Source organism: Oryctolagus cuniculus, chromosome 17, assembly GCF_051225735.1.
Source record: "Oryctolagus cuniculus isolate XC-2025 breed Fujian yellow rabbit chromosome 17, ASM5122573v1, whole genome shotgun sequence".
In the NCBI taxonomy this organism is placed as follows: Eukaryota; Metazoa; Chordata; class Mammalia; order Lagomorpha; family Leporidae; genus Oryctolagus; species Oryctolagus cuniculus.
Genome location: NC_142883.1, coordinates 27,289,343 through 28,442,775, shown reverse-complemented (window position 1 = coordinate 28,442,775; position 1,153,433 = coordinate 27,289,343). Strand labels below are relative to the sequence as shown.

Here is a 1,153,433-nt window from a genome sequence, read left to right as displayed (position 1 = left end):
TCAACAACAATACTTGAGAGTTGAGGCATACTATTAAACCTAACATGAACCTAAAAGACACTTAAATAATTTCACACAAAAGCTACAGAATACAAATTCTTCCCATCATCATATAGAACATTCTTTAAGATAGTCTATATAGGGGCCAGCACTGTGGCACAGTAGGCTAAGCCTCTGCCTGTGGCACCAGCATCCTATATGGGCATCGGTTCTAATCCCAGCTGCTCCTCTACTGATCCAGCTCTCTGCTATGGCCTGGAAAAGCAGAAGATGGTCCATGTGCTTGGGCCCCTGAACCTACATGGGAAATCTGGAAGACACTCCGAGCTCCCAGCTTCTGACTGGCCCAGCTCCAGCTGTTGCAGCCATTTGGGAGACAAACCAGCTGATGGAAGACCTTTCAATCTCTCCTTCCCTCTGACTGTAACTCTATTAAAAATCTTTAAAAAAAAAAAGACTATATATTTGACCAGAAGTCAAGTCTTACTAAATGTAAAAAGACTGAAATTGTTCCATATATATTCTCAGATCACAAAATAATAAAATTAGAAATCAGCAACAAGAACAACAGAATATTTACTAATACATGGAAATTAAAAAATATGCTACTGAACAACCAGTTGGTTATCAAAGAAATTAAAAAGGAGATCAAAAACCTTGAATAAAAATGAAAACACAACATACCAAAACCTGTGGGATACAGCAAAAACAGTAGTAACAGGTAAGTTTATAGCATTAAGTGCTTCCATTAATAAAAGAGCAATGTCTCATGTAAATGACATAATGATACATCCCCCAGCTGAACAGGAGGAGAGAAATAAGGATCAGAGCAGAAATCAATGAATTGAAACTGAAAAAAAAAAAAAAAAAAAAAAAAAAAAAAGGTCTTTTCTTTTGATTATTTGTATAGCCGTTGCCTATTTTCTCCCTGGACTAAGATCTTTATACTTTTTACTTAAACTCTTCATTTAGGGGAGCATTAAGTCCCTGACTGCAATGTGAATTGAAATATGTTATCTCTGGGGTTGGCATTGTGGCATAGCAGGTAAAGCAACCAACTGTTATGCTGGCATCCCATATGGGTGCCAATTCCTGTCCTAGCTGCTCTAGTTCCAATCCAGCTCTCTGCTAATGGCCTGGGGAAAGCAGCAGAATCTGGCCCAAGTATCTGGGCCCCTGCCACCCATGCAGGAGGCCTGGAAAAAGCTCCTGACTGCTGACTCTGACCTGGCCCAGCCCTGGATGCTGCAGTCATTTGGGGAATTAAACAGTGAATGGAAGATCCCCCTGTCTCTCCTTCTCTCTCTCTCTAACTCTGATTTTCAAATAAAATAAAATAAATCCTTTAAAAATATATTATCTAAAAATAAAAAAGAAGAGAGTGAGAATGAATATTGTTATATTCTTTGAATTATATCTAGAGAAATATTTTAGAAATTACAAAACACACAAAAGATCAACAAAACAAAAACCTGGTTTTTGATAAGATAAACAAAATATCCAAACAATTAGTCAAGCTAACAAAGAAACAAAGAGAAAAAAAATTAAATAAATAAAATTAAAGATAAAAAATAGACATTACAACCAATACTATTGAAATACAAAGGATCATAAGAAACTACCATGAACTATATGCAAACAAATTGGAAAACCTCAAAGAAATTGATAAATTCCTAAATACACAGATTGTACCAAGATTAAACAATGATGATAGGAAATCTCAACATACTCATAACAAGAAACAATCCTGAAGCAGAAATAAAGTCTCGCATCAAGGAAAAGCCCAGGACCTAATGGCTTTAGTACTGAATTCTACAAAACATTTAAAGAAATAATTCCAATAATTCTCATACTATTCTAAAATATTGCACAGGATGAAACTCTGCCAAACTCTTTCTATGAGGCCAGCACCACTCTGATAAGCAAACAAAGACACAACATGAAAAGGAAACTACAAACCTATTTCCTTGATGAAAGAAGATGCAAAAATTTCCAAGAAAATACTAGCCACCTGAATCCCAAACCACAGAAAAAAGATCATACATCATGAACAAGTAGTATTTATCACAGAGCTACAAAACTGATTCAACACTTACAATTAATAAACATCAAAAACTACTTAACAGAGTGAAGCGCAAGAAGCATATAGTCTTCTCAGCAGATGCAGAGAGAGCATATGATAAGATTCAACATCCATTCATGATAAAAACTCCCACAAATTAGGTGAAGAAAGAACATTACCCATCTTCGGGTCTCTTCCAGAATATAGAAATCCTTTAGGCTACTTATGGAGAAAAAAAAAGGAAAAGCCTTCCACATAGACAAGGTACTCCGCATGCACATGCACACTTTCTGTGGATTTTCTGGGTGACTTTTTATAGTTAAAATGGAATGCCTACTCCCCATGACAATTTGTTATATCTGTAGCTCAGGGAGATATAGAAGCTTTACTACTTAACAACGAGTGAGTATAACACTACTGTGAAATCACAAATGGGTCATGATTTATTGACCTTGTGTATTATGAAAACATAAATGCTTTTAGCAGAATTAGGAGGACTTAGAAGTTATGAGGGAGTTCTCTGTTTGAAATCTATCCAAAAGTATTGTGAAAGCTCCCTTGGATGTTCTCATAAAAACCTAAAGGTTCAATTTCTCTCCTACAAGTCCAAGGATTGCGGACTTCCTAAGCTTGAAGATGACAAGATTAGAACAGAGTCTGTTCTCACTTGACATACCACCTAACTCGAAACTAGAATTGTATATATTTAGAACGAGTGCTCAACCTTTGTTTTTTTTTTCCAATGACATTGTATTGACTTTTTCAATGTTACACGGCATTTTTTATATAGAATTGATGATATCAGACCCCATGGCAAGGTCATGTTGTCACTTGACTGTAGGGTTTTTGTCTTACTCACCTCTGAATTCCTAGAGCTCCTCAGCATATCACCATACCTACTGCAGACACCAGTTTTTTTTTGAATGAATACTAATCAACTCAAAATGCTTCCTGTTCACCAAAGCATCTTCTAGCTCTTTTTTAAAAAATATTTATTTAGGCCGGCGCAGCGGCTCAACAGGCTAATCCTCCACCTAGCAGCGCCGGCACACCAGGTTCTAGTCCTGGTCGGGGCTCCGGATTCTGTCCCGGTTGCCCCTCTTCCAGGCCAGCTCTCTGCTGTGGCCAGGGAGTGCAGTGGAGGATGGCCCAAGTGCTTGGGCCCTGCACCCCATGGGAGACCAGGAGAAGCACCTGGCTCCTGGCTTTGGATCAGCGTGGTGCGCCGGCCGCGGCAGCCATTGGAGGGTGAACCAATAGCAAAAAGGAAGATCTTTCTCTCTGTCTCTCTCTCTCCCCCTGTCCACTCTGCCTGTAAAAAAATAAAATAAAATAAAATATTTATTTATTTGAAAAGTAGAGTTACAAAGAGAGAGGGAGGAATAAAAGAGAGATCGTTCATTCGGTGGTTCACTCTCCATATGACTGCAATGGCTAGCTAGGACTGAACCAGGGAGAATCCAGGAATCTGGAACTCCATTTGTATCTCCCATGTAGTTGAAAGAGACTCAAGTACTTGGGACATCTTCCACTGTACTTCTCAGGCACATTAGCACGGACCTGGATTCGAAGACCTGCAGCTAGAACACAAAATGGCACTCGTGTGAGATGCCATTGTCACAGGCTGTGGTTTAACCCACTGCTCACAATGCTGGCTCCAGCAGGTTTTATTTCTAAGCAGTCATTTGAAAAACATTGTATTGGGGCCGGCAATATTAGCAACACCTTGTCATTTTTATCAAGACCAGATCACAACTCCCAAACCATATGTAATGAACATGAGTTCAGTGAATCTAATGTATACTAATGTTTGAGAACCAATGACAATGGAGTGGTGCTCAACTCTAGTTACTCATTAGAAACATCTAAGAATTCTTAAAGATATATCAGAACTCATAAAAATGATGAAGTATCTGTGAGTGGATCTTTTTATTTGTTTTTTAAAAAATCTAGAAGATAATATAATTATGTGTAGCAAAATAGCAAATAACCCTTCTCATCCCAAACTCTGGGGGGAGGGGGGAGAGAGAGAAAGAAGAGGGAGAGAGAGGGAAGGAGGAGGAGACAGAGGGAGAGGGAGGGAGAAGGAGGGAGAGGGAGGGAGAGGGAGTGCCAGGCTCAAAGGCTGTGAAAGAAAATTTAAATTAACTGCTCAGAAGTCAGCAATAATCATCATAATGTCAACAAAACTGCCCTGCTGATTTCACCTCCTTCAATTTCAGTAACTTTCTTCAAATCTCATTCCTCCTGAAAAATTTTTTTTTGCAATTTCCACTGAAACCCCTAAATTATAGCTGAACTTCTTCAGTAAGAATCATACAAAAAACTTACCAAGGCATATTCCTAAAATTCTTTGAGAAAATTTTGTTTTCTACTCTTTACTGTAATACCTAACTACATCCATAGGCTTTTATTTCTATTTGAAATTGATTATAACTAATTAGAAGCTGCTTTTCAAATTTTACCCCCAAATAACCTATTCCTGTAGGTTCAGTAGATCTTTGAAAACTATCTCATTATGAAATACTGTACTTTAAAGTATTTCATTAACTATAAAGGTTTATATTAATGCAAGTCATTTTAATTGGAAATTTCTTGGAAGACAAAGAAAATGTTTGTTTATTTTGTATTCTAAAACTTAAAAAAAAAAAAAAACCCTGGGAAGTCCAGAGCTCAGTTTATTTTTAATAACACTTCATTGATTAGTTAAATTTACTGTGAAATTAAAGTCAGCACAAACGAGGATTCTGAAAAGTTGACTTTAATAACTGAGTAATAAAAAATAAGCTTCACATCATGTTTAAAGTGTATTGAATGTAAGAATAATAGAATACTTGCAAAAGTTGATAACAGGGTATTATCAAAGCTAATGGCAATATCAGGAATAAAGGATAACTTAGGAAAACATGAATGAAACTGAAAATATAGCACTTGTCAATGTACATTGTCACTCAAATCAATACAGAGGAAGAGGAGGAGGCAGTTTATGATTGATGTACTCTGCAATCTAGACTAAACCTCGTCTGTCCAGGAGTTATTTTACTAACTGTGAACCCCACCCAATATAACATGAATAGCCCAAAAAGAAAATTTGGAATTAAATTCTGTCTCTACTTTTGATTTTCCATGTGACTTTGAATAGGTTAAATGATTTCTCTGAGACTGTTTTATTTTTACATAGTTCGCTGTGATGTTTAAATAAAGTTGGGCACATAAATTATGTTGTGAAATGCCTAAAATACAAAAGACACTCAAGTAATATGAGCTATTTTTGTCTCTTTCCTTGAATATATTCAAAGGTTCATTTAAATAAAATTGTAAATTATTTTATTTAGGTGTATTCTTGTTGATTTGTGAAAACAAGATTTAGAACATAGGATCAACATTTTTAATAACATTTCTAACTGCATTGCTTCCTAAGCTTTTCTCCTAAGGACTGATTCTATTTTCTGTGCTCTCTTACTGATTGCTATTTCATACTTGTCTGAGGAGCAGAGAGAGGTATATTTAGGAATTAAAATGATGCTGAACTTAATAGTGTTCATTTAATATTTCAGCAGTCAGAGCATCATGATTATCACCTGTTATTTACTGGTAAAGGACTGTGAAAAGCTTTGATTCTCTCTTGCACCATCCCAGATTATTGTATTTGAAGAAGCACAGTAATTCATAGTAGGGCATGTCCCCTCTTATGTTTTATCAACAATCCCTTTGACCTTCTCCAGAACATGAATACTCTGAAGTAAATAATTTTCCCTTACTTTGGTGTGTGGCACAAGTTGTCTTAAGTAATTTGTCATGGATGTATATTTGCAGAAACCAAACCAACACTAGGAAAGGCTATTTCCCATTATTGAGGTGGAATGCCTGGGACTGTAGATGAGAAAGTGATTTATATAAATGAAAGAACATACCTAGACCACATAGCAAAATATCCTCTAAGGTGATCATCATGGACTTGGTTATGTTCCTGCTTGCTATTCTAGCAGGAATCAAAAATGAAGCTGTTCTGCGCCTTCAGCAATATGCTGAGTAAAACTATACAGAGTTCCATAGAAAACTTTGAAATGAAAGAAGTGTTTCCAACTCTTTAAATATCTCATTCTGATCCCTATTACTGGATCTAGGAATGTGTTACAGTGGAAAGTTATGGGCCGGTGCTGTGGCACAGCAGGTTAACACCCAGGCCTGAAGCACCGGCATCCCATATGGGTGCTGGTTCTAGTCCCGGCTGCTCCTCTTCTGAACCAGCTCTCTGCTATGGCCTGGGAAAGTAGTAGAAGATGGCTTAAGTCCTTGGGCCCCTGTACCCACGTGGGAAACCTGAAAGAGGCTCCTGGCTCCTGGCTTCAGATCGGCGCAGCTCCAGCCCTTGTGGCCATCTGGGGAGTGAACCATCAGATGGAAGACCTCTATATCTCTCTCTGCCTCTCCTCTCTCTGTGTAACTCTGACTTTCAAATAAATAAATATATCTTAAAAAAAAAAAGAAAAAGAAAGTTAGAACACAGAGACTCAGTTTTATTATTGGCTCAACTCTTAACATTGGTATTTCTGGGTTCTGAGTGACTCATCTAGATAGTAAGAAGATGAGACAATATGATTTCAAACAGTGCTTCCAAACTTTAACATTGGGGAAAGCAATAAGGACCACCAAAATTTGCTTATTTCCTTGATAGTTGGTTTGCTTTGGAAATTCTTAATCATTGATCATCATTTTCATATTTGAAGATATTTCAAAGCCGACCTTCTGGGGTGTTCAAAACCCGTGTATATAATGTAGGAGTTCGGAAAACATCCCAATGATAGTAAGGCTAGTTAATTTTTTTACAATCATGTACTCAAATACTAGTCCATTAAAGTAAGTGAACGTAGTGGTCTAATGGTTTGAATACATTAAGTTCTATCTGAGATAGGATTTACATTTGCATCTCATGTGAAATGAAGAGAAATCAACACCTCCATTGCCCCCAAAATGTTAAACAAAATACCATTGTTCAATATTGAATGAATTTCTACAGGTAGGTAGCAAAGTCAAAATATGATTAAGAGGCCAGTGCTGTAGTTTAGTAGGTAAAGCTGCTGCCTGCAGGGCCAACATCCCATATGGGCACTGGTTCTAGTCCTAGCTATTCCACTTCTGACCCAGCTCTCTGATATGGCCTGAGAAAACAGTAGAAGGTGGCTTAAGTCCTTGGGCCCCTGGGACCCTGGAAGAAACTCCTGGCTCCTGGCTTCGGATTAGCCCAGCTCTAGCTGTTGTGGCCATCTAGGGAGTGAACCAACGGATAGAAGACCTATCTTCCTTTCCTGCCTCTGCATCTCTGTAACTCTGCCTTTCAAATAAATAAGTCTTTTAAAAACTATGATTAGCAAAGTCAACACAAAAAGCTCAGGAAGTCCAGTGGAATATGGAGTATTACTTAGGAGGGATAAAAAGACTCAGCTGAACAAACATGATGGGTGCTATAGAGATATTCCTTGACATATTAGTGGCTTTGGGGTTCCGTCTTGGAAGACTTCTTTTTCATTGCAAGATTTTTCAGGAGCAAAAATTAAAAGGAAGGAAATAATGATTATATATTACAAATAATCCATAAATACTACAACAGATTTTTGTTTTTACCAAGATAAAACAATTCATTTTTCCACAGCTTTGCAGGCAAGTGAACTGGAAGAACACTGGGGGAGGAAGTTAGATTGGTCACAGAATTTCAATGTCATCTTTAATAATCCACAATTATGCTTCTGAGTTAGTAGCACTGAGATTACAGGAAGAGTATCTTAGGCCTGAGAAAATGACGCATATTCCAAGCCATAGCTAAGATGGTGATGTAGAGAGGTTGTAGAAGACAAAGAGTGAAGGGGAAGAAAAGGAAAAACTTACGAGGAGGGGGTGAAATAACTCATGTATAGTGATACAGAAACTATTTATGCATGCTGGGGGTTAATGGGGCTAACCAAAGATAACTTTGAAAAGATGGAGAAAATTACTGAAAATTTAGCTAAACTATTTGAAATGCAATTAGCAGTCATCTCACCTTCCATGAACAGGTTCCTTTCATTATCTGAAACGTATTTTTCTTGGGATGAGGTTAATATTTGTGGAAACATTAGCATATTAAAACACAGCTTTTGGGACTTCCCATGCATTAATGCCTTCCGCCCCCTCCCAACTTCTTATTTCCCTTCATATCAATCTAATGTAAAGAATGACTTGGAAAGTTCACAACACACTAATCATTTCTGTATCTACCACAAAGAAACTAAAGTGGATGTTCACAGTAACTTAATGCATAAAGATTTACAATTAGTAAAATTCTCTCACCATATTCTGAATACTTCTTGGATTCTTTCTTCTTAAGAGAAACAAAGAGGTGTTAGAAAGAGTTTGATTGTGGTGGTAGTTACATATCTCTATCTGTTACACATTGAACTGTGTGCTCAAAAAGTAGACTTTATAAAGTAGGTGCATTGAACCTCAATAAATATGACTTTAAAAGTCTAAGTCATTTTTTTAAAAAACTATGTAATAAAACAAAAAGACCTAACTAATATTTTAAAAATCCATTTTAGGGGTGGGTACAATATAACAGAAGGTTAAGTACCACTTGGGATGCCTGCACCCCATATCACAGTATATGGGATAGAGTTCTGCCTCTACTTCTGATCCAGCTTTCTGCTAATGTGTGTCCCAAGAGGCAGCAGATGATGGGTCCCTGACTCCTGCAGGAGATTAAGTTTGGAGTCCCTGACTCCTTCCTTTTATGTTGCAGGCACTTCAGGAGTAACCCAGTGGATGGAAGATCTCCCTCTTACATGGCTTCTCCTTTATACCTCACTTCCTCTCAATCTCCCTCCCCCACCACAAACCAAATAAACTTTATTAAAAATACCAATCAATTTTATTTGATTATATATGAGCATGAACCAAAAAAAAATAACTTCATAATGGTGTATTTTTTAAATAAGACATACTTTAATGTTCATTTATTTTTATTTTATTTGAAAGACAGAGATAGACATATATATATATAGAGAGAGAGAGAGAGAGAAATCAATTTTCTATCTGCTAGTTCCCTCCATAATTGCCCGTAACAGCTGGCACTAGCTAAACCAGATAGAAGCCAGTAGTTTGGATCTTAATCAGGGTCTCTCATGTATATGGAAAGGAGCCAAGTATTTGAGGCATCATCTGCTGAATTCTCAGGGTATGCATTATCATCTAACAAAAACCACAGCAGGAACTCAAACCTAGGTACTCTGATATGTAATGCAGGAGTCCCAAACACACCTGTCCATATAATATACATCTTTTATTAACTCTATGAAGATCCCTCACATCTTCGTTGCATATACACACTGAGAGCATACTCTGTACTTTGATTTTTAATTAAATATTTTAGAGATTATTTCATATCATTTCATAGAGTTATCACTCTTTTTCATAGTTATGAAGTATTCTGTTTCAATAGTATACTCTAAAATCCCATTATCCAGTCACTTTCAGATTATCATTTAGGATTTGGTTCAATCTTTTGCTATTACAAAGCCAACATGAATATTCTTAGAGATTTGTGTACATATATAGAATAAAATCATGGAAGTGAAATGTGAGGGTCAATGGCTATAATATTTAATTCTAAAAAGTTCCACAAAATTGCCCATCCATGATTTACACTGCAGAAATTTGAAATTTTGATAAGCTGTTTATCCCTATTCTTTCCAGTAAGTGAATGTCATCAAATTTTTTTCCAATATAATGTCACAGCATTAGAGTTACAGCTTGTATGTCTGTCATCATGAATAAGAATGAACATAGCTTTAAAAAAGTCCTTTGAACTTCTGGGTGGTAATTCAAAGTTCACTATACAATAATTCAAATACATCTTAATACTTAAATCACTGTTTATAACTAGTAATTAAAAAAAAATCAGCATCCAATCTTTTCGAGTTTGTCAGCCACTCAAATTCACTTACCCATAATTCCTTGAAGACAGAAATTGGGAAGAGGTCATAGATATTTAATATCTGCTGCTTCTGCTTTTTTTTCTGCTGCTAAATGTGGTTGTGGGGGCTTTGCAATTTTCGATGTCTTACAAAAGATTCCAGTAACCAAGCATATGCTTCAAAGACAGGAAACAGCATTTACTTTTAGTCAATACCTCTTCTACATGAAGGAGGGCTCTGAAATGATCATTATTGCGTCACCAACCTCTGGATTGAATGGGTTTAATTTTCTGCTACCAAATAATGCATATAGGACCTGAGCTGATGTATATATCTTTCTACCTAGTTGGCTAGCTAGTTCGCTCTATTTTAGCAAGTTGAGCTATCTCTGGACAAGTTATCTCCAGGAGTCTTGTGTTGGGATAAGGAACAAGATATTATGTTCTGGGAGATTTTCTCTAGCTCTGACTAAAGCGTTTAGAGATACAAGCTTGTATATTTTGGCTTCCACTTCTCCCCAGGCAAGAACAGATTTTCCCTTTTACTTTGCTTTACTGACAGACTTCTTCCTATAAATATTGTATGTGTGCATGTTTCCCCATTTGTCACTTCTTCCTCTGCTCTTTCAGTGTTAGTCAATGGTACTCAGAAAACATTCTCACAGACAATTTAACAAGCTATATGCATTATTCCACAGGGTAAGTCACTTAGAGAACTGTAGAAGGTCAACTTAAAGTATCACCTTTAAACCTAGACATCTCTGCTGGGGTCTCCTAATCTCATTAACTACATTGTCCAAAATCACATTTTCCCTATCATCAAATTAATCCCAATTTCTTTAATTTTCCATAATGTAAAGTACTTAGCTCATTAGCACACCATGGGTAAAAATAAATCTGTATTATGAGAACTGAAGAGTGATTCCAAGTTGATTTATTTTTAACTTCAGAATTGATAAAAAATGACTATTTTTTATCCTTGAGAATCTTCAAGGATGGGTTCCTAGCAAAATATTTTAATAAATTTACTTACATGATTCCAGTACCCTACCAACTTTGGGAACAACAGATATAGACTATGGAATCTAATGCTACTACAAAGATGCAAAGTGTAATCTAAACATCTTTCAAAATAATCTTAAGCTATACAGAAAGCCCAACTAATTTATAACGCCAAGAAGGCATGGCACCTGAATGTATAGGACAATAGCAGTAGTTTGTTCCACATAGGTACAGTTAAAAATTAGCAAGGAAACACATACAGATGTCTTATAGCCATTTGTTGCTTTCTCTGTTATAACACAGTTGTCTGTTTTGTTATATGTGTTGCTTTCTCTTAGACTGTCCCTTCTTGTGTATTTTTATGGCATGCACAGTCTCTTTTTCTGATGCCTTCTTTCATAACTGAGCATTTGTACAGCACTTTATCCCCAGCACCCTATAAACACAACCTCCTTGGAATCATCTAGGAGCCTAAGTAGGCATCTGAGGATAGAGAACAGGCTGGTGTGCAGCATCATGAGAAAATAAATCAGTCCCATAATGTCGGCTCGCGTAACCAAAATCGAGAACATGGTGTTTAAAAGTCTTCTGAAAGATGTGAACATGTACACAATTTTATACTAAGGTTACACAGCTTAATCTAGATTTATGTACTCACACCATCTAATTACTGTAGAAGATAAACACCATAATAATAATAAAAAAGTCATTCTGGGGAGGATAGGATAAAATGAGATTATAAATGGACACACAGGTCCCAAGAGGAAAGGTCTTGCTTATTGGCAACATTCAGTGTCCTTGTTTCATTCTGCTATTGTTGTCAAGCCCTTGACTTATTTTTTTGACAAAAAAAAAAATCCAGACTCATTAACACTGAGGAGTGGGGGTAGGGGCAGGGGCAGGGGGTGAGGTAGGAAAGGGGAGGGTGTAAACCCTTAACTATATACAGATGTTCTTTAATGCTAGTCTCTATGTCTTAGCATGTCCCCAGTGTTTAGCAACTTCCAAGAGAACATATATTTGGGGTTGACATTTACTCTGCAAACAATGATAGATTCCCTAAAGATTGTCAACAGCTGGCTTCCATTCTCAGTGGTTGGCTGGTACAATGGAACTGCTGATTGTTAAATACTTTGACTATGCCCCTGAAAAGTTTGTAAGAATCCAAAATTTAACAAACTCTCTCAAAAGTTGTTAAATACCTTGACTATGACTCTTAAAAAAAAAAGAACTGCAAATTAACCAAACACATAAAAGAAGTCAGAAAGATATCAATAAATTTCTTCCATGATTTATAAAAAAATAAATAAAAATGAGATAGATATGAATTAATGTGCAAATGTTTAAATGAGTTAAAAAAAGGCTAAGTATTAGTTTAAATATTGTTCCTCTGGTAACTTAAACTCAGAGTCAAAAATTAAGTCAAACATCAGAAGCCATCTGTGTTTGCCTCTTATGTGCCAGTTGATGAATGGAAAGAGGCATTCTACACATTATCAAAGTAGCACTACACACTATGTACAATCTTACATCCAGGAAACATGACTGAGGGTTCTAAGCTCAAAGGTACTCACATGGATTTTGGCGATAAGTCATATCCTTCCACACTCTCTCTGCTCCCACCCTCAAGTGGCTCTGCATTTTAGGATTCTTTATGCTTGTTTTGTTCTAGTTAATTAATCAATTATTTTTATTTGAAAAGGAGAAGGGAAGGGAGAGAGGTATTTCCCATCTGCTGGTTCACTCCCCAAATGCCTGCAAGAGAAGGGTGCTGGGCCAGGCTGAAGCCAGGAACCTGGTACTCAATCCAGGTCTCCTTCATAGGTGGCATGGACCAAGTACATTAATCATCATCTGCTGCCTCCCAGGGTGAAGGTTAGCAGAAAGCTGTAAGGAGAGTGGGAAAAGATTTGAAATCATGTAGTCCAATAATGGATGCAGGCATCCCAAGCAGAGTAACTACTACACAGAATGCTTCCCTCCATACTCTAAAATTCTATCTTCATGCCAAATGCAATCAGCCTCAATACTGCTCTGAACTCTACATTATCATCACCCATTTCACTGCTAATCTTCATCATTTTTCTTGTTGCTGCTTCAAATTTTTTTTTTGCCTCTGATGCATTTTAAGAAACTAAATAGGGGGCCAACATCGTGGCATAGCAGGATAAACCATCACCTGCAGCACCAGTATCCCATATAGGTGCCAGATCGAGCCCTGGCTGCTCCACTTCCTATCCAGCTCTCTGCTAATGTCCTTGGAAGGCATTAGTGGATGGCCCAAGAGCTTGGGCCCCTCCCACTCATGTGGGAGACCTGGAAGAAACTCCTGGCTCCTGGCTTCACCATGGCCCAGCCCTGGCTGTTGTACTCATTTCCAGAGTAAAACAGCACAGATGGAAGACTTCTCTCTCTTTCTCGATCTCTCCCTCTGCCTTTCAAATAAATAAATTTGTTTAAAAAATTAAATAATAACAATATTATCCATCTCTTCCTTATAAGAATCCCCCAGTATTTTTTTTTAAGTTCCCAAGTCCATCATGGAGCTCAAGATCCATCCTCTTAGGCAACTTCATGTAAATGTACCTAAGAAGAGATGTCACAAAAGAGTTAATTGCATGGAGATTATGTGTAATTTTTTAAAGGGATCTGGGTTTCTCTATGTTTTAGCTTCCATTTATTGTATTCCTCAGTATAAGGTTGACAGTGAGAATGAAAAAGCTTTTTCAACAATCAGGTACTCCCTTATTAAAATTTGAGTATTTCTTTTTCAGTCTTTTGTAACTAGCTAATGAAATAGGGAGGCAGTTAAACCTACTACTGATGTCACAGAGAGATTATACATACCTGAATTTCAATCAACTAGGTAAAAGTTCCTCCACATCTGTGATACAAGCAAGTGGGAACATGAGTGACTTCCAGGGTTCTTCCTTTGCAATTTTATATGACCTCGCATTGCCAACAGGAACTCTAGATTGTCAATGCCATCAGTTCTGAATACTGACTCACTGAAGGCTGACTCACTAAAGGCTCACTCTAAGGTTGACTCACTGAATGACTTGTTTTTTCCCATGTTCTTTTTTTTTTCTATTTGATTATTTAAGGAAAATTTTTAGTAGACATAGAAAACATGTGCATTTTCTGTGGGGTACTAGGTGATGTTTATATGTATGCATTGTAATTTCTATTCAGGGTAAATAAGCTTTTCAAACATTTGCTATTTCTTTATAATAAAAATATCCAAAATCTCAACTTCTATTTTTTGTTTAATAGACAAATATGCATTAATATTATCTATAGCCACCCTACTGTGCAACAGAACCTCAGAACTTATGATCCTATGTCGCTAAAAGCTAGTAGCCATCAATCAATATATCCATATCTCCATTTCTCCTTCTTTGAAACCTATACAGGACCTGGGCCAGAGCTGTGGCATAGTAGGAAAGCCACCTCCTGCATGCCAGCATCCCATATGGGCACTGGTTCTAGTCCCAGCTTCTCCACTTCTGGCCCAGATCTCTGCTATGGTCTGGGAAACAGCAGAAGATGGCCCAGGGGCTAGCACCATGGCATGGTGGTTTAATCCTCTGCCTGTGGCACCAGCCTCTTGTATGGGCACCAGTTCTACTCCTGGCTGCTCCTCGTCCAGTCCAGCTCTCTCCTATGGCCTGGGAAAGAGGTACAAGATGGCCCAAGTGCTTGGGCCCCTGCACCCACATGGGAGACTGGAATGAAGCACCTGGCTCCTGGCTTTGGATTGGCGCAGTGCCAGCTGTGGCAGCCATTTGGGGAATGAACCAACGGAAGGAAGACCTCTCTGTCTCTCCCTCTCACTGTCTGTAATTCTATATCTCAAATAAATAAATAAAACCTTCAAAAAAAATTGATAGCCCAAGTCCTTAGGCCCCTGCAACCATGTGGGAGACCTGCAAGAAACTCCTGGTTCCAGGCTTCTGATCAGCCCAGCTCCGGGCACCTGGGGAGTGAACCAGCGGATGGAAGACTTTCTCTCTCTCTCCGCGTGTGACTCTCTCTAACTCTGCCTTTCAAATAAATTAATTACTTTAAAAAAAAAAAGCCTACAGGAACAAGGGTTTGTTATTTTCAGAAAAGTTCCGTCAGGATTTTAAATGTGAGGAAGTTACTAGGGACAAAAATCTGATAATCCAGTCTGAGTTTGAAGTACCTGCAATTTTTCTTGTTAATAGGTTTATCTAATGAAGCCAGTAAGACAAAGTTAAATGGGGGAGGGGGAGGTTTAGAGTAAGCTTTCTAAAACTTTGTGGTAAAAATGTAGCTTGGGACAGAAGCCTTTACTGAGTTGAAGACAAAGAAGCCCAGAGCAAATGACTATTGTAACTTACTTGTCAAATTGCTCACAGATAGAAAACAGCCACGGCAAACGCCACCTCTTCTCAATTCTGTCTTTGCCAAGAGACCTTGTTTAGGTGGGTCTGAAACATGGAGCTTCTCACTGATCTTTGAGAGAAAACACCACCACTGATCATCAAGAAGATGCCCTAACTGGGTTAGTTCCCTTAGGAAGTAAATGGGCTGTGAGTTAGTACTCATTAAAATATTATACCCTTAGAGAAAAGAACAGTATCAATTAAAACACATTCAGGGAGGCAAGCAGGAGCCTCATGCATGCTGGTCTAACCTCTCAGACAGGAAATGAAGGTACGTCCCCACAGAAATCCATGACACACGTCTTCTGTTACTCTATAGTATTCTCCCCTGAGAACTCATTGAAAACCAAGAGGATTTTTTTTTTGACAGGCAGAGTTAGAGAGAGAGAGAGAGAGAGAGACAGACAGACAGACAGACAGACAGAGAGAAAGGTCTTCCTTCCATTGTTTCACCCCCCAAGTGGCCTCTATGGCCAGTGCTGCTGCACTGATCCGAAGCCAGGAGCCAGGTGCCTCCTCCTGGCCTCCCATGTGGGTGCAGGGCCCAAGCACTTGGGCCATCCTCCACTGCCTTCCCTGGCTACAGCAGAGAGCTGGCCTGGAAGAGGGGCAACCGGGACAGAATCCGGCGCCCCGACTGGGACTAGAACCTGGGGTGCCGGAGCCGCAGGTGGAGGATTAGCCAAGTGAGCCGCGGCGCCGGCCTGAAAACCAAGAGGATTTTTAAAATGTGACAGTGAGATATCCTTCACATAAAGATTAGTTTTAGCTCACTTGAGTCAGTTTACATGGTACTTGCTATTACCTGGGAAATAAAACCTGTCTCTTCACTGTGATGCACCAAGTTCCACAGGTGTAAATAGTTCTAATTGAGGATGAAAGAAATTAATATGCTTGTTTCCTAGCTAGAATCCTGGGAATTAGAGTTTACTCTTGCTGTATGGCCACAAATCACTCAGAAATTTGACAAATGGATGGATAAATTATAAGAAAGATTAGGCTGAAAGAATCGGTAAACTCAAAAGCAAATGCATTAAGTCTAAGGTGTGAGCAGTGTGCCAAAACTTGGAAGTAAAATAAAAAGCTCCTCTGCCAAGTAGATGTAGTAACCAATAGTGAATCAAACACACAGGCTTAATATTCTACTCTGCCAATATTCCAAATGACAACTAAGAAGAATAAAAACCACAAAGATCACAGACATGGATAAACCACAGCTCATGAAAAACTGAAAATTTTAAAGTAATACAAGCTCTTACAATAAATAAACCTACATTTCTCATGTCATCACATTATAGAAGGGAGGTAGGGTGCAAAGTTTCACTATGTTCCTGAATCTGTATAACTAAAATACATGAAATTGGTATATCTTAAATAATTTTTTTAAAAAAAAATGTTACCTTTCCCTCACACACAGTCCTAAGTCCTCCAAGAAGTGATTCAGACACAGACCCTTTCCATCTTGTGGCACCTTGCATTAGTCAGCTCAGGCTGCTATGACAAAATGCCATAGTCTATGCATGTCATAAAAAACAGGAATTTGTTTTTGCACAGTTGTGGAAGCTGGGAGTTTAGGGTCAGGGTGACAGCACTTTTTTTAATCCCCTCTTCTACTTATTGAAAGACAAGTTTTCATTGTGCCTTACATAGTGAAGGGAGAAAGCTCTTTGGTTTCCTCTAAAATCAGTAATCCTGGCAGATTGGGGCACTGCTGTTATGGTCTCATTTAACTTTAATTAACTGCTAAAGACTCCACATGCAAAAACAGACACAATGGTTGTCTGAACTTCAACATATTTCATTCTGCAGAGGTACACACAATTTAGTACATAGTACTCCTCTATCTTTGTGATATGGTTTCCAATATTGTCATGGAAGGAAGAGTGAAAGAGGGTAAAATTATACGCGAAAGGTGACTGTGGACCAGACCTGGCACTCATCTCCCACTTCATATTTCACTATCAGAACTGTGCACATGACAGTGAGACAGGCTCAGAAAAATAATCCAGCTGTGTTTCCAAGGAAACAAAAAGGAAATAAGTTTGCTTAGATGCAGTCTTTCACAAAATGTTAAAAGTAGATGGGTAAGAAGTAACTGACCTAGAAGTCCTAAGAAAACAGAAACCCAAACCCAGCAGGAAGAAAGGGGAGTAAAGGAAACACAGTGTGAAAACTAAGCTGACTCCAGAATGAACTTCTGAAACATAAAGTGTGGTTGAAAAGAATAGCAGAAGTTCTATTAGAAATTAGCCCCCCAGACATTTTAGTGTATCCCATCTAGCTGAGCAATTACTTATCCTCAACACTGGAGAAATGATAGACTGTATTTTATAGAGACCTTTGTACAGCAGAGAATAGAAAAGTTACACCATACCGAGAATAAGCAAATGTTTGAAGTCAATGCAGATACAGTACAAACTATGAAAACTACTGTGGCCTCTTTCCCTTTATTTCATTCATAAAACACTAACATCTTGAGTTAAGCTGTACCTATCTCCAAAGCATCTTCATGAAGATAATCAGAACAGCCTTAAGTTAAATGCCTACAGATATTCAATTGTGGGAAATCCTAATAAAAAGGTCAACTCTTATCAAATCACTCTGTAGATGTATCCACTTGATTAGTGGCTCATCAGGGAGTCATTCTCACAAATTTTTAATCAGCTTTCATATCTCTTTCTCCGAACTATGCTCCATCATCCAAGGATCAACATACATTGAAAAAAATCCTGTAATGTGCAAGACACAGACCAAAATGAAAAGCAAAGAACAAACGACTTTGGAAGAGACAATACCAAGAACAGAATAAAACCTACTAAAGCACTCTGTAGTATCATCAGAGAGATAAAACATAGCATACTTCGAAAAAGAACAGGATATAACAGTAAACAATCAGAACTCTTAGAAAATTAAAAAACTGGTATCAGAAAAAATACAATGATTGGCAAGGAGAAAGGGCAGATACATAACAAAGTAGTGATACATGCTAAGCATCACTTCTTTACTGTCTTGGTCTGTTTTGTGCTACTGTAACAGAATACCAGAGATTTGGTAATTTATAAAGAGAACAAACGTACTACATAGTTCCAGAGGCTGCAAAGTCCAGTATCTAGGTACCAGTGTTTGGCAAGGACCTTAAATGCTGCAATATCCCACAGCAAGACACACAAGAGCAAGGGAGTACAACAGAGAAAGAGAGAGCTGAATTCACTGTTATAATGAAGCCACTCTTGAGGTAATGAAACTCCACCTCATGGTAACAGCATCAATCCATTCATAATTGCAGAATTCTCATTCACTAGTTACATCTTAAATATGCCACCTGTCTCCATTGTTTCACTGGGGATTAAGTTCCCAAAACATGAACTTTAGATGTATTCAAACCACAGCACATGCTCTTAATGTCAATACCACACACCCACTAACAGTTGTTAGTGTTGTAGAGACTGTTCCAGTTACTGGAACACTTAATTGAGAGTCGGATCACATATCAAAGTTAAACTATAACAAGACTTCCTTTTCTCCCTCACCCTATTTACATAATGATCCTGTATCCTTCTCTGTATGCATTTCATCTTTACTATGACTCTAAGTTGCAACAGAATGTAGTCCAAAGAGTGTAGACATCAGTCAGAAAGAAGAGGTTTTGAGGTCTGGGTGTTTGTGTTCTTCTTTATGGGTTCATATCACTTAATCAATGGGCAGCCTTAGAGAATAACAAACTCCCTGTGTTGTGAGCAAAGGGGCTTGTTCCCTCCCTGTGTGAAAGAACTCAAGGTAGAGGCATAACTACGTATAGAAAAGCAAGATTTGTTTAAAGGAAACGCACATACTCAAGAAATAAGTGTGAGCAAGTGCAAGAGCGAGAATGAACCCCCCACACACACCAAATTCAAGAGAGTGAATGAAAAGCAAAGAAAAAACAAGCAACAAGGTTCCTAGCAATTGTACCCTATGTGAGGCATGGTATTTGGTGTCTGCTGAGGGGCATGACTGAATATTCAGAGTGCCTGGAGTTTGGAGCAGGGCTTGCCTTACCTTATTTGGAAATCTCAGATTGCCATGGCATCAGACACATGGTGGAAGTTGGAGTACCTTCCATGGCAATTTTATAAAAAGATTACAGTGCTCTAAGGCCGTCATGGGAACCTGCAGCCATATTGGATATATCCAGCTAAGACCAGTTTCTCAGTTTGCAACATTGCAAGATTCTCAGTTTCTGTCTCACAGAATTGGAGGAAGCTTGATGGGGCACAGAAGGTGGATTTGGGGCACAAAGAGAAAGAGGGTTTTGATGGTGCAGACAAGGCTGCCAGATTAGCTGGGCTGGGCTGTCATGTGAAAAATGTCTATGGCTGCTGCACGGGCTGGCCAGAGCTTCTGCATGGATAGGATAGGACTGTCACTAGGGAAGTCATCTGCAGCTGCTATGATACCCCCACTCCATGACACTGCACAAGTTGTCTGGAGCTGTCGAACCTCAGCTCCTCTCTGCCAGCTGCCTACCTGCCCATATCACTGGAACCTCCATTCTTTCATCTAAGCAGCATGACTGTAAATGCCTATTTCATACAGTTACTATGAGAATTAGATGAGATGAAGTATGTTTCCCCATCTAACATGGTGACAAACATAAAGCAAAATGCTAAACAATATGGACATCATCTTTTCTTTTTCCTGATCCTGTGTGTAAATTCTGTCACAGTCATTGAAAAGGAAACTCAGGGTCACATACATGAGAACAGATTGATCTGTTAGAGCTGACATTTCTGTAATTTTACCACTTTCTTGTCTTCAGAAAAATAAACAATTTGATCTGATGGCTTTTTTTTTAAACAGTTGAATTGCTTACTATGTTGACATTGTCCATTTGTAACCTAAATTGATTAGTAGCTAAATGGGATTAATTACTCCATTTTCCTTTATGACTTCTATGCTCAAAATAGCCAGCAATGACAAAAAAAAAAAAAAAAAAAAAAAAAAAACTCTACAGTGATTCAGAGAAGGTATGTGAGTATTGGATTTTCAAGGTCAAGTTCCAGTTGTCTGAAAGCATGTTAACTTCCTGGACAGTATGTCTTCTTTTTTCAAACAATGAGGACAGAATGAATTACACTGCTTTCATTTGTGAATAACACTGCATTAGTGAGCATCATCTTTATGAATTCCGTGTCTCAAAAATGAAGCTTTTTCTTTACTAACAAACATTAAATGCAGTCACTGAATCAACTATATTCCTGCTTTCATGTTGAATAATCAGAGTTCTTTTATTTATAACACTTTGCCCTATACACTATGTGCTGTAGAAAAAAAAAATTGCAAGAATTTTGAAGATAACTAAAGTGCAGGTTTCTTTTCGCCTTCTGATGCTTTTTTGAGAAACTCATTTTTTTTATTTTGACAGATAGTTAGACAGTGAGAGAGAGAGACAGAGAGAAAAGTCTTCCTTCCATTGGTTCACCCCCCAAATGGCCACAACAGTCGGAGCTACGCCCATCCAAAGCCAGGAGCCAGGTGTTTCCTCCCATGCGGGTGTGGGAGCCCAAGCCCTTGGGCCATCCTCCACTGCCTTCCCGGGCCACAGCAGAGAGCTGGATTGGAAGAGGAGCAACTGGGACTAGAACCCGGCGCCCACATGGGGTGCTGGTGCACAGGTGGAGGATTAACCAAGTGAGCCATGGCGCCAGCCCCTGAGAAACTCATTAAAGAAGACAGCAAGGTCATTGGTATAACCCCACATATCACATGGGAAGCAGGGACTATTTTTTCCCAAACCACCATTCCTTACACATTCAGTAATTACATGGCATTCAAATGAGAAAGAAGAATTACTTCCTTACAGCAGTTGACAACATAGTCAGAAATAACATGTGTCAAGCAGAGGCCGGAGTTTCCAAGCCGAATGCAGAGTCCAGAATGAAGGGCTGAGCACATTCTCCTTCCAAATGCCATGTGCCATCCCGTCATTGACCTGAGAGCAGGAGGGACTCTTGAAACACAGTGTAAATACAATCAAAACACCAAATTGTAAAGAGACACAGGTGGCCAACTGAAACATCCAATTTTAACTAGCTTCTCTGCAGCTATGTGTCTTTGATGTGATCTATGTTCAATGAATCACAACAGCCCTGTTGCTGTTTTCTCATCTACTTGTGCATGGGTTAAGCTTATATAACATAATTGACCGGTAGAGCACAGAATAGGGATGGTGGAGGAAATCAATTAAAGATGTTCTTTGCTAGTTCTACCAATGAGTTTAGAAAGTTGATATATTAAATAGGAGGCTCAGTTTCCTTTCTATACTAAACTGTGTAAAATCAGACTTCACTGTATATACTGTTTAGTCAAAAGCTCAACATTTTTTTTCTTCTCAACTATAATTGACAAATAAGGCATTGATTGAAATGCAACATTAAAATATTTAGATTGAGAAGTATACCATGGGGCAGTTGGTTAAGCCCCCACTTGTGATGCCCACATTCATATAAGAGCACCTGATGTTTAGTCCTATCTCTGCCTCCAATTCAGCTTTCTGCTAACTTATGCACTGGGAAGAAGCAGCAGTTGATGGCTCAAAATCCTTGGGTCTGTGCCAGCCACTAGGGGACCTAAATGCAGTTCCAGGCTCCTGGCTTCACCCTGGCTCATACCCAGCTGTTAGAGGCATTTGAGAGAGTGAACCTGCAGATGGAAGATTGATTCTTTCCCTTTGGCCACCCCCCATCATTTTTTCTTTCAAATAAATAATCTGAAAAACATTTAGATTCTTCAACCTAAAATATCAATGACAAAATCTTTCAACATGAGCAGGTTCTCTTTTAAAACATACATTATTCACTCATTTAGTTTAGCTGATATGTGTTTGTTGATCACCTGTTTTATAGGATACTGGGCTATGGCCTAGGATTATTATTCAAATTGTGCTCTTCCTTCATGGAGTTATGATTCAATTAGAGATACAAAAAGTCAGTCAACAAACTATTCCTATTTCATTCTGCTATGATGTAAGGGTTCAGGATGCCATGGGAGCCCCTACTTGGAAGAGTGAGTTTCAACAATGCAATGAGACCAAGAGAGATGAGGATTTTTAAAAACTGAATTAATTTGGCCATAAGTACTTACTGATGATCTTTATGTGAGAACTTCAGTGAAGTAGACATGAGGAGAATAGTCTGAAAAATGATTTAAAAGTGAAGAAATGGAGGGGCGGAGCCAAGATGGCGGAATAGTGAGGGCGCGCACCGATAGTCCGGGAAAATTTAGTTTAATAAAAGGGGAGTTACGGTAGCCTCAGAAAAAAGAACCAGGAAAATATTGCAGAGGAAACTCTTCCGGATTGAGTGGCCGTGAATCGGAGGACCTACTGGGAGAACAAGGTCGCCCACCACGCGGAAGCCGAGCCGCGGGACCGAGCTGCGCAAGCCGCAGGCTCTGCGCGCCAGTGCTTGAAGGGGAGTGCGTGCCACACAGAAAACAGCGGGGAGACTTGGGACGTCCAGGGCTCCGAGTCCACACATCGGCGCTGGAAGGGGAGCGGACCTGCGTGGAGAGCGTGGGAGCCCACAGTTTGGGACACCAGTGGCAGACTCAACACAAGCGCTGGAACGCGAGGTGAGCCGAACCTCAATAGCCCGAGACACCGGCAGGCAAGTGGAGAGAGGAGACTAGAGGGAACGACCCCCGGGGCGGGGGGGAAACTTCACCAGGCTAACTGGAAGAGAGAGAGAGGAAAAAAAAAAAAAAAAGAGGTGACTGGTACGGACACGGGTTTCTCTCTCTCCACTCACCTCTCAAGGGCGAGCAAGACAAAGAGCAGGCGCCATCTTGGACATACGTCATAAGCAGAGCGACCTCAGGTCTGCACTGGCCCTGAGCCTAGCAGAAAAACCTGACTCTGGGCGGGGCAAATTAACAGGAGATTAGGACCTAGTAAATTTGTGGTGCTACTGAACTGAGACTGTGAAAAAAGAGACGGTGGGGGAGAGAACTCACGGAATTCATGTGAGCACTCTCCAGAGATGCTACAATTCTGTAACTTTGGCAACCCAGTGGGAGACTGAAGGAGAATTTGAGCCTACTCTGAGGGCCGAACAGATTCCCTGTGTGGTCCTTGGGAAAGAGCTTCTGATCTCTTTCTCCTGTGGGTATATCATTTGCCTGCTAACTACCTCCAACTTCGTTCAGCTGTGCAGAATAACTTCCCTTTTGAATCAAAAGAAAAGAAAGAGAGAGAGAGAGAGAGGTTTACCACGCCTAACCTGGGAGTGTCACCTTTGGCACACCAAACAGAGCTCTCAGGCCACACCCATCTCAAGCCCTAAGGCTCCATCAAAAACAGATAGTCCACTTAATCTAGAGCCATAGTATAACAAGAAAAAGCACCACAGTGAAGAAACCAAATATCTCCAATATGCCAAATAACAAACGCAAAAACCAAGGTAATAAAAACAAGGAAGTCACCATGAAGCCCTCAAATGAAAAAGACACCCCAATTCAAGATTATGAGGATGATGATACAGAAGAAATGCAAGAAGCAGATCTCAAAAAATTGATAAGAACATTAAGAAGTTCTCAAAAACAAATTCTTGAACTACACAAATCCTTAATGGACAAGATAGAAAATCTCTCTCGTGAAAATGAAATATTAAGGAGGAATCAAAATGAAAAGAAACAACTAGTACAACAGGAAACTGGGATAGTGACTGAAGTGAAGAATTCAATAGATCAAATGAAAAACACAATAGAGAGCCTTACAAACAGAATGGGTGAAGCAGAAGAGAGAATATCGGACTTAGAAGACAGAGAACAGGAAAGGATACAGTCAGACCAAAGAAAAGAAGAGGAAATTAGAAATCTAAAACATATTGTCGGGAATCTTCAGGATACTATTAAAAAACCCAACATTCGGGTTCTAGGAGTTCCTGAAGGCATGGAGAGGGAGAAAGGATTAGAAGGCCTTTTTAGTGAGATATTAGCAGAAAATTTCCCAGGTTTGGAGAAGGACAGAGAAATCCTAGTACAGGAAGCTCACAGAACCCCTAATAAACACGACCAAAAGAGATCCTCACCACGACACGTTGTAATTAAACTCTCCACAGTGAAACATAAAGAAAAGATCCTAAAATGTGCAAGAGAGAAACGTCAGATTACTCTCAGAGGATCTCCAATCAGACTCACAGCTGACTTCTCATCAGAAACTCTACAAGCTAGGAGGGAATGGCGAGATATAGCCCAGGTACTAAGAAAGAAAAACTGCCAGCCCAGAATATTATATCCTGCAAAGCTATCATTTGTGAATGAAGGTGAAATAAAGACTTTTCATAGCAAACAGAAATTGAAAGAATTTGTTGCCACTCGTCCAGCCCTGCAAAAGATGCTTAAAGATGTGTTACACACAGAAACAAAGAAACACGGTCATCAATATGAAAGAAGGTAAAGGAAGGAAACCAAGGAAGGAAAGCTCACAGCAAAAGATCACAGGGAATTCATGGCATATATTAGAACTTATCTTTGGCAAATGGCAGGGCAAAGTTACCACTTATCATTAGTCACATTGAACGTGAATGGCCTGAACTGTCCAGTTAAAAGACACCGATTGGCTGATTGGGTTAAGGAACAAAACCCATCTATTTGCTGCTTACAAGAAACACATCTTTCCAACAAAGATCCATACAGACTGAAAGTGAAAGGCTGGAAAAAGATATACCATGCCAACAGAAATGAAAAAAGAGCAGGCGTAGACATCTTAATTTCAGACACCATAAACTTTACCACAAAAGCCGTTAAGAAAGACAAAGAGGGACACTACATAATGAATAAGGGATCAGTTCAACAGGAAGATATAACAATTATCAATGTATATGCACCTAACTACAGGGCACCGGTTTATCTAAAAGATTTGTTAATGGACTTAAAGGGAGACTTAGACCCCAATACAATAGTACTGGGGGACTTCAATACTTCACTCTCAGAAATAGGCAGATCAACAGGACAGAAGATCAACAAGGATACAGTAGATTTAAACGACACTATATCCCAAATGGATCTAACAGATATATACAGAACTTTCAATCCTACAGCTAAAGATTTTACATTCTTCTCAGCAGTACATGGAACCTTCTCTAGCATTGACCACATACTAGGCCATAAAGCAAGTCTCAGAAAATTCAAAAGAATTAGAATCATACCATGCAGCTTCTCAGACCATAAAGGAATGAAGTTGGAAATTAGCAACTCAGGAATCCCTAGAGCATACGCAAACACATGGAGATTGAACAACATGCTCCTGAATGAACACTGGGTCATTCAAGAAATCAAAAGAGAAATCAAAAACTTTCTGGAAGTAAATGAGGATAACAGCACAACATACCAAAACTTCTGGGACGCAGCAAAAGCAGTGTTAAGAGGAAAGTTTATATCAATAGGTGCCTACATCAAGAAATTGGAAAGGCACCAAATGGATGAGCTTTCAATTCACCTCAAGGATCTAGAAAACCTACAGCAAACCAGACCCAAATCTAGTAGGAGAAGAGAAATAATTAAAATCAGAGAAGAAATCAACAGGATTGAATCAAGAAAAACATTACAAAAAATCAGCCAAACGAGGAGCTTGTTTTTTGAAAAAATAAACAAAATTGACACCCCATTGGCCCAACTAACTAAAAAAAGAAGAGAAAAGACCCAAATCAATAAAATCAGAGATGAAAAAGGAAACGTAACAACAGACACCACAGAAATAAAAAGAATCATCAGAAATTACTACAAGGACTTGTATGCCAGCAAACAGGGAAACCTATCAGAAATGGATAGATTCCTGGACACATGCAACCTACCTAAATTGAACCAGGAAGACATCGAAAACCTAAACAGACCCATAACTGAGACAGAAATTGAAACAGTAATAAAGGCCAACAAAGAAAAGCCCAGGACCAGATGGATTCACTGCTGAATTCTACCAGACATTTAAAGAAGAACTAACTCCAATTCTTCTCAAACTATTCAGAACAATCGAAGAAGAGGGAATCCTCCCAAATTCTTTCTATGAAACCAGCATCACCTTAATTCCTAAGCCGGAAAAAGATGCAGCACTGAAAGAGAATTACAGACCAATATCCCTGATGAACATAGATGCAAAAATCCTCAATAAAATTCTCGCCAATAGAATGCAACAACACATCAGAAAGATCATCCACCCAGACCAAGTGGGATTTATCCCTGGTATGCAGGGATGGTTTAATGTGCGCAAGACAATCAATGTGATACACCACATTAACAGACTGCAGAAGAAAAACCATATGATTATCTCAATAGATGCCGAGAAAGCATTTGATAAAATACAACACCCGTTCATGAGGAAAACTCTAAGCAAACTGGGTTTGGAAGGAACATTCCTCAATACAATCAAAGCAATCTATGAAAAACCCACAGCCAACATCCTATTGAATGGGGAAAAGTTGGAAGCATTTCCACTGAGATCTGGTACCAGACAGGGATGTCCACTCTCACCACTGCTATTCAATATAGTTCTGGAGGTTCTAGCCAGAGCTATTAGGCAAGAAAAAGAAATTAAAGGAATACAAATTGGGAAGGAAGAACTCAAACTATCCCTCTTTGCAGATGACATGATTCTTTATTTAGGGGACCCAAAGAACTCTACTAAGAGACTATTGGAACTCATAGAGGAGTTTGGCAAAGTAGCAGGGTATAAAATCAATGCTCAAAAATCAACAGCCTTTGTATACACAGACAATGCCATGGCTGAGGAAGAACTTCTAAGATCAATCCCATTCACAATAGCTACAAAAACAATCAAATACCTTGGAATAAACTTAACCAAGGATGTTAAAGATCTCTATGATGAAAATTACAAAATCTTAAAGAAAGAAATAGAAGAGGATACCAAGAAATGGAAAAATCTTCCATGCTCATGGATTGGAAGAATTAACATCATCAAAATGTCCATTCTCCCAAAAGCAATTTATAGATTCAATGCAATCCCAATCAAGATACCAAAGACCTTCTTCTCAGATCTGGAAAAAATGGTGCTGAAATTTATATGGAGGCACAAGAGACCTCGAATAGCTAAAGCAATCTTGTACAACAAAAACAAAGCCGGAGGCATCACAATACCAGATTTCAGGACATACTACAGGGCAGTTGTAATCAAAACAGCATGGTACTGGTACAGAAACAGATGGATAGACCAATGGAACAGAATTGAAATACCAGAAATCAACCCAAACATCTACAGCCAACTTATATTTGATCAAGGATCTAAAACTAATTCCTGGAGCAAGGACAGTCTATTCAATAAATGGTGCTGGGAAAATTGGATTTCCACGTGCAGAATCATGAAGCAAGACCCCTACCTTACGCCTTACACAAAAATCCACTCAACATGGATTAAAGACCTAAATCTACGACCTGACACCATCAAGTTACTAGAGAACATTGGAGAAACCCTTCAAGATATTGGCACAGGCAAAGAATTTCTGGAAAAGACCCAGGAGGCACAGGCAGTCAAAGCCAAAATCAACTATTGGGATTGCATCAAATTGAGAAGTTTCTGTACTGCAAAAGAAACAGTCAGGAGAGTGAAGAGACAACCGACAGAATGGGAAAAAATATTTGCAAACTATGCAACAGATAAAGGGTTGATCACCAGAATCTACAAAGAGATCAAGAAACTCCACAAAAACAAAACCAACAACCCACTTAAGAGATGGGCCAAGGACCTCAATAGACATTTTTCAAAAGAGGAAATCCAAATGGCCAACAGGCACATGAAAAAATGTTCAAGATCACTAGCAATCAGGGAAATGCAAATCAAAACCACAATGAGGTTTCACCTCACCCCGGTTAGAATGGCTCACATTCAGAAATCTACCAACAATAGATGCTGGCGAGGATGTGGGGAAAAAGGGACACTAACCCACTGTTGGTGGGAATGCAAACTGGTCAAGCCACTGTGGAAGTCAGTCTGGAGATTCCTCAGAAACCTGAAGATAACCCTACCGTTCGACCCAGCCATCCCACTCCTTGGAATTTACCCAAAGGAATTTAAATTGGCAAACAAAAAAGCGGTCTGCACCCTAATGTTTATTGCAGCTCAATTCACAATAGCTAAGACCTGGAACCGACCTAAATGCCCATCAACAGTAGACTGGATAAAGAAATTATGGGATATGTACTCTTTAGAATACTATACCGCAGTAAGAAACAACGAAACCCAGTCATTTGCAACAAAATGGAGGAATCTGGAACACATCATGCTGAGTGAAATAAGCCAGTCCCAAAGGGACAAATACCATATGTTCTCCCTGATCGGTGACAACTGACTGAACACCAAAAAGGAAACCTGTTGAAGTGAAATGGACACTATGGGAAACGGTGACTTGATCAGCATAGCCCTGACTGTTAATGAACAACTTAATACATTATCCCTCTTAGTAGTTTTTTTGTCTGTTCTACTTAATACTACTGGTTTAATTCTGTAATTAATACACAGTTATTCTTAAGTGTTAAAAATTAACTGAAATGTGATCCCTGTTAAACATAAGAGTGGGAATAAGAGAGGGAAGAGATGTATAATTTGGGACATGCTCAAGCTGACTTGCCCCAAATGGTAGAGTTAGAAACATACCAGGGATTCCAATTCAATCCCATCAAGGTGGCATGTACCAATGCCATCTCACTATTCCAAGTGATCAATTTCAGTCCACAATTGATCATAATGAAAGGACTAAGAGTCAAAGGGAGCACATAAACAAGTCTAGTACCTGCTAACACTAACTGATAGAACAAATAAAGGGGAGAGTGATCCAACATGGGAAGTGAGATACTCAGCAGACTCATAGAATGGCAGATGTCCTAAACAGCACTCTGGCCTCAGAATCAGCCCTAAAGGCATTCGGATCTGGCTGAAAAGCCCATGAGAGTATTTCAGGCATGGAAAGCCAAGACACTCTGGCAAAAGTTCTCTGTGAGTGAGATCCCAGTGGAAAGAACAGGTCTTCAAAGAAGGAGGTACCTTTCTCTGAAGGGAGGAGAGAACCTCCACTTTGACCATGGCCTTGTCTAAAAATTATCAGAGTCGGTGAACTCAGGGGGCTTCCATAGCCTTGGAAACTCATGACTGGAGCATAGGGAGACTACTGATGCCATAGACAAGAGTGTCAATTGGTAAAGTCAACAACAGGAGTCACTGTGCACTTACTCCTCATGTAGGACCTCTGTCCTTAATGTGCTGTACATTGAGATTTAATGCTATAACGAGTACTCAAACAATATATTTCACTTTGTGTTTCTATGGGGGTGCAAACTGTTGAAATCTTTACTTAATGCATACTAAACTTATCCTCTTTAAAAAAAAAAAAAAGAAAAAGAAAGAAAGAAAGAAAGATATTATCAACTCCCAACTTGACTCTCACTGGGATTAAACATGACAATAGGTCTGATCTGATTTCATCATCATTTAAAAAAATCATCTATTATTTTTCACTTTATGTTTCTGTGTGGGAGCAAACTGTTGAAATCCTTACTTAATGTATACTAAACTGATCTTCTGTATATTAAGATAATCGAAAATGAATCTTGATGTGAATGGAAGGGGAGAGGGAGTGGGAAAGGGGAGGGTAGTGGGTGGGAGGGACGGTATGTGGGGGAAGCCATTGTAATCCATAAATCGTACTTTGGAAATTTATATTCATTAAATAAAAGTTAAAAAAAAGTGAAGAAATGGAAACAAAAATAAGGGAAAATATTTATGAAATGTGCATCTAAACGGAGAAAGGGGAAATGGGAGCCAGCTACTGTGGGGTGCAGAGAACATTTTCAGTTTGTGATTTTTCATAAAATATTTCTCAGAAAGAAGAACAAGAACATCATTTTTTAAAGTTCCTAGGTATTACATTAGACAGTATTACATAGGTAGTGAATGAATTAGGTAACAAATATGAAGCTGCAGAAAGTTAGTTATAAAAATTACCTGCAGCTGTACCACTTGAATACAAGTTGCTGAATATTATATTTATACACATATAAATGCATATAGATACATTTAATTTATAATAATGTGAGTCCAGTCCATGTTTTATAATGTTTTATGTTTAAAAATTTATATATTTATTTTTATTTGTGTGTGTGTGAGAGAGAGAGAGAGAAAGAGAGAGAAGAAAGCTCCCATCCACTGGTTCACTCCCCAAATGTCCACAACAGCTGGGACTGGGCCAGGCAGGAGCTGGGAACCAGACACTCAATCAAGGTCTCTCACATGAGTAGCAGGGTGAGAATCATAGGAAGCTGAAGTTAGGAGCCAGAGCCCATATATGTAATCTAGGTTAATCTACTATAGGACGTGCCTTAAAGATTTATTTATTCATTTACTTGCTTATTTGAAAGTCAGAGTTATATAGAGATTGAAAAACATAAAGAGAGATCTTCCATCCACCAGTCCCCAGAAGATCATAATGGCCAGTGCCCACATGAGATGCTGGCATCACAGGTAGTGGCTTTATCCATTATGCCACTTTGCCAACCCCAGGATCTGAGTGCCTCAACTAGTGTCGTAGCCACTAGTCCAAATGTCTGTCCCCATTAAATCATTTTCAATGAAAAAAGTATGATAGAAATCTCCAATGTCAATTAAAGTGCATAACTAGTCTTAAAAACTATGTCATCTTGCATCATAAAGTTCACACTTGATCTATTTTGTCATCCTATTGTTAAACAATTAAGATATTTTCCACTGATAATAAAGATATAAACATTGCAACTATGGGTCATACACTTGTGATTATTTCATTAGGTTAATTACACACTTGCCCATTTGTTTAAGATACATTCCAAAAAATTACCTTCGAGTTTGTGCTCACATATTACACCTGAGTTTGAAAATTTACTCTAAGGTTGTCATGAGGGATGTGTAATTGGAAAACCAGTAACAAATGAGGTTGGGTCTTGACTTAGAGACAATCATACTTGGGGAGAATGATGGGAACCCAACAACCCCAGTGAACGGAAACTTTGGGCACCTGTGAGTTTACAGCATTCCCTAGCCAACAGAGTTATATGGCAGAGGAGAAATAAACAAATGAATAAACAAGGTACACTAGGGAAGAACATAGGAAAGGAGTAAGGCTAGCACAGACATTTCTGGACTGAGAACCTGTAGGATCTCCTGCTCAGGAAGAAATGATTCAACTCTATTTTTGTTGTAAAATTGTTTCTGAATTAGAAGACTAATACACCAGCAACTATTTGCTAGGATATAGTATAGGGCTGTTTGGCTTAGAAAAATTTAAGCATTTGAACACACTGGTTAAGCTGAACAAAACGGTGAAATAGCAACTTTAAAAAACCACAACACATATTTTGGAACTGCCAAAATCATTTTCTAAGGTTTCATGTTTGCCAGAGGTGATAAACTTGCCTACTTGTACATGGAAGCTCATGACTATCACAAGATATTTTCTAGAAATCATCACAGAATTCTTCAGATAATCACACACAGAGAAGGACATTTAATCAAAACAGCAACAACAACAAAGATATAGAATGAAATCCTTTCATATTTGACTATATCCATTATTTTTAAGTGTTATAACCAATTAAAATGTTAGAAATGAAGATGCAGTCATGTCTTCCAAATGCATTTCTGAAGTACATTAATTCAGAACAGATGCAGGCGTAGCAAAGTGCCAACATATTATACAACCAGTTTTCTGGAAGTCAGCATGTAGAAATATTAACACATAAAATGTTTAAATGGGCTGTAAACTATCACAGATTATAATTACTTGCTCATAAAGTATCACGCAATATGATACCACCTTGTCTTTGTTTATAATTATTACAAAATCTTTTATATGTGAAAACTGCACTGTCGTTACATAGATTTTTAAAAATTTATGGGGCAGGTTAACAAGTTTTAATGCTGACAGACTGCTCTATTCCACAAGAGGATCCTTGAAAATTTCGTGGAAAATACGTACTATGAAAAAATTATGCATAGGTTTGAAAATAAAATTTTAATTTCATTTTTCTTCAACATTCTGGTGAGGCAATCAGCTTGATGTTTTTTTAATTATTAGTATTATTTAAAAGGCAGAGAGACAGAGAACATACATGCCACAGAAAGATCTTCCATCCACTGGTTCACTACATGAATACCCACAACAGCCCAGGCTGGTTCAGGCAGAAGCAAAAATCCCAGAACTCAATATAGGTCTCCAACATGGGTGGCAGGGATCCAAGTGCATGAGTCATCATCCATTGCCTCACAGAGTGCACATTACCAAAAAGGTGCAAATAGGAGTGGAGCCAGTATTTGAACCCAGGCATCCCAACTGGCATCTTAACAGCTGTTCCAAACACCCACCCTTGTAAAATTTTGATTGATGCTCTTCAAATAAGTTAAGACTAGGGGATATCATAAACTCTGCAACCCATTTTGAAATTCACAATATACAATTGTTAATTAAAAGATGTGCAAAACCCTGCAATAGCTCTCATTTACCAAATGCCTACTAGATGGTGCCAGACACTGGATCAGCTACTTTAAAGGCCAATTAATCATAACTCACAAGTTTACATTATCTTTGCATCAGAAGGGAGGTAGCAAGTTAGTGCAGTAACTTTCTGATTTTGCCTGTGTGTGAATACTTTAGGGAGACTAGAAATAGTAAGTACTAAGCATCATGTGCACTCTTTTTCATAAATACATGAAATTTAACTAATTCGTAATTTGGTACACATTCTTGCAAAGTGAGTAATTTAATTAGGACTTCAATATTTATGTGTATAATAAAACTGGTTTTTAATTTTCCCAAGAATTCAGAATACCCCTAAAGTTGGATATGTGCCTGGGATATATATACCCAGAGTACAAAGTGTCAACAACACTACTGGTCTTTATCATTCTCCTTTGCATTTGATTTTCCTGTACACATATGGATCTCCACAATGAGGCACAGGTTGGGAACCCCTTGAAGTCTGGGATGGTGGCTCATCAATATACTCTCACTGCCAGTCAGTGCAGGGCTGAAGACAAGAATGAGTTAAATTAACCCCGAGGACTGATTCAGCTGCCCTCCTTTTTTCTTACCCATCTTAACATTGAAACAGAGTTCAGCACTTTTCATAATGTTACATATCTACTCCCTCCACCTGTATACCTACTGGTCCTACATTTATTGACAATTCCATTGCGATGTGGAAAAACAGAGTAGCATTAGAAGCAAACTGAATTCTGTTCTTGTCTTCTCCAAATTGCCTCTCTAATAATGATTTCAAAACTGGTTTTCTTTCTCTGACCCTTTGACTATCTATGGCTCCAGACAGCCCTGCACAATAAATTCTTAGCCAGAAAACACACGTACTCATCTATATCCTAACCTCCATCTGTCTAACTATCTGGACATATATACATAAAACAAGAACATACATGAACCTAATTCAAAAAGTTTGTGGGAAAATGGAACTGAAAGATAATTTAGTTTTGATGCCAAAGATATTTGAAATTCATGCATTTTTGTAATACATATTTCCATGAATTTTTGAAGACCCCTAAATTCTTCATATAAAATACCTATCTGTGCATGCACACACATACACACACGCATACACAGAAACATAAACTAAAACTGAGAAAGGGATTTTTTTTTACTGTAGATCCCCTGTAAGTCATTAGTCCTCAGATAATTAAATAATAGGAAACTTCATTTAAAATTTTTATTCAAGCTATTTTTTGAATTTCATCCTACATTTTCAATGCTTTTTTACAACATATGCATTTTAACATAAAAAGGTATACTATTACTTAAACTATTCTGTTGACATTTCTTATACCACAGAAATGTTTTCTTATAACATTTTATCTCAGTTTGTAGAGAAATAAATTTGTTGTTTCCTATAACAGTAAAAAATCAACTTAATATATACCTTGTTCTGTATCATATATAATGAATCAACATGTATTTCTTATTAAGGATTTGAGACACACACCATTTGGACAATATAACCCACAGCATTTATACAGCTATAAAGGGACTGCAGTGCATTTTTATATCCCACATTTGTACTTAGAGGAATAAAAAAATGTAAACAGTAAGAAGATATGCTTATTTAAAAAAGTATTTTCTGATCCTCTACTATTGCATAATGGTTTGTAAAATGTGCTACAATTTTGAAGGCAGAGGGTATGGGATATTGTAGGAAAAATTATATGTGTCATTCACATTTGCCTGTCTTTTCTTTTACAACCTTTATCCCTCAGTCATCATGGTCACTTCATCAGATTTTTTTTTAAAACAAACAAAAAACTTTTCAGGTAAATTATGCAACATTTCGGAGTATCTTTTGTTAACTTGCATCATTGCAGACAAAAGCCCTACGGCTTTTTCAATCACACACCCAAGTCATTTTAGGCTCAATGATTTTATTATCATTACCACCATTTTTCCAGTGGTTTATCTTCAACTATCAAAGCACAAATGGAACCCAAAGAGTGGAACATTTCTCCATTATGTTGCTTTCTATTGTTCAGGCAACCTTCTCTTTTAAAGCCATAGGAAATGTGACAAGAGAACTACTTTGGGGTATATATATTTACAGGTTCAGCTACTTTATCTAATGTTCATAAATGTGCCTTCATTTCAAATGCTTTTGGCTTCCAGTTTTATAATGATAACTAGAGTTGAATTTCCATAACTTGCATTTTACAGCTAAGCATTTAATTCAATAAACAGCTTAGTGATTCCTTTAGCCAAGTATTTTCTGGAATTCAAGGCACAGACAGGGAAAAACATAGTCCCTGCCTTCAAGAACCCTACAGTTTGGGGGCCAGTACTGTGGTTTGGTGGGCTAAGCCTCCACCTGCAGTGCTGGCATCCCATATGTGAACCAGTTCATATCTTAGCTGCTCCTCTTCCTATCCAACTCTCTACTATGGCCTGGGAAAGCAGTGGAAGATGGCCTGTCGCTCCTCCGTGGGCTTGCGGGAGAATGACACCAGACCGGACGCTGTTGTTTAAGCTAATGACTCTGCGTTATGTGCTCAACTTCGCTCCTGTGCTAACCGATTCTAACCACATTCCACCCGCATTCCACTTGGTGTTTGTCCGCATTCTTGTTATTCTTTCAGCGCATGGTGTGAGATGTCTGCGGAGGCGGCGCCTCGTGGCGCATAAGCGAATCCCCCATGCCGCTTCTATCTTGCCTTTATAGTCCTCTCCCACCAATCCGTGCTCTGCTGCCCACGTGCTGACCACGCTGTTCTCCTCCAATCAGAGGTTGGATCAGGAATCAGCTAACTAACGAAGCAGCTGTGTAAGATTTGTTTACTCCCTCTCAGCGCCATATGGTGGGAGATCAGGCGCATAGAGTTAATCTCAATAGTCTCAGTAGTCTAGTCTAGTCTCGATAGTCTCAGTACTTATTTCGCCATGTTGTGGGAGATGGGCCCTGCTCCCCACAATGGCCCAAGTCCTTAGGCCCTTGCACCCACCCAGGAGACCTAGAAGAAGCTTCTGACTCTGAATCGGGCCAGCTCCAACAGTTGTGGCCATTTGGAGAGTGAACCAGCAGATGGAAGATCTTTCTCTGTCCCTCTCTCTGTCCATAACTCTCTCTTGCAAATCAAAAATAATAATAATAAATTTTTAAAAGAACCCTACAGCTTAAAGATAGAAATTAGTATATGGAATGTGACAGGAGAGCTATGCACACAGGCCTAAGAGACCACAAAGAACACCCATCTCAGAACCAGAAACAGTAAAAGCCATGTTTGTGGTTTGATATTTATGCTAAGCCTTGAAGAGTGAACAGGATTTCCAAGCAAATTTATGGAGGATTGCCTAAGCACGGAACACCAAGGGCAAGCACAAGAATTTGTTAACATAAACACATGTGAGTGGTACATTCAGCTAAGAATGGAGGTTACGGCACAGAAGAGAAGAACAGCCAAAAGATCAGTGCCAAAGAGTAATAGTCTCACCTCTGGGAACTTTTCTTGAGAAGCTGAGTATCTCAGCATCATATCATGAGAAGATCCTGAGAATTAAAGTAACGCAAAGCCAAACCTTCCCTGGAAATGTCATAAATTATTCATACAATATGGTACATCTTGTTCATATCATTTGAGGCTTCTCAGTAATGTGTTAGTATCAACATAAATGATGAAGAAACAAAAGAGAGCATTGGAGATATTCTCATGATTTGCCTTTCTTTTCTACTGGCAACATTACAGATTTTCCAACTTTTATCTTTCCAAAAATACTTAAGTCAAAATATGTAAGTTCAATGTATATATGGGGGCTGGTGTTGAGCTGAGACATGCAACACCAGCATCCCATATGGGCGCAGGTTCAAATTCTGGCCTCTTCACTTCCAATCCCGCTCCCTGCTAATGCACCTGAGAAAGCAGAGGAAGATGGCCCAAGTGCTTGGGCCCCTGAACCCATGTTGGGGACCAGATGCAGTTCCTGTCTTCTGGCTTCTTCCTGGCCCAGTCCTGGTACTTGTGGCCATTTGGGGAGTAAACCAGCAGAAAGTTCTCTCTCTTACAAATAAATAAAACAAATCCTTAAAATGTGTATGTGCTGCAATTCCTGAAGTCTATCCAAAAGGTTAAGACATTACTTAAAAATATGCAGTAAGATATTACAAATCAAAATTCTTATTTTTTAAAAAAAAAAGGTTAATTTATTTGGCAGGTAGAGTTATAGACAGTGAGAGAGAGAGAGAGCAAAAGAGAGAGAGAGAGAGAAAGTCTCCCTTCTGTTGGTTCACTCCCCAAATGGTCGCCACAGCCAGCACTGCACCAATCCAAAGCCAGGAGCCAGGTGCTTCTTCCTGGTCTCCCATGAGGGTGCAAAGACCCAAGCACCCGGGCAATTGTCTACTGCCCTCCCGGGCCACAGCAGAGAGCTGGACTGGAAGAGGAGCAACCAGGACTAGAACCCGGTGCCCAAATGGGATGCCAGCATTGCAGGTGGAGGATTAACCAAGTGAGCCACAACGCCAGCCCCAACATTCTTCCTGCCTGTGGCGCTGGCACACCAGGTTCTAGTCCTGCTCGGGGTGCCGGATTCTGTCCCGGTTGCCCCTCTTCCAGGCCAGCTCTCTGCTGTGGCCCCGGAGTGCAGTGGAGGATGGCCCAAGTGCTTGGTCCCTGCACCCACGTGGGAAACCAGGAGAAGCACCTGGCTCCTGGCTTTGGATCAGCGCGATGCGCTGGCCACAGCGTGCCAGCCGCAGCGGTCATTGGTGGGTGAACCAACAGCAAAGGAAGACCTTTCTCTCTGTCTCTCTCTCTCTCACTGTCCACTCTGTCAAAACAATAAAAATAAAAAAAAATTAAAAATCATTATTACAGAATTTGAGAAGGCTAGTACTGGAGTTAGAACCTGGGTTAGAACATAATACAACTTGCCAGTCACAATGCAACAAAAAACAAGTGTAAACCTAGCTATAATGTACAGGAAGATACAAAGAGTCCCTGCATCCCAGCTATACTGAGAAGGTAAAGTAAGTATTTCTAAATTTCTGATTGGATTTGGGTATCGCTAACTCAAAAGCAAGAATCTATCATAGTTATCAGCCACAATTCTTAAGGGCACTTGGCACTGGGCTAACCACTCATATCTCTGTCTGGGTTTCTTATAACATAGATCACAGGAAGCACATACAGAAATAATATCGTATTGGTGAGGTAAGTACAGGAAGAATAGGATAAAGTCCCAGGAGTGAAAACAAAAGTGTGTGAGTTTCCTTGTTGGCTATAAATTCTTAGGCAAATGCAACCGTAGCTCAGTCTTTTAGTCACTGAGGTTTCCAGAACATATTATATGATATCATAGGGTAGGGGAGAGGTAAAAGAATTGATTAGTTGAAGAGGGAGAATAAGCATTTTATCTTCTGGATTATTTTTTTCTCCTTTCATAAAACAAATCAAAAATATATGGGATATAGCTAAACTAGTATCACAGGGAAACTTATAGCTGCAAAATTTTTTTTAAATGAAGATGGATCTCAAATACATAATCTAATTTTCCAAATGAACCAACTAGAAAAATAAACAAACTGAAAGTAAATAGAAGAAAAATAAAATTGATAAAGCAAAATACATGAAATAAGTAGTAAAAAATGGTGAAAATCAACCAAGCCAAAAGTTGGTTCTTTGAAAAGATGAACAAAATTAAGATCTTTCATGAATTCACACACACACGCACAGAGAGAGAGAGAGAGAGAAAGACAGGAAAAAGAAAAATCATGTGAGCATTTAAGTTACTAAAATCAAAAACAAGAGAGTAGATATAGCCAGTTACCTTACCAAATTTTTAAAGAAAAAAATTGTAATTATAAGTGAAGAGCATGAACTGCTTAATTCCAACAAGTTTGACAAATCTAATAAAATGGATAAATCCCTAAGAATACACAAACCAACACTGCTGACTCAAAAAAAGACAGAAAATCTGAATATACATGTAACAGTTAAGGAGATTAATTAGTCAATAAAATATTTTCTACAAAGAAAAACCTAGAGCTACAAGTTTTGCTGGTGAATTCGGCCAAATATTCAAAATGGATTACAAATATCATAGTGAATTTAATTTACCAACTTTTAAAAAATATGTACCATGAGCAAGTATGATTTAACCCAGGAATCCTAATTCCAAAAATCAACTAGTATAATGCAGCAAACATACTAACAGAATGGAGAAACCAAATCGTATAATCATTTAATTATATTTGATCAAATTAAGAAGGATCCAAAACTGTTTCACAATTTCAAAAAAAAAAAAAGAAACAAAACAAACACAGCAAACCAAGAGTTAACTTTCCTAACTTCATAGCTAACATCATATTGAATGAGAAAGAATAGAATATCTTCTAAGATTAGAAATAAGCCAACAATAAATGTTCCTGCCACATTTGACACTGTGTCAATGATCTCAGATAGTGCAAATATGCAAGAAAAGTAAATAAGATTTACATATAATAGAAAATAATGACTCCACTAAGATAAAAGTATGCCTCATCAATGTTATAAATATAAATCCAATATACAAAAATCAATTGCATTGTTATATGCTAACAATGGAATTCTGAAATGAAGTGAAATTCAGATTAAATTTTCAGTAACATCACCAAAATAAAGGATGTGGTGATACATTTAACATATGCAGTACATCATCTATATTAAGAAACTAGAGAACATTATTAAAATATAAGAAAGAAGTAAATAGAATGCCATCTGTATCGTCGAGTGGAACATTTAATATTAAGATGACGAAATGCACTCAATTCATCTACACATGCAACATGTGTCATCAAAATTTCTACAGCTTTGGCAAAAAGAAATTGAGGGGCTGGTGCTGTGGTATAGCAGGTAAAGCCACTGCCTGCCATGCAGCATCCCATTTGGGTGCCAGTTCAAGTCCCGGCTACTCCACTTCTGATCCAGCTCTCTGGCCTGGCTAAGCAGTAGAAAATGGCTCAAGTCCCTAGACCCCTGCACCAGTGTGGGAAACCCAGAAGAAGCTCCTGGCTCCTGGCTTCAGATCGGTGCAGCTCAGGCGGTTGCAGCCAACTGGGGAGTTAACCAGCAGATGGGAGACCTCTCTCTCTCTCTCTCCTTGTCTCTTTGTGTAACTCTTACTTTCAAGTAAATAAGCAAATAAATACTTAAAAACTGATAATCTAATTCTAAAATAAGAGACCAGCATAGCCATAGCCCAACAATCTTTAAAAAGATGAAGTTGAAGGACTCATATATCCTGATTTCAAGACTTACTATAAAGTTTCAGTAATCAACACAGTGTGATACTAACATAAAGATGTACATAGAAAAAATCAAGTAAATAAAAATAGAAGTCCAGAAATAAAACCTTGTATAGTTGACTGATTTTAGTAAAGATGCCAAAAACAGCAAACAAATAAACAAAAGTCAATAAAGAAAGAATAGGTGAAACTGAAACTCTTAGAAGAAAACACCGGAATAAATCTTTGTTATCTTTTACTTGTCAATTGCTACTTAGCCATATCACCAAATCATTAGCAACAAAACAATAATTACATAAATCAGATTTCATTAAAATCAATGATTGGTCTATAAACAACATCAAGAAGAAAACAAAACGACAAGCAATAAAACATTTGGAAATCATGATAGAGTGTATAAACCACTTTTACCACTCAATTATAAAAAAAAGAATGCAATTTTAAAATGAATAAAGAATCTGAAGGGACATCTCTCCAAAGAAAATTTATGAACAAAAAGTGAACAGGAAAAGGTTTTCAATATCATTCATCATTAGATGAATGCAAATCAAAATAAGATATCAATTCACAACTGCTAGGACAGCTGTAATAAAAAAAAAAGATAGAAAATAACAAGTGATGGTAAACAAACGGAGAAATTGGTATGGACATGTATCGCTGGTAGAGAAATAAAATGGTGTAGCCACCATAGACAAGAATTTGGCAGTTCCTCAAAAGAGTCTTATTTTTTTTTAGCAGAGCATTTTCATATTACCCATCAATGACTCACTCAGTTACATACCCAAAAGAAACAACATCTAGTCATGCAAAAATGTGTATGTGAATATCTATAGCAGCATTATTGCTTACAACCAAAAAAAATTGAGAACAATCTTAATATCCATCAACTGATGAGTGAAACTTTTAAATGTGGCATTTCCATACAATGGAATATTGTTTGAAAATGTAAAGGAATGAAATACTGACATGTGCTACTACACAAAGGAATCTTGAAAGCAAAATGTCAAATTAAAGAAAGCAAACACAAAGGGGCAAATATTATAATTTAATGGATATAAAATGCCCAGCATAGGAAAATCTATAAAGATAAATAAAATTGGCAATTGCCTAGCCACAGATGGGTCAGAGGAAAGCAGGGAACTACTAATGTGGGAAGGGTTTCTTTTGGTTGTGAGGAAATTGTTGTAAACTTAGATTAAGGTAATCCTAACACAACTATAAATCTACTAAAAAACACTGAACCGAATATTTTAAATGAGTGAACTTTTGCTACTTGAATGTTTTTTGGTAGATATCTAAAAATCAAGAGTTGGGGTGGACACTGTGGCACAGTGGGTTAAGCTGCCCATTGGATGCCAGTATCCCATATTGGAGTGCTGATTCCAATCCAGGCTTCTCCACGTCTGATGCAGTTTCCTGGTAAATCATCCTGAGAGGCAGCAGATGGTGGTTCAAGTCCTAGGGCTCCTGTCACCCCTGTGGGAGATCTGAAAGGAGTTCTGTGTTCCTGGCTTCAGTCTGACTCAACTCTGGCTGTGGCTGGCATTTGGGGTGTAGACCAGCAGAAGGAAGACCTCTCTCTGTCTCCCTTCTTTCTCCCTCCCTCCCTCTCCTTCTCTTTTGATTTTGTTCTGCCTTTCAAGCAGGTAAAAAGTTTTTTTTTTTAAGTTTAAAATTTTATCTTAATAGTTATATACATTTTACATTGATTCAAAATGCAATGGTCACATTAAACTCATAGATTTAGATACTGTTTTCTTAGTGTGGGAATAGAATTATAAGTGAGTTGGTTTTTTAATATTTTTTTACAGAATAATTTCTCATTGTGGTATTTTTCTTTTATTTTTTTTCAAACATTTATTTAATGAATATAAATTTCCAAAGTACAGCTTATGGATTACAATGGCTTCCCCCCCATAACGTCCCTCCCACCCACAACCCTCCCCTTTCCCACTCCCTCTCCCCTTCCATTCACATCAAGATTCATTTTCAATTCTCTTTATATACAGAAGATCAGTTTAGCATACATTAAGTAAAGATTTCAACAGTTTGCTCCCACACAGAAACAGAAAGTGAAAAATACTGTTTGAGTACTAGTTATAGCATTAAATCTCAATGTACAGCACACTAAGGACAAAGATCCTACATGAGGAGTAAGTGCACAGTGACTCCTGTTGTTGACTGAACAAATTGACACTCTTGTTTATGGCATCAGTAATCACCCTAGGCTCTTGTCATGAGTTTCCAAGGCTATGGAAGCCCCCTGAGTTCACTGACTCTGATCTGATTTAGACAAGGTCATAGTCAAAGTGGAAGTTCTCTCCTCCCTTCAGAGAAAGGTACCTCCTTCTTCGATGACCCATTCTTTCCACTGGGATCTAACTCGCAGAGATCTTTCATTTAGGTTTTTTTTTTTTTTTTTTTTTCCCAGAGTGTTTTGGCTTCCCATGCCTGAAATACTCTCCTGGGCTTTTCAGCCAGATCCGCATGCCTTAAGGGCTGATTATGAGGCCAGAGTGCTGTTTAGGACATCTGCCATTCTATGGGTCTGCTGTGTATCTCACTTCCCATGTTGGATCGTTCTCTCCCCTTTTTTATTCTATCAGCTAGTATTTGCAGACACTAGTCTTGTTTATGTGATCCCTTTGGATCTTAGTCCTATCATTATGATCAATTGTGAACAGAAATTGATCACTGGGACTAGTGAGATGGCATTGGTACATGCCACCTCGATGGGATTGAATTGGAATCCCCTGGTATGTTTCTAACTCTACCGTTTGAGGTAAGTCAGCTTGAGCATGTCCCGAATTGCACATCTCTTCCCTCTCTTATTCCCACTCTTACATTTAATGGCGATCACTTTTCAGTTAAGTTTCAGCACTTCAGAGAATTGTGTATTGATTACAGTATTCAACCAAAAGTATTAAGTAGAACATACAAAAAAAATACTAAGAGGGATAACATATCAAGTTGCTCATCAACAGTCAGGGTGAGGGCTGATCAAGTCACCGTTTCTCATAGTGTTCATTTCACTTTAACAGGTTTCCTTTTTGGTGCTCAGTTAGTTGTCACCTATCAAGGAGAACAAGTGGTATTCGTCCCTTTGGGATTGGCTTATTTCACTCAGCATAATGTTTTCCAAATTCCTAACAGGGATCACTTTTCAGTTAAAATTTAAACACCTAAGAATAATTGTGTGTTAATTACAGAGTTCAACCAATGGTACTAGAACAAAAAAAAATACTAAAATGGATAAAGTATTACATTGTACATCAACTGTCAGGACAAGAGCTGATCAAGTCACTGTTTCTCATAGTGTCCATTTCATTTCAACAAGTTTCCCCTTTGGTGCTCAGTTAGTAGTCGCCAATCAGGGAGAACATATGATATTTGTCCCTTTCAGACTGGCTCAATTCACTCAGCATGATGTGTTCCAGATTCCTCCATTTTGTTGCAAATGACTGGATTTCGTTGTTTCTTACTGCGGTATAGTATTCTAAAGAGTACATATCCCATAATTTCTTTATCCAGTCTACCGTTGATGGGCATTTAGGTTGGTTCCAGGTCTTAGCTATTGTGAATTGAGCTGCAATAAACATTAGGCTGCAGACCGCTTTTTTGTTTTCCAATTTAAATTCCTTTGGGTAAATTCCAAGGAGTGCGATGGCTGGGTCGAACGGTAGGGTTATCTTCAGGTTTCTGAGGAATCTCCAGACTGACTTCCATAGTGGCTTGACCAGTTTGCATTCCCACCAACAGTGGGTTAGTGTCCCTTTTCCCCCACATCCTCGCCAGCATCTATTGTTGGTAGATTTCTGCATGTGAGCCATTCTAACAGGGGTGAGGTGATACCTCATTGTGGTTTTGATTTGCATTTCCCTGACTGCCAGTGATCTTGAACATTTTTTCATGTGCCTGTTGTCCATTCGGATTTCCTCTTTTGAAAAATGTCTATTGAGGTCCTTGACCCATCTCTTAAGTGGGTTGTTTGCTTTGTTGTTGTGGAGTTTCTTGATTTCTTTGTAGATTCTGGTGATCAACCCTTTATCTGTTGCATAGTTTGCAAATATTTTTTCCCATTCTGTCGGTTGTCTCTTCACTCTCCTGACTGTTTCTTTTGCAGTACAGAAACTTCTCAATTTGATGCAATCCCAATAGTTGATTTTGGCTTTGACTGCCTGTGTTTCTGGGGTGTTTTCAAAGAAGTCATTGCCAGTACCTATATCTTGCAGGGTTTTTCCAATGCTCTCTAATAATTTGATGGTGTCAGGCCGTAGATTCAAGTCTTTAATCCATGTTGAGTGGATTTTTGTGTAAGGTGAAAGGTAGGGGTCTTGCTTCATGCTTCTGCACATGGAAATCCAATTTTCCCAGCACCATTTATTGAATAGACTGTCCTTACTCCAGGGATTGGTTTTGGATCCTTGATCAAATATAAGTTGGCTGTAGATGTTTGGGTTGATTTCTGGTGTTTCAATTCTGTTCCATTGGTCTATCTATCTGTTTCTGTACCAGTACCATGCTGTTTTAATTACAACTGCCCTGTAGTATGTCCTGAAATCTGGTATTGTTATGCCTCCAGCTTTGTTTTTCTTGTACAAGATTGCTTTAGCTATTCGAGGTCTCCTGTGTCTCCATATGAATTTCAGCACCATTTTTTCCAGATCTGAAAAGAAGGTCTTCAGTATCTTGATTGGGATTGCATTGAATCTATAAATTGCTTTTGGGAGAATGGACATTTTGATGATATTGATTCTTCCAATCCATGAGCATGGAAGATTTTTCCATTTCTTGGTATCCTCTTCTATTTCTTTCTTTAAGGTTTTGTAATTTTCGTTGTAGAGATCTTTAACGTCCTTGGTTAAGTTTATTCCAAGGTATTTGATTGTTTTTGTAGCTATTGTGAATGGGATTGATCTTAGAAGTTCTTCCTCAGCCATGGCATTGTCTGTGTATACAAAGGCTGCTGATTTTTGTGCATTGATTTTATACCCTGCTACTTTGCCAAAATCTTCTATGAGTTCCAATAGTCTCTTAGTAGAGTTCTTTGGGTCCCCTAAATAAAGAATCACATCGTCTGCAAAGAGGGATAGTTTGACTTCTTCCTTCCCAATTTGTATCCCTTTAATTTCTTTTTCTTGCCTAATAGCTCTGGCTAGAACCTCCAGAACTATATTGAATAGCAGTGGTGAGAATGGGCATCCCTGTCTGGTACCAGATCTCAGTGGAAATGCTTCCAACTTTTCCCCATTCAATAGGATGTTGGCTGTGGGTTTTTCATAGATTGCTTTGATTGTATTGAGGAATGTTCCTTCCAAACCCAGTTTGCTTAGAGTTTTCATCATGAACGGGTGTTGTATTTTATCAAATGCTTTCTCGGCATCTATTGAGATAATCATATGGTTTTTCTTCTGCAGTCTGTTAATGTGGTGTATCACATTGATTGTCTTGCGCACATTAAACCATCCCTGCATACCAGGGATAAATCCCACTTGGTCTGGGTGGATGATCTTTCTGATGTGTTGTTGCATTCTATTGGCGAGAATTTTATTGAGGATTTTTGCATCTATGTTCATCAGGGATATTGGTCTGTAATTCTCTTTCAGTGCTGCATCTTTTTCCGGCTTAGGAATTAAGGTGATGCTGGCTTCATAGAAAGAATTTGGGAGGATTCCCTCTTCTTTGATTGTTCTGAATAGTTTGAGAAGAATTGGAGTTAGTTCTTCTTTAAATGTCTGGTAGAATTCAGCAGTGAATCCATCTGGTCCTGGGCTTTTCTTTGTTGGGAGGGCCTTTATTACTGTTTCAATTTCTGTCTCAGTTATGGGTCTGTTTAGGTTTTCGATGTCTTCCTGGTTCAATTTAGGTAGGTTGCATGTGTCCAGGAATCTATCCATTTCTGATAGGTTTCCCTGTTTGCTGGCATACAAGTCCTTGTAGTAATTTCTGATGATTCTTTTTATTTCTGTGGTGTCTGTTGTTACATTTCCTTTTTCATCTCTGATTTTATTGATTTGGGTCTTTTCTGTTCTTTTTTTAGTTAGTTGGGCCAATGGGGTGTCAATTTGGTTTATTTTTTCAAAAAACCAGCTCCTCGTTTGGCTGATTTTTTGGAATGTTTTTCTTGATTCAATCCTGTTGATTTCTTCTCTGATTTTAATTATTTCTCTTCTCCTACTAGATTTGGGTCTGGTTTGCTGTAGGTTTTCTAGATCCTTGATGAGGTGAATTGAAAGCTCATCTATTTGATGCCTTTCCAATTTCTTGATGTAGGCACCTATTGATATAAACTTTCCTCTTAACACTGCTTTTGCTGCGTCCCATAAGTTTTGGTATGTTGTGCTGTTATCCTCATTTACTTCCAGAAAGTTTTTGATTTCTCTTTTGATTTCTTCTATGACCCATTGGTCATTCAGGAGCATGTTGTTCAATCTCCATGTGTTTGCATATGCTCTAGGGATTCCTGAGTTGCTAATTTCCAACTTCATTCCTTTATGGTCTGAGAAGCTGCATGGTATGATTCTAATTCTTTTGAATTTGCTGAGACTTGCTTTATGGCCTAGTATGTGGTCAATCCTAGAGAAGGTTCCATGTACTGCTGAGAAGAATGTAAAATCTTTAGCTGTAGGATTGAAAGTTCTGTATATATCTGTTAGATCCATTTGGGCTATAGTGTCGTTTAAATCTACTGTATCCTTGTTGATCTTCTGTCCTATTGATCTGTCTATTTCTGAGAGTGGAGTATTGAAGTCCCCCAGTACTATTGTATTGGGGTCTAAGTCTCCCTTTAAGTCCATTAACAAATCTTTTAGATAAACCGGTGCCCTGTAGTTAGGTGCATATACATTGATAATTGTTATGTCTTCCTGTTGAATTGATCCCTTAATCATTATGTAGTGTCCCTCTTTGTCTCTCTTAACAGTTTTTGTGGTAAAGTTTATGTTGTCTGATATTAAGATTGCTACGCCCGCTCTTTTTTCATTTCTGTTGGCATGGTATATCTTTTTCCAGCCTTTCACTTTCAGTCTGTATGGATCTTTGTTGGAAAGATGTGTTTCTTGTAAGCAGCAAATAGATGGGTTTTGTTCCTTAACCCAATCAGCCAATCGGTGTCTTTTAACTGGACAGTTGAGGCCATTCACGTTCAATGTGACTAATGATAAGTGGTAACTTTGCCCTGCCAGTTGCCAAAGATAAGTTCTAATATATGCTTTGAATTCCCTGTGATCTTTTGCTGTGAGGTTTCTCCTACTAGATTTGGGTCTGGTTTGCTGTAGGTTTTCTAGATCCTTGAGGTGAATTGAAAGCTCATCTATTTGGTGCCTTTCCAATTTCTTGATGTAGGCACCTATTGATATAAACTTTCCTCTAACACTGCTTTTGCTGCATCCCACAAGTTTTGGTATGTTGTGCTGTTATCTTCATTTTTTTTTAATCAAGAGCCCCTAAGATGCAGGGATATGTTAAGGTAATCTAAGTTATTTCTAAAACTGGAATCAAAATGTATGGTAGAGGGCCCTGGTGTTGTGGCACAGCAAATAAAGCTGCCTCCTGTGATGCCAGCATCTCACATGGGCACCAGTTCATGTCCCAGCTGTTCCAGCTAATGAACCTGGGAAAGCAGAGGAGGACGACTAAGTATCTGGGCCCCTGCACTCACACAGGAGATCAGATTTAAGTTCCTAGATCTTATCTTTGGTCTGTCCCTACCCCATGCATTTTGGCCATTTTGGGTAGTGAACCAGTAGATGGAAGATCTCTCTCTAACTCTGCCTTTCAAATATATGAAATCTTTGTGTGTGTGTGTGTGTGTGTGTGTGTGTGTGTGAGAGAGAGAGAGAGAGAGAGAGAGAGAGAGAGAAACAAGATAAGTTGGCAATTTTTTAAAAAAGATTTATATATGTATTTGAATGAGTTAGAGAGAAAGAGAGAGAGAAAGAGAGAGAGAGAGAAAGAAAGAGAAAGAGAAAGAGAAAGAGAAAGAGAAAGAGAAAGAGAAAGAGAAAGAGAAAGAGAAAGAGAAAGAGAAAGAGAAAGAGAAAGAGAAAGAGAGAGAGAGAGAGAGAGAGAGAAAGAAAGAAAGAAAGAAAGAAAGGAAGGAAGGAAGGAAGAAAGGAAGAAAGAAAGAAAGATCCTCCGTCTGTTGGTTCACTCCCCACATGGCCAAAGCTAGGCCAGGCCAAAGCCAGGAGCCACAAAGGTTACTGGTTAGAGGAAGTGTGAGTTTCATGTTAAGATTACTGCCAGAATCAGTGTTAGTTTTTGGATAGCATAATCACTATTTCAGGCTTCAGTGATTTCTTAGATCAAGTCAGAAGTTATAATTGGATGTATTTTGCTGTGATAGCCAGAATCTGATATCTTGAAACATGCTACAAAAGCTCCCAAAGTTCCTTTTGAGCATGTACATACTACTCAAAGTGATTGACAAATTCAATGCAGTACCTATCAAAATCTCAATGACATTTCACAAGACGATGTAAAGCACTATTCAAATTAATGGAATCACAGAAGACTGTAAATGATCAAGGTGATCTTGAGCAAAAAGAACAAAACAGGAGGCATTACGTTACCTGGATTTACACTGTATTACAAAGCTACAGTAATTTAAACAAAATCATACTGGCATGAAAACAGATTCACAGACCAGCAGAACAGATTAGAGAACTTACTAACTTCACATATCTACACTGTACTCATTTTTGACAAAGGTGCTAAAAACATGCATTAGGAAAAGAATAGCATTTTAATTAAGCACTGGAACAACTGCAAATGCAGAGTACTACTCAGCCATAAAAAAGATAAAATTTTGTTGTTGCAAAAGCATGAATAGAACTGGAGGCCATTATGTTAGTTGAAATAAGCCAAGCACAGAAATATAACTCCATAAGCAAAAGATTGAAACTTAACTCTGATCTATCACTATATGCAAAATTCAAATCAAAATGGATTAAAGACCTTAACGTAAGACCTAAAACTCTAACAATTAAAAGAAAATATAGGAAAAGTACTTCAGGACATTAGAATTGACAATCATAGGAAACAGCAAAAATGAACCAATGAAATTACATCAAACTAAAGAGCATTTGCACAGCAAAGGGAAATGCCCAGAGTAAAGAAATTTACAGAATGGGATAAAGTATTTGCAAGCTATGCACCTGACAAGGGGTTAACATTCAAAATATATAAGGAACTTGAATAACTGAAAAAAACACATACAATCCAATTTAAAAATGGGCATATGTAAATGTTTCTCAAGGAAACACATACAAACGGCCAACAAGTACATGAAAAAAATATTAGTAACACTATTTATCAGGTAAACACAAACTAAACCCACAATGAGATACCACATTACTCCAGTACAATTGGCTACCATCAAAAACACAGAAGATAACCACTGTTGGTAAGGAAGTGGAGAAAAGTGAACCTTCAAATATTGGAACATTGTGGGTATAAATTAGTACAACCATTGTGGCAAACAGTATGTTGCGTCCTGAAAAAACTAAGTACAGAACTATGCTGTGATTCAGTAATCCAAATACTCCTGGGTTTAAAAAGAGAGAGGCAGACACAGGGAGACAGAAATCTTCCATCTGCTGGTTCATGCCCCAAGCGGCCACCATGGCCAGGGCTAAGCCCATTCAAAGCCAGGAACTAGGATAATCCCCCCTGCTCTCCAACACGGGTGCAGGGGCCCAAGTACTTGGGCCATCCTCTGCTGCTTTCCCAAGCACATTAGCAGGAAAGTGGATCAGAAGTGGAGCAGCTGAGACTCGAACTGGTGCCCTTATGGAATACCAGCACCGCAGACCGTGGCTTTACCACCAAAATGGTGGCCCCTAAACGAATATTTTTTATTATTTTTTAAAGATTTATTTACTTGAGAGACAGAGTTACAGACAGAGAGGTCTTCTCTCTGCTGGTTCACTCCCCAAATTTTCTCAACGGCCTCAGCTGGGCTGATCTGAAGCCAGAAGGTTCTTGCTGGTCTTCCATGTGGGTTCAGGGGCCCAAGCACTTGAGCCATCTTCTACTGCTTTCCCAGGCCATCATCAGGGAGCTGGATCGGAAATGGGGCAGCTGAACTTAAACCGGTACCCATATGGGATGCCAGTGCCACAAGTGTATGCTTAACCCCACAATACTGGCCCCCTAAAACAACTTTTAGGTGTTACTAGTAAGTAAACTCATAAATTCAAAGTTTTATTTTGTAGATTATAGAACACAAATTTTATGAGTTAATTTTATTATTTGATTGATAACACTCGTGAGACCACTTCAGTCATTTGAAAATGTTTCAAAAAATTGCCATTAAAAACCAAGATAATCAAATGCTATTGGTAAAATTACAACATAAAGAAATAATCATCATGTACAGTAAAATAGAGTCAAACAGAATAGTCACAGCTGCACTAGAACACATGAGTTATTTATTCTCAACCACAATGTAAACTTTACATTCTAGGGACATATTTGAGGATCAGGCAGAAACACATCGCAAATGCATTGTTGCTCCTTTCCATCCACCTTATCCAATTTATCATTCTTGTTTCAAAATAGAAAGTAGGAAATGCTTTATGGGTATTAGAAACCATGGCAAATAGGATGAAATTTTAAATCCCTTTAAGAGATTTCTCAGTGTAAACTATAAAAAAGAAACTGACTCTGACTGATATACTGTCATTGAATCCATGTAGCCTTCTTGCCTGCTTGCTAACTAGCTCTCAACATATTTCCCCCAAAATATTTGAGACAAGGCAAAAGAAATTTAAGTAATGAAAAGAACAAAATAAATAGTTTAAACAGATAATGGAAAAGTAAGAAAAAAGCATGTAAGTCAAAATGAATAAGAGGGGACAAACGTTTTATATAGCAATTAAGTTGTCCCCAGTTTAGAAACCAGCATCTCACATGGGAGTACCCAAAACCCACATGGGTTCCATTCCTAGCTCTGGCTCCTGACGTGGGCTTACTCTACAATAGGTAATAGGCAGTGGGGGTAACCCAAGTTATAAGATTCCTATCCCTCTAATTTGATACCTGGACTGAGTTCCCAGGCCCAGCTTCAGCTCAGCCCAGCACTTGCCTTAATGAGCATTCAGAGTGTGAACCAGAGATAAAAATTGCCCCCTCCTTCTCCACCTCAAATAAATAAATTCTTTTAAGAGGAAAAAACAAATAGTAATACAGAAAGCATGCTATTAGTTTCCTTTTAAAATTTTTATTTATTTTATTTGAGATTTAGAGTTACAGACAATGAGAAGGAGAGACAGAGAGAAAGGTCTTTCTTCCATTGGTTCACTCTCCAAATGGCAGCAACAGCTGGAGCTGTGCCAATCGGAAGCCAGGAACTTCTTCCTGGTCTCCCATGTGGGTGCAGGGGCCCAAGGACTGGGCCACCTTCTAATGCTTTCCCAGGCCATAGCAGAGGATTGGATAGGAAGATGAGCAGCTGGGACTAGAACCAGCGCCCGTATGGGATGCCAGTTCCACAGGCGGAGGATTAACCTGCGCTATGAGGATTACTACGCTATGATGCCGCCCTGCCATTAGTTTTTTTTAACATATAAAATGTGCTACAAATTGTTATCAGACCTTCCTAGTTATAAACATAAAGAGGAAAGCAGGAAGATATATATTCTACTTATTAATTATTCAATGAACAAATGTCAATGATTTATCTTCCTAAATCATTCTTTGCCCATCTATGTTTGCTTGTATTTACAAACAGAAGAATAAAATGATATTTTTTACTTATTTTTCCCTTAAAAATACATCCAGTCCACTATGACATAGTGGGTTAAGCCACTGTCTGCACCCAATATGGGCGCCAGTTCAAGTCCCTACTTTTCCACATCTGATCCAACTTTCTACTAATGTTCCTGGGACCTAAGAGGACTCTTACACTCACGTGGGAGACCCGGAAGAAGCTCCTGGCTCCAGCCTGGCCCAGCTCCAGCCATTGTGGCCATTTGGTGAGTGAATGAGCGGATGGGAGATCTTTCTATCTCTAACTTTGTGTTTCAAATAAAATAAACAAACCTTTTTTTAAAAAAATCAAGGTCAAAAACACAAAAACTAAAGAAAAAAAGAAGAGCAAATGCACAGTACATTCATGTATATTTCTTCCAATAAAATAAGAAGCCATGGCAGAATAAATCTATTTATAGTCTTGCAGGCTTTCAAGAAAATATAAAATAGTATCATTTCATCAAGGGCAAAGCTTCATGTCAAATACTGTATAAAATGGTATGAAGCAGGAAATATTACCAGATCTATTATAACCATGACTGAAAATTTTTGAAGTCCTTTTATTTAGGTTTTGTAACCATATAATAGAGAACAAGAAAAGGAGTCACAAGCTTGGATGCTACTTGTAGCAAGTGCAATTTTCTCTACTTTTCCTTCTTACTTCCCTCTCATATTATCATATTATAGCTTTTTCTAACCATTTAACAGCCCCAGAAGATACAGATTTGGAAAAAAAAAATACCTTTCGGCAGGTACAGGATCTGAGCTCTAGCTTTGTTTTTTTTTCTCCAACTAGCAGTTTCCTTTCATCTCACTCCTCTCATCATTTTGTTTGGTTTTAATTTATTTATTTTGCTTGAAAGATAGAAACAGAGAAATGTCTGCAACAGCTCAAGTTGATTCAGGCAAATGCCAGAGCCAGAACTCAACCCAGGTCTCCTACATGATCATCTGCCACCTCTCATGAGCAAGGAGCTCAAACTGGAAGCAGAGTTGAGACTTGATACACCAAATACCCCACCCATCTCCACGTCTTTAAATGAGGAACCAGTGACTACTTAGTTCACACCCCAGATCCACCTTCCAGCAATTATGTAATTTAAGGCCAATTATGTCCACTTCTATAAACCTTAGCTCTTTTTTTATAAAGGCAATCAGCAGAAAAAAATCTTACAGAACATTCGAAGGACTGAAGGATCTAACATATTTAGAAAGCTTACCAGAATACTCAAAACACAGCATGCACCCCAGAACTGGTATTCCCTTTACCCTTTACCATTGTAGAGCCTCTTCTAGCCCTACAATGTTTGTCTATATTATGAAACACTAGTCTCTAGTTTGCAGCAACGTGGATGGAACTGGAGGGCATTATACTAAGTGAAATAAGTCAGACTCAGAAACACAAATGTCATATGTCCTCACCCCCATGTGGAAGCTCAAATGTTATCTTACAGGAGTGGAGAGTAGAGTACTGAGTGCCAGACCCGGAAGGAAGTTGAGAAGAGAGAATGGATAAAAACAGTCCATGAGCATATGGGTGCAGTTGGATGGGAGGGGAAACTTCTAAAGTTTTATAACACAGAAGGATAACTATGGCTGACAAAAAGTAATTGCACATTTCAAAAAAGTTAAAAGAGAGCATTGTTAATATTGCTAACTTAAAGAGATATGTCTGAGGGGCTGGCATTATAGAATAGCAGGTAAAGCCACTGCCTATGAGACCAACTTCTCATATGCGCACTGGTTCAAGTCCCTGCTGCTCCACTTTCTATTCAGTGCCCTGCTAATGGCCTGGAAAAAGTCACAGAAGATGGCTCAAGTGCTTGGGTCCCTGCCACCCGTGTGGGAGACCCAGATGAAGCTCCTGGCTTTGGCCTGGTCCATCCCCAGCCAATGCAGATATCTGGGGAGTGATCTCGAGGATGAAAGATCTCTCGATCTCTCTGTCTCTCCCTCTAACTCTGACTTTCAAATAAATAAATAATTCCCTAATATATAATAAATTATATATAAATATAAATATAGAATATAGAAATAAATATATAAACATATACTCTAAATATAGATTTATATATAATATATACTTATATGTAATTATATATCATATAAAATCATATATAATATAATATACATAAATATATTATATATATGAAAGGATAAATATGCCAACATGGATCTGATCACCAGATTTGGCATAAGCGCATTAAGATATTACATTGTTATAGCCATCTGGGGAGTGGACCAGCAGATGGAAGGTCTCTGTCTCTCCCTCTCTTTCTCTAACTGTGACTTTCAAAAGTAAATGAGTCTTGAAAAAAAAGTTATACCATACCCCATAAATATAATTATACATATATAATCACTGTAAAAATAAAAGTTTTTTTTTTATTCAGTAAATATAAATTTTCAAAGTACAGTTAATGGATTACAATGGCTCCCCCCTCCCCCATAATTTCCCTCCTACTCACACTTAGGCCGGCGCCGCGGCTCACTAGGCTAATCCTCTGCCTTGCGGCGCTGGCACACCGTGTTCTAGTCCCGGTCGGGGCGCCGGATTCTGTCTCGGTTGCCCCTCTTCCAGGCCAGCTCTCTGCTGTGGCCAGGCAGTGCAGTGGAGGATGGCCCAAGTACTTGGGCCCTGCACCCCATGGAAGACCAGGATAAGTACCAGGCTCCTGCCATCAGATCAGCACAGTACACCGGCTACAGCGCGCCAGCCGCGGCGGCCATTGGAGGGTGAACCAACAGCAAAAAATAAAAGTATTTTAAAAAGGAAACAGTAGATGTAAGCTAACATCTATCAGCACAGAATACAAAACGAAATCACAATCTTCTCAGTGCACAAGTTGAATTACACATTGTCTCATCAGTCCATTTATGGGGATGGTTTTTAATCCTCCTTTGGAAGTCACAGGTCTCAACAAAAATCCATGAACCTCAAAGACATAGGTTGTCTCTAGTTTCTCAAAGAAGAGAAGAAAGATAAGTAAAGGAAAAGAAAGCTTTATGCATCCACTCACCAAATTCTGTGTTATTTGCTGTGTCTATGTAATTGCTACATGGTGACTAATACAGTGCTCAAAGTGAGCACTACCTTGTGGGGTCCATGTCTCATTATGCACCTGTATAACAGTGCAAGAGGACAGCGAAGAGGAATTGGAAGTCCTCCCCGATGTTAGGTTTAGCCATGATCATTGTACATTATTCTATGGCTACACTCAGGTGTTACCATCAAAGCTGTCTTTAGTGAGACAGTATTTCAAATGTGCACTCATATACATTCATAGTCATTTTTCAAATATACAGCAAAGGGATCCAGAATGGCTAGGTCAGAGTTAATCCTAGAAGAAAAGATACTGGAACTTGTCTTTGCTAAAGACAAAGAGTCGCTCTGTGCATTTTTCTAATTGTTTTCTTGGTGAGTCTAAGTGATGGGCCCCAGAGGTTGGAGTCCCAAGTTCACTACCAATGCTTGCAGAAATATAGGGTGAGATGGGAATGAGGGAGAGACTAAAAACCACACTCTTGTCCATCTTTTCCTAGATTCATCCAATCCTTGAGGCCATGCCCTCCCATGCTTGATCATATCCTACCTTATCATGGCCAGCTATAGAAATACCTTGTCTCATTCTCATAGCTCCCACAACAAAGTCACAGCAAATTTGTGCCTGACTTTGGTGCCTATTCAAAGAGATGGACTATAGATGCCTAGGAGTTAGGACTCTTGTGTCTCACATTAGAGTACTTGGCTTTGATCCCCAGTTCTGCTTCCTCATTCCAGTTTTGCGGAGATGTAGACCCTGAGAGATAGCAGTGGTGGTTCATGTAATTGAGTTCTTGCCTCCTACATGGGATCTCTGTATTGTGCTCCCAGACAATGGTTCTTGTCCTAGAGAAGCTACAGCCTCTGTGGGACTTTAGGGAGTGAACCAGTAGATAGGAATATACCCGTTCTCTCTCCCTCTTTAACACATCTCAAATAAATATTAAAAAAAAAAAAACACAGATAAAGCTGTTAACGTGTCGCTCCCCGTCTTCGTGGAGGAACGACACAGGACCCTGCGCTGTTCTTTCGTCTGCTCGGCCCTCCCCGGGTTTGCTGCTGGTTCTTCCCGGGTTGGCTACTATCCCTTCCACCTCCGTGGAAGGGCAGTTCCCCCTGGCCGCATTCCCCACCTCCGCAGGGGAGCGGCACACCGCCGGCCGGCTCTCGCGGGGGCTGCACAGGTGTTCCCCTTAGATGTTCCTCATAGATGTTCCTGGTGCATGCCGTCTCTCTCCTCCCTTATAGTCCTCTTCTGCCAATCCCAACTCGGCTGCCCACACGCCGAGTACGCTGCTCTCCTCCAATCAGGAGTAGGTCCTACAGTTTATTGGTTGAACTGGAGGCAGCTGCGTAGAAGCTGTTTTCTCCTCTCCCAGCGCCATATTGTGGGAGAGCAGATGCACAGAATAAGTCTTAATTCCAGTAACTCAGTCTAGTCCGGTTTGCTCCCCACAGATCCCCCTTTCTTTTTATTTTTGGCGTTGATACGCGCCTGTCTTCGGTGTCCCGCGGCACACACTCTGCTCTGCTTGCTAGAGTTGCCACAGGTTCTTACAAGTCCTAATCAGGTAAACTGAATCCGGGTCCTCTCTTCGCCATGTTGTGAGGAGGTTTTTAGGCGCTGATGCGTGCCTGTGTTCGGTGACCTGCGGCTCATACTCTGGTCGAGCCGCCTGCTGGCGCTTACCGCCTTAATCAGGCAGACCGAATCCAAGCTTTCTCATTGCCGTATTGTGGGGGAGACTTATTAGTGTTGGTTTGTGCCTATCTTCGGTGACCTGCAGCTCATACTCTGGTCGAGCTACTTGCTGGTGCTTACCGCCTTAATCAGGCAGACCGAATCCAAGCTCTCACATAGCAGTATTGTGGGGAGGCCTTATTGATGTTAATTCGTGCCTGTCTTCGGTGACCTGTGGCGCATAAGCTGCTAGCCACCGCAGGTTCTCATCGCCTCACTAATTAGGCAGACCGAATCCAAGCTTTCTCATTGCCATGTTGAGGGGAGGCCTTTCTATTTCTCTATTTCTCTATCTCCGGGCATTCCTATTTCTCCCATTTTACTTCTATCTTCCAGCATTCCTATTTCTCTCATTTTACTTCTGTCTGCCAACATTCCCATTTCTCTCATCTTACTTCTAAACTTCTGTTTCTCTTATCCCTGCAGCTTCCCGCTGCGCCCGCCCCGAGGCTACTTCTCGGCGGCTTCCCGGCTGAGCTGCTTCAGCCCGCGCCTCTTTCATCTGCGCAGCTTCCCGGCTTTGCGCGGCTTGGTTTCGCGCGCTCCGCGGTCTCCACGCCCTTCGCGTCTGCACCACGGCCTCGCGCCAGCCCCGTTCCCTATCTATTCACGCCCCGTGCTCTCTCTGCACGCGGCGGCTTCCGCGAATGTTTCTGCCACCACCGGCATTCAGTCCAAGTTCCCCGGACTAACCTGGCGAATCCTGGCGGCCCACGTCTTTGCCTCTGGTTCCAGATCTTCGCCTCTTGCTCCCCGGGGTGACTTGAAGAATTCCAAGGTGGCTTATATCTCCGCCTCGGCCTGCACTCGCGGCTTCATCCTCCCTAACATTCCTCTCTACCCAGTATGTTTCCTTAAGTTTTCTTCCAACAATATTCCTCTCATTTCTCCTGGCCTCTCCCCACAGTCTGTATCCGAGTCCAAGCCTCCTCCAGGTTTCACTTTCGCTTTCAGTCTCCTAGCTTCCCCGCCATAGTCCGCATCCGAGTCTATGAAAGCTTTCACTTTCGCTTTCAATCCTAACTTCTTTCCCACAGTCCATATCCGAGTCTCTGCCTAGGCTTTCAATAGCTTCTTCCGGCACCTAGGCTCTTTGCTAGTCTCTCTCTCCGGTATTTTCCTGCTTCTTCCCTTTTCTTCCCTCCTAAGTTTCCTATCCGTCCTAGGTTTCCTATCCGAGTCAGGTTTCCTATCCGAGTCACGGCACCATTATGTCGCTCCCCCTCTTCGTGGAGGAACGACACTAAGCCCTGCCTAGGTTTCCTATCCGAGTCACGGCACCATTATGTCGCTCCCCCTCTTCATGGAGGAACGACACAGGACCCTGCGCTGTTCTTTCGTCTGCTCGGCCCTCCCCGGGTTTGCTGCTGGTTCTTCCCGGGTTGGCTACTATCCCTTCCACCTCCGTGGAAGGGCAGTTCCCCCTGGCCGCATTCCCCACCTCCGCAGGGGAGCGGCACACCGCCGGCCGGCTCTCGCGGGGGCTGCACAGGTGTTCCCCTTAGATGTTCCTCATAGATGTTCCTGGTGCATGCCGTCTCTCTCCTCCCTTATAGTCCTCTTCTGCCAATCCCAACTCGGCTGCCCACACGCCGAGTACGCTGCTCTCCTCCAATCAGGAGTAGGTCCTACAGTTTATTGGTTGAACTGGAGGCAGCTGCGTAGAAGCTGTTTTCTCCTCTCCCAGCGCCATATTGTGGGAGAGCAGATGCACAGAATAAGTCTTAATTCCAGTAACTCAGTCTAGTCCGGTTTGCTCCCCACATTAACGTTTTATCATTTTGTAGCAGACATAAGAAGAAATCTCAATAGGGCCAGTGGCTATATCTATCATAATAGTCATAAAAACCTAGATAAAAATGGTTTAAGTTTATACCCAATGGTTGAAGCCAAAAACCATTCTTCTCATGTTCTCATTCTCCTGAAGACCTCCGATTCTCTGCCTCGGTCAGATTCTACTTCAGTGTTCCTATTTCAGAAGTCCCTGTAGAGATGGGGAACATTTTTGGCTGTAATGAGCATAGTGAAATTGTTTTTCCAAGAAGGATTAGGGCATTCAGACTTTATATGGTAGAAGTAATTGCTCCCCAAACTGCCTTAGCAGGGAACAGAGATGGTGGGCACAGCACATTCTGCAGCGTTATGTAAGGACTCATTACTCTCTGTTGCTTCCCTGCCTACTGCTCCCAAGGCAGTAATGGGCTACAAGCTGCACCTAGGAGAGAATCTTGGTGCATTTAAGGATGTGCCATAAGAAAAGCTGCCGTAAAGAAATAAAATACAGTCTAAAAGTAGAGAGAAAGAGGTATAAGTAGGAGATACCATAGGGTAGAGATGAATCCATAATAGTTGCCTGAACTGCTGGAATTTACCTTCTCAGGCCAAGGTAAATGGTCAGCTGATTTATGTTCCTCAAATACTTAATTTTACTAGAAAATTCACCATACTACTCCATCACCTCAAATCCCGGATCAACCGTTTTTTCTTCCTTTGAAGACGGATGTGACTCCCAGTAGAGACAGACACTCTTTTCTATATCCCTAAGATTTTTTTCAGGATAATATATAATTAAGGGGAGCTACTTAAGAATAAAGTAAGGTTAATTTGGCTGATGGCTTTAGAAGTTTAAGATCTAAGATCAGCTGGAGCCAACTAGGTGAGTGTCTCGTGGTAGGTCTGGAGCACGGCAGTGACAGAGCACATATGGAGGAGCAGCCGCTTGGTGACACAGGAAGCAGAGTCAGAGGCCAGTCCCAACCCATCCTAAGAAGGGACTAGCCTTGTGGCAAAGAAGGTAAAGCTGTGACCTGCGATGCTGGCATCCCATATGGGCACCAGTTTGTGTCCAGCTGCACTACTTCTGATCCAGCTCCTTGCCAACAGCCTAGGAAAATCAGCAGAAGACAGCCCAAGAGTTTGGACACCCACATGAAGCTTCTGGCTCAGTCCTGGCTATTGTGGTCATCTGGAAGTGAACCAGCCGATGGAAGATCTTGGTCTCTCTCTCTCTCTCTCTCTCCCCCTCCCTCCCTCCCTCTCTCTGTAACTCTGACTTTCAAATACATAAGTAAATATATTTTAAAAAGAACCACTTTATGAGGCACATCTCGAATGATCTAAGGACCTCCAAGTGGGCCTACCTGCTAAATATCATGAGTGAATTAAATTTCAACATTCTTACTATCATAAAGTCAAGAATTAGGGGGGCTAAGCTCTTTTTTTTTAACTTTTATTTAATGAATATAAATTTCCAAAGTACAGAATATGGATTACAATGGCTCCCCCCGCCATAACTTCCCTCCCACCCGCAACCCTCCCCTTTCCCTCTCCCTCCCCCCTTCCATTCACATCAAGATTCATTTTCAATTCTCTTTATATACAGAAGATAAGTTTAGCATATATTAAGTAAAGATTTCAACAGTTTGCACCCACATAGAAACACAAAGTGAAAAATACTGTTTGAGTACTAGTTATAGCCTTAAATCACAATGTACAGCACATTAAGGACAGAGATCCCACATGGGGAGTAAGTGCACAGTGACTCCTGTTGTTGACTTAACAAATTGACACTCTTGTTTATGGCATCAGTAATCACCCTAGGCTCTTGTCATGAGTTGCCAAGGCTATGGAAGCCTTTTGAGTTCTCCGACTCATCTTATTTAGACAAGGTCATAGTCAAAGTGGATGTTCTCTCCTCCCTTCAGAGAAAGGTCCCTCCTTCTTTGATGACCTGTTCTTTTCACTGGGATCTCACTCGCGGAGATCTTTCATGTAGAGTCTGTTTTGTTTTTTTGTTGTTGGTGGTGTTTTTTTTTTTTGTTGTGTTTTGTTGTTGTTGTTGTGTTTTTTTTTTTTTGTTTGTTTGTTTGTTTGTTTTTTGCCAGAGTGTTTTGGCTTTCCATGCCTGTAATACTCTCATGGGCTTTACACATGGGCCACCAGAGGACAACTAAATTAATATCCCAATCACAGCACTTTTTCCTGAGACTTTGAAACAATGGAGTAGAGACATTTGCTCCAGCCATATGTACTCAAATGACAAAAACAAGGTGCTAGGATACACTGTCAGAAATCCATCAACAGCAGGGACGGATGGCTTACTTGCTGGAGTATCACAAAGTCAAAACATAGCATGTGCAAAAAGGAACTCCCACAGGACATGCTGCCTGGAAAAAACAAGGAACATGAGTCTTGAGTGAAAGACTGCTCTACCATGAGGACTGAAGGGACTTACAAACTGGCTAAAGAAATACTTTATATTCACCTTTATTACTTCCAAACACCAGTGACATGTTACAATCTGATGAAGTATCACTAGAAAAAAACATCTGTTGAGCATCTATTATTTTTTAGGCACTTCTGAATGAACTAATTGGTCCTATCTTTTGAGATATTTGAGACTTTCCCAATTAGAGATAGAAGGAACTTGAAGCTATAGGATTCAAGTAACCTGCCCAAGATCACACAAGCAAGAGCCAAAGCAAATCTGCAGTGATTCCAGAGGCCATGGGACCCCTGCCCTACAATGCCTCTGCTACCCTGACAGTCAGAACTGTGGGAAAAGTAGAACTTGCTTCCAGCGGTAGCCTGGGAGCTACAGCACCTCTTATTCATACCCCTCACTCAGCACGTTGAACTGGAGTTGCATCTTGACTTGTTCTTACAGGTGTCTGTTTCCCACGTGTTGCTAGCTCAAGAGTGATTGAGTTTATTTTTTTTTTTTTATTTTTATTTATTTATTTTTTTTTTTGACAGGCAGAGTGGACAGTGAGAGAGAGAGACAGAGAGAAAGGTCTTCCTTTGCCGTTGGTTCACCCTCCAATGGCCGCCGTGGCCGGCGCGCTGCGGCCGGCGCACCACGCTGATCCGATGGCAGGAGCCAGGAGCCAGGTGCTTTTCCTGATTGAGTTTAATTTCTAATTAGTTACTAAATAACTTCCTTACTTAACCTTCTTTGGCCTAGTTTACTTTCTTTAAAATAACATAACAGCACCTACCCTCAGTGGGCATTTGTGAGTTAACATCTCAGACATACAACAGTACTTTACACAGATTTAACTCTTCATAAACTTGGGTAATTTACACCTTTCTACACTATTCCCAATACATGCTCCCAGGAGCAGGCAGTCCATCAAAGCTGCATAACATAAATAATGTTAACAATACCACTTAAGGGAAGAATGCTTTCTCTGTTCTTACATGGTTGACTTGGAAAGGCACTAACTTTCCTACAGTTTACAAACCTGAATAAATGCTGACAATTATCTTTTTTACCTAGTGTATTTAATTATTAGAATTGCATGGGTTAAAAACATGTAAAGAAACCAAAACTTAGTAGGAAGCTTCTACATGAAAGCAGCTCAAAATGATTCTATTTGTTCTCTCTTTTGACCAGTTGAGAATATTTTACACTGCATAAGTCATTTTGCTTGCTCTCCTATGTTCTCCAAGTGCCTGGCAATGCATCTATCTTCACACCTACCACATCAGACAATTGTTTGTTTTTTGGCCTGTCTGCCTCATAAAACTCTTCATTCCCTGAAGGAAGGGGCTGTGGCTTATTTTTCTTAGTAGTGTTTAGCACAGTGATGGAATTTGGTAAACGTGAGGAAGAAACAAGTGGGAAAAAACTGCAACAGGTTTCAAATGTGAAGAAAGATTTTAAAAAGGTTTTTAAAAGGAGAAGGAGAGAAAACACATGGTGCAAAGGGAAAAACACAAAGAATAGTATCAATAACACAACACTGCTAAGCTATAGTTCTAACAGCTTCGAGGTGAAAATTATGTGTCATGTCATTAAAAAGTTCTGCAGAATAATCAATGTTTAATTAGAATTTCAAAGTATTTTTTGATGATATGGGTGGCAAAATCTGAAATCTTTAACTATCATTAAGCCCTGTTTGGGGTTTCCTATGTTCATTATTGTAAGATCTTTGCACTGCCTAATAGAAATCACATCCTCCAATCTTTATTTATGTTCCTCTTCTAAATGAGGAGTCCCTCATTAAGAGCAAGAGAACATGGCTGTCTTTGTTCGCCTCCATCCCAACACATATTTTATTTCAAGTAACTTGCCTTTGAAGTGAACAGAGATAACATCAGTAGTTTAAAAGGAAAATGCAGACCTTGGATTCTTTGCAATGGTCTCATTTGTGTTACATAAAGAGTGTGGTACTTAGGTAGCAAGAGGCACCAATCTATTGAATATCTATTGAATAATTTTTTATTGACAACCTAAGTTATGAAAGAGGAATGGAGTTCATTTTGCATTTACTGAGCAACCTGCTCTGCAGGTACAAACCCACTCATGATAACTACCTTAAAGGGACTCACAGCCTAAGAGAGTTGCAGAAGTAAATGGATTACAATATCAAGGGACAAACACTACTCTATAACTGATGAGGTTTAAAGTTACTGAAGGAGGCTGTGATACACAAACCATCATGGAAAGTTTCACTGAAGGGAGAGGGTCTGAAGTGTGATTTTTTTTTTTTTTTTTTTTTGCTAAAAATACAGTAGCAAGAGAAAGATTAAGGGTACTTGAATCAAAAAAAAAAAAAAAGCACAGGAATATAACTTACAAAAGCACAGTTGGGAATCTACCATTGGTTTATTATTATTGGAATGTAAAGTCAAAAGAGAAAACCATCAGGCAATGAAGGTAGAGAGTAAAAAGTTTGAATTCTGTCCTCTAAACTGTAGATAAGTTGTGGAATACAGATGCACAGTTGGATATAGGATCTTGCTCTGGAAAGTAAACACTGTGTTCTAACTGCTGTAACAGTTTTCAAATTTGCAGACAACATACCCTACACTGAGGTTTCTCAAACATGATCACTTTAAAATCACCAGCATTACTTTTTAAAAATATCCTTGCAAAAGATAACACCAAACCAAATCAGTAACTGGGCATGGAGCCAGCCTTCAATATTTTCTATTTCTCAAATGTAACTAGCATTCAGCATCACTGTGCTAAAGCATTAACAAGAGTTCCCCATTTCAGGAAAAAGATGTGATACACTGAGGCCCAGGGGATGATGGCTTGTTAGGATTAGAACTGGTACATTGATGTCTTTACTAAGAGGACAAAGCAAAGAACAGAAATTGAATTGCCAATGCTTTCTCACATAGGCAAACACAACCAGCTACTACTGGAGTTTAAATCATAAGGATTCCATTGGCTAACATTAGAAAAAAATTACAGGACTAGGAAATGAAGAATCCAAAGAATGGTGTTGCCTGGAAGATAGAAAATCATAGTTAAAATGCAGAAAACTTGGATACAACAGATGATGAACTTCCTTAGTTGGCAACGCAGAGGTAACACCTGTCCTGAGCTTGACGTTCTTTCTCCATCTGTAATTCCCTTTTCTGCTCACCTACCAGTGAGTTCTCTTCAGCTGATGTTGAAAGCTGATATCTTAAAACTGCTGCTCCTGAATCATTTCAGCTAACAGTACTATTCCCACACATGTGTGATATTTCCTATAAATCCAGTATCTGTCTTCTCTCACAAAAATATTACCCTCGAATATAATTTACTAAATTCCTACCTAAACTTCCCCAACATGGAACGTGGCAATCCAAATAAATAAATAAAAAAAAAAAAAACCTCAAATGAGTAACAATTTAGGACTTCCTTAAAACTAATCTAGTACTTGAATATCTGGCCCCAAACTCATTCAAAAATTTAATCCCTAAAATCTTATATTGATACTACTAATGGGGCAAAAGTATGTTTGCATTATGCTGATTAGAGGCATGATCTTCAGGAAGAAGTTGTTAGGGTGGACCCCCATGATTGAATCCTAGTGGCTTTACTTGGAAAGAGGTAAAAATCACAGAGAGAGATGTGTACAAGCACACATGCTCTCTGTCGCTCTCCATGTAATGCCCTGTGCCATCTCAGGACTCTACCAACAAGAATGCCAACAACAGAATTGGAACTCATGTGGCCCACCTGATCTTTGACTGTGAACCTCCAAAACTGGGATCCAAAATAAGCTTCTTGAACTTAAAAAGCTAATGTGCTTCAGGCATTTCATCATGGTAAAGAAAAGCTAATACAATATATGAAACTTACTGTTTTCTGAACCAACGCATTTGTATCACTACAACAAGGATTCTAGTTTTTAATTATAGAAATTATATTCTAAAAATTAAACTCAATAAAGCATACAAAATTATTAGAAAACTGAATTAACAGAGTTATCCCTCACTGATTATTAAATATTGTAACATGCTACAACTTCTTGCTTGTCCAACACAACTTAAAAGAATGTCCATTTCCACTTTGAATATGACCTTGTCTAAATAAGATTGAAGTCAGCAAACTCAAGAGGCTTCCATAGCCTTGGAAATTCATGACTAGAGCCTAGGGAGATTTCTGACGCCATAAACAAGAGTGTCAAATTGTTAAGTCAACAACAGGAGTCACTGTGTACTTGCTCCTCATGTGGGATCTCTGTCCTTAATGTGTTGTCCAATGTGAATTAATGCTATAATTAGTTCTCAAACAGTATTTTACACTTTGTGTTTCTATGTGGGTGCAAACTGATGAAATCTTTACTTAATATATACTAAATTGATATTCTGTATATAAAAACAATTGAAATGAATCTTTATGTGAATGGAATGGGAAAGGGAGCAGGAGATGGGAGGGTTGAGGGTGGGAGGGAAGTTATGGGGCGGGGAGGGGGAAGCCATTGTAATCCATAAACTGTACTTTGGAAAATTATATTTACTAAATAAAAGTTTAAAAAATTTAAAAAAATGTTCATTTGCTGACATAATTCTCAATAATGGTAGAAACATAAATAAATCTCAAGGAAGCATCAAAATTTTGGAACAGTAACTAAATGAGGAATCAAAGCAGGGACAAAACTGTAGAGGTTATACAAAGAGTGAGCAATTAGTTCTAAAATGAGGCCTGAACATATCATCTAGGAAAGTTAAAACAGGTCAAAGGCAAAAGTATGTTTGACAAGGATCTTAATTTCCATATAATATTCAATAGAAAATGGGGTAAGTAATACCTACCAAAGTATTATGTAGATTAAAGAATGGGAAAATAATGCAACAGGAGGTACACTGTGGGGTTTAGTATATTTCAGCTCCTTCCCTCTTTTTATTCTTACTTCATATAGCTGTTTTCAAAATTATTTTAAATATAAAAAGTAAAGAATATGTTTTCCATCACAACACAAACGTCTCACATATACACAGATGTATATTCACTATATATGAATATAGTTATGTAGTTCTTCACTGTCACAGAGCAAACCATCCCCAAGCTCAGTAGTTTAAAACACTAAGAATCATTCATTATTTCTCACAATTATTATGGATCAGACATCTGGAGCACCTGAGCTGGAGGTACTAGATTCATCTCTCTCAAATGCATGTGGTTAAGATGTAGGTGGGGGCTGTTGTCATTGGAAGGCTCATGTGCAATTGGAGGTTCTACTGCCAAGGTTACCAGTTACATGGCTGGCAAGGTAGTGTTACTTTTGGTGGAAAGTTCAATTTGATCTCCATTTTTTTCCATGTGGCTGCTTGAGTTTCTTCAAGATACAGCAGATGCTTCACATATTGAGTACAATCCAAAACCAAAGTATACCATGAAAATTCTTTATGACTTAGAGCAATACACTGTCACTTTTGCAATACTCTATTGATAACACAAATCAGCTACAATTTAGCATAGGAGGACATACATATGGATATTAGTATCAGGAGGCAGTTATTCTTGGGGATCAGTTTTGGAGATTGGCTCTCCCTCTCACTGTCTTGCACTCTGTCTCTGATGGAACAAAGACAGAATCCTCAGTCATTCTTGCTCATTACCCAGAGATAGATAAACACTGGAATGTATTCCTTGACCTTGAACCTCAATTGGGTCTCACACCCTATTTCCTTTACCACCCCCTCCCAGATTCTTTCCCAGGTTCCTAAGGCCCCATAGGGCCACCTCTGCCTGCTGTTCCCTATCTCCATCCCCATACCTAGACCTCCTAAAATATAAAAAGGTCCGGGCCTGGGATAGGGCCTCCTGCCATGTGTTCCAACAATGGGCACGCCAGCAGTTGGTCACCCACCTCTACAAACTTATTTCCTCTGAATGAATTTGGTCTGGCTATAGATGCATATACTGTCTCCTCTCTATTCTGTGCCTCTTTGCCTAACAGTCTCTGACTCTCCTCTCAGCTCTGTTTCTCTGTCCCTCTATATCCCTCATCCTTCTAATATATTATCTATCTGCATCTATCCACATATACATATACTACATATACAAACAATATGAAACAAAATTTTCTGTAGTAATGTGTATGCTTATATGTACAACACAGCCCAGTATCTTTACTTCATTTCTAACTAGCCTTCAAATGGTTCTTTGGAAACATTAAATAGACTTTACAACCCACTAATTACTACTCTTGTCTGAATTATAATTATGAGCATGCTATTGAGCACAGTTATTAAGTATAAATATTTGTGATACAATGCATGAAGAATTTTTACAGGTAACATTATATAATCATTTAATGTAGATTCTAAAGGGAAAAAAATGATTTCCTACAAAACCAGTGGTTGGAAAAACCCTTTTGGCAACATATACCTTCTTACTACTCCTAAGGAAATCTTGCTACTCTGAGGCTTTTTGCCAAAGACACAGGGTGCTGGAAGGACAGCGTTTGCAGAAAGCATGAGATGATGGCAAAGCTAGTCTCAGGTCCTTGAGAAAGAAGGATTCAGCATTATCCACAGCACAGTGAAAATAACTAGAGGGCCATATAATTTATTGTCCAAACAAGAATAATAGTAAATGGAAAGCCATAACTGAGACAACAGGCATAAACCCCAAACCATCCCAAGCAAACCTGGGAGTATAACTCTCCTACCCACAACTATTATACTTGAAAAGACCTTTTGAGAAACAGAAGATAAAGATGCTCAGTATTATCTGAAAGTGGTAATCAGAGTCTTTTTTAAAGAAAAAAAATCCCATACTACCTTTGTGTAAGAATTATATGAAATAGTATAAAATATTTAGAAAATGCCCAGTGAGTTACAAAAAGAGACCCAAGATGGCTAAATAGGGCAAAGCCATGCTAATTTCAGCTCCTCTAGGGCACAAAAAGAGCAAGGAAGGATCCTGTCTCCAGGGGTCTGGTGGAAATTTTTAGCAAAGAAGTAAAAAAAAAAAAAAAATGAATACTTCATGGGAAAAGAAGAAATGTCAGTCACACTGTGGGAGCCAGCCCCACGTCACAGCCAGGTAGTGGCTGTGAGCCGCCATCTTACTAAGTCAAGGAAGGAAGCAATTGCTGCACATGCCACCACTCACAGTTTTAGCCCAGAGGGAATTCCACAGTCACCCACCAATTTTATTTCAGCTCAGGGAGCTGACCACAGTCTCAGTAACTGCCAGACTTGGAGCAGGGGAGCTATATTGCTTCCCTCCCTCCTCCACCAGTGACAGAGCTCCAGACTCTGCAGTGGAACTCATGCAGTGTGCCTCTCCTCTGTTCCTACCACGATCAGAGAATCGCTTCTCACCCTTTTGGCTAAGATCAATTGCAGAATCAGAGTGAGTATCAGGGCAACGTGTGAGGCCAAAGAGGGATCCCTGCAGTTCTACAACTGTGAACGTTTTGGGCATTAGGAGCTATGCTCATGGACTCTACATGAGCCAGAGGGATTCACCTTAACTTCTGGGGTCTAACACAAGCAGCAGCACATATAAAAATCTGCTCCCACCATGGGGTATCTGAATAATGACACCACACTATACCCTGAAACACCAGAACTGTAACAGTCAGTTCTAAGTTTCCCAATGCCACTGGAATTCACCCAGCGAATCTAGGAAGAACCTATCTACATTCAATCTCTCTAGGCTCTTACCCGCCAGAGCAAAATCTATGTAGCTTTTGTTCACAATGAAGGACTGGAACAGGGTTCAGTTTACATCCCTAGTTCCAGAACCAGGGCTGTTGGTGTTTTGAGCCACAGCACCAATTAGATTCTCCTGGCAGGACCTGAGGAAGGGCCCATCTGTATCACATAGTCCTAGAGCCACATAAATTTGCGTGACAAGCACCGCCATCATTCAAGCTCGCCAGTGATACAAGGAAGCAGCCACCTTTGTCCTCCTCAGCATGAAGATAACACTCTATCAATATTATCAGGGAGATTGACATAAACCTCTCTGTGGACCAAAGATACACACCCTAGGAAACCCATATTCATTTCAAAGCTACACTTCTATCCCTATGAATTGCAGCAGACTAGACCACTGTGTCACTTAGATATACAACTGACATTAATTAAACATCACTCAGAGACTACACTCCTGGGCTCACAAATCAGCAAAGTCAAAGCAACAAGCCAAAGGATATCCTACATTCCAGTTAAACTATACTCTTCTACAACAAAAGATATGCTATATAGAAGGGATGGTTACACCTTACGTCAATGTAGGGACAAAGGAGACATGAAGCAGCAAGGTAACTTGATGTCTCCAAAAGAACTGGATAATCTTTTAGATTTAGATGTTGAACAGCAGGGAAACTGTGACGTGACAGAGAATTCAAAAATAATGATCGTAAGGAAACTCAATGAGATGCAAGAGAACACACACAGGGAAATTAAAGAATCAATGAATGGCATGAATGAAAATATTACTAGAGTTAGAACTCATTAAGAAGAACCAAAAAGGAATTTTGAAGGTGAGGTATTCCATCAGTGAAGTAAAACATGGGATTGAGAGGTGTAACAGCAGAACACACCTAGTGGAGGAAGCAATTTCTGAGCTTAGGACACGACTTTTGAAGTAACCCAATCAGACCAAAGAGAAAAGAATTAAAAAGAATGATGCACATCTACATGAGATATGAGGTACTGCTAAACAACCAAATATTCATGTTATAGGTATTATTGAAAGAGAAGAAAAGAAAAAAGGCATTGAGAACCTGATAAATAATAGATGAAAATCACCCAGGTCTTGAAAAAAACATGGACACCCAGATACAAGGAGCTCAAAAAACCCCAAGCAGACCTAAAAACAACAACAACAACAAAAATCTGCTCCAAGGCATGTTATAGTCTAACTGTCAAAAGTTCAAGGACATAAAAATTCTCAACAAGATACTAGCAAAAACGCATCCAAAACCACATGAAAAAGATCATGCAGCCAGATCAAGTGGGGTTTATCCCAGAAATGCGAGGGTGGCTCAACATTCACAAATAAATGTCATAAATCACAGCAACAGAATGAAAAACAAAAACTGTATGGTCATCTCAACATATGCAGAGAAAGCATTTGATAAGATTCAACACCTCTGTATGGTTAAAAAAAAAACAGATATTACGTATAGGAGGAATACATCTCAAAATCAAAAAGGCCATGTATAGCAAACTAACAGCCAGTATCATACTGAATCTGGAAAAACCGAAAACATTTCTCCTGAGATCTGCAATGAGATAAGGATGTTCACTTTCACCACTCTTATTCAATATAGTGCTAGAAATTTTAACAGGAACACTTAGGAAGGGAAAAGAAATAAACAGCATCAAAACTGAAAATGAGGAAATCAACTTATACATGTTTTCTGATGCCACAATATTATAACACAGAAAAACCAAAACACTTCACCTAAAAGCTATTCAAATTGATACACCAATTCAGTAAAGTTACAGGTTACAAAATAAATATACAAAACAGTAGCTTTCGTATATGGTAACGATGAGCTCACTGACAGAGAAATCAAGAAGAAATCCCATTTACAACAGCCAGGAAAAAAAATCAAACATTTAGGAATGAATCTAACCAAAGAAGTGAAAGATTTCTACTATGTAAAGTATCATACATTGATGAAAGAAATTAACGACACAAAAAAATGGAAAAATATTCCTTGCTCACAGATTGGCATAAAGATCATTAAAATATTTATACACCTATAACAATCTACGGACTCAATGCAATCCTCATCAAAGTACCAACAACATTCTTAACGAATTTGAAAAATCTCCTCAAATTCATATGGGATCACAAAAGACCCAATCCTGAGCAAGAAAAATCAAGCTGGAAGTATCAGAATATCTGACCTTAAAGTATATTAAAAAGCTGAAGTAATTAAAACAGCATGGTACTGGCATAAAAACTGACACGTAGATCAATGGAACAGAATCTAGAGCCCAGAAATTAATCAATATACATATAGCCAACTGATTTTTAACAAAAGTGTTCAGACCATATAGTGGAATAAGGATAATCTCTTCAACAAATGGTGCTGAGAAAACTAGATATATATGAAATTAAATCCATACCTCTCACCACATACAAACATCAAACTCAAGATAGATCAAGGACCTAAATTTAAGACTTTAGACTATGTAGGGGAAACACTACAAGACACTGGTATAGGGGATGACTTCTTGGACAAGACCCCCAAAGCACAGGAAACAAAAGAAAAAGTAGACAAATGAGACTACATCAAACCCAGAGTTTTCTGCACAACAAAGGAAATGATCAATAGAGTGAAGAGATGCCCAACGTATTGCCAAAGTCTGCAATCTGCCTATCCAAAGGATTAACATCCAAAATATATGAACAACTTAAACTCAATGGGCAAAGGTCATCAATAGATAGTTCTGTAAAGAAAAAATACAAATGGCCAACACATACATGAAAAAAACTCAATATCACAAAAGCTGTCAGGGAAATGCAAATCAGAACCACAGTGAGATATCACACCACTCCTGTCAGAATGGCTAAAATCCTAAAGAGAGAGTATACCAAATTCTGGCAAGGATGCAAAGAAAAGGGCTCACTTACATCCTGGTGGTGGAAATGTAAAATAGTACAGCCACTGTGGAAAACATTATGGAGACTTCTTAGAAAACTATAAAGAGTTGCCATATGATCCAGCAATCCCACTACTAGATACATACCCAAAAGACTTGAACATGGTATATCAAAGAGATACATGTACCAGCATGTTTATAGCAGCACCACTGACAATAGCGAAAATTTACAATCAGCCAAGGTGTCCATCATCACACATATTATTCAGCTATAAAAAATGAAATTCTACCACCTGTAGCAAAATGGATGAAACTAGAGGCCATCATGTTGAGTGAAGTAAGTTGTACACAGAAAGACAAATACCATATATTCTTCCTTATATGTGGGAGCTGAAATTAGAAAAAAAAAAAAAAACAGCAAAAACAGAAAAAGAAAGAAATGCCCATTTCTATTCATTATTGCAAATACACGTCTATAAAAGTTTTATACTGGGGCCAGCACTGTGGTGTAGCACATGAAGCTGCCATCTGCAGTGCCAGCATCCCATATGGGCACCAATTTGAGTCCTGGCTGCCCCACTTCTGATCCAGCTCTCTGCTATGGCCTGGGAAAGCAGTAGAAGACGGCCCAAGTCCTTGGGCCCCTGCACCCACATGGCAGACCAAGAAGAAGCTCCTGACTCCAGGCTTCAGATCAGTGCACCTCCAGCATTGAGGTCATCTGGGGCATAAAACAGAGGATGGAAGACTTCTCTTTCCCTCTGCCTCTGTCTCTCTGTAACTTTGCCTTTCAAATAAATAAATAAATCCTAAAAAACAGTTTTATGCCTTTGTCAAATCAATGGTTAATAATGTTATACTATTATAGTTTTACTGATCTGTGATTATTTTAAAATTGACTGTATATGGGTGAAAAAATAGTACTGTGGAAACAGTAGATGCCCAATAAATATTTACTAAATAAAAACAGAAAGAAAATATCTTGTATGAATATTATGTAAGTTCACAGAAACTGTGGTTGGATATTTCCTTCTTAGAAAGAAAGTCCTGGCCAGTGCCGCAGCTCACTAGGCTAATCTTCCGCCTGCGGCACCGGCACCCCTGGTTCTAGTCCCGGTCAGGGCGCCCGATTCTGTCCCGGTTGCTCCTCTTCCACTCCAGCTCTCTGCTGTGGCCCGGGAAGGCAGTGGAGGATGGCCAGGTCCTTGGGCTCTGCACCCTCGTGGGAGACCAGGAGGAAGCACCTGGCTCCTGGCTTCGGATCAGCTCAGTGTGCCAGCCATAGAGGCCACTTGGGAGGTGAACCAACGGAAAAAGGAAGACCTTTCTCTCTCTCTGTCTCTCTAACTCTGCCTGTCAGAAAAAAGAAGAAAAGAAAAAAGTGCTTGTTACTATTGGAGGATAATACATAGGGCTCAGGCCAAACAGCCTCTCTTTTGAGTCCTAGCAGAGAATAATTGTTCTATCTGGCTCCAAAGGAAGTTTTAGGCATTTCCATCAGATCCTAATGTATATATTACAGGCTCAACAGTTTTCTCCTTACAAAGTAAGAATTTACATATTCTCAACATTCCATGTTAGTATCATCAAACAAATGCACATGCTTATATACATTCCTTGGCCAAGAAGAATCCAGCTGCCAGGTATATGGCAATACTGAGGTCTTCTAAGGCAAATAAATACCAAATATTATGCTGCCTCTAATTTTCTTTTACACACTCTAAGTGTTTTCTACAAGGTGACCATCTCAGTCTATGCTTTTCCTTAGAACTTCAGGAAGCTCAAATGAAAAACTAGGTGTTCTTTTCACCAACCAGCATAACTACAAACTTAAAATTATTATGTGCTGACTCATATAAGCAGCAAGAGACAAACTCCCAAGAGGTAAGTGCCAGTGAATATTACTTACTGAGACTCTGTGCTAGGCTACTCACCTATCCGAAGTTAGGACATCTATTTACAGATCAAGCCGTCTCAACTGCTATCCACATAGAGGGATGGTAGGGTTTAAAAGAAGTGAAACAATTTACTTAACCTCTATAGTAAGTGGAAATAGTGTGACTGAAACACTGGCGTCCTGATTGTCATAGCTGGTACCTATTCACTACCAAAGTGACTCTGGGAAATGCTTTCTGGTTTATTTTCATAAATCATGGTCGTTGAGCTATCAGACATCTTTTTATCAAGTCTGAGTTTTGCACCTGTGCTCCAGATACTCCAGCTTGAGGAGCAGTAGAATGAAAGTACACAGTCTTCTACAGCAATGGAAGGGACGTGTGGGGCATTCTCCTCCTGTAATGTCAGGCTTCAGTTCTCTTGGATTAAATCAATCTGTAGGAAAGATTCTTGCAAACAGCCATAACCAAGCCTAAAGAGAGCCACTCAGTGCAAAATTGAAATAAAGCCTGCTGTTTGGTGAAACGTGCATAAAAAAAAAATGCCCCAAGGACATTTGTTAACTCTTCTTCCCCTCTTTCTGTCTCTGTGATGGAGAGGAAGGGAGCTTAAACTAACCTGAAAATAGAAATGGGCAAGGTGAGTATTCCCTGTGTTTTCCAGACACCTCTATTTTTTCTACAGTAGATGCAGGTGCCCTTTGCTCTCTTTCTCTCCCTTGGTACATTCTGAATCCTAGTAGGGATTTCCCAGTTATGACTGTCTTCAGTGTTCAGAACTTGCCTCTCTCCAGTAATGCTTATAATTTGTTGGCATATTGTTTTGAAGAAACATACTAACCTCCATAAATGTAAGTTGCTTTACTACAAAGTGGAAGGTATTAATATCCTGGGTACAATAATGCTGGAGGAGAGAAGAAAAAAAAAAACCTTGTAGCTTAAAATGTGGAGTCTTTGGTAGCTGTAGGTGTATTCTGGAAAAGACTGTTCAAATGAGACAATAACAGGAAACCAATTTACAACTTGAAATAAGCAGAGTTCATGTTTCCATATTGCTAAAAGGCAAGGTTAGATGAACACCGTGCAGTTATCATAAAATTTTTATCAAGAAGCTGCAGTACCTTTAATAATTCATTATTTTACCTCCTTGCTAGAACTCCTCCATGTGCTTTTAAAATGTTTTCATTATCCTAGAAGAATTGGTTTTGGAAAGGAATCTTAACTGTATGTCTCAAATCTGTTATCAAAGAATCATGACTAAATTAGTAGAGACTAATTTTATCCATCCTCTTGATAACATTTTTCAATCGATTGTTTTAGCAAAAACATCCCATTTTCTGCCTACATCTACTTAACCTAATTTTGAAGGAAACATAAAATTACATATTCAAATTATCCTGAGAGCCATAAAGAAATTATAATGCATGAGCTGATGTTTCTTATGAAGATCTAGCATTAACAGACATGTATTTTCTTTCATTAAAGAGGAAATTCCTTCCAATTCACTTCCTTAATGAGTGAAATTCTGTAGGTTTCTAAATATATCATGTGCCAAGAACTTCCCAGTCTACGTTAGAAGGCATTAGTTGAAGGTATAGCAAAGGTTGCAAGGTATCACACTGATCAAGCTGAGGCAGTCACTGCAACCTGAGCTTCCAGATGATCAAACGTGCACATGGCTGGCCAGTCACTGTGGACATAGTGGAACTTGGGTCCTTTGTTAGATATAGTTTAATCGCACAGCACATTCACATAGCTGTCATCCTGACTTCCGTGTATCTTGTCAGATTATTCTTTAAGGCATTATCTACTGACTGAGTTAGTTGGTATCAGAAAACGAAAATATGGCTCACAGTGGGCAGGAATAAAAATCCACCAATTTATTAAATTAAAAAAACACAAAGCTGGAAGCTTGAATCCATAATAAAATGTACTAGCCAGAGCTTAGCATTCTTAAATTAACCAAGTGAATTTTTAAAATGCGTGGAGGATTTCAGCAATCACGCTATGGTTTGATAATTTCCAAATTATGGATTTTAAAACTCAATTAACCTAGAGAATAACAAAAAAAATTACCAGTTACACAGCTTTCTAATTTGGTAATTCCTATAATTATAAAATAAACTTTAAGATGCTGTTTTTATTAAATGAATTCTGAAATTTATCTTTTATAATAGGGATAAAGTATTTTTAATTTCCATTGCAAAACCATACAACTCAAGTGTTTTCAATTTTCATTTGAAATCATGAATTCATCAATAGAAGGCTTGCAAGGTATGGGCCTGATTTCTGACCTCTTGACCCAAGCTGCACAGCTGGCTACATTTAATTTGATCATTTAATGAGATCAATCCACACAGAATGTCCATCAAATCAAAGAACATTTACTCAAAGGGTCTAAAGGAGAGTCCCTTGACAAAAGTCCAGAGAGCTTTCTTTAAAAAAAAATAAGGTTTAAAATAAATAGGATTTTGACCTCAAGAGAAAAATAAAAGCCCATTATTTTTTCTCCCTTTCCTGCTGTCCTGTCAGCCACTACCACATTCTCCCAGCTGATCAGGGGGCAGGTAGAAATAAGGGTGACTTTTCTATAAAGACTGAAGATTTCCTTCAATGTATTCCTTTGAAATCGTCATTTTAACCCTGAGCTTGACCTAGGCCATAGAATCAAGAGTACCATAAATCAAGGTATAAGTGGAAACACATTGTGTTTGTGGACAAATATATTTATATATATTTGTTGTGGCATATATATATAAATATATAATATATATTATAGGTGGCATATATATTATGTGTGGCATATAAATATATATATAAAGAGTGGTCACATACACACACTTAAATTACTTTTGTTCTTGTGTTTGTGTGCATAACTGTATGCATGCATAGCGATAAAATATCTTCAAATATATAGAAGTTATATATGCCTGTGTATGAGGAAACCAGAGGGACAAAGTGAGAGAGGGAAAAAATCTGGCTGCTCAGATATTGTAGATCACCTAGATTCAAATTTGGCTTTGTTTTTAGTTTTTTTTTTAGTTTTTCAGTTTATTGTTATCTTTTTTAAGATCTATTTATTTATTTGTTTGTTTTTAACTTTTATTTAATGAATATAAATTTCCAAAGTACAGCTTATGGATAACAATGGCTTCCCCTCCTTAACTTCCCTCCCACATGCAACCCACCCCCTTCCCTCTCCCTCCCCCCTTCCATTCACATCAAGATTCATTTTCAATTCTCTTTATATACAGAAGATCAGTTTAGAATATATTAAGTAAAGATTTCAACAGTTTGCACCCACATAGAAACACAAAGTGAAAAATACTGTTTGAGTACTAGTTATAGCATTAAATCACATTAAGGACAGAGATCCTCCATGAGGAGTAATTGCACAGTGACTCCTGTTGTTGACTTAACAAATTGACACTCTTGTTTAAGGCATCAGTAATCACCCTAGGCTCTTGTTATGAGTTGCCAAGGCTATGGAACCCTTTTGAGTTCAGGGGATTCCAATTCAATCCCATCAAGGTGGCATGTACCAATGCCATCTCACTAGTCCCGGTGATAAATTTCTGTTCACAATTGATCATAATGATAGGACTAAGAACCAAAGGGAGCACACAAACAAGACTAGTGTCTGCAAATACTAGCTGATAGAATAAAAAAAGGGAGAGAACGATCCAACATGGGAAGCGAGATACACAGCAGACCCATAGAATGGCTGATGTCCTGAACAGCACTCTGGCCTCAGAATCAGCCCTTAAGTCATGCAGATCTGGCTGAAAAGCCCATGAGAGTACTACAGGCATGGAAAGCCAAGACACTCTGGCAAAACAAACAAACAAAAAAACACCTAAATGAAAGATCTCCGCGAGTGAGATCCCAGTGAAAAGAACAGGTCATCAAAGAAGGAGGTACCTTTCTCTGAAGGGAGGAGAGAACTTCCACTTTGACTACGACCTTGTTTTTAGATTTTAATGTACTCATTTTAGCACAGAAATTCTTGTTAGTGTATAACATGTAGTAAATGCCCAACAAATGCTGTTTTTAGGGATTCTTTAGCAGTCCATTCATACATTCCTCCCTTTATTAATTGTACAGCACCTGCTGTAGACCAAGCAATGTGTATATACATTAAGGACCTAGTTTTGGATAAGAATATGGTCTTGGGGTTGGCGTTGTGGCATAGAGGGTAAAGACTCCACCTGCAGCACCTACATCCCATATGGGTTCTGATTCGTGCCCTGGCTACTCCACTTCAGAGCCAGCTCCCTGCTAATGGCCTGGGAAAGCAGCAGAGGATGGCCCAAGTGCTTGGGCTCCTGCACCCATATGGAAGACCCAGAAGAAACTCTTGGTTCCTGGCTTCAGTTCTGGTTGATGCGGCCATCTAAGGAGTGAACTAGTGGATGGAAGACTCCTCCTGCCCCAACTCTCTGACTTTCAAATAAATAAATAATTTTTTTTTAAAAAGTATCAAGAATATCATTTTAAGGCTCTTGAATCCTATCATGTAATAAGAAATTACAGCAGTAAGCATCTGTCGCACAGGCAGTACTCAACAAAGTTCACCCGAAAGAGAGGTTCTAGGAAAGGTTATAAAGAAGGGCTTGATCTGTTAGCACCAGGGAGAATTCTCTTTGGCAGTAAATTTTCAGCAAAAACCTGAAGTGTAAGTTAATGTTTTAGATGGAGAGAAAGAGAAGTAGGCTCAAAGCAGAGAGAGGTTTGCATGAAAATATGTCAGTAAACTATACCCAGGAGCAACATGGAGTCAAGATGGAATCTTGGCAGGCACGATTTGAACAAATGTATCAGAAATTTAAGATCTGGAGCTACGGTTTATGGGATGCTATGAAGTTTCAGTCATGAAAATGGCCAGATTTTCATATTCAATTCACATTCCTGGTCTATAGTCAACAGATTTGCTCTGGTTGCAGCATGAGAAATGGACTGGGGAAGCCAGGAGGTTAGGCCTGAAGACACACTGAAAGTCCAATGCAGTCACACTGGTTAAAGAAGATGATGGCTTAACGCAGCACCTGAGGGTAACAGAAATGAGCGAACTAGAAGGGATGCAATACATAAGATGATCCGTCTGTTCAGGACAAGATTCAAGTGAGTCACTGAGAGGCAACAGGAAGTCCCTTGCCTACAGAGGCACTGCTGAGAAATGGGCAGAGATTCCAAAGAGTTGTCCAGTGGCTGAGTTTCATGAACACAAGGCAAGACCATTAGTGCCCGTGATGAGCTAGAGACACAGTGAAACACTGATACAAAAGTTAGCTCCATCCATTGGCTTTTTTAAAAAAAATTTATTTAAGTATTACAGCTTTCATATATTTCATATATACAGATTTAGGAACATAGTGTCACTCTCCCCCACCCTCCCTCCTGCCCACCCTCCAACACTTCCACTTCCTCCCTCTTGGTTTCCCACTCTTAATTTTTACAATGATCTATTTTCAGTATGCTTAATGATTGTGTCATTAACTCAAAAGGGTTCAGCAAATCGTAAGAAGAGAAAACAAAAAGAAACTCATTGTTCCTCAATGGAAGAGATGAGGCTATAAACAATCTTCGGGTACCTGGAATGTAATGTATTGGAGTGAAATATACATTTTGAGAATTGAGGATTGTTTACATCCATTGACTTTTGAGGAAAAAATCAGAGGGTAGCCAAAGCAAGTCCCAGGTTTGCCAGGATACATATGCCTGTGACTAAGTGGAGAGGGAATAGAGGGTACAAGCTAACAGATCCCAGTGTGCACATAGATTGTCTGGGTTCAGATCATGACACTGTCACTTGCTTTCTGCTAATTATCCAACCTCCCTATGCCTCCATCTCCATCTGTAAAATCAGGATGATAACATGGGGTTTGTAGGGTTGCATAAAAGATCGATTGAGTGAATGGTTTAGAGTATTGCCAAGAGTATTGCCAGGAAATAAGTAAACGTTAGCCCTTATTAATATTTTAACTCCTTCCATTGATAGATGTGAATGGCTCTGCCTAAATTAGGACAAACTTAGGTTCTCAATGGGGCTGAGCCTCAAGATGGACAGCATCAAGGCCAAAGCTGAGGCTGTGGGGTGCAGGGAGGTCAGGCAAGAAAGGTACAAGGAAAACTACAAACAACCTAGATTCAACACAGAGAACCAGCGTGAAGAGCAAAACTAAAGGGCTTGAGTGCTTGGTTTTCTATGGCCAAATGCTGTTTCTTTGGGAGGACGGCAGGGTCAAGGAGCCAGTCTGTGAGGTAGCAGTGGTTTGGAGACCCTGGGAACACAAGAATTAACTGAGGAAAGAAGTGGAGAGAAGATTGCCTATGTTATTTTGTATTAAAAAAAAAAAAACTCAGAAAAACTGGTTTTATTCCTTCATGTTCCAAGGTTCAAATACTTCCAGTTACCTTGTATTCTTGCATACCATAAAGCTCAAGATCTCAAGCTCATCTTTATAAATACAATTTTCATTCATTCTAAGAATTTTTGGAACAATATTGCATGTCAGGGGGCAAACTAGCGAAAGAAGAAGGATTTCAGAATAATAACACAATTTTTATTTAAAAACAGAAAAAAAATCCTTGAATTAAAATTCCCAGTCTAAAAACTGCAAACCAAATTTACCCTCCATGTCCTGGAAGAGCATTTTTCTGATTTAAAACACTCAGAAATTTAGCACACTTTGCATGTGGCTAGCTTTGCAGCACTAAATAATGATTATTATTGTTTGAAAATGTTAATTAAAATGACAACATTTTCTACAAATCTTAACAAGAGACTTTCAGTGCTGCCTTGGAGCTGCAGTCTGTTGCGTAGGATTCAGAGATAATATCTCGGTGGTATTAAGCTGGATCCATCATCACTCTTGTCACAATAGATGGCTTTAGGTGTTGGTAATGGGCCTCTGAGCCATCCATCCCTGGGTCAGTAGTTCAGATACAGCTCAGGCTGAGTGGATGAGAATCATTATTCTCCTACTACTTGGAATAATATTTTCTAGGGTAAGCCTACAATATCTGGCAAATACCTAGGACAAAGGGGCTCTAATTATACTGCTATATGATATTAATTTTCTCTATTTTAAAATGATAATGATTCCCTGGAAGAAAGGCAAAGATAATGATATTTATTTAAGCTTTAGGATTAAATATGTTGGTGTTACTTTCAAGGTTGGCATAAAGCAGGGTATTTGAGAAAAAGCAGGCATTGGATCTTTATAAGCTTCTTTGGTTTTTCCACTGTAACTGTGTGTAAGGTTGGAAAGGGCACAGATTCAAGTAAGCCAAGACCCATTGTTTCATTATTCTCCACTTGACCAGAGAAACTGAGTTGGATTAGAATTGGGTTGTGGGGGTGGTGCTCTGGCACAGAGGTTAATTCTCAGCCTGAGGTGCCAACATCTCATAAGGGTGCCGGTTCTAGTCCTAGCTGCTCCTCTTCTGATTCAGCTCCCTGCTAATGTACCTGGGAAAGCAGTGGAAGATGGCCCAAATGTTTGGTCTGCTGCACCTGCAAGGGATGCCTGGAAGAAGCTCCTGGCTGCCAGCTTATGATCAGCCCAGGTCCGACTGTTGGGGCCATTTGAGGAATGAACCATCGGATGGAAGACCTTTCTTTCTGTATCTCCCTCTATCTGTAACTCACCCTCTCAAGTAAATAAAGAAAGTATTTTTAAAAAATTAGAATAGGAAAGAAGTAAGTTGTGTCCTTGAGAATGAGTTCAAGCCTTTGATATTTATCTCACTTTGCTCATCTATAAAATGAGAAGAATACTAGTGGCACCAGGTCGTAGGCTATACTGAATAAAATAGTTCCTGTAAAAATATTAATGCATTACCAAACTCAGTGCATGGATGACAATTAATAGTAATAACAATGAAAAAGATGGTGACAACTGACTGTTAGAAAAGTCTGTGCATCTGGGATAGAAAAATAGGTCAGACTTTAAAAGGACATAGAATAATAGCATCCTAAACAATCAGTGACAGATATCTTAAAGGAAATCATGTGACAATCCATTTCACATCTTGGTCTAGTCATCCTACAAAAAATGAACAAGCCCCCTTCCCATTTTGATGTTCATTATTTGTGCACACACAGGGTTCCAAGTGTGGCACAGGCTTTGCAGATCTGAGGACAAAGATACAAGGAACACTAGACTCTCAGTAAAAGAACCAACCATAAATTATAAAAGGAACAATAGATTCTCAATAAAAGAACCAGACATAAATTCCAACTCTACCATTTGTTTAAAATATGGCTGTGTCTGATATACCACCAAGAATGATACCATCATGAAATGAACATAAGAAAATCAGTAATAATCAAAGTAGATTATGGTTTTTACCACTTAAGGATAAAAACACAAGATCTGAAATTTCATCCAGTTCACATTGATGGAGTCTTAGGTGGGGCTTTCCCAAGGACTAGCCTGAATCCAGGGTTTGGATGCAATGGGTTTGTAAAGGTAATGTTCCACAAGAATGCAATCTGAGAATAGGGGAAGCAGGACAGGCAACAGAACAGACAAGTTTTCAATTGTAAAGAAAATTTCAAACTAAGGATGTTCCTTCAGGGAGCCCAAGAGGAGCCTGCATACAAAGTCTATTGATTTTTTTCTGTTAATTTTATATTCTGCAACTTTACCAAACTCTATTATGAGTTCCAATAGTCTCTTAGTGAAATCTTTTAATTCCCCAAATACAGAATAATGTTATCTACAAACGGGAATAATTTGACCTCCTTTCCAATTTGCTGATATAGAACATTTTTATCATCTTACTAAGTTCTATAAATCTATAGAGAGCTCAGGAAACAGCAACAAAACAAACAACCCAGTTAAGAAATGGGCAAAGGACCTGAACAGACATTGCAAAGAGAGGAAATTCAAATGATCAACAGACACAAGACAAAATGCTCGGGATCACTAGCCATGAAGGAAATGGAAATCAAAACCACATAAGAGGTTTCACCTCACTCCAGCTAGCATGGCTGTCACACGGAAATCAACAAACGATAAATGATGGTGAGGATGTAGGGGAAAAGGTGCCCTAATCCACTCTTGCTGGGAAGCAAACTAGTACAGCCATTGTGGAAGACAGTGCGGAGTTATCTCAGAAATATAGATCTACCATTTCAGCCAGCCGTCCCACTCCTTGAAATTTATCCAAAGGAAATGAAATAATCAAATCAAAGGGTTATCTGTACCCCCCATGTTCATTGTCGCTCAATTCACAACAGCTAAGAGACAGATTCAACCCAGATGCCCATTGACCAAAGACTAGATTAAGAAAGTATGGTGCTTGGGCCACTGCCGTGGCTCACTAGGCTAATCCTCCGCCTGGCGGCGCCGGCACACCGGGTTCTAGTCCCGGTCGGGGCGCCGGATTCTGTCCCGGTTGCCCCTCTTCCAGGCCAGCTCTCTGCTGTGGCCCGGGAGTGCAGTGGAGGATGGCCCAAGTGCTTGGGCCCTGCACCCCATGGGAGACCAGGAGAAGCACCTGGCTCCTGCCTTCGGATCAGCATGGTGCGCCGGCTGCAGCGGCCATTGGAGGGTGAACCAACGGCAAAGGAAGACCTTTCTCTCTGTCTCTCTCTCTCTCACTGTCCACTCTGCCTGTCAAAAAAAAAAAAAAAAAGAAAAGAAAGAAAAAAAGAAAGTATGGTACATATACACTGTGGAGTATTATTCAGTCATAAAAAAGAATGAAGTAGTGTCTTACACAATAAAATGGATAAACCTGGAAACCACTACACTTAGTAAAATAAGCCAGTCCCAAAAAGACAAATATCATATTTTCCTTGATCTGTGGTACTAGGAGAGTAATGTATATTTATTTGCATTGCAATCCACATAAAAGTATTCTTGTGCATAAACTATTGAAAGGAAAAGGCTTAAAGTCTAAATGAGCTTAACTACTATCTTAAAACCACATAGGAAATATTTAGATGTTACATTGTCATTGGTTGTATTTCATTGAAAGGAATTAGGAATGACTAATTGACCAAAAAAACCTGTATATGGTGAAATGGCCATTTATAAATTCAATTATTATTTATAGCTACTGTCTGTATTCCCACCAAACTAGGGTCTTTTTCTGTTTTACTTGGTTAAAGATATTATTAGTGAAGTATTAAACCTTTTTAATGTAATGCAAATATAAAATGTTACCTCAAAAACTAAAAAAAAAAAAAAGACAAAAAGGGTAGAAGGAAGAAAGGGGAAGAGAGGAGGGAATACCATTATGTTCTTACACTTGTATCTACAAATCACATTGAATCTGGTAAAAATTAATTAAAATAAAAAATGAAATAAACGTTCTGTATCTGCACTGTTAAGAATACTACCATCTACTACACCAGGCTAATGAGCACTTGAAATGTAGCTAATGCAACTGAAAAAGTAAATTTTTAATTTTATTTAATTTTACTTGATTTAAACGGCTCCAAGTTCTGGATGGATAAGCTTTGGAACAGATTTGAGGACACTTGGGAAATTTCACAGAAGAAAGAACTTTAAGATTCATTTATTTTAGTGCAAAATTTTAAAGTCTGTGCAGTTTTTTTCATAATTCACACTTTTCAAACTTTTTGAAGTAACATACTTCATCACAGAGTTATTATATCTCTTGTAGCAAACTGGATTTTTGTGCTCCTCTACTAACCAGTCATTGGCTGTTACCTTACCTAACATAGAACACCACAGTTCTTCCAGCTGTCCCTTTGGAAAGTAGTTTAATTACCTAAAGAAAACGTAGAAGAAACTGGAAGATGGACACACGAGACTGAGAAAGAATGCAAAGCTATCTACATGGGCCATCTGAAGAGTCTGCTCTACATGGTTCTCAATGCAAGTCTCCCACCCCAGGGATTTAGTTGCTGAGGCCATAATCCTAAGGTATGATTCAACTTTGGGCCAGGGTTTCTCTAGGTCTCTTGGCTCTGTCAACATAGATTAGACTGTTCTCAAACTTCCTGAAGCTGCTCTAGGGAAAAAAAAAGAAAAGAGCAGTAGATGTCTCTTTCAGGATTGCAAATTGTAGGCTCCTTAACTTATTAATTATGTTTCAATTTCTTAATAACTAGACTGTTCAAGTACTTGTATTTGTTTTTATAGTCTTTCATCAACACATACACCAACATTTACACACACACCCTGTCTCCGCCTAAGAACAGAAGGTTACTCTGAAATTGAGAATGTCATTCTAAGAATGAAAATATTAACTGTTTTACCAAGATAGTGTCCTTCTCTTGACGACTGACCAGTATCTCAATGAAGTGACAAAGAACCCATCAATGCTATTCTAAGTCAGTCTCCTGTCTAACCAGTGCGTCACTGAAGAAGGTATGGAGCCTTATACAACACTAATAAGATCATTTAAACTCCAGAAGTCTGGTACATAGGTATCAACTCAGAGGCATAAATTGACAGGAAGTCGTTACGCAGTTCCCCACTGAGGATCACCCTACATGAGATTGTTTCTTGGGGAAAAATGCGAATCACTACCCTGATCATCATTAGACTCAAAGCATATCTTTGGCTGTGTTTCTTTTATCTTTTTCGAGATTTTTAGACAGAGAAAAATTGAGCTTTTTTATTCACCACAAAAGTCATGATCATAACATTGTAACTGATGCAATCAAAAAAATTTTAAAGAAAAGCTAAGCATTTAGATATCTAGATGTTAAACTATTAAGCGCTATGAATGTGATACATTGGTTTTCCACAGTAACCACCATTTTGTTATTAAAGTAGGTATTTAAAACTTATGACCAATATATCTCCCACTCAGCCTACAAATAATGGGTAAACATATTGAGACATACGTATGTGTCTCTTAGTTCTTGAGTTTATGTTGTCCCACAGACTGTTAGGAATAACAGAATTACCAGAGAATAAATACAGGGAAAAAAATTTAATCCAAGTTGGGGAAAAAAACAAAAGCTGTTAAGAGTTTCATGTTATACCCATCCTCATAGCCTCACCAAACTGTCTTACAAAGGGTCATTTGAAAATGATCTTTTATTTTCTACTTTAGTTTTCCCTTCTGGAAAAGTAAACATGGGTATATCATCTCTTCCTTTTCCCATGTTTTCTTATCTTTCAGTAAAAATTACCATGGGCTGGGTGTCAGACCTTAATTACAATACTGACTCCATCCTTTTTTTTTTTTTTTTTTTTTTTTTTTTTTTTTTTTTTTACAGGCAGAGTTAGTGAGAGAGAGAGAGAGAGAGAGAGAGAGAGAAAGGTCTTCCTTCCATTGGTTCACCCTCCAAATGACTGCTACAGCCGGCACACCGTGCCGATCCAAAGCCAGGAACCAGGTGCTTCCTCCTGGTCTCCCATGCAGGTGCAGGGCCCAAGCACTTGGGCCATCCTCCACTGCACTCCCGGGCCACAGCAGAGAGCTGGCCTGGAAGAGGAGCAACTGGAATCCAGTGCCCCAACTGGGACTAGAACCCGGGGTGTTGGTGCCACAGGCAGAGGATTACCCGAGTAAGCTGTGGAGCCGGCCAAGTACTGCCTCCTTCTTGTACTAAGTGTACACCATAAGAACACAGGTACTGGAGTGGCCACACAGCCTTGTGGCTGCAGTGTCCATGTCCCTCATCAGAGCACCTGGGTTTGAGTCCTTGCTCCAGGTCTCTGCTAGTACAGACCCTGAGAGGCAGTGATGATGGCTCCCATAAGTGGGCTCTTGCTACCTGTGATGCACACCTGTACTGTGTTCCGGGATCCTAGCTTCAGCCCTGACTTGGCCCCAGCCATTGTGGGTGTTTGGGGAAGGAACCATTAGGAGGAAGTTCTCTGTCTCTGTAGCTTGCATTTGATCACTCTCTCAAATTTTAACACTGTAAACCAAACACAAAAAGAACCCAGGAATTTCTCTCCCACTTCAGTGTCCTTTGTTCTATATTACTCTGCATAAAACAAACAAACAAAAAAGGATAAGGATAGCAAGAACATAGGAAGCAAGCACAGACAGTGCTCCACCCAACCCTGACCTTGTCCTTGGGAAGATTTCTTGCCAAATGCAACCCTTCTTCACACACACCAAATCATCAGTGCCTCTCTGTTCAAAGAATGAAAATGCAAAAAAAAAAAAAAATATTTATTGGTTCATGAAATTTTAAAGCCTACAGATATTTCTGATTTCAGACATAGTTTGATTCAAGGATTCAAATAACATTACCAACATTTCATGTCTTAACCTGGGTGGGCTCTACTTTTTAAAATTTTGGGGGATTTACTTCTAGGCTATAGGTGGAGGTACCTTGTTGCTCCAGGACCACATTCCCACAAATGCTTACCCAGTGGACAAGACAGATTCACGCTCTGTTAGCTTTCACTTACATAGCAGGAATGCATTCCTCTGACTAGCTTAGCCTAACTACAGACTCCATTGATAAAGGAAGTGGAACTAAGTATTGGCCTGTGAGAAGCTAAAATACTTTAGGATGTTTCTAACATTGGGCAAGTTTTCCCACCTAAATAATGCAGATCATATCACTCCCTGGAACACTGTGAGAATCTACACAATTATATTTACAAATATCCTATACTCTGTTTGTACACATTTTTTATTTCTTGGTTTCCACAAGCCAAGAGTCTAAGCATGGTTTTGCCAGTCTCTCTGCCTGGAGACAACATGCTGCCATCACAGCTTTATCTGGTCTGTGATGTAATGTGAGTGCTCAGTTAGGAATGAACTTGGGAACAAGTTCAGGTTGTGGGCAGAATCCCTTCCTTGTGACCACATGCCTGAGGGAACTAGCTGCTCGCTGGCATCTGCTGGAGGCTGCCCTAGCATCCCGGAGTTTCCTCCTCAGAAGCAGTTCACAGCACAGCTCTTTGCTTACATAACAAGAGGAGATTCTCTTTTCTCTCTGCCTGCGGAGACTTGCATAACCAACCCTCATTGTGGGAGTGCTGTCTCATCACGCATTCATTTTTGATTGTCTAGAAGCAAATCACAGGTCTGGGCAAAATCAAGGTAAGGAAGATTATTCAAAAGCAGAACTCAAGAGATCTAACCACCATGCCTCCCAGTTGTAGCACTGGATTCCAATCTTAAAAAGAATATAAAAATACATTAACCCCTTGAATCCTTATAAAAATGTACGTATGGTACAAAGTTAATATCTAATTCACAAACAAAAGAAAGAAAAATGAGATTAAACATGGTGATTAAATCACTTGTCCAAATCCACAAGCAAGTCTTAGCAAAGTTGCGATTTTGTAACATCTGGTGTTCAATCCTTTCTTCTCTCTGCCTTATTATACTTCAGTGATTACTTGCTATACTTCAGTGGTTTCCAAATGCTATCACTTGAGGTCTACCTTTACAAAAGCTGCCTTTGTGCAGGCAGCCTGACTTTATAATATAAGCAACTGTTTAAAAAAACAAAGTATTCTTTATGTAAATATGTTTATTTCAATAACAGTGTTTGTACTGGTAGTAGAAATGGAACACCAATAGCAGCTGTCATACTTAGAAGGAATGCACAGCATAAATGTACATCTATTAACTATAATACTTATTTCTGTCCTACTTAAATTTATATTGCATGACACCTGTTAATATTATACTGGGGAACACTCAGTACAGATGTGCTGAGAAATACCTCAGTAGATATCTCACTCCCAATCCTATTGCAAAAGAACAGAACAAACTGGTGGTAGATGGTATGTATTTCTTCTTTACATGGAGAATATACTTTCCATATGTTGTAAAAGAGTCCAGTACAGATGCAGAGCCCTCTTCCTGGCTATGTCCGAAAGCAGCAGTAATCTCCTGTTAGACACAGCATTGACTTTGGAACATCCATAGACGAGAATGAGATCAACAAATGCAATTAACTCCAACACATTTGAGCATATCCCCTTCCCTTACTATCACCAAAGCTACACAAAGCTTTGTGTATGGTTTGCCTACGAAGCAATTCTTATCTGTCATTTTCTTTTCCTTCTCTGCTACCTTCAACATCCTTATGATTCCTACAAAGGGCTAACATTCAAAAATCTTGCAAAAATACCAGAAAGAAGTCTTATTCTTGTTCTATCTCTTCCAATCCCCTTTCTGCAAATGATTTGTCCCAACCTACCATCTCCCTGGGGATGGCTCTATTTCTGTTCAAATTCTCTTTTAAAAACTTCCATAACACTCTTTCATGTCATTTTTAATGCTGCTTTTTAATGCAGATTCCCACAACTGTATTTATTACAGAAATTTTATTCTATCAGGCTCACCATGGGCTCCTAGGAATATGCTTCCCTAAATCAGCACACAGATTTTAAGTTCATATTTTGTCACAACAAATGGGACAGATGTGCTAATTCTATTCTCTTATCTTCCCTGATGGGAAGTAAGTTCATAAAAAATAAATATATATGCATAAATAGGGACAGAACAAACATGCTGCTTATTATAATAAGCACGTTTGAATAATTAACCAACCTTGGCTAGTTTCTGCATAATTCTCTCATCCACTGAAGAAGCAAGGAAATAAATATTTGCCTGGGTTTAAAGAGAAAGCACAAATCTTACACTATCAGTACTTCCTGCAAAATCAAGATACCTAACTTTAATCAAGAATAGTAGTGACCACCAGCGTTTGCCTTGGAAATCTCTTTTGCCTCCATGCGCTGCTTGTTTTTGATCCTTGGAATAACCCTGATATGTATTTTATCAACCCACGATGCCTGAAATAAATCATATTATTCATAGAAACCAGCTGAGGTAACAGCCTCTGGATGATTATAGGCTACTGCCATGCATCTTACGGTTTGCCTATCTGATCTATTGCTCTTTGATTGCATCATCTTGGATTGCAGATTTCCCAATCCCCAGACACTGACGTCTGCACCTGGAGCACTTATGTATTTTGATAAGCCATGTGGCTTTTATTTGTTGTCTTTCTGCCCCACCCCAGTTGCAATTCCACACTCTACTCTAATGTGATACTTGCAGACTCTGACAAGAATCATATTCTGTATTAGCTTTAATGGACTAGAACTGGTGGACTAATTATGATAATCACCCTCCGCAATGATCAGAGGTTGTACCTAGGTGGGAGAGTGCTTGTAGTCATGATTTTAGAGGTGATGCACATATTCTAAGTGGTCAGATCAACAGAAGTCACTGTACGGTTGCACAGAGGGAAAAAAAAATAAAGTCAAGATGTTTAAGAATAGTTCCCTATGAGATTGACACATAACCCATTTGATCTTGAAGTCCAATGGGTAGAAAGGAATTAGGATCAGAAAAGGTTAATCACATGATAATTCATAAATAAAAATTATCAAACAAAAGCAAAAAAGGGGAGGCAACTCAATATTAAGTAATAGTGCTATGCCATCTGGGAAATTGCACACTTCAATGAGGTAGAAAACATGCAGCCTGGAAACAACAGTGAGAAGAACTGACAGGCCACAAAGTATGTAGAATATAAAACAAAAAGCTATTTCCACTCGTGGAAGCTGCAGGAGACGTCTGGATACCTGATAGCGTCATTCTGAGAGGTTGTTGAGAAAACAGGAAGTGCCGTGGAATTTAAGTCAAAATTTTAGGAGCTCTTTAGAAGCACCAGAAGACTGGGTAGGACTGTGCTTGTCATAGGGTTAAGATGTGAGAATTAGGTTCTTTGGTTTATGGGGATGAATGAAGCTACTTGTATGAGGCACGATGAAAATATTCCTGGTAATCACATAGAACCCACCATAGGGTCTATTCCATAAACAACCAGTGTCTGCACGTGGCAATGCAGAACCTCAGACTACTGAATCAGTGAGCCCACACCTCTCAGAATACAATTTCGGTTGAGAAGGAGAAGCAGCAGATTCAGGAAGTAACATGGGAATAAATCAGGAGAACACAGAGTCTAAGCTCTCTGCAAGCAGCATGTCCAGAGAGCAGGAGATAAAGCAGTAAATTTTTGATATGCATGTGTATATGTCCTCCTGACCCCTGCTAGTTGAATGGTCTGTCAAGTGGCAGGTGTCTCAAATGTTCTTCAAAAAAGTAAGGATAATATTGATATTTCCTAGTAGGTTCATTTTAAGGATCAAATAGCACAATGTCAGTCAAGTATTCAATAAGTAATAGAAGTTAACTTATTTGACATTTGCTTTTCCTCATAACTCCAAGGAAATTTTGATCACAAAGGCCAGGAGTCAACGCAATTCACATTAATATCCAGAAAGGAACTGGATTTAGATTCTGAGGAGAACATTAATAAACTAGTTACTCAGCCCTGCTCCCAAATGAATACAAAGCGAGAATGGTGCCAAGGTTGAACTTCAGAAAGATAAAGACCTGCACATCATCTAATTCAGAACAGCAGACTGAACATACTCATTTTCTTCCTACTTTTCCTAAAATCTCCCTGGAAAGAACAAAAGACATAAGAAAAGCAATAGTTCTTTAATGTACAGGGGATAATGGGACCAAAAAGTTTGAGAAGAGTAAGGAAGCAGGTACATTAGATTAATGGAAAAAGCAGAGGGAAAAAACCCACAAGACAAAATACATACATACGGAAGAAAGCAACAGGAGAAACAAACATTACAGCAAGGTCACACTTTGAGATAAATATAGGTTAATGGGAAGGTAATTGTTCCCACTCACCATTCCATATATACATTTGAATAAATTCGAATTAATTATCTTAATATGTTACCTCAAAGAAATTCATAACTTAAGAACATCTGGAAGCTGGTCTGTACAATTAACTGCTGTTGGTGTGTCAGAAATAGTCTGTACAGCCAGGTGCAAGACTTTGTGGCAGCTAAAATATATCTTCCAAAACAATTCTAAACAAAGAGAAGAAGACACTGCAGTACATAGGTTTTTGTTTTCAGAGAGAACCATGACTTCAATACTCCATGAGTCACAATAATAAGTAGGAAGAGAGGATTCTAAGAAGGTAACCTTCTCCAGAGAGCTCAAATCCTATAGTGCTCAACGTCTGTCCCCATCAGCAAATACCTTTGAGTTCGTTATGCTGTACTTCACAACTTCATACCTGAATGGCCATCCTTCTTGTCTGCATACCTTGACAAGTTGTCCACTATACATAACCTTTCAATAGAGGGACAAAGCCTGATAGAAACACCTTAAGGAATCTTTATCAGTCAATCTAGCTTGGGCTTTTTCCAGAAATATAAATAATCAAGCTCCCCCAAGCATTTGAATAAATTCAAGACATGAAAACAATAATCCAGGCATTAACCACAAAGGAAACGATGAAAAAATGAATAAAATTATGTACTAATATAATTACTAGAAAGAGAACATAAAGTTTTTTTTATGTTTACTTATTTCCATCTACTTGAAAGGCTGAGAGAGAGAAGGTGGGAGGGAGGGAGGGAGGGAGGGAGGGAGGGAGGGAGGGAGGGAGGGAGGAAGGGAGGGAGGGGAAGAGAAATAAAGAAAGAGAGAGAGAAAAAAATGATCTTCTGTCCTGTGGTTCAATCCCCAAATACCCTCCATAGCCAGGGATGGGCCAGGGCAAAGTCATGAACCCAGAATTCCTTCGGGGTCTACCACATGGGTGACTGGGTCCCAAGTACTTGGCCATTTTATACTACCTCTCAGGATGAGGACTAGCAAGAAGCTGAATTGGAAGGGAAGCAGCTGGAACTCACTGTGCAGTCTAGTATGGATTGTGGGCACTGCAAGCTGTGGTTTTACCCATTTTACCACAATGCCCGCCCCTCAAGTGCTTATTTTATTCACCACATCAAAATGAACTACAATAAAAGAAAATCAAAAGTGAACAAAAGAGAGCAGGTGTTTGTCTCAGTGGTTAAGATGCCAACATCTCATACCAGGGTGCCTGGCTTCAAGTCCCCACTTTGCTTCCAATCCAGCTTCCTGCTAGTTCACATTCTGGGGGTTAGATGAAGGCTCTAGGAGGCAAGTCCCTGACACTCACAAGAGTGGAGTCTTACCTCTGGCCTGGCTCCACCCAAGGTGTGGAAAATCAATCACTCTTCCTCCCCCACCCCCGCGCCTTTCAAGTAAATAAAAATAAATGAATTTTTAAAGAGAGTTATTGGGAATTTAACCTTTGTTATTTTCGATAGTGTATGCTTGATGGGAAAAGTTAATATCAACTCTCATCAATCTACATAAATTAGAAACAATCCCAGTTAAAATTTCAAATAAGGTAAGGTGTAGAGCGAGTTGGGCAGCTGCATCCCCCATGGGCCCTGCTTTATATCCTGGCTACTCTACTTCTGATCCAGCTGCCTGCTAATGGCCTGGAAAAAACAGTGAAAGATGGCCCAGGTACTTGGGGCCCCTGTCAGCCATGTGGGAGATCTGGAAAAAATTTATGGTTCCTGGCTTTGGCCTGATCAAGCCCTGGCCATTGCAGTTATCTGGGGAGTAAACCGCAAGTGGAAGATCAGTCTCTCTCACTCTTTCTCTCTCTGCAACACCACCTTTCAAATAAATAAATAAATCTTTAAGAAGTTCAAATGAGTCTCTTACACATATTGATACACTTATGCCAAAGATCATGTAAAAGAATATCGATAAAATATTTACCAAGAAATTAATTATTATTCTATTATTCCTATAATAGTTATTATAAGAAATACAGCATGTGGCAATTTTTAGAAAGAAAAAAATAAGAATTAAACATATTTAAAAGCATTCCAATAGGAACTAAAATAATTTAAGTTAGAAAAATAATAAATATATTTTCTCTCTCAGATGTAACAGAAACATGAGTCTAGAAAAACTCATTACATATGTGAGTAGCTAGTATATGGTTTAATTTTAAATTATTGAAGGAAGTTTTAAATACCTAAATATATCAAATAAGTCATTGTGAATTTGGTAAAAAAAAATTAAGGCTTAATATCTATAAATCACATTATACACAAAAGTAATTTCAGAAATATTAAAGATTGGAACAAAAATGTCTAAAACAAAGAAGGAATTATTACAGAACATGTTTAAAACCCTGAAGTAATACTGAGCAAATCCAGACATCCCACATCAGAGTACCAGGGATCAATTCCTGTCTCTGGCTCCTGTCTCCGGGTTGCTGTCAATAAAGACCCTGGGAGGCGGCAGGCAATGCCTCAGGTAAGTGTATTCCTGCCACCCACTGCTATTTTCATGACATATAGATGAGTAGGGATATCTGGATCCATGATTTTTTTTCCTGAGGTTCCTTCTCATAATTCATTCATCTGACAGGATTCAATTTCAAGTTTGAAAAACAGGCTTTTGTGAATAAAGCAGATTAATAAGTGTGAGCAACCCAAAGATAATTTTTGTCTAACCTAATAGCAGTAGTATATGCGTTGTGACAGTGAGGACATCTAACTCTCTAAGCTATTAGTATAGATCAGTGGTGTCCAATGGAATCTTCTGCAATGATGGAAATATTCTCTACCTACACTGTCTAAGATGTATACACTAGCAGTGTAGGAAATGTGGATTGTATAGCTAACAAGCTGATTTTTAAATTTTATTTGATTTTAATTTATTTTAAATAGCCACAATATGTCAATATGGTGCCAGTGGCTACCATGTTGGACTGATCAGTTATATGGAAAGCATAATATAAATAACAGTGCGTATCAAATTCATATGTGTTCATTGATTGAGAAAACAGTGTTGTTAATATCTTACTTGTGTTCAAGTCTTATTTTGGGGTTGTGTTTAAAAAGCAGAGCGGCACAACACCGTTTTGAGGAAAAGGCATTAGCTCCACAAACACAGGAGATATGATATTGTCTCCTATTTGAATCAAAAGGAATCTGTTGAATAGGAAACAATAGTGGTAACAGAGGTGCAAGAGCCATTTGGATATTTAAAACATTATTTGCAGGCCATACAGATTTATCAACCTAAAAACTGACCTGCTATGGATGTACTGAATATCAAGGCCTACCTGTTATTGCTTTCACAGGGCCACATTAAATTATTCAATGGATCTTACAGGGCCTACTAAATTCATCATCTTTTTTCTACTTTCAGGTACTGTCTTACTGTGCCCCCAAATGCCTCTGATTCTCCATCTAGATTTCTTCCTTCTGAATGAGATGGGAATAAATTTAAATCTCAGTTTCATTATTTAACATTGTGTTTAGCCAGGAGATTATTCCACCTTCATAAGCTTCCAAAATCACAGTGGTCATTCCCACCTGTTAACAATGTCAGTTGGTTGAATAAGACACTGTACCCAAAATGCCTGACATATTAGACCTCTGACAAATCTGACTTTCGTTGAAACCTGTTCTTGGGAAGATCTGACTTTCGCTAGGATAATTTCCTATCTCAGAGTTATCTTTCTGTGACCTTAGGTAAGCTGGTTAACCTCTGGAACATAGTTCCTTTAATACTAATATTACTACTCTTTAGGGATGGTAACTAGACTAGAAAAAAGCCAAGCAATGTGCCTTGGACTTAGGAAAATAAAAATTAGCTAGAAAGACATCAATGTCTATTCAGTGGTTGCCTTCATCTACAGTTTTGCCTTCCCATGATTTCGCTTCCATGATTTTTTGTTATCCACAGTCTGAAAATATTAAATAGGAAAATGAGCAAATAAATAATCCATAAGTTGTAAAGTACTTTTGTCACAAGATAGTGTTATGTTTTAGTTGTATTTTTTTTATTTTTAACTTTTATTTAAGGAATATAAATTTCCAAAGTACAGCTTATGGATTACAATGGCTTCCCCCCCTTAACTTCCCTCCCACCAGCAACCCTCCCCTTTCCCACTCCCTCTCCCCTTCCATTCATATCAAGATTCATTTTCAATTCTCTTTATATACAGAAGATCAGTTTAGCATACATTAAGTAAAGATTTCAACAGTTTGCTCCCACACAGAAACATAAAGTGAAAAATACTGTTTGAGTACTAGTTATAGCATTAAATCTCAATGTACAGCACACTAAGGACACAGATCCTACATGAGGAGTAAGTGCACAGTGACTCCTGTTGTTGACTTAACAAATTGACACTCTTGTTTATGGCATCAGTAATCACCCTAGGCTCTTGTCATGAGCTGCCAAGGCTATGGAAGCCTTTTGAGTTTACCGACTCTGATCATATTTAGACAAGACCATGGTCAAAGTGGAAATTCTCTCCTCCATTCAGAGAAAGGTACCTCCTTCTTTGATGACCCATTCTTTCCACTGGGATCTCACTCGTGGAGATCTTTCATTTAGGTTTTTTTTTTTTTTTTCCCAGAGTGTCTTGGCTTTCCATGCCTGAAATACTCTCATGGGCTTTTCAGCCAGATCTGAATGCCTTAAGGGCTAATTCTGAGGCCAGAGTACTGTTTAGGACATCTGCCATTCTATGGGTCTGCTGTGTATCTCACTTCCCATGTTGGATCATTCTCTCCCCTTTTTATTCTATCAGCTAGTATTTGCAGACACTATTCTTGTTTATGTGATCCCTTTGGTTCTTAGTCCTATCATTATGATCAATTGTGAACAGAAATTTATCACCGGGACTAGTGAGATGGCATTGGTACATGCCACCTTGATGAGATTGAATTGGAATCCCCTGGTATGTTTCTAACTCTACTGTTTGAGGTAAGTCAGCTTGAGCATGTCCCAAATTGCACATCTCTTCCCTCTCTTATTCCCACTCTTATATTTAACAGCAATCACTTTTCAGTGAAGTTTCAACACTTAAGAATAACTGTATATTGATTACAGTATTCAACCAAAAATATTAGTTGTATTAGTAGTATCTAATTTTTTTTTTTTTTTGACAGGCAGAGTTAGACAGTGAGAGAGAGACAGAGTGAAAGGTCTTCCTTTTTCCATTGGTTCACCCCCCAAATGGCTGCTATGGCCAGCGTGCTGCACCGATCCGAAGCCAGGAGCCAGGTGCTTCCTCCTGGTCTCCTATGCGGGTGCAGGGCACAAGCACTTGGGCCATCCTCCACTGCCTTTCTGGGCCACAGCAGAGAGCTGGCCTGGAAGAGGAGCAACTGGGACAGAATCCGGCGCCCCAACCAGGACTAGAACCCAGGGTGCCGGCACCGCAGGCGGAGGATTAGCCAAGTGAGCCGTGGTGCTGGCCAGTATCTATTGTTTTTAATCTCTCAGTGTTTCCAATGTATAAATTGAACTGGGCAAAAATACATAGAATGTCTTCAAAGAGTTCATCGAAGATATCTATTATTTAAAAAGGACTATAGATTTCAAAATTTTTCCCAAATAAATGTATGTTATAATTTCAATTTTTAAACAAACTTTTTGAAATATCGTCTTTTAAAAGTTCAATACCAGGTGATTTCAGGTTCCCTGGAACATCTTGCAATGACACTCTCAAGGACAATTTCCATTAATGAAGGCCAGCCTTGATTTAAAACCACCAATGCTTTCCTGCCCCTCCTAGAAAAATACAATGACTTTTCTTTTGGAAAGTGGCTAAAATGAGGAAGAGGGGTATTTATTGATGCCTATTCTCTTAGATTCCCCTCCTTCTTTTCCAGTGTGCTTTCTCTCCACCAAATAAACAAAGAAACCTGTTCTCTGACCTTCCACTCTCCTCAAAACTCTTCTGTAGTCTACAATTTTGATCAATAGCCTTTTCTATGTAGTGCTTTATTGTTGAGCTGAAAAGCAAAGGTGACCCACCCTGTAACATGTGTGGATGAAGACTGTGTGTTTTGTGTGTGAAACAAAGCAGTTGCTGAAGGAAAAGAGGTTATTAGGAGGCCTAGAAGTGAGGGTGGTGGTTGGAGGGGCAAAAGCTGATGGAAAGTTAGAGCAAAAATTAGGCAGCACTGAAGAGGATTCAGAGGAAGAAACACTAGAATTTTTCCTGCAAAGAGAAATCTCAGTTTAGCATCAGAAATGGTACTTTTTGTAGGTGATAGAAACACTCAGGAATACTCAATACAGCCAGAGAACAAACTGTGTCTGTAACACTAGATAATAGACCACACAAGTTACAAATCAGCATCATCTAGATACCATTCCACCAACATTTGGTGATGTATCCTTACGTTGATTAGGACAGGAGTCAAGAGAGTTACACAGTTTGCTTGACCCAAATCTTTGTCCTCCAGGGTTCAATATCAAGTGGGAAAGATAAACAAACAGATAACTCCTTAAGACCTACATCCTGTGCCCAATTGCTCAGCAAGAAGAAAAAGAAAACCTTCAAATCACTGAAGAAACAGTGCCTGGACCCACTTTTGAGGCTCATAGCGAAAACACTGGTGGCTATATAAACACATATAGAAAAGCAAATGAAAACCATGTAAATCCATTTCCCACAGGTAACGCATGAGTTTTCTGGGACTGTCATGACAAAGAACCATGCCCCCAGTGGGTGACTCAACAGAAAGTCGTGTTCCTTCAATTCTCAAGGCCTGAAGTCTGCAATTCATTAGCATGGTTGGTTTCTTCTGAGTCCATTCTTCTCAGTCATAGATGACCATCTTGTCCCTACATCTTTACATGGTCTTGCTTCCCTGGCGTGTCCTAATCTCTTCTTCCTATAGGGATACCATTCTTATTAAAGTGGACCACACCTTCATGATCCCACCTAAAATGAATAACTTGTTAAAGACTTTACTTCAAAATGCATTCACATTCTGGGGCCAGTGCAATGCCAGCATCCCATATTAGAGTGCGAATTCTAAGACGGCACCGCGGCTCAATAGGCTAATCCTCCACCTTGTGGCGCCGGCACACCGGGTTCTAGCCCCGGTCGGGGCGCTGGATTCTGTCCCGGTTGCTCCTCTTCCAGGCCAGCTCTCTGCTGTGGCCAGGGAGTGCAGTGGAGGATGGCCCAAGTCCCTGGACCCTGCACCCCATGGGAGACCAGGAGAAGCACCTGGCTCCTGGCTTTGGATCAGCGTGGTGCACCGGCTGCAGCGCGCTGGCCACAGTGGCCATTGGAGGGTGAACCAACGGCAAAAGGAAGACCTTTCTCTCTGTCTCTCTCTCTCTCTCTCTCTCTCACTGTCCACTCTGCCTGTTTAAAAAAAAAAAAAAAAAAAAAAAAAGGAGTGTGAATTCTAGTCTCCAGTGCAGCTTCCCATCAGTGGGCTTGGGAAGACATCGGAAGATGGACCAAGTACTTGGGTCCCAGGCATCCACAAGAGAGACCACCAAGGGGTTTCTAGCTCCTGGCTTTGGCCTGGCTCACACCTGAATGTTGCAGCCATTCAGGGAATGAATTAGTGAGTGGACGATCTCTGTCTCTCCCTTTCTATCACAATGCTTTTCAATAAATCAATACCTTACATAAAAAAAACTCAAATTCTGAGTTATTCGAGGTTAGGAACTCAATATGAATTGGGGAAGGATCATAATTCAGTCCATAGAAGGTACACACTTCTATATTTTGGCATATTTCTTAATATTTGTACAAATGTATGTTTGAAGTAAATATATATATAAGCTTGAATTAAGGAACTATTTTCCACTTACATTATATAGCCATTATTTACATGGAATTTGAAATATTCTGCGAAAACAAAATCATTTCTGACTGGACAACATTCTATTATGCTCTTGTACTATTTCTCTATTGAAAAGAATTGAAACTAACTTTTTTCCTTATGCAACAAAGTGTAGTGCATATATATGAAAATTACTAGCAGAGGACTCTCCTTTTGTTTTCACTAGGAAATTCCCTAACAACTAACCATCTGTGGGGATTCAGGGCAGGGAAACCCTGGCGGGCCTTGGCTGTCCCCTTGCCCACCTTCATTAAAAAGAAAGATCTCTGTTCTCAGCCTGTTTCTTTGCAAGACCTAGCATGTTGCTCTGCCGGAAGCTCCTGTGTGCTGCGTTCATCTGTCTTCAAAACAAACTCACCTACAGGCACTCATAGGTAGCACCAAATTCAGATCTGGCTACCACCGGCTCTGTGCTACCCTACAGGTCTACAGCACCAAAACCATTGCTTCTGCTGCTTCCTGAGCTAGCTTCTTATCCACAACATTCTGCTCAGCTTCAGGCTGTTCTACCTGGAGGCCCTGAACAACCTAATGGTTTCAAAGTCATGGGGAAGCAGCTATAAAGAAGGGACCAAGGAGAGTCTAGCATGTGCTGTTCTGTCTTACATTCATAGGACACATTTCTTCCAATGTTGTGGATTTCTAATTAAAATTTCAGTTGTAAGTAGCTATTCATGTCATAAATCATGCCATAATGAAAAATACTTATGTAATGATTATTGATTAAAGTTGTTAGGAAAATTCCCAAAATGGGATCATTGGGTCAGAGATATGCATGTTTGTGTTAACCAACTTTTCATTATTATAAGAAAATACCTGCAGCAGATTGTTTTATAAAGAAAGAAGTGTGTTTTGGTCCATACTTCTGATGGTATGAGGACTGGGAGCCTCATGTGCTTACAGAGAACCTGAAGCAACAAAAGCATCGCCCGGCAAGGGACAGGGAGTGTGTGCGTGTGTGTGTGTGTGCATGTGCACGCGCCCTCGTCTCTCTCCCTCTGCTTAAGCCACCTCAATGCCCTTGCCTCAATCTAATCACCCACCACAGCCCTCACCTCTAAGACAACATAGCTGGAGTAGGTTTCTGTCTTCCTAATCACCTCACAATGTGGATGAAATTTCAATGTGAATTTCAGAAGGATAAACCATATTCAAATCACAGAAATACTTCAAATCTTTTTCTAAAACCTATTGAAAAATTACTTCCCAGAACATATATACTGTTTTACACACCTATGCCTATGTGTACTAATTTTATACATTTCATTTAAATACACCATAAAAACACAGCCGTAACAAAAACAACACCTATGTTGTTTTACAAGAAGAATATAATACATACATACTTCAAGTACTGCAGCAAGTTTACTACCAGAGAACTTCTACCCAATGAATTCGCTGAGGTACAAACACTTGTCTTCAATGTGGCTTAACCACATATTAAATATAATATGGTTCATAAATAGTCAAGGTAAGATTAGAACCCAGGTCTCTACACTGTAACATATTTTATTGAAGTACTTAGCTTTTGGCTACGGAAAGCTAATCTGAATCTCCTACTCTAGCTCCTTTGAATTCAGTATCCAAACATGCTTTCCCCAGTTGTATGGGAAAGACATTTATGCTCCAGACACAATGCTCAAGAACCTGAGCTCCCCTCCCACCTTGCCCAGTGCTGGGCCTCCCCGTGGCTGGAGAGGACCTCTTGAGAAAGGGAAGCTCATATGACATCATAGACTATTGCTGAATGCAGTGTATACTCAAGAGAAAAAAATCTCAATGTATATAGACAAGGTCAATTTTTTAGAATTTAAAAGCATGAAGAAGTTTGCTATAGGTCTTTCTGATCTCAGTTGCTATAATATTTGCAAACCCGAATTGTTAAATAATCTTGCTTTCTATCAGACAGGTATCCAAGACTTCCTGTAGCAGCATAAAATCAAGAAACATGATAGGATAAGTAAAACCAAATCTACTTTAGAGTTAAGAAATCAAGTATTACTTAATTTTAAACTTGAAAAATATTATGTAGGCAAAGTTCAACCCATTCTCAGAACTTATCAGTAAACTGTTAAAGTAAGCCTAATTTTTTAAGAAAGATTTTTTTAAAGATGTATTTATTTGAGAGTGTTACAAATAGAGAAAGGGAGAGACAGAGAGGTCTCCTACTTGCTGGTTCACTCTCTCGATGGCTGCAGGGGCCACAACTGGGCCAATCTGAAGCCAGGAGCTTCTTCCAGACCTCATACCTGGGTGCAGTGGCCCAAGTGCTTCAGCCATCATCAGCTGCTTTCCCAGGCACATAAGTAGAGACCAGGATCGAAAGTGAAGCAGGTAGGACTTGAACCTTCACCCATATAGGATGATGGAGCCTCAGGTGGAGGCTTAACCTACTACACCACAGCTCCAGCCCCAGTAAGTCTAACATTTTTATAGGTTCCTTCAATAAAATTGATGATATAAATATATAGAAGTATTCTGAAGCTAATTTAGTTTAATTCATTTATTTTATTAAGCCTTGCTGAATGAATTAAGATCTGAATCCAGCTCTTTCATTACCAAGGTCATCAAGGTGATCAACGGACTGTCACTATCTACATGAACAATACCTATTGCTATAATGGGAGTGAAATGAATCAATGCAGGGCAAGTTGACAAGAGCAGTGATAGACATGGAGGAGTACAGAGTGATTCATCCTTTCTGGTGCTCTTGGGTGGAAACTTCATGAAAGCCAAGATAAATGCCCTAACATTTTTATAGCTATATCCCCAACACCTACCATAATGTTCTCTTACTAGGTTAAAATAAAGTGATTAAATGATTAAATAGCTATTGATTCCATAAACGCATCTTTAATTTTTTTCTCATTTTCTTAACTTTTATTTAATGAATATAAATTTCCAAAGTACAGCTTATGGATTACAATGGCTCCCCCCCCATAACTTCCCTCCCACCTGCAACCCACCCCTTTCCCTCTCCCTCCCCCCTTCCATTCACATCAAGATTCATTTTCAATTCTCTTTATATACAGAAGATTAGTTTAGAATATATTAAGTAAAGATTTCAACAGTTTGTACCCACATAGAAACACAAAGTGAAAAATACTGTTTGAGTACTAGTTATAGCATTAAATCACAATGAACAGCACATTAAGGACAGAGATCCCACATGGGGAGTAAGTGCACAGTGACTCCTGTTGTTGACTTTACAAATTGACACTCTTGTTTATGGCCTCAGTAATCTCCCTATGCTCCAGTCATGAGTTTCCAAGGCTATGGAAGCCTTTTGAGTTCACCGACTCTTATCTTATTTAGACAAGGTCATAGTCGAAGTGGAAGTTCTCTCCTCCCGTCAGAGAAAGGTACCTCCTTCTTTGAAGACCTGTTCTTTCCACTGGGATCTCACTCACAGAGTTCTTTCATTTAGGTCATTTTTTTTTTTTTTTTTTTGCCAGAGTGTCTTGGCTTTCCATGCCTGAAATACTCTCACGGGCTTTTCAGCCAGATCCGAATGCCGTTAGTGCTGATTCTGAGGCCAGAGTGCTGTTTAGGACATCCGCCATTCTGTGATAAATGTATCTTTAATTAATAAATATCAATTACATATTGTTACATCACCATAGCAACTATCCAAGGGTACTACATTTATAGAAAAACTTCTTGACACATTAGAAAGGTCTGTATCCACCTTCCAATTTTCATACTATTAAATTGATTATCTCTTCTTATACAAATGAAGATTCAAAGTGTACCTTATCATCTACTGTTTAGTGAGAGATTAAAGAACTCCAATTTAGATTATCTATAACCTTCCTAAAATAACACAGAACCCACCAATTCCATCCTTACAATCCTTCTCATTTTTATGGTATGGAGCAGCAGGTTAAAAAAATAAACAAACAAACAGACCTCATCCAACCACATTGATAATGATGGTGGTGGTAGTAGTGATGGTTGTATTTCTCAAAACAACTAACATTTCTGGAGCACTACTAGGTTATAGAATGCAGGCTGTCCAGGCATTACTAATCCTGATGTTGAACATCTGAAGTAGAGACATTGTTCCCATTGATACACAGAAAATCAAGGATTAAAGATAGCCAGAGACTTGCAGAAAATCAAAGGATGGATTTGAACTTAAGTTCAAATAATCTGATACAAGACATTCAGTTCTTATTTCATTCTAGGGTGTATATATTGAGAAAGTTGTGTTTGGGTTTTAACTGTTTAGCCATTGACTCGTGTTAGTTTACATATTTGAAATTTTTGTTGGTTTGATTTTTAATTTGCTATGAAGTTTACCAGAATCTGTCATCATATACAATAGTTTTATGCCTGGCCACTTCAAGAATTTGTTATTTTACACTTCCCTAAAACACAATTCAGTTTCTGAAGCATACCTGTGACTCATTTTTAAATTTTTTTTATTCTATTTTCATCACATTCACCCAATAAGGGAATGGTAAGTCTGGGAATGAAGGAAAGCTAGCTGGTGTTTGTATAATCCTTATATTGTCCAAGACCCTTTATAAAACATTTTATCCTTAATCATTTAACAACCTGCAAGGAAAGTTTTTGTCTCTCACTTTATAGGTGAGGAAATCAGAGATACAGAGTTTTAAAAAAGCTGTTCAAGGTCTCAATATTAATGTAAAAAAACAAATTCATATCAGCTCTACTGGATTCCACGATTCAGGATTTTTTTTCTGCTATTCCTTTTGCTAAAGATGAACTTCTCTTGTTACAGAAAATCATTAGTTTCATTCCCACATGTTCCCTTTCAATTGAATTAATTCTGTAACTCTTCTTGTATTAGGTTTAGTTGGGCTATTTGACAATTACAAATTAATCCAGAAATTCAGTTATTCAATTCAATCAAACATTTGTTATTCCTCGCATTACACAGGCAATATAGTTACATGGGGTGGGGGTGTAAGCTCATGGTATTTCCCACCACCACAAGTGTCACTGGTCACCTTGGCAGAGGAAGAGAGTACTTGAGAGTCTTGATCCTGACATATTCTTTGGCATGTTAGTCACATGCCCCCCCATTCATAGGGAAATAGTATTGGTGTGCAGAAAAGATGAAATTAAGACCATCGCTTTCAAACTGGTTGTTAAATTTCAACAATGGATGAATATAACACATTTGGAATATGTGTATTATCCTCTTGGCTACCCCTGATTTTTCTGATAATCAAAATTTCTCTACCTTTTTTTTTTTTTCTTCCTGCCCTAACCCTACACCTGAAACATACCTACTTACTCCCAACAGCTAGGACCCAAAAGTCCTACTCTGTTACTCTATCAAACATAGGGACTCCAGAAATACACAATAGCCACCACAAACAATTTAGTTCTAATTGTTCTTGGTCTGGTTCCCTATTAGTCATGAAATCTCTATACTTCCAGAACACTATATAATCCAGCAAGCAAACTAACCAAGGTGAAAAGATTAAAATTGGATTCATACAGTAGTCATAAATCCAATGCTGCAATGCCACGGGTCACACATGGTAAAAACAGCAGCCCTGGAAGAGAGGAAGCACTCTTCATTTGACCCTGATTCTGCTTTATCAGAGTACTCCATTCATGGTTCTCTGTGTCCCTTGGTTTAGTGGTCTGAAAAATTCACTACCCTACTTTCATTACTTAAAAGTGATTATTGGGACAAACTTCTTCTTGCCCATAGAAGGTTTTGATGATAGATCCTTTAGTTCAGGTTCTTGGTTTCTACATCAATACCTTAGTGGGCTTAGTATTTATTTACTTTCGTCCTTTCCAAATACAAGTAACCATTACTTTTACCCATCCTGTAACATACAGAGTTTTAGAAAGCTGGTACTCACATTCTGTATATTTCCTTCCCTTCTTGACCCTAAAACTTCCATCAACAATTAATGTGGGAGCATTGAGTTTCTCTGAAAGAAGCAATGGAATCATCTTTACCTTACCTGTGCTCTGAGGCACTTAACTGACAAGCTGCCCTGGACATCATCCTCTTCATCTGGTCTCTGCCATGTGTTATGTTCTTCCACTGATGAAGGTTAACAATTTTGAAAGCCACGGTTTTAATCTAATATATTCTGCACACCAATATTATCTTTCAAATTCATTTTGTCAACAATGTTAGATCATGTATTTCTGGAATTTTTGTATCCTCTTCCATTTTTACTTGCAATCAGCAATTCTTTCATTTCATGAGCATTAAATGAATATAGAAAATAACCACAAAATACATTACTATAGCGTTGTTTTTCATCCTTTTCCTCCAGAGCTGTAGTAATCAGGCATTCTGTTCCCAGCCCATGCTATTGCAGAAAATAATTTCACCAAATGCTTTATCATTTCATTAAAAAAGACTGCATTTATTCCAGCTCTTTTTCATAGTGTCTTTTCCTTCTACCACCGTTAGTTTTTTCTGTGACCACTTAACAGCACTGGTACAAAGTGATAATTAACCAGGTGAGCTTATAGTTTCTGCATCATAAATTAACCTGTAAATGCCACTTCCCTAATGTAACAAGGGCTTATTTCCTATAGGTGAGGCATGCTGCTGATCAATTCAAACTCAGAATCTCTGCAAGAGCTTTTCTGTCTTAGAAATTGCAATTCGGGAGACACAGGTTCAGATTACTCTGAGTGTGCTGAAGAAAGTAAAAAAAAAAAAACTGGGAGCATATATGGGGTATTGCATGTTGAGAAAAAAAAAAACAGGGTCTATGTGACACAATAGAATATCTGGAAAAGAATGTGTAAGAAAAACGTAAATGTCTACAATGCTAGAATGTGGTAATCTCTTGATGCGCACCTTGAACATCTGAGTACAATGTACAGGTATGTAAGTGCCTGGTGCCTCTGGTAGTTCCAGATGCCCGCAAACAAAGGACAGAGTTGCCTACAGTTCACGTTCCAGTCAGCTACTGACATGACGTGTATGTCTTGCTTCCTAATGGCCTCTTGACTCTATTTTTGAAACACATTTCAGTGTAGCTTTCAACATAATTTCCGTTTTATTTTTGCAACGCCCAACACACTTTGGCAGGGGGCACGTTTCTCTTGGTCTCTCTGGGATTCAAACTGGGTAAAGCTTCACCATCTGCAATCCAGCAAGTCACTGTTACAGGCAAAGAGAAGCTCGGAGACTCACGTTGCTTGTCTAAGCTTCAGCCTGGAAGTAATGCTTGTCACTTTGGCTCAGAACAAGGTATGTGGATCTACTCAACTGCATGAACACCAGAAAATATGGGACACATATGAAACACTTGGCCAACATTTTATTCCTATTATAAATTCCTTCTAAACACGCAGAATCGGACTATTGTTGAAACCTCTGTTTCAGAATTATTTTAGTGTTCACAAAGCAAACACTATCCATACAGACCATTTTCTATTACCACTCCACAGACTGAACATGATATCACACCATCCGAAAGTTTGCTTAAAATTTTGTGTTCAGTAGGAACTTCCTTCCTGTTGCATTGAAAAATACCTCAATAAAAATGAATGGTTTTCCTTATACTGTAAATGTACTTTAGGTCCATTTGACTAAGACTTGAGTACATCCTCAGACATTTTGAAGGATTTCTTCCTCTTAAAGCTGCTATATTTACTGACATTTCCACCCCCTGGGAATCTGGCTCTCTTGTTTATTAGAGCTGCTAAAATGAAAGTTTGCCACCTGATTAATTTTAATAGTTTAGCCAGAAACCTGTGGATAATGTATATTGGCTGCCAAGCTTGAGATAAATTCTGTTGGCTCTGTTGCAAAGATTTTGGCAGAAATAGCGTCTGCCCTTTGCAAAAGAAGCACAGAGGAGCCGAGGATGGAATTTCAAAAGCAAGTATGAGGCAAAAGACTGTTTTGTCTTTCTTTGTGACTTCCCACTGCTGTGGGGATCTGATAAACCCATTCAGCTACTCTTTCTAAGACCTCATATGTTTTATTTTAGCATTATAGTTAAGGAAGAAATATAAGCCTTTTGTGTATAGCTGCATCCAATTCAAAGTCAGAAATACTTCAGAGGCAGCTTGGTGAGGCCAGCTGTAGATTGTTGTGATTTTTAAAAAGATCTGAACAACTAAACAGCATCTTAAAGCACCAGGAGTTTACCACAGGAAATCCATACTAGAAGAGAGCTCTCTGTTGGGTCATTGATTCACATTCCACAGTTCTTTTCAGTGCTGGTTCTTCCTCAAGACCTGCTATACAACATGCAGGATTCAATGGAAAATAAAAATGCTGGACCCTCGCTCAAAAATTAAGGAAAAATATGCTATTAGAATTATTAAAATAGGAAGGCTTTCCCCTTCTTTCATGCTTTCCCCGTGTGTTTTGTTATGGCGTTTGATATTTGATATTTAATTCTAAGAAAAGAAAAATTAAAATGCAATTATTATTAGGATCCTACTTTCCATTTATATCCTGTACAATGCTCTTTCAAATGCAAGTATCAGAATATGGAGCTTGTAAGATGCAACATTTAAATTACACAATTCTTATTTCATGGTTTATCCCTAGTTCCTGGAGCTGGCAGAATAGGAAACACACACACAACCAACAGAAGGTTGGAAGAAGGAATGCAGGATACTTCCAAGCATAGAGCAGACCAGGGCAACAGCCCTTAGGCATAGGACACTTGTGGGGTGAGCTAGTCCCTCACAGATGTCCAGGGCTCTGCAAGTGACAGAGGCCATGTTCCCACTTGCTGTATCTAACAACTGCCTGAAGTGCTCACCAAGCACTGGTCAGGGTGGTTTCTGAGGAGGCTTGCCAGCTGTTTTCCCTTCCTGTAGGCCCACCACCCCAGTATGTGTGTATGGGCAGTCACCAAGGGTATTGCAACCTGAACACCAGATGCTTCCTGGATAGCAAGCAGGTGGGAGACTCGGCCTATTCATTGCTGAGCTGCAAGTCCAAAGCAGAGTCAGCACCATACACTCCTGCTTCTAGACCACCATGAGCCCTAACCCCCAGGTATGCACCTGGAGCATCACGTGGCTAGGAGACCAGGATAAGGAAAAGAAAGGCAAACAGGCAGGACCCAAGGAGGCAGCTGGGAATTGGCCCTGGAAAAGGAGTGGGAGGCAATATCATGTAAGATGAGGCATGCCTTGTGCCCACCACCCATTGACCTATTGAACTTTGCTTGCCAAGTAAAATGGAAAGACAAAATGAAGAATTTTGAGGCATTAACTGCAGAATATTGAACTCCAAACATCAAGCTTCTGAAATAAGGTCCCATGTGCAAACACACTAGTCACACACCCTCATAGCTGGCCCTGGCCTCTCCTCTTAGGAATGGATCTTCTTGCATTTAGCATTGAGTAATCCTGGAATGGTGGTCAGCTACATGTGTTATTGTCTGTCAGGGTGTGAAGATGGAGATTTGTTGAATAAGCTGTCTTTAGGAAAACCCACTACAGAAAAGTAGCACATTCTATACTTCTTCAGACAAAGGAGAGAACCCCTTTGGAATTTTGTTTTCTACTGTGCTTTCTATTTGTCAGGACAGAGCCATTCCTGTTGCAATCAATATTCTGAAATCTCAGTGGAATAACATCCATGGCTTATAATTAGCAGGGTGAGCTCAGATCTACATTGTGTTCAGAGGTCCTGCCATTCTGGAGTGGGGCCTGTGAAGTCACTGTGGCTTGGTAAGAGAGGGGTGGAGAGTAATGTGCTATTATGAAATGGTTTAGGCCAGGCAACTTCTGTTGACAGTGAATTAGCTAGACTAATTTGACATCCATAAGGTAGTTCACGATAACTAACAGTAGCCTGGGAAATGTGAGGAAACCCACAATATAAGGTGAAGAGAAATTGTCATTGAAGCTCATGGTTTGCAGAATATTAAATATTATCTAATTTCGTAAGTGGCATACTGATTGTGTTCAATGCTGGGATCTCTCCCCTCCTCCCTCCTTCCTCCTGTATACATACAAAGATAGATAATTTCTCTCTCCCAATTCATCTTTTCCTCATATGTGTGACTATTGATAAACCTCCTAAGTACTCTGAACCAAAGTTTGCTCAGTGTGAAAGTGAGATTAAAAACATGATTAGCATTAAAGGATAGAATGATCGTGAGAGCACTTTGCAAATTCACAAAACACTGGTCAACATATTGTACATCAGCTTGAGAAAACAAAGAAGATAAATTTACCTTTTTGTAAGTTTTGAAGTTCTCAGAAGTGTTTACTATAACATTCTTTAATCTCTGAAGAAAATCTCTTAGAAGTCTATATTAACACAAGCCCTGGCCTGGATCGCAAAGGAGTTACTGACCAAAGGTAGGGATAGAAGCGGAAGAAAGGTGTTTCAGCAAGCTAAGAAGCAAGACAACACCAGATACCTGGCAAAATGTCTTTTCATTTTCTTTATGTGTTAGAAAATACCAAGCTCCTTTGTTTTGCTAAATGCTGTGATAGAAAATATTAAACTTGGGAACTAATTTGAAGTTTACATCTCATTTTAGGCAAAGTCTTATTTCTACCACACCAGGGCCATCTTAGGTGTCCATTTTTAGCTATTCATTTATATCTTCATCATAATTCTCCAAGCACGTATGCTTCTCTGCAATTCCTCTGAGAATTAATTTGGGGCATAGATTTTCAGCAACTAGAGTAAATTCCAGCACTTTAATGGAGTTTTAAAACTGTTGCATGAATGTTCAACAAATGAGCTCATAAACAAACTTGACATTCGTACTGACTTTTGCTCTGACAACCAGGATCGTCATCCTTACCAAAATGAGAGTCTCATGAGATCCTTTTAGTATATATAAAAAAGAGTAGGAGCTGCAAATTCCTTTTGCTGAGGATCCAGAGATTAGCAAAACAAACCAACCAACAAACAAAAAACAGAAGCAAACTCACCAGAAGCCAACTCACAAGTCAACTGAATAAGCTTTCATGGCAACAAGACCAGCAACAAGAAGGGCATCCTGCACAGTGTAAGAAATGATTTTGAAGAGCTGGTTCCTTGCAGGTTTGTCCTCTAATTATCCCAAGGCTCAGATGTAGTAGTCTTTATTCAAGTATTTTCTGAGCTCTAAACCTGTGACCCCAGAGCAACAACAGAAGGTGACCATCATCTTTGCAGACACAGAAGCTTGCTACTTCTAGGGCTAGTAAGTAACCAGAGTATCGCAACCCAGCTTTCAGAGGTGCAGGAACTAACTTCACAGTTTCAAGCTGGACAGAAATCAGGGCAAATGTTGAAAAGGACACCTTCCTGGCATGGTCATTTCAGAGAGGAAATTTCTAGGAGTGTTAATGCAGTCAGCTTATTTTTCCATTTCCAGCTGTAGTCTATATTTTATTTAGAGTGGACTGGTTCATGGAATTTATATCTTGCCTAAAAACCTGTGAAGCTAAATATATTCAAATTCTACGCACTGCCCAAGAAGACAATTAGAACTTCATTAGATCCCAGTCATTCATGAGACACAAAAGCAGAAGATAACGTAATTTATCTCCCTGATGTCACCTTGCAACTCAACCATCACAATCAATAGAGCACGGTTCTACAAGTTGAAAGAAAAATACCCAGCGCAGGAAACAGCATGCCATTGTAGAGGAGTCAGAAGAAAGAAAAAAAATTCATATTTTGTTACAACATCAAAAGCTGGAATTTTAACATAAATCATTAGTATATTTGAAAGCTAACATTAGTCTATCTAACAATTATGTCTTGTTTTCATCCACTTAAGGCTATAATCACAATTTTATGATACTATATTAATTTTAACTTCCTTACTATCTCTGGAAAACCCGGTTTCTTGCACCTCAATCCAGATAGGTTGAGAATACAAATTCTTTGCCTTTAACTCCAACTCCCATCACTTAACACACACCTTCATAGACTAGCAAATATGCATATGTTAATGGAGTAAGACTAACATCTGAGCTAATCAAAAATCTAAGGATAAAGTTTAGAATTCTCTTTAGCATCATGTTCTAAAACATTGAAAGACAATTTTTGTTGTTTCCTATAATCACAGAAAATTCTTTTTAATTTATAACCAATAATTTTACGTATTTATGAGCCACCATACAACATGTCAATACATACAGTGTAGACTGGACAAATCAGAGTAACATTTCCCATTCCTTGACAGTACCGTATGACTGGAGCCCTGGACCTCCTCTCCCTCATTTACTTGCTAAAAACAGAATTGGTTATTGAGAACCAGAGTCACTCAACTATGCCAGGGACCTTCTCCTTCCATCCAAGTCTGATTTGGTACCCAGTATCTTAACTCCATCTCTTCACTGACCCCTTCCAGCCTCTAGGAGTCACTATTCTGTTCAGTTTTAGTTTATTTATTTAATTTGTTTCCACATATGAAGGAGAACACATAGTATTTGTCTTTGTGTCTGGTTTATTTCACTTAACACAATGTCCTCGAGTTACATACATTTTGCTGCATTCTTTTTCTCTATTACTACTCCATGGTGTGTTTGTGTGTGTGTGTGTGTGTAGACTGCATTTTATTTAACTGTGTATCTGAAGATGGACATACTGGTTTGATTCCTAATCTTGGCTATTGTGGTTAAGTGGGGTTGCTAGAATGAATGACAGTATTATTCCCAGTTTATTAACAATCTCCACACTGTTTTCCATATTACCTAACAGCCTTCCTTCAATTACTTTCATATCTACTGTCTTACCAACATTGTAACAATGAAGTTATTACTTGCATCATATTACTAAGCATATTATTACATTTGTATAATTTTGATATATACATATAATTTCACATTAATATTCTTCATAAAAGATTAACAGATAAAACATTGAAATCATTCCCAAATTGCTTTACATTGAGAATATATGGATATGCTAACATGTGTTACCTTGCCACCAACCTGCCTACCTGTCCGACACACTAAAATGGTGATGACACACACACTTGTGGAAGGATATTTAATTTTCAAGTTCAGCTATTCTTTATTTTCAGACATAATTTTAAAAATATTAACTAGAAAACAAACAATTTTATTATAAGAAATCAAAGAATTGGACATGTTCTTATAAGGAAACCTCAAATAGTTCATGAAAATACAGAAATAAATATTATTTTTGGTCAAAAGTGCTGAAATCTGTGTGCTTTTTCAAAGCATACAATTTCTTTGAGCTCTTTGAAGACTTTTCACACACATGATTTCAAAATTTATTTGCACCAAAAAGACATATTTAAATTCTATTTTTCATGGACATTCGAAGTAATCTGGTACAATAACAGTTACACATTAACAAGAAGTGAACAAAATCTTATTAGAAAAGCAATACTATCTCTTTGAAGTGCAATAATTACTGAAATATGGAACAATAACAGCTCATAAAACTGAAGTGGGATGATGGAATATACACTGTTTTAGGAGCAATATACAGCAACAATTTAAAAACAAAACTAAAACCCGAAGAGTTACTACTAGTAAGCCAATTGGTGAAATTTGAAATCAAGGAAAGAGCAAAAATACAAACATTAGCTAGGAGCAGCAGCAAGTACACAACATGGATTCAAATTTAACTGTAACAATAATTACTTTAAATTGTAAACAGTCTAAGGATTGAAAGACTGGGTTTTAAGAAAACAAAGATCCCCAATGCCATCTCATTGGGGATCTTGATGGTGATGACCTGAAGCCAGAACCTAGGGTTCCAACTGGCTGGGAGCTGGTACTGATCTGCATGTGGGAAGCCATGGAATACGATTCCCTCACATTTTGGAGTCCATAGAAAAGGGCCTTAAAAATAGGTTTAATTCAGCATTTGCTGTGTTCACCTATCACACATTAACGGTTTTGGTTGTATTTTATGGAAGTCATAATAATTCTGAGAGCTGGTTAATCCAAAGTGATAAGTTTCAGTTCACAATTGATCATAATGATATGTTTAAGAGTCAAAGACATCACACAAACAAGACTACTATCTGCTAATACTAACTGATAAAATAAAAAAGGGAGAGAACGATCCAACATGGGAAGCAGGATACACAGCAGACTCATAGAATGGCAGATGTCCTTAACAGCATTTTGGCCTCAGAATCAGCCCTTAAGGCATTCAGATCTGGCTGAAGATCCCATGAGAGTATTTTAGGAATGGAAAGCCAAGACACTCTGGAAACACACACACACACACACACACACACACACACACACCCCTATATGAAAGATCTCTGCGAGTGAGATCCCAGTGGAAAGAATGGGTCATCAAAGAAGGAGGTACCTTTATCTGAAGGGAGGAGAGAACTTCCACTTTAACTATGACCTTGTCTAAATAAGATCAGAGTCAACAAACTCAAAAGGCCTCCATAGCCTTGGCAACTCACGACAAGAGCCTAGGGTGATTACTGATGCCATAAACAAGAGTGTCAACAACAGGAGTCACTGTGCACTTACTCCCCATGTAGGATCTCTGTCATTAATGTGTTGTACAATGTGAGTTAGTGCTATAACTAGTACTCAGACAGTACTTTATACTTTGTGTTTCTGTGTGGGTGCAAACTGTTGAAATCTTTACTTAATATATACTAAATTGATCTGTATATAAAGATAATTGAAAATGAATTGATGTGAGTGGGATGGGAGAGGAAGCAGGGCATGGGAGGGTTGCAGGTGGGAGGGAAGTTCTGGGGGGGGGGAGCCACTGTAATCCAAAAGCTGTACTTTGGAAATTTATATTTATTAAATAAAAGTTAAAAAAAGAAAAGAAAACAAAGATCCCAAGGTATGGATATTCACTGGATACAGATATGAACATATATATATGCCGGCGCCGTAGCTCGCTAGGCTAATCCTCCGCTTTGCGGCGCCGGCACACCAGGTTCTAGTCCCGGTCAGGGCGCCGGATTCTGTTCCGGTTGCCCCTCTTCCATGCCAGCTCTCTGCTGTGGCCAGGGAGTGCAGTGGAGGATGGCCCAAGTCCTTGGGCCCTGCACCGCATGGGAGACCAGGAGAAGTACCTGGCTCCTGCCATCGGATCAGCGCGATGCGCTGGCCGCAACGCGCTGGCCGTGGCGGCCATTGGAGGATGAACCAACGGCAAAGGAAGACCTTTCTCTCTGTCTCTCTCTCTCACTGTCCACTCTGCCTGTCAAAAAATTTTAAAAAAAAACATATACATATGTGTATCTATATGCATGTATAAAAATGCATAGAAAAAGATTACCATGTAAGCAGTAATCAAAAGAAAGCATGAGTGAATACATTAGTAGTAAACAAATTAGACTTCAGAACAAGGAATATAAAAAAAGAAAAAACTTCATTTTTATAAAGTAATGAATTCATCAAAATGATAGAGAGACCCTAAATGTGCATGCACTTAACAGAAGTTCAAAGTATGCAAAATCAATGAAAATATTTTTAAAAAATGAAGAGAAATAGAAAAAACATCTGTTTTTTAGTTGAATATAACATTATTGCTCTTGGTAGCTTTGGGATTTGCCAGGAGGGAAGGCCTATACTTCCAGGAATGGAGAGTCCCTACCTGCACTTCCAGGGAAGAAAAATCCTTGCCAAAGTCCCCACGGGTGCCTAAAGGTCAACCAATGAGGATCAGACCTGCCTCAACCTTTAACCCCCACGCCCTGTATCTATAAAAGGAGCCCTCCCAACCTGAGGCGCGACTTCCCGCCCCCCCCCCCCCCCCCCCCCGCTCTGTTGAGACCCAGGAACCTCGCCCAGGAGCAGAATCCCAATAAAACTTGTGAATTAATTGATTCGTCTGCCTGGGAAGATTTGTTATGTGCCGGACATCTTGCAGCTTTCTCAGTAATTAACTGAGATTCGGAGGAAAAATAAGACCATCTTTAGAAAACATTTCAGAGAACATCAGTATTATAGAGTAACTTAGCAAGATTCTCAATGGATTTTACCTACCTGGCAGTTTAGGGTGCTCTAACTAATGATAAATTTAAGAATATTGCAATCATACAAAAAATTTTCTTTGACTACAAGAAAACTAAAAATCAGCACTAGAATACCGTAAGTCTCTAAAATACTTGGAAATAAAAATATTTATAAATAATCCACAGATAAAATATCAAAAAAAAACAAAAGAAACTAGAAAATATTTAAATAAGAGTAAAGCATATCTAAATTAATATAATGCAATAAAATACCTAAATTAATAAATACAGTACCAGAATTAAGAAAATATACAAACATCAACTTTGCTTACCAGAAAGGAAGTAAAGTTTCAGACAAAAGAAATTATATTCCATCTTAAAAAGCCAGGTAGATATGATTAATTTAGACTCCACACATGAAGAGGGAAAGACATAATAAATACAAAATTTAATGGAATTGGAAGCCAAACAACAATGGAGAAAAATCTATTAAATTAAAAGCTGTTTTTTCTGCAAAAAATTCAGAAAAACTTATTAAGTCAACATAGATTAACAATATCAGGAATAGAAAAGATATTGCAACAAATACTATAGACATTAAAAGAAAATATAAAATTTTTGCAAATAAAATTTGAAAATTTAAATAAAATGAGCCTGTTTCTTCAGAGTCACAAACCAATTCCAAAACAAATAATTAGTTGAATGATCTTATGTTTGTTAAATGGATTGAATTCAAAGCTAAGTATCTTCTCATAAGGGAAACTCCAGGCTGAGATATGTTCACCTGTGAATTCTACTAAACATTTAAGGGAGAAATAATGTCGGTTCTTAAGCATTTCCCAGAGAACAGAAAAACAGATACTTTCTGACTCATTATATGAAGCCAGGTCCACCGTGATAACAAAACCAACAAAAACGGCAGAGCAACTCATGTGTCATCTTCCCCATGAAACACAAGCCCTGCGTGTCACTTCACTGTGGTCCCATGTTAGCCTGAGTATGACTTTACCACTACAGTGACCAAATGCAATTTTATCTTCCATGCAGGTCCCACTTCCCAAACTAAAACCAAGTTTAAAGCGAGCACTGTTTTCACTTATATTTATATCCTCAACATCTAGCAAACATGCATGCCTCAATTAACAAATAATTAAAGAAAGGGTATACATGATCTTAGGGGTAGGACTTTCTACTTTCCCTGCATGTTACTGCTGTATATTTCACCTTTGATCTACTAGAATTTCTAAAAAAATCCACAGGGTTTCTCTATAGTTTCCTAATTAGTAGAGTGTTCTGATTAGTATTTATATTTTCCCATCAGAGCTCATTTTTTGTCTAATAGATGCTTTGAATTCTATTATTTTCAAAATTTAACAAAATGTATTGATTCCATGAGAAGGATATTATTCCTTACAATATTACAGTAATTTCATTATTTTGTTGCAAAGCTTCCTTCACCTTCATCATAATGCCTTTGGAGCAATTAAAAGTCAAATTCATTTTCTCCTTACTCTCACTTTATCCCTCTAGATATAGATTCCAATCTATTAAAATAAATCTTCTGTTTAGTTGCTCCTGTGCTGTGTTTCAACACACACCATCTATTAATTTCAAAAGCACTGGGGAAACCCTGAAGACTCCCTGACTCCTTTTTCGTCCCTGCAGGATTTTTTAAGTGAGCTTGCTTTGCACAGTACAGGCCAACTCATCTTACTTGGAGTTGAAAACTTCATTAAGGAAAGACTCAAGTTCCCCAGAATTACACTAGGGTAGAAAATAATTTAAATGGAAAATCCCCTTAGCTACTTTAATGTAAAAGAGTACCAAGTGTATGTCAACAAGAAGTGAGCTGCTAATAGACAACAAATATGTAAATAGGCAGAGATGAAAGGATTAGTTACTAAGACTTGAAATATCAGATTTAAGTAGTTTTCACTGATTCACTCACAAAGACAAAACATTTATTCCCTTTTATTCGCCTAGAAAGTGAAATAGCCTTTCCCATCTCTCCTTAAGTTTTACATGTGACACTTTTTCCAAATGCTTAAACATTAATCCAAGCATCATTTAGGCCCCTAGACAATGACAAGCACTCTGACACACACAGGCACACACACATAAGTCACACAATTTCTTCCAAGACTTTTGTATTGTCCTGGTTTTGACTTATTTATCAAGAGCACCACTACTTCAATACATACAAGGAAAGCATCAGAGTAATGCCACATACATCTTTGAAACAATGGACAAGAGCACAAAAAAAAAACCGTTCAAATAGTAAATAAGAAGTAAGATTCTAATAGATGTGTGGGAACAACATAACATGAGATCCTAGGAATGCCTTGTGTGGGAGTCATGTTATTGATACTTAAAGTGATGGTCATCACGAAGGTAGGAGTAATGGTAGCCATAGCAGAGAAAATAAGGACGTTTATGTCCTAACAAAGTACTATTGGACCTGTAAAATGGTTTTTATGTAAATAAAGACCCTTTCACAATTACATCAGCTGGAGATACCATTAATATCCATACTTTATATATAGGAAACTCAGGATAAGAACAATTCAAGAAGTTCCCCATGCTTCCATAGCTAGCACCTATTCAAAGAGGGATTGGGAATCTGAGTCTGATGTTTTCAAAGCTCATCTAAATGGAATTTGAAGGCCAGAAATACTGCATTAAACTTAGTCTTTATAATTTCCTACATAGTAAACTGTGACTTCAGGGCTTAACAACATTTTCCTGTAAGGAAATGTTCCAGTTAATAAATATTTTAAGTATTGTAGATCATATGGCCTGTGCTATAAGTACTCAATTCACTTGTACAATGAAAACAGTGAACTGTAAGTGTTATTCCATGTCCCCGACCGGGCTAACTCTGAATTACACAATCACCCCGAGCTTCAGGTTTATTTATCTGAAAAACAAAGATTATCCTACATTATATGTTGTAATTATCATAGAAAGATGCAAAGGATATACTGTGACAAAAATTGGGTGTTAACACATCATGGCTCATAATACATTTATTGCTTTTATTTATTTGAAAGGTAGAGTAACAAAGACAGATACAGATGGATAGATAGACAGAAAGGGTTCCTGTCTGTTGTTTCCTTCCTCAATGGTTTGCAATTACCAGAACAAAGTCAGAGTTTGGTCATCTGGTTTAAGCTGCCACTTTGGATGCTGTCATCTCATATCAGACTAGTAGTTCAAGTTCTAGCTGCTCATCTTACAATCCAGCTTTCTGCTAACATACCTAGGAAGGAAGCAGATGGTGGCCCCAGTACTTAGGACCCTATCGTCCACATGGGAGATCCAGTGGAGCCTTTGGCTCTTGGTTGGTCCAGCCTTTGCTGTTATATCCATTTAGAAAGTGAGCCAGCAAATGAAAGATCTCTCTCTCCCTCTTCCTCTATGTCACTCCATCATTTAAATAAATGAATCTTTTAATAATAATACAGCATTTGATAAGATTCAACATTGTTTTGTGATTTAAAAAAATCCCCTCTAAAAATAGGTGCTAGGAAGAATATATCTCAAAATTATAAGGTTATATATGACAAGCCAACAGCAAATATCATGAATGCATTCCCCTAAGATCTGGAACAAGACAAGCACATCCACTTTCACTATTTTTATTCAATATAGTACTGGAAGGGTCAGCAGGAACAATTACAAATGAGAAAGAAATAAAAGGCACCAAAATCTGAAAGGAAATCCAAATAACTACAGCTGCAGACAACATAAAACTTACATACTCCACCAAAAAGCTATTAGAATTGATAAGCCGATTCAGTAAAGTTTCAGGTTATTAAATAGACAAAAAAAATAGTACCTTTTTATGCAATAATGATGAACTCATAGAGAAATCAAGAAAGAAATCACATTTGCAATCATCACAAAACAAAACCAAATATTTAAGAATAAATTAAACAAAAAAATGAAAGACCTCTATAATGCAAATTATAAAATATTGATGAAATAAATCAAAGACACAACAAATAGAAAGATATTTCTTGCTCATGGATTGGGTCAATATCATTAAAATGCATATAACATAAAATAATCTACATATTCAATTTCCCTCTCAAATTATTGATATTCTTTATAAAAATCAATTACAATTAGATAATTAGAAAAAAATCCTAAAATTCATATGGAATCACAAAAGAACTATAATAGCCAAAGCAATCCTAACACCCTCCCCCAAAAATGTCAAAATGGAGGCATTATAATACATAATTTCAAAGTATACTACCAACTGGTAGTAATTAAAACAGCATGGTCCTGGCATAAAAATGTGACATTGATCAATGGGACAGAATAGAGAGCCCAGAAATTAATCCACAGATATACAATCAACAGATTTTTGACTAAAGTATGCAGTCCATAGACTAGAGTAAGGATAATCTCCTCAATAAATGGTGCCACAAATTTGGATGCATATATATGTAAAAGAAGGAAATTAGACCCATACCTCTCACCAGATACAAATATCAACTCAAGATAGATCAAAGACCTAAATTCAATGTGTGAGACTATGAATTTGATGGAAGAAAACATAGGGGAAACATTTTAAGACACTGGCGTAGGTGATGACTTCTTGCCTAAGAGCCCCAAAGCATGAGCGACAAGCAAAACTAGACAAATAGGACTATCTCAATCTCAGAAGCTTCCGCACAGCAAAGGAAGCTATCAATAAAGAGACTTCCAACAGAATAGAAAAAAATATTTTCAAGTTGAATATTTTCAAATATTTTTTCAATATTTTCATATTTGATAAAGGATATAAAACCAGAATATAAAAGCAATGCAAAAGAAAAATCCACAAAAGAGCAGCCAATCCAGTTAAGAAGCAGGAAAAGGATCCTGATAGACAGCTCTCAAAAGAAGAAATACAAATGGCAAAAGAAAAAAAACGATGCTCAACGTCACTAGCCATCAGGGAAATACAAATCCAAAGCCCAACGAGATATCAACTTAGCCCTGTCAGAATGACTATTATCTGAAAGACAAACAGTATCAAATGCCGGTGAGGATGTGGAGAAAGGGGAACACTTACACACTGTTTGTAGGAATGCAAATTATAATAGCCTTTGTGGAAAACAGTATGAAAGATTTCTTTTTAAAAACTAGAAGTAGACTTGTTATATGATCCAACAGTCCCACCACTGGATATACACCCAAAATACAAGAACACATTGTATCAAAGAGATACCTGCTCCACTGTGTTTATAATAGCCCTAGTCACAATAGCCAAAGTATGGCATCAACCAAGACATCCATTATCAAAACAATAAACAAACAAATGTGGGATAAGGGGATAAGGGGATGTTATTTGGCTATTAAAAAACAATGAAATTTCACAGTTTCTATCACATGGATGCAATTGGAGGACATTATGTTGAGTGAGAAAGCCAGATGCAGGAAGACAAACACTGTACGTTCTCCCTTACATGTGGGAACTAAAATTAAAAAAAGAAATGTCTGTGTATATCAGTACTGTTGCAAATACAGTTTTATCAAATTTATATCTGTGTCAAACCAATGGTTAAGAATAATATATTTCTATATTTTTAACAACCTGAGATTACCTTTAACTTACTGTGTATGAGTGAACTGCTCATTTTTTCACTTGATTATTTTCATAGCCCTTGCATACATGCTTGCTGAACTAGGGTCTTTCTACTTTGTGCTTGTTGAATTCTTTTAGTGGAGCCCTAACCCCTTGACTATTGTGGAAATTAGAAGTCTGTTTCTTTCAGAAAGAAAGGAAGAAAGGGAGGGGAGAGGAAAGCAGCAGGTAGGAAGGGAGAAGAAAAGAGGAAGAGAAGTAAGGAGGAGGGAGAGAAGTATTACTATGTTATTTTAATTTTATCTATGAACTACACTGATTCTGTTCTTTGTATTAATATCACATTAGTGTGAGAATTGATGAAGATTTTGTTGCGGTAATTACCATGCATTTGCTGAATCCTTGGGAATGTAATGTCTTAATAAATTCCTTAAAATGCCTTAAAAAGCAGCATGAAAGATGTATAATGCAAATATCCTTTTGAAGTATAATGCTGAATGTGTGTATTTTTGTCAGTGCATGAATGTGTATAAAATTTGCTTCTGTGGAGAGCTATATCAATTCTTTCACATTTTTAGAGAATTTACCATACCTAGAACCAGCCAGGAAACACAAATGTAAAGATCAGTTCAACACAGACTCTAACCATACCAAATTGTAAAAAATAACTTTCCAATGTTGTAAAGAAATAGCTACCCAGAACTGTAAGATGTGTTTTCTATTAATAGCAGTATAATATTTATAAATTATATTATACAATTGATTTCTGATTCTTCCAATATGATTTCCATGATGCCTGGAATGGCCTCTCTCAGTATTTATTATGCTTACTTACTCATAGCAGTAAGTATTGATGTGGGATTAAGAATGGCTGACAAATATTAAGTCATGTGCAGTCATAAAGAGATAGCTTCAAAGTGGAATGATTCAACACATTTTGTTAAACATCTACTGTATCCTAGATATTGGTGGTGAATTGTAATAGAAATCAAGAGCCAGGGAACCTGAGTGAGTTTGACTGGCTTAGTAACTTCTTAAACGTAACCAACTCTGTATATCTTACTTTCCTCTACCATAAATGGAGAAAATGATACTCACTTCACTTAATTTCTCTAAGGGCTGCCTAAGATAATTGTATCTCAAGAGTTTATATATTTGGACCAGCACTTTGGCCTAGTAGGCTGAACCTAAGTCTGTGGTGCCAGCATCCCATGTGGGCACCAATTTGTGTCCTGGTTTGCTCCATTTCCAGCCCTGCTCTCTGCTTATGGGCTAGAAAAGCAGTGGAAGATGGCCCAAGTCCTTTGGCTCCTGTACCCACATGGGAGACTTGGAGGAAGCTCCTGGTTCCTGGTTTCTGATGGGCCCAGCTCTGGTCATTGCAGCTATTTGAGGAGTGAATCAGGTGATGGAAGACCTGTTTGTCACTATGCTTCTCAAATAAATAAAACTTTAAAAAAAAAAAAAAAGAGTTCATAAAATGCCCAGCATGTAGTAACGGCTAGGATGATAGTGATGCTGAAGATTTTTGATAGTAATGATTGTAATATGTAACATTTAGGACAGGATTAGCTAAAGAGTAATGAGTGGGTTAAAAATTACAAGTTTATTTTTGTCATGTAACAAAAATTTGAGAATTATGCTATTGTTGGCATAAATTCCACTTTACTGCAATAGTTTCACTGATGGACTAAATGTGTGACCTCCAAATGTCATAAATTAATTCCCTAATCCCTAATGATGATATTTGGGATGGGGTCTTTGGGAAGTAATTAGATTTAGATGGTGTAATGGTAAAAACCCCCAACATAGGATTAGTGTCCTTACAGAAAGAAGAAATAGAAAATCTGTGTATGTCTGTGTGTCTCCACACACACGCACGAAAGAAAGGCTATGATGATATAGCCAGGGTGAAGGCCCCTCACATAGAGTCTGAACATGCTGGCATGTTGAGCTCAGATTTTTCAGCCTAAAAAAAAATAGAAAAATTGATTGTTTTTGATCTACCCAGTCTGTGGTAATTATAGCATCCCAAACAAGAAGATGAGGATGTTCTTATCACTCTCCCCTATCATATTTTAGACTTGTGCAACTTAGTATTGAGTCCATAGGACACCAGCATTAGCATCCTTAAGAGTTTGTTAGAAATGTAAATTTATAGGCACACACTAATCCACTGAGTCAGAACTCAGATCCTGTCCAGTTTTACTTATGCACACTGGAGTTCGAGAACCACAGCTTCAGCCCATGTTTTCATCCTCATACTCGTTCCTTTATAGAACCAAGATGATGTCTTTAATTTTAAGTGTCCTCCCTATATTAAAGGCAAGTAGAAAAGACAAAGAATCACTCTATTTAGTAGGTCTTGATTTATTTTCTTGAAAATATGTGTAGGCAGCTGTATCTGAAAAACCGTAAAGAATTTGATGAAATGGAAACTCCTTGAAACAGAGTTATTGGAATCTAGGCAGAAAACGTAGGTAGAAGATTGTGATGGGATTGTGATGTCAGATTAAAGAGTCTGGATATTAATGATTAGAGGATTGTATTTCTGGCAAGCAAGTTTAACCACATTTAAGGGAGCCCTACTGAGGGTAGGATGGAAAGTATTGCTATGCTCCTAAATCCAGATATATGAAATAGATTACATTTGTTCACCCGATATAGAAATTATTTCAAAACAGCTTCTTAGAGGTTGGCGATGGAGGAAGACTTTCCACGTCGGGTAGAGAAGCAGGTACTTGTAGCCTTTCCTGAGCCCCGTTTCCATTTCCTCTTTAATAATTTATTATTAATGACCATGACTACCAAGAATAGAAAAATGTTTCAAAGTTACTCAGCATAGTTCAGACAGACATTCAGAAAAGACTTTAGGGGCCGGCACTGTGGCATGGTAAGTTAAGCCTCTGCAGACATAGTCAGATAAGAAAAAAGGAAATAGAGCCAGCATTGCCGCATAGCCGGGTAGAGCCACCCTAAGCTGGCACCCCAAATAGGAACTGGGTTGAGTCCTGGCTGCTCCACTTCCCATACAGCTCCTTGACAATGCACCTGGAACAGCAGCAAAGGATGACCCAAGTGCTTGGCCCCTTGTACTCTCTGGAGAGACTTGAAGAAGCTCCTGGCTTTGGATCTGCCCAGCTCAGGCTGTTGTGGCCATTCTGGGAGTGAACCCATGGATGGGAGATATCTTTCTCTAGACAGACAGACAGACTCTGTATTGCAAATAAATAAATAAATCTTTTTAAAAAGAAGACTTTAAAAACTAAAGATCTGGAGTGACAAAAAAATAAGTAAGTACAAATAAAACCAGATAATACGGATCAAAAGATGCAGTTGACTGGCTTATTTATAGCCAGTTTAGGAAGAAGTCCTCTTTGGATTTCACCACCCTGGATTTCCCAGAAGACACTCAAGATCCTCTAAGACTGAAGAGCTCTTCCTCTCCATAATGAAGATCCACCTTCAGAATCTAAGTCTCCTTTCCTGAGGATCACTTCACTCCTCTGTTGTGGAGAACAACAGAGTCGTGAGCACATCAGCAATTTTACTCTCAACGCTAATGCCAGTGGCACAAATGAGACCCTACTGTGAATAGTGGTCATGTTTCTATTTTTATATGGCTATGAATATTACTCACCTTCATTATAAAGCAAATCCTCTTATATGTGTGCCTGTGTGACTAGGGATAAATTACCTTTTCTATTGTTATTTTTTTAAATGGTTCAGTATGAAATATTTCAAATACATGGTAAAGTTTACCACTTGAATGAATTTCATCATTTGAGCATTTCAGATATTAACAATGAAAGTAATATCACAGTCCCTTTTGTATATTTTACCTGTTTTGCCTCACCCTGCCAGACCATCTGTTATAAAGCTTTCATTCTCCTTTAAGTCCATTTAAATAACAATTCCTAGATTGGGCTTCCAGAGCAGCATTCTTGTGAATGGTGTTTCCAAGAGTTGTTTAAAATAAGTAAAGGTAGTTTTTGTCCAGTCTACTTTACACTTGTATGCAAATGCACATTAGTTACTTTAATAAGGAGCACTCTCTTTGTGTCTACTTCTGTCTGCATCTCAAAAATTTTCTTTAAAAATTTAATGGACCCTAACATGTTATTCATGTGAAAACTTCAAATAAATGGCATCATTCCATCTGTATCATCCAGTGCATGAGAGTAGAGTAACTTGGGAAAAAAAGCAGCCCAGTACTTCAGTGGTTTAATACTGTGTTCACTTCAGACCTGCAGAGAAGTTGTAGAAAAGAGTTCATCTCAGTATTAATGAAGTAGGCAGGAATACAGGTTAAAATTCATTAGGTTTGTGAGCTGGAAGACCACGCCTTCACCACGCCCCTGTGTGACCACATGCCCCTACCTGGCTGCACCTGAGTGCCCAACGGCCAATCAGGTTAACTAACCACTCCCCTTTGGAAGTGGGTTAAAAGCCTGCTGTAGCCAGCGCTGTGGCTCAATAGGCTAATCCTCCACCTTGCGGCGCTGGCACACCGGGTTCTAGTCCCGGTTCGGGGTGCCGGATTCTGTCCCGGTTGCCCCTCTTCCAGGCCAGCTCTCTGCTGTGGCCAGGGAGTGCAGTGGAGGATGGCCCAAGTGCTTGGGCTCTGCACCCCATGGGAGACCAGGATAAGCACCTGGCTCCTGCCTTCGGATCAGCTGTGGCAGCCATTGGAGGGTGAACCAACAGCAAAGGAAAACCTTTCTCTCTGTCTCTCTCTCTCTCACTGTCCACTCTGCCTGTCCAAAAAAAAAAAAAAAAAAAAAAAAAAGAAGGCTGCTGTAGCCCTGCACCTCCAGGGTGCATGGCCTTCAGGCCACACGCCCTAGGCTTCCTGGCCTAGATGCTCTTCCACGTGGCTGGTTCCTGGTGCTCAGTATGAACCCAGATTTACTTCTCTCTCTAGATAAAGCTCTCAATCTCCTATGCATCTTTTGCACTAAATAAAAGCTTAAAATGTACCATGCTGCCTCATTTATTTATGCCAGTATTTAGAATTCTTCTTCTTCTTCTTTTTTTTTTTTTTTTGACAGGCAGCGTGGACAGTGAGAGAGAGACAGAGAGAAAGGTCTTCCTTTGCCATTGGTTCACCCTCCAATGGCCGCTGCAGCCAGCGTGCTGCAGCTGGCGCACCGTGCTGATCCAAAGCCAGGAGCCAGGTGCTTATCCTGGTCTCCCATGGGGTGCAGGGCCCAAGCACTTGGGCCATCCTCCACTGCACTCCCTGGCCACAGCAGAGAGCTGGCCTGGAAGAGGGGCAACCGGGACAGAATCTGGCGCCCCGACCGAGACTAGAACCTGGTGTGCCGGTGCTGCTAGGCGGAGGATTAGCCTGTTGAGCCTCAGCGCCAGCCTAGAATTCTTCTCTAAATTTTAGACAAGAACCCTCTTGGGTTTATTAATATTGGGGATTTATTAATAAGCATATGGTGATATCATCTGGCATCCCAAATTCCGGTACATATGTGGCACCCCAGATTGTGCTTCTGGGAATTTTAAGGGCCACATTTTCATATATATTTTAGGGGTCATTTCCAATATCATTATGACTTCTTGGAGTTTTTTTTTTTGAAAGATTTATTTATTTGAAAGGCAGAGTTAGAGTAGGAAAGAGAATGAGAGACACAGAGAGATTTTCCATCTGCTGGTTCACTCCCCAAATGGTGGCAATGGCCAATCCGAAGCAGGAGCCAGGAGCTTCTTCCAGGTCTCCCATGTGGGTGCAGGGGCCCAAGTGCTTGGGTGTATTTCACTGCTTTCCCAAGCACATTAGCAGGGAGCTAGATTGGAAGTGGGGCAATGAGACTCAAACCAGTGCCTATATGGGATGCCAGCACTGCAGGCAGCTGTTTAACCCGCTATGCCACAGTGCTAGCCCTTCAGAGTTATTTAGATACCTAAAAATACAGCGGTGTTGCCATCTTGTATATTAATTTTCTATTTCAGGAAAAACAACCATAAACACAGTGGTTTAAAAATTAATTAATTTGGGCCGGCGCCGCAGCTCACTAGACTAATCCTCCGCCTTGCAGCGCCAGCACACCAGGTTCTAGTCCCGGTCAGGGCGCCGGATTCTGTCGGTTGCCCCTCTTCCAGGCCAGCTCTCTGCTGTGGCCAGGGAGTGCAGTGGAGGATGGCCCAAGTGCTTGGGCCCTGCACCCCATGGGAGACCAGGAGAAGCACCTGGCTCCTGCCTTCGGATCAGCGCGGTGTGCTGGCTGCAGCGCCCTGGCCGCAGCAGCCATTGGAGGGTGAACCAATGGCAAAGGAAGACCTTTCTCTCTGTCTCTCTCTCACTGTCCACGCTGCCTGTAAAAAAAAAAAAATTAATTAATTTGCAGTTTTGCAGATCCAAAGTACAGGCACAGCATGGGTGGGTTCTGTGCTCTGTGCCAATTAATGGGAAAATCAAGGTGTAGGCCAGCCCAAGCTCCTTTCTGTAGGCTCTGAGGCCTTCACTTTTTGGCTCATTGAAGTTGGTGGAGGAAATCAGTTTCATCGAGTAGCTGAGATCCAAGATTTCTGGCTGGCTCTGAGCCAGAGCTGCTATCAACTTAGAAAAGCCACCTTCAGTTCTTGGCCCCTCCATCTTTGAAGACAAGACCAGGTTACATCTCTCGGCCCAAGTTACCCTCCAGTTTCAAGTCTCCAGGAAGAAGCCAGTTCTTTTTAAAGTACCACCTGCTGCCTTCTGACCAACCAAAGGTAAGTTTCCTATCTCAAGGTCAACTGATTGGGAGCCTTCAGCACATTTGCAAAATCTCCCAGTAGGATCTTTCTAAGCGTTATTTCGATGAATAACTAAATATAAACCACAAGGCAGGGGATCTTGCGGAAGCTCCGACAAGTGTGCTTTCCAGATTCTTAATCTACGGCTTCCAAGGTTGTCCTGGGCATCAACATCCCAGTCTGCTGGGAGAGGAGAAAAGCATAAACGTCTCCCACAGGAATGGCAGGAGCCCAGTCAGAGGAGCCATCACTGCTGCCTCCTGAGGTCTGCGTCAGCAGGAACTTGGAGTTAGAAGCAGAGCCAAGTATCGAACCCAGGCAAATACCAATTCAAACATCCCCGCATTTGTTACAAACGTCTTCTGTTCTTCCTTCCGTACCCTACCCTACCCTACTCTTCTCTTATCTCTCACACTCACTCTCCCCTTCCCTTGCTTCCTCCACCTTCTCACATCCAGTGATTTTTGTGGTTATGGCCACAAACTCAGAAAATCCACTATCTTTACTATTCAGGCATAATTTTGTTTGTGATTCTGTTGGAGTGTAAGCTGAGAAGAAAGCCACTTGTCCCAGGATGTGCTCAGAGGTACCTTGTCCTCTACCTTATTGGCAGAGAACTTCACATAAACTCTAGCCATGGGTGGTAGCTGACAGCAAACTCTACTATGTCTCCTGCTGGAACAGGTTGGCCTGACAAAGAGACCTCCACTTTGTGACAGCCATTCTTTTGCTTTTGCTTTTTCTCTTTTTTCCCTTTTTGTAATTATAGTAAGAGTGAACTCCCAGTCTCAGCCTCCGGTCCCTGTTTCAAGTCTTCAGTGCCACCAGAAAAATGTATTTTCAGTGCTGATTACAGCTTTATTCACGAGTACTTTTTGTTCCACGGAGATAATTATCTTACTTTTAAATGCTTCTTCTTAAAGTTTAACTGTCGTTGGTTTTTGTTGGAAAAGAGTTAAAACAACAAAAAGCAGAGATGTCATACATGAAAAATGATTTTTAACTTTAATCCTGTTGGTCTATGTCCATTGACTTATTCATGTTGCTTGGGTCCTGCTTCTGTGTTTCTCTGGCAATCTCTGGCTTACAGACCCGTCTCTTCACGCTCTACCTCTATTACTACGTGGCATTCTCCACGCACCCGTGCCTCTGCTTTTCTTGTGAGGACACTGGTCCCATTGGATTAGAATCCACTCAGATTGAGTATGATCTCATCTCAACTTTAGTGCATGCGCAAAGATGTTATTTTCAAATAAGGTCCCACTCAGGTAGCAAGAGTAGGGATTTCAACATGTCTTTTACGGGGGCACAATTCTACTCACAAAACTTGTGCCATGCCTTATTATTTTAATAGAATGCTAGAAACTGCATTTGAAAAACCACAAATAATTTAAAACTTAGAAATACAGTATCTCCTCCCAGAGAAGGTTTAATTTTCTTCTGGAAAATGGCTAAGGACGTTAAACAATAGGATTGGTTGAATCCAGTCTCAGTGTCTGAGACCATTCAACACTGGCTTTCATTTCAACGCTTGGCTTTCTTGCAGCCTGTAAGAGTTTGTAGTTCAGATTATATGGTGAGGGATTCAGCAGGCCTCCAACTCAACCTTGATGGGTCCAGGGTTTCCATTTCTGTATGCATATCCTAGGATATAATAACAGTAAGAGGCCAGTAACAGTACCGTTCAGCTCCTGACGTCCTTCTCATCTCTTCCAGGAGCACTGACCTTACAAGGCAGATCTACCTCTTTGGGGTTCTCACTCGAACTCTATCCATTATCAAGTTTTCAATATTCTTATGTCTCCAACAAAATTCTAACATATTGTCTAACTTATTCAAATTTTTAAATGAAAGAGTAATTGATTCAGATTATTTGACCGTTTAACACCTTGTATAAATTTTAATTTTTAATTGTTCACTACCAAATATAAACATTTTGATACCTTGAAATAATGATCCTGTATGACTTACATGATTAAATTTTATCAGTTGGCCCACAAAAAATATATTTAACATTACGGAAGCAAAATGCTCCCATAATTAATAAAGATGATACATGCTACATTTATTGCAATGTTTAAATAATCCTAAAATTTAGAGATAATTTAACTATTTATAATCACATAAAAATAAAAGAATTTTCATATAATATTTGAAAAAACTATCATCTGAAGTCATATTCATAAATTATAAAAAGCAATAAAAATTTAAGTATACCCTAATTTAATATATAGAGTTTTTATGTGTTGCTCTTTATAAAATTAAATTACACATCCATGTTTTCTTTCTTTTTTTTTACTAGATAAAGATTTTAATAATTTGCACACACATACATACACATACAAACTGTTTGAGAACAAATTTACAGTTAACTCTCATGATACAATTCATTGAGGACAAAGGTCCAACATGGAAGTTAGTGCACAGTGACTCCTATTGTTAATTTAACAACTAACACTCATATGTATGACATCAGTGACCACTCAAGGCTCTTGACATGAGCTGCCTAGATTATGGAAACCTTTGAGTCCACAAACTCCATCAGTATTTAGACAAACCATAAGCAAAGTGGAAGTTCTCTCCTCTCTTTAGAGAAAAGTACATCCTTCTTTGATGGCCACTTCTTTCTGCCGGGGTCTCACTCACAGAGCTCCTTCATGTAGAACATTTTTTGCCACAGTGTCCTGGCTTTCCATGACTGAGACACTCAGTGGCTTTTCAGCAAGACCAGGATGCCTTAAGGGCTGTTCTGAGGTCAGAGTGTTTTCAATCATGCAATATAATTTAGAAATTCCCAATTTTGGAATTCTTATAATTAATGAGGATGAATTAGAAGCAGCATGTCAAGTTAGCTACCTGGAAGTCTGAAAAGGGGAAATGGTTCTAATATCATGTACACCTGTGTCTTTTAAAAATTATCATATATACTGATATATTAAATACATATATAATGTATAAAACAAAGAAGAGCATTAAAGCAAATTATCTATCCTAAAAGTTAGATGTTGGTTCAACATCAAACCTGAAAGTTAATGACTAAAATCACAAACGTGAGATATTCTAATTGCAGAAACAGTCTAGCAGCTGGCAGCAAAGAAATTATTGCTTCTTCACTATTACACCAAACTTAAAAATTTGAACCTAAAATTTTAATAAAAATTCAATACTTACATTTGTATTAATATTTAAGATTTGTTCTTACATCTTGAAACTTTATTTTATGACAAAAATATCAAGCTTCAGCTGACTACTGGTTTTAACATTTAGCCATCTGGCATTTGGCTGAAACTTATTCAGATGCATGTCAAAACACACATTTATATTTTTAAAGGCAAGTTCTCTCTTTTACCTTTGGCTGCACATGGTATGCATTAATGGTCTTAACTTTAGGTTCTAGTCTATAGCTTTTAAAAAGCTAATTCATGATTATAAAGCTCCAAAAGAATGGAAAGTGACCAATCTTGGCCTTGAGCTGGGTATTGTAAGTAATGAGGTTCAGGATCGCCTGTTTTTTAGTATGAGGAAGTGTATGCATATGTGTGTGGGGGGGTGTACCCACACATATCTGAGTCTATTTAGTGTAGATTGAAGTCCTAAGGACATATATTTCATCTTATCACCCACTGATAAGATGACTGTTAAGATGACCCATATCCCATGGGTCAGGTAATCAAATACTCAAGTCCAGAATTATGAACCCCCAGAAAATGATATAAATGTTCAGAAGCGTTTAAGAAAGTCCTGATGGCAGTTTCTGAAGGGATTCTGGATATGGTTGGTAGTGGGAGCCTAGCTTTGAATCTCTTTGAATATTAACAAAAAACAGAGTGCAATTCAACAGCAAAATTAAAAACCTATGGCCAGGGGCCGGGTTGTGGCTCAGTGGGTTAAAAACGTAGCCTGTAGCACCAGCATTCCATATGGGCACAGTAGAGTCCTAGTTGCTCCACTTCCGATCCAGCTCCCTGCAAATGTTCCTGGGAAAGCAGTGGAGGATGGCCCAAGTGCTTGGGCCCCTTCACCCACATGGAAGATCTGGAAAAAGCTTCTGCTCCTGGCTTTGACCTTTGCCACTGCTGGCTGTTGTGGCCATTTGGAGAGTGAAGCAGCAGATGAATGACACCTCCCTACTCCCCTCCCTCCCCCTCTTTCTCCTTCCCTCCCTATCTTTCTCTCTGTATTACTGCCTTTCAAATTTTTTTTTTAAATAATAACCTATAGATAGTCCACATGAAAAAATTATGTGCCAAGGCCTCCCTTGAACTCCAAAGCTAGTGGTGAAGACAAGCAGCAACAGCCATTCATCTGCACAACAATTGTTGCTGTGCCCTCAAAAACAATAAGATCAACAGGACATCAAACAGATCTCAGAAGAGGGGATTTCCAAATAGGCAACAGGTATTCACTGGAAAGCAGAGAGGATCAATTCAAGAACAGCAGCTGACACTGGAAGGGAGATGTGCTGCAGCAACATCATGGGTTAAGCCAGAGCCGGGTTCAAGTTCCCCTGTTCCATTTCTGACCAGCTGCCTGATAATACACCTGGGAAAGCACCAAAAGATGACCCATGTGTGTGGACCCCTGCCACCCACATGGGAGACCTGGATGAAATTCCTGACTCCTGGCTTCTGCCTGGCCTCATCCTGGCTGTTACGGCCATTTCAGTGAACCAGCAGATGGAGGCTCTATCTCGACTTCTACCTCTGTCTGTGTCACTGTACCCATCAAATAAATAAAATAAAAAATGTTTAAAGACCTGGAAGAGTTTCAATCAATCTACTAGTAGATGGCACAAAGGCTCTGCAGTAAATGCTTGCGGAGCTGGTATAACCTACATCCACTGAACTTTGAAAGCCACCCATCAGAACTTCCTTCCAAGTTAAAAGCTTTATTCTAGGGGGACACTGACGGGAGTAGCATCACAACTGAATGAAATGTAATAAAAAAAAGTCTAGATTAAATTTGGGGAGAGGAACACAACCAAAATATTTAGCAAGCCACCATATTTTTGAGTTCTTTAGGAGAACAGAAGAAGCAATCTTTACAATGTTGTAATAGTTCCTCTGAACTACATCTCCTCAAAGTTTAGGAAAGCTTAACTCATAACAACAAACAATAAACAGGACTAAAATCAAATCGTATGAAAAACACCATAACAGAAAAATGAATAATAAGGAAAAAGAAAAATAGTTTTCTAGGTAAGAAAAGCATACCTGGAAGACTTGCTCAAAGAACATACCAAAACAGTAACTTTTTCTTTAAAATTTTCTTTTTTAAAATTTTTATTAATATTAAGGCAGCATATTTCATGTGTTTCATAGGTATAATTTGTTTTATTTGACAGGAAGAATTAGACACACAGAGAGAGACAGAGAGAAAGGTCTTCCTTCCATTGGTTCACCCCCTATCCGAAGCCAGGAGCCAGGCGCTTCCTCCTGGTCTCCCATGTGGGTGCAGGGCCCAAGCACTTGGCCATCCTCCACTGCCTTCCCAGGCCACAGCAGAGAGCTGGACTGGAAGAGGAGCAACCAGGACAGAATCCGGCACCCCAACCGGGACTAGAACCCAGGGTGCCGGCACTGCAGGCGGAGGATTAGCCTAGTGAGCCGCGGTGCCGGCCTCATAGGTATAATTCTGAGAAGATAACCACACTTCCCTCTTTATTCCTCACCCTCAATCCCCCTTCTTCATTTTTGATTTTTGCAAAAACATAATTTCAACCCAATGTATATTCACATTAAAAAAAATCTAACAGACATTTTAAGAAACACATGAGCCATAAACAACAATACGTGAAAAAAAGGATCAAACTCAGATATATATAATTTTTATTCCCAGGCATTAAGATGCGATAACTGGCCTCCAAGAGGGACTCCAATGACACTTGTTTCATAATATTTGAACCTTTCTATATGATTCTTCCTCATTGTCACAGAACTCACCAGTAGGGTACTGTGGAGGAAACACCATGTAAGTCAACAGGCCAAGGCCAGAAGCACATGGCATCTACCATTTCCGGTCTTTGAAGACTGGTCTGGGAGAAAAGCCTTCCATACTTTGAGCTCATTCACTCTGCCCTGTGGAAAGGCCAGCATTCTGCCAATAGTGAGCCCTAAATCACCAGCCACATACACTAGCTACACCGCAAGTGAACTTTCAACCTTCACTCTCCTCTTCAGAGGGATGCAACTACGTAATAGCCGCTGACACAACTGCTCAATCAAGTTATGCCTGAATCCTTAACACAGAAAAATGGGGAGAGATGACATTTCACGTGGATTTGTCATTAAGGTTTTGGCAATTTATAATTCAGCAGCAGGAACTCACAGAAAGGCTAAGTTATAAAGAGTGTTGAACATGATGATTGCATCACAGAAAACATAGAAGGTCCCCGCGAGAAAAACTGACAAGTCAACAAGAAATAAAGATTAAAAGATTCCAAAAAATAACAAATATGAAAGATAGTGAAGATCAAGTGCTTAAAAACGTTGCAGTCTCTGAAGAAGAAAATCAAAGTAAGAAAACAGCAATGTTACAGTTCAAGAAAAAAAATTTACATTTAAAAACAACTCAAGAGTATCTATCAATAGTTAACACCAAAATATATCAAAGTCATTGACATTGAAAGAAAACAAAGAAGTATAAACCCTCAAGGAGTCTAAACAAAATACAGATTGGCAATACCAATATTATATTCCTATATAATAAGATTATATTGGTGGCCGGCGCCGTGGCTCACTAGGCTAATCCTCCGCCTAGTGCGCTGGCACACTGAGTTCTAGTCCCGGTCGGGGCGCCGGATTCTGTCCCGGTTGCTCCTCTTCCAGGCCAGCTCTCTGCTGTGGCCAGGGAGTGCAGTGGAGGATGGCCCAAGTGCTTGGGCCCTGCACCCCATGGGAGACCAGGAGAAGCACCTGGCTCCTGGCTTCAGATCAGCGTGGTGTGCCAGCTGCAGCACGCCAGCCGTGGAGGCCATTGGAGGGTGAACCAACGGCAAAGGAAGACCTTTCTCTCTGTCTCTCTCTCTCACTATCCACTCTGTCAAAAAAAAAAAAAAAAAAGATTATATTGGTATATAATAAGATTATATAACAATACTGTATGCCTGAAAAAAATGGGTTAACATATTTCAGACATTAACAGATATCAAGGAGAGAAAATATGAGCCAAATATGTTATATCCAGCTAACCTTTCAAGTATCAAGGCCTAAATTATTAGCAACATGCCAGTACTCAGAGAAACGTATTCTTATATGTCTTCCCTGATTAATTTATTAGAGAACATGCTTCACTTAAGCAAAAGGAATTGACACTCATCAAGATGACCAAAAGTTATACATTAAACATAGGTATCTGCAAACTTATACTATATGAAGGTTAAAAAGACGAGACTATTGTAATCATTGGCTATATACTCAGTAGATGGAGATGTTGTACAGAATTATTTTTAATACAGTGTTGGAGAATGGAGAGATCATATACCAAGGTATTCAACTATTATCAATATTTATAATAGTAGTAGCTATGTTACTGTCAGCCATTTGTTTATAATTTGGGTAAGTAAATAATTATTTGTTATTTTAATGTCATCATCACCTATGTCATTGAAGATTAGGATTTTGACTGTGGCCATGAAGAGATAAATACACATTATAGAATGACTGAACTAAACAATGACAGTGACAGCATGTTGTACCACACTGTTAAGTCTGTAATCAGCAAAATGCAGATTTTGGGCAGTCTATAGATTCTGTGGATCTACCTCCTCGACAAATAAACATTAAAGACCAGAAACAGATGAAGAAGAAAACTGTAAATGAAAAATTACAACAGACATACACATAACAGGCGTAGCATCCAGAGATGCAGATATGGATGAAAACAATTATTAAGAAATACAAGGAAATGATCAATATGAAATAGAGGTGATGGGACCAGTGTTGTGGTGTGGCAGGTACAGCCACCCTGTTTTGCTTCCTATTCAACCCCCTGCTAATGGCCTGAGAAAAACAGTAGACTGCCCTAGTGTTCGAGTCTCTGCTGCCTATGTAGAACACTTGGATGAAGCTCTTGGCTTAGGCCTACCTCAGCCCTGGCCATTGTAGCCATCTAGAGAGTGAACCAGAAGATGGAAAACCTCTCTCTCTCTCTCTCTCTCTCTTTTGTTCTTTCAAATAAGTAAGTAAATCTTTAATAAAAAAAAAAAAGTGAGACAGTGATCACACTCAAAAGGAGTAGATTGTGAACCAAACAGAGAAACATAGAAGGGGTTTCTGGAAGTAGTTGTGAGGTACTTAGAAAGGTATTTGCCTTATTACTCATTATACTACATATTTGTTGTGTGTGTTTTAAATTTAAATTAAGTGATTATAAAATATTTTTGAAAGAATCAAATAAGGGGATGGCATTGTAGTGCAGCACATTACACAACCATTTGCTACACCAGCACCCCATATTGGAGTGTTGATTAAAGTCCTGGCTCGTCCACTTCCAATCCTGCTTCCTGTCAGATTTATTCCTCTCTTTTATCAGTACAAGAGCAATTAATGGAAGTGCTTTCTGAGGGTTCATTAACCCACCAATTAACCATGAAACTTTGATTTGGGTATTTTCTACTCCATAATTACCCGAACATAACAAGAGCATAGTGGATCTGATAACAAAGAAATTCAGCTAATGAGTACTCTTTGCCAATTGGACTAATATCAGTGACAATAGAAAGAAAGGAGCAAAGGTTTTAGCCAGGTCTTTCTTCCTTCCCCACTCTCACCTCACTGTGCATGACTCTTGAATATTATATCCATATACTTTTCAGTATGATCATGTCCATTTTCTTTTAAATACCTTTAGTGTTGACATTGTTACCTTCAACAATTGTCTTCCAGAAGGCAGGTATTATATATGCATTAACTAATCATTACTGGTGAACTGCACTCACTTCTGGATGCTTTTTGAAAACCTATGTATTGCAAAGTGCAATTCAGCCTCTTCTATCACTTACATTATCAACTTGACAAATCACTGCTGAAAATCATATAATACCTTGCATTCTAACATAGGTAATGAGCAAAAAACATTATTCAAGAACTACTGATTTGCCCACCTATTATTTGTCATCACTCACATATCTGGGACATGACAGGGCCTATTTCAACATTTGGATTACTCTGAATTTCATCATAATTTTCTTTTCAATCATTGCTTTGCATTTTAAAATGTGTGATCACACTTCCTATTATCTTTGTACCTCCAAAGCATTAGCTGTACACCTCATTTTTCTCCAGGTCTCCTCAACCTTCCATGTAGCTATCAAATATAATATTCAAAAGATGGTTACCTAAGTGTATATCCTTCCTGAGATAGCACATTAATCTTCTCCCCATTAGAAACAGGGAAAAGTGCAAGTCTACAATCAATGGCTTCATTGTTGTTTGTGGAAAGATTAAGAAATGAAACTTGCCCTAGAACATAAGACTCCAACATAGATTTCAATGTCACTCACTTGACACCAGGCTGCAGGAATTCCCAAAGTACACATCTAATTTGTAGTATATCGTTTTGAGAAAAGAACTAGGCCAATATAGTTTAAGATTATATTGTCCTGTTATATAGGCTTCCCTTCTTTCCTTAAGATAAATGGACATCCTTGAAAACTAGGATCAGGCAGGGGTCAGAGTTATTGAACCAAAGAGAAGATGATGTTCACTTTCCTGTTTTTCACATTTTTGTGATGTTTTAATATTTAAAATAACAATCAATTATTCACTACTATAATTTACAGCTTCAGTCTAATTTCAGTGTAATTCCCCATGGGACATGATTTGGAAAAAAAGTCATAAATAGATTAGCAAAGGATAGAATACATATACCACATGAGGAGAAATTTAATGATTTTATAGATAAAAATTAAATTAGTTTTACAACTTACAGAAAAACAAATATACAATGGAATATTATTCACACATTTAAAATGTATGAAATACTATCATTTACATCAAAATGGTTGGAATCTGAGGACATTATGATATGTGAAATAAGGCAGACAGAGAAAGACAAAGCAACAAACTCTGTATGCTTCCCTGCTTTGTGCAAGCTTTATAAAGTCTATATGGATGTAGAACACTGATTACCAGAGCCAGGGAAGTGTAGGAATTTGTGGGAAGTGGAGATAGATGAAAGTTGGTTAACAGGAACTACAGCAGAAAGGTGACTATAGTTCACAACAACTTATTATATATTTTCATGAGCAACCAGTAGAGAGAAGATCAAAGGCTCCTAAGTAATGACAAGGAGAGGGAAATGCTAATTTCTACAATTTGATAAGTGCACATTGTATACATTTATTGAAATATCACAGTATTTTCCATAAACATATAATAATAAAGGCTTAATAAAATTTTTAAACACCTGTGAAGGAAAGGCTAACTTGATTTGACCTTCACATACTAAACTCATGTATTGAATCATCATATTGTTCCCATAAATATTTAAACATTACACTTAAATCATAGTGAGTTTTACTGTAAGATTACTCACAAATTTCAAATTTTTATAAAGATAAATGGCATAGAGAATATTTTCTGAGAATACATCAAAAACACATTTGATATACTGGACTTCATAAGAATTAGAATATCATTTCAGTTAAGAAAATACTTTATGAGAATATCAGACAGCTTTGATTTTTTCTTCATTTTTGCAGAATAGGAGTAAAAATCCTGATTTCCAAATTAAAATATAGACTACAGGAGAGCATAAACTTAACACATCTTCTATCACTTTCTATGCTCTGTATCAGCATTTCACCAAACTGGGTCTTGGTAACAATTGCTCACAGCATCTCTCATGGGTCTGTGTTAAATGTGATAAATCACATTAACAAATTAAAAAACAAAAACTGTATAATTGTTTCAATAGATGCAGAGAAAGCATTTGATAAAATACAATATGCTTTCATGATGAAAACTCTAAGCAAATTGGGTATAGAAGGAACATTCCTTAACACAATCAAGGCAATTTATGACAAACCAATGGCTAGCATCCTATTGAATAGAGAAAAGTTGGAAGCATTCCCACTGAAATCTGGAACCAAACAAGAATGCTCTATCTCACCATTGCTATTTAATATAGTCCTGGAAGTTTTAGCCAAAGCCATTAGGGAAAAAAAAAAAAGTCAAATGGATAAAAACTGGTAAAGAGGAAGTCAAACCATCCCTCTTTGCAGATGACATGATTCTATACATAGGGGATCAAAAAGACTCCACCATTACTCAGCAGACTCATAGAATGGCGGATGTCCTAAATAGCACTCTGGCCTCAGAATCAGCCCTAAAGGCACTCGGATCTGGCTGAAAAGCCCATGAGAGTATTTCAGGCATGGAAAGCCAAGACACTCTGGCAAAAAGATCTCTGTGAGTGAGATCCCAGTGGAAAGAACAGGTCTTCAAAGAGGGAGGTGCCTTTCTCTGAAGGGAGGAGAGAACCTCCACTTTGACTATGACCGTGTCTAAACAAGATAAGAGTCGGAGAACTCAAGGGGCTTCCATAGCCTTGGAAACTCATGACTGGTGCATAGGGAGATTACTGATGCCATAGACAGGAGTGTCAATTTGTAAAGTCAACAACAGGAGTCACTGTGCACTTACTCCCCATGTAGGATCTCTGTCCTTAATGTGCTGTACACTGAGGCTTAATGCTATAACGAGTACTCAAACAGTATATTTCACTTTGTGTTTCTATGGGGGTGCAAACGATTGAAATCTTTACTTAATGTACACTAAACTGATCTTCTGTAAAAAAAAAAAAAAAAAGAAATTATCAATTCCCAACTTGACTCTCACTGGGATTAAACATGACAATAGGTCTGATCTGATTTCATCATCATTTAAAAAAAATCATCTATTATTTTTCACTTTATGTTTCTGTGTGGGAGCAAACTGTTGAAATCCTTACTTAAGGTATACTAAGCTGATCTTCTGTATATTAAGATAATCGAAAATGAATCTTGATGTGAATGGAAGGGGAGAGGGAGTGGGAAAGGGGAGGGTTGTGGGTGGGAGGGACGGTATGGGGGGGGAAGCCATTGTAACCCATGAGTCGTACTTTGGAAATTTATATTCATTAAATAAAAGATAAAAAAAAGACTCCACCAAGAGACTATTGGAATTCATATAAGAGCTTGGTAAAGTAGCAGCATATAAAATCAATACAGAAAAATCAACCCTTGTATAAACAGACAATGCCATGGCTGAGAAAGAACTTCTAAGATCAAGTCCATTCACAATAGCTACACACAAAATCAAATACCTTGAAATAAATTTAACCAAGGATGTCAAAGATGTCTATGATGAGAATTAAAAACATTAAAGAAAGAAATAGAGGACACAAAAAAATGGAAAAATCTTCCATGTTCATTAATTGGAAGAATCAATATATCAAAATGTCCATTCTTATGAAAGCAGTTTACAGTTTCAATGCAATGCCAATCAAAATACAAATGACATTATTCTTAGATCTAGAAAAAATGATGTTCAAATTCATATGGAAATACAGGAGACCTCGAATAGCTAAAGCAGTCTAATACAACAAAAAGCCAGAGACATCACAATAATACCATATTTCAAGATACACTACAGGGAAGATTAATCAAGTCAGGTTTGTACTGGTACATAAACAGGTGGATAGACCAATGGAACAGAACAGAAATGTCAGAAATCAATCCAAGCAACTATAATCAACTTATATTTGACAAAGGAGCCAAAACCAATCCCTGGAGCAAGCACAATCACTTCAACAAATGACAAATAGTTCTGGGAAAACTGGATTTCCACATGCAAGGGTATGAAGCAAGATCCCTACCTTACACCTTACATAAAAACCCACTCAACATGGATTAAAGACCTAAATCTACTACATGATACCATCATATTATTAGAGAATATTGGAGAAGTCCTGAAAGACATTGACACAGGCAGAGTTCTTGGAAAAGACCCCAGAAACACAGGAAATCAAAGCCAAAATTAGCAAATGGGATTAAATCAAACTGAGAAGTTTCTGTACAGCAAAAGAAACAGGAAAGTGAAGAGGTAACCAGCAAAATGGGAGAAATTATTTGTAAACTATGCAGCTGATAAAAGATTAATAAGCAGAATACATAAAGAAAACAACAAATTCAACAACTACAAAACAAAGATCCCAGTTGAGAGATGGGCCAAGTCTTAAATAGACATTTTTCAAAAGAAAAATCCAAATGGCCAACAGACACATGAAAAAATGTTCAGGATCATTAGCAATCAGGGAAATGCCAATCAAAATCACCATGAGGTTTCACTTCACCCCAGTTAGAATGTCTTTCATACAGAAATCAACAAACAACAAATGTTGGTGAGGATGTGGGAAAAAAGCTATCCTAATCCACTGTTGCTGGGAATGCAAACTGGTAAAACCACTATGGAAGACAGTATAGAGTTACCTCAGAAATCTGAAAATAGAGCTAGAATTTTCCAACCATCCCACTCCTGGGAATTTACCCAAGAAATGAAATCAGCAAATAAAAGCATTATCTGCACCCCTATGTTTATTGCAGTTCAATTCCCAATAGCTAAGACATGGAATCAATATAAATGCCCATCAACTGAACACTGGATGAAGAAATTATGGGATATGTACACTATGTAATACTATGCAGCAGTAAAAAAAATGAAATTCGATCATTTGCAACAAAATGGATGAATCTGTAAATAATCATACTTAATGAAATAAGCTAATCCCCAAGGGACCAATACCATATGTTCTCCCTGATCTGTGATAATAGAACACCTAAAAAGGAAATCTGTAGAAGTGAAATTAACACTTTGAGAAGCAATGACTTGAACAGCCCTTGTCTTGACTGTAGAGGAACAGTTTTTTTTTTTTTCCATATTATTTGTTGAAGACTTTACTTAGCATAGAGTTCATCATATGTGTATAAAGTCAATTGGCAATAGATCAATAAAAAGTAAGGGTGGGAATAAAACAGGGAAGAGGAAGTTTCCAACTCTATAGCTGTATAGTTTCACATACATTCCTATGGACTTACTTCTAATGGTACAGTTTAAAAACTTGCCATGGGACCTCAAATCCCATTAAGCTGAGTGATAAAAATTCCACCTTAAGTTGTTTTTTAAAGATTTTATATATTTATTTGACAGGTAGAGTTACAGACAGTGAGAGAGAGAGAGAGACAGAGAAAGGTCTTCCTTCTGTTGGTTCACTGCCCAAATGGCCACAATGGCTAGAGCTGTGCCAATCCAAAGCCAGGAGCCAGGTGCCTCCTCCTGGTCTCCAATGCGGGTGCAGGGGCCCAAGGATTTGAGCCATTCTCCACTGCTATCCCAGGCCATAGCAGATTGCTGGACTGAAGAGGAGCAACCGAGACTAGAACTGGTGCCCATATGGGATGCCGGCGCTGCAGGCAGAGGATTAACCTAGTGCGCCATGGCAACAGCCCTGCTACCTTAATTTTTAAAGTGCTCATACTAAGTGTTAAAGTGTTCATTTAAATAGGATCAAGTGTCTGGTAATAATAGATAGAATTAAAAAGGAGAGAATGTTCTAACATGGGAAACAGTCCACACAACCGACTTACAAAATGACAATTGCTCTAAATAGCACTCTGACCTCAGAATCAGCCCTTAAGGCTTCTTGGTCTGGCCGAAAAGCCCATCAGAGCATTTCAGGCATGGAATGCCAAGACATTGTGGCAAAAAATGTCCTACATGAAGGATCTCTATGGGTGAGTGTTGCTCCCCATCTTCGTGGAGGAACGACACAGGACCCTGCGTTGTTCTTTCATCTGCTCGGCCCTCCCCGGGTTTGCTGCTGGTTCTTCCTGGGTTGGCTGCTGGTCCTTCCCGGGTTGGCTGCTGGTCCTTCCTGGGTTGGCTACCGTCCCTTCCACCTCCGTGGAAGGGTGGTTCCCCCTGCCACATTCCCCACTTCCGCGGGGGAGCGGCACACCGCCGGCCGGCTCTCTCGGGGGCTGCACAGGTGTTCCTCTTAGATGTTCCTGGTGCATGTTGTCTCTCTCCTCCTTTATAGTCCTCTCCCACCAATCCCAACTCGGCTGCCCACACGCCGAGTACGCTGCTCTCCTCCAATCAGGAGCAGGATCAGCTCCTGGAGGTCATCACTCAAGTTGGCAAGAAGCAGCTGCATAGAAGCTGTTTCCTCCTCTCCCAGCGCCATATTGTGGGAGAGCAGATGCATAGAATAAGTCTTAATTCCAGTAACTCAGTCTAGTCCGAGTTGCTCCCAGTTGCTCCCCACAGGTGAGACCCCAGTGGAAAGAAGGGGTCTTCAAAGAAGGATGTACTTTTCTCTGAGGGGAGGAGAGAACTTCCATTTTGCTTATGGCCTTGTCTAAATACTGACAGAGTTTGAGGATTCAAAAGGCTTCCAAGGCTGGTGCGGCGGCTCACTAGGCTAATCCTCCGCCTTGTGGCGCCAGCACACCGGGTTCTAGTCCTGGTCGGGGTGCCGGATTCTGTCCTGGTTGCCCCTCTTCCAGGCCAGCTCTCTGCTGTGGCCAGGAAGTGCAGTGGAGGGTGGCCCAAGTACTTGGGCCCTGCACCCCATGGGAGACCAGGATAAGTACCTGGCTCCTGCCATCGATCAGCGTGGTGTGCCGGCCACAGCGGCCATTGGAGGGTGAACCAACGGCAAAGGAAGACCTTTCTCTTTGTCTCTCTCTCTCACTGCCCACTCTGCCTGTCAAAAAAAAAAAAAAAAAAAAAAAAGGCTTCCATAGCCTAGGCAGCTCCTGTCAAGAGCCTCGGGTGATCACTGACATCATAAATTAAGAGTGTTAATTATTAAATTAAAAACAGGAATCACTATGCACTAGCTTCTCATGTAGGACCTCTGTCCTCAATGAGTTTTATTATGAGATTTAACTGTAAACTTGTTCACAGTTTTTTTTTTTGTCTGTGTGTGCAAATTTTTGAAATGTTTACTTAGTATAGAGTTGGTCTTCTGTGTATAAAGTAATTGAAAACAAATCAGTGGAGAATGAGACTGAGAATGGGAGGAGGAGGGAGTGGTGGGGTGGGAGTATGGGTGGTAGGGCAGGTATGGTAGGAAGAATCACTATATTCTTCAAGTTGTACTTAGGAAATGCAGGAAGTTTGTAATCCTTAAATAATAATTTCTTTGGGAAGAAATTTTTATAAATTAAAAAATTTTTAAAACTTCAGTTATCCAGAACCCATGCTGAGCCTACCAGATAATATCTAGACATAGGCCTTGGAATTTGCAATCACTTAGAATTGTCTAAGTGATTTTTATGAATATCAAACTATCTGTGACAGTAATGTGAACAGATTGGTTATTTAATAAATTATAATTGTGTTAATTAAATTAAAGCTATGAATCAAGTAAGGTAATCCTGCAACACTTCTAATGGCTCCCCTTGGAATAAGGAAAAATCCCAACACATTTCTTGCTTTGACATTCAAGATCCTATATCAACAGTATTCAACTCTTAAATCTTGTATCATTGATTTGTACTTCTGCACACAACTTCCTCTGGACTCCACTTTTTTTTTTTAAGATTTATTTATTTGAAAGGCAGAGTTACAGAGGCAGAGGCAGTGAAACAGAGAGAGAGGTCTTTCAACCACTGTCTCACTCCCCACATGGCTACAAGGCCAGAGATATGACATTCCAAAGCCAGGAGCTTCTTCTAGGTCTCTCACATGGGTGTAGGGGCCCAAGGACTTGGGTCATCTTCTACTGCTTCCTAGGCCATAGCAAAGAGCTGGATTGGAAGTGAAGCCACTGGGACTCAAACCAATGCCTGTATGGGACGCCAGAACTGCAGGTGACAGCTCTACCCACTGCAGCACAGCACCAGCCCCTAGACTCCACTTTCTATCAAACATTTTATCCATCATCCTGAGTACTCATTGCTACCAGCATCTTGGGAAAGTCCCTCCATTTTTGTGTCTGCCTTTCTTCAGCTTCCTACACAGTGTTAAACACCCTAACCACCAAAGTCTGTCCAAATCTCACTCAAAATGCAGAACTTGGTGTCTCAATCCATTCTTAGATCCTACTAAATATTCCACAAGCATATGCACCTCTTTGAAAGCACTTATCACAAGCTGGCTTGTAAGAATCATTTGTATGTCATGTGTCTGTATGAATACAGATTTATATGAGTCCCTAGGGAACTAGTCTCCATCCTTTAATTTTCAGCTTTCCTAGAATGCTGTTTTATGTATGGCAGATGTTTAATACTTGCTTATTAAGTTGACTAGAACAAAAATGTCTAGTATTTTTCACCTTTTATGTATCATTCTAAAAAGCTTTTTTTTCACTACAAACATTTAGAGGGCTTCTCAAGGGATATTTATTCTTTTATGATAAGTAAATGACTAATTTGTATCATAAAAATCAGTTGTGAAATAGCCATTACTTCTACTTTAGAATATGAAAATCTTGGCTTTAATGCAAAATTAATAAAGGTGCATTGAAGGCTTTGGTATAACAGAAGAGCTAAGAACAGGTTGAAGTAGAATAAGAACTAAAGTAAAAAGAATAGGTAGGCAGTGATTAGAAGATTAGAATAGCCCAGGCTTAAATGATGGTGACTTTGCCTTGGATGTCTTACTGGGGAATGTAGTAAATGTTTGGGTTCTGAATGTATTTTGAAGATAGAATAAACAGAATTTTATAACGGATAGGATGTGGCATACGTAATAGAGTCAAAGACTTCTGAACAGGACAATTGATAGATGAACTTGACAGACAACAAATGAGATGGGAAAATCTATGAGGGTGGAGCAGGAGAGGATTTCCAAGGATTTGGTCTTGACATACCAAGTTCAGCGTATTGTACAACTTATCTAAATTAGGTACGTTAAACTATATATCCAAGTTAGGCAGTTTATACAGCATATGTAAGCCAGAAGTTGAAGATATGTGGTTAGAATTCAATACAGTGGACTTGACTGGAGGTAAATTTGTAAGTCATTGGTACTAGAAGTGTGAAGAGGAAAAAGCAGAAAGGATACTTAGAAAAATAATCACATAGAAAGAATACAATCACATAGAAAGAAAAATAATCATGTATGATATGGGGAGAGGACCAGAGTGCATGGCCTGAACCGGAAGCCAAATGAATACAGTATTGTATAGGAGGAATAGTGGCTCATCATGAATATTTCTGTTGTTCAAACATGCAAGATGAAGACTAGAATTGATCACTGGATTTAGAACACAGTGACAGAAAAAGAGCTGTTCCTGGAAATAGAAGTTTGATAAAAATGTGTTTTAAATAAAACAGGAACAGAAGAAACAGAGTATCAACAAAATCTTTTAATATTTTTTCTGTGTAGAGAAGCAAAGAAATGAGGTTGTATTTAGCAAGCAACAGAACTAAAATTAAAAAAAAAAAAGGTTTGCTTTAGCATTGTTTGGAGATTTTTTTAAGGGAAAAGAATTAGTATCATGTTTATCTGCCAAAAGGAATGTCTCTTACAGCAGGGAGGTAATGTAAGAGACATAGTGAATTCCCAGGCTCCAGTCCTTGAGAAAGATGCAGGGCTGGGCTCTCATGCCCAGAGGGAGAGATTACATTCCCGTGGGAACAGGCATTGCTCATCTTGGATTACAGGCAGGGATATAAAGAGATGTAACCTGTGGAGAAAGTGAGATTACAGTTACAGAGAGGAAGGCAGTCACCGGGAAGGCCTGGCCACAGCAGAGCACTAGCTAAAGGCTCTGAGGCAGCATCCAGACAAGCTGCAGAACTGCTCCATGAATCAGGTGGAGGAGCTAAAGCTAAAAGATCTCTAAAGCCTTCAATCTAGGAAATTCTCAATTCTTGGCTCTCACAACTTCTGAAACGTTTCCACTGCCTTAAATGGGAACAATCAGGTTCCACATCCATTGAAGCATTTATAGGATACCTATCGAATGTATTCTGTATTTTTCTGCCATCCAGACACAGAATCCGCAAACCTGGGAAAATGAAATATTAGGCTTCTGGTTCATTTGCACAGGTGAAAGTGAGGGGCAGAAACTTCATCCTGGCAGCATGAAGCAAGTGATTTAAGTGACAAGATCAACAATGAGTTGAAGCAAACCTTCAAGAGGACACAGCCTGGCTGGCTATTCCCTGGGAAGCGGGTGCCAGAACTCAGTTACGCTATTTAAGATTATGAATGATCTCAGAGCTCATTTCTCTCTCTGATAAAGTATTGGACAAAGACTCAATTACAAATTGGATTTCATGTAACAAATGGATAAATGATAGCACAGATTCAGAAAGAGCAAAGTAGTAAGCAGTTTCTGTTGAGGCATGAGTTGGGACGTGGCCAGAAGGCTGGTTTCGACAAGTAAGAAAGATGTTTCAGGGCTTCTGGGGTATCATTTGAAGTTCTTGAAGTTTACCAAGCTCAGCAGCATTAATTAAACTTAATTAAAATTAGCACATTAAAAATTAAATGCCTGCAGTTTGAAGGGCAATTTTGTTTTTTATAAAATTAAATTTCCCTTTACATAATGATCTTCCACTATCACTTACTCTAGCTCATTTTCTGCAGTTATTGCCATGGTAAATGCTATTGTCAAATAATGCCCTTGAGAATACCTACATTTACACACATGGTTTTTTAAAGCATATTAAGAAATGCACAGCAAATTCAATTTTTTAAGAAAATGAAGGGGAAATAAATCATCAATTTGGTTCTAAAGATCAGAGCTGAAATCCAAGCCCTGAGACTCATTCAGGGTTCAATTTTTGATGAGTAATTTAATTTTTCTGATCTTTATTTTCTTTGTTTGCTTCTCAGGGAGGCTAATTCCTACCCCTGCCATGTTATTTTTTAACATACAAATAATATTTTTTATTAAGGTACAGTTACATACCTTAGGTTCAACCTTGCACTGTGTAGTTTCATCGGTTTTTGTTTTTACATATTTATCTGAAATTCAGAGTTACAGAGAGCAAAAGAGAATGAGAATGAGAATCTTTCATCCTCTTGTTCACTCAGCACATGGCAGCATGGCTGGGTCTGGGCCAGGCTGAAGCCAGGAGCTTCTTCTGGGTCTCCCACAGAGTGGCAAGTACTTGGGCCATCTTCTGCTGCTTTTCCCACGCTGTTAGAAGTGACCTGAATCAGAAGTGAAACACCCAGAACTTGAACCAATGCCCATATGGGATGCTGGTGTTGCAGGCAGCTGCTTTACCTGTCATGCCACAATGTCGGCCCCCTACCATGTTGTTTTTGAGGATTCAACAAAGTATACAATTTACCTAACATTGTCTGGGAGATAATAGATATTTAACAGATATGAGTTGAACCCAAGTCTAAGGATGATAACATAAAAACTACTACTGTGAAAAAGCTCGGAGGTGTACCATTATTTAAGAGGGGCTGGTGCTGTGGTGGTAGGTTAATCCCTCTGCTTGTGGCAACAGCATCCCATATGGGTGCTGGTTCTAGTCCTGGCTGCTCTTCTTCCAATCCAGCTCTCTCCTATGGCCTGGGAAAGCAGGAGAAGATGGCCCAGGTCCTTGCGCCCCTGCACGCACATGGGAAACTAGGAAGAAGCACCTGGCTCCTGGCTTCAGATCAGCACAGCTCCAGCCATTGAGGCCATTTGGGCAGTGAACCATCGGACGGAAGACCTTTCACTCTGTCTCTCCTTCTCACTGTCTGTAACTCTACCTCTCAAATAAAATCTTTAAAAAAATTTAAGAAACTGACAAAAAAAATTAAGGAATGTGGGGAAGCCATTGTAATCCATAAACTGTACTTTGGAAATTTATATTCATTAAATAAAAGTTTTAAAAAAAAAGAATACTCCAGAAAAAAAAATTAAGGAATGTTTCCCTGATTTTATGTCTTTAGAGATTTCAGCCTCTGAACAGTTGCATTCACTCCAAAGTCTAACATCTCAAGATTAAGTCAAGCCCAAACTTGCTAGTCTTCTCCCAAAACTCATCTCATTCAAAGCCTCGAGCTATTAAATAGTCACCATTGTTAAGAGTTACGGGCAGTTCATGGGGCCAGCGCCGTGGCTCACTTGGTTAATCCTCCACCTGCAGCACCGGCATCCCATATGGGTGCCAGGTTCTAGTCTCGGCTGCTCCTCTTCCAGTCCAGCTCTCAGCTGTGGCCCGGGAGGGCAGTGGAGGATGGCCCAAGTGCTTGGGCCCCTGCACCCACATGGGAGACCAGGAGGAAGCACCTGGCTCCTGGCTTCAGATTGGCATAGCTCCAGCCGTAGCGGCCATTTGGGGGGTGAACCAACGGAAGGAAGACTTTTCTGTCTGTCTCCCACTGTCTAACTCTGCCTGTCAAATAAAAATAAAAAGAGTTATAGGCAGTTTATGCAAACATGCTATTTGGAGGGTGATTTGTTTAGGAACGTGACTGACAAAAGTCACGTGGTTTTATGCGTGAACTTCTCAGCAAGGAAACACTTCAACTGGGTAAGTGCAATGCCTACTAGAATATTCTGTAACCACAGACATGATTTATCTTTCATGCTACCATACGCAAAGTCACATTTGTTGACTAACAGCTCTGACTTTGTTATATGGACTACACCTGATAATCCTGGAGACAGGAACATGTATTAATGGTGGTGTCACTCCGAAGTAATCACATATCCACTCAACCATTGAATTCAAGCCAGTAAATACCACTACTCTTTCTTGCATCCCCAAGAAGAAGGGCATTAGTCCTGTAGAAGCAGCATTCAGCAGCATGCTTTTATTACTAAGTCAAAAAGTATGGCAGAACTGACCCAGAAGCCATCCTTACTCGTCCAAATATGTGTTCAGATCCTCAGTGGTCAAATTCGTTAAGGTGTCTGAAAACTTTAAGGAGAAATGGTAAAATGAACTCATTTCACATCCCAGTTAACAACAGATTTCAAGAAAAGTGAAGGATCAGTTTCTTTTCATCAGGAGCAAGAAATACAAAGACTGGAGAGAGAGGGATTTGGAACTGAACACTGCATTTGTTTCCTAAGGCTTCTGTGTAATTTACAAATCCAGAGTGACTCAAAATAACACAACAATTTTATCTCACGAATATGGGTGCCCCAAGTCCAAAATAGTCAAGATGCTGATAGGATGCCTATGTATGAGCCAGGGAAGAATTCTCTTTCCTCTTCCATTTTCTGGTGACTATAGTTGTATTTGTTTAGAGACCATCCACTTAACCCATGATGATCTCACCTGGAGAGTTTTAAAATAACATCTGCAGAGACCCCATTTCCAAACATGGTCCTACACATAGTTCTTGGAGTTAGAATTTGGACATGTTTTAGAGCCACTACTATCCACGGTTATTAAAACTGTGACTACGGTGTCAACAGAAATGAATTAAGTCACTAAGATGTAGAACAAGGATTTTTGTAAAGGTGCCTTATAACTAATATAGTTCAAAACTAACCACTCCTGCCTCCACCCACATAGACAGCAGCTCAGCGAGAAACTTCCTCACTCCTGCAGAACTCAGCAAAAGCATCTAGCTGCTTATAAGCAGCCTTTGCCACATATATGTACCTTTTTATCCTTTTCCCCACCAACCAATAAAAAATATATCTTCAACTGATGCAGCTTCATTGGCTTCCTTGTTTTCAAAATTGTATCACTTCTATGTCCTTATTACTGTATTAGCAATTGTGTAGCACTTGCAGCCCTACTCAAGTGAAATCATTTATTCCAAATCACCACATAAATAGCAATCTATTTTGAAACAAAATGTTGTGTATAATATAATGCCTGGCTGATAAAAGTTATCACCTAAGTTGAAATCAGAAGCAACCTATAAAAACACTGCTATCTGGTTAAAATGAAGAGACAGCGAAGTATTTTGAAAAGACCATAGACTTGGCATTTCTGGGCCTAAATCCAATTTCTCTACTTATTCGTGGCATAATCCTAGATACAGTTCTGCACTGTACTGGTCCATCTGTTGTTTCATTATAAAATGAAGCCGTTAATGCCTACTTTATTTTGTTGCTGTGGCAGTTATAAAAAATACAGTGTCTGACATACAGCAAGTATACAGCTATAATAATCAGAGAATTCTTTGGAGGATGTACTCAATAACAAAGCCATAGGAATTAGCAATCTTCCTTAAAATCTGATGTTTCAATTGTTCTCAAAAAAATCAACAGAAGCACTTTATAAAAGGCAATTTCCTTTTTGTCATTTTTATGCTTTTGCTAATTTTGATACATATTATCAGAGCCAATGATCACCTACCATTTGTACTTGCTGGCTTTTAATTTTTAGGTCATCATCAAAGACATCACAAATATGAGGAAGTCTCATTACAATATGCTCAAGATTGGCCGGCGCCGCGGCTCACTAGGCTAATCCTCCGCCTAGCGGCGCCGGCACACCGGGTTCTAGTCCCGGTCGGGGCGCCGGATTCTGTCCCGGTTGCCCCTCTTCCAGGCCAGCCCTCTGCTGTGGCCAGGGAGTGCAGTGGAGGATGGCCCAGGTGCTTGGGCCCTGCACCCCATGGGAGACCAGGAAAAGCACCTGGCTCCTGGCTCCTGCCATCGGATCAGCGCGGTGCGCCGGCCGCAGCGCGCCGGCCGCGGCGGCCATTGGAGGGTGAACCAACGGCAAAGGAAGACCTTTCTCTCTGTCTCTCTCTCTCACTGTCCACTCTGCCTGTCAAAAAAAAAAAAAAAAAAAAAAAAAAAAAAAAAAAACAATATGCTCAAGATTTATCCCAATGATCTTATCTCTTCAATGTCTCACATATGTTATAGGTTAAACAATTTTTCTAGTAATAGCATCCTCTTTAATGTTGGTGAGAATAAATCTCCTAATTAATATCCATTGGCTTAACTAGCTTGAAGTCTTTGATTATTGGTATTGATGCTTTAAGACAAATAAGTAAAAAGACCTTTTGAGTGAGCAGGTACTTTATATCACTGAAGGAAAAATCTGACAATCCAATTCATTTTGAAAATGAGACATTGTCAATTAGCTCATGCCTATAACTATGGGTTTTCCATAATATCCTAAGAAGGCATGGGTTAGGTCGAGGTCTTCTTTCAAGTCATGTCAGCATTGGAGCTAAATTACATGGAAGGCATATATTTTATTGACAAAAGAAGAATAAATACGAACAAATAAGGTTGAAAGGCAATTGCATGCCTAGGCAATCTACACTGGAAACAACACGAGATTCTGAAGTAGAAATGTTTACAGGATAAGGCAGCTATTAAGTGTAAATTGGTAAAATATCCTATTGATTGATGGGGAGATTATATCCAGTCCAAAACAAAGACTCAGCAACCCCAGAAATGGGCAAAAAGATTTAGTTTAGCCAACAGATGACATGATTTGGTAATAGGGGATTTTGAAATTACAACAGGCAGAAACATAGATAGGGACACTTCACGAGATCAGGATAAACAGGAGAGGAAGGAGATGGAGGGCAAGCATATAGTGCAGATAAGAATACATTTTTCAGACAATAATTAAGAATTCAACCTAACTATTCAAGATCATCTTGCCATTTATTGATCACTACTCAGTAATGAAATCAGAAGCAGTCCAGAGACAGGCTGATAGCAGCTTCCATAGACAAAAGATAATCAAAATGTGAAGGTCTTTGTATCTGTCTGATTATTTTTGGGAGAAGGCAAGGGTGTCGGGCATTCATAAAAGTGCCTAGTAGAATATATGCCTTTAATAAACACGTGTAGAAAGATGGCATCCTCCAGTGTACTCAGAAATTTCCTTTACATTCTAGTCTATTGTTAGAAAATAGATACAGGGATACTGATGGGAAGATATCTAATCCTATGGGCTTGGAAATTGAATTTCTACCTTTACAAACCTGTATTTTGGTCACTTTTTTTAACATATAAATCATCAGTGACAGGTGAACACAAAGCTGTCTTCTTTGCTCTCCACTCTCACTGGAAATACCTTGTTGCCAACTCCTTTCATTGCAGCTAGTTCCATACCTCCTTGCCCCACATCTTAGAATCAAATGCCCCTACACCAGGTGAAAAATGGTTCAAGGGCAAGTGGAAAGTTCTAGCTAGTAGAAGGGCAGATGGTCAAATATACAAGATGACCTCATTTTGTGGATTACAAGTAGGAAAAGAAATAGCTTCTACAGTCTTTTATGAGGTATGTATAGGAAAAGTTCCATTTAGGCTTGTTTTATTACAGTTTTAGTTCAGAAATGAAAGAGGGAGAGGCAGGGGGAGTGATGAGAGAGATTGAGAGAGACTGAGATTACAGATGGGATAGACACATCCTACCAAAAAGAGGCTGACGATGTCATAATGCGCTTTCAGCTTATAGTGGCTGATCTCAATGTAGACCTGGAACACAGAATATTCCTATCCCTGTGATAACTGCTTTTGTTACAGGAGCAAATTATTTAAATACTCTGGGCTTTTTTGTCTATAAAATAAGGAGGCCAAATAGGTGATCTTTAAGTTCCTAGCAGCACTGGCATTCCAGCACTCAATGGGTGTTCTTTCAATGCACTCTTGTTAATTTACTCGAATCTAATCCAAATGTGCTGTACTCCCCTACTGTGGGAAGTCTCTCTCTGAAAGGATGATTATTCTACATGCATCAATGAAAAGCTGATTTCTGCAGTGAGCATCTGTTTCTACTCAGGTAAGAGACTGTGATGAATCTGTCTTTCCGACATGCGTGGGTCTACACTGTGCGTGCCAGACAGCGAAAGAGAAGAGGTAAATCAACTACAAAGACTAAAATGCTTGGGAAATCATTAAATAGTCCCTCCCCCCAGAACCCCGGCCCTCCTGCCCTCTCACAAAATAGAAAGAGAATACACATACTCAAGGACTTATCAACTGTGCAAAATGTGGAGAAGGAGAAAAAAGTCTTGATCTCCATGTTCTTTGTCTCCTCCAGAATCAGTTCATCAGCTAGAGGACAAAATCAAGGGGTAGTTTGTACATGATTCAATCTGAGCTATCAAGAGGAAATTAGATTCTGTAGTGGAAATACAAAGTGATTTTTCAAGAGTTGGTATCTGTCGCTCCCTGCCTTCGTGGAGGAACGACACAGGACCCTGCGCTGTTCTTTCGTCTGCTCGGCCCTCCCCGGGTTTGCTGCTGGTTCTTCCCGGGTTGGCTACCGTCCCTTCCACCTCCGTGGAAGGGCAGTTCCCCCTGCCACTTTCCCCACTTCCGCGGGGGAGCGGCACACCGCCGGCCGGCTCTCTCGGGGGCTGCACAGGTGTTCCCCTTAGATGTTCCTGGTGCATGCCGTCTCTCTCCTCCTTTATAGTCCTCTTCCGCCAATCCCAACTCTGCTACCCACACGCCGAGTACGCTGCTCTCCTCCAATCAGGAGCAGGTCCCACAGTTTATTGGTTGAACTGGAGGCAGCTGTGTAGAAGCTGTTTCCCTTCTCAGCGCCATATTGTGGGAAAGCAGATGCATAGAATAAGTCTTAATTCCAGTAACTTAGTCTAGTCCGAGTTGCTCCCAGTTGCTCCCCACAGGTATCAACATTTAGATTACTGATAACAGCTTCATATAACCTAGGATAAAATGTACTTGAGAAAATCAAGAGTTTGAGTTAAAATAAACATTGTTTTTTGGCCTCAAAAAACTAGTCAGGCTAGGATAATAATTTGATACCTATGAAATGGAGGGAAAAACTCAAACGGAAGGAAAAAAAAAACCTTTATATAGAAAGCCTGAGCTTTGTCTTATCAATCATCGGTGTAAATGACACACTCTCCATCACTAGACAAAATACCTACTGAGTTACTACTTGTACCAGCCATTGTGCCAGGTATGGGGAATATAAAGTGAGTATAAATAGGGTTTCTATACTCATGAAGATTGTAGCCCCAAGAAGAATACAGATATTGACAAAGGTTAATTTTATACTCAACTCTGATAAGTGCTAACAATGAGATTTTCAGGGTACTATGGAAATCCCATTACAAAGTAATTTGACCCAGCAATGAATGTTGATGATTGATTTGCTAAGAATATAATGATGGATTCAGAACTGAAGAGAAAATAGCAACTAAGAGAAGAGAAGCAATGAATATTCCATATTGAAAAACTGAGAGTTGAGGAGTACTGTAGTCACTGAAGACTAACATAGATGAAAAAAATCACAGTTGAAATGAAAGCAGACGATGATGAAGAAGAAAATGTAAATATTACAAAATTGACCTACGGAGTTAGTTGAGGGTCAGGCATGCCAGATTCATGGGCCATGTTAAGGAACGTGGTCATCATCCTAAGGCTTTTGACAGTGATTTGAGTGAAAGAGTGGGAAAGTGATTTTTGTGACCTGATCAGGCTTATTTTTAAACAATATGTTTTATTTTAAAACAAGTCTCCTGGCTGAAGAACAAACAAGATAGGTGAGAATTACAGTAGGCATAGAAAGCAATTAGGAGGATGGATATAGTAGAGGTAAAAAATGCTGGAGGGACCAGTGCTGTAGTGTAGTGGATAAAACCACCATCTGCAGCAACAGCATCCTATGTGGGCAATGGATCCAGTCCTGGCTACTCCACTTCTGATCCATGTCACTAATGCACCTGAGAAAGCAGTGGAAGATGCGCCAAGTACTTGGGCCCCTACACCCACCTGAAAGAAGCTCCTGGCTTCTGATCAGCCCAGCTCTGGCTGTTGCAGTAATTTAGGCAGTGAACCAGAGAATGGAGGATCTCTCTGCCTCTTTCTCTGTCTCTCTGTAATAAATAAATGAATCTTAAAAAGAAGTTCTAGAAGGATGATAGTGGGACTTCTGGAAGTGTGAGAGGTATAAGTAGACAGAAGAAGGCAGCACTCACTTAGAAAACAGGGGCCCCTGGGCAAAATCACTGGTTCAGTTTGGAATGTGTTAATTTTGTTGTACTTCTAAAACATGTAACTTCAGAAGCTTAGTCTATTGAGAGATTGGGGAGGGATGTCTACACTAAATATGGTGGTAAAGAAGTCTTCAGGTAGAGAATGACATCTAAAAAGAGATTACCCAGTGAGAGGGGAAGAGGGCCCAGGAAGAAAGCTGGAGTAATGGAGCCACAGAATGGCAGCACAGACGAAGTGATTCTGCAATGGGAAGAGCAGCAGAACAAAAACCAGGCAGTGTGGCCTCAGAGTTGAGGGAAAGGGTCTTTTAAAGAGACAGCCTCTAGCCGGCGCCGCGGCTAAGTAGGCTAATCCTCCGCCTTGCGGCGCCAGCATACCGGGTTCTAGTCCCGGTCAGGGCACCGGGTTCTGTCCCAGTTGCCCCTCTTCCAGGCCAGCTCTCTGCTGTGGCCAGGGAGTGCAGTGGAGGATGGCTCAAGTGCTTGGGCCCTGCACCCCATGGGAGACCAGGAGAGACACCTGGCTCCTGCTTTCGGATCAGCGGGCCACAGCAGCCGTTGGAGGGTGAAACAACGGCAAAAGGAAGACCTTTCTCTCTCTCTCTCTCTCTCTCTCTCACTGTCCACTCTGCCTGTCAAAAAAAGAAAAAAAAAAAAAAGACAGCCTCTAATGTTATCAGAGCTATTCAAAGACCAAGACACGCAAAGCCTAGAAACCAATAGTGCTAGAGGGCATTCATGGTATGCTGGTCAGAAGTGCCAGACTGAGAGCTGGTCTGGGTAGGATGAAGGGGTAGGTACAAGGCTATATTGAGCTGAGCAAGAAATCAGAGGTTGATGATTAAAGGAAAGGTGGGAAATGGATATGGTAGCACCTGAACAGGAATATTGAATGCAAAAGCCTTTTCAAAAAAAATTTACTTGTTTAGTATTTTAAATTATAAAGGCCCAAGAGTATTTTGAAGCTGATATAAAGGATCTAGACTGTGGAGAGATTAAACATGCAAAAAAGTAATTTCAGGGATTTAGTGGCATTTTAAAAATTATGAGCAAAAGATGAGCTATAACCTGTAAAAATTAAAACAATAACAAATAAGAAAAAATAGATCAGAGATTTTGAGGTTTTTGGAATATGAGAAATAACACCACCTGCTTCAGAACTGTCCAATGCATCTGTGGCAAGCCATAGTATAGGGATGTAGAGATTATTGGTTAGGAAATCACCTCTGGACCTAAACTGTTTAGTTTGGTTTTAGTCCCAGCTCTGTCACTTGCTACATTTGTAATTTGACTTAAGCACAGAACCTTTCACTGCCAAAATTACGGCACTGGTACAATGGAAGTTATAATGGTATGCACTGCATATGATCATGCCATATACACATACATACATGTATTCACACACACACACATTTGGCAAAGTGTCCATTAGTATCTGTTAATATGACAGTAAGCTTTATTGCTGTTAGAAATTACACTATGAGTGATTTTATCCTGGACTTTTCAGTTACACAGCTCTCTGAATACTCAAGAAGTCAGGTAGTTAACTGATGTTTATTTCAGCTTGTGTTCTTTTCAACTAGTTTCTTCTTGCCCACATTTGGGAAATGCACACCATCCAGATTCCATACATGAATGCCTCGCTGAAGAATTTTAAGGAGTTCTTCTGGGAACCCACCAGGCACACTGCAATGATTTCATTTATTCTGTGTATCTGTACAGATTACTAGTTTGTGTCAGGCACTGCTGTCCCTCCCTTGAGTAGTCACATGGGGGAGACATCCATGGATAAACAAACCACGTCAAAAAATAAAACTGAACAAACAATCTAAAAAACTAAAGATGCCATGGGAGTAGTAAAAAACCAAGTGAAGAGTCTGATTCTTCTCACTGGACCAGGCACGGCTGCTACTAGTACCCAGCTCCTGGGACCACTGGGATGGGTAATTGTTCTGCATGCCGGGCAGCAAGGACCAACAGAGACCTGCAGGTGGCATAAGATGGTGAAGCTGGGATAAAGCCACATAAACCAAGCCAGGCCTCTCAGTCCCCACAATGCATTAAAATTAGTTGGCGTACTTTGTTAAAATGTGCATTTCTGGGCCTTTTACCAGATTAACGGAATCAGAATTTCTGAGATGTGCATCAGAATTCAGAATGAAAGTGTGGATTGAGGAGAACACTGCTCTCAAGTGTCAAGTCAGAGAGAAAAGCCCAGCATTAGCCATGGAGCACAGACACATGTCACCACTCAGAAGTGTCCCATGAACTGAGAGAAGCAGAATTACCTGGGAGTTCATGGATAAATGAAATCTCAAGCCTCAATCTCATGACAATCTAAATTTTGGCAAATTTCTCTATGACCCCCTTGCACCTAAAAAATTGAGAAGTTGTGCCATAGATTTTTTTTCATTAATTTCAATTAACTTTTAATTGGTCTTTCTGCTTAAATTCCTCCTTCCCCACAGTTCATATTACTAGGCTTATGTTGTTGAGGACTAAGCATTTGAAATATATAAGTTTCTTTGATTGCCATAAGAATTGTCTGAACTGTTATTAAAAGACAAAACTCAGGGCCGGCGCCGCGGCTCACTAGGCTAATCCTCCGCCTAGCGGCACCGGCACACCGGGTTCTAGTCCCGGTCGGGGCGCCGGATTCTGTCCCGGTTGCCCTTCTTCCAGGCCAGCTCTCTGCTGTGGCCAGGGAGTGCAGTGGAGGATGGCCCAGGTGCTTGGGCCCTGCACCCCATGGGAGACCAGGAAAAGCACCTGGCTCCTGGCTCCTGCCACCGGATCAGCGCAGTGTGCCGGCCGCAGCGCGCCAGCCGCGGCGGCCATTGGAGGGTGAACCACGGCAAAAAGGAAGACCTTTCTCTCTGTCTCTCTCTCTCACTGTCCACTCTGCCTGTCACAAAAAAAAAAAAAAAAAAAAAAAAAAAAAAAGACAAAACTCAGAAATTCTAAGCCCACAGGAAGCAGACTATTGGTCCTGGAAATCCAGAGAGGAAAGAATGTCCCCCATCCTCCACCTAAGAAGATCACTATATTTCTGTCCCCTAGGCCAGACTTCTATCAGTTTCTAAAAACAAGGCAGCAATCTTAGCAACATACCAATTTGCAAAGTTCCAACCTTCTCTCTTGCCTCTTGAATTTTCTCATCAAGTTGACAAATTATAATCCACGCCAGGCAATCAGAAATATATCATTATTGGATCCTCTGACTCATTATTGGATTGGTGCTAAAATCCAATAATGTACTTGGATGTAGAGAAAGATCTGTTGCAGGAGCAGAGCCTTAATTATGAGACGACCTGATGCTGAAATGAACAGCTTCTTCCAGAATTGGGTTCCTGTCAACCAAAGTGCTTCAAAATAACTATTCCTGGGATTGGTGTTTAACACTGATCAAATTTCTCTAATTTTAAAGCCATAGCAGATCCATAATTTATCAAGTAATAAATCTGGAGCCAACTACAGCAGCAATATGTTTGTTCTAAACCATAGAATTAAAATTTGTGTTTCTTCTGTTAGAACTGGAGTGGAGAGTTCAGAAAAGTCTACAAAGTGTATGATAAGGCTGAATTCAAAGATATGCAGACACAATATTTTAAGGTACAATGTTTCCCTGATATTTAGTTCCTCATCATCTATAAAACCCTTCAGTATATTTGCCAACTTAATTCCTACAACCACCCTAGAGAACATGAATTATTTATTACCTTGCTTCTATTGCTGAGGTTTTGAAGCTGAGATTCATCCAGAGGCCTCCCAAAAATCACACAACTGTCTTGATTAGATCCATACCTTTGCAAATTGTTACCAAAGCCAAATCATTTGACTCCAGATTCTAAACATGCTTACTTAAACTACTTCTCCGAGGCCTTAGCTAATTATATTCTTGAGAATTTGGAACTTTTCTTTTTGTAAAGCCCAACAAATTTAAAGAAAAGCACCTAAAGTGCCAAACAACTAGTTTCCCTATTTTGCCTCTGGGATGGAGTTTCCAGCTTCATTCTCCCAATTCCCTTAAGAAGAAGAAAGGCAATCTTTTCAAAGAATAATCCCAATGCCATTCAAAGGAAATTGTATTTTGTTTGTTGTTATTGACAAGCCCTGGTGCCTTCTCAAATCGAATTGATTTCCAAACAAACCAGAGTAGATTGTTTACAGCCATGAGCACTGTGCAGAGTGAGAGTCTGTGTTGATCCTTCATGAGACTTCAAGCAGTTAGTCACCGTCATGACTTATGGTACTATTTTAGTCACCAGCTATAAATATAGAAGTGTTTTGGTTTTCTTGTTGTGATTGTTTGTTTGTTTGTCCTGATTTGAATTGAACACTGATTAGCATAGAAAAATCAGCTCATAAAATGAATGACAACATTTAAACAACAATTATGGAGACACAATTAAAACTTAATGTTGGGAGATTTTTGTACCCTACAGGAGAACATCTGTCCAACAGCCAGGTGGGCACACATGAATGGAGTAAGAGGAAGACCGCCTACTGACCTAATCACCATGAGAGAAAGCTATGCTGTGTGAAGGTGACACAACAGGGCCATTTTTTCCAGAAAGAGATAGAGGCAAGGGCTAAATAGTAAGGACATACTTTAATTCTGAATCCATAAAAAGAATGAAAAGCCATCTCTGACTATAAAAGGGACAGATTAGCATAATTATTCCATTTCTATCCAATTAGAGAGCATCTGCTCAATATTTGTATGTGAATTCTCTACCTACCTCTGGCCAAATCTTCACAACTTATGGGGATCTTCAATCTCTACCCTTGACCTGAAGTTATCTTACTTTCTTTTTCTCTAATTTCTGTCCTTAATTATGTTAGCTCACACCCTGAATCTATACAACTTTTTTCACACTCTTTCTGGAATAAGTACAAAATTCACTGATCATCTTTTTCATTGGAAAAAGTATCTGTCACTGGTTGATGTCTCCCTTCTTTCTGTCCTCCAAATCCATAGTTTTGTTACAGCCTTGAACAGGGAATAAATAATATGGAAATCTAGTTAAGTCACCAATTCAATTCTATTGACAGGATTGTCCTTGAGAAGGCATTATCCACCCAGGATGTATCTCTTGTTTTCAACATTTGGGAACGTAATTTTCATATTGTTCATATATATATATGTACATATATATATATATATACACATACCAACTTACACAGCACTAGGTTTAACACAGATCAACAGAATTTTTAATTGAATTGAAGAACTTTAGGAGAAAGGTAAAATGGCAAGAAGCCTACTGCATGCTACACTCAAAGAATATTTCCTGAGAATAATTTCTCTGAAATGATGGATGAAACTCTACAGTTGGTACTAATTAAAACTATGAGATGTCAAACTACCATTGAAGCATTGGTACTTTTAATAAAAATTCTGTGTAGCAGTAAGGAGTAAGAAATACCCTTGATTAGATGGACAGCAATCTTAGCTCCTTCACAGTAATGAACTGCACACATTGTCAGAATCAGGATAAAATTCAACATACTGGTATTTCAGACCCATAAGTTAAAGAAATAATGCATACATCATGGATGGAACTGTGCTTCTTACATGGAGGTAAAGTATAGTGGAATGAGATACATACTGTGACTCACCATTGCTTCTGCTTTTCTCTTTGATGAGATTGTTCACAAGCCTAACTCACCAGTTGTATCAACATGAACTCATCTGACAAGACCTTTCCTATCCACATACATCAGTAGTTCTGTTTCCTCATCTACTTTATCATTCTCACTACCACACAATCTGTGATAATTCTCATTTAAGAATATTACGGTTAGCACCCCATGACCTCCTCTGGCTTCTGCCCTGTTTCCCAGTTCATCTACATAGTAAAATCCTAAATAGGGTGTGATCTATCCCAACACTCACTCCTTTTTTCTATTAATTCATTTCCTTTTGTCTTTAATCTCTATCACACTGCAAAGAACACATGAGTCAAGGCTACTAATGTGACCTTCATCTTATAAAATCCATTGACCAATGCTCATTCTTCAGTGTATTTGAGCCCTTGGAAGCATTTGATACAGTTGGTTACTTCTGTTCTATTAAAATCCTTCAGTCACTCAGCTTATAGGAAATTACTTTTATCTGGTGTTTACTCTGCCTCTCTGGATGTTTTTCATTTTTTATTCCCAAGAACTTCCTTTTTTTCCTAAATGCAAACTGTTTAAGACTCTGATCTCTTGCCTTCTGTATCTACATATACTCATTTCCAAAATGATCTTATCTGACCCCATAGGATCAGATATCGTGTGATGCTGATGCCTTCTGTATGTTTGTCACTGTCCTTCCCCTGAGTTCAAGTGACTCAGTACCCCCCTTAACTTTCCAATCTATCTCAGCCTTATGTCATGATGTAATCTTGATTCTTCACTCAAGCTTCTTTTTTTGTAAATAGCATCCCTATCCACCCATTCACTTAGAGAGAAAAAAAAAAAAAAAAAGAAGTTAAACTAAAATGTAAACTCTTTCTCCTGTCTTCCTGTCCCAGGCAACATTTCATGCCTTCAGCACCACCCAAATGGGTCATCTTACTGAAAGTTAACTAGACCACATAGTTTATCTCAGGGCATTTATCTTTGATAATCCTTTATCTTTGATGGTCCATCTCCCTGATATGACCTTTTCCTATATCTTCACAAGTCTCTATCCTTCACATCATTCTAAATGTCACTTCATCAGAAAGGTCTTTCCTGAATGCCTTATTGAATGGAGACTCCTCTATTATATTTTTGCCCCTTAGCCTTCTTATAATTCACTGCATGGTTTTATTCTATCGTTTCTTATAATTATGATTTTTTTATTCATTGGTTTGTGGAATGCCTCATGCACTCACCAGAATTTAAATTAAATTAGAATAAGGTCTCTGTTTCTTCCTCTACAAGGTCTTCACTTCCCTGATTACAACAAACTCTCCCAAAAGTATTTGTAAAATGAGTTAACAGCACAGATTGGAACTGACTGAAGAAGGACCTGATTCATATTTGAGTTCTTGACAATCATTTACAAAAATACATATATTCCATTTTAAAACTTTCCATTCTCATTTGTACCCTGAAAGTTTATGGACATTGAAACACACTCAAAAACAGTGCAAAAGTAGCGACTCTGGTCCTGTAATTTACAATCTGAGTCTCCAAATGAAAGGCACTTGAACTAGCAACTCAATTCCCCAAGTTGTAAAATGGTGATAATAACATTTGCCACCACTAACTTAGAGAACTGTCGAATGAGAAAAGAAACTATCACTTATCACACACCTACCATACATCAGCCTTGTGCTATCATGTAAGTCACACATCTGTGTTCTGAATTATTGTAATGACTTTCTAATTCATTTCACTGGCTTAACCCACATATTCTATTAAAATGGCCATGGAATAATTCTAAAAATATAAATCTTATCCTATACATTCTAATAATGAAGACATGATTCTGTAGTTCTCCATGCCTAGAAAATAAAGCTCAAAATCTTTGGAGCTTCAAAAACAAACCTTTAATTTCCTCACTTACCTCTTTCTCCTAATTTTTTCCTTCTGAAATTCTCAAAATATTACCTATTGCTGGTACCTATATGTTGTTGTTCTCCATTTTACTCTGTATTTTCAGTGCCCTCAGCTTCAGTTTATTTCCAATCTTTATCTACTCGTCAAATTCCCATTTATCCTATAAAATTCCATAGGCAAGCAATCACCTCAATGAAGTCTTCACTGGTGTATCCCCTAACATTCAGAAGGAATAATCATTTTGCCTTATTTCTATATAATTTATATGCACTTATCACCTGAAAACATCATACTTATTAATTTGCATTATATACTACATGTTACTTGGCCTGTAACTCCTTATTAATTATCTTTTTTTCTATACATGGTAACCACACAGTAAGTACCCTATAAAATATTTGGAGAATGAATGAATTCAAATAATCTTAAAATGTTCACTCCTTAAGGTGTTATCTCCATTGCCCCAAAGAACATTACTCAACTATAAATTATTAATGTTGCCTAAATTAATAAATATTAATTTTAACTTTGCATCTATCAGGTTGTGAGCCTTTAAATATTTTTTTAAAGATTTATTTTAAAGTCAGAGCTACAGAGTTGCAGAACAGGGAAATGGATACAAAGTGGAACAGCCAGGACACAAACCAGCAGAAACTTCATTGTCTACATCATGACACTGGCCCCTTTATACTTTTTAAAGAGTATTTAAGGATTGCTTTTGGGTCTGTATAGTACTCAGTAGGTTTTCCAAACTACACATCTCGGCTTTAGGCAACTGCAAAAATACCAGATGTACTTTCCAAATATTTTAGGAAAAACATGAAAATATTAACATTTTGCCTGTCTGTTTCTTTTATAGTCTTCTTTAAGGAAGAAGTAGAGCTTTTAGAAACACTGTGACCCTGGCCGGCGCCGCGGCTCACTAGGCTAATCCTCCGCCTAGCGGCGCCGGCACACCGGGTTCTTGTCCCGGTCGGGGCACCGGATTCTGTCCCGGTTGCCCCTCTTCCAGGCCAGCTCTCTGCTGTGGCCAGGGAGTGCAGTGGAGGATGGCCCAGGTGCTTGGGCCCTGCATCCCATGGGAGACCAGGAGAAGCACCTGGCTCCTGGCTCCTGCCATCGGATCAGCGCAGTGCGCCGGCCGCAGCGCGCTGGCCGCGGCGGCCATTGGAGGGTGAACCAACGGCAAAGGAAGACCCTTCTCTCTGTCTCTCTCTCTCACTGTCCACTCTGCCTGTCAAAAAATAAAAAAAAATAAATAAAAAAAAAGAAACACTGTGACCCATGTTCTTATGCTGTGTTTATTCAAATAAAGGGTGGAGATAACTGGTTGGGGTAAGTGAGGGACTGCATTTACTTACAGAAGAAAGACTGTGCAAAAAATCAACAGTTTGGTGAGGGGTAAGGGAGATGGGGAGTGATAAAGGAGATAGAGAGCAGGTATAGGTACTGGCATACATGACGTCTAAAGAGACAAATGGAAGTAGAAATGCAACAAGACTATTGGGGGAAGTTTGATGTCTGTTATACCACAAAGCTTCCTATACTGCCTGTCAAGGAGATCTCAGTAAAGAATTGTATTTTGCTCTCAAAGCTTTCAGCCTACAAACTAACTTTTAAAATACTAGACCACAGAGAAATACAGCTAACACTAGAAATAGTGAATCCAAAATCACTATTATGTTGATTTTTCCACATCCAAATGTGTAAGTCATAAGAAGACAGGTCAGAATGACTACATTGAGCTCATAGGACCATATACCCACAAAATGACTGCAAAATGATACTATCCAAATATATTACAACTCATCATTCTTCGCTTATAGCTCTTATTCAACCAATGATCTACAAAACCTACGCAGGGTAGGAAGCAATCGCTTCCCACACTCCTCATCACAAAAACCCACATCTGCATGCCTGTCTATAAGGCCATTCAAAACATTTATGTAACTGGAATTAAAAATTTATTTTGTATCAACAATTTTTGAAATCCAGGCACAATTTTTCTTGTACATTTTTTTCTTATGCATTTCCATAAACTTTTAAAAAGCCCCTCACATGCATAAATTTATTTTTATTTTTAATACTATTTTCCATAATCTTTTTGAAATATGCTCTTATATTCAAACACACACATCACTTACATTCATATCTACAGAAACTGTAAGAAGATGAGCTATGAGCAATTCCTGAACTGAGTGGAAGTGGGGCTGGTGCTGTGGTGCAGTGGGTTAATGCCCTGACCTGAAGCGCCAGCATCCTATATGTGCACCAGTTTGAGAGCCGGCTGCTCCACTTCCAATCCAGCTCTCTGCTATGGCCTGGGAAAGCAGTGGAAGATGGCCCAAGTCCTTAGGGCCGTGCACCCACGTGGGAGACCCAAAAGAAGCTCCTGGTTCCTGGCTTTGGCTCTGTGTAACTTCGTCTGTTGTGGCCAGTTGGGAAGTGAACCATTGGATGGAAGACCTCTCTCTCTCTGCCTCTCCTTTGTGTAACTGTGACTTTCAAATAAATAAATAGATAGATAGATAGATAGATAGATAGATAAATCGATCCTAGGAAATAAACATTGAAATCTACACAAGAGCAACTGGGAAACTTATAAAGGCAAGGGCAATTGTGGATGCCAAACTGAGGTATCCACAATGAAGAACAAGATCTGAAATCTAGTCTGATGCAATGATTGACAAAGGAATGCTATAGAGGAAACAAAAAGAAAGCATACTGGAATATGCAGTTTGTGGAGCATCAAGAAATACTGATTTTTTTGTTTGAAATGTTTCAATGAAGCAGTAGAGGTACAGCTATTGGGTGAATGTGGCTCACTAAAATGGGCAGAGACCACAAACACATGGCTGTGCAACAAGTACAACATGGCTGAGTTCATAACGCCCTATAACAACACCTAGTGAGAACTACTGGGTCCATAGATTCCTTTTCAATGAAGCCAGCACTTTGTGCCCAAGTCAGAATTCCAGTACAAGCTTCATTTACATCCCTCCTGCCTTCCGTCTTCAAAGAGTGGGCCTTATGGCACAGTAAGTTAAGCCACCGTTTTGTGATGCTGCCATCCCATATCAGAATACCAGTTTATTTGAAGTCTGAGATGCTCCACTTCTGATCCAGATTGCAGATTAATGTGCCTTGAAAAGCGGCAGAGGACGGTTCAAATATTTGGGCCCTTGCCAGCCTAGTGGGAAACTTGCACGGAATTTCTGGGTTCTGGCTTCAGCCTGTCCAAGCCCTGGTTGTTGCAGCTATTTGTGAAGTGAACCAGCAGATGGAAGATCAACTTTGGTATGAAGGGACAGTGAAACAGGAAGTCAAGAGGAACTCCAAGTTTCAATACTGACTTCTGCAAAGTGTAATGATTCATTTGCCTAAATGAGAAAGCAGGAGAAAAACTGAGCTTTTCAGTTTAAAATGGAATGGTTTTAGGGCCATGGAAGCATGTTCAGAAAAATACCTACCAGATATTTGGCAATGTGGGAATAAAAACAGGAAGTGTCTGCATCTGGGCTTTGATTTGGAAATCATTTGCATCATGGTAATAGTTAAGGTTAAGAAAACAGGTCAGATGAGCAAGACGGAAAACAAAAACATTTTAGCAAGATATAAGAGCCAATTTAAGCAAAACAATGAGGAAACTGTACCAGAGATTTAGGGAGAAGGAAGGCCATTTTAACAGCAGACGAGTGGTGGATGTTGTACAGTCTTCGGAGGTGCTACTCTAAGGAGGATACACAGCATCACATGAAAGCAGCATGATTATCCAGCAACTAAGACAACTCAGTGCAGAACAATCTGTACAGAGGATCTGAGATAGCCTAGGTTGGTTACTTTGTGTAATTATAACTTTGTATTCCTCAGTGTAGGAATTGAGAAAGACAAAGAATGGGAGCTTACATCAGGAGTCATTTTACCCAACAGTCACAATATCTGAGGACTGCTGTAGTCTCCACAATATGTCAACAAAGGAATTCTAGTGTATACACTTGCACTGAGCCTATAGCTGTAGTCAACAAGTCCTGCCTTTTGTTCAAGTATTAAAAAAAAATAAATCACAAAGGTCAATGAAAATGTAACCGTAGAATCAGAGTGAGGAAATCATAGAATTATAGAGTACCAAAGCCAGTAAAAACTATTCTAATCCTGCCATAGATGTGCTGAGCAATTTATTAAATGACTGGGTGATTCAACAGAACTTGAGCACAATGCTTCAAGCTTATCATCAGCCCTGGAGATACAAACATTTTGGGTGAGGAGAATGATAAGGCACAGAGAGGTAAAGCAACACAATGTAAGTTTCACAAGAAATTTGTGACAAACCTCTCTGAGTCTTGATTGCCTGATGTCCAATTTCTTATATTTTTCTCTAACCAAGGACAGCTTATTTTTTTAAAATTTGGACTATTGGAAATAGTGGATATTTGGAATTTTTTGATTTGTACTTTCTTATAACAATCACTGTGATTCTGAATCCTTGAATAAACCATGACCGAAAGAGTTTTGGTACTCTGAGTGGCACTGGGACAACAGAATCCTTGGGCTGAGAATCCAGAATAGGTTTTGTGATCTGATTAGGCTTGCATCATAAATGACCCAGTTGTTAGTATTAAAGGGCACATTGATAGTCCAAAATATCCAGTGATGATGTAGTTAAGTAGATTAACATCTACTGACATCTATTTTCAAGCACCCACCAAGGAACTAGGTAATTTTTACCATAAACATATTTTAGAAAAAAAGAAGGAAATATGAGTTCACTAGGAAACTTAGGCAAACGATGATCGTGTGACTTTAAACTCCTACTAGAGGACAAGCATTTGACAGAGTGGTAAAGAAGCCACCTGTGGGACAATGGGAGCACCGCATTTTGGTACAGTGAGTTAAGCTGAAACCTGCAACACCAGCTTCATGTATCAGAGTGCTGTTATGAGTCCCAGCTGCTCCGCTTCCAATCCAGCTCCCTGATAATGCTTCTAGGAAAGCAGTGGAAAGTGGACCAAGTGTTTGTACCCCTACCACCCATACAGGAGACCAGGTTGCAGTTCCTGGTTCCTAGCTTCAGCCTGGCCAACCCCAGGCTTTTGTGGGCCATTTGGGAAGTGAACCAGTAGATGGAGAATCAATCTCTCTCTCTCCCCCTGCCACTCTGCATTTTAATTAATTAATTAAATCCTTAAGGAAAAAAAAAAAAGATGGTAGCTGGCAGACCCACATGCATATCAGAGTGCCTGGGTTTGATTCCTGGCACCACTTCAGCTTCCAGCTTTCTACCAATATGCACAATGAAGATAGCAGGTTATGACCCAAGTACTTGTGTCAGTGTCCCCATGTGGGAGTCCTGGATTCAGCTGTGGGCTCCTAGCTCCAACCTGGCCTTGGTTGTTACGGGCATTTGAGGAGGGAACCAGTGTATGGGAAATCCATCCCCTTCCTCTTTCTCTTCCCTGTCCCTCTCTTCTTCTCTCTGTATGTGTGTATGTGCCTACCTTTCAAAATGTTTTGAGATTTAAACAAGCATATGGTTCAGCGGGTTAAGCTATTGCTTGTAACTCCAGCATCCTACGAGTTCTGGTTGCTCTATTTCCAATCCATCTGCCTGTTAATGCACCTGAGAAAGTAGCAGAAGATGTTCCAAGTCCTTGGGCCCCTCATCTATGTGAGAGACCTAGATGGAGTTCCAGGCTTCTGGCTTTGGCCTGGCCCAGCACCGGCCATTGTAACTATTTGGAGAGTGAACCAGCCGATGGAAGATCTACTTTTATGACTGTTCTATAAGGAAATCTTATCCCCTATAACCACAGGGACACGGTTTTGAACGATCAGTAGAAGCAGGCCTTATCTGAGATGGTTAGCACCCTAATAGCTGAAGAATCTGGAGTGGATTCCCATGAGATAGTTACATATAGGAGGCTGCTGGATTTCCTCAGAACCTACTCTTACCACCCATACCTTTCAGTCTTCTAAGAGGAAGCAAGTCCTGGCAGGAGCCGTGGGGTCAGATGCAAAACATCATCCATGAAAAGATTCCATATACACCTAAAGAATTCCAAGAATATTCCCAATTTGTTCTGAATAAAAACTGACAAATATGGATGAGAATGGATCCTAAGAATGTTAGATCATGGCAGAAAGAAATAAAGCCCTGGATAAAACTGAATACATTGATATGATTACATACAACACATACTCTGGATCCAAGCTGTTAGCTAGAATGTTCTGGGTGGCACCAGAGCATGCCATGATGATGAATTAAAACTTAGATCTAGATAGAGTCATCAATGAATGCAGTTGAAACACTAGAACTTATTTTTATATAAAAGTAAAAGTATCCAAAATCATAAAACTATCAGAATGACTAAGATGAATTTATTATGTAAGACTCACTGATATATCCCCCAATTCTGCACTCCAGGAGGGCCTGAGGACTCTTACTTCAGCAAAGCACTCAGATACACCTAAGTGAGGGGAGGCTACACATCTCTGAACAGTTCCTTGAGGGCTCTTCTCTGCAGGGCAAGAGTGATACCTGGAGATGTCGAGACTGAAGTGGGCCCTCCGTATTCATGGAGAATGATGGCATCATAGGAGTTAAATGTAACCTTCTATTTATAATAGATGAGTATTGTTACTCAAAAGTTAACCAGAAAGACAGAAACACTACGAAAGACATACAAGCTGAGACCATAGCAACTTGACCTTAGTAGTTAGGGAAGCTATTTACACAATTTAGCTTTAGTTGTCACTCCTGCATCTGTTGTTGGGCCTGGTCTAACAGTCAAAAGATAAAGGAAAAGATTAAGTAGAACATGGAGGAAACTCAAGACCGGCTGCTACACTAGAAGATGTGCATGCCAGGTCACAACTCAGAGATGAAACAGGAGGAGGAGATTGGGCATTACCTAGAGGAATGGTCACAAAAATAAATCAAAAAATCAACATGCAAAAGCTGCAGCAGCCCCTGTCTGACTCATAGACATAATCCAATAGGTCTGCCCCTCAGTCCTGCATTCCAAATCCCATGAAAAGTGTCTATAGCACATGCTAACACTAAGCTGTCCAAGAAACCGATTCCTGAGGAACATAGTTCCACGATCATCACACTGACTAAAACTGCAGGGATCTTGGGTCTTAGCCAATTGATCATATCATCCATGAGGCTGAAACAGAAGGGCAGTGAGCTACAGCTTTGACCTATAGAAGTGAAAAGAGTTCTAGGTCAAAGCGAAGTCTATCTGTAATTACCAAACACAGTTGTGGCTAAAATCCAATTCTCAGATTTGAGCCAGGTACAGATCCAGGGTTGCTGGAAGACAATGCTCTTCCAGTGCTCAAAGGAGGAAGCCTGACGCTCTTGAGCAATTACCCCACTTCCCTGACAAAACCTATACCTCCAGTCTCTGAGTCTTCCTGAATGTGATCAGTGCTCTTCTCCCAGCGTGATTGGACACTAACTTTGAAATGACGCTAATTTCTGCATACTCATAATGTCAATGAGGTATACCACTCAGACTGTGAGCTTATGGAGTTATTATGAAGTTATTATTATATATATTATAAAAACTTTATTCCATAATTCTCATAATGGTTTTGCTTTCAACTGGACTCTGCCTGATTCAGTAGCACACAGATAAGGAACAGCTTTTCCTTCTTTTGGAAATTAACAATACTCTGAAAACAAACTGAATGCACAATATCTCTAGGATCAGGCTGATGTCAAGAACAAAGCAGACTATAAAGTACATGCCACTGTTCTATGACTGTCCACCTGGACTGCACAGAACATTCTCTGAAATGTTTCTATTTCTTCTAGTGAGTTCTTACTGGCAGACTGATGAGACCCTTTACTTGGGGAGAGCAGCTGTCTGTCAAGTAGCAGCCTCTCTGATCAACAGTTCTGATTGTATCTAGGAGGTGACAATGGGAGGGTATTAAAAATCTATTCCAGCTTATTTGAGGGCATGCCATCACATGTGTACTTCCCATTTATTAAACTGGACCAAAAGAGCAAAAGCTGAAGAACTTAAGCATGGATAATCTAGGGAAAAGTTCAAGAGGAGTCTGCATATTTGTTTTTTTTTTCAACTTTCATTTAATAAATATAAATTTCCAAAGTACAACTTTTCAATTATAGCGGCTTTTCCCCCCATAACCTCCCTCCCACCCACAACCATCCCATCTCCTACTCCCTCTCCCATCCCATTCTTCATCAAGATTCATTTTCAATTATCTTTATATACAGAAAATCAACTTAGTATATACTAAGTAAAGATTTCAACAGACTGTACCCACACAGACACACAAAGTATAGAATACTGTTTGAGTACTAGTTTTATTATTAATTTGCATAGTACAACACATTGAGGACAGAGGTCCTACACGGGGAGCAGGTGCACAGCGACTCCCATTGTTAACAATTGACACTCTTATTTATGATGTCAGTAATCACCTGAGGCTCTTGTCATGAGTTGTCAAGGCTATGGAAGCCTCTTGAGTTCACCAACTCCGATCTTATTTAGACAAGGCCATAGTCAAAGTGGAAGTGCTGTCCTCCCTTCAGAGAAATGTACCTCCTTCTTGATGGCCTGTTCACTCAGAGATCTTTCATTTAGGTCATTTTTTTTTTGCCACAGTGTTTTGGCTTTCCATGCCAGGAGTCTGCATATTTGTAAAATATTGCTGAATGGATTTAATACATAAATTATTAAGAGGTTACCCTAGCAAAAATCTGATAAGGTAACTGCTCACTGGGCTCTAAGTAAAACATAATCAGTACACAATAAACATAACTCATGGAATGAAATCAACAAGTCATTATGTTTTGGCTCTCATTGTTCTTATCCATCTGTTTAGTAAGACTTTTTCTCCCCACAGCCCTGTAGAAAAATGCAGGCATACCCCAAAGACATTTGTAATCACTCTTCAGTTACCAACTATTCCAACTTAACAATTGAAATACTCAGTTGTAAACTAGTATATGTTCAAAATACCAACACTCTTAAAATTAAGGCTTCTCCTATTTCTCCCCCTTTCCATGCCTCCCTCCTAACTGTGGACTACTGTTGGAGAAAGCATACACAAGGGGAAACAGTAAGATTGACTTCTTGTCTTCTACCCCATGGTTGTTTCACCTTCAGCTACATCTTGTTATCTAAAATTTCTGATCATTCAGGTCTGCAAGCAAGGAAGAGAGAGAAGGATTATTGAAACTTCTCAGGTGGGGGATGGTCCTGTTTGGAACTGTCAGGTGTTTACAGATGATACTGTCACTCTTGGTGCTTTCACACAGTCTCTGGAACGAGACTGCGGAGTGTCCACCTGCTGTCCTCTTGATCTGTATTCCAGCTGAACGTCTCACCTTCTGCATCCTCCACCTCGGAAACTCAAGTTCTACTTTTGGTTTATCTCTACTGATACTTGTATTTCTCTCCAGGAAGCCTTCTTTTTCCCAGTTTCATCTTATACCTGGCCCATCCCTGGTTCATAGGCATGCTTCCTTCACACTGAAAAAATCTTGGGAGCATAGACCACTCTGGGTAGTCATTTCTAAGTCTCTTTTGTCTGCAACCAATCTGGTTATGTAAGACATTAAACAGGAATGGTCCTGGGGAAGGGTTCTCATAGGCTTCAGAGAAGAGCAGGTACCATCCACCCTTTTCCTTGAGATGGATGAGAAAATTCAGTGTTTGTCAGCAGGCTTCCCCCATATTCTCTTTACAGCTTTCTTTTTTAAAGAAAACTTTTAGTTAATAAATATAAATTTTCAAAGTACAACTTTTCAATTATAGCGGCTTTCCCCCCCATAACCTCCCTCCCACCCGCAAACCATCCCACCTCCTACTTCCTCTCCCATCCCATTTTTCATTAAGATTCATTTTTAATTATCTTTATATACAGAATATCAACTTAGCATATACTAAGTGAAGATTTCAACAATTCAATCCTGTCCTTACCCCATCTCTGCCTGCCTGAGGCAGGAAAGGAGTTTAACTGCCTTCAATTGTCTAACCAGCTTTCTGCCAGCTTTTGTTCAATTCTCCACTAAAAATGTTCATACTCGCTTCATAGTTTGATATTTAGATGCTTATCTTCTACAAGAAAATCCATTCTCAGCATCATTTATGCAATTCATTTATTGAATAACTATATTTTAAAAATTGTTATTAATATAAAGAGAGCAGATTATACGTATTTCATAGGTATAGCTGTAAGAAGATAACCATACTTTCCTCCCTCTTCCTCTCCCTCCCTCTGTCCCCCTCCTTCCTTCCTTCCTTCCCTTTTTCTTTAATTTCTGCAAAGACATAATTTCAATCCACTGTATAATCACAGGTTTAATTTGCCATTAACCATAATATTCAAGTAAAAATTATGCCTCAATTCTAAATCTTTCCTAATAACTTCCCTAGTTATCTATTTTACAGTTTAATGTCTATTTATATTCTATCTTCAGCAACTTCAAATAAAAATGTGCTTTCTGTTGGTGTGAGCCCACTCTCACCTCCTCTCCTCCAAGGAGATAAATAGACAGGTTTTAGCCCCCAGTGCATGCAACATTCATTTTTTCCACCATATGAATCTCACAAATGATCTGTGCAGTCCTCACTCTGAGCACAGATCCCACTGCAATGACCTGCCCCAGGCAACCAGGGGGCTTTTAGTGAGTGTAGCCACACACAATGATTACACAGGGACACAGCTACACCATGCACCCTCTAATGCAGCCACAGAGTCCCCACAGTTTCAGCACACAAGTCTTCCACGTCACTTGGTGCAGAGGTTCCACTTTGCCCTGCCAGCCTGTCTGGTCCACAGAGAGGCTGATGTTCCCCAAGCCACTGTCCATAGGTATTCCAAAGGCAGCTTGAGACCCCCAAGCCTTTGGTATGTTGGAATGCTAGGAGCACCTCATGGTTCTACATGGGTTCCCAGCCACCTTTCTATCTTTTCAGCCAGGCTCAAAGTCAGTGGGGACCGCATATTTTTCCCTTCAGTACAATCTCTGGATCACACTTGTACACAAGAGCCACTGGCTGAATTGTCCTGGAAGTGTTAGAGATATTAGGCAAGATAAAGAAATCAAAGGGAAACAAATTTGAAAGGAGGAAGTCAAACTACCCTCATTTGCAGATGATATGACTCTATACATAGAGGAGCCAAAGGACTCCACTCAGAGACTACTAGAACTCAGAGAAAAGCTTAGTAAAGTGGCAGGATATAAAATTAACAAACAAAAATCAATAGCCTTTATATACACTGACAATGCCGTGCTTGAGAAAGATCTTTTAAGATCAATCCCATTCACAAAAGCTACAAGAATTAAAAAAATACCTTGGAATAAGTTTAACCAAGGACACCAAAGATCTCTACAATGAAAATTGTAAAATATTCAAGAAACAAATAGAAGAAGACATTTTTTAAAAAGGGAAAAATTGTACATTTTTATGGATTGGAAGAATCAATATCAAAAGCAATTTATAGATTCAGTGCAATCCCAATCAAAATACCAATGACATTCTTCTCAGATCTAGAAAAAGTGATGCTGAAATTCTTATGGAAACACCAGAGACCCCAGATAAAGCAATCTTATACAACAAAAACAATGCCAGAGACATTACAATACCAGATTTCAAGACATACTACAAGGCGGTTATAATCAAAACAGTCTGGTACCAGCACAAAAATAGATGTGTAAACCAATGGAACAGAATAGAAACTCCAGAAATCAATCCACATATCTAGAACCAACTTTTTACAAAGGATCTAACATCAATCCCTGGAGCAAGGACAGTCTCTTCAACAAATGGTGCTGGGTATGAAGTAAGATCCCTTACACCTTACACAAAAATGCACTCAATATAGATCAAAGACATAAACCTACGACTGACCCAATACCATCAAATTAGTAAAGAACACTGAGGAAACTCTGCAAGACATTGGCACAGGCAAAGACTTCTGGAAAAGATCCATAAAGCACAGGCAATCGAAGTCAAAATTGACAAATGAGATTATGACAAGCTAAGAAGCTTCTTCCCTGCAAAACTTGAAAAATGCTCAGGATCACTAGGCATCAGAGAAATGCAAATCAAAACCACAATGAGGTATCAGCTCACTCCAGTTAGAATGGCTCTCATACAGAAATCAACAAACAAATACTGGCAAGGATAGAAAAAGGTACCCTAATCCACTGTTGGTAGAAATGTAAATTAGTGCAGCCACTGTGTGGAAGACAGTATAGAAATATCTCAAATATGAATACAGAACTACCATATGACCTAGCCATCCCAATCCTGGCAATTTACCCAAGGGAAATGAAATCAGAAAATAAAAGTAATCTGCACCCCCATGTTTTCTTTGCAGCTCAAGTCACAATAGCTAATATATGGAATCAACCCAGATGTCCATCAACTGAAGACTAGATAAAGAAATTATGGTATTTATACACTATGGAGTATTACTCAGCTGCAAAAAAAAAAAAAAGAAATTTATCTTTTGCAACAAGAGATGCAACTGTAAACCATTTTACTTAGTGAAATAAGCCAGTCCCCAAAACACAGATATCATCTGTTTTCCCTGATAAAGGGTAACTAATTAGAGTACCTAAAATGTAATGTATCTGAGTGAAATGGACATTTTGAGATTTGATCATTGTTTATAGCTCTTGTCTCTTCTGTTGAAAATGTGGGTTTTTTTTCTAAATACTATTTGTTTAATTCTTTAATAAGTGTAGAGTTAACCTTACAATCATTAAGTAAACCTTAAATCATTAAGTAAAGTAGATCTCTGTAAAAATTTAGAGTGGAAATGGGAGAGGGGAGAGGAAGAAGGGCTGGAGTGGTGGGGGGAGTATCAGTATGTTCCTAAATTAATATCTATGAAATACATGAAACTTGTCTAACTTAAATAAAAATCTTAGAAAGTACACTTTTAGGTAGTTTATTAACATGCTTTAATTCCTGTGTCTTATCTTTATTCATTCATTCAAAATGTATTTTTCATTAAGTTATACAATTTTCCAGGCACTATGCTAAACATCAGAACATCAAGGACCATTGAACTATAACCCATGCCCACAAAGAGCTATCACAGTTGTTAGTTAAGACTTATTAGAGAGGATGGGCTTTGTGCCACAGTGGGTAAAGCTGACACTTGGGATACCCACATTCCTTATTATGGTGCCTGGATCTAAGTCCTGCCTTCACTTCTTGATCCAGTTTCCAGTGAACGCACACTCTGTGAAATAACAGATGACAGCTCAAGTACTTGAGTCCCTGCCACTTATGTAGAAGAACTGGCTGGATTCCCATCTCCTGTCTCAAGCCTGGTCCAGCCCCACCTCTTGCGGGCATTTTGGGGGGAGTGAACCAGTATATGAAGATATCTCTATCTCTTTGCCTCTATCCTCCTCCTACCCTCTACCTCAAAGAAACTTTTTAGAATGAATTATTAGAGATTATGTGTAATACATACTAGTTACACAGAGGAAAGAGGGGGATGATTCATAAGCTGTCTCAGAAAGAAAGGGAAGTTGAGGGGTAGGGAGCCATTTCAAAGAGAAAGAAGTATCAACATAGGAGCCATGAGAAGGCGTGGAATGTTGATTTTCCATAGATGGTTCATTATGCATGCAACACAGGGAATATAAGGCAGGTAAGGGTGATTGATGAACTAAACAAGTATACAGAAGACACATCCTAGAGGAGTTTGCATGCCTGTTAAAGTGCCGAAATTTATCTTGAAGGCAATTGGAAACCAGATTTTTAAGCAGGAATGTGCTGTATTAAATTTAAATTTCAGAGATATCATTGAACTATAACCCCTGCTCACCAAACAATCCCACTACAGGTCTTATAATCGTTGGGGAGGGGGCATCAGGAAAGCATACTATGACAGAATATTTACATTCACTCACACTATAAGTCTAGGACAAATAAATAAAAATGCAAATATTGTAATGGGCGAAACAGGGAAACTACTGAAAAATATTTATCTAAAAATCAAGGAAACACAACTTAAAAATGAGATACTATTTTCACCCATAAGATAGAAAGCCTCTAATGTCAAATATGAAGGTTTGGGGAAATGACCTCTTGCACTGCTTTGAACGAGAAAACTGGTCTAGTCCTTCTGAAAGGAAACTTGGTGTCTCTATTAAAACTGAGAATGTGCACACCCTGAGACTCAGCAGGTGCTCTTCCAGGGATCTCCCATCAGAAGCACTCATTTATGCAAGATCACTGGCATAAGGATCATTGTGTGGAGCAATAAAATCTTGGAAACTCTTCTAAAAACACGTGATGAGGTACAAAATGGGGTTTGCCCTTTCTTCGTAGAACTAAATAGATGAAAAAAATTTATTGCCTTATATTCTGTTAAGTACAGCGAACTGCCTGGAAGTTTATATAAAGGCAATATTTCAGTAGAACTGGCATGTGACCACCACAACCATCCCACACTAGTGTGAGGAGGACTAGCAGAGACAGCTTGGGAGTAGATTCTTCCAATTCTCATAGCCAGGAAAAGTGTAGCAAGGACAATCACCAGAGACTGTTAAGAGATGTTGACAGAAAGGGAGACTGATCTTTTTGCCTTGATTAAATTTCTGCTTAGTCACCAGACAGACCTTGCTCTATGCTAAGGGACAGTTGTTTTAGGGGGACAGCCAGAGAGATTGGGGGCAGTGACGAGCCCCTTACAGTTCCCAGTTGCTTGAAGTATAGAAAGTCAATCTTGCCCTGGGCCACAAGACCCAGAATCAATGGCCACAGTTGTTGCAGAGATTGGATTCTGCTCCCCTGTTGGGGGCTGCTGCAGTGGTGACTCTAAGCTGCTGCTTCTGGGGAAAGCTGTGAGTTTTCTTTCCCTAGGAAGCTGGCTACTGCTCTTCCACAAGGACATCAGTGAACTGTGAATGTGCTCACAGCCAACCTGATCCAGGTTGGGGCCCTCAAGAGATGTCTTGCTTCCTGGCTAACACACAGAGGGAGCTTCTCCTGGGTCTCCCACGTGCATGTAGAGGTCTAAGCACTTAGGCCATCCTCCACTGATTTCCCAGGAGCATTAGCAGGAAGCTGGATTTGAAGGGGAGCAGCTGGGACTCAAACCGGCGCCCATATAGGATGCCAGCACTGCAAGCAGGGGCTTTACCTGCTATATCATATCATCAACTCTGTAAACTTTTACAAATACTTCTGCATACTTTCAATTGTTGCATATTTATACACAACACATATATAAAAACAGGCATATATGTAACATATATACATGTTTTTATATATACCATATATAGTTAATGTACTATGGGCGCATGTGCATGTGTCTGTGTATGCAAAATTTATGTTAGTTCTATTTCAGGAAGAGAAATAAAAATAAGAGGGGAGGTGAAAGTGTTACCAGAGAAATTGCAGGGTTCTTGTCTTTGCGCAAGAAAGAATTCAGGCGTGAGAGAGAGTAGTGGGAGGTAAAATAGCAAGGTTTATTAGGGAAGGGACATTCGTCAGGATGGATGGGCACCTCTCCAGACAGAGCCTGAGAGACTGGGTTGGGGGGGGGGGGGTTGGAGGTTACATGGTTGAGTGGAGAGATTACACCTGGCCAGACCAGGTGGGCGGCTCAGCAGAGAGGCAGAGGGCTGAGAGCATGGTCCAGTTGAGGCTGGGGGTTTTTAAGGAGATGGGTCTTGCTTCCCCACCTCTGCTCCTCTTGGAACAAAGGGCTTTTTGGATGTAAATAGAAAAACTTCTATCTGAGTTTTCCCCTGAAGGTATCAGACAGGAGGAAGCCTAGCTGGTGCCATCCTGGGTTCAGAGGAAGGGTGATCAGGACCCCCTAGAGAATGGGGATCCGGAGCAGGGTGTTTGAAATGCAGATACTGGGCTGTATCTGGGAGATTGTGGAAGGTTTGTCAGGCAGAAGGGGCGGGGATCTCCACCTGGCAGGTTATCAGGTAGAAGGGGGCAGGACAGGATGCGAACACTGGGCTGCCCCTGAAGCATTATCGGGATAACTTTGAGATGTAGATGCATATGCTGGACATAGATGTCTTCTCTTTAGGCCTTTATGTCACACACACATAAGCTCATAACTGACTTCCTACCTAACAAAAGTACAAAGACTCTAGCTTGATTTGCAATTTACTCTAAGAAGGGATGATGTTTGATTAGTGTCGCTCTCCCATTCGCGGAGGAACGACACCGGACCCTGTGCTGTTCTTTTTGCCCGTCCCTTCCGGGGTTTGCTGCCGTTCCCTCACTTGCGGAGGAACGACGCCATCCTGGGTTAGCTGCTGCCCCCCCACACACACACGCCCACCTCCGCGGAGGGGCAGCACCCCCGCCGCTTTCCCCGCTTCTGCGGAGTAGCAACACACCGCCCACCAGCTCTCTCAGGGGCTGCTCAGATGTTCCCCAGATGTTGCTAGTGCGTGCTGTCTCTCTCCTCCTTTATAGTCCTCTTCCACCAATCCATGCTCTGCTGCCCACACTCCGAGCACGCTACTCTCCTCCAATCAGGAGCAGGATCAGCTCCTGCAGCTTATCAGTCAAACTGGTGAGGCAGCTGTGTAGAAGTTGTTTGCTGTCGCTCAGCACCATATTGTGGGAGATCAGATGCATAGATTTAGTCCTAGTTCCAGTAATTTAGTCTAGTCTCAGTTGCTCCCCACAGATTAGGTTATATAAGCAGCATGCAATTTACAGCACAGAGAGGCTAAGAACAGTTTTACCAAAGTAACAACTGTTTATGTCTGTGTAATGAGTATTTGAGCGACATTTCCTTTTTTAAAAGATTTATTTACTTATTTATTTGAAAGAGTTTCAAAGAGAGAGGAAGAGACAGAGAGAGATCTTCCAGTCACTGGCTCACTCCCCAGATGGCTGCCAACAGGGGCTGGGTGAGGCCCAAGACAGGAGCTTCTTCCAGGTCTCTCACATGGACAGTTGGGGCCCAAACACTTGGGCCATCTTCCACAACTTTTCCCAGGCCATTATCAGGAAGCTGGATTGGAAGTGGAGCAGCTGGGACACAAGCCGTTGCCGATATGGGACAGTGACATTGTAGGCTGTGTCTTTTACCTGCTATACAACAAAGCCAACCCCTGTCATTTCCTTTGATACACTTTTCTGTATTTTTCAATGACCCTACCCTCCAAAAGAAGGCAAAGGAAAAGAACACAAAAATTAATTTAAAAAATCAACTGCATAAAAACAAAATTTACTCAAATTACATAAATTGCTTTAAAAGAGTAATGGGATTTTTTTCTAAAACCTACTGATTTCTTAATTATAATAATCAAGGTGCTCATATGTAGTAGGCAGGAGTGTATAATAGCACATTCCTCTCGACAGCAATTTGGCAAGAAGTATAATGAGCCTTCTAAAGAGTTCAGGACAATGTAAGTGTAAAATATTTACAAAAGATTTACACAGTAAAAGGTTAACTGCATTAATTTCTGAGGTCTGAGATTTGAATGATAAATGCTTACCTACATTGGGATTTCCTATAATACATACATATGTCTAAACACATATATAAATTTTATACTACTCTACTTTAGTAATACTACATATAGGAATTTTCTGCAGGGAATAATAAGAGATTTGTTGAAGATTTGGTACAGAGATATCCATGGCAACATTATTCATAACAGCTAAAAATAGAAAACAACCTTCATGCTTAACAATAAGAGAATGTTTAAATACATTATTAAACAATCAGAATAGAAAGTATCCTTTTATAAAAACGATGTTTTCAAAACACACTGAATGGCATGGGGGGAATTCTTCTGATGAAATGTTTTGAGGAATATCAAAGGAAGACAAATAGGGGTGAATTAACAGGTAGTCTAGGGAACAACACTTGAATTCCACGCATTTGTGCAGGCACCAATCAGCCTGGCTGCTTGGCTTTCTCTGCTCTTATTCAGTACCCCAGGGTCAGAAGCAAGGATGATAGGAGTCCTGTGAGGCAGCAGTCCAGTCCCAAAGGTAATGAAACATGTTTTCTGCGGTTTGACATTTTAGTTTATAATCACCTTTGCCAAAAAGCATCCCGTTCTCAAAAGGCAAGTTACAAGAAGGGCTACAAATCCCATTGCCTGGGAAGATCCTCTACCCAGCAAGCTTGTAGTCCTGTTTCCACATGCAGAAATAGCAAGGTTTCAGGGGACACAACAAGCCACCACGAGTGAGATGGTTTCTGGAATAATGTTGAGATGTGACTCAACCCCCAAGAGTGACTGGAGAGACATTCACAGGGCCATCATTATTCCTGTTTTGTCACACAGATCCAAAGACAAATGGTTCATCTGCTCTGCCATGCCAATGTCCAAGCAAGGCCACTGAAGTCCCCTCAACTTCACTGTCTTATTTGCTCTTTCAGTGGCTGCTTCAGTAGACCTCTACCTGGAATTCCGCCACTATGCTAATCACTATGTGAGCCAAAGCTAAATGTAACATAAAGGTTTCTGGAACGTAGAAGAAAAAAACAACCCACAGACTTGTCTTCTTTTACCACTCTTAAGTCCTATGAGGGACACAATGGAATATAATACAGCCATAAAAAGGAATGAAATTCTATCATTTACATCAAAATAGTTACAACTGGAGGGCATAATGTGGAGTGAGATAAACCAGAGCAGAAGAACAAATACTCCATGCTCTCCCTTATATGTAGCAGCTAAAACAAAACACTTGAATACATCAGTTTTACTGCAAATATAGTGCTTTGTCCAACCTTGATTTAAATAATTGTTAAATCGATAGGAATTACATACTCAGTCCTAATGGCGGGATAGGCATTTTGAGCCTTATAAGTCTTGGTCTATGTCTCCTATGCTGGGGTTTAAACACAGATTTTACAGAATGCCTCAGGTGCTGCCACTTCCTCAGACATCATTTCATATTCCATAAGCTCCTCCACATCTCCCCCACTGAAGAATAGCTGTGAATTCATGATTTCTGCCCCTGCAAATTCCTCACGTGACCAAACATCACCATCAACAACATCTGTGATTCTCCGGTGTCGATGCCATTCCTGATTTGTAACTTTTGAGAGACCAAAATTCAAAAACATCATGGAGCTGCTGGTTCTGTGATGTAGGTGAAGCCACTGCCTGGAGTGCCTGCATCCCATGTTGGTGCTGGCTTGAGTCTCTGCTGTTCCTCTTCCAATCCAGCTATGGCCTGGGAAAGCAGTGGAGGATGACCCAAGTCCTCGGGCCCCTGCAACCACGTGAGAGGCCCGGAGGAGGCTTCTGGCTTCAGATCAGCTAAGCTCCAGCCATTGCAGCCATTTGGGGAGTAGGCCAGTGGATGGAAGACCTTTCTCGCTTTCTGCCTCTACCTCTCTGTAACTCTGCCTTTCAAATAAATAAATAAATAAATCTTCAAAAAAAAAAAAAAAACACTATGGAGAGCATTCACTGGATTCCACTTACAAAGGATATTCTAATGCTTAACAATGATTCACACATTTAGTTTCCTAAATATGCTCATTTCTCTATTATCTTGACTTCCCAAGTTACCATACACACTGAATTATGACATCCACATAAATCACTTTCGCCTAATGCATGCTCCAGCATCACTCAACTCACATCTTTAGGTGAGTTGTTGTTGCTTTTTTAAGATAATGAGCAACCTGAACATGTTGATAGGCTAGAATGAAGAGAGAATAGAGAATCAGAAATATTGATGTAGCCAGCTTCCTCTTTGTGGGATGATGTAAGACCTGGAGCAAAAGTAGAGCTCACTGCAGTGTTTGGAAGGAAATGTGCTGATGAAAAGGTTTTCATTTCAATTTATATTAATGTATACAGAAGAGATTTAATGTAGCTCATAGTTACAATTCTTATAATGATACTTCTCTTCCTCTTCCTTTCTCTCCCTCCCCCTTTCTTTCCTTAATTTTTACTATAAGATATTTTTAATTTACTTTATAGCCAAAGGCTTAAAGCTCTGTTAAATAAAGAGTTCAACAAGAGTAGAAAGACCACTCCTCAGGAATATAGACAAAGGCTATAAACAATAATCAAATCCAACGACGTCAATCTCACTCATATACACTAAGCGTTTTAATATTCTCTCTATACAGATATGTATTATAATATATCTAATTAACTACCACAAATAAATCATGTGATAATTTGTCTTTTGGGATCTGGCTTATTTCACTAAGTATGTGTGTTATATCTTAATGTTAGCCATCGCAAAGCACACCGGACACCGGAGTAAGGGAAAGGGTTTATTGGGGAACACCCTACAGACTGGAGTGAAGGGGTGGCAAAGGAAAAAGAGAGAAAGAGAATATAAGAGAGAAACAGAGAGAAGAGGAGCTAGCAAGGAGAGAAGAGAGAGCAGCGAAGAGGAGAGAGGAGAGCAGAGCCAAGAGACCAGAGGGGGAGGCTAGAGAGAGGAACCGAGAGAGAGCAGGAGAGAAGGGCCAAGAGAGCACGCGTGCAGGAACAGGCCCTTTTAAAACTTTGCCTGAGGGCGGGCAGGGAAGCAGGAGCAGCGAATCCCAATAGGATGGGGGTGGAGCCTGGCTCAGGTAGCTGGGCCATGTGGCCATCTGGCCACAACTGCGCCAGTTTCCTAACAATGTGATCACCAATGGCAATTGTTGTTCAAGCAGAGAACTGCAAATCTGCTAATTATATTCTTGCCTGCTCACTTAAACTAATCTTCTCCATTATCCTTCAAAGAAAATAAATGGACAAGGAAAGTGAATAAGTATTTCTTCTGTTTTTGATTTTGTATCTTCTTTCTCTACTTGTTCCTTTACTTTAGTTTAAAACCATGTCCAGCTTATTTGTTACCTTAAAATGGCAACAAAAATGACAGTAAGAGCAAAGACATAGCTTCCATAAAATGTATTCATTGTATTGCTATGAGGTTTTGATTCAAAACTTGGGACAGTAGCCCATTTGGCTGGACTGACGCCTGTGTAATATTTTTGTTTGGCTAAAGACAGGCTTCAAACCCTGAAGCCAAACAGACTGAACCCCTTGTTCGCTCTCTCCATAAACTCATGCCTAAATTCCAAGTCACACTGTCACAGCGCTTTGTTGAAAGCAAAGAGAGGGCCAAAGAGAATGTGGCTTGGAGGAAGAGACAGGAACTGGAATACAAAAGATTGTACAGATGCCTAAAGCAGAGATAAGTTAGGCTTCAAACCGCAAGGGTCTGTAATTTGAGAGGCAGCTCCCAGGCCTCAGGGTTCCAAGGTTTGCAGAAAAAATCCTGAAGGAACAAATGAAGATCCCCAAAAAAGAAATATGTATGAGGTCTTTTATCTAGGCATTTCTGGCAGGGAAAGATAGAGAGACACAAGAAAAACAAAGACGTGATCTTGAGTTTCCTTATGAAAGCTCTTGACTGAAAGAGATACAGACTTACTTACCTCCCTCCTGTTAAGATTCTGTTTTTGAAAAATACAGACCAGGGAGTTTCTTGGAGTTGAAAATTTGAAGAATCATCTTCCAGAGGAGTTGCTGTAAACGTCTACTAGTTATTTAACAAGTGGGTGTGAACTGTTTCCTCTGTCATAATAGGAAAATAGTCAAGTTCAGTTGCAACTCAGTCAAACTTGAAGCTATTGGTATTCTCCCTCGAGTGAGTCTCCAAGTTTGCCTTGCTCTACAGGTCACATAAAGTACACAAATTTTTAAATTATTTACTTTTTGATGCTTACAAGGTTTCTTTTTTAGTAGTATCCAGTTTTTGCAAAAATTAAAAGGAAAAAAAGAAAGGATTGAGGGAGTGAGGAGGGAAATGTGGTTATCTTCTTACAATTGTACCTACGAAATACATAAAATATCTGCTCTTTATATTAATAAAAATTTTAAAAATGTATCACAAATAATTGCACCTGATACAACCAAAGCTATCACACATAGAGACTGTGCTCCAACTCTGGCAAGGGTCGCTGCTCTTTAGAGAAAAGCCTACAGAGAAGACAGTGTAGTGGTAGGTACTAATGCAAAAGCCATAGTCTTCAGGTCCAACATCCAGGGCAAGTGGAAAGCTAGGAATCAAAACAGGCCTCAGCCAAAGCAGCCTGTGCAGCCACACTGATGGTGCTTCACAATCATCTCTATGCCCGGCTTGTCTTCTTGGGTCCAGCAAAAGACACAAGTTCCGAATTTGGAATCTAGAATCTGAGTTTAATCATAGGCAGTGTAGGGTTGCACAACCTTCTAACCTCTTCACAATCAGGTTTTTATCTGCATAGCCTTTTTTTTTTTTTAAGAGTTTTATTTAATTATTTTCATTTCTATGGAAGGCAGAGAGAGAGAGAGAGAGAGAGAGAGAGAGAATTTTCCAACCAATAGTTCACACCCAAAATTCTCACAACAGCTAGGGCTAAGCTAGGGTGAAGCCAGGAGCCCAGAACTACATTTGGCTCTCCCACAGGGGTGGCAAGGACCCAACTACCTGGGCCATTACCTGCTACCCCCAAGGGTGTGCAATAGCAGGGAGCTGGAATTAGAAGTAGAACCAGTAATAAAACCCAGGCACTCTGACGTGAGATATAGGCATCCAATGGCATCTTAATCCTTGCACCCAGTGCCTGCCACTGAAGATCCTTTGTTGGGGTGATTTCTGTACAGTTATTGACTTATGATTTTCTGCTGCTTAAAGAGGTTAAAGATGGTTCAAGTCTTCAAGATGCATTCTAGAAGTAAGCCAAAGAGATTTGCTTCCCTTTTCCCTTTTGTGAATTTTGAAAACTTTTTATTTCAGAATAATTTAAAATGTACCAAACAAAAATTGTGAAGTTATACAAAGATTTCCCATATACATCATACCCAGATTCTCCTACTGTTAACATCTTATATTGGCATATTTGTCACAGTCTATAAACCACTCTCTGCTTCCCCCATCTTTAACATATTAAAATATTTGTCCCAATTCAGGAGGTTCTATTTTAGCTTCTCACATCTTCTAATCCAATCCTTTTCAACCAGCCCCTAGCCATTTGGGGGAACTTCCCCGCTTCTCTGAATTCAGGCATTTTCTTTCACAAGATAATTAGCACAGAGCCTGTGTTTTCAGGAATTCACACTTCCCTCTGGGTCCTGGATCTGCTTATTGGATATCTGTCTCTTCATTCAACGATTTCATGCTCAAAAGTTATAATTTTGAAATTAAGTAGGGACAGATATTGTGCCAAAACAGGTTAAGCCTACATTTGCAATGCCCACATCTCAAATCAGAGTGCTGGTTTGAGTCCTGGCTACTCCGCTTCTGATCTAAATTCCTGCTAATGCATCCTGGAAGGTGGCAGATCATCATGTGCTGTGGACCTGCCATCCACATGGGAGACATAAATGAAGTTCCAGGTTCCTAGATGCAGGCTGCTCCAGCCTTGGCTGTTTTCAGGTATTTCGGGAATGAAACATTGGATGAAAGGAAGCACACATGCGCTTGCTCTGTGTTTGTGTTTGTGTGTCTGCCACTCTGCCTTTCAAGCAGATGAAAATAAATAAAAATGAACATTTAGAATTAATTAGAGCACCTAACTGTATCCCTCTCACTCATTGATATCCTGATAGTTTTCTGGAGCAGAAAAGTAGATTGTAAAGTTAGTGCATGTCGCTAGTCATAAAATAACTTTTCTTTGTATAAATCAGTGCTGGGGCTTTCTCAGATCTCAGGGTGAGACTAAAAGAGTGATTTATCGAGGACTATGGTCATTATTTGAACGTGGTTGGTTGTAAAGAACTGTTGATCTAACCTAACAGTCAGAAGTTTACAAATATGAAACCAAGCCAAGTACACATATCAAAGAGTAAATTAAAGACACAAAACTGTTTGATTCTCATGAACTCCGGTGCAAGCCATTTCCACTATACAAAGCTGTCCTCTACATAAGGACATAACCAAGACATGAAAATGATATAAAATAGCAAACTCAAGGGCAAGAGTTGGCCTGCCAAGGGTTTGCTGGACTGGAGAATTAGAACCTTGGATTTCTCTATGTCTTCTACCCGAACAACATAAATAAACTTTGCCTCTGTAACCAAAATTGTCTAAATACATTTTGACTCCAGAATTAGAGAACAATTAGTAAGCACCGTGAACAGTAAGAGCTTGTAAGTTTTTGCTTTGACCTGTCATTCATTTTATTTTGACAGAGCCACTTTTAACACACAATTCAGATACTGCTGCAATGTCAATATGTTTCCCTTTTCAAACAGCTCTTTAATGTGCAGTTCATTCATTTTGTTCTGTATATTACCATAAGAAAAGCCATTCAGTTTACCAAAGGGATGACAACTAGTGGAAGCTCAGGTCTTCTTGCAAGTAAGAAATCATTCATTAGCTTTTCTCACCAAGTAATTATTGCCAATATCTCTAGTGAGGAGTAAAATCCCTTTCATAAAACCTTTATTAGTATTCTCCTGAGGCCAGAGGCATGAAGATTGAGGGGTAAAAGTGACATATATTAAGGTAACCTTTAAAAGTCCATTTTGAAAGACTTTATGTGAAAGGAAAAATCTCTAAAGACTTGAACTTTGCAACTCAGTAAACAGTCAACAGTCATTCCACTGAAGTCTTCCCTTAGGGACACTTTAATGAGTGAGAAGAAGAGTATTTGTCACGAACACCTACTTGATCTTTTGATCTCCTCATAAGCAGGTTCATGGTACACTTGTCTCCAACACAGAGGGCGCAAGACAAGTTCTGCTACAGGTTAGTGCTTATACAACATTAAACTATATTTATACACAACATTAACTATACTTTGTGTTATATATTTACAAAAAAGATTTGACAACCTAGCCCATTTGTTATTGAAAACAAAGTAGGAACAATTACTACCATTTGGAGGTAATGCTTCTTTGGCAGAGAGACTGAAGCTAAAAACACATAAAATACTAATTATGCATCAAATTCTGGTTGCAACAGTCTCTGGTCTAATGGGCATCTGCCAGACCTGCAAAAATATTTCTGTATGATCATCACAGCCTACAATTGTGGGTTAGAAACTTTTGTTCATTTCTCTTTGTTTTAAAACAGAAGTATTATTAGTGCAAAATTAATAAAAACAAGAATATCATTAATGTTGGTAAGGAGTTTTTAACTTGAATGTTAAAACGTCTTTTAAAACTCACCTTAGTGAGTTCAAAGAGACCCCTAATACAGAATACTGACTTATCCAAAACAGCCCAAGTGTTAGCCACCATAATCTGTGAGCTTGTGGCTTTCCAGGGTAAAGGGCAGTTCCAGATTTGATTCAAGACCTTGAGATGAAGAGGTTATCCTGAGGGGTCTACGCTGTGGTGCAGCAGGTTAAAGCCCTGGCCTGAAGCACCAGCATCCCATATGGGCGCTGGTTGCTCCTCTTCTGATCCAGCTCTCTGCTATGGCCTGGGAAAGCAGTGGAAGATGGCCCAAGTCCTTGGGCCCCTGCACCCATGTGGGAGACCCAGAAGAAGCTCCTGGCTTCGGATTGGCACAGCTCTGGCCATTGCTGCCATCTGGGGAGTGAACTATCAGATGGAAGACCTCTTTCTCTGTCCCTACCTCTCACTTTAACTCTGTCTTAAAAAAAAAAAAAAAAAAAAAAAGAGGTTATCCTCCTGGATTATCTGGGTGGAACTAGTGTGAGCCCAAGGGCCTTATAGGCGGCAAAGAGATCAAGGTGGGGAGTGGTGGTAGAATGTGATGACAGAAACTGATGGTGGAAAATGAACTGTGATTAACAAAAGGGATTGAGGAAGGCAGAAAGCCTCTAAAGAAAGGAGAATACCAGGGCTGGGGTTGTAGCACAACAGATTAAGCTGCTGCCTGTGATACCAGCATCCCATACAAGGGCAAATTTGAGTCCTGGCTGTTCCACTTCCCAACCAGTTCCCTGTTAGCGGGCCTGAAAAAGCAGTGGAAGATGGCCCAAGGACTTGGGTCCCTGCCACCCACATGAGAGAACTTGGACCTGGCCCAGCCCCAGCCACTGTGGCCATTTGAGGAGTGAAACAGTAGATCGATGAGCTCTCTCTCTTCTCCTCCCTCTTTTAACTCTGCCTTTCAAATGAAATAAATCTTAAAAAAATGGAAATGGCAAAGGAATAGACTCTCTTCTGGAGTGCTCAGAAGAGCATATTCTTGAGGGTACCTTGATTTGAACCCTTTAAAACTTACTCAGACACCAGATCCACAGGATGTTAAGATGTTGAGTTTGTGCTATTTTAAGCAACAAAGCCCATGGTCATTCAATATAGCAGCGACCAGAAGCCAATATAGAGCTTTTACCTAACAATGTGTCCATTACCTATGAATGATTATGATTTAGGACTAAATAGGACTCAGCATTAAATATGTCACAAACTAAGTATGTACCCATGAAGAAGAATGTTGGTAAAGAGATGTTTTACTACAGCAATGGCAGTCATTTCTTTGAACCTCTTCTTAGATCAACAAAAATTACAATATAAGGTTCTGACAGATGTAGGGACTTACAGAGGTCACAACTAGAAGAAGATGAAAAAGAAGCCAATCTGTCCAAGTTATGCAAGTGGGCATTAGCCATGGCCCTGGGAATGAATGCCTTTAATTTAGCTATAAGGGCATTTCACATACTTCACTATGGTCCTGACCATGAGGTCCTACTTGAGCTTTATATTAACTAAGTAAGATGAAATAACATCTTAAAATAACAAAATAACAGCAATAAGCCTTTTATTAAATATTATTAAGGGAAAACAATGCCTCCATTTATAAGGTATATTTGAGATATATTTGAAAAAAAGATTTACCAAGATCAATAAACACCTATTAATTTTTCTGTTAACTTTTTATTTAAAGGTATTTTTCTTAATTTGAGAGTCTCCAAAGACTTGGAAAAATGAAATAATGTCTATTTGAATTTATGCTTTTTGGTTATTATATTTTGATAAAAAAATTTCTTACTTTTTGCTTGAACTACATTTTTGACAATGTTGGAGTTCAATATACAGCTCAACCAGCTGATGAAAATATCTGCATATCAATTAATTGGCCACAAAAATTAGCCAAATTGTTTAATTTTACATCAGAAATATGTAAGTATATTTTAAAACTTACTCTATTTTTAACAATTCAGATAAACATGTTAATACATATCCCCATGACAACCATTTTATTCTGAATCCTAAATTCAGAACAAGCAAGGCACTGGACAACAAAGCATTGAAAGACTAAGTTGTTAAGACATTTAATCAGTATGAGGGCAATGTACAATATAAGATTCTTGGGGTCAGTGCTGTGGTGTAGTGGGTTAAAGCCTTGGCTGCAGCACCAGTATCCCATATGGGTGCTGGTTTGAGTCCCGGCTGCTCCACTTCTGATCCAGATCTTTGCTATGACCTGGAAAACAGTAGAAGATGGCTGAAGACCTTGTAGCCCTGCACCCGTGTTGGAAACCCTGAAGAAGCTCCTGGCTTTAAATCAGCTCAGCTCTGACCATTGCAGTCATTTGTGGAGTGAACCAGCAGGTGGGAAACCTCTCTCTCTCTCTCTTTCTCTCTCTGGCTCTACCTCTCACTCTAACTTTGTCTTTCAAATCAATAAAGTTAAATTAAAAAAAAATTCCTGTAGTAGTATGTCTTTTATATTGCACTGGATAAATAGAGAAAACAAAACTAGAAACACTGATTCTTGCAGATAATTTCAACTTAAGACAAGCTCTCAAAGCTAAAGTCCCTGTATCAGCTTTAACAGGGTTTCCTACCTTCTGGCTGTACGAAGTAGCTGAATATGGCACTTATAGGACTGAAACGTGGTAGGTAGCTAATCAGAGTGCACATATATGCATTTATATAAATCTATGAAATGCAAAGTTGATAAACAGAAGGCTTAGGTTAGCTGCCACTACAAAAACATTTTGGGGTACCAAGTTTCCAAATCAAACTCAGTTCACAAAGCTAAAACCAACTCATCAAAGTAGAGGATAATTCTCTTCAGGGAAAGACTTCAGTAACATCATACATATAAGCAGTAAATATTCTATCCTCAAATTCTGTAAATGGGATTGATACAGAAAACATCTGACAGAACCTTATATTGGTTTCCTGACTGTTGGAGTAAGGGTCCATTATAAGAATTAAGAGGAAGGCCCTCAACATATCCTGTTTCTCCTTTTCCAAGTTACTAAATGAGAAGAAATCCAGGAATCCAGGAAGAGCTGAAGACTGCTGTTACTGCCAAAACTTAGCACTTGGAGATATCCCCTACCACGCCACTATTCATCTCTCCAGTCTCTGCCACAAAGTAGATGAACTGCTGTAGATGGTACTGAAATAGTTTAAACTTAATTCAGTATTATTTCCAATTCCACATGCTGTTCAGGATGCTGTCTTGACTTTCTTGTAACAGATCCACACAACTGCCAACACATATTTTATAACCACTGATTAAACGAATTTGTTTTCTATGATCTCCATTAGCAATAAGACTCAGAAGTTGCTCAGCATCACATGGTAAGAACAGTGAAAGGATTTTACTATCTCCTGTTCTGTTGACTCAGTACAATTTAACTTCCTAGTCTCTGCCCTAAAATAACCTTGACATCTTTAAAGTTCCACATAAGATACTATTCCTTCAGATCAGAGTATGAAAATTGGACCTGATGAGTAGGAAATATGAACTACTATACATACACCCTAGAAAGGAACATGAATATCAGAGTTAAGAATCAATCTTATGAGGACTCTGAAGTTCATTACCTTGATAAAGTTTTCAGGGGCAATAGCCTGCTGAGATAATCCACCTGAGGTAAACTTAAGTTTTGCACTTCATATCTCCAACAACGCTTGGTGAACTTTTGGGGAAGAGAGGAATTTGAGATTACATATATCACACTTTTTATAAAGTTCTCCAATCAGCATACTGATGACACAGAAGTCTTCCAGTTTCAAGTATGGTCAAGAATCAATGATGAGTTGCAACTCATCTAGTTTGTACTACTATCTGTACAAGATCTTAAACCATATGGTGTCTTAGCTACAACAGTGATAAACCAGATTGTTTCAACTAACGCATTATCCATTTTTGGGCTGGATGACTCATTATTATTGATAAAGGAATGCCCAGTATATTGTAGGATATTTAGCAACATACCCTGATCTCTACTCTACAGATGCAATAAATATCCAATATGTGAAAAACAAAAAATATATGAAGATATTAACAACTCACATCTGAAGGCAAAAGCACTGTCCTAGAGTGAGAAATAATCATTCTGACATAACACCAAACCCTAATAGAATAGATAGTACAAATTTCTTGTTTTCCAAAGTCATGATCAGTACTCTACAATTTTCTGTTTGAAAATTAGCATTGGCATGTAGTATACTGGACTTCAGTAGAGACTGAGTATCTGAATGTGGAATATCAAATGAATATATTTACTGAACAGTACATTCTGTGTCTAATGTTATCTGATCTATTCACAACAAAAATCCATTATACAATAGGAGTAGTAAATTCAGAAGCTTGTTTGAATAATGTGATTAAATTATACAAATGGTGGCCTACAGCACTGACCTCTGATGACCTGATAGTTCTTCCTAAACAAGGACCTATTACACTATAAAATAAGGATTCCCTACAACCAACCAATGGAGAATGTCAGGTATTATTCAAAAAATCATTGAATCAATGTTTATCAGTGGCTAGACATTAGCATTTTATGAATTACAGCCTTATTGAGTAAGGATGGTAATTCAGAGAAACCCCTCTGGTAGACAGAGGGATGAGCAACATGACTCATTATCTATTTCATATGGAGAGAGCTTTCGTTGGGGTCAAGATGTGCAGTGACTAATAATCTCCTACCAGTCTAGTAGTAAACGTATGGAAAGATCAGAGACAAGAAAGCCTTTTGGGGAATTATGTGAGTGGGCTTTCACTGTAGGAACAAGGCTTATGAGTACTTCTGTCTCACATTTGTCTCTGAGAGAACACAGGGATTTCTCAACAACTGAGTTGACAGGATGACATGCCGTGTGGATATTGGCCAGCCTCTCTCTTTAAGCAGCTCCATGCTGACCTAATGGCCTTATAAGTGGAGTGACCATGGTGACAGGAATGAAGGCTACACGTAGGTCCAGCACCATGGCATCTTTATCAGCAATGTCATGGCTACTGATCAAGGACTAACTCACTACCTCAAGTATATAACACTGAATACTCACAAGGCACCTTCCCTTGCAGAAAACACTCAGCTATTTGATTCTGCACCATGCAGAGGAAAAATACAAAAACATTGTTACTAAACTTGACACATACTCTGAATATTTTCCTTTTTCACAATGACTTTGACAACAATATAATACAATGAATTACAGAATGACAGATATCTAGTATCCCTGCTTTAGACCAAAAACCTCATTTTGTAAAGAAGGAAGTATAGAAATGGCCACATCATCACAGAATCCACTTGTCATACAACATGCCACATTAAATCATAGATATGCAGCCAACATAATCGGATAATAACTTATTCAAGTTTCAAGCAAGGCACTGGTTCAAAGAAGGCATCTGTAGCTTTGGGATGCTGGCCTCAAGATTAAAACATATGGGCTGGCACTGTGGTATAGCAGATTAAGCCTCAGGCTGCAGCACCGGCAACCCATATGGGTACCAGTTCATGTCCCAGCTGCGCCTCTTCCAATTCATTCTCTGCTTGTGACCTGGGAAAGTGGAAGAAGATGATCCAGGTGCTTGCACTTCTGCACCAGTGTGGAAGATCTGGAAGAAGACCCTGGCTCCCAGCTTCAGATCAGATCAGATCAGCTCCATCTATTACAGGCATTTGCGGAGTGAATCAGAGGATGGAAGACCTTTCTCTGTCTCTCCTCCCTCTTCCTCTTTCTGTAACTCTATCTTTCAAATAAATAAAATCTTTGAAAAAATAAAATATATGCACTGAACCTGTAACTGATATAAGCTCTCTTATACCATTACATGGATCTAGGAGAAAACTGAGGAAGTATTCTTAGCCTCATTCAGCATCACTCCAAATGACCACTCTGGGGAATGTGAACTTCCTGTTTACAATCACAGGCTCTTCTGGTTTAGAAGTTTATATTTCTGAGACTGTGGTAGGGAAGGATAGAAAACATCTTCCAGAAACATAATGAAGTTTCCATTTAACTTCAAGTAGTATCTGCCATCTGGCCGCTTAGGGCAAGGCATGCTGGTATACCAGCAAGCAAAACAAGGGTATTGTACAGACATTCAGTCATTAGGAGTTAGGGTTTGTATAAGAAGCAAGCAGCATGTCTTCAATTCACTGGGACATCTCTTAACACTCTCATCTCTATTACAAAACTCAAAGAATGAAATATTCAATTAATTTTTAAAATCTTGGACTTCAATGAGAAGATGGTCACTAAATGTACAGGTATAAAAAGAGCAAGTCAAATAAAGTAGAAATCAGTGTAAAATGTACAGATTTAATCGAAGTTCTCAGGCCCTGGAATTAACTTCTTTATACATGGAGTTATGAGCAAATTGACAGAAAATGTTTCAGTGTATCTATCAGGATCAATTATAAGAATCAAGACAGTATCCTGATGGAAATGTGTGGTGATGATCTGACCTCAAGCAATCTGAGAATTCAATCACTAGACATCATCTTTAGAATTAACTTTAGAATTGTGTAAGATGGAACATTCCTAATGGTTTAACACCTTTAAAATCTAGGGAATTCACAAATGGATTATAGACATGTTTAAGTAATCGAGCCCATAATAGTATTTGAAATAAGCACTGTGTATTTTGATACTGTATTTTATATTTTTAATGTTCTGCATAACTTGGTCAGTTAGAATGAGATTCCATTTTTTGAACTAATTTGAAACGTTTAATTGAGTGATTTAGACATTTAAGTTGCAATCCTATTAAATTTATGTATAGTACTAAACATGGCTTATGTTTCAGCATATTTCTAAGTTTCTACAAGTCAACCAAGCATCTGGAAAGCTTTTCTGTCAATAATTAAGATTAATTAAATTAAAAGCACTATATTAAGTTTATATACATTTTTAAATATTTGGAGATGTCTAATTAACTAAAGTTGTAAATGGAAGCAAACATTATACAAAATCCTCTATGTGACTGCTAATTTTCAGTAGGCTTATAGAATAGATAATACTGTACATAAGCTGAAGTTAAAGGAAAATGAATAAGGGTATTCAATTTTTTGCTTTAATAAATTAAACATTAATTCCTAAAGTCAATTTAAATCTTTGAATAGATGTTTTTAAGCACAAACAATAAAACTTCCTCAAAGGGTACAAAAGCTAATATTTAATGCCATTTAGTGGCATTATGGCTAGCCTAAGTTGATGAGCTTCGTAAGGAGTCTTTTACTATTCAGCAATGGAGTCATTACATCTTCCTGCTAATGCAAAACCTAAGAGACAGTGGTGATGGCTCAAGTAATTGGGTTCCTGCCATCCATATGGAAGACGTGTACCAACTTCCTAGCTTACCACTTCACCCCTAGCCTAGACGCAGCTAGTGCAGTTGTTAGAAAATATCTTTGGCAAATGGCAGGGCAAAGTTACTACTTATCAATAGTCACATTGAACGTTAATGGCCTCAACTGTCCAGTTAAAAGACACAGATTGTCTGATTGGATTAAGGAACAAAACCCATCTATTTGCTACTTACAAGAAACACATTTTTCCAACAAAGATGCATACAGACTGAAAGTGAAAGGCTGGAAAAAGATAAAAGATATTCCATGGCAACAGAAATGAAAAAAGAGCGGGCGTAGCCATCTTAATATCAGACAAAATAAACCTTAACATAAAAACTGTTAAGAGAGACAAAGAGGGACACTACATAATGATTAAGGGATCAATTCAACAGGAAGATATAACAATTATCAATGTATATGCACCTAACTACAGGGCACCGGTTTATCTAAAAGATTTGTTAACGGACTTAAAGGGAGACTTAGATTCCAATACAATAGTACTGGGGGACTTCAATACTTCACTCTCAGAAATAGACAGATCAACTGGACAGAAGATCAACAAGGATACAGTAGATTTAACCGACACTATAGCCCAAATGGATCTAACAGATATATACAGAACTTTTCATCCTAGACATAAAGCATTTACATTCTTCTCAGCAGTACATGGAACCTTCTCTAGGATTGACCACATACTAGGCCATAAAGCAAGTCTCAGCAAATTCAAAAGAATTAGAATCATACCATGCAGCTTCTCAGACCATAGGGGAATAAAGTTGGAAATTAGCAACTCAGGAATCCCTAGAGCATATGCAAACACAAGGAGATTGAACAACATGCTCTTGAATGAACAATGGGTCATAGAAGAAATCAAAAGAGAAATCAAAAACTTTCTGGAAGTAAATGAGGATAATAACACACCATACCAAAACTTAGGGGATACAGCAAAAGCAGTGTTAAGAGGAAAGTTTATATCAATAGCTGCCCACATCAAGAAATTGGAAAGGCACCAAATAAATGAGCTTTCAATTCATCTCAAGGATCTAGAAAAACTTAAGCAAACCAGACCCAAATCTAGTAGGAGAAGAGAAATAATTAAAATCAGAGAAGAAATCAACAGGATTGAATCCAAAAAAAAAACATTACAAAAGATCAGCCCAAATAAGGAGCTGGTTTTTTGAAAAAATAAACCAAATTGACACCCCATTGGCCCAACTAACTAAAAAAAAGACAAGACTCAAATCAATAAATTCAGAGATGAAAAAGGAAATGTAACAACAGACATCACAGAAATAAAAAGAATCATCAGAAATTACTACAAGGACTTGTATGCCAGCAAACAGGGAAATCTATCAGAAATGGATTCCTGGACACATGCAACCTACCTAAATTAAATCAGGAGGACATAGAAAACCTAAATAGACCCATAACTGAGACAGAAATTGAAATAGTAATAAAGGCCCTCCCAAAAAGAAAAGCCCAGGACCAGATGGATTCACTGTTGAATTCTACCAGACATTTAAAGAAGAACTAACTCCAGTTCTCCTCAAACTACTCAGAACAATCGAAAAAGAGGGAATCCTCCCAAATCCTTTCTATGAAGCCAGCATCACCTTAATCCCTAAGTCAGAGAAAGACGCAGCATTGAAAGAAAATTACAGGCCAATATCCCTGATGAACATAGATGTAAAATTCCTCAATAAAATACTGGACAATAGAATGCAACAACACATCAGAAAGATCATCCACCCAGACCAGGTGGGATTTATCTCTGGTATGCAGTGATTGTTCGGTGTTCACAAATCAATCAATGTGATACACCACATTAACAGACTGCAGAAGAAAAACCATATGATTATCTCAATAGATGCCGAGAAAGCATTCGATAAAATTCAACACCCTTTCATGATGAAAACTCTAAGCATATTGGGTATAGAAGGAACATTCCTCAATACAATCAAAGCAATTTATGAAAAACCCATGGCCAGCATCCTAATGAATGGGGAAAAGTTGGAAGCATTTCCACTGAGATCTGGTACCAGACAGGGATTCCCACTTTCACCACTGATATTACATATAGTTCTGGAAGTCTTAGGCAGAGCTATCAGGCAAGAAAAGGAAATTAAAGGGATACAAATTGGGAAGGAAGAACTCAATCTATCCCTCTTTGCAGACGATATGATTCTTTATTTAGGGGATCTGAAGAACTCTACTAAGAGACTATTGGAACTCATAGAAGATTTTGGCAAAGTAGCAGGATATAAAATCAATGCACAAAAATCAACAGCCTTTGCATACACAAGCAATGCCATGGCTGAGAAAGAACTGGTAAGATGAATCCCATTCACAATAGCTACAAATACAAACAAATACCTTGGAATAAACTTAACTAAGGACGTTAAAGATCTCTATGATGAGAATTAAAAAATCTTAAAGAAAGAAATAGAAGAGGAAACCAAAAAATGGAAAAATCTGCCATGCTCATGGATTGGAAGAATCAATATCATCAAAATGTCCATTCTCCCAGAATTTATTTATAGATTCAATTGATACCAATCAAGATACCAAAGACATTCTTCTCAGATCTGGAAAAAATGGTGCTGAAATTCATATGGAGATGCAAGAGACCTCGAATAGCTAAAGCAATCTTGTACAACAAAAACAAAGCTGGAGGCATCACAATACCAGATTTCAGGACATACTACAGGGCAGTTGTAATCAAAACAGCATGGCACTAGTATAGAAAGGGATGGATAGACCATTGGAACAGAATAGAAACACCAGAAATCAACCCAAACATCTACAGACAACTTATATTTGACCAAGGATCTAAAACCAATTCCTGGAGCAAGGACAGTCTATTCAATAAATGGTGCTGGGAAACCTGGATTTCCACATGCAGAAGCATGAAGCAAGACCCCTACCTTACACCTTACACAAAAATCCACTCAACATGGATTAAAGACTTAAATCTACGAACAGATACCATCAAATTACTAGAGAGCATTGGAAAAACCCTGCAAGATATAGGTACCGGCAAAGACTTCTTGGAAAAGACCCCGGAGGCACAGGCAGTCAAAGCCAAAATTAACATTTAGGATTGCATCAAATTGGGAAGTTTCTGTACTGCAAAAGAAACAGTCAGGAAAGTGAAGAGGCAACCGACAGAATGGGAAAAAATATTTGCAAACTATGCAACAGATAAAGGGTTAATAACCAGAATCTACAATGAGATCAAAAAAATTCCACAACAACAAAACAAACAACCCACTTGAGAGATGGGCCAAGGACTTCAGTAGACATTTTTCAAAAGAGGAAACCCAAATGGCCAACAGGCACATGAAAAAATGTTCAAGATCACTAGCAATTAGGGAAATGCAAATCAAAACCACAATGAGGCTTCACCTCACCCCGGTTAGAATGGCTCACATTCTGAAATCTACCAACAACAGATGCTGGTGAGGATGTGAGTAAAAAGGCATGCTAATCCACTGTTGGTGGGAATGCAAACTGGTCAAGCCACTATGGAAGTCAGTCTGGAGATTCCTCAGAAACCTGAATATAACCCTACCATTCAACCCAGCCATCCCACTCCTTGGAATTTACCCAAAGGAAATTAAATTGGCAAATAAAAAAACGGTCTAGACCCTAATGTTTATTGCAATTCAATTCACAATAGCTAGGACCTGGAACCAACCCAAATGCCCATCAACAGTAGACTGGATAAAGAAATTATGGGACATGTACTCTATAGAATACTATACAGCAGTCAAAAACAACGAAACCCAGTCATTTGCAACAAAATGGAGGAATCTGGAAAACATCATGCTGAGTGAATTAAGCCAGTCCCAAAGGGACAAATATCATATGTTCTCCCTGATTGGTGACAAATAACCAACCACAAAAAAGGAAACCTGTTGAAGTGAAATGGACACTATGAGAAACAGTGACTTGATCAGCCCTTATCCTGACTGTTGATGTACAATTTAATACTTTATCCCTTTTAGTATTTTTTTGTTCTAGTTAATACTATTGGTTGAACTCTATAATTAACACACATTTATTCTTAGGTATTGAAATTTAACTGAAAACTGATCCCTGTTAAATATAAGAGTGAGAATAAGAGAGGGAGGAGATGTACAATTTGGGACTTGCTCAATTTGACTTGCCCCAAAGGTGGAGTTAGAAATGTGCCAGGGGATTCCAATACAATCCCATCAAGAGTGCATGTACCTTACCAGGGGATTCCAATTCAATCCCATCAAGGTGGCATGTACCAATGCCATCTCACTAGTCCAAGTGATCAATTTCAGTTCACAATTGATCATAATGAAAGGACTAAGAGTCAAAGGGAGCACATAAACAAGAATAGTGTCTGCAAATACTAGCTGATAGAATAAAAAAGGGAGAGAATGATCCAACATGGGAAGCGAGATACACAGCAGACTCATAGAATGGCAGATGTCCTAAATAGCACTCTGACCTCAGAATCAGCCCTAAAGGCATTCAGATCTGGCTGAAAAGCCCATGAGAGTATTTCAGGCATGGAAAGCCAAGACACTCTGGCAAAAAAAAAAAAAAAAAAAAAAAATGACCTAAATGAAAGATCTCCGCGAGTGAGATCCCAGTGGAAAGATCAGGTCTTCAAAGAAGGAGGTACCTTTCTCTGAAGGGAGGAGAGAACTTCCACTTTGACTATGACCTTGTCTAAATATGATAAGAGTCGGAGAACTCAAAAGGCTTCTATAGCCTTGGAAACTCATGACTGGAGCATAGGGAGATTACTGATGCCATAAACAAGGTGTCAATTTGTAAAGTCAACAACAGGGGTCACTGTGCACTTACTCCTCATGTAGGATCTCTGTCCTTAATGTGCTGTACATTGAGACTTAATGCTATAACAAGTACTGAAACAGTATTTTACACTTTATGTTCTGTGTGGGTGCAAACTGATGAAATATTTACTTAATATATACTAAATTGATCTTCTGTATATAAAGATAATTGAAAATAAATCTTGATGTGAATGGAATGGGAGAGGGAGCAGGAGAGGGGAGGGTTGTGGGTGGGAGGGAAGTTTTGGGGGGAAAAGCCATTGTACTCCATAAACTGTATTTTGGAAAATTATATTTACTAAATAAAAGTTTAAAAAAAAAAGAAGAGAATTCCAGGCCGGTGTCGTGGCTCAATAGGCTGATCCTCCGCCTGCGGTGCTGGCACACCAGGTTCTAGTCCTGGTTGGGGCGCTGGATTCTGTCCCGGTTGCTCCTCTTCCAGTCCAGCTCTCTTCTGTGGCCCGGGAGTGCAGTGGAGGATGGCCCACGTACTTGGGCCCTGCATCCACATGGGAGACCAGGAGAAGCACCTGACTCCTGGCTTTGGATCAGCGTGGTGTGCCGGCCACAGCAGCCATTGGGGGGTGAACCAATGGAAAAGGAAGACCTTTCTCTCTGTCTCTCTCTTACTGTCCACTCTCCCTGTCAAAAAGAAAGAAAAAGAAAAAGAAAATTCCAAAGGTGAATTTAGCCAAAAATTTAGACTTAATCATCATCATTTTTTAAATTCTTCCAAGCGATAAAAGAAAAAGAGGAAGAAAAGAAGCTATTGTCGTTGCTGTTGTTACTATTCGATACCCATGTTTTGAGGTCAGCATAATGCTTATATTAAAGTAAGATAGACACTACAGGAAAAGAGGGTATCTCTGATGAACATTATCAAAAAATTCCTCAACAAAATTTTAATAAATTGAATGCAACAACATATGAAAAGGATCATGCACTACGTCCCAAACAAATTTATCCCTGGGATATAAAGACAGCTCTACATATAAAAACAGGTAAAAGTATACAGTATAGTAACAGATAGAAGGATTAAAGTCATATGATCATCCCAATAGATGTAGAAAAGTAATTCACAAAATTCGTTACCTTTTTATTATTAAAAGAAAAAAAATACTCTCAAATAACTAGGAATAAAAAGAATTTGCCTCAATATTAGAAAATTACATGTAATAAGTCCAGAGATCATCATACTCAATGGTGAAAATTTTTTAAATTCTCTAAGATTAAGAACAAGCCAATGATGCTCACTCAGGTCACTTGTCAACATAATACTGGAAGTCCCAGCTAGACAAATTAAGAAAAAGAAATACAAGATACCCAAACCAGAAAGGAAGTATGAAAATCATCTGTAATTAGCCTTATTTTATATATGGAAAGCCATGAAAACACACACACACACACTCACAGATGTACACTTACTGTTAAAACTAATAAATTCACAGGTACTAAGAGAGAAAAACTGCCAGCCCAGAATATTATATCCTGCAAAGCTATCATTTGTGAATGAAGGTGAAATAAAGACTTTTCATAGCAAACAGAAATTGAAAGAATTTGTTGCCACTCGTCCAGCCCTGCAAAAGATGCTTAAAGATGTGTTACACACAGAAACACAGAAACACGGTCATCAATATGAAAGAAGGTAAAGGAAGGAAACCAAGGAAGGAAACCTCACAGCAAAAGATCACAGGGAATTCAAAGCATATATTAGAACTTATCTTTGGCAAATGGCAGGGCAAAGTTACCACTTATCATTAGTCACATTGAACGTGAATGACCTGAACTGTCCAGTTAAAAGACACCGATTGGCTGATTGGGTTAAGGAACAAAACCCATCTATTTGCTGCTTACAAGAAACACATCTTTCCAACAAAGATCCATACAGACTGAAAGTGAAAGGCTGGAAAAAGATATACCATGCCAACAGAAATGAAAAAAGAGCGGGCGTAGCCATCTTAATATCAGACAACATAAACTTTACCACAAAAACTGTTAAGAGAGACAAAGAGGGACACTACATAATGATTAAGGGATCAATTCAACAGGAAGATATAACAATTATCAATGTATATGCACCTAACTACAGGGCACCGGTTTATCTAAAAGATTTGTTAACGGACTTAAAGGGAGACTTAGACCCCAATACAATAGTACTGGGGGACTTCAATACTCCACTCTCAGAAATAGACAGATCATCCGGACAGAAGATCAACAAGGATACAGTAGATTTAACCGACACTATAGCCCAAATGGATCTAACAGATATATACAGAACTTTCAATCCTACAGCTAAAGATTTTACATTCTTCTCAGCAGTACATGGAACCTTCTCTAGGATTGACCACATACTAGGCCATAAAGCAAGTCTCAGCAAATTCAAAAGAATTAGAATCATACCATGCAGCTTCTCAGACCATAGGGGAATAAAGTTGGAAATTAGCAACTCAGGAATCCCTAGAGCATATGCAAACACATGGAGATTGAACAACATGCTCTTGAATGAACAATGGGTCATAGAAGAAATCAAAAGAGAAATCAAAAACTTTCTGGAAGTAAATGAGGATAACAGCACAACATACCAAAACTTACGGGATACAGCAAAAGCAGTGTTAAGAGGAAAGTTTATATCAATAGGTGCCTACATCAAGAAATTGGAAAGGCACCAAATAGATGAGCTTTCAATTCACCTCATCAAGGATCTAGAAAACCTACAGCAAACCAGACCCAAATCTAGTAGGAGAAGAGAAATAATTAAAATCAGAGAAGAAATCAACAGGATTGAATCAAGAAAAACATTCCAAAAAATCAGCCAAACGAGGAGCTGGTTTTTTGAAAAAATAAACCAAATTGACACCCCATTGGCCCAACTAACTAAAAAAAGAACAGAAAAGACCCAAATCAATAAAATCAGAGATGAAAAAGGAAACGTAACAACAGACACCACAGAAATAAAAAGAATCATCAGAAATTACTACAAGGACTTGTATGCCAGCAAACAGGGAAACCTATCAGAAATGGATAGATTCCTGGACACATGCAACCTACCTAAATTGAACCAGGAAGACATAGAAAACCTAAACAGACCCATAACTGAGACAGAAATTGAAACAGCAATAAAGGCCCTCCCAACAAAGAAAAGCCCAGGACCAGATGGATTCACTGCTGAATTCTACCAGACATTTAAAGAAGAACTAACTCCAGTTCTTCTCAAACTATTCAGAACAATCGAAAAAGAGGGAATCCTCCCAAATTCTTTCTATGAAGCCAGCATCACCTTAATTCCTAAGCTGGAAAAAGATGCAGCACTGAAAGAGAATTACAGACCAATATCCCTGATGAACATAGATACAAAAATCCTCAATAAAATTCTCGCCAATAGAATGCAACAACACATCAGAAAGATCATCCACCCAGACCAAGTGGGATTTATCCCTGGTATGCAGGGATGGTTTAATGTGCACAAGACAATCAATGTGATACACCACATTAACAGACTGCAGAAGAAAAACCATATGATTCTCTCAATAGATGCCGAGAAAGCATTTGATAAAATACAACACCCGTTCATGATGAAAACTCTAAGCAAACTGGGTTTGGAAGGAACATTCCTCAATACAATCAAAGCAATCTATGAAAAACCCACAGCCAACATCCTATTGAATGGGGAAAAGTTGGAAGCATTTCCACTGAGATCTGGTACCAGACAGGGATGTCCACTCTCACCACTGCTATTCAATATAGTTCTGGAGGTTCTAGCCAGAGCTATTAGGCAAGAAAAAGAAATTAAAGGGATACAAATTGGGAAGGAAGAACTCAAACTATCCCTCTTTGCAAATGACATGATTCTTTATTTAGGGGACCCAAAGAACTCTACTAAGAGACTATTGGAACTCATAGAAGATTTTGGCAAAGTAGCAGGGTATAAAATCAATGCACAAAAATCAACAGCCTTTGTATACACAGACAATGCCATGGCGGAGGAAGAACTTCTAAGATCAACCCCATTCACAATAGCTACAAAAACAATCAAATACCTTGGAATAAACTTAACCAAGGACATTAAAGATCTCTACGATTAAAATTACAAAACCTTAAAGAAAGAAATAGAAGAGGATACCAAGAAATGGAAAAATCTCCCATGCTCATGGATTGGAAGAATCAATATCATCAAAATGTCCATTCTCCCAAAAGCAATTTATAGATTCAATGCAATCCCAATCAAGATACCGAAGACATTCTTCTCAGATCTGGAAAAAATGGTGCTGAAATTCATATGGAGATGCAAGAGACCTCGAATAGCTAAAGCAATCTTGTACAACAAAAACAAAGCCAGAGGCATCACAATACCAGATTTCAGGACATACTACAGGGCAGTTGTAATCAAAACAGCATGGTACTGGTACAGAAACAGATGGATAGACCAATGGAACAGAATTGAAACACCAGAAATCAACCCAAACATCTACAGCCAACTTATATTTGATCAAGGATCTAAAACTAATCCCTGGAGTAAGGACAGTCTATTCAATAAATGGTGCTGGGAAAATTGGATTTCCACGTGCAGAATCATGAAGCAAGACCCCTATCTAACACCTTACACAAAAATCCACTCAACATGGATTAAAGACCTAAATCTACGACCTGAAACCATCAAGTTACTAGAGAACATTGGAGAAACCCTTCAAGATATTGGCACAGGCAAAGAATTTCTGGAAAAGACCCGGGAGGCACAGGCAGTCAAAGCCAAAATCAACTATTGGGATTGCATCAGATTGAGAAGTTTCTGTACTGCAAAAGAAACAGTCAGGAGAGTGAAGAGACAACCGACAGAATGGGAAAAATATTTGCAAACTATGCAACAGATAAAGGGTTAATAACCAGAATCTACAAAGAGATCAAGAAACTCCACAAAAACAAAACCAACAACCCAATTAAGAGATGGGCCAAGGACCTCAATAGACATTTTTCAAAAGAGGAAACCCAAATGGCCAACAGGCACATGAAAAAATGTTCAAGGTCATTAGCAATCAGGGAAATGCAAATCAAAACCACAATGAGGTATCACCTCACCCCGGTTAGAATGGCTCACATGCAGAAATCTACCAACAACAGATGCTGGCGAGGATGTGGGGAAAAAGGGACACTAACCCACTGTTGGTGGGAATGCAAACTGGTCAAGCCACTATGGAAGTCAGTCAGGAGATTCCTCAGAAACCTGAAGATAACCCTACCGTTCGACCCAGCCATCCCACTCCTTGGAATTTACCCAAAGGAATTTAAATTGGCAAACAAAAAAGTGGTCTGCACCCTAATGTTTATTGCAGCTCAATTCACAATAGCTAAGACCTGGAACCAACCTAAATGCCCATCAACGGTAGACTGGATAAAGAAATTATGGGATATGTACTCTTTAGAATACTATACCGCAGTAAGAAACAACGAAATCCAGTCATTTGCAACAAAATGGAGGAATCTGGAACAATTCATGCTGAGTGAAATAAGCCAGTCCCAAAGGGACAAATACCATATGTTCTCCCTGATTGGTGACAACTGACTGAACACCAAAAAGGAAACCTCCTGAAGTGAAATGGACACTATGGGAAACGGTGACTTGATCAGCATAGCCCTGACTGTTAATGAACAACTTAATACATTATCCCTCTTAGTAGTTTTTTGTCTGTTCTACTTAATATGACTGGTTTAATTCTGTAATTAATACACAGTTAGTCTTAAGTGTTGAAATTTAACTGAAATGTGATCCCTGTTAAACATAAGAGTGAGAATAAGAGAGGGAAGAGATGTATAATTTGGGACATGCTCAAGCTGACTTGCCCCAAATGGTAAAGTTACAAACATACCAGGGGATTCCAATTCAATCCCATCAAGGTGGCATGTACCAATGCCATCTCACTATTCCAAGTGATCAATTTCAGTTCACAATTGATCATAATGAAAGGACTAAGAGTCAAAGGGAGCACATAAACAAGTCTAGTACCTGCTAACACTAACCGATAGAATAAATAAAGGGGAGAGTGATCCAACATGGGAAGTGAGATACACAGCAGACCCATAGAATGGCAGATGTCCTAAATAGCACTCTGGCCTCAGAATCAGCCCTAAAGGCATTCGGATCTGGCTGCAAAGCCCATGAGAGTATTTCAGGCATGGAAAGCCAAGACACTCTGGCAAAAGATCTCTGTGAGTGAGATCCCAGGGGAAAGAACAGGTCTTCAAAGAAGGAGGTACCTTTCTCTGAAGGGAGGAGAGAACCTCCACTTTGACTATGACCTTGTCTAAGCAAGAAAAGAGTCGGAGAACTCAGAGGGCTTCCATAGCCTTGGAAACTCATGACTGGAGCATAGGGAGATTACTGATGCCATAGACAGGAGTGTCAATTGGTAAAGTCAACAACAGGAGTCACTGTGCACTTACTCCTCATGTAGGATCTCTGTCCTTAATGTGCTGTGCATTGAGATTTAATGCTATAACGAGTACTCAAACAATATATTTCACTTTGTGTTTCTATGGGGGTGCAAACTGTTGAAATCTTTACTTAATGCATACTAAACTGATCCTCTGTAAAAAAAAAAAAAAAGAAAAAAAAAAGAAATTATCAACTCCCAACTTGACTCTCACTGGGATTAAACATGACAATAGGTCTGATCTGATTTCATCATCATTTAAAAAAAATCATCTATTATTTTTCACTTTATGTTTCTGTGTGGGAGCAAACTGTTGAAATCCTTACTTAATGTATACTAAGCTGATCTTCTGTATATTAAGATAATCGAAAATGAATCTTGATGTGAATGGAAGGGGAGAGGGAGTGGGAAAGGGGAGGGTTGTGGGTGGGAGGGACGGTATGGGGGGGAAGCCATTGTAATCCATAAATCGTACTTTGGAAATTTATATTCATTAAATAAAAGTTAAATAAAAGAACTAATAAATTCAGTAAAATCTCATGATACAAAAGAAAATACAAGTATCTATTGTGTTTGTATAGTAACAATTATATGAAAAGGTAATTTAGAGAACACTCATATTCATCATAGTATTAAAAAAGAATAAAATGCTCAGGAATAAATCTAAGCAAGGAGATAAAATATTTGGGTACTGAAAACTATAAAAGACTGATAGAAGAAATTAAAGCAGAGACAAGTAAGTGGAAAGACACACCATAGTCATATTAGGAGAATTAATGATACCAAATGTCCTTACTAATCAAAGAAATCTACAGATTCAGGTATCCTCTATTAGAAGTAAATTTCATTCTTTTACTGAAATAGAAAAGATGATCCTAAAAATCGTGTGGGACAAGAAACAAAGAGCCAAAAACAATATTAGGGAAAATAAACAAAGCTGAAGGCATCATACTTCTTGGTTTTAAACTACATTACAAAATGATTATAATCAAACAGTAAGGGGGTGACATTTTAACAGACATATAGACCAATGGTGCAGAATAAAGGGCACCAAATAAACTCATGCATATCATCAACTGATCTTCAACAAGGATGCCAAGAACACTTGATAGGAAAAGGATTTTCTGCTCAACAAATGGTATTCAGAAACAAGGATATGAACTTAGCCCTTATCTTACACCATACACTAGAACAAAACTGGATTGAACAGTTCAATTTAAGCATGGAGCCGTAAAACTCTTGGAAGAACATTTCAGGAATAAAGCCTCTTGATATTTGTCTTGGAAATTATGTCTTAGATATAACAACAAAAGCACAGATAATAAAAACAGAAAAAAAAACACAAGAAATACTCTATAAAGTAACAGCTTCTGCATTATAAAGTAATCAACAAAATAGCTACCACATAAAAAATATTTCAAACCATATATCTGATGAAGAGTTAATATTCCAAAAAATAAGAAACTCCTACAACCCAACTGCAAAAAGTAAATAATAATAAAAAGCCAAATATGACAATGGGCAAATGACTTGAACATGGAGACATATAATGCTCAACAAGAATCTGTGAAGGTGTTCAATAACTGGGAAAGCAGTGGAAGATGACCCAGGTCTTGGGGTTCCTGCTACCCATGTAGGAGACAGTCCTGGCTCCTCACTTCAGCCTGGCCCAATTCTGACCATCTGGGCCATTTGGGGAGTGATCTCTCTCTTGCCTCTCTCGCCTCTCCTTTCTCCCTCCCTCTATAACATTGCCTTTCAAATAAATAGATCTTTTTTTAAAAAGTGGGGTTTCTTTAAATAAATTAGGAAGAATGAAAATAGTGTTCAAGACCTACGGAATACCATCAAACAACCAAATATGTGAGTCTTGAGGGTTTCTAAAGGAATGGAAAAACAGAAGGCTTTCAAAGATCTGTCCAAAACAGTAATTGTCGCTCCCCCTCTTCGTGGAGGAACGACACAGGACCCTGCGCTGTTCTTTCGTCTGCTCGGCCCTCCCCGGGTTTGCTGCTGGTTCTTCCCGGGTTGGCTACTATCCCTTCCACCTCCATGGAAGGGCAGTTCCCCCTGGCCACATTCCCCACTTCCGCAGGGGAGCGGCACACCGCCGGCCGGCTTTCTCGGGGGCTGCACGGGTGTTCCTTCAGCTAGATGTTCCCCTTAGATGTTCCCGCTGCATGCCGTCTCTCTCCTCCTTTATAGTCCTCCTCCGCCAATCCCAACTCGGCTGCCCACACGCCGAGTACGCTGCTCTCCAATCAGGAGCAAGTCCTACAGTTTATTGGTTGAACTGGAGGCAGCTGTGCGGAAGCTGTTTACTTCTCTCCCAGCGCCATATTGTGGGAGAGCAGATGCATAGAATAAGTCTTAATTCCAGTAACTCAGTATAGTCCGGATTGCTCCCCACAAGTAATAGTGGAAAATTTCCCTCATTTGGCGAAAGATATGGACATCCAACACAGGAAGCACACAGAGCAAGATTGTTAAAAAAATAAGTAAATAAAAAGCACAATCAGACTTGACCCCTACCACAACACATTATAGTCAGACTTTCTAAGTAAGACATGAAGAGAATATCCTAAAATCTGCAAGGGAGAAATGCCTTGTCATTTAAAGGAACCCCCATCACATTGATAGCACCTTCCTTCCATCCTTCCTTATTTCCTTCCTTCCTTCCTTCCTTCCTTCCTTCCTTCCTTCCTTCCTTCCTTCCTTCCTTCTTTCCTTCTTTCTTTCTTTCTTTCTTTCTTTCTTTCTCTCTCTCTCTCTCTCTCTCTCTCTCTCTTTCTTTCTTTCTTTCGCAGAGTTAGACAGTGAGGCAGAGAAACAGAGAAAGGTCTTCTTTCCGTTGGTTCACCCCTCAAATGGCCGCTATGGCCAGAGCTACGCTGATCTAAAGCCAGGAGCCAGGTGCTTCTTCCTGGTCTGCCATGTGGATGCAGGCACCCAAGAACCTGGGCCATCCTCCACTGCCTTCCCTGGCCACAGCAGAGAGCTGGACTGGAAGAGGAGCAGCTGGGACTAGAACCCAGCACCCATAGGGAATGTGGGCACTGCAGGCAGAGGATTACCAAGTGAGCCACAGTGCTGGCCCCAATAGCATATTTCTCAACAGAAACTCTACCAGAGGGGATGCCATTGTGGCACAGTATATTAAGCCATTGTCTGTGATACCAGCATTCTATAAAAGCACTAGTTCGAGTACCAGCAATTCCACTTCTGACCCATCTTCCTGCTAATGCACATAGCAAAGCAGCAGAAATGACCCAAATACTAGAGCTCCTGCCAGTCATGTGGGAAATGAAAGTGAAGTTCCATCGGTGATCATTGATGTCATAAATAAGTGTTAATTATTAAATGAACAACAGAAGTCATCGTGCACTTACTCCCTGTGTTGGACCTCTATCCATAATGAGTTGTACTATGAGAATTAACTGCAAAACTTGTTTTCAAACAGTACTTTACATGTTGTGTGTATTTATGGGTGTAAACTGTTGAAATCTTTATTTAGTTTAGAATTGGTCTTCTGTATATAAAGTTAAACTAAAAAGGAACCTTAATGAAGAATGTGATGGGAAAGGAAGTAGGAAGTAGATGGGAGTGGGGGTGGGAGGGTGGCTATGGAAGAACTACTATATTCCTAAAGTTGTACCTATGAAATTTGCATTCAAAATAAAAGCTTTTAAAAAAAGAAAAAAAAGAAAGAAAATGAAGTTCCAGGCGCCTGGCTTAAACCTGGTCCAGCCCTGGCTACTGCAACAATGTGGAGATTGAGCCAGCAGATGGAAGATCTCAATCTCTCTTTCTCCCCCACCCCTCACTCTGTAACTCTGCCTTTCAAGTTAATAAAGAAATAGGTATTCTTCAGGCAAGGAGAGAATGAGCATATAGTTGGAGGTCTTAAGAAAACGCAAAGTCTGGAATACTTTACACAACAAAGCTCTCATTCACAATTCAAGGTGAAAAAAGATCTTCCAAGACCAGGAAAAACTCAATTTGTCATCACCCAATAAATGATAATTTAGGGGGCAAGTGTTGTGGCACAGTGGCTTAAGCTGTTGCCTGCTATGCTGGTATCTCATATGGGTATTGGTTTGTGTGTGGACTGCTCCACTTCCAATCCAGCTACCTGTTAATGCAACAAGAAAAGCAGAGGATGATGGCCCAGGTGCTTGGTCCCTTGCCACCTACGTGGGAGACTTTGATAAAGTTCATGGCATCAGTTTGGCCTGCCCTGGTCATCGCAGCTACCTGTGGAATGTACCAGCAAATGGAAGGTATCTGTCTCTCCTTTTTAGGATGTACTAACTACATAAACACAGAAAGAACAATCAGCACCATTAAAGAATGTGAAGGCAGAAAACTTTCTGGTAAAACCACAAAGGAGATTCAAAACAAGCAATGCAAAGCTTTATGGAAAAATGTCAGGACCAAGTTATTACTTACTAATGATAAGCTTAAACATAAATGTGGTGACTTATTTTTAAAAAAGATTTATTTATTTACTTGAGAGGCATAGTTAGAGATGGAGAGGGAGAGGGACAGAGAAAAAGGTCTTCCATTTGCTGGTTCACTCCCCAAATGGCTGCAATTGCTGGAGTTGGGCTGATTTGAAGGCAGGAGCTTCCTCCAGGTCTTCCACATGGGTGCAGGGGCCCAAGCACTTGGGCCGTCTTCCACTGCTTTCACAAGCCATAGCAGAGATCTGGATCAGAAGTGGAGCAGCTAGGACTTGAACTGGTGTCCATATGAGATGCTGGCACAACAGGCAGGTATTTAACCTACTATGCCACAACACTGGCCCCGAAGTAAATTTTTAATATATAGATTGAATGAATAGTTAAAAAAACACAAGACCCAACTATATCTTACATACAAGAAACACCTCATCAAAAAAGATGCACAAAGACTAAAAAGGAAAAGGAAAGATATTCCATACAAATGGAAATCAAAAGAAAGCAGAAGTAGCTGTACTCATATCAGAAAATAGACTTTAAGACAAAAACTGCTAAAAGAGAAAAGGGAGTTCATTATTTAATGGTTGAGGGATTAGTTCAACAAGAATATGTAACTATTGTAAATGTCTATGATTCTAATGCTAGGGCTCCCAGATTTATAAAACCAATGTTAATGTATCTAAAGGGATACATAAATTCCAATACAATGACACTGCATGGTTTCAACACCCAACTTTCATCAATGTAGAGGTAAACCATACCCAAAAAATAGGAAACAGAACTAATGTACACTATAAAACATACACACATAATTGACAACTCCATCCCACAGTGGTAGAATACACATTATTTTGTCAGTAGGTGGATAGACCATATAGTAGGCCATAAAGCAAGTCGTAAGAATTCCAAAAAAATTGTAATCTTTTCATGTATTTTTTCTGATCACAATGAACTAAAGCTATAAATAAATTAACTCTTTAACTCTTCAAACTATACAAACATGAGTCTCAGGAACAAGGTCAGGGATCAGTAACAGATTTTTGACTCATACCTACTCCGATTTCTTTTAAATGATTTCCTGGATATCTGAGTTGCTCAGGATTCTGAAGCCATTTTCTGGCTAAGGAGAAAATAGAGACATCATCAATTATTATCACTCTGGCATGGCAGCTAGAGTGATAGGGTCTGTCTGGACGCGGCTCACTAGGCTAATCCTCCGCCTTGCGGCACTGGCACACGGGGTTCTAGTCCCGGTCGGGGCGCCGGATTCTGTCCCGGTTGCCCCTCTTCCAGGCCAGCTCTCTGCTGTGGCCAGGGAGTGCAGTGGAGGGTGGCCCAAGTGCTTGGGCCCTGCACCCCATGGGAGACCAGGAGAAATATCTGGCTCCTGCCATCGGATCAGCGCAGTGCGCCGGCCGCAGCGCGCCGGCTACGGCGGTCATTGGAGGGTGAACCAACGGCAAAGGAAGACCTTTCTCTCTCTCTCTCTCTCTCTCACTGTCCACTCTGCCTGTCAAAAAAAAAAAAAAAAATAGAGGAAGCACAATGAATTCAGACAACTTGTAAAAGACAGTAAATTGCAGTAGATCAGAGTTGGTAAAAGGGAAATTGTTGGCCAACATTGCCAGATGTGGTACACTAAAACATATCAGATTTACATGAAGATCCTGTGTATTTGTTTCAAGGTAGCTTTTGAAACCCGAGAATTGCTTGACCTGTTCAAGTATCCCTGTTTATGAGACAAGTCAAAGTCTAGTATATGAGTCTGGCCTCATGGTCAGCTCTCATTAACTTCTATCCCCTTGCCAGCGCCGTGGCTAACTTGGCTAATCCTCTGCCTGCACACCGGCATCCCGGGTTCTAGTCCCGGTTGGGGCGCTAGATTCTGTCCTGGTTGCTCCTCTTCCAGTCCAGCTCTCTGCTGTGGCCCTGGGAGGCAGTGAAGGATGGCCCAGGTCCATGGGCCCTGCACCCGCATGGGAGACCAGAAGCACCGGGCTCCTGGCTTCGGATCAGCGTGGTGCGCCGGCCACAGCGGCCATTGGAGGGTGAACCAACAGCAAAGGAAAACCTTTCTCTCTGTCTCTCTCTCTCTCTCTCACTGTCCACTCTGCCTGTCAAAATAAATAAAAAAATAAATAAACAAGTTACTCAAAAAAACCAAATCTATCCCCTTGAAGACCAGAAGGTCTATTCAGAGGAATGAATAATAACACTCAGTTCTAACAGGCATCAAAAGAAAATAAGGGAGCTTGTAAAAACATCGATTTCAGATACAACTGGCTAAGGATGGAGCCGTGGAACAGTGGTTCTTAAAGTCTCTCCAGGCAACTCTGCTGACTGAGGACGATGAAGAAGCATTGCAGCTTGTTGATATTTTGGCTAAAGTAGGGGAAAGGCAACCAAGGCAAAAAGACCAGCATGTGTGCAGTTACATAAGTGTAAACTAGCTTAACACCTTCAAGGACATACCAATTTTATATTTATATATATATATATATATATAATGTAAGATATATATAAAATTGTTCACAATAGAGCAACCTTGGTTTTATATATATAAATATATGATATATAAATATATATCATAAATATATTATATAAATATATATGCAAATATATTTAAGTATATTTATATATATATATATATATATTTGGTGTAGCTACATAGTGTGTCTGGAAGAACAGGGGAGCTGAACCCAAGGACCAGAGAATGCAGTGTGATAAGCTAAGGTGTTTGAACTTTTGCTGTTTGCCTAAAGAAATGCTCTAAAATCTACAAAGCACTACACAAAAATGAAATATTCTTTTTACTATTGACAGCTATCAGTTTTCAAAGAGGTGTATGTTTTCTCCCTCTCAACATAAAAGAAAGATCTGCCATAATGAATTGAAGGATAAGCCCCTTTAAAAAGATCAAGGAAACTAAATTAGCGGAGGGGCATCTGAGAAACCACATTTCTTTTTTTTTGTTTGTTTGTTTTGTTTTGTTTTTTGACAGGCAGAGTGGACAGTGAGAGAAAGAGACAGAGAGAAAGGTCTTCCTTTGCCGTTGGTTCACCCTCCAATGGCCGCCACGGCCGGCGCGCTGCGGCCAGCGCACTGCACTGATCCGATGGCAGGAGCCAGGTACTTCTCCTGGTCTCCCATGGGGTGCAGGGCCCAAGCACTTGGGCCATCCTCCACTGCACTCCCTGGCCACAGCAGAGAGCTGGCCTGGAAGACGGGCAACCGGACCACATTTGTAACTTAATTTCAGCCATTCTCCACCTCCATCCAACACTAATGCTACCTTCACAAATATTATGTTTGACTATGCAACAGGTGACGTGGTGTGAAAAAGAACAGTTGTCACTAGATATCAAATGATTTTGACCTATCAGAAGCTGTGTGTGTAGATCTGAACCTCAGCTCCCTTATCCATAGACGGACTTAGTAACATCTACCCAGCTTCTTTTCCACCATGGCTTTGCGCGATTTAAATTAAACTAACTTGTACTGAGCTTCCTAGACCTTCTCATGTGAGATAATGAGATAATCTATGGCCAAGTGCACTATAAACTTTAAAGTGCTATACAAACATTAAGAGATAGTCATTGCTAATAAATACAGTAATTTACACAAACTACTCACCATTTAGGTCAAATTACAAGGTAGTCAAATAATGATGAAGCATGTCATTATCTATGTGTCAGACGATTTCTTGTAAGTTCTATTTAATTTCAGTTCTAAACTGCTTATATCTGTAGACATTCTTTGTTATCCAGATAGCATGTTTGCCTGCTCACAACAGAGCAACCTTGGTTTTTGCAAAACACAGATAGTAGTGCAGATAGGCTTTTGGAATCTTGAGACTACTAATTAGCACAGCATGCCCATGTGCCTGTAAGGTACTTAAAAGCTTACAAGGAGGGAGAGAAGAGATCAACTGTATACTTGATGTTTCACTAAGTTTGGGTAATGGGTAATTTGGGGACTTACATCTCAACCCTCTCCTCTTCATAGGCCTGTAGTTGCATTTTTTAATCATGAAATTGTTTCAGGCAATCATGGGACACTGAATTGCTCATTCTTTCAGAAAATGACTCAGTGTTGCCTCTGTGAACTGTTTCTGAAATTCTGGTTTTGAGGAGAGGGAACACTTTTTTTGGTTATTTTTTCATTTATCACTTAGGGAAAATATGCATGTCCATTAGATAGCTTAGGTCAAATGCTATATTGACACATTTTATAAAGATACCAATAAAGATGTAAGTGAATCCTGCTTCCTGCTCTATGAGAGCAACTTGTTACTAAGGGGCACACCGTCTATAGTTTCCTAGTTATAGTCTGAGTTTGTCATCAGGCAAGCCAGGTTTGAACCTTCAGTTTACTACTTCTTGGCCATGGCACCCTATTCTCCTCTGAACCTTTCTTCCCTCATCCAGAAAATGAAAATGAAAAGAGTATTTAGGATTGTTTAGAGGATTAAATGATATAATTCACTGAATGTGAGTAGCACAAAGTGAGTGCTCAAAGATGGAGATCTCTTGTTACCATTGCAGAAGTTGTTCTGCATGCTAAGCCCCAAAGGACAAGACTTGAAGCAGAGATAGGATTTCTGTTTCCAGTAGACGACATCAGCCCCATTTTGAAGTTCAAGTGTAACTGAGATCTAGAAGAGGATGCATGGCACTCAGAGATGTAGGAGCTTGGGCTTTAGTGCCAATTCCCTCATTAGCCAGCTGTGTTATTTTAATCAGACTGACTTGATTTCAGCGTTTCCATCCTTTCTTCAATGTTTTCTATTAAGGAAGCAATCTAGCCCTTGAATTAATAGCTGTAGTGAGTCTGTCAACCTTTTCTTTCAGGTAAAGCAACTAATGATACACACCGTGGCTGGAAACCTATCCAGGTTAGCCAAGTCCTTGGAGGGTTGTATCAGTAGCTCCTGCCCCACCAACATAGGGGTGGTTGTGTTTCATTAATTCTAATGACCTTCCACTGAGAATTTTTATTTACTGTTCAAAGAGTCAACTGCCTATAGCAGATCATGACAAGAGATCAATTTCGATAGAGATCTGAGAAGCAAGAGATCCAGCTAGAAGTGGATTTATCAGGGTCCTTAATCACAGTATGTTATTTATGCAGATGACTGTTGGTGGGGACTCTTGCCCTACCTCTTTGGCTGGTGTTATGGACTGAATGTTTGTGTTCACTCAAATCACACATGTTGAAGTCCTAACCCCTCCTGTGGCTGTATTTCGAGAGGGTGTTGCTAATGGAGTTTGGGCCATAATCCCAAAGCACACATCCCAAATACAATAATCCTGTCATTTGCAGCAAAATGGATGGGACTGGAGGAATTATCTTAAGTGAATAAGCCAGACACAGAAAGTCAAATACCACATGTTCTCCCTCATATATGGAAGCTAAACAAAACAAAAACTGAATATGAACACAATAGTAACTACTAGAAACTAGGAGTAGTGGGGATATAAGAAAACTAAATAACTGGTACCAAATCAGAATTAGATAAAAAGAATGAGTTTCTAATGATGCAAATCACCAGGGGTGATAAAAATCATGATAGCCTATGATGTATTTTATGATTCAACAGAACAGAGGAGTTTCAAAATTTCAGTCACAAAGATGAGGAAATGTTGTTTATTCTGGATCAGTACATAGCTGATACATGTACTGAAATGCTGCACTACATCCTATAATGATGTACAATCATTATTAACAACTGTTTTAGGTCTCACAATGTTCAAATCCTAGAAGTCTATTTCTGGAGAAAATAATAAAAATTCCTCAAAATATACTTGTTTACATTTTAATGGAGATTCATTGGTTAAATATAAAAACATGACAGTACATAAGTTTTATATATATGTATATATAGACTTATATATAGTTTTATATATATTTATAGAAGTATAAACATTAAAAATACTAATGACAGTTGCAGGGTACAATAGTGATTAGTAGATGTACCATATTCATAAAGATATCAGTGAAAAGCTCAAATGTATAAATGCATATCACTGAAGTTAATAGTTCTGATTTTTTATAACTGTATCATCTAAAATATTGTGACAAATAAGCTAAGTCATTTTGTGAGATCAATCAGAAACCAGTGTGTCTCCCCTGCATATGCCATAGCTCCAAGAGCTGAGCACTCAGAAAATATACTTTCACAAATGCAAATGCACATAAAGGCCACCTCTTAATTTACTGAGGATTTTCAGTGTTTACACATGCACACAGTGCTTCCCCACAATTACCAGTATTGTGGTAATTTCTTTGAGTTAAATTCGTAACAACTAAAATGCAGAAAAGGAATTCTATCTTTCTAAGCTTTATAAAACCAACACCTCTTATATTCAGAACGATGTAAAGATGAACTATTTAGCATAGCTAACTGTAAAAAGTAACAGTGATAATTTAAAAGACTGGAAAAATACTAGGAGAAAGACTGCAGTTTTTCTACTTTTTACTTGTTGACTATTATGGTTAGTGGTGCATTAAGCTTGTGATTATAGAGTGAATTGAAACTAAGTGTGAAAATAAAAGAAAAAAAAAGGAAAGAAAGGAGGGGAATTGAGGGAGGGGAGGGGGAGGAAATATGGTTATCAACTTAGAATTTTATGAAATTCTGAAATACATGAAATCTTTTTATATTAATAAAGGTTTATAAAAATAAGAATCCTAACAAAAGAAAATTGACATCTTAAAAGTTGTATTTCAAGGGTAGATTATGGGCAATAGCATAGATATAGTCTGGTCTATAAGATTTGCCAATTTTCATGAACAGTTACTACATTTTGAGATTTTGCATTACAATGAATGTCAGCTTTTTATATTTTACAAGCTGTATCTCCTCAGAATAAATCTCTGTCCATTTTCCATGGAGCATGACTCATTTTGAAATTCTTCTGTGATGTAATATTCACCAAATATGAACATCCCCTATCAAGTTATTCCGTCTTTTGTGGCAAGCTTCTGTGTTGTTTTGGCTACATGGAAATCCATTCCACGTGCATTTATGTACAGACCAGATTTGGTGGGAGCAACACTGATGAACAGCAACACTGTTGTGTGTCTGATCCGACACTGCACATAACCATTTTCAAATCAGCAACTTCCATGGCTTCCACAGACATATGCAGTTTTAAGTCATTAAATCTCCCAGAATTTCATCATCTATCAAGAATACTAAAGTAGACAAATTGTTCATCCTTTTATTTATTACTGATTTATGTTCAGAGGTAGAGAGAGACTGCATATGTTTGTATCTTCTACTTCGTACTCTAGTTGCCTGTGACTTCCTGGAATGGGCCAGGCCAAAGCCAGGGGCCAGTAACTCAATCCAGGTCTTCCATGAAGGTGGCAGGAATCCAATTATCTGAGCCTTCACCACTGTATCTCAGGCTCTGCATTAGCAGGAAACTGGAATCAGGAGCCAGAGCTGGGAACTTAACTCTGGGACCCTGTTTTGGGATGTGGCATCCTAACCAGCATTTTAAATGCTAGGCTAAATGCCAGCACTTACACCCACCAAGTTTTGCATTTTAAATTGAAGTATTCATTGTTTCCAGATCTCGTGTTTAATTCTTTCTTCAGAATTCTTTTTATCCTCTCATGGCCTTTTCTATAATTTTATTTTACTTATTTATTTGAAAGTCAGAGTGACAGAGAAAGAGGGAAACACAAATAAAGAGAGATTTTCCATCTGCTGATTTCACTCCCCAGACACTCTCAACAGTCAGGGCTGGACCAGGCCAGAACCAGGAACTCCAACTGGTTTTCCCAATATAGGTTGTAAAGACCCAAGTATTTGAGCCAACATCCACTGCCTTCCCAGGCACATTAGCAGGAAGCTGGATCAGAAGTGGAGTAGTCAGGACTTGAACCAGGACCCAGATATGAGATGTGGGTATTCCAATCCCCCATATTACAACATCCACCTCTCACAGTATTTAAATGAGAATTGCAGTTTTCTGGATTTCTGTTTTCAAGGTGTCAATATTCAGGATTTTCACCTTTTTCAATTATGATTTGGAGAATTTCACACTTTTGGGATTTTGATCTTTTAGGATTTCAACATTTGAGATTATGGCATTCTAAATTATATCTTTCAAGATTATGGCTAGGACCCCTATCCAAAAAGCAATTGACATTCATTGAGATTATACAAGGGTGATACCCTGATTCAATAGAAGTAGTGTCCCTGTAAGAAGAGTTTTCACAGAGCTAGAGTTCTCTCTCCCTTCCCCTCTCCCTCTCTGTGTTCAAGGAATAGCTCATGCGAGAGCATGCATTGAGAAGGCAGGCATCTGCAACCCAAAGAGACACCTTTGCAAAACATCAGCCTTACTGGCATTTTGGTCATGGATTTCAGTTTCCATAACCAAGAAGAAAGAGATGCAGGCTGTTTAAGCCACTTGGTTTATGGTATTCTATTATGGCAGTCTGTTCTAATCCACTGGGCTGTCATAACAAAGTATGTAACTTGTAGACAACAGAAAGTTCTTACAGTTCTGGACACTAGGAAGTCCTACATCAAGATCTAAGTAGATTCAGTGTCTGGTGAAGGATTAGTCTCTGATTCAGCATTGTTGCTGCATCCTTATTTGAACAAAGGACAGAAGCATCTCTCAAGCATCTTTCAAAAGAGCAGCCATTCCTTTAAAACCTACCAATCACTTTCTCAAGGCTCCATCTCTTAATATTGTCACATGAATTTTGGAGGAACACAAACATTCTGACCCTCGCTCAACCTGAGTGGCTTAGACTCTCTTGATACTGGTGATCCTCTGAATTATGTCTAAGAACATGGTTCTGTTGCTTTGTGGAAACTGTCTACATCCCATATCCCTCTGTGGGCAATTCGAAGGTGAATCAAATTTAGTCCTCTCCTTCCCATGCAAGTTCCTTCCCATCAAAGCACCCCGTTGGGAAGGTCCATTGGTGTTAAGATCTCATAGAGCAGGTCAAAAATCTTAGTGATAACCAATGTTATGAACGTGCAAGCTACGAATAAGGATACTAATGCCTTAAGGTATAAGCAGGGAAAAAACTAAGTTATGGTATTTGAATTAGAGAAAACTGAATTCCTCCCTCCCTCTTTGTTCAACTGTAAATAAGCATTTTCAATAAGGAAGAAAACACAGTGGACAAGATTTTGATTATTTATTTATTATTTATTATTTATTATTATTTATTATGTGGCAGATTGTGTTAACCAAATTTTTTTTTTTTTTTCAAAAAGATGCCCTATGGAAAGACAAGACACTGTGGCAAAAAAAAAAAAAAAAAAATGACCTAAATGAAAGATCTCTGCGAATGAGATCCCAGTGGAAAGAACAGGTCAGAGAAGGAGGTACTTTTCTCTGAAGAGAGGAGTGAACTTCCACTTTGACTATGAACTTGTCTAAATATGATCAGAGTTGGCAAACTCAAAAGGCTTCCATAGCCTTGGCAACTCATGAAAAGAGCCTAGGGTGATCACTGACATCATAAACAAGAATGTCAATTTGTTAAGTCAACAACAGGAGTCACTGTGCACTTAATCCTCATGTAGGATCTCTGTCCTAAATGTGCTGTACATTGTGATTTAATGCTATAACTAGTACTCAAACAGTATTTTACGCTTTGTGTTTCTGTGTGGGTGCAAATTGTTGAAAGCTTTACTTAATATATGCTAAACTGATCTTCTGTATATAAAGAGAATCAAAAATGAATCTTGATGTGAATGGAAGGGGAGAGGGAGCAGGAGAGGGGAGGGTTGCGGGTGGGAGGGAAGTTATGGGGTTGGGGGAGGCCATTGTAATCCATAAGCTGTACTTTGGAAATTTATATTCATTAAATAAAAGTTAAAAGAAAAAAAGATGCCATGGCAAGTGATGAACTGAAACCCATATAATGTCTCGGGGGCAGATGCTGAAGGATATAGTCTTAAATACAGAATTTGTTCTGGGGATATATGACATTGTTTAACTTCTGTCCTGGTTGGACTTCCAGTGATATCTAGAAACCATAGCCAAGAACTTGGTTGCTTTCTCCCGCTCCTCACCATGATTCTTCTAAGATTTTTCCATTTTATTCAGTACTTAACTCTCCTCTCATTCACTCTGTACTCTCATCAGAAGATTTTTCCTCCTACTTCTTTGAGAAAATAACCACAGAACTTCAGTTTCTGAATCATACTCCCTTCTGGTCTGAAATTTGTGTATTCTTTTTTTTGTCTTTCCTAAAGATATTGACATTTTCTTTCTAAAGCTGATGCCCCCATCTATGTTTTCAAGTTCTCTCTCCTCCAAAGCATTGCACCATCAATTATTCTGTCTGTTGGATATTTCAAGCCTCCTCTATTGGCTTCTCCCCTTGAGCCCACAGATGTGTTGAAATATCTACCATCCTTTAAAAATTCAAAGTGAAACCTGTATCAACCCTGTTCTTTCCAAAATCACTATCGCTTTTTTTTCCTTCTTATCTAGATTTGTTCCAAGTCAATACTTGGTTTCTGTGTAGTTCTCACCAATTATATCATTAAACTAGCACATTAAAGTTTCTACCCCTAAGATATAATTGAAACTGCATTTCAAAGGTTAAAACACACTCCAAGTTCCTTGATGAATGTTGTTCCTTTCTGGGATTTCTATACATCTTAGGCCATTGCCCAAGTATTTCTGTGAAACCATCCCTTCTATTGATTTTGGTCAACTCCAAGTAGAACATAAGCTAAGTGAAAAAAATAAGTTGGATTTCACTGGTATAGCTCATATCCATATAGCCTATGCATCATCTATCCATGTCTATCCATATCTACCCATATAGCCTAGATCAGTGCCTGCCACACAGTAAGTACTCAATAAACATGTATGGAAAGATAAAGCTAACTTGAGGCCATTGGATTTCATTTTAAAGGTAGGCAAGTTAGATTCAGTCAATTGGTATCTCTGTATTTTATGATCTGATTTTGAACAATATCTCTGATAATTTCTAACCTGTCTCATATGAGCTGCCCCAGCTATAATTTGAATCACTAGCATGCATCACATACTAGAGAGGCAGCAGAAATGCCCCCTTAACAGAACAAAACACCTGTTTTCCAGGGCCTCACAGGATGGATAGGTGAGGTAGAAGACAATGTTAAGTGCTTTATAGGAAGACTCTGACTACTTAAAGAGAAATTCACAAGACAATGACCTAGTTTGTGGAATGGTACAATCAAAGAAAGCCTCACAGAGAGGTTAAGACCTCAGATGATGAAATTGCTACTTAATATCTGGATAGAATTTGGAGGTCATGGGCTTGACAGGGTGATGCACAAAATGCATGATAATGTGATGGCACACTGCAACATAAACAAAAGTATCTTTTACTAGTCCAATTTACCTTAAATGTAAAATGGGAGAAGTATCACCAACCTCAAAAGATGTGGAGAAGGATTAAGTGACACATTTACACATACACAATGGCTTACAAATAATGAATAGCTATTATTTTCTGTTCTTTCACTCCATAGTTGCTAAGCACCCACTATTGGGCAAAAATTCTGCTCATAAAACAAGGATATTGAGCAAAATAGGCATGTCTTCTGCCCTATTTCAGTTTATGGAGTAGCAGGAGAGTGACCATTCTGAAAGCTGTCAACTATCACAAGGACAACGCTAGAAAAATAGGGAAAAAGTAAAGATGAAGAAAGAGACTGATTTTATCCATAGGCTCTGGGAGATCTCCCTAAGAAAGCAGAACTGAAGTCCAGGTCTGAGGGTGGAGCAGGCATTGCCTAGGTGAAAATGAATGTATTCAAGAACTTCCCAGGTAGTGTGCAAAGATCTAGAGGGGAAGGCACTGAGCGATTTGGAGCAATGATTGAAGCCCAATGGGGCCCACAGAGAAAGGAAAGAAGAAATAAAATGAGATGAAAAGATCAGAGGACAGGCACAGCTGGTTTCTCTGCAGTTCTGTTTCTGTTCTTGGCCAAACTCAGTTTCTGAACTGGCTCCTAAAGCAATGCTACACCTATCTCCAGGGACAAATTCTTGTCCTTTGGAATGTTGCATTCTATTTTCCACCTTTTACCTTCTGGGGTGCTGTTCTCCACTTACAATTGCTTTTGTCATCCTTTTTAATCCCAGAATTACTTTTCCTCCATAACCCAAGGAAGTACCTCCTCTGATTTCCTAGCCTCATTTAGATGCAAGTCTTTCTCCACAAGACCCATGCATATCTTATCATACATCATGCTGCACTGAGATGGTTAACTCTATTCCTGTTAAACTGAGCTCCTCAAGACAAGACTGTGCTTCCTGTAACTTTTCTCTCTGCTGTTTTTGGACCAAGGTAGACCTCAGTAACAGCAATGTGGGTAGATTTATGGATTGGTGAATGTTGTATCATCTCCTTGAACAACTTATTCTCATACTGAACACTGTCAACAGGTTCTTAACAGCCTTAATATAAGGGATTCACCTTTCTGCATCAGGTAAGAATGATGCTTTGGGGATTTGCTTCCTGGTCCCAAAGCTGAGGACATTTTGAAAGTTTCCAGCACTTGACAATTACAGAAATAATTACCAAAAATTAAAGAAATTATGAAAGTACTGTTCTTTTTACCCATATTAAAGTTAAGGAAACATAAGATTTTTTTAAAGATTTGTTTTATTTATTTGAAAGACAGAGTTACAGAGAGAAGCAGACAGAGAAGTCTTCCATCCTCTGGTTCATTCCCCAACTGGCCACAACAGCCAGAGCTGTGCTGATCTGAAGCCAGGAGCCAGGAGCCTCTTCAGGGTCTCCCATGTGGGTGCAGGGACCCAAGGACTTGGGCCATCTTCTGCTTTCCCAGGCCACAGCAGAGAACTGGATTGGAAGTGGAGCAGCCAGGACTAGAACCAGCACCCATATAGGATGCCAGTGCTGCAGGCCAGCGCTTTAACCCACTGTGCCACAACACTGGCCCAACCATCAGATATTTTTTAAAGTTCTGCTCAGGGACAGGCATTGTGGCAAATGGACTTAAACCATTATCAATAGTGGCATCTCACATGAGTGCAAGTTCAAGTCCCAGCTACCCTACTTCTGGACCAGTTCCTTGCTAAAGTGCCTAGGAAGGCAGCTGAGAATGGCCCAAGTACTGGGCACTTGTCATCCATGTAGGTGACCCAGAAGGAATTCCAGGCTCTTGGCTTTGGCTTGGCCCAGCCCTGGCCATTGCAGCCATTTGGAGAGTGAACCAGTGAATGATAGATCTCTATTTCTGTGTGTGTGTGTGTGTGTGTGTGTGTGTGTGTCTCCCTCTTCCTCTTTAACTCTGCAATTCAAACAAATAACAAATGTACTTTTTGAAAATCTTGTTCAACTCAAGGCCACACCTTTCTAATCTTTTATCAGAATTCAAGGGTGGGGCCAGGCAACTTCTTGATTTATGGTGGAATACTTCAGGTCATTTAGAACCATGTTCCTGATGGTTAGGATGATGACACACTGACAGCTCAAGTCAGATTCTATAGCCTTACTGTGCAACTCACACAGAAAACCTCACACAAACATCCTATTCTCAGTTAAAAATGCTTAGTGTTTCTGTCCTCTTTTCTTAAGAAAAGTGCCTTTGGAAGTCATCAATTCTTACTACAAGCAGGAAATAATGTGTTTATAGTTTGAGATGATAAGAAAAAGGAAAATAAATAGAATATGTACTTCATTGTTAATTTCAAATGTATTTCTACTGTGTAGGCAGTCCTGGGAAAATCAGAACCTGTATAGAGAGAATATCAGTATTTATCTACCAAGATTAGGGATAATTTAAATATCTAACAACAAGGGAGAAGGAGTAAACAGGATGCATAGATTGATGGAGCTACTCATTGGAAATAATGATTATAAGGAACTTTTATAATACATAAATAAAAAGGGAATGCACATACATGCGTTTCTTCACTTTAAAAATCCATAGTTAATCATGAATCCCTGCTCACATGTAGTAGCTGATAGGAGTCAGCAGTATGACCCCAGTAGCATGGTCCTTACAATCCACCTCAGGGTTCTTAAGTGTGGCCCATGAATCAGCAGCAATCATTTCTGGGAATTTGTCAGAAATGCAAGATTTTTTACTGCATCCAAGATCCACAGTAACAGAAATTTGGAGTTTGGAGCTCAATGAGCCTCCCAGGTAATTCTGATGCAAGCTCAATTTTGGGAATTACTGCTCTCAGAGAAGACAATTACCAGCCAAACTTATTTATGATACTGATATCAAGAATCTTAAGAAAAATTTTAACAGAATCTAAGGGTAGCATGGAAAGTTTTACCACTTTTGGGATTCAGAGAAAGGTTTCCAAAAGAATGGATGGAGGAAGGGTGGGCCATTGAACACTAGAATAAACAAGAGATATACATGTAGTAAAGCAAGCATAATCGATCATAAATGGTAGAACCCAAGTGGCATGTATACAGATGCTTATGCAAGATTATTCCATTTTGGGAATTTTTCCAAACCAAATGTTGAAGCAAATGCGGTGTGCTGTGAAGATTAGGAGCTGTGGGAAGGTGAGTAAATGCATTAGAGAAGAATAAGGGCCTTGCTGCTCCTCATCCATCTATTGATGGAGCTTTATGAGTCTTGTGAGTAACTGAAAAAAGGATAGTTGGACTGGGGTAGAGTGCCTTACAGGGACACAGACATGAAAAGGTCAAGACCAGAGATAAAATTACACAATGCAGAATTGAATCAAAAAGACCACCTAGCAGTACTTGCAATGGGCCACTAGTTTATTCCATCTGTTGCTGAATTGTGTTCAATTATATCAGTGTACCAGCTTGCTCTTTACTTATCCTGAGTGCCCACTTTGCACGATTAATATCTGGTGGGAATCAGCAGTAATATAGACATGATTCTTGAAGCATGGTGCTTACAATTTACATGATTTTTTAAAGTGTGATCTAAAGACAAACAGTATCTATATCATCTGGGAATTTCTCAGAAATACACAATTCAAAAGAATTATTCAAGTTATCTTTTTATTTTTTGAGAAGCAGAGAGACACAGACAAATTTAGAGTTCTTCCATCTGCTAGTTCAATACTCAAATGCCTCTAACAGGGGTTACTGGGCTAGGTCAAAGTCAGGAGTCCAGGATTCAATCTAGGTCTCTCATGTGTGTAGCATGGATCCAAGTATTTGAGTCATTATTGCTGCCTTCCAGGGCATGCAACAGCAGGAAGCTGAAATCTAAATTGAAGCCAGGACTTGAACCCAGGGACTCTGATATGCGAAAAGGCATTCCAACAGGCATTTAACTGCTGCACCAAACACCCACCCCAGTGAAGTATTCTTAATACAAGGAACACGTTCCTCGTGATGCCACCTATTGATATTTGGTTTGATGCATGCCCCTGGAGGTCTAGTGGCTAGGATAGATATTTGGTTTGCTTCTAGTTTTTGATGTAATGAATAAAGCAGCTATGAAAATTTATAAGCAAAACTTTAAAGGCAAATGATTTAATTTCCCTTGTAGAAGAATTGCTGAGTCATAGAGTAAATCATTATTTTTAAAGATTTATGTATTTGAAAGACAGAGTCAGAGTGAGAGAGAAGGAAAAAAAGATATCTTCCATCCACTGATTCACTCCCCAAATGACTACAAATGCCGCGGTTGGACCAGGCTGAAGCCAGAAGCCATGAGCCAGGAACTCCACTAGGTGGCAGCAGCCCAAGAACCTGGGCCATCATGTGCGGCTTTCTCAGGCACTTCAGCAGAGAACTGGATCAGGAGTGGCCGGAACACAAATCTGTTCCATACGGAATGTTGGTATTTCATGTGGCAGCTTAACCTACTACACCACAATGCCAGATCCAGACCATTATTTTTAAAATGCAAAATGGTTTAACAGTTTTCTAAAACAGTTGTACTATTTTACACTCCTACCCACAATGTAGGTAGCTGTTTAGTGGCACATAGTTTTAATTTACATTTTCCTGATGACTAATGATGTTGAACAATTTTTATGTGGTTGCTAACCATTGGAGTGGCTTCGAGTAGTGCCTTTTGAATCTTGCTATTTTAATTGGATTATTTATCTTATTACTGGGTTGTAGGTCTTTATATATTCTGACTTCAGGCTCTTTGTAAAACATATAGGTTGCACATATGGTCAACCAATTTTTATATTGACTAATGTGTTGAGTTTTTAATTTTATAGTTCAGTTTATAAAGAAAATGGAAAATATTCATAAGGATTTATTTATTTATTTCAAAGTCAGCATTACAGAGAAAGAGGAAGAGACAAAGAGATTGATCTTCCATCTACTGGTTCACTCCACAGTGGCTGCAATGGCCAGGTTGGGCCAGGCTGAATCCAAGAGATTCACCTGGGTCTTCTTTGAGTGGCAGGGACCCAAGCACTTGGGTCTTCCTCCACTGATTTCCCCTGCCATTATCAGGAAGCTGGATTGGAAGTGGAAAAGCTAGGACATGAACCAGCACCCATATGGGATGCTGACATTGCACATGCCAGTTTTATCCTATATGCCACAATGCTGGACCCTCTTTTGACATATCTTTGTTATCATTGCCTGAAAATTTGGCTTATTCTTTTTCTTTTAATGTATATTTATTTGAGAGGCAAAGAGACAGAGATTGCTCCTATCCCTAAATTCCCACAGTGACCTGAACTGGGCTGAGCCAAAGTCGCAAGCTAGGAATTCAATCCAGATCTCACACATGGATGACAGAAACTCAACTGCGTGAGCCATTACCCCTGCCTCCCAGGGTCTGCATGAGATTTACGTTATCAGAAGCTAGAGCCAGGAATTGAAGCCTGCTACTCCAATGCAGCACACAGGTGTCCTGACATCTCAACCACTTGGTCAAACACCAAAATACTGGATTTTTGTAACGTGTTATGGATAAGAATATATTGTATCAAATAAATATTATAAAGTAGGTTTTTGAATTTCACTTTATCTATGCAGATACTCAGTTTTTTCTACTACACCATTTGATGACATTTTCTATTACTCATTAAATCACTTTGGCACCTTTGTATATAGATATTTGTGTGTATGTGATACATGTATGTATGTATAGCATTATTAGACCTTCTATCTCTAAGTGCATATCCATTTGACCATACCACATGCATTTAACTATATTAGCTTTATAGAATTCTTGAAAACATAGCATAAGCAATCCAAAATTTTCTTCCTTTTCTGGATTTTTGCAGGGTGATCAGTATTTTAGGGTCTTCCACATTTTTTATATGGATTTTTAATTTTTTATCATTTTCTTCATGGAAAGATTTTAAAGTTTTATTTTTTTCTAATCAACAGGTTATTCAGACAATTTTTTTTCTAATGCCAGTTTTGGTAAGCTATACTTTTCAAGGATTGTTTTTCCATTTCATATAAGTTGTTTAGTTTATTGGCATAAAGTTTATCTTATAGTAACCCTTTTCTTCATTATCCTTTAATATTTGTACAATCTGTGGTGATGTCCTATCTTAATGCCTAAAATAGGAAGTTTATATTTTTTTCCTTAAACTTGTTAGCTCTTACTGTTTAATTTTTGTTTTCTCTATTGTCCATTTCTTGTTTTTATGTCTACATATTTTATTAAAAATTTTCATGTGCTCATTTTTTATTTTTTCAAAATATTTTCCAATCTGTTCTGCTATTTCTTATTTGATACATAGGTTATTCTACAGTGAGTTGTTTAATTTCCAAATACAGAAGGTCAGTGTTGAAGGGGAGTGAAAGCAATGAATTCATTAGAAATTTGTGAATTTTGAATTTTAATTTTTCCCTGGTTAGTGATATATGACACAGTACCTCCACAACACACAGCAACAGCAGTTGACAACTCCCTGTCAGCCCCATGATAATGAAGGTAAATAAAAGTCCTCTACAGTCTACTGTAATTTGGTTACTTACATGAGATAGTCAACATTTTATTATTTTCAATAGGCTTTGTGTTAAATGATGTCATCTAACTGTAGGCAATGCAATTGTTCTGAGCTTTTTAAGGTAGGCTAGATTGACATTATGTCAGGAGGCTACGTGGATGAAATGCATTTTAACTTATATTTTCAATTTACCATGGACTTATCAGAATGCAATCCCATTTTAAGTCAAGGAGGATCAGTATTTGCAGATTAATCAGCTATCTTTTTATTATTGACTTTAAATCCAATGTCACTTTGTTAAGAGAACTATCTCCATATGCTTTAGCTCCTCTGAAACCTACTGAGGTTGTGTTACACAGCCCAGCATGTGCTATATCCTAACAAACATCTGATGTAAATTTGAGTAAGAGAAGTAAGTTCTCAATCACTTTATCCCCGGTCAGTTAAGGCTTTGTCACACATCATTATCGTTCTGAAACCCAGCTTGGTGTATCAGACCTTCACTGCAGCATTTCTGGTCTCAGGTCAGGAGGAAAGAATACAGCAATCATGCACTTTAATCTTTCATCCTTACTTAATTGACAAAAATGTAACAGATATTTCTGACATCAATCAGAAAGGGAGGTATAATCCTCCAACGAAAATGAAAAGTAGCACATAGATAGCCTATATATGAATGCATATATTATCCACGACAACAACATATTAAAGGACCTATTGGTATTATCTCCAGTACCTCTCCAATCACTCCTCTGCAGCCTGTTGCCCATACCACTGTCCGAACCACTCTTGTAGTCCATCTGGACATCTGTAAGAAAGCTGTTAATAGTGTGCATGCACTTTGGGGACTTGACAGCAGTTTTCAATAGAAATATGACCACCACCACCACCAGCGCCCTACCTCCCACCACACACATACACACACAGGGAGGGCGAGGGAGGGCGAGAGTTCTGCGTGTATCAGGTTCTTGTTTTCCTCAAATAATGCTAAATATTGAGATCTATCTAAGTCTCAATATAAATATCACATTCATTCTTTCTGGCTAACCTTTGTTATTATTACTTCTTTATGGATGAAAAAAAATCAGAATTCAGTGAGGTGAGCAGTGCCCTACACTTTCATGGGCAGGGTTTTGTAGCAGCATGGATTGAATCCAGGTTTATGTCCCTCTAACAGCACCTCCCTTTCTACAAAGTCATCTTTGCTGGCACTATGCCCTTTTCAGAGACAGAGAAATGTGCTATCACAAAGGACAGATGACTCTCCCAAGCGGAAGAGTTAGACTTAAAACCCATTTTTCTCTCACCCCTGCAGAGCATTGCCTCATTTCTTGCATGGATCAATGTTCCCTAAACAAACTTATTGCATTCAAGTTCTAATTTCCTGACCTGATTTTTGAAATTAGACTTCTTTTGCTCTCTTAAGTCAACCACAGAAACTTACTGCAAACCCCCAGCCCAGTGCCAGCTCTTAGCTTTGTGCAAAGCTTTCCTGTTTTCCCAGCCTCAAACCAGCTCTTGGAGTTGGCACAGCTGTTTACTTTCAAGTCTCCATTGTCAATAGATCAAGTAGAAACATTGATAACTCAATGAAGCTCTGGGCAGCCTGCCCATCAGAAGCATCAACCTGATACATTTCTATGTACAGAAGATTTACCCTTGAAACCTAAGCAAGCAGGGCTTCCAGATTTTGATCCAGAATGAGTATTATTGTTGTCCACTCCTACCCTTGCCAGGGCAGTGAGGAAGCTGTGCAAACATCTGTCTTGGCTAAAATAGCCTTTTGGACCTTGTAGAGTACTAATAGGCTTGGGGCTTAATAAGCATGAACAAACAGCTTACAGGGACTCGAGCTGGGATTTTCAAATGATGGGCGAGAGTGGCTGCCATTCTCCATCTCTTAACTATTATTTATGGAGTGTTTGCTATATGGCAGGCACTATGTACAGATGGAAGATGTTCAGGTTGGAAAACACAATACCGCACTCAACATAGGCGTAGTCCAGTGGGAGAGAGGTAAAGTGAGGGAAGCAAAGCAATCCCAGCAATGTTGTGCATTCTTCTCTACTGAGGCCTGAGGCTTATCAGCAAGGCAAACCTCACAATGCTGCGACAGAACAGAGCTGCACGGCTCAATGTGTTTGAATGCTTCAACCAGCCACATGCAGACCAAGCACAAAACAGTAGCAGGAATGGGACTGAGACTTACTGGTGATATTGCCTGCGTTAGGCATTCTGGATGCTTCACTGTCTTTCCCTCTGGCTAAATCTTCCTTTGAGAAGATTAGCAACATTAGCAACAATTATTAGCCAATTACGCATGCAAGACATCTTAGAGACAATATGCTACTTCTGTTTTGCATAAGCCACTTTTCCCCAAATAACAGAATTGGTTTGTCACAGACCATGTACTAATATCTCACCAAAACATGAAAGAGCAACCCAGACAGCACCACTCCAAGTGCTGTTTCTCTTCTTGGCTGGTAAAATTGTGAGATATCGATGAAATAGGGTAGGCAATTGATGCAGTGGTTAACCCTCCACTCAAGATGGCCACATCCCATGTTGGAGGGCCTCAGGCCATGACCCAGTTCCACTTTCTGTTCTGGTTTCCTGATAATGCACACAATGGGAGGCATTAGTCAATAGTGCCAGTACTTGGATCCTTGCTACCCTATTTAGGAGGCCTGAATTGAGCTCCTGACTCCTGACTTCAGCCTGGCCCATCATGTCTATGTAGGCTTTTGGGGAAATGAGTCAGCAGGTGGGAGCTAGCCCTCCCCCAGCTTTCTCTTTCAGGTAAAATATAACAAAAATCAGGGACTGGAATTTTGATGCAGTGTTTAAGTCACTGCTTGTGACATAGGCACCCAATATTCAAGTGCCAGTTTGAATTCTAGACACTCCACTTCTGATCTAACTTCCTGCTAATGCTCTGAGAAGGTGGCAGAGGATGGTCCGAGTATTTGAACCCTAGCCACCCATGTGGGAGACCAGGATTACTTTCCTGGCTCCTGGTTTAGTCTGGCCCAGAGCTGACTGTTACAGTCATCCAGGGAGTGAACCAGTAGATGGAAGAACTTTTTCTCCCTGTCACCATGCCTTTCAAGTAAACAAATGAACTTTATGTATACACTTCTGTGTATGTAGATACATATCAGTAGGCTGTCAAGCCATCCAACATGGTTATATTTACATGAAACAGGATTCACACGGACGGATGTGTAGATGCTAGTAAGAATGGCTTCTCTCTCATACACCGGAACATCAACTAAGAACTTCAGTCACAGTAAAAAAACTCAAGAGAAGGGTGTAAAAAGTTGTCAGAAACCTCCATGCTGCTTATAGTTTCTTTCTACTCCGTCTTGCATCACATTTTAGATCAAAATTATTCTACCTGGGATGCATTTACCTCATTTGAGAGCATGCTATGGTTTTGGAGTGTTCGTTGAGGGGTCAGTGGGATAGTTACAGATCTCCATGCACTTTCTTCTTCTGCTACCTATTGGACATTTTGCCATTTTTCCTTTTTCTTTAGTTCCCCTTGCCAGGTCTCCTATACATAGTTAAACTTGAAATTTAATACTAGCCTTTCCAACTCTCATTCCTAAGGGTCCCACATCAGTTCCATTACCAAGCTATTTTCCTTCCTCCAGGGCTAATATTCTCTGTAACAAGTGATGTGCATGTCATTATCTATTCCTAGGACTTGACCAGTACTTTTCAATGCCTCTGGCCTTTTTTCGTAATCACCAGTATTTTTCATGGGGTTGTAAAGGTTTTTTTTTTTTTTTTTTTTTTTTTTTTTTTTTTTCTCCTCAAATGAACAGAGGCCTGAGAAAAATCAGTAAAGATGACATCACCAGGCAACCTGGGCATGCAGTCATCTCTGTCATGACTTAAAGAAATGAAACCCATTCTTGTTACTCTCCCTTGAAATTCTTCAAATGCTCTCTAGAGCCTAATATATTAATACTAATACTAGTTAGCCTTCATTGGCTAACACTGGACTTGCACTGTATGATGCTCTGTGTTTAGTACTTTAATCCCCTTGCTACCTACAAAGTAGATATAACTATCATGCTCATATTATAGGTGAAGATACTGAAATTAAGGTTTTCCTGAAAATATAAAACTAGTACACGATGTAGCCAGCATTCAAACCAAGTCGTCTGAATAGTGGTTATGCTTCACCACTAGGAAATACTTAAGCGTCTTATGCATTTGGCTGAAGCAATAATATCTCACCTTGACATATTTTGACTCTTCTAATTTAGGTCCCAAGTTATTGTCCATATATTCATACCTCTCCTATCAATCTTGACTATGCAGTCTACCTGTATGCATGCATTGAAAAATTTATTATACATCCACTAGCCAGAAACTGACCTAAATATCACATAGTAGTCAGGCCAGTCGGCGATCTTAATCCATTCAAACTGCTGTAACAAGATATCATAAACTGGGTAGGTCACAAATAACAATAATTTATTTCTTACAGTTCTGGAATCTGGGGAGTCCAAGCTCAAGCCAGATTCAATCTTGTATAAGGGTATGTCTTCTCATATAACTTTACAAACCAAAAAGCAGAAGCAACTATCCAAAGCCTTTCAATATTATTTTAATTGATCTAATCACCTCCTAATGGCCACACCTCCCCATGCCATATTCTTAGGGGCTATGACTTCAACCTATCAATTTTGGAGGGACATAAATATACGGACTACAGCACTAACTATATAAATATATAGCATATGAATATATTGCACATCTGTATGTATGCACAAGTATATCTAGTTGTATATGTGTATCTACCTCTTTCCCTGTTTTTATATATGCCTAAACTTCATTCAAATATCATTTTCTCTATGAAGGCTTCTGTAGCTTATCTAAACACAATGTCTCTTGGGGTACTACTAAACTTCACACCCTTCTTTATACTTCATAAGTAAATATCTATCATCTATTCACCTAACTCTCCACATGTATTCTCGTCTAAAAAGTTGTAGTCTCAAGGTCTATAGCTTGGTCTTCCTAATCTTTCTACTTCTTTGCAGAAGATCTGACATTTAATGAATACTGTGGATCTAAATTGACCTGCTACACTCAAGTCCAAGAAAACATTATATTGGACTACACAAAAACTGTATTTATGAGCATCCTGTACAATACATATTTAAAGAGGCTTATTTGGGGCCGGTGCTGTGGCTTAGAAGACTAAGCCTCCGCCTGTGGCACCAGCATCCCATCCGGTGCCAGTTCTAATCCCGGCTGCTCTTCTGATCCAGCTCTCAGCTGTTGCCTAGGAAACCAGTAGAAGATGGGCAGGTGCTTGAATGGGAGACCTGGAAGAAGCTCCTGTTTGGCTCAGCTCCAACCATTGCAACTAGCTGGGGAGTGAACCAGCAGACAGAAGACCTTTCTCTGTCTCTCCCTCAGTCAGTAACTCTACCTCTCAAATAAATAGATAAAACCTTTGGGGGCGGGGGGAGGAAGAGGCTTACTCATTAGGAAGTCAGCTTTCACAGTCTCCCAACCTGGTGAACAACAATTATACAAAAATAAAGTGAAACAAAGCAGCAGCTAAATTCATTGTTTAGGACTGAATGTTTTGTACCCACAACATTCATACATTGAAATCCCAATCTCAATCATAAAGGTATCAGCAGGTCAGAAATTTGGGAGGTTAGTAAGTCATAGAAGTGAAAACTTCATGAATGGTATTACAGTGTCCTTACAAAAGAGACCCCAGAGAGCTTACATTTTTTTTTTAATTGTCATGTAGGACACACAAAAAAAAGATGCCAATCAGTGAACACAAAAGAGGACCTCACCAGACACTGAATCTCACCTGCTAAAGATATAGAAAATGGTTGTATTAATAAGCTTTTTGTTACTATAACTAAAATATCTGAGAAGAATTTCCTAGACAAGATTTCATTTGGCTTACAGTTTAGGAGGTTCACAGTTCAAGATTGGGCAGCCCCATTAGTCTGGTGTCTTATGAGAGCAGCGGTGTTTGTGTAGAGGATCACTTGGATCACACAGTGAGCCAGGAATGCAGAGAAAAGCTAGTCCCAACTCATATAAACAACCTTCTCAGGGCTGGCAGTGTGGCACAGTGGGTAACACAGCAGCCTGCAACACCGGCATCTCATATGGGTGCGGGTTCATGTACTTGCTACTCCACTTCTGATCCAGTTCCCTGCTAATGGCTTGAGAAAAACAGCCAAAGCAGCAGCCAAAGATGGCCCAAGTGTTTAAGCCCCTGCTATCCACATGGGAGACATGGATGAAGCTTCTGGCTTCGGCCTGGCCCAGAAATGGCTGTTAGGCCATCTGGTGAGTGAATCAGCAAATGGAAGCTGGTTCTGGAACTCTAACTTTCAAGCAAATAAAAACTCTCTATATAATTCGGACTTTCAAATAAATAAATAAGCCTTAAAAGAAGGAATATATATAGGCCTAGCATCGCTCCAACAGGGAGCTAAGCTGCTGCCTGCAATGCCAGTATCCTGCATTTGATTGCCAGTTTGAGTCCCAGCTGCTCCACTTCCAGTCTGCCAGGAAAAGGTAGCAGAGGATGGCCCAAGTGTTTGGGCCCCTGCCACCCACATAGGCTACCCTGATAAAGCTCCTAACTTTGGCCTGGCCCATCCCTGGCCACTGCAGCCACTTGGGAAGTCAATCAGCTGATAGAAGAACTGTCTCTCCCTTTCTCTGTAATTTCCAATTATGTAAATAAATCTTAAATATTTTTTTTTAAAACACATCTCAGGAAAACTACCTTCTGAGGACATGTACCAATGACCTAAAGACCCCCCCATCAGTCCCATCTCCCAGATACGACAATTAGATGAAGTATACATCCTGAACACCTCAATCATTAACATTAATCAATTAACCATTAACAGAAGCACAGAAGCCTTTGGGAGCTATGCCCACAATCTGTGGTCTCTGGAATTCATGCAAAGTATTATCCCAACCATGACAATGGTGGTTATGGGGGTGAGTCATCAAGGTCCCCTGGAGAAGTCTAAAAACGCCCCTTATCAAAAACCGTGAGTGCTAGGACACAGAGGGTGAATCGATCTTAAGTCCAACGAGTCCCCAGCAGGGTATGTTCCTTTTAGACACAGATATAGACAATCACGTATAAAAGCAACGTATTCAAGGGTCCATCAAGTGCACAGCAAGCATGTAGATGTTCTAAGGAAAGTAAAAGGACATCAGACTAAAGTGCCTGATCTTTAAAAAGTCCCAATTATAAAAGATTGTGTCATGAAGAGTTCTGATTTTTTGCTACCAAAATAAAGGGATGTTATGCCAACATTTTATTTTCAGTCCTAAGGATCACTCTGGAAATAGTATACAGGATAGAAATTTTACTGTTCATTCAGTTTAGCATTCAGAAGACTGTTCTTCCCCTTCCCCTGTGTACATACAGCTGAGTGTTTAAAAGACAGAGCAGTCCCCTGCATCAGGAAGCATGAAGATTCTGGTCCATTTCCCCAATTCATGCTGCTCCTGGGGTCTTTTCAGTTTGCGCCACTACCCTCATTCCTCTGTGTCTTCTTCCCTTGCTTCCCTTCTCAGGGAAATTGGGTTTTTCTTAGCCACTCTATTTAAGGAAAGTCTAATCATCTTTATCTGGGTCCCCATAGATTTCTAAACTATCCATTCTCAGGATGCAAAAATATAAACCCCATATTCCAAGACAGGCTTTAGTCCTTAGGATGATGATTATTTCACTTGCAAATGACAGAAACTAGTGTAAATTAGCTTATGCTTTAAAAAAGTGAATTCATATGCTTATGTAATAAGTCCCTGAGGGCTCAATCTGGCCAGGCAGAACTAGATACCAGGTTTCCGACTGTCCACAGGACTCTGTTCACCTTTTGACTGTGTCATCCTCTGTGCCTCATTTTCACATACACTGTCTTCCTGTAGCAGCAAAGCTGACAACCAAAGGAAGACAAGGTACCCGGACTGGTTTGTCGGCAGGGGCTTCAGGAAGTGTATGGTGTAACCTCAGCTGAGGTACTTTCATGCTTCTCTCTCCAGATCCACATTTAGTGATGTCATGTTAAAGTCAGTCACGAGGGCAGTACGGAAGTCTTTGCACCAGAGATGCTGTACCTGCACATGCTACAGGAGAGGAAGGATGTCAGCATGCTACTACCTGTTCGTGTCACATGCTCGTTCTTACCCTCCTTGCTAGGATCGTAGGGACTAGGTAAAATTTCAAGGAGTAAAGCATCAAGGATAGACCACAAAGCAGCCAGCATTTATCATGCTTCAAAAATTTTCTAGGGCAGGCTGGCGCCGCGGCTCACTAGGCTAATCCTCCGCCTTGCGGTGCCAGCACACCTGGTTCTAGTCCCGGTCGGGGCGCCGGATTCTGTCCCGGTTGCCCCTCTTCCAGGCCAGCTCTCTGCTGTGGCCAGGGAGTGCAGTGGAGGATGGCCCAAGTGCTTGGGCCCTGCACCCCATGGGAGACCAGGAGAAGTACCTGGCTCCTGCCATCGGATCAGCGCGGTGCACCGGCCGCAGCGCACCAGCCGCGGCGGCCATTAGAGGGTGAACCAATGGCAAAGGAAGACCTTTCTCTCTGTCTCTCTCTCTCACTGTCCACTCTGCCTGTAAAAAAAAATAAAAATAAAAATAAAAATAAAATTAAAAAAAAAATTCTAGGGCAGACTTTTGGTCTAGGAGTTCAGATGACCACATCCCAAATCAGAGTAATTGGTTTTGATAGCTGGCTCCAGTTCCTAACTGCAGCATACTGTCTGTGCACACCCTAGGAGGTAGCAAGTGATGGCTCAAGGAGTCAGGTCTTAGCCGGCGCCGCAGCTCACTAGGCTAATCCTCCACCTGAGGTGCCGGCACACCAGGTTCTAGTCCCGGTCGGGGCACCGGATTCTGTCCCGGTTGCCCCTCTTCCAGGCCAGCTCTCTGCTGTGGCCAGGGAGTGCAGTGGAGGATGGCCCAAGTGCTTGGGCCCTGCACCCCATGGGAGACCAAGAGAAGAACCTGGCTCCTGCCTTTGGATCAGCGTGGTGCGCCTGCCACAGCGGCCATCAGAGGGTGAACCAACAGCAAAGGAAGACCTTTCTCTCTGTCTCTAAAAAAAAAGTCAGGTCTTGGCCACTCAGCTGGGAGACCTGTATTGTATCTCATGTCCCAAGGATCTGTCCACAGATATCTTTAGAAAACAGGGAAAGGAGAGAAAGCATAGCTAGACTTACTAATTCTTTGGAGCGCTCTCTCCCTCCAAGTGATCTACTGGCGAAGATCAAAGTCCCTAATAACCACCTTCTCTAACAGAAGCACCACCCAAAGCACTATGGAAGTTATCTAAGGTTTTTGTAAGTTACCACGAGCAATAGTCATCTTGGGCCTATCGGATCGTGTTGCATTTGTAGGCTTTGTTAGATGGACTTGAGCAACATTAAATGCTTTCATGCCTAAGATGACACCTGCCCTTCAAATTCTTAGAACACCTTAACTTTCAAGAAGTTAGAGACAGTGACAAAGGTACACAGGAACAAGATGCAAAGAAGGATGAAATTTCTGAGTAATTTTTTTGCTAACTATGTTTCCTCTTTCCTCCATAGCTTGAGAAGCAGATGACTTGGAAAACAAGCACACACAATTAGGAACTAAGGAGACTGTCAAGGTCGGGCGAATTCCCTTCTCAGACCTGTGCATTACCACCTGAGTTTATGCTTACTCTCGGATCAGACTTACCATCCAGTATGTCTGTTTTCTCTGAGACATTAAAATAATAGCTTTAAGACTCAAAGCTTTACTGTTGAATCCTTGATGAAACATTAGACAGAAATGGCAGAGAGTTTTGTGGAAAGAGGAATCCTGCTGTACCATGGGCATGCTGGGGAATGCCCAGGGAACCAGCAGTCCAGGAGAGCAATGATGGAGACAGTGGCCTGGACCCAGCAAAGCAATACTGAGCAGATGAGCAGAAGAACACAGGAGAGCCTGCACCATCAAACACCAGGGTATGCAATGGAAGTGGCCTTAACCAGTCTCAGAACTATTTCCAACCCACCCAAAACACCTCTAATGGCCTTCATGGACAGTGGCAGAGGAATTTCTTTACAAAATAAAGGCCTTCCTACTATTCAGTACATGAAGACTCGGAATACCTAGATCTGGTTTCTTCCTGTAAAATGTGACCGTGGTTTTAGTCACCAGCTAAGGAGGCCTCTGACGTTCAAGTTAAAAAAAATCACTGTCATTTAATAGATTTTAAACATGGTAAAAGTCATAAAGTGGTTTCCTAGATAATTCTGATTCTCAATCATGGAACTTGATGCTACGAATTCTCCCGATTGATCACTCATTAAAACCCTTCCTGAGCTGTTCACATGATACCTTCGGGGTCTGACACCTGTCTTTCTCATCCCCTTTCTTCTTTATATCCTGCAATATGGTCACATTGTTCAGAATATGTGAAAGGACACATGATGTATATATGTGCTGATGCTTTTAAACAAATTGCTCCTGGGATGTTAAAAAGCCATTATCTTTATTTGCAACTTTTTTCCATTCTTTTAGAAATAACTCAGTTTTCACCTTTCTCTCAACCTACTTCCTCCTTGTTCATTCCCTTCTCCCTCACCCTCACTTAAGTGGTATTAGGTCCAACCCTGTCTTTCTCTAAGTAACCTGTGTCCTGAGCATAGTAATGGCACAGAGGCAATGTTGGTCCCAACAAGACTTTTAATTATGCAATAGGAAAAAAAAATCACACATTTTAATTTGCATAACACAACAATTGAATAAACCAAAAACTCAAGGTTCCCAAGATACCTCCAGTGCTCCTCATGACAAGTCTTAGCTGCAGAAGGCAGAGTTGCACAGCATCCGCGGGGGCGGTACAGGAAGTACAGGTCTTCAAGGGTGATCAGAGTCTGTGTTCAGCTTCCAACAGGCTCAGGGAGAGCAGGGCTGGCTGGGAGAACGCTCTCACAGGAAGACCTGAATACGCTGGGTTGACCCGGAGCTTCTGCTCAGCCACACTAAGAATCTGTCCAGAGAGTGCCCCTGGCCTCCTCAGTCTGTGTCTTTATACATTTCTGGACAGCAAGGGTAGGGTTGATAAGGTCCTGAGTAGGGTGTGTGCAGGCTGTGGGTGCTTCTTATCAAGTCCATGCAGATCTCCTGTAGTCAGCTTGGCTCTTGCTTATTTTTGCTAATACTGTGGTAAAGTTTGATTTTTGCTCCTTACACCCTATGAGAATATTCATCACAGTATTTTGAATTTATGCGCATCTCTATAACTAATCAAGGTTTCTTTTTTTTAAAAGATTGATTTATTTATTTGACAGTGTTACGGAGAGAGGCAGACAGAGCTTCCACCTGAAAATCAGAGAGAGAGAGAGGGAGGGAAGGAGCGAAGGAGGGAGGGGGGAATGAAGGGGAGGGAGGGAGGCAGAGAAATTGATTTTCCTTCTGCCGGTTCACTCCATAGATGGCCAGTTCTGATATTTTTCTGTATTCTTTAAGCTGAGCACCCTGTTGAGTACCTAGCAAGTATTTACTAAACACATGATTAAATTAAGTTTGTGACAAAAACATGTTGTTTAAATTCCTTGAAAAATAATATAAACTCTACCAGGAAATATATTTTCATTTTTTAAAAATGATTGTGTATTAAGACCTTTAACATTCACATTAAAATATATTGTTTCCAATATATGTATATTTTAAATTGCAAAAAAAAAAAAAAAACCCTAGAAGTTATTTTATGCTTTGTAAACCACTATTCATCAAGCAGGAAGAATGCCCCATGGTAGAGTAAGGCACATTACCAAATACTATAATTAATTGATTCCAGATAGAGACACATTGAATTGCTAATTATGATGCTCATGTCAGTGGAGCAATGGCCATTCAGTAGATAAATGAGTAGGAATATACCTCTTCAGTTACAAGAGAAAAATGTGACTAAAGAAAAACCAGCTGCACCAGCAATAAATCACAATAATTTGTAAATCATTTCAAATACCAAAGGTACAACAATAAATTTTTCCCCAAGAAAAATAACATTTTCATGGTGGAAACTTTCCTATAATAAAGGCAAATATAAAAGTATAGTTTCCTTTGAAGAAATATGTGTATACTTTAAACACATACACATATATAGACTATATGTATTTATTATACTTTTGTGTGTATAAAATTTATTCAAAATGAAATTGATCTATGAAGGGTAGTTTTAAGTCTTGAGTTCATCAATTTGATGTTTAAAAATTCTAATTTTCAGAAGCAAGCCAAATTGAAATTAGAGGCTCTAAATATTTGTTTGCTATTCCTATTGTCTAAATTTGTAACTAAATATTGAATATAGTGGAAGCATGAAACATAGTAAACATAGTTCTCTGAGATGCTGTCACTGAACATGCTATTGACACCAACTCAGAGTCCAAAACAATTGTAAGTTCACTAGTTACACCTTGGACCAAGGAACTCACCCTCTATTTGTAAACTGCCAAACTTAATTGTTAAATCCACATTAAGTATTTATCAAAATCCCCAACATCAATGAAACATCACATAGAATATAAATGAGTGAATATATTGTTAAGTTTACTGCAACAAACATGTATTAAGCACTTACTGTTTCCAAGGCACTGACTAGTATCTAAGCCAGTGAGATAAAGGAGTCCAATTTGTGGTAATATTGTTGTGATTTGAAAAATACATATGATTTACAATGTTCTCTATATAAAATAGACAATGTTCTGTATATAAAATAGACTTATCTATAACTGTCTTATTTAAGGTGAGAGAATTTGATTTAGAATTAGAACATGCACTCACAGAAGCTGGTGCTCAAAGATGTGGAAGAACTGAGATACACAAAAACAACTTGTATGGTCATGCAGCATCTGCATGAGTAAGGAATACTATAATCCTCAATGACTTTCAGTCTAAGCCACAGAAAATACCTGAAGACAGAATATTTCTCATTTTACTATGTTCAGCCTTCCATGGTCAGCAAAATGAGGAGTGATTCATTGATACACAAACTCACTTGAACTACAAACTCAACGTGGCAAGCCAATAGATTAATCTATCAACTATGTTATTAAGTAAAGGCTAGGCTTAGCTGTGATAACATTAGCCCTGTGATCTTTTAAGTCACCAACAAACAATTATTGTTTGTTCATGCAAATGCTAATGTAAGCTATGAGATGATGTCTCTAGGGAATATATCCTGATTAAAGTGACTCTGATTCTGGCCATTTTGCACTTGTTAGGATTCCATACCGATCTGTTTCTTCCTTAGGAGGAAAGGACATAGGATAGATCAAGCACCAACTCTGAATGTTTTATCCCAAAACTGATGTGTCTCTTCTATATTCTGCTGGCCAAACTGTAAGGCTGCTGAGAAATATTCCGGAGTCTGTGGCTATTTGATAAGCACACAATTAATACTAAATCCAGTAAAGAGTTGCAGGAGCCACCTAACTTGTTAGAATGAAATGGCAGATACATGTTGGAGGAAGGCATACACTGTGTGAGCAAAGTGGAGAAGAGCAAAAATTCGTCCTCAGATGTAGGCAATTTGGACAGTTCAGGAAGACAGTAAGTGGTATCAAGGATCAGTCCATAAGGTCAGTACATTCAGAGAGGGTTAGAATTCAGATACAACTCTAAGTTAGAGATCAAGGCGGGCAGGGGAGGGGTGTGCATCAGAAGGAGAACGAAGCTTGTAAATAAAATTGAAGAATGTCAATCTCAAGATCTCTAGAATGATTTCTGTTCAGTGGGTTAGTGGATGCCGTTTACAGAAATATTGGCTCAAGGCATGCAACCTTTAGGATTAGTACAGATATGAAGGCAAAATAACCCCAGTTTTATGAAGTTTTATAAACTTCTAAAAACTGGTTTTGAATGGGGGCTCCAGGTAAGTATAAAGGGAGGTTGCCAAGGGCCTAAAGTGATGTCACAACAGTTTGTGGAAGGACTGTATTATGCTTTTATAATTTATCTTTTTAACATTTTTGTTTATTAATTTGAAAGGCAGAGAGAGAGAGAGAGAGAGAGATCTCCATTCTGCTAGTTTACCCCAACTGCTAGGACTGGTCCAGGTCAAACCTGGGAACTGAGACCTCAGTCTGAGTTTCCCATGGGGGTCACAGGAACCCAGTTATTTAACCATCACTATTGCCTCACAGTCTCTGAGACAGCAGGAAGCTAGAATTTGGGGTGGAGCCAGGACTCCAACTCATATACTCCAGTAAGGGATGAGAATATCCTAACTGGCATCTTAACTGCTAGTCCAAACATCTGCCCCTATAACTTATCCTAACATAATATAGGATAAATGCTAATTCATTTTTCTTTCTTTCTTTTTTTTTTTTTTTTTTTTTTTTTGACAGGCAGAGTTAGACAGAGAGAGAGAGAGAGACAGAAAGGTCTTCCTTTTCTGTTGGTTCACCCCGCAAATGGCCGCTACAGCCGGCACGCTGCACCCATCTGAAGCCAGGAGCCAGATGCTTCCTCTTGGTCTCCCATGTGGGTGCAGGGCCCAAGGACCTGGGCCATCCTCCACTGCACTCCCTGGCCACAGCAGAGAGCTGGACTGGAAGAGGGGCAACCGGGATAGAATCCGGCACCCCAACCAGGACTAGAACCCGGGGTGCTGGTGACACAGGCGGAGGATTAGCCTAGTGAGTCAACGGCGCCGGCCTTTCTTTGCTTTTTCAAAATGACTTGGCCTTTCTAAGCATTCTAACTATATTAATATTAGAGCTCAACCTTCTTTTGAGTAGTTATATTCTACTGTATTTTAAGGACTCTATTAATCCTTCCATCTCTCACATGTAGGAGTATGGAGTCCAATGGGGATATCCCAGGGAAGAGTGATCCAAAGTGGCAGTGAGGAAATAAGAGTGGCAAGAGGCTCCAGCATGCTGGCCAAATCCAATTACAAATCCACACAAGGGAGAGAGAGGGAAAGTAAAATCTGGGTGGAGATACAAAAATAAGATTCAAATCAGATTACAAACAAGGTTAAGACTATGTTAAAAGGTTAGGGGTACACTGTTCTATAGCCTATCTAATATCCAGCTACCTGGGAATTCATGGGACAGGGAACCAGAGGAAGTGCTCACTCTGTGTTGTTCAAGTGGATACAGAGATTTTTATTGCAGATCTACCCAGCACTAGAATATTTACAATATGTAAAATATATCCATGAACTGAAAAACAGCCTTGTTAAAATGTCCATAGCATGGGGCCAGTGCTATGGTGGAGTAGGTTAAGCCTCTGCCTGTGGTACCAGTATCCCATATGGGCACCAGTTTGAGTCCCAGTTGCTCCACTCCAATCCAGCTCCCAGTTACTGGCCTGAGAAAGCAGTGGAAGATAGCCCAAGTCCTTGGGGCCCTACACCCATGTGGGAGACCTAGAAGAAGCTCCCAGCTCCTGACTTCAGATCTGCCCAACCCTGGCTATGCTATTGCAGTCATTTAGGCAGTGAACCAGCAGATGGAAGACATCTGTCTTTTCCTGTCTGTAACTCTGCCTCCAAATAAGTATATCTTTTTTAAAAAAAAGTCCATATAACTCAAAGTGATCTCCAGATTCAAGAGAAGTTGGAAACATCTTAAAGTAGGATTGTTGCATGATCTGAAATCCCACAAATTATTTAGTCAAAAGAATTGCAATCGAGATCTCAAGTAGACTTTGCTCTCCTGAAGTCATAGCAGCTCTATTCACAAGAACCAAATTGTGAAAACAACCTCAGTGTCCAACAGTGGATGATTATAGAAAATGCAGTATTTACATACACAGTTGTTATTCAGCCTTAAATGAGGGAATTCTATGATATGTGACAATGTAAGTGAAACTTGAAGATATTATACTAAGTTAAATAAGCTAGTCACAAATGGATAATACTGGATAATTCCATTCATAGGTATCTAAAGTAGTCAAAATAGAAACAGAAAGTAGAATGTTGTTTACACACAGCTGAGAAAGAGAAAGGGGCATCGTTCCTTAAGGGATATGGATTTTCTGATCTGCAAGATGAAAAAGTTCTTGAGATCTGCTTCAGAACAACTTAAATATACTTAGCAATACTGTAGTGCATACTTACAATGGTTAACATGGCAAACTCACTGTGCTTATCACAGAAAAAAATCCCCTAAGCCAGGCTCTGTGATCTCATTTCTACATCAAATACTGTTTGTAGGAATTAACAAGAAATTCCAGCCTCAATTCCACATCTCTATAGAAGAAAATGCTTGACTTTCCTAAGTCATGGATTAAGACCAAATCAATATATATTTTATGGCACCAGTGCCTGCAGTGCTGGCATCCCATATGGGCACCAGTTTGAGTCCTAGCTGCTCCACTTCCTATCCAGCTCTCTGCTTTAGCCTAGGAAAGCGGTGGAAGATGGCCAAATCCTTGGGCCCCTACACACGCGTGGGAGACCTGGAAGAGGCTCCTGGCTTCAGATCGGTACAGCTCCAGCCGTTGTGGCCAACTGGCGAGTGAACCAGCAGATGGAAGACCTCTCTCTCTCTGCCTCTCCTTCTCTGTGTAACTCAAATAAGTCTTAGAATTTTTTTTTTATATAAAGTCTCAAATGGAATGACTTATGTCAATGTGATTTGCAAAATCAAGTATGATACATAGTATCTTTTTATTTTCAAACAAAGCACAGAAACCAGTAAGAAGTGATTACTTTTGGCAATGAGTTTGCTTTAGTGATACTCAATGAAATAATTCAAAGTTTTCAACTGGTATAATTTGAAGAATATATAGAAGGGGAGCAAACAGGAAGTAGATGGCACCTTGAAAAACTAAATGACAAAAAAACACCTAAATTACAAAGATATTTTAGTGAAGGAGCTGAGCAATGGGAAGTTCAACAGGTATTGTGAGACACGCACATGCACACACACACACCCCACCACCCCTCAGCATCACTCTAGCCTGCAGTGGTTAAGAGGACAGAATGATGTTGGTAAAGCCCAGTGAGCTTTGGGGCCCTGGATGAGATCCTGGCCATGCCATGGAAACAGTAATTATGAGGAGCACAATTTCTGTCAGAACTGAAGTAAGGAAGACAGTGAAAGAATAAAGACTTTGATCTCTCTTTCCTCCTACCCTCTGATATCCCTTCATTGGCCAAACTCAAACATACGCCAGAGTACAAGAAAATACAGGAAAGACCGTTTAGAGATGTTGGCTCCCTCGGGCAGACAGCAAATCAGAGAAAAATCAACAAAGCTGGGGAGAGTAAGGGAGTCAACTCAAGTGCAAGCAACAAAAAACTCAGGAAGATACCTTCAAGTACCAAGGCTATTTTTAAAATTTGACAAATATGTATCCTTTTCACATCAAGTAGGTCACAGGGCACACCTATTTATGACAAGATGCTGTGAAACCAAGGACCACAAAAAGACCAGTGGCGCACAACAGTAAGCACAAAAGAAATAATTTATTTAGCTCACGTATCTCGGAAGTGTCAAGGAGTCAGCTACACTATGCGGGGCTCCATGGGAACATGTGTTTCTAATCTCTCATCCTCCTGGAGCAGCAGCCTAGCCCATAAATTCCCTTTTTATCACAATAATGAACAACAAGGTCAAAACCAACTGCAAAGCAGTTTTTATAACCTTTTGGTCACAGCAATCACACCAACATACAATTGGCCAAAGCGAGTCACAAAGCTGTAGCCAAAATCAAGCTGGCAGCCAGAGTCAATATACTATCTCTTTGATGGGGAGAACTGCAAAATCACATAGCAATAGAAGTAGATGTAGAGTTAGGTCAAGAATTGAGACACTAATATGTCACACATGTATGTAGTAAAGACTTTTGTTACACACCACTTATCATACCCGGTACAGACAAAAAGGAAAAGATGTCTTGGCATTCTGTGTCACTGCCTTAAAATCGTATAGACTTTCAAAACTGATTACCCCAATAACTTATGTTCACAGAGAATTGAGAATCACTAAGTCACAACACAAGATCGTATGGCCTGAGCATTGTCTGGTTTACTGAAATCCAAATCCATCTCTCAAAGCAATGCTAAGCCTTTTGGCCAGCACATAGTGGAATCTTGGGAGAAAGAAAGCAAGAAAGAATAAAGTTGTATTTATGAAATGCATGAAGTTTGTATTCCTTAAGTGAAAGGTTTCTGGGCAGTGAGAGGAGAAAGGCAAGGACATACTCAGTTTACGGTAACTATCTACTCCCCCACATACCAGGTATTTAACATTAGACAAAACCCTTCAGCTTTCTAGGCCTCAGCTTCATCTTCGACACAGAGCTAAAAGGAGGCACTGGTTCAGCAGGTTTTTGTTCATTCACTCAAATATTTGCTACTTTTTCCCCCAGGCTCTATCTAGGCACTTGTATACTGTAGGCAAAATGAAGTAAGTGTGCTTCATAACACGCCTCTGCGAAGAGTAGAGCAACACCTCCCTGCCGCAGCCCACAGGATCTGTCTCTTACTCCAACAGTGTCCGGACTGAACAGACCCAGGGACTTGCTCTCTTCCCGAGAGACCTGAGCCTGGATCAAGGTGCAGCTATTTTAAAATAGGCCTCCATCTTGTAACTCGGGCCTGACCGGGCCCTGAACCCTAAGTCAAAAGCTCCTGAAAAAAGAAAAGTAAACCCCCCTTTGCGATAAACTCCCCTAGCAACAGCCAATCAGCAGATAGCAGGGATATACCTACAGTTCCAGGTGTCTTTTCAGGGCAGTTAAAGTGATTGATAACATGCCGAGACCCTGCAGTTTGGCACGTACACCCTAGCGGCTCGGGGACCCTATACTTCAGCCAATTATTTTAAAAAGCATCAACTCCAAAGACATCCAGCCACCTTTACTAGGTCCATTCCCCCCACTGGATGCACTAATTGATTTTTTATTTATTTTTATTTAATGAATGCATTTTTACATAGATACAACTTTAGAAATACAGTGGTTCTTTCCCCCAAGCCCCCCACCCCACTCTTCCCATTCCCTCTCCCATCTCCTTCTTCATTATATATCATTTTTAATATGACTGTATATATAGAGGACCAACTCTATGCTAATCATAGATTTCAACAGTGTGCTGTGTGGTCCCCGGCACTCTCTGGTGTGCTCCGCCGGTGCCACTCCGCACCAACCTTCCATGGTTCTGTCGCCTGACTGTCCCCTCTATTCATCAAGCTCTGTGTGACTCGGCACACCTTGCTGCTATACCGCCATCTTGAACCATCCTGCACTAATCAGTTTTTATAGATGTTCTTTGAATTTCCCAGGGAATGAGGTGATTTGTTGAATGGTGCCGTAATGTATCAAATGTCTCTGAAAACCTTATAAAAACCCTGTTAAAGAAAGGGTCAGGGGTCTCAACCTGTCCTGCTGTTGAGAGCCCAGGCCTGGACCTGCAATAAAACGCTCGTGTGTTTTACAGCGGTATCGGCTCCTTGGTGGTTTTGGGGACAATTGAACCGGGCATAACATTCCCACCTCCCACCACTCTCTCATCTCCTCTCCAGTTACAGCTCCTAGGACCACCAATTCCTGCTCCCAGTATCAGTAAACACCATTTTGTTGCAACTGGTTTCGTATTAGCAATAAACCATGACCTTCCAATTTTGTTTTGTTCCATGTAGGCAAAAGCCACCAATACACTCAGTATGCATCCTCCTGCCTCCTACACTTACTTAACCTCTCTCTGGGCTTCTGTTCGCACCGTGACGACGTGCCTCTGAAGGACAAAGGCTGTGTCTTCCTTGAGTCAGCCAAGGAGAAGTTCAAAGGTGCTGGAAAAAAAAAAGAACTTAATACTTTACCCTTTTAGTATTTTTTATGTTCTACTTAAAACTATTGGTTGAACTCTGTAATTAATACACAATTACTCTTAGGTGTTTAATTAATGCTATAACTAGTACTCAAATAATATTTTACACTTTGTGTTTCTGTGTGGGTGCAAACTGTTGAAATCTTTACTTAATATATGCTAAATTGATCTTCTGTATATAAAGATAATTGAAAATTAATCTTGATGTGAATGGAAGGGGAGAGGGAGTGGGAGAGGGGAGTGTTGTGGGTGGGAGGGAAGTAATGGGGGGGGGGGAAGCTGTTGTAATCCATAAGCTGTACTTTGGAAATTTATGTTCATTAAATAAAATAAAATAAAAATAAAATAAAAAACAAAGGTGCTAGGATGCTCTTGAAAATACAAAACCAGGACAGAGGCTGTGCCCTCTTAGATTCACAGAATCTAAATAGTCAGTCCTAGACACCATGGGTGCTGCCAAGGCCCTGGAGAACCGGAATGTGGCCTTTGTGGACCTTTATGCCTGCGTTCTGCTCACACCAATCCCAATCTGTGAACTCCCAGCAAGCCCTTCCTAGATGCAAAGGTGACACTTATCAAGCAGATGGGCTAACACGTGAACAGCGTCTGAGGGCTGGCTGCCCCCAGGTGAGGCCGAGGCGAAACCCTTCCAAAGGCTCTCCTCAAACATGCCCCGGAGCCTCCAGAGCCCAGCACTTTTCAGAGCCTCTCTGCAGTTCCTGCTATCAAGGCCATGGCTTGAGCCTCTCCTTCCAGTCAGGTAGCTTTTTAAGCACCTTGGAGCTCTCCCAAGCCTTGAATTGAGTGAAAATAAAGCTTTTTGCAGAAAAAAAAAAGTGCTTGGTATATTTTAAGTGCTCCCAGACCCAAAGAGCAAGCCTGAAGGTTCTTAAAAAAATTTAGTATTAGAATCACCTGGGGAGTACCTCCAGACGTTTTGCCTTAATTGGTTCAAGACCTTGCTGCTCAAAATGCACTCCTCAGTTCAGCATATCTATGTCATCTGGAGCTTGGTAGGAATGCAGACCATTTAGCACCACCTCAGGTGTTTCTTCTGTGCAGTAAAATTAAAGAAACACAAAGGGGAGGCCTGAGCCTTTCTGTTTGTTATACACTACTGGTGATTTTAATGTGCAATTGTATTTAAGTTAGCTTTCATCAGGATAACAAATACATGAGAGAAGCTCCTTCCTTCCTTCCTTCCTTCCTTCCTTCCTTCCTTCCTTCCTTCCTTCCTTCCTTCCTTCCTTCCTTCCTTCCTCCCTCCCTCCCTCCATCCCTCTTTCTTTCTCTCTTTCTTTCTCTTTCTCTCTCTTTCTTTTCTTTCTTTCTTTCTTTCTTTCTTTCTTTCTTTCTTTCTTTCTTTCTTTCTTTCTTTCTTTCTTTCTCTCTTTCTCTCTTTCTCTCTTTCTCTTTCTCTCTTTCTCTCTTTCTCTCTTTCTCTCTTTCTCTCTTTCTCTCTTTCTCTCTCTTTCTTTCTTTCTCTCTTTCTTTTCTTTCTTTCTTTCTCTCTTTCTTTCTCTCTTTCTTTCTCTCTCTCTATTTCTTTCTCTCTTTCTTTCTCTCTCTCTTTCTCTTTCTCTCTTTCTCTCTTTCTTTCTTTCTTCCTATAGAATTACAGAGTTCACTGCCCAAATGTCTGCAAAACAGCCAGAACTATGTCAGGCCAAAGCCAGGAGCCAGGAGCTTCATCCAGGTCTCCTACATGGGTACAAGGGACTCAGGACTTGGGCCATTTTCTGGTGCATTAGCAGGGAGCTGGATTGAAAGTGGAGCAGCCAGGACCCACATGGTATGCCAGCCTCGCAGGTGGCAAATTAACCTGCTATGCCCATTGAGAGAGAGAAGCTATTTTTGAAGGATGGAAGTTTATTTCAGGCTATTGTTTACAGATTCAAAGCCCAAGAGCAGGCAAGTCGCTTGGTTCAGCCCTGGTTGGGACGAAGGATGTCACGTCGGTAGTGGAGTATGTGGGAAGGGGTTGCATGGTGAGCAAGGAAGCAGAGAGGGCAACTGTGTTTGATTTGGGCTTTCATAATCAGCCTGCTCTGCACTACCACCCTATGAGGGCACATTCCCAAGGCCGACTGTCCCTCCCACTAGGCCCATCCTGCAAATACCACAACTAGATTAAGATTCCACCCTATTGGCCGGCGCCGCGGCTCACTAGGCTAATCCTCTGCCTAGCGGCGCCGGCACACCGGGTTCTAGTCCCGGTCGGGGCGCCGGATTCTGTCCCGGTTGCCCCTCTTCCAGGCCAGCTCTCTGCTGTGGCTAGGGAGTGCAGTGGAGGATGGCCCAAGTGCTTGGGCCCTGCACCCCATGGGAGACCAGGAGAAGCACCTGGCTCCTGGCTCCTGCCATCGGATCAGCGCGGTGCGCCAGCCGCAGCGCGCCGGCCGCAGCGGCCATTGGAGGGTGAACCAAAGGCAAAGGAAGACCTTTCTCTCTGTCTCTCTCTCTCACTGTCCACTCTGCCTGTCAAAAAAAAAAAAAAAAAAAAAAAAAAAAAAAAAAAAAAAAGATTCCACCCTATTCAGTAGTGTTGCTCTACAAGCCAAGCCCTTTGAAGGACACCCAAACAGCCATCCAAACCACCCCAGGGATCAGCATAAACACGTAACTTACCTAAACTGCTTTGTTTTGTTGTTTTGAATTGAAAAGTAAAGAAATCCGAACAAGGGGAGATGTTTCAATACATTGCTTGATTTAATTTTTAAATAAGTCTGCTAAAAGGCAAGCATTGTGGCATAGCAGGTAAAGCTGCCGTCTGCAGTGCCAGCATCCCATACGGGCACCAGTCCCGGTTGCTCCACTTTTAATCCAGCTCCCTGCCAGTGGCCTGGGAAAAGAAGCAGAAGACAGTCCTAGTGCTTGGGCCTCTGTACCCATGTAGGAGACCTGGAAAAAGCTTCTGGTTTTGGACTGGCCCAGGCCTTGGCTGTTAACAGCCATCTGGGGAGCGAACCAGCAGATGGAAGATCTCTTTCTCTCTCTCTCTTTCTTTTTCTCTCTCTCTCTCTCTTTCTATTTCTCTCTCTCTCCCTCTCTTTGTGTGTTGTTTACTCTGACTTTCAAATAAATAAATAAATAAATAAATCTTTAAAAAATGCTAAATGTGCCAGGCACTTTGATGAACTTATCAGCAGTCATGTTCCTCTTACTGTGCAGAACCCATCAAAAGCCACTATCTGACTTACTGATACCTATTCTCAATTATTTTCTTCATGAACAACACCCTCAAAAATGAAACCTCAGCCTTCTAAAGACAGGTTAGTTAATCATATTCAAATGGAAACTTTATTCTGACGTAGAAACCTACTTCAGGAAAAATCCCCCAGTGGAGTCTGATCACTTAGCAAGTTTTCACACATATGGAACTCGGAACCGATGGATCATGAAAACTTCTCTTAAAGATGACACCTAACTCCTAAACACGGCCAGTGGGATGTAACATGGTGTGGCCAATATTATGGTAGTTCCTCAGTTAAATAGAGTTAGCCTATATTCTAGAAGTTCCTCACTCAGGTATGCACTCAAGAGAAATTCAAACATATAACTACACAAAACTCATACATAAATATTCACGATACCCATGTTCATAATAGATAAAATACATAAATAGCCCAAATGCCCATAGCCAATGATTGTATAAATAAAATGTAGTATATACATACAATTCAGTATGATTTGGCAATAAAAAGCGATGGAGTACTGATACATGCAACAACATGAATGAATGTTGTGAATATTACGCTAAGTGAAGTGATTCAAACACAATTACATGGTAAAGGCATAGTACATTATTCCATTTATGTGAAATGTGTAGAATCTAGGCAAATCTGCAAAGGCCTAAAGTACATTTGTGGTTGCCTACAGCTAGGAAGGATTAAAGGATTAGTGGTGGCAGTTAAGCAATATGGGGTTTGTTTGGGGGGAATGATAAAAATGTCCTAAAATTGATTAGAGAGATAGATGCATAACTCTGTTAATAACCTGAAAGACATTAAACTATGTTTTAAATGGGTGATTGCAATGCATATCAATTATATCTCAATTCAGCTATTTAAAACAAAACAGCACTTTCCTGGGAGAATCAGTAACAACTGCATAGTTCCTGCATATGCCTTTTGTTTAGAGATACTCCTTTTTATCATGTCTATTTCCACAGATAAATTACAAAGGAATTTATCCCTTTGTCTACCAAGTGACTCACATTGAAGTATAATTGGATTTCACTAAACTCAGCTCCTGCCCTGGAGAATGCAGCAAAAGGGATGTGATCACATTCCCCATTTGCTGAAGCCACCTCCTGGGGCTCTCGGAGTTGAGGACTTGGTCCCTGGGCAAAGCTTTCCCTCTTCCACCTGATCATCAAAGAACAGCACAGGCTCTGCTTTCAAAAGTTTCCAAGGACCAAAGAGCTTTCCTTCAACCAGAGGACTAAGAGTGCAGAAATTGCTCCCTATTACTCTGAGTGGCACTTGACAGGGGCACAGGGCATAGGCAACTCTCCACTTGGCTCTATTTGGGGGGGGGGGGTTCCTGAAATTTATGTCACATTACAGTAGAAAAAGGAAAACAAAATAAGATAAAATCTATCTCGGGGTAGGGGAGACAAATCTGCATTTAAAGCAGGTTTGGACTCTACTATATCCTTATTACATAATATATGGCCTATGGTGTATTGATTTTATAATTTAAATCTCCAGGAAAAAATGTGTTTCTCTCTTATTTATGGGTTGTTGGTGGTCAATCTCTGTTGCTCCATCTACCTCTCTATTAACCATCCACTCCTCATCCTTCTTCACCTTTCAGAATCTTACTTTTAGCAATCTTGCTTTGATCTTTCTCTCTGGTAACCTAAATACTGTCCCCCCTACATGCCCATAATTATGACATCGTTAACTATGGACTTCAGCAGATATGATGAAATGTAATTACGTAGGAGTCCCAGGTTTCTAGGAACATGCACATCTCCCTCCCCACCTGAACCTGAGACAGCTTCAAGCCATGTTAAAATAAACTTCATACCTAAAATAAGGATATGAGAAATGAACCCTGCCTCCAATGTCCACACTTTAAATGTCTACAAAGAAAGAGAGAATTTTTTTTTTAATTTGAAAGTCAGAGTTACAGAGAGAGAGATCTTCCATCCGCTGGTTCACTCCCCAAATTGCCACATGGGCCAGGGCTGGGCCAGGCTGAGGCCAGGAACCAGGAGTTACCTCCAGGTCGCTCATGTAGGTGGAGGGGCCCAAGTTTCTGCACCATCCTCATCTGCTTTGCTGGGCCATTAGCAGAGGGCTGGGCTGGAAGTGAAGCCTGCAGGACTTGAATCTGGTGCTCATGTGGAATGCCAGCATTGCAGAAGGCACCTTCACCCACTGCCCCACAACACTGGCCCCAAGAAATATTTTTTGACCAAGCTGAAAATATAAGTTTAACTTAAAGAATCTCAAAAGCAACTTGGGTTAGAGATAGCAAAAAAGGGACGAGTTAAAAAAGTAAGGAAATACTACTTGTTATTAAACACAAGAAGTTAAATGTGTTTGTTTTTATTTTTGATTTGGAAAGGAGATGAAGCCCTACTGTACAGAATAGTACACATGCCAGCGCCGCGGCTCACTAGGCTAATCCTCCAGCTGTGGGGCTGGCACCCCAGGTTCTAGTCCCAGTTGTGGCGCCAGATTCTGTCCCGGTTGCTCCTCTTCCAGTCCAGCTCTCTGCTGTGGAGGATGGCCCAGGTCCTTGGGCCCTGCGCCCACATGGGAGACCAGGAGAAGCACCTGGCTCCTGGCTTCGGACTGGTGCAGCACGCCGGCCGCAATGCACCGGCCTCAGCGGCCACTTGAGGGGTGAACCAACGGAAAAAGGAAGACCTTTCTCTCTGTCTCTCTCTCTCTCTCTCTAACTCTGCCTGTCAAAAAACAAACAAAAAGGGCCGGCGCCCTGGCTCACTAGGCTAATCCTCTGCCTAGCGGCGCCGGCACACCAGGTTCTAGTCCCGGTCGGGGCGCTGGATTCTGTCCCGGTTGCCCTCTTCCAGGCCAGCTCTCTGCTGTGGCCAGGGAGTGCAGTGGAGGATGGCCCAGGTGCTTGGGCCCTGCACCCCATGGGAGACCAGGAAAAGCACCTGGCTCCTGGCTCCTGCCATCGGATCAGCACGGTGCGCCGGCCGCAGCGCGCTGGCCGCGCGCGCCGGCCATTGGAGGGTGAACCAACAGCAAAGGAAGACCTTTTTCTCTGTCTCTCTCTCTCACTGTCCACTCTGCCTGTCAAAAAAATAATAATAAAAAAAATAGTACACATGCCTTCCAGTGGTCATCGATTTCAAAGCGAAAGAACATAGGCTTTAGGTAGAATGTATTGGGTGTCTGGGACTCAGAGGCTGAAACAAACACGTAGGTACATAGTCATTCTATGCAGAAAAGTTAAAGCAATAGAGAGATGCCTAAAATGAAAACTGCTGGAGTAAAGTTACACAACAGTAACATGCAGCTGTTCTAAAAGCAAAAGATTTGAAGGCACTTTTCAAAGTAGTTGTATGGAGATAGGAGTTCTTGAGAAAAAAGCCATGATTATTGTTGATTATCTTACTTTGGTATTCAACATATCATGATGACATCTGGAATTTCATTTCCTTTTCCCACCTTGAGGATAAGCAAGAAGAACAATTCCATACAGAAGGCAGATTTGGGACTCTGGGGTGGATTTTTGGTTCTGGATGGTGGGTGATATGTTCCTGGATCTGAGGTCACTGCTCAACTAATTCTCATCTCAGAACCTTTCTCGATGGGACATGTTGAGGGAATTCCTTCCCACTCTTTAGAGACCAATTTGAAGAGCAAATAAGAAAGATAGAGAAATCTATCCTTAGGAAGCCTCATATGTGCTAACTTCCCACTGACTTCTCACTATATATTATCTCGCTATATAATAATCTCTCTCAAAATACACACACACACACACACACACACACACCATACACAGGAAATTCAAAAAGTTTATGGAAAATAAAATTACAAGATAAATTTATCTTGGTATAGAATTTTTTAAATCATGAATAGTTGTTCCATAACAAATATCTTCTATGGATTTTTGAAGATACCTTATGTATGTGTACATGTATATAATAACATACATATAGACACCTTTCTATGGGAGTTTATGATATACATATATGTATATGTATGTATGTATAAATTAGTGTATATGTATGTATGAAAAGAAGTACATGTATTGCACATGTGAGTAAATGTATATATGCATGTAGCTGAAAGAAGAACTGAGGTCAGATAGATGCTCCAGACTCATTGTGTTTCCAATGTAATAGGTTGAGTCCAAACACTTATGCTTTTTATTGCAAAGTCATAAGATAGAATCAAGGAGAGTCAAGAGGTGGAAAAGGGAGGAAGCTTACTGTTCTAGTCTAGAAGATAGTTAAAAAAAAAAAAAACTAGAGAGAGCTCAGTCTCAGGGAAGAGTTAGGAAGAAAACAGCAGAGGATACTCAACACAAATTAGAGGGACACTGTTGACCCATCTGGAGGGTGTGGACGCACACAATTCAGGACTCCAGCAGCCGAGAGCCTCAGCACCAGCTTCAGACCAAGGTGGGACCAGATTGCAGCAACCCAAGCCACTGACAATAAAGCTGCAGGAAGAACCTGGCAGGAGCCCTGTGGGGTGACAGTGCACTTGCCAACCTGGAAGGAAAAAAACGGGGCACATTTCTCTCTCCTCAACCACCTGGCACCAGCAGCGTATAACTAGCCAAGAGAGGGCAGGTGCCATTTTGGACATACACAATAGCTGCACCAGCTCTCGTCCAAGCACCCAGCAACCAGCTGAGAGGTGATGCCTGAGTCTGGCTAGCAGAATTGAAAGGGGGTTGGGAGCTTCTGACTGTGGAAGCCTTGTGGGATAGCATTGTGAAAACAGCAGCTGTGTGGGAGGGCACAGGGTGTGGCTGGGACTTTGGGCAGACACTGTGGGCCCCACCTGCTGGGGGCTCCCTGATTCCCTGGTGAGGGTCATTGTTGTAGGATCCAAGTACACCTTGAGGACTCCACAGATCCTTTGTATGGTTCTTGTGGCAGCGCAGATGAAAATTGTACCACTGGGGGCTAATGCCCAGGCATTGGTCTTCTTTGAGGAGAGGAGGTGAGTATGAGACTACACTAACAGAGATGAACAAACCTCCCCAGTGATTAAAAAAAAAAAAAAAAAAAGAGGATATTTACCATACCCAACTTGGGTGTCACCTTGGAAACTCCCCTCACCCTGGAGCACTGGACAGAGCTCCCTGACCACACCAGCACATTCCTCTGGGTAATCACTGACAGAATGGACACTCCACTAAACAACAGAGTCATAGTTCAAAGATAAAAGCCATCATGAGGGGAAAAAACAAGTATCACCACTAATGCCTAATAATAAATACAATAATTCAAGAAAAAAGAAAAAGCAAGACACCATGACATTCCCAAAACAACACTTCAATACTAAAATGTGAAGATGAAGAGATTCAAGAAGTGTCAGAAACAGAATTCAAAAAATTGACCATAGAAGTAACCAGAAGCAAAGTCATGAACTTAAGAAATCCGTACATGACATGAATGAAAATTTTTGTCATGAAATTGAGATTTTTAAAGAGAAAGCAAAATGAAATATTGGAAATGAAGAATTCAATAGACAAATAAAAACACTGGGGAAAGCCATAAAAACAGACTTGGTGAGGAAGAACAAAGAATATACGAGTCAGAAGACAAACCTATGGAAATTTTACAGCCAGACCCATAAACTGGGAAACTTAGAAGAAATGGATAGATTCATGGACACATATGACCTAACAAAATTGAGCCATGAAGACATAGAAAACCTAAACAGAACATAACCAAGATGGAAATTAAATAAGTAATAAGGCCCTCCCAGCAAAAAAAAAAAAAAAAAAAAAAAAAAAAAGCCCAGGAATGATGACTTCACTGCTTCACTGATGAATTCTACCATACATTTAAAGAACTAACTCCAATTCTTCTCAAGCTATTCAAAACAATTGAAAGGGAGGGGATCCTTCCAAATTCCTTCTATGAAGCCAGCATCAACTTAATTTCTAAACCTGAAAAATACATAACAAAGAGAACTATAAACCAATTTTCCTGATAAATATAGACAAAAATTTTTGACAAGATACTAGGTAATTGAATATAACAACACATCAGAAAGATCATTCACCCAGACCAAGTGGGATTTATCCCTGGTATGCAGAAATGCTTCAACATTTGCAAATCAATCAATGTGATACATTACATTAAAAAACTAAAGGAAAAAAAAAACTATGTGATTATCATAGTACATGTAGAGAAAGCATTTGATAAAATACTCTTTCATAATGAAAACTTTAAGCAAATTGGGTATAGAAGGAACATTCCTCAACACAATCAAGGCAATTAATGACAAACCCATGGCCAGCATCCTATTGAATGGAGAAAAATTGGAAGCACCCACATTGAGATTTGGAACCAGACAAGGATGCCCATTCATCATTGCTATCAAATATAGCCCTGGAATTTTTAGCCAGAGCCATTAAGCAAGAAAAATAAATTATAGGAATACAAATTGGAAAGGAATAAATCAAACTATCCCTATTTGCACACTGTCTATATAGAAGAGAATGGTAAAGTAGCCAGATAAAAAATCAACACACAAAAATCAATAGCCTTTGTATTCACAGACAATTCCATCTCTGAAAAAAACTTCTAAGATCAATCCCATTCATAGTAGCTACAACAATATCAAATACCTTGGAATAAATTTTACCAAGGATGTCAAAGATTTCTACAAATAGAATTACAAAACATTAAAGAAAGAAATAGAAGACACACACACGCACACCAAAAATGGGAAAATCTTTCATGTTCATGGATTGGAAGAAATAATAGCATCAAAATGTCCATACTACCAAAAGCAATTTACAGATTCAATGCAATACCAGTCAAATTACCATGCACATTCTTCTCAGATATAGAAAAAAAACATGCTGAAATTTATATGGAAAAACAGTAGACCCCAAATAGCTAAAGCAATGTTATACAGCAAAAGCAAAGCCAGAGACATCACAATACCAGATTTCAAGACATACTACAGGGCAGATATAATCAAAACAGAATGGTACTGTACAAAAACAGATGATAGACCAATGGAACAGAATAGAAATGCCAGAAATCAACCCACACATCCAACCAATTTATCTTTGACAAAGGAACTAAAATCAATCATTGGAGCAAGGACAGCCTCTTCAACAAATGGTGCTGGGAAAACTGCATCTCCACATGAAGAAGCAAGAAACAAGACCCCTACCTTACATATTACACAAAAAATCCACTCCAAATCGATTAAAGACATAAATCTATGACATGATACCATCAACTTATTAGATAACATTAGGGAAACACTGCAAGACATTGGCATAAACAAAGAGTTCTTGGAAAAGAGCCCAGCAACACAGGTAATCAAAGCCAAAATTGACAAATGGGATTGCATCAAATTGAGAAGTTTCTGCACTGCAAAAGAAACACTCAGTAAAGTGAAGAGGCAACTGACAGAATGTTAGGAATTATTTACAAGCTATGGAACTGATAAAGGATTAACAAGCAGAATATACAAATAGCTCAAGAAACTCAACCAACAAAATAAGCAACCCAGTTAAGAAATGAGCAAAAGACTTAAGCAAGCATTTTTCAAAAGAGGAAATCCAAATGGCCAACATACACATGAAAAAATGCTCAGGATTTCTAGCCATCAGGGAAATGCAAATCAAAACCACAATGAAGTTTCACCTTACCCCAGTTAGAATGGCTTTCTTACAGAAATCAACAAACAACAAATGCTGGTGAGGATATGGAGGAAAAGGTACCCTAATCCACTGTTGGTGGGAATATAAACTGATGCAGCCACTGTGGAAGACAGTATGGAGATACTTCAGAATTCTGAATATAGACCTACCATATGACTCAGCTATCCCACTCCTGGGAATTTACCCAAAGGAAATGAAATCAGCATATGAAAGAATTATCTGTATCCCCATGTTTATTGCAGCTCAATTCATAATATCTAAGATATTGAATCAACCAAGATACCCATCAATTGACTATTGGATAAAGAATTATGATATATATTACAATTATGTACAATTATGTACAAAATATATACAATTATGTATATATATATATACACATATACACACACACTACGGCGTACTACTCAGCTATTTAAAAAAATGAAATCCTTTCTTTTGCAACAAAATGGATGTAACTAGAAAACATAGTACTTAGTGAAATAAACAGTCCCAAAAGGACAAATACCATATGTTCTCCCTGATCTTTAATAACTAATAGAGCATCTAAAAGGTAATCTACACAAGTGAAATTAACACTTCAAGATACAATGACTTTGAATAACTCTTTTCTCCACTGTTGAAGAACAGTTTTTTCATTAAATTTGTTGAACTCTTTACTTAGTATAGAGTTAATTGTATGTGTACAAAGTTAATTGGAAATAGATCTTAGTAAAGAATAAGAATGGGAATGGAGAGGGAGGATTAAGAGGGTTGTGAGTAAGGATGGGTGGATGGGTATGGTGGGAAGAATCATTATATATATATGTTGTATTTATGAAAAGTGTGCAGTTTTTATTCCTTAAATAAAAGGTTTCTGGGGGAAAGACAACAACAAAAACTATGGCTTTTAAGACCATTAACCCCTTGAGAAACTAAAAGATGACTTGTGAAGTCCTAGAAATTGATGTAGCAGGGAAGATGATCACTGATCTTAAGGCTTTGCATATTGAGTTTGTAACCCTTCTAACTGATTCTGAGACACCAGTTTAGAGTAGCTAGAGGAATAGATGCACAGTGTATCCCCTTAGGATATTTTTTCCTGAAATAATAATTTTAATCCCTGTATACACATGATATGCAAAGCAGGAAACTCTCGGGAAAAAAAAAGACTAAATTAATATCTGTAGAGCAACTCCTCTGTACCCAGCCCTGTATAGATCCCTGCATGCTTATGTCTTCATTTAAGGTTTGTTTGTTTGTTTGTTTTTTGTTTTTTGTTGTTTTTTTTTTTTTTTTGACAGGCAGAGTGGACAGTGAGAGAGAGAGACAGAGAGAAAGGTCTTCCTTTCGCCGTTGATTCACCCTCCAATGGCCGCCGCAGCCTGCACGCTGCGGCCGGTGCATCGCGCTGATCCGAAGCCAGGAGCCAGGTGCTTCCACTGGTCTCCCATGGGGTGCAGGGCCCAAGGACTTGGGCCATCCTCCACTGCACACCCAGGACATAGCAGAGAGCTGGCCTGGAAGGGGGGCAACCGGGACAGAATCCTGTGCCCCGACCGGAACTAGAACCCGGTGTGCCGGCGCTGCAGGCGAAGGATTAGCCTATTGAGCCACAGCGCTGGCCTTCATTTAAGTTTGATGGTGCACCCTGATGAGAGCGCAAAGCTCTGTTCTTTGATGCAATGTACACATCTTTGAGTACTTTATCAAGTTTGACTTTCCTTATAAATGGTGACCTGAATGGTCAATGATATCACAGCGGTGGAAGAACACTCAACCTTCGCATAAAAAATAAGTGGAAGGATGCTGGGAGTTATGAATAGTGCTTTGGTTTATATTGGAAGCCATACTATGCCCCTGGGCATACTGGTGTGTCTGAATTAATAAAGACTCCATCAGCTACCCCTGAGCCTGCCAGCAAACACACAGGCAACCAGAGATAGCCTTGAATAAACATAGCTAAAATTGCCTTTCAGGCTAAAACTTAAAAGGAAGACCATAAAGCAGGAAAACCCATGGATTAGAGTTGAAGTGAAAATATTTTTCCAAGTAAATACATGAAATGTATATTGGGAAATGAGCAAACCTCCCTTCAAAGAACTATTATATGCACATATAAGCATATTCCAATAGAGCCGGCTCAAGTTTTAAGTATAAAGCTTGATTCTACTTTCATAAAACCACTTTGAGAATTCCCCATAGCACATTTTCTGACTATTTTTGGTCATTTAAAGATGGAGTAAAATGTTGGAAACAATCATTTTGCCTTAATGGAAATTTTATTGACATTGGAATTAAACAATTCTGAGGGTGAATTTACACTGCAAATCTCCCTGAAATGACAACTAAAAAAAAAACAGGGATTATCCCCAGGACGACTGTTCCTACCTAAAAAGAAACTGGAAAACACAGAGCTCAGGGACTTCCACATACTTAATAAATGTTGTTTATGATTGTTCTCATGAAAAAATTTAAAAAATAAATCACACGGTTGACAGAGTCAGGCAATACTATTTGGCAACCCAATATAAGATGCCTTTTTTGTTTGTTTGTTAGTAATTTATAATTGTCTCTGGGATCATGCCAAAGGAAGAATTCCCAACATTTAGCATGGTGGAAATTAGCACAGCAGGTGCATTAACAACAAGCGAATAAGTACTATCCTCCAGTAGTGTCTGTTTTGAAGAGTGCTACTCTTGGATGGTTAGGTGCTGGAACAGTTGTTTAAAAAAGCAGTCTCTGTGCTTTATAGTCACTCCAAGCTCCCAGACGCAAGCTCAGTAACAGATAAATTCTACGCAGACCTGCTTCCAAGGAATCCAATCTAAACACCTTTGCAAACAGGTACAGCTTGGCTGGGAGAACATTGCCAACTCTCAATCTGCAAGCAAGGTTCTTCCCTCAGGCTAAAGGATTTCTCTGCTTTCATTCTCCTTTCCAAGAACTCAGACACAGATCTGTCTATTGGAGGAGACTGAATAAACCAGCCAAGGAGAACTGAGGCCACACTGCTGTAGTCACATCAGAGCCTCCCTTGAAGCTGGTTTTCTGAATGACTAAGACCCCTCCCATGTGACACAAGGCTGCTTCTTCATAGGGAATGAGGCTTTGTCCCCTACAACAGGTGGAAGGAGCCAGGAAGGCAGGGACCTTAAGACCACATCTCCTCTGGGGGAGGTACTAAATTAAAAGGGGGTGAGGCAAAAGTCTCATTGTAGGTCCCTTCAGCAAGCAAATAGGAAGATAGAGTTAACTTTACCTCTGTGATGGTTGAGACTGGCCAGAGGAGCTGGGAGTCTGTGGGACCCTTCAGACAGGTAGAATGTCCTTCGCAAGCAAACTGTCAACTGTGGCTAGAAACCCTGTCTTCAGGACAACTGGCATCTCCCCCACTAACAGCTTCTTGTGCTGCAGGTATGACCTTGCAGCCTTAAATCACACCTTCAGAGAGGTACAATCTTTCACTCAGAGCTAGCAGGGGAAGGGGCTGAGCCCCTGGGGAGAGTCAGGCTGGTTCCAGGAGACCCTAGCTATCTTGTGTGACCTTGTGGCCTTAAATCACACCTTCAGGGTGGCTGCAATCTTTCTCCCAGAGCTGTCAGAGGAGGGAGTTTGAGCCCCTAAGGAGTCAGATGGTTTCCAGGAGACCCCCACTATCTCCATGAGCTCCAAGCCAATCAACATACATATATGAAACCCCTTGTCCATTGGGCACCCCCTACTAAGATAACCCAATGAACAGAGAGTAATGCCTTAAAAACCCAGGACACTTCTGCAAAGCCAGTGTCCCACTCAAGCACTCTGTTTGGTCTCCTCTCTGACCAGACGCTTTCTCTATTGTTTGCCAGTCAAATAAAAGTTTCTGCCTCTTTGCAAATTGTTTCCCAGCTTTTTCTTTCTATGCTAAGCTGAAGAAAAGAACCCACTAGACTCGCTCTGACAACCGCCCTACCCTCTGTGACCAATAGCAATGGTCATCACTCCAGCAGCACTTTGAGATTGGCTTTGGGGTTATAAATGAAGGAGTTGGAAGGATAGAGAAGGGACCAAATTTGCTGCCAAAGCAAAAGAAAATTTCCCTACTTTAAAGATGAAGAAATAAAAACCAAGAGAAATTTGAGATTTGGGGCTTTTCCATGTTGAATTCATGTTGAAATTATGAGAGCTAAGACAGAAACCCAAACCTCTGGAGGCTAAATTCTAAGTCTTTTTTCCCTCTGTTACTCATTTCTTTTTTCCCTTTTGGTAAAGATTTATTTATTTGAAAGCAGAGAGAGTGAGAGAAAGAGAAAGAGAGATCTTCTATCCACTGGTCTGATTCCCCAAATGGCCACAATGGCCAAGGTCTTGGAAGCCAGGGGCCTGGAACTCCATCCTGGTCTTCCACATGGTGGTGATTTTGGAAATGACCCCCTAAAATATGTATGAAAATATGGCCTCTTACAGTTCCCCAGAAGTACCATCTGGGGTGCCACATGTGTTACTGAAATTTGGAGTGCCATACAATATCACCATATGCTTATTAATAAATCCCCAATATTAATAAGCCCAAGAGGGTTCTTGCCTAATATTTAGAGAAGAATTCTAAATACCTGCATAAATAAATGAGGCAGCATGGTACATTTTAAGTGTTTATTTAGTGGAGAGATGCATAGGAGAATAAGAGCTTTATCTAAGAGATAGAAGGGTAAATCTGGTTCATACCGAGTACCAGGAACCAGCCAAGTGGAAGAGCATCTAGGCCAGGAAGCCTAGGGCCAGTGGTCCAAAGGCCAAGCACTCTAGAGGCATGGGGCTACAGTCAGTCCCCTCTGGCAAGAAGCCAGGGGAAAAAAGAGAGAGGGGACACACCGTGTTCCAGGCTTTTGACTCAATTCCAAAGGGGAGTGGTTAATTAATCTGGTGGGCACCCAGGTGTGGCCAGGTAGGGGCATGAGGTGACACAGGGGCATGGCAAGGCATGGTCTTCCAGCTCACAAACCTAATCTGTTTTAACCTGTATGCCTGCCTACTTCAGTGGCAGGGGCCCAAACACTTGGGCCATCTTCCTCTGCCTTCCATGGCATATTATCAGGAAAGCTGGGTCAGAAGTGGAAATGTTACTGGAGAAGCAAAGGGTCCTTGTCTTCGTGCAAGAAAGAATTCAGGCGTGAAACAGAGAGTAGTGGAAAACAAAATAGCAAGGGTTATTAGGGTAGGGACATCCATAAGAATGGATGGGCACCTCTCCAGACAGAACCTGAGAGAGAGTGCCTAGTTCACATTTAGGCTGGGGTTTTTAAGGGGGTGGGTCTTCCCTTCCATCCCCCTCTCCTTCTTCTCCTCCTGTAAAAAAGGACTTGTTGGATGTAAATATGAAAAATTCCTTTCTGAGTTTTTTCCCATTGAAGTTATCAGACAGGAAAAGCCTGGCCAGCATCACTCCCCTCCCCCTTAGAGGAAGGATGTTTACCAGGTATAAGGGGCAGGACCCCTGGAAGGTCATCAGGATCCAGGAAGGACTTTTGAAATGCAGATACTGGGCTGCATCTGGAAGGTTATCCAGATAACTATGAGATGTGGATGCTGGACCACTGTCGATGTCAATTCCTTAGGCCGTTGTCACACACACATAAGCTCATTTCTGACTTCCTACCTAACAGAAGTAGAGCAGCTGATGTTATAGGTGAAGGGCGGCAGAGAAGATATTATCCCAGTTCTTTCTCTCACATGGAAGAAGAATTTCCAAGTGGACAAGGAGATAGATTTAAAAGCAAGATTTATTAAAGTTAGAGATCTCCAGCCAGAATAGCATGGAGGGGGGCTCCAAGAGAGGCAAAATCTGAAGGGACTGGTGGTACTGGGAGTTTTAAGCCCAATTTGACATTCAGTTACAAGGCAGGGGCAACACCCATCAAAGACTTGATTTGCAATCTTATTTGCCCTGTTTGGCTTGCTCATAAAACAAAACAAAACAAAAAACAAACAAACAAAAAAAGAAAAACCATCCAGAATGGTGGGATAGGTAACTGGTTTGCACTATAAACTCTGAGTTCAGGAGAATGGAATCCCTACTCCCTTGCTATTCTCATGGTAAAATTGGGAATTCTTAAGAAATGGGGCAGGCATTTTTGACCTTACTAAAGGTAACTTTTGGGGAAAACAAGCATTTTGCACCCTAAAATTCCACCAGGACCACCGTGCCTATTAACCCTTCTGAATCCTCACACCAGGACTCAAACCAGTGCTCTCATTTGGGATTCTAGCATCACAAACAGTTTAACCTGATGTGGCATAATTCTGACCCCATCACCTACTTCTCCCAAAGCTGCAGCCACATGGTCACAGTTGCCGCCCCTATGGGTGATCGAGGAAGCTCCCCAGCAATAGTAACAATCCCTAAAATAATATACATCATGCTTATATTCTTTCAGAATACCAACTACTCAACATTTTACCAGAATTAACTCATTTAATCATTCAAACAATGTATAGAGCAGATATGAATATTATATTCATTTTAGGGATGAAAATTGAATGAGCAGGGTAAGAACTTGTACAGAGACACAGAATTAAGACTGACTCTGGCTCTGATTGCATACCCCAGGTTTGCAAATCTCACATTCCCATGGCCAGGAGACACCCCTCCCTTCCTCCTGTCCTACAAGCCCAGCCTATTTTTCTTCACATCACATAGGGACCCCACTCCCTCTTCAAGTTACTCTCTTTGTTTTTTGTTTGTTTGTTTGTTTGTTTTTAACTTTTATTTATTTTCTTTTTTTAAAACATTTATTTAATGAATATAAATTTCCAAAGTACAGCTTATGGATTACAATGGCTTCCCCCCCCATAACGTCCCTCCCACCCGCAATCCTCCCCTTTCCCACTCCCTCTCCCCTTCCATTCACATCAAGATTCATTTTCAATTCTCTTTATATACAGAAGATCAGTTTAGCATACATTAAGTAAAGATTTCAACAGTTTGCTCCCACACAGAAACAGAAAGTGAAAAATACTGTTTGAGTACTAGTTATAGCATTAAATCACAATGAACAGCACATTAAGGACAAAGATTCTACATGAGGAGTAAGTGCACAGTGACTCCTGTTGTTGATATAACAAATTGACACTCTTGTTTATGGCATCAGTAATCACCCTAGGCTCTTGTCATGAGCTGCCAAGGCTATGGAAGCCCCCTGAGTTCACCGACTCTGATCATATTTAGACAAGGCCATGGTCAAAGTGGAAGTTCTCTCCTCCCTTCAGAGAAAGGTACCTCCTTCTTTGATGACCCGTTCTTTCCACTGGGATCTCACTCGCGGAGATCTTTCATTTAGGGTGTTTTTTTTTTTTTTTTTTTTTTTTTTTTCCAGAGTGTCTTGGCTTTGCATGCCTGAAATACTCTCATGGGCTTTTCAGCCAGATCCGAATGCCTTTAGGGCTGATTCTGAGGCCAGAGTGCTGTTCAGGACATCTGCCATTCTATGGGTCTGCTGTGTATCTCACTTCCCATGTTGGATGGTTCTCTCCTTTTTTTATTCTATCTGCTAGTATTTGCAGACACTAGTCTTGTTTATGTGCTCCCTTTGGCTCTTAGTCCTATATTTATGATCAATTGTGAACAGAAATTGATCACTGGGACTAGTGAGATGGCATTGGTACATGCCACCTTGATGGGATTGAATTGGAATCCCCTGGTATGTTTCTAACTCTACCGTTTGGGTAAATCAGCTTGAGCATGTCTCGAATTGCACATCTCTTCCCTCTCTTATTCCCACTCTTATATTTAACAGTGGTGTTAAGTTTCAACACTTAAGAATAACTGTGTATTGATTACAGTATTCAACCAAATGTATTACGTAGAACAAACAAAAAAAATACTAAGAGGGATAACATATTCAGTTGTTCATCAACAGTCAGGGCAAGGGCTGATCAAGTCACCGTTTCTCATAGTGTTCATTTCACTTTAACAGGTTTCCTTTTTGGTGCTCAGTTAGTTGTCACCGATCAGGGAGAACATATGATATTTGTCCCTTTGGGATTGGCTTATTTCACTCAGCATAATGTTTTCCAAATTCCTAACAGGGATCACTTTTCAGTTAAAATTTAAACACCTAAGAATAATTGTGTGTTAATTACAGAGTTCAACCAATAGTACTAGAACAAAAAAAAATACTAAAATGGATAAAATTTTAGCCAGAGCTATTAGGCAAGAAAAAGAAATTAAAGGGATACAAATTGGAAAGGAAGAACTCAAACTATCCCTCTTTGCAGATGATATGATTCTTTATTTAGGGGACCCAAGGAACTCTACTAAGAGACTATTGGAACACATAGAAGAGTTTGGCAAAGTAGCAGGATATAAAATCAATGCACAAAAATCAACAGCCTTTGTATACACAAGCAATGCCATGGCTGAGAAAGAACTGCTAAGATCAATCCCATTCACAATAGCTACAAAAACAATCAAATACCTTGGAATAAACTTAACCAAGGACGTTAAAGATCTCTATGATGAAAATTACAAAACCTTAAAGAAAGAAATAGAAGAGGATACCAAAAAATGGAAAAAATCTTCCATGCTCATGGATTGGAAGAATCAACATCATCAAAATGTCCATTCTCCCAAAAGCCATTTATACATTCAATGCAATACCAATCAAGATACCGAAGACCCTCTTCTCAGATCTGGAAAAAAATGATGCTGAAATTCATATGGAGGCACAGGAGACCTCGAATAGCGAAAGCAATCTTATACAACAAAAACAAAGCCGGAGGCATCACAATACCAGATTTCAGGACATACTACAGGGCAGTTGTAACTAAAACAGCATGGTACTGGTACAGAAACAGATGGATAGACCAATGGAACAGAATTGAAACACCAGAAATCAACCCAAACATCTACAGCCAACTTATATTTGATCAAGGATCCAAAACCAATCCCTGGAGTAAGGACAGTCTATTCAATAAATGGTGCTGGGAAAATTGGATTTCCACGTGCAGAACCCCTACCTTTCACCTTACACAAAAATCCACTCAACATGGATTAAAGACTTAAAAGTTACTCTCTTTGGGCAGCAGACTGTCCATCACCCAGACTTGTGAGAACTGATGGGAAAATTTGGGCTCAGTCATAGACATTCCGACACCAGGTTTCCTGTGTCTCCCCACCAAAGATCATCATTTTCTTTACTCTCTCGATTGTCCAGAAAATTATCTTCCCTTTTATTTTTCTCAATTGCTATCTGCCTACCTGCACAATCCATGGGCTTAATAAAGTAACCCCCAAACAATGTAAAAACTTGAGCAAACTAAAATAAAGTTGTAAGAAACAAAATACTGTTGGGTTTAAGGATTCCTTGAGCTGTTTTTCCTCCCTGTACCTTTAGTACTCATTTGTCTTTGTGGTCCTTTGGTACCCTGGGACCAGCCCAAGCAACTCTCATCTTTCAGTGTACCATCAGTGGGGCCAGTTGTTTGCAGAGTCCTGACATCTTAATGAATCTGACTCCATGACTTCCCCTATACCTTTCCCCACTTCCATTGTACTAAGAAGAGGCACTCATGATACTTCTTAGAATGAACTCTGTTTTAACTGTATGATCCAAATATTTGGAGCCTAGGAAGCATGGGTATGAGAAGAGCCAGTGTATGGGGTAGTCAACAGTAGCAAGTGGTCTGGAAGTCAGAGATCTTGAGTTTTAATTCACTCTCTGCAAATATTTCATTTGTGTTATCCAGAAACCATTGATGAGGGCATATATTTTATGTTAACATGCCACCTTCGATACCTGCATGTCATGTCAGAGTGCCCAGTTCAAGTCCTGGCTTCCAATCCAGCTTCCTGCTAACGCATACCCTGGGGAGTAACAGGTGATGGTTTAAATGCTTGGATTTCTGCCACCAGAGTGAGATACTCTCACTACCCAATGTGTGATTGTGAACCAGCCACACTGGTGTCACCAGGAAGTTTACTAAACATGAAGTCTCAGGCTCTGCCCTACACCTACCAAATCAGAGTCTGCACTCCTACAAGTTCTCTGAGGCTTCATATGCTCATTACGTGTGAGAAGCCTGGATGAGAAGAGCCACATATTAAGTGCAAGGTGTACTAAATAGACTTGTGCTCAGCAGTGCAGAAGTAGAGGAAAGGCCACAGGTGAACATTGCTTAACCAGGCAGTGCACTGGGCATAACTCAGAATGTCATCTCTTAGCCCTACAAGTAAGTAAGTTAGATACTTTTATTCTCATTTTCTAAAAAGACTAAGTCTAAGAGAGATTAAAATTCTTGGTCCAGATTACACAATTTATAAAACAGAGTCATAGACTGGGAAAATAAATTTCAAAACACATATCCAATGAAGAATATGTGTCTAAAATCTATGAAGAATCTTCAAACTCAACAATAACAAACAGCCTATTTTTAAAGTGGTCAAAAATCTGGATAGACACCTCAATAAAGGAGACATACAGATGGCTAACAAGCAGATGAAGAGATGATCAACATCTTATCTCATTGGAGAACTGTAAGGGCAAACAAAAATAAGCCACTTGCACTCATTGGTTAGGACTATTACCCAGACAAGGACAGCACTGGATGCCTGTGAGGATGTGGAGTAGCAGGGACTCTCATTCATTGCTGTTTGGAAAGAAAAATGGTACAGCTACTTTGGAAGACACAGACTGTTATAAAACTGAACATACTCATAGTCTTACATTATAATCCAGTCATTCTAGATATTTGCCCAAATGAGTTAAAAACCATGTAAACATAAAAACTTATACCCATAGAGATGTTTATAACATTTTACTCATAATTGCTAAAACTTAGACGCAACCAAGATAGCCTACAGGAAGTATATGCAAAACAAGCTATGGTATATCCAGACAGTAGACTAGTATTCAATAGTAAAAATAAATCAGCTCTCAAACCATGAAAATATATAGAAAATGTATGCATACCTATTGATTTGTAAATGAAGACAGTCTGAAAAGACTCTATTGTATTACAGTATACAATATTCTGGAAAACATGAAAATATAGAGGCAATATAAAAATCAATTGGTTGTCAGGGCTTCGGGGCAGAAAGGTGGAAATAATAGGTGGATCATAGCATACGCTTAGGGCAAAAGGTCTATATGATACCATAATGGCCAATAAATGACACATTTGCTGAAACACATTAACCTGTACAACATCTGAACCCTAGTATAAATTAGGGACTCCAACTAAAAATTATGTACCAATGTTGATTTAGAAACTCTAGCAAATGAACCATACTAAGGCACAAGTGTTAATGATAGAGAAATTGTGTAGGGATAGAAAGTGAGTATATGGACACTCTCTGTCCCTTCTGCACATTTTTGGTATAAACCTAAAAAAAATTACAAATAGAACACAGTATTTTTTTAAAAGAAATAGCAAAATTATAAGTTTATTATTTTTTATTTTCTTAATTTAAGTTATACAAATTTCATCTATTTCATATACACAGATTTAGGAACATAGTGACACGCCCCCCCCCCCCTCCAATGCATCAACCCTTCCTAGTACTATTTGATATGAAATACTGTTCTAGAAAGACACCAAAAGAGTATTTGCGCTTTAAGAAGATGGAAGCAAGACTCTCCGGTGGGAGATGGTAGGAAAGTTGGTGATTCCATCTCCCTCTTAATGTTTTTTCTTTTGAAAAACAAAATGTTCTCTATAGTAACAGCGAAATAAACAATAAGTGAATACCTGTGAAATAAATCCCATAGAGAAACAAAGAAACTAGATCCACACAATTCTTCCAGAAAATAGGGGAGGGTGTACTTCCCAACTCTTGTCATGAGGACAACATTGTATTCCTGATTCCAAAATCAAAAACATTGAAAGACATAAAATCCAGGAGAGACATCTTATGATGCAAGAGAGGGTGGCATTTCCTATTTTTCCCTTCAAATGCTCTTATACTTCTCAGAAAGACTATCTTACTTGGACTCGTGTGAATTTCCAACAAAATAAATTCAATTACCAATAAAGAAGTCAGGAGAAACAGCACCACTGACAGCACCAATAAAACATGTTGGTCCTCAATTTATGAGAGCAACAGAAAATGTGCATAACATAAACCTCTTGTACCTCCAGACTGAAGGTCAACACCACCATTACACAGGCCTTCCCTCTAGCCAGCTGTAACGGACATTCCTGTAATGCTCTCTCCATGTGAACACACCGTGCTTGTGCAAGGATGAAGATGTACCAGTGGGAGAGCTCTGTGAGACTGACCCATCACACCAGCACCCGTTTAATCTTGGACTTAGTGGCATGGTTCCTAGGGCTTTTATTATAATTCCAATTCTCTATGAAGAAATTAAAATGGAAGCTAATGGCTATTATTTTTTTCCCACAAATTTAGAAACTTCAAAAACTCTATGACACATATATGTAAAAGTTTAGGATACCATGAGATATCAGTTATTCAATTATAGTAAATAAGAACTTCTTCTAATAACTTGTTTCTTCTTGGATTATCTTAAAGTTATTACAAATGGTCATCTTGTTCTCCACCCTACTACAGCCAAGGAGAACATTACTGCTAATTTACAATTCAGTTTAAGGTTTACTTGGTAGTCTGCACATGTTCCAAGTTCCAACTTGCCCTAAGCCTTTGGCCATACTTCTCTCTTTGGCAACTTCCTCTCCATCTTTCTGACTTAGAATGCTTTCTGGTGCTGCTCCACAAAGACTTCTGGTCTTTCAGAAAGTCTATTGATGAATCTCATGACTTCATTAATTGTTTTCATTTAGCATAGTAAGTGTCCACCAAATGCTAAGGCAATATGTTCAGCCCTGTCCTCCTGCCATCATTCTTTAACACCTTTCCCTCCCACCTTCACCCAGGCCACAGACACCAGCTCTCCTTTGTCCCAATCTCTAGAATTGTGAAACCTGAACCTCTCCACTCTCTGTTTTTGCTAACACAAAGGACCGTTCTCACATGGCTACTTTTCTCAAGGCCCTTCAAGACCCATTCTAGGCCAGCAGAATGTGTTCTAAAGTTATCCCCTGAAGCCTGCATGCATGTTTCTTGAATTTCTATTTATTTTGATCCCAGAACTCAAACACTGCAACCCTGAGTGAATACTGTTCGCTGTTATTTAGACCCTTTCTTTAGCCACATGAGTGGGAGATAAATGTCTAAAGTTTTCAGTGACTCTCCTACCATCTAGCACCCTCCAACATCATCTAAAGGACAAACGACTAGCACCCAGTACATCAGGACCCAGGGTACGTCAGGGTCAGAGTAGTCATTCACTTGAAATTCCACGTGCTTGTGACCCACCTTGTGCCTGCACACAGCCACAGGGAGTGCTCCCAACGGCAATGGCATAATGGTGCCCTCTAGTGACAGCCAAGCTTACTATGTCCCAGAGGCTGTGACATGAATTCAGAGCCTGGAGAAGGAACCCTTCTTTTTCTCCACTGAGAATAAGATGGTACAAATGAGCAGACGCCTGAGGCCCAGGTACCTGGTCAAGAACAGGTGCTCTCTCAAGGAGTCGGATGTTGCTGCCTTTCAGACTTCATTAGGGCTTTTCTTTGTCTGCAAAAACCCCTGATGCTCTTCTACTTTGTTTAAAATTTGAGATAAAATTTATACAGCATAAAAGCCTACCCACTTGATGTGAACAAGCCAGTGGTTGTCAGTACTTGTACAGAGTCACAATCCTATTTTAGAAACCATTCTATCACCCCCAAATGAAACTCCACACCCATTTGTAATCTCTCTCTTCCCACCCACAGCCCTCAGCAATTACTAATCCACTTACGTCTCTAAAGACTTGCCTCTTCTCAGAATCAGCCCTTAAGGCATTCCGATCTGGCTGAAAAGCCCATGAGAGTATTTCAGGCATGGAAAGCCATGACACTATGGCAAAATAAATAAATAAATAAATAAATGAAAGATCTCTGTGAGTGAGATCCCAGTGGAAAGAACAGGTCTTCAAAGAAGGAGGTACCTTTCTCTGAAGGGAGGAGAGAACCTCCACTTTGACTATGACCTTGTCTAAACAAGATAAGAGTCGGAGAACTCAAGGGGCTTCCATAGCCTTGGAAACTCATGACTGGAGCATAGGGAGATTACTGATGCCATAAACAGGAGTGTCAATTGGTAAAGTCAACAACAGGAGTCACTGTGCACTTACTCCTCATGTAGGATCTCTGTCCTTAATGTGCTGTACATTGAGACTTAATGCTATAATGAGTACTCAAACAGTATATTTCACTTTGTGTTTCTATGGGGGTGCAAACTGTTGAAATCTTTACTTAATGTATACTACACTGATGTTCTGTAAAAAAAAAAAATAATAAAAGAAGAAGAAATTATCAACTCCCAACTTGACTCTCACTGGGATTAAACATGACAATAGGTCTGATCTGATTTCATCATCATTTCAAAAAAATCATCTATTATTTTTCACTTTATGTTTCTGTGTGGGAGCAAACTGTTGAAATCTTTACTTAATATATGCTAAATTGATCTTCTGTATATAAAGAGAATCGAAAATGAATCCTCATGTGAATGGAAGGGGAGAGGGAGTGGGAAAGGGGAGGGTTGCGGGTGGGAGGGACGTTATGGGGGGGAAGCCATTGTAATCCATAAGCCGTACTTTGGAAATTTATATTCATTAAATAAAAGTTAAAAAAAAAAAAGACTTGCCTCTTCTGAGCATTCTACACAGAATGTGGTCCTTCCTGTCTTTCGTGTCTGGCTTCTCTCACTTAATGCTTTTGATGTTCAGAATGGTTGCAGCAGGCACGAGGACTTCTTTTCCTTTTATGGTCAAATATTTTGATTACCCATGCATTCCCCAATGAGTTTTTGGAACAAAAGTATTGATGAGCTCAGGCTTCAGTGCAGTCACCACTCACACCTTTCAAGTTGATTCTGAAAGATCCCAAAGCTAGACTTCTAGAGAACTGCAAATATTAATAACCTTCTGTTGGAAGCTTCCTAGACTTACCTTTGCCAGAAGGTTGTGATGCCATTTGGCCTCTGCAATACCCGTGTGACCTTATATTACTTGACAGACAGCGTATTCATGGCCTGTGAGGTTGAAAAGTGTGGAAGCCCCGACACAGTCTTCGGCCTGCTATTTCATGTACCACTCATCTGGACAGTTCTTGGTTGTCCTCTGAGCATCACTCTGAGGCCACCACTAACAATGGAGTTCTTGAGATCTCTGACATGAAGTCCCTGGGCCATACCATTCTATCCACGAAGCCCTCCCAAACAGCCAGTTAATCAATCACTCTAGATGTTCCCTTATTTTTCTAAAACATACCAGAATCTCAATTATTTATTTTCTTATTTCAATCACCCAGTAGTCTACAAACCTATCATGTTACCCTTAGACACAGAGAATATTGTATAATCCTTGGAAACTCTGCCAAGATTAAGTTGGCTAAGGGCTTGATTGTATCTCTGGCCTTATACTTGAACATTCTGATAAAGCCCTACCTTGCATGTTGAAGTCAGGCCTCTTGTTCAAAATTATAATCTTTCATTTAAAGCAAGATCATTGTTTCCTTGAGATAGAGTACCCACTCTTTCATACTGTATTTTTCAAACAATATTGACTTGGCCAGTGGTGCTGAAATTGTCTGACCATCATGGAAAAATGTGTAGTATATTGAAACAACACAATAGTGCTGAGTCTCAGACATTATGCTACCAGAAATACTTATTTTAAAGCCTATGAAGGCCGGCGCCGTGGCTCACTAGGCTAATCCTCCGCCTTGCGGCACCAGCACACTGGGTTCTAGTCCTGGTCGGGGCGCCGGATTCTGTCCCAGTTGCCCCTCTTCCAGGCTAGCTCTCTGCTGTGGCCAGGGAGTGCAGTGGAGGATGGCCCAAGTGCTTGGGCCCTGCACCCCATGGGAGACCAGGATAAGTACCTGGCTCCTGCCATCAGATCAGCGCGGCGCGCCGGCCACAGCGCACTGGCCGCAGCACGCCGGCCACGCCGGCCATTGGAGGGTGAACCAACGGCAAAGGAAGACATTTCTCTCTGTCTCTCTCTCTCACTATCCACTCTACCTGTCCAAAAAAAAAAAAAAAAAAAAAAAGCCTATGAAATGGGGCCAGCATTGTGGCCCCATGGGTTAAAGCTACAACCTGCAGTGCCGGCATCCCATATGGCACTGGTTGGAGTCCCAGCTGCTCCACTTCTAATCCAGCTCACTGCTAAAGCACCTGGGAAAGCAGCAGAGGATGGTCCAAGTGCTTGGGGTCCCTGCAACTGCATGAGATACCCAGAGGAAGCTCCTGGCTATTGGCTTTGGCCTGGCGCAGCCCTGGTTATTGCAGCCATCTGGGGAATGAACCAGTAGATGGAAGACCTCGCTCTCTTTCCCTCTCTCTCTATAATACTGCCTTTCAAATAAATAAGATAAATCTTACTAAAATAAGATAAAAGCTATGAAACTTATATAAGCTATCAAATGACTATGCTTTACTGGATCATGGTTCTTTCTTACTGTTGATACAGCTTTTGCTTGAATCTGAAGCCAAACTATCCAGTAGCTGTACTTGTTGTTTCTTGGAATATAGACAATGTCTAGTGTCAAATCAGTGAAGTGAGCTCTAAGAAACAGCGTTTGAGTGGTACTTGTTTCGGATTTTTCTGTTTTCCTAGGACTGTGTTAAAACAGGAAGCTGTCTTTCCAAAACAAGGTTATGGGCAGCGTAGGCAGTCATCACGGAACCAGCTAAGGCCCTGTTGTAACTGTAATGTGCTGTAGGTGACATGTCTCAGAGTAAGTTCAGCTGCCTTAACTGAGAAGCAAGGAGGAAAATGTCTGCCTCTGTCATTCTTGCTGGAACTGATGAGATGAAAGATTGATGGGCACAGTTTCAGGATGGCAAGAGACAGGGTTTTCAGACACTGAGTTTTATTCTCAAGTCAAACAAGACTGGGATAGATGACATAGCTTAGACTCTCAGTGTATCTCAATGAACAGCTTGGGCTTTATAATGGAAAACTGCAGGGCAGCCCAAGTGGTTCAGATTTTTCTTATGAGGGCAATAGCTGGGACTAAAAATCTAATAGCAATCAAAAGCAAGTCCCGAGGGGTGAGTTCCCTTCCTTCAATGTTGCTGAACAATTGCTGCAGCTCTTTGGATGCTTGAGAGCTGATGAATGACCAAGGTTGCTGAAGTGTTGTATAACTCTTCAAAGCCATTTCTGACATCGGAAAAATCGAGACATGTGGTAAGCAAGCCTAAAAATGGAAAAGACTCTAAAATAGACTCTAAAAATATTGGAAAGCTGAGCAATGGCAATCATAATAGAATACTTAAAGAACAGGAAGGCTGCTGTTACCAAGGATTCACAAAAGTTCTTTTTTTTTTTTTTTTTTGACAGGCAGAGTGGACAGTGAGAGAGAGAGAGAGACAGAGAAAGGTCTTCCTTTGCCATTGGTTCACCCCCCAATGGCCGCTCCAGCTGGCGTACTGCGCTGATCCGATGGCAGGAGCCAGGTGCTTCTCCTGGTCTCCCATGTGGGTGCAGGGCCCAAGCACTTGGGCCATCCTCCACTGCCTTCCTGGGCCACAGCAGAGAGCTGGCCTGGAAGAGGAGCAACCAAGACAGAATCCGGCGCCCCGACCAGGACTAGAACCCGGTGTGCTGGCACCGCAAGGCCGAGGATTAGCCTATTGAGCTATGGCGGCGCCGGCCACAAAAGTTCTTACCCTACTCCCCTACCTCTTAAATGTGCCCTGCAAATCTTGTCCTTTCACTCTACCTCCAGAAACAAAAGAATATGTTTATAGGGGGGGAGGGAAATCATCCTGAATTCAAAAATGGCCAACTCATTTCAAACTTAGTTTCTTAATCTAATTAAATAACAAATAATGATAGATTGTTATAAAAACATTGCATACCCATTGGTGTTGAAGGTGATATTACCTAATTGTTGAGTCATTGCAGAGAGAGACACACACAGAAGAGCTCCCATCTTTTGGTTCACTCCCCCAGTGCCCAGAGTAGCTGGTGCTATACTGTGCCAAAGCCAGGAGCTAAGAACCCAATCCAGGTCACCCACATCGGTAGCAGGGATCCACTTGAGCTGTCAAATGCTGCCTCCCAGGGTGTGCATTAGCAGAAAACTGGAACTGGGAGAAGAGCCAGAATTTGAATTCAGGCACTGCAGGAGGCATTCCAAGCAGTGTCTTCACTGCTATGCCAAGCACCACATCAAAAATTATGGACTCAGGTTTTACACATAGCAGTACTGTTTTACAAAAGAGGAAACAGAGGCTTAGAATGATTAAATCAGTTACCCAGGGTTTTTCAGTTAGTAAATGAAAGAATTATATTTTTAGCACAAGTGTTTCAACTCCCTAATTGCCAAGGTGGCTGACACCTCACTGTTTTGAATGCATTTTTCTTGTAGGGAATACTTGAGACACTGACCTCATTGTAGGTGCTCAATAAATGTTTATATTTGCTTTTTAGCCTCTCTTTGGTGAACCAGATATTCTTCTTCTCACGTAAATCACTATTAGAATTCCGATTGTACTGAAAGTCCCTCTGAAGGATCTTAAGCTAATGTTTATAAACACATACAATGATCTACATAGAGTAGGAACAATTTCGAAACCCATGGCACGCAGTGTTAGATGGGAGTTGGAAAAATTTTCCTAGAGAAATGCCATTGTAAGGTACAAAATGTCTGAACACTAGAATCAAGAGCTAGGGGAAAGCAGCCAACAATCTCCAGAGTTTGAAAGATTTTTATGTCCACTGGGCACCATACAGTCCTTAATGACTTTATTCTTTGATATGTCTAGCTTTTAAATTTTATATATCAAATGTTTCTCAGAATTAACTTCTAGTTTTCCATGACCTTATATTTGAATTTCAGAGATCAGAGTCTCAAAAGTGCCCCTAAAATATAATAAATACCCTATTATAAGGATGCAGCAAATGTTCAGTTTAAACAAAAGTGGTTATACATGTCCTGATTTAGTGTTGACATCCTCAGTGTACCTCCTACTTTCTAGGCTTACAGGAGTGGCATAGTAATGGAAGCTCAATGACTACCACATGGGTCCATACACGGTCATTGATCTCCAGTGGACAGAGGTCTATACACTGATCTCTAAAAAGCCTGTAGAGCTTACAGTCTGCACAGCTCACTTGCAGTAATTTAGCCCTGGGAAACCTGGCTCTCACCAATCAAAGTGACATGGGATTGATGGGTATTAGAAAGCCACTTTAATAAATTACAAGGAGAAACTTTGACTGCCAGGATTCCTGCTATCCACAGAAGCCAATCAGTGTACTCTCTTCCCAGTGGGGACATCTGCTTCAGAGATCATATACACCAGACATGCACTGGAGAACTCAATCATAGATGATAGCAACCCAGTGTCTGCTAAACGATTATTTAAAGATAGGAGATACTGAAGGGTGAGATCTAATGGACTATGTAAACGATCTATCCTTCTAGATTTTTCAAGTTGCCAAATCATCAGAAAGAAAAGTACTTGAACTATATTAGTTCACTATCCTCCAACACAGAAGATACGGTCTGCTATCTCCTAGATTCTCATATTTGTTTTTAATGAATGAATGCTGCAATCAAACAGTCCTTGAGTCTAGTGAGAGAGAATGTGCAAAGGAAAAGATTAAATTTTGTCTCTGTGTTTGAAAATTACGTGTGACTTCTTATGGTATATTTATTGAAATTATACAGTGTCAATAAGCTCCTACTAGATGCCAGATACCCACAAGATGGTAAAATTACAAAGTTGAATAGCATACAGACTCCATCTGGGAAGAGTTAACAATCTATGTGAAAGCTTCATACTTACACCAGCTAGCATAACTTATTTTAAGGATTTGCGAAAAGGATTGAGCCGTTAATTTAGCCAAATGGAAAAAAGGAAATGATTTAGTAAGATTTTACAGAGGATTTCACAGTAACTGGAACTTCATAGGTGCAAAGAAATGTATCAATATTCTAGGTCCAAAAAAATGTGTTTACTGAACAGAACACTTCTGGTTTAAATTGCAATGGATATCCAGGGCAAACTGCATTGGAGAAAAAATGCTTATTAGTTTGTACAGCTAGAATATCATGGAGGTGCAGAACATTCACTCTGTACTTCAGATATGGTGGGAACTGTATACTGGAACACACTGTATCACTGGTTTTTGTTTTCCCATTCACATTGTCTTCCTTATCAGGGATACCATCTCCATGTGATGGGGAGGAGAGAAAAGCTAGGAATGTCGGCTTGCATGTCCCTTTACAGCCTGTGAGCCTAGAAGAGTCTTTCCCAAAAAAGTGCTGCAAAAATATGGGAAAGAACTCCAGGTCAGGCTCACACAGTGAACCAGTAACTAGAATAAGGTTCTATCCATTATCTATCTATCTATCTATCTATCTATTATCTATCCATTATCTATCTATCTAAAATAAGGGTGCTATCCATTATTTTGGGACTCTCTTAACTGGTCAAGTGGGGTGTCCGAGACTGGAGAGGATTTCTGTGACATCAAAGTAGGGCATTCCCTATAGGAAAGAAACCTGGAAATATACATAATATGTATTCCAAAGCTAGCTGCAAGCTCCTGAATACAGCGTCTATTCTAGAATACACAGTTGTGGCTACAAGTGCATATAATTCAGAAAAATAATAAAAATTCAGCCAATGTAAGACTGTTTCGTTGGTGCTTCCAAAAGAGTAAGGATTCTGACAAGATCTACAGTTTACTGAAGAGATTGGAGTTGATTCTAAACGTCAGTAGGAAGCAGTCACAACTTAACGATAAAAAATGAATACCTTGACATCACTTCCACACGCAGCGTTATTGAATCTCCAGAAATTCCTCTAAGTCAAATACTGGTATCTTCATTTGAAAGATGGAGGAAAGAAGCTCAGATGCTAGTTGTTAAGCCCAAGTCACATGACAATAAGTAGCCGAATCAGGGCTCAGGTCCTGATTCCTTTCCAAGATCCACATAAATGCATGCATACGGTACTTTAGGTAAGTCTGTCACCAAGAAGGATGATTTTAAAATGTTAGCTCTAAGAACAAAGCACAGTTTTACTGAGAGAAGAAACAAGGGTAGTTGAAGATGCTTCACCAATGACACAGGTGTGTCTGCGTCACATCTGTCTGGATGGCTTGACCAGGTTATAATTTTGACTGGGGATCATGCTTTATAAATTTTAAGAACTTAATAAAAAATTCAATCCTAAAGGGCAGCCAAGCCCAATTCTCTGATCTACATCTCTAGGCCAGTTGTTTCTGGTACTGGCTGTGCACCTGGCATTCATGTTATAACAAAGTCTGCAGGTGATGCTGACTTTGCACACACTTTGGGGTTCATATTACCAACAGTCTCCCATTTCAACTTGTGCTCCCAGGTGCATTAATTTTCATTCCCAGGGACAAAGGGCTGCTGCGCTTAATAAAAATGCCAAGGGGCCAGCACTGTGGCATAGCGGGTAAGGCCGTCACCTGCAGTCCCGGCATCCCATATTGGCACAGGTTCGAGTCCCAGATGCTCCACTTCCAATCCAGCTCTCTGCTATGGCCTGGGAAAGCAGTGGAAGATGGCCCAAGTCCTTTGGCCCCTGCACCCACATGGGAGACCCGGAAGTTCCTGGCTCCTGGCTTCGGATCTCCGCAGCTCCGGCCGTTGCAGCCAGTTGGGGAGTGAACCAGCAGATGGAGGACCTCTCTTTCCCTCTCTGTCTCTCCTACTCTCTCTGCGGAACTCTAACTTTCAAGTAAATAAATAAATTTTTAAAAAGAAATATAAATAAAAAATAAATAAAATGCCAAGTTGTCTTATACAATCTTAGGCTTACAACAGAGGACAACTACCCTCTCATTCTCTAGAATTTAGTCTCTTCATTGAAAATTAGCAAAGCTAATTTCTTTCCTTAGGTATTTGCTTTCATTTTGTGATTTCGAAGTTTATTGGAAAAAATTCATTTACCCTAGCCACTCTGAAAATTAGAATTGGAACTGATTCATTGCTCATAGCCTCAAAATTCCTGTGACTTTTAAAAAGCTGTGATTATCTCGATATCTTTCTCAAGTTTTCATTTTTCCTACCCTTTGCTAAAGTTGTTGCCTCACTGTTTATCTTGCCTATGATAAATCAGAACTATTTCATTTTAAATGTTTTATGGTTACATTTGGAACCAACATTTATTTCCTTGTTCTGAGCACTTTCTCAGATAATCATTCTTTGTGTTGTTTTGCACTTCAGAGATTCTAGCAGAAATGTCAGTGAAAAGGAAACCATCAGGAATGAATCCATCAGAAATCAACAGTTCAATGTATAGGAGTCTATCGGAGGCTTCCTTAAAATCAGATTAAGAAGAGCTAAAGAGGATAGGAACGCTGTTGGTACCTTAACCGAACCATCATACAAGAGAAAGAAGAAAAGGGCACCAAGAGGGAAGAATTGAGAGAAGGAAGGTAAACACCATGTTCCAGTTTCTCAGATTGTTTTCCCTACTTATAACCATCCTCAAAAATCTGCATGTATTCCTGGGAGATGTAGAACTGACATTTGCATTTTTCAGCATGAAGGACTGTTTTCCAACAGAGGGAAAATCTACGAACATCTATTTTTTTTTTTAAGTTTTATTTATTTGTTTGAAAGGCAGAATTACACAGAGAGAGAAGGAAAGGGAGAGAGAGAAAGAGGTCTTCCATCCGCTGGTTCACTCCTCAATTGGCTGTGGTGGCAGGAGCTGTGCCGATCTGAAGCCAGGAGACAGGAGCGTCTTCCGGGTCTCCCAAGTGGGTGCAGGGGCCCAAGGACTTGGGCCATCTTCTACTGCTTTCCCAGGCCATAGCAGAGAGCTGGATCGGAAGTGGAGCATCCAGGTCTCTAACCGGTGGCCATATGGGATGCAGGCACTGCAGGTGGTGGCTTTACCCACCACACCACAGCACAGGCCCCGGAACATCTATTTAATATCTACAAAGAAGTCTACAAAAAAACAAAAGTGAATTAATCATATGGAAATCTGTATTAGTCAAGTTTTTTTGACTTTAACTAAAATAACTGAAAATGCTACTGAGAAAGAAGACTGGAGCCAGAGCTGTGGCATAGCGTGTAAAGCCACCCCCTGTGGCGCTGGCAGCCCATATGGGTGCTGGTTCTGGTCCTGGCTGCTCCACTTCTGATCCAGCTCCCTGCTAATGGCCTGGGAAAACAGCAGAAGATGGCCCAAGTGCTTGGGCCTCTACAACCACATGAGAGACCAGGATGGAGTTCCTGGCTGCTGGCTTTGGTTCGGCCCAGCTCCTGCCATTGTGGCCATTTGGGGAATGGGCCAGCAAAAGGATGACCTATCTCTCTCTGTGTCTCTCTTTCCATCATCTCTGTAACTCTATCTTTCAAATAAATAAATAAATCTTGAAAGGAAGGAAGGGAGTATGGAAGGAAGGAAGGTAGGGAGGGAAGGACGGAGGAAGGAAGGTTGGAAGGTTGGTTTACTTTGCTTCACATTTGGAGGTTCACAGTCCCAGACTGGGAAGCCATACTGGTTCTGCCTCAGTGGAGGGTGGCGATGACACAGATACATGGGTGGAGGATCATATGGTGAGCCAGGAAACAGGGAGCTGCTTTTCTTTCACATCAATGTCTCTACAAGGATTCATCTGTCCTTGACCCTAACAACCTCACCTAATGTAGTCGTTTTCTAAGTTTCTATTTTATATCCCCAAATTTGATTAAATTTCATCCTAACTCCCTGAACTTAAGAGTCTGTGGGTCAAAATTTTCACATGTGGGGCTTTGGAGGGCACCCCTATTATTTACAAACCCTAACAAGACGATACAAGCACATGGAAAGTGTTGTTTATCCTCCTTAGTAAGTAGGTAGACTATCATCCAGTTCTAGTCCGGGTCCAGGCGCCGGATTCTGTCCCGGTTGCCCCTCTTCCAGGTCAGCTCTCTGCTGTGGCCAGGGAGTGCAGTGGAGGATGGCCCAAGTCCTTGGGCCCTGCACCCACATGGGAGACCAGGATAAGTACCTGGCTCCTGCCATCGGATCAGTGCGGTGCCGCAGCGACCATTGGGGGGTGAACCAACGGCAAAGGAAGACCTTTCTCTCTGTCTCTCTCTCTCACTGTCCACTCTACCTGTCAAAAAAAAAAAAAAATATTTAGCAGTGTGTATTGTATTAATAGCAAATATTCCTGAGAGTTCTTTGAGTACAGAGAAAGGAAAACTGACTCCTACCAGTAGGAAAAGAAAGCGAATTTCTGAAATGGAAAGGAAAATTGATATTCAATCAGCCTTTGTTTCGGTGCACACGCTCTATACAAGAAAGATTTATGGGCTTCTTATTTTAATTAGCAGTCTGGAGGTAAATGTTCTGTGACAAGTTGAGTGTGCATCCTCACTTCACAAGGTTGCAAGGGGAACTCGTGGTGAAATACATCAACAAGTTCACTGATGCCATATGTTAAATGTACAGTTGTTTTTCTTTTAAAAACACCTCTAATGTGGCTGGATGTGGGTTAATCATGAAGTTAATAAAACTCAAGCTTCATGACCTCTGCACGGTATAGGTTTTTCCCATGGCCCTTGTTGGGAGGAAGCTTAGCAATGGCAGGTGGTCAGACGTCTTTGTAAAATTTGTTAAGTAAGATATAAGTGTTGCAGTCTTTAAGATCAATTCCTTTCCATCTCAACTGGCTTCCCTTCACACTTTTCCTTGTGCCAGCTGATAATGACATAGTCATGGGTGTTTGCACAATGTACTTAAGGGGAAGTGGAGTTTGGAGATGTACTTATTTTGCATTTAGTGGGATATTTTTGTGCGGTTTGGAGCCACTTTTGTCTACAATTAAATTATCGCCAAAAACTTCAGTGTAGGAGTAGATCCCAGAAATAATTGTCTTGACCAGTGTGAAGATTCACTATGCTATGATGACAAACTACAGGGCCAGAGGAGGTACCCCAGTCTGAAGTTGCCCCTCAGACCCTTTTAAAAAGTAATTAGTTGGGGGTCAGTGCTGTGACATAGTGGGTAAAGCTGTCACCTGCAGTGTTTGCATCCCATATGGGTGCTGCTTCTAGTCCCAGCTGCTGCACTTCTGATCCAGCTCTTTGCAACGGCCTGGGAAAGCAATAGGAGATGGCCCAAGTCCTTGGGCCCCTCCACCTGTGTGGGAGACCTGGAAGAAGCTCCTGGCTCTTTGCTTCGGAACAGCTCAGCTCTGGCCATTGCAGCCATTTGGGAAATGAACCAGCAGATAAAAGACTCTTACTCTCTCTCTCTCTCCTTTTCTGCCTCTGCCTCTCTCTAACTCTGCCTTCCAGATAAATAGATAAATCTTTTTAAAAAGTAATTAGTTGATTAATTTTATTTTAGTGGCAGAGAGAAGGAGAAATATCTTCCACCTGCTGCTTCATTCCCCAAATGCCTACAATAGCCATGGCTGAGCCAAGGTGAAGCCAAGAACTGGGAACTCCACCTGGGTCTCCCATGTGGATGACAGGAACCAAAGAACTTGAGCCATCACCTGCTGCCTCACAGGGTGCATATTAGCAGGAAGCTGGAACTTGGAGCAGAGCCAGGTGTCAAACTCAGGCACTCCAGTGTAGAATGTAGGCATCTGAAGTGGTGACTTAGCCACGTTGCTGAATGCCTGCCCCTCTCTCAGATGTGAATAAGGCGTTATGTGGACAGTGGAAGACATGCAAGGTTTGAATTATGTGGACTAGAAGCTGGTCCCTGGGAGTTTTCCCAAAAATCACACATATATAAAATTGTAAGCAGAGAATTTGTTTCTTATTGATGGAAATTCAAAACAGAAGTTTTCCAGGGGCTGGTGCTATGGCACAGTAGGTAAAGCTGTCATCTGTGGCATCAGTCCCTGCTGTTCAACCTCCAACCCAGCTCTCTGCTAATGTGCCTGGGGAAGCAGCAGAAGATGGCCTAAGTACTTGGGCCTCGGCACCCATGTGGAAGACCCAGAAGATGCTTCTGGCTCCTGGCTTCAGATCAGTCCAGGTCCAGCAGTTGTGGCCATTTGGGGAGTAAAGTAGTGGATGGAAGTTTACTCTCTCTGTCTCTCCCTCTCTTTCTATCACTCTGCCTTTCAAATACATAAATATATAATATTTATATATTTATATACAAATATAAATAAATATATAATAAATATATAAATAAATATAATCAATATATAAATATAAATAAATAAATAAATCTTAAAAGGAAGAAAAAATTTCTGTCATAAATGTATGTGGTAATGCAGCTTATATATTTATAAATGTTATCAAATACCTTCTTGAAATCAGCTAAAATAGAATTTATCAGAATTCTGGTGTTTATACGGAGCAGATCTGAAGCAGAAATGCGAAACAGAGAGGATGTGTAAGTGGAAATTTGCATGTTTTATGGATACCCAATACTAATAATTTCAAAAACTAATTTTGATTGCTTATAAGAAAAGAAATACTGAAATATTTGTCCAGAATTTACATAGAAAATATCTTTAAATCATTGTCTCCAAGGGTGTGATTCATTAAAGAATGTGTGGCCAAAAGTTGTCAGAAATAAAAGCACTGGAGCCCGTGCTGTGGAGCAGCAGGTTAAGCCTCTGCCTGTGACACCAGCATCCCATATGAACACCTGCTCAAGTCCCAGCTGCTCCATTGCCCATACAGCTCCCTGCTAATGCACTCGGGAAAGCAGCAGATGGCCTGAATGCTTGGGCACCTGCCACCAACATGCGAGACCTGGATGGAGTTCCAGGCTCCTTGCTTCAGCCTGGCCCAACTCTAGCAGCTGCTGTCATTTAAAGAGTGAACAAGTGGACGGGAGATCTCTCTCTGCCGCTTCCTCTCCCTTTGTAATTCTGTCTTTTAAATAAATAAATATTTAAAAATACATAAATAAAATATTCTAGTTGGCATATCAACAAGGAGTTAATGAATAAAACCACTGTGTCCTTGCTTCTTGATTTTATGATATTTATGATATTTGATATCTTGATTAAATAATTTCTAGGAATTATGCTCATTTTCTAATAGATACTTATAGATCATTTGTATTCATAATTCTATGCATTTATGCTTGTACACAGTCTTCAGACTGAATAAATTGTAGATTCCTGTAAATCTGGAACTGGCCCTTTAGAAACTCCAGAGATGAGGTCCCTGGAAATGGAACAGGTAGTCCCTTATTTATAGGGTGGAGCTGTTCTCTCTTCTGGAGAACTTGAGTAAGTAGGGTCTGCTTCAGGAATAACAAAATGCTCAACTAGAAAGTCTATTAATGTAATTTATCTCATTTATTGATTAAAGGAGACATATCATATGATCATCTAAACATATACAAATGTATTAAAGTTTACCACCCAGGAGAGATAAAATTCATAGAAAACTATGAATATACAGGGGATCATCCTTAAGCTAGTAAAGTTTGCCTACCAATGGCTATAGCAATTATTGGACTTCAGGTGCAACACTATAATCAGTAATTTTTTTGATTAGGACTAGAATAAAAATCTTCACTATGAAGTGATGAATGCAATAAGAAGTAAAAGAATAGGAAGGAAATTTTTTCATAATCCATAGGTTAAGTGAAACAGTGGATTGAGGTTCTCTCTGTCTCTCTCTGCATGTACCTGACCTTCTCTCTTTCTCTCCCTTTCTGTCACTTTGCTTTCAAATAAGTTAATTAATTAAAAAGGGGGAGGGAAGAACATCTTCTATGACTACTCAATACTATCTATAGAAATGATAAGCAATATTGTTGCTTTGAAGATAGAAAAATATTAATTACATTTCTATGCACTAGATAAAACTGTTTGGAAAATATGATAATTACTGTTAAAAATAGTGTAGTAGCCATTTATACTACCACATACATAGAAATAAATCCATCAGAAAGTACAAGGCCTATATGGAGAATATGAATAATATCTTTATTGAAGGGCATTAAAAAACGCTAAATAAATGGAGAGATATACTTTTGGTCATGGATGGGAAGAATCAATTTCATAAAGGTGTCAATTCCCTCTAAATTAATCCATAAATTTAATAAATTCCTATCATAATCCCATCACAGTTTTTATAGACTGTGACAAGCTGGTCTGAAAATGTGTATGGGAAAGGTATTGTCAAGAATGTTTAAGTTAATTTCAAAGAAGAATAAGGAATATAAATTTCCCCACCAGATAGCAAGACTTGTAAACTGACAGCAATTAGAATATTTACTCAGAGATAGATAAACTGACCTCTGTAATATATTAGAGTATAGCACTCTGACCCTCACAAATTTGAGGATTGTAGCACTTCACAGCTCAGCAGGAGGATTGGCTATGTAATGGGTAATGGTGAACAGGATTCATTTTTTTAAAAAATGCAAAATTACTTCTGCAACTTCTGTAGTTTATACAAGTAGTTTTCAACTGGGTGGGTGAGGGGTGTAATTTGAGCCCCCAGGGAATATTTAGCAAGGTGTGAAATCATTTTTGGTTGTAACAGCTGGAAGGGGTAGATACTAACTTGTGTCTAGTGGGTAAAAGCCAAGGACATTGCTAAAAATTCTACAAAACATAGGACAGCTCCCCACCCTCCATCAACATATGATTTTCAACAGCATCATCCCTGAGAAATCCAGCTAGCAATGGAACAGACTTGCCCCAGATAACCACAGGTTTATGTTCCTTACCCCCTTGAGATTTTGCTAAAAGGTCATCTTTTCAATAAAACTGAGCTGAAGCACTACATTTAAAGTAGCCACCTCAATTTTCCCTTTAGTTACACTCCTGATATCTCTTACCCTGTTCTCCTTCTTCTTCATGCCACAGCACATATCATTTTCTAACATCCAACAAAATTTACTTTTTATTGCATCTGTTTTTTATTGGTAGTCTTTAGTACTGCCTTGTTTTATTCACCCATGTATCACAAACTCTCGAAATAGTGTTTAGCACACAGCAAGTAATCAATAAATATTTACTGAATAAATTAATAAACAACCCCAAGTACTAATTAGGTTGGAAAGTAGCAGGATCATTCATAAACCATTGGTGGATAGTGTCACTTTGAACAGAATTTGGCATTGTCGGGTATATTTGATGATCCCATACTCAGGAGGTCAACTTAAAGATGGGATGCTGAACCGTCATAGAACTCCCTTCACCCAACACCATGTGAACCAATACAGTCATCAAATCATTGCTGAGGAATAATTAAAATTCATAAACTTCATTGGCACATAACCAAGAAGAAAGCCAGATAAGGATCAGAAGATACTCGTGGCATAGCAGAACCCCTAACCCTCTCATCTCCCAGCCTCCTTGCATTCATCTTTTTATTTTTTCATTTTCAGGTAATAGTGACTCATACCTTAAATTTTGTTTTCTAATTAAAATTACCTAGTTAAAAGAAAAATCTTCCACACAAGTTATGAATCTAGACCAATTACATGGGGAACACAAGAACTATATTCACACATATATGCATGTGTATCTAAATTAATGTTTGCATCCTGACACTCAGCTCCAGACTGTTGAACTACAGTGTCTTGATTGAGAGCTCAAGAAGCTGTGGTATATGATTTTGATATTGTTAGAAAGAAACATATTGTCACTTAACAAACAAACTTAGTAATCCCTTGACTTAGGATGTCTGGCCCATGGGCTGTATAAGGCCCCTGAAATCACTTGGTCTGGTCCTGCCATGGCAACTTCAGCCAGGGCTCAAAATTCAATAAACTTACAGAAGGGCTAATTTTCAAGCTGACAACTTTGAATGACCCATGAATGATGCTATAAAGATCCAAATGTCCCTTGGCAGAAAAAAGTTCCCTCCTCCCAACTCAGAGAAATCTGGTAAAGTGGGAAATGCAGTGTTGCACCATGCAGACTTTCAGAAAAAAAAAGTAAGTTCTCCCTGCCCCCAGTTGCTGGGAAAGCTGCTCAAAGGTTACCCTCCACTGCCATTCAACTTCCGTGATTGTCTTAGCTAAAGACAAGTGCCTGGTTCAAGGTCTGCCTCTTTCCAGGGAAAGTCCATATCTAGTGACTGATTTTTTTTTTTTTTTTGACAGGCAGAGTGGACAGTAAGAGAGAGAGACAGAGAGAAAAATCTTCCTTTTGCCGTTGGTTCACCCTCCAATGGCCGCCATGGCCGGTGCACCACACTGATCAGATGGCAGGAGCCAGGTATTTATCCTGGTCTCCCATGGGGTGTAGGGCCCAAGTACTCGGGCCATCCTCCACTGCACTCCCTGGCCACAGCAGAGAGCTGGCCTGGAAGAGGGGCAACCGGGACAGAATCCGGCACCCTGACTGGGACTAGAACCCGGTGTGCCGGCGCCGCTAGGCGGAGGATTAGCCTAGTGAGCCATGGTGCCGGCGTGACTGATCTTTGTATATGCAAAAATCCCAGCCCTCTTTCCTGCACTTGAGACAGCTTTGAAAAGCCATCTCAGTCCTCAGAACACCCCCTACACAACCACGGGGTTACCTGAGTCCTTCATTAGGGCAGCATCACAGGGGCTTCTGCCTAATTGCCTCTGATCTCCACCCCACTGTTACATCCACAGATCACTCCCTCCCTCATGAGCATCCTGTACACTCATCTCCATCTCAGGACCTGCCTCTAAGAAACCCAACTTGCCACACAGGTGAACCTAGATCCTGTGATTATATGATGCATGATACTAAATCATTGCTCAAGAGAGAACTGACTAAATGACTGACACGCAGATAAAAGGAGGAAAAATGTACCACATGCTGAAAACACACTGTTCTGCATTCACAACAGATGGAAATTAATGGGTTGCAATCGTGAGTGAGTTAGCAAAATAGGAGGTATGCAAGCCATGCCGGCCTGATAGTAAATGCGACTGCATGTGTAACATTGGCTCAAACTTACCCTACTGCGATCACATGCTTAACCAGACACACAACTTGGAATCTCTATTTGTGGCAACAACTGGAGAAAAACAAGAGGAGGCCTTTATTTAAGTCCAAAAAATCAAACTATTAAATAAAAAAGTCAAAGGATTTTTTTTGTAGATATGGTAGCTTCTACTTCTTTTTTAAATATTTAACTTATTGATTTGAAAGAGAAAGAGACAGAGACAGAGAGACAACAGAGAGACAGAAAGAGATACCAGTTCAAATAAACGTAATAGCTAGGGCTAGGCCAGGTGGATGCTAAGAGCCTACAACTCCATCAAGGTCTCCTCCATGGGTGGCATGTGCATTTTATGGTTTAAAATTCAACAATAGCAGTTCCTGCTAAAGATAATTCTGGTATTCTCTAAGGATTTCATTTAACTTCACCATAACTCTTTTCTTAAGGTCAGAAATCTGAGCTATGCTGATTCAAACTTCTATTGAAACCAGCAAGGGCAATGCCCCTCTCTACCCTACCACCCAGCACTGCATCAAAAGGCTGAGGGTGACTCCAGCTACATCTCATTGAATTCAAGCTGTATACCCCACTTTGGAAATTCATGTATTATCCCATGAACCAACCATTAATCTAATTTTCTACACATCTCTCTTTCATGGAAAACCCAGCTAGTCAACAAAAAACATATACTGTCATCAACACAGTAAGATTCTCCCACCATGCCCTCTAACCATGAACGAATCTCTCTGCTGGAGAGACTGCCTCATTGTCTCCCACTCTTCCAGTCTCTTCCTCTGCTTGGAGCATTTACCACTTGATATTTAACTGCCCTTTGCAAGTACTCTTTACCTTGTAGAGATTTTCCCCTCTTAGCTGCTGCTAAGAGGAACTGGTTCTCCTCCTCCCCTCACTGAGAAAGTTTCCTTTTCGGAAACCTTTCTAGAAAGGCATTTTCAGTTGTTTCATCACAGGATCAGAGTGCTAAAATTGAGCAAAAGATGGCAATCCATCTTCCAACTCCTGCAACTCTTCTCAATAGGGAAACAACTCAAAATTAGTGAACAGAAAACATTCATCTTAATTCATTTATTATATATAAATGTAGATATATATCAATTCTCTCTATATATACATATATATAGATAGATAGATAGATACAGATATATAGTTCTCCTTTGATCTGAGTTCATACCTCTGCTCACCATCCTATGCATGCTCCTCTCCTTGCACAGGTCCAAATATTTGTATAGAGTTTGCTCTTTTTATTATACACACATAAACCTCTCTCTCCCTCTCTCCCTTTCTCTCTCACACCATCCTATCCACTGATTCACTTTTCAAATGCCTGCAACAGCCAAGGTTGGACTATGCCAAAGCCAGGAGCCCAGAACTCAATTCAGGTCTCCCACAAGGGTGGTAGGGACCCAAGTACAGGAGCCATTACCTGCTTACTTTGCAGATACACAGTAATAGGAAGGTGGAATGGAGAGCAGAGCTAAGACTCAATCCCAAACACCCTGGTATAGCATGGGAGCATCCTAAGCAGTGACTAAACCACTAGGTCAAATGGCAACCCCAGGATATTTTTTGGAAGCTTTTAAATTAGAGTATATCTTGTCTATGTGTCTGCTGTAAAGCATGTATTGATTGGAACATACTTCTTGTTACATTTAACTACCTTGACCATTGTTTTTCCTGTGCCTAAATTGCAAGATAAAAAGTCAAGACTTAAATGAATATAAATATAAGTAACTAGGAAAGCAAAGATAGTCACACATAATTAGTTTGTGTGTATTACCTGTCAACCAAACTGAGTCTCTTTAAAGTCGAAGGGGTGTTAATGGCACTTTAGGACAATAAAGTGTCCCAGAAGAATCATGACATGGGCTCACTCTACCCTACCTTCAATTGATATATAACTTTCCAGAACTGTATCCTATCAATATATACTATAGATGGGTTACTTATTTAGAAAAAAAGGTCATATTCTATATAGTTTTGTAAGATTTCTTTTTATGTAAAACTGACATATTTATATCCATGTCACTAATTAAATATCTAGATAATCATCTCAATGGCTATAGCCAACTTGCATTTGGTAAGTATTATATAAATGTTATTCTTAGTTGTTGAAATTACTGAGTTGGGGCTGGCGCTGTGGCACACTGGAGTAAGGCCCCGACCTGAAGCACTGGCATCCCATATGGAGGCTGGTTTGAGTCCTGGCTGCTCCACTTCAGATCTGGGTCCCTGCTAATTGCCTGGGAAAGCAGCAAAAGATGGCCCAAGTCCTTGGGCCCCTACACCTAAGTGGGAGACCTGGAAGAAGCTCCTGGCTCCTGGCTTCAGATCAACTCAGCTCTGGCCATTTTGCTCCATTTCTGATCCAGCTCCCATCTAATGCACCTGGGAAAGCAGTGGAAGATGGCCCAAGTGCCTGGGCCTCTATACCCACGTAGGAGTCCCAGAAGAAGCTCCTGGCTCCTGGCTTCGGACCAGCCCAGCTCCAGCTGTGGAGTGAATCAGTGAATGGAAGATATCTGTCTCTCTCTCTTTCTCTCTCTCTCTCTCTCTCTCTATGTGTGTGTGTGTGTGTGTGTGTGTGTGTGTCTACTGCTCTCTGTAACTCAGTCTTTCAAATAAATGAAAACAAATATTAAACTAAAGGAAGCTAGTGTCTGGTTTCTACTCTCTTGTTCCTGAAAACCAATAATCTGCTTTCTATAATTGTAGTTTTGCCTTTTCTAGAATTTCATGTAAATAAAATCACACTATATGCTATCTTTTTGTTCCTAGCATTTTAAAACTTCAACATTTTACTTCAAAATTTTATTATAATTGTAGATTTACATATTGTTTTGAGAAATAGTAGATTCCATGTACCTATCATTGATTTGAAACCATTATTTTTATCTAATATGCTCTTCTGATACTATAAATTTTCTTCTAAATGCTAGTTTGTGGATTCCAGAAGGTTTTTTTTTTTCATTTTTTAAAGACTTATTTATTTGAAAGACAGAGCATGACAGAGGGAGAAGGAGAGAGAGTGTTTTTTTCACCCCATCCACTGGTTCACTCTTCAAATGGCTGTGCAAGCTAAGACTGGGCCAGGCTGAAGCCAGGAGCCAGGAAATCAGTCTGGATCTGCCATGTGCGTGGCTGGGGCCTATTCACTGCCTTTTCAGGCGCATTCACAGGGAGCTCAAATGGAAGTGGAGCAGCCAGAACTGAAACCTGTGCTCTCATCTGTGATGTGGACATAGCAAGCAGTGGCTTCACCTGCCATGTTGCCACAGGGCCAGCCTCTCATTTTCTGTTTTTATCTATTTTTACAATTTTATTTTTCTAATTTATTTATTTTACATTTTAACAAATTATACATGCTTATGGGGCAAAATGTCATGTTTCTATACATGTCTACATTATGAAATGTTCAATCAGTATAAATAGATCTAGCTCCTTAAATGTTTAAAACTTCTTTAAGTGAATGAAATGACCCAAAATCCTATCTTCTGGTTTTTGTGTGTGTGTGGATTTTTAAATAGAAAACTACACAACACCTTAACATTATGGTTACCACACCATGCATTGGGCCCCCAGAACTCCTCATTGCCATCTAGCTATAATGTAGTACCAACTAATCAGAATTTTCCTATCTCCCTCTCCTCCCTCATCAGACTCTGGTAACTATCATTACACCTTTTTTTTTTAAAGATTTATTTATTTATTTGCAAGGCAGAGTTACAGAGAGGCAGAGGCAGAGAGAGATAGAGGTCTTCCATCTGCTGGTTCACTCCCCAGATGGCTGCAACAGCTAAAGCTGTGCTGTGCCGATCTTAAGCCAAGAGCCAGGAGATTCTTCTGGGTCTCCCATGCATGTGCAGGGGCCTAAGGATTTGGGTCATCTTCTGCTGCTTTCCCAGGCCAAAGCACAGAGCTGGATCAGAAGTGGAGCTACCGGGAATAGAACTGGAGCCCATATGGTATGCCAGCTCCATAGGTGGCAGCTTCACCCACTATGCAACAGCACCAGCCCCTATATCTATTTTCAATCAGTTCAAAATTCGTGTGTGTATAATTTTTTCTATGAGCAATATAGAAGTGAGCCATTTAAATGTTCAAATATTTTGAATTTTTGCGGATAACATTCTATTGATTTTTATTTTAATTATATAATAACCAAAGAAAATAATATATATGATTTATGTTGTTTGGGATTATTTAGGTGGCCCAGAACATCATCAGTCTCAGTTAGTGTCTTGCTAGCACTTCCAAAACAGTAACCTGCTGTATTAGAAGGAATATTCTATAAGCCACTTAGGTAAAAATCAGTTGAAAGTACTATTTAAAACTTCTATATTCATATTAATATTTTGTTTGCTGAGAAATTTCTGAAAGGATATGTTGAAATCCACAAAAGTGCTTGTGAATTTCTAATTTCTATAGTCTGCATTAGTTTTTGTTCTACGCTTTTTAAAATTGTTATTTGATGCATGTATTTTTAGGATTCTGTCATCTTAATTAATTGGCCACGTTCTCATTTTTAAATAATACTTTTTATTCCAGGTAATATCCCTTTGTTTGAAATCTATTCTATCTGAAATGATTGTAGCCACACTAGAATTATTCGTGTTTGCATGTGCTTTTTTTTTTTTGCAAGCATTTACTTTTAACCTAATTATCTTTTTATTTAAAGTGGGTTTTTCTATAACATGCATTTATCCTTGCTTTTCTATTCAATTTTATAAACTCTGACCTTAATTGGACTATTAAGGCCATTTACATTTTATATGGTTGGGTTTAAACCTACCATCTTGCTTCTAGTGTACCAATAATTTCAAATGATTTTTTTTTTCTTGCCAGGCAGAGTTAGACAGTGAGAGAGAGACAGAATTATAGACAGTGAGAGAGAGACAGAGAGAAAGGTCTTCCTTCCATTGGTTCACTCTCCTAATGGCCGCTGGGTACTTCCTCCCGGTCTCCCATGAGGGTGCAGGGACTCAGGCACTTGGGCCATCCTCCGCTGCCCTCCTGGGCCACAGCAGAGAGCTGGACTGGAAGAGGAGCAACCGGGACTAGTACCCGGCGCCCCAACCAGGACTAGAACTGAGGTGCCGGCATTGCAGGAGGGGATTAGCCAAGTGAGCCACAGCGCTTGTTTGCCCAATTCTGGTTAATACTTCTTCCAGCATAAGCAAGTAGTATTGTTGCTGGTAGATATCTATGTCTGAGGCTCTAGAATAATAGAACCTAAAAAAAATACAGCATTTCAGGTGCTGTATTTTTCAGGTGCATGTATTCGCAGCCACTGCTCTACATGCATTACTTCTTCAGTCCTCACACCAACCTGTGAGATAGTTAATGTTTTTATTCCCAGGAGAGGAAACTAACACAGAGAAACTCCTTCAAAATCACACAGCTAATTAATGGCAGAATTGAATTTAATTCAAGGTAGTCTAACTCCAAGATCTGTGCTTTTAGCTTATAACTTACATGGTGCAAAGAAAATTTCCAGTGATTCCTCACTAAATATAGAATTGACCATATGTATACTTTTTTTGTCATTTAGGGAAGAGTGTATTTTGTCTGTTGTATATTACTTATAAATAAAAGTACCCCCTCTCCCAATTTTGCCATCTATTGAAGTCATCATATATAATTTCACCTTTTATAAAATTTATTTTAAACACACTAGTTTTACTCATATATTTGAAGGGTACAGTTAAATGTACTCCCCAAAATTTCAAAGCAGAACTGAGGTCAACTCTTGGATTTTAAATTCCTGTGTCATTATAAAACAAATGCAAACATACTTTTGGAGTAATAGAAGTTAAATTACTGAAATCAGCATGTTGAAGAGATACCTGTGCTGTCATGCTCATTACAGATTACCAAAATAGCCAAGACATAGATTCAGCTTAAGTCCCCGTCCACACATGAAGGGAGTTAAAAAGGCGGTATACGTACAAAATGAAATACTATTCCACCTGTACCAAAACGGAAATCTTTTTTTAACAACATAGATGCATGTGGAAGACATACTAGACAAAATAAGCCAAATATGGGAAGATAAATACTACATCACCTCACTTAAATGTGGAACTAAAAAAAAATAGAATTCCTAGAAGAAACTAGAATGGGGGTTTCCAGGGGCTGGAATAGATGTTGGGAAATACTGGTCAAAGGATACAAAATTTTAGTTAGGAGGAATAAGATTCATATGTTCTGTATAACATAATAATTATAGTTAATAACAAGGAATTATATTCTTGAAAATTGCTGAGAGTAGATTTTATCACACATCAAAAAATGATATCTAAGGTAATGGATCTATCAATTAGATTAATGTAACCATCCTGCCATATGTACAATATCAAAACATCATATTCCATATCACAAGTAGATACAACTTTTGTTTGTCCAATAAAAATAAATATAAAAACAATTTATCATTAAAACAATAAAAATAATCCACTTAGGCCTGATAGAGTATACCATTTTTCATTATTATGTAAGTAAAGCCACACTGTAATAAATAATCTTATTCTACTGACCAAAAAAAGCACATTGAAAATATATACCCAGCTCAGAGGCTTTAGGATCAAATTTCAATTCGTAGATACTCTCCACTGCTTAATGCCTTACTATTTATCACCTCTCCTTGAAACAAGTAAGTATTATATGGCCATAGCCATTGGTATAGCTCCTGGCAAACACCTCTCTTTTCCTTCCCTTATATCAAATTATCCTTGTCAAAGTCTTTTGTGCATTAGAGCTATCATTCTTAAGAGTGTCTCCTCATACTCCATTTATTTTTAATGTAGTCTTCTTTTACCTTTCCCCAGGAATGTATCCTGTACACATTTGCCTTTCCTAGTAGAACTAAATTCTTTTATACTGTAGCTAGAAATTCCCTCGAACACAAGACTCAAAGAAATGTTGAACTACATATTAAATACTTAGAATCTAGAGTCTATTTTGAACCAAAGACTCTGGTCTCTGGTGGATCAAGTGGGCTCTTTAAAAATTTTTATTTAAATTATACAAGTTTCATGTATTTTTTATATACAGAACATGGTGATACTTCCCACCATACCATCCCCCCTGCCTGTGCTTCAACCCTTCCTCCTCCCTCTCCCATTCCCACTCCTAATTTTTACAAAGATCTGCTTTCAGTTTATTTAATGACCATAAGGTTAACTGTACACTAAGTAAAAGAGTTCAACAAATAGTATGAAGAAAAAAACACTGTTCTCAACAGAAAAGACAAGAGCTGTAAAATAATCATAGAATCTCAGAATGTCCATTTCACTCCAATACATTACATTTTAGATACTCTATTAGTTACCCCAGATCAGGGAAAACATGATATCTGTCATTTTTGATACTGACTTATTTCACTAAGAATAATGGTTTCCAGTTGTATCCATCTTGTTGCAAAATGCAGGATTTAATTTTTTTTACAGCTGCATAGTACTCAATAGTGTGTATACACCATAATTTCTTTATCCAGTTTTTAGTTGATGGATATCTGGGTTGACTCCATATCTTAGCTATGGTTTATTGAACTGCAATGAGCATGGGGATCAGATAACTCTTTAATATGCTGATTTCATTCCCAAGAGTGGGATGGCTGGATCATATGGAAGGTCTATATTCAGATTTCTGAGATCTCCATACTGTATTCCTCAGTAGTTGCACCAGCTTCCATTCCCACTAACAGTGGATTAGGGTAACTTCCCACTTTCTTTGTCGATTTCTTTCCTTTTTTTTTTTTTTTTTTTTTTTTTTTTTTTTGGACAGGTAGAGTTAGTGAGATAGAGAGAGAGAGAGAGAGAGAGAGAGAGGTCTTCCTTTTTCCGTTGGTTCACCCCCCAAGTGGCCGCTACGGCTGGCACTTTGTGGCCAGTGCGATCTGATCTGAAGCCAGGAGCCAGGTGCTTCCTCCTGGTCTCCCATGCAGGTGCAGGGCCCGAGGACCTGGGCCATCCTCCACTGCACTCCAGAGAGAGCTGCACACACTTCCTCCACTACACACACAGCAGAGAGCTGGCCTGGAAGAGGAGTAACCAGGACAGAATCCGGGGCCCCAACCGGGACTAGAACCCAGGGTGCCTGCGCCGCAGGCAGAGGATTAGCCTAGTGAGCCACGGCAACGGCAGTGTCAATTTCTATATGACAGTCATTCTAACAGGGTGAAACCTCTTGTGGTTTTGATTTGCATTTTTTACCCCAAGAAAATGTGGCTCAACTGTATTTTGATTTCTGAGAGTGAAAGGAGTGGGAGTTAAAATATAGACACAGTTTCCATATTCCAAAATGAGCTAACAGATCTCTGTGGTATGAGTATTATTAGGAGAAGAGTTTAATGTCTTTGCCTTATGAGAAGTTAGGAAAGAAGTACCACTACAGGAACTAGGAAATCTATTTGTTTATTACAAGTATTTCTCAAATTTCTGTTCAGGGCCCAGAATTTAGTGTATGGACATTTATGACATAGTGTTGATAACAGTGTTTTTTATAAATCAAGATTTCAACAGGAGAATATTCATACAAAATGCAGTGTTAAAGACAATGCTTGAAGAAGATGGAATTTTGACCTCCTCTGATTTATCACTCAGAATTTAAGTATTGTTAGTACAAATAGTTCAATGAGAACCAGCTTTTTCTCAGCTACTTTCCAGCTTTATTCCAAGTACAAGCTTAGAAGAAATTCTGCATAAGTGTCTATTAAAAGAATAATGGGAAGATAGAAAGATCATTTTAAAAGATGCAGGTGGAGCTTCGGAGTCAGCTATTTTAAAATTTATGAACGGCATCAGTAATTTAACTTGTGATGGGGACAATTTTATTCCCATTTCCACGAATGCTAATGCTCAGATTTCAGTTATTAAAATTAATCTGACTCAATTATATTATGTGGGCTTGTGTTCAGCTGTACTGATTGATAATAGCAACAAGCGTTAAGTACGGATTTGTGATCTGTGACACTATATGGCTATTAACACCAAATAGGAAAGGGCTGTCAGAGTGTCCTTTTGACCCCATATGCAAAATCCATTAAGAAGCAATGGTAAATTATATTCTAAAGATAATGTCATTCATTTACTTGACAAATATTTATTAAGTCTTCCCATAGAATGATTCTTAGAGAAGAAAAACTAACACTCATTGAAGCCTCCAATACATGTCAAGAACCATGAGACTTTTGTTCAACTTTTTTTGTTTAATCCTCATGACAACTATGTGAGAATAAGAATTATTATAGTTAACAGACAAAAAAGTACAAACTTATGAAGGTTAATTTTCTCAGAGTCAAACAAAGGGTAAGTGCTGATGCTGTAATTCACATCCACTGTCCTCTGTAATCCCAAATCTCAATTCTTTTCATTATTACCATGTTCTTAGGCACTGGGTGGATTCCAAGAAGCGTAAGACAATGTTTGCTCCTATTGTTAAAAGCTTAGAGCCTAGCTGAAAAGACATGATATGCGTGGTCATTCATTCTATAAACACATTTAACCTTCTATAAGGAGCAATGATTTTCAAAGGTTGAGGAAAATAATAAACACAATTTGCATCCCTTGCATTGACAAATTCACAAATTAAGTCTCTTCGTTCTTTTATTCACAAATAAAATTATTTATGTTTTAAAAGTCTACTTAAGTAAAATGTTCTCTTCTTCAAAACTAATGGTAATAAAGAATGAAGTTTTTGAAGGAGTGACCACTTTCTGAAGCTTGTAAACATTATCAGGGCATTACATTTAACTTGAAACACAGAAGCAGGCCCTGGAACTATAAACAGAAATCTCCTTTATAAATTTTCTGGTTCTATCTGATAAATCTTTTGGCAAATATACTCAAATGACCATGAGATACATAGACTTTTGAATTAAAACTGGGAATTAATTGTGCTTTAACTTAAAGCACTATAATTAACAATGCAGAATTTCCCAACTTACATTCCACAACTTGTTTCAATTCAAGTTTCTGATCTCAGTGAATGGCAAGCTGGAAAACTAAAACTTAGCTCTGTTTCCTTCCTTTTGTTCTGTGAGTCCATCACCTATATAATGTATTAGTGCCTTGTTTCCATTCTATATTCCCATAAGCACCACAAATATGTAACTTTCCATTTACTGCTTCCACCATACTCTGCCCCGCTATCACCTGACATATGGCAGGAGTGGGGAACCATTCTTCTGCCAAGGGCCATTTGGATATTTATAACATCATTTGCTGGCCATACAAAATTATCAGCTTAAAATTAGCCCATTATACATTTATTGAATTTTAAGCCCTGCCTAAAGTTGCCTTGGCAGGGCCAGACCAAATGATTTCACAGCCCTTTTTCAGCCCCAATGGGTTGGACATACCCCACTGCTGGTCTATGGTAAAAACCAGTAACCCATCACTGCTTCTATTCCTGCCTACTTCTCTACATTGTAGCCAAAGAAAATCCTTATTTTTTTTTAAACATTACTCAGATCTTGTCTCTTCCCTATTTTAAAGCTTAACAAAATTAGTCTATTGATTAATTTTCAGGCTTACTGGCCTTAGAACAAAATCCAAATTTCCAATTCTATAGAAATTTATGAAAAACTAATATCTCATTGCCCTTCATATACAAAAAGTAGTTTAGTATATGGTAGCCATTTTCTTCAATGATGAAGTAAACTCAATGATCAAACTAGTATAATCTTTCCCTCAGCTCACACCTCATACTCACATCTTTCCCATCTTTTCTACAGATTGATTTTTATGTTATTTTATTTTTTGTATCCACTTATCTGAATCAACCATAAGAAAAGATATTTACCTAATTATTTTTAGGGCTAAGGAGTACTAATAATAGTCTTCAAGATAGCAGGAATATCAGACTTTCAACCGAGATTTTAGTTAAACTTTTGTTTCCAACACTTCCTAACTGAACATACTTAGTTATGTCACTTCTGTGAGACTTGGTTTGTTAAGCTATAAATTAAGAATAACAAGTACATACTTTACAAAATTATTGCTTGGGTTAATAGGAATTACGTGCCCAACTAGAGCAGAAATTCAAAAATATGTTGATTATCTTTTCTCTCCTTGCCTGGTAATCTGTAAGCCAAAACTAAAATTTTCTACATTTTAATTATAGTCATTTCACTTTACTTCCTAGTTATGTTCAGTAAATTAATTTCATTCAAATTAAAAGCATTCACATAAAGCTTTTCTTTTTTTAAAATTTATTTACTTATTTGAAAGTCAGAGTTACACAGAGAGAGAAGGAGAGGCAGAGAGAGAAGTCTTCCATCTGCTGGTTCACTCTCCAATTGGCTGCAATGGCCAAAGCTGAGCTGATCCAAAGCCAGGAGCCAGGAACTTCCTCTGGGTCTTCCAATGCAGGTGCAGGGGCCCATGGACTTGGGCCATCTTCTACTGCTTTCCCAGGCCATAGTAGAGAGATAGATTGGAAGTGGAGCAGCCGGAACTTGAACCAGCGCCCATATGGGATGCTGGCACTGCAGGCAGCGGCTTTACCCACTAAGCCACAGCACCAGCCCCCATAATGCTTTTCTAGAGACCAACTGCTTTAAAATACTCAGACGTTGGGGTCAGCATCGTTGCATAGAGGCTAAAGCTGCCACCTATTATCCTGTCATTCCCTATGAGTGCCTGTTCATGTCCTGGCTGCTCTACTTCCAAACCATCTCTTTGCTAATGGCCTGGGAAAGCAGCAGAAGAAGGCTCAAGTGGTCCCTTGCACCCATGTGGGAGACCCAGAACAACTCCTGGCTCTTGGCTTCTGCGTACCCCAACCTTGGACATTGCAACCATCAGGGAAATGAACCAGCAGATGTAAGATCTCTCTCTCTCTCTCTGTCTCTCCCTCTCTGTAACTCTGACTTTCAAATAAATAAATATTTTAAAAAATAATAACCATACTTCAAAACCTTACATGTCCACTTCTGAGATTTTCTCCTATGAATATGTTAGGAGCATCAACATAGTTTTTCTACTGAAGTTTTAAGCATTGTGAAATGGAGCATGGTTTGCTCTCATCTTAACATTTCAGCTCCTCTGGGATTTGGCTCTGCAGCAATGACTGGAAACTTCTTTGTTTTGCAATAGAATGAGCCTGCAAGTATATGTTCAATGGCAGTTTTTTAAACTTGTATATAAGCATTTTCATAGCTTCCAGACACTGAGAATCTACCAATGGTTGGGGGGAGGGAGGGTGGAGTAGTAACACTATTTTTTAAGGCAAGATATGTGCCTTAAGAAGATATTTCAAAAGCCTACTTTAATGTAATGATCTCTTTTGGAATGAGAGTTATTGGATATCAGAGACCATCAGTTAGATCACAATCAGGTTCATGTGCTCCTCTCTTTGGAGTTTCTGTGACAATCCTGCTCAGGATCCGGTACTATGTGACCAGTTACATCTTGATAGCCCTTAGGAGGCATAGCAGCCCATTAGACTGCTGAAGGATACACCCATTCACAAATGGTTTAATCCCCAAAAATGATAGGATGAGTATATAATGTGAACACTCTCCTATGACTAGGAAGCATCAATTCATAGAGAAAATGTCAGTCCTTGTCCTTTTTTCCATAGCTTTGGAGAGACAGATATTGGTTTGATAACATAGAGCTTTCCACTCAGAATCCACCAGTTTCACAAACCTTCCATTAGTGAAAAACAAATGATGCTTCAATTTTAACAGACCCTGAATAAAGATTTTCATGTTGCATTTTCAACACCACATAAATTTTATTAGTGATGGCTTAATGACTACTTTGAATATTAGAATTCTCAGAGAATATTCTTACAGAAGTCATAACAATGCAAGAAATTATTAACTCTACCTGAGTATAAAATAAAATCATCAGAGTAAACAAAAAAGTAAACAAAAAATGTTTTATTGTCAAATTTGTTCATTTACTTGTTTATTTACTTTGGATATCTTAAAGACATGTACAGAGGGTAAAGATAAAATGAGATAAGAAAGTAAACCAATACTCTGGTTTCTCTTCAAATCGTATAGATCTTTTATCTTTTACTAAAAATTTCCATGGAAAGTCAACCAAGAGTGTACTAACATTGAGTGATATATTGGTAACTAGGCTTCAAAACAAAACAGGAAAGGGAACTTGCCATAAGAGCTTACATATGTTTTATTATGTAATCAAAGAAAATTTACAATCTTTAGAAGGGAGAATGTTTTCCTGCCACTAAAGACTGAAGCTAAGTTATCTTGCAGACATTATTTTCTTTATTTAAGTACTATCAAGATGTGACAATGAAGAGCATAGACTTCAGAAGATACTTCTTGAGTTCAAAAACTGTTTTCACATCTGAAAAATGGCAGTAACAACTCTTCTATCACACAGGACTTATTAATCCTCATTTAATCTTTAAGAAAAAAATATAATATAATGGCAATGGAAATAATTTAGAATAGGGCTGGTGTTGTCACATAGTGGGTAAAGCCACTGCTTTCGATGCCAACATTTCATACAGCACCAGTTCATGTCCAGGCTACTCTACTTCTGATCCACCTTCCTGATAATGGCCTGATAAAAGCAATGAAAGAGGGCCTAAGTGTTTGGGCCTCTGCTACCCACATAGGAGACCCAGATGAAGATCCTTGCTCATAGCATCAGCCCAGCCCAGCCCTGGCTATTGCAACCATCAGGGGAGTGAATCAGCAGACGGAAGATTTCTGTGTGTGTGTGTGTGTGTGTCTCCCTGTTTCTCTGTAACTTTGACTTTCATAGAAATAAATAAACCTTAAAAAAAGAATTTAGAATAGACATCATATAATAAGCACTATTTGTGTTCTAACAATGATGATGATGATTATTATGACACAATGGTTTACAATGGCTTATGATGAAAATCAACTTTCCTGTTTCAACAGTCTCTTGTCCAATCTTGCTCCCAAGAAGTTCCCAATTTTGAAATATGTCCATGCTTAGTGTTTCCAGTTGTTAACTGCACAGTGCTGAATAGCATTTTAATATTTGGTCTATCAACTTAGACACTCTACCCTTACCTTCTCCTCCCATACTCCCATATCACTATTCTCAATCCTCCACTGAGCACCTGCAACCTCAATCTGTATGTCTCTAAATATCCATCGATTATTCCTTTAAACCAGATAGTATTCTTGATTCTGCTTAAGAAAGAAAGGGACCTGAACTGTACTGAAGTTTTCAAGTTGCTTTGAGATGCATGGAAAGTAAGATGGATCTATGGATGAGCAGATGAAAAGATACAGATGAGTATTGATAAGGCAGATGTAACAAATGTAGTGATTGTGGGATGGGTATTGTGGTACAGCAAGTTGAGCTGCTGTTTGGGACAATTGCATCCCTTGTCTGAGTACCAGTTCAAGCTACTCTGCTTCTGATCTGGGAAACAGCAGATGTGTGGCTCAAGTACTTGAGTCCCTGCCACCTATGTGGGAGACCCAAATGGAAATTCTCTCTCCCCCTCTCTGGCTTTCAAATAAAAAAAGTGAACAGAGAAATCTTAAAAAAGATAATTATAGGCTGGCGTCGCGGCTCAATAGACTAATCCTCCACCTGCGGCACCGGCACACCAGGTTCTAGTTCCAGTCAGGGCACCAGATTCTGTCCCAGTTGCCCCTCTTCCAGTCCAGCTCTCTGCTGTGGCCTGGGAGTGCAGTGTTGGATGGCCCAAGTCTTTGGGCCCTGCACCCGCATGGGATACCAGGAGAAGCACCTGGCTCCTGGCTTTGGATCAGCGCGGTGCGACGGCTGCAGCACGCTGGCCCCAGTGGCCACTGTGGGGTGAACCAACGGACAAGGAAGACCTTTCTCTCTGTCTCTCTCTCTCTCACTGTCCACTCTGCCTGTCAAAAAAAAAAAAAAAAAAAAGACAGTTACAGCATTTATAGCATTTAGTTATAGCATTTATTAGCATTTAGGGGAAATTAGGCACATGAGGCAATTCAAAGATGGCACTCAAAGGAAGTAAGGTGGGCGGAACTCAAAGTTGTTTACCACCAAAGCTAATTGGCCACACAACATCAGGGGAAGTGACGACAACTGATGACGAATGTATAGACATATGGCTAGTCCTATAAAAATTGCCCCATAAAATGACCATTTAAGTGATTGGTTTGTCCTTATGCCCTGCCCCAATGACTGCAGTTTTGTGCTTTAAAAGGCTTTGTTATGCACACAATAAACGAGTTCTTGCTTGACTTGTCTCCCCTCTGCATCTGATTGGCTCCGGGATCGCGAGGCTGGGAAATGGGTGAGCGGCATGCTTACCTTTCCTCGGGCCCAGTCCATCCTCATATGGGTGGATTAAGACCCTGCACAGGTCTCCAACATGGGTGCAATAATCCAATACTTGAACCACCACCTGTTTGTCCCAGGGTCTGCATTATCAAGAAGCTAGAGTTAGGAGGCAGAATGAGGGATTGAACCCCCATACTCTGGTGTGGGTTGTAGGCACATTAATTGGTATCTTAATCACCAGGCCAAATACTCACCCCTGACTATCTTTTAAAGCAGAATAATAGAAGAGCATTCCCAGAAGAAAGCTTAAAGCAAGAAACAGGAATATGGAATGTAAGGCTTGTTTAACAAATGGCAAGTAGCCAAATAAAATCTGCTAAAAACATAAAGAAATATTTTTTACAAATGGGTCTGAAAAGGTGGGAAATGTTCCAAATAAAAGCCATGAACAGTAATTTAGACTTTGTCCTATGTGTAATAAGAAGCTATAAAAGCATTTTAAACAAAAGTATCTACTAAGATTTGCAGTTTAGAAATATAACTATACAGGCATAATAGAGAATGGACTGGGGAGAAGGTAAATTAAAGTTAGAAGATCAAATTAGAATGAGAAATTCTTCTTTTCTTGTTATCCCTCTCATTATCCCACTCCATCTATTCTTGGCTCCTTCCATGATTTTGAGAAAGGCACTAGATCTATTTATACCTCCTTATGGGGGGTGCAGTATACTGGGTATATTGAATCTTGAAATTAGTGTGATGGAATCCTGTAAGGAGCTTGTTAAAAATGCAGGTTCCAGGGCTCCTCTGCTGACCTAAGATACTACTTCAATAGATCAACAGTGAGACAAAATGATGTACCTATACATGAACTTCGAGCAAGTGTTCCACTGATCATTTCATAAGGGTAACATCTGTCCTGCCTTTGGCTTGATGTTTCATTGAAATTTTATGAAAAGTACAATTTGATGTCTGATTTGTGCTCTTAGAAATTAGTCCTTTAAAGAGATTTGCCTGAGGGGCTGCCACTTAAGAATTAGCAATGACTTCATTATCACAATGAGCATTTTAAAGTCTTATCAGAGGACAGAAAACAAAGCCAATTGCCCTTTTTTGGGAGTCCAGGCAGGGAGAGCCTCATGACTGAAGACTGTGTTTTACCATTAGAAAGACAACTATGAAAGTCTAAGCACCCCAAAGGCAAGGTGGTGTCCATGTTGACATAGACAGGAGCCTTAATAGCTAATGCTGCTAATTAGCACTATCCCAGTAGAAAGAGACAGATGTGCAGCCCTTGGGTATCCCTTATTTCCTCATGCACTCAATGACTCAGTGAATGCCCATGATCTTCTATGTAGTAGGAGGATTTAATGAGAAATAAAATTAGCAGGATATAGCAACTGGAATAATTTAGTTTCTTGAAGGAATTTAATTTAACACAACACAATAAATCTATCTCCCACAGCCAACCCTAATCCCAGGAAACAAGAGGACGTTTTACAATGTTAGGAAATGAGAGCTGACTATCTATCAAACATTCCCTAATAGGTGATGGAATCTACTGCGCTATGTGACAAAGGACCTCTTGTTAGAGATGAGGGAATTAGGCTTCCAGCATAAACACACTTCAGGGTTTCTTCTTTCATGGAGAAATAGACACCTCAGCAAAGTGGAATGGAATTTCTTGTAGATGAGGGGATATTGAAATGTGATGTGAAAAATTAAAGATCTTCACAAATCCTTGGGTCATACTTAGAGATGTGTGCCATTCCCCCTTACCTTGAACTCCGGGAGAGACCATCAGCGAGTGATACTGTGTCCAATTTGTCCTTCAATTTGGAAACACGTTCCACAACTTGTCCCTGGAGCACTATTGGAATGCAGAGCTCTAATTAGCCAGAAGCTGCAATTCTGTGAGAAAGCTCAAGCTAGCCAGGTGAGAGGCCAGATAGAGAGAGAGAGAGACCCCCATCCTCCCATTGTTTGAGCCCCAGCCATTTGAATCAATACAGCAGAAGCAAGTTTTTTTGCACATCAATAGATAACCCATGGGGAAGTATGTGAGGGTGGCTGATAGGAAAAGCCTTGAGATTTCAGGCAAAGGACCCCCATGGCTGAACCCATGAAGGAGGAAATGATGCCCCAAGGGAGATTCCAACCCTCAAGGGGGGCTTTCAGGTTTGGATAAAGTGCAATGTCAGTGGTGACACCTGTGGCAAAAGACCACATCCCTCTCCTAAGCGTTCTTGTTCTGCCCAAGGGAAGGGAAAGCAACTTTGAAAGATGGCTGACACTACACTACCTGCCAATTTCAGGGCAGGGAGGTCTGAACTAGGTTTACTTTGAATGAAGTGAAGGGGTTGGCGCTGTGGCATAGCGGGTAAAGCCGCTGCCTGCAGTGCTGGCATCCCATCAAGACCCGGCTGCTACCCTTCCGAGCCAGCTCTCTGCTATGGCCTTGGAAAGCAGAAGAAGTGGCCCAAGTCTTTGGGCCCCTGCACCCACATGGGAAGACCCAGAGGACGCTCTTGGCTCCTGGCTTCGGATTGGCGCAGCTCCAGCCGTTGTGGCCATTTGGGGAGTGAACCAGCAAATGGAAGACCTCTCTCTCTCTCTCTCTCTCTCCCTCTCCCTCTTCCTCTCCCTCTCCCTCTCCCTCTCCCTCTCCCTCTCCCTCTCTCTCTGTGTAACTCTTTCAAATAAATAAAATCTTTCAAAAAAATGAAGTGAAAACATTATACCTTGCATCTGATTGTGAGTATTTGTTACTAGTTAGAAATGGACAGAATTTTCTCCACTACTTCCTTGAAAGATGAGCTTGGAAAAACCATTGAGGTCCCTCATTTCTTCATCTATAAAATGAGGAAAATTCCTGTACTACTTAATTGGGAGAGTTATTGTAGAATTAGTGAAAGAATGGATGTGAGGTCACCTTAAAATAACATGAATGTACACTAAATGTTGAAAACTGATAACCACCCAATCACCCCATTATATACTCAGACATGACTTGAAACAAGGCAACGCCAATTCCTTTTCTCTTGCACACATGTCTATACACACATAGGTAGATCCACACACACAAATACAGCTCCTCCTTGGACATGATCACAAGTTTCCAGAGACAGATGATGGGCCCAATCCGTAAAATGATTTCAGAATGTAAAGTAGACAAGAACAGGTGAGGGGAAATTATTTATGTATTAGCCCCATGGAAGGTATGTTTTGCGTGTGTTTATTTCATTAAACACTCTTTAGCCTAATAAACTAGGTGTTACCATTACTTCCTTTCTAGAAGTGAAGAAACAGAAGTACAGATGGGTTCCCTTATGCAGACACATAGACTAATAAGTGGGATTGCTGGATGAAAGCCCCATTTGTTTCACATCAGACCTGTGATGTTTTTATATCCCATTGAATAAAATGATGCTAAAATCTAGAACAATGAAAATTTTTTGCTTTAAACCTTGAAAATATTAGTGTTTCCCTGTATTATGACCAAATGCGGCCATCGCAATGGCTCATGTTATCACCATGACAACTCTCCAACACAAGGCTAGTTTTCCTTTAATTGTTCCAAATGACCATGGTGGCCAGGGTGCTCCAGGGCTTGATGGCCCTGTGAGTTAAACAGAGAGCCCATCAGAACAACCAATAAATTAATTTCCACTAAATGCCTGGACTCATCAACTTACAATGTACAGATCTGGATTTCTGGGTTCAGCCAACTTTGAGAAAAGCCTGACAAAACTTGATCTGAGGATTGTACAAGATACGAGGGTTGAAAATAGGACAAAAGTCTGTTAGAGTAGACATGATTTTGCTATTTTTCCCTATCCTCATTCTTCCTTCTGATGCAGATACCTATCTTGGGTTTCTGACTGTGATGCCCATGATGAATCTTGCAAGATTTAACCCTTAACCTGCTGAACCACCCTTTCTGTGAATCCCCGGGGACCATGGAGAATTCAACCATGCAATTCAAATAAAATCTCTCTTCGTTGGTGGGAAAAAGAGAAAAATCTTAAATATGTAACGAAAATGAATTTCCAATTATATTTTTAGGATAATGGTTTAACAAAGCAACCTAATTTGTCTACAAAGCAATTTGAGTTGAATTTGATTGGATGAGTTTAACCAAGGAGGTCTGAAAGTAGATGCTCAGGAGAATTGAAGAGCAATGCTTACTAAAGGGGAAAAAATGAGTGGTGGTGTATCTTGGCAGGAGAGAGGAAATGAAGGGAGAAGATTCCACAAGGCAACTCTTTTCCATGACCTCCATAATCTTCAACAAAGCTTCTAATTTCATAAAATGCTCCATGTTGATGGATTCCTCATAGAAACTGATGGTAGGATTTAGTTTCATACCTGGGCTGATAAGGAACAAAACAGCAAGTGCATACATCAAGGCTGGAGGGGAAGCAGCATGAACTATAAGAACAGAAGCCCTCGAGAAGTAGTATAGATAGAGGCAATATATTAAGATCTATAAAGCCTAAAATCTGAAATAAGATCCAGTTTTGACTAGATCTGTAAGGAGCAAGCTGCCTTCCAGATCACATATCTATTATATATGCAGAAACTCCAGATCTATCATCCATTCATCTCTCATTCATACAACACCTGTTATAGGCACCATGCTGGAGTAGAGAAATAAATGCCATAGGCCAATGTTGCTCAAATATGTTTGCATTACAATTAAACAGTGACTGTTAAAATGCAAATTCTAGAGCATCTCTTCCCCTCTCTAAATAATCGATCTAAGGTGGGACACAAGAATTTTAAAGCATGTTGTCTGCACTTCAAAAGAATACAGAGCTAGTCTTTCACATAAGGAGTTTACAGCATATATGGAAGCCATATACCTAAACAAAGATAATTATGTAAAGTATTGCAAGTGTGTGTTTTGGTAAAGTGAGGGAAACAAAAGGGGGCTTATTTATTTCTTCCCATGGAAAAGACATAGTGGAGGAGATTACACCAAGGTTGAAATAAAAAATGAATTAAAAAAGTACAAAGAATTTCTAATGGTGAACACAACAAAGCAGGTCTGGAATCACAAGTAGGCATACAGAGTCTCAAGAAATTGAGAGTAGTTGATTGTGGAGTCAATAAAGAATGCAACAAAATAGAGATGAGCAGGGAATGATTGTAGTAGAATTTTTAGTCATTCAAAGAGTGGACAAAACGGAAGCTTTAGGCAGAATTTGCCAAGATTGAGAAGGAGAGTAAAATATTACAACTTTTTTTTGAGCCTTTATGTAGATCCAGAGAAAAGGCTGATCTTGCATTATAGTTGACCTCTGAGGAAGAGTATGAGAAAGTCAGTCCTGTAAGAATCTCAAAGGTATGAGATGTGATTCCTTGGACAATAAAACAAAACACTGGTAACTGTAAGAGAGCATCCTCTCCAACAACAGCCCCAAGAATAGGAATGCACTGGGGAGGGAATATGAGGCTCATGAATGTCTTATGTGGACCACCAAAGTAGTTATTATTATCTTATCTCATCAATACTCTTCAGCACTTCTGGTCTTCTGCATTCCCTTGACCATTTGCCAAAGCTTAAGTTTGCTTTCTGAAGGCTGAAATCCCCAAAGGAGTTGGATGGTCTTTTGACTCCTTCTAGCCTCTGTCATTTCCCCATTACATGAATTTGTAACCAGACATTTAGCATATCTTGACTTTCAAAGAGCAGATTTGCAAATTAAGTTCAGTATTTGTGAAATGCCTAGAAAGTCATTAAGTCTCATGGTTACTTGGGGTCCAAAGTCATTGTTAAATTGTGTCAAGAACCATCCATATCTGATACCTGTATACTGCATAAAATTAAGGATTATAGTCATTAACATCAAAAGGCAGAATCAGGGGCTTGTGTTGTAGCACATAGGTTAAGCTGCTGCCTGTGAAGTGTCATCCCATATGGGTGCTGGTTCCTGTCCTAGGTTCTCCACTTCCAATCCAGGTTCTCAGTGACGGCCTGAGGAAAGTAGCAAACGATGGTGCAAGTGTCTGGGACTTTGCCACTTGCATCGGAGCCCTGGATAAAGCTCCTGGCTCCTGACATTGGGCTGGCCTAGCCCTGGCAATTATGGCCATATGATGAGCAAACCAGCAGATGGAAAAATCTTTCTGTCTGTCTCTCCCTCTCTCACTGTAACACTGACTTTCAAATAAATTAATAAATCTTTTTTTAAAAGGTAAAAGATAGAGATAGCTATATTTCATTGCTTCCTTGATTTCTATTAAATATCAATTGCTAGATTTTTATTTAGGGTTGAATGGCAGTCATCATAGCTTCGAGAAGTAATTTAAATCTAAAATGTCTTGGTTGTGCTTTTATGCCCATAAATATTTACTTATGCACACATACACTTTTCCATCTGAAGTTGGATAATCAGATATCCTTTATATGGGGAGTTTGTAAAATCTTCTAGACTTCTGTCATTCTGAACAAAGATATGAAATTACAAATCCTAGTAAACAAATATTCATTCAACAAATTATTGAGCAATATGAAAGCAAAGAAGTAAATATTAGCACTATGCTAAGTAATATAAGCAAGTATGATGGTATCCCTCATCTGAGAGGAAGTCTTTGGTTTTTAAAAATGCTTGTAAGCAATCAATTTACTTACAATGACTTCAAACATTGGAGATTTAGGATTTAAATTAAAGTCAGAAAATCTTGCATTGTATATTTCTTAAGTTTTTTATTAATAATAATTGTACATATGTATGAGCTACAATGTGGTATTCCAATACATATATAAATCTGTACTGATCAAAACAGAGTAAAACAACATTTCCCATTCTTCGACATTATTACATGACTGGAGGCTTGGAGCTTCTTTATTTGTTCATATCATATATACCAGGTTATTGTAAAGCTAAAGTCTCCCCTACTATGCTATGTAACACCAGGGACTTGCTCCTTTCATCAAACTCTGATTTGACGCCTGTTTTCCAAACTCCCTCTAGGACCTCCTAACTACCCCCCACATCCTCTACTAATCACCATTCTGTGTTCAAATTAATCTTTTGAATAGACTGCACATAGGAGAGAAAGAGCGAGTACATGTAGCTGTGTCTGACTTATTTCACATAACATGATGGCTAGCAGTTCGAACTATTTTGCTGCAAGTGGTGAGATTTCATTCTTTTTTATGGCTGAATAACATTACACCATTTGTACATAACACATTTTCTTCATCAATTCATGTTATGATGACACCTCAGTTAATTCCATATACTGGCTGTTGTGAAGAATTCTGCAATAAATATTGTGCAACATGTATCTCTTAGATACAATGATTACATGCCTTTTGAATATATATATACCCAGAAGTGGGATTGTTGGATTATATGACAGTTCCATTTCTAGTTTTTAAAGAAACATACACACTCTTTTCCAAAGTGGCTATAATAATTTACATTCCCACCAATATATTATGAGTTCGCTTTTCTTCACATTTCTGACAATATTTTTTACTTTCTGTCCTTTTGATAGCAGACATTCTAATAGGGGTGAGGTGATATCCCATCATGGTTTTGATTTGCATTTCCCTGATGGCTAGGGACATTGAGTATTTTTACATATATCTGTTAGCCATTTGTATTTCTTTTGAGAAGTGCCTATTCAGGTCTTTTGCACATTTCTTAACTAGATTCATTGTTTCTTGTTGTTGAGATTTTTGAATTCCTGATATATTCTGGATTTTAATCCTTTACCAGATAAGTTGGTTAAAAATTTTCTTTTTTATTCCATCATATATCTTTCACCCTATTGCTTTCTTTGATATGCAGAAGCTTCCAAGTTTGATATGATCCCAGTTTTTGTAGTATTTAAATATGTAAAATGTTTTGCTTTTGTTGTCTGTGCTTTTGGGGTCTTATCAAAAAATCCTTGCATACATCAGTGTCTTGACCGTTTTCTCTTACAGTTAGGTCTTTGATCCATCTTGAATTGATTTTTTATATGGTGGGAGGTAGGTACCTAATTTCATTCTACTACATATGTATATCCAGTTTGGTCAGCACCATTTATTGAAAAGATAATCCTTTCTCCAGTGCATGCTGTTGGATCCTTTTGTCAAAGATCAGTTGACTGTATGCATGTGGGTTAATCTCTGAATTCTCTATTGTTTTCCACTGACATATATTTCAGTTATTATGACAGGATCATGCTGTTTTCATTAATTTTGCTTTGTAGTGTGCTTTGAAATCAGGTATTATGATGCATCTTGTTGGATTTTTTCCTCTCAGGATTGCTTTGGCTATTCTGATTCCTTATGAATTTTAGCATTTTTTTTCTAAATTTGTAAAAAATGCCATTGGTATTTTGATGGCAATTGCATTGAATCTGTAGATAGCTTTAATGGCATTCTCCTTTAAAATAATTCACTTATTTATGTGAAAGGGAGAGTTTCAGAGCAGCATAGGCAAAGAAAAAGAGAGAGGTCTTCCATCCATTGGTTCGCTCACCAAATAGTCACAATGGTTGGAGCTGGGCCGATCTGAAGCCAGGAGCCAGGAACTTTCTCTGGATTTCCCACGTGGTTACAGGGGTTCAAGGACTTAGGCCGTCTTCCACAGCTTTCCCAGGCCATCCCAGAGAGCTGGATCAGAAGTGGAGCAGCCAGTACTCAAACCAGCAACCATATGGGTTGCCAACATTGCAGGTGGCGGCTTTACCTACCACACCATAGTGTTGGCCCCTAGGATTGGTGTTTAACACTGATCAAATTTCTCTAATTTTAATACCATAGCATATCTACAATTTATCAAGTAATAAATCTTTAATTCATGAACAAAGACTATCTTTCCATTTTTTTGTGCTCCTGGTTATTTCTTTCATCAGTGTTTAATATTTATTATTGTAGATACATTTTCAACACTTTGGTTAAATTTGTTATTAATATCTAATTTTTGTAGCTATTGTGAATGGGATTTTTTTCTTGACTTCTCTTTTAGTAAGATCATTATTGATGTATAAAAATGTTACTGCATTTTTTTTCTAGGTTGATTTTGTTTCCTGTGATCTAACTGAGTTGATTTATCAGTTCTAACAGTTTTTTGGTGTAGTGTTTATGCTTTCCGTATACAAAATCATGTCATCTTCAAATGTGGATAATTTGATTTCTTCTTTTCCAATTTCAATGGCCTTTATTCCTTTTCTTCCCTAATTGCCCTTGCTAATACTTTCAATGCTGTATTGAATAAGACTGATGAAAATGGACATCCTAGTCTTCTTTCAAATCTGAAGGGAAATGCTTTCAGCTGTTCCCCATTCAGAATGATATTGGCTGTGTGTTTATCATATGTGGCCTTCATAATTTTAATGTGTGTTCCTTCTATACCTAATTTGTTGAGAGTTTTTTTTTTAATCATGAATAGATGCTAACATACTAAGTGGTTTTCTGCATCTATTTATATGATCATACAGTTTTTGTGCTTCATTCTGTTCATGTGATTTATTGGGTGTGTTGATTGTGAATGTTGAACAATCCTTGCATGTCTGGCATAATCCCACTTGGTCATGTGGTACAATCCTTTTAATGTAGTTGTGGATTGCTAATATTTATTTCTCATCCAGGGACCTTAAGAGTCTTATTCAAAATCCCATAGATATTGAGTGGAAAAGTCATGTTTCAAGTCCATGCTTATAATACCCCAGTGTACAAACACATGGTCATTTGTACTCCCTTTCATTTTCCAGGTATGGTGATTGCCCATTTGATACCCCTGCATATTAACTTACTGGTCTGAACACTGAAACCAAAGAGTAAAGCATACATATTTTATCTGAAAAATTGTCTTTGAATTTCTTTCCTGTGCTGTTTGGAAGACTTCTATTATCTCAAGATTATTTTGGGGAGGAGGGGAAGTATACATTGCTATCCAGAATTAGAGTAAGTTATTTGGAGATATTTGGGATTAGAAAACTCAAGAAGTCAATCATGTGTAAAATGAGACTCTTATTATTTTACTTCATGGTTTAAAGTACGATGCACAGGTATAGGGAATAAAATAAGGTCCATATCTTCCTGAAATCTGAGCCACAGGTAAGAAGACAACGTGAAAATAGAACAAAATATCCCAATACCCTAGTGACAAAATTAGTCTGCCAAAACTTTCAAGAATAAGTAAAGATACTGGCACTTTGTTGATATAATTCCTCAGATTGACTCCTCTCATCTATGCAAAATACTTTTTGAACAAGAAAAACTGTACTCTATTCTGAGCTTAAGTACTAGGCCTCTTTGGAACTTCATAGGATAACTCATTTCCTTACCCTAGACTTCATTTACTAATATCTAAAGTGGATCTATAACTAAGTATCCTCTAGCACCTTTTTACAATTCTTCATTTTCTAGTCTCTTAAAGAGAAAAAATCTCCAATGTAACTATTTTTAGAAGAATCATTTTACCTAGGAAGCAAAAAAAATGTTCCCAAGGCACTATATGTCTTCTTCTACCATTGATTCCTGAATAATCTCTAGGAGGATATTGATTCAGGACACTACCATACTTGTTTCTTTTTTGGGGGGGAGGGAATTAAAAGGAAAAATACAGTGTTATTGTTAAAAGTCTATAACTGTGATTCAAATAATTAGGAGAGTAATGAGTTTCAATTTAGAATCACCTAGAAACTTTTCAAACTATACCAGACCCATACTTGTCTGTCTTTAAGAGTATGTGGACAAGAGCTAACTGTGTGTGCTGGGTGAATTACATATGGGAGTCTTTTAATCAACCAGTTGGTAGAATCAGGGTATGGATTGGTAATCTCTGGAGTCAGACAGCTTCCTCAAAGCACAAATCAGCTGGGAGAAGTTGAGTGAGGCAGAAGGAAAAGGAGTCAGAGGAAAAGGTAGCAGTTTTTACTGTTTCTCCTATGAGAAACGCTTCCTGCTTTGAATAAGCAGACTACTCAGTGTGCCTCTTTCTGATCTCAGTAATTCTGAACATATGCGAGGGGCCCTAACTGATCCAAAAACTCCAAAGAGTTTTTCCAAGGTGATTCTATGTGTGTTTTTATTATAAATGCATATTTTTATTATTTTATTTTATTTTTATAATTTAATGGAGTTATCTTTTTTAGTTACTTTATTAATTCTAATTTTTATTTACTTTCACTATTTTTCATAAAATTTTATTTAGTTTTATTTATTTTACAGATGGACAGACAGAGATGAAAGGAAATCTTCCAACCTCTGGTTCATTCTCCAGATATTTGTAGCAGCTAGGGCTGGGCTAGATGAAGCCAAGACTCTGGAACTCAATCTCCCATGTTGGTGGCAAGGAACCAAGTGCTTGAGCCATCACCTGCAGCCATCCAAAGTGCACATTAATAGTTGGAATTGGATTAGGGATTAAAACCCAGGCATTCAGAAATGGGAGGCAGTAGTCTTAACCACTGCCTTTACTTTCATTCTTAACACTAGAATAGGAAACAACAGATTGATGGACATGATAATGAGCACAATCAAGGGTGAAAAAGCAAATGCTTCTCTTCCACTTAGCTGTGCAGAGAACTAGGACTACACCTTGATCCCAAGTGAAGTCATTTAGGGGTGGCTGGCAGCTCTCTATGAGAAAGAGAGAAGAGGGGAGGGTAAGGAGAGGAGTGTAAGGAGAAAAACAGACAAAGCAAAAAAGTGAGAGAAGAAAGCAGAGGAGAAATAGAAAAATAATTTACACAGGGAACACAAAAGAACCCCCAACTGATCAAATATTATTCAACTATGGGTATGGGAAACTTTCCTAGAATACTCCTCTTATCCTGTTTCAGAAATTCAAAAAGGAAATTTGCTAACGAAAAACTAAGTCTAGGACTGGTGTTCTGGTGCAGTGGGCTAAGCTGCTGCTTGTAATACCATTATCCCTTATCAGAGTGCTGGCTGGAGTCCCAGATACTCTGCCTCCAATCCAGCTCTCTGCTAATGTGCCTGGAAAAATGGAGAATGATTGCCCAATTTCCTGGCTCCTGGCATCATCCGTGCCCAGCCTTGGGCTTTTCAGCCATTTGGGGAGTGAACCAGTGAGTGGATGATCTCTCTCTCTTTCTGTCTCTCTCTTTTCCTGTCACTCTGTTCTCCAAATGAAATAAATAAATCTTTGGTACAAATTTATCTAAAAATAAGAATAGCTGCTGGATAATCAAATATAGAAGAAAAAAAAAAAAACGCCATTGCCAAAAACATCAGCTCTAGAATCAGACTTCCCAGATTCAAATTTCCTACCCATTAATTACTTTATCACTTTTCTGTTATGCAGACTTGAACAAAAGGTTCAACACATATGAGTCTCAGTTGCTGTCTTTTAAGTGGGGATCATAAGCTTATTTCCCTTATTTAATTTGTTCGTACAATTAGACAAAATGATGCTGTAAGCTGCCTATTGCCTGACAAAAAAATTGACTAGTAAATATTTTCTGTGATTATTCATCATAAGTTGAATGTGGATCAATTGCTCTGAGCCACAGTACAACTAATGCTTACACAATTTATTCTCTCATCGCATTGAATGCCGTCTTTTTCTCAGGATTCTGCAATAAATACATAACAGAGCCATCTAATTCCAAATCCTGCATTGTATTTCTTCAAAATAAGACACTGTTAACAAAAGCAATGGGGAACAAACAACAAAAGTGTGATGATGTAACAAAGCCTATATTCATGAGCCAAAATAAGGTAACACTAATTTAGAATATTCAGATTTTCATGGAGTAATTTTTCTCTACCACACCTGAACTCCAAATGGGATGATTCACACAATTGCTTCTCATCAGTTTATTGAATACAGTAAATAGTAAAATGCTTTTTTAAAAAATTCACAAAGGAGAAAAAATTAACAATGAGGATGTGCAAAAATATAATGTAGAGATTTAAGGCAAAAAGTTGAGATACGGAAAATAGAAACTGGTCAAGGAATGCAACAGGAAAACAATAGAATATAATTGTCAAGCATTAAAAAAAGGTGTTTCATCTGTAGAAAAATCAGATAATCATTTAGATCAATAAAATGGTCAAAATGACAATAAAGTCACACATCACAGTGACTATACAATGATGAATTCCAATGTATTTGCAATAGAGTTCCATACTGCACTGGATGCTTTCTGAAGGAGTTTGCTATAATTAGCGTCACTGCACTGAATGTCAAAGGAATTAATAATAATTAGCCTCTGATTATAGAGAGCTGACTATCATGGTTATTATGTTAACACTCAAAAACAACTTGCTTTATTAAAGCATTTGTTTTTGAATTGTCAACAGCAATCTGTAAATCAATGCTTTGCATTTTTCGGGATCAAAGAACTCATATAGGTCGTTGACTTTCTCATTGGAGCAGTGTTCCATAATCATGCTATTTGGGCAGATGATCAATTTAAAAAGGGAATGAAATTGAAACTCCCTAAATGAGATCTTGACATTGCCCATTACCCCATGTGAGGTTATGTCTATACTTACCTAAACAAACTGGAAACTGCTTTTGCTATTTGAAATGTAGAATGTGTGACTAGTTATAGTCCAATGACACAAATGCACTTTTTGAAAACTGGCAAATGAGCCTGCGTACAAATGTTTTAGTATTTGTCCAAATCTATAAAACAGGTCTCTATGAAAATTAAACTCCCTGAAGCCCTGAGTGTTACCTTTCTTTTTGCCAAGTTGAGAATCTTTAAAGGTTTGAAATTCCTGAAGAAAGTGCCTTAAAAAGACAGTTGAGTTTTGAAGATTGATAATCATTCACATTACAAACCTGGAAACCTGAAGAACAAAAAGAAAATGGATTCCAAGAGGACAATGGTATCTTTAAGTCAAAGGAGCAGTTGATAATATTAAATGATTATCAAACCTCAGAGAACAAAATCCTTAGGGTCTTAGAAAGATAATTAGGTTTAGATAATGTGTGAAAGGGAGGAAAGTATTATTTTCAGGTATGCACACAGTCAGCTGGCCCTCAAAAGATCATTCACTTGTGATGCATGTGAAATGGCCTGAGCTTTTGCCTGTGCTCCAATCCCTGTCAAGCTCTTAAGAGATAAATAATAGAAACAGTTTTGAAGGTTCAGAACAATATGATTTGAGAGAGAGAAAGGAAGTAAATTACCAAAGTATTGCTAACTGAACTGGCCATGAAAATAATCTGAATACAACAAATAATAAAAAGGTACTTTAAAGGTTCATGGAAAATAGAATTTAAAAATGAGTTTATTTGGGTACCAAAAAAATGGAATTTATGCATTTTTTTCATAATATGAATTTCTATGCATTTTTGGAGACCCCACATAAGAAAACTATACACGTGCCATGAAAACTAAGGTTCTTTATTATTTATCCTTTTTCTTGTTTAAAAAAGTCCTTCAATTCCAGGACATACTTAGTGTTTTGACTTCTATTCACAGATCACCCATAAATCCACTACTTTTACATTCATGTGAATCTTTTACAAAATGACAGTAAAATGAGGAAAACACTATTGATATTTGCTAGGAAAAAATGCTGACCCCCACTGAGCATATCTTGCTCTTCCGGGATGCCACTCCTTTGCTAGTACTGTTTCTGACTTCTGTGATACTTGGAATTCTGGGTTGAAAAATCCAACTTCTGAATTTCTCTTGTTAAACTCAATTTTCAATGTTTCCTGTCCTAATGACAGTGGAAAAACAAGTATCATAGTTATTATGAAAATAATTTTCAACATGCACATTCAAAAAGGGCACAAGGATCACTCAGGATTTTCTTGGGAGCTTTAAAAGCAAATGCAGGACGCTAACAGAGCTGACAGATAACAACTAACACTTTAGATCACTTTATGGCTTCACAATGCTTTTGATGTACCATCATATGTGATGCTCACAACAACTCAGAGAATACAGCGAACTGGAAAATCAAAGTTAGGGCAAACAACTTGCTAAAAGACACATGATAGGTAGCAGAATAAAATTTTAAAGGAAAGCTTCTGTCTTAAATCCTTTATCTTGAGGCCAGCACTGTGGCATGGTAGGCTAAACCTCTGCCTGCAGTGCTGATATCCCAAACTAGTGTGAGTTTGTGTCTTGGCTGCTCCTCTTCCAATCCAACTCTCTACTGTGTCCTAGGAAATCAGTTGAAGATGGCCCAAGTGCTTGGGCTGGAAGAAGCTCCTGGCTCCAGGATTTGGATAAGCCCAGCTCCAGCCATGGCAGCCATTTTGGGGAGTGAACCAGGAGATGGAAGACCTCTCTCTCTCTCTGCCTGTAATGCTACCTCCCAAATAAATAAATAAAATCTTTTTTAAAAAATCCTTTATCTTTCCTATGTCATTAATAGTTGCTTTACATTGGAGCCTTGGAGAGGCCCTTAAAGATTCATTTTCAGTTTTATTTATCTTACTCTCTGGGTTATAATTCATTATGGTCATTGTTACTCAAATTTTTCGGCCTTGGACAATAGCAGTTATTTCAGGCTTGTTCTGTGTCATTTTTAATATGGTCCTCATTTATTCTCTTAACATTTAAGAAGCTATTGGAGCACTATAAGATGCTCCAGGCTCACCATGCATTTTCCATGCCTTAGCGTCAGAAGTCATTTTTTTTCCCCCAGGGAACTCTGGCTTCTTTGGATAGTGATGTTTGGAAACCAAGATTTTCCAGTGTATAAACAGGTATCTCTGAAAACTAACTTTGGAAATTAGGATGCATGTTTCTAAAGATAGAAATAATCGTGTACATGAAACCCAGTTTAAAAAACAGGGAGTGAGAATCCTGAAGTAACCTGTAAAGACCTGGTACATCACTGAGGACTTGTTTCCCCATTTAGGAGTCAGACTACCCATACTACCAAATTCAGTATGTTCTATTTCCACTAATAGCATCTCATATTTTAATATTTTATATTTTAATAAAACTTTTCATTTGGGGGCTGGCTCTGTGGCATAGGTCAAGTCACCACCTGCGGTGCCAGTTTCACATGTGGGCACCAGATTCAGTCCTGGCTGCTCCTCTTCTGATCCAGCTCTCTGCCAATGGCCTGGGAAAGCAGCAGAGAATGACCAGAGTGCTTGGGTCCCTGCACCCTCCTGGGAGATCTGGAAGAAGCTCCTGGCTCCTGGCTTCGGATTGGCCTGGCTCTACCCATTGTGGCCATTTGTGGAGTGAGGCAGCAGATGGAAGACCTTTCTCTCTGTCTCTCCCTCTCTCCATCTGTACTTCTACCTCTCAAATAAATAAATAAAATTTATTTAATAAAACAAAAGAAAGAAAGGGGGCCAGCGCTGAGGCACAGTTGGTTAACCTTCCACTTGTGGCGCTTGCATCCCATATGGGCGCCGGTTCTAGTCCCAGCTGCTCCTCTTCCAATACAGCTCTCTGCTATGGCCTGGGAAAGCAGTAGAAGATGGTCCAAGTGCTTGAGACCCTGCACCTGCATGGGAGACCTGGAGTAAGCTCCTGGATCCTGGATCCTGGCTTCTGATTGGCATAGCTCCAGCCATTGCGACCATTTGGGGAGTGAACCAACTGAAGGAAAACCTTTCTCTCTGTCTCTTCCTCTCACTGTAACTCTACCTCTCAAATAAATAAATAAAATCTTAAAAAATAAAAAAGAAAGAAAAACACAGTGTTCCTCAACAGTAGAACAAGATTCTAAAGTTACTCATCAATCACAGAAAACGCTTTATGCTTAATCACAGAAAACGCTTTATGCTTAATTACATCCTGTTGACTATTTAGTGAACATAATATATACAAAATATAACGCAAATAAGAATAATAATCAATTTTTAAGCAAATTCTCCAAAGGATTTTGAGAATCACTGAAGCAAAGAGACAGATAAACTCACTCAGGGCTAAAAATCGTGATTCATAGGGATTGGAGTAGAATAGGACTTTCTCAGCATCAGTGATAGGACTTTCCCTATATTCCATCAGGTATTTGGTAAGATCATATTCCCAAATTTTTATTTTAGGTATTTAAAAATGTTTTGCAAGGCAAGTCATAAGTCATTTGTGTCCTTGCCAGGCATTCTATTTAGAAAGATGGTTGAAAACATTTCCAGTGAACACACACATTCGTATTTCCAAGACTGCTCTATATTGCGCTTGGTTTTAAATGTTTTGGGTGCTGTTTTTACTGCTATCCATGAACATCGCAAGGAACGAGCTAGATCTGAAAAAGGATCTTCTTGGCTCTAGAGCTCAGGAGAAGGAAGATTTTGATGGCCATTGGAGCTCATCCTATGAAACATCCAAATCCCTTCATTAGTATTCACTGAACCTAGTAAGCAGTACTTCTGAGCACAGACTTTAAATCAAAAGCTTTGCTCAAAATTCTCATCTCTTTGCAAATCACAATGAATATCAATGATGAAAAAATTACAGCAAGGGAAATAGAAAATGGGCCTCAGAAATCATCCGCTCCAACTCTGTCACTTCACAAATGAGGAACCTGAGGTGTAGAGAGATTGATTGGGTTGGCTGTAATACAGGGAATCGGTGGCTAGATAGAGAAAGAAAGGAAGCATTTACATATACTAGAGAAGAAAAATCTGAAAGCAATTTTTAAAAGTCAGTTGAGAGAGAGAGAGAGGGAGAGAAAGGCCATCACTGACTCCTTCTCCAAAAACCCAAAATAGCCAGAACTCATTCCAGGTCTCCCATGCGTGTCAAAGGAACCCAGGCACTTGAGCTGGTGCCTGGTGCCTCCGAGGGTATGCATTAGCAGGAAGATCAAGCCAGGTACGGAACCCAGGTATGCCAGGGTGGGACACAGCTATCTTAATGAACATCTGAACCACTGGGATAAATGCCTGCTCCCTGGAAGTTCTGTATATGAGAACTAGAAGAAAGACACCCGCAGGATGGTTACAGCATGAGCTCTGTGTCTGCAGCTGACACTCAAAGCCAACCTGACCTGCACCCACTGAATGTCCCTTTCACATGTTTTCTGAGATAATCCCTCTACCAGTGCTCCACTTTTTTAAAAATTCCATCTCCTCTGGTATTTAAAGTCTAGTCGATGACGTTGGCTTGTTTTCACCTGGTAATCAACCAGCTGAACAACTTGTTAATAAGCTTATTTGTTCAATCCAGTACTTAAATATGGGTTTAAATGAAACAATATATACAAAGTATTCAGGAAAGAGCCTGGTTCATAGTAAGCACAGATCAAATATTGCAGCAACAATAATGTTTATTATTATTTGATTTTGGTGGAGAGAAATTGAAATCCATATAGTGTTTTTTCATAATATTTTCATGAATTTTGAAGACCTTTTGTACACATGGATTTCAAAAATTATTGCACCAAAATTAACTTACCTATAATTTCATTTTCTGTGAAGTTGTTGAATTGCCCTTATATAGTAGAATGATATCCATCACCTCATATTGATAAATATTTATATGTGTATGGTAAGAGCACCCAAAATCCACTTTCATCAAATTTTCAGTATAAATTATTATTATTATTATTAACTGTTGTATTCTTAACATCTCAGATCTCTAGGTTATCAGTCTTACATAATTCCAGTTATAACCTTTGACCTGTATCTTCACCCCTTGCCCACCGTTGGCAACCACCTTTCTCTTCCGTTTTCATGTTTTTACCTTTCCTAGATTCCACTATAAATGAGGTTATGCAATATTTTTCTTTCTGTTTCTGGCTCATTTTTCTAAGCATAATGTCTTATACATTCATCCATGATGTCACAAATTGTAGAAGCTCCCTATATAAGGTGAATAATACTCTCATATACATTCAGATGAATATACATATGAATAGATGAATATATCACAATTTCTTTACCCATCCATCCTTTGATGGACACTTAGATTGTTTCTATATTTGGCTATTGTGCACAATGCTGCAATGAACATAGAAGTGCAGGTATTTCTATAAGGTTCTGCTTTCATTTCTTTGGGGAGTGTACTCTGCAAAGGGATTACTGGGTATATTTTTATTAGTTTTATTTTTAAACTTTTGAGAAACCTCCACAGTGGCTGTCCCAAATTACATTCCCACTGCCAGGGTAGGAGAGTTCACTTTTCTCCAAATCCTCACCAATACTTGTTATGGCTTAGCTTTCTCTAACATCCATTCTAAAACATGTGATGCAATACAATAATTTTGATTATCAGTTTTCTGATGATTAGTGATATTAAGATTCTTTTTATATACTTGTGGGTCTTTTTAATACCCTCTTTGAAAAAATACCTATTCTGGTCCCTTACCAGTTTTTAAATTAATGTGTAGGTATAGATCTGGGTTTGTGTGTGTGTATGTGTGTGTGCACATGTGTGTGTGCATGTGTATGTGTGTGTATGTTGTTATTTGTGTGTTTGGCTGTTGAGTTGTATTTGTTCCTCATCTATTTTGAATATTAACTCCTTAAGGATACATGTTTTGCAAATATTTTCTCTCAAACTACATGTTGCCTTTTAATTTTGACATCATTTTAACCATTTCAGGCTTCCTGGTTTAGATCAGTCCACACCATGCCTTCTAATAACAACTGTCTTTATGTCAGATTTCTCTAAAGCACACATCACCTGAAAATGATGTAGTTGCCTTGTAATCATTGGATTCTTCACATACTGAGGAGCAAGCTAGGTTTTTTTTTCCTTTTTTCATCTCCCTATTCCACCAATGTGGAAAGAATCTTTCTTTACGTGGGTGCAGCTAAACAAATCCATTCGTTTTAATCCCAGCTGTGCTACTTCTAAGATGTCTTTGAGGGAGTTGCTTTAATCATGTCTTTGTTCTTATCATTCTTGGGCAAATCACATTTTCAAATTCTGGCCAGCTCTTCAACCTTGTCATATTCCCTACACTGAATTCTGCTTCTTGTCCCTGTTTGTTTTAGATAAGGGTTCTATTCCATACATCTGAGGAGAAGCTAAAACTAGTGTGTAGGTAGCCATTTGTCAGACAACAATAACCTGATTTCACCTGGATACTTACTTGATATTTAATTGGATTTTAGTAACTGTCTTAACTTGCACTAAGCACTACCTGTCATAAAACATTATCACTAAAGTATGTGCGCATAATTTCAAAATCTTGTAAAATTACATTCCCCTTGGGCTTGAATTCATGAAATTCTCTCTCTTCCTCAATATATTTATTGCTAAATAGTCTTGATATTACTTATTAAAACTTGAGAGATGCACATATTAAATAAAACCATAGCATTTCAGTATTTTAGGCCATTTTTAAACTTACTACTTAAGAATAAATTCTTTCTAAATAAAAGCTGTATATACTGCTTTTAGTAGAGCAACAGAACTAAAGTAGCTACCTTATCAAATCCCACATGGTTGCAGTCAAGAAAAGATGGTTATGGATGCTGTATATAAATAATACAGTTATCTTGCTGATACTCCATGGAAATGTGATTTCCCTTTGAATTTAAATGGGGAAGTAATTATTCCCTCAGAAAGTACTTCTCATCACAGCAGTAAAGAGAGCCCCAGTTGGGACACCATGCATTCCATCTGGAAAAAAATGGAGATGGTAGCTTGTTCATACAGAAAGAAGCCTTTCCAGGTTAACACGTAGGTGGGAGTAAATATTTTGTATAGTACAAAATAAAAATCACCTCATAACAGCAATTTGTTAAAGTGAACCTCATGCAACTTCATAACTAGAAGCTGAGGATAAATCCTTAGTGATGATGTGAGTAAAATGGAGCATGAACGTGAACTGTGTGCAAGGCATTGTATATGCTACCTTATTTAATGTTCACCATAGCCCTAAGGTTAGTAATATGGAGAAGTACGAGGCCAAATAGCAAAAAATGGAGGTGTAATGGGTTTTAAAATTTGTCCAAGTCACACAACCATTAAGTGTTAGTGCTGTGATTCAAATCCATGACTAACTCTGTCATTAGGCAGGGCCTGCACTATGCTGGAAGTTACATTCCGGAACAGCCTTACACAGCATAAGAACCAAAGAAACAGGATCATAGAAGAACAAGAAAGAACTCTCTAGACAAGAGCAGCAGAGAGGCTATGTGTGGCAGATTAAGGTTATACACAGTTTTTAAACATGTATTCATTTATTTGATTGAAAGGCACAGTGACAGAAAAGATGGGAGACAAGACAGAGGAGGCAAGAGAGAGAGATTCCATCTGTTGGTTCACTTCCCAGATAGCTACACAAGTCCTGGGCCAGGCTAAAGCTAGGATCCTGGAAATCCCTTTGAGTCTCCTACGTGGGTAGCAGGAATCTAATTACGTGGGTCATGTTCCCTGACTTCCCACAGGCATTAGCAGGGAGCTGGATCAGAGCAGCTGGGACATGAACCCAGTATGGGGTGTCAGTATCACTAGCAGCAGCTTAACCTGCTGTAACATAAGGCCAACCCCTGGGCTCAAATTCCTGGCCTCCCCTTCTATAAGACGTGGAGTCATTTTCCATCCTCTTCCATCTGGGCTGGGGTAGATTTGCTTTGAAAAATTGTGGCAAACATCATGGTCTGGGGACTCTGGCCCTGGGGATTTCCTTTACCTTGGATGGGGAGCCAGCTGTTATATTTCTCAACATCTTCTCAATTGATGATGAATTTGATTATCACAGCTATTTTTTCACTGAAAGAGTGGTTCCAAGTCAAGAGTGAAGATGTATTACATTTCAGTGATTCAGTCTTTTTAATTTCCTTCATCATGGGATTTTTCACCAGGACTTTCGAGGAAAATTTTGGCTATCTTTCAATTTTAAATTACTTTATTATTACTTTAATTGTATTTTTATATTTTGACACAGTGTTACAACCCACCACACAGTGCATTTGCTACCAATATTTTGGTTATTTAGCCACTTTAAAAATTAATATATTGATTCTATATATCCAAGAACAGATAAGTTCAAATATCTGCTGCCTCCTCATTCAAGAGAAGACAGCCTCTGGAAGTCACATTTCTGCTACATATCTTGGGTTGGATGCAAGTGTACCTGACTTGGGGTTTAAGAATGGGGATTTACACCTATGTTCCAGCAAGACTAATAATGAGAGACTGAGAAAGTATCATTGTTGCGCATTTTTAAGTTGGACTGAAATCTCTTGGAGACATGAATCATGTCTCCATCATGTCTTCTCTTTGTCTTCCTTAACTATTTATAAAGTTCTTCATTATAAATGTAAATGGGAAATATCTCAGATATGCATATAATAATGGTAATAACATAATGGACTCCCTTGCATCTGCTACCTGACTTGACATTTTATCATTTTTGGTACATTTACATCTAAACTATTCTAAGGAAATAACAGCTAATTAAAATAGTCACCCCCCCACCCATCTCACCCCGACCTGTTTCTCCCTAGAGGTAAATGTTACCTCAAAATTGGTAAGGACACTTTATATGCAAGATTTTAATACTTTTATTACATGTGTGTAATTATACTGCATTTTGTGGATTTTTAAGAAAAAATACAAATTCTGTATGACACTGTTCAGTATTCTAATTAATTTATTGCATTTTTCACTACACAATATTGTTTTATATAAATATACTTTGATACTAATATTTTTGTTGCACACTTATTTTATCAATTCATTCTAACTGCTAGCTACATGAAATTTCACTGAATGCAAGAAGATATAATATATAGATAGGTACATACGTGTATGGGTATTTATTCTCCTTTCAACTTTCTAGGTTGTTATTAAATCTTCTAGGTTGTTATTAAATCTTAAATTTTGTAAGCAATTCCAGTGAACATCTTTGTAGGTGACTTCTTGAGTAATTGGGAACGGGTTTCTCTGGAGTGCATACTTGTGTCAAAATGTACACATCTTCCACTTGATCTGATGCATGCCTTCCCACATGGCTGCCTCAGTTTATCATTGCATCAGCAACACGTGAACGGTTGAATCTTATCACAACTTAAATCTTCTTCGATTTTTAATGTTGGCCTACCTGGTGAGAATGAAGCATTTTCTCATCATTGTTTAATTAGCGTTTCCCTGATTACTAGAGCTGCTGAGCTCTCTTCATGTATTAGTTTGCAATTCAGTTCAGGTTTTCTCCTCCGAATCATCTGTTCATTTTTATTTATTTATTTTCTGTCTGTTCATTTTTAAGTTCTTTTGTCTTACTGATTCGGTAAGAGTTTTTTATATAACTATAACATAAATTATATCAGTCATTGTTCTCATTTGCAGGCAGAACAATATACTCTAGCTGGTTTAAGCATTAGAGTTACATATTAAAAGGATATCAGACAGCTGATATCTTTGGATATCTTTGGAAGGACAACACAGTCAGACTTGCAAGCCTGCCGTTCTCCCAAGTCACTCAGCAAAGACCTGACTGCTCACAGCTGGGACCAAACATTGCTTCTACCACTAATGAACTAGAGACTGAGGGTTGGAAACACGACTTGCTGTCTCCCAAATCCAGGGGCTTTGTTCCTGATCAAAGCCTTGCCCCGGTGGAGCTGATCATTGAAACCTAGGCACCCTGCCTCTGCCTGCGCAGGTTTTGGACTTGGGAAAGAAGAACTAATATAATGGGAATTCCCCAACCATCAGATGAAGCATTCAATACATGCTAAGCTTGGCTAACATCCACCTACCAATCATTTGTGGCCTATAAGTGATGCAAATATCTATTTCTTATCAGTGGCTGTTCTTTGAACTTGGTTTTATGATGTGTTTTGGCTGTATGGGAGTTTTACATTCTGATTGTCATATTTATGGGTCTTTTCCTTTATGTCTTATTTTTGTGTGATTTACTCATGAAATCTTTCTCCATGCTAAAGTCATAATAGAATTTTTCATATTTTCTTCAAAAAGTTTAAGGTTTTGGTGTACACATCTGTATATTTATTCTACTTCGAATTGGCTTTCATGTCTCATGGGAGAAAGAAACTGGATATTTTTTCCCCACACTGATCCAACTATGCTACCACCACTTATTAAACAGCTCTTAGTTTCTTCAATGACATATGCAGTGTCTGGCTCATATATCAACATCCTCTATCCACTTAGGTCTCTGTTTAGGATTTCTATCATGGTTCATTAGTCTGCTTAGCTACTTTCTACCAGTGCCACACAGTTTTAACTTCTATAGCTTTGTTGCGTCTTACAGAGGAGTTAGTGCGACTCTTCTCATCTTTCTTGTTTCACCTGTTCTTGATCCTATCATATATATTTTCTGAGCTTGTTAACCAATTGCCAGTTATGTGATTTTGATTGCAATTGTGCTGAATATTGTTTCAGTCATAATCCTCCAGAGAAACAGAACCAATAGGATATATGTGTATATATACCTATATATTTACATATATGTATATAAATATACTTATTTATATATGCTTATATATATGTGTGTTAATATACTTACATATATGGAAAAAGGAATTAGTAGGGAAATTCACTCACTCAGTTAAGAAGGCACAGAAGTTCCACAACGGGCCATCTTCAAGCTGGAAAACCAGAGAAACTCATAGTGTGGCTCAGGATAAGCTTCAAGATCTCAGAGCCAAGGACCATGATGGCAGACTCTCAATCCAGAGCTGAAGGCCTAAGAGCCTGTCGCGTGGCAGGTGTAAGTCCTGGAATCCAAAACAACGAGAACTTGGAGTCCTGACATCCAAGGGCAGAAGAAGGCTTAGGGAGAAAGACCAAGAACCCGCACTGCCTTCACTTCTGTGTTCATCTATCTGGACTTCTGGCCAATTGGACATTACCCACCCCCACTGAGGGCAGGTCTTCTCTATTCAGTCCACCAACTCATCCCACCTTTATCTTCTGGAAACACCCTCACAGAAAACACCCAATCATTCCCATTAAAGCAAAGCCACCTGGGTTCCTCTTACACCAGAAGGCTGGGCTGAGTGCCCACTGAAACATTGAAAATAGATAATGTTTTACTGACTGAATACCCCTTAATGTAATCAAATTGACAGCTCAAACCAACATCACAACAGCAATCATTGAAAACGGTTTTTATTCCACAAATATTCTGTTATTCAACTTTCTGATGTTTCTCTTGAGTATCAGTATGTCTTTGATTTGAGAACATTAATCTTATATCACATAACTTGCTGAATCATTTATTAATTGACAGTTTTTTGGACATTTCTACATTTGAAATTATTTCTTGCAACAAATTCTGTTTCATGTTTTGTCTTGCATTCTTATTCTATTTGTTTATATTGTCTTACTGAGTCGACAATGACCTTGGGAGACTTAAACAAAGCAGAAGTAGCAATAGTGGGCACCCTTGTCTTGGTCTTTCAAAGCAATGCTTACGACCTTCATGACAAAGCACAATATTTGGTATGGGCTCTTCATAGTTACCTTTATTGGATTAAGTAAATTCTATTCTGTTATCAGGAATGGGTAATGAGCCTGCAGCGCCAGCATCCCATATGGGCGCTGGTTCTAGTGCTGGCTGCTCCTCTTCCAATCCAGCTCCCTGCTATGGCCTGGGAAAGCACTAGAATGTGGACCATGTCCTTGGGTTCCCCACCACATGGGAGACCTGGAAGAAGCTCCTGGCTCCTGGCTTTGGATCAGCTCAGTTCTGGCCATTGCAACCATATGGGGAGTGAACCAGTGGATGGAGGACCTCTCTCTCTCTCTTTCTCTCTTTCTCTCTCTCTCTCTCTCTTTCTCTCTCTCCCCCTCCTCTTCAACTCTTTCAAATAAATAAATAAAATAAATCTTTAAAAAAAGAATGGGTATTAAAATGTATCTAAATGTTTTTTCTTAAAATTAACAATTTTTGTGGCAAACTATGTTAATTCTTGAATTCCTAGAGTAAACCTTCTTTGGTCATGCATGTTCATATTTATGTGTGTATTTGTGCACACATGTATGTAAGGAGATGATCCAGTAAGACCTGAAACATATATAATTTGAGAAGCTTCTTTAAGAAAACATTCCAAAATTTAAAATCCAATATATGGCCATATAACATGATCTCTAGCATCATAATCTGTGTCATCTCAAAGAGGTAGGATAGATTTTAAATAATCATGTGAAAAATGCATGGACTTTGAGGGCAAAGCATATAGTTAACATGAAAGAAGAAAGACTAATTGAAGCTCCAACCTTCTAACTGACAGAATCCAAGGTTTCTGTTTCACTATCCTCATTATAAATCCACCTCTGTAGATGTGTGAACACTTAGATTCTGTTCGCTAAATATTTATTTAAGACTTTATTGTTTATGTTAGAAAGTTAAATTATCCAAATTTACTCACATTTTTTCTTTAGAGATGGTTATACCACCATCATAAAATAAGTCAGACAGTTTTTTATAGTTTGTAGAAGTAATTCTAGAGAAAAGTCACTCATGCCTTGATGCTTTCTGCCTGGAATTGGTACTTTTACTAACCCTATTTTGACAATAGGCCTAAACTTCAATATGGGAGAGTGGGAGGGGCAAGACAAGGAGGCAAGCATATCAGAAATCCTACATTATACAATTACTAAGTCTGATTCTCTGCTCTGTTTTTAACAGATAATTAAACTGATGTGTTTCCTTGTGTACTCCTCAGATTTTGTCTATTAGAAATGATTCTGAACTCCAAAATGGAGAATGAGCATGCCATTTATTAGTACCCCAATGCTCAAAACCCTCATTCATACTCAGTCCCTGTTAGCATAATGCACACTCTGAATCCGGAACTCTGGGCATCATTTGAACAACTGACATTCAATTTGGGAGCTTCCCAATGTCTGCCAGTGGCCGCTGGCCAGTCATATATTTACCAAGTACTACAAGGTATACATAAACATCCAAGATCATTATTGATTAATAAACACTGCCCTTGCCCTTGAAAAACAAAGTCGGGCCTGAGAATGAAAACTTTTTTTCTGCCCCGGTTTTATAATGTTAGTATAATATCTACAACCTCACAACAGCTCCAAAGTCATTAAGTAATACATTGTTTTCCATAGAAGAAAAACAAAGGCAAGTATATAATTCAGTGTAAACAACACAACTATTTCATAAAATATTTTATGAGAAACATGTCTAAATAATTTTTACTTTTCTTTTTCTTTTTCAAAGCAGAATATTGAGCATGAAGCTTTGCTTCAGAGCCCTGGATACACACTGCAGTCTTTATGAAGACCTTATGTACCCAGGTCCCATGGTACCAGCCTTCTGGGTGAACATCAGCCAGTGACAGTGTCTGCCCCTAGAGGGTCTGCACTGAGCCAGGTGGAGGCTGATTGGATCAGGCAACACTGAGCCCTGAAGTTGCAAAGTCACATGGAGTTAAGAACGGAGTGAGGCTCATGACCAACTACTGCCTATGCAAGCCACGATTATAAGATCAAAGAGTCAAGAGTCTCACGAAGAAAAACATTCTGGAAAAAAGAAAACTATGGCATGTTCAGAATGAGGCAGAGATGAAAAATTTTGACATAGTTCCAGAAAGAGAGGCAGGAGAGTGAGGTTGCCTGAAAAATGTTCAGTCTTGCTCTTTTTTGTGCAACTGATTCTATGGAATTGTTCTCCCTCCTTATAATATAGCCACTATATTGGGCATCACTGAGTATATTCTTTATCTTTGCTACCATGCAAGCTCTGAATAAGAATTAGTAATATTAATTTGAAGTACAATTAATGAAGATTATTCTAGTGTAAATTAATGTGATTAATGCTTATTATAAGATTCTAATTTTCATTTATTACCTTTTTTCATAGTACAAACCAGGCCCAAAGGCATACAGTAGTTTTATGCGGTTGAGTTCAAAATCAAGCAAATGAATAACAGAAGGGTAAATATTCATCCACACTGTTCTATTTGTTGAATATCCATTATGTGGTGGACATAGGAAATACAGATGAAACAAATAATCATGATCTCTAGCATCATAATCTGTGTCATCTCAAAGAGGTAGGATAGATTTTAAATAATCATGTGAAAAATGCATGGACTTTGAGGGCAAAGCATATAGTTAACATGAAAGAGACAGCACAAGTAGTGAATCCAAATGGAGCAAGTGGCACATCAGTTACAGCTGAGTAAGGAGGCTAGTGCCTGGTCAGGCGTGGTAGCACCGTGGAGAGAGAGGGCTCACCCCTGGGTCAGGAAATGCCCTGAGCAAAAGTCCTTCATTCTGGACAAGAGGACACCAGAGAGTGTTTGAGAGGGAGAGAGACCACAGACAAAATGGATAAATGAGGAAGACACAGACCACTGAGAAACTTCCTGATCTCATTCAAGGACTTCAAGGGGACTCTGTTAAAAGAGTTTGTCAGTCACAAACCCCTGCGCCCTTCATTTTTAGAGTAGATTGCCATTATATGAGGTTTGCTCTCAGGCAGCATTTTCATAAATGATTTTAAATGTCCATAAGGCAGGAAAATATTGATCTTTCTTCCATATTCTTCTTCTAACTACCCACAAACACCCAGAAAATAAAAGTCACCTGTAACTGAAAATGATCTCTGAAACATTTTTACCTTCTAAAAGAATATCTCATTCATGCAAGCCTTCCCTAATGTGTAATACATCGAATTCTTCCAAGCAATTATTTCTCCACTGGATGCCAAATTACCTTACCACAATCCCAATTTGGATGTGTGATACAAACAGCACTGAACTAAATGCCAAATAAAGAATCATTAGGCACTAAGTTGACATCTTATAATGGATCTTAGTCTTACATTCATCCAATTAAATATATAATGGGAGCAATAATGATATCTAGCATTTCTAGCTGGCGTGGGTGACATGATGAGGTCTGCTTTGCTTGTAAAGTACCAGAGTGTTCCAGAATAACCTTTGCTGAGTCGCTGACTACAGAGGCTGGGGGCAGGAATAGGAACACTGAATTCTGTTGGGAAAAGTTTGATGGATTTCAAAACAAGAGCTGAGGCTTGTAGGAGGAGAAAATGAAGCTGATGAACAGTGATTACTTGGAGACTGAAGCAAATTTGGCATAATACCTTTCATAGGCTGATTTACACACTTTATTTCTGCTATTGCCACTGGGGTAGGACTAGGGACAAACGACAGATTCCTCTGATAAACCAGTGTCCCGGCAACAGAGTTCAGTACTTGAAATCACTTTAGAAAGCTTGGGAGTGAATAAGCATACCAACCTTCTACTATAAACCTTCTCTGTTCTTGGCATAGGAGAGGTGTGGAGTGGGAGAATATTTGATATTATTTTCAACTACAATTTATGAATACCAGAACCTCAAAAAGGATCATCAAAATAAACTGTTGAGACACCTTTAAAAGGTAGGGGACCATCTAAGAGGTAAAGTGACTGGCGTAAAACCCACAGCAAGTGAATGGCAGAGTTAGAATTAGAATGTGTACCTTTGACTTCTAACCTTGGCTCTACATGCATTTCTGTGGCTGTATGGTTTGGCCTGTAAATACTTGATACATTTCATGGAACACTACCTTCAATTGGACTTCAAAATTTTCTCTCTTATTTATTATTTCTCCATATTAATCCAAGATTCCAATGTCCATTACCAATTTCCCAATACATAACAATCATAAGAAACATTGCAATATAAACACTTGAATAATTGTTATGAAAATTTCTTTGTAAGTGAAGTCAGTTTTAGGCAAAATTATGAAGTTATTCCAGATGGAGTGGAGGGCGACCATTGAGAAATTACTCCTACTCGATAAGAAATAATATTTCCATGAGAGAGTCTCTACTCATTTGTTTTGCATAAATGACATGATAGATATCGGAACAACATGTCCCAACTCTACTTCTATGTCCCGGCAGGATGATTTCTGTTGAGCCCTTACTTTTCATTGGCTTGAGTTTATTCAAATATAGGTGTTCTATTGCACAGTAGGATAATAACAGTTAACCATAACTGACTGTATTCATCTAAATAGCTAGAATAAAGACATCAGAATGTACACACTAAAAAGAAATGTTGAATATACAAAGCAATGGATGCTAATTATCCTAATGTCATCATTAAAATGAGTGCACGTATCAAAATATTACATCATACCCCATAAAAATGTACAATTACTGTTTGTCAATAAAAAAAAAAATGAAGGCTCTATGGGTCGGCACTGTGGTGCAGTAGTTTAAAGCCCCAGCCTGCAGTGCCAGCACTCCATATGGGTGCTGCTTTGAGCCCTAGCTGCTCTACTTCCAATCCAGCTCCCTGTTAATGTACCTGGGAAAGCAGTGGAAGTTGGCCCAAGTCCTTGGGCCCCTGCACCCATATGGGAGACCTGAAAGAAGCTCCTGGCTCCTGGTTTCAGATCAGCATAGCTCTGGCCATTGCAGCCATCTGGGGAATGAACCAGTGGACAGAAGATCTCTCTCTGTCTCTACCTCTCTCTGTAATTCTGCCTTTAAAATAAATACAATTTAAGATTGAAGACCCCTCTCTCTCTCTCTCTCTCTCTCTCTCTCTCTCTCTGTGTGTGTGTGTGTGTGTGTGTGTCTGCTTCTACCTCTCTCTTTCAAATAAATCTGTGTATATATATAATACATATAATATATATATATATAAAATGAAGGCTTGAAACCATATTGACAGCTCATATTTAGCATGTTAGTAGTGTTGCCACTTCTTTTAAGCACCAAACAGATTAAAATTGAGCACTTTGTGTTAGCTTTGCCTGCCTGGTCTCATCATCCTTCAGGTGGCACTGGGGACAACCCTGAGAAATCCTAGGGATCCACATAACAGAAATTTTCAAATCTTGAGGGAAAAATGATTCTGATATTAAGAAATAGCACTTTATGATTTGTGAGTAATTCTTTTTCTATCATGGAGAACCAACACTGAGACCCCAGTTGGGAGGGAGAGTAGCAATGTCATGTGCCCACTATGTGTCAGGCACCATGTTACCTGCTATAATGCATTATCAGGTTAAAACTCACATCCACCCTATGTGGTAAGCATTTTTAACAATGAAATTACTGCAACTCGGGTGGGCTGGTGAGTTCATGTCCGAGGGACTAAAAGACCTGCAAGATCACAGGGTTAGGGAGCAGCAGACCTAGAATGTCCACCTTGTCCTTCTTGATTCCAAGAATCCCTGCTCTTTCCACCATTATGAGTTTGAGTTATGAGTTAGCAGGTTATGCTTGTATTAAATATTAGACATTCACTGTAGTTAGTCAAAGGCTTCAATTACTGCATGATGGGTCAGTGAGATTGAGTAGGCCCTCTGATTTCCCTCAGTGTGAAATGTCTGAAGTAGTTTATTAAGCTCCTGAGCCATCCTGCCTTCCTAATGCATATTTGATTCCAGTTCATCCCTATTTCTGAATCAGATGTTCTTTCCATGCTCACAAAGGATACAGAGGTATAATGAATAGTCTAGGAGATGTCCTCTTTTTGAAGGATAAATTAAGGGACATTTGAAGGAAAAAATAAGGGACATTTACTGAGCACCGAATTTACTGAGCTCGACCCTGAGCTTACACATCTGCTATTTCACATTATCTTTAACAATGCTGGCATGTAGAAATTAATATGTACTCTTTATGGAAAAAATAAATAGCAACCTAGCTAGGGTGATATGGCTAAGAACAAGTGAAGCTGGGATTTCAAACCCAGGCCTCCTGGCTCTAAGCTAATCCTCTTTTCATTTTTCCACGCTGCCTCCCTAATGGTTCCCTGTCTGAACTAAATCACAATTCAGCTGCTCCTTCATCCTGCCCCTTTTAAGGTGTGTAAGCTTAACCAGATTTCAAAATAGTTGCAATCCTTGCCTGAGTTTTCAAAGAAATGTATATTTCATTCTGACATCTTTACACTCTGATTACTTTTATATACTGCTAAATTAACTACCAGTTTACTTCAAAATTCTTATATCATGAGATAATGATTACTGGCACAGGGTTCAAACCCCATGACAAAGTAGAAAGATTAATGCATGGATGCTAATTATCCAGCATGGAGGGTCCCAAGTGCTCTGTCATGTCACCAAAAAGGATGGCTCCATTTTAATAGGCAAACCTCTTTCAGGTGAGCACATTTCACTCACAGGAAAATTCGTATTGGATGATATACAGGTGGCATAAACCTTGGCCACTGATGTGGGCATCCTAAGTTCCTGGTCATGAGCACTGATTGGGGCTAAAAACAAAAGGAGGGTAAAAAGTCCTTGGAAGGAAGACGTGGCTATTTTGTGAAGCTTTCTGACCTCACATGCTTTCCTCATTCATTCACCATGCAAAAGTTTGCTTCTTTACAGAGGTATTTAATGCTGCTCTCTTCTAAGCATGGTGTTAGAAACCAGAGGCAAACACGCACAAGTTCTCTGTTCTTAGAAAGCCTATGTTCTAGGTGAGGGTCAAGTGTATAACTGACCATAATTCCATGTAATATGAACACACTTAGTAAAAGTAAACGCATTTGAGGTTTCCAGAGAGTTCAGTAGGTCATGAAGCCAGAGAAATGGAAGGGGCACAGAGGAGAGGTCTGGACTGAGAAGGAAAAGAATTATTCAGCCTTGCAGAAAAGAGAGAAATGGCAGGGAAGTCAGAGGAAGCAGCCTGTGCAGGAGGGGCTCAGAAGAGCATAGCATGAACTAGGATTAATAATGATAATAATCTCAGATGACTAACACATTTTTTTTTGAGACTGAAATGGAGAAAAGACAAATCTGAAGGACAGGTTGTTATTAGATCACGAAGGGGCTTACATGCTCTGCTAAAGCCCAAGGATTTCCATACACTCACAGCTCTGAGGACGCCGGCTTCCCTCTACTCATGGGTCTGGAGGTGGGTGAAGGTCATAAGGAATTTAGACAGCTGTTTTCAACTCAAACCAATCACACTGCCCACGAGCCGGCATCATATATTAGAAAAAAAGACATGATGTTCTCTCCATTTCAATTTTCATTTGCACTAAAATGGATGGCCTTTTTACACACTATCAATAATGCTTGTGCTGGAGGAGCTTTTAATAGGACAAACATTCATCATTTTAAGGTTACTCTTTCCCCAAAAGCATGAGAGCAGTCTGTTGGTAAAATAGAAAAACCTTGTACACCAGGCTGCCCTGCTGGTTTTTTTTTTTTTTTTTTCCAGCTGGTGCCCACTGATAGGAAAGGCTGGCATCCAGGGGGACAAAAGTAATTGTGCTGAGTATCCATTCCTCTGAGAAGGCTGGATGAAAAAAAAAGAAAAAAGAGTGGGCCAAAGCAAGAGCAAATAAGGGTTCTAACTTCAGCTTTGATACCAAACAATTGTGTAGTTTTAGGTAAATTAGCTCCACTCCCCAAGCCTAAACCTCATCTTTAAAGAAGGACTAGACTATGGATTCTCAATTTTCTCCCATGATTGCAAAATCCTATATTACCTTAGTATTAGATCAAATAATACCACAAGAGAAAGTGTTTGGGGAAAAAAGCATCTGGTGTTGAAAGTTCCTGGCACGTCACCCACAACATCTCAGCTTTGTTAACTGATCCCAGCCTTCCAGCTGGAATCTGATTGCCTTATCACTCAGATTGAAAATATTCTTTCAACTCTAACATACTCTCTACTGGTAACCATAATGAATTACAAATCCACTTATTTTGATTGAATACAAGAATTCCCATGAGTTGTCAGTGTGAACCAAAAGACCAAATATGTTTGGTGTTTTGAATATTCATTATTAATAAGTTTTTTGAAGTCCTATTCCCAGTTTGTCCACTGGGTGGTGACTCTGGTTTTGAGAAATTCTGAACAAGGTCACATAATAATGTAATCAAGCAATAAATGCATTGGATTCAAATTCAATCAATATTCACTCCATCTGCACTTAGAGACCACATGGTGTTTGCTAGCTGCTATGGACAGGTTTGCGAGCCTTTGGAAAATAGCAGAAGACAACATTCTTCATCCCAGAGAACTATTTTCTAATTTCTGGAAGATGGAGCAGATACAAAAGACAATAAATCCAAGGCATTCTATAAGGGCACTCAAGAACCTAAGATAATAAAAACCACAGAGCAGAGTTGTACAGCAGTGCTTCAACTCAAAGTGACCTCTCCTCTCTTTTAGAAATTTTCATGAAAACAGCTCTTCCTTTTCAGTGGTTCATCCCAGTTCCAGCATTGCATCATAGTGACTGGAACATTTTCCATGCTTATTTTGAGCACTCCTAGAGCAAGAACCATAATATTCATTTGCAGGTCTTGCAAAGGACTTAGTAAAGTGCGTCGCATGCATCAGAAATTAAAAACACAAATATTAGAGTGGATGGTTAGATCAGAAAAGAATGTAGAAGAAGCATGAGTTCCAGAATGCTAGTAGGAGATAGTAATGGATATGGACCATCTCAACCAACGGACCAATCTGAGGACAAGTTGGGAGACAAGTTCATGTGCAAAGGGAAGAGCTGGCTGAGAAGTGTTGGCAGGGGGACACTGAGTTGAGGGATTTCATTTTCATCTGGCAATGCTAGTGATAGAACAGAAGGATGTGATAAAAATTGATGCCTCAGGAAGATTTATGAGGAAATCTTGTGAATGGTATCAGTAGAAGGTAGAAGCATGAAAACCAACCAAACAGGCTAGTTCCTAAGTCAAAACTTAGAAACACTGCCTTCAGTATGCAGGCCTATCATCCTTCTATTGAAACTTGTACTCTGATGTAAATGTCTAAGTATAGGAGGTATTTCAAATAGTTCTTGGTAAACGAAATTAAAAGATATGTTTATTTTGGTGCAAAAAAATTTTGAAATCCATGTATTTTATAGTGTGCATATCCATGAACATTTGAAGACATTTTTTTTCTCTCTCACTTTGTCTTTTTATTCTACTTTTTGATAGATTTAGATTTTAGATTTAGATTTAGATCTTTAATTTCTTTAGGTTTTTAATTGATTTTAATATATCTATCTAAATATATATTTATATATTTTATAGATCTATCTATATAAATATATACTCTTATGCAACTTCTTTTGTCTCCCTGTAGATTAGCTAACATCACAGCTGAGCTTCTAATTGAGATTTCACATAACTCCATTCATCCCAGTTTTGCAGCCAAAGCCAAGAAAACTGAAAAACATTCACCCACAGAATTGTAAGAGACTGCTATTTTAAGCCATGATGTTTTGCAGTGGCTTATTAAGTAGAACTAAATCATGAAAACAGTATCATCAGGTCTTTTTCCCTTTGAGTTTAACAAGTGTTCCAGAGAGAAATCTTTGAAATCCCTACCTGGAACTTAAGGGCAGTCAGCCTGGATTCTGAAACCTAACTGGAAATGAAGTTCTAAGAGGGTCTCAGCTTTCAACAGGTACATAGTCATTTAACAAGCTCCTCCCCTGTTTTTTCAGATGGTACCCATGTCCTCAATTATGGCAGTCAACCCTGGTGAGAATAAATCTAGCCAAAGAATGCACCTCCATTCATCTGCTGAGAAGGAAGACAGGCAGTTATTTAACACCTTGGAAAGGGGGAGAAGATATATATTTACAACTAGTTCCCAAGAATATTTTACCCAGTAAAATCTATTTTAGCTCACTTCCTCACCAGTTCCTGTTAATTGTAGAAGGTCCTGGTATTTCCAGGGTCTAAGACTTTTAAAGCTTTGGCATATCAGTGGCATGATTTTCCAGATGTGCTGCTCACTCAGAATTTGATTCTTCCTGGTATACTAAGCGTGTTATAACTGGCTTGTCTGCTCTTCCAGGGTCTGGAATACCATTCATGTGTCTTCTCTCCTATTTTTCCTGAACTTTTGAATTGAAATCCCAATGAGGTAAAAAAAAAGATACTTCTTGTAATTTTAGTGGTGATTTTTGGAAAATTAGAAATTGAAAGACTGTTCAATTTATCATCATGACAAGGAAATCCTGACTACTATTAACTCCCAATTTTATTTTTGAAATAATTAAAGATTCTTAGGAAGTTTCAAAAATGTGTAGCATTCGTGAAGTTACCTTCTATGGTAATACCCTGCATAGGTCCATGCAATATCCTATAGTAGTAGTTATCAGGAATTTGACAGAGTATAATCCAGTTTACTCAGCCCAGTCTTACATACTCTCATTTATGTGAATATGTTGTATGTGTGTTTGTAGTTCTGTGAAATCTCAGGTATGTAGGTCTATGTACCCACATTCAAGGAACAAAATTGTTCCTTCACTACAGACTGCCCTGTGCTACTGCTTTATCGCCACACCCAATTACCTCATCCATAATCCCTGGACGTAGCAATCTGTTCACCATTTCTGTTATTTTATTACTTCAAAAATGTTATGCAGGGCAGGCATTGTGGCACAACTGAAATGCCCACATCCCATATTGAAGTACAGGTTCAAGTCCCAGCTACTCAGCTTTTAATCCAACTCCCTGGTAATGCATCTGGGAAGATAGCAGGTGACAGTTCAAGTCCTTAGGTCCCTGCCACCCATATGGAAGGCCTGGATGGAGTTCCTGGGTCATGGCTGTCATGTAACCCAGTCCTGGCCATTGCCATCATTTAGGAAGTGAATCAGAAAATGGAAGATCTCTTTTCCTGTCTCCTGTGGTATTTCTCTCTCTCTCTCTCTCTCTCTCTCTCTCTCTCTCTCTCTCTGTGTGTGTGTGTGTGTGTATCCCCTCTCTGTCACTACCTTTCAAATAAATAAATAAACAAAATGCTTTTAAATGTTTTGTGAGCAGAATCATTCTATATATAAGTATATATGATTTTAATTTTGAGCTTTGTTTTCTTTTACTCAACATGATTCCTTTGAGATATTGATTCTTTTTTAAAAGACTTGAATCTGCTCTATTCTGTAGGCTCCAAGAGAAAGGGACCATGTGTGTTCTGTATCTTCAGCACCATTGTACCCCCAGCACTGAACGTACTGGCTGACACATGGTAGGAACCAAATCAAAATGATTGAGAGAGTGACCAAATAAAGTTATGGACCCTGATCACCTGTACTGATTAGAATACTTGTGACTCCAAGTACCAACAAAAACACAAAGTTAACCAAAACATGAAAAGTTGCACAAGGATGTTTAATCTGGAGGTTTCATATGGAGGTTTAGTCTAGAGGTAGAGTAGTTCAATTGTGTTTGTGCCGTTATCAAGTGCCAAGGCTCTTCTTGTATTATCCACCCTGGTGCCCCAGGACAGTCACAGTTCTAGGCAGTGCACATAGACACTACTACATCCAACAAGACACGTTTCTTCTGAAGTGTTTCCTAAGAGCGAAAAATCTTTTCTGAAAGTTCTTCAGCACAACTTGCCTTCCCTTTTATTGACGAGGATTAAGTCAACGCCTCATATCTAAACCCATCGCTAGCAGTGGGGACAAAACCATTATAATCAGCTTAGACAAATGTAGTCCATCTGCAGCTGGGACATCTCTTTTGGAGAATATAAAATAGAGTTATCTAAAGAAATCAGCTTCCTACTAGTAAAGAAAAAGAAAGGAATTACTACTAGTAGAATATCAACTGTAAAGTGGAGGCAACCAAAGAGATGATCTCCACTGCAGACTGTAGTGATCACACTCTAAAGTCTGGTAGAGCATTTAAATTAAGAAGCCCAGGTTCTGCATTTGTACTCAAAATTGCACTGTACTGAAAATGCTGATATTTTTGATGCAAGAAAAGGGTGACATAGTTCCCCTTCACCTTTCCCTCTGCATTTCAGTATGTTCCCATTGTCCTTTCATTGGTTACAGCCTACTCTCCTCCCAGAATGGAGTTACCATAACCAAAGGAACTAAGAAGATATTCAGGGAAGGAGAGGAGGGTGAATAGCTGAAATACTGCTAACGGAAGCTCTACAAGGACATGCACAGAGCATCAGCAATCCCAGAGGCTTCTGAGACTGCTGATGGTTTTGCATTTCCACGTCTTAGATCTGATTTTCCCCTTTATGGAAAGAACAATCACTAAAGGAGTGTGCTCTGTCCATAATGTTCTTGCTAGTCCCTTCATTCAGTCCAGTTGCATTAATTTGGTGCTCAAATTTATTGCTCTGGAATCTAATGTGTATTACTCCTGTCAGCATTAAATTTAATTTACTGAAATGGGGCAAGGGGTTGCTGAAAGCAGATTTTAATTCCTAAGCCATTAAAATGTGCTGTCCTTGATAAACAAGATCTGTATTATATACCAGTACAATATGTGTGCCTACAGAGCTATAGCTTTGCAGAATGTGCTCCATTGGATGGGCTTTTCCTTTTTTCATTTTAAAATAATATGTATTCTCTTTATTCTGCATATATGAATGTTCCAGAAAGGCTGGACTAGTGAAGCATTTTGTTCTATGACTTTTTTCAAATGATGAAATAGGAAATCCAACCCCAGCCAGACCACAGAATTCTGCTGTATGCCTGCTGAGAGCTTCTCACCAGTGGATTATAGTCAAAGACAAAGCGTTGACATTTTTTTGTAAGGGCAGATACTAAAGACAGCAGGGATTTCTTTGTTGTCAAAATGAAAATGGATTTTTTAAGCCTTTAAAAATTTTGAAGAATATTTTGTTGTTAAAGTAGTATACATTTATAAAGAATGCAATTGGTATGAAATGTTACACACTGCAGTATTTTGTCACATAGCTGTCAAAATCTTCCCCCACATCTTTCTTCCTCTGTTTTACTCCTTTTGCTTACATGTGTGTTTGCACACATTTGTTGCTTACATATTTGTGTGTATGCATGTCTGTGGTACATACACATGTTTATTAACCTCTTTATTTCTATGCATGGCACGTAGCAAACATTCAGTGGATGTTAGCAGGATGGTTGTATTACTAATTTGTATCTACTAGTCTTTTTCAATTATTAATTGTGTCATTTGGATGAATGATACCATATGTAAAACTAAATAACAAAAACACCTCAAATTGACTAAAAATAAGAAGATACATCAGTTCACCTTTGTAGAAGTTCATATGTAGTGTGGGCTTTAGGGCTGATTATCAACTTCATGACATTTGCAAGGCCTTGTGTCTCCCATTTCTCTTCCACTCTGAGATCCTCAGAAGACACTGAATACTAATATGGTTCCTTGTGTCAGTAGCAAGCCCAGTTCCATGACTCCTCATTCACAAATGACATCCTTTGGCTCTCTCCAGCATAAGGAAGAGCTTGCCCAGAAGTATGTAATATGCCTATCACCTCATAACGTTGTCCAAAGTCAGTTCACATGACCATTCTTCAGCCCTTCACTGGCAAGGGGATGAGAGTTCCTTTGGCTTCATCATGAGAAACAGAACTGTTGGTCTGGAGAATACAAAGGGGAGCACAATTTCATTTCCAGGAAGAAGGCAGAATGTATCCTGCATATACCATTAGCAAAATCCACCATGGCAATATGTCTAAGACCCGAATGTCTTGAAATTCTCTTTTGGACTCACTTCTTGACCCCAGGACTTATGGAAGTTTCTTGATTTTTTTTTAGGTACTTGTTTTGTGTTTCATTAAATGTTTGCTTTGGGGCCTGCAAATGTTTTTGCCCCTTTTGGGAACTCCAAAGCTTTGAGCTAAATTGGTGGCCTTCCAGTAGCCACATTTTTAAAATACCTTCTAACTCTAGAATGATGCATCAAAATTTTATTTACAAATTTTTCAACCTCAACAGTCTCTATTGATACTCTGCCTTGAAAAATATTATTGTTATACTTCTAATTCATTGTTATGCTCTACTGTCTCCTACCTATCGTATACTCATTGCCTTGATTTTCATTAATTATAAGGTTTTACATCATCAAATTATATGTCATTTGCATTATATCTTGTAAACCATTTAATATGAATTCTAAAGTCTGATTTCTGTGTTTACACCCATTGAGTGAGTCTATTTCTTTTATGGTTCAGTTTCCAAATTTCTATGTTATTCACTTGAATCCTTCTTTTCCTCCCCTTCCTCCTTTTCTTCCTTTTCCTACTCCTTCTATTTCTCTTCCATAACTTGCTTCTAATACTACTTCCTACTGACTAGATTTCAAGAAAGTATTATCAGAGCAACCCATATGAAAACATATTTTCTGTCTATTCTTAAATTTCAGACCCTACTTTTCTATGCCATTTCATAAGAACAATTAACTTCTTGTCTTCACTTTTTTCTTCTCACGATTCTATAAACACCATTCTCATGTTTTCTGTTGTTGAAGTGTTACTGAGGAGAATTATAAAGTCAATGTGATTTTTTCTCTTGTTTTTGATGTTTACAGTCTGCAGATAAACCAATAATATTACTTTTTAAAAAAAAAATATTTATTTTATTTAAAAGGTAGAGTTAGAGCAAAAGGGGAAGGGAGAAAAAGAGAATTTTCCATCTGTTGGTTCACTCCCCAGATGGCCATAATAGTTAGGGCTGGACCAAGCTAAAGCCAGGAGGCTGGAACTCCATCTGGGTCTCCCATGTGGGTGCAGGGGCCCAAGTACTTAAGCAATCTTCCACTACTTATTCAGGCACATTAGCGGGGAGCTGGATCAGAAATGGAGAAGCCAGGACTCCAAGATGTGCCCATACGGGATGCCAGCATCACAGCAGAGGGTAGCTTAACCCACTGCACCACAAAGCTGGCCCCAGTAATATTACTTTTTTGTATCAAGGATTTACAGTAACTTCATCCGGGTTTGTTTCTTTGATAGTTCTTTGACAGTGACAGATTCGTTAGCAGTTCCCCACCCCCCTCCACAGTTCGTTCGTTCGTTCGTTCTTTCTTTCTTTCTTTCTTTCTAGATTTATTTATTTATTTGACAGAGTTACACAGGGAGAGAAAGAGAGGCACAGAGACAGAGGTCTTCCATCCGCTGGTTCACTCCCCAATTAGCCGCAACAGCCAGAGCTACACTGATCCGAAGCCAGGAGCTTCTTCCAGGTCTCCACATGGGTGCAGGGGCCCACGGACTTGGGCCATCTTCTATTGCTTTTCCTTGCCACAGCAGAGAGCTGAATTGGAAGTGGAGCAACCAGGACTCAAACCGGTGTGCATATGGAATGCCGGCACTGCAGGCGGCGGCTTTCTGGCTATGCCACAGTGCTAGTTCCCACAGTGTTCTTTCAAGTTATATGTGTGTGACTATGTTCATTTTGTAAGCTTTCCTGTACCACATCCTGAAATATTTTTTTTCTGTTTCCAAAGTGCTGTGTGTTGTGCGTTGTCCCCTCTGTCGTAATGACAGGATGGCAATTATTCATATCCTAGATATCTGTTGTGTCCTCCAAACAATTCCACTTCGGTTACTGTTCTTTCCGTCCTCTGAGTCGTATAATCCTCACAGTCCAGTTTACCATGCTCATCCTATGCTTTTATCAATATCCTGTATTTCAAATTTCTCTACATTTCTATATGATTGCCAAGTCTGAAAAGTATCTTTTTTTAATCTTTTCTGACATTGGTTATCTTTCTGTCATTCTTCTATAACTTAATAACTTTTCCATTGCTTGTGATTTTTGAAATGTTTATGGCCCTTTAATTGTTTGAGAATATGAGTGGTTAACTAAAATGTTTTTTCAGTTAACTGATTATGTTACGATGTGCATTTTTGATTTATATTTTAAGTTATAGCCATCCTTGTTATTATTTTTGCTTTTCGTTTGCTTTGTAAATTGGAATATTTCACTTGTGACATGATATTTTGCTTGGAAAGAGGAGGCAGCAAGGAGAGTTGGGATAGCAACCCCCCTGTTTATGACTTGTTGTCTTAGCATACTGTCCTCCCCAAACTGAAATATTCTATGTAGAGTGAGCACACACCCTCTCCATGCTCAGTCCTCTTTCTCAAGGTCTTCATATCAGTCAGGAAGGAGACTGATTAGTGAATTTCCAGTGCTCACAAGAATTTCTAATGAAATAGTGCATATGTACTTCTACTCAATTCCCACCATTCAGAACTCCCAGTAGCACTGTCATTTCCCATCCTATCTTCACCAAATCTAGATTTCAGGAAGCAAAGATGTCATTCTATATAGCAGCTCCTTTATCTCTATCTCTTTTACCAATATGAAATGTGGACTTAGCTTCCCAAAATATATTCCTCCCACATGATAATGACCACAGGCTCTGGAATGAGGCTGCCTCATTTGAATCCTGGTTTCACCTATGACACTTGGGCAAGTTACCTCACCCACTCATCAGAAGGAAGATACTAATACCAAAGTTTTTCAAAAAGTACACAGAGGCCCTGTGTTATAGCACATTAAGGTACCACTTGGGGTGCCAGTATCCCATATTAGAGTATGTGGGATCAAGCCTGGTTTTGACTTCCAATTCAGCTTTCTGCTAATAGGTATGGGAAGTAGCAAATGATGGCCCAGGTATTTGGGTTCCTGCCACCCACTTGGGGGTTCCAGATGGAGTTCCAGGCTCCTGGCTTCAGCCTAGCTGAGCCACAGCTGTTGTGGGCATTTGGAGAATGAACCAATAGATGGATGAGGTCTCTTGTTCTATCTGTTTTTCCCTGTCTCTGTGTCATTCTACATTTAAAATAAATCTCTGTCTCTTTTTTTTTTAAATTTTTATTTATTTAGTTCATAAGTAGATTTACAGACAGAGAAACAAAGAGAAAGGTCTTTTATCCACTGGTTCACTCCTAAAATTTCCACAACAGCTGGAGCTGGGCTGATCTGAAGCCAGGAGCCAGGAGCTTCTTTGAGGTCTCCCACATGGGTACAGGGGCCCAAGCACTTGGGCCATCTTTCACTGATTTCCCAGGCCATAGTAGAGAGCTGGATCAGAAGAGGAGTAGCCAGGACACGAACCTGTGCCCATATAGGATGTTGGCACCACAGATGGAAGCTTAGCCTGCTAGGCCACAGTGCTGAGCCCCAAAATAAATCTTTACAAAAAAAAAAAAAAGCTCATAGAAAACATAAATTATCTTTTAATTGAATTTTTCGTGAACTGTTTGAAATATCCCCATAGTATTTTGTCCTCTAGGGTTGTATGAGGATTAACTGAAGTTATATTCAAGAAACACTTAGAACAGGGTCTGCACACAAGAAAAATTCACTGGCCCTTGTACCTCCATGTTATTACAAGGTGCTTACACATTTGACTTCCCGAGAAAGCTTTACTTTCAGAGCTATATATATCTTGTTTGAAATCTAGAAAGATATGAATACAGTTGTGACATTCTTCTTGATTTTAGAGAAAATTTACTGTACTGCAGGTATTTTTCACAGGTTAGGACCCAAGATTGTACTTGCTTCCTATTATCATTTCAGCTGAAATTTTATTCTCTAATATCTACTTCTATAATTATTTAGTATGATTTCATGGAAAGCAGCCGATGAATATATCTCTGCTGTCCTTGAAGTTAATTATATTTAATTCTACAACTACCTATGTTCCTCCTTTTTTAAAAAAAATCCAAAGATAGAACAAAAAAGATAAAAATAGATTGCTAGAAAATTTGCCAATCAAAATTAGCTTCCATCCACAATTTAGCAAACATTGTTTCAAGAACTTATCTGTGCATCTGTGTGCAAACACACTCACACACATATGCAGGCATGCTTCTTAATGGGGCTACTATTCTATGTCCTCTTTCCTTCCTTCCACAACATGCTGTGAACTTCCTTCTACAGAAGGAAATATACACTCTTAAATGGATCCTTATTATTCCATTAGATGAATATAATCTCTCTGTAGACATTCAATTTGCCTCCAAAGTTAATGGGACCTTTCTTTCCATGTAATGAATAACATTTTAATAAGCAAATTTGTCCAGTGATATCTTTCACAGTACCATTCAAATTTTAGAATGAGAAAGCAAGTCTATGCCTCTCTCCAGTTAGCCTACTCTTTGAAAGTACATCTTTTGGCCAAGAGATTGATAATTCTTGCTCCCTAAGGGTCAAGTCTATTGCTTAACAACAACAAAGGAAACTAAGATATCTTAACCAAGGCAAAGATGGACTGTGAGTTAAACTTGGAGTAAAATGTGTCTCCTTTCCAGCCTTCCCTCCCTCCCTCTCTTCCTCTCTCCCTCTCTTCCCTCCTTTCTTTTCCAGGGGAATTCTGGAGTATTAAAGGGATGAATGCAGGGTGCCGAAACAGCAATTACACTCTCTGATTTTTCCCTAAACTGGAATTACTACCAGAGGAAGCTCTAGATATGAAATCCACTTGTTCAGCTAAAGCCTTACTTTGTTCAGTAAAATCCAAGCTTGAGGGCTGTCAAGAATAGTGAGTCTCATCACTTGTCAAAAGCCCAGAGAAAAGACAGGACTATTGAAACCAGCTGGAAGGAAGAGAAAGGAAATTCTTAGAGGCCTGGTACAGCAATCAAAACTCAAAAAAAAAAAAAAAAAAAAAAAGTTTAAATGTCTACTGCTTCCTTTTGTATTTATGTGACTGTCTATTTCTGAATCTGTGGGAAATTAATGTGCTGCCCTGCAGTGTCTGAGTTAATGACTGCTAAATATATAAGCAGCGGCTCATCTATATGCTCTTTCTATCATATAAACTCTTTGCCAAATTCATTTTGTATATCGTAATATTCTTTTAGGTACTAATTCAGTAGCATGTTTGCTCTTTTCATTTTTTCTCATGCAAAAATATTCTCTAGTAGATTCTTATCAGGTAGATTGTACCACGCTGCAGAGAACGATTCCTGTGCTACCATTTTTATGCATGCTAAATTGATAGCCCTGAAAATAACCACGCATGGCTATAAAATGTTCCAGAAAAAGTGCTGTCTACAACAAATATAGTAAGGGACATAGCAACTAACATCATGAGTTTACTTTGTTAGTAGATGTTATTATACTGTTTGAAAAGTATTTTGGATTTTTTGCCAGTGCAGCTCTATGATTCTCTTCTTTTCCAAATCATTACCAAGAAACATAGATGTTAAGATTTTTATATAAAGTCAAAGTACATTTATTCAGATACAACTTATAGTCAGATTTGCTATAACACCTGCTATAAAAACTTTTTTTTCCCAACCCAATTGATTATATTACAAAATATTTTAAGCACACTGAAGATGTTGTATTTGCTTATAGAAATTTCATCTGAGAGAAATATTAGGTGAAGCCAGAAAATGCTACCTCACTGAGAGAAAACAAGTAGAAATATGCAAAACAGGCACACTGAGTTCAAATATCCATTATTGCTCCAGTTCATCGCATGTTATGTGCTATACCCATCTGCTTCTGGTCTTGAAAATCCCTGACCAACTACAGATAAACCTCCCTCTATCACTTCACAACAACTCAGGAGCTGAGTTATAGGCAAACTTCATGGTTCCTCCCCTCCCCAGGAGAAGGATACAATTATTGTGATAATTATATATTCCTTAAGGACTTAATATGTGCAAAACAATGCTACCATTTTTTAATTTAAAAAATTTTATTTTTAAAAAAATTTCATTAGTTTTTAACAGATTCAGTACAGTTCATAGATACAATTCTAAGAATATAATGATATTCTCTTCCTGCCTCTCTCCCACTGAGCCTCCCTCTCCCTACCATCCTCCCCCTCTCTTATTTTTATTACTTTCCTATCTTTTATTTAAACACATCACCTATGAAATTTTTAGGTTTTATACCTCAACCCCAATTCTCCATAAGCCTTATGGTTTTTGCATAGTATGATCATTTAAAAAAATGGCTATGTCGTGTGGGACATGACCTCAATGTCTCTCACTGGTGATATTGGATAAGATGGTATCTTCCAGGTTCATCCCTGCAGGATTGTGGTTTTTCCCACCTTATACTTTCCTACTCATAAGAAGACTCACTAGTTCAGCACACATTACAGGAGAGCAAAACTAAGTTCTAGTTCCAGAGGGAACAGTATAAAGGACTTGTTTTCATGTATGAAAACCATCAGACTAACTAATGAATATTATAGCAGAGATACAAGTGTGGCTATGCAAATGGCTCTGTTTCTCTTCAGAGCGTATATGCATCAGTGGGTCTAACTTAAAGCAACCTTCACTGTGTGTGTGTGTGTGTGTGTGTGTGTGTTAAGAAAGATTCATTTATTCATTGAAAGGCAGCGTAATGGGAGGGCCGGACAGATTCCATCCATTGGTTCATTCCCCAGATGGCCCTAACAGCTGAAGCTGGGCCAATCCAAAGCTATGAGCCAGGATCTTCTGGGTTCCCTACACAGCTGTAGGGGCCCAAGTGGTTGAGCTATATTCTACTGCTTTCCCAGGCCATAAGCAGAGAGCTGGATTGGAAGAGGAGCAGCCAGGATACAAACTAGCACCCATAAAGGATGCTAGAGCCACAGACAGAGGCTTAGCCTATTATGCCACAACACCAGCTCCCACTGTGGTCTTTAAATGGCAATTTTTATTTCTGTCATTCTATACATTTGTGAATTGGAACCCTTCTTCCCCAGTTATTTTTTTTCTTTTAATCCTTTATTGATATTAGCATAGATTCACAGATATTTATTTATGATATAATGAGAAGGGCACATGACCTCTATGTTTATTCCCCCAAATCCAAAGAAAACCAGAGAAACCCCAATTGAGGGACATTCAGTAAAACATGTAACTATTACTCTGCAAAGTGTCAAGACCATGAAAGGCAAGGAAAGACCAAGAGGCATCATAGGTTGGAGAAGACTAAAAAGGCAACTGAACACAGAGTGATAAGCCCAATCGGATCCTGAGACAAAAAAGAACATGAGCAAACAACTAGGGAAATACTTACAATGTTTGGGATTTGGTAATACAATGTTAATTTCTTAATTTTGACCAATGCACATCATGTATACATAAGATGATGACATGAAGGGAAGCTTGGTGAACCATATATGAGAATTTTCTGTGTGATTTTTCCACTGTCAATATAAAATTACTTTGAAGCTAAAAACTTTAAAGAAATACAAGAACTTGAAATGAGAATGGCAATCCTTTCTTCACAGCATCTTTTGAGAGGAAAATAGAGTTAAAATCTAAAGCAGTTATGGGGCACAGCAGGTAAAACATTAATTGGAACCCCCACATCCCATGTCAGAATGTGTGATTCCAATCTTCCACGTCAGCTTTAGCTTCCTGATAATGCACACTTTGGAAGGCAACAGAGGATGGTTTAAGTACATGGGTCCCTGTCACTCACATGGAAGACCCGTGTTGAGTTCTGGGCTTCTGGCCTCAGACTGAACCAGCCTTGGCTGTTGCAGGATTTTGGGGTATGAACCAGCAAATGGAAGATATCCCTTTCTCTCTCTCTCTCTCTCTCTCTCTCTCTCCCTCTTTGCCTTTGAAGTAAAATGAAAATAAATGTATGAAAGTTGAAGCACTTAAAAGCTTGTTATATGGGAAGGACAATATTATCATCAATCACTAATAATACTGTTTAATACCTAATACATGTAAGGGGATTGATATTCATAATTTCCTTTATCTTGGACGTGACCATTGAGATTTATCATTCCTTCTATTCTGGTACAAAAAGCTTAGAAATTGTAATCTTCACATTTCTGAAAATTGATGGCTATTAAGAAAAGGAGCTGATGTTGTTGTTGTTGTTTTATTTTTATTTATTTGAAGCATTGTGACAAGAGACACAGAGAGAGATCTCCCATCTGTTGAGTCACTCTCTAAATGGCCACAAAGGCCAACCCTGGACCAGGCCAAACCAGGAAACAAGAACTTCATCTGGGTCTCCCATGGGGATGGCGGGGATTCAAGTACTCGAACCATCATGTGCTGCCTCCCAGGTTGTGCATTAGCCAGAAGCCAGATCAGGACCCTTCAATGAAGAGTCTCTGAAATGAGATGCAGATGCAGACTCTCCAATCTGGGATGTAGGCCTCCCAAGTGGTAGCTTAATGCTATGGCACAAAACCCGTCCTGGAGCTGGGTTTTAAATCTGATCCTCTCTAAATCTGAAAAATGTCTTCTTTCCCAGAACACAGGTTTCCTTCCTGGAGTATGGGGCTGGGCTGTTACTTATTATGGGTCAGTTTGGGCAAGTGTTTACACTGCTTTGAATTGCTTGGGAAAGTACATAGGGAAGAAGTGTTATTAAGCAGTGAGTACAATTCATATAATAGTGTGTTTTATGTATAGGGGATAATGGTGTATTGGATGGATGCATCTATTTTTATTTCCACATTATTCTTAGATTTTGTTATCACCTCTTGGGTTACCTCTGCATTCAGTGGCAAAATAAATGGAAGAACATTTTACCTAGCATCTTCCACCAAACAGAACTTGGCAACCAGTACTTACGAGAAGCACAGTGGATTGCCCTATAGTATTGTCACAGCTCTACCCATCACTACATTTATCCCCCTAAAATCTTGTATGTTATTAAGGACAAGCCAGGGTATATCTATAACAATAAATTCTGCATTCTGGAATTTATATATATTATTTCTGAAATCATGATACATCTTGTACATATTTTAGTGTTTCTTTTTCCCTGTAAAATTACTTACTTGTTTAAGATTTGTCTCTTTATTTTTTAAAATGACTTATTTATTTATTCGAAAGGCAGAGTTACAGAGAAGCAGAGGCAGATGCAGAGAGAGAGAGATCTTCCATCCATTGGTTCACTCTACAAATTGCCACAACAGCTGGAACTGGGCTGATCCAAAGCCATGAGCCAGGAGCTTCTTCCAGGCCTCCCATGTGGGTACAGAGGCCCAAGAACTTGAGCCACCTTCTACTGCGTTCCCAGTAGAGAGCTGGATCGGAAGTGGAGCCGCCAGATCTCTGGCGCCCTTATGGGATGCCAGCACTGCAGGAGGCAGCTTTACCCACTACACCAAAATGTCGGCCGCTGCTCTGACTTGAAACCTGGAAGAACTAAATCAGAAGATTCTAAAATTTCGTCCACAGAGATTACTCTGCATATTTCTAAAGAATTACTTTAATCATCATATTCATACTGACCACAGAAGAGCTATAGATATCCACTGAGACTATGTGAAAAGGCCTATTGTTTCGAACATCAGAAGGATTTGTGTGATAATATTTGGAAGTCATAGTATAATGGTATTACAGATAGGGAAGGGGAGAAAATACAGCACATCCTATGGTGTTGAATTCAATGTGGTAGTGTTTGTTTCCCTGTGATTTTAAATATAGAAAATAGAGATACATGTGTATTGTTTGTTTATATATTCCCTGCTTCTATTTCACTGAAAAACTCTCGGAACAATGGCTTACCTAGCATCAAGATAGTGATTTCTTCTCTAAAAGGAACCAAAACACCTTGAAGAAATGGATGACTCCTGTACAGGAAGAGAGATAAGATCAACCTTAGTTCTTTTTGTTTGTACCACAAATTGAGTGTTCAGAAATAATGGGAACATGTCAAGAAGACACAGAGGACAGAATAAAGGGGCTCCCATATTCTAACAGAGGATGATAACAAGTATGAATAATGATACTAATGGGTTACAACCAATTTAATATAATGAGAAGTCCATAATGAAATGTGAATAAATCAATAAGGGACAAGATATTTATATAACTTCAAAGTATATCCCTACAAACTGCTTACTAATTATAAGTTGGGGGAGAAAGTAGATTTACACTGGAGTAATCTGGAAGATACCATTTTAGTAAGTGATAAAACTGAACATTAACCATACTCTTAATAGAACAAGGCAAAGCCGTGCATCACCTCATAGTGTGCAATGAAAGAAACAAGCATTTTCTCTGTAATATCCCTGTCAAAGGTGCATGGATTAAATCTAATCATTATGGAGCACTGGACAAACCCAAATTAAGGGATATTATACAAAACAATTGACCTGTAATCTTCCAAAGTGCCAAGGTTATAATAATCAAGGAAATGGTGAGAAAGTGTTCTGCTGGAGACAAAAGAGCCATGACAATTTAACGCAATGCCTGATGCTGAGCGGGATCCTTTTGCCATGTATAGCATTATGGAAATATTTGTCAAACGTGAATGGGGTCCAAGGATTGGATATGGCAGTGCAACAACTCTAATGCCCTGATTCTGGTAGCAGGGTTGATTTTATACAGAAGAATGAACTGACTTGTACAAAATTATTCCAAAAGTATTCAGGAGTGATGAGATACCAGGTTAGCGACCAATTCTATACCCATTCAGAGAAGAAAGTTCTTGTACTATACTTACTGGTTTTCTGTATACTTACAATTATTGGAAAATTTAGAATAAAAACTAAAGATGTTTTAAAGTCAATAGCATGTTTTATAAGAAAATAAAATACAACAGATAGCTGCACCTGGTGAAATGTTATGTATAATTTGGTTAGGTCATGATGTCCAGTCATTTGGTCATGAATTAGTCTGAATGTTTCTTTGAAGGTATATTTTGTATGGGATTACCTGAACCATCGATCACCGAGTAAAGCAGATTGCCCTGCATAGTTTGGAGGGCCTTCATCCATTCCAGTAAAGGCTTCAACAGAGAATAGGCTGAGCTACCCAGATAATGGGGGAATTTTCCCAGCAGTCTGTCTTTGAACTCAAACTGCAACAGTCTCTCCCTTTCTCTCTCCCCTCTCTCTCTCCCCTCTCTCTCTCCCCTCCTCATATCTCATATGTGTGTTGGTTTGAAAGATTGTAAAGCTTGTCTATATCCTATTGATTTCGCTTCCTTAGAGAATGCAAATGAATACTCCTGACTAATACACTATACACTGGAGTTGTCTAAACTGATGCTACAATTATTAGTGTGAGAACAAATATTCTAAACTAATATTTGTGAGAATTCATGATCTACATTGGATGAACTTCAAACTATTCAGAAGAAAATAGAAAACTAAAATTTTATTGTCAGTAATTTCACTTATTAAATAAGAAATCAACTTCTTCCAAAAGGGTAGAACAGCCAAAGCAGAAACCTCTAGGTTCCAGAGCCAGTCCTTATCCAGTCAGTTGGTAGCCTCCACTCTGTGGATCTCACACTGACAGGTTTGCTAGGCTTGAGTGCTCTCATAGCTGGAGGGATAGAGATTAAAGCCCATGGCCAGTGTCAGGCATCTCACAAGTGCTTCAACCTGAGCAGCTCTGTTTTGTATGTTTTCTGTATTAGTTTTCTACATAAGATTTCCTTTGACAGAAGGGTTCCAATGCTGAATTTTTAAGAGGTTAGAAAATTACTGTTCTTAAGAACCAATGTCAAATGCTTTTAAAATGGAAATACATCATGACAGAGATGTTCTAAATCATTTTGTTACTCAGCATCCAGTCCCAAGTACTGTTTCTGATTTTGTCATCATGAAAAGCAGTAGACCCACCTCAGAGCCATCTCCTCTCACAAAGAGCCTTGTCACAGCCTTCAGAAACTTCTCCTGGGAAGTCTGGAGTCCTGTTGTTTCTAAGTACTGAGACTAAATAAAAAACAAAACTCAGTGAATATTTATTGGGAATCTCAATTAGCAATGGTATCTAGGATTTTTGTGCACATTTTCTTTTGATTTCTTCTCCACAATCTTAGTCCTCTATCTCTTCAGCTATTGATTATATCATTTCCATTTTCTTAGGTTGTTTGGAGGGACAGTAAACAAGACTTGAGACAATCAAGGTCCAAGAAGTCTGCTTAGCTATAGGTGAAGTTTTGGGGACAGGATCTAGGGAAAATAGGAATTATAGATTTCAGTCTCAGAATCCTAAAGGAAGATAATTCTGGGCCATCCTATCAAGAGGACATAGATCGAGGCAACATCAAATGTTTAGGAGTAATGAGTTCTGGTTTATGAGTTTTATAAGGGATATTCCCATATATATCAGGACACCAGAAAGCATGCCAGTAACATGAAATGGCAATTTGGAAGTCAAAAGGAAATTAACATGAGTATTAGAGTTCCAACCAAATATTGGCGGGATTGTGGAAGGAACTCCAGTTCTAGAATAAAACTTGAAATCTACTCTACAAAAGACAGTAGTCAATTGATGCATATAGGTAAATATCTATTATGTATAACTGAACAGGAGACAGGAATGCTACAATGCTGAGGCCACGTGTCCATCCATGACTTATTCAGCAAGGGGGTATAGATCAGGTTGTCACCAATAGACTCAGGTAAGGCATATGGATATCTAAAGTCATGCAGAGCCCAGAGGTCATGACTCAGCCATCAAGTCTCCTGACCAAAAAAGGACTGGATAATGTGACTTTATCTAAGCCCTACCAAACAGCTTAATAACAGTCACCAAGAAAAGGCTGATTTTGTTATTCAGGGGCCAACCCTAAGAGTGGAGCAAAGGGTAGAAAAAAGGAGAAGTTGAGTGGCCTCTGATGACATTCTTTCCTATAGCATTAGCTGAGCAACTAATTACTCTTTAGAGCAAGTTTCATTTCCCTGGAAAGATGGGAAGCCCTTGAGATAAGGATAGGCCTCTGACTTTTTCCATCACCAATGTCTTTCAATGTGACCTACATATAAAATCCTTCCACACAATCTTTACTCCATCCCAAGCACTGGCATTAACCTGTTATCTCTCTATTGAAGGATATTTACAGTTCTCAGTCCGTGCACAACCCAACTTCCCAGCCTGACCTCAACTTGTTCCTCCTGTTATATCCTACAATTGTGCCATGCAAACCACTCTAGTTCCCTATATGCATCAGGCCATCAATCTATATTATTTTTACCTTGCAAAGACATTTAAAAATTTTCTTTTGTCTTTGTTTTTTTGTTTAAATCAAATGAAATACCATGTTGTGCCATTGTTATCAGGTGAAAGGCAAATTCATTCTTGGTCATATGGGACTCTAAGAGCACTCAGACAGGTTGCTCTGGCCTTTATGTTTCACACTGTTCATGGCTGCTGGCTGCTGGTATGCCTAGTCTCCAAGCACAGGAGGTTTGCCAACCTCTAGCTTCCCTGCACGCCCCCTCCAATCCACACATCCTAGCTCTGCTTCTCTACTTTTCACCCTCCCACTAGCATCACTTCTACTGGAGGGTGGTTCTTTTCAAATCATGTCTTTCAGCAACCAAAACTCAAATATCTTCAGATTAATTAATTGACTGATTGATTTGACTCTTCTCGTAGAGACAGACAGGAGGTGTTATGGGGATGAGAGCTAAAGAAATTATAAACACAATTACCCTCCCCCAATAAATTATATTTCTTTTACTTCACGTGCCCTCTTTACCAGGGCAAGACTCTTCTCTTTCTGGTAATATCTCTACCTCTTTCTGAGACCAGCTCAAACATCACCTCCTCCATGAAACCTTCTTAGTTTTTCTCCCTACCAGAATTTATGATAGCTCCCTCTTCTGGTTTTCTGGTACTTCATACCTTCTTTACTATAGTACTTCTCTTCCTGTACTGTGTTCTTATTAATCATGGTTATCTTTCCCCACATACTGATGGTTTTTCAAAGGTAAGAAATGATGTATTATGTTGTATCCTAGGTCTTTAGTAGGATCCCTGGAAAGTGATGATTTTTCATTAAGAGCAAGAAGAAATGTAAGAATGAAGTTAAAAATAAATTTCTCAATACTTATCTGATTTGAAATGATTGATTTGGGGATGGGGAAACCATAGATACAATTAAAGAATCAGGTACAGTTTGTTACTCCTTAATCTAGGTTAGACTAGACCCACTATCTAAGAGACAACTAAGAAATACCCATGAAGACACCTTTGACTCAGGAGAAGAGCAACTTACTGTAAAAGGGCAGAGCAGATATCACATGCAAATACTTGTCCTTTCACATGGAAATCATTTTCATCAATGATTCCTACTAGAATACCGTCTTCAGTTGAATCCTCAAAATCAGAGCCTGAGATAAGGATTTATGTGCAAGGGATTTATGAAGTAAGTTTGAGGAAACACCAGTGAGTGAACATGAAAGAAGCAAAGGAAAGAGGCCAACCAAGGGTGAAATTTCAGGCAAAGTGTTCAGAGTTGAACTTAATCTGATCCTTCAAAGATCCTGAAGTTTAAGCTATGTTTCTGCATCGTTGCAGCCTAAAATAAAACAAGGCAGTTGGGATTTTAAGCCTTCTTACTCATTAGTGTCTATTGGCTAAGCACCACCCTTGGAAATCAATGGGTAGGTTGGCAGGGACTGGTGGGTGGTGAGAAATTCCCCAGGTCATTCCCACTTTTTGTAGTTGAGGGGCAAAATGTCTACAGTGCTCTGAGGGTGGTCTCCAAGGAGAAACACCAGTACAGATCACTAAAGGAAAAAGTTGAGAGAAACCGAAAGGGGCTGAGAAGTATCAGGAGAGTCCAGTCAGAGAGTATCATGGCCTTCAAGCCAGAAAGCTGAACTTTACATAGATCTGGGGCGGCGGGGGGGAGGGTTGCTTAGACAACTATCCAAGGTCAGCAAACACTCTCTGCCCACAACATGTTTACAACATTGTCCTATAAACACCATCAGATGTCCCAAAATGATTATCACTCTTAGAGATCAAGATTTTGTACAAAGCTAGAATACCCACCATGTTGCTGAAGAGGTGTATCTTGAGGGGTTGGAAGACAGATGACAAAATCCTGAAAAAAGTCCTCAACACCTCTGTGTCCCCAGCTTATTCATCCTTTACAAGAAAATAGCACCTATCATATAGTTCTGCCATAGGGATTCAATATATGTGGTAATTGCAAAATACTCATTAAATAGTAGATATTCAATATCTGACAACTTACAGGTGGTTTGTTTTAGTTTTTGCTCTGCTGTGCTTTCTGTCTCACTCACAAATAGTTCCAAACACTTAGGGCAGTGACTGTCAGTCTTTTTAAATAAAATAAGTGAATGAACTAATTAATAGACATCTGTTTATTTCCCATATACTCAGTGAGCAAAAGTCAAGGTACTATGGGGGATTAAAATTTAAATCAAGCATCTAATATCCATGCGAAGCTGACAGTCTAACAGGATAAAACAGCAATAACTATTAAAATTACATGATCATGTAAAAAGTGTTCAAATTCTTAAGTAAGTACTGTAGAAGTAATGGAAAAGATGAGAAGGGCATGGTAGAAGTTGGAAATCAGAGAGTCTTTAATGAAATAAAGGCCATTTTGTTTTACTTTGATTTTATGTATTTATTTGGGAAGCAGAGAAACTGAGAGAGGGAGAAAGAGAAACACTCCCATCCATTGGTTCATGCCCCAAAAATGCCTATGCTGGTGAGGCCCAGATGAGTATGAAGCCAAGAACTCTCTTTTTCTCCCTCATGGATGACAAGGACCCAACTACTTACGCTATCACCTACTGTCTCCCAGTGTGTAACCTCAGCAGGAAGCTAGAATAGTTAGCAGAGCAAGAAATAGAACCCAGACACTCTGATATAAAATGCAGGTATTTCAACCAACAGTTTAACCACCAGGCCAAATGCCTGTCCCATAAAAGGTTTTTTAATTGAGCACGAGGAAGAATTTGCATAGCCTTCAATATTCAACATTATTTGATTTGTTGCTTAGGAATTTGTATTAGGAATGCAAAAATATATACAACCTCTGCTCTCAAGGAGCTCTCATTCCAATGGAGAGACAATCACAAATAGATAATGCACAAATAAATTTGTAAATAAATGTATAATAATCATGTGGTGATAATTGCTATGGAGAGGACTAAAACAAGAAAAGAAAGAAAAGTTGGGCTTTTGATACCTCAACAGGCCAAAGAGAAAAAAGGTCTTGCCACTTTTATCTGGGAGAAAAGCATTTTAATCAGAGGGAACAATTGAGAGTGAAGACTCTGGAGCAAGCGCCATGTTGTTAGGATCGCAGATGAACAAAGGAACCAGGCTGGCTGAAACGGAGCATGTGGTAGCATATGAGGTCCAAGAGGAGTTTTGGGGCTGTCATGAGGTTAAGCAATGGATAAATGGCATTTTAGATCAAGAAATCACAAAGCATCACAGATTACATAAAGTGCAGTGCATGACCAGGAACACCAAGCTAATAGGTTCTGCTGTACTTGTACCAGCAAGAGCAGTAGCGCCCCCTTCTCAGGCCATTTTAAGTCTCTTAAACAAGTATGGTGGTGCCTATAAAAGCCCAGCTTTTCATGAATTTCTGGGACACTAAAACTACTTTCGTAAACCTTTCCCCATCTGTGTCTTCAAGAAGCCCTCATCTGCATCCCTGGCTTTATAAACCAAGTAGGTGGGATCTTGGATAAGGAAAAAATATCTACTGAGGACATTGTATTGGCAGAACTGCCTTTGTCCTTACCATCTTAATGCAGTATAAGATCTGCATTTTCAAAAAATAAAAAAGAGTTGGCAGAGAAAATATTGTCCATGTTACTTTCGGCAATTCCTTTATTTGTCATGACTTAGCTTAACTCTGCTGACATGTGTGACAGCTCAATGGTAGTTTTAAGGGAGTTCCTGTGATGCTGAAGAATGAGTTAAAAGCAATGAGGGGACCATGGGCTTGACTATTAGGACAGACTTATTGCCAGCATATGGCATCCAAAAGCACCTGAGTCCCTTTACGACAGCAGGAAGAATTCTGTGGTGGGACATACTGGACTTTATTGGCACAAATGAATAATGCTAACTATGCCAGGGGTTTCTGAATTATAGAGATGGACTAGCTGACAAACAGGAGGCCTACAGTTACTTCCCATTTGGGGAAACATGGGTGCTTTTATCCTAGAGTGCGTTTCAGAATACATCCTCCTGTTGAAAAGATGCTTCTGAGAGGAGAAAGAACTTGTAATCTGCTCTCCCACCCCACCATAGCATTCTCCCTAACTCTGCTTCCAAATCTAGCAATAAAACAAAAGATGTGGAATGAGAGAAAGTCTATAGATATTTAGTCCTGGAAATCAGTTAAAGGAAATTGGCAATAGCTTTAATGAGTAACACCGGTACACAGCTTTGCCATTTACAAAATCTGTGTGTGGGTGTGTGCATGCACACGTTCTTAAAATTAGATCATATTCATCTGATTATCCCAACCACCATCAGGGTATGCACTGTCCACAGGACACTACCATTTTAAATATTAAAAAGCAAACACTAAAACAAACCACTAAAGCAAAGGAAAACCCAAGGTCCAGCAATACTATGGTCATTTTACCAGGGGATAAAGGCTAACAAATCAAGTACTCTTATTACATTTATTCTTAGGCAAGCATTTTTACCTGGTGCATTATAATTCAACACAAAGAACATATTATCTGGAGAGATTGTCTAGGAATGGCCTGCCCTGCCTGTGTGTTACCACACACAGGGAGGCATTGTCCAGTCCCCTAGAAGGACTCACTTGCTGATCAGCTGTGGGGAGTGCAGTAGCAACTTCCAGTTGTCAGCTCCTCATGAACAAGCCTTACCTGACGAAACCCATCCTACCAACATCAAACCCTTTCTGGCTCAACTAGTATAAGCGACTGAATGAGGCAGAGATATGAAGACCTAGCCATCATGACTAACTGCAGAAAAACTGTGGTGGTCAGTGTTGAACTCCAGAGCACCCCACTGGCTTGAACTTCTCAGGTCTGCATCAAAATCATTTTTTAACTTTATTTAAGTTATACAAGTTTCGTGTATTTCATATATACAGATTTAGGAACATAGTGACACTCCCCCCCCCCTCCTTTTACCCTCTAGCCCTTCCTCCTCCTCCCTCTCACATTCCCACTCTAAATTTTTACAAAGATCTAATTTCATTTTACTTAACAATCCTATAGTTAACCCTACACTTAGTAAAAAAAACTCAACAAATAGTAGGAAGAGAAAGAAGAAAACAAAACAACAACAAAAAAAGCACTGTTCCTCAAAGGGAGAGACAAGGGCTTAAACAATCATGGAATCTCAAAATGTCTATTTCACTTCAATACATTACATTTCAGGTACTCTGTTAGTTACTTTGGATCAGGGAAAACATGATATCTGTCTTTTTGGAACTGACTTATTTCACTAAGTATAATAGTTTCCAGTTTTGTCCATCTTGTTGCAAAAGACAGGATTTCATTTTTTTTACAGCTGAGTAGTACTCTATAGTGTATATATAACATAATTTCATTATCCAATCAACAGTTGGTGGACTTCCCTCTCTACCCAGCCTTCGTCTTTCTCTCTCAGGTGTCAATCCCTAATAAACATGTTGCACCCAAGATTCCAGTGTCTGTTTCCTATCATGAGTGACAAACCTGAGAAAACAGTCTGTAAGATGACAATTTGGAGTCAGATCACTCTGCCTGTTGACGAGAATCCAATCAGTGGTAACAGAAAAGTATAGACAGCTTTTGGCATAAAGTGGTGATCCAATTACTAAAATATTTACCAGTGGTGAATTGGAAAGACGTACTGGTTGAAGGAAATAATTAGCTGGCATTTAAGAGAAATGGAGTAATTTAGAGCAAGAAGAACGAGAGTATTGGTTGCTACTGCTAACCATGATTGATGTGCTACAAAAGATGAACAATTAAGATCCAGTAACAATCAATTGAATGCCAAGGGGTCTCTTTGTTTCCATACAATTAAGTTCACATCTCCTGCCATGGGAGTATGGATAAATCTAAGCTTAGGACTTAATAAAGCCAGTTCATGAACTTCAAAGAAAGTTAATCACCTTATTAAATAAAGTCTGTTATGCCAAAGTCAGAACCTAGATAGAAAAATCCTGATTGGAGATAACTGGATGGATGCTTCCTAATTTTTTGATTATCCAGACTCTTCTGAATATATTGTATTTATAGAAGTGGCTTGGGTGTCCGCAGTAAGAGCAGGCCTTCCCAGTTCCAATGTTAGCACCTCTCCCACAAGGCAACATTTGTCCCATTGGACCTCAGTGTAACCTAACTGAAAATATGTTGGATCTGGGAAGAAAGAGTCTGCCTGTGGAGCTGCAAGATGCGGTTGGCAAACATGAATGGAACTGGATCCTGGGGTAACTTAAACAAAGGGGTTGGAACATATGATTTGCCAAGGGAAATTTATTGATTTGATAGCACTCTCCTTAGATATGAAACTTGGCAGCTAGCAAGAATCCCAAGAGATGGTATGGTTTACTCAGACATTTCAAGATTTTGGATATTAGTTGACATTTGAAATACAGAAACCTAAAACATCACCACAATATAAAGTGAAGGCACATGGGAGCCAGGTAGTAAATGGAGTCCTAGACAAGGTCTGGTTTCAGCAATTCATGAATGCAAACTTGGAATTGGCATCACTGGCAATCAAGATAACCCCAAAAGTGGGCCCATGCTCCAAAGGGAAAACCCGTTAAGTGCAGAAGGTCTAGTAGAAGTCCTGAAATTACTGCCAGCCTAAGCCAACCTACTGAGCTAAAAGCAACATGTCATCCTGGGAAGCAGGGAATGGCAAAGGTTACTGTCACCAAAGAAGGTAAAAGTAATGATCCTCATGCTGTCTCTATTTCATTTTTTTTAAAGATTTATTTATTTACTTGAAAGTCAGAATTACACATAGAGAGAAGGAGAGGCAGAGAGAGATAGGTCTTCCATCCGATGGTTCACTTCCCAATTCTCTGCAACAGCCGGAACTGCACCGATCTGAAGCCAGGAACTTCTTCCCGGATGCCCACGCGTGTGCAGGGGGTCCAAGCACTTGGGCCATCTTCCACTGCTTTCCCAGGCCATAGCAGAGAGCTGGATCAGAAGTGGAGCAGCCAGGATTAGAACTGGCGCCCATATGGGATGCCGGCGCTTCAGGCCAGGGCGTTAACCCACTGCATCACAGCGCCGGCCCCTCTGTCTCTGTTTCATTCTCTAGTGTGGACTCTGCGGAAATCAGATGGAACTTCACTGGAGACTGCAGACTACTGATGGCTCAACCAGGTCCTCTAACCAGACACAGGTGCATGCCAGCTGCGGTATCTTTGCTATAGCAGAGTCTTGTTTTCTAGATTTTCAACTCAGGGGCCCAAAGTGTTCAGGTACTAGTACAGGGGCATGGTGAAGGCGTGGTCTTCCAGCTCACACACCTGATCACTTTTATCCTGTATGGCTGCCTACGACATCCCACCCCCTCAGAGACTCCATTCCCTTAATGCTAAGGGGTGTTGAAGGGCGTAGAGTCATCACGTCTTCTATAGCTGCTTCCTGCTTGTGAGCGGCACAGCACAGGCCCTGCCTGTCCTGGGTCTGGTAGTCTCTGTCTATCTCATCTAACAAATTCACTTTGTGAGCAGGAGCAGTCTCAGTCACCGCCAATGTCTGTGTCCCCTGCATGGTTAGTTATTCCCAGAAGTTGAGTTCTCAACAGAACTCTTTAATAAGCATATTCATACACCCTATGGAAGAGGCATTGAAGATTTTATTATTCTACCCATTGGTAAGCTAAGACAAAATGCTAAACCCCAGGTTTTCTAATTACACATCCATGCATTTTCCCTCAGTTCCTGAAGCACACAAGGCATAATCAAACGGGTATTGTAACCACTCACAAGGGACACAGTAAAACATTTTTAAATTATTTATTGTATTTGAAATACAGAGATCATCCCTCCGCTAGTTTGCTCCTTATATGTACACACACAACAGCCAGGCTTGGGCCAGGTATAAATCAGGAGCCTGGAACTCTGGTAATTCCACAAGGACGGCAGGAACCCAACTACTTGAGCCATCATCGCCATCATCTGCTTCCCCCTACCCTAGAGTGTTCATTAGCGAGAAGCTGGTATCAGGAGCGAAGGCAAGACTCGAATCCAGGCTTCACTCCAACATGGGACATAGCTGTCCCAAATGGCAACTTAACCACTACACAAAACACTTTCCTCCCCAAAAAATATTTTATTATGATCAGAATTTTCTCCAAATCCTGTCAGTATTTTGTGACAATTTTATTTCTTTGCTAATATGAGAAGTCTAAAAAGTTCATGGAAAATATGTATTATGAAAAAAGTATGAATTTCAGACTTTTTTGAACTGAAATAAACTTACCTCTAAATTCAGTTTTCCCACAAATGTTTTTATGTACTGTCATATTTCATAATTCTGCTTAAAATAGTGAAGTTTTGGGGCCAGCATTTTGGCACGGTGGCTAAGCTGCTGCTCGCACCTGTTCAAGTCCCAGCTGCTCCACCTCTGATCCAGCTGCCTGCTGATGGTGCCTTGGAAAGCAGCGGAAGATAGCCCAGGTACTTGGACCTGGGTGAAGTTTTGGGCTCCTGGTTTCAGCTTGGCCCAGAACTGTCTGTTGTAGCCATTGAGGAGTGAATCAGCCTATGGATGATCTCTCTCTCTCTCTCTCTCTCTCTGTGTGTGTGTGTGTGTGTGTATGTGTCTCTCTGCCTCTCTTTCGCACTCTCTGACACTCTGCCTATTAAATAAAATAAATAAATCTTCAAAAACATAATGAGAGGTAGGAACGGTGGCACAGTGGGTTAATCCACCTTCAGCAGAGCCAGCATCCCATATGGCTGCCCTGGTTTGAGTCCCAGCTGCTCTACTTCCTATTCACCTCCCTGCTAATGCACCTGGAAAAGCAGCAGAGGACAGACCAAGGGCTTGGTGCCCTGTACCCACATGGGAGACCCAGAAGAAGCTCCTGGTTCATTGGCCCAGCTCCGGCCACTGCAGCCAGTTGGGGAGTGAATCAGCAGATGGAAGACCTCTCGCTCTCTCTCTGCCTCTCCTTCTCTCTCTATGTAACTCTGACTTTCAAATTAATTAATTAATTAAAAAATTTTTAAGAATAGCATATGTATTTGTGTAACGATTGTCAAGTCAGTGGAAGAGAATGCTGAGTCCAGAAGCAGATCCACACAAATAAGGTCACAGGGTTTATGACAAACGCACCCTTGTATCTCACTGGGAGAAAGAGTGATGTTTACAATAAATTCTACTGTAGCTATAGAATATCTGGGAGGAAAATGTTCATTTTAACTCTTAACTTCATTTAAAAAATTAACTCAAAAGTTAATTTAAACTAGATTGTGGATATAAGTGTGACAGACAAAAATGTAAAGTTTCTCTAAAGAAACAAGAGAATATCTTCCTGATTTTGGTATTAATTAATAATCTCTTAAGGAAATACACATCCAAAATTAACCATAAAAGAAAATATTGATAAGTTGGACTTCATTAAGTTAAAAAACTACTTATCTAAAAGCACTATTAACAGCAAGAAGAAGCACACTATACACAATGAAAAGCCATCTGCACTACATACATCTACTAAAGGATTCACATCCATAAAATATTTTTAAAATGCTAGCAAATTATAAGAAAATACAATCAAACTTTAGAAATAACCCAAATGCTCAGAGACTTTAAAACTATATTCTTGTGACCAAAGTGTGTTACAGAATAGGAAAATTTCTTAATATCATTAGCTAACAGAGAAAGCAAATTAAAATTCTCAAGAGACCCCACCACATACCCACACAACTGAATCTGCTATTGAGAGTATAAGTTGGTACAAACATTTTGTAAAATAGCTTCAAGAGCCTACTATAGCTGAACATATGCCTACCAGCAATTCTACTTTTAGTAACACACTCAAGAGAATTTCGTATATACCAGAAAGTCATGTACAAAAACATTCATAGCAACGTTATTCATCATACACCGAATTAGAAACAAACCAAATGTCCACCATCAGAAAAATACATATTTTTGTGGTATACTCAATATGCATACCAGAGAGCACGAAAGAACTACTGTTTGACATGAAAACACAGGTGAACATCATAGATGTAATTATGAGTGAAACACAAAGCCAGTAAAATGTATCTTGTATAATTCCACTTACATAATGCTCAAAAAGTGGTAGGTGATGGGTGTTTGATATACCCATCCCTTGGGACACCCACATCCCTTATCAGAATGCCTGTGTTAAAGTTCTGGCTCTTATCACAATTCCAGCTCCTGTTGACACTGGGAGGAAATAGGTGATGGCTCAAGAAGTTGGTCCCTGCCACCCATGGAGAAGACCCAGGTTGAGTTATCAGCTTCCAAGACTTTAGAGAGTGAACCAGCAGATGAGACATCTCCCTGTCTCTCTAACTCTCAAATTAAATAAATAAATACAAACTTTAAAAAAGGAAAAGAGGACAAATTAATTGTAAAGTAATATTGTTAGGATACAGGTTTTGATTAATTCAGGGCCTCCCAGGAGCATTAGCAGGAAACTGGATTGGATGGGAAGTAACTGGGACTTGAAGTGACTTAGATATGAGATGCATGCATCTAAGCAGAAGCCTAACCTGCTGCATCACAATTTCTGCCCCACAGCAATATTTTAAACTACAAATCTTTAGACTCCAAAATGCCAACACTTAAAAAACAAAAAGAAGTGTCTTAAGGAGACAATCTCACAAGTTTGCAAAAGTATAAAATATATACATAAACCAGTGCAGTCTTATCCATAATAGTTAAAGTTTAACAGAAAACGCACATACACATCAATAGGAAATTGGTTAAATAAATCATTTTTATTGTATATAGCATCAGTGAACTATCAGTCACTTCATGACTCTGAATTCCAGTAACCTGATTTATGTTTATCATTCAATTTTCAAAGCAATTCAGTGCCTAAGAAGTGCACATCACTGTGCTCACTGCTGAGATTACAAAGATGAGTAAGACCCAGACTCATCCTCAAGGACCCCATGGTTGGATACAGCTAGACTTGTAAATCTACCACTTAAATAAGTGCATACGCTAAAGCTACTTAAAATTCCTAATGAAATGCATTGAGCAAGCAGTTAATTTAGACTCTGAGTAAAAATTACATTTGCCAAAGAGTTAATACTTTTCTGATGTCCCCCTAATCACTTGCTCAACATCCCAAAGTTGAAAGTTTTTGTGCCAGTAATTTTGTCATGCAGCTAATGTCTGAGAGAAGATCCTTCCAATTTCTCTATTGCACCTTTGATGATGATTGAGGTCAGCGATATCCGCAATAAAGAATTCATTCTTGGGGCTGGAATAAGGACTGAGCTCTTCCATGAGTAGAATGGCCTCCCCTGTGCCTTTGTTGGATACAGTGAATATAGCATATTCCCAATACCTGTTTGCTGGTTTACTGATTTTCCAACATTTGCCAAAAGAGGATTGTCATAAGGTATGCTCAGGTAGAATGCCAAGCCTTTCTCCAGTATGGGCAAGAAGAAACTTCACCTGATACATACACTCATAAATCAGATACAATTACATACCAATAAATATTAGGGATAAAAATACTCACACCAGAGTCCCTCATATGGGTAACTAATTTACACTTAAAAATCTGAACACCCTTGGGGTTGGCATTGTGGCATACTGAGTAAAGCTGCCACCTCAATACCAGCATCCCATATAGGCACTCATTCATGTCCTGGCTGCTCCACTTCCCATCCAGCTCCTTTCTTATGACCTGGAAAAAACATATGAAGATAGTCCAAGTGTTTGTGTCCGTGCTACCCATGTGGGAGACTCAGAGGAAGCTCTTGACTTCAGCCTGGCCCAGGGCTGGCTGTTGCAGCCATCTGGGGAATAAACCAGCAGATGGAGATCTCTTACTGTCTGTCTTTCACTCTCTCTTTGTACCTCTGACTTTCAGAATAAGTAAATAAATCTTTAAAAAGAAATTTGAACACTTAAAAACTGTCCAGAGAAAGCTTTAGTATGAATCACACTAATTTTTCAGTGGCTGCTATGCCTTACACAAATTTTAAAAATCAACAAAGTTCTTTAGTTTTTTATTTCTTTACCTCTGGAAAAAATTTAAAATTTTTTGAAATGATAAATAAATAAATAAATATAGTAAGTTGAAAGATAAATCACTGATCAGGCTTTTGGAAAAGAGAGAAGGGAAGAATCAATTAATATATTTTTCCCATATAACCATGCATAGGCAATAGCCCATTGTGTGCATTAATTACAACGGAACTGAGGAAATACTGTATAATTTCAGCATCATTGGCTTTTCCCAGTCAACCACATTGATGTTCTTAACAAGTGTAAAACAAGGAAGCTTGGCTTCTTCAACTGAAAGAAAACACAAGATCTCATTCTGGGTCTCCACATGTCTTTGTTATGATACTTTAATGCCACCGGTGTAATTGATTTCTCTCTTTTTCCTCAAGCGGAGTGTTCCTTTTTTGATTCCAAAATAGTAGAATCAGATGCTCTGAAGCTAGGATGAATGAAGTATGCATAATCCTCTAACTCCTTTTTCCAAAAGTGATGAAAGAAGGGAATTTCTGGTTGCTAGAACTGGAGGCTCAACTTTCCACACTGGTGAAATATCTCTTGACCACCTCCAGTACAAATAGAGAACAAGCAAAACAGACATCCTAAAAACCCTATAGAAGAAGATAAAAAAAATCTCCTTCAGGCCTCCTCTGAAAAATCTAGATCAGAATCTGGGAAATGGACCAATTGCCATAGTGCATGAACAAACACTTTTAAGCCATCTCTCTTCAAAGGCCACCCCAATTCCCAAACAGTCTGTGAAATCTCAAATTCTCATTGGAACCAAGCAATGTGTTAGGAACATTGTGTGTATCATCATTAATTCTCACAATGCCTTAGGAAGTCACTATCATTAATTTCCTTCCTGGATAAAAGTAATGTGATTCTTGAAACTTAACTAACAGTCAGTCCCAAGGTCACTAAGCTAATAAGTATTGAAAGTGAGATTTGAAACCAGGACTATTTGTCTCAAGGTCCCAGCTCAACACAGATATCTCATTGACAAGGATGTAAGTGAACCCAAGATGTATTTTTTAATATTTGGTCTGGTCTTAAAAACAAAAACAGCCTTCATTCCACTTCCCCTTAAGCCAACCAAAAATCATTGCCCTCCCTATTCTCACCAAACCCCCCCCCCCAACCCCAGCCAAAAGTAAGGACCACATAAAATTATTTTTGATACATCTGTTTGACTGCAATGGGATATAGTTTGAGTAAATACAGTGACACACAATTAAAGCTAATTTAAAAGGATTTTGTTTTGTTTTATAGACTTGACACTTTGTAAAGGTTGATTTTTACCTGTTTGTTACTAATATAAGTTAGACATACAGCCAGAAAGAACAAAAATGTGTTTCCTTATTATTCAAAGAACTAGTTTTCATGTCTAGTTCTCCCTTGACAATATTTGCAGTACTTCAGATTGATATCGGATCCCATAAAAAAAGAGTATTAGCCTTCTTCCTCGGTCTCCTTGTCCCTTCTTGAGTTTGTCATTATTTTTCCTGACCTGTCTTTGGGCCTACTCAGTACCAAGAAATTTCAAGTTATCTCATTTCACCTCAGCTTGCATTTTCAAGTTCACATAGCCAGTAACAGAGCAACCTAGCATTTAACTCCAGATGACTTTGACCTAAAGGTTCATGTACCAGGCTGGAGCTGTGGTGCAGCTGGTCAAGCCACTGCTTGTGATACCAGCATACCATATTGGAGTGTTGATTCAAGTCCTAGCTGCGTCACTTCCAATCAAGCTCCTTACCAATGCACCTGGGAAGGCAGCAGAGGCTGTCCCAAATACTTGGACTCCTGCCACCTATATGGAAGACCTGGATATAGTTTCTGGAACCTGGCTTTTTTGCCTGGTCCAGATATGGCTGTTGCAGACATTTGAAGAGCGAACCACTAGATAGACGATCTCTCTCTCTCTCTCTCTCTCTCTTTCTGTCTCTCCCTCTCTCTCTGTTGTTCTCCTTTCAAATAAATACATATGCCTTCAAAAAAAAAAAAAAAAGTCCTGTGACTTTCCACAATGTCATGATGCATTTCTATTATCCTTCCTTGGTCTCTTTGTCTTTATTTCTCTACTTAACCTTCTCTCACTGAATCTCATTTTACAGTCCCCCCAATTAAAGATACGAAGTCATCTCTCCTATTTCTGTTTCAGTTTTTTTCACCATCTTATCCTGCATGCACTAGACTACCACCAGGCCCAGCTCTCCATGTCTAGAGATGTATTAATCAAGCAATCATTAGTCCCTTCATGTAATAACTCAGCAAATATTTAAGAAGTATCTATTATGTGCCAGACCCCTTGATGAGAATCACGAATATAAAAGCTACAGCCCTTCTGTCAAATATCTCATAGTCAACCAAGATAAATATGCCATAGTAGAAAGTGTTAGCAGTTCCAAAATCAGTACAATGCTAAGGAAACATAATGAAGAGCCTTCCACTTATTGATACAAGGAAGTTTCCCCACAGTGTATTTTTCCAAAAGCAAAAATCTTAATTGCCTATGTGATTTGAGCTCTAAAAATCATTATACGCATTTTCTTATGACATTAAAGACTTTTGAAAATATTATTTTAATAGCTATATAATACTTCATATATAGGTTTATTAGAATTTATTTTAAATTCTACTCTCATCAGTTACAAAGATTATTTTTATTTTTCTTCATTGAACTAATGATACTGCAATGATTTATCCACATTTTTTATTATACTTACAATACTGATGTCTATATTTTTTTTAACTTGACAGGTAGAGTTATAGACAGTGAGAGAGAGAGACAGAGAGAAAGGTCTTCCTTCTGTTGGTTCACTCCCCAAATGGCTGCAACCACCGGTGCTGTGTCAGTCCCAAGCCAGGAGCCAGGTACTTCTTCCTGGTCTCCCACGCGGGTGCAGGGGCCCAAGCAGTTGGGCCATCCTCCACTGCCTTCCCGGGCCACAGCAGAGAGCTGGACTGGAAGAGGAGCCACCAGGACTAAAACCCGGTGCCCATATGGGATGCCGGTGCCTCAGGCAGAGGATTAACCAAGTGAGCCATGGCACCGGCCCCCTGATGTCTATACTTGTAATACAGATAGATCATCTGATCCAAGGACAATAGTTTGCGAAGTGTGCCAGATACATTTGCTAAAGAGCTTTCCAGAAGTGTTTCAAATGCACATGCCACTCACCATACTCTTTCCATTATTAAATAATATAAAATTTTATGTTTTATTTTATTTATTTGAAAGGCATGGTGAAAAAGAGGGAGAGACAGAGAGAGAGAGAGGAAGAGAGAGAGAAACAGAGACAGAGAGAAATCTTCAATTTCTTGGTTCAGCCAGGGTTGGGGCCAGGCCAAATCACGAGCCCAGAATTTCAACTGGGTCTCCCATGGAGATGGCAAGGCCTCAAGTATTTTCAGCCATCTTCTGCTGCTTTCCCAAGTGCATTTCTAGGAAGCTGGATGGGAAGCAATGCAGTCAGGTCTCAGACAGGCTCTGCAGGGTGATATGCCAGGGTTGCAAGTGGCAGCTTAACACACCATACCACAATGTTGGTCCAGTAATATAATTTTTTTAAAAATCAAATGTAGTACATAAAGAAAAATATTTCATATTACATAAACATAAATTCATTTGATTATCACAAGGCTTAAAACTTCTGTATACTTACTATTTGGAGCTCTTCGGCTTCTTTCTTCATCTAAGATATTATTCTTCCTTATACTGATTTATCAAAAATATATTTATAAAATGTTAATTTTATTAGAATTATCTCATTATTTAGTATTTTATTTTCAGTGTGACAGAGTCTTTCCCACTCAATCGAGCATCCACACAGGCTGATTACGAGGTTTCGTGTGATTGAGCCCACAATGTTCTGCTCCTTCTCTTATGAGTTCCAACTAAAAAGATGACACAGAAGGAAAAGAGGAAGTAAAATCAGAAGAACAAAAAGAACACAAGGGAGCAGTATCAGAGGGGAAATTTCAACAGATTTTTGGTTATAAAAAAAAAACAGATGCAGTTGGGCTTGCATGTGCTGTAGTTCATTAAGCTGCCGCTTGCAACACCAGTATCCCAGACCGGAGCATGAGTTGGTGAGGGTGGGAGGGTAGGCAAGGGGCAGCACATGCAAGAGTAAAGTACACATCTGGGCACCTGGGGTCCCACCACAATTACCAGGCCCCACCTAATCACCTTAAAGCTAGGTCTGATAGACTGAGCAAGCCTAGGGTGTTTTGCTTTTGTTCTGACATTCAAACATTTTTATTGTTATGTAGTGCAATCCATTGATCTTTGTGGCATCATTGTTTCCATCGGTTTTTGTGCCTAGAAATTTCATCTCAATGAGGTCTTTTTCTTAATGGTGCCAAACACAGCTTCTCCGATCTCTTGCTGATAGAGGCCCCATAAGGCTCAGCCTCTGCCACTCTGTGAAGGTCCCTTACCACAAGAGCCTCAGAAAGATGCCTTGACAGCTCAGAATCTGGAAAATGCTCTCTGCTATGGCCTGGGAGAACTGTAGAAGATGGCCCAAGTCCTTGGGCCCCTGCACCCACATGGGAGACCCAGAAGCTCCTGGCTCCTGGCTTCAGATTGGCACAGCTCCAGCCAGTGCGGCCATTTGGGGAGTGAACTTGCAGATGGAAGACTTTTCTCTCTCTCTCTCTCTTTCTCTCTCTCTGCCTTTGCCTCTGCCTCTCTGTAACTGTGCCTTTCAAATAAATAAATAAAATAAATTTCATCCCTTTCACATTATCAATGTACACATTGATTATATTTTCAAACGATTTTCTAATGTTTTAAACACTTTAATCCCTCAAAAATGTGTTTGTTAAAATACTGTAAGATCTAATGCAACATTTCAAATACCAAATTTCCAAGCACTATTTTGGTATTTTAAGTAATTATAGAAGTTCTTGTATAAGGTACAGATTTTTTTCAAAGCTACTGATTAAATAATTTCTTGGCTGAGGTGTCAAGTCAATTCCATTCTGCTTTATCTGTAACTTTAAAAGAATTCTTAATATTTGAAAAGGCCAATTTCTCCATTATTTTTTCATTAAAAATTATCCTTTTTATCTCATAGATTTATAATGTTTTACCTACATCTCCAAAACATTTTATAGTATTTTAGTTAATACTATATTAAAACTGCAGTATGAATAAATGAAAGATATTATCAAGATATCTAATCTTTCTGCTCAGTAATATGATGTGCTTGTTCATTAATGCAATTTTTTTTACCCTCAGGAAAAAACTGTGTTATTTTCTTCATATAATGATAAACTATCCTTTATAGGTGTTTTCAGGTATTCTTGTTTCTGTTTTTATTGTGAAGTGATATTGTTTCTAATAATTATTTGCTGCTATTGTCATTGAATTTTTATTTTCATCAGAACATACAAATACAGGAAGCAGGCTTTTTGCACAGCAGTAAAGAGCTCAGCACCTCATATTGGAGTGTCTTGGCTGGATTGCTAACTCCAGCTTCCTACTCATGCAGACCCTGGAAGGCTGCAGTGATGGTTCAAAAGTTGGTACCCTGCCACCCACTCAGGAAACCTGGACTGAATTCCCAGCTCCCAGCTGTGTCCCCTCCTTAGCACAGCCATTGTTGGCATTTGGAGAGTAAGCCAAAAGATGAGAGTTTCTCTCCCTCTCTCTCTTTCTCTCTCTCCTCAAATAATAAATAAGTTTTAAAAAAGTACACATACAGAGATTAAAGACTCAACTAGTCCTACAAGGCTTGTTGCATGCCAGAAAAATCCCAGTCACCATTGCCTCTACGTTTCCTGATTCCCAGCAGCATTATCTTCAACTGTCTGAGCCAATCCTTTCAATATGCACTTCCAAGTTTCTAAATAACTTGCTTATATTACTACTCATTGATTTTCACTTTTAAATGTTACCTATCGATTTCCTCCTATAGAAAGCACAGAGTCAACTTTACTGTGACTGGAGGGTATAAATTGGTTCTCAGCCTTCCAAGAGCCACAAAGGAAGAAGGCTGTTGGATCTCAACAGTCAGAGAAATATGTAATTCCTTCCCTCTGTGTAGTGCTGGCACTCCTAGCTGAGCCTGGGAATCTTTACTGTCTGTCTGCAGAGAATAAACTTCTCATTTTCTGCCACTGCATTAAGACAGGGCACTCAGTCCTGTGGGTGAAGCTGGGGACAGAACCTGGGAGCCTCCCTAGCCTTTCCATCATTCTTCCTGTTTTAAGCTCCAAAAACACCCGCACTACCTGCCCTCCCCATGAATGTACAGCCACTGAATTCTGGGCCTTTAATGGGCCCATGGTATAAATTAACTTGCTTCTGTTTCCCTCACTGGGGAATCCACACTTCTCAGGTATAATAATATAATGAGATCTCTTTATACATGTTTGTGATTATTTCATCATCATTTAATCTATGGTTGCTTATTTTATCACGTTATTTTAAGTCTTGGCTGGTTCTTTGGACTGGAAGCTGAGTGAGAAAAAAAAACTACCTTCCTGATTTTGTATGACCTATTTCGTGTAGTTCTATTATTTGCAAACAGTAGATTCTTGGCAAATATATCTTTTTTTTTTTATTTGGAAAACCTTGAACTGCTTATTTTCTGAAACAATTTAACTATTTAAAATGTGCTAAAATTCTCCAAATGATTTTTAATTGGAGCACTAATTTGAAAGAATTATCTGCCAATTCAAATATTCTAAAGAAATGTAATTTACTTTTCCCAGTTTTTTAGTGTTTTGAACAATCCAGAGATTTAAATTCATTTTTAACTTCATTTTGAAATGATTTTTTGAATTCCAAGAAAAGTTGTAAAAGTTGTTCATGGAATTCTCTTCTACTCCTCACCCAGACATCCCAAATGTTAATATTTTGCATAACCACAGTTCAATTATGAAAACTGAGAAGTTAACCTTAATACACTCCTATATGTTATTTCATTTACAAATCTTACAAATATTTTGTTGGTTGCCCCACGAATGCTCTTCTCCCGGTGCAGTACTAACATAGCACCACATGCTGCATTTAGCTGTCATCTTATCTATCTCTTCTATCTTGGGACAGGTCTGTACTCTTTCTTTACCACCACTAATAGTTGCAAGGAGGGGCCAGCGCTGCTGCCTGCAGCCCTGGCATATGATCCCGGCTGCTCCACTTCACATCCAGCTCTCTGCTATGGCCTGGGAAAGCACCAGAGGATGGCCCAAGCACTTGGTCCCCTGCACCTGTGTGGCAGATCTGGAAGAAACTCCTGGTTCCTGGCTTCAGATGGATCCAGCTCTGGCTGTTGCAGCACAGAATGAACTCTCTATCTCTTCCTCTCTCTGTAACTTTGCTTCTCAAATAAATAAATCTTTAAAAAAAATACTTGCAAAGAATATAGATCAGTTATTTTGTAGAATAATTTTGTAGCTTGATTAAATTTTGTCCAATATTTCATTATGATTATAATAAGATTATAGATTTTTCATTAGAATACCACCAACTTAATATTGTGTTCTTCTTAGCATACCACTTTAGGAGATATAGGATGTCGCTTTGATTAACAGTTATGTTAACACTGATTGCTTTTTATGCAAAAGTTGTTGTACATTTCTTATGATATTTCTACCCATAATCAACACAGTTGTGCTTTAATTTTTGCTCAGGTAAAAGTTGTAGGTTCAGTGCTCTCAAATTATTATTATAATATCTAAAAGTTATTGAGTGCCAAGAATGTGGCATTCTCTTTTAACATATTATTTCTAATTGATAATTAAGTCTAAGACAGAGATATTTCTCCCAATTTAAACAAGAGAAAACTAAAATTTCCTCTTTATTTTCAAAGTTCAGCTACTTGTTCTAGGTTACACAGTCTTAAGCGACTTGCATTCAAATACTGGTGTGGCTGATGTCAAAGTCTATTTTACCATGTAGCTTCTTTCTTTTAATTTTTTAAAGATTTATTTTATCCATTTGAAAGACAGATTTACAGAGAGAGGTAGAGACAGAGAGAGAGAGAGAGGTCCTCCATCTGCTGGTTCACTCCCCAGATGGCCGCAACAGACAGAGCTGTGCCGATCCTAAGCCAGGAGCCAGGAGCTTCTTCCAGATCTCCCATGTGGGTGCAGGGGCCCAAGGATTTGGGCCATCTTCTACTGCTTTCCCAGGCCATAGCAGAGAGCTGGATTGGAAGAGAAGCAGCTGGGACTAGAACCGGTGCCTACATGGATGCCAGCGCCTCAGGCCAGGGCTTTAACCCGCTGCGCCACAGTGCCGACCCCTCATGTAGCTTCTTTAGTTTTACAAGTTTTAAGACAGCACTATTGACAAGACAGTCATTTTTAATTTTGAAATGTAATGTTTCTACCTTTAAACACACATTTAACATTCTGACAAATACTGAGGAAATAACCATTTAGCTATGAGAAGACAAATGAGAGCTTTGTAGATTAACAGGGAATGCAAGACGCCTTCAACAAATAAGAAATTAAGAACAGTTTTTGGCTCTTGTACTGTCAACCTGTCTTTGAAAACATCTGTAGCGTCAAAATTTTTTCTACATGGCAAATAGTGAAGTAAAAGCACTATTACAGACTCATTGGCTAAGGAATGAAAGGGCTGCTGAGTTGTTTCCAAGGTGCCTTGGACTCAGTGCAGTGTCCTAGATTCTGAATAATCGTGACTTGACAATGTTACAAACTAAAAGGGAAACAAATGCTTAATGGCAAAACATCAGAGAAACTTTGTGATTAAAAAATGGCCACTAAAACCAGTTACACAACATTTTTCTGGAAGATATGGGCAAAGAAATGATACATGAAGTACTGTATGTGTATTTTATGTGTGTATACATGACACATAGAATAAATGAATATATATGCCAAAATATTTATTGGCAGATTTTTAAGCCTAGAAATATGAATAACCATTTGACAAGCTTGTTTCAGTGAAAGATTTTACTGTTACAGATAAGTGGAGAAAACCAGTCTTCAGATTCTTTGTTTATCAAATTAAGGTATAGAATCAATGGACACTTTTCATTACAGAGATTAAGGTCAGGATGCATTCAGGAATGAGTCAGCACTGAACCTGTGGTATCTCAGCGAGTTTACCTGCTGCAGGCAAAGGAAACTGTGTTTGGTTCAAATAGGTCTGTGCACTGGTGAAAAGAGAGTGAGAGCTAAAGACTAAAGATTGTATAGGTCCAGTTTGTTCCAGAGGACTATCATTCATGGAATAAAGCTAACAGAGACAGAGATCTCTTTCTCACAATTGAAAATCTATTGGGTATACCAGGACCTGGTGTACCTAATAGAAATATTTGCACACAAATAAATAAGTATACCTGCCTTATTAGCAAGCAGCCTCAGACCAAATGAACTAGGAAAAAGATTCATACAACAAATTTTACAACAACTTAAATTCTCACTTTAAAAAAAAAATGATCGCTGTTAAATGTAAGAGTGGGAATAAGAGAGGGAAGAGATGTGCAATTCCGGACATGCTCAAGCTGACTTACCTCAAACGGTAGAGTTAGAAACATACCAGGGGATTCCAATTCAATCCCATCAAGGTGGCATGTACCAATGCCATCTCACTAGTCCCAGTGATCAATTTCTGTTCACAATTGATCATAATGATAGGACTAAGAACCAAAGGGATCACATAAACAAGAATAGTGTCTGCAAATACTAGCTGATAGAATAAAAAAGGGAGAGAACGATCCAACATGGGAAGTGAGATACACAGCAGACCCATAGAATGGCAGATGTCCTAAACAGCACTCTGGCCTCAGAATCAGCCCTTAAGGCATGCGGATCCAGCTGAAAAGCCCATGAGAGTATTTCAGGCATGGAAAGCCAAGACACTCTGGGGGAAAAAAAAAAAAAAAAAAAAAAAAAAAAACTAAATCAAAGATCTCCGTGAGTGAGATCCCAGTGGAAAGAATGGGTCATCAAAGAAGGAGGTACCTTTCTCTGAAGGGAGGAGAGAACTTCCACTTTCACCATGGCCTTGTCTAAATATGATCAGAGTCGGTGAACGCAGGGGGCTTCCATAGCCTTGGCAGCTCATGACAAGAGCCTAGGGTGATTACTGATGCCATAAACAAGAGTGTCAATTTGTTAAGTCAACAACAGGAGTCACTGTGCACTTACTCCTCATGTAGGATCTCTGTCCTTAGTGTGCTGTACATTGAGATTTAATGCTATAACCAGTACTCAAACAGTATTTTTTACTTTATGTTTCTGTGTGGGAACAAACTGTTGAAATCTTTACTTAATGTATGCTAAACTGATCTTCTGTATATAAAGAGAATCAAAAATGAATCTTGATGTGAATGGAAGGGGAGAGGGAGTGGGAAAGGGGAGGGTTGCGGGTGGAAGGGACGTTATGGGGGGGGGAAGCCATTGTAATCCATAAGCTGTACTTTGGAAATTTATATTCATTAAATAAAAGTTAAAAATAAAAAAATGTCGGGTTTGGCATTGCGGCATAGCAGTTAAACCTGACTCCTGCAATGCTGGCATCCCACATGGGCACCAGTTCAACTCCTGGCTGCTCCACTTCTGATCCAGCTTCCTGCTAATGCACCTAAGAAAGCAGCAGAGGATGGCCCAAGTGCTAGGGTCCCTGCACCCTCATGGGCGACCTGCAAGAATCTCCTGGATCCTGGCTTCAGTCTAGGACCAGCCCTGGTTTTAGCCATTTAGAGAGTGGACCAGTGGATTAAATCTCTCTCTCTCTCTCTCTCTCTCTCTGCAACTTTGCCTTTCAAATAAATAAAATTAATCTTAAAAAATATGGCTGTGCTGAGTTGGCCATAAAGCTATGGGGATTGACAGGGATTGATATTGGGAATGTTTGGAAACCGTGAATCTGCGAAAATTGAGAGGTGTGAGCTCAAATCCTTTTTCAATTTCTAAATTTATTCTCAAGACTAAGCAGGAATCACCTCTCCCTAGTTGCCCTCAATCTGCCTTGCATCAATGTATGTCTCTATAGAGAAACAGTGATAGTGTTTAAACAGAAAACAGTTTTTGGTTCTTGGCCCTTTATTTGGTAGAGTGAAATAAAATGAAATCTATATCCAACCTGTTGCATGCGCAGATTGGAGTCAGAATGCATAGAATTAGCACAAGCATCTGACAGAGCCATTCTCCATCTTGCCTTGGGAGGTAACACAATCGCTAATAAGAATCCAACTACAAATTACCTGAGCCTTTGTTGATCAATTTCAAGCCCACAAGAAAAGACCCAGAGCAGTGCCTCATTTGTAAGAATAATTATACCATGAAATCTGAATCACAGCTATAAAAGAAATTAAAGTTCTTACACCAGGTAAATTCATAAATCAGGGCTTTGGACTACAGTTTTGTGCTTTCAGTTAACTATACAGCTTCATTCCACAAATACTGATTTTTCATTATCAAAATCACTATCATCACCATAATCACAGTAACAGTTCATAAATATACGACATTCACAACATGCCAGCTACATTGCTGAAACCTTCATAGGTTTTTTTCTCAGTGAGTACAATGACCCTCTAAGGTAGCTATTATTTTTATTTCCCATTTAGCAAAAAGGGGTAAAATAAAATTCAGAATAACCAAGATCCCTCAGCTAATAAATGACACCCCCAGAATTCCAGCCTTGCTGTTTCTGAGGCCAGAGCCAAGAGTCTTAGCTGTTATACTATGAATAAAGTACCTTTCCTCTTGAGGACTATGGTGTAATTTCCTAAAAGGTGTGTATAAAGGACAGGATCATTCCAAGATGTAACTTATTATTAGCCAGTTTCTGTCCACCCTGTTATATACAGACTCAGGTGTACCAAACTGCAGGAAGTTAATGGAAGCTCCAGGTCAGGAACTCACCTTCATCCCAGTCTGTACCCAGGCAACTTCTACATCATCAAAGCAAAGGGGGACTTCAGTCTCCCCTGCCCTGGCTGTGCATCTCGACGTCTGATGTTTCTTCAAGTCCCATTGACCTCTGATACTCTGTTTTGGACTTTCCCCTCCAAATCAACACTCAAGTTTTCCATTAAACATGCCTGTGGGTTAGCTGTGTTGTTGATGGCGACCAATTCTAGCCCACAAAGGACTTGGACTATATAGAATCACACACACACACACACACACACACATACACACACACTCACAAGCCTTCCATAAGAAAGAAAAAACTACCAACAACCGGTTATGGGATTCCAGCTGATTTTTCTCTCCATCTCATACATATTTCTTCTGTGTCAGTAACTGGCAATAATATATGGAGATCCCACACAGCAAATGTCAAAACCCAGAAGACCCTGACAGCATTTCAGATCATTTTCAGTTTACAGCTAGGGCAAGCCAAACAAGCAGCCAACTACAATAAGCCAATTATAGGTCCCTGACCAAGGGCTGGGTCTGACCCACGTTTGTGACAGCATGAGGTGAGAGATTTAATGAGAAGTAAGACAAAGACTTTGCTTCCTATTTCCTGACTTGAGCTCCATGGCCTGATTCCACGTGTTCTACCATTTTAAGTCAGGGGCTTTTAATGGGCTGGTTGCCATTCCCCAGGGGAAGTACAACAGAGCCAGATCTGGACTGTGTGTGCAGCTAATAAGGTCAGAGTGTGAAGGCCCAATCCAAATTGGAATAATAATATATAGTCACACAGAATGAAAGAATTAAATTTTCACAATTCACATCATTGAACAATAATACTGCGGGGACCCTCTGGTCTAATAATATATCTGATTCCTCAAAGAAGGTGAAAAGTAATAACTAACAATAAGTTCTTGGGTCCACCCACCTTGTTATTTACTGTACCCAGTGTTATTGGAGGTTTTGTCTGAAGCCCTGCACTGGGACTGGAGCCTCTTCTTAATAAGGTCAATGCATCCATTTGCTTCATTAAGCTAATTACAATTTTTCTTAAAAGGAATCCTGATTAATGAAATTGCTAATTGATCTTCTCTGAAGTGTTAGTCCCTATTCATATTTTTTTCTTGATATAAAGACACACACAAAAAAATAGCCCATGTTCACAGTACTGTAGTTCCGGGTTCAATATGCTCCTGTCCTGTGTATGCTGATACTGTTCCTGAAAACTCCTTTGTCTTTCCTGAACCTGGCAGGATCTCACCCACATTTCAGTAACCAATGTGAATGTCACCCCTCTGGGAATTTCTCTCCAACTCCTTATGTGAACCTTATTATTTCTTGCAGTTAAGACTCCAGGCATAACCATGGTGAAATTGAAAATTGCTATTCTCTTTTTTATTTTATGAACAAATATATCCAAAGTCACATAAGGCTATAGTTTTCTTTGACTTTGATTCTGTACAGAGAAACCAAAAAGCTTACCTTGTGCTAAGTTTATTTATTACCAAGTAGTAATGTTTATTACTATTTCTTCAATATCTGTACTGTAATAACACTGCCAAAACTAGAAATGACCCACTAATGGAAAAATGGTATTTTAATACTATACAAGGATGCATTCTGAAATGTCCCTCCTATTTTAAAATTCATATATACGTTATAGTGATTTAGGGTCTGTGTCATCAACATACTGAAATAGGAGACTAAATATATCTCTATACACCAGTAAAGAGCCACAGAACAAATACTGCTGGTTAAATACCCTTCTGTATTGATATCTGGGTACAGTAGTATACTAAAAATTAAAGCATTGCCTTTGCATAATATCTCCAACATTGAAGGAATCTATATTGATTAGTGGAACCTATGCTTAGGGTCGCCAGTAAGGGTGGTCTTGCTGGTCAGAAGAGAGCCCCTTAGGCAAGCTTCTTTTGAAAGAAATCTTCACTTCACATTATCAGCCCACCTAAGACGGTCAGACAAACTCATATTGACTGAAAGATAGAAATCCAAGACACAAGTATACCAGTATATTAACTACAGGGCAACTACTTCTCAAATGATCATATCTCCTATACGGGCCAGGAATCAGTATTTCAAGGATATCTCATTTGCACTCTGGGGAAGCCAATGTGACTGAAGCGTCTTGCTATTTCAGATTTTTACCCCAATGCACAAGGTTGTAATCATAACAATAGAATCAATCTCTCTTGATTTCTGTGTCGCTATCCCTTACTGCACAACAGCTTCCCACACAGCAACCATTTATTATTGACATGGTTCCGATGATCCGAGTAAGGCTCAGCTGTTCCTGGCTGGACTTGTCTTACTGTCTGTGACCAACTGACTAGGTGGCTAGAGGCTGGCTAATCTTTAACAGTCTTGCTCCCATATCTGGCAATCAGCTGGCTGTAAACTCCTTGAAGGGGGCAGAGGATGCATGGGACAGAGCTGTGTGTGTCCCTTCTCCCAGCAGCCTGGCTGGGACTTGCTCCCATGGTGGTGTTCCAGGTAAAATGGCAGTGAGGAAAGGTGACCTTGGTTCTTGTCTCATGTGGAAGAAGAATTTCCACATGGACAAGGCAGTGAGCAAAGCAAGCAAAACCTCCTGCCACAAGCAGCCAGGTTCCAAGAGAGGCAGTCATGAAAAACCAGTGGAAGTGGAATCTTCTAAGCACAATTTTTGGGGAAAAGAGAAAACAGGACCTCAGCTAAGGATCAGAGGGTGAGGACATCCTCAAAAGGCTGGATTTGCAATCCTGACTATCCTGTCTAGCTTGCATGATAAAGCAAAAAGCCATCAGAAAGGTGTTATTGGTCATGGAGGGCAGAGCCATTGCCAGAGCAAGTCCCATGGGTTCTTTACCTCAGCTTAGTATAGAAATAAAAATTTACAAAGAGGCGGAAACTTTTATTAGACAGAAAAGAAACTTTTATTTGATTGGCAAGTGACAGGAAAAGCATCTGGTCCGAGAAGAGAGCTCGCAGAGTACCGAGCAGGACGCTGGCTTTGAGGAAGTGTCCCGGGTTTTAAGGCATTACTGTTTTTTTTCCATTGGGTCATTCTGTAGGGGTTTCACATTCTGTGTGCTGATTGGCTTGGGGATCATGGAGATAGCAGTGCAGGCTGGGGTGTTGGGGGGGTGTCTCTTGGAGACTGTCTCCTTAGGGCTCAGCACCCTGCCTCTGCTAGCTCTGGGAGAAAGATTGCAGCCAACCAAGAGTCTGTGATTTAAAGGAAGTCATTCATTCACCTTTATTCAATTTTCCAACTTTCTGGAGAAAATCCTCCGTACCCTCAACCGTTAATTGTCGCCACAGAAATCCTGAGTAGAGCAAAGAACTAAGGACAATGAACCATAAAAAATAAAGCTGTAAGGTTACACAAGAAAGCCTGGATCTTCTGGAGAGGCTCAGCCCCTTCCCCTGCCAGCTCTGAGTGAAAGATTGTACCCCCCGAAGGTGTGATTTAAGGCTGCAAGGTCACACATGCAGCACAAGAAGCTATCAGTGGGGGAGATACCAGTCGGTCTAGAGACAGGCTTTCCAGCCACAGCTGACAGTTTGCTTGTGAAGGACATTCTACCTGTGTCTGAAGTGGCCCTCAGACTCCCAGCCCTACTGGACAGCCTCAAAAGCTGTGATTGGTAACTTCTCCTTTCCAGCCTGTGATAAACCAAAATTCAGAAGGGTAGAATCACTACTTCCTTGCTATTCTTGTAATAAAACTGGAAACTCAGGAAAGGAATTCAGCACTTTTATTTTGCACCCTCTTAAAGAGATTTTCCTTTTCCTCATTCCTACCAGGACCAACCTAACTGCCTATTAGTTCATCTAACTCCTCACAGTAGGAACAGTGAGGTTCCAAAGGAACCAGCGGAAGTGTTGAAGTTTAGGTTTACAAGTGGCACAATGTTCAATAATAAATGAGGTCATTAGGTTAAAGCAACTCCAGGACACTGCAGACCTGTGTGAGCAAACCAAAAACCCACTCAGAATAGACAGTAAAATAAAAGTTAAGCTAAACCAATCAGAAACTACCAATTGATCTCTAACATGGACTTTGCACTGGATTAATCTGAATAAGGCTACTGTCCCATTTCAATCGAACAATTTCTTTGCTCTTGCTCCTGCATTCACCCTGTGAAAGCCTTCCTCTCACTGCCCCTTTGGCACAGCCCTAAACTGCTTGTAGTCCACAACTGCCTAATTCATAGATTACTGTCAGCTCAAATAAATCCTTTAAAATTTCAATATACCTGTTTGTCTTTCAAAACAGCACAACTTCTACTACATTCTATGGACCGAAGGAGATGAGTTCAGTTTATATTCAAGGACTTCCAGCTTGAAGAGGTACAGCAAAGTTACGGAGTAAGTGGCAGGGAGGCAGAGGTGTCTCAACAGCAGTTAAGAATTTTTACAACTGAGAACAACCTCTAGCCTCCTTGTTTAACACATTCTTTCTTTAGATGTGTTAATGTCATGGATGACATTAAGGTCAAGTTTGTGGGGGCCTTTTATACTGAGAAGCAATCTGGCTCTTACTACCTTTACATAATTTAGGGCATCCTGACTATGACTCTCCATTCATTACTTAAGTGCCTATTTTTTATGGCTCATTGTCCTTAGTTCTTTGCTCTACTCAGGATTTCTGTGGCGACAATTAATGGTTGAGGGTACGGAGGATTTTCTCCAGAAAGTTGGAAAATTGAATAAAGGTGAATGAATGACTTGTTTTTCTCAGCGTGATGCATGTCTATTTGCTTAAACCACAGGTCATGAGGAGGACTGCCGTTTTCTGCATGGGTCTGCTGTACGTATCTTTGGAATATTTTGTAGGGGACTTTAAGCAACAACACATTGTCCTCACCCACAGTTTTAGGATGGATGAATAATAATAATGGAAGCCATTAGATGGTAGTTTTAGCCAAGTGCTGGGACATTATCAGAAGCTTATTCCTTAGGAAAATTGTGGTTTATCAACAGGACCTGTGTACATGTTCAGGCCTCATGTTCAGACAAAGCATATGTTTTCATGTTTTTGCCATTGTCTATTCTACTTTCCAAGTTAATGAAAGTCTTATTAGTATTCAGTTTAGAGTATATTGCATCTAGAATATCAATAGACTATTGTAAATTGGAGAAATCTGTAATCTAGCACTTGTCAAAAATATAGGACATTTAAGACTCAATTACCCACCCACAAATGGTGGGCCTGCTTCCTGGTGCATTCTAAGAAGTGTACCAGAAGGAGTTGTCACACAAAGTAATTTATTTTCAGCAAATAAGGAGAACATGAGAATAATTTCCAAAGCCATGCCTCCTCCCTCAAGCACAGGAAATGAATATTGCTTATCTTATGGAAAAAATGAGTATGTAAGAGGGGAAGTTATTGTCATCATGTGTAGGAGTGGGACAAGTACACACAGACGCAATTCAAAAACATGCTTGGTTGCATGCTATGGTAGTGATATATGGCCTTGGATGTATCATAGGTTGTATGTTATAGTAATAAGGCATGAGGTAATAAGTATAATATATATTATATTATATATTATTATACTATATATAATAATATATATAATAATAAGTATAATAAGTATACTATATACTATAAGTATATAGTAATAAGGTAATAAGGTATAGTAATAAGGTATAGTAATAAGGCATGACCTCCTCTGGAACAGATATCTTAGTATTAAGATGAAGCAAAAGGTGACTTTTGAGTACTTTCTGATCCATCTACCCAAGCTTTGTTCTTGCAATGGGGTCTAGACCAGTCCAGGGTGGTTGGTAGTTACATCTCTCCCTGAAATTTTACTGAAAATATGAAAAACAACTTTGGAAAATATCAGAGATTTTAGAATCTTGAAATAGAAATGAGTCATGTTGAGGACTTTTGAGATGCTCAGGTCACTTGCTGGTAAAAATTCAACTTGCAAGAATCCACCAGTGCTGGGTAGTCTGGAAATACACGCTTATTTAAAGTGGTATCAACTCACATTGACTATCATTACAAAGAATTATGAGGAGAGAAAGCTATGAATTGCATTTCAGAATCAAAATGCAATAATGTGGGCTGGCACCGCGGCTCAATAGGCTAATCCTCCGCCTTGCGGCGCCGGCACACCGGGTTCTAGTCCCTGTCGGGGTGCCGGATTCTGTCCCGGTTGCCCCTCTTCCAGGCCAGCTCTCTGCTATGGCCTGGGAGTGCAGTGGAGGATGGCCCAAGTCCTTGGGCCCTGCACCCCACGGGAGACCAGGAGAAGCACCTGGCTCCTGCCTTCGGATCAGTGCGGTGCACCAGCCTCAGTGCACCGGCCGCGGCGGCCATTGGAGGGTGAACCAATGGCAAAAGGAAGACCTTTCTCTCTGTCTCTCTCACTGTCCACTCTGCCTGTCAAAAAGAAATGCAATAATGCAGGATTTTCCATAACTTGACAATTGTAGAAATCAAGCTTCAGGCCCCCAAGATTTTGTTGTAGTAGATAACTGTAAGTCATTACACCCAGGCACAAAATCTTTGGTTCAGTTTGATCAAGGTTAAGTTGATCTTGTTGCAAGGATTTTAAGAAAAACACACAAGTGGAAGAAAGGGACTATAACTCATCAAATGTTTTATCTGTAGCCAATGCTAATGATAGTGTAATAAGTGAGCAACTGGCTAGAGGAGGTGAAGGAAAGAAATATGAAGGCATCGCATTTGAAAAATGCAGTTCCTCTTCAGGACAGAAAAGTATTGTATTTGCTATCCCTGGTGGATCTGCTCTATTCTAGATGTTTTGATAAAGAAAATATTTCAGACAGTGAGCATCAGGCTCTAGTTTCAAGGGAACTGCTTATGAATTTGCCCAAGCCAGAAAGCTTAAGGTGAAAAGGCTGTCATTCTGCCTGCAATGATACTGAAAATCTCAAAGATCCAATTCATGGGCTGACTGTAGGGTTGCGGAAGAACAGAAGAGGTGCAGTCAGATGATCTGGTCATCAGTGATTCAACCCAGGAGAAAAGAAGGCAGTATTCTGTACCCACAATCGCATTCTGTATTTGCATAGTACTTTAAAAGACTGCAGATTTCACAGCTTGCAGTTTTTTTCCACATACCTTCCCTTGGAGACAGTTCACAGCAAGTTGTAAAAAATTCACAGCATTTTATAGAGGAAATGAAGGCAAAGAAAGACAAAGTGATTTGTCTAATGTCATCTAAATAATCATGAACCAATTCAGAAATAGGACATCTTCAGGTCCGCTTTCTTCAGATCACTATCTCTTAGGATGCCAGTGGCTTATAAACAACCACATCGTACAGAAACTACATAGATTTAATTCTGACCATTCTGGGGTCTGGAAGTCTGGGACCAGGAAACCAGCACGGTCAGGTTCTGATGAGGACTCTCCTCTAAGTTGTAGACTTCTGTCTGCTCCTTGAACTCTCAGAGGGCAGAAAGGAGTGAGACAGCTCTTTGGCATCCCTGTTAAAAGGGCATTAATTCCACTTGTGAGGGTCCCTTCTGCGTGACCTAATCATCTCTCAAAGCCCCACCTCCCAATACAATCACATTGGGGTTAGGATTTCAACAGACAAATCCAGTTCATAACACAGTTATATTATTTTTAATTGCATAAATATACTCATAAAAAACAGGAAATGTTTCCAAACTGGAAGTGATATCGATAATCTGTTTCTTAAACAAAATACCTTATTATGTGCACATGGCTTGTCAATATTAACAAAATTCTTTTTTTGTTTTTTTTTTGTTTTTTTTTTTAATTTTTTTTAACTTTTATTTAATGAATATAAATTTCCAAAGTACAGAATATGGATTACAATGGCTTCCCCCCCATAATGTCCCTCCAACCCGCAACCCTCCCCTTATCCACTCCCTCTCCCCTTCCATTCACATCAAGATTCATTTTCGATTCTCTTTATATACAGAAGATCAGTTTAGCATACATTAAGTAAAGATTTCAACATTTTGCTCCCACACAGAAACATAAAGTGAAAAATACTGTTTGAGTACTAGTTATAGCATTAAATCTCAATGTACAGCACACTAAGGTCAGAGATCCTACATGAGGAGGAAGTGCACAGTGACTCCTGTTGTTGACTTAACAAATTGACACTCTTGTTTATGGCATCAGTAATCACCCTAGGCTCTTGTCATGAGCTGCCAAGGCTATGGAAGCCCCCTGAGTTCATCAACTCTGATAATGTTTAGACAAGGCCATGGTCAAAGTGGAAGTTGTCTCCTCCCTTCAGAGAAAGGTACCTCCTTTGATGACCCATTCTTTCCACTGGGATCTCACAAAATTCTGATAGAATTAAGGGACAGAGCCTTCTTCTTAACTTTTGTTGATACATTTATTGACTAAATTTCTGTGGTAGACATTTTAAAATTATTAGTTATTTACTTGAGAAGTAGAGAGACGGACAGACAGACAAACCGAGAGCTTCTGTTAGGTAAGAAGTCATATTTGAGCTTATGTGTGTGTGACAAAGGCCTAAAGAGTTGACATCTAGGTCCAGCTTATGCATCTCAAAGTCATCCCAATAACCTTCCAGGGGCAGCCCAGTATTTGCATCCTGCCCTGCCCCTTCTACCCGCTAACCTGCCAGATGGGGGTCCCCATCCCTTATGCCTGATAATCTTCCAGGTGCAGCCCAGTATCTGCATTTCAAATATCCTGCCCCGATCCTGTTCCTCCAGGGGGTCCTGCCCATCCTTCCTCTAACCAGGGTGATGCCAGCCAGGCTTCCTCCTGTCTGATAACTTCAGGGGGAAAACTCAGATAGGAATTTTTCATATTTACATCCAAAAAGTCTTTTCTTTCAGGAGGAGAATATGTGGGAAGGCAAGACCCATCCCCTTAAAAAACCCTGGCCTCAACCAGACTGCATGCTCAGCGCTCAGCCCTCTGCATCTATGCTGAGATGCCCACCTGGCCTGGCCAGGTGTACTCTCTCCACTCAACCATGTAACCCCGCTCTCCCCCAGTCTGAGCGACTGGGCACTCTTTCTCAGGTTCTGTCTGGAGAGGTGCCCATCCGTTCTTATGGAAGTCCCTTCCCTAATAAACCTTGCTATTTTACTTTCTACTACTCTCTGTCTCACTTCTGAATTCTTTCTTGCGCGAAGACAAGGACCTGCCATTCACCAGTAACACTTCTATCCTCTGGTTCACTCCCCAAATGCCCACAATGGCTGGCCTTGAGCAGGGCTGAAGCCAGAAGATAGACCTGGGTGGCAGAGACCCAACTCCTTGAGCCATCACCACAACCTCCTAGGGTCCACATTAGCAGGAAGCTGGAATCAGGAGTCAGAAGCAGGGGTTAAACCCAAGTACTCCAATGTCAGACGTAGGTATCCTAACTGTCTTAACTGAACTAGACCAAATACCCACCTATATTATGGCCTTTTTCATGGGTCAACTTGGCTGAACTACAGATCCCAGTTATTTAATCAGACACTAATCTCTCTCATTGTTTGGTGAAGGTATTTGTTATATGTGACAAAATCCATAATCACTTCAGTTTTAAGCAGTTGCATCTTTCCAAAGGAAGAAAAAATTTGGATTCTGGATGGCAGTTTATGTCCAAAATGGCCTGTTGTATTGATTATTGATTTGCCTAGGAAATTCCTGGTATTTATATGTACATTTTTATACATCCATATGTAGAGGTATTAAGTACATTTGGGTTTGTATATGTATACCCGTGTGTGGGTATATAGGAAGGCACTTCCAAAAGATTTGTAGAAAATAGAATTAAAAGACAGATTTATTGGTGTTTGGTGCAGCAGGTTTAGCTGTTGCTTGAAACACTCACATCCCATGTCCTAGCGCCAGCTCCACTGCTTCTGATCCAGCTTCCTGCAAATGCATCCTGGAAGGCAGCAGAAGATGGCTCAGGTGCTTGGATACCTACCAACGACATGAGAGACCAAGATGGAATTCTGGGCTCCTGGCTTTGGCATAACCCTGCTCTGGCTATGACAGGTATTTGAAGAGTGAACTAACAGATGGAAGATATCTCTCTCTCTCTTTTTATCTCTCTCTTTTCCTATTGGTCACATTTCACGGACACTTAAGAAGTGTGCTTTTATTCCTGTTATGTAAGGAAATTACATGTAAGCATATATGTCATTTATGTGCATGTGCATGTGTATGTAAGGTTGAACTATGACACTGCAATTTTGTAAGTCAAAAAAGGTCTTTATGGAAAATAAATATGCCAAATTTCCCTGTGTCTCTATGTGATAGAGGGCTCAGCCTGCTCCAGCTTCTAGGTACTACTGAAATGTGGGCATTTAATGGGCCTAATGATTACCCAGTCCCACAGTCTTTGATAGCCTCAGAGTCAGTGTAATAAGCTAGGATTCTGTAGGAATATCTTGTCTTGCTGTTTGAAAGAATACTGGGAATTCCTACCAGCTGTTCGTAAATGTGCAGCTTTTCCTCCCTCAATTTTCCCGATCTTTCATTTGATCAGTGTGGGGAGCAACTTGGACTAGACTGTTACTGGAATTAAGACTTATTCTATGCATCTGCTCTCCCACAATATGGCGCTGAGAAGGGAGTAACAACTTCTACGCAGCTGCCTCTCGCCAACTTGAGTGATGACCTGCAGGAGCTGATCCTGCTCCTGATTGGAGGAGAGCAGCGTACTCGGCGTGTGGGTAGCAGAGTTGGGATTGGTGGAAGAGGACTATAAAGGAGGAGAGAGACAACATGCACCAGGAACATCTATCTGAAGGAACACCTGTGCAGCCCCCGAGAGAGCCGGCCGGCGGTGTGCCGCTCCCCCGCGGAAGTGGGGAAAGTGGCAGGGGGAACCGCCCTTCCACGGAGGTAGAAGGGTCAGTAGCCAACCCGGGAACAACCAGCAGCAAACCCGGGGAGGGCCGAGCAGACGAAAGAACAGCACAGGGTCCTGTGTCGTTCCTCCGCGAAGAGGGGGAGCGACAGATCAGACCTCAGAGTGGTCCCAAATCATGCCAAAACTTCAGCAAGTTTGAGGAGCAGGACTTAGAAGAAGTTAAGAAAGGGTTAAGCTAATCATCCCTTTGTCAACCCCAAACTTCAGGAAAGCAAATCCCCAACTAATAGGTCTTTGCTCCTTTTATTCCCAAACATAATCAATACCTCTGGGTTAGAGGATTTAATCTTTCTTGCATCCACACTCTTCCAGGCATCCCCATTGTTCCCAGAACTATCTCCTGCATGATATTGCAATGAAGCTGCAAGTCTGCTTTGAATGAAACCAAAACATTGTCCCTGCCCAGACAAAGGCAGGAAACTTTGCTTTGTGCACTTTTCAGCTGATATGCAGCTTCCTATTATGTGAGCAAGCAGGCCACAATCCATCTTCCTTTGGAAGACTATGACCCTGCTCCTCCGCAATTCTAATGAACTGGCAAGGCCAATTAAACACCGCATAGAATATCCTGTAGCCAACTAACCTAACAAAGAACAGATAGATGTATGAATACTCTGACTTTTGTAGATGAAGATTACCTGGAAAGAGAGCTTTGCCATAATGTTCCAGCCCTGAGGGGAGTGCTTGCCCAAATTCACCAGACAGCTTGTCTTTCTTCTCCCTTAAGGAACTCTTGGGCAACTAGAATCAACTAGTATTGACCCAGTGTCTCATATGTGCTTGGTGCTAAATTCCTCAGTATCTTATGTACAGTGCCACTTTATATAACAGTTATCACAGTTATGACAGGACATAAGGATCACTGAGTGATAAAAATATCTTGCCAAACCATGCAGGGGAAACAATGGCAGGCTTGGGAGCCAAATGTATACTTCTTTCTTTTTAAGTTTATATATATATATATATATATATATATATTCATTTTATTTAAATGGCAGGGGTGGGAGAGAAAGAGAAAGATCTTCTAGTCACTCCCCAAATGGCTCTAACAACCAGAGTTGCGCCAGACCAAAGCCAGGAATCCAGAACTCAATGTGGAACTTCCACAAGTGGGATTGGCACTCAAGTACTTGAGCCATCATCTGTTGCCTTCCAGGGTTCTCACTACCACAAAACTATATCAGCAGGGGAGGAGTTAAGACTTGAACCAGGCACTCAGTTATGGGATACAAGTACACCAAGCAGTGCTGTAACCACTGTGCCACATTCTTACCCTGAAATACAGATTTCTCAGCATCAATTCTGATGACCTTTCTACTTTGTTATCGCTGTTTATTATGTTAGAGCTTGCATTGATGAGACGATTGACTTAATGGAATAGATATATTTTATAGTGGTTTCCCCAAATGTCAACTTTACTGGAAATTAATCTTCTACATTTTTAAAAAAACATTTATTTATTTATTTGAAAGAGCTGCACAGACAGATGAGGAGAGTCAGAGAGAGAGAGAAAGAAGAGAGAGGTCTTCCATCTGCTGGCTCACTCCCCAATTGGCCTCAATGGCTGGAAATAAGCCAATCTGAAGGCAGGAGCCAGGAGCTTCCTCCAGGTCTCCCACGCAGGTGCAGGGGCCCAAGGACTTGGGCCATCTTCCACTGCTTTCCCAGGCCACAGCAGAGAGCTGGATTGGAAGTGGAGCAGCCCGCATGAGACAACTGGTGTCCACATGGGATGCCAGCACAGCAGGTGGTAGCTTTACCCGCTATGCCACAGCACCTTCTGCATTTTTGTTTGTTTGTTTGTTTTTACCCCAAGTATCTCATTTCCTCCACACCCACTTGAAATCTTTCCATGGATTTTGGAAATGGAAACTAAGATGGGGAAAAGTGAGCATTATCCTTAGACAGTTGGAAATGAGAAAATGTAACCTCGGGAACTTCAAGCTCCCTGTGTCCTACCACAGCTGCAATCTCTGAGAAGGAAGATGTGACTGAGGCATAGTAACAACAAAAGGAAAGATGGTGCTGGATTCTTCTTGGGCCTCTGGGCTCTCTCCAGTCTGTTGCTTGGCATCAGACAACCTTTGGCTATCTTCCCACATACCCTTGAATCCTCTTCTTTTACTTAAAAGAGAGAGGCAATTTCTGTCCCTTGGGATAAATAGGAACTCTGATACACCAGACAAGTCACAGAATTAACTTTGTCATTACAAGATGGCAAGGAACTGTGCTTATATTTGTATTGAAATATTTTATTGGGACATTACTGTGGGGGTAAGGTGGGGTGGGAAATGACAAAATGTACATAACAAAAAGGGAGCATGGGAGTAGAGTTGAGGTCAGTTTAGGTGTTGACCAAAGCTACTGGTAAAATAGGGGATAGTCTGAGAAGAATTCAAGAATTTATACCTACAGAGAATATTACATAAGTGGAACAAGATAAATAAGTGAAAAGAAACAAGAGTCATGGTTAAAGAAGTAGAGAAATAAACAGCATAGTACTGAGCCAAAAACTTTAAAGAGAGCACTTCCAGAATGGAATAAACTTTCAATAATCAGTAAGGCAGGCAGGGCACCCTACAGAACCAATCTATGTCCTCCTCATCACTTCTGCTGTTTTCTTGAGCAAGGACAGAAAGTGAATTTGTAGAAATGGGATCTTCATTAAATTATTTAACCACAATTTATGAGAGAGAACTTCTTATTAGGAAGCAATGAAATCTCAGCCTGATGAATATAAGACAAAAAAAGAATTGGAATCTCTGGAAACAATCGCCAAAGTGTTATGGGTAAAACCACATTGAAGAAAGATGACCTTGGTTCTTGTCTCATGTGAAAGGCAGCGAACAAACCAAGATTTATTGAAGTCAGAAACCTCCTGCCACAGCACCCAGGAGTAGGATAACAAGAGAGGCAGATCTGAGAAACTGGTGGAAGTGGAGTCTTTTAAGCACAATTTTGGGGGAAAGAACAGAACAGCAGTTAACAATCAGAGGGTGGGGACAAAATCCATCAAAAGGCTGGAAACGTCATGTGGTCTAGCTTGCTCAAGATAAAACAAAAAAGCCATCAGAAGATTGGGATATTCTAAGGGTGGAATCACTATTTCCTTGCTATTCTCATAATAAAACAGGGATCTCAGATAAGTGGGATTGGCAGTTAAGTCTTGCCAAAGGCAGCTTTGGGGGAGAAGCACACATTTTGCATCCTTTTATGGAGACTTCCCTCTTCCTCATTCCCTAACCTAACTGTATATATTAGTCCACCCGCCTCCTCACAAAAGGAAACCTAAGGACAATTGCTTACAGAGGGACAATTGCTGGCGGCTTTGAGAGGCAGAAGGCTCACCTGACCCCAGACTCTTTAGGGCCCCGAAAACATGATAGAATCGACCACAAAACTTGTACCTGAATTTTGTGGAGGTTTGTGTACGTGATCCTGAGTCAGGATTTTTGTGCCGAAATATGGAGAGAATCCCCCTTAAAACTCTATGATCATACCAAGTCTGGAATCAACTCTTTCCTGTTTGTTTGGGTGGGAGAATTTAAAGAGAGCTCCCAAACCCAGAGAACAACCTGCGCCTGAAGCTTGTTTATCACTCCAGACCCCAACTTCCCCATGTCCTCTCTCCCAGAGGGAGCAGATATCCTGCTGAATGCCACCTGAAGAGTTAAGTACGATAAGGAGTGGAAACTAGAAGTCCAGCCCATAAACCATGATTGGATGACTCTCCACAGACAGTATAAAATATCATGTCCTGTCTTGCACAAATGGAATTATTTAGCCTTCACACAACCTTCAAATAACACATTATGCTCCTTTTAATCAATCCGTAATTCAAACAGGACATCTTCCAGCCTTCAGAGACTTTCACTGTGACAATAGGGGTAGGCAGGCTAAGGCGAGTTATGTTTTATTACGAAAGTCAAAGTCAGCTTGGTCCATAATTTTATAAATCTCATTAGTGGTTATAGTTTCTTATTTCCAGGTATGATAAAATACCATTTATGCTTTGTAAATGTATCTCCACCAGGAGGAGGGAACAGGACCTCTTTACCCAGCTCTGGGAACAAAGGGGTCCCTGCTGTGGGGAATCTGTGCTGGTGCTGATAAGAGTAGATTTAGAATGACTGTGCTTTGCTTACAAACAGCACCTTAATGAAAGGTCAGGGAGCAGAGCAGTCTCCACTCTCAGTCCCCCAGGGACAGAGGGGTGAGGAATTGTGTGAATGCCTCCCTCTGCCTCTCAGGCTCTGATTCCCCTGGATGGCCCAGTGCCACACAAAATTAGGAGTAGAAATTTCTTATAAAACTGCACGCTTACTTGAAGAGGCTGAATGGCAGACCTCACAAGAGGTTAAGTTGCAGCCAGAGAAATCCCTAATGGAAGATGGTAAATCTTCCACTATCAATCAGTCACCTAAGCAGCTGTGCCCAAGTGGCTATGGATCATAGTTGGGATAAGAGGTAAGAGGCAATTAATATTCATTTGGAAACAATTTTAAAATACAAATTTCAGACAAGGCCATGGACTAGATGTTAGAGGGACTAGAGTAAAAGGATAGTTTTTGTGTGCTCAAGCAATAGACAAAGCAGGGGTGGACATTTGGCGTAGCAGTTAAGACACAGTTACAATGCCTACATCCCACATCAGAGTTCTGGGTATGATACCCCCAGCTCCAGCTCCCTGGCTCTACCTTCCTGCTAAAGTAGACCCTGGAAAACAGTGGTGATGGCTCAAGCAATTGGATTCTGCCATCGATGTGGGAGACATGGATTCTGTTCCCAGCTCTGGCCCAGCCCCACATTTGAGGAGTGAGCCAGCAAATGGAAGTATTTCTCTCTTTCTCTCTCTCCCTCCCTCCCTCACTCCTTCTATCTTCTGTTCTCTCTGTGTGTCTTGAATAACTAAGTAAAATTTGGGGCATAGCAGGTAAAGCTGCTGCCTGCAGTGCTGGCATCCCATATGGGTGCCGGTTTGAGTCCTGGTTGCTCAACTTCCAATCCAGCTCTCTGCTATGGCCTGGGAAAGCAGTGGAAGGTGGCCCAAGCCCTGCATGGAAGATCCAGAAGAAGCTCCTGGCTCCTGGATTTGGATTGTCCCAGCTCTGGCCATTGCAGTCATTTGGAAAGTGAACCAGCGGATGGAAGACCTCTCTCTCTCTCTCTCTCTTTCTCTCTCTCTCATTCTCTCTCTGTCTCTGCCTCTCTGTAGCTTTCCCTTTCAAATAAATAAATAAATCTTTAAAAATATGTAAAATTTAAAAACAAAAGAAACAGAAAAAGCAATGGAGGATCCAAGAAAGTGACCCTAATACAGGAATATGGGGCTGTAAGGCAGTGTGCATGAAACTCACTCAAGAGGAGTGCACAATAGAGTGGTCTTAGTGCGGAATTAAAGAGATGTCTAAAACAAAACATGGGAAATTAATAGGAGAGAATAATAGCAGATCTGGAAAAAAACAACATTCCAGATAGAACAGCAGATGCAAACAATTGGGACTTATGGCTCAGCAAATATAGGTTATGTATAGAGTTTATTTGGGCCTTTCTCAATTTATGTTTTTAAAGATTTATTTATTTATTTGAAAGGTAGAGTTACACAGAGAGAGGAGAGGCAGAGAGAGAGAGAGATTTTCCATTCGATGGTTCACTCCCTAATTGGCCGCAACGGCCAGATCTGTGCCGATCCGAAGCCAGGAGCCAGGAGCCTCTTCTGGGTCTCCCAGGCGAGTACAGGGGCCCAAGGACTTGGGCTATCTTCCACTGCTTTCCCAGGCCATAGCAAAGAGCTGGATAGGAAGAGGAGCAGCCAGGACTAGAACCAGCGGCCATGTGGGATGCTGGCGCTTCAGGCCAGGGCATTAATCAGCTGTGCCACAGCGCCGGACCCAATTTGGGCCCTTCCCAATTTATGCCTGTTAGACCACCATACTAATTAATAGTGCCACTTTTTCATCTTGAAAGCGCCCAACTCATCTGTACAATAAATTATACAGTCACCTCTACATCAGGCACAGAGAAAGGGAGAGGAATGATTGATCTTCCCAAAATGTAGGGTTTGCTGGATTTTATTCAGTAGCTGTGAGAAACCAATGAAGTTATTTTAGTAGGAAAGAGAGTAAAACCCAACTTGTGTTGAAGGAAGTTAGTTCTGGCAGCAAAGTGGAGGATGGATTATTGGAATGGGTAATTCTGGAGTCGGGGAGACCAATTAATTCAGTGAGATTCAGGGCTCATGCTTAAAAGAAATGTATTATCTCTATCAGTTCTTTCCAATAGAAAAATAATGTAGGCCACATATGTAATTTAAAATATTCTGGTATCCGCATTCATCTAAGTTAAAAAAAAGAAAAAGAAACAGATGAAATTCATTTAATATGACTTATGGAACCCACCAAATCAAGATTAGTGTAATTATACCATGTAGTAATAAATACTCAAAAATTAGTAAGGTTTTTAGCTTTTTTTGTACTAAACCGTTGAAATCTACTATGCATCTACACATACAACGTACCATTGTTCACACTCCAAGTACTCAGTAGCTACACATATGCAGATCCACTGTATTGGGTAGTAATGAGACAGAGAGAGAGAGAAAGAAAAGATGCATACCAGAAAAGTTAAATGATCAGTTGAAACACTTTCCCACCCTGAAAAGCATTTTCACAAGCATAGTATGAACTTTGCTTTGTAGATTAATACATAATATGAAACAAAAATCATAAAAACCTGAAAGGCTTTTATCCACCCAGCTAGCTACTCCAAGGCAATGTGAGGCAGAAATGATCCCTGAATCTGGGTCTTCAAGATTCCTTGCTCTCTTCCTCTGCCCTCATAATAGAGAATCCCCTTTCCTTCACGCAGTAAGGAATATCACAGACTCCAGACTGGGACCCTCCTGTTGCTAACAATTTCTCCTCTATATGAGCTCTAAGGATGAAGGACAGCATTACAAGAAGAGAGAACTCTGTGAGGAAAAGTATAGACTTAGCAATGACCTGCTTTAAGGTATAAAGAAGAGTAAAGGCCAAGATATGCTCCTGGCTGGAAGGTGGCTTATTATTTAGATTGTGTTCAGAATGTGTTCATTATTCAGATGTGAACACAAGAACCACTTTTGCTATGTAATTCTCATGCTAGTGACTACCTTAAATTCTGAATTTTAGTCTCTACTTAAAAAAAGGACTTAATTATGACCACCACTATTCGTGCTAAGATTATAAATTGTTTCCATACGTGCTCTAGAACCTAGTAGGTGTTTAATAAATGGGAGCAAATTTATTATGGTGAAAAACTGTGAAATTGAAACACTCATTACACTTCTACAAGGTTGAAAGTTTTCCATGGTTCCTCATCATTGCCTTGAAAATACTGCTAGGGTGTGATAAAAATGTAGAAGATGCAAGAAAGCATGCCATGACGAATGAGAGCTGTGTGTTAAGAGAAATTAAACTGTGTGTTAAGCTGTGTGTTAAGAAAAAGCCAGAAGAAAGACACAGTGGGAAAAAAAAAAAAAAAAAAAAAAAAAAAAAAAAAAAACAAGAAAACAAGGATTTACATGCGAAAAACCAAATTTAAAGCTTTTAGAAGTGAACTTGGAAGAATTATTTTTTTATGTTGTGAGATGTTCTATAGTCCTACAATGTGTAGCTACTCTGCTAGATATTGATAATCTCATGAGGACTAGAATGGATCTGAATTCCAAGGAATGCATGTGATTAAGTGAGCAGGAAAGCAAAATAAATTGGCCATTTTAGTGAAGTTTAATAGGTGTTATAGCAAGGGAAGATGTCAATAAAATCCCCATAACATACCCGGTCTCTGCTTTCTGCACATGTAGAATTCTGTGATTCTTAGTGGCATCCACTCTAACTGCAATTGATTATTGCACGTCTCCCTCATGACTCCAAAGTCTATTATCCATTCTAGGATGTAGTTAGCATATGGTCAAGCAAGTACTTGTTGGCCGAATGAAGAAATATTTGAGATAGTGGTGGGATGAGAGGAGGAATCAACTCTGCTGTCATGGATGAGGAAAGGCTGCATAGGAAGTGAGATGCTAGACTGTGTTCACAAACATGCGATGAGAGGCTCCAGATAGTTTTGAATGGAAATGTCAGGATGTTTAATGGGAATGTCAATATGAAAAGAGCTCAGGAAACAAGAAGTCCAATTGTTAAATATAAGAGTGGGAATAAGAGAGGGAGGAGATGGACAATTCGGCATATGCTCAATCAGACTTGCCCAAAATGGTAGAGTTAGAAACGTGCCAGGGGATTCCAATTCAATCCCATCAAGGTGGCATGTACCAATGCCATCTCACTAGTTAAAGTGATCAGTTTCAGTTCATAATTGATCATAATGATAGGACTAAGAGTCAAAGGGATCACATAAACAAGACTAGTGTTTGCTAATACTAACTGATAGAATTAAAAAGGAGAGAATGATCCAACATGGGAAGCGAGATACACAGCAGACCCATAGAAAGGCAGATGTCCTAAATAACACTCTGGCCTCAGAATCAGCCCTTAAGGCATTTGGATCTGGCTAAAAAGCCCATGAGAGTATTTCAGGCATGGAAAGCCAAGACACTGTGGCAAAAAAAAAATCTCTGTGAGTGAGATCCCAGCAGAAAGAATGGGGCATCAAAGAAGGAGCTTCCTTTCTCTGAAGGGAGGAGAGAACTTCCACTTTGACTATGACCTTGTCTAAATAAGATCGAAGTCAGCGAACTCAAAAGGCTTCCATAGCCTTGGAAATTCGTGACTAGAGCCTAGGGTGATTACTGACACCATAAACAAGAGTGTCAAGTTGTTAAGTCAACAACAGGAGTCACTGTGCACTTACTCCCCATGTAGGATCTCTGTCCTTAATGTGCTGTACTATGTGAATTACTGGTATAACTAGTACTCAAACAGTACTTTACACTTTGTGTTTCTGTGTGGGTGCAAACTGTTGAAATCTTTACTTAGTATATAGTAAATTGATATTCTGTATATAAAGATAATTGAAAATGAATCTTGATGTGAATGGGATGGGAGAGGGAGTGGGAGATGGGATGGTTGGGGGTGGGAGGGAGGTTGGGGGGGAAAGCCACTGTAATCCAAAAGCTGTACTTTGGAAATTTATATTTATTAAATAAAAGTTAAAAAAAAGAGCACTTTAGAGATCATCTCCTAGAAAGCTATGTTAAGGACTTAAGAATTTTTCCCTATAGGCAATGAGGAAACATCGGGGAGCTTTAAGCAAAAGAGTGATAAAAATTCATGCTTTTGGAAGAGCATTCAGTGATAGCATAGGCAGAAGAAAATAAGGCTAAATAAGTCTAACAATTCTTCTGGCACACAGTAGGCTCAGTAAATATTTGTTAAATAAGAGAATGAGACAGACAAGTTGCAATCAAATCTTCACTTTAAAAACCAGTGCCTCTTTTTTGCAATGCCTTTCCCATGTAGACTCAACTTCTTATTGACTTCAGCCTTTGCATAAATGAGCTGGACTTCCTAAATTTTCAGAAAAGAACCAAACTGTTTCACAGCAAGCAAGAAGGCAATTTTGAGAGTATGAGTGAAGCAGTTGATCAAGATGGTGGTGGATTTCATCCATGACTTGAACAAGGAATTTCAGTAAGTTGTATGTCAATAGCAGGAACAATTTAGCTTAGAATATCAATGGTTAGACCACTTTTTAAAATCAGGTGCTGAAATAATTCAGGTAACTTTTAGCAGCAATACGAAGAGTTAAGGGAGAAATAAGAGAGCAGAAAGCACTGCCTGATTTATCCTTGTCTGAATTTTATTGGGAAAACCAAAGCATAAAAGAATATCTTGAAAGATATTACTCTAGCCCTTGTCTTTTAATTTCTTGTTTGGAATTTTAGTTGCATTGCTTAGTCACCACAACCTTAAGGGGTATATTCTTATACCGTTAGCTGTGTTCTGGCCTCTTGTATGAGATGAGGTTTTTAGCTGCCTATATATTTTTCATGGATACAAGCAAAAAAAAAAAGCTGTATTACAATCTCTTTAAACTTGGAAACCGATTGTCCTGGGGATTAGAGCAGGCAGATTTACCCACAGGGTTCTTTTGTTGTCCATGGCTCCATCTCTTATTCAGATAATCAGGGAAATTTATGTCACCCAACATTTCCCTCCAACTTCCTGCTTCAGAGGACTGTGTAGGCTATCTTTTCACTCAATCAAGAAGAGGCCCCAGGAAAAAATACTTCAGAGCCTCAACTCCAAAGTCCCAGCCCCATGATAATACTGAGTTTGGATTCAGTCAATATGCTCTTACTGATATCATCCAGCCTTATTAATAATTTTAATATCAGTAATCCTATGGGTTCTTGCCATTTATTCAGAGAAGAATTCTGAATACTGGCTCAAATAGACCAGATAACATGGTCAGTTTTTAAGGATTTTATTCAGTGAGAGAAATGCACAGGAAAGTAAGGGCTTGGATTAGGGGAGACAGAAGTCTAGAAGCTAAGTTGGGTCCATACCAGGCAGAGGGCAGGCCAGGAGGCAGGTGGAGCAAGCGTATGGTTATGAGCAGCCACAGGTAGCTTAGTGTGGACAGCAAAGCAAAGGCAGAGAGCGAATTTTGAGCACTCCTCACTTTTTATATGCTTTCCAATGGGGAGTGTTTACATAGCATGACGGGCAAGTGGGCATTCAGATGAGACCAGGTAAGGGCGTGAGATTACACGGTGGTGTGGTGGAGGGTGTGGTTTCCAGCCTACAAATCTAATCAAATTGATCCTAGCTGTCGGCCTATATCATTATCAGGACAGTCTGGGAGTTACATGAAGCTACAACTTGCTATGTACCAGAATAATTAAGAGTCAAAACCTCTAATGACTAGCAGAAATGTGGCCTTTAAATACCAAGTGTTTTCACATTCTCTTCAAATTGTCAGTAAGATACAAAACTTTGGTATAGAACCCTTTAAATTATAATTGAATCACAACTTAGCCCACCCCTCCTGCTTGAAATACATAGCCTTTTAAAATGTGAGCTGTTAAATCCACTTCTGCATTTTGTTTATTTTTAGTACAGTTAATTTAACACAGCTACATTTTATCTGTAAGATCTGCTAGGGCTTTCTGCTCTCAAGTGCATTGTACAGTATATCTTTTGCTCTAGACGCTACCCCGGTGTGCATGGCATAATACATTTTCAATAAAACATGTGAACAAGAACCGAGGGAGTAGTGGGGGGCAAGAAATTGGAAATTCAAGTGCCACACTGTGTGAGCCACAGGGAACTCGGCCTTATGTGTTTTAAATGAAAACCTTTCATCTTGGGAGATGCCTCCCTGGCTCCCTACTTAACAGAAGTCTGCTTCCAGGACATTTTACTGATCATCAGCTCTCCTCATACCCCTGCGGGATAACATGTCCTGAGCCCAGCCCCAAAGTCTTCTCACTGTTGCAAATATAGTTGCTTTCTCTTGTTTCCTTTCTCTATTTTTTTGTCCCTCTTAATTTCACAGACACTAGGTAGAACCCATATAAATGCACTCGCTACAATTTCTCTTTTCCAAAGAAAGACAGAGGTGGTGATGGGGAGGCGGGGTGGGGGCATGAATTTGTTCTACTTCAATGTTCCTGTTTTTCTGTGCAGAACAATTGGACTCCCCCCCCCACCAACAGTGTCTCTCACCAGACGGTTTTAGATTTCTTAAAATAAAAGTGAGGATTCCAGTCCCAGGTCCTTCCTCTTCTGTCTTGCTTGCAGTCATATGCCAAGGTTTATAAGGGTCAGGTGTCTGGATTCCTCAGCACTTTCTTTCATTTCTTTCTTCTCCAGCTCTTTGTTTCTCATTTGATTCACCAGCAGGACGTTACCTGTATTCTCAGCTGTTTCTCTAATGAAAACCTAATTACACTGTCTGTCTTCTCAGCATACTTCCTTAAATCCCAGGCTCTGAGACCTGGAGGGACAGGAAATGAGTCTCTATCTGTTCTGTTCTGGTGAGCTGGACAAAGCATATCTCCTGCTTCTTACTCACCTGCTGGGCAGTTGAATCAAAAGAAATGAAAGATAGGGAGTGAGCAACATCTCATGTAATTCCTAAAAGGGGGAGAAAACAGGATTTTTAGAAACAATTCAAAATGGGGAGCTTTTAACTCAGATTCTCAATTTCCCTCACCTAAACATTGACGAGTTTCAGAATTTGCCACCCAAAAATATGCCACTTTGACATGGAGATTAATTTGAGCCGAGAGTAATAGAGAAGAAGCACATGTAAGAAAAGCTCTCTGTCTGCCCCTATTTGCCTAAAATCAGAACTTAATTTACAAAGGTGTCCTCAATCTACCAAATGGAAGAAGGTTGGTCATCAGAGGCAACATTAGACCCTTTTCAGCCTGGAGACAGCATAGAGTGATGAACACAGCAAACTAACTAGCTAGTCTTCACCTGTCATTTATTCGGGTTCCCAAACGATTTGATAATCCTAGAAAATCCCAGTCCTTTTCATTCTGTGGCTTCTCTGAAAATGTTCCATTCTTTGTTGCAGAGACTAGATAAGCCAAAGCCTTTTTTGAGGTTTGCTAATTTCCTGGGTATTGCCCACATATATGAGTTAATAAACTCCTGTTTATTTTCTCTTGTTAATCTGTCTTTTGTGATGAAGTTCTCAGCTAACACACTCAGAAGGGTAGAGGGAATGTTATTTTTTTCCTTTCTTACTAGAATGTCCACAAAATTCCTCTGACACTAGGCTTACACCTTTCCAAACCTTCTTCACAATCTCACCAAAATCATCTCTAGGACCATTAACATTCATGTCTCACATGGTAGATTTCCATCTACCATAGTCCCCTTGGCCTCCTGGAAAAGGTCTCCACCTTCGGTTCTGCATGTCATGCACTCACGACCTTGCCCTTCCTACTCCTCCAATGCTCTCTTTTCCCTCTCAACCCTTCCCTTCCCGCAAAGCTGAATCCTGTGCTCTGACCACATCACAGATAGACTGTGGTTCACTGGATGCATTCCGCCTGATGACCTCCTTTTGCCCAATGACCCTTCCTGACTTCATCCATACATGGAAGCCCTCTAGCTTTTGCAGCTCAACTCATGCCTGAAGACCTGAGTACTCTCTCACTGTCTTCGAGGAAAATTGAAAACCCTCTGTTTAGAGTCAAGATTTATCTAGACATAAAATAAATTTGTAAATGAGCAATACTTCTAAGACATAAAAGAATAAGCTGCCTTGCACCATCAAGACTGTAAAGTCTTTAAAGGCAAGGACATTAGGGCCAGCGCTGTGGCATACTGGATAAAGCTGCTGCCTGTAGTGCTGAAATCCCATATGGATGCCAGTTCGAGTCCCGGCCGCGCAACTTCTGATCCAGCTCTCTGCTATGGCCAGGGAAAGCAGAAGATGCCCCTAGCCCTTGGGCCCCTGCACCCACGTGGGAGACCTGGAAGAAGCTCCTGGCTCTTGGTTCCTGGTTTCCCATTGTCTGGAAGACCTCTCTCTCTCTCTCTCTCTCTCCCTCTCTCTGCCTCTCCTTCTCTCTGTGTGTAACTTTGACTTTCAAATGAATAAATAAATCTTTAAAAAGGCAAAGATGTGTGCCCTGTTCATTTCTGATTCCTCAAGGTCTGGCTTGGGATATAGTAGGTTCTCAGTAAATGCTAAAGGCAAAGGCATGAGTGATGTAGCACAGGATTTTCCTTCTCTAAAGTGTATCTATAAGCATTTTAACTTAAACTTAAAGTGGGCTAAATTTATACTTTAAATTTCCTCCACTGGTTCTGTCTTGTACTTTGCACCCTAATCAGGAAGAGTATCTCTCAGTCATTTTGACCATTTCACCATTTCATCTTAAGGACAACAGGCCCCCACAGGGAACACTTGGTCAATTGTGACATGTACTAAGATTTTTTTTAAATTATGCAAATAACCATCTGTTCAGATACCACTTTGAGTTCATTTAATATGTGTATTGTTTAAGACAAGGGAGAAACGAGAAACAGCACATCTCAGTTTGGTCCCGTAAAAATCTGAGTGGTACCTCATTCATTTCAAGTTATGAAGGGTCTCCATTTTAATGATGCATCATTTCTCTTTGGCCAGAATTCTAAATCTTTTTAATTGCAGTTTAAACACCTGTAGTCAAATTATAAATGTCTTTCTCATTTAAATTCTAAGCATTGAAATTCCACACATCTCGATTATGTAAATAGCAAAAGTAGGGGGAAGAGTTTTTCTCTGAGGTATTTTTCCCTCCTGTCTCCTACTGCCCACAACTTTGGTTTCCCTTTAAACACTGAGCGAGGTAGTTAAGTTTCCTGGATGACCATGGAAGTTCATTTTAGAAACAGAACACGAAGGCTATATCCTGGCAATGTATTTTCCACAGAGGGAAAAAAAAAGTAAAAATAACAGCCATTTTTTAAGCACCTGTTATTTGCTAGACACCACACTGGGTTCTTGAAGCAAATGTGTTAGAAGCATTCAATCCACACAACAACACTGCAATTTGGCATTGTGAAACCCATTACGTGATTCGGGAAACTGAGGCCAAGGTTCCTTAACAACCCGCTCTGGGATATATAGCTAAAAGTGGCAAGACTAGGATTCAGAACGGATGCTATCTTTACCATACTGTTGCCTTCCAAACACCTGTTTCTTCCAGGGTACAATGCTGGAAGTTTTCTAGACTATTGAAACCAGCAAGGGACAATGATTGAATGGACAAACAGAGGTAAGGGAAAAGCAAAAGCTTCATTTCAAAATGAGGATGATATACAGGGCAAATAAGGTTTGTAACCAATGCTGGTCAGAAGGAAATAGTCTGGCTGAGGTGAGGTGAGAAGCTTCTCCTTACAGGGCTCTATCTACTGAAGGCCCACAGGGCTCACCTTTCAGTCTGTGGCCAGCTCCACAGCTCTCACCTTGCTCTGACATCCAGTGAAGCCTACCTCCCATTGCTCCACCTGATTCCTGCATGGTATGCTATTTACACAGTCGAACAATACTGCCCTTGAGTCCGTCTCTTTTTCTTCCTTCTTTTTTAGAATTATTTATTTATTTCAGAGGCAGAGTTACAGAGAGAGAGAGAGGGAGAGACAGAGAGAGAGGTCTTCCATCCGCTGGTTCACTCTCCATGTGGTCGCAATGGCTGGAGCTGAGCCGATCCAAAGACAGGAGCCAGGAGCTTCTTTTGAGTTTACCAGATGAGTGCAGGGGCCCAAGGACTTGGGCCACCTTCCACTGCTTTCTCAGGTATATTAGCAGGGAGCTGGATTGAAAGAGGAGCTGGATCAGAAGAGGGATTTGAACTGGCACCCGTATGTGATGTGGGTGCTGCAGGCGGAGGCATACCCACTATGCCACAGCACTGGCCCCTCTTGAGTGTTTCTGACCCTTCTTCCAGAACTCCATGTGCTTCCCCTAGTCTCAAAGATTGCAGTCTATATTGTCATCCTCTTCTAATCTGTCTCTAATGCCTGGTGTGCCCTTATCTGAGCACTGTTCACCTTGAGCTGCATACTTTGCACGTACATAGTGGTGAGCTGGATCAGAAGAGGAGCAGTTGTGCCATAAGGGGTACCAGAACCACAGGCAGAGGATTAACCTACTGTGCCACAGTGCCAGCCCCCTTATAATACTTTCATCTGGTTAAAATGTGCATGTCACAGGGCTAGCATTGTGGCCTAATGATTAAGTTACTGCTTGAATGCTGCAATCCCACATGGACACTAGTACAAACCCTGGCTGCTCCACTTCTGGTCCAGCTCTGTGCTGATGAGCCTGGGAAAGCATGTGAAGATGGCCCAAGTCTTGGGCTCCTGCAACTGTATGGGATAACTGGATGGAGCTCCAGGCTCCTGGCTTTATCCTGATGCAGCCCTAGCTGTTATGGCCATCTGTGGATTTAACAAGCAAATGGAAGATCTGTCTCTTTCTCTGCCTCTTCCTCTCCCTGTCACTCTGCCTTTCAAATAAATACAATCTTTAAACAAAAAGTTCCCATGTCTTCTGGAGGCCAATAGGAAAGATAATTTTGTTATAGAACTTCTTTTTCTCTCAACTCACAGCCACAGATGTGTGTGCTGCAGCAAAGTTAGTGGCCTTACATTATGCCATTTGATGAAAGGGTGTGGGCTTGGAGCAAAGAACATCTAGGTTTGACTGTCAGAAATACTGCTTACAAGTTACATGACCTCAAATAAATTATATAACTCCCAAATCTTTTATATCAACCCAAATGACATCCAAATTATGGGATCAAGTGAGGTTCTAGAAAAACAAGGAGTAGGAATGTATTTTGGTCAACTCTGTTTCAATATAAAAATGCTAATAACTATAGTTATAATTCATCCACTTGCTAATATTTATCATAAAAAATAGGAATTTTTTTCTTCAAAAATGATAGATAAATGCACTGTTTGGCAGAAGAACCAGAAATTGTGCTGAGTTACTTTGGAGCCACAGTCAGAAGACCATTTCACCAAAGAAGTAAACAGTCCCATTGCTCTATCTGCTTGCAAACTGGTGGATTTTTTTCCTACTTTTCTATAACATCTTTGCTTATGTCGGAATGTTCAGAAACTAGTATTGTGTCCAATGAAGAGGCCATTAAATATGCAGAAGGTTTTGTGCCTGATCAATAACACCACTCCATGTGATTTACCCAAAAACTCAGTTACAAAGGGATAGATGTGCTCAGCTCTCCATGGACATCCCCTCGATTGACTGGGCACTTATGTCAGCCGCTGCCAGACTCTCAGGTGGAGGCTCTGTGATCCCAAAGGGGTTTGCTAAGCTCGTGTCCAAACAGCCTGCAGGAAGCTGCCCATCGGCATTAGCAAGGCAGCTGCCCAACTGATCCACAGGAATCCCACTTCCCAACTTCAAATTCCTTCCAAAATTGACTGTGTTTGTACATTTGCATGCCTTGAGCCTTTCCCCACAGAAGATTATATAAACCTATGAAGAAAATAGAGAGCTGCATCCATTTCCCACAACTGGATGGGATATCATATTCAGTTTTAATTGACTCTGGAGAATCCAAGTCAATTAGACTAAGGGTATAATAGGAATGAGAAGCTGTATTATTTTACTAGCTTGATTATTTTGTAAAAGTAAAAAGAAATAAATGTAAAATTTGAATGGTCCCACAGTGTTGAGCTGAGCCATCTATACCAGGCTGTTTTGAGCCATTAGGGTAGATATTCTTAAGCAATTTAAAAGCTAGCAGAAAAGAGTACGTGAAAGTTCAACAGCAAGAGCCGTCTATAGAATGTCAGGTTAGCGCTGATCAATGGAGCAAACCACATACAGAGTGTGGGTTGAGGATATATAGAAGTTGGGGCCAGCGCTGTGGCGCAGCAGGTTAACGCACCCGGCCTGAAACACCGGCATCCCGTATGGGCGCCAGTTCAAGGCCCAGCTGCTCCACCTCCAATCCAGCTCTCTGATATGGCCTGAAAAAGCAATAGAAGATGGCCCAAGTCCTTGGGCCCCTGTACCCACATGGGAGACCCAGAAGAAGCTCCTGGCTCCTGGCTTCGAATCGGCACACCTCTGGCCGTTGCAGCCAATTGGAGAGTGAACCAGTGGATCGAAGACCTCTCTCTCTCTCTCTCTCTCTCTCTCTCTCTTTTTGCTTCTCCTCTCTCTCTGTATAACTCTGACTTTCAAATAAATAAATAAATCTTTTTTTTAAAAAAAAAGGACATATAGAAGTTGAGCCAGATATCAATCTACTTTTTTGAAATGGTGAATTTGCAAATTAGAATTCTAAGAAAAACAAGGAAGAATATGTAGATGAGAAAGTGATTAATTTTTTAAAAAGGTGGGAGGTGAATTTATAAACATTTCCACTAAGGCAATGAGGTGAGCCTTGCGAGATATGGGAATTTAGCAAAGAGAGGTGAAAATAATAGCTATTCTATCTAAGAGCATCATCATATAGACACTGGGAGGTTGAGAATAATTCTGTGTGATTAGATCATAAAGGGTGTATTGGGAGAGGAAGGCAATAAGAAGTCAAGTCTGGAAAATGGAAAGAGACAAGGCTGGAGATGGTTGAGGCCAGGTTGTACATAGAATTGTTCTGCTATAGGTTTTGAATTTTGAACAACAGTAAATAGAAAACCACCAACGGTTTTAAGGAAAAAATATGACACATCCAGACTATGAAATACAGAAAGAAAATTATTATGTTACAAATCAACAAAGGAATAAGCACATCTCTGGAAGCACTAAGTAAGGTGTCCATATTCTGTGAGAAACACATACTTTGCTTAGACCTTGCACAAACTATTTTTGTACTTAATCATCCTGTTATTCAATAAGTATTAATTAAAATCCCTGCAATGTGTTAACTTTCAGGTCACAATGTTGACCAAGACAAATGTATTTCTGGTTGTCATGGAGTTTACAATCTACTGGGGAGCTAAACAGCAAACCTAAAAAAGAGATAATGACAGATCTTTCTAAAATAACATGCTGAATAGCTACAGGAATTGAGGTACTAAGTTACGAAGGTTTCAGATTGAGTTCATGATTACTATCATTCTCACAAAATACTGTGGCAGTTACTGTTTCTTTGTTAATAGAAGAACTATATTTTCCCTTTGAGCCATGGCATTTGCCAGTGAATTTGGGGATGAGTGATCTCAACACAAACAATTGTGATAGCTGCAAGAATTTTTGCTATTCCAAACATCTATAAATTCCTGGGAATCATTATATTTTACTGGAGAGGAGAAATAGTCAAGTTTCTCTCAGCTGGAGTCTTTGTAATGTATGAGTTCAGCAGCAAAAAGGACAGATGGCTGAGCTAATGTTAGTAATTGCCAAGAGAAAAAGTCCACTGTTGACCTAAAAATGAAACAGAATCCATTCCTTTATAACTTTCCAGTGGCTGTTTAGCTTAAGTTCTAATGATTATAAAAATAAAAAGGAATATCTGAGCAACAGAAAATTTCCCAAAGAATGGAAGAATACTAGGTCCCATCTCTGCATGTGACAATCCATTTATTCAACTACTTGCTTTACTGACCTTATTTGGTTGGTTGTGATTCATCTGAGAATTTAATACTCACATGCCATACTATAGGAATGATGGCTAGTCTCAATGAAAAAGTAACTAAATAATCTAACATGAAAAGATCTTTTTTCAAAGATAAACTTATTTATTTGAAAGACATGGTTACAGAGAGAAAGGTATAGGAGAGAAGAGAGAATCTTCTGTCATCTGATTTATTCCCCAAATGGCTGCAATGTTCAGGGGTGGATAGAGTGGAAACCTGAAGGCTGGGACTCTACCCGGGTCTCCCACAGGAGTGGCAGGGACCCAAATTCTTGGGTCATCTTCCACTGCTTTGCCAGGTACATTAGCAGGGAACTGGATCAGAAGCAGAGCAGTCAGGACTTGAATTGGTGCTCATAACAGATGCCAGCATTGCAAACAGTGGATTAACCCACTGTGCCCACTGCCAACACAGGCCCTATGAAAAGATCTTTGTGAACCATTTTTTTTGTCTGGAAACTTCAATTCTAAGTCATGTTTAAACACATAACCATGCTATTTCCCATTTTGATAATAATATTGTATTAGCTTGCTAAGACTGCTGTTAGAAAGTACTACAAGTCGAGTGATTTAAATAACGAACCATGTACAGACTCCCAAGCCTGGAGATGAGGATTCAGAGCTCAGATCTCAGGGTTGGTTCCTTTGTAGGGGTGTAAAGAAGAATCAATTCTGTGTTCCTTGCCTACCTTCTGCAAGTTTTCTGGAAATCTGTGTCTTCTCTGCCTTATGAATGCATCACCCAGAGACCACCTTCATCATCACATGGCATTTCCTCTATGTGCTCTGTCTGTCTCAGAATTTACTCCGTTTTATAAGGACACTGGTTTTGTGGTAGTGGTACTAGTGATAATTACCACATTTTCAATCAATTATCAGACAAAAGACCCCTGTCTCCACAGAAGCTTGTGTTCTGAGTTACTTGAGTTTAGGACATGACTTTTGGGGAGCCCAAACCCAACCCATTACCAGCCATCTATAAACTGAAGAACAAACATTTTTTTCAGCAACAAAAATGCAGCCTCTTTGCTAAAAAACATCAAAAGATGTATGTTTCACGAATTGTATCATATGTGAGTGTGTGCAGTTCACTTCTGTTTTCCATGCAGTCTGTACTCGAGCCAATGAGGAGGTTTCAATAGTGATCATTATGTTTGAATGGGAGATGTGTGGCTGACAGTTTTAAAGGTGACTTCCCAGCTAAAACCAAGTCCTCCTTCTGTGAAACTAACCCCCCCCCCCCCACACCCAAGACAGAGGGTGTGTACTCTGGAAGCCATTACTCAATAACCACATCATTTTAACCTGAGGAGAGACACCTGACCCAAAAACTCACAGTGGGATTTTGACATTTGGAAAGACGGCATTTGAAAACTAGGAACAATTATCTCTGGTGTGTTGTCGCCACCAAATCAAAGGTCCCAGACTTCTGCTTATGAAGTGTCCACACTGCTCTTTCCTTTCCTTCCTGAGCCTCAGTATTTCATTGCTTCCTTCCTTTCTCTAAGATAGATTATCATCAGGATAAAATATTTCTGACTTGTCTAAGCTTCCCAGGCTTATTGTTGCATGACCAGGAGTGTGGCTCAGCAAGCATCTAGGTGCTGTGCACTGACGATCCTTTAGTTCACCTAATGTGTTCTGGCTCATGAGTGCATATGACATTCCTGGTTCTTGTCAATCCATGCCATTGCTCCTCATGGAACTTTGTGAAAAAAATAAGAATTTGGGGCAGACATCTACCCCCCCACTCCTGGAAAGAAAAACCAGTAAAAATAATGCATCTTATCCATGTGGGGTCTATTACAGGATTTTTGTATTTATAATTTGTTAAAAGCAATATGATCGATTACCAAGATTGTCTTCTAATTTCAAAGTAAAAGAAAATATCTTGAAACAATTCAAAGTAAAGAGTCCCTATTAAGGAAAAAATTTAAGCAAAGATCCTTGCAAGTTAATACCTGGCTTCCATTCGGGAATTCTGCCCCCATCAGGGTTTCTAATTCTACCTTGCACGGAGGCTAGGGAAATTGTTGCTACCTGTGAAAGGCCACACTGAATTTGGCCAATAGAACAGAGCAAAATAATTCCTTGCATGCTATATGTTCTCACTCCTGTGGCCCTCAATGTCCAGTCATTGCCCTCAAGACCTCTTTAGGATTCTATTGTCATTTGTCTAAATAAAGATCAAATTGAAATTAGCATTATTGTTTATTACGGTTCATTATCATGGCAAATTTCTTTAAAGGCTATCCTAGTAAGTTTATCTATGTTATTTAAGACATCTTCAGGCATATCTGCAAGGTGTTTTGGATGGTGGAATAAGTAACAAAGATGAAATTAAAGGTGCATAAACTTTATCCAAAATACATGACTCAACATCAAAAGAAAGGGCAGATTCCCAGTCCTGGACTGTATAACACAAATGACTATCTTCTCCATTCACCTTTCTGAGAAGGAAAGAGCTCCACCACTGAAACCACAATTACTCTCAGAGAATTTAGCTGTTACTTTGCCTCAGAAAGTAACAAATGGGTATAGCTCAAGGGAAATGTAGATTATATGAGAATATTAATACCTAGCCTGGGTTAGCTTCAACCACAATGTCTATATCAACCTCTCTTGTGGGGAGCAACTCGGACTAGACTAAGTTACTGGAATTAAGACTTATTCTATGCATCTGCTCTCCCACAATATGGCGCTGGGAGAGGAGTGAACAACTTCTACACAGCTGCCTCCAGTTCAACCAATAACCTGCAGGAGCTGATCCTGCTCCTGATTGGAGGAGAGCAGCATACTCAATGTGTGGGTAGCAGAGTTGGGATTGGTGGAAGAGGACTATAAAGGAGGAGAGAGACAACATGCACCAGGAGCATCTAACGGGAACATCCGGATAACATCTGAGCAGCCCCCGAGAGAGCCGGCTGGTGGTGTGCTGCTCCCCCGCGGAAGTGGGGAAAGTGGCAGGGGGAACTGCCCTTCCACGGAGGTGGAAGGATCGGCAGCCAACCCGGGAAGGACCAGCAGCAAACCCGGGAAGGGCCGAGCAGACAAAAGAACAGCGCAGGGTCTAGTGTTGTTCCTCCACGAATGGGGGAGCGACACTCTCTTATCTCTGAAGATCTTTTACGTACTTCTTAGCTTAGGACACCTTGGTATAGGAAATTATGGAAACTCATTAGTGGAAGAAATAAAAGAAACAATTTGGCATTGAACTGAAGTGGGTGAAAAAAACCAAAATAGAGAATTAACCTTTGATGGTAGTAGCCCACTGTCCAATCACAGTATTGAGGATGTGATGAACTTGAGCCTAATCTGATGCCCAGTCAGCATCCCAAGCTACAAGTGACAGTGTCCATCTCTAAAACAGGTAGGTGTTAAACATTTGTGAGATGTCAAGGTCTAAGCAAATTGTCCTGGGATCCCTGAGAGGAGCCAGCATGCAAATCAGGACACCAAGGTGAAAGTTCAGACCCCAACCGGAACAAATTAAAATAAACAAATGTGATAAAACAGTGTGAGTGGGGTTCCCAAGCATGTTGACTAATATAGTGCAGAACATAAAACAATTTTCCCAAATCCCATGAGCCAGTGTTACTGATTCTCAAGCTCTGCTCCTTATCTTGCTTAGGTTTGGCAAAGGACCTATGCAAGGTGCATCTGTATTTGAAATAGCCTTCAACATTTGAGCTGACTTCTGGTAAGGGAATTAGGAAATAATTGTGTGAATCCTGTTTTTCACTAGATTCATTTTATCAGTCTATTCATTCTATACAGATATCCGCATAGTACACATTTTTCCCATATTACTAAAATTATATAACCAAAACCATCACTTATATAAAAGTTGGGTTTGACGTTACCCAATAAAAGCTGCTATTTCTTGAGTGCCTGTTATATTCCAGTTATTGTGCTAAGCCTTCCATTTACAGCACTCATTTTCACAACAGTGCAAAATAGATATTCTTATCCTCAGAAGAGGTAACTTTCTCAAGCTGAGATATAAATGCAGATCTGTCTGACTCCTAGGTGTGTGTATCTTGCACTGTGTCCCATCAAGGAATATTTAAAAGGGATGATTCATCCTGAAGTCATTTTGCTCCATGATATGATCAAACTAACATTAGCTATTGGGGCAAGCATTTAGCAAAATGGTTAAGATGCTACTTGGGGGCTGGCGCTGTGGCACAGCGGGTTAATGCCCTGGCCTGAAGCACCGGCATCCCATATAGGCGCCGGTTCTAGTCCTGGCTGCTCCTCTTCTGATCCAGCTCTCTGCTTTGGCCTGGGAAAACAGTAGAAAATAGCCCAAGTGCATGGGCCCCTGCACCCTCGTGGGAGATGGGGAGGAGGCTCCTGGCTCCTGGCTCCTGGCTCCTGTCTTCAGATTGGCACAGCTCCGGCCATTTCGGCCAATTGGAGAGTGAATCATCATATGAAAGACTCTCTCTCTCTCTCTCTCTCTCTCTCTCTGCCTCTGCTCTCTCTGTGTAACTCTGACTTTCAAATAAATAAATAAATCTTTAAAAAAAAAAAAAGATGTTACTTGGATGCCCAAATTCCATAGTAGAGTGTCTGGGTTCAAGTCCTAGTTCTGCTTATAATGCCAACTTCTTGCTAATTCACACTGTAGGAGTTATCAGATGATGGCTCCAGTGCTTGGGTCCCTGTCACCAGATACAGCTTCTGTTTCCGAAGTTAGGCCTGGATCTGTCTTAGCTGGTGTGGGCATGTGGAGAGTGAACCAACAAATGGAGGATTTCTTTTTTTCTCTATCTCTTTCTCTCTACTTTTCAGATAAAATGAAAATAATTTTTAATTTAAGAAAACAAAATAAAAATAGATGTTATCTTTTTCTTTCAATTTGAGTTTGAGTTGAACATGCATTCATGATTTTTTTAAAAAATACTTTTCCATTAAATAAAAACCTTCAAAAAATTTTAAAAATGAAAAAATACTTTTTATGTTGAAAAGCAGTTTCTGCAATATGAGATCTGAGTTCTCATGCCAATGAGTCATGTGACCTCAGGAAATCTTTTGTTTATCTAGGGAAATGCCTTTACTTTTTTTTTTTAAGATTTATTTATTTATTTGATAGGCAGAGTTACAGAGGCAGAGGCAGAAAGAGAAAGAGAGGTCTTCCATCTGCTGGTTCATTCCCCAGATGGCCGCAATGGCAAGAGCTGTGCCGATCTGAAGCCAAGAGCCAGGAGCTCCTTCTGGGACTCCCACACAGGTGCAGGGGCCCAAACACTTGGGTCATCTTCTACTGCTTTCCCCGGCCATAGCAGAGAGCTGGATTGGAAGTAGAGCAGCCAGGATTTGAGCCGGCACCCATATGGGATGCTGGTACTGCAGGCGGCAGCCTTACCCACCAAGCTGCAATGCTGGCCCCATGCCCTTACTTTTAAAAATGAAGTACAGACTAGCAGTGATAGGAAAGGTTGAACCTGGAGAATTAAACTCTGAATATCTCTTCTGGCTCTCCTGGCTCTAAGGGTCTACCTATCCTTTAGAGCTCACTCTTTTTATATATTTGAAGCTCTGCCTTTTGCAAAGGAGCTACAAGAAGGAAGATAATTCCAATTTTATATTTGAAGAAAAAAATCCCTCCATCCCAGTATATCCCAGCAACTCAACTTCTTTCACTTGTACGCAATTTAACGGAGTAGCAACTATGATATTTGAAGATGACAACAGAATGTATGTATAGATACAGTAAACAAAACCAAATTTTTTTCTTCAACTAGAAGTGCATTTTCAAGATAGTTTAATTTAAAGAACTGATTTCTTAGTTTTAACCATGAAAATGGTACCAGATGATTTGAGTAGAAAAAAAAAAAAAAAAAAAAAAACGGAGCCTGGATTGAATAATGCTCTTTACACAAGGCTTGGCAACTGCAACTTTAATGGAAAGTTTTGCAGATAAAAGCACCTACAGACCTCAAAATAGGGGGGCTATGGAACGTTTCAGGTAGACAGCTGTTACACAACCACCTATCTCATTGCCTTTGTGGCCTAATATAAGGACTAGGTAGAAGATAGAGAGGGAAAAATGGAGGCAGGCATAAAAGGACAGGATGGGAAGAAACACATAATGGACTGTTTCAACTAGGTAATTTTTCACATAATGGTAGGTGCAGACTGTTAGAATAGTTCATGGTGATTTTGCAGTCTGGTTTCAGATTTATCGCTGGAATTAATTCCCACATTTCTGTGAAATGCATTATATATTCCATTCCCACCATTTTAAATAATAAATTAATTTTAATGCATTTTTGCTCTAGCTTGAATGGAAAAGATGAAGAGCAATTGATAGGCTGAGTTCTTAGAATGCCTTTCAACAGGATTAAAAACATAAGGCATCGCAAGTCGGCTATTCTAAAAACAGAAAGTAGCCATCTGCTGGGCTGCGGAGTTCTTCTACTCTACAGTGTTGTGTAGTCCAGCAAAGGAGACACAGCTGAAGGTGTGCTCCTGACCAAACGGATCTGCCGACGGTCGTGGCCTTGTTTGCTTTCAGTGAACACATTTACAGTGCTTATTTAAGATGACCTCTACTTTTTCATTGAGAGAGAACTAATGAAAAGAAAGAAGCCACTTATAAATCCCTCAGACCTAGAACATAAAAATAACTGTAGCAAATTCATTAGTAATCCTAAATACTTCCTGGGTTTTCCTGTAGTTATTCCTGCTAGCAGGTGGGACTAGGGAGGGATTTTGCGTTGCTCTTTTTAAAGCACTGGGACCAAACAGAGAGAGGAATAAAACTATTTCAATTTCATTTGCTCACAATGTTTTTTGCTTTCTTTCAGCACTCTTTCCCTCTTTTTAAATCTCTCTCAGTCTTCAGTCCTTTGATGCTGTATTGTGTGGGGAAACCATATGGAAAACCTATTCCCAGGAATTCCTTCATCTCTCACATTACTCTGGGTGGACTTTGAGGGCAAAGCATCAATCTAAGGTATCCTTTCCCTCCAGCTAAGAGAGAACTTCAAGGTATTTATTTTTTTAACTTTTATTTAATAAATAAAAATTTCCAAAGTACAGCTTTTGGATTACAGTGGCATCCCCCCACCCCATAACTTCCCTCCCACCCGCAACTCTCCCATCTCCCACTCCAAGGTCTTTAATTAGAGAGTTCTGATATCTGGAGGAAAGACCAGACATCTGAAAAGGTGTGCTGACTTTTAACAGCCGTAATGATTGCTCCCTCCCCACTGGAAACAGCTTTGAGACTACAATGCTCTGCTTTACTGTTCAACAACTGATTGAAAGGAAGGTATGTGTGGCAAACTGTCTTAGTAGGCGAACCCACATCCCTTCTCAAGTCACTTCTTCCTTGCCTTCTTCCCTATAAAGGCTGAGAAAGCTAAATACTTCTGCAGCCTCTCATAAGCTCCAAGTATCCATGTCAGGCCCACACAATAAGTTGTGAGCAGAAGTCTGATGGAGGCTTCTGGAGAAGTATTGCTTTCCTAATGAGAAGAACACAAAAGGTTTATTCTTCTGCCTTTATTTCTCTTCTTTCTGCCTTGGATGCAGTCGTGATGTCTGTAACCACTGCAGCCATTTTTGAGGCAACAAGCATAATGACAAAAAGTAACATACTAAGGTGGATGGAATAAAACAGATCCCAAGTCCTAGATAGCATTATTGGAACAGCTGCACCAACTATTTATTTTCATATTTCCAAGTGATGAGAAAAATAAGCCTCTGCTTGCTTAAGCCAATGTTCTTGTAGTTTTTTTAAGATTTTATTTTATTTATTTGAGAGGTAGAGTTACAGACAGTGAGAGGCAGAGACAGAAAGAAAGGTCTTCCATCTGCTGGTTCACTCTCCAAATGGCTGCAATGGCCAGAGCCATGCCAATCCAAATCCAGGAGCCAGGAGCTTCTTCTGGGTCTCGCACGTGGTTGCAGGGGTCCAAGTACTGTGACCATCTTCTACTGCTTTCCCAGGCCACAGCAGAAAGCTGGATAAGAGGAGCAACCAGGACAAGAACCAGCACACATATGGGATGCCGACACTGCAGGCGGCAGCTTCACCAGCTATGCCACAGCGCCAGCCCCTCTGCCAGTTTTATTTCTTGCAGCTAGAATCATTCCAAGTGACAAAACTGTGTCTTCGACATCTGATGTGTGGTCATCATAATATCTTGCATTTTTTTAAGCATTCTCCAGTATGCAAAGTTTTTGTTTTGTGATACATTATTTCATCTAGTCTGTACAATAGAAATTATAAGGCAGAAATTTTTATCATAAATTTAAAGATGAGCCAATTTAAGTCAAAGGGATTGCCTAATTTACCTGAATTCACAGATAGAGAATGTTAGAATTTACAACTTGAAACCTTAGCCTTCGACTCTAATTCCCAACTGAGTTTAGTTTGTTCATGTTAGAAACCATACTCTTGTCTTTAAATATTTACAATGTTCTTCATAGTCCCTAAAGAGCTTTTGGGAATCAGTATTTAAAGGACAGAAGACAGAAACTGGATAAAAATTACCAAACTCATAGTCTGGCATGAACTAAGGCACTGTAATAAGCTCTTGGTTTTTAAAGATAAATAACATGAAAAATCCAATACTGAAGATTTCACAGGATACTAAGGAAAACAAACATGTAAATAAGTTATTACAAATATACTATAGAGAGTGCGTTAGTGATATATGCTCATTATAGTTTGGGATGAGAAAGGAGGGAGCCGAGCAAAACAAGGGGAGGGGTGTTCTTAAGCAGTCCTGTATGACTGTGGCACATTTGTTGGGGGTGAGCTGGCAATTGAAGAGACTCCAAAGCTGACTACATCTAGATCATAAAGGTTCTTATAGGTCCTGGTGTTCTGTATTCATGTGGGTGATTAAAATCAATAAAAAGATTTCAAAAAGTCATTTTATATATAGAATTATATTTTTGAATACTGCTTTGACATCAAGTAGGAAACTGGAAGTAGACAAGACTGGAGACAGGGGGCGAGTAGGATGCTGGGGCAATCTTCCCAGCAGGATATAACAAGATCACAAACTCAAGTAATGTCTGTGGGTTGGATAGGAACATGCAGATTGGCAAGATTATTCAGATGTTACAATCCATGGACTATGCAAGGCAACTGGGCATGGTAGGATGTGGCTGGTGTGTGAGAAGGAAAAAACAGGATCTTACACATGTTTCTGGCTTAGGCTTCTAACAAGATGGTAGTATCATTCATAATAGAAAATACTAGAAGAGAAGTAGAGAGAAGCAGGGAGACATAAATGGGAAATAAATCCCCAATTTCCTATGTTGAGATTTGGAGTCTTTCAGAAGATCCAGACAGAAATATTCATAAAAGATTCAGAGATAAAAGCTGAAATTCAATAGATAATTCTAGACTGTAGAAGTCAGTTTCTAAACTTAAGGAAGTAAATGGAACCTCACTGGGAGCATGTGTAAGAGAGATAAAAGACAAGAATAGAACAGAACTCTGGTGGATCACAAACCCTGAAAAAGTGAGCGAAAGCACCTGATGCAATAATGGAAGGAAGTAACAGAAACCAGATGGTTGGGAGAAAAGCAAGCAAACAAGCAAACGTTATTCCCAAAAATCCTTAGGAAAAGTCTCAAGGAATTAGGAAATTGGTAGTAATAATCTGAGTAATAACGTATGGCATTACTGAGATTTACATTCCATGAAAAATTGCTTCTCTGTACTGTCAATTGTCATGAAGAGGTTACATAATATAAGAGCTGGAAATTTATAATTGGGTTTTGCCACATGACAATCACTTTGACCCTGAGAAATGGAGTTTCAGTCAAGTGGTAAGAGTAGAAGCCAGATTGCAGTGGGCTGAAAAGACAGTAGGAGGTGAGGATGCAGAAGACAGTTAAAGATGTCTTTTCTTTAAAAAAAATATTTTAGTGGAATGGAAAGACAATATCCAAGACCCCATAGTCTTTTTTTTGCAACACAATAAAGATCCCAGTTATGGGGAAAAGGTAGAAAAAGGGAACTACAAGAACAAAAGAGAGGACTAGAAGTGATAGAGCAGGACTCCTGTGACAGTGAAACAAGGAGAATTAGCCCTAAATAGGAAGATGCACCCATCTTTGAGAAGAGAGGAGTGGTAATGTGTCATACATGCAGAATTTGATGACAAATGCAAGCATGTTGATAGCAAATCTATATTAATAGATATCTAATCACAGAGTCACAACCTGCTCCAGTATTTGTTGATCAAAGGCTCATCTTGGTGCTCTTCTTCAGTCTTAATGCACATCTCCTTCTCGGTCAGATTAGTTACTCTTTTTTTATATAAGAAACTGATTTGTTAACTTCAGAGAACTCTAACATTCTTGATCTGCAATGGCTCAAAACTCAGACTTCACAAATAAATGTTTAACATATGTTGTTTTTCCCTGGAAGCAATACCTGAGAGTAGGATTTGTAATACAAATAGTTTATTTAAGAGCTGATCCCAGGAAGTACCGGTGGCCAGATGAGGAATTAAGATAGAGAAGAGAATTAAGTCAACACACAATATATTAATGAGATTTCTGTTGTGGGCAATAGAGGCTCTATATCCCTAGAGATCCCAAGGGAATGGTTGGTACCAATGGACCAGAGATTTGATCCTGCTGTAATGGAGAGATTGAAGAATCTGGCGAATTTATGTATCAGTAACTGTTAGTCACTGATGAGAGCTATCTTAGGAATATTAACTTCCGTCACTTCTGACCTGTCCTGATGGCAAAGCGTGATTTTGGAGCCAAAGAAAACTCCAGGCAGAATCAAAGGTGCTAGCGATGAGGAAGTTTAAGTGGTAGGAGCCAGGCACCAACAGTGTCTACTACAGGCTCTTCATCTTTACCATCATCTTATATATAGGACACCTTTAAATGTTTAACATGAGCAGTGAATATAACACTTATGGTAACATTGAAATAAATGGTATTCATTGAAATAGTCTCAGAATTGAAAGCTTGGGACTTACTGAATTCAGTACATTTATTCATTGCTATTTGTGCTTATTTTTGATACTGCACAAGTCTATGCAAGTGCTTGGAAGCATGTCTCTCTGAAGGCTATGGCACAGGAAGACATGTCTAAGACTTTTTCTACTGTGGGTAGTAATAGTTGCAGACTGTTAGAACGGGAGTGGAGGGTTTGGGGAAAGGACAGATACAACCCCTTCTAGTTTTCAGTTGTTGGAAACAACTTCTGATCAGAATGCTACCATAAAGAGTTCCTGTTCTTTAATCACTGAATTTTCATCATCAATTATAAATAAATAGCTTGAAAATTATAATACACATTCAAAAAGTGCATCAAACTTACATGTATAAAAAGATAGGTTCAAATCTTTTTTATTGCCATTTACTGTGTAAGCATGAGCCAGTTGCATTGCTTATTGAAGCTTCGGTTTCCTTGTCTATGAACAAGGATTATACTTCCTTTTCTATGCATTGAATGAGGCAGTGAAAATCCAGTGAAATCATGCACATAAGACTTTCCCAGGCATGAGATTAAGGGGAAGAAAAATTCCACTAAGAGTTATGGCAGTATGGAAGCTATGAAACAGAATGCCTGTGGGTAGAGGTAGAGAAAAATCATGAATTCTTTGCTAAGTAATTTGGACTTGACTCTCAGACAAGAGGGAGTTCTCAGAGTTTCAAGCTGGAGAGCATCATGATGGACATATGATTCTGAAAGATCACTTAGCTAGGGACGTGCTTATACTGGTTATCAGCAAGAGAGATGGAAATGGGAGATATGAAGACTAGTTAAGATGGCGTATTTTAAAATTACAGGTCTCTGAGATCTATCTTGCATCTGTCTTTTGGGTGAGGGGGTGAGGACTATGGATTAGTTGTGGATTACAGAGAGGAAGTTGTATCCAAGAAACAGCCTTTCAGTGGATAAAGTGAGTGAGTACTTCCCCGCCTCAGTTACCAGAGCTTAAGTTCGACGTAGTGCTGAGAATCCAGAATTCAGCTCATAGCCAAGAAGACGTATGTGCAAGAGGGCAAAAGTGTCAGCAGACTTGGGGATAAAATGAAACCTGCACATGATGCTTATAAATGTATGCATCATCCAGACTTCCTGATTCAACTCAAATTAAATAGTTACATTTGAAAGATTAGTGATCTTCACTTTTGCTGAAGTATTCATTCTCCACACTTTATCTTAATATTGTACTGACAAATTACTTTCACTTTGAGGATTTATTTCCCTTTAGATGTAGCTCACAAAACAATAGCTGTAAAGTCCTAACACTTCAAGGGAGTGATTAGTGGTAATAATGTGTAGAAGGTGGGAGGTGAGAGGGGTTGGGGGGTACACAGGTGGGAGAGGACAATGTGCAGTGCCAATCTGGAAAAAAAGAAGCATCCCCAGAGTCAGCTGGAAATATCTAAACATCTGCAAGGCAGGGTTTCAAGATGTCATCAGAATTTCACTAATCTGCCCCCTGGTATGACACAGAGGAAATTCTGCACTTATGACAAGGCTGGGTAAAGCACACAGCCCAGTGGTCCTCTCTCAGAGCTTGTTCAAGAGCGATCCTCAGAGAGCAACGATTCCATTTGCACGTGGAAAGGGAAACCTGACTTCTAATTCAAGTCTGGGTTTCCAAGGATCTTGTCCTGACAGCCACCAGGCTCTTGTCACTGAGAAAAGAACAAAGCAGCTTCAACGCAGAGCAAGCAGCCCTCCGGGTAGTCAGACTCCTAAGAAAAAATAGTCTGCCCTATTTTGGTCCCTGCTCATGAACTCCCCTGGCAGCTGTGCCTCCCAGGTATTTCTGTACTCACAGCTGGCACTGGCTTTTCCAATTCATTGAGACAGAAGCCCGCAAAAAATCAGATATTGTAAGAGTACAGAGAAAGCGCTGGCTTAGCAAGCTCTTAGTAAGGTGATGGCATGTATAAGCCTTCAACAAATGGTAGATGGATTTTAAATTTTTTTAGCTATAATTGTTTTTCTTCTCATTAACTTGATGAAATGCTGACACTACAATTTCATTTGCTGTTCCAGTGTACCTTAAGCATTGTTTAATACTTTATTGGGGTGTAATTGACAGACAGAGCTTCACACATTTAACATATACAACTTGATGGGCTTGGACTAACTCAAACACCTGAGCTACTATTGCCAAAACCAAAATAGACACATCCAACACCTCCAAAAAGTTTATTAGTGTCCTTTAATTTTTGGTTTAAGATTTGCTTCTGTTGTTTTGTGTTTTGTCTATTTGTTTTCTGTGGTGACACATAACATGAGATCCACTCCCTTACAAAAATCTCATTTTAAAAAAATTTACATATTTATTGAGTACAGTGTGTAATGCTTTGTTATATATATACCATGTGGAATGATCCAACAGGGTATTTGTTTTTCCCAGTTTCTTACCTATTTTTATAATTTTGTGTTAAGCATCTAATAAGGACACAGCCCCTGGGGCAGGATGTGACACGTATGATACAAGGTGCACTGATCAAGCCAGGGTGATCACAGCTCTGTTTCCCCATCACTGCCGCATGTTCAGAGCTTTCAAGTTCTTCCCTTCCAGCTCTTCATAAAATATGGATTATTATGAACTATAGCCCCTGCATTGTACTGCAGATCATAAAAAATTAAGCCTGCTACCTTGCTGTATTTTGGTGCTTACTATCCAATAATCCCTTTATCGCCCTGCACACACTCTCTTTCTCAATCTCTAGTAATCATTATTCTACATTCGGATCAACTCTGTTTTTAGCTTCTATATATGAAAGAGAACTTGTGATATTTAATTTTTTGGTCTGACTTCACTTAACAAAAGGTCCTCCAGTTTTATCCAATTTTTGCAAATGATAGGATATTGTTCTTTTGATGGGTAAATAATATTCCACAGTGTACCTATACCATGTTTTCTTTATCCATGCATCATGAATATCTTTGCATTGTCTCCAGATATTGACTAGTGTGAATAATTAATGCAGTAGTGGTTGTGGGCATGAAGATAATTCTTTGAGATTCTATTTTCAATTCTTGTAGATATATAAGGATACTTTAAAAGTTCATGCAAATGGAATATAAACATAAGTTTATTTTGGTGCAAAACCCATGCATTGTTTCAAAATACGCATTTTCATCAACTTTTTGGAGACACTTTACATGCATGGGTTTCAAAATTTTTTGCACCAATATATACTAGGCTTTTGGTTCTATGAACTTTTGGAAGTACCTTCATATAAGTAGAGATGGGATTACTGACTCAATGGTAGTTCTATTTCTCATGACTACAACATTTTATATGTTTACCTTAAATATGCAAGTGCTTCAACTTCTCCACTCGCTATATTTTGTGTTTCCTACAAGAGCCATTCTAAACAAGTGTGGAGTAGTATCTCTAGTAGTTTTGATTTGCATTTCCTTGCAGATTAGTGATGCTTAGCAATTTCCACATACTTGTGGATTTGTATATCTTCTGTGAAGAAAGCGACTGCTGAAGTCCTTTGCCCATTTTTAATTAGGCTGTTTACTTATTTTGCTACTGAATTGTAGGAGTTCCTTATATATTTTAGGAAATTAGCCTATTACCAAATACATGATTTGCAAATATTTCTGTCAGTCCTGTAGATCCTATTGGCCTATGTGCCTGTCTTTATGCAGGTATTATACTGTTTTAATTACTGTAGCTTTGTAACTTATTTGAAATCAGGAAATGTGATGATTCACTTTATTCTTCTTTCTTAACATCACTTTATTGTGGATGTTCTGTGGCGTCATGAATTTTGGGAATTTTCCAATTTCTGTGAAAAAAAAAATTCCATGGGGATTTTGATAAGAATGATATTGAGGGGCCAGCTCTGTGGCTCAGTGGATTAAAGCCCTGGCCTGAAGTGCCGGCATCCCATATGGGCGCCAGTTCGTATCCCGGCTGCCCTATTTCTGACCCAGCTCTCTGTTATAGCCTGGGAAAGCAGTAGAGGATAGCCCAAGTCCTTGGACCCCTGTACCTGAGTGGGAGACCAGGAAGAAGCTCCTGACTCCTGGCTTCAGATTGGCACAGCTCCAGCCATTGCGGCCATCTGGGAAGTGAACCTGTGGATGGAAGACATCTCTCTCTGTCTCTACCTCTCTCTGTAACTCTGTCTTTCAAATAAATAAAATAAATCTTTTAAAAAAAAGAATGACATTGAATTTTATATTGCTTTGCATAATGTAGACGTTTTAATAATATTAAATCTTCCAATCCATGAATATGGAATGTCTTTCCATTTGTGTCTTCTTTAATTTTTCTGTGTTATTTTTCCTTTGTCATTTTCAGTGTACAATTATTACACCATCTTAGAAAAATTTATTCCTAGTTAATACTATAAATATGATTCTTTTCTTAACTCTCTTTTTCAAAAAGTTCATTGTTAGTGTGTAGAAATACAACAGATTTTATATATTAATTTTGTTTCTTGCAATTTTATTGCATTCATTCATTAATTCTAATGGCTTTTGGGGAAGTCTTTAAGGCTTTTCATACATTGAATCATGTCACCTGCAAACCAAAATAATTTTATTTTTTTCAAATTTGGATGCAAAAATTCTCAACAAAATACCAGCAAACTGAATTCAACATAACATTAAAAGAATCACACACGTGATCAACCAGAATTCATACCTGGGATGCAAGGATGGTTTACTCTATGCAAATCAATACACCGCGAGAACAGAAAGAAGCACAAAAATCATATGAGCATCCCAATAGATGTCAAAATGAAACACTCCTTTATGATAAAAGCAAAAGCTCTCAATAAACCGGATATAGAAGGAATGTACCTCAGTATAAACATGACAACCCCACAGCCAATATCCTGCTCCACAGTGAAAGAAATGACAGCTTTACCCCAAAATCAGCAAGAAAAGTCTCCTCACTCTCATCACTACTATTTGACATAGTACAACAAGTTCTACCAAACTAATTGGCCACTCCCAAAAAACCTGTTTTCGTGGTGGTGCTGGTGGTGGAGATTCCACCTTAGTTAATGGGAAGGATGGCAAGTCGAGTCCATTTCCATGAAAATAGACGTCACCATTAGGCAAACATGAACTCCCAGAGGTCTGAGGTATAGCAACATTTTCTTTACGTTTAAGAAAATTTTATTTTCTTTTCTCTTCAGATAAATAATCAGTTCACAAAATGGAGCCCTTTTAATTGAAAACCTCTCTTGTTTTTCCTCCTTTTGTTGTAGGCAGGCATATAGGATAAAATTGATCAAGTTTGTGAGCTGGAAGACCATGCCTTCACCATGCCCCTGTGTGACCTCATGCCCCTACCTGGCCATACCTGTGCTCCCACTGCCACTCCCCTTTGAAAGTGGATTGAAGGCCAGTGCCTCGGCTCACTAGGCTAATCCTCCACCTTGTGGCGCCAGCACACGGGATTCTAGTCCCGGTCGGGGCACCGGATTCTGTCCCGGTTGCCCCTCTTCCAGGCCAGCTCTCTGCTGTGGCCAGGGAGTGCAGTGGAGGATGGCCCAAGTCCTTGGGCCCTACACCCCATGGGAGACCAGGATAAGTACCTGGCTCCTGCCATTGGATCAGTGTGGTGTGCTGGTTGCAGCGCACCGGCCACGGCGGCCATTGGAGGTTGAACCAACGGCAAAGGAAGACCTTTCTCTCTGTCTCTCTCTCTCTCTCACTGTCCACTCTGCCTGTCAAAAAAAAAAAAAAAAAAAAGAAAGAAAGAAAGAAAGAAAGTGGATTAAAAGCCTGCCACATGCTGTGCCCAGCCCTTTGGCCCTTTTGTTTCTGGCCTTTTGCTAGTGTGGGCCCCTGTGGCCCTGTGCCTCCAGGGCACGTGGCCTTTGGGCCACTCACCCCATGCTTCCTGGTCTAGATGTTCCTCCACGTGGCTGGTACTCGGTATGAATCCAGATTCCTCTCTGCTTTTAGATGAGGCCCTCATTCTCCTATGCATTTCTCTCACTGAGTAAAAAGCTTAAAACCTATCATGCTGCCTTGTTCATTTATGCCGGTATTCAGAATTCTTCTCCGAATATTAGGCAAGAACCCTCACAGGCTTCTTAATGTTGAGAATTTATTAATAAGCACACGGTGATATGGTATGGCACCCAATATTCTGTTATCACTTTCATGTCTGCCTCTTTCTCTTACTTGGTGCAGACAGTAGGGCCTTCTCCTGATAGAGCCACTCCCACTTCAGACACCCACAGCCTTCTCTGCACTGTGTGGACTTCCTCTGGTAGTGTAACCACCATGTGTCATTGCACAGAGATGATCTCTGTTTCACAATTTTCTTCTCACTGGATACCTATCATCCTAGAAAGGATGAGAGCATGAAGGAAATAAAGGAAATATATCCTGCCACACCACTGCTGCTGCTGTTGTCATTTTATCATTATGAGATAAATGCTCTCCCTTCAGAGCTGAGCTCCAATGATTGAAAAATGCCTCTGTTTTTGTATCACAAGTGTTCAAGTTTCCCTTACTTTTAAATAACTTGAAAACTCATTTGTGATTTCAAAAGAAAGAGAAAATTACCAAAAATGTGCCTTAGTTCAGAGGCCAGTTTCAGAAAAACACTGGCATCAGTTCGAACAAGGTGAGAAGAATTGGTCTGCAACACGTTAAATCCACCCACTAATGGAGATGAGAAAAAAAAAAAATCAGGAGCAGATCACCGGGAACCTGATTCCAAAATTAGATTAGAACTGGAAGCAGTATATATTTAAAGCTGAGCCAGAAAGCAAATGACATGGAGCTTCTCCTATCATCCCTGCCCAGAGCCAGGACTGATTTTGGAGTCCACATTATCCTGGGCTTCAGGCTAGGACTGGGGAGAGAGTGCCACTCTGGTCAGAGGCGGAAGGAAGAGAAAACTAATGTCCCTATCATACGTTAATAAGAATTTGCTATTCACATTTTATTTAAGTAAGACAGAAGCACCTTAATTTATCAAAAACAATTATGAATAAAGCCTTCTAAATTCTGAATACAGCAAATGGTGGTGGCGCTTTTTAAGCACGTTTAGACAAAAGATATTGCTACTTTATTCTCAACTAAACTTTAAAACCTGTTTCCCAAGCCCCAACCTGATCCTAGCAAGGGACAAATGTTAGTTCTCAGACTGGAAGAGAAGTTTGTGTGAAAATATACATTCTGTGCTTTCAAATTATAGCAATTATAGCATTATAGCTATACACGAATACAATTAGCTCTGACATAATAGCACAAACCTCTTAATCATATTGTCTGGCCCTGTCATATTTTTCCTCTTTATCTACCAGAGAACAGTTAGTCCTTGATGTGCTATTTATCTCTGCTAAGATCACAGTAAAGCTTCAGCCATAAAGCTAGTGAATTCCTTTTTACCTCACCTCCTGTCTCTTATCCAAGAGCAGAAAAAACAGAGATGGTGGATTTACACAGTTGCTTCTCTTTCTCTCTGGTTCCCTCATGGCTTCTTTTCTGCATAAACGAGATTACCATTAAAAAAAAAAAAAAAACAACAAAAAACAACAAAAAACACGATCCTCAACTGGGGGTGATTTTGACCCTTCAAGAGACATTCGGCAACATTTTGGATGGTCACAATCCTTTAGAACTTTAGTCAGATCATATCACTCCTCTGCTTAAATTAATCCAGTGGCTTTCTGCAATACCCAACATGAATTTCAACTTCTCGTTGAAAGTACATGGTTATAAATAAGTCAATGACACATAAACAAATTATAAGATATTTTTCCATCTTCCATAAGCTCATTGAAAAAGAAATATTAAGTTCAATCAAAAGAGACTATGAGATAAAAGTCATATGAATTAAGCAAGGAGTTCAGATAAAAAGATTATTGCATTTAATGGACATAGCAGATGTGTACAAAAGGCTTCTCATGTAGATACTAATATAATCAACAGAGTAAGAGTGAGAAAAATAAAGTATCACAACAGAGCGGACAAGCCAGCCAGAAGAGACAGATTCAAGAAAGGGCCACGTGGTAAGAAAGGGAAAAGTCAGAGTGGAAAATTGTGAATGTCACAATGAATGTTTACTGATAGGAATCGCTTAAAGATTTTTCGGACAGATCACAAGTTGAAATCTGTGTTTTTTTCAAGATTTGTTTATTTTACTTGAACGTCACAGTTACACAGAAATGGAGAATCAGAGAGAGAGAGAGAGAGAGAGAGAGAGAGAGGTTTTCCATCCACTGGTTTACTCCCCAGATGGCTGCAACAGCCACAGCTGTGCCGATCCGAAGCCAAGAGCCAGGAGCTTCTTCTGGGTCTCCCATGCACCAGCCCCGAAATCTGTGTTTTAACTAGATTTTTCTGGTAGCACTATACAATATGAATTTCAGGGAAAAATCTGGAAGCAGGAGGTAAGACACCATATTAATAGTTTGAATTTGATGGGATTTGTGCTTGAACAAAAGAGGTGAAGGCAGTGAAAATAAAGCAGGAAGGCAGCAAAACAGTGACAACACTTCAGTGAGGGTTTTAAAACTCACCCAGCCACAATTAGAAAATGCCTTAAAGGCCAAAAAAAGATCTTAGCACTGAAAATATAGAGAATAATGATGGATTCCCCACATCAAAAGCTCCTAGTTTGCTAAGAACCATTGATTCATTCATGTAACATTAATACTTAGTAGCCAACTATTTGTGCCAGACAATAATCTAAGCATTCATAGTTCACATAATTCACCAAAGAATAAAAGAAAAATGTCTTTCTGAGGGAATTTACATTCTGATGGGGAAGATAGACATTAAACGCATGCAATGAACTAATAAGAGAACACAAATATTTATTTCTGTCATTTCAATGAGTATGTGAAGAGAGCCTTGACTAATTCAGTATTCTGGGATACATACCAAAAATATTTTTAAGGGGTGGGGCATTTATCCTGATGGCTCAGACATCCATGGCCCATATTGGAGTAACTGGTATTGAGTCCTCACTCCACCTCTGATTCCAGATTCCTGCTAATGTGGACCCAAGGAGGCAGCCATAATGATCCAAGTAGTTGTGTCCTGTCACCCACATGGGAGACCCAAAATGAATTATCTATGCCCAGCTTTTGCTCCACCTCAGTCCACTCCTGGCCCCTGTAGATGGGGAGTGACCCAGCTGATAGGATCGCTCTCTCTCTCTCTCTCTCTCTCAAATTAAAAGGAAACATATTTGATGGCCTGCACTGCGGCTCACTAGGCTAATCCTCCGCCTGCGGCGCCAGCACCCTGGGTTCTAGTCCCAGTCGGGGTGCCGGATTCTGTCCCGGTTGCCCCTCCTCCAGGCCAGCTCTCTGCTGTGGCCAGGGCATGCAGTGGAGGATGGCCCAAGTGCTTGGGCCCTGCACCCACATGGGAGACCAGGAGGAAGCACCTGGCTCCTGGCTTTGGATTGGCGCAGCGCCTGCCATAGCAGTCATTTGGGGAGTGAACCAACGGAAGGAAGACCTTTCTCTCTGTCTCTCTCTCTCACTGTCTAACTCTGCCTGTCAAAAAAGGAAACCTATTTGAAACACAAGCTTTAAATCTTACAGTCTCACTGGAAATATGAGACTAATGCACAAGACACACTAACTCCATTAGACAGTGTAAAACAGCATCATACAATGTAAAAAGCTTGTATCTTGTATTGGATCTTCATAATAACTCTTTTTTTTTTTTTTTGACAGGCAGAGTGGACAGTGAGAGAGAGAGACAGAGAGAAAGGTCTTCCTTTGCCATTGGTTCACCCTCCAATGGCCGCCGTGGCCAGTGCGCTCTGGCCTGCGCACCGCGCTGATCCGATGGCAGGAGCCAGGTACTTCTCCTGGTCTCCCATGGGGTGCAGGGCCCAAGCACTTGGGCCATCCTCCACTGCACTCCCTGGCCACAGCAGAGAGCTGGCCTGGAAGAGGGGCAACTGGGACAGAATCCGGTGCCCCGACCGGGACTAGAACCCGGTGTGCTGGCGCCGCAAGGCGGAGGATTAGCCTATTGAGCCGCGGCGCCGGCCATAATAACTCTTTAAAGCAAGCATCTGGATGTCTCTAGTACAGCAGAGGAAATGGAACTTCAGTGATTTACCAAGCTGACTCCAGATCCAAGAATTACCAAAGGCAGAACTTGAGTCTGTCTATTGCCCTCCTCATTCAACCTGTTACCAACTATGAACTCCCAGGGCCAGATGTATACCCTAATGAGCATTTCCCCACCAATGTGACTTTATTTTCAGTTGGTAATTCAGGTGTGATCAAATGATGCAAAGATATAACTTTGGACTCTGGCTCCCACAATTTCAGATGATAGAGGAATAACCAATGAATGAGGCTCTGTGGGGGCCTTGAGGGAGTCTTGAGGGAGTGCAGCACAGGGAAGTAACCAGCACCTGGCGGAGCTGAGATGCGCTTCTCTCCTTGTTTATCATCCTGCGACCAGGATCTGTTCGGGGAGTTACCCCCTAAGACTTCACTTTCGAAAACTTGATTTTTTATTGTGAGATTTTGGGTACAGATAAGAAATAAAAGGAAATCATTATGTTTAAACAAAATATAATTTGTGAATGCATTTTTTAAGTCTAGATTCATTAACACAAAAAATGTCTTAAATAAGCAATATTTTTTTTTCATTTTCGATTCTCTTTATATACAGAAGATCAGTTTAGCATACATTAAGTAAAGATTTCAACAGTTTGCTCCCACACAGAAACATAAGTGAAAAATAATAGATGATTTTTTAAATGATGATGAAATCAGATCAGACCTATTGTCATGTTTAATCCCAGTGAGAGTCAAGTTGGGAATTGATAATTTCTTCTTCTTCTTTTTTTTTTTTTTTTACAGAAGATCAGTTTAGTATACATTAAGTAAAGATTTCAACAGTTTGCACTCCCATAGAAACACAGAGTGAAATATACCATTTGAGTACTCGTTATAGCATTAAGTCTCAATGTACAGCACGGTAAGGACAGAGATCCTACATGAGGAGTAAGTGCACAGTGACTCCTGTTGTTGACTTTACAAATTGACACTCTTGTTTATGTTAAATAAGCAATATTAATGCAGTCTTTTTTACAGCGTGTACAGTGATAGAACATGAGCTTTTCTGGTGCCAACAACAACAAAACACAGATGTTAAACATCAAGCCATGCATTTTGTACTTTTGTACAAGTAGTTTATACCAAGACAAAGCAAAACCAAACTTGAAGGAGCCCCCACAAATCTGTGCTAAAAGATAGTTAAAGGAGGGGCCAGAGCTGTGACGTAGTGGGTAAAGCCGCCACCAGTAGTGCTGGCATACCATATCAGCGCCAGTTCCAGTCCTGGCTGCTCTAATTTCAATCCAGCTCTCTATTATGGCATGGCTTGGGAAACCAGTAGATGACCCAAGCCCTTGGGTCCCCACACCCACGTGGGAGACCTGGAAGAAGCTCCTGGCTCCTGGCTTCGGACTGGCACAGCTCCAGCCATTGCAGCCATCTGAGGAGTGAACCAGCAGATGGAAGACCTGTCTCTCTGTCTCTCTCTCTCTCTTCTCCTCTCTCCCCCCATCCACCTCTCTGTAACTCTGCCTTTCAAATAAATCTTAATTAAAAACAAAAAACATTTAAAGGATTACTTGAAGCTTTATCTTCAAAAATTCATTTTTTCTCCATCAGGACAGACCCTAGCCCTGATACAGTGAGTCCCAGGTCTTACATACTGTATTGGAGCGATTTTTTGTGGCTTAATTCCTTTTTGGGGAGATGTTGAAGGGTTGTTTTTCAACCATCTTAATAAACATGTCTTTAGTTAGTAATCTGTCTTCCTCCAGGGAATTTTGTTTCTAGAAATGGGCTGATTCTATTTTCTACAGAAAGAAACTGAGCCCTGGCCCCAAAGTAAGTTTCTTCCAGTCCTCACTGCTCTAAATTGATGCATATATAGTAAAATCTACTGAACCTGAGCATAATCTTAGTCCAAGGTCTTGCAGCTGCCCTTCTCTCCTGGGTACTAGTCAGGGATGCAGTACATCAAACTTTATTTTAAAATTTCAACTTTTCTTCTAAAAATGTCAGCAAGGTTATAGTGAAGTAGTATGAGATGGTAAGTATAATATGGTGAAATATAAACAGCATAAAGCTTGGAATCAGAGGGTGTTTCATAATTGCGGGGAAAATTCTGAGAGGGCAATTTGGAGAACAAAATAACCTTCAACAGCCTCAGAGTCTTCATCTGCAAAATAAGAATTATGGTTATTAAATACCACTAATACTGCATAAAGAGCACTAAGTAACAGTGTAAAATTTCACATTTAAATTAAACCTGGAAAGCCTTTTTTTACATAGCTCTCTTTCATATATGATAAGTTAAAAGGTAAATAAACAGGTTAAAAAGTGACTTTTGAGGTTCTTGTGAGCATGTAATGAGAGAAATTTTATGAATTACAAATTTTGTATGGGTGTGAAATGTCATCACGTCAGTTGTCATTCTCTGAGAACTGTCACCAAAACTTTTTCCCCACATGGCAATGATGGGTCTTATGAGATTCTCTCTTTCCAAATTTAATGAGCTATCCAGCACCCAAAAGAAAGCATCATACAGGACTTAAGAGTGTAGACATTATTTACTTTTCTTAGAATTTTTATTAATATAGAAAGGACAGATTTCATCTATTTCATAGGTACGATTCTAAGAGTGCAGACTTTAAATTAAGGAGATCTGAGATTTCCATTCTGGTTCTGCCACTTATAAATATTTCAACTCAAGTTAGTGTCTGAATATCGACTAAAATTGTGTTGAAAGGCTGGCGCTGTGGCATAGCAGATAAAGCCACTGCCTGCAGTGCCGGGATCCCTTATGGCCGCTGGCTCAAGACCTGGCTGCTCCACTTCCAATCTGGCTCTCTGCTGTGGCCTGGGAAAGCAGTGGAGGATGGCCCAAGACCTTGGGCCCCTGTGCCCACGGGGGAGACCTGGAAAGGGCTCCTTGCTCCTGGCTTCAAATCGGCCCAGGCCCAGTCACTGCGGCCATCTGGGGAGTGAACCAGCGGATAGAAGACAAACTCTCTCTCTCTCTCTCTCTCTCTCTCTCTCTGCCTCTCCTTCTCTATCTGTGTGTAACTGTGACTTTCAAGTAAAAATAAACAAATCTTTAATAAAAAAACCTAAAATTATATTTAGGTGTTCTATAACTTCCTCCATATCTGCTAAATTATCTTTTACATTTTCTTTCTTCTTTTTTCTCTATATGATCTGGCAGATTTACTCATCAGTATCTGTTTCTAATCCAATAATTCTTTCTTCAGCTGTTTTTAACCTACTGTTTATCTACTAAGATGTTTCTTTGTTAATTTGTTTCTTTATTGACTTACTTTTGTTAGTTTATACTTAGTTATTTTTCAAATATGGCTTTTTTAATAATGTTCTTACTGCTTAAGGTTTCCATACTTTATTTAATCTCTTTGAACATTTGCAGGCAGTTACTTTGACCCATATCAGTCCTCTGTTTTCAGTCCCCACAATTTCTGCAATTTGCTCCAGCAGTTGATTATTTCGTATGTCCTTGTATCGCCTGGTATGCTTTATGACTTTTACTATGGTCCTTTAGAAACTAATTCTGAGGTCATTGCAGAGTTCTTATATTGTAGAGAAGCCCCTAATGTGAAGTTTACTGATCAGCCTGGCTAGGGCGTAACAGGGCTGGGCTTCAGATGAGTTTTTATTCCATCCACTGGTTTCCATCTAAAAGCATTTGTACACTACAATGGCATATGAATTCAAGCCGCATAGATACATGTGGCTCAACTTTTAGATTCAGTATCCCATAGTAAATTTTATGTCCATGTGGCGAGGCCAAGGCAACTTCGGCTGGCTGACAAGGTCACGGCAGATGGTATGTCTCAGCAAGGTGTGAGGATGGCAGCTGCGGTCCTCGGTCCTCTTGGTGGTTTTAGGTTTGTTGGGAACTACACTCTGTATAAGAAAGCCGGAGCTTCCTGGTGGTCCCGTTAATGGTTGCTGTATTCCTAATTTTAGGGAAGAATGCTTAGTCTCATTATCCCCAAAATGTCCATTGCTTTGTAGAATTTTAATCAAATCAAATGCTAGCATAGGAGAAGGGGTGATGCTTTATGCAAGACTGAGCTGTTTGTGGAAAAGAATTAAAAGACAATAGGCTCCCTGGTATATACTTCCCACTAGAATAGAGATAAATGTTACTAAAGCTTTGATTCAATATATGCTACAAATACAACAATAGTTAGGATATCAAAACTGTAGAATAGATCTAAGTGAACCTTTAAATAAGTACAATAAAGAAATTAGAGTTACAGAAAGAACTGCAAACAGGATACTTTTTTTTTTTTTTTAAAAAGGCCTGCTTTAAACATTGGGGCTTCTAGTAAAGATTAGATTAAGAAGGTAATACTCTAGCTTTGTGTAGCCAATTTCTGCATAGCTCGACAGCACTCTAGGCCTTGGCTTGTGTGGGCAGTCTGTTATCTCCTGCCTGTCTATAATTGTAACCCATGCTCTGGATATGCCCTTGAAAATCATTGTCTCACACTTATCTATGATTGTAACCCATGCTCCATATATGCCCTTGAAAGTCAAAGAAATTGTAACTAGATGTAGACATAGAATCTAGAGGCAACATAAATACAAGGTCAATGGTTCTAAGAAAATGGACAACAGACTTTTTATTGTAAGAAGAATCATTATGTGACTTATGATATAAAAATAAAGCCTGGTGCCCAAGAGCCAGAGCCATGCCATCAGCCTTGCTATGAGTGTCTCTCCTCTCATTGAGCGCTGATTCCTCTCACACCTTGGGGCCCCTGGACTGCTGGAGGCAGGGCTGATTTCTGTAAAGTACATCTGAGCTGATAATCTAGATTGAGTTTTTCTAAAGGAACTTCCTTCTTATATCGCAGAATTAAAAGGGGACTGTTATTCCTGTTCCATCTATGGAAGGAGCCTGAGGCTTTGACACCAGTCTGTGAGAAGGTGCTTATACATCAGGCCTTAAGGCATATATCCCACATTATTGTCCCATGAGCCATATAATTGCACACACCTCTGCGATTACACTTACCATTCCAATGAAACAGTTTGTAAATTTTTTAAAAAATATTTTCCTTCATACTACATTTATACTACAATGATGATTATGATAATTTTATGATTTTTCATCAAGCATTTCTATGTATTTGAAATATGGGAGAAAACTGCATATAACCAACTGATTTGTCCATTTTGCTTAGAAGTCTTTCAATATTTTGGAGGTGGTATTTTATTTTCTTAATATAATCTTAGAATCCACATAATTCTTTCTCATTCTTAAGTAATCATAAAAATGTACAGGTGCAGTACTATCTAAGATTCTGTCATTTAAAATGATAAAGTTCTAAGTGCTCACATTAACAGGAATCAGGGATGTACATCTGGTGTAGTGATTACAATGCTCTTGGGACACTGCGTTTGCTATCAAATGCATAGGTTCATGTATCAGCTCCATTATCAATTCCAGCTTCCTGCTAATGTGCACACTGGGAGATAACAGGTGATGGCTCAAATACGTGAATTCCTGCCACCAACATGAGAGACCCAGATTGAGTTACCAGTTTGTCATGGCCCAGGTAACATGTGAGTCAACAAGTGGATAGGGTCTCTCTCTCTTTTTCTCTTTCTCATAAATAAAAATATTAAAATAAATAAAAGAGAATAACATAATCTGTAAACCTAGTAGAGCAACAATTTCAATGAACTTATTGTGATGTTAGCAAGCAAAAATACTAGCAATTCACTGATGGAGAGAGAGAAGGATCAAGAACAGACACTCTCCAAGTGTAAGTATATGATTCCATGTTATGAGTACTGCCCACTGGATACAAGAACTACAGATCTGATAATAACAGGAAATATAGTTCATTAACTTCATCCACATTCTTTAAAAGACCCGACAAATCAATCTTCAATTTTTTTGCAAACAGTTCATCTTATAATTTTAGGGTGCAGTAGAGAAAAGAACAAAATCACCATTAGACTATGACACTGGCATGCTTTAGCCTATATCCCATAGCAAGCTTTTCACTTTATTTCCTCTTACAAGTTAGAAGCTTATGAACTTCTTTTCATCAGAAAAACTAGAATATGCTTGTGGAAAACTACCTTGATCCAAATATATTCCTGCAACCAAAATTCAGCCTTCAGCACGTGTCCTTGATTTCCATATCTGCCAATAACCAAAAAATGTCCCCACAAGAATACCTAGAAAGTCTGCAAAAACATATTGGATATATTCTAAATTCAAAGATAAAATTCTGAAAAAGTAAGAAGTCAATATAAAGAAAATATCAAAACTACAAATATAAATAGATGAACACAAGTTGCAACTCCTCTGGAGGTATTTCTGGGTTCAATGACTTGTATTTTATATTTTAATATTTTATTACCACAGGAGATGAAATCTCATGCTCACGGGAAACAAAAAGATGGAACTCATCCCTACAGAAAACTGTTGTATTAGGAAAATAGTCAAGGACACTTTGGCGTCTCTACCTTGTCTTTGAATGGGAAAACAGATCTTCCTTAAAAATTTACAATTATGAAACTCAGTCACTCAAGGATTGCAATTAAATTTATAACACATGTGTCATGTGTGGCCATCTAAACAGAAAACAAAATATTAAAATTGATCCCTAGGGCCGGCGCCGCGGCTCACTAGGCTAATCCTCCGCCTTGCAACGCCGTCACGCCGGGTTCTAGTCCCGGTCGGGGCGCCGGATTCTGTCCCGGTTGCCCCTCTTCCAGGCCAGCTCTCTGCTGTGGCCAGGGAGTGCAGTGGAGGATGGCCCAAGTGCTTGGGCCCTGCACCTCATGGGAGACCAGGAGAAGTACCTGGCTCCTGCCATTGGATCAGCGCGGTGCACCGGCCACAGCGGCCATTGGAGAGTGAACCAACAGCAAAAGGAAGACCTTTCTCTCTGTCTCTCTCACTGTCCACTCTGCCTGTCAAAAAAAAAAAAAAAAAATTGATCCCATTGTGTAATATCTGAAAACTCTAGGAAGCAGAAAATTCAAAACCACCTTATGGAGACATGCTCTTTAGAAAAATCTTTGCTGTTAAGTCAAATCTGTGCTTTTGCAGTTTTTCAGCATGGAAAGCTAGTCTTATAAGCTCTGACATTAAAACTCAGGAAGAGGGCCGGTTCTGTGGTATAGGCAGGTTAGGCTGCCGCCTTCAGTGCCAGCATCCCATATTGGCACAGATTGGAGACCCAGCTGCTATACTTCTGATCCAGCTCTCTGCTATGACCTGGGAAAGCAGTAGAAGATGGGCAAGTCCTTGAGCCCCTGCACCCGTGCGGGAAATACAAAAGAATCTGCTGGCTCCTGGCTTCAGATCAGTGCAGCTCTGACCATTGCGGCCAACTGGGGAGTGAACCAGCAGATGGAAGACCTCTCTCTCTCAACCTCTGCCTCTCCTTTTCTCTCTGTGTAACTCTGAATTTCAAACAAATAAATAAATCTTTAAAAAAATAAAACTCAAGAAGGGCATGAGGAAAAAAACCCACCATAAACAAGAATCAGTACACACACACACACAGACACACATACATGAGGGGTGGGAGAGAAAGAAAGAATTAGATTACTAAGAAAGGTACATTATAGAACAACCTGAAATTACAGCTAAGTGCATTTAAAATAAGTAATAATATAAAAAAAGAATTAGATCATAAAAAATCAGATCATGAAGTGACTTGTGTTGTGAAATAGTACAAATACATTTGAGGAAAAAGTCACAAAACCCTTGTAGACACAAAAACTTTATCATTTAAATTAAAACTCAACCAATAGTTTAAAGACATACTGAGCGCTACTGAAGAGAGATAAACAAATACATATAGGAGAATTATCCATCATGACAGACAGAGAAACTAAAGGACATAAGATAGGAAGGAAAGGCTAAGTGGTGGGAGGAATTTCACCATATCCGGAGAGGACTTCCAGAGAAAGTGTACAGAAGATGCAATGTTTGAAGTGAGAGTGAATGAGACATCAACTAATAAAAGACAAGAATACTCACATTTAGTAAACGTACAGCCTTGATAATGATTTAAAACGTAATTACCCAATCCATATCTGCAGATAGTGTAATGAAACGGCAGCACCCCAAAGACTATCAGATGATAGCCACAGAAACTGGCTGGGGAAGATTACAGCAAGAGTAGCCAGAAAACAGTGTTATTTCTGTACCTTAGCTATGAAGAATCCAAAAAAGAAATTAGGAAAGCAATCCCATTTACAAAAGCATCAGAAAGAATAAAATATTCAGGAATAAATTGAAAAGAAGTGCAAAACTTGCACATGGAAAAGTATAAAATGTCCTTGAAATAAAGAACTAAACAAATAGAACCACAGCTGTGCTTATGGATAGGAACGCTTTATATTGATAAGATGGCAATAATCTCTACACTGTTCTTCAGATTCAATGCAATCTCTACCAAAGTCTCAGCTGACATATTTTGCAAGTTGATAAACCGATCCTAAAATTCATATGAAGATACAGCATGGTTAATTGGGGAAATGCATATCAAAATTACAATCAGACACGACTTCAAATCCTGGGGGACACTAATGACTTTAAAACAGTGGAAAATAGCAAGTGTTGGTGAGAATGTGATAAAAATTACAAATAACTCTCATATATTACTGGAGGGAATGTAAAATAGTGTCACCATTTTGGGAACAATTTGGAAGTTGCTCAATATGTTAAACACAGAATTCCCTCTCATGCATCAATTCTAACTCTAGGAATATAACCTAAAGAATTGAAAACATGTGCCCAGGGGCGGCGCTGTGGTGTAGCTGGTAAAGCTACTGCCTGCAGTGTTGGCATTCCATATGGGCACCAGTTTGAGCCCTGACTGCTCCATTTCCGATTCAGATCTCTGCTATGGCCTGGGAAAGCAGTGGAAGATGGCCCAAGTCCTTGGGCTGCAGCACCTGTGTGGGAGACCTGGAAGAAGCTCCTGGCTCCTGGCTTCATATTTGCAGAGCTACGGCCACTGTGGCCATTTGAGGAGTGAACCAGCAGATGGAAGACACTCTCTCTCTCTCTCTTTCTCTCTTGTCCCCCTCTACCTCTCTATAACTCTGCCTTTTAAATAATAACATAAATAAATTTTTAAAGGAAAAAGAAAACATGTGCCCATGTAAATACTTGCAGTGTTATTTATACTAGCCAAAAAGTGGAAACAACCCAAATTCCCAACAACAGATGAATGAGTAACAAAAATGGCATATCCATACAATAGAGTATCACCCACTCATAAAAAAGGACAAACTGGGGCCAGCGCCACGGCTCACTAGGCTAATCCTCCACCTGTGGCGCCAGCACCCTGGGTTCTAGTGCCGGTTGGGGCGCAGGATTCTGTACTGGTTGCTCCTCTTCCAGGCCAGTTCTCTGCTGTGGCCCTGGAAGGCAATGGAGGATGGCCCAAGTGCTTGGGCCCTGCACCCGCCTAGGAGACCAGGAGGAAGCACCTGGCTCCTGGCTTCGGATCAGCGCAGCGAGCCGGCCATAGCGGCCATCTGGGGCGGGGGGGGATGTGAACCAATGGAAAAGGAAGGCCTTTCTCTCTGTCTCTCCCTCTCTCTCTCACTATCAAACTCTGCCTGAAAAAAAAAAAAAAAAAAAAAGACATACTGGTTCATGTCACAACATGAATGGACCTTAGTAGCATTATGTTAAATAAAAAAATTTTTTTTAAAAAATTAATATACTAAATGATATCATTTACACGAAGTGTCCACAACAATGTGGAGAGACCAAGAGTGAATTTGTGTTTTCCAGGTGTTAGTGAAAGTGGAAAATAAGAAGTGGACTATCAGTAGACATCTCCTGGGGATGATGAGAGTGTTCCGGAGTTGATAAATGGTAAAGATTGTGCAAAATGGCTAAAAATCACTGAGTTGCAGGCTTTTCAAAAGTGAATTTTATCACAAATGAATTATGTGTCCCAAATACCAAGAAAAAGAAACACAGGAGCCACTAGGGCAAGTACCACTGTGCAAGCATTTGAAGCCTGTCTTCACATCACATCTGTGTATACTGCACCGGCCAAAGCAAATCACAGAGGAAGGAGAAGAATCAGGGTGCAGAAAGAACACCGCAGCCCTGGTGGGGCTTAGCGCTGAATATTTACTGCACAATCATCTAATGTATCACAAATCACTATAATTCACAACTTCGCATAAATCATGGAGGAATAAAAATACTAGTCATAGTCAACATCCAAGGTAAGTGGCTTAACGCATGTTAAAGTTGCTGTATTGGTTAAACAGAGGTTGAAAAGATTTATTAACTCTAACCTAGTCCGGATGCAAATTACATATTTAAGAATGACACTCCAAAAGTAGAAATTTCATACACATACATACATAACTTCTAAAATGATAGGAAAACTAAAAAAGGAAATAAAAACTGCATAACTGAACCGAGAGGATAGAGAAGGAAGTGGGGAGAAAGAGAGCTGCCAAGGACTGGTAGATAAAAAGCACAAAGAAAGATGTTACAAATAGGCCCAAATTATGAATATCCACAGTAAGTGTAAAATGCTTCAAGGTAGTCTGGTTAAAAAACAGAAGTTCTGAGATTAGAATTTTAAAGTAATAGGCACATGAATATGCTCTCCAAAAATACGAAGAAAAAAATGTTTTCCCTTATTGCTAACAGATTATAAATATCCACTTTCTCCTCTTAAACCTTGGCTGTAATAAAAACATATTTAATTGGTGTCTGAAAATGTATATAGGTAATTTGCTTCATGCCAAGGGCATTTAAGCTCTCTGTAGAATTTTCCCACATCCATGCTTATATCCATCCCACACTGTGGATGACAAATAGTAAAGGTCAACTTTTTTCAAAAGTGCATGGGCCTGCAGAAACCTGCAAGTGAGTTCCCAAGTGAACATTGGAGGAAGTTCCTCGTGATGATGGAGCTGGGATGAAGTCTGTGACAAGGAGTGATTCAGTGGTCTCTGCCTCTCCAGGCTGTTGATCTGCATTGTTTGCAAGAACAGTCCAATATAGAAGCCATTGATAGGAGGGTTGAAAATGTAGATAGAAAACTCTGTCTGAGTTCAGTTGCTCTGGGACCACAGAAATTCCCTTCTCTATCAGAGATTAATATTTCTGTTTTATGACCAGCAAGCATGATCATTGTCATGGATACATGACCCATGTATACATTATTTCTCAAAGAAGTTTTCACCAACTAGGCAGCATGGTGTTTTAGCTGAGTTAGGTGTAGGTAAGTTTGTATCGCAGGCATGTATCAAAAGACAAGGAGGAGCTACAATCCCAAAGTAATCAGGAGTTACACAGTCAGTTAAGAAGGGATCCTGGATATGAGCTTTCTCCCTGTGAGTGAGCTTTATATGTGGAAAAGTAGGTGTGTAGATGTGTTTTGGACAGCAGAAGAAATATTGTCTGAAACATTTGTTGCCTTCAGCACAGCATCCATTTATCCTCCCGAGGACAAGACTACGAATTCCCTTGGTTAAACCAATTCATCTTTCTCAGTCATGTGGTTGGGGTTGAATTAACCTCGTTATTTCTCGATAGACCCTAAATACCTCAATCCAGTGAATGGATTCTATGCCCCTCGATACAACGAAGTTAACTCTATTACACAGGGAAGAAGGAAAAATAACAAGCTCTTCTCCATCCTGCCTCTACGTAAGCAAGAATACGTGTCTGTCCCTATGAAGTAATTTGATGAATATAATTTTATTTGTTCATTTATTTGGTAGTTATGTAATTTAAAAAAATTAGTTTAAAATTTTTTTAGTTTTAAAATTTAACAATTTTTCTCTTCTTTTTTTAGTTAGTTGGGCCAATGGGGTGTCAATTTTGTTTATTTTTTCAAAAAAACAGCTCCTAGTTTGGCTGATTTTTTGTAATGTTTTTTTGGATGTTTACTTCAAATGTAGGCATTATATACATATATATCCTATTTTTTCTTGAGAACAAGGATATTAGCTTGATCATTTTCTACACACAGATACACACGTATTAAGCTCAGAGTATGGTTTTATCTGCAACACCAAAACCATCAGCCAGCAGGTAATGAAAAGATACCTGTCTACCAAACAGATAGAGAAGCCATCCAGACAGTGGGCAGTAAGGAGCTTGGTTAGGAAAACAGATTTAATCTTAATAAATTCTCTTCCAGATCTAAGAATCACTGAGAATGTGGAAGTAAATTTTTTTAATGAGTATTATTCTTTTTCTGTACTTCCATAATAAATAACCACAAATTCAATGGCTTAAGATAACACAAATATGTTATTTTTAAGTTCTGTAGGTCAGAAGTCTGCCATCCCACCTCACTAGGCAAGGTGCTGGTAGGGCTATCTTCCTTCTGATAGCTCTAGAAAATACTTCAATTCCTTACTCCTTCAAACTGTTGGCGGAGTTTATTCCCTTGTGATTATACAACTATTTATTTCCTGTCAATCAGGGACCTTTCCCAGCTTCTAGAAGCTGTTCACATTCCTCAGTTCATGTCCTTCCTCTAATAGTAAAGCCAGCAACAGTGCGTTGAGCCTCTGTCGTACAAAGAACATTCCTTCTCTCTCCTACCATATCTCTCTGAATCATTTTTCTGTTTTCCTCCTCCATTTTTAAGGAAAGCAGAATATTGGACCCACCTGGATTGTCCAAGGTAATCTCACCAGCTCAAAGTCCATTCATTAGTCACATTTGTAATGTGACTTTTACCGTGCAAGGTAAAAATATGCACGGATTTCAGACATTAGCAGGAGGACATCATGATTCAGCCCACCACAGCATTGCTACTATAATTTTGAACAGGATTTCAATGCAATGTGTTGCATAAATGTTATCACAGAAATGAATGTTTACAAGAAGCAATCCAGGCCAATATCTTAAAACCAACTAAGCATGTTGTTTGTAACATTTGCAGAAAATGAAAACAGTTCTCATTACCCAGATCCACTGATGTGTGACATACGCCACTGTACTTCTGGGTGACACTTGTAATACAGAGTGGGGCTCACACAGGAGAGAAGTCCTAGGTCCTTCCTCTCTGGAAGGCAAAGACAGTCACTTGGCAATAATGAGCAAATTCCACATAGGATCACTGAACTAGATAACCATAGGTTATTCTCTTCTGTCTAAAAGATCATCACTTCTCCATCTCTAAATTTTATGTAGCTGGCTATGACAAGCCCAGTGTGACTCCTTAAAGTAAATATGGAAATTATATTCTCCATACTGAGGTTCATCTGAATTTTGTTGACTTGCTTAGTATCAAAGCCAGATGCATTATTGCTTCATTTATTATAATTCAAATCTATCCATAATGTGAATAAGAAAAGAAAAAAGCACTAGAAGTGGGAGGAGCAAGGCTCTAGTCTCTCTGCCACTGACACTCCCTTGTCCTAGGATGTGTCACTTCATTCTATCTATTTTCTCATTCACAAAATGGGAGAGATGGGAGAAAATATTTTCTTAAGCTATTTCCAGGTCTTTGAGTCTATGTAATTGTACTACATACTGAATCCAAAGAGTCCTATGAAATCTCTCAATTTAGTTTGATTTATTTTCTTAAATTTTAAAAATGTATTTGAATGTCAGAGAGACAGACAGATTTCCCATCTGCTGGTTCATACCCCATATGCCGTCAAGAGTTGGACCTGGGTCAGGAGCCAGGAATTTGATTCTGGGTCTTCAATTTGGGTTTCCCAGGTGGGTGTCAGGGGACCAAATACTTGAGCCAGAGTTGCCTGCTGCCTCCCAGAGTGTGTGTTATCAAAAACCTTGCATTGAGTGTGAAGCTGTGACTTAAACCCAAGCTCTCCAATATGAGATGTGGGTGTCCCAAGCAGTATCATAACCCTTGTACCAAACACCCACCTCATCTCTGTCATTTTTATTGAAATTCTCAGTTTAATCAAGGCCCTACAGAATAGCTACATTTAAAAATGTTTAAATATACAATCATTTATAATATTACATTGGAGATTGTTGCTTAGTTTTCTTACTCTTCTGACCTCTTGAAAAGAAGAAAATGTGTATTTCTTCACTGAAGAGGCAGAAAAGGCAGGCTAGTATAGTTGTCAGGTACATAGGATCTACCTGGAATCAATACCCTAACTCAGCCTCCTCATACATCAGTCTCCTCATCTGTAAAACAATAGTAATAATAACTAACTCATGAGTATAGGAAATGGAGCAGAGGAGTTAATGCAAAGCTCTTACTACAAAGCCTGACTAATAGCAAATGTCCAGTAAATGTGAACTATTACTACAGACTTTCAGGTTCATTTTTAAAAACATTTATCTTTGTCTGTTTGAAAGGCAGAGTGACAAAGAGTTTGGTGGGGGATTGGAGGGTTGGGGGGAGGGGAGTGGAGGCAGAGAGAAAGAGATCTTCCATCTACTGTTTCACTCCTTAAATGGCTGATGGTCAGGGCTGGTTCAGGCTGAAGCCAGGAGCCAGGAACTCCATCTGGGTTTCCTATGTGGGTGGCAGGAGCCTAGGCACTTGAACCATCCTCTGCTGCCTTCCCAGGCACATTAGCAGTGAGTTAAATTAGAAGTGGAACAGCCAGGACTCAAACTGACATTCAGATGTGAGATACAAGTATTGCAGATGACAACTTAACCCGCTATATCACAGTGCCAGACCCTTGCAGATTCAGGGTCCATTCTCAGATTTGAATCTGTTCCCATGTGCCTGGGTTACTCCAGCCTGTTAGAAATATTCAGCTGATATAATAGCAGGAAAAATTAAAAAAAAAAAAAAAACAAGGAAAGAACTAACTGTGGTAGTAAAACATAATAGAGCTAATGCTTTTCTTCTGTATGCATTTTAAGCATGCATGTGATTTCAAGCAAGATTTGGATCTGTCAGAACAAAATGATCTGGTTGTAAAATTAAGATCTGTGATTTCACAACAAAAAAAAATGGAAAGGGATGGGTATTAGGGTCCGAGTTAAGCAGGCTCTAAAATGTGTTAGGAGTCCTTGGACATTAGTTATTAGTGATATTTAGGCCAGGACTGATGGTTTTAGATACAAGCTCCACAGCTGATGCAGCCTCTGATGCGGCACTGTTTCCTCCTCCCTCCAGACACTAGAGTTTTCACCACCATGTGCAAGTCCATAGCACCAGCACACCCTTGCTCTCAAGGGTGAGTCTCAGTGCCAGAGTTAACCACAGGAAGGAGAAAGAACAGATGAGACCATCAGTTCAATTCCTGCTTTCTTCTGAGTCCTTGCAAAATAGAAAAGTTCTTAGTAGAAAAACTCAGTAGTCATAGATGGAGATCAAGAAGATGACAATGATACTGATAATAAGGAGAAACATCTTTGATAACCAATACTGACACTTTAGCTAACTGGCACATTGTATAACTTAATCCCCATAGCAACTCTCCAAGGTGAGAGCATTTGGTGTACATTCAAGGGAATAAAACCAAGGCACAGGGAAGTTAAGTGACAGGCTCAAGGTCATGTCATTTTAAAAAGTGTGTTTATTTATTTATTCACTTATTCATTGACTTATTTTTTTTTGAAAGGGAGAGAGAGAGAGAGAGATTGTTTCACTCCCCAAATGCCCACAATAGCCAGGGCTGAGCCAGGCTGAAGCAGGGAGCCAGGAACTCCACCCAGTCTCCCCACAAGGGTATCAGAGACTCAGGTGCTTGAACCATCACCTGCTGCCTCCCAGGATGTGTTAGCAGGAAGCAAGATTGGAAGTGGAGGAGCCAGGACTCAAACTGACACTGCAATATAGGATTTGGGTATCCAACGTGGCCGCATGACCCACTTGCCACAATGCCTGCCCAAGGTCACAGCCTTTTAACGTGTCTGAGTTTAGAGACCCCGACATCACCCATGGTACTTCACTGCCCCCAGGAAGACTGCAGGGAGGGGCCCTACCCCCTCACCTCACCTTCCCCCCGCCAAGGGGGGTCTTTCCCTGTGTCATTTTCTTTAGCATCAGGTTCACATTCACTATTTGTGTTTACTTGTGAAGGGCTTTGCTCCAGTGATTAAGGACCAAAAGCAGATAATTACCCGGTGATTTGCAAGCGGTGCAGTGGCTGGTATTTCTGAAGTCGTATTGCCGTATAAATATTACCTGTGTGCTGTGTCAGCTTATTGCCCACCTTGAGAGCAATCTCCCTGTTAGTTTTATGGCACATTAAGTCTCCTTTTGGAATGAATTGGGCTTGTCCGAGTGGGATTGGTTACATCAGAATAAAAGAGTAAACAGCAGGGATGGCTGGAAAGCTATAAAACAGAAGCAATAGGGAAAGGAAAGGGGGGCAGGTTGGAAGGCACTTTAAAGAGAGCTTTAAAATGATAAACTAATAGAAATGGGGTGACAGTGCCCACCGTATACTTAATGCAGAGAGTGTGACTGTTACAACAGAGGTGTGAGTCAGAGGATGAAACAACGCTTAGCACCACAGGAAGGAAATTATTTAGAGGGGGAGAGAAAAGCTACTATTTATTAACTGTCTACCAGGTGCTCCTCCCTGTCCCTGTGAGCCAGCTGCTGACACACATTTGCGGACCTTTGGGGCCCAGCCCTGGCATATCTTGCCCTTTTGCCCTTCACCATTACCGATACCATGGAAGCCAACAGCAAGGGAAAAGGATGAAGAGGATTTAACTACCAAGTGTCAGGCACTTGTCTCATTGTCTAAGATGGCTGATAGGTATAGCTCCTCGCCAACATTTTAACTCTTTGAAGCCAGAAAATAGCTTTCCTATTTTGGTTTGCCTGATGCTTGTACAAAGCTCTTTAAAAAAAAAAAAAGATTTATTTATTTATTTGAAAGTCAGAGTTACACAGAGAGAGGAGAGACAGAGAGAGAGAGAGAGAGAGAGAGAGAGAGAGGTCTTCCATCCGATGGTTCACTCTCCAGATGGCCGTGACGCCCAGAGCTGCGCCGATTCGAAGCCAGGAGCCAGGAGCTTCTTCCAGGTCTCCCATGCAGGTGCAGGGGCCCAAGGACTTGGGCTGTATTCTACTGCTTTCCCAGGCTGTAGCAGAGAGCTGGATCAGAAGTGGAGCAGGCAGATCTTAAAACAGGCATCCATATGTGATGCTGGCACTGCAGGCGGCGGCTTTACCCACTATGCCATATCACCGGCCCCTGGTTTGCTTATCTTTAAAAATAACAGATAAACTTTAAATGTTAAAATGGAAACCTATGGGAGACAGTAAGAAAGAGTATATAGAGAAATTTAAATATATCTGGCTTTATGCTTTGATCATGGGATCAAGTAAATATGTAACATATTCAGAAAATTAGAATTAAAAATAAAAAATTGGTCATAATGAAATAAAGGACTCTGTGTTTTGAGTTGGCAGCATAGTCATATATAGAATTATTTCAAATGATTTTAAACCAAGTTTATTATCCTGAATATCTTGTGTAAAATATATCACAAGGATGGTAAGACTATTTTAAAAACATATATCTTAGTAATTATACATTTATGGTAGTGTTGGTGCTGTGGTTACTCTGAAACTGTCATACATTTTGTAATTTCAAAAATTAGTAATTATGTTGGTGATGCTGAGAACCAAGATTTTTAATGAGAGAATCAAAAATAAATCTAACAGTAAAGAGACTAAGTTAAGACTTAATAGCCCCAGGATTTAATTGGAAGTACCATAAATTTATACCTTTAATATTTAAATATAAATACATGTAAATAAATTGTGTTATGTGCAGACACAGGTAACACATGCACATAGACACACACATGTATGCATTTATATGTGCCTAGATACAAATATATTTCCCTCCCTAATTCTGTTTACTAGAAAGACCTGGAAATCACAGCCAATCTAAGAAGCAGAGAGTAGCCTACCACACAGACTACAGCCTCACATACCAAGGCCTGGGACAAAGTGTTGATTCCCTGTCTCAGTCAAGAACCACACAAGATCAGGGACCAGCACTATGGCATAGAGGGTAAAGCCACTGCCTACAGTGCCAGCATCGCATAGGGGCACTGGTTCAAGTCCTGGCTCCTCCTCTTCCTATCCAGCTCTCTGCTATAGCCTGGGCAAGCACTAGCAGGTGGCCCAAGTCCTTGGGCCCCTGGGCCCACGGGAGACACTCAGAAGAAGCTCTTGGCTCCTGGCTCTGGATGGGTACAGCTCCAACCATTGAGGCCATTTGAGGAGCAAACAAGTGGATGGAAGATTTCTCTCTCCCTCTCTGCCTCTGCCTCTCTGTAACTCTGCCCTTCAAATAATAAATAAATAAATCTTAAAAAAAAAGAAACTATGCAAGATCAGCCTATAACATGGCCTCATACCATAAAGCAAGGAAGTTATCAAAGACTATGTTGCTTTTCCACTCACTAGAATGTTCTGATGTTTGGTAGAAATGGTATTTTATTAATCACTATTTTGTGTTTATACTGATTTCTCTCTCCATTCAGTGTTGCTGTGTAGAGAGAGAGTAGGGACTAACTAACTGCTTTTCGCTTCTATACTACGTAGCTTGCTTAATAGCTAGATACAAAGCACTCGGAGAGAGAGCCAATGTTCCTCTTACATACTCACACACTTGATGAATCGATAATGAAAAAAACATAAACAATATTCAAAATATTTGAAGGAAACGAAAAGGCAAAGCCACCAAAAGCCCATTTAGACAACTAAATACTTCCCTTTACACTTCCCATAGAATCTGAAGAAATCCACTCTCATTTAAGATCACTATTTTAACCATTAATTAACTTTTAGTCTTAGCTAGTCATTGGATTTTCATTTTAGCTTTTGTTTCAAATAAGTATTATTTTCAGTTTGCTTTAGTTTTACTTACGTTCTGTGCTCTGCCTTTCAATAGTAAGTTAACTAAGCTTAGAGTAATTTTATGTATTTACAAAAATCAATAAAAGGTTTATGTTGTCTTTAATAGAAATTAAATCTAGAAGAAAATAGATGAAGTGAGCAGCCAGACTATTTCAATTATATCATTTTAAGAATGCATTAAAACTGCTTACATTTTTAAATTCACTATTTGTAAAAGTTCTGGTTTTACATATATTTTATGTTCCAACAATTGGTGCCTAAATATTCAAGATTGTCATCCTTTTATTGGAGGCTATGCTTTTAGTAATATAAATAACCAGCTTTCTTTTTTCATTTAATGTTTCTTATCTTGAATTCCACTGAGTGTGAATAAAAATAAGTCACCTATGCCCTCATTTTCCTGCTGTATTTCTCTTAAACAGCATCAGATTGAACTTTGCATTTTATGCAGTCAGCAAGTTTGATGATGTAGTTCCAGGGATATTTCTCCCATCTGTAGAATTTCTGCTGGGATAAATGTCCCTGCACCTTTAAAAGTACCCTTTTCAGCTCAGGTGCAGTATGATACAATAAAAGGGAAGCACCTGAGGACGTACTTACGTGCTATGTTGCTTCTTCAAAGATAAATATTTAAGGGCGACCTACTGTCTATTTGCATCTGAATCACTAGGGAATTTTTTTTTTTTTTTTTTTTTACAAAAGTAAACTGCTGGACTCTGACTAGGACATACAGAGTCTGAATCTTTGAGGGCTGGAGTCAGGACATCTGCAGGTCTAGCAAGCTCCTTGGGTGATTCCTATGGTCTTTACACCTTGAAAAATCATTGACCAAAAATATTACAAATAAATTTATTTCTTATGTATTTGGATGATCTTAAGTGGAAAGACTCCAAGTCAACTTTTTCTTTTCTCTGTAAGGAGAGGGAAAGGATTACTAATAGAAATTTTGATCATATTCATGAAGGATTTTTTTCCCGTTTCCTAACTCTGGGTAACTCATAGTAATAGAAGATTAAGAAGGAGCTTAGTGTTAAAATGTGTCGTCTCTATAGATTTTTCTCCAAGTTTGTCTAAATGTTTCCCACTTCATATTTTCATTACGCTTTTAGTTATTGCTACTTTCCTATTTATACTTCAGTACCCTGAACTATAAGGTCTTTATATAACAAACTAAAGCTCATTTTTCAATCTTTTTTTGCAACACAAATAAAATGCACATTTGGAATGACAGTATTAACATGTTCTTATTATACAATCAAGATTTCCTCTTTTTTTTTGTGTAATTCCTATGCAACTGAGTTTCAATTTACCAAGTCAAATATTTCAGTACTTTTGTTGTCAATCAATGAAGCTATAATATGTAATTCAATCATCATGCATTTCTTTTCACACTGAATAAACATTTACTGACTTTTTAAATTCATCTTTTGGCTGAAGGAACTGGAGACATTGTTAAACACACAAGGCTGTATAAAATAACTAGACGGAGCCTCTTTCCTCTGCCCAAGCATTGGTGAGGAAAATCTTTTATTCACTCTGTTTTATTAGGGCATATCATCAGAATGATACTCTAAGTAAACTTTAAAAGACATTTCATTTTATTAAGTATTTTCCTTGTGGAATTCTGATCACTTTTCCTGTGGAAAGTGTATGTCTTATGGGTCGCCATAAAACAAAATCCCCTTCAATGTCACTAATGGGTCCGTAATATCTAGTAGCAAGTAATGGTTTTGTTTCATCCTTAGAGACTTAGTACAAATGAAATGAATTGACCTTTAGGGAGCATCTAAGTTAGCTTTTCATTTTCACCTTTAAAGAAACTGAGGTGCTCAGAGATGGGGAATTCTTTACTCAAGGCCAAATTTTAAGAGGCAAAATTTAGGAAAGTTTCTGAGTTCTTAACTCAGTCTTGCAGTTGCTGTGCCAATGGGATGTCTTCAGAATACTGTTTTTCCCATTTCAGTAAAACTTTTTCCTGGACCTGCTAATTCTCTACCCATTGCTGAAACCATTATGCATGTGTTCCACAATGAAGTCCTTAACTACTCTTTTCCCTCCATTTTCTGTATCCATCAATAAGTCCTGGAGAAATTACCCTTGCAATGGATCCCAATTCCAGCCTCCATGGCCTCCACCATTGTTACTGGGTCAGTTTTTTATACTGGATGCGAAGTCAGTGATCTCAAAATGGTGACGCTTTTAATCAAACATTCAGTTGATTCATGTTCCCTGTTGTAATAGAACCCAAACACACTACCAAAGCCGGCAAGGTTTGATGGTATCTGATTTCAGCCTGTGTCCCTTATCTCATCTCATACTGTTCTTCCTCTTGCTCATCCAAGAAGAGCCACACAGGGCTCCCAATGGTTCATACCAATACCAGGTTCCTTTGCTTCCAGATCTTTGCCCTTGCTCTGAGCAGTGCCGGAAATGCTCTTCTTTCAGATTCTGCTGGTTCATTCCACAGCTGTGATCAGCATCCTATTGAAATGACACTTTCTTACCCTGATTACTTGACCTCAAAGCGCTACTCCCTCTCCAAAACTCTTCCACTGCATATATTCTGCTTTAATCTTTTCCATGACATTTGTTGATCTAAATTTTAATTATATAGTAATACATCTACTAACTGAAATTTAAGCACCCCCATGAGAAAAATAAAGTCTTTTAGGTTTATTTCCAATATCCTACAATCTGGATCAGTAGCTGTCACAGAAGAAAATCTTGTTTATTAGGGTTGGTGTTGTGGCGCAGTGGTTAAGCTGCAGCCTGTAACACCCAGATCCCGTATGAGCACCTGTTTGAATCCTGGCTGCTCCATTTCTGATCCAGGGTGAGAGGTCCAGCTGGAAGTCCAGGCTCCCAGCTTCAGCCATTGCAACCATTTGGGGATTAAACCAGTGGACGTTTTTCCCTCTCTCTCTCTCTCTGTATTCTACCTTTCAATCAAATAAATCTTAAAAACATTCTTAAGTGATATTTATTGAATAAATAAATATTTTTCTTTCACTGTCTGGCAAGAACATATACATAAACACACATACACACATTCCGTTCTACACACCGTATTTGAAGTATTGCATTTATTTCTTCGTGTGCTTTCACAGGTCATATAAGCCAGTCTATTTATCATTTACAAAGAAATAACTCCGAGAAAAAGTAATGAAAATTATTTAGAAACTTAAAAATCTGTGACTTGAAACAGGAGTAAATAGAGCATGGATATAGCCAGGATAGATGCAAATTTTGGAATAAAAGTTACATGAAAATAGGTCCTATCTCCATTGTTAAGAATGGCCTTCAATAGACATGAGTAACCACAGAAGGATGAGGCTACAATATAGAATAGTGGCTCTCCCATCAACCAAGTTGTGCAACCATCAATGGGCACAGGTGCTATAAGTACTTTAGCACTAAAGAGACAACAACAAAATGTTATCTGATTGGTCTGTTCCAGCCCCAAGAGCTGTAACACAGGGAATTCACCCATTTTATCATCATTGAGAACACTCATGAGATATTCTTTTAGAGTCTCTGACTCATTCCTTGGAATAAATTCATTACCAGTTCATGGAACAAAGTGGGAGATAAAACCTGCTGATACCTTTTCTATTTAAAAAATAATGTTTGTGATTCTAATATAGCTGTTTTATTTTGGCATGACTGTTTTCAAATACTTTTTCCAAATAAGAATCCACATATTATTTTAGAAATCACAGAATTGTTAAAAATTCTTTTCCTGAGATTCTTCCCTTGAAGAACAAATTGAACTTGCAAATTTGGATTTAGATGAATAAAAAAGAAACGTACTAGAATTACCAAATTACATTATAATCATCCTTTTTTATGATATTCATTAGCTTCTCCAATATAAGAAAATGCCTTAATCACATATTTCACTTTAAGTCCTTCATAACATCTATTGTAACAATAAATATAATTATTTAGTAAATATACTTAAACATTTTATTGATGCATAATCAAAGTTCACAAATGTTAAGCAATTTGGTCAATAATTAAATAGAAAACAAAGGAGTGCAAACCAGGTCCCAAATCCTGATTCCAGGTTCATGGTGCTAATGTTCACCTCTGCTGTTTTAGAGTAAGCTCTTCACCAACACTGCAGAATCCAAGCCCCACCAAAGGAACATGAAAGAAATAACTCTAGGAGGAAGATTGCTTTTTACTGTTCCTCAAGGCACACTGTATGAGAAGCTTCCCATGCAGGCTCCTTGTTGGCATGTTCTGGCTATAAAGCACAATAAAAGTGTCAGAAATTATTTTCATCTCCTGTAACATAGGCCTTTTCTTGCCAGTGTGTGGAAGGCAATGATGGATTTTCAATACGCTTTATAAATTGTCACACCCTTGTTATTCTGTTTTCCAAAATCTATTTACATTCCATGGCTTTATGTTAAGCTTGGGTTACTAACTCACACATTTATTCTAAACTTAATTGAATTTTTATTACTCATGATAAAATTGGTGTTTTGTATTTTGCACAGTATTTCTCTACTGGAGCTTTCATGAGGTACAATTATACAAAAGCCAGAGCCTGGAGCAATTAATTATTAATGAATTGAATAAAGATATTAATGCTTATTTATAACAAATGAGTGGCTACAACTGCTTCCCTCAATTGTCACAGCGGACCCTTGTCTTCAATGTCCTTTCCTTGCCTTAGTCAGTAAATCCTAATCAATAGACAGATTATGCATGTATTTAGATTATGCACTAGTATTTAGATTAAGTCTGTCTAAAATGAGGTCTTGGGGTGGGTGTTGTGGCCCAACAGCTTAAGCCATCACTTGGGATGCCCTCATCCCATGTCAGAAGGCCAATGACACACTAATGGCCAATGACAATGGCAAAGATTAGGCTTGGAAAGGTTAAATCACTTTCCCACAAAACTTTCAAGTAACAGAGTGGTTGCTTCAGCCCATGTCTTCCAATTTCTATTTCAGTTTGCATTTGAATCACACCCTCCTGACATTTTTCCTGATAAGAGTAGGAAAATAAAGCCTGAGAATTGAAAGCCAAATAAACATTTGCTTAACATGGAAATATTTACTTGTGTGGTGTCTACTGTATTTTCCTTCATTTTCCTTAGCCCCCATTCCCATCTAGCTAATCAGAGATCAAGGCATGAGGAGGGTGGAAGGAACAAAACAGCAGGCATGAGAACCCCAGCTTGGTAGACATTAAGTATCTGGTAAATATATTTTTTTAAAAAGTCCTGATTGACACATTTTATGAATCATATATTGCATTTCCAGTTCCAGGTCCATACAGATTCATGTTAGTTAATAATTATTGAGTATCCACAATGTGTTGAATGTTTTATGTATATCATTCCATTTCATTGTCTCTGGAATATGTTTGAAAGATATGCAAAGTCTTCAAAAAGCCCATCAGAGGTGCATATGATCGAAAAATTATACATAAGCTTCAAAAAATTTTGCACGAAGAGAAACTTACCCTTCAATTCCATTTTTCCATGAACTTTTTGGAGTGCTCTTGTATTTTCTACTTCTACAAAGGAAACTGTGGCTCAAGCACTCACTTAAGCACCTTTTGAAATCCCAAAGCAGAGGTGAACAAAGCCAGCTTCTTTATTCACTGTGTTCTCTGTAGTGCCTGAGGTTGTCACATCTTAAGTTCAAGGTGAGTCACCTCTGTCATCAAGTTTTGACCAACTCTTTTATGGTTCATATTGAGCATTCTTTCTCTGAGTTCCTATAATGATTTCTAAATCTGTAGGTCAGCTGTATTGCATCTGTGACTCAGATGGCCTTGGGGTCACATCTCTGGACCAGAAACCTTTTTGCATTTACATTGTTATCTGACAGGTCCTGGTGACATGGAGGGGAAACAACATCTTTGAGGCCATCAACTATTTGGAGGCTGGCCTCAATTGTCAGTATGAGGAGGTCTCATCTATGGACTATGGTAGAAGTAAACCAAGGTTATGAGATGTCAATTTTGCAAATAAGCAAAGAGAAAGAAGTAGGCTGCTAAATTTCATAGGGCAGCAAGAGTTTACTGCAAAAGTTGACTTTGGAACATGAAATAATTATGAAATTATGGGTTAGATGTCAGAATTGCTGGTGAATGGGAGAAAAAGTACTGCTCCAGTCTCATCAAGCACTGTGAAAAACAGCCAAGGAGAAATATTTCATCTTCAAAACTCTGGGCTATAACACCCCTGGCAGCTCTACAACACCAGAGGTTAATTTGTCCTCCATTCAAGTCTTGTTATTGTTGGAACTAATGACTTTCTGGTTATTAACCTATCAATTTTTCATTTCCAGTCATCCTATACTCTGCTCTGTGATGGTGTCACTGGACTTCACTAAGCACCTTTCTCTTTCGCCAACTTGCTCTCTGCCAATAGATTTTGCCAATAGACCATGCTAGAAGGAGATTGGAACACAGGAGGGGAGCAAAGAACTTGACCCATTTGGTTTTAAATCTGATTTTTGCAAGCGCCTCTCCAGCAAGAGCTCTGCACTTCATAAGCGGCAGTTGGTTCCACTTTCCGGTTTCTTCCAATATATGTCAGTGCCACCTACACGGCACGCTGTCCTAGGAGCAACTCAGAGCTCCAGCAGTACCACCAGCAATAGGAGAAACACCTTCTCTTGACCACAGGTCCTGCCTAGATCATCAGGAAACACTCTCTCAGACTTCAGGGTTCTGAAAATCATGACATCTTTGATGGTCTCTCCTGTATGATGATGGTATCTGTTGTTTAGTGTTATTCTCTTTGTTAACTTGATGTTCCCTGTTGGTGCTTCAGCCCACCAACACCTATTTAACCGATACTCCTCATTAACCTCTCTCAGAAAAATGAAGGTTGGTTTTTGTGTTCCATACAAGATATTGCTTGGTTCTTTGGGTTTGCATTATCTAGCTTGGGTTTCCACTACAGTAGCCAGAAATGTATTCCCGACTGGGTGAATAGTAAGGCTGAGGTTTGTAAGTTCCCTCACCTCTGGGTAGCTTCATTTGAAGTTTGGCCACTGCTTCTCCACACTGATAAGGCACATCCAGACTGACTCAAGATTGCACCCTGCTGGTTTCAAGTAGATATCTAAAGATAGGGGGTTGAGAAAATACTGCCCCAGTAAAGCTCAGTTGTCAAACTGTTTGGACAGAAGTCAGTCTTCGTACTTGTAGCCCTTACTTTCTTGTGCCAATGTGCCTTATTTAAATTCTTCATTATTTTATTCTGTGACACTTTCACCCTACATCTCCTTAAAAGTCATTGCAATGAGAGTCTATTAAAATCAATTTATGTGGGGTCGGCTCCATGGCATAGCAGGTAAAGCTGCTGCCTGCAGTGCCGGCATCCCATATAGGCGCTGGTTCGAGACCCGGCTGCTCCACTTCCAAACCAGCTCTCTGCTATGGCCTGGGAAAGCAATAAGAGATGGCCCAAGTCCTTGGGCCTCTGCACCCACATAGGAGACCTGGAAGAACCTCCTGACTCCTGGCTTTGGATCATCCCAGTTCCAGCCATTGCAGCCATTTGGGGAGTGAACCAGCAAATGGAAAATCTCTCTCTCCCTCTCTCCCTTTCTCCCTCTCTCCCTCTCTCTCTCTCTCTCTCTGCCTCTGCTTCTCTGTAACCCTGTCTTTCAAATAAACAAATAAATCTTTAAAAAATCAATTTATGTTTGAAAGCTTTATGAAACTCCTAGGGTAAATGAGAGTTCTTTGGAAGTGGCACTCAGTTTCTGCTTGGTAAAATGCCCTGTCTCTTTGGTTAGTGAGGACTATTGGACATACTAATTCAAGTAGTTACAGATGAACTGTATCCAAGAATCCAGAATTATTATGGCAATGCCTCCAAAATTACCACCACCTCCTTCTGAAATGTACTTATACAAGAGGAGAAAATAGAGCTCATTCTGTTCACTTCTTTCCAATTAAAAAAAAAAACCCTGAAGTGAAAAGGGCAGGATGCCAATCTGTTCCCCATTTCACGGGAAGGAAAGTGAGAAACAACCGGTAGGAACTCCTATTGTATCGTGAGAAATGTTGGTGACTTCAAATGAAAAAAATACAATTTTTATATAAATAATTGATCATTTAAATATCCATATTTAAGATTTCATTCACACGCATTTAAAATTCAGTTTCTTAAGGAAATAGTAATATAAGGGAGTTTAAAGTGAATAATATTTTCACATGCAGTGTTTATGATCTTCCCCCTCTCAAGAGGAAATTCTGCACAATAGTATCACATTGTAACAGTCTTGAAAGATTCATTAAGAGAAAGTATTTGAACTAATGAGATGAGAACCATCATCTTAGTTATACATTTAGTTATATGTGTATATGATGTTTGCTGCAACCTTGATATTTTGCAGACCTGGCAATGGCATCTTTATAGTTTTGTAAGAAAAGCTGTAGTCTTATAACCTCCTCTGGTCTCAGCTGTTGTTAACTCTGTCATAGGGCTATGACTACTCATATCTCTCCTGTTCTTGGCAGGAGGTTCTTTTGGTTTTAATGAGTTTTCTCCTCTGTCTAGCAGCAATCGGAGAACAGACTCAGAACTTCTAGGGCTTCCTGCCATGGTAATTCAACTCTTGCTTTATTAAATCCACACAGTAGTATCAAGGAGAAAAATTCTGTTGTTGAATTTGGAGACAAATCTGGAAATCCAGTGAGATTTCTTACAAAAGAAGAAAATAAGCTAGATCTTTCCAGCAGGCTCCATCCTCTGTATTGATTTGGAAATGGAATTCCTTTCAGAGCCTTCCAGTTGCAACATTACTCACTTATTGAATATCTCCAATACTTCATAGAAAGCATGCTACTTTGCCTAAGCATTTGATGTTTAAAAGGGTTAGTCAGGGAGGGGAGGCTGGATTTCTTTTCCAAAGGAAGACAGTGCATATGAAGAACTGAGGGTGTCTTCAAGGAATGGCTCTTAAAGAGTTACGTGTAGAAGAAGCATGCTCATCCGACACTTAGGCTTGAGAAATCTCCTATAGGCATAAGGGACCTCCAGTGAGGGACCCTGACAATGTAGAGCAGTACCAGCAGTAGAAAGCAAGATGGCAGGCATCTAAGAGCTAAAGAAAGAGAGAACTCTTGACCCAGGTTTCAAAAAAATTCTAAATGGTCTGACCACCACATTCATTAGTTGTATGTTTTCCTTGTAAATAAATGGAATATATAACTCTATAACACGTAGAAACTGCTGAGTAGAGAACTGGAAGATGTCTTTCAAGTGAAAATTGATACTTGTAATTTAATAGTAATTATTGGGAAAACGATATTTTTTAAAGTTTTAACAAATAATTTAAAAACCTAATGCACTAGTTGCTAACTTCAAAATTATACAAGCTGATATAGAAGCAGACAGCCGTCATAATTAAAGTCTTTCTTTAAACTTGAAAACCATTATGAAATTAAAATCCCCCATATTGATCTATGGCTGCTACCTAATGGTTCTGCAGCTGTCTCCCAGGGTTCCTGTGAACACAAAACATCACTGGAATGTGTTAAATGTAAAAGAAACATGCACCACACAACAACACATGCACAAACAAGTGGTGGGGTTACAGCTGAATGTCCATTCAAGAGGAAGGAGAAAATATGAGAAAAAGTGTTTCCCATTAAAATGTATGCTTTTGGTTAACACATTCACTCTCTATGTTTCAGTTGTTGTACTGTAACTTGGTAATAAAATAAAGAATGATGAAGATAGAAGATTTTATAAATCAAATAATTAGGATGGCTGGGTTAAAGTTTTGATTTTTGCTTCTGCTTCTATTTGAAGTTGGTCACATCATTTTGATATGGGATAAGGCAGGTAGCTAGATTAGCCAGGAGCTGGAAGCCACACCTACCCCCACCCTATGTGATTCTATCCACTTATCTGTCAGTCAAATAACCCCTTTCCCAGGATGTCTCTCCCTTCACCTAGGACCTGGAGGTAATACCACATAAACACTCCCCTTTCAGCCTCATAAAAGGCTGGCAACTGGGAGGGGTTCTCTCTCCCTTCACACTAGAATATGACATGGTGCCAAAGCACCATTTCTGTATTTCCCCATTCTTTTCCCCTCCTGACCCACTCTTTTCCTGAACAGTGCCCACGTGTGTGTGTTCTCTTCACCTTTTAAATCAACTTTATCACGTTGTGTACCATATTTATTTCTGTACTTAGAATGATTCTCTAGGTAAAAGGCAAGTACCTGGAATACAAATTTGGATCTTATTTCACCCACAACAACTTGGCTTTGACCTTAAGCCTCTATGTTCTTGCCTAAAATTTGAATTAATTGTACTAGATCAGTACTAGAAGTGCAGTGAAGTACACTTGCATTGACTATGAGTCTTCTATCAAATCTATGACAAAACTGAAAAAAAAATTATTTTAATAAACTTGTTCAATATTTCAGCAATCACTTTAGTGTGTGCTATTTATTTAGTAAAAATAAGTTTTTTGTCTGTGAGATCTTAAGTTCAGGAGATTGGATACACAGAGAGACAGTACACGAATAAAAATTATGTTATCTCCTTTTAAAAAACAAAATTCCCCTACATTGGCTGCCAATTACAGTATGGGTGAGAAGAAAGACTATTATTAAAATACAGTTAACATTGGTAGTAATTAATCTACCATCCATTCTGATGTCAAGAGAAGAAAATGATCTCTTTTCTTGGCACAAACTGTCATTTCTTCATCTTGACATTTTTGTCCTGAGAAGTGAGGTGCACCCACTTCAATACCTTAACATGTCCTCTTGATGGACTCATTTTAGATAACAAAGTCCCATAGTGAGGACTCAAATAGCCCATATGAACTGACTATTAAAAAGTACAAGGTGCATTACTGTATAGATGGATAAGTGGCAAGATTTCCAAGTTTCAGTTCCTTCATGAGTATCTTCATTGACCCTATATGTGGCACTCTTCATGTAACCCATATCTACCTTTTGTGGTAGGCAAAATAATCCCCTTCTCAGGCTATGCATACCCTGACCCCTGGAACATAAGAATACATTATTTTACATAGAAAATGAGATTTTACAGATGTCATTAAATTAAAGTTCTTGAGATGGGGCGGTGATCCTGAATTTTCCAGAACAGCCCAAGGTAACTGTAAAGATCCTTATAAGGGGAAATATAGAGTTGGAGACTCAAAAGAGGAGATGTGAGGATGGAAGCATAGGAGTAAAAGCCAGAAACAGCCATTAACCAAGAAAGATAAGCACCAGCTTCTCCCTCAGAACCTCCAAGAAGGCTGTCCTGCAGACATGGTTCAGATTTTTGACCTCAAGAACATTGAGATAAGAAAGGTGTCTTCTTTTAAATCTTTAACTTGTAATAATTTTAATTATTTTCCTACTTCCAGCAGAGGTAGAAAACCAATACATGATGACCCAAATCAGCCTGCTGGGCAGCAGATGCCTAGTTACCCTTTGGAGGCTCTTTCCTCTCTACTAACTCTTGCGAGTCCTTGTGCAGATGACTCATCTGTTTATAATCCATGTCCTCCTCAGTGTCTTCACCACTCAGCTCTGTTCTACCATACGTCCACCCTTTGTGTCTCTGTCCATCTCACTCTGCAACTTAAGGTAATTCCAACAGTTTGTGTCTGCCTCTGCTACGCTTTCCACATTGGTTTTGAAAACTGCCACAATCTCATTCAACATCATAGTTTAAATGTTGGCACAGAAATTATCCCAAAGTACAATGTTCATCAATAGTCATCTGAAGAAATAGTAGGAAGGAATAAGATTCAGAGGCTGACTTTTAACCGGTTACTAGGTCTGATTATGCTCAGATCACATAGTTATGATTTTATTAGGTCCCTTCTTGTGCCTTCTTTCCTTACCTAAGGATTCCTACCTGCCTAGCTCACAGCACATCCCTAAGCAAAAGAATCCGGCTTCCTCACCACCATTAAACATGCCCCAGAATGGATATAGACTTCTACACTTGATCTTAGCAAAAAGGACTAGAAGCAATTGTATAGAGACTTCTTAACCTACTTTGCTTACTCCCTGCTCAGGCTTAGAATAAGGATTATCTTTTTTCCATCCCAAGATCTGCCTGTCTCCAGGACTGACTAACTTGATATTTTTCCACTACCTTTGATAGAAATCTCCCTAATTAATAATAGGGAATATTACGCTGTGGTCCCAGTACATGTAAAATGGAGAGATACAGCACCAGAATTTTTCTTTACTCCAAACTTCTAAATTACAGAAGGAACAATTTCTTTGTTTTTATTTAATTTTTATATATTAATTTTAGAGTCAATGAGTGAGGGACAGATAGACACATACACAGAAAGAAAGAGAGCTCCCATCCAAAAGTTAACTCCCCAAATGTCTCCAACAGCCAGGAGTTAGTAACTCAATCCAGGACTCTCCTGTGGGTAGCAGGGACCCAATTACTTAGGCCATCACTACTGCCTCCCAGGTTCTGCATTAGTGGGAAACTGGAGTTAGGACCCAGGTATTGAGGCCAAGTATTCCAATGCGAGACATGTCTTAATCAATGTCTTAACCTCAAAGTTAAATGCCCATTGCACCCTTTCATTTTTAATACTTCTTAAAGTATGAGTAACTTGGTAGTAATTAACGTTTCATATGGAAAAACAACAGCATAGTTACATTGAATTTCTCTGAGACTAGCCCAGCCAAAATTTATTAAATATATCTATTTATGATTTTAGTCTCTGATTTACATTTTCAAAAATGAATTCATCCATTTGGGTGGATAATCTTAAAGCACAATTGAAACAAAGGAAATTACTTGTGTTTAAAGTGTAATTTGACAATTTGACAGAAATATACAGCCATAAACCATCAATACAATTAATATAATGAATATATCTCTTCCCCCTAGGCATTTCTTTGTGTTCCAATGTTCCCCACTTGCTCCTCATCAGTTCCCTGCCTCGCTCCTTAGTCACTATTCTATTGATTGGCATATATTTTCTATAATCTTGTACAAATAGAATCCAATTGTCTGTACTCCTTTTGTGTGACTTTTTTCACTCAGCATAACACTTTTGAGATTAATCCATGTTGTTCCACATTACAATAATTCATTACTTTTTCACTATTGTATACTTCTTCCACAATTTGTGTATCCTCTAATTTGTTAATGGATATTTCAGTCACTTTTTTTTTGACAAGCAGATTTAGACAGTGAGAGAGAGAGAGAGAGACAGAGAGAAAGGTCTTCCTTTCCGTTGGTTCACCCCACAAATGGCTGCTACAGCGGGCACACTGTGGCCAGCGCTGCGCTGATCCAAAGCCAGAAGCCAGGTTCTTCCTCCTGGCCTCCCAGGCGGGTGCAGGGCCCAAGCACTTGGGCCATCCTCCACTACCTTCCTGGGCCACAGCACATTAGTATCTCATTGTAGTTTTAATTTTCACTTTTCTAATGACAACAGTGTTGATAATTTTTGTATATTCTTATTTGATACCAATATACATTGTTGATAACATATCCATCCAAATCATATACTCATTTTAAATTACCTTTTCTAAATTGAGTTTTGATAATTCTTTTCTTGTCTGCTTGTAAGTCATTTGTGACACATATAATTTTCAAATATTTTCTTACAGAACTAAAATTTCTTGCATTATTCTCTTAACATATGTGTCTTTTGAAAAACATACTTCTTAATTTTTATTACATAATTTACATAATTTTTGTATGAGTCATGCATTAGTGTCAAATTTAGGAAATCTTTGCCTACTTGATACTTACAAAGATGTTCTCCTGTATTTCCTTCTAGTAGTTTTGTAGTTTTATGTTTTACATTTAGTAAATAATTTTGACTTAACTACTCTATCAGATTCTAGGTATGAGTTGCAATTCACCTCAATTCTTCTTTTCTTGAAAACTGATATCCAAATATTGAAATGATAACTTATCAAGATAGTATTTTTCCTCCAAGGAAATGTATTTGTAGTTTTGGTGAAAATCAACTGAAACAATATGTATCATTCTATTTCTGGACCCTCTATCTTTCTGATTTATTTGTCTGTCTTGATGCCAGAACCACATTGTTTTGATTATTGGTTTTATAACTCTTGATGTCAGATAGTTTAAATCTTCCAACTTTGTTTTTTCTTTTTCAAGTGTTTTGGTTATTTTAGATCCTTTGTATTGTTATATGGATTTTAAAGTGAGCTTGCTAATTTCCATTTTAAAAGTGTACTGAAATTTTGATTTCTATTCTATTGACTCAATGAGTTTGGAAGAAATTGATATTATAACAACATTGAGCTTTCTCATCCATGAATGTGAGTTATCGATGGTAGCTTCAGGATCCACCGGAGAGAAGGCCCACACTTCCGGGAATGAAAAGTCCGTACCCACGCTTTGGGGAGCGAAAAGCCCTTGTCAAGGTCCCCACAGGCATCTAAAGGTCAACCAGTGAGGATCAGACCTGCCTCAACATTTAACCCCCATGCCCTCTATCTATAAAAGGAGCCCTCCTAACCTCTGATGCTTGACTTCCCAGGCCCCCTTCCCTGTTGGGACAGGGGAACCTCGCCCGAGAGCAAAATCCCAATAAAGGCCTGTAAATTGATTCATCTGGCTGGGAAGATTTGTTACGCACTGGACACCTTGCAGACAGTGCTGAAACCCAGGATCTCAGTTTTTTGTTAGAAGTTATGGATAGTTTAATCATTAACTTCTTTTTACCTCTTGCCTCTATGCAATTAAAAACAGAAACACTTCTTATATGAGGGTAGAACATTCACTAAGTTGAACTTGATATGTTAAACAAACTCTAGAATTCAGTCATGTTCAATAAAATCATTGGAATACAATATTTAAAATGCACTTTCAAATTATTTCAACTCCACAGTCCAGAACTAGGGAATCATCTGTAAGGATGATTGGGTTTACATAGGAGGCTCTAAAAATGCTTTACAAGCCACAAGAATGACTGTGCCTGACTTCAGAATCCAGTTACCACAAGAAATAAAAAATCTACTGAGTCTGCTCTTATTTTTTAAAAGCAAGATTTATTTGTATTAATTTGCTTAAAAGGCAGAGTGTCAGCGGTAGAAACAGACAGGGAGAGACAGAGAGAGAGGGAGGAAGGAGGGGGGAGAAACTTCTATTCTCTGATTAACTCCTAAAATGGACCCAATGGCTAGAACTAGGCCAGGACAAAGCCAGGAGCCCAGAACTCCATCAAGATCTCCCACATGAGTGGCTGGAACCCAAGAACCAGGGGCATCTCCCTCTATTTTCTCGCAATAGCAAGGAGCTGTATCAGAGGCAGAGCACCTGGGACTCCAACTGGCACTTCAACATGGGATATAGGCATTGCAAGTGGAGGCTTAACATGATGCATCACAATGCCAGTCCCAATTCCACTCTTCTTGGGTTAGGCATTGCTTCGAGAAGAGAAACACACAATGAAATATATAGGAAACTCACTGTATCTGAATGCTAGTTTACTTAGAAAGAAGAGAAATACAAAAGAGAGATGGATCTCCTTTGTTTTCTAATATGCTGTGCCCAGCCTCAGAGAAATGTGCCCTAATGAATGTAAACTATTACAGATGTTACCAATTACACTAGTCTCTCCCTCTATGGAGCTGAGTGAAAGAGAATGTAGAAAAAGAAACCAATTCAATATTTATCCTTTCATGGGGAATAGAACTATATTCTCCTGCTCTCTATGCTCTCCTCTGTTTATCTTTTGTAAAATTGAAATAATGATGATATTATTTCATAGAGATGCATGATGGTTTGAATGTACCCCTTCTGAAATTCATGTTGAAACTTAATTCCCATGGTGCTGTATTAAGAGCTGGGGTTTTTAGGAAAGTGATTAAATCATAATAACTCTGCTTTCATGAATCAATTAGCACCCTCTAAAAGGACTGGAGGGGGAAAGCTAAGGCCATTTTTGCCCTTGTGCCTTTCAACAAAGCAAGAAAGCACTAATCAGATACCAAATGCTGGCACCTTGCTCTTAGATTTCTCAGTCTTTGGAATGGTGAAGAATAAGATCCTGTTTATAAATTATCCAGTCAGTGGTATTTTGTTATAGCAGCACATACTGATTATTAAATGAGACAATTCATGTAAGGAATTTGACAATGTCTGGCACACAGTAAGCTGTCAATACATCCAACCTGTAACTTTTTTTCTTTTTACTAACAAACCCTCCCATTCGAGTTAACATTGTTGTTTTTTTAAAAACTGAAAGTACTTAGTGGCACAGAATACATTAAAAATTCCTTTGGAATGGTTAAGGCAAGTGTGCAGGCTGAAAAGGAGGGAAGAAGTATTATTTTATTGGCATTGGTTCTTAAGGCAAAATGTAGAGATGTTCTGTAAGCATTTTAAATGCAAACATAATGTATTTTCAATGGCAAAATCCCAGAATCTTATCACAGTGCTTGACACATACAAGGCATTCACTTAATATTTGCAGTATCCATTAATAAATAAATGGGCCTTAGCATAAAACCGCAGGCTCCGGGTTTCGGCTCCCAGAAGAAAGCTCTAGAGGCAGCGAATGCTAGGAGACCCGAAGGCAGGTCACTGTCCGTGGTCCTGAACCCTGTGGAGAAGGAATCTGTTCTTTTGCAAACTGCTTTCTTCTCGCTCTCTTCAAAAATACCATTCATAGTCTATTTTCAAGACACGAAGACAAACGCACCCCCTCCCCAAATGTTTAACAAATGGGTTAATTCTCACTATCTCGGGTGATTTAAATGTTCTTTAGTCTTTAGTCTACAGAGCCTCAAAGCTCTCTACGTAAGAATCATGGATTTATTTGGTCTGGGAGTAAATGTTAATGTGTTGATCAGTCCTTGGACATTATCTCAGAGAACAGAACCCTTACCACACCTCCTTCTTAAAGACTAGGTTGGGCTGCCCGTGGTACCTTTTCAGTGTCCCCGAAGGCTGCGGGACCACACGTCTGACTCTCACAGTCAGCCCAGCCCAAACAGCTCCGAGAGCTGCTGTCACCCCGCTCCTCCCTCCCTCCTCATTAGCACTGAGCAAAAAGAACCCCTGGACACTTGGAGTCATTTCAAGAATCCTGGGAGCATGGTCGTGGGACTCCTCGGGCTTCCACCCCGCACCCTCAGACTCCACGCAGCTCGGGTGCAGGGGTCACCACGGAACCACTCGCTAGACTAATTGGACTGTATGCGGACACACGGCATCCTTCCTTTCACTTCCTTCCTCTCCGCGTATCCTCCCGTTCCGCAGTTAGCAGACAGAGGCTCACACTGAAATGTCTCCTAAACATCAAAAATTTAAAAAGTGCACCAAAATCCCCTGCGGGTTACGTGTGTTTGTGTGTCGCGTGTGTCCATCCGCGCTTGTGCAAAATCTCCCAACGTCACAGTTCTCAATCGGGACAAGCGCATCGAGAAATCCGAGATCTTTCCAGGGATTCCTGCACCCTGCCCTCCTCTTCTTTGGCACCTCCCACGAGGTAGGTCTGGGGCTTTTTGCAAACCATTACCACAGCGACAGAGACACAGCAATCTGCTGCAATTTGTTTTCCCCTTCGCTCTTCAGAGAACAGTCCCGAGCGCAGGGCTTCCTTCCCAGTTCCCAGCAGATACGTTGCAACCCCGTGCGAGTCCTTCCCCGGCTTCTGACAGCCCTTCTGCGGACCCGCTGGCTCTGGCCTCGGCCTGGGCGCCGCGCTGTGCTGTGCTCGCGCCGCCCCCGCCTTCCCCTGGGGCCTCGGAGAGCCGCACGTTGGGCTAGGGAGAGAGAGAGAGAGAGGTGAGAGTGTGAGTGTGTGCGCGCGCGCGGGTTTGCTGGGGGAAATCTCCCTTCAGTGGAAGCAGCTCAGCGTTCCTGGCGGAGAGTATCCTGGAGCCCAGCAAAAGCCTCCAAAGCACTGGAGCGTCCCTAAAGAAAAACAGAAGGGGGAAAAAAAACCAGGAGGGGAAACCCGTTCCCCTTAAGCTCAGGTTTCCCATAGTCTTGGATCCTCCAGGAGCTGGGTAGAGGCGCAGTCGGCAGCCGCTGCCGCCGGCCCACGGACTTAGAAATACGGTTTTCGCCCTTTCGGGAGGAGGGAGGTGAGGGACTTGGAAGCAAGAGTTGCACCTGGTCTAGGAACCTGCAGAGAGGAGAACTGCGGGGTAAGTACCGTTCTGCACTGGAGCAGAAGGGGCGAAGGTGGGGGGGGGGGGGAGTGTAGGAGAGGGACGAAACGGAGAGGGCAGGGAATGAGTTATGCAAAAAAAAAAAAAAAAAAAAAAAAATCCCCAATATTCCGCAGAGGAGGGTGAGCAGAGCACTCCCAGGATGAATCCCTCCCGGTCTCCCGCGCCGAATTGGCAGGCGCGAAGTTCTATGAAGCAGAAGCGAAACTCGAGCGTCCTGGAGGCAGCTGGGGCGGGGCGGAGCGGAGGCGGCCGCCCGGGGCCAGGGCCGAGGCGGCGGCCACAGTGGCCTGGAGTTCTGGCGCCCCGCATTCCCCTCCTCCTGATGGCCGGGTTAAGCCTCAGCTTCCCACCCTGGCCTCCTGCTCCGTGCCCGCCCGTCTGCCGGACGGCCCAGCTGACAATGGGATTCCAGGCGGCGGCGAGGATGCTCACCTGGCCGAGCCTCCTCCTCCTCCTCCTCCTCTTCCTCCTCCTCCTCCTTCTCCTCCTCCTCTTCCCGCCCCCACCAGCCCTCCTCCTCCGTTCTGAACCGGGAAGCGTCGGGATCCGTAGGCGAGGAAATAACGACCCCTGCAGTTGCATTGCGGAAAATCTCGGCGGCGGCGCTAGTTGCGGGCGATGGAAGCGAGGCAACTGGGGTTTCCGGGGAGCCCAGGAAAATAGCAGAGGAGCGGAAAGCGCGCTCGCGACGTGGGGAGCCCGAGGGCCCCGCCGCGCCCGGCCCCCTGCGCTGCTGCGCCCGGCGGCGGCTCTGCTCCGCGCCCTGAACGCGCGGCCCGCCCCTGGCGCGGAGACAGCCGACTGCGCGCCGACTCGGGAGCAGGGAGGGTCGGCGGAGGCTGCCTGCGGCCGGCGGTTTCGGGCAATAATCCCTGCCTCTCTTTCTCTGTCTCCCTGTCTGCTGTGTCTGCTCCTCCCCCCGCCCCCCGGAAGCAGGAGGAGAACGGCCCCGGAGCGGAGCAGCCACCCTCTGACCATGCCCCGGTGAGGGGCGCGGACTTCGAGGGCAACTTGTCGCGGACTGCCTGGGCTCAGCCAGCGCTCTGCCAGCGGCACGGTGTGGCCCGGCGGGGGGCTATCGTCTATGTCTTCTTGGGGCGCCAGGCGGATCGGGGTCTCGTTTCTGCAGGAAGAGCCCAGCGCGGGTGGCTTCAGGTGGCTGGTGCCGCGGCCGCTGCTGCCAGAGCTGATTCCGCCGCGGGTCCGCGGAGCAGAGACGCGGGCGCGGGGAGACCTCGGAGGCAGCGAGGCATCGGACATGTGTCAGCACATCTGGGGCGCACGTCCGTCGAGCCCGAGGGGAGCTTTGCCGGAACACTTCAAACTGCGATATTGATCTTGGGGGTGACGGTCCCTGGCCGGCTGTCGGGTGGGAGTGCGAGTGTGCGCCCGCTCGAGAGTGCGCGCGCGTGTGTATGTGTGTGCCGCGTCGGGCCCCCCCTCCCGCCCCCCTGTTTTCCCGTCGAGTGATGCACTTGGAATGAGAATCAGAGGATGGAAATAGTGTGGGAGGTGCTTTTTCTTCTTCAAGCCAATTTCATCGTCTGCATATCAGGTACGGGACGCGTTGGAGTCGCGGACGGGTTCGGGTTTTTGTGGCGGTGTTTCCAATGTGCGGGGTTTTATTATGTGTGGACGCGGAGTGGGAGGTGGGGGGAGTGGTAAGGGCCCTTTCAGCCCTGCGGGGTCGCCGCCTTGGGTATCAAAAACCTTGTAAGTCCGAGTGTGTGTGTGTGTGTGTGTGTGTGTGTGTGTGTGTGTTTAGGATCAGTGTGGAAGGAAGAGAAAGAAGAGGCAGATGGGTGTTGATTTTCTACTGCTTTTCTGGCTGAGAACTCTGGCGCCGAAATCCGAGCCTTGGCAACCCCCGCCTCCATCCCCTGGCTTTCAAAGTTCCCCAACTCGGTGGTTCCTGGCTGGCACAATGGACGTGGAGCCCTGCCCTGGCGTCTAGGCACTTTCCTGAGACTGCGGGAGCATGCGGGACAGGGAGATGTAGAGGCCCTTCACATCATCTCCCAAACTGGTTAGCCTGGATTAGGATGATATGAGACCTGCCGGCACACTTCTTCTTTTGACCCAGATGAAAGGGAGAAAAAGAAAAAAAAAATGAGACGGGATAATATCACAAACCACTTTAGATCACCGCCTTGTTTAATTTCTAGCAGAGAGGATGTGCTGGCTCCCAAGGATCTCGGGCGGCTTGTTGCAGAGTCTGTGGTTTCAGGAGCAAATGAGAACCTAGGGTATGGACGTAAATGGGGTAGGGATTTTGAGTGCCTGCACCTGCGTGTCTGTGTGTTGGGAGGAATTCTGATTTCTGAGCAGTGTATTTGTGGGTGCAGGAAATTGAGCATGGAAGGGAGCCATGCAGGAAAGCCCCAGGACCAGCAGCGTTCCCCAGCTCAGTGGCTCCTCCCACTGACAGCCCCCATCTCACTTGCCTGCACACCTGCAGTTTAAACACCCAGCATAAAGCCCATTTGCAGCTCTCCCTCCTGCCTGCATTCCCTCTGCAGAATTGGGTACTCAGCCAATTTCCCATGAAGTCACCAGAAGAGGAGAGCAGGAACCTTGCGCCCCCACTCCCTCCCCCTGGGCAGACACAGTTGAGTGGCACCAGGTGGAGGGATCTGACTCCTGCCTATTCCCTCAGCCATGCCAATCCCCACCCCCTAAGCCAAACCTGCTTCTGGATTGCAGAGCCCTTGTTCTGTCCTTACCCTGGACTCAGTTACAAATACCACTGTGCAGTTTCAGTTTTCTCTTCGTCAGGCACAGATGGGAATTTGTTGCCTGAAATCATTCTCTCTGGGGCTTGGCCACCCCACAAAAAGTATACCTCTGCTATACTTTAGTGAAATATGTTGTGTGCCCCAGAGACAAGAAGGAGTGCCCTGCGGTCACCCCACCTCCTGTAGTGGGAACTCTTTTACTGCAGCCTGCATCTTAAGAGCCAACATCACCAGGTGACTTGTAAAGGTTTACATCAATTATATGTCCAGGGATAGATTGGGTGGCATCTCACAAGGCCACGTTTTACATCTTTCTCTTCTGTATAGCTATTTCAAGCTCTCTTTCCAGAATATTTCACTGGCTACTAAATAGCCTCTCCCTACCTCTCTCCAACATTATAAATAATTTTTAATTCAGACAAGCCATCTGAGTCCCTTTAAGATATACAAAGGGTTAACATTTATCAGGGTCCCTGGTTTCCACCAGTATCCTGTCAGTTTGAATCTCTTACCCTGAATTTGGCCAGGCAGTCATGAGAGGGAACTCCTGAGAAAGGGTGGGCTCTTAGCTTCCAGAGGAGGCATTAGTAGGATACCTGTCACAGCTATATTTGATTTGGTGTATCAGCAGCTAAATTATTCAAATAGAAGCATTAGAAGGGAATTATTTCCAACCCAGAAGGAGTGCTATGGAGTTTGTGGCCTTTCACTTGTATTTACTAAATAATCATCATTGCAGTGTAATGTGAGGATAAAAGTGTCAGCAAAATTGCTAGCTATTAGCTAAACACAGAAAACTAGGTTAGCATTCCAAATGCCTGGTTAGGAACTGCATTCATTTGCGCTTTATGAAGATGTTTGGGCAGACTTGTAACATTATGTACTCTGTATTTACTCACCCATAAACTTTAAGAGGCTGCTTTCTCCCTGGCCAAGGTGGTGGCCTCCTCCTGTAAGCAGATCCACTCATTCAGACGTGCCCATGTATATGAGAATTGATTATTAATATAATTATGACTCACAGTTGCCACAGTTTGGGGGACCCAGACTTCTCTTTCCATCTACGGCCTTAGGAATGCAATGCACTAAGGCTGAATAATTGTGGCTTAGGGAGCGTTTAGTGAATCTCATTTCTCTTCCCATGATTTGCAGTTTTAATTTACTCACAATTGAGCTAGACCAAAAGGAACATAACCCTGCGATCACAGGACCTACTAAATCAGAATTGCTTTTTAAAAATTCAAAAACAAAGGCCTTCTCCACCATCTTGGGATGAATCGCCCTGACCAGTGGATGCATGCTAATTCTCCCTGAGTTACAAGACAGCAGCGACTGATAGAGTGGTATAACTGGCTTCATTGTTGAGGAGGACCAGGCTGGAAAAGGCCAACAAAACTGTGCAGCATAAACATTTTGCAGAAGGAAAATAGTGGTAGTTATTTTGGCCTATTGAAGATATACTTACTCAATTTCATTTGGTGGTATTTGTCTGTAAGATGCTCTGGAGCTTTGTAGTTTAGTGTTAACCAAAGCTTCCAAAACCCTCTGCACTCCACCCCCCAAATTAAATGTATACACAAACAGTTTTCTCCCTAGACCTATTTGGATATGCAGGGTATTCAAAAATTAATGAAAAATGCATATTTTTAAAATTAGAAAACACTGTGCATGGGTTTCAAAATATTTTGCACCCAAATAAACTTATCTTTTAACTCCATTTTCTGCTAACTTTTTGTGGTTGGTCCTCTCATATATTTCTTAAAGTACAGATTCCTGTGCTTGGTATTTTTGATGGCTCTGCATTTACTGGTTGTGATTTGGTTGGCAAATGGAACTGGGAATCTATTTGGTCAGGATTAGCTAGCTGCTGGGTAAGAAGCATGCGTGCCTTGCATTTGATAGATTTTTATCAGTCTTTGCTACTTAATGACAACACAGCAAGGCTGAAGAAGAAATGCATGATCTGGGAGTCCCTCTGCCTCCACGCTAAACTCAGATCTGATTTTGCTGAAAATGTAAGTCACCCACGATCTGTAAAGAGGAAGGAGAGAGGAAGAGAGAGACACAGAGAGGGAGAGAGATAATGATTTTTTTCTCTGTGCTAGCAAGAGCACCATTGCCTTCCCACTAAAGCAGTTCAGATCACTGAGAGTGAATGCTCAGCAGCATGGAGAAAGAATTTCCTGGTGAAAAGACAGCTGCTTAATTTAATTCATACAATGCATCCTATTTTTCCCTTATTTAACTTTGCTTATCTGTTTACTCATAATAACATCAGGCATAACAATTAGAATTATGTGGTGCTTTCACATATATTGCACATATTAAACTTGTCTATTCTTGGAATTTATAGTATGATTTTATATAATAGGCAACCAAAGCCTACAGAGGTTCAGCCTGGAGGATTCACACTCAGGTCTGAGAAACTTCAGTATAGCATTTATGTTTTGGTTCACAATTTCTTGTAAATGTTCTTATTCAATATTGTTTATTTTGATGTTTCTAGTTAAAAGAGTGAATGAGATTAAGTGGCTGTGAGCCTCAGAATTTGGAATTGGAAGTTTAAGATGATTAGAGTTTAGGGCTAGAATTGAGCTAGTATTTGAGTTGTATATAACAAACAGATGAAACTATTATCCAGTTGCCCTCAGTGTCTTATAATCAGTAGTCCCTACAAGCTAGGACTGTTTAGTACATTATTTTCCTATTCTGAAAATTAAAATGGCTTAGTTAAGTTTATTTATGTGTAGAATGGAGACAGAGTAACTCTTCCCATGTGTTTCTTACATGGATTCAATGAGATAATGAATTCAATGATTTTTCCTTTAGCATGATGTCTGGCATATAATTATCACACAATAATTACATTATTTATAGCCTACAAATAGGACATTGTATACATCTGGCTCATGGTAGAATTTCACTTTCTGCCATGTCAACTTCTTTAAAAGCAAAAGCAATCCCTAGCAAGCAATGATCTATAGCCTTGAGTATGAATGCCACTTTCAAGGATGCCTTGGTTAAAATTTCTGAAATGTTTTCTAGTTTTCTTTCTCATACAAATGAGATCAGTAGCATCGGGCTTTTGTGCATACTTATGAATGTAACTCATTATCCCTGTGACCCCAATATGGAGATGAAGTTTGGAAAGTTGAATAAATCACATGGAAAATTTGTGGTGCTTATTACATAGGGGACCAGCATCATTTTCCTCTTTCTGATTGTATATTATAGCTTTATAGCTCCAACTTTAAAAGTTCTCCAAAATGGCAAACTGCATGTCCTTTGAATATGGCTTGAAACAGCATATTTCTGTTAAGTACAAAAGAACCCCACCAAAGCAAAAAGTACTCATCTGATTTTCTCATTAGCAACATCATTTCCTTAAATACAGTTTCCCATGTGATGCCATATAGCCCACTTACAAACAGATAACCATCATCTTAGATGAACTTCTCCAGGCAGTGAGTTAAGGGAGTCTTCCCAAGTGATGTAAGATCCCAAGCGGCAAAAGAAATGTCAATATGGGGAAATATTTCCTTGAGTGGGGAGACAGATTGAATGCCATCCTAGGAAATCAGTACCTAAAACTTTGACTTATCTCATTAATGGAGCTGTACATATGTGGCTTTAGGTCAGAAAGATCCAGGTACTGTGGGTATGTAGGGTAATAATCCTTTATGGAAATCAGAAGACCCACCCCACTATCCCATTCTACATTAATTTCCTGTATGGCCTAGGCAATTTTCATAACCTCTCAGAGTCAGTTTCCTCATCTGTAAAATGGGAATTATATTTGCTTTGCCTGTTTCAAAGGGATTATTGAGGGAAACATTAGAAAGAGATCCTAAACCCTCTTTGCATTTGCAAAATATAAAGTTTCTATGTTTTATAGGCTGATCTTTGCTTAAGATGTAGTTATAAAAACAAAGTTGAGTTTTCATATGAATAGCATAAGGTAATATAAAATGATAGTGAATGATGCTTAATTGTTAGGACATAATGATAAAAGCAAAGTTGTAGTGCCAAAATATATTGTGATTTAAAATGATACCTAATTGTTTAATGAAGGATAGAAGTTTTATATAAAGGAGAAGTTCTCTGCATGAAAGAAAAGGATACTATGAGGTTGATGTAATGCTTTAGAATGAGAGAGATGAATAGGATCACATCCACCAAAGAGGAAGGATAGGAATGGGTAGATGTGCTGTGATGACTGTTACAGCTGAAATAGAAGATTCACCTCACTAATACTGGGAAGCTGGAGTAAATCTGCTTAGGGACCTTCTGAGTTGAGAGAATGCAGAAAGTCCTAAAAGAGTTATTCTCTCTGTGATCTTTTATCTTTCTATTATGGATCTTTGCATTGATTGAATGGCTTGAACTTGGTTAAAACTTGTTTTGAATTCTGTTGTTTCTTGGGCTATGGAAGTTCTGTTGCATGTCTCCAGCCACTGGTGTATTTTGCATGGTTTGTATCCTATTTGGGATTACATAGAGTTGTGTTTTTTTTGTTGTTGTTTTTTTGTTTTTTTTGTTTGTTTGTTTTGTTTTTTTTTTGTTGTTGTTTTTTTTTGGTTGGGGGCTGGGAGAGTTTTCAAATTTCTCTTGTAAAATTGAAGTGATATTTACTCTGAAGGTTGTGATCCTAAAAGATAGTTATAAGGATAACAAAGCATCATTTGTTAAATACCTACTGGGATATCTGGAATGTAGTAACCACTAGCCAAGTTATGTGTGTCATAAGAGAATAAGCATGGGGTTTGACACCAAAGCAGGCCTACAGGTGAGTTCTAACTTTGACATTGATTCTGTGTGTGGTCTTGGAGAAGGAATGCTAGTTCTCTGAATCTCTGATTCCTCATCTGTAAAATGAGGGTCAGAGAAAATATACATTAGATCCTTCCATAGTGCCTGACATGAAATAGTCACTCAGTGAACAGAAGCTGCTCCCGTCAGAAGCTTCTCCCACAAAAATCATCATCATCATCACCACCACCACCATCATATTTGATGTCAGTAATAATAATAGTTTCTGATACTTTGACCCTGTTCTTGTAAATCCCAATTAGTTATTCAATCATTTTACCTGTGTTTAATCAAAAGGATCAGCAGCTAACTGGGCCCATCATTAGAATCACAACAATGAACAACATGTTAACATCGGTATTTACAGAAGTGTACATGTTATGTCATAGAGTCATGAACAGATACACTGGGAGTGTAAAGCAGGAGCAGTTAACTCTGTTGTAGGCGGACGCAGGTAGGGGAAGGGGAGGACTGATACAGAAGAAAACATTTGATCATTTGATCGAGTCCTGAAAGAATGCATGAGAGTTTCAAAAGAACAAGGTGGAGTGGAAGAAGAGAAACTGAGGAAAGGATAGTTGGTTCACAGACAAAAAGGGATGGAGAAAATGTGGAGGGTGTGGTGAAGTGAGCACATGAGTATGTGGGTTGGAGTAAGTGACTGGAAGTAGGGTTACAAAACTAATCTAGGGGCCGGCGCTGCGGCTCACTAGGCTAATGCTCCGCCTAGCGGCGCCGGCACACCGGGTTCTAGTCCCGGTCGGGGCGCCGGATTCTGTCCCGGTTGCCCCTCTTCCAGGCCAGCTCTCTGCTGTGGCCAGGGAGTGCAGTGGAGGATGGCCCAGGTGCTTGGGCCCTGCACCCCATGGGAGACCAGGAAAAGCACCTGGCTCCTGGCTCCTGCCATCGGATCGGTGCGGTGCGCCGGCCGCAGCGCGCCGGCCGCGGCGGCCATTGGAGGGTGAACCAACGGCAAAGGAAGACCTTTCTCTCTGTCTCTCTCTCTCTCACTGTCCACTCTGCCTGTCAAAAAAAAAAAAAAAAAAAAAAAAAAAAAAAAAAAAAACAACTAATCTAGGGCCTATTCGAAGGAGCTTGCAAGCCAAGAAATTTAGACCTCATCTTTTAGTCCAGGGGAGCTACAGAAAATGATGCATACTGGTTTGTTTGCAATTATAAGATATTTATGTACTTTGGCTGTAATAAGAAAAACTTAGAAGTCCAACTCCTCGCCTTATTTTCTTGCCAGTCATTATGTTTGATCACAAAACCATTTGAAAACTCCTGTCCTAATAGATCAAATTAGGCTCATGGAACATTCCTAGTGATAGAATAACACCATTTTCCCATCTTTTGTGGCCCTGTTTTACCCTGATCTTTCAAAACTAGTATATTCATTTTAAACAAATGAAAATGCAATTTTTACTTGAATAATAATAGCACATTTAGCATTAGCAAAAAGCTAAGAGAAATGAATCATCCATACATTCATTTGTGTCGTGAAGATTAATTCTGGGCCAAGCAGTAGGTGTACTATTTGACGTGAAACAGATGCATAAAGCATTGCAAAGCATTTTGCAGCAGTTTTAACTTTACTATACTCTGCATAACTCTTATTTATACTACTCTACATGTTCATATGGGAGAATATACCCATGGTCCACTAAATTATATACTCATTTTACCTTCTCAATGGTCCCATTACTACAGAGTAAGTGTAGAATGCTGGAATGAAACTGTTTTGCTTGTCCACTTAATCACTATAAGTTGGATGCTGGGGAGTGAGACTGATGTTTCTCTTCAACAACTAATACTTTTTACTAAGAGACTCACTTGTGAAATATTCCTCATTTCAACAGAATGTGATACGTATTGTAAGGAAAGACAGAAAGTGTTGGAGAACAGAGAAGGAACATGTGACTCGTTCTGGAAGTGAGAAGGACAGAGAGAGGAGAGTTAAGTAGTGTCAGAAAATGCTGAGACTGAGTCTTGAAGGATGCTCAAAGTGGGCTTGGAGGATTTTGGATGATTTACTAGGAGGGGTGTTATGGGGGAGGGGTAATCATAGGAAAAAAGGCAGGAAGGTTAAACAGCACAAAATGAATTCATGGTATGGTCGAGAGGTCAAAGTGGCAATAATTAGCGAGCGGAGTGTGATGGATGAGTGTTTAGGAGGAATGGTTTCAATGACAGTGTCACCTTGCATATAATAATGTCAGTATAAAGCATCCTGTGTCCTTCTGTACAGTAGGCATCACATTGTAAGGCCCAGGCTGGTATGGAGCTTGCATCCTTTTATTCACTAGGAACAGACCAATAAGGGTTAAAGTTTTGGCTCTGGTACGGCTATGCCCCATTTGGTCCATATCACTAGTCATTTTCCAGTGTTGTCTTTGGTTCCAGGTGGCTTCCCAGAAGCTTTTGAGGTAACCCAGATATAGATTACATAGTTTATCTCCTTATAGAGTTTATTGCTGTGTATTTACCACCCAGGAAACAGAGCCAGAACTGATTAGCTGACCTTGGATTTTGCAGTATGTCAGTTAATCTTACTCTCAATGATTTTTCAATATTCCCTATAACTATTTGGTAATTTTCTTCCCAGTTAACCTTAAACAACTTTAAAGGATTTCCAGAATGCAAAGAATGCAAGGGTTGCAATGAGAGGATTTGGGTGATGAGAAATGGTCTGAGATTGCTTGTAAAGTCATAATTGCTCTTTATTAGCAACATTGGGCTGATAATGGGCTAGCCAGTGTTTGGATTTGATTACATTTGCATTAAGGTGCTATCAGGAAGGCAGTGGGGAGATTATCAGTGGTTATAGAAAATACAGCCTACAAATGCCTTTGCCTCTTGATCAAGGAGAGGTGGTACTTTTGTCACAGAAAATGCAGAATTAATCTTTAACTTTGTCCAGTACTTCATGCCCAATGGCTAAAGGGGCTGGCAGTAGGAAATGAAGCCTCTGACTTTCAGGTGAGTTTTCTGGAGCCAAGTCTTGCTGGCTTTGCAACACATTTGGCAGCATTGCCAGAGTTGGAATAAACACATTTACTGAAGGATATGAGTCAACATATTCCCCTTCCGCTCCCAGCTCTCCTCACTACACAGTCAGCTACCTTTTACCCTCAAGGAAAACAATTTTGATGGTAGCACTCATTGAGTGAGTTTAAGTCTTCTCTTCTTTATGGTTGGAAGGATAGCAAATACCACCTAAGATTCTTGAATTCAATAATTAGACGTATCTATGGATGTTTGTTCCCAGTGTTTAATATGTGTGTCTGTTCCTCCCACAAATGCTAATGAATATCATCTATGAGGTAGGCATAGGGCCAGTCACAGGATAAAATGTAGTGAACAAAATAGTATAATCTTTTCCTTTGTAGTATGGATACTTGGTAACACACAAATAGTGTGTGTGTGTGTTTTCCCTTTGCCTAACCCCATATCTGGAATTTAGAAGATGTATAACAGTGAATAGCTGAATTAATACAGAAATGAATAAAAGAATTATCCTTCCTACATGGGAGACTGGGAGCCACAAACTGAGGTTTGGAGAAACGATAGATACAGAAGTCATCTCTGTCAGCTGCTGTCTTATTCTATCAGATGTAGATTTTTTTTAAAGGTTTATTTATTTCTCTGAAAGACAGATCAACAAAGAGGGAGAGAAAGGGAGATTGACAGATTCTCCATCTACTAATTCACTCCCCAAATGGCACAATAGCCAGATCTGGGCCAGGCTGAAGCCAGAAGCCAGGAATCTATGTGGATATCCTACATGGGTGGCAGGGACTCAACTATTTGGGAGCATTATCTGCTGTATCCCAGGATGCATCAACAGAAGCAGAGTAGCTGTGACTCCAGTCGGCACTCTGATATGAGATATAGCATTGTGAGAAGCAGCTTAACCTGCTGTGCCACAACACAGGCTCTTGGGTATACGTTTTTGAATGTGCAGAGAGTTAAAAGAAAAGAGAACCATTCCAGAGAGCAAGATATTTGATACTTTCTATTTCCTTCACATACTTAACTTATATCTCCATCTGACAAAGTATTTTTACTGGGGCTGTTACAGTTATTAAAAATGTATTTGGATTCCTTTATGTTGTATGAACACATGCTAAAGACTTGAACTGGGATAATTAGGGCTCAATATAAGTATTATTTTTCTTTGGCCATGTCATCTCCATTCTCACTGGAAGACATTGCTTAGGATGTTGTGTTTGTTTTATTTATTAGATTACAGCTTTGGAGGAATCAAAGCTTTTAATTTTAATGCATGTATTTCCACTGAATTTGAAAGAGAGAGAGAAAGTCCATCCACCAGTTCACTCTCCAAATGCCCACAATAGCCAGAGCGATTCCAGACCAAGACCAGGAACCTGAAACTCAGTCCACCTCTCCCATGTGGGTAGCAGGGAACCGAGTATTTGAACCATCATTTGTTGCCTCCCATTATCAGGAAGTTGTATCTAAAGTGGAGGACCTAGAACTGTACCTAGGCACTCTGAAATGGCATGTGGATATGCCAAAAACTGACTTAACTGTTGTGCCAAATGCTTACCACAAAATGAGCAATTTAGAAAGCTCACTATATATTAGTTAGCTATGAACTAGAAGGCATGGAAATAGCCTACTCTACCCTTTAGTCTTGCCGTGTGACTATATAGGAAATGATTGTGGTCTCCATGGTGTTACAGTATTCTATAAAAAAAAAAAAAAAGAAAGAAAAACATTACTTCTCTTCTGGAATTTTTTAAAAAGATTTATTGATTTATTTGAAGGGCCGAGTTACAGAGAGGCAGAGGCAGAGGCAGAGAGAGAGAGAGAGAGAGAGAGAGGTCTTCCATCAGTTGGTTCACTCCCCAAATGGCTGCATTGACTGGAGTTGCGCTGATCCAAAGCCAGGAACCAGGAGCTTCTTCTGGGTCTCCCATGCGAGTGCAAGGGCGCAAGGACTTGGGCCATCTTCCACTGCTTTCCCAGACCATAGCAGAGAGCTGGATCGGAAGTGGAGCAGCTGGGACTCAAACTGACGCCCCACTGGGATGCTGGCACTGCAGCTAGCAGCTTTACCCACTATGCCTCAGTTCTGCCACCACCCCTCCCCGCTTTGACTTTCGTAATGATGTGGGGGTGGAGCTGACAGTTCTTACCTGGAAGAAGAGCCTGGAGGCTGGGAATTTAAAGAATGGCAGGGATTTGCTGTCTTTGGCTGTTTAATTGTACCCACAATCACCTGGTTGATCTTTACAACTGTGAGGAAATGGTCAGTGGGATGATTTGTTGTTTGTTTGCTTGTTATTTTAATTACAGGAAAAAAGGTTATGAAAACAAATAGTCCCAATGTTAACTCCTTAGTAGGTTTGGGGATTATACTGGAAGATTGTGGGAAAGTTAGAAAGTAAGGCATCAGTGGGCATTAATTTCTGTTGTGTGGCATGGTACAAATCCCTTGCTAAGTCTCATAATGCACCATAATGGTAGCATCTCCGAGTGACTCAGACTCCTGTAGAACAGAATTTAAAGTAGTGAAGTCATTAACTTTAATATCAGTAACAATCTCTTCCCTTTTTGTCCACTATGGGAAAGTTATTTGTAGCATCATAGTTTGCTTTACAGCTGTTTTGTGGTGGCTCAGTGAGAGCTGAATGCAAGTTTAAGTGCACAAGTTGGTACAGCCTTTTGTTTTGTCTCTACTTGCTGAAATTAGAGCTCCAGCAAGCCAGGTAAAGTCTTGTAGAATGCCACATCGGGAGGTACAATGTGTTGAGCAAATGAGTGAGGGAGAGTTTTGCCCCTGTGTTGGTCAGGTGTGTTCAGGTGAGATGCTCTTCCTTGGGCGGTGCTCCCTGTAACACAGGGACCATACCTGCAGTGTTTTAGCATCAGAAACATGAGTGATGCTGAGAATTACTGGATTGATTTGAATGCTAAATGTGATACAAGGTAATCAAAGAAACTTTAGAGGGAAAAGATTCCCCATCAACTGAATTTTTATTCACAGAAGTTTCAAATGATAACTTTTCACCCTTGCATACATGTACTTTTGTTTTTAACTTTATACCTTACATATTTCTCCTTGTTGCTTCCTACTTGTGTCAGTCCAGAAAATCATGGACTCTATGATCCATCTCAGTAATGTAGCACAACAGAAACTTGTTACATTAATTATTCAATTAGTATCAATGCATATGATTGGAGAATTCGTGAGGGGGCAAGGATGAAAGAAAAATCCTGTCTTTGGTAGTGACTTGGCAATCTCAAGGCATCTGGAGGCTTTGCTATCTTTTTGACAAGTTTCCAGAGTTTTCCTGCACATCAGCATTAACAGATGGAGGGGAAAGGATGGAGGAAAGTTGTGGGAGAGTTCTTTTATGGTCCAAGAAGGAAAGCTGTGGACATCATTTCTGGTCAGTCACATGGCCACCTCTTCTTGCAAGATGCTTGTGGGCTAGCCTTATGCCAAGGAGCAAAGAAGAAATGGTGGTGAACAATTAGTTGACCTCTTCCATTTTCATCTTCATGATTTCCTGGTTGTATTTTCCTAATAATTTATTCATCTAAAATAATATTATTTATATTTGTCTTTTCCTTTGTTTTTGAGCCTCTATGTTGCTTCTAGTGTATGCCATTTTTTTGGCATGTGTTTTCATTTATACAGATATTGATTTCTATGGAGTTATTTCTTATAAAAATAATATTGGCCGGCGCCGTGGCTCACTTGGCTAATCCTCCACCTGCGGCGCCGGCACCCTGGGTTCTAGTCCCAGATGGGGCGCCAGGTACTAGTCCTGGTTGCTCCTCTTCCAGTCCAGCTCTCTGCTGTGGCACAAGAAGGCAGTGGAGGATGGCCCAAGTGTTTGGGTCCCTGCACCCGCATAGGAGACCGGAAGGAAGCACCCAGCTCCTGGCTTTGGATCCGCATAGCTCGGGCCGTGGTGGCCATTAGGGGAGTGAACCAACAGAAGGAATACCTTTCTCTGTCTCTCTCTCACTGTCTATAACTCTCTCTCTCTGTCTCTCTCTCTCTCTCTCACTGTCTAACTCTGCCTGTCAAAAAATTTTTTAAAAAATCAATATTATGATTACTAGATCAAACAGTATGAAGTTCTTTATGCTTTTACTATGTGATACCTGCAAGTAATGGTTATCTATATTTAAGCCTCCATAAATAAGCTTGAATTCCTTAAGTGAAGTATATAGAAAAGAGATAAAACTTTAAAAGAGCCTTTCTCGGGCCGGCACCGCGGCTCACTAGGCTAATCCTCCGCCTTGCGGCACCAGCACACCAGGTTCTAGTCCCGGTTGGGGCGCCAGATTCTGTCCCAGTTGCCCATCTTCCTGGCCAGCTCTCTGCTGTGGCCAGGGAGTGCAGTGGAGGATGGCCCAAGTACTTGGGCCCTGCACCCCATGGGAGACCAGGAGAAGCACCTGGCTCCTGGCTTCGGATCAGCGCGGTGTGCCGGCGGCAGCGCGCCGGGCGCAGCGGCCATTGGAGGGTGAACCAACGGAAAAGGAAGACCTTTCTCTCTGTCTCTCTCTCTCTCACTGTCTACTCTGCATGTTGAAAAAAAAAAAAAAGAGCCTTTCTCAGTAGCAGTAGCAGACACACCCCCAAACTGTTAAGCAAAAACTAAATAGTTCTGGGGTTGAAGATATTACCTTGCTTAATAAGTTAGACATTAGACACAGTTAAGAACAAGCAAGTGTCTTTAACAAGCTAGTTAGCAGGGAATAAAGGTTAAGAACAAGCAAATATCTCCACTGAGTCTAGAATTTGGAGAGTTCTTAAGTATTGTTCCCAGAGCATAATTTTATATTTATTGAAGCAGGGATTCAAGTGATTCTGAGAAAAAGATGATTAACTTGAAAGTCAGGACATGTTGTATTTAGCGTTGGTTTTGCTACTACTATCTCGGTGGCATGAGAAAAGTCATTTATTGCTCTAGCTACCTGTTGTTTCCAATTAAACAAAAATATTGTACTAGGTAGGCCCATTTACAACTTGAGAACTTGAAAAGACTTTCACAAGTAATTCTTCAGGTTTGCTGTTGATGCTAAACTTCTCTAGTTTCTGAAATGTTGAAGCAGGAAGCTTAATGTACAGGAAGAACTTTCAAGACTGAATGAACAGAAAAGGGGCAAATGGCTTTCTAGACAGATAAGCATGATAAGGCATCATAAGAGAATAACTCAAACTATATTTGTAAATTGTAACATTACAGCCATCTAGTGAGAGCCTGAGAAAGAGTCTAGGGATCATCGTTGATGGCTACGTAAAAGTTTTATTGAACGCTTTGTGTTCTTCGTTCTTTAGTTAATCTCAGCTCTGCTCAGTGTGTGACTGTGGGGAGTTTCTTAGCATCGCTAAGCTTCCGTATCCTCGCTGGTAAACTGGAGGTCAATAACATGTAACTTCAGAGTTCAGGGAGAGTGAAATAAAAAATGTAGCAGTGCTTGGCACATAGAATGCACTTGATAAATGGTAGGTCTTGCTATTGTTATGGTTGAAGCTAAAAGAACAAGAGACACATTGGGCAAAATTAGGAAGGAATTGGCAATGTCATGTAAAACAAGGGATTAAATGAGCCAATGCATGTGAAATTGTTTAGCACTATGCCTGCACACAGCGAATAATCAGTGAAGGTTGGGTGAGTCTGATTCACCAGGGGAAAGGAGGATGTTTGGGGAATATTTTAAAGGTAATAAGAAAGAGAGCAATCATGTCTTTGCCGAGAATGATCTTTATAGAGAATTTACTGGGGCTGGCCCACATTTTTCTTTAAAGTTTTTAGAACAATTTAATGACTTATATTTTCATTTTTGCAAAAACAGTTTAAAATTATCAAGGTCTCTAATGTAGGCTTATGGCCTCATTTAATGTGGTAAACATTTGGCCTTGACAGTAGTGGCATAAACAGAACCCTGATTCAGGAATTTGGGTTTTTTGTTTGTTCTTGTTTTATTTTTTCCTGCTAGATATATTAGCAAATGTTTGGTTATTGGCCAGCGCAATAAAGAAATGAGGTATAATGTGCCACTCCATGTATAATAAAAGATATAAAATTTGTCCTACGTGTCCTCAACCTACCACTCATTTTTATGAGATATTGTCTACTCTATTGTCTTCTTATTGTTCAGTCTTGCCAGCTTCCCAAAGCACTAATTTGTGTACAAGGTAACCTTAAGTGTGTTTGTTCAACCCATTTGCAATGTGAAAACACATTCTGATTTATGTCTTATAGTCACTTGAGAGAAGGATTTTTTAAATGATAATTAAACGCTGGGCTGTTTCAGGGACTGTGACATGGTCCTTTTTCAAATATGTCTGATCTGAGAATTTCAGCAGAAGTCATAAAAAATGAGAAATAGAACACTTGATAAATGCTGTGTTGATGTTAAATAAAAGCAAGCAAACTGTGACCTGAGTATGTTGATCTCTAGGGAGCCTCCTTTAGAGCTTTTTGCAGTGTTGTTTTGGGTTTTTTTTCTGGGATTTCCAGCCCCCCCCCAGTCACATTGGCAGAGGCTGGATTACAACTGAGAATGTAGAGATTAATGGCCTATTGTGACTAATCCACTAAACCCCTACTCCTGTTCCTCTTAAATTGATTGAATTTAGAGAGGCTGAAGATACACCCACACCAGCTATTCTGATATTAGAGCCCAATGATTGAATGGGTTCGGCTTTAAATACACTGAACTGAGAATTGTGAAGCCTTCATGGAATATTGTCATTTACAATAGGGTTTTTTTTTTATATTAGTTGTTTATTAGATCTCATGTGTTCTTTCATAATTTCTTTAAAAAAAACTTCTCACATGATGGCAATTTAAAACAAGATTCATAAAGTCCAATTTAAAATTTAGAGGAGAGAGATCACTTGTAATCACACAACCTTATTATATCTATTATTAATTTTCTGGCTTGGTTATTTATAGGTTTAACATATATAAATACTTTTCACTTATTTTAAATTATTCGCATTATTTTCTTCTGGCCAAAAATCTATGTAAGATAAATATATAGTTTGTGTGCATTAAAGTAAGGTCCACCTAATATGTAGGCAAAACACTGTAAAAATAATCATACACTTAAATACATGTGGAATTTGTGAAAGTCATGCTTTTATGGTAAAGCAATGAACTCAAATTGGATAAAATTCGAACAAAATTAAATTTATACATCTGTCAGTACTAATCCAGTGCTCTTAAAAATAATTAGTTGGAAGATAAAATGATGAAAATGTAATCATAATATTTGCTTTTTAGGAATTATTGATATTTATTTGAAAGGCGGAGAGACACATAGAAAGAAATCTTCCAGCTGCTGGTTCACTTCTCAGATGCCCACAATAGCTGGGGCTGGACTAGGCCAACGCCCAGATCCTGGAACCCAGTCCAGGTCTCCCAGATGAGTGGCAAAGACGGAAATGCGTGCGCCGCCGTCTGCTGCTTCGCAGGATCCACATCAGCAGGAAGCTGGAACTGGAAGCAGAGCTGGGACTCAGACCCAGGCATCCAGACATGGGGCGTGGCATTCCGAGCAGCATCCTCACCCCCGCACCAGCCACCCCAATCGTGGGCGATTTGGAGTAGCAGAAACACTGGGAAGACAATTTGAATTTGAGATTTTAAAGAGCATTTTACTTAATGATTAAAACATGAAAGTATGTTTAAATGCACTGAGATGCCATATATATTGCACTGAAAGTGAGTGAGAGCTAGGTTTAAACCCACATTCTGCCTAACACAAGCTGGTTGATTTTATTAATTAATTAATTTTTTTAATCTTTCTTATTTTTTTAAATTTTATTTAATGAATATAATTTCCAAAGTACAGTTTATGAATTACAACGGCTCCCCCCCAATAACTTCCCTCCCAGCCCCGCTCTCTCTCCCCTTCCATTCACATCAAGATTCATTTTCAATTCTCCTTATATACAGAAGATCAGTTTAGTATATATTAAGTAAAGATTTCAACAGTTTGCACCCACACAGAAACACAAAGGGAAAAATACTGTTTGAGTACTAGTTATAGCATTAAATCACAATGTACAGCACATTAAGAACAGAGATCCTACATGAGGAGTAAGTGCGCAGTGACTCCTGTTGTTGACTTAACAAATTGACACTCTTGTTTATGGCATCAGTAATCTCCCTAGGCTCTTGTCATGAGTTGCCAAGGCTATGGGAAGCCTTTTGAGTTCGCCAACTCTGATCATATTTGGACAAGGTCATAATCAAAGTGGAAGTTCTCTCCTCCCTTCAGAGAAAGGTACCTCCTTCTTTGATGACCCGTTCTTTCCACTGGGATCAAACTCGCGGAGATCTTTCATTTAGGTTTTTTTTTTTTTTCCCCAGAGTATCTTGGCTTTCCATGCCTGAAATACTCTCCTGGGCTTTTCAGCCAGATCTTAATGCCTTTAGGGCTGATTCTGAGGCCAGAGTGCTGTTTAGGACATCCGCCATTCTATGAGTCTGCTGTTTATCCCACTTCCCATGTTGGATCATTCTCTCCCTTTTTTATTCTATCAGTTAGTATTAGCAGACATTAGTCTTGTTTATGTGATCCCTTTGACTCTTAGTCCTATCATTATGATCAATTGTGAACAGAAATTGATCACTGGGACTAGTGAGATGGCATTGGTACATGCCACCTTGATGGGATTGAATTGGAATCCCCTGGCACGTTTCTAACTCTACCATTTGGGGCAAGTCAGCTTGAGCATGTCCCAAATTGTACATCTCCTCCCTCTCTTATTCCCACTCTTATATTTAACAGGGATCACTTTTCAGTTAAGTTTCAACACTTAAGAATAATTGTGTATTAATTACAGAATTCAACCAATAGTATTAAGTAGAACAAACAGAAAAAAATACTAAAAGGATAAAGTATTAAGTTGTTAATTTATTTTGCTTTTCAATTTTCTAATCTGTAAAATACATATAAAAATAAGCTACTTTGATGATTTTTTGTGAGTGTTAAGCAATAGGAAACTAAAGCACTGCATATGTTATTCTCAGGCAGTTATCACTTTGATAAATATGACTTTCCAATAGCATCACGTGAATGGGTACCAAGCAGCCGGCCACTGCTTCATTGCATAGAGGGATTCCTTGAGTTCCCTACTTTGTAGAGAGCATTGTACTAGAAGGCCAGATGCCTTCAGTGTCCCACTGACTGTAAGGAAGAATTCAGTGTTGAAATCAATGTTTAAGTTTTCCAGGATACACCATTAACTGACATTTCCATTTTTTCTACAATTTTTCTGTTTTGTGAAGACACCAGGCACCCACTTTTCCCTGTGACTTTGCTCATGCTGGGTTTTCCCACTTTTTATTTATTTATTTTTGATATTTCTGAATCACGCATGGGTGAGACTCTTGGTCAGCCAGGAGGCGCCTTCTCTGTTAAAGCTGTTGGGAACCCTCAGTCCAGCTAGTAGTGGTCACTTACTTCTCTATGGCCCACTGGTTCTGTCTCCAGTGCCCCTCATCCACTGACCTGTCTTCCTTTATCAGATAAAATAAATCCTGCTGGAGACTCACCCAGTCTGTGTGTGTACCTCATCCCCACTTCAGTGCAACACATGACTGGTTGGGATATACTCCCACCACCACCTGCAGTGATGCCTTTTATCACATCCTCTCACGTAGTCCCTGCTGATTTAGGTTGTATGTCCTCTTCCTTGACCAACCTACTTCCTTCCACAAACACTATAGCATAGCAAACTATAGAAATGATCCCTGAAAGTATAGTCCTTGAATCCTATAGCTTAAACCAGTGCTCCACAAATAGTAGCTGAAGGCTGCCCATTTCCTGATGTTGTGAATAAAGTTTTATTGAACACAGTCATGCTCACTCACTGATATCTAGTCCAGGGCTGCTGTCACTCCACAGTAACAGAGCTGAGCAGTTGTGATGGGAATCCTATTGCCTACAAAGGCTAAAGCATCTGCTCTCTGGTCCTTTCCCTCAAAAAAAGTGTGGCCCCTTGATGCACACAGTTAGTTAAAAGGCTTCACACAGGTGGAAGGATAAACTGGTTCATCCATAACTGCATCATCCGTTGTCTTTAATAAAGGGCTAGTTAAACTTTGAATAGAGTATTCAGAAATATCTCTACTTTCGTGGGTACCTTGGTAGGTTTTACCACCCCAACCTGATTCCTCAAAGCACCTACCACTGTCAGAACTGAAAAGAAACCTCAGTTTGTGATGGCCCCCATGCTGTGAGGGGAGGTTGGCATGGCTCTGGTCCTGTCCAGGCAGATGTTCTGGTGGGAAACCCCTCCCCCCTCAAGGATGGCCCATGCAAAGGATGGCAGTTTGGCAGAGAAGGGGCAAGCTCTCAGAGTGCTGTGTTGCTGCGCCAACTCTTCAAAAAAACAATTGACGCTCTTAATTTGGGAAGGAAGATCAGACCATCTTCCGAAATGAGAGCATCACCTGGAGAATAAGCAATTTTAGGAATGACAACCTGAGAAACCAAACCTTTCCCCCTGATGGTTATGACAGGCCAGCCTCATAACCCTGGCTGTGACCTGGTTCTGTTCTTGGACAGAGCATTTTCTCCCATAGCACAAGCTGGATGAGATTTATATGGCTTGGGGAAACGATTGTCGTCCTGCCTGGGCAGAGGGGCAAATTGAAGTCAAGAGGCAAGGGCTTAGGCTGGCCTCCAAGGGAGTGGGTTCTGGCAAGGACCCCATAGGCCTCCCAGCCCACATGGTGTTTGTGCTGAGAAGCCCTAAGGCAGATTCTGTAATGCCACTTGACCAAAGATCTTTGCAGCTCTAGACCAGGGGCTGGCAAACCATGGCCCATGTATCAAAGCCAGCCCACTGCCTGTTTTGTAAGGCCCAGGAGCTAAAAATGGCTTTTGCATTACCAAATGGTTGGGGGGGGATTAAAAATAATATTTAATTACACAGGAAAATGATAGGAAATAATATTTGGGTACCTAGAGTTTTATTGCAATGGTCACACCCAAGTATTTATGCATTAGCCATGACTACAGCTGAATAGTTGTAACACAACTCACAGCCAGCAAAGCCTGAATTGTCTACCCCTTGGTTCTTCCCAGAAAAAAAGGCTGGCTAACCTATGTTCTAGAGTATGCAATATATTAATTAAAATCCAAGGTATTGAAGTCTAATATGTGTAAACTAAAATGCACTCATTTAAAGTCTACTGTTTGATGATGAGTTTTGGAGACAGAATACACTTCTGTAACCACCACCACACTTAAGGTATAAAACATCTCCATCACTCCCCAATTTCCCTGTGTTTCTTTGCAATCGCTGTGTTTCTGCTCCTTGAACTCAGGCAAGCACAGTTCTGATCTCTGTCAGCAGTAACAGCTTTTAAACGATGCTTTGCAGAGCCTTTCAGATCACTAGAGACTACATTGCAGAAAGGTGAGGGGCGTGTGAAAGCATGAAGTTGATTTTACCCTTTCATTTGATAATTCTTTAATTCATTCCAAATACGCACTCCAAACAGCCACTTAACTGTGCATGATTTTAGAAACTAGCAGGCCCCATGTAAAGGGCTATCCGCTCATTATCTCATTTAATCCTTTAACCCTATGAGGGGGTGCTTATCCATCTCCCATTTTCCGGAGAGGAGACAGAGGCACTCTGGTTCACTTAATGAAGGCACACGCATACTGAGATGTAAGCTTCAGGACCGACCTCCAAGCTGTCTGAATCCAGAGTCTGAGCATTGCCTCTATGCCATACCCTTCTTTCATCTTCAGTACAAGTCTCCTTAATATCATAAACTTTATTTTGTTTAGAATAGGGAAGCTCTTCTAGAGAACTTAAATAACTGGTCCAAGTCACCCAGCTACTCAGTGCCAGAGTCAGCATTTGAACCACACTCTCTAAACCGCAAGCAGAACATGCAGAATAGAAAGAGATGAAAAAGCCACTGTTTTTGAAAAATCACCCTGTCTCACAAGTGCATAAGCTAAAAGCCAAGTATGAGTGAGTTCTAAATAATGCAGAGGTGAGTGTGGCAGGGGGTGCATAGCAGGCTTTTGCCAGATGTACTTTTACTTTCTAAATGGATAGTCCAAGACCATTTAATTTAATATAAACAACTAATGGTTGTAAAGTGCTTTGAAAAACACTGAGGGATGCAACCAGGCTGACTAGCACTAGTAATCAAAATCTCTCTTCCTAGCCTTCACAAGCAGCATTTTGACCTGCGTTGGTTTGCTTACATTGAGAAGAGGTTGAAAAATCAGCCTCAGAAGAGAACCCTGTAGGGTATTCACTTCCTCTCCTCGCCTTCCACCTGTCATTAAAAATGGTAGCGCAATTTACCAACCCCTAGTTTGAATGATTGTGTTTTTTCTTCAGAACCTTTCTACTAAACATTTGGCACTTAACTTAAAAACAAAATATTGTTTGCTGTTTCAGTTTTCCAGGAGCTTTCCATCAGCCTCCCTGTAAATCCTTCTTACTACCTAGGAGAGCAGATAGTGTCCTTTGGAGCCCTTGGTTGTTAGTAGAAGAACTTCTTCAAGGCTGGTGTAAGCAGAAAAGAAATTCATTAAAGCATTTGAGGTGCTCACGGAATCTAAGATTTGGAACTGGAGGTTATATTTACAAGAGTATGCTCCTGTGTTGCTCTGGGAAAGACACCTACTCCTGTGGTTGCTGGACAGAGAGAGACAGTTTCCATCACTGATGTGGACTGGGCACATAGCACCCCTGTTGTCCACAAATCTGGACAATTCTGCCACCCACCTCACCAGAAAGTGGATCCCCTGTCAGACCAGCTTCCTTATGCTGTTTACTTCCGATCTAAAGTCTTAGGCATCTGGCCAAGTTCAGTGAGATGCTTGTGATCTATCCAAAGTAAAGTCCAGGATTCTACCTGGAGGAGGTTGCACACAAAAGACAGGAAAACACACTAAGCAGAGAGTGAGCTGAACAATGTCCTCCCCAAAATGTCCATGTCCTAAACCCAGGAACCCACATAGGTTAGCCTAATAATGGTAAACGGGACTTTGCAGGTGTGATTGAGTTAAGGTTCTTGACATGGGGAGATTATCCTGGTGGATTCAATGTGATCACAAGGACCGTCATGAGAGGGAAGTGGAAGAAATTTAGAGTCAGAAAAAGAAGATGTAACAACAGAGTTGGGTTATGACTGATGCTCTTTGGAGATGGAAAAAGAGTCGTGAGCAGAGCAAGCAAGAGATCTCTAGTAAATGGGAAAATCAAGGAAATGGGTTTGCCCTGGAGCTTTCTGGAAGGAACCAAAGTCTGCTGGCATCATGATATTAGCCTCTAAGACTCATTTCAGACTTCTGAGCTCCTGAATTGTAAGATGATAAATTACTGTTGTTATAGCAGCAACAGGGAACCAATACATGTTAGAACAGGCATTAAAAATGTGGCGGGAAGTCAGAAAGAACAACCAGTGTCTACACAGCAGCGGCCTGGTTCATAGGCCTGGCTTTCCACCCAAGGAGAGCATCCTATGAGTTCTATAGCTAGGCTAGTTGAGTGGGATTGCGTGTGACTGCTCAGTTTGTTCATCTACTTTATTCATCCCATGATGTATTCAACAAATGGAGTTGAGGCCAGGCATTCTAAGAGGTGTTATAGTTACATAGGGAACTAAGACAGCAAGACTTAAAGCTAAGCATCAAGAAGTTCATAGTCACCAGATTTAGACTGAATGATTTTCGGTTACCTCTGCCTATCAAATCCTGCCAAAAATTCACACCACAATTGTTGTGAAGAATTGGGGTTAGGATGTCCAGAAGATTTCACAAGACCCTAAAATTCATGTATAAAGGCATTTTACTGGAAGGAATATTCTTAAAATTTCATAATAATAGTCAACATTTATTGTTTCCTGTGTGTTTAAGATAATACTGTATTTTATTTTATGTGCTTTATTTCATTTAATTATCTTCCCAAGCACAGGAGTTATGGACAGTCATTATCCCCACGTGTAGAGATGAAGAAGCTGAGGGTTAGGAAGTCTGATCAGATTCATACTGCCAGGTGATAAGGCTAGAAACTGAACAACAAGTCATCTGACCCATGGTTCAGACACTTTGCCATCCTGCATGCCTGTGTTGTAAACCCGGCCTAGAGGATTAGGGATTCAAGTGTATAAGGAAAACATCCCCATGTAAGTGGACCTCAGACTTCAGTAGATAAATGAGCTGTGAAACTATAGATGCAGAGTTATATAGCTTTCCACAGTGATTTGCTTTAAAGGGAAGCCCATCATTGGATAATTTCCAATCACATGGTAAAAGATCATATCATTTGACAACTGTGGTAGAGGCAACCCCTATGTTGGTTTCACTAATATAGGAACAAGATCTCGGATTTTTTTTCACTTTAGAACAGTATTTCACAGGAAACATAGGTGACTCACACTCTTTCCCTTTCTCCTTCGTTTCATCTGTAACTGCGTGAATGCTTTGGTCAACAGTGCTGTTTACATCCCTTCTTGCAGTTTCTTGCCAGAAACTATCAGGGTCAGAGAGGGAAACAGAGGTGGCCATCCAGAACTCTGTTCTAGGCTGGGTGTCTTCCCTCTGTAACTGCTCAATAAGCATTCACTCAGAAAATGCTGAGACTTGCTAGACTGTGGTTGTCATGGACACAAATTGAGTAGTTAGGGTTTGGATGATTCGCTGACCACCAAGCTAGGGGTTACATCTTGCACAAAAAGTGCCCAAGTGCTCTGCTCCTTGGGTTCTCATTGCTGCTCTTTGCTGAGTTATAGCTCAGCAGTCCTGTTGACAGATGGTGTAAGCTGCTCATTAAATCAGAATCCTCCCGACTCCCAGGGCCCCAGGCATGTCGGGAGACAGACTTGGTGATGTTTTCTGATGGTGAATGGTCTGCAGCTCTGGAGCCTGAAGATAAATATTCTACTTCATTGTGCATCCACTAACTTAAGCTTTGCTGGGTCTGCTCCCTTCGTTTTGACAGGGCACATTTAGAAAAGTGAAGTGAAGTGCTTTTAGGCACCCAGCTCCTCCATCCATCACGTTCTCCTGTCCTAGGCCAGCTTTGCCGTGTTCTCTGAAACTTGTCTTCGTGTGGTGTTGTATACAAGTATTAGTGACATATAGTATCATGAACCAACAAGAGCTTGTTCTAGGTCAGAGTTCAGGGCTTAACTTTGCTTTTGCGACAGAATTTTTTAAGCCTCATTTCTCTGGAGAGCTTGTTAGGGGAAAAGACAACAGCCTGTGCAAAGAGGTGGCCATAGAAGGCCAGTGTGGCTGCAGCACAGACAATAAGCATAATTATAGAATGACCATGTTACCCATTTGCACGTTTATCCAGACAGCAGTAGAAAGCCATAAGACCTTAGGCTGGGGATTTCATGGGGTCACATTTGCATTTTAAGAGGACCCCTCTGGCTACAGAGTTGGAGAATTGACAAGAGTGAGGAGGAAAGCAGGAGAAGGTGACCTTGGAGGAAGCAGTCCACAGGCTCTAGAGGAGGTCTGGGTTGGTGATAAGGGAGTTTGATGAAGATGGTGGTGTAAATGGAGAGCAATGGACAGAATGAGTAACCGGTGAGGGGCGTGTGTCAGCAGAGCCTGGTGAATTGCATATGGTGGAGGTAGAAAAGAATGTTGAGTGAGAACAAGATTGAAGGCTCTGGCTCATTGAACTAGGTGTGTGATAGTGACATTCCCAGAGCAAGAGCACAATGCAAAAGGGAACCATCATGTGTAGCACAGACTCTGTATTGAGTCACTCAGAGAATCACAAGATACCTTGGAGGGGAGAGGGAGATGAAGAGTTGGTGCAGGAGACAGAAAAACAAAAACAAAAAGAGAAGACAGTTGTCTCTCCCAGAGAGTATAGCAGGACATAAGAATAAACAACCCTATTATTACTACTGTTCTTAACTAATATTGGCAACACTTCCGTTACGAGTTGTAATTGATTACATAGTATATGTCTGAACTTTACAACAACTTTGAATTCTTTTTTTGTTAAGATCATTTTATTTTATTTGAAAGGCAGAGTTAGAGGGGGGTAGGGGAAGAGACAAAGAAAAAGATCTTCTGTCCTCTGGTTCACTCCACAAATGGCTGCAATGGTCCAGGCTGGGCCAGGTCAAAGGCAGGAGCCAGGAGCTTCATCCAGGTCTCCTATGTGGGTGCAGGGGCCCAAGCACTTGGGCCACCTCCCGATGCTTTCCCAGGCGTGTTAGCAGGGAGCTGGATCAGTAGTGGAGCAGATGGGACAGCAGCATTGCAGGTGATGTCCACATCAGCACCAGCTTTCCATTCTTAGACTCACTGGAACAGATAGCATTTATCATCCGTATAGAGCGGAACAGACTGAGGCTCAGAGATAAAGAATTTACCTGAAGTTAGAAGGCTAGCAAGGGAACAAGCAAGGATTCAAACTCAAGTTTTTCTGATTCTAATGATTATAGTCCTAACTCAGGGAGAAATGTCACCCTCAAAAGAACAAATAAACAGGTGCAGGCTTAGAATGCTGTGAATCTGATGAGAGGTCATTTTAAAAATAGTTACCGGAGAAGTTGATGTCTGCTGGTTTTGAATGTGGGTATGTGCCAAGTCTCTGAGTGCAAGCACCGTAGTTTGAAGTAGGGAGCAAATAAATGTGATTAATAACACATTGAGTAAACAGGATACTGGGGGATGGCATAGGAGATAGCTCTTTGAAACATTCTGCTTTGCATCCTTTAACTATGCTACTTGACCAGTGAGATGAAGCTCAAACATTTAGCTTGGCCCACATGACCTGTGGGACACGGTAAGGAGCCTTTATAATCCCACCTCCTGCCTCCTCTCTGGGTACCCACCCTAAGCTTCATCAGAAAGGTTCTTCCCTCCCTCCTCTTCTTCCCCACATCCTTCCTTTCCTGTCTTCTGTCCCTTCTACTTCCTTCTCCTCCTCCCACTCTCCCTTCATTTTTTCTTTACCTTATTTATTCTTCACTGTTTGTTCAATGGTCACATTATAAATATTGCCAGCAGATTACGAGCACCTACAAATTGAGTACCTCCTATTTATCTGGACCTACTTTAAGTCTTGGGGCTATGAAGATGAACATCATGAAGGAAATGTGGTGGCTATTATACAAATAGTTTGTAATGTATTGCATTATATTTTTAAATATACTGTTATAAAGGTTGGGTCTGATGAAAACACACACCAAGAAAGGGTGTGGCTTTGTTTAAATTAGCAGACCTTTAAGCTTGTTAAGAACAAGTAGGAATTTTTCAAAAGCTTAGAGGAGTTGGAATTTCTGGCAGAGGAAATAAAACACAGCTAAAAAAGCAGCAAGTTCTTGGAGAATGGAAAATAGTGTTCCACAAATATCGACTTGAGCAGTTTCTGATATGTGACAGTTTTTTCTCTCGTTACCACCTTTCACTTTTCTCTTCCAAAATCCCAAAGCCTCTCCTTCCGCCACTGTTTCCTTTTTTTCTGCTTCCCTTCACCTCTTTGCTGATTCTCTGGATTAAACTCTTCATCGCAGGTCTCTGACAGTTTTCCCCCTGCTTTGCTAACCACTTTAAAGGATAGACTTTTAAAAGGCTTCTGTGAATCTCCTGCTATGTTATGGCTCTCGTGCTGTGTGAATCCACATTCCCTGCCCAGAGCACAGGTGCCCCGCTGCTGGGACCCTGGCGGTCGGAGGCTTGCCTCAGAGGTTTGCACCATGGGCTCTGCTGAATGACAGCTTGGCTTCCACTCCCCAGGATGAGTCACCCGCTGGGTGCCTGCCTTCAGCAAAGGCCACAGCACCAGATTGCCTGTTCACACTCACCTATGGGGTGAGGCCTGGACAGGACAGGGAGGCAGCTGTAGGCAACACAGATCAGGGCCAGCCCAACTCCAGCTTTTCCTTACCTTCAGTGTCACGTGATTTTTACCGGCCTACTCAGCTTGCCGTGGGCTGTGTGGTTCGCTGGGTCGCTCTTGAGCAGAGACAGGACTGCTTTAAGTCCTCCCCCCACCCCAAAACTAGGTACTGGGCTTTGCTCCAAGATATCCTTGCTGTTCTCTACTGTGGCCCTGTCCCTCAGCTGAGATGTGGAATTTCCCCATGTCTAGGACCAGTGGTACGTACGAGGGACCTCTCTCCCTGTGCCTACTGCACACATTTGTGTTTTGGAAACCTATACAGGAGCCTTGGAATCTCTAGGCTTAGGACCCAATGTCCTCCCTAACTATGCTTCTGCCCCCCATGGGCTAATGTCACTGAAACCTACCGGACTCAGATTACCAGAATCTGGGGAAAGGATACTGAATTGTCAGTTCTCACATGCCTTCATTTCCCATTGCTGTGCCACACATTTAAGTGAGGAACCCAGATATCAGATATTCTTATAATTCTAATTATCATGAATAATATAGTGGCTAAAGCATGCGATGCACCTGCTGTGCCCATCACTCTGCTAAGCTCTTTAGAAGAACTGGCTTGCATGGTCTTACCATGGTCTGTGGCCCTGCAGTTCACCTCAGGCCACTTCCTCCCAGGCCTATTTTCTTACCACTGTGTGTCTTACTGTTGGCCTCATCTGCATCCAGCCCTCTTGTTGTTAAGCTCACAGTCTTGCCAGACAGACCAGCCTTCTGACAGCCTTGTCCTGAGTCTGCTTTTCCAAAGCTTCCATAGTTCTTGTTGGCAAATCATTTAAAGCCAGTTTTTCAATGGGTAAATACAAATTCTACCTATTTATTATGTGTAATATATTTTGATATATGGATGCATTGTGGAAGGACTGAATCAAGGTAATTGACAAGTGCATTGCATCACATATTTGTCATTTTTATAAGATCTTTCAGTAATTTTCTTACATTGCTTTTCATTGCAGCCACCACAAGGCAGAAGATGCTAATTCCTCCCATCTAACTAAAATGTTGTCTTTGTCCAACAGGTCTCTAAGGCCCCACTTCTAGGCTCTGTTCACCCCCATTCTACTCTCTGCATCCAAGGTTCATCTTTAGGTCCCATATCTATGTTGGATCATGCAGTATTTGTCTCCCTGTACCAGATTTATTCCAGTTAGCCTCCTCCAAATGTATCCATGCTATTGCCAATGACAGAATGTTAAGACCAGAAAGTATTCCGTTGTATGTCACACTTTCTTCCTCTGTTTATCTATTGATAGACACTGAGGCTGTGCCTATATCTTGGCCACTGTGAACAAAGCTACAATGAGCATAGGAGTACAGATGCCTGTGTGACCTACTGATTCCATATCCTTTATATATATTCCCAGTAGTGACGTTGCTGAATTATGTGGTAACTCTATTTTTAACCTTTTGAGGAACAGCCGTACTATTTCCCATAAGGGCTGTACCAATGTACAACCTCACCAGTAGTACTTTTGTTCGCATCCTCACCAATACTTGCTGTCTTTTGTCTTTTTGACATGTTAACAGGTGTATGGTTACAGTTTTAAATTGTCTTTTTCCTGATGATTAGTGATGTTTGTCATTTTTCATATACTTGTTAGTCCTCTGTATGTTTTCTTTTGAAGAGTATCTACTTATATCTGCCCTCTTTTTTTTTTTGGACAGGCAGAGTTAGACAGTGAGAGAGAGAGACAGAGAGAAAGGTCTTCTTCCTTTTCCATTGGTTCACCCCCCAAGTGGCCGCTACGGCCGGCACATTGTGGCCGGTGCGCTGCGCTGATCTGAAGCCAGGAGCCAGGTGCTCCCTCCTGGTCTCCCATGTGGGTGCAGGGCCCAAGGACCTGGGCCATCCTCCACTGCACTCCTGGGCCACAGCAGAGAGCTGGACTGGAAGAGGAGCAACCGGGACAGAACCGGCACCCCAACTGGAACTATAACCCGGTGTGCCAGCGCTGCAGGCGGAGGATGAGCCTATTGAGCTGTGGCGCTGGCCCTGCCCATTTTTAATTAGAATTTTTTTTCTATTAAGCTACTTGAGTTCCATGTATTTTATTATCCTCTCTCTTATCAATTATAAGGTTTCCAAATATTTTCTCCTGTTTCATGGGTTGTTGCTGTATTGAATGTTTTTGTTGTGCATAACTGTGGGTAAATCTTGTAACATTCTGGCTCCTTCCTCTTTGCTTAGGTCCACACTAAATAATTGGACCTGAAACTTAAGTCTTATGTTTGCAGAGTGAATGTAAGGATGGCGAAAGGATCCCTAATATCACATTGTGTATCAGGCAGCTAACAAGTGTTAGTTGTGTAATATTTTTGTACGTGGTTGTTTTCAGTATCATAAAGTGATCACATGGAAGAAGAGATCTCAGTGGTAAAGATCACAGACTTCAAACCAGAGTGCTCAGATACGAATATCTGCCTCACCACATAGTATCTGTGTGATCTTGAGCAAATTACTTCTCTGTGCCTCAGTTTTCTCAACTGCAAAATGGGATAATAAGAACATCTACCTCATAGAGTTCTTGTGACTATTAAATGAATTAATGTAAAGCATTGTGTATATAGCAAATTAAATAAATGTTTGTAATGACATTATTGATAATAATGATGATGATTAAGGAGAATATTGCCTATCTCAAGAAGCTTTTATCCCAATAATAGAGACAATAAATCACATAAAACAAAATGAGACTATATGAAAATGCTAGTTTACAAGATGAATATCAAAAGCTTAATTAGGTTCCCAATAGTTGTTAGGGACCATTAGGAAGGCAAAAGGATCATGACCTTGAAGATGATCAGGTTGGAGAAAGAGCAGAAAGGAGGGGCTTACTCTTCTTGACATGAGTGCTACTTCCTTTAATAAACCATCAGTAGTCTTTGTAACAGTGTTTGTTGTATGTTAGACAAATCTCCATCCAAAAAAACAGGGGCCCAGGATTGTGGATCCAAGGTGAAATCTTGGGGGCTTACATTAGCCATAGGTAGAGTGCTTCACCCTTGGGAAACAGAGTATGGATTGAAAAGTGATGCAAAAGATGGTGTCCAGAGATGTAGCTGCTTATGGAAGTCAGATGGTCCAATTAGGTATACACTCAGCAGCTGAGTTGAAAGAAGATTAAAGGCATGCTCCAAAGACTGGAAACTGGTGTTAAATGCCTGAAGACGAAGGCTTAGAATGAACGAGAATAAACGGAGCATAAACATGGTATGCAGCAAGCTTTGAAGGACTTCAGTTGGTGAATTAAGGCAAATAAATTCTAATTAAGGTATCAGATAAGTTAACACATTAATGCATCAGATCGTTCATTGTGAGAGTCTTTGGGGAATGGGCCATAAGGAAAATGGTTCCTAATGGTAGAGATGGAATTGGAAACCACCCCTGTCTGGAGGCACTGGTGTGCAAATTAGCTCAGGAAAGATGCTGCAATGGGTGACCCAGGAAAGCCATCTTCAGATTCGGTTGGGAACACTCAGTGATCTCAGATTACATGGAAGAAATTGCATGAGGTTTAATGGTATGGATCTCTGTCTTTCCAAATTTATTGAGTACCTCCTGTGTTTGAGGTACTACATATATATATATATATATATATATTGAAATGGCAGAGGAGAGGTGACTCAGCTATGCGTCTTTTAGTTGAGAGGCTAACAGAAGCTAACGGTCTAAGATATCAGATAAATCCTATTCACAAAGAACTAACACTGTGTAGAGGGCAGTGCCTGATGCAGGGGAAGGTACAGATAATGAGCCTTAGGAGGGTGGAGACAACAGTGATTCCTTGCAGTGGAGCCTGGCAGCTCACACACTCAGAATCACCCGGCCCAGTTCAGACTTCTGCTCTGCTGCTTGGTAGATGTTAAGACCCTGTGTGGATTCATGTATCTCTTTGATTGTAACTTATAAGATCAAAGAAGTAACTACCTAACAAAGTTATACTGATGATCAGCCGAGATGATCATGTGAAGTATGTGTCACTTAATAGATGGTACTTCCTGTTAATGCCAATGGACTATTTCATTAGCATCAAGGCGAAGATATCTGATATCAGAGATACAGGGGCAAACAGTGAAACAAAAAAATGATGAGGCAGGCTAAAGGAGGAATTAACTCTCATGATATGAAAAGAGGAAATTTTTGCCAACTGAGCCCCTTCCATCCTCTTGAGATTTACTTGCTGAATCAATGCTCATAACTTTCTGAGAGCTAGATGATACTAGCTCTTCCTACCTAGATCATTTCTACAGTAGCACAGATAGTCCCTTAATTGCAATGGTTCTTGTTGGTAAAAGTTGGTACTCTGTTATCAGAGAGCAGATCTGCAATGTCTGTTAAGCTTCATATGGAGAAAAGTAAATGAATGTCTTTGAGCCACCATTACACTGCTTAATGTGTATGGAAAAATATGCACACATGTGTGCTAGGAAGCATATACCACATGAAGGCACTGGAAATGCCCCAAATGTCTATCTACAAAGAATGTGGTGGATAAACTGTTGTGGATGTAATGTAATGCAACATTATGATACTGGAAAAACAATGGTGATGTCTCCAGGACATGTGTTATGAAACACACTTGCTAGAAAAAAATTTAATGTGCTATTTATATACAAATGCACATGTGTATATTTGTAATTAGGTATTAAAAAGTCTAGGAGGCCATACATCGAATTGATAACAGTAATTACTTATAAGAAGGGGAATAGGTAAGAGGAACTTGAGCATTTTTAGTACTGAGTTACCTTGAGCATATGTGCACTTCTTATTGCATAATTGCAAAGAAATCCATAAGTAAAATGAAGAGCCTATGCTCACCTCCATTTGCTTTATTCTCACTGTATACCTAGGTACCTCTCAAAATGGTGAATATGAAACTCTCTTTTACAAGTACAGTGTGGAAAAGTTATGACTTAACTTATTTCCATACACTAATCCTTTATAAAATTGTAATTAAAAAGGTGTTCTGCAATCGCAAAGAAATTTGCAAACACTTGCAAAATTAAAATTGGTGCCCAAGATTCAGGGGAATGATTTAATGTTCTCCCACACATTACTGGCATTCACATATGTCCCAAGTAAAAGTGAGCTACATAGAAACAAAAATAGCATTTCTATGAGATGGACAGTCCTGCTTAGCTTGTTTTCCAAAGTGGGCATGCAAATGCACATTTACAATTTACATTTAGACAGGAAAATTGCCATTATCTCAGTAGTGTAAGAAAAAAATCATAATCCTTGAAGTTGATGCTTTCCAGTGCACAGCAGTACTTGTGTGATTTTTCTGACTATGCATGAAACAGATTAGATCTGAAGTTATCAGTAAGACATTTGCTCATTTTGAAATACCTAAATGACTGATGTATTTTTATTTTAATCCATGTACTGACTTTTGGAGAGGGTAAATAGAGCATATTGCATCAAATTAAAATAATCATAATAAAAGCATGTTTTCAAACATGCCTTAATATCCCTTCATACCTGAGTTTCATAGCAACCTTCTAGTTATTTGGAGCAGATATTCTTAGCATCATTTTATGACATTAGGTTTCAGACTGATTAAGTATTTTTTTTCAAGATACCGTGGGCAAAATCATAGCAGGATTTTTTCTCTTAGCACTGATTGCTAGCATATATTGCATTGCATGTTTTTCATTTTTATTCTGGTCTGACTCCCTCAGTAGGATACAGGGATTCCTTCAACTAGGATTTCCTGTTCTGTTCATTGCCTAATATAATACCTAGCAAATAGGTAGAAGTATTCCTTAAGGGGGCCAGTGCTGTGGCATAGAAGGTTAAGCCTCCACCTGCAGTGCCAGCATCCCATATAGGCACCAGTTCAAGTACTGGCTACTCCACTTGCAATCCACCTCCCTGCTAATGCACCTGGAAAAGCAGCAGAAAATGGCCCAAGTACTTGGGCCCCTGCACCCATGAGGAAGACTCAGAAGAAGCTTCTGGATACTGGCTTCAGCCTGGTCCAGCCCCAGCTGTTGCAACCATTTGGGGAGTGAACCAGTGGATGAAAGATGTCTCTCTCTTTCTCTCTCTGCCTTTCAAATAATAAATTAATAAATCTTAAAAAAGAAAGTATTCCCTAGATAGCTGTTGAATGAGTAAATGAATGAATGGGAACTGAGCCTGAGTTAGCCCCTGCCTTCATGCTTCTTCTATGACATCAGTGACCCCAAACCCTTAGATAGTGGTGATTGCAAAGATGGAGATGGATTTCTAAATCGGGGAAAATCTGATCATGGGATATCTTCTGGGACAGACAGGGAATGCATCAAAGAAGAAAAAGTCAAAGTAGATATGGGAATGTCAGTCACTAAGTATTACCAGTCAGGTGAAGAAGTACCATCATGGGAGAGACATTCCAGCATCAGGGACGATGGGTACCAACCCTCACTCGGGGGTCCTCTCAAGGAGAGCAGTGCCTCACCTGAGATCTCCTGGAAGACAGTTGGGATTTTTCTAGCAGAGTAGATGAGGGAGCTGTGTATAAAAACTAAGAGGAGAGAGAAATCACAATGTGTATGTGAGAATTGAAAGTTGTGTGGGTAGAGAGCAGTGTGAGAGAGTGTGATGGGTATGGGAAAGAAGACTGAAGATGTAAGAAAGAACCAGATTGTGAAGGGTCTTGACAGCCATGCAGAAGGATCTGGACTTTATCCTGAGAGCTACAGGAAGCTACTGAAGAAACAGTGTGTAGGCAGAGTGGAGCATGCTTCACTCAGTAAGAAAGTGTCACGAGTCACAGTGAAGCAGGCGGTCGAAGGATGGGTAGGATTTTGCCAGGTGAAGGAGTGGGAAGGGCATTGTGAAGGCTTAGTGGCAGGAAGATGGAGGGCCGGAGATGCAGCCAGGTCAGCATGGGTGAGGCACTGTGTGAATAATTGGGATGGGCAAAGAAGCTAGGAAGTCAGGCAAGCAAAATTCTCAGTGTCTTATATGCAGTTGTGTCCCCTACCCCCAGATATACTCCCAAGCTCCCCCAGTAAGTGCTGGAAACCATGGATAGCAGTGAATCCTACATGTACTATGCTTCTCCTTATACATACACACCTAAGATAAACTTTCACCATTTCACTTCAAGGAAATACTCTGCAGCTTCTCTTGTGCATATCCACATTTTTTCATCACAACTCTTGTGCTTTGGGGGCCATTGTTAGGTAAAATAATGGTTATTTGGAGACAAATACTGTGATACTACAGTGAAGTCAGTCTTATAACTGAGTTGGCTACTAAGTAATTAAAGGGCTGCTAGCATACATGGTATGAATATGCTGGACAGGGGGACAATTCATGCCCTCGTGGGCCAGAGCAGGAGGGGGTAAGATTTCATCATGCTACTCAGAACAGCATGGAATTTAAAATGTATGAATTGTTTACTTCTGGAATTTTCCATTTCATGTTTTCAGAGCACAGTTGACCGCAGGTAACTGAAACTGTGGGAAGCAAAACCATGTTCTGTACATGTACAAAATATATGGGATTCTTCAATATCCAATAAGGAATAATTCTCCAATAAGGAATCATCTTATATAACAATCCCTTTCTTATTTTAGGCCTTAAGCAACCACATGGTTTATCCCATACAGAGGTCCTTGGTTACAAAAGAGAATTCTGTACACACAAGAAAGTAGTGGAAAAATGTTCACTTTCAGAAAATAACATTTGGTTCTTAATCCAAGATCTACAACTGGCTGAGCTCTGGGGCTAACATATTTACCAGTTCTCAATACGTAGAATGGGACCAACGGTCACTCTTGGTTTGCCTGCTTTCTAGGATTGTTGTGAGAAGCAGCTAAAAATGTATGTGAGAAATTAATCATGCTGAAACAAAATTGTTTGCACGATGTTGGGTGAAAGAGAAAAGGATTAAGTGAAGGATTAGAAAGGCACTGTGGCTCAACAGGCTAATCCTCCGCCTTGCGGCGCCGGCACACCGGGTTCTAGTCCCTGTTGGGGCACCAGATTCTGTCCCGGTTGCACCTCTTCCAGGCCAGCTCTCTGCTGTGGCCAGGGAGTGCAGTGGAGGATGGCCCAAGTCCTTGGGCCCTGCACCCCATGGGAGACCAGGAGAAGCACCTGGTTCCTGCCTTTGGATCAGCGCGGTGCGCCGGCCGCAGTGCGCCGGGCGCAGCGGCCATTGGAGGGTGAACCAACGGCAAAGGAAGACCTTTCTCTCTGTCTCTCTCTCTCTCACTGTCCACTCTGCCTGTCAAAAAATAAAAAAAAAAAAATGGTAAACTAGGGTATTGCCCACAGTATCTGTTAACAATTGTTCTGGACAAGATGCCTTTTTGAATTTTAAAGATTTGTTTACTTGAAAGGCAGAAAGAGAGAGAGAGAGAGAGAGAGAGAGAGAGAGAGAGAGAGAATCTTCCATCCACTGGTTTACTCCCCAAATAGCCACAACAGCTAAGTCTGAGTCAGACTGAATCCAGCAGCCAGGACCTCCATCCTGGCCTCCTAGATGCGTGGCAGTGACAAAGTATTTGAGCCATCTTCTGCTGCCTTCCCAGGTGCATTAGCAAAAAGCTGGATTGGAAGCAGAGCGGCTGGGAGGCAAACCTCCACTCCAATATGGGATGCTGGCTTTGTAGGTGGCAGCATAACACACTGTGCCAGAAGCTGCCACAGTGCTGATTTCAATGCTTGTTTTGAGAAAGGGGCCCAAGGCCCTGCTGCTGTTGGATGCCTGCGTATGTCTTAAAGGTGTACCTTCTCAATCTTGACACCTTAAAAGGTATATTCACATGTTAAAGCAATGGTGTTGAAATAATGAACTCTTACACTCATTCATTCATTCCATAAAGACTGAGACTACCCTAGGAGGGTCCTCTGCAGGCTGTTGGTACACACAGGTGGCTTTTGCAATTCTTGGAGCTTGCATTCTGATAGAGAATCTTGAAAGACATCTGAGAAGGTCACTTTCTTAATAAATTATATTAAGCTTCAGTTAATGGCCTTTGGTCCCTTGGTGTGCTTGCCACATATTTATGAATCTTCTATGCATGAATATTTGCTCAGAAGCTACCTGTTCCACTGGTTCTCTTTCGGTTCTTCCCATAGCTGATTTGTTGGCCACAAAACAGGGGTTCCTACTTTGTGGGTCATTAGATGCTGACAGGATTATGAAGTTGATCATGGGGATCAGGATCCCTGGTCAGCTTTTAAATGAAAACATTGCACATATTTTTAATTCTGCTATACACACCAAAATATCACCTTTCTATAAAATCAGAGTGAAAACACAGTATACTCACTGCTTCTTCTGTAATACTCTTTGAAATTAATATTTCATTATTATTTTTGAAAGGTTCTCAAAATTTTAAAATATCTGCCAAAAGTTTAACACCCTTGATGAAGTTGGGCAGGCTAAAAGGAAGGTCAAGTATCTCTGCCTCTGGACACAACTGTCCCAGTTTAATCTGGCAATCAAAGGTCGTCTCTCATTGATCAGAAGACGTGATTGGCAAATACACATATTTTGGCCAATTAAATGTTGAACAGAGTTCACTCATAAATGTATGAATAAATGTTTGCCAAAAAGCATTTTCAAAACCCAAGGTCTGATGGAAGGTGCAGAGGAATATTCTTTGATGACACAATATTGAGACATACTGATTTTGAAGGACATTATTTGGTTTGTTTTTTATTTTATTTTATTTTATTTATTTATTTTTTTTGACAGGCAGAGCAGACAGAGAGAGAGACAGAGAGAAAGGTCTTCCTTTGCCGTTGGTTAACCCACCAGTGGCTGCCGCGGCCCGCGCACCGCACTGATCCAAAAGCAGGAGCCAGGTACTTCTCCTGGTCTCCCATGGGGTGCAGGGCCCAAGCACTTGGGCCATCCTCCACTGCACTCCTGGGCCACAGCAGAGAGCTGGCCTGGAAGAGGGGCAACGGGGACAGAATCCAGTGCCCCAACTGGGACTAGAACCCAGTGTGCCGGCGCCGCAAGGCGGAGGATTAGCCTATTGAGCCGTGGCACCGGCCTAAAGGACCTTATTTGTAAAACAAGATTCAACATGTAGTGGTAATGGAGAAGTAAATGCTAAATTGATGGGTTTTCCATTGCAATCTCTCTTGAATAAAAGGCAAAAGCATTTGGACCTGAGAGGAATATTTAACCTACTTAAGAATGCTTAAGTAAGAACTGAATTATTCCTTCTGTACTAATTCTGGGGTTTCTTTTTGAAAGGTAAGATGGGTAGCCACATTCTGGAAGCCTTCATCAGAAAGCAGTACCCTTGCTCTTTCTAATGATACAAGGACTGTTAGGAATTTGTAGCAGGGCAGCAATAAGAATTAAATAAGCAAAGTACTTGCCTCAGTTACAACCTTAAGGGGTTAAAAAATAAAAAAAAAATAAGCAATGAAGAGAAGCGATGTTTTTAAGGAAATATATTTTCAAAAATCTGTGTCACCTATGGGTTCTTATACAAATTTGACTTTCCTATTTGTCTGGGTTTTGAGCTTCCTCTTGCTCTTCACTCTCTCCATGCTGTGTTAATGGCTATTTGGATAGCTCTGATTGAGGTGTGCATAAAAGGATGTTTGCTACAGAATGAAAGGTGGTGAGAAGGGTATTTGTGGAAGACTTGTTTAATTGCTATTTCTAAAGCTAGAATAATAGCTGTCACATTCTGAAAGATGCAGCAGAGGATGGAGAGGCATGAGTAAGTCAAGGCTGCTAATGATCTGCTTCTTGCCTACAGGCTCCTGGAGGCCAGTGCACAGGAGGGCAACACAGGTGTGCAACAGCCGAAATAGGCTTATTGTCTGGGAGACAGGTTTCCTTTTGTATTACAACTTGTGCTGTGTGTTCTGAGCTGCCAGTTGTTGTAATTGACCTTGTGCCTTCTTAACAGTGACTAGAAGTTAATGTCCAGCATTTTGCCTTGATTCATTTTATATATTGGGGAGGTGAGAGAGAGGGAGTAAGAGAGAGAACCCAAGAGCACCAAGAATGTCTCAGATTATTTTTCTCCTTTTATGTGCCTCCCAGGGGATGTCTACTCAGAAGCTGTCATTCTCTTTTCTTTTTGTTGGTGGTCTAGTTCTAGTGAAATGGTGGAATGGGTTTATGGTTCCATGTTCCTAGGCACTCAGAGTGTTTTATGAAGAGCTATCCAGCAACTTTGTTCTGCGGTACATACTAAGCATTAGGGTTTAGTTTGTGTTAAGCAGTAGTCTTTGTTTCTTTTTCTGTCTTTGTTTAAAGCAGTATCCCCTTTCACCTAGAACTTCTCCCTGTTTTAATGCTGATGAGACAGCATTGCCAATAACAGCACAATCAAGCAGTTCTAGATGTCATCCTTGTCTCATTTTGCCAAGCCAACTGACCAAGAGGTGAATCCTTCAAGAATGCTTGGAAGGAACTCAGTTGATTTGCCATGATGTCTTCAGGAAAAGAGGTGCTTCAACTGTTTGAGGCTACTTGTAATAACAAAAATTCTGACTGCATTTGAGTGGTTTATATGCCAAACCACAAAGGGCAAAGATGAGGGAACCAGTCTTGGAGCATAGAATATAGAGGGAGAACTGTCAACAAGCAATGGAAGGCATCCAGGGAGGCATGCCACCATCATTTGAGCAGTCCTGCCATAGACCAAAGCACAAGAGAGTACAGAGCATAGCATTATACAGAGGCTAGGATGCAAAGGCTTAGTCTAGTTCTTAGAATGACTGACATGTGTCAGAACAAAGGGCCCCCATCAAAGAAACACAGGGGGAGTCTCAACAAAAACTTGATAGGTAAAACAGCAAGGTTAGAATTAAGTTAAAATTAAATCCTTATGGAAGAACCAGGTGTGGGACAATAGGCACACAAAGCCAGAAACAAGACTATCAAATAGATAAACTCTGATTTGCTATACCTGCCCTCAAAGGGCTAAAGTTTATCCCAGCCAGAGAAGGAGGCAAAGCTGCCTCTGTATCTGACATATTAAGGAACTAGAATAATATAGTGTTGGAGCCTCACAGTTCATATTCATTAGGTGATTACTATGTAATCAGGCTAGTTCTAAGAAGCCCACATATATTAACTCGTTTGGCCCTAGTGACTGTAAGGTTGTTTCAGCACTATTATCCTCCCCATTAATAGCTGGGCAAACTTGGGCTCAGTGGATAGATAAGCAGCTTGCACAGGATCATAGTGTGGGGACAAGGATTTGAACCCATGCAGTTTGGTTTTAGAGCCACATTCTTCACCACTATGCTGTGGTGTTTATGCAGGAAAGTCATCAGGTTATCAAAATACAGTGATCCAACAGAAACAAAAATCTAGGCGTGGGCTTTAACTTGAATATGGAAGCAAATCCAGGGAGAAACTCCTTCCTCAAACATCTCAGAGTCAGCATGCTTACAGTGAACTGGGGAACGTGATAAAGAAGCTTCAATCAGGAAACCAAGCTGGCAGGTGTTTCAGTCTGGTCTTTCTAGAATATTTCAAAATCCACTCTCTCCAGTTCATTCATACTGACTAGGGAGGGCATGGTGGGGGTACTGTTCCATGAATGCTGCCATATTCTGTTAGGGACCTTTGACACAGTTAGGGACCCTGTCCCATCCCCCTGTATGGCTCTAAAGTGTATCTTGTCAAAACTTCACCATACCTTGTGTCCTGAATTCTGTCTGCATCTTTGGGTCTGACTTACAGAGATGTCTGTAGCTGTTAGAATACAGTGTTCAGTGACTGATCAACACACGTTGTGAGCCAGGGAAGCTGGCTTAAACACCTAAAGTTACTTACTTGAAGTGTAAATATATATTTAACTTTAGGGGTTTTTAATCTTCCTGCAGTAGGAGGGCCTTTGTCTTGTGTTTTGGTTAACACTTTCACATGTCATGTGGATATTATGCTCCTCTGGAATTTCTATAGTGCTAACCCTCTGGAAGCATTTAGCAACTAATTATTTGCTACATGGCAGTATCTTTTCCACTGTTGTCTTGTACTGTCCCTGAACTCATTAATTGCTATTTAACTTTTCATGGGCTTGTCTTGTCTTCCCAAATGGATGAAAAATTCCCTAGGATAGGAATTTTACCTCGCTGATTTTTCCAGGGCTCCTGGGGCAGTGCCCTCCATGTATTGATCAGCACTTTTTTAAACCTGGAACATTTTGGTTCTTGAATACTAGTCAGAAAGTCAGAAAGAAAAGATGGAACAAGAGAAATGAAAGAGAGAGAGACAGAGAGAGAATCCATCTGCGTTTTTCAAGCAGGTGAGTTACTCACAACTTGTGCTAATTTTAGCCCCATCTTACCTTCCTACCTTACAGAGGCTGGGCCTTCTGTGCGCCTTGAGCAGCTAATCTGTATGAACTAATAAGCTCTCTTGGGAATTTAGGGTTGATGTTCTGAACCAAAGCCCCTGGATCACACAACGTTTTCAGAGCTCCTAATTGATTTTAAAGGTGAGAAAATATTATTAGTTGGAAAAACAAACCTGTTCTTTTATCAGGGTTGTTAGGCCAACCACTGAATATTTTAGTAGGAGACAGAGGAATGAGGTTTGAAATCTGCATGAGCTTTGGACTGAAGCTGTCTTTTAGGAATTACATGAAGGAAAGGGAAAAAACTGATTTCCTTCTGCATGGATGTTATGAAATACAGAGAAAGTGATTCACAGTGAGTTATGTCAAAAAGACATTGCAGAGTAATCTAGGGGAAAGGCAGAAGGTTATCCAGGTGTCCCTGTTGGCGCAAGAGTCAAGGGCATATGTGAGGAGAGTGAGGAAAATTGTTCTTGCTGTTTATATTAACAATAACTAATGGTTACTGAATCACAAATACACAGTTCCCGGAGCTTTTTTTAAAAAAATTACTTAAGGAATACAAACTTCAGATAAATACTAAATATTTTTGGCTTTGTGGACTAGAATAGCCTTTGCCTCACCTACTGGGCTGCTGTACCATACAGGCAGCCATAGACAATATATAAATGATGGACGTGCTGTGTTCCATTAAACTTTATTTGCAAAACAGGCAGAGGATCAGATTTGGCACACAATTTGTCAGCCCTTATTCTAGAGGTCAATTATATGTCTTATTATTTTCTAAATTATCGTTTTTCCCATTACTATGGATTTCCATGTAAGACATTAATTACTTTGTGGATTATCCATATCAAATAGTGAGTTCCATTTTTTTGCTTTTTCTTCCTTTCTCAAATAACTCACAACTGGGTAGACTAAAATGAAATTTGGTAAGTGGCATAATAGATCCAATTGTTTCATAGACATGAATTTCTCAAATTCAACAACTGGTTGTCAGAGATCCATTTCCTTGAATTCATGATGGTGATGATGTTGTGTAGAATATTTGTTCCCTTTTCATTTGGTACCCACTGGCCACTCACTACTAAGTTTCTTCTAGTCCCACTAGGACTTGTTTTCTAATTTCAGTTTGGTCCCTACCCATGGAGTGTCAGATAAAAATACAGATCCTCCTCAACTCTTCAGCTTCCCAGGTTATGTCCCAATAAAGCCATCATAGGTTGAAAATGCACCTAATCAATCGCACCTATGAACACTCAAGCTTAGCAACACAGCACATTCTGGAGTATTAGTTGTTTGCACTCCGGATCCCAGGGGTGGCCTGCTGCTGTGGCTCACTATCACTGTCCAGCATCACCAGAGTATCCTACTGCAGATCCCTAGCCAAAGAAAAGATCAGAATTCAAACTAAGATTTCTACTGAAGGCATATTGATTGCATAACATCTTAGAGTCAAAAATGATAACTCAACCATCATAAATTAAGGACCACTGCTGCAAGAAAAGAATTGGTCCCTCAACCTGGTTAGGCACCTTTTTATTTGTTTCCAGGTACTAGAACAAAAGTAAGGTCTCTGGAAGTGTCAGATTAATTCAAAAGATTTGGAGCCAGGAGCATTGAACATAAGGTTGATGGTGGAAGAATTAATACTAATAATTGACCTTTATAAAGCACTTTACAATTTAAAAAATGCTTTTCTCTGTTCCTCCTGATGACCATCCCAGCGCACCTCTTCCCTCCCTGGGGATTTGCCCTAATGGTATTTCAGAGCCTGAGATTGCTGATACAATCTGATCCGAGGAGGTACCAGGACCTGAGCACATTACTTATTCATGAACTTACTGATGGAGGTGGAAACCCAAGCATGACATCAGGACATCCAAAAGGTGATGCCTCCACATCTGCTATCTCTTTAAATCTGGGTCCTTACACACCAAGGAGCAGAAAACATACATCATTTAAAAGTGCACACGTCACTTACATGCTTGGAAACATGTCACAGTGAGTGGTGAAACATTATTAATTCCTTTTGCCTTCGAAGAATAATTCATGCACTTACAAGTATAATCTGCATCACAATGAAATAGTTGGATGTAAGCGTAGGTGTAATTAATGCCAGAAAATCTTTGAAACGAGGGAAGCAAGGAAATTAGCAGTTAAGTCAGCTTCAGACATAATCAGTGTGCCAAGGAATTTAGGGATCTGCTACCACCTTGTGTAGTCTTGGTAATGAAGAGGGCCAGTGAAGGGGAGAAATGAGAACACTGTCTCTGATGCCTTGGGATCTGTGGCTGAGGCAGGAGCTATGTGTGCTGGTTTGGCGTAGTATTCTTCATTTTGGAGCCCTACATTCAGTTCAATGTAACAACTATTTATTGAGTCCGTATCGTAGCGGAGACTCAGCTCTGGACACAGGATGACAAACCTGTCAGAGTCTCCCTTATATGGTTGCTGTGAGTATTGGCTGCTGTCAGCTCACAGCTGCCCTCTTCTTCAGAGGATTTTCCTTAGCCAAACAGGAGCTGCCTGACCGTGGAGAATATGTCCCTGTCTTACCCCAAGGAATCAGCCAGTAGTTGTGGAGGACTGACACAGAGGGTTTGGTGGAGGGGAGGGTGTAAAGGGTTGGACCCCCTCTCAGGTGGAGCCAGTTCCTTGATGCAATTTGAGCTTCCTATGAGGTCACCCTGAATCTTAATGTCCCTCAGCTCCTCTCCTTGCCCTATCTTGTTTCCCTCCCTCCCTTCTTCCCAAGCTCTCTCTTTCAATTAAATCAGACACCCAAATCCCCTTGCCAGATTTTGCTTCAAATCCAAGACACAATGCTAGCACTTAATGCATCAGTTGCAAGAGGCAAGGCATTGGCTCAGCCATTGACTGCGTCTTATCTCACAGAGTCCTTACAGTCACTGTCTCACTGTTGGAATTGAGGCTCAGAGAGGTTAAGTAGTCCAAGTCCATCAGTTAGTGAGGGACACTCTGTCAGACTCTAGAGGTCTCATTTTATCCTGCTGCCTAAATTGAGTAAGACACCTGACCGAACGTGCTCCCTACCCACCGGAGCTTACAGTGGGATGGGTGCAGAAATCAAATGGAAAGCTCTTATCAGAAAGATGCAGGGAAGGTTACGGGGACTTGGAGGAAGGAGACTTTACATCCACTTGATAAACATGCTTGTGTCTAGAGATTTTATCACATGCTTACATGGAGACTGTTTTATCGTCTCTGTTTTTTTTTTCCAGCTGGTGTCTGGTCCAGTGTATTTTGCACTTGGTACTTGCTGAGTAAAGTGGATGAGATCAGGGATGTATAAGCACACATAGAAATATTGTATGAGCACCTGCATACGCCTGGCTTGGTTAGGACATTTGTGAGCATGATACCAAGGGAGGCATGGGATGTTTTCCTTCCTGATTGCAAAGATGACAGGAACAAGGTCTCAGACTTCTTGAGTAATCAGAAAGAAAACAGACTTTTCTTTAATGCTTCTTTCTCTGTAACTGACCACCTGGAAGTCATAAAACACCTTTGGCGGTCTTGTCCTCACTTTTTGGGCCACTGATCTAAGAGAGTAATAGCACAGATGTAGAGAATGATGGCATTTGGAACATATGTTTGAGCTATTGGTGACAGACTTTCAAGGGCTTGTTCATGGGATTGGATGTGGCCTGCATTAAACTCCCTTTCCACTATTTTCCAACCCCTAGCAACTGGCCTTCACAGAAAATAGATTGTGATACACATTAATCTGCAATAGCTTGTTCCCCAACTAAGAAATGAGCTGGAAAGGGATTGTGGACTCTAATGTTTCCCACACTGTGCATTGTTCTGGATGATATTTACAGAATAGAATTTTTGCTTTGGGAAACTCAGTGCAGAATCAAACTCAAATATTTCTTAACCCAGCTTTGTTGCTTAGCTTTTCCACTGGTAATTTATGGTTTATTTGACTTTTTCTCACCTTGGGAAAAAAGATATGAGAGAGATATGCACATACACATTTAATCCTAACACCCTGAGAATGACTTGCATGTTTTCCAAAAAATCTAGTAGAGCCAGGTTTTAAAGACCAGAAAATAGTACTTATAATGGTGTGATTTGGTCTTTGCGTGAAAGGTACATAATTTCCTGTGTTTTCTACAAAATGAGCCTAACCGTCTTGCTAACACCCACTTTCCAGGGTCATCTTTTTTTTTTTTTTTTTTTTTTTTTTTTTTTTGACAGGCAGAGTGGACAGTGAGAGAGAGAGACAGAGAGAGAAAGGTCTTCCTTTGCCGCTGGTTCACCCTCCAATGGCCGCCGCTGCAGCCGGCGCACCGCGCTGATCCTGGCAGGAGCCAGGAGCCAGGTGCTTTTCCTGGTCTCCCATGGGGTGCAGGGCCCAAGCACCTGGGCCATCCTCCACTGCACTCCCTGGCCATAGCAGAGAGCTGGCCTGGAAGAGGGGCAACCGGGACAGAATCCGGTGCCCCAACCGGGACTAGAACCCGGTGTGCCGGCGCCGCAAGGTGGAGGATTAGCCTATTGAGCCACGGCGCCGGCCAGGGTCATCTTAAGAAGAAAATTGGAACTGGCACTGTGGCATAGTAGGGTAAGCCAGTTCCGCAGTGCCAGCTTTCCATACAGGCACCAGTTTGTGTCCTGGTAGCTCCACTTCTGAACCAGCTCCCTGCTAATGGCCTAGGAAAGCAGTGGGAGATGACCCAAGTGCTTGGGTCATCCATGTGGGAAGCCTGGAAGATGCTCCTGGCTCCCAGCTTTGGCCTGGGCCAGTGCTGGCCCTTGCAGCCATTTGAGGAATTAATTAGCAGATGGAAAATCTCTCTGTAACTGTGCCTTTGAAATGAATAAATACATCTTTTTTTAAAAAAATAAACAACATAATAGAGTGTTCATTTGAAAGTGCTGGGTGGAGTAAATGCCTGTTTAAGTGGAAGGAAGTTATTATTCTTTTTATTATTGAAACCAGAATTTTCACTAAGCCAGATCCTGGCTAAGTCAATCAATGTTACCTTGATTTGTGTGGCATTTTCTGCTTTCTCTAATGGTAGAAAAAGATATTCCTCTAGAATCGCCTTGCTCTGACTTTATTAAATGCTCTTCACATTTGTTTCAAGGATGGAGGACTGGATTGTGCTAATGTCTGAGCAATGTCTCCTTTGAACTGCGGTCAGGTACCAGGAAGTTAAACACAAAGAGAGGGAGGCACAAGGTTGCTAATCTCATTGTAGATCTGCTTTGTAGAAGAAGTAGTCCAGCTTTAAAACAAAAATGTCTGCAGAGGTGTGCATGGGCGTCTTGTTCTCCCATGGCCATGAGGGGCCTTGGTTCATTTTCCCAAATTACAAAAGCCTGCGAGAAATCTACACGCAGACTCTGCAGCTGGAATTTTCCTCCCCTATTTTCTAGGCGATAACAACATTTAGAGTTTATTCAAACTTCCTGTGGAGAGGATCATCTCAGCTGCAAGTAGGAGTAGCTCTGTAGGGCTAAACCTGTGTTTTCTAAGGAATCGTCATGGCGGGAGGCAGGGGCAGGGCAACTAAATAGGCTTAATGGGAAATATCTTTCTGAAAATTTCTCCCTGTCATTTATATATGCTCAAGCTTAGTATGAATTAAGTTACAGTGTATCATAATTCATAGAACCCTGCAGAGCCTGTCCTCACAGCCAAAGTCAGGACTAGATCTTAGGGCACCTGATTTCTAAGCTGGGGTGTAGTTCCTGTGCCACAACAGCCAGGGAGATTGAGCCTTGTACCTGCTTCACTCCAACCTTACCCCTGTCACGAGAGGACGACAGGTACTTATGAACTCAGGTATGCTGGTGCTTGGCCATGGTTTGTTTTTTCATAAATTAATCAATATATGAAATCAAAAGCTCTCTTTTCAGGAAACAGAATATTCAAATGAAGCAGTTTGGGATTCAGTTTGGATGGCTCCCTCTGCCATATTTATAATTGTCCTTTAGAAAGTATGGTTGAATTTAAAAACCAAGTACTTTGTAGGAAGAGCTGTAGTAAGATTTGGTCAAAAACAGATAGGTACTCCATTTTGTAGCCAGCAGAGGGCGATCAAGTTAACACAATCTTTTTGAGCTGTTATGCTTTCAATTAATCTGTGGATATGAATAAATAAAATAAAGAACCAAGTTAACCTAAATGTTTTTAAAACAAACCCTTTAATCAATATCCACCAAATGGGGGAAACGTGTCTTACTTTATATACTGTCGTCATTCGCCAAGGAGCACTACAGAGTTATAGCGTAGCCTGCAACAGTTCATTAATTAAGACCCAGAAATGGAGGCAGCTTGCTACTATATCAGCGTCAGGGCCGTGCAGTTGTCAAAGAGCAGACAGGCATGGAGCTTGCCGTGGGTGTTTGTAACATTTGTAGAATTTTCACATGAAAAACACAAAAAGCTGTACTCAGCCAGAGTGAAAGGATTTCATACCACATGTGATGGGGCACAGCTCTTAATTCATCTCTCACACCTCCCCTCTCCTCCCTAGTCAATTTTCAAGGACTTGGCAATAAACAAATCAGTGGTGGAGGAGTCCACCTCCCTGGCTCACTCCACAGGCAGCATAAATCAGGTGTGCTCTTGATTAGAGCCACGGTTTGCAGCGTTTGGAGAGAGAATGAATGGCCCCAGGGCCAGGGAGGTTTTCATAGTCTTGAGACAGAGACATGATGAGTGTGGAGACTGAAGGTACATACAATACCATTCCCGGTTGGTTCATTCCTTTGTGCATCTGGGAAATGTTCCTTGAATCCCTGATGCATGGCAGCCACTGTGCAAAAAGCCAGAGAAACAAGTACAAGTAAGATATTTGGCTTCCTTTAAGGAGTCAAAATGGGTTAAACAAAAATTGCATTAAGAATATTCAAGAGTTTTCCATGTTTATCGAAGTTCTACTGTTACTTGCCATTAGAACAGCTGGCATTTGTTGAGTGTTTATTATGGGCCAGACTTCTGCTGATTAGTTTACATGCAATATTCATTGACTCTTCATGACATTTCTTTTATGCCATTTGAACTCCCCTGATACACAAGAGGGTTAAGTAACTAGCCCAAGATCACAAAAGTGGGGATCAGAGACTGTAACACATATATATTGAATGTCAATGACTTAAGATGATTCGAACTATGATTTTTTTGATGTTGCAAAAGCCACGTGCATTCAGTAGAAACAGTATTTTGCATTTTGAATTATGATCTTTTCCCAGGCAAGTGATATGCAGTAGGATACTCTTTTAATTCCAGGCAGTGACTAGGAGTAGCCCTGCAATCATGAGGATAAACAACCAATACTCTACAGTGTACTGTGTTGCTAAGCTATGATGTTAGGTAGGTTAAGTGCATGGGTATTAAATACATTTTCAGTACTGTATTTTCAATTTGTGATGAGTTCATCAGGACATAATTTCATAATTAATTGAAGATACACACAGTATACTTATCTGCAATAAGGGCTCCATAATTGTTTTAACATGCTAACTATAATAGCTATCACTTAAAGAGAATCACTATATGGCAACATTTTGCTAAGAGATTTCCATCTTATTTCATCTCCACATACAGTTTAGTAGTAGGCACTGTCATTTTTGCCATCTTAGAGATGAAGACCTGGTTACCTCTTGCTCTTGGTAATATTGTAACAAGTGCAAGACTAGCGTTTTGAACCTGGGTATGATGACAGGACTGGAGAGATTAATGGGAAACCAGTGGATTTTTAAGCCTTAGTGGATGTAAGAATCTTCTGGGAGCTTCATTGCAGATTGTTTGACCCTACTCTAGTGATTTCACCCTTGTCACCTGGGAAGGGTGTTAAGACTACCCATGGTTCTACCCCAAGTCAAATGAACTGGAGTTCGTGGAGGTGGATCTCAGGTTAGTCTCATGTACAACCGAGGTATAGAACTGTTTTCAGAAGTTGGAGCTCAGGAATCTGTATTTTTGTTGTTGTTGTTTTTGTATTTTGAAAGTCAGAGATGGTCACAACAGCCACGGCTGGGCCAGGCTGAAGCCCGTCTCCCAGGTGAGTGCATGGACCCAACCAAGCACTTGGGCTATTTTCTGCTGCTTTTCTCAGGCCACTAGCAGGGAGCTGGATTGGAAATGGAGCAGCTGTATAGAAAGCCTGCATTGCAAGCAGAGGCTTTCCCTGTTCTGCACAGCACCAACCCCAGGAACCCATGTTGTTTATAAGCATCTCCATTGCATTAGCTTTGATGTTAATCTCAACTATATCTCAACTACTGGGAGAAAGGAAATGGATGCAGTCAGTGTAGCAAATGAGGAGTCGACTATGGCATGAATTCTCCACACTTCCAGGACTAGGGCATGGGACCTGGTGTGTGCAATGCGAGGAGTCGGTGCTCTGAGGACTGTGGTAGTGAGGGACCTCTCACCTGCTTCACCATGCCCGTTCACCTTAGAGGCGTTCGGAGAAGACACTGAGAAAGGAGGTAATGTTGGCAGTTTGAAAAAGGATTCAGTGAGGGGTGGGGGAAATGGATAAGTTGACAAAGTTGTACCCGTAATTACTGTCGTTGCCATTGTTTGAGGAAAAATTTAAAAAATGGCAGAGTTGTGACGTGGATTCTACCTTCTGTTGGAAGTAAAGCCAAAGGACGAATGAGCATGGGGCAGGGTGGCAGGAGGGGGTTGGGGGGGGAGCAGGCTTCAAAACGTTCATGGAATTTGGAATGAGAAGTTTCAAAACTTGTACATAGAGCAGTCTTCAAACAGGACATGGAAAATACATACTAGGAAAAAGCTATGCATGAAGTTTTTTTTGGACCTCCCAGGGTGCACATTAGCAAGAAGCAGGAGTTAGGAACTGAAGGCAAACACAGAACCCTGTATGGGAATGCCCGTGTTTAACCAGAGACCTAAATGCCATGTTAAATGCTGACCCCAACACATACATTGTCATAGCACATGGATAGCACATAGAATGTTAGTCAAGTGTAGTCCCCAGACACCGTGAACTTTAAGTGACTAAAGCTGGGATCTGAAGCCAGATTAGTCTGGCTCCCAAACCTGAGCTTGTCCCACCACATCAGCTGACTTGACCATGGTGCCCATACCAGTTTGAAGTCCTATCATCAAACGAACCATCCACTTGCCAGGGAACCACCTGTGGCTCCTTCCTTCCACCTGGAAGGAAGAACTGAGGCAATGGAGGAGGGTGTTTCAAATGCTCATTCAAGTTGAAATGAAAAGATAAGCTCGCTTCCATGCCAAGTTAGGAAATTCTTGCAGACAAGGTGTCTTTGAGAAGTTATGGAAAATGTGCATTATGAAAGAAACTATGGATTTCAGGATTTTTGGCATCAAAATAAACTTATCCTTTTATTTCATTTTCCATGAACATCAAACCCTCTCATGTGGAGCAAATGCGATAGCCTTGGAAGAAAAATTGCAATGAGCTGCATTATTCATTTTGTCTGGGATTCACTCACTAAGCAGTAAGCTCCCCGGATCTATAGTTAAGGAAAATATCAAACTTGAAACTGCTGTGGCGCAGGCAGGTAGCTCTTAGACACCTGAAGTCCTGTTGCACCATTTCATTTAATTATCCAGTAGGATGTGGTTATCCAGGAAGGTTACTTGCGCCTAAAGAAAGTCTCACAGCTGTCCTCTGTGGCGTACTAGAGGAGTCTTCTCGGGGCTGGGTACTTGGATTGCTAGGGGAGATGGTTTTACAAAACACAGATTGATTCTTGGTGTCCCTTTTTGGATTTTGTTTTAGAATTTTGGGGAGATTCTTGATCATTTCAAAATCTGAGTTACTCAGGTGATCTCCTTAGGCTGAGACCTACAATTCTAAAAGCTTAAAGTCAAGGACAACTAAAAGAAATGAAAAATGCAGGTAGATAACAGAAAAATATGAGTGTGTGAAAGCCTGAGTGAACTTAGATTTCTGTCAAGAGTAAATGATTTCTGTAGCAGGTGGAGAGTAAATCTATGTATATCTGAGAATAGGTGTATTTTGGATCTTGTGTGAGGCTGAATCATTAAGAATGATTTCTCATTCTTAAATCTGCAATGAGGTTGAGAAAATTTTATTTGCCAACATTTTTCTTAAGGAGAAGACTGTTGAAAGATAAATTGAGGCCCAATAAAATTTTGAGAGTTTATTTTAGCAAACACTGATTCATGAATTGGCCATCAAGTGCTATAGTGATGCTCTGTTGAGTGCAAGGGGAAGGCTTTTAGAGGGTGAAGGCAGGAAGAATATTATGGAACTATTTGATTGTTTACAGTTAAGTAGTTGTCCTGTTTGGTCTATGCTGCTCTCAGTTATATAGCTCTCAGTTGGATGGCAGTTTCTGATTGGCTAAACTTCAGTTTCCTTTATGTTTGTTATGGGCGTTTACAACAGCTTGAGTTTTGCTTATGTTTGTAAATCAGGCGGGGCTAACATCACTTTCAAGTCCAGACTGGCTTTGTCTGCTTGGAAATGTCTGAGGCCTACTCCCTATTTTATTATAAAAACATGGTATTTGGAGAGGAACACTCAGCAAAATCATTCAGTAGGCAGAGAGGGGAGGAACATTATTTCAGTAACCAGGAATGTTCTACAAACAGACTTCTAAGGAAGACAAGGCCCTGTGCCCTTGGAAGAGTCCTTGCTTGCCAGGGAATCTCAGTGTTTGGATTTGCAAGATAAACATTGATAAGAGCAATGTAGTGGAAGGTGGAATGCACTGGAAAGTCACTTGAAATTGTACAAGTGATGGAACAAGATAAAAGCAAAGAGAGCTACAGGTGGCAGTGTGACAAAAGGGGGATTTTGGAGAATAAAATCTGCTGTGCACTTTAATTTCTAGTGGAAACTGTATGCAATCCAAAATATCCTTTCTCATGAAGTGTCCTTCAGTATAGGCTATCTAGGAAAAAATAAAAACAGGGGAGAGAGAGGGGGAAAGAAAGGAAAAAGGGAGGAAGGAAGTCATTCATTTGTGTCTCAATAATTTACCTCAAACATTCCTATTTAATTCCTGTGCTATGTATTCTTAAGTCAGTTTTTTTCCAGACCCTTGGAAAAATTAACATTTGGAGTTCCTTGGAAAAGAGTACAGAAGGTAGTGTGTGAGAGGCAATAATTAGGAGTCAACAGCTCAAAGGTAGCCAAGGCAAGAGTTACCTCTCCACATCTAAATCTAAACCTAAAGACCTTGTTGATTAGTATAAGAGATTTTATAAATAATGTTTACCTGTGAAATGAATGATAATCAAAACATGTGAATTGGCTAGAGGTATCGTACAGGTATCACTGTCCTTGAATGAATGAGGCATGGAAACCTAGCAAGGCTGAAAGCTAAAACTTTATACTCCCTTCTAGAAATGTCCTCAACTTAGGGTTCTATTTAAGTCCTGTGTCCCACCACTTAACAGGGCATTTGTTGCCTGATTGTAATTGGAAGACTGGCTGAAGTTTGCTGAGATAATGTCACAATTTCTTAAAGGACATAGTGTGTCACCAACTAGCCAAAATATGAAATTTTTGTGTACATGTGCATGAATAAAAATATGTATATGGTTGTTAGAGATCAGGCAAAGAAATATATTCATTGTAGCATTCCACCAAGTGACTGTGTTGAGAAAGGAGCCTAGCTGTCACCTGTGTCCCATTACTAAAGGCCATTAACATACACCCCAAAGTTCCTGTCAACTGGGAATGCCAGCATTGGCTTATGTCAGCCATAGGTTTCTAGAGACTGGGCTGATTATTATGGGAATATATTATAGGTCTGGGTTTTGCAACTGTATTGACTTAGGACCAAAAGAGAGTAAGCTTGTATGAGCAAGAGAACAACTGATACCTAATCCATGAGTCAGATACAAAAAAAAAAAAAAAGTACTTAGGAGGCATTGTGGGCAATCAAGAGAGAAGCAGTATGTCCCTCAAAAAGCCTACAGAAGCATAACTCAAGAACAACTTGGCCAACCAATGTAATAACATGGAGAATCAAAGGAAGGCCAGGTAGGTCCCAATGGTGAAAGACATTGGTGGATATCAAGAAAGCTTTGATCGAGGTGATACTTTGAAGGTGAGCCTTGAGGGATGAGTAGGATTCTCAGCATACAAAGATAGGAAGCAGAGTATGGGGAGAAGGTTGATGATTTCAAGTGTCAGGAATGGTGGTGGGGAATGGGACCAGAAGGGCCATATTTCAAGAATTATAAGGGAGTTTAAATGCTATTAAGGATGTCATATTTTCTGTTGCTGATTTGTTTAGAAGATATTTATATCTCTTTTACCTTTTTGTAGAGTTTTGGGGGTTTTGTTTATAGCTCTGGTGGACTTGTACCAGATATTGTCATTTCTGCTTTTCTTGAGAATTCTATTACACTTAAGAATTGGCTGTCTTCTAAGTCTCAAACATGGAGGAAATGGAGGCAGACGGCAACCCCTACATCTTCTCACTGCCTTAACCTAGCTGCATGTTGTTTCACCTGTTTTTGTGGAGATGGAAATGTCACTGTACCTATCAAATCCCAATCCCAGTGCTTTTGGTGTGAATCCCAGCCTCTTTCACCTTCTCATGGCCTTTGCTTCTGCAATTTTTGTTTACTCCTGAATCATCATTTTCTCTCTAGTAATTCATTCCATTACACAAGTGGACTCTTGGATCATTTGCTTTTTAAAAATATGATCTCTTGTCTTCCTACATATACCAATCTATTCACATAAAATCTGGAGTTGGCGTAGGTGCTGTGGCACAATGGGCTAAGCTGCCCCTTGGGAAGCCCACATCCCAAAAGGGAGTGCCTGTAATTGAGTCCATCTCCACCTCTGAGTTTCCTGATAATGTACCTTCTAGGTGGCAGCAGGTGATGTCTCAAGTAGTTGGGTCCCTGCTATCCATGGGCAAGAACAAAATGGAGTTCCAGGCTCCTGGCTTTTGTCTGCCCATCTCTGGCTAGCTGATGTGGGCTTTCTCTTCTTTTTCTTTTTCTTTTACAGGCAGAGTGGACAGTGAGAGAGACAGAGAAAGGTCTTCCTTTTCTGTTGGTTCACCCCCCAATGGCCACTGCAGCTGGTGCACCGAAGCCAGGAGCCAGGTGCTTATCCTGGTCTCCCATGCAAGTGCAGGGCCCAAGGACTTGGGCCATCCTCCACTGCACTCCCTGGCCACAGCAGAGAGCTAGACTGGAAGAAGAGCAACCGGGACAGAATCCGGCGCCCCAATTGGGACTAGAATCCACGGTGCCGGCACCGCAGACAGAGGATTAGCCTATTGAACCGCGGCGCTGGCCTCGATGTTGGCTTTTTGGAAATGAACTAGTAGAGGGAAGATAGTCTCTTTTTGCTCTCACGGCTGTCTCTCTCTCTCTCTCTCTCTCTCTCTCTCTCTCTCTCTCTCTGTCTCTCTCTCTCTGTCTCTCAGATATTCCCAATTCTTAAATAGCATTTTCTTCTTGATCCATCTGATCGGGCTTCCTTTTCCTGTCACTCCACTAGGGCCACTATTATCAAGGTCACCAACAATCTCTATTGCCGAATTTGAAGAGTGTCACATTATTATCTACCACGACCTTAGAGTAACATCGGGTATAGTTAGCTACCACCTTCTTGAACCACTTCTTTTATTTTTAGATTTACTTATTTATTTGAAAGTCAGTTACACAGAGAAGGAGAGGCAAAGGGGGGGGGGTCTACCATCTGCTGGTTCACACCCCAATTAGCCACAACGGTCAGAGCTGTGCCAGTCCAAAACCAGGAGCCAGGAGCTTCTCCCATGTGGGTACAGGGACCCAAGGGCTTGGGCCATCCTCTGATACTTTCCCAGGCCATAGCAGAGAGCTAGAGAGGAAGTAAAGCAGCCGGGTCTTGAACTGGTGTCCATATAGGATGCTGGCACTGCAGCCAGTGGCTTTACCCGCTATGCCATAGCACCGGCCCCACCAAACAGCTTTTTAGTGCTGACAGGACCTCATAGCTTTATTCTTTTTCTTACCTGGCCATTTCTCAAATTCCTCTGCTAGAGTTTGCTCCTCTGATCAATCTCTTAGTATCCCTGTGGATATACCCCAGGAACCATCTGCTACATTTTCTTGTTTTTTTTTTTATCACCATGGCCCTGACTGCTTCCTGGTTCTTCAGGACTCTTATTTCCAGCAACCAACTTGGCATCAATACTTGGATGTCTAATAGTCATCTCATATGTTCCATGGTCAAATGAAGCTCTTGTGTTCTCCCTTCAGACATCACCCACACTACATCTTTCCCCATCCAATCAAATGACACTAAGAGCCAGAGAATTGCTAAAGCCAATAATTTTAAAATAGGAACCTGGCAATTTAATCTGAAGCCTTCTGGGCTGTGCCTCTAAAATAAAGATCTCAAAGACTTCACATCCCACATAGGATGCATGTAAGCTTTGGACACTAACTATGTGGTTCACCGGGTTCTAACCCTTCCTACATTTCCCTGTCCATGTGTTCTTCCCCCTAACCTTACCCATTGTTCTCCGGGAAGCATACGGACCTTGCTTGTCATGAACCTGTTCTGTCCTACTTCAGGTTTTAGCACTTTTTATTTCCTACCTGTAATGTTTTTTTTTTTTATGATTTATGCATGTTTTCTTCCTTCTAGTCTTTCAAATCTCAACATAAGTGACATCTCCAAGAGGCCTTCCCTGGCCACCAAATCCATTCCAGTGTTTCTGCTACTCTCTTAACTCTTGTTGTTAATCTCATCCTAATGCTTACTAACGTATAAAATTCTTCTTGCTTATTCATCTATTTTTTGTACATGACACAGAAGAATGTTCCATGAAAGGAGGCACTTTGTCTTGGTACCAAAAACAATGCTACTAAGTAGGTGTTCCTAACATTCCTTGTTGAGGAAATGAACAAAACATTACAAGGAATGTGTCTTGGAGCCTTAGCTCACTAAAGGAACTCTTTAGCAGTGGACCTACAGACAGGCTAATGGAAGCTCAGGTACAATGTTGGAGGCACATTTTGCTTACAAACACTTCTCTAAGAACTGATCTGATTGAGTGAATGGTACATATTACAGCTGTAGTGTAGCTTCCAAACATTTTGATTAATGAAAGACAAAGAAGTTTTGAGTGTAACAGCAGCCTGTACTAAAAGCACTTAAGGACTTAGGCTAATATATGTCTTTCATGTGATGTAGCTGCCCAAAAAACCAATATGACACTAGGCTGGGTTAGGCAATGTTGTCAGAGTTAGGTTGGTGTTAGTCCAATTATATTCTAAGATGGTGATATTCTTGCTACTCCAAATAGGGCTCTTGAATCTGCAGCATTTGCATCACCTGACAAATTATCAGAAACACAAAATCTTGGGCACTAGTGCAGACCTTCTGAATCATAATCTGCATCTAAACAATATCTTTAGATGTTAGATAGGTTCATTAAGGTTTGATAAACACTGTCCTCCGATTCTCTCATAGTCCTAGATTTTTGGTGAGGGCAAAGGTGAGTATCATAATTTTATGAATAACTAGGATGGTCAGAACACCTGAAACCAGGTTATAAACAAACTCCAGAAATACATGAAAAATTTGCATAGCTCACTGAGATTCAGCATAAATTAAAAATGCAGTAGCTCTCCATTTTTGAACCCATCATTATTGGCACACATTAAAAAAATCTGATTAAACCAACTTGGACAGAAGATACGGCAGTTTAAACTGCCGTAACTCTTTAGTAAGATCTCATTAATTCAAGATAGGCATACTCTACAATTCAGCCATTCTACTTTTCATCTATTCTAGATTTTTAAGTGGGATATCCTAACGCATAAATAATGACATTTTTGCACAAGAGCATTCATTTCAGCAAATTTACATATCTAAATTTTGTAGTGATCCAACTATTTATGTAGGGGCATGGGCAACTGTGGGGAGCAACCCGGACTAGACTAAGTTACTGGAATTAAGACTTATTCTATGCATCTGCTCTCCCACAATATGGCGCTGAGAAGGGAGTAACAACTTCTACGCAGCTGCCTCTCGCCAATTTGATTGACTGAGCTGCAGGAGCTGATCTTGCTCCTGATTGGAGGAGAGCAGCGTACTCAGCGTGTGGGTAGCAGAGTTGGGATTGGTGGAAGAGGACTATAAAGGAGGAGAGAGACAACATGCACCAGGAACATCTAAAAGGAACATCTATCTGAAGGAACACCTGTGCAGCCCCCGAGAGAGCCGGCCGGCGGTGTGCCGCTCCCCCGCGGAAGTGGGGAAAGTGGCTAGGGGGAACCGCCCTTCCACGGAGGTGGAAGGGTCGGTAGCCAACCCGGGAAGGACCAGCAGCAAACCCGGGGAGGGCCGAGCAGACAAAAGAACAGCGCAGGGTCCTGTGTCGTTCCTCTGCGAAGAGGGGGAGCGACAGGCAACTTAATGGTCATTTATACAGTATATGCAACTCAGTTATGAAAATGAATAGATTAAATCTGCATTATGATAACTGAAAAAAGCAAGTTGCAAAAATAGCTATGACCAGATGAATTTTATATAACTTCAATAACACAGCAAGCAGTAATAGTATATGGGGATTGTAGACAGAAAAACAAAAGCATGTATGCAAATTATTTGCACTAAGTTGAGAAGTGAGGTGCCTCAAAGGAGGGAACAGATAAGGGAAACAGAATGGTGACTGAAACCTCAGCCCTGTGTTATTGTAGACATAGATAGAAAAATTTTTAATTTAAAGAAAAGAAATCCTAGCATGTTTAGTAGAATGTCAACTTCTCTTCCAAAAGATAGTGGAGACATTGATGACTATTATTTCCTGAACTCTTTGGTATCTGACAATATATAACAATTTTGAAAAATTAAAGGGAATTAGTTGTCATGAAATTTGAAGGTATGAGGGATAGAAGATCATTCACTTTACCTCTGGAGTCAATTCCCACCTCTTTCCTCTGTGATCCGCCATGCAGGGTGGCCTGGTACTTTTTCCTCTGTGAATGGGGAAAAAAAGGCAGAGCTGAGTTCTTGAATTCCCCCATCATTATCCAACCAAGCCTTTTAAGATACTTTCACAGGTTTCTTGTTGAGTTCTCCTTCCTGGCAGCAGAAGGTCTGTGTTCATTAGTGGGAACACCCACCAAGTTCCATAAAGCAAATGTAGGTCAGAGAAAAAGTGACAGATGGAGATGAGACAGTGGGATCCTGAAGCTGTGGTGAGGACATTCAGACCTGTCTCTTCACTGACCATAAACCCTATACTAGCTAGGTTAACTCTACCACCATGTTTTCTAGTTTGTGGTGTGCTTATATCATGCATCATTCCATGAGGTAGTCACACACCTGTGAAGGAAGTAGGGACACCCTGATTTATAGAGGTAAGGGGGCATAGGTTCCACAAGGAAAATACTTTGCCTGAGATCACACACGGAATAAAAGGATGTCTATATTCAAACCAAAGTTTCTGACCCTAAACAATATCCTCTTTATATTACCTGTCAACTTCTTCCTATATTCATTTAGGACATCATTTGTGTCATGCCCTTACCTGTATCGTTCTGACGTGGTGAAAGGCATACATAGAAGATGTTGGTCAGAATGGAAACGGGGTTCGAGTTTGAAGAGTGGGGAGCATGAAGAAGGAATGGGAGTAAATATTACAAAAACCCAGGTCAGGAGTGAGATTGAATTGACATGTACTTCCTGTCACATGGATTACATGACAGGGGATATATGTGATTTTGTTGTGTGGTGAAGGCAAGTTTGACAGGGCACTGGTACAGAAAAGTGTTTTCCTTGGACCTTAATTATAAAAGAGGAGGGTGAAACTGGTAGAGTTACAATTACATTTCTGTTCACCATGCTGTCCTCATTGGGAAATGATTTGAAGATTGCTTTATTGCTATTAACACACAAAAATCCATGAATCTTAAATGCACAGATAGATGTATATACTCATGTATCCATCACCTAGATCAAAACACAGAATATTTGAACACTCAAGTATGTTAATGCATCACCTCCCAGTCAGATGGGAATCCACCACTCTCATTCAAAGGACATAAAAGTTGTTCTAACTTTTATAACCATTGACTTATCTGTTTTTAAACTTGCTGGAAATAACATTACATAGTGTGTGCTGTTTAGGTCTGGCTTCTTTCACTTAAGAATTTTTCTTCAATTCACTTATGTTATTGCAAGTAGCAATTGTTCATTCTTTGTAATTGATGGGTAGTATGCCAACATAGGAATATACAGAAATGTATTTATTCATCCTGTCAGTAGTGGATTGTTTGCTGTTTTTTGCTTGGATTAATAAATTTTGAAACATTCATTTATGGGTCTTTTAATAGACATGTACACAAACTTATTTTACATATATGCCTAGGAATAAAATTGTTAGATCACAGAGTTTGTAATGTTTGTAGTTTTACCTTTAGAAGGTAACACCAACACATTTCCAAAGTGATTGTAGCAGTTGATATTCCCAGCAGAGATATATTAGAATTTCAGTACCATGATAATATACTTGCTAGTACTTGGTATTGCCAGTTGTTTTAATCTTAGCCATTCTGGTAGTAGTAGTGGTACTACTGTGGTTTTAATTCACTTGATGAGTGATGATGTTGAGCAAATTCTCTTTTTTCTTGTATAAAAAAACTTTAGTTTTATCCTCAGAGTAGCTGGATATATGAATTTCAATACAGAATCAAGTACCATACTAGTTTTTTTTTATTTAAGGTAAATAAATTTCATGTATTTCTCAATCCAGGTTGAAGAACACAGTGATTCTTCTCACCTTTACCTCCCTGCTGCCCATCTCCCACCCTTCCTCCTCCTTCCTTTGTTAGTCCATCTCAATTTTTACAATTATCTACTTAAAATCTATTTTATATTCACAAATTAACTCTACACTAAGTAAAGAGTTCAAATAATAATAAGGAAAAGTCTTCAAAAGTAGAGACAAGGGCTGTAAACAATCATTGAATTTCAAAACATCAATTTCACTCCAATATTACATTTTTGGTACATTATTAGTTATCACAGATCAGGGAAAACATATGGTATTTGTCTTTTTGGGACTGGCTTATTTCACTAAATATAATGCTTTCCAATTGCATCCATTTTGCTGCAAAAGACAGGATTTTGTTTTTTATGGTTGAGTATTATTTCATAATATATATACATGTACATATATATACATACATGTATCATATAGACATACATATATATCATAATTTCTTCAATTGTCAGTTGATGGACATCTGGGTCTATTCCATATCTTAGCTATTATGAATTGAACTGCAATAAATATGGGTGTATACATAATTCTTCCATATGCTGATTTCATTTCCTTTGGGTAAATTCCCAGGAGTGGGATTGCTGGGTCATGTGGTATATGTGTTTCCATCTTTCTGTGTGATCTCCATACTGTCTTCCACAATGGCTGTACTACTTGGATGTTCCCATCAACAGTGGATTAGGGTACATTATTTTCCACACCCCTCCATAACATTTGTTTGATTTTTTATATGAGAACCATCCTAACAGGGGTGAGCTGAAACCTCATTGTGGTTTTTACTTGAATTTCCCTGATGGCTATTGATCCTGAGAATTTTTTTGTGTCTCTGTTGGCCATTTGAATTTTCTCTTTTGAAAAATGCTTGCTCAAGTCCTTTGCCCATTGCTTGATTGGATTGTTTGTTTTGTTGTTGAGTTTGAGCTCTTTAATGATTCTATATACTAATCCTTTCTCAGTTTCATGATTTGCAAATATTTTCTCCCATTCTTTCAGTTGCCTCTACACTTTGCTGGGTGTTTGCTTTGCAGTGCAGAAGCTTCTCAGCTTGATGTAATCCTATTTGTATTGGTTTTGATTGCCTGTGCTTCTGGAAACTTTCTGAAAAAGTTTTTGCCTTTCTAATGTCTTGGAAAGTTTACCCAATGTTCTCCAGTAGTTTGATATCAGGTGATAGATTTATATCACTGATCCATTTTTAGTTCATTTTTGTGTAAGGTGTAATGTAGAGGTATTGTATTATACCTCTATACATGGAGGTGCAGTTTTCTCAGCACCGTTTGTTGAAGAGACTGTACTTTGTCAAGGGATTGATTTTAGCTTCTTTTTCAAAGGTTAGTTGGCTGTAAATGTGTGGATTGATTTCTGGAGTTTCTGTTCTGTTCCATTGGTCTACACACTTTTTTTTTTTTTCCCAGTACCATGCTGTTTCAATAATAATTGGTCTGTAGCATGTCTTAAAATCTGATGTGATGCCTCTGGCTTTAATTCCGGTGTTTAAGATTGCTTTAGGTTTTCAGGGTCTCTTGTGTTTCCATATGAATTTTAGTGTTTTTTTCCAGGTCTGAGAAGAATGTTGATATTTTAAGTGGTATCACATTTAATCTGTAAATTTCTTTCAGCAGTATGGATATTTTGATGCTATTCTTCCATTTCACAAACATGGAAGGCTTTTCCATTTTTTTGTCTTCTATTTCTTTAATGTTTTATAATTTTCATCATAGAAGTTTTTCACTTCTCGTTAAATTTCTTCCAAGGTATTTAATTTTTTTGTAGCTATTGTGAATAGGATTGATCTTAGAAGTTGTTTCTCAGCTGTGGCATTGTCTGTTTATACAAAGGCTTTTTGATTTATAAGCTCTTTCATGAGTTATAATAGTCTCCCAGTAGAGTCTTTTGGTTCCCCTATATACAGAATCCTGTCACCTGCAAATATGGACAGCTTGACTTCTTCCTTTGCAATTTGTATCCATTTGATTTTTTTTTTTCTTGCCTAATTGCTCAGGCTAAAACTTTCAGGACTGTATTGAACAGCAATAGTAAGAGTGGACATCCTTGCCTGTTTTCAGGTAACAGTAGAAATGCTTTCAACTTTTCCCAACTCAATAAGATGCTGGCTGTGGGTTTGTCATAAATTACCTTAACTGTGTTGTGGAATGTTACTTCTATACCTAATTTACTTAAGGTTTTTATCATGAAAGGATGTTGTATATTATCAAATGCTTTCTCCTCATCTGTTGAGATAATAAGGTTTTTTTCTTCAATTTATTAATGTAATGAATGACATTTTATTTATTTGCATATGTTGAACCATCCTTGCATACCAGGGATAAGTCCTACCTGGTCCTAGTGAATGATCTTTCTGGTGTGTTGTTGGATTTGATATCCTAATATTTTGTTGAAGATTTTTGGAATTCTGTGTTCATATGAGATACTAGTTGTATTTTAATGTTGTATCTTTTTCTGGCCGTAGGAATTAAAGTGATGCAGGTTTCATAGAAGGAGTTTGGGAGGATCCCCTCCTTTTCAATTGTTTTGGATAACTTGAGAGGAATTAGAATTTGTTCTTTAAATGTCTGGTAGAATTCAGCAGTGAAGCATCCAGTTCTGGGCTTTAGTTTTGTTGGGAAGGTCTTTATTACTGATTAAACCTTTGTCTTGGTTATTAGTCTATGTAGGTTTTCAAAGTCTTCATGACTTCATGACTCAATTTTGGTAGATTATATGTGTCCAGGAATCTCTCCATTCCTTCTAGATTTTCCAATTTGTTGGCATTTAGGTGTTTATTTAGGTGTTCTTTTTATTTCTGTGGTATCTGTTGTTAAATCTACTTTTATATCTCTAATTTTGTTGATTTTGGTCTTTTCCTTTTGTTTACCTAATGATGTATCCATTTTTTAATTTTTTCAAAAACTAGCTCTTCATTTCACTGATCTTTTGTATTTTATAAATTTCTTTAGTTTTAATTATTTCTTTCCTCCTACAAATTTTGGATTTGGTTTGTTGCTATTTTTTTAGATCCTTGCAATGCATTGACAGCTCATTTATTTGGTAGCTTTCCAATTTCTTGATTTAGGCACTGACTGCCATAAACTTCCATCTTAACACTGCCTTTGCTGTATCCCATCAGTTTTGATAGGAAGCATTTTCATCTTCATTTGTTTCCAGAACATTTTTTGATTTCTTTTGATTTCTTCTGTGACCCACTGTTCATTCAGGAGCATGTTGCTTAGTCTCCATATGTTTGCATATGATGTAAAGATTCTTGAGTTGTTAATTTCCAGCTTCATTCCATTGTGGGGGAAAAAATGCATGTGGGGCTAGCGCTGCGGCATAATCAACTAAGCCTCCACCTGCAGCATCAGCACCCCATATGGGCTCTGGTTCATGTCCCAGCTATTCCTCTTTTGGTTCAGCACTCTGCTATGGCCTGGGAAAGCAGTGGAAGATGGCCCAAGTGCTTGGGCCCTTGTACCAGTGTGGGAGACCTGAAAGAAGCTCCTGGCTCCTGGCTAGAGATTGGCCCAGCTCCAGCTCTTGTGGCCATTTGGCTAGTGAACCAGATGATGGAAGACCTCTTTTTCTTGCTCTCACTGTCTCTCAAATAAATAAATCTTTTAATAAAAATAAAAACAGAAAATATGCATGGTGTGATTTCTATTTTTTTTTTTTTAATTTGCTGAGACTTGCTTTATGGCCTGGTATATAGCCTATGCTAGAGAAAGTTCCATGCACTGATGAAAATGTGTATTCTGCAACTGTGAGATGAAAGGTTTTATAGATATCAGTTAGGTCCATTTGGTCCATAGATCCCATTAGCTCTGTTTGTTGATTTTCTGTCTAGTTGATCCATCTATTGATAAAAGTGGGGTGTTGAAGTCCCCCATTACTATTATATTTGAGTTTATTTCTCCCTTTGTATCTGTTATCATGAAATATCTTTCCATCCTTTCAATTTCAGTCTGTGTGTATCTCTGAGGTGTGTTTCTTGTAGGCAGCAAATAGATGGGTCTTGTTTGTTAATCCATTCAGCCAATCTGTATCTTTTAATTAGATATTTGGGCAATTTACATTCAAGGTTAATATTGGTAAGTAACAACTTGACCCTGCTCTTTTTCTGAAAGTATTCCTATTGTTTGCCTTATATTTACTTTGTACTTTTACTGGGAAATTTTCTGCCTTCACATGCTTTCATAATAATGACTAGCTTTCTGTGTATTTTTGTGTATAGCACATCCGTAGGCATCAGTTGTGTGGCTGGACAAGTGATAACAGATTCTTTCAATTTCCATTTATTATGGAAGGTCTTTATTTTATCCTCATTCATAAATGAGAGCTTTGCAAGGTACGGTTCTGGGTAGACGGGTTTTTCTTTCAAAACTCAGACATTGTTTCTCCATTTCCTCCTAGCTTGCAGCTGTACATATAATTGGACCTCCTCTGAATGTTACCTGGTGTTTCTCTTGTGCACATTTTTGAATCTTTTCATTATGTTTTACTGTGGAAAGTTTGACTACAATGTGTTGAGGTGAAGATCTTTTCTGTTTATGTCTATTAGGAGTTCTGTGTGCTTCCTGTATTTGGATGTCCCTTTCTTCCTCCAAAATTAAAGAAGTTTTATGTAAACTATTGCAGTTAATAGACCCTCTAATCCGTTATCTTTCTACACCTTCAGAAAGGAACTAAACTCCATATGTTAGGTCACTTTATAATATCCCATAAATCTCCAAAATTGTTTTTAAGCTTTCTAGTTTGTCCTCTTTAAATTTTTTTGATCTGACTGAGATATTGCCAGAGATTTGTCTGCTAGCTTGGATATTCTTTATTTTGCCTCACCAAGTCTGATGTTGAGGCTTACCACTGTATTTTTGACATACTACATTCTCCGTTTCTAAAATTTTACTTCTGTTTCTCTTTAAATCTCAATTGCATGAGAAAATTTTTCTCCCATGTCATGTATGGATTTCTTTAACTTGTGAATTTGCTTTTCATTGCTAATGAGTAATCCTATGATCAGTCTTTTGAATTCTTTTTCAATCTTTGTCTTCACATTCTTTTTTTTTTAAAGACTTTATCTTTTACTTGAGAGGTAGAGTTACAGACAGAGGGAGAGATAAAGATCTTCCATCCACTGGTTCACTCCCCAAATGGTTACAACGGTGGGAGCCAGTCAGAGGCTTAACCTACTACACCACAGCACTGGCCCTAACATTCTCTCTTTTTTAAGATTTGAGAGTCAGAGATAGAGAGGTCTTCCATCCACTGGTTCACCCACCAAATGGTTATGATGGTGGGAGATAAGCCAATCTGAAGCCCAGAGCCAGGAGCTTCTTCCAGTTCTTCCATTTGGGTGCAAGGGCCCAAGCACTTGGGCCATCTTTCACAGCTTTCCCAGGCCATCAGCAGGGAGCTGGATTGGAAGTGGAGCAGCTGGGAAGTGAACCAGCACCCATATGGAATGCCAGCACCACAGGCAGAAGCTTAACCTACCATACCACAGTGACAGCCCTTCATCTTCACATTCTAATATTTAAGTGTTGTATTCCTTTGGGAGAATCATATTGTCTGCCTTATTGTTTCTTGAATTTTTGTGTTTATTTTTATGCATTTGTGAAAGTATTTTTTTTTCTCTGATGGCTTTTATCTTTGAGCTCTGCCTTGTGGCTTAGTGGAATGTGTGCACTTTGAGTGAATACCAAGACGTATGTGCTGTGTGTGGTCAATGCTCCAGGGTGGGGTGCGTATCCAAGATGACACCCAAGTTGGTCATGGTAGATCTCTATTGTCAGCAGTGAGGAGGGTATGATCACCTCTGTTGGCATAATCACACCCTCAGTGTGAGCACAAATCCTGCTGCAATGAACCCCTCTAGGCAATTAGGGAGTTCTGAGCCTCTGGCATGGGACCCAGCGATTGCCCAGTGACCCAGCTATACTCAGCACTCTATCATGCATTACCAATATTCCCACAGTCTTGGGGTGCAGAGGATCTGCTGTATCCCACTAGCCTGTCCCATCTATGGAAAGGAAGAGATGTTTCCAGAGACAGCTGCTTGTGGATGCTCCATCTAGGTGGTTTGAGCCCCAGAGCCACAGTCATGTGTCTATGTGCAGCCCCCTGTCACTCCTCTCAGTCAGACTTAGTCAGTATAGAATGTGGATTTTCCCCTCTGGTAAAAGCCCCATATACACAGGCAGAGGAGCTACAGAAGCTGCTACTGGTGTCAAAATGGCACCCTCTCCTCACCAATTGCTGGGTGCCCTTGTTGGCGGAGGGTGAGAAAGAAATGTGCCCTTGTTTCACTGGGTTAGGTGGGTACCCTGCCCCTGCACTGGGACTCAGGCCAGGTTTCAAGACACTGGGGTTTGCAAGGCTGTTCCTCTGGTAGTATCAGCAGTGGCACGGGCTATTGTAATCTGCTCTCACTAGCTTTCCAAAGCAGGTGTGTGCTTTTCCTCTGAGCTGTGGGCATCATGTGTTGGTCTGCACTCATTGCTGTGTGTCCACACCTTCCATGCTGATCAACAGTGTCCCTCGCCCTTCTGTAGAATTTCCACTGCAGAGTTCTCTCCAACTCTCCCCCTGGGGATGCACTTCCTCCACTTTCTTTTCTGCTGTTTTCCTCTCACCTAAGCAGTACATCCTTTCCATATTCAGCCATCTTGGAATCCTCCCCACAAATTTTCTTGTTTACTGGCCATTTCTGTATCCTCTTTTATGGAGATTCTACTCAAGTTTCATGCCCATTTTTATTATATCTCCTTTTAAAAATTTTTATTAATGCAAACAATAGATTTCATATATTTCATAGTTACAGTTCTAAGAAGATATCCATACTCCCCTCCCTTTCCTTCTCCCTCCCTCAGTCCCCCTCTTTCTTTCCTTTTTTTTTTTTTTTTGTTTTAATTTTTACAAAGACATACTTTCAGTCTCCTCTATAATCATGGGCTTAATTCATCACTAACCATAATATTCAACAAGTTAAAAATAGAAAGACCATAGTTCCACAGTGATACAAACAAAGGCTAAAAACAACAATCATATCACAAGATCCCCATTTGATTCCTGTTCATTTTTTTGTATTCTATATTAACTGCCACATATCAGAGAAAACATAATTGTCTTTTTGGGATTGGCTTATTTCACTAAGCATAATTATTTCCAGTTACATCCATTTGTTGCAAAAGACAGGATTTTATTCTTTTTTGTGGCTGAATAGTATCCCATGGTGGGTGTGGATGTGGGGGTGTGTGTGTGTATACGCACCACATTTTCTTTTTCCTGAAATCAGTTGGTGGACATCTTGGTCGATTCCATATCTTAGCTATTGTAAACTGAGCTGCAATAAACACGAGGATACAAATAACTCTTTCATATGCTGATGTCATTTTCTTTGGGTAAATTCCCAGGAATGAGATGGCTGGGTTATATGACACACGTCTTTTCCCTGTTAATATGTCAGAGTATTTAATATATTGTGGATATAGTATATTCTGGAATCTAGTCTTTGGCATAGATTGTTCTTCTCCCAGCTCATACATGACTTTTTCATATTTTTAATATCTTTTAGATGATCACAAGTTCTTGATTTTAATGAGGTCCAACTTATCAATGTTTTCTCACTAATAATTCTATTTGTATCCTGGTAGAGGGACAAAACCTTTCCCTACCCCAGTTCCTAAACACATCTTCCATGATAGTCGTTTAGAAGTTTTGTTGTTGATGAGACATAAATTTTGGGATACAAACTTCATAATTGATTCTTGCTCAGGTTCCAGCATTCTTAGTTCCTGATAAATAACCTTGATTAAGTAATTTTGAGCTTCAATTTCTTCAAGTGTGAATGGGATAAAACTTGCTTAAATTTATTGTTAGAATTAAGCAATGCCTGTGAAGCACCAATTGTACAGAAGACACTGAGAATATACACCAATCACACTTCTTCCATTCTGTCACAGAAATGTTAGCCATCCTTAGGAGTATTTGTCTTCTGCACTGAAAATATCTAATATCTACTTACCATCTACTGTTACAGGGGTTCAGTAATGATACAAAGCTAAGGCTTACTCAGTTGAAAAGAAAATGACAATGAGGGAAGAGTGAAGTCACAACACAAAAGTTAGGGGATGATTAAAAACACCAATTAGAGTATTCAGAGGCCTACAGGATAAATTGCCAAGTGGAAGAAAATTGTCATGAACACTCAGGAGCAGCTGTTTTAGTCTGTAATAGCCAAGGATGCTTTTAATGGGTTGTGATAGTTTCAACCAGGATGAACTAGCATTTGAGAAAGAAGGGGAAATATCTCATGAGTATCTATAGGAGCTACTTTGTAATTGACTATAATAAAAGATTGGTTGAAATGAGGAAAGTGGCAATTGTTAATTGATTAATTCAACTAATACTTAGTGGCTACTGTGTGCCCAGTTCTGTGATGCTTGGTTATTTTAAATCTGTGCTGCCATGTAATTCCCTGATATGAGATCTTCAAAAGGCTTATGGAACATGCAATTTATCTTTTGATTCCATTTTTCATTAATTTTTTAAGTACCCTCATATGTGTATGACTACTCTGCTATGTTTATCCCTCTGGGTTGGGCCAGGCCAACTCCCAGTGTAGGCCATGGGTCTCCAGGCCAGTGAAAGGAAGTACAGCGTTTGCATCACAGAGAATGTGCCCTCCAAGGGTGGATACCCATTCCAAGAATTGCATTCACTTAGTGTCACCAAATAACCTGCCTCACGCAGATACTGCTCAGAGGACAGCTTTAATGACTTGTGACAAATAAAGGAGACAGTGGGAAGGTGCATTTGACTAAAGAAACTGTGTGGCTGGGGAAGCACTTTGCCAAGACTTTGACAGTAAGGGTTAGGGCTGTGTCTAAGATGTATGAAGAGGGAAGCAGTGGGAGGGCCCTTCCTGCTTACCTGTAACTTATACCTGGGCTACTCAAACAGGTAACTCAAGCTAATTCCTTGCAGCCCTCAGCAGCCTGGCCCCTTCTGAGTACAATGTTGCAAAATAAACTCTCTTAAAACATCTTCCAAGAAACAGGCATGTGGGAGTAAGTTGCTTCATACTCTGTGTGGTGTGCCAGTACCTGACTCCTACACCAGGTTACAGGAAGGGTGTTAATCCAGCAGGTAACCACAGAGACAACCAGGCAACCATCTTCCAGCTTCTGTAAGCAGCCTTTGCACAAAATCCTAGTTGAATGGCTTGAGTTAAATAGTGTTATAAAATAACAAACATGGTGCCAGAAAAAGTAAGTCTATAGTATTCTGCCTCCTTTAAAAAAAAAAAAAACAAAAACAAAAACAAACCTCAGGAATTAAGACTAAGACAGATGCTGAACCCAGAAAAATAGAACAGTTAACAAATTGCTTCACAGAAACACAGAAGCAGAGACCAAATCAGACAGAGTTGGACAGCCACAAAAAGTTAAGTGGGCTTGTAGGAGTTGGTGCTGTGTTTGGGAAGCATGGGGGCATGCAGGAATACCTGCATCAGGAAGATGGTCTCAGGGTTTTCTTTCTTTTTTAAAAATTTTATTTAAGATATACAAACGTCATATATTTTCTATATACAGATTTAAGAACAAAGTGGATTTAACAGTAGGAATATTGGAAACTTCCTGGCCAACTTAAAATAGCAGATAACAAGGAAGCCCCCTCCACCATGATGTCCATTTTCACTGACATCAACAAAGTGAAATGAAGTCCAAAGTATTACCAAGTTTCCTGAGCATATGTCGAAACACTTCAGGCTCCCTGCATCAGTAATCCCTTTCTGGACGTTTCTCTGATTTGACATGGATTTTCTTAGTGTATGAATCAAAATAAACAACTAAGAATGAGGGAGATTATTTAGCTAGCATCTAGTGGCCAATGCATGGGAGTAAGAAATTCTGCTTAGGAATATTCTGTATCCTTTGGGTTTTCTGAATCTAATTTATAGGAACAAAAATTAAATGCTAATGTTGGGGCAACATTTTTATCACTGGGAAGAGAAATTTTTAGGGTCTTCAGTGACATGTGGATCACTGGTTCTTTTAAAAGGCTTTGCCTTTATAAATCTCTATGGCATTGTTACCTTAAGCACTAAATAAACATTGGAAAAATAGTTGGAAACTACTGAAAATTTCAGAAAATTGATTTCATAATTTTACCACCTAGAAATAACTATTTATGGTTTGACTTCCTTCTTTTATTTGTTCCTTTAAATTGGGATCATATTCTATCAACTATTATGAAGATTTCTAAAATTTGTTTAGGCAGAGTGACAGAGAAGGGGGTGAGAGAGAGCTCCACAGTGGCTGGGACTGGGCCAGGACGAAGCCAGGAGCCTGGGGTTCCATCCTGATCACCCACATGGGCGGAGGGGACCCAGGTTCTTTGGCCATCCTTCTCTGCTTTCCCAGGCACATCAGCAGGGAGCTGGATCAGAAGCAGTGCAGTCAGGACTCCAACCAGTGCTCCAGTATGAGAAGCCAGTGTCACAAAGTGGTAGCCCAACCTGCTGCACCACAACACGGGTCTATATACATCTGGTTATATATAGATACATCATCAGCCTAACTGCAATAAAAAATTTGGGGTACCTTTGTCATAATAAAAATCTTAGATGAGTTTAAAAAGTTAAATGAGCTACAAAAATCTTAAAAGTAAGTAAATATAACGTGTTCTGGGTCAAAGATGAAGTAATGTTGTAGCGGGATCTTGGACAGAGGCAGGACACCAAGGCTTTTAGCAGGAAGCTAACAGTCCTAAGGTATTTGTATCCAGAGTCTGGGCCATGAACAGAACTGGGCATTGTCTTATATACCCTGGCACAAACAACTGTAAGTTTCATTTTATGTATTTGATTACATATTATTTGATTGGATAGGTAAAGCTGCAGCCCTGCTTAAGCTGTAGCCCTGCTTAATCAACCATTACACAAAGTTACACCTGTATGCATTAGCATTAGGCTGGCTTTAGTCGACTTAGTTGCAAAGTCTTTCTGAAAGCTCCTCCAGCCTCTGCTGCCCTACCATTTTTGCCTTTGGCCAGTTGTTGTTGTGTTTGTTTGTTTGTTTGTTTATAGAGTTAGAGAGACAGAGAGAAAGGTCTTCCTTTTTCCATTGGTTCAACCCCCCACCCCCCACCCACCAAGTGGCTGCTGTGGCCAGTGTGCTGCGCCGATCTGAAGCCAGGAGCCAGGTGCTTCCTCCTGGTCTCCCATGCAGGTGCAGGGCCCAAGGACTTGGGCCATCCTTCACTTCTGGGCCACAGCAGAGAGCTGGACTGGAAGAGGAGCAACCGGGACAGAATCTGGCGCCCCAACCAGGGCTAGAACCCTGGGTGCTGGTGCTGCAGGCGGAGGATTAGTCTAGTGAGCCGCGGCGCCGGTGTAGTCAGTTCTTTTTCTACCTAAGGGGAAGGGTCCCTGCCACATTCCCCTCTTTGATGCTCAGACCCTCTTAGGGTCAAAGCACACCATCATGACTCAAATCATCATCTTGGCTTACAGACTCGTATTCCCACATCATCAAGACATAAGCCATTCTCTAAACTAATTGCTGGGGTTCCAGCCTCTTCAGTTTGGGCAGGAACATGGGCAGCTTTTACTCAGGTTTAAAAAGAAAGAAGGGTGATTCATACCTAGTACACATAATCCTGACCAGTGCTGGTACAGCTGAACATAGGTGATTTTTTTCACATATCCAATACAGGCTCTCTGGGGCTTGCCACACTATATTTTTGGAGAGATTGGTACAGACCCTTTTAAGGATAGAGGGATTTGATAAGGGAAGAAGATGAGTCCCCACTACTGAGTTTCTCTGACTGTGGTATTGTAGAATCTTTGCCATATACATGTCATATAGGAGTGTTAAATTGTCTTCTCTGGGCCAGACAGCATTGTCTAATAATTGAGTTTTTAAGATCCACAGAATGGTATCTGCATGGGTAAACTTAGTATTCTAAGGCATGCTAGGATCAGACAGGTTAGTGATAGTGCAACTAACAGGTTTGCAGGTTCCTATGGTACAGTTTGGTAGTGTGACTCCCTTTTGTAGGTGCCCCGCTATGTTCTTAGATCCAGGCCTCTTGGACCTGGTGGCCCAATTGAACATGACCCCAATAAGGCAATGTGGGGCCATGAGGAGGGACCAAGTGAGAAACAACAGCACCAGCCAAGCATCCTGCCCCAAAGAGATAAGGAAACTCCAGTAGGAGTTTTTGGCTCCAAGTCCAGTCAGCTGAGGTGCTTGACCAAAGCTATGCAGACAGCAGGGCAAGAATTGCAACCATGATTAGAACCAGGGGTTACGGGGCATCCCACTTAGGAGATTAACACAGGCAATATAAATAGTCTAGAGTTTTGATGGTCAACTCCTCAAACTTCTGTGAGTAAATTGGCTTCCAGAGTGACTGAAGCAGAGCCGACGTCCTCGGGAACTCTCCTCGAGCTGGTGTGTTCTCCGGTCCCTTGGGATATGGCTTGTTTGTTCCGGATGGCTGGCTTGCACACTGTTGTCGGATCCTAGATGCACTCCCAGTCACGGGCTGCCAGCTTAACCCTGCTGTGGTGGATCCAGGAGATCATGTCTGGTCCTTTTTCAGCAGTTGCTGTGTAGAATGGTAATGAAAAACAGCTCCTTTTGCATCTCCAGAGCCAAGGAACTTTGACTTTTTTTTGCATTGTACAGACCCAAAGTTCCAGGGGGCTATTCAGGTGGCAAGGCACCTCAAAATAACCTAGAAATAAAAGCAACCAAAGCCTAGAAACAGATGAGATTGCTGTGAAAGTTCACATTCTAGCCCTTTTATTTTTGTGAGAGCATTTTTAAAATAAATTACTCTTTTTCTGTCTAAACAAAATACTTAATAATCAACCTTCTGTTGAGGCCATTGGCAACAGCTAATAGTAGATAGTAGAAACGCTGTATAAATGTGGACAGAGTGGAAACCTCCTTAGGGAAAGCACCCCATTGACTGAATGGCCTGAAAAGAAGGTTGGTATAGAGTAAGCAGCATCTGTAAAAGGAAGTTCAAAGTCCTGCTTGTAACATTACTGACCCTAAGTTGTCCCATCAATCGCAGTGTTTACTTTGGAAGCTGGCCAGAGTGAAGGGCATTTTCAGCCCCTGGGAGGAGTGGAGAGCCAACAGGGTCGGCAGTCCTGACCTGGAGTCCTTTGACCCCGGAGTAGTTCTGTTTTGAGTGGCCCAGCCCTTGGCAGAGCTGACCGAACTCTTTAGAGGCTGGCTTCTGTTGTGACTATTGTTTGCCCAAAGCCCGGCTTTCCATATTGGAAAGCCAATGCCATTTGGGGTGGATTGGGCTTGCTTCTTGAAGGCAGATCGCTGTGACAAGCTGTTATTAACTGAACTGCCACTCATCCTTATATTGTTCTTGCCACCTAGCTTTCTCCTCTTCTTGCTCTTGGTTAGAGAAGATCAGAGGCAGCCTCTAGGATGTCAGCCACATGGGTGTTCAGTCCCATGCCTGAACTTGAGTAGTTACAGGCGTGTTTTTAACAGTTTCTCCTGTGAGATAAGACTGTTTATGAAGAGAGCTTCTTTCTTCTAGGTAAAATCAAAACATGATGATCACCTTACTCAACCTGTCCAAGTTATTAGTAAAACTTTTGTCTCTTAATAACCTGAATTAACCATACTTTTTTTTTTATTTGGAACCTGTAGTTCAGTGTTAGACTTTGGTTTTATTTGTTTACAGAATTGTTTTAAGGTACTGAATATAATAGAAATCATGGAAAAAGTCATTAGGAATCTAGAAGAAGAAACATGTTTAAACACAGAACCAACAATATTTTAATTTTCACAATCAGTTTATTTTTATATCATTCTTTTTCAGAACTTTGGAATGTCTGATTTAATCTATTGATTTTTAAAGTTGTCAGACAACCTGTATTTAAGAACATTTGTTACAGTCTCTTCTAAAAATCTAATTGAAAATGATTTTATAGGAGAATATAACCTTTTATTTTAAAAAGTGCTCTGACCTACAAAAAAAAAAGGTCTAGACTTTAAGAAGCCATGGTTAAATTACAAAGCTCATTAATTGACAAGAGGCAGCACCTGTTTACTGTCCACACAGTTTTTAGACAGTACCTGTATAATTTTATAAGCGTGTTTCCCTTTTAGGCCTCTGGCCATTTTATTAAGATAACCATCATGGCTGATAACACAATCAGACCTTTAGACTTTCATAACTTTTGAACATTTGTATTGGTAATATTTTATATTATCATAACTTAAACTTAAGCACCACTTTACATCTTGACAATATCTTTATTATAATCCAAAGAACCTAATTAATTGGTTTCTCTACAAGACGAAAGACACATCTTTTGACATTTCCAAGGGCCCAACTGAAAATATCAAGGTCCAAAGAATTTAGAACTTTGATTTATAAGAAGCCTGTCAAAGATACCAGGAGGGCTTAAAATATCTAGTCAATAAGAAATAACATTGTGAAATACTATCCATCTATTTAGTCTGGGTGATTTAGTTATACATCAGATTTATTCATATTTACAAAGTCATCACTGAAATACAATATACAATATAAATATAATATATATAGTATATAGTAAATATATAGTATATAGTATATACATACTATATATACATATACATATATATATAGTATATAGTAAATATACAATAGCAACCTTAACTCTTAATTTTTTTTAAGATTTGCTTTTATTTTGAAAGGCAGAGTTATGCTGGGGGTTGGGGGGAGATCTTCTATCCACTGATTCACTCCCCAAATGGCCATAACAGCCAAGGCTGGACCAGGCTGAAGCCAGGAGCCAGAAGCTTCTTTTGGGTCTCCCACGTGGGTTCAGGGGCCCAAGCACTTGGGCCATCTTCTACTGCTTTCCCAGGCACATTAGCAGGGAGCTGGATTGGAAATGGAGCAGCCAGGATTTAAACTGGTCCCCATATGGGAAGCTGGTATCACAAGTGGTGACTTTACCTGCTATGCCAGGATGCCGGCTCCAACCTTTACTATTTCAAAATTTGGCTGTTTTCAAATAGTCACAACCAGAAAAGAGCTTCTAGGACCTGATTAGAAAATTGACAAAATAACCAATTAAGAAAAAAATTATTAGAGATATAGCAGTTGTTTGCAAAAACGGATTTTAAAATTTAAGATGGGGTCTATTTTTAGGTATTTGTTTAACATACTGATATACATATATTTAAAGCCTCATTGCTTTAACAGATTAGACTTTAATTTTGATTTAATGTTTAATTTTTTAAAACCCTGTAAATATTTTAAGAACTATAGTTAATTTTATCACACACAGAAATATTTTTCCTTCAAATCTTTTTGTGACTTGTTCACACTTTTTTGTAACTTATTTAAACCCTTAGGTATTTTTTACATTTTGAAATAATCTTTTTAAAATTTTCTAAGTTAAGATACTTTTTTTAAGTAAAAGAACATATCCTATCTTAATCTTACATCCCAGAAACTTCTGAGTGTCACCACCCCAGGCTGAGACAACTGCTTTCTTGTTCTTTTCTCCCAACAAAGGGGTAGAGCTAGTGTACCACAAACCAAAGAGAACCCAAACTGAAGAAGAGGGGAGGGAGAGGGGTTTAACCCTTTAGACCCCTTCCCTACTTTAGTCCCAACAACACAGAAGTTTGGCTTCTTAACCTAATAGTGCATTTCAGGTTACAAAAAAGACAACGCAAATTTTATGCCATGTTTCAGTCTCATTGTTTGAGAACTCCAGGGATCCGGCTGGAAGTCCCAGGGTCAGAGACTCAGTTTAGAGTTGAGACATTAACAATTTCGAGATAATTTTAGAGGTAATTTTCTGAAGACTCAGTTTTTGTTTAAGTGTCTCCCTGAGTTGTTCTTTAAATAAAGGTCTGTGGGTCAAAGGAATTGCCAACATCTTGGTGACCTTTGATGGACACTTTGTACTTCCTGGAATATTCAAGCCTTGGGCTATGTGAAGTGTCAATGGTAGTGGAAGAGGCAGTGGTAAGGGCGGGAACCTTCCCTGGCTCTGCAAAGAAAATGAGGTTTTTCAACGTTCTGGTTGGCAGAATGTTGGACATTGCTGATTGTTTGACCAGCAAACCCAAGCGTAAACATGTCCCCTCCCCCCCCTTTTTTTTAAAGAACAAACTTAAAACAACCTATTTCCACATGAACCAGAGATAGAGATATTGTGGGCTAATTTAAGAGTTTTAATATACATGAATGTTGAGGCCGGTGCTGTGGCACAGTGGGTTGACGCCCTGACTCGCAGTGCTGGCATCCCTTGTGGGCACTGGTTTGAGATCCGGCTGCTTCACTTCCAATCCAGCTCTCTGCTGTGGCCTGGGAAAGCAGTAGAAGATGGCCCAAGTCTTGGGTCCCTGCACCCACATGGGAGACCCAGAGAAAGTTCCTGGCACCTGGCTTCGGATCGGTGCAGCTGCAGCCATTGCAGCTGTCTGGGGAGTGAACCAATGGATGGAAGACCTCTCTCTCTCTCTACCTCTCTCTAACTTTGTCTTTCAAATAAATGAAATAAATCTTAAAGATATATGAATGCCTTTTTATTTATAAGCCAATTAAAACAGAACTATTTTATTTGTATGTATCTCATAAATACAACATTAGGAACACAATAATTCTTCCCTCTGTATCTGCCCTCCCACCCACGCCCCCTTCCTCCACCCTCTCCTGTTTAGTCTGAAAAAGAAAAAGAAAATGCAATAAAAAAACTAACGTCTAGACAAGGGCTGTTCATAGTTACTGCTTTTCAAAGGTGATTCCTCTTTTCCCTTTCCTCCTCCCTCTTCTTTGCTTTTAGAAACTTAATTGTCTTTAAAGAAGAACCCAAGAATGATAGATCTTTTGTGAGCTCTTAGACATAACTGAGACATAATAATACCCTCCATGTAATACACTAAAAAGAAGTGTTTCCTGAGAGCAAGTTTTACTATTAAGTCTCATGATACAACTCTTTGGGGACAGAGTTCCTACATGGGAAGTTAGAGTACAGTGACACTTGTTTATTTAACAAATATCATTACGTATGACATCAGTATTCACCCAAGGCTCTTGACATGTCCACTAGATCGACAAGGCCATTATCAAACTGAAAGTTCTCTCCTCCCTTCAGAAAAAAGTACATCCTTCTTTGGTGGCCTCTTCTTTCCATAGGATCTCACCCACAGAGTTCCTTTATGTAGGGCATGTTTTGCCAGAGTGTCTTGGCTTTCCATGCCTGTAATGCTCCCCCTGGAATTTCCAGACAGACCAAATGTCTTCAGGGCTGATTCTGAGGTCGGAGTCCTACTTAAAGCAACTGTTTTTCTATGAGTCTGCTGTATGGACTGCTTCTCATATTGGAGCCTTCACTCCATTTTAATTCTATTGTTTCCAAACACTTAGTCCTATTTGTAGGATCACTTTAACACTTGATCCTATCTATATGATCATTTTCCTACTTATTCCTATCCATTTGATGTTTATAACCCTTAAGCTGCTATTTTTATTAGCCAGTTTAAGGGATTTGGGGATTCTGTGGCTAGTTGTCAAGCTATATCCTTAGAAGTAATTCTGTAGGAATGTATGCAAGATTATACTGCTTGAAGTTACAAACTTCATACATTTCACAATTACAACTTTAGGATCTTGGTAATTCTCAACTGTGCCTACACTCCCACCCGCTTCCTCTTCCCTTTCTTGTTCTCTTACTGTTTACTAAAATCTATTTTCAATTAACTTTATTCATATATAATTAACTCTGTTAAGTGTAGAGTTCAATGAATCGTATGAAAGAAAAGATAAGGAAAATATTATACAAGATAAATAAAAATGTTTCTTTTGCAGTGCAGAAGCTTCTCAATTTGATGTAATTTCATTTGTTGATTTTGGCTTTGATTGTGCCACTGGGCTCTTTTCCAAGAACTCTTTTTCCATGCTCATGTCTTGTAGGGTTTCCCCAGTGTTCTCTAATAATTTGATGTCAGGTCGTAGATCTAAGTCTTTAGTCCATTTGAGTGGATTTTGGGGAAAGGTGTCAGGTAAAGGTCTTGCTTCATACTTCTGCATGTGACCGCCCAGTTTTCCCAGCACCAGTTGTTGAAGAGACTGTCCTTGCTCCAGGGATTGGTTTTAGCACCTTGGTGAAATATAAGTTGGTTATAGATGTTTGGATTGATTTCGGACATTTCTATTCTGTTCCATTGGTCTATCCATCTGATTTTGTACCAGTATCAAGCTGTTTTGATTTTAACTGCCTTGTAGTATGTCTTGAAATCTGTTATTGTGATGCCTTCAGCTTTGTTTTTGTTGTATAAAGATTGCTTTAGCTATTCGAGGTCTCCTGTGGCTCCATATGAATTTCAACATTTTTTTCTAGATCTGAGAAAAATGTCTTTGGTATTTTGGTTGGTATCACATTGAATCTGTAAATTGCTTTTGGGAGAATGGATATTTTGATGATATTGATTCTTCCAATTCATGAACATGAAAGATTTTATTTTTTGTTTCTTTAATGTTTTATATTTGATTTTTTGGTAGCTATTTTGAATGGGATTGATCTTAGGTGTTCTTTCTCAGCCATGCCATTGTCTGTATATACAAAGGTGTTTATTTTTGTGTATTGATTTTATATCCTGCTACTTTACCAAACTCTTCTATGAGTTCCAATAGTCTTAGTGGAGTTTCTTGGATCCCCTATATATAGAATCATGTCATCTACAAATGGGGGTAGTTTGATTTCCTCTTTCCCAATTTGTATCTTATTGATTTCTTTTTCTTGCCTAATGGCTCTGTCTAAAACTTCCAGGACTATATTGAAGAGCAGTGATGAGAATGGGCATCCCTGTCTGGTACCAGATCTCAGTGAGAATGCTTCCACATTTCCTCATTTAATATGATGCTGGCCATGGGTTTGTCATAAATTTCCTTGATTGTGTTGAGGAATATTCCTTCTATACCCAATTTGCTTAGTTTTCATCATGAAAGGATGTTGTATTTTGTCCAATGCTTTCTCTGCATCTATTGAGATAATCATGGAGAGTTTGTTCTTCAGTTTGTTACTGTGATATGTCACATTGATTTAAGAATGTTGAATCATCTGTGCATACCAGGGATAAATCCCAATTGGTCTGTGTGAATGATCTTTCTGATGTGCTGTTGGTTTCAAATGGCCAGAATTTTGTTGAGGATTTTTGCATCTATGTCCATCAGAGAAATTGGTCTGTAGTTCTTTTCTCTATTGCATCTTTTTCAGGTTGAGAAATTAAGGTGATACTGGCTTTATAGAATCAATTTGGAAGGATTCCCTCCCTTTAATTGTTTTGAATAACTTGAGAAGAATTGGAGGTAGTTCTTTAAATATCTGGTACAGTGCAGCAGTGAATCCATCCAATCCTAGGCTATTCTTTGTTGGGATGTTCTTTATTTCTGACTCAATTTCTGTCTTGGTTATGGGTCTGTTTAGGTTTTCTCTGTCTTCATGGCTCAATTTAGGTAGGTTGTATGTATCCAGGTATCTATCCATTTCTTCTAGATTTCCTAGTTTATTGATATACAGCTCTTGGTAGTGGTTTCTGATGATTCTTTTATTTCTGTGTTGTCTGTTGTTACATTTCCTTTTTCATCATCTCTAATTTTATTGATTTGGGCCTTCAATCTCCTTTTTGGTTAGTTGGGCAAATGGTGTGTCAATTTTGTTTCTTTAAAAAACGAGCTGTTTTGTTCATATTTTTTTGTTTCAATTTTATTGATTTATTCTCTAATTTTAAGTTATTTCTTCTACTAGTTTTATGTTTGGTATGTTGTTGTTTTCCTAGATCCTTGAAGTATATAGATAGTTGATTTTTTTGGTACCTTTCCAGTTTTGTTTTCTTTTTTTTTAACTTTTATTTAATAAATATAAATTTCCAAAGTACAGCTTATGGATTACAATGGCTTTTTCCCCCTGTCGCTCCCCCTCTTTGTGGAGGAACGACACTAAACCCTGCCTAGGCTTCATATCCGAGTCACGGCACCATTATGTCGCTCCCCGTCTTCGTGGAGGAACGACACAGGACCCTGCGTTGTTCTTTTGTCTGCTCGGCCCTCCCCGGGTTTGGTGCTGGTTCTTCCCGGGTTGGCTACCGACCCTTCCACCTCCGTGGAAGGGCGGTTCCCCCTAGCCACTTTCCCCACTTCCGCGGGGGAGCGGCACACCGCCGGCCGGCTCTCTCGGGGGCTGCACAGGTGTTCCTCTTAGATGTTCCTGGTGCATGTTGTCTCTCTCCTCCTTTATAGTCCTCTTCCACCAATCCCAACTCTGCTACCCACACGCTGAGTACGCTGCTCTCCTCCAATCAGGAGCAGGTCCTACAGTTTATTGGTTGAACTGGAGGCAGCTGTGTAGAAGCTTTTTCTCCCTTCTCAGCGCCATATTGTGGGAGAGCAGATGCATAGAATAAGTCTTAATTCCAGTAACTTAGTCTAGTCCGAGTTGCTCCCAGTTGCTCCCCACTCCCCCCCAATAACTTCCCTCCCACCCGCAACTCTCCCAACTCCCACTCTCTCTCCCATTCCATTCACATCAAGATTCATTCTCAATTATCTTTATATACAGAAGATCAATTTAGTATATACTAAGTAAAGATTTCAACAGTTTGCACCCACACAGAAATACAAAGTGTAAAGTACTGTTTGAGTACAAGGTATAGCATTAATTCACATTGAACAACACTAAGGACAGAGATCCTACATGAGGAGTAAGTACACAGTGACTCCTGTTGTTGACTTAACAATTTGACACTCTTGTTTATGGCGTCAGTAATCTCCCTAGGCTCTAGTCATGAGTTGCCAAGGCTATGGAAGCCTCTTGAGTTTGCTGACTCCAATCTTATTCAGACAAGGTCAAAGTCAAAGTGGAAGTTCTCTCCTCCCTTCAGAGAAAGGTACCTCCTTCTTTGATGACCTGTTCTTTCCACTGGGATCTCACTCATGGAGATCTTTCATTTAGGTTCCCCCCCCCCCAAGAGTGTCTTGGCTTTCCATGCCTGTAATACTCTCATGGGCTTTTCAGCTGGATCTGCATGCCTTAAGGGCTGATTCTGAAGCCAGAGTGCTGTTTAGGACATCTGCCATTCTGTGAGTCTGCTGTGTATCCTGCTTCCCATGTTGGATTGTTCTCTCCTTTTTAATTATATCAGTTAGTATTAGCAGACACTAGTCTTGTTTATGTGATCCCTTTGACTCTTAGACCTATTACTATGATCAATTTTGAACTGAAACTGATCACTTTGACTAGTGAGATGGCATTGATACATGCCACCTTGATGGGATTGTATTGGAATCCCCTGGCACGTTTCTAATTCTACCGTTTGGGGCAAGTTAGATTGAGCATGTCCCAAATTATACATCTCCTCCCTCTCTTATTCCCCTCTTATATTTAACAGAGATCACTTTTCAGTTAAATTTAAACACCTAAGAATAATTGTGTGTTAAAGAGTTCAACCAATAGTTTTAAGTATAACAAAAAGATACTAAAAGGGATAAAGTATTAAGTTGTTCATCAACATTCAGGGCAAGGGCTGCTCAAGTCACTGGTTCTCATAGTGTTCATTCCACTTCAACAGGTTTCCTTTTAGGTGCTCAGTTAGTTGTCACAGATCAGGGAGAACATATGATATTTGTTCCTTTGGGACTGGATTATTTCACTCAGTAATATGTTTTCCAGATTGCTCCATTTTGTTGCAAATGACTGGGTTTCATTGTTTCTTACTGCTGTATAGTATTCTGTAGAGTACATGTCCCATGATTTCTTTATCCAGTCTATTGTTGATGGTCATTTAGATGGATTCCAGGTCTTACCTATTGTGAATTGAGCTGCAATGAACATTAAGGTGCAGACAGCTTTTTTGTTTGTCAATTTCATTTCCTTTGGGTAGATTCCAAGGAGTGGCATGGCTGGGTTGTATGGTAGGGTTATATTCAGGTTTCTGAGGAATCTCCAGACTGACTTTACCAGTTTGCATTCCCACCAACAGTGGGTTAGTGTCCCTTTTTCCCCACATCCTTGCCAGCATCTATTGTTGGTAGATTTCTGAATGTGAGCCATTCTAACTGGGTGAGGTGAAACCTCATTGTGGTTTTGATTTGCATTTCCCTGATTGCTAGTGATCCTGAAAATTTTTTCATGTGCCTGTTGGCCATTTGGATTTCCTCTTTTGAAAAATATCTATTGAGGTCCTTGGCCCATCTCTTAAGTGGGTTGTTTGTTTTGATGTTGTGGAGTTCCTTGATCTCTTTGTAGAGTCTGGTTATTAACCCTTTATCTGCTGCAAAGTTTGCAAATATTTTTTCCCATTCTGTCGGTTGCCTCTTCACTTTCCTGACTGTTTCTTTTGCAATACAGAAACTTTTCAATTTGATGCAATCCCAAATGTTAACTTTGGCTTTGACTGCCTGTGCCTCTGGGGTCTTTTCCAAGAAGTCTTTGACTGTGCCTATATCTTGCAGGGTTTCTCCGATGTTCTGTAATAATTTGATGGTGTCGGGTTGTAGATTTAGGTCTTTAATCCATGTTGAGTGGATTTTTGTGTAAGGTGTAAGGTAGGGTGTGGGGAGCAACTGGGAGCAACTCGGACTAGACTAAGTTACTGGAATTAAGACTTATTCTATGCATCTGCTCTCCCACAATATGGCGCTGAGAAGGGAGAAACAGCTTCTACACAGCTGCCTCCAGTTCAACCAATAAACTGTAGGACCTGCTCCTGATTGGAGGAGAGCAGCGTACTCGGCGTGTGGGTAGCAGAGTTGGGATTGGCGGAAGAGGACTATAAAGGAGGAGAGAGACAACATGCACCAGGAACATCTAAGAGGAACACCTGTGCAGCCCCCGAGAGAGCCGGCCGGCGGTGTGCCGCTCCCCCGCGGAAGTGGGGAAAGTGGCTAGGGGGAACCACCCTTCCACGGAGGTGGAAGGGTCGGTAGCCAACCCGGGAAGAACCAGCACCAAACCCGGGGAGGGCCGAGCAGACGAAAGAACAACGCAGGGTCCTGTGTCGTTCCTCCACGAAGACGGGGAGCGACATAATGGTGCCATGACTCGTATATGAAGCCTAGGCAGGGTTTAGTGTCATTCCTCCATGAAGAGGGGGAGCGACATAATGGTGCCGTGACTCGGATAGGAAACTTAGGAGGGAAGAAACGGGAAGAAGTGGAAAATACCGGAGAGAGAGACTAGCAAAGAGCCTAGGGAAAAGCTGGACAGAAAAGGTGCCGGAAGAAGCTATCGAAAGCCTAGGCATAGACTCGGATATGGACTGTGGGAAAGAAGTTAGGAATTAAAGTGAAAGCAAGAAGAAACTTAGACTCAGATACGGACTGCAGGTTGAAAGTGAAAGTGAAACCTATAAGAAACTTAGACTTGGATACGGACTGTGGGGAGAGGCCAGGAGAAATGAGGGAGGAATATTGTTGGAAGAAAACTTAGGGAAACATACCGGGTAGAGAAAAATGTTAGGGAGGATGAAGCCACGAGTGCAGGCCGAGGCGGAGATGTAAGCCAGCTTGGAATTCTTCAAGTCAGCCTGGGGAGCAAAAGGCGAAAATCTGGAAACAGAGGCAGAGACGTGGGCCGCCAGGTTGGAATTCGCCAGGTTAGTCCGGGGAACTTGGACTGAATGCCGGTGGTGGCGGAAACGTAAGCTACACTGTGTGACTCGCGGAAGCTGCCGCGTGCAGAGAGAGCACGGGGCGTGAATAGATAGGGAACGTGGGGCTAGTGCGAGGCCATGGTGTGGGTGCTAAGGGGCGCGGAGACCGCGGAGTGTGCGCGCGAAGACGAGCCGCGCAGAGCCGGGAGCCCACCGCAGGGCGGGCGCCGGGAAGCCGCGCAGATGAGAGAATCGCGGGCTGAAGTGGCTCAGAGCCGGGAAGCCGCCGAGAAGCAGCCTCGGGGCGGGCGCCGGGAAGCCGCAGGGATAAGAGAAACAGAAATTTAGAAGTAAAATGAGAGAAATAGGAATGCTGGCAGATAGAAGTAAAATGGGAGAGATAGGAATGCCCGGAGATAGAGAAATAGAGAAAACTAAGGCCTCCCCTCAACATGGCAATGAGAGAGCTTGGATTCGGTCTGCCTGATTAGGGAGGTGGTGAGCACCTGCGGGCGGCTAGCAGCTTATGCGCCGCAGGTCACTGAAGATAGGCACGAATTAACATCAATAAGTCTCCCCACAATACCGCAATGAGAAGGCTTGGATTCGGTCTGCCTGATTAGTAAGGCGGTAAGCACCAGCAGGCAGCTCGACCAGAGTATGAGCTGCAGGTCACCGAAGATAGGCACGAATCAACACCAATAAGTCTCCCCACAATATGGCAATGAGAAGGCTTGGATTCGGTTTGCCTCATTGATAGGACTTGTAAGCACCTGTGGGCAACTCTAGCAAGCAGAGCAGAGTGTGTCCCGCGGGGCACCGAAGACAGGCGCGTATCATCGCCAAAAATAAAAAGAAAGGGGGATCTGTGGGGAGCAACTGGGAGCAACTCGGACTAGACTAAGTTACTGGAATTAAGACTTATTCTATGCATCTGCTCTCCCACAATATGGCGCTGAGAAGGGAGAAACAGCTTCTACACAGCTGCCTCCAGTTCAACCAATAAACTGTAGGACCTGCTCCTGATTGGAGGAGAGCAGCGTACTCGGCGTGTGGGTAGCAGAGTTGGGATTGGTGGAAGAGGACTATAAAGGAGGAGAGAGACAACATGCACCAGGAACATCTAAGAGGAACATCTAAGAGGAACACCTGTGCAGCCCCCGAGAGAGCCGGCCGGCGGTGTGCCGCTCCCCCGCGGAAGTGGGGAAAGTGGCTAGGGGGAACCGCCCTTCCACGGAGGTGGAAGGGTCGGTAGCCAACCCGGGAAGAACCAGCACCAAACCCGGGGAGGGCCGAGCAGACGAAAGAACAACGCAGGGTCCTGTGTCGTTCCTCCACAAAGACGGGGAGCGACAGTAGGGGTCTTGCTTCATGCTTCTGCATGTGGAAATCCAGTTTTCCCAGCACCATTTATTGAATAGACTGTCCTTACTCCAGGGATTGGTTTTGTATCCTTGATCAAATATAAGTTGGCTATAGATGTTTGTATTGATTTCTGGTGTTTCTATTCTGTTCCATTGGTCTATCCGTCTGTTTCTGTACCAGTACCATGCTGTTTTGATTACAATTGCCCTGTAATATGTCTTGAAATCTGGTATTGTGATGCCTCCAGGTTTTTTTTTTTTTTTTTTTTTTTTTTTTTGTACAATATTGCTTTAGCTATTCGAGGTCTCCTGTGTCTCCATATGAATTTCAGCACCATTTTTTTTTCCAGATCTGAGAAGAATGTCTTTGGCATTTTGATTGGTATTGCATTGAGTCTATAAATTGCTTTTGGGAGAATGGACATTTTGATGATGTTGATTCTTCCAATCCATGAGCATGGTAGATTTTTCCATTTTTTGGTATCCTCTTCTATTTCTTTCTTTAAGGTTTTGTAATTTTCATCGTAGAGATTTTTAACGTCTTTGGTTAAGTTTATTCCAAGGTATTTGATTGTTTTTGTAGCTATTGTGAATGGGATTGATCTTCGCAGTTCTTTCTCAGCCGTGGTATTGCCTGTGTATACAAAGGCTGTTGAATTTTGTGCATTGATTTTATATCCTGCTACTTTGCCAAAATCTTCTATGAGTTCCAATAGTCTCTTAGTAGAGTTCTTTGGGTCCCCTAAGTAAAGAATCATATTGTCTGCAAAGAGGGATAGTTTGAGTTCTTCCTTCCCAATTTGTATCCCTTTAATTTCTTTTTCTTGCCTAATGGCTCTGGCTAAAACTTCCAGGACTATACTGAATAGCAGTTTTGAGAGTGGGCATCCCTGTCTGGTACCAGATCTCAGTGTAAATGCTTCCAACTTTTCCCCATTCAATAGGATGCTGGCCATGGGTTTGTCATAAATTTCCTTGATTGTATTGAGGAATGTTCCTTCTACACTCCATTTGCTTAGAGTTTTCATCATGAAAGGGTGTTGTATTTTGTCCAATGCTTTCTGTGCATCTATTGAGATAATCATATGGTTTTCTGATGTTGGCACCAATTGCTGTAAACTTCCCTCTTAATACTGTTTTTGCTGTATGCCACAAATTTTGGTATGTTGTATTGTCATCTTCATTTGTTTTGAGAATTTTTTAATTTCTATTTTGATTTCTTCTGTGACCCACTGTTAATTAAGAAACATGGTGTTCATTCTACATGTGTTTGCATATGATGTAAAGATTCTTGAGTTGTTGATTTCCAGCTTCATTGCATTATGATCTGAGAAGATACGTGGTATGATTTTGATTCTTTTAAATTTGTTGAGACTTTATGTCCGAGCATATCGTCAATCCTAGAGAAAGTTCTATGCATTGGAGAAAAAAAAAATGTGTCGTTTGTGGTTGTAATGTGGAAGGCTCCATGGTTATCTGCTACATCCATTTGATCTATGGTATTGATTAACTCTGTTTCTTGCTGATTTTCTGTCTGGTTGATCTGTCCCTTGCTGAATGTGGAGTATTTGAAGTCCCACTTTATATTGTATTGGAACCTATGTCTTCCTTTAAATCCATTGACATTTTTTAAATAGCCAGGTGCCCTATAATTAGGTGCATATAAATTTATAATAGTTGGGGCCAGTGCTGTGACCTAGTGGGTAAAGCTGATGCCTGCAGTATCAGCATCCCATATGGGTGTTGGTTCAAGTCCCAGCTGCTTCACTTCCTATCCAGCTCTCTGCTATGGCCTGGGAAAGCAGTAGAAAGTGGCTTGAGTCCTTGGGTGCCTGCATTCACGTGGGAGACACAGAAGAAGGTCCCGGCACCTGGCTTTGGATTGCCTAGCTCTGGCCATTGTGGCCATCTTGTCAGTGAACCAGTGGATGGTTCTTCTCTCCCTCCCTCCCTCCCTCCCTCCCTCCCTCCCTCTCTCTCTGCTTCTGCCTCACTGTAGCTCTGCCTTTCAAATAAATAAATCTTAAAAAATTTTATAATAGTCACATCTTCCTGTTGAACTTATATCTTACATAGTGCTCTTCTTTGTCTCTTTTAATGATTTTTGTGTTAAGGTCTATTTTGTCTGATTATGATGGCTACACCTGCTCTTTTTTGGTTTCTATTGGCATAGAGTATCATTTTCCATCCTTTCAGTCTGCATGAATCTTTGTTGGTGATATGTGTTTCTTGTAGGCAGCAGATAGATGTTTTGTTTTTTAATCCATTCAACCAATCTGTGTCTTTTTAACAGGAGAGTTGAGGCCATTCACATTCAGGGTGACTATTGTTAAGTAAATATGCCCTTGCATATTTCCATTAATAGTCCTAATTTTTTACTTTGGGTTCTCTTTGTATTTTTCCTGGGCGATTTTCTGTCTTCACCTTTTTTCATAGTGATGTTCTTGTTTTTGTGTTTCCTTTTATTTTTTTTAATCCTTATTATTCCACTCATTGGCTCTTTTTCTTTTTCTTTCTTTTAATGATAATTCCTACTCTAAAGAAAATCTCTTTTTTTAAAAAATTTATTTATTTATTTGAAAGTCAGAGTTACACAGAGAGAGGCAGGGAGAGAGAGAGTGAGCAAGCGAGCGAGAGCGCCTTCATCTGCTGGTTCACTCGCAAATTGGCCACAATGGCTGGAGCTACACCAATCTGAAGACAGGAGCCAGGCGCTTCTTCTGGGTCTCCCATGTGGGTACTGGAACCCAAGGACTCAGGCCATCTTCTGCTTTCCCAGGCCATATCCAAGAGATAGATTGGAAGTGGAGTAGCCAGGATACAAACCAGCACCCATATGGGATGCTGGCACTGCAGGCAGTGACTTACTTGCTATACCACAGCACCAGCCCTTTTTCTGTGTTTCTGTGTGTTGCATATCCTTGAGCATCTTTTATAGGACTGGACAGGTAGTTACACATTCTTCAATTTCTGTTTGTTATGGAAGATTGCTATTTCACCTTCATTCATAAATGAGAGATTTGCAGGGTACAGTATTCTGGGGTGACAGTTTTTTTCTCAAGACTTGAAATATATCTCACCATTCTCTTTGCCAGTTGAGTTTCTGATGAGAAGTATGCTGAGTCTAATTGGAGTTCCTCTGATTGTGATCTGGTGTTCCTCTCATGTACATTTTAGAATCTTTTCTCTGTTTTACTGTGGAGAGTTTGCTACATTGTGTTGTGAAGATCTTTTCTGGTTGTGTCTCTTGGGAGTTCTGTGTACTTCCTGTACTTGGATGGCCTTTCTCCAAATTGGGGAATTTTTTCTTTTTTTATTAAAGGCCTTCTAATCCTTTCTCTTTCCACACCTTCAGGAACTCCTAGGACCTATTTCATTCTGATTTTTCCTTAATATCTCAATTCCATGTGAAAAATTTTCATTTAGTTCATGAATTTGCTTCTGATTGCTTCTAAGTAATCTGATAATTAATTTTCTGAATTCTGTTTCTGGCATATGTTCAATCTCTTCATCTTTACCTTCTACTATTGAAGTGTTTGTAGCAGTGTTCCTTTGGGTTCCTAGTGTCTTCCTCATTCTTAAGTTTCTTCCTTTGTTTTATGGCATTTGTGTAGTTGTTTTTTATTTATTTTGGCTGGTTGCTTTTAGCTTTGGTTTGTGTCTTTTTGGATTAGTGGGATGCCTATACTTTGAGTGCCAATAGGTGTGTGCTGGACGTGGCCTGGGAGCTCTGTTCAGTATTACAGGATGGAGCAAGTGTCTGAGGTCAGGCCCCCGTGGGGCTTTGTTGTTCTCTGGTTATATGGATGGAGGAAGGTGTTTACCTCTATTGGTGTGACCTGCCCTTCTCACAGCTGCAGGATGCCCGGTGTTAGTCCCTGGTGTGTTCGGCACTAGTTCACACTGCTTTAATGAAATGTACCTGTGATCTTTGGATTCTTTCCTGTGATCACAATTCCCTCTTTTATGAGCTACTATAGGTCCCTGGGTCCTGTGCGGGTGTGTGGAGCCCCCGCCTACTGGAGCCTGCCTCACTTCTCAATGGTGGTGGGTGGGTACGAGGTTCTGAGAGCCAGAGCTTCCCCTAGCTGTACAGCTTCTGTAGTAGGGGAAGGAATTCTTAACTGTTGTGGCCCTTGTTTTTGGGTGGGAGTGTGAGACAACCCCTGCTATTGGTGGATGTGTCCATGGGAGGCAGCCTGCCTGCATTCAAAAATAAAGGAACAAAATGGCTTCTCCCAGCTGGCTGCAAGTCCCTGCAGGGTGAGGAGAGGGGAATGGAGGTATTCTACCTCCCTATTTGTTCATTTATCCCCCCACCCCCACCCCCCAGCATGGAACTTCAAAATCAGTTTGCCAAGCTCTCCCTCCTGCTATCTGCAGCTCCATGGACCCACGGATTCCCCTCTCACCTGGTTTGCCGGCCTGGTGCTCTTCTCCTTGGGAGCAAGCCTCTGCTGTTTTTGTTCGTTTTACTTGCTCTTTTGGAATGGACATGGACCATCTCTGTTGTTCTTGCTGGATTTCCTGCTGTGGATTTCCCATGGCTTTATATCAGGAGTGTGTTTTCTCCCCTTTTTAAATATTAATTTTGCCAATTGATTCCTACCATCCTGTTGCTATTTGGCCATCTTGGAACCTCCTAGAATTTTTTTCTAAAAGTTTTACTTGTTTACTGTCCCATATAAACATTGGAAGCGTTTTAAGTCTTGTAACTCTACTACATGTGCATAGATGCATAAAATATAGTTTTGTAATTTTAAAATGAGTATACAATATCAAATATGAGTGATTATATACTGTAGTTGAATTTCATATTGCATATTGTAGTACTTTACAAATTGCTTTTTCACTTAATATAATTTTAGTCTATCTTGATACTTACAGGCTTAATTCACTTATTTTAACTACTATGGAGCATTTGTGTGGACAATTGAGCTGTTTCCATATTGATTATCTTGATTTCTATCTATGACTTTCTTGTTCTTTTACCCTCCCCCATCATTTTCTTTCTTACTCTCCGTGTTTCTCCATTCCTGAATTTCCTGGGTAAAGTTCTTAATTTTTTGTGTTTTGTTTTTTATTAGCTTATTTGGAAGTCATGTGCTTGTTTGAAAAGTTAATCTACAAATACTGATGTTTGTACTCTTTACTTTTTAAAATATTTTTGTCTATTATTCCCATCTCCCCCATTACCTTGTTTAGAGTTTGCAGACAATAGAGATAGGAAAGCCCATGAGTTTTAGCATTGAACAAACCCTAATATGTCCCACATCTGCTGCCTAGTGACCTTAGAAAAGTTACATAGATTTTTAATGTTCATCTCCACATTTCCTGTTTTCATAGATTAGTTTTGATTGAATGCAGTGGTCAATTTGAAAAGCCTAGATGGGTGTCTGGCCTTTAAAAGTGAACTGATAATTGGTGGCTTTTATTTGTTTGAATCATTCTTGTATTTCTGATGAGAATGGGACTTCCCATTGATATAAACTATATCCCAGCTTTGGCCCAAGTAATTCGATTTCTAAAGTACATCCCAGGGAACTAGCCACATTGCAGTAAAGCTTGATTCACAAGAATGTCTAGTAGTCTACATAGTTATGGCAAATAATCTGGCGGAGGGTGGGTACTATGTGTGCGCGTGGTGGAATGATTTAGTGTTTCCTGTGAATGTCTGAACTGATGCCTTTCTACTAAGAATGTTCAATCACAAACCCAGTCATTTTCTAGAATCTTCTTGCTTCCCACCTGTCCCTGCCCATTTTTGTCTTAATTCTATTTCTCTGGTCTTGGTGACATCTTATCTCTATTGCTATTTTGAGTTCTGTCTTATCCTCCAGGATTTGATGAATTTTTAAGATTTTATTCCTTTCTTTGAGAGGTAGAGTTACAGAGAGAGGGAAATAGAGTAAGAAAGGTCTTCCATCTGCTGATTCACTCTCCAAATAGCCACAGTGGCAGGAGCTGGGCAGATCTGAAGCCAGGAGCTTCTTCTGGGTTCATGACATGGGTGCAGGGCCCAAGCACTTATGACTTCTTTCCCAGGTGCATTAGCAGGGAGCTGGTTCAGACTGGAACCTGGGACCACATGGGATGCTTGCATCACAGGTGGTGGCTTAACCCACTATGTATCAATTCCAAACCCACTATTAAATTTTTATTTTATGTTACCCATCACTGTGCATTTCGGAACTATTCATTCTCACTTTTTTTAAAAAAAGTACTTATTTATTTGAAAGGCAGAGTTACAGAGAGGCAGAGGCAGAGACAAAAAGAGGTCCTCCATCCTCTGGTTCACTCCCCAGAGGACCACAACAGCCTGAGCTGCACCTATTGAGGTTGATTAGTTCTGAGAGGAGAGGCACAGTGAGGCCAAGAGGCGTGGAGTTAGGAAACAGACACCGGGAGTCAGGTGAAAGTGGGCTAGAGACGAGCACCTTGCAAACAAATTTATTTCAGTTGGTATAACAGCTTATATAGCTGAGGCAGCCAATCTGGTCAAGGGGCAGTTTATGCCATAACCAATCACTGCCTGTTGCCAGGCAGGCTTCTTTGCCAGGTGGGTTCTGAAGCCATTTCCTGAGTAACTGAGACTCGCTTGCCAGCGCCATCTTGGCACGGCCTTTTCATTCCACCACATGCACCTATCTGAAGCCAGGAGCTGCTTCTGGGTCTTCCACGAGAGTGCAGGGGCCCAAGCACTTGGGCCATCTTCTACTGCTTTCCCAGGCCACAGTAGAGAGCTGGATCTGGATCGGAAGAGGAGCAGCTGGGACATGAACTGGTGCTCATATGGGATACCAGCACCACATATGGAGGTTTTCCCCACGCCACAGCACCGGCCTTAGATTTAATTTTTTAAAACTATAGCTATTAAAGAAGATCCTTGGATTTGTTCTCTGAGTCTTGGGAGGAAATAGGCACAGTGGCCTCAAAGGCACAAATTTGAGAATGTCAGTATACTTAAGTGCAGTGTCAGCTCCACTACTTACTGTGTGCAAGATTGTGACACAATTAGCTACCTTCTCTTAACATGCTTGGTTTCCTCACCTATAACATGAAGGTGATTAGAATGACATGAAGAGGGCTGACATGAGTTTAATGAGTCAGTTTATGTAAGGAGTTTAGGAAAGTGCCACCTTGTAAAAACTTTATTTTTGAAGATTTATTTGTTCATTTGAAAGCCATAGTTTCAGAGGGAGAGAGATCTCATTGGCAGGTTACTCCCCAAATGGCCTCAACAGCAGGGGTGGGACCAGGCAAAAACCAGGAGCTTCATCAAGTCTCCTACATGGGTAGTAGAGGCTCAAGTACTTGAACCATCTTCCACTGTTTTTCCAGGCCAGTAGCAGAGAGCTGTATCAGAAATGTAACAGCCAATTCATAAACCTGCACCCAAAAGACATGCTGGTGTCACAGGTGGTGGCTTTATCTGCTATGATACAATAGCATCCCCATAAAACTGTTTAAATTTATGCTATCAGTGTTTGTTCTCTTGTGTGACTCTTGAATGCTAAGAGCTTCTTTAAAGGGTCCAGCTCTGTGGCATAGTCAGCTAAGCCTCTACCTGAGGTGTCAGCATCCCATATGGGTGCTGGTTCATGTCTCTGCTGCTCCTGTTCTGATACAGCTCTCTGCTGTGGCCTGGGAGAGCAGTAGAAGATGGCCCAGGTGTTTGGGCCCCTGCACCCATGTGGGAGACCCTGAAGAAGCTCCTGGTTCATGACTTTGGATTGGCTCAGCTCTGGCTATTGTGGCCATCTGTGGAATGAGCCAGCAGATGGAAGACCTTTCTCTCTATAACCCTGTCTCTTAAGTAAATAAAATCTTTTAAAAGAGAGCCATCTTTGAATACAACTCACAGCCACCCTGTCCCTGTGATCGCCCCACACATATCATACACTTGCCAAGTCCATTCCATTTAACACCATAGTACAATTGCGACACAAAAATTCAGTTAGGTCAAATTGATATATTTCAAACGAACTTCTTCAATCTTCCAATCATATCTCTTGACCTTGAAAATCGGAGCACAACATTTGGCATCAGCAGTGCACAGAATGTTTTCCGTGCCCACTCTTGCCTACCTTTTGAAAATCACAATTGCATGGCCTTGGATGTTCCACAGGAAGCAGATTTGTAGAACTGCAGAGTGTTAACCTAATGATGAAAGAGCATTTGCTTGCTGTCCAAACACAATATGATTGAGGGAAATATGGCCAGGATGATGAAAGCACTTTATTGACTGAACTCTGTAGAATACTTAGTGTATTTTTCCACTTTTGTGCCTTTTTTCTTTTTTTTTTTTCTAAGTTGAAGAGACAGTGGCTCTCGGGAATAGTGTATGCTTCACTTCTGTGATAAAATAGTACTTGTGTGTAAGAATCTTTCCTGTCTTTGCATGTCTTGGTTTTGTAATCCATATTCCTACATACGACATTTATAACAGAAATAATGTTATAATGGCATTCCCATAAATTTGAGGAGAGTTATTGTTTGAGGAAAAAAATGGTTAAAGTACATTTGTCTTTGTTCCATTAGAGGTTAACTATTGGATGGAGACTCAGAGAAAACAGACTCCATTAGTTCTTGGTTCCTTCTATTCACGGTAATATTCTATCCATAATTTGCCAGGGAATGAACTCTGAGAGTGCATGAAAAAATTTGGAGACGGATTTTGGAAAAACAAAAGGGGCTTTCTCTAACTTAGAACTCTGGGATTGGCCAAACCCTGTTCATCTCTCCATTTTCCTCGACAGCGTACATCCTGTTCTATCTCTTTTCAGTATGCCTTCAAGACAAAATCTAGTTTTTACAGATCTCTTTGATGGAATTAGTGCCCATGCTATTAGCAAACTTTGGACTTTGCTGACAACTGAACTACCTAGAATAACTGTAGCCAAATGTTCTGACAATTGATCTTACTTTAACAGCACTTATTTAGAACCCTTTTTAAGTAGCTGTTAGAGCAGCAGTTTGGTCACAAGAAGAGTCACACACTGTTGACTTCTGCACTTAACTCTTCTGAAATCTTTCATCCTTCTGTTTCCCCAGGTGACATAAAACAGGATTTCCAAACTCCCTTCCACATCTGTAACACTAGGCCATATTGTCTTCCTGAGCATGCTGGCCCATATTTAGAAGATAATGAAATATAATTGAATGATTTCTATATTGAATTGCTAATTCAATATCATCAGTATCTTGTAATGCAACTCATTCTCTCAATCCCACAGCCCTCACTTTTGAAGGAGTTTATGAAAGCATAGGGGTTGTGTTGAATATTTACTGATGGAGAAAAATTAGAGAAGGGGCCCTCCCCACCCCACTTCCCAATGCAGCGCCATTACTACCTTTATAAAGATGATTCCCTTGTTATGTGCCTCTTTTCCTCCAACATTTAAATACAAAGGAAAGGATCTAGGTCATCAGATATCTAGCAACTGTGTCCTTTCTGTTTCTAGTTGAATTGGTTTTATTGATTGATTTATGAGTTGGCGAATAGTGATAAGGAATACAGGAGAAAGGATGCAGAAGGAGAGAAACACAGTGCGTGCTCTTGGTCATTTCAGCAGCAAGCATACAAGACAAAATAAGGCTCCATGTGTGAATGACTTGAAATGAATCTAGTTACTCCTGCTGAATCTTCAAAATGGCTACAGCCATGCATGACAAAGACCGCCTACTTGCAGAAAATATGTAATTTATCATCTAAATTGGGGCACCTTTTGAGAGTAAAAAGGACCCTATTTATAATTATATTGGGACAAGTATAAATTGAGACTGTTAGGCAAATTACAAGTTTAGTCACTCTTTATCCAAAAGATATTTATTCCTCTTCATCTATCTTAAGGGAATGGAAAGCCTTAAAGTTCTTTTCTGTATCATTGTGGAAGATGAGGTATTCTTTAAGACTTACATGATTTCTCTCCAGTCAGACACCATTATGTAGTCCATAGCTGGACATTTCCCTGGCTTTCTTTACATTAAGGCAAATTCATGAACCTAAGTTTGATTTGGTTAAATGTGAACAATAATAATAGGTGTTATTTCTAACCTTCTAATAATACTATTCATGGTCTGCACCGCAGCTCACTTGGCTAATCCTCCGCCTGTGGCACCAGGACCCCAGGTTCTAGTCCCGGTTGGGGCGCTGGATTCTGTCCCGGTTGCTCCTCTTCCAGTCCAGCTCTCTGCTGTGGCCCGGGAGTGCAGTGGAGGATGGCCTAAGTGCTTGGGCCCTGCACCTGCATGGGAGACCAGGAGGAAGCACCTGGCTCCTGGCTTCGGATCGGCACAGCGCGCCAGCCATAGCAACCATTTTGGGGGTGAGCCAACAGAAGGAAGACCTTTCTCTCTGTCTCTCTCTCTCACTGTCCACTCTGCCTGTCAAAAAAAAATACTATTCATGTATTCTATGAAAATAACTTATGAGAAGTCCTCTATCCTCATCCTAAATCTGCTTCAAGGTATACTACATGTTGGCTTTGGAACCCATACCTTGCAGGTAATAGAACCGTAATATGGAAGGAACCCGGGCCCTAAATTGGAGAGGTGCATGCCAATCAGGAAGACTGGTTAGGGATTGTACATGTGTGAGCAAGAAAATAAAACTTGTATTAAGGCATTGAGATTTTAGAGTTTTCTCATTATAATAAGTAAGTAGAATAATCAGCACTAGCATTATTTTAATTTATATATTTTATAAAATTATCTTCAAATATATAAAAGACATCCTTGTCTGCCTCATTAAGCTATGAACCTGTATAAGACAGAGATCCAGAATAAGTATTCATGTTTAATGAGTATGTTGTAAGTATTTTCTGCATTGGTTTATATTATATTGAATTGAAATTAATTCATTGTATATAAAATGGTGAGAAACTTCAGAGATGATTGTGCATTCTCTTAGCTTGAGGGATCACAGATTTCAAAAAGTGGCCTTTGAGCCGATACTTCGCTTTACTTTGGATACACACTTAAAATGTTCTAGGAAAGATCAATAGCATGAGCAGCTGGAACACAAACAAAAGCATATAGTTCAGCCTGACTGAGACAGTCGGTGAGAAGCAAATGTCTACATTTACTTCAGTTCAAACCTATTTGGGTTCCTTTTCTGGCAGGAAGACAAACACATGAAGAGCTAATTTAAGAAAATAGCATGCACGATAAAGTATAAGTATATAATAAATGTGATAACACAAATTGTAAGAAAAAAGAGTACAGATTAGTGGCTCCTCACACAGGGCACTAAATGTAAGAAGGATGCAGAACAGAGAGGAGACAGAATACAAACTCACAGCCAGACCAAATTTATTCAAAGAAAATAACCTTGCAGAGGTCAACAAACTACCAGTGTACACACAGACCAAACACGTGGCAAAGGGCCAGACCCCAGGGACTGGGCTTTTTTATATCTTAGGTGGGCTAGGGGTGGGGGTAGGGGGCAGTAGGTGGAGGTGAGCTTCCCCATACAACTGCTTCAAGTTTGGCCCACTGGCTTCCAAACCTGGTAAAGAATGCAGGGGGTGGGGTGGAGATTAGGCTGTGAGACTGAACTGGTCTCTTGAAAGAAGGCAGGGGTAACAAGAACCTAAAATGGTTGAGGCTTATGTCCTTGTTCCATCAGAAACTCTGTCCAAAGGAGACCAGACTGTACTGAAAAACAGGTCAGTTACCCATACTAATAGGTTATTGAATGCCTCATTAGGGAATTTGTACCTTACAGAGCAAGCAGCAGGGAAGCATTGAAGGGTTACTGTGCAGAGCCTTGAATGATGCTAAGTGAGATCAGATTTTACTTTGTTCATATTTGGGATGTCATAAATAATTCTGAAGGAATAATAGAAGACACGAGCAGAATGTTGCTTTAGTAGAAGAAGCCATAGTGGGAGCAAGAGAACAGCAGGGACCCTGGGCAAGGATTCTAGTTATTAGGTAGTTGACCATAGATAGGGGCGTTGTCCAGCATCTTCATCTAAGCCATAAAATTGTGCGAAAAAGAAAGAGTTGGAGTTACAGTAGAAGTAGAATCAGTGTCTGAATCCTGACTGTTGGGGTGACCGTATCAGGATTAGCTTTCGTTGTGAGTGGTAGGCAGTTCTAGATAAGATGGTAGTTGATTTCTTTTAATGAAGGCAGTATAGGGATCCCAGCATCCTCTATCATTTTGCTGAAAATAAGACTTTTGCTTCATGGTTCAGGAAGGCTGACCTTCATATTCACGTTCCAATTAGCTGCTACCGTTGACACTTCCTGGAAGTCTTACATGTTTCCTTAATGCTTCATTGGCCAGAACTTGGTCACTTGTACACATCTGGCTGCAAAGGAGGCCGGGATTCTGAGAAGCTATGTGTTTTACTAACACTGGGATTTCTCTTAAAGAAGAGGAGGAAAATGGATACTGGAGATTAGCAGGCCTGTCTTTGCCATGGGTAAAAAAGACAGTGTGGTCATTTAGTTCTACAGAATAGTAATACCTTAGAGAGTTGCTGGAAAAAGTTGGTGGAACTGGAATGAAAAATCACGATAAGGAGTCTAAGTGTGTGGGTCATTAATCATTGAAGTAAGAACTTGGGATAGGGAGAATGCTCAAGTCTTCTCAAACTATCAACGTAATTCAAGTTCTAAATTTTACTTTTGTGTTGATTATTTGTATAATGGAGTTTTGTTTGGCTTTTCTGGAGAGCCCAGATATGCTTATAATTAATGATTCCTCCACTTGCTGGTATATGGCCACACCTGTCATATAGTGCCTGCTCAGAAAATACCATGAGGATCAGAATCATAGTAAAGGTCTAAAGGATGTTGACCTTATGTTATATGAAAGTAAGTAAATAAATACAACTATCCTAGCACCTCTTCCCAAAGTTTGCATGTGACCCTGTGTCCCACCATGGCTAATTGATTCTGTAGATCATTTTGTCTGCTTTCCCCTTGGGCATTGGGTTTTGCTGGGCTTTATCCCAGCAGAGAGCACAACTCCCCCATATGACTTCCCTGAATCAGTTGTTTTCCTGCTTCAATCTCATGTTCTGTTCCCCCAGTTTTTTTGGTGACTGGGGTTTGACTCATAAATGTCGTGAGTGTGCTCACTGGCTCCTAAATTCTCCCTTGGCAGCCAGGGCTGTCTTTCTCCTTCCATGAATTGGCTCAGAATTAATGGGATGGGGTGTGCAGATCCATGCTTCTTTGGAACATGACTTTAATTTATTGTTTTTAATTCCAAGGAGATTTAAGTAAAATTTTGCCTTGGCTTTTGGTTTCTTGATCAGAGTGATTTTCTACTTGTTGGCTTTTGGCCAGATTGTTTTTCTACCTCTGGCTGTACTACCGCTCTTTGAATACCAGCACTGTTAACATGAAGTAATGGAAGTCATGGAGGTAATGGGTACCATTTATTGAGCAAAGACTACTGTCTTAAATCCAATAGTTTTTTTTTATATATAACACTTTTGACAGTGCTGAAGGCATTTATTTACAATTTTCAGATAAGGACATTCTGGTGTTCTGTGTTCCATTGTTGTTTAGTCTGTTTTAACAGAACTTTTTTATTTATTTTTTTTTGTGTGTGTGTGTGACAGGCAGAGTTAGAGAGATACAGAGAGAGAGGTCTTCCTTTTCTGTTGGTTCACCCCCAAAATGGTTGCTACGGCTGGCGCGCTGCGCCGATCCGAAGCCAGGAGCCAGGTGCTTCCTCCTGGTCTCCCATGCGGGTGCAGGGCCCAAGCACTTGGGCCATCCTCCACTGCCCTCCCGGGCTACAGCAGAGAGCTGGACCGGAAGAGGAGCAACCAGAACAGAATCTGGCGCCCCAACTGGTACTAGAACCTGGGGTGCTGGCACCACAGGCGGAGGATTACCCAAAGTGAGCCGCAGTGCCGGCCTGTTTTAACAAAACTTTGAAAAGACAAGTAGTTTACCCAAAGTGACACAGCTAGCAGGAAACATAGGATTTAACTCCAGGTTGTCATCTATTTTCCATTATTTCACACTTATCCTCAAAATAGCCTAAAAATTCTGTGTGATTCATTTGTTTTAACTTAATTTAGCTCTCTTGAATTCAAGCTTAAGAGATACAAGTTTATTTTATCCTCATTGAAAGCTATGAGCTGTGATCAAAAGGTTCATGTGAGAAGAGAGTAATTCCACAATTGACTAACAAATTGATTTGGAGGATTATTAATACTTTCATTCCACTTGTAGTTTAAGAATTGATTTGTTATATCAGTACCCATTTACTGTTGTGAATACCACATACACACACACTTTGTTAATGCTGTGATGAATGGGAGGCTGAGTGAACCTGGGCATGGACTTGAACTGCGGGGTCTGAAGTTTCATCCAGCTGCTCAAGTGTGAATTGACTCAGGCCGGCGCAGCAGCTCACTAGGCTCATCCTCCACCTGCGGTGTGGCACCCTGGGTTCTAGTCCCAGTTGGAGCGCCAGATTCTGTTCCGGTTGCTCCTCTTTCAGGCCAGCTCTCTGCTGTGGCCCAGGAGTGCAGTGGAGGATGGCCCAAGTCCTTGGGCCCTACACCTGCATGGGAAACCAGAAGGAAGCACCTGACTCCTGGCTTCGGATCAGCGCACTGGCCACAACGCAGCAGCTGTAGTGGCAACTTGGGGGGTGAACCAACTGAAAAAAGGAAGACCTTTCTCTCTCTCTCTCTCTCTCTCTCTCTCTCACACTAACTCTGCCTGTCAAAAAAAAAAAAAGTGTAATTGACTCTACTACCAAATTGAAGTATACTTGATTCAGATGATAAATAGTAGGGAAAAAAATGATCAGGAAATGTGTCCTTAGACAAAATGTTTATCTTGTGAATTTGTGACAGAAGAGAATCATTCATTAGAGAAGTGATACTTCTTGATTAGTTGCCTACTTGTCAGAAATCCAAATTGTTTTTAAATTAACATTATTCTATCATTATTGTCTTGAGAGTATCCCAAATATTTTTCTTTCAGAAATACTCACCAATATTACTGTGGCAATGCAAATTGTTACAACCCTTTTATGAAATAACTTAATATGCACACTTAGCCCCTCAATGCTGATTTTAGCCTACTATGAGAAGAATGGCCCTGTAAGGGGGAGAGGGGATCAAGGGAAGTGCTGCAATACGTTGATTGCAGTTTTCAGACAATTGAATGGCCACGGGAAGGGGATAATTGATAAATTATAGCATATGCATACGAAAAGGGAGAATGAGGAAACAATGCAAGAAGTAATGTTTGGTGAAAGGAGCAGAAACAATTACTGTCTCTCGTGATTACACAGATTAGAGATCATCTTTCTGTCCCTGTTTTGCATTCCACTATTATCATTTGGGTTACAATGTTCTTAAATTTTCTAAGGACCAATTACCATTAAATTTATTTCAGGGAAAATGTGGAGAGTAGTTTGAAGGAATGAGTGTTCCTTAGAGGAAATGCTTGTGAAAAGCATTTCCAAATGGAGCTTTACACACCTCTTCCTCTTTCCTAGATTTATTAAGCAAATATTTGTTAAGCATTGTAGTGGTAGACCTGCGCATTGTGTTGCATGATAGTAGAGGAGCCAGAGCATTTACTCTTGGGATAGTTTTAATTTAGTCAGAGAGATAACCTAATGGGAAAATTCAAATCAAAAATGTGTGAAGACATTTTTGTAGAAGAGACTAAGGAAACAAAGCAACTTAACATAATGTGGGTTCCAAAAGGGATCCAGAAACAGAAAATGAATATTCAGTTAATAACACACAGGAAATCTGAACAAGGTGGGTTTTAGTTAATAATAATGTATCAATACTGTTCATTTACTGTGACAAATGTGCCATATTAACATAGTATGTTAATAACAGGGGAGCCTGTATATGGAATGCATATGGAAACTGTACTTTTCTATAAATATGAAACTATTGTAAATCAAGTATACATATGGATATAGATAGAGGGAATAAATGGTGTCATACTACTGTCTGCCACTCACCCCATCCTTATTGGTATCTCCCTCTCAGTTCTCTATCCAATCCTTAAATATTGTAAATACTGAGCATGTGGAAATTCTGTTCTGTATCACTTTTGGTTTCCCTATATATTTTTAAATATATATCCCTATATATATATATATATATATTTTTTTTTTTTTGACAGGCAGAGTGGACAGTGAGAGAGAGAGACAGAGAGAAAGGTCTTCCTTTGCCGTTGGTTCACCCTCCAATGGCCGCCGCGGCAGGCGCGCTGCAACCAGCGCACCGCGCCAATCCGATGGCAGGAGCCAGGAGCCAGGTGCTTTTCCTGGTCTCCCATGGGGTGCAGGGCCCAAGCATCTGGGCCATCCTCCACTGCACTCCCTGGCCACAGCAGAGAGCTGGCCTGGAAGAGGGGCAACCGGGACAGAATCCGGCGCCCCGACCGGGACTAGAACCCGGTATGCCGGCGCCGCAAGGCGGAGGATTAGCCTAGTGAGCCGCGGCGCCGGCCCCCTATATATTTTTAAAATTTATTTTTATTTACTTGAAACAGTTACAAAGAAAGGTAGAGCCAGAGAGAGAGAGATCGATTGATTGATCAATCAATCTTCGATCCTCTGGTTCACTCTCCAAATAACTGCAATGGCCAGAGCTGAGCTGATCTGAAGCCGGGAGCCAGGAGCTTCTTCCAGGTCTTCCACATGGGAGCAGGGGCCCAAGGACTTGGGCCATCTTCCACTGCTTTCCCAGGCCACAGCAGAGAGCTGGATCAGAGTGGAGCAGTCAGGACTAGAACCATCTCCCATATGTGATGCTGGCACTGCAGGTGGTGGCTTTACCCGCTGCGCCACAGCACTGACCCATCTGTATATATTTTTTGTTTTTTGTTTTTTGACAGGCAGAGTGGACAGTGAGAGAGACAGAGAAGGGTCTTCCTTTTCTGTTAGTTCAACCCTCAGTGGCCGCTGCGGCCGGCGCACCACACTGATCTGAAGCCAGGAGCCAGGTGCTTCCTCCTGGTCTCCCATGCAGGTGCAGGGCCCAAGCACTTGGGCCATCCTCCACTGCACTCCCAGGTCACAGCAGAGAGCTGGACTGGAAGAGGAGCAACCAGGACAGAATCTGGTGCCCTGACTGGGACTAGAACCTGGGGTGCCAGTGCTGCAGGCAGAGGATTAGCCTATTGAGCTGTGGCACCGGCCCCATCTGTATATATTTTCATAGTAGTCTTAGTGACTTATTCTAAGTCAAGCCTTTGAATAGTATCTATTCTATGTCAAAGAACCATAAAAGTCTGTCTCATCTAGACTTTTCCTCAGACTCCTTTTATATCCCTACCAGATATGTCTCTGTTACTGTTCATGAGCTACCTCAAATAACTGCTGATCTCACTTTATGCCCCAAAGCTACTCTTGCTTTGAGTCTGCCTCGTTATCTTAACTTTGAACATCTAGTCACTGAGGCCAAAAAGGGTGAGTTACCCTTGACATATGGTCCTTATATTTCTTCATCCTGGTCATGAACCAGTCTGTCTGCAGTGTTTTGTCACCAGTTCCAGCCTCTTGGGAGCCTCTGATGTCTTACTCCTGGCTATTGACTGCATCATCGTGTCTAACCCTGCATCACCCATGCTCACCCATAATTGCCACGCTTATGTTTTTTGAAAAAGTCAGATTGTTTCCTGCCTACTTAGTCTTTAAACACTATTGCTGCTGATCTTCATGATACCAGATTTTTTATTTAAAACAGTGTCACAACCTCAAAAGGCTATCATTGGCACACAACCTAATGGATCTTTCCAGTCACTTTCTATTACTTCATCCTCTATAATTGAACTGCAGAATACTTTAATATTCTCTCTATATTATAATTCAGTTTTTTGCTTTTTTCTGTCCTCCTTCCTTCCTTCTTAGAGAATGTTTCTTAGAAAACAGGAAATTTCTTGATGTCTCCAATGCTCAAAATACTGCCTGACAAGCACAGGTACTCAAAAATGTATGTCAAATCAATGAATGTGAAAATGAGGGGGAGACCCTAAGATGTTGAAATTGAAGGATGTGAAGGACTGCATTAAAGTTGGAATAATTAGAAGAGGTTTTTGAAAGGAATCGTGATTTGTGAGGATTTGTGAATTAAGACAAGTACAGAAGAAGTAGATAAAGAGGGAGTTCCAGAGGGGTGGAAAAGGCGAAGACTCTCGTTGATTCTCAGTTCTAGTTGCCTTTGAAACTGACTTCAGCTAAGCTTTTTAGATGAAAATAAGGCAGACTGCCTACTACCGAGCTTTCAGTTTCTTAATATGCCAGTGTAAGCACAATTTTACATCAGCTCGATTGGTGCTATTCCATTGTTCAAAGACAATTTTTGGTTAGACCTGTGTTCTCTGCTGGAAACAGTCACTTTGTCACCCCATTAGCCTGTGCAACCCTTTAAGTGTTCTGCCTAGTTGAAATGGTAAGTGGGGGAGTCACATAGGGTGAAAAGAGATGAGTTTCATCCTTGTCTCACAAACTCAGAAAAAGTGAAGAATGACAGAGATGTAAATAGTCTCAGATCCAGCATTTTCTCCTCTCTGCTCCTAAATGAAGCACATGGAGCTAAGTAAAAGTTGTTCGCTATGGCTTTGATTTCCCCAGGCGGGGTGTCAGCTCCTGGTGCTCTTCCATCTGTCAAGTGAACAAGGGCCCATCAACCAACCTGAAAACACTTTTGTCCACATTCTCACTGCCCTCAAATAGAGGCATCACATCCACAAGACTTTAGATGAGGACTGAAACCTCCCAAGATTGTGCAAGCTGGACAGTAATTTTACGTAATGGATAACTTCAACATTTATCATGCCTTCACCCAACTTTGGACACCGATTAGAGAATAAGCTCTGCATCAATAATAGGATTGTAAGATAAGCTTCATTCCCTGACTTCAAGAAAGTGCCAGTTCAGTTTGAAAGAACTACATGCAAATAGATCAAGTGTGGGGCAGTGTCTAAGGGCTGGAGTGTAAGATAACACCTAAGAGTGAGGATGCACAGAAGAGGGACAGATCTACCAGGTGGTGGAGAAGTCAAGCAGTTGAGGAAGGGCATCCTCCCTGTCGGCCCATTGGTGCCATGTGGTGTTGCAAGGCAGTCATTTACATTTCCTCTGGTGATGCATACTCTTCTCGACATTCCTACTTCCTGCATAGGAGGTAGAATTGGCCATTAAAAAACAGTGATGTCTTGGGTTTATGGTGCATCCAGTGTTAGAAGGACTTTTTTTTTTTTTCTTTTGGTCTTCAAACATCTGATGTTCTTCCAGCCCAACTCTGCTTGTTCTTTCTCGGGTTTGGTCCTTGGGCAGAGAACAGTTGATTAGGGAAACAACTGTTCAGGGCTGCTGTTTCCCCCATTAAAAGCAAATAACCACAGCAGCCTATGTGATATAACTGCGTCTGTTATTATATGCTTAGTTCCATCTTCGCTAGGAGCACCAAGCACAGGTATAACTGTACTGACCTCGGGCTTAGAATCTCATTTTTGCAAAGTGCATGCTTATGATTTAATGTGTTTTGGGTGGGTGGGAGAGTTTTATTAGGCACTCTGGTTTCCCCCCACTGGATCCTTTTGCGAGGGCTCCTCTGTTCCCTTGTGCACCATTCCTTCTCTGCATCACTTGTACACCCTCAGGTGCTGCTCTTGAGTGTGGTCAAGGGACCACTATAATTTCCACACGGAGGGATTTTGCAGTTGTGTTTTCTCTAAGCCTGAACTAGTTAAGTTACTCCATCTCACAAGTAGTAAGTTGAAACTATTTATAGATGTACAACAGAGTTGTAAAAGCTCATATCACAATGAGGTGAAAGAATTAAAGTATGGAAATATAATCACTTTGTTTATGGAAACTGGTGATATTCCCAGAAGTCATTCAGAAATACACTTTATGCATTTATGGGAAGAAAAGGGAGTTTCATGGGCTGGACATGTGGCTCATTGGGTTAATAAGCTGTGGTCTGCAATGTTGACATTTAATATGAGCACTAGTTCGAGACCTGGCTGCCCCACTTGAGATCCCCCTGCTAATGTGCATGGGAAAGCAGCAGAAGATGGCCCAAGTAGCTGGGCTTCAAGTAAGTAAAATCTTTTTTAAAAGGGTAGTGGGTGGTTGAGGAAATAATCTGGTTTTTTGAGTGGTTGGGAAAACCCAGCTTGAGTTTGTGGATGATTTTTCTCTAAGAGCCCTCCTGTTTTGGTTTAGTCCAATGGGAATGGGATACAAAGAAGGGCATATTGAACTTTATGTAGCCTAGTGATGAATTTCATGACATTGGAAAATTTTATTATGCATCCTTTCTGAAGTGCCTGTCACTCAGATACCATATTCCCATAATTAAACCCATGCATTTTAAAATTCTTCAGATTCCTTTTCTTTAAAGTAATTCACTTCTAGACATTTGAATAAGAAGCAGAACTAGATAACAAAGACTTTTTTTAGCTCTAAGAGTTAGAAAACCATTTCCTGCAGGCCAAATTCAGACTGCTGTGTAAATTTTTTTCTTATGTATAAGTCACACGTATTTAATTAATGTATTGTGTACTCATATAGCTGCTTCTGTAGTACAATGACAAAGTTGAGGCATGGGACAGTGTTCCTCAAATCCTAAAATATTTACTGTACAGCCCTTTACAGGAAAATGGGCTGACTCTTGTTCTAAGCCCCCATACTTTTATATGTCACAGCCTTTCTCTGTGCCCTAATTTCCTCACCTGCAACAAAAGCAATTGGAGCAATGAACTCATGTTTCTTTCAAAATCCTTTGATTCTGCAAGACCAGGTCGATGGATGGAATGGACAGAACAGGCTCCTATTCCATCTCGGAGACTGTGAAATTTCTTTTGAAACTCACAGGTTCTCAAAAATGTCACAATGAAAAAAGGAAATAAAATGTTTTCTCTTACTATGTATATCACTGCATCTGGCAGTGATAACAGCTTTTATTGTCAAAACAATTTTATTTTGATTAGACACCTGGAATTTTCCCAGGGGCTGGTTGCAGGTTAAGTAAAGAAATTCAGATCCATGGCAGCTAAGGCTGTTCTCTGTTCACCTGAATGCTTGGAGGAATTCCCAATCAGCTTCCCATTCATTGGAAATCAGATGTAAGCAACAACAAGATGACTGCTGAGAATTTGGCAGGAGGGGCTAACACCAGAATCCTGTGTTTCTCTGGGTGCCGTGTCTTAGATGAGCCTCTTAGAGTGCTGAAGCAGAACTTCAGGTGATGTACTTTGGAATGTGTCATCCTGTCTTCCTCAATTGTCAAACAGAACTAGGTCAGACTGAGAGCATCCAGGGGCATTCCAAAACATACTACACAGCACACCTTCATTTCATTTTCCTCACCTGGATCTATCATATTTTATAATTGATAGATGTCAAAGGGCTGTACCAGGGCTGACTGATTTCTCGAGGGTGAATTTGTTCTTCACAGTACATATCACAGAAAGTTATTAGGAACCTGCAGTTCTGTCATTACAATAGGCTTTGTTCTGATGGCCTGATTGTCTAATCATTTTCTAGAATCTTACATAATTCTGCTTCTGGATGGATGAGACAGCTGAAGAAGAGATGATTGGAAATGAAAAGAGAGCAAAATGTTTTTCAACTTTCTGGATGAAAGATTGTTAACAAAACTCTTGTCAGTGGCAACAATTATCCAGGGCTTTCTTTTCCTCCCTTCTTTACAAAAAAAATTTCTTAAATGGATGTTTTGGTAAGACTTGTAGGTCTTCCGTGTTTGTGTGTGTGTGTGTGTGTGTGTGTCTGAAAATCCTAGTGATTTTACTCAGCATTTTATTGAGTTAGCTTTCCCTTTTGGCCATCTTTATGAAAAACATCTACTGTCTCACTACTTTATCCTTTGTAGAAATGACAGTATCTTAAGGATATTATCAAGTGTCAAGAAAACCTGGAGAATGCTTTTAAGTATGCAACAAGATGACACATTTATCCAGCAAGACTCAGCAATTTGGATAGATAGGAACAGATGGATCTTATATCTGTTCAGAGTAAATAGTATTATCTGACTAGTGTTCAATGTCATGTTTCATTCTTTCTCATTTAATACACATAAATGGGGCTATTGGTGATTCCTTTTGGTCAGCAACTATCTACATGGTATCACAGTTCCTGGAAGAATAGTTTTAAAATGAGAGATGACACTTGACATTGTTATAGTGAAAGAGTTTGCAATTGGCACCAGTCAGAGGAAGGCATAGATTTTGTATGCTCTGTAATACATTAAACAGTTCCAAACAATAATAAATTATCCCATGTGCTAACAGACATTCAAGAGAGTGAAAAACTTTTATCTGAGCCTTCAAATTTCATTTTGCATATCAACACAAAGCATCTCTTACAAAGTTTTAATATTCCTTGTTCTTCAACATAAATACTGTGTAATTCAGAGAAAATGCTAATTGTTTTCTCATCTTTGGAAGTTTGCTCACTATCTTGGCAAAAATCAGACTTATTTGAACAATACCACTCATGGATTCTATAATCTTCAAAACAACTTATATCTGTTTCAATCAAGTATCCAACTTAATTGTATATTCTAGTACATCAAGTCTCAAGTATTTATGTGTTGAGGTGCTGGCATTATGACATAGCAGATAAAGCCGCCACCTGTGATGCTGACATCCCATATGGGTGCTGGTTCTCGTTGCAGCTGTTTGATTTCAAATCCAGCTCCCTGCTAATGGCCCAGGAAAAACAGTGAAACATGACCCAGGTGTTTGGGCCCCTGCCACCCATACAGGAAACCTGGATGAAGCTCCTGGCTTTGGCCTGGCCATTGTGGCCATCTAGGTAGTGAACTGGTAGATGGAAAATTCATTTTCTCATTCTCTCATTCTCTCCACACCTCCCTCTCTCATACCTCCTTCCCTCCATCTGTCCATCTCTCTGTGTAACTCTGTGTTTGAAATAAGTAAATATTTTTATAAGTATTTGTGTTGAAATATATAGTTTTATTCAAGTTATGTTGTTTGCATTTCTTTGCATTACAGTTAAAGAATTACAGTGATTATACTGTTTTTTTCCTTTGAAATTATGTGGGTAAGTTAGCAATTAACAAATTATTTCAGTATAGAATGACATATTTTGGGATTTATGAATCAAATGGTCTATGTTGTAGGTACTCCACTTTGCAATTGGACTGAGAAACCAGCCATGAACAGTATGTGAGGAAATGGGTGTGGCTATATGCCAACAAGAGTTTACTTATGAACATTGGAATTTGAATTTAATGTAACTTTTCTTTGTCACAAATGCCGTTCTTTTTGCCTTTTAAAAATAATTTAAAGCTATTGTTGACTTTTGGGCAGTACAAAAGCAGGCTGTGGGTTATATTTGACTAATTGGTATTAGTCTGCCAATTTCTGTTCTAATATGTCATGCTCAAGCATTTACACAATGAAGTATGTATTATAAATTATATTTCTTTTTTTTTATACACTGGAACTTCAAAATTGCATAGAAAATAGAATTGAAAGATCATTTCTGCTTGCAAAAACCATTTTGAAATCCATGTAGTTTAATTTTAAAACACACAATTTCATGAAACTTTGAAGACTCTCCTTATACTGAATTTCAAAAAAGAATTTGTATCAAAATGTTAAGATACTTCATTTTTAAAATTTTTTAAAGATTTATTTATTTTATTTGGAAGAGTTACACAGAGAGAGGAGAGGCAGAGAGAGAGAGAGAGAGGTCTTCCATCCGCTGTTCACTCCCCAATTGGCCACAATGGCAGGAGCTACGCCAATCTGAAGCCAGGAGCCAGGAGCTTCCTCCAGGTCTCCCATGCAGGTGCAGGGTCCCAAGGACTTGAGCCAACTTCTTCTGCTATCCCAGGCCATAGCAGAGAGCTGGATCAGAAGTGGAGCATCTGGGTCTCTAACAGGTGCCCATATAGGATGCCGGCGCTTCAGGCCAGGGCGTTAACCTGCTGTGCCACTGTGCCAGCCCCAAGACTTCATTTTTTAATGAAAATTTTGAAATGCCTTAATGTCATAGTTAGAGTACTATGTTGAGTTTTTGAAATGCATATAAATAGCGTAAAGACAAATTTTTCAATACCAATGCAAAATTAAAACTTTGCGTGCTGAGAACGTGGCTTCACCAGAAACTGGCTCTCAGAACAAAGAAGATATATTTATTGTTTAAATCATCTAATAACCGGCAATAATCCTGTTTGTATAAAACTTGGTGGGTTTTGGTTAAACTCAGAAGCTCCTATCTATGAGAAGGAAAGTCAGTACTGTCTCATCTCAGATACAGAACTGTTAGGTAATGTTCCCAGTTCAAGTTTTGTTTCCAAACTTGGAACTTGTTTGATGACATGAAGAGTCCGGCAGAAGTCTTATATCAAACTGTTTTCCACTTATGGGTAGGTTGTACTGTTGAAGAATTTTATTTCACTGGAGCATAATGTGCACTGCCAATTATTCATTTTAGGAATGACATTAGGTGTGAGTGCATTGGGTAATACCTGTTCTCATGGATTTCTGTGCTTTGGGACTCCCATCTTATCCTTGATGACCCTCCAGTGAGTTGGGAAGGAGTAGGGGAGGTGAATCATGCAGTGCCAAGGTCCAGAAGGAGAATCAGAACCTAGGGAAATGTCCTATTTCCACCAACTTTGTGCAATTTGCAGCCATGTAACTCTTGATCTGGTTTCTCAGCTTGCTCAAGCGTGAAGGCCTCCTTGCTAATGCCAAATGTCCTATATTCACATGATGCTACAAGTTTCCAGAGTCTCTACTCAACCTTGCACTTGGCTGTGTGGTTGGAAAGAACGTGTCCAACATTTGCTTTGAGGTCACTTTGGCTGCTGCTTAAGAGCAGGTGCACTGGCTTTCAACTCAGCTGTCTTCAGGATCTTACTTATGGTCTGCAGAAGTATCTGAAATTCTACATCCCATGGGAAGTCAGAGTACCAAGAAATGTACTGTACTTTGAGGCATCCATGTCCCAGCTTTTTGTGCTAGACAGCTTGAAAAGTTGTGTCTCTCCAATCTTCATAGATTCTTCATCCCACATCAATTTGCTTATAAAGTTCCCCAATCCCTCCATCAGTCCTAGAAGAAGGCTTCTCTTTTACTCATCCTATGTCGCAAACTCTTCTTTAGCTGCAGAGCTACAAGCTACATGAGAAAAAAATGCATCTTCTCTGCCACAGAGAGCTGACCAGTACAAGTTCATTCAAAAGCTAAAGGAATTTTGCAAATCGTCTCTCTGCAAGACACCTTGTTTCCAAACCTATTTTCTCTTTCCTTCTCTCTAACACAGAATGATGAATCTCTGGACTAGGACACTGAGGACAGGGGCTGAAAAGAAAGTTAGGAGTTAAAGTAATTAAAGAGAAGATTTAAAATTTGCTATATACTAGCCAAAAAACAAGTGAAACCTATATATTATTTTCCTTCTGGTGTAACTGAAAACTGAAATATGAGTGTAGTTTAATGAAGGGCTAAATAGAGGTTGATGCATTGTCTATACTTTGGGTCATACTGGTAGGATAATGGAATTGCTATGATTCACCTGTGAGCTGTCATAAATTCAAGCATTACTTTGAGGTCATGCCAATGTGATCTCACAGATCTGTAGGATATCTTCCAAGATCATGAGTCCTGTACCCTTTCTTCCTATCATATCAAAAGGACCCATCAGGATGGCTTTTGACCTAGCAGTTGCATCAGAGTAGCTTTGTTCCATGCCAAACTTCCACTTGTAACTCTAGAAGCCTGCTAATTCTGACTTGCGGAGCACCAGGTGTTGAGTGAAGTAATTGGCCTCCTGGCACCAACATGGAGACCAAGACTGAGTTGCCAGATCCCAGCTTTGGTCCTGGCCATAGTGGGTATTGTGGGATTGAACTGGAGGGTGGAATTGATCTCCCTCTGTCAAATAAAGTGAATCTTAAATCCATCCCATAACAGCTACTTATTGTTTCTGTTTTCCTGGGACCTGAGAAAAGCTGGCTGATTATATCACTCGGTGTTTTTGCTTGGCTATTTTGGAAAACATTTAGCCTCTCCAAACACAAGAGTTCCATACACAAAGAGAGCTCTTGTGGCTTCTCTGTGGAATCCGCTGCCTCTGTTCAAATCCACTGGGGTGTGTGTGTGTGCGTGCGTGTGTGTCTGTGTGTGTGTGTCTGTGTCTGCATAGGGGTTCAGCGAGAAGAGGACTGTCAGCAGAGGTCTTAAATACATAATTACTGTTTCTTTAAATATCTAATACATTTTATAAAAATATGTGACAATATGTTTATATACTAATGATATCTTTGAAAAAGGAAGAGAGGAAAGGTTGTGGTATAGCATGCCTTTTGGGTAGAAGGAAGATATTTTATGCATATGCAACCTTTTTGCTTGGTCAGCCCATATGTAAGACTTGTGGACTATCGTCTTAATCATTTTGTTTCTTTTGTCTCTTTAGCTCAACAGAATTCACCAAAAATCCATGAGGGCTGGTGGGCATACAAGGAAGTGGTCCAGGGAAGCTTTGTTCCAGGTAAATAGACATTTGTCCTCGTTATTTTATGCTTAAAGAATTTGAATGGAAGATAATATTATTTCCAGAATTTCACATTTGCACATGGACTGAATGTATTACAAAAACCAACATAGTCCTTCAAGAGAGGGTTTATTGAGTGGCAACTTAACTGGGACTCAATATTTGTTTTCGTATTCTGAGCCTACAATCCCAAGGACCTTCCATTTATAGGAATCTCTGTAGGAGAGGGAGATGGTGGTTTGAGAGTTAAAGCTCTGTCTGATGCCATTTGGTTATGTAAGAAAGGGCCATTTATCAACATTAAAGAAATAGGAAAAACTGACCATGGCAATGAAGCTCACTGGGATGCATGTTGTCACCAGTGTGACTTCAGTAGCTTCCATAGTTGATTGGGCCAAAGAACCAGCTAAAAATAAAAGAAAAAGTTTATGCTGCCAGCATGTGGGGATAGGACAGAGGATCAAAGATAAGATTAGAGCCACAAACATACCGTGGCTAGTTTAGAAGTAACATGAAGAGGCCATGTCTTCTCCCACTACTCTTATCCTCATGTGGTCTCCATCCGGCTGTATCAACATATAAGTGGGGAGAGGCATAGAAAAAGCAAGAAAGCTACAGGGAAGGATGGCAAGGAAGGCAAGTAAGATTTTTCAAAGTAGTTTTATCTGCTTAGATTCAAGAGAGCAAAAGGAAGAAAGTTCTTGAAGGGGAGCCAATATTTAATTCTTACGCAAGTACTGACTACAGAGGCTAAGGATGTCCTCTGAGATCTCTAGGGTTGGGGACAGTGCCTCCATGTCTCCTGGGTCTCTTGTGGTAGCTCTGTCTCCTCTTCCTGTCGTGAAGAGTTCATGCATCAGCTGTGCAAAGCTAGGCAAACTACGCAATTGCTCTGAGATCATTTTTCTCACTTATATTGTAGACCAATGATAGTTATTCTTGGAGCTTTCCAATAAGGAGGTGATCAGGCATGGGGAAGGAGACTGATCAATCCAGGAGAACACTAGCTATCTGCCAAATAGCCTTAGAAAGTAACAGTGGGCACAGAAACTGAACTGAAACTCACCCCAAAATGACCAGGTTCTAATAATATTACAAAAGTACATTGACACAAACTATGTTCATATTAAATGATATAGATACATGGCATTTGATACTAATGATTGAGGACATCTTTTTTCCAACAGACAGAATATATATAAATTTATCTGGGAGATCTTCTTCTCATATTCAAAGTATATCAGAAAAGACATTTATAATTATATTCTTATGAACTATAGAACTACAAAGACAAAGGGGGTTCCCTTCAGGTTGTAATAAGCCTGTTAAATTAGCCTGTCAAATGTCTTCTGTAATGACTGAAACGCCCATCCATAGATAGCGCTATATGATCATTGTAAGATTTTGCTTTTTAACCCCCTCTTTTATTTGATGTTTCCTTATTGTTGATACATTCTAATCCTGATCTGTGTTCAAGGCTGATATTCAGATGGTTATTAACTTCTAAGATGACTGCAGAAAATAATTTTCATCTTTACTTTATATATTGATTTAAAAGAGATAAGAGTTCCCTTAGTTCCATCTTCAAATGAGATACGTGGGAAGCCATAGGGTGCAGACGTTCAAGCATGGGCTGTGAGGTCAGACAGACCCGGCCTTGAGTGTGGGACGATGGTGTCTTGTTGGATGGACTCTCAGCAAATTACTTGCTCACTTTCAGCCCCCTCATTTCTTCTCCTGAAAAGTGGAGGAAAGAATCAGATCAGTAACATTGGCATCATGGTGCAGAGGTTAAGATGCCCACATCCCATGTTGGAGTACCTGGAGTCCCAACTCTGCTTCTGAGTCCAGTTTGCTGCTAACATGTGCTCTGAGACAACAGTGATGGCTCAATACTTGGGTTCCTGCCACTCATGTGGGAGTCTTAAATTGAGTTCTGGGCCCCTGGCTTTGGCCTAGCCCAGCCACAGCTGTTGTGGGCATTAGGGGAATGAACCAGCAGATGGAAGATCTCTGTGTGTGTGTGTGTGTGTGTGTGTGTGTGTCTGTGTGTGTGTCTGTGTCTGCCTGCCTTCCAAATTTCAAAAGTAAATAAACAAACTTTAAAAAAAATAAAATAAGCATCATGCAGTTTTGTGAGGATTAAATTATATAATGGTGGCAAAGTGCTTATTTTGTGATGTCTGGTGATTTATCAGTAAGTATGTGTCACTTGTTTTATGAATATCATTATTTTACCAATGAATTAGGTATGTGATACATGTCTGCTTGAAGAGGTAAAAAATAAAAACTGGAAAGTGCAGTAATGCTAATGAAGGTCTCTGATGCCTGAAACATGGAGACTGCTAAGAGAATATTCCATAAACTTCTGAGGTCCAGGTCTCTACGCAGTGGGCAACTGAGAAATGGCTTCAACATCCTCTAAGTTTAACAGTCCTCAACCCTTTGGGCTTTCTTGTGAGGAGGAATGGGATCTGATGATTTTACCCCCTAAACTTTGGGGAACTCTAACTGGTGAAAAGTAGAAGGGTCATGAGAATTTGTGAATTAAACAATTGAACCCGAAGCTTTCACATCTGACAGACTTCAGATGATCTACATTATCTGAGCTGGTGCTTGGGGCAAAGAAACCTTTCCGTTTCATTATCATTACTTGTAAATAAGGTTAACAATGTTCTTCAGTTTGCTATGAGATAGATTTCTGGTTATGGATATGTGAAACAGGAGAGCATTTCATGTGACTAAACTACTTGAATAAGCTTTATTGTATCAAGTTTTTTACTGAAGTGTCTAGAAATAATGGTCAGTTGTCATAACAGTTGTGAGTTGATGACTTCAAAGCTTGTAGTGAGTGGAAATAGGAAAGTACTTCCAAAGTTTGTGGGAAAAGGTGGGATTGAGAAGATGTATTTATTTTGGTGCAAAAAGTTTTAGAATTTTTGCATAATTTTTTCATAATGTGCATAAACTTTCTGATGTACCCTGTATATGAACCCTATAGCAATGTCAGTTACTTTGTTAATTTGCTATCAGAATATCCAACTTTGGTCAGTTCATACAACCAGTGCAGAGCTCCATATTTGAGCCTATTAGTAAAGACGTAGCTGATACATAAGTATTGCTCAAGGGCAAAACACAGTCTAAGGGGGACGACACATCATGACTCAGGGTCACAAAGAGCTTCAATGTGCTAAATACAACAGATGAAGGAGGCAGTTACATACCGTATATTATTCTGCCTGCCAGGGTTTCACAGGCCTTGTTTACCTACTCAACTTCATATTTCATCTGACCCAATTCACAGGCAAGGTCTGCCTTGGCAAAGTCCAGATTTTGTTGACATGTTCACCTTCCACATAGCCATGAGCTCAGGAAAGGAGCCCGTTCCCAGATCTGGGATGTTACTCTTGGTAATATTTACACCAATCATGATGATTCCAGTCTTTCTTGCTAGGGATTGGTTTTAGACACGGTGACCAATTTTATGTCAATTTTACTGGGCCATGGTATCTAGACATTTGGCCAAACACATCTGGATTATGCTGTGAAGATAATTTTTAAAGATTTCTGTTCTACTTAATATGACTGGTTTAGATCTGTAATTGATGCACAGTTATTCTTAAGTGTTGAAAATTAACTGAAATGTGATCCCTGTTGAACATGGTGGTGGGAATGGGAGAGGGAAGAGATGTATAATTTGGGACATGCTCAGGCTGACTTGCCCCAAGTGGTGGAGTTGGAAGCATACCAGGGGATTCCAATTCAATCCCATCGAGGTGGCATGTACCAATGCCATCTCACTGTTCCAGGTGATCAGTTTAAGTTCACAGTTGGTCATGGTGAAGGGACTGGGAGTCAAAGGGAGCACATAGACAAGTCTAGTACCTGCTAAAGCTAACTGATGGAGTAAATAAAGGGGAGAGTGATCCAACATGGGAAGTGAGATACTCAGCAGACTCACAGAATGGCAGATGTCCTAAATAGCACTCTGGCCTCAGAATTAGCCCTAAAGGCATTCGGAGCTGGCTGAAAAGCTCATGAGAGTATTTCAGGCATGGAAAGCCAAGACACTCTGGCAAAAGATCTCTGCGAGTGAGATCCCAGTGGAAAGAACAGGTCATCAAAGAAGGAGGTACCTTTCTCTGAAGGGAGGAGAGAACCTCCACTTTGACTATGACCTTGTCTAAACAAGATAAGAGTCGGAGAACTCAGAGGGCTTCCATAGCCTTGGAAACTCATGACTGGTGCATAGGGAGATTACTGATGCCATAGACAGGAGTGTCAATTGGTAAAGTCAACAACAGGAGTCACTGTGCACTTACTCCTCATGTAGGATCTCTATCCTTAATGTGCTGTACATGGAGATTTAATGCTATAACGAGTACTCAAACAATATATTTCACTTTGTGTTTCTATGGGGGTGCAAACTGTTGAAATCCTTACTTAATGCATACTAAACTGATCCTCTGTAAAAAAAAAAAAAAAAAAAGGCAATTATCAATTCCCAACTTGACTCTCACTGGGATTAAACATGACAATAGGTCTGCTCTGATTTCATCATCATTTAAAAAAAATCATCTATTATTTTTCACTTTATGTTTCTGTGTGGAAGCAAACTGTTGAAATCCATACTTAATGTATACTAAGCTGATCTTCTGTATATTAAGAGAATCGAAAATGAATCTTGATGTGAATGGAAGGGGAGAGGGAGTGGGAAAGGGGAGGGTTGTGGGTGGGAGGGACGGTATGGGGGGGAAGCCATTGTAATCCATAAGTCGTACTTTGGAAAATTATATGCATTAAATAAAAGTTTAAAAAAAAAGATTTATTTATTATTTGAAAGGCAGAGTTACAGAGAAGCAGAGAGGGGGGTGGGGAGAGAGGGAGAAAGTAAAAGAGAGGGAGAAAGAGAGCTCTTCCATACACTGGTTCACTCCCTAAATGGCCACAACAGTTGGAGCTGGGCATACCTGAAGCCAGGATCCAGGACTTCTTCTGGGTCTCCCTTGGATACAGTAGCCCAAGCATTTGGGCCATCTTCTACTGCTTCCCCAGGCTGCAACAGAAAGCTGAATTGGAAGTGGAGCAGCTGGGACTCGAACCAGCACCCCTATGGCATGCCAGCACCATAGGCAGAGGCTTTACCTGCTAAACCACAGTGCTAGTCCCCATTTTGGAGATATTTTTAAGATGAGATTAGCACTTATGTCAGCAGATTTGAGTAAAGCAGATGACTTTTGGTAGTATGTGTGTGCACCTCATCCAATCAGTTGAAGGCTTCGGGAGAAAAAGAATGCAGTCTGAGGAAGGGGGAATTCTGCTTCTAGGAGCCTTTGGTTTAAGGTACAATATCAACTCCTCCCTAGACTTCCACTCTGCCCCCTGTACTGTAGATTTTGAATTTGACATCTTCTGCAATTATGGGTGCCAATTCCTTACACTGAATTTCTCTGAGTTCCTCCACTTTGTTGGTTCCATTTCTTGGAAGACTCTTACTAATACACTAATGTGAATTTGTCCATGTGATAGGCAGTTCTATCCATGGTATACAGAAGGAAGTCTGAAGAGTAACTTGAGGACAAAAGGTACTCTAAAGAGGGTTGAATGGAAAGTTGGAAACAGTCCCTACTTTAGATGGGCCATTTGAGAGCATAACCAAAGAACCACCTCATCACTGATTTTGTTAAGGGAAATAACAAGTCTCTTGTTGGAGCCACTTTGAGTAAGCCTTTCTGTTACCTGCAGCCCAAAGCATTTTTCCAGAAGCAGGTGTCTCAGTGCTGGGCTGAAAGAATGTAGGAAACTAGAACTGGATCTTGGCAGTGTTAAGGATCACTCAAAATGGAGCAGGGAGAGCACATGAGGAATATCAATGGAACAGGCAAAGGAGGCGACCGTGCACAGTGGCTTTGTGGGGTAGAGATACTTCTGAGTGCCTAATGAGAGGAGCACAGGGTAGAGTATAATGAGCAAGGAGGCCGGCAAGGTTGGGAGGGACCAGATTATGCAACTCTTTATTCTCTGTGTTCAATAGTTGAGACACAATCCCTTTAGAGATAGAGGAATTGTAAGACATTTGTAATATAAATGTGTGTTGCATAGAGCCAGCTATGTCTACAGTGGTGGAAATGTACTGTATTCCAAGGAAAATATGTGAGACAGAAAAATCAATGAAATATTTTTTGATTATCTAAGCAGGAGATGGAATGCACCTAAACTAAAACTAAAACCAAAAATATCAGATTAATCATGTGATGGAAGAGTTGGCATGGGTTTCTTGAGTAACATTTGGAGTTTATATGCCCTATATTTTTTAAAGTGTGTGTGTATGTGTGTATATGTGTTATATATATATATATATATATAACACATGTACATAACACATTTATAGTTTAGCATAAGTACATACACATATTTAGCACGTCTCAGGAAAATTTGTGCCAAACACTATCTATTCATATTAAATTTATCCAAAACATCAGGAAAATTGGGCATTCTTTTTAGAGAAGTCCCCATGCTAGGAATTTGGTTTGCCAAAAGAGGTGACATATGAACCCTTGGGGCTTGCACTCTCCTAGGAGAGACAGGTACTAAAGATACGCAAGCCCTTACCCCTAGTGCCTGCTCCCCATGGTCATGTTTCAAAGAATGTTTCTATCTTTCTTTTCAGACTGGGACACCAGAATCTTGCTGTTTGCTTCCACCTTAACATAAGTAACTCATGATCTTTGGCTATGTATATTTTCCAACTTTCTGGAGCCCTAGAGTAGCTAAAAAGCATCTCTTTGATTCTACTGCCTCTACAGGATCAATTCCAGGTCATTGACCCTGAGCTCTTGGGCTCACTCATCTAGAAAGCTGTCTCTAGACCCCTGTACTAGTATGACCATACTTGGTCCTGTGTGGATAAAGACCTGAAGGACCTCCACTGTGGCCTCAAGGAGCTGAGAGAGGTGGGTAAGTGTCTACCACCTTACCAGGATTGCTAGAGAGGGTTTTGGAGGCTTCCCAGTCTAAAAGAGGAAGCACCTCCCGGGAAAAGCAATGTATAGATTGATTCTCAAAGAGCTAGGCAAATTCTACTGCTGGAAAAAGCAAAGAAATGGTTTTTCTGGAAGGGAAACAAGATGAGCAAAAGCCTGGAGGCCTGCAGAGATTGGGTCATTGAACAAGAAGAGTTCAGGGAGGATTCAAAGCTAAAGAAAGAAACGGGGTCCAGATTCAGGGCCCTCTATCAGCTGGGAGCCTGGATTTTACCTTAAGGCACTGAAGAGCCTAGGAAGGGATTGAAGCTCTTCCAGAATTCAAATTAGAGTTGAAGGTGATAGGAGCTGAGATCGGAGCAGAGAATACTCCACGGAGGGTAAGGAGAGTCCAGCTTCTAGGGACACAGACTGCCTGTCCTCTCACCATCTGCCCTTCCAGGATGTAACCCAGACTTTGCAGGCAGCAGGAGCTCAATGCTTGCTAAATCAACTTTGATCAGAACATACAGGAATCTTTGCCTCTTAATAACTTAATAAAGAAAAAGACAAAACGGAGGCCTGACTAGACATAGCTGTTGCTTTGCCTTTGAAATGAGGTACAAAGTCATAATAACAAATAACAGTAATAATAAACATTTTGGTACACTGCAGTATGCACTTTTCCTACAAAGGGATAGTACTCAGAGTTCAGGAGATTCCAGCAGGGATAGTCTGTAACAATTAGGGCTGGTCTTCCAGGAATCCAAGACTAGAGATTGGGAGAGATGTGACCAGCGAAGGGTAGACTTAGAGAACCATTCCAGGCAGCAGAATGAGTCTAAGACTCAGAGGCAGATGTGGGCACAACAGAACGAAGGCCAAAATGCACAGAGACAAATGAGGAGCTTTGAGGTAGGAAATACTATTCTTTGGATTGGATATTGCTTTTATTTATATAAACAGTGTCTCCATATTCCTTGGGTGTTGCAGCTAATTTTCTCAAATTTAACAAATGTACAGGGAATGGGAGAGGGAGGAATTTTGTACATAACTCTCAAGACTCAGTTTGGGGAAACTTGTTAGCCAGTGGAGCTGTTTTCTAGCCCATGCGTGTAGGAAGGAAGCAGTGAGGTGGGTGGGACAAGGTGCATAATATGATTTGCACTGACAGCCAGGATTCCTCAAACTATACCATATGCCAAAGCCCTTTTGGGAATCTCACAAAAATGTCATCAGTTTCTTCGCTACAGAATTGTATGTGAACTCTTTGAGGGAGGAGCTTTGTTTAGACCTCTCAGGGAGAAAATGCCCATGGCACAGTGTTTGGGTAAAGGCATTGTTAAAGACATAGCCCTTACTGTGTAAGTTATTGTTTAATTACTGAGTTTTCATAAGAAGAGGGTGAGTACACTAGTACTCAGCCCCCTGGACTTAAGTTTTGTGGTTCAATCTTCCTTCTTAAGATCATGGAGGCAGCAAGGAGTATTGGAAAGTGCCCACTGGTGTGGCTGTTTCATGAACCCAACATGGAGTCTTAGGCAAGTCACTAGTGTCTCAGGATCATGTCTTCCTCACATATAAAATTAAGATGTGGAGCTGCATGGTTTTCAATGATTCTTTCTTACTCCAATGTTCTCTGAAAATTTGCTAATGTAAGATTGGCTTGGAAATAGAGCATTTAGAAATAGAATATTGATTTCATTTGCAAGGCAATTTTATGTTTTCAATATACGTGATTGGAAGTAGAGTCAATAGTGCATGTGTCTCTTTCTAGATTTCTGATCTCTCTTCTCTAGAAAGAAACAAGTTCATACTTCTAACAAATATATTCTCAGTATGGGAGGGTGATATTACACTGACTCACCCTCAATTATAAATGCTTTCAGTTGTTTTTCCCAGAAGTCGGAATCGGTGCTTAAAATTTACTCTCAGTGTGATACATGCCAGACATCTAGCTAGACTCTGGAGATACAAATAAGAATGAACTGCATTTCCTGATCTGATGAGCTCAAGAGTTTAGAGACAGACACACAAATCAGGATTTACAGTGTAGCCACTTAACAAACATGACATGGGTATGGTAAGATCCACTTGTTGCATGAAGGAGGAAACAACTACTCTCCTTTTGGTGTCAGAGAAGTCATCTCAGATAAAGATTTCTCTAGAAAAGGACCTAAAAGTTGTGCAGACATCTAACGGGTAGACAGGATGGAAAAGAGCATCACTTTTCCATTTTTTAAAGTTTTTTTTTAATTTGCTTACATTTCATAAATACAACTTTAGGAACAAAGTTATTCTTCCCAGGGTACCCACCCTCCCATTCACACTCCTATTTTTTTTTTTCCACAGTTTCTTGGCTTTCCATGCCTGAAATGCTCCCCTGGGCTTTTTAGCCAAACCAAAATGCCTCAAGGGTTGATTCTGAGGTCAGAGTGCTACTTATCGCCTTCAAACTTCATTAAATACAATGGAATCTGAATTACTAAATGACATATTGTAAACTTCTTGCAGTCAGTAAGCACTCCTACTTATCTCATAAATGACAGCCTCTATTATTAGCACACTCCAGAGCTGGGTGATAGAAAGCAAACTGTACTCAGAAGGTTGTGCTTTGAGTCTCACTCCATCATGTACCAACTCCTCAATGCTTGGAAATTTCCTGTCATCACAAAGCTTCGGCTTACTCATGTGTGAAGTAAGAACAATAAGATGTGTTCAAATATTGTTGTCAAAGTAAAATTTTATAGTCTATCAGGAGGCCAACATTGTGGCGTAGCGGGTAAAGCCACTGCCTGCAGTGCCAGCATCCCATACGGGTGATGGTTCAAGTCCCAGCTGCTCTACTTCTGACCCAGCTCTCTGCTATGGCCTGGAAAAGCAGTAGAAGATAGTCCAAGTCCTTGATCCCCTGCACTTGCGTGGGAAAAACAGCTAATGCACCTGAGAAGGCAGTGGAAGATGTACTAAGGACCCGTGCCACTGCCATCCACATGGGAGACCCGGATGGAGTTCTAGGCTCCTGGCTTCCATCTAAACTGGTCTCACCCTTGTAGCCATTTGAAGAGTGAACCAGTAAATGGAAGATTCTCTCTCTCTCTCTCTCACCCCTTCTCTATCACTCTGCCTGTCAAATAATTTTTTTCAAAATTTTATATTAGACCTAGCTGTACCTTAAAGACCATGGAAGTACACAAAAGTATTAACTCTTGTTACTGCTATAATTGCACATTAGGCTATTTAAAGCTGTGAAGAGGGGTTCTACTCAGGTTTATTCCTACTCTGAGTTCCTAAAATACTCTTGTTTTCTAACTACCTGGAAGTTAGAATGACAGATTTTTCACTTGCTCATTCACTCCCCAAATGCATGTAGCCAGTAGGGCTGAAGTAGGTAGAAACCAGGGACCAGAAAATGCATATGCATCCCCTTCATGGGTGGGCTGTCTTCTGCTCCAGCCAGGTGCATTAGCAGAACAATAAAGGGAAATGCAGAGTAGCTAGATGTAAACAAGACAATCTGATATGGGATGTGGGTGTCCCCATCAGCAGCTTAACTTGCTGCATCCCAAGACCCTCCAGGAGTATCAGCTTAGCACATGTGCATTAAGATGTACCTTGGGGACACGTGTGTATGGGCATGCATTGAGAGGATTGACTGGGTCAGTTTGCAGCCATCAAGTATGGAGCACTCGTACTGGATGGGCTTTTGTGCCAGTCATCCTCAGAGGCAGATGAATTCCTTGGTGTCACGTGTGAATCTCTGGGAAATGAACACAGGTACCCCCAGCTAATCCACCACTGGGACAGCATGCCTTGAGCTTCCAGACCTGTCCAGTAAGGATTGACCAGCAGAGGTACAGTGAGAGTGGGCCATGCTGATTGTGAACAGGTGTATTGTCTGAAGGGAATTCAATAACAATAAAAAACACTGAAGATTTAATCTGGTTTTTATTATCCCTGTGTACTCAAATTTTTAAAGTGTCAGTAATACAAATACTTCTTCCTCCATAATTCTTCCGTTGGCTTCATCTCTAAACAATCGCTGTACTTACTATCAAGTTTTAATGCCATATGTGTGCTCTTTAAATTAGTACGTTTTTGTTAATTATGCTATCTAAAGTTTAAGTTAATTGGGAGAATACTGAGATGTCCAGTTAGCCCCCAGTAGGCATGGGCTGAGCTGCATGTGTTTGTTCCAAGAGTATATTTCTACAGGTTCCAGATGGGTGGAGTTCACAGTAGGAAAGTTCCTATCTACTACCCTTACATTTTCCACATTCTTGAAGTTAAATTTTTCATTCAAACCAAGGAACATTAGTGTACAATTGTAAACACAGAGAAACATAACTTGAATTCAATTATGTCATTCTGTATGACGATTTGGGACTTCTCAGTGTTTCACAGAACAAATAGGAGTGCAAATTGTAAGGTATAATGCTTTAGATAGTCAAGTGCAGTTTTCAGCTCTTGCATGGTAAATTTGAATAGTACTTTTAACTTCTACATTTCTTTTTATTCAATGCTTGTCCTAAAACTAAAGATGAAAAAAAATGACTATTACTGTTTGATTATTGTGTGATTATTACTTGAAATAGTTGCATTTTTTAAGAGCACAGTGTGTTATAAAATGATATGCTCTTGAAGTTCAATATTTTAGATATACCTTAGGCACAGTAAGTTTCCATTCACTGAAAACTCATTCAAGGGGTGGAAATCCAAAAGGGAAAGGCATGACTGTCTTCTGGGCATGAAACAAACTAATGGGTTAACATGAATGGTGTTGGCCTCCTAACCCTCTGGCTTCCCAGGAGATAAGACTCCCCTTGTCCCTCCTGCTGACAAAGCCTATTCAAAAGATGAGCCCTGGTTGTCTTCATAAGCCACTTTACAGCTTTATTGAAAAGGAGCTTCTTATTGCAAGTGTGGTGTTCACCTGTTGTTGTGTGGTAATGGGATTGTTTACAGAATGCACAGCAGGATGCATAACCTCTGGTTATGCCTTTGTGTCAGGTGGAAGATAATCAAAGACAACATGAATCATAACCCCCAACTGGAGTCCTGCTGCTTTTACCTGCAAAATTGTGACAGAGAGGTGCCTGTGGACTTTTCTGGAATGTAACATACATTCCTGAAAAGATAAACTATATAGCAAAGATTTTGTTCAGCAAACATCCCACATAGAATGTTCTTGGAAAATTTGACACCATACGCAAGCCAACTCTTTGCCATCTCAGTCTGAATTTCAAAGTCCCAGTGTAACCATGAGGACGAGGATAAAGGGTGTCCTTTGTCCCCAACAACCCACACCATACCTTCTTATAAATGGATCCTGTGATGATTTTTACAATCCTACTCTACATTATATGGCAAGCTGTCTTTTCTCTTCACTAAACAGATGTGGGAAAATAGTTCATACTAAGGACCAAATCTGTGATTGTTAGACCCAACTCCAATCACCAAAAACTTTCAAATACCTCCTCTTCCTTTGTGGAAGATTGCAGTTTTCTAGATGTTCAGTTTCTAGATTTAGTAACCTCCTGTGCCTGTTGTTCATCATGTCGCCTCCTAAAAGATGTTCCCAATGCTCTCCCTGCTTTCTCAGCTCTTCTTAGAGCCTTGGTGGTCATTTGATTTATGTGAGCAGCTACAAAATCCCCAGCAGTAGCTCCAGCCTCTTTGCAATTACAACCTCCTGCAATTCTAAGCATTTAGACAGTTGTGCCTCCCCATCTGAGCACCTGAACTTCAAAGGATATAGCTAGTATCAATTAACTCTGTTTCATTTTATCTCAGACTATTTGCCTCTCTCCTGGATATGTGACTGGGTTTTTTGCTCAGAATAATCTAACACTGCATCAACTGCTGAGAGTCATGCATTTTCTTTTTTTATTATTATTATTATTTTTAACAGGCAGAGTGGACAGTGAGAGAGAGAGAGACAGAGAGAAAGGTCTTCCCTTGCCGTTGGTTCACCCTCCAATGGCCGCCGCGGCCAGCACGCTGTGGCCGGTGCACCGCGCTGATCCAATGGCAGGAGCCAGGTACTTATCCTGATCTCCCATGGGGTGCAGGGCCCAAGCACTTGGGCCATCCTCCACTGCACTCCCTGGCCACAGCAGAGAGCTGGCCTGGAAGAGGGGCAACCAGGACAGAATCTGGTGCCCCGCCCAGGACTAGAACCCGGTGTGCTGGCGCCGCTAGGCAGAGGATTAGCCTAGTGAGCTGCGGCGCCGGCCTGAGAGTCATGCATTTTCAAGTGTTTCATATTCAGACTATGCCTTTCTTGTATTTGCTATGCTGAAGTAGGCAAGCATACAGGCTAAAATTGATTAGATTTGTGAACTGGAAGACCACGCCTTCACCACGCCTCTGTGGGACCTCATGCTCTACCTGATACCTTTGCCACGCCCCTGTGTGACCTCATCTCCCTACCTGGCCACACCTGGGTGCCCACCAGCCAATTAGGTTAATTAACCACTCCCCTTTGGGAGTGGGTTAAAAGCTGGACACGGTGTGGCCCAGCCCTCTCTTCTTCCCTGGACTCTTGCCAGGAGATGGGCTTGCTGTAGCCCTGTCCCTCCAGGGCAATGGCCTTTGGGCCATGTGCTCTAGGCTTCCTGGCCTAGATGCTCATCCACATGGCTGGATCCTGGTGCTGGGTATGAACCCCCATTCACCTCTTTCTCTTAAATAAAGCTCTCACTCTCCTATGCATCTTTCTCACTAAGTAAAAGCTTAAAATGTACCATGCTGCCGCGTTTATCCGTGCTGATATTTAGAATTCTTCTCTAAATATTAGGCAAGAACCCTCTCGGGCTTATTAATATTGGGGATTTAGTAATAAGCCCGTGGTAAAATCGTAAGGCACCCCAAATTCCAGTAGCACATGTGGCACCCCAGATAGCATTTCTAGGGAACTTTAAGGGGCCACAGTTTGGTATAAATTTTAGGGGATCATGTCCGATTTCAGTTTTTGATAAAATATGACCTTTCCTTTGGTTAATTGGGAAAAAAATGTCTTCATCTCATCAGTATGAAACTACAACAGTAAGGGATTATTATGGTTTTTATAATGTCATACCATAATATATCAGTATCACAATGTATTTTGACTGCCGATTTTAGTAATCTGTTTTGTATTACAACAGCTACTTTTTCTTGAAGACATTCTTCTTAGAGCTCTCTCACATTGTTTTCTGATGTAAACTTATGATTTTCTAAGCTAGGCAGATATTACACTGCCTTTTTTGATTTTCTTCATATCTTTGGTTATTTCTATTCTTTCTTATGTATTGTATCCTCTTGATAATTTCCTGAATCCCACATTTAAGTTTTGCCTTTTTGTTCTTTTACAGGAAGGCTTTGTGAGTGATCAATTTTCAGGGTCCTCTGGTGTCCAATAAGAGATCTTCGTTTTGTCCTCACGTTGGAATGATAGTTCAGCTGGTAATAGAACGCTAGTTTCAGAATTCTCTTCATTCAGCCTTTTGTAGACACTGCTCTACTGTCAGCTTGCAAATAGTGCCCTGGATAAGAAACCTGTGCTCTTCTAAATAAATGCCACCAGCCCAGGCTCTTACTGGCCTTGGGGATTTTGTCTTACATGCTCACAATGGTTTCTGCCTATTGGCTTTTTTTTCATTGTGTGTGCTCAGAAGGCTAAAATGCAACTTCCAAAAGGGCAGAACCTTTTTTCATCTGCTTTATTCACTAACCTATAAATGCTAAGAATAATGCTTGACAAAAATAAACAGCTCACTAAGTCTTCTTAACATTTTGTTTCAGAAAATTTTAACTTTTCCAAAACAAAAATTTTGAGATAGTAATGCAAAGAGTTCCCACATACCTCTCACTAATTCAAAAATTTCTTACCTTATAGAAATTTTTTTCTATTTTTTTTATTATCTTCTCCCATCTGTTCTCTCTGCTTTCTCATTCTGAATGGGCTTTTTGGCACATGTAGGTCTACCTTCTAAGCCTTTATTTTCTTTCCTCTTCAATTTCTATATCCTTTCCTTGCTCTCATAGTTTCTATCTCTGTCTTTTCATATTAAGTCCATAGGAGATTCTCCTTACTTAATTTTAATATTTCTACTTTGCTTTTCAGTAACATCCATTCCTTTCTATATGATTTCTATTAACTTTTTAAAATTTAAATTTACTTATAATTTATTTGAAAGCAGAGTTAAAGGGAAAGACAGAGACTGAGAGGTCTTCTGTCCTCTGATTCACTCCCCAAGTGGCCACAATGGGAAGAGCTGGGCTGGACACAGACTAGAAGCCAGGTCCTTCTTTGGGGTCTCCCCCATGAGTGCAGGGGCCCAAGCATTTGGGCCATCCTCCACTGCCTTCCCAGGTTCACGATAGGGAGCTGGGTCAGAAGTGGAGTGGCTGTGACTTGAACCAGTACCCATGTGAGATGCTGGCATCACGGGTGGTGGCTTAACTCATGATGTGACAATTCCAAACCCACTATTAAATTTTTAAATTCAGCAAACATTTTAATTTCTGAAAATTGTTCTTATTTTTCTATTTATTCCTGTGAGCATTTTCTTGTTACATAAACATATTCCTGAATTTCTATAAGAACATTAATTAGATATTTTCAGTTTTCTTTTGTCTTCTATGCTAGCTCTCTCTTAATTCTGGCTCGGCTCTTTGATTCTTTTGATTTTTCCTTAAATGTCTGCTTATTCTTGACTGTTCTTGTTTTAAAAAAAAGACTCATTTGCTTAACTTTGGGAACTGCTGTGGTTTCCTACATAGTTATGCCTGTTTCCACGATAGGCCTCTACATGGAGTGAAAGGGTTAAAAATGTACCCTTCAGGGCCAGCGCCGCAGCTCAATAGGCTAATCCTCCACCTTGCGGCGCCGGCACACCGGGTTCTAGTCCCGGTGGGGGCGCCGGATTCTGTCCCGGTTGCCCCTTTTCCAGTCCAGCTCTCTGCTGTGGCCTGGGTGTGCAGTGGAGGATGGCCGAAGTACTTGGGCCCTGCACCCCATGGGAGACCAGGAGAAGCACCTGGCTCCTAAAAAAAAAAAAAATGTACCCTTCAGGTCTTCTGTCCTGGTTGCTCCTCCTCCAAGCCAGCTCTCTGCTGTGGCCCGGGAAGGCAGTGGAGGATGCACCCGCATGGGAGACCAGGAGAAGCACCTGGCTCCTGCCATTGGATCAGCGCGGTGTGCCAGCCGCAGCGCGCCGGCCGCGGCGGCCATTGGAGGGTGAACCAACGGCAAAGGAAGACCTTTCTCTCTGTCTCTCTCTCTCACTGTCCACTCTGCCTGTCCAAAAAAAAAAAAAAAAAAAAAAAATGTACCCATCAAAGTATAGGAGTGGAGGATAAAGAGGCAAGCTCATCAACCTCAGTCTCCAATTAAGGAATCAGTTTGTTTAAGGCGTGGGATATGTGGTTGTATTTCATTCCTCTGCAGAATTGCCTTTCTTATTTTTTGTCTTTGTATCAGCTATGTGGCTCTGAAGTCTCCTTGGTTTGATTTGTTTCTCCCTGGTCCCCAGCACACACTGAGAACCTCTAATAGTCCAAGCATAGTTGATCTTTAGTTCACTGGTAGGGCCTTCCATGGTTCCAGCACAGGAGAGAATACTTTAGGATGAATATGCAAAGGAGGAGAAGCAAATGCCTCCATGGGCTGGACTCTTGTCACCATCCTATGTTTAGCCTGCTTCTGCTCCCTGTACTCTGGCCTGCAGGTGGGGCTTTCTCTAGAGACCTATGAACATAAGGAAGAAAGCCTGTGATCACTACGTGGAGCTTATTCTATCCCAGGTATTCATTATTTTATTAAATCTTATCCTATCTTCTTGATATTTGATGAAACTCTCCTCAAATTTCCTGACCCTGCAAATGGTACTTGTTCACATCTATCAGAGTGGTCATATCTTTGTTTTCTGACATATTTTCTGTAATTATATCTGGAAAGTATGGGTAGGAGACAAGATAAATATATGTGCCTAAAGGATAATGGACCAAAATGTGAATGATTCCCCTTTTTTCTACCAAATTCCTTCTTCCCAAAACTCCTGCCAAATCCTTCCCAAGGCCTGAGAGGCCAATGGCCTCTCCCCTACCCTCCTACTCTCTCCCTTTTCTCCTCCAATCTCCTTCCATTTCCTCCTTCCTGTTCCCTCCTATCTTTTTCCTTTCCCTTACCTTTCCCTCCCTCTCCCCTCCCCTCTCCTCCCCTCTCTTTTCTTCCCCTCCTCTCCCCTCCCCTTCCCTCTCTTTCCCTTCCCTCCCTTTTCTTTCCCTTCCCTTTAGGTCAATAAATACACTTTGATCTAGGTACTGGAGAGGGGTTGAACAAAACAAAAATGGTCTCACCTTCTCAGAGCTTATAATTCATTGAGAGAGGCAAATAAGCACATAATCAAATACATATTCAGTAAGAAACTCTTCAGTCATCAATAAAGAAAGGACGGGAGGGATCAAGAAAGAAATCCTGTCATTTGCAGCAATGTGGGTGAAACTGGAGATCATGTTAAGTGAAATAAACCAGACACAGACAAATACCTCCTGATTCCACTCATATATGGCATCTACAAAGGCTGAGCTCATAGAAGCAGAGAGTAGAATACTGGTTATCAGAGGAGATAAGCAGATGATGGGGAATGGAGAGAGACTTGGAAACAGGTACAAAGTCACAGCCACATTGGAAAAATAAGTTCTGGTGTATTACAAAAATAGTGATTATGGTTAATTATTTCATGTAGTATAATTCAATAGAAGAGAGGAGTTTGAATGTTCTCATCAGAAAGAAATGATAAATGCTTGTGATGATGTCTAGAAAGACGACAAGAGAGGACTTTAGGAAACTCATTAGAAGGATATTGTAGAAGCGTAAGTAAGAATTAACAGTGGTTAGATGCAGAGAGGCAGGAAAGAAGGTGGAGATAAGTGGATTGAGTATGGACAAATTTTGGAGGTAGCATCTGCAGGACATACCAATGGAGTGAATGGAAACAAGTGGAGTGAAGGATAAATTGTAAGTTTGGTGTCTCAACAACTTGGTGAGTGAGGGTGCCATTGTCTGAAGCAGTGAACTGAGAGTGACACAAGTTCAGGTTAGAGAAAGTCAAATATTTTAGCCATGTTAATTTTTACATACTTGTGAAACATTCTCAAGGGACATCATGTTGTTGAGAAGTCTGAGGGCTCCTGCACTTTGGCCTCTAGTCAACGTACACTTGATATTGAAAGCTGTGGAGTGAATGATGTTGCTTAACAGAAAATACAGCTTACAAGCAGAAGATGGGGAATGAAGGAAAGCCAACATTTGGGAAGGCAGGCTGTGTTGGAGAAAGTTCCACTCACCATGATAATTCAGATTAGTGTAGGACTGCATCAACCCCAGACTTTGTCTAACATTTACACAGCACTTACTTTGTACCAGGTGTGATTCCCAGAGCTATGGATATGGTACCTCCTTTGTTCCTAAGGGAGTTTCAGTTATCAGCCCCATATTATAACTGGAAGCATGTGGAGGTTTTATAACTTGCTACATATCTAGTAAGTGACACTCAGGACACAAGCTTAGTCTTACCCAAGAATTTACTCTTAAGTATTCTGCCAGAATACCTCTCTGACCCTTCTGTGAGACCCAATCATCAGTGAGCATGGAAGGTTGGACTGGAAACATATCTGTTCTTGTTTGGCCTTCAAGACTTTGATTGTAACTCTTGCCTCCTAGCACCCAGAGTTATAGCTTTTAACTACAAAATAATTATTATATCTATCATCTCATTAGGTTGCTTCTTCTACCATCCTAATTTCACTTTCACAATAAGGTGATATATCTTTTTGGTTTTTATTTTCTCCATGTTCTCATTGCACCATTGCTACCAGATTAATCAAAACACAACAGCATCCTGTACATCTTCAATCAAAAATCTTCCAGTGTCCTCACATTTCTTACAGGATATTGTCCATACTCCTCTCCTGGTATCTGAAGCCATCTCTAACTTGGCCTTGACTTCTAAGCTCATCAGTCACAATTCCCCAGCATGTAGCTACGGCTGTCAACCTCGACTAATTATTCCCTGGGTATGTCCTTGGCATTCTCACCTCGGCAGCTTTGACATACTTCTCAGCATACTTCATTCCTTTTCCTGCACTACCCCAGGCTCAGGGCTCCCATCTCTGCCTGCTGGAATCTGATCCATCCTACAAAACCCAGCTTTACTGCTTCCACTTTCAGGATTCTTTGATTTTAAGCTGGAAGTGGGCAAATTCTCTTCTGAATTCTTAAGCATTTTTTTTGTGCTGCTAATAGTAGCTATCACATTAGAGGAATTTGTGTGTACATACTGTCAAGTCCTAGAGGGAAAATTATTTGTATCTTTTCCTGTCTTCTCCTGGCTCCCCCAGATGTCTGTTCCATGGCTGGTTAATAGTAAGCATTTAAAGTAAGCACTCCATAAACAGATGCAGGTATTCTCTCCAGGCTGCTCTTTCTATCTGATGGGTTGTTATAGAGCTCTGTCCCTTTTGTCTTGCTTTGCAGTGGAATGGTTGTTCTTCCTAAATGAATTCACATTGTGGAGTGATTTATTACATCTAGCCCACTACCAAAAGTTTTATTTATTTATTTATTTTTTGTGAAGTGGTGTTGGTAGGAGCCGTTGATTCACAGATGGAAAGCAAGTCCTGAAAGCTCATGTGTTTTCATCTAAGTAAGAAGAAAAGGAACTTTTTCAGGCTCTCATTTTACTAACGTGATTTTTTTTTCATTATAAAACATATTTTCTAACTGGAATTTATTTTTAAGGTGGAGAGGAATTATTTTGCAATATCCCTGAAGAAGAAACACTGTATATTAAGTTTTAACTTCATAGTTTTAGCAATAAAAGCAAGATATTTAACCAAATATAAAGTATGATTCAACCTGGTTGTATATTCTTTCATATCTGTATAAGAAAAACCCTATATAGAAAACAGTAAATATAAAAATATGTATCTATGAGTGAAAAGATTTTTTTCTTTTTTTATATTTCTTCTAATTTTTAAAGAAGTAACATCATGTAATGAGGTTTATGACTGTAAAGCTGGGTAGTTCTGCATACATTTCTACAGACTTACTTCCAAAGGTACAGTTTATGAACTTGCCATGCGACCCCAAATCCCATTAAGCTGGGTAGCAAAAATATCTTCTTAAGTGTTAAAGTTATCACATGGATAGGATAAAGTATCTGATAATAATAATAGATATAATTAAAAAGAGTTAATGTTCCACCATGGGCAGTAGTCAATACAGCAGACTCATAGAATGACAATGGCTTTAAGTAGCACTCTGACCTCAGAATCAGCCCTTAAAGCATTCTGGTCTAGCTGAAAAGCCCATGAGAGCATTTCAGGCATGAAAAGCCAAGACACTGTGGCAAAAAATGGCCTACATGAAGGACATCAGTGGGTGAGATCCTAGTGGAAAGAAGTGGTCTTCAAAGAAGGATGTACTTTTATCTGAAGGGAGAAAAAAAACTTCCCCTTTGCCTATGGCCTTATCTAAATACTGATGGAGTTTGTTGATTCAAAAGGCTTCCATAGCTTAGGAAGTTCATGTCAAGAAACTTGGGTGATCCCTGACATCATACATAAGAGTGCCAATTGTTAAACCAGCAACAGGAGTCACTGTGCACTAACCTCCCATGCAGGACCTCTGTACTTATTTTGTCTAAGTGCTTGCAAAAGATGAGTCATTCTTGGGTGCTTAAAAGTTAATTAAGTTTCAAAAAAAAAAAAAAAGGAATGGGATTGACTTCAAGATGCAATGACCTTGAACAGTCCTTGTCTTGACTATTGAGGAACGGAGTTTATTTGTGTGTGTGTGTGTGTGTGTGCAAATTGTTTAACTCTTTACTTAGTATAGAGTTGGTCTTTTGCATATAAAGGTAATTGAAAATGGATCTTAGTGGAGAATTGGTCTTGGAATGGGATAGAGGGAGAAGGAGGGGTCGGAATGTGGGTGGGAAGGAAGGTATGGTGGGAAGAATAACTATATTCCTAAAGTTGTACTTATGAAGTGCATGAAGTTTGTATTCCTTAAATAAAAGGTTTCTTTGGGAAAAGAAAAGAATAAATAAATAGGAATAGGTAACATACATGTGAAAAAAAGAACTAACATCCTATTACATTCATGTGAATTTTATTAAAATATAAATTTTATTTAAAAAGAATTATGGAAAAGTGAAGAATTGTTGAGACATTCTATAGAGTCTATGTAAAATTTAGGACTTGTGAAAATCTGTCTTGTAGAACTAGTGCAATTCGGGACATGCTCAAGCTGACTTACCTCAAACGGTAGAGTTAGAAACATACCAGGGGATTCCAATTCAATCCCATCAAGGTGGCATGTACCAATGCCATCTCATTAGTCCCAGTGATCAATTTCTGTTCACAATTGATCGTAATGATAAGACTAAGAACCAAAGGGATCACATAAGCAAGAATAGTGTCTGCAAATACTAGCTGATAGAATCAAAAAGGGAGAGAATGATCCAACATGGGAAGTGAGATACACAGCAGACCCATAGAATGGCAAATGTCCTAACAGCACTCTGGCCTCATAATCAGCCCTTAAGGCATTCGGATCCGGCTGAAATGCCCATGAGAGTATTTCAGGCATGGAAAGCCAAGACACTCTGGGGGGGAAAAAAAACCTAAATGAAAGATCTCCACGAGTGAGATCCCAGTGGAAAGAATGGGTCATCAAAGAAGGAGGTACCTTTCTCTGAAGGAAGGAGAGAACTTCCACTTTGACTATGGCCTTGTCTAAAAATGATCAGAGTCAGTGAACTCAGGGGGCTTCCATAGCCTTGGCAGCTCATGACAAGAGCCTAGGGTGATTACTGATGCCATAAACAAGAGTGTCAATTTGTTAAGTCAACAACAGGAGTCACTGTGCACTTCCTCCTCATGTAGGATCTTTGTCCTTAGTGTGCTGTAAATTGAGATTTAATGCTATAACTAGTACTCAAACAGTATTTTTCACTTTGTGTTTCTGTGTGGGAGCAAACTGTTGAAATCTTTACTTAATGTATGCTAAACTGATCTTCTGTATATAAAGAGAATCGAAAATGAATCTTGACATGAATGGAAGGGGAGAGGGAGAGGGAGTGGATAAGGGGAGGGTTGCGGGTTGGAGGGACGTTATGGGGGGAAAAACATTGTAATCCATAAGCTGTACTTTGGAAATTTATATTCATTAAATAAAAGTTAAAAAAATACTATAAAATTATATTGTCTGTTCAAGAAGACAAAAATAAAGACCTAAATTAATATACTGTTAAAAAAGATTTATTTACAATAACATTCTCTAAATGTGTAATTCTGTGAGTTTTTACAAGTGTATTCAATTCTATAGCTAACCACAGTCGTGATATGACATTTTATCATCCTTGAAAGTTACCTTGTGCCAGATTAAGATTAATCAACACTCCTTACCTTTGACTCCTATCAACTTACTGTCTATCAATATATTTCTACATTCTAGAGTATTGTATCAAAGGAATCACATATACATGGTTTTATGGCATTTTTTTCCCATAGCATAATGCTTTCAAAGATCATATATGTTACTTCAATAACTGTATTGTAGTCCATTCCTTTATACTACTAAATAGTGATTTATTCTATACATATACCAGATTCACGTATTAATGGGTATTTGAGTTCTTTCTAGATTTTTCCTATCTGAATGAAAGCTGCTATGAACTTTCATATGCAAAGCTTCATGTCAATTGACTAAATATTTAAATAGGAAGAAGAGGGGCTGCATCGATTGTGATAGTTCTGTGGTCTTATTTTTTTTTATTTATTTATTAGCATGGTGTGTTACACTAACTGACTTTGGCATGTTGAATCAACCTTTTATTTGTGGCATAAGCCACACTTAGCCACAATATATTATCCTTTCTTAAATTGTTGAATACTATTTGCCAATATTTTGCTCATTTTCACATTCTCTTACCTATATCTTAGACCTGTTGATGTTGCTTCTCAAATCATAAAATTTTTGGTCACATTTTTATTTTTTTCTCTTCTTAAAATTTTGTAGTTTCTTCAGGTTAATGGATCTTTTGTTCTGTAGTGTTTAACTTACTCTTAATCTTATGAAGTGTAGTTTTCTTTTCACATATTTTGATTTTTCTACCCAAATGATCACATTGTGTAGTCTTTAAAACTTATATTTCTCTGAATAAAATCCCCAAAACATACATCCTATCATGACAGAATCATGAACAAACTGTATGTGTGTATAAAATATACACACAAAAGTGCTTCAAAAAGTTCATGTAAAATGCAATTAAAAGATAAGTTTATTTTGGTGCAAAACAATTTTAAACACATGTATATCCAAAGGAAATGAAATCAGCATGTAAAAGAGATACCTGAACTATCACGATTATAGCAGCTCAATTCACAATAGCAAATAACTTAATCTGATCAATTAATGGACATTTAAGAAAATGTATTTTTTATACACACACAATCAAATATCAATCAGCTATCAAAAAGAATGAAATCCTGACCTGTGCAACAAAATGCGTGAAACTGGAGATCATTATGCTAAATGAAATAAGCCAGACCCAGAAAGACAACTATCACATCTTTAATTTTATTTGTGGAAATGTGAATGTCATATAGTTTGGCATATAGCTCACTACATCATACCATACAGATGACAGTATACCCTTCTTTCTCCATGTGGTGATAATTGTCATGAATCCTTCACTTTGTGATATTAATATCACTGTTTTCAAGAAAAAAGCAGTACATGTGTGTATGTATATAATGTCTATATTTGAAATGAATGTGGCAAAATGTTAAAAATTGGTAAATTTCAAAAGTAAAAATTGGGTACAGGGAATCTTGAAGTCCATGGAAAATATATATTATGTAAAACTAAAAGTAGATTTAAAAAATTTTGAACCAAAATTTTTCAAAAATGGTTTATTTCTTATTTGAGAAGAAGAGTATGACAAATGGATATCTCTCATCTGCTGGTTCACTCCTCAAATGCCTGCCACACCCAGGGCTGGGCCAGTTTTAACTCAAGAGCTGATCTACCTTGTGGGTAGAAAAGACCCAACTACGCGAGCCATCCTCATTGCCCTTGGGGATGAGCATTAGTAGTAAGTTAGGATCAGGAACAGAGCTGTGACTCAAATGCAGGGACTCTGTTACTGAATGGATTGTCCCAAGTGGCACCGTAACCACTATGCCAAATGTTCACCACTAAACTTATCTTTATTTTTTAAAAGATTTTATTTATTTATTTGAGAGGTAGAATTACAGACAGTAAGAGAGACAGAGAGAAAGGTGTTTCTTTCATTGGTTCACTCCCCAAATGGCCGCATCAGCCAGAGCTGCGTCGATACAAAGCTAGGAGCCAGGTGCTTCTTCCTGGTCTCCTATGCGGGTGCAGGGGCCCAAGCACTTGGACCATCTTCCACTGCTTTCCCAGGCCACAGCAGAGATTTGGACTGGAAGAGGAGCAGCCGGGATTAGAACTGGCACCCATATGGGATGCTGGTGCCCCAGGTGGTGGATTAACCCACTGCACCATGGTGCCAGCCCCATAAACTTATCTTTTAATTCCATTTTCAATGAACTTTTTGATGTTCCTTTGTGAAGTTGGAGAAAAACACATTTCCATTTATCTTCCCGTCATGCTCATAATTTGCTCTGCTTCTTTAAATATGTGGTAAATAGTTACAATAGCTACTTTAATGTTTATGTTAATTCTAGAGTCTGTGCCATTTATGCATTGTTTCCATTGGTTGATTCCTCCCATCTCTCCTGCCCAGTATAGATTGCCTTCCCTTGCTTCTTTGTATGACTTCATTTTGAACTGATATAATACATTATGAGTTTCAAGCAATTTTGCTTGCTGAGTTTTGTTCTATCCCCTTTCTAAGTGTGTTTTGTCCCAGGATGTGGTTTGCTTACTTGGCATCTGTGGATTATTTAAACCTTGCTTCACTAGTGTACACGCAGAGAAGCCATCATTCCAGGGTCAATTTGGCTCCAGTACCCTGACCTTTTCTTTCTGTGGATGCTGCCTGATGCTCTGTATATATGCACTTGCATATTTCTTGTTTGCCTACATAGAATACAAACTATTCCCAACCCTGTGTGAGTTTAAAAAACTGTTGTGAATGTCTTCTTTCAGTGTTTTTCTCCCTGGTTTTGAGAAATCTCCTCTCATGCAATAATTCACATTGAGCCAACTACTCAATGGGACCCACGTGCACATCTCTGGAACTCTGTCTTGATGTAATTCCCTCTTGAAAACTTAGACCATGATTTGGAGCTTTCTTAATTATGCCTCTTCTCTGTCTCCTCAATGGTAGCAATGCAACCAGGTTTGGTTTGGTTTCTCCATCTATATGCTTTGACTTGGAAACCTTTTTCCCATGCCTCTCTGGGTCTCCTAGGTCATCTTCTTTGTTCCCCTTCTTTCATGTATCAATGCCCTGCACAGCCTGATGTCTAATGTCTGAAACCCATTTTTCATGTGTCTATTTTAGTTATCTAATTGTTTAAGGCAGGAGGATAATCTTGTCACTGTCATCCCCCTCATGGCCTAAAACTGGAAATTTCTTTATGCATTTTGCTTTTGGAGGCCTACAATCAATATGTGTAGAATGCAGAGAAGGCTTTTGAAGCAACACAGGAAGCAAATTATTATCATGGAAAAGGATTTGATGGTCTAAGAACCTATAATAGAAAAGATAACTCAGGAAAAACAAACATGGACATCTATAAACAGAGGTGTCTATTGCTTGTTTGATATTAGAATTTCATGTTCACAAATGAGGAATGGAAGCCATACCTACCAAAGCAGAGTTGTGGATTTCTAAGTTACTGATTTCGAAGGTCAGTTGAGGATGGCTCCAAAATAAAAAGATAATCTTATTGCTATAAAGGATCTTTGTTATTTGCCAACCATATAATCTCTAACAGATGGTCATCTGCTCTCTCCATACACATATTCTTTGTCTTTCTGGGAGAATCAGTTCTAATGTAGGAGTCCTTAGTCTAATCTCTACACCATTCAACAAAATTCCTCTTCCTCCCTTTTATTTCTCTTCCTCCTGAATAACACAAATATATTGAGTTAAATAATTGCCTACCATTCTGAGGTCCCCCCCTAAGTCTTTTGTATCTGGATTAAAATGCTTTGGTTTCTCATTCAGAACATGACTTTCTGACTCTCTCTTACCATGCTAGTTATTATTCTTTGGACAAACTCTAATGTGTTACTTTTACACTTACCATGTGATTGCCAGAAATGAATACTCTAATTTAAATTGAGAGTGAATGAGTCAATTATTTCCCAAGACAAGGAAACTAGACTTCTATTAGTGCACTTAAAGTAGTATAAAGGTTTTTTTGAATGTGAAGAGATTTAATTTCTAGGTCTATCTGTAACTACAGGTAATTTAAACCAGATTTGTTTCCTACCCTGTTGCTGCGTGGGTAGCAAAGATGATCTCAGAGAACCCATTGACTCATCCATCTCTTCAGGCTTAGGGTGGAAAGTCAGGGTGGCTTCAGAGCACTTTTTAAAAAAATCAGTGTGGCTTTCAGTCCCTGAATTAAAGCAAGCCCCTGCTGTTTAAGAGGATCATTTCTCCCCTGAAATGTCTTATCACTGCCAGCAGGCACAAGAGGCTATGGAGAGCAAAAGTATTTTTAAATCCCTGTCAACAGTGAGCATGTACTCAATGTAGAATAAAGTTACTCATTCCAGATTTCAGTGTTGTGAAACAAATACCCATTAACAGAAAAAGTGATCTAATATGTGTACTGTATGTGAGGATTCTCAGAATCCCCTCAGGAATTAGGAAAAAAGATGTCCTCTGATTCCTCAGAACCCAGTTGGAAAGAAAGAGGATCATTAAGCCACATTTCCTCCATTGTGGGAATATCAGAAGAGTAAAAATTCAGAAAATGGATGACTTGGGAAACATTTTAGAAAGCATTTAATTCCACACTTTTATTTTACACATATATAAAGCATGGTTAAGGGTAGGAACATTATTTCTCTGTGGTCACATAGTTAGTTTGTGATAGAACAGGACTTCTGACCCAGAATTTCTACTACACTATTTTAAATACATCCTAACATAGACAATCTCTTTTGCATTCATTCTAAACAGAGCTTAGAAAAAAACTCATCACATGGTTTGATACAGCATAAAGAAAAGCATAAGCAAAATTTTGTGAGGAAAATATTTCCAAGTGCAGGGTGGAGAGGAAGTTGGAGACCTACCATTAATCATCCTGTCAAAGCAAATAACTTGCTTCAAGTTTGCAAAATTCTGGTAAAACTTATTGTCTTATTTGCTACTCATCACAACTGAGCAAGTAAGCAGGACAGATGTGGTTCCTCTTCTTGGCAAGTGGGAACTTCAGGCTCAACGTAGGCTACTGACAAGGTGGCTCAGCTATAAGTGACAGTCTTGTTCAGCCGTGGCTATTAAACCATGTCCATTGTTGTTTTTTGCCACACGGTTCTGCCCACACAATAGTTAGTTCTGATCCATCCTTTCAGTTACTGTACATGTTTACCTGTGCTTGCATCAGCAGTACAATGGTGCTTTCCTAGACATGAAGAGTCTTTGTTCACATCTTGTTTTAATATCTTGTCTGGTCTGATCTTGCACATCTGAATTCAGGAAAGTAGCATGGTATCACAGTGTGCCATGGTAATGTAGGAATCAGATCCATTTCATCACTGACATTTAAGAGCTGTGCAATTTGGACAACAGATTCCGAGCCTCTCTGCTCTTGTTCACGAAGAGAGGGATAAAACTACTTACTTCATAGTTCATGAGCTGATAAAATCACTAGTGACAGGTGTACCTAGAATATATCTAGTTAATTCTCCCCCCTTGGCAAGCCTTCCCCACTCCCACTTGCTTTTCCAAAACTTTGGTTCTGTTACTCACACTCTACTCTCTGGTATATATACATTACTTGATTATAAGTGTTCTTCTCCTAAATTACTTGAAAATGCTTTGTCAACGTGTTACTTGTTCTCTCCATCCTCTTAGTCACTGTTTATTGAGTACCATTTATATTCCAGGTACTTGGATATGATAGTACAATTGCATAGAACACAGACTGACTCATAAAGATGTGGTCCTTGAACTTGTGAGATTACACTGGCATATAAATGAAGCATGGATTCTAGGAAAATGCTATGAAGAGTACTTGAACAGAGGATAGAGGTGGGTGGGTAAGGTCAGAGGGTCTGGCAAGGCACAAGAATCAAGTTTTACAGAATGAGTTGAATTTTTCCTACTCATACTTCATCGTTTTGAGGAAGAATAAGGGAAATTTAGACTAAGCTAACAGAATAACCAAAAGCATGAAGGCTTGAGAACTTCTAGAAAATGGAGAAAGGATAGATCTACTGCATGGCTCAGGTGGTCTTCATGGTATCACGAATGTCATGCAGGTTCTTGGCCAGAAAATGAGAGTAAAGCACTCAAATCTTTATTCTTTTGTAAATTTTCCTGAGTAGACTATTTTGTGTTTTTTTGGAGAAAAACTTGATCTTTGAGCTAATTAATGTCTATTCCCTTGACCTTATTGCAAATATATATTTCTTTGTCAAATGTATAGAACGCATTCTACCTAGTACAAAGAGAATTTTTAATTGCATATCCTGGATCTAAGCCCAGATGCCACTCACTGATCCTTATCTTGCTTGATCTCTGGAGTATTCTGTGCTGTTGCCCTTCTCTCCTTTTTGAAATCTGTCTCTCTTAGGGTCTGGGATAGTATCTCAGCAGTCTTCCTTTCTATTGGTCAGTGTTTGGTGTGAGTGAACCTTTATCTCTTCATCTAATATCATGGATTATTTATTTCACTTTTATCCATTCAGCTGCCAACTGAGATATCCCACATTTTTTCCAAAATTGACCTTATTATCTTTTATTCAAAATCTGTTCCTTTCTCCCAGGCTACCACATCACATATCTTAATCATTCTCCCTCCCCCCAGTTACAATTTAGACCTTAGCATGTCTCTGTTCTCCGAAATTGTTCAATTGTGCCTCATTGACTTCAAGTAAAAAGACATAGTAGATGGTGTGTCGTTGTCTGGCCTTGCCTGTCTCAATAGCTTCATCCATATATTTTACTACGGCCCATTGATAACCATGAATATAAAATGCTCTGATATGCCACTGTGCTATGATAATAACTATTGCTGATACTTGTTAAGGGCTAATTGTGCTTCAGGCACTATGCCAAAATACTACACGTTCATTGTGTTATATAATCCATGCACCAACCACATGTGGAAGATTCCTTTAGTGTCTATTTTTGGTGAAGGACACTGAGGTTTAGGGGTTAAATAATTTACACAGGTTTACAGCTAGTCAGATCAGAGCCAGAATTGCTACTGGTAGGCATGGTGCTGTTGCTTCTCTCATGCTTTATATAAGCTGTTCCCCTGCCTAGAATTTCCTCTTCTCACCTACTTATTTTGACTGGCTGACTACTATTTATCTTTCAAGATACCTCAAGTGTCCCCTTCCTTAAGAAGACAGGTACATCCTCTCTGCTACTCCAATGTCTCTATGCGTCCAGAAATCTTACACATTTTATCACCTGTTATTTCACCACTACTGCAAGTTGGTGGTGAGTCCCTGGAAGGCGAGGACCTTGTCACATTCATCTTTTGATACCTAGAACTGAGCACAGTATCCAAGACCCATATGTAACTTCCTATGTGATTTTAGAATAAATAAGGTTTTGAAGAATATCCCAGTTGTCTCACATGCTCTGTGACCTCACATAACAATTTAAACCAGCTTCACTAGCTTCATCCCTCCAAGTATAATGTGAGAAAGTTGGATTATAGCTGTGGTAATTGTTTCAAAAATGTCAGCATCACCTGCAAATTTGTTGAAAATGAAAGTTCTCAGACTCTGCCCCATATGTCCTGATCCAGAAGTTCTGGGGGTGTGGCCCAGAAGCTGTCTAAGTTATTCTAATTTGTGGCAGTATTTGAGAACCACCATATCAGGGATTGGCAAACTATGACCTGAGCTTCCATGGGGCCAATTCCTACATAAAGCCTATTTTTGTAGGTGCACTTTTTTGGTCAAAATCCACACTAAATTGGGATCATCAAATACCCCTGCAGTTCTGTGACTTCTTTGTTGTGAGCAAAATGTGATGCTTCTAATTGATAGCAGGTTATTCATCTGGAGACAAGGGTTCTAGACCATCTGCATCCACCGAGTTGTAATGCAAGTTATTCTTACCTTCTGAACTGTAATTTTCTCATCTTGAAAAATGAGATTGAGGTGAGATTACCAAAACAGTCGTGGTCTAGGTAGAAACAGAAAAAGCATGTCAGGAGCAAAAGTAACTTAACACCAGCCAATGGAAAACTCAAGGAACAAAAAGAGGGTGCCAGAAAACTTGACATGAGTAAAATGAGAGATCAACTGCTACCCTCAGGGCTCAGAAAGCAAAAAGAAGTGGCAATATGGAAGAATCTGGGAGTTGGGAGAGGGCTTTGTTAAATTGTAGTTCGAATTTCTAAGGGCAAGACATGATAAGCTGGTGTTAACATTTCTAACAATGTTGGTGCTTTGTGGTTGGTTCTTGGATGTCCACATCTTTATGGTGTCTAATACTAATCAGAGATGTGGTCCAATGGGTAGTTGGAATATCCAGGAGGCTGTGGCTTGGCAAGTACCAAGATAACCTGTGGGGTGGGGCTGAGGAGGGTTCAATTTCGCTGCTGAAGATTGTAGCGGGGTGGTGAGGCCCTGAGTCTGTTACTAAGATTACAGGAGAAGATGAAGAATGGAGTTGTAACTGCTTCTGCTGCTACTGCTGCAGTGCCATGTGCTGAAGCTGAGAGGGAGCCCCTTCTGCCCTCTTCCGAACCTCCAGTGCCTTTCATTGGCTAATCCTGACTTGAAGTCAGCTACACCAGAGAAAAAGAAATGCGGCTTGTAGCATTCAGTCTCAGTACAGAAATTGTAAGGGGCATGGTTTTAGAGCTGAGAAACAGACACATATGCAGCATAGTCAGGCTGATGATCTTCCAGGCACTTTTTGAAGAACTATGTTGTATATGTATTGATTACATAGATCTGCCATGGGTCCACTTGGGCCTCCTTTACATACTTCAGATATAATAGGATATAACCATCCTCTAGGGAAATGTAAGTCACAACTCCTAATATAGAGCTCTAATGGGGCCTGCTTTCCTCCCTGGAATATTTGAGGTTAAAGGAAGAGTAAGGAAAAGGGATTCACTTTTTTTGAGCACTGGTATACCAAAGGCAGTATTTCACAGTACAGTGTGAACTCATCGACTATACTTCGGCCTTACCAAGAACACACTGAGTGCAGACTCTGCTCTCACTCTCTACACTGACCTTATGCAATGTGATTTCATGGAGACCTACTGATTCCAGGCACTTAGTTTCTTCCCTACGCTGCCTCTCCATCCCCATCTTCCACAATCAGCCATCCTGGCTCTCCTGTCCTCTGCCTGGTTGAACTATGCACTACTCAGTGTTTGTTTTTATTACTTATGTATTTTTGGTCCACTAGTGGCTTTCAAACATTAATTCATTCAGTTCTCATAGCATTGCCATTAGCCATGTTTTGCAGCTGAAGGATTAAGTGTTGGAGAAATAAAGATCTTATCCCTGGCCAGACATGGGGAAGTGATAGAGCCGAGATTGGATTGGACTCAGGCAGCATGGCTTCAGACCTCACTAGTCACCATACTAAAATACAGTACACTTCCAGGTACCCATCACCCAGCTTGTATGATCTAAAAATACTGCCATATTTGTTTCATATTTCTCTCTTCTCTTTTTTAAGAAAGATGTAAGCATTATTTCAAAGCATTTGTATAATTTTTAATCCTCTTGTCTTTACTATCTAAGTAACTTCAAATTTTGTATTTTCACTTTTGTGTAAACTTCAAAAACACAGTCTATTCAGGTATAATTGACATTGAAAATGCTGTGCATATTTAATATGTGCAACTTGATGAGTTTGGAGATAAACATACACTTCCAAAATCATCACTGTGTCCTAAGCATAGCCATCACCTCCAAAAGTCCTTTGCTGCTCTTGGTTATTATTGTTTTGTGTATGTGGATGGGCATTTGGTGTAGCAGCTTAGTTGCTGCATGGAAAGCTAACATTCCATGATGGAGGGCATGGTTTCAGGTCCCAACTCTGCTCCCAGTTCTAGCTTTCTGCTAGGGCACACCAGAAAGGCAGCAGGTTATAACACAGATACTTGGGCCCATGCCACCCATGTGGAAGACCTGTACTAAGTTCCTGAATTCTGGCATTGATTTGGCCTGGCCTCAGCTGTTGCCATGGGTTTTAGTGAATGAACTAATGGACAGATTCTCCCTCCCTCCCTCTCCCCCTCCCTCTCCCCCTCCCTCTCCCCCTCCCTCTCCCCCTCCCTCTCCCCCTCCCTCTCTCCCTTCCCCTCCCCCTCCCTCTCTCCCTCACCCCCTCCCCCTCTCTCTATGCTTCCATAAGTTTGACTATTTTAGGTTCCACATGTAAATGAGCTTATATGGTATTTATCCTTCTGTGTCTGGATTACCTCTCTCAAAGTAATATCCTCATTCACCACATTGTGGTAGATGACAAGATTTTCTTTTTAGAAATTTAATAATATTCCCTTGTATGTGATCTCAAAGAAATATCTCCACTCCCAAGTTCATTACAACATTATTTATAGTGTGTTTTACCACATAACTTTATCATATTTGTAAATGTGTGCCCATTAAATAATATTTAGTACTATTTCTATGCCATTAATCTTTATTGGTATGATATTGTACAGTACATTTCTTCTGCAGCTTATTTTTTCTAAATTTGTTGGATTTATTTATTTTGGTAGATACATGGGTTTTTTTCATTTAACTACAAAATAGTAGTCTGTTAAATGGATTTACTATAATTTACTCTTCTATTCTGATATTCATGAGTGTTTAACTTATTTCTAATTTTTCACTATAATAAACAATATGCAATGAAAATTTTCTGTAGTTTTTCTTGGATACATAGGAGTTTATATCAAGAATTTTATTTCTGGATCATAGAATATATATATATATTTAATTCAATACTTCTGTAGTGCTCTCAACAATTTCAAATTGGTTGTATTCCACTGATGGGGCATGAATCCATACCCTTATCTGTAGATGGTATTATTGAGCTTTTGCATTTTCTCTGTGTGATGAGGCTGAAATAGAATATTGTGGTTCATTTTCTATGCATTCATATTGGTATGAGCCAAACTACAATTTTACTGCTTCACTTCTTTGTGCTTGCTATTTTGTCTTACATGGAGTAATCTGTTTCTCTATTCAAGGACCTCTATTTTTTAATTACTCAACTAAAAAATTCCTCTGAAGCCACTATGGCCTCCTTTCTCCAAATGCATTTCACTTTCTCCTTTGTCTTCCAAGGCGCTATGATCCTGAACATCAAATGTTTATGTCAAGTGTCCTTGAATAATCACTAATACTGCCCCCTTGATTCTTAAAAAGTGACCCCATTTGGATAATAAGTCAATGCTGACTCTGATGCTAATTCTATATGACCATGATTGAGGTTTATTAGCATCTCTTGTTTGCCTCTTTTTCCCCCCTTGCAAATCTGAGATCACCTAGAGCACTGATCTCTTAGAAGTGCTGAACTTCCAATAGTAAGTGTTTGTTTCGAGCCAATCACTCCTTTGTTATCCAGAAAGGTTTTCAGCAACTTAGGTTTTATTCACGCTTCATAGACCCTGACTTGGCCCAAGCCCACCTTCTCACCAGGGAGAAGTATAAAGATGCTTTTATCTGAAGCAGAATATCCCAGTTCCCTATGACCTCTTTGCCAAAGGAAAGCACCATGTAGTCAGTAGCTGAAGTAAAAGACAGAGGCTGCTTTCTGTTTTTACTTCAAGTTTTGTTTAAGAGTTGAGTTTTATAATTATAATAAGTCATTCTGTTTCCAGTGTGAAAATGTGATGCAAAGCCTTATAAATTAGAATTATTCTGGGAGCTATCAAGCAGACCCATGCATAAAAGGAATTGCTCTTCAAGGAAGACGACTTGCAAAATGAAAATAATAGTAATAATGTGATATTGATAGCCTCTGGTTGCCATGGAAATACTAATTCACCTGTTCCTGTTAGGTATTGTGGTTTGTTTCACTATATTAGGTTTAATAGAAGTCACATACCCTGCCATGTTTTTAACCATATCTTGGATTTAAAACATTCACTGGGCTATAATGGTAGTGGGTAAGCATAGATTTGTGAATTTTGGTGTGTGCATTGCTGTGATCTCACTGTTGGGTTTAGAAGGCAGAGAAGTCAGTGCTCTTCAGCTAATCAATTTTCATTTGTGTGTATGAGACAAGAGCTGTTTGTTGTGCCCGTGGAGGCTCTGTATTTTTCAGTGTTTCCAATTTCAAATTCTTGTCCCTTTGTTAAATTGTGGTCAGGGTAACTGTATCTCAAAGATTGCAAAGGAGCAGATATTTCTAACTCTTAGCAACTTCATCAGTTTGTTCCAGCATTTTATTTGTAGATGGAGTAAGTTAGTGCAGAGGGGGAGACTGGAGGAGTATGTGTGTAAGAGAGGGAATGTACTAGCATTTATTGAACATGATATGGCCCAGGAACTATCTGTAGAACTTTGCAATTACTATTGTCTTCAATCCTTAGGATGTTATAAATCCTTGAATTTTCTGGTTTTTGTTTGATTTTTGCCCTTATTCCAGCAACCACTGTGATGGGGCACTTTCAGAGTTCTATACAGGTCATTCTCTCCCTACGTTATTCATCTGGGGACTAGATACTGGACAATGATGGACTGTCTCTTGACTCCAGAATCTGCTGTTTTCCCTCTATAGTTAGTCAGTCCTAAAACTGCTTAATCTGTTTTGCCTTGCCTTCCCACAAAAACAACAATAGAGCCTCTTATACACATTTTTTCTTCTACCTCATAATGGGCTCTGGTGATTTCCTATGTCTTCTTCTCTTGGAACTAATATAAATCCTTGATTTTTGCTTAGTGTTTAAATTTATGGAAGAACAGTAGATCTCTGTATGAATCCTTCATATAATTAGTAACAGAATCCAGTGTGGTTCCCAATATACAATGGTGAATTGAGGAGCATTATGTATATTTTTAAAGTGTAGAAATGTGTGTTATTGGTCAATTAAGCAAATGTGACTTCAGATTTTCCATAGCCAAGAGTTGGAAATATTACCTTCCACATAACTAAAGGCAAAAGGTTTAATTATTTCTCCCAACTTCATCCTTGATATGTACCAAGGAGCACATTTGAACAGAGATGGAAGAGGCGTCTGGTCGCACTTTGTTGCTTCCATTTACATGTGATTCCTCAATTCCTATAGGACTGAGCCACGTTTCTGCTATCTAGAACATTCCTTCCTCCCCAGGAGCTGCTTCTGAGTATACTCGCCTTCTCACTTTGTTCTGTTAATGTTATCCAATTGTTTGGCAACTCATCGTGAAGGCAGAAAGGTCAACAGGCTTTGCTGCATGATCTTTAAGAGGCTGGTAATGTCAAGATAAACGCACCCTTTTAAATCTGTTTTTAAAGGCCAGAATCATTCATGAATTTCCGGGAAAGGATAATGACATCAAAATTATTACCAGAAACCAGTCGCTGTGGTCACCAGGGGTAGTCAGGATTTACAGCTCTGCTGGACAGAAGCCTCTGCTACCATGAGCCTGTGTTTCATCTCTGGCTCAATTGTAGAGTGTAGCACAATGATTCCCCTGAACTCTGCATCAAAGAAATGTGCACACTATCCAAATGAGCACATGCCCCAGTAAACATAAAAACTGAATTATAAAAAGTCTTCCTAAGTATATAGTGTGTGTGGAATATACACACTGTAGGATATAAGAAATTATAGAATAAACCCACTTTTTAGTGCAATCACATGACTTTATAATTGGATTTTCAAATGGCTGAAGAGTTCTGGTTTCTTAGAATATCTGTGAACAGTTTCAAGAGCTCATATATCTCAATTTCTTTACTTCCTTTAGGAGATTCAGGTACAAGGTGACTCTCAAGTGCCATTGGTGGTCAGAGACCACAACAGGTCCCTTGTATCTTGCTGATTTACAGCAGTGATGGTCTCTTTGGAACTTTTATGAATGAAAAATAGCTGAGGCCTTCAGCGAGTTACCCAAAACTGTGTGATTGGGACTTTTTAATTTCTATTTATTTGAAAAGCAGAGATACATAGATGGACAGATATCTTTCATCTACTGGTTTACTCCCTAAATGCTCACAATAGCTGGGGCTGGGCCAGACCAAAGCCAGAATCCAGAAACTCAATCCAGTTTCCCCACATGGATCCATCATCTATTGTTTCCCAGAGTGCATATTAGCAGGAAGCTGGAATCTAAAGAAGAGGTGGAACTTTACCTATGCACTTTGTGGGATGTGGGCATCCCAGGCAAGACTGTCACCAAATGTCAAGTGCTCACCACTTATTATTTTTACTAATTTGAAAAGTAGAGGATGAGAGACAGAATTTTTAATCTCCAAGTTCCATGCTGTATTCCTGCATCTCTGCTTCAGGATTATTATCAGTATGAGACAACATGATGCTCTAAATGGATGCCATTTATAAAATCAGGCAGAACACTCAGAAGTTGTTCAAATGTTGTTAGACTTTTTGACCAAAGATATAATCTATTAAAAACTAAAATTTGAATTGGTAATTGCCCATCTCCTGATAATTACACCTAAACTAGGCAAGAGTGGATTCCAAGAGGCCTAACTGAATACCTCATTCTTCTTGGAACATTAGAACATGAGAAAAGGAAAGAATTAAGAGGAAAACCAATGATAAATAGCATAAATGATCACAGTTTATTTATGTGATTAATATACAACATGACACTGAAGGTGTTCCATTTATTAGTGGAAAACCTTAAACTCAAAAGTAGTTATCTGGGGCTGACACTGTGGCACAGCAAGTTAAAGCCCTGGCCTGCAGTGTCAGCATCCCATATGGGTGCTGGTTCAAGTCCCTGCTGCTCTACTTCTGATCCAGCTCCCTGCTAATGCACCTGGGAAAGCAGCAGAGGATGGTCCAAGTCCTTGGGCCCCTGCACCCAAGTGGGAGACTCAGAAGAAGTTCCTGGCTTCAGATCAGCTCTCCACTCTGGTTATTGCAGCCATTTGGGGAGTGAACCAGTGGATAGAAGACCTCTCTTTCTCTCTCTGTCTCTGTCTCTATGTCTGTATGTCTCTGTAACTCTGTCTTTCAAATAAATACATATTTTTTTTTTAAAGTAGTTACCCAGTGGCTTAAGAAAGACTACCAAACAGGGTTAGAGGAGGTGGGTAACCGTGGTTTGGAGGAAATGCAAAACCAGCAAGGCATATTCTCCAGACTACAGCTAGGAAGAGTTTTAGTGATCCGTTCTATAGGCAGTAGTAAGAATCTAAGTGTAAGTTAGCTTTGGACTCTTCAAGGTCCTAATTCTCCTGTCATCAAGGCAGAAGTTTCATGGGCCCAAAGAGGTGATAATTTTATACATTTATGTTAGAGATGTGGACAGTTTGTCTCATTCCAGATTCTGTCACCAGTTTAATTGATTGGTGTTGCCCCTTGAAATGTAATGGTTCACAGACCAGTGTCATTCTCCTTCATATTTTTCCACACCAAAGGATTATTCTAAAATGCTATTTCAGGACAATAGCCTCTCACAGTTGCAAGTGATGCAACTGATACAATTGTATCTCACATGGTGTTTCAGTAACTTTAGTTATACCTCACTTTGTGCCAGAGCTATATCCTTCTAAGTCTTTGAGTGAATCAATTTCACGATTCTGATTTCACTGAAATGCTATAAAGCATGAAATATATGAAAGAAGTATCATTTTAAATAAAATCTCTAATAGTTCTTCAAAAGTTCTATAGAAATAAAGATCTATGAAATCACTGATATACTTTATTAACTGGGTTTGCATATAATTAAAAATAAGAACACATTTGTCATAAATTTCATGATTAGGAAACACTAATTCCTTCCTAAAATTAGGGAACTACGTTTGTTTCCTAAAATTAGGGAGTGAGGATTTGGGCCAAGTCCAACTCTACTGCTCCTATGCTTTTTTAATAACAGTATAGTAACTCATGGTATTTTTAGTGCTGTCACTCATAGTAGCCCATTAGGTTCTCATCTTTCTTATCTCATTTATCTTGAGTTCTTGGAGGCTTAGATATTGTCACACACACTTACTGAAAGGAAACAAGTCTTGAGAAGTAGGCCAATGTAAAAGGACTTAGACATCTTTCAAAAGAAAAAATCTAAATGGCCAACAGACACATGAAAAAATGTTCAGGACCACTAGCAGTCAGGGGATCGCCAATCACAAACCACAGTGAGGTTTTACCTCACACCAGTTATAATGGCTTTCATATAGAAATCAACAAACAGCAAGTGCTGATGAGGCTATGAGGGAAAGGGTACCCTAATTCACTGTTGGTGAGCATGTAAACTGGTAATACCACTATGGAAGACAGTTTGTAGATACCTCAGAAATCTGAATATAGACCTACCATATGACTCAGCTATCCCATTCCTGAGAATTTACCCAGGAATGAAATAAGCAAATAAAAGAGTTATCTGCACCCTCATGTTTATTGCAGCTCAATTCACAGTAGCTAAGACATGGAATCAACCTAAATACCCATCAACTGAAGACTGGAAAAAGAAATTATGGTATGTACTCTATGGGATACTATACAGTGGTAAAAAAAAATCAAATTGGGTGATTTGCAACAAAATGAAATCTGGAAAACATGATACTTAGTGAAATAAGCCAGTCGCAAAGGGACAAATACTATATGTTCTTCCTGATCTGTGATAACTAATAGAGCACCTATCAAACCCGTAGAAGTGAAATTGACACTTCAAGAAGCAATGACTTGAACAGCCCTTGTCTTGACTGTCAAGGAATAGTTTTTTTTTCTGTTTTTCATACTACTTGTTGAAATCTTTACTTAGCATAGAGTTAATCATGTGTATAAAGTCAATTGAAAATAGATCTCAGTAAAAAATAAGAGTGGGAATAAGAGAGAGAGGAGGAAGTTTATAACTGTAAAGCTATATAGTTCTGCATACATCCCACAGACTTACTTCTAAGGGTATAGTTTATAAACTTGCCCTGGGACCCCAAATCCCATTAAGGTGGGTGGTAAAAATGCCATCTTAAGTGTTAAAGTGATCATATTAAGTGTTAAAGTGATCATATAGATAGGATTAAGTATTAAAGTGATCATATAAGTAAGATCAAATGTCTGGCAATAATAATAGATAGAATTATAAAGGAGAGAATGCTCCAACATAGGAAGCAGTCCACGCAGCTGAATCATAGAATGACAATCGCTTTAAGTAGCACTCTGACCTCAGAATCAGCCCTTAAGGCATTCTTGTCTGACTGAAAAGCCCATGAGAGCATTTCAGGCATGGAAAGCTAAGACACTGTGTTAAAAAATGGCCTACATGAAGGATCTCTGTGGATGAGACACCAGTGGAAAGAAGGGGCCATGAAAAAAGGATGTACTTCTCTCTGAAGGGAGGAGAGAACTTCCATTTTGCCTATGGCCTTGCCTAAATAGTGATAGATATTGTAGATTCAAAAGGCTTCCATAGCCTAGACAACTCATGTCTAGAGCCTCTTGTGACCACTGACATCATACATCAAAGTGTTAATTTTTAAATTAACAACAGGAGTCACTGTGCACTTACTTCCTGTGTAAGACTTCCATCCTCAATGAGTTGTACTATGAGAATTAACTGTGAAACTTGTTCTCAAACAGTTTGTGTGTGTGTGTGTGTGTGTGTGTGTGCAAGTTGAAATCTTAGTATAGAGTTGGTCTTCTGTGTACAAAGTTAATTCAAAATGAATCTTAATGGAGAATGAGACTGGGAATGGGAGAGGGAGGAGGAGGTGGGGTGGAGTGGGGGTGGGAGGGCAGGTATGGTAGGAAAAATCACTATATTCCCAAAGTTGTACTTATGAAATTTGTACTCATTAAATAAAAAATTTCTTTTGGGAAAAAATAAAAAATAAATTTTCCAAAAAAAATGGTGCCTAGCTGGCGCCGCGGCTCACTTGGGTAATCCTCCGCCTGCGGTGCCGGTACCCTGGGTTCTAGTCCTGGTTGCGGCGTCAGATTCTGTCCTGGTTGCTTCTCTTCCAGTCCAGCTCTCTGCCGTGGCCTGGGAGGACAGTGGAGGATGGCTCAAGTGCTTGGGCCCTGCTCCCGCATGGGAGATCAGGAGGAAGCACCTGGCTCCTGGCTTCAGATCGGTGCAGTGCACCGGCCATAGTGGCCATTTGGGGGGTGAACCAACGGAAGGAAGACCTTTCTCTCTCTCTCACTGTCTAACTCTGCCTGTCAAAAAAAAAAAAAAGTGCCCAAGAAGGCTTTTGGGAGCTGTCACATGGACCAAAATCACTCCTACTCACTACTATTTGCTGGACAGATGTTCTCAAAAGCTCTTGACACTGGCACTCAGGAAACAGAGATTTTATCGAGTGACTTCCCGTTTCTTCTACCTGTCCCACTCTGCCACTTTTTAGCAACAACATATAACTTGTGACAAACTACTCAGCTTCAGTGACTCAGTTTTCTCACCTGAGAATATTTGCTTCCCTTCTGGAAAGAGATTTTTTTCTACAAAGGGTGCTTGTTTAGAGTAGGGGGGAGAAAGAAAGGAGGGAACAGGTCTTGTTTGCTGAACACCATTTCTACAAGGAAGATGGCAAGGTCACTGAGGCCCAACCTTAGGGACTGCTTCCCAGCCACACTGCATGGATATTTTTAGTTAACTTCTCCCATGTGTGTGTGTCAATTTTATTGTAAGTTTCAAGTTCATTCCAGAACCTAGAACAAAGGCTTGACATGTGTGCTGGGTTGAGAAGTTTCATTGCCTGTACTAAATGGGAAGAACAAGAGAAAACAACAGACTCTAGACTTCCAGGGAATTATGATTCCAATCCTTCCTATGATAGATGAGGAAGCTGACATTCAGTGAAAGGATTTCAAGCATCAACCCAGGTAGTTTCATTTCCTTTCCACTAGCATGTCTTCAGCTGTCACCTACATCTGTTTCTGAAGTATTATGCTAGAAGATGGTGGAGAGTATCATTGAGTAGAGAACTAGGGGTTTTGTGAGAGGACAGTGAGAGTCCCCAAGCCTAGAAAGAGTGTTGATTTGAAAGAGAGTCAGATGCTGGTTTAGTTTTACTTACATGCACATTTATTGCATATTCCGCCTTGTAGAGCATGGTCCTCGACTCTTGTGGCCCCCTACCCTATATCACTCAGCTGTACCCTGTAAACCCTGTGGTTTTCCAAGGTTCTTTCCTGTTTTCACTGGGGCAAGTTCACTCTTAAATGGAAGCCCATGTCTACCAGAATCATAGCCGTGGCCAGTTAAGAGCCAACCTGTCACTTTTCTTCCAATCTAAGAATTATTTTCTTTTGCTTTTATATATATATATATATATATATATATATACATATACATATACATATTCTGTATACACATGCATGGGGACTTCAAAATGTTCATGGAAAATGAAATCAAAAGATGTTTATTTTTGTGCAAAAATCTTTGAAATCCGTGCACATTTTTTTCATGACACGTGTTTTCTATGAACTTTTTGAAGGCCCCTTATCTATATTTTCCCTGTACATGAAAATAAAAAGGGCATAAATGTCCTCCCTGGTGAAATTTGTGGCTTCCCTTGCTTTTCATTAGCTTCTGCAGCTGCCTCTCTCTGACTCCCACCTCTTCTCTGTTATCACCATCTCCCTCTTTATCCACAGCTTGAAAAGCAATCATCAAATCCATTTGTCTCCACAGAGTTGCCCATCACCTGCTACAAAGGCTGGTATTTTATGTATGTTTCACTTCTCCACAATCAAATATTTTAAGATAAACGAGGACAGGGAAGGTGTTCATGAATAGAAATGACAGTGTCCTGATTTAATCTATTCCTATCGAGATGCTTTACCTATTTGGTTTAAGTGGCAGTTAGATGTTTTTTTAAAAAAAATTATCCCTTTTAAAAATGCAGTGTATTTGAAGCAAAAATCATCTAGTCCTATGTGAATGAGGCTTAGGAAAATTGCTTTCTATTACCAATATTTTCCAGCAAGAGCCCCAGTGTGGAATGTGTCCTCTCAGATTTATGTGCTTTTTCTCCTTGGAGACCTTTCTTACTAGTCATCCTGACATTCTAAGCCATGTAACCCAGCATGGAGTCCTTCTTCATGCTGTATGACAAGGAATGGCTTGGCTTCATTCCCTCTCTGACCCCATTAGTTACGAAGGATAATGGAGAGGAATGATGGCTGTGTCAGGTTTTGTGTGACAGGAGCCTGTTTGGGGTTACTCTTCCCTGGACACAGAACATAGCCAATGTGAGCAGATAGGGGCTCCGGAGCATGACTGCTTTAAAGAAGAGAAATATTTGTAAAGATCATAAATACTAAACTTCCCCTTTTGCATCTGTATGTAATATACATGTATATTGCAAACACACACACACACACACACACACACACAGAGCAAGTCAGCTGTGACATGTCTGGCCCCTGAACTCTGACATCTGCTTTCCCCCTGAAAATGATAATATTCATGTCCATATCATGATCACCATCACAATCATCAATGTCTTCAGCACAATCAGTATCACCAATGCCAGCATTATTATAGCTATGGCTTACTAAGCAATTCCTATGAAGTGCACACTACTCAGCATTTTGCGTATTTATTATTTATTACTTCTAACAAGCCTGTAAGATAATTATTTGTGATGATCATCATTGTAAGAAGCCTGAAGCTTATGGACAGGAAGTTATCTGTTTTTAGAGGACGGTGTTGGCATCCTCTGTGGATTAGGAAGTGGCATCTTGTGGCTGCTGAGTGTTTTGGGTGTCCCTCTGATATACGTGCTCCTCTTTGACTTTGGTTGCCTTCCTCTGCTGCTCTTTAGCTTGGGATTAGGCTATGCTGCACCTGACACCACCTTGAGATCTGGCTGCTCCTCCTGCAAATGTGGGTTGGGTTTATGATGAGATTTATGTAACCTTTCTGCTTTCACTCATGTCAGTGGGTGCTCAAGACATCACCAGATCTAAATTTTACTGAATAGGATTGACATTATTACTTTACGTTTGGTCACATTTCACACATGTGACTGTCTAAGTACAAGTGAGTACTTGATGGGTTCAGCATGTGCCTGGGATTATCACAGTTTAAGAATCCTCAGAAGGGAAAGTTCTCCTTCTGCTAGAGGATATGGATTAGTTTATATCACACTAATGCTTTTGCTGAGAACTAGATAGCATGTCTAAAATATTTTTTAATATATCTCAAAAGGGATCATAAGGCTAATCAAGGTTGACAATTCTGAATATCCAAGAGCCCAGACATAAAGGAATTGAAGAATCAGGTGTAAGTAATGGTGGATGAAATAATGGCCAATAATTTTATAAAGATAATAAAAATACAAGCCCATGGATCTAAAAAAAAAACTTGATGAACCTCAAGCATAGTAAAAAAGGAAGCACACCTTGTGATATCATTGCAGAATTATTAATAAGATCATGGTAATTATAAATGTACATGGAGTTAATATCAGATCATATAGACTTTAAGGCTACATTAGTGCTAAAAAAGATATTTCTTGGGTTTGGTGTTTAGCCTTGCAGTTAAGTCATCAGTTAAGATGACAGCATCCCATATTGGAGTACCTGGGTTTGACACTTGGCTCCAGCAGTATGCTAAGGTGCACCCTGGGAGGGAGCAATGGTGGCTGAAATAATTGTGTTCCTGCCATCCATGTGGGAAACCTGAAGTGCATTTAAAGTCCCTGGCTTCAGCCCTAGCATTGTCCCAGTTATTGCAAGCATTTGGAGAGTGAATCCGTGAATGAGAGTTCTTACTCATTCTCTCTCTCCCTCTCTCTCCCTCTCTCTCCCTCTCTCTCCCTCTCTCTCCCTCTCTCTCCCTCTCTCTCCCTCCCTCTCCCTCCCTCTCCCTCCCTCTCCCTCCCTCTCCCTCCCTCTCCCTCCCTCTCCCTCCCTCTCCCTCTCTCTCCCTCTCCCTCTCTCTCCCTCTCTCTCCCTCCCCCCCCAGGTTCTCAAATAAATAAATTCTTAAAAATAGGACATTTCTTCATGTTAAAAGGGTCAATCCACTGGGAAGACACAGTTTTTAATGTGTTCCCATCTGAAACATAGCTTCAAACTAAATAAAGCAAATTCTACAAAGCTAAATATAGAGAAAACTGATTACAGTGGGAGATTTTTAAGACAATTCTTAACTGATAGAACAGACATAAAATAACCCCAAATGATTCATAAAAGATGGAAACTAAGTTTCCTTCACAGTGATGTTACACCATAATAAATCACAGCTGTAACAAATGTTACTAACAAATTTCTCCATCATGGGGGGGGTCAAAAATCACAGCTGAAATTTGTTGCGTCTCTTTGCTTCCATCAGGGGCTTCTGCCATGCTGGAGTTGTTTCTTGATATAGAATCTAGACTTAAGGTAGCAAATACACAGAGGTGTTTACTTGGTTAAAAACTCATCAGGCGCTACACTTATAACCTGTTCACTTTTCTACAGTGCATGGTAAGTCAATTTAAAGTGTACACTCAGATTGTTCTTTGTATGAAAATCTCCAAATTCCTGTCAGCTGCCGAAAGTTGTTGTGAGGATCAACTAAATTCAATAAACCGCCCTTTCTCTCCCAGTATTCGGAATGACTGAAGCACTGGAAGGTATTCATTTTGGCATGCAAATCAGTTCAGATCAAAAGTGTTTATAAGCTACAAAATTTTAACAAACGGCTATACCAAATTATTTTAGAAAGTTATAATTTTGAAACAAAGTACATTCTTCATTAAAGAGAATGGTGACAATGAGATAACTGACCTTAATTTTATTTAATTTTTTAAAGTTAAATATTAAAGTTAAATTGGAAAGGCAGAGTTAGAGAAAAAGAGAGAGATCTTCCATCTGCTGGTTCACTCCCCAGATGGCTGCAATGGCTGGAGCTGAGCTGGTCCAAATCCAGGAGCTTCCTCCAAATTTCCCATGTGGGTGGCAGAGGCCCAAGGACCTAGGCCATCTTTCACTGTCTTCCCAGGCACATTAGCAGGAAGCTAATTAGTAGGAGACGGGACTTGAACCTGTGCCCTTATATGGGACACTGGCATCTCAGGCAGTGGCATTATTTACTACACTACATTGCCAGCCCCGACCCTAATTGTAAACCACAAAAATGTATCTTGGTATTTGTGAAAAGAAGCTAGAAGTAGCTTTTTCCGATGGATGCAGGAAGTTGTGATTGAGATGCTAGGCACTCTGTCATGTACTGGGAATACAGAGTTAATAAAACAGTGGGGATGGCCCTTTTCCAAGTGGCTATCATTTTCCTTTTAAGACGTCTGTTTCCCCTGGTTCCTTGTCAGGCAGAAAGTGCCTGTGCTGGGGAAGACTGAACTATGGTGCACCTCAGTGCTGTGCATTGGAGATGCTCTGAGTTATTGGGATCCTGTGAAAGCCTCTGCCAAGTGTAGCTTTGAACTCAGACTGTGCCCTGGGACCACAGCAGCCCTCACAGAGGACGCATGGTCTGTCTCGCTCCACCTAATCTCTCACTCAAATGTCTACTCCAAGGCCACTCCCACCCACCTGGAATACACCTTCTCTGAGGTACTTCCATTATGAAAATGCCCCCTCGTGCCCTCCCCAACACACACACTCATCCAAGATGGTGGTCTTGAAAGGGGCTTTGCTTTGTGTGAACAAAGAGAAAAATTTTAAATTAGATCCTACGCTAACTACGTGTGATTCAGGTCTGTGTGGTTCAATATTGGTCCACAACAGACATTCATAACAATGGATGTCCTTGGACTAGCTGTCTGATCTTAGGCTTCAGAAACTGTGTGCAAATGCTTAGTGCATGTGCTCATTTCTAGAAGAGGGACTTCGAACTTCTCTGAGGTTCTCAAATGAAGAATTTTAGTACCACTTGAAAGTAATAGCACTCTGGCCTCAGAATCAGACCTTAAGGCATTTGGATCTGGCTGAAGAGCCAATGAGACTATTTTAGGCATGGAAAGCCAAAACACTCTGGCAAAAAAAAAAAAAAAAAAACCTAAATGAAAGATCTCTGTGAGTGAGTGTGAGTGAGATCTCTCCCAGTGGAAAGAACAGACCATCAAAGAAGGAGGTACCTTTCTCTGAAGGGAGGAGAGAACTTCCACTTTGACTATGGCCTTGTCTAAATAAGATCGGAGTTGGCTTTCATAGCCTTGGCAACTCATGACAAGAGCCTCGGGTGATTACTGACGCCATAAACAAGAGTGTCAATTTGTTAAGTCAACAACAGGAGTCACTGTGCACTTACTCCTCATGTAGAATCTCTGTCCTTAATGTGTTGTACAATGTGAATTAATGCTATAACTAGTACTCAAACAGTATTTTACACTTTGTGTTTCTGTGTGGGTGGGTGCAAACTGTTGAAATCTTTACTTAATATATACTGAATTGATCTTCTGTATATGAAGATAATTGAAAATGAATCTTGAAGTGAATGGAATGGGAGAGGAAGCAGGAGATGGGAGGGTTGCGGGTTGGAGGGAAGTTTTGGGGGTGAAAAGCCACTGTAATCCAAAAGCTGTACTTTGGAAATTTATATTTATTAAATAAAAGTTAAAAAAAAAGTAATAGTTAACACTATGCCTAACAGAATCCTTACCTCTGCCTCGTCATTCAGACCCTGGTGATTAACTTTCTTTTTCAGTCCTGCTTTTCACTTTGAATAATTTCCTCTCAAATTCTTTCAAGAACTACTTGTTGAATTTCTTAAATTTTTTTTTTGTTTCTTCAGTCTTCTAATCATCAATCCACATTTCTCCAACTGTTTCAGTCCCTGGACATGTGTTATTTGGGACAAACTCCCCTTTTTATTAAATATTTACAAAATATATTTAATTCTTTTAATTTTTTACTTTTAACTGATACATAAAAATTATGATATATGATTATATTTATGAGGTACAATGTTATATTTCAAAACATGTACTTGTATACAGTGTGTAATGATCAGAGTCACGTTTCCAGCACCTCAAACATTTATCATTTTTTATGTGTTAAGAACATTCACAAGGCTGGCGCTGTGGCACAGTGGGTTAATGCCCCGGCCTGAAGCGCCAGCATCCCATATGGGTGCCAGTTCGAGTCCCAGCTGTTCCACTCTGATCCAGCTCTCTGCTATGGCCTGGGAAAGCAGTAGAGGATGACCCAAGTCCTTGGGCCCCTGCACCTGCGTGGGAGACCCAGAAGAAGCTCCTGGCTCTTGGCTTCAGATCGGTGCATCTCTAGCCAGTTCAGCCAATTGGGGAATGAACCATTGGATGGAAGACACCCCCACCCCCTGCCTCTCCTCTCTCTGTATAACTCTGACTTTCAAATAAATAAATCTTTAAAAAAAAAAAAGAACATTCACACCCCTCTCCTCTGGCTCTATTTAAATATACAAGTTATTGTTAACTATGCTTAGCCCACAGTGCTATAGGACATTAGAGTTTACTACTCCTATCAAGCTATAATTGTGTGCACATTAACCAAAATCCATCTCCCCCTTTCCCAGTCTCTTGTAAGCATAGTTCTATTCTCTACTTCTAGGATATCATCACTTTAGCTTCCACATACGAGTGAGAACAGGTGGCATTTGTCTGTGTGTGCCTGGATTTCTTGACTTAACAAAATAGTCCAGCAATCCCACTCATATTTATTACAGCAGTGTTTATTGTAGCCATGGCAAGGAATCAACCTATGCGTTCATCAGTGCTGAGTGGATTAAGAAAATGTGTTAGCAACTCACAAAGGAATATTAGCCATTAAACAATGAAATACTGGCATTTGGGCCAACATAGATGTCCCTGTTGATTATTAAGGAATTAAAATGCCAAATGAGAAGGAAACAAGATCTATGTAACCTATGTTAAGTGGCTCCCTGACTTCATGATCCAACCTCAGCATGACATCTTTTCCAAATGAACATCAGCCACAGAAGTAACCTAGCGTTTTGCTTGTTGATGCCAGAGATGTATTTTAATATGACATTAAACAGGACGGCTCCGCAGCTCAATAGGCTAATCCTCCACAGTGGCCCAGCACACCAGGTTCTAGTCCCGGTCAGGGTGCTGGATTCTGTTCTGGTTGCCCTCTTCCAGGCCAGCTCTCTGCTGTGGCCCGGGAGTGCAGTGGAGGATGGCCCAGGTTCTTGGGCCCTGCACCCGCATGGGAGACCAAGAGAAGCACTTGGCTCCTGGCCTCAGATCAGCACTGTGCGCCGGCAGCAGCGCGCCAGGTGCAGCGGCCATTGGAGGGTGAACCAACAGAAAAGGAAGACCTTTCTCTCTGTCTCTCTCTCTCTCTCACTGTCCACTCTGCCTGTCAAAAAAAAAAAAAAAAAGACATTAAACAATTAAGCACTTATTAAGCACTTGTCCACTCCATTTTCTTTCTCCTTGTCACCAGAGCAACGCACTGCACCAATATTGGTGCTCAATCTTGTATCTTGTTTCTTGTGTCTATTCATTAACATTGTATCATTCTACATATTTCCTTTTGAAACTTTAATTTTTCCATTCATGCATTGTTTTTGAAATATATACATGTTTATATATGTCCCTGTACTTTATTAACTTGATCTGATCCTTGGGATAATATTTCACCCAGTTTCTTTTACGAAACTTTTGCTAACTTGATGGCAAAATAGCACCAATGGTTATGAATGGATATCAAACATACTAAACCTGGCACACAAAAAAATGAATACCAGCCAGTATTGTAGAATAGCAGGGAAAGCCATCACCTACAATGCTGACATCCCAAGTGAAGGCCAGTTTGTGTCCTGGCTGCTTAACTTCCAATCCAGCTCCTGGCTAATCAGCTGGGAAAGCAAAAGAAGATGTCCCAAGTGCTTGGACCACTGCAACTCACATAGGAGACCCAGAAGAAGCCCTTAGCTCCATCCTGGCCCAGTCTCAGCTGTTGCGGCCTGCTGAGGAGTGAACAAGCAGATGAAAGATCTCTGCCTGTTTTTCCAATTCTCTGTATAACTCTGTCTTTCAAATAAACGTCTTTATTTATTTATTTTTGACAGGCAGAGTGGACAGAGAGAGAGAGAGACAGAGAGAAAGGTCTTCCTTTTCTGTTGGTTCACCCCCCAACGGCCTCTGCGGCCGGCACGCTGTGGCCGGCACACCACGCTGATCTGAAAAGACAAATACCATCCAATGTCACCTTTTTGTGGGGTCTTAAGAAGTTCAGCTCATAGGAGTAGAGAATAGAATGATGATAATGAGAGGTGACAAGTACAGAGGTAGATTGGAAATGGGGAGAGAAAGGGTACAAAGTTAGGAGGAATAAGTTCTAATCGGCTGCAAAAACATGAGTATAGTTAATAATGTATATTTTAAATTGCTAGAAACAGTGGATTTTAAATAGTCTCACCACAAATAAAGCTATGTTCATTAAACTGATTTCATAATTCTATATTTTCATGCATCATAATATCAGATTGTACTCTAAAACTATGTATAATTACTTTTCCAATAAAAACAAATTTTAAAGTAAATAAATACATATTTCTACAAATTAATAGTGCATGTGAACATTTTGTCATGTGATTGAATATCTTCTGTGAATTTTTAGTTCAAAACTTCCCACTTTGCCTATATGGGGAATTTAAATTTATTTTACATTTATCTATTCATCAAAGTGTTATTTGACAGCAAGTACATTTCATGTCAGTTCATTCACTTTCTCTATGCTGATGTTATAGAAATATTATTCTATAATTCTAAGCTTTATAATTTTGGTTTTCAACTTTGATATTTTATCCATATGGAATACATTCTTGAATGGTTTTAAGTGAGAAATCAATTTTTCCCACTGTGAGATGACTCACTACAGTTTATTAAGTACCCTGGCCTTTAGTCCATGCTTTTAATGCATTTCTTCCCTATTTCAACTTCCCATATACAAAGGGTACTTATGTTTTCCAAAAAGTTTTTGAAATATATACAGGGTTTTTGAGAATATTCATTTTCCGTGAACTTTTTGAGGACACCTGTATATATATGTGTGTGTGGTTCTGGGCTTTCTTTTCCATCACTGGAATAGTTGCCTACAACTTAAAATTGTATAAAACGTAGTATGTGGCATAGTGTGTCACCATTCTCATATTTCTAGACTTTGCTTCGTGCTTTATTCTTTCATATGAATTGGACATTTGTTTCCTGGTTAATACAAAATACGTAATAATTTTAAAGTCATGGATTATGATACTCTATTTAAAGTTATTCAACTTGAAAATAGGTTGTTGTGATGATTAGCTTATTTCCATTTTATTTTACCATCAAATTTGGCATTTTCCAATTCAGTTTTATAAACAATATTCAGTTATATTAGAAATGATTAGAAAATATTAAATTTGGTATCACAGGGACCAGCATTGTGGTGTAGTGGGTAAGGCTGCCACCTATGACACTGGCATCCCATATGGGTACCTGTTTGAGTCCTGGCTGTTCCACTTCCGATCTAGCTCCATGCTGCCATGCCTAGGAAAGCGGTAGAGGATGATCCAAGTGCTTGGGCCCCTGCTCACATGGGAGACCTGGAAGGAGCTTCTGCCTCTTGGATTCGGTCTGGCTCAGCCCTGGCAGTTGCAGCCATTTGGAGAGTGAACCAGCAGATGGATAATTCTCTCTCTCTCTCTCTCTCTCTCTCTCTCTCTCTCTCTCCCTCTCCCTCTCTCCCCCCTCCCTCTGTGTGTGTGTGTGTGTGTAACTCTGCTTTTCAAAATATAAAGAAAGTAAAACTTTTGAAAAATAATTTTGTCATCGCATTGGTTGGGAACATTATTGAACATATAAAATATACTTTGACGTTGACCCATCTACTACTCTTGGAGTGTTTCCTTATGTGTAAAGTAAGTACATTGCAATCAAACATATCTAAGGGACTTTACATCTCTAAAATGCAGTAAGACTTTGGCCTTTGCATTATTAGACAATAAAAAACATGAGCTGAACCCAGCCTCTTCCGCTTTGGAGCTCCTGGTATAGTAGGAGGCTTGGTATCCCAAGTCCATGTATATGCTTGCGAATGGTTCTGTGCTTTTTCTTTGGGTTCACAGATCTATATTCAGATTTCTGTTTTTCTACCTATTAGTAATGAGGGCATTGTTACCTCACTCCAGACTTAAGTTTATTTGGAAGTAAGATTAACAATGCTGATCTTATGGGGCTGTTGTAAGAATTAGCAATTTAAAGAAAGTCCATGCAAATTACTTAACTTCTCTGTTCTTCTGTTTCCTCATCTGTAAAACAGAAAACAACCATCACAGAGTCATGATAAGTATGATGAGAAGTGGTAATTAACTGTTTAGTACCATGCTTCATAAACGAGCACCTACTGTTACTATTCCCTGGCATATTGGGGCTGAAAGATGGAATTTCCTTCAAGTTGGGCTTCTTCCTCATTCCTGGTGTGGTCCCCTCACTCACCCAGGATGTGGGCCCACCTTTCATCCCATGTGGGCTCCCGGGAAGCTCTGTCTCATTTAGCCAGGTATGGCACTGAAACAATTGTTTCAGTTGTTGCAGCTAGTTAACTGGAGAAACAGCGGTCCCTTCTTTTTTGAATTTTCACTTTTCCAGGATGCCAAAATCATTTTCTGATCAGCATGCGTTTCTGTCTCTGTGCCCTTGATAACTCAGAAATCCAGGATGCTTCTCCCTATCGTGACTCCCTTCGATTATTCTTGGATTGTGTCATGTTTTTGGTTTTTTTTTTTGTTTATGAATATCATTTTTTAAAAAGATTTATTTTCTTTATTTGAAAGAGTTACTGAGAGAGCTCTTCCATCCACTGGTTCACTCGCTAAATGTCTGCAAAGGCCAGAGCTGAACTGAAATGAAGCCAGGAACTTCTTCCTGGTCTCCCACATGGGTGCTGGGGCCAAAGGACTTAAGTCATCCTCCATTGCTTTCCCAGTCACAATAGCAGAGAGCTGGATAAGAAGTAGAGCAGCTGGGATTCAAACTGGCACCCCTATGGGATGCCAGCACTGCAGGCCAGGGCTTTAACCTGCAGTGCCACCGTGCTGGCCCCTGTATAATTTTTAATACAAGTAATTCTTCTTAGTTTCCTGTGTATTGCATGTACAGTTCCATTATAAAGTGGAAAATCAGCTACCCATGTTACAGATCATTGACGTGTAGTGAGGAAGAAGGGGAAAAGTCCAAATGTACTTTGGAAAATTACTTTCCCCTCATTTGCTTTAATAAAGCATATCATGTTTTATATATTGGTTAATATGACTGAATAAGATTATTTTGCATTATCTTTTTATGATAGACTCTTGCTCTATATCATGATCACCTATGAAAGATTAATGTCCAAGTCATTGAGAATGTAATTTTAAAATTATCTAAGGTATTTGCAGCCGAGCATACTGTCATGTTCATGACCCTGGGGACAAACTATTTCTACCTGATGAAAGCAGAAATTCTAGTTCCAATTACAGGGCTGATCCCAGGCCTTTAAGCCTAGGAGACATTGCTGACTTTGTAGAAAATGCTCTTCATCATTATCCTCGTCATCCTCATGATAAATGCCAAGATAATTGGTCAGGATAAATGGTCATAAGGTATACATTCACAATAGGTGCATACGATGGTGTTAGGAAACACTGCAAGGTCAGAATTACAGTTCACAGCTTTCAGACCCAGAAAGCAAAGCTTGCATCAAACAGGGCTAAGTGACCTTCCCAGGTTGGTAGTTGGCTGAACCAGGACACAAACCTTGGTCTTTGTAGCCCAGATGCTTGGGCCTTTGTGGCATTCCACTCTTCCACAGTCTCTCATCATCCTCTGTGGCAAGTTTACCAGAGCTTGACTTCATTTTATGGTATTGGAACTCAAACCTTCATCGTATACTTAGAATGAACTTAGGATTTCAGTTTCATTACCTCAGCTCTGCTAAGTCTGAGAAAGGCTGGCATGCATTTTTCTTAAAAGTAAAAATATTAGTGAGTAAAACTTAAAATATAAAAATCTTCTAGATGCTTTAACATTGCGGCTTAAAGTATGGGTTCTGAATCATAGTTTTAGAATAAGAAAAATTTAAACATGTCAAGATTATAAATTTTGCAGAAAAGTACTTGAGGATTCTCTGAAAAACCTGAGAATTATTTGTAGTCAAGTTACAAAGAAATTGAGGGGGTTGATTTTTCTTTTTTTTTGGTAAGTGGGGAGAATCATTTCTTACCCATAAGACATCTAGACATCTTCTTTCAAGATGATGTGCCTAAATTGTGGTTTAGGAACCTTTAAAAAAGCCTGGTGAATGTAGTGATTAAGTAGAGTTATAAATACAATTTTTAGCCTCCCTCCAGTGTTTTGGTGTAATGGGGTAAGCTTCTGCCTGCAACACCAGGATTTCATATGGGTACCAATTTGAGTCTCGGCTGCTCAACTTTGAATGCAGCTCCCTGCTGGTGTGCCTGGGAAGGCAGTGGAAAATGGTCTAGGTGGTTGGGCCCCTGCTATCCATGAGGGAGATCTGGAAGCAGTCCCTGGCCCTTGGCTTCAGTCTGGCCCTCCCTTGCCATTGGGGAGTAAACCAGTGGATGGAAGATCTCTCGTCTGTCCTTCCCTCTTTGTAACTCTACCTTTCAAATAGATCTTTAAAATATTTAAAAAATGTTATTTTAATATCATGCATTATTCAGAAAATATTTATAATTTGCTTTGTTATATATAGAACAAAAATGATACTGTACAAGAGAGTATATAGTACTATTAAAATAAAGAATTCTATGTCCATAAATAACTGTCCTAAAACACAGAAAACAAGTGGCACAAAAGAGATGTTCAATATTTTCCAAATTAAGAGAAACAAATTATTTCCAGTTGGAAGTATTAGAAGAAGGCTTTACCGCAAAAGGTGGCTGATTCTTAGAGGAGTAAAAGTTAGAGAGGTTGTGCCTTTGAGGTTTAGTATTTGCATGTGTGGAGGTGAGAAAGGCTGGTATCACTGGCGAAGGGAAGCACTTTTCTCTGCCCAAGAAAGACCAGGGACTACTCTGTGTGAGGACTGTACTGGGCACTGAAGTCAGAAAGGTGAGGAGCTCTTTCCATTCTGTAGCAGCCCACAGTCTCATGTTCAGGTGAGAGTCTAGAGGAGAGGGAAGGAGGGTAGACAAAGGCAGAAAGGCAGGAGAATGCTGAATCTTCAGAAGGAACCTCAGCTGCTGTGTCTGGGAGAAGAGAAGGGAATGCAAAAAAAAAAAAAAAAAAAAAAAAAGTCAGTTCAGAATGGAAGTAGAGTCATCCACGTCTACATTCAATTGCATTTTTTCTTAGTTTGATAAGTTCTGAAAGCCTTTGTGTGTGTACAGTAGATATGACTGAGAATGAATTTCTTTGAAAATTCCTTAAGAGGGTGGTGCTGGAGGGATCATCAACTTCCAGTAATGTCTGCTGCTGATTTCTAGTGAAGATGACACTAGAAATTCACATTTCGAGTCCCTCTTTGACTTCAAGTACATATCAGAGATCAAATAAACATATAATACTTGAACTTAAAGGCTGAGACAGAGTATGCCCATGAATTATTAACATTCCCACTTAACCAATGAGTAAATTATTTAGTTTTTCTACCCTGTTCCTGCCAAAAAGACAGTTATGGGTTAGACACTTTTTGTACCCTCAGTTTCTTATATCTCTTCAATAAAATATAGTTCCAATATTTTTTTAGTCATGATTTCTGAGCTTTCTCATTTGAAATTTATTTTCAGTTTTCTCATTTGAAATTTATTTTCAGTTACCTCTATTATTTTGCTTTCAAATGGAGTGCGTCTGTGTATTCACTGTTGGTTTTGTTCACTTTATTTGCAAGAGTCTCCCTAGAGTGTTTTAGTACTCTGCAAAAGAATCTTCTGGAAAGAAGCAGTAATGAAATAAGAGAAATGATCAACAAAACCAAAGTTATAAAACAAGCCAGATTGATTTAAAAATATATAAGCAAGGTTGATTAAGAAATAAGAGAGAATACACAAATAAAAAGTGTGAATCGATTAAAAAAGGTGATATAACTATGGATATAGTAGAGAGATAAAAGAAAATTATACTGTTTTGATCAGTGATTTTTATATGCCTAATATTTTAAATGTAATAATTTTCTAGAAAAATAAAAATGATTAAACTTGGAAAAGTGTAAAACTAAAATGTATCAACAACCATTATAGGAATGTGTTTCCTTGAAATCTGATATAAATGGCTTTCTAATGACATATGTAAACTTTCAGAAATAAATAAATATAATTTATTGTATAAGGCTCATAGAACCTTGACATCAAAATCAGATAAAAACAAAAGTGAAAAAGTACGAGCTGTTCTCATTTGTGATTTACATATATATGTGTATATATATATACACACACACAAACATGCATATATGTTTATACATCATCTTTTTGTGAAGATTTATTTATTTGAGAGGCGCAGTTTTAGACAGAGGGAGAGAACAGAGAGGTCTTCCATCTGCTGGTTCGCACCCCAAATGGCCACAAGAGCTGGAGCTGGGCCAATCTGGAGACAAGAGCAGGAGCTTATTTTGGGTCTTCCACATGGGTGCAGGGGCCCAACCACTTGGGCCATCTTCTACTGCTATCCCAGGCCTTCAGCAGGGAGCTGGATCCAAAGTGGAGCAGCTGGAACTTGAACTGGTACCCATATGTGATGCTGACACCACAGGCAGATGCCTAACCTACTAGGCCACAGTGCCAGTCCCTTTTATGTCATCTTAAACAGCAGCAAATTTAATCAACAGACAATTATAAATACAATGTCATATTTTTATTTTTAAAGATTTATTTATTTGAAAGACTGAGTTACAGAGACAGAGAGAAATGTTCCATCTGTTGGTTCAATCCCCACATGGCCATAGTGTGCCATGCCAAAGCCAGGAGCCTGAAACTCCATCTGGGTCTCCCACATGGGTGGCAGGGGCCCAAGTGCTTGACCAATATTCTGCTGCTTTCCCAGGTTCATTAACAGAAAACTAGATCAAAGTGGAGAAACTAGGACTCAAACTATCAATCATATGGGATGGTGGCCAGAGGTGGCAGCTTAAACAACTGCACTACAATACCATCCTCTATTTTTATTTATTTTTTAAATGAATTTAATCCCTACAATAGAATTCCCATCAGTTCTCTTGTTACTGTGATTTTAATACAGAAATTCCATGTTCATAGATACAATTATAATATATAATGATACATTCCCCCCTTCCCCTTTTACTTTCCTTCCTTTCCTTTCCTTTTCTTCAATTTTTGAGATAGTATATTTTTAATTTACGTTATAGTCACAGGTTAAGTGTCCAGTGAATAAAGAGTTCAACAAGCAAAAAATAAAAAGACCCTAGTTCAGCAGGAATATAGGCAGGGACTACAAACAATAGTCAAGTGAAAAGATGTGCATTTCACTCACAGTAAATCTGACAATAATCCCAGGTCATTAAAATTATAGTAGTATATCATTAGTAACCATTGCTTTGAAAAATACAAAATGAAGTTTTTCGAAGATATATTTGCAGCAATACGGATACACACAGGAATTTCTTTTTTGTTTTTAGATTAATTTCTAATTTTAGCTCCTGCCTAGAAGGGAGAATACACAATATTTATCTATCTGTGCCCAGCTTATTTCACTCAACATGATGTCCCCTAGTTGCATCCATTTTGACACAAACTCTAGTATTCTACTTTATATATGAATAATATTCTGTGTGTGTATATATCATTTCCTTATGATGGGTACGTTGGTTGATTCCATATTTTGGCTATTGTGAACAGTGCTGCTATAAATACAGTGGAGCAGGTATCTCTCTGATATAGTACGTTCTTATCTTTTAGGATATACCCAGTAGTGGAATTTCTGGGTCATTTGGCAAGTCTATTTTTTTTTTTTTTGAAGAAATCATACTGTTTTTTTCAGTGGCTATACTAATGCACATTACCATCAACAGTGGATGAGTTCCCCTTTCTCCACATCCTCACCAGCATTCCTTACTTTCTGTCTTTGTGATAATAGCCATTCTGACAGGGGTAAGTTGACATCTCATTGTGGTTTTGATTTGCATTTCCCTTTTGGCTAGTGATGTTCAGCATTTTTTCATGCATTTGTTGGTCATTTATATCTCTTCCTTTTCGAACTATTCATTGATGATTTTGTGCATTCCTTAATGTGACTGATTCATTATTTTGTTGTTGGTCTTTTGAATTGCAAATATATCCTGAGTATTAATGTTTTCCAGGATAGGTAGCTTGCAAGTGTTTTTTTCCGATTTCTTTGCCTGTCTCTTCACTCTATTGATTGTTTCCTTTGCTGTGCAGTAGCTTCTGAGTTTGATATAATCCCATTTGTCCAGTTTTGGTTTGTTGCCTGTGCTTCAGGGGTCTTTTCAAGAAATCATCACTTATTCTAATGTGCTGAAACATTTCCTCCACATTTTCTTCTAGCAACTTCACAGGCTAAGGTTTTAAATTTAGGTCTTTGATTCATCTTGAGTTGATTCTTAGGCATGGTAAGAGGTAGGGATCTAATTTCATTCTTCTACATAAATGCATCCAGTTTTGCCAACACCATTTATTGCAGATTATCCTTTCTCCAGTATGGTTTGGGTGCTTCTATCAAAAGTGCTGGCTGTTGTGCACTTACTCCTCATGTAGGATCTCTGTCCTTAATGTGCTGTACATTGTGATTTAATGCTATAACTAGTACTCAAATAGTATTTTTCACTTTGTGTTTCTATGTGGGTGCAAACTATTGAAATCTTTACTTAAAATATGCTAAACTGATCTTCTGTATATAAAGAGAATTGAAAATGAATCTTGATGTGAATGGAAGCGGGGAGGGAGAGGGAAGGGGAGGGTTGCGGGTGGGAGGGAAGTTATGGGGGTGGGGAAGCCATTGTAATCCATAAGCTGTACTTTGGAAATTTATATTCATTAAATAAAAGTTAAAAAAAAGTGCTGGCTGTATGTATGTGGATTAATTTCTGGGCTCCCTGTTCTGTTCCATTGATCTAGGTATTGGTTTTTATGCCAGTGCCATGCTCTTTTAATTACAGTAACTTTGTAGTGTGCTTTGAAGTCAGGTATTGTGAGGCCTCCAGCTTGGTTTTTATTTTTATTTATTTTATTTTTTCTGGGTCTTTTGTGGTTCTATATGAATTTTAAGATTCCTTTTTCTAGTCCTGTCAATAATGTCATTGGTATTTTCATAGGAATTGTATTGAATCTCTAGCTTGCATTAGATAGTAAAGACATTTTGATGATAACAATTCTTCCAGCCCATGAAGAAGGAATATCCTTCCATTTTTTATGTTTGATGATTTCTTTCATTGGTGTTCTGTAATTTTCTTTGTAGACTTCTTTCACTTATTTGGTTAAATTTATTCCTAAATATTTTTGTGGCTATTATGAATGAAGTTTATTTATGGATTTCTCTTTGGTTATTCATCATTGATCTATTTAAAAAGCTACTTTTTTTGTATGTGTATTTTATAACTTGGAACTTTATTGAATTATCAGTGTGAACAGCATTTTGTTTGAATGTTTAGTTTTTTGTTTAAAGACTTAAGACAAACACACACACTTAAACACACATGTGAGCACATACACACACACAAACACACACACACAGATCTCCCCAAATGGCTGCAACATCTGGGGCTATGCCAGACTGAAGCCAGGAGATTCTTCTGGGTACAAGGGCCCAAGTACTCCCTGCACCCCATGGGAGACCAGGAAAAGCACCTGGCTCCTGGCTCCTGCCATCGGATCAGCGCGGTGCGCCGGCCGCAGTGCGCCGACCGCGGCGGCCATTGGAGGGTGAACCAACGGCAAAGGAAGATCTTTCTCTCTGTCTCTCTCTCTCACTGTCCACTCTGCCTGTCAAAAAAAAAAAAAAAAAAAAAAAAAAAAACAAGGGCCCAAGTACTTTGGCCATGTTCTGCTTTCCCAGGTGAGTTAGCAGAGAATTGGATCAGAAGTGGAATAGCCAGGACTCAAACCAGTGCCCATGTGGGATGCTGGCATTATAGGTGGTAGCTTTACTCGCTATGACACAACACTGGCCACAAGGTTTCTTGCAACATCATGTCATCTACAAACTTGGATATTTTGACTTTCTCCTTTCCAATTTTTACATCCTTTATCTCTTTCTCCTCCCTAATTGCTCTTGCTAAAACTTCCAATACTGCATTATGAGTGGTGAAAGTGAACACCCTTTTCTTGTTCCAGATCTGAGGGGAAATGATTTTGGCTTTCACCTTTTCAGTATGATATTGGCTGTTGTTTTGTCATATGTAGCCTGTATATTTTTGAGGCATGTCCCTTTTGTACCTAATTTGTGAAGAGCTTTTATAATGAAGATATATTGAATTTTAGCAAATGCTTTCTCTACATCTATTGATATGGCCATATGGTTTTTGTCCTTCATTCTGTGGGTATGATTTATGATATTATTGATTTGTGAATGTTGAACCACCTTTACATCCTTCAGATAAAGTCTATTGGATTGTAGTGTGTTTGTGGATGTTTTGTAAAATTCAGTAGTAAAGCCATCAGGCCAGAGCTGTGTTGATCCAAAGCTAGAAGCCAGGAGCTTCTTCCTAGTCTCCCACACAGGTGCAGTGGCCCAAGCACTTGGGTCATATTCTGCTGCTTTCCCAGGCCATGGCAGAGAGCTGGATCAGAAGTGGAGCAGCCAGGACTTGAATTTGTGTGCATATGGGATGCCAGCACCACAGGCAGTGGCTTTACCCACTACAATACAGTGCCAGTCCGTCTGGATTGATCTTTATTATTTCTTGCCTCCTGCTGAATTTCAGTTTAGTTTCTTCTTATTTTACAAGTGTTCAAGATGCATCACTACATCATTTATTTGAGACATTTCTCTCTCTTTTTTTAGTGTAAGTACTAATGCTATAAAGTTCACTGTTAATACTGCTTTTGCTGTGTGTCACAGGTTTTGATGGGTTTTGTTTTCACTTACATCTAGTTCAAGAAGGCATTTGATTTCATTTTTAATTTCTTCAGTGACTCATTGATCAGTAGCGTTTAATTTCATGTGTTTATGAATATTCTTGTGTTGATTTCTAGTTTTATTCCTTTGTGATCTGATAAGACACATGGTATGATTTCAGTCTTTTTAAATTTACTGTGGCTTGCTTTGTGGCCTAATACATGATTTGTCCTAAAAATGTTCCATGTGCTGATGTGAAGAATGTATATTCTGTAGTTGTTGGGTAAAAGGTCCTGTAAATGTCTGATAGGTCCATTTGCTCAATAGTATGTTCAACTCCAATGGATCTTTCATGATTTTCTGTCTGTATGATCCGTCCATTCAAGAGAGGGGATGTGGAAGTCACCCACTATTGCCACTATAGTTGTATTCTATTCTTTCTACATTTAGGTCTAAAAGTGTTTACTGTATGTATCTGGGAGGTCTTGTGTTGTGGATATATATATATATATTCCTATACATGTTTGGGTTCATATATACTTAGTATATATCATATCATATCATATCATATCATATGTATATCTTCTTGCTGACACTTTTAACAATTTGACTACAGTTTGCCTTGGAGAAGATCTTTTTTGTTTGACTTTATTGGGGTCCTTTGAGCTTCCTGTGTCTCAGTGTCCATGTCTCTTTCAAGACCTGGGGAATTTTTAGCTATTTCATTTAGCAGATTATCCATGACTTTTTCCATATCTTCAGCTTCAGGAATCCCCAATACAAATATTTGGTCATTTAATGTTATCCCATATTTCATGTAGACTTTCATCATTCTTTTTAATTCTCTTTATTTTTGTCTAATTAGAGTATTTTTAAAGTCTTTTCCTCTGGGTCAGAAATCCTTTCCCGTACTTGGTCTATTCTGCTTTTGAAGTTCTCAGTTGTATTTTTTATTTCACTGATTATAGAGTTTTAATCTCCAAAATGTCCATTTGCTTCTTCCTAATGATTTCTCTCCTAGTATATGTTCATTCATTTCATTTGTTGATTTTCTCATTTATTTAAGCTGCCTATCTTTGTTCTCTTACATTGCATTTTACAGTTATTATTTTCATTTCTATTTCTGGCGTTTCATACATTTCTTTCAGTTCAGGATCTGATTCTTGAACTGTTTTGTTCTTTTGGAGGTGTCATATCACCTTGCTTTTTATTTTATAATAAAAATTATTTATTGGAAAAGCAGAGTTACAGAGAGGCATAGAAAGTCTTTCATATTCTGGTTCATTCCCTAAATGGCTGCAATGGCCAGAGCTGGGCCAATCTGAAGCTAGGAGCCAGGACCTTCCCCTGGGTCTCCCACATGCATGCAGGGGCCCAAGGACTTGGGCCGTCTTCCACTGCTTTCTCAGGCCATAGCAGAGAGCTGTATCAGAAGTGGGGCAGCTGGGACTCAAACAGGCACCCATATGGATGTATGCAGCTTTTTCATATTCCTTGTGCTTCTTTGCTGACACCTGAACATCTGGTGAAATAGTCCCTTCTTTATGGAATAAGTTTTTTTGGAAAAGAGTTTATGGTTTACATGGAACATAAGGGTATTACTTGGCTTGTTGCTTTGGCTTTGTTTCTAGGTGAGCTCAGAAGTACAACCACTGAGTGATTTCTTTTAATTAGTGTCAGCTGTGTAGATAAGTGACACAGTGAACTAGTCTGCTGCAGTTCATAGGGGTCGAAGTGTGACTTTCACGTGAATGTTGGCTTTAAGGTATATTTCCTCACTCCCTAGGGGTTTGGATATCAGTTGCACTAGGATTGTGATAGCCAGAGCTTTCTTCTTGGTCTGAGGGACACTAAGTGATCTGTCCCTTCTCCCACTGGCAAGCCGGAGTGATGATGGGGCTTATTGCACCAATAGCTGTTAACTCTAGGCTGTGTGAAGTGAATGGACACTTGCTCAGGTCCTGCTAGGAAAGCACAATTGGTGCTGGGCTTATACCTCCAACAGCCCTTCTCCTAGTATTGGAGGATGTGAACTGTACCTGCTCTGGTCCTCCAGGGTGACTACAAGATGTACAAGAGATTTTGTATTGGCTAGTATAGGTATAGAGAGGTGAAATGCAGACAGTTTCTTCCCTAGTTCCCACCAGGTAAATTCCAGTGGTTTTGAGGAGTGAATTGCACAATGTGACTTCAACCTTTGTTCTGTAGGGACTGCTGATCTAACGCTAAACATTAAAGCTCCATCAACATCAATTTCAGGTTTGGGTGAAAGTAGAAATCAAATGAAGTGATACTTGATTCAACAAAGACAAAGGCCAGACTCTCTTGCCATTTCATTTTTGATCAGAGACTTTGGATCATGGACCTTCTACATCTTCTCTCTGACCCTCTCATTATTTCATAGTTTACATCAGGTATTAGGCAAATGTGATAACCACTACACTGTGGAAACTTGTAGGCTATCTCAGGTGAAAGTTACAATCTGGCGTCATCTCTAACACTCAAGGAAGCTCTGTTGGGATGAAAAATGTTTATAATTAAGGGCAAAAATTATTTTCATCCTCTTTTCTACTTGAACCTTTAAGTTATTTCTCTCTCACCTTTCCTATATCTTCATTTTTAAATGTTTATTCATCTACTTGAAAGGCAGAACAACAGTGCATGAGAGAGAGAGCAAGCTAGTGCTTCCATTCACTGATTCACTCCCCACAAATGCCTTTAAGAGCCAGGGTTTGACCAGGCAAAAGCCAGGAACCCAGAACTCCATCTGGGTCTTCCCCATGAGTGCCAATGACCAAGCACTTGAGCCATCATCTGCTGCCTCCCAGGATGTATTAGCAGGAAGCTGGATTGGAAGTAAAAGTCCTAGGTCTCAATTGGCACTCCAGGATATGAGAATCCAAGCCTGCTGTATCACACCTTCCCCTTCTATCACTTCATTTGTCATTTTTCTCCTTTCATGTTAGATGTTGAAAGTAAGTCTGATTTGTGGTCCACCTTCTTCTAGCCCCTGGCTGTTGTTCAGATGTTCAGAGAATATGGATCAGTGGAGCCAAGAGCTCAACATATTTTAGAGAAAGTTCTCCAAAACTGAGAATTTGTGGGAACATGAAAGGATCTCTTAAGAAAGCTTATCATCACATTGACATAGCAGAACAATTCCCAACAGCCTCCCCCCCACTGTAGCCACGCTTTACAATAAAAATCTGGTAAATGATTGTCCTCCATGAAGTACCATTGACATCTTTATTCCAAAATGGTGAAAGAGCTCTTCCAGGGAAAATGGACTCTCATGTTGCTCACTGCTAGCAAAGTACCCTAAGGAGTCACAATGTTTGAGTATAAAGCCACTGAGGCATAGACTTGAAACCTGTAGTGTGAACCTGATTGGTGAGCCAGTGCCTTGGCCAGGGATGTCTGCCCTGCATTGCTCACTCCCTTCATCTCAGTGAGCAATAAGTTTATTTCAGTTCATGGACACCGCATCATTTCAGTGGCCATAACTCTGATTGATGTCTAAGGTACAGCAACAGCTATACCAAGATTCCCTACTGTCAACTTCTAAGAAAATGCAGGCATGTGTCTTTTCCACAGTATTGGTTATAAATTATAGTTTTTTGGTACAATCAGCAAGATATTGCACTTATTTCAGAAATACACAGCTGCTTTCTTGTGCACCAGGCAGTTTTGTTGTTCTGATTCCTAAATAGGTTAGGTTGTTTTTTCTGTATCTTTTGGATTGAGTTCCAGTTAAAAAATTATGATGTAAGGAATTTGTTTCATTAACTCTTGAAATACATATGTGCATATGATATGCATTGTTTGTGATTGACTACTAAAGGATAACGAAGGGAAATTGCATACTTATCATGGGGATTTATTCTGGTGCTGAAAAACAAGATATTAAATTATACCATAAGAAGAAGCATAATTCAATGAATTTTTATGATCTGTAGAGATGGGCAAATTGCATTGCAAATGATAAACGAGTTTTCAGCATCTAGATCTACAAATAAATCATCATAAGTAGATATTTTGATTTATTAATATAACCAAGAAGCACCCCCTTGGGATATAAGTGTTATTTTCAGTGACTGTCCTGGTAAGAGACAGCCAACTTATTAATGCTTTGTGTTGTGTTTTTTTTTTTTCCACTACAAGTACCTACTCTGAATATTTTAGGAAATGGTTTATTCCCTTACAAATAAGATTCCTTGCCCATGGAAATGGAAATAAATGTTAATTTGATTAACTCAGTACCAAAACATAGTTCAAGGTTGATAAAACTCAATAGGACAGTTGGGAAGTCTTTCTCTGCCATTTCCTTACCTTTATTGCATCCAAATACACACATTTCTCTTAGGAATAAACTCTAGGCATTTTTTTTTCTACCTGAATTACAGAATTCACATCAAACCCCTCTATCTTAAATTTTTCCTGCTCCTATATCATTGGAAAAGTGATAGAATAATGAACATTTATGTGTATGTTTCTTTCATCTGTTAAGATCCAAAACTGTAGCCTGAAAATCATTAAATAGAAAAAAAGGTAAAGATTTCATCTATTTACTAAGTATTATCTGACCACCAGTAGGTGAGGGGTTCTGCTGGAGTCTAGGGAAAGGGAACGAATGAACCAACTCCCACCCTCAAGGTTACAGTAAAGTGAGAGACATAAATAATCAAACTGGCTGTCACAAAGCAATATTGTGTATGCACGAAGAGAGAGGGCAAGGTCCCACAGGAACCCACAGGATAGACATGTAAACTGGATGGCATCGTTGGAGGTGCCAGAATGGCTGTCACTGTGAAAAGCAGGGTGAGCAAGGACTTCCAGAAGGAGCTAGTGCTCAAACTTGATTTAAAAAAAATGTAAGGCGCATAGAAGGCTTTGTCTGGCAAAGGGGGTGATGTGTGGCACTCGTGGATTAAATGGAGTGTATTTGGGGATCCACAGGGAGATCAGTCCATTAGGGAGGTACAAAGTGCAACCCGAAGAGCAAAGTGGAAGCAATTTGGCATATAGAAGGAACAAGAGACTTGGTTACAACAAATCTTGTTTCTGTACAAATCTCCCTCCCCTTATTTCTGATTGTAGGACATTCCTACAGCTACCTGTTTCCTCTACAGGCAAAGAAGGACTGCATAAGGAAAAGAGGCCTAAGATGTGGTCAGACATGGGGTTCAATGCTGACTATAGATCTTACTGCTTACAAGCCTTACCTAAACTTCTCGCCCATTATGTTAAAAGAAAACAAGAAAACTAATTATATACATGAAAATGAGTCTATAGGATTGTTGTGATGCTTGCAGAGGAGGGTCTTAGAGTGCTATACATATTAAAGATACGTGATGGATATCTTCCCTTTTTCATCTTGGTTTTTAAAACAATTCTGTCTCCATTGATGAATCTTAAGGATCAAATCAAATCACATAATTAGTAATAAATATATAACTTAGATATATGGGATGTTTCTTATTTATTCAGTGTGCCTGGATTTTCATCATGTCTTTAGATACTTGATCCTGTCATGTTTGCACCCATTCAGGCCCATCTTCCCTCCTCTACCCCCTCTTCTCCATGACCATAGAGTGCTCCCGCTTTGTATAGTACCTCCTGTGTATATTCCTGGGACCCAAGTCATTGGAGAGAATTTGTAGGCTTTACACGGTCCCTAGTCTCCCCTCTTTACTGTGTATCAATAACTGCCTTTTTCTCTTGCACACCTTGCTTTCGCAGTGGGGAGACCTGGTCTTCCTTCCAGAAGACTCACATCTTTAAAGTTGTGTGGCGGACTGGGAAATAGGTGCTTATTTTTGCTTTTTTCCACCTCCTAAGCTTCGAGCTTCTTCAGGCCTTTGACCAATCACAAATTCTATAGCGAGAACCTATCTGGCCTCTTTCCTGGTTTCCTAACTGGTATCTGTCTTATAAAATCAGCATAAATCCCAGAGTGACTATCAAGTTCTCTCTCTTAAGGGCTTCCTGCTTCTTATGCTTCTCTTTGATCTGGAGACCAGGCCAGTAGTGTGGAGCTTGAGGGTAGTTGCTTGTGTTCAGGATCACCCAACTGGGGGCAGTCTTCTAGTGCAATGACTAGGCCTCTCTTGGTGTATTTTTCACTTGAATATAAATGGAATTCCCTAAGTGCATACCTTTAGCATACAAAGACGCTAATACTAGAAGTTAAAAATTTACTGCTGGCAAGGTAGGTAGGTAACTCTAATGTAGATGGACTGCCTTGCAGCCAGGATTCATACCCCATTCAATCCCAAAGCAAACACAAATATACCTTCAAAAACTTAAGTGAATCTTTACTAGGGTGTCTTTAAAAGTAGTAAGAGATTATATGGCATGACAGGTAGCAATAGCCTGTAAAAATAGCCCAACTCCCTACTTTGTGTGTTCCTTAATGGCTTACGCAGTAAGTCGGCAGTGGCCAACTGAACATCTGGGCCCTCTCTCAGTCTTGTTCACTTCACTGAAAAGCCTCAAACACAGCTTTCTTCTTCCTCTTTCACCCAGTCCTTCTATCCAAGATCTACACATTATCTAGACTGAGCTGTGTCTTTTCAGAGTACATCTGGCTTTCAGTTCTGCATCTCAGAGTCAAAGCAGCAGCATGGTATGGGCCATGAGCTGGCAAACTTTTATTTCTGTGGAAAGCTGGATAGTAAATGTTTGAGTTTTCAGGTCAGCCACATGGGCCTCAGATGAATTTTATTCTTTGCTTTTCTTTTTCTTTTAGGCAAGCATATAAAATCATGTAAACCATTCTTACCTTGTGGGCTGTACAAAAACAGGCCTCAGGTTGGATTTGGGGCCCCGACTGTAGTTTTCTAACTCCTGGTATAAGGAATGAAAGTGTAAGTTCTGCTTAGACTGAGAATAGCTTGGAGGCTGAGACAGCTCACAGAAGGATGCTCCGTGATTGTCAGCGCGGTACACACATCTCACTTGCACTAGCTTACTTAGTCTTCAGAGCAACGTTACGAGACAAGTACCATGCTGATGGCTTATTAATTCATTGAGGCTTAGAACACTGTTTCCACCCTCCACCCTAGCCCCCAGCTCATCGACAGACCAGATCTTATTTAATACTGTAATGTTTTAAGGTATTGAATTCTTTTTTTGCTTTGCTCATTTCTATTTATTGTCCACATGGTAATTCTTCATTGCTGTGAGCCAAAGAACTGACTCCGAACTCCTTTCTTCCTGCACTCAAGGCCTCAGGAACCTGCCTGGCCTCATGGCTGCTCTGCTGGCTGCTGGGCCGCTGGTAAGAGTTCCACTCATCAGACCTAGGGCCTGTATGCTGCTAGCCATAACAGAGGACCCCATTCGAAAGACCAGATTTTAATGTCCTTTATCACTTACCTGCTATCGATGAAATGTCTTCAAACGGGTCCATGCCAAGAGTGTATTATGAAAAAACTACACATGGTTTTCAAATTGTTGCATAAAAATAAATATCCTTTAATTCTATTTTCCAAAACCTTTTTCAAGTAACCTGTGACATAAAGCACATAAATTATCTCATTCTTTTTTTTTAAAGACTTATTTATTTGAAAGGCAGAGTTACAGAGAGAGAGGGAGAGAATCTTCCAGGTTCACCCAAATGGGTACAAGGGACAGGGCTGGGTCAGGCCAAAGCCAGGAGCTTCATGCAGGTCTCCCACATTGGTGGCAGGGGCCCAAGTACTTAGGCCATCTTTCACTGCATTCCAAGGCACATTAGCTGACAACTGGATCAGAAGTGGAGTGGCCAGGACATGAACCAGTGCCAATATGGGATGTTTATGTCACAGGCAGAAGCTTAACCCACTACACCACAATGCCAGCCCCTATCATCTCAATCTTTAAACCTCAGTTTAGGATACTACAAAAGAAGGACAATGTTATTACCTTCATAGAATTCCTGGTGGTTGACTAGTTAGTTGATAAGGATTAAGTAGGTTAATATTTGTAGACAATGTCTGACACTTTGCATTATCTCGATTCTTACCAGCTTTTTCATTTTAGTGGATGAGGTGATTGGTCCTTGGAGACTTTTCAGTCACCATAGGAGTGGAGGAGGAAAAACAAGAGAAGCAGGAGAAGCAGGGACAGAATGGATGACCTCTAACCTACAGAGACAGATCCTTTCACCCATAAGCCTTCAACTTTGATTATGAAGAGCTCATCAGAGAGAGCTGACACACACAGAACACCAATCAGAATTCCATGGTGCAGCAGGCCCAGCCACTGCCTCTCTGCAGCTACACAAACCAGCAGAAAGCCACCCAGGTTTGGCAGACCTTATTCTGATCTTGCCTACATTAAATGATATGGCCCCTCCATCACTCCCACCTTCCAAGTCCAAAGCTAAATCTCTCTTGTGGACCACACTAACTCAAAACACTGTAGAAAAAAGATTTTCAGAAACAAATTTCAATTCTGCTAATTGGAAAATACCTGTGTTCCACTTCTAAGTATGTGATGAGCAAGAGCTTGAACTCTTTGCCAGTTTTTTTACCCAGAGATTTCCCCACAAGGTTCTGCTGCCTCTGCATTCCCTCCTTTACAATCTAGTAGACTAATGCCTTCCATATACAGTGATTGTACAAGATAGGCTTATCATTTACCCTAGACAATGCTTGGTGTTCTAAAAAAGTACTATCTTCTTTTTATTGATGTCTACTTAGGGATCAGTAATTAATGAGAAAAGTGAATTTTTGAGGAGGGTAGAGGGCATTTATTACATCCCTCAAGACATATATCATTGATTTGGAACTGTTCATAACTGGATTATTCACTGTTGATTCCCTTTACTAGTAGGGATAATGGAGAGTCAGTTGAGATTTTACCACACCAATTTAGAACCTGGCTTTGGCTCCATTTTATGTGGAGTGGAAGAAATGTGCTCTTCCATATGGAATAGAGAGGAACGGGTTAGGCAGACTGACTTGATTACTCTCAGTTTATGGCCTACGTGACACCACTGGATGATTACTGAGAATTATTCTGTGACCAAAATAAGATGATTAAAGTCAGAGGCTGGCCATTGAAATGAAATTAAACCACACATTGTGATTTTAATACCAGACTCTTTTCCTGTGGTGTGTTCCATAATAGAAACCAATTGAAAAAATATCTATCAGGACAAATAAATAGAAGTAAACTGAGGTGCTGTGCCGAAAGTGGGCCCAGGGGAGCCCCTAATAAAAGGAGGTACTACTGGACTTGAAAGCAGTATCTTTTAATTGATAAAAGGGAAATGGAAAGGAAGAGAAATTCATCAGCAGAAGATGGGATGGTGCTGTAGTTTTATGAGGTTAGTATTTTATGAGATAAGGAATTTCCAGGGACAAGCATTAAATGAAAGGAAAGTTAAATTTATCCTTGGCTGACTCACTCAATGAAGAATTGCAGGAGAGCAAATACTTGTATCTCATCCATTTCTGGTTGCTCTTTTTCTCATCTCTAAATGTCTGTAGCACCTGCAGTCTGAACATGTAATTGAGCACAAAATTATTACACCACTTTGATTGTTCCTTCATTTTCTCACATGGTGTGCCTTTTAATTGTTTATCCAGAAGATGTAGCAGTCTAGGGAAGTAGAACAAAGGACGGCAGCCACAGCCTGCTAGCTAGGACCTTTTTGGACATTTGTGTCATCTATCATAATGCAAAATACAGTTGTATTTATTCAACACATACTTATTGAGTCTACTGTGTGCCAGGCTGGTGCCAAGTATTTAAGGATGAATAAACAAATGTGGTTCTTACCTTAGGAACATAGGCATCCATATTGGTCCCTACTTAGTGGATGAGCTGAGCCCTTCCAGCACCCCCATTGTCTTTCTTCACGGGGCTGTGTGCAGGGCCACCTGTCTTTTACCCTGGCAGATACTATCATTATCATGCTGTTCACTAGTCTACCATATGGGGACCAGGATCCTTCAGTGCTTATGTCCCGTGGTTCCCACTAGGAAAGTGACCTTGTGATGGTTATTGGAAGCTGGCTGTGTTGCATCAACTTATGTTGACTCCTTCCTGCTATCCTGAGTGTTTTTACTGGGAATATAAGAAGAGGTCTCCTTGGTGGCAACCATTTTGTTTGGAGACCTCCAAAAGTAATGCCCTGTTCCTTTAGTTTTTGTTTTTTTTTGTTTTTTTTTGTTTTTTTTTGTTTTTTGTTTTTTGTTTTTTTGTTTTTTTGTTTTTTTTTGACAGGCAGAGTTAGAGAGAGACAGAAAGGTCGTCCTTCCGTTGGTTCACCCCACAAATGGCTGCTATGGTCTGTGCGCTGCACCAATCCGAAGCCAGGAGACAGGTGTTTCCTCCTGTGTCTCCCCTCCTGGTCTCCCATGGGGTGCAGGGCCCAAGCACTTGGGCCATCCTCCACTGCCTTCCCAGGCCACAGCAGAGAGCTGGACTGGAAGAGGAGCAACCGGAACAGAATCCAGTGCCCCAACCGGGACTAGAACCCAGGGTGCTGACGCCATAGGCAGAAGATTAGCCTCGTGAGCTGTGGCACCGGCCCCTTTAGTTTCTTAGAGTATCTCCTTTAACTACAAGAACTTCTTCCAGGTTGAGTTGATAATATTTAGTAGACGAAGGAACTGCTGAGCTAAAGCCAGCCCTAGTTGATAATATTTAATGTTCTCAAGTTGTGTTCCACATAAAAATATTCCTTCCTCACCAAAAATCATCACATTTAATAGAAAAATCTTGAGAAGCTTGGCTCTTTTTTATAGAAAGCTTTTATTTAATAAATATACATTTCATAAGTACAACTTTTGGATTATAGCAGTCCTTCCCTCCGTACCAGTCCTCCCCATCCCCAAACCATCCCACCTCCTGCTCCCTCTCCCATCCCATTATTCATTAAGATTCATTTTTAATTATCTTTATATACAGAGGATCAACTCTATACTAAGTAAAGATTTCAACAGTTTGCACCCACACAGACACATAAAGTATAAAGTACTTTTGAAGACTAGTTTTACCATTAATTCTCATAGTACAACACATTAAGGACAGAGGTCTTACACGAGGAGCAAGTGCACAGTGACTCCTGTTGTTGATTTAACAATTGACACTTTTATTTATGATGTCAGTGATCACCCAAGGCTCTTGTGAGCTACCAAGGCTGTGAAAGCCTCTTGAGTCCACAAACTCCAACATTCTTTAGACAAGGCCATAATCCAAGTGGAAGTTCTCTCCTCCCTTCAGAGAAAGGTACTTCCTTCTGTGATAGCCCCTTCTTTCCACCAGGATCTCGCTCACAGAGATCTTTCATGTAGATCATTTTTTTGCCACAGTGTCTCGGCTTTCCATGCCTGAAATGCTATCATGCGCTTTTTAGCCAGATCTGAAAAGCTTGGCTCTCTTGTACGTCAGGATTCATTTTCCATCCCCAAGAAATTTTGGGGTCAAAGTTTGGCAAGTGTGATTGCAAATGTCCAATTTCCTTTCCCCCTTCTTTGTCTCAGGGCTTTCATGGGTTCTTCATATGGACAAAACATTTGGAAGCCATGTAGTCACCCTAATAAGAGTTCATCTTCTATTGATTTCTCGAGCAACCCAATGATAACTCATGGCTGCATGCCATATACCACTTTCATACACTTTTATGTCATCTAGCATGGTGCAAAATGTGATTCTATTCCTTCAACACATGACGTTTGAGTCTCTCAGTATGCCAGGCTAGTGCTTGGTATGTACAGACAAATAGAGCAAAGTTGATTGCTATCATTTTGCAGCTCACAAACTTGTGCATAAGAATACATAAAACAACACACTTAGGATAAGTTGAGGGAAGCACTGTGAAGGATATGAGCAAGATGAAAGCAAAGAGTAGTCTGGGTTTCACATCTAGAAAGAGCTCTTGAGGAAGCTGTGTATTAGGCAACTTGAAGGGGAATGAGATACCAATGATACGAAAAGAATGGAAATTAAAGGGTTTAATGTATAATCCAGTGTCTTTTGCCTAGAAACTCTGAAATCCTATTCTGTCTCTGTTGGCTTAGAAAGTTAGATATTTTGAGAAATGCATTAACATATTCAAATTCATGGAAAATAGTTGAGTATAGTACAGATGTGTCCTTGGTGACATTTTTTTACTATTTGTGATGTTTTTGTGCTTGGCTGGAGTATGATCCTCAGCTGTCATTTTAAAGTCCAACTTTTGCTCTCATGTGAAGTGGGCTGCAGTTGTTGGGTGAGTGACCATCTGGTAGCCTTTTGCAAGCTGGGTGCCGAAAAGGCCAAACAGGCATGGTTTTGAGCTACTGGGAAAGAATTTTTATGAGGAAGATGGAGTCAGAAAGTTGTACCAAACAGGGAAAAGGAGATGCACTGAGCTCTAGACAGTTTAAAGGATGAGACCTGTCTATCACTTGCATGAAGATTTTGACTAGATGAGCTTAACTGCCCATTTCTACAGTTTCAAAATTAGAGTTTGAAAACTGGAAAATCTTAATCATTATCCTGTTTATCATAAGTACAATGAAGCTGGAGACAAATACTCCACGAAAACTGGCTAAAAGTCAAACTATTTTTTAACATACTTTTTTTAGTATCGTTTTGAGGAACATTTCTTTCTTGAAGTTGAACTGGAATAGTTAAGAATTGTTGGGTCTTCATGACTTGGAAGTAGCATGTTTGCAGTGACAAACTGCTCAATGACCTTTTGCTGCCAACCTAAAAATATTTCTTTATCAAAGAAAGCCTAGTATGGTTCTTTATCAAAGAAAGCCTAGTATGGTCTCTACTTGCTATACAACAGTTGAAATTAGTTGCTTTTCTTACTTGATGTAACAAAACTGTACCTCTGAATATTTATTGATACTTTTCACAAAATCAGATGCAATCTTGCTCAGTCCAAATCAGTGACGTTTTGTGGACACTGAGATGTTCTATCTACTCAAGTTGGGTTCTGAAGTCACTGTTTGGTGGGCAGAAGCAGGGAGCCTATATTGGAACGCCACTTCTATTGATAACCAATATAGTTTTTCTGGTGGCCTTTTCTTGGTTTCCAACAACCAAAACTGTTTCTTCCACTTTCTATTTTCCTTCTTTTACCTCATTTAATTTCACTCCCCCTTCTGCACTTTCACTCCCTTTGTATTCCTGAAGCCTATTGTTGACACTCATTAAATTGAGTTTAGGGCTGATAAATTATCAATCCTTGATACCCTTTCCCATATGCCACAGTTGAAGACACATTTCTAAACTACCATTCAGTTCTTGGTGACAATTAATAGGAGTCACTCTCCACACTAATTCAGCATGTACTGCCAGTCGTCCCCTGTATCTCTTTTCTCTGATTCCCCTCCATACCTTGTAATACTGGGGTCAAATCTCTGGTTGTTAATCTAATAATAAAGCTGCTAGTTTCAGCACTATTCTTCTAGTTTCAGCCAGTGGTTATGATAGCCATTAATGTGTATGCCATTCATCAATGAATTAGCAATTGTAAGGAAACATCTTATTCTTTTAATATTATGCCCTTACATCTGTTACTATGTCTCCAGAATTTATGATGCAATAGTACACTTCCCCTTTATTAAAAGGGACAAAAATGAATGCCAATTTTGTTTAACATGTCTATAGAGTTGGCAGTTAACACTGAACTTTTTCAAATAGAAATAGCCCTTCCAAAATTATACTTGTGAAATAGAAATTAAATAGATCAATTTATTTAAAAAAAATAAAGAATGTGACATGTTCAGAGAATCAAGAAGAGTTTGCTGTATGGGCTGGACAAAGAGATGGGCAGTGTGGCTGGGGAGGTACGTGAGGGCCAGAATGAAAATTGTGGTCTATATGGCAAGAGAGTTTGGCTTGTTCTTGTGGACCAGATCAGATCCAATGGGAATTTTAGAGTCAGTGATGCTAAAAACTAATAATAGTAATGTAAAGAGGCAAGATCCTATTTGGCAAAGAGAATATAGTAATTGTCCAGGCAAAATATATTGAGGTCTGATTGACAGTGAGAAAAGATGACTGAGGCGTTTCTAAAGGTGAAATCAACATTGATGTGAAACCGTGAGAGAGGAAAGGGGTGCGGCTTAAAATGTTGGGGAGGGGGTCGATAATGACAACCTATTTAAATAAGCTGCTCTGTGCTGTCATGGTCCACAGAGCTTCCTCTAACCTGAACATCTGCTTGCGTTCTTGCCTTTCCTGGTTGACTGGGAGCTCCTCAAGGGGAAATAGGCTTTATTCATCACTGAATTTCCAGCACAGATGGAATGATCAAGTTTCAAGCACATTCAAGGAATTCAGCTTTTAGTGACTATTATTATTTTCAGTTTTCAGTAGTTGTATTTTAGTAAATGTATGGATGACACACTTTGGACAGTTTAATAGTGGGTTTTGAGGGCCCCAGAGAGAATGATAGGAAGCTGATAGAGAGAAATGGTTTTGACTGTTTGGGTGAATTTATTTCAAGGAGAAGGAAAGTGACAACTCCTAAGGGAAGAAGAAATGTAATGTGTGAAGGGACATAATAGCTGACCCAGTTTGGTTGCACAGCTAAAAGGCAGATATGGGAAAGGTTTGAAAGCAAGAATAACACAGGAAATGAGTTCTGAAACCCCAGCCATCTCAGTTGACTCATCCTTAGCCTTGGATAGACAGCCTTTTGCACAAAGACTACATGACTTTCTCAAATATTATAGAAATTTTGAAATTAACCTGGGCTTCATTTTTTCTGCACTTAGAGCCTCTCTTTGTTAGACTGAATTCTTTTTACTTAGGGAATGTCACTGAGTGTGAAGTTTTAATATAACTTTCATGAAAATGTTAATTTGACCTGCTGAGATTTTTATAGTTTTTCCAGTGGTTGAACAATGTCTTCTCCTAATGATCAAATTTCAATTATTTGCTTAAATTGTTATTTTCATACTTTTTAAACAAAGCTGAGGCAAGTAAACAGAATTCTTAGTAAAAAATCAGCATTTGTGTTTCAGGCATTTTATGCCCTGACTTTTTTTTTTTTTTTTTTTTTTGCTTGTTTGCAATAAGTGAAGCACAACATGAAAGCAATTAACAACTTTAATTAAAGAAAGAACTTTTTCTAATAATGCAAATGCTGAGTATTGGGCTTTAGTTTCTTCTCTTAGTTTTATAAAATATTTTATGAATTTGATATTTCAAAAGTAAAGTATATTACATGGTTTTACTCTCTAATAACTTTTTGCAGCAGTCATAATCTTGACATCATATCAGCATTGCTCCCTTTCTTCTTTTTCTTCCTCCTCTTCCTCCTTCCTTATTCCTCCTCCTCCTCCTCCTCCTTTATTTAAAGATTTATTTCTTTGAAAGGCAGAGTTACAGAGACAGAGGGCGGGGGAGAGGACTTCATCTGCTGGTTCATACTCCATGTGGCCACAAGGGCTGGAGCTAGGTCCATCTGGAGCCAGGAGCTTCTTCTGGGTCTTCCATGTGGGTGCAGTGTCCTAAGCACTTGGACCATCCTCCAGTGCTTTTCCAGGAACATCAGCAGGGAGCTGGATCAGAAGCAGAGCATCCACAACTCAAACTGGCACCCATATGGATACCAGCGTCTCAGGTGGCAGCTCTACCTGCTAAGCCACAATGCCGGCCCCACTTCCTTTCTTTTTATCAAACTGTGTCTGTGTACTGATTCCTGAGTCATCATCACATTCAGTTCCATTCAGGCATCTTCTTTAAGTTTTGCAAGCCAGGAGTTACTAATTTACTATATATCTTAGATTCTAGAAGTGAAAGATGTAGATGGGTCAGTAATAGCAAGGGGCTTCTAAGGATTTAGCTATAAGAGAAATAGATTTATTTCCCTCTCAGAGTCAAACTATCAAATCAACTCATTGGCCATTAGAAATAGGCACCTATCTTAAGAGGATATTTCCATAAAGTAGTGGAGACACTATTGAGGGACCTGTTTTTGTGAATAATACATAGTGCTATAGTAATCAGGAAAGAAAATAATGAGGAATAAAAGTTTAGATGAAAATCAAACCTGCAAGATGACTCTTTCACATCGCTCTTAGACAGAGGTTCTGCACCTGTCCAGTTAAAGGGCATTCATCTCAACAGACAGAACTCTACCTTGGGGATAGATACAGGACCTGATACCACAAAACACTTAAATCATTTAATTCCTTTTCCTTTGAGTCCATGCTTGAGCAACCTTTGATTAAATATAGCTTTCCCTATAGTTTTTCTTTAAGAAGAAAATTTCAGTGTGGCCCGACAAGTACTTTTATTATAAATCAAAAAATTGGTGTATATACTTTGATCTCTTCTAAGTTTAGTGAATGTGAGTTGCTTACACAAGTCCAGATCTCTGAAGCACTGATAAGAGGCAATTTCTGGACTTGCAAAGTTAGAAGCCAGACCTTGAACTACAGTAAATTCACCCACAAAGCCTTCCAGTCACCACTGCTAAAAACAGACTAACCTCATTCGCTATGATATGCAGGACTTCTGAATACCTTCCGTACACGTGTCCTACTCAGGCTCCTTAAATTGGGAGAAATCAGACCTTTAGGAGGTGACTTGACTAGGGTCTTACACAAATTCGACCTCTTGTCAGCTCTGTGTTTTTCTATTGTCTGATGCAGTCTCTTTAAACATCGTCATTAATAACTTTTCCCAATTCATGGAGAGAATTCAAGTTCCTGGATTATCATTATTCTAACCCCTACTCTTATACAGCAGTGGGAAATTATATCTATGTGCAAATGAATATACCATGTTCTCCTTTTCTTCTTTCTTGTGGAGTCAGGACCTGCACAATTTCTATTTACTTTTCAAGATCCACCCTATCTGGTACTTCTGATTTCAACGCTTTCCTAGGCTTAGTCCCTCCTTCTTCTCCCCAGCCATGTCTTTATTTTATACTTACACATGCTATTAAATCCATACATACCTATTGCATTGCCTATTGAGACAGAAGCTCTGCTGAAAAAGTATCTATAGGTTTTATCTCTGCATGCCAGCACCTATCACACCATCCGGCACTCAGTAATTTCTCAATAAAAGAAGACAGAAATCAAAAGAAAGAGGGAAGGAAGGAGGGAGGATTGGAGAAAAAAAATTAGAGTTAATAAAAAAAATTGGAGTGTATTTTCCACTGGGAGAGACTTCCGTTTTCTACACACAGGTAACTGGGATCATATAAGACGAAGTTGCAAAAAATGTAGAGAGAACCACATAGGTGGCTTAAAACAGTATTCAAGGGTGATTTGGAAGACCCTGAGGTGCTTTCTCTTCTTATTACTTTAAGCAGAATGTAATTATAATGTATTAGAATTTTCCTTCACCTTCTAGGGTAAATTTAAATAATATCCTTAGAACGCTGAAGGCACTGGGGAGGATTTTTGCTCATGGTCACACAGATGCTAATAAATAACCCCTATCAGTTCTCCAAAGTGACCTCATGTCAGAGCTGAAGGATAGTTGGTTCCAGTGCTAACTGAGATGCTGCAGCGGTTGAACAGATGGGAAAGAATCAAAGTGTATGCTTGAGAAGAGGTCTTGATGACATTCAGTGTCAGAGACAGCGGTGGATGTTAATCCAGCAGAGCTAATTCTGTAGTGGGGAGTGAAATATTATTTAATCAGCAGTGCTTCATACATAATTCAATTAACTGCCTTCACTCATCAGTATTAACGAGAACAGGAGCCTGGATTAATGTGCAAGAGCCTCATAAAGGAGCTCCCAGCCTACCTAAGCACTGCCAAAACTTAATAAAATCCTGCCAATCAAATTGTGGTATGTGGACCCAATGCATCAGTGCACTGATATTACAAATTATCCCAAGCACTGCTCATTGTTTCCTAATTCTTTAATTATGCTGATATCTGCACTAAAATGTTTAATTAGTGTATGGGGGGAAAAATGAGTAAGATTGCCTGTCGCTTCCTTGACTATCAGTATTTAGCATCAAGTAAACAAAATTGAATTTTATTGCAAATGGTTTTAAATGGCAAGTTCAGCTTTTTTTTATTCTATGAATCTCAATAATTGACTAGGAAACAGCAAGTGGGTTTAACAATCTCCAAGACAACTTTGATCTTGAGAGGCTATCCAGGCTGCCAGAGGACTGGTTTACATCTGTCTCTTATCTTTTAGTTCAGCCTCTAAACTACAAGAACCTTAGTTTTGTCCTGTCTGTCTCTGGGGTCAGGTCTTAAAGAAGAACAAAATACCAACAAAATACAATTCTTTGAAAGCATGGGGCGATGGATACAACTCTGGATTTTTTGAGATGAATGTAGCCTGAATATTCTGGTCACATTCATCTTGAAAAATACAGAGCTGTAAAGATGGATAGCCAATGTGTTTGAAAACCATACTTCACCTGAGAGAGAGCAGTCAATCCAACCTTTAGAGCATTTGTATTTACTTCACAAATTAATTGTATATGTTGGCAATGTATCAGGAAATGAGTTAAGCCGTGGATATATAGAGGAGAAAGACAGTTTCAGTTCCCCAAAAGATAAAAAACGCAGGAAACTAGAACTCCATCTGGGTCTCTGATATGGGTGTCAGAAATCCAAGGATTTGGGCCATCTTCTACTGCCTTCCCAGGCACATTAGCAGGGAGCTGGCATCAAAGTGGAGCAGCCAGGATTTGAACTGGTGTCCATAGGGGATGCTGGCCTTGTGGTATACAAACGTAGACAGTGTCTTAAATTTCCATGCCACAACACTGGCTCCTAACTTGGTGCACTTATTGCAAGACAGTTTTACAGGGTAGAAACAGAAATAAAGTCACCAGAAAACCTGCTGCACCTGAGTACCCACAGTCAGTTTAAGTTCTGGTTTGTATGCATTCAACATCGTAATACACTTTTACATATACTTTTTAATCGTATTTTATGGAACCTTTCTTTGCTGGAATTCTGAAAACCATCCTCTCTTGGTTTTCCTACTGTGCATTGACTGCTACATGTCATTTTCTTACCTGATGTTTTCTTCATCTTCCCTACCTACTGGACTTGCACACATAAGAAGTTTCTCAAAATTAATGCAAAATCCAATTCCTGATCTCTTAATGAGAACTTCTGTTGCTTCTTTTCTTTGTTTTTTGTTTTGTTTTGTTTTGTTTTGTTTTGTTTTCTTTTGACTTTCCTAAGTGGTTGTTCTACAGTTTGCGAATATATTTACAATTAACTCAAGTCTACTTTCAAATAACACTATACCACTTACTGAGGAGTGAAGTTCCTTAAAGTATGCCTCAGCTCCTCTCTCCTATTCCTCACAAGATTACTGTCATTCATTTCCTTTATTTATAAATTATAATCACTGAATATAGCATTGCTATTGTCATTTCAAACTGTTTTCTGTTGTGATACTTAGTAAAATATTTTATTTTTTATTATTTTTTTTCATTGATTTCTTCTTCAATGTTCTTCTTGCTTTCTCTACATAGACCTGTTTCTCACCTATATCATTCTTGTCTTAAGGAACTTATATTAACATTCTTCAAGTCTGGTGACAACAAATTCCCCCCATTTTCCTTTACTTTTGAACTTTAACTTTGATGTGTTAGTGCTTTACTCCTTTGTTAATGCGTTTGGTGAATGGTTCATCGATTTTTGTGATGATGTTGTTGCTATAACACCTTTTTTTTTTTTTTTTTACGTGGAATGAAGTCACAGAGTCCTCAAGTGTGACATATTTCTGTCTTGTTTTTAGTTTCTATTTCTATTTTGTGTATAGAAGATTCTAAATGGTATTTGTTAAATGAATTTTTAAGTAAATCTTTCCTCATACTGTTGCATTATCTTTGAATCTTCCTGGATTACATTTAGTAATTTTCTAAACTTTATATGGAGCGTAAGCTATATTTCACAGGTCAAATATGTAACATTTTAGTAATTTTATAGTCTTTCATGAATTTAATTTCGTTTTTGATATACAAGCTAAGAGAAATTTTATATTTAGCTTGTTATTTCTATTTTAACTAGTTCTACTTTTTAATTCATTGAAGGCATTTGTGGTTGAAAAATACATGTTAAAGTCTTATAAATGTTTGACAAATATTGAAAAAGACGTATTTGCAAGATATTGAATCACACACACACACCAGCTCATAACATCAAATTTATTAATTATGTTATTTAGGGTCTTCATTTTCTTATTTTGTCTATCAGTCAAAAGGTAAGAGAGAATCCAATACTATCTCCTGCACATTGTTCTCTTCAGGTATTCCCCAAAGTTTCCCCTCTTTACTCTGTAATTTTCCTGAGTATTTCAATGCTATATTATTCAGTAAGTAAAACTTCAAAATAATAATAATAGTTCTAATTTTTTTATTCATTAAATTTTCTTTTCAATTTTTTGGATAGATTGAACTTGTTTTGCCTTTCATACTGTGACATTCACATTCTTTATGTTTGCATTTGCTTTGTTAGATTTTTTGCCCATAATGTTATTCTATGAAATTCTATATAGAATTATAGATGGGAAAATGTGCATTTTTTTGTTGAAAAGGTGTGGTGCTTTTGTTCAACTACTAGTTTAACAGGGCCACAATCCATTAAGTGTTGAGGCACAATAGAATAGAAATAATTTAGGCAAAACAAATTGACAGGCAATAACTACCATAGTTATGTAATTCAATGTCAGCTCTCAGGGTGAGGCTTCATGTTGGGAATATTTGCCAAGCAGAACAGATGTCAAGGCATTTTTACCAAAGAAGTTGAGGAAATCCTTCTACCCAGTTACGTGATTAACTTCCCTGCTGCCCAGCCAGTGACACTGCTGTTAAATGTCCTTGATATGTCGGCATGGCACTTTTTAAAATTGTATATTTTTTGGAGTAATTTTTCTTTTTTTTTTCATTTAGTAAATACAAAATTTCCAAAGTACAGTTAATGGACTACAATGGCTCCTCACCCATATTTTCCCTCCCACTCACACCCATCCCATCTCCCACTCCCTCTCCCATTCCATTCACATCAAGATTCATTTTCAATTATCTTTATATACAGAAGATCGATTTAGTATTTATTAAGTAAAGATTTCATCAGTTTGCACCAACACAAAAACACAAAGTGTAAAATACTGTTTCAGTACTAGTTATAGCATTACTTCACATTGGACAAAACACTAAGGACAGATCCCATATGAGAAGTGAGTACACAGTGACTCCTGTTGTTGACTTAACAATTTGACACTTTTGTTTATGGCGTCAGTAATCTCCCTAGGCTCTAGTCATGAGTTGCCAAGGCTATGGAAGCCCTTTGAGTTCGCCAACTTCGATCTTATTCTGACAGGGTCATAGTCAAAGTGGAGGTTATCTCCTCCCTTCAGAGAAAGGTACCTCCTTCTTTGATGGAGCCCCATTCTTTCCACTGGGATCTCACCTGCAGAGATCTTTCATTTAGGTCTTCTTCTTTTTTTTTCTTTTCCCAGGGTGTCTTGGCTTTCCATGCCTAAAATACTCTCATGGGCTCTTCAGCCATATCCAAATGCCTTAAGGGCTGATTCTGAGGCCAGAGTGCTGTTTAGGACATCTGCCATTCTATGAGTCTGCTGTGTATCCCACTTCCCATGATGGATTGTTCTCTCCCTTTTTGATTCTATCAGTTAGTATTAGCAGACACTAGCCTTGTTTGTGTGATCCCTTTGACTCTTAGACCTATCAGTGTGATCAATTGTGAACTGAAATTGATCACTTGGAATAGTGAGATGGCATTGGTACATGCCACCTTGATGGGATTGTATTGGGATCCCCTGGCACAATTCTAACTCCACCATTTGGGGCAAGTCCGATTGAGCATGTCCCAAATTGTACATCTCCCTCTCTTATTCCCACTCTTATATTTAACAGGAATCACTTTTCAGTTAAAATAAAATTGTATCTTCAATCATGAAAGTGTAACAAAAGACACCGACTTCTTCTCTTGTCAATGTTCAGTAAGTAGACCATCTCATTGCTGGACCTCTGCTGAAATTTTATTACAGTATTCTTTTCAGACTTCATATACAGCCATAAGCAGTGTCTTATTTTTGTTTTGCTTTTGTATGGGATTTTAAATAACAAAGAAATGAATGTGCAATCTTCAGGCAGAAAACTAGAGTACTTTGGGATCCACAAAAAATAATAATAAGGACTGTCATTCATTCCCAGAGTTATTTAAGGAGAGTATATTATTGTGTTCAAGAGACAGAGAAGAGGCACTCTAAGTACAGATAATTTATTGAGATTCCCATGGTACGTTTGATATTTTGCAATATCCTAGAAGAAATCAATCTAACAAATCAGAAAGCCTGATGTGAGAGTGTGTGTGCATTAAATCTCCAGTTTGTTTTCAGGAGAGAAAGAACAGCCATTCGTGGTGGCAGAAAACGCTTTCTGTTATGAATGTCCTAGACAGGAATAGAGTTGGAAAGTGCTCAGACTTGATGATGCCCAGAAAGCTGACAGGGAACTTTAAATGATGAGTAATCTGGAGAGAGCTGTTTTCATGGTAGATAAATGGCACACTCTATTAAGGTTGACCCAATATCAAACACAAAATAGGCAATCAGGCAAACAGAAAAAAAACGTATATCATTTCCTATAGCAAAATTGAAAGCAGATTCAAAGATGTGAAGGCAGACTAGGCTGGTGATAAAAAGTAATATTACTCTGGAAGAGTAAAAAAAAATTTCAAAACAAAACTGACTTGTCTTGAGTTGACATCATTGTCTTCATGTAGTTGACAACTCATCAAATTATAGGGTGACCATGTTGCTAAATATCTGCTGCATATAATTCACCATCCTTCACCAATTAGTTATTCAGCACTCACTTCAGGACAGACCACAAGGACACAAAGACTGATAGATACTGTATCTGCCCTCAGCGAGCCTTGTCTTCTAGGAAAGACAGAGGTGTGAACAAATAGCCTCAGCATACCTGAAGCTGGGGAAGTAATTTTCTGGGAAGGGATGTAGTATTTGCACGGCTTTGAGAGAAGAGCAGGACTTTGATCAACAGGGAAGAGCAGAGAGGACATTCCAAATAGAAGCTCAAACGTGAAGGTGTAGGATGAGACGGAGGGAGCAGTTCTGGTTTAAAATGGCCTCTGTGATGACAAATCCATTTAAGCAAGGTTTGAAATACTGAACTGGAGTCTTTAGCATTTCATTTACTTATCCTGTTGTCCTGGACAGTTAGAATGAATCGGAACATTGCAATTTCCTTGTCCAAACACCTTTAACTCATGCAGACTCAATATGCTCCGTTATGTCTATCAGAAGATGGCTGAGTTTCTGGGTGCACCTCAATTGTGCAATTTAAGTCAACCAAGTAAAAGAGTACGTTGTGTTCATGGATAACGGTGACTAGAATTTCTGTTGTTTCCTGGCCTTCATTGCTACCCCAGCTAAATCCCCAGGAGAGGTTTATTCACAGTGGATGTGCTGGCAAGTGTTACACACTGGGAAGACACACTCTGAAATATGCAATACCTGTATTGTTTACGCATAATTTTCCTAGATCTTTACCTAGCTTTACCGATCTTTACTATTGTTCTAAATGTTTGAAAGAAGGATGAAAAGTTATAAAGAATTTTTATAGCCTGATAGTAAATTACAAATTAAAATTCATGATTAGGAATCTGATTCCACATCTGGTATTTATTTAATCTTCCATAAACCTAAGTGGCAATTTTCCAAGTATACCTTAAGTTCTTAATACCCTTAAATATTATCTTCTGTTTATCTGTGGAATATATTAGGAAGAAAGGACGAGAGAGAAATTCAGGTGAAGTTCTGAATTCAGTCCATTCCTTCTTAACATTTAAATGAGTTCTCTTAAGAGATACCATTCCAGTTGTCAAATGAATTTCAGTATAATTAAAGTCTGCTATTTTGCTGATCATTTGTTGTGTATTTCAGCAATAGGGAAAAAAAGAAATGAAAAGTTTGTCCAAGGTCAGGAAAAAGCAAATATCAGTTTTTACTACTAATGGTGTGTAACCCTGTAAAAACTGGAGATATAATTCATGTACAGTGGAATGCATATACCTGTACTATAAAGCTCAGTGAATTTTGACAAATAACATTCATATAACACACCCTATCATGATATAGGACATTTTCATCATATCCCAAAGATTTCCTTTGTCTCTTTTCAATCACCCCATCAAGAAGGAAATAATGTTTGGATACCTTTCATCATATGCATAGATCAGTTTTCCTCTTCTAGGACTTCATATAATGAGGTCATTTATTAAATATTCTTTTTTGTTGGACATTTTGGTTCAACATGTTTTTGACATTGATCTGTGCTGTTTTATTTGCCAGTCGTGCTTTGTCTTTAATGCCTAGACAGTGTTCCATTATAGAACTGTATCACATTTGAGCTATTCTCTTAGTGATGTTCATTTGGAGCGCTTCAGTTTGGAGCTATAATGAATAAAAGGTGCCAGGTGACATGTACAAATTTCTAAGTAGACATAGGCTTTTATTTTTCCTTGGTTAAGTGCTTAAGAGTGTAAAGGTTGGATGTCAAAATGGGTATATTTTATTTTTTTTAGGATTTACTTATTTATTTGAAAGTCAGAGTTACAGAGAGAGAGAGGGAGAAATAGATCTGGCAGTTACTGGTTTGCTCCCCAGATGGCCTCAATGGCCAGGGCTAGGCCAGGCTAAAGCCGGGGACTGGGAAGTTCAGCTGGGTCTCCCACATAGGTGGCAGGAACCCAAATAATTGGGTCATTTTCCACTGCTTTTCCCAGGCCATTAGCCAGGAGCTGGATCAGAAGTGGTGCAACCAGGACACGAACCGGCATCCATATGGGATTCTGGCATCACAGGCAAAAGTTTTACTTGATGTACCATAGTGCTGGCCTCAGTGGGTATATTTTTAACCTTTTAAGAATCGATAAAAACCTCTTCTAAAGTGGTTGTGCTAATTTACACTTGGACCAGCAAAATAGGGGTATTAGATTGCTCCACCTCCTTACCAACATTTGGATGTTGCTGGTGTTCTTAATTTAATCTATTCAACTGGATATGTACTGGGAACCCCCTGTGTTTTCAGTTTGTGTTCTCCCTGATGATTTATGACACTGAATGCTTTTTCACGTGCTTTTTATCCATTTGTGTATCGCCTTTGTAAAGGGACTGTTCAAGTCTTGCCCATGTTTTTAAAGTAGACTGTATTATTACATTATTTATTCTAGATAGAAGTCCTTTATCAGATACATGTTTTTGCAGATTTTTTCCAGTCTATTACTTGTCTGTTCCTTTTTAAAATGCAGCTATATTTTAAATGAGGCAATGAATCCCTTTGTGAATTCTGTAAGGATCACTTTCACATAGCCATGGAAATTTCACTTAGAAAAGTAGATGAAATTAAGGATCCTAGAGAAGAAAGCACTAGTGTACCCTCAGCAGGCCATGCAGCCATCCCCAAGTCATGACAGGCAGGGGAGGAGCAGAGCAGAGTCCTGTGGGCAGGGGCCTTCAATGAGGCGTCAGGGTGGCAGGTGTGGTGGAGAGCAGCTATGGCGTCTGGGAACCATTGTTGTGGGTAATTCCGATGTAACCGAGTCAAATCGAAAAGAAGGGGTAAAATGATGATGTCATCATGGGGCTTATCACTTGAACACGCATGTGGGGAACAAACAACTATAGCTGAGCAGTGACTGGGGAGCCCGTGAGGCAAGAAATAGCTGTACACTGCAAAGACCTTTGGACGAGGATAGTCTTCATTTTGATGAAATAGTTTTTATTTTTTTCCTTCAGTTATCAGTGTCTATTTTGTGCTAGGAAGTCTTTGTCAACCTTAAGATCAAAGACACTTTTCTCCTGGTTTTCATCTATAACTTCTGTATTTTGGCATATGTATGATTCATTTTAAACTAATCTGTGTGTGTGATATGAAGCAGAAATTGAAGTTTGCTTATTTTCCTCCATATGAGTATCCACTTGTACCAGCACCATTTGTTGAAGAGTTTCTTTTCCGTGTTATATTGCATTGGTACCTTTGCAAAAATTAAAAAAAGAATCAACTGAAAAAGTATAAGTGGGTCTATTTCTGGCATCTTAATTCTCTTTCATTGATATATTTGTGTTTTTACCAATAACTCATTGCCTTTGGCTATTACACCTTTATAGTAACTTTTGAAGTTTTCCAACTTTGTTCTTTCTCAAGATCATTCCGGCTATTCTAAGTTCTTACCACTTAGAATCAATTTGTTTCTTTTAAAAAGGCAAGGCTGTGGGAACTTTGATCAGAATTGCATTGGATTTTTATGCCTATTTGGTAAGAGAATAATACTCAACTCTCCAACCCCAGAGCATGGGTTAGCTTCCCATTTATCTAGGGCTGCTTTAGTTTCTTTCAATACAGTTTGTAGAGTGTTGATAGAGAGCTCTTGCACTATTTCCTTTACATTTTCCCTGAATACCTTAAGTTTTGGATGATATTCTACATGGCATTTTTGGTTTATTTATGTTTATTACTAGTTCCTAGGAATCCAATTGATTTTTGTATGTTGGCTTATACCCTGTGGTATTGATGAATTCACTTTTTACTTTGGAATGTATTTTTCTTTAGTAGATTTCTTAGGATTTTATGTGTATACAACCAGGTCAGCTGCAAATAAGGATGGGTTTACTTCTTTACAATATATCTGCCATTTATTTTTCTTTGTTGCATTGCCTGGTACCGCCAGTAAAATATTAAATAAAAGTATTGCCAATGGATATTGGTTCCTTTTTCTAGGTCTTAAGGGGTAAGTGTTGAATATTTCATAGTAACTGTGGTTCTTAGCATGAATTTTTAGCAGGTATATTTTATTAGGTTGAAAAGACACTACATTCCTACTATGATAAGAATGTTTCCACAATTGGACAAAAAATTTAGTAAACTGGATTTTTTTGGTACCAATTGAAGTTATCCTAAATGTGTTACCTTTAATCCTTTAATGTGATGAATTACATTAATTCAATTCAGTATATTTAACCACCTTTAAATTACTGAGCTAAGCCTCATTTAGTTATAATCGGTAAACTTTTTAAAAATGTAGCATTAGATTTTGTTAACTAAGTTTTATTAAAATTTGTGTTTAGGTTCATGAGAGAGATTGGTCTCTGTTTTGTTCTGCTTATAATGTCTTTCTCTAGGTTGGTATCAGTATGCTAACTTCATAAGAACTGAAAAGTGTCCCAAATGTGCAGTTTTCTGAAAAAGTATCTGTAAAATCAGTACCATGTATTTCTTAGAGACTTGTTATTATTCACCAGTGAAGCCTTGACTGACTGGTTTCCTTAATGTATACACGTTTACCAGACTTTCTATTTTTCATTGTATCACTTTGGCTAAGTTTGATTCATGGAATTTATCTATTTTATCTAGATGGTAGAATTAATTAGCATAAAGATATATATAAAAGTCCTTTACTATATTTATAATATCTATAGAAATGTTTATTTTTTCATTTCTTTCTGAACAGTTTTATTCATATAAAGAGAGCACATTTCATGTATTTCATAGGTATAGTTCTAAGATGATAAGTAAACTTCCCTCCCTCGCTCAATCTTCCTCTTCCTTCCTTTTTTTCCTTAAACTTTTGCTAAAACATAATGTCAATCCCCTCTATATTCTTGGGCTTAATTCACCACTAACCATAATATTCAACAAGTAAAAAGTAGGAAAACCACAGGTCTACAGGAGTATAAACAAGGGCTAAAACAACAGTCGTGTCACAAGATGTCTGATTCTTATGCATGTTTTTGTAGTCTATATTGACTGACACACATCAGAGAAATGTGTCACACATGGTGTTTGTCTTTTTGGTCCTGGCTTATTTCACCAAGTGTAAGGAAAGAAGAGCAGGACAAAGAGCAAGATCTGAACTCACAGCCAGAACAGGTCTATTTTGAAAATAAATCTGAGAGATGCCTCGCTACCAGTGTGCACACAGGGCAAACACGTGACAGAGAGCCCAAACTTCTTACAAGCTGAGGCTTAAATAGACAAGTCAGCTGAGGGTCCTGAGAAGGAGAGTGTTAGATGAGGCTGAACAACTCTGTGTTGTTTTTTGTCGGTGCAGGATTTTCAAACTTGGCATGCCTTTGTCTCTGTGGGCTGGTTGTTTGGGGAATAATTCAGGGAGTAGGGGAATGCAGAGGTGGGGTTGAGTTGGTTGAGAAAGAACACAGGGATTTCTTTTGTCTTTGCTCAGTCACTAAGCATAATGGTATCCACTGCATCTATTTTGTTGCAGAAGACAGGATTTTAATCTTTTTTTGAGTAGTATTGCATAGTTCATATGTACCAAATTTTCTTTATCCAGCCATCAGCTCATGGACATCAGGGTTGATTCCATATCTTAATTAATGTGAATTCAGCTGCAGTGAATATGGGAATACAGATAACTTGTTAATATGTTGCTTTCTTTTCTTTTCATTTAGGTAAATTCCCAGGAAGGGGATGGCTGGGTCTTGTGATTCATTGATTTTCAGATTTCTAAGGAATCTAGACTTGATCAGTTTTATTAGTCAATTTATTTTATGGCATTTTATTCCACAGTGAAACAACAGTTATATTTAACCTAAGGCCAAAATTTGTTAAAGACAAATAAAAAAAGACAGTTGAAGAAAAAAAAAATCTTAGAGGTAATAAACAGATGATTGTTTTTTTCCTGAACAATCACACTTCTTAATACAGACAACAAGTAGCACTAAAAATTATTTTTGGTAAAATCCACCTAAGTCTAGAGGTATATCAAGGGCTTTCATTATCCATAAGAGAAGAGGCCAATATTCCAAGAAAACTGCTTACTATAAGAGAAAGGACCATACCTATACTTTGTCCTTTTCTTCTTTTTTAAACTTAAAAATTTATTTTATAATTTTTAAAAACATTTTCTCACATTCACTTCAAATGTAGACATCATACACATTTATACTATTTTTCTTATGACAGAGATATTAATATCACAGTGAGTGATTCATGAGAATGAACATATGTGAGGAAAGAAGAGTATGTGTCATTAACATGGTATGATTGGAGAAGGAATATTTGTAACTAAATACCAAATGATAAGACATCTACATATGCTGATTTCATTTTCTTTGGATATATTTCCTGTAGTGGTTATCTCCGTCTCATGGTAGACCTATTTTATTGTTCTGAGGAATCTCTATACTGGTTTCCATAATGATTATATCAATTTGTATTCCTACCACTAGCGAATTAAGTTAACCTTTTCTCTACAACCTTGCCAATCTTAAGAGTTCCTGAAGGTATGAAGAAAAAAATGGCTTAGAAAGCCAATTCAGTGAAATGATAGCAGAAAAATATCTCAGTTTGGAGAATGATATTGCCATCCAAAAGTAGGAAATGTGTAAATCCCCCAAATGGGCATGATCAGAAATGGTGCTTGCAATGACACACTGTTTTAAACTTTCAAAAGCAAAACACAAAGAGAATATCCTAAAATTTGCAGGAGGGAGACTCCAGATCACCTTTAAAGGGACTCCCATCAGATTGATGCAGAGATCTCAACAGAAACCATGTAGTCCAGGAAAGCACAGAGAGATATAGTCCCAAGACCTAAGAAGAGATATACTGCCAACCCAGAATACTTTACCCACCAAATCTCTCATTCATACATGAAGATGAAGTAAAAACTTTTCAAGACAAGCAAAACAAAGTTCCCACCAAACCAGCCTTACAAATAATACTTAAGGATGTACTACATACGGAAAATGAAGAGGACAATCAGCATCATTGAAGAATGTGAATGCTGAAAACCTCCTAGTAAAAGAACAAAGGAGATTCAAAACAAAAAGTAGGAATACTTATGGAAAGCTGAGAAAAGTAAGTCATTACTTATTAATACTAATCTTTAATGAACATGGACTAAATCCTCCAATTAAAAAAAAAACAGGATGTATGGGGAAAGAAAGACCCATCCATATGCTGCCTACAAGAAACACACTTTACCAATGAAGATATACATACACTGAAAGCAAAAGGATGTATAGTGATATTCTACATTTCATCCAACAGTAGGAATAGAGATTCTTTTCATTGATGTATGGATCCTTCTCCAGGATAGAACATGTGCTAGGCTATAAAGCAAGTCTCAGCAAATTAAAAAAAAATTGAAATTATACCATGCATATGTTCTGACCACAGTAGAATGGAGCTTGAAATTAATTACCTAAACTTCTCTAGAAAATATGCAAACATATGGATACAGCACAACATGTTCCTAAATGAACAGTGGGTCATAGAAGAAATCAAAAAGGAAATAAAAACATTCCTGAAAATGAATGAAGATGACAGTACAACATATCAAAACTTATGGAATACAGTAAAACCATGTTAAGAGAGAAGTTTATAGCAATTAGTTCCAATATCAAAAAATCAGAAAGAAATCAAATAAATGAGATATAATACCTCAAAAGTGCATAGAAACAAGAACAAATCAAACAAATAATTCCAATTAGAAAAGAAATAAAAATTGAAACAAAAAGTAAAAAAGATTAGTGAAAGGAAGAGTAATTTTTGAAAACTATAAAGCAAAATGCACCATTGCCCCAACTAACCACAAAAAGAGAGACAAAACCCAAATCAGTAAAATCAAAGATGAAAAAGGAGATGTAACAATGGGTACCAGAGAAATAAAGAGTTAGCAGTAATTACTACAAAACAGCTATTTGCCAGCAAATTCGAAAATATAGAGGAAATGGATATATATGGGATACATACAGTCTGCCAAAATTGAATCCTGAAGATATATAAAACAGAAACAGAAACAAGATGGAGATTGAATCGGTAATAGACCCTCCGAACAAAGGAAAATCCAGGAGCAGATAGCTTCACTGCTGAATTCTACCAAACTTTTAAACAAGAACTAGTTCCAATTTTTCTCAAACTATTCAAAACAATTGAAAGTTTGGAAATCCTCACAAACTCCTTCTATAAGGACATTATCACCTTAATTCCAAAGCCAAAGATAGAACAAAAAAAGAGAACTATACACCAATATCACTGATGAACATAGATGCAAAAATCCTCAACAAAATACTAGCTAATCAAATCCAACAACACATCAGAAAGATCATTCACCCAGACCAAGTAGGATTTATCCCTGGTATTCAGGAATAGTTCAACATACACAAATGTCATGTATCACATTAACAAATTAAAGAATAAAGCCCATATGATTATCTCAATAAATGCAGAGAAAACATTCAATAAAATACAGTATGCTTTCATGATAAAAACCTTAAGCAAATTGAGTATAAAAGGAACATTCCTGAACACAATCAAGGCAATATATGAAAAACCTACAGCTAGCATCCTATTGAATAGGGAAAAGTTGGAAGCATTTCCACTGAGATCTGGAACCAGACAAAGATGCCCACTCTCACCATTGCTATTCAATATAATCCTGAAAGTTTTAGTCAGAGCCATTAGGCAAGGAAAATAAATCAAAGGGATACAACTTGGAAAGAAGGAAGTCAAATTATCACTGTTTGCGAATGACTTGATTCTATGTATAGGAGAACCAAAATACTCAACTAAGAGACTGTGGAACTCACAAGAGAATTTGGTGAAGTGGAAGGATATAAAGTCAACACAAAAAAATCAATAGCTTTTCTATACACAGATGATGCCATGGCAAGAAAGAAATTGTGAGATCAGTCCCATTCACAATAGCTACAAAAAAAAAAAAATTAAATACCTTGAACTAAATTTAACAAAGTAGGGGCCGGCACTGAGGCGCAGTGGGTTAATGCCCTGGCCTGAAGTGCCGGCATCCCATATGGGCGCTGGTTTGAGACCTGGTGGCTCCACTTCTGATCCAGGTCTCTGCTATAGCCTGGGATAGCAGTAGAAGATCACCCAAGTCCTTGGGCCCCTGCACCCACGTGGGAAACCAGGAAGAAGCTCCTGGCTCCTGGCTTCAGATCAGCACAGCTCCAGCTATTGTGGCCATCTGGGGAGTGAACCAGCAGATGGAAGACCTCTCTTGCTCTTTGCCTCTCCTCTCTCTGTATAACTCTGACTTTCAAAGAAAGAAATAAATCTTTAAAAAAATGTAATAAAGTAGGTTAAAGATCTCTGCAATGAAAGTTATAAAACGTGAAAGAACAGACAGCAAAAATGGAGAAATCTTCCATGCTCATGGATTGGAAGAATTAATATCATCAAAATGTGCATACTACCAAAAGAAATTTATACTTTCAGTACAACTGCATCAAAATACCAGGACATTCTTCTCAGATCTAGAAAAATGCTAAAATTCATATGAAAACTCTAAAGACCCCAAAGAGCTAAAGCAATTTTAAGCAAACAAACAAAAAAAAAGACAAGCTGGAAGCATCACAATACCAGATTTCAAGACATATTACAGGCTGGCACCGTGGCTCACTTGGCTAATCCTACACCTGTGGCACCGGCACCCTGGGTTCTAGTGCTGGTTGGGGAGCAGGGTACTAGTCCTAGTTGCTCCTCTTCCAGTCCAGTTCTCTGCTATGGTCCTGGAGGGTAGTGGAGAATGGTCCAAGTGCTTAGGTCCCTGCACCCGCATGGAAGACTGGGAGGAAGCACCCGGCTCCTGGTTTCGGATCAGTGCAGTGTTGGCCATGGCTGCCATTAGGGGAGTGAACCAATGGAAGAAAGACCTTTCTCTCTCTTTCTCAATGTCTATAACTTTTTCTGTCTCTCCCTCTCACTGTCTAACTCTGCCTGTCAAAAAAAAAAAAAAGTACATATTACAAGGAAGTTATAATCAAAACAACCTGGTACTGGCACAAAAATAGACATGTAGACCAGTGGAACAGAACCGAAATCAACCCACACATCTACAACCAACTAATCTTTGATGAAGGAGCTAAAATCAATCACTTGAGAAAGGACAGTCTCAACAAATGGTTCTGGGCAAATTGGATTTCTGCATGCATGAAACAAAATCCTTACTTTATACCTTATAAAAATTAACTCAAAACAGAACAAGGATCTAAATATATGAATTGATACCACCAAATTACTAGAGAACATTGGGGAAACTCACCAAGATATTGGCATAGGCAAAGACTTTTTTCAAAAGACCTCAGAAGCACAGGCAATCAAAGCTAAAATAAACAAATGGGATTACATCAAACTGAGAAGCTATTGCACTGCAAAGGCAACACTTAGCCAAGTTAAGAGGCAACCAATAGAATGGGAGAAAATATCTGCAAACTATGCAACTGATAAAGGATTAATATCCAGAATCTATGAGGAGCTCAAGAATCTCAACAACAAAACAAATTATCCACTTAAGAAATGGACAAAGAACCTGAGCAAGCATATTTCAAAAGATGAAGTACAAATGGTCAATTGACACATTAAAAAATGCTCAGGATCACTAGACATAAGGAAAATACAAATAAAAATCACAGTGAGGTTTTACCTCATCCCAGTTAGAAGAGCTTTCATACAGAAACTAAAAAAAAAAAAAAAAAAATGCTGTTGAGGATATGGGGAAAACGGTATCTTAATCCACTGTTTTGGGGAAGGTAAACTAGTACAGCCATTGTGTAAGATAGTATGGAGATACCTCAGAAATCTGAAAATAGATCTACCATGTGACCCAGCCATCCCACTCCTGGGAATTTAACCAAATAGAATGAAATCAGCATATGAAATGGTTATCTATACCCCAATGTTTATTGCAGCTCAAGTCACATGAGATAAGGTATGGAATCAACCTATATATCTATCAACTGGTGACTGGATAAAAAAATTTGGTGGGCTGGCACTGTGGCATAGCAGGCAAAACTGCCACCTGCAGTGCCAGCATCCCAAATTGGGCACTAATTTGAGTCTCAGCTGCTCCACTTCTAATCCAGCTCTCTGCTGTGGCCTAGGAAAGCAGCAGAAGATGGCCCAAGTCCTTGGGCCCCTGAAACCATATGGGAAGACCCAGAGGAAGCTCCTGCCTCCTGGCTTCAGATCAGCAGAGCTCCAGCAGTTGCGGCCAATTGGGGAGTGAACTAGTGGATGGAAGACCTCTCTTCCTCTCCCTTCCCTCTGTGTAACTCTGACTTTCAAATAAGTAAATAAACCTTTAAAATTAAAGAAAATTTGGTGTACATAACCTATGGAATACTATTTGGCCATAACAAAGAATGAAATCCTGTCTTTTGCAACAAAATGGATGCAGTTGGAAACCATTATACTCAGTGAAATAAGCCATTCCCAAAAAGGCAAAGCTCATGTTTTTTCTGATCTGTGATAACAGAGTACAGAAATATGTAGTATATATGTGTGAAATTGAGATTTTGAGATTTGATTATTGTTATAGCCTTGTCTCTATTGAGGAACAGTTTTTTTTAACTATTCATTGAATTCTTTACTTAGTGGAGGGTTAAGTTTAGTGTTAAATTAGGGTTAGTTCATATAGCAAGTAGAAAGTTTGTCATTATGATCATTAAAAGAATGAATAAGGAAGGAAAGGGATGGAGGGTGGGAACATAAGACTGTAGAAAGGGTAGGGTGGGTAGTATCACTATGCTCTTAAATCTGTATATATGAAATACTTGAAATTTGCTCACCTTATATGCATTTTAAAAATTGAAAAAGGATTTTACCTGGGAATGGAATCAGAAGTGACATCAGACAAAACAGACTTCAAATTAGCAACTCAGGAATCCCTAGAGCATATGCAAACAAATGGAGACTGAACAACATGCTCTTGAATGAACAGTGGGTCATAGAAGAAGTAAAAAGAGAAATCAAAAACTTTCTGGAAGTAAATGAAGATAACAACACAACATATCGAAACTTATAGGATACAGCAAAAGCAGTGTAAGTGATAAGTTTATAGCAATAGGTGCCTACATCACGAAATTGGAAAGGCACCAAAGAAATGAGTTATCAATGCATCTCAATGATTTAGAAAAACTGCAGCAAACCAGACCCAAAATTAGTAGGAGAAGAGAAATAATTAAAATTAGAGAAGAAATCAACAGAATTGAATCCAAAAAATATTACAAAAAATCAGCCAAACAACAAGCTGGTTTTTTGAAAAAAAATAAAATAAAATTGACACACCATTGGCCCAACTAACTAAAAAAGGGAGAGAAAAGACCTAAATCAATAAAATGAGAGATGAGAAAGTGAATGTAACAACAGATACTATAGAAATAAAAAGAGTCATCAGAAATTACTACAAAGAGTTGTATGCAAGCAAACAGGGAAATCTATCAGGAATGGATAGATTCCTGGACACATGCAACCTACCTAAATTGAACCATGAAGACAGAGAAAACCTAAATAGATCCAAAACCGAGTCAGAAATTGAATCAGTAATAAAGGCCCTCCCAACAAAGAAAAGCCCAGGACGGGATGGATTCACTGCTGAATTCTACCATGCATTTAAAGAAGAACTAGCTCCAATTCTTCTCAAACCATTCAGAAAAAATGAAAGAGAGGGCATCCTCCGAAATTCCTTCTATGAAGCCAGCATCACCTGAATTCTTAAACCTGAAAAAGATGCAGCAGAGAAAGAGAATTACAGACCAGTTTCCTTGATGAACACAGACGTAAAAATCCTCAACAAAATTCTGGCCAATAGAAAGCAACAATGCTTCAGAAAAATCATCCACCCAGACCAAGTGGGATTTATCTCTGGTATGCAGGGATGGTTCAACATTGGCAAATCAATCAATCTTGTACACCATATTAACAAACTACAGAAGAAAAACCATATGATTATCTCCATAGATGCAGAGAAAGCATTTGATAAAATACAACACCCTTTCATGATGAAAACTCTAAGCAAATTGGGTATAGAAGGAACATTCCTCAATACAATCAAAGTAATTTATGAAAAACGCACAGCCAGCATCCTATTGAATGGGAAAAAGTTGGAAGCATTTCCACTGAGATCTGGTACCAGACAGGGATGCCCACTCTCACCACTGCTATTCAATAAAGTTCTGGAAGTTATAGCCAGAGCTACTAGGCAAGAAAAAGAAATTAAAGGGATACAAATTGGGAAGGAAGAATTCAAACTATCCCTCTTTGCAGAATATGATTCTTTATTTACGAGATCGAAAGAACTCTCCTAAGAGTCTATTGGAACTCATAGAAGAGTTTGGCAAAGTAGCAGGATATAAAATCAATGTACAAAAATCAACAGTGTTTGTATACACAGGCAATGCCACAGCTGAGAAAAACTTCTAAGATCAATCCCATTCACAATAGCCACAAAAACAATCAAATACCTTGGAATAAACTTAACCAAGGATGTCAAAGATCTCTATGATGAGAGTTACAAAATCTTAAAGAAAGAAATAGAAGAGGATACCAAAAAATGGAAAAATCTTCCATGCTCATGGATTGGAAGAATCAATATCCTCAAAATGTCCATTCTCCTAAAAGCAATTTATAGATTCAGTGTGATACCAATCAAAATACCAAAGACATTCTTCTCAATGGTGCTGAAATTCATATGGAGGCGCAGGAGACCTCGAATAGCTAAAGCAATCTTATGCAACAAAAAGCTGGAGGCATCACAATACCAGATTTCAGGACATACTACAGGGTAGTTGTAATCAGAACAGCACAGTACTGGTACAGAAACAGATGGATAGACCAATGGAACAGAATAGAAACACCAGAAATCAATCCAAACATCTACAGCCAACTTATATTTGATAGAGGATCTAAAACCAATTCCTGGAGCAAGGACAACCTCTTCAATAAATGGTGCTGGGAAAACTGGATTTCCATGTGCAGAAGCATCAAGCAAGACCCCTACCTTACACCTTACACAAAAGTCCACTCAACATGGATTAAAGACCTAAATCTACAATCCAACACTATCAAATTATTAGAGAACATTGGAGAAACCCTGCAAGATATAGGCACAGGCAAAGACTTCTTGGAAAATACCCCAGAGGCACAGGCAGTCAAAGCCAAAATTAACAATTGGGATTGCATCAAATTGAGAAGTTTTCTGTACTGCAAAGAAAACAGTCAGGAAAGTGAAGAGGCAACCGACAGAATGGGAAAAATATTTGGAAATTATGCAACCGGTAAAGGTTTAATAACCAGAATCTACAAAGAGATCAAGAAGCTCCACAAAAACAAAACAAACAACCTGCTTAAGAGATGGGCCAAGGACCTCAATAGACATTTTTCAAAAGAGGAAATCCAAATGGCCAATAGGCACATGAAAAAATGTTCAGGATCACTAGCAATCAAGGAAATACAAATGAATACCACAGTGAGGTTTCACTTCACCCAAGTTAGAATGGCTTACATACAGAAATCAACTAACAACATTGCTTGCAAGGATGTGGGGAAAAAGATACACTAATCCACTGTTGGTGGGAATGGAAACTGATAAAGCCACTATGGAAGACAGTTTGGAGATTGCTCAGAAACATGAATATAGCCCTACCATACAACCCAACCATGCCACTCCTTGGAATTTACCCAAAGGAAATTAAATTGGCAAATAAAAGAGCTTTCTGCACCTCAATGTTTATTGCATCTCAATTCACAATAGCTAAGACATGGAATCCATCTCAATGCCCATCAACAGAAGACTGGATAAAGAAATTATGGGATAAGTACTCTATAGAATACTATATAGCAGTAAAAAAAAAAAATGAAACCCGGTCATTTGCAACAAAATGGAGGAATCTGGAAAGCATCACACTGAGTGAAATAATCCAGTCGCAAAGGGACACATATTATATGTTCTCCCTGATTGGTGACAACTGAGCACCTAAAAGGAAACCTGTTGAAGTGGAATGGACACTATGAGAAACAATGACTTGATCAGCCCTTGTCCTGACTGTCGAGGAACAACTTACTATTTTATTCCTTTTAGTACTTTTTTGTTTTACTTTATACCATTGGTTGAACTCTGTAATTAACACACAATTATTCTTAGGCATTTAAATTTAACTGAAAAGTGATCCCTGTTAAATATAAGAGTGGGAATAAGAGAGGGAGGAGATGTACAGTTCCGTACAGGCTCACTCGGACTTACCCTTAATGGTAGAGCTAGAAACGTGCCAGGGGATTCCAATTCAATCCCATCAAGGTGGCATGTACCAATGCCATCTTACTTGTTAAAGTGATCAGTTTAAGTTCATAATGGATCAAAAAGATAGGCTTAAGGGTCAAAGGGATTACATAAGTAAGACCAGTGTTTGCAAATAATAATTAATAGAATTAAAAAGGAGGCCAGCACCACAGCTCACTAGGCTAATCCTCTGCCTGTGGCGCCGGCATTTCATATGGGAGCCAGATTCTGTCCCAGTTGCTCCTCTTCCAGTCCAGCTCTCTGCTGTGGCCTGGGAGTGCAGTGGAGGATGGCCCAGGTGCTTGGGCCCTGCACCACATGGGAGACCAGGAGAGGAACCTGACTCCTGGCTTTGGATCAGTGCGGTATGCTGGCTGCAGTGGCCATTAGGGGGTGAACCAATGGAAAAAAGGAAGACCTTTAAAAATTAAAAATTAAAAATTAAGGCCGGCGCCGTGGCTCAATAGGCTAATCCTCCACCTTGCGGCGCCGGCACACCGGGTTCTAGTCCCGGTCGGGGCGCCGGATTCTGTCCCAGTTGCCCCTCTTCCAGGCCAGCTCTCTGCTATGGCCAGGGAGTGCAGTGGAGGATGGCCCAGGTGCTTGGGCCCTGCACCCCATGGGAGACCAGGAAAAGCACCTGGCTCCTGGCTCCTGCCATCGCATCAGCACGGTGCGCCGGCTGCAGCGGTGGCCATTGGAGGGTGAACCAACGGCAAAGGAAGACCTTTCTCTCTCTGTCTCTCTCTCTCACTGTCCACTCTGCCTGTCAAAAAAAAAAATTAAAAATTAAAAATAAATGAATAAATAAAAAAATTAAAAAGGAGAGAATGATCCTACATGGGAAGCAGCATACACAGCAGAGTCATAGAATGGCAAATGCCCTAAACAGCACTCTGGCCTCAGAATCAGCCCTTAAGGCATTCGGATCTGACTAAAAAGCCACTGAGAGTATTTCAGGAAAGGAAGCCAAGACACTGTTGGGGGAAAAAATGACCTAAATGAAAGATCTCTGTGAGTGAGATCCCTGCGGAAAGAACAGGCCATCAAAGATGGGGGTACCTATTGCTGAAGGGAGGAAAGAACTCCTACTTTCAAGATGGCCTTGTCTAAATAAGATCGGAGTTGGTGAACTCAAGAGGCTTCCACAGCCTTGGCAGCTCATAACAAGAGCCTCGGGTGATTACTGACGTCATAAACAAGAGTGTCAATTGTTAAATCAACAACGGGAGTCACTGTGCACCTACTCCCCATGTAGGATCTCTGTCCTTAATGTGTTGTACTGTGCAAATTGATGGTAAAACTACTACTCAAACAGTACTACTACTCAAACAGTACTCTATACTTAGTGTTTCTGTGTAGGTGTAGTCTGTTTAAATCTTTACTTAGTATATACTAGTTGATCTTCTGTATATAAAGAGAATTGAAAATGAATCTTGATGAAGAATGGGATGGGAGAGGGAGTGGGAGATGGGATGATTGTGGTGGGAGGGAGGTTATGGGGGAAAAGCTACTATAATTCAAAAGTTGTACTTTGGAAATTTATATTTATTAAATAAAAGTTAAAAAAAAGTAGACTTCAAGACAAAAACTTAAAAGAGAAAAAGGATGTCATTATGTAATTATCAAGGAATGAATTCAGCAAGAGGATGTGATTGTAGTAAATGTATATGGATCTAATGCTAGGGCACCTAGTTTTATAAAACAAATGTTAATGGATCTAAAAGGGACATATGGTCCATTACAATAATAATGGGTGACTCCCACACCCCATGTGAATCACTGGACAGATCACCCAGACAAAATATTAATCAACAACAGAGCTAATCTATACTATGGACCAAATGAGCTTAATAAGTATCTGCAGAATGTTCCATCTTAGAGCTGAGAAATATACATTCTTTTCATCAGTGCATGGAACATTCTCTAGAATGGGACATATACAAGGCCGTAAAACCAGGCTCAACAAATTCCAATAAAATCAAAATCATATAATGTGTCTTCACTGTCCACAATGAAATGAAACTGGAAATTAACAAAAAATAAAAAAGTCTAGAAATTATACAAAAACAGAGAAAGTGAACAACATACTCATGAATTAACATTTTTCATGGAAATCAAGACATGTTTTCAATGAACCAGAGTTTGCTGTTGATTTACGTTGTCTTTCAACCCTTCATTTACTTAACTTTGAATTTAATTTGTCCTTTTTTTTCCTAGCTTCATATGGTAAAATCTTAGAGAATTTATTTTCATAGTTTTCTTCCTTTTCCAAAATAGGCATGGACTATTATAAATTTCCACATAAAAACTTCTTTAGCTACATCCCAAAATTTTAATATATGATATTTTATTGGCATTATATGTAATATTTTTTAAAATTTCTATTGTTATTTTTGGGCTATGTTGTTTAATTTGTAAGTATATGTAGATTTTTCTAAAATAACATTCTTCCAATTTAATGCAATTGTGTACTAACACAATCTATTATTTTGATATTCTGAAATTTATTAGCACTTATTTTATAAATTAGTATATGATCTGTCTGGAAAATATATCCTACTACTATATAGATTGTTTTATGGAAGTTAATTAGGTCAAGTACATTTACAGTGCTATTTAAGTTTTCTGTACCTTGTGTGCTTTTGTTTATTTGTCACAACAATTACTGGCAGACTGATATTAATATTTCCAACCATGATTTTAGACTAGTCTAATTCTCCCTTTAGTTAAGTAAATTTTTACTTCCTATATTTGGAAAATATCTTAGGAGATGAATACACATTAAACATTTATATCTTCTTGATGAATTTTCACTTAAAACCTCATGAAATATTTATCATCCCTGATAATCTATTTCTTGGTGAAGTCTAATTTGTCATATATTCATATAACTGCATTGACTTTCTCATGATTAATGTCTGCATGAGATGCCTTTCTCTGTAATTTTATTTTTGATCTGCCTTGGTCTTTAAAGTATATTTTTTATACACAGACTATAGTTGGGCCTTGTTTTTATCCATGTGACAATATGCCCATGAATGTGGCATTAGTAGATTTCTGCTTAATATCATTATTTATCAGTTTAAATACATCATGTTTATATTTTTTCTTTGTAACATCAGTTTTGTTTTCCATTGGTCCTCTTGTTTAGTGCTTTTCCTACCCTATTTTTGTGAACTGAATATTTTTTATTATTCTATTTAATCTTCCATAGTGACTTCTTGTCATGTCCCCTGTTATAGTTTAGTTGTTACTCTATTGATTATAAAATGCATATTGAACTTATTACAGGATATCTTCAGATAAATCAACTCTCCAAGAAATAATTTTTCTTGCGTCCCATTTTTGTAAAACTCAATCTGTTGTGGTCGGCGCCGCGGCTCACTAGGCTAATCCTCCGCCTTGCAGCACCGGCACACCCGGTTCTAGTCCTGGTCGGGGCGCCAGATTCTGTCCCGGTTGCCCCTCTTCCAGGCCAGCTCTCTGCTGTGGCCCGGGAGTGCAGTAGAGGATGGCCCAAGTACTTGGGCCCTGCACCCCCTGGGAGACCAGGATAAGTACCTGGCTCCTGCCATTGGATCAGCGCGGTGCACCGGCCGCAGCGGCCATTGTGGGGTGAACCAACAGAAAAAGGAAGACCTTTCTCTCTGTCTCTCTCTCTCTCTCACTGTCCACTCTGCCTGTCAAAAAAATAAAAAAATAAAAAATAAAAAACTCAATCTATTGTTCCATTATCCTTTAATAAAAAATCTGTAAAATTTCTTGTGTTTCAAATTCTCTCTACTGTAGTTTTTTAATTTAAACATCTTTCATTTATTCTGATGTTTTAAGATACTTTGTTGGAAATAAAATATCTTCTTGCATAGTAAGTTTTCTTATTCAGCCCTTTGAATCTTTCCTGTTTTCCTCATAAGAAATAAGCAATAATTAGTACCATTTTTCTTTTGTATGTAATGTGAATTTTCGTCTGATTTTAAGATTTTACTTGCAGTGAAATAGTAAGACTTTTTGTTGGTGGATTGTTCATTCTTCAAAAAGTGTTTTTGACCAATTTCCTCTCTTTCTGGTGCTTCAGTTATATGTTAGATTGTTTGATACTGTCCCACAGGTCACAGGGACTTCTTGCATATTTACAGCAGTTTTTTGAGTTTGTATAATTCTTTTTATCCCGACTTTGTGTTAACTGGCATTTTATTTTTCATTGTGCATAAATTGTTAAGGTTATCCAACTTTCTTTTTCCACTTAGAATATCATGGTTTCCATTTTCGAATTTCAATTTCGTTCTTTTTTGTAGTATCTATTTAATGAAATTATGTTTATGCCTTTTTAAAAAAGTTGAATAGATTTATTATAGCAAATTTTAAATTCCTTATCTACTAATTAGAGCACCATTTTCATGTCTAAATCTTTCACATTTTACCTCCTAGTTACATTTCATATTTCACCATCTAGTATTTTTAAAGTTTTATTCATCCATAATTAATGTGCATATTTATGAGGTGCAAGGTGATATCTCAACACATCTATAATATGTGATAATCTAATCAGAGTAATTAGCATATCATCACCTTAACACTTAATCTTTGTTGTGAGAACATTCAAAATCCTCTCTTCTAGCTATTTGAAACATACCATTCGTTGTTAGCTGTGGTATCCTCCTGTATAACAGTCTTGCATATATAAAACAGAGTATTGATGAAAGTCTCATTGAGTCCTAGGCAGATTTATGGAGCTCCTATCTGCGAAGCTCCAGTCTCTGCACCTTTCCTGAAGATTCCCATCTGCCGTGTGGCCCAGCCTGTTTCCTTCGCCCAGTTGAGAATGCTGCTGTCCGGTCTGGCTCTACATTAGAAGCCAGGGCTCAGAATGTGTCCTCTCCCAAAACTTCAGGATAAATGTGGAGGCCGCCTTGTGTTTTTCTTCTCTCAAAATCACACCCTTGTGCTCTCTCCTGCCAAGGTCTGAAAATAGCTACTTCTAGTTGAATTGCTGTTACGGTCTAATATTCATTACCCCGGGATAGCAGGAACAGATTTCCTGGTGTTTTATTCGATTTTCTCCCTATACAGTGCTGCTGCTTGTCAACTGGTCAGTACTGCACAGACCCAATTTGTAGCATTTTCTAATCTATTTGGTGGGGTAATAGAGAGTCACATCAGCCTGAAGTGAATGAATGGACGTCTACAGTTCTGCTTGCAATTTATCCCTGTTTTTATTTGGGTAGCATTTAGATGGTCCCTTGATCTAAACAGCACTTGCCACAGATGACATTACACAGCAGGAAGTAAGATGGCCATCGGCTTTGACACTGTTTCAGCACTGCTCACTGTGGGTTGGGTCTTGGGTTTCTGGTTCATTTGGGTTCCTCATTACCTCTTGCCTTTAACTACCCATTTAGTCTTTCATCTTTAGAGGTGAAAAGATTAACACACCATGCTGGGTATTTCATTTTTTTGTCACCTGTTTTAATATAGTTTTCATGGTGCAAGCAGCTTGCACAGAAATTAGGATGCCACTTGAGACTCCCATGTTTCCAAGTGCCTGGGTTCAAGTCCCAGTTTTGCTGTCAATTTCAGCTTGCTGCTAATTACACCCTGAGAGGCAGCAGGTGATGGCTAAAGGAGTTGGGTCCCTGTCGCCTATGTGGGAGACCTGGTTCCTGGGCTTTTGGGGAGTGAAGGGGCAGATGGGAGCTTGCTTACTCGTTCTCTCGATCAAATAAAAAAAAGTAAATTTTTTGAAAAGAGTTTTCAAGAATTCAGGAGAGCATGCTGTTTTCAAATGAGAGACCCCGTTGCTCCTGCAGTACTTTGTGATCATATCACAGTATATTAAATTTGTTCTTGAGTCTGCCTCCTTGCTTAGATGGACCCCTTCTAAGGAAGGAGTCCTACTCTCTATCGACTGCCTTAACAATCTCTAGAACAGAAGTGAAAGACACAAATGGGTTTTCTAGCTCTTAGATATTCAGAAAGATGGAGTATACAATACTTAAGTCAGAATACCATGCATACTCCTGAGTTTATAGAGTGTAGACACAGAATTGGAAAACTGAATTGAGAATTCGTGAATATCAGTGAATATAAAAAGTGAAACAAGGTAAATTATGACCACAGCATTGTTTTGTTCACCAAAAGGAGTTATCGCTTGCAGTATGAAACTTGGTAAAACCAGAAAACAGGTGAGGGACAAAGAGTGATCCCATGTGTCTTCTGAAACCTTGTTCTTTGTCTAACTCCTTAAGCATCAGCCTTTCCTTATATAACACACCTGTTACATTTTCTATTATTTTCAGTTCTACTTGGTTTTATATTTGGATATGCTCAGACTTTCCCTTCTGATCCTATAAGGTGCTTGAGATTAAACAATTATATGTGGACGTATTTTTTTAAATCACTTTACTTAGTCAAATGCATGTCTAAAAATCTAAAGGAACTCAATCAAGTTGGTAGAATAAGGAAATAACTAATATTAACTAGGAGTAAGTTTTAAGTGATAAGATTTTCCATCATACAATTTTTTTTAATTTCTAAGAAAATATTTTAAAATTATTTTGATATATGCTATAATAGCTAGGTACTAAAATAGATCCCTAGTGGCTTGCGTTTGTGTATAAACAAATAATTTTTAATGAGGCAGCATGTCATGTAATATATGGATTCTTTTTAAAGTGGTGGAAATGGAAAGTTCAAAGGACACCAAGAAAAATTTTTTAATGTTTCCAATATGTTAAAATTCTCTTTTATTACTACTAAGTTAGTGTAAAAGAACTGTCACTCAGACAACAATGTTATCTGAAATAGCACAAGTTCAGGTAAGCAAATGATAACTGTTCATAGTGGATGTTCTCCAGATGCATCCTTTCTAGGGAACGCTGACCAGGCTTTCCCCAGCAACAAGGACAAGCTAAACCTTCTAAAGCTTTCTTCTGCACATGATTAGGACTCCATAGCTCACACACACATAGATTTTTTTTCATAGGAGTGTGATACCATTTTTTTTTTTTTTTTGCTCCTAAGCCTATGCAGATGGTCAGCATGTTGATGCCTTTTATGGGTAAGAAACTTTAAGCTTGCAGCTGCCTTTAAAAATGCACAAGCCATATTCTAGGTTTATTTCAAGACTTTCTCATTATTAGTCCAAGACTCTTCAAAATTACTCAACTGAAGGAAAAAAAAAAAAACATCTAGGTCTTTAGCTACTAAATCATTTAAGGAAGTTTGCCCTAGAATTTCTTGTATGATATTTTTTTTTTTTCTCCTTGGAAAAATTTTATTGAAAAACACTTGTACAAATAAGTTCTTGGTCTGACAGCAAGAAAGGCTTGTGTCCCCCCTTCCCTCCCCCTCTTTGAAACACTAAAAAAAAAAAAAAAAAAAAAAAAAAAAAAAAAAAAACCACACACACACACACAAAATGACCCCAAAAGTTTGTTCCCCATGAAGCCAGAGCCTGCCCGGGGCCCCTCCTATGGGCTGTGTCCCCATCCCCTCCCTGGGGCCAGGGCCACTGCTGGCAGCTGCAGCACCTACTGTTGTTGAGGACAGCGGGAGAGGTGGGGGGAGCCGGGGAGGGGCTAGAGGTGGTGGTGGGGCAGGGGCAGGGGCCCAGCTGGACCGTGGCTCCGTGTGCCCTCACAGGTGAGGCGGTTCATGGCCATAAATATGAACACTGATGGAGGCAGGTTTAGCCACGACTCGGGGCAGGGCGGGAGGGCTCTGCACCGTGGCATCTGGGGGCCGTGGCCAAGCGTAGGGAATTCCAGCAGGGAACTGGGTCTCTGTCTTCCCACCCTCACCCCGTGGACCACCCAAGGCTGGGCCCTCCCTGCCCACCCCCCCAGTAGCACCCATGTGTCTCAGGAGCCTGTGGCCGTCTTCTGCCACCCCGTGCCCACCCTGGGGCCCTACAACTTGTCCTGCATCTTGTCGCCCTTGGGCCGGACCAGGCGCCCGATGAAGAGCAGGGAGCCGCTCTGGGCGTCACGCACCAGGAAGATGAAGGGGTGGTCGGCGTAGAAGAGCTTGGGGCTGCGCAGCTCCTCGCGCCCGTAGATGTCCTGGTCGAAGGGGTTGCCATCCGTGTCCCACTCGAAGGCGGTGGCGTGGAACACGCTGGCCAGGTACAGGTCCTTCTTGCCCGACATGCGCGACAGGTCCGCCTTGTTCTTGTCCATGGCCTCGGTCAGGCCTAGCCCGGCCAGGTGTTTCTGCAGGTCATGGGTCACCTCCACCACGCCCTTGGGCAGGGAGATGGCCACTGCCTTCTTCTGCATCTTCCCCATCCAGGTCTTCAGCTGCTCTTTGGTCAGCAGCTTCTCCAGGCGCTCGAGCGGCTCCACGTGGTGGGGCATGATGATGATGAGGCTGGACAGCTTGTGGGCCAAGGGCATCTCCACCATCTGCAGCTTCTCCTTCTTGTCGTCATAGTAGTTGTAGAGGCCTGTCCGGTGCATCATCGTGACACCCACGGTGTAGGAACGGGTCACCATGAAGCCGCGGTTGTCCACCATCTTGTGGTAGAACTTCTCATCCCAGTGCGGCTTGAAGAACATGGCGTTAACGAGCAGCGCGCTGTCAGTGCGCTCCACGTCCTTGGTGACCTCGGGCAGCTTGCCGTCGGTGGTCTGCACCGCCCCCTCGTTGATGGACTGCAGGGCGCTGCGCTTGTCGCGGAAGTTGATCTCGGAGTGCTCGCAGTTGTAGTGCTGCTTGCTGCTGCGCACGAAGTCGTCGGGGAAGCTCACCGAGCTGGGCCCGTACAGACGGCTGGCTGTCCAGCTTCCAGGTCACGTTGCGCGCCGTGGAGTTGTTCAGGGAGCGCAGCAGCTCGCCCAGGCCGGCGTGCACCTCCTCATCGCGCAGCTGCTCGGGGCTCAGCACCGCCTTGGCCTGCGACGCTGTGGCCGCCTTGCCGCCCAGCTATACGAGCCCCAGAGACGAGGCCACCACCACGGGCGACAGCAGGATGTTCTCCACCGCCTGGTCCTTGGCCATGGCCTGGTACAGGCTGAAGGCCAGGTTGGCGCTGCGCTCGGCCAGCGTGGTCGCCTTGGGGCTCAGCTTCTCCGCGGTGCCGGGTGCTGCCGCCGCCGCGGGCTTCTTCACCTCGGCCGCCAGGGCCACCGCCAGGAGGCAGAAGGCGCTGAGGAGCTGGATGGAGCGCCTGGCTGGGAGGCGGGCGTGGACTGCGTGGGCTGCGGGGGACCTGGTGGGCTGGGCTGCTCGGGACCAAGCCGCTGTCGCGCCACGGCCGAGCCTGCTCTGTATGATATTATTTTAAACCCCTGATTAGATCACACTAATAAACATATGAGCTCCACTTTATCATAAGGAGGGAAGTTATTCCCATGCAAATCCATGGGATAGTCTAGAAATTTTCATCACTTATTGCCCGCTCTTTCTTCTGTTTCTACTCCCTGTCTGAAATCTCCCTGGTATTGCGGCTTGCTGCTCGGCTTCCCTAAGCCTCTGAGTCAGTCCTGGAATATATGTGTTTTTAATCTTCAGTGTTTATTTAACAAGGAACTAGCAGTAGAGCAAATGAAGCTGATCTGTAACTTGTGATAAGCAAGATAAACAAAATAATGAGTCTCTTTAGAATAAAATGTAGAAGAATCTTTGAAGAATTTGCCCTAGTAACTTTGGAAAGAATGATGCTTTAGATCACAAAAGAGATGGATGTTTCTCATGCTTATCCTATGAGAGCCAGTAGGCTGAATAATTCTGAATGAGCCAGACTGGCACTTTAGAATTGATGTAGTAATGCATGTATGCTTTACTCTATAAAACATATGCAGGGTGATAGCAGAATCACTTTGCCACTGTGAAAGCCACATAGGATGAAATGTTAAAATATGCTGCAGCTTGTAATTCAGATTTGGGACTCGCTATTCTCTCTTCCTCATACTTCAAATAAAATTTTTTTAAAAAAAAAAACCTAAAGTATTCCTTTTCTTTGTGCAGAGCTTTGTTTTTTTTTTATTTCCTCCAAGAAATGCCTTTTTTTCAGAGAAATTCTCTGTTTTTCATTTATATTTTTAATCTACACTCCCATAATATTAAATTGAAGAATCAAAGTTTCCAGATATCATAAAAGAATATTTGAGAAGATTGTGCTTTAATAGGATTTAAATGAAGTAAAGACTTAGCCTGAGTAGCTTGGAATTGCACATTTTCACTCAGCCTTGCATAGTATCTTTTAATTAAGGAGGCTGTAAAAATTCTATTTAATGCAAAATCTCAAGTGGCCCGAGGTGTGTTCTATCTCGCCCCTTCTTTCTCATTGGTCTACTGTTTTGTGAACTTCTATTACTCCACGAACAGCCCAATCAGTAACTCCATATGCTTCGGCTGCCTCACTGCAGGTGGTATATCCAACATGGACTGTCAGAAAACTGTGAAAAGAAGTAAACAGCATTTCAGGGGCAGAGAAAGTCATTTCTTGGGGCATAATTTTTCTTATTTTATTTCTCCTTGTCTGGAGTGGACTTTTCTGCTTATGTCCTATTCATAATTCCCACAAAAAGTTCCTTAAGGGTTCCTTTACTTATTTATTTCGTTTTGATTTAATATCCACTGCTTAACATAGTACCTGGCACACAAAGAGTATTCGGTGAATATCCATAAGGGTGGAAAAATAAATACAGAGTTGAGTTTAAATAAGAAATGGGCTATGTCTTATTGTTGGAATCTATTCTTCAAATTCACTGTGCTCACAGCAGGTCGGGGAAGACATTTCAGAGAGATGCTGTTCTCCTCCAAGACTTGTAAGTCATAAGAATTTGGAAGAAATAAGATGAGAAAAGACATCAAGTTGGAAGGAATATTATAGGTAAAATACAAAGGTATGAGGTGCTATAGTAGAAAGGATACAGCCTTTAGACTAAGGCACAGTAACAGTACACTCTCAGCTCAGGCCACTGAAATGGTATTCGGCCTTGGATAAGGTGTTTAACCCAGATGAGCATCAGTTTCTTTATCTGTAAATAGATAATACCTCTTGTGTGGGATGTGATGGCATCTGTCACACAGCTGCTGGCCAATAATTGGTAGCCACATTACTGTCCTTCGTTCACTGTGGCCTGGGTGGTGCGTGGAGAGCTGGCCAGAGGTTGACGGAGATAAAGCACAGACAGCAGGCTGGTGGTGTTTACAAGACAGCTTAGATGATATTTCAAACAGATTGCTGCAGGGAATCCAAAGATACTTGCACATGCACTAACTGTCCAAAACCCACAGTTCATATTTTACCCTTTAAATACAAATGCAGAAACAAGACAGCCATGTAGATTCCTTTACTCTCCCTCCTTAATGCCTTAGTTACCAAGGGAAGTGTGCCTATATAAACACTGAAGCTCTATCAGAAAATGGTCATTCATGTATTAAAGACCCTAAGAGGCTGTTGGTTTACTCGGGTAGTTACCATCTCACTTTTTTTTTCTTCATTCTCCACATTCCAGGTTTCCCTCTCGAACCATTTCTCTTCTTCATGAAGAACTTCTTTTATCGTTTTTAGAGTAGGTGTGCTGCTGTGAATTCTGTTAGCTGCTTTTGTTCCCCTAAGAATGCCCCTATTTTGTGGTTTTTCTGAAAGGTATTTTGATAGATATAAAATTCTAAGTTAATAATTACTTGCTTTAAGCTCTCTAGGCAGATTATTATATTATCTTCTGGCCTCTGTGATTTCCATTAAAATATTCTATGATTTGAATCCTTGTTCTCCTATATAATATCCTATAAATACCTTTGAATTTTACCAGATTGATTACATGAGTCTACATGTATTTTTCTCTTTCTGGATTTGTCTGACTCTTACATTTGTAAATTTGTGCCTTTCACCAAGTTTGAGACTTTTTTTTTTTGGTCTGTCAACAAATATGTTTTGCAAGTCTACTACATGCCAGATTGCCCATTTCCGGAGTTAACTGAAGTTCTAGTGAGATGAGCTTACACTACAGTGGAAAGAAAATTGACAATTCTGTGTCCAACCCTGTTCCTCTTCCTTTTTTTTCTCTTTGTATTTTTCTTTTACTTTATAAAACTTAATTAATAATTATGCTTTTGGACTACAGTGTAACATTTCGATACCTGTTTGCAGTCTGTACTGATCAAATCAGCATTATTCATATAGCCCCCTTTTTGCCATTACTGGATGATGGCAGCCTTGGAGCCTCTCCTATCTGCTCAGAAAATATGTCATAGATTATTGCAACTATAGTCACTCGCTGTGCTGTGCAGCATTAGGAACTTACTCTTCTATCCAGCTCCAGTTTGCTGTTGGTTATCCAGCTTCTCTCCCTTCCCCCCACCACCCCTCCTAGCCTCTGGTAATTGGTTGTTCATAATGAGATTGAGGAGTATTTTTTAGCTTCCACATATGAACAAGGGTATGTGGTATTTATCTTTCTGCATTTGGCCCATTTCGTTGAATGTAGTATCTACTAGTTCCATCCCTTTTGCTGCAAGTTATAGAATTTCATTTTTAATGGCAGAATAATTTCCCAATACATGTTTTCTTTATCTTTTTATTTATGACCCCACAATTGAATCATTCTTCAATAAACATGGTAGTTCAGGTATCGCTTTGATAAAATAGTGTCATGTCTTCTGGATATATACCCAGCAGTGGCATTGCTAGATCATATGGTAATTCTGTTTTTAGTGTTTAAAGGAATTCCCATACTGTTTTCCATAGTGGCCGTGCGAATTTCCATTTCTACCCACAGTGTGTAGGACTTCCACTTCCTCTACATTCTTGACAGCATTTGTTACTTTTTATCTTTTTATAATAGCCATTCTACCTGGGAAGAGGTAGGATTTCCTGGGTTTGAGGTGCATTTGCCTGACACCTGTTGATATTGAGCACTTACTCAAATGTGTGTTGGCCATTTGTATTTCTTCTTTTGAGATACATTTCGGGTCGTTTATCCATTTCTTGATTGGTTATCTTTCTTGCTATTGAGTTTTTTGAGTTCCTTTCATGTTCTGGGTATTAATCTTTTATCAGACAAGTTTTCAGCTATTTTTTTTTTTTTTGCATCAATCTCTTTCTCCTTTCCTTTTGGAATTCTAGTGACACAAATGCAAGACCTCTCCCACAGACCCTGAGACTGTGTCCATTTTTTTTTCCAGTAAGGGTAATTAATTGATCGATTTCAATGTTCAAGGACTCTATATTTCCTGTTTCTTTCAAAAGGATATCTATCTTTCCATTCATTTCAAAAGATGTTCTCTTACTGCATAGAAGATAGTTTAAATCACCGCTTTAAAAGTTTTGTCCAATAATTTCAATTCATGAGTCACCTTAGAAATTGCTGTCAATTTGCTCAGAATTCCTTGAGAGTAGATATTTTTCTGATTATTTTTGTGAAATCATTCTGGATTATATCCTGGATATTTTGAATGTTATGTTTGAGATTGTGGTCCTGTTAAAAAAAATCTCCTAGTGAGTATTTTCCTTTTAATTGGTTTTGTTTTTTATTTGTATTTACAGGTAATCAACCTGCTATGGTTCTTGCCTCCCTTCTGTAGGCTTTCATTCTGATGTACACTTAGTTTTCATATCCTGTTTAGTGCTATATGCTTCACACACATGCCACTCAGAAATCAACCTGAGCTTTTTAATTGCTGTAGACCATGAGAATCTCTATTTTATTTATTTTTTAATTTTTATTTGAAAGAGTTAAACATTAAAGGAGAGGCGGGGGATGGGGGGCGGGGAGTGAGGGAGGGAGGGTTCACTCCCCAGTTGGCCACAATAGCCAGAGCTGTGCTGATCCGAAGCCAGGAGCCAGGGGCTTCTTCCGGATCTCCCAGAAGCGTGCAGGGGCTCAAGGATTTTCGCCATCTTCCACTGCTTTCCCAGGCCATAGCAGAGAGCTGGATCAGAAGTGGAGCACCAGGGCTTGAACCAGTGCCCATATGGGATTCCAGCACTGCAGGGAGTGGCTTTACCTGCTATACCACAGCGCTAGCTCCAACCTGAGCTTTTCCTTTGTGTCAATTCTTGAAGAATTTTCCATGATGCCTTATGTAATTTCAGTATATGTGCAGCTCAGCAATGAACCTGTAGCGTCATACAGAAATGTAGGGCTCATTATCTCTGCCATCTCCCTCTCCATGATTTCTCTCACTCACTAGTCCCCAGGGGCTCCCATCCTGGGTCTTCTATTTTCAAAGTTAGGATTTTCACTGTGATAAGGGGTAGAGAAAATTAATGAGGATTTTTACACACACACACACACACACAGTATGAACCACAGAGATCCAGTTTTGCAGTTCCTCTGCTCAGAGAGTGTGTCTTTCAGAGTCTAGTTATATACATAACTTCTGCTTCCACTTGTGTATGGTTTTGTCAATAAGGCTTGTCTGGGATGGAGCCAGATGAGTAAAATTAGCAAGTGTGTGTGTTTTGGGGGCGGGGGGGGGGGGACATGGATTTCCTCCAACCGCCTCCATTCTAAAGACTCTTCATGGTCCTGTAGACTGAAAAACGCATATGTTTTTCTTGGGCTTTTTCTGTCTCTGTCTGCTACACAGTTTTGGGATTTGGAATTCTCTAAGTCCAAATGAGATAATCAGGAAGAAAAAGAAAATATCAGTACATTCACTGCCATATTGGTTCTATTTTCAATTTTGATTTCTCTTCCCCAATTTACCTCCTATTTATTTTTCTGAATCCTTTGTTCACATTTTTATTTGTATCAAATGGGAGATGGAGGGTGGTCGGAGTTTGCTGTATGGTAGCTAGAAATGTAACCAAACTAAATTACATGGTTCTTGTCTCTCTGTTGGTACTCTTGGTTTTGGTTGTTTTTTTTTTTTTCTTGTTTTATACTTGCTTGTGTGTTTGCTTTGCTTTGCTTTTACATCAGAAGTATATTTGCCAATTATATTTGAGTTTTAAAATTATGACTTCTTTGCAAATGGTCACTTCTCTTTTCCATAAATAAGGGGGGGGGACACCTCAGATACTACCTAAGGAAAAGACTTTCATAATTATTTGAAAAACCATGAAGTTGAGGGGGAAATAACAACCATTTAAAATCTCTGGCTCTGATATTTCTCTTCTTGCCTGTTAAGTTTTATTTCTGCAGCACACTTTTGAGCTATTTATTTAATCAAAAAAATCACCATATACTGTCTAGGGAAGTTGAGGGATATGACATAAACTGGTCCACTTTGAACACAATTTGTGAACAATATTGATGAGCAATAGCCCCATGAACCCACTCAAACAGACACAATTTTGATCCCTTGCCTAAGAAGATGAACCTAATCTTTTAGTAGATCCCAAGAAATTAATGCTAATTATTTTTTAAAAAATGAAGTTTGAGGCAATTACACTGCCAAGATCCATTCATCACCCCAATTTCTAATGCTGTTTCCTTTTCAGCCTATCATTTAATGAACTTCACATTGAACACTTACTGCATATTGACACGGTGCCAGTGAGGGGACTACATCAGTGAATTCGATGAGTTCCTGTCTTCTAAGAGTAGAGGACACACACATGCGCAATTTACGAGGTTGTTTTGCAGACTGTGCTGAGCGCTGTATTTTACAGAGACAGAAACAGGTTCCTCTGAAAACATATACAGGAACAGTTCGCCCTTCCAGAAGGAAGTGAGGAAGGTTTGCTAGAGAGCTTGTGCTTACAGTGAGCTTTCAGGAGGCACTGGGCCACGGAGAAGTGGAGAGCAGAAGAAATGCCCTTCCAAGCAGTGGTATGAGACGTGCAGGTGCACAAGGGCAGGGCATACTTAGGCGGAGGAAATAGCTCAGAATGACTGATGTGAGGTGCATTGTGCTTTTCTATTCTCTTGAACCCAAGTTGTATTATTTCTCTGATATCTTCATTTGTGAATTGACCAAACTGGAAATCAGGACTTGCTATGGGCAATGAATTTATGAATTTGTAATTCAGATTCTTTTCTCCTACAGAGATAGAAATACTGAGCAGAGAAGGTATTATGGGCAAATAGAAACAGTTTATTTGGCAGTGGGGGAATAAAAGTACATTTACCTGAAAGTGTGAACTACCCTAACCAGAGAAGTACACGAATAAGTGGGCCAGTTGCCTATCAACTAGGGAGAAAAGAACTGAAAGTGGTGCCCGTGGTTGGGAAGGTCTGTCTGAGAACAAGGGGGCGACCGAGTGGAGAAGCTCCATCAGGGCACTGCAAAGATGAGAGCAGTACTTCTGAGAAAGGTCCAAGGAGGAGAGAAAAGCCCTCTCCTGCCTTCTACCTCCTTTTATCTCAAATGCATCCCAGTCCTGCCTGCCACAGATGCATCATGGGAAAATGGGCACTTTGACAAGCAGGAGGGTACATGGGGTGTGGCGGGGAAGGGGCTGTGACTTCCGGCTCCGTAGACCTAGCTAGCTGCCTGCCTATTATCAGATGTGCTATTGCTGGGGTACCTGGGAGAGAGACAGTGGGAGTTTGTTACTTCTTGCTACCTGTGCTCTCATGCTCCCTCTGGGTGGAAAGCACCTCCTGTCAACCTCCTCCCCCAGGGAACCCTTCTAGCTCCCCCTCTCCCCCTGTCTTCCTTACTCCCTCCCTCCTAAGGAATAGCAACTAATTCCTTAGTAACACACCTCCCCTTACCTCAGCGTCTTACCACTTTGCCTGTGTGGTTCGGTACCCTCATAATAACCAGAAAGAAAACAGTAATAAATGCAAATGTCCCAGGGTGGATTGAGCTGATACAAGGCATCTATTTTTCTGCCAGAACACCCTGAAGTAACATGTCTTGCCTTCCTTTCAATTTGTATAAAATCATTAAGAAACATAATCCAATTCTACTTTAATTAGCTCAGAAAATCATAGGGCTGGTCTATTCCCTTTTATTCTGTAAAATTATTTATAGACATATTTTAAAACTGGGGAAAAATAATCTCATGTATCCTGGATTTTAAGAAAATATTAAAGCAATTTGGACCGTAACTAGATACACAAAACTAGGTTTTAAAGATATAAAACTCCAGGTACACTTTGGACTTAATTCTATTTTGTATAATGGGAGGAACAGCATTTCCCACCTCCATTCATGAGATATGGCAGGGCTTAGATATCTAAGGAACCCCTATGCAAGAGTATTTCCCTAAAAAATGCTGCAGAGTCCTGTATGCTTTTGGTGTGAGTCTAAAAAAAATCCTCAGCTTTATTATTGGTCTAAAAAATAAGGTGTTTTTTTTTTCTGAACCATACAGAATGAGAAGCCTCTCACCACTGCCAAAATATTATTTTGGTGTCTCCTTAATTTTTTTTTCCCTTCCCTAAGGGCTTAGTGATGTTCAGGGGTAGCAAAGTGTAACAGTTAATAAATCAATCCAATTTTACTTCCTGCTTTTGTTGATATAAGCAGCAGCGCAATGTGCATCGTTACATGTCTCTCTTGGTCCACACTGAAAAACCAAATGCAAACCTGGAATGTCTAGTGTTTGAGGAGAATAAATAATTATACATCCATACAATAAAATACTCTATAGAAGATAGAATGAATGAACTAGAGCTACAAAATCACAATATTGAGTGAAAATCAAAATGTATACTGAATGATACTAGAGACAGATACAGAGATATGTTTAGACATGTAATATTTTCTAACATGCAACACAGTCATGTATCATTTCAGGGATCCATGCCTGTGTAGTAAACATATGAAATCATGCTAACTATAAACACAGGAATTCAAGAAAGTGATTCATTCTGATGAGTAAAAATTATCAGAAAGAAGTATACAAAGGGCTTTTAGAAACAACAGTGATGTTTTATGTCTTATTTAAAAACTGGAGCAGAATGATAAAAGTTCAGATTTCCTAAAAATATTAGGTGGTGTATGAGGGTACTATGAAAAAATTGCGATAAGTGGGATTAAAAAATAAGTTTATTTTGGTCCCCAAAAGTCTTGAAATACATGCATAATTTTCTCACAATACACATTTCCATGAACTTTTTAAATACTCCCTTATTTAGATGTTTCTATTAGTATTCTTTATATTTTTCTAGTAAAATTTTCTGATTCTTAAAGGTATTGGGTGGGAACTTTCTACAGCCTTTCTTGGAAATCTAAAATTTGGACCAGAAGTTTTTAAAATGTTTAGATCTGTCCTCAGTTTAAACATGGCTTTGTGTTTAGATCTAATACAAAAACAAGAGCTTAAAGTAGGAGGTTCTGAGACCTCCTGAGTTTCCGAATGAGGATTTCTAATAAAAGGACTCAGGTCAGAAGCTCCAGATTCACGAGGAAAATGTTATTGGAGAAGAGCAAAGGGCACGCTCAGGAGTGGACACAAAGCGCGTGTTAGAGGAGAGGCAAGCGGCCAGTGTGGCTAGGCTGTGAGTTACCTGTACCGGTGGAGCAGGAAATGCGACTGTAGCTGGAGTTGGGTTTTGGAGAAAGATGTGGCAGGCCATGCTGCGGAATATGGGTCTTCCGATGTGTAGATCAAAAAAGCTCCCTTGGACAGTGACAAAATCCAGCCTGAATAGCGGTGTGGAGAAGGGGCAGAGGATGAGCTGAGGCCATCAAGGAACCACTCAGAGGTGATGAGGTGCTGAGGTCAAAGAGATGACTGCTTTGAGGTCTAAAAAGAGCAAGAAGCAGAGCTGTGAGGCCAGCGTCTCTCTTCTCCTCCACCCCCTTTGCTTTCCTCTTTTCTGCTCTTTATTCAAGACTTCTCCCAAAACTTTCAATTCCTTTCTGAAGCCATCAAATACTCCACCCAGGAGCGAGGCTATTTTTAAAAACGAGATGCGGCATATTCTGTGGGAAGGTCATCAGTAACAGAGCCTCCAACTTCCTATCTCTTTTGTGAATCCTGACAGCTGGAATAGAAGCATGCATTATGCTTCACACAGACTCCCTGCGAGCAGTGGACGTTCTTTCCTCTGGCGCTGTAATGGGGTCTCTATAGAAAGAAGCCTCGCCCCGCGACATGGGCCCTCTTTTCATTCCCTTACAGAGGAGCTGCTGTAAGCCTGTGAAAGGCACCAGGGTTTCCACTTTAACAATTCTGAATATCCCTGTTGCACAGAATCGCGCTCCTTTGCAGTCTCTCTCATGCATCTTAATGACCTTTCTGTCTTCAGAGAACGGGGATAAAAGCCGTCTGATCAGAACCTCTTTCTTGCTGGTCATTCTCTTATTGAACCAGTGCCAGACCCTACAGGTGTCTGAATTCTGGTTGGGATCAGCATACCCAGGGTTTTGAACCTGCACCAGGACCTAGCATCATAGTTTTCTTTTCTTAAAACAGAAGGCCTTATTCAGAAATCGTCTACGCTCATTCGAATCCTGTGTTTATGCGACTCTGACTCTGCAGGGTCTGAGATGATCTGTCCTCATTTGCTTGTGTTTTGTGACCATGTGCTGAGTACAAAGCAGTGAATGTCTCAAATACCTGGAAAAGCTTGTGCAGAGAGGGTTGGCCTGTGAATAGTCCATCAAATTTACATTTCAAAGGAGACATAGAGAAACAGAAGGTAAATGCTGGGATGTGTATGAACCTTTAAAATTTCTAACTGCTTGCTCAGAACAATGTGAATACAAGGAAGACAACATTGGAATTTGAATCCAAAATTGAAATGGCATACGTGCTTTATTTTTAACTTTAGTGTTTGTTTTTTTTGTTTGTTTGTTTGTTTTTGACAGGCAGAGTGGATAGTGAGAGAGAGAGAGAAAGGTCTTCTTTTTTGCCGTTGGTTCACCCTCCAATGGCCGCCACGGCTGGCGCATCACACTGATCCGAAGCCAGGAGCCAGGTGCTTCTCCTGGTCTCCCATGCGGGTGCAGGGCCCAAGGACTTGGGCCATCCTCCACTGCACTCCCGGGCCACAGTAGAGAGCTGGCCTGAAAGAGGGGCAACCGGGACAGAATCCGGCGCCCCAACCGGGACTACAACCCGGTGTACTGGCGCCGCAAGGCAGAGCATTAGCCTAGTGAGCCGTGGCGCCAGCCAAGCCACCACTTTTGATACCAGCATTCCACATCGCAGTACCAGCTCAAGTGCTGTTGCCCTGCTTGAGATCCACTTCCCTGATAATGTCCCTGAGAAAACAGCAGAAGCAAGTACTTGGGTCCCTGCAACCCACATGGGACACCAGATGGAGCTGAAGGTTCCTGGCTTTAGCCTGGACCAGCCCCAGCCATTTGAGGAGTGAACCAATGAATGAAAGATCTGTGTACGTGTCTCCCTTTTTCTATCACTCTGCCTTTCAAATACATATATTTTTTTTAAGATAGAGGGCCAAGATGGGTGATAGAGAAACCAGCAAACACCAAAGATGGGCAAAGTTGCAGAAGCTGGAAGATAGACATACAACAAGTTCTCCTTCAGAGTCTGCAGAAGAAACCAAGCTGTGATTACCTTTGACCTCAAACTTCCAGCCTCCAGAACTGTGAGACAGCACATTGCTGTTGCTGAAGACAACCGGATTGCAGTGCTTATTAGAACAGCTCTTGCAGACTCATACCACACTGGTGGGCCAGACCACTGCGACCAGTGGGAAAATATAGACGCTATTCAAGTGAGAGTAAATGGTATCTTAGCTTACATGTATCTTTTGTGCAAGTTAATTCACATTGGTTGCAATAGAAAGTGGAATTCCGCTTTAATAACGTCGGCAGTTAATTTCCTCTCCTTCCCAAAGGCTGTTGAAGAATCACAATGTTTTGACTTACAGCTCGAGAAACTTAAAACCACGATGAGAAAACTCTTACTCATGCCGCTATATATAGCTAGCGATGAGCACAGCATTTAAAAACGGAGCCACATGCACAGGGAGGTTATTGTGTTTACAGAACGCTTCCCCCAGGATGTTCGATTCAGCAGTTTCTCACCTCGCGCTTTCTCCCTCCTGAGGCAACCTCAGCGGGTTCTCTGAGGTTGCCTTGAAGATCAGATTCTGTTCAGTCCACTAGCCACTCTTAGAATCCAGCTGCAGCCATTGCTTAATGCCGAGCAAAGAAATTTAGGCGTATGTGAAAACCGATCTGGTTCTTCCCAAAGCAAAGAACTGATGTTTAATAGGTACACAGCAACTCATCAAGAGGCACTCACCCAAATTTTCCCATGAGGGATAAAAAAGGATTTATTTGTGCTTCTGATTTTTAAAGACATCATTTTCTTTTTAATCAGCATTTCTGCTATAAGGATCTTGCTACTAAGGAAAAATTTTAAGTCCGATTAAGGCAACTAAGCCCTATGAGTTGTAAGTTAATTAAATAATAGAGCATTGTATGCAAATTAAGTAACTGAGCTGGAGAATAAGATTTTGATGGATTTTCTGCAGTTGTGAGTAGAGAGAACATGAGTGAGCCAAGTTCTTTGCCATTCTAGGCAGTTTTTTCGCTTCCTTATTGGAAGAAAGAAGAGCTCTTAGAGCAGAAATCAGGAGGGAGAATGACAGGTCTGTTAACTCAAACAGAGCATGGGAAGGTGGACTAATAAGGTCCTTCCTGTGACTGGCTTAATATCTGCTAGGGCCATTATTAGAGGGATCTTGTGGGAGGCAAGCAGGCAGGTCCAGGAGGGTTTGATACTAAATTACATTTCGTGAGATTTAAAATAATCAGAGCTCTGTATTAGATGGGAATTACGCTAAATTAGTCCAAGACTTAGTAAAATCAGGTGGAAAATGATACAGCTTTTGCCTTAAACTAGTGAATTCTGGAGAAGAATGTTCAAAGCAATTCTTCACAGTCCAGGAACAAAACATTCTTCTTCTTCTTATTGGGAACTACTTGAGTGCCTACCAGATGCTGTGCACTGGGCTTATAGCAGGGGACACTAACAAAAACAGATGTAAACATTTGCCCTTTGGAATTGAACATTCACATGACAGGAAAGAGACTATCAATATAAAGGGATGGTATATTTCATGGTGATAAATGCTGTGCCCATCAGGGTCTCGGGAAGAAGCAAATGGCATACTCAAAGGGAGGCTCTGAGGATACTATGAAGAGCTGTGTGTAGAAATCAGGGCAGCATTTGGGACGAACACACAGAATAGTGATGCAGTCCAGGGGTTCCTAATGGGAGATTGCTCCCCCAAGGGAGGAAGCAGTGACCCAAGCCAAGAGGAACAGCAGCTGTGAAAGTAAGAGCGCACCCAAAAAGGAGTGTGGCTGTGGGAGATCGAAGCAGCTGTTTTCAACCCTGGCTCTGCAGGGACAGATGCTGAAAAATAAAACTCAGGCTTCTCTCTCCTCGAGTCCCTCCAGTCCTTTGCTAGTGCCTCCCTGTTGGCCAAACTCAACTAGAAGTCAGAATGCCAGGGAGCTCAGTTGTTATAATCCATGCAGTTCTGCCTTTGAAGACACAGAAAAGGTTGGAGAAGGGAGAAGACAGATCTGCAGGATAAGCAGAGAAACTCAATGCAGGTGTTACGGGAAAGGTGAAGGGAGGGCCTGCAACAGGCAGGCAGGGAAGGGTTTCTGAAAAAGTGACATTTGAGCAGAATCCTAAGAGGGCGAGGATGTGAACCAAGGGGCTATCAGATGGAGAGGCATCCAGTGTGGAGACAGTGAGGTCAAGCATGTTTGCCAAGGTCAAGGATCAGTATGGAGGATGGTGTGGCTGCAAATGACAGAGGGCACTGGCTGATATTTAGTATCTTTGAGGATGCCCAATACTCTTGGTAATTAGTACAAAGGCATCCATATTGTCTTTAAGATTGATTTATTTGAAAGTCAGAGTTACAGAAGGAGGAGAGACAAAGATACTCCATCGACTGATTTACACCCCAAATGGCCACAATAGCCAGGGTTGGGCTTTCCAAAACCAGGAGCCTTGAGCTGCATCTGGGTCTTCCACATGGGTGACAGGGGCCCAAACACTTGGGTCATCTTCCGTGGCTTTTCCCAGACCATTAGCAGGGAGCTGGGTCAGAAGTGGAGCAGCTGGGACACAAACCCACATCCATATGAGATGCTGACATTGCAGGTGGCAGCTTTACCTGCTGCACACCACAATGTTGGCCCTCATGTTTAATTTATTAAAAAAAAAATAGTCATCTAGGAAGGTTGCACACAGCTTCTTTCCTCACTAATACAGCTATACTATGCAAAATTTTGGGAGCGACTCACTTCAACTAAGCTGCTTTAAGACATTCTAGGTAAATGGTCTTACATAATGGCAGAGTACAGGGAGGGAACAAAGCTTGAAATAGTCCAATGCCCATCTCCGCAGATTAAGATTGGCCTAAGGCCACTCTGTAGAGCATCCACCCATACTTGGGCTTCCTGCTGTTCCTGTTCAGTGCTTTCTTCCTTACATCGAACTCCAGTACTGCTGTGCAAGGGGTTGAAGGTCAACCGTCTTAATGAGGACTTCTATTTTGGCTTATACAATAAATGAACATTGCGGAGTGTAGACTCTTGACCACATTCAGAGACCAACATCGTTGTCTGTGCATTGGAGCCTCACCCACACAGCACTATGTGGAAATTTTCATAAAGGAATCAAAGTGTAGAAATTTCAAACATATATGCAGATATTTAAGCCCTGTCATTTTCTGAAAAGTTCTTATGGCTTGATTTAAGGCAGAGGCACTGAGTTAAAATTAATTTATGAATGGGCTTCAAAATAGAAGTGTAAATGAGACTATAATTAAAGTTTTTGCTATTTTTTCTGCCCAGCTGTGGACTTTAGCGTGAGTTAGTTTTGGCCGTATTTAGCTAAGAAGTTAAATTTTAGATGTAATAGCAGTGTGCCTATGAATTACACATATAACTGGATTTCAAATTATGGCAAAAGCTTCAAAATGCATCTAAATTGTGAAATCACTAAACATTGTTTATTAAATAATAAATTTCTTGCATAATAAATTAAAATAGTTCTTGTAGTCCCAGATAAATACTGGTCAAAGAAAAACCATGTTGTTCTTTTTAAAAAAATCATTTTTTAAGATTTTTAAAATTATTTTAAAGGCAGAGTTACAGAGAGGCAGAGGCAGAGAGAGACAGAAGTCTTCCATCTGCTGGTCCACTCCCCAAGTGGCCACAATGGTCAGAGCTGGGCTGATCTGAAGCCAAGATATTGGAGCTGCTTTCAGTGCAGGGGCCCAAGAACTTGGGCCATATTCTGCTTTCCCAAGCCATAGCAGAGACCTGGATCAGAAGTGGAGGAGGGGCATGCACTGTGGTGCAGTAGGGTAATCCTCCACCTGTGGCGCTGATGTCCCATGTGGGCGCCAGTTCTAGTCCCAGATGTTTCTCTTCCAATCCAGTTTGCTGCTGTGGCCTGGGAAAGCAGTGGAAGATGGCCCAGCTGCTTGGGCCCCTGCACCCATGTAGGAGACCTGGAAGAACCGCCTGGCTCCTTGCTTCAGATGGGGGCAGCTCTGGCTATTGCGGCCATTTGGGGAGTGAACCAACGGAAGGAAGACCTTTCTCGCTGTTTCTCCCTCTCACTATCTGTAACTCTACCTCTCAAATGAATAAATAAAATCTTTTAAAAAATGAAAGGAAAATAAGTGGAGCAGCTGGCACCTGAACTGGTGCCCATATGGGCTTTACCAGCTACACCATGGCACTGACCCCAACCATGCTATTCTAATCACATCTGTTAAAGCTATTTTAGTAGTTATAGTAACAGAGATAATAACTTACTCTTACAGACATCATAGTATACTGCTATTCTACACTATTAACTTATTTTTTCTCTAATTATTAAACAATGCTCACTGCTTAAAAGAATCATTTAGGGGCTGGCTCTGTGGCATAGTAGGCTGTGGCACCAGCATCCCATATGGGTGCCAGTTTGAGACTCAACTGCTCTTTCTCTGATTCAGATCTCAGCCTGTGTCCTGGAAAAGCAGTGGACCCACATGGAGGATGTGAAAGCAACTCTAATATCTTGGCTTTGGATCCAGCCCAGCTCTGACCATTGTAGCCACTTGGGGAATGGACCAGCAGATGAAAGACCTTTCTCTCTGTCTCTCCTTCTCTCTGTCTGTAGCTCTACCTCTCAAATAAATTAAAAAAAACACTTTTTAAAATATTTAAAAAAGAAGCATTTACTTTTATCACTCAATATATCATGGATGTCTTTCAGGAGAGTCATATACATCAATTATATTCATTTTTTAAATGCTTATTTGAAAGGTAGAGCGAGAGAGAAACAGATCTTCCATCTGCTGACTCACTCCCCAAATGACTGGAACAGTTTGAGCTTAGCCAGGCAAAAGGCAGGAGCCAAAAATTCCATCCAGGTCTCCTGCATTAGTTTCAGGGACTTGAACACTTGAAGCATCTTCTACTGCCTCCTTGGATGTGCACCAGCAAAAAGTAATTGTGGAACTTGATCCCTAACACACCAGTGTGGGATGTGCACAATCTCAAGAAGCTGCTTAATCTGATGTACCACAACACCTACCCTTCAATTATGTTTATTTTCTTTTTAACAATCAATGTCTTCCAAATATTAAACAATATAGCAAATGTGACACTATGTCACAAGTAATAAATTATATTATGGCCCAATGAAGAAAACAGAAACCATGCAGTTATTTCAAAGATGTTAATGTAATATAAAATAATTCTTTAATAACATATTAAAGGACTGGAAAAGAAAAAATGGGGGACGGGGGAGGTGATCCTTGTGTCCCACAAGTGTCATAATAAAAGAAACCAATTACTATTGTGGGGCTGGCAACACAAGAAGAGACTGGGATGAGAATCTGGAAGCTCAGTGAGACCATAGAACAGGAGCACAGCTCTTCCTGCCTGCTGTTGAGTATCTGAAGCCTTGGAGGAGCACCCTGCAGACTGGAATTCAGTGTTTGGGCAATGCTCCTATCTTGTTGGTGTCTCCAAAAGTGGGCAGTGAGGCTGGTTCTGGGAATTTGGAAAGCAGATCTGCAAAGTGGAACCAAGAGCTGCTGTTAGAACCAAGAGCTACTGCAGGGTGATGACCCATCACTAGGTAGTGCTGACAGGAACAGGAAGTAAACAGGAAGGAGCTGGCCTTTCTCAGCCAGCCTTACAGCGCTCCCATAGATTTCTCCATGGGCAGAGCCTGTAGAAATGGAGCTTTTTAAGGCCTGACACAGCATCTCAAGGCAACACAGAAGGGAGGGTTGAAAACAGAGAATCTCACAGGGGCAGTAGTCTTGTGGCTAAGTCAAAGGAGCAAAAGAAATTACATTTCAACTAAACTCAGTGAGCTCAGCTTTCTGGGCCTCTTTCAGTTGAAGTCTGAAAGGCCACTTATCCCTGAGAACAACTAGCAGATTAAAAATGGATCTGTTTTATCAAAATTCAAAAAGAAAATGTGTGAGATGGAAAATTATAGGTCATTCTTCTTCCTGAATGTACATGAAATACTAAGCAAAGATGTCCATGAATAAATAGAAAAAGATGTAAATAGGAAAACAGTGAGTCTGTTTGTAGTATGCCTGGGCCCCCAAGAATAACTCAAGACATGTGAGTTTGGTTGACACCACCACCTTTTTCTTTTTCCTTGAATTTCTTAAGCCTTCCCAATATGTCTAAAATAGGCATGGCTTCATATTCTCCTATTGTAAGCAGAATCTTCCAGTTGGGTACAAGTCACTCCATGTTATTCTGTGGGGATTTGTAAGCTTGAAAGTTCTCAGAGGCCTATAGGTGTCCCCACAGACACCCTGCATTGTCTCATTATCAAGGTGCAGTAAGTTCACTGTGGCCTCTGCAAATGACTTTGCCGAGAAGTGCTTGAAAGAAGAAGCAGAAAGTTTCTAGGCAGAAAGAGGTAACGACTTAATCTGTGCTATCAAGTGCTGCATTGTTAAAACTTGGCATGAATGATTTCACCCTAACTCCAAAAGGACCCCTGTCTCACATTAAGAATTCAGACTATAATGTCATATTAAGTGAAGTTAAACATCTGTCTGTTTGCTGGGAGAATAATTTCCCTGAGTATAATGTGCCTTTACAATTGAGTAGGAATATTTGCACAGCACTAATATAGTCTGCAAAGAGACCTACAAGGTCATGTCTACACCAGCGAGAACATAGGCTCTGTTTACAAACCTCAGGCAGGTAACCTCAGCCGGATTTTATGAGGCACTCCCGTTCATTACTCTACAGCAGTTTAGGCCACTTCCAATCTTTCAGCACTGCACAAATAAAGGTGGCTTAGAAAGTCTAGACAGTCTTTGCTGTTTTTTTCTTCCACTTGAATATGCTTCCAAAAAAGATCAAGTTTTTGCATTGTAATAAGTGCCCAAAAGCTCTGAAGAACAAGATGGATTCTGCATACCCAAAACTAATTACATTCTGCAGGCCAAATAGATAAAAATTTGTCTCTTTTGAGACAATATAAGCATTATTTTTTAAAAATTTTTACTGTTTCTTATCAATCTTTTCTTTTTCATTTAAGATAGCTGAATTCCCTTCATTGACAGAAATGTGCAAATGCATGGAAGTCAGAGTAAGTAAGCAGGAATGAGAGAGAAGATCCACTCCTGGGGTGTGGTGGTATTATTGACTCAAGAATATGTGTGGAGGATACATCAAAACTACATTCCTCATTGTTACATCAAACAATTGATGTTTCCATGATGATACTTTAAGTTATAAGGAATGTGAAGTTCTAAAATTATGATTTTTCTCTTACTACAAGATATATCATAAGAAGTGGCATAAGAAAGACATTGAATACAACAATTTTAGAGGAAGAAGAGTAGCATTTAAAGACGCGAAAAAAGGGGGCATTGAAGAAAATTCTCCAAGGAAGTGATATTTGGGTCCTGTCTTGGAGAATGCCTCAGATCTCAAGGAGTAGGCCTTCCAGGTGAAGAGAACAGTACATTGGAAAGAGGAGAGCCCCAGGACACACCGGGAATGTCAGGGTTCCTGTTCAGCTTTTCAGTTTGATTTCCATTTTGTCATTTTAGAAAATATTTATTTTATTTTGTTTGAAAGGCAGAGCCAGAAGCAGGGAGGGAGGGAGGGATGGAGGAAGGGAGGGGTAGGGAGGAAGAGAAAGAGAGAAAGAGAAAGAGATCTTCCATCTACTGGATTATTCCCCAAATAACCACAATGACCCGGGCTAGGCCAAGCTAAAGTCAGAAGGCTAAAGCTTCACCCAGGTTTCCCATGTGGATGGCAGGGGCCTACGCACTTGGACCATCTGCTGCTGCTTTCCCAGGCATCTAAGTAGGGAGCTGGATCAGAAGCAGAGCAATTGACATTCAACTGGCACTCCAGTGTTGGATGTCACTGTGGCAGGTGGTGGCTTATCCGGCCCCCAATTTTGTCAGTTTTGATTGCTATTTAAAAAACTTTTCTGTCGTCTTTAGTATCTTATCTACTTTTTAAACTGATAAATAAAAATTGTATAATTTACATTTACAGTATACAACATGATGCTTTGCTACATGAATCCATTGTGAAATGGGTGAATAAGATGATTAACCTAGGCACTTCTTCACATACTTAGCCTTTTTGTGGTGACAACAATTAAAATCTGTTTTCTCAGTAATTTTCAAGTATGCAATACATTGTTTTTAGCTAGTCACCGTGTTGTAGGTTAGACCTCTTGAAGTTCATTGAGCAACATGTCTCCAATTCCCCACCCATCATGGTAACCACCCTCCTACTCTGTGCTTCTGCGGGTGCAGCCGCTTCAGATTCCATGAATCAGTGGGTGCCTTTGTGTGCCTGGCCTGCTTTAGTTAACATAATGTCTTCCAGGTTCATCCATGCGGTCACAAATAGCAGACCTTGCTGTCTCTAGGATAGCTTGGGTATGGTACTCATGTGGCATTAATTTCAGATCAAGCCAAGTTTCAAGCATTCTCTGTCCCTCCTGAAAGTGTGTTTGCATCTGTCTGATCCTAAGGGCTGATGAGTCATTTCAACTGTGCTTCATGTGATTGTAAGACAGGTAACCCTTGTGTGCAGCACAGGAGAGCTATAGAAGAAGTGAGGAAGGCAAACCCAGGCGCCTGGGGAAGGGGCTTAAAGGGCAGGTGAAAGGTGTGAAATTGAATTTAATTGAACCTACATACTTTGCAGAAGGCTGCCTCCACTAAGTGGTTTTATCCCTGTCCTTTGACAACAGCCTCAGGAAATTAGATTGTTAATCCCTGTGTTAAATGGCAGAACTAATTGGTGTGGGGAAAGGAGGACAACACTCAGCTTAGATGGGCTTAACTCACAACTCCAAAGGCCCTGCTGCCCATGTGGTACAAGAGCCTCAGAACCACCAAGTCTTGCGTGCTTCTCCCCACCCACCTGAAGAAGTTCTGTTATTGCTTAAGCTGAATTCAGTCTCAGATGGCAGAATCCAATATATGCCATCAGTTTCAACTTTTCTTCAGAGAGCCAGGAAGGCCCATGGTATCTCAGCAGGGATGCCCACCCCTCCATAGATGGAGCTCCACTTCCTGGGCAGATGACACCCCAAGCCTCAGGATCTCAGACCTCCTGACACATAAAGTGCAGTGTCTTCTAACCATCAATCAGTGGCTGAGCCCTTCTGTTATTTGTTTCCTTTTTAGTTTTTCTTGAGGTTGGAATAAATTCATTAGCCAATGGGGGTGGCAACCAGCCAATTAATTAAATCCCTATTAACATCTCATGTCCAAGGGCAAGGATGAAAGGGAAGAATACTTACCGGGGGGTTTTCGTGTCTCCTCTTTGGTGGTTGCTAAGTAAAACCATTGTTTCTCGCTTACAAGAGCAGAGATGATCACTTGTGCTTTGTTCTTGGGTGTGCCCTGATCATCCTCCCAGGCAGCCCAGAAATTTGGAAAGTGGATACAGGGAGGTAGACAGTCTTGATCATTTCCCTGCCAAAAATAGAGACATGGTGAGAAAATGAATATCAATGCAATATCATTCTCTGGAGGACTAAAATTTTGCCCAAAGAAGCAGTCTTTTTTTGTTAATTTTTTAATGGTTAAAGTTCTCAGCATTGTAAAAATCCCGTAATCTAGCAGCATATTTTCTTATACATTAATATATATATACCTATAATTCCACCATCCAGAGAAACTTCCGTCCAAATTTTTGGCTACTTTTCCTTCCCGTTTACTTTATTTCATGCATTTGAGACCATATTCATATGAAAATTTGCTGTCATTAAAATTTATGTTAATGACTGCACAAATACTCTTTATGTGGGTGTACCTAATTTACTAAGCCATTCCCCTATTATTGGTGCACATTTACATTGTCTTCAGTGCTTCATTATTATAAATTATGTTCTGGTGAATGTCTTTGTGCACAAATCATTTTTGGTTTTTAAACACAGTTTATAGTTCCTAAAAATCACTATGGGAGCAGACTTGGCTCTGGTGATGCTGTAGTGACTTCTGCAGATACAGACCAGTGAGAGGGGGGGTCTGATTCTTGGCAGTGCCTGTTGGGGGCCCCATACCGGTTACCACCTCATTGCCTGGTGTCTGATGAGCAGAGGGTTTTGGTGTATTCACTGATGACCAGGTCTTTGGGACTGATTGATGCTTATTAAAATAGCCCAAGCACTGAATAAGCCATCGGGACCATTCATTTTATAATGGGGGAATTGAGGGAACTATTCATACACACCATGGCAGACCACCTTTTCCTTTCAGAAAAACATTGAAGTCTGAGCATTTGGGGACCTTGATAGAAGGGTTGCTTAATAGATGAGGAATTAGGATAAAAGGCAGTGGATGAAATTGAAAGTGTTGGTGATTGCTAATGAAATATCACCGTCTCCACCAACAAAAGCCCTTCTGCATCTCTCTCATGGGGCAGGGCAGGACGCACAATCTGAGTGTTCCTGTGTTCCATGCTTCTTTATTGACACTTCTTATGATCTGTCACTGTTAAGGTCACATTACTGACCTTGCACATCTGGGAAGCCTGCTTTCTTCCAACAGGTGTTAATTTCATCAGCTGGTTTTTCTCCATATGGTGGTCTATGAATGACCTTCAGTAGGGGCACCTTGGCTGCTCGTTAAATGATGCAGATCCCTGGATCCCACCATAGATTTATTTAATCAGAATCTCCAGTGTCAGTCCAAATAACAAGCTCTGTGTTTGATGAAATATCATGAATTTAGGTGCTGTAGGATCATCTGATGGCTCAGGCATGCAGTTTCTGGAGCAAGGCTGACTGACTTTGAATCCTGTCTCCACTACTTACTCTCAATACTTAGGACAATTTCTTTAAAAAAATCCTTATGCTTCCGTTACTGGAACTGTACCATGGAAATAGTAACTAGAACGCATTGTAGAATTGTTACAGTGATTGAATGTTTTAGCACATATGTCAGTGCTTGGAACTGGACCGAGAATGGATATAGTGTTTAATAAAATTTAGCCATTCAATATGAGACCAGCTCTCCACTTATGGTATCCTACAGAGATCTTTGGTTCTGGGACTGGTGCTGTGGCATAGTAGGCTAAGCCTCCACCTGCAGGGCCATCATCCCATATGGTTGCTGGTTTGTGTCCTAGCTGTTCTTTTTCAGATTCAGCTCCTCTGATTGTGACCTGAGAAGGTAGTGGAGAATGGTTCAAGTACTTGGGCCCCTGCACCCACGTGGGAGACCTGGAGGAAGCTCCTGGCTCCTGGCTTCAGATTGGCTCAGCTCTGGCCAGTGCAGCTGATTTGGAGAGTGAACCAGTGGATGAAAGATCTATCTCTCTGTCTCTCCCTCCCTCTCTCTGTAACTATCTTTACTTTTCTGCTCCCATGGTTGCTCACTGAACCAATATTAGCTGAATGCCTTCGATGTTCATAATTTCTTCCTATGCCCTGAAATTAATGCTTTATAACTATACTAAGGCTCCATTGGTATCCAAGAGGGTCTTCAAAAGGTTTATGGAAAATGAATATGATGAAAAAACTATGCAGGATTTTAAAAACTTTTTGCATCAAAATGAACTTACCTTTAATCCCATTTTCTATGGACTTTTTGAAGCCTTCTTATGTGTTTTTAGCCATCAGTAACTTCATCACCTCTGGCTGCTTCTGGATTTGAGTTTTGTTTCCTAGATCAAAGAGAAAAGTATTAAAGTTGCTTTCCTCTGATAGAAGAGGCTATGGAATCTCATGCTTGATATTGAGATGGCTTAGACTTTATACAAGGGGTTTTTTCAAACTGCCAAATGTACAACCATATGAGGGAATAGTGGAAATGCATATTTTAAGTGCAGGGTTTGTAAACAAAAGAGTATTGCAACAACCGGGACTCTGGTGACATAGCCTGATTTCCCAATGCAAAAAAAAAAAAAAGGTAAAAGGCACAAAGAGACTGTCTTGTGACAAACCAGGAGCTGAGACTCAGGCTACTTACAGAGGAGATTTTTCAAACAGTGTTCATTGCCGATTCACTTTCTGAGCAGCCCTTGCTGACTCTCCTAGGCATCTTGGCCTTTAAAACTCAAGTGCTCCTTTAATCTCTTGTCACCATGAACTAGTGTTTCCTCAGGGCAGTTTGAGTCCTTGCCAGTGAAGACCAGGGAGCTGGCAACTGTAATAAGAAAGCTTCAGAGTCTCACAATTTCAAAAAGAAGATGTTGGACTTTAATGTCCCGAACCATTGATGTGAGAATCTTCTAAGCTTGATCAGCATCTAAAAGAAAAGTTAGCTTAGATCAGCATGAATTTCCTTTGCTGGATTGTGGAGAATCTCCTGGGAAGGCTGCAAGTTGGAGTATGGTTTGTTAAACACCTTGCTTTTTCTTTAGGAAGCAACACTCAAGGAAAAGGCCAACGTCCATGTGCTTTGGGCAAGCACTATCACAAAAATATATTCCTTGTATTTCACACATGAACTTGAATTGTCCTGCCTGGACAGCACAATTGAATTGAAATATATACTCTGCTGACCAGGAGGGTGAGGGTCATCTGTAAATATGTTATAGCATAATATGAATAATTAAGAAACCAAGAGAGTGTAACAGTTTATAAAGCATGTCTACATTCATTTATCATTGAATCTTTGTGTGGTGCTATGTGGGAAGGAGAAATACCTTATAGAATGGAAACAGAGGTGGCTGGCGCCATGGCTCAATAGGCTAATCCTCCACCTTGTGGCATCGGCACACTGGGTTCTAGTCCCGGTCGGGGTGCCGGATTCTGTCCCGGTTGCCCCTCTTCCAAGCCAGCTCTCTGCTGTGGCCAGGGAGTGCAGTGGAGGATGGCCCAGGTGCTTGGGCCCTGCACCCCATGGGAGACCAGGAGAAGCACCTGGCTCCTGCCATCGGATCAGCACAGTGTGCCCGCCGCAGCGTGCTGGCCGCGGCGGCCATTGGAGGGTGAACCAACGGCAATGGAAGACCTTTCTCTCTGTCTCTCTCTCTCACTGTCCACTCTGCCTGTCAAAAAGAAAAAAAAGAAAAAAGAAAAAAAAAAAAAAAAGAATGGAAGCAGAGGTACCAGAACAACCAGGCGTTGTTTTATGTTGCGAAGTTACATTGATCAATGTCTGTCTCCTGTAGTGGTTTCTTTTTCCTTTTTGTTTACTCATTTTGATCATTTGATACACCCTTAAGCTTCCATGATTGGTTTGAGGATTAATCAAATGTCTGCCCCTGGACTATATTTTTAAAAACTCAAACCATAGAGTGTTCATGGACATAAAAATAAGTAAAACTGTCCTGCTTATAGTCTAACTTATAAAATTCTTCTATTCACATCCCATGGCCACCAAGCACCTCTGTACCCATCTACTTTCTTCCTTTGGTTTTGCATCCTGAGTCACTTTTTTCTTTGTTCCCTTGGTTTCCTAAGTTTGGACTTTGGCTTTGCCAAGAATGCCATTAAATTCTCATTATACCTGATGCTCATACTTTACAAACTATAAAAAAGACGCATGTCCATAGAACCAGGTCTTATTAACCACTTGATCTGGAGAGGATGATCAGGCAGTAGACATGGTGAGTAAATGCATAGTGTTGGGCCTATCACAAAGTAGATTCTCAGTAAAATGTCAGTATTTCACATTCCTAACCCTTTGCCTCTTCTTTCATTAATGTGTATCAGGTTGTCTAGAAATTTTAGTTACTTATTTGAAAGGCAGAGTGACAGAGAGAGAGAGATCTTCTATCTACTAGTTCACTCCCCAAATGGCTGCAACAGCCAGGGCTTGTCTAGGTTGAATCCACATGTCAGAAACTCCATCTAGGTCTCCCAAGTAAATAATAGGAACTGAAGTACTTAAGTTGGTATCTGCTGCCTCCCAAAAGCATTAGCAGGGAGCTGGATGTGAAGTGAAGTAGCTGGGACTCCAACCGGCACTCTGATATTAGATGTATCTGTCCCAAATGGCATGTTATTGGAACTGTAAGGAGCACCATAGGGCTGGGCATATGTATGGATACTGCGTGGTGAGGATTACCAAAAAACAAAGTCCCTATATCCCATTTCATTGTTTTTCCCTCTTCAAATACAAAGGATTTTTTTTTTAAAACTCCTTAGAGGTATTTGATTTGAATCAACCAACTCATGTGCCGTGTATTATAGACCCAGTCCTTATAATTAGGTTCTATGCCATATAAGGATTTCCTGACCTGGAGGAACTTGTTTCTACTTAAGAAATTGCATTAATGTATTTGTAAAATAATTAACAATATAGCCATACATGCTTAAGTACAGGTTGTCTTGCATCTAACCCACTTCTCTGGAATTCCAGATTTATGATGAATAGACTAGCAAAGGATGACTTAATGGAGGGATTGGAATTTAAGTTAGGGGTTGTAAGACTATAGAATTTGACTAGAGGAAAATTGGAAGGATTAAAAGCAAAAGTACAAAAGTAGGCATGAGTACATTATGCTGCTGAAAGTATTGAAATGAAGCAGAAAAATGTTCATTCACTCATTTGATAAATTTCACTGTGCCATGACAAGTACTGGGGGAAAATGTTATGTAAAACATAACTACTTGGCCCTGCTAAATGTCACCCATCAATCCATTCATTGGTCTACCCCTTCAAAAATTACAGGTGAATACCTACTTTTACCAATGTTGTAATAGGACCTGGAGATTTAATGGTACATCAAATCAGAAATCCTAGCATACAAGGGAACCCATGCCTGGAACAACCTAATCTGTTGTGGACCAAGAATCTATTCCAATTTGTGATTCTCATGCCTCTTTGCCCAGTTCTCATAACCTTTGTGATGAGGAGCTGACGCTGGATCTGGGGGAACTTATCTAAGGAATCATTGCAATAAAGAAGATGCATTGCAGTGGGAACCTGTATTAAATAAGGAGCACTTCAAACCAAATACATCATGAAGATTTGATAATTGATAAGATCTGGGAGAATGTTAGAGATTTGTAATGGATGCCTACAAGTTTTCAACTGATTAATAGGAAGCTTGATCATGCAAAAATTGAATATTAAAGTTAAGACAAATTAAATAAATTGGAAAAGTCACCATGTCACAGAAACCAAGTCTAGTAGCTTAATAGAAAATATATGTAGATTTATGAGACAGTCCTACCCAGTGCACAATCAATAAAAAGACCAGTAGACCATCTGTTGTCTTTTGTTACCTATTTGGTGACCTATTGTGTCACCTTTGGGCTCAAAGAATCAGTGGTGACATGAAGATTATGTCTCCTGATGCCTTGGGAAGATAACTAACCCCTGGTAATTTTGAAAATTACTTTTAAGTGCCTTAAATATACATCAACCTCAAGATAGATTGGGACAGCTGGAGGTTTCTGTAGGATTACACAAATGTGAACAGAGTGGAGAATTGCAAAATGCTGAGATACCCATTGCTGGACTGGGCTGTAAGCCTGAGCTCAGCTGACCTCCATATGCACCTGCATGTAAGGGCTTGCACTGCTAGCTTATCATTCATCATTTGCCTCATTTTGGCATTTGTGTAAGGGTATAATTTTGTGTGCACATGCAGAGAAAGCCAGAGTTAGAGGGAGAGAGGGTGAGTGAGGTGTTTACATACTCAAATATGCAAAGGACAACATATTCCTGGATATCCAGGTGTTTTGCCAGATGTTTGAATTTGTAGAAAATCATTGCATGCTACTGTCTGAGAGAACTTTCAGAATTTCCAAATGTTGAAGATCATGTACTTTCAGTGGCTATGTTATTTTTACCTAGTGTTTAAGCTTATGTCCCAGCTGGTTTTGGCATTACTGGTATTCACCTCTTAAAGCCAAGTGGATTCAGTTTTGTAAAAATTTCAAGTTATTTGTATACTTACCCAGAACCATCAGCCTGGTCATTTTCTTGAGAGTTGAATAGGTGAAAATAATTAATGGGCTAGTTTATTGATATGCATTGATACATTCTTCTCATTGTGGTTTCAATTCAAAAAGTTAATTCAATTTCAATAAACTAATTTCAGATTTTATCTGAAGCACCAGTAATTGCATGGGGCAAGCAAAACTGCCACCCAAATATAATCTGATAAGGCTTAACACCATTGTTAGGTTAAATTTCAGAGCTGAGACAGATAGGCAAGAACCTAATGCCTACACAAAACCCACCCTGTTTTATGTCTTCCCGTAGGTTATCAGGAGCGACTCATCTGATTCACTGGCTTTCATTCTGAACAGCCAAATGTTGAAGAGAGAATGATGACAGTACCTTAGTTCATCCTCCTTCAGTGCTGGGTCTGAGGAATTTATGACAGCAGAATGACAATGGAACTTGGACCAGCTCAGCTTTATATGAGTTGGGTGTCCTTGGAGAAGATAGTCAATCCTCTGAGCTGTAGTTCCTCACTTGGAAAAAAAAAAAAGTAAACAAAGGGCACCCATCCTGGGGGTCTGCAGTTCTGCAGTTTGATATAAAGCTACCATCTTTCCACTCGACCACCAATTGCCAACTCCATTACTCAGTCATAAATGGCTGGGATGGTTACTGTAATTTTAGATGTGGTTGTTATTTTTGCTTTTTTTTTTTCACTATCACTTCAATGGACACAGTATTCAGCAAAGTGTATCTTCCTATTTCACAAATGAAGAGATTTAGGGTTAACTCTAGCTACCAGAATAGAAAGGAACTATGGTACATTTAGAACAAGGAATCTGGTACTAAACAGAATTTTAATTCTGAATCTACCACTTGCCAATTGCTTTGTTTTTGGTATCATGGGTAATTTACTTAAACTTTGTGCCTCAGATTCCTAAAAAACATGTAAGCATCAGGGTAATATAAAATCTTCCTAGATGATTAAATGAGGGAGCGCATGAGAAGTCCTCAGGATGGTGTCCAACATATGGTAAAGACTCAGTATATGTGGCAGTTATTAGGAGATTCAGGACTTGAAACCAGTTCCTCTGGCTCTAAATTCCCTGTCATTGCCGTCTCATTGCACTCTCCTTCAGTGAGTCACTTTCAGAACTTCTCTGAGTGTGCTTTTTATTCTGTAAACTAAGCCTCTTAAGAGTAAAATTTAGGGGCCGGCGCCATTGACACACTAGGTTAAGCCTCCGCCTGTGGCGCTAGCATCCCATATGGGCACTGGTTCTAGTCCCAATTGCTCCTCTTCCAGTCCAGCTCTCTGTTGTGGCCTGGGAGGGCAGTGGAGGATGGCCCAAGTGCTTGGGCCCCTGCACCCTAATAGGAGATCAGGAGGAGGAAGCACCTGGCACCTGGCTTTGGATCAGCATAGCTCCGGCCGTTGCAGCCATTTGTTGAGTGAGCCAACAGAGGGAAGACCTTTCTCTCTGTCTCTTTCTCTCCCTGTCTGTAACTCTGTCAAGTAAATAAATCTTAATAAAAGAGTAAAATTTCCCTTTGAGAGTTTTTTGAGGAAAGGAGTAGTCATTGTCCTCTGTTTCAAGATTGATTCTCAGGCATAAACCTTAAGACACAAGGAGGGACCAGATAGCTTATAAAGATCTTGTGCCTTCAAGAATGTTTTCACTGACAGATAGCAGTTCCTAGGACCTCCAGTCCCAGCCGACGTCCCTGGTGGCCAGGCATCTTTGGTGCCATAATGATAGTGGCTTTTTAATCACAAAGCTTGATCTTACACATTTCCATAAATGTTACTACACTCAAAAGAGCATAGCACTGACATAGGACTATACCAATGTGGAAAACGTTCTAGAACAAAAGGAACTCAATCTAATATATATGGAAAATTACCATATATAAATATGACATTAAATCTAATAGGGAAAGATAATAAATAATGCTGAAATTATTCACCATTTGAGACTTCTGTCTCATAGCATGCACAAATATTAGTCACACCAATATATTTTAAAAATCAAATTGCTAAGAGTATAACAACAAAAATATTTTATAAACCTTTAAGGAAAATGTACAACCTATAGTTGTGAAAATCACCTTAAATAAGATAGAAAACTTGGAAACCTTATAAAGACAAACATCAGGAGTGAGTGTTGTTACATAAAAGGTTAAGTGCTGGTTGGGACATCTGTGCCCCATATTGGAATGCCTGGTTTTGAGTCTGGGCTATTCTGCATTTCCAATCCAGCTTCCTGCTAAAGAGCCCAGGAAGGCAGCAGGTGATGGCCCAAGTGAGTTGCTGCCACCTACAGGGGACAGCCAGGTACACCTGTCAGGCTCCTTGCTTCACCCTGACCCAGTCCTGGCTCCTGCAGGCATTTGGGGAATGTACCAAGGGATCAGACAAATTCTTTTCCTTTCCCCTCTCTCTATTTTTCCTGTCTCCCTCTCTCCTTCCCCATCCCCTCTTCTCCCCTCTCTTCCTTTCTCCCTCCCTCCCTCCCTCTCTCTCTTCCTCCCTCTCTCTCTCCCTCCCTTCTCCCTCTCTTCCCCCGCCCTTGTCCTCCATTCCCTCTTTGTTCTCCACTCTCTCTTCCCTCTCCCTCTACTTGTCTGTCAAGAAGGGACATCCATGGTGTAATATTTCTTGAAACAGAAAGCATGTTTATAAAAATCCCCTCTCAATAGCCATGTAAATGGGTCTATTTTCATGAGCATGATGGCAGATGACGAATGATGCCCAATACACAGCTCACAGTGCTGACGTCAGGGCCGATGCTGGAAGGAAGGAGAGATGATTGCTTCTTGCTTTATATACCTCTGTATTGTTTTACCTGCTACTATTCAGGAATTACTTTGTTATTTATTTATTTTAAATGAAGAAATTGATCCCAAATTTTAGTTCCTTTAGCTACCAAGTAACCTTGGAAAGTCATTTAATTTCTAAGACTTATTTTTATAATCTATAAAATAATGGAAATATTATTTCATAGAATGGTGAGGAGGATTAAGCAAAACATGTGAAGTTTCTTGTACAGAGATTGTTAAATGGTAGGTCATCAGCAAATGAAAATACCCCTTCTCTTTCTCTTTACCTTCAATTGATGTTTTTAGGATACAGGTCAGTCACCACACAACCACACAAACAGGAGGACAAAGCTGCTTCTATACAGATGGACAGCCTGATAATTTCCAAAAACTGAAACCGTTTCTCTTTAGAGCTAAAGTCATCTTGGATGACATGTAGCATTTACTCCCTGCATTCATCAAGACATTGAGAGTTATGAATCTAAGAAATAATTGTGCATGGCTCATTAGAAGTAGGAAATTAAGTGGCCTATTCTGTGACCTAGACTCGCTTCAGAGCTCCTGTCTCTGAAGTCCAGCTGGCTTGTGTGGGCATCTGAGAGCTGTCACTCCTTCCCCTGTCTCAAGCCTTCACCCTCTTTCACCTCTGCTCTGGGAATGCTACAGAGGTAGAATCACAGCATGGATGATCCTGCTGTTCTCCAGCACACTTGCCTTACCTCTTCTGCAATGCTTATTAAATAATTATTATAAAATCTATTATATTATACTAGACCTTGTAAAATATGTTTTCACTTAATCTCTCCCAAGGACCCTGTGAAGTAGTTGTCTCCATCTTACAAATGGAATAACTAAGGCTATAGAAATTTAGCCACCTGCTTGCTCATGGTTCCATGGTAACGGTGTGATAGCTCATGATTTATCTTCTATGCAATAACTAAGTTGGAGAAGTCAAAGGATCTAGTATGTCTTAAATTCTCTGTGTAGAATAGTAATTCAGATTCCAGGATAATCCATCTCAGTTGGAAGGGCTTTCTGTATAAGCAAATGCTTCAATGTTTTAACGAGATATAAGACTTTTATGTCTTGCAACAGTGCTGCTTCTGCTGCAAAAGCTTATGCTAGCACTTGAGAAAAGGATATGTCAGGTTGATCCCCTCTCTGCCTTTAAGTGTTAATGTACACATGCCTTCATGGTAACACTTATCATATCTTGTTTTTGTTTTTTTTTTTTATTTTATTTTTTGCCAGGCAGAGTTAGACAGTAAGAGAGAGAGACAGAGAGGGAGTTATAGACAGAGAGAGACAGAAAGAAAGGTCTTCTTTCCGTTGGTTCACTCCCCTAATGGCCACTGCTGCTGGCACTGCGCCAATCCGAAGCCAGGAGCTGGGTACTTCCTCTTGGTCTCCCATGGGGTGCAGGGCCCAAGCACTTGGGCCATCCACCACTGCCCTCCCAGGCCACAGCAGAGAGCTAGACTGGAAGAGGAGCAACCGGGACTAGAACCTGAGGTGGCAGCGCCACAGGCAGAGGATTAGCCAAGTGAGCCACGGCACTGGCCCTCATCTCTTGTTTTAACTATTTGTGAGGTTCTCTCTTTCCACCATACTGAGTGTCCTATGAGTGGGAGTATTTGACTTTTCATTCTATCTCTTGTATGTTGGGCATGGCCCATTAATTTTTGTTAGATGAATGCACAAATTAATGATTAGGAATTAAAATGCGTATTTGTACCTTTTCATAAGTCCCAGAGTCAGAGGATGGGAAGTCCTAGTTAGAAGCCTTCCATTTGCTAAGAATCAGAGTGCTAGCAATGGAAGAAGAATCCAGCAGCAGAGGAGTTAGCTTCATGGCCAATTCCTTCTGTGAAATAAATCTGCAATCAGAAAGGGGCAAAAAGCCTGCAGCAGTGGGTATTTTAAACATGCTCATTAATAATGGCTCAAAGTGGAGATTTATTACAGTTGAGAATAGAGGAAGGGACAGTAAATCAGCATTGGTGAGGGAAAGAGCGAGGGAAAGATATGAATTCTTATTTAAAATGTATTCATATGTTTTATAACCCCGAAGTAGAGACTGCTATATTGAAGTGGAAGGCTTTATTTGTAGGATTGAACTTACGATAGATATGTTTTATGCCAGTATTCATTTTCCCAACTTTCATTTGCTTTCCTTTGGCCAAAAAGTTGGAGACTTAGTTTATTGCTCAAAAACGAGAAAAAAAAAATTGCCTTAGCAGAATCTCTTCGTGAAAATATTTTTTGCTTCAAGTGGTGACTTGTAAAGCACTCATTGGACCCTACAAAAATGCTATTTTATTAGCACATATGTTGAAGAGAATAGTTTTTAAAACATTCAATTAGTTCTGCCTTTGAGGTAGAATTTAAACACACTGATGCAATAGGATTAAATTCATGTAAAAATCTATGTCTCTTACTGTTGCTGGGAAACCAATTCTTCTCTCATTCAACTGTTCCAAGGCTGATCAAGCTGACTCTTGGCTATCATCCAGCCAAAGAAGATACATACACACTTTTAATTCATGAATAAGACCATGGTACTTTACATTAGAGGAAAAGGCAAACTGCTTCATGTAGTCTGTGGAGCCCTGTGTCTTCTGCCCTCGTCTACCTGGCCAACCCACCTCCTCTCACTATTCTCATCTGGTCCAAACACTAAAGTCATCTGCCTTCTCAGTTCCTTAAGCACCTATTATTCTCCAACAATATCACCTCCTCTTCCCTGCCTTGAATTCCTTTTTCCTTGCCTGTCCTCACCAGTAACTCTCCCAGTCCTTTCAGGGTCTACCATATTTCCCTTCCAGAGAGACCCACCCTTGACCATTCGACCTAAGTTGTGTCTCCCATCTATGCCTTATTCTGTAATGAATTATCATGCGAGTTATCTCTATGGTGTGCTTACCAAAAGTTTTCACTCTATAGGTAGACATCTATAAACTTGTTTATCTCTTGTATTTCCTGATAGACACTGCAAGATTCTTGAACAGGATCCCTGCTCACTTCATTCATTATTGACTTCCCAAAACTGAACATAGTTGTTGGGCCTATACTTTTAGATTCTCAGTAAATATTCGCTGCTTTAACTCTGTATCAAACACAATGCCTAGTATATCATAGGCTGAGAGTAAACACAGTTGAATTAAGTTTGCTTTGTTCCCATATGAGTTAGCAAATTCACATAAGCTGTTTAAGTGCATTCTAAGTGCCTAATGCCCTGCCCACAGCAGCATTGTCTCTGCAAATTCTACTGACTCAAAAACAGATGAGGCGCCGGTGCCATGGCTCACCAGGTTAATCCTCCGCCTGTGGTGCCGGCATCCCATATGGGTGCTAGTTCTAGCCCTGGTTGCTCCTCTTCCAGTCCAGCTCTCTGCTGTGGTCCAGGAAGGCAGTGGAGGATGGCCCAAGTGCTTGGGCCCCTGCACCTGCATGGGAGGCCGGGAGGAAGCACCTGGCTCCTGGCTTCGGATCGGTGCAGCGCGCCAGCATAGCAACCATTTTGCGGGGGTGAACCAACAGAAGGAAGACCTTTCTCTGTCTCTCTCCTCTCACTGTCTAACTTTGTCAAATAAATTAAAAAAAAAAAAACAGATGAATAAGGAGGAGGCCTAAATACATGTCCTAACTTGAAAGCATCTTTTCTAGGATAAAAATGTCATCCAGGCAAATTTTAACTCAACATTGGACTTGATTCCCTTGGTTCCTTGCTGTTTTGATCGGTTTTTTGTTTCAATGAGAACTTTGTTGTTTTTGCCTAGAGGTTGCCAAAGTGGGTTAATAAATTAAACTAGTGCTTTTTCTGTTTCAGCTGTTTGAACAAATAACTGATAGGGTTTGCTTTGGGTTTGCCAAGCTTCATGATTTCAGCAGCTGAAATCACAGAGTCACTGAGCATCTTGCATAGCTCAGTGGACCCAGAGCCATGAGACCATTTGGGATTTGTTGTTCATGGTAAGAATGGCAGTATCGCCGTGGGGAAATGTTTTGGCAAGATAACTCAGAGCTGTGATGCAGCCACTAAGTTCCATTGTTTAGGCTCTGAGAAAATTAATTTGCAAAAATACTCAAGTCTGTTGTGTGTTCTAGTTTATATGTAAATTAGAAGACAGTGTGACAAGGATGCCAGGGATGATGGAATTCAAACATTTTTCAGACCAGTTTTACATTAATTAGAGTTATTCTCACTCTTTTGATTTATTTACAGTTTTTCTCAAAAATAAGTACATCAATCAAGCTAGAAGACACAGAATTAGCTAATAAGCCATAATAATTGATGCCTTAAAAATGAAAGAAAGTTTAAAAATATGATTTATTGGAGACAACATGGAAACTAAAAGAATAAGAAACAAATAGTTCTTTTTTTCCAACTTTGCTATCATCTTTATTTGAAATTGTCCATGATTTTCTAAAAAAAAATCCATTAATATAAAGAGAACATACTTCATGTTTTTCATAGGCCTAATTCTAAGAAGATAACCATACATCCCTCCCTCCCTTTCATTCTCCCTCAGTCCCCCTCCTTCCTTTCTTTTTTACTTTAATTTTTGCAAAAACATAATTCAATCCACTCTATAATCACAGGCTTAATGCAACACTATCCATAATATTCAATGAGTAAAACATAGAAAGTTAACAGTTCCACAGGAGTCTAAACAAAGGCTAAAAACAACAATCAAATCACAAGAAATCAACAATGCACTTTTGGAAAATTAGAACTAGAAGCAGCGCCACAGTCCCCTAACTCCACCTCTGCTCACAAGGGTGACATGGGAAGTCTGTAAACCTGATGGGGAACGTGGTGGAGAATGATTAAGCATCAGAACCTTGAGGATGGCTGAGCGTCCTGCACAAACCCAGGGGGAGAATTTTTCATGCTAAATCTGAGAGCCTAGTATCCTTCCTTACTCTGCACATGAAAGCAGCCACTCACTCCCAGGCCTCAGTAAGCACAGGCGCTGCATGCCCTCCTGTTTTCTTAGCCATCATCCTAAAGTGCTTCCCTAAAACCTGGATTGTACCATATCTGCAGAGCTATTTCAGGTCCATTTGACACTTGAGTTTCCTGGACTTGTTTCAACATCTTAACTATTACTCCAGCACGTTGTTCTACTTTTAACAGCATCAACTTCTCCTTGCATCTGGTCTGAAATCCCAGCCAGTCCAGCCGACCTCAGGACATTATCCCAGGAGCAGCTCTTCATGAATGATTTTCCCCATTGAGTTTCCTCAGTGCCCTGCAGATGGGACACAAACACATCCTTCTTCAACCAACCTGTAACCATTTATTTTTATCCAGGTTATTCTGTCTCATTCACTCTATAGTTGTATCACTTTTGAAATCTCAATTTTATTTGGAATAGTTGATTTTCTTTATTTTATTTTTTTTTATTGACAGGCAGAGTGGACAGTGAGAGAGAGAGACAGAGAGAAAGGTCTTCCTTTGCCGTTGGTTCACCCTCCAATGGCCGCCGCGGCTGGTGCGCTGCGGCCGGCGCACCGCGCTGATCTGAAGCCAGGAGCCAGGTGCTTCCTCCTGGTCTCCCATGGGGTGCAGGGCCCAAGCACTTGGGCCATCCTCCACTGCACTCCCTGGCCACAGCAGAGAGCTGGCCTGGAAGAGGAGCAACAGGGACAGAATCCGGTGCCCTGACCGGGACTAGAACCTGGTGTGCCAGCACCACAGGCGGAGGATTAGCCTATTGAGCTGCGGCACCAACCGGAATAGTTGATTTTCAGAAGTTTAAGTTGAACCTTTGCACTTGATATGTATTGCACTGGAAAGTAGGCATTAATGTTCCTCTTGATTTACCCAAAGAGAAATGATAGCAAAATCTAGCAAGGGTCAAGGGGTCAATTCACTCCGAGGTTCCCATGCTACAATAATATGCTCTTGTGTGGAGCCTGCTGGGGAGGAAGGGGGCTGTGCAGCACTGGACACCTTGAGATGGGGATTCTATTCTTTCCTGGTCTTGCTTGCCTCTAACCGGCTATGTTCCCTTGGGTCAAGGGTCTGCCCTCTGTCTCTATGGCTTTAATTCCATGAATGCATTTAGATCAGATGATTTCTAAGGTGGCTTCTAGTTCTGAGAGGTGATTCATTTGTGCTGATTTAAAATCAACATCCCAGTGAGGAGCATGTATAGCTACCCCTTCAGGAGTGGAGCCCCTGAGATATGCTGCTGAGCAGGGAAGCTTTTCTTAGTTTTCTTCAAATGGCTGAGCAGGTGGTTAGAATTAGAGACACAGGCCTTTCTAGCAAAGTGGGGATATAAAACCCCCAAACAGTTTGTCATACAGGACCCCTTGCTCAATAAAAGTGAAGGCAGATGTTCGCATAAAGTTTCCACTGTTTGTAGTTTTGTGGAGGGGATTTTGTTGGGCACGAAGTTTATTGGTAAGTCACAGGAGCATCTGCCCACCCATGTTGCCACATAACAGCAGTTTTACAGCCCATTTATGGGGTTGGAACTATTTTTTGTTAATGGTTTTCATGAGAGTGGATTAAATGCAGTGTTACAGTACCAGCTGTAACTACTGTTTATCATGGAGCTGCCATCCAGGGTAGCCCCTTTCCCACCCCCATTAGACATTCGTTGTCAAAGAGCTTATTGTCTTTGTATGTTTTAGAGATAAAACAGGCTGGATCAGTCTCCTATTATTGCTATAGCAAATCATCATAACTGGGTGGCTTTCAACAAGGTAAATGTATCATCTTACTATTCTGGAGATTACAAGTCCAAGATGATTGAAAATCATGGCATCGGCAAGTCTACATTCCTTCTGGAGGTTCTGGGTACAGAATTTACTCCCCTATCTTTCCTGGCACCAGAAAATAACCTGTATTCCTCAATTCACGTCCCCTCTCTCCATCTTCAAGGCTGACACGTGTTTTTGGTCTCTCCTCTCTGACTTCTGTTTTTATCCATACATCTTTGCTCTGTATCTCTGACTCTCCTATCTCCATTTTTGCAGAACTCTTGTAATAACCTAAAATAAGCTCTCCATGTCACATGTCACAATCCTCAAATTAATCACATCTGCAATGAGCCGTTAACATATAAGGTAACCCATTCACAGGGGAGGTTGGGATGTGGACATGTTTGGAGAGGAGCCAGTCATTCTTCAGCCTAATACAGGCACCATAGCGACCAGCCAGGGTCCAAGGGATACATGATTTATCTACGTTCACGTGGGAATCACTGACAAAAAGAAATAGCAGAATGTCCTGAGGGAAACATTGTTTTTCATAATAAATTTTAAATGATTAGGGAGTAAACACAGGATTAAATCAATGATTGAAAAACGAGTTTAGGGAAGATAGAAGCTTGCATTTTGAAATGGCACTCTTAATGTACAGTTCTCTAGGAGGTACATCTAAAGATGTTAAGTGACTTGCAGTGATAACATAGTTCACACAACAATAAGAAACAAGAGGGCCAAGGAAGCACAGGGACAAATGTCCTTGCATCTGTGTTTCCTCCTCTCCCTCACCCTTCCTTCCTTTCTCCTTCTTGTAACTCTGGTTGCCATTTTGAATATTATTAACAGCTAGAAATCCAATTCAAACTTTTTTAAACCAAGGGAAATGCAGCCATCAGAGATATGTTTGCATAGATTAAACCAAATTTAGTGTATTTCACAAAGAGGTCCATCTTATTTTGACATTGAAGTATTTATGTAGAAATCTAAGGAACTTGTATGTAGTTCTTCTCCCACTTTTTTTTTTTTAACTTTTATTTAATGAATATAAATTTCCAAAGTACAGCTTATGGATTACAATGGCTTCCCCCCCCCATAACGTCCCTCCCACCTGCAACCCTCCCCTCTCCCACTCCCTCTCCCCTTCCATTCACATCAAGATTCATTTTCGATTCTCTTTATATAAAGAAGATCAGTTTAGCATACATTAAGTAAAGATTTCAACAGTTTGCTCCCACACAGAAACATAAAGTGAAAAATAATAGATGATTTTTAAATGATGATGAAATCAGATCAGACCTATTGTCATGTTTAATCCCAGTGAGAGTCAAGTTGGGAATTGATAATTTCTTCTTCTTCTTTTTTTTTTTTTTTACAGAAGATCAGTTTAGTATACATTAAGTAAAGCTTTCAACAGTTTGCACCCCCATAGAAACACAAAGTGAAATATACTGTTTGAGTACTCATTATAGCCTTAAGTCTCAATGTACAGCATGCTAAGGTCAGAGATCCTACATGAGGAGTAAGTGCACAGTGAATCCTGTTGTTGACTTAACAAATTGACACTCTTGTTTATGGCCTCAGTAATCTCCCCATGCTCCAGTCATGAGTTTCCAAGGCTATGGAAGCCCCTTGAGTTCTCCGACTCTTATCTTGTTTAGACAAGGTCATAGTCAAACTGGAGGTTCTCTCCTCCCTTCAGAGAAAGGTACCTCCTTCTTTGAAGACCTGTTCTTTCCACTGGGATCTCACTCACAGAGATCTTTCATTTAGGTGTTTTTTTTTTTTTTTTTTTTTTTTGCCAGAGTGTCTTGGCTTTCCATGCCTGAAATACTCTCATGGGCTTTTCAGCCAGATCGGAATGCCTTTAGGGCTGATTCTGAGGCCAGAGTGCTGTTTAGGACATCCGCCATTCTATGAGTCTGCTGAGTATCTCGCTTCCCATGTTGGATCACTCCCCCCTTTATTTATTCTATTGGTTAGTATTAGCAGGTACTAGACTTGTTTGTGTGCTCCCTTTGACTCTTAGGCCTTTCATTATGATCAATTGTGAACTGAAATTGATCACTTGGATTAGTGAGATGGCATTGGTACATGCCACCTTGATGGGATTGAATTGGAATCCCCTGGTATGTTTCTAACTCTACCATTTGGGGCAACTCAGCCTGAGCATGTCCCAAATTGTACATCTCTTCCCTCTCTTATTCCCACTCTTATGTTTAACAGGGATCACATTTCAGTTAAATTTCAACACTTAAGAATAACTGTGTATTAATTACAGAATTAAACCACTCATATTAAGTAGAGCAGACAAAAAAAACTACTAAGAGGGATAATGTATTAAGTTGTTCATTAACAGTCAGGGCTATGCTGATCAAGTCACCATTTCCCATAGTGTCCATTTCACTTCAACAGGTTTCCTTTTTGGTGTTCAGTCAGTTGTCACCAATCAGGGAGAACATATGGTATTTGTCCCTTTGGGACTGGCTTATTTCACTCAGCATGATGTGTTCCAGATTCCTCCACTTTGTTGCAAATGACAGGATTTCGTTGTTTCTTACTGCGGTATAGTATTCTAAAGAGTACATATCCCATAATTTCTTTATCCAGTCTACCGTTGATGGGCATTTAGGTTGGTTCCAGGTCTTGGCTATTGTGAATTGTGCTGCAATAAACATTAGGGTGCAGACCGCTTTTTTGTTTGCCAATTTCATTTCCTTTGGGTAAATTCCAAGGAATGGGATGGCTGGTTCAAACGGTAGGGTTATCTTCAGGTTTCTGAGGAATCTCCAGACTGACTTCCATAGTGGCTTGACCAGTTTGCATTCCCACCAACAGTGGGTTAGTGTCCCTTTTTCCCCACATCCTCGCCAGCATCTATTGTTGGTAGATTTCTGTATGTGAGCCATTCTAACCGGGGTGAGGTGAAACCTCATTGTGGTTTTGATTTGCATTTCCCTGATTGCTAGTGACCTTGAACATTTTTTCATGTGCCTGTTGGCCATTTGGATTTCCTCTTTTGAAAAATGTCTATTGAGGTCCTTGGCCCATCTCTTAAGTGGGTTGTTGGTTTTGTTTTTGTGGAGTTTCTTGATCTCTTTGTAGATTCTGGTTATTAACCCTTTATCTGTTGCATAGTTTGCAAATATTTTTTCCCATTCTGTCGGTTGTCTCTTCACTCTCCTGACTGTTTCTTTTGCAGTACAGAAACTTCTCAATTTGATGCAATCCCAATAGTTGATTTTGGCTTTGACTGCCTGTGCCTCCCGGGTCTTTTCCAGAAATTCTTTGCCTGTGCCAATATCTTGAAGGGTTTCTCCAATGTTCTCTAATAACTTGATGGTGTCAAGTCGTAGATTTAAGTCTTTAATCCACGTTGAGTGGATTTTTGTGTAAGGTGTAAGGTAGGGGTCTTGCTTCATGCTTCTGCACGTGGAAATCCAGTTTTCCCAGCACCATTTATTGAATAGACTGTCCTTGCTCCAGGAATTAGTTTTAGATCCTTGATCAAATATAAGTTGGCTGTAGATGTTTGGATTGATTTCTGGTGTTTCAATTCTGTTCCATTGGTCTATCCATCTGTTTCTGTACCAGTACCATGCTGTTTTGATTACAACTGCCCTGTAGTATGTCCTGAAGTCTGGTATTGTGATGCCTCCGGCTTTGTTTTTGTTGTACAAGATTGCTTTAGCTATTCGAGGTCTCTTGTGCCTCCATATGAATTTCAGCATCATTTTTTCTAGATCTGAGAAGAATGTCTTTGGTATTTTGATTGGGATTGCATTGAATCTATAAATTGCTTTTGGGAGAATGGACATTTTGATGATGTTGATTCTTCCAATCCATGAGCATGGAAGATTTTTCCATTTTTTGATATCCTCTTCTATTTCTTTCTTTAAGCTTTTGTAATTTTCATCGTAGAGAACTTTAACGTCCTTGGTTAAGTTTATTCCAAAGTATTTGATTGTTTTTGTAGCTATTGTGAATGGGATTGATCTTAGCAGTTCTTTCTCAGCCATGGCATTGCTTGTGTATACAAAGGCTGTTGATTTTTGTGCATTGATTTTATATCCTGCCACTTTGCCAAACTCCTCTATGAGTTCCAATAGTCTCTTAGTAGAGTTCTTTGGATCCCCTAAGTAAAGAATCATATCATCTGCAAAGAGGGATAGTTTGACTTCTTCCTTCTCAATTTGTATTCCTTTAATTTCTTTTTCTTGTCTGATGGCTCTGGCTAAAACTTCCAGAACTATGTTAAATAGCAGTGGTGAGAGTGGGCATCCCTGTCTGGTGCCAGATCTCAATGGAAATGCTTCTAACTTTTCCCCATTCAATAGGATGCTGGCCATGGGTTTTTCATAAATTGCTTTGATTATATTGAGGAATGTTCCTTCTATACCCAATTTGCTTAGAGTTTTCATCATGAAAGGGTGTTGAATCTTATCGAATGCTTTCTCTGCATCTATTGAGATAATCATATGGTTTTTCTTCTGCAGTCTCTTAATGTGGTGAATCACATTGATTGATTTGCGAATGTTGAACCATCCCTGCATACCAGGGATGAATCCCACTTGGTCTGGGTGGATGATCTTTCTGATGTGTTGTTGCATTCTATTGGCGAGAATTTTATTGAGGATTTTTGCGTCTGTGTTCATCAGGGATATTGGTCTGTAATTTTCTTTCAGTGCTGCATCTTTCTCTGGCTTAGGGATTAAGGTGATGCTGGCTTCATAGAAAGAATTTGGGAGGATTCCCTCTTTTTCGATTGTTCTGATTAGTTTGAGAAGAAATGGAATCTGTTCTTCTTTAAATGTCTCGTAGAATTCAGCACTGAATCCATCTGGTCCTGGGCTTTTCTTTGTTGGGAGGGCCTTTATTACGGTTTCAATTTCTGTTTCAGTTATGGATCTGTTTAGGTTTTCTATATCTTCATGGTTCATTTTAGGTAGATTGCATGTGTCCAGGAATCTATCCATTTCTGATAGATTTTCCTGTTTGCTGGCATACAAGTCCTTGTAGTAATTTCTGATGATTCTTTTTATTTCTGTGGTGTCTGTTGTTATGTTTCCTTTTTCATCTCTGATTTTATTGATTTGGGTCTTTTCTCTTCTTTTTTTAGTTAGTTGGGCCAATGGGGTGTCAATTTTGTTTATTTTTTCAAAAAACCAGCTCTTCGCTTTGCTGATTTTTTGTAATGTTTTTTTTTTTTTTTTTTTTTTGGATTCAGTCCTGTTAATTTCTTCTCTGATTTTAATTATTTCTCTTCTCCTACTAGATTTGGGTCTGGTTTGTTGCAAATTTTTTAGGTCCTTGAGATGAGCTGAAAGCTCATTTATTTGGTGCCTTTCCAATTTCTTGATATAGGCCCCTATTGCTATAAACTTGCCTCTCAATACTGCTTTTGCCGTATCCCATAAGTTTTGATATGTTGTGTTGTTATCCTCATTACTTCCAGAAAGTTTCTGATTTCTCTTTTGATTTCTTGAATGATCCAGTGTTCATTCAGGAGCATGTTGTTCAGTCTCCATGTGTTTGTATACTTTCTGGGGTTTCCTGAGTTGCTAATTTCCAGCTTCATTCCACTGTGGTCTGAGAAGCTGCATGGTATGATTCTAATTCTTTTAAATTTGCTGAGACTTGCTTTATGGCCTAGTATGTGATCAATCCTAGAGAAGGTTCCATGCACTGCTGAGAAGAATGTAAAGTCTTTAGATGTAGGATTGAAAGTTCTGTAGATATCTGTTAGATACATTTGGGCAATAGTGTCGATTAAATCTGCTGTTTCCTTGTTGATCTTCTGTCTGGATGATCTATCTATTTCTGAGAGTGGAGTATTGAAGTCCCCCAGTACTATTATATTGGAATCTAAATCTCCCTTTAAGTCCCTTAACATATCTTTTAAATAGACCGGTGCCCTGTAATTAGGTGCATATACATTTATAATAGTTACATCTTGCTGTTGAATTGAACCCTTAATCATTATATAGTGCCCCTCTTTATCTCTCTTAACAGTTTTTGTATTAAAGTTTATTTTGTCTGATATTAATATGGCTACACCTGCTTTTTTTTTTGTTTTTGTTGGCATGGAATATCTTTTTCCAACCTTTCACTTTCTTTCTGCATGCATCTTTGTTAGAGAGATGTGTTTCTTGTAGCCAACAAATAGTTGGGTGTTGTTCCTTAAGCCAGTCAGCCAGTCTGTGTCTTTTAACTGGACAGTTCAGGCCATTCACGTTTAATGTGACTATTGATACATAGTGACTTTGCCCTGCCATTTTCCCGGAGATATTTTCTAGTATATGCTTTGAGCTTCCCATGCTCTTTTACTGGTGGGTGTTCTACCTTTCCCTTCTTTCATATTGATGGCCGTGTTTCTGTGTTTCTGAGTGTAGCACATCTTTAAGTATCTTTTGCAGGGCCGGACGAGTGGCCACAAAGTCTTTCAATTTCTGTTTGCTATGAAAGGTCTTTATTTCACCTTCATTCACAAATGAGAGCTTGGCAGGATATAATATTCTGGGCTGGCAATTTTTCTCTCTTAGCACCTGTGCTATGTTTCGCCATTCCCTCCTAGCCTGTAGTGTTTCTGATGAGAAGTCTGCTGTGAGTCTGATTGGAGAGCCTCTGAGAGTATTCTGACATTTCTCTCTTGCAAATTTTAGGATCTTTTCTTTATGTTTCACTGTGGTAAGTTTAATTACCATGTGTCGTGGTGAGGATCTCTTTTGGTCATGTTTACTGGGGGTTCTATGAGCTTCCTGTACTACGATGTCTCTGTCCTTCTCCAGACCCGGAAAGTTCTCTGCTAGTATCTCACTAAAAAGGCCTTCTAATCCTTTCTCTCTCTCCATGCCTTCAGGAACTCCTAGAACCTGAATGTTGGTTTTTTTTTAATAGTATCCTGTAGATTCCCAACAATATTTTTTAGATTTCTAATTTCCTCTTCTTTTCTTTGGTTTGACTGTATCCTTTCCTGTTCTCTGTCTTCTAAGTCCGATATTCTCTCTTCTGCTTCACCCATTCTGTTTTTAAGGCTCTCTAATGTGTTTGTCATTTGATCTATTGAGCTCTTCATTTCATTTTGATTTCTCTTCACTATCACACTTTCCTGCTCTACTAGTTTCTGCGTTTCATTTTGATTCTTCCTTCAAATTTCATTTTCACGAGAGAGATTTTCAATCCTGTCCAATAAGGATTTCTGTAGTTCAAGGATTTGCTTTTGAAAACTTCTAAATGTTCTTATCATAAATTTTTTGAAATCCGTATCTTGCATTTCTTCTATCTCATCATCTTCATAATCTTGGCTTGGGGTGTTTTGTTTATTTGGAGGCATCATAATGTCGTCATTGATCTTGTTCCCTCGATTTCTGTGTTTATTGCTTGGCATGGTTAATTCTGTTTCCCTCACTGTGAGTTTTTTTTTTATTATTATTATACTATGTTCGTGTTAAGTGGACTGCCTGCTGTTGGAGGAGCCTTGGAGGCTTGAGATGGGTGTGGCCTGAGAGCTCTGCTTGGTTCTTCAGGGTTACAGGTGTGCAAAGGTGACACCCTCAGGTTATGTGTGGTAAATCTCTATTTATTTATTCATTTATTTATTTTATTTTATTTTATTTTATTTTTTGTTCAGGAGGTAAGTAATACTGCAAGGCTGAGCAGAATTGATGGTATTTAGCTTCCGATCTCTGGCTTCTACCCAAAGAGTCTGTGCAGGCTCAGTTTCTCCTGCGGACTCCCACTGGGTTGCCTAGGCTACTGAATTGTAGCCTTAACTCTCCCCTTTTATTATGTATATCCCAGCTCTTTGTCTCTTGCTTGCCTTTGCAAGGTTGGCGGAGAGTGGAACTTGTCTGTACCAGTATGCCCCCACCTTTTTATTTATTTAGTTATTTATTTTTCCTTCTCTCCTATAGTCAGTCTGTTGGACTTTCCCACTTCAAAACCTGCGTCCCTCTAAAATTCTGTCCGCCGTTTCCCTGCCAATGTCTCCGGTTACTGAGCTCACCTCCGCTTCCAGCGCCAATGTGTGGACTTGGAGCCCTGGGCATCCCTCCTCTCCCCACTGGTGTCTTTGTCACATAGACTCCCCTTCCCACACTGGCGCTCAGACTCTGCAGCTCCCGCGGTTCGGCTTCCGCGTGGTGGGCGACCCTGCTCTCCCAGTAGGTCCTTTGAGTCACAGCGAATAGCTCCGGAAGAGTTTCCTCTGCAATTTTTTCCTGATCCTTTTTCTGAGGCTACCGTAACTCTGCTTTTATTAAACTAAATTTTCCCAGACTATCGGTGCGCGCCCTCACTATTCCGCCATCTTGGCTCCGCCTCTTCTCCCACTTTTGCCCAGCAGTTGCACGAAACAAACAAAGGAGTCATAGAATTTTGCATTTAAATAGGAATAGATGTACAGTATAGCCTAATTTGTCTCTGAATTATCTCCCTCTTTTAGAGTATCTTTGTCAAGTGTTGGCTAGTCTCTCTTGCCGCCATTTTCTCTGTCCATGTTATGGGCATGAATGATGGCTGCTGTAAATTAAAAATGCTATTATATATGAGTTCCTGGGAGAGCAGGTTCATTTAGAGTTCTGACTTGATTGTCATTCTCATCCTCTCTGGGAGTAACTCCCAGACTCCACCATGGCAGGGTCAGGTGGCCTTCACCTGTAGTCACATAACATTCTTGCCTTAACCTCCCCCTGCACTAAGGTCCTTGCCCTTGTGTTTATCTGCCTTCCTTGCACTTCAACCTAGTCCAGTGCTGAAACAGGAGCTCCCTGTGCCACTGGGGACTGACGAGGCAAGGAATGGCTATACGATCTCAAGGACATAGGCAGGACACGTGCAGCCAGAGCCTAGTGGAAGCGCTGAGAAAGGCAGGAGACGGCCACAGGTATACTTTCTGATTTTCACTGACATTAACTTAGTAGTAGGTTGACTCCCCACCTCCCTTGTGCTGCTCACTTCTTGTAAAGAAGAAAAATAGGAGTGGGAATTGCCATTAAACTGTATTCTAATAGACGTTTTAATGGGACAATGAAAATGAGCAGAGGTCTCCTATGGGTATTTGCACTCAGGACTCAGCATCATATTTTCCTCCCTATCCACTGACTATGTTATTCAACTGCTAGAATATTATTAGGTTAATGACAGTGATGAACTCAAGAAAGTCAAGTTGCCAAGCTCCTAGCTGGCTTTGATTGAGAGTCATGAGAATAACTCCTCCAGCTTGGTTTTGACAGCTCACAGGAAAACACCCTGTATATGCTGAATGACATTCCTTGAAAAGCTTCAAATACCTTCTAGATAGAACAAGGATGATTCTCATTTCATCCCTGCCAATTAGGAAGGCAGATATCAACTCAGAAATTGCTAAATATTTGGTATACTGCAGACAAGTTAGAAAGACATTGTGGTTTAAAACTGATGTCAGCAATAAAACATCAGAGTTAACTGTATTTGACAAAGAGGCCACAGAATAAGTGGACCTGAAATTAGAGAATCTGACTTAAAGGGATCACGAAGGTTGGATTTGGACAAGTTGTTTGCGATTCGGGTCAGGAAGCCATCAGAGCAACACCCAGGGATCCTCATAAGTGGGGACATTAGGTGGCCTTCTTTGATTTTATTATCTTTGTCCCTTAGCTCTTTTTGCATTGCTCTCCCAGCCTAATTCTGTAACTTTGTTTTCTTTCTAGTTCCTTCTTTCTGGGGATTGGTGAACTCAGCGTGGAACCTGTGCTCTGTGGGGAAGCGGCAGTCACCGGTGAACATAGAGACCAGTCACATGATCTTCGACCCCTTTCTCACCCCACTGCGCATCAACACTGGGGGAAGGAAGGTAAGCGGCCATGTTGCTTCCATCATGCGCTTGAGGATGGGGGTGGTGCTGCTTCTGAATGCTGATCCTCCAGCCTCCGGCCCTGCGTCCAGTGTGGCTTTCCACCTAGGAACGCCACACACCTCACGCCTGCTGCCGACAAACATAACTTTGTCTAAATTGTGTTTTTTCTCCCTGGCCAAACTCACATGCTTGTAATTAGTTTACACCCCTGGAGGTTGCCTGAGGTCCTATCCCTGGCACTCCATGAAGATCAGAAAACAGTTGCCTCTCTGGCATATCATGCTGGGACAATCCTTCCTCGCAGAAAACTTTTTACTGAACCTTCTTTTCATCTTAATGAGGTGAAAACAAACACAAAAAATAATGAATGTAAAACCAGACATTTACCATCCTGGGAGGAAAAACAAACAAAAATCACCTTAGATGATTTATAAGAAAATCAATAATTAATCTTCCTAGGGGTGTCTCGCTGGCTAAGAATCCAAGCTCCTTGCACAGAAATGCTGAGTGGTGCTTTGTACAGCTCACACCTAATTCCCTCCTGCCCTCTCCTCCTGCCGTGATGAGCTCCTCCTCCATGGGTGGGAGGGCAGAGTGCCCGTAGGATGTTCTCATCGCTGGAGTCTAGCATTTCGCTTGCTGGCTCATTTCTGTTTGGCTACTCTTTACTGTGGAGTGGATTGTTGAAGGCAGGAAACACACACATGCAGAAAATTGTATCTGAAGGTGATTTAGTTCTGTGAACTCAAGAGGAATGGAAATCTATTTGTGTGCAGAAAATTGTGGTTAAAATTATAGACAACCTTTGTTATGCTGGCAACTGATTCTCCAGGTTGTGAGCTCACTGGGCTCTGCTTTCTCTCCCTTTTATGCAATTTGTTCACGATGCTTACCTCAGAGTTTCTAAGTTAATTTTTTTCTGCCTTTGATGTACTGGAGTCTGTTTTCTGTTACCATATCATTGTCTGTCTGTCTGCCTCTCCCCTCTGCCCACAAAGCCAGAAGTTGTCAGTGACTTTGACTGAAGTTAAAATGTAGGAGTTAAAAGATATTGCACATGATTGGGATCTTACAGCAAAGTAGTATTTGTGTTCTGTTTTAGATACGAACTGAGATGCGTTTCTATAGAAAGGTCGTTTATGGGTCATTTAGTGTATTGCTGTCATTCCATAGAAAACTAAACTACGCTAATTATTGTTTCATGTTCAATTTTGTTTTTGTAAATCTTAAAACGAATTTGACATGACTTCTACATATACCTCTCTATGTGAATCATTCGTTTAAAGTCAAGAACATGTATGAGTCCCCTGGTCAGTATTTAAGAAGGAAAAGTTGCAATTTTAACTAAATATTCAATCATCTTTTCTTTTTCTTTTTTTTTTTTTTTAAGAAGTCATTAGGGAGTTATTGCATTCTGGGCAAGGGGAAAAGCAGTTATGAAAGAAAAAAAACCTAGGACAGATTGAGGTTTTGTACTTGAGTTCTAGAAATTCCACTAATGCTGAAGCAGAGAAACCTAAGAGGGCGTGGCCATGGGATGTTGGAGTAGATGGCAAAGGCCAGGTCCTGGGCTGTGTTGAAAAGCTGTATCTTTTTCCTAACAGTTAGGGCAAGCACTGCAACGGATCATAGGTAAAGTGTACGTTGCATGTGGGATGGAAATGATGGCAAGGTAACACAATTAGTGTTTAGATAATAATCACCTTCTATTAGACCATCTTCAGTGAAATTTTGATGTGGAAAAAAAAAAAAAGGTAACTTCTTTTTAAAATGATAAAAAAAAAAAAGGGACTGGGAGATAACCTGGTGTTCAAACTCCCTCTCTTGCTATCATTTTTGCTTGTTTATTTTGGGGGTCTTTTTTAACACAATTTTTTTTTACCCTTTCAATTCAGTAAAATGTGTCTGATCCAAATCAATTTTCAAATGCACTGGAGTTGGGATTTTGGAAACATTGACTTTGACCATGTAAATATTTATATCTGGCACGATTTGTGTTGTCAGCGGTTTGAAGAGCTGAGAACTATTTGATGGTTCGCTTTACATTTATGAAAGGTGACAAATAAAATATAGATGGTGGTGAGATAAGTAAACCAGTCATTGAATGTCTATATGTGATAGACAGTAGCTAAATTGTGTTTGTGAAGTTTTTAAAGGTGATGATAATGAGTTGAAGACTTGCTTTGCAAGTGAGGATTCAATCACTGCTCAAAATTTAGTTCTGTCTTAAAGAAACACTCAAAAGGTTTAAAAACCACGCTGAGACACTACAAGTGGGTTAGGTCTTGGAGACTTTGGACAAGGGACCATATTTCGAAGACTCAGTTGAAATGGGTGTCCGTGGGTTAAACACACCTAAGTAGCTTTGTGTTTTGTGTCCCATTTTTATACATCAGCACTATTCTTTCTGTCGTTTAAATGTATCTTATGCACAAAACCATGAAGCATCTCTGTGGCAGCCTTGACTTGTGTTGCTGCAACTATTTGAACACATTTGACTGTATGTAGGCTTACGTGATGGAATGAGGGCTTTTCTTAGCCTAGGCCAGGGCTGAAAAATCATACCCAACACAAAAGTAACAATGAATAGTAATGGAAGAAAATGAAAATGTACCATGTCTTGGATATAATTAAAAATAATAGTGTTCATTTTTACCTAAAAATAAGTTAGTTATTCTCAATGGTAGTTTTTAAGAAATGTTTGTTTGGGTTTCTTGTTGTTGTCATTGTTGGAGCAGAGTAATATTTAATCTGTCTATGTCTGACATACAAGACGCTTAAGGATAAAATCCAGAATGATTGTGTTTTTTCAAGAACACACCCTTAAGGTTGAGCTGCATGTGGATGTAAGAATCATACCTTGAAACTAACGTCCCACTGTTGGCCTTATTAAACTTAACTTCCTATATTCTAAATAGTTTTCAGCCGTTCGTTTTGTTCATTCTATATAAAGTTATCATACCAACTCAAGAATAATCAAAAAAAAAAAAAAAACAAAGGGCTAGGGGGGTGAAGGACATAATTCTTTCTTTATGGCTGCATATTACGTCAAGTTTCCATATATGGGAAGTTGTATGATGATAAAAATGATGTTTTACATGGAATTAAGCCTAGCTAGTATTTTGAAGATTGAGAATCTTGTTATTCATTAAACTTTCAGAAATTGATATTTCTTTTTATTTCTTCCGAGCATTTTTGCTCAGAGCAAAGTGAGCATATGCAGTGTGTTTGTGTATATATTATAATATGCTAGTCACATAAGTGAGCTTCTAGGTCATTTGAAAATGAAAATATATAGTGAGGAAGTTGCCCCAGAGTGAAGGACACGTGACTCCCTGTGATAATTTTGTGATATGGCTGTTTGCACAGAGTATCTGTTTCAGGTGGGCGCTGGAGGGTTAGTTAAGGGAGACCTTAGTGTTCATGGAGCAGACATGGAATGTAGAAACTTCTCTGTGTTCTAAAATACTGAAAAGGAGAAAAAAAAATTTTTTTTTTTATTTTTTGACAGGCAGAGTGGACAGTGAGAGAGAGAGACAGAGAGAAAGGTCTTCCTTTGCCGTTGGTTCACCCTCCAATGGCCGCCGCGCCCGGCGCGCTGCAACCGGCACACTGTGCTGAGCCGAAGGCAGGAGCCAGGTGCTTTTCCTGGTCTCCCATGGGGTGCAGGGCCCAAGCACTTGGGCCATCCTCCACTGCACTCCCTGGCCACAGCAGAGAGCTGGCCTGGAAGAGGGGCAACCGGGACAGAATCCGGCGCCCCAACCGGGACTAGAACCCGGTGTGCCTGCGCCGCAAGGCGGAGGATTAGCCTAGTGAGCCGCGGCGCTGGCCAGGAGAAAAATTTTTAAACCAAGCCTTAAATCCACTTGTTGCTTCTACCATTTACCAAAAAAAAAAAAAAAAAAAAAAAAAAAAAAAAAAAAAAAAAAAAAGTTCTGTACCTTCCTCAGCTTTTAACCCTTTCAATAAAATACACATCTCAGTAGTTAATGGCATGAAAATAGCTAAAGATATGCTAAATATAAAAGGTAGAGGGAGACATTGTGACATATTGTGTAAAGCTACCGCCTGCAATGCTGGCATCCCATATGGACACTGGTTAGTGTCCTGGCTGTTCCACTTCCCAATGGTCTGGGCAAACAGTAGAAGATACCCAACTGTTTGTGCCCCTGCCATCCACATGAGAGACCCAAATCAAGCTGCTGGTTCCTGGCTTTGTGGCCTTGCCTGAGCTGTTGTGGCCACCTGGGGCGTGAACCAGCAGATAGAAGATCTTTCTCTCTGTCTCTCTCTTCTCTATAACTCTGACTTTCAAATAAAATAAATAAATCTTAAAAGAAAGTAAAGGCCGGTGCCGCGGATCAATAGGCTAATCCTCCGCCTTGCGGCGCCGGCACACCAGGTTCTAGTCCCGGTCAGGGCGCCGGATTCTGTCCCAGTTGCCCCTCTTCCAGGCCAGCTCTCTGCTGTGGCCAGGGAGTGCAGTGGAGGATGGCCCAGGTCCTTGGGCCCTGCACCCCATGGGAGACCAGGAGAAGCACCTGGCTTCTGCCTTCAGATCAGCACGGTGCGCCAGCTGCAGCGGCCATTGGAGGGTGAACCAACGGCAAAGGAAGACCTTTCTCTCTGTCTCTCTCTCTCACTGTCCACTCTGCCTGTAAAAAAAAAAAAAAAAAAAAAAAAGTAGGACCTGAAATTATCTACCTAATGATCCCATTTTCATTTTGAAAACATCGATGATCATGCATAAATGACACACTGGGATTAAGGGTAATACTGTTTGTTTTTTTCTTTTCTAAAATATCTAAATTTTTCTATAACATGCGAGCCTTAATTTTATAATCTGAGCAACACCTATTGTTTTTAAACATACCAGCAAAAATATACTTGGAGTTAATCAGTGTGGTAGATAAAATAATGACCCTACCAAAGATGTCCTCACTCTCATCCACAGAACCTGGAAATATATCCCCTTACATGGAGATGTGATTACATTAAGGTTTCAACAATGGGGAGGTTCTCCTGGACTGTCTAAGTCAGCTCATCATAACCACAAAGTCTTTAAGAGGTAAAGACAGAGGCAGGAGGGTCGGAGAGAGAAAGGAGACAAGAAGATAGATGCGAATCTGAGTAAGGCAGGACCATGAGCCAATGAACACCGGTGACTTCTAGGAGCTCAAAAGTGCAAAAGAAGTGATTCTTTCCTAGAGCCTCCGGAAGGCAAGCATTGCTGCCCAAAGCTTGATTTAAGTCCAGCAAGACTGGTTTCAGATTCCTGACTCACAGAATGTAAGAAATCCGTGGTCTTCAGCCACTTGTTTTATAGTAATGCATCACAGTAGGAGGCAAATGAAATGAATAATGTGAACTTGGATATGATAGTGGTTTACAGACTGTCACAAATCATTGTCAAAACTTTTAAATGCTTTCAGAAAATTATATCCTGAAATCTCCTTTTGCCTGTACAACAAGAAAAAAAAAAAAATCCCAAGAAATCTAATCACAGACTTGTAGTATCTTAGATCTGTGACAGCATTCTAGGGAGTCGACCAGAGCCACTTTCAGCTTGTATGTGCTCCTCTCCCGTATTTCCCAGCATCCTTGATATTTCTAGGAATTCTGAACAGAGGTTTCTTCCAGTGGGTCCTGTTTGGACTCTGCTGCAAGTATTTCTTTTCTTTCTTTTTTTTTTTTTTTTTTTTTGCTTCTACTATTTGAAAGGGTACGGTTTAGTGGAATTTTATACATTCACAGTGTTCAACCATCACAACAATGAATTTCTGTAATATCTTCACCAGACTCATTGGAATCTTATAGCCATTAAACATGAACTCCCCTTTCCTACCCCTCTTCAGCCCCTGGTCATTCATTCTGTTGCCTGCTGTATGTAATGCATGGAAGTGGAATCATGCACTATTTTTCCTTTTTTATGTCTGGATTATTTTTGGAGTGAAAGTTTTCAAAATCTATTCTTATTGAGGTGTGTGTCTGAACTTAATTTTGGTTTAAGGCTGAATAATAACTGTGTCTTCCATGTTTTATTTGTCCATTCATCTCAGTGGACACTTGGTTACTTCCGTCTTTTGAAATATTGAATAATGCTATGACTATTGGCGTACAATTATCTATTTGAATCCATTCTTTAGCTCTTTTGCATATATAACAGGGGGTGAAATTGCTGGCCCTGTGGTAATTCTATGTTTAACATTTTAAGGAATTTCCATACTATTTTCCATAATGGCTCTAGCATTTTATATCCCCACCAGTAATGTGAAACAGTTCCAATTTCTCCATCTTTTTTTTTGACAAGGGCTATAAATAATAATCAAATCTTTAAATGTCAATTCATTCATATATTACATTTTTTGTACTCTATATATTACTGTATATTAAGGAAAACGTATTTGTCTTTTTGCTACTGGCCTATTTCACTAAGTATAATGGTCTTCAATTGCATCTGTTTTGTTGTAAAAGACAGGATTTCATTCTTTTTTTTTTTTTTTGGCTGAGTAGTATTCCAAAGTGTATATATACCTCAATTTCTTTACCCAGTCATCAGTTGATGGATATCTGGGTTGATTCCATATCTTTGCTATGTGAGTTGAACTACTGTAAACATGGAGGTACAGATAATTCTTTCATATGCTGGTCTCATTTCCTTTGGGTAAATTCCCAGGAGTAGAAAGGCTGAATCATATGGTAGATCTACTTTCAGATTTGAGAAATCTCCATACTGTCTTTCATAATGACTGTAATCATTTACGTTCTCACCAACAGTATATTGGTATATTTTCCCCCAAATGCTTACCACCGTTTGTTATTTTTAGATTTTTGGATGATAGGCATTCCAACTGGGGTAAGGCAAAACCTCATTGTGATTTTTATTTGCATTTCCCTGATGGCTAGTGATCCTGAGCATCTTTTCATGTTGACCATTTGTATTTCATCCTTTGAAAAATGCCTGTTCATATTTCTCTACATCTTTGATAACTTTATGTTTTGATTTTTTTTATGCTAGCCATTCTATTTTTGTGAAATGGCATCTTATTGTGGCCTTGATGTGTATTTCCCAGTTGACAGACAGACTTAAGGGCATCCTCCAATATAAACTTCAGGAGTGCAGCCAGTTCCTGGTAGAGAGTAGAAAGAAGCTCTAGGATCTGAAACATCTGGGAAGAGGCAGGTGGTAGAAATAACTGACATTGGGCTACTGGCATAGTTAGAGATACAAGAAGTTAAAAAAAATAGATACTGGCTTCAGAAGACAATGCATTCATTTTAATAATCTCAAAAGAGCATTCTTATTTGAGTTTATGCACAATAGAGGCCAAAAATCAGGTTCTCAAGGAAAATCCTGGGGTCCTTATCCACTGTTGTCATTAATTTCCTTTTAACTTCAGAATACTTGGAGCTCCTGTGAGACAGTCTCAGCAGGAGACATGGAAAACTTAAATTACATGAGTCATGGAGGCTTTAATAGATCATTTATAACCATCCCTGGTGAGGAGAGTATGGGGGGAGTGGCTAGCAGAACCTGGAGAGGAGCAAGCTGCAGGGAGCAACACCTGACCCACACTGAGGGAAGCAGCCAGCTCAGTGCCACCTATGGGGATGGAGCCGAGAAATAAAGATCCCAACTGCACTCCTTTCCCTCTCCTCCTGAGTCTGGCTCACGTAGGAGAGAAGTGAGAAACCAAGACAACCTGTAGACTCAGATGGAAGACATTCACACAAAGCTGAAGGTGTATCCACAAGACCATTTCTGTACTTGGTGGAATTCATTGTTACCTAAAAAATTGGATACAGACACTTCAGCCCAGTGAGATTATAATACTTAAGAAACTGGATATATCTAACCTTGCCTTGTGATCTGTGCTTTGGTCACAGTATGCCCTTACCTGACATGCCTCAGGACTTCCAATCCCAGCCTCCATGATTCTGTTGATGCCTCCTCCATGAAACACCTGCTGACCTCTTTAACTGACTGGAAATCTCTCTTCATTTGGCTTCTAATGTACCTTACTTATATTTATGCTGGAGCTTGAGCCTTAATCTATAGTATATCAGCCTTATTATTCCTTATAAGAAACTATAGATATTAGCCCTTTGACCAAGAATTCCTCAACATAAATATACTGTCATATTTTTTATTTCATATTCTTGGAGCAGTCTATGATAGTATTTGTTGATTTTATTAAACTGAAATTATACCTGGGGAAGGGCATTTAGCGTAGCAATGAAGATGCTAGTAAGGACATGTGTATTCCACTTCGGAATACCTCAGTTTTATTCCTTACTCTGGCTCCTGATTCCATCTTCTTGCTAATGAAGGCCCCTGGAGTCAGTGTTGATACCTCAAGTAATTAGGTTCTTGCAACCATGTGGGAGACCCGGATTGAGTTCCTAGCCTCTGGCTTTGATGCAGTCCTGGTTGTTGTAGGCATTTTCGGAATAAGCCAGCAGATGAGATAGCTCTCCCTCCCACCTCTTTCTCTGTGTATCTTTTAAATAAATAAACGTTTTTTAATATTGTTACCATTCAAGGTAGCAAAAATATAGGAAGTCCTCTGATGAAAAGTAACTTTGATGTCAATTAAATCTTCCACTAAAACTGTTCTTTAGGGATTGTAGTTGTTGTGAAACATTGAAATAAGTTGAAAAACTAAGGAATGTGAATAGGTTTCATACTTAAAATTTTACTCATTTTCTATTATTTTTTTTTAACAGGCAAAGTGGACAGTGAGAGAGAGAGACAGAGAGAAAGGTCCTCCTTTTGCCGTTGGTTCACCCTCCAATGGCCACCACGGCCGGTGCACCGCGCTGATCCAATGGCAGGAGCCAGGTACTTCTCCTGGTCTCCCATGGGGTGCAGGACCCAAGGACTTGAGCCATCTTCCACTGCCTTCCCTGGCCACAGCAGAGAGCTGGCCTGGAAGAGGGGCAACTGGGACAGAATCCGGCGCCCTGACCGGGACTAGAACCCGGTGTGCCGGCGCCGCAAGGCAGAGGATTAGCCTAGTGAGCCGCAGTGCCGGCCACTCATTTACTATTTTTAGACTTCCCCGTGAATCTCATAACAAACTTTAGTTGACCATAATTAATCACTGTCATTCACCACATGTCTGCTTTGCTATGTTCTGAAACCTTGCGCTTGTGAGGCATTTATATTCCTTCAAGAAATTTATGATATATTTAGGGAAATATTATAGGTACTCAGGAGCTAAATGGCAGAAACTGCTTAAATAACTATTTGAGATATTAATGAAATAGATATTAAAGAAGTGGTGAAATGATTAACTAGCAAATCAGACATTTTGCCTTTAATTTTTAATGGGGTAAGAAGTCAGTTGAGTTAGGCTTTATGGAGGTGCTAGGATGTGCACTAGCATGGCAAGTAGGGAGGGTGAAATAGTTTGCATGAAGATCTTCAAGTGCCAAAGGATCTGGGTCCGTGTGTAGAAATGTTGAAAAAAAGGTAAATGTAGGTCCACGTTGTCATCTAAGTATGTTGCTATGATGCTGATTTTTGTTGGTTAACTGATGTCAAACCTTTGTAAATAAGTATCTTTACATATTTGGAACTCATTAGCCATCTTTAAGCACCATGAGTCTTTAAACACAGAAGCTCCAATAAGAAAATTGTATGTATAACCTTATGCATATTTGCAGATATAGTAGATCCTTAAGAGATACAGCAGAAGTGTATGTAATTCTCACTTCTCTGTATTTTGTGGTTTGATAAGTTTCTTGATATTATTGATAATATTCTTCTCAGACACAAGCAGCAAATGACATGTTTATTTGTGTCTATTTCTAACCAACAAGGAAGAGTTTAGCCTTGTGGAGTGGACAATAACTCCGGGAGGAAGTAGGTGTGGGACCTTAGAAAGTATAGTATCCAAGGTGAAACTAAAGAAAAAGGATGCTTGGTCTTGACAGATCTGGTTATGAAAACTTCAAAAGGCAAATTTTTAAAAATGGTACTTTAAAATAGAGATATGATCTCATTGCCTCGTGGAAGATGACTCCAGAGGACTGGGAGCTCTTAGAAATGAAATTATGATAATACAATTACAAATAATGACACCAGAGAAAAAGAAACTGGTAGCAGCTAGAGATGTGAATGTGGCTACATGGGGAGTTTTTGTGAGAAATAATATTTTTAAATGGCTCATGAGAGTTGTGAAATTGTTGCCCACAGCCAAGGAGGAGGACAAAAGGAGAAATGATTGGTAAGAAATGGTTTTAGAGAGACTAAGGCCCAAAATGAACTGAGTCTTCCAGAAAATGAAAGAGCTTTTAACAGTTATAGTTTGAGGAAGCAAGAGCAGTTAGACAATCTAGACCTTCCATTTGAGAGAAAGTAGATGCCCACACATGAGCTGATGCAGGACCTGGGTCTGGATTTCAGGTTTACCACCAACCAGCCACAGAAAAGGGTTTTAATCTCTCTGAGGTTCAGGTTTCTCATTTTTAAAGGGAAATCTTAATAGTAGCCATTTTGTAGGTTTGTGGTAATTATGTGACCCCCAAAATACTGTTATTAGGCTGGCGCAATACAAGTTATTAGGCAAGTGACTGGCAGAGTACATGTTCAACAATTGTTAGCTACCAACCGAGACGGTGCTATTTTGTTAGTGAGAAAACATAGTTTAACTCCCACTCGAACTTTTTTTTTTTGTCAAAGAAACCAGTGTTCAGATTGGAGTTACTAACATGCATGTCAAAAGGTGAAGTTATTGCAGTTCCTTGGATGACAGAAAAAGAATTCAGAACTATCTTGGTAGGATTCCTGACCCAAAAGTTTGAAATTGTGGAGGCACAAACATATAGGATTAGTTTCCAGTTTCTAATATAAAAAGTTTCACAGATTTAGGCTACAAGAACATTACACATGAAGAAGCAGAAGGAGTTAATGGATAATATACCCCATATGAGCAGATAGCACAAGGAAGATGCGTAGTTTGTACGATACACTCATGATAAGTGAAGCCATTGTTAAGACTATACCCTTCACAGAGGAAGGAGACAGCATCTGGGATATTACAGTCAGGTTCCCCAGCACTGATGGTTAGATTAATTAATGGAAAAGGCATTGGAAATATGAAATACAGATGAAGAGAAACAAAAAGTCACAATGTTCTGTCATCTAAGGATCTGAAAAACTTTTTTTTAGGTATCTGAAAGGAAAAGATGATAAGGAGTTGTTAGGGCTGCCGTCTACGTATTCCTGTCCCATACAGCAGCTTCAGACCCAGGCAACTAGCCCTGATTTTTGGACCAAACTTTAGTTCAAAACAGAAATGGGATCTCTGTGGAAACAGATTAACCTATTTCTGTATTTTCTGAGACCAGATTGACAGGCACTGAGGGGCACTTGAGATTGTAGGGCATGCTCGAGCCACAGGTGACAGCTCTGGCTTGACGTGCAAACCCCTTTTCACCTTGCAAATTATTTGATTCTATGTGAGAAGTGGTAGAACAGAACACATGGAATATATTTGCTTGAGGCTGACTCCAGGATGAAGATTTAATAGGATATGAGCCCTCTTAAAGGAAAACACACTGTGAATCACTAGCATTGACTTCTTCTCAACATCTATAAAAGTATTGCTTGGAATTTTGGATACAGCGCTCTTTCTCCTTTAGGACATTTTGCTATGAGTAGCCATAATGAAGAATTGGGGGCCAATGATTGTTACAAGAAAGCATTTTGATTAAAGATAAAGAACTGAGGCCAAAGGAGTTGTGTCTGTACCGCGAGCAGGGCTTTTTGCAGGGATGGGAATGTTTCTGTATGTGGTGGTGAAATGTGATGAATGATCAAGCAGCGTGAGAAGGACAGAGATGCTGTATTCTGAGTTGGGAAACAGGTTCAATGCAAAGGCTTCTCTTGTGGGGAGCAGGTTCTCATGCTCTGTTGCCAGCCATAGATTTGGGCCAAGGATTACAACTCTCTATCTTGGCAGTTCTTTGCAATGTTTTCCTCTTGATATCATCCAGAAAATCAATGCAGAGTCATTAAGCAGGTCTCCCAAGAAAACACCTGCTTATTGGCATTAGTATTTTATAAATGCATCTACCTCTCCCTCATGCTTTACTCTTCCGATAAATATTAGAAAAAGACTTTGCTTGCATCCCCTGCTTTTTGTTGTGTCCTTATCCCTATCCTTCTCACGTTTCTTCCTTCTTCATCTCTCTTATCCTTTTATCCCTTCTCCAAATTCCTCCAGTCTTCCCTCTCCCTTTACTCCTTTCCGTGTATCGTCTCCACTTCCTGTCCTCCCTCCTTCATTTGGACCTGAGTACATGTGGCCATGACCTAATTTTACAGACTACTTTGCAGTGAGCTTCATCTCTCAAGCAGCCAGGACAAATGGTTCTGTCTCATTTAAGAAGACAAAGCCAATGGAGAACCTGAGCAACAACAGAAACAGTCACATACCCCAGAGAAGGTTTTGATTTTCATATAAAAAAAACTGGTATCCATTGTACGCTTTCTCCAAGAAGACTCTGAAATCAATTCACCTGTTCCCTGTAAGCCTGATCGTTTGGCTGGATAAACCAGCAAAGCTGCCCTCTGTGAACTGCAGATGCTGAATCTTAATAAAGGGATATTATTGCCAGGAAACCAAGTATCTTTGGTCTGGAAATTAAAAATAAGAAATTTCCCCACCATTTGGGGGAAAAAATCAGTTAGATTCTGTTTGAAGGACTGAAGAAAATACTCATTTTATTCTAAATGCTCTAAAGCAAAAGAACTAGATTACAACTAAAAAGCTGGACTAAAAATGTATTAATGGGAATCTATATGGTGTAAACAATTGAACATCTGAACAACTATCAGATTTAATTTTTTCTATGGAAATTTAATGTCAAATGGAAACAACTTCAATGATGCTGCATGAAAGATTAAGAATAACTGTAATAACTATCTTTTTCCAGTATCACACTTTTTTTAACATTTTAGAATGTAGGTTTTCCGTTCCTTTCTCTGTAGTGTACCAGGGCCAAACTGCATGTAATGTGAGCATTAGCCTAACATCTTTTTTTCTTTTTGAGTAAACCCAGTAGCTATTCAGTAAGGCAACTGTTTTGTTAATGTTAACATTGCCCGCCTAATGTCCTGAACAGGTTATGTTCCTGTCTCTACTCAGATCTTCATCAGATGGGACACCTAATATGTTATGAGTCTGCTCTGGCCTTAATTCTGAAACACACATGTTCTGACCCATACACAAAGCACATCTGGTATTATATGACAAAGTTACATGACCTCAATGGATGAAAACTAACATGCCCAACAGATTGGTATGTCCTATCCCATAGGCACCTAACAAACTAGCAGCATCTAACCTGCCTGAAAGTGTTTTCTTCCACATTTACATGAAAAATATTCTTCATGTCACATCTAAAGAGGAGAATTTTTTCTAAATTTGTATTTTCCTCTACAATATTCAGAAAATAATTCTTTTTTTATTGAGAAAAATTCACTCTTCTTTCACTTTTCAACCATGTAGCTATTTTTGCTAACTTTTAAACTTATGCCAGATACATTACTTGGACTATGATGAAGAAAATGGATGCATATTATATATAGCAGGTTGCTATTTAATGTTCAGTTTCTAGGTGTGTTTGAACATAAAAATCAACTTAATGCTAGTAAACTCCCAAATTGTTTATTCTGAGTTTGTGAAATTTGGATAGAATAAGATGTTGACAAAATTGCCAGTTCAAAGTAAGTGTTGTATCCCTCTTCCCTAGTCTGATGCTATCTAAGCCCAGGTTTAGAACCTTAAATGGGGACTTAAAGGGGAAGTACACATGATTTTCTGAAGAAGTAATCTCAGCTGAAAACGGCCAGGGAATTCAGCAGTTTAGCAAAGAGAGGAGTTCAACTGGAGTTCAGCTGTGGTCTGATGGCACAGGGACCACAGTGGTTATCATTCTCTCACCCACCTTTGGGGGACTAGGGAGCCAGCATTTAGCACCTCCTAAGGGAGGTATAACCTCCTGGAATTCCCATTCTCATATTCCTTGTAAAGGAGTCAGTTTAGGCTGGCTTTCGTAAGTCCACCTTGCACATCTGTTTCCAGCTCTGCATTTGATGCCATCAAGTTGGCAGCTTGAAATCCACAATGATAGTAGTATTTTTGCTACAGGAATCTGCAAATGCTACATATCAGAGCATTTCCTTCTTGGACAGCCAGGTACCCTGGGTTTACCAGAACACCCCTGCTCTCATGGCTCAAGGGCACTTTCCAGAAGGGTGAGCTGATTGCAGCCAACACTGCTAACTGAGGCACCATCCGGTGGCCTAGAAAAGGGGACCCAAGGAAGCCTATGGCTAGAATGTCTTGCATTCCAAAGCAAGTTTTAGATTTGTTATAAATGTTTATATCGGAAATGACTCCAGTGAGCATGGTTTGGCCTTCTGAAGAATTACTCAAACTGTACTGCTTGGCCCTGTATTTCATCCTCCCCAAGCCCGGGTGCCACCATCTGCCTTATAATCAGGGAGCAGGAGAGCTCAAATGTGATTAAATGAGACTCTGACTTTTCTTTAAAAAAAAAAAAAAAAAAAAAAAAAAAACCACTTTCATCCTAACTTCACTTTTCATGCATCTTTTTTCCATGCTTGCCTACGGCAAGACCATATTCCTCCTGATGACACTTTGCAATGGTAAGGTTGGCATATAGGCATGATTTATGTGCAGTTGATGCCTTGGCAATGTCCTCAGCTTTACCAGTTTAAGTGTCCACTCTGCAGACCCTGGGCAGTCCTGGTCTATTTCACAGCGTTAGCCACACTCTCCACCAGCTTCTCCATATCACTGTATTTCCAGCAGCGTAGCCCAGGACACTGCAAATCTAAGCTGCAAACATGGTCAAAAGTTCAAAGTGAGGAGATAGACGGGAGCTTTTAGGCTTTCCCAAGTAAGTGATCCTTATTCTACATATTGCCTTTTAATAATCATTTCACAGTTTCTAGATCCAAAGGTAAGATTTTAAAAAATTGGATTGGGAGTGAGGAAGTAACCCTGTGCCAGCTTTGAGTCTATGCTGTTCAATCAATTCTAAGCATTACTAGCATTTTCCTCAAGAGTATAATATACGACAACTGCCAAGCTTTCCTTTTGCGATTACAAAAAGGACAGATACTAGAGCGAGCCATATTTCAGCACTGCGGGGATATAAAAAATGAACTGCTAAAAACGGCCCAGGAGGAATGAATAGCAATAAGACATCAATGTCATCTGTGTACTGATTTGTGATGAATTTCCAAAAGGCTTAATGGTATGATGCTATGATATATAAGGGCTTCCTGAAAGTTAATAACTGTACGTTATCCACTTGGAAGAAGGTAATGGGGAAAAGTAAGTGGTCACAGATAATATAAAAATAAGAAACTTTATTAATATAGTCTAACTGTTCTGTGTGTCCTACGCTGTAGCCCTCTGTTATTAGAAATAGAAAATTAAAGGGATTGGGAAGGCATGAGGATGCTAAATGTTATACAGACACCCAGGACCACACCTTGATAAGGCCTTTAATTTGCCTCTTACTGAGCTGGAACCAGTATGACTGAAGAGAGGGGTGTGTACACCTCTTTGAGGTGAATTCACAACAACCAGAGCCCTCTGATGGAGGCGTTCAAGTGGGAATAGCCGTCTGGACAAAGTACCCTCGCCAGTTATCGTGTGGTCTGCTGTGGGGAGCAACTCAGACTAGACTGAGTTACTGGAATTAAGACTTATTCTATGCATCTGCTCTCCCACAATATGGCGCTGAGAAGGGAGTAACAACTTCTACGCAGCTGTCTCTCGCCAACTTGAGTGATGACCTGCAGGAGTTGATCCTGCTCCTGATTGGAGGAGAGCAGCGTACTCGGCGTGTGGGTAGCAGAGTTGGGATTGGTGGAAGAGGACTATAAAGGAGGAGAGAGACAACATGCACCAGGAACATCTAAGAGGAACATCTATCTGAAGGAACACCTGTGCAGCCCCCGAGAGAGCCGGCCGGCGGTGTGCCACTCCCCCGCGGAAGTGGGGAAAGTGGCAGGGGGAACCGCCCTTCCACAGAGGTGGAAGGGTCAGTAGCCAACCCGGGAAGAACCAGCAGCAAACCCGGGAAGGGCCGAGCAGACGAAAGAACAGCGCGGGGTCCTGTGTCGTTCCTCCGCGAAGAGGGGGAGTGACATAATGGTGCCGTGACTCGGATATGAAGCCTAGGCAGGGTTTAGTGTCGTTCCTCCATGAAGAGGGGGAGCGACATAATGGTGCCGTGACTCGGATATGAAGCCTAGGCAGGGTTTAGTGTCGTTCCTCCATGAAGAGGGGGAGCGACAGTCTGGCATTTCCCATATGGATCGTGTGCTTGAAACATCAACAGATACGATGCATAGGATCTTGCATAAAGTTGCACCCTTTCAGCCTGCCCTGTAGGCACAGTGTTCACTGTGGCTGTATCAGGCTACTTCTGGCTAGCTGCAAGGTGCATGGCGTATGGGCTTATCGAATGAAAACAAAATGAATGAATGAATGGAAAACATGGTTCAGATCCAGAAATTACAAATAGATAAGAAGGGGGGGGGGCAGCACCGCAGCTCACTAGGCTAATCCTCCGCCTACGGCACCAGCATACTGGGTAGTCCCAGTCGGAAACCAGATTCTGTCCCAGTTGCTCCTCTTCCAGTCCAGCTCTCTGCTGTGGCCCCAGAAGGCAGTGGAGGATGGCCCAGGTCCTTGGGCCCTGCACCCGCATAGGAGACCAGGAGAGGCACCTGGCTCCTGGCTTTGGATTGGCGTAGCGCGCCGGCCGTAGCGGCCACTTGGGGGGTGAACCAACAGAAGGAAGACTTCTTTCTCTCTCTCTCTCTAACTCTCTCTCTCTCTAACTCTGTCAAAAAATTAAAGAAAAGGAAAAAGAGGGAATTGAACTAAATATATTTAGGACTTTATCCACTTATGCATACATTTTTTATCTCATTTAATTCCTGCAGATAACCCAAAATGGTCAGTTGTACAGACCAGAGCACAGAAATTTATACTTGTTAAATAATTTACCCGGAGTTGCAGGGATGACAAGAAGCACAGCAGGGTTTCAACCTTAGGTTGTATGACTCCAAAACTGTTCCTGGCCAGCTTATGGCACTGACACGGAAGACTGGGGAGAAATATTTTCTGACTGCATCATGGGTCTTGGAAGCAAGGCCATGGGGTTGTGAGAGTTCTGACCTTAGTCAGTTTCCTTCTGTTTGTCGCGTTTTGAGAGAACGAGGGAAGCTGTTCTCTGATCTCCCCAAGTGTCAGCCTATAAATTGTGTCCCTGCACTGTTTGCGTTGGCTCCAGCTCAATACGTATTTAATCACTGGGGGTGGTGCTCTAGGTCTCCGTGGTTACCTGGCTGCCAAGTCATATGCTGAATGTTGTTGCTGAATGGGTAATTTCCCTCCAAAAGTACCACATAAAATGCCCAGTATAGTTACTGTCATCACTGCCCCTGTTCTGGCCCTGGAGTCATAGGAAATGTATCGTTTTAATTTGTAGAACACAATATACTTTTGTGTATAGAGAGGGAGGTCGTGCTTTTGCCATCTCCCCTGCTGTCTCTCTTTCCTGCCCTGTCTCTCTTACTTCATGGTGTTTCCGCATCTGAAATATCCCCCCAAGAACATGAATCACACTTTGGAAACCCTGGCAGGCACATGTTCAAGTTCTTGCATGCTTAGAGCAGATCAGAAATAATTTTTAAAGTCATGAGCCTCAAAGGACTGGCCAGCATAAACGGCTTGTCCCTGTTTCTCCTAGGCAGTCATCCTTTAAGTCATTTTATATCATGTGAATAACTTAACAGGGGGAAGCTTGTGCATCCCTGCTATTCATTTCCCAGTCTGTTGTCCATTCTCTATGGACAGTAATAATGATAATGGATGGAAATTTTATGTTTCTTTTTTCTCCTAGTCCAGTATGAAGACTGAAAGGAAAACAAGGTTAGCCCTCAGTTCCCAAGTGATGCTAAGAATAGGACAATCCAATCTAAGAGTCACAATGGCCATACTTGGCTCACCATCCTACTTAAGACCATGGCTGCTGGCTTACCCTAGGTTCCCATGCCCCTCCCCTCTGCATGGTCCTCAGAGACACAGTCTTCCTGAGATGCTGGAACATGGGAGATGGGATCACGGCTACTTCTCCCAATCATCAGCTGTGCACTCTACTCCTGCAAACACTGCTGAAACAGGACACAATTACTCCATGCTGGTGGTGGTATTTCTCCAAAGCAAGTAAAGACCTTCTTACCAAGACGTGACCTTGAAGGGACCTCAGTCTTCTTTTGAGTTTCCTAAAAACATAGCTTTTCTAATTTTGTTAAGAGTTCTGTCAAAAAGTTTAAAACAAGATCCCTGGAAAGTTGTTTGGAAGCCATTAGAGAGGATGCCAGGTGAGACTCAGCAGCTTCTCCATTAGCCAGGGAAGGACCCCACACCCTAGACAGATGTCTTTACACTAATTTGTTTCAGAATAATTCACTTCAACTTCACAGCTACCAAAAATTCACACACACACACCCAATGCTTTTCTTGTGATTTGATGCTGTCCTGAAACTGTCATGTAAAGGGGATCCTAGATGCTATAATTAAGACCCTTGTGGCCGGCGCCGCAGCTCAATAGGCTAATCCTCCGCCTAGCAGCGCCGGCACACCGGGTTCTAGTCCCGGTCGGGGCGCCGGATCCTGTCCCGGTTGCCCCTCTTCCAGACCAGCTCTCTGCTGTGGCCAGGGAGTGCAGTGGAGGATGGCCCAAGTCCTTGGGCCCTGCACCCGATGGGAGACCAGGAGAAGCACCTGGCTCCTGCCATCGGATCAGCGCGGTGCGCCAGCCACAGCAGCCATTGGAGGGTGAACCAATGGCAAAAGGAGGACCTTTCTCTCTGTCTCTCTCTCTCACTGTCCACTCTGCCTATCCAAAAAAAAAAAAGACCCTTGTGATCCTAGAGAAAAAGGCAAGTCCGGCACCTACCTAACCCCCTGTGCAAAGGAAAGAAATTCCTTCCCCATCACCCAACCAGTTAGGAAGAAATGTGTGCAGACACTTCACTCTGCCCCTTATCTCCTGCTTTAGAATGGCATAGACATCAGGCTGAGCTTTTCTTTCTGCAACTGAGGGAGGCATTCTTGGGACAGATGGGGGAGCTGCCCAAAGAGGCCTCTGAGGTTTTTTTTTTTTTTTTTCATTGTTGTTCCCATCATTATTAACTTGAATGCAGCATTACTAGAATGTACTGAGGTTCATATGGATATTTTATCCTTTTGTTACTAAGGCTTTTCAAAAGATAAAATATACATTATACTGCATGGAGTATATGAAACTTCAGTAAAATATGATAATGTTGCTTCATACACTGTTCTCTTGGGTATGATATCTGGAAAATGTTTTCCTCTGACAGCTTCTTATAATGGATGAAAATATTCCCTCTCACTGCACATACAGTGCAAGGTTTGAGGCATATTATTGGAGTCAGGTAATCTGCCTCTGAAATACTGGTATTTGAAAAAGCAAATTTAAGGCTTAGGACATTTTCACTTTATGATCATTGACACTGATGTTAGTAAACTCTTTCTCTAGCTATGAAGAAGAAAAATGGCAGAGAAGTATTTTATTTTCCAGTTGCCATTTGCTTTTTAGTGTCTGCACCATATGGAACACAGTAAATAACCTATGAATGTGGCAGAGTGTGTAGAAAAAAGAACATACTTGCACTCTGATGGTCCTCCAGCAAGTTACTTTACCTCCTGGGGCCTGCTTCCCGGTCTGTAAATGGAGTTAGTCTTCCAGAATTGTGGTGAAGAGCACAGCTTATTGGAATGCTGCCATGACTATGCCTATTCCATGGTTTTTCACAATTCAATTTTAGTTTAACAGAGAAATAGTTCCTTCTGGAAATTATGTCACAGAGGCTACCCTTGGAATAACATGCTTGCTATTTAAAGTCAAATTTATTTGTGCCATCAGTGTTAATGGACTTCTTAGTACACAAAAGAGCTCAAGGTGCTACATATACATGGTGAAATCTGTTAGATTTGGAGACTTTGTAGAATGTGTGCTTTGTGACATCTGCATTGCTTAATTTTAATGACCTACAGCCATTCATGTAGATTACCCATTGTAATTACCCATTGTAATCTCACATTCATGTAAATTGTTCAGATAATGTGGAATCTGCATATATCCAACTGTGTCTAATGGTCTGTCTTGCTTCTATCCAAGGCCACAAATTATTATGTACATAGTGGGTATCCAAAAAACATGGAATTGGAATTGTTAATAGGTGCTTGAAAATATTTAATTTATATGGGCTAGGATGATCAAAGTAGGTTAAAGAATGTCCAAAAATGTGAGTATTTTCATAATAACTCCTATTGTGTCCCCCCAGAAAATGACAAGTAGATAATTCAGAATTTTACAGGTCAAACAAAGCAATCACCACCTTATGAAAGGATTGGTGCTGAACTGTAGACCAGCCACACTTCTGCTTTGGTTTTCAAACTCCTATTGTTGCTCATCATTGCTTTGTCTCAATCTGTTGAGCTGGTTCTGGATTTCTCTTTTGTATCCTCCCAACCAGCAGTCTTGACTCAGCCCTCATCCCCACATGATGGGCCACGTATACGCAGTTCCTGTTGCTATACAAAAGGATCCACAGAACCTGTCAACGAAAGACCTGGTAATACTCTGCAGGATGAGCCACTTCCACTGACTCTGCTTGCTTCCAGCTCTGTACGTACTTCTCCAAGTCCATGACTGTCTAGGAACAGTTCAAGAAGCAGCAGGTCTCCTGTAAACTCTGTAAGACATACATTAGAATAAACATCAGAGCACTGAGCAGTTATGATTCTCCCACTCAATTTGAATATGAAAATAGTATCTGTGATCATTCGCTCATCTTCATAACAACTTTGTGAGGTTGTCGAGGCATGATATGAGTAAGCTACTGCTACAATAAATAGTTCTATTTAACAAAGAACTACAGAATCTCAATGGTATAAAATAAGGAGTATTATTTCTTGCTACTGAGTCTTCCGATCTTCTATGGCAGGTCTGATTCAAGTGTCAAATCAAGGTCAGATGTACTCTGTGACCCAGGCTGAGGAGGTGGCAGCATTTACTCTTGGTTGATTTCAGAAGCTTCCAGAGGAGCAAGTGAAATAAATGTCACATAAAGCACAGGTTCAGAACTGGTCACTGTCATTTCTGTCATATTCCACTGACTGAGATGCATAGCCACCTGTGACTTCTACTCAGTTCTTTCTACAACACAGATTGGCCTTTATTTGAGAGAAGTTAACATAAAAAATTCCAAGTCAACAAAAGCAACAAATTGAAAGGTTTTAACTTATAGTTCAAAATTTGTCTCCTTCCCCCAATGGCAGACACCTTTGATTCCTGCTGGCTTTACAAAACTCAAATTTATGAGCAGTTTGGGGGAATTGCTGTTGACATTTTGTAAAGGACATTGTGTCATTAGGTCTTCCTGAAAGAAACCTCAGGTGAAAAATTTCTTTAACATAAAATGCTAGGAAAAACTTGGATCCTCTGAACAATTGATGTGCTTTGTCCCTTGATGAGAATTGTGTAACCATATTGTCCATTTCCCTTGAGATATTCAGAGTCACATTTTCATTTGTAATATAATGAGACAGACTTCATAACCTGCTGAATTACTCTATGGATCGCACCAGTCTATCTAATTTGTCTTTACCCTGCTTGATTATGTGGTGGTGTTATATACAATGTTGGATGCATTTTTCCCTGTAAGCCTTATCTAGTCTTTTGTGAAGTGAGGCAGAATAGGAACAAAACAAATAATTAAATTAAGCTGTGCACTGTCAGGAGCACCTGATTAAGAATAGAGATGTCAGTTGATCAGTTTCTCTACTCTCCAGTTTTATTAATTACCGTTGGTAGAAAGATATTCTGTTTATAATCACAATTAAAATAATCTTTGGAGATTAAGTTTTCCAAAAGAGCTTAAGGGCTAGATCAAAGGGGATTCAGCACATTGTCTGTAAGACTCCCTCTGTCACCATCCTCCTCTCTAAGCCTTTCCTTCCCCCACCCTCAGTCTGAATCTACAAAACCATATGAGCTTCCCCATCTGCTGTTCCTGCCTATCACTCTGTTTCTCAGGGTGGGTCTGGTGTAAACAGCCTCAATCACCAGTATTTGAAAAGAAAAGACAACAGCTATAAACAGGAGCAGACAGATTAAGCAAAACAGCAGAGGGCAACATTTTATTAAGTGTCTGCAATTTCTAAAATTGAAGTAGAACTTTTCCAGTTGTACGCAGGAGAGCTAATAGTAGTTCAAAAAGGCTAGCCCATAGGGAGGGCATTTTGTACAGCAGTTAAGATGCATGAGACACCTGCATCCCTTCTTGAATTCCTGGCTTTATTTCATATTCTAGCTTCCTGCTAATGTGCTCCCCGGAAGGCAGAGGTGATGGTTCAAGTACTTGGGTCCCTTCTACCCACATGGAAGATCCAGATTGAATTCTGGGCTCTTGACTTCAGCCTGGCCCAACTCCGGCTGCTCTGGGCATTTGAGGAAAGAACCAGTGGATTGATGATCTCCATCTGTCTGTCTGTCTCTCTGCCTTTTTAATGAATAAAAAATAGATAAGCCAGCATAGCAGACGTGGAAGAGGGGACTCTTGTTCGGCATGCAGGCTGCTGAGCACGGTGGTCTTTCTCAGCATTCTCAGTATCTTCTGGGGTTAACATCGACGTGATGAGATCACTGCAGAAGAATCCTCATGTCTCAGAGGAACTTAATGGTCTCTTAAGAGGATAGGAGGCTTTTTTTGGGAAATCAGTTGATAAAAAGCTGAGCCTCTAGTTGACTATTAAATAAAAATCTACAGAAAGAACATCTGTAGAAGATTCCCTGAAGTGGAATCTTTGTTCTTTGAATGGGTGATTGGAAATGGACAAGTTCAATGTCAGCATTGTAATTTTGCTCTTATAGGTGGGGTTGGTTTTCCTTTCTAATGTTTGCCATTTCTTCAGTGTCTTCTCATGTCTCAAAAGAATTTGAAAAAGCAGAGGACACCCCGGTTTTCCTCTTTTATTTACCTCTGAGTCTCATCTGACTTTCATTTCCTTGAAATCAGGGCAGAAGCCTCTATCTTCAGGTCAGTAGCGACTAATGCTGCAGCCTGACGTCCAGTTCTGGGGAAGGCGGAGCTCTGCAGAACCAGAGATGCCATCCAGTCTTCTTTGCTATTGCCTTAACTGGGGAAATGAGTTTTTATCATTAAAAGAGGTGAGGAAAGCACTATGTCTGGATACCTTTCACCCTCTCTCTCATACACAATGTGGATGCCTGCACATTTACACTGACTGGAAAAGGCAGCTTGGCTGCCCTGAAACATGTGTGTCATTGCATGCATTCATTTAAGAAGTGGTATTCCTGGAAAACAATTCAGTTGTAAGTCTGGAGTTTATAGAGAACCAGATGAAGTCAAGTCAAGAAATCAGTTATAAAAGCCAAGGATATTTTGATCAGTGAAAGTAGCTGTCTTACTAATGTCTTTGCATCAAGATCAGGTTAGCATCTTGGAGTTGGATTCTCTCTGCCACAGTCCATAGCTTCCCTAATGATTTGGTAGAATAGGGTACTAAACACATTGCATAACTGAGCCGTGATGCTGTGGGTCTTCATCCAGTGTATGAAGCAGGACTTGTTTGGAATATAGAGCACCATTTCATAACTGAACTGGCTTTCTGGTTAGTAACTGAATTTGTGATTCCCCAGTAGTCAGGAATGAATGTGGTCAGTATACCCAACTATTCTCTTACCAGCCGACTCTCACTTTATTTTGATGTAGGGCTAGCTAATACCAAGAGTCTGAAGTGAAATTCAAGGATAGGAAGTTGTGGAGTTGAATGCTCCCAGAGGAAAGCTCAACTTCTAACGAAATCTAATCTAGTAAGCAGGAGCTGTCAACATGATAAATATTCTAGTCTGTAGTATCAGTTTACATACTAGGGAAGAAGAAAAGGAGAAATTATTCACACATTCAAAATTTGTTAAAATGATGTAGTTTGACTCCAAGTGACAGAGACTCAAGGAAATTCCAAATGAAGGTGATACCTTGGACTGAGACTGATTCTGGACTCTCCAAGGGCTTTCTGGTGTGCTGATGCCACTGTCACGCATGAGCTCTCCCAAGTTCACCATTTGAGGGAATGAGTTCTTTCAATTAATCTCTGTGCCTTAGCGAACTTCAAGTTTCATCTGGTACCGGGTGCATACGGAATCAAGGACAGAATTTCAAATAAAATTGAATCTCAAATTATGTATTGCAAATGCCTTGGATGGTAGTGTTCATGTGGTAGAGAATACAGTGGCTTTGAAATTATACCATTCATTGTGTGAGGCAATCTCTGTTACTTGATTCATTCTTTTACCATGTATTTACTAAATACCCACCATTCACCAGGCAATGTTCTAGGTCTTAGGCTTATAGCTAGAAACCAGACAGATGATTTCCCAAACCTGGCAGGGCTTACATTTTAATGGAGCTTTTATAGATCATGAACTCCCAGGAAACAGACTCTGAAATGGGCATTTGTATGCGGGAAGTTGACTGAAAAGGATTCTACGGCTTAACTGCTCTGTAGGAAAGGAAGGCAGATTGGATTGCAATGCAATCTCCATAAAGGCTGCAGCTGACCCTATGGGAGCTCTGAAGCTAAAATGATCCCCTAGAATTGTCCTCCACTGACGAGAGAAGTCCTTGTCCTTTGGGTGAATGGGCCAGTCATTGACTCTGGCCTATCTGAGAATAGGGTGTGATCTTGGGCAGGGGCTCTAATCAAATGCTAGGAGGGGGCTAGAAGCTGAGGACTCCCAGTGGCAGCACTCTCAGGAGCTTGGAGTTTGAGGGGGAATTTAATCAATCACAGACATCAAGCAGGCAAAAACTGTACAACTTACATGCAAAATATTGTGAATGAGGTAAGTTGAAAAGCAAGATGAAAGACAAAATCTGGGTATCTTTTTTAGATAGCTAGCCAGGAAGGCCTCACTGAAGACAACCTCAGGCAGGAGAAAGAAGTGACATACATGAAGACCAGGAAGTAGATAATTTGACCCAAGGGAGAAGCTGCTGGGGAGTGGTACTGAGGTGGCACATGCAGGGAATGGGAAGAAGGGCATCGTGAGCCCTGGCGTTGATTTGAGCCTGGGCTAAACTGGAACTGAGAGCAGTGGCCAACGATCCAATCACCAAGGGCTGCACAGACCAGGGGAAGAGATTTGGTTTTAATGCTGATGTTAAAGGAAGCCACTGGAAGACTTTCAATAGAGAAATAGAAGAACCTGGTTTCTGTTTAAAAAAAAAAAAAATTCCAGGTCCTGTGTGCAGGGTTGACCATATAGAGTAAGGACAGCAACAGTGGGAACAATAAGATAACATTGTATTGTCTGTAACACACCTGGTAAAAGGTGGTAGATTCTGGTACACTGGAGTGGTTTAGCGTGGCATCTATCTCAAAGGTAAGGCAAGTAAGACATGAGGAGAGACTGGCTATGAGTTGTGAGAAGAGAGAGAAGTCTGCATATGAGTGGTGGGTTGATACCCTGAGATAGAGAGGATTGGTAAGGGTAGAGTGCTTAGGTGGGGTGGGAACATCAGGGATCTAACTTAGACTTATCGAGCTTGAGATGTCTCTAAACTTGCAAACAAAAATGTCAAATTGGAGAAATGCCTAAATTTAGAATCCACTAGAGGAATTGGGGCTGGAGATATAAATTTGGGAGTCTTCAGCATATAAGAGATACTTAAGCCTTATTAGACTACACAATGAGTGTAGCTAGAGAAGACTGCTAAGGATTGAGCCCTTCTATCCCAACATTTATTAGATTGTCATATAAAGGAGGTCCAACAGTGGGGACTGAGATGGCAAATCCAATGAGAAACGAAGGAAATCCAAAGAATGTAGTGTCATAAAAGCCAAGTGAAGAATAAAATATTTCCTGGAGGGAAGAATTAGCCATCATTGGATTTACCAAGAAATAAATCATTGATAAGAGCAATTTCAGTAGAATAGCAAGCATAAAAACCAGCTTAGAAAGGATTGAGAAGTGAATGGAAAGTAAGAAAGTGAAAACAATGAGTATAGAAAACTATTCAAAGAAATCTTACATAAAAAGAAGCATTAAAATGGGGCAGGGTAGATAGGAATGGAAATCAAAACAGGCCGGAGCTGCGGCTCACTAGGCTAATCCTCCGCCTTGTGGTGCCGGCACACCGGGTTCTAGTCCCAGTCGGGGCACCAGATTCTGTCCTGGTTGCCCCTATTCCAGGCCAGCTCTCTGCTGTGGCCAGGGAGTGCAGTGGAGGATGGCCCAAGTGCTTGGGCCCTGCACCCCATGGGAGACCAGGATAAGTACCTGGCTCCTGCCATCGGATCAGCGCGGTGCACCGGCCGCAGCATGCTTCCCGCGGCGTCCATTGGAGGGTGAACCAATGGCAAAAGGAAGACCTTTCTCTCTGTCTCTCTCTCTCACTCTCCACTCTGCCTGTCAAAAAATAAAAATAAAAAAGAAATCAAAATAAGGATTTTTTTTTTTCATTTGAGAGATTTTAGCACATAACCAAATGCTGCTGATGGGAAAAATCCAATTCACTAGTGATGCTAAGGAAGAGCAGGTAAACTGTGGATGCCAAGTTCTGCTGTGAGCAAAGGAACATGGGATCCAGTGCAGAAAAGGAGGGGCTGGCCTTTGGTGAATGGACAGCTCCCCCTTATAGCTGGAGGGTTAGAGGACGGTGTAGATATAGATGCAACTGGAGAAGTAGGTTTCCTTGTAGAAAGATGAAGTAGCTCTGTTATTTACTTATATTCTTGGTCAAATAAGAATCAAGATCATCAAATGAAAGTGAAGAATTAGAAATCTGGAGTGGTGGAGATCATAAAATTGGTGTCTCTGAGAGTGGAAGCATAGATAGACCAGAGGAGTATAGTTTAATTTCAGGGAATGATGAGGGCACCCTTAAGAGTTATGACTACAAATGAAATGCTAATTGTATATTTTTTCCACTTTTGTTCAGTAGCTTAGGTAAAGAAACAGAGAAGACAGATATACCTGGGTCCAAGCAAGCCATGTGGTATAACAGGTGAATTGGATGGAAGTAGAGAGATGCAAATGAATTGAGTTGTAAAATATGAAGTGATCATGCTGATAGATTCTGAACTCTAAGCGGGTAAGAAAGAAAGCCAAGAAGCAATAGAAACACTACTTACTGGTCATGTAACCCATCAATTCTTTGTGTCAAAAGGGATAAAAGAAGTGTATCCAACTTAGCCAGCAGTCATTGAGGGTTTATTCTGTGCCACACACTTTTAGATTTGTTCTCACAGGATCCTTACAACATGGCCATAAGGTTAGGAAGATTTATCTCTACAGGAGATACATTGTGAACCATTTGCTCAGGTGCTTCTAACTACGAGTCTATGTCCGATTTCACATCTATCTCAGCACCACACATGAGAGTCAATTACAATTTCTTGGACACTGATGAATGACTCCTAATTTCCATACTTGGGACAGATTTTTAATCACTTACCATCATAAGAATGTAGAGAACATACTTACTCTTTTGGAGGTTGAGATTCTCATGTCTTGTGATTACCTATGATGCTGAATATCAGAACAAACAAAATGGCCTCCTCACAAGGAACATGTAAATAGTAGCTTTAATATTTTTAAATCTGAGAAAATAGGATGAGTGGATTGAGGTGCAGAGGTGCTACATAACTCATCAGAGCATGCAACTAAAACGTGGCATTGGATCTGAAACAAACTCTGGAACAGGTGAGGGAGCTCCAAAATGCATGCAGCTTGTATTACATTTGCTTACTCCCATGGCCTTGAGCTACTGAAGAATCCTAGAACAGCTGCTTCCTCATCAGACCTACAAAATAATAGAGGAAAAGATGGCTTAGGGGTGGGTTAGAGGAGCTCTTGACTCTCTTGGGTATGCAATTATTAAATAAGGGAACTCATACAGAAACTGCTCCTTTTCTATAAGAGATTTCAACACACAGGATTTTGCTGTGATATTTTGGGGGCCTTTTATCACTTGAAAGGTTACCTTGGGATTTTTTTTCTGTCCCCTGGTTAAAAATCCCCAGAAAATATAAAAGGAATGCTGAATCTGCTTCCTGGACAGAGGATAGATGGGCCTGGAGCAGTCTTCTTGTGCTACCATGGCTGCTTGAGTGTGTTCAGCCCAGAAGCAGTGAGGGTGTCAGTTAAGATGCAAGAGGAGAAGGGGAGAGCAAAGATGGTAGATGATGTATGGAGATGAGCACGGGTGAGCCTGTTTAGGAAGGAATAAGCAGATTCATTGGTGCTCCTGTAAATAGGCAACCTCATTCTTTCATATTGAACAGAGAAGACAGCAGATACAACCTCCTACGTTTGCCACAAAGGGCTTTTTTAAAAAAAAAAAAAAGATTTATTCATTTATTTGAAAGTCAGTTACATAGAGGAGAAGCAGAGAGAGAGAGAGAAATCGGTCTTCCATCCACTGGTTCGCTCCCCAATTGGCCACAATGGCCGGAACTGTGCCGATCCAAAGCCAGGGGCCAGGAGCCTCCTCTGGGTCTCCCACAGGGGTGCAGGGGCCCAAGGACCTGGGCCATCTTCTACTGCTTTCCCAGGCCATAGCAGAGAGCTGGATTGGAAGTGGAGCCGCCAGGTCTCAAACTGGCACCCATATGGGATGCCAGCACTTCAGGCTGGGGCGTTAACCCGCTGCACCACAGTGCCGGCCCCCACAAAAAGATTTTTATAACCATAAGTTTCATGCATTGAAGGTGGTGGACTCATTATGTCAGGCCTGGGACATTGCAAGTTTTAGCACTGAAATTCTTGAAGTTCAGTCTTAGGCAAATAGGAATGGTGATACATACCAGATACAAAGAAATTTTACTTATTTCAAATATGTCAACCCCTGCTGCTTTCCCCACAACACACACACACACGCACACACACACACGCGCCAAGCCTTAGATTTTCCACATACATGTTAGGTCACAGATTATATATTTTTGCAAAAATATATGGTAGCCATAGTGTATCCAGGAAACCAAGAAGTTTTCTTCTGCTTACCCAAGGAAGCACTAAGACCTTGGTAATATAAAGTAGGTTTTTCATTGTTCTCTTTCTTTCACATTCCAAGAGTTCCCTTCCTGCAGAAGAGTTTAAGCCTCAAATTGATATATACTACTATAGTTTTACTGATTTTGTGAGTGTTTTAAAATTTGCTTTTATGAGTGAAGTTGAACATATTTTCCTTAGATTATTGTTTATAACCCTTGTCAATTTTCCTACTGGACTACAGTTTTTTAACTTTACTTTTTATTTGTTAAACTTTTTGTTTTGTGGGTCATTAAGCCTTTGATTATAAATGTAATAAAATATGTTATCTCAAAAATTTTAAAGAAATAACTTCTTAGAAAAATGTAAAGAAAATATGAATTTATTTTGGTGGAAAAACTTTTGAAATCCATACATAACTTTTCACAATTTACATTTTTCATGAACTCTTCAAAGGTCTGTCAAATGTGTAGATTTCAAAAAAAAAATTGCCACAAAATAAACTCACCTTTTAGTTTCCCTTTCCACAAACTTTTTGAGGTGACCCCTTATATGTGAAATATACTTTCCTATTTGGAACTAGTTTTTCTTTTACTTTGCAATTAAAATTTTCATAGACTGATTAAAAAAAATAAGACTTCGAACCGTTTTCTCTTTCTCTTGGAAACATGGTTTCCGACATAATCTAAATGAAGTCCCAGTGTTGAGTAATCAAATTTTTACACAACATATTTTTTTGAGGTGGCCACAGCATGCTTCATGTAGGAGAGTAAAAAAATTAGAAAGTGTGTAATCAGGTTTGCATTTCTTTTAGCACAGGGGTCCTGTTGCCATCTGTTCCTCTCAGTGTAGGGCACTTCAGGTTGGGAGCTCATGTTTTTCTATGAATAATGCGGATGTGATTGAAGTGTTTTTCTGCACTAGTGTGTGTGCCTGGCTTGTTGGAAGAGAGAGCCATCCAACATTGTACTCCATGCATAAGCTGAGACCAGCAACATAAGTATCTGCTATAAATAGGGGTTGTAAAGGCAGAGAAAGAAAGAGTGTGGTAAGAAAAATGTTAGTCTATTAAGTTACTACAATAAAGCGTGTAAGCATTATTGAGTAGACCACTTCTAGTCAGCACCTGATAACAATCCTCTGAATGTCCAAGCCTTGAAGGAAATATAATACTTCTCAGTTTAGGTCAAGTGTTGCAAAGAAAGTCCCTTGAATCACAAAGATAGTCACAAGCTTCTTAAGCACTCATAGCTGTCCTTTGCCACAGTTATCACATCTGATTTAATATACATTGGTATAATCATTTGATTAATTCCATATGTCCCACTAGATGATGATCCTTGTGAATAAATATCACTGTTTTTATTCACTGTGGATCCCCAGAACCCAACAGAAAGCATAGCACCAACAAGGCACTCAATCATTTGTTGAATGGATGAATCAATGAATGTGGTACATGCATCTGTCCCTCTTTTGAGAGCCAAGGACACATCATTATGTCTCTTTTACATTACTTATCCAATTGTATACTTGTAAGCTTAATGACCTGCTTCTCTACAGCAAGCCACCTAAACGCAACCATTCCTGAATCTCCAGCACTTTCAGAGTGCTGAGTATGCCAACAATGTGTGTTGCTTCAATGACAAAGAGTATGACACAACTGGTATGCTTTGGATTTTGCTGAGAGTTGTAGAATCCTGAATTTAAGAGCAAACATTACCTTCATTCGTAAACATTTCATCCAACTGATTGTCTCATAGATTTGGATTTCCTGGAAAGAGTAATCAGAATGTTACATAGACAGCTATTTTCATTGAAGGGAGTACTGAGTTAAGAGTTGAGATTGGAGTTCAATCTTGGATTTTTACTAGTTCATCCTGTGATCTTACAGATAGCTAATTCTTCTGTATCCCATTTAATATAACATGGACATTAACAACTCTTAGTACCCTCATCTCTTAGGCTCTTACGAGGAACAAATGAAAAATCAAAGATAAGAATAATGGTGCTGAGGAAAGTATAAATCACCATAGACACCTGAAATGACTTCTTTATCTTTATGATTCATTAGCAGCATCCTTCCTCTCCTGGGAAGTCCATAACCGTGTCCCTCTTCTGGTGAATTTTGAAGTTGTTCCTCTAAGAAAGAACAGTAGGAATTGCTTTTTCACCTGATGAGGAACAAATCTAAACTAGTTTTCCTGGTGGCACCCAAATATCTTTTGAGAACATTGCCTAGTTAGTCATCTCCACATTATTTGTTTACTCTGAATACATTTTTTAAAAATTAATTAATTTGGGGATTCCAATTCAATCCCATCAGGGTGGCATGTACCAATGCCATCTCACTAGTCCCAGTGATCAATTTCTGTTCACAATTGATCATAATGATGGGACTAAGAACCAAAGGGATCATATGGACAAGAATAGTGTCTGCAAATACTAGCTGATAGAATAAAAAAGGGAGAGAACGATCCAACATGGGAGGTGAGATGCACAGCAGACCCATAGAATGGCAGATGTCCTAAACAGCACTCTGGCCTCAGAATCAGCCCTTAAGGCATACGGATCCAGCTGAAAAGCCCATGAGAGTATTTCAGGCATGGAAAGCCGAGACACTCTGGAGGGGGAACAAAAAAAAAAAAAAAAAAAAAAAAACTAAATGAAAGATCTCCGCGAGTGAAAAAGAACAGGTCATCAAAGAAGGAGGTACCTTTCTCTGAAGGGAGGAGAGAACTTCCACTTTGACCATGGCCTTGTCTAAATATGACCAGAGTCGGTGAATTCAGGGGGCTTCCATAGCCTTGGCAGCTCATGACAAGAGCCTAGGGTGATTACTGAGGCCATAAACAAGAGTGTCAATTTGTTAAGTCAACAACAGGAATCACTGTGCACTTCCTCCTCATGTAGGATCTCTGTCCTTAGTGTGCTGTACATTGTGATTTAATGCTATAACTAGTACTCAAACAGTAGTTTTCACTTTATGTTTCTGTGTGGTAGCAAACTGTTGAAATCTTTACTTAATGTATGCTAAACTGATCTTCTGTATATAAAGAGAATCGAAAATGAATCTTGATGTGAATGGAAGGGGAGAGGGAGTGGGAAAGGGGAGGGTTTCAGGTGGGAGGGACGTTATGGGGGGGAAGCCATTGTAATCCATAAGCTGTACTTTGGAAATTTATATTCATTAAATAAAAGTTAAAAAAATTAATTAATTTGAAAGTCAGAGTTATACAGAGAGAAGGAAAGGAAGAGACACAGAGATCCCTGCTGTCTGCTGATTTACTCCCCGAATGGCCACAATGGCCAAGGACAGACCAGACCAAAGCAGGAGCCTGGAACTCCATCTGGGTCTCCCACATGAGTAGCAGGGGCTCAAGTGCTTGGGCCAGCCTCCGCAACTTTCCTGTGTGCATCAGCAGGGAACTGGATCAGAAGTGCAGCAGCCAGGACTCAACCCCGAGCTCATATGAGATGCTGGCATTGCAAGTAGCATTTTCACCTGCTGCACCACAGGGCCAGTCCCTGAATAAATTTTCTTGTGCTTTGCCACTGTGAAAGTAACAAGAGCAAACAAGAAATCAGGGCCAGCATTGTGACATAGCAGGTAAAACTGCTGCCTGCTATGCCAGCATCCCATTTGGGTGCCAGTTCAAGTTCCGGCTGTTCCACTTCCCATTCAGCTCCTTGCTAATGGTATGGGCACAGCAGCAGCAGATGGCCCAAATGCTGGGGAACCTGCCAAATGCATGGGAGACCTGGAAGAAGCTCCTGGCTCCTGGCTCCTGGCTTCAGCCTGGCCCAGCCACAGCCGTTGGGGCCATCTGGGGAATGAACCAATGGATGGAAGATTCTCTCTGTCTCTCCCTCTCTGTAATTCTGACTTTCAAATAAATATTTTTAAGGAGAGGAAAACAAGAAATTGGGGAAATATAAAGAGGAAAAATTTCACATAGTTCTTTAATAAACAAGAATTAATATATTTTTCGCTTTTTCAATAAGTAGTTTTTCCCTTAAAGATATCAATTTTGTCTTGCTTTTTAAATTTCTCCTCTTTATTATAAACTCATGATAATATCTAATATAAAACTGTGTAACTCGGCTTCATAATATTGTTTTGAGAATGAAATGAGTGAATCCATTCCTAAATGATTTGTAATAAGGGTTCAGTAAATGTTAGTTGCTGCTATCTGCTATCATCAACGACAACATCATCATCATTACTAAGATTACCACCGTTTACTTAATGTTTTGTTATGTTGGGATGTAGAGTATTCTGAATTTTGGGTATTAAGAATATTCTGCTAACTCCTTCTTTAATAAGTTTCATCAAAATGCTTAAGAGGTTTTTCTTTGACTATGGTTTTGTCCTGATTATTTAACCACTCCCACCCCAATGCAAGGAACATAGAAAAATTTTAAGTTACTTCATGCTAATAATTCTTTTTCTTATGTAGTCTTTCTGCATTGCTTTCACCAGAAATGTGTATTGGTCTTAGAGCTCTGGGAGATCAGGAAGCCTGTGAGTAACTTACCAACTTCCCGATGTGCATGTTTATCTAAGGACATGTGTCACTCAGAGCATTTAGCCTGTTGGTGGGCTTTTGCCTTTTGTCATCCACACTAAGTAGAAGCAACATTGAATGTGAGTAGATGCAGCACTAAATAGAAGCGGACCCTAAGCTGGGTCTTTGTATTGCATACAGACATGTGTGGAAACAACTCCTGCTCGGCTGGGTCCTGGCACTAGAGTGGGCACACAGGAGGGGACTTAGAGGGGCAGACTAAAGTAGAATGGGTATTCAAAGAGGTCATGTACCAGGAGTTAAGCACATGGAGGCTAGTTTCAGGTTCCTTCTGTTACTTTTGTAGCTGTGTAGCTTTGAACAAGTCACTTAACCTTTCCAAGCTTCATTTACTGATGTTTACGGTGGGGATAATACCAGTACTTCCCTCATAGGATTGTGAGAATTTGTAACCTGTATGAAGTATGAGATTCAATGCCTGGAAAAAAAAATGGGCTCCAGAAGAGTATGCCTCTGTTGTCATCATCAACATTCATTCTCCTTACTCTCTCATTCATCTTCTGCCTCTTCCTTCTCTAAGCAACTCAGGACAGAGCATCCAATTGCCATCAAGGAGAGTCCCTGAGATGGTAGCCTGGAAGTTGGTACCAAGTGTGAAATTTTGAGGGAGAGATAAAAGGAGCAGATAAGTACATCACTAAAGCCATCAGTCATAGGATAGAGATAGAAAGTAGATCAGATAATGGGGGGAAAAAAAGCTAAGTTAATGAAAAATAAGAGAATTTTACATCAAAGATCTGTTTATATATGGTTTTTATTTGGCTCTTGACAAAGTGTAGATCTATTGGCCAAAGGGTCCACAATTTACCAAGTACTGTCCATTTTTTAATTAAAGATAAACAGATAGATAATAATCTATCTCCTATTGGTAAAACAAAGTGTTTCAACAAAACATAAGGCAGTGGTACCTTTGCATTATACAAGCAGGTTAGGCTTAATTCTACTCTAGATTTGTAATTCTTTCTTTTCTTTCATGCACAACCTAGCCACAGCATATCATAGTACAGTATAGAATATACAAATAAAATGCTTTGTTAAAAATTGTCCGAGAAAGAGAGCTATACATTTACCACTATGTATAATGTCTCATTTTTTCTAGTTGGGGAAAAAAAACAACTCAGTTTTGGTTTGGGTTTCTCTTTTATGTCAGAGATCCCATACCTCTCTCAGCCATAAAGTAGGATGATTTGAAACTTGGTTTTACCTAGAATCATTATGGGGGAGAAATCACCTAAAATGTCATTTTCTGTTATGCTAAGTACAGATATTTCTTATTAAGCTGGTTCAGAATCAGTTAAGATTCAAATAGATGGATAAACTCCCCACTAGAGACAGAAGGAAGAAAATCATCTTTTGATAAAAACAGTCCAGGTTTGGTTTCAGGATGTGATTTGTCTTCTGTGAATAGCAGCATCACTCCCTGTGTTCCTCTCCAACCCACCTACTTCTCTATGCATTTCCAGTCTCACCCCAATCTACTCTATCTGCCCTTTCCAAGACATTTGAATAGTTTTCTACTTGATGGTGCCTCTGGAGAAGATGGCCACAGTTTTGCAAGGTTATTAGGGTTTCTGTGATCATTTTACTGGTTCTGTTTTCCTTCTTGCTTTTCTCTGTCCAGAGGTTTTGAAATTATAATCTCCTCACCCTCTGCACAAGCACTATTTAAAACTTTTTCGGAAGTTTCTCATAGTGTTTTGGGATAAAGACAAAATCCTTTTCTGTGACTCTGTTTTAAACTCTTATTGATCTTTGTACCAATTCTTTGCAGTAAGCATAATAGTTTTAATTTTACCTTCATTTCTGTGATCAGTTAAATTTCACCTGTCTTCCCTACTAAACTATAAGCTCCACTGGATAAGGGACCACATAATTTGACCCAAACACTACTTAGTATATAGTAACCTCCAAAAAGAAAATGTGTTGAATAAATATAGGCTATTTTAGTAGTACTTTCTGATTTCCCTTGCCATTGGTTCTAGATGAGAAAAGCCAGAAGTAAATACTTGTCATCGGTGAACTGAGTTTATAATTTTTGAGTTCTTCTTTTTCCTCATCTCTTAAAAAGATACAAGAGTACTTTTTAAAAAGGGAATTGAAAGATAAGTTTATTTTAGTGCAAAAATTTTCATGAATCTAGGCATAGTTCTTTCATGATATACATTTTCCACAAACTATTTGAAGTAAACTTGGTGTTTTCTGTAGCTTTTTCTGCTGGTGTGAAAGGCTAGGAAATGTATGGACTATATACTCTGATAGATCTTGGTCTAAATCTCAATTCTGCCGTTTGATAACTCTGTGACCTCAGGGGAATTTCAGCATCACTCTGTCTTAGTCTGCTTGGGCTGCCTTAACAAAGTATCATAGATGGGGTATGATATAAATAGTATAAATTTATTTCTCACAATTTTGGAGGCTAGAAGTCTAAGATAAGGGTGCCGGCATGAAAGATTCCAGTGAGGGCACTCTTCTGGGTTGCAGAGGACTGTCTTCCTACCGTGTCTTCTTAAGGCAGAGATGATATGAGAGCTTTCCGGGGTCTCATTCATGTGGGCTTCACCCTTAAGACCTAATTACTTTCCCAAAATCTGCCTGGACCCTCCACACTGTGAGTCAGGATTTTAATATGTGAATTTTAGGAGGACTCAAACATTCAGTCAATTGTGTCAGATTTATTGTTTATATCTAATGTGGTGGCCATACATATTAAATCAAATACCATTAATAAAGCACTTAGCAAAATGCATGCCAAATAATAAACACTGTCTAAAGAATAACAAGTGATGGACATTTGGTGCAGCCATTCAGAGGCTTCCCGCTATGCCATATTCCATATCAGAGTGCCGGGATTCACATCCTAGCTCCATGTCTGATTCCTGCTGATCAGGCAACAGGTGATAGCCCAAGTGCTTAGGTCCCTTTTATCACATGGTTGGACCCAAATTGAGTTCCAGGCTTTTGGTTTGGGCCTGGCCAAGCCCTGGCTTTTGTCTGTTGTGGGCGTTTGAAAAATAAATGGTGGCTCGTGCTCTCTCTCTCTCTCTCTATCTCTCAATAAAATGATACTAAATGAATACAACTTTTCAAATAAAGAACAGCAATATTTTTACTCTTAGTATTATAATTACTACCAAATGACTATCACTGGTACTTTGTTATTGTTTTTCTGTCTAGAATTCTGTGATCTGATTACAAGTCTTGTGATTCCTGAAGTAGTCACAAGGCAGCAGCCTAAGCAGCAGCACAAATCTCTCTCTTTTACATTCCTATACTGCATCTCTGTCTCTTAGTGATTGATGACTCATGTGTTTTTAAAAATCATAAAGATGGGCCGGCGCCGCAGCTCACTAGGCTAATCCTCCGCCTTGCGGCGCCAGCACACCGGGTTCTAGTCCTGGTCAGGGCGCCGGATTCTGTCCCGGTTGCCCCTCTTCCAGGCCAGCTCTCTGCTGTGGCCAGGGAGTGCAGTGGAGGATGGCCCAAGTCCTTGGGCCCTGCACCCAATGGGAGACCAGGAGAAGCACCTTGCTCCTGGCTTTGGATTAGCGCAATGCGCTGGCCGCAGCGCGCTGGCTGTGGCAGCCATTGGAGGGTGAACCAACGGCAAAGGAAGACCTTTCTCTCTGTCTCTCTCTCACTGTCCACTCAGCCTGTCAAAAAATAAAAAAAAAAATTTAAAAAAAATCATAAAGATGATAGCAACATAAACTTCCAATAGATTCAAGGTTGCAGAAAATGTCCATGGTGAATAGGAATCCAGATTTTTGGAATGTTCCTAGGTACCTAGATCAGGAGAACTTCAACCCATAAATTCCACCCCCTTCTCTGTTGTGAGCATGGAAGGCTAATTGTAGCAACTAGAAGATAACACAGGCAAAGGGGAGGCATGCATAGCATTTCCTTATTCAGGTGATAATTGCTCACCGTTTACTCAACATTACTATTGAATTAGTATTGAAAAGGTAATTTCGTGCTTCATGAAGTAGCAAATTTGATTCATATGCTAGGAGAGCAAAAGAACAAGAGTAATATTGACAGCAGTAATTGCATCCCACCCTAAAACCAGGCAAGGCAAATATCCCCTACCAATGTGATATGAAGCACTCACACCCTTACCACCTCCCTGGTGACTGTTTCAGAGTCGGGACCTCACAGGATGACAGAATCCCTTGTTGGATTGTATACCCTTGATCTTTTTCAAAGTAATAAATTAATATATTTTGTTTCCTATGCTCAGGAACAGATTTGTCACTTGCTAACATAAAAAGAATGAGTTACCCACATTTACTTGCGTGCAGATATGAATAAGTGAGAAACATTCTCTGAATCCCCAGGTTATCTTCACAGTCTATGTAGTTCCAGTCATGACTTGGATATAGGAAGAGCTTCAGTCCTTGAGGAAGTAGTTTGTGGGAACACTGGCTTGCTTCACCCCAACCCACATTGCCAGCTGTCATTCCTTCACTTACCACAAACAGGTGGCCACATTTTTTTTTCTCAGTGAAAAACTTTACTTGAGCTCACTGATGTTTTCTCAAAAAGAAGGACTTAACTGATCTATTACAGGACTATTTGGTCAGCTGAAGAAGGAATCCTACAGATCATCACGGTGTTTTTACACGTAGGGTTGTTGAGGTGACAGACATCACTGTCTTGCAAGGTTATTAGGTTCTTAGGGTTTCTGCGATGGTTTTACTGGTTCTGTTTTCCTTCTTGCTTTGACTGCTAGGTATACTGTACTGGATTTACAACTCAGCCAGCCCAGACAAATACCCTGGACTTATGTGAGCTCACCTACTTCCAGTGTCTTTTCACCAGCCTAAACATGTTGCTTCCACCCTTCTTAACATCAGTTTTTATTTATTTTTTATTATCTGTTAATGCTACATGTTTACATTAACAAATATACAGTAATATTAAAGTGAAGTCCCAAGGAAACTAATTACTATGAGGAACCTGATGGTTGGCAATTTGGCCTCATATTTCTCTTTAGACTTTTTTTCTCAACATAGTCAAATATGTAACCTATGTACATATATACCTACATGCTATTTATTTATGTGTTTAGGTTTCTGTGTGCTCGTGCTTTTCTTGACTCAGAAATAAATGGATATTCTTCTATAGCAGTACACGAAGATCTACTGTGTGATTTTTAAGACTTGCTTAGTATTTGATGACATAGGAGGACTATACTTCATTTCCCCATTCTACTATCAGAATTGAAGTCAGGTCCAATTTTTCTCTCTTAAACTAATCACACATTGACTCTCCTTGCAGTATATATTCCTAAAAGTCATCTTGCTGTTTTAAAGCATCTGTGTTTCAAAATTTTTGATAAATACTGCTAACTTGCCCTCCACAAATCTGAACCACTTTAAACTTCAACCAGAAAGATACAAGAATGCTGCTTTCACCGTCCAACCAAACTGGTCATTAGCAGACTTACAAATTGTTTTCCAGTATAATAAGACAAACAACTATATCTTGTTTCAATTTGCATTTTTCTCATCACCAACTTGAGCAGTCAGCATCTGTTGTTAGGTTGATTGGCCATTTCTGTTTCTTTTTGGTTGAGTTGCCAGTTTATATCCTTTACCTATTTCTTTCTCTTATTGGCCTGATTAATTTTTCTCCTTAATTTTCAGGTTTTGTTTATATATTATTGATGCTAACCCTTTATTGAAGAGACTTTAAATATTTTTTCTCCTTTAAATTTTAACCAATTCAAGAGTTTTTCCTACATTAAAAATTGAATTTGGGGGTATACCAAATCTGAAATTCTCAGGTCCATATCCTATTCTTATTTTCCCTCATTTCTAATGAATCTGGAAGGGTAGTTTTGATTTTCTTTTTTCTTCTATTGACTTTTTTTGAGAGTTATACATTTGCTTTTAATATCTAACTTTATTTACAGTAGTCAGAGAATGTTACTTGTAGAATTTGTGTATTTACTGAGACTATGGTTTAGTATGCGACCAATTTTTAAATATATCATTGACATATATGAGGAGTGTATAATCTTAGTACGTCTGGAACAAAATTCAGTTCTTCTAAGTGCTTTCTCCCTGTCTCCTCATCTTGTCTTCCTTGCTTGCTTCTCTTCAGCCTTCTCCTATCTTTCTTTCTAGTTGTTAACTGTTATTCAAATCCTCGGTGTCCTTCATTTAGTGTCTATAAAATTTAAAAATTTTCCAGTATATTTTAAAATTAATTCTTCCTTTATTAACCTTTTTTCTATTATGTATTGTCCTGGATATTAAGATTTAAGATTTGTATCTATCATGTTATTAGAACATATATTCCTAGCAAATTAATTATACTCTATTTTATATCTCATACTTTTTGTCTTGAATTCTACTTTGCCCATAGCTCCTACCATGTTATTGTACTGGAACCAGCCTGATAAATCATTGTCTTTTCCTTTATTTTAAATTTCTGTATGTGATTTTACTGTAGATATTTTTCCTTAAACTTACCTAATAGCATTGTTTTATTTATTTATTTCTGCCACCCCCAAACTGAAAATCCTTTAAATAAAAAATACTTCAATTGTTATTTTCTGTAACGTCTTCTATGTGCTGTTATTTTGTGTCTTCTGTATTTCATCATAGTTTCTGCCATGTTACATTTCTGTTGTTTAAAGTTCCACCTCACATTTTTGTGCTGTTAGTAGTCATCCGTAAGTTCTTCACAACCAAAAATCAGTTTCCTGTCCCCATAAAAACAAAGCAGTATCTACTACCACATCACTTAAACAAAATAAGTATTGAATCACTATGTGTTTGGTTTTTTTTTTTTTTTGTTTCTTGTCTTTTTTCTTTACTGCTTCTTTGGTACTACTAAAAACTGTCTTGAATTTTGGTTCCAGATTGTTAATTTTTTACTTAGTGCTGCTACTGTTTTATGAATACCTACTTAACATTTCCATTAAATTTCACTGCCATGTTTCCAATAATTAGTATGAACTATAAGTTTTACTGATATCATTGCTCATTTTATTTGGATGCTATGTGTTTCTGTTTCATGGCTTTATCTTGCTGAACTACAACTGATATTTTATCCTTTGTGGTGTTTGGTTTGCAGAAGAGTTTATATGGGAGGCAAAGTTTCTGCATTCTTGTATGTCTAAAATGGTACTTCCTGCCTACCCCAGGCATTAATGGGGGGCCAAGCTTCAGGGTGTGCTTCCTTCACTCTTCATGGGCATTGGTGCATTTTTTCCTGTTTTCTGTGTGGTATATGAGAAGTTTTATTCTAGCAGTTAAGGCCATGGGTTTCTGAAACTCAGATTTGTGAACTTCAGTTTGATTGCACTTCTCCCCCTTACTAGTTGGATTACTGCCTAACTCTAGTGAATCTCTTTTTCCTCGTTCATTTACTCATAAATCAGATCAGAGTATGTATGGTACCAGGTCTTTGTGTGGTAAAGAATTGAGGTTAACTAAAATACATCTTACCAATAAATAATGGATTCTGTGATAAGAATAACAGTTCCTTTTATCAACGTTACATTTTTCTTATATGATCTTTTTTATCCTTGGGAGTGCTAATTTTTTATGATTTTGCTGTAAAGAATTCAGTTGACCATTTCCTCTCATAATCCCAATCCCTTTTTAGTTCACAGACAGCTCTTCTATTATTTTCATGGGTAACATCTTACCCTTCATCCACATCTCTTTTCTTTCATTCAGAACTCTTCCTGTACAGCTATCAGGGCTGTTGAATTTGTTCTCCAGGTGTATTGGTTTTCTTTTTGCTGCTGTAATAAACAGCAGTTTAGAGCAACACAAATTTATTTTGTAAGTTTATTTATTGGAAAGAGCAAAAGAGAGAGAGAGACATCTTTCATCCACCAGCTCACTCTCCAGATACCTGCAGCTTTGTCAGACTGAAGCCAGGAGCCAAGAACTCCATCTGAGACTGCCATGTAGGAGGCAGGGACACAAGTACTTGATGCCATCATCTGCTGCTTCTAAGGTTGTGCAGTAACAGATAACTAGGTGGGGAGTAGAGGTAGAACTCGATCCCAGGCACTCCGTTATGGTTTGTAGGTGTCCAAAACCTTTAAGAGGCCTTACCCATTATGCCACAACTCCTGATCAAATTAATTAAGAGTTTCAAGGGCTTTTGTTATGGCATAGCAGGTAAAACTGCTGCCTGCAATGTCAGCATCCCATGTGGGTGCCAGTTCGGGTCCTGGCTGCTCCACTTCCAATCCAGCTCCCTGCTAATATGCCCGGGAAAGTCCTGGAAAATGGCCCAAGTTCTTGGGCTCCTGAACCCACATGGGAGACTGGTAAGAAGCTCCTGGCTCCTGGCTTCAGATGGCCCCAGCTCTGGTCATTGTAGCCATCTGGGGATTGAACCAGTGGATAAAAGATCTCTCTCTTTCTCTCTCTCTCTCTTTCTTTCTCTCTCTCTCTCTCTGCCATTCAGATAAAATAAATCTTCAAGAAAGTAAAGTTTCAGAGGTCAGACTTGTACTAAAATCAAGACTTTATTTGTGCAGACTTGTTCTTCCTTGCACTAAAATCGAGGATCTACAGGGTGCCATTCCTTTGGAAGTTCTAGAAGACAGCCTGTCCCTACAGCTTCTCCAGCTTATTTGATATTTTGCTTATTTGTCTGTGCCATGCAATGGGATTTTTTGTAAGAAGACATACTTGCTGTTCTTCATGGTGTCTATTGTTGGCAAGATTCAGTTTTCCACTTTAGGTTCATTCTGAGCATGTAGTATGCATTACAGATTAACAGTTTATCCATTCAGTAGTTGGCCAAAGAATTCTGAGGATCTGAGATTTAATTTCCAGGAAACTTGGCTCCCCTGATTTCTAAATTGTTTACCAGAAACCACAGTCTGTTTTGCTACTTTGATTTCTCTATCTCCATGAACACTGGACACTGAATTTAGAGTGACAGAATATCTCTTACAGAGTCCATGCATTAATTTTGAAGTAATTAATAGAATTCTCTGGTAGAAATGCCTCCCTTCCCCCACCCACTGCCATGTGGGCTTGGTTTCTGCATCTGGACAGACAATTTTATCATAATCCCAGCTTTGAGCTTATAGCCTGGATTTCCCAACATCTGTATAATTTCTACCCCTGCAGAACCAGCATGGTTTTGTTATTCTCAAACGTTCTTTATGACATTATTTCTACATTTTCATGAGGCTATCACATATTTAATAATTTTAATTATAGCCTTCTCATCTGCGAGTTAGCCTAAAGCTTGATGTTGTCCAACTCTTAAAACAATAGCAATAATATTGATGATGACAACAATAAGCATTTTATTGAGTATAAACAAGGCACCAAGTGCTTTTATATGCTGTATCAACTTTAAGTGTTTTTAACTGAAAGTTATAGGCAATGAAAGCATGGCGTCTTAAGTTGTTTATTTTTGTCATATAATGAGAGTTCTAGAAATTGACAGCTGCTAGGTGCTGGTGTCTATCATGAAGCCTCCAGTATTCCCAGAGACCTTTTCCCCACTGTGTTAGGAGAACTGCATCACCTCCAGCCCATCATGCTCACCAGCGACAGGAGCAAATTAGAAATGGAAGGAAGCCGTATCAGTGAAATAAAAGAAGTTTTAAGACTATAGCCAACTTCACCTGTGTCTCATTGACCAGAACACTAACTCACAACCACCCTGGCTGGAATAGGCTGAGAAGAAATTTGAGAATGGAGATTGGGCCAACCACCCCACACTGGCTACATGTTTGCCATACTCACATTTACTTGTATTATGCATTTCTGCAGCTGTCATTCCCTTGATACTGAAGATCAAAGAATTCATGTGACTAACCCCAAACCACACATCAGTGAGTGAAAAGGCTGGTATTTGAACATATCCAACTTTGTCTGAAGTCTCACCGTCTCCTGCCGTTATTTATAAATTAGTAATAGACATAATTAAAGGAATATATGAATTATTGGATTTCTGGCTTTGGTGTTTATGTATATGGTTTTATATAAGAGAAATGAGTTTGTTAAATGTCCTACTGAGTCATCTCTGAGATGAGTGAAAACCAGTTGGCTTGTGATGCACCAGCCTTGGTTCAAATTCCTATTTCACCATTTGTTAATATGTGATTATTAAGCCACCACTTAATATCTCTGCACCTTAGAGTTACCATCTTTGTCCTTGTGACTGTTAACTCCCAAGTCTAGTTATCATTTTCAGTTAAATCATCAAGAAGCACAGCTTCATTTCTGTCCAACAAAACACACCTCTCCTGAACTGTCACTAAACTGCTTATGAAGACCTGGAAGTGAAATAGCCTTTTCTATAGTGCTTGATTTGTAGGATGCCTTCTGAGCCGTCTGCTGTGCACTGAGCAATAGCAAATTTTTAATTCTCTCCTTTGGAAAACTGTTGGTCTCTGTTCATGGCATAACTGTCAACCAGCTTCAGATCAACAATCTCTGTATATGCAGAGTGGGAGAAGCTTTGAATACAAGAACAAAATATAAATCTTATCCTCAACAGAGCCCAGCACAGAGCCTTATTCATGGTACTCTTCCCATAAATATTTCTGATTCAGGTTTGAAAATATGGTTTGAGCCCAGACTTTCAAACAGACTTGCTTTGCTTTGAAATACTGCTCACTCATTGTTTATTTATGTGTATTATTCATACCCTGACTATGTCTTAAAAAGATTTGTAACAAAAAGCTATGGGTACTCCATAACCATTAAATCACTCAAGTGAAGTTTAAAAGGCAAAAAAAAAAAAAAAAAAGGCAAACAAGAAGAATACCCCAATGACAGGAAGTCCTAGAGCAGGGTCTTAAGTTCAACTTATTCCTCCCAACAAAACTATAGGCTTAGTACTTTTATAGATGAGAAAATAAAGGATCAGAAAGACTGAGAAAATAAGAACAGATTTCACTCTGATGAACTTCAGGGCCCAGGACTCAAGTCCAGCATCTGCCGATGCTATGATCTGAACTCTTCACTGGCTTCACACTGGCAGAAGTGGATTCCACTCAACCTGCCTACTCTATCCTGATGAGTTAACCAAAACACGTGTGAAGGAGAGCGATGATTAAGCAAAATACGTTGCATAAATTAATAAGCAACCGTAAATTAACTGAAATGTTCTATTCTGTAAAGCTCGCTGAAAAATGCTAAGACACTGGCACATTAATGGCACAGCACAAGGGAAGTGCCCCTAAAAGTCATCTGCTTTTGCTTCCTCCTCTTTTTTCCAGAGGAAGAAAGTGGGGAATTAAGTTGTCCAAGATTCTCAGCATAAATGGTTCACTTAGGTCATCCTTCTTCCTAGGAGTGCTCAGAAGCTGGGAGAACCCCAGCTTTCATAGACTCTTTAGCAAGGAATGCTTGTTCATGTGCTTTTTACCTTTGATGGTAGCCTTGCTTTTGTACACACATTTTGTGCTTGCATTTGGAATTCGTAGTTAAGCGGTATGTGACTCCACTGTTGATGTCGTAGAGGTAGAAATGCCCCTTTGAATGAAGACATTTAATAACATAAGTAAGAGGGCAGCTGGTCTCCAGAGACATCCTCTCCTCAGTCAACCATGCTTGCTTACTAGTATTACCCTCTGTGTACTCAGCTACCTGCACACTTGGCTGGCCCTTTGTAATCAATAGAATGGAGTAGGAATGACACTACCTGACTTCCAAGTCTAGATCATAAGAAGCCTTGCAGTCTCCTGCTGATCTCTTAAAATGTGCATTCTTAGGGATCTGCCTCTCAGAATCCAGACAGCGTGACCCCAGAACTAAGACTGCCTAAAGAGGTGATGTTTAGGTGTTCTTGTTGACAGCCAGAACTGAGCTCCCAGCCAATTTCTAAAAGCTGCTGCCAGTTTTGGGAGCTAGCAATCTTAGGCATCCAGCCCAGAGAGCTGTCAGGTGACTGTATCTACAACTGCAACTACATGGTAGACCCCAGCTGAGAGAGTCCAGCTTTGTCCCATCAATCCACGGAACGTGAGTAATAATAATAAATCACTATTTTAAGCCACTGGGTTATGACAGATTTGACATGTAGCAAAAAGATAATTGGAACAATAGGATCCATTAAAAGATTACTATTTTTTCTCTCCAGTTTCTACAAAGCTCAGAGGTAAAATATAATCAGTATCTACCAAGATCTAGAAGATGGTCACAATGAAATTTGTTTAAATTCACCTTTCAGCTCACCAAAGATTTCCATCTATTTCCTTCATTTCTAAGTGAAATAGTAGGGATAGAAGCATCTTCAAAGAAGAATGCATTTTAAAAATATCTTTGGAGCGAGATATTTTGACATTTGAAGACGAAACAACAATTTAGGGTTTCTTAAGAGCTTTCCAATGTTTACACTCTTAGTATTTTACTGAGAGCTACAGAAAATAGTACCTATTCTACTGTCTAATCATTTGGAGAAATCTGCAATAACATAATGTACCCCTTTAATGATCATAATTGAAATGTGCAGTGAAACATTTTGTTTGCAGGTAGGTTATTATTGCTGCCGAACTGGACCAAGCTAATTTTCTTTCCGTACCTCTTTGCTCTTTCCCTCCTCCTCCCCTCTCATTCTATCTTTTTTTTAAATTTTTTTTTATTTTTATTTTTTGACAGGCAGAGTGGACAGAGGGAGAGAGACAGAGAGAAAGGTCTTCCTTTGCCGTTGGTTCACCCTCCAATGGCCGCCGTGGCCAGCGCGCTGCGGCCGGCGCACCGTGCTGATCCAATGGCAGGAGCCAGGTACTTCTCCTGGTCTCCCATGGGGTGCAGGGCCCAAGTACTCAGGCCATCCTCCACTGCACTCCCGGGCCACAGCAGAGAGCTGGCCTGGAAGAGGGGCAACCGGGACAGAATCCGGCACCCCGACCGGGACTAGAACCCGGTGTGCCGGTGCCGCAGGCGGAGGATTAGCCTTTTCATTACTGTCAACTTAATGATTATTCCTTATTCAAGAAAAGGGAAAGGAATTTAGAACAAGTCTAGGTTCAGAGCCCCCCTGAGTGCCAAGCATCGTACTAGTGAGCTCACACACTTTAATCTTCACGACTGGCGGAATAAGTTGTGATGCTGTATCCACTGTGCAGATGAGGAAACTGAGTGTGAGAAAAATTAAATAACCTGTCCAGATCCCCTGGCACAGAAGTAACCATATATCAGTGATCTGAATATTGTTCTTTCTTATTCCAAAGACCTCAAGGTTTCTCTTATACTGCCCACATCTGAAATCCATATTTAGTTTCATTGATCACTAAAAAGTAAATGACTAAAATTGCTGAAATAGTGGCTGTCCAGCTTCAGAATTGCTGCATGCCTTCAGGTGTAATTGCCAGCAAGCTCTCCTGCTTCTGTATCCTAGCTCTGTGGGCCACTGCCTGTGACAGTAGCCTCCTTGCTGGGTACCTTCCCTCTTGGAATGCTTCTATTGCCAAGGGAAAGGGCAGTACAAGAAACTCCAACTTGAAGGCAAGTCTATTTTTTTTCAGTTCAATCTCTTTTCACCTTTTGCAAGAATAGAATTTTACCTGTTAAGGTTCTCCAGAGAAATGGAACCAATAAGAGATATATAGACATAGAAAGATATAGGTAGAAATAGATTTACTATGGGAATTATTTCACGTGATTATGGAGGCCCAGAAGTTCCATGATCAGCTGCCTGCAAGCTGGAGAACAAGAGCTGGTTAAAGGGCCTGAGAATCAAAGTGTGTATTGGGGCAGGGGTTGAGGTGAAAGGGGAGTTGGCAGTGTCATCAGGGACCTAATGGTGTAATTCCAGGTCTGAAGGCTGAAGGCCAAGAATCAAGAACACCAAGGTCTGATATCAGGAGAAAATGAATGTGCCAGCTCCAGCAAAGAGCAAGTTCTCCACTCCTCTGTATTTTTGTGATGATTGAACCCTCAGTGCATTGGGTGATATCAACCCACAATGTGGAGAGTAACATAGCTAATTATCGACCCAAATGCTAATCTCTTGCAGAAACACCTTCACAAACCCACCCAGAAATAAGCTGACACACAGGAGAGGTTCCTTTAATGCAATAACCCTCTGTCAGTGTCATATTTTCCTGTGGATGTATATGTACCACATTTTCTTTTTTTCTTTTTTTCTTTTTCTTTTTTTATTTTTTGACAGAGTGGACAGTGAGAGAGACAGAGGGAAAGATCTTCCTTTTGCTATTGGTTCACCCTCCAATGGCCGCCACAGCCGGCACGCTGTGGCTGGCGTACCACGGTGATCTGAAGGCAGGAGCCAGGTGCTTCTCCTGGTCTCCCATGCGGGTGCAGGGCCCAAGCACTTGGGCCATCCTCCACTGCACTCCTGGGTCATAGCAGAGAGCTTGCCTGGAAGAGGGGCAACTGGGACAGAATCCACCCCAACTGGGACTAGAAGCCGGTGTGCCGGCACCGCAGGCAGAGGATTAGCCTACTGAGCCGCAGCACCGGCCTACCACGTTTTCTTTATCCAGTCATCCATCTGGTTTCTTCTAGATCTTGGTTATTGTAAATAGTGCTTTACTGAACATGAAAGTGCAGATATTTTACATGCTAATTTTCATTTTTTTAGCTCTCAGTCTAGAACTGGAATTTCTGGGTCACTTGGTAGATAGATCTATTTTTTTTTTTTTAGTTTTTTGAGGAATCTCCACAGTGTTCTCCATATTGTCTGTACCAATTTATGTTTCTACCAAAGCCTATAGGGTTCCCTTTTTCATCATCCTTGTTAGCATTTGTTATTTTCTTTCTTTTTTAGACCAGCCATTCCAACTGAAGTAAGATGGCATCTCAGAGTGGCCAGTGTGGTTTTTATCTGCATTTCCCTAATGGGAAGTGGCACTGAGCATTTTTCATCTGTTAACCATTTTTTTTCATGTGTCTGCTGTCATTTCTACATTTGAGAGCTGTGTATCCAAATCCTTTGCCCATTTCTTAACTGAATTTTTTAGTTGGGATCTGTGTGAGTGTATGTGTGTGTGTGTGTGTGTGTGTGCAAGTTTAACATTCCCAAGATGGAATTAAACTAAAGTTTGCTATATTCTAAACACTAAGTAAGTGTAACAGTAGTTCTTTCATGTCCACTCTCCCCAGTCCCCACCTTCTCACAAGGAGGTGGTCCACCATTAACAGCTTGTTGTAACTCCTTCCAGACTTGCACTGTGCATGTAAAATCTGCTGGAAAATATTCTACCAGTCCCTTATTCAAGATGTACCCAGTCAGAATTACATTTGTTGGGGGCACAGTGCCAAACTATTACTCTTTTAGAAAAGGAAACTAAATAGCAAATATACAATTTTAAAAAGAAATATTATTGAGATGCCCTAATAGATTCCATAGAGAGGCAAAGGGGGTGGCAAGGTCAGGTCTCTGAGCTGGCAGAGTCCAGTCTTGACTCAGTGCTCTCCAGCTGGCAGGAGCTCTGGAAGTTGGTTGTGTAGGAACTGAGAAGCTCAGAATGGACAGCCACCTCTCAACCAACCTTAGCTTGAAAGGTGCTGGTAAGGTCCTTCTTAGGAGTGCTAAGTACAGATGCAAAATCAGGTAGCATCATCCAAGCTAAGTGCCACAGTCACAGTCTAGACTGTGCCAGGCGAGTCTTCACGGACTGCTATCCTTTCCCAACACAAATGTGTGCATGCACACACACACACACACCACACACAACACACACACCACAGTTGACATTCCTGAGGCTCGGAAGATTTTGAACAACTTGGGGATAGGCAGCCACAGGTGAGAGATTCTGGATTTCTTTGTGCTAAGACATATGGGGGCTCATGTGATCAGATGAGGAAATGAAAAGGGATATGATGATGTGACACTGAGTTTATACAAGAGTTTTTGTTACATTGCTTATATTTATATGTATATGTTTATATAGACGTGTATAAACATTTTATATATACACATATGCAATATAGATAATACCATACATGTTCTCTATTATTTTGCAACATTCATCCTCCTCCTCTTTTGAACTGACAATGTAACATAGGTATCTACTTTAAAATCAGGCCATGCTTCCCACACTAGTCAACCCTATCTATTGATGTTCCTGTGAAATGTTTCTACCATTGTACTCTTACAATAACATTGAATCTATGATTTTGCACAGTTGCCTTTATGCATGTGAGCTAAGAGTTTAGTAGGATATGTTTCTGAAAGTGGAGTTGCCAAACCAAAACAGCACCACCTCCTAATGGATTTTGCCAAATTATCCTCCTCATAGCTGTCTCCCTCTTATGAACAATTCAAGTTGCTTTCTTTTCTTCTATAGATTTTCCACCCTTAGATATTATCAGTTTTTAAAGTTTTTGCTAATCTGATGAGATTTGTTATCTCTGAATTTTCATTTCCCTGATTACAACTGCAATCACCTTTTCATGTTTATTTGCATTTTACATATTCAAGGCAATTGTCTACACATATAGCCTGTTCCTTTTCATATTACATAGGCTATCTTTTTCATAAAATTTTTATGACTCTATATTATGTAGATTTAGGTGTTATAATTTTTATCTATTTTATCCTATACTTTTTAAGTGTGTTTTTGGTGGCTTTTGCTGATACACAAAATTTTCATTTCTAATATATAAAATTCTTGAATCAGGGCAAGCATTTAGCCTTGTGGTTAAGATGCTGGTTAAGATTCCTATGTTCCACATCTGAGTGCCTGGGTTCAAGTTCCAGCTTTGCTCTCAATTTCCGCTCCCTGCTAATGTACACCATGAGAGGCAGCGGGTGATGACTCAAGAAATTGAGTTCCTTACACCTATGGCAGAGATCTAAATTGGGTTCCTTGCTGGCTTTGGCTTGACCCAGCCCTGGCTGGTGTAGTCCTCTGGGGAAAAATCAGCAGATAAGCGTGCTTTCTCTCTCTTTCCCCACTGCCTCCATCATCTGTCTGTCTGTCTGTCTCTCCCTCTTTCTCTCTTCCCCCTCCACTCAAATAATAATTATTTAAAATAAAATAAATCCTGTGAATCTTTTCCAGTTTGTTTTTCAGGGTAGCTTTGTGCTTTTATGGGAAAGCCTTCTTTATCATAAAATGAAAAAAAAAAATCCTCCTATTAATTTAATCACTTTTTTGAACATTTTGTCTATGATCTATCAGAATTATCTGTAGTCTATTATATGATAAGCAGATATACATAGCTCTTTTCCAGTTTTAAGTTTATTGAATGAATCTAATCAACACTAATTTGTAATGCAACTGAGTCCCCCCTGCATGTTCATGAGCCTTTTCTATTCTCTTCAAATTTCCCTCCTTATCTACTTTTATGTCAATGCTATGAGGTTTAGTTGTTGCCATTTTATCATTCTGTATTATTTTTATTAAATTTATTTGTATTCATGCTCTTACATAGATCTTTCATCTACTTATTTTTTTATTACTGAAATATATTGGATATGATAAACAGAATGTCCTACAGCAGGTTGGACAAGGAGTTAGTAGTCAAGTTTGGAATAGTAGAGTACCACGTTCCATAGTAATGAAGGTTTCTGTTCTAAAATGCATTGCAGGGGTATAAGCATTTGACACAGCAGTTATGATACTGCTTAAGATACCTACATCTTATATCAAAGTGCCTGAGTTTCATTCCTGGCTCTCACTCCCAATTTCAGCTTCTTGCCAGTGCAGACCCTGGGATACAGATGTGATGGCTCAAGTAATTGGATTCCTGCCACCCACATGGGAAACCTGGATTGAGCTACCAGCTACTGGCTTTGACCCACACCAATCCTGGCCATTGCAGACATTAAAAAAGTGAATCAATGGATGAGATCTCTCGCTCTCCCTCCCTCTCTCTCTCTCTCTCTCTCTCTCTTTCCCCCTCCCTTCTCCCTCTCTCATAAAAAAAAAGTAAATAAATGCATAATAGTAATAAATGTTTTGAAGCACAGTAAAGTCAACAGGGGGTAGGGAGCTGTGTTTTATGTAGGAAGAGGGGAGGCAGAGTACAAAAACTTAGGACAGGCTAATTCAGATTACTGCATCAGTCTCTGAGGCACAAAAGCTGCCCCTAGCTATCTGGTCCCTGGCCTTCCAGTGATTAGAGCAGGTGGACTGTGGTCTGGAGTGTGAGAGCCCAGAAAAGGAGCTAGGGAAGGTCTGAACTGTGGGTTAGTTGTGTTGCATATGCAGGGCATACTTAGAGGCGAGTTTTTTGCCATCTCCAGGAATTGGCTGCAGTCCTCACTGAGGGTCAGCTAGTCCCAAAATATCAGACCATTCCAATACAGATATCAAAGCATTGTAATACAGAAAATAAAAGATGTGGTCAACAGTCCTCATTCAAGGAGTGCTATTCAATGAATTTCACTCTTAGACACGTTCAAAATCCATTTCCTTTTAAAATCATGTCCCTCTGTAATATGATTTGAAGTTTCTTTCTTTACATTCAATTTCCTCTTCTCCTGCTTAGAGTACCTCCAGGATTCAATTGGGAGCAATGACTCTGTTTTCTGTAGCTAGTCTTTCATTGATTGACTTTGGGGTCCTCTGCTCTCTGGCCTTCACCTCCAATCATACCTATCTTAAGTGCTGTTTATCATTCAGGAAGCCTTCAACATTTCTTCTCATTCTCATTTTCTGGAGATTTAGGTTTTTGAGATCTTTAGTTTATACCCTTTTGCTCATTTTAACACTATTGGAAGGTTGAGAGGTAGTAAGTGAGTTTGTTCATTCTCACCATCTTGAACAGGGATACCATAATCAGTTCAATCAAATGGAATAGGGAAGAAGTGAACTCCATAGGCTAGAAGGGCTGTGTTGATAAGGAAGATGAGTCAAGGAGGGACAGAAGGGAGATAGGGACACTTAGAGCCTCATGCAACTGTGTATAGTGTTTGACTACCCATTAATTCAGTCCTAGCAGTTTACCCTAAAGAGCTACACATAAAAATGTACGTACATAAAGCATTCACCATATCATGGTCAGTGAAAAATAATCAGAAGATACCAAACTTGTCTGACAGTATCATACATTAGAATGATAGTGATTTAATAAAATACTATACATGTAAGTTTCATTGTAAATAACATGAAAAATAGGAAAATTCTCATGTCACAATGAAAAATAAAAAAGAATGCAGAGTATATATTGTATGTTCTATTTTGAAAACCATGAAGGGGGCCAGCATTGTGGTGCAGTAGCTTAAGCCACCATTTGTGATGCCAGCATCCCATATCAAAGTGCCAGTTCAAGTCCCAACTACTCTGTTTCCAATTCAGCTTCCAGCTAATGCACCTGGGAAGGCAACAGAAGATGGTCCGAGTTCTTGGGCCCCTGCCACCCAAGCAAGAAACCAAGAATGGAGTTTTTGGCTTCTTCCTGGCATCAGACTCTTACTGACTTGGCTATTGAAGCCATTTGCAGAGTAAATCAGAGGATAGAATCATCAATCAATCTTTCTTTCGTTCTTTCATTCTCTCTCTCTCAACTTGTCTTTCAAATAAATAAATAGTCAAAAAATAAAAGCCATTAAGAAAATCAAAGTATTAACAGTGGTTATTTTTAGATGTTAAAATTATAAAATGCTATTGTTATATTTGTTTTTCACAATTTCTATAATAAGTATATATTATATTTGGCAGGAAAAAAATACTGGCTTAAAATTAAAATCTGAATTGATGAGACCCTCACTAGGGCAGAACACCCTGTTTGTCAGTGAATAAGCAGAATTTGAGAAACCCTTCTATGGCCCATATGATGCATTAAAATCTTGGCAGAAGTAGAGGATTTCCCCAACTCACTCATTGATCTAGATGGGTAATCAAAATAAATGTTCTATCATAGAAGATAATGATTAAAGGCTTTTGTGGGGGAATCCCAACCCACACATTCTGCAGATATGCATCCTGGTACCCTCAGAGCTAAGTTCACTACCTTAAATCCAGACAGAGCAAAGCCAGCACAAATTGTCAATAGTGGGTAATGATATGAAAAATTTCCTCTGGCAGATTATAATTGTACCAAGTAAGCAGTCCATACTACCCATACTATTAGCTTTCTTAAATAGCAGGAATGATTTCAGGAGTTTTTCTAAGACTTAGAGGATACTCAGTCATACTTCCTGCCCGTCTATAACTAACACATTTGGCCCCCAAACTTGACTACTCATCAGAATTAAGTGAGACACTTTTTTTTTTTTTTTTGGACAGGTAGAGTTAGACAGTGTGAGAGAGAGAGAGACAGAGAGAAAGGTCTTCCTTCTGTTGGTTCACCCCCCAAATGGCCGCCACGGCCAGCGCACTGCGCTGACCAAAAGCCAGGAGCCAGGTGCTTCCTCCTGGTCTCCCATGCTGGTGCAGGGCCCAAGCACTTGGGCCATCCTCCACTGCCTTCCTTGGCCACAGCAGAGAGCTGGACTAGAAGAGGAGCAGACTGGAAGAGCGCCAGGACAGCACCAGCGCCCCAAATGGGACTAGAACCTGGGGTATTGGCGCCGTGGGCAGAGGATTAGCCTAGTGAGCCGCGGCGCTGGCCAAGTGAGACACTTTTAAAAATACATAATCCATAGGCCTGGATCTACTGCTTCACTGGAGCTGGATCTTGAATCAGATTTTTCAGATTTCTTCAGATAATCCTGGTGTATGATCAACTTTGAAAATCGTTGTGGGTTTTTTCTTTTTTTTTTTTTTTTACTATCTTGTTAACTTTCTTTACATTGTTGGGAAATGGACAATTAGACCCAAAATGTGAAAGGATTGCTAACCAATGAAATGCTTTCAAAACATGCAGTCACCTATAAGAGACAGGGTTTAAAATCATGTAATAATATCAATTATCATTTAAATGGATATGTGTGCCTACATGGTGATACCACCCTCTGCCATCACACCAGAGGTCAGATAACCAATGAAATGCATGCTTACTTCAGTCATCCTCTTTGAGACCAACCTGTCCTTAGGTTATATTGAAGGAGTTGAAGTTGTTCTATTAATGCATGACAGAGAATAAAGCTGTGAGTTTGTGGGGTGAGGTGGTAAGGGAAGATTAAATAGTTAAAATAGTAGCAAACCTTCACTAAGCATTTATTCTGAGTCAAGAACAGTGCTAAATGCATAAATACTCACAATGAGCCTATCATGTAAGACTCTGATTTGGTCAAGGTAGACTAGGTGTGATGAATTAGCAAACAGTCCCAAAATATCACTGCTAAAAATACAGCAAAGGCTTATTTCTCACTCAAGCAATTCCAAAATATCAGTGGTTTAAAACAATAAAGGTTAATTTCTCGCTTATACCTCATGTCCATTTGAGGTTTGGCAAGGCGCTCTTTCCATGTCAATTCTACTCAGGAACACTGGCTCTAATAGAAGTCCCCACCATCTGGAATGTAGCTGGTTGCCAAATCTAGGGAAAGGGAAGTTGGAGCTGTGTGCATTGCTCCTACACACATCCACCTCGAAGGGACCCACCTCGTTTCCACACTGGCCAAGGTGATTTACATACTCACATACAACTGCTAGGGAATGGGGAATGATGAGAGTTACAGAATTAGAAATATTAACTGCATTCATACCAACCATGCTATGGTTATCCCTGATTTGAAAATGAAGGAATTGTCTAGTTATTAGACTAACACAATTATAAGAAACTGGCTAATACCAAATGCTGACAAAGATGCGAAGCAGTTGAGACCCTCATGCAATTGCTGATATGAATGCAAAGTGGTATAGATAGAAAAATAGCTTGGCAGTTTCAGAGTTAAATAAAAAAAAAAAAACCTGTTGCTGGGTTTTATGTTAGAGCATTGATCCTCAACAGAAGCAATTTCGCCTCCTAAAACTTTTGGTTGTCACACCTGGGTCAGAGGCTACTGCTGGTATCTAATAGATGGATCCACGGATGCTGCCAAACATCCTGCAATGCATAGGACAGCTCCCCACAACAGAGAATTATCCCACTTGAAATGTCAAGGTTGAGAAATTCTGCAGTAAAAAATATTTTTTCACATAGAAAATTGTACACAAATCACTGAAAACTGGAAGCAACCCTTATGTCTTTTCATGGATAACCAGATACACAAACTGGGGCACCCCATAGAAGGGAATACTACTCAGCAATAAAAAGGAATGGACTGTTGATAAATGTATCAACATAGATGAATCTCAAAGGCATTATGCTTAGTGAAGGAAATCAGTTGGCTTATAGAGCTATAAATGTACGATTTCATTAAGATCATGTTCTGGAAAGACATGACTAGAGATGGAGAAAAGATCAGTGGTTTCCAGAGGTAGAGGATTAAGCCCGTGACTGTAATATAAATTTAAAATGTTATATCAAAAACTGAGGAAGAGGAGGGAGAGAGAGGATAAGAAAGAGAGGGAAAAAGAAGAGAATATCATTTTTAGAATTATATCTACAAACTATATTGAATCTATTTTGTATAAATATCACATTAACATTAAAAAAATAAAGTATCATATGGTAAAAAAATACAAGCAGGTAGAGAAGGTGAGTTTGAGTCAAAACGGACTACATAAGGAAAATGTTGGCAATGATGGGATTGTCCTGTATCCTGATTTTTGGTTAAGGTCGCATGAATCTACACGTGTTAAAACTCATTAACATTATTGGCCGGCACCTCGGCTCAATAGGCTAATCCTCCGCCTGCAGCGCCGGCACACCGGATTCTAGTCCTGGTCAGGGCGCCGAATTCTGTCCCGGTTGCCCCTCTTCCAGGCCAGCTCTCTGCTGTGGCCCGGAGTGCAGTGGAGGATGGCCCAAGTGCTTGGGCCCTGCACCTGCATGGGAGACCAGGAGAAGCACCTGGCTCCTGGCTTCGGATCAGCGCCATGTGCCGACTGCAGCACGCCGGCTGTGGCAGCATTGGAGGGTGAACTAACGGCAAAAGGAAGACCTTTCTCTCTGTCTCTCTCTCTCTCTCTCACTGTCCACTCTGCCTGTCAAAAAAAAAAAAAAAAAAATTCATTAACATTACACCTGTGAAATAGTTAACTTTAGTGTATGTAAGTCACTTTTTTGAAGTTGAAAAACTAAGTCAAAAACACAAAAGAGCTGAGAGACATCCATGACACAAGGTAGGAAGTGGAAAGTCAGGAGGGGAACCCAGGTCTGAATGGCTCATTCTGTAAGCTGACTCTGCACAAGAAAGAGAGCTGTGAGCAGAAATTTTATGACATTTAAGAACAAAAGTGTTTGTTCTTCATTCATGTTGACTCTTGAAAATATTGTTTTCTCATGGTGTCTTAGTGTGCTTCTAGGAACACCATGGCTCTCCATCTATCTACAAATACAAATTCAGATCTAGATTAAAGCTACCCTCTTTACTTTAACCACCCCACCCTGGACACAGGGTGCCCATGGGGTATGCATAGAGATGTGTCACCTAGGGGAGAGACTCAGATCAGGATTCAGTATGCTTAGGTAAAGCAGACATTCTAATTCCGTAGGAGTGGTAGAAGCAAGACACTGGATTTGGTCTTTCAGCTCACATCTACATTTCATTTTCCAAGAATTTCATCTTGCAACACTCCTGCAATATTTAACTCTAACAATGAGCAGCTGCCTGAGGTGCCAGAAACAAAACCAGGAAGAGCAGTGCATAATGTTTTTAGCACATTTTATATTTGGAACAAGGTTAACAGAATGCACCATGTTAATAATGAGGTCATCTCGTGTGCTCTCACATGGCTTTCTCAGCTCTTGTGGCAGAGGCAGTTCTAATCAGCTTTTCCTACCTCCTGACATTTTAATCACTAAAACAATACTATTATTTAGGGAATTACTTGAAAAGGATTGAATTAAAAAGCAGAGAAAGGAGAGCTGTGTTTTGCTTTTGTTTTTTTTTTTTTTTAAGTAATTACTCCATGAGTAATGCACAAATTGAGAAATTTTTAATGGATTTAATAAGATAATATTGGGGTTCAGTATAACCTCTGCTATGTCTGGGCATAAATGGACATAAACATGATTTTTGGATCCTACAGAAAATTTTCCAGTCAATGCCATTTTCGTCAGTTTCCAGAAGGAATGATCTTTCCTCCCAAGTTCAGTGACTACCATATAGTTCTGTGCTCAAAGACCACAATGTTGTAACATTATGTAGCATCCTTTGAGGATTTGCATGAATAAAAATGGACTTAGAATTTGGTCTGGATTTCCCAAGCAAAGAATGTACATTCCCCTCATGCTTTACACAGAAAAGTCACAAAACAAATTATGCTGATTACAAGACATGATGAATTGGGTCTTTTTCAGTCATAGAGAAATGAGGATCAATGGGGATGGGGGAAAAAAAGAATTCATATTTATTATGAAACTATTATAAACCAGGCATTACACTATAGATGATTTACATTCATCACCCTATGTGCCTAGATAATTCTCTCAAATCCAGCTCATCAATTGAGATCCAGTTGTAGAACATAAATACACCTTTTACCATTTTAAGCAATGACCTAGGTATTTACAATGTCCCTGAAAGGGCTGGCCAAAGACTCTAGCTTGGGCCTTCAGGACCAACTCCTAGAACATTGCAACAGTGAGATTGCCCCTACTGGCACAGTCAGAAGGAGCTGGATCAAAGGTCCACCTCAACTAGCACAATTGCCCCTCAGGATCGCCTCTAACTAGCCAAGGACACTGAAACTCTGCTACAGTTGCAACTTACCTGCACAGAAAGCCACAAAACAAAGTTGACTTCTGCTTTGTATCTACTTATTTCTAAACAAGTACTTCTTGTTGAGGAAATCTAATTCACTCACAAATGTTACTTGGGCAGTGCAATTTTTATCTTTCTGGTCTTGGCAATGCTGAGACAACCTGAGGAGGGTAGAATGGATGCTGAGTCTATCACCTAATGCACCACACCCTGTCCAGCAGTTGGTGCGTGCTCATTATTTACATGAATTAACTGAGCCACAGAGAAGTCAGATAACTCAAGTGGTATAAGCCAGAAAGTAGCAGAACCAGCATTTGGACCTATGTTGCCTGTCCTCAAAGTAGTTGTGCATTGAGTACTTTGTTACATGCCTTGTCCTAAATATTTTCAGAGATTATCTTATTTAATTTGTACTATAATTATGTTAAAGTATTATGACCCTCATTTTGCAGGTGAGAAAAATCAAACTACACAGACTCAATAACACCTGAAATCATGTGGTTAATAAGGATTAGAGCCCATTCATAGATACTAACTTCCAAAGCATCTCTTCTTCTTGCATATGTTACAGTCTTGACAGTGGGTGTTTCACCAGCACTATTGTTAATGTGCATCTCTCCATACCTCCTGGAACACCAACATTCCATGTTGATGCAGTGAGATGATAATCCTCTTAAGGCCACTTGTGTTCCCCTGGGTACCTAGTGTGGAATGCTTGGGAACCCTTGAGAGCTTTAAGGTGGGATGAGTTAAAATCCAACAATCACCTCCCTGAAAATAAGATCAGTTTGTAGCTTTTGCCATTTTCTGTGGAACACTCACACCAAGGCCAATTTCAAGCTACTAAAATGATAACAATCAAATTCCAAAATTCCTGAAAACAAGTAGCTCTCAAGCCAGTTAGCCTGCTCCAGACAGTACTGTAAGTAGACCTTTCCTTATTTGTTCAAGGCCCAGGATACCCTTACAAGGAAATGAATCCCTTCCACATTGGGAGCCCAGACATGCATCAAGCTGTCCAAACACTGGAGATCTCCTGAGAGAAGGCAAAAGTGGGGAGAAATCGAGTTATTAAAGGGGTTAAAACATGAAACACATGCAGACTGACATGGGTCTGGCATGATGGGCTTCAAAATATCTGAGGGAACAGTGTTTGGGATACTGTTGTTGAATTTGCCTTGTCTTAGGCCCCTAAGTTAATCATGAGCACTAGGAGGGAGAGAAAATTATAATTTTGGAGGTTCAAGACACTTGTCCAGGAAGATCCCTTCACAGGAAGAAGAATAATGAAGCTGAAAAAATGCTGGCTGATGTTCCAAGTCACTCTGCAGATAGCCACTACCCTTTTTGCTGTTGGAAGGAAGGAGAGATGTTCCTATTCTTGCCAGACTTATGTGAGAACCAGTACTGCCATGCTGCTCCATAAGGAAGACCATGCATAGCCACTGTTTGCTCTTCCTGAGGTCTTTAAAATGCTGCTGCTTAGCTGAGGAAGCTTTTCATACATCTCTACTGATAAAAATCATATTCTTTCAAGTCAAAATTTTATCTTTATTCAAAAATCTTTCTTTTGCTTCTATTGTCATTTATGGTATGTATTTCCTTTGCATGAGCTTTGTCATGCTTTTGTGCCTATACATGATTATCTGACAGTAGATAGTGAGCTCTTTGAAGGTAAGGGCAGTGGTTCAGATATGGCTGTGACTCTGCTGCTCTGGTACGTAACAAAGGACATTTCACACATGTCAAAGCTCAGGAAATAATGCTGGCATTGCTGAGACAGGTGTGGAAGAACAGCTGGTTTTAGAGAACATTTTGAAAAACCAAAAAAAATGTAGAGGCTGATATTTGTCATAATGCTTATTTGAGATGCTTGCATCCTATATCAGAGTGCCTGGATTCAATCCTTGGCTCTGCTCCCAATTCTAGCTTTCTTCTAATGAAACCCCTAAGAGACAGCAGATGATGGCTCAGGTAATTGGGTTTTGACACTCACATGGGGCAACTGGATTGTGTTCCTGCCTCCAGACTTCAGCCTCATTCTATTTGGGGGGTAAACCTGCAAATTATCTCTCGCTCACTCGCTCGCTTGCTCTCACTCTCGCTGTCTCTCTCATAGGTTAAAACAATTATCAATGTTTTAAAAAATAAAAATAGTAAATGAGGAAGTTAGAAGAGAAGGAGGGAGAACTGGGAATGAGGGGGACAGGAGTGAAAAACAAGTGGGGAAGAGAGGGGAAAACAATGGTGAAGGAATCTCTACCTCCAAACATGTTCATTATTTGACCTGAAGATTGGCAGCACATCTTTTCTCCAGGATATGAGATTTTAAAAATGTTTTTAGAAGAGAGCAAAGAACCCCTCTGGAACACTTTAGAGCTACCTTCCAGGGTCATAACTTAAGAATAACTCCCCCTTTTCCCTTTATGATTCGTCTTTTCTACAGATACGCAAGTTCCCTACAGGAAGTGCTCACTAGAGAGACTGTCCTTGGCAAAACCATTGATCAGAGGCCAAAACATTGTTTCAGTTCATGTGCCCCTGCCCCCTTAATAGCAAATGCTTCTGGGATGCTAAACCCTTAATCACTTTGTGTTTCTCCAAGCATGTCAATAAGTGCTCATATATAATATATGTGTGCTTACAGCATATATAATAAATATGGATGTAGTTGGTGTGTGGTATGCTATGCCTGAAAGAACAGCTGATTTATTTCATAGCATTTATGGACTGTTTTATTATTCTCACCAACATCACATCCATTCTCTTTGCATGCATATTTTATAGCACCTTGATGCACTTATTTGATTTGACCCAGTGTTTTGATGACAGCACAACCATAGGAGGTGCACATTAACTTACACAAATCATTTGCTCAAGTCATTTCAGAGTGTGATCCTGCCCTCAGGTGATTTGTGGACCGCTAGCTCTTTCATTTTGGGTACACCAGTGTAGCAGGCCCTATTAAGCCATGGCCTAAGAGAAGCAATTGGTGATTCCTAGATCAGCAGGAAAATTTCCTAGGAGGGGCTGATAACTGCATAACTATAGTCAGTCATTGACAGAAATACATCGTTGACTTCAATTCAATGTGCTTCTGTTCATCTGCCTTCTAGGGTCCTTATAGGGAGAGTTTAACATAGAGCATCATGATTATAAGTTAGATTCTTGAATCCTTAAAGACCATGCAGTGGAGCCTGCATCGTGGGCCAGTATGGTAAGCTGCCTCTTATCATGTCGGCATTCCATATCACAGTGCCAGTTCAAATCCTGGCTACTCCACTCCCAATCTAGCTCACTGCTAGTGTGCCTACAAAGGCAACAGAAGATGTTCAAGTGCTTGGGTCTTGTTACGCACATGAAAAATCAGAATCAACTTCCTAACTTCCGGATTTGGTGCAGGCTCACCCTTCAAGGCCCATGCACTGTCAGCATGGGTGGGGTGACAGCGCTCTTTGACAAGAAACACCAGAGCCAAGTTTCATTGAACATGTCTGCATTTTTAATGACCAAGCACACCTTTTAAAGGACAGGTAGAGGGGGCATAACTAATTAAGGGCAATACTAATTCTATAGGATGAAACCAATATTGGTGCCACTATGCTTCTCCAATCAAATTGAAGGTCACATAGACTAGTAGTTTTCCAGGTGGGCCTGGGCCACACCCGGGAGCAGTTTGCCTGATTGGCAGAAGATGGGGGTGGGGGAAATATGCCTGGGTCTCCTGCCACCTGCCAGCAACCAGGCTGAGTACATGGGCTAGGCAGGCAGTCTCATGGGTTCACCCACAATTTTGAATGGCCCAGACATGGCTGTTGTGACCATTTGGGGACTGAACCAGCAGATGAAAGATCTCACTCTTTCTCTGTCTGTCTCCCCCTCTCTTTCTCTCTGTAACTCTCTCAAATAAATGAATAAATTTTAATTTTAAAATATATATGATTCAGCAATGAGCTGGTCTTAATAAATACTAATTAAAAAAATGATTTGGGCAAGGAAGTCTGAGTCTTGGCATTCCTAACTCCTAATCTCTTCCTTTCTTTCATTCTTGGAGAACACAGACCAACTCTCCAATGTTTTTATACTTCTCTTTTTTGTTCCCTAGTTTTTACTGGCTAAGAGGAATTATCTTATACCCTGGGATAAGAACACTTATCACTTATTTGTGGTGATGTAACTCCCCACCCTTCTCATTTCACCTCAACTGATCTCAATCACTGTGCAGTGATATTCTATGGAAGTTTACCTGATACCCAAAATAATTCATTCTTTTAAAGTCAATATTTATACTAGAATTTCAGGGTTGGGAATGCATTAATTATTTCAGTATATGCATTATTTTACTATGCTTTTTTGGCAGTCTAGTAGTTGCAAGGTGCTTAATAAAACTGAGGTTGTGTTTTTAAAATCTCTCCAACACCAGGACATTTCAGAATCATACTAGTGTAGATGTGAAAAACACACATTCACTCAAGAATCCCTACTTTAAGAAAATCATGAGCTTATTAGGGATGTTAACCTGAGTTCTACCAGACAGCTCTGTAAAGCACTATCGGAATTACAAAGAATGCAATGGCAAACTCTGCTGTGGTAGTTGAGGCCAGGCTTCCCAAATGTAAAATGGCTCTGTTCATGGACCTGAAACCTGCCTTCTAGATGGTCATCTAATGAAATGATATCAAGGGGGAAGACACTTTGGCTTAGTGGGTAAAGCTGCTGTCTGCAGTTCCAGCAACCCATATGGGTGCTGGTTCAAATCCCAGCTGCTACACTTCTAATCTACTCTTTTGGTCTTCAAAGATTGTCGCTCCCCCATTCGTGGAGGAACGACACTAGACCCTGCGCTGTTCTTTTGTCTGCTCGGCCCTTCCCGGGTTAGCTGCCGGTCCCTCCACCTCCGTGGAGGGGTGGCACTCCCCGCTGCGGCACACCGCCGGCCGGCCGGCTCTCTCAGGGACTGCTCAGATGTTCCTCAGGTGTTCCTTCAGGTGTTCCTTCAGATGTTCCTGGTGCATGTTGTCTCTCTCCTCCTTTATAGTCCTCTTCCACCAATCCCAACTCTGCTGCCCACACACCGAGCACGTTGCTCTCCTCCAATCAGGAGCAGGATCAGCTCCTGCAGCTTATCAGTCAAACTGATGAGGCAGCTGCATAGAGGTTGTTTGCTCCTCCCCAGCGCCATATTGTGGGAGAGCAGATGCATAGAATAAGTCTTAATTCCAGTAACTTAGTCTAGTCTCAGTTGCTCCCCACAAAAGATTATCCCAGCGCATCGGAGTTTGTGGCTATCAAAGTTGTACATATAAGAATAAATATTCAAGTCTAGTTCTGACTAGTAGTATTCCTCTTCCATTACACTTTATTTGACTCCTTCCCTTTGTATTTCATGTTTAAATACTTTTAAAAACATCATCATATGGTACTATATTTTGAATGTCTTTTAAAGTACATAAATCTTTTTTAAAGTGATACATTTTTTAAAAGTTATTAGATCCACTTAGACATTATCTTGATTTCCAATTTTTTTACATGTGCGGATATAACTTTCTATGAAAATTTTTGTAGAAAGTCGTGCACTTCAAGATTAACGTGGAATTCCTATAAGGTTTCCTTGAGAATGATCATAAGTTTTCAATATCAACCCTATTGGGCAAGGACTGAATAGGACAAGTGACTGTTCAAACAATGAGTGATGGCCAAAAGAGTTGCTCACAAATATTTTTTGTAAGGAAGACTCTTCAGACCAAGAAGACAATCTGAAAAGTACCAGGTAATCAGTCTGAGCAGTGCTTAGAGAGGAAAAAAGGAAAGAGGACCAGAATCTTTCAGTTGCAGGAGCAGTTAAATCAAGAACACAAGACTATAGAATGTACTAAAAGAAAGGTCAAGAAGACCAGGAGAGCATCAGCAAAACTCAGGAAGAAACTGAGAAGGGTTCATTATGTAGAATAAGGTCTGTTTAGAGCCAAGTCTTGTAATCCTAACCACTGACTGTGTTTCACTGCGGACATGGCACTCTCCTGCTGGGTAGGGCAGGAGAAAAGGCGATAGCATGTTTAAAGCAGTGAGTGCCTTCTGAACAGTAGGTCAGTTTCTTCCAGAAGCAGCAGCAGAATCATGCATTTACAACCCATGGCAGTAAAAATAAGTTAAGCATTATGAGAAAGAGTAGAAGGTATTCCAGTGCTTTGTGTAAAACCCTCTAAATTCCCATTTCATTAAAAATTCTTCTCTGCAGCTGGTAGCAGAGATTACCATGGTTCACCATCTGTGCAGATTAATGTTTACTAAAAATGAGAGAGAGAGCAGCAGATAAGATGAATGGCTTTCAAATTCAACAGAAAGCCAAAGTAGAATATCTTCCTACAATTGTGTGTGAGAGTATGTGCTTGAAGGTTTGACACCTGTCTTATTTGAATTCTGTGATACAATTATTTAAAGAAAATTGAGACTTTTTTATTTCTAAAGACTGAATATTGTAGAAACTGTCAATCATCACCAAACTACTTAGATTTACATTTTATGCAAGATTCCTTTTGAGAACCCTTTAGGATCTATTAGGAATAATTAGGCATTTTTGGTACTTTCCTTTTCCCATTCGGGGATGATATCTGATTTTTGTAGCACAGGTCCATAAGGCAAAACACATTCTCTCCAGAATGCTGATTGCCTTGAACTCTGAATCTAATCAGTTGCATAAGTACCTCTCATACACAAACTGACTTAGCTTCAGTAGATCACGAATTACCTTCAAACAACTAGAGTTGCTGGTGGACTGGAAAAACAGTATACATAGTTTTGTATTGTTTTGTTTTTTAACACTTTTTATATGACAGGCATAGCCTTTGCCTTTTCCTTGTCTTTTTAATCCTCAAATCACCTGGGGACATAAACACTGTTAGCATTCCAATCTCATTCTAGAGGAAACTGAGACTTAAAGAACTTTAAAAACTTGCTACATATCAAAAAACCTGAATACATGTGAAAATTGATATTTAGATTAAGATCGGTCTCCTTCCAAACCCATGTTCTTAACCATTACACTCTACAGTCTCATTCAATACTTGAGTTATTTTCAATTCTATTTGAACTATTTTAAAACCAGTCTTAATATTGGGAATCTCATTTCCTTGAAAATCATGCTTTTTCCTCTCAATAACCACTAGTCATCACTGCCAGGAGCAGAGAGCATCTTACCGAAGTTACACTTGCTAATCAATTCTGCATCACTGCCCAGTGTTATAAATGTCTAGTTACCTATACTCTATTGACATGTGGCCTCATTTCTTACTGAAATGGGCAGTAGTTTCAATTTAGAAGCTCTATTTCTAATAGCACAGGGGAGCCAAGGAAATATGTCAATCTTGTTGCCAACCAAACAGAAATAATCCATCACAGCCATTCCTTGTACTTAGAATTCATCAACTCATGGCAATCCAGATCCTTCTCAGTCTAACTTCTCAATTAAGGGGATTATTTCCAAGAATCTGGGCTTTCTACTGTTGTTTTAAAATTTTCTCTTTAATTTTCTATTAATTGTTTTGTAATTTGCATTAAAGTCCTATATTTCTTTGTGTGATTTAAAAGCTATTACATGAGTCTGCATCTTTATTGAGCTTTAAAGATTTATTCATCTATTTGAAAGTCAGAGTTATAGAGAGAGAAGAGGAGACAGAGAGAGATCGTCAATCCATTGGTTCTCTCCCCAAGTGGCAAGGGTTGTGCCAGACTGAAGCCAGACACCAGAAGTTTCATTTGGGTCTCCCACATGAGTAGCAGGATCCCAACACTTGGGCCATCTTCTGTTGCTTTACCCAGGCCATCATCATGAAGCTGGGTTGGAAATGGAGCAACCTGGACTTGACCTGGCATGTGGGATTTGTGTGCATGTGGGATTTTGACATCACAGGCATCAGCTTTACCTGCTACATCACAATACCAGCCCCTCTGTTGAGTTTTAATAAGCATCATTGAAATAGACATTCAGGGGCTGGTGCTGTGGCACAGCGGGTTAAAGCCATGGCCTAAAGTGCTGGCATCCCATATGGGCACCGGTTCTAGTCCCAGCTGCTCCTCTTCCGATCCAGCTCCCTGCTATGGCCTAGGAAAGCAGTGGAAGATGGCCCAAGTCCTCAGGCCCCTGAACCCATGTGGGAGACCCAGAAAAAGCTCCTGGCTCCTGGCTTCAGATCGGTGCAGCTCTGGCCATTGCAGCCATCTGGGGAATGAACCAGCAGATGGAAGACCTCTCTTTCTGTCTCTACCTCTCTGTCTTTCAAGTAAATAAAATAAATCTTTTGAAAAAAAAAGAAATGGACATTTAACCTGGTGGTTAAGGTACCTGTGTCCCATATCAGGGTACACTGATTGCTAACTCCAGTTTCCTGCCAATGTGGAACTTGAGAGGCATAAATGATGGCCCAAATATTTGGTTTCCGGCTACCTACATGGGTGACCTGGATTGTGTTCCTGGCTCCCAACTTCAGCCTGGACATTGTGGACATTTCAGGAGTGAACCAGTAGATGAGGGGATGGGAGTGTTTCTCTCCCCGCCCCCACCACACACACATATAATTAAATAAGCACAAAAAATGCTACCTACAAGCTTTCTCTGAAGGAATATTTTTAGAAAGTAAGCACCAAAACTCACATGACTGACTATGCTAGAGTACATCCTTGAATTGATTCCTTGGCAAATTGGCTGACCATCCTGAAGGTGATACAATTAGGGCTGTGAAAGCCCTCTTACCAGCAAGCAAAAATCCAGGGAAGTATCTCTTAAATTTTTATTTATTTATTTATTTAAGAAATATATAGAGAGACCCCATCTACTGATTCATCTCCCAAATATACGCAGTGGCTGGGGGCTGGACTTGGCCAAACCTGGGACCTGGGCACACGATATAGATCTCCCATATGGTGGCATGAACCCAGTTACTTAGCCATCACTGCTGCCTCCCAGAGTGTACATTAGCAGGAAGTTGGGGTCAGGAGCCAGAGCCAGGAATGGAACCAGGTATTCCAATGTGGGACTCGGGCATCTCAATCAGTAGGCTAAAGTTCCGCTCCCATCAGGGCGTATCTGGAGTGTTCATTCTGTGAAGGTTGTCAGTGACATCCAGGTGCAAAAGGAGCCAGAACCTTTAGAAAGGGAGGTCTTAGCATCAGCTAGTTGCTTATGCCCTAGGTCCAAAGAAAATTGCTATAATGGCTGGAGAGCCATTGGAAGCATGATCCAGACTTAGGGAAAAGACTACAAGAGCCAGAGGAGAACACAGAAAGAACTGGGGTAAATAGGAGGAATAGGGTGGTGGGAGGTACAAAGAGAAAGTTTACATAGATAGACTGTTATATGAGTTCTACTTTACCTTTAAGCAAGCCACTGATACAGCATACTAGTCTCCCAGCCCTCTTCCTGCTAGAAGGATGGAATGGTTCAAAACCTATTGCCTCACTAAAGTTTGGTTGGCACAGATTTGGAAACAGGGAGTCTTTTTTAAGGATTAGGTTGATTTTTTTGAAAGGCAGAATTAGAGGAAGGGAGAGAAAGAATAAGAGAAAAATCTTCCATCCACTGGTACTCTCCCCAAATGGTCATAACAGCCAGATATGGTCCAGACTGAGACTAGGAGCCAAGAACTTCCTCAGGGTCTCCCACATGGGTGCAGCGGCCCAAGCACTTGGGCCATCCTCTGCTGCTTTCCCAGGTGGCATTAGCAGGGAGCTGGATTGGAAGTGGAGCAGCCAGGACTCGAACTGGTGCCCATATTGGATGCAAGGGTCACAGGTGGCCACTCTATATGCCTGCCACAACATCAGCCCCAAGGGGAGTCTTTAACCAGAAGGAATCAGGTTAGGATTAAGAACAGCTGAGAAGGTTCAGTGGAAAAGTCAGGAGCTTGTGGGACCCATTGGAGACTTTTAAAATATGATTTCTGTTTATTTGATGATAGCCTTTTCATTTTTCTCTTTAATCCTTCTGAACAGTAAATCCCCAGAGGTACAATCAACATGGAGATGAGGGAAGCCAGTAGCCCATGCACTGCAGCACGTTTGTATCTACCCTGTCCAGCCTTCTCTGATGGTACAAAGGGTTATATGGTCCCAACATTACAACCCAGCATGGTCTCCCCTGTGCACATTTGCCCAATTTAGGTTATTGGTTCCTCCAGTGGAGTGAATGCATCTTGCCCATTTTTTGCACTCATCAGGGCTTGGTATAGAGGTAGCCTGACATCAAAAATGGGAAAAGCCTGGACCGTGGAATCTCACTGGCCTGGATTTAAAGCCCAGCTGTAGCACTGATGTGCTGTGGAGCCATAGGCAACCAATTTTACCACCCATCCATTTATGCATTTCTGAAATGAGAGTGTTTGATCCTATCTCTCAAGGATACAGTGAGGATTAAATGAGACAACACATACAAAGAGCATTCTAAATCGTCTGGCTTTGAGTGCATAGTGGTTCCTTTCCCCTCCTCTCTGAGATCCTGGGTACCGCCCCATGGACTGGTAGCCTGGGGGAACATATCTAGCCCACTCTAGAGGGATCTGCTCACCGTAACCATGTTTTAAGATTTTTTGTTAGCAGAGAGTAGTTTAGTAGGGGGAGGAAATTCCCTGTTCAGTAGATTTGTCCACTCATTTTACAAATGTCTGTTGAATTTCTGGTGTATTCTATATACAGTCAGGAACTGGAGATACAGCCATGAATAAAACTTGGCAAAAATCCTTACCTTTGTAGAACTGACGTTCTATTTGGAGGACACAAGAAAGCAGTTGATTATATGGTGTGTCAGATGTTGATAAATGCCATGGAGGAAAACAAAGCAGGAAAGTGAGACATGGAATATGGTAGCATAATCACAATGGTAATTATGCCAGTCACATAAAGACCCTGAAAAACTTCTATTTAGACAGGACCTGAGAGGAAAAGTCCATTCTGCCTCCCCCTATCTTCATTGTCTCCCAGATTCTAGATTTCCCGAAGGTAAGAAACTGCTTCTTGTTAGTACTGGTATCCCTAGCCCCAGCACAAGATCTGACACTCACCAAGGATTCAATAATTGTTAAACCAAACCATGTGCTTTGAACCTCTCTTGGGAGCCAGTCTGCACTTGACACCTGACATAGTTTGCATTAACAGCTCCACCTGCATGCTTCAGTTTGACAGGAAGTAAGCTCTGAGCCTGCAGGTTGCTTATTTATTTGACTAATATTAAGTAATGGAGTGACAACTCAAGTGATATTAATATAATGTGGAGAGGAATGAGCACCAAGATTGCAATGCTCTTATGCATCAAGGCACCTCTACTACTAAGTGATGAATTTGATTTTCTTGCACAATGTTTTCTGTTTCATTTCCTCAGCTCTCAGAAATGTAAAATCCCATTGAAAAAGCATAAAAGCTAATACAGAGTTTTAAGTAGGACCCCAAAGTCTGTTTTACAGTTGTTAGGAATAGTGGGACAAACTCAATGACAATAAGAAATATGAGGGCTTTAAATGCCAGAAATAAATCTACCTGGAAAACAAAACAAAGCAAAAACAGACTAACTGGCAAACTCTTTCCTTCCATGGAGTTAGAACAAGGGCCTTGATTTGATTTTAATTATTCCTTCTTTTATTTTTTTCAACAAATATGTAATAACTACTTACCAATTTGGGGTACTCTACTAAGGAATCAGAATTCATTCTCTCTGTCCCTGTGTAATAACTTGGGTGGCCCTTGTCCCTGGCTTCTGAGAGATAACCACTAAGCCTTTGGAATGATAGGAGTGGCCTGGTTATTCATGGTGGACCTCTTGGTACAAAAACCTGACAGTTATTGCTAATGGGGTGGCTCATGGCAGGGTAGGGTCGAGGGAGTCCTCAGATAGTTCATGCTAACAGGATGATTTAGGATTAGAGCTGGCCATGCCAGAAAGACTAGATTATATTAGAGGGTTGGGACTTTGAGCCCCTTGATATCATTTCAATCCTGGAGAGAGGAGAGGGACTGGAATGTGAGATCGGGAGATCAGCCACATGGCTAATGATTCAGTCGGGTCTTCACTGGTTGGCAATACTCTATACCTTGGCGCACACATTGATGTGCCAAGATGATAATACTTATCACAGGATGATGGATGCTCCACATTTGGAACCCTTCCAGACTTTGCCCTGTGCATCCTTTCTTTAGGTTCGTTCAGTTTTCTATTCTAATTATGAGTGTAGTACTTCTGTGAGTTCTGTGAACAGTTGTAGATAATTATGAAACCTGACGGGGTCCATTGGGATTACTGAATTTGGAACCAGTTGATCAGAAATGGTGATGGTCCAGAGGTCTCTGAGAAATATGATCAGAGCAAGGCATCCTGTGTCCTCTAAAGCATAATGGGACATTGGAGGTGAGGAAAAATGCTGGGGTTGAGGCTAAAAAAATAGTCCTGTTATGGACCAATCTTGTCTGTAAACTCTTTCCTAAATGAATAGAGCTGTACATTCTCTATTTGAACATACTCTATTTGAACTGGTTGCCAAACCCTCCTAAGACGCTGATTCTAGCTTCAGGCATTCCTCCAGCTGAAGTGTGAGTAGTACTCACTGTCAGAAATTTACTACTTTTCTTATGCCTCCCACATATAGATCAGATCATCTGAAAATTCCTGCAAGAAGTTGAAACTGACCTCTGTATGTTTTCCATTCATTGATCCTGGCTCTGTTTGTGAATTGAGATAGAAATTAATGACAACAAGAAAATGGTTGAGGCCATGACCAACCATATAGGAAGTCCAGCAGTTGTGTTTGGAACATTTTCTGGCCATGCAGAGGCCATTGCAGCTCATTTTGAGAAAGCGTAGCTCTGGGGTTCTTTGCAGATGCAGTCTTTGGTGATTCATCTTCCAATACGAGCCTTTGAAGCATCTAGTCATAGACATGAGTGATCTTTTATTCACTCTTATTTTCTGTGTATGCAGTCATTGTTCACATTAGATTTCCTTTATGTAAATCAAGTCTCCTGATATGAAGGAAACAAAGCAAAACCAGATTAATTGGCTAATTTTCAAAAAGACTTATTCTACATTGATTGCAGTTCTTTTCCCCATGAATTTTTGATTATGTTCTCTCTTTGCTATGCCAAGAGTCACCTTTGAAACAATAATATGTAGAACTGGTATCTAGAAAGTTGACCAAAGTCAACATTTAAGAAAAGAAAAATCACACATCTGAAATCATCACCTATTTCTTTTTTTTTAAATTCAGCAGTTTTAAAATATAATAATGGGGGAGGGATAAAAATTTTTTCTACAGAGATAGCTTTTCCTAATGCTTTTCAAGTATTATATCTGTATTTCTCTCTACCTCTCTCCCTCTCCCTCCTTCCCCCCCTTCCCCCTCCCTCTCCTTCTCCCTCCCTCCCTTCCTCTCTCTCTTTCCCCCTCCCTCTCCCTCCCTCCCTCTGTCTCTCTCTCTCTTTCCCTTCCCTCTCCCTCCCCCTCCCTCCCTCCTTCCCCCTCCCTGCCTCTCCCCCTCTCTTTCCCCTTCTTGATTCCCCCCCCCCCAGAGGAACTTTACTCATCACCTCTGTTGCTGTTCAAAGCCCTTCTACTGTAGTCCGGCAGCCTCCTGTCTGATTGTTTCCTTCATCTCATTGGGAGGTTATTGCTTCCACAGAAAGTAGGTGCTTTGAATACAAGACTACTTCAAAAAGTTCATGAAAAATTAAAAGATAAGTTTATTTGGATACAAAATGTTTTTAATTCCATGTATAGTTTTTTCATAATATCCATTTTCACTAACATTTTAGGGCTCTCTCTCATATGCATGGATTTAAATTTTGTGCACCAAAATAAACGTGTCTACCTTCTAATTCAGTTTTCCTATGAACATTTTAATGTACCTTTGCATTTTACACTTTCATAAAATCCCTGTTTATCCTCAGCAGAAATTACATTCTGTCCCCCATCTTATTTGTCCTGTTGAGCCTGGCTTAACAAGCTACTCCTTGTCGCTCCCCGTCTTCGTGGAGGAACGACACAGGACCCTGCGTTGTTCTTTCGTCTGCTCGGCCCTTCCCGGGTTTGCTGCTGGTTCTTCCCGGGTTGGCTACTGTCCCTTCCACCTCCGTGGAAGGGCAGTTCCCCCTGGCCACTTTCCCCACTTCCGCAGGGGAGCGGCACACCGCCGGCCGGCTCTCTCGGGGGCTGCACAGGTGTTCCTTCAGATAGATGTTCCCCTTAGATGTTCCTGGTGCATGTTGTCTCTCTCCTCCTTTATAGTCCTCCTCCGCCAATCCCAACTCGGCTGCCCACACGCCGAGTACGCTGCTCTCCTCCAATCAGGAGCAGGATCAGCTCCTGGAGGTCATCACTCAAGTTGGCAAGAGGCAGCTGCGTAGAAGCTGTTTTCTCCTCTCCCAGCGCCATATTGTGGGAGAGCAGATGCATAGAATAAGTCTTAATTCCAGTAACTCAGTCCAGTCCAGGTTGCTCCCCACACTCCTCATCTCCCTCAAACCACTGAAGGTAGTTAACAGACTTATCTTGGCATCCCCTTGCATGTCTTTTCTGGGCTAAGAAAAACATCTTTTTTCTTCTAGTATTGTAAAGCAAAACCAGGAAAGGGACACCTCTACCAATGTTGCTTTCCGAAACCCCCAAACACAATGGTATCTTTTTGTTAACAACATAGAAAACAGCAAAATCACTTGTCCTCACATAAAATTATTTACACACACAATGAATGACATAGTGTTTGGGGGAATTTACAATCTTCTAGGAGTCTTAAATGATTATATCTTCTAATATGCCCAATCGTGGTGCTGGCGGTATAGCTAAAGCCACCACCTTCAATGCTTGCATCGTAAGGATTCTGGTTCATGTCCTCACTACCCCGCTTCTGATCCAGCTCCCTGCTAGTGGCCTGAGAAAAGCAGCGAAAGATGGCCCAAGTGCTTGGGACTCTGCATCCAAGTTCCTGGCTCCTGACTTCAGCCTGACTCAGCCCTGGCTGTTGTGGCCATTTGGGGAGTAAACCAGTAGACTGAAGATATTTCCCCCAGCCCTCCCTCCCTCTCTTACTGTAACTCTGCCTTTCAAATAAATAAGGAAATCTTAAAGGAACATTTTCAGGGCCCACATTGTGGCATAGGGGGTAAAAGCCATCACCTTCCATGCTGACATCTAATAGGGGTGCCAGTTCTAGTCCTGGCTGCCCCACTTCCAATCCAGCTCTCTGCTATGGCCTGGGAAGGCAGTGGAAGATGGCCCAAGCCCTTGGGCTCCTATATACACGTGCAAGACCTGGGAGAAACTCCATGCTCCTGGCTTCGGATCGGCCCAGCTCCAGCTGTTGCGGCCATTTGGAGAATGAACGAGTGGATAAAAGATGTCTTTCTCTCTCTCCCTCTCTCCCTCTCTCCCTCTCTCCCTCCCTCCCTCTCTCTCTCTCTCTGCCCTTCAAATAAATATATAAATCTTTTTTTTTTTTTTTAAAGGCATTCTGGGGCCGGCGCCGCGGCTCACTAGGCTAATCCTCCGCCTAGTGGCGCCGGCACACCGGGTTCTAGTCCCGGTCGGGGCGCCGGATTCTGTCCCGGTTGCCCCTCTTCCAGGCCAGCTCTCTGCTGTGGCCCGGGAGTGCAGTGGAGGATGGCCCAGGTGCTTGGGCCCTGCACCCCATGGGAGACCAGGAGAAGCACCTGGCTCCTGGCTCCTGCCATCAGATCAGCGCGGTGCGCCGGCCGCAGCGCGCCGGCCGCGGCGGCCATTGGAGGGTGAACCAACGGCAAAGGAAGACCTTTCTCTCTGTCTCTCTCTCTCACTGTCCACTCTGCCTGTCAAAAAAAAAAAAAAAAAAAAAAAGGCATTCTGAATTGATCCGTGAGATATATGTGCATCTCCATGGTCCAAACACGTAGTTTTCTGGTGATCTAGCTTAATGAAACATGGAGAATTTTCAGCATGAATAGTTACTATGGTTCCGAGATTATCCCTCTCAAATATCACGCGTCTCTTGGTGGCTTTCAAATTGATAACCTAGAGAGCATACATTTGTGTCTTTGATTCAAAAGAAATACTTTAGCTGTCACTGCCAGGTGTGTTAGGTAGCAAACACGGTGTACCTGTCAGAGGCCAGCCAGGAGACAGAAAGCCACCAACCAAATCACAGAGAATTTTATATAAGGTCTGATTAATCAGGTCTTGTGTATCTGAAAAGGCAAAGAGGTAAGGCTAAGGGATCACAGAGGTAACAACGGCAGGGAGCAGACGCCACTTCTGGAGCAGGAAGAACAAAAGGAAAAGCCCGCAATCCTTAAAAACCTAGAGAGCTGCCTGGATATCCAAATCCTGATGTTGCCTCTGCAGAGTGGGTGCTATTTGGCCAGAGCTGGTGTCTCTGGGCAGAGAGGAGCTGGTGCCAGTGTCTCTGCAAGGTCATGATGAGCCCGGTTCTGCCATGCAAACCGATGAAATTGCTGCCAGAGGGAAGAAGTGCCATGGCCAGGGAGGAACAGCAAGGCCGGCAACCCATGACCAGGGAGCGGACACTGAGGGTATCAAGTCTCTCCTGTGTCCCCAGGCTTCACAGTCTTCTGCTAGCGCCACCTACTGGCAGAGCCTGGCCAGGATCCAATGTGCAAAGCAGAAGCGTGGCTTTCAGAGACCCTGCCCCAGCATTATTAAGAGGAGTATGGAAGGCTGCATTTGAAACTAAGAGACAATAGCTTCACAAGTGGCATGGGGAGTATTCTATGTTAGAATTTCAAAGAGTTTCTGTCCTTGACTTCATAGGAGGCCAGTACAGTGTAGCCCACACATAGTGGGGAGTGTGGAGGAGGAGTAATTAAGTACTCAGTGCCTGATCTTAGTGGCATTCTCAATCGCTTTTCTTTTTTTCCAAATTTTAGCCCATCAAGATGACTGCTGAAAGAGCTTCTATTCTGAATGTCTCCAAAGGCGTTTTAATGGGAGAGAGAAATCAACAGCTACTGTGACCTATATATAATCTACATTATATATGTGCTAGTGATCTATTGATATATTTATATATGCCCCTATTGATGTATTTATCACACCAGCATGTATAAATGCATCATTAAAAGTACTTGGTGCCTGATCTTAGTGGCACCTGCTGCTGATCTTCCAAATTCAGGGTCACGGGGAACCCAGGGGGGACAGTTAACTCTCCAGGTAGAGCATCTTCCACCAGACTGTCTCCGGGAGAACTGAGTGTGGATGATGAGCAACCATCCCCTCAATCAGTTATTTCTTTCATATAGTTTTTCTTGCCGCTCTGCAGCACAGAACAGCCAGCCCACCTCCTCCACAGTCAGAATGCACATCGTGTAATAGGCCCACTCCTTGTGATCACACTTCCAGCCACTCTTGTTTTCCTGATGTCTCAGTGACAGAGAACAAGAGAATGCTGTCAGTGAAGCCTTAGGGCTGGTGAGGCAACGAGAATTGCAAATCCGGCTGTGCTCCATCTTCTCCATAATTGGATGGTTCTAAGTGGGAAGGGCTAATTTCATGGGGTCATGCTGGGTCCTGCAAAAGCGTCTACCATTTAAAAATTAATGCTTGAGGACTGCTAAGTCCAAAAAGCCTCATGAGAGCAGAGGAGAAAGGGTTTCCAGGAATAGGATTTGGAAAGAACATAAGGATGACGTGGGATAGATCTGTAAGGAAGGAAGGAAAATACAAGGAAGTGAACCTTGTTCTCTGCCTGGCACACTTTTTCTGCACCCCTGGAAGCCAGTGTGGTCCTGTACAAATGATCCCTTACCTCGCACCATTGCACTCTGTCCTCATCCAGTCCCACCGTTGGACGTTTAATAAGAAATGCATTAACTTTGCATGCATCATAGCAATCTTCAGTCACAGATGTCCTCAGAATTCTTAAAATAAGTGACTGATCAGACAATGATGACAAGCAGTAATAAGCAAATATGTGATTCATCGAACTTCACAGTGCTCTTTTATGTTACTTCCCTTAATCTTAACAAAAATTATGTGAGGGCCAGTGTTGTGGTGCAATGGATTATGCAGTTGCCTGCGATTCTGACATCCCATGTAAGTAGTAGTCCAAGGCCTGGCTGTTCTACTTCTGATCCACCTCCTTCCTAATGTACCTGGGAAACCAGTGGAAAATAGCCTGGCTTGGCCCAGCCCTGGTTATTGCAGTCATTTGGGAGTGAATCAGCAGATGGAAGATCCACTTCTCTTGTCTCTCCCTCTCTCTCTTTCCCCCTCCCTCTCTGTAAACTCTACCTTTAAAATAAATCTTTTTAAAGTTGTGTGAAATAAATAATAATATTATGTCCATTTTGCAGATGAGTAAACAGAAGCTCATATACATACAAGATCACAGCAGCAAAAGGGGATAGAGTGAGGACTTGGGCAGAGCTCTCCTGACAATGACATTTAAACCCCTTCTGTGAAACGTGAGGCAAGCAATTGTGTGCCTCACTTGCTGCCTGGGTCCCCAAAGCCAGCCAAGAGTTTATTTTAGCAGCCATTCTTTTAGGCCAAATCATCCCATCAGAGGGGAATGACAACGGAAATGGCAACTGGGGATGTCTAAGGTTCTGGTGCAGGGTGTACACCTGCCTTCGCTCATTCACCAGGAGGCCAGGCAGGAGTGCTCCTCACTGCAGGCTGGAACCCCTTGTGAAGTAAGAAAACCGTGGCTCACTAGGCTAATCCTCCGCCTTGCGGCGCCGGCACACCAGGTTCTAGTCCCGGTCGGGGCGCCGGATTCTGTCCCGGTTGCCCCTCTTCCAGGCCAGCTCTCTGCTGTGGCCAGGGAGTGCAGTGGAGGATGGCCCAAGTGCTTGGGCCCTGCACCCCATGGGAGACCAGGAGAAGCACCTGGCTCCTGCCATCGGATCAGCTTGGTGTGCTGGCTGCAGCGCGCCGGCCGTGGTGGCCATTTTTTAGAAAAGAAAACCAGGGTAGAGTTTGACATTGTCCCCTTTCAGGGAATTCTTGAGAATGCAATTGCAATATTTGCTTGTATGGATATGGTCATGCATTTCCATTATGCCACAGATTCAAGACCCCTGCCCTGATTTGCAAGAGAAAAATGATATCAGCTCAATGATAATAACTAGCTTTTGGGAGGGGCAGTTACCATGTGCTTTATATGCATCCCATTTAATGCCACGACATCCTATATGTGGAAGTACCCCTATTGTTCCCATTTTACAGATGGGAATACTGAGACTTTGAGAAGCTAAGTGATCTTACACTTAAGGAGTAAGAGGAAATTTTATCATTCAAGGTTAGTTCCTCTAACTCCAGCACCCATCCCCTCAATCAGTACATCACATAACCTGCATTTGAAGTCTGTCTTTAACTTCCCTCCACTAGCCAGCGACATTATTTCAATACAATGGTTTCTTTAGGTTAGGTTTGCACAAATGTGCTAGCCGCAATGACTTACAACATTCCAGCTGAAGGAGGAACCAGGACACATTGGAGCCAAGCATCTTAATAACTTCCTGTGCTAGCAGTTATAAAAATGTAATTGTTGCTGCAGGTTCAAAGAATTAAAATACAGCAAGGCAGAAAGAGCTATAACAGCCAGGTTTCAGAACTGCAGCTTTGCCCTTGTAAACAACTTTCATATACCCCTTTCAGAGGGTGTGTAATGAAATGCCTAACATTTTCAGCTGTAACTGGAGCTATTATGCAGCAGCTGAGTGTTTTGTAGCTGGAAATATGTTCAGGAAAACACTGAGAAGTGGTGGGACGGGTAGGCTGTAGAGAGTCCTTGTCTGCATGAGCACATGTTACTCTCATCCTCCCCATGGGAATGGCCTGCACTCAACATGTCAGGAAAGAGGAGGCAGAGGGAAGCCCCAGCCAGATCAGGTTTGGTCAGGGGCTCACTCCCAGGTGAATGCACGGCACAGAGTTGCCAGCAAACACAAAGCAGAGAGAGAGAGAGAGAGAGAGCATGTTCCCTTACAGACTGGGCAGGAAGAGCTTGGGCTAATTCTAAAGGTCCTGCGAGATCACCGTGTGAGCTGGGAGGGGTTTGGGCTGAGGCTGAGGCTGAGGCTGAGGCTGGACTCTGGGGCTGAGCTGCTGAGTTGCCGGGAGAGAGCTTGGGAGGAGTGGAGAGAGCTCAGGCTGATGACGGAACTCTTCATATAGTGGTGTTTCTAGCAGTCCATGCAGGGCGGGGCTGGTCAAGGCAAGGCAGAGATAGGGGCCTGCTTGCTGTTATGGAGGTGAGGGGCCAGTGTGGATCTAAGGCTGCATCCCAGCAAAACAAAGCAAGGGCGCCAGGTAGATTGGTAGATGGCACCCATGCCTGCTCAGTAGACAACGCAGCGCTCACTTGTCTGTTTCACTTCTGCTTCTGAGGCTGAAGCCGTCCTGTCACTCTCCCCTGTAAAGTAGAGCGAGCGGGCCTTTGGTTTTCAGTTCTCTCCAAAGGAAACTACAAGGCGAGGATTCTGGGTTGCCCCTAAAGGTGAGAAACTTACACAGTTTGCATTCCTGATGGACTTTCCAGAGATGAAATGATGAGTCATTTGCCTTCTTTCTTCTGTTTGCCTACTTACATTATAATATGGTTATAGTGGCAGGTCATTGTTGGGAATATTCAGAAAAAGACAATATAAAGTTATTGAATTCTTTTTACTCTACATTTCAGAACATGAGCGCCTCTCAGGAGAAACCCTCGAGTTTTCTCCTCCAATCTCGACCATGACTGTGCTAAAAATGAGTATTTTCTGCGAGGAGATGCTATCACAGAATCAGAAAGATGGTTATTATGTTTGCTACTGCAGAGCAGACGAGAAGTCATAAAATTAAGAAATCGCAATATTGTGCTTATATCATCTGCTGTCTCTTACAGCATTCAGATCAGAAAGACAGATTCTGTCCTATTTTCAGCCCCTTCCTATGAGGGTGTTTAGGGGGACAGAAAGAGGATGCCGCTCTTTCCCAAACCTAGAAGTGACTCACTGCTAGAATAGAAAAAGAAATGAACCCACGTGTGATCCTGCCATGTTGTGGCAGGAGCTTCACCTAAATCATCTTAGCATACAGGGCCTGGTGGTGTGCCGTGTGGGAGTCCCCCAAGGGAAGTTTGAAGGGCTGTCTAATGGGGTGCTTTTTGTCCAAGGTTCTTCCTGTCAAAACACAGCATCATGGCCTTGGCTGATAACAGCAGTGGCAAATGGACAGTGTGTTCTTTGGATGGAAGAAAAGCAGCCTTTGGGTCTACTGGCTTTCTCTTCTTTCCATGTTCTGATATGCACCGATGCCCCTTCCCAGACCTCAGGGTCCTCGTCTGTAAAGTGGGAATAATCATACCTACGCGAGAGGCCTTGGTGAGGGATCAATGAGATCGTAATTGTAAAACATCTGCAGTGGCCGTTGTTCGACAAGTGAAACTTATGATTTATGCTATCATGGGTTGTTTGGTTGTATGCGAAAAAGCAGCTTTGACCCATTGGAAGGTAAATTTATTCATTTTTTTAAATGTATTTATTTGTTTATTTGACAGGCAAAGGCGAGGGTGGGGGGTGCTGTGTGGAGATTCCATCCGTTGGTTCACTCACCAAATGCCTGCACAAATGGGACTGGGTGAGGCTGAAGCTGGGAGCCCCGGCTCAATCCAGGTCTCCCGGGTGGGTGGCAGGGAAGCCAGTCACTTGAGCTGTCACTACTTTTCCCCAGGGCATATGTTAGCAGGAGGCTGGAGGCAGGAACCAGAGCTAGGAATTGAACCCAGTCTCTCCAATGCGGGATGTGGTATCTTAAGTTAGGCTAATTGCCTGCCCCCCACCAAATTACTTACAATCCTGGATATATGTAATTGTCGAGTTACTTCTTTCTTCAAATGAACTTGTATCCTCTGGCAACCCTAGGTAGTTCCCCTGTGACTTCCTGAGTTCTTGTGAGGGGGTTGTCCTAACAGAATGCATTTGGGACCACCTACTTCGTCTCTCAGCTCCATTCAAGAAGTGACCGTTTGCTCCTACCCACATGTTCACCGTGCTTGCCACCACAGAACGCCCTCACCAGAAACCAAACAAGTGGGGCCACCCACTCTTGGGCTGGATCCTCCAGAACTGTGAGCTAAATAAGCATTTTCACTGGATCAAGTTAGCTGCCTCAGTTTTTCATTGTAGTATTGGGAAGCTGCCTAATGCAGGAACCTGCTGGGCAGAGGAACTGTGGCGCAGTCTGCTTTGTAGTTGTTGATTTGAGCGGAAGTGAAGTGTTGGTGCTACTCCCATTCTGTTCTGAATTTTTTCCTTGTTTGCTTGTGATTTGTATGTCGCGTCGTCATTTTCATGCTCCTTGGCGGCCACTTTCTTTACAGCTCTCTGTCCTTTTATAGGAAATGTTTCTAGATGCTTTGTGATCTCACTTAAAGCATTCAGGGATTTGGGGAGTTGTTATTTTACTGAGCTGTCTCCCTCATCTATTTTTGTATAGGTGACCCTGAAGTAACCAGAATTAACATCAGGAAACAAACCAAGAGTTCAGAATGCAGAGTTTCTGTCTTGGCTCCTGCAAGGGATAGAAGAAAAGTCTCTAAGACAGTAGAATTGGATACGTTTTAAAGAGACATTTGATTCCAGCGTGTCAGTCCTCTGTAGACAGAAAGCTGTGGCAGCAAAAGGCCAATCCTGTCTAGGGCATAGGTCAGAAATGCTAGAAGCATCAGAAAGCCCAGTTGCCTGATGTCATCTTCTACTTAATCCTCATGCATTTACCCTAGGAAGAAGCAAGTGTGTGTTGAGAACTGGAAGAACCTTACTATTTCAGCCTTCAGCCCCTCATTGGTGGGCAGAGTCACTGGGTCCCAGGGCGAATCACCCAGCCCACCTCCTGTGGGTGATTGAGGAGGAAAGAGGGAGCCAGGACAAAAAATCTCCAGGCTCCAGATCACTGTTCTCTCACCTACACCCTGCGGCCTCTTCCTGTCCACTGATTTCTCACGTGGTACAGATCTTGACATTGTTAGGATCCATTTAAGGAATGAATCCTACCTTTTGTCATTCCCCCTCTTTACTCTGGGTAGTGCCAGATTTCAACATTAGCAAAGTTTGCAGCTGCACGAATGAGAGGACCAGCCAGCACCTGATTGCCTCTGGCATCACCGACCGGCGGAAAGCAGACCTGGATGAACGCCTGTGTGTAGTTCTCCTGCTCCTTTGTAGTCCTGGCTCTTGGCACCTCATCAAACTGGCTCTGTCCTTCATTCTTGGCTTTTCTTCCTGCCTTGCTGGCATTGGGCTGGGAAGGGATTCCAGGTGCTCTTTGGGCTGTTTGTGTCCAGGTATGCTGTGTGCTGCATTTAGCATAATTGACATGGAAATGTGTCTTTCAGTGAGTGACACATGACAACTTACTGCTCAGGGTTTGTTGAATGATGGTGCATATTACAATCTTGTCATTGTGGATTTTAGAAGCCTGCCTAGTTCACATTTTATAAAGTGCTTCTCCACGTAATTAGGAGAGCCGACTTTTCCAGAATTTCTACTCCAGGTCAAGCAATGTGGGCTTGGTGGATTACCTCAGCTATTTTATGTCTTCTTCATGACAATGCTTCACACTGGCATTATTCCACATTTATAGAAGAGGAGACCAAAGCAAAGTAATTTTACCAAAGGCCTAAAGCCATAGGAAGCAGAGCCACATCTACACCCAGGATGATTTTAAGCCAAAACTGATGCCCTTGCTACTTCTTCTCCCATCAGGTTTTGCTCTCAGTCTCCCATAGAAATGAATAGGTAACAAGATGGGTAAGCTATGAACGTAGACTCTGGAGTGATCTTGGGCCAGTTATTCAACAGCCACATGCCTCTCTTTTCTCATCTGTAAAATGGCAATAAACATAAGGCAATTGTGAGGATTAAGTGAGGTGAGTTCAGTAAAGTGCTTGGAACTCTGACATGACGCACACTGAATTCTCAGGATATCTGAGTGACCACCTTGTCCCCTGATCTGCTGGATCCCTGTGAGCATCCTATTAAGAGCTGAGTGGCCTCCAGCTCCTCCTGTCAGGTCCTAACCCTTGTGGCCAGAAGCCTTTGGGAGGCCTGGTACCGTACGCCCACTTCTATGAGAGCAGGAGGGGAACCACAGGCCCCATGTCTCTCCCATCCAGGACCGCCGCAGTCCAGGGAAGGCGGCTTGAGCAGAACTCCTTCCTCAGATGCTGCTGTCATGAGCAAGTGACTCTTCATCCATCTCCTCCGTTCATCCAGATTCCCCAAACAAAATTGGAGCAGCCTCTGAGACTACGCCTGAAAACTACACACGCCAGTTCTAATAAACCCACAAGGGCTACTGTCTGCTGCCCACTTAAAAACTGCCCAGACATGCCTTTCACAATTCCCTCGGGGGAGCATTTTCCAGCCACAGCTCTTCTGTGTCTGCCCAGTGCCTGATCCTATCTCCCAATTGTGCAAAGCAGTGAGATCTCATTGAAAATTAGCATGCCCAGCAGAGGTGACGCTACTGCCTCTCCTGCTCTGTGAACCCATTCATTTACCAGGTCTACTCTGGAATTTGGCCAGAGTAACCTCGGTATGGAGCAAGCCAGCTGGCCAGGCATTGCCTCAGAGCCCCAGGTCGAGAGAAGGTGCCTGCCGTCCACAAGCAAGCCCACAGGACCACAGGGTCAGATAAGGTGGTGTGTGAGAGGTCAGCAAAGTCAGGAAAGCCTAAAGTGAGCAAAAGAGCTGTCAGTGTGGAGAACCTCAGGGACAAGAGTGAGAGCATTGCAGGTTGTCGTAAATGCACCAGCAGGTGACCTGTACGAGGTCCAGAATCATGGGCAGGTGTCTCTCTTGGGGGTTTTGTGAGATCTCGGTGTGGGCAGTTTCCATGTTTTTTCGGTGAGAATGACACCCAGTAGCCAGAGCTTTCTGTACGAGGAGTGGGGCCACTGACCAATGCAGGGACAGCACTCACCCTCCTGGCCTTTGTCCCACTGGCCACCACTGTCCGTGCTCAGGCAGAACAGCCCAAAGATTCATAGTTCAAGGTGGCTTCCTGCATTATTAGAGTACTGCAATAGTTCATTGCCCTATCTAGCAATTTCTATGGATTTTATTGTACAATTAAATACCATTATCAGGATCTTTAAGATATTCTTTCTTATTAAATGACTAATATATTAGTATTCAGGCTGATGTTTCACAGTCAATAGATCCACACTCTGATGCGCTGTCCACTTACACTCCTTCACGGTTTCCAAGGACATATGGTGATCCCCTGCCCCATGTCTAAATAAAGTGCATTTTCATTTACATAAAACAGATTAAGCAGATTGAGATTTCTGAATTAAAAATGTAGAAATCCATTGTTCTATTAAGAATTAAGGGAATGGAAAATATCTGAATTATGTAAGTAGCATGATGTACAGGGAGAAAATTTAAAAATGGTAATGAATAACTAAACTTGAAAACCTACTCCATCAAGACATACAGACCTAAAATTTAAACAGAGATCTTTTTGATCCTACAGCCAAAGTGCTTCACATTGCACAAAGCATTGAGATTCAGACCTGGAACTGAATTTTATCTGCTACTGGGCTAGTAACTTAACTTCTCTGAATCCAAAACAAAACAAAAAAAAACCCTCTAATTTCTGTAACAACTCAATGAAATAATACAAAGTGCCTAGTACTAGAATAGGATTGTCATTAATATATGCTCACTACTTAAAAATTGTTGCCCAAATTCATACATAATTCAGAATATCAACAGGGCTCATTTTGTCTACAGTTTCTCATCTCCACTCACCAAAGCCGATCTCCTCCCTGCTAACTCAGGGAGCTACACTTTGCTTGAAGAGAGCTGGACATGGTCATGGATGAGTGCCCATCCATTCCTATGCTGTCTTGCAAACATGGATAGATGGAGATTGCAAGTGACAAGCAGGGGCTGCGTGGCCTGATTCTAAATGGTGAACAGGCTGCCTATGCTGTATCATGGGTGCACGATGCCGTCTTTACATTTATTTTATCTGCATGACCCTAACAATAGCAGCAAGCAAAAAAATTCCCTCCCAGTAGGAGCCTTTATTATGTGTGAATTTCTGGCTGACAGCCAGACAGAAAGCTTTTCTTTAATTTCTCTCAAAATAAGAGGATTTGAGATGAGACTAAAAGGAGACGATCAAAGTTTAGTGAAATCCACGGCTTAGTAAAACCTGAATTTTTGAACTGAAACAAGGTAAAAGGCATTTGGCTCAAATTTCCCAGTGGCCAGAGCACAGGAGGACAATGCAAGATGAGACATGGTTAGAGAGGTTCAGGATTTTATTTGTCCAAGGCTGGTTTGGGGGTGAGCATTTAGTACAGCCAGCATTTACGCTGCCTACATCAGAGTGCCTGAGTCTGAGTCCCTGATCCACTGTGCATTCCAGTTTCCTGCCAGTGTGTACTCTATGCAGTTATTTGGGTCCCAATCACCTACTTGGGAGATCTGGACTGAGTTCCTGGCTCCTAGTCCCAGCTATTGCTGTCCTTTGAAGAATAAACCAATGAATGAGAAATCTCTTCTTCCCTCCCTCCCTCCTTCTCTCCCTTTAAAATATATAACAAATAAAAATACTTTTTAAGAGAGATGCTGGTTCAGATCGTTGACATATTTATCAAGGGCCCAGTAGCTGCAGAGCACTGAGAGAAGGGTACTGTGTGGATAATCACAGCCCTGCACTCCTGGAAGCTTTCTGTCTAGCCCAGAAAACCGACCCTAAAATAAGTTGTTTTAACACATAATTAAAAATAGTCAAACGATGTTATACATAATCACAATAAAATATTTCTTGAGCACTTATTGCATGACTTCTAAGGGCTCTTACCTTATTAAATCATTTAGTTCTTTCATCCTCAAAGTAACTCATGAGATACATATTGCTTTTATGCCCACTGACAGGTGACAAAATTGAGGTAAGATGGCATAGCCTGAAAGTGACAGAGCTAGAGTGTCAACTCAGGCCTGTCAGGCTCCATTTGTGACTTCTTCTTCCTGTGTATCACTTCCTCCCCAGTCCAGAAGCACAGCTGCTGGGTTACACAACTCCGGGGGACCCCATTTTCATCGTAAGTTACAGGCTACGGAGATGCTCATTAGCTCACCTGTGATGCTGTATGTCCATCCTGATAAGCAGCAAATGGGTGTAAAAGTATTCCTTTAAGATGCTATCTGCAAGATGATATCTGCAAGATGCATTGCTAATAAAATGTGTTGCTGAGCCTTGGAACTGGTTCTACACCCTGCCAGGCATCTTGCTCCTTGGAGTCTCCATGCTACCTTGACCTGGCTCCTCACAAGCTTTTGTGTAAGCACAAGTTAGGATAATTTAGTAGATCCTTGTCTGGAGGAGTGATGGAGGCAGACCTTGGGAAGAAGAGGCAGCTTGTTCCTTGCACTATGGAGTTTCCCAAAGAATCTTCGTTCAGCCTTCCTCTCAGAGATTCCAGCTCTCACGCCTGTCTGCACACCTCTGTTCTACACAGAGGAGCTGCTTCATTCCTCTTATCACTGGAAAGTGTCAATAGAATCAGCTGAACTTGGGTTTGCCATCTTTGCTCACTCAGTATTCATTGAGCATTCCCTCAATGCCTGGCACTCTTCTCAGTCCTGAGGATAAGTGATATGCGAGACTCTTGCTTTCATGAGGCTTCCATCCAGTGTAGCACCTGTTGCCTTTGTGTCCTTCCGTATGTAACCTAACTTCTCTGGGTGTCAGTTCTTCCGTCTGTGAAATGGGGACAGTCATACCTGTCTCATAAAGTTATGAAGAGGCTGAAGTGTGGTAATGGAGGTGATGTGCTGGGCAGAGATTTCACTCATTGTGGGTGCCTTCCAACAAAAATAAATGCAGCCAGAGCTGCCTTTGCTTCTTGCATCCTTCTGAGAGGCGGTGACTGTAATATTTGAGGCTGTCTACATTTAATGGATTATTCCAAGTCCATTTGATCTGCATGGGTTAAAGCAATGAAGTGTTTCTCCATGTTCCTCTACATTTTATATATTATGACTTTGTATATGGAACCATAAAACTCAGGCAGATTTATGCATACTCTGTACTGCAAATTTTCATAGAAATATTTGGTCAGGCACCTGTAATACACTGATAGATGTGAGCAGTTTTCTAAAGTTTATTTCTCATCGATCTCCCTTAAATTGCATATGAACTGACATTTTATGGCTTAACTTTTGTTTTGGCGACACAGTCCCAATTTGTGTCTCTACTGTAGCCTTCAGGACTTCCTGGCTCACAGCATGTGTGATCTTCCTATCATTGAGCATTTTTTGAGAAAACTGTTGCTAAAGACCCCAGTTTGGCAACTTTCCTGGAGAAGCCAATCCATCTGTAACTGTCATGTGGAAATGGATTTGAATTATTCAGTTCCTGTATCCAACTTGCTTATGGGGTATTGATGCAAAGAAAAAGAGTGATCCAATTCTTTGTGTAGTCGGAGCCCTTGGTACAAGAACAGCCGTGAAATCTCATTACCCTTCCCCAGATACTTTTCTTTGCATGGAGTTGACTCAGACATCCTAACACACACTAGCATCAAGTTCTGCTATATGATGGAAAGGAAAGAAAAGCACATCACCGAGTGCCTTCTATGAGCCAGACTCGTTGTCAAGCACTTGGCAGATCCATAACTTCACTAAAGACTTGCACATTTGGTAGGGTTAAGGGAGATACTAGCAGTAATAATAATAATAACCTTATAATAATAATAATCTTACCACGATCACACAGCTCATATAAATTATCGAGCCAAGCTTCATCTTCAGACCTGCCAACCACAAAGTCTCATTCTTCCCCTTGCACCAAAATCACCAACATCAAAGATCAAAAAAGGATTCCAGATGGGCAGAGGAATCTGTCGCTCCCCCTCTTCATGGAGGAACGACACAGGACCCTGCGCTGTTCTTTTGTCTGCTCGGCCCTCCCCGGGTTTGCTGCTGGTTCTTCCCGGGTTGGCTACTGTCCCTTCCACCTCCGTGGAAGGGCGGTTCCCCCTGGCCACTTTCCCCACTTCCGCAGGGGAGCGGCACACCGCCGGCCGGCTCTCTCGGGGGCTGCACAGGTGTTCCTTCAGATAGATGTTCCTGGTGCATGTTGTCTCTCTCCTCCTTTATAGTCCTCCTCCGCCAATCCCAACTCGGCTGCCCACACGCCGAGTACGCTGCTCTCCTCCAACCAGGAGCAGGTCCTACAGTTTATTGGTTGAACTGGAGGCAGCTGTGTAGAAGCTGTTTTCTCCTCTCCCAGCGCCATATTGTGGGAGAGCAGATGCATAGAATAAGTCTTAATTCCAGTAACTTAGTCTAGTCCAAGTTGCTCCCCACAGGAATCCATGCAATGAATGGTCATTGAGCAAATATTTATTGACTGAAAGTGTCTATTTGTTAAGTAGGGTGCTAAATTCTGCTTTTGAAGTAGCCACAGTAATTTTTGAATTCTAAAAGGATTTCTCACTACCTACTATGAGGCCACTCTAAGTGAGTGTTTCGTAAGGAAATAGTGATCCATAGAGAAATGACTATTCTCTTTTTTTGTCCCTGATTGTCCCAAGTATGTGGCAGAGAATTAGTAACACACAAGGTGCTTTCTGAGCATTTTGTAATTAGTCAATGAATGGATGCATTTACAACACTCCTAAGGAATATATTACACATTTGTTTGCTTATCCCTCTTTTGAAAGACTAGTTCTGTGTCTTCTCATCTCTGGATCTCCAATGGCTGGTACAGTGTTTAGCATAGAGAAGAGGTATGCTCCATTTAGTACATGAATATAAAAATACTTAATATTAATTCAGTTTAGGCACAATTAAAATAACCAGTCTAAATAATAAATGCTGGTGAGGATGTGGGAAAAAAGGTGCCCTAATCCACTGTTGATGGGAATGTAAACTGGTAAAACCATAATGGAAGACAGTTTGGAGATATCACAGAAATCTGAATATGGTCCTACCATATGACCCAACCATCCCACTCCTGGGAATTTACCCAAAGGAAATGAAATCGGCAAATAAAAGAGTTATCTGCACTCCCATGTTTATTGCAGCTAATGTCACAATAGCTAAGACATGGAATCAAGCTAAATGCCCATCAACTGAAGACTAGATAAAGAAATTATGGGACTTGTACTCTATGAAATACTACATAAAACAAATGAAATGTGGTCATTTACAACAAAATCAATGAATATGGAAAACATGCTTTGTGAAATAAGCCAGTCCCAAAGGGACAAATACTGTATGTTCTCCCTGATTTGTGATAACTAATAGCGTACCTAAAAGGAAATTTCTAGAAGTGAAATTGACATTTTGAGAAGCAATGACTTGAACAGCCCTTGTCCGGACTGTCGAGGAACAGTTGTTATTGTTGTTGTTGTTGTTCTTCTTAATACTATTGGTTGAACACTTTACTTAACATAGAGTTAATTATATTTGTATAAAGTCAACTGAAAATAGATCACAGTAAAAAAATAGGAATAAGAGAGGGAGGAGGAAGTTTGTAACTATAAAGCTGCATACTTCTGCATACATTCCTACAGACTTAATTCTAAGGGTACAGTTTAAAAACTTGCCAGGGGACCCCAAATACCATTAGGCTGGGTGGTAAAAATGCCATCTTAAGTGTTAAAGTGATTATATTAAGTGTTAAAGTTATTATATAGATAGAACTAAGTGTTAAAGGTATCATATAAATAAGAACAATGTCTGACAATAATAATAGATAAAATTATAAAGGAAAAGAATGTTCCAACATGGAAAGTAGTCCACGCAGCAGACTCATAGAATGACAATTGCTCTAAATAGCACTCTGACCTCAGAATCAGCCCTTAAGGCATTCTGGTCTGGCTGAAAAGCCCATGAGAGCATTTCAGACATGGAAAGCCAAGACATTGTGGCAAAAAATTTCCTGCATGAAGGATCTCTGTGAGTGAAACCCCATTGGAAAGAAGGGGCCATCAAAGAAGGATGTATTCTTCTCTGGAGAGAGGAGAGAACTTCTACTTTGCTTGTGGCCTTGTCTAAGTACTAACAGAGACTGTGGATTCCAAAGGCTTCCATTGCCTTGGCAGCCCATGTCAAGAGCCTTGTGATCACTGACATCAAACATAAGAGTATTAATTGTTAAATTAACAACAGGAATCACTGTGCACTTACTTCCCATGCAGGACCTCTGTCCTCAATGAGTTGTATTTATGAGAATTAACTATAAAACTTGTTCTCAATTTGTGTGTGTGTGCAAATTGTTGAAATCTTTACTTAGAATGGAGTTGTTCTTCTACAAAGTTAATTGAAAATGAATCTTAATGGAGAATGGGACTGGGAATGGGAGAATGTGGAGAAGGTGGGTGTAGAGAGATTGGGAGGGCAGGTACAGTGGGAAGAATCACTTATCCCTAAAGTTGTACTTATGAAATTTGTACTCATTAAATAAAAAGTTTCTTTGGGGGAAAAAAGAAGCAGAGCAGCTTGGACAGGAACTAGAGCTCATACAAGAAGCCTGCATCATTGTGGTGGCTTAAGCCACTTTGTCACAATGCTAAATAAATAAATTTCCAAGGAAATGAATTGCTGTTATTTAACTCATTGGTACTTTGTATGGCAAATTAATATGATTGATTTGGCCTGTTATAAATTTACAAAGAAACTGGCTGTTCAAGGTAAAAAAAAAAAAGTCACATTTCTTAGTGCTTTTTATTATCCAGCATCCTATTTTGTTTTCTCTCTAGACCTTTATTTCTCTAGATCTTTATTTCTGCTGGTGTTATTGCTTGGGACATAATTGGTCCCCAAATGAACATAACAAATAGTATATATTCTAATGAGTTGTGAATTTATGTTACAATAAATTTTAATTTGGGATAGTTTTTTTTTTTTAAAAAAGAAATAATCAGTCTGGCATCAGACATATACAAGAATCGTGGTCCACATTGTGATTCAGTGTGTAAGTTGCCACATAAGTCACTAGCAGTCTGTATCAGAGTGCCAGTTCAAGTACTGGCTATGCCATTTCCAATTCAGGTCCCTGCTAATTTGCCTGGGAAGGCAGCAGAAGATGGTATGGACCTGGGCCTCTGCCACCCATGTAGGAGACTCAGTGGAGTTCCTCTCTCCTAGCTTCAGCCTGGCCCTGCCCCAACAATTGCAGCCATTTGAGGGAATAAACTAGTGGATGGAAGATATCTCTCCCCTCTCCCCTCTCCCCTCTCCCCTCTCCCCTCTCCCCTCTCCCCTCTCCCCTCTCCCCTCTCCCCTCTCCCCCTCCCTCTCCCCTCCTCCCTCTCCCCCTCCTTCCCCTCCCCCTCCCTGTCCCTCTCCCTTCCTCCCCCTCCCTCTCCCTCTCCCCTCCTACCCCTCCCCCTCCCTCTCCCCTCCACCCCCTCCCTCTCCCTTCCTCCCCTCCCTCTCCCTCTCCCCTCCTCCCCCTCCCTCTCTTTCCTCCTCCCCCTCCCTCTCCTTCTCCTTCCCCCATCCTTCCCTCCTTCTCTCTTCATAGTGTATCTGTCCCTCTCTGTCACTCTGCCTTTCAAATAAATAAAACGATATTGGAAAAAGAAATATAAGAAGAAATGAGACTAGAATGGAGGGAGTGAGACACTAGTCTTAAGTGTAAAATTTAAGAACTTAGTAACCCAGGTTTAAATAATCAAGCCTGGATTAGACAGAACCAAGGTTAGGGTAAGGCAATGAGGTACATCACTCAAGCAAAAAACTATATTTTGTCTTTGTTTAAAATGTTGATGTTTTCATCCATTTTGTATAAGTTTTGATATTTTAAAATACTGCATGGAAATGTTATTAATCTTGATCACTGAGGTTTGGACACCCCTTAGATTTTACACTCAAGGTGGAAGCCTCATTTCGCTGACTCCAGGATGTCAGATTATATGAAAAGAACTTTATGTGCATATAGTCATAGAAGACCCACAAAAGCTTCCCATTGGGAAGGTGCAGTTAAGATCTCTGTGATACAGATAGGGTGGCTCAGACTCGAGGAGGAAACACTGCCCCCCTGGAGTGTTGCAAATGGATCACAGATGCAACTGTAATATTGAGTTTCTCAATCCCCAAAAGGTACTGCCCAGAACCTGGGGCTACAGGGACCCCCAGATGGCTGCCTGCAGCCAGAAGCAGCCTCATGCATTTACCCCAGCATGGAGCAAAAATACCATCTTCCATTGAATCTTGAGATTCCAGCTGTTATAAGAAACAGCATGATTTTATGTACCGTGTTCCTGCTGCCAGCAAGATGACAGCAATTGTAAAGTGCTAACAATTGCTAGATATATCCCAACTTCAGAGATTTTTGTAATGCCCAAAGAAAAGAGTCTATTTTGGAATGGGATGAAATACATTATCATTCTATCTCAAGTGGCCGTGATATTGAATAAAGGTTGGGAACACTGCTAAAATGTGCCCCGCAGTGGCAGACGTGAAAGCACTGGGGCATTTATGCAGCTCTAACCATCCAATAGTCCATGCACCACCCCCAGCCCAACAAAAGCTGGTGTGATTCTTACAGTGAGACACACTTCAAATAACAGAAAGGCAGAGGATGCTAAGAAAGAGACTGCTTCATTTGCCTTCTGGACAGATTTCCCCAAGAGGAAAGGTTGCAGCATTAGTAGTCTGATTATATTATTCTTGGATGGGTTAAGAATTTTATCTACTTACAGAATTATTGGGAGCCATGGATTAAGGAAGGAAAAGCTAACAACTGATGTCCGATTAAGACCACTCTTCCTTAGCAGGCATCCATTTAAAATAAATCTACCATGAGCCACACAATTCCCTAGCCATCATCCACAGTCTCCTAGGATGGCTCCAGGTTTATTATGTAACTCAAATACCCTGTACTACTCCACATCCAACCAATCTGTCGCCCCCATTAAATGTGCAGCAATGAGCACACTTAATTATTGCATTCCAAAATATGACATTAAAATGTATTTAGGCTTCACACATACATGGTGATGACACATGGGTCTGGGTCAGCTGCAGGCTTCCTAACCAGGCTTGGGCATGATCACAGAACAACTGAATTTAGTTCCCTATCCTTTTCTTTTTTAAAATGTGTATACCAAGCACAGACACAAGTCAACCCTATGGTATTTTTTCAAGCTCCCTATCATTAAATGTGTACAGTTTGCTTAAAAGCTTGAAATTCTGCCTTGTGCCTCCCTTCTTTTTAAAAAATCAAAATTCTAGATCATCTGTAGGCAAGAAAACATTGTTTGGTTGATGTTCAGGACTTTTGAGAGATTAATATGGAAGGACATAGTTTGGAGCTAGGCTGCTCAAATTTGAACCCAGGTCTGCATCAATTTCTTTAATTGTAAAGTAGAGGTAACAGTAGTACCTCTTGAGGATTTTATGAGCAGATATTTGGAGAGCACTTAGAACATTGCACAGCATCTTCTATACAGGATTAACCAACATTTCTGACTGTAGGCAGCCCCAGCTCAGGATTTCTTCACTCAGAGCTCACTTGTTCCCCAAAGGGGTGTGAGCCTTTAGAGCTGAGCCTGCATCATAAGTGGATTGACTTCTCCTGCCCTGTTCCTAGCTCCTCCTCCTTCAACATTGGATGGATGAAATTACCACCCTAAAGGTGCGTTCCAGTGGTGAACATACCTGCAAGGCAAATAGATTCTAGAATTTTAAGAATATGTGGCAAACTCACCTCATCTCCTCTGGGATTGCATTGAACTGTGTCCATCCTTCTGTTGTTACCATGTGGCATGCCATGATTTTTTTGTGGGTGTCAATCCCCAGTAGACAATAGTGAGTCCTTGCCTTATTCTTCCTCATTCACCCAGAACGTAACATCTTGTGCCAAGGTACTTGATAAATTTGTGTTACATCAGCAAGAACTAGTGCCTTCCTCCATAGATATGTGGCACATCCATGTAGTCCTTGTTTTCTCAGGGGTCCTACCCCTCCTTTGAATACTCATTGGCAAAGCTGTGGAGCAACAAACTGCCTTCATTGAGCTTTCAGGGGAATCAGGGAAATCAGAGACCACATAGAGGCACCCCTTGAACATTCTCTAGCATTTAATGGGTAAAATGCCAGTATTGGAATCTATATCCCAGAGCATTTCCCAAAAGGATCTGAGAAGCTTTGAATCCTTTTTGAAATATCTAAGGTAATAAAATGAATTAATGCCATTCATGAAAATGGCAATCACCCCATCTGTGAATCTACCCAGAATCTCCCCATCTCAGAGATGATGGGTCTTCACAACAGATGGTTCTCTAGAAGAAAAGATCCACTTCTCAATCTTTCAGAAAAAGGAGCTGGATATGGATGGAAATGATGTTACGAGAAGTTATCAGAGGTTGGGAAAAGAACTCTTTTGGTTCAGTTTTCAGTGCCTTTTGAATGTAGTTAGATCTTCAGAACTTAGGAATTGGGGAAACTGGATCTGAGAGAACAAAAGGGACTGTATTAATAGTTTATTGCTTATTAAAAATTATGTCAAAGCTTAGTGACTTAAAAAGCTGGCACTTACTATTACATATTTCTGTGAGTTAGGAAGTTGGAAGCAGCTTAGTTGGGGGTCTGGTGCAGGGTTTTTCAAGCCTGTGCTATCAAGGTGTCATAAGGCTGTGATCATGTGATTTCTGGAGTGGGGCTGGGCACTCCACTTCCTCTTTTCAGTTTTATTTACTTGAAAGGAAAAGTGATAGAGAGGATGGGAGAGAGAGCGAGCGAGTGAACGACTGAGCTTCCCAAATGCCTGCAACTGCCAAGGCTGGATCAGGCCAACGTCAGGAGCCAGGAATTCTATCCAAATCTTCCACATGGGTGACAGGGGCCCAAGTATTTGAGCCATCATCTACTGCCTCCCAGGTGTATTAGCAGGGAGCTGGATCTGAAGCAGAGGAGAGACTGGATCCCAGGCTCTTCGTTATGGGATGTGGGCATCCTAAGCAGCAGCTTAACTCACTGCATCACAACACCCAACCCTTGGAAGATCCATTTTCAAGATGACTCACTCATGTGGCTGTTACCTGGAGACCTCAGCTCCCCACCAAGCGACCTCTCTGTAGGCTGCTTGGGTATCTTCTTGACATACCAGTTAATTTTCCCTGGAGCAAGAGATCTGAGAGAGAGAATGAGTAGACAGGAAGGCCCAGTGCCTTTATGATGAGTCTCTGAGGTTCTATCTCGGGTTAGTGCCCTAGAGCTACGGTAACAAAGTACCACGACTGGGTGGCTTACAATAAAAGAAATTCATTCTCTCACTCTTCTGGGGACACAAACTTCAGAATCCAGGTGTCAGCAGGGCTGTGTTCTTCTTGAAGGCTCTAGGAGAGGAACCTTTCCTTGCTTCTGCCAACAACACTTGGCATTCTTTGGCTTGTAGATGTATCTTTCCAACCTCTGCCTCTATCTTTACATGGCTGTAAGGAACCAAAGCGTGTCTATTTTCTCATCCTTTAGGGTATCTGACATTGAGTTGAGTGGGCCCACCCTAATCCAGTGTGATGTCACCTTAACTAATTGCATATACAAAACCCCTGTTTTCACATAAGGTCACGATATGAGGTTCTAGGTGGACATCAGGTTTTTCTTTTTTTCCTAAGGAAAGGACTTATGCTACCCAGTTTATCCCTGTCACCTGTTCTATTCATGAGCAGCAAGTCACTAACTCCTGCCCACACTCAAGGAAATGGGACTAGGCTCTGCCTCTTGAAGAGAGAAGTATCAGAAACCTGATGGATATATTTTAAAATGACCACAAGGCTAATATTTACATTTCTGTTCCAGATACACCCTATGCTGAGGCTTTGTAATATCATGTGAGGTCATGTGGCTCAGTGAGAACATTGACTTATGCTTCACTGTTAATGAATGATAATGGCTATCTGGAAAAGGCCATTTGAAGTGAATTCTCTTAAACATAAATGCCTTTATAAATTAGTGAAAAATATTTTGACTAGGATTTTACAGTCAACACTTATGAAATTAAATAATATTTTCCTTAAATTTAAAAGCAAGTATCCTTGATGGTTTCCTCCTCTTCAATGTCTGGTCATGTATCTGCCACATCATCTTTCATCAGTAGTTCTGCATACAATTCCAGCAGCTCTTCACCCTCACTTTTTTGAACTTCATGAAATCTGTCATTTTTTATAAAATTTGAAAATTTACTTTCTAATCAGTTTATGAAGTACTTGTATAGGACTGTATTTTATACGAGACCCATAATGATGTTGACCAAGACTCTAGTGTTCACTGGGACTGATTTTGAATAGAGACTGATTTTAAAAGCAGTCAATTCAGAGATGACTATTTTCATGCTATTGTGAATTTACTTCTCTCTCAAGCCCCGCAACTGTAGAGAGGTCGGTCACGAAATCCAGATAACAAGGATTTCCTGACTTCTTCTTCCTTCAGCTCCACATCTGTCCCACTAAAAATATAATTTCTCTAAGATAATACTGAGAAAGTAAAGATAGGAGGGGACTTCAAACATTTTGGAGACATTTTGCTTTATGAAAACATGGGTTTCAATTTTTTTGCACCAAAATAAATTTGTTTTAATTCTACTTTTTTCATGGATATATTAAAACTCTCATACTAGAATGACGTGGAAAGAAGATATATTGTCACAGGGAGAAGGGAATGTATATAATTAGAAACTGTGACTAGTTTTTGATTGCTTCAGGAACTTGTTTACAGAGAATGACACTACATCATTTCAGATAAGCGGGAGATCTGATTCCTTGATTCCAAGGCAGCCACTTGTGGGTAATTCCAGCTTAACTTGCCTTGTAGCAGAGACTTGGATTTTTTTTTCAAAAGTCCATGAGTCCTTGGACCAGTGTGCAAGCCAAAAAGCCAGGGTAAAAACAATAAATAAATGAAACAATGGTTTATCTGACAAAGGCTACTGGTTAGAGACACATGCTTAGGAACATGTTAATTAGAGTTTTCTGAGTCAAATATTAGGTGTTCAACCATAACAAGTTGTCCACCTCTCCTTAAGAAAATGGCCCCCTTCCCACAGCAAGCCACTCTAGTCTCAGTTACCTATTTGGGATGTTCTAGACAGATTCCCCTGCTGTCTTTGAAGAACTAACTGCCTCGGCTACTGCAGGTGTCTTCATGATACATTTCTTCTGCAGTGTTTTTATAGCTTCACTTGGCTTGTTTCTGGGTGGATTTGCCTTCGCACCTCAATATCCATCATTTCCAACTGGAGTGCATTCAGAACGGATTTTCAGATAAGCAGAAAAAGATCTGATATGGATGTGGTTACTATACTTGTCATTTATAGGTAATATAACAAGGCTGCATATAAGCAGGGCCTTTGCTTAACCTCTGAAAACAACTCATTTGCAGGTCCCACTCTGATCATTTTTCTGCAACAGAAATGAGATTTTCAATTACCTCTCGTAAGTTCATTTGTAAGAACTAAAAATGAGTTGAAGATGAGGGTCACATTATATGGCACAATACACTGTTACCCTTCCAGGACAGAATGATTTTGTTTTAATTTCTTATTAATTTATTGACATGACCTGTACTAAAAGCAAAACTGGTTTAATATGCATGAAAATATATGATTAGTTAGATGTATATACATATATATGTGTGTGTATATATATATTTCTTTGTATGAGTGTGTATGTGAGAGAGTTCCATGCCAGTGATACCTCACCTTCTACAGGGACGTGTTTCCAACAGGTAAACCTAGTGAGTGTGACCTTTCCAACCCACACATAGTGCACCTCTAACACTGCACACATTCCGAGAGAGAGCACAGAAGCCTCTGACAGGCCAGTGATGAACACACAGGAGAGAGATTGGTACTGCTGCAGCTATCGATTCTAGCCAGCCCATTCTTTATCTCCAGATTTTCTTTTACAGTTGTGTCACAGTCTCTGTTCATGGGTCCAGTCATATTCCAAATGCACATTTTGTGTGTGTTTGTTCTCTTTTAAACTAAATGACATTGTGTACAGAGGGTAGGAGAAGTGGACCCTACTGGCTGTCCACTTAAAATCTGTCCTCTGATTTTCTTCAGGTGGCCTCCTCAGAAAACATGACCCTCTCTTGCTCAGGGTAGAAATCTCAGCTTATTCAGGACCATCATGATAATCCTATGTCCCTTATAAGTGCTTGAGAGGCAGGCCAGTGAGATGAGAAACTGTCAGGGTATTTCATTAAAGCATCTCCTTGGTCTTAAGAAACACAAGGAGGAGACAGTCCCTTTTCTTCTTTCCTGCGTATAATACCTGGAAGTGCTGTTAAAGCAAACCCACCAAGGCAGAAAGGGCACAGTGAAGTAGGGCCAGGGCTCTGATGTACCCTGTCCGGAGTTGTCCCTACCTATGAACAGCTTGCTTTGTGAGGCAATAAATCTCCTTAAATTTAAGCTGGTCAGGTTCACATTTTTGGCTGCTTGTGCCAAAGCAGTTAAGCAAAGTAGCCAAAATAATAAATCCACCCATGCTGAGTCCTTTGCTTAGAGGGAGTTCCTGCCCATTCACTTGGTGAATTTGAAGACTAGCCAAGGTTTCATCTGAACGCAGTGAACCACTATGTAATCCAATTCCCCACAAAACCTGTGCATGTATTCTGCCATTTATCCTGTTTACTGTGGCTTGTTTGTGTATTTGTCTCCCCCACTCACTGTAGAAGTTATTCTACAGAACAGTCAGATTTGCACCAGAAACAGTGCCAGGAGCACCACTGAATTAAACATCTCCTGTCAACAAAATTGCACCCTTAGGTACACCGGTTTATTGGAGTTGCTACCAGACCTAGAAAAAATACCAGTGTCATGGATGTGCAGAGAGAGCATGAAACAAGCAAAGGGGACTCTGAAGATCAACTATCCGTGTTCACACACAGGTGAAGTCCCACAAGATGGCAAACATCAGTGACACAAGGATAGAAGATTATAGGTTGGTCTGAGAGAGTGAAATAGTGATTTGTGCAGTTGTAGACGAGGGAAGAGAAGGAACAGGAAGGTGAGCCTTCTTCAGGGTATGGATACAGCAGGAGAGACTGCGTATCACACAAGAACTTGTCCTTCCCAAGAGAGCAGGATCCCCCCTCTCTGGCTGATGTAAAAGAAGGCCATTGCCAACCCCCCATACTCCCACCACTCAGCCCTCTAGAATACTAACCATGCCTACCCCTAACCACCACAAGGGTCTCCTGAAGTGGACTTGACTCTGTTTCACTTGCTGTCTCTTATCTGATGAACTGCATTTTTCTCCCTGAGATCTGCCTCTGCTGCTGCTTGGGTTTCAGTGTCAGTTTATTTGGCTTAATATATCTGGAGTAATAACCATACATTTTAGGCTGTGGTTCTGATGCATTGCTTTCCTGTTCAAAACCTCTTGTCCAGGCTCATGGAGTCAATATCCTCTTGGAGATGACTTTATGATGCCTCCTCATTTGTACTTTCCTCTGTACTTGTATCATCCATGGGAATCTCCCCTAATATATTCAGAACTAAAATCATCATACATCCCATCCTCAGGGTTAAGAGCCCAGTCTCCAAAGTCAAAAACACAGGAAAGAGCTCCAGTTTCTCTTTTCCTTTATCTTTCACTTACCAGCATTACTATAGCCACAAGGATCAATGTGTGTGTGTGTGTGTGTGTGTGTATGTATTAGGGATTTATATATATATATTTAGAAATATAGTAGAAAATTATATAGATACATATGTATGTGTGTATATACATACATACATATATATACATATACATATATATATATACACACACACACATATATATAGTAGGTGTCTGGGCCAGAGTTCAAGTACATTACAAAATCTGTTATTGGAATAGAAATACTGTGATAACAGGACCAGAAGAACTACATCTGCCTTTCTACCCACATCAGAGGTCTAATGGATGTATTTCAAATTACCCAATTTCCCTGGAGAAATAACAAGCTCAGTGGAAACAGCATGAGCTTTGGAATCAAAATACGGTGGTGTGAAGTCCTGCCTGGACCAATGCTAGCTGTGTGGTCTGGAACTAAAGAAGGCACCCGTATTTAGCAGGCTCTCTATTAAACACTGTGCTAATAACTATTACACCTGCTCTTAGTAGTCCCTGTTCTGGGTATGGCTTAACATGGTTTGTCTAAGGTCACACACAAAAGATATGGACCAAGATTCAAACCCAGTTCTGCCAGACTCCAAAGCTAGTGTATATAACACCCATCCTCTATTTCTTCCATTTGCTTTATACTCTTGATTCCAAGCTTTTATCTGTAAAAGGAGGCAGGTGCTTAATTTCTAGGGTGTATGTAGGAAAAATGATACAGCAGAAGGAACATACCTACCTCACTGTGTGGTGCAAAGTCACAGCTCATCTAAATGTTGGGGACCCATTACTCATTGGCTGTCTGTTGCTAATTCCTAGAATTGATTTTCATGTGGATTCTTCTGCCGGAGCCATATTTATATCTTTTCCGAAGTTCTCTACTTGGCTTTTTCACTCATCCTTTCTACTTAGGACATTGATTTACTTCATCTTACTTATTTGACTATAGGCCTCCCTCTTCCTACCAAGCTGTCAGCCCCTCCAGGGGCCTATCATTCTTTAATATACTTGGTCATCAGCCAATGCCCAGACCAGAATGGATACTTACCTAATATCTAATTAATAAATTGTTGAGTATTTAAAAATCATTTATATTTTTATCCTCCGGTTCTATAAAATAATGCCTTTTTAGCAATAGTGATGAGTATATGATAGAAAAGCACTGGATATATTCAAAGCCTCTTTCTTCTTTTGCTTACCAATGAACGTGTAATTAATCAAGGGCTAAAACCTTGTCTTTGTGCATCTGCATCTGTGTGTCCTCCAACAAACATTTTTAGTGCCTACTTAGTGTCAGGTATTATGCTAGACATTAATGTAAGGAAAACAAAATTAGGCTGGCCTTGTGGCATAATAAATTAAGCCACTGCCTACAACCCCTGCCTCCCACATGGGCTCTGATTCGAGTTCTGGCTGCTCCGCTTCCAATCCAGTCCCCTGCTAATGAGCCTGGGAAAACAGCAGAAGATGGTCCAAGTCTCTAGGCCCCTATACCCATGTGGGAGACCCAGTTGAAGCTCCTGGCTCCTGGCTTTGGCCTGGTCCAGTCCTGATCATTGTGACCATTTTGGGGTGTGAACCAACAGATGGAATATCTCTCTCCTTCTCTGTCTATCTCTGTATTTCCCTCTGTCTCTGCAACTCTGCCTTTCAAATAAAATAAAAATAAATATTTAAAAAAAAAAGAAAACAAAAATCTATCTCTGACCTTGATACACATAAAGTAATTTAGAGGAAATAAACAAGAGATGAAACAGAATAGCTTTCTTCGGCATGCAGGTCTATACAGGGCCCAGTGGTGGTGGATGGGAAGGGATGGTCCAGTCTCTGATGGGGGAACTGGAGATGTGACAGGCAGGGGCAGGGTCATGACGGGTGTCAGAGAGCTAATGGACTGGCTCCCTGGAGCATCTGTGTGTTTTCTATCTTCTTTGTGTCTGAGAAGGACAGGGTACGTGTACCCAGCTATTTGCTATGTAAAAGAGGCAGGCATTTGCTACACTCTGGAATACCTCATTGAATTTCTATGGCTGTTTTGATAATGGATCAAGTCATTCCAGTAAATAATTGTCAGTCTTCAAAGAAAGTAAGAAACAAGACTCTCGCTCTGAGTAATAACTGCATTCAGCTGCTCATAGCAATTAAGCTGTCCCGTCCCCTATAATTGAGTTAACACACAAGTCAGTTCATACATTTATTTTTCAGGATTTCTGAAGCAGCAGTTCTAAGAGCCACATTTCTAGGGGGATTATGAGGCAAGTCGGGATTGACTTAGAAGTTCTGGTTCCATCAGGATACCTCATATAATAGAAATAAATCAACTAAGTCATCAAAAATATACATCCAAAATATGTAGACTGATTCTGAGACTTAGCAAGATGGATCATTGAGAAATGCCCTACATTCAAAACCTGGAGCCATGAGCCTGATTCTAGTTTGTCATTAGCTTCTTCTCTTGACTGGGAGATAAATCAACTATCTCCCCAAGACTTATATTTTTAAAAATATTTTGTTATAAGTTTGTAAATGAATTAACAAATAAATATGAGTATCATAATACCTGCAACATCTATTTCATGAGTTTTAAACAACATAATTAATTTTACATTGGAAAGGTAAAATTGCTTCAAGATACTCGCCCTCTGATTTTTAAATCAGTGGTGATAAATATCACTTTAAGGATTTTTGAATCTGAAAATAAACAGATTGTGTCATCATCCAAATTTGCCCTTGACTATGGGGGAAGAAATGTTAACTTGAAGAGCAGGTGTTATATTGCATTTTTATTAGATAATTAGCTGGTTAGAAACTCTAAAAATCTAGCCTCCTGTGAACCAGCTCAAAGATAAAATTTAGAAATTAAAAATAATGGAAAGTTTCCAAGCACTGAAATAATGACAGATAATCACAATCCCTCATGTAGGTAAAATACTTAACATATACAAAGTACCTTACACTTTCCCATTGAATCATATACACATAAATAGACACTGTTTCATAAAGTAATGATGCTAGAGGGTGTCAAGACAGCATTATATAATGAAAAGCACATACGCTTTGGAAGCAAAGAAGCATTGCCTCAAACTTTGCCTTGCATCTTACCTGTATGACCCTGGACACATGATTTCAGAATTCCAAGTCACAATTTCCAGTCATCAGTGAAAGGTATTTGGCTTTTCATACTCAGCATAGTAAGTAGTCATAAGAATTAAATGATATGTAATAACCTATATATATATATATATATGTATGACTTAGCTGATTTATTTCTATTGTAGGAGGTATCCTGATGGAACTAGATAGATAGATAGACAGACGCATATTATGAGAAACTTGTGCATGAATTTCAGTTTTTTACAACCAAATACATTGTCTTTTAATTTAATTTTCCATGAAATCTTTGAAGTCCCCTCAAATAGCTTCTGTCACCTCAACCTGACTGTTGATAGTGAAGGAGGGTCTTACTTTTATATCACCTGTCATGGCAGCAGTGGCAGTGCTGAAAGAGGAGGTTCATATTTTCTGAAAACTCAACAAGCAAAGGAAGGCGATGCAGAGGCCCAGCCACCACTATTCTGCTTTCAGTGCCTCTTCCTCCGAGGATTTTCTGTAAATCCTGGAACTTAAACATCACTAACCTGATTCTGCACTCTCTCTCCAAAGTGTGTGTGTATACTCCAATCAGTATATGAGAGTATGCCAAAAAAGTATGTGGGAATGTAATTAAAAGATACATTTGGGAGCAGGCTTTGTGGGATAGCAAGTTCAGCCACCATCTGGCGCTCCTGCGTGCCATGTTGGGGTGTCTGGGATCGAGTCCCACCTCTGCATTCCAGCTTCCTGCTGATGCATCGGGGGGCAGCAGATGATGGCCCAAGTACTTGGATTCCTGTCACTCATGTGGAGTTCCAATCTCCTACATGTGGCCAAGTGGGGCTCCTATCTCCTGGCCTGGCCCAGCAACTGCTGTTGTGGGCATTTAGGGAGGGAAAACGCAGATTGAAGTTCTTTCTCCCTCTCCTCCTTTCTTTCCTCCCCTCCCCCACTGTGTATTTGTGTGTATCTGTCTGTCTGTCTTTAAAATAAGCATATAAATAAAAGTTCAAAGAAAACATATATTTGTTTTGGTGCAGGAAATTTAGAAATCCATGACTATAAGGGGTTTTCAAAAAGTTCATGTAAAGGACATATTATGGGAAAATGTACATGAATTTCAAATTCTGTAGCAGCAAAGTAAATTTGTCTTTCACTTTTTCCATGAACTTTCTGAAGCACTCTCATACATGTACTGTTTGGAAATAGAGATGCTTACATAGCATTTCACTCCCCAGGCCTTCTCCCAGCCTTGCATCTCCCCCTCCCTTCCTCTGTTAGCCTTGATGCCATGCCAAGTGCACTACTCCCTGGGTCAAACCTTCCAGTGCAAGAAACTAAGTATGTACAGTAAGGATGAAAACACAGGAAGGCTCCTTTCTTTCTCTTAGGCTTAGGTATATTTGCCTCTAGGGACTATCTCCTGTATCCACACCCTAGCTGTCAAACCCCATCCCACCAATTGTCACCAGTCCTTGTGCCACCACAGTTTCCTGTCATTCAGTGCATGTTATATGCAATGATTTTTATATGTCCATTTTCCTTATACACCAGCAGGTCCTTGACCAAGGTATTCAAAGCACTTGGCAAACGTGTTATGCAGCAAGCAAATGAATGAAGCCAAGTCTTTTACTCCACTCTGAGTGTGGTAATGAGTTTGGGCAGAATACCAGGAGGCTCCCACAGGCTACTGTATAGAAGACCTTGGATAGCCCAATGCTCTCTCACTGCAATGCCAGATCTCTGCCCTGAGACTTGGTCTTGACATTCTGTTATATGCTTTGGTACCTGGGAGATATAATGGCAATGTTTCTCTTATTGAATTGAAAGATATAAGAGACACCTTTCTTAGGAACATTGTTTCATCTTATGCCTTATGCTTTTTCACTTTCAGTGCCTGTACTCAACTCACAGTGTAGCCAAGGAGGAAAGCCTGGTTGCTGAGTGGGAGTAGCAAGTCAAGGTAGCTAGGATATTTAAGAAGTTCAACTGGAAGTCAGGAGACCATGGTTCTAGCTCTGGTGTGCCACAAATAGATCTTAACTCAAAAAATATATGTATAATTGAAGAGAAAATGGTCTCTCTTCTCAACCATCTGCTCCAAGTCACATCTGCAGCTGAGCTACAAACCTTGCTGCCTTTTCCTCAGTCCTGTCACTCTGTCTCATGTCACTCTGGTTGAATTCTGCCCTCCAGTGGGAGGGGCCTAGGCTTCCCCTAGGTTGGGGCTGATACACCCTGAGCAACTAGTTCCATCTGCAAGAGGTTTATCTGCAACTCCCTTGAGAATCTGGGACACAAGAACAGGCTCGTTTTGCCATTCCATTGGAAACTCTCTCTTTTTCTTCAATAGAAAAGGGGATGATAGGATAGGGATACTGTGCTGGGTACCACTCCCAGAGGACAACTTCACCCCATGTCCAGCCACCTTGGATCCTGGAAACCTCTCAGTGGCAGAGAACAAAATGGGAAATTTGTCTTGCTGACCCTGTGCTTGGAAATGTCCCCAGTGAAGCCTGCATTTTTCATGGCACTGGAATGGTTACCATTACCTCCAGTGCCCATCAATGAGTACCTCTAATTCCCTCAACCACCATGTGAAAAAAAAAGTTTTGTCCACTCCTTTTAACAGCTGAGGAAACTGGAGCTCAGCTAATTGAAGCAAGGGCTTAAATTATTCAAGGGCTTACAGTAAGCGGAGAGACAAAGATTCAGGCCAAGCTTGTCTGACACAAAACCTTGTTACCTATGCCACGTGCCTCAACATGGAAGCTTCTGCTCCCCATGGGGATGGGAGATCAGGTACTGCTGGTAGAAAGGATCACTCTCACAGCCTCTTGGCAGCCCAGTTGCATATACTCTGCTGGGCTCTCTGAACTTGCAGTTAGAGAGAAAGCAAAATATCAGTGGCTCAACTCCATTATGAATGTCATGTGGACAGCAGGTGAATTTTCCCTTCTTTTATGCGATTGCCATTATGCACATAATGCTTTTCTGAGTATGGACAGAGAAACCAAAGAAGGGGCAGCTTTATGAAGAGTATCTATTCTCTTCCTGTTTTCCCATGAAAACCTGGAAAGTGCTACATATAGTTTCTCTTATGGACTGGAGTCCGGTATAATCTCAAAATCATCCTCATGCATCATGTGGTACTTTACAAAGGGAAAGAATATGCATGAAGTAGATTAGTCCAATCTTAAACCTGCCTCTGAGCATCCAAGATCAATGTGGAGGCTGATTAAGTTGTGTTCTATAGATTTCTACAGTCAAGTTCATCAAGGCACCCATTTCTCTTCCCCTAATGATGCTGAACCCCTAGCTCTTCTCTGAAGTGCTTTAATTTTCACTCGGTCATTGCGCAAAGACAGTGACTTAATGAACCGCAAATAGGAAAAGAAAGTTCCATAAATCATCTTTGTATCCTTTTCCACAGCCTTGCCATAGCTGTTCTTTGCTCATTGCAGTGGCTCCTCCATACTTGGCGATGGAAATTAAATTAGAAACCACGTTTTAACCAATGTAACATACTGATAAAAACAAAAAATCAACCAGCTAAATAACAGAGATAAATTAATGGCAACATGGCACAATATTGTTTTGCCCTGTGTTACAATAACTTTCTCCCAGCTAAATCTTGTTAGGTCTTTCAGGAGATGTTATCTTGTAATATACACATATTTCAAGACTACTGCCTATCAATGCAGATTTTACAAAGCTGACTCTCAGGAAGAGGCAGCTGGCAACCTTTTTTGTATTCTCTGGCAGACAGTCCTGCCTTTCACAATGATAAGATAATGAATCTGTGGTTTGAACACAGCTATCTGTTTTAAAGGTAGCATTGAAAATTAAAGTGAAGTATTAATTAAAGATTAATCAAAAGTGTTGGACCTCTAGTAAGTTCTGCTTAATGCTGAATGGTCTACTTTGAAAGAATATTTCAGCTTAACTAGAATTTTAATCAGCTGGCTAGATGCTGTGAGAAAGAGAGAGGGAGAGAGAGAGAGCAATAATCCTGAGGGTAAATGCTTAAAAATGCATTAAAGGCTGTTCGAAAATACACTCTTAATCTGTGTCATGTTGGAGGGAAGGAGTGCTGCCTGGAGGACAAGATGCATCACTCTCCTCCAGCTTCTTGTGTAGTGGTCTGAGATGCAACAGGGAGAATGTTCAGCTGGTTTTTCCCTTTGGAATGATCTGCTTCTACCAAGGGTCATGGGGGTCACATTGGCCTCTTGGAGGAGTTTCTAGTCATCTCACAGCAGAGGCCCTAGGGAAAGGGCAGAGAATTGTACACCTGTGTCAGGTTCCTGAGCATCTCTGTAAAGTCTTCAATACTCCGTGCTACAAGAGTAACTCCATCTATTCTACAACCAGTCCTGAGGCTGGTGCTGCCCTGCCCCTGCTTCTCACAGAATCGTGGATCTCAGAACTAGAATGGTCCTCAGAACCATCAAGACTTCCCTCCCTGCCTCCATCTAAAGCACAAGTCTCCTCGATACACCAATGCTACCGGATTACCCCCAGTGACAGATAACTCACTTCTCATGAGGGCCACTGTTGCCTACCCCATACTGCACGTTCTGCTTACTGTTGTTTAAAGTTTCTCTCCAGTCACATGATCCTTAATTTCAGTCTCTGTTTCACAAGCCAGTCCCAGCAGCCAGCAAAATTCTCCTGTACTTTCTCCAGGTTAATCCTCAAAGATATTTAATCCGTCTGCTACTGATCTCCCTTCTTGATTTGTAGGTGCTGAGGTAGAATGCAAAGAGCCCAGGTAGCGCTAGATGAGCAATGCTGCCCCTGGCACGTACAGGATGTATTCTCTCAGGTTCCTCAGTGGCATGTTTAAGCTTCTTGATCTCCAACTGTAGAAAGGGTCATGTGAGATCAATGAAGTCATGTGTGCAATATTTTCCTAGAGCAAACTTGTAAGCAGATTTGGTGACTCCCTCCCCTTGTAAGTTGTGCCAGCCTCCCTCTCTTCTCAAGTCACTGGGTTATATACAAGTGTTATCAAGTCACCCTCCCTAAACCATCCACACGATTCCTCCTCTGCTGCCCAAAATGGTTATTGTCTGTCACTTGCCAGGAATTGTGTGCTAGTATAGCATTCAGTCTTTACAACAACCCATGAGGAGGTGATATTGCTATCCCCATGTTACAGATGAAGATATAGAAGTGAGAAAGTCCTTGCCCAGGTCACTCTGGGTGTGTGGAAAATCCAAGATTCTGGCTCAGGTCTCTCTGACAGTGGGCATATCTGAAGGTTCTGGAGCACCTGTAAGTTGGTAGGAATCTACTAGGAAAGCCCCCTCTTAGCGGAGCAGATCCCCATCACCAGGTCTGGGTAAAGGGAGAACAGGCTTAGAATGTAATTTTGGTAGATAACAGTTGTCTGTGCCAAAACCACTCCCCTCCATCCTTTGTTAATGTGGGAGGACAGAGGCTGCATCTCCACTGACATTTTAAGTGGCTGTGCTGACCGTGGAATCCTTGATTCCTGCCCCCTACTCCTTGTCACTTGACAGCATTGGTTCAGAATCTTGAGTTGCAACCAGCAGTGTCTACTGTGGCTAAGTTTAAAACTCATTGTTTTGAAAGGATATTAAAGAACTCATAGACCAGAAGTGCAGAGAGCCAGCTCTTGAAGCTACATAGGCAAGGGCATTGTCCAACCATACCATGGGCACTGCTTTTGTGAAACCTTCACAATCACAGCCATTATCCCTAGGCCCCAGGATGCTCATGCTTGGGTACTAGAAGCTATGCCTCAACTCCTTTGAAGAATCAGAAGAGAAGCCAGTACCATTGTCAAGAACAGTACAGTGAGAGCCCTCGGCTGCCTCCTCATGTTGCCCACATTGAAACTGAAATCCTGCAGCACTATGACCAGTTAATAAAACACAACTTGCAGGTGTGTAGTCTAGCTGCAAGATAGTCTGAGAATGCAAGTTTTCTAGTCTATCTTTGAGCAGAAAACACTTGTAATGTGAGACAGAGTCAGTTAGTCCTCAGTATCTGCAGTTCCACCATGCATGGATCTCTTGCTTTCTTAAACTAAGAGACTTCTCACATCAAGTAACCCATGTGTAAATGTCTCTTGACTTCTTTCTGTTCCTTTGGGTTGAGACCACTTCTGAATTTTACGATGGACTCCCAAACACGCTGTGTTCTAGGAAAAAATATGTCTTGAAAATCGACCTAGCGTGGACTCCAGTCCCCTCTGAGTGAAGCTATACAAACCACTTGCCTCTACGAACCAGTTTCCTAGTTTGTAAAGTTGGGATGCTAACTGTCAGAACTTCACTGGGCCAATGTGGTAATTAAAATACTACCATGGGGGCTGGTGCTGTGGCGTAGTGAGTTAAGCATCCACCTGCAGTGCCAGCATCCCATAGGGGTGCTAGTTTGAGTCCCGGTTGCTCCACTTCCAATCCATCTCCCTGCTAATTGCCTGGGAAGGCAGTAGAAGGTGGCACAAGTGCTTGGGTCCCTGTACCCACATGGGAGACCTGGAAGAAGCTCCTGGCTTCAGATCTGCCCAGCTCCAGCTGTTGCAGCCATTTGGGGAGTAAACCAATGGATGTATGACCTTTCTCTCTGTTTCTCCCTCTGTCCGTCTGTAACTCTGCCTCTCAAGGAAATAAATAAACCTTTCAAAAAAATACTACCATGCTACTGAGGGCCTTCAGCAATGCACTTGGCATGTAGTAGACACCCAAGTGAGTGGGTTGATGTTCAGTCGCACAGCTCCCTGGAAACTCCTCTTCCCCAGCACCAACATGAAATTTTCAGCGTGGCTCCTGACTGCTGCTTTAATTTGCATGGAGCTGTCTTTGGGAGATGTCACAGAGGAATCCTTTGAACCTGCATTGAGCACAGCCTCAATTCCTCACTGCTGTTTCCTGGAGCAGCTTCAGCAATTCCTATGTTTAGCGAATGTTCACAGTCACCCAGGCTACCCTCTTAGTAAAATGCTATAAAATTAAACAAGGAGAGTGCTGAGAGTCTGCAATGGGCTGTTCAAAGGATTCTAAACATATCCATGGAGCGCAGTTTTTGAGCTGTTACCCTGAAACAGATGTTGGTGAATCATTTTTGTAAACGACCTGAAAGTAAATATTTTAGGCCTTGCAGGACACATATGGCCTGTTGCATATTCTGGTTTGTTCTTGTTTTTTCAATGTCCCTTAAAAACATAGCAACCATTCTTAGCTTATAGGTCCATAAAAGCACAGAACATGGGCTTCCCAAATGTGAAAATGGGACTGTAGTTTGCTGACCAAGCTGAGACTCAATCTTAACAAAACCAGGAAACAAAAATGCTCACCTATGAAATAATAAAAATAGCTAACATTAAATAAGGACTTATTATGTGCCAGGCACAATGTTAAAGACTTTGTAGATGGTAACTGTTTATAATAACTATGTAAGATTACTCTTCACATATTATAAAAACTAGATATGAATATTCCTCACACATGATAACTGGGCATTATTCACATATAACAGATGAGAAAAGGAAGGCAAAAAGATTAAGCAACTCAACATAAATGTTTATTCAACCAGTAAATCTTTGAAACACATTTATTTCATGAACAAAATATACTCTTATTTAGCCATGAAATTGTCTTTCCAAAAAGTTTGAGGATAAAATATGCTTTTTCTTTCAGTGTTTGTTTCTGTTAAAACTGATTCCTCTTGGGCAGTCTAGAGATATTTTTATTTTATGACTATTATTTGTTTTCATGGTAGGATTTACCTAAAGGAAATCTATGTGTGCAGGAAGTCAAGGTTTAGATTGCCTTACCTTGACTATAAACTGTCCTAGGAATTCATTCATTCAGTAGAGTGTTTTTTGATATCTACCCAGTGTCAGCCCCTATGTGAAACACTGGGAGCATAGATGTTGAACAAGAGTTTTCATAAAGTGATGTCCAAAGGAACCTGACAGATGGGTAAGAAGGCAGCCAGAGTGGCTGGAACCTGCCTAGGGCTTCAGAAGGGAGAAGCCTGGATGTAAAGGGCTTTTTTTTTTTTTTCTTAAGCTGTTTTTATTACACTCAAGGTATTAAGACAAGTACAAAATAATCTTGTAAGTAGGATATTGTATCAGTGAATACAAAAGGAGAAATCATACAGTATGAAGAGCTTTACAAACGCCCAAAATGCAGACGCTGTGACAGGGTAACACACAACCTGAAAGGGAGAGGCTGCTTTCCCCCTTGTTCAGAAATGCTGGATTCCCCAAAACAAAACAGGGACAAAATAAAACAGGGTGCTCTAAGTATGCATAACCATGAGAAGAAAGATAAAGTGGTCTTGACACTACTATTAGCATACCAGACTCCACTGCTCCTATTTTACAGCCTTTGCCAACACAGGCCTACTCCCTTCCCCCGCTTTCAGGAACAGCTTCCTCTAAGGAACCCTAGTGCTGCATTTAGAGAAGTCAGGGCTCTTTGGATTTCCTAGGAAAATCACTGGGCTATGTGTCCAGCCACAGGCCATGTTCTGGCGACTCCTTGGTCACAGGGAGCTGTGTTAGCTTATACAACCCCAGACCCCTTAACGAGTGATCACACAGTCTCAATGATTTTATACAGCAGAAATGCATTTCTTCCTCACTCAGACTCTGAAAGCATTGATGGGAGGTGAATATGGGAAAAGCTTTTATGTTCAGAGATGCAGGCTAATGAAATCACTGCCTTCTTTTTAAAAAATGATTTTATTTATTTAAAGGGCAGAGTAATACAGAGAGAAGGAAAAAATATCTTCCATTTGCAGATTCACTCCCTGAAATAGCCTCAACAGCCAGGTCTGGGTCAGGTCAAAGCCAAGAACTTGGAACTCCATCTGAGTCTCACATTTGGGTAACAGGGGTCCAAGCACTTGAACCATCTTCTCCTGCTTTCTCAGGTGCATTAGCATGGTGCTGGATCTGAAGCAGAATAGCCAGGACTCAAACCAATGTTCTGATATGGGATTCTGGCATAACAGGCAATGGCACAACCCCCTGTGACACAATGCTGGCCCCATCACTACCATCTTCAGTTCACTCTGTCCAAGATTGCCCTGCATGTTGACATTCTGCTGGCAAATGGAGGAGGGGGACTATGAAAGGGGACAGTTTTATAGTTAAAATTGAAAGGTTCTACTTATTATTTCTGACTTCATTCTGTTAGCCAGAACTCACATGGCCACACCTAACTCTAAGGAAGGCTGGGCAAAAAATGTGATTAGTTACATGCACAAGAGAAAATAGAATGGAGCTTAGTCTATAGCTAGCCAGCCTCTGCCATAAAACCTCTCATTCACCAACTATCTGCAGAGCCCATGGAATGTAGTAGCCCCGTGTCTGACGATGGTGCTAATAGCCATTACCTGCCACAAGAGACTAACCATACACTTATGGCTAAATAATGCAATACTAAAATAAATATCCAAGTGTTATGTGTGTTGTTGGCTGGTAAAAGGAATTGACCAGGGTTTACTAAAATGTGTCCCTAGAGCTCTAGTTGTATGAGATTTTTATATCCAAAAATAGTCCATCAAACAACAAAATTTGCATGTTATACAGACTATCATATTTCATCATTTCTAAAACTAACCTAACTTCTTTTTCATATGTTAGTATGTTAGTGTCTTGGAAATAGAAATACATTTTGAAGTAGATGGTTTCTTGCAATTACACTATTTGTGTGTGTGTGTGTGTCTTAGTGACATATAATATGCATAATAGGGAATTAAATGCTATGAAAAGTCCTGCAGATCAAAAATAAAAGACTGATGTTAATGTAGCCTATTTAATCTCCTGTCTCCCAAAAGGTATTTAAACATGAATTTTTAAATGCCACTCACTAATATGCATTAGATTGAATGTTCAATGATATAAACTTTGATGAAACTGTTAATAACAATGAAGATCTTTGAGTTTAAAGCAGGGTGGATTAGGAGTCTGCTGGGTTGGCCTTTGCCTGGACAGCCTCAGGAAGAATGTAAAACCTTGAGTGGGAATGTGGGAATTTAGTTAAGACACTGGGAAGTGAGAGTGATGGCTCAAGTAGTTGGAGTATTCATTATTTCTCATTCTCTCTCTCTCTCTCTTTCTCTCTCTCTCTCTCTCTCTCAAATTAAAAAAAAAATCATTGAGCAGGCAGATCAGTGAGGATCCCAATAGGAAATAATATCACAACTTAGGAGAACTTGAGGAGGGTTTGATTAGAGGGCCTATTTGCCAAGTTCTATTCAGGGTGTAGAGAAACCACAGGAGAGTACAGTGTCTGCACTGGCCATCCCTGCTCAGAGACCTGAAGGGCCAGGTAAACGGCAGTGCCAAGTAGATAGGGTTGCCTGGAGGAGCAGTGCAGTGACCTCAGGTGACGACTCAACCAGCCCAATGAGACTAAGGAGGGGACAGTGGAATAATTACTCTGGCCTCTTGCTGCAGTCTCATGCCAAGTCCCCTCATTGGTCCAACTTAACGAGAAGCCGGAGAGCAAGGAAGCCAGTGCTGACCATGAAGATCAGCACCCCAAAGCAGAGAGAGGCAGGACAGTGTCGGGCAGGATCTGTGGGCAGAGCAAGCATCCAGCACAAGCAGAGCTTTGAAGGTGCTGAACAAAATGGACTGAACCTGGTTAAATTCACTGGAGACAAATCTGACCACCTGCTGTGAACTTCATTGCTTTGTACCTCCTCTCATTTGCTGTCACAGCAACGCAGGAAGTAAGCAGAGCAGTGTCACTCCCCCTCTTCGTGGAGGAACGACACAGGACCCTGCGCTGTTCTTTCGTCTGCTCGGCCCTCCCCGGGTTTGCTGCTGGTTCTTCCCGGGTTGGCTACTATCCCTTCCACCTCCGTGGAAGGGCAGTTCCCCCTGGCCGCTTTCCCCACTTCCGCAGGGGAGCGGCACACCGCCGGCCGGCTCTCTGGGGGCTGCACAGGTGTTCCTTCAGCTACATGTTCCCCATAGATGTTCCCGGTGCATGCCGTCTCTCTCCTCCTTTATAGTCCTCCTCCGCCAATCCTAACTCGGCTGCCCACACGCCGAGTACGCTGCTCTCCAATCAGGAGCAAGTCCTACAGTTTATTGGTTGAACTGGAGGCAGCTGTGCGGAAGCTGTTTACTTCTCTCCCAGCGCCATATTGTGGGAGAGCAGATGCATAGAATAAGTCTTAATTCCAATAACTCAGTCCAGTCCGGATTGCTCCCCACAGAGCAGGAGTGGTTATCTACATTTTACCTGGAGCTGCAAAGGCTATGTTGACACTTGAAGACTGAATTTCTTCGAACCAACCTGATACTCTTTCTTCTACCTAGTCAATGCCACCCCTTGCTGACAGTGTCCTACAATGCTCATCTCATGAAGGGATGATGCCATCAGTTACTTACTGCTGTTTTGACAGATGAGACCCTTCACTTGTTCCTTATGTAAATATCACTTTATGTGTTCTAGCCACCGTGTAGAATGACAACCCATGGAAACATCTAGCCTCCCCAAAGCTGACAGACCATCTCCACTGGGCCAGTCCCATTCCTTTGCTCCCGCTTCAGCTAGGCCATTTTGCACAATGTTAACATAAAATCTACACTCTGTTATGGGACAGCTCAAGTGTATAGAGTAAGAGGATATTAAGGACCTTGAGAGATAGAGAAGTGAAAGGCTATAGTGCTTTCCAGGAGGGATAGCAAACTATATTGGAGTATCAGAGAAGACAACACAGAAAACATCATTTTTACCTTAGAAATGGCTACTGTTAGAACAAGGGAAAATGGGAGAAAAGCACGGGGAAGACACTCTGTCTATAATTAGTCTGTGCAGTTGAGGATAAAAAAATATGTATGCAAAGGCAAAATACGTGAAGTTCAGTGGATCTCCTGGGGACATCAGAATTGTGGTTAAACATTGGGATTCTGGAGTCAGACTGTCTGGAATAAGACATGCTTCTGGTTATTACTAATTGCATGGCCTTGGGCAAGCTACATAACCTCGCTGTGCCTGTTTCTTCATCTTCCGTAGGTAACACAGATAAAAGGAAGGTGTTAACACCTGTCAGGTATGTTATGAGGGTTCCGTGAGTTAATACATGTGAAGTTCCGAGAACAAGGTCTGGCACAGAGTACATTTTTTGCAGGGCCTTAGTCCACCCGAACGAGGATGGACTGGGTCTGAAGAAAGGTAAGTGCGCCACTCGCCCGTTCCCTAGCCCCCCAATCCCGGGGACAGTCAGACGCAGTAGGGAGTCAAGTCAAGGAAGCAAGAACTCAGTTTATTGCGCACGTAGCAAAGTCTTTTAAGGCACAAGACCGCAGGATTACTGGGGCAGGGCATAAGGACCAACCAATTCCTTAAAAGGTCATTTTAAGGGGTGACTTTTTACAGAACCAGCCATATGTCTGTACACTCATCATCAGTTGTCGTCACCTCCCCTGATGCTGCGCAGGCAATCAGCTTTGGTGGTAGAGAACTTTGGATACCGCCCACCTTACTTCCTTTGGGCGCCATCTTTGAATTGCCTCCTGTGCCTAATTTCCCCACACATTCTAGATTAATAACTATAATAATATTGTTATGATGATCCCAGAAGATCTAAAATGAGTGGAGGATAGGATGGGGAGGGGAAGAAGAATAAATGAAGGGAGAGAAGGAGGGAGAAAAGAGTAAAAACCCAATTAAACCTCAGCTTTTGACACCATCTTTGAAAACACATCTTTAGCATTTCTATGCATCCTTTAATCCTGTTCTTTTCTTCCACGTGTGCACACACAGTCAACAGGCAGGTGCAGCAAGTCGCTGATTGAGGAAGCATTGCTTTTGGCATGCCTAATAATACCATTTTTGTTTCGGTTAGATTAGATTAGGAAATTTACGCTTCCTCTCACTACCTCTCACTAGATTCAGTGCTTTCATTTTTCTCTTTTCCACTCAGGTTCACAAAATAATAAGCAAAATGCAACAAAAATGTGAACCACAGGCAGCACAGACTGTGTGTTGACAGTGTCACACCTCAAACAACCATTGGTTAGGGAATGAGGACATCCAAATTACTGGGGTCAGACGGCTGAGAATCCACACTGTGACCCACCCATGGTGGGTGAGGAGCACTCGTACAGCTAGAAAACACAGAAGTACAAATGTTTCTTGAGGCCAGTACCTGTAAACCCAGGAACATTTGCAGAAAGGCCTGGTGAGAAAAAAAAAAAAAATGGCCTGAAGAGTAAGAGGTTCAGCACAGGACTGTGTGAGGCTAGAGCTCAGAGCAAGGTCAGAGTAATTTCAGCATTTTAAATGGACACGATCCATGTTGGCCTGAGCCAGTAGGGCCCAAAGCAAGAACTAAAACAATAATACTGGTTTTGCCTTCACTTAAAATTTGGAAGTGTTGTTCGTCATGAATATTTTGGCATTGAAATTTTTGGTTTATATTAAATAGTGCATTAAAATAATAATTACTTTGAAGATTGATCTTTGAACGCCACCTTAATTGTGTGTGTGTGTGTGTGTGTGTGTGCTGATGGGTATCTCACTTGCCTGGCCCTAGACCTGGCCCTGCTGGAATGGAGAGTGCCTGAGGGATGTATTAAAAGAGGTGCCCTTGAAAGTCAGCTGTCACAAGCTCAAATCCTGGGGGATCTTCTTGCACCCTCACCCTGGATATGTTATCAAGGGCACATTATCCACTGCACCCCACCCCTAGTGTCTGGTTTCTTTCTCAGTAAAGGAGCAATAAATTCTAATTCATTTGTTCACTCATCTAACTACAAATATTTGCTGAGCACCTTATATGTGTTCAGGGCATAGGGCGTGTAGCAGTAAAGACTGTGCCTCAATTGCATGCCAAAGCGAAAGGTCTCTGCTCTTAGAAAGTTTTCTTTGGGGCCGGCGCCGCGGCTCACTAGGCTAATCCTCCGCCTAGCGGCGCCGGCACACCGGGTTCTAGTCCCGGTTGGGGCGCCAGATTCTATCCCGGCTGCCCCTCTTCCAGGCCAGCTCTCTGCTGTGGCCAGGGAGTGCAGTGGAGGATGGCCCAGGTGCTTGGGCCCTGCACCCCATGGGAGACCAGGAAAAGCACCTGGCTCCTGGCTCCTGCCATCGGATCAGCGCGGTGCGCCGGCTGCAGCATGCCGGCTGCGGCGGCCATTGGAGGGTGAACCAACGGCAAAGGAAGACCTTTCTCTCTGTCTCTCTCTCTCACTGTCCACTCTGCCTGTCAAAAAAAAAAAAAAAGAAAAGAAAAGAAAGTTTTCTTTGTAGCTTAGAAGAACAATGGCCGATAAAAGTAAAGATAACATCCTCCCGCCTGCTTATGGTGAATGCTTGGAAGAAAAATAAACCAGAGTCGGAGGGGCAGAACAGAGGTGGGACAAGATTGGAGAAGGGTTATTGAGAAGAATGAATGAGATAATTATCCCTCAAGTATGCGGCTTGATGCCTACCGCGTTCTAACACCTTAATACTGATTATCGTTTCTGCTGCCTAAGCTGGAAAGAGAAGCTTGGAAGGCAGATTGGAGCAAATGAACACAGCTATCCTGTTACCTATGAAGCTGAGATTCTAGGATTCTAGATAATTCTACTAAGTGTCCACAGTGTTCAAATCTTAAGAATTATTGTCATCACCTGGTTCAGCTCGGGGAGCATAGAGGTCTGTGATGCTGAGGCCTGGAACACTTAGTTACCTGAAAAGTTCCAGCCTTACCTCCATCCTTAGTGATCCCACTTGGGCTTCATCCTGTCCCTTACAGAAAGAACAGAGGGAGAAAGACCAGACGTGCAAAGGAGAGGAAGCAGGACGAGGAAAGGCAGCCCCTTGGTGATTGGTGTCTCCGAGTGAACGTGACTCCTTTGCAGAGCAGCATCCAACCATGGGCAGTAAACAGCAGCAAAGCCATAGCCCCTGGCTGCAGCTAGAGGGGTCGAAGAAGACACTGGTGCATGGCCACCTGCGGTTTCCTGTGGGCCAGCTAATCCAGCCCAGCTTGGCCCGTGTGGCCCTTTGCCAGGGCTCTGCTGTGACCAGCCTGGCACTTCACCAACTCATTTCATGGTGTTTGCGTTCCAGCAAAGCAGCATGGAAAAAAAGAGATGAAACTGCCCTTCTTCATCTGGGCTTTTTATGCCTGTTAAAAAAATAACAAACACACATAGGAGACAAAACAAGACACAAAGGAAGAGAAAAGTAAAGAAAAGCACCGTCCAGGTTAGAAAGAGTAGGGCTTGGGGAAAGGCTTAAAAATCTCACCATTAATAAAACGAATTTTTGATTTTTGAGAGGCAGCAGGGAATGGAGGCCCGTGACTGCATAAAGCTGAATCTCCCCCTTTGACTTTGTAGAAGGTGATGGATGGAGTGAGTCGAAAACCCTCTTAGTCTTTCAGTCCTCTGGGTCCTTGCATAGCATATTTAGACCATCAGGAAATGATACTCTCTTCCCTGCTTTCCTGTCTCATATTGTTCAGTTCTTCAAAACTTGGACCAGGTCATGGCTTCTTAAGACCTGGAGACCCTTGCCTCTGGCCCACCAAGTCTGGTTAGATTCCCCTTCTATGAGTCGCTGATATACCGCTCTCTGGGGTTTGTTCCACCTCTCTTAACTGAGTACCTATTCTGTGCTGGACAGTGTCCTAGATACTGGGAATACATCGGTGAGTCCAACAAACCAGCTTCCGTTCCATAGACTAGAAGTCAGTGAGCACCTAAACAATCCATAGAACCCAGTGGCATTGGTGTTATTTTTTAAAGAAAAGTAGGTGGGAAGTAATAATGGAAGAATGTGGGTTGTTTTTAATGTGTGATATGAGCAGAGGTCTGAGGAAAGTGAGGGAGTGACATGACAATGTTTGCAGAAAGAATCTTCTGGACCGGGACTGGTGCCGGAGTTGCTGGGCAAACAAGGCTAGAAAGTGCTTCCAAGAGTGAAGGCCAAGCAAAGGAGGCTGTTGCTGAGCCAGGAGGGACGTTAACAGCCGCTGACAGCAGCGTGCAGCCGGGGCCAGGGCATACAAGACCCTTTAGCCTCAGAACTTCAGAGTTTATCCCAAGTGAGATGAGAGGCCGCTGAAGGGTTGTGGGCAGAAGAGAACATGTCCTGACTTCACATTTTTACAAGTTCTCCCTGACCCCTGGCTGTGCACTAAGCTGCATGAAATAAAGATAAAGGCAGGTATAAAGGAGGGTATTTAAGGAGTTCTGGAGAGACACAGGTTGGTGCAATGCATTGTCTAACTTATGCCTAACTCTGAGGGAAGTCTGGGTGAGCAGCTACTTCTATCCCATTTTAGAGATGAGAAAGTTACAACTGAAGATTCTTCAGCCAGTTGCCAAAGGTCCCAGCTAACAGAGACAGAACTGGTACTCAAACTAAGGTCTCCTGATCCTAAAAACCATGCTTTTTTCCCCTACTAAGGTGGCTTGGCATCGAGTAGTGTAGAAATTTAAATGGGAATTTTCCAATTTGGTTCACTGTAAAGGAAATGAATTTGAGTTTCTGTGTCAGAGATTTCCTCTATATATAACAATTTTCCCAATAATGAAATTAATATTCAGGAAGACTATTACAAGTGCCAACTACAAGCTCAACATTGTGCAAGGAACTGGGGAGGGCAGGTTCCCTAGGTGTGTAACACAAGATCATTCCCTTCCAGAAGATCATAGTGCATGGGGTTATCCACAAGTATTAACTGATATCCACTGTGTACTAGTCAGACATGTCCACTATACCTATACAGAATAAGGACACAGTGTCGCAAATTGTGTAAGTGAAAACAGAGAACATTCTAAGAACTCATGGGGAAGTCAGTACTACATGGGGGTTTTTGATCAAGTCTGGCTTCAGATTTTGACTCTGCCACTTGCAAGCTATGGGATTTGAGCCAAGTCGCTTTCTGCCCCTCACTTATGCAACAGGAGTGATGGCAGTGAATGACCTCCTTAGAAGGATAAAATGAGAAAAGGCCTGTGAGAATGCAGTACAGAGTAGCGCCTCAAACAAGGGGAGAGACAGCGACAGAGACAGAGTGCACACTTCTGGCAGGGCGCAGGACACGAGGACAGCATTAGTGGTGGGATCCAGAGAGGTGGGAGAGAACTCCACTGGACAGGGCTTTCAGTCTACAGGACGAGGAAGTGCAAAAAGACACCAGGAGCCCCTCCAGCTGGTGGGCTGCATCTCAGGGAGGAGGAAGACCACACCTGCATCCCTTCCTTCTGGAGGGGCTTTGGGAAACTTCCAGGAAGTCACTTTATTTTTAGGCTTCAAATCTGCCAAGTGACTTCAGAAGGTGACTACATTTCAGTTCCATTAGCTCATCAGCAGTTCCTTAATGAAGCTAATTAGCACCGAACAATTTCCACCTCCGTAAGACTCCACTGAGAGCTGTGTTGCCTGTGAGCCAGCGAGCCCTTGACCTCCATCAGTGGCTAAGAGGCCTGGTTCCTGAGCATCAACCTCATCAAAGCCTAATGCATACAGACATTCGATAGTTCGCAAGCATTTGTGTTGGTGCAGGATCCCCAGAGCCACCAAAGACTAAGGACCTGCTTTGTGGCTAGGAAGGAAGTTGTCCCACAAGAAAATTAAATCTTATGGTGCATGCCAAACTTGGCTGGAAAGAAAACACACACAGGAGATTTATCTCAGCAAGTCTCAGGTGTGTGGGGGTGGCATCCTCAGTCCCTACTCCCGCTGACACCAGGACACGAAATAAATGGAAATGGAAACTTGCACTGAGTGGTATCAGGAAGGAGACCTCAACTAGCAGTGATTTTTCCAGGGTTCGAGTTTTCTCCATCACAAAACAGGACAGACAGCCATGGTGTCTCATACCTTGTTTCTTTAGCAGCTGTTTTACTATCTCAGAATGACACATCACAGCCACTTCAGAATGACACATCACAGCCACTTTCCTTACACACACACACATAGGACTAGGAGGCACATGCCGTAGGAGGCTTGCCTTAGCCTTGCTAGAACAAGAGCTGCAAGACAGCTAGCATTTACTGGGCCTTACTGGATACCAAGGACTTCATTAGAGGCTTCAGGTATGTCATCTTGTCTAATCTGTCAACACCCTGTGAGGTGGGGACTCTTAAGAGTCCTCAAGATCTCAGTGTCAGTCAACTGCAGAGGCACCACTCAAACCTGGGTCTTCCTTTTTTTTTTTTTTATTTGTCAGGTAGAGTTATAGACAGTGAGAGAGACAGATAGAAAGATCTTCCTTCCATTGGTTCACTCCCAAAATGGCCACCACAGCTGGCGCTGCGCCAATCTGAAGCCAGGAGCCAGGTGCTTCCTCCTGGTCTCCCATGCAGGTTCAGGTGCCGAAGCACTTGGGCCATCCTCCACTGCCCTCCCGGGCCACAGCAGAGAGCTGGACTGGAAGAGGAGCAACCAGGACTAGAACCCGGCACCCATATGGGATGCCGGCGCCACAGGTGGAGGATCAACCAAGTGAGCCATGGTGCCGTCCCGTCAAACCTGGGTCTTTCTAAAGCCAAAGTTCATGGATGTCACATTGCACGCTTACCCCCAAATGAAGAGATGCAGCAGTGCTCACTTCAGTACTCAGAAAACCATCCTCTGAAAATCAGGTATTCTGCAGAGCCAGACCCTCCCCCAGGAGACAAGGAAACATCGTGGAGAAACATCCTTAGAGTCGGGGACCAGAGTTCTAGCCTCAGCTCACACTTTCTTTTTTAAAAGTTTTATTTATTTATTTATGAGAAAAGCAGAGTTGCAGAGAGAGAGAGTCAGAGGCAGAGAGACAGAGAAGTCTTCCATCTGCTGGTTCACTCCCCAAATGGCTTCAATGGGCAGAGCTATGCTGATCAGAAGCTAGGAGCCAGGAGCTCATCCAGGTCTCCCCACGTGCATACAAGGGCCCAAGCTCTTGAGCCATCTCCCACTGCTTTCCCAGACACATTAGCAGGGAGCTGCATCAGAAGTGAAGCATCCAGGATTTAACCAGCATCCACATGGGATGTCGGCACTGCAGGCCATGACTTTAACCTGCTGTGCCACAGTGCCAGCCCTTCAAGCTCATGCTTTTTAAGTGACCAAAGCAAATTACTTTTCTTCCCTGGGTCCCTCTTTCCTCAACTGATAGAGAAGGTTTGGTTTAGAAACACCTCTTGCACCCCCTGCCAACTCTGGTGTTATATCATTCTGCAGTGTGCTAAGGTCATGGAAACAAGTAAGATACATTTAAGGCCGGCGCCGCAGCTCAGTAGGCTAATCCTCCACCTGCGGCACCGGCACACCGGGTTCTAGTCCAGGTCGGGGCGCCGGATTCTGTCCCAGTTGCCCCTCTTCCAGGCCAGCTCTCTGCTGTGGCCAGGGAGTGCAGTGGAGGATGGCCCAAGTCCTTGGGCCCTGCACCCCATGGGAGACCAGGATAAGTACCTGGCTCCTGCCATCGGATCAGCGCGGTGCGCCGGCCACGGCGGCCATTGGAGGGTGAACCAACGACAAAGGAAGGAAGACCTTTCTCTCTGTCTGTCTCTCTCACTGTCCACTCTGCCTGTCAAAAAAAAAAAAAAAAGATATATTTAAATGAAGGGAAGGAGCCAAATGCTACTTTGGGCAGCTGTCTATTTTGTGAGTCTTTCAAAGAAAAATGTGAGGTTTTTTTTTTATTAGAGCTGGGACTTAAATATCTGTCCAGCTTATTTCTCTTATTTCTTCTTTTTATTAGTTCAGAATTACTCTGTGAGGTAGGATGAGGATTCTAGATGATACTAGAAAGTCAGGAGGTACATATGAAAAACCCCAAACAACCAAAACCCCCCACAATAATGAGGGCCTATCAGGTGGATTCAATACAACAATGAAAGGCCTCCCCTCATAGCCTGGAACAGTTTGAGCAACGAAAAAAAAATGCAGAATTTGAACATAATCCAAAGTATACTAGAAGTGTACCTGGATCCATTAACAAAAGGCTGAATAAATACATCAGTGTGGACAAATGGCAAATTTCCAGTGCATCAGACTCCCACGTAGTTCACACAGATACTTGGCTCCTGGACAGGTGCAACACAACCCCCACTAAGATGCAGTGGCAGCCACAAGAAGCCAGGCACATCCTGCAACTCCCACACTGTGGCAATAGCAAATGCTTCCAGACCCTGCCTAATGCCCCCTAGGCAGGAGTGAGCAGATTGCCCCTAGCTGAAAACCACCATCGTCTTAGTCCCTTTGCCTAAATGTTGGTGTTTGGTATCTAGAATGTTCTCTGGAATGTTCATAACAATTCAGAGGGAAGGGCCCACGAGGCCCCAGAAGTTATGTTGACAATACGTGGGCCTTTTAGAATTGAAAGGCTAGTGACCTGGCGCTGTGGCATAGTGGGCTGTGCCTCTTCCTGCAGCACCAGCATCCCATATGGGTACCGATTCATGTTCCAGCTGCTGCTCTTCCAATCCAGCTTTCTGCTTATGGTTTGGAAAAGCAGCAGAAGATGGCCCAAGTCCAAGGGTCCTTGCACTCATGTGGGAGACCTGCAAGAGGTTCCTGGCTCCTAGCTTCAGATCAGCTCAGCTCCAGCCGTTGAGGCCATTTGAGGAGTGAACCAGAGGATTGAAGACCTCTCTCTCTGTCTTTCCATCTATCTTTGTAACTCTGCCTCTCAAATAAATCTTAAAAAATAAATAATCAAAAGGTTAGGAATTGGACCTGTCATTACACCTTTCCCTCAACTCCGACCCCTGCACCTTTTTCTGAATGTTTAAGGGGAACATGGGAGAAGTCTGGGCCAGCCACAGAGTGTTGTGAGATTTGCTTGGTATACTCAGCACTTCATTGGTGTTATAGTTTGGATAGTAGTTTGGATGTCTCCCAAAGGTCCATTTGTTAAGGACTTGATCTATAGTTTCTTACAATCATGGATTAAAGATGGATTAAAGATGGACTTATGCTGTCTGATAGTGGGGCCTTTGAAAGCGATCACTTTGAATAAAGTTGACAAGGTGGGGTTCCCTATGACTGAATCAAGAATGCTTTATAAGGAGAGATGAGGAGCTACCTCCTGGCTCTCCCTGTGGTCTTGCACACATTCTGCCATCCACAATCGTCATTGAATATCCTACCCAAGGTACCGGCCAATCTTCATCTGTGAACCTTCAAAACTTTCAGCTGAAATACCCCCTACCCAGCCCCAAGTACCTCCTCTCAGGTGTTTGTTACAGTGATAAAAAACTGAGTAATATAATCAGGCACACGTAAAAGAAAATAGGAACTGGAGTGGTTGCCAGCCCCTTGGCGACAGCAGACAGGAAACTGAACACTGGAGAGAGTTGCAAGTATCACGAACTGTAAGATGTTTCTGCTTTAACTGCAAGTCAACCGCACCGAGATTCAGAAACAGAACACCACCACCACCACCACCACCACCAAACCCCAGCCACTTGACCTTGATGAAATTGCTTGATCCAGGTAATGCAGAAGGTCAGCTCCCAGAGCAAGAGTTCTGGAGAAACCTCACTTCACAAGATATTGGTAAGTTTTCAGCAAGAGTGGCTGCAAGGGCTTGGAGGAGGTTCCTCTCTCATGGCTCTCTGCTTTAGCAAATGTAATCTAAACACGATGAAGCACGTTTCCTTACTGCATGACTTATCAGAGCCTTTAATGTTCCATGACTGTTTTTCTAAGCAGGGACCATAGCATGCAGCATTGCCCACTTTTTCCATAGAGTATCTATGGGAACTAAGTGCTCTGTACCCAAACACAGTTTATGCAGAATGACACTGTAGTCGCTCTGTGCCTCAGTTTCTTCACGCTCACGTTGCAACATTAAGATCTGCCCTGCCAACTTTCCAGAGCTGTTGGGAGAAGACATGAGAAAGCATTTGAGAAAGTGCTTTGTAAACTCAGAAGAGTTATAAAAGTTTAAGAGATCATTATTAATGCATACTTATTAAAAATTTACTAATAATAAAATTTTCCCTGCCTCACTTAGATGTTGAGTTGATAAATGTGATAATTGGAGTTACCAAGGTCCTCAGAGGTTAAGGTCTTGTCCAAGGTTACACAGCTAGAAATGGAGTCATCGCACAGATTAGGATGACAAATACAGCAGTGCTGTGAGCTCCTAGAATGCACTCTCTGTGGTGTCTGCTGCTGTTGTCATTGGGCTGGTTGTGATTTTGACTGTAGAGGGAAGCCAGGCAGCAGAAAATCCAACAGTGGATTTTGCTACGCAGGGGTTTAGGAACCATGAGGAACAAGCACCAGACTAAAAGTCAGGGTGAGGCTTGAGCCCTTTTCTGTAAGCAACTTGATATTTTGAGCTTTTGTTTTGCAGTCTGCAAAATGGGAACCTTGTAGAACATTCTCCTTCCTGAACAGTGGGAAGAGTCAGGACATCCCGTGGAGTGTCAGGATTGGTGTAGCGGGACTCTGGTGTTGTGTGGAGGCCATTCGGAGAGGGAAGCTTTCTGTCTCACTTGCAACTGTGTACAGCTTCATGGAGAATCACTACGCCTGCAGCTCTCTGATGGGCAGGTCCCTTCAGAGAGGGCAGAAGAGAACCAGAATGATCCCAGAGCTCTAGCTGACATATGCAAGTGACCATGCCGAACAAGGTTGTCTCAAGGGTGACCCAAAGGGTTGAGACTTGCAGGGGTTCTGAGTGGGACTTGGATGTCTGGAAGGGTTTCATGGGGTTTGTGGAGCAGGTACTTGACTCATCTCACTTGTGAGCAAGTGCAGAGGCCCTCACAGGCATCGACCTCACTCTGACAGCCCGGTGGCTGGTCTGGGTGTGGGGCAGACCTGTGCCTGATCGAAGTTGCTAGATGTACGCCCAGACTGCAGTGGTAACATCTCCCATTTAAGAATTCCCAGTGTGAGTGTGTGTAATGAAGCTCCACGTCCTGATATAATGGCACAATTATGCCTCAGCACTGATGCAGTGCTTTATGCTTTTGAAGTATTTTACAGCCATTAATTACCTGGGCTATTAATGTGCCAGACACCTGCATTGGAGGAAGTTGCTTCCTTCAGAGCAGAGTACTCCTGTTCCCCTCCCAGGGGTGTCATTTTTATTCTTTTATCTGTGACTCTCTTTTCTATCCACCCTGCGCTTTTCTGCTACCTGATTTAGTCCAAGTAAAACGTTAATGCTGAATGAACATTTTAAAGAGTTAATAAATAAACTCTATGCATCTTTATTTCTAAAAAAGCCCCTGAAATAAGTGTAAGACACCTCTGCTGTGATTGCTCCCTTAGTTGAGAGTGGGGAGCTCTTTGGGAGATGATTTAAGCAGAGTCCCCGCATCCTGATGCTCTCCCCAGTGCTCGGAAAGCAAGCGTGGTCACAGGAACCATGAGCTATTTCTTGCCTTCCCCTTACAGTCAGGCCATAGACCAGCTATCAGACTTGGAGCAGGCAGGACCCGAGACAGTGCAAAGAGCATCAGGAAGAGAAATCTTGGTGCCTGAAGACAAGCTGCTTTGGGCAGAGGAAACCTAAGTCTCCTAAGAACAAGGGGCTTGGGAAGAGTTCAAATAATTAAGTTCAATTTCTGTCCACTCTGTTCTTACCTATGTAGTCCTGAATCCATCCCTGATGTCCAGCCCTACTCTCAGTGCCTTAGGTAAGACCTCAACATCTGTAACCAGTGAACTGCAAGCAACTGTTTGCAAACCACTGGAGAGAAGGAAGCAGAAGCCTTCATCCATAGTGTTTGCCAGTTTCCCTGGTATAAACTCTACCTCTGTGGCGTATTTTGAGCTAACGACAAGATACCAGTGAATCTCAGATTGCACATGGTGATGCATATACAGCAGCCCATCATTTGTTACTGGTTCCACCCTATCGATATAGTAAGTGTGAGTAGTTTCTGGAGCAGGGATAAAAGGAAGATGTAGTAAAAGAGTTAGGAAGTCTTGAGTTTTGAGGATGTATTACTATTGTTTTAAATGTCTTTTTTTTTCATTGTAAGTTTCTATGATTTTTTTTTGACAGGCAGAGTTAGACAGTAAGAGAGAAAGAGAGAAAGGTCTTCCTTCCGATGGGTCACCCCCCAAATGGTTGCTATGGCCAGCGCACTGCGCCGATCCAAAACCAGGAGCCGGGTGTCACTTCCTGGTCTCCCATGGGGTGCAGGGCCCAAGCACTTGGGCCATCCTCCACTGCACTCCTGGGCCACAGCAGAGAGCTGGACTGGAAGAGGGGCAACCGGGACAGAATCCGGTGCCCCGACCGGGACTAGAACCTGGTGTGCTGGTGGAGGATTAGTCTAGTGAGCCACAGTGCAGGCCAGTTTCTATGATTCTTAGTATGATATGTATAACAGTCAACTACAATCAGCAAAACTCCTACAAACTTCTCATGAGCTGGTACCAATGAGCAGCAATATTGTGAGCTGCCCGTGTGGGCTCAGCACACCATTGCCTTATGGCTATGCCATTGCCTTGTAGCCAAAGACCACCAGGAAATACATCGGCAGATGAACTACTGCTCCCTGCAATGAGAGGAGAACACATGGGATATCATGAGGCAGTCCAGCAAGAGGTGCTAGAAAGGAATTATAGGATGAAACCTTGGGTTAAAGATGTCAGAGGCCAGTGGAAGGAAGCAGAGCTATGCTCCGGCCTCCGTGCTGTGCTGTCAGGAAACAGGCAATTCTGAGAGTGGGGATCCTGGTAAATCTTTTCCGTACATGCTGGAGAAAGTGAAGCAGGGCTAATACCTTACCGGCAGAGAGACGGCAGCTGCTCCTGCTGACAAGAAAGCTGGATGTTGGTCACTTTCATACCGTGGCCAATGTTTATACTTTTTGTTTGTGTCCACACATGATTACAGCATGATCTTGTTTTTGATCCAACCTATCAGAATCGTGGAACGGCCTTGACTGCTGTGATCAGAGAAGTATTTCATTGGTCAGAAGAGTACCACAGATTGGCTGACAGGTCCAGCCCAGCTCCTGGGGGTCAGGAGCCACTTTCTCTTTCTCACTAGGGACACTCACCCTGAGTCTTGCCTCGCTCAAGCTTTCCAAAACACTGAGCACATCCTGTCATGCCTCCACTTAAACGCTCCAATGGATCTCCTTTGTTCTTCAGATAAAGTGGGAGTTTCCTGGTCCTGGGCCTGTCCAGCTTGGGAACCCCCAGTTCCTTGGCAAACTGCCCTTCACCATCACGTCTTTGCCTGTGCTATTCCCATGTCCTGGCATAGCCTTCCTCACTTCCTTCAGGCCTCCCACTCCTACCCAGAGAGTATCTACTTGTCCTGCAATGTATATTTCAATCGCCACTTCCTACAGGAAGCCTTCCCTGACTACTCCTCCCACACCAATCTCCATCCAGGCTAGGAACCTTTCTTTGCACTCCCATAAAATCAATTCAACAATTATTTAGTGAATGTTTTTTTTTTTCTTGTCCAGGCCCTGATCTGTGTTTTCTAGATTGTAAAAATTCATCTAGAAATGATTCCTGCTCTCTTGGATTTTATAGTCTAATGAAAGCAAATAAGCGGCCGGCGCTGCGGCTCACTAGGCTAATCCTCCACCTGCGGCGCCAGCACACTGGGTTCTAGTCCTGGTTGGGGCGCCGGATTCTGTCCCTGTTGCTCCTCTTCCAGTCCAGCTCTCTGCTGTGGCCCGGGAGTGCAGTGGAGGATGGCCCAAGGCTTTGGGCCCTGTACCTGCATGGGAGATCAGGAGAAGCACCTGGCTCCTGGCTTCAGATCAGCATGGTGCACCGGCCGCAGCACGTCACCAGAGCAGCCATTGCAGGGTGAACCAATGGAAATGGAAGACTTTTCTCTATATTTCTCTCTCTCTCTCACTGTCCACTCTGTCTGTCAAAAAAAAAAAAAAAAAGCAAATAAGTAACCTTTTTTTTTTGTTTCACAGCTATAAACAAGGGACATAATCAATATTGGTTTATGGTCTGTATAGATTTAAGGTTGGGTTCTGTGGACAGTGACTGGGTGGCTCCTTCAGACTGGGTCTTTGTCTAGTGCAGAGGAAGCCACTGGAGACAGAGCTCTGCATGACAAGTTATCCTGCCCGATGTTGTGAATTCATTATGTGAGGAGGGGCCCCTTATAAGGGAAACCTTATAAGTCTCGGTGGCACTCGGCGAGTAGGGGCAAGGTATTGCTGAATTGTGGCTAACGCACCTAACCATATAGAGATGTTTAAGAAAAAAAAAAAAAGTTGAAGAATCATTGACCCCCTATTGGCCATCGTTTATTGCGGTCCCTGCATTGTGTCTGAAATAATCCACTGCACTAGATAGTGATGCCTGAGGGAACTCACCGCTACCTCACCCTCAACCCAATACCCTTCTCCTCTGCCACACCCCAGCATCATGACGCTGGCTTTATGCTCACCTCCATAGCCTGTCTGAGCTACGCAAATACCATTCCCATCACCTCCACATATCCAGATCATACTCACTTGAGGTTCGATGAGCTCTTCCCTGGTCCGTAAAGGCTGTGTCTCTGCTGAAGACTCGGTCGGGTCTTGCAGCATCTGTGATGTGCATCCTAATGAGGCCGTGACACTGGGATGTTGCAGGGAAGCCACTGGATGGGGTGCAAAGAGCAGGTAGTAGAGTCTGAGAGAACTTCATTTAAATCCTGGCTCCAGCACCATCTTTCCAGGGGACATTTAACCTTTCTGAATCTTTTTTTTACATCTGCTCAGCAGACAAGCTTCCTTGAGATCAAGGGCTATAGGGCTGTATTTTCTTTTTCAAAGGTACAATTTACAGACAGCTAATAAGGACCACAACTTATTTATCTTTGTAACCCTGGATTCAAGCACTGTGCCTGGCACACAATAGGTATTGACAAATGCTTGTGGAATAAATACATGGGAATGATATATCCACATTTATCAAGGAGTGTTAATGGGATAAATAATTTCACGTATATTATGGGCAATAGACCAAGATAAATTATTAGTTTTGCTTCTTCCATTAGCTTGTGTTTTCTCCTTTCTCTTTTGCCCCTTTTATTTGCACCATTGTATTTTTTTTTTATCTGGCATTATGCTATGAGAGGTCCTGAACAGAAAGTTAAACCAGTTTACTGGTTTGGAAATACAATGTTAGGAATACAAAGAACTCAATAGCTTTGAAACATGGAAGACATTTAGAAAGGACACACTCAGGATACTAAAAATTAACTTTGTTTTGTCTTCAAAGATGTTATTTTTGAAATTATAAATATAATACCTACTCATTGGAGAGAGTTGGGAAAATACAGAAAAGCAGAAAGAACTACAACATTCCCCAGTTTTTCCACCTAAAGAGTCATTGTTGACAATGGAGAATATTTTATTCTTATATATGTGTAATTTCACTTAGTTAAAATGCACTGTGTGGAGTTTTGCTTACTTTATCTGTTGAACATATTACAAGTACTTTCCAAGCTATTGTCTAACTTTAATGATGCCTTATATCCCATCTAGCAGGTGCACAATAGCTCTCTTAAGCATTCCCTGTTATTGGACATTTATTTGCTTCCTATTCACTTGTATTATAAATAAGCTGCAGAAAGCATTTATGTCTAGAAAGATTCTTCCTCAATAACAAAACCAACAGTTCAAGAACTGAGACACCAATGTTGATCTGAAATTGCCCCTAGAACTCTTGGCTGCTATAGAAAGCTACACATGGTGCTAAAAGATAAAACATTCCTGAAGATCCAAATTCTACTGGTTTAGGTGGAAAAGTCAGAGAAAGCCAATTTCAGGAGTTAATTGGGAAATAACAAGCAAGTTAAGTAAATTGCCTAATCCAAACCCATTAGATAAGCAGTTATTGCAATACAAAATCTTGATGATGGTAATTAACACATTTATAAACTCTAAGAAAGTTAAAACCGTCCTTCTATTGACTGAAAACCAGCAGCTCTTTCAAGCGGAGCTTATGCCTGGGCTGGCAAGTTCCCTTGGCTGAGGAGTTGGTCAGCAGATTCCCTGAGCCTGGCATTACCTCTCGGAGCTGTTCTGAGCAGAAAAGGCAATGGCAGGTGGAAATTTTTTTTTTCACTCATGAAATCCATTGAAATGAGATTTGTATTTGTGAATGTGAATTTTCAGAGGGCAGCTTGGGGGAGTAATTGGATACACATTTCTACCTCTCAGATTTCCTCCACCGAGATCAAGACATAGAATATTTCCAGTCCTTGGAAGGTGCCCTCCAACCCCACTGCAAGCTGGCAGCTCCCTCATATCAGCTTTCTGAAGACCCCCATCTACCTTGCCTGCTCTTTTTGTAAGGTGGACAGTCTTTATTTAATTGGTTTGATAGGCAAAGAGACAGAGACAGAGAGAGAGAAATCTCCCATCTGCTGATTCACCTCCCAAATACCTGCAACAGCTAGGGCTGGACCAGACTGAAGCCAGGAGCCAGGAACTCCACCCAGGTCAAATACTCTCCAACACATCTTCTAGATGTAAACTGCGTGCTTTTAGAGAGTGTGCATCCTAGAGTTAATAACTGCTTTCCACAGGGGAAAGTCCCAGCGTCCTGGATACAGCAGTTCTTCCCAACAGCCACTGTCCAGCAAAGGGACTTGGAAGAAGACACAGGTTTCCATAGCAGTTTCAACATGCTCCTCAATCTGCCTTGATTTCCCCTTATCTTTAAAATGGGTATAATGAGATTTCAGTCAGCCTCTTCTCAGCCCATTATAGGTTGCTCCTCTTTCGTTTCCTCCAACAAGACCACAGCCCTGCTCAAGGATACCACTCTTAGCATCTGTTGGAAACAGAAGCACCCAGCACAGTATGGCAGACACTCCACAACTCTCTCCTGAACGAATGAAACAGCTTTGAAACCTGTACATTCTTATACAAATGTTAGCTTTCATTCTTATCACACATTGCATTCCACATGCTAATGGACTCCAATCTCAGGCAGATTCATTTATGCACCATGAAATTATACATTGCCTATCTTGTGCATTAAATCACGCTACACGCTGAAGGGATTTGAAATATGTGGCATGATCTTGGTCCTTGAAGAGATGCATCATTCAATTCAACAAACATTTATTTCCTGAGCACCTGTTACCACACCAGGCATAGTGCCAGATGCTAAGAGTAAGAGAACAAATAACGCATAATTCTTTCTTTCTTTCTCATTATTTGTATGTTGTATTTTCCATTAATTTGCTTATTTAGTGAGATATTTTTCTCCCCTCGTAATCTACTAAAGGAGTTGGTAGCCTATAGAGAAAACAAACAAGTAAATAGATTATTGGCAATCTTATACAATTGGTTGTTTAATGGAACTGTAAATGGAGCTCTTTGGGAGCAAAAGCTGCAGCACTGAGAAGTCCTCTCAAAGTGAGATCCTTTAATCAGTCCTTAAAGCAGGAGTAGAATTCAGCCACATTGTAGAAGTAACCTCCTAATCAATTTCCCTGCTGATCTCTGCTGGTCCAGTCCCTACCAAACTGTTGGGAATATTAATAAAAAAAAATCATGGCATTGTCCTGCTTTATCCCCTATCAGGTTGCCTGTGGTTGAGCCCCAGCTGGGCTTCCCATTCCAGCTTCTTGATCATGTGCACCCTGGAAGCCAGCAGGTGATGGCCCAAGTAGCTGGGTCCCTGCTCCCAACTGGGAGACTTGGATTGAGTTTCTAGCTCCTGGCTGCAGTCAGGCCCCATCCCAAGGGGAATGAGCCTGCAGAGGAAAGATTATCTGTGTCTGTCTCTCTCTCTCTCTCTCTCTCCCTCTTTCTCCCCTCCCCATTCCCCTGTATCTCTCTACCTTTCAAATATGAAAATAAATAAGCTATTTTTAAAAACTATTTAAAATAAATAATAAAGATCAAAGTGTATCTTGCTCCTGTATAAACAACCTCAGGGAACTCCCACTAATCTCAGAAGAAAACCCAAGCCTCTCATCATGCTACAAAGCCCTGAATGTTCTGGATCCTGCCACCTGCTCTGCTGCTTCTGCACAGTGGCCTCCTTTCTGCTGTTGGGTCACGCTAAGCTCTTTCCTGCCCATGCAACCCTTGCCTCTGCTGTTCCGTCTGCCAAGAATGCTGGCCTCTACATTCGCTGCATGGCTGGTTCGTACTCATCCTTTGGATCTTATTTAGCCACTCTATCCCCTCAAGGTTCTCAATCCAGCTTGCACACTAAGCTCCCTGAAACAAGAAGCGAGAAAAGACAAATCTAAGAGAATGTAGATCATTGGTTACCTAAGGCTAGGAGTGAAGAGGAGTTACTGCACGTGGACAGGATGGGTCTTTTCAGATGGTGGAAGTGTTCTAGAGCTGAGTCTTGGGGATGGTTTCACAACTGAGTTTACTGAACATCATCAAATCATATACTTAAATGGATGAGTTTTATGGTATGTAAATTATACTTCAGTCATTCTTATAGTATGTAAATGCAATTATTTTTAAGGATTTTTTTTAAATATTGGTAGTTGGCTCCCATGCCTAGAATTCTGATTTAATTAATCTGTAATTTACTAAAAATCATTAAATTGTACATTTATAAGGGCTGTATTCTGTGGTATGTAAACTATACTTCAGTCTTTTTAATAGTATGTAAATTATATTTCAGTCTTTAAGATTTTAAAAAATACTGGTAGTTGGACCCCACCCTAGAAATTCTGATTTAATTAAATGGGGTTGGGGCCCAGATACCCAGAAAGTTTAAAGTTCCTGGAGATACTGATATAGAGCCACAGCTCAGAACGAGGGCTGTATCTTAGGGTCATGTTTACTGCCTTCACAGCACTGTCTTGTGTTATTTACTCAATTGTTTGTTTTGTTATTTTCCTTCTTGTACATTATAATAGAACCTCCCTTAAGGGAGACACTTTTACTGGATCACTTTTGAATTTCTAGTATCTAGCGCATGGCAGCTGGTTAATTTATATTTTTAAGTAAATGAATAGCAGAGTAAAGGATGGAGGGAAAGCACTCAGGGCACAGAGCCCTGAAGGGATGCTGACATACATGTCTGCTGAAGCCCTGCCCAGAATAGCTGATGGTGCTGGAACTAAGATGCTTTTGTGAAAATCATTCTGTCAGTGGTGGAAGGAACCAGGAGTCCATGGGACCAGGGAGATGATCACGGGACCCTGCAAAGCAACATGGCAGAACCCAGACACAGGAAACACGGGTTCAGTAGAAGAGGCCAGCCATGGAATACAAAGTTCTGGAAAAATACTGTCCCTCTCATCCCTAGCTCTATACCCTTGAAGCAAGGGAAGTTTGATTGAGGAATTTAAGACCTTATGGCAAAAGGAGGGTTAAAGAAAGTGCTATAAGCCTATGCAAGTGCTTATGGTTGTTTTCACATTTACTAAGATAAAACAACAAAGACAGGTTACTAAATAATGAAATATAAATAGCATTGCATACATATTTAATTAGTAAAAATGGGCTAGAACGTCTTCTGGCTCTCCTTTCCCCATGTTTAAAGTGATCTGTACAACTTCATTTCTCCTAAAAAAAAAAAGCAAATTTATTTATTTTTTTCCCTTTGGTGATCCATGCAAGTTAGAAGAATAAAGATGGAAACTAGGGCCACATCTGGGTGAAGACTGGGAGTGAAGACAGAAGCAGGGGCTTAGTTGAGTAAGGAGAAGCCAAAATGCCCAAGCTTAGGTCAGCACTTGAGGCACAGAAGGGAAGCTTTCAGAAAGAGCACCCAATAGATGGGAATGAGAGTCTAGGGCTGGGAAGCTCTCGGGGCGGGGCGGGGCGGGGGCGGGGGCAGAGCATAACTAGCATTGAGCAAGAGAGCAGCCACCATTTTTTCTGCTTGTGTAATTCCTATTTACCAAGCCTCATCCCAGTCCCCCACCTGAAAGAAGTTGTTCTGTGCTCATTCTCGTTACTGTGGACCACTTGGGCTAAACACTCAGGAGGTGGAATGTTAGAAGGGCAGCTAAGAGGAACTGATCTATTGAACAAAGGGAATAGATGCAACCCAATTATACTTTGAAGGATATCTACAACAAGTAGTGATTGTAACGTTCCATGTATCTGATAGTGAAGCAATCATTTCTGCTGAGTTATATAGCAGAACTGTTGGTCAGTTTCGGCAACTTCTATCATAAAACGATTCTTTCCATGTCTATGCCTGGGAAGCAAGTAATACAGATCATTGCAAAGCTATGATGACAGCCAAGGAAAACTTTCCCAGTAGAGACCTTTGTTACTAAATACAGTTGTCTGATTTCTGATTTCTCCAAAGAGTAAGCCTGCTAACCTTAGGTCTCCTAGTGGAATCCCAGTGTAGCTTTGACTCAGCATCCATAAGTAGAAATTTACAGCTTAAATCCATCTTGGGTGAAATTAAAGACCAAGAAGAGATCAACAAAAGCTGCCAGGACTTTGTGTTATTCTTGCAAAGTTTTTCACAAAATGATAGCAAATGTAACATGTGTCAAAAGATGAATAGCCTTGCCTCAGACATTCCCAATGCTCCTCCAAAAATATATGAGGACCAAAACCCCAACTTGTAGTTTATATTTTTATTATTATTTATTTGACAGATAGAGTTAGACAGTGAGAAAGAGAAACAGAGAAAAAGGTCTTCCTTCCACTAGTTCACCCCCCCCCCCGCCAAGTGGCCGCTATGGCCAGAGCTACGGCTATCCAAAGCCGGGAGCCAAGTGCTTCTCCCTGGTCTCCAATGCGGGTTCAGGGGCCCAACACTTGGGCCATCCTCCACTGCCATCCCAGGCCACAGCAGAGAGCTGGACTGGAAGCGGAGCAACCGGGACTAGAAGTGGTGCCCATATGGGATGCCGGCGCCACAGGCAGAGGATTAACCAAGTGAGCCATGGCACCGACCCCTCAACTTGTAGTTTATTAAAAAGAAACTAATATTTTTGTTTTATACATGAGTTTCATGGACATGTGATAGCCAATCAATTTGTTGTGAGGAGTAAGAATGTGCCCTCTTGGAAGATGGTAAATTATACACTAACTCTATCCAGATGTTGTTATGCCATGGTATTTATGAGGGTTTGGCAAAGGTCAAGTCTACTAGTCAGAAAAGGCTTGGCCTCTTCCAGGGGGCAGAGTCTTTATCTATTAATTAGATTGCATTAATAGCATGTGCACATTTGATGCTAGAATGGTACACATACTACAGTCGGCAATGTTCTGTGACTCTGTTCATGGCTCCTCCTCCCAGAGCAAGGTGGCCAAGGACTTTGACAATTTTCTCTTCCTCCTACCAGCATCAATTCCATCCATACTTTGAAATATATGGAAAAAATGGTCTGTTGCAGAAGTAACATCAGGCAGGCACTTTAGATTCCAATGCTTCTGTCTCCTTCATGTCCTCCATAGCTATTCCTAAGATGGTCCTGGCCTGATCCAAGTCAAGAAATGAATCGTCTATTCTAGATATCTGCAAAACTTTAGTTGCCAGAATTTGTGAAGGGGAAAAAAGAAAAGCAGTAGAGGCAGAAATGTGGACAGTGATGGGTCACAATTTAAGAATGACTGGGAAATCCTCTCTCATAGGTGTCATCATCAGTGAAGCTCTTACTCCTTCATCTCTAGAGAAATCTCTAGAAATTTGTAAATTTTAATATGCTTGACATTGGAGGAGCTAAGTCTATAAAGCACAAGGATTGTTTAAAAATCACCATGGGTAAGACTAACAGCATATAGAATATACCTACCAGGCACTATTCTAAAAATCTTCTGAGAACGAACTCACAATAATTCTTTTGAGATTGGCACTGTGTAATATGGAGAAATCACAGTATAGATAGATTTAGTATCCTGGTCAAGATCGTGCAGCCAATAAGTATCCAAGTCAAGCTTTAAACCAAACAGGCCTATAGCACACACTGAACTATTATGTGTATCATATACAACACAGTGTGGGAAGAAAGTCTTTTTTGTTATTGTTTCTTTCCTGCTTTTTTATTTTCTGGCAGAGAAAGATGCTACATTCCTTGCAGCTAAGTTACTTGCAACTCCATTTGTGGTGAAAGTTAAAAACACTGGAAAGCAAATTTAATTAGTTCACTGGTAATTATTGTCTGACGAAATTATACTTTAAAATTTAATATACCAATCACCACTTAATTAGCAAACCCAGTTATAGAGGACAGCTTCATACCCCAGACTGACAAATACTGGCACATAAAATAAGCATTCTGTTGATTTCTACTGTTCCTGAAATGTGTCATTTATTTGCTTGTTCCTCCACAGTATCCGAAAGGGAAGGAAAGAAGGGAAGGAGAGAGGCAGGGAGGGAGCTGAAAGCTGATCTGAGTCAAGGAACCAGAAGCTTCTTAAAGGTCTCCCATGTGGGTGCAGGGACCCAAGAATTTAGGCTATCCTCCACTGCTTTCCTAGGTGCATTAGCAGGGTACTGACTCAGAAGTAGAGCAGCTGAGATTCAAACCAGTGCCCACATGGGATGCCAGTGCTGCAGGCCAAGGCTTTAACCCTCTGTGCCACGGTGCCAGCCCCAAGGGTAATGTATTTTTATGAAGAAATTTGGGGCCTGATGCTGTGTTATAGCGGGTAAAGCCGCTGCCTGCAGTGCCGGCATCCTATATGGGTGCTAGTTTGAGTCCTGACTGCTCTGCTTCCCATCCAGCTCTCTGCTGTGGCCTGGAAAAGCAGTAGAAGATGCCCAAGTCCTTGGGCCCCTGCACCTGTGTGGGAGACCCAGAAGAAGCTCCTGGCTCCTGGCTTCAGGATGGTGACGCTCCAGCTGGTGCAGTCATCTGGGGAGTGAACCAGCGGATAGAAGACTTTCTTTCTCTCTCTCTCTCTCTCTCTCTCTCTCTCTCTCTCTGTAATACTTGCCTTTTAAATAAATAAATAAATTTTAAAATAAAGAGAAGAAATTTATTTAGCTTGCAGTTCTGAATGTCCAAGATCATGGTGCCAGCTTGTGCTCAGATTCTGGTGAGGGCCACACCTTTTTCATCTCATGGTGAAAAAAGCTACAGAGGAAGAAGCACATTTGGACTGAGAAAAAGGATGCCAACTCCAATGATAGCTAACCCATTCTCTTCCCACCAGAAAGAAACAATCCATTCATTGTGGTGGATGCCTCATAACCCCCAAGTACTTCTTAAAGGATCCACCATCTCTCAGCACCGTGGCACTAGGGACCAAGCCTCAGTGTGAATGTGGGTAGGGCCAAAGTATATTCAAACAATACCTAGCACAATTTCTCCAGCCACAGCCTGGAATTGGAAGAGCTGTCCCATTTTGGCTGCTATTCTGTTTTATTATTTTGTTTTGTTTTGTTTTAGGATTTATTTTATTATTTGAAAGGCAGAGTGACAGGCATTGAGGGAGGGGTGGGAGGGAGTAAAAGAGAAAGAGAGATCGATCGATCGATCGATCTTACATCAGCTGGTTTACTCCCCTAATGGCCACAATGGGCAGAGCTGGTCCAGGATGAAGTCAGGAGCTCAGAGTCTACCCTGTGGGTGGTAGGAGCCCAAGCACTTGGGCTGTGATCCACTGCTTTCCCAGGCTCACTAGCAGGGAACTGAACAACAAACAGGGCAACTGGGATTTGAACCAGCACTCCAATATAGGATGCCAGCATTGTAGGTGACTCTTGAACCTGCTGCACGACAGCACTGGCCCCTGGCTGCCATTCTGGAACAGTGGAGGCTTGGGGGAGAGGAGATCCAACCCCAAGAGGATGGCAGAAGGCACAGCAACGTCTGCCATGGGGTTGTTTAACAGAGTACCCCATCCTCATCAGGTTCTTGAAGCCTAAACTCCAAACCCACCTCCTGAATAGCCTTCCAGCTAGACACGCCAGGTTGCCTACAAATTAGAGAGGGTTTTCTGGGGGAGGATTTCAAGTGATGTCAGGGAAAGTAAAGGGGAAACAATCTTGTTCTGTGTTAAGCTAATTTCCAGTTCGGGAATGGCATGTTAATTCTGCAACCTGGAGGGTGTCTGGACACATCTGGCAGCATCCTGTGGTTTGGGGGTATAATTCTTGCTGTCTGTTACTCTGCCCTAATGTTGGCCTTTTTATTGCTATTGGGGAGGCTGAGAAAATTTGGATTCTTGGAAGCAGGCACAGGTTGCAGAGCTGAGTGTTGACTGTTAGATATGTAATGAAGAGCCTGGAATGGACCTGGACAGATCCTTCCTCACCGCAGCTGTCAGTGTTGTCTGCACTTGAACTGGAGGTGGGAACCTAGCCATCTGCCCTTGGAGCTGGAGCTAGACTCAGCAACTCTCCCTGGGTAACCTTAATCCCAAGATGTGCTTTGGCTCAGATGTAGGAAGTGCTTCTATTTTTTTTTCTTTTTGGTTTCTGTTTTTGGCTGCAAATCTTCCAATCCTGCAGAGTACCTTAGACTAGGTCTGAAGGGACTAGTATAAGGAGGAAGGGTTCTCCCATGTGTGAAGTTTCTTTCTTCTACAATGGCAGGGACTGATTCTGCTAGGCATTTGGAAGGATCACATAAGATAAAATATGCACAGTATATTTTCAACAGTACATGGCATAAAGTGACTCTGTAAAAGATCACTTGATATTATTATTCCCATTTCTAAAATGAAAAAGTAGAGATTCAGAGACAATAAATAAATTGTTCCACATTGTCATCTGATGAAAATCAGAACCATGTTTGAAACCAAGTTTCAAACCTGATTCCCAATCTTTCCCTTCTAGGATGCTGTTTACCTGGGATGAGTTTAGTGAGTATTAGGACACTCATCCCTGCCTTCAGCCTTAGTTGGAAGCATAGACAGATGTGATTAATAATAGTCCACTTTGCAACTGAAGTCCTAAAGCAGCCTCAGAATCCTTCTTGATGTCGCGTGTCAGTCAACCACTCCATGTGATTTGGGATCTAGATGAAAAATAAGTTGTTTGTTCTCTGAGTTGGGATCTAGGCCCTGTATACAGCACCCAGCATGAAGCTTCATCAGTTGTGGGCAGCTGGGAATTGTTCTATGAACAGTGTCTCCAATCGGGCTAAAACTGAGACTTCAGAAAAGACAATCTCACACCTTTCAAATAACAGGCACTTCTTCAAGAGTTACATACCTAGGCTGGTGCCATGGCTCACTAGGCTAATCCTCCGCCTGCGGCGCTGGCACACCAGTCCTGGTTGGGACGTCGGATTCTGTCCCGGTTGCCCCTCTCCCAGGCCAGCTCTCTGCTGTGGCCAGGGAGTGCAGTGGAGGATGGCCCAAGTCCTTGGGCCCTGCACCCCATGGGAGACCAGGAGAAGCACCTGGCTCCTGCCTTCAGATCAGTGCAGTGCGCTGGCGGTGGCCATTGGAGGGTGAACCAATGGCAAAAGGAAGACCTTTCTCTCTGTCTCTCTCTCTCACTGTCCACTCTGCCTGTAAAAAAAAAAAAAAAAAAAAAAAGTAACACACCTCATGTACTTCATGGTGTCACTGATATAGCTATCTTTATTTTCTTTTTTTATTTATTTGACAGGAAGAGTTATAGACAGTGAGAGAGAGAGAGAGAGAGAGAGAGAGAGAGAGAAAGGTCTTCCTTCCATTGGTTCACTCCCAAAATGGCCGCTAAGTCTGGTGCTGCACTGATCCAAAGCCAGGAGCCAGGTGCTTCCTCCTGGTCTCCCATGTGGGTGCAGGGGCCAAAGCACTTGGGGCATCCTCCACTGCCCTCCCAGGCCACAGCAGAGAGCTGGACTGGAAGAGAAACAGCCGGGACTAGAACCAGCACCCATATGGGATGCCAGCGCCACAGGCAGAGGATTAACCAAGTGAGCCACGGCGCCGACCCCTTAGCTACCTTTCATAAAGCATGGGTTGTCTTGGGCTAGAATCCTACCTTTTTATATAAGTGTGATTTCCATGAAGTTCCACTCTAACACCTGGAACCATCCAGAACAAAATGTCAACCCCTGAAGAACTGTAGTAATATAGACAAGGTGTCCACAATGCTTCTCACTGTTCTCTTTCTCGTTATTGTTTCTGAGTAAGTTTGCTTCTGATCACTCTAATTGCCTTTTCCATCCACAACAATTCAACAGCTCACATAAGGTTCATCTATATAGAAGATAGGACTGAAGAGCCTATTTTTTCCCTCTCGTGTGAAAATTAGAATGCACATTCACGCTATTAAGAAATCAGAGCCTGGCAATGATGAAGCTATTCTCCTATGTCTCCTGGATGAGACAGGTAAATTGCAAAAAGGAGAAAAGAATTCTCTCCGGTTCCCAAAGGGCGCTGCCGATTTACTGACAACCAAAAGATGGATTTGTGGTGCTTTTATCCATTCCATCGTCCATCACTCAGTAGCTCTGACTGCTCATCACCCAAACAAAAGTGAACATGTGTGTGGTTTTTCACTCTTTCCTCAGTGGAAGCTGTCACCCAAGGGCCAGAAGTCTCATTCCACAACCAAGCACTCTCCTTGTTTATCCCAGTCACATCCATCATGGGAGAGAGAAAGCTGTCAGAAGGGCTTCAGAGGTAGAAATAACCTCCAGTCCTTGAGGTAAAGGCAGGTTCATTCCATGCCCAGGGCTCCATCCCTACAAAGAGATGGGAGATACTCAGGCAAACCAAGGAGTCCTTGAATGGAACAGTGAGGGAAGAGATGTGGCAGTTTGTACGAGGGAAGGTAAGCACATTACCTGAAAGTACCTGTTGTACTTGATGGAGTCAGGGAGCCAAGCACGGATACCCAAAAATGTAGTCATCAAGAAAAGGTATCTGAGCCTAAAAATTGAATCTGGGCCAGCGCCACAGCTCACTAGGCTAATCCTCCACCTGTGGCACTGGCACACCGGGTTCTAGTCCTGGTTGGGGCGCCGGATTCTGTCCTGGTTGCTCCTCTTCCAGTCCAGCTCTCTGTTGTGTCCCAGGAGTGCAGTGGAGAATGGCCCAAGTCCTTGGGCCCTGTACCCGCATGGGAAACCAGGAGAAGCACCCGGCTCCTGGCTTCAGATCAGCGCAGTGCGCCGGCCGCAGCACGCTGGCCGCAGCAGCCATTGAAGGGTGAGCCAACAGCAAAGGAAGACCTTTCTCTCTCTCTCACTGTCCACTCTGCTTGTCAAAAAAAAAAAAAAAAAAAAAAAAAATTGAATCTGAAGACAGAAAGATCTGCTCAGTTAAACATATTTAACTTCAGATGCCACTAACAATTATTTAATAAGTGCTATACTTCATTGGTTCTGATATATTTTAACATCTCTGAAATTATAATACGTCTTATAATTGATGATCTGTCATTGTTTACTTGGCAATGTTTTTTTCATTTGTTGGTGGTACATTGAATAATGCTGCCTCTTACAATTGACGGCATCATAGATTTTATAAAGAATGGTTGGCGGCCGGCGCTGCAGCTCACTAGGCTAATCCTCCGCCTTGCGGCGCCTGCACACCGGGTTCTAGTCCCAGTTGGGGCTACCATAAAATTCACCCATTCATAGTATATAATATAATTATTTTGTGTATTCACAGAGTTGTGTAGATATCACCATCTTCAATTTTATAATATTTTATGACTCCCATAAAGAAGCTTATGTTCATTAGAAGTCAGCTTCATTTTACCCAAACTAACCCAGCCCTAGACAAACACTAATTTATTTTCTAGCTTGGTAGATTTTCCTATTCTGGACATTTCATATAAATGGAATCATGGTATGTGTAGCCCTCTCTATCTGATTTATTTCATATAACGCATTTTCAAGTACATTCATGTACTATTGTGATTCAGGGCTTCATTCCCTTTTATGTTTTAATAATATTGTATAGGAATATTACACTTCATACATTCATCAGATGATAAACATTTGAGTTGTTACTACCATTTGGCTATTATTAGTAGTGAAAGTATAAAGGTTTGTATACAAGTTTTTGTGTTGTACATATGTTTTTATTTATCCCAGTTTATAAATCTCAGAGTAGAATTGCTGTATCAAAGGATAGCACCATGTTTAACTTTTTGAGAAAATGCCAAGCCATTTTCCATAATGGCAGCACCAACCTACTTTCCTATGAGCAACAAATGAGGGTTCTAGTTTCTCAACATTCTCATCAACAATTGTAGTTATATGACTACATATAGTACATATATGTACTATATGACTATAGTAAGCATCCTAATGTGTGAAGAATGGCAGCTCACTGTGGTTTTAGCTTGCTTTATAATGTCGATTTCTTTTTATGTGCATATAGGCCACCTGTATATCTTCTTTAGAGAACATTCATTTTTTTGCCATCAGCTTTTATTGAACTTTTCTCATATGTATTCTAGTCATGTGAGAGACTGCCCCAGTTCTTCATTTATCTCTTTGATAATTTGTCATGTAATTTGGTAGAATCTCCCAATCTGAATATGAACTTAGCTTTGGCAATGAGACTGTAGGAATTCATGCCCAAGACAAGCCTGTTGAAGGATTAGATTTGTGGTATCAGATCAATTTGCCTATCTCAACAAAGACCATCCTATCAATCAATAACCAACCAATCCTCATATACAACAGCAAGCCCAGCAAGTTTATCAGAGCTGTCTAGGTGACTTACAACTAACCACAGGCACATGAAAAGATTCAGTGTAGATTACCTAAATTACAGAGACCTATGAGCTAAATTGATGTGTATTCTTATATGCTACTGAAGGTTTATGGTTGTTTATTCTGCAGCATTATTATGGGACTTGAAAACTAAGACAAAGCATTGCCTTATATACTGAAGACAGAAAGACAAAAGACATAGTCCCTGCCATTGGGCATGCATATGAAATTAGAGAAGGCAGAGGGGTACCAGAAAGTGATGATGCAGCTCAGCCTGTGCTGACTGGACATTATTTTGAGCAGGTTGCTATAATGGCCCATCTTTCAGAAGAATGTCATCTTGAGAGTTTGAGTGGCCAAGCCTCCTAGCTGTCCACCCCCAGTGTCCTTACCTTGTACATTTGACTGGCATTCGTGATGTTCCTTGCAGTGCACCACATCCATTAAAAATGTTTGGTGATGCACAGAGTTGGCATAAAGTTTTAATTATGAATCTTAGTTGCCTGAATTAGTGTATTAGCATAACTTAAATTAACAGTTACTGCTTCACATGCTTCCCAGGTTCTGCCATGGTAAGATAGTTTAGTATTCTTCCAAACCTGTGTCTTAAAGCTCCTCTGGCTTCTCACCCTTTTCTTTGAGGTACTTGGGTTGGCCATGCTTTGGCCTCTTACTAGGGATAATATGGATCAGAGATTTTAGCCATTTTAGAGCTAGAGCTAGATGCCTTTGAGCATCTGAAAGTTAGGAACTTTCGTGCCAAAACAAGCAAATACGGATATATAGAAGATTAGTCTTACATTTTAGAGGCTGATGTCTAAAGCCTTAGCTTTTAGGTGCCCTTCCTAACATACCTACATTGTAGAAGGATATTGAGTTTCCCAAGGAAAGCAGGGTTAAATTTTTTACTGTTAAATGTTCTTTCCTAGCCAAGTGTGCATGGGCTAGGTTGTGAATATAAAAAAAAAAAATGGGATAGGAAAATTATTACGGGACAGATCAGTGTGTAGTGTGAGAAGAAGCAAAATATAGGAAGTCAAGGTTTCATCTCTGTCAGGGCTCAAGTTAAGTTACTTTTCCTCCCAGGGCCATTGTATTCTCATCAGTAAAAATTGCAGAGTGGTTGGTATTTGAACTATGATCAGATATTTGAACTATGAACTAAATGCTGGTCTGTGGTTGCATACTGGGCTCTCTCTCTCCTTTTTTTAGGGGATGAGGGGTTTCCCTTTAGATATTTTGATTCAGTAGGAGGGGGCAGGACCCAGCACTCCATGGTTTCTTAAAGCTCCCAGGTGGTTAGTTGGCATGGTCAAGCTTAGGTGCCATTATATTAAATGGTCCTCAGGTTAATTTGTTGCCAGCACCACCACTTTATAGTCAAGATTGTGTGCATGTGGGTGTGTGCACATGGACACTGTGATTTAGTACAGGTGGGATTTGAAGCTTGAGCCTAGAGAGTCCACAGAAACAGCCTCACTTTGCATAGTGTTGGACAACCACGTATCCATTTTCGTGCTGCTAGAATTGTTCCATACCTGATTTGGCTGTGTTAGCCACCAGCAGCTGGGGTTACCCACGACAAGCCCGCCTCACTCTAAAACGCTAGAAATGCACTCAGGGAATGTGCAGAGGCTCTCTGGGCCCAATCTTCCTTCTGATTGGAGCTTTTCTGGAAAAAACAACTGGAAGATGATCTGTGACTGGGAACCTTAGTGTTTTTCTTGGGGGAAAATGATATCTTTAAAGATGAGGATAATGGCTGAATAATGTTAATAAGGTCACCATCCTCCGCTTTTTTTTTTTTTCCTGAAAGGCAGAGTTACACACACACACACAGAGAGAGAGAGACAGACAGACAGACAGACAGACAGAGGGATCTTCCATCATCTGATTCATTCCCCAAATGGGATATAGCCAGGACTAAGTCAAGAGCCTGGAGCTTCTTCTGGGTCCCCCACATGGATGCAGGGGCTCCAGCACTTGGGCCATCTTTTACTGCTTTTCCCAGGCACATTAACAGGGAACTGGATCAGAGTGGCACAGCTGGGGCTTGTGCTGGTTCCCATATAGAATACTGGTACATCAGATGGTGGCTTAGCCAACTGGACCACAGCACCAGCCTCCCATCCTCTGCTTTAAAGACACCCATCCTGGATTTTATAGGAAAAAGTATCAGTGCTTCTAGCTGCTGTGGAATCTGGCTTTGCAGTGACCTTTTCAGCGACCTTTTCAGCCCTTGGTGGCTTTCATGAGAACAGTGATGTCCTTGATATGGATGCTGGCACTGGCCAAAGCCTCAGGAAATTTCAAAGGAAGAGGGTGAAATGGCAGATGCTACACTGGGATAGTGACTTTCCTGGGTTGAAGAGCTCTAGGCACCTCAACTACAGAAGGAGAGAAAAACAACTGGGACAACACAGTTTTCTGACAGTTGTGAACTTAGCCTTGACTCTGAGCTAGAGTGGTCTGGGACGCCTAAGTTCTACCTGAGTTACCTAGAAAAGATGAAGAGTAGGGAATAGTACATCTTCTCTTCTATTCTATTGACCCACTCTTGGTTCTCTCTTCCTTGCCCTGTATGATATAGGTTTTTCTGCATAGGGCATGAGAATAATCCCAGGAAATTGCAGACATTGTACTTAAACTTGCATTTCTTGGGCATAAGGGGAGCACAGGGGTCCTCTTTGACGTCTGACTAACCATGGCCCCTACACAATGCACTAGCAAGAACCCTGGGCCTGTAATAAAAGGTAGATTTTGGTCAGGTTTTCTCTGTAACTCCTCTGAGGTCCTGGACAAATCACTTTCCCTTTTGTGGGTTTTGGTGTCCTCCTCTGACCAAGAAGTGTGTATGGTACCTCCCATCTGTAACATCCACATCCACATTAATGGTCCAAGAATGGCCTTAGGAAAGAAGGTCAAGACCCAGGGCATCAGAGACACAGCAGGAATAGCACTGAATGAGAAATCCACACCCCTCATTTCTGGTCCCACTACTGCCTTTTACTAGAAACTTCTTTCCCTTTGTTGATAATAGGTTCACATTATGTAAAATAAAATATCTAGATAAATATTTTGAGCTTCTAGGACCTTTATGCCATGATTTTCTTTTTCTCTGGATTCTTCCCAACTCCATCTATTTGCAAGATCCACTTTTGGAAACCGGGCGGTGGTTGACACATTAGCATCAGCACATGTCCTCACCTGTTCCTTCCTACAATGTCCCAGTGCAGATGCTGCCCTGCGACCACCATGAGTGTGGGTGAGGACCACGCAGAAGTCACCTTGTGCCTCTCTGGGTCAGGCCTGAGCTCAGCCAGCACTGGACAGATTCTGGGGAGACTATTTTTAGTAAGGGCACTCAGGTCCTTTACCTCCTAGAGTAAGCTGACGCCAAGAAACACAGACCTGCGCCAAAGGCACCTTTGTTCTATTTCTATAAAACAAAACCTCAGTCTCTCCAAATTCTTACAGTAACTGATTTCTGGTTCATTAAGTCGTCTGCTTGCCGGTGAGGGAAATGCTTTTTGTTTCTTTGCTTTGGCTAGGAGTTTTTCCAGAAGGTTTAACTGCATTGTTCTGCTTTGATCATGGGAACGGGTCGCTGACAAATGAATCTTTTGTAAATGTAGCTGCGGCTCTCTCCTGGGGCCTCAAGGCCATCATTCTGAATGTTGGTCCTTACTGTTACCTCTTATGTAGATGATGCCAGAAACAGTTCTGAATATGGACCAAACCCAGGGAAGTCTTCAGGACTTACATTTTAAGAATGAAAGAAGAAAAGGAACAATTACTAAGCAGGTGTTGGATGCTCTGCACACATTCAGTCACCCCACCCATAATTCAAATCTAGAATTGGCCTTTTACAGGAAAGGAAACTGAGCCATGCAGAAGATGAGACTTCAGTAAAATCTTGATCTGAACCCAGGCTTTTTGCAGATGTGGCCCATGTTGTTTGAAGTTTGTCTCTTTCTCCCAAAGCAGAACTAGCAAAGCCAAGTATGATTGTCTGACAGTCTCAGACAATCCACTTCTTGTTAGATCCAGTAATACCATTATTCAATGTATTTCCAAAGAAAATGAAATCAGTATGCTGAAAAGATACCTGTAATCTTATATTTATTCCTGCATTATTTAAAGTAGCCAAGAAATAAAATCAAGCTATGTGTCTATCGATAAATGAATAAAGAAAATGTGATATATAGAGACAATAGAATACTATTCAGCCATAAAGAAAAATTAAATTCTGTCATTTGTGGCAATCTGGATGAAGCCAGAGGACCAGAAACAGAAAGACAAATACTGCATGACTTCACTCATATGTGGGATCATTTTTGTCCTCTTCTTGAAGACTTTCCTGGGTTTAATATTTATTCAGAGCTGTCTCTGGCACCATTTATGTCATCATAGGTCATGGAATCGAGGCTATGGGGCCCCAGGGGAGCTGTGGCCATCTGAAAAGAGGTAGAGAGTTGAATAGTGTTTACTAAGGGGTACAGAGGGCAGAAGGGGTAGAAAATGGGAAGAAATTGGTCAACAGGCACAATTATAGTTTCACAGGAGAAGTAAATTCTGGTGTTCTTTTGCATAGTAGGATGATTAGAGTTAGCAATAATGTATATTCAAAATAGCTAAAAGAGGATTTTTTGAATGTTCTCATCACAAAAGAAGGATAAATGTTCCAGGATTTAGATGTGCTATTTGATCATCACATAATGTATGCCTGTAGCAAAACATCTCATTTTATCCCAGACATACAATTATTGTGCATCAATCACAAATAAATTTCACAAATAACTACAACAGATAAGGGAATAAACCCTATTTAAGTGAGGTCAACTCAAATATCTTGCCTTATAGAAATGGAAGTATTATTAAGTTATACTCCATATATTTTCTGGGTTGCATTCTACTTTTTTACTTTCATACTCTTTTCTATTCTGTTTTACATTTCTGGTATTTATCTTTGAAACTCTGGTAATCTCCATTCCATACTTTGATCAAAGGCCCTAAATAAGTATTTGTTGAATGAGGAAATTTATGGAATTGCATTTTAAAATCTTTTTTTAAAGATGTATTTATTTACTTGAAAGTCAGAGTTACACAGAGAGGAGAGGCAGAGAAAAAGAGAGGTTTCCATCTGCTGCTTTGCTCCCCAGTTGGTTGCAACAGTCAATCTGAAGCCAAGAAGCAGGAGCTTTCTCCAGGTCTCCAACACAGGTGCAGGAGCCCAAAGACTTGGGCCATTTTCTACTGCTTTTGCAGGCCATAGCAGAGAGCTGGATCAGAAGTGGAACAGCCGGGTCTCGTACTGGTGCCCATATGGGATGCCAGCACTGCAGGCACTGGCTTTATCCACTACACCACAGTACCGGCCCTTGAAATTTCATTTTATATTTAGTGTGTATGTATATACTATACATATTTTTTGATTTTATTTCTTTGGTATCAATTATTAAATATCATACAATTCAAGGTGAGAAAGAATAGAGGTATGTATGTGAATAAAAGGAGATGTCTTAGAGCATAACAGATTGAAATAAAAATTAATATGATATAATGGGATGACACCTGCTACCCAAGGCAAAAATGCTTAGTCTGCTCTTCCATTTCAGCCATTAATTAGTTGTATGACCTTGAACCAAACATGTAGCCCCTCTGAACTCAGTTTTCTACAGGTAAATAGAGAGAGCACTTCCAGACGCTTCCCCTCTAGGTCTTACACAGTGATTAGACACCTGGGTGCACAGGCAGCTGAATGCTCTTTTTTGTTAACAGGGGAACCAAAGACAAACTAGGAACACATCTTTTCCTCTTGTGATATTCAAGAAATTCAAGGTGACTGGTATAATTAACTTCTCCCCATGGGCCTTGTGAGCCCCAACAAAAGCCCTGGCAGAAAAGCAGTTATTTTAATTTGCAAATATCTGTCATGCCTACTTCAATTCAGCCTTCTTCCAAACAAGTATCTGGCATCTGTTGGCTTTGCAGTGGTGGGTCCAACAGTTAGCATTTGCTGTTTGATGTATTGTATACAAAGAAAAAGGGACTCTGAAAAGCAAACCCCTATAAGATTGCATTGGAAGTCTAGAATCTGAGCATGCTTCAGCATTCAAAGGCAGATGGAGGCACAGCAGGTAGATAAATGATAACTCTACAGTGAATGAACAGTTGACAAAGAGAGGTCGGAAATGAGATGGTGAGGAAAGAAAGCACAAGGAACACCAAACATCTGTCTAAAAGACACAAGGGAAAAATAAATTGTCTTTCCTCTGTGAAAACCATGTGGGTCTGTGTCCTAATTTACCTGTCAGCAGCTGTTTGGTGTTACCACTGTCCATTGTAGAGGAGACAAGTTTATTACCAAGCTGTAGAAAGTTTCTCTACACTCAGCCTGTAGTCAAACAAGCCATTTGTTTTATCCTCCTGTCTTAGCCAACAGTCTCAACTAGGAAGTCCTGACTTCTGCAGAATACCCAGTCTCTCAGAGGACAATGTAATAAGTTTGTTACAAGTTAAAGATCATCAAGGATTATGGTTCCAGACTTAGTCCATTATTCAGTTTCATTGCAATCTTTATCCTTTCCTTCATTTCACCCAACAGTGACTTCTGGACTTTAACATGTGTGAGGGGACTGCAGAAAGTTTGTGGGAAAAGGGATGTGAAAGACAATGTGCATTTTCCATGAAGTTTTGCAGCCACCTCCTGTGTCAAGTGACTAACCTATGAGCTCAGACAAACAGCCCCAGAGCCACTCCCATCAGATGGTTTACCCAGGACAATCATCTAGATTATTTTCCCCTTGATTGTTTTTCACTCCAAACGGTCACTTATTCAAAACAAGTTGACAGGAAATCCAGGCACTGCAAGAAGCACACAGCCCAGCATTCTCTCTACCTTCCTCCATGCAAGTTTGTTTTAAACCTTGCAGCAACAATTCCAGTTGGCTCAATTTGGTGCATGAAGTGACAAAGAGAAGGAAACCATGTCGGGTGGGAATAAAGTGACTACAGTAATGAATTTCTCACCATGGGCCTCAACCATCAAAATCCCATGGAGAAAAGCAGTTCCTTGAACGTCTGCATTATCCTCTTTGCTCTTCCATTAACTATGAGCAATCTTGAGAAACTTACTTGAACTCAGGAACCTCTGCTTTCTCACCAGGGAAGTGGGAGCAATAAAAATGCATGCATGAAATACAAATTTTTTACACAAAAATAAACTTAATTTGATTTTAATCCCATTTTTCTACAGACTTTTTAAAGTACCCTCATCCATGCAGTGCTATCTTGAGGATTAAAATTCATCAGTATTTGAGGTTATGTTTAAACTGTATATGGTAGATGTTGTTATAGTTGTAATAACAGTGGCTGAACAAGATATCGATCATCATTAAAGTTCACTAACATGATTTATGACTCCTGGTTGTGTACTGCAGACCAACATCTCCACTGGATCTGTTGATCTTAGTGCTTGTTTTTCCTGTTTTGTTTTGTTTTCACAGGCATGAAAATATAATTAATAGCTGCCAATCAATTCACTTTTGTTTTGATAACAATTAACGACATGCTACAATGCAATGGTAGTTTTGCACAATCCAGAAACTGAGGCTGGGCTTCTACTCCAAGTCATTGATTCGATCTTTGCTTCCCAGTTAAGTGAATTGCCTTCTCATAATGTAGTTATTCTGACAGACATATGCTGTCAGCAATCTTCTGTTGCTCAAACACTCTGAGGCTGGTAAATGAGATTCAATTATGCTTAGCAATCATCACACATCCTCTCCGTTACTGGGTTTATCAGGTCTCAGTTCAATAATTACTGAACCTATATTTTGTGCAAAATGTTGGGAGGGAGACAGTAAACAGAACTGGGCTCTCTTTCTAGCTCCACCATGTGGTATCTTTATTACTTTTCAGGTGAGTTACCTGTGCGGTCTATAAAACACCTGGCATAAACCCTGATCAGAGCAGGTACATAGTAGCACCTCTCCATTAATTCTCTCTCAACTGAGCTCACCTCCTTTCCAGCCCCACCCGTCATGCCTAATGTTTCTCTTTGTAGGTATGAGTAAGTGTAAACTTCCAAGAACTTGCTAGAAAGAAGGAATGCAGTAAATACACCTTAGTCATTTTAATACAAAATAAATTCCAAAATAAAGGTTCAAAATGTTTTCCAGCAGAAGTGGAGTAATCTCATACAGTTGAAAGGGTCTTCACAGGCCAGCAGGATTCTAAAACATGAAAAAAAGGAGAAAATTCACTTAGGTTATTAACCCAAAAGAGCTGATTCTGTCGTAGATCCCTTAGGAATTCATTTGTGTCTGGTCATCTGAGTTGGAGGCACCACAGTGCTGGTGATTCTCCAAACTTAAGGCTCCAACTGCTCTTGGAACATGGATGGATTTTCCTAGGTCCCTTATCATAGAAGTTCCTGAGCCAGAAAGGATGAGATTGGATCAGGCAATCCAGAGTGTCATGTCAGTCGCCTCCTGATGCAATCCTGTAACGTGTTAGCACCTGCAGAGCAAGGACAAAGAATACACAGGACATTTCAGTTAACAACCATTAGTTGAACACCCACTACATGCCAGGCACTACACATTTCAGCCAAATGAATATATAGATGGGATATTAGTTGTGCCTTTGTAAAGGAAGGTAAAAATATAAGACTCCTTGGTGATATTATCATTTTACATATGACTCATTTTTGAGTAGAAATTCTAAATGACAATCTACTAGGCAATGATAGTCTAATAGAGCAGGCAAGTCATGAAACTTGGATTGCCTAGGTCTTCATCTGTCTCCACACTTTACTAGTTATGTGACAAGAACACTATTACCATTACCACACACAGAGAGCAAACTACATTCTGGGTATTTACACGGTCTCTCTTCTTCTGAAAGCCCTTAAAGGTGCCTTTTATGGCTTCCATTCCACAGACATAGAAACTGAGGCTGAAAAGAATCAAGCAAGTTGCCCTAAGTCACAAGTCATAGCTGGCAGAGCTTGAACTCAAAACCACTATTTGTCTTCAAAATGTGCCCTCCTGACCAGTGTGTATGCTGCTTCCTTTCACATTAGCTCCTGAATGAGTTCCCTTTCCATAAAGTGAAGCCAGTGCATATAAAAGCAGCAGTGTGCTGCAAAACACTATACAGATGTTGGTTATGACTTTAAAGTGGCAGTTAGTGCATTGTTAAGCATTAATATGACTGAGGTGCACAGATGGTAGAACCTTTCAAAGTGATCCACCTACTCATCTCTTCATGGTAACACTCTATTAGAGACCGAGCTTTTCAGGATGCCCATTTAAGGTAACAGACATTTGTTGAGCTCACTGTGCACCCAGAGTAAAGACGAAGAGGCAGAGTGCCTGCCCTCAAGGCACTCTCTGGTTGGTTAGGAAGATTCACTTATAAGGAAATAAATTGCAGTGCTGTTTTGATGAATTCCAGAAGAGACTTGTGTGTAACATAGAGAAACAGCAGAAAGTAAAGAATGCTCACCCAAGCTAGGACATGGAAGGAGGGTGAATCATTATAGGTTTGCAGATGCAAGAGGTGCAATCCCAACCACCTGTCACTTAAGCCAGAGATTTATTACTTGAAACTCAGAGACAGTTGTTACAATAGGTACACAATCCTATTTCAGAGCTGGGTTGCAGCTGCAGGCACATTAGGCTGTCATGTTCTTGCTGCGCTGCTCTCTCTTCCTGTCATTGAGATGTGATCCTTAGGGGCTTAGCCAAGCAAGGTAAATTGGAGGTTAGGACTGCTGAGAATGTGAGATGCATGGCTTGCTCAGAGAAGAGTTGGGTCTAAGGGTATTGCTGATCTCGATCCTTTGGTGAGCTATCTCTCCCATGTATCCTAAAGCTAAGAGTCCTTCATTTGCTGGGCTTCATAGGCTTATCACAAAGGTAGAAGGCAAGATGGACTCCACTACCTTAGACATCTAACATGGAAAATGGCAAATGTGTCTCTGTGTGTGAGTACCTATGTATGGATTCTCAGAATGTGAAACAGACTTGGGGAGCCATTCCAGGATGCAGGTCAGGGAAGTCTCCTCCAAGGAAGTAGGAAAATGTTGAGCCAAGTGGCATGGAGGTGGGAGTGGGCAGAATGGCCATAAGCATATGCTCAGAGGCAGAACATGCTGTACTCAGGGAGCTGGAAACCACACAATGGGCAAGACAGTGTTGCACGCAGGGCAGAGTTCTGGAGATGGCCTGAGAGCTGAAGGTCCATGTCAGTGTCCCTTAGAAGAAGCCAATGGTGAACAGAGGGAACACGTCTCTTTACACTGTAGTCTGTGAGTATAAAGTGATTTCCAGATAAATACAGCATTTTTGCATTATTATCACGTAAATGTCTTTTATTAGAAAACTGTGATTGTATAGCAAACACTGTAAGAGCCATTGAACTTCAGAGGAAAGAGGGAAAGAGGGCAGGGGGAATTGCGCTCTTTCAGTCATTCCGCAGCCATCTATCTAGGGGTGTGTGAGGTTGCTTTCTGGAATCCCAGTTTTTCAGAGGAACAAACTGAGGCACAGGGCAGGAAACAGCTTGCTCAGAATCACATGGATAATTAACAGCAGAGCTGGGACTTGAATCTGGATCTACTCAAATTCCAAAGCCTCTACTTTTGCCTTCAGAATCCCACTGAAATGATCCGGAGATTCTCCCAGCAGGAAGAGAAATGAGCTCCACCCAGCAGAGTCACTCTTCCTCTGCTCTGTGTTCTGGTAAGGACAACCTTGTGATCCAAAAGAGGGGATGTCTCTCTACTCCTTCTCTTTCCTTCTCTCTTCTCTTCTAATTTCTCTATTTTCAGTCCTTTTCTTCCTTCTGCTTGCCTGTCTCAGTATAAGGAATGGATTAGGAGGCTTACTGAGAATTTCAGTGCCTCTGTGAATCAGCTCTGAGAACTTGAGAAACCAACATCAGTATACTGAGTTTTAGTTCCTTATCTTTATATTATAGATAAGAGTAGCTGGTGTGTGTATTTATGGTGAAGACTAAATATGAAAATATCTAAGTTATTATCTGTCCAATAATAGATACTATTTAATTCATTAATCAATTGGAATTCCCTGGGTGGGTGAGCCACGGTTGTACCCTTTGGGGATATAACAGCAAGAAGGAGATACTGGCTTCATCCTTCTCTGATGGGCCACTAAGTCTGAATTCAGTTCCAGTTTAGCTCTGCTTTGAGGTCATCTCCATGCTTATTAGTGCCCCTGAAACAGGGCAAGGGAAGAAATGATTTCCCTTCTGCCACTGAGGCAGCTTTTGGAAAAATAGATTAAGACTTAGACAACAGTTTGTTGGAAGATTATTGAGAAATTCTGTATTTCATACTCAGCTGCTCAGGACTCATAGTTGCAATCAACAGAAACCAATTCTGGCATTTCTAAGCAAGGAAGAGATTTATAGGAAGGACATTTGTGAGAGGCTGGAGGGCCAGATTTGGATCAAAGGATGCCAAGCATCAGGGACTACTGCCTGCTGGTCAGGAGGTGGCCAAAGACCCCGAGATGCCACGACTACCTTCAAGGCTCTGCCACTGCCAGCATGGCTGACTTTCACCAAGCTGCCTTTTGTCATCAGGTCTTCCAGATGCAATGTCCTGTCCCAAGCTGTACCACAGGATATTGGAAGGATCTGAGCCCCAGGCTTCCAAAGTGGGAATTGTCTTGCGGCCAAGACCATGCACTCTCTCCAAATTTCTCCTTGGTTGTGGGGATGGGACAGCATTCTGGAAAATGAGAGAACTAGCATCGTTCTGTTCTATTTTTCTGCTTCTCTGGAGAATGGAGTGATAAAGAAAAAATGTCTTTTTCGTGCCAGGAAAGAATGAACCAATGCTAGATACCACCTTCCATTCTTAAAAGAGAGACTCCAGTTTACTGCATCTTGATTTCAATTATAGTACAGAAATGTTTTCCCTGAGAAATCCTTAATATCAGGCCTGTTTTGCCAAGAAACTGCACTCGTGAGCTGCTCATCCTCTGTGATGACAGTATCTAGGTGTGTGTGTGATGGATGGCAGGCCTGTTTTTCTAGGCAGCTGTTGTAATGCTGCTTAGTATGTAAGCACAGAAAAATATTTCCATTCTTGCCATATGTCAAAAGAGCAGTAATTCCCAAGGGCCAAAATGAGATAGCAGTGTGTTCTTTGGAACAACCCAGGTGACCCAAGAACAAAGCTCTTTTCAAGTTAAATCTCCGAGTGTTTAATAAACGTCAGCTTTTCCTCATTCAATTGGATATACAGAAAAACATATGTGTATTCAAAAGGGTAGTCTGGATGGGAGTGGAGACAAACATACATGGAATAACTAAGAACATTGGAACACAGTGCACACGTCAAGATTTAAGGTCAGACAGGCTTGGTTAAAATCCCAGTGACTGCCACTTAACTAGCTGTAACATTTGGGTCAACTTTTCTGGTTTCCTCCTCTACAAAACAGGAGTGATACTAGTATCTATGCCATTGTTATAGAACTGTATTATTATATAATACCGACCTCATTGTTATAAGATATGAAGTGTTACACATATTGATAAGGATGATGCCAAGAACATAGTGAGCGTTCAGAAATATTACCTATTCTGGGTGTTATAATAGACAACAGGTGTGCATGGTTTAGGACCAAACCAATACTTTACCGGGAGAAGAGAAAGAAGATGCCAAACATAGATAGAGTGACAGCCACAGAGGCATCATCATCAGGTGTCCACTGAGTCCTATATGTCTCTGGCTCTGGGAGAGCAGAGAAGAATGGCTCACTTGCCAGGACTGCCCGGCCCACTGGAGGAAATGAACAAGTAGGCTTCCATTAGGATAGAGGTGAATAAGTTAGATGATAAGAGGCCATTTGCCCAAGAGTCTCCAGGAAGGGGTCCCTTGAAGACTTTCTTTCTGGACTTATGCCCAAATCATATCTGTCCATATTTAACATGCTGTAGGGGGCCAGGCACCTTGCTTGTGGGGCCTGTTCTGAGCTCATGGACCTCTCCACAGGCCCATCGCTAAACACATCCCACAGGTGGAGAATACTGCATCCACAGCCTCTACTATTGGTCAGCACCCACTAAACCCCGGGAACTGGCCTGTGTTCACCTCAGCAGCCTGGAGAGCTGCTTATTCCCCTTTCACAGATGAGGAAGCTGAGGCTCAGAGAAGATGTGTAACTTGCGCAGGCATATCGTCACTGCCTAAGTCTCCTCTTGATCCGTTCTTGACCAGGCTGACCAGGTTCACCTTTTGCCACACCTTCCCTCCCTGAGCAGTGTGCTCTCGCTATTCTGTGCTACCTGTGACAGTCAGTAAACCACAGCCCGCTGGCTGAATTTGGCTTGCTACCTAATGTAAATAAGGTTTTATTAGCACACTGCCCTGTCATTCCCTTACACACTGTCCTGTGGCTGCCTTTGTGCTACAACAGAGTTGAAACCATAAGGTCCACAAAGCCTGAAATGTTTACAGCCTTGCTCTTCGCAGACAATGTCCACTGACCCCTGCTTTAGCGTTTCAAGCCTCCGGGCTCTTACTTGTGTTCTTCTTTCTGCTGGGTCATCGCTTTCATCAGGATGTGGCAACGTCTGACTTTTGACTCAAGATTTCCTTAATTATTCAAAAAGCTAATCGCTCCCTCTCTTGGGTTACCACTGTTCTCAGTACGCTTCTGCTGTTCCATTATACTGCAGCTGTGCCTTTAAATGTCTGTGTGACCCAGAAGACAAGGGTTTTTATGCTATTTAATCTCATGCCACTCAATTTCTTGAACATATTGGACACTCAGTTAATATTTATGGAAGCAAATTGAAGTCCTTGCTGCACTCCCTGCCTCCTGGCATGTTGTAGCCATGTGATAAGAAGATCTCAGAAGCAGTGTGCTGTTTCAGAAACAGGAACTAGATGTAGGAAGCCAGGATTCAGGAAATGTGATGTTTCTTGTTCAGTCTTTCAGTCTCTCAGCTCATCCCGAGTGGCCTTGGACAAGACACTTCATCTCTCTGAGCTTGCATGATTTTATCTGTGCTATGAAGGAGCTAGGCTAGATGTCAAATGTCCCTTCCTGCCCTAAAAATTCTACAAGATTCCTGTGTGTGTGACTAAAGCTCAGCATTTAGAAATATAAGGGCATATCAGGGGGCTGGTGTTGTAGCACACTGAGTTAACCACTGCCTACAATACTGCCATCCCCTATCAGAGCACTGGTTCAAGTCTCCGCCATTTATGTTCTGATCCGATCCCTGCCACCTTGTGGGGAGACTCACATGGAGCTCCTAGCTTTGGCCTAGCCTAGTCCACGTTACTATTTATTTATTTATGAAAATATTGAAATCCATGTGTGTGATTAAATAATAAATCATGTTTTCCATGAACATTTTGAAGATCCCTTGTATAGTTAGCCAGGGGGGCATCTAACTCCTCTGTGGTTGTCAGAGTTTTTTCTAGAAAGACCCCTAAGAATGTTCCACAAGCCCAGGTTGGCTGTCCATGATTATATTTTTAAACATATTTACTCAAGGTTTCTCTTGTTTTTATTTTTTTAAATGTGATAATTGGCAAGTCACGATGCCCCTTTCTTGTTGGAGTGCTTGTTGGTTGAGGGCACTACCCTCAGCACCCACAGGAAGGGATGCAGCCTCTTGGGTACTACCACTGGCAAAAGCCAGCCAGAATGGGCTTGCAGACGCTGCTCGGCTATCCACCATCATCCATCCCTAGGGGGGCTTTCACAGCCTCAGTCAGCCCCAGACTTTACCCAGAGCTCATCCTCCAAGCTTGTCTTATGGCAGGAGTCACATGGATGGGGAAAGGTTGAGGAACCAGTACTAGGTTTTAGTTAGAAACGTGAAGGAAATTCTGGTATTCTGTTGCACACAGTAGGGTAACAATGGACAATCGTGATGTACTGCATATTTGTCTTTCAGAACGTTAGAAGAAAGAATCTTGAATGGTCTCACATAAACGATGAATGAGGAAATACAGTTCCCCTGATCTGAACATTACATAGTATGTTTATGTAATGAAATATATACTTCATGAATACATACAATTTTCATACATTAATTAAATTAGAAAATTTCTAAATTTCTTTTAAAAATGTATTTTATTTATTTGGAAGGAAGGCAGAATGACAGGCAGTGAGCACTTCCATCTGCTAGTTCACTCCCCCAAGTGGCTACAACAAGCAGGTCTGGGCCAGGCCAAAGCAAAGAGCCAGAACTCCATCCAGGTCTCCCATGTGGGTGACAGGGACCCAAGCACTTGGGCCATCTTCTTATTTCCCAGACATATGATCAGGGAGCTGGATCAGCAGCCAGGACTAGAACCAGTGTTCTGATATGAGACACCGGCATCATGGGCAGTGGCAGTGGCTTAACCCACTGTGCCACAATGCTAGGCCCAGATTTTTTTTTAAAAACAGAGTCAACTGAGTTACCTTCCAAGATACAGATTCTGAGGTCCACAGCTGAACCCATTCATCTGAATCACCTCACGTTGAGCCAAGGAATCTGTCTCACCATCGCCCTCCATAGCTCAGTAGGCGAGTCTGGGCATCCCACCCTGGAGGTCTGACTCCCAATCTGAAGTCCCCCTGGCTCCTAAGCCATAGAGGCCCAGCCCAGTTTGGGTGAAATGGGAACGTCATTTGTAACTCAAGCAAGGGGTAATTCCAAGAAGCTTTTGCTAGAGGGGAAGCGTTGTTCAAGCCGTGCTGCTGCACATCTTCCGGTTGGGCTCCTTTGCACACCTGCATATTTTCCCCCAATTTTGCAGCATAAACGTCTGTGAATAATTGCAGTTTTGCTAATTGAATCCAAGAGCACCTGTTTCTTAATCAATATTAATTCATTGCATGGACACAGAATTTGTAATGAATCATTCAAGGAGGAAATGATTAGATTTTTGAAAATAGAAAAACGGACCAGCGCCGTGGCTCAATAGGCTAATCCTCCACCTTGCAGCTCCGGCACACGGCATTCTAGTCCCGGTCGGGGCACCGGATTCTGTCCCGGTTGCCCCTCTTCCAGGCCAGCTCTCTGCTGTGGCCCGGGAGTGCAGTGGAGGATGGCCCAAGTGCTTGGGCCCTGCACCCGCATGGGAGACCAGAAGAGGCTCCTGGCTCCTGCTTTCGGATCGGTGCGGTGCGCCAGCCGCGGTGGCCATTGGAGGGTGAGCCAGCGGCAAAAGGAAGACCTTTCTCTCTGTCTCTCTCTCTCACTGTCCACTCTGCCTGTCAAAAATTAAAAAAAAAAAAAAAATAGAAAAACAGGCTGTTTATCTGCGGCCTGATGACTTGTGGCCAGAATCCTGCCTGGGGAAGTTCAGGGCAAAACAGGGTGGCCAAGACAGGCAGGGAGCCCCTAAGTGCAAGTTCCTGCACGGGGTTCTCACGAGAGGCACTGCTGCCTGCTTGCCTTTCTCCCATTTTTGGAAAAGGGGATACAGTGCCTTTAACCAACCAGCCCCCAAACACCTGCCTGTTCCCTCCTGGAAAGCCCTCCTGGGCTCTGCATTGGTATTCATCTTTTATTCCCCCCCACACCCCGTGTCCAGCCCCTGGGGTTCCTATGACAAACTTTTTTTTTTTTTTTTTTTTTTTTGGCAGGCAGAGTAGACAGTGAGAGAGAGAGACAGACAGAAAGGTCTTCCTTTTTTTCGTTGGTTCACCTCACAATGGCCACTGTGGCCGGCGCACCGCGCTGATCCGAAGCCAGGAGCCAGGTGCTTCTCCTGGTCTCCCATGCGGGTGCAGGGCGCAAGCACTTGGGCCATCCTCCACTGCACTCCTGGACCACAGCAGAGAGCTGGACTGGAAGAGGAGCAGCCAGGACAGAATCCGGCGCCCTGACTGGGACTAGAACCTGGGGTGCCGGTGCCGCAGGCCGAGGATAAGCCTATTAAGCTGCGGCGCCAGCCAACAAACTTTTTCTTGATCTTGATCTTGCTGTGGATTGAAAAGTGCTTAGCTCAGCTGGCTGATACAGGACGCAGTCCTCCAGGAGGGAAGCCTGATTTCCGTGATTCCCAGAGACCCCTCTCAACTCTTTAACCCAGCAACACGAGGCTACAGTGTTCCTGTTATCACAAATTTAGTTCAAAAACTGACTTCCCCTGGAAAACTTCCTCATCTCCTGCTCTCCACGCAACCCAAGCTAGGGATCTCCTTTCTGTGATCCCTTCCATCATACCTCTGGCACAACTGACACGGCTGGTCTATGCACCAAATCACGTCAAGCAGGTGCAGAAACAATGCCCTCTTCCTCTTTGGCTTCCCACACTTCCTACAAAGAGCAGGAGAATGTAGGTGCCTTCCAACCTTGAGTTGAACAAATAGCTGAGCACTGGATTATTTCCTCCACGTAAAGGTGTTAGATGTAATTTTACAGCTATCAGGGCTGTTACCAGGTGGTCAAGGTGTGTTTTCTACTATCCTGTCTAAATTGATGGAACTAAACCTCCTAACAGAATGTGAAATCCTGTAAGAGCTCCGCTTGTGGATCACTGATCCAATGGTCTTAAAAATCTGAAGCAACCCACAAGCGGGGCTGGCTAACCAAACTTGACTTCTAGAAAATGCATGTCTGAAGGATATATGGGCTGTGCCACTAGGGCCCTACTCTGATCCCATCAGTTGAGTTGAAGGAGAACTTCCTGTGTGCCTCCTGGGATGGGCTTGTTCCACGAGGTAGGACACTCAGAGTCAGTGGGTCCTATGGAGACTGGACCAAGGTGAGCACACCCTGAATAAGGCAGCCTCAATCCAAAGCCTTCTGTTATCATTTAGAACCATCGCACCCTTTCCAAAGACTGTACCCTTTGTCCAAACAGCTCTCTGCACCATCATTAGCAAACAAAAGATGCCTGAGGAACCTGAACCCAGAGCAAAGATCACTAAAGAACGTCTTCTACCCAAACAGAAGGAAGCACCATGAGCCAATTCTGCCCTACAATAGTTGAGACCCCACCATTAACTGTCTTCCCTCATTAGAAATAGGAGCATCTGCAATTAGGCCACTGTTCTACCTTGTGTTCCACCTGGGAGCTATTCTATGATATTTAAGACAACTTTGCATATATCTAATCAATCCCATTATATGTTATTTTTATCACTCAAGCTCTAAACTATGATGAAATCTTTCCTGATTGCTCAGCTAATTTATCCCAAAGTCAACTCAACATCACCACTAGGGTATTTCACAGGAACTCCAAACTCAAATGTTTAAAACCAAATTAAGGTCTTATTCCCAAACCCAAGTCTGCTCCCATATTCCCTATCTCAATAAATGCTACTGCCATCCACACAGTCATAAACCAGAAACCTACAAAGTATACTTGATTTCTTTCTCTTTTTATTTTTTCTCACTGCACAGACTGCAAAGTATTTCTGACATGAATCTTCCTGCAGCAGACTAAGTCCTGCCCTGTTCCCCTAGGGCTTCATGCCAGGGCACCTGACTGCCTAACTTCCAGCTATCCAGGGCTTCCTCTCTCTGCCAGAGTCCACTCTGCTCAAACTCAGGCAGACCTGCAGTGACAGAAGCCATCGCCATTTAATGACTGCAGTTGGTGTTTAAATAACCCTATTCCCCTCCCCAATCCTAAATGAAAATCTGACTGCACATCCAATGCAGTGACCACTAGCCACATGCACCTCCTGAGAACTTGAAACAGGGCTAGTGCAAATGAGTAACTGAAATTTTCATTATACTAAATTTTAACCAATTTAAAAGCTGAATTCAGTCACTGGAAAACATTTAAGTTTGTTGGTACAGCTTATGTATTTGAATCCACTTTTTCTGCTATAAATTTTATGAAATTGAAACACAAATCAAGTATTTCTAAGAATATTTGGTGTTCAAATTGGGATGTACTATACAAATGCACACTGAACTTCGGAGACTTGATATTAAAAATGCATATCCAATATTTCATTAATAATTCATTTTTATTTTGGCTACCAGATGAGATGATAATTTTTGTGCTATGCCAGGATAAATAATATATGGATTCTTAGAACTAATTCACCTGTTTTCTTCTGCTTTTTGTAATGTAGCTACTATAAAATTTCAAATCACACGTGTGGCTCACATTCTATATCCACTGGCAAGTGTGGTTTGAATGTGTGCCACCAGGATCAATCTGCAGCTCCGTGCAACTGCTTGATTATCCACTTCTTATTAACCTTCTTTCCTTCCCTGGTTACCTCCCCTCCATCCACTTCTGGTTCTTGAGATCACCTCCCACATACATTGCCTTACTGGAATCTCAAGAGTTTGCATTGAGTACAACCAAAGGTAAGACACCTAAACCATCTCTATTGCAACATGATGAATCTCTCTCTCTCGTATCATATTTTGAACTTGGTAATGGGCTCCTCACTAGGTCCAAGATTCTCTTCTTGCTTTACTCTAGTCCAATCTGTTTTCAACAGCTAGAATGACCTTTGTGAAACCCAAGTATTACCATGTCCCACTCTTGCATAAAAACCTTTTAGTGCTTTCCTGTTGATCTTAGAAGAATCTAGACTGCCCAAAATCTGACCCACAAGATCCTCCCCAGCTGGCTTACCTTACCAATGCTACCTTGTCACATATCCATCCCCCTTTCCATTTGTTTCAGCCTCACCTGATTCCTATCAGATTCCAGGTACCATGTGCTGGAATCATCTTTCACCCATCTCCACCTACATAAGTGGACACTTCAAAAACTTTGTGGAAAATTGAATTAAGAGATAATTTTTATGGGACAAAAAAATTGAAATCCATGAATAAGTTTTGCATACCAGGCATTTTCCATAAGCTTTTTCTGTGCATCAATTTCAAAACTTTTTCACGAAAAAAAAAAAAAAACCCTTTCCTTTAATTATATTTTTTTGAAATGCCCTCAGATTTGCCCAGCTTCCTCTTGCTTATCCCTGGAGCCCAGTTTAAATATCAGTTATAGAAAACTACTTTCAACCTTCAAACAACAGGCCCCCTGTTATACATTCTCTTGGCATCCTATATTTCTTTGCCCATCTTTATTACCATGCAATTGTGCATTTCATGGTTTCCTCACCATTAAAATATGTGCTGATGAGGACTCCTTATTTAAAACCTGTGCCCTGACACATAGTGGATATCCAATAAGTATATGTAGAATGAATAAAAGAACCATCTTGCTAGTTACTATGGAATCATAGGTTTAATTCTTACTCGTGTTCGAGGAGACTACTAAATAGCATTCCTTTTCTGCTCCCTTGCACCCTCCACAGTTTAAATTAAGTGAGAGGAAGTCCCAGGAGTCAACTGGAAACAAAAGATGTCAGCTTTATTAATGATGAAAACCATGTTGGAGGATATGCCTAAGGAATACTACAAAGTGATTTTGAGAACATTTCCCACTCCCTCACCCCAAATCAGACTTATGCTCCTCAAATAAGAGGGGCCAAGTCTTTAGCAATGAAGTCCCCGCATGGCCATGAGACCAAACCTCTGAGTCAGGCCGTTTGAGCAGAGTGCGTGGTATGAGCTTCACAGGCCAGTCCTTGCCCTCAAAATTGCCAATCACAGAAGGAAGACCCTCCTCCTTGGGGAAGAATGAGAAGGCAGCAGAACAAAGTCTTTCCCCACTCCCAAGACCTCAAAATCTGCTTCCTTGTCTGTAGGAAGCGGGAGTTAGCCACAACGGTTGGAAGGATCAGAGTATGTGTAAGTACTTGGAGAAGGAATAGGGAAATCCAAGGTATATGAACTTTCACATATAGCTTGGCCACAGGGCATCCTGTTTTTTGTCCTTATCTTTCTTTTTTTTAACTTTTACTTAGTAAGTATAAATTTCCAAAGTATAGTTTATGGATTACAATGGCTTCGCCCTGCCCCATAATTTCCCTCCCACTCACACCCCTCCCATCTCCCGCTTCCTCTCCCATTCCATTCACATCAAGATTCATTTTCAATTATCTTTATATACAGAAGATCAATTTAGTATATATTAAGTAAAGATTTCAACAGTTTGCACCCACACAGAAACACAAAGTGTAAAATACTGTTTGAGTACTAGTTATAGCATTACTTCACATCGGACAACACATTAAGGACAGATCCCACATGAGAAGTAAGTACACAGTGACTCCTGTTGTTGACTTAACAATTTGACACTCTTGTTTATTGCCTCAGTAATCTCCCTAGGCTCTAGTCATGAGTTGCCAAGGCTATGGAAGCCTTTTGAGTTCGCCGACTTCCATCTTATTCCAACAGGGTCATAGTCAAAGTGGAAGTTCTCTCCTCCCTTCAGAGAAAGGTACCTCCTTCTTTGATGGCCAAGATCTTGCCACTGGGATCTCACTCACAGAGATCTTTTATTTAGGTCTTCTTTTTCTTTTCTTTTTTTCCTCAGAGTGTCTTGGCTTTTCATGTCTAAAATACTCTCATGGGCTCTTCAGCCATATCCAAATGCCTTAAGGGCTGATTCTTAGGCCAGAGTGCTGTTAGGACATCTGCCATTCTATGAGTCTGCTGTGTATCCTGCTTCCCATGTTGGATCGTTCTCTCCCTTTTTGATTCTACCAGTTAGTATTAGCAGACACTAGTCTTGTTTGTGTGATCCCTTTGACTCTTAGACCTATCAATGTGATCAATTGTGAACTGAAATTGATCACTTGGACTAGTGAGATGGCATTGGTACATGCCACCTTGAGGGGATTGCATTGGAATCCCCTGGCATGTTTCTAACTCCACCATTTGGGGCAAGTCCGATTGAGCATGTCCCAAATTGTACATCTCATCCTTCTCTTATTCCCACTCTTATATTTAACAGGGATCACTTTTCAGTTAAATTTAAACACCTAAGAATAATTGTGTGTTAATTACAGAGTTCAACCAATAGTACTAGAACAAAAAAAATACTACCAGGGATAAAGTATTACATTGTACATCAACAGTCAGGACAAAGGCTGATCAAGTCACTGTTTCTCATAGTGTCCATTTCACTTCAACAGGTTTCCCCTTTGGTGTTCAGTTAATTGTCACCGATCAGGGAGAACATATAATATTTGTCCCTTTGGGACTGGCTTAATTCATTCAGTTTAATGTTTTCCAGATTCCTCCATCTTGTCGCAAATGACCGGATTTCATTGTTTTTGACTACTGTATAGTATTCTATAGAGTACATGACCCATAATTTCTTTATCCAGTCTACTGTTGATGGGCATTTTGGTTGGTTCCAGGTCTTAGCTATTGTGAATTGAGCTGCAGTAAACATTAATGTGCAGACAGCTTTTTTGTTTGCCAATTTAATTTCCTTTGTGTAAATTCCAAGGAGTGGTATGGCTGGGTTGTATGGTAGGCCCTTATCTTTCTTTTAAACAATAAAATTATTCATTTTCTGATGAAGCTGGGCTCTGGCCCATGGCCTTGGATCCAGAAAGTAGCCTTGAATGAAGTAAGGTTCCACCCACCCCTTGCACCAACCCAGTATTTTATTACCACATGACTCAGGGCACGTAATAGTCAAACAGATTGATCTGCAGGCTGTGGGAAGGGGGCCTCCAGTTAAAAATCTGCTAAAGACCTTTAAAAATTCATAAGTTGCAGCTAAGGATCCAGTTTGTGCTTATATTCTGACAGCCTGACAGCTTCATTGGTTGAACTTTTTTGAAAAAATTACTTTAACACTTGCATTAAGTTGCACCTTTTGTATTTTAAGTCACACAGACATGGCAACATGACTATTCATGACTTTGGAGAATGTTCTTGACAAGAGAAGGGCATCCTATATCCCCAGCCCTCTGTCAATTAAGAAGACCCCGAGAATCAAAGCAAACAAACCAGCAGAGACCCTTGTTCACAGAAGGAGAGGGGGGCCTGTGTTTTGAATGGTGCTGGGGCCTAGGGTGTCACTTATGGAAAGAAAGGTGTGTGTTTCTAGCCAGTAGCTGATAAATAGGCTCAGGCAGCAGCTGCTGAAGGTGTAGGTTTCTCTGCCGGCAACCGAGCAGGCTTTGATTTGCTTTGTGTTGTAAGCAGCAATTGGGCCTCCGAGAATTCTGAAATGAGGAAGGAAAAAATATCTGTGATGCCAGAAGCATACAGATAGGAAACCCAGAAGGTTGAAGTGAAGGCACAAGGCTTCAAACGACAGCTACAGTTCATTGAGGTGTGTTGTTCATTCCTCAGTGGAGAAACACATGGCAAGGCCAACTGAGGGAGGTTCTATCATTTTCATTTTTCCCATGGCCACATTGATTTGGAGCCGAGTAATCTAGCTCCTTAGACCCAGGGGGCTCTGTCCACAAAGCACCATGCTCTAGAAATCTCGTGACTTCTCCACCAGGATGTGAAGCTGTCTTCTTTCTCAATGTCTGCTTCATTCTTCTCTCTGCTACTTAGACAGAAGATGTCCCGCCCACAGCTCCTGAGCTCACATCCCTAGCATCAAGAATAGCCTGGACTGAATCACACCTGCTTTAGTAAGTATACAGCCCAGCTTCAGTAAGGGAGCAACTAGAGTGAATCACCTGTGACCAGGACGGGGAACATGTAACTCCACCCTGTCTCCCAGAGGATTCTACACACTGAGCAGCCTTTGTTTATGAAAGACCTGGCCTTCTCCCCAATGTTGGGCATCCCAGTCTGTCCTCTTACAAAGTCGTCCAATAGGTGCTTACTGTGTATGAGCGATGTCACATGGGTGGGAAATCTAACAGTAACTAAGGCATTGCCCTGCCTTCCGAGAACTGCTAGCCTGGTAGTAGAGATCACCCCAGTGTGCAGATAATACAGTATGTGTTGTGTGTGGGTCTGTGGGAATTACAGAGATGCTAAGAGCTCTACAAGTTCAGCTGCTTTCCCGAGATGGCCAGCAGATTATTCTGTTGTTGGCAGGAGAGTGGAAAAGCAGGGTTTTGAAGTAAAATATCAGTATTACAATTCCATTCCATTGTGTGACTTCAACAAGTTACTGCAGCTTATCTGTGGTCTCAATTCCCTCGTTCGTAAAATGGAGATAATACTGCTATCTCACATGGCAGGAGAATTAAATTACATGACTCAGCTAGTCCAGTAAAAAAAAAAAAAATTACTTTCTCTTTTCCCCTCAGCTTCTCCTCCCTGTCCCCAAGACATTTTGACCTGCTCACCTGCCCATGGGTCTGTGGCTGCATTTTTCCAACTTAGGAATTCCTCCAGGATTCAGTTTACATCCTAGTTCCTGCGTGGCCTTAATTACCAAACCATGAAATGTTAGAGACATATATCAAAACCACTAGTTTATTATTTTGTATCACTTTTTGCCACAATATCACTCAATACTTTGATTACAAAATAGTAAGAAGCAAGTGCTTGTAGTCATTTGCATGTGTTTGCATATTTATTTATAATTATTATTTATCATGTGCACACCATAGCAGTCATCATAGTACCCATAACACTGACAACTAACTGACAGTAATAGCTAACTAGTAATATCTAATAATTGTTAAGAAATTTTTATGCATCAGGCACTCATCTAAGTATCTTTGCATGCGTGCATATTACTTGATTTAATCTTCACAACGAACACTAGCTGCTGTTTTCCCCATTGTCCAGACGGTGAAGGTGAGGCACAGGAGGTTAAGTTGCATTGTTAATGAGAAAGAGGAAAGACATAGGAGGAGGGATAGGACCCAAGCAACAGCACAGAGCATTTCATGTGGCATCCCATGGATGGTACTTGACTCCTGATTCCGCAGGCGATATGGCCGCACATGAGGTATTTAAACTCTGAGAGGCATTATTGTCCTCCTCTGTGAGATGGGATGCCTGCTCCTGCTTCAAAGACTTCTGTCCAGGAGCACAAGAGAACAGGTATTTGAACAGTCTCCACCAATGGTGATATTCATCTGTTCGGTGTTGTCCTCTCCTCCTCCCCCCACATCACAACCAGGACCTAGGAAAGCAACACACAGTGTATGTTCAATCTGTGCTTGCTAAATGAGCCAGGATAGAGCCAGGGCCAGCCAACACTCACTTTCTCAAATGTAGGAAAAAGAAGCGACAAGACTAGACCAGCCTCCCATGCTAAAAGGGGGAAAGATGGAACTTCCAAGACTTCCAAGTGTCTGATTATTGAGTCTTATGGAAAACCAAAGGTCCCCAGACCCACCATTCCAGAGAGTAGGTACCATCAAGGGATGGCATGGGAAAATTCCCTTCACCTGGTTCTGGGAGGTGATAAAATAAGGAGAGGCTTTGCAGTGGGCAAGCCTGAGCATCCGCTCCTAGCTCTGTGATCTTGGACAGGTCAGTTAACCTCTCTGAGCCTTGGCTTTCACATTTGTAAGTAAAAGCAATGTTAGCACCAGCTCATGGGATTGTGGTGATGTTTCATGGACACTGTGAAGAGTGCTGGATCTGGCACACAGGAAGAATTTAATACAGTTTACCAAATATGAGTATTGATGTTTGTGTGCTTTTGTGACCCTCCACGCTGTGGAAGGGATTTTTATGTCTTCGTTGTGTTTAAGGTTTTAGGAGTCTATTCCTCCATAGGATATGGAGAGAACTTGGGATCTTATAGCTGTGCTTGGTAACTCGCTGCTAACCACAGATAACTATGATGTAGAGCATAGCATGGGAGTCAAACCTTAAAAGCTTTTATTTCTAGGGAGGGAAATACATTTTACAGTTCACAGATACTGTACATTCATATGCGTTAAAAACAGACAGGTACTCCCAAGTAGCTCTAGCAAAAAAAAAATTATATATATATATATATATATATATATATATATAAAACTACAAGGGCTATTTTTAAAGGCTTTAGCCTCAGTCTTGTAAGGAACTCTTTTCCGTCCCTTGCCTAGCCTTTCTGCACCAACCCTCCAGCAAGTGGCCTAGTGAAGACTCAGAGTCGCAGCTTCATGGCCTTAGACTAACACAGGGATGCATCCATTTCTTAAGTATGAAGGACCCCATGTGTTTCACAGAGCCTCCCGTGCCATCCAGTCATTGCCAGTGAGTGAAAGCTGGTTGCCTTCCCGTGTAGAGCATGTTGTCTTGTCTAGTGTCCCTGCTCTGGGGCTGAGCAATCAGTTCCTGTTGATCAACTGTTGTAGGGTGTACCCAGGAGTGCCCAGGAAATGGTGTTTAACCAATTAACCATACTGACGTCTCCTCTCTGGTCCGATTATAGCAGGAGGATGACTGAGAACATCCTCTTGATGCAGGTGCTGATCACACAGGATTCATCTGAGCCTGCAGTGGGCACCTCCCCGCCCACCTTTTACATGTGCCTCACGTCATGATGCTGCTAACCTGGGATCAGGCTTTCTCTCCTTCCTGGAAACTTTCATGAGCACTCCTTAAATTCCCACCCCCACCCCCACATACACCCGGTGTGGGTCACAGACTTTCTTTTTATATTCCACTAGCACTCTTTGCAAATGTGTGTCATAGCACTTAACATTTACTATAGAATTACAGATTTCCTGCTCATTCCCCACCAGCCCATAGAAACTTTTACCTTTCTAATTCTAGTTCTAGAACACCAGCCGGCATGCTGAAGTTGCTTAAGAAATGTTGATGAATGACCCTATGTGCCCAACAGTGGCAAAAACCCACCCTCAGCTCTCCCCTCCCACTGGCTTTCGTAGCTCCTAGGATGTTATCTCCAGGGAAGCTGCCCACCCATTTTTGAAACTATGAACAGACTAAATATTAGTCATCTGAACACTATTTTCTCATTGAGTTGCCTTAACAAATGGCAAGAACAGATGGCATCTAAGACATGTTGTCATTATAAAAGTATGAAAATGGTGTTTGTTTTTAAGTTCTTTAAAAAAAAAACAGTACTGAACATCACTGCAGATTATTTTGAGATCAGCCCCATGAAAGCTGGGCTGGGAAAGAAATACTGTGCTGTGACTTTGCACCTTCAGTCGTGCCATGTCATCAGTTTTCATTAGTCTCTGCCTTTCTGGGACTGTGATGAACTCTCACAATTGAGTTCTGAGATGAGTATGATTTTCTTTTGTTCTAAAGGGAGAAGGAACGTGAACACAGATTGAACACACCTGCCTTATGCCATCCTCCAGCTTAAATGACTTATGATGTAGACTCCCAGAATTCTCTCTAGGTTCTTTAATAAGCATAAATAAAATTTTACTGTAAAGTTAAGGCAGCAGCAATGGAGAGAAGGTCACTGTGATGACTTAGAATTTGTTGTGGTGCCAGAAACTGAAATTTAGAACCAGGGACCCTAAATTCATAATTGTTCCTCCCCATGTAAGCACACAACATCCTCCTTGCAGAGAAAAAAAAATCCCCGCCAGCATTTCTGGCTGGCTTGCCTTATTGAAAGTTGAGCACTAAGATCAATAGAGCAATATTTTATGAAATTCAATTTATCAGAAGATTTGACATCTTAAAGATGATGGAATGTCTTATTTATTGGTAATCGTGGAAACTTCAGGAATGTTTGCGAGGTGAATGCGAAAGCCCAAAGTTGATTTGAAATTTCCTGTCCTTGAAAGAAGACAATGATGGAGCACTGCTTTTGAAAGCTGAAGTTCAATTCCAAGCCATCGCAGCCATTATATGAGCAAGCCAAGATTCTGAGCTGAAATGAAAGTGTCATGTGCGATGAGTTTTAAGAACTGCATCCACCAAACACAGAATCAAAAATGAACAAACAAAAACTAGCACATCTTCACATGAGTCCAGGCTACAAACAAACAAAAAAAAAAGTTAGCCATTAAACTTTATCCCTGCCCCAACCTTTTTCCAAGAAGTTGCAATCATGAATCAGGTTAAAAATGAGAGTCACAAAATGCAGTGTGGTATCCTGGCTGGGATCCTGGAATAGAAAAAGTAGGAAACTGGCAAAATCCAAGTAAAGTCTGTAGTACAGTAGATAGGCATGTACCAATGTTAATTTCTTAATTGTGACAAAAGTGCAATGATTATGTAAGATTTCAACCTTAAGGGAAGCTAGGTGAGGATTATACTGAAACTTGCTGTAGAATCTTGCAACATTTCTGTACACCTAACATGATTCCAGAATGCAAAGTTTATTTAAAAAATGGAAGGAGACACACCTGGAAGTCACTGAGGATACAACACAGCTTTCACGAGCTGCATCATCATGAAAGGTATGAGCACAGAGCTCCCCTCTTCTCAGAACCTGTCCCTGTGACTACGTTCTGAGGCTCTGTGAGCCTCACTGTTCTCATCTCTAAAATAGGCACACGCCATCCTTCTTCAGACAATTATTATAGAGATTAAATGACGCAGAATTTAAAATGAGCTTGCAGCTAATAAATATTCAGTGTATAATATTGAATTTAATAAAAAAAAAAGTTAAGATGAGTGGAAAGTCCCTGCGCCTCCTGTAACTTCGGGACAGCCAGGAATCCCATTTGAAGGATAAGGCAGGCTGTGAGCACGGCCAGTCACCACCTATCAGGAACCTCAGGCAGGAGAGTGAACCTCACACAATCCACTTTTCACTTAAGTAAACCCTTCCTAATTACTATATTGTTATTTTGAGCCTTCTCATTCATGGGGAAATCTTACTTTCACAAATATATTTCCAACTTATTCAAATAACAGCATTCTTACTTTCTTAGGAAGATTCCAATGTAGATAAGAATTGCTGCAAGGGAAAAATTCCAATTCTATTTATGACATTTTTTTTCTCTCTGGTATTGGAGAAATAATTTTAAAAAGCAAATGTAAGCAAAATGACTCATTTATCTCCATACCTCCCTGAAAATAGATTGCCAGGAAATTTAAATGTCAGTTAAGGAAACTAGAGCTCAGAGAAGCTGAGCAGCCTGCCCAGAACCACACAGCGCAAAGTAAAGAACTCCCATCTGACTGCAGGAGCTGTCTTCCCTCCTGCCGTTTCCTGTCCACGCCACCAGAGTCAACTTGAAAAATGGCAGGGGAACCAGCACCTTCCCACCTGGTTTTTCCCTGCATCCCAAGGCCTCCCACCATGGTTGCCTGAGAAACACCAGTTCCCCACACGGAGGCTTGCAAAATTCTTTCCTATCCGCTTCCATCTTTAAAATCCAATGGGCAGGGCAAATGTTGGGTGCATTGGTTAAGATGCCTGCAATCCACATCAGAGAACCTGGATCTGAGTCTCAGCTGTGCTCCTAACCCCAGCTTCCTGGTAATGCATTTTCCCAGGAAAACACAGGCATTTTCTCAAGAACTTGGGTCCACGTTACCCATGTGGGACACCTAGGTGGAGTTTCCAACCCTTGGCTTCATGCTGGCCCAGCCCTAGCTATTGTGGTCATGTGATGAGTGAAGGAGAAAATGGAAAGATTGATTCTCATTCATTCATTTCTCTCTCTCTCTCTCTCTCTCACTTTCTCTCTCTCTCACTTTCTCTCTCCCTACCCCCTTTCAAATAAGTAGCTCATCATTCTTGGGACAGATCACAGGAATAAGGAATTCAGGAAGACTGACCATGGAGTGCTTGCTCTTAAAGCATCTGTCTTGTGGTGGCAATTGTTAAAGAGGCCCAACTGCACGGTAGGACTGGGCTGAGCGTTGGCCCCATCACCATCGAATGCCTATTCCTCCCCACATCACATAGGCAGCCCTGAATCAGTATGAGTTCCTGACACCCTTTCTTGCTGCTGGACGGGGGGGCCTGAAACATTTTGCTGCCCAGCAGCTGAGTCCTGTTAGCTTCACCAAAAGGACCCTATGCATTGTTCAGTGATCTCAGCATTTCTTTGTGTCTATCATTCACTCTTGGCTATCAGACTATCTACCGGCTTTTCTGAAAGCCATTTTTCTGTCTGGCCACCTCAGCTCTGTGGACCTTACCCCACGGCCATCCCAAATTCCTGCCTTTGCTACTAGATTGTCAATTCCCAGGTCTCACTCACACACACACACACACACACACACTGGGAGACACCTGCCTTTCGGGCTCTCATTAGCATTAAATGCCAAGTTGCAAGAAGAACCAGTACTCTTGGTTACAAGTAAATCAGAGATCGCTGCATTAATGCAGTAATGGAAATATAGTGAAGGAATTTATTGGCCCTGAAAGACAATATCTGCCACTCAAACCCTATGGGATATCTCTAGACAGTGAGCACAGCTCCAGGCCCGGAAATACCACTGGTCCACAATTATCTAGGCAGGACCGTGACCCTCCACTTCTGCCTATTAAAAGTATATTTCCTTACAAAATGAACTGTGCTTTATTGAATGGCATCATTTTGATCACTGGAAATTGACATATTGGGCTCATTAGCCAGGAAGTGGGATAGTTAATTTATGAGGTTTCTCAGAGCCTGTCCCAGACCACTCATTGAGGGACTAAACAGCCCACGATGAAATGGGAGAAAGTTGCTCTGGCAGAGTTGCTTTATTTTTCTCTCATTACAGAGATAATGAACAGAAAACTTCCCTGATGCACACATTGCCTGCCCCTCCCCCACCCCAAAGCGAGTTTGCTTCATTGCAACCAGATACCATTTTGATGGGCAAACACTCTTGCTCTGCTCATTAGCACCATTTTTCGTTTAAATGCTTCTACTGCTGAGATGAAAGGCCGATCTGAGCCTTTGCCTTTATCTTTAATATTTAAAACTGTTCTCACAACCTTTTAAAAATCAAATATTGATGCTGCTACCTGTTGTTCTTCAAAGCGGAGCAATTACATAGCAGGCCTTCCACGGTGAGCCTGCCTTTATTAGAAAGGAGAATGGAGATGTTCGGAAGGCCTTTCTCTCCCTGTCTCTGGCCTCCACGCCTTCCACCTAGGGCTGAAAGCTGGGAGGTATGTTTGGCTCTGAAGGAATGTGATGAGGTAGCCTCCCAAAAGCACCCAGAGGGCAGGCTGGCAAAGGGTGCGGAGATGCAGAGAGCGTCCTCAAAGCTGGCTCTGCAGAGCGGCGCCGCACCCAGGTGCTGCATACCCTCCCAGGTGCTCAGCCAGTTTGCCCACAAGAGGCCAGCTGCCTTCAGCCTCCGGCAGCCTAGATTCTTGGGGACCAGAGTTCTGGAACATCAGATGGTTCCACACTGCCCTCTGGTGTCTGTTCTTGGAAGCTGGCTCATGCCATCCCCAGCAATCTTGCTGAGGGCCTGTGGGATATCAAAGTGGGGATATGGAAGTAAACAACTCCTCAGAGTCCTTTAAGGGGAAATACATGGAAGCATTGATTGCACAGCAGTGTGTACGTGTTGTCATTACTACAACTGGGAAAGTTCAAATGCCATGGAGCACGGGGTAGGATCGTTACAAGCTGTGGGGACTCAAGGGACTTTGAGGATAGGGTCTTGAAGTGTGAGAAGGGGTTTTCTGTGCACAGGAAGAGGAGATGTAGCTAGGAGCCTGGCTGTGCCCAGACAAAGATCAGGGCATGTGCAGTTAGGAGACAGTTCTGTGTGGTCTGCTGAGATATGGGTGTGTTGCCAATTTTTCAGATGCACGTTTTCATGTTTTCACATCTCCTTGGGCTGCTTCATGTAAATGATGGCCTGTCACCAGTTTATCTGGAGCATTTCTCTTTTCACTAGGGGACATGAAATCATGGTGTGTTTTACATCTGTGGCATCTGAGATTTCTGGAAACCAGGGCTGAAATTGGGCTGTACCAGGGGGACAGAGAGGAGGGGAAAGAATAAGAAACCGGGTGGGTATGAAGGTGGCCACCATTCAGGAGGTAGAATGTTTAAAACTGTGTGATGATTGTATGTCAGAAGTGGAGGAGGAAGAGGAGCATGGAGGATGTGAGTGTGTGAGTGTGTGTGTATGTGTTGTGTGAGAGAGAGAGTGTGTGTGAGTGTGAGTGGAAGTATGTGAGATTATGAGTGTATGTGGGAGCACACCTGAGCGGGAGTGTATGACTGCTTGTAGGTGTTGTGAGTGTGTGTGACTATGTAGAAACAGCTGGAAGGAACTAATAAAAAGAGGTTGTGCTGGGAGCATTTTATGTTCACTAACATTATGTAACATAAAGCCATCATGCAATCACCTCAGTGAGTAGAAAACTGAGAGATTTTTCGAGGGACTAGGGTGACAGGAGTGGGATGGAGAGAGCAGGGTGTGGAAATGGATTTGATGATTTCTTATTGACCCTCTGGGTTTATGATTTTCTTCTGCTTACAGAAAATTGGAGCACAGCATTATATTTAATTGGCTCCACTTTATCTAGCAAACTTGCTTTCCTGCTATCAGCTGGATCAATTGTACAAATAACTTCAGAGCCACTCAATACTTTGTCATGGGTGAGACTGAAGGGTTCCCTTCACTATCCCAAGCTGGAATCCAAAGAGCACACTTTAGGATTGCTAGACAGCAACAGTGAATCTCCACCCACACACACACACACTCCACCACCTGCCCTCAGCAGGCATTTTACTCTACTAAGGACTCCAGTGGGCTAAAGGAACCATTGCTTTGCAGCCATAAAATGAGTATCCATTGCATAAAACTGAGCCATGCTTTCCTGCGATGTGAGTTATTGCAGGCTGTGTCTTCTCATCCCTATGGTGAAATTCTGCCTGATGCTCCCAGCACCCTAATCCCATCAGTGTGCTTTTCTTGATTGTTGTCTTCCAGATCAGATTCTTACTAGTCAAGGACTTGGCAGAAGGGAGAAGGGATTGATGATGTGGGGAGGGTGGGCATTACAGAGGAGGCACAAGACAGGGTTTTCTCTGCTATAGCAATGTGGAAAATCTGGGAGAATTGGTACCATAGGGCAGAGCACAAATGCAGGGAATTATTTCTTAGGAAATGTTTCCTCTTTCTGATGGGATTTATTTCACATTGTAGTGGAAAGGCTTGGACAGATGTGCACGCAGGTCTACCCTGTTTTCTTGCTGGTGTGTGACTGAGGCAAGTTCTTTACCCTCTTAGAGCCAAATTTCCCTCTTTGTAACACAGAGCTCACCTTCTGCCTCCTAGTTAAGGGTGGAAAGTAAATTATATGAGGATCAGTAGCACAGCTCCTGTCACAGATACCCTGTGCAAGCCTCCCCTACCTTTAGCTGTTCCTGTTCCAATTACTCCAGGAACACTGGGCTGGGTGCTACCACCATTCCCTTTGTATGCTTTGTATTTTCCCATTCCCAGTTCTTCACTGGTGTTATTCCCTATTGTAGATATCCCTGGATGCCCACATCCTACTCATTCTCCAAGGCCCATTGCAAATGCCCAGTTTGCTGAGAAACACCCATATTACCTGGACAGAAGTCACCCCTCCTCGGTAGAACCAATATAGCAGCTCAGTATGAAGTCCACATGGGCTCTTTCACGTATATTATCTCTGACGCTTATACCTCTGGGATCTATTTACTCTTGCTGAGACTCAGTTTCTTCATCAAAGGGCGATAATAAAAATACCTGCTTCCTGGGAAGAGGATGACAAGGCTCAAGTTGCTAATGCATGCACAATAATAGATGGTTGTGATGTTGACGTAGTAGTAGTAGGGACATATCCAGGTGTGACCTCCAATCAGACATGCAGTTTCCTTGGTGACTGCTTTGAGAGAGGATGCATGCTGTTTCTAGATATCAGTGTCTTTTTCCGTGGTCACACCTCACTTGTTAAGGGTTACAGGAGTAAATGACATCAGTGAGGTATCTAACAGCAAGTGCACCAGGAGTGGCATCCTGGTTGGATTTGGATTATAAATGAAATCTATTTATCTGGTCAGGATGCTGAGCCTTTTTCTAGAACACAGGAACCGGGAATGTTCGTTACATTTGCACAGCCACAGAGAAATACAAAGTCCATGAAAACTTGACAGCAATGTGATATATCAAATTACAATCACTAATTGACAAGACTGATAACTTTGATGAATATAGAATAAATGACTGGCTTTCACAGTGGGAACAGGGGCTGTGTAATCTTGAGAGGAGGAGAAAGTGGTGAAGTAGAATTCCTCCAAAATCTTCCCACAAATACACCTGTGAGCAAAAGGTCTCCCACTTTTATGTCATTGATCTTTTCAATTAATGAGTTTCAGATTCAACCAGCTTCACCAGAGGAATATTAAGGGGTTCACCATTTAGATAATAGAACTCATTATGTATTCCTAGTAAATAGCAGTAGTAGCCCATGCATTTCTGGGTTTCAGCAGGAGTAAGTTCAAACTACGAACCCAGGTACTGTCATTTGGCTTCTCCTGTATATGCCTACCCTGTGATATGAATCATAACAAGAGGTAAAAAGTGAGCAGAGAGTTAGGTGCCTACAAGGTGGGGGGCAGATGAAAGCTATTGACATTTTAGTCCTAATTTCTACCCAGGGTGTTTAATGCTGCTCGAAGTCTGATAGCCTCAGCAGTTACCCAGTTAGTACAACTGTTTGCTTGAAGGAAAACACATCAGACAGACAGACAGACAGACACCCTGTCGAATATGGTGGCCACTACCACATGTGGCTATTGATGGCTTGAAATGTGGTGAGTCCAAATTTGGATGTGTTTTGACTGTAAAACACACCTGGAATTTTCAACACTTATGAAAAAATGTGAATTACTCCATGAGTAAGCTCTGTATCAATGACACTGAAGTGATGTCTTGGATATATTGGATTAAGTCAAATATATTCATGTTTTGTGGGTTTTTTTAATGTGGCTATGCTACTAGATCATTTAAAATTGCAACTGTAGCTCATCATGTGTTCCTATCAGATAGAATTATTGAACCAAGCCCAGGTTGTACCGTCAGATCTGATTGTCTACAGAGCATCTTATTTCATTTTACAAATCATTTCATTTTCAAGTCTGAACAACACAGAAGGACATTCAATGGAAAGTCAGTCTTTCCCCTGCCCCTCCTCTGCCCAGGTTCCTCTTCCCCACCCTCCCCAGAGGCCATCTCTTAGTGTCCTGTACTCCAGAGACACCCAAGAGAGGCAAGATCTTGTTCCCCAAACCCCGCGCCCAGTCTCTGTCACCTGCTATTGTCACACATCTGGCCTATCTCATTCATTTACATGACCCAGTAAGCACCAAGTGCATCTGAGTTTATCTGAGTGTGTGCTGGGGGGGGGGCAGTTTTGGTGAGCATGAATCTATGGGAACAAGGACACTGTGGAAGATAAATGGTAAATAACAAACATGCACACCATCAAGTGATGAACAAGCAAAGAGGCTTCCTATCTAATCACTTCCCCACCCAGCATTTGCTATGTGGAGGATTCTAACACCTCACCATGGGATAGTGCTACCCCCTGGGGGAACACTGAGAAAGTGATCTGTGTCCTTTGCTTGCAGCTGTGTGCCACTGTGCTCCTCCTCCTTAAAAAGCATTTTCCTCTTTGGAGATGAAATAACCTGAGATTGAGAGCTATTTGCCTATAGCCCTGTGAATCAGGGATTGAATTAAATGATATTAAGCTAGAAATAACCTTTCTAAGGCAAGTTTTACTATGTTAATTAAAGCAGGCTAACCTTGAATCTTCGTAGTTTAGGGGGAAACGGTGGCCTGAAGATGGATCAATGCATAGCCCCCGACGTATATTTAGAAAGAGCTTTAGTGCTCTGTCTTCATAATTGTCAAAGCAGTTCCTTGAGGCATGGAGGGGGGGATGAGGAAAGGATAAAGAAAATTGCTCTATATTGCTGTGCCCTCGTCCCACCGTGACTGACTGTCAGACTTGGTTTAAATGAACATCAAGGGAAGCCTGGAAGAGAAACTGGATTCTTCATTCCCAGCTCAGACCTATGTAGTAGGACTCGGGGTGGGACTTAGGCCAGCCCCTAGACGAGGGTTGGAGCAAAATTTTGTCCATATTTATTCAACAAGTAGAAACCAAGCATTGCTCAGGCAAGAATTAAGTAAGGTAAATCTAACCATATTTCTATTATCATTTCAAAAAGTTTTTGTATGTTAAAGATATATTTATAAATTTGCTCAAAATTTTATTATAATGTTATTTCCTTTTGTGATTAATAATCTCTTACTGTGCCTAATTCATAAATTAAACTTTATCTCAGTCATGTATATATAAAAAAGGTAGAATATTTGGGGCTTGGTACAACCTGTGGTTTTGGGCTTTGCTGGGAATACTTTGCCTTCTGATAAACATACATATAAAGCATAAGTGTCTATTAAATAAGTCCATATTTATATTTTATAAGAGATATATAAATATAAAATCTATAGATATTAAGTACATTTGATGTATCAAAATATGTTTTAAGTACACATACACATTACAAAGGAAGGTACTCAACCTAAGTCTGATTTGGGCTAATACAGTAGCTCCCTCTTTTCCACAAGGGTTTTGTTCCAAAGCCTCAGTGGATGCCTGAAATCATGACTGGTGCCGAACCTCTTGTGTGTGTGCGTTTTCCCTTATGTTCCGCAGCATTGCCACATAGCACCAGGGTTTATCTGCCCTGCCATTTTTATGCCCTGCAGCCTCCTTTGCATCACTACTCAAATGCTTTGGGTTCATTATAAATGAAAGAATGGTTACCTGAGCACAAACATTGTCATTAAAACCACAGAAGTGAGCCGGCGCCGCGGCTCACTAGGCTAATCCTCCGCCTAGCGGCGCCGGCACACCGGGTTCTAGTCCCGGTCGGGGCGCCGGATTCTGTCCCGGTTGCCCCTCTTCCAGGCCAGCCCTCTGCTGTGGCCAGGGAGTGCAGTGGAGGATGGCCCAGGTGCTTGGGCCCTGCACCCCATGGGAGACCAGGAAAAGCACCTGGCTCCTGGCTCCTGCCATCGGCTCAGCGCGGTGCGCCGGCCGCAGCGCGCCGGCCGCGGCGGCCATTGGAGGGTGAACCAACGGCAATGGAAGACCTTTCTCTCTGTCTCTCTCTCACTGTCCACTCTGCCTGTCAAAAAAAAAAAAAAAACACAGAAGTGGATCTGATAGCTAAGATGGCTACTAAATGGCCACTAGGCCAGCACTGTATAGAGCATGAATACAGTAGACACAGGGAGGATTCATGTCCAGGACCAGACAGAGCAGGGCAGCATGAAACTGCACCGTACTACTCAGATGGCATACAATTCAAAACATAAAAATTGCTTTCTCTGGAATTTCTCATTTAGTATTTTTTAAAGATTTGTATATTAGCTTGAAAGGCAGAGTTACAGAGAAAGAGGGAGAGAGGCAGAGAGAGAGAGAGAGAGGAAGGCAGAGAGAGAGAGAGAGGGAGGGGGAGAAAGAGGGAGAAAGAGAGAGAGAGGGGGAAGAAGGCAGGGAGAGAGAGAGAGATATCTTCCATCCACTAGTTCACTCCCCAAATGGCCACAACAGCCAGACTCTATATAACCAATAAATTAGGAACGTAGTGTGGACTCTGCAGGCTCTCCAGGTGCTAGTGGGCTAAGGTTTAAGGCCAAGTTTTAGTCCAGGCCAAGGGAAAGGAAAACAGAACTCTGCTCCTACGGACTTGGCCTGCTAGTTGAGGGTAACAAGGAGACTGAAGATCAGCCCGAGTTCAAACTTGGGCTTTTTAGTCTTCTGGCCATGTGACACTGGGCAGGTCACATAACCCTTCTTACGTCACTTGTCTCATTTAGGAGATGGGAGGTTCACACCTGTCTTACAGATTATGTGTTGGAATCTTAAATGTTTGAAGCAGCTAAGTAGGCACAGGAGATAAAATATTAAATGTAAATTTAACCTTTAATATTAAAATAATTATATTAAATTAATAAAACTGTTAGCTGGCAGCACTGTCTCAATAGGAAAGTAGTGCCTAGGACTCACATCTGGAAACCTGTATACCAGAACTGAAACGGAAAAGCTCATTCCAGACACCACCATCTGAGGTCCGCCTTCCTGGTCAGAGACACAGCAGGGATGAGGTACAGTTGAAGGGCTTCAGTGCCAACAACTGCGTGTGGCAGGAACATACTCGGCCTGTGTTGGCCCCAGCCACAGTCCCCTTGAGGGAGATGGAAGATGGAGAGCATTCTCTTCACTTAGCCCATACCTTGGTAGATGAGGCAACCTCTTGCATACCTGTTCTCTGTTCCACTCTTATCAGCACCAAAGAACTTTAAGAGATGTTTTGCCACACTGTAAAACAAGGCCTAGCATTCCTGGAAAGTTTGCAAAGAAATCACCCATTATTTGAAGAGTCACTATTATCATAAACTGGTTTAAATTTTAAAATAATAATAATATTATCAATATAATAATAAACAGGACATGTGATCATTTCAGTGTGGATTCAAAAATTCTTTTATTTTATATTTTTATTAATAATTGTATATATGTATGGGCTACAAGGTGACATTTCAACACACATACTCAATAAGTACTGATCACAACAGAGTAATCAACATTTCTCCTTCTTTGACAGTACTTTATGATTGGAGGCTGGGAGCTCCTGTCTTCTATTTGTTCATATAATAACCGCTAGGTTACTGCGAATGATGGTCCCCATATGCTTTGTAACATGAGGAACTTACTCCTTTGATCCAAGTCTGATTTGCTACCTGCTATCCACACTTCCTCAATGTCCTCCCCCACCTCCCAGCCTCTAGTAATCACCCTTCTGTGGTTGAATTGAGCATTTTTGTAGCTTCCATGTATGAGAGAGAACATGTGTTATTTATCTTTTGGTGTCTGACTTATTTCACTCACCATGATGTTGCAATGATGAGAGTCCATTCTTTTTTTCTGGCTAATAATATCCTGTGTATATAGATATTTTCTTTATCCATTCATCTGATGATGGATACTTTTATTGATTCCACATTTTGGCTAGTGTGCTATACAGTGCTGCTATAAATATGGTAGAACATGTATCTCTTTGATAGAATGAGTTCATGCCTATTGCATAAATACCAAATCCACCTTTTCACTAAGGAAAAACAGGCTGACTCAGATGAATGACAAAGCAAAAGATAGGAGTAAATTTAGCATTGCTAAGGAAAGAAACTATCCTCCCAGCAGGATTGAGAGTGGTGGGTGAGATCTTGGAGGAACATCAACTTTCTTCCCCAGCCCATCGGTGGTAACTCAGAGCAGATCACACCTGTCTAGTCTCATTTTCTTCCTTTTCCACATCTCAGCCACTTCCTCCTAGCAGCCCCAACCCATGAGTTCCAAAGACTTCTCTTCTGCTTTCTTCCAAAGTTGCATTGCAAAAATGCCTACTCCTAAAGCTTCATACCTTTTACCACTATTCTGTCACCTCAAGATCTAATCTCTTTATTTTCTAATCAACACTATGATGTGCTGATGTAGTATAAAACATCTGGACCAACACTGAGAAGAGTCCAGTAGCCAGTTGCATGATTGTCATGTCAATGGTATGCCCAGACATCTGGCTGACTTTTCCTATGGGTTATGGTACTCATACACACATAGCACTCTAGTGTTTCTAAGTCAGTGTGGTTAGGTAAGGTACCCCAGCATAAAATAATCGAAAGGAAAAAACAGAAAGAAGAGGAGGAAAGCTGTGCTACACAAAGCAAGGAATAGAGGCTGTGGGTTGATTTCTGTTCTTGGTTCTGCAACTTACTACTACTTCCTGGATAACTCATTCAACCTCTTTGTGTCTTGCTCTCCTAGTTGATTGAGTAAGAGGCGAGGCTTGAGTACACCTGAAATCCTTTTTTTCCTAATCCATGCATAGGCTACATGACTCTGATTTTGCCAATCTGTGTTCTCTTCTGCAGTGAAGCCAATGCTTTGTTTCCACCATGTTGTTTTTTCTTGCACTGATGCCCCCAGAGTGTGGGTCTGACAAGCAACCCACAGGCTTTCTGCATTCAGCCTTTACAAATCAGCCCCTTGGCATCTTGAGCTACTCGGCAGGAAACCAGACTAAGCAGTGTACTTAAATCTCTTAGGTTCACTAATTGCATTGCAAAGAAGACCTATTACACACCTCAGCAGAGCGGTCAGAGACATATAATAGGAAACCTGAGTTGCAAAGAAAAGACACCTAATTTATGACATGACTGTCAGACCTCCTTCACTAGCCCCTCTTGGCGCTGAGCAGCCTTCCAAATTACAAGCTCAGTCACCCAGTTGATAAACCAACACTAGGAACGGCAGATATCACCAGTCTCTCAAACTAGACTTTCCTCTGCTTTCCTATGTCTAGACACACTTGGAAAACAGCCAAATTAGACTAAAGAACTCAAGCCAGGTGGAAACTGTATTTTAACGAAAATTTATCACTAACCCAAGAAGCTATTTATAAACTACATGGTTTCACCAACACTCTTTCTGCCAACTTTTGTTTCTAAAGATTTGTTTATTATTTATTTGGAAAGCAGAGTGAGAATGAGGGAGTGAGAGATCTTCCATCTGCTCACTCACTCCCCAAATGGCTGCAACAACCAAGTCTTTGCCAGGCTGAAGCCAGGAGCCTGGAAGTCCATCTGGGTCTCACACATGAGTAGCAAGGGCTCATGTACTTCAGCCATCTCTGCTGTCCCTCAGGCTTATTAACAGAGGACTGGATCAATAGCAGGGTGCATAAGTCTCGAGGCAGTCCTCCAAAATGGGATGTCAGAGTCATAAGTGGAGGCTTAACCTGCTTTACTATGATGCTGGCTCCTTTCTGCTGACTTCTGACTTCTTTTTCAAGAGTTGTAGAATTTGGAATCAAAGGCCGGCGCCGTGGCTCAATAGGCTAATCCTCCGCCTTGCGGCGCCGGCACACCGGGTTCTAGTCCCGGTCGGGGTGCCGGAGTCTGTCCCGGTTGCCCCTCTTCCAAGCCAGCTCTCTGCTGTGGCCCGGGAGTGCAGTGGAGGATGGCCCAAGTCCTTGGGCCCTGCACCTCATGGGAGACCAGGATAAGTACCTGGCTCCTGCCATTGGAGGGTGAACCAACGGCAAAGGAAGACCTTTCTCTCTGTCTCTCTCTCTCACTGTATACTCTGCCTGTGAAAAAAAAAAAAAAAATAGAATTTGGAATCAAACGGGATTGACCTGAAATTCTGGCTCTGCTAATCTCTAACTGTGGCCCCTAAGGGAAAATCATTTCATTGCTCTGAGTCCTATTTCCTCTTTATAGAATATGGGTAATAATGACTTCTTCATGTAGACAATGTAAGGATTAAATGAGATAATTGTGTACATGGCCTAGAATATACCATTGTTACTGTCACTGTTGTAGATCTTGTGGGATGTGATCGCCCAGCGTGATGACAGTTGTGTGTTTTTATAGTTACAGTAAGAGACAACCTGCTGAATGAGACCATATCCTAAAGATAAGAAAGCCAGCATTCCTGTTACCATTGAACAAAGCCCATGTGCTGACTCCATGTAGAAGAACAAACAGTCATGTGCTGCATAATAACATTTTAGTCCACAAGGGACCACATAGACAGTGGTGGTACCATAAGGTTACATGGAGCTGAAAAATTCCTATCACTTTATGATTTCACAGCTTCTGTGACTTCATAGTACAATGCACTCCTCACATAGCTAAGTAAGTTTACTGACCACTACTCACATAAAAATGGAACACATGAAATTATGCACCTACATAGTACTTGATACTGTAACTAAATGACTGCGCCTGGTTAATGTATTTATTGTACCATGAATCATTGTTTTAGAGTCTTTCTGTCTGTTGGTTTTTTTTTTATTTACTGTAAAACAGCACACCATGTTATGTGGTGGTTTCCTACATCTTCAATTTACCATGTCTTAATGTCGACAAAAGGCTACGTTGAGTGATGGTCCTCTCCTATTTAGATTTGTGTAAGTAATCTCTGGTGTTGGCACAATGACAAAATCACCTAACAGTGGGTCTCTTAGAAGGTACCCCATCATTAAGACTATAAATAAAAAGACCATCATTAAATTCCTGAATTCCCAGGTCACTGAGTAGAGGGGTGAAATTTCTTTACAATGGCTTTACAGTTACTCCCTGAGACACTGGAAGTCATAAAGACTCAAGTTCAAGTCCCTGTCTCTCATTGCTTTATATCTTTGGGTATAGCCCTTAGCCTTTAAGTACCTAGTTTATTTATTTATTTATTTATTTGACAGGCGGAGTGGACAGTGAGAGAGAGAGACAGAGAGAAAGGTCTTCCTTTTGCCGTTGGTTCACCCTCCAATGGCCACCGCCAGCGCACTGCGCTGATCCAATGGCAGGAGCCAGGTACTTATCCTGGTCTCCCATGGGGTGCAGGGCCCAAGTACTTGGGCCATCCTCCACTGTACTCCCTGGCCACAGCAGAGAGCTGGCCTGGAAGAGGGGCAACCAGGACAGAATCCGGTGCCCCTACCGGGATTAGAACCCGTTGTGCCGGTGCCGCAAGGTGGAGGATTAGCCTAGTGAGCCGCGGCGCCAGCCCTAGTTTCTTAATCTAAACAGAGGCACAGGCTCCACCCTTGTAGACGTCCTTCCTCCATTTCCTAAGCAGCTGTGCTGAGGATGCAAGCAGCTCTTGTACAAGGCACATGGCCACTCCTTCCTTTTGCACAATTGCCCTTCTATTTCTACTTAGCTACTCCATTTATAGCGTTACACTTCCCTTTAAGCGTGGAGAATTATTTTTCTAGCATATTAGAAGATATTTAGGTCAGGCTGCCTTGAGAGAGACCATAATGGAAATCTCACATAAGCTTTGTATCACATCAAGCAAATAACTACTTATTGAATCTTTCAGAATTTCTGAAGGGCTACTCGAGCTCAGCTTTCTGCAGTAAACATCAACCCTACAAGCACTATCTCCATTAAGCCAAAAGATCTTCAACATGTTTATTTTGTGAATTGAGTCTTTTATAAAAGATGCATCTTCCTTTTCCTTTTCTATCTCGAAATATAAAGTCAGACAACATCTGAGACCCTAGTGATAGGGAATGTATGCCAGCATAGTCTCTGAGGTCCCATCTCTCCTCAAGGGTAAGTCTACCTTGTTAGGTATGTTGCTTTTGACAAGAAAATTTATTTTTTTACAAGTGTCCTGTCATTCAAATGTACGTTTCAAACTGGCTCTTCTTTAATATGACTGAGGTTTGCAGAACAGTTTTAGTATAATTGGCCTTTTAAATTATGTAAAGGAAATATAAAATAGATAATATATATGCATGTGTATATATGCATTATGTCTAATGTATATGCATATCTAATGTGAGTATATAATATACACATATATATACATTTATATCACATGTATCATCCTGTTATGTGTAGTATGAGCATAAATGTTTCATTAAGAGCTATTTGGATGGATGTAATAAAAAAGGAAATGAGATTTGAAGATAAGCATGATAGTTTTATCATTTCTCTTGACTAGGCCATGGTGCTCAAATACTTGGCTAAAACATCATTCCAGATGTTTCCGGGCAAGTGTTTTGGGATGAGCTAAATATTTTGATTCAGTGGAATTTAAGCTGATGGTCCTGCATGCAGTGGATGGGCCTCAACCAATGAGTTGAAGATCCAAAGGGAACAGACAGGGCACCCCTGGACGAGAGGAAATCCCGCAGTTTTGGACATGAACTGTCATACTGGCTCTTTCCTGTGTCTCCAGCTAGATATCTTTGGGGCTTCAGTAGCAGGGTTCTGCTCTGGATGTGACCCTGCAGATTTCGATCTTTGTTGGTGTCTGTAATCATGAGCCAATTCCTTGCAGTACATCTTTTTCTTTTATATGTGTGGGTGCTTGTGTGTACACACCCTGTTGATTCTGTTTCCCTGGAGAACCCTAATACAATACGTAACCCTAACATCCTAAATTTCCAACTGCTGTGGGCTTCCTACTCTACCAACCAGCCTCTTGAAGGCAGAGTAATGTTGCATTGTTGGGTGAACAATTCCCAGTCGTTAGAAGCAGACTGCATGAGGGCAGGAAAGCACACAGGAGCCTCCTGGTCTGCCCTGGGCACCTCCACTCCACATGGGGATCAGCCCATTCTCTTCCCACCCAAAGGAAAACTGATGGCATGGATCTTAGCTGCACACCGTGTTTGCTGCTGGGTTTGGTAAGGGAGGAAATGTGAAAATGAACAGAGGAAGTTCAGGTTGAGAATTTAGCATTCCCTCTGACACCAAGCAAGCATTCAAACCAAGATGCCACGTGTTGTGTACAGAATTGTGGCTGGCTTTCAAAGAATTAAAATCACCCTTACCTTAAAAGTGCACTGTTAAGCCAAAGCCTGCAGTTCCAGCATCCCATAGGGGTGCCAGTTGAGTCCCAGCTGTTCTGCTTCCCATCCAGCTCCCTGGATGTGCCTGGAAAAGTAGCAGAGGATGGCCCAAGTCCTTGGGCCCCTGCCATCCATGTGGGAGATCCAGAAGAAGCTCCTGTATCCTGGACCCTGGCTTTGGCCTGGCCCAGCCCCAGTCATTGCAGCCATTTGGGAAGTGAACCAGCAGGTAGAGGATCCTTTCTCTCTCTCTCTCTCTCTCTCTCTCTCTCTCTCTCTCTTTCTCTTTCTCTTTCTCTTTCTCTAACTCTGCCTTTCAGATAAATAAATATTCTTTTTTTAAAAAATGCATTGGCCAACTTTATTTCTCTCTGACACTGTAGTTTCCCCAAAGTGAAAAAAAAGGATAGACCCCTTATTACAAGGCTTTGGAAAACTTTGAGTCATTGAAAAGTTCTGTGTGTACTCTAGGACAACATCCAACTTTACATAAGTAATACATGGGGATAATAATTTGGCTTTGTAAAAGAATCCGATACTTTCACATAGACTCAAGTTATTGAGATAATCCTGATTAGCATACAGCCTTAACAAGTGTGTCTGGAGAGCACCTATGACCTGCTTCCCACCTATGACCTGCTTCCTATTAAAAAAAAAAAAAAAAGAATCCTATTGCTTCTGGAACTGCCTAAGACCTGACTCTATAGAATGGAAAAGAAGTGAAAATCCGCAACATCTTTTTTCATTTGAAATAAGCTAAGATACTTTAATTTGCTCACATCTAGGCTGTTGGTCTTAGAATCAGAAGACCTGGGTTTGCCACCTGCCAGTTGTGTGATTCTGGACAAGTTACTGAATCTTTACCAGACCCTCCCCCCCCTTTCTTCCCTCACTGGCAAAATAAGCATCACACACTTCCCTCACTTCATTTTTTCAGGGAATTAAAATAAAACAAAAAGGTGAACTGGGGGCAGCCAGAGGCAACCTGGATATCCCCTACAGTGTCAGTTTCTTCATTCAGCTCTGCTCTGGTCTGCATAATACAACTTTTTCCAGCATGCTGTGCACCAAAGTAGTTCATTGGAAATACAGTAATTAGCATTACAGATAAAATGACACTGCTGCAATGTTAATTACTGTAGTGCAGATGTACTGTTCGATTTAGACATCATACATAATGTTGTCAAGCCTTTATTTTTAAATTAAAGTGCAACAAACCATACCCTGGCTACACAGCTTTTTATGATTAATACAAATTAATGTTATTTCAGTGTCTAGGGAAAGAGTTGGGAAAGGGGGTGTTGTATCTAATTTTAAGAACATACAGACAAATGGTAAAAGTAAAGGAACCCCCATTAACTTTCTGTCCCCATTCAGCTACCCACATTTTGTGAGGTCCAGAGGGCAGGAACTGAGCCTGGCTTTTCCTCACCATACTATTCCCAGCTCCTAGAACACAGTCAGTTGCAGTGAATATTTTCTGAGTAGCTGACCCACTAAATGAATGAATGGGCAAAGACAGAGCCAAGTAGGCAGAAGGGTTTTGAAAGTGAAGTGGAGGAACTCAAAGGTGCAAGGGTTTATTCCTCCTCCTCCTAGTTTTGTGTTGGCTTTGTGGCATTGGAAATGATATTGGATGCTCCCCACATCTGGTGCTTTCAGTCTGAAATGAATTGGCAGAATGCAGAAGTCAGGTGGAGTCCTTTATTATGACACTGCACAAACACTGGATTCCACCAGGCTGTAGCGAGAAGGAAAGTTGTGATGATATCTTCCACATCATCTAGGCACCCTTGCAATACTCCAAAAGTGAGGGAAGAAAGAAAATTAAAATGCCTGACTGTTACATATACGGCCAAGCATTACTTATTTAATTATCACAACAACCTTATGGGGAATTTTTCAATTTTTTAAAATACTTTTAATTTATATAAGGTGAATGAACTTCATGTATTTCATATATACAGTTTTAGGAGCATATTGATACCCCTCACCTTCCCTCCTCCATCCTTTCTTATTCTTGCTTTCAATTTTTACAATGACATACTTTCAGTTTATTTTATAATCATACTCTTAGCCCTCCACTAAGTGAAGAAGTTAACAAATACTAAGAAGAAAAAACACTGTTCCTCAACAGTAGAGACAAGGGATGTAAACAGTAATCGGATTCAAAATATTAATTTCACTCCTATACATTATGTTTTTGTGCCGTGTTAGTTACCACAGACCAGGAAAAACATATGAAATTTGTCTTTTTGGGATTGACTTATTTCACTAAGTATAATGGTTGCCAGTTGCATCTATTTTGTTGCAAAAGATAAGATTTCATACTTTTTTATGGCTGGGTGGTATTCTATAGTGTATATGTACCATATTTTTTTGTGCAGTCATCAGTTGATGGACATCTGGATTGATTACATATCTTAGATACTGAGAATTCATCTGCAATAAACATTGGGGTACAGATAACATTTTTGTATATTGATTTCATTTTCTTTGGGTAAATTCCTAGGAGTGGGATGGTTGGGTCATATGTAGATCTATTTTCAAAGGTATCTCCATAGTGTCTTCCACAATGGCTGTACCACTTTACATTCCTACCAATAGTATATTAGAGTACTTTTTCCCCCACATCCTTGCCAACCTCTATTGTTTGTTGATTTCTGTATGAGAGCCATTCTATCTAGTGTGAGGTAAAACCTCATTGTGGTTTTGAATTGGTTTCCCTGAGGGTTCATGCCTGAGCATTTTTTCATGTGTCTGTTGGCCATTTGAATTTCATCTTTTGAAAAATGCCTGTGCAAATCCTTTGCCCATTTCTTAACTGGATTGTTTGCTTTGTTGATGTTTAGTTTCTTGAGCTCTTTATAAATTCTGGATATTAATCCCTTATCAGTTGCATAGTTTGCAAATATTTTCTCCCATTCTATCAGTTGCCTCTTCACTTCGTTGAGCGTTTCCACTGCAGGGCAGAAGCTTCTTAGCTTGATGTAATCCCGTTCGTCTATCATTACTTTGCCTGTGTTTCTGGAGTCTTTTCCAAGAAGTCTTTGCATATGCCATTGTCTTGCAGAGTTTCCCTAATATTATCCTCTGGTAATTTGATGATATCAGATCATAGATACTGTGGTAAAATACATATAACATAAAATTTACCATCTTAACCATTTTTAAGTGAACAATGCCACGATCAAGTACATTCATGTGGTGAAACCATCCTCCTATGTACCTCTAGATCAGTCCTCCCTGCTGCTAGTCCTGGAAGCCACTATTCTATTGTCTGTCTCTGATTTTGACTACTTTCAAAACCTCATATATGGTGAATCCATTTTTTATATATAAATTGCTGATAAAGATGGATTGTGTCATTTTGCTATTTGTTTTCAACATGCCTTATAGACTTTTTGTCCTTCATTTTTTGGGGGGAAATTTTTTTACCTCTGTTTTATGGTTAAAGAAATTAAGACCTGAAGGCTTTCTCAGGCCATAGCAGAGAGTTGGATGGGAAGTAAAGCAGCTGGGACTCGAACCAGTGCCCATATAGGATGCTGGCACTGCAGGCAACAGCTTTACCTGCTAGGCCACAGTGCTGGCTCCAGAACTCTGATTTTTTTCCTAAAGCTATTCTATATCTTTTGAAGCATATATAATGCCTGTGTAATATCTTAATTAGAAAAATAATTTTATTTAAAGATGGATGTATTATCAAACACAAACCTATCTTGAACCATTATACTGCAAGGAAAGTTATGAATTCAAACATAAAAAGAAGTTCTCATTATCTCATAGTAATTAAACAGTCATTTATGTGAGCCTGAAGAACAGAAACGGAGTCTTTGATAGGGATCAAGAAATAGTTAGCTTAAGGAAAAAAGAAATGTATTGGTAAGAGGAAAGTATCTGAAAAAGTTAAGCTCGGGCACCATGAAGGAACTGGCCCAAAGGATACAAAGATATCTGAAACTCAGCTATTCATTCATTCTCTCTCTCTCTCTCTCTTCTGATCTTTCCTTTGCATCACAGGTTAACTGGGCCTCATGTGACTTTGTATTTCAGGCATGCAACAGAACCTCTGCAGAGTGTCTGTCCAGACTAATGATAGTTTAGATTCACAAGAGAACATAATTAACTTGGGAAGAATCAGTTAGCTTTAAAAAAAAATGTATTAATTTATTTGAAAGAGTTACACAGAGAGAAGAAGAGGCAGAGGGGGGCAGGGAGGTCAGTCTTTTATTCACTGGTTCACTGTCCAATTGGCTGCAATGGCCAGAGCTGCATGGATTCAAAGCCAGGAGCCAGGAGCTTCTTCCAGGTCTCCCATGTGGGTGCAGGGGCCCAAGGACTTGGGCCATCCTCCACTGCTTCCCCAGGCCATAGCAGAGAGCAGGATCAGAAGTGGAGCAGCCAGAACTCAAACTGGCACCCATATGGGATGCTGGCATTGCAGGCTTTACCCATTACATCACAGCACCAGCCCCATTAGCTTTTGTAGAATAACCAATTACCTCAAAACATAGGGAATTAACCATATAGCTCCAAGACTATGGGTCAGTGTTTTTCTGGATTGGGCCAGACTAAGCTGATATTTACTGGATCAGTCCACAGGTGAATCATCCATGGATTGACCACTCTAGGAAGGCCTGTACTAGTATGTTTGTCTTCACTGTGGTCTCATTCTCTAGCACGTTAACCCAGGCTTGTTTGCATGGTATTCCTAAAGGATACTTTAGGATGCCTTCTGACTCACGGTAAGCACCACAGAAGCTAAGTGTAGCAAGAGCGCCCTCTGGAGAGGCTGCCACTCCCTACTCCACATGTGGCGTAGTATCTTCCCACAAAGAGGAAGCAAAAAGCACTGGTCTAAGCACCATACTGGATTTGGGGAGAAATGGAAGTAATGCCTCGCTTGACCTGTTATCCATTGCCTTGCAGGTCAGTGGGACTATGTACAACACTGGAAGACATGTATCCCTCCGCCTGGACAAGGAGCACTTGGTCAACATATCAGGAGGGCCGATGACATACAGCCACCGGCTGGAGGAGATCCGGCTGCACTTTGGAAGTGAGGACAGCCAGGGATCAGAGCACCTCCTCAACGGTCAGGCCTTCTCTGGAGAGGTATGTGGGTCTGTTCAGTACTGAGTTTAAGTGCCAACTTATAAAAGTTGATGCCTAGTTATATCCAAGGTATGATAACAGATGGCAAGATTTCTCTTGAATCTATGAAATGGAAAGGGCTGCGCCTGTCTCCCTTTGTCTGCTGCAGATTGGCATGGAAGCCAATATTTTCCAGAGAAAGCAACAATGAAATTAGAGCTATGTCCTTCCAGGACACTGGGGCAACTTCTGAGATTCACACCCCAAGATATTTCCAGAGCGTTATTCAACTCCGTACCCTCATCTTCGTGTATCTTTTCAAATACTCCTTCCTGAGCCATCAGCTTCCCCTGGGCCATGCAGGATAGCCGTTCTCCCTTCTGACAGAATGGTTCTCATTTTCTCAGAACCATAACGTACTATAGGAAATGAATGTCACACAGCCAAACAGTTTGCCTGAGATTTTGCCGAATGGAAATGTCGTCATGTACCACTGTTTATAGTGAGTGTCACTATGGGCCATCATCAACCCAGACAGAACTCAGACCTCAGAAGTGAATCCAACCACAGTTTCAATTATAGGACAAGAGCTACAGTTAAACAAATGTCATCTGTGAGGTGACAGTTGACAAGCAGGGTATAATTTGGTTCCTTTTATCTCCATCTCACTTGAGGGTGTTTATCAATCAGAGATCAGGGTCTTTACATGCTAAATAACCTATAACTCCATTTCTACTTAAGAGTCCTCATTAACTGATGTCAGGAAGGCTTTTGAATTACAGAAGGATGTCTCTGATGTGGTGTTTTGTTTTTTAATCCATGCCATGTTTAAACCTAACATTGTTTTAAATGTGGTGAGGCCATGCACTGAGAAACAGACTCACAGCCTTAATGAGTCCACTGCCATATTTTGATATGTGTTCAAACTGCCTCAACTAAAAGTCTTCCAAAAACTCATCTTGCTCCTAGGGATGCAGAGACTTTTTTTTTTTTAATATAAAAGAGCTTCCACCACAGAACAGTTCAAAGACTACAATATTCAAATCATTAAAATGTAATGTCATATGGTAATGGAGAGGCACAAGTGTAGCAGCAAACTCAGTGGAAGAATTGACGAATTTTCCTTGAAGGGGTCGGGAGAGGCTTCACAGAAATGGTGCCCTTTCAACAGGGCTGCGATGAGAGGCAATGAAGAACAATTTTAAGAGTATCAGCTTTGGAGTCAAAAGACCCGAATTTATAGCTCCCGCTTTCATACATACCAACTATGTGATCTTGGAATGTTACTTGATCCTTCCAACTGACACTTTAGATAGCCCCCAAGGTTGTTTAAAAAATTAAGTGGGATTCCCAGATGTAAGGAGCACTGGAAGTACTCAATGGCTGATAGATTTAAAAAAAGATAAAGCAAGAAATAAGAGACAGCATGAGCAAAGGCCCCAAGACATGTCAAGGAACCAAGTGTTGGAGGAGCTGCATGTAGATTTCATCTTGCATTTTGTCTGTGATCTATTAGTAATGGTCGCATAGACAATGAGGTTGAGTTTCCTTCTTCGATCTATAGGGGGAAAAATGCTAAAATTGATTAGGGATGTCTTCCACAGGCACTGTAATCGGTGGCTCCTAGGAATTACAGAACCTGAGCTAGAGTATACTAGGAATATGATGAAAGCATGGCAAAAACACAATGTGAGAGTAACCAGAAACCATGCAAATTAGAGAATATTCAAGTTAAACTCTTCCTTTTAGTTATATAGATAATATAGATTATTTTAAGATCTGTGATTATTTGTTCACAATTATTTGTTTGCTATTATTCCTTTGTTTTTCTTCCCCACCTTAACTGTCATATGCAAGTCCCTATTACAACACTGCCTTGGGGTAAAAAATATTTGTAAAATAAGTAAGTGAAAAAAATAGACATTGTTACAAGACTAACATCTCTACATTACAGAATTCTTTAGAGTCACTTGCTTCTTAAATATATAATAACGGTGCTTTGTAACTTGTATATCAACCTCAATTTTCAACTATGTAAGTGTTTCCAAAATCCTTAAGGAAAACATAAAACAATTTGATCTCTACACTTATCAATTTTCCTAGACCTACCCCAGCCCACAGGTGTCAGATGCTCCAGAAAGTCTGCATTTCAGAAGTTCCTAGGACAGTCTCAGGATCAGCTTTGTGAAACACTCCTTTGATGCTACATTATTAAGTATTCTCAATGAAGACAGAAAATGCTTAAACAGAGTTGCAAACCAGAATTAACTGGGGAGTGCTGTCGAAATATTCACGCCTGAGTCCTTCTGAAACCAACTAAATCAAGGTCAGGGAGTATGGTTGAGGTGTGGGCACTTGTAACACTTCCCATGTGGTCAGTAACCACTATGGAACCTCAGGTTAAATTCTGCCTGGATTATCCCAGGTTCATAAACAATGAGAACTTTATTAACCAAACCGTGCTGTACAAATAAAGGGAGCAATGAGGCAAGCACTTAGCCTAATGGTTAAGATGCTCAAATCTCACATTGGATTGGTGCTTGGGTTTGACTTTCAGCTCTGGTTCCTGACTTCAAGTTTATCCTGGGGGCAGCAGTGATGGCTCAAGTAATTGGGTTCCTACCACCCTACCCCAGGAGACCTGGATTGAGTTCCTGGCTCCTCATTTAGGCTGAACCCAGCCTAGCTGTTGCAGCCATTTGAAGAATGAGCCAGTGGATGAGATCAAGCTCTCTCTGTGCTCTTCCTTCCCCCTCAAATAAATATTTTTAAAGCTGTAATTGCCGTAGGTGATTGCCCCCTTGAAAATGGCAAGAGCAGAGACATTATCTTGACTGACAAGGTTTAGAGTTGGTCTCTCTCTCTCTCTTTCTCTTTCTCTCTCTCTCTCTCTCTCTCTCTCTCTCTCACACACACACACACACACACACACTGCTCCAAGGCATACTTGATCATTAGCCTCAGCATAAACGCCATTGTACCTGACCCTATACTTCATCATTTATATCACATTTCTTTCTAAGCTCCTCAACTGAGTAGCCTACAGACAAATTGGTGTGGGTTTTGGTGAAAGAGACTTGAATTTTGGAAGCTCTAAAATAATGTTATATAGGAGATGGTTGACCAGGTAGTCAGCTTTGGAAATATTTAAAGGGCTCCAGTGAACAACAAAATTTTGCTATTCCCTATGAAGTGTGATGGAAGAGACCTAGCATCAATGGGTAGAAGATATAGGAAGATGGAGTTCAGCCAACTCCATGTCCTAACAATGAAAGCTATCCATCAATGAAGTGGGTTTGCCTCTGAATATAGTGGATTCTTACCATCGAGATTGGTAAGCACTGAGCAGAATTTGGTGACTTCACAAAAGTAACGCATCCTAATGAGCAAGTAGATTACTAGATTTCCTGTACCTTATAATGATGGAATTTTACACAAGCTGTGATTTCCTTATAGAAAATTCCTCCCAATCAGAGTCCACTGAAAGTTAGTCTCAGTACAACTGACTATAATTTCCCCTAAGTTTACGTTTTCTTTTTCTTCTGTGCTACCTTCAAAGCCACCTTTTGGTCTCTACTTTTGACTATCCTCTGAGAGGACTCAAGTAGACACTTCTTTCTAGCAACAAAGCATGTGTTTATTTTGTTGACAGTGAATAATCACATTGCCGTCTACTCCATCCATCATTGCTGATGGTGATAAGTCAATTAATGCCAGGCATTTTCCTTGGCACAGTGCAATAGTCGTTATCTGAAGAGCTGTAGATTAATTGCAGTCTTGTCTACTGAGGTTATTGTAATTGATGGTAATCATTTGCTTTGTTTTATAAAGCTGTGTAGATGTACGACACAGTCAGCAACTGCATTTTTATAAAAAATTATTCATGTCCTACATGGACAATTCCTGGACACCTTGTTGGGGGTTGTTGATAAATGAGCATATTCAAGGATTCAAATGTCTTGGTTTTTTTAAGAAGGGAAAATTAACTGTTTTTAATAAGTAAGACCCTTAGCTTGCTAATCGTGTCTAAATACTTAGATTAATATCCAGTATAAAGTAGGGTGTTTATGAAAAGAAACCAATACATTATCGAGGCAAATGATGATATTTGAAAAGAGCCATGCTTCTGGATTAAGTTGCATTAGTGGGATTGCATAAGAAAAATCTTTTTTCTTTGGGAAAAATTGGACTAATTTATTTTTAAAAAACCTTCCTTAAACTCTTCTTTGCAAAGGGGTGCCCCAAAAATTGCACCTGCCACTGCACAGGATCCCTGTAGCCAGAGCCTCATATTAATTTTATCCCATCTTTACACGGCGGCTGTGCTTTCTGAGCTAGGTCTGAGCTAGACCCCAGCTTCTGGCCAGAGAAGCATACAGTCTATTGAAGGATATGCATATTAATGGTACAAACTAATGTGGGTTATATTTGAGGTTTATTCCAGAAGGGGACTGTGAGAGAGCTCTCTGAGTCCTATTAAGGAGAGAAGGGATGAGCAGCTGTGCAGACTGACCTACTTGCTTCTCCCTCTGAAGGTGAAGTAGAAGCACATTGACCTTTCTCGATCTCAGCCTCTCGGGTCCGTGGTCCTGCTCAAAACACATCTGGGGGGTGGGGGAGGCCATAGCTGTTGCTATAGCAACAGACTAGATTGTTTCATTAAAAGAAATTAAAGTCAAAGGTAAAATATGGTATTTTTTCTTTTCTGGAGAAAAGGCTCTGAATCAGAAAAGAGAAAACAGTTGTCTCAGAACCAAGAACTAAGACTAAACAACAGAAAATGCCAGCCTTGTCTTCTTCAAGGAATCAATTATTTGTCTCCTTGAGAGACTGGTTTCACTAAAGCAACACACATTGTGGGAATAAGCTACTGACATCAAATTGTCCTGAAGTGTTCTAGGGTATGAGAAGCGCTGAGGAGCACTAACTAAGGCAGAACCAAGGCCCCATTGGCATTGAATGCTTAGATATAAGGGAAGGGCTTTGGCAATCTACCTAGCACTTTGTTGCTTGGCTGGAACCCCTTGGTGGAGCCACTCTGTTGCCACAATTGGAGCTTGAAAGGAAATGAGGATTGAGATACTTAAGAATAACAGGTTCATGGAAAGGCTACTTGTGTGCTGTGGCAAAGTTGTTTCCTCTACAGTGAATGCCAGCTCCATTTCCCTACCCCACATCCACCTCAGTCCCCTTGTTAGAGCCTCCCATTCCTCCTCCCCTCCTTTTATTTTTTTTTAAATTTAATTTTTTATTTATTTGAAAGAGTCACACAGAGAGAGAAGGAAAAGCAGGGGTCTTCCATCCACTGGTTCATTCCCCCAATTGGCTCCGCAATGGCTAGAGCTGCACTGATCTGAAGCCAGGAGCCAGGAGCTTCCTCCCAGTCTTCCCATGTGGGTTCAGGGGCCTAAGGACTTGGGCCATCTTCTACTACTTTCCCAGGCCATAGCAGAGAGCTGGATCAGAAGTAGAGCAGCCGGGACTCGAACTGGTGCCCATATGGGATGCCGGCACTGCAGGCAGCTGTTTTACCCACTAAGCCACCCCGCCTGCCCTCCTCCCCTCCTTTTAGTAAGGTGCTGCCTCCTCCTGACTTCCAGAAAATTCTGCATATTCATCCATCCCAGGAGTCTGCAAACCATGGGTAATGGGGCAAGTCCAGCCCAGGAGCTAAGCTATTTTAAAAGATTCTAGCAGAAAAAGGAAGAAGGGGGAGGGGGAAGACAAAGAATAGGAGTAACAGAGACTATAAATGGCCTGAAAGGTCAAAATATTTCCTACCTGGCCTTTTACAGAAAAAAGATTGCTGATCTCAATATATGATGTTACCCATCACTGTGCATTTTGGAACTGTTCACTATCACATCTGTTGGAACCACACTTCTTGACGGATGGGAGTTTTATCTTGATCACTGCGGTACTCCTTGTGTCTGGTATGCTGTGTGGCATATGAGCATAGTGTTTACTGAATGAAGGAATAAATGATCTCGGTAACCTCTGAAGGACAAGATCTGTGCATCTTTGTACCTAGCCCCTGCTTAAGTGATGTTTGTGGAGTGAGTTATTCAGTTGCTGAATCAACAGCTCAATCAACTATTACTGTCTCAGAAACAAAGACTTTATACGGTCTTCCTTCCCTGAAATTATGATTGACATGTCTTGCATTCATGAACTATACAGAAATGCACAACCCCCTTTAAATTGAAGACAGGATGTTTTAATCAAGGTGCCCAAAGCATCAAATTCCATTAGAAACTGGAAATGAGCTAAAGTGGTTTAGTCATAGCTACCATTAACCAATCTGGTGTTCTCAGATTTCTCTGGGAAAAGAGAGTGCTTTGAGAAATTCTAAGCGTATGTATGAGGTACCAACCTAGCACTATTCTAAATGTGGTAGAGGACACAAAAGGATTGGACAATTAAGTGTCACCCTGGAGGGTTTTCAGGCTCTCTGAAGGGACAATGCACAGACTAGAATTAATTACTGTGCAGTACAATACAGAAATTGCTCAGTCATGTTCTCGAGTGACTGTGGAATCTCCCCACTAACACCCAGACCTTGTTTGCAGGCTTTGTAACTTATGTTCACTCATCTCGGGGAACTAAGCCTGAGACCATCCAGCCAATGAATGACCAAGGTTAGATGGAACCCAGAATGTGAGTCAAGGTTATTCCATAAACTCCATAGTAATGATTACTTTGTCTTCTCTGGGCTTTGGTCTGGTAGGGAAATTAGAAGACTGATAACTTACAGGCCCGCCCAGGATTTGGTAGAGGGTCCTATCTTCCCAATCAGCCTGTTAACTCCCTGCAGTCAGAGTAGGTTGTACTTTTTACTATCTCCCCATATGTGTAATGGGCAATGGGGAAATATTGATGAACAAAGGGATTGAATGAATAAATGAAGATAATTTAAAAGATCATAGCTTTCAAAATGCCTAAATTATGCCCAGTATATGTAAGTTAAATTATATAGTCATAAAGGCAAATTACATCATTTTAATGTCAATATTAGCAGGAGTTCCAGAATTTTTGTGTTAAATTATTCACAAATTCAAAGTAAGTGAATTCTTCAAGGTACTTAGGAGGAACAATGGAACAGTTGGGAGCTAGTGTGCTGGAAAATTTCATTTAGATTTGCTCATTTCAACCCTGGAATTCCTCCCAGGATCAGACTAGGGAGCTTGTCTTGCTGATGACAGAGGCCAAAGTTCTGGGTTCCAGAGTTCAGTCCTAACCAGAGTGAGCAAACCGACCTTCAAGAAGCAAAGCAGAGGTCAGGAGCCCAGATGGTGGTAGAGCACAGTATGAAAATACCAGCAAGTAGATGATACCTCTACCCTAAAGACAAGAAGTCTTCGCTGTGGACATTTTTATAATTACCCCCAGGAAGACAGCCCAGCCAAGTCAACAGTTTTCTGAATTGTCAGTTTTGATAGGTACAATAGGACAGCCTCAGGGAGAAAACAAAACTTTCAAAGACACCCTGTTGGAGTCAGCACACCATCCCATTGACTGCATCCCAACGCCAGCCGGGTCCTGCCAGAATGGTGCTGACAGCCTCCATCTTCCTTACACTTAACTTCAATCCCAACCCCCACCCCTGTGTTTCATCTAAAGCAGGAAGAGAGGTGGTTTATTACACACAGAATATCAAGAACAGGCAGATGATATTACAAAGATAGATAGGCATTAACCAGAATCTGAGAGGCTCCAGCCTCAGACCTGTCACCATGGAGAGCTTCACTGTTACCTCTTTACAGGTATGCAACGAGGTCTTAACCTATTTATCATACCCAATGGCACTGCAGTTAGAAGGATGAGTGCTACTCCTAAGGGTTCCATGAACCAGCTCTGCTGTTTTTCACTCATTTCCAAAATCACAGGTCTAAATTCAATTGGACAAAGGGGTGCTGCATAAGAATGATCTATTCACTACTATTCTGACCACTGCCAACAGTTCATGAAGAGTTGTGGATGTTCCATGAGAGGTCTTATCTCCCACTTTAATTCTACCCAAAGCTAGTCCTTCCAAATCGATTTCAGAGATATTTTTGAGATCATCTCTTCAAATGCACTTACTATAGGTACAGAGGAAAACTTAAATGTTAGGCAGGACAAGAGACCTGCCCAAGCTCACTGAAATTTAGCAGCAGAGTTAGAATCAGAGTTAGAATCCGTGAGAATCAGAGTTAGAATAAGCATCCTCATTCTTGGCTTGGGATTTTAGAGTTCGCAAATAAAATCTGAAATTCTATCAAATCCAAGGATTGAAGGGGTCCTATGGGGTTATCTGGTGTAATTGTTTAGTGAAGCAAGTGCAGCCCAAGAAGATCCCCTGCATGAGTAGGTGGAGCCTGCATGAGTGAGTAGAGCCCCATCACAAGGGCACTGCTAGAGTCAGCCTCAAAAAGGCAAAGACATGGGAAGATTTTCTTACAGACATGGGCAAGGATGAGTGTTCATGAGGGCATGGATTCAGAAGTCACATTACTAGCAAAAAAGAAAAAAGAAAAAAAAGCTTGCCAATATGACAGTATGAGAGCAAACCATAATAGTGCTTGAATGCAAGAAATGTGTAGATTGAAGCTTACAAGACTAAAATGGGAAGCACAATGCCTTAAATCTCCTTCTTTGGTCTCATTATGAAAAGGCAAGTCTTCTATTACATTAGGAGCATAAGAAGATAAGCAGTGCTTTTGTGCAGTGTGAATCCCCCACCCGTGCTTCCTAGTAACCCGCCAAAACAGCTCAGTAATATTAAATATAAGTAATCTAGATAATAATATTGCACAATTAAATCATTAGGTGTCTAGCCACTCCATGGATGTGCTGCTATACAATTCAAAATAAAGCCATTTAAAACCTCCAGATTCATTTACTCTGACATATCGATAAACTTTTGCTGAAACAAAGCTAATCATCTCACTGGTGCCGACTTAATTGCTCGCCAGTTGACAGATAATAAACAGACCTGAGGATTAAAATGTGAACTAATTACTGTACTCAATTCCATTTACTTGATTTCATGTTCCATTAATTTTTTTGCATCATTTCTGGTGGAAGCCTCGTATTTATGGTTGCCCCCGGATGAATTATGCTACTTAGTTTCCATGGCCTGCTCACGTTTAGAATTGGTTGGAAAGGGCAGAATTCTGGGCAGTTGATATTTAACCGAAGCAGCTTAGGATATAGGAAGTGAAGGGAATTATCTGATCCCAAATAACCAGCCACAGTCAGCTTCTGTAAATCTGTGTCCATCTCAGAGGTTAAAGGGCATCATTAGAATTACTCTCATGATTATCCACTGGGTCTGTGTCTTAGAGGCAGTCTCCAAGAGCAGTCAATGGCTGTCTTGGCCTGCAAGGGATCCACAGAGAAGCTGAGACAAGCACATTAGGGGGAAATGGCATTAGCCTAAGACTCAAACATCTGGGTCAACAGACAGAGGGCAATGTTTTGGACTGGAAGAACTTATTTCAGTGTCCTGCTCTGTCACTTACTAGCTGGGTGATCTTGGTAAATGAAGAATTGGTAAATCATTTGGCCTTTTTGAGACATATAAAATTGTGATATGGGGTTGAGATTGTTGGTCTTATATGTGTTCAGGGTAAGTGGACAGTGCAAAGAAAAATCCTCATTTGCTAGAAGTTTTTAAGTCATAAAGCATATTTAACTCAGTTATTGCCCAGCCTAAACCTTAGAATTCATCCAGTCCAAATGCCTTTCAGATAAGATATATTAAGATAGTCATAATGAAGTAATACAATGTCTACCATCAGCTGTAATGTATTGAACATGTACTATAGCCAGACATTGTGTTCAGGCCTTATCACATCCCATCTTCATGGTAAACTTCTGAGCCAGCACTCAGTATCACCATTTTATATATGAGGCACAGAGCTGGGAGAAGTTAAAGAACCTGGCTTCAGTCACATGGATCATATGGGGATGAGCTGGTGTCTCAACCCAGATCTCCAACTCCAGCTTTACACTGAGTGACCCTAGACCCATCACCACACTGCTCTGGCTCGTGCTCTAAGTAGCTGCTTGGTCATGGGTAAGTCCATTCTCTTCAGTCATAGGTGCCCTGTTTGGTTACCTGAGATGATCTTTCAATCTGTACTTTCTCTGGCTGTAAAACAAGACAGGAGGTAGTTTCTCCAAGCAGCACAATAGCGACATGAAATGCAACACAGCATCGTCCTATGCTTGCTGAGGACCGTAAGTAGCTTCCCTTTCCCCTCCCAGGAGAGCACCTGGAAAGTCACAACAGATGCACAGTGATCTCTTTTCTCTCTCTTCTGTAATAAGCAAGGTATTGTATATCACAAATGTGTATGTAAACTCATCTGTTTACTTCTGCAAAACATGAGAAACCGTATTCCTTAATCTCAGAAGTAGCTTAGGTGAATGTATTTTCTTGCTTTGAATCTATTTGCTGAGCTAGAAATTTCTGGAGTCGGTCTTGAAAATGAATCCTGCAGGAGCTATTTGGCAAAATGAACTCAGCCAGGAGGTTTTAAATCACGTTCCTGGCCAAGAAAAGGGGGAAGGCTCCGGGATCAGAAATCTCTGCCTCAGGACTTAATCCTTGTACCAGTTTTTCAAAGCAAGTCGCTGTGACCTGAGAGTAATGGAGTGTGGCGCAGTGGCCACCCCAGAACAACTGCTGTTTCTGTAAGGTCTTCTGTGAGGGGCCGAGCATTTCCTGCCTGCTCGGCTGCCTTGTTAAGGAAGCAGAAGCTCCCCTGACCCTGTGACCTACTTGCATCATCAGCTGTGGATTGCAGAGGTGAAGATGGACAGACTTGAGCTGTCTAGCTGGGATGATCACCTCTCCTGTCTGCCTGGGTCAGTCCTGGGTAATGCCAGTTAACCCTGGTATAATTGTAATAATATCTCCTTCCACATCATTGTGCAAGGAAGCGCCCTGGTTTGTACAATGAATCATGTGATCACCCAAGGCCACAAATACCTTGGATAAACCACTTAACCTTCTGGATCTATTTTCCTCCTCCAGAAAATGGAAAATTTAGAGGTGCTCTACCCAGGCTCTTCCAGCAGGAAGATACTCATGGCTGTAAAAGCATCTTGATTAAATTGTATCATCACATGTAAACAATGATGGCGGGGTACTGGTACTCTGGAGAGTCAGAAACACTGCTGTGAGATGAGGTCATTATGTTACATTGGAGAGGTCCCCCAAAGACTGAGTAGGTTGTTATCAACCACCTCTCATACCTACGCCTGGTGCTTACACACACACACACACACGCGCGCGCGCACGCACACACACACTCCCTGTTCCTATCATGCCACAGTCATTCAGCCCTCCCAGTTAAAATGCCCCTGCAGTTGATAAGTGCTTTACTAGAAACTGTGAATCCCCCTTGAATCATGTTTGCTGTGTATATTTTAATTATAATTTAAATGATATGAAGAAACCCCAGGAATTATTGCCATTAGCCATTTAGGCTTTGTTTCAGTTCTGGTCTTTAGGGAGCCAGAACAGTAAGAAGATGCTATCTCCTCAACTCCTCAGCAAACCCCAGTTGGTGTCGGCTTCGAGCCCCCTTTGCTGTCAATCCAAAGAAAGACTGTTCCTACTCCAAAAGGCAGGGACCGGCTTTGCTTTTACAACTTCAGGGGCATCCAAACCCTCAATCCCACCAAGCAGTAGTGACTTTGAGTATCCCTTTAGCTTGAGTTATAGGATTTAAATTTTCTTAGGAGTGCCTTTACTAGCTAGAGGGTGATTGTTTCCCCTAGTGAAAGATCAGATTCATTCCACAGCACTCGGAACGAAACCAGCCCTTTCATACCCAGGTACTTTGTCATGCTCCCCCACTTCTGAGTGCTTTTCAGCTTTTCTCCACACCTGTCTACTCAAGCTGTAAAGGGAAGGTAATGACAAGGCAAGGCATGTCCTTCAAGGGAACCAGGAAGCCCTTGGTTCCAAGTCATTCAATTTCCTGAAGCTTGTGGCAGCTGGGGGGAGGGGGAGGTCCTGCTACCTCCACCTCGAGAGAAGAACTGTATCCAGTCAGTGCAATTAGACAGACATTCACATCCCGAGCCAATATCCACACCAGCCTAAGATGCACCGATGAGCAAACCTGGCCGCTGTCCTCACAGAGCTCCAGCTTCTGAGGGCGTCTTGGGGTGCACGCAGCATAAATTCCAACATGGGTACGCTGTAAGAATTCACTGAAGGATCTCGGGATGTATTGTGGTCAGGGAAGGGAAGAAACTGGAAGCTGGACTAAAACAAGGTCGTGACCCCAGGATCTACTCTCATTCCACTTCCCATCGCTGTGTGGCTCTTCATTCTTGTTCTCCCACAAGTTTTCCTTTGTGACATCCTCTGTGCACATCAAGGGCATTAACGGGCCCACTTCGGCTCCAAAGCTTATGTCCCTTTGTATCAAGAACATCCTGGACTGATTTGCTGGCTGTCTCTTCATCCCAATTCCAAATTCTCTGAAAATAAATATGATTTTCCCAACTCGAATCTAACAGACATTCTCTGTTCCAATAAGCTACACTTAGAGGATGAGGTCGTATCGATGAACGGGTTTTGGAGACCTGCCTCGACAGCAGGGAGAGCAGTTAACTGGAGAAGGCAAGTACTGTAAGCTATGTACACACCCTCAAAAGATATCTACCATAGTGGGGAAAGTAATTCTGTTCTGATCAACCAAGTGTGAATGTGGCTAATGTAAGATAAGGACAGAGTAGACAAATAGGGACATTGCTGGCTAGCAGAAAGAGTAACTAGGCGATCCAGAATGTACAGATAATTGAGCACCTTGTGATGGAGTGCAATGGCTATCTTACTCACCACTGGGGCATCTGGGGCACAACCCAGCCTTGTCACTCATCCTCTTGGCTCTAGCATTGTTCTCTTCTTCCTTTCTGCCAATGTGTCAGACAAAGGGTAGGCTTAAAAAAGCTTCCTTGGTTAGCATGACACAAACACATTTGAGTGCCAGATCTGCCATTTACTGCGGACCCTTTAACAGGTTAATTAGGTTCTTCCCAAATGAGAAAAGTGATTTATAATAGCACCAACCTTCCAGGGGTGCTGTTTGAATAAAATGAGATAGTGAGAGACAAACTTAAAACTGTGCCTGACACAGAGCTCAGGTCAAGCATGTTTCTTTTTTTCTAGAACCTTCCCTCTATCTGGTTTTGAAAGAAACCATAATAAGTTGATAAGATGCCTTAGTTTTTTTAAAGATTTATTTATTTATGTACTTGAGAGGTAGTGTTACAGAGAGAGGGAGATACAGAGGAAGAGGTCTTCCATCCATTGGTTCACTCCCCAAATGGCCACAATGGCTGGAACTGGGCCGGTCCGAAGCCAGGAGTCAGGAGCTTCTTCCAGGTCTCCCATGTGGGTGCAGGGGCCCAAGCACTTGGGCCACCTTTTACTGCTTTTCCAGGCCATAGCAGAGAGCTAGATCAGAAGAGGAACAGCCGAGACTAGAAACCGACACCCATATGGGATGCCGGCACCATAGGCAGAGGCTTAGCCCACTACACCACAGTGCCAGCCCCTAGATTTTATTTTAAATGCAGACTTTTGAATAGACAGGTGGTCTAGCATAGGGGCAAAATGGCAAAACAGTTAAAATAAGGACTACTACCAACTCAACAACAAAAGAGTTTAACGTAATCTGTGCCTCTTCAGACATGTCCTCATCTCTGTCTCACTGTTAGTTTCCAGAACTCAGAATGATAAAAGAAAGAGTTGTGTGTATTGTTCCCAATTACTCACTGACTCCTGAGTAATCTCTGGGTACTAAGCCTGTTGAGTGTGGTCTGTCTACATATCTCAGCTTCCTATTGTCCACCCCAGTAAGGACCCATCTTACCTGGGCACAGGTAGATTAGTCTATGGCAACTGTATGTAGCATCTGTCTCTCCCAAGGCACTGGAACAACCCAAGGACTTGTTTTTCTCCCATGTGTTGATTTGTCTTTTTCAGAATCCCAGCTACAGGACATTTTCCAAAAGGCTTTTGAATATCGAAGCCCAGGATATTCCCACTGGGATAGTTGTTCCGTTATTAATGTTTAGAAGAAAATGCCAACATGTTAGAAACATATGCCTTTCTTGGGCAGTTGCTGAACTTAATCAACATTGCTGGTTCTATTATTTAGTTTTAGTGCTTATTTTAATTAAACGAAAAGTTCAGTAACAGTGGACCTTCAATATTAAAGATGTAGTCTTTCGTACTGGCACGTATTTGATTTCTTTTCCAAAGGAAAAATAATGTTTGCTTGAGTTAAGAGCTCTAGATCATAGCTAAATTTGTGAAACCATTACTTTCTTAGCTATGTATGACTCGCTTTATTGCAAATAGACGTTAATCCTTCTAACTTCCCTTAAGTCTTTATTGATTTTCTGGTCAGAATTACAAAACATTTCTACCGAGAAATAATGGCCAAAAAGGTTCAGAAAAAGAATTCAACACAGGAAAATATATTCTTGCATTACAGGGTTCGACAAAGCCTGAGCAGTGTGTCTAATACCTTCCTCATCAGAACAGAATGACTAATCCAAAGCAACAAATAACCCCCAAACTCTGTATAATGAATATTTATTCCTCACATATATATATATATATGTATATATATATGTATGTATGTATTTGAGCTCATACTGTGTGAATTATTTTGCTAGCCTCTAGTTTCAAATATGAATATTGCATAATCGATGTCCATCAGAGCTTCCATTCTAGGAGGGGATACTAGCAGCCTTTCTTGCTGAGAGCCTTGCTAGGAGGGGGCTCCTGCTACCACGGAAGTGCCCGGGAAACATCATTCTCTGCAGTGGAGCTCTGGCAGGGGGCTATGAACACAGATTACTTGGACAGGACTTTTGGCTCTGCTGCTGGTAAAAAGCCTTGGGAAAGTTATTGGCCCCTCCTTGCCTGCGTTTTCTCCTCTGTAAAATGCTAACAATCACACCAGCTTATGCCTCGTTGATTTGTCCGCCACTTGAGAGAGACTTCTATGCAAGACTTTCCTTATCTGAGCCTGTGACTTGACTTGCCCTTTATGTTTTCTGAAAATATACCCTCAACATCCAGACCATGAGATTTAGCAGAAATTATAGGATACAGTAAAACCCATGCCAACTGGGAGGAGGCACGATGCGATGCTTCTTGAGTCCCCAGCAAATAGAGAGCAACGGAATTCACCGGTGCCCGAACTGTAGGCAGTGTGCAAGGAAAGAAGGAATTGACTGCTTGTGTACTTGGCAGTAATAAGAAAACAGCCATTAAACAGTCGGAATTGCCTATTGCCTCTCAAGTAGGCCTAATTAGCTAAAGAAAGTGCCCAGGACAATGCATTCTGCGGACTTCCCTGTCACCCAGGTGCTGATGTTTCTAGTGACCTCAGCACCTGCTCACTCAAGTGGAGGAGGCAGGGGTTAGGCATTAACAAGATGCTCAATGCACTTGAATGGATCACTGAATGGATACTATTTGAGCAAAACTTACTGAAAGGAAGAGAGAGAACTTGGCTAGGAGGGTTGCTTGGTAAACAATTGGGCCAAGTATGGAAGCTGGTGAGTAACAGCAAGGTGATCCGTGGGACCAGAACAGGAGCAGCAAGGGCTCCATGAAGTTCTGTGGGCCAGGGTTGTGACTGTTGTTTTCCCTTTAGTGGGGTAGCACCACAGGAGGGTTCTGAGCAGAGCAGTGACACAGTCTGGTTGTGCCAAATTTGTTCTGCCTTGGAAGCCACTCCCTCTCCACAGAACACTCTTTCTTTCATGGCTGATGTTTTTAGAATTAAAAGATAAGTTTTTTTGTTGCAGAAAAGGTTTGAAATCTATACATAGTTCAGTTTTTAAAATTTGTATTAATATAAGAACAAATTTTATGAGATTCTATGCATTCGATAAGTGCAGTTCCAAGAAGACAACCACACTTAACCTTACTCCCCTGCTCTCCCTGTCCCAGTCCATCCCTCCCCTCTCTTAATCAGTTTTTGCAAAAATATAATTTTAATACACTGTATACTCAGAGGCTTAATTCACCACTAACTATGATATTCAACAAGTAAAAAGTAGAAAGGCCACAGTTCCACAGGAATATAAACATGAGCTAAAAATGACAATCATATCCCAAAGTGACCATTTCATTCCTATTCATTTTTTTATATTCCATGCTAGCTGCAACATACCCGAGAAAACATGATGTTTCTCTTTTTGAGACTGGCTTATTTCTTTCAGCATAATGGTTTCCAGTTGCATAAATGTTGTTGCAAAAGAAAGTATTTCGTTTTTTTATAGCTGAATAGTATTCCATAGTGTATATATACCACATTTTCTTTTTTATTCATCAGCTGATGGACATCTGGGTGGATTCCATATCTTAGCTATTATGAATTGAGCTATGATAACATGAGGGTACAAAATAGCTTTTTCATATGCTGATTTCATTCCCTTTGTGTAAATTCCCAGGAGTGGGATGCCTGGGTCAATGATAGATATATTTTCAGATTTCTGAGATATCTCCATTGTCTTCCACAATGGGTGTACCAGTTTATATTCCTACCAACAGTCTATTAAGGTAACTTTTTCTCCACATACAGGCCCGTGTTTCTTATTTTTGGATTTTTGGATGATAGCCATTCTAACTGGAATGAGGTGAACCCTCATTTGGTTTTTATTTGCATTTCCCTGATGGCTAGTAATCCTGAGCATTTTTTCATATGTCTGTTGGCCATTTGAATTTCATCCTTTGCAAAATGATTTTTTAGGTACTGTGCCCACTTCTTGACTGGATTGTTTGCTTTGTTGTTGTTGAGTTCCTTAAGCTCTTTATAGATTCTGGATAGTAATCTTGTATCATTTGCTTAGTTTGCAAATATTTTCTCCCTTTCTGCTGGTTGCCTCTTCTCTTCTTTGTTTCCTTTGCAGTGCAGAAGCTTCTTAGCTTGATGTAATCTCATTTGTCTATTTTTACATTTATTGCCTATGTTTCTAGGGTCCTTTACAAGAAATCTTTGACTAGGACAATGCCTTGCAGGGTTTTGCTGATGTTTTCCTCTAGTAATTTGATAGTATCAGGTCATAGGACACATGTCTATTTTATGGCTATTCAAAGTATATCTTATAATTTTGAACCATGAATTTCATATGTGATCTTAGATAATTACAGAAAAAAAAAGGTCATAGATTTAGATCCTTGATACATTTTTATTTGATTTTGTGTAAGGTGTAAGGTAGGCGTCTTGTTTCATATTTCTGCACATGTAGATCCAATTTTCCCGGACTTATTTCTTGAAGAGACCGCCCATTCTCCAGGGATTTATTTCAGCTCCTTTGTCAAAGGTTAGTTGATTACAATGCATGGATTAATTTCTGGGGTTTCTATTCTGTTCTATGGGTCTACATGTCTATTTTTGTGCCAGTACCAGGCTGTTTTGATTATAACTGCCCTGTAGTATGATTTGAGGTCTGGTATTGTGATGCCTCCAGCTTTGTTATTTAAGCTTGCTTTAGCTATACAGGGTCTTTTGTGTTTTCATATGAATTTTCTCATTATTTTTTCTATATCTGAGAAGAATGTTATTGGTATTTTGATTGGGATCTCATTGATTCTGTAAGTTGCTTCCGGTAGTATGGACATTTTGAAGATATTGATTCTTCCCATCCACAAACATGGAAGATTTTTGCATTTTTGTGTCTTCTATTTCATTAATGTTTTGCAATTTTCATAGTATAGATCTTTTACCTCCTTAGTTAAATTTATTCCAAGGTATATTAATTTTTGTAGCTATTTGGAATGAAAAAATCTTATACATTTTTTCTCAGCCATGGTATTGTGTGTGTCTACAAAGGCTATTGATTTTTTTGTATTTTGATTTTACATCCTGCAACTTTACCAAAATTATGAGTTCCAATAGTCTCTTACTGGAGTCTTTTTTTTTTTAAAAGATTTATTTATTTATTTGAAAGTCAGAGTTACACAGAGAGAGAGAGAGAGAGATCTTCCATCCAATGGTTCACTCCCCAATTGGCCGCAGTGGCCAGAGCTACACCGATCCGAGGCCAGGAGCCAGGAGCTTCTTCCAGGTCTCCCACCCGGGTGCAGGGGCCCAAGGATTTGGACAATCCTCTACTGCTTACCTAGGCCATAGCAGAGATCTGGATCAGAAGTGGAGCAGCCATATGTTTGCGCTTCAGGCCAGAGTGTTAACTCACTGAGCCACAGAGCCAGCCTACTGGAGTCTTTTGGTTCCCATATATATAGAATCATGTAGTCTGCAAATAGGGATAATTTTACTTCCTCCTTTCCAATTTGTATTCCTTTGATTTTTTTTTTCTTGCCTAATGGCTCTGGTTAAAGCTTCCAGAACTATGTTGAACAGCAGTGGTGAGAGTTGGCATCCTTGTCTGGTTCCAAATTTTAATGGAAATGTATACAACTTTTCCATATTCAGTATGGTTTTGACTTTGTGTTGTCATATATTACCTGGATTGTGTTGAGGAATGTTTCTTCTGCACCTAATTTGATTAAGGTTTCATCATGAAAATATGTTGCATTTTATCAAATTCTTTCTCTGAGTCTAATGAGATATTCATATGGTTTTAAATCTTCAATTTGCTAATATGATGTATAACATTTATTGATTTGTGTATGTTAAACCATCCATGCATAGCAGGGATAAATCCCACTTGGTCTGGTAAATGATCTTTCTGATGTGTTATGGGACATAATTAACTAGTATTTTGCTGAGGATTTTTACATTTATACTCATCAATAATATTGGTCTATAGTTCTCTTTCTTTCTGGCCTCATAGAAGGCATTTAGAAGGATTGCCTCCCTTTTAATTATTTTGAAAAGTTTGAGAATAATTGGAATTAGCTCCTTTTTGAAAGTTTGGTAGAATTCAGTAGTGAAGCCATCAAATCCTGGGCTTTTCTTTGTTGGGAAGGTCTTTATTACTGAATCTATCTCGGTCTTGGTTATTGGTCTGTTTAGGTTTTCTTTGTCTTCACCACTCACTTTTAGTAAATTATTTGTGTCCAGGAATCTTTCCATTTCCTTCAAGTTTCCCAATTTGTTGACATAGACCTGTTTTTAGTAATTCCTGATGAGTCTTTTTATTTCTGTGGTAGCCATTGTTACATCTCCTTTTTCATCTCTGATTTTAGCATTCAAATAAATAAATGAGTAAATATGTTTTTAAAAAAGAATCATTTGTAAGGCTTAATGGGTGGTGACAGATTCTTTCAATTCCTGTTTGGGAAGATCTTTGTTTCACATTCACTTACAAATGAGAGCTTTGGGTTGGCACCAGGGCTCACTAGGCTAATCCTCTGCCTTGCGGTGCCAGCACACTGGGTTCTAGTCCTGGTCGGGCGCCGGATTCTGTCCCGGTTGCCCCTCTTCCAGGCCAGCTCTCTGCTGTGGCTGGGAAGGCAGTGGAGGATGGCCCAAGTGCTTGGGCCCTGCACCCTCATGGGAGACCAGGATAAGCACATGGCTCCTGGCTTTGGATCAGCGCGGCACGCTGGCTATAGCAGCCATTTAGGGGGTGAACCAACAGAAGAAAGATCTTTCTGGCTCTCTCTCACTGCCTAACTCTGCCTGTCCAAAAAAAAAAAAAAGCTTTGCTGGGTACAGTATTCTGGGTTGACAGTTTCTGTCTTTTAGGACTTGGACTGTCTCCTCAATCTCTCCTAGCCTATAGGGTTTCTGATGAGAAATCAGCTCTTATTCTAATTGGTAATCCTCTGAGGGTAATCTGGCATTTCTCTCACATACATTTCAGAATCTTTTCTTCATGTTTTACGGTTGCAAGTTTGACTATAATATACTGTGGTGAAAAGCTTTTCTGATTGTGTCTATTCAGAGTTCTATGTGCTTCCTGTATTTGGATGTCTCTTTCTTTCTCTAAATTAGGGAAATTTTCTGCCACTGTTCTCTGGATAAGCCTTCTAATCCATTCTCTCTTCCCACGCCTTCAAGGACTCCTGAGAAATGTTTTCTTGGTCATTTGAGAGTACCCCATAAATATCAAACACTATTTTCAGTTTCTCTAATTTTTTGTCTGCCTGAGCTATTTCAAAGAATTTGTCTTTTAGCTTGAATATTCTTCCTTCTGCCTGACCAATTCTATTGTTGAGGCTTTCACTGTATTTTCTATTTGACATATTGAATTCTTCATTTCTAATATTTCAGTTTGATTTATCTTCAATATTCAATAGCTCAGCAAAATTTTTATCCATATCATGTATTGATTTCTTTATCTCATGAATTTATTCTCTGTGTTTCTGAGTAATTTCATGATCATTCTTTTGAATTCATTTTCAGGCCTCTCATCAGTCTCTTAGTCTTCACATTCTAAGATTGAAGTGTTTGTTTCTTTTGGGGGAGTTATGTTGTCTGCCTTGTTCTTGTTTCTTGTATTTCTGCTTTTGTTTTTAGGCATTTGTAGAAACACTTGTTGGTCTCCTCCTCTGGTAAGTTTGATATTTGTACTATGCCTTTGTGGCTTAGTGGGGTGTCTGCTCCTTCTTATCCAGAGGTGTGTGCTCACTCTCAGCAGCTGGCGTCTCCTCCAGTCCCTGGCTGTGGGAGTCTTGGGTGGCGTCCCTGCTTGCTATGTGTGCCTTTACTTTCTACGCTGCTCCATGGCCTCTTTTCTTTCTGTAGAATTTCCACTGCAAACTTTTCTCAACTCATCCCTGGAATGCACTTCCTTTGCTTTTTTCTGTTACCTTTCCCCTATTCAGCCATCTTGGAATCCTCCTTAACTGAGTCTTACTCTTAGGAAAGCTCTTCATGCTTGTATGCAAGTGCATTGCCTTAGAAATTCCCGGGAGCACAGCTGCTTTCTTCAGGAGATACAGGGTGCAAGGCAGAGAGTGTGGGGCAGGAAAAGTCGCTGGCAGTGGGCCTGGAAGTGAAAGCAGAACCATGGCTGACTTCTGGCTGTCTCAGCTTTCAGGTGAAATCATCCCTAAACACTCAGTCACAGTCACATCACCCTGTTTTAATTCTCTTTTTGGCATTAGTCACTCTTGATCATATTTCTTGCTTATTCATCCACTTACTTTCATTTTTTCCTATTCACCTTTCACTAAAAAGCAAGCTCCATTAATTTCCTTCCTCTTGAATGTGATCCAGTCTTAGTGACTCACTTCCAAGGAACAAAGAATTGGAAGTTGACAGAGGAGAAGGCTGGCAGATACCATGTGGACAAAGAGATAAAGCTGGACATCATCAGAAACGTCATGTGGATAGCATATGCCCCCGGAAAGGTGTAATGAGAGGAACGCTTGGACTTTGTGATGTGCCTACAGAAATTCATAAGCCCAGCATGATCATAAGAGAACTTCAGACACACATAGCTTGAGAGACTTTGTACAAAATACCTAAGTACCCTTCAAATGTGTTAAGATCATAAAACACAAGGAACAGTTGGGGATCCATCACAGACAGTCAGCAACTGAGGAGAGATAACAACTAGATGAATGTGAGATCCTGGATTGGAACAGTGGTGAAAAATTGGTATAATCTGTATAGTCTCTAGTGGAATTAATATTGTTGAACCGATATTAAGTAAATAGATCAGCAAAAGTGCCACAGGGTTATGTAAGATATTAACATTAGGGAAGATGTATGAAAGGTATGTGTAAATCCCCTACATTCGTACTATCTTAATATCTCTTCTATAAAGCTAAAATTATTTTCTAGTTATTTTTTAAGTCAACCCCTGCAATAGCAGAGATGTTGTTTTCTTTTTTCACTACTGTATCCCTGGCATTGACAATGGTAATAGTTGCTTAATAAATACTCAATAAATAAATGGAATGGATACCTAGTAAACTCAATAATGACATCTTTAAAAAATTAATGAAACAGTTAAGGCACTTTGCCAACTGCAAAGTACTTTGCATGTAATTATTTACAAATACAGGGGCATTTAAAGAAGTATATGAGCAAAATGAAATTAAAAGATAAGTTTATTTTGGTACAAAAATTTGAAACCCATGCATACAAGAGAGTCTTCAAAAAAGTTTGTTGAAAATGCACTTTATGCATTTTAAGAAAACAATGAATGGAATTCAAATATTTTATAACAAAATAAGCTTATCTTTGAATTCCATTTTTCCACAAACGTTTTGAAGCACCCTCACGTAAGAGAATATCATCATCATTAACCCACCTTGACTTTTTACGTGAGGAAAGAACTGACCGCTTCTTGAGTTATGTCTGTAAAAGGCGATGTCTAAGCCAGGACATGCGTTAGCCACTGTGTATGATCAAACCACCCCTGGGCAACACTGACCTGTAGCCAGCTCTGCTCAGAAAGATCTTCTGATTCAAAGGCACTGATTGAGACTAAGAAACTTCATTTAAAGTTTTTTAAAAATCATCATCCTGGTGACATCTTATTAATCTGGTTCATTAAAAGTGTGTGGGATGCGCCACCTACTCCACATTTGATTGTTACTATGAGAAAACTTTCCAAAAACAAGGGGAAGGCCTTTCTTCCTGAAGAATTGAAAGTGAAACCAAGAAATTATGTCTTCTTCCTTCTCCGTGCTCCCCTAAATGCCAGCCGCTCTGTGCAAAGTGTCCTTGGAAGGCTCTGGTAGGTGATAGTCTATTGTTACTGAATCTTGATATCTTAAAATGGAATCTCTCCTTCCCCAAGACAGTGTGGCGACACTAGGGAGAAAGGTAAAGATGTTTGGCAGTAACAAAAGAATGGGCAACATTGACAAAAGGATGGAATTGACACATATCACATACTCATGAATGATATCCAGCCATCCAGCCAGCCACCTATCCATGTATTCATCAAATGTGGAAGCAGTTGATGGGGCACCAACTGAGACTAGGAAAACCTGAGTGCTGATCCCCCCTATGCCACCAAATGGTTTTATAAATGTAAGCAATTCATGTCCTTTCTCTCTCTGAATCTCTCATCTCATCTCTAAGTTCTCTCAAAAATCACTCAAGTTATTTTCTGGCTAGATACATGTAAGTATTTTTAACTACTCTGTTGTGTGCTTCTCATAGTACGGGAGCAGAATATATGAAGGGGCTGCAAAAAGTTCATGAAAATTCTCATTATGTATCAATTTCATTTTTCCATGAACTTTCTGAAACCCACTCATATATAGGAGAAGCTCTGTGCTTTCCAATAGGTACCAGTAGAGTAGGAGGAGAAAAATAGATACGTGTCAGAGTTAAGTAACACCACAGTGTATTATGTGACTAGACAAGTAGTGCTATAGAATTATTTTAAAGGAAGACCAGGGCATTTACTGGAATAGTGTAGATGAGCCTCTTCAGCCTCTTGGAGAACATAGGATTGAAGTAGACCTTAAAGGCAAACCATCTACAAAGACAGAGAAAATAGTTATTTCTCCAATCACTTCTTGGAAAACCACATTTCCTTAACCTCCAGGCCTTTCCTAGGCAGTTCCTCTGCTGGAGATGTTTCACCCTCTTGACTGCTGGACTGCCTATCAAACCCTACTTCTCCTTCGAGATACACCTCAGATGGGTAGTTCATCAATGAAGCCTTCTCTGTTACCTCTGATTCACTGCAGCACTTCTTCCATCCCAGACAAGGTTAAAGGCTGTGTGAGACTCCCATAGAACATGCAAATGTGCTCCTACTGCACACCACACTTTTTTTTACACATGCAGAATTTTCCCATCCCCAAGACTGTTTCAGGATCCCTGTCTTCTCTCCATCATTATTTCTAGCAAAGAACACAAAATCAAGCAGAGAGTATGCTCTGTAGGTCATGAATGAATCAGTGTGCAAGTGAACAAACACATGAATGTGTGAGAACAGCTCTGAACCAGATACAGGTACAGCTGGCCATCAGCATCTGCCCTGGACTCAAGCCCAAGAGACAGGCATGTGGAAAGGATGGAAATCAGAACAGAAAATGGATCTCTCTCTCTCAATGAATAAGCACATTCTCTTTGATGCTGTCAAAGAATAAAGAAACCAAAAATCATTCTTCACCTATTGGCCGTCAAGAAACTTCAGGGCACCTCCCACATGCCCACTCCTACCCCCAAGGAGTGTGGAGACACCAGGAAGGCTGTGCTACCAGCCCTGGCATAGACAGAGTTACCAGAAAACCTCTCTCCAGAACTGTTGATGTACTGAGCAGTGGCACACACTTTCCTCCATGAAAAGCATGGCTCATGCTGATGAGACCTTGACACTAAGTGAAACAAAACAAAACAAAAAAAAAAAAAAAGAAGAAGAAGAAGAAGAAGAAGAAGAAGAAGAAGAAGAAGAAGAAGAAGAAAGAAAGAAAGAAAGAAAGAAAGAAAGAAAGAAAATGTGTGTTCTACTAAAGTCCAAGCTGGAGCAATGGGAAAATGAACAAACCAGGCTGGCTTAATGGTGTTTTCCTGTGTTGGTTATTCAAAGGGTCTCCGGCATGCTCGTGAATCTTTGCCCTGTCCATGTGAGAACAGAGAGGAGCACACCAGCCAGTCTTAGCATGGTGTATTCTGTCCTGTGCAGAAGCCACTGAGGTCTTGGCCTGGAGCAGGAGTTTTGGAATCGAAGAAACCAGGAATCAATTTCCCCTTCTGCCACATAGCAGTTGTGTGGTCTTAGACTGTGTGCCTTTGACACTTATCCTGACCATTTGTAAAATGGGATGTAACTCCCACTTTGCCGGTCATGAGGACAAGAGATGGTGAATACTGCTGACCAGAAACTGGCTCCCAGCAGAGCCGGCTCCTGGAGGTATTCGACAGCAGAAACTATCGTCATGGTTACTAACTATCACCATTTCTTTTATCCTCAACAAGTGTTCACTGAGCAACCAGTAGGTTCACACCGATGTGCTGAGCCCTGGAGAGGCACAGAGATGTTTGAGAGAGAAACTTCATGGAGGAGGTGGAATTTTTCCTGGCTCTTCAGGGAAGTTTACTTTCACTTTCAAGACAGTTTCTTGCTTTATGTTTTCACTTGCATCCATTCATCCCTTTAGAGAGAAGGTAATAGTTCTTCTGCATTACACAGACATCATAATAATATTCTAAGAAAACAAAAGAAAAGAAAAAAATTACCCATAATCCTCCACCCCAACAAATCAAAAACTGGTTTTGATTTCTCAAGTTCAGGATAAGTGACGTTTCTTTAGGAAAAGAGAGAAGTGAGGAATGACATTTTAATTCAGGCACAGTTGGACCTATTTCATCTCATCCAAAAAATGGGAAAGCAGGCCTATCCTATACTTTTGTTAGCAATGGCCAATATTTACAGAGAAAAACTCAATCCTAGTGTTCATGCTATTTAAAAGTACATATGTCAGGATGGGCATTTGACACAACAATTAGGAAGCCAATTAGGATGCTCACATCCCATGTCAAAGTGCCTAGTTTCAAGTCCTGGCTCTGATCCTGATCTGTTTCCTGCCAATACACACCCTAGGAGGCAGCAAGTGATACCAGCTCAAGTGGTTGAGTCCTTGCCACCCATTTGGGAAACCTGGATTGAGCTCCTAGCTCCTGGAATAAACAAGCAGATGTGAGAACTCATTCTCTCTTGCTTTCTCAAATAAAAATATTTTATTTATTTTTATTTTTTAAGATTTATTTATTTTTCTTGAGTTACATAGAGAAAGAGAGGCAGAGAGAGAGAGAGAGAGAGGTCTTCCATCTGCTGGTTCACTTCCCAATTGGCCCCAACAGCCAGAGCTGCACCGATCTGAAGCCAGGAGCCAGGAGCTTCTTTCGGGTCTCCCACATGGGTGCAGGAGCCCAAGGCCTTGGGCCATCTTCTGCTGCTCTTCCAGGCCATAGCAGAGAGCTAGATTGGAAGTGGAGCATCCAGGACTCGAACCGGCGCCCATATGGGATGCTGCCACTGCAGGCAGCAGCTTTACCTACTACACCACAGTGCCGGCCCCAGATAAAAATATTTTTAAACAAAATACATATCTCGAATATACCCTCCCCCAAATGTACATAGGGAAATCAATTTCCTTAGGCAGAAAATAAATGGGCAGGCTCAAAGGATCTCCACACATCTTCCAGACAAGCAGCGTAATTTATTATGGCGATATTCTCTCCCATTTTATCAGTTACAGAATTCATGAGAATGGGTTGTCTGATGTTGTACAAGGACAGCAAAATAAACTGCCACTATTGGAAGCTCTTTCTTTCATTTAGAGTCATTTGCAAAATCTCTTTCTCATTCTTTCTAAAACCTCACTCCTCTCCAGCCCCCTGAAAATTCCAAACTCCCAAGCCACATCATACTCCTGATTGCTATTCACCAAGCCTGTCCGTCTGCTGCCACTATGCCCCAGGCCCATGCATCCCTGCAGGACTGTTGGGAGCCAGGACTCGGGGCAGGAGACATCGGAGCCATTGGCTTCTCTTGCAGGTGCCCAGGGCAACGCCATGCGCCCTGTAGGTACTCAGTAAACATAGGCAGGCTGGCTGCAGTGGTACCCAGTTAATGAGTGCCAGGCTTTTTATCTATGCTCAGAAATGAGAGGACAGATGGGGAAGAGGGCAGAGGGAGAAAACAGCTTCACACGGAAGCCCAGATAGCACTGCACCAGCACACTCATAAAACATAAAGGATTCTGATTTTGGCAAAGATAAAAGGGTCAGCAAGCACCCTATATGAATGGCAAGTAGGTTAAAAAAGATTTCAGTATGATTTGGTTTTTCTCACTTCAAAGGAAAGATGAACTGACTGAGTTTCAGAAAACTTCCCCAGAGACCTAAAGAAATAAAAGGAAAAAAAGTATGTAATTCTTTGAAATTATAAGATGTTACTAACCTAAAATATAAGAAAGCAGTAGGATCACTCAGTAGATAACATGTTCAGTCCTCCATGGCACCCCCAAGCAACACACCTGTCTCCATGCCACATCTCAGACGCCAATAGCAACACCTGGCTGTTCACAACCTTGGTTCTGAACCACTCTTCCTCACTTTGAACACACTGAATTCATCCTGCTCTTGAACTTTGTGATTCATCCTCCAATTTCATCCCTAGCCTCATCCCTTGGGCTTGACATTCATCACTAAATTTTAACTACAGCCTTGACATTATAGGTTTCCCCCTCAACTATATGTGCTAGGCTAGCTAGAGTAAATAATGTGCCAAGGTTGGATTCTTCACTTATCCCTGACTTTCTCCTTCCCTTTGGCTGTCTCTTGGGCAACTCTCCCATTCGACCCAGCCACCCAGCCCTGAGTGCTTACCAGACATCACTTTGAAAGGTTCAATGATATAATTATTACAGGTATAATTAGTCTAATTACATTTCTCCAAATAACTTGGTACTTTGTATCTCAAGAGGAGGGGAATTAATTTCCGGAGGAGTTTGTAATTCACAGATAGTAGTATTCTAGGGGAGGAGAGTTGGAGAATTTTAGGTTATTTTGTTAAGAAAATCTGCATTTGAGACCTAAATGATAGAACCAAAGGAGAAAGCACTAAACTAAGACTCAAGACAAATAGGTTTCAATCCCAGCTCCACCAATGATCATGTGGCCCTGGGCAAGTCACTTTTGGATCCAGATTTCATTTTATGTTCCATTCATAAAATGAAAGGATTGTGCCACATGATCTCCAAAATGCCCTCCAGGTTTCATAAGCTTTGATTACTTTATTACAAGTCTGTTTGCTGAGATTCCATTTTCTCATTTGGAAAACAGTGATAATATGTCCAGTCCAAACCTCCTCCCAAGGCCATTGTGAGTGTCAAATAGGAAAATGCATAAAAGTCCATGGCACACTGTTAAGTGTGGTAAGGGAAAGAGGGAAGGGAGGCCCTGAAACCAACACACAGCCTGCTGTTTAGTATAGCTACTTATGTGAGCTGTGACTGTTGAAAAGGCATCCCTCTTCGTTTCTTCAGTTACTAAGCTTTTTCAAAGCATATAAAGTATTACTGGATTAACAGAGGAACTACGTATGTCCTGTTGGAAAGATGCTTATGAGAGGTAAAATGTCACAGAGTTGGAGGGGACCCTGATATTGGAACAAAAGTTGGACCAGCAGAATCAGGGCAGATTGTTGAAGGGATTGGAGAGGGAGTGGATGAGAACAAGCATCCTTACATTGTCTATTGCATTCTAGACACTCTGGGTCCATTATACAATTTATCTCAGTCTTTGAAATAATTCTCTAATGGGGGCCAACTCCATGGCACAGTAGGTTAATCCGCTGCCTGCGGCACCGGCATCCCACATGGGCGCTGGTTCTAGTCCCAGCTGCCCCTCTTCCAATCCAGCTCTCTGCTGTGGCCTGGGAAAGCAGTAGAGATGGCCCAAGTGCTCAGGCCCCTACACACACATGGGAGACCAGGAATAAGCACCTGGCTCTTGGCTTCGGATTGTCACAGCTCTGGCCATTGTGGCCATCTGGGGAGTAAACCAACAGAAGGAAAACTTTCTCTCTGTCTCTCCTTCTCACTGTCTGTAACTCTACCTCTCAAATAAATAAATAAAAAATCTTTTTTAAAAAAAGAAATAATTCTGTAATGGAGCAATTTATTATTATTATTATTATTGAATGCTTTCCAGCATCAAAAACTCTCCAATTCTGCAGATACCAGATGAATGTCTACAATTTAGTTCAATTCTGACAGTATCTACCTGGAATAGATCAGATCTGACATGTTACAGGGCTCAGTCCCATCTCAGTCCCTCAGATGCCAATCAGAAATTTAGAGCTCCTGTGCTTTTGACCGACTACCTATAAATCATCATACTTCTTCACATTCAATAATCCAGTAAAATGGCTCACAGAACTCAGAGAAATATTTAGGTACATTTAATATCTTGTTATAAAGAATTACAACTTGGGAACAGCTCAAAGGAATGGAAACACAGGGCAAATCTATAAAAAGGCAGGAGTTAGGGCAGCATCCCCACTTTCTCTGGGCAACTTTACCCTCTCAGCAACTTGATATATTCACTATCCCAGAAGTTCAACAAATCCATTGTTCTAGACTTTTTAAAAGCTTTTATTTCCAACTCCCAGTTTAGTGAATGGGACTAAAATTTCCAATCTTCTAATCCATTGGTCTTTCTGGTGACCAGCCCGATTCCGAGGCTATCTAGGGTCCCACCCTAGGACCTCTAATGGGCATAAACCCGGATATAATCAAAGAGAGTTCATTGTGAATAATGAAATATGTCCCATTTCTCAGCACCCACTGCTTCCAGTCTACAATGCTGCACTTCAACAGAATGTCTAGAAACTTTCTATTACAGTAGGTCTCCAAAGATGGCAGCAGCCCACTGTATAGATACTATCTCTCTCTCTCCCTCTCTCTCTATATATATATGTGTGTGTGTGTGTGTGTGTGTGTGTATAATGTACTCATTGTATAGATACTCATTCATTCCTCCCTGACCTGTCCCACTTAAGATCCCTCTGTCCACATATTTAAAGCTAGAAATTCCAAGGTTTTAGGATTTCTATGCCAAGAACTAGGAACAAAGGCCAAATATTTTTCTTATTAAACTATAATTATTATTACTCTTATTATTATTATCTTCATGATGAAAATCAGGACCTAGAAATCACATGGCTCCTAATTTAACTATGCTCCATAGTTAAAAACCAAACAAACTCCAGCCTATTTCACTGGTTTCTTGGTTTCATTGCCACCAAAAACTGCTGGAAAACCCAGGTTTAACTTCAACTGCACATACTTAACCCCTTAAATCACCCATAGGGCTGGGACATAATGAATAAGAGCAATCTAATGTGTATTAACTATTCTTAGATGGAGGCAGCTCTCTTCCCACTTGGAAAAATGCCTGAGACCTACTGTGTCACATGCCTATATGAAGTACTGGGGACATGAGGGCCTTGCCTCCAACACGCCAGCGATTCAATTTGCTAGTCTTTTCATCAGCAATAAGCCGAGTTCAAGTGTCACCTAAGTTCAGTGGTGAGTGATGTAGCGACTGCACAAGTTTTGTGAGGACAACTTGAAAAGAACAGAGGGGGAGCCATCTGGGAGTTTAAATTTTCATGCCTTCATGCCTCAATTTTCAGGCGATGTCATGCATCATTTATGTGGGGGTTTGGTGGCATTTATTTTATTCAAAGCCCATTTATCCTGGACTTTTTCCAATGCTGTGTGAGATTTTATGATTCATCAAATCCCTCTTCTCCATAGTGCAGGTTGGCACACATTCTGTTGTGTGGTACACTCAGACAAGTTCACCAAGGGAATAAGGGATTAGGTTGAAGACAGAGGAAAAACTGTGACCACAGCTTGTCCACAGATTCTAATCTACAGTATTGTCCTATAAAAAGGCCTTCTCACTGCAGTAGGAAAACACAAAATGTTCTTTTCCCTGTTCTCTCAACTATCAACACTTCTGTGACCTCTGGTGACCAAAATTGTGGCTATTTCTCTCCTCTAGCAACCAAGGAATAGTTCTGCATCATGGAACACCAGCTAGGTGTCCCCACATTTAATTCTGACAATGTATACCTCGATAGAGTATCATATCCCACAGGTTAAAGGCTCCAGTTCCGAAGCCTGCCCCCCCCCATTCAGATGTTATTTTTCTACCACGTGTTGTAACTTGTGCTTCTGACCAATGCTGTAATTCAAGGCTCCTGTAACTTGGGTTTAACTTGCTAGTGTGACTCACAGAACTCAGAACACTTTACTTATATTCACCCATTTATTATAAAGGATACTACAAAGGATACCCATTAACAACCAAATGGAAGAGATGCCTAGGGCAAGGTATGGGAAAAGGGTAAGGAGCTCCCATTACCCCTCCAGATGCACCACTATCAAGGAATGTCCATGTGTTCCGCTACCTAGAAGCTCCCTGAATCAAGTCCTTTTAGGATTTATGGAGGCTTTATTACAAGATTGATTAAATCATTGACCATCAGCCCTTCTCTTATCCCAGGAAGCTAGGTTGAGGCTAAAATTTCCAATCCACTAGTCATATGGTTAGTTTGCCAGGCAACCAGCCCTCATCCTGTTCTATCCAGGAGCTCACATAGGGTCACCTAATTTGAACAAAATATGCTTTTATCATCCAGAAAATCACCAAGGATTGAGGTGCTCTCTATGTCAGAAACTAGGAGTCAAAGACCAAATGTCAGAACAAAAAAGTTCTTCTAGCACCCCATCTACAAGGGTATTAGGATCTCAAACTTCTTGATTCATTGTGGCCCCTGATTCTATAAGTCACCTCATATTGTCTGAAAAATAGCTTAATTCTTAAGTTTGCTATAATGGCTTCTGCTTCTAATCAAAGAACACTGAGTGCTTCAGTAAAGGGAAAGAGTTCAACAGTTAGAACAAAAGATTCTCCTTTTAATCCTTTCTAACTCAGGAAATTAAAAGGGTTTTAGGTGCTCAGTGCCAGGGACTGTAGGCAGAGACTAATATGTATTTTTTTCTATTGTTTCACAAGTAGATTTCCAAAGATGGCAGAAACCTATTGCATAGATTACTCAAGTAAACAATAAATTTATTTCTCTATGTCCCATTCTCCTTAATATCTCCTTGACTGCATGTTCAAAGCTAGGAAGATCATAAACCTGGCAAATACATGCTGGAATCACCATAACCTTGGTGAATATTGGGCTTTCTATTGAATGAAAAAGCAATTCCTTATCATTGTTTGGTAGCAGGGCTTAAGGTTGAAGGGTATATAACAAAAGGATTTTGTATTTAACTCAACATTTATTTAGACCTAGAATTCATTAAGGGTGACAGCATGTCCTTAAATATCTCTCATACCAGAGAACATGGAAGGAGCTACAGCTAAACTAGGCCCCCAAGTTCATATGTTAGTAAGTGGAGAGATGGTATTAGAACCATGTTACTGATGTCACCTGCAGTACAGCTCTGCTTGTCACCACATGCAGAGTTCAGTCTGGAGGAGCTCAAGAGGAGTAGGAGGAGAGAGGGAAGGAGCCAAAGGATGGACCTATTGGAATTTTTTTTCTCTGAATAAACATCACATTTTGAGGCCAAAGAGGAGCCATGAACATTTTAGGCATCCTTTACTTTGAAGTCATTTCTTCCCCAGGATGCATTTTTTCTCCCTAAAATACACTGATCCATTTCCCTAACCTGTCACCTCCAGGCACATCCCAGTCAGATTCCTCCGGAAGTGACTCAAGGGGCCATCATGTATCACTCAACCTTATTTACTGCACCAAATATGGAGGGAAAAAATCCTGGCGTGGGATGTCCTTCGAGACTGTCCCCAGATGGAGAGAGGGAAGAGAACACGGGGGCCATTTTTACATGGTCTTTTGTAGTATTTACTGATTCAGGAAAGCAAATACAACTTTCTGAATAAAATAACTTGGAAATGGCTCCCACCAAATCGTTTCATACTTCCATTACTTTTCTTTTAACTACAGTAAACTTAAAATCTATGAAGCTATAAGAATGATTATTATTGAAAACCTAGAACCTCTCTAAAGTGATAATTTGAGAAAAGGACTTGTGTGTTGAAAGGCTCTGCTGTATTTTCATTCTCTAGATAGTGAGTACCTATAATGAAGAATCACAGATGTGGGAAAGGACCCATGAATTCTCATTCCTCCTGCCTTTCTCTTCTTGGGCCAGGCCTCAAACCGTCCCACACTGATGTAGATGAAAATCTATTTCCTGCAGATTTCTTCTCTCTGCTGACTCCTCGTTCTGTCTCCATCTGAGCCCACTCTTGCTTACATTTCAGCGAAGCTTTTCCCTTCACCATGTAAGTGCATTTTCTTAGCAAAGGCATGCAACACCTTTTCAGTGGTGTCTCCTGCTTTTGAAACCAGAGTCTCTACTTATCCACCTGAATGTAGCCTCATCAAGTATCTAGAGAAGATTCAACATTGTAGAAGAACCACGAGGACAAGACTGCCAACCCACCACTAAGAGAGCTCCAGAGGGAGGAAGGAAATTATTTTGTAGTGCAGGTTTCAGTATTTGGCCCTTCTTATGCGTTGCCTTATTTAAATCTCATGCACCTCTATGAGAAGAGAGTTATTATTGCCCCCCTTTCATGGGGGACGAAAATGAAAGGATACATAACATCCTCAAGTTTTCACCAAGTTGCCAGTGATGGAACTCGAAGTGAAATCCAGTTTTTTTGATTGCAAAATCTGTTCTTATTCCACTCTGGAACTGTGTCTGTTTGGGGCAGAGCATGTTGGTAACAAACGTTATCACATTTTACCTCTCAGGCTGACAAAAGGCCTGGAGTAAGTCTGATGAAAGCCCTCAGGGCTGGTGTTAAGCACAAGTGCACAAATTCACAGAGAAAGCAAGAATGGGGAGAGATGGATGTTTTCTCCTCAGGGACCGCATGGACCCTTGTACTGGAGCACTCAGTTTTCTTTAATTATAATCAGCAGAAACCACTATAGCTAATTTGAGAATCAAAGTATTTTGGGGAAATATTAATTGACTTAGAGCCAGGGGCCACAGTAAGATCAGGAACAACTAGGTCAACACCAAGGACCTCAGACTACCTCCTTTTTGTGTTGCCTTCACTTTGACTCCTCTTCAGCTACCCTCCATCCATGTTTCACACTGTTGATAATGCAGATTCCTGGAAGACTGAATCTGGCCTAATTTATAAGACCATGGACCTACCCTGTAACAGGACTGAAATTGACTGGCTCCTCAGGGCCATATGGAATGAGAGGGTGCTGTTACCAAGAGAATGGGAAATAGGTGGATATTGAGCTAGATAAAAACATGCCCACTACCCACACTGTAGTAAGTAAACCTAGTCATAGCGAAGCTGGCCTTTTGTCCTAGGCGTGACAGATAACCAGGGAGCCATAATTAGCAAAAGCCATAGAATTGAAATTTATTTTTTCAGGCAATATTCTTCCAGAATAAATTTCCATCACCAGTGTCTTCAGGTCCCCACCCTATATCCACTGAATATTGTCGATAAGTTCAGTCATACACATTTTTTCATTGTAACCTTGCATCTGCCTGTTAAACATGGCCCTCTCTGTGGCCATGATCGAGTCAGGGAATGGCCAATCGTAGGCTCTTTTCTTCTGACCCAACCTGAAGTCCAATCATTGGTCCACTCTCTTAATCAATGATGAGAAAAACATTTGGACCATTCTACAGGTATTAGGGAAGTTCATCTAAGGTAGCAGCTCTCAATTCTTCAGGAACTCTGAGATGGAAAACACTGTCTTGAGAAGTCACACATTTGGATGAGAGAAGCTATTGCATTCCCAAATAAGGATAACCTGTCTTCTGGTTCATTATTTGGCCAAGTCTTCACAATGACTTTCTGTTCTGGTCGAGCAAGAGCAGCAAAGGAGATTCTGTGGAGGCCACGACAAATCTAAAACCAGCTGGGGCCCCAAGGTTCCTGCAGCTCTGTGCCCTATCCAGATAAATCTCCTCACCCTCCCTCGGATTTCTTGGTAGGTGGTAGGGTATGTTGCTTTGTTTTTTGGCATATCCAAAAGAGAAGTCATCCCAGGTGATCTAGAGAGAATATAGTAAGTGCTGTACATGAAGATGTTGCAAATGGACAAAACATGTTTTATTTGCAGCTCATAATCTTTCTAATTAAAGAACTTCAGAGTTTAACCCACAAATGATGTGGGGAGATGAAACAATTAGATACTCACACCAGATTTGAGAGCTTTGTATAGTAGCTTCATTCCTAAAATGTGTTCTGTAGATCAATATTGATCCATGGCTATTGACTTTACAGTACAGCTCCAATATTGCTTTATCCTTACAGAGTAAATTTTTCATTATTACAGGCTTCTAATCCTTTCACTTTAAGTGTCTGTATTCCTGCATCCCCTCTTCTCTGCCAAACAGAAGTATTTTATGAGGAAAAAAAAAGCTAAATTGCTAAGAATTTTCATGTGCTCTTTCTCCTAATCCTAACAAGAGCCCTGTGAAGCTATTGTTTCTCTGTTTTTAGAGATTAGACAACTGAGGTGCAAAGCCTAATGCCTAATGAGAACCAACAGTAGGATTCCAATCCTTGTCTTCTGGTAAGACTGGACCTCAGGTAGTAAATGATTTTTTCATCTTCAGTGGATGTGAATGGGTTGGAAGGGGCATAAAATCTCCATACCCAGTTGGCACTGCAGCAGTCTGTTCATCCTTTATTTAACACACAATAGTTGGCTGACTCATTAGTATGTGGAGAGGTAAACAAGAGTAAGCTCATACTTTAGAATAGTCTTGTTCCTCAAAGGTAATTTTCTTCTCTGACCTAACAAGATCATTCAGTTTTCCCCCTGAGGCAGAAGTCCCCTGGTCCAGTAATTTGGACCTCCTACTCAGATCCCATCCAGCAGCCCTGTAACTTGGTCTAATTGCACCTTATAATTTTCCTTGTTTTTTTTTTTTTTTTTTGACAGGCAGAGTGGACAGTGAGAGAGAGAGAGAGAGACAGAGAAAAAGGTCTTCCTTTTCCATTGGTTCACCCTCCAATGGCCGCTACAGCCTGCGCACTGCAGCCGGTGCACCGCGCTGATCCAAAGCCAGGAGCCAGGTGCTTCCTCCTGGTCTCCCATGCAGGTGCAGGGCCCAAGGACTTGGGCCATCCTCCACTGCACTCCGGGCCACAGCAGAGAGCTGGCCTGGACGGGTGGCAACCGGGACAGAATCCGGTGCCCCGACCGGGACTAGAACCTGGTGTGCTGGTGCCACAGGCGGAGGATTAGCCTAGTGAGCCACGGTGCCAGCCAATAGTTTTCCCTTTCAAAAATTTATTTTTATAAAGAGAACAGACTTCATGTATTTCATATATACAGTTTTAAGAACATAGTGATACTTCCCACCCTCCCTCCTCCTTCCTTTATTTTTCTGTATTTATTGGGATAACATATTTTTAATTTGTTTCATAGCTATAAGCTTAATACTCCAGTAATAAAGAATTCAACAAGTAGTAAGTAGAAAGACCACTGTACCTCAGGAATATGGCCAAGGACTAGAAATCTCAAGATGCCAATTTCACTCAAATACATTACATTTCTTGTACTCTATATGCTAGCCACCACAAATCAGAAAATATATGATATTTGCCTTTTGGAGGCTGGCTTATTTCACTAAGCATAATGATTTCCAATTGCATCCATTTTGTTGCAAAAGACACTAATTCACTCTTTTTTATGGCTGAGTAGTAGTCTCTGTGTGTGTGTGTGTGTGTGTATTTAAGTCATCAGCTGATGATGGGGTTGATTTGGTATCTTAGCTGTTGTGAGTTGAGCTGCTATAAACATGAGGGTTTAGATAAACTTTTCGCAGGTTGATTTCACAGCCTTTGGGTAAATTCCCAGGAGTGGGATGGCTGGGTCATATGGTAGATCAATTTTCAGATTGCTGATCTGTGATTACTTTAAAATTTATAGTATACGCGTGAAACCTCATTTTTTCATTCAATGATTGTTTACAGCAGCCATTGCCTATTTTCCCACTAAACTAGGGCCTTTTTTCTTTTTAATTGTTTGGTGAAGTATTAAGCCTTTTTACTGTAATGTAATTTTAAAATGTTATCTCAAAAACTAAGAAAAGAAAGAGAAGAAAAGAGGGTGAAAGTGAGGGGGAGGTAGAGAGACAGGGACAAAGGGAATATCATCATGTTCTTAAAATTGTATCTGCGAATTGCATTTTATCTGTTAAAAACTAATTAAAAATTCAAAAATTCATGATTTTTGTTTTAATTTTTTAAGATGAACAAATTTCATGTATTTCATATATACAGATTTAGAAGTATAGTAATACTTCCCACCCTACCCTCCTCCTCCTTTTGATTTTTACAGTGCTATACTCTATTTTATACTCATAAGATTAACCCTGAACTAAATAATCAACAAATAGTAAGAAGAAAAACACTGTTCCTCAATGGTACAGATAAGAATTGTAAACAATCATTGAATTTCTAAATATGAGTTTCACTCATATATATTTTAGGGGGTACTCTCTTAGTTACCACAGATCAGGAAAAATGCATTTGTCTTCTTAGAGACTGATTTATTACAAAGAGTATAGTGGTTTCCAGTTGCACCCATTTTGTTGCAAAAAACAGGATTTTGTTCTTTTTTTATTTTATGGCTGAATAGTATGCCATTATCTCTCTCTCTCTCTCTCTCTCTCTTTCTCTCTCTATATATATATATATATATATAATATATAATCACAATTTGTTTATCTAGTCATTAGTTGATGGATATCTGAGTTGACTGAGAATTTTTTTTATTTTATTTATGTGAAAGAGTTACAGAGAGAGGTAGATCCAGAGAGAGAGAGAGAGAGAGAGAGGTCTTCCATCTGCTGGTTCACTCCCCAAATGATTGCAACGGCCAGAGCTGAGCTGATCCGAAGCCAGGAGCCAGGATCTTCTTTCGGGTCTTCCACACAGGCACGGGCCTAAAGACTTAGGCCATCTTCCAGTGCTTTCCCAGGCTATAGCAGAGAGCTGGACCAGAAGTGGAGCAGCTGGGTCTTGAACTGGCGCCCATATGGGATGCCAGCGCAGCAGGCCACAGCTTTAATCCACTGTGCCACAGCGCTGGCCCCTGATTGAGCATTGAGCTGCAATAAACTTGGGTTTAAGGATAACTCTTTCATATGCTAATTTCATTGTGTTTGGGTAAATTCCCAGGAGTGGGATGGCTGGATCATAAGGCAGATCTATTTTCAGCTTTTTGAGATATCGCCATACTGTCTTCCACACAGCCTGTACTAGTTTACATTCCCACCAACAGTGGATTAGGTACTTTTTTCACCACATCCTCGCCAGCATTTATTGTTTATTGATTTCTGTATGGGAACCATTCTAATTGGGGTGAGGTGAAACATTGTATTTTGATTTGCATTTCCCTGATGGCTAGTGATCCCAAACATTTTTTCATGTGTCTGTTGGCCACTTGCATTTCATCCTTAGAGAAATGTCTATTCATATCCTTAGCCCTTTTCTTAACTGAATTTTTTTTGCTGTTGTTGAATTTATGGAGCTCCTTATAGATTCTGGATATTAACCCTTTATCAGATATATAGTTTGCAAGTTTTTTCTTTCTATATGTTGCCTCTTCACTATGTTGAGTGTTTCCTCTCCTGTGGAGAAGCTTCTTAGCTTGATGTAATCCTATTTGTCTACTGGTACTTTTATTGCCGGTGCTTCTGGGGTCTTATCCAAGAAGCCCTTGCCTATATCGATGTCTTGCAGTGTTCTCCCTATGATTTCCTCTACTAATTTGATGGTTTCAAGACTTTAGTTTAGATTGTTGATGCACTGTGAATTGATTTTTGTACAGAGCATAAGGTAGGGATCTTGTTTCATACTTCCAACTGCAGAGATCGAATTTTGCCAACACCATTTTTTAAGAGACTGTCTTTGTCCAGGGAGTGATTTCAGCTCATTTGTCATAGATTCGTTAGTTATAGATGGTTGTTTAATTTCTGGAGTTTCTAAACTCTTCAATTGGTCCCCATGTCTGTTTTTTTGCCAGTCAGAATGTTTTTATTTGCCCTGCCCTGCAATATGAATTGAAATCTGGCATTGTGATGTCTCCCACTTTTTATTGTTTACCATTGCTTTAGCTATTCAGGTCCCTTATGTTTCCATATAAATTTAAAGGTCATTGTTTCTAGATCTGAGAACATCCTGGGTATTTTGATTTGGATCACATTGACTCTGCAAATTGCTTTGGGTAATATTTTATGTCACACATATATTTTATGTCACACATTTTGGAAATAATAACTCTTCCAATAAATGAATATGGAAGATTTTTCAATTGTTTTGTGTCTTCTGTTTTGTTTCTTATAGTTTTGTAATTTTCATTGTAGAAATCATTCACTTTCTTGGTTAGATTTATTCCAAGGTATTGAACATTTTTAGTAGCTATTGTGTATGAGACTAATCTTCCAAGTTCTATCTCAGTGATGTCATTGTTTGTGTATACAAATGCTATTGATTTTTAAGCATTGATTTTGTATCCTACAGCTTTTCCAAACTCTCTTAGGAGCTCCAATAATCTTCTAGTAGTGTGTTTTGGTTCCCCTGTGTATGGCATCATGTCATCTGCAAACAGGGATAATTTTACTTCCTCCTGTCCAATTTGTTTTCCTTTGATTTCTTTTTCTTGCTTAAAGGCTCTGCTAAAATGTCTAGAACACTGAATACTAACAATGGCAGTGGAATCCTTGTCTGGTTCTGGATCTTTGTGGAAATGTTTCCAACTTCTTCCCAATTCATTGTGATGCTGGCTGTGGGTTTGTCATACGTTGCCTTCATTGAATTGAGAAATGTTCTTTTTTGCCTAATTTGCTTAAGGTTTTTATCATGAAAGGATGTTGTATTTTATCAAATGCTTTGCATTTTACTAGGTGATTTTCTGCCTTCATATCTTTTATGATGCTGATTACTTTTCTCTATTTCTGTGTGTAGCACATCTTTAATTATCATTTGTAAGGCTGGACAAGTGGTGAGTCTTTCAATTACTGTTTATTTTGGAAAGTATTTACTTCAATTTCATTTATAAATGAGAGCTTCATTTGGGTACTATAGTCTTGATTAACAGTTGTTTTTCAATTAGGACTTGGAATATATCTCTCCATTCTCTCCTAACCTATAGGGTTTCTGATGAGAAATCAGCTGTCAATCTAATTGGAGATCGTTTGGAGGTAATCTGACATTTCTCTCTTTCACATTTTAAGACCTTTTCTTTATGTTTTATTTTTCAAATTTTGAATATAAGGTGCTGTAGTGAAGATCTTCTCTGATCATGTATATTAGGGGTTCTATGTGCTTCCTGTACATGGATGCCCATATCTTTCTCCAAATTAGAGAAATTTTCTGCTATTATTTAACTGAATAATTCTTCTAAGCCATTCTGTCCTTCCATACCTTCAGGAACTCCTAAGACAAATATATCGGGTCATTTGATTGTATCCCATAAATCTCAAACACTATTCTCAGTTTCTCTAATTTCTTTCTTCTCCTCCACCTCCTCCTCCTCCTCTCCCTCCACCACATGTCTCTATGGCTTAATGGAATGCCTGTTCCTTTAGCGGATCTGGCCAGTGCTCAATGGTGGGACAAGAGTCCAGAGTAACACCTACATTCTGCATGGTAGATCTCTCATCAGCCCCTCTGTGTCAAGGTGAACCAACTGCCCAGGTTAAGTCCACAATGCCTGCATCCCCTATCATCTTGGGTGCATGAACCACATAGAGGGTCTGTGCACTCTTTGATGTGAGCACAGAGCCCTCTGCCGTGACTCTCTCCAACACTCAGGGAATTCTAAGCTTATGTAGTAAGACCCAGTGATCACACAAAGGTCCAGCAACACCCCCACACCTTAAAATGCACAGGATTCCCACCATCACAGGGTGCAGGGCTCCTAAAGTCTCAGGGAGCAGGGGATCCACTCTCTGCCTTAAGATCCTCTCCATGTACAGAAAGGCACCCTATTCCCACAGCCAGCCACCAGTCTGACAGAGGTCATGCAGTGCTCCACAACTGTCCCTTTTTCAGGGGAATTGTCCTTGACTAATGGCCCTGGAAGATATACCCCATATCCCACCTCATCCCTAGCAGAAGCCCATGACTAACAATTAATATATACAAGGCAGGGGCAATAACAGGGCTGACCTTGCTCCCTCGGGTGATTTTGTCATGTCACCCGTAGTCTGACACTTCCCTAACCACCCAGACTGAAACAACCTGAAGTTCAGTGGAATGCCTTGCATTGTTCCTGATTGCCTCTTTCCCCTTCTCTAGGGAACATATCCTCACTAAATCGGTTGAACTAGACTCCCCATCTAAGAGAACCCAACTGAAGACATTTAGTTTGTCTTTATTATATAACAGAGGAGTTATAAAAGAGAAGTATTTGAAAACAATCTGCATATTATGTTTTCACTCATTCAGAAAGTGACTTCTAAAATTAAACAAAATCAGCAAGATCTATTTGCATGGATTTGTTAGCATCAGGAGTAAGAAAACAGTGATCTTTTAAAGTATCCAGACTTGTTAAAACACTACCTGGTCTTTGACAGTTTCTCAATGATATCTCTCTAAACCAGTTTTGTGTGTGTGTGTGTGTGTGAATATCCTATTCGTTGATACAAGTCATGAGTTCTTGCTTTTGCATAGTGTTGTTAACCTAAGTGTTAGCTGCATTGAAAATTAATGCACTACTTTCCTGATCGTTTTTGCAGAGCCTTTGGTGAGATAGATGTTGAGCCTGTTGGATAATTATCTGGTTTTTTAAAAATCCAAACATCCTTTTATACACTGAGATTTCTGTTTGCAAGTTTTGCTTCAAGTTTACTGAACCATTTAATTAACTTAAGTGTTTAAACTTCCAGAGGTGTTGATTGATTCTAATCAGTATTTTCTGCTACTCTAATTGAAGGCTTCCTCTCTCGGTCTATTGTCAGTGAAGCAAAAAATATTAAAAAAAAAAAAAAGCAAAACACTGTTTAGTCTTTGGCATAATCTAAAACAAATTTAATCGGTCCCATAATTGCATGAACTTCAGGAAGCCAGAATGGAGCCAATTCTCTTTCCTTTGAAGTAGAAGAGCCAACCCCAGGAAGGGACACCATGCAGCAGGCTCATGGAAGGGGTTCTTACAACCTCTTGCAGGGACTTGGACTTGAAGCCAAGGCACTTTCAGGTCTGGCAGTTTTCACTCTTCTTGGAAACTCAGTAAGGTGGGGGGATGTTTTATAGGGATATTAGCCATTCAGAGAAAGTGATTTTCTCTTGTAATAGCTCTTCTTGTCTCAAAAAAAAAAAATCATCCCAGGCTCCCACCTCCTTTAATAACACCGCAGGCAAATGCAAACCTAACCCCTGGGATAAGAGCTGCCTAGCAATGCGCAGGTCTTTCTACAGCTGGTGAGGATACAAGTTGGGATTCTGAGCTCCAGGTGTTCAGGCAGCCTGGGCACTGTGTTTAGCTGCTCTGTAGTGTTCCACCAGAGAAAGAGAGGGGAACCCACATCAGAGCAGCTCGGGAGCACCTCCAACCTAGAGGCACCTGAGACATGGCTCCAAGACCACTCCCCAACTTGGCCTTTTGAAGACCAGGTTTCCTATTGCCTTCAAAAAGATTTTCTGGCATGCTGCTCTTGGTGTCTCCTGAGACAATTCTGTTCTGGTTGACTTCTGTTCAGCACAAAATAATGTATTATGGATATTGCATTTTTCTGCTAAGAAAATGTCAGCCACTAAACTAGATCAAGCCGCCCTCCAGTTCTTCAGTGCTGACTCATTTTAATTATTGAACTTCTCTCCCTGGAAAGTACGCTCTGTGCTGTTTGCTGAGAAACTGGCAGTTTTAACACAATTTGGAAACTTTTCATAGATTGATCACCCCAGGAAAACAGGCAGCCGATCGCCACAGAAATTCTGCAGTGGAGATTAGTTTGCTATGTGATCACATCAAAGAAGTGAGGTGTGTGGCATTTTCTTCCTATTTTCCACTCTGCCTCCCTGAGATGCTTTCAAGACAATGTCTCTGGATGCAGCTAGGAGCTGCTTCCTATGTACTTCAGGGATTCAGTCCTAAATCCATGGCAAGCTCACGGGTTCACCTGAGCCACTATAATCCCTGCCTGCCTCTCAAAATCCATCTCTCACCTCCCTGCTACAACCACCTTCTTTTTGCTTTGGGAAGACTCCAAGATGTTCCCTCCCTGAGGCCCTTTGCACATTCTCTTCTAGCTAGTAAGGTCTGCTTCTAGTCTGGATGCATTGTTTGCAACCTTAGCTACACATTAGACCAATTAATGACAACTCCTGTGGGCAGAGTTCACTATTAGTATTTTTTTTATTTTAATTATTTACTTGAGAGGCAGAGTTACAGAAAGAGGGAGAGACAGAGCTCTTTTATCTGCTGGTTCACTCCCCAGATGGCTGCAATTGCCACAGCTGAGCTGAACTGAGCTGAAACCAGGAGCTTCTTCTGGGTCTCCCACATGAGTAGAAGGGCCCAAGGACTTGGACCATCTTCCACTGCTTTCCCAGGCCATTAGCAGGGAGCAGGATGGGAAGAGGAGCAGCTGGGATTTGAACCAGCTCCCATATGAGATGCTGGCCCTGCAGACAGATGCTTAACCTACTATGTCACAGTGCAAGCTCCTATTGCTCCTATTAGTATTTTTTAAAGCTCACAGATTATTTTAATGCATGTATTAGTCAACTTTGTGTTACTACAACTAAAATACCTGAGAGAAGCTACTTGTGAGGGAAAAGGGTTTGTTTCAGCTTGTGGTTTTGGAGGCTCACAATCCAAGGTTTGCCTTGATGAGAGCAGTAGATGGTGGAATTCATGCAGAGGCGGGATCACGCAGTGAGCCAGAAAGCAGAGAGAAACAAGAAATATACTTGTCCTCTATGTCCACTTGGCCTCTCCATATAAAGCCACTGTGATTTCATCATGAAGACTCTACCCCAACAACTGAATCAAATCTAGACACTTTACAAAGGCTGTATTTTCAGACACCAATACTGGAATAGTTCCCTCCTTACTCCACTAGTGTAAGACTCTGGGGAGCAAGCCTTTGAACACATGGACCTTTGGGGAGCCCCCAGTTTTCCAAACTGAGACAATGAACTTCAATAGTTGTGAATCACTACCTTCTATCTTCTTGTGACCGGGTCCTCCTACTATGCAGATCTCAGTTCCAATGTCACTTACAAGAGAAGCATTCTCTGAACATCCATGCTGAAATAACCTGAACTCTAACTCTGCATCACTCACTAATTTTATTAATTCTGTAATACTCATCACTATGTAAAGTGATTGTCTTCCTCACTCTTAATGAAGCTTTAGGAGAGCAAGGATCATGTTCATCTTGTTGACTTCTAAGGCAGGACGTATGCCCAATATGCAGTGCAGTGAGTGTTCAAAATCTATTTGCTGAATGAGCAAATAAATTAATGGATTTGAATGAAAGAATAAAGAAGTACATGCATGCATGAATGGATGAGTTTCTGACCTCAGAGTCAAGTTACTATTTTTTTTTTAATATGTTCTTTTTTTATTTTTTTTTTTTATTTTTTTGACAGACAGAGTGGACAGTGAGAGAGAGAGACAGAGAGAAAGGTCTTCCTTTGCCGTTGGTTCACCCTCCAATGGCCACCGCGGCCGGCGCGCTGCGGCCGGCGCACCGCGCTGATCCGATGGCAGGAGCCAGGAGCCAGGTGCTTTTCCTGGTCTCCCATGGGGTGCAGGGCCCAAGCACCTGGGCCATCCTCCACTGCACTCCCTGGCCACAGCAGAGGGCTGGCCTGGAAGAGGGGCAACCGGGACAGAATCCGGTGCCCCGACCGGGACTAGAACCCGGTGTGCCGGCGCCGCTAGGCGGAGGATTAGCCTAGTGAGCCGCGGCGCCGGCCAAGTTACTATTTTTGATAGCATTTTTTACTTTATAAGGGCTACCACTCAATACACTTGGAAAAAGATACTTAACTCTCCACATGGCCATCATTTTCTATTTTTAGTTACTTAGTAAGAGGATACAAAATTTTTTGATAAATAATAACAAATTTACAAAACCACAACACTTCACAAGTTACATACTAACATTGAAAAATCTGTGAAGGTCTACCTTTTTCATGTTCTCTCTTTCCCTGTGTCCTCCTCCCCAAGATGTGTGGCCATCAGCCTAACAAGGCAGTACTTTACCATCCTGCATCTGTGCCCTCCCCACCCCATTGTCAAACTGTCATGGAGGCATCTGAGCTCTAGTCTTTATTCAGTCTCTTTCCCTTCCAGAGTCCCCCAGGGAAGTATTTAGATCATAAGTTGGCCTTCAGTAGAAGCTGGTTGAAAGATCAGTAGATCTTCTAGAGCCCATAACTGATCACCAAAGCAGCAAGGAGAGGTCATGTCTTGTGGGATTCCCCCACCACCTGTGTTGCTATCACCTGATCATCTCTACACCCAGATCTTCCCAAGGTTGGCATCCTGCTTCAAATATTTCCATACATGTCTTACCCCAGCAGCTCATCCTTTGACCACCATGAGTCCCAACATGAAAGTGGCTGATGAGTTCTTCTGAGCACCACCACAACCATTTTCCTCCTCCTCGGAGCTGCCTCCAGCTTTGCTATCAAAGCCAAACCACTGTTATTCAAAACATAAAAAAGTATAGACTCGAATTAGGCCATCCAGCTTCCAGAATGGATTCCTTTTTTTTCTGCTCAAGAATAGGAATAGGAGAGGTACATGTTTAGATAGATAAGTGATTTTCTTCCCTTCCCAGTAGGCATAATGCCTGGTGACCAAGAAGATAAGGCTCTCTCAACTGTCTTGGCTATATGTACACAGCAGTGAGTGTGTTTCTGCTTCAGGGGACCAAGAGATATTTCTGGTGACCTGAGAGCACTCGTTCACCTTCAGAAGGTGAGTAGCTGAATATTTACGCCATATCAGAGTTTGACTCATTCTCTACCATTGTGAAAATGTGTCACAATGCCTGAAACTTGAGCAGGTATCAGGGTCACCTTAGGTTCAAAGTTAACTCTGGAGCCCAGGGCAGTCAGAATTTTCATTGTAGCCAAACACTATGTAAAGAGGAAGCTTGAGCAATCCAACTCACCAACCTTATAATCTAAGAGTTTCTGGTTATACAATGGGATTGTGTCCTGATAACCTCACTGAAAGTTGAAACTATCATAAGTCAAAAATATACCTAAAGCCGGCGCCGTGGCTCAATAGGCTAATCCTCCACCTTGCGGCGCCGGCACACCGGGTTCTAGTCCCGGTTGGGGCGCCGGATTCTGTCCCGGTTGCCCCTCTTCCAGGCCAGCTCTCTGCTATGGCCAGGGAGTGCAGTGGAGGATGGCCCAGGTGCTTGGGCCCTGCACCCCATGGGAGACCAGGAAAAGCACCTGGCTCCTGGCTCCTGCCAGGATCAGCGCGGTGCGCCGGCTGCAGCGGCGGCCATTGGAGGGTGAACCAGCGGCAAAAAGGAAGACCTTTCTCTCTCTGTCTCTCTCTCTCACTGTCCACTCTGCCTGTCAAAAATAAAAAAAAAAAAAAATAAAATAAAATAAAAAAAAAAAAATATACCTAACCTACTGAACATCATAGCTTCACCTAGGCCACCTTAAACATGCTCAGAACACTTACATTGGCCTACTGTGGGGCAAAACCATCAACATAAATCTTTTTTTAATCAAGTCTTTAAAATCTCAGATAATTTACTGAATACTGTAATTAAAGTTAAAAAAAAAAAAAAGAAAAGTACACACCATTGTATACTTGCAAAGTTGTAAGTTAAGCCACTGGAAATAGAAGACTGTACAGGGAAGACATCCATACTCCAAGAAATGAGCTGACCATTCGTGCATGTAGTTACTATTTGTTAAAATCCTGGTGTGCTGCTTATATGAGGATCTATGCAATGAATCTACAACAAAGAATAGTCACAACAAAACTCCTTCATAATAGAACTTAGTAGGGAGACAGACAATGGATTAACATATTGGAGTTGTGAGGAAAATAAAAGAGGTGAGACATAGGAAAAAGCATGCAATGTGGAAAGGGAAGTGCAATGTTAATTAAATAAGGCAGTCGGTGAAGGCCTCCCTGATAATGTGATATGTGAATCAAACCTAAAGGAGTTGGGGAGGCTGGCTTGCAGGTGTCTGGGTAGGAAGGCTTGTAGCTCTCACACAGGAGTATGCCCAGTGCATGGCAAGGACAGTCTTGTAGCTGTAACTTCTATGTTAGCAGAGAGTGTGTGGGATCAGAAAGGTAGGTGAAGTGGATCTTGACAGTTTTGGGATGTGGGATCTGCAGTTTGGTTCCAGTCTAACTGATGGGGGCTCTCAGAATCCGATCTGATTTATACTTTCATAGGCTCATTCTGACTATGCTAAAGGAAGAATGTTCAGGGTAAATGCTAGCTAGGAAGCTGCTGTGATCATCTGAAGAATAAATGTTGGTAGCTTAAACTAGGGTTTGAGCAGCAGAAGAGCAGAGTAGAACTGGATCCTGGATATGTTTTTTTTTTTCTTTTCAACTTTTATTTAATGAATATACATTTCCAAAGTACAACTTCTGAATTATAGCAACTTTTCCCCCCATAACCTCCCACCTGCAACTGTCCCATCTCCCACTCCCTCTCCCATCCCATTCTTCATCATGATTCATATTCAATTATCTTTATATACAGAAGATCAACTTACTATATACTAAGTAAAGATTCAACAGACTGCACCCACAATTGACGCTCTTATTTATGATGTCAGTAATCACCTGAGGCTCTTGTCATGAGCTGCCAAGACTATGGAAGCCTCTTGAGTTCAACTCCGATCTTATTTAGTCAAGGCCTTATTCAAAGTGGAAGTTCTCTCCTCCCTTCAGAAAAAGGTACTGCCTTCTCTCATGGCCTATTCTTTCCGCTGGGATCTCACTCACAGAGTTCTTTCATTTAGGTCATTTTTTTTTTGCCATAATGTCTTGGCTTTCCATGCCTGCGAAACTCTCATGGGCTTTTTAGCCAGATCCAAATCCCTTAAGGGCTGATTCTGAGGCCAGAGTGCTGTTTAGGGCTTTTGCCATTCTATGAGTCTGCAGTGTACTAGATATGCTTTGAAAGGAGAGCTACCATTAGTAGCTGACAGACTTGGTGTGCTGTAGAGACAGAAGAGTCAAGATTTGGGGTCATGAATGAGAACAGCTTCCATAGGAACTCTGTTCTTGGCCGGCGCCACAGCTCACTTGGCTAATCCTCCACCTGTGGTGCCGGCACCCCAGGTTCTAGTCCTGGTTGCTCCTCTTCCAGTCCAGCTCTTCTGTGGCCTGGGAAGGCAGTGGAGGATGGCCCAAGTGCTTGGGCCCTGCACCCACATGGGAGACCAGGAGGAAGCACTTGGCTCCTGGCTTCAGATCAACACAGTGTGCCAGCCGTAGCGGCTGTTTGAGGGATAAACCAATGGAAGGAAGACCTTTCTCTCTGTCTCTCTCTTTCTAACTCTGCATATATATATATATATATATATATATATATATATATATATATATATAAACACCTCTAAAACTCTGTTCTGGCAAATGGGTCCACTCAGGAACCAAAAGAAGTCCAGATGGACCCTTGCATGAGCACAGAATTACAACAAATGGATTAAATCATATCCATTTATGGAGCACCAAAGACATGTCAAATCTTGGGTTTGAGCACTGGGCACATACAACTCCATTTCCTCTTCCAGTATCCCAAGGAGAAACATGCCATTGTCCTCAAATATAAGGAAATTTAGTCTTTAAGATTTATTTTGTTTATTTGAAAGAAAGAGTTACAGAGTGAGGTAGAGCCAGAAAGAAAGAGGTCTTCCATCCACTGGTTCACTCCCCAGCTGGCTGCAATGGCTGGACCTGCACATATCCAAAGCCAAGAGCCACAAGCTTCTTCTGGTTCTCCCATGTGGGTGCAGGGACCCAAGGATTTGGGCCATCTTCTACTGCTTCCCAAGCTATAACAAAGAGCTGGATCGGAAGAGGAACAGCCAGGACTAGAACTGGCACCCATATGGGATGCTGGCACTTCAGGCCAGGGCTTTAACCCACTACACCACAGCATCGGCCCCAAGAAAATTTAGTCTTATAGCAAAGCAACTTGCCCAGTGCCACTCAGGCATGTCTGGCTTCCAGATTTAGGCTCTCAACCACTATACCATCCAGACTCCCAGACATTTTCTTTTAATTAAGCTCAATAAAAATATGGGTTGTTCTTCCCTCTCTAAGGTTTCTTGAACTACATAACCAATTTCCTAGACTGAACTACCCTGTGCCTTAGAGAATGGTAGAGACCCCCTGGTCAGATTCTGACTTTCTGGCCCTCTATTTGCATCCTTCCATACCTGTCACCTGTCCACTCTGACAACCAATCAGCAGGGGCTTCCTTGCTGGCAATACATGGCCAGCTCAGAATCACAGTGGATGGTATACCCATTTTAGTTCAGAGGAATCCTCCCCTTTGAGATTTGAGGAACAGCTGGACCACCAAGAGAACCCTTTGTTATTATGGGCAATATATTTGCAATTTGTGGGTAGCATTTTTTTGGAGGCAATTAATTCTTTTTTTTTTTTTTTTTTTGACAGGCAGAGTGGACAGTGAGAGAGAGAGACAGAGAGAAAGATCTTCCTTTGCTGTTGGTTCACCCTCTGATGGCCACTGTGGCTGGCACACCACGCTGATCCGAAGGCAGGAGCCAGGTACTTCTCCTGGTCTCCCATGAGGTGCAGGGCCCAAGCACTTGGGCCATCCTCCACTGCCTTCCCGGGCCACAGCAGAGAGCTGGACTGGAAGGGGGCAACCAGGACTAGAACCCAGGGTGCCAGCTCTGCAGGAGGAGGACTAGCCTATTGAGCTGCAGTGCTGGCGGAGGCAATTAATTCTTTCAAATTAGTTAGTTCCTGGTCTCATGAGCCTAGATTTGGGAAATTTGCCTTCATGAGCCTATGGCACTAACCATATTCTCCATGTGCCAGACCCTAATTTAGAGAATGCAGTATATACCCAGTTCTTGCTTTTATGGGTTGATAAATTGGTGGGGCAGCCAGAGATTAAACCAAGAGACTCCTTTGTTAGGGGCTAAGGTAGGAGGTTGTGTTCTAAAGGGAACAAACATTCGACATATGCATATAGCAAAGGAGTCAGGTCTTCTGAGAGGTGTGAGAGAGAAATGATGAGTATGCTGCTATCTGAAAGATGAATAATTCCCCCTGAGTGGAAGATGGAAGAAGGCAGTGGTGGTCCAGAGAGAGGTCTTATTAAAATTCAAAAAACAAAGTCAAGTTTTGATGCAAAATGTGATGGAAGGGCCCTGAAGGTCTGCTTAAGGATGTTGATCTTTATCATAAAAAGGAGTCCTTTCTTGGCCAAATGGAGAGAGAGATGCCAGCTGTGCTTTTGAAAAGGGCAACTCTGCCTACATAGTAGGGGGTTGGAGGGGAAAGGTGGACAGAAGAGATTACCTTGAGATTATTTCACCTTCTGTACTCACAAAGTGATCTTACATCACACTGGATTTACCTGGACATAGAATTCCAGCATGTCTGACATGGGAGATATCTTAGCATTCCTCTACTTTAGCTGCACCTACGTCCTCTAGTACATGGCCACTCAAATTATAGCATCAACCCTTAAAATCGGGTCTTTTCACTTAAAAATATTGAGCTTGTAACCACTATCTCACTTATCTGCATTTGCATGAAGACTGAAATCTTTCCAAGTATTAATTGCCATATGTAGTATTGTTGTCATCAGTGTTTGGCAAGAACAGGTGCTTAGTATATGTTGAATAGATGAATGAAGAAATGGATGGATGGAAGGGTTGGTTGATGGAGGGAGAGAGTGATAGAGGGACTGATTGATGAGTGGAGGGAGAAAAGGGTAGATTTTGAAGGATGTTCTTTCTTCTACTCTCCAAAACTTCTATAGACCAATCAAAGGAACAAGAATTTTCCCTTAATAAGAGCTCTGACCTTTCTTCCCAAAAGGCATGTCCTCTGGTCGTGGCATGCACCCCTGGATCACAATAAGAGTGACCCCAGAGGACAGCCTTCCTTACCCAAATCTATGTCCTGGCAGCCTCAGTCCCTGAAAGCAGCTGATAAATCCACCGCAGTTGTTTGGAATGGCAAGCAGCCCAGGATCAGTTAGGTCATGCACTGACTCCTTATTCCTCCTGGAAAGGAGCCTACCTTGCTAACTGTCCAAATTGAATTTTAAAAACTTTAATTAGGTCACCATAAAAATTTGCCTCTTTTAATGGCAGAAAGCCCAGTTTCCAAAGTGTTTCCTCAGGAGCTCATTTTGTTGCCACCCCGCTACTCCTGTTCATCCCACACCCCATTAAGGAAGGACTCCGCATAGGAAGCTGATGAAATATTATCTTAAATGACAACATGCGTAGGGAGCTCAGAAAAAAGCTCAGGCATTATTGCCAAAATACACCCTTGACAGAAATCTTTTCATTTATTGCAGGTAACACTATGGGGGAATGAGGCCTGGTCCCAATTTTTTTCAACAAGGAAAGGAAAGTCAGACAGTCTAGGTGAATTTCAACTCACATTTGCCTGGAACATTCCTGGTTTTCTTCCCATGATAATGATATTCCAATGGGCTGACTTCCTAGTTGCAGTCATTTGGAATGAATCATCATAACTAGTGAATAAAGAAAACTTGTTTATCACCCACCGTTTATTTATCACCTCCTGCACACAGGGTGTCTTGCCAGAGGTTTATCTCAGGCTGATTGCACATTCCTTTTTGTCCCTAAAGCACTAGACTAAGGACCTCATTCAAGTCCGCAGGCACCAACTTCTCCACCATGTGACCAGGAGAAAGACACCTGCCCTCCCTAAGCCTGTCTCCTTCTCTACCAAATGAGCACCATAATTTGTATACAACAAACTGCATATGGCATACTCAAAATGGGATAGTTTGAGGACAGTGCATAACACAAAGGACTACTGACAAAGGCATGGGTGTAAGGGAGCCACCAGGATAATGTATTAACCATAGAAAGTAATAGTCTAGGCCGGCGCCGTGGCTCACTAGGCTAATCCTCCACCTGCGGCACCAACACCCCAGGTTCTAGTCCCGGTCAGGGCGCCGGATTCTGTCCCGGTTGCCCCTCTTCCAATCCAGCTCTCTGCTGTGGCCCAGGAGTGCAGAGGAGGATGGCCCAAGTCCTTGGGCCCTGTACCCTCATGGGAGACCAGGAAAAGCACCTGGCTCCTGGCTTCGGATCAGCGTGGTGCGCCAGCTGCAGTGGCCATTGGAGGGTGAACCAACGGAAAAAGGAAGATCTTTCTCTCTCTGTCAAAAAAAAAAAAAAAAAAGTAATTGTTAATAGCTGGAGAGACAGAGTACCAGAGGGAGGGAGGTTCCTGTAGAGTTGGCATTCCTGTGAGCTTAGGTACACAGCCAGCCTGAGACAACTGCACAGGAACAGGAACTCTACAAGAACCTAGGACACAAAGGCCCTAGTATTCCAGTCGTCCCCCCACTGATTTCCTTCCAGGGTGACCATTGACAGAACCCTGAACCAGAGTGCACGGGAGCCAGTCAAGCAATATAGTGAGTCTCTCTAGAGAGAATGGAGCTGGGTGGACAGGGAATCTGGCAGGGCCAGCAGAAGCCACTACCATGTAGCACCTGCTCTCCCTGTGTGAATGTGACTTTATGAAGATGAGATGATTCCATGAAGGTGAGGGTACTGGGTAAACAGAGAATGCCCAACTAGTCACAAATTTATCTACTAACCCAGAATAAGAGTTCCCTGCTATTAGCCTTCTACAGGCTCCCAAGGAGGGGATGAGAGTGGGCTATAAGAGAAGGCCAAGTAGGGTCTACTTTTCTTTTTTTTTTTAAAGATTTATTTTATTTATTTGAAAGACAGAGTTACAGAGTGAGGTAGAGGCAGAGAGAGGTCTTCCATCCGTTGGTTCACTCCCCAGATGGCTGCAATGGCCGGAGCTGCACTGAGCCAAAGCCAGGAGCCAGAAGCTTCTTCCAGGTCTCCCATATGGGTGCAGGGGCCCAAGCACTTGGGCCATCTTCCACTGCTTTCCCAGGCCATAGCAGAGAGCTGGACTGGAAGAGGAGCAGCCGGGACTAGAACCAGCACCAAAATGGGATGCCGGCGCCTCAGGCCAGGGCCTTAACCCACTGTGCCACAGAGCCGCCCCCAAGGGTCTACTTTTCTTTCTCTTCACACTGCATGATGAGCAGCTGTGCTTCAAGGTGATGACATTTAAAGGGATCTGAATCCAGCTCATTGCATTTGAATCCGAATCTACAACTTACAAGCTGAATAACTGTGGCAAATCTTTTTCATCTCTGTCTGGACCTATGCCCTGATCTAGAATGCAGAGGCCATACTGTCTACCTCTGCAAGATTTAAAGGGAAACTCACCATGCCTAGAATATAGTAGGTGCTTGAAAAATATGTCATAGAATAAGTGAACGAACATTTGTAATAACCTCCTCCTTCCCCCAGCTCTCAGGTGGTAGGAGACCACATCTCTGGTCTGGCTGACAGATTCCCAAGGAAGGATTTGCGACATCTTGGTGAGATGAGGAGCAGGATGGGTGGCTGGAGGGGGTACAGTGACTGCGAAGCTCACAGAAAGAAGAGGCTCTGGGCAGAAACAGTGTCCCCAAGAACTCTGTCTCAAGGAAGCCTCTGTGCAAGTGGAATTTGAATACAAGCTAGAAATGTTGATAGAATGTCTAATTTGTCAAAATAGGATTCTTCTGGCAATACATTAGAAATGACTGTGAAATTACTTTCTTGGCCAGGTCCCAAGTATGAGTGAATGACTGAAAATTGGCTATTATGAGACTTTAATTTGGGGATAGAAATAATATTTAAAGGATAAAGAACTTAGAAGGCGATGTATTGAGTATCTTAGTATCTACCTGATCCATAAAACAAAGGTTCCAGCCTTCACAGAGCTTATTTAAGAGAAGCAAATGAATAAGAAACATAATTTGCAAAAAATTGTACCCTCCAAAAAGATAGTCAAGTGCTAACCCTCAGGACCTGTAAATGTGTCCTTATCAACAAAGTCTTTGCAGATGAACTCAGTCAAGTTAAGATAAAGTCAACCTAGACTATGGAGGGCCCTAATCCAATCACTGGTGTCCTTAGAAGGTGGCAGAACCTTGGACCCAGACACAGGAAGATGACAGCCACATGAAGACAGAGGCAGAGATTGGAGCCATGTTGCCAGCAACCACGAGAAACTAGGAGAGAGGCAGGGGACAGTTTCTCAGAGAAGGCACCATCCCTGCCAACACCTGTCCTCCAGGCCTATGAAACTACACATTCCTATGCTTGCAACCCCAAGTTAGTGTTCATTTCTAGTGGCAGCCTTGGGAACTTAACACGTGTATTATGTGTTTCAGAATGGTAAGCGCTATAGAGAAAAGCAGTGCAGGGAGGGAGAGGGTGCTGCAGGAGGGGCTGGGCAGGCAAGGGAGGTGTTGGGTAATTGGAGCAGGCTGCACTGAGAAGGGGGGATGTGACCAGACTAAGGGCAATGAAGGAGTGGGCCAAGCAGAGATGGGGAAGGAACATGGCAGGCAGAAGCAGCAGATGCCAAGGAGGCCAGCGTGGCTGAAGTGGGAGATGGGCTCAGAGAGAACCAGACCCCAAGGGGCTGTTGGCCATTTCTAGGGTTCCACTGTCACTCTGAATGGGTTAGGTTCTGAGTGGTGCAATGACACAATCTGAAATCTGAGTTGAAATCCTTGTTTGGATGCTGTATCGAGGACAGATGGAAGCAGCCACTGCAGCAACCCAGCAAAGTGTATTTCATTGGCAGGTGTGCTCACCAGTTTTCCAAAGACACTCTGGTAGGAGGCAGGGCTAGGATTCTCAGTGTGGCTCTCTCTGCAGCACTAGGTAGCCTTCAAGCTTCTAGTCACAGCCTGATGCAGACTTAAATCTGAGACCTGGAAAAGAAGGAAGGAGAGTACTTTGCATGCCTTCTGTGGTTTCCTTGCCCTCAATGCTAATACCTACCTCACAGAGATATTGCAAGAACTGAATGAGGGAACATCTGTTGAAGTGGTTTTGAGAAAGCTTAAACCACTCAATAAATTCAAGTGATAATAATTAATACTACTAACAGTCACCCCTTTCTTCACCCTACCACTAAAAACCCATAAATACCACCAAAATAATGCCTCATGAAGAGTCTGATCCCCATATGGGGATGAAACTGGCATATGCATCTGCTGCAGAGAATTTTTCATTTAATAGATTTCATTGTAACAAGACAAGCTATGCCCTGTTACCATGGGCCATCTGCCAGGCAATGCAAGCAGCTTGACATGCAGAACTGGGCCTTTGAAGAAAACAGCCATGAACCAACAAGCAATACATTAAGGCACTGAAATCTTCTACAGTGCTTTTGTTTTTCTTTCAGTGGTGACTAGTTTTGATTTTACATGTTTGGGAGGGATGTCTCGGCTTAAGCTCAGTGAACACGAGGTGTGAGCAGCCAGAGGACACCTGGTGGCATTTATAAGACTTGGTAGTCCTAGGAGCTGTCCCCAACCGAAAGAAGAAGGAAGGGGGCCAGCACTGTGGCACAGTGGGTTAAGCCATCACCTGTGGTGCCAGCATCCCATATGGGCTTGAGTCCTAGCTGCTACAATGAGGATCCAGCTCGCTGTTCATGAACCTGGGAAAGCATCAGCAGATGGCCCAAGTGCTTTGGCCCCTGCACCTATGTGGGAGACGTGGAAGAGATTCCTGGCTCCTGGCTTCTGATCAGCACAGCACTGGCCATTGCAGCCATTCGGGGAGTAAACCAGCAGATGGAAGACCTCTCTCTCTCTCTCTCTCTCTCTCTCTCTCTCTCTCTTCTCTCACTCTCTTTCAAATAAATCTTTAAAAGAAAACAAGGAGGAGATTGGTTCAAAGGAAGCTGAAAAATAGCATGGAGTTTCCTCAAACAAGTAAAAATGGAACCACCTTTTAATCCAGCAACCCCATTTCTAGTTATATACTCAAAGGAAATGAAATCAGTATCTCAAAGAGATATCTGCATCACCAAGTTCATTGTAGCACTATTCACAATAGTCCAGACTTGGAAATATCCTAAATATCTAAATATGTACCATTGGATGATGAGATAAAGTAATTGTGTTCCATCTTAAAAAGTAAGAAAATACTGCCCTTTGCAGCAACAAAGATGAACCTGTAGGACATGATGCTATGCAATCAGAAAAATACTTCATGATCTCACTGATAAGCAGAATGTAAAATAATCTAACGCATGAAAGCAGAGTGCAGACAGTGGGGAGGGAGAAATGAGGAGATGACCACAAGGGCGCCAAGTTCCAGAGTTGAATAAACAGCAATGTGTCTATAGCTGACAATACTATATTGTGTGCTTGACATTTGGTGTAAGTCTCGATCTTAGGTGTTCTATACTGAAACAAAAGAAAAGAGAAAATGGTAGCTGTGCTGTGATGAAGAGCTTGATCATGGTGATCATTTCATAGTGCATATAAATATCAAAACATCCAGTTGTGCACCTTAAAGGTCCATATTTGCTATGTGTGGATGATGCCTCAGTGAAGCTGAAAGAAAATGTAAACAGAAGGCAGAGAAGAAAATAGAGGGTGAGATGGTGTCAGGTACTGGTGCTTGGTGAAACTTGAAGGAGATGATTTGGGCCAGTGACCTAGAGAGGCCCAGAGCTCACACTGTCCAGAAGAGCCAGGAGACAGTGGGTATGGGAGGGGAACATTTTTCCAGTTTTCTGAGCTGGATAGGGGAGCCATGGCAATGGCAGGATAGCCCACCGGGGGTTGGGGGGGGTGGCAGCCCTCGAGGCAGACCTCAGGTACTTGATGCCACTACTTCAGCTGCAGACAGAAGCAGCTTCCCTGGCTCCCTGTAGGGCTTTATAAATGACTGGTGAAATTGGGGTGTTCAAATTATGCACAACCCCAGGATGACACAGTCTTGGGATATCCAGGTTACCACAGCTGTGGCCACATCTACTGGATACCAGCAGTATTCCAGGCTCTACACTAAGTGATTTCATTCATGCATTCATACATTTATTCGTACATTTATTTATTATTCATCAATAGATACTGATGGATTCCTTTTACGTACCTCTCTCTGCTCTGATTGCTGGGGGATACATAAGTGTGTAAAACACAAAGGTGTTGACTGTCATGTGGTTTAAATTCTATTTGTAGATTATAAGTAATAAATAAATGCAATATCTTGCATGCACGGAGATGGCAATTGCTATGGAAGGAAGAAAAAGCAAAGCTGGGACCAAGAGTTTCAGGAGTAGGGTACAGAATTAATTAGGGGAACCAGGATAGGCCTCGTAGAGGAGGGGACATGGGAGCCAAGACTCAAAGGGGTGAGTCAAAGGGCACTTGAAGGGGACATGTTTGAAGCAAGGATCACAGATGGTGCAAAGACCCTGAGGTGGTCCTTGCCTGAGGAATTTGAGGAAACCAGAGAGAGGAATAAGCAGTGGAGAGGCTTTAATCAGATACAGGCTCAGAGAAAAATCGGTGGCACACATCACATAGGACTTTATCGAATGCTCACCATGAGTCTGAAATAGATGTTACGCTCCTCCTTTTACAGATAAGACACAGTGCAGAGAAGTTCAGTAATTTGCTCACATGAATACAGCACATAGATGTGGGGACAAGTCCATCTCAAACATGATGCTTTTTCCATTCTGTTGCATTACCACCTCTTAAAAGGCTCCTAATAAATACCTACCCATGTGCATAGATTAAAATCAAGATCACATCACTTACTGAATGATTGCCTCTAGCCAAAAAGCATAGACGCTGATAGACATGCATGTGTGTGCACATCCGCACACACACACACTTTTAAACCAAGTTTGGAAAACCTCATTTAATTTTTAAGTGCTTCTCTTGGTTGGAATTATTTTCTCAGCAATGTCTAAATGTGCCTAGGGCCAGTGTGGAACAAGGATGACAAAGGCACCAAGAACACACAATGAGGAAAGGACAATCTCTTCAGTAACTAGAGTTGTGACAACTGGCTAGCCACTTGTAAAAAAATCAGGTTTTTATTTCAGACCATATACAAAAACCAACTCAAAATGGGCAGAAGACTTAAAAACCTAAGTCCTAGAAGTGTGAAACTTCTAGAAGAAAAAGCTCCATGACACTGGTCTGGGTAAGGACTTTTTGGATATGAACCTAAAAGGACAGCAAGTAAAAGCAAAACAACCTGAACAGCATCACATCAAACTCAAAACCTACTGCGTGGCCTCCAGAGCTGAACAACTAACAGAGCAAGGAGATACTCTATGGGTTGAGAAAAAATATTCACTAACCACACATCTGGTAAGGGGTTGATATCCAAAGTATTTAAGGAACATAAGCAATCCCAGGAGTAAGAAACTATAGAGCCCTGTGTAAAAGTGGGCCACAGATCTGAATGGACTCTTCTCAAAAGAAGACATGTGAGTACACACGGCAAATAAATATATGCAATAAAAAGCTCAACATTACTAGTCATCAGAGCAGTGCAACTTAAAACCACAGCAAGGCATCACCACACACCTGTTAGAAAGGCCATTACCCAGCCGGCACTGCAGCTCATTAGGATAATCCTCCGCCTGCAGCGCCAGCACTCCAGGTTCTAGTCCCAGTTGGGGCGCCGGATTCTGCCCTGGTTGCTCCTCTTCCAGTCCAGCTCTCTGCTGTGGCCTGGGAGTGCAGTGGAGGATGGCCCAAGTCCTTGGGCCCTGCACCCGCATGGGAGACCAGGAGGAAGCACCTGGCTCCTGGCTTTGGATCGGCACAGCACACCAGCCGTAGCAGCCATTTGGGGGGTGAACCAACGGAAGGAAGACCTTTCTCTTCTCTCTCTCACTGTCTAACTCTGCCTGTGGAAAAAAAATGGCCATTACCCAAAAAAACGAAATACGTGTTGGAGGAAGTTGGGGAGAAAAGGAAACTCTAGTGCAGTGTTGGTGGGAATATAATTTAGTATAGCCATTTATGGAAATCAGCATGGAGGTCCCTTAGAAAGTTAAAAAGAGAATTAGTATATGATCAAACTATTCTACTTGTTGGGCCGGCGCCGCAGCTCACTAGGCTAATCCTCCACTTTGCGGCGCCGGCACACCGGGTTCTAGTCCCGGTCGGGGCACCAGATTCTGTCCCGGTCACCTGTCTTCCAGGCCAGCTCTCTGCTGTGGCCAGGGAGTGCAGTGGAGGATGGCCCAAGTGCTTGGGCCCTGCACCCCATGGGAGACCAGGAGAAGTACCTGGCTCCTGCCATCGGATCAGCGCAGTGCGCCGGCTGCAGCGCGCCGGCTGTGGCGGCCATTGGAGGGTGAACCAATGGCAAAGGAAGACCTTTCTCTCTCTCTCTCTCTCTCTCTCTCTCTCTCTCTCTCTTTCTCTCACTCTCTCACTGTCTACTCTGCCTGTCAAAAAATAAAAAAATTTAAAAAAAACTATTCTACTTGTGGGTATGCATCCCCCCAAAACTTAAATAAGCACGTTGAAGGGGCACTCTCACGTTCATTCCAGCACTATTCATGATAGCTGAGATGTGGAATCAACCCAAGTGTCCATTAGTGGATGGATGGATGAAGAAACTGGGACGTATATACATGTATACATGCATGTATATCAAACACACATGCACAGTTGACTATTTAGCCTTTAGAAAGGACATTCTGTCATTGCAACAACACGGATGAATATAGAGGTCATTATGTTGAGTAATCAAAGTCAAGCACAGAAAGACAAATGCCAAATGATCTCACTTACAGGTGGGCCTAAAACAGTGGAACTCACAGAAGGGGAGTAAAATGGGCTCTCCAAGGACTGGAGAAGGAATGGAAAGATTGGCAAGATGTTGGGTAATGTGTACAAAATTTGATTTAGGAGAAATCATTTCAAGAGAGCTATTGTACAGCCTGGCAAGTATAGTTAATAACAAAGTATTGTATTCTTGAAAACTGCTAATGAAGTAGATTTTAAATGGTCTCACCACAAAAGAAATGGTGTATGAATTCATGCATATATTATGTATCTTGATTGAGGCGTTTCACACTATATATAAGGAGTCTTCAGATAATTCATGGAAAACACATATTATGAAAAAACTGCATGGATTTCAATTTTTTTGCGAGAATGTAAACTTATGCTTTAATTCCATTTTCCATGACCTTTCTTGAAGTACACTTGTATATACAATTTTAAATTTTAACTAAAAATAAATACTAAAATAATGTGAAAGAAAAGAGAGAGCAAGGAAGGAGGGAGAAGGGACAGGCATATTCTCTTGGCACCTAAGAGCATAGGAAGGGAGGGTACAGTTCAGACTGTGCAGGGTATCAGCCTGTGTGTTGGAAATTGTGACTGACAATCAGGTCACAAACACTGAGAAGTTGTCCAGCATGAAGACAACATTCTCCTTGCTGTAACATCATCTCATCATGTCTCGATAACCTCATTATTAATTTATGATGTATTCATCTCCAAGTACAAGTGCACATGATTGCCCACTGTTCCCCTTTGTCATTTGCATCACATGCTCATTCGGTTGCTGACTCAAAGATGAGCAGGGATACTCGAGGCCATGAGAAGCAAATGGCCTTTGGAACCAATGACCCTGCGCTGAGCTGGTGGCTGCTCTGCCACCTCTGGAAGCCTTATAGGAAGTTACTCAGAAGCCTAGAGGCTCTTGTTTTTAAATCAGAGTTTTAAGAATTCCTGCTTCATAAAGTCCCCTGCATAATATGTTATATAGCAGGCACCACATACTATTGTTATTTTGATTGAGTACTTCTTGTGTTCCAAAACCTCTGGTGGGTACCAAGGAGGCCAACCTAAGTGATCCAGGATCCCTATCCACAAAGAACTCACTCTACCTAGGGGGATATAATGGGTGTTTAAGAGCTCCGCCTCCAGAGCTGAACAGCCTGGGTTTGAGTCCTGGTCCTACCACTCTCTCTCTGCTTCAGTTTCCAGAGAGATAGTAATAGCACCTTTTAGAATTATGCTGAGCATTCCATGAGTCAGTGTATGTGCAACTGTCGGGCCAGTACCTGGCCCACAGAAAGGGCTAAATAAACGTGTGCCATGACTGTGTCTGGTAGAGGATGGACAAATAAATCACTAACTCTAGCTCTAAAAGGGATGAGAATACAGGAACAGAACACAAAAGGATCAGCTTTTCCAGGTTGATCAGGAAAGGCAGCCCAGAGGCTGTGATCCTTGTAGCGGGTCTGGAAGAAGGAGCAGTTCTACAGGTAGACAGGAAAAGGGACAGGATTCAGGTGGAGAAAATGATTCAGCCCATAACAATGATGTAAAACAAGAGTAATGAAAACAAATATGTCTTACAACTGAAAAGAATTCCAAATGGAGGCACCATCTCAATGAATCTTTGCTGCAGCCTTTGATGGAGGGGTGACTATTGTTCCCATTTTATGGAACTTATGAAGCTTAGAGAGGTTTCACGACTATGATTCAGAACAGATGAGAGCAATGCAGAGCTCTGCAGACCCTGGGATTTTTATGAATCAATGCCTTAGCCATCCACTGCTGCACAGTAAGTTATCTAAACCTTTGTGACTCCCACACAGTAAGAATGCATTATCTTACACCATTTCCACAGATCAAGAATCTGCTTACCTGGGCGCTTCTGGCTAGGGGTCATATAAGAGGCCGTAGTCAGCTGTCACCTGGGGCTCCAGTCATCTGAAGGCTTGTCCTGGGTGGAGGGTCCACTTCTAAGGTGTCTCACTTGGATGGTGGGTGGCGCTGGCTGGTGGCTGCAGCTGTCAGTTCTCCACCACATAAACTTCTCCACAGGACTGCTGGAGAGGATTCCCAGCTCACAGCTGTGTCTTCCTATGTTTCCTCATGATCTGTCCAAAAGAGCAGAAGGAACAAGCTGCGCTACCGTATGATGTGGCCTTGGAAGGCACACACTGTCATTGACTCAGTATCAAGTTGGCTTCTCAGTTCACCCCTATTCAACCTGACAAGGAACTCTACAGGAGCCTGAGCATCAAAGATCGTGGAGGGTATTCTGGGAAGCTAGGTACCACAGTCACAATTCATATTTAAATCAGAAGCATAATTGGGTTATCACAGTTTTTATCTTGTCAAGGAGGTAATAAACCCCCAACTAATTTTATATTATCAACTGCAATCTTATAAAATCAAGGACATTTTAGTGCCCCAAAATACAGGAAATGATCTCCAAGTATAGGCAAGTTATGTAAATTTGATAGAAATACAATAACCTATTTGTTCTTATTTTGCCTTGGATTGGAAAAAAAATTTTCTGGACAAGGGCCTGGAAACCACTTGTACGGGCTGTCGAACTTGGCCACTACAAACTATAAAACCTTAAGCCAGTTTCTTTGAGCCTCTCTGATCATCTCCATTCATTCATTAATACATATTTATCGAACACCTATTATGTGCAAAGCTCCATGTTAGGCACTGAGAATTCAGCAGTGAACAGGACAGACAATCTCCCTGCTTCATGAAATCTGCATCCTAATGAGGGCCGATAGGTAACAAATAAACAAGAACGCACTGGATGCTGCCACGTGGCTAACTGATAATGCATGACTGAGGACCACTTCTCTGAAAAGGTGGCATGCATGGTGTGATTTAGATGTCACAACCCAGTGAGTTCACTGAAGAGTAAGAAGGGTACTTCAGATAAAACTGTACAAAATTTCAAAGATGGGACTAAGCCTGGTGCATTTGAAACTGGGATATTAGAGCTGGGCCTGATGGATGAAGGTGGAATGATACCAAATGGGGTCAGAAAGGTAGGATGGAGAAAGTCAAGGAAGGCTTCCAAAGTCAGGATAATGAGCTTGGATTTTATTCTCCAAGGGCTTGAAGCCATAGGAGATTTTTTTTAATCACAAGTGTGGCACGACCTGGTTTTAATTTTAAAATCACTCTGGATACCAGAGGGAGAGGAGCTTAGAGAGAAGCCAAATGAAAGCAAGGACTGATTTAGACATGCAGTGTTCCAGGTTAGACTTGATGGTAGGATGGTGTTGGATGTTGTCAAGTTAGAGCTGAAGAATTTGCTGATGCATTAAATGTAGGTAATGAAAGGAGGAGAAACTAGAACCTAGTGTAGATTTGGGATTTGTGGGGTCATTGTGTGGGGAAGATTGTGGAGGAGCAGGAATGCAGGGGGAGTAACAATTAGGTTCCTTTGGCCATATTACCATTGAGACGCCAATTACACATCCACGTGGTGAGCTTAAGGAGCCCATGGAGTATGGTAGCCTGGAGCAATGGTTTTCAAACATGGCTGCACATTGGAATCACCTGTAGAGTGACTATGGCTGCCTGGGTCCCACCCCTTGGGGTCTTTAAAATCATATCTTAATTCTAACATGTAGGAAATTTTGACCTTGAGAATTCAAGACAGAGGTCAACTGAGGATTTGACTTTGAGTATCAGCCAGGCACAGATGATTCTTCAAGCCAAATAACTGGTTGAGATTTTGTGGAATGACCACAAACTGGAAAACAAAAGACAAGGGTCCAAATTTTGGGGCACTCTTAAATCTAGGGGACCCCAATATTTGGAAGTTGAGCAGAGTAGCTGGCAGAGAACCAGCAGCCAGCGCCAAAATGAAAGAATGCCAGGCTTCTCCTGATTCCCTGTGTGGACTCGTGGGAGCCGTGGGCAAGAGCTCACCTGTCGTTCTCCTCCCTCTGACTTTCTGGGGCTCTTTTCCAACCATGAAGACCAGCCCTCTCCAGATTTCCCCTCTGTCAACTGTTTGGCAGCTATGTAGGGCCGCTTCTATTCCCAGGTCAGTGCAATGCAAACCAATTCACTTAGCAGCTGTTCCTCCTCCCGATTGTTCGTTCCAAGACATATTATTCCACATTTGTTCACATTAAACTGCATTTTATCATCCATTATCCCAAGTCCTTCAATGATCTGGACCCCTCTGCATTTGATTGCAAGGCTCAGAGATTTGTGGTGCCTGCAAAAGCTGTCATTTGCAGATTTGAAATCCTTTTCGCAGGGCCGTTACGCGGGTCATTAGCATCAGTAGCATGGAGTGGCTGTACCTGGTGGCTTTGCAGAGGCAGGGACAGACCAAGGAGGCCTTGTTTGTTTTCTTCACCCAAGTGACAGGGACACCCTAGTGCTTCCCCCACTCCGCCCAGGCTTCCTCTCCTGCCTGACAGTGACAATGACACTGAGAGAGTATCTCACATGATTTGCAGGCTCCAACACAGAGTCTTTACGCCATACTCTCCAGCAACTGTGACCTCCAAAAATCTCAATAAGAAACCACTCACACCCGCATGCCGCTGGCTATCCCTAATCCAGCTGGCTACAGCTTCCAGCCATCTCTGGCCCAATCATATAAGACATTTCTGGAGGTCAAACATCCATTTACATCTTCACCCTGCAAGTCCCTAGGTGCCCACGTCTACTAAACAACTTGTCACTCCGGGCAACCTAGGATTCACCTTTGACCCACAAGCGAGACGGGAGGGGATGTTTAATACTTGTTACTTGTCTCTGGTCAAGAATCCACGTCAGGGGCTTTGACAGCTCTTTCTCTGTTTCTTTGCATCTTATTTCGTTATTTGCAGCTTCTATTCTTGAATATTTTAAAGCATCACAAACCCTTCTCCAGGCCTGAGAAATAATTGATGGAAGGATCCATGTGTTTTCTTCGCAAACACTTAGAGGACACCAACTCTGGGTCAAGTTCTGGACTGCTATGTAGGAGACACATAGGCAGCAAATGAGGGTCCAGTTAATATTAAGTTAATAGCAAACAGGACTGCTGAGCTTTATTTTTTTTTAATTCCACTTTTCTGAAGCCCATTCTCCATGCTCCTTCACTCCTCCAGAGTCCCGGCTACATGAACTGTTCTTTTCAGCAAGGGCAATGGCATCCTCAATGGGACACTTGGGAGCATGCAGGGACGCTTTGGATGGTCACAATGACTTGGGAGACGGGCTGGCATTCAGTGCCTGCAGAATACTAGATGCCCAGCCCTGTCTGGAACCAGCCACCCCAGCATGCCCAAAGCATCTCGTTAATAAGCACAGAAAGAGAAGGTACACTGGTTTCCTATGCCTGGTCTTTTTTTTTGACAGGCAGAGTGGACAGTGAGAGAGAGAGACAGAGAGAAAGGTCTTCCTTTACCGTTGGTTCACCTTCCAATGGCTGCTGTGGCCGGTGCACCGTGCCAATCCGAAGCCAGGAGCCAAGTACTTCTCCTGGTCTCCCATGGGGTGCAGGGCCCAAGCACTTAGGCCATCCTCCACTGCCTTCCCGGGCCACAGCAGAGAGCTGGACTGGAAGAGGGGCAACCGGGACAGAATCCAGTGCCCTGACCAGGACTAGAACCTGGGGTGCCGGCGCCACAGGCAGAGGATTAGCCTATTGAGCTGCTGCACTGGCCGGTCCTTTTGTTTTTAAAGATCTATTTTATTTATTTGAAAGTCAGAGTTACAGAGGGAGAAGTAGAGCCAGAGAGTGAGAGTGAGAGAGAGAGAGGTCTTCCATCTGCTGGTTCACTCCCCAAATAGCTGCAGCAGCCTGAGCTGAGCTGATCCAAAGCCAGGAGTCAGGAGCTTCTTCCAGGTCTTCCACGTGGGTGCAGGGCCCAAAGACCTGGGCCATCTTCTATTACTTTTCCAGGGCCATAGCAGAGAGCTGGATGGGAAGTAGAACATTCGGGACTGGAACCGGCATCCATATGGGATGCCGGCACTGCAGGCTGGGACTTTAACCCACTGTGCCACAGTGCCACCCCCCTATGCCTGTTCTAACACCTTACTACAAACTTAATGGCTCAAAGCAACACACATACATTGTAGTTTAGGAGGTCAGAAGTCTAAAATGGGTTTCTCTGGGCCAAAATCGAGGTATAAGCAAGGCTTCACTCGTTCCTGAAGGTTTTGGGAGGAACAAACCTTAAAAGCCAGCAATGCTACCTGAGACTTTTTCACAGTGTATAGCTCCAAGCTCTGCCTCCAACATCACATTTTTTTCTCTTCTTCCTTTTTCATGTTTAAGGATCTTTGTAAGTTTATTGAGCTCATCAGGATAATATCCCCATCTCAAGATCCTTAATCACATCTGCAAAGTTCCTTTTTCCACATAGAATGGCATATTCACAGGTACATGGATTAGAATGAGGACACTGTTGAGGGACCATTACCCAGTCTACTATAGGATCCCACAAATGTTTAGGGCCCCAAAAGTGCACTGACACTTTCAGCCACTAGAGGGTGCTCTCACAAGATTCAATAGCCTGATTAATACTCCATTTTCCAAATTAATCCAAGGAGCGCTTGACGTCATGTATCGGGAATGTCACAACACGTGGTCAGATGCCTTGGGAGGGTGGCCTGCCTACTCTGGAGTTTCTTACAGTGAGTAAGCCACCTTTGAGGGGGAGCACTTTTCATATTTTATTGAAATAGATGTTGATACATGTGAGTTCTTTGCTCTCACAAAAACTACACAATGGGAAATGAGCCAAAGGTGAGAAGAAAAGTTCAGAGCTTTACATATCACACAAACAAAAAAAGAGAGACTGCACAGATAACTGGGCATCGACCTCATCAGGGTTCAATCACATTAAGACCTCACAGATGTCTTCACTACTTGCAAAACTCTTTCATGTCCATCATCTCACTCGATCCACACAGTAAATCTGGGGGCTGAGGGAGCAAATAACATTTTTATCACCATTTCGCAGATGAAAAAACTGTGACCAGGATGTTAGCAGCTTGTCCAAGGTCACGGAAGTAATAACCCAAAGTGTACCCCAAGTCCTTGGAGTCCAGCGGGTTTGTCCTCTCTGCCATACCAGCTTCAGAGCTCTAAGGAGACAACATGCAAACCAGACATGAATTTTAAGCCTGTCTTGAGTTTTGATTGGAACTGTCATTTCTAAGGATGCAGCATGAAGCCATGAAAAGGGCGCTTAGAATTAAGGGTCAAGCAAAGCCCCGTGTCCATATCTATAACTTGAGGATAATGAAGTATAGTTTAATGAAATGCTTTCCAAACACACCTGGCCATTAAAAAACCCTAAGGTGATGGCTGCAACTCCAAATTTTCAAGTTTAGTAGGTCCTAGGGAGGGACAAAGCTCTCAGGATTTTTTTTTTTAACTTTTATTTAATGAATATAAATTTCCAAAGTATGGCTTATGGATTACAATGGCTTCCCCCCCATAACGTCCCTCCCACCCGCAACCCTCCCCTTTCCCATTCCCTCTCCCCTTCCATTCACATGAGGATTCATTTTCAATTCTCTTTATATACAGAAGATCAGTTTAGCATACATTAAGTAAAGATTTCAACAGTTTGCTCCCACACAGAAACATAAAGTGAAAAATAATAGATGATTTTTTTTAATGATGATGAAATCAGATCAGACCTATTGTCATGTTTAATCCCAGTGAGAGTAGAGTCAAGTTGGGAATTGCTAATTTCTTCTTTTTTTTTTTTAACAGAAGATCAGTTTAGCATACATTAAGTAAAGATTTCAACAGTTTGCACCCCCATAGAAACACAAAGTGAAATATACTGTTTGAGTACTCGTTATAGCATTAAGCCTCAATGTACAGCACATTAAGGACAGAGATCCTACATGAGGAGTAAGTGCACAGTGACTCCTGTTGTTGACTTTACCAATTGACACTCCTGTCTATAGCATCAGTAATCTCCTTATGCACCAGTCATGAGTTTCCAAGGCTATGGAAGCCCCTTGAGTTCTCTGACTCTTATCTTGTTTAGACAAGGTCATAGTCAAAGTGGAAGTTCTCTCCTCCCTTCAGAGAAAGGTACCTCCTTCTTTGAAGACCTGTTCTTTCCAATGGGATCTCACTCACAGAGATCTTTCATTTAGGTTTTTTTTTTTTTTCCACAGAGTGTCTTGGCTTTCCATACCTGAAATACTCTCATGGGCTTTTCAGCCAGATCGGAATGCCTTTAGGGCTGATTCTGAGGCCAGAGTGCTGTTTAGGACATCCGCCATTCTATGAGTCTGCTGAGTATCTCGCTTCCCATGTTGGATCACTCTCCCCTTTATTTATTCTATCGGTTAGTGTTAGCAGGTACTAGACTTGTTTATGTGCTCCCTTTGACTCTTAGTCCTTTCATTATGATCAATTGTGAACTGAAATTTCTCACTTGGATTAGTGAGATGGCATTGGTACATGCCACCTTGATGGGATTGAATTGGAGTCCCCTGGTATGTTTCTAACTCTACCATTTGGGGCAAGTCAGCTTGAGCATGTCCCAAATTGTACAGGATTTGTCATCAGCGTGCCTGGTGGCTCTCAGACACAGGTGAGTTTGGGAAAGAATGGCCCACAGGATTTTTGTGTAAATTAAATGAGATGATATCTGTGGCAAGCGCCTGGTACCACACCTGCCCCACAGGGGCCCTCCACAACCACTCGCTGTCTTTTCCTCGCTCTGCCTCTACCACAGGTGTCCTGGCTTTCCGTTTCTTTAGTTTGTATTATCTGTGTTAGGAAGACAAGCTCCTGCTTCCTGTGCATATATAAAGATCCAGAGTTTTCTTATAGAGGATATAGCCTTGGGGTAAGGGATCAAGCCTTTGGGTGGTGGCAGTAAGTGATTATTTAAAGGAGAATCCACTGCATTTATTGAATCTCCTTTATTGTCATGCATTGAGCAACTGCATTTCACCATCCCCTTCTCAGCTTTATCCAAGAAACAGGAATATCCGGCCCAATGCATTTATTTTACTTATCTACTGATTTATAAAACCCACCTGCTGCCCTGAGCTCTGGGTACAGTACATGCGTGTAAACAGCACACCCTGTATAATCAGTCTTGTCAACCAAACCACATGTGGAGATAAATCTGGCCTCCCCGCGGTGGCCGAGAGAACTTTGATTTTGCCAGTGGGTCCAGCTCTTGCTGCCCAGCCTTCAGAACAAGCGCCGCCTACGTCCACCCAGCCACCCACCTTACTGATGCTGCTGCCCAGCGTCACGCTTCCCACAGACCCAGTGGCAGCCCCTGCCTGGAAAATGAATGGGGGTGGCCAGACTGCGTGGCCTCTCCTTCCGCAGGTGGGACTCTGCAGTAAAATGCTTGTCACCCCTGGAGGCCAGGGCCTGGCTCTTGTTCCTGCTCATTGCCAGAACCTGGTGCTGTGCCTGGCACTGCATGAAAACATTACATGTTATAGTATTTATGTGCTATGGATTTGAGGTATATATGCTCAGAATTCATGCTTAGAGAAGCCAGCAATCCCACATTTCTCCCTTCCTCCAAAACAACCACTACTTATTTTTCTCTAACCTTTCAATAAAGGTTCTCAATGAAGGGCAATATCGACCTGCCCCAGGACATGTTGACAGTTTGAGCTGTCCCAGCTGGGACGGGCGGGTGATCCTGCAGTCTACTGGGTAGATGCCAGAGACTCTACTAACCACCTACAGTGCACAGGACACTGTCCCCAACAGAGCATTCTCCACCCAAATGTCAACAGGGCCAAGGTGGAGAAACCCTGCCTTGCCCCCATCCATGCCGTGCTTCGCTACAATTGCCTCCCTTCTAGCTTTCTGCACCAGGCTCTAATAGCCACACTGACACCAGAGATCAGTGCATGCTCATGGAGGCGAAGAGACAAACACATTTACTGGACCCCAATATGGACCCCACAGGGTCTCAGACCTGCCCCATCGATGAGCTCCATCAATCCGTACACATCAGGAAACTAAAGGTTAGGAAAACCAAAACAACTTCCCCAGGGTCACCCCGGTAGGAAGAGACAAAACTGACCTTTCACCCAGCTCTTGCTCATGGCAAAGCCAGCCATCAGGCATTGGGCTGATTAAGGCTGAAAGAGCAGTTTTGAGTAAATGACAGCAGTGGGCCTTCACCCACCATGCAGATCATGCCATTCGGGATTCTATAAATCTCACACAAAATATAAATTCTCTTTGAGTTTATAACTTAGCTTGGCATCCTGGCTCTCTTGGAAATGGGGTTTGGGGTGGGGCAGGAAGAGAAGTATTCAGTCTAACTGCCAAGTTAAGTATCAAATACCCTCTTACTTGGTCCTCACTTATCACAATCCAATCACGTCACCTGCATTTGCCACTGCTAAGCTCTGCACCCACTGGATTTCCTGCCTCCTCGGAGGTTGCTGTTTAGATCCCAATCACTGCTCAAGACCCTCAGGTCCTCCTCCTCCTCCTTAGAGTCTCCCCACCCCCAGATTGATCCAGCAGGAAGTGTTCTCTCCTTCTCTCCTGAAATTCCTTGTTGCTTCATACTAAGGACAGAAACACATTTTGTCCAGTAAATATTTCAGGCATTGCAGCCCATGAAGTCTCAGGTGCAACTACACAATTCTGTCTTTGTGATGGTATACACTGTGCAAATGAATCGAAATGATTAGTCCCCAGGAAGCAGTGTTCCTAGACGCTGAAAGTTGAATTTATACAATGGTCAGTTGTCATGAAATAGCATTCGTCTTTTATATAGTTTTAGGGCTTTTTTGCCCAACCATTTAGAAACCATCCCTACTTCAGAGATATGGCCTGTAGGCTATCACCTACTGAGTTTACTTAATAGCAACACTATTTTTTATTGTTTATTTGAAAGGCAGAGTGACAGAGAAAGAGAAAAAAAATTTTCTGCCCACTGGTTCACTTCCCCCAATGAATGCAACAGCCACAGCTGGGCAAAGCTGAAGTTAGGAGCCTGGAACTCCATCCAAGTCTCCCACATGGGTGGCAGGGACCCAAGTACTTGGGCCATCATCTGCTGCTTCCCAGGCACATCAGCAAGGAGCTGGATTGGATGTGGACTAGTGGAGACTCACACTGGCACTTTGAAATGGGAGGTGGCCAGTGTGCCCCAGCGCCTCCCCATCACTCTGGTATTGTGCTGATCACATTCTGTCTCCTTGCTAGGCCAAGCAGGCATCCTCTTCCCCAGCCACACCGAATCAGAATCTGCATTATCCCAAGATTGCCAAAGGATTCATGTGTATGACAGTCAGACACTCATTATTTTATAATTACTGTGTTCATGTCTTTCCCCCTCAATAAATGGTAAAATTCTTTGCAGGTGGAGAATGACTGTGTTGCATACATATTTGATTCCTTAAAATATGCCTAAAAGTGAAGGCAAACACATATGACAGTGAAGGAATGGACAAACGCATTAGTGAGTTGGAAAAGTTAATTCACCTGCCTGCAAGCAACTCCGTCTACAGACAACCCTTTTCCCTCTTCCCTTTGCCCGGTTATTAGTCTTTCCCCAAAGCTTAGTTTCATACTTTCTGGCTAATACGTTAGGGAAGGAAAGGGCTTACTCTACCGAAGACTTTGTTTTGCTAATTAAGATAAAGGGAGAGACAGAACTTGGAGGAGACTTCAGATCATTCTAAATTGTTTAATAGAGAAGAACTGCCAATTTTATGCCTCTGCATCTGTCTCTCAGGAGGACTTGCTGGAATCCTTTTCCTTAACATTTTTCTCCTGACTGCACTAAACCATACCTATGGCCCTGTCTTGGACACTCACCTGTCCTAGCAGTAGCTGAGTTATTAAAATCTTTCATAGTTCCAGATCCTACCGGAAATCCCTGGGCTTGGACATTCCAGCCGACGACCATGTGCACTTGCTGGAGGGCTGCTCCTCCTTCACCTTCGTCCCCACATGCACTGGGGGCCTGTAGGTGTAGCAACAGAAATAAAAGATCTATTTAGATGGTTTTGCTTTTCAGGAATACCTCAACCAATCAAGTTCAACCTTGCATCCTTGCTCATCCATTAAGCATATACATTTTTAAGTTGGCTCTTTAATTTTAATAATATAAAATTGTCTTAAAGTAAACATTCACAATGTTATGCAGCTATCACCTTTATCAAGTTCTGAAGTAATTTCATCAAGCCTGCATTGCAGCTCCGCAGATTAAACACCTCCCCCAGTGCTGGCATCCCGTATGCGTGCCAGTTGGAGTCCTGGCTGCTCCACTTATGATCCAGCTCCTTGCTCATGTGCCTAGGAAAGCAATGGAAAACACCCTTATGTCCTTGGGCCCAAACTCAAGTAGGAGACCTGGCTGGAGTTTCAAGCTCCTGGCTTCAGCCTGGCCCAGCCCCAGCTGTTGCAGCCATTTGGGGAATGAAGCAGCAGACAGAAGATCTCTCTCTCTCTCTCTCTCTCTCTCTCTCTCTGCCTTTCAAATAAATAAATCTTACAAAAATACTTACATCACTCCACAAAGAAACCCCTGATCAGTTAGAATTACTCATTCTTCCCTCACCACCAACACGAGCCCCTGGCAACCACCAGTCCGCTTTCTCTCTGTGGATTTCTATATTCTGGGTGTTTTATATAAAAGCGATCAAGCAATAGGTGACTTTTATGTCTGGCTTCTTTCACTCAATGTATGTTTTGTAGTTCAGTCCCTTGTTGCGTGTATCACAGCATTCTCCTTTTCATGGCCGACGAGGCTGTGTTGTAGGAGTATACCACAGCGTGGCCCTTCGGCTGACAGTTGCTTAGACTGTTGGCACCTTTCGGCTATGAGAACTAATGCCACTAAGAACATGGGTGTGCAAGTTTTTGAGCAACTCCTTTCAGTTCTGTAGTGCATACATAGGAGTGGAATTGCTGGGTTACATGGTAATCCTACATGTTGGGGAACCATCCATTTTCCTGTACTGTTTTACCTGAGCACTTCCTGTACCAAAGCCCTGAGTTAAAGAGTGCCCACAACGGTGAACACCTGGAGACAGGAGGAGGCCAGACGGGCTGAAGTAGTTCAGGTGGCTCCCATGCCGCGCTGCCCAGCCAGGTAGGGTACTGCTGGTGTTGGTGAAGAGGGACTCAAACGATTTCCTGAGCATGGGGACTGCACAGCAGTCATGACATCGGGCTCATTTCCTCCACCCACTCCGTGGCCGTCCTGGAGACCTTGTACCTGCAACGCGGGAAGTGAGCTGGCAACCTCTCCCAGCAACCGTTCTGTGTAAGTGCAGATTCCAAGCTGTTCCCAAGCCGACTCTGTTGCTCACCTTGCAGCTGAAGTATGTTCAGATGTGAGAGGGAAGAGTGCGGCTGTAATGCTGCACCTCGCCCCTCCCAGAGCTGCTCATATGGGAGCAGGCGTCAGCATCACCAGCAGGGGTCCTAAAAATCCAGGGTCTCAGAATACAGTAGGTCTGGGCGTGGCAGGGCTTGATTCTGCGTTTCTAGCAAGCTCTTCAGTGCTGCCCAGGCTAGCGCTGCCACTCTTAAAGGTAGGGTAAAGACAGCCAGAGAGAGTGACAGATTCCCAAAGACTTGGGCCCCTCTGCTTTCCTGCCTCTAGATGCCTATCATTCAGGAGCGCTGCCTTGTGCCTGGCTCAGGTAAATGCTCCATTTAAAAATACAAGACAACAGTTGGGTAGTTCCTCGAACAGTTAAATATAGAACAACCATATGTAACCTAGCAGTTCCACTCCTCGGTATAGACACCCTGGCGGGGGGGGGGGGGGTTGTGTTTCAGCCAAAACATGTCCCTGCTTGTTCCCAGGCTCCACTCAAAGTCGTCCTGGCCCATCTTACTTGTGCTGAGACCCTCAACAGCCGGCCATGCCTAACTCCCCATGGACACTTAGGGCACAACAACTTAGCACAGTGCCTGGTGTTCCTCCAGGGCATCTGTGGGTCCTCCTGCAACAGCGGAGCTGTCCCACGGGAGGGTGTCTCGTGCGTGATGTTCATGCAAGTGTCCGGGTAGGAGGACATGTGATAGCCACTGGTCCAGAGAACTGAGATATTTCCAGAGTTCCAGAGCCCACTCACATGGCTCAGCCCACACAGAAACAGCAGCAGGTGGGCTAAGTCCCCTGCAGACTCCATGGCCCGGTCTGCAGAGGTTGTGCCCGGGGTCCTCTCACAGCAGCCACCTCCGCACACAGCTCGCCTTGCAAAGCCTCGCTTCCCTACCTCCAAGCCTCTCCAGAGCTCATCTTTGTGACGGAGCACGAGCACGCAGCCTCCTGGAGGGGGCTCTCTGTTTATTTAAGGCAACCCAGGGCCAAAGGCTGCGAGCTGAAGATGAAACAGGAGCCATGTTAATTCCATGTTAATGAGAGCAGAGCAATTTCCTTACAGGAACTAACTGGTTACCTTCATCATTTTAAGTAGTTATTAGCAGCAGCCTAGAACGATGGCTGTGCTTATCACAGTACACGCACTAAGGAAATGAAGACATGAATAAGAGGACCTTAAACACATTTCTGGCATCTTCCTTCTGGGTGGTATTAAACGGTATTAATCTTTTTAACCGACTTCAATCCTGAGACCACAGCCATGTGATAAAATGTTAAGTGAACTGCTGGAATTAGAGGTGGTCCCGCCAGATTTATTGTGCCAATTTACCAACAGCAGAAGTGCATGCCACTGCTGTGAGGAAGGCCGTAGGAAAAGAAAAGACTGACAGGTAGATGTATGGATTAATTAATAAGATGCAGATAATAGCACCTTCCCTGATATTAATACTTCTTCAGAGGCTGCTCTGCCTACGTTTCTGGGAAGGAAAACAAGCGACAGGGTGGCGTCTGTTGTCTCATCCCATCCCCCCCCGTGATAACGATCAGAAGTTGGGAAATGAATAAAACTCGGACAACTTTTTCCAGACTGCAGCCACGCGATAAAAAAGAAAAAGGAGTGGCAAAGGAAGAACAAAGCACTTGTTTAAGGGTTTTACAGTCTGGAGACATGTCGAGTCATTTTTTCCCTAAGTAAGAAGACCATTTTTCATCCCTGTGGTGCCTTGCACTTTGTGAAAGAAAGGAGCTTGATCGATTCGGGGAAATCATCCACATCGACAACGTGTGCTCAGAGCCTATGATGTCGCAGGGGCTGTGCCAGTGCCTGGAAGGAATCTCTGTAAGCCACAGTCCTACCCAGGCAGCTCTCATCGCCCTGGGGAGATGTGCGTATGAGTACATCAACGGACTATGGCGCAGTGAGGCCATGCCTGCTATGTTGTAGGCATGATGACAGCACAGAGGCACCTGTGAGCATCCTAACCCAGAGGGTGAAGCTTAAGAAAGGTTTTGAAGGGCGCGTAAGAGTTTGCCAGGTGGGGATAGGCATTCAGCCTGTCAGGCAAGAAACTGGTTAACAAGGAGATGTTCGTACCCCACATCAGAATATGTGAGTTCAACACTCAGCTCTAGCTCCTATTTCCAGCTTCTTGATAATGCAGGCCCCGGGCATCAGCAGTGATGGCTCCGGTAACTGGATCCCTGGCACCCATGTGGGAGACCTGGGCTAAGTTCCCGCTCCCAGCTCCAGACTCACCCAGTACCAGCCACTGCAGACATCTGGGGAGTGAGCCAGTGGATGAGTATCCCACTCCCCTCTCTGCTAAAAATTATTTACTTGAGAGAGACAAAGTTCCCTGGATGAACATAAGGGTGAAGGGCATCCCACTGGAGTCCATTCAAGATAGAGATGAGCCAACAGTCAAGTTGCCCAGGCAGTGGCAGTGGCTTGAGACAGGGATGTGTGTTGGGCAAGGAGGGGAAAGGTAAGGATGGAGGACATGGGAGGGCCATCCAGGCCATGAGAAAGAACCTGGACATTTCCCAGAGGACAGTGAGATGCCACAGAAGGGCCTTCCCACGCAGGGCAGTGAATGCTTGGACAATGACTGCCCTAGAGGGACATAGGTTAGAAGCAGCAAGGCCAGGTAGGAAGGTGGGCAGTAAGGCAGAGAAGGTGTGGCTGTGAACAGAAGCAGTGGCACAGGGAATGAAAAGGACAAGGATGGTTGAGAAGTGTCAGAAATATTGCTGAAACCCACAGGACTTGGTGACTGACGGGCCCTTGCAAGGAAGTAAAACTAGAGTCTCACCACGCACCCCAGTTTGGGTGCTAGGAGGGTGCTGGTGTTGCTAGAAGACAGAGGAGGCAGAACAGACCTGGACTGGAGTTTGGGTGCAGGACCATAAGCAAAGCTTGTGATGGGCTAAGGCGTGGAGTATGAACTTCCCTGTGAGTGCCAAGTCTCCCTTGCCCAGACACACGATTCTCCACAACCAGGTGGGCAGCTATGTGGGACTGCCTTGGGCTAGCCCCATATCACTGCCATCCGGGTCATCGAGAGCCCAAGAAAGAGCCAGAAAAGGACCATGAGAGTGAGAGGGGCTCCAGGGCTGGAAGCGGGAGGTGTGTTTCCCCTCCCTGACCAACCCAGCTCTTGATCTATGGACCTGGAAAGCAAAGAAGGGGCCTTCCTGGCACGCAGCCAATCCCACAGGCCTTGTGGCCGCAACTGTGCAACTCACAAAGACCAAGGAGGGAGGTGTGTGCCCTCTCTCAGCCCAGGGCAGAGCCAGGATCCTGTTTTCTGAGCAACGCTTTGGAATAAGTGAGCTTGTCAGAGTTCTTCTTCCAGGAGTCCCCTCCTCCAGTGCCTGCTGGAACTCCCCACCAGAGTGCCCAGACCTTGGGGAAATTATTTTAGCTACTGAGGGAAAAGAGGCAGAGGGCAAAGGTCTGGCCTGGTGGAATTCATTTCTGTTCCATTCAGCTCCACCGAGCAGGGCTGGACAAATAGCCCTGGCATAGGAATAGAGACGTGAGCTGCCTCCCTGTTCCGGAAGGCCGGCCTGAGCACAATGTGGGGAACCTGGGCTTCACTTTCATTCTGGCTTCTGGTTAAGAGCCAGTCCCTGGAATTAGGTTCCTGCAGAGTCAAATTCTAGCTCCTCAACTTGGAAAAAAAAAAAATGAGATACTGGACAATCTACTTATTCCCCCTTCTGGGAACTGGGATGATGTTAGTAGTCCCTCCCCTCACAGGGTCTCACGGGAAGGACCAGTTAAGATAATGCTCAGGAAGTCCCAAGTACGATACCTGGCATCCAGGAGAAACGTTAGCTACCTCACCATACCGGGACCCCGCCTGAGAGTGAGTGAGTCATTTGTAAAATGGTGGCCAAGCAGGGGCTGCCTGATGAGCCGTCCCTGCCGAGGTGCTGTGACCACCTGTGCACCGGGCGTTGGGCTGTTCTCACGGTGGTGGCAGCAGGGACGATGTGGTGTATACGTGTGTTTTTGTGTATTTGGGGAGAGTGGTAATAAGAAAAGTGGGGCAGAGGGGTATACACTGAAATTCGTGAGTGGCTGCTGCCTGTCTGGTGTGTGCTGGGTGCTCTCTCTGCAGTGACTCACCTAACCCTTACAACAACTGGGAAAATAAAGGCTATCACCTCCATGTAAACAGGGAAGAAACTCGAGTTCAGAGAGGTGAACTCCGCATCGTAAGTCACCGAGATATGAAAGGGCAGGACCGGGGTTGAATTTCTGATTGTTTCCACGTTTTAGAGGTTTGAGGAAATTGCTACGGGCATAGAAATGTTATAATTTAAAGCAGAGTACAATCCAGATTTTAGTATTGTTACAAGAAAAGGAGGAAGAGAGCAAAATCAGAAGAAGGAGGAAAGATAGAAGGCCAGCATGGAAGAGGTGGCAATTCAGGAAGGATTTTTAATTTGCAGAAATTACAGCTAAGAAATAATTTTTTTTGACAGGCAGAGTTAGACAGAGAGAGAGAGACAGAGACAAAGGTGTTCCTTCTGTTGGTTCATCCACCAAATGGCCGCTACGGCCGGTGCACCGCGCTTATCCGAAGCCAGGAGCCAGGTGCTTCCTCCTGGTCTCCCATGCGGGTGCAGGGCCCAAGCACTTGGGCCATCCTCCACTGCACTCCCAGGCCATAGCAGAGAGCTGGACTGGAAGAGGAGCAACCGGGACAGAATCTGGCGTCCCAACTGGGACTAGAACCTGGGGTGCTAGCGTAGCAGGCGGAAGATTAGCCTACTGACCTGCGGTGCTGGCCAAGAAATCATTTTGAAAAGGACATTCTAGGTGGAGATAAACACCACAGTCACAGGCCAAAATGTGTGCAACTGAGGCATGTGCAGGGTCAGCAGCAAGGATTCCCTTAAGTGATGGAGTTGCATGCTATAGAAAAGTGGGCAAGAAAAGGCTGAAGAATTCTGGAGCAGGCTGTGGAGGACCTTGAGGGCAGGTCCAGGGCACAGAGGTCTGGGGGCGAGAAGGAGGAGACAGTGTCAGCAGTTAGGAACAGCTGGGTGGACCCCTAGCCAGAACCTGCAGGGGAGGGTGAGCAGTGAGTCTGGGCCAGCTCCTACCCTGGAACAGGCAGGCACTGAGACTCAGGGTGCACCAGCTCATGGCACCAGCTCCCTCCAAACTTCAGGGCTAGGGTTGGAGGCAGCTGGAGCTGAGAGAGGAGCACTGTGCTGCATTCTCTGTGTCCACAGCTGACAGGGTGAAACTCCAGTGCAGGTCACCCCACACATACACACACTGGGATGCATTTCATTAGTCCTCCAATCTAATAGACAGCCCAGGAAGGGAAGCATTTGCGTCTCTTTGGAGGCAGGCAGTGTAGCTCAGCAGTTAACACCTCCTGTCTGACTTGAGGTACAAGCCCTGGATCTAGCTGTTAACAGCTGTGTGACCTGGGCACAAGATTTACCATCTCCCTGCCTCAGTTTCCTTATGTGTAAATTGGAGGTGACGATGCGGTTGTTATCCATGGGGTTCTTATGAAGATTACAGGACTAAGCCGAACTCCACATCAGACCACATGGAGGAGCATCTAGGCCAGGAAGCCCACAGAAGGCGGCCCAAAGGCCATGCACCCTGGAGGCGCAGGGCTATAGCCAGCCCCCTCCTGGCTAGAGGCCAGGACAAAGAAGAGAGCAGACACGCTGTGTCCCGGCTTTTAATCCACTCCCAAAGGGGAGTGGTTGATTAACCTGATTGGCTGGTGGGCACCCAGCGTGGCCAGGTAGGGTAAGGTATGGGGTAGGGCATGAGGTCACACAGGGGCGTGGTGAAGGCGTGGTCTTCCAGCTCACAAACCTAATGGATTTTAACCTGCATGCCTGCCTGCCTCACCTGGACTGGGCAGGATTGACACATGCCTCTGCCTTCTAGAACAGAGCCACTTGAAGCAAGTTGTCCCACCTGTCTAGCTCAATTCACTTTCCGCAGCTGTTAAATGACAATCCTTGCCTGGCCATGAGGACACTGATGCCATGTGCAAAATTCTCAGCAAACATTCGCTACCCTTAGTTGTAAGTTGGCGATCAGGCAAGATAGGATGTGTGGATAAAAGTAGGAAGGGTACAGCTGACGGAAGCAGCGGCTCAACCCTAAGTCTAGTGGTAGAAAATAGACTGAGTCCCTGGTCTACTGCTTCCCAGCGGGGTGAGTGATTCGCAGCTTCTCCTGGCTCCATTTGCAGGAGAGCTATTGTATGAATGCAAAGAGGAAGTGGACCTGAAGGGGCCTTGGGCCTGTTTGTCCCCTCCCTGCTCTGGGATCGGCCTGAGGCCAATGAGGGGGTCTCTACCTTGGAGTTGCCTTTCTCTGGCCTGCTGCAGCCTCTCTGTGGAGGGGAGCCACACTGTCCCTCCCGCTTTGGGGGTGCCTCCGACTCCACCTGCCCAGAGACAAAGACCATCCCCGCCTGCTGACCTACTTCTGTTGGAAACGGCCTTTGCCCTGGCAAATGCCAGCGGTCCCAGAAGGAGCCATGGTATTTGGGGTAAACTTTGCTGAATGGTTGGGACCTGAATGACAGGGATAGGAAGGAAAGAATGAAAAACGTGACCTGCCCCCACAGAGACTCAGCCCAGTGGTTTCCAAGCAAAGCCACTGTGCTGTCACACGCACACAGACATGCTGGGGATGGATGCTGAAGTCTTAATATAGACTGCCCACATGCCTGTTCCCCACGCTGTCAGCAAAGTGCTTTCTCTGCCTCACTCCCAGAAGATATTTCGGGAGCCTGGGACAAGGGCACCATCTGGGCTCCCCTGCAGTACAAGGAGAGAGATTTGGCTTTTCTTCCCTCTGCCTCCTTTCTCCACCATCAGCCCCAACTTACCTTGGCAACAGGACCAAAGGATGCGTCCTTAAGACAAAATCCACTAAGAACTAGCCATGTCCTGCACAGAACTGGTATTGAGTGATATCAGACCACACCAGGGGACGGACAAGGCAGCTGCAACCCCAGGTCTCTTTTGCTTGACCCTAAGAGACTGTAGCCTTTGTGAATGTCTAGAGCACAGAGGTGTAGCACAGGAATGCTACCATCCTTCCAATATAGAGAGAAGGAAACTGACTGTCCTTGCCATCCATGCCCCGCAGCCTGGGCGCACTATCAATCCACCCCACACACATCCCATCCAAGCCCACTAGCACTGCTTAAAATTGTGCAGGAGGGGCCCAGCGCCGCGGCTCACTAGGCTAATCCTCCGCCTTGCGGCGCCGGCACACCAGGTTCTAGTCCCGGTCGGGGCGCCGGATACTGTCTCGGTTGCCCCTCTTCCAGGCCAGCTCTCTGCTGTGGCCAGGGAGTGCAGTGGAGGATGGCCCAGGTGCTTGGGCCCTGCACCCCATGGGAGACCAGGAAAAGCACCTGGCTCCTGGCTCCTGCCATCGGATCAGCGCGGTGTGCCGGCCGCAGCGCGTCAGCCGTGGCAGCCATTGGAGGGTGAACCAAGGGCAAAGGAAGACCTTTCTCTCTGTCTCTCTCTCTCACTGTCCACTCTGCCTGTCAAAAAAAAAAAAAAATTGTGCAGGAGGCGTTTGGGACTGTCATCATGACGGGGGTGGAAGGAGGGGCCCCAAGGTTGAAAAGGCCATACACAGTGGTCACACACAATGAAGAGCTGTCCAGCCCCAACTGTTCTCAGCGGCCTGCTTTAAAGTACTCTCTGGGGAATGGAGGGAGGTGGATTCCATGACTGTGTCAACTTAGCCCGTAAACTGACTCTTTAGTCATCAGAATCCTTCCTTTTTCTCCAGTGATGTGTCTTTATATCCCACATGGGAGGGGGGAGCCACAGACATGCGACAAACAGATCGCATTGTCCTCTGACATTTGGCATCATTTCCAATCACACTAATAGGCTGCAATCAATGTGACTGTCCTTGGCTTGCTCAAATTAGTTCCTGAACTATTGCTCTCGCACTGTTCCACACAACTATGGGGACTTTCCTGGTAGTTTTTGCCATTTATTTTCCAGTAATTGGATGGCGGGTATCTTACTTCCTGGAATGAGCTGATGCTTTTCTGTGTCTGCCCAAAGTTGTTTTGTACTCATTACTCATCTCTTATAATGTTGAATACATTTTCCTAGTTTTCAGAAAGCTGTTTGGGGGTCTGCCATTCCTTGTAATATATATTGGTACATTGCTTCTTCTTTACTTTTTTTCTTGGTTACAAAAAAATCATCTTAGTATCCTTTACAATTCAAGTACTTACGCAGACATGCAAATCACTTTCAGCTCATCATGAACATGTTACGGAATCCGGATGACCTGATTCCGGGGTTCGGAATTCATGACTCATGAGGAAGCTGGGTAGGCCCCGCCTAGAAGGGCAAGAATAGGGAAAAGTGATCAGGAAATTGGCAAGGTGCATCCTGTACTAGTCACACACCACAGGGAGGACATGAGTACAGCAAACAGTAACTTCTGTCCACACTTTCCTGTTGCTTGGCCCAAAGCACACCTGGTGTTATAACGCCCCCTTTGCCTCCACATGTGCCCTCTTCTCCATCCTCAGACATTTGTGGACTCTCCATTGTTCTCAGGACCCAGGCAATATTCTTACCATGGTCTCCAAGGCTAGGTAGGGTCTGTCCCTTCCTTTTTCTCCTTGTCTTCTGGGCCCCAGCCTTTTCCTCTTATCTGTGGTCATCTTGCTGCCGCAGGGCCTTTGCACATGTGCTTCCCTCTGCTTCTAAGATCTTTATTTCACTGTTCTTGTGCCCAGCACAGTGCCTGGCATGGAGGAAACACAGATGAGTATGTTTCAGAGGAGAAATAAATGAAAGCTTTGTGGCCATTCTCAGGTTTGCAATATTTTAGGGTTTTTTTTTTTTTTTTTTGGTGGTTTGGTTTGATTTGGTGCAAACACTATCAAACAGAGAAAACAGAGCTCACGTATTGGCAGTCAGGAGGCCCCAAGTGTATTCTTTACCTGCACACACATACTTGTCGCCATGGTCCCGGCCTCGCCTCCTTCTCTATATCAGCCTGGCTCCTTCACTACCTTGGCCCAAACAGGCTGCCCACTGAGTCTTCTGCTTAAATATCTGGTTTCAGTTTGATGTAGCTGAACCAACCTTCAGAAACTCAGGCGGTATCTTGGTCTGTTTGCTGTTGCTATGACAGACCTGAGGCTGGGTAATTTGTAAAGGAATGGGTTTATTTATTAGCACATGGTTCTGGAGGCCAGACATCTAAGATCCAGTGGCCTCCGACAAGAGCCTCATGTGCACCATCACAAGGTGGAAAAGCAGAATGGGCACATGCAAAAGGATCCCAGTTGTGTCCATTTTGTTGCAAATGACAAGATTTCATTCTTTTTTCTGGCTGAGTAGTCTTCCATGCTATATATTTACTACATTTTCTTTAAAAGTCATCAGTTGATGGACATCTGGGTTGATTCCATATCTTAGCTATTGTGAATTAAACTGTAGTAAACATGGGTGTCGTTCCCCCTCTTCATGGAGGAACGACACAGGACCCTGCACTGTTCTTTTGTCTGCTCGGCCCTCCCCGGGTTTGCTGCTGGTTCTTCCCGGGTTGGCTACCGTCCCTTCCACCTCCGTGGAAGGGCGGTTCCCCCTAGCCACTTTCCCCACTTCCGCGGGGGAGCGGCACACCGCCAGCCGGCTCTCTCGGGGGCTGCACAGGTGTTCCTTCAGATAGATGTTCCCCTTAGATGTTCCTGGTGCATGTTGTCTCTCTCCTCCTTTATAGTCCTCTTCCACCAATCCCAACTCTGCTACCCACACACCGAGTACGCTGCTCTCCTCCAAACAGGAGCAGGTCCTACAGTTTATTGGTTGAACTGGAGGCAGCTGTGTAGAAGCTGTTTCTCCCTTCTCAGCGCCATATTGTGGGAGAGCAGATGCATAGAATAAGTCTTAATTCCAGTAACTTAGTCTAGTCCGGGTTGCTCCCCACACATGGGGGTACAAATCACTCTTTAATATGCTTATTTGATTTCCTTTGTGTAAATCCAATTTCAAAATGAGTTTGAGAGAGGACAAAGCTGTGTTCAAACCGTCATGGGAGGCAATATCCTGTACTTCCCACCAATACTTAGTTGTTTTTTAAAAGAATCACAAAACTCTGTCCTTAAAATCTCTGTGCTTTCCAGATAAGAACCCCAAGGTCTAAAGGGGGCAGTGAATCAGAGAAAAACAGCCATCCACTGAGTGACAGAGCCATCGTGGAAAACCCAGCCCCTGGGATGCCTGGCTCAGCACTCCTTCCTGCTTTTTCCCCATGGTCAGCCCACTGTGCATGGTGTTTATGTGCATTGAATGGCTTGGAAACTAACTGTATGTGTTTCTGGGTTGGAAGTATCACTTTATGCAATCAATGTGCACAACCTCAGCCCCAGTCTCATGGAATGTTTTATCCAAAGTGTAGATTGATTTCCAAGAGGAGAAAAAACCCACCTATCTAAGCTAATAGATGCTGTGTTCCTATGGCAGTTAGCAGAACAGTCATCTAAAGTGAGGCTTCTGAATTGAGTGTGACTGCATCCAGGGGCTTTGGCCAGCGATGGGTGAGGATCTCACCGTTCCCCTCCACGGTGGGGACTCGGTGTAAAACCTCCAGTGTGGATCTACCATGGGCACTGATGATCATTGCTACAGGGTATCGGACAAATCACATTTTTCTGGAGTGTGCTTCTGTCTACACCAGAGAAGTCATAGGCCTTTCTGAATAACTCTAAGAGGATAAAAGGTTAATATCTTACATGGTAGTCCCCTGTAATGGCATTCCCGCAGGGCACCTTGTTACTGAGGTTTTCCGAGCCTGTCTCAGCCTCCATGGACCTGGCTTGGCCCGGATTATCACATGATCACCTGGAGGCTGCTTCCTTGTTCGCTCCCAGAACTCAGACTCGGGCAGAAGACATCCCAGGCGTCAGGTTGAAGCACTCCATTCTTTTTGTTTTTTACAATACAGTTCAAAATTCACATCATTTTTCAACCTGGAGAATAACACAGAAATAATATATTAATAATGTATCTAAGAAATGCAAAAATCTATTCATTGCAGCTGTTAACTCTCAAGAGCCAGCCAATAGAGAGATTCTTCCACTAAAGTAAGAAATAATTCCACCAAAATGGGTACTAATTTGATATAGATGTGACTAATTGTTTGTAGCCTCTATGGAGAGGGCCATAGCTCTCTTTCCTACTTCATTTAGCTGATGTGCTAAATTGCATTGGAAAACTTCCTCAGTGTTGATCTATCTTTTATTCCTGATAGGAACCCTGCTTGATTATAATAAATTATTTAAAAATAATGTTCTCCATTCACTGATATTAATTTAAGTCTGCAGTCTGTGAAATTATGGGCAATTTTTTATGTTTGCCCATAATTGCATCCCATGTCTCAAAATTCAAGACATCATCATCACTGGGCAAACCAGTGATAATTACCCAAACTGTAGGGTGAGAACATGGTGGTGGTGGGTAAATATCAAACTGTGTTTTTCTCTGCAGACTGTGTGTGCTCTTACACATAAAGACAAACGTGTTAATGACTTTCTATAAATATGCTTTAGCTTATAATTGTTGTCCCAGCAACAGCTGCTGAAATGCGATCTCCCCTCAAATACAAAACACCTTTCCTCTCTCATGGAAAGAAACTGTACAGTGAAAAGTGAGGCTGACTGGGGTCACTGTCACTGGTTGTGGGACCTCAGAAGAGTTGTTCAGCCTGAGTGTGCCTTCATTTCATCCTTTGTGAGTTTCCAGAATAAACAGGGTAATACAGATGATTTCCTCAGAGATATGGAGTATAGAATGGGCACTTCAAAAGGTTTGAGGGAAATAGAATCCATGCACGGTTTTTTGTTCAATATTTCTTTGAATGTTAGAGTAACAGAAAGCGAGGGAGAACCAAGCAAGATAGAGATCTTCCACCTGCTGGTTCACTCCCCAGCTGGTTGCAATGGCCATGAGCCAGGAGCTTCTTCCAGATCTCCCACGTGGATGCAGGGGCCTAAGCACTTGGACCATCTTCCACTGCCCTTTCTTCCCAGGCCATTAGCGGGGACCTGGATTGGAAGTGGAACAACTGGGATTCGAACCAGCGCCCATATGGGATGCTGGCATCACAGGTGGCAGCTTTACCCGCTAAGCCACATGCCAGCCCCTCATGCACATAGTTTTTACATAATATACATTATTTGCGAACTTTCTGAAGATCTCCATATGCATAGACTTTGACATATTTTGCGCCAAAATAAACTCATCTTTTAATTTCATTTTTCTGCACATTTAGAAAAAAGCCACTGGCTTTTGGGGACAAGTAGCTCAGCTTTGATGCTAATAGGCAAGCACTCATCTGAGTGAGTAGAGTCGCTGCAAGCAAGCTTCCAAGTTGACAGCAAGAGGTCCTTGTCATTGGTTAAGCTGAAAGCAACGTCTGTTGTACAAGCCTCGGAGAGATTTTCCTTTGTGAAGTGAGGTGGCTCACCAGGTGCACTTGGTGCTGCTTGCTTACCCTCTTGTCTTGAAAAAACAACCTGGAGTGTATGTCTTAGCTTGCTTTACTCAATATGATACTCCATTAGCAGAAGCCCCTTAGCACACTTGAAAGAGCAGCCCTGTTACAGAAGACCGCACATGACATTCAGAGTGATAATACTACCATCTTCCCTTGGCTTAAATACTTCCGTAACTTTCCACTGCCTGTAAGATGAAGACCCCAATCCAAGCACAGCCCTCGCATGGGCACTTTAGCAACTGTAAGTCCTTGTTGTATGTGCTCTAGCCACAGTGACTTTCTTCAGTCTTCCTTATATTCCATGCTTCAGCCTTTCCTAGGACTTGTTCTGTTTCCTTCTGCTTAGAATGCTCTCCCAACCTCTCCCCTGGATCTCAGCTCAAGGGTTACCTATTGAGAGAGAGATGTATAACTCACTGCCATGGAACTCTGTAAACAACTGCCCAAAAAAAAAAAAAAAAAAAAAACAGATGAAACAATGTAGGCTGGTGACCATACAATGACATGTGATGCCCTGAGGACCAGGGAGAGGCAGGCTCTTGACTGAGCTGATTAAGCAACAGGCTAGGATCCCAAGAGGCATCTCTAATGGGAACCAAGACATTCACATTGGCTTCTTGAGTTGCAAAGCCTGGTCTCATGACTGGTGCCCATGGGCAAGCCAAGATACTCATCTATAAATGTGGCTCCAATACAATAATAATGGGGGATTTCAACACCCCAGTTTCATCAATGGACAGATCAACTAGACAAAAAAATCAACAAACAGAGCTAATCTACACAACGGACAAAATAGATCTAATTGATATCTTCAGAACACATTTCATCTCACAGCTACAGAATGCACATTATTTTCAGTGCATGGAACTTTCTCTAGGATAGACCATATGCCAGGCCATAAAACAAGTCTCAACAAACTCAAAATAACTGAAATCATACCATGCATCTTTTCTAACCACAGTGGAATGAAACTGGAAATTAACAACCTAAGAAACTAGAAAATATGCAAACTCATGTAGATGGAACAAAATGCTCCTGAATGAACAGTGAACCATAGAAGGAAGCAAAAGGTAAAAAAAAAAAATCCTGGAAATGAATAAAGATAACAACATAACATATCGAAACCTATGGGATACAGCAAAAGCAATGTTAAGAGGGAAGTTTATAGCAATTAGTGCCTACATAAAGAAATTGGAAAGCCATCAAATACGTGATCTAACAATGCATCTTAAGAACCTATAAAAACAAGAACAAACCAAACCCAAAATTAGTAGGGGTAAGAATTAATAAAAATCAGAGAAGAAACAAATTAGAAACAAAAAAATACAAAAGATCAGTGAAATAAAATGCTGGTTCTTGAAAAATAAAATTGATACATCATTTGCCCAACTAATCAAAAAAGAGAGAAGATCCAAATTAATAAAATCAGAGATGAGAAAAGAGATGTTACAATGGATCCCACAGAAATAAAAACAATCATCAGGAATTACTACAAACAGCTATGTGTCAACAAATTGGAAAATATAGAAGAAATAGATTTCTGGACACATACAATCTATCAAAATTGAGTCATGAAGACATAGAAAATCTAAACAGACCAATAACCAAGATGGAGATTGAGTCAGTAATAAAGACCCTCACAACAAAGAAAAGTCCAGGACCAGATGGCCTCACTGCTGTATTCTACTAAACTTTTAAATAAATTTAAACTATTCAAAACAATCAAAAGGAAGGGACTACTCACTAACTTCTATGAGGCAAGCATCATCTTAATTTAAAACCAGAAATGACACAAAAAATAAAGAGTATTATAGGGTAATATCTCTGGCATTCATGTAAAAACCCTCAACAAAATGCTAGCTAATCGAATGCAACAATGCATCAGAAAGATCATTCACCCAGACCAAGAGGGTTTTATCCCTGTTATGCAGAGATGGTTCAACATACACAAATCAATAAATATTTTACATTACATTAACAAATTGAAGAATAAAATCCATGATTATCTCAATAGTTGCAGAGAAAGCATTTAATAAAATATAGCATCCTTTTATGATAAAAAAAAAAAACTTAAGCAAATAGCTATAGAAGGAACATTCTTCAACACAATCCAGGCAATATATGACAAACGCACAGCCAGCATCCTACTGAATGAGGAAATGTTGGAAGTATTTCCATTAAGATCTGGAACCAGACAAGAATGCCCACTTTCACCATTGCTATTTAATATAGTTCTGGAAATTTTAGCCAGAGCCGGTAGGCAAACACAAAGAAATAAAAGGAATGCAAATTGAAAGGAAGAAGTCAGATTGTTCTATTTGCAGATGGAATGATCCTATATATAGGAAAATCAAAAATCCCCACTAAGAGTATTGGAAATCCTAAGACAAGTTTGGTTAAATTGCAGGATATACAATCAATGTACAAAAATCAATAGCCTTCGTATACACAGTGTCATGGCTGAGAAAGAACTTATAAGATCAGTCCCATTCACAATAGCTACAAAAAATTTAAATATCTTGGGATACATTTAACCAAGGATGTGAATGTTCTTTACCATGGCTAGAAGACATCAAAAATGGAAAAATCCTCCACATTCATGGATTGGAAGAATTAATATCATGAAAATGTGCATACTACCTAAAGCAATTTACAGATTCAATGCAGTTCCAATCAAAATACCAACAACATTCTTCTCAGATCAAGAAAAAAAAATGATGCTAAAATTCATATGGAAACACAAGAGATCCCAAATATCTAAAATAATCTTAACAAAAACATAGCCAGAGGCATCACAAAACCAGATTTCAAGACATACTACAGGGCAGTTATAATCAAAACAGGCTGGTACTGGCACAAAAAGACATGTAGACCAATGGAACAGAATAGAAACCCTAGAAGTTAATCCACACATCTACAATCAACTAACCTTTGTCAAAGGAAGTAACGTCAATCCCTGGTGAAAGGACAGCCTCTTGAACAAATGGTGCTGGGGAAATTGGATCGCCACATACAGAAGTATAAAACAAACCCCCTACCTCATGCCTCATACAAATATGAACTCAAAATAGATCAAGGATCTAAATCTATGACCTGATACCAACAAATTACTAGAGGAGAACATTGAGGAAACTCTGCAAGATTTTAGCATGGGCAAAGACATCTTGGGGAAAAAAATCCCAGAAGCACAGGCAATAAAATAAAAAATAGACAAATGAGATCATATCAAGCTAAGAAGCTTCTGCTCTGCAAAGGAAATACTCAACAAAATGAAGAGGCAACCAACACAATGGGAGAAAATATTTGTAAACTATACAACTGATAAAGGATTAATACCCAGGATCTATAAAGTACTCAAGAAACTCAACAACAAATAATCCAGTTAAGAAATAAGGAAGGAACATGAACAGGCATTTTTCAAAGGATGAAATCAAATGGCCAACAGGCAAATGAGAAGATGCTCAGGATCACTAGCCATCATGGATTCAAATAAAAACCACAGTGAGGTTTCACCTCACTCTAGTTAGAACGTCCATCATCCTAAACTCAAAAAAACAATAAATGCTGGCAAGGATGTGGAGGGTAAGGTATTCTAATACACTGTCAGTGGGAATATAAACTAACACAACCATTATAGAAGACAGTATGGAGATTTCCTCAGAAATTTGAAAATGTACTATAATACCCAGCTATCCCACTCATGGGAATTTACCCAAACGAACTGAAATCATCATCTGAAAGAGTTATCTGTGCCTGCATGTTTTTTGTCGCTCCATTCACAATGGCTAAGATATGGACTCAACCCAGATCTCCATCAACTGAATACAGGATAAAGAAAATGTTGAATATACACACTATGGAATACTAATCAGCTAGAAAAAAGAATGCAACAAGATGGATGCAACTGGAGACCATTATGCTTTGTTAAATAAACCAATCCCAAAAAGACAAATATATATTTTCTCTGAAATTGGAAGTTAATACAGAATATAAAAAAATGTAGAACATGAAGTAGATATCTTGTGATATGATTGTTGTTTTTAGCCCTGTTTATATTCCTGTGGAACTGTGGTCTTCCTACTTTTTACTTGTTGAATATCATGGTTAGAGGTACATTAAGCCTGTGATTACAGTGAGGACTGAAAGCATGTCCTTGCAAAAATCAAAGAAAAAAAAGGAAGGAAAGAAGGAGGGAGATCACAGGATAGAGAAGAGAAAGGAGGAAAGTATGGTTAGCTTCTTAGAACTGTACCTATGTAGGCCAGCGCAATGGCTCACTTGGTTAATCCACTGCCTGCAGTGCCAGCATCCCATATGGGCACTGGGTTCTAGTCCTGGTTGCTCCTCTTCCAGTCCAGCTCTCTGCTGTATCCTGGGAGCAGATGGGCGCAGCACCATCTGTAGTGGCCATTTGGGGAGTGAACCAATGGAAGGAAGAACTTACTTTCTCTCTCTCTCTCTCTCTCTCTGTCTATAACTCTACCTGTCAAATAAAAATAAATAAATAATAAAATAAGAATTGTACCTATGAAATACATGAAATCTGTTCTCTTTATATCACTGAAAATGTAAAAACCCAACAAAAACAAAGATGTATCTTTCTGTCCTTCTTCTCTCCTTTTCACTCTTTCAAGGAAAGAAAAAAAATATTTTAAAACAAAAAGAAGGGTAGGTATAAGCCTCCCCTGTTTCTACTTTCCCTCCTCAGCAGCCAGAGAGATTTCTCAAAAATGCCCATCAGATGTTAATTTCTTTCCTATCACCAGTAACTTCCTGTTGTACTTGGAATGGAATCAAGTCTCCTCTCCATACCCTACAAAAATTCTGTATAGCTGTTTCCGGTTGCAGCCACCTTTCCCCCTTTTCCCCAACTATTAGCTGTGTGTCCGACCTCAGGCTTTTTGCACTGGTTGTTTTTCCTCCTGATCTTCTCATGTGCGGCTCCTCTTCATCGTCAGAACTCTGCTCAAATGTCACCTCTCCAGAGTAACCTTCTCCAAACAGGCCATCAAATGTTCACCCCATGTCTGTACCCCCACCCATTCTTTGCAAGACTACCTTTCACTTTGTAAACAAAAATCTTACCTTGTTCCCCTTGAAGCACTTGCCACTCTCTGGAAGTGAGACATCATCAATCTTATTTCAACTGGCCTTGGCACAGAGTTGGTCCTCAAAGATTTTTGGAATCAATGAATTCCAGGCCCATGTGAAGGTCTGAGGTGAGGTGTGGTCTCATCTGGGATGTGACCACAAGGTTCAAGCTAGCACAAGCCACATCAGGTCATGGAGGACTTAGACACACAGAATGTCCTGGATTGTGGCACCTGCTGAGTTTGAGCCTGATGCAAAGAGCAAAAATAATTGATTGCTTCCTCTGTGACTGCTATTTCTCAGCCTTGCATTTCCAGAAATCTTCTCGAAAATTAATATATTATCTACAATAAAAAGTCAAGGCTATACAATAATTTCAGGTAAGCAGGTTTTGTTTTCACGTGGTAATCCCAGCTAGGCTAGTGGAAAGCCTCAGGGCATCCCTTTAATGAATAGCTACACTTGGAGTTTAAATAGCATATCATCCTTGGCCTGTAAGAGTTGGTTCTTGAAAGCAGTTGCCTGTAGTAGCCTCACATGCTTGCTCAGAGGTTGAATGTTCACTGATCATCTGCTTCATGTTCAATACTCTGATTATCCTGAGTAAGCCCCAAAGTTGGAGCTCAGTTAAACTAACGTTTAGGACCCACCTAAGCTATTCAAAACCCTGATTCTATAGGGATTGGATTGAGAAGGGTCAGCTACAAGTGGCAAGAAGGAATCCACAGGCATCACTCTGAGAACCCATTGCCAATCTTATTCTCATTCATTCTCCCTCCCTCCATCCCTCCCTCTCTCCTTCTCTCTCTCTCTCTCTCTCTCTCTCTGATTTGCATATTGCTGCTCCCCAAGCCCAAATTCATGGTAGTACAAGCATCGCACCCCTCCCCCAGATCCACCCACACCCATGCTTGTTATGAGTGGTTAGTGGGTATTGGATTGGCACCACTCTTATCTGGCTAGGAAGGAATAAAAGCAATAACTGCAGGAATTGTAATTACCTCTGACAGGCCTGGGAGGCAGTGGAAGGGAAGCCATGCTCTTTCACAGTCAAGTCCTGCTGTCAGTGCATTGATGGCTCCAGGCCCCAGGTTATTACTGTCCCTCCTTTTGTGATGCTCAAATTGGGTTCTAACAGGTGGCAATAAGATGCCTGGCCACTGTCAAGCTCTCTCTTGACATCTCTGGTGCTCCTGGAGGTTGCATGGGCCAGGAAATTTCTTGGTGCCTCCTCACCTGACACACACACACTACACACACGCTACACACTGCAAAATCATGTGGTGCTCATGTCTGCCATTACACCCTCCCCACCTGTGTCCTGTCCTCCTGGAGCAACTTATTCATCACGGGGAAAGATGTGGAGTGAGTGAGGACATCCCGGGTCCTGGTTCTTTCCCATGGCCACACTTCTCCACCTGCAGAGTGCTTGTTGTCATGGGGACTGGGAAGGAGTGCAAAGGAAGGGGGACGAATAGCAGAGTTGCTGTTGTCTGACACCTGTCTCCACCGGCAAAACTCACAAGTGAAAAAGCAATCAGCAATTGGACTCTCATGAGCAACCATCACCTGTGGTTCCTCCTGGAGACTCTCCCCTGGCTCAGAAGATTCCAGAAAGTCCCAGCCTCAGGTGCCATCATCTCCATGGGCAGGGATGGGCGGCTGCTGATGATTGATTATTTCCACCATTTCCCAACTCCCACTGCCCTCTAGTGCAGAGTTTCCAACACACACCAGTAGTTCCCACTCCAAGTCAATTAAGTCAGAATCAGCAGACAGGCATTGGTGGTCTTTGAAAGGGCCTGGGGGGTCTGGAGCCATGGTGAAGTTGCAAGAGTTCAAGGAAAAGTATCTTTTTGACCATTGCGTTTCTCAACTTCGAAAACTTCACCTCCTTTTCTAATGTAATACAGGGTATTGGTAATAATAAATACTCCTACACTTTCAGAGTCCCAAGTCAGTTTTGCATGCACTCATTAAGTTCTCAAATCAGACTGTGGAAAACGCTAACATCATCACTGAAAAATAGACAATGTGCTTGCTGTGTTATCATTTATGGAGCAAAATAATGGAAACACAACTTGAGAGCCAGTGAAGGAATGGTTAGATAAGTGATGGGGCATTTATGCCATGCAGAATTCTACAGCTACCAGGATAATCTAAGGAGGGCTACACACATTGACTTAAAAAGGTAGTCAAACTGTTCCTATATTTTTAAAAATAAAAATCATTCTTATAAATCACTCCATTTTATTGTTTTTAACGTGTGTGTGTGTGTGTGTGTGTGTGTGATTTATAAGCACAAAACATATCTAGAAAGATAAACAAGTATAAGATGTAATCAAGTGCTGGCATGGTGGCGTAGCAGATAAAGCCACCACCTGAAGTGCTGACATCCCGTATGGGTGCAGATTCAAATTCCCGCTGCTCCACTTCCCATCCAGCTCTCTGCTATGGCCTGGGAAAGCAGTAGAAGATGGGTCAAGCCCTTGAGCCCCTGCATGGGAGACCCCAAAGAAGCTCCTGGCTCTTGGCTTTGGATTGGAGTAGCTCCAGCCATTGTGGCCATTTGGGGAGTGAACCAACAGATTGAAGACCTCTCTCACTCTCTCTGCCGCTGCCTCTCTGTAACTCTGCCTTTCAAATAAATAAGTAAATCTCTTTAAAAAAAAAAAGATGTCATCAATCAGCTGAATTAAGGCAGAGGTGAGACATCACTTTATATATTTTTAAATTGTTAAAAATTTATGCTTCCACACTTTTTTAAAAAATCTATTTTAAAGCTATAGTCAAGGAGAGATTTTAGTCTGCCCATTTTTCAGAGGAAGCCATTGCATTTCAGTGATGTGGGATAACTTGATCATGTGGCTATAAATCAGTGGAATTTGAAGAGATATGTCTTAAGGAACAGAGGGAACACCTGGTTCACTGGAGGCTGAATCCAGGACTCCTTCAGCTCTGCACATGACTGCTGCTTGTCCTTGCTGAGGAGGGTGGAGGTGAAATCCTCACAGCCAGGTGACCTGGCAGGCTGGCACATGGGGAGCCTGAGCCATCAGCATTCTGCCCACCAGAACCACCACTTCCTGCAGACTGGACAGTCGCCTCTCAGAGTCACTGGGCTGACTCAGGACCTAACGGCTCCCTGCTTGCTTGAAGGCTGCCAGGAAGATTTACTCACCGCCAGTGCCAGCTGCTGGGACAGCAGGGTGAGCACGGCCACCCCTTCAGGGCAGTTCCTTTCCTAATAAGAAACATTCACTTAACACACACTTTAGGAGATGCAGCCAGAGCCAGATGGGCACGGAGCTTATTAAAAACACGCTTATTAGAAGCACGCTTGTTACCACAAAACGTTTGCAGATATGTAAGGGCATTTGTGTAAGGGTGTGCACGTGCATTTCACACACACATACACACGCCCCTCTGAAGTCCCTTCCATCCGAAGATTGTCTTTTCAATTGTTCTTCAATATCCTATTCTTTGCACTTGACCCTCCTACAAGGGCATATGCTCTGTCACATTTTCATGTTGGATTGTTGTTCTTATTCTTGTTTTTCTCTCCCACCAGGTGCAGCTCATCCACTATAACCATGAGTTATATACAAATGTCACAGAAGCTGCAAAGAGTCCAAATGGATTGGTGGTAGTTTCTATATTTATAAAAGTAAGTCTCTTCATCATCATCATCATCTTGCCATTCCTACCCCAATCAGAATATCAGTTACCATCTCTCTTTGAATTAGAAGTATCAAAAGGGGTGATGTCCTTGGATATCTGTGCCAAGAAAAGCTGCCTGGTGGTGGCTGTTACATTCATGAGACTTGTGACAATTGAGGTCCCCTGCAGAGAGTTCTGACGGGCTCCATGTCACAGCACGAGAGTCTGAGAGTTCAGGCAGCTTCTGTCCCCCAGAGAAAAAGGTGCTGGATGCAGGGATACACTTCAGGTCCTGCCTAATGCAGGAGAATCAGAGGATGTAATAGTGCGGTGGGGGTAGCACTGCAGTCCCACAGGATTCAAAGGCCATCTGTCAGGCAGCAAGGGAAATGCAAGACTTTCCTTCCTCTCCAGCCCTGCTCTAACCGTCTCCTCGCTGGGGACTGGGGGTGTTTGAAGCAGCAGTAAGGTGCACCTTGGAATGTCCAGTTCCCTTATCCGAGTGCCTGTGTTCAAGTTGTGCCTGTGCTCTCAATTCTAGCTTCCTGCTAATGTGCACTCCAGGAAGGAGCAGGTGGTAGCTGAGGTGGCTGGACCACCCCCAAGGGAAACCTGAATTAAACACCAGGCTACTGACCTTGGCCTTGTCCAGCCCAGACTGCTGTGGGCATTTGAAGAGTGAATCACAGCTGGAAGTATCCGCTCTCTCTCCTTCTTCCCCTTCCCCTCCCCCTTTCTGACTCTAAAACAAACATCTCCTCCTAGCTTCTCCACCAGTGCTCTGAGGGTCATTTTCCTCTTACTCTCATGCCCCCTCCTAAGTATTGTGGGGTAAAAGGCAAAGTTCACCCACTCACACACTGACTTTATGACACCCTAGGGAAGTGCCACTTCTCTGTAACTGTCAGCACCAGCAACAAATTTCCACCCAAGAAAATTCTGATATTTAGAATTTTAGCAGATGCAAAATGAAGAAGAAATACAAATTTTTTCAATTAAAAAATTACTTTCTGGTTGGAAATATATATAAAAGTAACATGTTGCAAAAGTTGTCAGTCACTGTGTTAGCCCCTGCAGGAATTTTCACCAGGTCATTGGAGAAAGCGGCCAGAATAGAACTTGGGATCTGATGAAGATGACCAGTAGAAACACAGCATTCAGCACAAGGGGTTTAACAGAGCTCTCATTATTCAGAAGGGGCATTGGGGTCCCCAGGTGGCACTGCTCCCCCATCTCACCCTTGCTGAAAGCATCGCCCCGTGCAGCAGGCACTTCACCCTGCCTGGTCATCCTCTCCAGACCCACACCTCCTCCTAGCTTCCTCACTCACCGGGGTCAGGGCAGGGCAGTTATGGTGTTAGACAGGTGCATCTATAAGATATTACCACCTTTCGCAAAGGGAGGAAGAGGCATCTGCCCAGGGAAGGAAATTAGTCCTATCCCAAATGCTGCCAGCCCCCCCCACTCCATGTTATCTTGAAATAATAAACAGTATTTTATTATTAATACTAAATATTAATACTAAATAGAATAAATAGTATTTTATTATTAATCCAGAATTCCAGGCACCATTAAGTGATAAAATAGATGCAAGCTGCATATAATCAACCCTAATAATAACCTAAGGGTTGGGTGTTAGCATCCTTATCTTACAGATGAGGAAAATGGTTTAGAAAATCTTTGGAATTCTCCCCAGGTTCATGGGGCTCTTACTAGGCCAGCCAGGAGAGGAATCCAGGTCTTGGCCTTACTGGAATACTGAATACTTTTTATCTTATTCCCACTCTGTGCCTCCCTGACATAGCTAGGAGAAAGCCACTGAGAGCAAAGAGAGAAAACAGCATAGACACCCGGCCACTCACAAGCACAGGGACAACCCCTGAATTTTTTGCCCAGCCCCAAATAGGACGCTGATAATCAACTATAGCTTTCATCCTGGCCATGTTCATTGTCATGAAGCCTGTTGTAAAAGTTCATAGAAAAATGAAATTAAAAAGTTCATTTTGTTACAAAGAAATTGAAATCCATGCAGTGTGTCCACAGTACCTGTGGTCCCATGATTTTTTTTTAAAGCATCCTGTACATCCCAGCGTTGTCATGTGTGTCCAAGAGCGCACTCCTCACCATTCTCCCGGCAGCTTTCCCAGCGCCCACTCTCCCATGAGTAACACCCACAGGCCAACCTGCTTGCCTCACCAACTTCTGTCCTTGGGGAGGGGTCTGCCTTTGCCTCATGGTGGTTAAAGCTCCTGAGTCAGGGACTGTCACCTTCACAGCATGGGCACATTACAACTACGGAGTGATTGATGCGCTGGGAAACCACTCTCTCAATACTGAATCACTGGCGTGTTTCACGAGCATTCGCAGAAACACACACTACACCAAGAGCACAACCGTCGGAGCCTGCAGGTCCAGGCTGTTTCCCTGTCGACTGTTGGAAGGAACTTATGCCCCAGCCCTGAGGTCAGGGAAGGGAAGGAGATGGGTTCCATCATCTTCCCAGGCTGGTAAGGCCCCTAGAGGTGCTCCTGTTCCTTCCCTGAGCAAACCTGAAGCTTTCTGAATACATTGCAAAATAAGCCATAGCATCAACGCCTCTGTTTCACATAACCTGCTCCAGAGAGCCAACTCTATGGGGACTTCTCCGCCTGTAACTTGTCATTCACTAATCTCAATCACGGATTGGGCAGGGGATACAGAGGCCAGCTCTCTGCTAGGCACTGGTACCCAGAAGTAAGATGAGCACTTGGTCCCTAAGGGTGCACATCCTTCTCTCCTTGTGACCTGCTTCCCCATCACAGCTCCCTTCAGGGAAGGTAGGGACAGGAGATAAGAGCCCCACATTCAGGTAGTCTGGCCCTAGAGGTGTCATTCTGGCTAAAAACTGATTCATTGACAGGTCAAAGTTACTGGCTGAAATGAGAGCTTGTTCCTCTGTAGGTTTTATTTATCTCTGTCCTCCACCAGCCTCTATCCCGCCCATGATCACAGAGAACTGAGATTTGACTGTAAATGCTGCTCAATCACGCACCATTAACTTCCCACTTAAGCTCACTTACACCAAGCACATATTTTATCCTCTCACCCACACAGCCAACACAGGAGAGCCCACACATCATCTGGGTGTAACTGGAAATTTTTTCAATTACTTTTAATCTGCTCAAAGGCTTTGCTGCCAACACGAGTGCTGCCTAGATTCACCAGGTACCAGGAGCCCAAGGCATGACAAGGTTCCTTGCCTGCCATGACAAAATGTTTTCAGTCCTTCTTCTTTCGAAAGGGTTCATCAGCTCAAACAGAAGGCTTCAGGCTACCTCTTAAACACTGAAGAGGTGTCAAAATAGTAGCTGAATTTGGTACCAACATCATCAGGCAGCAACAGTGTTCAATTTGGGACTTTTCTCCATTTGGGGGTGCGTTTTTGCCTCCCTTGAGCTTTGTTGCTCACCAAGCTTACACAACACACCCAGGAAACTGTGCAAAAAGAGAGACAGATGGAGGGAAAACAAACAGTCTGCTTTCTCCAAACTAAAATTACCTGTTGCTTATCTAATAATAATAATCATCTGCTGCAATTTTTCCAACCCTCAGAATAAATCAGATTTAACAGGTTGATGTGTCACAACATCCGATTAGCAGCTGAGGCGTAAATTATAGAGCAGAGAGGAGCAGAGCATGGTAGGAGAGAAATGGTAGGGATGAACAGTGCCGCTCAGAAAAGGCTGAATAAAAGGGAGATGTTAAGAAAACAGTGTACACAGTCACGTGCAGCCACATCACAGTCACACAAACGGTGGCTCCTGGGCTTAAGATCCTTGAAGCTTGGCTTCTTTTCCCAAAGGGGGAATTTGGAGATATAACAGCATAGGCATAAAATGGAAAGGGATCTCTGAACATCTGGTACAATGTTTGTCCCATAACAGACATCGGTAAGCATTCACTGGGTGGATGGATGGATGGGTGAGTGGGTGGGTATATTGCTGGATGGATAGGTGGATTGAAGACTGACCAAATGACATGGTTTATGACATATTCAATTCTTGCAATAAGCAGTGATATAACTCAACTATATATTACTTTTTAGAAGTTTTTTCCATGTCCTGATACCTCTTTTCTGAGTTGGTCCTCCCTCCCTCCCTCCCTTCTCCTCCCCCTCCTCCTCTTCCTCCTTCTTTCTCTCTCCTGCCTTAGATAAATATCCATTCTCTAACATGTCATTCCCTACCCCCTGCTTAAAACCCTTTGATGGTTATCCAATCCGACAGAATAAAGGTTCAACAACATAACATGACACTCAAAGCTGACTATGAACTAGCCTCTAACTACCCCTCTAGCCCCACCTACCATCCTCCCCTATACCCTCAGCCCAACTACACTGAAACGCTTGCATGAGTATGTGTAGTTCTCACTGCCCCATATTTGTCCACATACAGTTCCTCTGTATGAATGTTTTTTTCTTGCCTTGCCTCCCTTTCCACACTCTACCCCCAAAATACTTCGTTCACGGCACTTTCACCCATTGATCCAGACTCAGCTCATGTCTTGTCTCCCCAGGTTCATCAGGTGCTGGGTGGTCTCCCTCCAAAATCCTGACCCCTGTGACTCTGTCATAGCCCTTTTCACACCACATTAGAACCATTTGTTGACTTTTCCTTCTTGAGACTCAGTTTTCCTATACAGTAGGGTCTATGTCTGATCCCTGAATATCCAGTTATCATAGTGTTGGCCATGGCAGGCACCCAGGAAATACAAATGAATGAGTGAATGCATGAAGGTGATGTTTATATGGGAAATTGCTTCCTAGTAATTAATATTTTCCTTTCTCCCCTAGGTTTCTGATTCATCAAATCCATTTCTTAATCGAATGCTCAACAGAGATACTATCACAAGAATAACATATAAAAGTAAGTTTGCTTCAGTTTCCTCCACTACAACTATTCTACAAAGGTTAGTTCCTTCGGAAGGCAAGAAGCCAGAACTGATGATCTCTGCGGGCCCCTTTGGCTTTGTAATCCTTTATTTCTGCAGAAAGTCTGTCTGGAGAGACAGGGTTGGCTAAAACGCAGTTCATTTCAAACAGAGGTCCCCAGGGCGCCTTTGTCATCCATGCCTGCCTAAGGCGATGATGATGGTCATCGTTAGTGTATGGATTACTAATGAGCTGGGGGCCTCTGCCAGCTGACAAACTCCACCACATTAGCTGTCCACAGCGGGGGCTTTTCTGATTATGTGATTGAAAATGTACCCACTATGGCCGGCGCCGCGGCTCACTAGGCTAATCCTCCGCCTTGCGGCGCCAGCCCACCAGGTTCTAGTCCCGGTCAGGGCACCGGATTCTGTCCCGGTTGCCCCTCTTCCAGGCCAGCTCTCTGCTGTGGCCAGGGAGTACAGTGGAGGATGGCCCAAGTACTTGAGCCCTGCACCCCATGGGAGACCAGGAGAAGTACCTGGCTCCTGCCTTCGGATCAGCGCGGTGCGCTGGCTGCAGCGCGCCGGCCGCGGCGACCACTGGAGGGTAAACCAACGGCAAAGGAAGACCTTTCTCTCTGTCTCTCTCTCTCACTGTCCACTTTGCCTGTCAAAGAAAGAAAGAAAGAAAGAAAGAAAGAAAGAAAGAAAGAAAGAAAGAAAGAAAATGTACCCACTAGGAACCTTGGATTCAATCTCAACCCTTAGAGGCCCTCACCTGGACCAGGTCTCCTTCTCTGTGTGGCAAAGTCTCCCTCCCAGGTATAGGCACCATGGATGGCATCTTTCTTCACTCCCATGTGTGGCCCATGGGTCTAGAGGACTCAGCCCAGATGCTTTGGGTTTCTGTTTCACCCCAGACTCCTTGTGCAGCACAGAGAACAATGCAAATGTGAAAGGAGAAAACAGGGAGCCAGGGTCGCCCACCACAATCCCAGAAGTGGCGAGATCTGTGAAAACTTGGGTGAGACAGCACACACTATGAACTAAAACAAATCAGTTTAAGAAAAAAAAAAAAAGTTTTTACCTAATTAGGTAGGAGTAAACAGGAAGCTGGGATTCAGGGTCTTTGTCCTTCAAGAAGCCAAAGTCACTTTGACTGAGTTTCCTCATCTATAAAGTGAAAACCTTGAGCTTGAGGTTTCTAAAGGCCTTCTAGGTCCAGGATTCTGAATCCAGCAATAGGCAATGCAAACACCCTGACACCCCGCATTCCTCCATCCCTCCGGCATGCCCTTCACCCAGCTAGGAGCTGAGCCATGCCTGTCGTGTCTCTGATGGTAATGTGGAAAAGACAGAGTGAATATTTACAGGTCTCACCTTAGACCGCTGGAGGCAGAGTATGGAAAGTGCTTCCCTCATCCATCTATTATTCATTCAACGAGCATTTCATGCATGCCTGCCCCCTGACAGGCACCAAGTGAGGCTTCTGGAATGTAAAGATAGCCCAGACTCCAGTTCTACCCACAAGGTCGGTTCACTGCCAAGTCACTGCCCCAGGAAGAGGCTGGGGGGAGAGAGGGATGACAAAGGCTCTTGGAGAATCACCCCACCTAGATGGACATCGCCTAGAAGAATGAATTCAGTTTGTCTTCAAACACACTCCTTCCCTCTTCATTAGTATTCTTGCGATGTCTTCTCCAAGCACACACTTGGATTGCTCAGCTAAGGGAGATATTTCTGTCTTGCCTGTAAATAGAACATTTATAACCACCCATAAAGATGATTATTCTTTTAACTTTTTTGATTAAAAAAGCATGAAAATTAAATAAAATGTTTTCAAATAATCTTGAATTTGCGGTTTAGAGACCGTGAAAAGCCGTGAAATCACACATTAAACCCCAACACACAATCTGACAGATTGCCAATTGCAGAAGCAGTCCTTAATGGGACTTTCCTCCCCACCCCATCCCTGGCACTGGTCAGATTAATACTAAGTGATGGAGCTGCTGCCCCCAGGAGGAGGAGCAAGGGAGGAGAGGGGAGGGGAAGAGGAGATGGGGGAGGGACGGAGACAGCAAGGAACAGACATACAGCATTCTAGGCAGAGGAAGCCACACACCCAAAGGTTTGAGAGCAGGAAAGGGGCGAGGAAGAGTCCAGAGGGAGGAAGCCTGTCTCATCAGCCGTTCCCATCAGTGACTAGTTCAAATGTACCCACAAGCACTGGGGATGGCCAGAGTTAAAGGAGGAATGAATGACCCCCTTCAGTATCAGTGACAGAGGCGGAGGGAGTGGTAGGAAGAATGTTCCAGGGCCGGAGCTCCACGCTGTGCTAGGGAGTGCACACAGAAGGCAGGCACCCCTGTGCCTCCAAAGCCACACTTAGAAATGCAAAGGAAGGGAGCAGAGCAGGAGCACCCTCTTCTGTGTCCTGCATCCTCTACGCCTGTCAGAGAACAGGAAAAGAAAGGGGAGTAAAGATAGAAGAGACCCAGGCCTGCATGGAGAGAGGGAACTGCTTCCAGCCCTCTAATAACAGGTATTTGGTGCTCTTACGCTCTGGCATAATAGAGGTGTTCCCATAGCGACCTTTATCACATACCTGAAGGTAGGCACACCATGGGGATAATGATGACCCCATACAAAGGAATGCTCAGACAGAGCTGTGCCCTGGATACTGTGACAGAAAGGGATTTATTGGCTCAGCAGGAACTCATAGCACTCTTCCTGCTGGCTAAATTCCCTAAGGCAGCCAGCCTGCAGGAGGTTGGCCCAGCCTAACAAGCAGGGGGCCCTGGGACAGGAGTCATTTACTAGGACACAAGCCTGGAGTCTCTGCTGAGGCTCTGCAAGAGGCAGCAGGTTATGCCGCCGTCGGTCAGAGAATTCAAGTCCAGGTAAAGCCAATGCGGCCTGCTCCTGGGCATTTATCAGGGTAGCCTGAGTCCACACCTCTTAGTAGAATAAAAAGAAATCAACCCCCGACTGCCTCGTCAACCACACTACCCAGGGACATATTACCTCCACCCCTCCCCACTCTCCCAACCAGCTCATTCCGGCACTGCTACCCGGAATTACACCCCAGCATAGCGTCAACCTGCCCTGCTCATTTAGATGCAGCACCCACTCTGCCATGTGTTGAGCATCAGGAACCTGGAAGTGACGCTCACTGAGCACTCTCCGTACGCGAGGGTCAGTGCTGTGCACACAGCGCCTTACAGGTACTCACAGAGTCCTTCTGAATGAGGACCATTGCTAGCCCCATCAAAAAGCCTAAAGTTTACAGATGAGAAAAACCAAGACTCTAAGAAGTGAAGTCACCTGACCAAGAACACACATGGAGTGAGTGAGTGCCTAAGCCAGCAACTTGTGCATAATAAACAAGCATTCAGCAATGCTCTTTCTCACTGCTGCATCTGTGGGTCAGTTGGGCTGGCTCTGCCTCCTTCCTGCTGCAAGTCTGCAGGTCTCTCATGCAACTCAGCTCCATATAACTCATTTTTCCAGGATTAGGAGGATATCCAGGGTAAAGATTTATCATAGCAGGAGCCAGAAACACTTGATGTTACATAACACTTAATCTTGTAACTCACAACATTTCTTTTTTCTTTTTATTTGACAGGTAGAGTTATAGACAGTGAGAGAAAGAGAGACAGAGAGAAAGGTCTTCCTTCCATTGGTTCACTCCCCTAATGGCTGCTATGGCCGGCGCTGTGCCGATCCAAAGCCAAGAGCCAGGTGCTTCTTCCTGGTCTCCCATGCGGGTGCAGGGGCCCAAGCACTTGGGCCATCCTCCACTGCCCTCCTGGGCCACAGCAGAGACCTGGACTGGAAGAGGAGCAACTGGGACTAGAACCCGGCGCCCATATGGGATGCCGGCACCTCAGGCGGAGGATTAACCGCTGCGCCAGCCCCAACCCCAACATTTCTATCTACTTTCCCGTAAACAAAGCAAGTGACATGGCCAAGTCTAGTGTTAAACTCCTCCCATGGAGATGGGTTGGGGAAGGAATGAAGTTTCCTAAAGTCCCTTCTTCCATAATAGAAGAGCAAGGATCCAAACATGGGTTCCCTCTGTGCTTTTCTCAGTATCTTTTCCTTCCTATTATGCTTCCTCTCTGTGGAACAAAAGAAAAAAAAAACCTTAACTCGGAGATCTGAAAACTAGTTATAATGCTCACGCTTGCACATTACATGAAACTTTCAGCATACTTTTCTTGAAATTGCAACTTTGGTTCCATATGAAAAACTAGTTCTTGGCTTTTTTGCATTTGCTTCCACTTGGAAGGGACACAAACTCACCACAGAACTTGTGGGCACTTAGCTCAAGCTCCTCTCAGCCTAAACACTTTGCAACTCCTGTCTTCCCCTTGTCATGGGATTTCCAGTGGAAATCAATGTCATGCAAAGGGACACCGTGGCACTGCCATTACTGCCATCCAGAGTAACTGGGGAAGGCACAGAGACTGGTTCTAGATGGGGTTAGTCTTCAAGTTTTCCCCTTGGAGGCCACTGTCAGGACAAATCAACCTAATACTTTGTACAGAGTGACAGTATCTGCTGACAAAAGATTACCCTGGTTGTTGGTTGGGATTAAACTACACAGGGGTTAAGTGTGAACTTGGGAGAGGATTGCAGCAGTCCAAACGAGGAGGCAATGTCATTGATTATAACCATGCTAATGGGGACGGGAGGGTGAGAAATGGTTATGTTTTGAGGGAAAAGCTAGGAGATTTCTTGACAGATGAGCTGTGTGTGTGATGAGAGAGAAAGTGAGGAGTTAAGGATGACTATAGGCTGGCGCCACGGCTCACGTGGCTAATCCTCCCCCTGCGGCGCCAGCACCCCAGGTTCTAGTCCCAGTTGGGGCGCAGGATTCTGTCCTGGTTGCTCCTCTTCCAGGCCAGCTCTCTGCTGTGGCCCAGGAAGGCAGCAGAGGATGGCCCAAGTGCTTGGGCCCTGCACCTGCACGGGAGACCAGAAGGAAGCACCTGGCTCCTGGCTTCAGATCAGCGCAGTGCACTTTGGGGGATGAACCAATGGAAGGAAGACCTTTCTCTCTGTCTCTCTCTCTCTCTCTCACTGTCTAACTCTGCCTGTCAAAAAAAAGGATGACTGTAAGGCTTGTTGGCTGAGCAACTGGAAAGAGGATGCTTCCATCAGCTGAGATGGGGAAAACTGTGAATGAAGCATAAGCATGTTGGTGGGTGGAGAGTCAGAAGCGTTGACCATGTTGAACTAGGGATGTCTATGAGGCATCCAAGGAGAGGTGTGGAGTAGGCAGTTGGACAGATGAGTCTGTTTTCCAGGAGAGAGAACTGAAGATATAAATATGGAAGCCTTCAACATCCAGATGGCATTTAAATGCAGATAGCCTCATGGCAGTTAGAATAGAGAAGCAGGACAGGTCCTCATTTTTGAAAGAGCAGCTCCCATCTCCATGGTTTAGGAGTGAAAAATCACTTCTGAAGATATCCTTAGACTCTCACTCTGGCAGAGCCTCGCCGAGGGCTGACTCGACAGCTTGCTTAGCGGGTGCAGGCCAGCAGGTGCAAGCATGGAAGCATCAGGTGAAATCTCCATAACACAGAAGCTGGTAGGGATTGGTCCGTCTTCCCGGTTTACGTGATTGGCTCAGAATGGGTAACTAGGTAAAAAGGAAAATTGTGCAAACTCATTCTTTTGATCTCATTAAGAAAATAAATACCAGGGAATCTATAAAAGGAAGAGAGGAGAATCTTGAAAGAGGGCTGGGAATTTGGGGACCCAAGTGCAACGCCAGTGAAGGCCACCATATTCATGGGATGCGGTTCTGCCTGAAGAGCGATGGAGCTGAGCACACCTGGGCTCCTTTCCTGGCTGCATCACTTCCTTCGTGCTGTGAATTCAGGAAGTTCTTAACATCTCTGAAATATAATTCCCTCCCCAGGAAGATGAGGGTCTTAAACATGGATGTTAAGAGGGCTGGAGTGAGATTAAACCAGGTAATGAGTCAGTTGACTGAACATGGACATGTATGAACTAAGTATACAAGCACTGCATTCCTAAGTTGTTCTGAGTTGCACGGCTGTCAAGTTCAGCTTCCTGAAGGGCAGTAGATAGGTAACTATGGTGCCAAAGAAAACAATATCAAAGGGGAATACAAAGGGACTTCAAGAAGTTCTAGGAAAGTGCAGCTGAAAGACAATGCATGTTTTCAAGAACTTTATGCAGACTCCTCACACAAGACAAGGCAGTAGCATTTGCTTTGCATGAGCAGCCTCTGTGCTTGAATCCATGCAATAGATGGTAAGGACTTAATGAGATTCTACTACTCTCCTTGAAAGCTTAGATTTCCTATGTCTGAATAAAAGTTATAAAACATTCTCACTAGCTGAGACCGACAAAGGAAAAGACCAACCTAAATTAATTTCAGGCTGAATTTAGAAAGTCTCCTAAAGAAAGTCCATTTTATTAAAGTTAAATTCCCCTTCAACTGGCAGAGGGTCAAGACTGAAATCATGACATGAAAATGGATTTTCTAGCTGGATTCTCTGGAGGAGATGCTAGTGATTTAACTCAAAGTATTTTAATTTTTTAATGTAGCATTTTGGAATAATGCCCGTATCTGTTTTCCTTGTGTTAATTAATTTGCAAGCACAGAACCCTAATTGCATAAAAGGTAACATTTGTATCATTGTAGTATTCACCTGATTTCACTAAACCATTTCATTTATGTTTTTAAGAGATCTTACGACATTTTCAAGTGGCAATGCTAGGACTAACGGAGTTCAAAGAGCCCTCTTAAATGGCTAAGAGGGAGTGGTTATAAGAACATTGCCTACCAATGGTCACTTTCTTCCAGTGTCCTAGGAGAGTTATTTTGGTAGCTTCCCTCTCCTTCAGTGTCATGTGCCCCAGCCATTTCATTGACAGTCAACACTGTTGATGACCTTCAACCCAACTGAGTCCAAGGGATCAAAAAGTCTGTTGTTGTCTAAACATATTCCCTGGAGGAATCTAAGGCAAACCACTGAAGGCCTTTGGAGGAGAGCTTTTAAACACGGTGTTTGGCACGTGGTATGAATCCCTTAAACCATTTTGTTTAGTCTTCCCTGTTTGTAGCTTTGACCCAGCCCACAGCCACACGCACCCTTTTGCTAAGAGATGAAGGTGTAGGCACAGACAGACCAAGCTGTAACTGCTGTATACCTCTCAGCAATGTTGCCAAGTATTTTCCTCACTGCTCCTCAGGGGGACACGGCATTAAATGTGATGAAATATCACTGAGGAGTTTAGGCATACTGCCCCCGATGCCTTTCTCTATGCTTAATTGAACTTGTACTTTCATTGCAAAGGAATGGCTTTGAATATGTTTCCCCAGAATGTGAAATGCAGCATACACTTTCCCGTGCTGCCATCTAAGTTACTCACGTCTGCAAGAAACAGAGAGGGAGCAGTGTGCCTCCGTGAGGTCAATTCTCAGAGGCTCTTTTTTTTTTTCGTTTATTTGTGTAAAACAAAAAAAAAATCATATGAGTTTACCCTTTAGTAATTGCCTTTTCTAGTTTCAGTTGAATTTGCCTCCGATTACAAGAGGAAATGTCATTCTCCATCAGAAAATTGCCAAATAGCTCTGTATTGATCAGGAACAGTATGGATCTCAGAACCGCCATGGCCTTTTTCCGATTGGCATAGTTTACTTTAAACGGGAACCCCATAAGCAGATAGCAAGTGCTGTGAATTTCGCCCATGGTCCACAGAAGTAAGCTTGGTGTATTCTTCACAGAGGCTGCCCCTGAAGCTTGCACCAAGGGAAAGATCCCCTGTGCATCTCTGGCATTTCATCATAGTGGATTTTTCTTACACCAAAAAGGAAGAGTCAACTTAAGAGTTGTTGCTATGACTGAGAACTCTGAGATCGATCACGGATTCAGCAAAGAATAGCTGTCGACTTCTGCAGTCATTTAAAAGCAAAACTGAGCTAGACACTTCACGAATATTCTGCATGTATTGATTTTTCAAGCAATCTTCCTAAGCACTAAAGATGCCACCAAAACATAAACCATTACAGCACTGCTCTACCAAACATTTGACCTAAGAGAAATTTAGCCACCCAGGCTTGTTTATGTTGAGAAAGACTTTTTGATCCATAGAATGTTTTTAGTAATTATCCAGAATCGCCTGGTGCCCCAACCAAAAGGCTACACGACTTCCCAGTGAAGAAACTTCAAAGCCATAATTAGAACCTAGACTTGAACTAAGATTCCCACTTGAAGGCCAAGGTTTTGCCCTCTATAAGAGATCTTCAAAAAGTTCATTGAAATGTAAATTATCATAAAAATTACCCATGGATTCAAAAACTCTCTGCACTAAATTAAGTTTATCTATTAATTCCATTTTTACACAAACTTTTGAAGTACATTCATATAAGCTGTTTTCTCGTGTGACAGATGATAGATAGATCGAAGACATTAGTATAGGTAGCTAGACAAACTCTGTAAAACTACTCATGAGAACATTTAACTTCTGCCATCATTCCCTTCTAACAGCCTTACAACAAGTAGAGGTATTAGTTACCCCTGTGGCATCTGAGCTCCCCTCCAAAACAACCATAACCATTTCTAGATCATTGCCATTTTTTTTTTTTTTTTTGGACAGGCAGAGTTAGACAGTGAGAGAGAGAGACAGAGAGAAAGGTCTTCCTTTTCCATTGGTTCACCCCCCAAATGGCCACTACAGCTGGCATGCTGTGGCCGGCACACTGCACCAATCCGAAGCCAGGAGCCAGGTGCTTCCTCCTGGTCTCCCATGCGGGTGCAGGGCCCAAGGACCTGGGCCATCCTTCACTGCCCTCCCGGGCCACAGCAGAGAACTGGACTGGAAGAGGAGCAACCGGGACAGAATCTGGCACCCCAACCGGGACTAGAACCCGGGGTGCCGGTGCTGCAGGCAGAGGATTAGCCCAGTGAGCTGCGGCACTGGCCAGATCATTGCCATTCTTACATATGGATAGATTGGGTGAAGTTTTGAGAAGAGAATCTGCCTTCCACTGCATTACTGTTCAGCCTCCTTCCTGTCTCCACTGCCTGGACACTAACCCCAATCTGTAAAGAGACAACGGTTTTCTGCGGACTGCTGTATGGACGAGATAGTCTGTGGGTAATGATTACCTCCTGGCCTGTTAGCCAAGAAAAATGCCCTAGAGTCTTGGCACTGAGGCTGAAAAGTTTGGGTTTCATCCATATCCTTTACTTAGACCCCATCAAATGTACCAAGTAAGCTCCCATGGGGAGAAAGGAAAATGCATGAAGTCGTCCTGTTCCTAATCCCAATACCTAAAGTCTGGAACACTTATTTCTTGGCAGCTTTGGGGGCACAGTGCTGAGTCATGAGGACACTGATCTCAGCAACGAGGGTACTGCTGTGTTTGATCTAGAAATATGACAGTGCCACACAGGGACAGAAATGGGACAAGCAGCCTCACCCTGATGTCTTGGGGTGTGGCTACGGTGGTTAGCAGCACATATTAGAGCTAATGGTGTGGACGGAAGCCTAGAGGGGTTGCCCCACCATCTGACAGATGCTGCTGCAGGCAGGGAGTGGAATGTCAAGGGCAGTGCAGACAGAGCCATGCTGGAGAAATGGAGGAAGCGTAGAGAGTGGTATATACCTGAGGGTGGCTAGACGGTGGGCAAGCTGCAAGGAGAGGTACGGATGCAGGGGAGGGAGACAGTGGGACATGAGGCTGGTGGGGTCAGCACCACCCGCCCACATCCAGAAGGTCCTTCTCAGTGCTGTTCAGAGTCTGGGCCTCATCCTGGAGGCAACGTGGAGCCCATACCCACCCACAGCCCTTTCCATCAGTGTGGCTGCAACCCAGAGTCTGGCTATAGTTTCTGGGAAACATAAATGTTCTTTTTCATTACTTCAGTCATGCCTGGAAGCCCCTCATTCTACTGCCTCCCTCCTTCCCTCCTCCCCGCCGCCCTGGATAAAATAAAAGACAATAATAGCAGCACACTGGAGTACCCCATGTGCTCCTCGTTGCAAGCTTGGTTAAACAAATCACATTGACCTTTAATAAAAATGTGCCGAATGCTTCCTTCTCTCATTCAGTATGTTAATCTTCAAGCCAAACCAGCGTCAGAGCAAGCCTCATTAAGTACAGCTCTGATCCAGCTGCTGCTCCCAGTTTCGGCCCCTCGAGTGGCTCCATACTGCCTTCGGGACAAAGGCCAGCACTGGAAAGGACCTTCTGGACGTCGCCCGTGCCGACCCCACAGTATCCCTCCCCTGCATCTCACCCACATGCCAGCCATCCCCACTCTCTACGCTTCCCTAGTGCTTCCTGCAATGCCTTGGACATGTTGATTACCATCTCTTATCCCCTGCCATGCACTTCCAGTCAGCCCTCCCTCCCCACTGCCCCTGTTGGCCTCTGGGCCAACACAGATGGATATTACTGTCTCTGGGACTCCTCACTGCACCCACTTAATTACATCCTGTTCACCTATCCCTAGCGCAGTGCCTCACTCGTTCCTGTTAGGTGCCTAAGCAGCAAAGTCAGCTGATGACTGCTCCATTTACGCTGCGTTGGCACCTGACCCACCCTCTGAGGACTGGGGCGGGACTGTATGCTCCAGGCACCACGACTTCTCACGGAAACATCAGACCACAGAGGCCACAGTGCACACCCAGCATGATCACATTCCAGTCGCTTCTCTTGAGCTTATTGTGATTCCCTGGAGTTTTGATGGAAAGGCAGAAACACTTCAATGAAAGTGACAGGCAGTCCTTCTGTCACAGGGGTGGTCTCCAAATTCAGCTTGGCCACGCTCTCTCCCTCAGGGAGTTTTTGTGGACAGAGCCCTGGGCTGGGGTCCATTTTCCTATCAGGAGAATTGGAAGCCACGAAGGGCAGTTGTGGCCAGAACAGACAGATGATGGTTTTATTTACACTGTTCCAAATCATTGGTCTAGGCAATGTTTTCTTAATTTAATTGATACTGAAATTCAAGCTCCCTTAGCCAAGATGGCTCTTTCTTTCAGAGAAAGTGGAATGAGAAATTTCTGGGAGAAAGAATGGAGGGGAGGGAGTCTTTGCCCAGGAAAATAGATTAGCAGCACTAACATTGTTCAGTAGGTAAATTCTGAGTGAGCCAAGGTGCATTTATCACCCTGACAGGATAATATGAATATATCTCTCCTGCCATTTGCTGTCTATCTCTTCAACAAGAATAAGGCCAGGTACTGCTTACATTTTTTTTTTGTTGCTCTATCCCAGAGCCTAACTCTGTGCAACACAAAGAGGTGCTTAGGGAATACTTGTTGAATGAATGCAGGCCCTTAGTTTGGAGGTCGGGAGAACTGGATTTCCTTCCCCGCTCTGTAATCACAACTCAGCTCCGTGAGCTTGGGTAAGTCACTTTGCGTCCTTGACATTCAGTTGCTTGCAAATGAGGATGCTACTCTGTGCCTGATCCATCTCTGAGTCAGCGTGAGGTTCCAGTTATAGGTAAAAATCCTTATTTATCATTGTGTGTGCAGAATAAATACTAGAGAGGTTCTATCAATCTCTGAAGGGTGGGTCCTTTCTGCTCGGGAGTGGGACACACAGAGAAGAAAACATACATGAATCTAGGGGCGGGGGTGGAGAAACCAGTCCCATCCCTCTGCCAACCAGGCTTTGGGATCCTGCCAGGTATTCTCTGGGCTTTAGCAGCTGACCACAGTCGTGAGCACACCGGGGGTTGCGATGCATCTAGGTGCACAGATCTGCGATACAGAGAACTGAAGCCATGGTTGTAGTCGGGCTACCCCAGGATCAGAATATAGAGCAGGTAAAGGAGAGAGGCCCTGGCTGGTCCTCGGGGAATGTCAGCATGAGAGAAGCAGGTAGAAGATCACAGTCAGCGAAAGAACTCCAGAAGGAATGGCCAGAGAAACAACAGTACTAATTTCTGGAAGCCAGGAGAAGAGGCCAGCAATATGCATAAAGAAGCAAGGAAGAATCATGGGGAGAAGGGGAGAAGGGGAGAGAGGGAGAGGGAGAGGGAATTGTTGCAATTTGAGATTTGAAAATTCCAGTGCTTTACAATTTTATAAAAATGCAACCAACACACTTGGAGTTTTAAAAAGAAATGCCCTAAAACACTACAAATGGTTTTCTATTTTACTGGGATTTTTAAATTTCTTTTTTTCCATGCAGCAGTCTGTATATATTTACATTGTTTATCACTGAATAACTATATTTCATAGTAAAAGATGTGGGGGCCTGAATTCTTCAACCAGTCTAAGAGGGAAGACATCCACACAAAGTGGAATCAGTTGCTGAATTTCACCAGTGAATCTCATGGTGGTATTTGGCCTGATATACTTTTCTTTCTGAAGATATTATCTTGTTCTTATTTTAAAAATCAGTTAATAAGCATGGTGACTAGGCAACTTTTCAAGAGGTCTGAAAGCCTTGAAGTCTCCACATCATTATGATTATGCCACCTATGGAACCATGACCAGGGACCCAGCTCTTCAAACAGTCCTTGCAGTCAACCACATTCCCTACAGTTCCCTGTATTCAGTGTCCCATCCTGTGGGAAGAATGTGCTTCCTCACATCCCTGGCATCAGCCTTGACCATGAGCCTGCTTTGTCTACCAAGATGTGAGCAGAAGTGGCCTGTGCACTTCCGGAATGGAAGCTTTAAGAGCCACCAAACTTCACTTCTATCAGTCAACGTCAATCACAGAGGTCCAAACAGTGGATACTCTAGGAGGCTGGTCCCACAGTATGGTCAACAGTGACATTTGGAGAGAAGTCCTCAGCCACGTTTGTGAGCAAGAAATAAGCCTTTGTTGTTAAAAAGTATTGAAATTTCGGGGGGGGGGGGGCTGTTTGTTACTGAAACTATCTTGACAGAATCACCTTGAATCCAGAAAGGACCAAAAAAAAAATCAGCAATACAAGCACTTTCTCAAGAAACCTCATTCTTAAATAGTTTTTATTTTCTTTTCCAGATGATGCGTATTTACTACAGGGACTTAATATAGAGGAATTATATCCAGAGACCTCTAGTTTCATTACTTATGATGGGTCCATGACTATCCCACCCTGCTATGAGACAGCAAGTTGGATAATAATGAACAAACCTGTCTACATAACCAGGATGCAGGTGAGCCACTCTGCAGTCCTTTAACTGGTGGGGAAGATGGTGGGAAGCCTGCCCGGTTGGTGGAGTGCCTGTCATTTCCACTTACAAGGACTGCTGTACAGAAATGCCATAAACAGGGTGGCATACGCAGCAGAAGCAATTGCCTCACAGTTCTGGGGGCCAGAAGTCCAAGATCAAGGTGTGAGAAAGGTTGATTTTTTTTTCTGCAAGACATAGGGAATAACCTGTTCCAGGCCTCTCTCCCCTCACTTTCGTGGCTTGCAGAAGTGTCACCTCCCCAAGTTGTGCCTTCTCCTTCGCATGGTGTTCTCCCTGTGTCCAAATACCCCCTTTTTATAAGGACATCAATCATACTTAATTAGAGCCTGCCTCAGTGACATCACCTTACCTGAGCTAATTACACCTGCAATGACGCTGTTTCCAAGTAAGTGCACATTCTGAGGGATGAGGTCTTGGTGTCAGCAGCTTCAGCTCATGACAATGTGGGGGGCACTCGATCCAGAACATAGCCCTGGCATCAGAGAAGGTGTGCCATGAACTAATTATAGAAGCCCCTCACCTATCTGAGATAAGACAGCCGGTTAGTTCCCACTGGGTCTGTGCTGTAGTCATGGAGATCAAAACACAAATAAGCAAAATGGACGATATGGTCCAGTGTGTTTGAAAAAGCTGGATTTTAAAAAGTTACATAGATTTAATTAGGGAGGGACTGTTCAGGGTCCCCTAAAATGATAACTCATGTTTTCATCACTTAGACGGGGTAACATGATAGGTGCCATTCCACAAACACATTTGCACATGGAATACCTTTCAGCTCATCCCCCATGATGGTCTGTTTCTCAGAGCTAGGTGTAACCAGACCGCCCCTCCTGTGCCAGCTTTGCTGAACAGCTTGTTGTGCACATTAGGCCTGCCACACGCACTACACAATGAATCCCCCTCCTCTTTATGGTGGAAGGTGGTGGGGAATTACATGAGTCTGTTCCGGCTCCGATGGTCTATGATTCTGAGAGTCTATAAAAATGGAAAGGAAAGATGAGCTAAGGAAGCAGAGTCCAGTCACCTTGACTGGATATATGTTCATGACCCAACAACAATTTGAATACTTTGAAGTCCCTGGTCCTATCTGTACTGAGACTCAGGTTAGAGAAAGGATTTGCTCTAGAGTTACTGAGGTAACTTAGGGAATCTAAGATTAGAAATTGATGTCAGAATTCACTGGGCTCAGAACCCAGAAGCCCTGGCTCTCTGCTTCTTGCTACACATTTGCTTCTCCACTGCTAGACTGTCTTTTTTGCTTTATGGTCCTGTGATGGAAGGTGGCCATTATCATCACAGAAAAGGCATTGCATTGCTCCAGCTTGGTTTAGTTCTGACCACAGGAACCATCAATATGGTCTGAGGGATACCCATGTCACAGTCCTGGAACTGTTGACACACAAAGTGTCAAAGAAAGCGGGAACCCTGTCGCCAGATTTGCTTCATTGATAGATGGCACATTTGAGGGTGAGAGAGTGTAAAGGACTTGTTCAGAGACCCGGATGAGCAGGGGAACCAGATACAAGGCTCACTCCACGTATGGAGGCATTAGTGAACCTTCAGCCCAACTGGACCCATGAACAAAGAGGCTCTAGGGGAGAGGGGTGTTCACTCCCTTTCCCAGACAGCCAGTACCACCTGACTTGGCCACAGCCCACATGTCTTCTTCCCTAGTGCATTTAAGAGAGGATGGTTGGCTCTCACGGCTCTTTCTCTCTCCTCAGATGCATTCCTTACGTCTACTGAGCCAGAATCAGCCATCTCAGATCTTTCTGAGCATGAGTGACAACTTCAGGCCCGTCCAGCCACTCAACAACCGCTGCATCCGCACCAACATCAACTTCAGTTTACAGGGAAAGGACTGTCCCAACAACCGAGCCCAGAAGCTTCAGTATAGAGGTGGGTGTGGTGGCCCAGACAGCTGAGGACACAAGTCAGTGCTCAGTCGTTCTGCACAGACCTGTTCTGGAAGGCCTGGTGTCCCATTGTAGGTATCATGGCTACGAATGACAGTGAGACCACCACCCTCCATGTGTATGGTGCTCCTTATTGAGAAAGCCCATCTATCACATACAAATGAAGGGGAGAAGGCTTGCTTGAAAAATGTGATATCCATCTGTTTCACATGTCAGACCTTTAAGCCCTTCCCATCCAACAAGACCCTTTTTTATTGCCATTCTATGGACAAGCCAAGAAAGGCTGATTTTCCCAAGAACAAGACAGCAAAAAGTATTAGAGCTTTTAATTGTGTATAACAAGATAGACCGCTTTTCCACTAGTAGACGAGCAACTCCTCTGGTAGCCTGACCATCACGACCCTGGGAGGAATGTGTGTGAACAGAACTGTGTCCAGTGCTCTGTCCCTAGACGTGGCTGTTATTACTACTAAAAGGGAAATCTTCGATGGCTTCTGCCTCCCGTACTCTCTGATCCACACCACGCCCTCTCTTTCCTTCCACACACTGAATTAATATCTGCTGATTATCATGGTGAACCCTCAGTGTGGAAAGGAAGATGGAGGCAAGACAGTGCCTTGGAGATGCTGTGAACTCAGAGTCAGGACACCTGAGTTCCAGGCCTGGTTCTAACGAGCTGTGCAAAGCCCAGCCAAGCCATTTACTCCTCCAGACCTGGTTGATTCCTGACAGTCTCTGTCCCATCCCCTTCATAGCCTGTTGTGAGAGGAAAATAAGATGGAAAGTGGATGGGGAAGCTCTCTGTAGCAGTCACGTGCTCCCCAGTCACAGAGGCTGTGGTCATGGCTAGGGAGCTTTAGGAGTGACCACCAGGGTTGCCCCCAACCCTCTGCTTCAACTTTCATCCTTCCTCCCCTGCTCCCTCCCTCTTCTCTCTCCCCCATTCATAGAAGGCCCTAATCATAAATGTTCTGCTCCCTTTCAGCCACAGCTGTTAGACAAACATCCAGCTCATTCATTTGTCCTTTTTGTATGCATTGCCTACATGCTATACACCTGTTTGCCAGGCACTTAGCTGGTGACAAGTGGTGGTGAGGGCAGATAGGAGCTTACCCACCCCGAATTTTAGTCTGGAGCAGGAGTCATCATACTGTTTCTATAAAGGGACAGACAGAGTCACTATTTTTGTTTCATGAGCATTGTAGTCTCTGTCGTACTCTGATGTCATAGTGTATAATCAGATGTGGACAGTATGTAAATGGAAGCATATGGCTGTGTATCAGCTTTATAAAAACAGTAGCTGCTGCCTGCTACCTAGCACCCCATATAGGCGCCAGTTCAAATCCCAGCTGCTGCACTTCCTATCTAGCTCCCTGCTAATGTGTCTGGGAAAGCAGAAGATAGCAACACAGCCCACGTGGGAGATCTGGATGGAATTCCTGGCTCTGGTTTTGGCTTGGCCCAACCCCAGACATTGCAGGCATGTGAGGAGTAAACCAGCAGATTTAAGATTTCTCTGTTATACCCTCTCTCCATGTAACTCTGCCCTTCAAATACATATATACATACATACATACATACATACATATATAAACCTTTTTAAAAAAAACAGTAGTGTGCAGGATTTTGACTGTGACTGCAGTTTGCCCATCGCTGTCTAGAGAAAAGCCATCTAAAAGAACTTCCTGAGATGAGGAAAATGTTCTATATCTCGGCCGGCGCCGTGGCTCACTAGGCTAATCCTCCGCCTTGCGGCGCCGGCACACCGGGTTCTAGTCCCGGTCAGGGCGCCGGATTCTGTCCCGGTTGCCCCTCTTCCAGGCCAGCTCTCTGCTGTGGCCAGGGAGTGCAGTGGAGGATGGCCCAAGTGCTTGGGCCCTGCACCCCATGGGAGACCAGGAGAAGCACCCGGCTCCTGCCTTCGGATCAGCGCAGTGTGCCGGCCGCAGTGCACCGGCAGTGGTGGCCATTGGAGGGTGAACCAACGGCAAAGGAAGACCTTTCTCTCTCTCTCACTGTCCACTCTGCCTGTCAAAAAATAAAAAAATAATAAAAATAAAATATTATAAAAAAGGAAAGAAAATGTTCCATATCTCCATGTCCAGTGCAGCAGCAATTAGCCATATGGTAGCTGAGCATTCAAAAATGAGACTAGGAGGATACGAACATTTTCTTAATTTTAATCCATTTAAATGGACCAGTGGCTAGCCCACTGGACAGGCCTAGATGGTTGTGGGGAAGGGGTAGCTGGGATGCATATAAATAAGCAGGCATTAATAAAACAGTACCTTCCCCTTTGGAGAAAGCCCCCCAAAACTGCATATTAATTCTGTGGTGCCTTGTTTTGTTTTGTACGTGTGTCTGTTTTTCTCTTTCAGTAAATGAATGGCTCCTCAAGTAGGGAACTAAGCCAAGAGGAATCCACCTCAGTGAAATGCTACAACTGTGAATTGATGTAACCCAGAATGTTCCCCTTCTCTCTTCTCTCTCCTTCCTTCCCCCAAGCCTCATTCACTCTTTGGATTGGCCCTCTCTTCGTGAAAAGTGTCTGCAAAACCATGGCAGAGGAATGCATCTCTCACACATGCACTGTCTCACACACACACACACACACACACACACCAACATAACTACACACACACATACACACACACACATCATCCAGCCTCCATGATGGGAAGCCAAGTTTCAGAAAGAAAAGGCTCATTCATAAGACGTCTTAGAAGAAAATAACCAGTTAACCTGATGACAATTTTGATACTGTTTTCCTGAACTAATACATCTACCCAATGAGACTTTTCAGCCTTTGTACATACAAAATTCTTCCAAACGCGAGAGAGGAGAACACGGCTCCAACAGCATCAAGTGGACTTTGTGTCAAATTCTCTTGGATAGTGTCCTAGGATCCTTTGAGGGTGCTGGTGACAGGTGAGCCAGGGCAAAGCTGACCAAGAACACTTATTTCTAGATTATGATTCTTCCGTTTACTCAACAATTTAAAAAAAATGGACAGACATTGAAGAGCTACACATTGTGTATATATATCACCGCAGACTATAAAGAAATGGAATTATTTCCCTCTTTGTCACATATCTGTAGTAGGATTTGCCAAGCCGAGAATTGATCCATTTGCTGTTTCTTGTTTTCCAAAGGTCATACATTGTGTTTGATTACTGTTAACAGCTCAATAAATGTGTTTAACGAGTTAATTTCATTTTTCTGGCTTTGGTCTCTTCTCCTTCCTTCCAGGCTGAGCCCTGACTCCCTACAACTGCATTCTTCGATTTCACTTGTTTCTTCATCTTCCTGTCTTGTTCATTTGCAGTCCACTTTCTACTGAGTTTGTGGCAATCAGGAATGCATTTGCTAAGCAAGCATAACTTTAACTCCACTCCATGGCTCGATCATTCATAGGAGGTGAGCTTCAGCCTGAGCTAGCAGGCGACAGATTTCTTGCATTTCGAAACTGCCACCCCCTGTGATGCTCCCCGAAGGAATGCACTTTGCCTTGTAAATTCCTGGGAAAGGGGTGTCCGTTCTCTCCAGGTGCAGCCAGATCTCACAAACTACAAAGAATGCCTTTATTCTCTTGTTTATAATGGTCACTCACTGTGTTTGGTTACTGTCAAAAAAAAAAATCAATAAATGTGTTTAACAAGTTACCCAGGACCCACGTCTGAGTTTGTTGAGGAGGAGGAGGCTCCCTGCTGAAGTCTCTGAGTCCTGCTGGGTCCATAAGCAATCACATAGAGCCAATGAGGCAGCCGGGGCTGCCAGAACAACCCGCCTGGCCATACCCAGAGCCAGGTAATTAATATCCTGTCGAGAAAACACAGGCTTAGAGGCTGGAAGGGAAGACTTGGATGTTCGTTCAGAGGCCAAATTAAAAATAGCTTTCATCTCTGCTTCCTGTCACAATCCCCAGAAGGAGGGACAGCGCAGCGTGCGGAATCTGCGCGAACGCAAATGTCTGTGGGCACGTTGAGAAACGTAGCGAGGTCAACAGACAGTGAAACAAATACCTAGTTATTCCATAGCTGAAATAATACGCTCACTGGATTTTCTTCTTCACTTTTTTGCATCGATGCGAGCTGTACGACAGCCTTAGCTATTATGCCACATAAACCTATTTCTGAGCAATCAGGTTTTTCAAGCTAAAACAAACATTAACATGCTTAGGGCAGGCAGGTGGCAATCCGCGGGGGCCTTGCAGCATCCTGAGTCAAAGTCTTCCCTCGCCTGCAGTGCAAGGCAATGACACAGCACAATGACTGAAGCCTGTGGCTGGCAAATCAATTTCATTATGCCACTCGTATGCTGTGTGACCCTAGACAAGTTGCCTTACTTCTCTGATCTGCACATTGGGGATGCTAGTGACTGCCTCCATGAGTTATGGCGCTTAAACGCTACACGAGGGCATTTCAAAAGTTCATAGAAAATAGAAATAGTAGATTTATTTTGGCCCAAAAACATTGTTGAAATCCATGCCGATTTTTGTGTAATATGCATTGCCCATGAACTTTTTGAGGAGCCCAGGTATGCACTACTTTCAAAATTTTTGGCACCCAAATCAGTGTGTATTTTAACTCCATTTTTTCTAAGATGTTTTGAAGTATCTCTGGATAGTGACTTAAAGCAACCAGTACAACACCTACATGGACTGTTCAGTAAGTGGTGCCTAAGGAGCCTTAAGTGTGGCCTACCCAATACTGTTCTCCCTGAACCATACCACACCTCTTTCTACAAGGGGAAGGGGGTGGTTAGCATCAATCACAAGAGGGACACCAGATTAATACCCAACAACAGCAACAGATGCCCGGCAGAGAGCCCAAGGTACATGCCCGAGGTATGGCAAGGAGGACAGGAAGGAGAACAGGTGAGGAGGGCAGGCAGGGAACTGGGGGTTGGGGCCTTTTTGTTGAAGCAGCATCCTCTGTGACTTTGGGCAAGTCAACTCCCCCTCTAGGGCTCAGATCTCATCTATTAATGGTTTGGACAAGATGACTTCTGGTGTCCTTCCCGCTATATCATTCCCCACCTACTTCTCTCACTACTTCTTCAGTCCAAGGAGAACAAAGGAAATCCCAGGCTCTCACTCCTGGGGTCCTTGGGCATGGGCACAAATTCACCTTAACCAAGTACAAACTTGAAACAGACTGGCCTCTGCACCCCACCTTCCAGTCCAGTCCTGTATGCCCCTTCTCCACACCCACCTGGCTTCCCCAACTACAAAATGGAAACATAGGCCTTTGCCCTTATACTTCATGGAACTAATAAAGATTCACCAGATTGGTCCCTCCCCAAAGACCAAGAGGAAGAAGTTGTTGGTTTGAAGTAGCAAAAGGCCCCTAGGTCATGGCCTGGAGAAGGAATGAAGGAGCAGAAACACCACCACGGTATACTTTGCCACCTCTGGGTAGTCAAGATGCAAAGCAGGATGCATGCCTGCAGGCTGGTTTTACCCGTGAGGGCTCAGGCTCACACGTACGCCCCTAGAGACCTCCCTAGAGAGAACCTCTACAACCTGTGGGCAACACATGCGGAGCCTCAGTTCCCTCCCTTGCAAAATCAAGGAGGAAGGAATGAACACACACACACACACAAACACACACACGCACACACGGGTTCTGGGCAAACTGAATGAGAAGAGAAACCCACAGCCCCCCTTCAGGAAACATTCTGTCGTTTCCAGAGTCTTTCAGGGCCTTGTTCCCATCTCCCTGGGTAGCAGTTTGGTTTCCATGGTGATGCTGGGACAAGCACAGCTCACCACACTGAATATGTCTGGACTGCAGTGCAGGATGGTGGGAGAGTAACTTGGTATCTGGGCAGGAGGGTGGCCATCAGTCTCAGACTATACCACCCACACCAGGGTGAAGAGTGTGGGTGAACCTTTCCTACCAGAACTCAGAATACTTGAAGGGTTCCTGTTCCAGGAAGTCTGAAAGTGGGACACCCAGTAGCAGAAACTCTCCTTCATGTTACACAGGGACTGGCAGAATTGAACATAAGGAAAGACCTGCCAAGACCCCAGCAGAGAAGAATCATACTAATAAAATCCATCATGGCTTGTATTTTCCCTGTGGCCCAGAGCCTGGGCTGAACCATTAGCAAACATCATCTCATTTCACTGTGTATAAATGTAGAGAGTGGGCTTTGTAAAGATCAGGTGACTAAGTCAAGGACACATGATTGGTAGGGAAGTCACACCCCAATTTTTCTAAGCCAGTGGTTTTCAAAGTGTGGCCCCAATCATTCATGTCATTTGGGAATTGACTAGAAATGCATGTTCTCAGGCCCCATGGCAGACCTAGTGACTCAGCCCTCTGTGGGTTAATCAGCCCCTAGGTGACTCTCATGCACAGTCAGGTGTGAGAACCAGTATATGCCCAATGTCCATTCCCAGCACTTCCTACTCTAGGGGTTCCCAAATGTTGCTACACATTAAAGTCTCCTTAGTATAATATCCTCCAAGTTCATCCACGTTGTAGAAGATGAAAGGATTTCCTTCTTTTTCTAAGGCTGAATAACATTCCACTGTATGTATATACTGCATTTCTTTACCCATTAATCTCTCAGTGGACATTCATTTTTTTTCATGTCTCTGCTGTTATAAATAATGTGGCAGTGAACATGGGAAGGCAGATATCTCTTCATGATGATACTGGTTTTGATTCTTTTGGATATATACCCAAAAGTGAGATTTCTGGATCCTAGAGTTGTGGTTTTTTTTATTTTTGAGGAACCTCCAGACTGTTTTCCATAGTGACTGTGACAATTTACATTCCCACCCATAGCACACAATGGGTCCCCTCATCTCCAAAACTTATCTTTTGTTTTTGTACAGTTTTAAAAGTTTGATTAATATATAGAGAAGAAATTTCATATATTTCACAGGTACAATTCTAAGAAGATAACCATAATGCTCTCTCCTTCCCTCAATCTCCTTCCTTCCTTCTTTATCTTCATTTTTGCAAAATATAATTTCACTCCACTCTATAATCACAGACTTAATGAACCACTAACCATAATATTTAACAAGTAAAAAGTAGGAAGACCACAGTTTTACCGGAGTATAAACAAGCGTGAAAACAACAATCCGATCACAATGGCCATCCTAACAGGTATGAGGTGATATCTCAAGGAGTATTTTTATTTATATTTCCCTTATGATGAATGATATTGAGCATCTTTTCATACACTTGTGAGCTACTTCTGTGTCTTCTCTGAGAAATGACTATTCAAGTCTTTTACCTGTTTTTAATAGGCTCATTTGTTTTTTTACTATTGAGTTGTAGGAGCACTAAATAAGCCGGAAACAGAATAACAAATACACTATGATCTCACTTATATTTGCCATCTAAAATAGTTCCACTCATTGGAACAGAGGATAGAATGGTGATTACTCAGAGCTGGGGGTGGGGAAGTTGGGAAGGTACTGGTCAAAATGCACTTAGTTTCTATGACACAAGGTGAATAATTCCTACTATTCAGTTTAATGCCTTTAGTTCATAGTATTATATCATATACTGAAAAACAGTATATTTGAAAAATAACAGAATAGACCCTACGTTAAATTTTCTTACTGTAGAAAAAGAAGGAAGAGGGAACTTTTAGAGGTGATGGCTAAGTTTTTGGCATGATTTATGGTGATGATTTCACTTATCTTACATACTTATCTTCAAACTTAGCAAAGTGTAAATATAAATATATACATTTCCTTTGTCAAGCATGTCTCAATAAATAATCATTTAAAAAGAGAACCTACTGGGAAGTTTTTAAAAAAAACCCAGTGCCCGGGTTGTTACTGCACAAGTGGCCCTTAGATCGGGATGTCTGGAAGGCACAGCCAGGATTCAGGGTTGTGTAAAAATCTGCAGACAATTCCAGCATGCAAAGTTGGAGGACCTCATCTTTGTCTACAGGGCTTCCCCAAAAGAGAGCTCACCTCTGACATGTTTCCGCGGAAGCCCAGAGGCCAGCATCACCTAACAGGCATTCAACTGCAGACTCACATCCTGATGCCAATGCACAGTAACTACTTTGAGTGGTCTCAGAATGTTCCTCTGTCCCCATTCCCCTCCTCAAACCTGAAATTAACAGACCCAGAGTCTGAATTAAAAATCTCTCTTAAAATTAAAGAAGCATTAATATTTGAAATAATGGCTTGGCAACAGACTTCTAAAACCCACCCCGTGTCATCACTTTTAAACACTCTGATGGCAGAGTACCCAAGACCATAGGCTGTTATGAACAAGCTGTGAGTCAGAAGACCACAAAATCAGAAAGATGAGCTGGGTTCATAATTAATAGTCATAGGCAACTCACATGCCCCTCCCCCTGCAGCCCTGAAGCCCTATGTTGGGCCTGGACTGCAGCTGTATCCTCCAGCCTACAGTCTTTACATAAGTAAAACACTCTTGGCCAAGAGTCCAAAAATACCCAAACAGCTCTCATAGAACAGAAACTTGAGTTCCCCCTGAGTTGTGGTGTAGGAAGTTTAGCCAAGGCTGGAGAGTGTGTAGAAGACAACTGAAACACTTTCCAGGGGTGAGACCAACACGTAAAGACAAGCTGAAAATCCAAAGGTGCAGTGCTCCAAACTGACTTGGTAGAGAAGCAGATTCCAGGGGCAATGCACAAGAGGACAGCACTTGGAAACAGGACCCAAGGGGAACTGCCTGAGCTGCTCGTCACAGGGTGTCCAAGGTCTTGGCCATGGCCCAGGATGGAGAAGAAGGGAAGCAAAGTCATAACCCAGACACTGCCAACCCACTCTCATCCAATCACTAGGAGCAATGAACCAAAACCTCCAACCACAGCACATCTGCCAAGACTCAAACCTTCAACAGTACCCAGTTGTTCCCAGATTAAAGGTTCCAAACCCTTAGCAAAGCAGCCAGAACCGTCCTTAATGGGTCCTCGGCACAGGTTCACAACCCCGCGTTGCAGTACTTTGGGAGGAAACCACTCCTGCTCTGCTGTTGTGCCAACAAGCTTTCAAATTTCCAGAGGCCCAGCCTCAGTCCAGGTCAGCACTCAGCCAAGAACACTCTTTCTGGTTCTTTCTCACCATGGAAATACATGGGTACTTCAATAATCTCATAGAAATGCATATTATGAAAAAACTACCCATGAAGTTCCAAATTTTTTACACCAAAAGGAACTTATCTTTTAATTCTATTTTCCACAAAAATTAAAATTCTATTTTAATTCTATCTATATTCAAGTTTCTAATTCTATTATCTTTTTATTCTATTTACACCAAAAGGAACTTATCTTTTAATTCTAATTTCCACAAAGTTTATGAGTACCCGCATGCTACATACCTTTAAAGAGAGCCGATTCAAACACCACCACTGGTTTCTTTAATCTCCCCAGGCATGCTTGGGAGAATTTTTCCATCCCTCAAGCTCATTCAGTGTGTTGATTGTATCTATGATTAACATGCACCTCAATGTTTTCTATACTAGAAATATGCATAATATATAAGAATGTCACGTGGTTCTATATTTTCCTGTCTGTACATGCCAATTGGAACTTTCCTGAAGGCAAAGATGATCCCCATTCATCTCTGTCTCTGTCCCTCCTATGGACAGAAAGAAAGAAATCACATAATAATTATTTGTATATTATAGGTATTCAAAAAAAATTCTGGGGAAGGCATGATGTAGTGGGGTAAGCTATCACTTGGGATGCTACATCTGACATCAGAGTATCGATTGGATTCCTGGCTAGTCTGCTCCTGATCCAGCTCCCTGCTAACGTCCTGGGAAGCAGTGGATGATAACACAAGTATTTGAGTTCCTGCCATCCACAAAGGGGACCTGGATGGAGTTCCTGACTCTTGGCTTCAGCTTGGCCCAGCCCTGGCTGTTGCAGCCATTCGGGGAGTAAACCAGTGGATGGAAGATCTATCTATTTCATATAAATAAAAATAATAGATAAATAACTTAAAGGGACCGGCGCTGTGGCGCAGCAGGTTAACGTCCTGGCCTGAAGTGCCAGCATCCTGTATGAGCACTGGTTCGAGTCTCGGCTGCTCCACTTCCAATCCAGCTCCCTGCCAAGGCCTGGGAAAGCAGTAGAAGATGGCCCAAGTCCTTGTGCCCCTGCACCCGCTTGGGAGACCCAGAAGAATCTCCTGGCTCCTGGCCTCAGAGGGGTGCAGCTCCGGCTGTTGTGCCCAACTGGGGAGTGAACCATCAGATGGAAGACCTTTCTTCCTCTCTGCCTCTCTTCTCTGTGTAACTCTGATTTTCAAATAAATAAATAAATCTTAATACAATTTCCCCATGGAACAGAGGACAGGATTTGGTTCTTTTCAATTTGGAGTTGTTGAGCTTCTCTGTGTACCAAGTAGGTGCCACGCAGTATTGGGTTCTTTTGCATATATTTTAATGCATTATGTACTTAGTGCTCCTAGCAGTTCTACAATGAGTTCCTGGTTTTATTTTATTGATAATTAAGTTGACAGAGAGGCAAAGGTATTTATTCAAGGCCACATGGCTGGCAAGAATCAGAGCCAGCAAGCTGTAGCAAAAGCTGATGCTAGAGTAATCGCAGGTGAACTTGCTCTTAGCCGACGCCAGATTGGGAGGCTCTTCCCATTGTGACGTCAGTCATGTAGTCCAATTCTGCTATGCTCAGAATGTGTGTCCCCCACCCACATATTCATACATTGGAGTCCTAACCCCCAAGAAGATGGTGCTAAAAATGGGGGTTGATTAGGTCATGGAGGGTAGGGCCCCCATGAATAGAATTTGATTCCTTCTAAAAGTGACCCCATTTTCTTTCCCCACATAAAGACGCAGTGAGAAGGCAATAGCTATAATCCAGGAAGTAGGCCTTCACCAGATACTGAATCAGCCTTCATCTTGGACCTCCCCACCTCTAAAACGGTAAGAATAAAGGCTTCTGTTGTTCATAAAGCACCTAATTTATGATGTTTTGTTGTAACAGTTTGAATGGAGTAAGATGGAATCCAAGGTACTCTATAGAATCCTGCCAATGGTTCCCAACCCAAGACCAATTTAATGAAAGTTTCTGTTGAAAGCCAGGGTGATTCTATCCTACCATCTGCAATGGCAACTGCCCATTTGAATCACCTGGGGAACTTATAAAAGTACCTGGCTGGCATTTGCCATTCTAAAAGTTCTCTGGGTAAATCTAATGTCAGCCATGGCAGAAACTCATCATTCCATACTAAGATATTTGCCAAACTTTTGCAAATATTGAGAGGCTTCCTGGTCCTTTAAGAAATATACAAATAAAAAAGTAGAATGAAGAGTTGATGAAAGAAAAGAACAATTCCTTTAGGGGCCAAGGATGCTAAGTTCTGAATCATAAATCCAGTGAGATACACTAGTAGGATTTCCAGAGCCAGCGAGGATTCACAACCCTCAGCCCATTGCAGCCTCTTGACCTTGGGGCTGAGACTCATGGAATCCCAAAGATGGTGAATGGAAACCTCAGGCAAGAGCAGGAGAAGATGGAGCTAGAACCAAGCCATCACTGCACCCCAGCGGTCACCCAAGTGAATGGCAGCCTTACCCCATCCACAGACAATGAGATAAGATGTTTCTGCCTCCTGGACTTAAGGTGCCTAGTGAGTGAAACGGATACATCACTTTCTCCTCCTATCTGAAAAGGTTGTGAAAACAAGCCAGAGAAGAGGTGAGAAAAACCTTGGGGGAAGTGTTAAACAAATGTCGATTGGCACTAACAGCAGGGTGCAAATGCTTCTGCTGCACCACAGAGAATGTGCACAATTAGGGGCCCTAGTGGACACTGATGCCACAGTCAGCGACAGGGTGCCTACTGTGTGCCTGGCACAAACCCAGTTCTCAAAAAACTCAGTGTGAAAGGGGACATGTGGCCCTACATATTGTGCTATACAGTTCCCTGGTCCCCACAGATTGTAGAGATGAAAACTTGAGCTGCATTTTAGGAAATACTTTTAAGATCATGAATTGTGGGTTGCAAGGGAGAGGTCTTTCATCCGATGGTTCACTCCCAAGATGGCCACAACCGCCAGAGCTGCGCTGATCTGAGGCCAGGAGCCAGGAGCTTCTTCTGGGTCTCCCAAGTGGGTGCAGGGGCACAAGGACTTGGGCCATCTTCTACTGCTTTCCCAGGCCATAGCAGAGAGCTGGATTGGAAGTGGAGCAGCCGAGACTCGAACCAGTGCCCATACGGGATGCCAGCACTTCAGGCTGGGGCGTTAACCTGCTGCGCCACAGCACCAGTCCCTTTAAGTTATTTATCTATTATTTTTATTTATTTGAAATAAATCGATCTTCCATCCACTGGTTTACTCCCCAGGGAACTGTAGAAGGGAGAAGCTGCTTCCAGAGACATCATGGTTTAGGTTAAGCTGCCACATATGGGCACCAGTTCAAGTCCCGGCTGTTCCAGTTCCTATCAAACTCCCTGCTAATGTGTCTGGGAAAGTAGAAGATAGTCCAAGTACTTAGGTTCCTGCACCCACATGGAAGACCCACACGAAGCTCCTGACTCTTGACCTCGGCCTGGCCCAGCCCTGACCATTACAGCCTTTTGGGGAGTGAACCAGTGGATGGACGATCTCTTTCTCTCTCTCTCTGGTCTCTCCTCTCTCTGTAACTCTGCCTTTCAAATAAATAAATAAATCTTTTTAGAGAAGAAGGAAGGGAGGAAGTAAGGAAAGAAGGAAGGAAGGAAGGAAGGAAGGAAGGAAGGAAGGAAGGAAGGAAGGAAGGAAGGAACTGGTTCCAGTAGGGGCTTCCCTGAGGAGTGGCATTTGAGTTGATAAGCTCAAAGCAAGGTCTGGCAGAGAGGGGAGGGGCAGGCATTCCAGAGAGGAACAACCTAAAGGCAAGGGGTGGAGGGTGGGGAGGGTGGATCCAAACTAGTGAAGTGGTCGGTGTGGCTGAGGTCACCCACAGACATCATTCAGCTCTTATGAGTTTTCCTGGGTCCTTTCTCAATCAAGGGCTAATACAACACTTGTAAGTCACTTCATTTGCTGGACACTAGAAATTTGGCACCTGGCTGTGGACCAGGCAAAATGGGGAACCTAAAGAACAAATCCTGGCTTCTACCCTCCAGAAGCTAAAAATGCAGTTTGGGAAGACAGCAAATGAGCCCGGAACCCTTGCATCCTATGTGACTTGGAGATGTTATCCACCCAAAACAATGATACTTTAAACAGCCTGATAAGGAAGTTGGCCAAGATCAGTTACCCAATAAGCACCCTACACAAAATTGCCCCACTGAGAGGATGACAGGGGATATTTTCTTACAATTTGTCAACCAGAGGAAATGAATGCCTTCTTGTAATTCGCACAGACACTGCTTGTGTTAGCTGAGGCCCAGAGAACAGCAACTTCCACAATGATAGGAGATTTAGAAATGAAGAACAAGGTCTTGATTGAAAAGCTCAGTGGGAAGCTTTAGCGGAGGAAGAGGGCTTTGAATTGGGCCTGCCAGGTGGCAGGGCTGGAATAGGAGAGAAGCAGGGTGGTATTCCAGACAAGCAGAACTGCTGTGGTGAAGAGCTGGGCTAGAACCGTCCTGGCAGGTGCTCTGAGCATGATGAGAACTCACTGGTTAGTACAAAGCAGATGAGCACGAACCAAGGAAAATCGGCTGGGTTTGGTACCAGGAGGTCAGAGGAGGGTGTCAGTGTTCAAGTTAGAAAGAGCAGGCACTCCTGGATCTGGCTGCATGTTCAGATCTGAGCTCTGCAATTCTGTTGCTCACGACTCGTGACAACTCTCTTATACCTCTGAGTCTAAGATTCCTCCTCCATAAAAAAGAGGTGATATTTCCTCATTCCTTTACAAACAAATACACAGGAATAAAATGTGGAGAGGGCTATCTATTTCATAGTATTTAGAGGTGGTGTCTTAGCATAATGGACAACAGGAGGCCATTGTAAGTCTTGAGCAGGAACAACACAGGGCCATATGGGACCTGGAAATACACTGCACACAGAAGCAGGGAGGCTGTGGAGGGGAGGAAGAGGATGAGTTAGACCCTTGCTGGTCAGAGGGAATGCACTCAGAGTTCCCTAAAATCAACTGACTGACGTCTGCTTCCGGTTTCAGATGCTAACCCTCTGGGGTTCAAAAACTCTGTGTTAAAAGGAAACTCCAGGAGCTTAACCATCTTGCCCAGGAAGCAACTGCAGCCACCAGGTGCTACAAGAAACAGATGAGAGATCCTAAAAACAAACAGGAGTTTAAAAAGGAAATTCCAGGAAGTACTGAAAGGAGATCATAGTGACTTCTAAGTTCTTGAAACACAGATGGTGTGCTGCACAGGTATCCATTTTATCATCACAACCCACCTCTAAAGTAGGGACCATCATGTTTGTGGGCTCCATTTTACAGAGGGGAGAAGAAAGAGACAAAGAGGACAGGTCCCTTGACCAGTATTGTTCAACTAGTAAGTAACAAAGGAGAGAGCCTGGCACTACAGTCCTTGTGTGTCACCACTCTGTCAAGGTGCCTCTTTGGTAAAAAAACAAAGGACAGAGTCATTAAAATAAGTAACCAGGATATACACAACAGAACTGAAGTCAGATGACTCCCATATGTATCCGTACAAACATGTTCACAGCACCACTATCCACAACTGCCGAAGATGGCAATGGCCCAAATACTCACACATAGATGAATGGATAAACAAACATGCTGTGTTCACAAATGGACAATTATTCATCCATAAAAAGGAATGGGGTATGGATCCATGCTGTAACACAGGTAAACATCAAACATTATGCTAAGTAGAAGCTGGACACAAAAGGCCACCTGTGGTATGTTTTCATTTATGGGAAAGATCATAAATAGATAAATCCATCGAGACAGAACACAGATTGGTGGTTACCAGGGCCTACAAAGAGAACGGAATAGATAGCAATTTCTTAACAGTTATGAGATTTTCTGTATAGATAATGAAAATGTTTTAAAGCCAGAGGGGCTGATGCTATAATGCAGCAAGTTAAGCCATTGTCTGTAGTCCTGGCATCCCATATGGGTGCCGGTTCAAGTCCCAGCTGCTCCACTTCTGATCCAGCTCCCTGCTAGTGCACCTGGGAAAGCAGCAGCAGATAGCCCAAGTCCTTGGGGCCCTGCACCCACGTGCGAGACCCAGATGAAGCTCCTGACTTTGGCCTGGCCCAGCCCTGACCATTGCAGCTACTTGGGGAGTGAACCAGTAGAAGGAAATCATCTGTCTGTCTGTCTGTCTCTAACTCTGCCTTTCAAATAAATAAATGTTTTCGTTTTAAAAGGAAACCAGTAGAGCTGGTAGTTGTATATCATTGTGAATGAACTAAATACCACCAAACTGTTTAGTTTAAATTGGCTAATTTTTTTAAGATTATATTTATTTGAAAAGCAGAGTGACAGGGAGAGAATAAGAGATAGAGAGAAAGAGATATTCCATCAGCTGGTTAACTGCCCACATGGTCACAAGAGCCAGGGCTGGGCTGGGCTGGGCTTGGCCAGGCCAGAGCCAGGCGCCTAGAACTCCATATGGGTCTACCACATGGGTGGCAGAGGCCCCACGTATTTAAGCCATCTTCCACTCTTTCCCAGGCACATTAGAATGGAGCTGGATCAGAAATGGAGCAGCTGGGACTCTCACTGGCACTCTGATATGGGATGCTGACATTGCAGGCAGCAGCTCAGCCCACTGCACCACAACATCAGCCCCTAAATTGATTCATTTTATTATATGAATTTTACTCAAGTTTTATAATAACAACAACAATAAGGAAAATGGGGAACCAAAGCTCAGAATGGGCAATGTGCTAGAAATAGAGGCACCTGCTTGAGAAAAGAATTACTGGGAGGCATGGCAATTACACTCAGCCTCTGCCCTATATGCCACAGCCTTGCTTAACCTCTATCTTCTCACATCACTTTGTAGGTCAGAAAAAAAAAAAAAAAACACAGGGAACAGCAATGTCTGCTGGTCACTGAATACCTCCCATGTCCTGGACATTATACTAAGCACTTCACTGGCACTCTTTTACCCAACCCTCCAATTGTCTTCTGTGATAAAAAGAGTTGCTGTCCCCATGTACAGTGAGCCAAAGGGAGGCTAAGAGTGTTCAAGTAACTTGTCCAATAATCCATTCTCAGTAAGTGGCAGAACCAGGTCCCTTGTATATTCAACACCACACCTTACTAGATCCTTCCCTCTGTCCCTGAAACCGGACGCCCTTCTCACACAGGGTTAGTCTGGGACTGGGGAGCTCACCGCAATGCACATCCAGCAACACCAGCTTTTACCATCCTTTGGGCAAAGAGAAGTGAGCTCATTCCCCCACCAGCAGCATGCAATAGAGCCCTACCCCCACCCCCGCTCCCCGTACCATCTGAGAGCAATTTGAACAGGTGGGCAACTCGGCCACACCATTTCCAATTTTCTTCCCCAATAGGGGATGATCAGGGAACCATCACTGGAGCTTAGTGCAATTGTTTTGTTTCCAGTGAATTAAGACAACTGTCAACTCATTGAAGCAGTCTTCTGGACTCTTGCTACAGAATTATTCAGAAGGAAAGTTTGCATGACAAAGACCCCAACCAATTATAGTGAGAAATACAACATCAGAGAGAATCCAAACTGTTTCCTGCAGTGTCCAAAGTGTGGAAGTAACTAAGGATCTGTCAAATATTCAAGTGAAGCAGAGAATGGAAAATAGATGATGAGTCTTTCCAAGAAGTAACTGGATATTGATTACAGAAAGTGGTCCAAACAGCCCAATTCCAGAAATTAAGACAGCTTAATTCTCACTCAAGTTCAGCCAGAGCTGGGGGAACCGCTGACACCAAGGAAAGCTCAGGATAGCAGAATTTGATGAAAGAGAGGAGAGATCTGCTGGCCCTAGTTACGAGAAACCTCAAGAAATAATATTTATATCCCCAAGAAACGCTCACATTTCAGCTCACTGTTGAGATAAAAGAAAAAAAAAAAAAACATATAGTTAGCTGGGCTCCCCTTGAGTACATTCTACAAAATTGATGAATTTGGGGGGAAAAATAAGGTCATAAGTTGATACTGAAAGTTCTTAAGCTTTTGACAAAAAACATTAGCAGAAGGAAAATGAAGGTAAGAACTGGTTCAAGTGGAGAAATTCGTCAAAACTGGGAACTTTTTCCATGCCAACTGCCCCAACTATCAGAGGTGTAGGTCCATTACCCAACCTTGACGCCACTAAGATTGAAACGTGACTACACGTCGGGTTATTTAGAAAACTGAGCAGGAAATTATTCTGGAAGTTCTGGCTAGGGACTGACCATTTTTTAAGGGAACTTCAATTACCAATATATGGAAGGAGAATGGGCTTTGACCATGGATCCTTATCCCAGTTCTACATCTTACCAACCAGGTGAACTTGAGGTCACTTGACCTCCATGAGCCTTGGTTTCTTCATGTAAAAACCTTAGGTAGCTTTCTGAATCCTGATAGCTGTTTATCCTGAGCCCTCTCTGCCTTACAGATATGCCCTTCTTGGCATTATCTCATTATTCTTCATGTGCTCTTTTGAAGTCTTGTATTCCTGCATCTGAGGGTCCCTTCTTCCCTCCACATTATAAGTAAAACTTGATGGCTCCCCAGTTGAGCCATGATCATTAGGGGAAAGTCACTTAATTTCTTTAAACCACACTGCCCTCTTATGTAAAATGGGGATAATGAGTCATAAATAATATCTAACACTCATGAGAGGACTAAGTGAGCTAACATACGAAAATGCCTAGCATAGCATTGGCCACCAACAGGGCTAGATAAGAATCACTTTTCATCTTTCTATAACAATGGAAGGCCAAGTTTGAGGTGGCATCTCCCCCAACAGACTAGTAGAAATATTTCCCTCGAATGTGTTTATTTCAAGGCTTAGCACATAAAGCATAGGGGGTATCAGCAGTGGTAGAGACAGGCAGTGTCCAGCTAGCAACCAGGAGGAGGGTATATTAATTAATGAGCTTCATTAAAGCTAGCTGCACTAAAAATCAACCCCCAAATCACAGTTGTTTAACATAATAAAGATTTATGTCTCTCCTGCATTACAGTTCAATATCAATGTCAACTCTCCTTGGTAGCTCTCCTCCAAGCAATAAGTGACTCACGGACCAGGTTCTTCTCACTTAGCATACTGCCATATTAAATATACAGCCACAAATATCATGTCTTAACAGAGTCCTCTAAATCTAGTTGCATAAAAGAGAAAAGTAGAGAGCTTGGGAACAATGACCCAAGAGATTTCATGGCCAAGCCTGGAAGCATCATCTGTCATTCCCACTCACAGCCTATTGGCCAGAATCCCATCTCACGGCTCTGCTCTAACAGAAGAGAAACTGGGAAATGTCTTCCTGCATAACCAGGTGGAAGATGAAAATAGTGTGATGAGCATATGGCCTTGCTCCCAACACTGTCTGGAGGGAGATGGAGGAATCGGTGCCAGCCCATTCTAGCTGCTGCCTTTAGAAACATCCGTCCAGGGGCCAGCGCTGTGGCCTAGCAGGTAAGGCCACCACCTGCAGTGCCAGCATCCCATATGGCCACCGGTTCCAGTCCTGGCAGCTCCTCTTCCGATCCAGCTCTCTGCTATGGCCTGGGAAAGCAGTAGAAGATGACCCAAGTTCTTGGGTCCCCGCACCCATGTGGGAGACCAGGAGGAAGCTCCTGGCTCCTGGCTTTGGATCGGCGTAGCTCTGGCCGTTGCAGCCATTTGGGGAGTGAACCAAAGGAAGCAAGACCTTTCTCTCTGTCTCTCCCTCTCACTGTCTGTAACTTTACCTTTCAAATAAACAAACAAAGTCTTAAAAAAAAAAGAAACATTAGTTCAGCCAGGATCAATGCTGCTCTTAAGGAGCTTTGCCTATTTTGGGTCCAAAGGGGGCCTGTCCTGGAATAAAACTGGGCCTACTGGATAGGAGGTGAGAATTGTACTCAATGCAAGGTGGACCTAATTGCTGTACCAGCTCTAGGCAAAGGAGACTGGACTCACAGTGGGAGGGGCACCTGTGGGAGTCAAGATCTCTGCAGGAACACAAACTCTTAGCACAACACCTTGAGCCTGGACCCTCTCCATCCACAAGTCCCAGCTCAGAGTTCCTCACTCTCCTAGGGTGCTTCCAAGTCTCCCTTTGCTCTGTTAGAGCCTTCTCCATCCATCTTCATCCTGACCTGTATCTCAGGAGACTGGATTGTGAGTCCATCAGCAGAATCCCGGGCTCTCTCCCTCCCATGTAGGAACAGAAACGGATCCTGTCACAAGCAGGAGACTGGAGGATGGGAGGACAGCAAGGCAGAGGTATCTATCCCTACAGCTCTCTCAGACAGGAGGCTGCCAGTGTCTGGGCTCTCTACTGAAGGCCTTAGCTCCAGCAACCAGCCCCTCCTGGAGACACAGGTCTCAGAGGGCAGCTGCTCCTCTCCTTGCCCTAAGGGGTTTCACTAGCCCATCCTGCAAGCCCCCACCATGCGTCTTGGCTACTGCATTTGCCCTGTGTGTATTGGGTCCATCTTGTCTGGGTAGCTGGCCTTCCCTAGAGTGCATCTTCATCAGATATCACATTGTCAGAGGCAGCATAAAGATTTGCAACCCAGCTTAAAGACCCCAGGCAGCATGGGCCCTCCCTACAACTTCAGCCCCAGGACACTGTTGGATGTGCTAGAAAGACCCCCAAGTTCCAGACCCAGTTGGGCCAATAATTTGTTTTACAAATATGGGCAAGTTTCTGGGGTTCTCTGAGCTTCATTTTCCTTATTTTTAAAAATACAGTAGTAGTATCTGTCATGAGGACTAAATCACAATTTATATACAGTGCCAGCCAACGGGAGAGCCTTCAACATCTATCAAATAACTGCCTTCTTCCCTCCCTCCCTCTGTGCTGCCTCCCTCCCATCCTTCATCCCTCCCTCTCTCCCTCCCTTCCTGTCTTCCTTCTCTCTTACTTGCCCTCCCCCTCCCTCTGAAATTCTCACCCATGCAATGAAGAAGGATTTAGCTGATCCGATTTAAAACACACTTTAATTAAGCATCTACCACCTGCAAGCAACTCTACAGCATGCTGTTGAGGACACAAGGATGCCTGAGACCCCGTGTCTTCTTCCAAAGAGATTAGGAGTCCAGTAAGGTAGACAAATAGATTCCCAGCATTGGCAACCAAAACCAGATGGTGATAAGGCAAGGCCTGAACAAAATACGAGGGTGCACAGTACAGAGGGCAATTAACTAGGCCTGGAAAACAGAAAAAAAGCATCCTGATGGAGTTCCGTTCAGAAGTTCTGAGTATTCTGTGAAACATTTGTGACTGTTAATTGCCTATTCAAACCAAGTACCTCATTCCATAGAGCAACCTGTCACACACAGCAAGTTGGGCCCCGCTGACCAATTCAGCCCTGGGCAAAACACTCTTCAGAGTGCATTTTCTTGTGGTGTTGTCAAAAAATTTAAAAACAATGCTTACAGCTTTCCAGGCCCCACACTGCTCAGGATAAGGATGCCTTCAAGCCATCCAGCCTGACCCAGGAGACCTTTCACTGTCTGACTCCACCTCGCCTGCCCCAGCACTCCAGGCCCCTCCCCTACACACTGTGCCAAATTACTTGAGCACATCGCAGTATTTCAAGACTTGATCTATGCTTTTCTATCTGCTTAGAACATCTTCTCCCAACTTGCCCACCTCTCACCTTATTAAAAGCTAATTTTGGGGTCAGCACTGTGGTGTAGCGGGTAAAGCCGCCGCCTGCAGTGCCGGCATCCCATATGGGCGCTGGTTCAAGTCCCAGCTGCTCCTCCTCTGATCCAGCTCTCTGCTATGGCCTGGAAAAGCAGTAGAAGATGGCCCAAATCCTTGGGTCTCTGCACTTGCGTGGGAGACCTGGAAGAAGCGCCTGGCTCCTGGCTTTGGATCAGCTCGGCTGTGGCTGTCACGGTCATTTGGAGAGTGAACCAGCGGATGGAAGACCTCGCTCTCTCTGCCTCTCCTTCTCTCTCTGTGTAACTCTTTCAAATAAAAAAAAATTTTTAAAAAGCTAATTTTAAGTGTACTTCATGCCAGACACCCCTCTGATGCCATCATCTGAGCCACCTGCCCCTGCAAGTGTGCCTGCATCTCAGTCCCTTTTGCATTGTCTTTCAACTGTTTTCGTATCTATCATCCACTAGACAAGCGAATCTCTGGGAGCAAGCACCATGTCTTATTGGTAATCTGTATCCCAAGCAGGATGCCTGGCGCACAGCAGAGGCCCAACTGATGTGGAATGAATGAAGGAATGCATGTTGCTGAGTGAGTGCTAACAGGAGCTACCCAGAAATCAAGCCATTCATTAATTCAGCAAAACATGTAAACTCCTGGGCTGAGGTGCACTCTTGGGGTTATGCAAGCTTCCTATTGTGGAGAGACAGAACAGCCACTCAGCAATCCCTAGCAAGAACTGCTGCTTAGGTGGAAGAAACAGCCATGGTTAATCCCTACTGCAGTCTTAGTAACTGTTGTAGGTGTGATTCCCATCTCCATTTTACACATTAGCAAACCAACCCTTGCCCAGGGCCCCACAGCTAAGGAGTGGTGAGCCAAGATTCGCAGACAGGGAATTTGACATCAGGGTCAGGAGCTCAACTCCTGCACAAAAGCCTCCCCTGCCAGCATCAGTTCCTCATCATTCCCCAAGTCCTAGCCTTGCCTTCAATTATCTGAGGTTAGCCGAACCCTTACAGTCAACACCCTGCACCTGACCTGTCAGAACTACATTTCCTGTGACTCAGAGAGCCAGATTAGAGGACCTCTGATGGAGGCACTGGAAAAAAGGACCTAGCTCAGGAGCAAGGACACAGGGGATACATGGAGGGGACCTACATGGGCCTCTGTGGAGCTCAGGGCAGGCAAAGCCCATGAGGGAAAGGAGGTATCAGCCACCCTGAGGGCAGGCTGCTTGGGAAAATGTGCCAGATCTTGAGGGCCCAGGCCAGCATTTTAAGCAAATTTCCCCAAGCCTAATTAGAATGCCTTCCCCAAAGTTTCTCTGTCCGCCTGGCCTATGTCTACAGGAGGAATCCACTCAAATTGTTTGTTTCTCAGAGGAAATGTCATCTGGGAGCTGTCCAACTGTGTCTCAGAGAAACCTAAACTAATACCAGAAGGACTCTCAGATTCATAGACTCCTTGAATATTAGAGCTACAATGATTAAATTCACGAAAGCTGCAGTTACTACATGTGCCAGGCCCTAGAATGAACACATGAAATGGATGTGTCTGATTCCTCCAACCCTCTCTGCAGAGATAGTATTCTTATCCTCGTTTTCATAGCAGAGCAAACTCAGGATCGGAAAGACTAATTAACTTGCCCAAGGTCAAACAGTATCCAAGCTGAGTGTCAACGCCATGTATCAGAGGCTAGGGTACGTGGGCATTTGGCACAGTGGCTATTTAACTCTCCACTAGGGAGGCTCACACCCACTGCCTGATTAAAGTCCCAGCTACTCCATTTCCAATCCAGTTTCCTGCCAATGCGTATCCTGGGAGGCAACAGATAATGGACTGAAGAACCTGAGTCCCTGCCACCCACGTGGGACTCAGATGGAGCTCTGGCCTCCTGGCTCCAGCCTGGCCCAGATATGGCTGTTGTGGACATTTTGGGAGTGAACCAGCAATTGGAGGATCTCTCCATCTACCTTTCAACTAGAAAATAAATACATAAAGTGAGTAAATAAATAAGTCCATGGGGATCTAATCTTATTCTGAAGCCCTTTTCCCTGTACCCTCTTCCCCTATGATACCATCACCCTACCTGCAGTCCTTATAAATAAAGTTTTATTTGAACAGAACCATGCTCACTGTTCTGTAACTGCTATTGTGCTCCGACAGTAGAGTCGAGTAGCCCCACGTTAACCAGATGGACTGAAAAGCCTAACTCACTTGCTCTCTGGTGCATTACAGGGAGAATTTGCCAAACTCTGCCTTTCTCCTTTGGAGAGTTTATAGTCCAAACTAAGATTAACAAAGTCATGTTTAGATAAGTGAATTGACTTATCTGAGGCCACACCAGCTCTCTCCTACTATCTCACTGCTTTTGTTCAATAAATACTTTGTCACTGTGCTGTTCACGCTGGGGAAAAAGAATTGGTTCTTGTCCCCGGGGAATGTAAAATATAGCTGCAAAGACAGATGTGTATACTAGAAAACACTCCAGGCTCACCCCTGCCGCCCTCCTCAGCCCTCATTACACTCAGGCCTTCCTTCTGTTCCCCAGAAGGTTGTTCAAGATCGGCCTTGAGCCAGAAAATAAGACTTGGTGTTAGAAACCATGAAAGCAAAACAACTGCGTACAGGTCAGAATGCAAAGTACACCCAGGTCAAGCTGGGTGTGGGGGATGGAGGCTGGGAACCACTTAAGAGTGGGAGCACAGAACAGAAGCAGGCATCCCGTGTCAGGAATGTGACAGATGTGCAAGCTTCTACCTAAAAATGATGCTCCTACTCCACTTTTAACAGGAAATTCGAGCTGCTTTTTCAATAGCAGGAAGGACTCAGGAAACCTTTTCTCCCTAGGTTGCAATTTCCAGGTGCCTCGTCTGATGTAAAAGATCTGTCTGGGTCTCTGCTCATAGACAGCTGGAGAATTTGTATGGGAATCAATTGGATGACTACATGAGTCAACCCTGTTACCAAGGCCGGGTGAAAAACTACCTCCTGGAGATCAGAACGCATTGTGGAACAGCGACCAAAGGCGTTAGTGAGAAAGGGGGATCTTGGCCAGCCGAGGGCTCACAATCCAGTGGAGAAGAAAGAAGTGATACAACCCGGGGAGCTTTTGAAGACACTGGCTGCACACCTGTCCTTTCAGATCAACCCCTCACACGACACCAAGCCCTAAGCAACTGAATTAATCTCTCAGGCCCTCAGCACCTTCATTTCCTGCCTGGAGATACTCCTGCCTAGGATGTAGGGCTCCTATGACCATGATGGAGATTACTGGCAGTGTTAACACTTACTCTAACACTTGCTTCACATTTGACGATTAACAAGTACTTTGCACTTAGCACTTTAATCAACAGTGAAAGTGTTGCTGTGAGAATTAAATCTTCCTATAAACACCTAGCTCATGCTTCTTTCTTGTGATTGCAGAGGACTGCACAAAACCAGCCTTCTGTGAGTTAGCCTGTTGATCCTAAGGCTCTCTTGCCCAGGCCCTGATGCACTAGCCTGCAGGGGAGGCCCATTCTCCGGAATAGAAATGACATTCAGATATACCATCTCATAGAGAATCATGATCAAATTACTCTTTCTAGATTTAGTTTTCTCATCCATAAGATAGGGTTACTGCCACTTGAGTACACCTTCAACAAAGAGCTCCTGAATTGAGGTGGAGTGAAGAGAGAGAAGAGACGTGAGCTAGGAACACGCATTCACCAAAGGCAAGCCTTTCCCTGCCTTAGACTAGAATCCATGATTTTTGTTTTCATTCACAATGAAGTTCTAGCTTGAAGGCCCACGGCAGCCCACAGAGAGCTGACTGTAACATATTCAGGAGTTTTTTCAAGCTGGTTTGTTGAACTTCTGGGGGTCTGAAATTGGTGGGAGTGTTTTCATCATGAAAACCAGCAAGCGCTACAAATTAAGGCTTCCCCTCCCCCCTTTTTCTGAAGAGTTGGTTTCCTAACCCATCATTGGCAAAGTGAACCGCTTAGTCATTACGAAAGCCGTCAGGACTGGTGGGTCATGTGAGGAACTTTGCCTGAGAACAGAGAGAGTGCAGGGCAAGCTGCTCATCGCAATACTTTCAGTTCTGTGGTAGACGTAAGGGATGCCACTTGCCCTGCCTTGGCACAGGGGTTTTTAAAAGGATTTCCCGCCCCATTCCCCGGTGTCCCAGGCTCAGTCCAGTTCCCAGCACCCTGCCTGGTCCCATTCCTTTCTCACCACTGAAGATCAGGATGCCACAAGGAGAGAGCTGCACTTTTCCAGACATGATCTTGAGGCCGCTCTCTCTTTCCCTGAGTAACTCATTTGCAAACACTGCTACTTCATCACCACCCACAAATTGGTTGTGGCTGACTTCTCAGAGGAGGGGTCGGGACCCAGCTAGTGAGCATCATCATCCTAAGCAGAGGGCTGTGCCTCCCAAATTGTGCTCAATGCAGTTTCTTCATCATTCAAGCTGACTTTAAAGCTGCTTATACGTTCTCTGAATTGACTTGGAAAAAGGATAAAACTATGTATTATCTCAGAAGTGGAACTTGTGATTTCACACTTGGGTTTTTCCATAAGAAATCAGTCATTCGCCCACCTATGTGTTCAACAAACCCACAGTGAGTACCTGTCGAATCCCCAGCCTTCAAGTGATGCCTTCAGAAATGCGTGTCCCAGCCCCTTTCTTCTGTGTTCTGCAGAATGACTTTAAACTTGAGCCTGACACATGGTGCTCTCATCAACCAGCCCCAGCATGCATCCCAGGTGCCCCTTTGTCATTTCTGGAATGAGACATGCTCTCCGAATTTTTCTCAGAAATAATTCAAGAAACACACTGTCAGAATTAAAATGTTAAACAGTAGCAAGTATATGGAGTAAAAAAAAAAAAAAAAGAGAGAGCCTTCTCTTTTCCTCCAATTATGACCATCAATTTCATCCTTCTTCCTGGAAACAACCACATAACAATTTAGATTCCATCTTTACAAATGATTGTTAAAATGCATTTACGTACACATGCAATATATATACACATATAAATTGTACATATAAAATTATTATTAGGATTTTAATGAGAAAATTAAAAATTTATGTAAAAATTATAGTCATTAATATGCTGCTGTATATAATTCTGCATACATTTTTCACTTCTACAAAATAAATAAGATAACATATACTTTTAAAAATATTTATTTATTTGAAAGGCAGAGTTACAGAGAGGCAGAGAGAGAGAGGTTTTCCATCTGCTGGTTCACTCCCCAAATGGCCACAACAGCCAGAGCTGGGCCTATCCAAAACCAGGAGTTTCTTCCAGGTCTCCCATGTGGGTGCAGGGGCCCAAAGATTTCGGCCATCTTCTACTGCTTTCTCAGGCCATTGCACAGAGCTGGATCAAAAGTGAAGCAGCCAGAACTCAAATCAGTGACTATATGGGATGCCAGTATTGCAGGCAATGGATTTACCTGCTACACCACAGCACTAGCCCCTATGTATACTTTGTATAGATAATATGCATAATTTTATCCTAGAGATCTACCTATGTCTGTACATGTGTATCTCTGTATCATCCTTCTAAACAGGTAAATTGATTGCCATAGTATGAATGTATTAAATTATTTAATCAGTTTCTACTTGATGGGCATTTATGTTAACTGTTTTCCACAACAGCAAACAAGGACCAGCTCTGACATATTCGTGCATATGAATAATTATTTTGCTAGAACAAAAAATATGGAATTGGAATTTCTGTGCAAAAGCATATTCATTTAGAATTGCAACAGGTACTACCAAAATCATCTCCATAAAGACTCCTGGTTCATACTTTGCTAACCAGTATATGATTGTTCCTACTTTCTTTCAGTGCCATCCAGTCCTGGACTTTATCACTTTTTAATTTTTGTTCATCTGATAAGTTTTAAAAATGATATCTCATTTGTGTCCCTTAAATTTCCCTGATTACTAGAAAAGATACATAGTTTTTCAAATCTGGATTGGAAGTCTGTATTTTTTGTCTTCTGTAAATTACCTATTCAGGGCCAGCGCTGTGGCATAGCAAGTAAAGCCACCACCTGCATTGCCGGCACCTATATGGGCACCGGTTCGCGTCCTGGCTGGATCCAGCTCTCTGCTATGGCCTGGGAAAGCAGTAGAAGATGGCCCAAGTCTTTGGGCCCCTGTACCCGCTTGGGAGACCCAGAAGGGATTACAAGCTCCTGGCTTTGGATTGGCGCAGCTCTGGCCTTTTCAGCCATCTGGGGAGTGAACTAGTGTATGGAAGACCTCTCTCTCTCTCTCTGCCTCTGCCTCTACCTCTCTGTAACTCAGCCTTAAATAAATAAATTATGTTTTAAAAATTATCTATTCATGTCTTTTGTCCATTTTTCTATTGGATTGTCTTTTTCACTAATTCAGAGGAGTTCTTTACATATTAATAATCTTTTGTCTCTTAGATGTATTCATTTATCACCCCCTTTGTTTCATAAGCAGAGAGCTTAAATGGGAAAACTATCTCTAATGGATATGGGATTTTTCCCCCCTATTATATCAAGAATTCTTACAAACACTTCTCTGCCTCTGTTATTGATCGTAAAAGGTACAAGAATTGCCCCTTCCCATGCCTGTGATAGCTTGCTAAGCAATCACGCCTTTTATCCCAGGGAGCCTGAAAACAGCCCTTTAAAAACTGTGCTATCAGAGTTCTCCAGGTAGCCAATATGAATAAACCAAAATGGACCCAAGGGAGTGAACCTATTCGTCACATCACCTATAAAACATACACAGTGTATGTTAAACATGGTCCTATCCAAAGAAACGTCATCGCAATCTCTAGTTAAGTGTTTCAGAAACCCTCTTAGGTGCAGACATGAAAGGAACACTTTCAGTCTTGCTTTGTGCTTTTTGCTGATATTAAACCTGACACAGAGGATACCTTGGGCTCCCTGATAAACTCTTGCCCTTTAAATGAAGAGTCAGGAGTCCCTGTCAAGGTGTGGCTTTTAAGGTATTTGCCTGTGACATTTAGTTTTGTCCCCCACATCCCTCATGATCCAGGTGGGTCAGATTATCTCTGGTGGCCTAACAAAAGCAAAAAAATCCCATCTCTCTCCTTCTCAGATAGAAGTGGAACTTATCGGTGGTATGATGAAGCAGGTTAAGGCACCACCTATAGCACTGGCATCCCATTTGGGCAATGGCTTCAGTCCCAGCTGCTCTACATCCAACCCAGCTCCCTGCTAATGTGCCTGGAAAAGTGGCAGAGGATGACTCAAATGCTTGAGTCCCTGCGCTCATGTGGGAAACCTGGAAAAAGCTCATGGCTCTTTAAAAAAAATATGTATATATATATATATATTTCTTTTACTTGAAAGTCATAGTTACACAGAGGAAGGAGGGACAGAAGGAGGGAGGGAGAGGAGGACGGGGGCGGGGAGGAAGGGGAGGAGGAGGGAGGGAGAGGTCTTCCACCTGCTGGTTCACTCCCCAGATGGCCACAATGGCCAGAGTTGCACCAATCTGAAGCCAGGAGCCAGGAGCTTCCTCGGGTCTCCCATGTGGGTGCAGGGGCCCAAAGACCTGGGCCATCTTCTACTGCTATCTCAGGCCATAGCAGAGAGCTGGATCAGAAGTGGAACAGCCAGTCTCAAACCGGTGCCCATATGGGATACCGGCACCGCAGGCAGCAGCTTTACCCACTATGCCACAGTGTCAGCCCCTAGCTCCTGACTCTTGGCTTCAGATTAGCCCAGCTCTGGTCATAGCAGCCATTCTGGGAATAAACCAATGGATAGAAGCGTACTCTCACTCGCTCGATCGTTCTCTCTAGCTCTAGCTCTCTTCCATTTAAATAAATAAGTTTTTTTTTTTTAATAGAAATGGAATTTATCAAACTGGACCTTGTCAACACAAATGTTAACAATGCATGTGAGATTAGTTATTCCAATTCTCCAGCCACCACAATGTGTCTCCCCTGGGTACCACCTCTCTGAAAGAAAACAAGAACCCCCTATAGGGCTTTGATTTCTCAGTTGAGTTGTGGATTTCACCCCCAAACTTAATACTCCAAAGGCTTTTTGTATAGCCCTGTTCTAATAGTTTTCATCTGATGAGGTGTACGCACAGCCCATTGGCCAACTTGGGCTGGCCCACGTACCTTAAGGCTGAATCTGCCTTGGCTTAGCACAGTATCCCCTGGAGATAAATAACCAGGGAGTAGAGGGGCCATACGACAAGTCACAGCACAAGCACACAGAACCTATGACTTGGGAAGTCGATCCTGTCATCCTTAGCTGTGGTGCTAGAAAAAAACTAGCTTCTTTCTCTGGAAAAATACTTACTTTTTCTGCTCACACAACACTTCTGACATCAAATGTGTGGGTTTTGTCCACAGAACACAATTCTCCAACTCTCTGAAGAATGCTAGTGTTGGGTGTCCAATGAGTCAATTTAATTGTGACACTGTCTACCTGGTTTTTGCATCAGATTCCACAAATTAAAGACTCAGTCCACACTGCTCCAACTTCAGATGCCAGCAGCAAGTCCAGGACTGCCAAACTTCCTAAGTTACAGGCTACAAATTGAAGACTCCTGCAATCCTTTCCTCGAGTTCAACAATTTGCTAGTATGGCTCACAGAACTTGGCGAACACTTTACTTAGTTTATCCTTCTATCATAAAGGATAAAACTCAGAAACTACCAGAGGGAAAATTTACAGGGCAAGTGCTAGGGACAAGGAGCACAGTGAATGAATTTTCCACACCTTCTCTGGCACACAACCCTCAATGTGTGCACCAACGTCAACGCTCATTAAATCTGGCTGCCCAGAAGTGTTTGTAGTTTATCTCCAGCTCCACCCTCCTTTATGGAGGTCAGTGGGTGGAGGTGAGTCCCCACCCTCCAATCACTTGGTCTTTCTGATGGCCTGCCCATCCTCCCCAGCTCCAACCCCCACCAAGTCATCCATTAGCATAGACTCAGCTACGATCCAAAGGGACTTCTTATGAAAATGACAGAAGAGACTTCTACCACTCAAGGAATTCCAAGAGATTTCAGGAGTCTGGTCCAGGAATCAGGAACAAAGATCCTTACTCTACTACACTTCTGTTTCCTGGGTAAAAGAGATTAAAACAAGCCCAAGAGAGCATGGGAATCATTTCCTTGATAGAACGCAGACACCCAGGAAGACCAACAGCTCCTCCCTCACCAACCCTTGGTCCCACACACATTGTTCTATCTCCTTACTCTGTAATTGCCTTTTGACTTATCTATGAGCTTCTTAAGGGTAGAGAAGAATCCATATTCTAATTTTTCAGCCTCAACATTTGTCATAGTAACTGAAACTCTATAGGTAGTCAACAAGTGTTCCTGTACAAATGAATGAAGGGTTACTGTACCTCCCAGTGACTACGAAAGATTTCTACATCAGGCCCTACGCTAAGAATATCACATCCTTCATGTTATTTAATCCACACCACAACACAAAGCTGGAGTTACTATGCACAGTTCACTGCTGGTAGAATTAGCGGTAAGAGAAGTTAAAGGAATTCTCTAAAGTGACATGGTTTACATATGGTCGATCCAAATAAAATATCAAGGTCTGCTCGACCGGAAGCCCACCTCTCTGAACCACTACTCTATACTACCTCCAAATGAAACCAGGGCCATGGCTAGGGAGACAAGGCCATTGCATTTAGAGAACAAAATGTATGCCCATCCATTGAGTATATAAAACCTTCTGAATGTAAAAATGGGAACTTCAGGTGTTCCAGATGATGCTAAGATGAATATTTATTGACAGAAACGTATAAGGAAGGGTGTTTGGTTCAGCAGTTAAGACCCATTTGGGATGCCCCCATCCCATATTGGAGCATCTGGGTTCAAATCTTGACTCTGCTTCCACTTCCAACTTCTGTTCACATACACCCTTGCAGGCAGCAGGTGATGGCTCAGGTGCTTGGGTCCTTGCCACCCATGTGGGAGACCCAGAATGAAATCTTGGGCTCCTGGCTTCAGCCTGGCCCCATCCTGCCTGTGGTAGGCATTTGGAAAGTGAACCAGCAGATGGAAGATCTGTCTCTGTCTCTCTGTACTTTTCAAATAATTTTTTAAAAAGAAAACTATAATATGTTCTTAGATGAAAAGAGCTATTTTCTAAACAATATTCACCATGACATATAGATAACATTGCATGCAGAAGAAAACACACTGAAGTATTAGGATAATTATAGGCTTTGTGAATTTTATCCTTTTCTATTGACACTTTCAATTGACACATAATTACTGTACATATTTATGGAGTACAGCACAATATGTCAATACATGCACACAATGCACATTCATCAAATCAGGGTAATTCCATCACCTCAAACATTTATCATTTCTTTGTACTGGGACCATTTAAAATCCTTTCCCCTAGCTATTTTGAAATATACAATAAATTACTGTTCACTGCAGTTCCCCTGCTGTGCTATAGAACCCTAAAACTTAATCCTTCTTCTCTTTGAATTTATCTGCATTTTCTAACATAACTGGGGGTGATCCACCCTGCCAGTGTAGGGTTACAAATAAAGCAACATTTGTGCTTTTTATTACATCAGGTAGTCACTCAAACATTATCACATTAGCAAGATGCTCATTTTCTCATTTTTGGGCTTGACCTCCTTCCTCAGTGGCTTAAGAATCACCAGTCTTGTTTTGTTCTGTTTCCAAGTGCTAGGTGAAGAGAAAAGTAGAGAAACCCCCGAGTCCACCCACAAATGCTGGTCTGTTTTCATGGCCTCTGTTGCTGTTAAAAATCGGGCCTACTGGGGCAAGTGTTGGGCCTGGCAGTTAAGACGAGGGGTGAGACATCTGCATCCAGAGGCCCTGTTGCAACAGTGTGGGTAAAGCTGTCGCTTGTGACACCAGCATCCCGTATGGGCACCACTTCAAGTTCTGGCTTCTCCACTTCCAATCCAGCTCCCTGCTAATGGCCTGGGAAAAGCAGCAGAAGATGGTTCAACTGCTTAGGCCCCTGCCACCCATGTGGGAGACCAGGAAGAAGCTACTGGCTCCTGGCTTGGGCTTTGCCCAGCCCTGGCTGTTATGGGCAAGTGGGGAATGAACAAGCAGATGGAAGATCTCTCTGTGTGTCTCTCCCTCTCTCTTGGGAACTGCAACTTTTAAATAAATAAATATTTAAAAAGGAAAAAAAAAAAAAAAAAAAAAAAAAACAAGATTATCTGCATCCTGTAGCAAAGTGCCTGGGTTCAAATCCAAGCTCTGGCTCTAAACTCTAGCTCCCTGGTAATGCAGGCCCTGGGAGGCAGCAGATGATGGTTCAGGTGGTTGTCTCTGCCACCCATCTGCCACCCATCTGCCACCCATACAGGAGACCGAGATTCAATTCCAGCCTTGCACAGTCCTTGTCATTGAGGCATTTAGAGAGTGAACCAACAGATGAAAACCATGTGCTTGTACTTTTCCTGCTACCCCTAGCTCTCTCTTTTTTTTTTTTTTTCAGGCAGAGTTAGACAGTGAGAGAAAGAGACAGAGAAAAATGTCTTCCTTCCATTGGTTTACCCCCCAAATGACCACTACGGCCAGCGCGCTGCGCTGATTCAAAGCCAGGAGCCAGGTGCTTCTTTCTGGTCTCCCATGCGGGTGCAGGGCCCAAGGACTTGGACCATCCTCCACTGCCTTTCTGGGCCACAGCAGAGAGCTGGACTGGAAAAGGAGCAACAGGGACAGAATCCAGTACCCTAACCGGGACTAGAAGCTAGGGTGCCGGTGCCACAGGTGGAGGATTAGCCAAGTGAGCCGTAGTGCCGGCCTTTTTTTTTTTTTTTTTTAAGATTTATTTATTTACTTGAAAGTCAGAGTTACACAGAGAGAGGAGAGGCAGAGAGAGAGAGCGAGCTCCCTAGCTCTTTAAAGAAATAGTCTAGCTTGAGGGCCGGCGCCGTGGCTCACTTGGTTAATCCTCTACTTGTGGCGCCAGCAGCCCATATGGGCACTGGGTTCCAGTCCTGGTTGCTCCTCTTCCAGTCCAGCTCTCTGCTGTGGCCCATGAGGGCAGTGGAGGATGGCCCAAGCACTTGGGCCCCTGCACCCACATGGGAGACTAGGAAGAAGAACCTGGCTCCTGGCTTCAGATAGGCGCAGCGCCGGCTGTAGCGGCCATTTGTGGGGTGAACCAACAGAAGGAAGACCTTTCTCTCTGTCTCACTGTCTAACTCTGTAGAATAAATAAATAAAAATAAAGAAATAGTCTAGCTTGAAGCTTCTTTAGTGATTGCTCTTCGTACTGACCCAGATCTCTGCCAATGCCAAGAGCATCTTCTGATGTCTTTGATGATCAGCCCTTAATGATCCCTCCATTGGAGCCTGGCTGGGTGTTGCCCATGTGAAAAGCCACAGTTAGTCTTTAGTTCATGTTCACAATGGGTCTTTGCTCCAGGCTCAGCCACTAGCCAAAATCCCATCGTACTTTGAGTGATAGCCCCTTCTGGTGAATTTGCCAGGAAACAGACCCACATTTTAGCATCCCTGGGAGTAGCCACTATAAGGGGATGAAAGACCTTCTTATCATCTTTCCCAAGGACGGGATGTAGCCACTGAGTGGAGGCCACTGCAGTAACTCTTACTTAGAGAAAGACCTGCTCCAGCTCTGCTTGCCTGTTTCCCCCAAACAAGGAAGCTGCAACACATAAATGGCAATCTCTTAAAGGTTTGACAGATAGGTCATTTCTCTACAGTAGACATGCATTGCTTCTTTAATAAGATTTACTTTTTATTAAAATATAATCTTTATTATCCAGGACCCTCAGAGCTTATTTGTAGGGTGTGTCATTGCCAAAAAATGAAAGTCATAAAAATAATTCATTTGCATTTCTTTGAAAACATAAATTGGGTCCAAATACGCAACTCAGAAAGACTATTTATTTATTTGAAAGTCAGAGTGGCAGAGAGATAGGGTGAGATGTAGAGAGAGGTTTTCTACCCATTGGTTCACTTCTCAAATGTCTGTAACAGGCTGGACTGAACCAAGCCAAGGCCAGGAGCCCAGAACTCCATCCAGGTCTCCCACCTGGATGGCAGGAGCATAACCACTAGTGCCATCACCCACTGCCTCCCAGGTGAGCAGCAGGAATCTCTCTCAGACGCGGAGGCAGAATTCACCCTTGGGCATAGGATATGAGGTAAATATGTTGCAGACAACACTTAACTCACTGTGCCACAATACCTGTCCCCAGAATGATACCAAAAACAATCATTTCTGAGCTAGTGTTCTGATGCAGGGAGTTAAGCTGCTGCCTGTGATACTGATACCCTATAGGAGCACCTGTTCGAGTCCTGGCTGTTTCACGTCCAGTCCAGCTTCCTGCCAATACACTTGGGAAAGCAGCAGAAGATGGCTCAAGTGCTCGAGCCCCTGCTACTCACAAGGGAGACTCAGATGAGTTCCTTACTGTTGGTTTTGGGCTGGCCTGACCCCAACCGTTGCAGATAGAAGATCTCTGTCTCTCCCTCTCTCTGTAACTCCGCCTTTCAAATAAAACAAAATACACATTTAAACACAAAAAAAAGGAAAAGAAAAGAATCATTCCTTTCCACTCCTAGCCACACCTGGCCCTCCAACTGCCTATTCTTGCACTGATATTCTCATCATCTCCCTTCTCTCCCAACCCCAACTCTGCTTTCCTAATTATCCAGGAGGAAAAAGGAGTGAGCATTGAAGAGCAAAACACAGACTTAGTTTCTGTGGTCTGGGAAGGCTGAAAACATTCTCACATGAGGTATTTTCTATCTATAAATATATAAATATGTATATACACACATAGCAGAAAAAACTCTCTGGAAAGTTGTCTTACCCACCTCAGGAAACTACCCACACAGTATTGAGCATAATTAAACACTCAGACCAGAGCCACCTCTTCTGGTGTAGGTGGAGAAGGGGGATGATTAATGCAATTACCCAAGGGGGAAATCCACTTTTTAGCTCAGGCCCCAATTAGCAAGCATCGCTTCCTATCCAAGGTGCCGCAAACTCTCTTTCCTTTGCACAGTGTGAAGACTGTTGCCACCCACCTGAGTGTTCTGATGAAAGAGAGTCAGGGATGAGAACATAGCCAGCCAGTATCTTGTGTTTCCTGGTTACTTGTCAAGAAAGTGATACCTTGTGCAGAAAAAAATGAAAAATGACTAAATCCTTACAGACTTTCTCTCTGGGATTGACTATAGTAAGAAGCCAGCTTGGGAAACTGAGGTGATTCTCAAAATCTGAAGGAAGAAGTATCCGTCCCAGCCAGCCCTGAGAACTACCATCAACCCCCTCCTGAAGAGAAGGTAAGACCAGTGTCAGCTTCTGCAGGTCCTCCCAAGACATTCCCGACAAGTTTGTGGGGCTGACGATTCTCCAGAGACAGCCTCCAATTCTCCCTGCACATCCTGATTAGGAGAGAAATAAACACCCAGATCCTAAGCTACTAATATTTGAATTTGCTAGAATATGCAGACTTCATCATAATCCATTTATGACATTATCTTTTAAAAGCAAAGATGTCCTCAAGAGACAAATCCTTTACCAGCTGGTAACTGATGATCAGAGATATGAAACAAAACAGCATAGAATATTATATTTATTATTAAATAATGTAATAACAAAATAAAATCCCCATTTTGTGGGTAAAACTGTGAGATCCAAAAACAGGACCAGATTCTCCATCTCCCAACTCAGGATATCTCCAACCTGGAATGTTGGCAACTTCCTCTAGCCAGGCTGAACGAGGGACACTCTGCCAATGCGCACATGGTATCTCCTTGCACCAAATTCCCCTTCCCTGCCAATCTCCCTCCCAAGGGAGTATGCCTTGGAGAGTATGCCAGGATGGAGTGCTAACTTATTTCAAAAGATACACACTTAGGTAAACAACAAATATACAAGAAAAGGTATGAGAGAAGAAGGTAACATCACTCTAGAATAAAAGTCAACAAGCTGAGGTCTCCTGGCCAAATTTGGCCCTTTTAGGGGGTCAGCAATGTTTTGTTGGAACACAGACATGACTGTTGTCCCCTTTCATATTGTCTCTGGCTGCCTTTGTGCTACAATAGCAGAGCTGACCTGCTGCAATGGACACTATGCAGCCAGCAATGCTAAAAATCTCTCCTGTGTAGCCCTTTGCACAAAAATTTGCTGACCCCTAATGTAATCGAGTAACTTTACTTCCCTCTTTGGTGACACTCATCAACAATGACCATTAGCCTAACAAAGGATCCCCCACAAGCTGCACAGAGGCACTCTGGAAGCCCCCAGTCCACACAGCCCCTTCACTAACTCCAACAGGCACATGACAGCAGGGGAAGTGCCAATAGCCACCAAGATATCCCGTCAAATGGTGACATTCAGACAATGACTGCACATCTAATGTTGCCAACATTTGTTCATTCTTTTTAATAAGAGAAAAACACCAAAAGAGAAAAACAAAACATCATCAAAGAGACAATTAAGAGAGGGTGATGATGGGGCAGTGCACCTGCGGGATGCCAACCAATCAAGCAGCATCACTGGGGAACAAGGGGCCATCCAAGGAACTGGAAAAGGTCAGGGAAGACTTGGTGGATGATATTAAAGGAAATAAAGAAAATTGGAAGAGGCAGAGTATTCATGGGTGGGGGCAGGAGAGACAGATGGACTGTCACAGAGGGCAAATTGCTCCAAGAGAGATGAGATATGTACCAAGAGCCAAGAAAAAATCAAATTCAGGACCCATCACGTGAGACGGGAAAGGAATAATAAAGACAAGACAGGAAGGAAAATGATGTACAAATGGTGTTTTTTCCAGGAATAGACTAATAAAATGTAGATGAAACCCATCATATTGAAAAATGCTTTTCATCACCTGGAACACAGCAGCACAACAGACTAAAAAGTGCACGGCTGTGGGAGCCAGCCTGAAGGAGCTTCAATTCCGGCTCCCATCACACGTGAGTACACCCGTATCAAAATAAATGTCACGGAGAAGAAATCCTCAAAGTAATCCAGCTTATCTAGCATGGCACAATTAGGGCACCAGAGCCTTGGCTGATCCAAGTATGCATAACAGGGGTGATAGCCACAAGATCTAACCACAGCTGTAGGATCAGCCTTGGCCCTCAGAGCAGACACAGGGGTCTACCAGTTGACCATACAGATGTGTACCTGCTGATGCTGATATAAAATGCTAAATTGCTTTGAGCAAATTTGTGAAACATGATTAGAGCCTCACCTTAGAATAAGAATCACCTACCATGTGCATGTGTATTAATTATATTGGAAGAAAGCAGAGGTTTTAGTACTGGTCCATGGGTCCTTCTCAGGAGGGACTGGTAACAGCCTTTGGTGCCAGCCTGGGATGGCTCCTTCTCCCTGCAGATTTGACGATCATCTCTGCTTCCCAAGTTAGCTTCCTGCTGCAGGTCCTAAGACCCAATTCCATCTGCTCAAAGAGAAATCTTTAAAGATTTAATCATTTGTCCTTGATGTTTCTGGACAGTAACACTTTTCTCAAATGTATTCCAACAAGCACTAACTGCTGCCTCACTGTGTCCTCCTTGATGGGAATCCTACTTCCCGGACCCTTTTTAATGAAATGCTCAGGTTGGTGACAAGTGTCCCCATGTTGTGCAAAAGGAAGTTGGTTTCCATGATCACTAATGAGAAAGGACCCTCAGTGATGGAGACCACTTCACCTTTCTGAACCACAGTTTTCGCACTTCCGGAATGGGTGTAGTGGAATGAAGAAATTATTTTAGCAGTTGATACATGTCTGGGTCTGAATTCCTGGATGAAAAATACCTTGATACACACCCACTAGAAGATGCCAATATCTGCTGCCTTATCAATCAGAAAAAAAATCAAAATCTGCATTTGATTTTAGGCCAGTATAATACAGTAAAAAGAACACTGCCTGAGGGTCAGGCCTAGAGGGTCATGTTCAAGTGTCCATCCTAGTGTTAATTGGCCTTGTGCATTTCCCACTGGGCCACAGTGGGAACAACATTTCATAACCAATCTAGAACAACGGGTTTTCTGAGACTCCTACAGGATGTCTCAGGAGCCCCAGAAACAGAGGCTAAACACTGGGGACACTGTCCTCCCCCACTGACAATCCAGGTCCGCCTGAACAATCTCCTGTCATCTGTTTCATTCCTTATCTGGTCATACAGCATTTATTTAATAAAATAACTTTCCATTACTTAAGGAGATAAAAAGCTCAAAAACACTAACATTCCATGCTTCTATGACTTGCGAACTTTGTAAATTATACACATTTTTAAATTTAAAAATGTTTAACATTTTGCCATATTCACTTCATATACATGCTCATATATGTTGGCCAGATGAAGACACAGTGCTTAATGTTAAAAATCAAAAGGCGCAGTAGAGAAAACAGGCAGGATTAACCAAGGTTTTTAATGGAAAATGATGAAAATCATAAAAAGCTGTCTTCTCCCTCAGAATGGAAGTGGACAGCTGAGGTAAACAAAGGATTGATGTTATTTGTCATAAACTGTGTACCAAATATTTTTGGCAATGTGCTCAATCCATGTTACCTTGTCTTTTCTTCAAGTCTGGGCTAATCTATAAAAAAAAAAAAAGCATATGGTCTGCCTAAAAGCTCAGAGAATTGATTTCCTATTGTGTTTCTAATATATTACCACATGCATAGTGGCATGAAGCAACAGAAATCCATTATCTTACAGTGCTAAAGGTCAGAAATCTGGCAAGAGTCTTACCAGGCAAAAATCAGGGAGTTGGCAGAACAGTGTTTTCCTAGAAGCTCTAGGGGTGAATTTGGCCTCTTGCCTTTTCTAGTTCTAGAGGCTGCCCACAACTCTTGTCTCTCAGTCCCCTCCATTCTCAAGGGTGGCAGCTGTCAGTCGAGTCTCCCTCATATACATCATACTGATCCTGACTCTCCTGCTCCCCTCTTTCCCTCATATGGACCTTGTGATTCCATTTGACTACCTACACAGTCCAGGATAATCAACCCACCCAACGTCAACCTTAATTCCCCCTTGTCAAGCAGCATCACATACTCATAGTTTCTGGAAATTAGTGCATGAATATCTTCCTGGGGAGGTGGAAAGAGGACATTCTCTGCCTAGCAAGGACAGTTTACAAAGAGGGAGATCTCAGGACCTGCTGGAGCAAGAAGTAGGCAAGAGATGATGGAAGGAGGTCATTACAAGGTAGCTACGAGCGCTGAAGTCAGGGGTAGGAAGATAAACTGAAATGATAGTATCAGGAGGACAATATTGGGTGCTCTGGTCAAGCAAGCCGTTGTCAGAACTAGAATTATATCTGCCAGAGGTGGAAATGGAGAGACGGACTCAGGTCAGCACCAGGATCTGGCCCCAGATAAAAGAGGTAGAAGTGAGAAATTGGGAAGACTCAGAACTGGTGCCACAAAACCTGGGTTTCAATATCAACGGCCCTGTTTTCTTTTTTTTTTTTTTTATGTATAAAATAAAGTAGGACTCTATTTATTGAAATTAAAATGAAAAACAGGAGATTTTAATTCAGTAATCAGGTCTACAACAAATTCAATAAACACATTTTTAAAGGACTCAAAGAGGAAAATGAATATGATTTTTAAAATTAGCATAAAAGACAGTAGAAAACTTCAAAATGAAACAAAAGTATTCTGAGTTGTCTTTTTGTTTTGTTTTTGTTTTACTGTGATGTACAGGAGTGGAGAGGGCAGTCAGAGATGCTGATCCAAATGGAAGTGAGAACTTGTTCAGGTAAGAACAGCATTCTAGCCAGAATCTACAGAAATTCACTGAAATATTCATGAGTGTCTGTATGGTAGGTAAAGACAAACATTATTTTCTCCTACTACACAGTTAACACTCAACACTTCATCTCTAACACCAGATGTCTGTGGAGTTTTTCCCACACACCAAGAACTTCTCTAACAGACTCCAACTGGATGTCCTAAAATTTAACTCAGTTGTAACACTCACCAGAGATAGCTCAGACTGCATTTCAAGAGCTTAGTCCCTCATGACAGCCTCACACTTCAGCTGTCAATTCTAATTCTAATTCTAATTCTAATTCAGATGTCAATCCTAAGATAGGTCATGACCTATCTTTCTGACCAACTAACTATTTTTTTTTCATATTTTCATTTTTTTTAATTTTTTTTTATCTTTTATTTAATGAATATAAATTTCCAAAGTACGACTCATGGGTTACAATGGTTTCCCCCCCCCATACCGTCCCTCCCACCCACTACCCTCCCCTTTCCCACTCCCTCTCCCCTTCCATTCACATCAAGATTCATTTTCGAGTATCTTAATATACAGAAGATCAGCTTAGTATACCTTAAGTAAGGATTTCAACAGTTTGCTCCCACACAGAAACATAAAGTGAAAAATAATAAATGATTTTTTTTAAAATGATGATGAAATCAGATCAGACCTATTGTCATGTTTAATCCCAGTGAGAGTCAAGTTGGGAATTGATAATTTCTTTTTTTTTTTTTTACAGAAGATCAGTTTAGTGTACATTAAGTAAAGATTTCAATCGTTTGCACCCCCATAGAAACACAAAGTGAAATATACTGTTTGAGTACTCGTTATAGCATTAAGCCTCAGTGTACAGCACATTAAGGACAGAGATCCTACATGAGGAGTAAGTGCACAGTGACTCCTGTTGTTGACTTTACAAATTGACACTCCTGTTTATGGCATCAGTAATCTCCCTATGCACCAGTCATGAGTTTCCAAGGCTATGGAAGCCCCTTGAGTTCTCCGACTCTTATCTTGTTTAGACAAGGTCATAGTCAAAGTGGAGGTTCTCTCCTCCCTTCAGAGAAAGGCACCTCCCTCTTTGAAGACCTGTTCTTTCCACTGGGATCTCACTCACAGAGATCTTTTTGCCAGAGTGTCTTGGCTTTCCATACGGCCCTGTTTTCAAGAAAAATTGTATGTGTATGTATATATTCACATACGAGGTAAATATGGCAAAATGTTAAAAATATTGAATCTGAAAAAATTATTTTGAATAAACACATTTGTCTTAGAACAGCAACAATAAAAACAGTAATTGCCTTCCATGGAGTCATGATTACATCCCAAGTCCTTTATCCTGTGATTCAACCCTCACAGTAAACCTGGGAAACAGATTAAAGATGATGAACAGAAGCTTACAGAGAACTCACTTGTCCAAGGACATCAGGTACTGGGTCTGGGATTCTAAGTCAGGCTGCTCTGACTCTTAAATACTCCAAGCCCTGGGCTAGCATCCACCCCATCACACATGGCTTTGACAACAGAATTGACAAGTTTTGCAAAATGAGCAAAGTGTCTCACACATATTTTGCTCCTCAGTAACTCCAAATTTTTAATCTAAAATGACTTTGTGGAATCAAAATGAACTTGAAAGCTTTTCTTTAAACTTTCACCTCATAACTTTTATGGCAAGAGCTTTTAACCGAACTTTCCAGAATCCAGTAGTTGACAAGCACTGTGAAAGGCACTGGAGGCTATGTGTGTGGACAATGTTTTCCCAAATGACAGGCGGTTTACAAATGTCAGTTACACTTCTACATTAAAGGCATTGTCCCAGGAGTTTTCTGCGTGGTGTTAGAATCCTGTCTGGGCATTGAGAAACTAGACAAAACCACCTCCAGGTCTCTATCCCTTCTTTCTGATCACTTCTCTTTCACCCCAAAATCTATCCATTCTTCCCTCCAGATGTCTGAACATGAGGCAAAGTTTTCAATTCTTTTAGCTGTTAGGAGAGAGAGGGCCAATAATTTCATTTTGTTTTCCAGGGCTTATTGGATGAATTCAAATTGGCATTGATTCACCCCTAGCAGAAAATTTCCCCGCAGAACACCTTGGCACTTGAGGCAGAGGCAGCTTTTCTTCTCTGCTCAAAAGCAATAGCAAAAATACCTTTCAAGACTGATTAATGGAGTCCCTCCGACCAATCACAGAGCCCCCAGTCAGGCTCTGACAGTTCCCATCCTGGTTGTATCACCTTCCACACACAGGCGCCAGGTGACATGGTAAGAATTCTGGCTCACAAAGAAGAGGAGGACATCTCCCAAAGGGAGCTCTCCCCACACAACTGGTCGACAATAGGTGGTCAGGCGGTAAGAGCAGAGACAATGCAAGCTGTCTGAAATACAGCCAGATCAGATCATCCCTCTGCAATTCTTTCCCATCAGCTGTGGGACTCATTCCAAACTGCTCAAACCCTGCCTTCTCTGACCTTCCCAGCCCTATTTCTAAGCCTTTCTCTAACCTATAGACAGATCCTACACTCTGGTCTTACCCAACTGCTTAGTCTCCAAGAACACCATGTCTTAGGGGTTTCACACAAAGCATTTGCTCTGTCTGGAAAAGGAACTCATCAACTCAGTCTCCACATTGCAACCTTTGGGGCCCTAGTCAGATGTGACCCTACAAACATGCATCACTGAGAAGCAAACCAGGCATTGCTTCTCTGCACAGAGTCATCCCTAATTCAAAGTCAGAGCTGAATCTCTGAGCTGCTTCTGTGTCTTACACCCACAGGAGACTAAATCTGCTGAGGGTCTCCTCGAAGTGTGTGTTTGAGGGACCAGAGAGGTCAGGCTCATATTCTGGTCCTGTCCCTTTTCATTAGCTGATCCTGACAGGTTACTCACCTATTCTGATCCTTGATTGAGCTCTTCTGTACACTAGAGGTACTAACAGCTGCATCACAGAAATGTAGCATAAATTCATCATAAGGTAGTTAAGACGCCTGCTCAAAGTGAGTCCTTCATAAACGACATTGTATTTGCCATATGTGACAATTTAAAGGCTTATATTTTAATGAGACAGAAAGCATACAGTTTCAGCTCCAGGATTCCTATGCAGTGCAGCTGCAGGAGTGCAGACAGACCCTGGGAGCGAGATGTGTGTGAGTGAGCCATGCAGCATCCCACGTGACTGGTCATCAACTGCCTCTCCTCCGTGAAGGGTGTTCCTCCATGTCACAGCTTTAAAAGAGCCCAGAAATTGCCCAGGCCAACACTGCACTTTTCAAAAAGGAATCAAAGCCCAAGTGACACCGCTAAGAAACCTTACAGGATCTGGCAGCTTCAAAGGATGAGGGTAGAAAGTAATTAAGAAAAGTGAGCTGCCCAAAATTGGCTTTAGAAGCAGGTGGGGCATAAATAACGCATAAAATAAATAAAGAAGATTAATACTTCTCTCCTTAACAGCAGCAGAGACCGCCTGAAGTTGATAAACCAGAAGCCTAGTGAAAGACCCTGTAGATAAGAAGCAGATATTAGCCTTCCTTCAATCATAAAGGAAGTGCAAGATTCAGATAAGAAGGGCAGATCGTCGTAAAACCGTCCTTGAAGGAAGAATGTGTGACAAAATGTACATCTTTTATAAGCAGCAACTCCAAATGAATGTGTCTTCTTTCCTAATAAAGAAAGGCTTTTGTAGAAAATCAGGAGCGAGGGTGAAGAAAATCAATGTATTCTAAGTTACTGGTAACAGAAAGTTTCTTTTTTATTTTTTATTTTTTTATTTTTATTTTTTTTATTTTTTTTAACTTTCACTTAATGAATATAAATTTCCAAAGTACAGCTTATGGATTACAATGGCCTCCCCCCCCCCCCATAACGTCCCTCCAACCCGCAACCCTCCCCTTATCCACTCCCTCTCCCCTTCCATTCACATCAAGATTCATTTTCTATTCTCTTTATATACAGAAGATCAGTTTAGCATACATTTAGTAAAGATTTCAACCCCCATAGAAACATAAAGTGAAAAATACTGTTTGAGTACTAGTTATAGCATTAAATCTCTATGTACAGCACACTAAGGACAAAGATCCTACATGAGGAGTAAGTGCACAGTGACTCCTGTTGTTGACTTAACAAATTGACACTCTTGTTTATGGCATCAGTAATCACCCTAGGCTCTTGTCATGAGCTGCCAAGGCTATGGAAGCCCCCTGAGTTCACCGACTCTGATCATATTTAGACAAGGCCATGGTCAAAGTGGAAGTTCTCTCCTCCCTTCAGAGAAAGGTACCTCCTTCTTTGATGACCCGTTCTTTCCACTGGGATCTCAGCCGTGGAGATCTTTCATTTAGGTTCCCCCCCGCCCAGAGTGTCTTGGCTTTCCGTGCCTGAAATACTCTCATTGGCATTTCAGCCGGATCTGCATGCCTTAAGGGCTGATTCTGAGGCCAGAGTACTTGCCTCAAATGGTGGAGTTAGAAACATACCAGGGGATTCGAATTCAATCCCATCGAGGTGGCATGTACCAATGCCATCTCACTAGTCCCAGTGATCAATTTCTGTTCACAATTGATCGTAATGATAGGACTAAGAACCAAAGGGATCACATAAACAAGAATAGTGTCTGCAAATACTATCTGATAGAATAAAAAAGGGAGAGAATGATCCAACATGGGAAGTGAGATACACAGCAGACCCATAGAATGGCAGATGTCCTAAACAGAAAGTTTCTTAAAGTGTACACATTATTTCTACCAGGATCTATGTTCCTCCCAAGGCTAGCACTTCACCACTAAAATAATGTGACTGATGAAACATTTATGTATTCAGCAAATATTTATTGAGCACCTATTAAGTATCAGGCAGTATTTGTTTAGACACTAGGAATATACTAGCAAATAAAACAAAACACAGCTCTGATGGACACAGCTCTGATGGAGAAGGGAGGCAGAGCAAACAAAGAAGCAAGATCACTTTTAGGGAGCAACACGTATGCCATGGAAAATCAGATAGGGTAATGAGGAGGATGGAGCTACCTCGGTGATAAGCAAAGATCTCTCTGGGGCCAGCACTGTGGTGTAGAGAGTTAAGCCTCTGTCTGCAGTGCCAGCATCCCATATGGGCAACAGTTTGAGTCCTGGCTGCTCCACTTCCAATCCAACTCCCTGATAATGTCCTGGGAAAGGAGTGGAAGATGGTCCAAGTTCTTGGAACCCTACATCCACATGGGAGACCTGGATAGATCTCTTGGCTTCAGCCTGGCCCAGCCCCAGCCACTGTAGCCATCTGTGGAGTGAACCAGCAGATAGAGGCTTGCTCTCGCTCTCGCTTTCTCGCTCTCTCGCTCTTTCTCTCTTTCCCTTTCTTTCTCTCTTTCTCTCCCTTTCTCTCTCTCTCTCTCTCTCTCTCTCTCTCTCAAATAAATCTTTAAAAAAATCTCTCAAAATGTGTGTGTACTGAATGACAAAAGATTAAGAGAGTGAAGAGCTGGAACTGTGTTTCAGATGGAAGCAAACACAAGTGGGAAGGTTCTGATAAATGAGCTAGGGTGTTGTTCAAGGAACAGAAGGAAACCAGGAAAGACTGGAGGAGAAAGAGCTAAAAGGAGATCACAAAAGAAGAAGTTAGAAAAGTAGAAAGAAGATAGAGTCAGTCCCAGAGGCCAGAGAAAGGAGTTGGAATTATTTATGTATGTATACTTATTTGAAACCAGAATGACAGCGAGGGAGAGACAGAGAGATCTTCCAGCCCCTGATAATTTACTCTCCAAATGGCCACAGTGGCCAGTGCTGAACCAGGCTGAAGCCAGGAGCCTGGCACTCCATCCAGGCATCCCACATGGGTGGCAGGGGCCCAAGCACCTGGGTCATCTTTCCATATTTTTCCCCAGGCACTTTAGTGGGAAGATGGATTAGAAGTCAAGCAGCCAGGACTCCAATTGGCACTCTAATAAGGGATGCCAGGCTTCACCTCCTGCACAATGCTGCCCGCAGGGGATATAATCTCATGCCACATACATTCAGAGGTCATTTGAGACTTCAAACCTGGAAATGAAACTATCTGACTTAGACTTTCAAACTCCAGTTTGAAAATCTTCAATATGATTGGAGTCAATCTCTAAGGCTGGTGTTTCAGAGGAAGAAACTGATGTCAGTGAGCCATAGAACGTCCCCTAGAGTGAGAGTAAAACAGCCTTTCAGAGACGATATGCATACAACTGAAATAGGTCCCAGGACCCACATGGCCCAGTGTCAATAGAATCCCTTCATTCTTTTGTTCATTCAACAATTATGGAAAACTCTAAGTGCTGGAAGTAATAAAACAAACTGTACTGTATCTTCAGATGGATCTCACATTTTAAGGAGACAACCGATAAACAAGCTCATAAATATTGAGAATTAGTGCTAAGAAGCACCATGAAGAAATATAAAATGATATAATGGACTAAAGACTTCCTGGAAATGGTGCTTTTTTCTGCACCCTCTTTTTAGAGGAAAGTCCATCTGATGAATGGAGATTCGAACACACAGCTAGGTGAACCCACGTAAGTATCCAGGGCCAGAAAAGGCCAATCAAGCAAACAGCAACCAGGGGAGCTCCGAGGTAAGAACAAGCTGTGGCCCCCAAAACACAGCAGAGGCAAGTGAGGTGCCAATGGGGAGGGTAGAAAGAGATGCAATCAGAGATGGGCTCCATGGACTGGAAAGGCTTTTCTTTATCACCACTCTGCAGCGTCAATGTTGTCACACACCACGTGTCCACAACTGGCAGGGGTCCTTACTGTTTTATTGGTCTGCTTATCTGACCTTGTATCAATTCCACCATAGCAGTCATGAAACAAAAACCACACCAGCAATTTGAATGGGGAAAATTGTATATAAATAATCATTTACTCAGACAACGGTGATTAATACAACAAAGAAATAGCAAACATCAGTAGGTACCAGCCCTAGGCCTTAGGAAGGATTCAAAACTGGAACAAACTTGGGAAAGGGGTCCCTCCACCAAAACTGAGATTAAGACCTCCCTGGGGCGCATGTGGCTACAGCTCTTTGTGGGCAGTGGTGAGGTTCACTAGGGTCAGAACTGGTGTGCAGTCTGCAGCCCAGGACTGCTGAGCCAGAAGCTTCTTCCCATGGTGACATGGCCCAGCACTGGCAAGCTGGAAGGGGCTCAGCTGTGCTGGCAGGACAAGCTGGAGGCTGAGGCTCACTAAATCTCCCACCAGCTGTTGAGAGCCATGCTGGCAGAGCAAGACGAAAACATCCCAACCAGGACACGCGATCCCTTCTGCTACGCCTTGCAGAGTCCCACTAGTGTCTTCTATTGAAAAAAAGGCTAAAACTCATCCATCTGAAAATAAAGATACTTACAGGGTCAAGTTCCAGGATCGCAAAGCAGAGCAAAAAGGATGGATTTGGTGCTCAAACCAGCACATTGACAACTGGTATAATCCAATTGTGTTTCATATTTAGCTCCAAAACAGGTTTTGAAATCCTGTAAAGTGAGTCTTGAATACGTCCTCTATTTTCTTATATTTTTCAAGAGTGCCTTATCCTCCCAGGTTTCCAGGCCCTTGTGCATTTCTAAATAAATTTTGGAATAAGCTTGTCAAATTGAAAAGAAGATGATCATTTCTACTGAGACTTCACTCCATATATAATCTTATTGGAGAGGACCGACTCTACAATCTTCAGTCTTCCCTGAACAAATGCTCTCTCTCTAACTCTGGAGGCTCAGTTGAGTCAGCGAGGCAGTTCTAGTAAAATGCCAGTGCTCAGACCACTCTCAGCAGGTTCCCAAGCAAGCCCTCTGCCAAGGAACGTCCAAGAAGCAGCCCCGCCACCCTTGACGCCACTGCGACCTGCCTTTGCCTTACTTCCTCTCCCCCTTCTGCCACTGTCTTATCCTTTCTCTCTCCTTTCTGCATTATCTTGGCTAGAGCCTGGATATGAGAAGAATGTTGATGAAAAAAAGGGGAAATTCAAAAAGAAAACACAGAAGTTTGCCTAGCTAGGATTTGGAGTGGAAAGGCTTCTACAAAATTACTAAATTTCCCTTGCCTATTACATGTGTAATTAAGGGAGAAAAAAACAGAGTTTGGATAAATGAGTAAGTGAAATATTTCTCATTAACCACCATGTTGGTTCAGTATAGAGTACAAGAAGACTCATGTAGAATGTTGTGTCTACACTCTAAGCTGTGTGTTTGCTATAGTTTCCAGATAGAAACCAGCCCCATTAACTACAGGGTTGTGTGGAACCACGTGTCAAGAAGGACTGGAGGGGGTGGGCATTTAACACAGCACTAACATCACTGCTTGGGACACCCACAGGCCATATTGGTGTGCCTGGTTCTTCCCCAGCTCCTCCACTTCTGATCCATCTTCCTGCTAATGTACTCCCTGGAAAGTAGCAGGTGATGGCTCAAGTTCTTGAGTATCTGCCATTCACCTAGGAGACTTAGACCATGTCCTTGGCTCTTGGCTTCAGTCTGGCCCAGCCCTGGATGCAGCAGTTATTTGAAGAGTGAACCAGCAAACGGAGTATCTCTGTCTCTCTTTCTCTCTTTGTGATCCATTTCTTTCCAATAAAATTAAAATAGGTAAATAATAAGAAAGACAGACAGACAGAGAGGATGAGAGGGGCCAGTGTCAGGCTGTAGTGGGTAAAGCTGCCACCTGTGATGCTGGCATCCTATATGGGTGCCAGTTTTCTTCCGAGCTGCTCCACTTCCAATGTAGATCCCTACTAATGTGCCTAGCAAACTAGTGGAAGATGGACCGAGTATACTGACACCTGCCACCCACGTGGGAGACATGGATGAAGCTCCTGGCTTCTGCGTGGCCCAGCCTACCCATTGCAGCCATTTGAGGAGTGAACCAGTGGATGGAAGACCTCTCACTCTCTGTGTCTCTCCTTCTCTCTAACTTTGCTTTTCAAATAAATAAAATAAATCTCAAAAAAAAAAAAAAAAAAAGAATGAGAGCAAAAAGGAAAACCATCTGGGAGTACTCAAGTGTGCACACACACCTTACAAAGAGACTTCTAATGATGCTTAGTTCCCTCTGATCTAAGTTGAGTAATAGCAGATAATGAACTTGTGTTTTTGAGAATTGGAGATTTCTGCCACTGTTAGAGATGCTACGTCATCTATGTCAATTGATCCACAGTTGAACGGCTTCCAGGGTAGCTTAGAAAAATAATAATTGCATTATTCTCTTCAAAAATAAAACATTTTTATGGATTTATAGGATTTTGCTACTCTCACAGGATACAAATGAAGAAAACAAAGCAAGAGGTGTAGGAAGTCGGAGATTAAGCATTCACAAGGAGTTGATAACATTGTTCCGCCACCAAAGGAAGATAAATGTTCAGAAAAGTAAGGGACGCTGTGCTAAAACACACTCTTCTATATAAAGTTCCCATATAAACATCTAATGATGAACACAAAAGAAAGAGATAGAGGAAAAGGCGGCAAAGCAACCTTTAGATTTCCCCAATACATAAATATTTCAAGTTGAAAATATCACTGCTACTTAGAGGCTAGTGTTTTTGTTGCTTTTGATGGATGCCTCCTTCTGTTTCTCACATTTATATTTTTCTCTCAATTAAGATAAAATATTTCCTATGACTTTTAAAGTGAGATGCAAAGGGCAAAAGGACAGCAGCAGTGCCATGACTAAATTACTCATAGTCTGAGTTTTATAAGGAAGTGCCAAGATCTACAGATCCATGCAAAACTGTCTTGCTCAGGGTTTACTGCCATCAATATGAGTTTGCTTTTTGTAAATATCTTTCAGTTCAATGGCTGATTTAACCCCAGGTTAAAACTGGACAGGCCCAGTCATCCTTCACTGTAGCTAGTCCAAGGGATCCTCAGATCTACCAGTCTAGGGGGCAAAAGAGGACAGGGTTCAGATCTAATTTGGAAAGCAACCTTGGCAGTGGTCTAGGCAGGATCTTCAACCTCCATGTTGGAGTCAACTTTGTTTGCTTGGTTTGACATTAAGAAGCCACAGAGAGAAATTAGGCAAGACTAAGAAACATGTGTAGAGAATATTTTTTTCCACTAGAAATTTTATGGGTTGGCAGTTGCATTGGACTTGGCTAAAACGGCTCATCTCTCTTCCACATGGTGTCAGCTACTCTCACTCATTTGTGGTCAGTTGACAGATCAGCTTGTGATGTCTGGTCCAGATGGCCTCAGTCACATGTTTGGCAGTTGCCCAGAACTTTTGATCAGGGTACCACATCCATTCTTTCATGGCCCCTTCTTCCTCTACTACTTAGACCAAGCTTTTTCCATAAGGACAAATGCATTCCATGAAGATCACAGTGGCAGCTGCAAGATTCCTTAAAGCCTCACCTTGGAAATTTCAAGTGTTGCTTCTGAAGCATTCTTTTAGATAGCTAAGTTACAAAACCATCACCGATTCAGGATATAGGGAGAAAGACTTGGTTTCTGGATGTGAGGACTGATGAAATCACATTGCACAGGGAGAAGACAAGGATGCATGATCCACTGGCAATCATTACTCGAATAAACCATCACCACTCTCACTGTGACTCCAATGAGTCAAGCAAAATACATAAAATACTCACCCCCTCTAGTGAATTCCAAATTCTCATTCAATCATTGTATCAGGCTCAACATCCATGATCTTGTGAAATGCATCAGATTCCATTGTAGTCAAGGGTGTTTGGGGACAGCTCCTCTTGATCCAGAGATAATTCTGCGGGTTGAGAATTGGGATGACTGCTCTCCACCCCATGTGTTGTCAGCTGAATTCATTTGAATTTTTGTGTTGAACTGGCTGGTTGGCTGAGCGCCAGATGCTTCCAAACAGCCACTCATATGCTTGGCACCTGGAGGGTGCCAACATTCTTTTAAATGTGGCCTCTCATCCCCCCCGAGTTTAGATCGGAATTCTTTACACAATGATAGGCACATTCAAAGCTGGATTTTGTCATTCAGTAAGCATTATCCACTATCCTTACTGTTGTATAGGGTATTACTTTAAAATTTCACTGAAGCATACTTATACAATCTTGCCTGAGGCCTGGTTTCCCCAGAAACAGACCCTGACACAAGGCTTTGAGTAGAAGTAATCTATTCGGAATGCAGTCCCAAGAAACACTGGTTAGCAACACGGAAACGTGAGACAGAGAAAGGAACAGAGTCACAAAGAGTGCATTATCAAACAGATTCCCACTGTGGATATCTAAAGCTCAAAACATCTAGGGAACACTGAGAGGCAACATAAAACCCATCATAGAGGAGTGATAAAAACAGAGGTATTTATCCTCCAATTTCCATATTTCAATGGCCAATGGCTACTCCCAGGGCCATTCAACCCCTGATGCTTCTGGCCTGCTCCAATTATAGGCTGAAAAAACTCTCACATGTGAGGTTTTACAAGCCTACATATGATTAATCAGATAGTGCTAGAATGATGAGTACCAAAAATACGTGGGCAAAGCACGAATAGCGTTTGCTTCAAAACTACCTCAGCAGACCTCAACTAAGAATTTGATGTACCCAAAATGTTTATTCACACAGCAGGATTTTTTGAACATAGAATACATTTTTTCATAAAAATTTTTAAAAATCCTTCCTATTTGCAGGTTAAGTATTGCTCATCCAAAACACAGAAACCAGGACCATAAACATTTTGGATTTCAGATTTGTTCTAGATTTTGAAATATTTGCATATACACAATGATATATCTTGGGGATGGAGCCCACATCTAAACATGAAATTCATTTGTGTTTCATATGCATCTTTGTACACATAGTCCAAAGGTAATATTGTACAATATTTTTAATGCTTTTGCATTCCAGCTGAGACTCATAACATAGGGTCTAGTTTTGGATTATTGAACATTTTGGATTTTGGATTTTCAGATTAAGGATACTCAGTCTGTATGTGTGTGTGTACACATACATATAACCTTTATAAAAATGTTATGTGTATACACATACACACATTAATAAGTTCTTAACCTCAGATCTATCAGTGGACTCCCAGATGTTCAGTATCCCTCTGAAGCTTTAAATAAAATTGTGAGCCTACATCTTTCTGGGAAGAGTATCCACAGCTTACATAAAATGCTGAAAGTATTCATGATCTCAAATAAATTAAGACGCCTAGAGGCAGAACTGGAAACTAAACCACAGGTTTAGATCTCAGCTTGACTACTTGCTGTATTAACCTTGAGCAAATTTATTAACTTCTTTGTGTCTCTTAAATACTTATCTTTAAAAAGAGGAAAACAATGGTACCTACTTTATACGACTATTATAAAAATTAAATGAAGGAATATAGCACAACCTGGAACCAGAGTAATACAAGTGTAGCTGACAATAACTAGAACAATGACATTCCCAACTCTGATCAGGGAATATTGTGGACAGTTCTGTGGAGTTTTTAAAATTAACTATTTATTTGAAATGCATAGTTGCAGAGAAAAAGGAAGAAACAAGGAGAGCTCTTTCATCCACTGGTTCACTTCCCAAATGGCCACAATGTCCAGAGCTGGTCCAGGCTGAAGCCAGGAGCCAGGAGCCTATTTTAGTTCTCCCACGCAGGTGGCAGGGGCCCAAACCTTTGGGCAATCCTCCATTGACTTCCCAGGTGCACTTGCAGGGATCTGGATCAGAAGTGGAGCAGCCAGGACATAAACCAGCACCTATATGGGATTGCAGCATTTCAAGTTGGCAGCTTAACCCACTACACGATGATACCAGCCCCAAATCCTGTGGAATTTTGTGTATCAGTTGTTGCTTCGTTATCTCAAGCTGTCACTTCTCCAACAGTGTATTGAGAAGACCTAGATAATATTGCCTCCCTAGCATGTGCTTTTCTCAAGCTTCAGCTTTGAAGATTTCTATGTGAAAAATCATAAAATTAACAAGACATGTAATAGTCACCCTGGTCCTAAAGCTGACCAACAAATTTGACTTACAGTGTTCCTTTCATGTTGAACTTCTCTGCTCAATTTCACTGCATAGTCACCAGATCATCAGTACAACACTGAAGACACTATCTATTGGATGCTGGCCCTTTTAAACGGACCAGCCTGGTCTTGCCAACATTTACTTTGACTTTGTGAAAATGAAATTAGATCTAAGACCCTCACCCACAATTAGCCCAAGCCACTTCCTGTTCATGAATTCTACCCATGTTCATCTCTCAGCATTTTCTAAATCCCCATTTGACTCCACATCTTCATCCTAAGTCCTGGTGAGCTCAGGCCCCTCCCCATATCTGGTGCTCAGGACATCAGGCAGAGCTGCCCATATGGGTAATAGTGCACAAATATCTAATATTCTAGGCCAAGCAAGGAGCTTCACACACACTAAGAGGAAGAAATCTTGAAAGGATGACAGTGAATAAAGTCAGTTGTGGCCACAGAACCCTGTCGCTCCCCCTCTTCATGGAGGAATGACACTAAACCCTGCCTAGGCTTCCTATCCGAGTCACGGCACCATTATGTCGCTCCCCGTCTTTGTGGAGGAACGACACAGGACCCTGCGCTGTTCTTTTGTCTGCTCGGCCCTCCCCGGGTTTGCTGCTGGTTCTTCCCGGGTTGGCTACCGTCCCTTCCACCTCCATGGAGGGGCGGTTCCCCCTGCCACTTTCCCCACTTCCGCGGGGGAGCGGCACACCGCCGGCCGGCTCTCTCGGGGGCTGCACAGGTGTTCCTTCAGATAGATGTTCCTCTTAGATGTTCCTGGTGCATGTTGTCTCTCTCCTCCTTTATAGTCCTCTTCCACCAATCCCAACTCTGCTACCCACACGCTGAGTACGCTGCTCTCCTCCAATCAGGAGCGGGATCAGCTCCTGCAGGTTACTGGTTGAACTGGAGGCAGCTATGTAAAGGTTGTTTTTACTCCTCTCCCAGCGCCATATTGTGGGAGAGCAGATGCATAGAATAAGTCTTAATTCCAGTAACAGTCTAGTCCGAGTTGCTCCCCACAGAACCCTACAAGGTGAACGTAGACGATAAACTGGACAACAGAAAAGGAAGCTACCAGGAAGGTTGCAAGTTAGAAGAAAGTGAAGTAGTGAATATAGATCTTAGTCGGTGCCATTGAACCTCTCTGAGCATGCCTAGGTCTGTGTTAGGCCCTGAAATAACATTAGGCCAAAAGTGTCCCTGCTTGGAATCGAATACATCATCGGTAACAATGGACTCTGTACTCTCCTTTTCTAAAACTACTGTTTAACAGACACAGTATGATACAAGTGATGTAAACTCGTAAGTAGAAAAATTCCATTTCTCCCATGTTGCTAAACTGCTGAGATGTTACCTCAATTTTCTTTCATTTTTTTCAAAGATCTTTCAGCCAATTTTTCACCAAGATGTAGCAACCAGAATATTTATTTTACATGGGTTGCTTTATTATGGATTTTTTTTTGCTTTGTTTGGTTTTTGGTTTTATTTTTCACTACTTTACAATCTCCAGAGGTTGGATCAGTTCCAGAAACAAAGTATAAAATAAAAGTAACAATATAAAAAACCTTCTCTTATAATGCAGACAGGAACCAAAACATGTCATGGCTCCATCTTCCCAAACTTACAAAGAAAATACAACTCTGAAATCACGTAAGATGTTAACATCTGCATTTAGAATTGGTTAAAAATGTGCACAGATGAAGAACAGGCCGCCGGTGGTATCATGGCGACCTGGAACCCCCCTCCCCAAGACTATGAAAGTGATGACGACTCTTACGAAGTATTGGATTTAACTGAGTATGCAAGAAGACACCACCGGTGGAATCGAGTGTTTGGCCACAGCTCGGGACCTATGGTAGAAAAATACTCAGTAGCTACCCAGATTGTAATGGGTGGCGTGACTGGCTGGTGTGCAGGATTTTTGTTTGTTCCAGAAAGTTGGAAAACTTGCAGCAACTGCAGTGGGTGGTGGTTTTCTTCTCCTTCAGATTGCCAGTCACAGTGGCTATGTGCAGATTGACTGGAAGAGAGTTGAAAAAGATGTCAACAAAGCAAAAAGACAGATTAAGAAACGAGCAAATAAAGCAGCACATGAAATCAACAATATAATCGAAGAAGCAACCAAATTTATCAAACAGAACATTGTGATATCCAGTGGCTTTGTGGGAGGCTTTTTGCTAGGCCTTGCCTCTTAAGGACATGAAGGTTCTACCACAGTGGATTCAAATGTGAGAAGAGACGTGGAGGCAACGGGATGCTCTCTCAACAGTGCGTGCTGCCAGAGTCTCCCGGACAAGGAGAACCAACTAGCTGGACAAAACTGAACTCACAACTTAGCATCTTGCCATCTGAAGCTTGACAAACTAGTATCTGCTGTAAAACAACCTATGTGGTGTGTGAACAATAGCATTCCTGAGCAAGACATGGCTTGCATTATTTTTAAAAAATTTGTGTCTCTTTAGAAACTAGCCTATAAAATATCACCATTAGATGTAGATTTGGGGCCGGCGCCGCGGCTCAATAGGCTAATCCTCCGCCTAGCGGCGCCGGCACACCAGGTTCTAGTCCCGGTTGGGGTGCCGGATTCTGTCCCGGTTGCCCCACTTCCAGGCCAGCCCTCTGCTGTGGCCAGGGAGTGCAGTGGAGGATGGCCCAGGTGCTTGGGCCCTGCACCCCATGGGAGACCAGGAAAAGCACCTGGCTCCTGGCTCCTGCCATCGGATCAGCGCGGTGCGCCGGCCGCAGCGCGCCGGCCGCGGCGGCCATTGGAGGGTGAACCAACGGCAAAGGAAGACCTTTCTCTCTGTCTCTCTCTCTCACTGTCCACTCTACCTGTAAAAAAAAAAAATAAATAAATCTAAAAAAAAAAAAAAAAAGATGTAGATTTGAAGAGAAAAAAGAATCCGTTGGACTTGTTGCCCAGTGTTAGCCTCTGTTTAAATAAGGTGTTACTCATTGTGCTTTGCAGTATAGTACTGATAATTAAAATTGTATTATAGCTTCAATAGTAAGGCTTTTCGTTTTTAAAGATATCCTTGCAATAAACTGAAGAACCACAATGCCCTTGTGTGGAAGGCTTTAAAAATAATAGAATTATTAAAGATGTTAAATAGATTCTGCTGATGGAATCGAAAACCAATTTTTAGGTTTTTCTTGCAATTCTTACTTTGCTTATTTAATAACTGTACATTTCAAAGAAGGCTCTTCTAAGGAAAGGTAAAACATGGTCTAAAGCTCTTTGACAAAAAAAATGTGCACAGATGAGTGAGAATAGTAAATGTACAGAGAAAAAAATCAGACAAATCCTTGACTGGATGGTAAAAATTAACATCATTGCCCAGGAGTAGATGGACACTGGGTGCTTCTGGGTGTGACACCTTAAGAGGGACACAGGATCACTGATACAATGTTCAAGCCAAGAAGAATAAGCTAAGCCTCACCGTGAGGAAACATCAGAAAAATCTCAAAATGAGGAATTTTCTATTGCACACAATAACAGGATTGTAGCTTCAAAAATGTCATGTCACAAATGACAAAGAACAGCTGTTAAAGGTCCCACAGTAAAGGAAGCTAAAAAGATATGACAACTAAATGAAATGCCTGATCGTACATTTGTTCTGGTGCTGTAGGAAAAAAAAGAAATTCTACAAAAGACATTCTCAGTCATCTGATAAAACTGGAATATGCATGGTAGATTACAGTATAGTATTGTTAAATTATGGAGTTAAATATAATAGTCCTATTCTTAGGACATACACATCGAAGTAGTTAGGGGTAAAAGAGTTTGGTGTGCCCCACCTAATATGAAATGATTCCAAAAAAAATTCTGTGTATATGTGTATGTGTATGCGTGTGTCAGAACCCTGAACAGTGGCTTTGAAATGTCTAAACTTGCTTTTCTTCCATCATTTCCTTCCCTCTGTGGTATTGAAAACTATTCTTTATGATTAAAGAGTAAATCTGTTCAAGATTCATTGTGTGCATAGTTTATCTTACTCCATGTCTGTATGCACATGTAGATAGATGGTGGAAGCAAATCACAAACAAATAGGGTAAAATGTTACCTGGATAAAGGTTATAATGGTGGTCTTTGAATGAGTCTATCTCATTGCTTCTCTGAATTTATTTTTTCTCTATTTCATTCCCTCCAGGAAACTAAAAAATATTCTGTATTATTAAAGAGAGTAAATCTATTCTGTATAGTTTACTTTTTCTCTATTTTCTTCTCTCTATGATGCTGGAAAATATTCCGTATCATTAAAGAGAGTAAATCTATTCTGCATAGTTTGAACTGTGTGTGTACTTTATTCTAATTCTTTGAAACTACCAGTTCATGTTAGTGTATGTGATAATAGTATCTTCAGTATCTATATTTTAACATATAAGGTAACACTTCTACAAACATCTCATTTCCTCCCTGCATCATCACTGTCAGAAAGGACAGGTGCGTGATACTCAGTCAGCAGATCCAAAACTTAAGCTTGGATGGTTCGTGGGACTGGAAAGCAATGGAGGTATGTCTTTTACCCTAAACCCCAGGATGCTGTCACCACTCTGCAGTCACATGTTAATTCTGTACTAAAATGTTATTTTAACAAAAATACTAATTGAGCCATGCAGTATTATCAGAAGTTTCACCTAAAAAAGTTGATAGAGGGGGTAGGCATTTTTTTAAAAAATATTTATTTATTTGAAAGTCAGAGTTACAGAGAGAGAGAGTCTTCCATCCGCTGGTTCACTCCCCAATTGGCCGCAATGACCAGAGCTGTACCGATCTGAAGCCAGAAGCCAGGAGCCAGGAGCTTCTTCCAGGTCTCCCACATGGGTGCAGGGGCCCAAGAATTTAGGCCATCTTCCACTGCTTTCCCAGGCCATAGCAGAGAGCTAGATTGGAAGTGGAGCAGCTGGGACTTGAACCGGTGCCCATGTGGGATGCCGGCCCTAGGGGGATAGGCATTTGATGCAACAGTTAAATCACCAGTTGAGACACTCACATCTATTATCAAAGTGCCTGGCTCAAGTCCTGGCTCCCCTGTTTCTAATCCAGTTTCCTGCTAATGTGCACACTAGGAGGCCACAGGTGATGGCTCAAGTACGTGGGTCCCTGTCATTCACATGGGAGACCTGGGTTGAGATCCAAACTCCTGGAGCAGCTCAGGCTGTTACGACATTTGGGGAGTGAATCTGTGGGTACAAGATCCCTCTCTCTCTCTCTTTCAAATAAAATGAAAATAAATAAAATTTTAAAACTCCAGGTGCTGGCATTGTGGCATAGCAGGTAAAAGCATCATCTGCGAGACTGGTACCCCATATGGGCACCAGTTCAAGTCTTGGCTGCTCCCTGTTGGTGGCCTGGGAAGTGCAGCAGAACATGGCCCAAGTACTTGGGCCCCTGCCACCAGATGAAGTTCCTGGCTCCCGACTTTGGCCTGGCCCAGACCCACCCATTGCATTCACTTGGGGAGTGAACCAGCAGATGGAAATCAATCAACCAATCAATCTATCTCTGCCTCTCCTTCTTTCTCTGTAACTCTAACTTTCAAATATTTAAAAATAAATAGATTTAAAAATTCCTTTAAAATATAATACAACAGATTCAGGTGGGTGAGAAGAAATCCCTTTGATCCCTAAGAATGGCTGGTCTTGCAGGTGTGGCCAGGTAACTACCCTACAGAAACTTTTATGTCCAAATCAGGGACTAATTAGGCCATGGCCAGTAATTATTCTTTGCTACTCCAGAAGAGTGTGAAAAGCTGTCGGAGGCAGGCATTAACAGGGCTCTCTTGCTTCAGTCTCCTTGGATCTTCCCTGTGCCCGCCTTCCACTTGCTGTGCAAGTGTTGTATCTTGAGCAATGTCACAATTTGATTTCCTACAAAGCCACCACACCTTATTCTTTGCATGCTACTTTATAAATCACCCTTCATTATTCAGCTTTAGCAGTTATTCATCCACCTTCAACTCTTTCATGTAATAGGACTCCAAGTTTTACCTGTCGCAGACTAGGTCCCATTTTACCTATACTACTCAAAAAAAGCCAACTCTATGTTTTACTCTAAGAGCCTCCACCTTTGCCTCTTTCTTTCTGGACTTGCTTGGAAAACACGACAATATTGCTCTGCACACTCAACTACTAACTGAGTCTGTTTTTCAGGGGTTGAGGTCAGGACAAATGGTAGAAGTAGTGTTGAGCCTTGGAGTCAGGGCTATAGTCAGTAGGATTCCTCAGAGCCAAATGTTTTTGGAGACAGGAGTGTAAGCTAACAAATACCCAAGAATTTAAGACAAAATGAAGCAATTGATTGATTGACAGGTCTGAGGCAGAGCTCCTTGGCCCAGTACCAGGGAAATGTTGGGTTGGATGATTATTGTTGTGGTTGCTGGACACTCTGCCCTCTACCCACTACATACAACAGGGTCTCCTCCAGATGACGACAACCAAAAAAAAAAAAAAAAAAGTCTCCAGATGTCACATGTCCCTTGGGTGGGAGAAGGAACATCACTGAAAATCACTGGCCCAAGACGTGAATACAGAGTGGATAAAAAGGAACAAAATCATGTGGTTAATGTCAAGCAAATGAGGAACACTGAAGACAGCAAGTAACAAAACAGGGTCAAATAAGACCATGAAATTTTACCGCTATTAAGAGAGAGATACCCTGAGCTCATCCTAAATGCTAGCTGGCCATGAGTTACCCAAGGAATAGGCCAGCATTGTGGCCTAGTGTGTTAAGCTACCACCTGGGACACCAGCATCCCATATGGATGCTGGTTCAAGACCCGGCTGCTTCACCTCTGCTAATATGCCTGGGAAAGCAGCAGAAAATGGCCCACGGGCTTGGACCCTTGCACCCAAATGGGAGACCCAGAAGCAGCTCTTGGCTCCTGGCTTCAGCCTGGCCCAGCCATGGCCATAATAGTCATCTGGGGAGTGAATCAGTGAATGGAAGACTTCTCTCTCTCTCTTTCACTGTAACTCTGCCTTTCAAATAAATAAAACCTTAAAAAGTTCATGGAAGATGGAATTAAAAGATAAGTTTATTTTGTGCAAATAAAATTGAAATCCATAGTTTTTATCATATATTTTTCATTAACTATTTGAAGGCTTTTCATATGCATATACTTTTTAAACATTTTGTACCAAAATAAATTTTTTCTCCTAATTCCACTTCTACGAACATTTTTGAAATATCCTTATGTGATTTAAGGCTTCATTTCTGGCCAAGATGATTCATTCTCTCAACCTAGAGTGGTCAAGCCACAGCATGTTAGGCAACTGTTCAGCTCTTCAGTGTTGATCCTGATCACAATCATGAACTGTCCCCTGAAGTACTAAACAAAGAAGCCTAGTTTTCTCCTTTAGAATCTCTCAGGGCAGTAGCACATATCTGCTCTTTCTAAGTCAACCCATGGTGTAAGCTTTCTCATTAGGCAATTCTGTGTACCACTTGGAATGAATTGGGCTGCAAGTAAGAGAAAACAGAACCCAGGTTTAAACAAAGAAGGATTTTTTTTTTTTTTTTTTACATATCAAGTGTGAAGGCAACCAACCAATAAGAGCTCAAGGGTTGCAGAGCCAATTTCTTGGTAACCTTCTTGGCAGTTCCCATGCCATTGCAAGTTGGCAACTTCAGCTCTAGGTATTTGATCCATATGTTCCAAGGAGGAACAAAATACAGTACCAACTGCATTCATCCCTATGGGGGGCAGGGGGAGGGCAGGAGAGGTCATTTCTAGGAGAAAGGGAGCAGAGATTATGAGGATTTAGTTTTTCCTGCCTCTATAGATCACGTGAACCAAATAATAGATATTATGTTAGTTAAACAATAAAGTCTTCCATAGCTTCCACACTTGAATTTCCTCCAATTATCACCCCACCACTCACTAACCTAGTGGGAAAATGACTGCCAAACGAAGAGTGTTAGAAGAATAGGAAGACTACTGGTCCAATAAGCCTGAAATAACAATCACATTTCCTGGAATATTCAGAGAAAGGAATGTGTAACTTGAAAAATCAGACACTAAAGTGGGCATTTCAATAAAACAACTCACCCTAACAAGGAAGCCAAAATTCAAACTGAAGCTATTTCCGGTAGGTCAGTCCCATTAGTAGAAAGGTAGAGCATGTAGACACGATGCTTCTTACTTGCAACCTCATATGAGGACAGGAGGTGAGCATCAAGATCATGTTCTGGAAACATGCCAATAACAAAGCCACAAGAACACCTTACACCAGGGGGCCAAGTAAGGTATGTAAAGGGATCTGGGCTTCAGAATCAAAATAAGAGGAGGCAGAGCCATGGGAAAGCCTTAAGCAAGGATCAGAGGGATGGGAAGTTTGGAAACAGAGTCCACAAATGCCAGAGCAGGTTTTTGCAGCACTGATGAGGAATCCTTTTTTTTTTTTTTTTTTTTTTTTATAGGCAGAGTAGACAGTGAGAGAGAGATAGAGAGAAAGGTCTTCTTTTGCTGTTGGTTCACCCTCCAATGGCCGCCGCGGCCAGCGTGCTGCGGCCAGCGCACCGTGCTGATCCGATGGCAGGAGCCAGGTGCTTCTCCTGGTCTCCCATGGGGTGCAGGGCCCAAGTACTTGGGTCATCCTCCACTGCACTCCCTGGCCACAGCAGAGAGCTGGCCTGGAAGAGGGGCAACCGGGACAGAATCCGTCGCCCCAACTGGGACTAGAACCCGGTGTGCCGGCACCGCTAGGTGGAGGATTAGCCTATTGAGCTGTGGCGCCGGCCATGGAATCCATTTTTATTAAGTGGAACAGAAAGGAGCAGACACTTGGTTTCCAGAAGCCACCACACACTTTACACAAGCAGCACACTCTTGCTTTGGAGCCTCTTGGAAAGAACATGGCTGGGCTCAAGATCAAATTGTGCTGGGAGCCAGAAGTACCAGCTGTTGGTGAGGTGAGGAGCTGAGCGGGCTATAGAAGTGGGTCTTTCTTCAGAGAAACTCAGGGTATAATAACCAAAGGGCATGGTGAGCTTCAGCATGGTCTGGACAGTATTGGTGCTGGCAAGTCCAATCTGGCTGTAGAAGCACTGTAGCCTGTAAGGTTCAAGGGTAAAAAGTAGGTGAAGTCAGAGAAGGGATTTACATTATTCAAGTGATATGCTCACTCACTGCAGGATTCCGTTTTGTGGCTATGGGAATGAGGAATACGGTTCAGTACCCCACCCCCACCATCAAAGGAGAAACAAGTTGACCTAGACAAGATATCCATCTTAGCTACTGGAATATGGTGGAATACCCACCTTGTAAGGGGTCCCAGCGAGGAAGGCCGTCAGCCAGGAAGAAATGGTGAGATTCATTTGCAAAGGGCCATGCCTAGTGAGGGCATCCCACAGTGAGACACACCAGTTTGCAAGCCAAGGCCCAAGTAGGGAGAACCACGAATCCAATGCCAAAGAGACCAATGCAAATTGAAAGTCAAGTGCCCAAGGCCCAGAAATTCACATTTTAGTCCAAGAGCCTGAAGTTCAGAACAGGCAAGGATAGCATCTAAGCAGGAACAAGCAGCAAGAACATGTGCAAATGAGTTGCAACAAACAGCTCTCAAGCAACCGTAGTACACATTTATCCCCTGAGAGGTGTCTAGTATGCAAACGAGAGAATCCTTTAAGGGTCAGAACAAGCCGACATCAGCCAAGTGGATGTATCATCTTGGAAAGCCAGTGAGACTGAATAGGCCAGAGTGCAGTACAAGGCTGACTGGAAGGGAGCAGGGAGTGACACAAGCAAGCTCATGTTCATCCCTGGACCTCAGCATAGGTAACTTAATTCCGACCTCTAATAAGCGATGGCACCGTGGTCGTGGTCACTAATATACTTCCTGACCTTGCCTTAACCCGCTCAAAAGAAGCTGATTTGCAGCTACTTGGGTGATCAGTCAACCCAGCAATAAAAACTGAATTAAAGCTGGAATTTTTTACAATAACCCAAAACAGGTTTTATCTCAATTTCAAAGCCTTCAAGCTAAACCCTGTCTGCTTTGACTGATGGAACTTTTTAAAATAAATATTTTATTGAAATGTAGTACAAACACAAAAAGTACACTAACCAAACATATACAGCAGATAAACGTTCACATCATGAACACATCATTCAACAAAATCAGCACGTACATGCAGAAATGGAACAGTGCCTGCTTCCCAGAAGTGTACCCCGTCCCTTTCCTGTTTCCTCCTTCCTCCCCATGTGGCATTATAAAGATTTTGGAAATACAACAATTTTAAATTTATAAAGGAAGTGCAAAGACAGCATATGGAGAGTTCACATACCCATCACTGGTTCCCCTAACATTAACATATTTCCTACCCATGATACACTTATCAAGATGAAGAAATTAATATTGATATAACAATATTAATAAATCTATAGACTTTATTCAGATTTTTCCAGTTATCTCACTAGTGATCTTTTTCTATTACATGATTCAGCCTTAGATACTATTTTGCATTTACTTTTTTTTTTGGTAATTATTTATTTTAGAGACACACACAGAGAGAAAGTTCCCATCAACTAGCTTGCTCCTCAAATGCCTGCAACAACCAGGACAAAGAACCTGACTGTCTACCTTGAAGAGTCCTACAAACCAGAGTCTGTATCTTCCACCTCAGAGTCATGGGGTCAGAGGCAACAGGGAGAGGCCATCTCAGTGCACCCCTGCTGTCCAACAGAGCAATTAATCACTGCCAAAAAACCCAGCTTATCTTCCTTTTAAATATCACAGAGGAGGCTTCACAATACCTTCTAATCATTCTTGATTAAAAAATAATTTCTTCGCCTAAATCTTCAAAGTCCTTTTTTTCCTCATTATGTTCTCAAGACTCTTGATAACCTCCTGAAGTTGGATTCTAAGTCCTATCACTAATTAAACACAAAAGGATAAGCAGGGCTCACTAGCAAAGTTTTCAGGTCACCTCTAATCACTATATTCCTGCTAATTTACTCAACTTTCCACTCGTGACTTTTTATCAATACACAAGGATGCAGTGGGGCTAGTTATGAACACTCTTAGCTATCCTGTAGCATAGCATGTGCATTATCACGCCTTCACCACGCCCCTGTGTGACCTCACGCCCTACCTGGCCACACCTAGGTGTGGTTAATTAACCACTCCCCTTTGGAAGTGGCGACTAGGACACAGTGTGTCCCAGCCCTTCTCTCTTCTCTGGCCTCTTGCCAGAAGGGGGCTTGCTGTAGCCCTGCACCTCCAGGGCACGTGGCCTTCAGGCCACTCGCCCTAGACTTCCTGGCCTAGATGCTCCTCCACGTGGCTGGTTCCTGGCGCTAGGTGTGAACCCAGATTTACCTCTCTCTCCTAAATAAAGCTCTCACTCTCCTATGCATCTTTCTCACTAAATAAAGGCTTAAAATGTACCATGCTGGGCCTGGCGCTGTAGTGCAGTGGGTTAAAGCCCTGGCCTGGGGTGTCAGCATCCCATATGGGCGCCGGTTTTAGTCCTGGTTGCTCCTCTTCCAATCCAGCTCTCTGCTGTGGCCTGGGAAAGCAGTGGAAGATGGCCCAAGGCCTTGGGCCCCTACACCCACATGGGAGACCTGGAGGAGGCTCCTGGCTCCTGGCTTCAGATCGGTGCAGCTCTGGCCATTGCGGCCAATTGGGGAATGAACCATCGGCTGCAGAACCTCTCTCTCTCTCTCTCTCTCTCCCCTAACTCTGACTTTCAAATAATTAAAAAAAAAAATGTACCATGCTGCCTCATTTATCTGTGCCGGTATTTAGAATTCTTCTCTAAATATTAGGCAAGAACCCTCTTGGGCTTACTAATATTGGGGATTTATTAATAAGCATATGGTGATATCATATTGCACCCCAAATTCTGGTAGCATATGTGGCACTCCAGATGGCACTTCTGGGGAACTTTAAGGGGCCACATTCTTGTATAGATTTTAGGGGGTCATCTCCGATATCAGGTGGTTTTTTTTGTTTTTGTTTTGTTTTGTTTTGTTTTGTTTTTTTTTTGGACAGGCAGAGTGGCAGTGAGAGAGAGAGACAGAGAGAAAGGTCTTCCTTTGCCGTTGGTTCACCCACCAATGGCTGCCGCAGCCGGCGCGCTGCGGCCTGCGCACCGCGCTGATCCAATGGCAGGAGCCAGGTACTTATCCTGGTCTCCCATGGGGTACAGGGCCCAAGGACTTGGGCCATCCTCCACTGCACTCCCGGGCCACAGCAGAGAGCTGGCCTGGAAGAGGGGCAACCGGGACAGAATCCGGCGCCCCGACTGGGACTAGAACCCAGTGTACCGGCGCTGCAAGGCGGAGGATTAGCCTGTTGAGCCACAGCGCCGGCCCGATATCAGTTTTGTTACAGGAAAATGGTGGCAGATAAATAGCTACCTCAGTTCTTTGTCTCACATGAAAGAAGAATTTCCAAGTGAACAAGCAGAGACATTTAATAAGATTTATTAGAGTCAAAGACCTCCAGCCAGAGCAGCATGGAGAGGGGCTTCCAAGGGAGGAAAAAACCCAAATGGCCTCACAGCACTGGGCTCTTTTAAGTACAATCTCAGAAGAAAAAAAAACAAAACAAAACAAAAAAAACTTGACAATCAGATTGGCATTCAGTTACCAGGTGGGGACAAAACCCATCAAAAGGCCTGATTTACAATTCTCCTTCCTGCCTGGCCTGCTGGTGATAAAAAAAAAAAAAAAAAAAAAAAAAAACCATCCAGAAGGGTCAGATAGGTAGCTTGTTTTCACAATAAGCTGTGAGCTCAGGAGGAGCTCCCTTGCTATTCTCCTGGTAAATTTGGAGATTCCAAAGGAAGGAGGGCAGCTTGTTAATTCTTGCTAATGATAATGTTTTGGGAGAGGAAGCAAATTTCTTTGGGACCACCCTGACTACCTGTTAGCCCATCTGACTCCTCACAGGTTGACAATCAAAACTCAGTAAGAAGGACAATAAGAAAACACACCCAACATTCCAAAGGTTGTGATTTTTAATGAATTCTGCTCCTACTGGAGACCTGAGAGAAAAGTGTGGGATCGTTACATCTCCTCCCTGCCTGGTACAGATTGCACAGCTTGATGTATGCATGCTTCAGGTTATAGTCATTTCTTTGTTTCACCAGAAATGAAGTGTTTTTTTTTTTTTTACTTTTTTTATTATTCTTTCTAAAGTGGGAGGAGGAGGGGAATGAATAGAGACAAAAATGACTCCAATTCATCATCTGTAACTGTAAAGTTCACCCTTGGCTTTTAAGAGAGTTCAAAATTAGCCAAGAAAAACACACACTGAAAGAAACTCTGTTCCCCACGCACAGCTTTTCACATAGCACATCCAATGGTCCGTGGGTCCTCACTCTTCCAACCATACCTCAAGTTCACACACTTATCACCTCCACCACTTTACTCTGCCATTTCAAGTATTACCCCACTCTCTAGGCAACTGCAATGGTTTCTTAACTCATCTTCATGCTGCCACAGCTGCCTCCCTTCTTTCCATCACAGTAATCTTTCTCCGTGTCAATCAGATCATGGCACTCACTTCCATGCTTATTTAATATTATTTGTATTAAACAAACCTGGAAACAACCCAAATAGCCATCAACTGGTGAATGAATCAATAAAATATGGACTATGAACTGAAACTTACAAAAAGAAAAGGAAACAAAGTATTCATAAGGCTACAGCCTGGATGAACTTCATAAAACAAACCAGGGGCGGAAGTCAAATGCAAACCATGACACATCACATGATTCTTTTTTATTTTATTTTATTTTTTTATTTTTTGACAGGCAGAGTTAGAGAGAGAGAGAGAGACAGAGAGAAAGGTCTTCCTTTTGCTGTTGGTTCACCCAAGTGGCTGCTACTGCTGGCATGCTGTGGCTGGCGCACTGTGCCGATCGGAAGCCAGGAGCTTCCTCCTGGTCTCCCATGCGGGTGGAGGGCCCAAGGACTTGGGCCATCCTCCACTGCCTTCCCAGGCCACAGCAGAGAGCTGGATTGGAAGAAGAGCAACCGGGACAGAATCCGGCGCCCCAACTGGGACTAGAACCCAGGGTGCTGGCGCCGCAGACGGAGGATTAGCCTAGTGAGCTGTGGCGCCAGCCCACATGATTCTTTTATGAGAAATACTCAGTAGGGAGGCAGGTAGATAATGATGGTCAAGAGTGGAAATGAGGAAAGACTGTAAGGGAGCAGGATCATGAAAGTGCTTAAAAACTGAATTGTTATGATGACTGTACATATCTGGCAAATCACCAAAAGCCATGTGTAACTGTTCACTTGAAACACATGGGTTTGATAGTATGTAAATTATACCTTAAAAAGCTGTTTTTCAAAACAGGAGGTCCCCAAGAGTATTCACAACACTTAATAATAATATTCCCTTGACTTACAAAGCCTTCCATGCTCATCCTGCTGTATCCACACGTCAGCTAAAATAGACTATAACAAAAACCAGTGACAGTCACACACAAATTTTATTGAAAATGAGAGGCAATGCAACTGATTGGGACCAATACTCCTTACCAGAGTGTGGCTCCCAACAGTGAGTTACACATCTTTTTATAGTATTCTGCACTACAGCTCACAATTTTGAACCTCTGGTATGCAGTGAACAATAAAAATTACAAGTAGAATATGGCTGTAAGATAACAGTTAACAATAACAAACCCAGGAACAATAACAAACCCAAGATATGGTTGTAAGATAACATTGCAAGGTGCATTTCTGTCAACTTAGTCCTTTCTCAGTTCTTTGGAATTTTGGGCCCACATTGTTTCAAAAGATACACCCTTAGCAAGCAAAGCTAATATGTACAGAAGCAAGAGATCTACAACTAGCTTTTAGCCACACTCACTCCATTTTGATTTTGACTGTACAATCCCTTACTCACATTTCTGTCCTCATCATATGCCACCATTCCCCATTCCCATTGGACCCCAGACACACTGGTCTCCTCAATGCACCTTGAGCAAATTGTACTCAATCCTGTCTCAAGGCTGTTATCCTCTGACCCCATAGCTGGCTCCTTCTTGACATCCAGATATTGACTTAAATGTTACCTTCCTTTTTTTAAGATTGGTTGGTTGATTGATTTTAAAGGCAGAACATCAAAGAGAGAAACAGAAACAGAGATTGAGTATGTGTGTGTGTCAGAGAGAGAGCACATGCGAGAGAACGCTTCCTTCTACTGCTTCACTCCCTAAATAGCCGCAACAGTAGGGTCAGGGCCAGGCTGAAAGCAGGAGCCAGGAATTTCATCCAGGTCTCCCACATGGGTGGAAGGGGTCCAAGTACTTGATTCCACATGGGTGCAGAGGCCCAAGTACAGCTTCCACTGCCTTCCCAGGCTCATTGGCAGGGAGCTAGATCAGAAGCAGAGCATCTGAGACTCAAGTTGGCACTCCAATATGGGATGCTGGCATCTCAAGAAGCAGCTTAATACACTGCACCACCCCCCTGTCCTCAAATGCCAGCCTCCTAGAGTGGCCTTCTCTGACTACCAAATCCATGATTGTCACCTACTCACTACATCACCTTTCTTTAATTCTCTACATTGCCTTACTTCTACTCAACATTTTTCTTGTAGTTTGTTCTATGCCATCATTTGCCAGAATGTCCATGTGAACTGGAACCTGTGTGACCAGTTATCCCAAATGCCATCTTATTTCTACTCAAAGATGGTCTCAGTAAATATTCACTGAATAGGTAAAGTATTAAATGGGTGAGTGGTTGACATTTTCAGAAAATTGTGCAGATAAAAATGCTGAGCTCTCACTATCACCAAGGAAAAGACAGGAGTTTCATAAACTTGCTTTGAGTTATAGATACATCACAAAAATCAAACCCTAGATGACATCTTTTTGACTAGACCATAGAAGAAATACCAATGCCTCAAGTACAAAAGAAAATGGACTTTAGTAAAAAGCCTCCTAAAAACACAGAGGAATCTCTAAAATTAACTGAGTGCTATCGGAAAAAAATGTTGATTGTTCTGCTGAATGCCAAGGAAGAAACCAATTTCAACTGGTTATGGTAAAGGCAAGCTATTCTAAATGTACAAGCAATAGCCCATTAGAAGTCTAATTTCTAAGTCTAAGAACGAAATCTAAGAATTTGTTGAGATAGGAACTATAGCTATATTTTCCATCTCTCTGAAGTTAGGTGGTTTCACCTTAGCTTCTCTTGGCTACTAGAAGTTTAACTCCTGATGGTTTTTTTCATTTTGTTTACCAGGGCCTTGGCCCTGAACAAATGTGGCAAGGGGAGTGAGTTCAGTTTATTTGTATGGGAGTTAATGGGACAGGTCCAGAGGACAAGATGTGCCCTCCAGAACAAGGTGGCCTAGAGAGATGAACACGTAGGCTGTGGGCAGGTGGAAAAGAATGGAAAAGGGGAGAAAGAAGGGGAAAGAGGAGGAGGAGTACGGGGGAGGCACAGCAAAGCTGGTGTGAGCAGTTTCAGGCTATTTGTTGGGTGTTACCAAGTGTAGGTGGGGAAAAAGACCTACATAAACATGGGTACTTCTAGATGTACAGACGCTGTACCAGGCTTCAGGAAGCCAAGTTGAAAGCTGCAGTGTATGACCTCAAAGAATTCACACTCAAGTTTGTCAGAATATGGAACTTATCTGGTACCTACCACTGGAAATCAAATGGGCAAAGATTTACCCAAAGGCTTTTAAAATTAAGTTCTGAAAAACATTCTGGAAAAGAATTCATCCTACAGCAATGGAGCCAGGAAGAAAGTTAGTATCAAAGATGATCCTTAGGTGGTTGACAAAGAGACACAATTTGGGTATTCACCTGATCTGTCTGAAAAGCTGATTCAGATCCCAGCATCCACCCTACCCAAATCATGTCACTTCTTTTCAGTTACCATGTATTTATTTTATGGTAAATATAATTAAATAATAATAAAATTATCTTTAAGGAAGAGTTGATGACCATGGGCCATGAGGTAAAGGAGGGATCCTTTGTTAACTTCTTGGGATTGAGAATTTTTCCCCTTTTCACTGTCACTGTCTCACGCTCCCGGCAGACAGACAGACCGCATTCAAGCTTGAAGGCAGATGCTTCATTCTCCTCTCCACAATCAAGTCCCTGAGCAACATCCTCCATGCTGGTAAGATCAGATGGCCATTCCCTCAGTGGGGGGTAGCATTATCATCTGCCTGTCTTCTGTCCAACTCAAGGGCTTCAAAAGCTGGTGTTTTTGGTGCATCTGTGATTGGTTTATGGCAAATCACAACCCACACAAAGCAAAACACCAAGATGGCAACATCCATGACATAAGCCAAAGCAGAATGACTAGCTTCACAGTCACATCCAAGGCACCCCCATGTGAGTCTACTGTTGTGGCTATCAGTGACAGAGAGAAGTGTACCTCGTCCAAGGTGGGGTGGTGTGTGGAAGCAGGTTGTGAGCACAGAGCCAAGAAGCAATGTGTGTGCAGAAGCCAAAAAAAACCTTTACAATCATTCCTTCATTTACTCTTCACAACAGCCTGTGAAGTGAATATTCTTACCCTTAGGAACGACTTTAAATGAAGTGATGTGTTTACAATCATATAGCTGGTGAGTGGCAGGGCACAACTCGAGCCCCTGTCTTTCTGGCTCCTATATCCCTCTGCCTCCCGCATTGCACTGCCTCATGCTAGTAAAGGCAGGGAGGGTGCATAAAGGACCAGAACCCAGGGAAAGTTTCTGTGCAATAATGTCTCTTGCATCCACCCAGTCTGCTCCACCATCACTGCCCCAGCCCCAGCTCATTCTCCAACTCTTCCCTGAAAGATAGCCACAGCACTGGTCCTGGTCTTCAGACTCCTTGGCTCCAATTTTTCCAACATGCAACTGACAAAATACTGTGCTTAAAGCTAAGTTCTGGACATATCCCTTTCTGGCTCAAACTGTTCCATGGAGTCCTCATGGCTACTGAATAAAACCCCAAGCTCTGGAAATATATACCCTGGGCAACCCAACTTGCTCTAATTCTCTGTTTGACACCTGAGCATGGCAGTCCAGACCCTGCATATTCCATTATATGAAGCTGCTTACATGGTCTTTGGTGCCCCCTTCCATACTGCAAGCAGATGTTCCAGAGTCCAATCAACCAGAGATGGACGCCCCGACACTGAGTTTTTCCCAAACACCACCTACGATTTTTACACCTGTGTTGTGGTTCACACTCTTCTTTCAGCTCCAAATGACTTTTTCTTATGCTTATGCCTCCCATCACCTCTATTTGCTCAGAACTTCCCTGTTTCAAATTCCTTCATCAGCCCTTGGTTCCCTGAGCCCTCTTCTGCACTCTCCCAACACTTTGTCTATGCCACTTTCTTGCTACTCTGACCACTTTCTACTTGGTTTCAGAGAAATATGGGTGTGTCTCTCATCTTCCCTTCTACATTGATCCATTCAAAAATAAACCAGTGTGGGTCTTTGTCTTGCCTGTACAGACCAACCTTAAGCACTATTTATGGAAAGCTACCTGAGATATTTTTGGAAGTATGTGGGAAAGGGAATAGATGTAAGTCACTAATCAATGCTATTGATGGGATTTGTTTATGAGTTGATCATGAGGCATGAACATGAGACATTCCGGGCTGTTAACCCCAGGGATAGATGGGCAAAGGAAAGAGCCAGGAACTCGAAATGGATGCCACCTGTCTGATAGCCTAACGATGGAAGGCCTCACTCCCTACAGAAAAACACAATAGGAAGAGACATAGATGACTACTTCCTGTTTTGACCAAGGGTGTGTGAGAAACCAAGATATGAAAGATCAGTTTTGATGGGGACCCATGGAGGGGAAGAGCCAGAGAAGAGGCCAAGGGCCCAAGAAGGCACCTACAGAGGCAGAAAACAGTGTGGAGAACACTGGTCAGGAGGAACGCAGAAGCCTGCCAAGAGGCAACCTCAACATCTGATCAAGTCAACTCTGGTAAACAGTAAAGAAAGCTTGTACCATGAGAAAAGGATCAGCATCTCCTCCCTGGCCACCAACATGCACTTCCCTTTCTACACTTTCCTATAGCTGTTGTTGTTGTCCCTGCTTTGCAAGTGATGACATAGAACCCCAGTGCCATGGGCCCAAGTTATCCAGCTATATCATCAGTCAAAATTCAAATTTAAATCCCTCCAACTCGGAGCTGGCACAGCCACCACACACAAGGGCTATGATCCAGTAAGTGGTGATCAGAAACAAATCAGACTGTTGGAGCTCAATACAGACCTCAGTCAGTGCTGGTGTGGGGTGCAGAGTTTCTCCAGGGAGGTCATTGTCTCCTGCTCTGAGGCTGGAGGTGCAGGTGGCTTCAAGAGCAAAAGCACAAGACCCCACCAAGGAGGGCTGCACTCACACCCAGGAGGGAGAAATTCCAGGCCCCTTAGGTACCTTCCTTGCTTCAGTTCACAGCGTGAATTATGTCTGCCAGCTCTTCAGGCAAAGGACTGCTACAGAACGAAAAGGTCAAGAGCACTGTTCCTCACCACCTGACGTCTGGACCTGGCTGGCAGCCAAGGGCTCCAATCTGGACAATTACACCTGCTATGAGCACAGGATGCCTCGGGCCTGCCCTGCCTGACTTGACATTTCCTCTGTAATTGCCAAACCTTGCTTTTTACCTCTTTCAGGGGTTGACTCATTTTTTAAAGCCATATAGCTGGCATTTGGGTGTCCCCTGGATTCTCACATTCTGAGCGTTTTCTCATACAGTGTTTAATCGGGTGAAATCTCAGACTTGAATCAGTTGCATTACACATGTTTTTAATGTTTGCTGTCATTCTGTACACGAACCACTCTGCAGGCATTATGGTAGACCCACGAGTCCCTCCAGCCAAATGAAAGGCAGAAACTTACATCACTAACTACAGTGCCAAACTTATTTGAGAAACCCACAGAAGATATAGTTGGGAAACAACAAAATAGCATTCAGTAGGGGCCTTAAGCCCTGATCTTGTAAAGCCTCGGAGGTCCTTTTGTTTAGTAGGTTCTGGGAAGACAGCATCCTCTCCTGGATACTGATATCTTCTGCTTTGTACTGTGGGTGTCCCTCTCGGTTCTGCTGAAAGGTACTTTAATCAACTGCCACTGGTGACTCTTACACCAGGAAGCCTTGTGACTGCCCGAGCTGTCGTCCCTGCAATCCTCTATTCCCACGGAGGTGAGGCAGATCTCCACCAGGATCTAGACAGTGTCACTACACTCCCAGAAAGAGGCCCTCGGTATTCCTGTTCTTCATTAAGAAACCCAAGACAAGTTCCCCTCTGGAACTGGTTTGGAGACTTTTCCATGTCACCACCCATGCCACACCTACACTTTCTCTCCTTTGTTAACAACCAATTTGTGTTCCAAGACAAGAGGAGACTCAACTTCAAAAGGAAAGTCAACCTTTGCCAAGAAATGTCCCCAGGAGATGATGATACAGTTTGCCCCCTTCTCTTTGCTAGAGACTTGATTTGGATGTCCCAGTTCAACCACTGATTTCTAAGTACTCTTCTCCATAACCCAAGAGATTCACAAAATCCCCAAGTAACTAGTATTTCTGAAAACATGCTCCATTGAGCCAAAATTCCCACTCAAGCAAGTGGATTAGCCTTCTCTTTCAAAACCACATACATTCATCAGCTATCCACACAGATAAATGTATTTATACCTCTTTGTTAACAAATGCGAAAAGAAAAATCTGGAGCATTAAATCTCAAAGGCAGTGAGAGGCAATGTCTGAGTCCAACCTAGGAATGCAGCAGGGTTCAAGCCAGAAGCCAGGAGAACCAGCAGCAAACCACTAGGTGATGTGTTGTCACAAGTGGTGGAGAACTAAGGCTGTGCCTGGAGACAAGACGCTGCAAGGGCACTTTTATATGCCACTGACTGAATCATGTGGAACAAGTCCCCAACCACTAATGGACCAGCAAAGCGCCATAGGGTGGCCAGGGTCAGCAAATCCCCAAATGGCCATGAATGTGATAGTTCAGGGCTCCTAGCTCCACACGGCACTGAATTCAGAGCATTTCCTTTCCATGTGTGCACATGTGCAGAGCTTTGTTCCTGAAACGCCCTGTGACTGGGGAGGGTTGGGAGGATATTGGGGCAGGGGCACTTGGGATGAATGGGCTGCCTCTGGAGTCTGCCTTGATTGATGCTAATTGAATTCTAATTGAAACCATCCATCCGGGCCCCAAATGCACCTGAAGGAAACTTCAATATCCGGAAGCCACACCCCAGAGAGCTTGCAGGCATCTCTCTCATTGCACAATTCTACCAAGAACATTATTTGTCTATTAAACCTTGATATACCTTTGGAGACTCCACAGACTGCCCTGCTAAAGACAAAAAGAGTACATCCTCTATTTTGGGCTGCCCTACAAAGCTGGGTTTTGACCTGGTAAGACTATTACAGTTCATTTAGCATCATTGCCATGCACCATGCTAATTAGAACTTGGGGACTCTTAAAACCACTCGATTATGCAGTACTACTTCCCAAGCCTTTCTGTGTTGTGGTCCAAATCTTTATGAAATTTGTATGCAATGAATAAAGAAGGGGCAGGAAAGTCATGGAGAGTGGAGGTTACGACATAGGGATGAATAGGAATTTTATGTTGCATCATAGTGTAAAAAAATGAGGTAAATAGCCTTTTGTTCACTCATTCACAAGTATTAGCTGTGCCCTATTATGTGCAAGGTGTCAACTACAGGCAGGACCCGGGATACAGCCTCTTTATCCAGAGTCTATGTTTCAGTGGGGGAGGTCCAACAATTGAAAATGAACACATGAAATACTTTGAGATGCTAAGTGCCATCAAGGAAACTAAGATATTAAGGGCAGGGGGCCAGCACTGTGGAGCAGGTTAATCCCCTACCTGCAGCGCTGGCATCCCATATGGGCGCCGGTTCTAGTCCCAGCTACTCCTCTTCTGATCTAGCTCTCTGCTGTGGCCTGGGAAAGCAGAAGAAGATGGCCAAGTCCTTGGGCCCCTGCACCCATGTGAGAGACCTGGAAGAAGCTCCTGGCTCCTGGCTTCAGATCAGCACAGCTCCAGCTGTTGCAGCCATTTGCAGAGTGAACCAGCAGATGGAAGACCTTTCTCTCTGTCTCTCCCTCTCACTGTCTATAACTCTACCTCTCAAATAAATAAATGCAATCTTAAAAAAAAAAAGATATCGAGGGCAGAATAGACTGGAAGAAGAAAGTCCGGCCAGTGTTTATGGAAGAGGCCTCTCTAAGGAAGTTACATTTGAGTTAAGAATGGAATGAGAGAAACAGATCCCTGAGAAGATTCGAGGAGGGGCATTCCAGAGGAGCCACAGCCAGAACAAACTAAGGCAGGAAACACCGTAGCATGTTTGAGGGTCAGAAGGAAAGCCATGGTGAACATAGGAGGAAACAGGAGTAGGAACCACTGAGCAGTCAACAGGGACCACACCTTGCAGGGCTCTGTACAGTTTAAAAGTGTTTTGGGGTGTGTATGTGTTTTCCTAAATGAAATGGAAACCATCCTGTTCAGTGAGAAAGCATCCTGATCCACTTACTACTTTAGAAAGATCATTCTGGCTGCTCTTTGGAAAACGGATGAGGCCAGGGGAACCCATGGGGAACTGAGACAGACAAGTCGGGAAGTTGTTGCAAGAGTGAAGCAAGAAACAGTGATAACTTGTGCAAGGTAGGAGCAGTAGAGATGGGAAAAATTTGCAAACAGAGTCCATGGGGTATGTCAGTGATTGCACCGGGGAATGTATACGAGAAGACATTAGCACAGGTGTCTGGTGCAGTGGTTGAAGCCACTTGGGACCCCCACATCCCATATCACAGTGCTGGGGTTTGAGTCCTGGCTCCACTGCTGATTCCATTTCCCGGATAGTACACACCCTAGAAGGAAGCAGGTGATGGCTAAAGCAACTGGATCCCTGCCATCCACATGGGAGATCTGGACTGAGCTCCCAGCTCCTGGTTTCAGCCTTGCCCAGCCTTGACTGTTGCAGGCATTTGGGGAGTGACCCAGTTCTCTTTCTCTCTCCTCATTGCCTTTAAATAAACAAACAGATTTTAAAAACAAATAGAGGAAATCAGAAGCTCATCATTTGAGCCTAGGCAACGAGATGAATGGGGCACTGCTTTGGAGCAAGCCTTGCACGTCACTGCTGGCTTTCTTCCAAACACTATCACTCTTGGAAATTTTGTTTGTGTGCGCTTGTGTGTTGCTCTCCTATCTGTAAACCTCCCCTGCATACTGAGCTTTAGGAACCACTCTGTCAGTTTTGCCAGGAAGTGTTCTTGACCTGACTGAAAGCTGATTCCTCCACTTCATTCCTGCCTCTCAACCTCCTTTGCCTTCTCAGGGACTCAGCTCCAGCAATTATCACCTTTTCTCTGCACAACTGATAGCGCTCTGTCTGTGAGGATGTACCCACCAGCATGCAATCTTACCATTCTGTCACTCATTTTTACAACAAGGCAAAAAAGATCGACACCCTCCTGGACCCCCCCATCTCTCCAATTATTAGCCCGTTTCTCTGCTTCTTTTCATAAAAAAAAGATAGTCCAGAAGTACCAGCTCCAATTCCTAATCTCTATTTTCTTCTCATTGCTCCTCCAAAGAGTGGCCACCCCTACATCTCCCTGGAGACTCCCATTAACAAGGTCATCAGTGGACCTTCTGCTAAAACCAGTGCTCCATTCACTGAGTTAACTTCGTTGAACTCCCCTGCAGCATTTGTCAGGGCTAACGAGTGGCTCCAGAGCTCTGGGTCACCCCCATCGCTAGTTCTCCTCTTCCTCCTCTGGCTCCTTGTGCCTCTTCAAACCATAAGGGCGTCAGTCACACAGCCCAGGAGCCCTGGTCCTATGCCCGACGCTCTGAAACATGAGCCCTGAGCTCCACCAAAGTGGAAGATCTTTGGGGAAGCCAATTCCTCAAGAACTTTTTAGCTGCTAGTCACCTTATAAGGTGACTAAGTCAAATCTTTACAAGAGCCCTGAGAGGAAAATATTAACCCCATTTTCCTGCTGACAGTACTGAGACATAGAGAGCCTATGTGCCTTTGCTGACTCACTGGTACAGCAGCCGGTGATTAGCACACTGGTCTGACCTCACTCCTGTCTGATTCCAGTATCAGGCACTTTCCAACAATCCACATTGCATTTAATGAGGAACTGGTTGGGGAAAGTAAGCAACATCTTCCTGAAATTATTCTCCATTATAAAGTTATCCATGTTCCCTCTATGGAGCCAAGTGTCTCACTGTCTTTCTAATCATAAATTAAAATATTACCATCCAGAAAAGGTCCCTGGATTTCCTTTTCGATTGTATGTACATCTGCTATATCACCTAGATGATAGGATTGAAGCTGAACTATTAAAGTGGTTGGCACCTAGCAGGTATCCAGTAGTAGTAGTAGTAGTAGTAGTAGTAGTAGTAGTAGTAGTAGTAGAAGTAGTAGAAGTAGAAGTAGTAGTAATCCAGCCTTTATTATTATTATGGCCACTATGAGTATGGTGTCAATTGCTAAAGACTTTCTCAGATGTGGTTGTATTTGTCCTGCCTCTCTATCTCTTAAGATACATGGACCACAACAAAAAGAAAAACAATGCCGATAATGCTCATTTATACACAAGGAACCAAATCTGAGCTGTAGCCTGCAGTCTTGTAAAGCTCATTCATAATGCAAAGGTACAACGAATTCCATCCACATCACAGCTTTCCATTCTCCCTAGCTCATTGCTTGGAGTCACACATTATAAATTGCCTTTTATGTTATCTCTCTATTCCAGTAAACCCTTCCCCTAATCCTTCTGCCCTGCCCAGAGCCCGTGCTCTGGGGTTGCTTGCAGCAGCCTGCCAGCAGCGGAATGAGTTGCTCTTTGTAAAGCAATCGATCCCTATAAACTACTTTATTAGTGGTCATTATTATTCTGTTTCTAATCACCGCTTTAATTAAAGTTTTATCATCCACATTAAAGAGAGTATACGACTTTTAATAGGCTGGATGGCTTTCTTTCAGCCATGAAGCATTCACATGAAATCAGCCAACATTCTGGGTTTCAAGGGCTTTCTGGAGCTCACCTCGCTTCAGGACACAGGTGCTGTGTGCATGTGTTTATGACTGAGACATAGCATGATGCACTGGGCTCCCTCCTTGGTGGCCACATTGTCTCCCCAGCTCAGGGATTTCCAGACAGAAAGTCTGGAACTCAGAAGCCACAACATGAGAGCTATCAAGTCACACTATGGGAAGTACCTGGTTAACCTCAATGAGTCTGTTCATTCAAAGGGTGATAATGATCAAGACTCCAAAATCTCCAAGTCCGTGATTCGCATCATCCTCACTTCAGTGAATCTTCTCTTCTTAAAGGAGTTCCCCAATTGCTCAAGGATCGAAATAATAAACTGAAGCAATCAGCTTCTCTGACCAGACCCAGAGCCCAGTAGAATGATTTGCTGATGCATCTGCCTTGGCAGGCTCCCTTCTCTCCAAACTAAACTGTTCTTCAGGGGGAAGGGTGCATCTTAGATGGCTTTGCATCTACCAAACCCAGCACCTAGAACACACTGGGTTCTCAAAGCGTCTGAAGTGAAATCACCAACTCCATCTGGAAGGTCAAGGCTATGGTGGAGAACAGAAGAGGGACAGACATTGGGTGTCATCAGTAATTTGCCACTTCGTTCATCTGCATCCCCTATTGGAATGCCTGGATTTGAGTCCTGGCCCTGCTCCCATCCTCCTGCTGTGTGAACCCTGGACAGCAGAAGGTGATAGCCCAGGTACTTGGGTACCTGCCACGTGGGAAACTCGGATTAAGTATCTGGCCTCTGGCCAGTGTCGCTGCTCACTAGGCTATCCTCTGCTTTGCGGCACCGGCACACCGGGTTCTAGTCCCTGTTGGGGCGCCGGATTCTGTCCCGGTTGCCCCTCTTCCAGGCCAGCTCTCTGCTGTGGCCAGGGAGTGCAGTGGAGGGTGGCCCAAGTACTTGGGCCCTGCACCCCATAGGAGACCAGGAGAAGCACCTGGCTCCTGGCTTCGGATCACCGCAGTGCGCCAGCCACAGCGCACCGGCCGCAGCAGCCATTGGAGGGTGAACCAACGGCAAAGGAAGACCTTTCTCTCTGTCTCTCTCTCTCTCTCTCACTGTCCACTCTGCCTGTCAAAAAAAAAAAAAAAGTATCTGGCCTCTGGCTTTGCCCTGGCCCAGAAGCGAACCAGAAGAGGGAGATACCTGTTGATCTCTCTTTCAGACTCTGTTTCCTTCTGTCACTCTCTCTGCCTCTTAAAAAACAAAATAAACAAAACCTTTAAAAAGAGATGGAATCGAAACGTGCACTGCCCTGCAGAGGCCTCTTCTCTTTTCATTTCTCTAAGGGCAAGAAGTTGGCAAGTGTGTTCCTAGCAGCCTTACCACAGTGGTCCAAAGGTGGAAGCAGCCCGGGGCCTGTGGACAGGTGAGTAGAAAAGCATTTACATACAAACATGTACATCTGTGTATGCAACATTGAAAAGCCTTCAACAGGAAGGAAATTCTGACACACACTGCAATGTGGACGACCCGTAAGACATTACGCTAAGCAAGGTGAGCAAGTCACAAAATGCCAACTTTCATGGGATGCCACTTGTAGTCACATACATAGAGACAGAAAGTACAAGAGTGATTGCCATTGCTGAGGGAAGGAGGGAATGGGGGGCAGGGTTAGTGTTTAATGAGTTTCTACTGGAGAAAGGGAAAATTTCCTGGGGATGGATAGTGGTGATGGTTGCACAAAGTGCACATATTGAATGTCACTGAACTGTTCATTTGTAAGTGACTAAAAGTTCACTTTACATGATGTATCTTTCATCACAATGTTTTAAGTACAAGAGCATTCTTTGCATCTTGGAGACTGGGAAATATGATTTTTTTTTTTCAGCTAGCCAGATCTTTTCAAAATCTCTTCCTGGCATTCCAGGAAGTCTAACCCTATCATAGTATGGTCATCCTTTCATCTGAGGGACCCTGAATCCCTGCTCTGTTAAGAATGAGAACTACGAAGGCTGGCCCTGCAGTGTTGTATGTTAAGCTGCCACCTCCAATGCAGAAATCCCATGTGAATTCCAGTTCAACTCCGGGCTGCTCTGCTTCTGATACAGCTCCCTGTTACTGCATCTGGGAAACAATGGAAGATGGCTCAAGTACTTTGGCTCCTGCCACCCAGGTGGGAGACTTGGATGAAGTTCCAGGCTCCTGGCTTTGGTCCAGACCAGCCCAGGCCATTGCAGCCATTTGGAAAGCAAACCAGCAGCTGGACAATCTCTTTCCCTCTCTACCTCTCTCTCACACACACACTTTGCCTTTCAAATAAATAAGACTTTTTTCAGAAAGAGTTAGAACTACACTGCACGCCATGTACAAGGGATGTGCTGCAGGGGGACTACTCTCGGCAGCTGCCCACCCTCTGGGGTCCACACAATCTCATGCTCCCTGCAGCTCCAAACACACAGGGTCACAGGTGTCTAAGCTTCTGCTACTCTGGTGATCTTCATAGTCCTTGCATTAATCTTTATGTTTCAAAATATTTATCTTGATTACCTTAAAAGCCCATGGGGGCCACCCAGGAGGAAAATACCACCTCTCTTCTCCAGGTTAGGATTTGCCTTGGGTATAAACTATAAGGGTATGCCAAAAAACTCAGTAACCACGATGAGTAATATTTTCTTCCAGTATTTTTTTCAAATCAGAATTAATGCAGAGTACAAAGATGAGCAGCATATCAATGTTTTGGGCACACTTTTAAGTTTTGTGTCCAGGGTAGGTACTTCCCTCACCTTGCCTTGGTCCTGGCCCAGTTTCTCCATCTTACTGCCTCTCTCCTAGCAGCCAGCACCCAAACCTCCTGTAGACCTGAAGTCCAGTGCTCATCAGAGAGAATACAGCCTGAATCGCTCCAAGCTCCGTCTCCTGGGAGCAGAGTACGGGGACATCTGCTGTTCACTGGACGCTTGTGCCCCGATCCACACGAATTTGTGTGTTGGGATTTGAGACCCAGCATAATTAAAAGTTACCTCACCAGTAAGTCCCTGAACTTGGACTTATTTCCACCCTCCAGAACTGCAAGAAATAAGTACCTGTTGTTTAGCAGCCAGGCAGTCTGTGGCACTGCATTATAGGAGCCTTAACTGATGACACTGTTGGCTGTGCACACTCCCAGCCAACCCTCCCACCGGCCTGCAAGCACTGAAGGCCACATCTGTGCTGTCACCCTCTGTGTCTGCACCCCTAGCCCACAGCACAGTGTGAGTGGTAGGGCAGGCTCTCGAGCGGTGCTGCCACGCTGACTCTAATTCCCCTAAGCGTCCCTGCAACAATACACAAAGACGTTCTCTTTCACCATCCGTCTCTCATTTGCCTCATGTGAGGTGCTGCAGCAGTGTTATCATTGTCTTTTTTCTTGCTTGCTCCTACCCCCCAATCCAGGCTTCTTGGAGAGGTTAAGTTGCTGTTTAATCAAATGTATTTCCCTTGCAACCTGTTCCTCATATCATCTCTAACGAGCAGGTCACAGACTCTCTATTTGCAGCTTTGCCTTCTGAGCCTCCACAGTGCAGTTCCTCCCCCTTGGGTAATTTTCAGCTGTTTTGAGATCTCAAACCAATCCCCACCCCAAGCTCCAACAACTGCTCCCAGACACTTCACCATTCACTATTTTATTTCTTTAATTGGATTTTAATTTGTCTCACTTACTTGAAAATTCCTTATGCCATGTTGAAATTGCAAATTGAAATGACACACACCTAACTGAAGAAAAAGGAAACAGGGAAATTACAAAGGACAGAAACAGGACACAAAGACAGAGGGTCAGAAATATGGCCCCAGCCCCAGCTTGATTCTTGATTACTCTTAAACTTGAAACATATTTCAGAAAGTCCACTTAGCCCACTGATAACTGAGGGAGGGTGTCTGGGTTTGATGCCCAGGTAAGAATCAGGCAACACCCCCATTGAACACTGTTATGGTAAGGAACTATCTTGCCTTATAAAATAACCTAGCTCACCAGAAACTACCGCCACCACCATGGGAAGTGGACATCAATGCCAGAACAAGCTTCCTCTAGAAGGAAGCCCTGGGAGAAACAAGTGTGTCTCAGGCAAGATTCTCTGGAAGCCAGTGCTCAGATGCAGTTGGAGTGAAGATTGCTGATGAGGGCTCAGCACCCGAAAGGTTGAGGAGGAGGAGTCAGGATTGGGCAGAGGAACCAACAAAACTGTGTTGCAGGTGCCATCAAGTCCTTCCTGTTGGAGTACCCGTGTCAGGCCAAAATGTCAGGGCCCTTGCATCCCTTTCCATTCCCGCCGCTGTTAGCCACCAGATGCAGATTGCCTCAGGCAGGATGGCCCTTCAGTGGCACCCCCAGAAGGATCCGACAGAAGGAGCTGACTTTCCATGTCTACCACGCAGCAGAATTTACAGACTTGAGTTTTGACACTGAATCTGTTGGATTTGGTCGGGTTCAAGGTCAAGGGGAAGTGAACAGGGCTTTAACCTCCCAGAACATTCTTTCCTCTTACGGAGGCCCATTAGAGGATCTGAGACTGTGGAAATAAGGGAGATGAACTCGGAGTGGAGTGGGATGCAGAATATGGGACTTGCACTTGGAGAAATCCAGTTTCTGGAGCAGAACTGTCTTGCCTAGACAGATCTGGCCAGAGACTCATCATGTGAGCCTCAGAAAATTGGGTTCTCAGCATCACTGCTGTCATGGAAAATTCATGGCTTCTCTTACAGTGGCTCAGTCAAGTCCAAATCCAAAATACACTTGAGGATGTCCTCAAGATAAACAGTGAGGTCCCTCTGCCCAAAGCCCTGCAGGTTCCTACTCATCAGCTATTGAAAACTCAAGTACATGTCCCAAATGACATCACCGGGTATTGAAAAGTCCAATGATCATCAAGGTTGTCTTTTATTAATCTCTCTTCCCAATCCAGATTAAGGTGTAGAGGTGCCAGGAGTCCCACTTCAACCTGAACATCAGGGAATCAAAACAGTGAAAGTTCCTTAGATGGCAACAGCATCAAGGTTTCAGGAGTTCTAGCACAGACACTGCTCATGCTTAGCATTGACTCCTTCCTAAACTCCAGATCCTGGTGTGCAGAGCAGCCGGATGCCAAGGTGGAGGGATATGTAACCATCACCAGCCACCCTAATCTTCAAATGTATAAGAGAGTTTCTCAGAAACAGAAAGGTAATTATAGGAATTGCTCAAGACCCAGGAAGGAAGTATGCAAAGTCTACAGAGGTGTCTCAACCTCTTTCTCTAATATTCCCACTTTGTATTATATTCCCATTTCCCAACTTACCTAAATATCATCCATTCAAACAGCCACATAGTAAGCCATTAGGCCTCCTCAATTCGGAAGTCCAGGCCATCTTTCACATGCATCAGAGTGGGTTTGAACTAAGAGGTTACTAGACCTGTGGGACCATGATTTGGCTCACAAAACCAAATAAATTGTGAGTATAACAGGACTACCTCATGGCCTGTTATACATTATTACATTCAAAAACCTTCCAAACTGTAAGTCTTTATTCTGCTACTACTGTGACTCACTCTTATCTTCTCTTGATATATCAATATAACTAATCTTAAGCCTCCTCCTGATGGTCTTCATCCTTTACCCTAATCAGCACAACAATGATAAGGAGTTAGGTAATTTTGGCAGCCAGGAAAGCCTTGGAGAGCTCAAGGCTGTGAACATTTAGGCATGATGTTATTTTTGTCTCTGAATCCATTTTGAGGTGAATCTGTGTTAAGTAGTTTATGAAGTCCAAGTGAGAAAAATAGCAGCATCTCCATTCCCGCCCAACAGAAGCTCACACAGACACATACTAGACTGGAGAGTGAGGTGGCGCCCAGATGCTCAGCAGCAAAAGGCAGTAAGAGTTCTCTTACCCACCTCCACTCGTGAGAATGTAGTTAGGTCCCCAATCGCATCAGCACATCATTAGGGATGGACTTTCTAAATTAATGTAGAGCCCGGTAACTGTACCCTCCCTGCCTCAGAGTTTGTGCTTCTCAACTTCCCTGGCCTATGCATAAAAACCATAGTTCCAACTCTATCCCAGGCCCACTGATTCAGAATCATTCATGGAAGGGCCTGGGAACCTACAGTCAAGAAGTACCACTAGGGAATTTTTAGCATTGGGAGAACTGGAAAACAATGATGCCTGCGTCCTACCCTGAGAAATTCTAGTGCAAAATTACAACTTTGGAATTTTTGGCATTTGGACAGAATCATTTTTGAACAGCTGTCCTGTGTACTAAAGGAAGTTTATCAGTATCCCTGGTCTCTGCCTACTAAATGCCAACAGCACCTGCAACCCAGTTGTGGACAAGTAAAACTGTCACCAGGCACTGGCAAACACTGATGACTGAGTGGAGGCAAAATCAACATAGCTGAAATCTATCAGTCTAGGATGTGGCCTGAACATTGGGCTTTTAAAAAAATCTCCAAAAAACAATTCTCCAAATGATTAAATATGCATCCAAGGTCCTTTAGACTGGCATCTTTCACACCTAAATGTGCATGGGAAGCACTTGTAGATCTTACTAAACTATATATTCTGATTCTGTAGGTTGGGAGTCTGCATTTCCAACAAACCCCCAAGAACGGCTGATCCTGCTGGTCAGCACTTTGAGAGACAAGGCTAAAGATCATCTTTTAATTGGGCCAGTCATGAGGGTCATTTTGTCCAGCTATTATAATAATCAGTTTTCCTCTGAGTAAGCAAGGAAGAGATCACCATAATGCAAGGGTTGAATGTGCAAACAAGATTGACAAGTGGGTAGGAAAGTGACAGTCTATAAAGAAGCCCACAGGTTATAAGAGGCATGTTTCTGACCATTCAATCTTCTGGATAAGTGATTTAAAGGAAAACTCACCTGTACAATCTCCCTAAATATTGCACCCTAACTCTGCAGTCCATAAATTATACAATAGGAGGGCCATTTTCTATTACCATAATGAAATATCTGAGGCTGGGTACTTCAGGAACATGGTGCTGGGATGCTGTTGGCTGAGAACCTCACGGCAGATGATGTGAGAGAGAGCTCTTACATGAGGCAGGAAGCCAAAGCAAGGGAGGGGGCCAGGCTTTCACTTTTTTTTTTTTTTTTTTGACAGGCAGAGTGGACAACAACAATCTCCTTAAGAAAACTAAATGAGAGTACCATGAGAACTACCTTAAAGCTTTCCAAGAGCATTATTCTCTGACATGATGACCTCTTACTAAGCCCCGCCTTTTAAAGGCTCTTCCACCTCTTAACATCATCGCCTTGAGGACTACACTTTCAACTCATGAACTCTTTAGATTTACTAATGCTTATTGAAGAGTGTGAGAGTGAGCGATAATAGAAAACCTCCCATCCGTTGGTTCACTAATCAAACGCCTTGCACCAACACAGCTAGGTCAGGCCAAAGCCAGAAACTGAAAACTCGGGGTGGGGCTCTCATGTGGCAGGTAGGGACCCAACTACTTGAGCCATCATCTGCTGTCTCCCAGAGTGTGCATTAATGGGATGTTGGAATCAGGAGCAGAGCTGAGACCCAAACCCAGGGACTCCAAAGTGGGATGCAACTGTTACAGGTGGCATCTTAACAACTGCCTCATATGCCCACCCTCTTCAGGGATAAACCACATCTACAACATAGCAGAAAGAGTCACCCAACTCCATCCAGGGGAAGGAGAAGAAAGGGTGAATGGAACTCAGCCACAGAGGACTCTGATCCTTCTCTATTGTGAGAAGAGTGGTCCTCTGTCATTATAATTCTGCCTTTTTCTTTCTTAGCATTAAGCTTTCCAGGGACAGGAAATAGAATATGACCAAGAGTTCTTGGGGAAAATGGCAGAACAGAAAAGAACCTTAGAGCAATGAGTTCAAAGCAAAATGTCAGAATCTTCCTGCTTGGCCCTTTGGACATGGGCTCTGGCCTAGCCATGTGCTGGGATTCTGTAAATTTAATTCTTCACTTGAAGCTACAGGAAATCCAAAAGTATACACGTATAAAATCTTACAATAAAGCTGAGCTTGAAAACTCATGAAGAGTTAAAAAATGCTTGGAAAACAAGTATAATAAAAGTGCTTCTTAGCTTTTTAAAAAAAGGTGCTTCTTTAATGTAATAAACCAGGAACAGAAAACATCATTCGTATCAGTGAAACACTAAAGACATTCCCATTAAAGTGAGCAATGAAACAAGGATGTCCACTATCACCACCATTATTTATCTTCATTATTTATTACTATAATTTGGGTAATTCCAGCCAGTGATTGGAAAATGAGAAGAAAAAAACAATATTAATATTAAAGGAAAGGAAAAAACATGATTATATACCTGGAAACCCCAAGAGAATTAACTGAAAACTTTTTGATCTAATAAGAGTTTAGTAAGTTGGCTAATTACAAAATGCAAACAGAATTCAATAGCATTCCTATGCATGCTAAGTTTGAGAAACTAGCCTAATAATTTACATTCTTTCCTAACCCACTTTAAGAAGAATTCATGGTGGTTTTAAAGATAGGTCCACAATGCTCTAATACTTCTCTCAAGGCATGAGACTTAATTCCACTTCCTTGGTTCCATCTGAGGAAAGCTAGCTGTCATAGCATGAAGACACCCAACCTATGTAGATGCTCACATAACAAGTGTCTTAATCCATTTTGTGCTGCTATAGTGGAATGCCACAAACTGGGTAATTTATAAAGAACAGACTTCTCCGAGTTCAGGAAGTTTGGAAGTCCAAGATAGGTAGCTTAGCAACTGCTCTCTGCTTCCAAATTGTACCTTGAGCACTCAGGAGGAATGGAAAGCTTTGTCCTTACCTAGAAGAAGAGCAGAAGAGAGCAAACCCACTCCCACAAGCCCTGTGTATAGCAGCATTAATCCATTCTTGAGACAGGGCCTTCGGGACTTCCATATTTCCCTTTAGGCTCTACCTCCCAAAGCTGTAGCACTGGAGACCGAGTTTCCAGGACATACATCTGGAAGGGAAAAACACATGCAAACCATAGAAGCAGGAAACTAAGGATGCCAGCAGCCCTGTGTAAGGGCTTGGAAGCAGCTCTCTTCCCCCCCCCCCCAGTTGAGTCTTACAGTAACTGCAGCCCCATGAGGGAAGCTATGCCAGAACCACCCAGCAGCTTTGCTGCTTCCAGATCACTGACCCAAAGAAACTGTGAGACAATGGTCACTGCTTTAAGAAACTAAAGGTTGAGGTGCTTTGCCACACAATCATAGAGAACTTACCCAGAATGCTGTGGCACCCAAGTTCTTGGCTTGGATGGTGCTAATCAGAGTAATGGCGAGACAGGCGGAGTTGGAATAAACATAGAAACACTAGTTTATGAAAGTAAAAAGCCGGGACTGAGGGACAGGTGTTTGGTACAATGGTTAAAATTCCACTAGGGATGCTCACATCCCATGACAGAATGCCCAAGTTCAAGTCCCAACTCTACTTTTAATTCTAGTTTCCTGCTTATGTGAATCCTGGGAGTTAGTGGGTGATGGCTCAAGTGGTCGAGTCCTAGCTTTGGTCTGGCCCAGGTCCAACATTCCAGTTATGAACTAACAGATGGGAGATTCTCTCTCTCTCTCTCTCTCTCTCTCTCTGGCTCCCTCTTGCTCTCCCCTTCTCCCCTCCCCTCTCTTTCTACCTCTTTCTCATCCTTCTCCCTCTTCCCCTCCTTCTCCCTCACTCTCTGCCTTTCAAATAAATAATTTTGTAAAGGACTCAGAGATACACAAAGAACAAAAGAGGAAGAAGAGAATGAACAGAGGGACATACAATTGAAACAATGGATAAGAGCAAGGAAAAGACATTGATCTTGTTTGCTGTGTGACACACAGTATAACACTCCCCTTGCACCATTGTGAGCCTTCAAAAAAGATTTTCGTTATTTTTCAATGCTTTTGAGAATCATCCTTGTGTTCTGCTAAACATGTCCCTGCTGCAATCTGCCCTATGGCCACTCAACTTTATTTATATATCATTCCTATCAATAATCAGTTTGAAATATAATGGAATAATACAGGAAAATATAGCTCTATAATATTAAGCAAAAATTACAGAATGTCTATCGTTACTGAAAACATGCAGGGACACATGGCATAAGCAAGAATTGGTCCTATGGGACACAAGAGCAGATTTAAGTAAAGGTCAATCATTTGTTCACTTATTCAACAAACCCTTGGATGAAAATCAAGATCTCACAGAAAATACAGTGAAAGCAATTTAAAGGGTACAATACATATTGTTAAACATTATGAGCAAACATTGTAGAAGCTATCGCCTTCCAAAACAAGCCATATGTATTATATTTAAAACTCTTCTCTGGGTGGGAACTCTACTTCTGAAAGCCTTTTCTGAAGAAATACTACAAAAGCAACAGAGTGTTCTAGGGCAAGTTGTCCTCAAAATACTGTATTATAAACACAGTAGTTAATGTTTTGGAGATCTTTTCTGAATTTTAAAGCAAAGTCTTTTTCTTGAAATCCCTCATGTTTCACAAAATCACCAAAAAATGCCTTGGCAAAAATTGTCATGACACTGAAGGTAAATCTTCTAAGACCACATATCACCTCTATGCATTGGAAAACAGAGTATGAACTGACTTCTTTTGAGCTAAATCGTTGACCAGCTCATGTTGCCTATCAAGAGAAGCAATAATTGTTCGCATGTTCACTTAAGGACATTTTAAAGTGCTCATTTTAAATTTTATGTCATACAAATACTCAAAAGTGAAGCAGACAAAGTCATTGCAGGCATGCATAGATGCCCATATAACTCTCCTATGGCAGAGGGTAGTATTATTAATCCCATTTTACAAATAAGTAATCTAAGGCCAAGGGCATCATTGAGCACATAGCTAATAGGAGTAAGTGGCAGCAGCATCAAATGCCGAAAGGCTTGCCCCCACCTCACCAACCACTCCATAATACTGATGTCCAGCAATAGAGAATGAGTTTCAGTCGTCACAAATAAGTTACAAAGCAGTCTGAAAGCTGGTCTTCAGAAGCAACAAGGAAGTGCTGTGATCTGACATGACCCGCTCCACCCAACCTCAATTTGGAGAAGATTTGCTTATCATTTTGTACACTGGGATTCCCTAAAATATTTTATTTGTAAGGAGGATTGCATTTAGGAGGGGCAAGGAGTTATAGAGGAATAGCTATTGCTGTGATCACATATGCAGGGAAAGAACAGTATTCAAAACAGTGTACATAATAAGGCCCTAATGTGTAAAAAAGAACTCCCTCTGGGTCTCCCACATGGGTGGCAGGGACCCAAGTCCTGGTGCCTCCCAAGGTGCATTAGTAGGAAGCTGGAATTGAGAGCAGAGGCAGAACAGGAACCTCGACACTTCAATATGGGATATGGGCATCCACGTGGCACTCTAACCACTACACCAAACACTATGCCTGTCCTAGTGTTTGGATTGTGGAAATAAAGGTTTTTTCCTCAATTTTTATGTGTATTTTTAATTTTCAACAACTAATACCTTTAATTTTTAAAAATTTAAAGTACACAAAATGCACATCATTAGTCATTAGGGAAATACAAATTAAAAGCATAAAGATACCATTGCATATCCATTAAGGCTGTAAAAAAAAAAGAGACATAGAATAATAAATCCTGGTGAGGATGTGAAAAATAAAAAATCTTCATTTAGTGTGGTGAGAACATAAAATCGCACCATGGGATGGTTAATTTTATAGTGTCATTCTCTAAATAATCCTAATATACGTTACCTTGGAAAACACTTTGGCAATGTCTTTAAACAAGAAACATGAATCACCATATAATCCAACAATTTCACTGAAAACATGTGCACACAGGCCTGCACATGACTGTTCTTAAGAGCATCATTCATAATATCAAAAATCAGAAATGTCTCCAGTACCTATCAACCAGTAAACAAACATACAGAATGTGATATACATATACTATAGACAAGGATTCCATTGTATGTGAAAGGAATGGATTATCAATACATGCTACAACATGGATGAACCTCCACAACATCATGCGTGTGAAAAGAAGCCAAAGATAAGAGACCACACATTGTATGATTCCATGGGTGTGAAATATCCAGAAAGGGCAAAACTAGACACAGTAAGTGGATTACTGGGTGCTTGGGGTAGAGGCAGGGAAAGGGAGAATGGATATTAATAGTATGCATGAGGGATCTTACTAAGGGGACGACTACACTACAGCTCATTTATGGTGATGGATGCACAACTTGGTAAATTTAATAAAATGACCATTGAACTGCACATTCAAATAGGTCAATTATATGATATGCAAAATATGCCTCAATAAGGTAATTTTAAAGCTATTGAAATATTAGGAGGACATTCAGAGAGTAGTAGAACTGTCAGGGCCAAAGACAGGGTATAATGCCAAAAATTGAGCAGGACAACCATCAGCATGAATGCCAATGAGTGAAAAGAAATTGACTCAAAGGTGGAAAGAGATTATCCTCAATGGGACATCTCAAACTTCAGTCAGAAAGAGGCCTTCTGCTGGTGCGAATTGAATGCGAATATTCCCTCTGGGAGGTCATGTGACAATGCATGTTTAAAGTGCTTAATTCCCCATCACACTTCTAGCAATGGCTGCTATAGGATATGCCAGGCAAACGTTCAAAGATACATGAACAAAGTCATTCCCCACAGCAGTGCTGATCATTTATAAAAGCAAGCTGTTGGGCCAGCGCCATGGCTCACTAGGCTAATCCTCCGCCTTGCGGTGCCGGCACACCGGGTTCTAGTCCCGGTCGGGACGCCGGATTCTGTCCCGGTTGCCCCTCTTCCAGGCCAGCTCTCTGCTGTGGCCCGGGAGTGCAGTGGAGGATGGCCCAAGTCCTTGGGCCCTGCATCCGCATGGGAGACCATGAGGACGCACCTGGCTCCTGGCATTGGATCAGCACAGCACACCGGCCATAGGAGCCACTTCGGGGGTGAACCAACAGAAAAGGAAGACCTTTCTCTCGTCTCTCTCTCACTAACTCTGCCTGTCCAAAAAAAAAAAAAAAAAAAAAAAAAGGCAGGCAAGCTGTTGGCAGTACTCAAGAAGTGGAGACTGGTTGTTTAAAAATTATGGTTTATTCACATTATGGAACATAAGGCAGTTACTTTCTTTAAAAAAATCATCATTTGGGATATTTATTGATATGGAAAGACATCCATAAAACATGATTAAATAAAATTACCTCACAAAAAGTTAAGCATCACAGAAATTATTGTTAACGTTTTATGCCAAGTGGTTAACAGCAGATTTCCTTGGTGGGTGGGATGGTGAATGCTTTCAATTCTCTCATGCTTATAGTAGCCTTTATTTCTATACAGTGTTTGGAAACGGCATTAGGGTATTTTGATGAGGACAGGGCCTTTGGAGTGAAGTCTCAGTTCCATCCCCCCTACAAACCTAGTTCATGTCATGGGAAAATTACCTAACTTTTCTAGGAGTGGCCTACTTGGTCTATACACTAAGACAGCACTTGAGACACCTGCATTCCTGTGTCAGAAGATCTGGTTGAAGCTCCGTCTCCTTTCCAGCTTCCTCCTCGTGCAGACCCTGGGAGGCAGCAGGTGATGACTCAAGGAGTTGGGTCCCCATCACCCACATGGCAGATCCAGCTTGAGTACCAGACACTTGGCTTCAGCCTGGCCCAGTCTTGGTTATTGTGAGCATTTGGAGGAATGAACTAGCAGATGTGAGATCTTACTCTCCATCTCTCTGCCTCTCAAATAAATGAACTAAATAAATTTAAAATAAAGTTGTAAAAATGAATAAATAAAATAAATAAATAAATATAAACAGTCCCTTCCTTCTGTTGCTTAGGCATGGAAAGCACCGAGCCCAGTGTCTAACACACAGAGAGGCTCAAGAAATATCATTTTCAGTAACAAATTTTAGAAAACATAGCTTTTTTTTTTTTTTAATAAGACTAACTTGACAGAGAAGAACGAAGGAACAGAAAGAGGAGAGGAACAGACAGCAGACCCGTGAGCCTTCCCGTTCACTCTTCCCCAGAGTATGGGCACTGTGCCTGCAGCTCCCCATGCAAGGAGCAAGTGCAGATAGACTTGCTACAAGAAGATCCCCTAACAGTTTCTGTAGCAGACACCTCATCTGCCTAGGGCTTGTGTTTGTGGGAAAAGAGCAGGGAAGAGCCACGCTGCTGTTTGCCATGTCACTGACTTCTCAGCCAGGCTGCCGGGGAGGGGAGCCAGAATTTCAGCCTGGGAACAAAGGAGAGAGGTACCGTGACTCACGCAAGGTCCTACCCCAACATGGGCCTGAGCCAGAACCCATGCGCCTGACTTGTGTACAGCCTTCCAATTCAGAGAGCGCCTGAATTCCACCGTCTCCTCTGATCCTCACAGCGGCCATCCTTGCCTGAGACTTCTGCCAACAGGCTCACCTCTACACCACACAGCCAGCAGCCAGCAAAACCAGAGCTCAGTGCTTTCATAAGGTTCAAGACCCAAGGCCGGCGCCACGGCTCAATAAGCTAATCCTCTGCCTGCGGGGCCGGCACACCGGGTTCTAGTCCCAGTCGGGACGCCGGATTCTGTCCCGGTTGCTCCTCTTCAAGGCCAGCTCTCTGCTGTGGCCCAGGAGTGCAGTGGAGGATGGCCCAAGTCCTTGGGCCCTGCACCCGCATGGGAGACCAGGAGAAGCACCTGGCTCCTGGCTTCAGATCAGTGAGGTGCGCCAGCCGCAGTGGCCATTGGAGGGTGAACCAACGGCAAAGGAAGACCTTTCTCTCTGTCTCTCTCTCTCTCACTGTCCACTCTGCCTGTCAAAAAATAAATAAATAAATAAATAAAGGTTCAAGGCCCGCATGGTGAGTGACCCATTCACCTCTATCGCTGGTACACCTGCCCTCTGAATCAGCGACTCATTTGCCATCAGCAATCCCTCAGACCCACGATGGAAACTGTTTCTGCTCTAAGGGATCAGACCACAGGCCCTGTGTGTGCGCTGTGGCAGGAAGCAGGAAGGGAAATAGAAATGGGGGATAAACAGCCTATGAGGTCCTTTTAGAGACCTGTTTTGCCATCCTCATGGGGTTTTTTCCATCATGGCTCCTCCTGAGCAGTCTGCACATCCTGCCTGTGTGTCTTCCTGACAATGAGGTTTAAGAACCAGAAAGAAATTACAGCCCATTCCTGGGAGTTAACCATCAACTGCCAAGGTGTGTCTTCCTCTAGCAGTCCAGGCTCCAGGGCTCCCTGGTGTCAGTCGTAGAAGCAGTTTACTTTCTGGCTAAGTACAGGTGTATTTTAATCCTCAGCGTACATGAGTTCTACATATTCAGTAAAAGCATCCAATACCTACACTTGAGCTGAGGTGTGTTAGGAGTGCCTCCTACAGACAAAATACGGAAGTGCATGAGAGGGGTGGGATGGAGTTGCCCAAAGCTATTACATAAGACCAAGACGACACAATCAAGGCTGCTGGAGCAATGCCGAATGTCAAATCTAAAGAGCCAGGGAATGACAAAGCAAAAGTATTGCAGCGGGGGGGGGGGGGGGGGGGGGGGCTCCAAGCAATCAAAAAGGAAACAAAGTTGCTAAGCCTTCACTCAACAAGGCCACTAAGCCTTTGCTCGAGTTTGCTGCACTTCCACATCCCAGTGACTCAGCGTTTCCAACAATCCAAGATGGCCTCCGGGGAAGGTACCTAGCCTGACAGGAGACTTCCGTATTCATGAACAGTATGTGTCCTCAGCTGTGATTGGCCCTTAAGGGTGTGCCCGGCTTGTGTCCTGCCTTACCTTTCAGCTGGTTGGCTCAGTTCCCTTGTGCCTTGGACAGCCCCCTTTCTGTGTCTATTAAAGCTTTTCCCCCTCCCAATAAAGTTGAGAACCCAGCTGCGCCCTGGGCATTGACTTATCTCCTGGCTGTGGTGTGGTTCCTTTGCTGCTGACACTCATCATCCCACTCAGCCCCTGAGCTCCCCAGGCTGGCCCTGAGGAGCTCTATCGGACCTGCTGCCCCGTGATGAGCAGCAAAGTATCAATAGAAATTTCATAATCACCAAATGTGGACACACCCAAGATTTTCTTCATTACATGATGGATAAACAACCTGTGGTACATCCATCCAATGGAATACTATTCAACGATCAAAAAGGTATGAGCTATCAAGCCATTCAAAGTCATGAATGAGTCTCAAATGCATATTACTAAGTAAAAACAATAAAGATTCCATTTTTGTGACATTCTGGGAAAATCAAAACTCTAAACCAGGTACCAGTCAGGGACTCAGAGAGGGAGAGATTTGTTAGGGAGCTGAAGCTATATGACTGTGTCATGGTACATACTTATCACTATACATTTGTCAAAATCCACTGAATTTTACAACAGAGTATACGTTAACACATGCAAGTTTTTAAATATTTATTTTGGTGATTGAGAAATCTCAGGATAGAATGCAGACTGTGGGAAAAGAATTCAACTGGAGTAAAACTGTATGGAATAATCTCCTTGGACAGAGTAGGGAGAAAGATGCTGATCTATGAAACTATGGAAATGATTGCTGTCTGCAATACAAAAGGCAAAGGAACTGTATAACCACTGGACTCTGATTATAGAGCTGCTTCCCAAGGAGGAAAACATGATAGGAGCTACACTTCTCACTGATGTAGTAGGAATATCTAGAATGATCCATATGATGCTATGTGAAAGAGAAATCAGTAGGAATTCATAGTTAAATATACATGCAGATGAATACACATAAAAATATTAACAGGTATATGTATAATACAGATTAGTGTGCACATGTGTATCTCCTTGCTGGGAGAAAGGGCCTAAAAGCAACAGCATTTTAGTAGCAATGAGTAGGCTGACTAACCATATCTTAGCTTCCAATACTGTTCTCCAACAAAAGGGACCAGGGCCCTGTGGAGAAATGACTGATGATAGGACTGCAACAGAGAATCTACAAGATGAGCCTGGAGCACCTGGTAGTGCTGGAAAGTAAGGAAGTGCTGAAACACCCCCCAACACACACACACACACACTGATAAGGACATGCCAAAGTAACATAGGAGCCTACAGAAAGAGCTCTCAGTGGCCAAAGCTAGAACAATTCAAACAACAAAATAATGCAGTATTGCATTATAACCCAAAGTTTAAAATAGTCACCCATGAGTCCATATGAATGTTAGACCCTCTGAGTGATGATGCTAACATGTCGAGAGGCACACCCCAAAGACTCAGAGTCCAGACCAGCTGATGCAAAAGCAAGAGGATTTATTCAGTGTCTGGGCAAACGGGCCTCCTGAACTCGGGAGTCCAGAGAGCACCCCCAGCACAGAGCCACACGGTTTATATATCTGCAGCAACCAATCAAAAGCACTATAGTGTCCATGCACACAGCTGTCCAATCCGTGAGCTGATCATGTGAAAGGCATGCGTCTTCTATCCAGTCAGCTACGGGATCACATGGGAGGCATGCACCTCGTCGCCATTTTATTGTTTACTTCTTTAGCAGTTCCTTTCCCTGTCAGCGTCATCTTGTTCACCCTGAGGGGGACGATGTCTCGCTCCCTTCATTCCCCTGGAGGGAGAGCAGCGTCCCGCTTCCCACACCATTATTTGAGTATTAGGAGGCATACAAACTGGGTTAGGTCTTAGCACAGCCAGGCACAAGTGTTCCAGCTAGCTAAGCATAGGGTCCCTTATTTTTATAGCTGCACCTAATTTTAGCTTTGGGGGAAAAAGTTTAGGCCTATAATTTTTAAACTTTAATTTTATTTGGGGCAAAGGTGATTTCTTGTTTTTAATAGTGTTAGCTTAAGTCACTCCATCTTGGTTTGATTTTTAAGGTTCTTCATGAAAACATACAAATATATGTAAGTTCATATTTATATACACATATTAAATAAATTATGCAGGATAAAGATACAAATCTCCACAGAAGAATCACAATAAATTTATGTACCAAACACACTGCCCTAAAGCAAACGAAATGTAACTCTCTCCTACTTAAGTGCAGGCTGCACACAGCAACTGCCTTTCCAGGAGTACAAACGGAAATGGGATGGGAGAGGGGTGACTTGGCCATGGAGAAGCCTAATAAGCACTACCTCAAGCCAGGTTACCAAGGTCAGCATCAACAGTGACGATAATGTCGGTGGCATGTACGCTTGATATGACACGACAGGAACGGTCAGCTCACCTCGGGGAGGGGGAGGTTCTCAAAAACTCATAACCCGAGTTTAATCATGAGAAAACATCAGACAAGTCCCTGTGGAAGAGCATCCTATCAAACACCTGACCAGACTCCTCCAAACTGTCAAGGTCCTCTAAAACCAGGAACGACTGAAGCACTGTAACAGCCCAGAGGAGCCTAAGGCAATGTGACAACTAGAGGCGATGGGAAATCCTACATGGGATCCTGGAACAGAAAGAGAGAAATGGGCAACAACAAAGGAAATTGGAATAAAGGTGGACTTCTGTTTTTTCATGAATATAAACTCTAGGCTTTTTTCCCCTACATGCATTTCTCCTTTCACCTTCATTGCTTCAAGGTTTACTTTTCATCCCCTGGGCTCTTCCTCTCTGAACATTATTCATTATTCATTTTGTTCACTACTAGGTTGCAGACTCCATGACCAAATGAGAAGCGCATCTATCTTGTTCCTTTTTTCATCAGGACTTGGCACAAGGATTCCTAGCATGGAGTAGAGACTCAACTAATATTTAATGAATAAAAGTAAATTCTAGAAGCCTCCTTTATTTGTTATCTGCCCCTCCAGTTAATATTCAGTCTCTCCTTACCTGCTCATCCAAATTTCTCCAGAATAATCATTGCTCTCTATACTTTCCCTTTTTCCATTCTCTTTTTAATCCCTTAAGATCTGGCTCTTACCTCCTATCTCTCTATTAAAATTGCTCTTCATAGCTCACCAATGACCATCCAGACCCCCAAATCAATGAGCTTTGGGGGGATGCCCTTTCACTATGTTCCTGGGCCCTGCGCCTATCCCCTGAAAATACAATTACCTCGTTATGTGTCCATCTCTTTCACCAGGCTGAGTTCACCTTGAGGACAGGAGTTAACGTCCAGATTGTTCCTCTTTGTATCAGCACCTCACTTGCTTCTCAGAACTTAGCAAGTGCTCACTAAGTTCTTGCCCTGGTTGAAGTGCAAACGGTTGCCAGCAAAATGGAACGCTAAGTGAGGAACAGCTCTAAGACTGTGTTCCTGAAACAAGACTTCGCAAGGCATATCCATGTAGAGGCTTCCCTTATACAAGGTGTTTGCTTCCTGCGTGACAGTTTAAAGGAGTTTTGCTCAGTCAGAAAAAAAGAAATAAAGATAGTTCCCTTGAACCTCTTATTCTTAACACTTGGCTGGGTCAGAACTATTATCACAAACTCACCAGTCCACCCTGTGCAGGTGAGTATTCAATCTTGAATTCAACAGGAGTTTTCTGATTTGAGGCACTGCTGAGAAGCAGGTGCACACTCACCAGAACAGGTACCTGCTTATCCCCTTGCTTCCATACAGACAGCAGTGTACACAGCAGCCTCTGTGTTGTAATTTGAGGGACACTGGGGATATTTTTCTGCCTGAATAATGCCTTGTTTATCTCTGGCTAATAGCCTTCAGCCAGTGGTTCACTCACCAAAAAGCAACCCAAGGCTTCCAGCCCCCCCCCTTTTTTTTTTCACTTTGTGGCCATCTGAAAAAAAAAAAGTAGCTAGCTAGCTAGAGATATTTAGCAGGAAGCAACAAGGCTGTCAGCTATAACCCAGCCTTTGTCCCAGTGAGGATGACATTCAGCTTCCTCCTGAAAGGGTGTTAATGGAGGGGGTAGTAGAGTGACTGCATGAAGGAGAGAGGAACCTTGCAGCTGTGGCTAAGCTGGAAGAAGCTGAAGACACCACTGGAAACCAGTCCCCTTGACAGGTTTGCCTGGAGTCAGCCTTGCAAGGAACTCTGCTTGTGATGGCTCCTTTACTTCTTGAATTGCTACAGAAAGAATAGGGAAGAGAGAGTCTGAGAGATAAAAGAGAATTTTCAAGCAGGGCAAAGTAAAGAGTCTACAATCACTGGGAGGTGGAGCCTGGGCATCAGTATTTGTTAGGAAGCTCCGCTGGAGATTCTAATATGCAGCCAGGTGTTGGTTGGAATTTCTGGGTTTGTCCAAGGAGCCAGAAGGAATCTGGAGCCCCACCCAATAAACGAAGCAGATTAACAAATGTCGATGGCTTCAGCTGTTTCACTGATCACGCCAGCACTTCCCTCTCCCCTCAACAAAGTTGAGTAATGAGTGGGAAGAGGGATGGAGGTCTCTTTCTAGTTGTGCCTGGGTAGCAGTGCTGTTCATTTTCTTACAGGCAGAGGAATGAATATGGAAAGAGAATACACATTTTTAAAGATTATTTCATTAAACTTCACAACACTTCCTTTGTGTCTACAGGTAAACAGTATAGCCTCCATGGCACAGGAGAGGGTGTGGTTTACCCACTGTCCTCCTTCTCTTCCTATTTGACCTTTATTTCTTTTTATTTCTGACTATAAATGTAATGCATGTCCAATATGGAAAATTTATCAAAACAGAAGTATAAAGCAGAAAAGGAAAGTAAATAACTCTAGTACCAACCACTACTATCGTTCTGTTGTGTTTGCTTCCAAGTTTTTTTCATTCTGCTTTTTTCTTTTTTTTATTTTTTTTTTTATTTTTTTATTTTTTGACAGGCAGAGTGGACAGTGAGAGAGAGAGACAGAAAGGTCTTCCTTTGCCGTTGGTTCACCCTCCAATGGCCACCGCGGCCAGCGCGCTGCGGCCGGCACACCGCGCTGATCTGATGGCAGGAGCCAGGAGCCAGGTGCTTTTCCTGGTCTCCCATGGGGTGCAGGGCCCAAGCACCTGGGCCATCCTCCACTGCACTCCCTGGCCACAGCAGAGAGCTGGCCTGGAAGAGGGGCAACCGGGACAGAATCCGGCGCCCTGACCGGGACTAGAACCCGGTGTGTCGGAGCCGCTAGGCGGAGGATTAGCCTAGTGAGCCGCGGCGCCGGCCTCATTCTGCTTTTTTCATTTAACAAGATAGCTCTTGTATATGTATTTTTAATGATTACATAATCTTCCAACATTTGAATGTACCACAACTTATTCAGACATTGTTCTAGTGTGTAGAGTTTAGGTATTTCCAAATTTATATCAAAATAAATAAAGCTGCAAGGAAATATTTCATCTTAACATACAGGTTTTTGCATTTCAAATTGTTTTCTTAGAATAAATTATTATAAATGGAACTACTATGTCACAGAGGATGAATATTTTTAAGGATTTTGATACATTTTTCCAAACCGCTTTTTGGAAAAGGTTTTTGTCAGTAGAAGCCAAAATTATTTATGAAAGCACAACACTGGAGTTTTCTATATTTGTGACAACTCAGTATCATCTCATACACATTCAGCAGTGACAGGGGTTTCTTTCCTTCATTCGTTCTGGGGGTGTCCTTCTTAAGAAACGACAATGGTAGAGGGCCACCACTGTGCGCAGCAGGTTAAGTCACCACCTGCTGTGCTAGCATCCTGTATGAGCACTGGTTTGAAGTCTCAGCTGTTCTACTTCCCATCCAGCTCCCTCCCTGTTAAGGCCATCTCTCTGTCTCTCTTCTTTCTGTAACTCTGCCTTTCAAATAAATAATAAAAATTTTTTAAAAAAAAGAAAGAAAAAGAATGACAAAGTTGAGGGTATGTATTTGGTGCAGCAGTTAAGATACCACTTTAATGGCACACATGCCGTATTAGAATGCCTGGGTTCAAGTCTCAGCTCTGCTCCTGATTCCAGCTTCCGCTAATGCACACTCTGGGAGGCAGCTCATGAAAGTTCAAGGGATTAGACCCCTGCCACCCATGTGGTAGACTAGGATTGAGCTCCCTGATCCTGGCTTGAGCCTGGCCCAACTCCGGCTGTTGTTGGCATTTAAAGAGAGAGCCAGTAAATGGGAGCTCTCAATCTTGATCTCCCTCCCTCTCCCTCTCCCTCTCCCTCTCCCTCTCCCTCTCCCTCTCCCTCTCCCTCTCCCTCTCTCCTTTCATGGTGATATAATTAATTAATTAATTGGGGGAAGACATTTGCTTCCCACTATTCTTGGTCCAACAAACAATTGATTGATCTTGGTCCTGGGTAAAAAGTAAACAAGGCTAGGAAAGTTACTAGTTTACAAATCATGCTTTCCAACAAAGAACTTTGCTATACTCTCTGAATCCACCGGGCTCTATAAAGCAGTTGTGACAAGGTTTACTCGCCTCTTGTTGCTGCTAGAGGACACTGGAGCTTAGAGAAGTGACAGCTGTCCAGGGTCACGAGCTGGTGAGTGTCCAAGCCAAGACAATAGCCAGGCTTTCTGGCTCTGGATTTTGGCTGTCTCTTCTTTGTTACATTTCATTGATGATGAGATGGAGGGACTATTACTTACCAAAGATACTGCAGGGGTCTCAAACACTAGGTGAGAGTGCCTAACCCCTCGTATTAATTTGCTAGGGCTGCCATAACAAAATACCACAGACTGTGTGTTGTAACTAATAGAAATTTCTCTCTCTCGGGTATGGAGGCTCAAAGCCAAGGTCAGGATGCCAGCAGGGTGGGCAGTATCACTGCTCCTAAACCTGTATATGTGAAATACATGAAACCTGTATACCTTAATTTAAATAAAGCAAAACATAGGGAACAAAGAAGCGAGCAGTGTTGGTTTATCCTAAAGCTGCCCCCTTGGCTAAGAGACATCCGTCTCCTTGCAGTGTCCTCACATGGTCCTGGCGGCTCTCCCCCTTCCTATAAGGACAGCAGTCCAGCTGGATTTGGGCTCGCCCCCTTTTGACCTTCTTTGATTTTCATTACCTCTTTAAAGGCCCTGTCATCAAGTCACAGTCTAAGGAATTGGGCTTAGGACTTCAACATATGCATTTTGAAGAACCACAGTCCAATCCACGATACCTTCCTGCCCCCTCCTTGGGAATGTAAAGCTGTCCTCCATAGGAGGAGGGGTCTTGGTGTTGGAGAAGTTGTGCAGACCAAGGAGAACTCTATCTGGATCCAAACTCTGGCTTTTACCAGATTTAATCAGTTCATTCACCTTGTCTCCATACATCATCTACTCTCTTCCCTACTTCCTGTTCATATGAAGATAAAAACCACCTCTTCAGCTTTCTTGGGTGAAATCATTATCAGAAGCCATTTAGCTGGGTATTAGATGTTATAAGAAGTCCAAAGATAGACAGCATAAGAAAAGAGTCTACAAATAAGGTGTCAAGTTGAACACTAGGCAGCCTTGTTCTTTGAAGAACAATCTTAACACATCTACTCCTAGTATCAGTCCTCAACCAGCTGGGGCCCAGAGGCTAGGCAGGGTGGTTAATTCACAGCTTCTTTCTCCAACGTCATAACAAAGCACAGCTGTAACTGCCTCCTGGTAACTACCTCTCAATGGGACAGCTAGATGAAACCTACTTGAATGACCCCACTGACCCTCACCCCACACATGGACCATGAAGATGTGTCACAGTGACCACCCTGTCTGTCACAGTGTGGCTGCCCAGAACTCATGCCGCAAGCCTACTAATGAAAACCACACAGGAAACCTGTCTGAATAACATTCCAGACCCAGTGATGGCATTGGCCTGTTAAGTCCCTTCCCCTCTGTACTCCCTGCATTGCAGCCCACAGGCATGTTGTGTGACCCCCTCCAGGACCTGTAAGTAATAAATCTAAATTTCCATCTTGGGTCTTCCCTAATCACTGAAGTATGCTCCCAATTTTAAAGATCCTAAATTGAAACACATGAAGTCATAAGAAACCATCCCTGGGGATTTTTCTCTGGCTATTTCACATGGTTCCAAGCCTGGTACCACATCATGGGTTCTTCTCTTTTGCTTGGCCTTCCTTACTCCTCCTGAGTCTCTCCATCCAGGATTGCCCCCCAGGAACTGTAAATTCTTCTCACTCCTTTAGGTACAGCCTTTCTGCTTTGCTCAGTTCCTAGTGACAAACTCTGCTCCAAAACAAACCGCAGGGGCTCAGCAGAACAGAAGGCCTTCCATCGCACCAGCCCTACAAGCCTTGGGCTCTGGTTGCAGTTTTAAACAGTGTCTGTGTCTTCATTACTCAAACAAATCCTAATGATGTTGGTATTAGTGAAGATGAATGGTGAACAGCTTGGGACTGAAATGATGAAGTTGCTAAATAAAGAATGAGGTCAGAGTCGCTCAAATGCTTGAAAAGTGTCATCCAGGATGGCTAGAAGGGCACATCGCTGATGAGTGGCTTAGAAATCCAATGTAGAAGCAGCTAGGAGAGAAAGTTAGGCAACGTGAGCCACAATCCTAGGTGTGCACTAGCTACGACAAATGATACGATTCAGTCCTGAAGGCATTGCTTATGACTGGGAGGAAAATTCTGATCCAGGGGAGAGACACTTAGCCAGACAGTAAGAAACTGACAAGGAAAAGATATTACCAGGTGGCTGCCTGGTAACATAGGCCCAAAGGAAATAAATTTTGACTTACTATATTCAGTGACTTATAAGCAGGAAAATAATTGTAATTAAAAAACAAAGCATAGGGTTCAAAATGAAAGAAGATCTCTGAGAACTCCACAGAGCTCACTGATGGGTGGGCTCCCATTCTTAGGTTGTGTCACAGCAGGTCATTTTTATTGATCACCCCAAACTATGTGCCAGATATTGCTCTAAACTGGAAGCAACCCAAAGTCAGTTTTACAGAATATATGAACAAACTGGAGAGCATTGACACCTTGGAATATGACTCATGCATAAAAGGAATCAACCATTGGCACACATAACATAGATGAACCTAAAAGGCATTGTACTGAATAAAAGAAGCCAGTCCCCCAAAGACTGAATGATTCCACTAATTTGACATTCTCAGACAGAACCATGGTGATGGAACACAGACCAGTGGTTTCCAGGGTTAGGAGTGGGGGAGGGTGCCATGATAAAGGGGCAAATGATGACAGTAGTAGGCATCTCCATCATAGTAACAGCCACACAAATATGCACATATGTGAAAGCATGTAAAACTGTACACCCTCCAAGGTCAACTGTACATTAATTTTTAAAATAATTGTTTAATACATCAACATAAAAAGTCAAAAGTATGCATATGCAAAAGATGTGTGCAAAACGATTGTACCTTGTGCTTCTCTGATTCCTCGGTTTCCTAGAGATGCCCCAGGGGTTAGAGTTGAAGGATGGAGAGCAGACAGGGCTTTCCACTCCCCTTCAGCTACAAAGCTCCACTCTAACTTGTTTTGTATATTTAGGCTTATGAAAAAAATGAAGTTTGGACCACTGATATAATAAAACCTAGTAATATTTAGCACCCCTCAACTGCTACTGTGTGCCAAGCACTGTACAAAATGCTTTCTTTATTATCTCATGTATTACTATAGGTGATCCTATGGGATATGGATTATCTTATTCTATAGGTGAGAAAAATGAGAGGCAGAGAAATTACTTAACTTGCCCAAAGTCACCTAATAGTAGATAGCAAGACAGGAATTTGAAGTGTGGCAGTGCTTCTCAGAGCCACTGCTGCCAGGAGGGTAACTGGCGCACAGGCTGATGCTGCACTCTGAGATCCATCACTCCTTTCACACAAAGCCACACATCCTAGGGGCTGCTCTGGGTCACTGGCTGAGCACGGCAGGGATCGATGCAGTCCTGTTGTTAGGAGATGCAGGACACTCTCATGGGTAAATTTGGCTCCAGATGCCCCTCATTGTGGCTCCTTAGAGCTCTACCTCCATCTCCTTTCTTCCTCCCCGCCCCTTTCCCTCCTTCCCTTCCATTCTTACTTTCATCCTTCATCTCTCCTCTTGGGGGCCAGACCTGAAGCACATGCCAGTGGCTCTCCCAGCATTCTCTAGCTCCACTCCTGTTTTCCACCATCGGGGTTTCCCATGACTTCCTCATCTACCTCATCCTGGTATCTGCTTCTTGAAGGACACAGATGAACACATCCTACTCCATAAGTAAGGTTCTTGCAAGACTTGCAGTAAGAGCGCATTCTGAGTCTTAGAGAAGATGTTAACTAATATACAGGGCTGTCCTGAGAATCAAGCTCCCTAGGGCCAAGCATGTGTGGAGCAGGTCAAGTTTCCACCTACAATGCCAGCATCCCGTATCAGAGCACAGGTTCAAGTTCCCGCTGTTCCACATCTGATCCAGCTCCCTGCTAATGTGGGAGGAAAGCAGCAGAAGATGGCCCAAGTACTGGGAACCCACCACCCATGTAGGAGACCCAAATGGAATTCCAGGCTCCTGGTTTCAGGCCAGCTCAGCCCCAGCCATTGTAGTCATTTGAGGTGTGAAGCAGCAGATGGAAGATCTCTCCCTCCCTCCCTCCTTCCCTGCCTCCCTGCCTCTCTCTCACTCACTCACTCACTCTCTCTGCCTTTCAAATGTACAAAATAAATCTTTTAAAAAATAGAATTAAGCTCCCTGACACAGATGAATCACCATTGGATGTCCCTCACCTGGCCCTTAGTAGATACTCAACAGTTGCTAGATGAATGAGATGAAATAAAGTGTATACAGTCATTAGCTAGAAGGGACTTAGTGAAGGTTGTTCCCTTCTGGCTGTTGAAGAGAACAGAGAAGGGCACAGCAATCAGGTTCCCTCCGGGCATCTGGCATCCCCACCTGCATGTCCGGAGGGTTGCACCAATACCAGCTTTTTTCTTCCCACCAAACCCAGCCAGACACAGACAGGCCTGGCTGCCTCTTCACACCCCCATCAGCTTTTCATACAAAGAAGAGTTTTCATGCTGACAGCCCAGCTGGCTCCCATATCTCCTGAAAGTCACTTCATGGGCTGAAAAATCTCTCTCTGAAAGAATTACTCTCATAAAGTGCTGTGAATTGGATGCTGACCTGGAGCTGACCAGAGGAATTTTTCAATACCCACTTTTATATATAAAATTTGTAACCTTTCTCTTCTCATTGAAACTAGGTAGTATTGATTGAGTAGAAATTTCAGGAAAGTATGTTTGGGGCTTAATAGGGGTGAGCCTGTGGTAATCGTGGCTACCCGTGGTTCAATTAAGATTCCTAACCAAGAGGAGAAAATAAAATCAGAATCAATACTTCCACAGGCACACAGTTTAAGAACTTGGTAGGGATTTGAGCAGAGGCTCCTTCAGCCACAAGCAACTCTGATTCCTACCACAGGCCTCTTTCTCCATCATTTGTCAATTGAAGGACACAGAAAGAAGAAGGGAGGGGGCACTAAATGGAAGGCGATTCCAGCAGAGACAGACAAGAAATCCATCAGTAGCGGAAAAAGACCCATTTAAGAACCAACCAGAAAAAAATACATGTCTTCATCTAACAATAGAGTACCAAGTCTTCCCAGGGAATAGTGACCAAGGACCCTTGTCTCCAAAATTTGTGAAAAAGTTAGGTGTCAGACCTAAAGGAATCTAGGAGATTCTTGTTTTACAAACAAGACTGAGACTTAGACCAAGAAATTGCCTAAGATCCTGAAGAGACTTACAAGGAATAGACTAGAATCCAATAACTGTCATTTTGTATTACTAGCAGATTAAAAGCAATCATGTATTAGTAGTTTCCCTCTTTCCTGCCCTTGTAGTTAGCTAGAGAACTCTACTTTCAACTTCCAGGCACTTAAGTGTTTATCCAGTTTTACATCTACTTTTAGTGGTTGGTACATGAAACACCACAAGACTCAGAAAATTCTTTTGACAACATCTGACAAGCAGAAATAGAATCTAACCCAAGAAGCCCAGTGTGCCTTCAGCTAGAGCTTCCATGTTTTGTCCTTAGTCACCACTATGTTTTTTTTTAAAGTTTTTTATTTTATTTATTTGACAGGTAGAGTTACAGACAGTGAAAGAGAGAAACAGAAAGATCTTCCTTCCGTTGGTTCACTCCCCAAATGGCCGCTTCTTCCTGGTCTCCCATGTGGGTGCAGGGGCCCAAGCACTTGGGCCATCCACTGCCTTCCTGGGCCACAGTAGAGAGCTGGATCAGAAGAGGAGCAACTGGGACTAGAACCCGGCACCTATATGGGATGTCAGCGCTGCAGGCAAAGGATTAACCAAGTGTGCTACTGCACTGGCCCTGCCACTATGTTTTTTTGGTTTTTGTTTGTTTGTTTGTTTGTTTTTTGTTTTTTTGACAGGCAGAGTGGACAGTGAGAGAGAGACAGAGAGAAAGGTCTTCCTTTTTGCCGTTGGTACACCCTCCAGTGGCCACCACGGCCGGCACATCGCGCGATCCAAAGCCAGGAGCCAGGTGCTTCTTCTGGTTTCCCATGCGGGTGCAGGGCCCAAGCACTTGGGCCATCCTCCACTGCACACCCGGGCCACAGCAGAGAGCTGGCCTGGAAGAGGAGCAACTGGGACAGAATCCGGCGCCCCGACCGGGACTAGAACCCGGTGTGCCGGTGCCGCTAAGCAGAGGACTAGCCTATTGAGCCGCGGCGCCAGCCGCCACTATGGTTTTGATGTGGTTTTTGCCCCAGCAGTCTACATGCTGGAGGTTTGTTCCCCAATGTTGTGGTATTGAGGTGATGGAGCCTTTAAAATGTGAGGCCTAGTGCAAAGTGATTAGGCCATCAGGGCATAGCCCTTAGAGGAGATGAATGCAGTTCTCAGGAGATCCCAGTTAGTTCCTTCAAGAACGGATTGTTACGAAATGAGCTCTACTGATGCCGTCTCATGCCCTGGCATTCCAGTCTTGCTGTGTGAGGCTTCTTTCTGTACATGCTCCTGGTGTTGCCATGCCATCTACCTTGAGGGACTTGCCGGAGCGGAGCAGATGCCAACACCATGTTCTTGGAACTCCAGAGCTGTGAGCTAAATAAACTCTTCTTTACAAATTATTCAACCTCCAGTATCTCATGAGAGCAACAGAAAATGGACTGACACAGCCACCCTCTCCACTGCTCCCTCGTGTTCTCTTCCAGTTAACCCTGACTGAAAACCCTAAAGAAGTGAGTTCCCCTCCCAACAGTCCTATTCTGATTATACATAATCTTGTACGGAGGCAGAGGCTTGATGAGTTGGTATTTTGCTCGTCAAGAGAAGCCAAATTTTCAGAGCAATATTATCTGCTCCCACCCATGAGGTCCTTCCCCACAGTACAGTCTCTGGAGTGTTGGGGTCTCAGGCATACGGCACACCTCTTAGCCCTCAGTAGGAGGTACCCCGTAACTGTGCTAAATGTGTATATGAGTGAATCAGTGAAAGGCATGGGATACTGCAGAAGTGGTGACTTCAAAGGTTAGGATTCCTCATGGTGAAATGCAGTGGAACCTTGGAATTCACGTGGCTGCTTTCAAAGATAATCACATTTATAACTACAAAGAGAAAAGTCAGATAGAGCATGGACTTTGGAGCCAGATAAATCCCAGTCTGAAATTCAGTTTCTCAACAATCAGTGCCATGACCTCTGTTAAATTATTTAACCTCTCGGCCGGCGCCACGGCTCAACAGGCTAATCCTCCGCCTAGCGGTGCCGGCACACCAGGTTCTAGTCCCGGTCGGAGCGCCGGATTCTGTCCCGGTTGCCCCTCTTCCAGGCCAGCTCTCTGCTGTGGCCAGGGAGTGCAGTGGAGGATGGCCCAAGTGCTTGGGCCCTGCACCCCATGGGAGACCAGGATAAGCACCTGGCTCCTGGCTCCTGCCATCGGATCAGCGCGGTGCGCCAGCCGCAGCGCGCCGGCCGCGGTGGCCATTGGAGGGTGAACCAACAGCAAAAGGAAGACCTTTCTCTCTGTCTCTCTCTTTCACTGTCCACTCTGCCTGTCAAAAAAATTAAAAAAAAAATTATTTAACCTCTCTGAGATTCAAAATATCCTCAATAAGATGGACATAGCAGTACACATGCTACACAATATGTGTTAGCGTGTATGTAATTATGTTGACAAGAATGATAACTTAAAGTCATTTAAATGAATGAAATCTCACATGGAGAAGAATAATCAGTGAACTGGGTAAGAGCAATATGAGCTGATTTGGCTATCAACATCATTATGGTGGCCAAAAGAGACTAAAAATAGGGAAATTTAATGATAAATGTGAGATGGCTTATACTGATGCATTGTAACCCTTTCCTCTCTCCCTAACCACATTTTATGTGTGAACTTGACTGGGATAAGGACTCCTAGGTAGCTGGTGAAGCATTATTTCTCCGTGTATCTATAAAGGTGTTTCTGAAAAATAGTAGCATTTGAACCAGTGCACCGGTAAAGATGACTGCCTTCACCAACATGAGCGGACATCATGCAATCTGAAAAGGCCCCACATAGGAAAAATAGGTGGAGGGAGCTTCAGCTTTTCCTGCCCTCAGACATCAGCACTTCTGGTTCTTGAGCTTTCATACATGAACCATCAGATCCCAGCTCTCAGACCCAGACTGAGACTTAACAGCTCCCCCTGGTCCTTAGGGCTCCATGTTTGAACTGGAACTCTATCTCCTACTTTCCTGAGCCTCCAGCTCACAGATAGGACATCACAGGACTTGTAGCCTCCATGACTATGGCAACTAATTCCTTATAGTAAATCTTTTTATACCTATCTATATATCCTATTGGTTTTCTTTGTCAGGATAACTGATTACTACAATATTTAGAAAAGTCTGCTGCCCCTACACAAAGGTCTTTCATAATTTTGGGAAGGAGGTGAGAAAGAGCATTAAGAGAACTATCCCAGGTCCAATGCTATGGCATAGTAGGTTAAGCCTCTGCCTGCAGCATCAGCATCCCACATGGATGCCAGTTCATGTCCCAGCTGCTCCTCTTTTGATCCAGCTCTCTGCTAATGGCCTGATAAAGCAGTGGAAGATGGCCCATGTGCTTGGCCCCTGCACACATGTGGAAGACCCAGGAGAAGCTCCTGGCTTCAGATTGGCCCAGCTCTGGCCATTGCAGCCATTTGAGGATTGAACAAGCAGATGAAAATCTCTCTCTCCATCTGTAACTCTGCCTGGCAAATAAATAAATGAATCTTTAGAGAGAGATAAACAGAGAACTACCCCACATATAGATTCATAGGGTGACTAACAGGAAAAAAGACAAATACTCAAATTTTTCAGAAGAAAAAAATGCTAAATGAAGGAGCAGACCAGGGGAACTCAAGCTTCTGGGAAACTTGCAGAGGTTTGTGGGGGGCATTTCAGACTTTCTATACTTCATGGAATAGCATTTTGGATCAAATAAGTCGACAATGTTTTTTTAAAAGATTTATTTATTTATTTATTTGAAAATCAGAGTTACACACAGAGGGAAGGAGAGGCAGAGAGAGAGAGAGAGTCTTCCATCTGCTGGTTCACTCTCCAATTGGCCACACTGGCCAGAGCTGTGCTGATCCAAAGCCAGGAGCTTCTTCCAGGTCTCCCACTCAGATTCGGGGGCCCAAAGACTTGGGTCATCTTCTACTGCTTTCCCAGGCCATAGCAGAGAGTGAGATCAGAATTGGAGCAGCTGAGACTCTAACTGGCGCCCATATGGGATGCCGGCACTGCAGGCGGTGGCTTTACCTGCTACGCCACAGCACTGGCCCCAAGTCTACATCTTAAAAGTGCCGGAAAACCCTGGGGAGCTGACTGGAGTCTGAGCAGCTACTTTGTTCTAAAAGTGAAGCCATGGTGCCCTCCTCCCCTTACCCACCCTCCCAAACTGCCAGTCTCAGTTGGGCATGGCAGAGCCCTGGTTGAACTGTGCTCTGAATTAGCAGACAGCAAACAATCATGCAGCTACCAGAAGCAATCAGAGTCAGAGTCAAGGCAATTTATAGGGCAGAGAGCAAACCCCTGCATCCTGCAATTGTGGGAGCTCTGGGTATAAAGCCCCAGAGCTGTGCTCATTCACTCTACATGATCCACGGGGGAATTCCCTCAGCTTCTTGGGTCTAGCGCCAGCAGCTGCCAATAAAACATCCAGGCCTGACCTGAAGGAATTTCTCTCTACACCTCTGAGCTCATCGTGCTGTGAGCCCTGGGCACAAACCCCAGTATCACCACTGCATGCCCCTTGCGAACTTGGAGCACTTCCATATGTGCCTTGAGGAGCCAGGACTGTTGATATTAGTATTACAAGCTTTGGAGTAACTCTCACTCTCTCACAGTATCTGGAGTGCTCTATCTGTACTGCTCTGCTTCAGGTAGGTAATTACCACAACCCCCAGTTCCTGGCTCCCACCCTGGGGTATCTCTGTAACAACCCACTGTATCCTGCCATACCAGGGCTAGAATGATGCATACTAATTTCCTGAAAGAAACTGCCTGCATTCCACCTCTCCTGACCCATGCCTGCCAGTGCAGAATCTTCTGTATAGCTTGTAATCACCCTGTAGGGATGGAGCAGGATTTAGTTCACATCCCTTAGTCCTGAGACTAAGGTGTTTTAAGTGTGTTTAAGGTGTTTAAGGTGTTTTGGTGTTTTAAGTCCCAGCATCAGTTGTACCTTTCCATCAGGACCTGAGGAAGTCCCATACACATCACACAGTCCTAGAGGCACAGCATTACTAAGGTTTGCCAGTAGGACAAAAGAATAGCCCCCTTTATGTCCCTCAGCACCAAAAACGAGGCCCTGGCTATCACAACCCCTGGTGTAACTGACACCCTGTTCTCTTGGAACTGACAATATATACCCAGAAAGCTCACACTCACCTCAACATCACACTTCAATACCCGTGAACTGCTGCATAATACACCACTGTGTCAGTTGTAGACAAAGCTGATTAAAGAAAAAGAGATCATCCAGAAGTTACAACTCTGGGCTATCCTAGAACCAAACCAAAAGCAACAAGGAAAGTGATACCCTGCACTCCACTGAAACCAAAAACCTTTCAAATAAGACCTACTCAGTGAGGAAGAAGAGTATCATACCAGATGGAAAGATGTCACTGTACAGACACAGGAAACATGAAGGTGCAAAGTAGCATGACACCAGTAAAAGAACATAAGCATTCTCCAGAAATAGGTCCCGATCCAAAGGAAATTTGTGAAATGTCAGAAACTGAATTCAAAATAATGATTGCAAACTCAATGTCATGCAAGAGAATACAGGTACATAGCTAAAAGAAATGAAGAAAATAGGTGACATGAATGAAATATTCACCAAGGAAATAGAAATCATTAAAAAGGACTAAAGAAATTTTGAAGATGTCGTCGTCAACCAACGAGAAAAAATTTCAACTGAAAACTTCAACAGCAGAATAGACCAAGCAGAGCAAAGAATTTCTGAACCAAGGATAAGACTTCTGAAATAACCCAATCAGACAAAAAATAATGAAAAGAATGAAGAAAGTCTATGTGAAATACGGAATACAAATAAGCAAACAAATATTTGTGTTATAAGATTCCACAAGAAAAGAAGGAAAAACACACTGAGAACCTACTAAATCAAACAATACTTGAAAACTTCCCAACTCTTAAAAATGACAGGCAGCAAGATACAGGAAGCTCAAAGGATACCAAGCAGAATCATCCAAAAAAGATCTTCTGTAACGCATATTGTAGTCAAATTGTCGAAAGTTAAGGAAATGGAGAGACTCCTAAAGGCAATGAGATGAAAGTGTCAAGTTACATATACAGGAAAACTAATTAGACCAGCAGCAGACTTCTCAGCAGAAACTCTACAGGACAGACAAGAGTGGGGTGATACATCGAAAGTCTTAAAAGAAAAATATTTCTGACCAAAATATTATGTCCAGTAAAGCTATCCTTTAGAAGTGAAGGAGAAATCATTGCGGCCAGCGCTGCAGCACAGTAGCTAAGCCTCCACTTGCAGTGCCAGCATCCCAAATTGGCACTGCTTCGAGTCCTGGCTGCTCCTCTTCCGATCCACCTCTCTGCTATGGCCTGGGAAAGCAGTGGAAGATGATCCAAGTCCTTGGGCTCTGCACTCTCATGGGAGATCTGGAATAAACTCCTGGTTCCTGGCTTCAGACTGGCCCAACTCCAGCCATTGTGGCCATTTGGGGAGTGAACCAGTGAATGGAAGACCTTTCTCTCTGTCTATCCCTTTCTCTGTCTGCAACTCTACCTCTCAAATAAATAAATAAAATCTTTTTTTAAAAGGAGAAATAATCTATTTCGCAGATAAGCAAAAACAAAGAAAATTCACTACCACCAGACCACCATTACAAGAGATTTTGAAGGGTGTCGTATATTAGAATCATCATGAAAACACAGGACATTATCAAATTCATTAACAGAGTAGGTATAATCAGTAATCAAACAACAAAATGATGGGTGTTATTTCTTATCAATATTAACCTTGAATATAAATGTGTTAAATTCACCATCCAAATGACTTTGGTTTGCTGAATGGATCTAAAACCAAAACCCAAATAATGCTGCCTGCAAGAAACTCCCTTCACAGATAAACATATACATAGACTGAAAGTGAAGGGCTGAAAGAAGATATACCAAGCGACTGAAAGCCAAAAATGGGCAAGAATAGTTATATTCCTACTAGACAAAACAGACTGTAAATCAAAAACTGATTTTATTACTAAATAATAAAATGATTCATCAAGAAGATAAAACAATCATAAATACATGTGCACCGAACACAAGACCACACATATATTCAACACTATTAGACCTAAAGGGAGAGATGGATTCCAATACATAATAGTGAGGAACTTCAACACTTCACTCTCATCAATGAATAGATCATCCAGACAGAAAATCAAACAAAGATGCAACAGAGTTGAAACAAACTATCGAGCAAATGGACCTAACACTCATTTACAGAATATTTTACCCAACAGCTATAGAATTTACATTCTTCTTATCAGCACATGGAATATCATCTAGGACAGACCATGTACTAGGCAACAAATCAAGTTACAGTAAATTTAAGAGGACTGAAATCGCACCAAGTGACTTCTTCAATAACAGAGGAATAAAACCAGAAATCAACACCAAGAAGAACAATAGAGAACTTACAA

The 1,153,433-nt window shown here is 41.1% G+C and overlaps 3 protein-coding genes and 2 pseudogenes across 7 annotated transcripts; 3 read left to right on the top strand and 2 right to left on the bottom strand.

Moving 5' to 3' along the window:
• The first annotated feature begins 303,167 nt into the window (after positions 1–303,167).
• LOC127484583 (U5 spliceosomal RNA) lies at positions 303,168–303,273 on the top strand (annotated as a pseudogene).
• A 163,948-nt stretch (positions 303,274–467,221) lies between these two features.
• Positions 467,222–470,852, bottom strand: LOC149121165 (uncharacterized). The gene is made up of 4 exons (XM_089317002.1): positions 470,781–470,852; positions 470,032–470,674; positions 468,939–469,185; positions 467,222–468,020 (listed from the first exon to the last, which is right to left on the bottom strand). Exons 1-4 carry the CDS (start codon positions 470,850–470,852, stop codon positions 467,999–468,001), a joined length of 984 nt encoding a protein of 327 aa, XP_089173128.1. The 3' UTR covers positions 467,222–467,998.
• CA10 (carbonic anhydrase 10 (inactive)) lies at positions 470,669–1,044,707 on the top strand. Of its 5 annotated transcripts, XM_089318010.1 has the most exons (10): positions 519,096–519,244; positions 565,201–565,437; positions 581,547–581,621; positions 735,257–735,399; positions 926,920–927,105; positions 1,020,942–1,021,037; positions 1,025,862–1,025,934; positions 1,038,936–1,039,090; positions 1,040,854–1,041,028; positions 1,043,424–1,044,707. In XM_089318010.1, the coding sequence occupies exons 1-10, from the start codon at positions 519,214–519,216 to the stop codon at positions 1,043,444–1,043,446; spliced, it is 1,194 nt and encodes a 397-aa protein (XP_089174136.1). In that variant the 5' UTR covers positions 519,096–519,213; the 3' UTR covers positions 1,043,447–1,044,707. The 5 variants fall into 5 exon arrangements, with proteins under 5 accessions (XP_017204623.1, XP_089174139.1, XP_089174136.1 ...); XM_017349134.4 differs by lacking the exons at positions 519,096–519,244; positions 565,201–565,437 and adding an exon at positions 470,669–471,154; XM_089318013.1 differs by lacking the exons at positions 519,096–519,244; positions 565,201–565,437 and adding an exon at positions 516,805–517,168.
• LOC100345019 (serpin H1) lies at positions 687,749–691,077 on the bottom strand. Its single transcript, XM_008271777.5, is given in 3 exon segments — positions 687,749–688,637; positions 688,639–689,124; positions 690,925–691,077. Coding segments are annotated over 3 exon segments (1,509 nt in total). The 3' UTR covers positions 687,749–687,767.
• A 50,452-nt stretch (positions 1,044,708–1,095,159) lies between the features above and the next one.
• LOC100338842 (FUN14 domain-containing protein 1 pseudogene) lies at positions 1,095,160–1,095,839 on the top strand (annotated as a pseudogene).
• The last annotated feature ends 57,594 nt before the right edge of the window (positions 1,095,840–1,153,433 follow it).

What these genes read in the sequence shown, in the direction of transcription:
- CA10 (XM_089318010.1), top strand. Translation starts at nt 519,214, where the DNA reads ATGAACTGGAGTTCGTGGAGGTGGATCTCAG. An exon ending in TTCGTGGAGGTGGATCTCAG is followed by an intron (nt 519,245 to 565,200) that starts GTTAGTCTCATG and finishes TCTGCACCGCAG; the next exon opens with CTCACTTGGCTAATCCTCCG. An exon ending in CCAGAAGCTTCAGTATAGAG is followed by an intron (nt 1,041,029 to 1,043,423) that starts GTGGGTGTGGTG and finishes TTTCTCTTTCAG; the next exon opens with TAAATGAATGGCTCCTCAAG.
- LOC149121165 (XM_089317002.1), bottom strand. Translation starts at nt 470,852, where the DNA reads ATGCCTCGCTGCCTCCGAGGTCTCCCCGCGCCCGCGTCTCTGCTCCGC. An exon ending in CCGCGGCGGAATCAGCTCTG is followed by an intron (nt 470,675 to 470,780) that starts GCAGCAGCGGCC and finishes CATAGACGATAG; the next exon opens with CCCCCCGCCGGGCCACACCG. An exon ending in GGAGGAGGAGGCTCGGCCAG is followed by an intron (nt 469,186 to 470,031) that starts GTGAGCATCCTC and finishes CTCTCTCCCTAG; the next exon opens with CCCAACGTGCGGCTCTCCGA.